We start from the raw sequence: 1,153,433 nt of genomic DNA, 5'->3' as shown, positions 1-1,153,433 counted from the left end.
ACAGACAGCCGCAGAGGACAGAAGCGTGCCCAATGCATATGAATGCACCCAAACCCCCCCATGACGAAGCCAAAGACTTAATGACCTGCTTAGCTTTTAGTGGCTCATACCTCCCAATGATTAGCCTCTCTCCGTGAAACTAAACATCCTCTGAACTGGGGTGGAAGCTAGGTCTAATGTGCCAAAGGAAGGCATCATGAAAATTATGATTCTTGATCTCAGAGGAAGGAGGGCCAATAGGCCAAAGGGTTAATGCACCTACTGCCCCATCCTATGTGTAGCCTGCAGGTGACACCTTCAGTTGCAGGTGAGATGCTGATACAGGTTTGCTTGCTATGCAGGGGCCTGTGGTCACCTGACAGCATCTCGAGAAGGTGTCCTGTTTGAGGCCCAGCGCAATTATCTTACTGACCATGAGCCGTAGGTTTCACTTTTCCCCCTCATTTTTTCCAGTCAGTTGGGAGCAGAGAGACAAGCTTATCTATGGGGGTTACCAAGGCAAGAGTGCACAAAACAAAGCCACAACGGTTAATGGGAATGCAGGTATTGGTGTGGGATTAGTTGTGGGCTGGTCACTCTGGGCCTTGAATACTCATTTTCACTGAAAAAAAAAGTAATAACAAGAATGACACACCTATTGTGGGATTAGAACTCAGGTCGCCTGCATTGCAAGACCATGCACTTATCACTTGCGCCACTGGCCTCTCAGCTTGTGAGGGCAGGTTTCTGGCATGTATATCTTTCTCCTGCATGCCCATGGGAGCATACCCGTTTGCATTGTCAAACATGATCAATGAAGCCAACGAAGATATGATATCTGGCCCCCTGCTCCACTGTATACCAACTAACTGCAGTGGCGTAGTGGTTAAGTGCTTGCAGGGCAGCCTTGAAGACCTGGGTTCAAATCCTGCCATCGGGCCCATATCTGTAAAGGAATCGTTGGTTAAATTCCTTGTACTGTTACAAGTACCCCCAGAACTTCTAAAGAGTTCTGTGGTAATGAGTAATGAAAAGAGTTCCCTGTAGAGGGAAAAAGGGGAAGGAGTAAAGTAGGGCAGGATTAAGGGGGCATGGGTAGAGAGGGAAAGGTGCTACAGGGTCCCCTTGGGAGAGGAGGTAGGGCAAGATAAAGGGTGGTCTGTGGTATGGTAGGTAGGGGTAGGGGAGTGGGTAGTGCAGGTAACGGGGAGGCAGATGAGGTAGAGCAGCGTAAGGGGAGGTAGTGCAAGATAAAAAGTCCCCCTGAGGGAGGGTGTCATAGAATTGTGGAGGGCCTTGGGTTGTGGAGGGTGGGATACAGAAAGGAGAGGAGGGAAAGGGGACTGTGAGGAGTGAAAAGGGGGGGAGGTATTGAGCAGGTGGAATGCAGCCCATAAGGGGAAACTTTTATTTTTAAGTCATGTTTAGAGAGAGTGCAGTGATCGACTGGACTACGGGCTACATACTGCCTTTGCAGCATTGTATGCTGTGTGGATGATATGATAAGTCATTTATAACGTACCTTTAAACAAGTGTTTCCAGGACGCAAAGTAGTGCATTGCACCTGGACTGAATGCTTTAGCAAACACAGAGCATGCAATGCTGTGAGATACAGGGCCTTTGCACTGGGTATCCATCAAATCAAAAAGCCCTCAACTTCTCTCTTGCCTGAAACTATCTGCCTCTCTATCCCATAATGTAAAAGGAGGCATGGAATGCCCAACATAGCCCTCTCCCTCAACTCTAGCTAGCGCAGCCAGGTACTGCTACCATCCCTGCATTTTGCAAGCACCACTGGCAAGTGACATTCACACCACTCAATCCACTCTAATGCTCCCACTCTTGCCCTATCTTCCTCTCCAAGTGCTTTCGGGATTATGAGGGTTCTCATTCACTGTTTGCAGTCCAGCTAACTTGACTACTTTCTGCTCCTCACTCCAGGTTCAACGATGAAAATAGTTTTCAAAGAAAGTCACAACACCTGTAATATAAGGGCAAGCAGCAGTTGCAGCAAGCAGGCAGGCAGGCAAATAACCGCACTGCCTAGGCCGGGTGATGGCACTTAACAGCCAAAAAATGTCTATTGACCTATGTGTTTCTAGTTTACACACAAGCTCAATTCTACAGGGTCCAGCTTGCAGGGTGACATGCAAACTGGCACTTAGCATCTTGTCCTTGCAATCTTTGCACACAGCTTCCAAGGCCTTTCCCACCTCAACAACCCAATCACCTCTGCACCCACTCTTACTCGTCTCACAGCAACTCCCATAAGTTAGGAATACATCTTTTGTTGTTAGATTTCCTTCATGGGGCTTAGCAAGGCCTTTGCACCTTTTCAAAGGGCCATAGAAGAAAGGAAAAAAGGAGAAGCATAATAGAGTAGGTAGTAGGTGGAAGACGAGGGGTGAGGTTGAAATAAAAATGGGAGGGTTGGCAGTAAAGGAAACACGGTCTGGCAGAGAGTACAAAGTTACAGAACAAGATGAGCGAGGGATGAGGAAAGATGTCTCAGGCATGCAGTTCTCTGAGCCCTCTCCACTGTGCCTGAAGAAAGAGCCTTCCTATTGCTATCTCTCTCCCGAATGGATACATTTGCCTGCAGATCCCAGAACTAATTTCACTTGGACAGAGGGCAAACAGAGGACACTGAGAGGTGCACACCCCTTCATTTCACTAGGCTCCTGGGGCTTCTGGGAGGAAAATAAGGCATCAGTATTCCAGCAAGATCATTGTCACCATGGTCACCATCACTAGGGGATTATGGCGCAGGCTGTGACACTCTACGGGACCTGGGTGGCAAGGCCTACACTGACAAGCACTGATCCTAACCCCAAGCTGCATGGGTGACTGCACCATAGAGGCTCATCGGACATAGGGCTGTGCCTGTAAGGGCTGTGGTCGCGTTTGGGAGCGTTAGGGACGCGTGGAGGACGCAGGGCGCAGACCTCTCCCCGTTGCACTCCAGGATTAGGCCCTGCTGGTCAGTGGCAGAGCCAGCCTCTCCAAAATGGATAAAGTTGAAGGCAGAAAGCAGCCCTGTGCCATGACTTTCACCCCCAGGGCAATGAGTGGGAAAGGCTCACTACATCAAGAGCCTGTCAAATCTTTCACCTTTCAGAGCAGAGTGTTTACATTTGAAAAATTATTACCAGGCAGCAATAAATAAACAGACAGCCGCAGAGGACAGAAGCGTGCCCAATGCATATGAATGCACCCAAACCCCCCCATGACGAAGCCAAAGACTTAATGACCTGCTTAGCTTTTAGTGGCTCATACCTCCCAATGATTAGCCTCTCTCCGTGAAACTAAACATCCTCTGAACTGGGGTGGAAGCTAGGTCTAATGTGCCAAAGGAAGGCATCATGAAAATTATGATTCTTGATCTCAGAGGAAGGAGGGCCAATAGGCCAAAGGGTTAATGCACCTACTGCCCCATCCTATGTGTAGCCTGCAGGTGACACCTTCAGTTGCAGGTGAGATGCTGATACAGGTTTGCTTGCTATGCAGGGGCCTGTGGTCACCTGACAGCATCTCGAGAAGGTGTCCTGTTTGAGGCCCAGCGCAATTATCTTACTGACCATGAGCCGTAGGTTTCACTTTTCCCCCTCATTTTTTCCAGTCAGTTGGGAGCAGAGAGACAAGCTTATCTATGGGGGTTACCAAGGCAAGAGTGCACAAAACAAAGCCACAACGGTTAATGGGAATGCAGGTATTGGTGTGGGATTAGTTGTGGGCTGGTCACTCTGGGCCTTGAATACTCATTTTCACTGAAAAAAAAAGTAATAACAAGAATGACACACCTATTGTGGGATTAGAACTCAGGTCCCTGCATTGCAAGACCATGCACTTATCACTTGCGCCACTGGCCTCTCAGCTTGTGAGGGCAGGTTTCTGGCATGTATATCTTTCTCCTGCATGCCCATGGGAGCATACCCGTTTGCATTGTCAAACATGATCAATGAAGCCAACGAAGATATGATATCTGGCCCCCTGCTCCACTGTATACCAACTAACTGCAGTGGCGTAGTGGTTAAGTGCTTGCAGGGCAGCCTTGAAGACCTGGGTTCAAATCCTGCCATCGGGCCCATATCTGTAAAGGAATCGTTGGTTAAATTCCTTGTACTGTTACAAGTACCCCCAGGACTTCTAAAAGGTTCTGTGGTAATGAGTAATGAAAAGAGTTCCCTGTAGAGGGAAAAAGGGGAAGGAGTAAAGTAGGGCAGGATTAAGGGGGCATGGGTAGAGAGGGAAAGGTGCTACAGGGTCCCCTTGGGCGAGGAGGTAGGGCAAGATAAAGGGTGGTCTGTGGTATGGTAGGTAGGGGTAGGGGAGTGGGTAGTGCAGGTAACGGGGAGGCAGATGAGGTAGAGCAGCGTAAGGGGAGGTAGTGCAAGATAAAAAGTCCCCCTGAGGGAGGGTGTCATAGAATTGTGGAGGGCCTTGGGTTGTGGAGGGTGGGATACAGAAAGGAGAGGAGGGAAAGGGGACTGTGAGGAGTGAAAAGGGGGGGAGGTATTGAGCAGGTGGAATGCAGCCCATAAGGGGAAACTTTTATTTTTAAGTCATGTTTAGAGAGAGTGCAGTGATCGACTGGACTACGGGCTACATACTGCCTTTGCAGCATTGTATGCTGTGTGGATGATATGATAAGTCATTTATAACGTACCTTTAAACAAGTGTTTCCAGGACGCAAAGTAGTGCATTGCACCTGGACTGAATGCTTTAGCAAACACAGAGCATGCAATGCTGTGAGATACAGGGCCTTTGCACTGGGTATCCATCAAATCAAAAAGCCCTCAACTTCTCTCTTGCCTGAAACTATCTGCCTCTCTATCCCATAATGTAAAAGGAGGCATGGAATGCCCAACATAGCCCTCTCCCTCAACTCTAGCTAGCGCAGCCAGGTACTGCTACCATCCCTGCATTTTGCAAGCACCACTGGCAAGTGACATTCACACCACTCAATCCACTCTAATGCTCCCACTCTTGCCCTATCTTCCTCTCCAAGTGCTTTCGGGATTATGAGGGTTCTCATTCACTGTTTGCAGTCCAGCTAACTTGACTACTTTCTGCTCCTCACTCCAGGTTCAACGATGAAAATAGTTTTCAAAGAAAGTCACAACACCTGTAATATAAGGGCAAGCAGCAGTTGCAGCAAGCAGGCAGGCAGGCAAATAACCGCACTGCCTAGGCCGGGTGATGGCACTTAACAGCCAAAAAATGTCTATTGACCTATGTGTTTCTAGTTTACACACAAGCTCAATTCTACAGGGTCCAGCTTGCAGGGTGACATGCAAACTGGCACTTAGCATCTTGTCCTTGCAATCTTTGCACACAGCTTCCAAGGCCTTTCCCACCTCAACAACCCAATCACCTCTGCACCCACTCTTACTCGTCTCACAGCAACTCCCATAAGTTAGGAATACATCTTTTGTTGTTAGATTTCCTTCATGGGGCTTAGCAAGGCCTTTGCACCTTTTCAAAGGGCCATAGAAGAAAGGAAAAAAGGAGAAGCATAATAGAGTAGGTAGTAGGTGGAAGACGAGGGGTGAGGTTGAAATAAAAATGGGAGGGTTGGCAGTAAAGGAAACACGGTCTGGCAGAGAGTACGAAGTTACGGAACAAGATGAGCGAGGGATGAGGAAAGATGTCTCAGGCATGCAGTTCTCTGAGCCCTCTCCACTGTGCCTGAAGAAAGAGCCTTCCTATTGCTATCTCTCTCCCGAATGGATACATTTGCCTGCAGATCCCAGAACTAATTTCACTTGGACAGAGGGCAAACAGAGGACACTGAGAGGTGCACACCCCTTCATTTCACTAGGCTCCTGGGGCTTCTGGGAGGAAAATAAGGCATCAGTATTCCAGCAAGATCATTGTCACCATGGTCACCATCACTAGGGGATTATGGCGCAGGCTGTGACACTCTACGGGACCTGGGTGGCAAGGCCTACACTGACAAGCACTGATCCTAACCCTAAGCTGCATGGGTGACTGCACCATAGAGGCTCATCGGACATAGGGCTGTGCCTGTAAGGGCTGTGGTCGCGTTTGGGAGCGTTAGGGACGCGTGGAGGACGCAGGGCGCAGACCTCTCCCCGTTGCACTCCAGGATTAGGCCCTGCTGGTCAGTGGCAGAGCCAGCCTCTCCAAAATGGATAAAGTTGAAGGCAGAAAGCAGCCCTGTGCCATGACTTTCACCCCCAGGGTAATGAGTGGGAAAGGCTCACTACATCAAGAGCCTGTCAAATCTTTCACCTTTCAGAGCAGAGTGTTTACATTTGAAAAATTATTACCAGGCAGCAATAAATAAACAGACAGCCGCAGAGGACAGAAGCGTGCCCAATGCATATGAATGCACCCAAACCCCCCCATGACGAAGCCAAAGACTTAATGCCCTGCTTAGCTTTTAGTGGCTCATACCTCCCAATGATTAGCCTCTCTCCGTGAAACTAAACATCCTCTGAACTGGGGTGGAAGCTAGGTCTAATGTGCCAAAGGAAGGCATCATGAAAATTATGATTCTTGATCTCAGAGGAAGGAGGGCCAATAGGCCAAAGGGTTAATGCACCTACTGCCCCATCCTATGTGTAGCCTGCAGGTGACACCTTCAGTTGCAGGTGAGATGCTGATACAGGTTTGCTTGCTATGCAGGGGCCTGTGGTCACCTGACAGCACCTCGAGAAGGTGTCCTGTTTGAGGCCCAGCGCAATTATCTTACTGACCATGAGCCGTAGGTTTCACTTTTCCCCCTCATTTTTTCCAGTCAGTTGGGAGCAGAGAGACAAGCTTATCTATGGGGGTTACCAAGGCAAGAGTGCACAAAACAAAGCCACAACGGTTAATGGGAATGCAGGTATTGGTGTGGGATTAGTTGTGGGCTGGTCACTCTGGGCCTTGAATACTCATTTTCACTGAAAAAAAAAGAAATAACAAGAATGACACACCTATTGCGGGATTAGAACTCAGGTCACCTGCATTGCAAGACCATGCACTTATCACTTGCGCCACTGGCCTCTCAGCTTGTGAGGGTAGGTTTCTGGCATGTATATCTTTCTCCTGCATGCCCATGGGAGCATACCCGTTTGCATTGTCAAACATGATCAATGAAGCCAACGAAGATATGACATCTGGCCCCCTGCTCCACTGTATACCAACTAACTGCAGTGGCGTAGTGGTTAAGTGCTTTCAGGGCAGCCTTGAAGACCTGGGTTCAAATCCTGCCATCGGGCCCATATCTGTAAAGGAATCGTTGGTTAAATTCCTTGTACTGTTACAAGTACCCCCAGGACTTCTAAAAGGTTCTGTGGTAATGAGTAATGAAAAGAGTTCCCTGTAGAGGGAAAAAGGGGAAGGAGTAAAGTAGGGCAGGATTAAGGGGGCATGGGTAGAGAGGGAAAGGTGCTACAGGGTCCCCTTGGGAGAGGAGGTAGGGCAAGATAAAGGGTGGTCTGTGGTATGGTAGGTAGGGGTAGGGGAGTGGGTAGTGCAGGTAACGGGGAGGCAGATGAGGTAGAGCAGCGTAAGGGGAGGTAGTGCAAGATAAAAAGTCCCCCTGAGGGAGGGTGTCATAGAATTGTGGAGGGCCTTGGGTTGTGGAGGGTGGGATACAGAAAGGAGAGGAGGGAAAGGGGACTGTGAGGAGTGAAAAGGGGGGGAGGTATTGAGCAGGTGGAATGCAGCCCATAAGGGGAAACTTTTATTTTTAAGTCATGTTTAGAGAGAGTGCAGTGATCGACTGGACTACGGGCTACGTACTGCCTTTGCAGCATTGTATGCTGTGTGGATGATATGATAAGTCATTTATAACGTACCTTTAAACAAGTGTTTCCAGGACGCAAAGTAGTGCATTGCACCTGGACTGAATGCTTTAGCAAACACAGAGCATGCAATGCTGTGAGATACAGGGCCTTTGCACTGGGTATCCATCAAATCAAAAAGCCCTCAACTTCTCTCTTGCCTGAAACTATCTGCCTCTCTATCCCATAATGTAAAAGGAGGCATGGAATGCCCAACATAGCCCTCTCCCTCAACTCTAGCTAGCGCAGCCAGGTACTGCTACCATCCCTGCATTTTGCAAGCACCACTGGCAAGTGACATTCACACCACTCAATCCACTCTAATGCTCCCACTCTTGCCCTATCTTCCTCTCCAAGTGCTTTCGGGATTATGAGGGTTCTCATTCACTGTTTGCAGTCCAGCTAACTTGACTACTTTCTGCTCCTCACTCCAGGTTCAACGATGAAAATAGTTTTCAAAGAAAGTCACAACACCTGTAATATAAGGGCAAGCAGCAGTTGCAGCAAGCAGGCAGGCAGGCAAATAACCGCACTGCCTAGGCCGGGTGATGGCACTTAACAGCCAAAAAATGTCTATTGACCTATGTGTTTCTAGTTTACACACAAGCTCAATTCTACAGGGTCCAGCTTGCAGGGTGACATGCAAACTGGCACTTAGCATCTTGTCCTTGCAATCTTTGCACACAGCTTCCAAGGCCTTTCCCACCTCAACAACCCAATCACCTCTGCACCCACTCTTACTCGTCTCACAGCAACTCCCATAAGTTAGGAATACATCTTTTGTTGTTAGATTTCCTTCATGGGGCTTAGCAAGGCCTTTGCACCTTTTCAAAGGGCCATAGAAGAAAGGAAAAAAGGAGAAGCATAATAGAGTAGGTAGTAGGTGGAAGACGAGGGGTGAGGTTGAAATAAAAATGGGAGGGTTGGCAGTAAAGGAAACACGGTCTGGCAGAGAGTACGAAGTTACGGAACAAGATGAGCGAGGGATGAGGAAAGATGTCTCAGGCATGCAGTTCTCTGAGCCCTCTCCACTGTGCCTGAAGAAAGAGCCTTCCTATTGCTATCTCTCTCCCGAATGGATACATTTGCCTGCAGATCCCAGAACTAATTTCACTTGGACAGAGGGCAAACAGAGGACACTGAGAGGTGCACACCCCTTCATTTCACTAGGCTCCTGGGGCTTCTGGGAGGAAAATAAGGCATCAGTATTCCAGCAAGATCATTGTCACCATGGTCACCATCACTAGGGGATTATGGCGCAGGCTGTGACACTCTACGGGACCTGGGTGGCAAGGCCTACACTGACAAGCACTGATCCTAACCCTAAGCTGCATGGGTGACTGCACCATAGAGGCTCATCGGACATAGGGCTGTGCCTGTAAGGGCTGTGGTCGCGTTTGGGAGCGTTAGGGACGCGTGGAGGACGCAGGGCGCAGACCTCTCCCCGTTGCACTCCAGGATTAGGCCCTGCTGGTCAGTGGCAGAGCCAGCCTCTCCAAAATGGATAAAGTTGAAGGCAGAAAGCAGCCCTGTGCCATGACTTTCACCCCCAGGGTAATGAGTGGGAAAGGCTCACTACATCAAGAGCCTGTCAAATCTTTCACCTTTCAGAGCAGAGTGTTTACATTTGAAAAATTATTACCAGGCAGCAATAAATAAACAGACAGCCGCAGAGGACAGAAGCGTGCCCAATGCATATGAATGCACCCAAACCCCCCCATGACGAAGCCAAAGACTTAATGCCCTGCTTAGCTTTTAGTGGCTCATACCTCCCAATGATTAGCCTCTCTCCGTGAAACTAAACATCCTCTGAACTGGGGTGGAAGCTAGGTCTAATGTGCCAAAGGAAGGCATCATGAAAATTATGATTCTTGATCTCAGAGGAAGGAGGGCCAATAGGCCAAAGGGTTAATGCACCTACTGCCCCATCCTATGTGTAGCCTGCAGGTGACACCTTCAGTTGCAGGTGAGATGCTGATACAGGTTTGCTTGCTATGCAGGGGCCTGTGGTCACCTGACAGCACCTCGAGAAGGTGTCCTGTTTGAGGCCCAGCGCAATTATCTTACTGACCATGAGCCGTAGGTTTCACTTTTCCCCCTCATTTTTTCCAGTCAGTTGGGAGCAGAGAGACAAGCTTATCTATGGGGGTTACCAAGGCAAGAGTGCACAAAACAAAGCCACAACGGTTAATGGGAATGCAGGTATTGGTGTGGGATTAGTTGTGGGCTGGTCACTCTGGGCCTTGAATACTCATTTTCACTGAAAAAAAAAGAAATAACAAGAATGACACACCTATTGCGGGATTAGAACTCAGGTCACCTGCATTGCAAGACCATGCACTTATCACTTGCGCCACTGGCCTCTCAGCTTGTGAGGGTAGGTTTCTGGCATGTATATCTTTCTCCTGCATGCCCATGGGAGCATACCCGTTTGCATTGTCAAACATGATCAATGAAGCCAACGAAGATATGACATCTGGCCCCCTGCTCCACTGTATACCAACTAACTGCAGTGGCGTAGTGGTTAAGTGCTTGCAGGGCAACCTTGAAGACCTGGGTTCAAATCCTGCCATCGGGCCCATATCTGTAAAGGAATCGTTGGTTAAATTCCTTGTACTGTTACAAGTACCCCCAGGACTTCTAAAAGGTTCTGTGGTAATGAGTAATGAAAAGAGTTCCCTGTAGAGGGAAAAAGGGGAAGGAGTAAAGTAGGGCAGGATTAAGGGGGCATGGGTAGAGAGGGAAAGGTGCTACAGGGTCCCCTTGGGAGAGGAGGTAGGGCAAGATAAAGGGTGGTCTGTGGTATGGTAGGTAGGGGTAGGGGAGTGGGTAGTGCAGGTAACGGGGAGGCAGATGAGGTAGAGCAGCGTAAGGGGAGGTAGTGCAAGATAAAAAGTCCCCCTGAGGGAGGGTGTCATAGAATTGTGGAGGGCCTTGGGTTGTGGAGGGTGGGATACAGAAAGGAGAGGAGGGAAAGGGGACTGTGAGGAGTGAAAAGGGGGGGAGGTATTGAGCAGGTGGAATGCAGCCCATAAGGGGAAACTTTTATTTTTAAGTCATGTTTAGAGAGAGTGCAGTGATCGACTGGACTACGGGCTACGTACTGCCTTTGCAGCATTGTATGCTGTGTGGATGATATGATAAGTCATTTATAACGTACCTTTAAACAAGTGTTTCCAGGACGCAAAGTAGTGCATTGCACCTGGACTGAATGCTTTAGCAAACACAGAGCATGCAATGCTGTGAGATACAGGGCCTTTGCACTGGGTATCCATCAAATCAAAAAGCCCTCAACTTCTCTCTTGCCTGAAACTATCTGCCTCTCTATCCCATAATGTAAAAGGAGGCATGGAATGCCCAACATAGCCCTCTCCCTCAACTCTAGCTAGCGCAGCCAGGTACTGCTACCATCCCTGCATTTTGCAAGCACCACTGGCAAGTGACATTCACACCACTCAATCCACTCTAATGCTCCCACTCTTGCCCTATCTTCCTCTCCAAGTGCTTTCGGGATTATGAGGGTTCTCATTCACTGTTTGCAGTCCAGCTAACTTGACTACTTTCTGCTCCTCACTCCAGGTTCAACGATGAAAATAGTTTTCAAAGAAAGTCACAACACCTGTAATATAAGGGCAAGCAGCAGTTGCAGCAAGCAGGCAGGCAGGCAAATAACCGCACTGCCTAGGCCGGGTGATGGCACTTAACAGCCAAAAAATGTCTATTGACCTATGTGTTTCTAGTTTACACACAAGCTCAATTCTACAGGGTCCAGCTTGCAGGGTGACATGCAAACTGGCACTTAGCATCTTGTCCTTGCAATCTTTGCACACAGCTTCCAAGGCCTTTCCCACCTCAACAACCCAATCACCTCTGCACCCACTCTTACTCGTCTCACAGCAACTCCCATAAGTTAGGAATACATCTTTTGTTGTTAGATTTCCTTCATGGGGCTTAGCAAGGCCTTTGCACCTTTTCAAAGGGCCATAGAAGAAAGGAAAAAAGGAGAAGCATAATAGAGTAGGTAGTAGGTGGAAGACGAGGGGTGAGGTTGAAATAAAAATGGGAGGGTTGGCAGTAAAGGAAACACGGTCTGGCAGAGAGTACGAAGTTACGGAACAAGATGAGCGAGGGATGAGGAAAGATGTCTCAGGCATGCAGTTCTCTGAGCCCTCTCCACTGTGCCTGAAGAAAGAGCCTTCCTATTGCTATCTCTCTCCCGAATGGATACATTTGCCTGCAGATCCCAGAACTAATTTCACTTGGACAGAGGGCAAACAGAGGACACTGAGAGGTGCACACCCCTTCATTTCACTAGGCTCCTGGGGCTTCTGGGAGGAAAATAAGGCATCAGTATTCCAGCAAGATCATTGTCACCATGGTCACCATCACTAGGGGATTATGGCGCAGGCTGTGACACTCTACGGGACCTGGGTGGCAAGGCCTACACTGACAAGCACTGATCCTAACCCCAAGCTGCATGGGTGACTGCACCATAGAGGCTCATCGGACATAGGGCTGTGCCTGTAAGGGCTGTGGTCGCGTTTGGGAGCGTTAGGGACGCGTGGAGGACGCAGGGCGCAGACCTCTCCCCGTTGCACTCCAGGATTAGGCCCTGCTGGTCAGTGGCAGAGCCAGCCTCTCCAAAATGGATAAAGTTGAAGGCAGAAAGCAGCCCTGTGCCATGACTTTCACCCCCAGGGCAATGAGTGGGAAAGGCTCACTACATCAAGAGCCTGTCAAATCTTTCACCTTTCAGAGCAGAGTGTTTACATTTGAAAAATTATTACCAGGCAGCAATAAATAAACAGACAGCCGCAGAGGACAGAAGCGTGCCCAATGCATATGAATGCACCCAAACCCCCCCATGACGAAGCCAAAGACTTAATGACCTGCTTAGCTTTTAGTGGCTCATACCTCCCAATGATTAGCCTCTCTCCGTGAAACTAAACATCCTCTGAACTGGGGTGGAAGCTAGGTCTAATGTGCCAAAGGAAGGCATCATGAAAATTATGATTCTTGATCTCAGAGGAAGGAGGGCCAATAGGCCAAAGGGTTAATGCACCTACTGCCCCATCCTATGTGTAGCCTGCAGGTGACACCTTCAGTTGCAGGTGAGATGCTGATACAGGTTTGCTTGCTATGCAGGGGCCTGTGGTCACCTGACAGCATCTCGAGAAGGTGTCCTGTTTGAGGCCCAGCGCAATTATCTTACTGACCATGAGCCGTAGGTTTCACTTTTCCCCCTCATTTTTTCCAGTCAGTTGGGAGCAGAGAGACAAGCTTATCTATGGGGGTTACCAAGGCAAGAGTGCACAAAACAAAGCCACAACGGTTAATGGGAATGCAGGTATTGGTGTGGGATTAGTTGTGGGCTGGTCACTCTGGGCCTTGAATACTCATTTTCACTGAAAAAAAAAGTAATAACAAGAATGACACACCTATTGTGGGATTAGAACTCAGGTCACCTGCATTGCAAGACCATGCACTTATCACTTGCGCCACTGGCCTCTCAGCTTGTGAGGGCAGGTTTCTGGCATGTATATCTTTCTCCTGCATGCCCATGGGAGCATACCCGTTTGCATTGTCAAACATGATCAATGAAGCCAACGAAGATATGATATCTGGCCCCCTGCTCCACTGTATACCAACTAACTGCAGTGGCGTAGTGGTTAAGTGCTTGCAGGGCAGCCTTGAAGACCTGGGTTCAAATCCTGCCATCGGGCCCATATCTGTAAAGGAATCGTTGGTTAAATTCCTTGTACTGTTACAAGTACCCCCAGGACTTCTAAAAGGTTCTGTGGTAATGAGTAATGAAAAGAGTTCCCTGTAGAGGGAAAAAGGGGAAGGAGTAAAGTAGGGCAGGATTAAGGGGGCATGGGTAGAGAGGGAAAGGTGCTACAGGGTCCCCTTGGGAGAGGAGGTAGGGCAAGATAAAGGGTGGTCTGTGGTATGGTAGGTAGGGGTAGGGGAGTGGGTAGTGCAGGTAACGGGGAGGCAGATGAGGTAGAGCAGCGTAAGGGGAGGTAGTGCAAGATAAAAAGTCCCCCTGAGGGAGGGTGTCATAGAATTGTGGAGGGCCTTGGGTTGTGGAGGGTGGGATACAGAAAGGAGAGGAGGGAAAGGGGACTGTGAGGAGTGAAAAGGGGGGGAGGTATTGAGCAGGTGGAATGCAGCCCATAAGGGGAAACTTTTATTTTTAAGTCATGTTTAGAGAGAGTGCAGTGATCGACTGGACTACGGGCTACGTACTGCCTTTGCAGCATTGTATGCTGTGTGGATGATATGATAAGTCATTTATAACGTACCTTTAAACAAGTGTTTCCAGGACGCAAAGTAGTGCATTGCACCTGGACTGAATGCTTTAGCAAACACAGAGCATGCAATGCTGTGAGATACAGGGCCTTTGCACTGGGTATCCATCAAATCAAAAAGCCCTCAACTTCTCTCTTGCCTGAAACTATCTGCCTCTCTATCCCATAATGTAAAAGGAGGCATGGAATGCCCAACATAGCCCTCTCCCTCAACTCTAGCTAGCGCAGCCAGGTACTGCTACCATCCCTGCATTTTGCAAGCACCACTGGCAAGTGACATTCACACCACTCAATCCACTCTAATGCTCCCACTCTTGCCCTATCTTCCTCTCCAAGTGCTTTCGGGATTATGAGGGTTCTCATTCACTGTTTGCAGTCCAGCTAACTTGACTACTTTCTGCTCCTCACTCCAGGTTCAACGATGAAAATAGTTTTCAAAGAAAGTCACAACACCTGTAATATAAGGGCAAGCAGCAGTTGCAGCAAGCAGGCAGGCAGGCAAATAACCGCACTGCCTAGGCCGGGTGATGGCACTTAACAGCCAAAAAATGTCTATTGACCTATGTGTTTCTAGTTTACACACAAGCTCAATTCTACAGGGTCCAGCTTGCAGGGTGACATGCAAACTGGCACTTAGCATCTTGTCCTTGCAATCTTTGCACACAGCTTCCAAGGCCTTTCCCACCTCAACAACCCAATCACCTCTGCACCCACTCTTACTCGTCTCACAGCAACTCCCATAAGTTAGGAATACATCTTTTGTTGTTAGATTTCCTTCATGGGGCTTAGCAAGGCCTTTGCACCTTTTCAAAGGGCCATAGAAGAAAGGAAAAAAGGAGAAGCATAATAGAGTAGGTAGTAGGTGGAAGACGAGGGGTGAGGTTGAAATAAAAATGGGAGGGTTGGCAGTAAAGGAAACACGGTCTGGCAGAGAGTACGAAGTTACGGAACAAGATGAGCGAGGGATGAGGAAAGATGTCTCAGGCATGCAGTTCTCTGAGCCCTCTCCACTGTGCCTGAAGAAAGAGCCTTCCTATTGCTATCTCTCTCCCGAATGGATACATTTGCCTGCAGATCCCAGAACTAATTTCACTTGGACAGAGGGCAAACAGAGGACACTGAGAGGTGCACACCCCTTCATTTCACTAGGCTCCTGGGGCTTCTGGGAGGAAAATAAGGCATCAGTATTCCAGCAAGATCATTGTCACCATGGTCACCATCACTAGGGGATTATGGCGCAGGCTGTGACACTCTACGGGACCTGGGTGGCAAGGCCTACACTGACAAGCACTGATCCTAACCCTAAGCTGCATGGGTGACTGCACCATAGAGGCTCATCGGACATAGGGCTGTGCCTGTAAGGGCTGTGGTCGCGTTTGGGAGCGTTAGGGACGCGTGGAGGACGCAGGGCGCAGACCTCTCCCCGTTGCACTCCAGGATTAGGCCCTGCTGGTCAGTGGCAGAGCCAGCCTCTCCAAAATGGATAAAGTTGAAGGCAGAAAGCAGCCCTGTGCCATGACTTTCACCCCCAGGGTAATGAGTGGGAAAGGCTCACTACATCAAGAGCCTGTCAAATCTTTCACCTTTCAGAGCAGAGTGTTTACATTTGAAAAATTATTACCAGGCAGCAATAAATAAACAGACAGCCGCAGAGGACAGAAGCGTGCCCAATGCATATGAATGCACCCAAACCCCCCCATGACGAAGCCAAAGACTTAATGCCCTGCTTAGCTTTTAGTGGCTCATACCTCCCAATGATTAGCCTCTCTCCGTGAAACTAAACATCCTCTGAACTGGGGTGGAAGCTAGGTCTAATGTGCCAAAGGAAGGCATCATGAAAATTATGATTCTTGATCTCAGAGGAAGGAGGGCCAATAGGCCAAAGGGTTAATGCACCTACTGCCCCATCCTATGTGTAGCCTGCAGGTGACACCTTCAGTTGCAGGTGAGATGCTGATACAGGTTTGCTTGCTATGCAGGGGCCTGTGGTCACCTGACAGCATCTCGAGAAGGTGTCCTTTTTGAGGCCCAGCGCAATTATCTTACTGACCATGAGCCGTAGGTTTCACTTTTCCCCCTCATTTTTTCCAGTCAGTTGGGAGCAGAGAGACAAGCTTATCTATGGGGGTTACCAAGGCAAGAGTGCACAAAACAAAGCCACAACGGTTAATGGGAATGCAGGTATTGGTGTGGGATTAGTTGTGGGCTGGTCACTCTGGGCCTTGAATACTCATTTTCACTGAAAAAAAAAGTAATAACAAGAATGACACACCTATTGTGGGATTAGAACTCAGGTCACCTGCATTGCAAGACCATGCACTTATCACTTGCGCCACTGGCCTCTCAGCTTGTGAGGGCAGGTTTCTGGCATGTATATCTTTCTCCTGCATGCCCATGGGAGCATACCCGTTTGCATTGTCAAACATGATCAATGAAGCCAACGAAGATATGATATCTGGCCCCCTGCTCCACTGTATACCAACTAACTGCAGTGGCGTAGTGGTTAAGTGCTTGCAGGGCAGCCTTGAAGACCTGGGTTCAAATCCTGCCATCGGGCCCATATCTGTAAAGGAATCGTTGGTTAAATTCCTTGTACTGTTACAAGTACCCCCAGGACTTCTAAAAGGTTCTGTGGTAATGAGTAATGAAAAGAGTTCCCTGTAGAGGGAAAAAGGGGAAGGAGTAAAGTAGGGCAGGATTAAGGGGGCATGGGTAGAGAGGGAAAGGTGCTACAGGGTCCCCTTGGGAGAGGAGGTAGGGCAAGATAAAGGGTGGTCTGTGGTATGGTAGGTAGGGGTAGGGGAGTGGGTAGTGCAGGTAACGGGGAGGCAGATGAGGTAGAGCAGCGTAAGGGGAGGTAGTGCAAGATAAAAAGTCCCCCTGAGGGAGGGTGTCATAGAATTGTGGAGGGCCTTGGGTTGTGGAGGGTGGGATACAGAAAGGAGAGGAGGGAAAGGGGACTGTGAGGAGTGAAAAGGGGGGGAGGTATTGAGCAGGTGGAATGCAGCCCATAAGGGGAAACTTTTATTTTTAAGTCATGTTTAGAGAGAGTGCAGTGATCGACTGGACTACGGGCTACGTACTGCCTTTGCAGCATTGTATGCTGTGTGGATGATATGATAAGTCATTTATAACGTACCTTTAAACAAGTGTTTCCAGGACGCAAAGTAGTGCATTGCACCTGGACTGAATGCTTTAGCAAACACAGAGCATGCAATGCTGTGAGATACAGGGCCTTTGCACTGGGTATCCATCAAATCAAAAAGCCCTCAACTTCTCTCTTGCCTGAAACTATCTGCCTCTCTATCCCATAATGTAAAAGGAGGCATGGAATGCCCAACATAGCCCTCTCCCTCAACTCTAGCTAGCGCAGCCAGGTACTGCTACCATCCCTGCATTTTGCAAGCACCACTGGCAAGTGACATTCACACCACTCATTCCACTCTAATGCTCCCACTCTTGCCCTATCTTCCTCTCCAAGTGCTTTCGGGATTATGAGGGTTCTCATTCACTGTTTGCAGTCCAGCTAACTTGACTACTTTCTGCTCCTCACTCCAGGTTCAACGATGAAAATAGTTTTCAAAGAAAGTCACAACACCTGTAATATAAGGGCAAGCAGCAGTTGCAGCAAGCAGGCAGGCAGGCAAATAACCGCACTGCCTAGGCCGGGTGATGGCACTTAACAGCCAAAAAATGTCTATTGACCTATGTGTTTCTAGTTTACACACAAGCTCAATTCTACAGGGTCCAGCTTGCAGGGTGACATGCAAACTGGCACTTAGCATCTTGTCCTTGCAATCTTTGCACACAGCTTCCAAGGCCTTTCCCACCTCAACAACCCAATCACCTCTGCACCCACTCTTACTCGTCTCACAGCAACTCCCATAAGTTAGGAATACATCTTTTGTTGTTAGATTTCCTTCATGGGGCTTAGCAAGGCCTTTGCACCTTTTCAAAGGGCCATAGAAGAAAGGAAAAAAGGAGAAGCATAATAGAGTAGGTAGTAGGTGGAAGACGAGGGGTGAGGTTGAAATAAAAATGGGAGGGTTGGCAGTAAAGGAAACACGGTCTGGCAGAGAGTACGAAGTTACGGAACAAGATGAGCGAGGGATGAGGAAAGATGTCTCAGGCATGCAGTTCTCTGAGCCCTCTCCACTGTGCCTGAAGAAAGAGCCTTCCTATTGCTATCTCTCTCCCGAATGGATACATTTGCCTGCAGATCCCAGAACTAATTTCACTTGGACAGAGGGCAAACAGAGGACACTGAGAGGTGCACACCCCTTCATTTCACTAGGCTCCTGGGGCTTCTGGGAGGAAAATAAGGCATCAGTATTCCAGCAAGATCATTGTCACCATGGTCACCATCACTAGGGGATTATGGCGCAGGCTGTGACACTCTACGGGACCTGGGTGGCAAGGCCTACACTGACAAGCACTGATCCTAACCCTAAGCTGCATGGGTGACTGCACCATAGAGGCTCATCGGACATAGGGCTGTGCCTGTAAGGGCTGTGGTCGCGTTTGGGAGCGTTAGGGACGCGTGGAGGACGCAGGGCGCAGACCTCTCCCCGTTGCACTCCAGGATTAGGCCCTGCTGGTCAGTGGCAGAGCCAGCCTCTCCAAAATGGATAAAGTTGAAGGCAGAAAGCAGCCCTGTGCCATGACTTTCACCCCCAGGGTAATGAGTGGGAAAGGCTCACTACATCAAGAGCCTGTCAAATCTTTCACCTTTCAGAGCAGAGTGTTTACATTTGAAAAATTATTACCAGGCAGCAATAAATAAACAGACAGCCGCAGAGGACAGAAGCGTGCCCAATGCATATGAATGCACCCAAACCCCCCCATGACGAAGCCAAAGACTTAATGCCCTGCTTAGCTTTTAGTGGCTCATACCTCCCAATGATTAGCCTCTCTCCGTGAAACTAAACATCCTCTGAACTGGGGTGGAAGCTAGGTCTAATGTGCCAAAGGAAGGCATCATGAAAATTATGATTCTTGATCTCAGAGGAAGGAGGGCCAATAGGCCAAAGGGTTAATGCACCTACTGCCCCATCCTATGTGTAGCCTGCAGGTGACACCTTCAGTTGCAGGTGAGATGCTGATACAGGTTTGCTTGCTATGCAGGGGCCTGTGGTCACCGGACAGCATCTCGAGAAGGTGTCCTGTTTGAGGCCCAGCGCAATTATCTTACTGACCATGAGCCGTAGGTTTCACTTTTCCCCCTCATTTTTTACAGTCAGTTGGGAGCAGAGAGACAAGCTTATCTATGGGGGTTACCAAGGCAAGAGTGCACAAAACAAAGCCACAACGGTTAATGGGAATGCAGGTATTGGTGTGGGATTAGTTGTGGGCTGGTCACTCTGGGCCTTGAATACTCATTTTCACTGAAATAAAAAGTAATAACAAGAATGACACACCTATTGTGGGATTAGAACTCAGGTCGCCTGCATTGCAAGACCATGCACTTATCACTTGCGCCACTGGCCTCTCGGCTTGTGAGGGCAGGTTTCTGGCATGTATATCTTTCTCCTGCATGCCCATGGGAGCATACCCGTTTGCATTGTCAAACATGATCAATGAAGCCAACGAAGATATGATATCTGGCCCCCTGCTCCACTGTATACCAACTAACTGCAGTGGCGTAGTGGTTAAGTGCTTGCAGTGCAGCCTTGAAGACCTGGGTTCAAATCCTGCCATCGGGCCCATATCTGTAAAGGAATCGTTGGTTAAATTCCTTGTACTGTTACAAGTACCCCCAGGACTTCTAAAAGGTTCTGTGGTAATGAGTAATGAAAAGAGTTCCCTGTAGAGGGGAAGGGGTAAAGTAGGGCAGGATTAAGGGGGCATGGGTAGAGAGGGAAAGGTGCTACAGGGTCCCCTTGGGAGAGGAGGTAGGGCAAGATAAAGGGTGGTCTGTGGTATGGTAGGTAGGGGTAGGGGAGTGGGTAGTGCAGGTAACGGGGAGGCAGATGAGGTAGAGCAGCGTAAGGGGAGGTAGTGCAAGATAAAAAGTCCCCCTGAGGGAGGGTGTCATAGAATTGTGGAGGGCCTTGGGTTGTGGAGGGTGGGATACAGAAAGGAGAGGAGGGAAAGGGGACTGTGAGGAGTGAAAAGGGGGGGAGGTATTGAGCAGGTGGAATGCAGCCCATAAGGGGAAACTTTTATTTTTAAGTCATGTTTAGAGAGAGTGCAGTGATCGACTGGACTACGGGCTACGTACTGCCTTTGCAGCATTGTATGCTGTGTGGATGATATGATAAGTCATTTATAACGTACCTTTAAACAAGTGTTTCCAGGACGCAAAGTAGTGCATTGCACCTGGACTGAATGCTTTAGCAAACACAGAGCATGCAATGCTGTGAGATACAGGGCCTTTGCACTGGGTATCCATCAAATCAAAAAGCCCTCAACTTCTCTCTTGCCTGAAACTATCTGCCTCTCTATCCCATAATGTAAAAGGAGGCATGGAATGCCCAACATAGCCCTCTCCCTCAACTCTAGCTAGCGCAGCCAGGTACTGCTACCATCCCTGCATTTTGCAAGCACCACTGGCAAGTGACATTCACACCACTCAATCCACTCTAATGCTCCCACTCTTGCCCTATCTTCCTCTCCAAGTGCTTTCGGGATTATGAGGGTTCTCATTCACTGTTTGCAGTCCAGCTAACTTGACTACTTTCTGCTCCTCACTCCAGGTTCAACGATGAAAATAGTTTTCAAAGAAAGTCACAACACCTGTAATATAAGGGCAAGCAGCAGTTGCAGCAAGCAGGCAGGCAGGCAAATAACCGCACTGCCTAGGCCGGGTGATGGCACTTAACAGCCAAAAAATGTCTATTGACCTATGTGTTTCTAGTTTACACACAAGCTCAATTCTACAGGGTCCAGCTTGCAGGGTGACATGCAAACTGGCACTTAGCATCTTGTCCTTGCAATCTTTGCACACAGCTTCCAAGGCCTTTCCCACCTCAACAACCCAATCACCTCTGCACCCACTCTTACTCGTCTCACAGCAACTCCCATAAGTTAGGAATACATCTTTTGTTGTTAGATTTCCTTCATGGGGCTTAGCAAGGCCTTTGCACCTTTTCAAAGGGCCATAGAAGAAAGGAAAAAAGGAGAAGCATAATAGAGTAGGTAGTAGGTGGAAGACGAGGGGTGAGGTTGAAATAAAAATGGGAGGGTTGGCAGTAAAGGAAACACGGTCTGGCAGAGAGTACGAAGTTACGGAACAAGATGAGCGAGGGATGAGGAAAGATGTCTCAGGCATGCAGTTCTCTGAGCCCTCTCCACTGTGCCTGAAGAAAGAGCCTTCCTATTGCTATCTCTCTCCCGAATGGATACATTTGCCTGCAGATCCCAGAACTAATTTCACTTGGACAGAGGGCAAACAGAGGACACTGAGAGGTGCACACCCCTTCATTTCACTAGGCTCCTGGGGCTTCTGGGAGGAAAATAAGGCATCAGTATTCCAGCAAGATCATTGTCACCATGGTCACCATCACTAGGGGATTATGGCGCAGGCTGTGACACTCTACGGGACCTGGGTGGCAAGGCCTACACTGACAAGCACTGATCCTAACCCTAAGCTGCATGGGTGACTGCACCATAGAGGCTCATCGGACATAGGGCTGTGCCTGTAAGGGCTGTGGTCGCGTTTGGGAGCGTTAGGGACGCGTGGAGGACGCAGGGCGCAGACCTCTCCCCGTTGCACTCCAGGATTAGGCCCTGCTGGTCAGTGGCAGAGCCAGCCTCTCCAAAATGGATAAAGTTGAAGGCAGAAAGCAGCCCTGTGCCATGACTTTCACCCCCAGGGTAATGAGTGGGAAAGGCTCACTACATCAAGAGCCTGTCAAATCTTTCACCTTTCAGAGCAGAGTGTTTACATTTGAAAAATTATTACCAGGCAGCAATAAATAAACAGACAGCCGCAGAGGACAGAAGCGTGCCCAATGCATATGAATGCACCCAAACCCCCCCATGACGAAGCCAAAGACTTAATGCCCTGCTTAGCTTTTAGTGGCTCATACCTCCCAATGATTAGCCTCTCTCCGTGAAACTAAACATCCTCTGAACTGGGGTGGAAGCTAGGTCTAATGTGCCAAAGGAAGGCATCATGAAAATTATGATTCTTGATCTCAGAGGAAGGAGGGCCAATAGGCCAAAGGGTTAATGCACCTACTGCCCCATCCTATGTGTAGCCTGCAGGTGACACCTTCAGTTGCAGGTGAGATGCTGATACAGGTTTGCTTGCTGTGCAGGGGCCTGTGGTCACCTGACAGCACCTCGAGAAGGTGTCCTGTTTGAGGCCCAGCGCAATTATCTTACTGACCATGAGCCGTAGGTTTCACTTTTCCCCCTCATTTTTTCCAGTCAGTTGGGAGCAGAGAGACAAGCTTATCTATGGGGGTTACCAAGGCAAGAGTGCACAAAACAAAGCCACAACGGTTAATGGGAATGCAGGTATTGGTGTGGGATTAGTTGTGGGCTGGTCACTCTGGGCCTTGAATACTCATTTTCACTGAAAAAAAAAGAAATAACAAGAATGACACACCTATTGCGGGATTAGAACTCAGGTCGCCTGCATTGCAAGACCATGCACTTATCACTTGCGCCACTGGCCTCTCAGCTTGTGAGAGCAGGTTTCTGGCATGTATATCTTTCTCCTGCATGCCCATGGGAGCATACCCGTTTGCATTGTGAAACATGATCAATGAAGCCAACGAAGATATGACATCTGGCCCCCTGCTCCACTGTATACCAACTAACTGCAGTGGCGTAGTGGTTAAGTGCTTGCAGTGCAGCCTTGAAGACCTGGGTTCAAATCCTGCCATCGGGCCCATATCTGTAAAGGAATCGTTGGTTAAATTCCTTGTACTGTTACAAGTACCCCCAGGACTTCAAAAAGGTTCTGTGGTAATGAGTAATGAAAAGAGTTCCCTGTAGAGGGAAAAAGGGGAAGGAGTAAAGTAGGGCAGGATTAAGGGGGCATGGGTAGAGAAGGAAAGGTGCTACAGGGTCCCCTTGGGAGAGGAGGTAGGGCAAGATAAAGGGTGGTCTGTGGTATGGTAGGTAGGGGTAGGGGAGTGGGTAGTGCAGGTAACGGGGAGGCAGATGAGGTAGAGCAGCGTAAGGGGAGGTAGTGCAAGATAAAAAGTCCCCCTGAGGGAGGGTGTCATAGAATTGTGGAGGGCCTTGGGTTGTGGAGGGTGGGATACAGAAAGGAGAGGAGGGAAAGGGGACTGTGAGGAGTGAAAAGGGGGGGAGGTATTGAGCAGGTGGAATGCAGCCCATAAGGGGAAACTTTTATTTTTAAGTCATGTTTAGAGAGAGTGCAGTGATCGACTGGACTACGGGCTACGTACTGCCTTTGCAGCATTGTATGCTGTGTGGATGATATGATAAGTCATTTATAACGTACCTTTAAACAAGTGTTTCCAGGACGCAAAGTAGTGCATTGCACCTGGACTGAATGCTTTAGCAAACACAGAGCATGCAATGCTGTGAGATACAGGGCCTTTGCACTGGGTATCCATCAAATCAAAAAGCCCTCAACTTCTCTCTTGCCTGAAACTATCTGCCTCTCTATCCCATAATGTAAAAGGAGGCATGGAATGCCCAACATAGCCCTCTCCCTCAACTCTAGCTAGCGCAGCCAGGTACTGCTACCATCCCTGCATTTTGCAAGCACCACTGGCAAGTGACATTCACACCACTCAATCCACTCTAATGCTCCCACTCTTGCCCTATCTTCCTCTCCAAGTGCTTTCGGGATTATGAGGGTTCTCATTCACTGTTTGCAGTCCAGCTAACTTGACTACTTTCTGCTCCTCACTCCAGGTTCAACGATGAAAATAGTTTTCAAAGAAAGTCACAACACCTGTAATATAAGGGCAAGCAGCAGTTGCAGCAAGCAGGCAGGCAGGCAAATAACCGCACTGCCTAGGCCGGGTGATGGCACTTAACAGCCAAAAAATGTCTATTGACCTATGTGTTTCTAGTTTACACACAAGCTCAATTCTACAGGGTCCAGCTTGCAGGGTGACATGCAAACTGGCACTTAGCATCTTGTCCTTGCAATCTTTGCACACAGCTTCCAAGGCCTTTCCCACCTCAACAACCCAATCACCTCTGCACCCACTCTTACTCGTCTCACAGCAACTCCCATAAGTTAGGAATACATCTTTTGTTGTTAGATTTCCTTCATGGGGCTTAGCAAGGCCTTTGCACCTTTTCAAAGGGCCATAGAAGAAAGGAAAAAAGGAGAAGCATAATAGAGTAGGTAGTAGGTGGAAGACGAGGGGTGAGGTTGAAATAAAAATGGGAGGGTTGGCAGTAAAGGAAACACGGTCTGGCAGAGAGTACGAAGTTACGGAACAAGATGAGCGAGGGATGAGGAAAGATGTCTCAGGCATGCAGTTCTCTGAGCCCTCTCCACTGTGCCTGAAGAAAGAGCCTTCCTATTGCTATCTCTCTCCCGAATGGATACATTTGCCTGCAGATCCCAGAACTAATTTCACTTGGACAGAGGGCAAACAGAGGACACTGAGAGGTGCACACCCCTTCATTTCACTAGGCTCCTGGGGCTTCTGGGAGGAAAATAAGGCATCAGTATTCCAGCAAGATCATTGTCACCATGGTCACCATCACTAGGGGATTATGGCGCAGGCTGTGACACTCTACGGGACCTGGGTGGCAAGGCCTACACTGACAAGCACTGATCCTAACCCTAAGCTGCATGGGTGACTGCACCATAGAGGCTCATCGGACATAGGGCTGTGCCTGTAAGGGCTGTGGTCGCGTTTGGGAGCGTTAGGGACGCGTGGAGGACGCAGGGCGCAGACCTCTCCCCGTTGCACTCCAGGATTAGGCCCTGCTGGTCAGTGGCAGAGCCAGCCTCTCCAAAATGGATAAAGTTGAAGGCAGAAAGCAGCCCTGTGCCATGACTTTCACCCCCAGGGTAATGAGTGGGAAAGGCTCACTACATCAAGAGCCTGTCAAATCTTTCACCTTTCAGAGCAGAGTGTTTACATTTGAAAAATTATTACCAGGCAGCAATAAATAAACAGACAGCCGCAGAGGACAGAAGCGTGCCCAATGCATATGAATGCACCCAAACCCCCCCATGACGAAGCCAAAGACTTAATGCCCTGCTTAGCTTTTAGTGGCTCATACCTCCCAATGATTAGCCTCTCTCCGTGAAACTAAACATCCTCTGAACTGGGGTGGAAGCTAGGTCTAATGTGCCAAAGGAAGGCATCATGAAAATTATGATTCTTGATCTCAGAGGAAGGAGGGCCAATAGGCCAAAGGGTTAATGCACCTACTGCCCCATCCTATGTGTAGCCTGCAGGTGACACCTTCAGTTGCAGGTGAGATGCTGATACAGGTTTGCTTGCTATGCAGGGGCCTGTGGTCACCTGACAGCACCTCGAGAAGGTGTCCTGTTTGAGGCCCAGCGCAATTATCTTACTGACCATGAGCCGTAGGTTTCACTTTTCCCCCTCATTTTTTCCAGTCAGTTGGGAGCAGAGAGACAAGCTTATCTATGGGGGTTACCAAGGCAAGAGTGCACAAAACAAAGCCACAACGGTTAATGGGAATGCAGGTATTGGTGTGGGATTAGTTGTGGGCTGGTCACTCTGGGCCTTGAATACTCATTTTCACTGAAAAAAAAAGAAATAACAAGAATGACACACCTATTGCGGGATTAGAACTCAGGTCACCTGCATTGCAAGACCATGCACTTATCACTTGCGCCACTGGCCTCTCAGCTTGTGAGGGTAGGTTTCTGGCATGTATATCTTTCTCCTGCATGCCCATGGGAGCATACCCGTTTGCATTGTCAAACATGATCAATGAAGCCAACGAAGATATGACATCTGGCCCCCTGCTCCACTGTATACCAACTAACTGCAGTGGCGTAGTGGTTAAGTGCTTGCAGTGCAGCCTTGAAGACCTGGGTTCAAATCCTGCCATCGGGCCCATATCTGTAAAGGAATCGTTGGTTAAATTCCTTGTACTGTTACAAGTACCCCCAGGACTTCTAAAAGGTTCTGTGGTAATGAGTAATGAAAAGAGTTCCCTGTAGAGGGAAAAAGGGGAAGGAGTAAAGTAGGGCAGGATTAAGGGGGCATGGGTAGAGAGGGAAAGGTGCTACAGGGTCCCCTTGGGAGAGGAGGTAGGGCAAGATAAAGGGTGGTCTGTGGTATGGTAGGTAGGGGTAGGGGAGTGGGTAGTGCAGGTAACGGGGAGGCAGATGAGGTAGAGCAGCGTAAGGGGAGGTAGTGCAAGATAAAAAGTCCCCCTGAGGGAGGGTGTCATAGAATTGTGGAGGGCCTTGGGTTGTGGAGGGTGGGATACAGAAAGGAGAGGAGGGAAAGGGGACTGTGAGGAGTGAAAAGGGGGGGAGGTATTGAGCAGGTGGAATGCAGCCCATAAGGGGAAACTTTTATTTTTAAGTCATGTTTAGAGAGAGTGCAGTGATCGACTGGACTACGGGCTACGTACTGCCTTTGCAGCATTGTATGCTGTGTGGATGATATGATAAGTCATTTATAACGTACCTTTAAACAAGTGTTTCCAGGACGCAAAGTAGTGCATTGCACCTGGACTGAATGCTTTAGCAAACACAGAGCATGCAATGCTGTGAGATACAGGGCCTTTGCACTGGGTATCCATCAAATCAAAAAGCCCTCAACTTCTCTCTTGCCTGAAACTATCTGCCTCTCTATCCCATAATGTAAAAGGAGGCATGGAATGCCCAACATAGCCCTCTCCCTCAACTCTAGCTAGCGCAGCCAGGTACTGCTACCATCCCTGCATTTTGCAAGCACCACTGGCAAGTGACATTCACACCACTCAATCCACTCTAATGCTCCCACTCTTGCCCTATCTTCCTCTCCAAGTGCTTTCGGGATTATGAGGGTTCTCATTCACTGTTTGCAGTCCAGCTAACTTGACTACTTTCTGCTCCTCACTCCAGGTTCAACGATGAAAATAGTTTTCAAAGAAAGTCACAACACCTGTAATATAAGGGCAAGCAGCAGTTGCAGCAAGCAGGCAGGCAGGCAAATAACCGCACTGCCTAGGCCGGGTGATGGCACTTAACAGCCAAAAAATGTCTATTGACCTATGTGTTTCTAGTTTACACACAAGCTCAATTCTACAGGGTCCAGCTTGCAGGGTGACATGCAAACTGGCACTTAGCATCTTGTCCTTGCAATCTTTGCACACAGCTTCCAAGGCCTTTCCCACCTCAACAACCCAATCACCTCTGCACCCACTCTTACTCGTCTCACAGCAACTCCCATAAGTTAGGAATACATCTTTTGTTGTTAGATTTCCTTCATGGGGCTTAGCAAGGCCTTTGCACCTTTTCAAAGGGCCATAGAAGAAAGGAAAAAAGGAGAAGCATAATAGAGTAGGTAGTAGGTGGAAGACGAGGGGTGAGGTTGAAATAAAAATGGGAGGGTTGGCAGTAAAGGAAACACGGTCTGGCAGAGAGTACGAAGTTACGGAACAAGATGAGCGAGGGATGAGGAAAGATGTCTCAGGCATGCAGTTCTCTGAGCCCTCTCCACTGTGCCTGAAGAAAGAGCCTTCCTATTGCTATCTCTCTCCCGAATGGATACATTTGCCTGCAGATCCCAGAACTAATTTCACTTGGACAGAGGGCAAACAGAGGACACTGAGAGGTGCACACCCCTTCATTTCACTAGGCTCCTGGGGCTTCTGGGAGGAAAATAAGGCATCAGTATTCCAGCAAGATCATTGTCACCATGGTCACCATCACTAGGGGATTATGGCGCAGGCTGTGACACTCTACGGGACCTGGGTGGCAAGGCCTACACTGACAAGCACTGATCCTAACCCCAAGCTGCATGGGTGACTGCACCATAGAGGCTCATCGGACATAGGGCTGTGCCTGTAAGGGCTGTGGTCGCGTTTGGGAGCGTTAGGGACGCGTGGAGGACGCAGGGCGCAGACCTCTCCCCGTTGCACTCCAGGATTAGGCCCTGCTGGTCAGTGGCAGAGCCAGCCTCTCCAAAATGGATAAAGTTGAAGGCAGAAAGCAGCCCTGTGCCATGACTTTCACCCCCAGGGCAATGAGTGGGAAAGGCTCACTACATCAAGAGCCTGTCAAATCTTTCACCTTTCAGAGCAGAGTGTTTACATTTGAAAAATTATTACCAGGCAGCAATAAATAAACAGACAGCCGCAGAGGACAGAAGCTTGCCCAATGCATATGAATGCACCCAAACCCCCCCATGACGAAGCCAAAGACTTAATGACCTGCTTAGCTTTTAGTGGCTCATACCTCCCAATGATTAGCCTCTCTCCGTGAAACTAAACATCCTCTGAACTGGGGTGGAAGCTAGGTCTAATGTGCCAAAGGAAGGCATCATGAAAATTATGATTCTTGATCTCAGAGGAAGGAGGGCCAATAGGCCAAAGGGTTAATGCACCTACTGCCCCATCCTATGTGTAGCCTGCAGGTGACACCTTCAGTTGCAGGTGAGATGCTGATACAGGTTTGCTTGCTATGCAGGGGCCTGTGGTCACCTGACAGCATCTCGAGAAGGTGTCCTGTTTGAGGCCCAGCGCAATTATCTTACTGACCATGAGCCGTAGGTTTCACTTTTCCCCCTCATTTTTTCCAGTCAGTTGGGAGCAGAGAGACAAGCTTATCTATGGGGGTTACCAAGGCAAGAGTGCACAAAACAAAGCCACAACGGTTAATGGGAATGCAGGTATTGGTGTGGGATTAGTTGTGGGCTGGTCACTCTGGGCCTTGAATACTCATTTTCACTGAAAAAAAAAGTAATAACAAGAATGACACACCTATTGTGGGATTAGAACTCAGGTCGCCTGCATTGCAAGACCATGCACTTATCACTTGCGCCACTGGCCTCTCAGCTTGTGAGGGCAGGTTTCTGGCATGTATATCTTTCTCCTGCATGCCCATGGGAGCATACCCGTTTGCATTGTCAAACATGATCAATGAAGCCAACGAAGATATGATATCTGGCCCCCTGCTCCACTGTATACCAACTAACTGCAGTGGCGTAGTGGTTAAGTGCTTGCAGGGCAGCCTTGAAGACCTGGGTTCAAATCCTGCCATCGGGCCCATATCTGTAAAGGAATCGTTGGTTAAATTCCTTGTACTGTTACAAGTACCCCCAGGACGTCTAAAAGGTTCTGTGGTAATGAGTAATGAAAAGAGTTCCCTGTAGAGGGAAAAAGGGGAAGGAGTAAAGTAGGGCAGGATTAAGGGGGCATGGGTAGAGAGGGAAAGGTGCTACAGGGTCCCCTTGGGAGAGGAGGTAGGGCAAGATAAAGGGTGGTCTGTGGTATGGTAGGTAGGGGTAGGGGAGTGGGTAGTGCAGGTAACGGGGAGGCAGATGAGGTAGAGCAGCGTAAGGGGAGGTAGTGCAAGATAAAAAGTCCCCCTGAGGGAGGGTGTCATAGAATTGTGGAGGGCCTTGGGTTGTGGAGGGTGGGATACAGAAAGGAGAGGAGGGAAAGGGGACTGTGAGGAGTGAAAAGGGGGGGAGGTATTGAGCAGGTGGAATGCAGCCCATAAGGGGAAACTTTTATTTTTAAGTCATGTTTAGAGAGAGTGCAGTGATCGACTGGACTACGGGCTACATACTGCCTTTGCAGCATTGTATGCTGTGTGGATGATATGATAAGTCATTTATAACGTACCTTTAAACAAGTGTTTCCAGGACGCAAAGTAGTGCATTGCACCTGGACTGAATGCTTTAGCAAACACAGAGCATGCAATGCTGTGAGATACAGGGCCTTTGCACTGGGTATCCATCAAATCAAAAAGCCCTCAACTTCTCTCTTGCCTGAAACTATCTGCCTCTCTATCCCATAATGTAAAAGGAGGCATGGAATGCCCAACATAGCCCTCTCCCTCAACTCTAGCTAGCGCAGCCAGGTACTGCTACCATCCCTGCATTTTGCAAGCACCACTGGCAAGTGACATTCACACCACTCAATCCACTCTAATGCTCCCACTCTTGCCCTATCTTCCTCTCCAAGTGCTTTCGGGATTATGAGGGTTCTCATTCACTGTTTGCAGTCCAGCTAACTTGACTACTTTCTGCTCCTCACTCCAGGTTCAACGATGAAAATAGTTTTCAAAGAAAGTCACAACACCTGTAATATAAGGGCAAGCAGCAGTTGCAGCAAGCAGGCAGGCAGGCAAATAACCGCACTGCCTAGGCCGGGTGATGGCACTTAACAGCCAAAAAATGTCTATTGACCTATGTGTTTCTAGTTTACACACAAGCTCAATTCTACAGGGTCCAGCTTGCAGGGTGACATGCAAACTGGCACTTAGCATCTTGTCCTTGCAATCTTTGCACACAGCTTCCAAGGCCTTTCCCACCTCAACAACCCAATCACCTCTGCACCCACTCTTACTCGTCTCACAGCAACTCCCATAAGTTAGGAATACATCTTTTGTTGTTAGATTTCCTTCATGGGGCTTAGCAAGGCCTTTGCACCTTTTCAAAGGGCCATAGAAGAAAGGAAAAAAGGAGAAGCATAATAGAGTAGGTAGTAGGTGGAAGACGAGGGGTGAGGTTGAAATAAAAATGGGAGGGTTGGCAGTAAAGGAAACACGGTCTGGCAGAGAGTACGAAGTTACGGAACAAGATGAGCGAGGGATGAGGAAAGATGTCTCAGGCATGCAGTTCTCTGAGCCCTCTCCACTGTGCCTGAAGAAAGAGCCTTCCTATTGCTATCTCTCTCCCGAATGGATACATTTGCCTGCAGATCCCAGAACTAATTTCACTTGGACAGAGGGCAAACAGAGGACACTGAGAGGTGCACACCCCTTCATTTCACTAGGCTCCTGGGGCTTCTGGGAGGAAAATAAGGCATCAGTATTCCAGCAAGATCATTGTCACCATGGTCACCATCACTAGGGGATTATGGCGCAGGCTGTGACACTCTACGGGACCTGGGTGGCAAGGCCTACACTGACAAGCACTGATCCTAACCCCAAGCTGCATGGGTGACTGCACCATAGAGGCTCATCGGACATAGGGCTGTGCCTGTAAGGGCTGTGGTCGCGTTTGGGAGCGTTAGGGACGCGTGGAGGACGCAGGGCGCAGACCTCTCCCCGTTGCACTCCAGGATTAGGCCCTGCTGGTCAGTGGCAGAGCCAGCCTCTCCAAAATGGATATAGTTGAAGGCAGAAAGCAGCCCTGTGCCATGACTTTCACCCCCAGGGTAATGAGTGGGAAAGGCTCACTACATCAAGAGCCTGTCAAATCTTTCACCTTTCAGAGCAGAGTGTTTACATTTGAAAAATTATTACCAGGCAGCAATAAATAAACAGACAGCCGCAGAGGACAGAAGCGTGCCCAATGCATATGAATGCACCCAAACCCCCCCATGACGAAGCCAAAGACTTAATGCCCTGCTTAGCTTTTAGTGGCTCATACCTCCCAATGATTAGCCTCTCTCCGTGAAACTAAACATCCTCTGAACTGGGGTGGAAGCTAGGTCTAATGTGCCAAAGGAAGGCATCATGAAAATTATGATTCTTGATCTCAGAGGAAGGAGGGCCAATAGGCCAAAGGGTTAATGCACCTACTGCCCCATCCTATGTGTAGCCTGCAGGTGACACCTTCAGTTGCAGGTGAGATGCTGATACAGGTTTGCTTGCTATGCAGGGGCCTGTGGTCACCTGACAGCACCTCGAGAAGGTGTCCTGTTTGAGGCCCAGCGCAATTATCTTACTGACCATGAGCCGTAGGTTTCACTTTTCCCCCTCATTTTTTCCAGTCAGTTGGGAGCAGAGAGACAAGCTTATCTATGGGGGTTACCAAGGCAAGAGTGCACAAAACAAAGCCACAACGGTTAATGGGAATGCAGGTATTGGTGTGGGATTAGTTGTGGGCTGGTCACTCTGGGCCTTGAATACTCATTTTCACTCAAAAAAAAAGAAATAACAAGAATGACACACCTATTGCGGGATTAGAACTCAGGTCGCCTGCATTGCAAGACCATGCACTTATCACTTGCGCCACTGGCCTCTCAGCTTGTGAGGGCAGGTTTCTGGCATGTATATCTTTCTCCTGCATGCCCATGGGAGCATACCCGTTTGCATTGTCAAACATGATCAATGAAGCCAACGAAGATATGACATCTGCCCCCCTGCTCCACTGTATACCAACTAACTGCAGTGGCGTAGTGGTTAAGTGCTTGCAGGGCAGCCTTGAAGACCTGGGTTCAAATCCTGCCATCGGGCCCATATCTGTAAAGGAATCGTTGGTTAAATTCCTTGTACTGTTACAAGTACCCCCAGGACTTCTAAAAGGTTCTGTGGTAATGAGTAATGAAAAGAGTTCCCTGTAGAGGGAAAAAGGGGAAGGGGTAAAGTAGGGCAGGATTAAGGGGGCATGGGTAGAGAGGGAAAGGTGCTACAGGGTCCCCTTGGGAGAGGAGGTAGGGCAAGATAAAGGGTGGTCTGTGGTATGGTAGGTAGGGGTAGGGGAGTGGGTAGTGCAGGTAACGGGGAGGCAGATGAGGTAGAGCAGCGTAAGGGGAGGTAGTGCAAGATAAAAAGTCCCCCTGAGGGAGGGTGTCATAGAATTGTGGAGGGCCTTGGGTTGTGGAGGGTGGGATACAGAAAGGAGAGGAGGGAAAGGGGACTGTGAGGAGTGAAAAGGGGGGGAGGTATTGAGCAGGTGGAATGCAGCCCATAAGGGGAAACTTTTATTTTTAAGTCATGTTTAGAGAGAGTGCAGTGATCGACTGGACTACGGGCTACATACTGCCTTTGCAGCATTGTATGCTGTGTGGATGATATGATAAGTCATTTATAACGTACCTTTAAACAAGTGTTTCCAGGACGCAAAGTAGTGCATTGCACCTGGACTGAATGCTTTAGCAAACACAGAGCATGCAATGCTGTGAGATACAGGGCCTTTGCACTGGGTATCCATCAAATCAAAAAGCCCTCAACTTCTCTCTTGCCTGAAACTATCTGCCTCTCTATCCCATAATGTAAAAGGAGGCATGGAATGCCCAACATAGCCCTCTCCCTCAACTCTAGCTAGCGCAGCCAGGTACTGCTACCATCCCTGCATTTTGCAAGCACCACTGGCAAGTGACATTCACACCACTCAATCCACTCGAATGCTCCCACTCTTGCCCTATCTTCCTCTCCAAGTGCTTTCGGGATTATGAGGGTTCTCATTCACTGTTTGCAGTCCAGCTAACTTGACTACTTTCTGCTCCTCACTCCAGGTTCAACGATGAAAATAGTTTTCAAAGAAAGTCACAACACCTGTAATATAAGGGCAAGCAGCAGTTGCAGCAAGCAGGCAGGCAGGCAAATAACCGCACTGCCTAGGCCGGGTGATGGCACTTAACAGCCAAAAAATGTCTATTGACCTATGTGTTTCTAGTTTACACACAAGCTCAATTCTACAGGGTCCAGCTTGCAGGGTGACATGCAAACTGGCACTTAGCATCTTGTCCTTGCAATCTTTGCACACAGCTTCCAAGGCCTTTCCCACCTCAACAACCCAATCACCTCTGCACCCACTCTTACTCGTCTCACAGCAACTCCCATAAGTTAGGAATACATCTTTTGTTGTTAGATTTCCTTCATGGGGCTTAGCAAGGCCTTTGCACCTTTTCAAAGGGCCATAGAAGAAAGGAAAAAAGGAGAAGCATAATAGAGTAGGTAGTAGGTGGAAGACGAGGGGTGAGGTTGAAATAAAAATGGGAGGGTTGGCAGTAAAGGAAACACGGTCTGGCAGAGAGTACGAAGTTACGGAACAAGATGAGCGAGGGATGAGGAAAGATGTCTCAGGCATGCAGTTCTCTGAGCCCTCTCCACTGTGCCTGAAGAAAGAGCCTTCCTATTGCTATCTCTCTCCCGAATGGATACATTTGCCTGCAGATCCCAGAACTAATTTCACTTGGACAGAGGGCAAACAGAGGACACTGAGAGGTGCACACCCCTTCATTTCACTAGGCTCCTGGGGCTTCTGGGAGGAAAATAAGGCATCAGTATTCCAGCAAGATCATTGTCACCATGGTCACCATCACTAGGGGATTATGGCGCAGGCTGTGACACTCTACGGGACCTGGGTGGCAAGGCCTACACTGACAAGCACTGATCCTAACCCCAAGCTGCATGGGTGACTGCACCATAGAGGCTCATCGGACATAGGGCTGTGCCTGTAAGGGCTGTGGTCGCGTTTGGGAGCGTTAGGGACGCGTGGAGGACGCAGGGCGCAGACCTCTCCCCGTTGCACTCCAGGATTAGGCCCTGCTGGTCAGTGGCAGAGCCAGCCTCTCCAAAATGGATAAAGTTGAAGGCAGAAAGCAGCCCTGTGCCATGACTTTCACCCCCAGGGTAATGAGTGGGAAAGGCTCACTACATCAAGAGCCTGTCAAATCTTTCACCTTTCAGAGCAGAGTGTTTACATTTGAAAAATTATTACCAGGCAGCAATAAATAAACAGACAGCCGCAGAGGACAGAAGCGTGCCCAATGCATATGAATGCACCCAAACCCCCCCATGACGAAGCCAAAGACTTAATGCCCTGCTTAGCTTTTAGTGGCTCATACCTCCCAATGATTAGCCTCTCTCCGTGAAACTAAACATCCTCTGAACTGGGGTGGAAGCTAGGTCTAATGTGCCAAAGGAAGGCATCATGAAAATTATGATTCTTGATCTCAGAGGAAGGAGGGCCAATAGGCCAAAGGGTTAATGCACCTACTGCCCCATCCTATGTGTAGCCTGCAGGTGACACCTTCAGTTGCAGGTGAGATGCTGATACAGGTTTGCTTGCTATGCAGGGGCCTGTGGTCACCTGACAGCACCTCGAGAAGGTGTCCTGTTTGAGGCCCAGCGCAATTATCTTACTGACCATGAGCCGTAGGTTTCACTTTTCCCCCTCATTTTTTCCAGTCAGTTGGGAGCAGAGAGACAAGCTTATCTATGGGGGTTACCAAGGCAAGAGTGCACAAAACAAAGCCACAACGGTTAATGGGAATGCAGGTATTGGTGTGGGATTAGTTGTGGGCTGGTCACTCTGGGCCTTGAATACTCATTTTCACTCAAAAAAAAAGAAATAACAAGAATGACACACCTATTGCGGGATTAGAACTCAGGTCGCCTGCATTGCAAGACCATGCACTTATCACTTGCGCCACTGGCCTCTCAGCTTGTGAGGGTAGGTTTCTGGCATGTATATCTTTCTCCTGCATGCCCATGGGAGCATACCCGTTTGCATTGTCAAACATGATCAATGAAGCCAACGAAGATATGACATCTGGCCCCCTGCTCCTCTGTATACCAACTAACTGCAGTGGCGTAGTGGTTAAGTGCTTGCAGGGCAGCCTTGAAGACCTGGGTTCAAATCCTGCCATCGGGCCCATATCTGTAAAGGAATCGTTGGTTAAATTCCTTGTACTGTTACAAGTACCACCAGGACTTCAAAAAGGTTCTGTGGTAATGAGTAATGAAAAGAGTTCCCTGTAGAGGGAAAAAGGGGAAGGAGTAAAGTAGGGCAGGATTAAGGGGGCATGGGTAGAGAAGGAAAGGTGCTACAGGGTCCCCTTGGGAGAGGAGGTAGGGCAAGATAAAGGGTGGTCTGTGGTATGGTAGGTAGGGGTAGGGGAGTGGGTAGTGCAGGTAACGGGGAGGCAGATGAGGTAGAGCAGCGTAAGGGGAGGTAGTGCAAGATAAAAAGTCCCCCTGAGGGAGGGTGTCATAGAATTGTGGAGGGCCTTGGGTTGTGGAGGGTGGGATACAGAAAGGAGAGGAGGGAAAGGGGACTGTGAGGAGTGAAAAGGGGGGGAGGTATTGAGCAGGTGGAATGCAGCCCATAAGGGGAAACTTTTATTTTTAAGTCATGTTTAGAGAGAGTGCAGTGATCGACTGGACTACGGGCTACGTACTGCCTTTGCAGCATTGTATGCTGTGTGGATGATATGATAAGTCATTTATAACGTACCTTTAAACAAGTGTTTCCAGGACGCAAAGTAGTGCATTGCACCTGGACTGAATGCTTTAGCAAACACAGAGCATGCAATGCTGTGAGATACAGGGCCTTTGCACTGGGTATCCATCAAATCAAAAAGCCCTCAACTTCTCTCTTGCCTGAAACTATCTGCCTCTCTATCCCATAATGTAAAAGGAGGCATGGAATGCCCAACATAGCCCTCTCCCTCAACTCTAGCTAGCGCAGCCAGGTACTGCTACCATCCCTGCATTTTGCAAGCACCACTGGCAAGTGACATTCACACCACTCAATCCACTCTAATGCTCCCACTCTTGCCCTATCTTCCTCTCCAAGTGCTTTCGGGATTATGAGGGTTCTCATTCACTGTTTGCAGTCCAGCTAACTTGACTACTTTCTGCTCCTCACTCCAGGTTCAACGATGAAAATAGTTTTCAAAGAAAGTCACAACACCTGTAATATAAGGGCAAGCAGCAGTTGCAGCAAGCAGGCAGGCAGGCAAATAACCGCACTGCCTAGGCCGGGTGATGGCACTTAACAGTCAAAAAATGTCTATTGACCTATGTGTTTCTAGTTTACACACAAGCTCAATTCTACAGGGTCCAGCTTGCAGGGTGACATGCAAACTGGCACTTAGCATCTTGTCCTTGCAATCTTTGCACACAGCTTCCAAGGCCTTTCCCACCTCAACAACCCAATCACCTCTGCACCCACTCTTACTCGTCTCACAGCAACTCCCATAAGTTAGGAATACATCTTTTGTTGTTAGATTTCCTTCATGGGGCTTAGCAAGGCCTTTGCACCTTTTCAAAGGGCCATAGAAGAAAGGAAAAAAGGAGAAGCATAATAGAGTAGGTAGTAGGTGGAAGACGAGGGGTGAGGTTGAAATAAAAATGGGAGGGTTGGCAGTAAAGGAAACACGGTCTGGCAGAGAGTACGAAGTTACGGAACAAGATGAGCGAGGGATGAGGAAAGATGTCTCAGGCATGCAGTTCTCTGAGCCCTCTCCACTGTGCCTGAAGAAAGAGCCTTCCTATTGCTATCTCTCTCCCGAATGGATACATTTGCCTGCAGATCCCAGAACTAATTTCACTTGGACAGAGGGCAAACAGAGGACACTGAGAGGTGCACACCCCTTCATTTCACTAGGCTCCTGGGGCTTCTGGGAGGAAAATAAGGCATCAGTATTCCAGCAAGATCATTGTCACCATGGTCACCATCACTAGGGGATTATGGCGCAGGCTGTGACACTCTACGGGACCTGGGTGGCAAGGCCTACACTGACAAGCACTGATCCTAACCCTAAGCTGCATGGGTGACTGCACCATAGAGGCTCATCGGACATAGGGCTGTGCCTGTAAGGGCTGTGGTCGCGTTTGGGAGCGTTAGGGACGCGTGGAGGACGCAGGGCGCAGACCTCTCCCCGTTGCACTCCAGGATTAGGCCCTGCTGGTCAGTGGCAGAGCCAGCCTCTCCAAAATGGATAAAGTTGAAGGCAGAAAGCAGCCCTGTGCCATGACTTTCACCCCCAGGGTAATGAGTGGGAAAGGCTCACTACATCAAGAGCCTGTCAAATCTTTCACCTTTCAGAGCAGAGTGTTTACATTTGAAAAATTATTACCAGGCAGCAATAAATAAACAGACAGCCGCAGAGGACAGAAGCGTGCCCAATGCATATGAATGCACCCAAACCCCCCCATGACGAAGCCAAAGACTTAATGCCCTGCTTAGCTTTTAGTGGCTCATACCTCCCAATGATTAGCCTCTCTCCGTGAAACTAAACATCCTCTGAACTGGGGTGGAAGCTAGGTCTAATGTGCCAAAGGAAGGCATCATGAAAATTATGATTCTTGATCTCAGAGGAAGGAGGGCCAATAGGCCAAAGGGTTAATGCACCTACTGCCCCATCCTATGTGTAGCCTGCAGGTGACACCTTCAGTTGCAGGTGAGATGCTGATACAGGTTTGCTTGCTATGCAGGGGCCTGTGGTCACCGGACAGCATCTCGAGAAGGTGTCCTGTTTGAGGCCCAGCGCAATTATCTTACTGACCATGAGCCGTAGGTTTCACTTTTCCCCCTCATTTTTTACAGTCAGTTGGGAGCAGAGAGACAAGCTTATCTATGGGGGTTACCAAGGCAAGAGTGCACAAAACAAAGCCACAACGGTTAATGGGAATGCAGGTATTGGTGTGGGATTAGTTGTGGGCTGGTCACTCTGGGCCTTGAATACTCATTTTCACTGAAATAAAAAGTAATAACAAGAATGACACACCTATTGTGGGATTAGAACTCAGGTCGCCTGCATTGCAAGACCATGCACTTATCACTTGCACCACTGGCCTCTCGGCTTGTGAGGGCAGGTTTCTGGCATGTATATCTTTCTCCTGCATGCCCATGGGAGCATACCCGTTTGCATTGTCAAACATGATCAATGAAGCCAACGAAGATATGATATCTGGCCCCCTGCTCCACTGTATACCAACTAACTGCAGTGGCGTAGTGGTTAAGTGCTTGCAGGGCAGCCTTGAAGACCTGGGTTCAAATCCTGCCATCGGGCCCATATCTGTAAAGGAATCGTTGGTTAAATTCCTTGTACAGTTACAAGTACCCCCAGGACTTCTAAAAGGTTCTGTGGTAATGAGTAATGAAAAGAGTTCCCTGTAGAGGGAAAAAGGGGAAGGAGTAAAGTAGGGCAGGATTAAGGGGGCATGGGTAGAGAGGGAAAGGTGCTACAGGGTCCCCTTGGGAGAGGAGGTAGGGCAAGATAAAGGGTGGTCTGTGGTATGGTAGGTAGGGGTAGGGGAGTGGGTAGTGCAGGTAACGGGGAGGCAGATGAGGTAGAGCAGCGTAAGGGGAGGTAGTGCAAGATAAAAGGTCCCCCTGAGGGAGGGTGTCATAGAATTGTGGAGGGCCTTGGGTTGTGGAGGGTGGGATACAGAAAGGAGAGGAGGGAAAGGGGACTGTGAGGAGTGAAAAGGGGGGGAGGTATTGAGCAGGTGGAATGCAGCCCATAAGGGGAAACTTTTATTTTTAAGTCATGTTTAGAGAGAGTGCAGTGATCGACTGGACTACGGGCTACGTACTGCCTTTGCAGCATTGTATGCTGTGTGGATGATATGATAAGTCATTTATAACGTACCTTTAAACAAGTGTTTCCAGGACGCAAAGTAGTGCATTGCACCTGGACTGAATGCTTTAGCAAACACAGAGCATGCAATGCTGTGAGATACAGGGCCTTTGCACTGGGTATCCATCAAATCAAAAAGCCCTCAACTTCTCTCTTGCCTGAAACTATCTGCCTCTCTATCCCATAATGTAAAAGGAGGCATGGAATGCCCAACATAGCCCTCTCCCTCAACTCTAGCTAGCGCAGCCAGGTACTGCTACCATCCCTGCATTTTGCAAGCACCACTGGCAAGTGACATTCACACCACTCAATCCACTCTAATGCTCCCACTCTTGCCCTATCTTCCTCTCCAAGTGCTTTCGGGATTATGAGGGTTCTCATTCACTGTTTGCAGTCCAGCTAACTTGACTACTTTCTGCTCCTCACTCCAGGTTCAACGATGAAAATAGTTTTCAAAGAAAGTCACAACACCTGTAATATAAGGGCAAGCAGCAGTTGCAGCAAGCAGGCAGGCAGGCAAATAACCGCACTGCCTAGGCCGGGTGATGGCACTTAACAGTCAAAAAATGTCTATTGACCTATGTGTTTCTAGTTTACACACAAGCTCAATTCTACAGGGTCCAGCTTGCAGGGTGACATGCAAACTGGCACTTAGCATCTTGTCCTTGCAATCTTTGCACACAGCTTCCAAGGCCTTTCCCACCTCAACAACCCAATCACCTCTGCACCCACTCTTACTCGTCTCACAGCAACTCCCATAAGTTAGGAATACATCTTTTGTTGTTAGATTTCCTTCATGGGGCTTAGCAAGGCCTTTGCACCTTTTCAAAGGGCCATAGAAGAAAGGAAAAAAGGAGAAGCATAATAGAGTAGGTAGTAGGTGGAAGACGAGGGGTGAGGTTGAAATAAAAATGGGAGGGTTGGCAGTAAAGGAAACACGGTCTGGCAGAGAGTACGAAGTTACGGAACAAGATGAGCGAGGGATGAGGAAAGATGTCTCAGGCATGCAGTTCTCTGAGCCCTCTCCACTGTGCCTGAAGAAAGAGCCTTCCTATTGCTATCTCTCTCCCGAATGGATACATTTGCCTGCAGATCCCAGAACTAATTTCACTTGGACAGAGGGCAAACAGAGGACACTGAGAGGTGCACACCCCTTCATTTCACTAGGCTCCTGGGGCTTCTGGGAGGAAAATAAGGCATCAGTATTCCAGCAAGATCATTGTCACCATGGTCACCATCACTAGGGGATTATGGCGCAGGCTGTGACACTCTACGGGACCTGGGTGGCAAGGCCTACACTGACAAGCACTGATCCTAACCCTAAGCTGCATGGGTGACTGCACCATAGAGGCTCATCGGACATAGGGCTGTGCCTGTAAGGGCTGTGGTCGCGTTTGGGAGCGTTAGGGACGCGTGGAGGACGCAGGGCGCAGACCTCTCCCCGTTGCACTCCAGGATTAGGCCCTGCTGGTCAGTGGCAGAGCCAGCCTCTCCAAAATGGATAAAGTTGAAGGCAGAAAGCAGCCCTGTGCCATGACTTTCACCCCCAGGGTAATGAGTGGGAAAGGCTCACTACATCAAGAGCCTGTCAAATCTTTCACCTTTCAGAGCAGAGTGTTTACATTTGAAAAATTATTACCAGGCAGCAATAAATAAACAGACAGCCGCAGAGGACAGAAGCGTGCCCAATGCATATGAATGCACCCAAACCCCCCCATGACGAAGCCAAAGACTTAATGCCCTGCTTAGCTTTTAGTGGCTCATACCTCCCAATGATTAGCCTCTCTCCGTGAAACTAAACATCCTCTGAACTGGGGTGGAAGCTAGGTCTAATGTGCCAAAGGAAGGCATCATGAAAATTATGATTCTTGATCTCAGAGGAAGGAGGGCCAATAGGCCAAAGGGTTAATGCACCTACTGCCCCATCCTATGTGTAGCCTGCAGGTGACACCTTCAGTTGCAGGTGAGATGCTGATACAGGTTTGCTTGCTATGCAGGGGCCTGTGGTCACCGGACAGCATCTCGAGAAGGTGTCCTGTTTGAGGCCCAGCGCAATTATCTTACTGACCATGAGCCGTAGGTTTCACTTTTCCCCCTCATTTTTTACAGTCAGTTGGGAGCAGAGAGACAAGCTTATCTATGGGGGTTACCAAGGCAAGAGTGCACAAAACAAAGCCACAACGGTTAATGGGAATGCAGGTATTGGTGTGGGATTAGTTGTGGGCTGGTCACTCTGGGCCTTGAATACTCATTTTCACTGAAATAAAAAGTAATAACAAGAATGACACACCTATTGTGGGATTAGAACTCAGGTCGCCTGCATTGCAAGACCATGCACTTATCACTTGCACCACTGGCCTCTCGGCTTGTGAGGGCAGGTTTCTGGCATGTATATCTTTCTCCTGCATGCCCATGGGAGCATACCCGTTTGCATTGTCAAACATGATCAATGAAGCCAACGAAGATATGATATCTGGCCCCCTGCTCCACTGTATACCAACTAACTGCAGTGGCGTAGTGGTTAAGTGCTTGCAGGGCAGCCTTGAAGACCTGGGTTCAAATCCTGCCATCGGGCCCATATCTGTAAAGGAATCGTTGGTTAAATTCCTTGTACAGTTACAAGTACCCCCAGGACTTCTAAAAGGTTCTGTGGTAATGAGTAATGAAAAGAGTTCCCTGTAGAGGGAAAAAGGGGAAGGAGTAAAGTAGGGCAGGATTAAGGGGGCATGGGTAGAGAGGGAAAGGTGCTACAGGGTCCCCTTGGGAGAGGAGGTAGGGCAAGATAAAGGGTGGTCTGTGGTATGGTAGGTAGGGGTAGGGGAGTGGGTAGTGCAGGTAACGGGGAGGCAGATGAGGTAGAGCAGCGTAAGGGGAGGTAGTGCAAGATAAAAAGTCCCCCTGAGGGAGGGTGTCATAGAATTGTGGAGGGCCTTGGGTTGTGGAGGGTGGGATACAGAAAGGAGAGGAGGGAAAGGGGACTGTGAGGAGTGAAAAGGGGGGGAGGTATTGAGCAGGTGGAATGCAGCCCATAAGGGGAAACTTTTATTTTTAAGTCATGTTTAGAGAGAGTGCAGTGATCGACTGGACTACGGGCTACATACTGCCTTTGCAGCATTGTATGCTGTGTGGATGATATGATAAGTCATTTATAACGTACCTTTAAACAAGTGTTTCCAGGACGCAAAGTAGTGCATTGCACCTGGACTGAATGCTTTAGCAAACACAGAGCATGCAATGCTGTGAGATACAGGGCCTTTGCACTGGGTATCCATCAAATCAAAAAGCCCTCAACTTCTCTCTTGCCTGAAACTATCTGCCTCTCTATCCCATAATGTAAAAGGAGGCATGGAATGCCCAACATAGCCCTCTCCCTCAACTCTAGCTAGCGCAGCCAGGTACTGCTACCATCCCTGCATTTTGCAAGCACCACTGGCAAGTGACATTCACACCACTCAATCCACTCTAATGCTCCCACTCTTGCCCTATCTTCCTCTCCAAGTGCTTTCGGGATTATGAGGGTTCTCATTCACTGTTTGCAGTCCAGCTAACTTGACTACTTTCTGCTCCTCACTCCAGGTTCAACGATGAAAATAGTTTTCAAAGAAAGTCACAACACCTGTAATATAAGGGCAAGCAGCAGTTGCAGCAAGCAGGCAGGCAGGCAAATAACCGCACTGCCTAGGCCGGGTGATGGCACTTAACAGCCAAAAAATGTCTATTGACCTATGTGTTTCTAGTTTACACACAAGCTCAATTCTACAGGGTCCAGCTTGCAGGGTGACATGCAAACTGGCACTTAGCATCTTGTCCTTGCAATCTTTGCACACAGCTTCCAAGGCCTTTCCCACCTCAACAACCCAATCACCTCTGCACCCACTCTTACTCGTCTCACAGCAACTCCCATAAGTTAGGAATACATCTTTTGTTGTTAGATTTCCTTCATGGGGCTTAGCAAGGCCTTTGCACCTTTTCAAAGGGCCATAGAAGAAAGGAAAAAAGGAGAAGCATAATAGAGTAGGTAGTAGGTGGAAGACGAGGGGTGAGGTTGAAATAAAAATGGGAGGGTTGGCAGTAAAGGAAACACGGTCTGGCAGAGAGTACGAAGTTACGGAACAAGATGAGCGAGGGATGAGGAAAGATGTCTCAGGCATGCAGTTCTCTGAGCCCTCTCCACTGTGCCTGAAGAAAGAGCCTTCCTATTGCTATCTCTCTCCCGAATGGATACATTTGCCTGCAGATCCCAGAACTAATTTCACTTGGACAGAGGGCAAACAGAGGACACTGAGAGGTGCACACCCCTTCATTTCACTAGGCTCCTGGGGCTTCTGGGAGGAAAATAAGGCATCAGTATTCCAGCAAGATCATTGTCACCATGGTCACCATCACTAGGGGATTATGGCGCAGGCTGTGACACTCTACGGGACCTGGGTGGCAAGGCCTACACTGACAAGCACTGATCCTAACCCTAAGCTGCATGGGTGACTGCACCATAGAGGCTCATCGGACATAGGGCTGTGCCTGTAAGGGCTGTGGTCGCGTTTGGGAGCGTTAGGGACGCGTGGAGGACGCAGGGCGCAGACCTCTCCCCGTTGCACTCCAGGATTAGGCCCTGCTGGTCAGTGGCAGAGCCAGCCTCTCCAAAATGGATAAAGTTGAAGGCAGAAAGCAGCCCTGTGCCATGACTTTCACCCCCAGGGTAATGAGTGGGAAAGGCTCACTACATCAAGAGCCTGTCAAATCTTTCACCTTTCAGAGCAGAGTGTTTACATTTGAAAAATTATTACCAGGCAGCAATAAATAAACAGACAGCCGCAGAGGACAGAAGCGTGCCCAATGCATATGAATGCACCCAAACCCCCCCATGACGAAGCCAAAGACTTAATGCCCTGCTTAGCTTTTAGTGGCTCATACCTCCCAATGATTAGCCTCTCTCCGTGAAACTAAACATCCTCTGAACTGGGGTGGAAGCTAGGTCTAATGTGCCAAAGGAAGGCATCATGAAAATTATGATTCTTGATCTCAGAGGAAGGAGGGCCAATAGGCCAAAGGGTTAATGCACCTACTGCCCCATCCTATGTGTAGCCTGCAGGTGACACCTTCAGTTGCAGGTGAGATGCTGATACAGGTTTGCTTGCTATGCAGGGGCCTGTGGTCACCTGACAGCACCTCGAGAAGGTGTCCTGTTTGAGGCCCAGCGCAATTATCTTACTGACCATGAGCCGTAGGTTTCACTTTTCCCCCTCATTTTTTCCAGTCAGTTGGGAGCAGAGAGACAAGCTTATCTATGGGGGTTACCAAGGCAAGAGTGCACAAAACAAAGCCACAACGGTTAATGGGAATGCAGGTATTGGTGTGGGATTAGTTGTGGGCTGGTCACTCTGGGCCTTGAATACTCATTTTCACTGAAAAAAAAAGAAATAACAAGAATGACACACCTATTGCGGGATTAGAACTCAGGTCGCCTGCATTGCAAGACCATGCACTTATCACTTGCGCCACTGGCCTCTCAGCTTGTGAGGGTAGGTTTCTGGCATGTATATCTTTCTCCTGCATGCCCATGGGAGCATACCCGTTTGCATTGTCAAACATGATCAATGAAGCCAACGAAGATATGACATCTGGCCCCCTGCTCCTCTGTATACCAACTAACTGCAGTGGCGTAGTGGTTAAGTGCTTGCAGGGCAGCCTTGAAGACCTGGGTTCAAATCCTGCCATCGGGCCCATATCTGTAAAGGAATCGTTGGTTAAATTCCTTGTACTGTTACAAGTACCCCCAGGACTTCAAAAAGGTTCTGTGGTAATGAGTAATGAAAAGAGTTCCCTGTAGAGGGAAAAAGGGGAAGGAGTAAAGTAGGGCAGGATTAAGGGGGCATGGGTAGAGAAGGAAAGGTGCTACAGGGTCCCCTTGGGAGAGGAGGTAGGGCAAGATAAAGGGTGGTCTGTGGTATGGTAGGTAGGGGTAGGGGAGTGGGTAGTGCAGGTAAGGGGGAGGCAGATGAGGTAGAGCAGCGTAAGGGGAGGTAGTGCAAGATAAAAAGTCCCCCTGAGGGAGGGTGTCATAGAATTGTGGAGGGCCTTGGGTTGTGGAGGGTGGGATACAGAAAGGAGAGGAGGGAAAGGGGACTGTGAGGAGTGAAAAGGGGGGGAGGTATTGAGCAGGTGGAATGCAGCCCATAAGGGGAAACTTTTATTTTTAAGTCATGTTTAGAGAGAGTGCAGTGATCGACTGGACTACGGGCTACGTACTGCCTTTGCAGCATTGTATGCTGTGTGGATGATATGATAAGTCATTTATAACGTACCTTTAAACAAGTGTTTCCAGGACGCAAAGTAGTGCATTGCACCTGGACTGAATGCTTTAGCAAACACAGAGCATGCAATGCTGTGAGATACAGGGCCTTTGCACTGGGTATCCATCAAATCAAAAAGCCCTCAACTTCTCTCTTGCCTGAAACTATCTGCCTCTCTATCCCATAATGTAAAAGGAGGCATGGAATGCCCAACATAGCCCTCTCCCTCAACTCTAGCTAGCGCAGCCAGGTACTGCTACCATCCCTGCATTTTGCAAGCACCACTGGCAAGTGACATTCACACCACTCAATCCACTCTAATGCTCCCACTCTTGCCCTATCTTCCTCTCCAAGTGCTTTCGGGATTATGAGGGTTCTCATTCACTGTTTGCAGTCCAGCTAACTTGACTACTTTCTGCTCCTCACTCCAGGTTCAACGATGAAAATAGTTTTCAAAGAAAGTCACAACACCTGTAATATAAGGGCAAGCAGCAGTTGCAGCAAGCAGGCAGGCAGGCAAATAACCGCACTGCCTAGGCCGGGTGATGGCACTTAACAGCCAAAAAATGTCTATTGACCTATGTGTTTCTAGTTTACACACAAGCTCAATTCTACAGGGTCCAGCTTGCAGGGTGACATGCAAACTGGCACTTAGCATCTTGTCCTTGCAATCTTTGCACACAGCTTCCAAGGCCTTTCCCACCTCAACAACCCAATCACCTCTGCACCCACTCTTACTCGTCTCACAGCAACTCCCATAAGTTAGGAATACATCTTTTGTTGTTAGATTTCCTTCATGGGGCTTAGCAAGGCCTTTGCACCTTTTCAAAGGGCCATAGAAGAAAGGAAAAAAGGAGAAGCATAATAGAGTAGGTAGTAGGTGGAAGACGAGGGGTGAGGTTGAAATAAAAATGGGAGGGTTGGCAGTAAAGGAAACACGGTCTGGCAGAGAGTACGAAGTTACGGAACAAGATGAGCGAGGGATGAGGAAAGATGTCTCAGGCATGCAGTTCTCTGAGCCCTCTCCACTGTGCCTGAAGAAAGAGCCTTCCTATTGCTATCTCTCTCCCGAATGGATACATTTGCCTGCAGATCCCAGAACTAATTTCACTTGGACAGAGGGCAAACAGAGGACACTGAGAGGTGCACACCCCTTCATTTCACTAGGCTCCTGGGGCTTCTGGGAGGAAAATAAGGCATCAGTATTCCAGCAAGATCATTGTCACCATGGTCACCATCACTAGGGGATTATGGCGCAGGCTGTGACACTCTACGGGACCTGGGTGGCAAGGCCTACACTGACAAGCACTGATCCTAACCCTAAGCTGCATGGGTGACTGCACCATAGAGGCTCATCGGACATAGGGCTGTGCCTGTAAGGGCTGTGGTCGCGTTTGGGAGCGTTAGGGACGCGTGGAGGACGCAGGGCGCAGACCTCTCCCCGTTGCACTCCAGGATTAGGCCCTGCTGGTCAGTGGCAGAGCCAGCCTCTCCAAAATGGATAAAGTTGAAGGCAGAAAGCAGCCCTGTGCCATGACTTTCACCCCCAGGGTAATGAGTGGGAAAGGCTCACTACATCAAGAGCCTGTCAAATCTTTCACCTTTCAGAGCAGAGTGTTTACATTTGAAAAATTATTACCAGGCAGCAATAAATAAACAGACAGCCGCAGAGGACAGAAGCGTGCCCAATGCATATGAATGCACCCAAACCCCCCCCATGACGAAGCCAAAGACTTAATGCCCTGCTTAGCTTTTAGTGGCTCATACCTCCCAATGATTAGCCTCTCTCCGTGAAACTAAACATCCTCTGAACTGGGGTGGAAGCTAGGTCTAATGTGCCAAAGGAAGGCATCATGAAAATTATGATTCTTGATCTCAGAGGAAGGAGGGCCAATAGGCCAAAGGGTTAATGCACCTACTGCCCCATCCTATGTGTAGCCTGCAGGTGACACCTTCAGTTGCAGGTGAGATGCTGATACAGGTTTGCTTGCTATGCAGGGGCCTGTGGTCACCTGACAGCACCTCGAGAAGGTGTCCTGTTTGAGGCCCAGCGCAATTATCTTACTGACCATGAGCCGTAGGTTTCACTTTTCCCCCTCATTTTTTCCAGTCAGTTGGGAGCAGAGAGACAAGCTTATCTATGGGGGTTACCAAGGCAAGAGTGCACAAAACAAAGCCACAACGGTTAATGGGAATGCAGGTATTGGTGTGGGATTAGTTGTGGGCTGGTCACTCTGGGCCTTGAATACTCATTTTCACTGAAAAAAAAAGAAATAACAAGAATGACACACCTATTGCGGGATTAGAACTCAGGTCACCTGCATTGCAAGACCATGCACTTATCACTTGCGCCACTGGCCTCTCAGCTTGTGAGGGTAGGTTTCTGGCATGTATATCTTTCTCCTGCATGCCCATGGGAGCATACCCGTTTGCATTGTCAAACATGATCAATGAAGCCAACGAAGATATGACATCTGGCCCCCTGCTCCACTGTATACCAACTAACTGCAGTGGCGTAGTGGTTAAGTGCTTGCAGGGCAGCCTTGAAGACCTGGGTTCAAATCCTGCCATCGGGCCCATATCTGTAAAGGAATCGTTGGTTAAATTCCTTGTACTGTTACAAGTACCCCCAGGACTTCTAAAAGGTTCTGTGGTAATGAGTAATGAAAAGAGTTCCCTGTAGAGGGAAAAAGGGGAAGGAGTAAAGTAGGGCAGGATTAAGGGGGCATGGGTAGAGAGGGAAAGGTGCTACAGGGTCCCCTTGGGAGAGGAGGTAGGGCAAGATAAAGGGTGGTCTGTGGTATGGTAGGTAGGGGTAGGGGAGTGGGTAGTGCAGGTAACGGGGAGGCAGATGAGGTAGAGCAGCGTAAGGGGAGGTAGTGCAAGATAAAAAGTCCCCCTGAGGGAGGGTGTCATAGAATTGTGGAGGGCCTTGGGTTGTGGAGGGTGGGATACAGAAAGGAGAGGAGGGAAAGGGGACTGTGAGGAGTGAAAAGGGGGGGAGGTATTGAGCAGGTGGAATGCAGCCCATAAGGGGAAACTTTTATTTTTAAGTCATGTTTAGAGAGAGTGCAGTGATCGACTGGACTACGGGCTACGTACTGCCTTTGCAGCATTGTATGCTGTGTGGATGATATGATAAGTCATTTATAACGTACCTTTAAACAAGTGTTTCCAGGACGCAAAGTAGTGCATTGCACCTGGACTGAATGCTTTAGCAAACACAGAGCATGCAATGCTGTGAGATACAGGGCCTTTGCACTGGGTATCCATCAAATCAAAAAGCCCTCAACTTCTCTCTTGCCTGAAACTATCTGCCTCTCTATCCCATAATGTAAAAGGAGGCATGGAATGCCCAACATAGCCCTCTCCCTCAACTCTAGCTAGCGCAGCCAGGTACTGCTACCATCCCTGCATTTTGCAAGCACCACTGGCAAGTGACATTCACACCACTCAATCCACTCTAATGCTCCCACTCTTGCCCTATCTTCCTCTCCAAGTGCTTTCGGGATTATGAGGGTTCTCATTCACTGTTTGCAGTCCAGCTAACTTGACTACTTTCTGCTCCTCACTCCAGGTTCAACGATGAAAATAGTTTTCAAAGAAAGTCACAACACCTGTAATATAAGGGCAAGCAGCAGTTGCAGCAAGCAGGCAGGCAGGCAAATAACCGCACTGCCTAGGCCGGGTGATGGCACTTAACAGCCAAAAAATGTCTATTGACCTATGTGTTTCTAGTTTACACACAAGCTCAATTCTACAGGGTCCAGCTTGCAGGGTGACATGCAAACTGGCACTTAGCATCTTGTCCTTGCAATCTTTGCACACAGCTTCCAAGGCCTTTCCCACCTCAACAACCCAATCACCTCTGCACCCACTCTTACTCGTCTCACAGCAACTCCCATAAGTTAGGAATACATCTTTTGTTGTTAGATTTCCTTCATGGGGCTTAGCAAGTCCTTTGCACCTTTTCAAAGGGCCATAGAAGAAAGGAAAAAAGGAGAAGCATAATAGAGTAGGTAGTAGGTGGAAGACGAGGGGTGAGGTTGAAATAAAAATGGGAGGGTTGGCAGTAAAGGAAACACGGTCTGGCAGAGAGTACGAAGTTACGGAACAAGATGAGCGAGGGATGAGGAAAGATGTCTCAGGCATGCAGTTCTCTGAGCCCTCTCCACTGTGCCTGAAGAAAGAGCCTTCCTATTGCTATCTCTCTCCCGAATGGATACATTTGCCTGCAGATCCCAGAACTAATTTCACTTGGACAGAGGGCAAACAGAGGACACTGAGAGGTGCACACCCCTTCATTTCACTAGGCTCCTGGGGCTTCTGGGAGGAAAATAAGGCATCAGTATTCCAGCAAGATCATTGTCACCATGGTCACCATCACTAGGGGATTATGGCGCAGGCTGTGACACTCTACGGGACCTGGGTGGCAAGGCCTACACTGACAAGCACTGATCCTAACCCCAAGCTGCATGGGTGACTGCACCATAGAGGCTCATCGGACATAGGGCTGTGCCTGTAAGGGCTGTGGTCGCGTTTGGGAGCGTTAGGGACGCGTGGAGGACGCAGGGCGCAGACCTCTCCCCGTTGCACTCCAGGATTAGGCCCTGCTGGTCAGTGGCAGAGCCAGCCTCTCCAAAATGGATAAAGTTGAAGGCAGAAAGCAGCCCTGTGCCATGACTTTCACCCCCAGGGCAATGAGTGGGAAAGGCTCACTACATCAAGAGCCTGTCAAATCTTTCACCTTTCAGAGCAGAGTGTTTACATTTGAAAAATTATTACCAGGCAGCAATAAATAAACAGACAGCCGCAGAGGACAGAAGCTTGCCCAATGCATATGAATGCACCCAAACCCCCCCATGACGAAGCCAAAGACTTAATGACCTGCTTAGCTTTTAGTGGCTCATACCTCCCAATGATTAGCCTCTCTCCGTGAAACTAAACATCCTCTGAACTGGGGTGGAAGCTAGGTCTAATGTGCCAAAGGAAGGCATCATGAAAATTATGATTCTTGATCTCAGAGGAAGGAGGGCCAATAGGCCAAAGGGTTAATGCACCTACTGCCCCATCCTATGTGTAGCCTGCAGGTGACACCTTCAGTTGCAGGTGAGATGCTGATACAGGTTTGCTTGCTATGCAGGGGCCTGTGGTCACCTGACAGCATCTCGAGAAGGTGTCCTGTTTGAGGCCCAGCGCAATTATCTTACTGACCATGAGCCGTAGGTTTCACTTTTCCCCCTCATTTTTTCCAGTCAGTTGGGAGCAGAGAGACAAGCTTATCTATGGGGGTTACCAAGACAAGAGTGCACAAAACAAAGCCACAACGGTTAATGGGAATGCAGGTATTGGTGTGGGATTAGTTGTGGGCTGGTCACTCTGGGCCTTGAATACTCATTTTCACTGAAAAAAAAAGTAATAACAAGAATGACGCACCTATTGTGGGATTAGAACTCAGGTCGCCTGCATTGCAAGACCATGCACTTATCACTTGCGCCACTGGCCTCTCAGCTTGTGAGGGCAGGTTTCTGGCATGTATATCTTTCTCCTGCATGCCCATGGGAGCATACCCGTTTGCATTGTCAAACATGATCAATGAAGCCAACGAAGATATGATATCTGGCCCCCTGCTCCACTGTATACCAACTAACTGCAGTGGCGTAGTGGTTAAGTGCTTGCAGGGCAGCCTTGAAGACCTGGGTTCAAATCCTGCCATCGGGCCCATATCTGTAAAGGAATCGTTGGTTAAATTCCTTGTACTGTTACAAGTACCCCCAGGACTTCCAAAAGGTTCTGTGGTAATGAGTAATGAAAAGAGTTCCCTGTAGAGGGAAAAAGGGGAAGGAGTAAAGTAGGGCAGGATTAAGGGGGCATGGGTAGAGAGGGAAAGGTGCTACAGGGTCCCCTTGGGAGAGGAGGTAGGGCAAGATAAAGGGTGGTCTGTGGTATGGTAGGTAGGGGTAGGGGAGTGGGTAGTGCAGGTAACGGGGAGGCAGATGAGGTAGAGCAGCGTAAGGGGAGGTAGTGCAAGATAAAAAGTCCCCCTGAGGGAGGGTGTCATAGAATTGTGGAGGGCCTTGGGTTGTGGAGGGTGGGATACAGAAAGGAGAGGAGGGAAAGGGGACTGTGAGGAGTGAAAAGGGGGGGAGGTATTGAGCAGGTGGAATGCAGCCCATAAGGGGAAACTTTTATTTTTAAGTCATGTTTAGAGAGAGTGCAGTGATCGACTGGACTACGGGCTACATACTGCCTTTGCAGCATTGTATGCTGTGTGGATGATATGATAAGTCATTTATAACGTACCTTTAAACAAGTGTTTCCAGGACGCAAAGTAGTGCATTGCACCTGGACTGAATGCTTTAGCAAACACAGAGCATGCAATGCTGTGAGATACAGGGCCTTTGCACTGGGTATCCATCAAATCAAAAAGCCCTCAACTTCTCTCTTGCCTGAAACTATCTGCCTCTCTATCCCATAATGTAAAAGGAGGCATGGAATGCCCAACATAGCCCTCTCCCTCAACTCTAGCTAGCGCAGCCAGGTACTGCTACCATCCCTGCATTTTGCAAGCACCACTGGCAAGTGACATTCACACCACTCAATCCACTCTAATGCTCCCACTCTTGCCCTATCTTCCTCTCCAAGTGCTTTCGGGATTATGAGGGTTCTCATTCACTGTTTGCAGTCCAGCTAACTTGACTACTTTCTGCTCCTCACTCCAGGTTCAACGATGAAAATAGTTTTCAAAGAAAGTCACAACACCTGTAATATAAGGGCAAGCAGCAGTTGCAGCAAGCAGGCAGGCAGGCAAATAACCGCACTGCCTAGGCCGGGTGATGGCACTTAACAGCCAAAAAATGTCTATTGACCTATGTGTTTCTAGTTTACACACAAGCTCAATTCTACAGGGTCCAGCTTGCAGGGTGACATGCAAACTGGCACTTAGCATCTTGTCCTTGCAATCTTTGCACACAGCTTCCAAGGCCTTTCCCACCTCAACAACCCAATCACCTCTGCACCCACTCTTACTCGTCTCACAGCAACTCCCATAAGTTAGGAATACATCTTTTGTTGTTAGATTTCCTTCATGGGGCTTAGCAAGGCCTTTGCACCTTTTCAAAGGGCCATAGAAGAAAGGAAAAAAGGAGAAGCATAATAGAGTAGGTAGTAGGTGGAAGACGAGGGGTGAGGTTGAAATAAAAATGGGAGGGTTGGCAGTAAAGGAAACACGGTCTGGCAGAGAGTACGAAGTTACGGAACAAGATGAGCGAGGGATGAGGAAAGATGTCTCAGGCATGCAGTTCTCTGAGCCCTCTCCACTGTGCCTGAAGAAAGAGCCTTCCTATTGCTATCTCTCTCCCGAATGGATACATTTGCCTGCAGATCCCAGAACTAATTTCACTTGGACAGAGGGCAAACAGAGGACACTGAGAGGTGCACACCCCTTCATTTCACTAGGCTCCTGGGGCTTCTGGGAGGAAAATAAGGCATCAGTATTCCAGCAAGATCATTGTCACCATGGTCACCATCACTAGGGGATTATGGCGCAGGCTGTGACACTCTACGGGACCTGGGTGGCAAGGCCTACACTGACAAGCACTGATCCTAACCCCAAGCTGCATGGGTGACTGCACCATAGAGGCTCATCGGACATAGGGCTGTGCCTGTAAGGGCTGTGGTCGCGTTTGGGAGCGTTAGGGACGCGTGGAGGACGCAGGGCGCAGACCTCTCCCCGTTGCACTCCAGGATTAGGCCCTGCTGGTCAGTGGCAGAGCCAGCCTCTCCAAAATGGATAAAGTTGAAGGCAGAAAGCAGCCCTGTGCCATGACTTTCACCCCCAGGGCAATGAGTGGGAAAGGCTCACTACATCAAGAGCCTGTCAAATCTTTCACCTTTCAGAGCAGAGTGTTTACATTTGAAAAATTATTACCAGGCAGCAATAAATAAACAGACAGCCGCAGAGGACAGAAGCGTGCCCAATGCATATGAATGCACCCAAACCCCCCCATGACGAAGCCAAAGACTTAATGACCTGCTTAGCTTTTAGTGGCTCATACCTCCCAATGATTAGCCTCTCTCCGTGAAACTAAACATCCTCTGAACTGGGGTGGAAGCTAGGTCTAATGTGCCAAAGGAAGGCATCATGAAAATTATGATTCTTGATCTCAGAGGAAGGAGGGCCAATAGGCCAAAGGGTTAATGCACCTACTGCCCCATCCTATGTGTAGCCTGCAGGTGACACCTTCAGTTGCAGGTGAGATGCTGATACAGGTTTGCTTGCTATGCAGGGGCCTGTGGTCACCTGACAGCATCTCGAGAAGGTGTCCTGTTTGAGGCCCAGCGCAATTATCTTACTGACCATGAGCCGTAGGTTTCACTTTTCCCCCTCATTTTTTCCAGTCAGTTGGGAGCAGAGAGACAAGCTTATCTATGGGGGTTACCAAGACAAGAGTGCACAAAACAAAGCCACAACGGTTAATGGGAATGCAGGTATTGGTGTGGGATTAGTTGTGGGCTGGTCACTCTGGGCCTTGAATACTCATTTTCACTGAAAAAAAAAGTAATAACAAGAATGACACACCTATTGTGGGATTAGAACTCAGGTCGCCTGCATTGCAAGACCATGCACTTATCACTTGCGCCACTGGCCTCTCAGCTTGTGAGGGCAGGTTTCTGGCATGTATATCTTTCTCCTGCATGCCCATGGGAGCATACCCGTTTGCATTGTCAAACATGATCAATGAAGCCAACGAAGATATGACATCTGGCCCCCTGCTCCACTGTATACCAACTAACTGCAGTGGCGTAGTGGTTAAGTGCTTGCAGGGCAGCCTTGAAGACCTGGGTTCAAATCCTGCCATCGGGCCCATATCTGTAAAGGAATCGTTGGTTAAATTCCTTGTACTGTTACAAGTACCCCCAGGACTTCTAAAAGGTTCTGTGGTAATGAGTAATGAAAAGAGTTCCCTGTAGAGGGAAAAAGGGGAAGGAGTAAAGTAGGGCAGGATTAAGGGGGCATGGGTAGAGAGGGAAAGGTGCTACAGGGTCCCCTTGGGAGAGGAGGTAGGGCAAGATAAAGGGTGGTCTGTGGTATGGTAGGTAGGGGTAGGGGAGTGGGTAGTGCAGGTAACGGGGAGGCAGATGAGGTAGAGAAGCGTAAGGGGAGGTAGTGCAAGATAAAAAGTCCCCCTGAGGGAGGGTGTCATAGAATTGTGGAGGGCCTTGGGTTGTGGAGGGTGGGATACAGAAAGGAGAGGAGGGAAAGGGGACTGTGAGGAGTGAAAAGGGGGGGAGGTATTGAGCAGGTGGAATGCAGCCCATAAGGGGAAACTTTTATTTTTAAGTCATGTTTAGAGAGAGTGCAGTGATCGACTGGACTACGGGCTACATACTGCCTTTGCAGCATTGTATGCTGTGTGGATGATATGATAAGTCATTTATAACGTACCTTTAAACAAGTGTTTCCAGGACGCAAAGTAGTGCATTGCACCTGGACTGAATGCTTTAGCAAACACAGAGCATGCAATGCTGTGAGATACAGGGCCTTTGCACTGGGTATCCATCAAATCAAAAAGCCCTCAACTTCTCTCTTGCCTGAAACTATCTGCCTCTCTATCCCATAATGTAAAAGGAGGCATGGAATGCCCAACATAGCCCTCTCCCTCAACTCTAGCTAGCGCAGCCAGGTACTGCTACCATCCCTGCATTTTGCAAGCACCACTGGCAAGTGACATTCACACCACTCAATCCACTCTAATGCTCCCACTCTTGCCCTATCTTCCTCTCCAAGTGCTTTCGGGATTATGAGGGTTCTCATTCACTGTTTGCAGTCCAGCTAACTTGACTACTTTCTGCTCCTCACTCCAGGTTCAACGATGAAAATAGTTTTCAAAGAAAGTCACAACACCTGTAATATAAGGGCAAGCAGCAGTTGCAGCAAGCAGGCAGGCAGGCAAATAACCGCACTGCCTAGGCCGGGTGATGGCACTTAACAGTCAAAAAATGTCTATTGACCTATGTGTTTCTAGTTTACACACAAGCTCAATTCTACAGGGTCCAGCTTGCAGGGTGACATGCAAACTGGCACTTAGCATCTTGTCCTTGCAATCTTTGCACACAGCTTCCAAGGCCTTTCCCACCTCAACAACCCAATCACCTCTGCACCCACTCTTACTCGTCTCACAGCAACTCCCATAAGTTAGGAATACATCTTTTGTTGTTAGATTTCCTTCATGGGGCTTAGCAAGGCCTTTGCACCTTTTCAAAGGGCCATAGAAGAAAGGAAAAAAGGAGAAGCATAATAGAGTAGGTAGTAGGTGGAAGACGAGGGGTGAGGTTGAAATAAAAATGGGAGGGTTGGCAGTAAAGGAAACACGGTCTGGCAGAGAGTACGAAGTTACGGAACAAGATGAGCGAGGGATGAGGAAAGATGTCTCAGGCATGCAGTTCTCTGAGCCCTCTCCACTGTGCCTGAAGAAAGAGCCTTCCTATTGCTATCTCTCTCCCGAATGGATACATTTGCCTGCAGATCCCAGAACTAATTTCACTTGGACAGAGGGCAAACAGAGGACACTGAGAGGTGCACACCCCTTCATTTCACTAGGCTCCTGGGGCTTCTGGGAGGAAAATAAGGCATCAGTATTCCAGCAAGATCATTGTCACCATGGTCACCATCACTAGGGGATTATGGCGCAGGCTGTGACACTCTACGGGACCTGGGTGGCAAGGCCTACACTGACAAGCACTGATCCTAACCCCAAGCTGCATGGGTGACTGCACCATAGAGGCTCATCGGACATAGGGCTGTGCCTGTAAGGGCTGTGGTCGCGTTTGGGAGCGTTAGGGACGCGTGGAGGACGCAGGGCGCAGACCTCTCCCCGTTGCACTCCAGGATTAGGCCCTGCTGGTCAGTGGCAGAGCCAGCCTCTCCAAAATGGATAAAGTTGAAGGCAGAAAGCAGCCCTGTGCCATGACTTTCACCCCCAGGGCAATGAGTGGGAAAGGCTCACTACATCAAGAGCCTGTCAAATCTTTCACCTTTCAGAGCAGAGTGTTTACATTTGAAAAATTATTACCAGGCAGCAATAAATAAACAGACAGCCGCAGAGGACAGAAGCGTGCCCAATGCATATGAATGCACCCAAACCCCCCCATGACGAAGCCAAAGACTTAATGCCCTGCTTAGCTTTTAGTGGCTCATACCTCCCAATGATTAGCCTCTCTCCGTGAAACTAAACATCCTCTGAACTGGGGTGGAAGCTAGGTCTAATGTGCCAAAGGAAGGCATCATGAAAATTATGATTCTTGATCTCAGAGGAAGGAGGGCCAATAGGCCAAAGGGTTAATGCACCTACTGCCCCATCCTATGTGTAGCCTGCAGGTGACACCTTCAGTTGCAGGTGAGATGCTGATACAGGTTTGCTTGCTATGCAGGGGCCTGTGGTCACCTGACAGCACCTCGAGAAGGTTTCCTGTTTGAGGCCCAGCGCAATTATCTTACTGACCATGAGCCGTAGGTTTCACTTTTCCCCCTCATTTTTTCCAGTCAGTTGGGAGCAGAGAGACAAGCTTATCTATGGGGGTTACCAAGGCAAGAGTGCACAAAACAAAGCCACAACGGTTAATGGGAATGCAGGTATTGGTGTGGGATTAGTTGTGGGCTGGTCACTCTGGGCCTTGAATACTCATTTTCACTGAAAAAAAAAGAAATAACAAGAATGACACACCTATTGCGGGATTAGAACTCAGGTCACCTGCATTGCAAGACCATGCACTTATCACTTGCGCCACTGGCCTCTCAGCTTGTGAGGGTAGGTTTCTGGCATGTATATCTTTCTCCTGCATGCCCATGGGAGCATACCCGTTTGCATTGTCAAACATGATCAATGAAGCCAACGAAGATATGACATCTGGCCCCCTGCTCCACTGTATACCAACTAACTGCAGTGGCGTAGTGGTTAAGTGCTTGCAGGGCAGCCTTGAAGACCTGGGTTCAAATCCTGCCATCGGGCCCATATCTGTAAAGGAATCGTTGGTTAAATTCCTTGTACTGTTACAAGTACCACCAGGACTTCAAAAAGGTTCTGTGGTAATGAGTAATGAAGAGTTCCCTGTAGAGGGAAAAAGGGGAAGGAGTAAAGTAGGGCAGGATTAAGGGGGCATGGGTAGAGAAGGAAAGGTGCTACAGGGTCCCCTTGGGAGAGGAGGTAGGGCAAGATAAAGGGTGGTCTGTGGTATTGTAGGTAGGGGTAGGGGAGTGGGTAGTGCAGGTAACGGGGAGGCAGATGAGGTAGAGCAGCGTAAGGGGAGGTAGTGCAAGATAAAAAGTCCCCCTGAGGGAGGGTGTCATAGAATTGTGGAGGGCCTTGGGTTGTGGAGGGTGGGATACAAAAAGGAGAGGAGGGAAAGGGGACTGTGAGGAGTGAAAAGGGGGGGAGCTATTGAGCAGGTGGAATGCAGCCCATAAGGGGAAACTTTTATTTTTAAGTCATGTTTAGAGAGAGTGCAGTGATCGACTGGACTACGGGCTACGTACTGCCTTTGCAGCATTGTATGCTGTGTGGATGATATGATAAGTCATTTATAACGTACCTTTAAACAAGTGTTTCCAGGACGCAAAGTAGTGCATTGCACCTGGACTGAATGCTTTAGCAAACACAGAGCATGCAATGCTGTGAGATACAGGGCCTTTGCACTGGGTATCCATCAAATCAAAAAGCCCTCAACTTCTCTCTTGCCTGAAACTATCTGCCTCTCTATCCCATAATGTAAAAGGAGGCATGGAATGCCCAACATAGCCCTCTCCCTCAACTCTAGCTAGCGCAGCCAGGTACTGCTACCATCCCTGCATTTTGCAAGCACCACTGGCAAGTGACATTCACACCACTCAATCCACTCTAATGCTCCCACTCTTGCCCTATCTTCCTCTCCAAGTGCTTTCGGGATTATGAGGGTTCTCATTCACTGTTTGCAGTCCAGCTAACTTGACTACTTTCTGCTCCTCACTCCAGGTTCAACGATGAAAATAGTTTTCAAAGAAAGTCACAACACCTGTAATATAAGGGCAAGCAGCAGTTGCAGCAAGCAGGCAGGCAGGCAAATAACCGCACTGCCTAGGCCGGGTGATGGCACTTAACAGCCAAAAAATGTCTATTGACCTATGTGTTTCTAGTTTACACACAAGCTCAATTCTACAGGGTCCAGCTTGCAGGGTGACATGCAAACTGGCACTTAGCATCTTGTCCTTGCAATCTTTGCACACAGCTTCCAAGGCCTTTCCCACCTCAACAACCCAATCACCTCTGCACCCACTCTTACTCGTCTCACAGCAACTCCCATAAGTTAGGAATACATCTTTTGTTGTTAGATTTCCTTCATGGGGCTTAGCAAGGCCTTTGCACCTTTTCAAAGGGCCATAGAAGAAAGGAAAAAAGGAGAAGCATAATAGAGTAGGTAGTAGGTGGAAGACGAGGGGTGAGGTTGAAATAAAAATGGGAGGGTTGGCAGTAAAGGAAACACGGTCTGGCAGAGAGTACGAAGTTACGGAACAAGATGAGCGAGGGATGAGGAAAGATGTCTCAGGCATGCAGTTCTCTGAGCCCTCTCCACTGTGCCTGAAGAAAGAGCCTTCCTATTGCTATCTCTCTCCCGAATGGATACATTTGCCTGCAGATCCCAGAACTAATTTCACTTGGACAGAGGGCAAACAGAGGACACTGAGAGGTGCACACCCCTTCATTTCACTAGGCTCCTGGGGCTTCTGGGAGGAAAATAAGGCATCAGTATTCCAGCAAGATCATTGTCACCATGGTCACCATCACTAGGGGATTATGGCGCAGGCTGTGACACTCTACGGGACCTGGGTGGCAAGGCCTACACTGACAAGCACTGATCCTAACCCCAAGCTGCATGGGTGACTGCACCATAGAGGCTCATCGGACATAGGGCTGTGCCTGTAAGGGCTGTGGTCGCGTTTGGGAGCGTTAGGGACGCGTGGAGGACGCAGGGCGCAGACCTCTCCCCGTTGCACTCCAGGATTAGGCCCTGCTGGTCAGTGGCAGAGCCAGCCTCTCCAAAATGGATAAAGTTGAAGGCAGAAAGCAGCCCTGTGCCATGACTTTCACCCCCAGGGCAATGAGTGGGAAAGGCTCACTACATCAAGAGCCTGTCAAATCTTTCACCTTTCAGAGCAGAGTGTTTACATTTGAAAAATTATTACCAGGCAGCAATAAATAAACAGACAGCCGCAGAGGACAGAAGCGTGCCCAATGCATATGAATGCACCCAAACCCCCCCATGACGAAGCCAAAGACTTAATGACCTGCTTAGCTTTTAGTGGCTCATACCTCCCAATGATTAGCCTCTCTCCGTGAAACTAAACATCCTCTGAACTGGGGTGGAAGCTAGGTCTAATGTGCCAAAGGAAGGCATCATGAAAATTATGATTCTTGATCTCAGAGGAAGGAGGGCCAATAGGCCAAAGGGTTAATGCACCTACTGCCCCATCCTATGTGTAGCCTGCAGGTGACACCTTCAGTTGCAGGTGAGATGCTGATACAGGTTTGCTTGCTATGCAGGGGCCTGTGGTCACCTGACAGCATCTCGAGAAGGTGTCCTGTTTGAGGCCCAGCGCAATTATCTTACTGACCATGAGCCGTAGGTTTCACTTTTCCCCCTCATTTTTTCCAGTCAGTTGGGAGCAGAGAGACAAGCTTATCTATGGGGGTTACCAAGGCAAGAGTGCACAAAACAAAGCCACAACGGTTAATGGGAATGCAGGTATTGGTGTGGGATTAGTTGTGGGCTGGTCACTCTGGGCCTTGAATACTCATTTTCACTGAAAAAAAAAGTAATAACAAGAATGACACACCTATTGTGGGATTAGAACTCAGGTCGCCTGCATTGCAAGACCATGCACTTATCACTTGCGCCACTGGCCTCTCAGCTTGTGAGGGCAGGTTTCTGGCATGTATATCTTTCTCCTGCATGCCCATGGGAGCATACCCGTTTGCATTGTCAAACATGATCAATGAAGCCAACGAAGATATGATATCTGGCCCCCTGCTCCACTGTATACCAACTAACTGCAGTGGCGTAGTGGTTAAGTGCTTGCAGGGCAGCCTTGAAGACCTGGGTTCAAATCCTGCCATCGGGCCCATATCTGTAAAGGAATCGTTGGTTAAATTCCTTGTACTGTTACAAGTACCCCCAGGACTTCTAAAAGGTTCTGTGGTAATGAGTAATGAAAAGAGTTCCCTGTAGAGGGAAAAAGGGGAAGGAGTAAAGTAGGGCAGGATTAAGGGGGCATGGGTAGAGAGGGAAAGGTGCTACAGGGTCCCCTTGGGAGAGGAGGTAGGGCAAGATAAAGGGTGGTCTGTGGTATGGTAGGTAGGGGTAGGGGAGTGGGTAGTGCAGGTAACGGGGAGGCAGATGAGGTAGAGCAGCGTAAGGGGAGGTAGTGCAAGATAAAAAGTCCCCCTGAGGGAGGGTGTCATAGAATTGTGGAGGGCCTTGGGTTGTGGAGGGTGGGATACAGAAAGGAGAGGAGGGAAAGGGGACTGTGAGGAGTGAAAAGGGGGGGAGGTATTGAGCAGGTGGAATGCAGCCCATAAGGGGAAACTTTTATTTTTAAGTCATGTTTAGAGAGAGTGCAGTGATCGACTGGACTACGGGCTACATACTGCCTTTGCAGCATTGTATGCTGTGTGGATGATATGATAAGTCATTTATAACGTACCTTTAAACAAGTGTTTCCAGGACGCAAAGTAGTGCATTGCACCTGGACTGAATGCTTTAGCAAACACAGAGCATGCAATGCTGTGAGATACAGGGCCTTTGCACTGGGTATCCATCAAATCAAAAAGCCCTCAACTTCTCTCTTGCCTGAAACTATCTGCCTCTCTATCCCATAATGTAAAAGGAGGCATGGAATGCCCAACATAGCCCTCTCCCTCAACTCTAGCTAGCGCAGCCAGGTACTGCTACCATCCCTGCATTTTGCAAGCACCACTGGCAAGTGACATTCACACCACTCAATCCACTCTAATGCTCCCACTCTTGCCCTATCTTCCTCTCCAAGTGCTTTCGGGATTATGAGGGTTCTCATTCACTGTTTGCAGTCCAGCTAACTTGACTACTTTCTGCTCCTCACTCCAGGTTCAACGATGAAAATAGTTTTCAAAGAAAGTCACAACACCTGTAATATAAGGGCAAGCAGCAGTTGCAGCAAGCAGGCAGGCAGGCAAATAACCGCACTGCCTAGGCCGGGTGATGGCACTTAACAGCCAAAAAATGTCTATTGACCTATGTGTTTCTAGTTTACACACAAGCTCAATTCTACAGGGTCCAGCTTGCAGGGTGACATGCAAACTGGCACTTAGCATCTTGTCCTTGCAATCTTTGCACACAGCTTCCAAGGCCTTTCCCACCTCAACAACCCAATCACCTCTGCACCCACTCTTACTCGTCTCACAGCAACTCCCATAAGTTAGGAATACATCTTTTGTTGTTAGATTTCCTTCATGGGGCTTAGCAAGGCCTTTGCACCTTTTCAAAGGGCCATAGAAGAAAGGAGAAAAGGAGAAGCATAATAGAGTAGGTAGTAGGTGGAAGACGAGGGGTGAGGTTGAAATAAAAATGGGAGGGTTGGCAGTAAAGGAAACACGGTCTGGCAGAGAGTACGAAGTTACGGAACAAGATGAGCGAGGGATGAGGAAAGATGTCTCAGGCATGCAGTTCTCTGAGCCCTCTCCACTGTGCCTGAAGAAAGAGCCTTCCTATTGCTATCTCTCTCCCGAATGGATACATTTGCCTGCAGATCCCAGAACTAATTTCACTTGGACAGAGGGCAAACAGAGGACACTGAGAGGTGCACACCCCTTCATTTCACTAGGCTCCTGGGGCTTCTGGGAGGAAAATAAGGCATCAGTATTCCAGCAAGATCATTGTCACCATGGTCACCATCACTAGGGGATTATGGCGCAGGCTGTGACACTCTACGGGACCTGGGTGGCAAGGCCTACACTGACAAGCACTGATCCTAACCCTAAGCTGCATGGGTGACTGCACCATAGAGGCTCATCGGACATAGGGCTGTGCCTGTAAGGGCTGTGGTCGCGTTTGGGAGCGTTAGGGACGCGTGGAGGACGCAGGGCGCAGACCTCTCCCCGTTGCACTCCAGGATTAGGCCCTGCTGGTCAGTGGCAGAGCCAGCCTCTCCAAAATGGATAAAGTTGAAGGCAGAAAGCAGCCCTGTGCCATGACTTTCACCCCCAGGGTAATGAGTGGGAAAGGCTCACTACATCAAGAGCCTGTCAAATCTTTCACCTTTCAGAGCAGAGTGTTTACATTTGAAAAATTATTACCAGGCAGCAATAAATAAACAGACAGCCGCAGAGGACAGAAGCGTGCCCAATGCATATGAATGCACCCAAACCCCCCCATGACGAAGCCAAAGACTTAATGCCCTGCTTAGCTTTTAGTGGCTCATACCTCCCAATGATTAGCCTCTCTCCGTGAAACTAAACATCCTCTGAACTGGGGTGGAAGCTAGGTCTAATGTGCCAAAGGAAGGCATCATGAAAATTATGATTCTTGATCTCAGAGGAAGGAGGGCCAATAGGCCAAAGGGTTAATGCACCTACTGCCCCATCCTATGTGTAGCCTGCAGGTGACACCTTCAGTTGCAGGTGAGATGCTGATACAGGTTTGCTTGCTATGCAGGGGCCTGTGGTCACCTGACAGCACCTCGAGAAGGTGTCCTGTTTGAGGCCCAGCGCAATTATCTTACTGACCATGAGCCGTAGGTTTCACTTTTCCCCCTCATTTTTTCCAGTCAGTTGGGAGCAGAGAGACAAGCTTATCTATGGGGGTTACCAAGGCAAGAGTGCACAAAACAAAGCCACAACGGTTAATGGGAATGCAGGTATTGGTGTGGGATTAGTTGTGGGCTGGTCACTCTGGGCCTTGAATACTCATTTTCACTGAAAAAAAAAGAAATAACAAGAATGACACACCTATTGCGGGATTAGAACTCAGGTCACCTGCATTGCAAGCCCATGCACTTATCACTTGCGCCACTGGCCTCTCAGCTTGTGAGGGTAGGTTTCTGGCATGTATATCTTTCTCCTGCATGCCAATGGGAGCATACCCGTTTGCATTGTGAAACATGATCAATGAAGCCAACGAAGATATGACATCTGCCCCCCTGCTCCACTGTATACCAACTAACTGCAGTGGCGTAGTGGTTAAGTGCTTGCAGGGCAGCCTTGAAGACCTGGGTTCAAATCCTGCCATCGGGCCCATATCTGTAAAGGAATCGTTGGTTAAATTCCTTGTACTGTTACAAGTACCCCCAGGACTTCTAAAAGGTTCTGTGGTAATGAGTAATGAAAAGAGTTCCCTGTAGAGGAAAAAAGGGGAAGGAGTAAAGTAGGGCAGGATTAAGGGGGCATGGGTAGAGAGGGAAAGGTGCTACAGGGTCCCCTTGGGAGAGGAGGTAGGGCAAGATAAAGGGTGGTCTGTGGTATGGTAGGTAGGGGTAGGGGAGTGGGTAGTGCAGGTAACGGGGAGGCAGATGAGGTAGAGCAGCGTAAGGGGAGGTAGTGCAAGATAAAAAGTCCCCCTGAGGGAGGGTGTCATAGAATTGTGGAGGGCCTTGGGTTGTGGAGGGTGGGATACAGAAAGGAGAGGAGGGAAAGGGGACTGTGAGGAGTGAAAAGGGGGGGAGGTATTGAGCAGGTGGAATGCAGCCCATAAGGGGAAACTTTTATTTTTAAGTCATGTTTAGAGAGAGTGCAGTGATCGACTGGACTACGGGCTACGTACTGCCTTTCCAGCATTGCATGCTGTGTGGATGATATGATAAGTCATTTATAACGTACCTTTAAACAAGTGTTTCCAGGACGCAAAGTAGTGCATTGCACCTGGACTGAATGCTTTAGCAAACACAGAGCATGCAATGCTGTGAGATACAGGGCCTTTGCACTGGGTATCCATCAAATCAAAAAGCCCTCAACTTCTCTCTTGCCTGAAACTATCTGCCTCTCTATCCCATAATGTAAAAGGAGGCATGGAATGCCCAACATAGCCCTCTCCCTCAACTCTAGCTAGCGCAGCCAGGTACTGCTACCATCCCTGCATTTTGCAAGCACCACTGGCAAGTGACATTCACACCACTCAATCCACTCTAATGCTCCCACTCTTGCCCTATCTTCCTCTCCAAGTGCTTTCGGGATTATGAGGGTTCTCATTCACTGTTTGCAGTCCAGCTAACTTGACTACTTTCTGCTCCTCACTCCAGGTTCAACGATGAAAATAGTTTTCAAAGAAAGTCACAACACCTGTAATATAAGGGCAAGCAGCAGTTGCAGCAAGCAGGCAGGCAGGCAAATAACCGCACTGCCTAGGCCGGGTGATGGCACTTAACAGCCAAAAAATGTCTATTGACCTATGTGTTTCTAGTTTACACACAAGCTCAATTCTACAGGGTCCAGCTTGCAGGGTGACATGCAAACTGGCACTTAGCATCTTGTCCTTGCAATCTTTGCACACAGCTTCCAAGGCCTTTCCCACCTCAACAACCCAATCACCTCTGCACCCACTCTTACTCGTCTCACAGCAACTCCCATAAGTTAGGAATACATCTTTTGTTGTTAGATTTCCTTCATGGGGCTTAGCAAGGCCTTTGCACCTTTTCAAAGGGCCATAGAAGAAAGGAAAAAAGGAGAAGCATAATAGAGTAGGTAGTAGGTGGAAGACGAGGGGTGAGGTTGAAATAAAAATGGGAGGGTTGGCAGTAAAGGAAACACGGTCTGGCAGAGAGTACGAAGTTACGGAACAAGATGAGCGAGGGATGAGGAAAGATGTCTCAGGCATGCAGTTCTCTGAGCCCTCTCCACTGTGCCTGAAGAAAGAGCCTTCCTATTGCTATCTCTCTCCCGAATGGATACATTTGCCTGCAGATCCCAGAACTAATTTCACTTGGACAGAGGGCAAACAGAGGACACTGAGAGGTGCACACCCCTTCATTTCACTAGGCTCCTGGGGCTTCTGGGAGGAAAATAAGGCATCAGTATTCCAGCAAGATCATTGTCACCATGGTCACCATCACTAGGGGATTATGGCGCAGGCTGTGACACTCTACGGGACCTGGGTGGCAAGGCCTACACTGACAAGCACTGATCCTAACCCCAAGCTGCATGGGTGACTGCACCATAGAGGCTCATCGGACATAGGGCTGTGCCTGTAAGGGCTGTGGTCGCGTTTGGGAGCGTTAGGGACGCGTGGAGGACGCAGGGCGCAGACCTCTCCCCGTTGCACTCCAGGATTAGGCCCTGCTGGTCAGTGGCAGAGCCAGCCTCTCCAAAATGGATAAAGTTGAAGGCAGAAAGCAGCCCTGTGCCATGACTTTCACCCCCAGGGCAATGAGTGGGAAAGGCTCACTACATCAAGAGCCTGTCAAATCTTTCACCTTTCAGAGCAGAGTGTTTACATTTGAAAAATTATTACCAGGCAGCAATAAATAAACAGACAGCCGCAGAGGACAGAAGCGTGCCCAATGCATATGAATGCACCCAAACCCCCCCATGACGAAGCCAAAGACTTAATGACCTGCTTAGCTTTTAGTGGCTCATACCTCCCAATGATTAGCCTCTCTCCGTGAAACTAAACATCCTCTGAACTGGGGTGGAAGCTAGGTCTAATGTGCCAAAGGAAGGCATCATGAAAATTATGATTCTTGATCTCAGAGGAAGGAGGGCCAATAGGCCAAAGGGTTAATGCACCTACTGCCCCATCCTATGTGTAGCCTGCAGGTGACACCTTCAGTTGCAGGTGAGATGCTGATACAGGTTTGCTTGCTATGCAGGGGCCTGTGGTCACCGGACAGCATCTCGAGAAGGTGTCCTGTTTGAGGCCCAGCGCAATTATCTTACTGACCATGAGCCGTAGGTTTCACTTTTCCCCCTCATTTTTTACAGTCAGTTGGGAGCAGAGAGACAAGCTTATCTATGGGGGTTACCAAGGCAAGAGTGCACAAAACAAAGCCACAACGGTTAATGGGAATGCAGGTATTGGTGTGGGATTAGTTGTGGGCTGGTCACTCTGGGCCTTGAATACTCATTTTCACTGAAATAAAAAGTAATAACAAGAATGACACACCTATTGTGGGATTAGAACTCAGGTCGCCTGCATTGCAAGACCATGCACTTATCACTTGCGCCACTGGCCTCTCGGCTTGTGAGGGCAGGTTTCTGGCATGTATATCTTTCTCCTGCATGCCCATGGGAGCATACCCGTTTGCATTGTCAAACATGATCAATGAAGCCAACGAATATATGATATCTGGCCCCCTGCTCCACTGTATACCAACTAACTGCAGTGGCGTAGTGGTTAAGTGCTTGCAGGGCAGCCTTGAAGACCTGGGTTCAAATCCTGCCATCGGGCCCATATCTGTAAAGGAATCGTTGGTTAAATTCCTTGTACAGTTACAAGTACCCCCAGGACTTCTAAAAGGTTCTGTGGTAATGAGTAATGAAAAGAGTTCCCTGTAGAGGGAAGGAGTAAAGTAGGGCAGGATTAAGGGGGCATGGGTAGAGAGGGAAAGGTGCTACAGGGTCCCCTTGGGAGAGGAGGTAGGGCAAGATAAAGGGTGGTCTGTGGTATGGTAGGTAGGGGTAGGGGAGTGGGTAGTGCAGGTAACGGGGAGGCAGATGAGGTAGAGCAGCGTAAGGGGAGGTAGTGCAAGATAAAAAGTCCCCCTGAGGGAGGGTGTCATAGAATTGTGGAGGGCCTTGGGTTGTGGAGGGTGGGATACAGAAAGGAGAGGAGGGAAAGGGGACTGTGAGGAGTGAAAAGGGGGGGAGGTATTGAGCAGGTGGAATGCAGCCCATAAGGGTAAACTTTTATTTTTAAGTCATGTTTAGAGAGAGTGCAGTGATCGACTGGACTACGGGCTACATACTGCCTTTGCAGCATTGTATGCTGTGTGGATGATATGATAAGTCATTTATAACGTACCTTTAAACAAGTGTTTCCAGGACGCAAAGTAGTGCATTGCACCTGGACTGAATGCTTTAGCAAACACAGAGCATGCAATGCTGTGAGATACAGGGCCTTTGCACTGGGTATCCATCAAATCAAAAAGCCCTCAACTTCTCTCTTGCCTGAAACTATCTGCCTCTCTATCCCATAATGTAAAAGGAGGCATGGAATGCCCAACATAGCCCTCTCCCTCAACTCTAGCTAGCGCAGCCAGGTACTGCTACCATCCCTGCATTTTGCAAGCACCACTGGCAAGTGACATTCACACCACTCAATCCACTCTAATGCTCCCACTCTTGCCCTATCTTCCTCTCCAAGTGCTTTCGGGATTATGAGGGTTCTCATTCACTGTTTGCAGTCCAGCTAACTTGACTACTTTCTGCTCCTCACTCCAGGTTCAACGATGAAAATAGTTTTCAAAGAAAGTCACAACACCTGTAATATAAGGGCAAGCAGCAGTTGCAGCAAGCAGGCAGGCAGGCAAATAACCGCACTGCCTAGGCCGGGTGATGGCACTTAACAGCCAAAAAATGTCTATTGACCTATGTGTTTCTAGTTTACACACAAGCTCAATTCTACAGGGTCCAGCTTGCAGGGTGACATGCAAACTGGCACTTAGCATCTTGTCCTTGCAATCTTTGCACACAGCTTCCAAGGCCTTTCCCACCTCAACAACCCAATCACCTCTGCACCCACTCTTACTCGTCTCACAGCAACTCCCATAAGTTAGGAATACATCTTTTGTTGTTAGATTTCCTTCATGGGGCTTAGCAAGGCCTTTGCACCTTTTCAAAGGGCCATAGAAGAAAGGAAAAAAGGAGAAGCATAATAGAGTAGGTAGTAGGTGGAAGACGAGGGGTGAGGTTGAAATAAAAATGGGAGGGTTGGCAGTAAAGGAAACACGGTCTGGCAGAGAGTACGAAGTTACGGAACAAGATGAGCGAGGGATGAGGAAAGATGTCTCAGGCATGCAGTTCTCTGAGCCCTCTCCACTGTGCCTGAAGAAAGAGCCTTCCTATTGCTATCTCTCTCCCGAATGGATACATTTGCCTGCAGATCCCAGAACTAATTTCACTTGGACAGAGGGCAAACAGAGGACACTGAGAGGTGCACACCCCTTCATTTCACTAGGCTCCTGGGGCTTCTGGGAGGAAAATAAGGCATCAGTATTCCAGCAAGATCATTGTCACCATGGTCACCATCACTAGGGGATTATGGCGCAGGCTGTGACACTCTACGGGACCTGGGTGGCAAGGCCTACACTGACAAGCACTGATCCTAACCCTAAGCTGCATGGGTGACTGCACCATAGAGGCTCATCGGACATAGGGCTGTGCCTGTAAGGGCTGTGGTCGCGTTTGGGAGCGTTAGGGACGCGTGGAGGACGCAGGGCGCAGACCTCTCCCCGTTGCACTCCAGGATTAGGCCCTGCTGGTCAGTGGCAGAGCCAGCCTCTCCAAAATGGATAAAGTTGAAGGCAGAAAGCAGCCCTGTGCCATGACTTTCACCCCCAGGGTAATGAGTGGGAAAGGCTCACTACATCAAGAGCCTGTCAAATCTTTCACCTTTCAGAGCAGAGTGTTTACATTTGAAAAATTATTACCAGGCAGCAATAAATAAACAGACAGCCGCAGAGGACAGAAGCGTGCCCAATGCATATGAATGCACCCAAACCCCCCCATGACGAAGCCAAAGACTTAATGCCCTGCTTAGCTTTTAGTGGCTCATACCTCCCAATGATTAGCCTCTCTCCGTGAAACTAAACATCCTCTGAACTGGGGTGGAAGCTAGGTCTAATGTGCCAAAGGAAGGCATCATGAAAATTATGATTCTTGATCTCAGAGGAAGGAGGGCCAATAGGCCAAAGGGTTAATGCACCTACTGCCCCATCCTATGTGTAGCCTGCAGGTGACACCTTCAGTTGCAGGTGAGATGCTGATACAGGTTTGCTTGCTATGCAGGGGCCTGTGGTCACCTGACAGCACCTCGAGAAGGTGTCCTGTTTGAGGCCCAGCGCAATTATCTTACTGACCATGAGCCGTAGGTTTCACTTTTCCCCCTCATTTTTTCCAGTCAGTTGGGAGCAGAGAGACAAGCTTATCTATGGGGGTTACCAAGGCAAGAGTGCACAAAACAAAGCCACAACGGTTAATGGGAATGCAGGTATTGGTGTGGGATTAGTTGTGGGCTGGTCACTCTGGGCCTTGAATACTCATTTTCACTCAAAAAAAAAGAAATAACAAGAATGACACACCTATTGCGGGATTAGAACTCAGGTCGCCTGCATTGCAAGACCATGCACTTATCACTTGCGCCACTGGCCTCTCAGCTTGTGAGGGTAGGTTTCTGGCATGTATATCTTTCTCCTGCATGCCCATGGGAGCATACCCGTTTGCATTGTCAAACATGATCAATGAAGCCAACGAAGATATGACATCTGGCCCCCTGCTCCTCTGTATACCAACTAACTGCAGTGGCGTAGTGGTTAAGTGCTTGCAGGGCAGCCTTGAAGACCTGGGTTCAAATCCTGCCATCGGGCCCATATCTGTAAAGGAATCGTTGGTTAAATTCCTTGTACTGTTACAAGTACCACCAGGACTTCAAAAAGGTTCTGTGGTAATGAGTAATGAAAAGAGTTCCCTGTAGAGGGAAAAAGGGGAAGGAGTAAAGTAGGGCAGGATTAAGGGGGCATGGGTAGAGAAGGAAAGGTGCTACAGGGTCCCCTTGGGAGAGGAGGTAGGGCAAGATAAAGGGTGGTCTGTGGTATGGTAGGTAGGGGTAGGGGAGTGGGTAGTGCAGGTAACGGGGAGGCAGATGAGGTAGAGCAGCGTAAGGGGAGGTAGTGCAAGATAAAAAGTCCCCCTGAGGGAGGGTGTCATAGAATTGTGGAGGGCCTTGGGTTGTGGAGGGTGGGATACAGAAAGGAGAGGAGGGAAAGGGGACTGTGAGGAGTGAAAAGGGGGGGAGGTATTGAGCAGGTGGAATGCAGCCCATAAGGGGAAACTTTTATTTTTAAGTCATGTTTAGAGAGAGTGCAGTGATCGACTGGACTACGGGCTACGTACTGCCTTTGCAGCATTGTATGCTGTGTGGATGATATGATAAGTCATTTATAACGTACCTTTAAACAAGTGTTTCCAGGACGCAAAGTAGTGCATTGCACCTGGACTGAATGCTTTAGCAAACACAGAGCATGCAATGCTGTGAGATACAGGGCCTTTGCACTGGGTATCCATCAAATCAAAAAGCCCTCAACTTCTCTCTTGCCTGAAACTATCTGCCTCTCTATCCCATAATGTAAAAGGAGGCATGGAATGCCCAACATAGCCCTCTCCCTCAACTCTAGCTAGCGCAGCCAGGTACTGCTACCATCCCTGCATTTTGCAAGCACCACTGGCAAGTGACATTCACACCACTCAATCCACTCTAATGCTCCCACTCTTGCCCTATCTTCCTCTCCAAGTGCTTTCGGGATTATGAGGGTTCTCATTCACTGTTTGCAGTCCAGCTAACTTGACTACTTTCTGCTCCTCACTCCAGGTTCAACGATGAAAATAGTTTTCAAAGAAAGTCACAACACCTGTAATATAAGGGCAAGCAGCAGTTGCAGCAAGCAGGCAGGCAGGCAAATAACCGCACTGCCTAGGCCGGGTGATGGCACTTAACAGCCAAAAAATGTCTATTGACCTATGTGTTTCTAGTTTACACACAAGCTCAATTCTACAGGGTCCAGCTTGCAGGGTGACATGCAAACTGGCACTTAGCATCTTGTCCTTGCAATCTTTGCACACAGCTTCCAAGGCCTTTCCCACCTCAACAACCCAATCACCTCTGCACCCACTCTTACTCGTCTCACAGCAACTCCCATAAGTTAGGAATACATCTTTTGTTGTTAGATTTCCTTCATGGGGCTTAGCAAGGCCTTTGCACCTTTTCAAAGGGCCATAGAAGAAAGGAAAAAAGGAGAAGCATAATAGAGTAGGTAGTAGGTGGAAGACGAGGGGTGAGGTTGAAATAAAAATGGGAGGGTTGGCAGTAAAGGAAACACGGTCTGGCAGAGAGTACGAAGTTACGGAACAAGATGAGCGAGGGATGAGGAAAGATGTCTCAGGCATGCAGTTCTCTGAGCCCTCTCCACTGTGCCTGAAGAAAGAGCCTTCCTATTGCTATCTCTCTCCCGAATGGATACATTTGCCTGCAGATCCCAGAACTAATTTCACTTGGACAGAGGGCAAACAGAGGACACTGAGAGGTGCACACCCCTTCATTTCACTAGGCTCCTGGGGCTTCTGGGAGGAAAATAAGGCATCAGTATTCCAGCAAGATCATTGTCACCATGGTCACCATCACTAGGGGATTATGGCGCAGGCTGTGACACTCTACGGGACCTGGGTGGCAAGGCCTACACTGACAAGCACTGATCCTAACCCCAAGCTGCATGGGTGACTGCACCATAGAGGCTCATCGGACATAGGGCTGTGCCTGTAAGGGCTGTGGTCGCGTTTGGGAGCGTTAGGGACGCGTGGAGGACGCAGGGCGCAGACCTCTCCCCGTTGCACTCCAGGATTAGGCCCTGCTGGTCAGTGGCAGAGCCAGCCTCTCCAAAATGGATAAAGTTGAAGGCAGAAAGCAGCCCTGTGCCATGACTTTCACCCCCAGGGCAATGAGTGGGAAAGGCTCACTACATCAAGAGCCTGTCAAATCTTTCACCTTTCAGAGCAGAGTGTTTACATTTGAAAAATTATTACCAGGCAGCAATAAATAAACAGACAGCCGCAGAGGACAGAAGCGTGCCCAATGCATATGAATGCACCCAAACCCCCCCATGACGAAGCCAAAGACTTAATGACCTGCTTAGCTTTTAGTGGCTCATACCTCCCAATGATTAGCCTCTCTCCGTGAAACTAAACATCCTCTGAACTGGGGTGGAAGCTAGGTCTAATGTGCCAAAGGAAGGCATCATGAAAATTATGATTCTTGATCTCAGAGGAAGGAGGGCCAATAGGCCAAAGGGTTAATGCACCTACTGCCCCATCCTATGTGTAGCCTGCAGGTGACACCTTCAGTTGCAGGTGAGATGCTGATACAGGTTTGATTGCTATGCAGGGGCCTGTGGTCACCTGACAGCATCTCGAGAAGGTGTCCTGTTTGAGGCCCAGCGCAATTATCTCACTGACCATGAGCCGTAGGTTTCACTTTTCCCCCTCATTTTTTCCAGTCAGTTGGGAGCAGAGAGACAAGCTTATCTATGGGGGTTACCAAGGCAAGAGTGCACAAAACAAAGCCACAACGGTTAATGGGAATGCAGGTATTGGTGTGGGATTAGTTGTGGGCTGGTCACTCTGGGCCTTGAATACTAATTTTCACTGAAAAAAAAAGTAATAACAAGAATGACACACCTATTGTGGGATTAGAACTCAGGTCGCCTGCATTGCAAGACCATGCACTTATCACTTGCGCCACTGGCCTCTCAGCTTGTGAGGGCAGGTTTCTGGCATGTATATCTTTCTCCTGCATGCCCATGGGAGCATACCCGTTTGCATTGTGAAACATGATCAATGAAGCCAACGAAGATATGACATCTGGCCCCCTGCTCCACTGTATACCAACTAACTGCAGTGGCGTAGTGGTTAAGTGCTTGCAGGGCAGCCTTGAAGACCTGGGTTCAAATCCTGCCATCGGGCCCATATCTGTAAAGGAATCGTTGGTTATATTCCTTGTACAGTTACAAGTACCCCCAGGACTTCTAAAAGGTTCTGTGGTAATGAGTAATGAAAAGAGTTCCCTGTAGAGGGAAGGAGTAAAGTAGGGCAGGATTAAGGGGGCATGGGTAGAGAGGGAAAGGTGCTACAGGGTCCCCTTGGGAGAGGAGGTAGGGCAAGATAAAGGGTGGTCTGTGGTATGGTAGGTAGGGGTAGGGGAGTGGGTAGTGCAGGTAACGGGGAGGCAGATGAGGTAGAGCAGCGTAAGGGGAGGTAGTGCAAGATAAAAAGTCCCCCTGAGGGAGGGTGTCATAGAATTGTGGAGGGCCTTGGGTTGTGGAGGGTGGGATACAGAAAGGAGAGGAGGGAAAGGGGACTGTGAGGAGTGAAAAGGGGGGGAGGTATTGAGCAGGTGGAATGCAGCCCATAAGGGTAAACTTTTATTTTTAAGTCATGTTTAGAGAGAGTGCAGTGATCGACTGGACTACGGGCTACATACTGCCTTTGCAGCATTGTATGCTGTGTGGATGATATGATAAGTCATTTATAACGTACCTTTAAACAAGTGTTTCCAGGACGCAAAGTAGTGCATTGCACCTGGACTGAATGCTTTAGCAAACACAGAGCATGCAATGCTGTGAGATACAGGGCCTTTGCACTGGGTATCCATCAAATCAAAAAGCCCTCAACTTCTCTCTTGCCTGAAACTATCTGCCTCTCTATCCCATAATGTAAAAGGAGGCATGGAATGCCCAACATAGCCCTCTCCCTCAACTCTAGCTAGCGCAGCCAGGTACTGCTACCATCCCTGCATTTTGCAAGCACCACTGGCAAGTGACATTCACACCACTCAATCCACTCTAATGCTCCCACTCTTGCCCTATCTTCCTCTCCAAGTGCTTTCGGGATTATGAGGGTTCTCATTCACTGTTTGCAGTCCAGCTAACTTGACTACTTTCTGCTCCTCACTCCAGGTTCAACGATGAAAATAGTTTTCAAAGAAAGTCACAACACCTGTAATATAAGGGCAAGCAGCAGTTGCAGCAAGCAGGCAGGCAGGCAAATAACCGCACTGCCTAGGCCGGGTGATGGCACTTAACAGCCAAAAAATGTCTATTGACCTATGTGTTTCTAGTTTACACACAAGCTCAATTCTACAGGGTCCAGCTTGCAGGGTGACATGCAAACTGGCACTTAGCATCTTGTCCTTGCAATCTTTGCACACAGCTTCCAAGGCCTTTCCCACCTCAACAACCCAATCACCTCTGCACCCACTCTTACTCGTCTCACAGCAACTCCCATAAGTTAGGAATACATCTTTTGTTGTTAGATTTCCTTCATGGGGCTTAGCAAGGCCTTTGCACCTTTTCAAAGGGCCATAGAAGAAAGGAAAAAAGGAGAAGCATAATAGAGTAGGTAGTAGGTGGAAGACGAGGGGTGAGGTTGAAATAAAAATGGGAGGGTTGGCAGTAAAGGAAACACGGTCTGGCAGAGAGTACGAAGTTACGGAACAAGATGAGCGAGGGATGAGGAAAGATGTCTCAGGCATGCAGTTCTCTGAGCCCTCTCCACTGTGCCTGAAGAAAGAGCCTTCCTATTGCTATCTCTCTCCCGAATGGATACATTTGCCTGCAGATCCCAGAACTAATTTCACTTGGACAGAGGGCAAACAGAGGACACTGAGAGGTGCACACCCCTTCATTTCACTAGGCTCCTGGGGCTTCTGGGAGGAAAATAAGGCATCAGTATTCCAGCAAGATCATTGTCACCATGGTCACCATCACTAGGGGATTATGGCGCAGGCTGTGACACTCTACGGGACCTGGGTGGCAAGGCCTACACTGACAAGCACTGATCCTAACCCTAAGCTGCATGGGTGACTGCACCATAGAGGCTCATCGGACATAGGGCTGTGCCTGTAAGGGCTGTGGTCGCGTTTGGGAGCGTTAGGGACGCGTGGAGGACGCAGGGCGCAGACCTCTCCCCGTTGCACTCCAGGATTAGGCCCTGCTGGTCAGTGGCAGAGCCAGCCTCTCCAAAATGGATAAAGTTGAAGGCAGAAAGCAGCCCTGTGCCATGACTTTCACCCCCAGGGTAATGAGTGGGAAAGGCTCACTACATCAAGAGCCTGTCAAATCTTTCACCTTTCAGAGCAGAGTGTTTACATTTGAAAAATTATTACCAGGCAGCAATAAATAAACAGACAGCCGCAGAGGACAGAAGCGTGCCCAATGCATATGAATGCACCCAAACCCCCCCATGACGAAGCCAAAGACTTAATGCCCTGCTTAGCTTTTAGTGGCTCATACCTCCCAATGATTAGCCTCTCTCCGTGAAACTAAACATCCTCTGAACTGGGGTGGAAGCTAGGTCTAATGTGCCAAAGGAAGGCATCATGAAAATTATGATTCTTGATCTCAGAGGAAGGAGGGCCAATAGGCCAAAGGGTTAATGCACCTACTGCCCCATCCTATGTGTAGCCTGCAGGTGACACCTTCAGTTGCAGGTGAGATGCTGATACAGGTTTGCTTGCTATGCAGGGGCCTGTGGTCACCTGACAGCACCTCGAGAAGGTGTCCTGTTTGAGGCCCAGCGCAATTATCTTACTGACCATGAGCCGTAGGTTTCACTTTTCCCCCTCATTTTTTCCAGTCAGTTGGGAGCAGAGAGACAAGCTTATCTATGGGGGTTACCAAGGCAAGAGTGCACAAAACAAAGCCACAACGGTTAATGGGAATGCAGGTATTGGTGTGGGATTAGTTGTGGGCTGGTCACTCTGGGCCTTGAATACTCATTTTCACTCAAAAAAAAAGAAATAACAAGAATGACACACCTATTGCGGGATTAGAACTCAGGTCGCCTGCATTGCAAGACCATGCACTTATCACTTGCGCCACTGGCCTCTCAGCTTGTGAGGGTAGGTTTCTGGCATGTATATCTTTCTCCTGCATGCCCATGGGAGCATACCCGTTTGCATTGTCAAACATGATCAATGAAGCCAACGAAGATATGACATCTGGCCCCCTGCTCCTCTGTATACCAACTAACTGCAGTGGCGTAGTGGTTAAGTGCTTGCAGGGCAGCCTTGAAGACCTGGGTTCAAATCCTGCCATCGGGCCCATATCTGTAAAGGAATCGTTGGTTAAATTCCTTGTACTGTTACAAGTACCACCAGGACTTCAAAAAGGTTCTGTGGTAATGAGTAATGAAAAGAGTTCCCTGTAGAGGGAAAAAGGGGAAGGAGTAAAGTAGGGCAGGATTAAGGGGGCATGGGTAGAGAAGGAAAGGTGCTACAGGGTCCCCTTGGGAGAGGAGGTAGGGCAAGATAAAGGGTGGTCTGTGGTATGGTAGGTAGGGGTAGGGGAGTGGGTAGTGCAGGTAACGGGGAGGCAGATGAGGTAGAGCAGCGTAAGGGGAGGTAGTGCAAGATAAAAAGTCCCCCTGAGGGAGGGTGTCATAGAATTGTGGAGGGCCTTGGGTTGTGGAGGGTGGGATACAGAAAGGAGAGGAGGGAAAGGGGACTGTGAGGAGTGAAAAGGGGGGGAGCTATTGAGCAGGTGGAATGCAGCCCATAAGGGGAAACTTTTATTTTTAAGTCATGTTTAGAGAGAGTGCAGTGATCGACTGGACTACGGGCTACGTACTGCCTTTGCAGCATTGCATGCTGTGTGGATGATATGATAAGTCATTTATAACGTACCTTTAAACAAGTGTTTCCAGGACGCAAAGTAGTGCATTGCACCTGGATTGAATGCTTTAGCAAACACAGAGCATGCAATGCTGTGAGATACAGGGCCTTTGCACTGGGTATCCATCAAATCAAAAAGCCCTCAACTTCTCTCTTGCCTGAAACTATCTGCCTCTCTATCCCATAATGTAAAAGGAGGCATGGAATGCCCAACATAGCCCTCTCCCTCAACTCTAGCTAGCGCAGCCAGGTACTGCTACCATCCCTGCATTTTGCAAGCACCACTGGCAAGTGACATTCACACCACTCAATCCACTCTAATGCTCCCACTCTTGCCCTATCTTCCTCTCCAAGTGCTTTCGGGATTATGAGGGTTCTCATTCACTGTTTGCAGTCCAGCTAACTTGACTACTTTCTGCTCCTCACTCCAGGTTCAACGATGAAAATAGTTTTCAAAGAAAGTCACAACACCTGTAATATAAGGGCAAGCAGCAGTTGCAGCAAGCAGGCAGGTAGGCAAATAACCGCACTGCCTAGGCCGGGTGATGGCACTTAACAGCCAAAAAATGTCTATTGACCTATGTGTTTCTAGTTTACACACAAGCTCAATTCTACAGGGTCCAGCTTGCAGGGTGACATGCAAACTGGCACTTAGCATCTTGTCCTTGCAATCTTTGCACACAGCTTCCAAGGCCTTTCCCACCTCAACAACCCAATCACCTCTGCACCCACTCTTACTCGTCTCACAGCAACTCCCATAAGTTAGGAATACATCTTTTGTTGTTAGATTTCCTTCATGGGGCTTAGCAAGGCCTTTGCACCTTTTCAAAGGGCCATAGAAGAAAGGAAAAAAGGAGAAGCATAATAGAGTAGGTAGTAGGTGGAAGACGAGGGGTGAGGTTGAAATAAAAATGGGAGGGTTGGCAGTAAAGGAAACACGGTCTGGCAGAGAGTACGAAGTTACGGAACAAGATGAGCGAGGGATGAGGAAAGATGTCTCAGGCATGCAGTTCTTTGAGCCCTCTCCACTGTGCCTGAAGAAAGAGCCTTCCTATTGCTATCTCTCTCCCGAATGGATACATTTGCCTGCAGATCCCAGAACTAATTTCACTTGGACAGAGGGCAAACAGAGGACACTGAGAGGTGCACACCCCTTCATTTCACTAGGCTCCTGGGGCTTCTGGGAGGAAAATAAGGCATCAGTATTCCAGCAAGATCATTGTCACCATGGTCACCATCACTAGGGGATTATGGCGCAGGCTGTGACACTCTACGGGACCTGGGTGGCAAGGCCTACACTGACAAGCACTGATCCTAACCCCAAGCTGCATGGGTGACTGCACCATAGAGGCTCATCGGACATAGGGCTGTGCCTGTAAGGGCTGTGGTCGCGTTTGGGAGCGTTAGGGACGCGTGGAGGACGCAGGGCGCAGACCTCTCCCCGTTGCACTCCAGGATTAGGCCCTGCTGGTAAGTGGCAGAGCCAGCCTCTCCAAAATGGATAAAGTTGAAGGCAGAAAGCAGCCCTGTGCCATGACTTTCACCCCCAGGGCAATGAGTGGGAAAGGCTCACTACATCAAGAGCCTGTCAAATCTTTCACCTTTCAGAGCAGAGTGTTTACATTTGAAAAATTATTACCAGGCAGCAATAAATAAACAGACAGCCGCAGAGGACAGAAGCGTGCCCAATGCATATGAATGCACCCAAACCCCCCCATGACGAAGCCAAAGACTTAATGACCTGCTTAGCTTTTAGTGGCTCATACCTCCCAATGATTAGCCTCTCTCCGTGAAACTAAACATCCTCTGAACTGGGGTGGAAGCTAGGTCTAATGTGCCAAAGGAAGGCATCATGAAAATTATGATTCTTGATCTCAGAGGAAGGAAGGCCAATAGGCCAAAGGGTTAATGCACCTACTGCCCCATCCTATGTGTAGCCTGCAGGTGACACCTTCAGTTGCAGGTGAGATGCTGATACAGGTTTGATTGCTATGCAGGGGCCTGTGGTCACCTGACAGCATCTCGAGAAGGTGTCCTGTTTGAGGCCCAGCGCAATTATCTCACTGACCATGAGCCGTAGGTTTCACTTTTCCCCCTCATTTTTTCCAGTCAGTTGGGAGCAGAGAGACAAGCTTATCTATGGGGGTTACCAAGGCAAGAGTGCACAAAACAAAGCCACAACGGTTAATGGGAATGCAGGTATTGGTGTGGGATTAGTTGTGGGCTGGTCACTCTGGGCCTTGAATACTAATTTTCACTGAAAAAAAAAGTAATAACAAGAATGACACACCTATCGTGGGATTAGAACTCAGGTCGCCTGCATTGCAAGACCATGCACTTATCACTTGCGCCACTGGCCTCTCAGATTGTGAGGGCAGGTTTCTGGCATGTATATCTTTCTCCTGCATGCCCATGGGAGCATACCCGTTTGCATTGTGAAACATGATCAATGAAGCCAACGAAGATATGACATCTGGCCCCCTGCTCCACTGTATACCAACTAACTGCAGTGGCGTAGTGGTTAAGTGCTTGCAGTGCAGCCTTGAAGACCTGGGTTCAAATCCTGCCATCGGGCCCATATCTGTAAAGGAATCGTTGGTTAAATTCCTTGTACTGTTACAAGTACCCCCAGGACTTCTAAAAGGTTCTGTGGTAATGAGTAATTTAAAGAGTTCCCTGTAGAGGGAAAAAGGGGAAGGAGTAAAGTAGGGCAGGATTAAGGGGGCATGGGTAGAGAGGGAAAGGTGCTACAGGGTCCCCTTGGGAGAGGAAGTAGGGCAAGATAATGGGTGGTCTGTGGTATGGTAGGTAGGGGTAGGGGAGTGGGTAGAGCAGCGTAAGGGGAGGTAGTGCAAGATAAAAAGTCCCCCTGAGGGAGGGTGTCATAGAATTGTGGAGGGCCTTGGGTTGTGGAGGGTGGGATACAGAAAGGAGAGGAGGGAAAGGGGACTGTGAGGAGTGAAAAGGGGGGGAGGTATTGAGCAGGTGGAATGCAGCCCATAAGGGGAAACTTTTATTTTTAAGTCATGTTTAGAGAGAGTGCAGTGATCGACTGGACTACGGGCTACGTACTGCCTTTGCAGCATTGTATGCTGTGTGGATGATATGATAAGTCATTTATAACGTACCTTTAAACAAGTGTTTCCAGGACGCAAAGTAGTGCATTGCACCTGGACTGAATGCTTTAGCAAACACAGAGCATGCAATGCTGTGAGATACAGGGCCTTTGCACTGGGTATCCATCAAATCAAAAAGCCCTCAACTTCTCTCTTGCCTGAAACTATCTGCCTCTCTATCCCATAATGTAAAAGGAGGCATGGAATGCCCAACATAGCCCTCTCCCTCAACTCTAGCTAGCGCAGCCAGGTACTGCTACCATCCCTGCATTTTGCAAGCACCACTGGCAAGTGACATTCACACCACTCAATCCACTCTAATGCTCCCACTCTTGCCCTATCTTCCTCTCCAAGTGCTTTCGGGATTATGAGGGTTCTCATTCACTGTTTGCAGTCCAGCTAACTTGACTACTTTCTGCTCCTCACTCCAGGTTCAACGATGAAAATAGTTTTCAAAGAAAGTCACAACACCTGTAATATAAGGGCAAGCAGCAGTTGCAGCAAGCAGGCAGGCAGGCAAATAACCGCACTGCCTAGGCCGGGTGATGGCACTTAACAGCCAAAAAATGTCTATTGACCTATGTGTTTCTAGTTTACACACAAGCTCAATTCTACAGGGTCCAGCTTGCAGGGTGACATGCAAACTGGCACTTAGCATCTTGTCCTTGCAATCTTTGCACACAGCTTCCAAGGCCTTTCCCACCTCAACAACCCAATCACCTCTGCACCCACTCTTACTCGTCTCACAGCAACTCCCATAAGTTAGGAATACATCTTTTGTTGTTAGATTTCCTTCATGGGGCTTAGCAAGGCCTTTGCACCTTTTCAAAGGGCCATAGAAGAAAGGAAAAAAGGAGAAGCATAATAGAGTAGGTAGTAGGTGGAAGACGAGGGGTGAGGTTGAAATAAAAATGGGAGGGTTGGCAGTAAAGGAAACACGGTCTGGCAGAGAGTACGAAGTTACGGAACAAGATGAGCGAGGGATGAGGAAAGATGTCTCAGGCATGCAGTTCTCTGAGCCCTCTCCACTGTGCCTGAAGAAAGAGCCTTCCTATTGCTATCTCTCTCCCGAATGGATACATTTGCCTGCAGATCCCAGAACTAATTTCACTTGGACAGAGGGCAAACAGAGGACACTGAGAGGTGCACACCCCTTCATTTCACTAGGCTCCTGGGGCTTCTGGGAGGAAAATAAGGCATCAGTATTCCAGCAAGATCATTGTCACCATGGTCACCATCACTAGGGGATTATGGCGCAGGCTGTGACACTCTACGGGACCTGGGTGGCAAGGCCTACACTGACAAGCACTGATCCTAACCCCAAGCTGCATGGGTGACTGCACCATAGAGGCTCATCGGACATAGGGCTGTGCCTGTAAGGGCTGTGGTCGCGTTTGGGAGCGTTAGGGACGCGTGGAGGACGCAGGGCGCAGACCTCTCCCCGTTGCACTCCAGGATTAGGCCCTGCTGGTCAGTGGCAGAGCCAGCCTCTCCAAAATGGATAAAGTTGAAGGCAGAAAGCAGCCCTGTGCCATGACTTTCACCCCCAGGGCAATGAGTGGGAAAGGCTCACTACATCAAGAGCCTGTCAAATCTTTCACCTTTCAGAGCAGAGTGTTTACATTTGAAAAATTATTACCAGGCAGCAATAAATAAACAGACAGCCGCAGAGGACAGAAGCGTGCCCAATGCATATGAATGCACCCAAACCCCCCCATGACGAAGCCAAAGACTTAATGACCTGCTTAGCTTTTAGTGGCTCATACCTCCCAATGATTAGCCTCTCTCCGTGAAACTAAACATCCTCTGAACTGGGGTGGAAGCTAGGTCTAATGTGCCAAAGGAAGGCATCATGAAAATTATGATTCTTGATCTCAGAGGAAGGAGGGCCAATAGGCCAAAGGGTTAATGCACCTACTGCCCCATCCTATGTGTAGCCTGCAGGTGACACCTTCAGTTGCAGGTGAGATGCTGATACAGGTTTGATTGCTATGCAGGGGCCTGTGGTCACCTGACAGCATCTCGAGAAGGTGTCCTGTTTGAGGCCCAGCGCAATTATCTCACTGACCATGAGCCGTAGGTTTCACTTTTCCCCCTCATTTTTTCCAGTCAGTTGGGAGCAGAGAGACAAGCTTATCTATGGGGGTTACCAAGGCAAGAGTGCACAAAACAAAGCCACAACGGTTAATGGGAATGCAGGTATTGGTGTGGGATTAGTTGTGGGCTGGTCACTCTGGGCCTTGAATACTAATTTTCACTGAAAAAAAAAGTAATAACAAGAATGACACACCTATTGTGGGATTAGAACTCAGGTCGCCTGCATTGCAAGACCATGCACTTATCACTTGCGCCACTGGCCTCTCAGCTTGTGAGGGCAGGTTTCTGGCATGTATATCTTTCTCCTGCATGCCCATGGGAGCATACCCGTTTGCATTGTGAAACATGATCAATGAAGCCAACGAAGATATGACATCTGGCCCCCTGCTCCACTGTATACCAACTAACTGCAGTGGCGTAGTGGTTAAGTGCTTGCAGGGCAGCCTTGAAGACCTGGGTTCAAATCCTGCCATCGGGCCCATATCTGTAAAGGAATCGTTGGTTATATTCCTTGTACTGTTACAAGTACCCCCAGGACTTCTAAAAGGTTCTGTGGTAATGAGTAATGAAAAGAGTTCCCTGTAGAGGGAAAAAGGGGAAGGAGTAAAGTAGGGCAGGATTAAGGGGGCATGGGTAGAGAGGGAAAGGTGCTACAGGGTCCCCTTGGGAGAGGAGGTAGGGCAAGATAAAGGGTGGTCTGTGGTATGGTAGGTAGGGGTAGGGGTAGGGGACTGGGTAGTGCAGGTAACGGGGAGGCAGATGAGGTAGAGCAGCGTAAGGGGAGGTAGTGCAAGATAAAAAGTCCCCCTGAGGGAGGGTGTCATAGAATTGTGGAGGGCCTTGGGTTGTGGAGGGTGGGATACAGAAAGGAGAGGAGGGAAAGGGGACTGTGAGGAGTGAAAAGGGGGGGAGGTATTGAGCAGGTGGAATGCAGCCCATAAGGGGAAACTTTTATTTTTAAGTCATGTTTAGAGAGAGTGCAGTGATCGACTGGACTACGGGCTACGTACTGCCTTTGCAGCATTGTATGCTGTGTGGATGATATGATAAGTCATTTATAACGTACCTTTAAACAAGTGTTTCCAGGACGCAAAGTAGTGCATTGCACCTGGACTGAATGCTTTAGCAAACACAGAGCATGCAATGCTGTGAGATACAGGGCCTTTGCACTGGGTATCCATCAAATCAAAAAGCCCTCAACTTCTCTCTTGCCTGAAACTATCTGCCTCTCTATCCCATAATGTAAAAGGAGGCATGGAATGCCCAACATAGCCCTCTCCCTCAACTCTAGCTAGCGCAGCCAGGAACTGCTACCATCCCTGCATTTTGCAAGCACCACTGGCAAGTGACATTCACACCACTCAATCCACTCTAATGCTCCCACTCTTGCCCTATCTTCCTCTCCAAGTGCTTTCGGGATTATGAGGGTTCTCATTCACTGTTTGCAGTCCAGCTAACTTGACTACTTTCTGCTCCTCACTCCAGGTTCAACGATGAAAATAGTTTTCAAAGAAAGTCACAACACCTGTAATATAAGGGCAAGCAGCAGTTGCAGCAAGCAGGCAGGCAGGCAAATAACCGCACTGCCTAGGCCGGGTGATGGCACTTAACAGCCAAAAAATGTCTATTGACCTATGTGTTTCTAGTTTACACACAAGCTCAATTCTACAGGGTCCAGCTTGCAGGGTGACATGCAAACTGGCACTTAGCATCTTGTCCTTGCAATCTTTGCACACAGCTTCCAAGGCCTTTCCCACCTCAACAACCCAATCACCTCTGCACCCACTCTTACTCGTCTCACAGCAACTCCCATAAGTTAGGAATACATCTTTTGTTGTTAGATTTCCTTCATGGGGCTTAGCAAGGCCTTTGCACCTTTTCAAAGGGCCATAGAAGAAAGGAAAAAAGGAGAAGCATAATAGAGTAGGTAGTAGGTGGAAGACGAGGGGTGAGGTTGAAATAAAAATGGGAGGGTTGGCAGTAAAGGAAACACGGTCTGGCAGAGAGTACGAAGTTACGGAACAAGATGAGCGAGGGATGAGGAAAGATGTCTCAGGCATGCAGCTCTCTGAGCCCTCTCCACTGTGCCTGAAGAAAGAGCCTTCCTATTGCTATCTCTCTCCCGAATGGATACATTTGCCTGCAGATCCCAGAACTAATTTCACTTGGACAGAGGGCAAACAGAGGACACTGAGAGGTGCACACCCCTTCATTTCACTAGGCTCCTGGGGCTTCTGGGAGGAAAATAAGGCATCAGTATTCCAGCAAGATCATTGTCACCATGGTCACCATCACTAGGGGATTATGGCGCAGGCTGTGACACTCTACGGGACCTGGGTGGCAAGGCCTACACTGACAAGCACTGATCCTAACCCTAAGCTGCATGGGTGACTGCACCATAGAGGCTCATCGGACATAGGGCTGTGCCTGTAAGGGCTGTGGTCGCGTTTGGGAGCGTTAGGGACGCGTGGAGGACGCAGGGCGCAGACCTCTCCCCGTTGCACTCCAGGATTAGGCCCTGCTGGTCAGTGGCAGAGCCAGCCTCTCCAAAATGGATAAAGTTGAAGGCAGAAAGCAGCCCTGTGCCATGACTTTCACCCCCAGGGCAATGAGTGGGAAAGGCTCACTACATCAAGAGCCTGTCAAATCTTTCACCTTTCAGAGCAGAGTGTTTACATTTGAAAAATTATTACCAGGCAGCAATAAATAAACAGACAGCCGCAGAGGACAGAAGCGTGCCCAATGCATATGAATGCACCCAAACCCCCCCATGACGAAGCCAAAGACTTAATGACCTGCTTAGCTTTTAGTGGCTCATACCTCCCAATGATTAGCCTCCCTCCGTGAAACTAAACATCCTCTGAACTGGGGTGGAAGCTAGGTCTAATGTGCCAAAGGAAGGCATCATGAAAATTATGATTCTTGATCTCAGAGGAAGGAGGGCGAATAGGCCAAAGGGTTAATGCACCTACTGCCCCATCCTATGTGTAGCCTGCAGGTGACACCTTCAGTTGCAGGTGAGATGCTGATACAGGTTTGCTTGCTATGCAGGGGCCTGTGGTCACCTGACAGCACCTCGAGAAGGTGTCCTGTTTGAGGCCCAGCGCAATTATCTTACTGACCATGAGCCGTAGGTTTCACTTTTCCCCCTCATTTTTTCCAGTCAGTTGGGAGCAGAGAGACAAGCTTATCTATGGGGGTTACCAAGGCAAGAGTGCACAAAACAAAGCCACAACGGTTAATGGGAATGCAGGTATTGGTGTGGGATTAGTTGTGGGCTGGTCACTCTGGGCCTTGAATACTCATTTTCACTGAAAAAAAAGTAATAACAAGAATGACACACCTATTGTGGGATTAGAACTCAGGTCGCCTGCATTGCAAGACCATGCACTTATCACTTGCGCCACTGGCCTCTCAGCTTGTGAGAGCAGGTTTCTGGCATGTATATCTTTCTCCTGCATGCCCATGGGAGCATACCCGTTTGCATTGTGAAACATGATCAATGAAGCCAACGAAGATATGACATCTGGCCCCCTGCTCCACTGTATACCAACTAACTGCAGTGGCGTAGTGGTTAAGTGCTTGCAGGGCAGCCTTGAAGACCTGGGTTCAAATCCTGCCATCGGGCCCATATCTGTAAAGGAATCGTTGGTTAAATTCCTTGTACTGTTACAAGTACCCCCAGGACTTCTAAAAGGTTCTGTGGTAATGAGTAATGAAAAGAGTTCCCTGTAGAGGGAAAAAGGGGAAGGAGTAAAGTAGGGCAGGATTAAGGGGGCATGGGTAGAGAGGGAAAGGTGCTACAGGGTCCCCTTGGGAGAGGAGGTAGGGCAAGATAAAGGGTGGTCTGTGGTATGGTAGGTAGGGGTAGGGGAGTGGGTAGTGCAGGTAACGGGGAGGCAGATGAGGTAGAGCAGCGTAAGGGGAGGTAGTGCAAGATAAAAAGTCCCCCTGAGGGAGGGTGTCATAGAATTGTGGAGGGTGGGATACAGAAAGGAGAGGAGAGGAGGGAAAGGGGACTGTGAGGAGTGAAAAGGGGGGGAGGTATTGAGCAGGTGGAATGCAGCCCATAAGGGGAAACTTTTATTTTTAAGTCATGTTTAGAGAGAGTGCAGTGATCGACTGGACTACGGGCTACGTACTGCCTTTGCAGCATTGCATGCTGTGTGGATGATATGATAAGTCATTTATAACGTACCTTTAAACAAGTGTTTCCAGGACGCAAAGTAGTGCATTGCACCTGGACTGAATGCTTTAGCAAACACAGAGCATGCAATGCTGTGAGATACAGGGCCTTTGCACTGGGTATCCATCAAATCAAAAAGCCCTCAACTTCTCTCTTGCCTGAAACTATCTGCCTCTCTATCCCATAATGTAAAAGGAGGCATGGAATGCCCAACATAGCCCTCTCCCTCAACTCTAGCTAGCGCAGCCAGGTACTGCTACCATCCCTGCATTTTGCAAGCACCACTGGCAAGTGACATTCACACCACTCAATCCACTCTAATGCTCCCACTCTTGCCCTATCTTCCTCTCCAAGTGCTTTCGGGATTATGAGGGTTCTCATTCACTGTTTGCAGTCCAGCTAACTTGACTACTTTCTGCTCCTCACTCCAGGTTCAACGATGAAAATAGTTTTCAAAGAAAGTCACAACACCTGTAATATAAGGGCAAGCAGCAGATGCAGCAAGCAGGCAGGCAGGCAAATAACCGCACTGCCTAGGCCGGGTGATGGCACTTAACAGCCAAAAAATGTCTATTGACCTATGTGTTTCTAGTTTACACACAAGCTCAATTCTACAGGGTCCAGCTTGCAGGGTGACATGCAAACTGGCACTTAGCATCTTGTCCTTGCAATCTTTGCACACAGCTTCCAAGGCCTTTCCCACCTCAACAACCCAATCACCTCTGCACCCACTCTTACTCGTCTCACAGCAACTCCCATAAGTTAGGAATACATCTTTTGTTGTTAGATTTCCTTCATGGGGCTTAGCAAGGCCTTTGCACCTTTTCAAAGGGCCATAGAAGAAAGGAAAAAAGGAGAAGCATAATAGAGTAGGTAGTAGGTGGAAGACGAGGGGTGAGGTTGAAATAAAAATGGGAGGGTTGGCAGTAAAGGAAACACGGTCTGGCAGAGAGTACGAAGTTACGGAACAAGATGAGCGAGGGATGAGGAAAGATGTCTCAGGCATGCAGTTCTCTGAGCCCTCTCCACTGTGCCTGAAGAAAGAGCCTTCCTATTGCTATCTCTCTCCCGAATGGATACATTTGCCTGCAGATCCCAGAACTAATTTCACTTGGACAGAGGGCAAACAGAGGACACTGAGAGGTGCACACCCCTTCATTTCACTAGGCTCCTGGGGCTTCTGGGAGGAAAATAAGGCATCAGTATTCCAGCAAGATCATTGTCACCATGGTCACCATCACTAGGGGATTATGGCGCAGGCTGTGACACTCTACGGGACCTGGGTGGCAAGGCCTACACTGACAAGCACTGATCCTAACCCTAAGCTGCATGGGTGACTGCACCATAGAGGCTCATCGGACATAGAGCTGTGCCTGTAAGGGCTGTGGTCGCGTTTGGGAGCGTTAGGGACGCGTGGAGGACGCAGGGCGCAGACCTCTCCCCGTTGCACTCCAGGATTAGGCCCTGCTGGTCAGTGGCAGAGCCAGCCTCTCCAAAATGGATAAAGTTGAAGGCAGAAAGCAGCCCTGTGCCATGACTTTCACCCCCAGGGCAATGAGTGGGAAAGGCTCACTACATCAAGAGCCTGTCAAATCTTTCACCTTTCAGAGCAGAGTGTTTACATTTGAAAAATTATTACCAGGCAGCAATAAATAAACAGACAGCCGCAGAGGACAGAAGCGTGCCCAATGCATATGAATGCACCCAAACCCCCCCATGACGAAGCCAAAGACTTAATGACCTGCTTAGCTTTTAGTGGCTCATACTTCCCAATGATTAGCCTCTCTCCGTGAAACTAAACATCCTCTGAACTGGGGTGGAAGCTAGGTCTAATGTGCCAAAGGAAGGCATCATGAAAATTATGATTCTTGATCTCAGAGGAAGGAGGGCCAATAGGCCAAAGGGTTAATGCACCTACTGCCCCATCCTATGTGTAGCCTGCAGGTGACACCTTCAGTTGCAGGTGAGATGCTGATACAGGTTTGCTTGCTATGCAGGGGCCTGTGGTCACCTGACAGCACCTCGAGAATGTGTCCTGTTTGAGGCCCAGCGCAATTATCTTACTGACCATGAGCCGTAGGTTTCACTTTTCCCCCTCATTTTTTCCAGTCAGTTGGGAGCAGAGAGACAAGCTTATCTATGGGGGTTACCAAGGCAAGAGTGCACAAAACAAAGCCACAACGGTTAATGGGAATGCAGGTATTGGTGTGGGATTAGTTGTGGGCTGGTCACTCTGGGCCTTGAATACTCATTTTCACTGAAAAAAAAAGAAATAACAAGAATGACACACCTATTGTGGGATTAGAACTCAGGTCCCTGCATTGCCAGACCATGCACTTATCACTTGCGCCACTGGCCTCTCAGCTTGTGAGGGCAGGTTTCTGGCATGTATATCTTTCTCCTGCATGCCCATGGGAGCATACCCGTTTGCATTGTGAAACATGATCAATGAAGCCAACGAAGATATGACATCTGGCCCCCTGCTCCACTGTATACCAACTAACTGCAGTGGCGTAGTGGTTAAGTGCTTGCAGGGCAGCCTTGAAGACCTGGGTTCAAATCCTGCCATCGGGCCCATATCTGTAAAGGAATCGTTGGTTAAATTCCTTGTACTGTTACAAGTACCCCCAGGACTTCTAAAAGGTTCTGTGGTAATGAGTAATGAGTAATGAGTAATGAAAAGAGTTCCCTGTAGAGGGAAAAAGGGGAAGGAGTAAAGTAGGGCAGGATTAAGGGGGCATGGGTAGAGAGGGAAAGGTGCTACAGGGTCCCCTTGGGAGAGGAGGTAGGGCAAGATAAAGGGTGGTCTGTGGTATGGTAGGTAGGGGTAGGGGAGTGGGTAGTGCAGGTAACGGGGAGGCAGATGAGGTAGAGCAGCGTAAGGGGAGGTAGTGCAAGATAAAAAGTCCCCCTGAGGGAGGGTGTCATAGAATTGTGGATGGCCTTGGGTTGTGGAGGGTGGGATACAGAAAGGAGAGGAGGGAAAGGGGACTGTGAGGAGTGAAAAGGGGGGCCCTGTGGAGGTATTGAGCAGGTGGAATGCAGCCCATAAGGGGAAACTTTTATTTTTAAGTCATGTTTAGAGAGAGTGCAGTGATCGACTGGACTACGGGCTACGTACTGCCTTTGCAGCATTGCATGCTGTGTGGATGATATGATAAGTCATTTATAACGTACCTTTAAACAAGTGTTTCCAGGACGCAAAGTAGTGCATTGCACCTGGACTGAATGCTTTAGCAAACACAGAGCATGCAATGCTGTGAGATACAGGGCCTTTGCACTGGGTATCCATCAAATCAAAAAGCCCTCAACTTCTCTATTGCCTGAAACTATCTGCCTCTCTATCCCATAATGTAAAAGGAGGCATGGAATGTCCAACATAGCCCTCTCCCTCAACTCTAGCTAGCGCAGCCAGGTACTGCTACCATCCCTGCATTTTGCAAGCACCACTGGCAAGTGACATTCACACCACTCAATCCACTCTAATGCTCCCACTCTTGCCCTATCTTCCTCTCCAAGTGCTTTCAGGATTATGAGGGTTCTCATTCACTGTTTGCAGTCCAGCTAACTTGACTACTTTCTGCTCCTCACTCCAGGTTCAACGATGAAAATAGTTTTCAAAGAAAGTCACAACACCTGTAATATAAGGGCAAGCAGCAGTTGCAGCAAGCAGGCAGGCAGGCAAATAACCGCACTGCCTAGGCCGGGTGATGGCCCTTAACAGCCAAAAAATGTCTATTGACCTATGTGTTTCTAGTTTACACACAAGCTCAATTCTACAGGGTCCAGCTTGCAGGGTGACATGCAAACTGGCACTTAGCATCTTGTCCTTGCAATCTTTGCACGCAGCTTCCAAGGCCTTTCCCACCTCAACAACCCAATCACCTCTGCACCCACTCTTACTCGTCTCACAGCACCTCCCATAAGTTAGGAATACATCTTTTGTTGTTAGATTTCCTTCATGGGGATTAGCAAGGCCTTTGCACCTTTTCAAAGGGCCATAGAAGAAAGGAAAAAAGGAGAAGCATAATAGAGTAGGTAGTAGGTGGAAGACGAGGGGTGAGGTTGAAATAAAAATGGGAGGGTTGGCAGTAAAGGAAACACGGTCTGGCAGAGAGTACGAAGTTAGGGAACAAGATGAGCGAGGGATGAGGAAAGATGTCTCAGGCATGCAGTTCTCTGAGCCCTCTCCACTGTGCCTGAAGAAAGAGCCTTCCTATTGCTATCTCTCTCCCGAATGGATACATTTGCCTGCAGATCCCAGAACTAATTTCACTTGGACAGAGGGCAAACAGAGGACACTGAGAGGTGCACACCCCTTCATTTCACTAGGCTCCTGGGGCTTCTGGGAGGGAAATAAGGCATCAGTATTCCAGCAAGATCATTGTCACCATGGTCACCATCACTAGGGGATTATGGCGCAGGCTGTGACACTCTACGGGACCTGGGTGGCAAGGCCTAAACTGACAAGCACTGATCCTAACCCTAAGCTGCATGGGTGACTGCACCATAGAGGCTCATCGGACATAGGGCTGTGCCTGTAAGGGCTGTGGTCGCGTTTGGGAGCGTTAGGGACGCGTGGAGGACGCAGGGCGCAGACCTCTCCCCGTTGCACTCCAGGATTAGGCCCTGCTGGTCAGTGGCAGATCCAGCCTCTCCAAAATGGATAAAGTTGAAGGCAGAAAGCAGCCCTGTGCCATGACTTTCACCCCCAGGGCAATGAGTGGGAAAGGCTCACTACATCAGGAGCCTGTCAAATCTTTCACCTTTCAGAGCAGAGTGTTTACATTTGAAAAATTATTACCAGGCAGCAATAAATAAACAGACAGCCGCAGAGGACAGAAGCGTGCCCAATGCATATGAATGCACCCAAACCCCCCCATGACGAAGCCAAAGACTTAATGACCTGCTTAGCTTTTAGTGGCTCATACCTCCCAATGATTAGCCTCTCTCCGTGAAACTAAACATCCTCTGAACTGGGGTGGAAGCTAGGTCTAATGTGCCAAAGGAAGGCATCATGAAAATTATGATTCTTGATCTCAGAGGAAGGAGGGCCAATAGGCCAAAGGGTTAATGCACCTACTGCCCCATCCTATGTGTAGCCTGCAGGTGACACCTTCAGTTGCAGGTGAGATGCTGATACAGGTTTGCTTGCTATGCAGGGGCCTGTGGTCACCTGACAGCACCTCGAGAAGGTGTCCTGTTTGAGGCCCAGCGCAATTATCTTACTGACCATGAGCCGTAGGTTTCACTTTTCCCCCTCATTTTTTCCAGTCAGTTGGGAGCAGAGAGACAAGCTTATCTATGGGGGTTACCAAGGCAAGAGTGCACAAAACAAAGCCACAACGGTTAATGGGAATGCAGGTATTGGTGTGGGATTAGTTGTGGGCTGGTCACTCTGGGCCTTGAATACTCATTTTCACTGAAAAAAAAAGAAATAACAAGAATGACACACCTATTGTGGGATTAGAACTCAGGTCGCCTGCATTGCAAGACCATGCACTTATCACTTGCGCCACTGGCCTCTCAGCTTGTGAGGGCAGGTTTCTGGCATGTATATCTTTCTCCTGCATGCCCGTGGGAGCATACCCGTTTGCATTGTGAAACATGATCAATGAAGCCAACGAAGATATGACATCTGGCCCCCTGCTCCACTGTATACCAACTAACTGCAGTGGCGTAGTGGTTAAGTGCCTGCAGGGCAGCCTTGAAGACCTGGGTTCAAATCCTGCCATAGGGCCCATATCTGTAAAGGAATCGTTGGTTAAATTCCTTGTACTGTTACAAGTACCCCCAGGACTTCCAAAAGGTTCTGTGGTAATGAGTAATGAAAAGAGTTCCCTGTAGAGGGAAAAAGGGGAAGGAGTAAAGTAGGGCAGGATTAAGGGGGCATGGGTAGAGAGGGAAAGGTGCTACAGGGTCCCCTTGGGAGAGGAGGTAGGGCAAGATAAAGGGTGGTCTGTGGTATGGTAGGTAGGGGTAGGGGAGTGGGTAGTGCAGGTAACGGGGAGGCAGATGAGGTAGAGCAGCGTAAGGGGAGGTAGTGCAAGATAAAAAAGTCCCCCTGAGGGAGGGTGTCATAGAATTGTGGAGGGCCTTGGGTTGTGGAGGGTGGGATACAGAAAGGAGAAGAGGGAAAGGGGACTGTGAGGAGTGAAAAGGGGGGCCCTGTGGAGGTATTGAGCAGGTGGAATGCAGCCCATAAGGGGAAACTTTTATTTTTAAGTCATGTTTAGAGAGAGTGCAGTGATCGACTGGACTACGGGCTACGTACTGCCTTTGCAGCATTGCATGCTGTGTGGATGATATGATAAGTCATTTATAACGTACCTTTAAACAAGTGTTTCCAGGACGCAAAGTAGTGCATTGCACCTGGACTGAATGCTTTAGCAAACACAGAGCATGCAATGCTGTGAGATACAGGGCCTTTGCACTGGGTATCCATCAAATCAAAAAGCCCTCAACTTCTCTCTTGCCTGAAACTATCTGCCTCTCTATCCCATAATGTAAAAGGAGGCATGGAATGCCCAACATAGCCCTCTCCCTCAACTCTAGCTAGCGCAGCCAGGTACTGCTACCATCCCTGCATTTTGCAAGCACCACTGGCAAGTGACATTCACACCACTCAATCCACTCTATTGCTCCCACTCTTGCCCTATCTTCCTCTCCAAGTGCTTTCGGGATTATGAGGGTTCTCATTCACTGTTTGCAGTCCAGCTAACTTGACTACTTTCTGCTCCTCACTCCAGGTTCAACGATGAAAATAGTTTTCAAAGAAAGTCACAACACCTGTAATATAAGGGCAAGCAGCAGTTGCAGCAAGCAGGCAGGCAGGCAAATAACCACACTGCCTAGGCCGGGTGATGGCACTTAACAGCCAAAAAATGTCTATTGACCTATGTGTTTCTAGTTTACACACAAGCTCAATTCTACAGGGTCCAGCTTGCAGGGTGACATGCAAACTGGCACTTAGCATCTTGTCCTTGCAATCTTTGCACACAGCTTCCAAGGCCTTTCCCACCTCAACAACCCAATCACCTCTGCACCCACTCTTACTCGTCTCACAGCAACTCCCATAAGTTAGGAATACATCTTTTGTTGTTAGATTTCCTTCATGGGGCTTAGCAAGGCCTTTGCACCTTTTCAAAGGGCCATAGAAGAAAGGAAAAAAGGAGAAGCATAATAGAGTAGGTAGTAGGTGGAAGACGAGGGGTGAGGTTGAAATAAAAATGGGAGGGTTGGCAGTAAAGGAAACACGGTCTGGCAGAGAGTACGAAGTTACGGAACAAGATGAGCGAGGGATGAGGAAAGATGTCTCAGGCATGCAGTTCTCTGAGCCCTCTCCACTGTGCCTGAAGAAAGAGCCTTCCTATTGCTATCTCTCTCCCGAATGGATACATTTGCCTGCAGATCCCAGAACTAATTTCACTTGGACAGAGGGCAAACAGAGGACACTGAGAGGTGCACACCCCTTCATTTCACTAGGCTCCTGGGGCTTCTGGGAGGGAAATAAGGCATCAGTATTCCAGCAAGATCATTGTCACCATGGTCACCATCACTAGGGGATTATGGCGCAGGCTGTGACACTCTACGGGACCTGGGTGGCAAGGCCTACACTGACAAGCACTGATCCTAACCCTAAGCTGCATGGGTGACTGCACCATAGAGGCTCATCGGACATAGGGCTGTGCCTGTAAGGGCTGTGGTCGCGTTTGGGAGCGTTAGGGACGCGTGGAGGACGCAGGGCGCAGACCTCTCCCCGTTGCACTCCAGGATTAGGCCCTGCTGGTCAGTGGCAGATCCAGCCTCTCCAAAATGGATAAAGTTGAAGGCAGAAAGCAGCCCTGTGCCATGACTTTCACCCCCAGGGCAATGAGTGGGAAAGGCTCACTACATCAGGAGCCTGTCAAATCTTTCACCTTTCAGAGCAGAGTGTTTACATTTGAAAAATTATTACCAGGCAGCAATAAATAAACAGACAGCCGCAGAGGACAGAAGCGTGCCCAATGCATATGAATGCACCCAAACCCCCCCATGACGAAGCCAAAGACTTAATGACCTGCTTAGCTTTTAGTGGCTCATACCTCCCAATGATTAGCCTCTCTCCGTGAAACTAAACATCCTCTGAACTGGGGTGGAAGCTAGGTCTAATGTGCCAAAGGAAGGCATCATGAAAATTATGATTCTTGATCTCAGAGGAAGGAGGGCGAATAGGCCAAAGGGTTAATGCACCTACTGCCCCATCCTATGTGTAGCCTGCAGGTGACACCTTCAGTTGCAGGTGAGATGCTGATACAGGTTTGCTTGCTATGCAGGGGCCTGTGGTCACCTGACAGCACCTCGAGAAGGTGTCCTGTTTGAGGCCCAGCGCAATTATCTTACTGACCATGAGCCGTAGGTTTCACTTTTCCCCCTCATTTTTTCCAGTCAGTTGGGAGCAGAGAGACAAGCTTATCTATGGGGGTTACCAAGGCAAGAGTGCACAAAACAAAGCCACAACGGTTAATGGGAATGCAGGTATTGGTGTGGGATTAGTTGTGGGCTGGTCACTCTGGGCCTTGAATACTCATTTTCACTGAAAAAAAAGTAATAACAAGAATGACACACCTATTGTGGGATTAGAACTCAGGTCGCCTGCATTGCAAGACCATGCACTTATCACTTGCGCCACTGGCCTCTCAGCTTGTGAGGGCAGGTTTCTGGCATGTATATCTTTCTCCTGCATGCCCATGGGAGCATACCCGTTTGCATTGTGAAACATGATCAATGAAGCCAACGAAGATATGACATCTGGCCCCCTGCTCCACTGTATACCAACTAACTGCAGTGGCGTAGTGGTTAAGTGCTTGCAGGGCAGCCTTGAAGACCTGGGTTCAAATCCTGCCATCGGGCCCATATCTGTAAAGGAATCGTTGGTTAAATTCCTTGTACTGTTACAAGTACCCCCAGGACTTCTAAAAGGTTCTGTGGTAATGAGTAATGAAAAGAGTTCCCTGTAGAGGGAAAAAGGGGAAGGAGTAAAGTAGGGCAGGATTAAGGGGGCATGGGTAGAGAGGGAAAGGTGCTACAGGGTCCCCTTGGGAGAGGAGGTAGGGCAAGATAAAGGGTGGTCTGTGGTATGGTAGGTAGGGGTAGGGGAGTGGGTAGTGCAGGTAACGGGGAGGCAGATGAGGTAGAGCAGCGTAAGGGGAGGTAGTGCAAGATAAAAAGTCCCCCTGAGGGAGGGTGTCATAGAATTGTGGAGGGTGGGATACAGAAAGGAGAGGAGAGGAGAGGAGGGAAAGGGGACTGTGAGGAGTGAAAAGGGGGGGAGGTATTGAGCAGGTGGAATGCAGCCCATAAGGGGAAACTTTTATTTTTAAGTCATGTTTAGAGAGAGTGCAGTGATCGACTGGACTACGGGCTACGTACTGCCTTTGCAGCATTGCATGCTGTGTGGATGATATGATAAGTCATTTATAACGTACCTTTAAACAAGTGTTTCCAGGACGCAAAGTAGTGCATTGCACCTGGACTGAATGCTTTAGCAAACACAGAGCATGCAATGCTGTGAGATACAGGGCCTTTGCACTGGGTATCCATCAAATCAAAAAGCCCTCAACTTCTCTCTTGCCTGAAACTATCTGCCTCTCTATCCCATAATGTAAAAGGAGGCATGGAATGCCCAACATAGCCCTCTCCCTCAACTCTAGCTAGCGCAGCCAGGTACTGCTACCATCCCTGCATTTTGCAAGCACCACTGGCAAGTGACATTCACACCACTCAATCCACTCTAATGCTCCCACTCTTGCCCTATCTTCCTCTCCAAGTGCTTTCGGGATTATGAGGGTTCTCATTCACTGTTTGCAGTCCAGCTAACTTGACTACTTTCTGCTCCTCACTCCAGGTTCAACGATGAAAATAGTTTTCAAAGAAAGTCACAACACCTGTAATATAAGGGCAAGCAGCAGATGCAGCAAGCAGGCAGGCAGGCAAATAACCGCACTGCCTAGGCCGGGTGATGGCACTTAACAGCCAAAAAATGTCTATTGACCTATGTGTTTCTAGTTTACACACAAGCTCAATTCTACAGGGTCCAGCTTGCAGGGTGACATGCAAACTGGCACTTAGCATCTTGTCCTTGCAATCTTTGCACACAGCTTCCAAGGCCTTTCCCACCTCAACAACCCAATCACCTCTGCACCCACTCTTACTCGTCTCACAGCAACTCCCATAAGTTAGGAATACATCTTTTGTTGTTAGATTTCCTTCATGGGGCTTAGCAAGGCCTTTGCACCTTTTCAAAGGGCCATAGAAGAAAGGAAAAAAGGAGAAGCATAATAGAGTAGGTAGTAGGTGGAAGACGAGGGGTGAGGTTGAAATAAAAATGGGAGGGTTGGCAGTAAAGGAAACACGGTCTGGCAGAGAGTACGAAGTTACGGAACAAGATGAGCGAGGGATGAGGAAAGATGTCTCAGGCATGCAGTTCTCTGAGCCCTCTCCACTGTGCCTGAAGAAAGAGCCTTCCTATTGCTATCTCTCTCCCGAATGGATACATTTGCCTGCAGATCCCAGAACTAATTTCACTTGGACAGAGGGCAAACAGAGGACACTGAGAGGTGCACACCCCTTCATTTCACTAGGCTCCTGGGGCTTCTGGGAGGAAAATAAGGCATCAGTATTCCAGCAAGATCATTGTCACCATGGTCACCATCACTAGGGGATTATGGCGCAGGCTGTGACACTCTACGGGACCTGGGTGGCAAGGCCTACACTGACAAGCACTGATCCTAACCCTAAGCTGCATGGGTGACTGCACCATAGAGGCTCATCGGACATGGAGCTGTGCCTGTAAGGGCTGTGGTCGCGTTTGGGAGCGTTAGGGACGCGTGGAGGACGCAGGGCGCAGACCTCTCCCCGTTGCACTCCAGGATTAGGCCCTGCTGGTCAGTGGCAGAGCCAGCCTCTCCAAAATGGATAAAGTTGAAGGCAGAAAGCAGCCCTGTGCCATGACTTTCACCCCCAGGGCAATGAGTGGGAAAGGCTCACTACATCAAGAGCCTGTCAAATCTTTCACCTTTCAGAGCAGAGTGTTTACATTTGAAAAATTATTACCAGGCAGCAATAAATAAACAGACAGCCGCAGAGGACAGAAGCGTGCCCAATGCATATGAATGCACCCAAACCCCCCCATGACGAAGCCAAAGACTTAATGACCTGCTTAGCTTTTAGTGGCTCATACCTCCCAATGATTAGCCTCTCTCCGTGAAACTAAACATCCTCTGAACTGGGGTGGAAGCTAGGTCTAATGTGCCAAAGGAAGGCATCATGAAAATTATGATTCTTGATCTCAGAGGAAGGAGGGCCAATAGGCCAAAGGGTTAATGCACCTACTGCCCCATCCTATGTGTAGCCTGCAGGTGACACCTTCAGTTGCAGGTGAGATGCTGATACAGGTTTGCTTGCTATGCAGGGGCCTGTGGTCACCTGACAGCACCTCGAGAAGGTGTCCTGTTTGAGGCCCAGCGCAATTATCTTACTGACCATGAGCCGTAGGTTTCACTTTTCCCCCTCATTTTTTCCAGTCAGTTGGGAGCAGAGAGACAAGCTTATCTATGGGGGTTACCAAGGCAAGAGTGCACAAAACAAAGCCACAACGGTTAATGGGAATGCAGGTATTGGTGTGGGATTAGTTGTGGGCTGGTCACTCTGGGCCTTGAATACTCATTTTCACTGAAAAAAAAAGAAATAACAAGAATGACACACCTATTGTGGGATTAGAACTCAGGTCGCCTGCATTGCAAGACCATGCACTTATCACTTGCGCCACTGGCCTCTCAGCTTGTGAGGGCAGGTTTCTGGCATGTATATCTTTCTCCTGCATGCCCGTGGGAGCATACCCGTTTGCATTGTGAAACATGATCAATGAAGCCAACGAAGATATGACATCTGGCCCCCTGCTCCACTGTATACCAACTAACTGCAGTGGCGTAGTGGTTAAGTGCCTGCAGGGCAGCCTTGAAGACCTGGGTTCAAATCCTGCCATCGGGCCCATATCTGTAAAGGAATCGTTGGTTAAATTCCTTGTACTGTTACAAGTACCCCCAGGACTTCCAAAAGGTTCTGTGGTAATGAGTAATGAAAAGAGTTCCCTGTAGAGGGAAAAAGGGGAAGGAGTAAAGTAGGGCAGGATTAAGGGGGCATGGGTAGAGAAGGAAAGGTGCTACAGGGTCCCCTTGGGAGAGGAGGTAGGGCAAGATAAAGGGTGGTCTGTGGTATGGTAGGTAGGGGTAGGGGAGTGGGTAGTGCAGGTAACGGGGAGGCAGATGAGGTAGAGCAGCGTAAGGGGAGGTAGTGCAAGATAAAAAAGTCCCCCTGAGGGAGGGTGTCATAGAATTGTGGAGGGCCTTGGGTTGTGGAGGGTGGGATACAGAAAGGAGAAGAGGGAAAGGGGACTGTGAGGAGTGAAAAGGGGGGCCCTGTGGAGGTATTGAGCAGGTGGAATGCAGCCCATAAGGGGAAACTTTTATTTTTAAGTCATGTTTAGAGAGAGTGCAGTGATCGACTGGACTACGGGCTACGTACTGCCTTTGCAGCATTGCATGCTGTGTGGATGATATGATAAGTCATTTATAACGTACCTTTAAACAAGTGTTTCCAGGACGCAAAGTAGTGCATTGCACCTGGACTGAATGCTTTAGCAAACACAGAGCATGCAATGCTGTGAGATACAGGGCCTTTGCACTGGGTATCCATCAAATCAAAAAGCCCTCAACTTCTCTCTTGCCTGAAACTATCTGCCTCTCTATCCCATAATGTAAAAGGAGGCATGGAATGCCCAACATAGCCCTCTCCCTCAACTCTAGCTAGCGCAGCCAGGTACTGCTACCATCCCTGCATTTTGCAAGCACCACTGGCAAGTGACATTCACACCACTCAATCCACTCTATTGCTCCCACTCTTGCCCTATCTTCCTCTCCAAGTGCTTTCGGGATTATGAGGGTTCTCATTCACTGTTTGCAGTCCAGCTAACTTGACTACTTTCTGCTCCTCACTCCAGGTTCAACGATGAAAATAGTTTTCAAAGAAAGTCACAACACCTGTAATATAAGGGCAAGCAGCAGTTGCAGCAAGCAGGCAGGCAGGCAAATAACCGCACTGCCTAGGCCGGGTGATGGCACTTAACAGCCAAAAAATGTCTATTGACCTATGTGTTTCTAGTTTACACACAAGCTCAATTCTACAGGGTCCAGCTTGCAGGGTGACATGCAAACTGGCACTTAGCATCTTGTCCTTGCAATCTTTGCACACAGCTTCCAAGGCCTTTCCCACCTCAACAACCCAATCACCTCTGCACCCACTCTTACTCGTCTCACAGCAACTCCCATAAGTTAGGAATACATCTTTTGTTGTTAGATTTCCTTCATGGGGCTTAGCAAGGCCTTTGCACCTTTTCAAAGGGCCATAGAAGAAAGGAAAAAAGGAGAAGCATAATAGAGTAGGTAGTAGGTGGAAGACGAGGGGTGAGGTTGAAATAAAAATGGGAGGGTTGGCAGTAAAGGAAACACGGTCTGGCAGAGAGTACGAAGTTACGGAACAAGATGAGCGAGGGATGAGGAAAGATGTCTCAGGCATGCAGTTCTCTGAGCCCTCTCCACTGTGCCTGAAGAAAGAGCCTTCCTATTGCTATCTCTCTCCCGAATGGATACATTTGCCTGCAGATCCCAGAACTAATTTCACTTGGACAGAGGGCAAACAGAGGACACTGAGAGGTGCACACCCCTTCATTTCACTAGGCTCCTGGGGCTTCTGGGAGGGAAATAAGGCATCAGTATTCCAGCAAGATCATTGTCACCATGGTCACCATCACTAGGGGATTATGGCGCAGGCTGTGACACTCTACGGGACCTGGGTGGCAAGGCCTACACTGACAAGCACTGATCCTAACCCTAAGCTGCATGGGTGACTGCACCATAGAGGCTCATCGGACATAGGGCTGTGCCTGTAAGGGCTGTGGTCGCGTTTGGGAGCGTTAGGGACGCGTGGAGGACGCAGGGCGCAGACCTCTCCCCGTTGCACTCCAGGATTAGGCCCTGCTGGTCAGTGGCAGATCCAGCCTCTCCAAAATGGATAAAGTTGAAGGCAGAAAGCAGCCCTGTGCCATGACTTTCACCCCCAGGGCAATGAGTGGGAAAGGCTCACTACATCAGGAGCCTGTCAAATCTTTCACCTTTCAGAGCAGAGTGTTTACATTTGAAAAATTATTACCAGGCAGCAATAAATAAACAGACAGCCGCAGAGGACAGAAGCGTGCCCAATGCATATGAATGCACCCAAACCCCCCCATGACGAAGCCAAAGACTTAATGACCTGCTTAGCTTTTAGTGGCTCATACCTCCCAATGATTAGCCTCTCTCCGTGAAACTAAACATCCTCTGAACTGGGGTGGAAGCTAGGTCTAATGTGCCAAAGGAAGGCATCATGAAAATTATGATTCTTGATCTCAGAGGAAGGAGGGCCAATAGGCCAAAGGGTTAATGCACCTACTGCCCCATCCTATGTGTAGCCTGCAGGTGACACCTTCAGTTGCAGGTGAGATGCTGATACAGGTTTGCTTGCTATGCAGGGGCCTGTGGTCACCTGACAGCACCTCGAGAAGGTGTCCTGTTTGAGGCCCAGCGCAATTATCTTACTGACCATGAGCCGTAGGTTTCACTTTTCCCCCTCATTTTTTCCAGTCAGTTGGGAGCAGAGAGACAAGCTTATCTATGGGGGTTACCAAGGCAAGAGTGCACAAAACAAAGCCACAACGGTTAATGGGAATGCAGGTATTGGTGTGGGATTAGTTGTGGGCTGGTCACTCTGGGCCTTGAATACTCATTTTCACTGAAAAAAAAAGAAATAACAAGAATGACACACCTATTGTGGGATTAGAACTCAGGTCGCCTGCATTGCAAGACCATGCACTTATCACTTGCGCCACTGGCCTCTCAGCTTGTGAGGGCAGGTTTCTGGCATGTATATCTTTCTCCTGCATGCCCATGGGAGCATACCCGTTTGCATTGTGAAACATGATCAATGAAGCCAACGAAGATATGACATCTGGCCCCCTGCTCCACTGTATACCAACTAACTGCAGTGGCGTAGTGGTTAAGTGCCTGCAGGGCAGCCTTGAAGACCTGGGTTCAAATCCTGCCATCGGGCCCATATCTGTAAAGGAATCGTTGGTTAAATTCCTTGTACTGTTACAAGTACCCCCAGGACTTCTAAAAGGTTCTGTGGTAATGAGTAATGAAAAGAGTTCCCTGTAGAGGGAAAAAGGGGAAGGAGTAAAGTAGGGCAGGATTAAGGGGGCATGGGTAGAGAGGGAAAGGTGCTACAGGGTCCCCTTGGGAGAGGAGGTAGGGCAAGATAAAGGGTGGTCTGTGGTATGGTAGGTAGGGGTAGGGGAGTGGGTAGTGCAGGTAACGGGGCGGCAGATGAGGTAGAGCAGCGTAAGGGGAGGTAGTGCAAGATAAAAAAGTCCCCCTGAGGGAGGGTGTCATAGAATTGTGGAGGGCCTTGGGTTGTGGAGGGTGGGATACAGAAAGGAGAGGAGGGAAAGGGGACTGTGAGGAATGAAAAGGGGGGCCCTGTGGAGGTATTGAGCAGGTGGAATGCAGCCCATAAGGGGAAACTTTTATTTTTAAGTCATGTTTAGAGAGAGTGCAGTGATCGACTGGACTACGGGCTACGTACTGCCTTTGCAGCATTGCATGCTGTGTGGATGATATGATAAGTCATTTATAACGTACCTTTAAACAAGTGTTTCCAGGACGCAAAGTAGTGCATTGCACCTGGACTGAATGCTTTAGCAAACACAGAGCATGCAATGCTGTGAGATACAGGGCCTTTGCACTGGGTATCCATCAAATCAAAAAGCCCTCAACTTCTCTCTTGCCTGAAACTATCTGCCTCTCTATCCCATAATGTAAAAGGAGGCATGGAATGCCCAACATAGCCCTCTCCCTCAACTCTAGCTAGCGCAGCCAGGTACTGCTACCATCCCTGCATTTTGCAAGCACCACTGGCAAGTGACATTCACACCACTCAATCCACTCTAATGCTCCCACTCTTGCCCTATCTTCCTCTCCAAGTGCTTTCGGGATTATGAGGGTTCTCATTCACTGTTTGCAGTCCAGCTAACTTGACTACTTTCTGCTCCTCACTCCAGGTTCAACGATGAAAATAGTTTTCAAAGAAAGTCACAACACCTGTAATATAAGGGCAAGCAGCAGTTGCAGCAAGCAGGCAGGCAGGCAGGCAAATAACCGCACTGCCTAGGCCGGGTGATGGCACTTAACAGCCAAAAAATGTCTATTGACCTATGTGTTTCTAGTTTACACACAAGCTCAATTCTACAGGGTCCAGCTTGCAGGGTGACATGCAAACTGGCACTTAGCATCTTGTCCTTGCAATCTTTGCACACAGCTTCCAAGGCCTTTCCCACCTCAACAACCCAATCACCTCTGCACCCACTCTTACTCGTCTCACAGCACCTCCCATAAGTTAGGAATACATCTTTTGTTGTTAGATTTCCTTCATGGGGCTTAGCAAGGCCTTTGCACCTTTTCAAAGGGCCATAGAAGAAAGGAAAAAAGGAGAAGCATAATAGAGTAGGTAGTAGGTGGAAGACGAGGGGTGAGGTTGAAATAAAAATGGGAGGGTTGGCAGTAAAGGAAACACGGTCTGGCAGAGAGTACGAAGTTAGGGAACAAGATGAGCGAGGGATGAGGAAAGATGTCTCAGGCATGCAGTTCTCTGAGCCCTCTCCACTGTGCCTGAAGAAAGAGCCTTCCTATTGCTATCTCTCTCCCGAATGGATACATTTGCCTGCAGATCCCAGAACTAATTTCACTTGGACAGAGGGCAAACAGAGGACACTGAGAGGTGCACACCCCTTCATTTCACTAGGCTCCTGGGGCTTCTGGGAGGGAAATAAGGCATCAGTATTCCAGCAAGATCATTGTCACCATGGTCACCATCACTAGGGGATTATGGCGCAGGCTGTGACACTCTACGGGACCTGGGTGGCAAGGCCTACACTGACAAGCACTGATCCTAACCCTAAGCTGCATGGGTGACTGCACCATAGAGGCTCATCGGACATAGGGCTGTGCCTGTAAGGGCTGTGGTCGCGTTTGGGAGCGTTAGGGACGCGTGGAGGACGCAGGGCGCAGACCTCTCCCCGTTGCACTCCAGGATTAGGCCCTGCTGGTCAGTGGCAGAGCCAGCCTCTCCAAAATGGATAAAGTTGAAGGCAGAAAGCAGCCCTGTGCCATGACTTTCACCCCCAGGGCAATGAGTGGGAAAGGCTCACTACATCAGGAGCCGGTCAAATCTTTCACCTTTCAGAGCAGAGTGTTTACATTTGAAAAATTATTACCAGGCAGCAATAAATAAACAGACAGCCGCAGAGGACAGAAGCGTGCCCAATGCATATGAATGCACCAAACCCCCCCATGACGAAGCCAAAGACTTAATGACCTGCTTAGCTTTTAGTGGCTCATACCTCCCAATGATTAGCCTCTCTCCGTGAAACTAAACATCCTCTGAACTGGGGTGGAAGCTAGGTCTATTGTGCCAAAGGAAGGCATCATGAAAATTATGATTCTTGATCTCAGAGGAAGGAGGGCCAATAGGCCAAAGGTTTAATGCACCTACTGCCCCATCCTATGTGTAGCCTGCAGGTGACACCTTCAGTTGCAGGTGAGATGCTGATACAGGTTTGCTTGCTATGCAGGGGCCTGTGGTCACCTGACAGCACCTCGAGAAGGTGTCCTGTTTGAGGCCCAGCGTAATTATCTTACTGACCATGAGCCGTAGGTTTCACTTTTCCCCCTCATTTTTTCCAGTCAGTTGGGAGCAGAGAGACAAGCTTATCTATGGGGGTTACCAAGGCAAGAGTGCACAAAACAAAGCCACAACGGTTAATGGGAATGCAGGTATTGGTGTGGGATTAGTTGTGGGCTGGTCACTCTGGGCCTTGAATACTCATTTTCACTGAAAAAAAAGAAATAACAAGAATGACACACCTATCGTGGGATTAGAACTCAGGTCCCTGCATTGCAAGACCATGCACTTATCACTTGCGCCACTGGCCTCTCAGCTTGTGAGGGCAGGTTTCTGGCATGTATATCTTTCTCCTGCATGCCCATGGGAGCATACCCGTTTGCATTGTCAAACATGATCAATGAAGCCAACGAAGATATGACATCTGGCCCCCTGCTCCACTGTATACCAACTAACTGCAGTGGCGTAGTGGTTAAGTGCTTGCAGTGCAGCTTTGAAGACCTGGGTTCAAATCCTGCCATCAGGCCCATATCTGTAAAGGAATCGTTGGTTAAATTCCTTGTACTGTTACAAGTACCCCCAGGACTTCTAAAAGGTTCTGTGGTAATGAGTAATGAAAAGAGTTCCCTGTAGAGGGAAAAAGGGGAAGGAGTAAAGTAGGGCAGGATTAAGGGGGCATGGGTAGAGAGGGAAAGGTGCTACAGGGTCCCCTTGGGAGAGGAGGTAGGGCAAGATAAAGGGTGGTCTGTGGTATGGTAGGTAGGGGTAGGGGAGTGGGTAGTGCAGGTAACGGGGAGGCAGATGAGGTAGAGCAGCGTAAGGGGAGGTAGTGCAAGATAAAAAGTCCCCCTGAGGGAGGGTGTCATAGAATTGTGGAGGGCCTTGGGTTGTGGAGGGTGGGATACAGAAAGGAGAGGAGGGAAAGGGGACTGTGAGGACTGAAAAGGGGGGCCCTGTGGAGGTATTGAGCAGGTGGAATGCAGCCCATAAGGGGAAACTTTTATTTTTAAGTCATGTTTAGAGAGAGTGCAGTGATCGACTGGACTACGGGCTACGCACTGCCTTTGCAGCATTGCATGCTGTGTGGATGATATGATAAGTCATTTATAACGTACCTTTAAACAAGTGTTTCCAGGACGCAAAGTAGTGCATTGCACCTGGACTGAATGCTTTAGCAAACACAGAGCATGCAATGCTGTGAGATACAGGGCCTTTGCACTGGGTATCCATCAAATCAAAAAGCCCTCAACTTCTCTCTTGCCTGAAACTATCTGCCTCTTTATCCCATAATGTAAAAGGAGGCATGGAATGCCCAACATAGCCCTCTCCCTCAACTCTAGCTAGCGTAGCCAGGTACTGCTACCATCCCTGCATTTTGCAAGCACCACTGGCAAGTGACATTCACACCACTCAATCCACTCTAATGCTCCCACTCTTGCCCTATCTTCCTCTCCAAGTGCTTTCGGGATTATGAGGGTTCTCATTCACTGTTTGCAGTCCAGCTAACTTGACTACTTTCCGCTCCTCACTCCAGGTTCAACGATGAAAATAGTTTTCAAAGAAAGTCACAACACCTGTAATATAAGGGCAAGCAGCAGTTGCAGCAAGCAGGCAGGCAGGCAAATAACCGCACTGCCTAGGCCGGGTGATGGCACTTAACAGCCAAAAAATGTCTATTGACCTATGTGTTTCTAGTTTACACACAAGCTCAATTCTACAGGGTCCAGCTTGCAGGGTGACATGCAAACTGGCCCTTAGCATCTTGTCCTTGCAATCTTTGCACACAGCTTCCAAGGCCTTTCCCACCTCAACAACCCAATCACCTCTGCACCCACTCTTACTCGTCTCACAGCAACTCCCATAAGTTAGGAATACATCTTTTGTTGTTAGATTTCCTTCATGGGGCTTAGCAAGGCCTTTGCACCTTTTCAAAGGGCCATAGAAGAAAGGAAAAAAGGAGAAGCATAATAGAGTAGGTAGTAGGTGGAAGACGAGGGGTGAGGTTGAAATAAAAATGGGAGGGTTGGCAGTAAAGGAAACACGGTCTGGCAGAGAGTACGAAGTTACGGAACAAGATGAGCGAGGGATGAGGAAAGATGTCTCAGGCATGCAGTTCTCTGAGCCCTCTCCACTGTGCCTGAAGAAAGAGCCTTCCTATTGCTATCTCTCTCCCGAATGGATACATTTGCCTGCAGATCCCAGAACTAATTTCACTTGGACAGAGGGCAAACAGAGGACACTGAGAGGTGCACACCCCTTCATTTCACTAGGCTCCTGGGGCTTCTGGGAGGAAAATAAGGCATCAGTATTCCAGCAAGATCATTGTCACCATGGTCACCATCACTAGGGGATTATGGCGCAGGCTGTGACACTCTACGGGACCTGGGTGGCAAGGCCTACACTGACAAGCACTGATCCTAACCCTAAGCTGCATGGGTGACTGCACCATAGAGGCTCATCGGACATAGGGCTGTGCCTGTAAGGGCTGTGGTCGCGTTTGGGAGCGTTAGGGACGCGTGGAGGACGCAGGGCGCAGACCTCTCCCCGTTGCACTCCAGGATTAGGCCCTGCTGGTCAGTGGCAGAGCCAGCCTCTCCAAAATGGATAAAGTTGAAGGCAGAAAGCAGCCCTGTGCCATGACTTTCACCCCCAGGGCAATGAGTGGGAAAGGCTCACTACATCAAGAGCCTGTCAAATCTTTCACCTTTCAGAGCAGAGTGTTTACATTTGAAAAATTATTACCAGGCAGCAATAAATAAACAGACAGCCGCAGAGGACAGAAGCGTGCCCAATGCATATGAATGCACCCAAACCCCCCCATGACGAAGCCAAAGACTTAATGACCTGCTTAGCTTTTAGTGGCTCATACCTCCCAATGATTAGCCTCTCTCCGTGAAACTAAACATCCTCTGAACTGGGGTGGAAGCTAGGTCTAATGTGCCAAAGGAAGGCATCATGAAAATTATGATTCTTGATCTCAGAGGAAGGAGGGCCAATAGGCCAAAGGGTTAATGCACCTACTGCCCCATCCTATGTGTAGCCTGCAGGTGACACCTTCAGTTGCAGGTGAGATGCTGATACAGGTTTGCTTGCTATGCAGGGGCCTGTGGTCACCTGACAGCACCTCGAGAAGGTGTCCTGTTTGAGGCCCAGCGCAATTATCTTACTGACCATGAGCCGTAGGTTTCACTTTTCCCCCTCATTTTTTCCAGTCAGTTGGGAGCAGAGAGACAAGCTTATCTATGGGGGTTACCAAGGCAAGAGTGCACAAAACAAAGCCACAACGGTTAATGGGAATGCAGGTATTGGTGTGGGATTAGTTGTGGGCTGGTCACTCTGGGCCTTGAATACTCATTTTCACTGAAAAAAAAAGAAATAACAAGAATGACACACCTATTGTGGGATTAGAACTCAGGTCACCTGCATTGCAAGACCATGCACTTATCACTTGCACCACTGGCCTCTCAGCTTGTGAGTGCAGGTTTCTGGCATGTATATCTTTCTCCTGCATGCCCATGGGAGCATACCCGTTTGCATTGTCAAACATGATCAATGAAGCCAACGAAGATATGACATCTGGCCCCCTGCTCCACTGTATACCAACTAACTGCAGTGGCGTAGTGGTTAAGTGCTTGCAGTGCAGCCTTGAAGACCTGGGTTCAAATCCTGCCATCGGGCCCATATCTGTAAAGGAATCGTTGGTTAAATTCCTTGTACTGTTACAAGTACCCCCAGGACTTCTAAAAGGTTCTGTGGTAATGAGTAATGAAAAGAGTTCCCTGTAGAGGGAAAAAGGAGAAGGAGTAAAGTAGGGCAGGATTAAGGGGGCATGGGTAGAGAGGGAAAGGTGCTACAGGGTCCCCTTGGGAGAGGAGGTAGGGCAAGATAAAGGGTGGTCTGTGGTATGGTAGGTAGCGGAGTGGGTAGTGCAGGTAACGGGGAGGCAGATGAGGTAGAGCAGCGTAAGGGGAGGTAGTGCAAGATAAAAAGTCCCCCTGAGGGAGGGTGTCATAGAATTGTGGAGGGCCTTGGGTTGTGGAGGGTGGGATACAGAAAGGAGAGGAGGGAAAGGGGACTGTGAGGAATGAAAAGGGGGGCCCTGTGGAGGTATTGAGCAGGTGGAATGCAGCCCATAAGGGGAAACTTTTATTTTTAAGTCATGTTTAGAGAGAGTGCAGTGATCGACTGGACTACGGGCTACGTACTGCCTTTGCAGCATTGCATGCTGTGTGGATGATATGATAAGTCATTTATAACGTACCTTTAAACAAGTGTTTCCAGGACGCAAAGTAGTGCATTGCACCTGGACTGAATGCTTTAGCAAACACAGAGCATGCAATGCTGTGAGATAAAGGGCCTTTGCACTGGGTATCCATCAAATCAAAAAGCCCTCAACTTCTCTCTTGCCTGAAACTATCTGCCTCTTTATCCCATAATGTAAAAGGAGGCATGGAATGCCCAACATAGCCCTCTCCCTCAACTCTAGCTAGCGTAGCCAGGTACTGCTACCATCCCTGCATTTTGCAAGCACCACTGGCAAGTGACATTCACACCACTCAATCCACTCTAATGCTCCCACTCTTGCCCTATCTTCCTCTCCAAGTGCTTTCGGGATTATGAGGGTTCTCATTCACTGTTTGCAGTCCAGCTAACTTGACTACTTTCTGCTCCTCACTCCAGGTTCAACGATGAAAATAGTTTTCAAAGAAAGTCACAACACCTGTAATATAAGGGCAAGCAGCAGTTGCAGCAAGCAGGCAGGCAGGCAAATAACCGCACTGCCTAGGCCGGGTGATGGCACTTAACAGCCAAAAAATGTCTATTGACCTATGTGTTTCTAGTTTACACACAAGCTCAATTCTACAGGGTCCAGCTTGCAGGGTGACATGCAAACTGGCCCTTAGCATCTTGTCCTTGCAATCTTTGCACACAGCTTCCAAGGCCTTTCCCACCTCAACAACCCAATCACCTCTGCACCCACTCTTACTCGTCTCACAGCAACTCCCATAAGTTAGGAATACATCTTTTGTTGTTAGATTTCCTTCATGGGGCTTAGCAAGGCCTTTGCACCTTTTCAAAGGGCCATAGAAGAAAGGAAAAAAGGAGAAGCATAATAGAGTAGGTAGTAGGTGGAAGACGAGGGGTGAGGTTGAAATAAAAATGGGAGGGTTGGCAGTAAAGGAAACACGGTCTGGCAGAGAGTACGAAGTTACGGAACAAGATGAGCGAGGGATGAGGAAAGATGTCTCAGGCATGCAGTTCTCTGAGCCCTCTCCACTGTGCCTGAAGAAAGAGCCTTCCTATTGCTATCTCTCTCCCGAATGGATACATTTGCCTGCAGATCCCAGAACTAATTTCACTTGGACAGAGGGCAAACAGAGGACACTGAGAGGTGCACACCCCTTCATTTCACTAGGCTCCTGGGGCTTCTGGGAGGAAAATAAGGCATCAGTATTCCAGCAAGATCATTGTCACCATGGTCACCATCACTAGGGGATTATGGCGCAGGCTGTGACACTCTACGGGACCTGGGTGGCAAGGCCTACACTGACAAGCACTGATCCTAACCCTAAGCTGCATGGGTGACTGCACCATAGAGGCTCATCGGACATAGGGCTGTGCCTGTAAGGGCTGTGGTCGCGTTTGGGAGTGTTAGGGACGCGTGGAGGACGCAGGGCGCAGACCTCTCCCCGTTGCACTCCAGGATTAGGCCCTGCTGGTCAGTGGCAGAGCCAGCCTCTCCAAAATGGATAAAGTTGAAGGCAGAAAGCAGCCCTGTGCCATGACTTTCACCCCCAGGGCAATGAGTGGGAAAGGCTCACTACATCAGGAGCCTGTCAAATCTTTCACCTTTCAGAGCAGAGTGTTTACATTTGAAAAATTATTACCAGGCAGCAATAAATAAACAGACAGCCGCAGAGGACAGAAGCGTGCCCAATGCATATGAATGCACCCAAACCCCCCCATGACGAAGCCAAAGACTTAATGACCTGCTTAGCTTTTAGTGGCTCATACCTCCCAATGATTAGCCTCTCTCCGTGAAACTAAACATCCTCTGAACTGGGGTGGAAGCTAGGTCTAATGTGCCAAAGGAAGGCATCATGAAAATTATGATTCTTGATCTCAGAGGAAGGAGGGCCAATAGGCCAAAGGGTTAATGCACCTACTGCCCCATCCTATGTGTAGCCTGCAGGTGACACCTTCAGTTGCAGGTGAGATGCTGATACAGGTTTGCTTGCTATGCAGGGGCCTGTGGTCACCTGACAGCACCTCGAGAAGGTGTCCTGTTTGAGGCCCAGCGCAATTATCTTACTGACCATGAGCCGTAGGTTTCACTTTTCCCCCTCATTTTTTCCAGTCAGTTGGGAGCAGAGAGACAAGCTTATCTATGGGGGTTACCAAGGCAAGAGTGCACAAAACAAAGCCACAACGGTTAATGGGAATGCAGGTATTGGTGTGGGATTAGTTGTGGGCTGGTCACTCTGGGCCTTGAATACTCATTTTCACTGAAAAAAAAAGAAATAACAAGAATGACACACCTATTGTGGGATTAGAACTCAGGTCACCTGCATTGCAAGACCATGCACTTATCACTTGCACCACTGGCCTCTCAGCTTGTGAGTGCAGGTTTCTGGCATGTATATCTTTCTCCTGCATGCCCATGGGAGCATACCCGTTTGCATTGTGAAACATGATCAATGAAGCCAACGAAGATATGACATCTGGCCCCCTGCTCCACTGTATACCAACTAACTGCAGTGGCGTAGTGGTTAAGTGCTTGCAGGGCAGCCTTGAAGACCTGGGTTCAAATCCTGCCATCGGGCCCATATCTGTAAAGGAATCATTGGTTAAATTCCTTGTACTGTTACAAGTACCCCCAGGACTTCTAAAAGGTTCTGTGGTAATGAGTAATGAAAAGAGTTCCTTGTAGAGGGAAAAAGGGGAAGGAGTAAAGTAGGGCAGGATTAAGGGGGCATGGGTAGAGAGGGAAAGGTGCTACAGGGTCCCCTTGGGAGAGGAGGTAGGGCAAGATAAAGGGTGGTCTGTGGTATGGTAGGTAGCGGAGTGGGTAGTGCAGGTAACGGGGAGGCAGATGAGGTAGAGCAGCGTAAGGGGAGGTAGTGCAAGATAAAAAGTCCCCCTGAGGGAGGGTGTCATAGAATTGTGGAGGGCCTTGGGTTGTGGAGGGTGGGATACAGAAAGGAGAGGAGGGAAAGGGGACTGTGAGGAGTGAAAAGGGGGGCCCTGTGGAGGTATTGAGCAGGTGGAATGCAGCCCATAAGGGGAAACTTTTATTTTTAAGTCATGTTTAGAGAGAGTGCAGTGATCGACTGGACTACGGGCTACGTACTGCCTTTGCAGCATTGCATGCTGTGTGGATGATATGATAAGTCATTTATAACGTACCTTTAAACAAGTGTTTCCAGGACGCAAAGTAGTGCATTGCACCTGGACTGAATGCTTTAGCAAACACAGAGCATGCAATGCTGTGAGATACAGGGCCTTTGCACTGGGTATCCATCAAATCAAAAAGCCCTCAACTTCTCTCTTGCCGGAAACTATCTGCCTCTCTATCCCATAATGTAAAAGGAGGCATGGAATGCCCAACATAGCCCTCTCCCTCAACTCTAGCTAGCGCAGCCAGGTACTGCTACCATCCCTGCATTTTGCAAGCACCACTGGCAAGTGACATTCACACCACTCAATCCACTCTAATGCTCCCACTCTTGCCCTATCTTCCTCTCCAAGTGCTTTCGGGATTATGAGGGTTCTCATTCACTGTTTGCAGTCCAGCTAACTTGACTACTTTCTGCTCCTCACTCCAGGTTCAACGATGAAAATAGTTTTCAAAGAAAGTCACAACACCTGTAATATAAGGGCAAGCAGCAGTTGCAGCAAGCAGGCAGGCAGGCAAATAACCGCCCTGCCTAGGCCGGGTGATGGCACTTAACAGCCAAAAAATGTCTATTGACCTATGTGTTTCTAGTTTACACACAAGCTCAATTCTACAGGGTCCAGCTTGCAGGGTGACATGCAAACTGGCACTTAGCATCTTGTCCTTGCAATCTTTGCACACAGCTTCCAAGGCCTTTCCCACCTCAACAACCCAATCACCTCTGCACCCACTCTTACTCGTCTCACAGCAACTCCCATAAGTTAGGAATACATCTTTTGTTGTTAGATTTCCTTCATGGGGCTTAGCAAGGCCTGTGCACCTTTTCAAAGGGCCATAGAAGAAAGGAAAAAAGGAGAAGCATAATAGAGTAGGTAGTAGGTGGAAGACGAGGGGTGAGGTTGAAATAAAAATGGGAGGGTTGGCAGTAAAGGAAACACGGTCTGGCAGAGAGTACGAAGTTACGGAACAAGATGAGCGAGGGATGAGGAAAGATGTCTCAGGCATGCAGTTCTCTGAGCCCTCTCCACTGTGCCTGAAGAAAGAGCTTTCCTATTGCTATCTCTCTCCCGAATGGATACATTTGCCTGCAGATCCCAGAACTAATTTCACTTGGACAGAGGGCAAACAGAGAACACTGAGAGGTGCACACCCCTTCATTTCACTAGGCTCCTGGGGCTTCTGGGAGGAAAATAAGGCATCAGTATTCCAGCAAGATCATTGTCACCATGGTCACCATCACTAGGGGATTATGGCGCAGGCTGTGACACTCTACGGGACCTGGGTGGCAAGGCCTACACTGACAAGCACTGATCCTAACCCTAAGCTGCATGGGTGACTGCACCATAGAGGCTCATCGGACATAGGGCTGTGCCTGTAAGGGCTGTGGTCGCGTTTGGGAGCGTTAGGGACGCGTGGAGGACGCAGGGCGCAGACCTCTCCCCGTTGCACTCCAGGATTAGGCCCTGCTGGTCAGTGGCAGAGCCAGCCTCTCCAAAATGGATAAAGTTGAAGGCAGAAAGCAGCCCTGTGCCATGACTTTCACCCCCAGGGCAATGAGTGGGAAAGGCTCACTACATCAAGAGCCTGTCAAATCTTTCACCTTTCAGAGCAGAGTGTTAACATTTGAAAAATTATTACCAGGCAGCAATAAATAAACAGACAGCCGCAGAGGACAGAAGCGTGCCCAATGCATATGAATGCACCCAAACCCCCCCATGACGAAGCCAAAGACTTAATGACCTGCTTAGCTTTTAGTGGCTCATACCTCCCAATGATTAGCCTCTCTCCGTGAAACTAAACATCCTCTGAACTGGGGTGGAAGCTAGGTCTAATGTGCCAAAGGAAGGCATCATGAAAATTATGATTCTTGATCTCAGAGGAAGGAGGGCCAATAGGCCAAAGGGTTAATGCACCTACTGCCCCATCCTATGTGTAGCCTGCAGGTGACACCTTCAGTTGCAGGTGAGATGCTGATACAGGTTTGCTTGCTATGCAGGGGCCTGTGGTCACCTGACAGCACCTCGAGAAGGTGTCCTGTGTGAGGCCCAGCGCAATTATCTTACTGACCATGAGCCGTAGGTTTCACTTTTCCCCCTCATTTTTTCCAGTCAGTTGGGAGCAGAGAGACAAGCTTATCTATGGGGGTTACCAAGGCAAGAGTGCACAAAACAAAGCCACAACGGTTAATGGGAATGCAGGTATTGGTGTGGGATTAGTTGTGGGCTGGTCACTCTGGGGCTTGAATACTCATTTTCACTGAAAAAAAAAAGAAATAACAAGAATGACACACCTATTGTGGGATTAGAACTCAGGTCCCTGCATTGCAAGACCATGCACTTATCACTTGCGCCACTGGCCTCTCAGCTTGTGAGGGCAGGTTTCTGGCATGTATATCTTTCTCCTGCATGCCCATGGGAGCATACCCGTTTGCATTGTGAAACATGATCAATGAAGCCAACGAAGATATGACATCTGGCCCCCTGCTCCACTGTATACCAACTAACTGCAGTGGCGTTGTGGTTAAGTGCTTGCAGGGCAGCCTTGAAGACCTGGGTTCAAATCCTGCCATCGGGCCCATATCTGTAAAGGAATCGTTGGTTAAATTCCTTGTACTGTTACAAGTACCCCCAGGACTTCTAAAAGGTTCAGTGGTAATGAGTAATGAAAAGAGTTCCCTGTAGAGGGAAAAAGGGGAAGGAGTAAAGTAGGGCAGGATTAAGGGGGCATGGGTAGAGAGGGAAAGGTGCTACAGGGTCCCCTTGGGAGAGGAGGTAGGGCAAGATAAAGGGTGGTCTGTGGTATGGTAGGTAGGGGTAGGGGAGTGGGTAGTGCAGGTAACGGGGAGGCAGATGAGGTAGAGCAGCATAAGGGGAGGTAGTGCAAGATAAAAAGTCCCCCTGAGGGAGGGTGTCATAGAATTGTGGAGGGCCTTGGGTTGTGGAGGGTAGGATACAGAAAGGAGAGGAGGGAAAGGGGACTGTGAGGAATGAAAAGGGGGGCCCTGTGGAAGTATTGAGCAGGTGGAATGCAGCCCATAAGGGGAAACTTTTATTTTTAAGTCATGTTTAGAGAGAGTGCAGTGATCGACTGGACTACGGGCTACGTACTGCCTTTGCAGCATTGCATGCTGTGTGGATGATATGATAAGTCATTTATAACGTACCTTTAAACAAGTGTTTCCAGGACGCAAAGTAGTGCATTGCACCTGGACTGAATGCTTTAGCAAACACAGAGCATGCAATGCTGTGAGATACAGGGCCTTTGCACTGGGTATCCATCAAATCAAAAAGCCCTCAACTTCTCTCTTGCCTGAAACTATCTGCCTCTCTATCCCATAATGTAAAAGGAGGCATGGAATGCCCAACATAGCCCTCTCCCTCAACTCTAGCTAGCGCAGCCAGGTACTGCTACCATCCCTGCATTTTGCAAGCACCACTGGCAAGTGACATTCACACCACTCAATCCACTCTAATGCTCCCACTCTTGCCCTATCTTCCTCTCCAAGTGCTTTCGGGATCATGAGGGTTCTCATTCACTGTTTGCAGTCCAGCTAACTTGACTACTTTCTGCTCCTCACTCCAGGTTCAACGATGAAAATAGTTTTCAAAGAAAGTCACAACACCTGTAATATAAGGGCAAGCAGCAGTTGCAGCAAGCAGGCAGGCAGGCAGGCAGGCAAATAACCGCACTGCCTAGGCCGGGTGATGGCACTTAACAGCCAAAAAATGTCTATTGACCTATGTGTTTCTAGTTTACACACAAGCTCAATTCTACAGGGTCCAGCTTGCAGGGGGACATGCAAACTGGCACTTAGCATCTTGTCCTTGCAATCTTTGCACACAGCTTCCAAGGCCTTTCCCACCTCAACAACCCAATCACCTCTGCACCCCCTCTTACTCGTCTCACAGCAACTCCCATAAGTTAGGAATACATCTTTTGTTGTTAGATTTCCTTCATGGGGCTTAGCAAGGCCTTTGCACCTTTTCAAAGGGCCATAGAAGAAAGGAAAAAAGGAGAAGCATAATAGAGTAGGTAGTAGGTGGAAGACGAGGGGTGAGGTTGAAATAAAAATGGGAGGGTTGGCAGTAAAGGAAACACGGTCTGGCAGAGAGTACGAAGTTACGGAACAAGATGAGCGAGGGATGAGGAAAGATGTCTCAGGCATGCAGTTCTCTGGGCCCTCTCCACTGTGCCTGAAGAAAGAGCCTTCCTATTGCTATCTCTCTCCCGAATGGATACATTTGCCTGCAGATCCCAGAACTAATTTCACTTGGACAGAGGGCAAACAGAGGACACTGAGAGGTGCACACCCCTTCATTTCACTAGGCTCCTGGGGCTTCTGGGAGGAAAATAAGGCATCAGTATTCCAGCAAGATCATTGTCACCATGGTCACCATCACTAGGGGATTATGGCGCAGGCTGTGACACTCTACGGGACCTGGGTGGCAAGGCCTACACTGACAAGCACTGATCCTAACCCTAAGCTGCATGGGTGACTGCACCATAGAGGCTCATCGGACATAGGGCTGTGCCTGTAAGGGCTGTGGTCGCGTTTGGGAGCGTTAGGGACGCGTGGAGGACGCAGGGCGCAGACCTCTCCCCGTTGCACTCCAGGATTAGGCCCTGCTGGTCAGTGGCAGAGCCAGCCTCTCCAAAATGGATAAAGTTGAAGGCAGAAAGCAGCCCTGTGCCATGACTTTCACCCCCAGGGCAATGAGTGGGAAAGGCTCACTACATCAAGAGCCTGTCAAATCTTTCACCTTTCAGAGCAGAGTGTTTACATTTGAAAAATTATTACCAGGCAGCAATAAATAAACAGACAGCCGCAGAGGACAGAAGCGTGCCCAATGCATATGAATGCACGCAAACCCCCCCATGACGAAGCCAAAGACTTAATGACCTGCTTAGCTTTTAGTGGCTCATACCTCCCAATGATTAGCCTCTCTCCGTGAAACTAAACATCCTCTGAACTGGGGTGGAAGCTAGGTCTAATGTGCCAAAGGAAGGCATCATGAAAATTATGATTCTTGATCTCAGAGGAAGGAGGGCCAATAGGCCAAAGGTTTAATGCACCTACTGCCCCATCCTATGTGTAGCCTGCAGGTGACACCTTCAGTTGCAGGTGAGATGCTGATACAGGTTTGCTTGCTATGCAGGGGCCTGTGGTCACCTGACAGCACCTCGAGAAGGTGTCCTGTTTGAGGCCCAGCGCAATTATCTTACTGACCATGAGCCGTAGGTTTCACTTTTCCCCCTCATTTTTTCCAGTCAGTTGGGAGCAGAGAGACAAGCTTATCTATGGGGGTTACCAAGGCAAGAGTGCACAAAACAAAGCCACAACGGTTAATGGGAATGCAGGTATTGGTGTGGGATTAGTTGTGGGCTGGTACTCTGGGCCTTGAATACTCATTTTCACTGAAAAAAAAAGAAATAACAAGAATGACACACCTATTGTGGGATTAGAACTCAGGTCCCTGCATTGCAAGACCATGCACTTATCACTTGCGCCACTGGCCTCTCAGCTTGTGAGGGCAGGTTTCTGGCATGTATATCTTTCTCCTGCATGCCCATGGGAGCATACCCGTTTGCATTGTGAAACATGATCAATGAAGCCAACGAAGATATGACATCTGGCCCCCTGCTCCACTGTATACCAACTAACTGCAGTGGCATAGTGGTTAAGTGCTTGCAGTGCAGCCTTGAAGACCTGGGTTCAAATCCTGCCATCGGGCCCATATCTGTAAAGGAATCGTTGGTTAAATTCCTTGTACTGTTACAAGTACCCCCAGGACTTCTAAAAGGTTCTGTGGTAATGAGTAATGAAAAGAGTTCCCTGTAGAGGGAAAAAGGGGAAGGAGTAAAGTAGGGCAGGATTAAGGGGGCATGGGTAGAGAGGGAAAGGTGCTACGGGGTCCCCTTGGGAGAGAAGGTGGGTGGTCTGTGGTATGGTAGGTAGGGGTAGGGGAGTGGGTAGTGCAGGTAACGGGGAGGCAGATGAGGTAGAGCAGCGTAAGGGGAGGTAGTGCAAGATAAAAAGTCCCCCTGAGGGAGGGTGTCATAGAATTGTGGAGGGTGGGATACAGAAAGGAGAGGAGAGGAGAGGAGGGAAAGGGGACTGTGAGGAGTGAAAAGGGGGGCCCTGTGGAGGTATTGAGCAGGTGGAATGCAGCCCATAAGGGGAAACTTTTATTTTTAAGTCATGTTTAGAGAGAGTGCAGTGATCGACTGGACTACGGGCTACGTACTGCCTTTGCAGCATTGCATGCTGTGTGGATGATATGATAAGTCATTTATAACGTACCTTTAAACAAGTGTTTCCAGGACGCAAAGTAGTGCATTGCACCTGGACTGAATGCTTTAGCAAACACAGAGCATGCAATGCTGTGAGATACAGGGCCTTTGCACTGGGTATCCATCAAATCAAAAAGCCCTCAACTTCTCTCTTGCCTGAAACTATCTGCCTCTCTATCCCATAATGTAAAAGGAGGCATGGAATGCCCAACATAGCCCTCTCCCTCAACTCTAGCTAGCGCAGCCAGGTACTGCTACCATCCCTGCATTTTGCAAGCACCACTGGCAAGTGACATTCACACCACTCAATCCACTCTAATGCTCCCACTCTTGCCCTATCTTCCTCTCCAAGTGCTTTCGGGATTATGAGGGTTCTCATTCACTGTTTGCAGTCCAGCTAACTTGACTACTTTCTGCTCCTCACTCCAGGTTCAACGATGAAAATAGTTTTCAAAGAAAGTCACAACACCTGTAATATAAGGGCAAGCAGCAGTTGCAGCAAGCAGGCAGGCAGGCAAATAACCGCACTGCCTAGGCCGGGTGATGGCACTTAACAGCCAAAAAATGTCTATTGACCTATGTGTTTCTAGTTTACACACAAGCTCAATTCTACAGGGTCCAGCTTGCAGGGTGACATGCAAACTGGCCCTTAGCATCTTGTCCTTGCAATCTTTGCACACAGCTTCCAAGGCCTTTCCCACCTCAACAACCCAATCACCTCTGCACCCACTCTTACTCGTCTCACAGCAACTCCCATAAGTTAGGAATACATCTTTTGTTGTTAGATTTCCTTCATGGGGCTTAGCAAGGCCTTTGCACCTTTTCAAAGGGCCATAGAAGAAAGGAAAAAAGGAGAAGCATAATAGAGTAGGTAGTAGGTGGAAGACGAGGGGTGAGGTTGAAATAAAAATGGGAGGGTTGGCAGTAAAGGAAACACGGTCTGGCAGAGAGTACGAAGTTACGGAACAAGATGAGCGAGGGATGAGGAAAGATGTCTCAGGCATGCAGTTCTCTGAGCCCTCTCCACTGTGCCTGAAGAAAGAGCCTTCCTATTGCTATCTCTCTCCCGAATGGATACATTTGCCTGCAGATCCCAGAACTAATTTCACTTGGACAGAGGGCAAACAGAGGACACTGAGAGGTGCACACCCCTTCATTTCACTAGGCTCCTGGGGCTTCTGGGAGGAAAATAAGGCATCAGTATTCCAGCAAGATCATTGTCACCATGGTCACCATCACTAGGGGATTATGGCGCAGGCTGTGACACTCTACGGGACCTGGGTGGCAAGGCCTACACTGACAAGCACTGATCCTAACCCTAAGCTGCATGGGTGACTGCACCATAGAGGCTCATCGGACATAGGGCTGTGCCTGTAAGGGCTGTGGTCGCGTTTGGGAGTGTTAGGGACGCGTGGAGGACGCAGGGCGCAGACCTCTCCCCGTTGCACTCCAGGATTAGGCCCTGCTGGTCAGTGGCAGAGCCAGCCTCTCCAAAATGGATAAAGTTGAAGGCAGAAAGCAGCCCTGTGCCATGACTTTCACCCCCAGGGCAATGAGTGGGAAAGGCTCACTACATCAAGAGCCTGTCAAATCTTTCACCTTTCAGAGCAGAGTGTTTACATTTGAAAAATTATTACCAGGCAGCAATAAATAAACAGACAGCCGCAGAGGACAGAAGCGTGCCCAATGCATATGAATGCACCCAAACCCCCCCATGACGAAGCCAAAGACTTAATGACCTGCTTAGCTTTTAGTGGCTCATACCTCCCAATGATTAGCCTCTCTCCGTGAAACTAAACATCCTCTGAACTGGGGTGGAAGCTAGGTCTAATGTGCCAAAGGAAGGCATCATGAAAATTATGATTCTTGATCTCAGAGGAAGGAGGGCCAATAGGCCAAAGGGTTAATGCACCTACTGCCCCATCCTATGTGTAGCCTGCAGGTGACACCTTCAGTTGCAGGTGAGATGCTGATACAGGTTTGCTTGCTATGCAGGGGCCTGTGGTCACCTGACAGCACCTCGAGAAGGTGTCCTGTTTGAGGCCCAGCGCAATTATCTTACTGACCATGAGCCGTAGGTTTCACTTTTCCCCCTCATTTTTTCCAGTCAGTTGGGAGCAGAGAGACAAGCTTATCTATGGGGGTTACCAAGGCAAGAGTGCACAAAACAAAGCCACAACGGTTAATGGGAATGCAGGTATTGGTGTGGGATTAGTTGTGGGCTGGTCACTCTGGGCCTTGAATACTCATTTTCACTGAAAAAAAAAAGAAATAACAAGAATGACACACCTATTGTGGGATTAGAACTCAGGTCCCTGCATTGCAAGACCATGCACTTATCACTTGCGCCACTGGCCTCTCAGCTTGTGAGGGCAGGTTTCTGGCATGTATATCTTTCTCCTGCATGCCCATGGGAGCATACCCGTTTGCATTGTGAAACATGATCAATGAAGCCAACGAAGATATGACATCTGGCCCCCTGCTCCACTGTATACCAACTAACTGCAGTGGCGTAGTGGTTAAGTGCTTGCAGGGCAGCCTTGAAGACCTGGGTTCAAATCCTGCCATCGGGCCCATATCTGTAAAGGAATCGTTGGTTAAATTCCTTGTACTGTTACAAGTACCCCCAGGACTTCTAAAAGGTTCAGTGGTAATGAGTAATGAAAAGAGTTCCCTGTAGAGGGAAAAAGGGGAAGGAGTAAAGTAGGGCAGGATTAAGGGGGCATGGGTAGAGAGGGAAAGGTGCTACAGGGTCCCCTTGGGAGAGGAGGTAGGGCAAGATAAAGGGTGGTCTGTGGTATGGTAGGTAGGGGTAGGGGAGTGGGTAGTGCAGGTAACGGGGAGGCAGATGAGGTAGAGCAGCATAAGGGGAGGTAGTGCAAGATAAAAAGTCCCCCTGAGGGAGGGTGTCATAGAATTGTGGAGGGCCTTGGGTTGTGGAGGGTAGGATACAGAAAGGAGAGGAGGGAAAGGGGACTGTGAGGAATGAAAAGGGGGGCCCTGTGGAAGTATTGAGCAGGTGGAATGCAGCCCATAAGGGGAAACTTTTATTTTTAAGTCATGTTTAGAGAGAGTGCAGTGATCGACTGGACTACGGGCTACGTACTGCCTTTGCAGCATTGCATGCTGTGTGGATGATATGATAAGTCATTTATAACGTACCTTTAAACAAGTGTTTCCAGGACGCAAAGTAGTGCATTGCACCTGGACTGAATGCTTTAGCAAACACAGAGCATGCAATGCTGTGAGATACAGGGCCTTTGCACTGGGTATCCATCAAATCAAAAAGCCCTCAACTTCTCTCTTGCCTGAAACTATCTGCCTCTCTATCCCATAATGTAAAAGGAGGCATGGAATGCCCAACATAGCCCTCTCCCTCAACTCTAGCTAGCGCAGCCAGGTACTGCTACCATCCCTGCATTTTGCAAGCACCACTGGCAAGTGACATTCACACCACTCAATCCACTCTAATGCTCCCACTCTTGCCCTATCTTCCTCTCCAAGTGCTTTCGGGATCATGAGGGTTCTCATTCACTGTTTGCAGTCCAGCTAACTTGACTACTTTCTGCTCCTCACTCCAGGTTCAACGATGAAAATAGTTTTCAAAGAAAGTCACAACACCTGTAATATAAGGGCAAGCAGCAGTTGCAGCAAGCAGGCAGGCAGGCAGGCAGGCAAATAACCGCACTGCCTAGGCCGGGTGATGGCACTTAACAGCCAAAAAATGTCTATTGACCTATGTGTTTCTAGTTTACACACAAGCTCAATTCTACAGGGTCCAGCTTGCAGGGGGACATGCAAACTGGCACTTAGCATCTTGTCCTTGCAATCTTTGCACACAGCTTCCAAGGCCTTTCCCACCTCAACAACCCAATCACCTCTGCACCCCCTCTTACTCGTCTCACAGCAACTCCCATAAGTTAGGAATACATCTTTTGTTGTTAGATTTCCTTCATGGGGCTTAGCAAGGCCTTTGCACCTTTTCAAAGGGCCATAGAAGAAAGGAAAAAAGGAGAAGCATAATAGAGTAGGTAGTAGGTGGAAGACGAGGGGTGAGGTTGAAATAAAAATGGGAGGGTTGGCAGTAAAGGAAACACGGTCTGGCAGAGAGTACGAAGTTACGGAACAAGATGAGCGAGGGATGAGGAAAGATGTCTCAGGCATGCAGTTCTCTGAGCCCTCTCCACTGTGCCTGAAGAAAGAGCCTTCCTATTGCTATCTCTCTCCCGAATGGATACATTTGCCTGCAGATCCCAGAACTAATTTCACTTGGACAGAGGGCAAACAGAGGACACTGAGAGGTGCACACCCCTTCATTTCACTAGGCTCCTGGGGCTTCTGGGAGGAAAATAAGGCATCAGTATTCCAGCAAGATCATTGTCACCATGGTCACCATCACTAGGGGATTATGGCGCAGGCTGTGACACTCTACGGGACCTGGGTGGCAAGGCCTACACTGACAAGCACTGATCCTAACCCTAAGCTGCATGGGTGACTGCACCATAGAGGCTCATCGGACATAGGGCTGTGCCTGTAAGGGCTGTGGTCGCGTTTGGGAGCGTTAGGGACGCGTGGAGGACGCAGGGCGCAGACCTCTCCCCGTTGCACTCCAGGATTAGGCCCTGCTGGTCAGTGGCAGAGCCAGCCTCTCCAAAATGGATAAAGTTGAAGGCAGAAAGCAGCCCTGTGCCATGACTTTCACCCCCAGGGCAATGAGTGGGAAAGGCTCACTACATCAAGAGCCTGTCAAATCTTTCACCTTTCAGAGCAGAGTGTTTACATTTGAAAAATTATTACCAGGCAGCAATAAATAAACAGACAGCCGCAGAGGACAGAAGCGTGCCCAATGCATATGAATGCACGCAAACCCCCCCATGACGAAGCCAAAGACTTAATGACCTGCTTAGCTTTTAGTGGCTCATACCTCCCAATGATTAGCCTCTCTCCGTGAAACTAAACATCCTCTGAACTGGGGTGGAAGCTAGGTCTAATGTGCCAAAGGAAGGCATCATGAAAATTATGATTCTTGATCTCAGAGGAAGGAGGGCCAATAGGCCAAAGGTTTAATGCACCTACTGCCCCATCCTATGTGTAGCCTGCAGGTGACACCTTCAGTTGCAGGTGAGATGCTGATACAGGTTTGCTTGCTATGCAGGGGCCTGTGGTCACCTGACAGCACCTCGAGAAGGTGTCCTGTTTGAGGCCCAGCGCAATTATCTTACTGACCATGAGCCGTAGGTTTCACTTTTCCCCCTCATTTTTTCCAGTCAGTTGGGAGCAGAGAGACAAGCTTATCTATGGGGGTTACCAAGGCAAGAGTGCACAAAACAAAGCCACAACGGTTAATGGGAATGCAGGTATTGGTGTGGGATTAGTTGTGGGCTGGTACTCTGGGCCTTGAATACTCATTTTCACTGAAAAAAAAAGAAATAACAAGAATGACACACCTATTGTGGGATTAGAACTCAGGTCCCTGCATTGCAAGACCATGCACTTATCACTTGCGCCACTGGCCTCTCAGCTTGTGAGGGCAGGTTTCTGGCATGTATATCTTTCTCCTGCATGCCCATGGGAGCATACCCGTTTGCATTGTGAAACATGATCAATGAAGCCAACGAAGATATGACATCTGGCCCCCTGCTCCACTGTATACCAACTAACTGCAGTGGCATAGTGGTTAAGTGCTTGCAGGGCAGCCTTGAAGACCTGGGTTCAAATCCTGCCATCGGGCCCATATCTGTAAAGGAATCGTTGGTTAAATTCCTTGTACTGTTACAAGTACCCCCAGGACGTCTAAAAGGTTCTGTGGTAATGAGTAATGAAAAGAGTTCCCTGTAGAGGGAAAAAGGGGAAGGAGTAAAGTAGGGCAGGATTAAGGGGGCATGGGTAGAGAAGGAAAGGTGCTACAGGGTCCCCTTGGGAGAGGAGGTAGGGCAAGAGAAAGGGTGGTCTGTGGTATGGTAGGTAGGGGTAGGGGAGTGGGTAGTGCAGGTAACGGGGAGGCAGATGAGGTAGAGCAGCGTAAGGGGAGGTAGTGCAAGATAAAAAGTCCCCCTGAGGGAGGGTGTCATAGAATTGTGGAGGGTGGGATACAGAAAGGAGAGGAGAGGAGGGAAAGGGGACTGTGAGGAGTGAAAAGGGGGGCCCTGTGGAGGTATTGAGCAGGTGGAATGCAGCCCATAAGGGGAAACTTTTATTTTTAAGTCATGTTTAGAGAGAGTGCAGTGATCGACTGGACTACGGGCTACGTACTGCCTTTGCAGCATTGCATGCTGTGTGGATGATATGATAAGTCATTTATAACGTACCTTTAAACAAGTGTTTCCAGGACGCAAAGTAGTGCATTGCACCTGGACTGAATGCTTTAGCAAACACAGAGCATGCAATGCTGTGAGATACAGGGCCTTTGCACTGGGTATCCATCAAATCAAAAAGCCCTCAACTTCTCTCTTGCCTGAAACTATCTGCCTCTCTATCCCATAATGTAAAAGGAGGCATGGAATGCCCAACATAGCCCTCTCCCTCAACTCTAGCTAGCGCAGCCAGGTACTGCTACCATCCCTGCATTTTGCAAGCACCACTGGCAAGTGACATTCACACCACTCAATCCACTCTATTGCTCCCACTCTTGCCCTATCTTCCTCTCCAAGTGCTTTCGGGATTATGAGGGTTCTCATTCACTGTTTGCAGTCCAGCTAACTTGACTACTTTCTGCTCCTCACTCCAGGTTCAACGATGAAAATAGTTTTCAAAGAAAGTCACAACACCTGTAATATAAGGGCAAGCAGCAGTTGCAGCAAGCAGGCAGGCAGGCAAATAACCGCACTGCCTAGGCCGGGTGATGGCACTTAACAGCCAAAAAATGTCTATTGACCTATGTGTTTCTAGTTTACACACAAGCTCAATTCTACAGGGTCCAGCTTGCAGGGTGACATGCAAACTGGCCCTTAGCATCTTGTCCTTGCAATCTTTGCACACAGCTTCCAAGGCCTTTCCCACCTCAACAACCCAATCACCTCTGCACCCACTCTTACTCGTCTCACAGCAACTCCCATAAGTTAGGAATACATCTTTTGTTGTTAGATTTCCTTCATGGGGCTTAGCAAGGCCTTTGCACCTTTTCAAAGGGCCATAGAAGAAAGGAAAAAAGGAGAAGCATAATAGAGTAGGTAGTAGGTGGAAGACGAGGGGTGAGGTTGAAATAAAAATGGGAGGGTTGGCAGTAAAGGAAACACGGTCTGGCAGAGAGTACGAAGTTACGGAACAAGATGAGCGAGGGATGAGGAAAGATGTCTCAGGCATGCAGTTCTCTGAGCCCTCTCCACTGTGCCTGAAGAAAGAGCCTTCCTATTGCTATCTCTCTCCCGAATGGATACATTTGCCTGCAGATCCCAGAACTAATTTCACTTGGACAGAGGGCAAACAGAGGACACTGAGAGGTGCACACCCCTTCATTTCACTAGGCTCCTGGGGCTTCTGGGAGGAAAATAAGGCATCAGTATTCCAGCAAGATCATTGTCACCATGGTCACCATCACTAGGGGATTATGGCGCAGGCTGTGACACTCTACGGGACCTGGGTGGCAAGGCCTACACTGACAAGCACTGATCCTAACCCTAAGCTGCATGGGTGACTGCACCATAGAGGCTCATCGGACATAGGGCTGTGCCTGTAAGGGCTGTGGTCGCGTTTGGGAGTGTTAGGGACGCGTGGAGGACGCAGGGCGCAGACCTCTCCCCGTTGCACTCCAGGATTAGGCCCTGCTGGTCAGTGGCAGAGCCAGCCTCTCCAAAATGGATAAAGTTGAAGGCAGAAAGCAGCCCTGTGCCATGACTTTCACCCCCAGGGCAATGAGTGGGAAAGGCTCACTACATCAAGAGCCTGTCAAATCTTTCACCTTTCAGAGCAGAGTGTTTACATTTGAAAAATTATTACCAGGCAGCAATAAATAAACAGACAGCCGCAGAGGACAGAAGCGTGCCCAATGCATATGAATGCACCCAAACCCCCCCATGACGAAGCCAAAGACTTAATGACCTGCTTAGCTTTTAGTGGCTCATACCTCCCAATGATTAGCCTCTCTCCGTGAAACTAAACATCCTCTGAACTGGGGTGGAAGCTAGGTCTAATGTGCCAAAGGAAGGCATCATGAAAATTATGATTCTTGATCTCAGAGGAAGGAGGGCCAATAGGCCAAAGGGTTAATGCACCTACTGCCCCATCCTATGTGTAGCCTGCAGGTGACACCTTCAGTTGCAGGTGAGATGCTGATACAGGTTTGCTTGCTATGCAGGGGCCTGTGGTCACCTGACAGCACCTCGAGAAGGTGTCCTGTTTGAGGCCCAGCGCAATTATCTTACTGACCATGAGCCGTAGGTTTCACTTTTCCCCCTCATTTTTTCCAGTCAGTTGGGAGCAGAGAGACAAGCTTATCTATGGGGGTTACCAAGGCAAGAGTGCACAAAACAAAGCCACAACGGTTAATGGGAATGCAGGTATTGGTGTGGGATTAGTTGTGGGCTGGTCACTCTGGGCCTTGAATACTCATTTTCACTGAAAAAAAAAGAAATAACAAGAATGACACACCTATTGTGGGATTAGAACTCAGGTCACCTGCATTGCAAGACCATGCACTTATCACTTGCACCACTGGCCTCTCAGCTTGTGAGTGCAGGTTTCTGGCATGTATATCTTTCTCCTGCATGCCCATGGGAGCATACCCGTTTGCATTGTGAAACATGATCAATGAAGCCAACGAAGATATGACATCTGGCCCCCTGCTCCACTGTATACCAACTAACTGCAGTGGCGTAGTGGTTAAGTGCTTGCAGGGCAGCCTTGAAGACCTGGGTTCAAATCCTGCCATCGGGCCCATATCTGTAAAGGAATCGTTGGTTAAATTCCTTGTACTGTTACAAGTACCCCCAGGACTTCTAAAAGGTTCAGTGGTAATGAGTAATGAAAAGAGTTCCCTGTAGAGGGAAAAAGGGGAAGGAGTAAAGTAGGGCAGGATTAAGGGGGCATGGGTAGAGAGGGAAAGGTGCTACAGGGTCCCCTTGGGAGAGGAGGTAGGGCAAGATAAAGGGTGGTCTGTGGTATGGTAGGTAGGGGAGTGGGTAGTGCAGGTAACGGGGAGGCAGATGAGGTAGAGCAGCGTAAGGGGAGGTAGTGCAAGATAAAAAGTCCCCCTGAGGGAGGGTGTCATAGAATTGTGGAGGGCCTTGGGTTGTGGAGGGTGGGATACAGAAAGGAGAGGAGGGAAAGGGGACTGTGAGGAGTGAAAAGGGGGGCCCTGTGGAGGTATTGAGCAGGTGGAATGCAGCCCATAAGGGGAAACTTTTATTTTTAAGTCATGTTTAGAGAGAGTGCAGTGATCGACTGGACTACGGGCTACGTACTGCCTTTGCAGCATTGCATGCTGTGTGGATGATATGATAAGTCATTTATAACGTACCTTTAAACAAGTGTTTCCAGGACGCAAAGTAGTGCATTGCACCTGGACTGAATGCTTTAGCAAACACAGAGCATGCAATGCTGTGAGATACAGGGCCTTTGCACTGGGTATCCATCAAATCAAAAAGCCCTCAACTTCTCTCTTGCCTGAAACTATCTGCCTCTCTATCCCATAATGTAAAAGGAGGCATGGAATGCCCAACATAGCCCTCTCCCTCAACTCTAGCTAGCGCAGCCAGGTACTGCTACCATCCCTGCATTTTGCAAGCACCACTGGCAAGTGACATTCACACCACTCAATCCACTCTATTGCTCCCACTCTTGCCCTATCTTCCTCTCCAAGTGCTTTCGGGATTATGAGGGTTCTCATTCACTGTTTGCAGTCCAGCTAACTTGACTACTTTCTGCTCCTCACTCCAGGTTCAACGATGAAAATAGTTTTCAAAGAAAGTCACAACACCTGTAATATAAGGGCAAGCAGCAGTTGCAGCAAGCAGGCAGGCAGGCAAATAACCGCACTGCCTAGGCCGGGTGATGGCACTTAACAGCCAAAAAATGTCTATTGACCTATGTGTTTCTAGTTTACACACAAGCTCAATTCTACAGGGTCCAGCTTGCAGGGTGACATGCAAACTGGCACTTAGCATCTTGTCCTTGCAATCTTTGCACACAGCTTCCAAGGCCTTTCCCACCTCAACAACCCAATCACCTCTGCACCCACTCTTACTCGTCTCACAGCAACTCCCATAAGTTAGGAATACATCTTTTGTTGTTAGATTTCCTTCATGGGGCTTAGCAAGGCCTGTGCACCTTTTCAAAGGGCCATAGAAGAAAGGAAAAAAGGAGAAGCATAATAGAGTAGGTAGTAGGTGGAAGACGAGGGGTGAGGTTGAAATAAAAATGGGAGGGTTGGCAGTAAAGGAAACACGGTCTGGCAGAGAGTACGAAGTTACGGAACAAGATGAGCGAGGGATGAGGAAAGATGTCTCAGGCATGCAGTTCTCTGAGCCCTCTCCACTGTGCCTGAAGAAAGAGCTTTCCTATTGCTATCTCTCTCCCGAATGGATACATTTGCCTGCAGATCCCAGAACTAATTTCACTTGGACAGAGGGCAAACAGAGGACACTGAGAGGTGCACACCCCTTCATTTCACTAGGCTCCTGGGGCTTCTGGGAGGAAAATAAGGCATCAGTATTCCAGCAAGATCATTGTCACCATGGTCACCATCACTAGGGGATTATGGCGCAGGCTGTGACACTCTACGGGACCTGGGTGGCAAGGCCTACACTGACAAGCACTGATCCTAACCCTAAGCTGCATGGGTGACTGCACCATAGAGGCTCATCGGACATAGGGCTGTGCCTGTAAGGGCTGTGGTCGCGTTTGGGAGCGTTAGGGACGCGTGGAGGACGCAGGGCGCAGACCTCTCCCCGTTGCACTCCAGGATTAGGCCCTGCTGGTCAGTGGCAGAGCCAGCCTCTCCAAAATGGATAAAGTTGAAGGCAGAAAGCAGCCCTGTGCCATGACTTTCACCCCCAGGGCAATGAGTGGGAAAGGCTCACTACATCAAGAGCCTGTCAAATCTTTCACCTTTCAGAGCAGAGTGTTAACATTTGAAAAATTATTACCAGGCAGCAATAAATAAACAGACAGCCGCAGAGGACAGAAGCGTGCCCAATGCATATGAATGCACCCAAACCCCCCCATGACGAAGCCAAAGACTTAATGACCTGCTTAGCTTTTAGTGGCTCATACCTCCCAATGATTAGCCTCTCTCCGTGAAACTAAACATCCTCTGAACTGGGGTGGAAGCTAGGTCTAATGTGCCAAAGGAAGGCATCATGAAAATTATGATTCTTGATCTCAGAGGAAGGAGGGCCAATAGGCCAAAGGGTTAATGCACCTACTGCCCCATCCTATGTGTAGCCTGCAGGTGACACCTTCAGTTGCAGGTGAGATGCTGATACAGGTTTGCTTGCTATGCAGGGGCCTGTGGTCACCTGACAGCACCTCGAGAAGGTGTCCTGTTTGAGGCCCAGCGCAATTATCTTACTGACCATGAGCCGTAGGTTTCACTTTTCCCCCTCATTTTTTCCAGTCAGTTGGGAGCAGAGAGACAAGCTTATCTATGGGGGTTACCAAGGCAAGAGTGCACAAAACAAAGCCACAACGGTTAATGGGAATGCAGGTATTGGTGTGGGATTAGTTGTGGGCTGGTCACTCTGGGCCTTGAATACTCATTTTCACTGAAAAAAAAAAGAAATAACAAGAATGACACACCTATTGTGGGATTAGAACTCAGGTCCCTGCATTGCAAGACCATGCACTTATCACTTGCGCCACTGGCCTCTCAGCTTGTGAGGGCAGGTTTCTGGCATGTATATCTTTCTCCTGCATGCCCATGGGAGCATACCCGTTTGCATTGTGAAACATGATCAATGAAGCCAACGAAGATATGACATCTGGCCCCCTGCTCCACTGTATACCAACTAACTGCAGTGGCGTAGTGGTTAAGTGCTTGCAGGGCAGCCTTGAAGACCTGGGTTCAAATCCTGCCATCGGGCCCATATCTGTAAAGGAATCGTTGGTTAAATTCCTTGTACTGTTACAAGTACCCCCAGGACTTCTAAAAGGTTCAGTGGTAATGAGTAATGAAAAGAGTTCCCTGTAGAGGGAAAAAGGGGAAGGAGTAAAGTAGGGCAGGATTAAGGGGGCATGGGTAGAGAGGGAAAGGTGCTACAGGGTCCCCTTGGGAGAGGAGGTAGGGCAAGATAAAGGGTGGTCTGTGGTATGGTAGGTAGGGGAGTGGGTAGTGCAGGTAAGGGGGAGGCAGATGAGGTAGAGCAGCGTAAGGGGAGGTAGTGCAAGATAAAAAGTCCCCCTGAGGGAGGGTGTCATAGAATTGTGGAGGGCCTTGGGTTGTGGAGGGTGGGATACAGAAAGGAGAGGAGGAGGGAAAGGGGACTGTGAGGAGTGAAAAGGGGGGCCCTGTGGAGGTATTGAGCAGGTGGAATGCAGCCCATAAGGGGAAACTTTTATTTTTAAGTCATGTTTAGAGAGAGTGCAGTGATCGACTGGACTACGGGCTACGTACTGCCTTTGCAGCATTGCATGCTGTGTGGATGATATGATAAGTCATTTATAACGTACCTTTAAACAAGTGTTTCCAGGACGCAAAGTAGTGCATTGCACCTGGACTGAATGCTTTAGCAAACACAGAGCATGCAATGCTGTGAGATACAGGGCCTTTGCACTGGGTATCCATCAAATCAAAAAGCCCTCAACTTCTCTCTTGCCTGAAACTATCTGCCTCTCTATCCCATAATGTAAAAGGAGGCATGGAATGCCCAACATAGCCCTCTCCCTCAACTCTAGCTAGCGCAGCCAGGTACTGCTACCATCCCTGCATTTTGCAAGCACCACTGGCAAGTGACATTCACACCACTCAATCCACTCTAATGCTCCCACTCTTGCCCTATCTTCCTCTCCAAGTGCTTTCGGGATTATGAGGGTTCTCATTCACTGTTTGCAGTCCAGCTAACTTGACTACTTTCTGCTCCTCACTCCAGGTTCAACGATGAAAATAGTTTTCAAAGAAAGTCACAACACCTGTAATATAAGGGCAAGCAGCAGTTGCAGCAAGCAGGCAGGCAGGCAAATAACCGCACTGCCTAGGCCGGGTGATGGCACTTAACAGCCAAAAAATGTCTATTGACCTATGTGTTTCTAGTTTACACACAAGCTCAATTCTACAGGGTCCAGCTTGCAGGGGGACATGCAAACTGGCACTTAGCATCTTGTCCTTGCAATCTTTGCACACAGCTTCCAAGGCCTTTCCCACCTCAACAACCCAATCACCTCTGCACCCCCTCTTACTCGTCTCACAGCAACTCCCATAAGTTAGGAATACATCTTTTGTTGTTAGATTTCCTTCATGGGGCTTAGCAAGGCCTTTGCACCTTTTCAAAGGGCCATAGAAGAAAGGAAAAAAGGAGAAGCATAATAGAGTAGGTAGTAGGTGGAAGACGAGGGGTGAGGTTGAAATAAAAATGGGAGGGTTGGCAGTAAAGGAAACACGGTCTGGCAGAGAGTACGAAGTTACAGAACAAGATGAGCGAGGGATGAGGAAAGATGTCTCAGGCATGCAGTTCTCTGAGCCCTCTCCACTGTGCCTGAAGAAAGAGCCTTCCTATTGCTATCTCTCTCCCGAATGGATACATTTGCCTGCAGATCCCAGAACTAATTTCACTTGGACAGAGGGCAAACAGAGGACACTGAGAGGTGCACACCCCTTCATTTCACTAGGCTCCTGGGGCTTCTGGGAGGAAAATAAGGCATCAGTATTCCAGCAAGATCATTGTCACCATGGTCACCATCATTAGGGGATTATGGCGCAGGCTGTGACACTCTACGGGACCTGGGTGGCAAGGCCTACACTGACAAGCACTGATCCTAACCCTAAGCTGCATGGGTGACTGCACCATAGAGGCTTATCGGACATAGGGCTGTGCCTGTAAGGGCTGTGGTCGCGTTTGGGAGCGTTAGGGACGCGTGGAGGACGCAGGGCGCAGACCTCTCCCCGTTGCACTCCAGGATTAGGCCCTGCTGGTCAGTGGCAGAGCCAGCCTCTCCAAAATGGATAAAGTTGAAGGCAGAAAGCAGCCCTGTGCCATGACTTTCACCCCCAGGGCAATGAGTGGGAAAGGCTCACTACATCAAGAGCCTGTCAAATCTTTCACCTTTCAGAGCAGAGTGTTTACATTTGAAAAATTATTACCAGGCAGCAATAAATAAACAGACAGCCGCAGAGGACAGAAGCGTGCCCAATGCATATGAATGCACCCAAACCCCCCCATGACGAAGCCAAAGACTTAATGACCTGCTTAGCTTTTAGTGGCTCATACCTCCCAATGATTAGCCTCTCTCCGTGAAACTAAACATCCTCTGAACTGGGGTGGAAGCTAGGTCTAATGTGCCAAAGGAAGGCATCATGAAAATTATGATTCTTGATCTCAGAGGAAGGAGGGCCAATAGGCCAAAGGGTTAATGCACCTACTGCCCCATCCTATGTGTAGCCTGCAGGTGACACCTTCAGTTGCAGGTGAGATGCTGATACAGGTTTGCTTGTTATGCAGGGGCCTGTGGTCACCTGACAGCACCTCGAGAAGGTGTCCTGTTTGAGGCCCAGCGCAATTATCTTACTGACCAAGAGCCGTAGGTTTCACTTTTCCCCCTCATTTTTTCCAGTCAGTTGGGAGCAGAGAGACAAGCTTATCTATGGGGGTTACCAAGGCAAGAGTGCACAAAACAAAGCCACAACGGTTAATGGGAATGCAGGTATTGGTGTGGGATTAGTTGTGGGCTGGTCACTCTGGGCCTTGAATACTCATTTTCACTGAAAAAAAAGAAATAACAAGAATGACACACCTATTGTGGGATTAGAACTCAGGTCCCTGCATTGCAAGACCATGCACTTATCACTTGCGCCACTGGCCTCTCAGCTTGTGAGGGCAGGTTTCTGGCATGTATATCTTTCTCCTGCATGCCCATGGGAGCATACCCGTTTGCATTGTGAAACATGATCAATGAAGCCAACGAAGATATGACATCTGGCCCCCTGCTCCACTGTATACCAACTAACTGCAGTGGCGTAGTGGTTAAGTGCTTGCAGGGCAGCCTTGAAGACCTGGGTTCAAATCCTGCCATCGGGCCCATATCTGTAAAGGAATCGTTGGTTAAATTCCTTGTACTGTTACAAGTACCCCCAGGACTTCTAAAAGGTTCTGTGGTAATGAGTAATGAAAAGAGTTCCCTGTAGAGGGAAAAAGGGGAAGGAGTAAAGTAGGGCAGGATTAAGGGGGCATGGGTAGAGAGGGAAAGGTGCTACAGGGTCCCCTTGGGAGAGGAGGTAGGGCAAGATAAAGGGTGGTCTGTGGTATGGTAGGTAGGGGTAGGGGAGTGGGTAGTGCAGGTAACGGGGAGGCAGATGAGGTAGAGCAGCGTAAGGGGAGGTAGTGCAAGATAAAAAGTCCCCCTGAGGGAGGGTGTCATAGAATTGTGGAGGGCCTTGGGTTGTGGAGGGTGGGATACAGAAAGGAGAGGAGGGAAAGGGGACTGTGAGGAGTGAAAAGGGGGGCCCTGTGGAGGTATTGAGCAGGTGGAATGCAGCCCATAAGGGGAAACTTTTATTTTTAAGTAATGTTTAGAGAGAGTGCAGTGATCGACTGGACTACGGGCTACGTACTGCCTTTGCAGCATTGCATGCTGTGTGGATGATATGATAAGTCATTTATAACGTACCTTTAAACAAGTGTTTCCAGGACGCAAAGTAGTGCATTGCACCTGGATTGAATGCTTTAGCAAACACAGAGCATGCAATGCTGTAAGATACAGGGCCTTTGCACTGGGTATCCATCAAATCAAAAAGCCCTCAACTTCTCTCTTGCCTGAAACTATCTGCCTCTCTATCCCATAATGTAAAAGGAGGCATGGAATGCCCAACATAGCCCTCTCCCTCAACTCTAGCTAGCGTAGCCAGGTACTGCTACCATCCCTGCATTTTGCAAGCACCACTGGCAAGTGACATTCACACCACTCAATCCACTCTAATGCTCCCACTCTTGCCCTATCTTCCTCTCCAAGTGCTTTCGGGATTATGAGGGTTCTCATTCACTGTTTGCAGTCCAGCTAACTTGACTACTTTCTGCTCCTCACTCCAGGTTCAACGATGAAAATAGTTTTCAAAGAAAGTCACAACACCTGTAATATAAGGGCAAGCAGCAGTTGCAGCAAGCAGGCAGGCAGGCAAATAACCGCACTGCCTAGGCCGGGTGATGGCACTTAACAGCCAAAAAATGTCTATTGACCTATGTGTTTCTAGTTTACACACAAGCTCAATTCTACAGGGTCCAGCTTGCAGGGTGACATGCAAACTGGCACTTAGCATCTTGTCCTTGCAATCTTTGCACACAGCTTCCAAGGCCTTTCCCACCTCAACAACCCAATCACCTCTGCACCCACTCTTACTCGTCTCACAGCAACTCCCATAAGTTAGGAATACATCTTTTGTTGTTAGATTTCCTTCATGGGGCTTAGCAAGGCCTTTGCACCTTTTCAAAGGGCCATAGAAGAAAGGAAAAAAGGAGAAGCATAATAGAGTAGGTAGTAGGTGGAAGACGAGGGGTGAGGTTGAAATAAAAATGGGAGGGTTGGCAGTAAAGGAAACACGGTCTGGCAGAGAGTACGAAGTTACGGAACAAGTTGAGCGAGGGATGAGGAAAGATGTCTCAGGCATGCAGTTCTCTGAGCCCTCTCCACTGTGCCTGAAGAAAGAGCCTTCCTATTGCTATCTCTCTCCCGAATGGATACATTTGCCTGCAGATCCCAGAACTAATTTCACTTGGACAGAGGGCAAACAGAGGACACTGAGAGGTGCACACCCCTTCATTTCACTAGGCTCCTGGGGCTTCTGGGAGGAAAATAAGGCATCAGTATTCCAGCAAGATCATTGTCACCATGGTCACCATCACTAGGGGATTATGGCGCAGGCTGTGACACTCTATGGGACCTGGGTGGCAAGGCCTACACTGACAAGCACTGATCCTAACCCTAAGCTGCATGGGTGACTGCACCATAGAGGCTCATCGGACATAGGGCTGTGCCTGTAAGGGCTGTGGTCGCGTTTGGGAGCGTTAGGGACGAGTGGAGGACGCAGGGCGCAGACCTCTCCCCGTTGCACTCCAGGATTAGGCCCTGCTGGTCAGTGGCAGAGCCAGCCTCTCCAAAATGGATAAAGTTGAAGGCAGAAAGCAGCCCTGTGCCATGACTTTCACCCCCAGGGCAATGAGTGGGAAAGGCTCACTACATCAAGAGCCTGTCAAATCTTTCACCTTTCAGAGCAGAGTGTTTACATTTGAAAAATTATTACCAGGCAGCAATAAATAAACAGACAGCCGCAGAGGACAGAAGCGTGCCCAATGCATATGAATGCACCCAAACCCCCCCATGACGAAGCCAAAGACTTAATGACCTGCTTAGCTTTTAGTGGCTCATACCTCCCAATGATTAGCCTCTCTCCGTGAAACTAAACATCCTCTGAACTGGGGTGGAAGCTAGGTCTAATGTGCCAAAGGAAGGCATCATGAAAATTATGATTCTTGATCTCAGAGGAAGGAGGGCCAATAGGCCAAAGGGTTAATGCACATACTGCCCCATCCTATGTGTAGCCTGCAGGTGACACCTTCAGTTGCAGGTGAGATGCTGATACAGGTTTGCTTGCTATGCAGGGGCCTGTGGTCACCTGACAGCACCTCGAGAAGGTGTCCTGTTTGAGGCCCAGCGCAATTATCTTACTGACCATGAGCCGTAGGTTTCACTTTTCCCCCTCATTTTTTCCAGTCAGTTGGGAGCAGAGAGACAAGCTTATCTATGGGGGTTACCAAGGCAAGAGTGCACAAAACAAAGCCACAACGGTTAATGGGAATGCAGGTATTGGTGTGGGATTAGTTGTGGGCTGGTCACTCTGGGCCTTGAATACTCATTTTCACTGAAAAAAAAAGAAATAACAAGAATGACACACCTATTGTGGGATTAGAACTCAGGTCCCTGCATTACAAGACCATGCACTTATCACTTGCGCCACTGGTCTCTCAGCTTGTGAGGGCAGGTTTCTGGCATGTATATCTTTCTCCTGCATGCCCATGGGAGCATACCTGTTTGCATTGTGAAACATGATCAATGAAGCCAACGAAGATATGACATCTGCCCCCCTGCTCCACTGTATACCAACTAACTGCAGTGGCGTAGTGGTTAAGTGCTTGCAGGGCAGCCTTGAAGACCTGGGTTCAAATCCTGCCATCGGGCCCATATCTGTAAAGGAATCGTTGGTTAAATTCCTTGTACTGTTACAAGTACCCCCAGGACTTCTAAAAGGTTCAGTGGTAATGAGTAATGAAAAGAGTTCCCTGTAGAGGGAAAAAGGGGAAGGAGTAAAGTAGGGCAGGATTAAGGGGGCATGGGTAGAGAGGGAAAGGTGCTACAGGGTCCCCTTGGGAGAGGAGGTAGGGCAAGATAAAGGGTGGTATGGTAGGTAGGGGTAGGGGAGTGGGTAGTGCAGGTAACGGGGAGGCAGATGAGGTAGAGCAGCGTAAGGGGAGGTAGTGCAAGATAAAAAGTCCCCCTGAGGGAGGGTGTCATAGAATTGTGGAGGGCCTTGGGTTGTGGAGGGTAGGATACAGAAAGGAGAGGAGGGAAAGGGGACTGTGAGGAATGAAAAGGGGGGCCCTGTGGAGGTATTGAGCAGGTGGAATGCAGCCCATAAGGGGAAACTTTTATTTTTAAGTCATGTTTAGAGAGAGTGCAGTGATCGACTGGACTACGGGCTACGTACTGCCTTTGCAGCATTGCATGCTGTGTGGATGATATGATAAGTCATTTATAACGTACCTTTAAACAAGTGTTTCCAGGACGCAAAGTAGTGCATTGCACCTGGACTGAATGCTTTAGCAAACACAGAGCATGCAATGCTGTGAGATACAGGGCCTTTGCACTGGGTATCCATCAAATCAAAAAGCCCTCAACTTCTCTCTTGCCTGAAACTATCTGCCTCTCTATCCCATAATGTAAAAGGAGGCATGGAATGCCCAACATAGCCCTCTCCCTCAACTCTAGCTAGCGCAGCCAGGTACTGCTACCATCCCTGCATTTTGCAAGCACCACTGGCAAGTGACATTCACACCACTCAATCCATTCTAATGCTCCCACTCTTGCCCTATATTCCTCTCCAAGTGCTTTCGGGATTATGAGGGTTCTCATTCACTGTTTGCAGTCCAGCTAACTTGACTACTTTCTGCTCCTCACTCCAGGTTCAACGATGAAAATAGTTTTCAAAGAAAGTCACAACACCTGTAATATAAGGGCAAGCAGCAGTTGCAGCAAGCAGGCAGGCAGGCAAATAACCGCACTGCCTAGGCCGGGTGATGGCACTTAACAGCCAAAAAATGTCTATTGACCTATGTGTTTCTAGTTTACACACAAGCTCAATTCTACAGGGTCCAGCTTGCAGGGGGACATGCAAACTGGCACTTAGCATCTTGTCCTTGCAATCTTTGCACACAGCTTCCAAGGCCTTTCCCACCTCAACAACCCAATCACCTCTGCACCCCCTCTTACTCGTCTCACAGCAACTCCCATAAGTTAGGAATACATCTTTTGTTGTTAGATTTCCTTCATGGGGCTTAGCAAGGCCTTTGCACCTTTTCAAAGGGCCATAGAAGAAAGGAAAAAAGGAGAAGCATAATAGAGTAGGTAGTAGGTGGAAGACGAGGGGTGAGGTTGAAATAAAAATGGGAGGGTTGGCAGTAAAGGAAACACGGTCTGGCAGAGAGTACGAAGTTACGGAACAAGATGAGCGAGGGATGAGGAAAGATGTCTCAGGCATGCAGTTCTCTGAGCCCTCTCCACTGTGCCTGAAGAAAGAGCCTTCCTATTGCTATCTCTCTCCCGAATGGATACATTTGCCTGCAGATCCCAGAACTAATTTCACTTGGACAGAGGGCAAACAGAGGACACTGAGAGGTGCACACCCCTTCATTTCACTAGGCTCCTGGGGCTTCTGGGAGGAAAATAAGGCATCAGTATTCCAGCAAGATCATTGTCACCATGGTCACCATCACTAGGGGATTATGGCGCAGGCTGTGACACTCTACGGGACCTGGGTGGCAAGGCCTACACTGACAAGCACTGATCCTAACCCTAAGCTGCATGGGTGACTGCACCATAGAGGCTCATCGGACATAGGGCTGTGCCTGTAAGGGCTGTGGTCGCGTTTGGGAGCGTTAGGGACGCGTGGAGGACGCAGGGCGCAGACCTCTCCCCGTTGCACTCCAGGATTAGGCCCTGCTGGTCAGTGGCAGAGCCAGCCTCTCCAAAATGGATAAAGTTGAAGGCAGAAAGCAGCCCTGTGCCATGACTTTCACCCCCAGGGCAATGAGTGGGAAAGGCTCACTACATCAAGAGCCTGTCAAATCTTTCACCTTTCAGAGCAGAGTGTTTACATTTGAAAAATTATTACCAGGCAGCAATAAATAAACAGACAGCCGCAGAGGACAGAAGCGTGCCCAATGCATATGAATGCACGCAAACCCCCCCATGACGAAGCCAAAGACTTAATGACCTGCTTAGCTTTTAGTGGCTCATACCTCCCAATGATTAGCCTCTCTCCGTGAAACTAAACATCCTCTGAACTGGGGTGGAAGCTAGGTCTAATGTGCCAAAGGAAGGCATCATGCAAATTATGATTCTTGATCTCAGAGGAAGGAGGGCCAATAGGCCAAAGGGTTAATGCACCTACTGCCCCATCCTATGTGTAGCCTGCAGGTGACACCTTCAGTTGCAGGTGAGATGCTGATACAGGTTTGCTTGCTATGCAGGGGCCTGTGGTCACCTGACAGCACCTCGAGAAGGTGTCCTGTTTGAGGCCCAGCGCAATTATCTTACTGACCATGAGCCGTAGGTTTCACTTTTCCCCCTCATTTTTTCCAGTCAGTTGGGAGCAGAGAGACAAGCTTATCTATGGGGGTTACCAAGGCAAGAGTGCACAAAACAAAGCCACAACGGTTAATGGGAATGCAGGTATTGGTGTGGGATTAGTTGTGGGCTGGTCACTCTGGGCCTTGAATACTCATTTTCACTGAAAAAAAAAGAAATAACAAGAATGACACACCTATTGTGGGATTAGAACTCAGGTCCCTGCATTGCAAGACCATGCACTTATCACTTGCGCCACTGGCCTCTCAGCTTGTGAGGGCAGGTTTCTGGCATGTATATCTTTCTCCTGCATGCCCATGGGAGCATACCCGTTTGCATTGTGAAACATGATCAATGAAGCCAACGAAGATATGACATCTGGCCCCCTGCTCCACTGTATACCAACTAACTGCAGTGGCGTAGTGGTTAAGTGCTTGCAGTGCAGCCTTGAAGACCTGGGTTCAAATCCTGCCATCGGGCCCATATCTGTAAAGGAATCGTTGGTTAAATTCCTTGTACTGTTACAAGTACCCCCAGGACTTCTAAAAGGTTCTGTGGTAATGAGTAATGAAAAGAGTTCCCTGTAGAGGGAAAAAGGGGAAGGAGTAAAGTAGGGCAGGATTAAGGGGGCATGGGTAGAGAAGGAAAGGTGCTACAGGGTCCCCTTGGGAGAGGAGGTAGGGCAAGATAAAGGGTGGTCTGTGGTATGGTAGGTAGGGGTAGGGGTAGGGGAGTGGGTAGTGCAGGTAACGGGGAGGGAGGTGAGGTAGAGCAGCGTAAGGGGAGGTAGTGCAAGATAAAAAGTCCCCCTGAGGGAGGGTGTCATAGAATTGTGGAGGGCCTTGGGTTGTGGAGGGTAGGATACAGAAAGGAGAGGAGGGAAAGGGGACTGTGAGGAATGAAAAGGGGGGCCCTGTGGAAGTATTGAGCAGGTGGAATGCAGCCCATAAGGGGAAACTTTTATTTTTAAGTCATGTTTAGAGAGAGTGCAGTGATCGACTGGACTACGGGCTACGTACTGCCTTTGCAGCATTGCATGCTGTGTGGATGATATGATAAGTCATTTATAACGTACCTTTAAACAAGTGTTTCCAGGACGCAAAGTAGTGCATTGCACCTGGACTGAATGCTTTAGCAAACACAGAGCATGCAATGCTGTGAGATACAGGGCCTTTTCACTGGGTATCCATCAAATCAAAAAGCCCTCAACTTCTCTCTTGCCTGAAACTATCTGCCTCTCTATCCCATAATGTAAAAGGAGGCATGGAATGCCCAACATAGCCCTCTCCCTCAACTCTAGCTAGCGCAGCCAGGTACTGCTACCATCCCTGCATTTTGCAAGCACCACTGGCAAGTGACATTCACACCACTCAATCCACTCTAATGCTCCCACTCTTGCCCTATCTTCCTCTCCAAGTGCTTTCGGGATTATGAGGGTTCTCATTCACTGTTTGCAGTCCAGCTAACTTGACTACTTTCTGCTCCTCACTCCAGGTTCAACGATGAAAATAGTTTTCAAAGAAAGTCACAACACCTGTAATATAAGGGCAAGCAGCAGTTGCAGCAAGCAGGCAGGCAGGCAGGCAGGCAGGCAAATAACCGCACTGCCTAGGCCGGGTGATGGCACTTAACAGCCAAAAAATGTCTATTGACCTATGTGTTTCTAGTTTACACACAAGCTCAATTCTACAGGGTCCAGCTTGCAGGGGGACATGCAAACTGGCACTTAGCATCTTGTCCTTGCAATCTTTGCACACAGCTTCCAAGGCCTTTCCCACCTCAACAACCCAATCACCTCTGCACCCCCTCTTACTCGTCTCACAGCAACTCCCATAAGTTAGGAATACATCTTTTGTTGTTAGATTTCCTTCATGGGGCTTAGCAAGGCCTTTGCACCTTTTCAAAGGGCCATAGAAGAAAGGAAAAAAGGAGAAGCATAATAGAGTAGGTAGTAGGTGGAAGACGAGGGGTGAGGTTGAAATAAAAATGGGAGGGTTGGCAGTAAAGGAAACACGGTCTGGCAGAGAGTACGAAGTTACGGAACAAGATGAGCGAGGGATGAGGAAAGATGTCTCAGGCATGCAGTTCTCTGAGCCCTCTCCACTGTACCTGAAGAAAGAGCCTTCCTATTGCTATCTCTCTCCCGAATGGATACATTTGCCTGCAGATCCCAGAACTAATTTCACTTGGACAGAGGGCAAACAGAGGACACTGAGAGGTGCACACCCCTTCATTTCACTAGGCTCCTGGGGCTTCTGGGAGGAAAATAAGGCATCAGTATTCCAGCAAGATCATTGTCACCATGGTCACCATCACTAGGGGATTATGGCGCAGGCTGTGACACTCTACGGGACCTGGGTGGCAAGGCCTACACTGACAAGCACTGATCCTAACCCTAAGCTGCATGGGTGACTGCACCATAGAGGCTCATCGGACATAGGGCTGTGCCTGTAAGGGCTGTGGTCGCGTTTGGGAGCGTTAGGGACGCGTGGAGGACGCAGGGCGCAGACCTCTCCCTGTTGCACTCCAGGATTAGGCCCTGCTGGTCAGTGGCAGAGCCAGCCTCTCCAAAATGGATAAAGTTGAAGGCAGAAAGCAGCCCTGTGCCATGACTTTCACCCCCAGGGCAATGAGTGGGAAAGGCTCACTACATCAAGAGCCTGTCAAATCTTTCACCTTTCAGAGCAGAGTGTTTACATTTGAAAAATTATTACCAGGCAGCAATAAATAAACAGACAGCCGCAGAGGACAGAAGCGTGCCCAATGCATATGAATGCACGCAAACCCCCCCATGACGAAGCCAAAGACTTAATGACCTGCTTAGCTTTTAGTGGCTCATACCTCCCAATGATTAGCCTCTCTCCGTGAAACTAAACATCCTCTGAACTGGGGTGGAAGCTAGGTCTAATGTGCCAAAGGAAGGCATCATGAAAATTATGATTCTTGATCTCAGAGGAAGGAGGGCCAATAGGCCAAAGGTTTAATGCACCTACAGCCCCATCCTATGTGTAGCCTGCAGGTGACACCTTCAGTTGCAGGTGAGATGCTGATACAGGTTTGCTTGCTATGCAGGGGCCTGTGGTCACCTGACAGCACCTCGAGAAGGTGTCCTGTTTGAGGCCCAGCGCAATTATCTTACTGACCATGAGCCGTAGGTTTCACTTTTCCCCCTCATTTTTTCCAGTCAGTTGGGAGCAGAGAGACAAGCTTATCTATGGGGGTTACCAAGGCAAGAGTGCACAAAACAAAGCCACAACGGTTAATGGGAATGCAGGTATTGGTGTGGGATTAGTTGTGGGCTGGTACTCTGGGCCTTGAATACTCATTTTCACTGAAAAAAAAAGAAATAACAAGAATGACACACCTATTGTGGGATTAGAACTCAGGTCCCTGCATTGCAAGACCATGCACTTATCACTTGCGCCACTGGCCTCTCAGCTTGTGAGGGCAGGTTTCTGGCATGTATATCTTTCTCCTGCATGCCCATGGGAGCATACCCGTTTGCATTGTGAAACATGATCAATGAAGCCAACGAAGATATGACATCTGCCCCCCTGCTCCACTGTATACCAACTAACTGCAGTGGCGTAGTGGTTAAGTGCTTGCAGGGCAGCCTTGAAGACCTGGGTTCAAATCCTGCCATCGGGCCCATATCTGTAAAGGAATCGTTGGTTAAATTCCTTGTACTGTTACAAGTACCCCCAGGACTTCTAAAAGGTTCTGTGGTAATGAGTAATGAAAAGAGTTCCCTGTAGAGGGAAAAAGGGGAAGGAGTAAAGTAGGGCAGGATTAAGGGGGCATGGGTAGAGAGGGAAAGGTGCTACAGGGTCCCCTTGGGAGAGGAGGTAGGGCAAGATAAAGGGTGGTCTGTGGTATGGTAGGTAGGGGTAGGGGAGTGGGTAGTGCAGGTAACGGGGAGGCAGATGAGGTAGAGCAGCGTAAGGGGAGGTAGTGCAAGATAAAAAGTCCCCCTGAGGGAGGGTGTCATAGAATTGTGGAGGGCCTTGGGTTGTGGAGGGTAGGATACAGAAAGGAGAGGAGGGAAAGGGGACTGTGAGGAATGAAAAGGGGGGCCCTGTGGAGGTATTGAGCAGGTGGAATGCAGCCCATAAGGGGAAACTTTTATTTTTAAGTCATGTTTAGAGAGAGTGCAGTGATCGACTGGACTACGGGCTACGTACTGCCTTTGCAGCATTGCATGCTGTGTGGATGATATGATAAGTCATTTATAACGTACCTTTAAACAAGTGTTTCCAGGACGTAGTGTATTGCACCTGGACTGAATGCTTTAGCAAACACAGAGCATGCAATGCTGTGAGATACAGGGCCTTTGCACTGGGTATCCATCAAATCAAAAAGCCCTCAACTTCTCTCTTGCCTGAAACTATCTGCCTCTCTATCCCATAATGTAAAAGGAGGCATGGAATGCCCAACATAGCCCTCTCCCTCAACTCTAGCTAGCGCAGCCAGGTACTGCTACCATCCCTGCATTTTGCAAGCACCACTGGCAAGTGACATTCACACCACTCAATCCACTCTAATGCTCCCACTCTTGCCCTATCTTCCTCTCCAAGTGCTTTCGGGATTATGAGGGTTCTCATTCACTGTTTGCAGTCCAGCTAACTTGACTACTTTCTGCTCCTCACTCCAGGTTCAACGATGAAAATAGTTTTCAAAGAAAGTCACAACACCTGTAATATAAGGGCAAGCAGCAGTTGCAGCAAGCAGGCAGGCAGGCAAATAACCGCACTGCCTAGGCCGGGTGATGGCACTTAACAGCCAAAAAATGTCTATTGACCTATGTGTTTCTAGTTTACACACAAGCTCAATTCTACAGGGTCCAGCTTGCAGGGTGACATGCAAACTGGCACTTAGCATCTTGTCCTTGCAATCTTTGCACACAGCTTCCAAGGCCTTTCCCACCTCAACAACCCAATCACCTCTGCACCCCCTCTTACTCGTCTCACAGCAACTCCCATAAGTTAGGAATACATCTTTTGTTGTTAGATTTCCTTCATGGGGCTTAGCAAGGCCTTTGCACCTTTTCAAAGGGCCATAGAAGAAAGGAAAAAAGGAGAAGCATAATAGAGTAGGTAGTAGGTGGAAGACGAGGGGTGAGGTTGAAATAAAAATGGGAGGGTTGGCAGTAAAGGAAACACGGTCTGGCAGAGAGTACGAAGTTACAGAACAAGATGAGCGAGGGATGAGGAAAGATGTCTCAGGCATGCAGTTCTCTGAGCCCTCTCCACTGTGCCTGAAGAAAGAGCCTTCCTATTGCTATCTCTCTCCCGAATGGATACATTTGCCTGCAGATCCCAGAACTAATTTCACTTGGACAGAGGGCAAACAGAGGACACTGAGAGGTGCACACCCCTTCATTTCACTAGGCTCCTGGGGCTTCTGGGAGGAAAATAAGGCATCAGTATTCCAGCAAGATCATTGTCACCATGGTCACCATCATTAGGGGATTATGGCGCAGGCTGTGACACTCTACGGGACCTGGGTGGCAAGGCCTACACTGACAAGCACTGATCCTAACCCTAAGCTGCATGGGTGACTGCACCATAGAGGCTCATCGGACATAGGGCTGTGCCTGTAAGGGCTGTGGTCGCGTTTGGGAGCGTTAGGGACGCGTGGAGGACGCAGGGCGCAGACCTCTCCCCGTTGCACTCCAGGATTAGGCCCTGCTGGTCAGTGGCAGAGCCAGCCTCTCCAAAATGGATAAAGTTGAAGGCAGAAAGCAGCCCTGTGCCATGACTTTCACCCCCAGGGCAATGAGTGGGAAAGGCTCACTACATCAAGAGCCTGTCAAATCTTTCACCTTTCAGAGCAGAGTGTTTACATTTGAAAAATTATTACCAGGCAGCAATAAATAAACAGACAGCCGCAGAGGACAGAAGCGTGCCCAATGCATATGAATGCACCCAAACCCCCCCATGACGAAGCCAAAGACTTAATGACCTGCTTAGCTTTTAGTGGCTCATACCTCCCAATGATTAGCCTCTCTCCGTGAAACTAAACATCCTCTGAACTGGGGTGGAAGCTAGGTCTAATGTGCCAAAGGAAGGCATCATGAAAATTATGATTCTTGATCTCAGAGGAAGGAGGGCCAATAGGCCAAAGGGTTAATGCACCTACTGCCCCATCCTATGTGTAGCCTGCAGGTGACACCTTCAGTTGCAGGTGAGATGCTGATACAGGTTTGCTTGTTATGCAGGGGCCTGTGGTCACCTGACAGCACCTCGAGAAGGTGTCCTGTTTGAGGCCCAGCGCAATTATCTTACTGACCAAGAGCCGTAGGTTTCACTTTTCCCCCTCATTTTTTCCAGTCAGTTGGGAGCAGAGAGACAAGCTTATCTATGGGGGTTACCAAGGCAAGAGTGCACAAAACAAAGCCACAACGGTTAATGGGAATGCAGGTATTGGTGTGGGATTAGTTGTGGGCTGGTCACTCTGGGCCTTGAATACTCATTTTCACTGAAAAAAAAAGAAATAACAAGAATGACACACCTATTGTGGGATTAGAACTCAGGTCCCTGCATTGCAAGACCATGCACTTATCACTTGCGCCACTGGCCTCTCAGCTTGTGAGGGCAGGTTTCTGGCATGTATATCTTTCTCCTGCATGCCCATGGGAGCATACCCGTTTGCATTGTGAAACATGATCAATGAAGCCAACGAAGATATGACATCTGGCCCCCTGCTCCACTGTATACCAACTAACTGCAGTGGCGTAGTGGTTAAGTGCTTGCAGGGCAGCCTTGAAGACCTGGGTTCAAATCCTGCCATCGGGCCCATATCTGTAAAGGAATCGTTGGTTAAATTCCTTGTACTGTTACAAGTACCCCCAGGACTTCTAAAAGGTTCTGTGGTAATGAGTAATGAAAAGAGTTCCCTGTAGAGGGAAAAAGGGGAAGGAGTAAAGTAGGGCAGGATTAAGGGGGCATGGGTAGAGAGGGAAAGGTGCTACAGGGTCCCCTTGGGAGAGGAGGTAGGGCAAGATAAAGGGTGGTCTGTGGTATGGTAGGTAGGGGTAGGGGTAGGGGAGTGGGTAGTGCAGGTAACGGGGAGGGAGGTGAGGTAGAGCAGTGCAAGGGGAGGTAGTGCAAGATAAAAAGTCCCCCTGGGGAGGGTGTCATAGAATTGTGGAGGGCCTTGGGTTGTGGAGGGTGGGATACAGAAAGGAGAGGAGGGAAAGGGGACTGTGAGGAGTGAAAAGGGGGGCCCTGTGGAGGTATTGAGCATGTGGAATGCAGCCCATAAGGGGAAACTTTTATTTTTAAGTAATGTTTAGAGAGAGTGCAGTGATCGACTGGACTACGGGCTACGTACTGCCTTTGCAGCATTGCATGCTGTGTGGATGATATGATAAGTCATTTATAACGTACCTTTAAACAAGTGTTTCCAGGACGCAAAGTAGTGCATTGCACCTGGATTGAATGCTTTAGCAAACACAGAGCATGCAATGCTGTGAGATACAGGGCCTTTGCACTGGGTATCCATCAAATCAAAAAGCCCTCAACTTCTCTCTTGCCTGAAACTATCTGCCTCTCTATCCCATAATGTAAAAGGAGGCATGGAATGCCCAACATAGCCCTCTCCCTCAACTCTAGCTAGCGTAGCCAGGTACTGCTACCATCCCTGCATTTTGCAAGCACCACTGGCAAGTGACATTCACACCACTCAATCCACTCTAATGCTCCCACTCTTGCCCTATCTTCCTCTCCAAGTGCTTTCGGGATTATGAGGGTTCTCATTCACTGTTTGCAGTCCAGCTAACTTGACTACTTTCTGCTCCTCACTCCAGGTTCAACGATGAAAATAGTTTTCAAAGAAAGTCACAACACCTGTAATATAAGGGCAAGCAGCAGTTGCAGCAAGCAGGCAGGCAGGCAAATAACCGCACTGCCTAGGCCGGGTGATGGCACTTAACAGCCAAAAAATGTCTATTGACCTATGTGTTTCTAGTTTACACACAAGCTCAATTCTACAGGGTCCAGCTTGCAGGGTGACATGCAAACTGGCACTTAGCATCTTGTCCTTGCAATCTTTGCACACAGCTTCCAAGGCCTTTCCCACCTCAACAACCCAATCACCTCTGCACCCACTCTTACTCGTCTCACAGCAACTCCCATAAGTTAGGAATACATCTTTTGTTGTTAGATTTCCTTCATGGGGCTTAGCAAGGCCTTTGCACCTTTTCAAAGGGCCATAGAAGAAAGGAAAAAAGGAGAAGCATAATAGAGTAGGTAGTAGGTGGAAGACGAGGGGTGAGGTTGAAATAAAAATGGGAGGGTTGGCAGTAAAGGAAACACGGTCTGGCAGAGAGTACGAAGTTACGGAACAAGTTGAGCGAGGGATGAGGAAAGATGTCTCAGGCATGCAGTTCTCTGAGCCCTCTCCACTGTGCCTGAAGAAAGAGCCTTCCTATTGCTATCTCTCTCCCGAATGGATACATTTGCCTGCAGATCCCAGAACTAATTTCACTTGGACAGAGGGCAAACAGAGGACACTGAGAGGTGCACACCCCTTCATTTCACTAGGCTCCTGGGGCTTCTGGGAGGAAAATAAGGCATCAGTATTCCAGCAAGATCATTGTCACCATGGTCACCATCACTAGGGGATTATGGCGCAGGCTGTGACACTCTATGGGACCTGGGTGGCAAGGCCTACACTGACAAGCACTGATCCTAACCCTAAGCTGCATGGGTGACTGCACCATAGAGGCTCATCGGACATAGGGCTGTGCCTGTAAGGGCTGTGGTCGCGTTTGGGAGCGTTAGGGACGAGTGGAGGACGCAGGGCGCAGACCTCTCCCCGTTGCACTCCAGGATTAGGCCCTGCTGGTCAGTGGCAGAGCCAGCCTCTCCAAAATGGATAAAGTTGAAGGCAGAAAGCAGCCCTGTGCCATGACTTTCACCCCCAGGGCAATGAGTGGGAAAGGCTCACTACATCAAGAGCCTGTCAAATCTTTCACCTTTCAGAGCAGAGTGTTTACATTTGAAAAATTATTACCAGGCAGCAATAAATAAACAGACAGCCGCAGAGGACAGAAGCGTGCCCAATGCATATGAATGCACCCAAACCCCCCCATGACGAAGCCAAAGACTTAATGACCTGCTTAGCTTTTAGTGGCTCATACCTCCCAATGATTAGCCTCTCTCCGTGAAACTAAACATCCTCTGAACTGGGGTGGAAGCTAGGTCTAATGTGCCAAAGGAAGGCATCATGAAAATTATGATTCTTGATCTCAGAGGAAGGAGGGCCAATAGGCCAAAGGGTTAATGCACATACTGCCCCATCCTATGTGTAGCCTGCAGGTGACACCTTCAGTTGCAGGTGAGATGCTGATACAGGTTTGCTTGCTATGCAGGGGCCTGTGGTCACCTGACAGCACCTCGAGAAGGTGTCCTGTTTGAGGCCCAGCGCAATTATCTTACTGACCATGAGCCGTAGGTTTCACTTTTCCCCCTCATTTTTTCCAGTCAGTTGGGAGCAGAGAGACAAGCTTATCTATGGGGGTTACCAAGGCAAGAGTGCACAAAACAAAGCCACAACGGTTAATGGGAATGCAGGTATTGGTGTGGGATTAGTTGTGGGCTGGTCACTCTGGGCATTGAATACTCATTTTCACTGAAAAAAAAAGAAATAACAAGAATGACACACCTATTGTGGGATTAGAACTCAGGTCCCTGCATTGCAAGACCATGCACTTATCACTTGCGCCACTGGCCTCTCAGCTTGTGAGGGCAGGTTTCTGGCATGTATATCTTTCTCCTGCATGCCCATGGGAGCATACCCGTTTGCATTGTGAAACATGATCAATGAAGCCAACGAAGATATGACATCTGCCCCCCTGCTCCACTGTATACCAACTAACTGCAGTGGCGTAGTGGTTAAGTGCTTGCAGGGCAGCCTTGAAGACCTGGGTTCAAATCCTGCCATCGGGCCCATATCTGTAAAGGAATCGTTGGTTAAATTCCTTGTACTGTTACAAGTACCCCCAGGACTTCTAAAAGGTTCAGTGGTAATGAGTAATGAAAAGAGTTCCCTGTAGAGGGAAAAAGGGGAAGGAGTAAAGTAGGGCAGGATTAAGGGGGCATGGGTAGAGAAGGAAAGGTGCTACAGGGTCCCCTTGGGAGAGGAGGTAGGGCAAGATAAAGGGTGGTCTGTGGTATGGTAGGTAGGGGTAGGGGAGTGGGTAGTGCAGGTAACGGAGAGGGAGGTGAGGTAGAGCAGAGTAAGGGGAGGTAGTGCAAGATAAAAAGTCCCCCTGAGGGAGGGTGTCATAGAATTGTGGAGGGCCTTGGGTTGTGGAGGGTAGGATACAGAAAGGAGAGGAGGGAAAGGGGACTGTGAGGAATGAAAAGGGGGGCCCTGTGGAGGTATTGAGCAGGTGGAATGCAGCCCATAAGGGGAAACTTTTATTTTTAAGTCATGTTTAGAGAGAGTGCAGTGATCGACTGGACTACGGGCTACGTACTGCCTTTGCAGCATTGCATGCTGTGTGGATGATATGATAAGTCATTTATAACGTACCTTTAAACAAGTGTTTCCAGGACGCAAAGTAGTGCATTGCACCTGGACTGAATGCTTTAGCAAACACAGAGCATGCAATGCTGTGAGATACATGGCCTTTGCACTGGGTATCCATCAAATCAAAAAGCCCTCAACTTCTCTCTTGCCTGAAACTATCTGCCTCTCTATCCCATAATGTAAAAGGAGGCATGGAATGCCCAACATAGCCCTCTCCCTCAACTCTAGCTAGCGCAGCCAGGTACTGCTACCATCCCTGCATTTTGCAAGCACCACTGGCAAGTGACATTCACACCACTCAATCCACTCTAATGCTCCCACTCTTGCCCTATCTTCCTCTCCAAGTGCTTTCGGGATTATGAGGGTTCTCATTCACTGTTTGCAGTCCAGCTAACTTGACTACTTTCTGCTCCTCACTCCAGGTTCAACGATGAAAATAGTTTTCAAAGAAAGTCACAACACCTGTAATATAAGGGCAAGCAGCAGTTGCAGCAAGCAGGCAGGCAGGCAAATAACTGCACTGCCTAGGCCGGTTGATGGCACTTAACAGCCAAAAAATGTCTATTGACCTATGTGTTTCTAGTTTACACACAAGCTCAATTCTACAGGGTCCAGCTTGCAGGGTGACATGCAAACTGGCACTTAGCATCTTGTCCTTGCAATCTTTGCACACAGCTTCCAAGGCCTTTCCCACCTCAACAACCCAATCACCTCTGCACCCACTCTTACTCGTCTCACAGCAACTCCCATAAGTTAGGAATACATCTTTTGTTGTTAGATTTCCTTCATGGGGCTTAGCAAGGCCTTTGCACCTTTTCAAAGGGCCATAGAAGAAAGGAAAAAAGGAGAAGCATAATAGAGTAGGTAGTAGGTGGAAGACGAGGGGTGAGGTTGAAATAAAAATGGGAGGGTTGGCAGTAAAGGAAACACGGTCTGGCAGAGAGTACGAAGTTACGGAACAAGATGAGCGAGGGATGAGGAAAGATGTCTCAGGCATGCAGTTCTCTGAGCCCTCTCCACTGTGCCTGAAGAAAGAGCCTTCCTATTGCTATCTCTCTCCCGAATGGATACATTTGCCTGCAGATCCCAGAACTAATTTCACTTGGACAGAGGGCAAACAGAGGACACTGAGAGGTGCACACCCCTTCATTTCACTAGGCTCCTGGGGCTTCTGGGAGGAAAATAAGGCATCAGTATTCCAGCAAGATCATTGTCACCATGGTCACCATCATTAGGGGATTATGGCGCAGGCTGTGACACTCTACGGGACCTGGGTGGCAAGGCCTACACTGACAAGCACTGATCCTAACCCTAAGCTGCATGGGTGACTGCACCATAGAGGCTCATCGGACATAGGGCTGTGCCTGTAAGGGCTGTGGTCGCGTTTGGGAGCGTTAGGGACGCGTGGAGGACGCAGGGCGCAGACCTCTCCCCGTTGCACTCCAGGATTAGGCCCTGCTGGTCAGTGGCAGAGCCAGCCTCTCCAAAATGGATAAAGTTGAAGGCAGAAAGCAGCCCTGTGCCATGACTTTCACCCCCAGGGCAATGAGTGGGAAAGGCTCACTACATCAAGAGCCTGTCAAATCTTTCACCTTTCAGAGCAGAGTGTTTACATTTGAAAAATTATTACCAGGCAGCAATAAATAAACAGACAGCCGCAGAGGACAGAAGCGTGCCCAATGCATATGAATGCACCCAAACCCCCCCATGACGAAGCCAAAGACTTAATGACCTGCTTAGCTTTTAGTGGCTCATACCTCCCAATGATTAGCCTCTCTCCGTGAAACTAAACATCCTCTGAACTGGGGTGGAAGCTAGGTCTAATGTGCCAAAGGAAGGCATCATGAAAATTATGATTCTTGATCTCAGAGGAAGGAGGGCCAATAGGCCAAAGGGTTAATGCACCTACTGCCCCATCCTATGTGTAGCCTGCAGGTGACACCTTCAGTTGCAGGTGAGATGCTGATACAGGTTTGCTTGTTATGCAGGGGCCTGTGGTCACCTGACAGCACCTCGAGAAGGTGTCCTGTTTGAGGCCCAGCGCAATTATCTTACTGACCAAGAGCCGTAGGTTTCACTTTTCCCCCTCATTTTTTCCAGTCAGTTGGGAGCAGAGAGACAAGCTTATCTATGGGGGTTACCAAGGCAAGAGTGCACAAAACAAAGCCACAACGGTTAATGGGAATGCAGGTATTGGTGTGGGATTAGTTGTGGGCTGGTCACTCTGGGCCTTGAATACTCATTTTCACTGAAAAAAAAAGAAATAACAAGAATGACACACCTATTGTGGGATTAGAACTCAGGTCCCTGCATTGCAAGACCATGCACTTATCACTTGCGCCACTGGCCTCTCAGCTTGTGAGGGCAGGTTTCTGGCATGTATATCTTTCTCCTGCATGCCCATGGGAGCATACCCGTTTGCATTGTGAAACATGATCAATGAAGCCAACGAAGATATGACATCTGGCCCCCTGCTCCACTGTATACCAACTAACTGCAGTGGCGTAGTGGTTAAGTGCTTGCAGGGCAGCCTTGAAGACCTGGGTTCAAATCCTGCCATCGGGCCCATATCTGTAAAGGAATCGTTGGTTAAATTCCTTGTACTGTTACAAGTACCCCCAGGACTTCTAAAAGGTTCTGTGGTAATGAGTAATGAAAAGAGTTCCCTGTAGAAGGAAAAAGGGGAAGGAGTAAAGTAGGGCAGGATTAAGGGGGCATGGGTAGAAAGGGAAAGGTGCTACAGGGTCCCCTTGGGAGAGGAGGTAGGGCAAGATAAAGGGTGGTCTGTGGTATGGTAGGTAGGGGTAGGCGAGTGGGTAGTGCAGGTAACGGGGAGGCAGATGAGGTAGAGCAGCGTAAGGGGAGGTAGTGCAAGATAAAAAGTCCCCCTGAGGGAGGGTGTCATAGAATTGTGGAGGGCCTTGGGTTGTGGAGGGTGGGATACAGAAAGGAGAGGAGGGAAAGGGGACTGTGAGGAGTGAAAAGGGGGGCCCTGTGGAGGTATTGAGCATGTGGAATGCAGCCCATAAGGGGAAACTTTTATTTTTAAGTAATGTTTAGAGAGAGTGCAGTGATCGACTGGACTACGGGCTACGTACTGCCTTTGCAGCATTGCATGCTGTGTGGATGATATGATAAGTCATTTATAACGTACCTTTAAACAAGTGTTTCCAGGACGCAAAGTAGTGCATTGCACCTGGATTGAATGCTTTAGCAAACACAGAGCATGCAATGCTGTGAGATACAGGGCCTTTGCACTGGGTATCCATCAAATCAAAAAGCCCTCAACTTCTCTCTTGCCTGAAACTATCTGCCTCTCTATCCCATAATGTAAAAGGAGGCATGGAATGCCCAACATAGCCCTCTCCCTCAACTCTAGCTAGCGTAGCCAGGTACTGCTACCATCCCTGCATTTTGCAAGCACCACTGGCAAGTGACATTCACACCACTCAATCCACTCTAATGCTCCCACTCTTGCCCTATCTTCCTCTCCAAGTGCTTTCGGGATTATGAGGGTTCTCATTCACTGTTTGCAGTCCAGCTAACTTGACTACTTTCTGCTCCTCACTCCAGGTTCAACGATGAAAATAGTTTTCAAAGAAAGTCACAACACCTGTAATATAAGGGCAAGCAGCAGTTGCAGCAAGCAGGCAGGCAGGCAAATAACCGCACTGCCTAGGCCGGGTGATGGCACTTAACAGCCAAAAAATGTCTATTGACCTATGTGTTTCTAGTTTACACACAAGCTCAATTCTACAGGGTCCAGCTTGCAGGGTGACATGCAAACTGGCACTTAGCATCTTGTCCTTGCAATCTTTGCACACAGCTTCCAAGGCCTTTCCCACCTCAACAACCCAATCACCTCTGCACCCACTCTTACTCGTCTCACAGCAACTCCCATAAGTTAGGAATACATCTTTTGTTGTTAGATTTCCTTCATGGGGCTTAGCAAGGCCTTTGCACCTTTTCAAAGGGCCATAGAAGAAAGGAAAAAAGGAGAAGCATAATAGAGTAGGTAGTAGGTGGAAGACGAGGGGTGAGGTTGAAATAAAAATGGGAGGGTTGGCAGTAAAGGAAACACGGTCTGGCAGAGAGTACGAAGTTACGGAACAAGTTGAGCGAGGGATGAGGAAAGATGTCTCAGGCATGCAGTTCTCTGAGCCCTCTCCACTGTGCCTGAAGAAAGAGCCTTCCTATTGCTATCTCTCTCCCGAATGGATACATTTGCCTGCAGATCCCAGAACTAATTTCACTTGGACAGAGGGCAAACAGAGGACACTGAGAGGTGCACACCCCTTCATTTCACTAGGCTCCTGGGGCTTCTGGGAGGAAAATAAGGCATCAGTATTCCAGCAAGATCATTGTCACCATGGTCACCATCACTAGGGGATTATGGCGCAGGCTGTGACACTCTATGGGACCTGGGTGGCAAGGCCTACACTGACAAGCACTGATCCTAACCCTAAGCTGCATGGGTGACTGCACCATAGAGGCTCATCGGACATAGGGCTGTGCCTGTAAGGGCTGTGGTCGCGTTTGGGAGCGTTAGGGACGAGTGGAGGACGCAGGGCGCAGACCTCTCCCCGTTGCACTCCAGGATTAGGCCCTGCTGGTCAGTGGCAGAGCCAGCCTCTCCAAAATGGATAAAGTTGAAGGCAGAAAGCAGCCCTGTGCCATGACTTTCACCCCCAGGGCAATGAGTGGGAAAGGCTCACTACATCAAGAGCCTGTCAAATCTTTCACCTTTCAGAGCAGAGTGTTTACATTTGAAAAATTATTACCAGGCAGCAATAAATAAACAGACAGCCGCAGAGGACAGAAGCGTGCCCAATGCATATGAATGCACCCAAACCCCCCCATGACGAAGCCAAAGACTTAATGACCTGCTTAGCTTTTAGTGGCTCATACCTCCCAATGATTAGCCTCTCTCCGTGAAACTAAACATCCTCTGAACTGGGGTGGAAGCTAGGTCTAATGTGCCAAAGGAAGGCATCATGAAAATTATGATTCTTGATCTCAGAGGAAGGAGGGCCAATAGGCCAAAGGGTTAATGCACATACTGCCCCATCCTATGTGTAGCCTGCAGGTGACACCTTCAGTTGCAGGTGAGATGCTGATACAGGTTTGCTTGCTATGCAGGGGCCTGTGGTCACCTGACAGCACCTCGAGAAGGTGTCCTGTTTGAGGCCCAGCGCAATTATCTTACTGACCATGAGCCGTAGGTTTCACTTTTCCCCCTCATTTTTTCCAGTCAGTTGGGAGCAGAGAGACAAGCTTATCTATGGGGGTTACCAAGGCAAGAGTGCACAAAACAAAGCCACAACGGTTAATGGGAATGCAGGTATTGGTGTGGGATTAGTTGTGGGCTGGTCACTCTGGGCATTGAATACTCATTTTCACTGAAAAAAAAAGAAATAACAAGAATGACACACCTATTGTGGGATTAGAACTCAGGTCCCTGCATTGCAAGACCATGCACTTATCACTTGCGCCACTGGCCTCTCAGCTTGTGAGGGCAGGTTTCTGGCATGTATATCTTTCTCCTGCATGCCCATGGGAGCATACCCGTTTGCATTGTGAAACATGATCAATGAAGCCAACGAAGATATGACATCTGCCCCCCTGCTCCACTGTATACCAACTAACTGCAGTGGCGTAGTGGTTAAGTGCTTGCAGGGCAGCCTTGAAGACCTGGGTTCAAATCCTGCCATCGGGCCCATATCTGTAAAGGAATCGTTGGTTAAATTCCTTGTACTGTTACAAGTACCCCCAGGACTTCTAAAAGGTTCAGTGGTAATGAGTAATGAAAAGAGTTCCCTGTAGAGGGAAAAAGGGGAAGGAGTAAAGTAGGGCAGGATTAAGGGGGCATGGGTAGAGAGGGAAAGGTGCTACAGGGTCCCCTTGGGAGAGGAGGTAGGGCAAGATAAAGGGTGGTCTGTGGTATGGTAGGTAGGGGTAGGGGAGTGGGTAGTGCAGGTAACGGGGAGGCAGATGAGGTAGAGCAGCGTAAGGGGAGGTAGTGCAAGATAAAAAGTCCCCCTGAGGGAGGGTGTCATAGAATTGTGGAGGGCCTTGGGTTGTGGAGGGTAGGATACAGAAAGGAGAGGAGGGAAAGGGGACTGTGAGGAATGAAAAGGGGGGCCCTGTGGAGGTATTGAGCAGGTGGAATGCAGCCCATAAGGGGAAACTTTTATTTTTAAGTCATGTTTAGAGAGAGTGCAGTGATCGACTGGACTACGGGCTACGTACTGCCTTTGCAGCATTGCATGCTGTGTGGATGATATGATAAGTCATTTATAACGTACCTTTAAACAAGTGTTTCCAGGACGCAAAGTAGTGCATTGCACCTGGACTGAATGCTTTAGCAAACACAGAGCATGCAATGCTGTGAGATACATGGCCTTTGCACTGGGTATCCATCAAATCAAAAAGCCCTCAACTTCTCTCTTGCCTGAAACTATCTGCCTCTCTATCCCATAATGTAAAAGGAGGCATGGAATGCCCAACATAGCCCTCTCCCTCAACTCTAGCTAGCGCAGCCAGGTACTGCTACCATCCCTGCATTTTGCAAGCACCACTGGCAAGTGACATTCACACCACTCAATCCACTCTAATGCTCCCACTCTTGCCCTATCTTCCTCTCCAAGTGCTTTCGGGATTATGAGGGTTCTCATTCACTGTTTGCAGTCCAGCTAACTTGACTACTTTCTGCTCCTCACTCCAGGTTCAACGATGAAAATAGTTTTCAAAGAAAGTCACAACACCTGTAATATAAGGGCAAGCAGCAGTTGCAGCAAGCAGGCAGGCAGGCAAATAACTGCACTGCCTAGGCCGGTTGATGGCACTTAACAGCCAAAAAATGTCTATTGACCTATGTGTTTCTAGTTTACACACAAGCTCAATTCTACAGGGTCCAGCTTGCAGGGTGACATGCAAACTGGCACTTAGCATCTTGTCCTTGCAATCTTTGCACACAGCTTCCAAGGCCTTTCCCACCTCAACAACCCAATCACCTCTGCACCCACTCTTACTCGTCTCACAGCAACTCCCATAAGTTAGGAATACATCTTTTGTTGTTAGATTTCCTTCATGGGGCTTAGCAAGGCCTTTGCACCTTTTCAAAGGGCCATAGAAGAAAGGAAAAAAGGAGAAGCATAATAGAGTAGGTAGTAGGTGGAAGACGAGGGGTGAGGTTGAAATAAAAATGGGAGGGTTGGCAGTAAAGGAAACACGGTCTGGCAGAGAGTACGAAGTTACGGAACAAGATGAGCGAGGGATGAGGAAAGATGTCTCAGGCATGCAGTTCTCTGAGCCCTCTCCACTGTGCCTGAAGAAAGAGCCTTCCTATTGCTATCTCTCTCCCGAATGGATACATTTGCCTGCAGATCCCAGAACTAATTTCACTTGGACAGAGGGCAAACAGAGGACACTGAGAGGTGCACACCCCTTCATTTCACTAGGCTCCTGGGGCTTCTGGGAGGAAAATAAGGCATCAGTATTCCAGCAAGATCATTGTCACCATGGTCACCATCACTAGGGGATTATGGCGCAGGCTGTGACACTCTACGGGACCTGGGTGGCAAGGCCTACACTGACAAGCACTGATCCTAACCCTAAGCTGCATGGGTGACTGCACCATAGAGGCTCATCGGACATAGGGCTGTGCCTGTAAGGGCTGTGGTCGCGTTTGGGAGCGTTAGGGACGCGTGGAGGACGCAGGGCGCAGACCTCTCCCCGTTGCACTCCGGGATTAGGCCCTGCTGGTCAGTGGCAGAGCCAGCCTCTCCAAAATGGATAAAGTTGAAGGCAGAAAGCAGCCCTGTGCCATGACTTTCACCCCCAGGGCAATGAGTGGGAAAGGCTCACTACATCAAGAGCCTGTCAAATCTTTCACCTTTCAGAGCAGAGTGTTAACATTTGAAAAATTATTACCAGGCAGCAATAAATAAACAGACAGCCGCAGAGGACAGAAGCGTGCCCAATGCATATGAATGCACCCAAACCCCCCCATGACGAAGCCAAAGACTTAATGACCTGCTTAGCTTTTAGTGGCTCATACCTCCCAATGATTAGCCTCTCTCCGTGAAACTAAACATCCTCTGAACTGGGGTGGAAGCTAGGTCTAATGTGCCAAAGGAAGGCATCATGAAAATTATGATTCTTGATCTCAGAGGAAGGAGGGCCAATAGGCCAAAGGGTTAATGCACCTACTGCCCCATCCTATGTGTAGCCTGCAGGTGACACCTTCAGTTGCAGGTGAGATGCTGATACAGGTTTGCTTGCTATGCAGGGGCCTGTGGTCACCTGACAGCACCTCGAGAAGGTGTCCTGTTTGAGGCCCAGCGCAATTATCTTACTGACCATGAGCCGTAGGTTTCACTTTTCCCCCTCATTTTTTCCAGTCAGTTGGGAGCAGAGAGACAAGCTTATCTATGGGGGTTACCAAGGCAAGAGTGCACAAAACAAAGCCACAACGGTTAATGGGAATGCAGGTATTGGTGTGGGATTAGTTGTGGGCTGGTCACTCTGGGCCTTGAATACTCATTTTCACTGAAAAAAAAGAAATAACAAGAATGACACACCTATTGTGGGATTAGAACTCAGGTCGCCCGCATTGCAAGACCATGCACTTATCACTTGCGCCACTGGCCTCTCAGCTTGTGAGGGCAGGTTTCTGGCATGTATATCTTTCTCCTGCATGCCCATGGGAGCATACCCGTTTGCATTGTGAAACATGATCAATGAAGCCAACGAAGATATGACATCTGGCCCCCTGCTCCACTGTATATCAACTAACTGCAGTGGCGTAGTGGTTAAGTGCTTGCAGGGCAGCCTTGAAGACCTGGGTTCAAATCCTGCCATCGGGCCCATATCTGTAAAGGAATCGTTGGTTAAATTCCTTGTACTGTTACAAGTACCCCCAGGACTTCTAAAAGGTTCTGTGGTAATGAGTAATGAAAAGAGTTCCCTGTAGAGGGAAAAAGGGGAAGGAGTAAAGTAGGGCAGGATTAAGGGGGCATGGGTAGAGAGGGAAAGGTGCTACAGGGTCCCCTTGGGAGAGGAGGTAGGGCAAGATAAAGGGTGGTCTGTGGTATGGTAGGTAGGGGTAGGGGAGTGGGTAGTGCAGGTAACGGGGAGGCAGATGAGGTAGAGCAGCGTAAGGGGAGGTAGTGCAAGATAAAAAGTCCCCCTGAGGGAGGGTGTCATAGAATTGTGGAGGGCCTTGGGTTGTGGAGGGTGGGATACAGAAAGGAGAGGAGGGAAAGGGGACTGTGAGGAGTGAAAAGGGGGGGAGGTATTGAGCAGGTGGAATGCAGCCCATAAGGGGAAACTTTTATTTTTAAGTCATGTTTAGAGAGAGTGCAGTGATCGACTGGACTACGGGCTACGTACTGCCTTTGCAGCATTGCATGCTGTGTGGATGATATGATAAGTCATTTATAACGTACCTTTAAACAAGTGTTTCCAGGACGCAAAGTAGTGCATTGCACCTGGACTGAATGCTTTAGCAAACACAGAGCATGCAATGCTGTGAGATACAGGGCCTTTGCACTGGGTATCCATCAAATCAAAAAGCCCTCAACTTCTCTCTTGCCTGAAACTATCTGCCTCTCTATCCCATAATGTAAAAGGAGGCATGGAATGCCCAACATAGCCCTCTCCCTCAACTCTAGCTAGCGCAGCCAGGTACTGCTACCATCCCTGCATTTTGCAAGCACCACTGGCAAGTGACATTCACACCACTCAATCCACTCTAATGCTCCCACTCTTGCCCTATCTTCCTCTCCAAGTGCTTTCGGGATTATGAGGGTTCTCATTCACTGTTTGCAGTCCAGCTAACTTGACTACTTTCTGCTCCTCACTCCAGGTTCAACGATGAAAATAGTTTTCAAAGAAAGTCACAACACCTGTAATATAAGGGCAAGCAGCAGTTGCAGCAAGCAGGCAGGCAGGCAAATAACCGCACTGCCTAGGCCGGGTGATGGCACTTAACAGCCAAAAAATGTCTATTGACCTATGTGTTTCTAGTTTACACACAAGCTCAATTCTACAGGGTCCAGCTTGCAGGGTGACATGCAAACTGGCACTTAGCATCTTGTCCTTGCAATCTTTGCACACAGCTTCCAAGGCCTTTCCCACCTCAACAACCCAATCACCTCTGCACCCCCTCTTACTCGTCTCACAGCAACTCCCATAAGTTAGGAATACATCTTTTGTTGTTAGATTTCCTTCATGGGGCTTAGCAAGGCCTTTGCACCTTTTCAAAGGGCCATAGAAGAAAGGAAAAAAGGAGAAGCATAATAGAGTAGGTAGTAGGTGGAAGACGAGGGGTGAGGTTGAAATAAAAATGGGAGGGTTGGCAGTAAAGGAAACACGGTCTGGCAGAGAGTACGAAGTTACGGAACAAGATGAGCGAGGGATGAGGAAAGATGTCTCAGGCATGCAGTTCCCTGAGCCCTCTCCACTGTGCCTGAAGAAAGAGCCTTCCTATTGCTATCTCTCTCCCGAATGGATACATTTGCCTGCAGATCCCAGAACTAATTTCACTTGGACAGAGGGCAAATAGAGGACACTGAGAGGTGCACACCCCTTCATTTCACTAGGCTCCTGGGGCTTCTGGGAGGAAAATAAGGCATCAGTATTCCAGCAAGATCATTGTCACCATGGTCACCATCACTAGGGGATTATGGCGCAGGCTGTGACACTCTACGGGACCTGGGTGGCAAGGCCTACACTGACAAGCACTGATCCTAACCCTAAGCTGCATGGGTGACTGCACCATAGAGGCTCATCGGACATAGGGCTGTGCCTGTAAGGGCTGTGGTCGCGTTTGGGAGCGTTAGGGACGCGTGGAGGACGCAGGGCGCAGACCTCTCCCCGTTGCACTCCAGGATTAGGCCCTGCTGGTCAGTGGCAGAGCCAGCCTCTCCAAAATGGATAAAGTTGAAGGCAGAAAGCAGCCCTGTGCCATGACTTTCACCCCCAGGGCAATGAGTGGGAAAGGCTCACTACATCAGGAGCCTGTCAAATCTTTCACCTTTCAGAGCAGAGTGTTTACATTTGAAAAATTATTACCAGGCAGCAATAAATAAACAGACAGCCGCAGAGGACAGAAGCGTGCCCAATGCATATGAATGCACCCAAACCCCCCCATGACGAAGCCAAAGACTTAATGACCTGCTTAGCTTTTAGTGGCTCATACCTCCCAATGATTAGCCTCTCTCCGTGAAACTAAACATCCTCTGAACTGGGGTGGAAGCTAGGTCTAATGTGCCAAAGGAAGGCATCATGAAAATTATGATTCTTGATCTCAGAGGAAGGAGGGCCAATAGGCCAAAGGGTTAATGCACCTACTGCCCCATCCTATGTGTAGCCTGCAGGTGACACCTTCAGTTGCAGGTGAGATGCTGATACAGGTTTGCTTGCTATGCAGGGGCCTGTGGTCACCTGACAGCACCTCGAGAAGGTGTCCTGTTTGAGGCCCAGCGTAATTATCTTACTGACCATGAGCCGTAGGTTTCACTTTTCCCCCTCATTTTTTCCAGTCAGTTGGGAGCAGAGAGACAAGCTTATCTATGGGGGTTACCAAGGCAAGAGTGCACAAAACAAAGCCACAACGGTTAATGGGAATGCAGGTATTGGTGTGGGATTAGTTGTGGGCTGGTCACTCTGGGCCTTGAATACTCATTTTCACTGAAAAAAAAAGAAATAACAAGAATGACACACCTATTGTGGGATTAGAACTCAGGTCGCCTGCATTGCAAGACCATGCACTTATCACTTGCGCCACTGGCCTCTCAGCTTGGCAGGTTTCTGGCATGTATATCTTTCTCCTGCATGCCCATGGGAGCATACCCGTTTGCATTGTGAAACATGATCAATGAAGCCAACGAAGATATGACATCTGCCCCCCTGCTCCACTGTATACCAACTAACTGCAGTGGCGTAGTGGTTAAGTGCTTGCAGGGCAGCCTTGAAGACCTGGGTTCAAATCCTGCCATGGGGCCCATATCTGTAAAGGAATCGTTGGTTAAATTCCTTGTACTGTTACAAGTACCCCCAGGACTTCTAAAAGGTTCTGTGGTAATGAGTAATGAAAAGAGTTCCCTGTAGAGGGAAAAAGGGGAAGGAGTAAAGTAGGGCAGGATTAAGGGGGCATGGGTAGAGAGGGAAAGGTGCTACAGGGTCCCCTTGGGAGAGGAGGTAGGGCAAGATAAAGGGTGGTCTGTGGTATGGTAGGTAGGGGTAGGGGAGTGGGTAGTGCAGGTAACGGGGAGGCAGATGAGGTAGAGCAGCGTAAGGGGAGGTAGTGCAAGATAAAAAGTCCCCCTGAGGGAGGGTGTCATAGAATTGTGGAGGGCCTTGGGTTGTGGAGGGTGGGATACAGAGAGGAGGGAAAGGGGACTGTGAGGAGTGAAAAGGGGGGGAGGTATTGAGCAGGTGGAATGCAGCCCATAAGGGGAAACTTTTATTTTTAAGTCATGTTTAGAGAGAGTGCAGTGATCAACTGGACTACGGGCTACGTACTGCCTTTGCAGCATTGCATGCTGTGTGGATGATATGATAAGTCATTTATAACGTACCTTTAAACAAGTGTTTCCAGGACGTAGTGTATTGCACCTGGACTGAATGCTTTAGCAAACACAGAGCATGCAATGCTGTGAGATACAGGGCCTTTGCACTGGGTATCCATCAAATCAAAAAGCCCTCAACTTCTCTCTTGCCTGAAACTATCTGCCTCTCTATCCCATAATGTAAAAGGAGGCATGGAATGCCCAACATAGCCCTCTCCCTCAACTCTAGCTAGCGCAGCCAGGTACTGCTACCATCCCTGCATTTTGCAAGCACCACTGGCAAGTGACATTCACACCACTCAATCCACTCTAATGCTCCCACTCTTGCCCTATCTTCCTCTCCAAGTGCTTTCGGGATTATGAGGGTTCTCATTCACTGTTTGCAGTCCAGCTAACTTGACTACTTTCTGCTCCTCACTCCAGGTTCAACGATGAAAATAGTTTTCAAAGAAAGTCACAACACCTGTAATATAAGGGCAAGCAGCAGTTGCAGCAAGCAGGCAGGCAGGCAGGCAAATAACCGCACTGCCTAGGCCGGGTGATGGCACTTAACAGCCAAAAAATGTCTATTGACCTATGTGTTTCTAGTTTACACACAAGCTCAATTCTACAGGGTCCAGCATGCAGGGTGACATGCAAACTGGCACTTAGCATCTTGTCCTTGCAATCTTTGCACACAGCTTCCAAGGCCTTTCCCACCTCAACAACCCAATCACCTCTGCACCCCCTCTTACTCGTCTCACAGCAACTCCCATAAGTTAGGAATACATCTTTTGTTGTTAGATTTCCTTCATGGGGCTTAGCAAGGCCTTTGCACCTTTTCAAAGGGCCATAGAAGAAAGGAAAAAAGGAGAAGCATAATAGAGTAGGTAGTAGGTGGAAGACGAGGGGTGAGGTTGAAATAAAAATGGGAGGGTTGGCAGTAAAGGAAACACGGTCTGGCAGAGAGTACGAAGTTAGGGAACAAGATGAGCGAGGGATGAGGAAAGATGTCTCAGGCATGCAGTTCCCTGAGCCCTCTCCACTGTGCCTGAAGAAAGAGCCTTCCTATTGCTATCTCTCTCCCGAATGGATACATTTGCCTGCAGATCCCAGAACTAATTTCACTTGGACAGAGGGCAAATAGAGGACACTGAGAGGTGCACACCCCTTCATTTCACTAGGCTCCTGGGGCTTCTGGGAGGAAAATAGGGCATCAGTATTCCAGCAAGATCATTGTCACCATGGTCACCATCACTAGGGGATTATGGCGCAGGCTGTGACACTCTACGGGACCTGGGTGGCAAGGCCTACACTGACAAGCACTGATCCTAACCCTAAGCTGCATGGGTGACTGCACCATAGAGGCTCATCGGACATAGGGCTGTGCCTGTAAGGGCTGTGGTCGCGTTTGGGAGCGTTAGGGACGCGTGGAGGACGCAGGGCGCAGACCTCTCCCCGTTGCACTCCAGGATTAGGCCCTGCTGGTCAGTGGCAGAGCCAGCCTCTCCAAAATGGATAAAGTTGAAGGCAGAAAGCAGCCCTGTGCCATGACTTTCACCCCCAGGGCAATGAGTGGGAAAGGCTCACTACATCAGGAGCCTGTCAAATCTTTCACCTTTCAGAGCAGAGTGTTTACATTTGAAAAATTATTACCAGGCAGCAATAAATAAACAGACAGCCGCAGAGGACAGAAGCGTGCCCAATGCATATGAATGCACCCAAACCCCCCCATGACGAAGCCAAAGACTTAATGACCTGCTTAGCTTTTAGTGGCTCATACCTCCCAATGATTAGCCTCTCTCCGTGAAACTAAACATCCTCTGAACTGGGGTGGAAGCTAGGTCTAATGTGCCAAAGGAAGGCATCATGAAAATTATGATTCTTGATCTCAGAGGAAGGAGGGCCAATAGGCCCAAGGGTTAATGCACCTACTGCCCCATCCTATGTGTAGCCTGCAGGTGACACCTTCAGTTGCAGGTGAGATGCTGATACAGGTTTGCTTGCTATGCAGGGGCCTGTGGTCACCTGACAGCACCTCGAGAAGGTGTCCTGTTTGAGGCCCAGCGTAATTATCTTACTGACCATGAGCCGTAGGTTTCACTTTTCCCCCTCATTTTTTCCAGTCAGTTGGGAGCAGAGAGACAAGCTTATCTATGGGGGTTACCAAGGCAAGAGTGCACAAAACAAAGCCACAACGGTTAATGGGAATGCAGGTATTGGTGTGGGATTAGTTGTGGGCTGGTCACTCTGGGCCTTGAATACTCATTTTCACTGAAAAAAAAGAAATAACAAGAATGACACACCTATTGTGGGATTAGAACTCAGGTCACCTGCATTGCAAGACCATGCACTTATCACTTGCGCCACTGGCCTCTCAGCTTGGCAGGTTTCTGGCATGTATATCTTTCTCCTGCATGCCCATGGGAGCATACCCGTTTGCATTGTGAAACATGATCAATGAAGCCAACGAAGATATGACATCTGGCCCCCTGCTCCACTGTATACCAACTAACTGCAGTGGCGTAGTGGTTAAGTGCTTGCAGGGCAGCCTTGAAGACCTGGGTTCAAATCCTGCCATCGGGCCCATATCTGTAAAGGAATCGTTGGTTAAATTCCTTGTACTGTTACAAGTACCCCCAGGACTTCTAAAAGGTTCTGTGGTAATGAGTAATGAAAAGAGTTCCCTGTAGAGGGTAAAAGGGGAAGGAGTAAAGTAGGGCAGGATTAAGGGGGCATGGGTAGAGAGGGAAAGGTGCTACAGGGTCCCCTTGGGAGAGGAGGTAGGGCAAGATAAAGGGTGGTCTGTGGTATGGTAGGTAGGGGTAGGGGAGTGGGTAGTGCAGGTAACGGGAAGGCAGATGAGGTAGAGCAGCGTAAGGGGAGGTAGTGCAAGATAAAAAGTCCCCCTGAGGGAGGGTGTCATAGAATTGTGGAGGGCCTTGGGTTGTGGAGGGTGGGATACAGAAAGGAGAGGAGGGAAAGGGGACTGTGAGGAGTGAAAAGGGGGGGAGGTATTGAGCAGGTGGAATGCAGCCCATAAGGGGAAACTTTTATTTTTAAGTCATGTTTAGAGAGACTGCAGTGATCGACTGGACTACGGGCTACGTACTGCCTTTGCAGCATTGCATGCTGTGTGGATGATATGATAAGTCATTTATAACGTACCTTTAAACAAGTGTTTCCAGGACGCAAAGTAGTGCATTGCACCTGGACTGAATGCTTTAGCAAACACAGAGCATGCAATGCTGTGAGATACAGGGCCTTTGCACTGGGTATCCATCAAATCAAAAAGCCCTCAACTTCTCTCTTGCCTGAAACTATCTGCCTCTCTATCCCATAATGTAAAAGGAGGCATGGAATGCCCAACATAGCCCTCTCCCTCAACTCTAGCTAGCGCAGCCAGGTACTGCTACCATCCCTGCATTTTGCAAGCACCACTGGCAAGTGACATTCACACCACTCAATCCACTCTAATGCTCCCACTCTTGCCCTATCTTCCTCTCCAAGTGCTTTCGGGATTATGAGGGTTCTCATTCACTGTTTGCAGTCCAGCTAACTTGACTACTTTCTGCTCCTCACTCCAGGTTCAACGATGAAAATAGTTTTCAAAGAAAGTCACAACACCTGTAATATAAGGGCAAGCAGCAGTTGCAGCAAGCAGGCAGGCAGGCAAATAACCGCACTGCCTAGGCCGGGTGATGGCACTTAACAGCCAAAAAATGTCTATTGACCTATGTGTTTCTAGTTTACACACAAGCTCAATTCTACAGGGTCCAGCTTGCAGGGTGACATGCAAACTGGCACTTAGCATCTTGTCCTTGCAATCTTTGCACACAGCTTCCAAGGCCTTTCCCACCTCAACAACCCAATCACCTCTGCACCCCCTCTTACTCGTCTCACAGCAACTCCCATAAGTTAGGAATACATCTTTTGTTGTTAGATTTCCTTCATGGGGCTTAGCAAGGCCTTTGCACCTTTTCAAAGGGCCATAGAAGAAAGGAAAAAAGGAGAAGCATAATAGAGTAGGTAGTAGGTGGAAGACGAGGGGTGAGGTTGAAATAAAAATGGGAGGGTTGGCAGTAAAGGAAACACGGTCTGGCAGAGAGTACGAAGTTACGGAACAAGATGAGCGAGGGATGAGGAAAGATGTCTCAGGCATGCAGTTCTCTGAGCCCTCTCCACTGTGCCTGAAGAAAGAGCCTTCCTATTGCTATCTCTCTCCCGAATGGATACATTTGCCTGCAGATCCCAGAACTAATTTCACTTGGACAGAGGGCAAACAGAGGACACTGAGAGGTGCACACCCCTTCATTTCACTAGGCTCCTGGGGCTTCAGGGAGGAAAATAAGGCATCAGTATTCCAGCAAGATCATTGTCACCATGGTCACCATCACTAGGGGATTATGGCGCAGGCTGTGACACTCTACGGGACCTGGGTGGCAAGGCCTACACTGACAAGCACTGATCCTAACCCTAAGCTGCATGGGTGACTGCACCATAGAGGCTCATCGGACATAGGGCTGTGCCTGTAAGGGCTGTGGTCGCGTTTGGGAGCGTTAGGGACGCGTGGAGGACGCAGGGCGCAGACCTCTCCCCGTTGCACTCCAGGATTAGGCCCTGCTGGTCAGTGGCAGAGCCAGCCTCTCCAAAATGGATAAAGTTGAAGGCAGAAAGCAGCCCTGTGCCATGACTTTCACCCCCAGGGCAATGAGTGGGAAAGGCTCACTACATCAAGAGCCTGTCAAATCTTTCACCTTTCAGAGCAGAGTGTTTACATTTGAAAAATTATTACCAGGCAGCAATAAATAAACAGACAGCCGCAGAGGACAGAAGCGTGCCCAATGCATATGAATGCACCCAAACCCCCCCATGACGAAGCCAAAGACTTAATGACCTGCTTAGCTTTTAGTGGCTCATACCTCCCAATGATTAGCCTCTCTCCGTGAAACTAAACATCCTCTGAACTGGGGTGGAAGCTAGGTCTAATGTGCCAAAGGAAGGCATCATGAAAATTATGATTCTTGATCTCATAGGAAGGAGGGCCAATAGGCCAAAGGTTTAATGCACCTACTGCCCCATCCTATGTGTAGCCTGCAGGTGACACCTTCAGTTGCAGGTGAGATGCTGATACAGGTTTGCTTGCTATGCAGGGGCCTGTGGTCACCTTACAGCACCTCGAGAAGGTGTCCTGTTTGAGGCCCAGCGCAATTATCTTACTGACCATGAGCCGTAGGTTTCACTTTTCCCCCTCATTTTTTCCAGTCAGTTGGGAGCAGAGAGACAAGCTTATCTATGGGGGTTACCAAGGCAAGAGTGCACAAAACAAAGCCACAACGGTTAATGGGAATGCAGGTATTGGTGTGGGATTAGTTGTGGGCTGGTCACTCTGGGCCTTGAATACTCATTTTCACTGGAAAAAAAAGAAATAACAAGAATGACACACCTATTGTGGGATTAGAACTCAGGTCCCTGCATTGCAAGACCATGCACTTATCACTTGCGCCACTGGCCTCTCAGCTTGTGAGGGCAGGTTTCTGGCATGTATATCTTTCTCCTGCATGCCCATGGGAGCATACCCGTTTGCATTGTGAAACATGATCAATGAAGCCAACGAAGATATGACATCTGCCCCCCTGCTCCACTGTATACCAACTAACTGCAGTGGCGTAGTGGTTAAGTGCTTGCAGGGCAGCCTTGAAGACCTGGGTTCAAATCCTGCCATGGGGCCCATATCTGTAAAGGAATCGTTGGTTAAATTCCTTGTACTGTTACAAGTACCCCCAGGACTTCTAAAAGGTTCTGTGGTAATGAGTAATGAAAAGAGTTCCCTGTAGAGGGAAAAAGGGGAAGGAGTAAAGTAGGGCAGGATTAAGGGGGCATGGGTAGAGAGGGAAAGGTGCTACAGGGTCCCCTTGGGAGAGGAGGTAGGGCAAGATAAAGGGTGGTCTGTGGTATGGTAGGTAGGGGTAGGGGAGTGGGTAGTGCAGGTAACGGGGAGGCAGATGAGGTAGAGCAGCGTAAGGGGAGGTAGTGCAAGATAAAAAGTCCCCCTGAGGGAGGGTGTCATAGAATTGTGGAGGGCCTTGGGTTGTGGAGGGTGGGATACAGAAAGGAGAGGAGGGAAAGGGGACTGTGAGGAGTGAAAAGGGGGGCCCTGTGGAGGTATTGAGCAGGTGGAATGCAGCCCATAAGGGGAAACTTTTATTTTTAAGTCATGTTTAGAGAGAGTGCAGTGATCGACTGGACTACGGGCTACGTACTGCCTTTGCAGCATTGCATGCTGTGTGGATGATATGATAAGTCATTTATAACGTACCTTTAAACAAGTGTTTCCAGGACGCAAAGTAGTGCATTGCACCTGGATTGAATGCTTTAGCAAACACAGAGCATGCAATGCTGTGAGATACAGGGCCTTTGCACTGGGTATCCATCAAATCAAAAAAAAGCCCTCAACTTCTCTCTTGCCTGAAACTATCTGCCTCTCTATCCCATAATGTAAAAGGAGGCATGGAATGCCCAACATAGCCCTCTCCCTCAACTCTAGCTAGCGCAGCCAGGTACTGCTACCATCCCTGCATTTTGCAAGCACCACTGGCAAGTGACATTCACACCACTCAATCCACTCTAATGCTCCCACTCTTGCCCTATCTTCCTCTCCAAGTGCTTTCGGGATTATGAGGGTTCTCATTCACTGTTTGCAGTCCAGCTAACTTGACTACTTTCTGCTCCTCACTCCAGGTTCAACGATGAAAATAGTTTTCAAAGAAAGTCACAACACCTGTAATATAAGGGCAAGCAGCAGTTGCAGCAAGCAGGCAGGCAGGCAAATAACCGCACTGCCTAGGCCGGGTGATGGCACTTAACAGCCAAAAAATGTCTATTGACCTATGTGTTTCTAGTTTACACACAAGCTCAATTCTACAGGGTCCAGCTTGCAGGGTGACATGCAAACTGGCACTTAGCATCTTGTCCTTGCAATCTTTGCACACAGCTTCCAAGGCCTTTCCCACCTCAACAACCCAATCACCTCTGCACCCCCTCTTACTCGTCTCACAGCAACTCCCATAAGTTAGGAATACATCTTTTGTTGTTAGATTTCCTTCATGGGGCTTAGCAAGGCCTTTGCACCTTTTCAAAGGGCCATAGAAGAAAGGAAAAAAGGAGAAGCATAATAGAGTAGGTAGTAGGTGGAAGACGAGGGGTGAGGTTGAAATAAAAATGGGAGGGTTGGCAGTAAAGGAAACACGGTCTGGCAGAGAGTACGAAGTTACGGAACAAGATGAGCGAGGGATGAGGAAAGATGTCTCAGGCATGCAGTTCTCTGAGCCCTCTCCACTGTGCCTGAAGAAAGAGCCTTCCTATTGCTATCTCTCTCCCGAATGGATACATTTGCCTGCAGATCCCAGAACTAATTTCACTTGGACAGAGGGCAAACAGAGGACACTGAGAGGTGCACACCCCTTCATTTCACTAGGCTCCTGGGGCTTCTGGGAGGAAAATAAGGCATCAGTATTCCAGCAAGATCATTGTCACCATGGTCACCATCACTAGGGGATTATGGCGCAGGCTGTGACACTCTACGGGACCTGGGTGGCAAGGCCTACACTGACAAGCACTGATCCTAACCCTAAGCTGCATGGGTGACTGCACCATAGAGGCTCATCGGACATAGGGCTGTGCCTGTAAGGGCTGTGGTCGCGTTTGGGAGCGTTAGGGACGCGTGGAGGACGCAGGGCGCAGACCTCTCCCCGTTGCACTCCAGGATTAGGCCCTGCTGGTCAGTGGCAGAGCCAGCCTCTCCAAAATGGATAAAAATGAAGGCAGAAAGCAGCCCTGTGCCATGACTTTCACCCCCAGGGCAATGAGTGGGAAAGGCTCACTACATCAAGAGCCTGTCAAATCTTTCACCTTTCAGAGCAGAGTGTTTACATTTGAAAAATTATTACCAGGCAGCAATAAATAAACAGACAGCCGCAGAGGACAGAAGCGTGCCCAATGCATATGAATGCACCCAAACCCCCCCATGACGAAGCCAAAGACTTAATGACCTGCTTAGCTTTTAGTGGCTCATACCTCCCAATGATTAGCCTCTCTCCGTGAAACTAAACATCCTCTGAACTGGGGTGGAAGCTAGGTCTAATGTGCCAAAGGAAGGCATCATGCAAATTATGATTCTTGATCTCAGAGGAAGGAGGGCCAATAGGCCAAAGGGTTAATGCACCTACTGCCCCATCCTATGTGTAGCCTGCAGGTGACACCTTCAGTTGCAGGTGAGATGCTGATACAGGTTTGCTTGCTATGCAGGGGCCTGTGGTCACCTGACAGCACCTCGAGAAGGTGTCCTGTTTGAGGCCCAGCGCAATTATCTTACTGACCATGAGCCGTAGGTTTCACTTTTCCCCCTCATTTTTTCCAGTCAGTTGGGAGCAGAGAGACAAGCTTATCTATGGGGGTTACCAAGGCAAGAGTGCACAAAACAAAGCCACAACGGTTAATGGGAATGCAGGTATTGGTGTGGGATTAGTTGTGGGCTGGTCACTCTGGGCCTTGAATACTCATTTTCACTGAAAAAAAAAGAAATAACAAGAATGACACACCTATTGTGGTATTAGAACTCAGGTCCCTGCATTGCAAGACCATGCACTTATCACTTGCGCCACTGGCCTCTCAGCTTGTGAGGGCAGGTTTCTGGCATGTATATCTTTCTCCTGCATGCCCATGGGAGCATACCCGTTTGCATTGTGAAACATGATCAATGAAGCCAACGAAGATATGACATCTGGCCCCCTGCTCCACTGTATACCAACTAACTGCAGTGGCGTAGTGGTTAAGTGCTTGCAGTGCAGCCTTGAAGACCTGGGTTCAAATCCTGCCATCGGGCCCATATCTGTAAAGGAATCGTTGGTTAAATTCCTTGTACTGTTACAAGTACCCCCAGGACTTCTAAAAGGTTCTGTGGTAATGAGTAATGAAAAGAGTTCCCTGTAGAGGGAAAAAGGGGAAGGAGTAAAGTAGGGCAGGATTAAGGGGGCATGGATAGAGAGGGAAAGGTGCTACAGGGTCCCCTTGGGAGAGGAGGTAGGGCAAGATAAAGGGTGGTCTGTGGAATGGTAGGTAGGTGTAGGGGTAGGGGAGTGGGTAGTGCAGGTAACGGGGAGGGAGGTGAGGTAGAGCAGTGTAAGGGGAGGTAGTGCAAGATAAAAAGTCCCCCTGAGGGAGGGTGTCATCGAATTTTGGATGGCCTTGGGTTGTGGAGGGTGGGATACAGAAAGGAGAGGAGGGAAAGGGGACTGTGAGGAGTGAAAAGGGGGCCCTGTGGAGGTATTGAGCAGGTGGAATGCAGCCCATAAGGGGAAACTTTTATTTTTAAGTCATGTTTAGAGAGTGTGCAGTGATCGACTGGACTACGGGCTACGTACTGCCTTTGCAGCATTGCATGCTGTGTGGATGATATGATAAGTCATTTATAACGTACCTTTAAACAAGTGTTTCCAGGACGCAAAGTAGTGCATTGCACCTGAACTGAATGCTTTAGCAAACACAGAGCATGCAATGCTGTGAGATACAGGGCCTTTGCACTGGGTATCCATCAAATCAAAAAGCCCTCAACTTCTCTCTTGCCTGAAACTATCTGCCTCTCTATCCCATAATGTAAAAGGAGGCATGGAATGCCCAACATAGCCCTCTCCCTCAACTCTAGCTAGCGCAGCCAGGTACTGCTACCATCCCTGCATTTTGCAAGCACCACTGGCAAGTGACATTCACACCACTCAATCCACTCTAATGCTCCCACTCTTGCCCTATCTTCCTCTCCAAGTGCTTTCGGGATTATGAGGGTTCTCATTCACTGTTTGCAGTCCAGCTAACTTGACTACTTTCTGCTCCTCACTCCAGGTTCAACGATGAAAATAGTTTTCAAAGAAAGTCACAACACCTGTAATATAAGGGCAAGCAGCAGTTGCAGCAAGCAGGCAGGCAGGCAAATAACCGCACTGCCTAGGCCGGGTGATGGCACTTAACAGCCAAAAAATGTCTATTGACCTATGTGTTTCTAGTTTACACACAAGCTCAATTCTACAGGGTCCAGCTTGCAGGGTGACATGCAAACTGGCACTTAGCATCTTGTCCTTGCAATCTTTGCACACAGCTTCCAAGGCCTTTCCCACCTCAACAACCCAATCACCTCTGCACCCACTCTTACTCGTCTCACAGCACCTCCCATAAGTTAGGAATACATCTTTTGTTGTTAGATTTCCTTCATGGGGCTTAGCAAGGCCTTTGCACCTTTTCAAAGGGCCATAGAAGAAAGGAAAAAAGGAGAAGCATAATAGAGTAGGTAGTAGGTGGAAGACGAGGGGTGAGGTTGAAATAAAAATGGGAGGGTTGGCAGTAAAGGAAACACGGTCTGGCAGAGAGTACGAAGTTAGGGAACAAGATGAGCGAGGGATGAGGAAAGATGTCTCAGGCATGCAGTTCTCTGAGCCCTCTCCACTGTGCCTGAAGAAAGAGCCTTCCTATTGCTATCTCTCTCCCGAATGGATACATTTGCCTGCAGATCCCAGAACTAATTTCACTTGGACAGAGGGCAAACAGAGGACACTGAGAGGTGCACACCCCTTCATTTCACTAGGCTCCTGGGGCTTCTGGGAGGGAAATAAGGCATCAGTATTCCAGCAAGATCATTGTCACCATGGTCACCATCACTAGGGGAGTATGGCGCAGGCTGTGACACTCTACGGGACCTGGGTGGCAAGGCCTACACTGACAAGCACTGATCCTAACCCTAAGCTGCATGGGTGACTGCACCATAGAGGCTCATCGGACATAGGGCTGTGCCTGTAAGGGCTGTGGTCGCGTTTGGGAGCGTTAGGGACGCGTGGAGAACGCAGGGCGCAGACCTCTCCCCGTTGCACTCCAGGATTAGGCCCTGCTGGTCAGTGGCAGAGCCAGCCTCTCCAAAATGGATAAAGTTGAAGGCAGAAAGCAGCCCTGTGCCATGACTTTCACCCCCAGGGCAATGAGTGGGAAAGGCTCACTACATCAAGAGCCTGTCAAATCTTTCACCTTTCAGAGCAGAGTGTTTACATTTGAAAAATTATTACCAGGCAGCAATAAATAAACAGACAGCCGCAGAGGACAGAAGCGTGCCCAATGCATATGAATGCACCCAAACCCCCCCATGACGAAGCCAAATACTTAATGACCTGCTTAGCTTTTAGTGGCTCATACCTCCCAATGATTAGCCTCTCTCCGTGAAACTAAACATCCTCTGAACTGGGGTGGAAGCTAGGTCTAATGTGCCAAAGGAAGGCATCATGAAAATTATGATTCTTGATCTCAGAGGAAGGAGGGCCAATAGGCCAAAGGGTTAATGCACCTACTGCCCCATCCTATGTGTAGCCTGCAGGTGACACCTTCAGTTGCAGGTGAGATGCTGATACAGGTTTGCTTGCTATGCAGGGGCCTGTGGTCACCTGACAGCACCTCGAGAAGGTGTCCTGTTTGAGGCCCAGCGCAATTATCTTACTGACCATGAGCCGTAGGTTTCACTTTTCCCCCTCATTTTTTCCAGTCAGTTGGGAGCAGAGAGACAAGCTTATCTATGGGGGTTACCAAGGCAAGAGTGCACAAAACAAAGCCACAACGGTTAATGGGAATACAGGTATTGGTGTGGGATTAGTTGTGGGCTGGTCACTCTGGGCCTTGAATACTCATTTTCACTGAAAAAAAAGAAAAAACAAGAATGACACACCTATTGTGGGATTAGAACTCAGGTCACCTGCATTGCAAGACCATGCACTTATCACTTGCGCCACTGGCCTCTCAGCTTGTGAGAGGAGGTTTCTGGCATGTATATCTTTCTCCTGCATGCCCATGGGAGCATACCCGTTTGCATTGTGAAACATGATCAATGAAGCCAACGAAGATATGACATCTGGCCCCCTGCTCCACTGTATACCAACTAACTGCAGTGGCGTAGTGGTTAAGTGCTTGCAGTGCAGCCTTGAAGACCTGGGTTCAAATCCTGCCATCGGGCCCATATCTGTAAAGGAATCGTTGGTTAAATTCCTTGTACTGTTACAAGTACCCCCAGGACTTCTAAAAGGTTCTGTGGTAATGAGTAATGAAGGGGAAGGAATAAAGTAGGGCAGGATTAAGGGGGCATGGGTAGAGAGGGAAAGGTGCTACAGGGTCCCCTTGGGAGAGGAGGTAGGGCAAGATAAAGGGTGGTCTGTGGTATGGTAGGGGTAGGGGAGTGGGTAGTGCAGGTAACGGGGAGGGAGGTGAGGTAGAGCAGCGTAAGGGGAGGTAGTGCAAGATAAAAAGTCCCCCTGAGGGTGGGTGTCATAGAATTGTGGAGGGCCTTGGGTTGTGGAGGGTGGGATACAGAAAGGAGAGGAGGGAAAGGGGACTGTGAGGAGTGAAAAGGGGGGGCCCTGTGGAGGTATTGAGCAGGTGGAATGCAGCCCATAAGGGGAAACTTTTATTTTTAAGTCATGTTTAGAGAGTGTGCAGTGATCGACTGGACTACGGGCTACGTACTGCCTTTGCAGCATTGCATGCTGTGTGGATGATATGATAAGTCATTTATAACGTACCTTTAAACAAGTGTTTCCAGGACGCAAAGTAGTGCATTGCACCTGGACTGAATGCTTTAGCAAACACAGAGCATGCAATGCTGTGAGATACAGGGCCTTTGCACTGGGTATCCATCAAATCAAAAAGCCCTCAACTTCTCTCTTGCCTGAAACTATCTGCCTCTCTATCCCATAATGTAAAAGGAGGCATGGAATGCCCAACATAGCCCTCTCCCTCAACTCTAGCTAGCGCAGCCAGGTACTGCTACCATCCCTGCATTTTGCAAGCACCACTGGCAAGTGACATTCACACCACTCAATCCACTCTAATGCTCCCACTCTTGCCCCATCTTCCTCTCCAAGTGCTTTCGGGATTATGAGGGTTCTCATTCACTGTTTGCAGTCCAGCTAACTTGACTACTTTCTGCTCCTCACTCCAGGTTCAACGATGAAAATAGTTTTCAAAGAAAGTCACAACACCTGTAATATAAGGGCAAGCAGCAGTTGCAGCAAGCAGGCAGGCAGGCAAATAACCGCACTGCCTAGGCCGGGTGATGGCACTTAACAGCCAAAAAATGTCTATTGACCTATTTGTTTCTAGTTTACACACAAGCTCAATTCTACAGGGTCCAGCTTGCAGGGTGACATGCAAACTGGCACTTAGCATCTTGTCCTTGCAATCTTTGCACACAGCTTCCAAGGCCTTTCCCACCTCAACAACCCAATCACCTCTGCACCCACTCTTACTCGTCTCACAGCACCTCCCATAAGTTAGGAATACATCTTTTGTTGTTAGATTTCCTTCATGGGGCTTAGCAAGGCCTTTGCACCTTTTCAAAGGGCCATAGAAGAAAGGAAAAAAGGAGAAGCATAATAGAGTAGGTAGTAGGTGGAAGACGAGGGGTGAGGTTGAAATAAAAATGGGAGGGTTGGCAGTAAAGGAAACACGGTCTGGCAGAGAGTACGAAGTTAGGGAACAAGATGAGCGAGGGATGAGGAAAGATGTCTCAGGCATGCAGTTCTCTGAGCCCTCTCCACTGTGCCTGAAGAAAGAGCCTTCCTATTGCTATCTCTCTCCCGAATGGATACATTTGCCTGCAGATCCCAGAACTAATTTCACTTGGACAGAGGGCAAGGTGCACACCCCTTCATTTCACTAGGCTCCTGGGGCTTCTGGGAGGAAAATAAGGCATCAGTATTCCAGCAAGATCATTGTCACCATGGTCACCATCACTAGGGGATTATGGCGCAGGCTGTGACACTCTACGGGACCTGGGTGGCAAGGCCTACACTGACAAGCACTGATCCTAACCCTAAGCTGCATGGGTGACTGCACCATAGAGGCTCATCGGACATAGGGCTGTGCCCGTAAGGGCTGTGGTCGCGTTTGGGAGCGTTAGGGACGCGTGGAGGACGCAGGGCGCAGACCTCTCCCCGTTGCACTCCAGGATTAGGCCCTGCTGGTCAGTGGCAGAGCCAGCCTCTCCAAAATGGATAAAGTTGAAGGCAGAAAGCAGCCCTGTGCCATGACTTTCACCCCCAGGGCAATAGGTGGGAAAGGCTCACTACATCAAGAGCCTGTCAAATCTTGAACCTTTCAGAGCAGAGTGTTTACATTTGAAAAATGATTACCAGGCAGCAATAAATAAACAGACAGCCGCAGAGGACAGAAGCGTGCCCAATGCATATGAATGCACCCAAACCCCCCCCATGACGAAGCCAAAGACTTAATGACCTGCTTAGCTTTTAGTGGCTCATACCTCCCAATGATTAGCCTCTCTCCGTGAAACTAAACATCCTCTGAACTTGGGTGGAAGCTAGGTCTAATGTGGCAAAGGAAGGCATCATGAAAATTATGATTCTTGATCTCAGAGGAAGGAGGGCCAATAGGCCAAAGGGTTAATGCACCTACTGCCCCATCCTATGTGTAGCCTGCAGGTGACACCTTCAGTTGCAGGTGAGATGCTGATACAGGTTTGCTTGCTATGCAGGGGCCTGTGGTCACCTCACAGCACCACGAGAAGGTGTTCTGTTTGAGGCCCAGCGCAATTAGCTTATTGACCATGAGCCGTAAGTTTCACTTTTCGCCCTCATTTTTTCCAGTCAGTTGGGAGCAGAGAGACAAGCTTATCTATGGGGGTTACCAAGGCAAGAGTGCACAAAACAAAGCCACAACGGTTAATGGGAATGCAGGTATTGGTGTGGGATTAGTTGTGGGCTGGTCACTCTGGGCCTTGAATACTCATTTTCACTGAAAAAAAAAGAAAAAACAAGAATGACACACCTATTGTGGGATTAGAACTCAGGTCGCCTGCATTACAAGACCATGCACTTATCACTTGCGCCACTGGGCTCTCAGCTTGTGAGGGCAGGTTTCTGGCATGTATATCTTTCTCCTGCATGCCCATGGGAGCATACCCATTTGCATTGTGAAACATGATCAATGAAGCAGTGCAGCCTTGTAGACCTGGGTTCAAATCCTGCCTTCGGGCCCATATCTGTAAAGGAATCGTTTTTTAAATTCCTTGTAAAGTTACAAGTACCCCCAGGACTTCTAAAAGGTTCTGTGGTAATGAGTAATGAAAAGAGTTCCATGTAGAGGGAAAAAGGGGAAGGGGTAAAGTAGGGCAGGATTAAGGGGGCATGGGTAGGTAGGGAAAGGTTGTAGGGGAAGGGGAGTGGGTAGTGCAGGTAACAGGGGGAGAGAGGTGAGGTAGAGCAGCGTAAGGTGAGGTAGTGCAAGATAAAAGGTCCCCCTGAGGGAGGGTGTCATAGAATTGTGGAAGGCCTTGGGTTGTGGAGGGTGGGATACAGAAAGGAGATGAGGGAAAGGGGACTGCGAGGAGTGAAAAGGGGGGCCCTGTGGAGGTATTGAGCAGGTGGAATGCAGCCCATAACGGTAAACTTTTATTTTTAAGTCATGTTTAGAGAGTGTGCAGTGATCGACTGGACTACGGGCTACGTACTGCCTTTGCAGCATTGCATGCTGTGTGGATGATATGATAAGTCATTTATAACGTACCTTTAAACAAGTGTTTCCAGGACGCAAAGTAGTGCATTGCACCTGGACTGAATGGTTTAGCAAACACAGAGCATGCAATGCTGTGAGATACAGGGCCTTTGCACTGGGTATCCATAAAATCAAAAAGCCCTCAACTTCTCTCTTGCCTGATACTATCTGCCTCTCTATCCCATAATGTAAAAGGAGGCATGGAATGCCCAACATAGCCCTCTCCCTCAACTCTAGCTAGCGCAGCCAGGTACTGCTACCATCCCTGCATTTTGCAAGCACCACTGGCAAGTGACATTCACACCACTCAATCCACTCTAATGCTCCCACTCTTGCCCTATCTTCCTCTCCAAGTGCTTTCGGGATTATGAGGGTTCTCATTCACTGTTTGCAGTCCAGCTAACTTGACTACTTTCTGCTCCTCACTCCAGGTTCAACGATGAAAATAGTTTTCAAAGAAAGTCACAACACCTGTAATATAAGGGCAAGCAGCAGTTGCAGCAAGCAGGCAGGCAGGCAAATAACCGCACTGCCTAGGCCGGGTGATGGCACTTAACAGCCAAAAAATGTCTATTGACCTATGTGTTTCTAGTTTACACACAAGCTCAATTCTACAGGGTCCAGCTTGCAGGGTGACATGCAAACTGGCACTTAGCATCTTGTCCTTGCAATCTTTGCACACAGCTTCCAAGGCCTTTCCCACCTCAACAACCCAATCACCTCTGCACCCCCTCTTACTCGTCTCACAGCAACTCCCATAAGTTAGGAATACATCTTTTGTTGTTAGATTTCCTTCATGGGGCTTAGCAAGGCCTTTGCACCTTTTCAAAGGGCCATAGAAGAAAGGAAAAAAGGAGAAGCATAATAGAGTAGGTAGTAGGTGGAAGACGAGGGGTGAGGTTGAAATAAAAATGGGAGGGTTGGCAGTAAAGGAAACACGGTCTGGCAGAGAGTACGAAGTTACGGAACAAGATGAGCGAGGGATGAGGAAAGATGTCTCAGGCATGCAGTTCTCTGAGCCCTCTCCACTGTGCCTGAAGAAAGAGCCTTCCTATTGCTATCTCTCTCCCGAATGGATACATTTGCCTGCAGATCCCAGAACTAATTTCACTTGGACAGAGGGCAAACAGAGGACACTGAGAGGTGCACACCCCTTCATTTCACTAGGCTCCTGGGGCTTCTGGGAGGAAAATAAGGCATCAGTATTCCAGCAAGATCATTGTCACCATGGTCACCATCACTAGGGGATTATGGCGCAGGCTGTGACACTCTACGGGACCTGGGTGGCAAGGCCTACACTGACAAGCACTGATCCTAACCCTAAGCTGCATGGGTGACTGCACCATAGAGGCTCATCGGACATAGGGCTGTGCCTGTAAGGGCTGTGGTCGCGTTTGGGAGCGTTAGGGACGCGTGGAGGACGCAGGGCGCAGACCTCTCCCCGTTGCACTCCAGGATTAGGCCCTGCTGGTCAGTGGCAGAGCCAGCCTCTCCAAAATGGATAAAGTTGAAGGCAGAAAGCAGCCCTGTGCCATGACTTTCACCCCCAGGGCAATGAGTGGGAAAGGCTCACTACATCAAGAGCCTGTCAAATCTTTCACCTTTCAGAGCAGAGTGTTTACATTTGAAAAATTATTACCAGGCAGCAATAAATAAACAGACAGCCGCAGAGGACAGAAGCGTGCCCAATGCATATGAATGCACCCAAACCCCCCCATGACGAAGCCAAAGACTTAATGACCTGCTTAGCTTTTAGTGGCTCATACCTCCCAATGATTAGCCTCTCTCCGTGAAACTAAACATCCTCTGAACTGGGGTGGAAGCTAGGTCTAATGTGCCAAAGGAAGGCATCATGAAAATTATGATTCTTGATCTCATAGGAAGGAGGGCCAATAGGCCAAAGGTTTAATGCACCTACTGCCCCATCCTATGTGTAGCCTGCAGGTGACACCTTCAGTTGCAGGTGAGATGCTGATACAGGTTTGCTTGCTATGCAGGGGCCTGTGGTCACCTGACAGCACCTCGAGAAGGTGTCCTGTTTGAGGCCCAGCGCAATTATCTTACTGACCATGAGCCGTAGGTTTCACTTTTCCCCCTCATTTTTTCCAGTCAGTTGGGAGCAGAGAGACAAGCTTATCTATGGGGGTTACCAAGGCAAGAGTGCACAAAACAAAGCCACAACGGTTAATGGGAATGCAGGTATTGGTGTGGGATTAGTTGTGGGCTGGTCACTCTGGGCCTTGAATACTCATTTTCACTGAAAAAAAAAGAAATAACAAGAATGACACACCTATTGTGGGATTAGAACTCAGGTCCCTGCATTGCAAGACCATGCACTTATCACTTGCGCCACTGGCCTCTCAGCTTGTGAGGGCAGGTTTCTGGCATGTATATCTTTCTCCTGCATGCCCATGGGAGCATACCCGTTTGCATTGTGAAACATGATCAATGAAGCCAACGAAGATATGACATCTGGCCCCCTGCTCCACTGTATACCAACTAACTGCAGTGGCGTAGTGGTTAAGTGCTTGCAGTGCAGCCTTGAAGACCTGGGTTCAAATCCTGCCATCGGGCCCATATCTGTAAAGGAATCGTTGGTTAAATTCCTTGTACTGTTACAAGTACCCCCAGGACTTCTAAAAGGTTCTGTGGTAATGAGTAATGAAGGGGAAGGAATAAAGTAGGGCAGGATTAAGGGGGCATGGGTAGAGAGGGAAAGGTGCTACAGGGTCCCCTTGGGAGAGGAGGTAGGGCAAGATAAAGGGTGGTCTGTGGTATGGTAGGGGTAGGGGAGTGGGTAGTGCAGGTAACGGGGAGGGAGGTGAGGTAGAGCAGCGTAAGGGGAGGTAGTGCAAGATAAAAAGTCCCCCTGAGGGTGGGTGTCATAGAATTGTGGAGGGCCTTGGGTTGTGGAGGGTGGGATACAGAAAGGAGAGGAGGGAAAGGGGACTGTGAGGAGTGAAAAGGGGGGCCCTGTGGAGGTATTGAGCAGGTGGAATGCAGCCCATAAGGGGAAACTTTTATTTTTAAGTCATGTTTAGAGAGTGTGCAGTGATCGACTGGACTACGGGCTACGTACTGCCTTTGCAGCATTGCATGCTGTGTGGATGATATGATAAGTCATTTATAACGTACCTTTAAACAAGTGTTTCCAGGACGCAAAGTAGTGCATTGCACCTGGACTGAATGCTTTAGCAAACACAGAGCATGCAATGCTGTGAGATACAGGGCCTTTGCACTGGGTATCCATCAAATCAAAAAGCCCTCAACTTCTCTCTTGCCTGAAACTATCTGCCTCTCTATCCCATAATGTAAAAGGAGGCATGGAATGCCCAACATAGCCCTCTCCCTCAACTCTAGCTAGCGCAGCCAGGTACTGCTACCATCCCTGCATTTTGCAAGCACCACTGGCAAGTGACATTCACACCACTCAATCCACTCTAATGCTCCCACTCTTGCCCCATCTTCCTCTCCAAGTGCTTTCGGGATTATGAGGGTTCTCATTCACTGTTTGCAGTCCAGCTAACTTGACTACTTTCTGCTCCTCACTCCAGGTTCAACGATGAAAATAGTTTTCAAAGAAAGTCACAACACCTGTAATATAAGGGCAAGCAGCAGTTGCAGCAAGCAGGCAGGCAGGCAAATAACCGCACTGCCTAGGCCGGGTGATGGCACTTAACAGCCAAAAAATGTCTATTGACCTATGTGTTTCTAGTTTACACACAAGCTCAATTCTACAGGGTCCAGCTTGCAGGGTGACATGCAAACTGGCACTTAGCATCTTGTCCTTGCAATCTTTGCACACAGCTTCCAAGGCCTTTCCCACCTCAACAACCCAATCACCTCTGCACCCACTCTTACTCGTCTCACAGCACCTCCCATAAGTTAGGAATACATCTTTTGTTGTTAGATTTCCTTCATGGGGCTTAGCAAGGCCTTTGCACCTTTTCAAAGGGCCATAGAAGAAAGGAAAAAAGGAGAAGCATAATAGAGTAGGTAGTAGGTGGAAGACGAGGGGTGAGGTTGAAATAAAAATGGGAGGGTTGGCAGTAAAGGAAACACGGTCTGGCAGAGAGTACGAAGTTAGGGAACAAGATGAGCGAGGGATGAGGAAAGATGTCTCAGGCATGCAGTTCTCTGAGCCCTCTCCACTGTGCCTGAAGAAAGAGCCTTCCTATTGCTATCTCTCTCCCGAATGGATACATTTGCCTGCAGATCCCAGAACTAATTTCACTTGGACAGAGGGCAAGGTGCACACCCCTTCATTTCACTAGGCTCCTGGGGCTTCTGGGAGGAAAATAAGGCATCAGTATTCCAGCAAGATCATTGTCACCATGGTCACCATCACTAGGGGATTATGGCGCAGGCTGTGACACTCTACGGGACCTGGGTGGCAAGGCCTACACTGACAAGCACTGATCCTAACCCTAAGCTGCATGGGTGACTGCACCATAGAGGCTCATCGGACATAGGGCTGTGCCCGTAAGGGCTGTGGTCGCGTTTGGGAGCGTTAGGGACGCGTGGAGGACGCAGGGCGCAGACCTCTCCCCGTTGCACTCCAGGATTAGGCCCTGCTGGTCAGTGGCAGAGCCAGCCTCTCCAAAATGGATAAAGTTGAAGGCAGAAAGCAGCCCTGTGCCATGACTTTCACCCCCAGGGCAATAGGTGGGAAAGGCTCACTACATCAAGAGCCTGTCAAATCTTGAACCTTTCAGAGCAGAGTGTTTACATTTGAAAAATGATTACCAGGCAGCAATAAATAAACAGACAGCCGCAGAGGACAGAAGCGTGCCCAATGCATATGAATGCACCCAAACCCCCCCCATGACGAAGCCAAAGACTTAATGACCTGCTTAGCTTTTAGTGGCTCATACCTCCCAATGATTAGCCTCTCTCCGTGAAACTAAACATCCTCTGAACTTGGGTGGAAGCTAGGTCTAATGTGGCAAAGGAAGGCATCATGAAAATTATGATTCTTGATCTCAGAGGAAGGAGGGCCAATAGGCCAAAGGGTTAATGCACCTACTGCCCCATCCTATGTGTAGCCTGCAGGTGACACCTTCAGTTGCAGGTGAGATGCTGATACAGGTTTGCTTGCTATGCAGGGGCCTGTGGTCACCTCACAGCACCACGAGAAGGTGTTCTGTTTGAGGCCCAGCGCAATTAGCTTATTGACCATGAGCCGTAAGTTTCACTTTTCGCCCTCATTTTTTCCAGTCAGTTGGGAGCAGAGAGACAAGCTTATCTATGGGGGTTACCAAGGCAAGAGTGCACAAAACAAAGCCACAACGGTTAATGGGAATGCAGGTATTGGTGTGGGATTAGTTGTGGGCTGGTCACTCTGGGCCTTGAATACTCATTTTCACTGAAAAAAAAAGAAAAAACAAGAATGACACACCTATTGTGGGATTAGAACTCAGGTCGCCTGCATTACAAGACCATGCACTTATCACTTGCGCCACTGGGCTCTCAGCTTGTGAGAGCAGGTTTCTGGCATGTATATCTTTCTCCTGCATGCCCATGGGAGCATACCCGTTTGCATTGTGAAACATGATCAATAAAGCCAACGAAGGAGGCCACCAGGGGGCGCACAGGCAATGGCAGCCTGATTTGCGAGCTCCTCCTGAGGCCGGGTCGGAACGGGGTCTGAGCCCTCCCCGAGACCCCCCCACGGAGCGCAAGCGGGTCGTTTGGACTGTCGGCCCCCCAGCGCCCCTGCGGAGCGAAAAAACGGAGCCTGAGAACCGTCGGACGACGGAGTTCCACGGACGCTGCGGCGGCAGTGGGACAGTCGCAGGAGGCCGAGAGCACAGGCCTGGGCGGAGCCTGGGGAGAAGCGAGCGGACCCGCCGGCGCTGGCCTTCACCTCCCCCTTCAGGAGGCGCGAGCCGCCGGGACGCCTCGAGGCGAGAAGTCATCCGCTCGGAGCGGACCCCGGAGCGGCCCCCCCACCTCAACTGGAGCGCCGAGGGAAGACGCGGGGCCGCGCGGGGAGCCGCGGCCTGACAGGTACGAGACACGGAGGGGGGCAGCCGGGCCTCTTTCTCCACCGCCGGCGGGGCCCTGCGCGGGCCGCGGGCGGGACACCAGGGGCCCACGCCGTCCCACAGAGGGCCGTGACCCGCCGCCTCGTGGTCGCGCGGTGCGCCCCGCCCCCCCCTCTCCAGTGGGCGCCTAAGGGACACTATAGGACCCGCTATCACCCCCCCCGGGTGTGTGGCCCCCGCTGTGTGCAGACGGGGCGTGTGCCCGCCCGGGGGCAACTCTTAAGAAGCAACTTGAACACCCAACGAAACAACGTCGACACACCAGAGGCAAAAGCACCCCTCGCCCACTCCAGAGGGGAAGTATCGTCCTGCGAAAATATAATCGAGGAGCACAGGAGGTACTGCGGTGGTACAGCGGAGGCCACCCTGGGTGTGAGGCCCCCGCCCGAGGTTGGTGGGGCGAGTGCCCGCCTGGGGTCACCAATCAAGGACCGTTAGGACCGCCCGGAAGGGGTGAGGAGGGTATACCTTGCCGGGAGAGACCCCCAACGGAAAGAAGACAGCATACCACCCCGGGGAAGCAATAGCACTCCTCCCCCACACTAGAGGGAAATAAACTTTCTAAGAAAGAAAATCGAGGTGCCGGGGGGTCAACCTAATGGACTGGCAGCAGAACCTGCAAAAATATCGGTACCGAGACCCGGACCTCCCCGCTACAGGACGACCCCGCGGTGAGGGAATGGCCCATCTGGAGCCTCCTGCACCCTCCACGGCCGCAATGGAGCGGGGCTTCGCCTCCATATTGCAAGAGATCCGAGATATGCGGGCGGACATTGCCCAAAAATTTGAAAAAATGGACCACCGGGTCGATAAAGTTGAGGACAGACTCCTTCAGGTCGAATCCAACCAATCTTCAGCGGCCATCCTGGAAGTGGAGGTAAACATGAGGCTAGCTGCCCTGGAGAAAAGGGAGGAGGAGAGGTCAAGACAGATGGACGACTTTGAGAACAGGGAGCGGAGGAACAACCTCAGGATCTTTGGGGTCCCAGAGACGGAGGGGGAGACGGAGAGGGAGCTGACCCGTGTGGTGCGTAATATAATTGCCCTCCTCTTTGAAGAAGAGATGACTACAGAACCCATATTCGATCGGATACATAGAGCGGGAGGCCGAGCAGGAGGCCCCCGGTCGATTCTGGTGCGGTTCCACTACTATCAGGAAAAGACGCGAGTGTTGGCGGCCGCCAGGAGGGCCCAGGAGATCACATACAACAACTCCCAGATCTCCATTTTCCAGGACCTCTCAGCGTACACCCTGGCCAAACGGAGGATGTGCCGCCCCCTCACGCAGTTGCTGAAGGAGAAGGGAGTGCGATACAGATGGGGCTTTCCCTTCTCCCTAACGTTCGAGTACCTGGGCCAGAGAACGACATTGATCTCAGAGGAAGATATTAAGGGGGCTATCCAGGACTATGTCTCTGATCCAGCGCCCCGTCGGGAGCCACGGGGGCCGACCGGGCACGGAGCTGGAGGCCCGGGCCCACCGAGGGAAAGACGGAAAAAGTCAGGAGCGAGAAAATTCAGGAGAATAAATACACCCTCCCCAGTGAAAGAAGGACAGCAGAACGACTCTGAGGGGCAGTAGCTGGGCAGTCCCGGTGTGAACGTGGCCTCTGGGGCTCCCCAGGGGGCACGGGTTTACTTGAGGGTGAGAAGCCCGGCAGAAGAAAGGAGTAGAGGAGGAAACTAGAAGCCCCACGCAAAGCAAGTTGGGTGGGTGAAACCGGGGGGGGGTGAGGGGGGGGCTCATGATAATGTGCTTGTTAATGATCGTCTGGCCGAGAGGGGCAGGCTGGTGGTCCGGCCAAACTGCCAGTGATGGCTGAACTATCTGGCTGGACGCCGGGGCAGGGGGACGGAACAAGTTGGGGGTTGTTTGTTAAGGGAGGGGTTTGGGGGTCAGTTGGGGAAATACGCCAGGAGTGTCCATAAGACAATTTATGGGGAGCTAGAGAGGAGAATTGTTGCGAGGCAACCATCCGTTAGAATAGAATTCATAGACAATGGCTGATGGTCTGCCGGCCCTGGGGGTGGGCACCCTGAATGTTCGGGGCTTGAATACCCCATCGAAGAGGTCCATGATCTGCAGGGAGTTTAGGAGGGGTAAACTAGACCTTTTGTTCGTGCAGGAAACCCACTGGGCAAGGGGAAAGGAGCCCAGGTTGCGGGGGGGGGGAAATCGAGGAGGTCTTCCATGCGTCCCATAGGGCCAAAAAGAGAGGGGTGGCCATCTTGGTAGCTAGAGATGCAGGGTTTGAGAAAGAAGACATCCTTAAAGACCCAGAGGGAAGATACCTGTTGGTCAGGGGCACCCTACGGGGTTCCCCCCTCACCCTGGCTGCAGTATATGGCCCCAATGAAGGACAGGCCCTATTTTGGGAAACTGTGAGAGATAGGCCCAGATTATTCGTGCAAGGCCCACTAGTGGTAGTCGGAGACTTCAACATGGTCCTTGACCCGACTATGGATAGGAGAAGGGTAGACCCCCTCACTTCCAGAACTGCAGATGAAGCCATGGCGAAATCTTTCCAGAGGGTAAATGAGGAACTGGGCCTAACAGACACAATGCCTTCTCCCAGGGGGGGAATCCCTTCCTTCACCTATTATTCAGCCATACACAACTCCTTCTCCCGAATAGACTACGTCCTGGTAGAGGAGACACTCAGTCCATATGTGTCAGGCTACAGAATAGACCCTGTACCCTGGTCAGACCATGATTTGGTTAAAGTTACAATTGCGTTGGGGTGGTGTAGGGAGCGCAGAGGGCGTTGGAAGTGCAACAACGCTCTGTTAAAGGATGGGGCCCTCTTTCAGGAGGTCTTGGACTCCATAACAGAGTTCTTTGACCTAAACGACAATGGGGAGGTCGCCACTCACACGCTCTGGGATGCCTTCAAGGCGACCCTGCGAGGGGTCCTCATAAAACTGGGGGCCCAGAAGAAAAGGGAGAGGGAGTTACAGGAGAAGGCCCTGAGAGTTAGGATATCCCGCCTCCAACCGGCAAGCTCTTCGGGGCGCCCATTAGAGGGTGACCGGGTGGCCGCCCTCGAAGACTGTAGGCTACAGCTTAAAGATCTGCTCCTAAATAAAACAGAAAGGTGCCTCCAACTAACGAAACAAAAATACTATGAGAAGGGGGACAGGGCGGACCGAATCCTAGCCTGGAAGTTGAGGGAGGTCCAGAGGAATAGAAGGGTGAGGGAGGTGAAGGACGCTCAGGGCCGCCTTGGCAACGACTCCCCCCATATCGGGGAGGCTTTCCGCCAATATTACACGGCCCTCTATTCCTCAGAATATGATGGAGATGATGGACAGATAGAAACCTTCCTTGATTCAATACAGATTCCATCCCTCTCAAGGGAAATGGCAGAAGGGATAGAGGGCCCGGTCACTAAGGAAGAGGTGGACAGGGTGATCTCTGGGATGAGGGTGGGATCCTCCCCCGGGGAGGATGGCTTCACAGTTTTCTTTTACAAGAAGTTCCGGTCCTCTTTGATCCCATACTTGGTGCGGGTCTTTAACGAAGTGCTGGTTGGGGGCATACTCCCCGAGTCTAAGATGGGTGCCGTAATAGCAGTCCTGCCCAAGGAGAGGAAGGACCCCTCGGAATGCTCCTCCTATCGGCCCATATCATTGTTAAATGTTGATGTGAAGATCCTGGCCAAGGTGGTCGGGAAAAGGCTGGAAGGCATTATGCCGAAGTTAATCCACGGGGACCAGGTGGGCTTCATAAGCGGGAGGCAGGGCTCAGATAACATCCGCAAGACCCTAGACCTGCTCCACTTTGCCCAAACATCGGGACTTGACGCTTGTGTCCTCTCACTAGACTCGGAGAAGGCCTTCGACCGGGTCGAGTGGCGTTATATGGAGCTTCTCCTTCAAAGAATGGGCTTTGGGACCCACATCATGACATGGGTAACTGCACTCTATAGAGCCCCCACAGCGAGGGTACAGGTAAACGGGACACTGTCTGGGTCATTCCCCCTTTCCCGAGGGACAAGGCAGGGGTGTCCACTCTCCCCCCTGATCTATGTCCTCACCATGGAGGCCCTGGCAATCGCGGTTAGAGCGCAACCGGACATTAACGGAATAAGAAGGGGAGAGATCGAGTTCAAACTTTCCCTGTTTGCGGATGACATTTTGGCCTACCTAGTGGACCCGGGCTCTTCCCTCCCCCCCTCCTGGCCCTGGTGTCAGCATTTGGTCGAATCTCGGGCCTAAAAATAAACACTGCAAAATCGGTCCTGCTCCCAATGCGAATAACGGACCCGGTACTCGACCCCCTGAACAGGTTCCACGGGATCAAGGTGGAGAAGGTCGCCATACGGTACTTGGGGGTTCTCCTCACCAGAGACATGTCGAATCTGGGCCCCGCCAACTATGGTCCCATGATGAAGGAGATCACTGCAGACCTGAGGAGATGGGGTAAAATGATCCTCTCGTGGTATGGCCGAATGACGGCCATCAAAATGAACGTCCTGCCACGACTCCTGTACCTATTCACAGCACTCCCGACCAGGGTCCCGGCACAGAACTTCAAAGACCTACAATCGGGGGTCCGTGACTTTGTGTGGCAAGGCAAGACCCAGAGAACTGGAAGGGCCGTCCTGACCCGACCTAGGGAGGAGGGGGGATTTGGGCTGCCAGACTTTCATCTCTACTTCTGCGCTGCCCAGTTGCGTGTCCTTCTGGAACACATGAAGGAGGGGCTGAGAACGTACTGGTCCTACCTAGAGGATATGGACGCCCATCCCCACAAAGTCCGCGACCTCCTGTGGACGCCCCGCAGGGAAATCCCGAGGCGCCTACGGGCTCACCCGACCCTGGGAGTCCTGTGGGACGTCTGGAAGGAAGGCCCTCAGACTGCTCACCTCACCACATGGCCATCTCCAATGACATCTCTCTGGGGACACCCCATCAACCTGGGAGGAAGAGGGTTCAGGCACTCCCAGACCTGGTCAGACAAGGGGATGGAATGGGTGGGGCAGATGTTCAGGGACAGTGAATTTTTACCCTACGAGGAGCTCAGGGAGGCACTGGGTAGTGACTCAATATCTATCTTCGAATACCTCCGCCTGAAGGGCATCCTCTGCGACCCATCATGGGGCACCAATCTCCGAAGACAGCTGACCCCCTTTGAGAAGCTCCTCGATTTGGCGGCCTCCAGGAAGGGGGCGGTCTCAAGTTTGTACAGGGTCCTAAACATGTACAACCTTCAGGGCAGGAGGAGTTTTCGCTTGTTCTGGGAAGGCCTGGCAGGGGCCGAAATCTCTGAAGATGATTGGGCCAGGATATTTAAAATTGCATTTCACGGAAATCTTTTCACTGCTGACATGGAGCATAACTTTAAGATACTGCAGGGATGGCACAGAGACCCCGCAAAATTGTCCAAAATGTTCCCGGGAGTGTCGTCAAGGTGCCCGAGAGGGTGTGGGGAGACGGGGACCAGAAGCCACATGTGGTGGCACTGTTCGAAGGTTCAAGCATTTTGGGAACAAGTGAGGGACTGGATGGAGGAAGTGACCGAGGTCCGTATACCTCTTAATCCCCTGACAATGCTGCTGGGCCTTCCCCCAGAGGACACAGAGGTGCACCGATACCCTAGGATGTGGGAAACAATGTTAAGGGCTGGAAGGGTGGCCTTCGCCCAAAAATGGAAAAGTCCGGAGGCCCCCTCGAAGGAGGACTGGCTGAAAAAGGTCAAAAATATGTTTTTGATGGACAAATTGACAGCCATGGTAAACAACAATATGAGCTCATTCCTCACGGACTGGTCGGGTGTCCAGCAATCCTGGGGATGGGACGTGCACTGAAACCACTGAAAGGCCTCCCATCCTGGAGAGGACGGGATAGACTCTTTCTTGCAGGTCAGCCAAATTTGGGATCCTAGGACCCGGGGAATGGCAGAAGCCAGCCAACTGATGTCGTGGTTTTGCATCGCAACAACTCTGGGACAAGGGAGACGGAGGCATCTCCGTGAGTCTCCCAAGAAGAGCACTCTGAACTGGACACGGGGAAGGGGGGGGGGGATCCAGGGGTGGGGCGGGAGGGCATTTGGGAGGGTGGGGGGGTACACTGTTCTTTTTCCTGGTTTGTTTGTTTGTAAAATTTAAAATGCCAATAAAAACGGAAGTTGAAAAAAAAAATAAAGCCAACGAAGATATGACATCTGGCCCCCTGCTCCACTGTATACCAACTAACTGCAGTGGCGTAGTGGTTAAGTGCTTGCGGTGCAGCCTTGAAGACCTGGGTTCAAATCCTGCCTTCGGGCCCATATCTGTAAAGGAATCGTTTTTTAAATTCCTTGTACTGTTACAAGTACCCCCAGGACTTCTAAAAGGTTCTGTGGTAATGAGTAATGAAAAGAGTTCCATGTAGAGGGAAAAAGGGGAAGGGGTAAATTAGGGCAGGATTAAGGGGGCATGGGTAGGGAGGGGAAGGTGGTAAAGGGTCCCCTTGGTAGAGGAGGTAGGGCAAGATAAATGGGTAGGTAGGGGAAGGGGAGTGGGTAGTGCAGGTAACAGGGGGAGAGAGGTGAGGTTGAGCAAGATAAAAGGTCCCCCTGAGGGAGGGTGCCTTAGAATTGTGGAGGGCCTTGGGTTGTGGAGGGTAGGATACAGAAAGGAGATGAGGGAAAGGGGACTGCGAGGAGTGAAAAGGGGGGCTCTGTGGAGGTATTGAGCAGGTGGAATGCAGCCCATAACGGGAAACTTTTATTTTTAAGTCATGTTTAGAGAGTGTGCAGTGATCGACTGGACTACGGGCTACGTACTGCCTTTGCAGCATTGCATGCTGTGTGGATGATATGATAAGTCATTTATAACGTACCTTTAAACAAGTGTTTCCAGGACGCAAAGTAGTGCATTGCACCTGGACTGAATGCTTTAGCAAACACAGAGCATGCAATGCTGTGAGATACAGGGCCTTTGCACTGGGTATCCATCAAATCAAAAAGCCCTCAACTTCTCTCTTGCCTGATACTATCTGCCTCTCTATCCCATAATGTAAAAGGAGGCATGGAATGCCCAACATAGCCCTCTCCCTCAACTCTAGCTAGCGCAGCCAGGTACTGCTACCATCCCTGCATTTTGCAAGCACCACTGGCAAGTGACATTCACACCTCTCAATCCACTCTAATGCTCCCACTCTTGCCCTATATTCCTCTCCAAGTGCTTTCGGGATTATGTGGGTTCTCATTCATTGTTTGCAGTCCAGCTAACAGGGTCCAACTTGCAGGATGACATGCAAACTGGCAGTTAGCATCTTGTCCTTGCACTCTTTGCACACAGCCTCCAAGCACCACCCACCTTCTTAGCTCTGTCTCTTCCTTCCTGCTCTTAACTGTTTGACTAAGGGCGTCTCTCGCCTGGGCGTCCGAAGTGAAGGGCATATGAAGAAAAGGGCAATTCCTGTTTGGACCTGTTCGGACCAGGAGGATCCAGGGCCCGAACCCCTGCTCAGACAGCAGGTAAGCATGAACAAACATGTGTCCTCACAGGCCATCCCCACCCCCTCTGGTCTCCATGTGATGTTCCCCTGTGCCCCCCACCCTTCTCGAACACAGGTGTTGCCTGTTTTGCTTGATTCTTCTACCCTGCTCCCCCTCACTCCCCCTCCAGCCTACTTCTGCATGAGTCTGTCCTGATACTTTCTAGTTTGTCTATCACCGTCTTGTGGCCAATGCTGGACTTGACTTTTATGGACTTCATTGTTTCACGGTGCGTCTCCCTTTGTCAACTCTGATGCTGGACTTCCTTTACATCTTGTACTCATGGTGGCCCTGAATCATGCTGTTCCCCTCTTCATCTTGTAGCCTGGCTTGCAACATTATGCATTACTACCGACTTCTGCAATTGTATTCGCACCCCCCTCTTGCTTCTCCCCTCCTTTTGACTGCTTACTTTCTGTTAAATCCTCCTCTCCCTTTTCCTATCTCCTCCCCTCCTCCGCTTACTTTCTTCTATGCACTTCTATCAGAATTGTCCTTGGACCTAGTATGATAGCAACCTCGTCTGTCTCCTCCCACCTCCCCTTAGCTGCCCCCCCTCTCCAGCACTATCTGAAATGTCGTCAGGACGAGTACGATAATTAATTTCACAACCTTACTGTTCATGGCCTGTAAGAATGTCATTGTATTTTCCCTTGATCCCTCCCTTGCCTTGAAGCGCTTTGAAACACATTGTGTATAGGCGCTATATAAATAAACTATCATATCATATGATATGTCCAGGAACTCAGCAAACTATGTAGTGTTGGCACGCTTCGACTCCTGTAAATCTTTTGACATCGTAGTCTAGCACTATATAGTTAGCACTGCAAAATTTGGGTTAGGGTCTGGATACCTGAGGCCCGGTGGCAAGGGTGAAAATAAATGTGCCCATAGTGGGTGTATGGCAGCAGGGTCGGATTGAGCAGTCGGCCGAAATCATGAGGCAGGCGAGGCCCTGGGGGCCGGTTATTGAAAGCCCACACCTGGGCCGGTTTGGTAAGAAAGGGTTTAATGTAACTTACGTTACTTTATGTAACGTAAATTACATTGATTTCCTTTTCCACCGTGCTCAGAGTGACTGCTGCAGCCTGAAAGCAAGCCAACTGCTGCGACACCATGGTTCCAGCAGTGTTACTACTTAGTAAAAACATGACATGAGTCCTGGGCCGGCCGAGGGCCGGCCCGTGCGCATTTGCACCAAGTTGCAAATTGCTTCTTCCTTCCCTCCAGGCAGGCGTGCACTAACATTCTGCACTGGGGTCTGGGGGTGGACTGGGCGGGCCAATGAGGCTGCAACACGGTGACACAAGCCACACACCCAATAGAACAGAGGAATCCAGCCCACCGCTGATGCCAACATGTTGGAACAATAAAGTAGGCGACTCTAGGGCAGACAGCGTGCAATCCTATTTGCCTGTTGACTTAGAGAGTCGTATATGCTCCAAAACCGACAAGCCTCTTCTGCCTGGGCAGTGCCCGCTACTCCGCTAAGCCCCACCCTCAAGGGGGTGGCTGCATGGCCCCCTGAGATTTCTGCGGACCCCCGCAGAAGGATGTGCAGAGGTAATTTACCTGAGCCCCAAACACTGAGATCCCCCCTCTAGGATAATAGTTGATCTTCAGGATCAACAGTGCCCCGCCCCTTCCAAGAGCCCCCACTTCACGGGCACGAACATGACTTTTGGCAATGGCAGCAGGGCATTCTGGCAACTTCCAGGTAACTTTCCACTGGGCTGAGGGGAGAGTGTGCAAGCGGGGTGGGGGCCGGAGGGCGCCTGCGATATGGGAAAAGGGCTGGGCCTGGGTGGAGAATACTCTGGGACCCTGAGCTATGTGCAGAGTTGTTCTGGATGCCTCGCCTTGACCTTTAATGACCGTTCTCGTATATGGTGTGTGAGATCAGATCATGCACCTCACGCTTTGAGAGTCAGTGTTGTACTCACTGCTGGGGACTAGAAAGGACGGAATGGGATGAATTGGAAATAGGTGCCATTCAGGAAAGCTGTATGTATTTAGGCATCTGGACAGACTGGCATACAAGAGAAAGTTCACAAGCGGAATGGGGCACAGGTTCGGTAATGAGTAATGTAAAAGTAATGTGCAAAAACAATGCATAAACATTGTATGCATTCATTTTATGTTACCCATCATTAAAATGTATGGCGTAGAGGTGACACGGATCGTAATTTACGATTTCACCTCCCCATTCCTCTCGACCAAATACTAATCCAGCTTTTACACTAGCATGACATTTTCATTCAGATGTTAATGCTGTATATTCCGCCTGCCTTTTACACTAGCAAAAAGCAGGTATATTCCATAGACATCGATTGTAAGCGCTAACAGCCATACGTAAATGGCAGGCAGCGTTTACTCAATTTGCGCAGCGCAAAAGGGAGGCATAAAGGCAGTTTTGCTTCCACTTCGCACCTCCCTTTTGCACTTCGAAGTCCAACTGATGAAAATGATGTGGACCCGACCGGCTATCTGCCAACTGCCATAGTAACAGGTACCCTCCGCATAATTTACAGGAAAGCAGAAATTAAGCTTCAATGTGTGCCGAATGCAACACGCCTTTGACAATTTAGTGGCATTTTGGTGCAAGTTGCCATTATTGCTAATGAGGACAGTGGCTATATCAGAGATGACCGTGGTACATGTGTCAATGGCAATGCTGATACCTGAAAGTTGGATGGACTATTTTTGCAGTTATTATACGACTGTGGCACCCCGGAGATAGCGAATGAAGGAAAATGATCCGTGACATCGGAGTTCCAGACTTAGGATACACTGCTGGCTACAACACAATCTGTGAAGCCATAGCTTTTGGGGTTCCCATTGGCTGTGGCAAATACTCGGGCAGTGTGGATCAGGGTGGTAACAACAGAAAGGCACTGAAGGACATGTCAACAGGAAGGCCTGATTTTAATTAGAAAAGGGGTTAGGATTAGCCACGAGTCATCAGCGGCAAAGGGTATGAAGGCAACCAAGACTGGGTATTATTGTCCAGTTGTGTAATCATGGTGTGTTGCAGCAGCATCAATTAGCAAATGCATATTGTAAAGTGCGCTTTCTGGACTATGCTGTAATGCACGCTGAGGTAAGAAAATCACTTTTTAACGAAAAATCACATTTTTTATTTTGGGGGGCGGCGGGTCCCCCACCCAAATCCCGAATCCCATTTAATTTTTCATATATTCCCGAACACCCACACCGCAAATATATATTTTTCTAACCCCCCTAAAAATGTTGATGAGTTTTTTTTCGTCAAAAAGTCAGTGGTAAAAAAAACGCCAAAGAAACATCCCGCAATGAAAGGACGTTGTACCGAAATAATCAGTGTGGATCCCCCCGAAAGCTGCCAGAACACAATAAAGAACTGGGTGGTGGAGGTATATAAAAAATAACTGGCCAAATAGTTGAAGCCAGTGCTTAGGGTTCTTAAAGGCTGGGTGTGGTAAGGGGCTGGAGAGCCCCGCTGCTGGACTCTGAATGGAGGGCTGCCTGTTTGCACACTAGAAGACCTCTTTAAATAGTCACTTTAAATTGATTCATTATTCATGCATTGAGAGCCTATCTTATGCTCAGAGTTATGCAGAAAACAGAAGAGAAGGCAAATTACACATCGACGTATGGTCTGAAATAGAGGGGCGTTATATAAAGAAAGCATTGTACGCATGAACTTGTGAACAGAAATGAACACACGACAGAGCTACATTAACCAGAATATATGGAAAAGATACTTCTCTTTTATTATCAATGTATAATCACTGTGATATCATTAAATATTTAAAATGGCAAAGGTGCAGGGCTTTGCTTTCCCGTAGCACCAAGAGACTCTTAAGGGGTGGACGGATCTGCCAACATGAGGACAATGGAAGTCCTGTGGGAGCAAAGGAGCAGGGCGGAGGAGACCAGCCAGTGGTGAAATCAAGGTCTACTCAAGCCCTTTTCACGTTGCTCTGGGTAGGCTGGTGTATTACATACTGTGCAATCTTAATGATCATTCTCTTTACTATTGCATTCATCATATACCAGCCACGTGTTCTCTCTTCTTTAATCTAGCAGTAAGTGATGTGAAGTGCTTTTATCCCGCTCAAATATATCCTTGAAGAGCTCATCCCAACCCAAGCTAAATGGTAAGAATAATCATACAAATTAACTTTGACATAATCTTAGAGTTAGTGTGCCCGTTCTGTGTTTTCCAATGGAAAGCCATTAAAGATATTAAAGATATTCTATGATCTCAATGCCAAGGATGGCTTGTTGGTCAGCTGTTTTTTGGTGCCTATTCTCATTTTGTGTACAGATGAAATCTACTTGTAATCACTGTCCTAATGTCACAGCCCAGCGACAAAATGGAAATGTGGGTGGCGTCTATTCCAACATGGTTTGGTCTTCTGAAATAAGCTCCTGCCAAATATGGCCATTAGGAAATTGGTACTGCCGAATAGAATCTTCCTTCATTTCCGAAGAGTAGCCAGACTCCTAGAGAGAAAAATAAAGAAATAATGTAAAAAGATAGAAATGTTGGTATTCATTGGCACTTTCACCTCTCTTTTGAAAACAGTTGTACGTGCGTCAGCCCTTAAGAACCGTTCACTGCTGATGAGGAGTGGGATTTTAAGTTTGCAGCTGTGATATCTATATCTATAAAAGTGATAATACCTTTGTGGCGGGATTTGTGGCAAAGCGTTGTTCCTTATACAATTCCACACCGTTTCACCAATCTGTGCCACATTTTGCATAGTTACCTGTTAGGACCCTCGGAACATTACTGGTTGCATGACATTTGGACACCCCAGCCCGTTCCCTGGATTTCAGCCCAAGTCAACATTTGTTTGTGTGTTTGTGGCTTGATGAAGCATTGTTCCTAATACAATGTCACACCATTTCACCAATCTGCACCACATTTTGCATACTTACCTGCTGGGACCATCCTGACATTACTAGCGACATGCTATTTGGACACCACATTCCTTTCCCGGATTTGAGCAACTTCACACATGAGACCGTTGCCTGAAATCAGCGAAACATCAATGTGGTCGCAGAAGGACCAGTCCCGACACGAGGAACACAACTCGAAGTCCAGGCCCTCGGATCAAATTCAGAATATGCTTCTGGGCACAGTTACTGAGTACAAATCAATCGATATGGTGGTATATGCCTATGAAGCCATAAACTGTCCAACAGAATTCCTCAACTCACTCGACCCCCGCGGGACTGCCACCACATCACCTCCGATTGAAAGTTGGGTCACCCATCATGCTGCTTGGAAATCTCGACCCAAAGGGCAGTGTAATGGCACAATGTTAAGCATTAAAAATTGCTGCCAAATGTGATTGAGGCCACAGTGTTCACTGGGAAGAGAAACACAATTCTTTGTTTATAAACAATCCTTACAATAAACATATACTTTAGTAATATTGAACTTTAGGTCCATAGTTGTTGGCACCGTCTGCATCCTGTCACCCATCATGCTGCTCAGAAACCTTCATGTTGTCCTCACGTACAGTTATACATTTCAGAATGCCTTTTTAAGAAGAACAATACATTGTGTCATGATGTACTCTTTATGAGAATTTGTTTTTAAATGAGAAATAATCAAAAAAATGTAGTGAATTTTTCTTTTCACCTTTCTTCTGTAGCCTGTTCGAAAAGCGTAAAGCTACCTTAAGTTATTTCTAAAAAATAGTACCTATAAGAAAATAAAATTCCGGGCAAAGCCAGGTATATCGGCAGTCTACTTTAAAAACAGACGAATTTTGGATTTGACTTTTAGAGGGAAGACTAATTTTGCATATATTTACACTGACAACATTTTGTAAACAAATTATTTTTAAAACAAAGGCCTGTAATAACTTGATTTTTATGATATAAATTATAAGTTACTCACCGTAGTGACTAACGTACTTTTAGTACATAGTCCCCTTTCCTCCATACAGTATGGGTGTTCCTTCCAAGGGACGGGAGACGGAACCTTTTTCACCAGAAAAAAACCTTCTTCCCTTTTAAATTTAGAGGCACGGCTCAGAGAGCATGCGCTGCCCTGACTCCACCCTCTGGCGCCACACCTCAGTCCCCATTAACGCATCGACAATAGATTTAACATGCCTAATGACACCAGTATTATTAAGGGGGAGGTTGGTGGGACGTATGGAGGAAAGGGGACTATGGACTAAGAGTACGTTAGTCACTACGGTGAGTAACTTATAATTGCTCTTATGTCCCATCCCCTTTCCTCCATACTGTATGGGCGATTACAACTGATTGGAGCCCAAGGGTGGAGAGGAGACCCTCCTTAAGCAAATAGGTTCCTGAGAACCTCCTGTTCGAAGGCCGCATCAGATCTAGAGCCGGCATCCAAACAGTAATGCTTGCAGAAAGCTGAGAGAGAGGCCCAAGTGGCCGCCCTGCTTATGACTTGCCAAGGGACATGGCGCTGGAATGCGATGGCCATTGCCTTGTCCCTGACTGCGTGGGCATGCATGTTGGCCGGGAGCGGCTTGTGCTGGCCCTGATACTCCTCATTGATGGCAGAGACCATCCAGCGGGATATGGAAGCCTTGCCTCGAGCCGCTGAAAGTGATGAACAGGGCGTCTGACATGCGGAAGCCCTTGGTCCTATCCAAGTAGAATTTTAGGGCATGCTGACATCCAGGCAGTGCAGCACTCTCTGTGCTTCGTCCTTGGGATCGAGAAAGAACGTAGGAAGTACTATTTCCTCCTTCAAGTGAAATGCAGATGGAACCTTGGGCAGAAATGCCGGGTGCGTCCGCATGACTACCTTGTCCCTGTGAAAGGTGGTATATGGTTCCGAAGCGACCAGCACCTGAATTCCGCTGACTCTGCGAGCCGAGGTAAGACCGACTAGTAAGGCTGTCTTGATGGTGACCAGCCTAATGTCCACCGAGGCCATTGATTCAAATGGTTTGCGCGCTAGAGCGCCAAAGACTATATTAAGGTCCTACACAGGGTGTGGTCTCTTCACGGGTGGTTAGAGCCTTGCGAGACCAGTCAGGTGTTTCTTGACAATAGGGTTGAAGGAGGAAAAAATGCCTTCCTCCGAGTTCCTTTAGGCCCCAATGGCTGCAAGGTATGTAGGCAGGTGTTGACCTGTACGTCCGAATGAGCGAGGTGCGCCGAAAAGGAGAGCACGTCGCCCAAATTGCAGGCCAAAGGGTCAATTCCCTTGAAGTCTGCTCAGTGGCAGAACCTGGTGCATTTGCTCTTGTACTGGGCCCTGGTGGCTTTGCTCCTGGCACCCTGTATGATCTCCAGATTGGCCTGTGAGAGGCTAAGGTGCTGAAGTGTTACCTGCTGAGGTACCACGCTGTGAGGGCTAGTTTCCCTGGCGCAGGGTGGATGATCCTGCCCCTTTGCTGTGCCAGAAGATGTGCTGGGCCTGTCGGGAGGTGTATCAGGGGCACCTCCGACAGGCTCAGGAGCTCCAAAAACCATGGTCTTGCCGGCCACCAAGGAGCGATCAGAATGATGAGGAGTCGGTGCGACTCCTTGATCTTGCAAATGACCCGTGGATCAGGGGAGTGGGCGGAAAGGCGTAGGCCTTCATGTCAGTCCACTGGAGGTATAATGCATCACCCAGAGGGCCGGCGCCCTGACCCTGCCAGGATGCAAACTGGGGGCACTTCTTGTTGTGCCAGGTGGCAAAGAGATCCACTTGGGGGTGACCCCATTTGTTGAAAATCTCCTGAATAATGAGGTTGTTTAGCTGCCACTCGTAATTGTCCGCTCCCAGCCTGCTGAGCCTGTCCGCCTCCAGGTTGGATTCCCCCAGGAGGTGGACTGTCGAGAGGAAAATTTCATTTTCCAAGGCCCATTCCCACATGCTGATCGCCAGTCTGCACAGAGGAGGGGATCTGGTGCCTCCCTGCAGGTTGACGTAGTACATGCTGAGGACAACCTTGCCCTTGAGAAGTGGTAGGAATGCTCTGAACGCTAGCCAGATGGCGTTCAGCTCCAACCAATTGATGTGGTATTCCTGCTCCTGTCGAGTCCAGGTGCCGTGGACCGAGAGATCGTGCATAGGGAGCAGCTGTGAATTCTTGAGGTTGAGCGAGAAGCCCAGGTCTTGCAGTGTGTTCATAAGGGCATGGGAAGAGTGGTAAACCGCTTCAGGAGATGTAGCCCTGACAAGCCAGTTGTCGAGGTATGGGTAGATGTGGAACCCCTGTGCTCTGAGGAGGTCCGCCACAACGTTCATAAGTCTGGTAAAGACCCTGAGAGCCAAGTTGAGGCCAAACAGGAGTACTTTGTATTGGAAATGGTAGCCCATGATCTCGAACCGTAGGAAAGAACGATGGGGCTGCCAAATCGGGTCATGTAGGTACGCGTCTTTCAGGTCCAAGGAGCACATCCAATCTCCTTCGTCCAATGTCTCTGCTATAAAAGCTGGCGTAACCATCTTGAATTTTTGCAGGGGTAAGGAGAGGTTGAGGGTGGAAAGGTTCAGCACAATCTCAGGCCCGCATGGTTCTTCTTATGAATGGTGAAAATCCTGGAGTAGAAGCCAAAGCCTTGCTGGGAGGCTGAAACTTCCTCCACTGCCTGGATCTCTACGAGTGACCGGATCTCCGCCAAAAGAGTTGCTGTCCCAACCTGTGGGAGTGGAGGGGAGGAGGGAGGAGAGGCTGGGATGGGAAGGCGGTACACCGTGGATACTTCGGAGAGGATCCAGGGGTCCGCAAAATTCCGGTGCCAGGATTGTGCATGGAGAGCAAGCCTGCCCCCCTGGAACGGTATATCTAGAATGCGCTCCTGGACATCCGGGTTGAATTTTGTTGCCCGGAGCCAGGCAGTTCTCCTCATATCTGTGGCAATAGAAATAGCAGGGCCTGAGGTATCGATATGAGCCATTGTGGATTCCATGAGGTCATGCGCCACGAGCTTGGCTTCTGGTAGCCCCGCCTTAAAGCGTGATTGGCATTGGGTGGGGAGTTCCGGGAGGAAGTCCGCAATTTCCCGCCATAACCGCTGGTTGGCGGCAGCCAGCATGGCATCTGCGTTGGTCTGACGCAGGTGCAAGGAGGCGTTGGAGTAGATCTTCTTACTGTATGCCTCCAAGATCTTCTCCTCCTTGCCTAGCAGTGCCGCAGAGGAGGAGGCTAAGGACGACTGAGGCTTGGAGTACAGTGATGCAGCAGCGATTACCGAGGAGTGTGGCGGAAGATGGGTCGAGCGCAAGAGTGTATTCCCCTCCATCTGCCTGTATTTGGTGTCCAGGCGTCGATTGACCGGCTGGACCGAGTGGGGCTTAAATCAACCCTTCTTGGCCAGGGAGACTACATCGGTTTGCAGTGGAATCCCTGTGTTGGCAGAGCCAGAAGCCCCTCTGCCGGCTGTTCGACCTCAGTTTGGGGGAAGCCCAGGTACTCCACCAGGCCAGCAAGACGTTCATGGAAGGCCATGGCTGAGGATGGCGTGTCCAGATCGTCCTCCTCATCCATATCCTGCGGATCTGGAGGATCTCGTGGAGGAGGAGGGGTAGATGGCGCCGGAGGCTTGGGTACAGGGACCGCAGCCAGCAGCTGAGGAGGAGGCGGATTTGGCTGTGGAGCCTGAGGAGGTGGCTGCAATGAGGCCTGGGGGCCCGATGAAGGCACCTGTTGTGCCTCTAGCATGGCGGGGAGGACATCCCTGACTGTGTCCTTGATGATAACCCCCATCTGAGGAGACCACATGAGGCTGAGAAATTTCTCGAAGAGCACTTCCTCGCTGGCCCAAGAGGTGGCAGGGGGTACCGACAGGGTAGCGGGGATCTGCTGGAGCAGCTGCGTACCCTGTCCATATGGACGCACAGGAAAGTTGCCCTGTGCAAATGAAAGGTAGACTGTAGGTCACGTACCTGGTTGAGACCAGTCCCACCATGACACTCGTTCTTCGCCGAAATGGCGTTGGACTGGTGCCACTTCTGGCACGGTGGCCATTTTGTTGAACTGCCTGCCACGTGGGCCCAGTCTCGTCCAAGACTCTTGCGTGTGGATCACGAGGCCTATCATGCTCTTCGGGTCTCGACCCGTTAGGTGTGACACCCTGGACCCGGGGGTTGGTAGAGCTGTGTTTAGGCACCCCTTCAGACGTATTGCCGGTATTAGGGCGTAATCCCTCTGATGTTTTGCCGGTGTTAGGGCATGGCCCCTCGGCCATTGTGCCGGTAAAAGGGCGTAGCCCCTCTGGTGTAGACCCGGTACAAGAACCTTCCAGTCCCTCGACACTGCCCCCGGGAGGATCCGAGGACCCCTCGACCCGAAGGCTGGTAGCTGTAGCAGCCTCGGTGCACGTGCCGCGTGGGAGAATCCCTGGGAAGGAGTCTCCCTTACGGGTTGCGCTGGAAAATATCGGCCCTACCTTTGGCCTGGTTCAATGCTACACGAAGTGCTTGAGATCCTCTGAAGGTGACCTCTGGAAGAGCTCCCTCAACCTGGCTAGTCTGCTCCTCAGCGCCTTCGAGGACAGCGAGTCACATGCTGAACATGATTGCCAACCGTGGTCTGGGCCAAGGCAACGTGCCAGACTGGGCTCACTCCCCCTGTACTAGCCTGGTGGGGCCTTCTGTAACGCTCACCTGGCTCCCACGGAGGCACGGGCGTGGCTGGGACTGCTGTGACCTCTTCTGCAGAGATGCGTAAGACCCGGAAGCTGGACTGGACTGGATTCCCCAACCTGGCTTTTCTGGCTCGGAGGAATATCCCACTGTGTGTGAAAAGGAAGGGTTAATAGTCTGCGGGTGATGTTCCGACCTCCCACTTCCCTTCTATCCCTCCGTGAAACCCTTTTGGGATTCCCTGCGAAGACTCACCTTATGGACCAAAATGACGAGCTCTCCATCCTGCTTCAGATGCAGGGGCGCGTTGTGATTACAGTTACTTCACTGGATTGATGAGTTTAAACTAGTTTGTCCATTCCCGTCGTACCGCAAATGTTTATGGCAAGTTTGGGTTTATATTCACTCATCTGTCCTTTTCTTTCGCAGGTGCTGGAGAAGATTCCGGGCTGCAGGCGATTTGGATGAAGCCAAATTCTGGTAAGAATTCCGATGAGAGATTCCTTTGCAGTTTTAAGTATCTCCTTTAATGTCCAATGTCTTTTTCCCCATAGGGGCTGGGGTACGGCAATGCCGCAGGTAAGGCGCCGACCCGAAAAGAGCTGCTGTGTCTCTCTTGCAAATGGGTAAGTCTTGAGTGAGCGTATTGCTAATGTTCTCACATGCTCTCACTAATACAATGTCTGTTTCTTTTCCCCTTAGGGGCCGGGGTGCTGAGATGCCGAAGGTATGGCACAAACCCGAAGGCGGAGAGGGAATTGAACCACAGGTAAGTTCTACTTAGATTCGTGTTTCCCTTCTCACCTCTCTTTCTCCTTCCTTCCAATAGGTGCTGGATGGCGGTGGAAGCTCCGGATGGACGTCGCAGGACTCGAAAACGCCACGTGCAGGTGAGGGAAATGCAGCGTGCTGCGCGCGACGCGATGCACGTTTAAAATGTTTGCCTTCTTTGCAGGATCGTCGGCGTGCAGAATCCGGAGTGCAGATGTATCAGGTAAGGTTCTTGTTTTCACCTGTTCTCTTCCCTTTTCTTCTTTAGGTGTTTCCAGGATGCTGGCAGGCGTGATGGAGGACCAAGGCAGGAGTAGGCACGGTGAGCGTCCAGCTGCTAAGTGCAGAACAACGCGAAGCGTGGTCTGCTGCTTGGGTGTGGCTTAAATAGCCTTTCAAGTAGTTCCAGGTATGTATTCTTCCCCCAGAAATATGTATTCCTCCACCGGTCACACCCTAGAGATCAAGTAGTCCCTAGAAAAATAGTTCCTTCCAGTCTTGGAAGTTGCAGCATGGTCTGCACAGGTAAGTTTACACCAAGCACTACTCCCAACCTACTTCTGTATGAGCCTGGCGCCGATGGCGCAAGGACTGATGTCCCCTATGAGCCTGACGCCAACGGCGCCAGGACTGAGTCCAAAGGGCCCCCATCTGGGGCTGCTGGGACTTCCCTTGAATGCATGGTGTCTGTCTCTGAGGGTGCCGGGCCTGGTTTGGCTCCTTGGAGGCAGGCATCATGACAGTACCTCCCCCCAAGGCCCCTCCCAAGGATGTCCAACCTGGAGGCCTCGGTTTATTTGGGAACTTCCGGTGAAAATTCCGTATTAGTCGAGGTGCATGAACATTCTCACTTGGTTCCCAAGATCTTTCCTGAGGTCCATATCCTTTCCAATCAATCAGATAAAAGAGTTTTGACTTGGACATCTTAGAATCCAATATGTCCTTAACTTCGAATTCCAATTCCCCATCTATTGGAATTGGTTCTGGTGGTTTGCATAACCTGGTTACGGGTGGTACTGGTTTCAACAGGGATATGTGAAAAACGGGATGGATTCGCATATTAGGTGGCAGATCGAGTTTGAAGGCTACCGGTTAATGATAGATTTGATAGGATAAGGCCCTGTATATCTTGGGTTAAAAGTTTGTAGACCTTTAAGCGGTAAATGTCTAGTTGCAAGCCACACTTGGTATCCTACTTTGTAAGGAAGTACTTTACTTCGATGTAAATCAGCATTTTCCTTGTACCTTTCTTTGGCTTGTTGTAAATGAGTCTTTGCTTCCTTGAAGGCTTGGGTTATTGTGGCATGTAAATGATCCACGGCGGGCATTTCAAGGCTTTGAGGGGATTCAAGGTCCGAAGTCCTGGGATGATGGCCGAATAGGGTATAGAAAGGAGTCTGACCCGTTCCAGAATGCACAGAATTGTTGTACGCGTACTCGGCAATCCATAGAATGTCCTTCCAATTACCCTCAGATTGAGGTAACATACACCGCAGATACTATTCCAGGGTCTGGTTTGTTCTTTCGGTTTGACCATCGGTTTGAGGATGGTGGCTGGTGGATAATCGCACATCAACTTGGGCCATTTGGCAACACCTTTTCCAGAAATGAGAAATAAATTGACTTCCCCGATCAGAAACCAATATGGATGGGAAGCCATGTAAACGAACAACATTTTCAAGACATTCCTTTGCTAAGGTGGGGGCTGAAGGCAACCCCTTCAATGGGATAAAATGAGCCATCTTGGAGAAGAGGTCTACAATCACCAGGATAGTATTATACCCATGACTATGAGGCAGGTCAGTTATAAAGTCCATCGATAAGGTGTGCCACGGTGCCGGAGGGATGTCCAGGGGCCGTAAAGGACCGGCTGGTTTTTGCTTCTGACTTTTGGGCGCACACTCCGCAGGTCATCACAAAAGATTTAATATCCTTTCGCCAGGATGGCCACCAGAAATGCAGTTTGATCTTTTCCTCCGTTTTAGCGATGCCCGGGTGTCCTTCCATTAGTGTATCATGATAATGTGCTATAACGAGTTCTTGCAATTCCTTGTGAGGCAGAAATAACCGCCCTTGGAAATAGGGTAAATCATTATTAATGGAATAGTTTGAGTCTTTCTGGCTCCATTCTTGTAAAGCTGTAGCGTCGAAAAGCAATTTAACTCTACCTTGAACATCCTCAATAGTTTGTGAAGAGATTACACACAAAATCCTCTGTTCGGGAATGATCGGAACTGGCTCTAGACTTGAGGCAATGTCACCCATTCCAATTCGAGATAGAGCGTCTGCCTTGCCATTCTTGCAAACCAGGCGATATGTGATTATAAAGTCAAATTCTGCAAAGAACAGAGCCCAACGGAGTTGAGGAGAAGATTGAGCTTTGGCCGTTTTCAAGTATTGCAAGTTCCTGTGATCTGTAATCACTGTAACGGTGTGTCTTGCGCTGAGCAGGTAGTGACGCCAAGCTTTGAAAGCTGACTTAATAGCCAACAGTTCCTTGTCTGTGATTCCGTAGTTCACTTCAGGAGCCGAGAATTTCCTGGACCAAAAGGCTACGGGATGTAGTTGATTTGAAACTAGATCCCTTTGAGAAAGGACAGCCCCCATGGCTAAACTAGAAGCGTCGGTTTCCACAACGTAAGGGAGGTCCGGACGAGGATGTTTTAACACAGGTGCAGAGGTGAATTTGGTTTTTAATTCCTGAAAGGCTTGTTCTGCCTCCTTAGACCACTCGAAGCGTCTGTTTTTTCGTAGGAGCGCCGTGATGGGTTGAACCACTCGAGAAAATTCCGGGATAAACCTTCTGTAAAAATTGGCAAAACCTACCATACTTTGAACTCCTTTCACAGAACTAGGAGACGGCCATTTGAGGATCGCATCCACTTTCCGTGAGTCCATTCGGACTCCCTTAGGTGTTAGGACGAATCCGAGAAACTCAACTTCCGTAACACGAAAAAGGCATTTTTCAAGTTTTGCAAACAGTTTGTGCTGGCGCAGTTTCTCCAAGACAGTTCTAACATGTTTTCGGTGATCGGATTCCGAGGAGGAGTACACCAGGATGTCGTCAATATATACAATGACACAAACATCGATGAGTTCTCGAAAAACATCATTCATAAAATATTGAAAGGCAGCAGGTGCGTTGCACAACCTGAAAGGCATTACCTGGTACTCAAAGAGTCCATATTTGGTGCGGAAGGCAGTTTTCCATTCGTCGCCTTCTCTGACGCGCACCAGGTGGTAAGCTCCCCTTAAATCTAACTTAGTATAGATACAAGCATCTTTTACCTGGTCAAGGAGCTCAGGGATCAAGGGCAGAGGATAACGATTCTTGACCGTTATCTGATTTAAGGCGCGGTAGTCAATGCAAGTTCTAAGGTCCCCTTCTTTTTTCGGTACGAAGAATAGAGCTGAGGAAGCAGGTGACTTTGACGGGCGAATAAAACCATTGGCAAGATACTGATCCAAATGCTGTCGCAAATGAAGGTTCTCCGGTTCAGTAAGGGCATAGATCCTACTACAAGGCGGTTGAGCATTGGGTACCAGGTCGATCTGACAATCATATGGCCAGTGAGGAGGTAAGGTGTTGGCCTGTTCCTTTTGGAAGACGTCTTGAAAGTCTTGATACTCAAAAGGTAATGGTACTGTTGTGGAGGTTACTGAAGCTAGACCCATCTGTGGATTTCCTGGATAACACTTTTGTGCACAATCAGGGAAGGTTATGCTCTTTGCTCACCAGTCAATTCGAGGATTATGTGTTTCTAACTAAGGGATCCCTAAGATTACCTGAAATTGTGGAGCCTTGATTACGTCAAACACTATGGTTTCCCGATGGTCATCTTGGCCAACCAGTGTCATTTCCGTGGTAGAGTGTGTCACCAGCCCGGAGGCAATTTCGGTTCCATCAACTGTGGTAATGACATCCTTGGTGGTTTTTGGACGGAGAGGGAGACCAATCCTGGAAGCCAATTCAAGGTCAACATAATTTCCAATAGCCCCACTGTCGAGGTAGGCTTTTATTCCGTGCAATCGTTGAGGCTGTTTTGGATCTATGAGGACCATAGGCATGATGAAATGCGAGGTCAAAGAGTCTGTCTTCAGGCTCGGCAAGCGGACCTCTACGCTTGTCGGGCTTGGTCGTTTCCCGAATCAGGTTCTGGAAGATTACTGTCTGTGGCTCCAACCACCTTCTTAGGTGGTTTTACTGGGCAATCCCGCAAGAAGTGTCCAGAAGCTCCACAGTAAAGACATAATTGTTTTTGTCTTCTTCTTTCTCGTTCTTTCTGAGTTAGTGGTCCTTTAACTCCCCCAATTTGCATTGGCTCTGAAGCGTCGGTACCCTTGGGGCTTGTGTGGGTTTTGATCAGAACTCGGGTTTCAAATCTGGACCGATCCGCTTTTCTATTCTGGAGTCTATGATCAAGTTGGACCACTAAGTCAATGTATTCTGCGCAGAGTTGAGGCGGGTTCACTATTTGAACAAGAACGTCTTTTAGTTCTCCACGCAGACCTCGGTGGAATAATGTAATTCTTTTATTCTCAGGCCACCCAGTCTCTACGACCAATCTGTTAAATGTGGCTATATAAGATAGGAGATCTTGGTTTCCTTGCCGCAAGGACAGAAGTTCGTTATCCAAGGCCTCACCCTGAGCGTGTCGAGCGAATAATCTTTCCATGCTTGCCTGGAAGCCTTGAAAGTCCTGAAGGATTGGGTCGTCTTGATTTACCAACGGAATCGACCAATCGGCAGCACTGCCGCTGAGATAAGATAGCACAAAAGCCACCTTGGTTTGGTCATTAGAGAAGGCCCCAGGTCTGCATATGAAATGTAAACGACATTGACTCATGAAAACGGCGTATTTCTTGGGATCCCCAGTAAAACGCTCAGGGGGGGCCAGAGGCATATTTCCTGGCAGGTTAATTTGCACCGGGTTGGTTGAAACCATCGGAGTGGAATTCATCCCGGAGCCGGGTAAAGGCGTTTGTCCTGCCTGACTCTGCAAAAGCTGTTTAGCCAAATCATCAGTTCGTTCTTTGGATAAGATTAGTTCCCTTCCAAGGGCGTTAGTTTCCTGGCGGGCAGCATGCACTTCTGCCCGTAATTCCCCCAACAATTGGGCCAGTTGGTCTGTCTCGGAAGTCTCCATGGCGCCAGGGTGGGAAATTATGGGTAGGCTTCGCGGTCTGTAACGCTCAGCTGGCTCCCACGGAGGCGCGAGCGTGGCTGGGACTGCTGTGACCTCTTCTGCAGAGATGCGTAAGACCCGGAAGCTGGACTGGACTGGATTCCCCAACCTGGCTTTTCTGGCTCGGAGGAATATCCCACTGTGTGTGAAAAGGAAGGGTTAATAGTCTGCGGGTGATGTTCCGACCTCCCACTTCCCTTCTATCCCTCCGTGAAACCCTTTTGGGATTCCCTGCGAAGACTCACCTTATGGACCAAAATGACGAGCTCTCCATCCTGCTTCAGATGCAGGGGCGCGTTGTGATTACAGTTACTTCACTGGATTGATGAGTTTAAACTAGTTTGTCCATTCCCGTCGTACCGCAAATGTTTATGGCAAGTTTGGGTTTATATTCACTCATCTGTCCTTTTCTTTCGCAGGTGCTGGAGAAGATTCCGGGCTGCAGGCGATTTGGATGAAGCCAAATTCTGGTAAGAATTCCGATGAGAGATTCCTTTGCAGTTTTAAGTATCTCCTTTAATGTCCAATGTCTTTTTCCCCATAGGGGCCGGGGTACGGCAATGCCGGAGGTAAGGCGCCGACCCGAAAAGAGCTGCTGTGTCTCTCTTGCAAATGGGTAAGTCTTGAGTGAGCGTATTGCTAATGTTCTCACATGCTCTCACTAATACAATGTCTGTTTCTTTTCCCCTTAGGGGCCGGGGTGCTGAGATGCCGAAGGTATGGCACAAACCCAAAGGCGGAGAGGGAATTGAACCACAGGTAAGTTCTACTTAGATTCGTGTTTCCCTTCTCACCTCTCTTTCTCCTTCCTTCCAATAGGTGCTGGATGGCGGTGGAAGCTCCGGATGGACGTCGCAGGACTCGAAAACGCCATGTGCAGGTGAGTGAAATGCAGCGTGCTGCGCGCGACGCGATGCGCGTTTAAAATGTTTGCCTTCTTTGCAGGATCGTCGGCGTGCAGAATCCGGAGTGCAGATGTATCAGGTAAGGTTCTTGTTTTCACCTGTTCTCTTCCCTTTTCTTCTTTAGGTGTTTCCAGGATGCTGGCAGGCGTGATGGAGGACCAAGGCAGGAGCAGGCACGGTGAACGTCCAGCTGCTAAGTGCAGAACAACGCGAAGCGTGGTCTGCTGCTTGGGTGTGGCTTAAATAGCCTTTCAAGTAGTTCCAGGTATGTATTCTTCCCTCAGAAATATGTATTCCTCCACCGGTCACACCCTAGAGATCAAGTAGTCCCTAGAAAAATAGTTCCTTCCAGTCTTGGAAGTTGCAGCATGGTCTGCACAGGTAAGTTTACACCAAGCACTACTCCCAACCTACTTCTGTATGAGCCTGGCGCCAATGGCGCCAGGACTGATGTCCCCTATGAGCCTGACGCCAACGGCGCCAGGACTGAGTCCAAAGGGCCCCCATCTGGGGCTGCTGGGACTTCCCTTGAATGCATGGTGTCTGTCTCTGAGGGTGCCGGGCCTGGTTTGGCTCCTTGGAGGCAGGCATCATGACACCTACACCCCCTCTGAGCCCATTGCAGCCCCGTCTTCGCACTTAGCATGTTGACCTTCATTCCCTGCACTCCCTGCTTTCCCCCGGCACATGCCTACCTGGCCCCCTGTAGCACTCGCCTACCCCAGGGACACCCCCCCCCGACCACTTGCATGCTCTCCACTCTTCCCTCCCACCTTGGCACTAACGCATTCAGCTGTGGCCAGCACCTACCCACTCCCCTGCACTTCTTGTTACTGCACTTGCACAATCCGACACAAGGCGTAGTAGGACCATTTTTTGTTATTCTTCATCCCTCTCCCCTCTCCCCTCTCCCCTCTTTTGTCTTGTGGCACCTTGAAACACCATTTGCTGCATAGGTGCATTATAAATACCCAATAAATAAATAAAGTATGGATAGATCCTGGAGGAGTTGCCAGGAGAAGCTGCGGGACCGCTACGGTCATATAGCTAAGATTATGGACCTGGCCGAGCGTGCCAGGGATAAGGTGGAAGAAGTGGATGCCAACAGTCTAGCAAGCTGGGCTCCGTAAGCAGTATGCTTCTTAGGGAATGCCAACTGCACCATCTCTTCAGACACGGACGTCTCTTCAAGATAGATCCCAAGTTGAGCGATCACGTCACCTACGAAGCAGGAGAGGTACTGCAAGGGCTCCTTTTTTTTGGTGAGGCATTTGGCAAGGAGATGGGGAGGTTCACTGGCACGTATACCTCCCTGGAGAAGGCGCAATCTTCTATCTAAAAGATCTTCCCGAATACGGCCCACTACTGGGAATTGAGGCAATAAGATTCCTTCTTTCCACCCAAAGGAAGGAACCTCAGGGGCTGCAGACGCATGGGGAGCAGGCAGAGCACAAGGAGCAATCTCAGGTGAGTGAGCTAAGCATACAGGCTCTTCAAAATGGAGGGTATTCACCAGCTAAGGGACATTCTCAGAAAAGAGGAGTGGCTGGCCAGAATAGATCTAAAAGACGCATATCCGACTACCCTGTTGGTGGAAATGTATAGTCCTTTCCTAGCGTGTAGATGGCAAGGTCAATTCTGGCAGTTGAAAACACTGCCGTTCGGTCTCGCTTCAGCCCCATGGGCTTTTACCAAGCTAATGAGACTGGTGGCAGCGTCCATCAAAGAAAAGGGCAAACGTATCATAATATGTCTCGATGAAATTCTGCTCCTGGCTGACAACACAGAGACCTTGATGTATCAGACAGGATTGGTGAGGTATCTCCTGTCGTCACTGGGATTCTTGATCAATCATGAGAAGCCGGACATGTCTCCAACCAGGAGGCTGGACTTCCTAAGCTTCGTGGTAGACACGAGGAAAGCAACCCTAGAACTACCAGTGAGAAAGATACGAGATATCAAGAAGGGGATAGTCGTGCCTCGACAAGGAGATTATCTCACTCCGATCACTAGAGAGAGCAGTAGGACTTTTAGCGTCTTCCATGCAACCCATATTACCGGTTCCGGCTACACTACATAGCCCTTCAGAGACTGAAGATCAGGCATCTGCAGCAGGGTCTGAGATATCACCAGATTTCCTTGGATCAGGAATCAAACACAGAATTACTATGGTGGCTTCAGAACATGGAAGCATGGAATGGACAGGCCATATTTGGAGACAGTCTGGACTTAGTCAGAGTTGGATGCCAGCGTAGCAGGCTGGGGTGCCAGGTGCGGTGACCTAGAGACAGGGGGCAAATGGGCTCCTGAAGAACTATATCTGCATATAAACTGTCTAGAGCTGTTAGATGGGTCATTTGCAATCAAGGTGTTTACAAAAGACAGAGCAAACTGCTGCATTCTCCTAACAATTGACAACATATTGGTGGCCAGGTACATAAATCTCCTGGGAGGGACAAAGTCCAGACTCCTGGCAGAGCTAGCGAAGGAATGTTGGCACTACTTCCTATAGTTTGGAATCTTGGTGACAGCGGAGTACCTACCTGGGTCGCTCAACATCATTGCGGACTTGAACTCTCGTTATTTTACCGATGGAAGTGACAGAGGTGTATTCCGCCGGCTGGATTAGTTTTGGGGACCAATTCACACAGACTTTTTTGCGTCCAGCCTGAACGCACAGACAACCAGCTTCTTCAGGTGGAGTTTAGACCCGTGCCGTGCACACTAGGGATGGACACGTTCCTCTATGAATGGGGAGGAGGAGTGACCTATGCGTTCCCACGGTTGATGATGCTGAGCAGGGTACTGGCAAAAGTTTGCAGGGAGAGGACGACGATAGTGATCATAGCGCCCATGTGAAAATCGCAAGTATGGTTTCCAGCTCTGATGGAACTTTCCTCGGATTTCATGCAGATGCTTCCACCAGAGGCACACCTGCTCAAGGACCCAGCTGGATCGTTTCATCCTCCGAGAGGGAGGGACGTGCTCCCGTTGATGGTTTGCAGAGTGGTGGGAGAATATGGGCAAAGTCAGACATTTTGAGCCATGCTGCCCAGCTCATCTCGGACTCCTGGGTCCCCTCCACATGTAGGAGCTATAATGTGGCATGGAGCAAGTGGGAACTCTGGTGCAACAGGAGAAGTATTCCACCCATTTCTGCCCCTGTAGTATCCATCCTTAACTTCCTAGCCTCTCTCCTGGAAGACGGCAAAGCCTTCAGGACGGTAGGGGAATATAGAGCTGCAATATCAGCTGTACACACAGCGGTGGATAAGTCTGTTTTTGCTAATCATGATCACAGTTAAGGGGGCTACTTTAGATTGTTCTAAGACTATTTTCATCTGAAATTCATATAGTGTTGTTGGTTCTATGTCTATTTGCAACTGATTGATGTACACCATCTTGTGGGATTAATGTAGCAGTACTTGTCGCAAACCACTAGAAGCACATACTCCCTCCAACCAGAGGGCACATTACCCAGCTTACACCTGTTCACTGTGTCTATAAAACCAATACGTTGAACTATTCTTAGACCAAATTACAGTTAATGAATTAAATGTGTAAAACTAATTCCAGAAAAAGTGCATTACAGCGTGAGACATGCGTTGACAGAGAATGTCTAGTCTTGCAACTTGAAAGTTCCAAAGTTAAATTGACAAACACAAACTAATTTTGCACAACTGTAAACACATTTATTTTGTACTGTGATTTAATAAGTAATGCTGCATTAATCGCACAAGATAATGCATGAGTTTTCATCTTATATAGCCTCCGAAAATTTACATATATAAATTGTGATCAATATTAAGACAAAAAAGGTGTAAAGAATGTAATCAAATACCTTTTTTTCTGGTTAATGCGAGCACCTGTTAAATTGCTGTTTACTCAATGTCTTAACAGAATTTCTATATAATAGGTATGAATTACCTGAGGAACCATGTAGGATGCATTCTTGATTACCACTGGGTATTTGAAATGTTCATGCAGGTGATCCACATATTCACACATTCTGAAAAAAAGAGTAGCCAATTCAAATCCAATATTGATCGTGCTAATCAGGAGGCAACACCATATTTATTTATTTTATTTATTTGCATTTGTATAGCGCACTTGCAGCCTGGGGGCATCGAGGCACATATGCATGGAGCATACATTTCTTTTATATTGCGTTGAAAAGCACAACTTCAAAAATAAGCTGCAGTCTTTTTGACTCAATGGGGCTTCAACAGTTAAACACAGCAAGAATCTAGCTCTTCATGTCCTATGATTGCAGTGGAAGACACTCCTGTCAATCTTGCATGCACAACCAGGAGCAACATACTCAAAGCACCACAAATAGAGTAGAACCCCGTCAATCATGCACAACACCCCTTATTGCCACCAAGGTGTGACAGAAACACATGGGTACAATTAAATTGGGATGCCCAGGATGCTTGGTGCAAGGAGAAGTTGTTTGCTATGCGAGGCAATGACTTGGGTGGTATAAAGGCATCCCCAATAATCCTCCATCAATCCCCAAGTGCCCAACCAAGGGTGAGAGAGACCTTCCTTAACCAAACCCAGAGCCCATTCAAATCCCCCTTTTCTTGCACGGCAACTCAGATTTTGAGTTTTGGGAAATGAGGGCTAGGGGACACCCTCACAGAAGGTCCAGAGGCAAAACATTCTAAGGGAAGATCCACAAGCACTTACAATCCTTAGTGTTGCATGATTAAATCAAAACAAAAGCGTTCTGGATTATAACTGCCATGATGCTGTGTCCCATCAAACTGAAAACCTTTAGTGGATCTGAAATTTCGCAAAATCTATCACAATAGGGAAACAGTACAAAGATAGCATAGACAATCTGGGAAAGCCCCATTTATCACAGAAGATGGGTAGGCAGGTGACCCCCACAACTCTCCTTTTACTGAGGATTACGCAGTATCTTGGGCAAAAGAAAAGGGATGCAATCAAACAAAAGTATCTCAGGATGTCTCCTGATAAACAAATGAAAAGCAGGTTTTTTCAATCTCCTGTGAAGCTCACAGGCCTTCATGCACCACTCATACTCGTAAGCCTCAACCTCCTGTAGTGCTCTGGGGTTCCACTGTGAATCTCTCGTCGGTTGTGTACAATGCAGCAGAACTGTTCCTCTCCCTCCTTCATGCTCCAATGATTAACTGCTGAACATGATCTCATGGGTCTTTCCAAAAAGGGCTAAGAGCTTCCAGCAGACAAGGGTCACTTTAGACCTTCCACTGGCTGTTTGCCCAGGGCATTGACCAACTCCCCGCCTTTATGGTCCTGGCACGGTGGTCCAGCAGCGCAAGCTCTCTCTACTCCTTTTCTCGCTCCAACATACTCATTTGCAAGGGGACCTACATGTCTTGCCCCATGCTCATTCCTCCCCCATCCCAGATTTACCTCTTCTTGACACAGGGAACACCGTTGACTCGCTGGGATCTTTTGCCTCTTATATTCCTTGAACTCTCCTAAGTACTTTTCCCAACCTCATCCCTCACTTCTTTCCTCCTCTTCCATGTCCTGCAACTACTCTGCCCCACTAATTATGTTCCTTCTCTCCACTATCGTCCACCTCCTCCTTGATGATGCTCGTCTAGATTCAACTTCCCAACCTACTCCTGCTCTCCTCTGATTTTCCCCCATGCCTCCTCTGCACGCCTCTTCCCAACCTACTCCTCTCTTCAGTCTGCTCTCTATGCATTACTCTCTGCTCTCCAATTCACCCCAAACACTCTCCTGCTCTGTGTCCAATGTGATGAATCAGTAATGATTCCTCCCAAAACCTCGACCTGGGACCTTCCTCGTGTGGCCAGAGGAAGGCAGACCCTTTCTGATTCTGACCCTGGGGTGGTGTTCTGTGGGAGGATAACATGGGGGAGGAAACAGGTCAGGAGGAAAGATAAACTCCCCTGTTTAACTTTACTCAAGACCCTAGTCTTTTAATGGCTTATTGCAAAGTAGAAAGAGTTAGAAATACAAATGTTGTTGCCAGGGACTTCAAGTCCCATAATTCCCTCAGTACTGGGACGAGGAGGAGGTATGCAGAGGAACACTACTGTGGGAGTAGTCACCTAATTAGTGTAGATGACCTACACCTGAAGGGGACTGAGAGACTTAAAAAGCTCCCTCAGCTGCAGGCATCAGCAGGAGTAGAGCAGCAGAGGAGGAAGGAGCAGTGCAGGCCATAGTTGCAGCCGAGAGGGAAGCCTGAGGTGAGAGAAGACGCCGGGACCACTGAAACGCCCACAGCGGTTGCGGGTCCTGAGAGAGTCTTTGCCTTGAGGCCCTCTCAGGAGCAAAAGAATCTCCATTTCTCAGTGGTCTGAGTGGGGGAGAAGAAGAGGCTGTTTGCCCGACAGCGAGGAGCCACAAACACCAAAGACCTGAGAATACAGAGCGGAGCATGATCGTGCAACTCACCCGGTGAGTTCACAGCTTGCAAGTTACTCCGGAGCGTTGCAAAGCTGCCCGCGTGTTCACAGCAAGCAGCGTCACTCGCATGTGAGTGAAAGTAGCAGTAACTGTATTTTGTAATACTGAACTGTACAAAAACAACAAAAGTTACACCTGTTGCATCAAAATGACTGTGCAAATCAGCGTATGAGATTGTGAAAGCCCAAAAACCCAGTGGGAAAGCCGCAGAAGGTCCCAAAGCTTACAAGTAATACCCATCCCAAGAGTGTATTAAAAACCAGCAATACCAATATAACAAACAGTGCTCAAGGCAAGAGAGGAATACTGAGAGGCTTAATGGTTGTAAAACTTAGTACTCATGGGCTATGAATCACTGATCATCAGGTGATAGAAACTTACATTGACAAAGCCAAGATAAAAGAAAAGTGAGACTATCGTTTGGTCACTATTTGGTTGTTGGTGCAGAGAGTAAAGAAAGGTGGCAAACGGGCTGCCCTTCTGGAGAAGGTTATCCAGAGGGAGAGAAGCATAGTTGCCAAGGAGTCTTAAAGAGCACTAATGTGGTTCCTTGTCTCCCTGCAACTTGTTTGATGCTAAAGAAGTCTTATGAAGTTGTTGTTATTTTAAGTTGGAAGTTACCACTGAAGCACTATACTGTTCTTTTTGGTAAAGCGAGTAGAGCAGGTGAACATATTCGTATGGCAAGAAGTGTTCCCTAAAAAGACCTGGCAAAGGAAAGAAACCAGGTAGTAGTTTATGCAAGTGCTGAACTGTGGTTCTAACCGAAACAACTCATGTTAACTTGTGACATTTGAAGAAGAATTGTGAAAGCCTGTTTAGGAAAAGTTACAATTCTTTTTTTTAAACCGAAGTTGCGACGAAATCATCCTGACCAGGACATTTGTTGTTATTCATCTAAAGGAATACCGAGGTGAAACCTGTTCTTACTCCAGGAGGAGTTGGAATAGACTATTTCTTTCTGAAACCAAAGTTATTTCTTTTGTTAAACAATTTTTATTATTATTTTTTCATAATAAACAACATCACAGCACGCCAGCAAAAATATTGCATATTCAAACATTATACACATTAGCTTATGTTTATCACTGTCATCCCTTTCCCTCCCCCCTCTAACTCAAGCTTACTTTATTGTACTTTTAACTTCATTTTTCCTGGGGCATCTCTTCATCATTGCTCCTAGAGGTGTCATGTTCGCTTAAGCTGATGCGCGTAGGCTCAGTTAGTGTAGCTATTAGCTGCCTCCAGGCCATCAGCGCTGCCACTTCTTCGTCTTCCCCCTTGTAGGCTGCTTCATGCCATGCTACTGTTTCCGCTTCTGCCCATTTTAGTAGGTCGTGCCACCACACCTCTAGCCGGGGTCTCTGGCTTGCTTTCCACCCCATAGCTATACTACGTTTGGCTAAGATGTAAGCCAAATCTTTGAGTTTGCATATATGCTTAATTTTATGTGGTCTAGTAAATCCTCCCACCATGCATGCCCACACCGATTCTACGTCTAATTTAATACCTTTCTCAGTGATTCGATGGGTAACCTCTTCCCAGAATTTCCGAATCTCTGGGCATGCCCAAAACATATGCGTCATCCCCGCATTCTCTTCTCCACATTTGGGGCACATTTGTGTATCTGTGTTTTGAAATTGTGCTACCTTTTGAGGGGTCATGTGCTCTATGGGTTACGTATAGTTGGATCTGTTGTAGTCTGGCATTTCTGGACACTTTCTTATGGTATTCCTGTGCTCTTTCCCATTGCCTGTCTAGCATGGGTTCTTCTGCATCCTCCTCCCACTCCCGTCTCAGCTGGGTCACCTCTTTCCCCACCCTGGACATTAATAGTTCATATATCCGGGATACCTCATGCCCTCCCTCCGAGATGTCCTTCATTGTCTCTATGACAGAGTCTGGTTGGTCTTCTAATTCTATTTCTGATCACAAGGCTTTTATTTGCCTTACCAATCTAGTATGGGTAATATATTGCCTTGGGTGCACTCCGGTTTCCTCCATTAAGTTTGTGAATTCCAGTGCCCTCCCTTCCCGCCATACATCCCCCAATGTTGCTATGCCCACCGGTTCCCAATGCCTATGTATCGTTTTTCTTAGTTGTTCGTCTACTCCTCTTAGTGCTACCAGTGGCGCTTGGGGGGAATACAGTGTCAGGTTCTCCACAACCTGGCATGCCGTGTGCTATGTTTTCCACCACAGTTCTAACAGTTTCGGTCGGCCTTTCATCTCTGACCTTGGCAGCCATATTAGTTCCTTCAAAAAGAAGGGTGCACATGAGGCCCTCAGCAGTCTAGACTTTGCTGTTGTCTCTTCAGTTAGCCACTTGGCCACATACTGTAGCTGCCCCGCTAAATGGTATAACTCAAAGTTCGGCAGTTTTATTTCCCCTCTCTCGTACGTGTTTTGTAGTTTCCATAAAGCAACTCTGTTCCTGGTGTTATGCCAGATAAAACCTCTACATATGCTGTGCAGTTTACCAAAAAATCGTTTGGGTGGCAAATATGGGATATTCACAAAAAAGTGCAATAGTTTGGGCAAGACAACCATTTTCAACAATGCCACCCTTCCCATCATAGCTAAGGGGAGTTTAGCCCAGAATGTCATGCTGTTTTCAATATTAGCTACTGCTGTCTCTGTGTTATATTTATGTTCTTTTTCCACCTCATGATAAACATCTATCCCCAGGAATCGGAATGTGCTAATCTCCCAAGGTATTTGTAATATCGGCAGTTTGTCTCACGCAATACCCTTGTATCTTCCCAGGGGGAATATACTCGACTGGGTTAACCGCAATGCCGGAGAATATAGCAAATCGTTCCATCACATCTAGGAGATATTGCAGATTTTCCTCTGGGTACTTCAGGTACAGCAGCATGTAGTCTGCATACAGTGATATGAGGTGTGGCCCCTCTCTAGTGCAAATTGCTATCTCTTCATATTGTTGCCTCAGGTATATCGCTAGGGGCTCCAAGGCGAGAATATACAGCATTGGGGACCATGGGCAGCCTTGTCTGGTGCCCCTGCTGAGTTGCCATTTATCCGAGATGATCGCTCCCGTCTTGACTCTGGCCATCGGTGAGCTGTACAATAGCATCACCCATCTCAAATACCCAGGCCCCATTCCATATTCCTTCAAGGCTGCCATCAGCCAAGGCCACCTCACTGAGTGGAAGGCTTTCACTGCATCAAGCGAGACTATTGCCACTTCGTTTGCATCTTTTTCTGTCTGTTCAATGACGCAGTGAAGCCGTCTGTGATTATCGGCTATACTTCTGCCTGGGACACAGCCTGTCTGATCATGATGTATCAATTTGTTTATAACCCGTCCAAGCCTGTTTGCTAGCACTGCCGTGAGCATTTTGCTATCTTGGTTTAGCATGGATAGCGGTCTGTATGACCCACAATCTGTACTGGGCTTATTTGGCTTGAGAAGCGGGATAATCGTTGCTTCCCTCAGTGATTCTGGTAATCTCCCAACTTCAAATGCTTCATTTAGCATTGCCAATAATGGGGGGAGCACCTCCGACTTATGTTTTATAAAACTCGCTAGGGAGCCCATCTGTTCCAGGGGCTTTGCCGGTGGGCAATTGTCTGATCACTAATTCCAACTTCTCTAATGTAATGGGGACCTCCGGCTTCTCTCTCTTCTACACTCAATTTCGGTAACCCGATGTCTTCCAATATCTCTTTCATCTCTTTCTCATCCCCTTCACCTGTATCTGCGTATAAGTGTTGGTAGAATTTCTGGAATCCCTTATTTACACTCTCCTGGGTATCTAGTATTTGACCACTCTCTTCCCTCATCTCTCTAATCGTAGGTCAGGGCCTCTCCTGCTTGTATCGCTATGCCAGCAGCCTTCCCGGATTATCTCCCCCAGCATGTTGCCTTTCTATTTACTTATTGTAATTTAGGTTACATAGCATCTCCCAGTGTCCTCCACATTCTTGTTGCAGTTGGCTCATGGCTTCGGCGTCTGCTTGGGTGACATCCCCTTTATTCATCATTGCTTCTAGTTTCCTTTCCGTGTTTTGCAGCTCTTTTACTATGTCCCCTTGGAGCCCTTTGGATTTTGATATCACTGCACCTCTTATCACTACCTTGAATGCATCCCACAGGGTGCTCTCCGAATCTACACTACCAGTATTTTTCTCGAAATATTCTTTTATCTCCTCCCTCAGATCCTCCCTGAGTTCTGTATCTTTTAGTGCTTCGGCTCTAAGCCGCCACGTTGGGATCTTGGGTCTGGGGGGCAGGTATTGCCACTTCAGGAGCAAGGGTGAGTGGTCTGATAAGACCCTTGCTTTATACTGCGAGCTCGCTATCTCCCCGGTTAGTTCAGAATTGACAAACATATAATCTAATCTGGTACACAGGTTTTGTGGAGCAGAGTAGTGCGAATAATGCCTATCGTGTGGGTGGTGCAGTCTCCATACGTCTTCTAGTTTAAGGTCCCTAGTAGGGTTTGCAGCACTTTGGCTGCAGGGGTGGGCCTATCCTGTTTGTCGTCTGACCTATCCACCCTGGGGTCCAGCGTAAGTCGAAGTCTCCTCCCCAGACAACTGCCCCTCCCATATACGGGCTAACCTTTCCATACAGGGCCTTAAAATAGGCCACTGTGTCTTGATTCGGGGCATATGTGTTTACAATACACAACTCTCTATTTTCCACCATCCCCCGTATCCCCACCATTCTCCCGTCTGCTTCTACTGTGTGCTGCAATAATTGAAAGGGTACATGTGGCGCTATCCAAGTAATTATCCCTCTGTATGCCAAATACGTTGCCCCGATTACGGTCCCTTTCCATTTTCTCCTTCTCAGTTCCTGTTTTTCTTTTGTAAGGTGGGTTTCCTGCATCAAGGCTATATCTATTTTTTGTCTCCTCAGGTACATCATGATCTTGTTCCTTTTCAGATAACTGTTGAGTCCCCTGACATTCCAGGATACCATCTTAAGGTCTCCCATTGCTTGTCCATATTTCATCGCACTTCTGACTAACTTTACCCTTCCATCATCTTGCTACTGCATGTAAATATAAGCTTGTTCCCCCTCCCACTTCCCCAACACTCTTCCCCACCACCCCCCCTCAGTCCCCAACTGCTGACCTCCCTCCACCCCCCTTCCAACTTCCCCAAACTGTTGCCCAGCTCCATCCGTGGATCTCAGGCTATCTCACATCTAGACCTCTTTTTGGTATTACCGATTCTTGGTACTCTGCAGGGGGATTCCTTTCTAAAGGTATCCCAGCTAAATTACCTCAAGGGGGGGGTCGATGGTGTGTCTCCTGGTATTACCTCCTGCTTTGCGCTGACTGCATGTTGTGGTATGAGCTTCGTGTTCCGAACCAATGAGCCCTGGCACAATCAACTATAATCTAGTCCCAATGTCTACGGTTTTGATGTAATCACTTCGTTTGGCCATCTGACATCTCCATACAATGTCTTCAAGGCTCCAGTTACATCGCTGTCTCGCTTCCCTTCTGGTCTGCCGCCCCCGTCGGGCAATTCCTCGATTCCAGCCTTGTCGTCACCTTTTCTGGTGTGTCAAAGAATAGGGCTTTGTTTTTTAGGAGCACCTTCCTTTTTGACGGGTATAGCAGCATGTATCTATATCCTGCTTCCATCATTCTCCTCTTCACTGCTACGTAGTTCAGGCGTAGCCTCTGTACCATAAGAGTATAGTCCGAATATATGGTGACGGTTGCTGATGCTTGGTTGATTATTACTCCCTTACGGAAGTGTTCCAGGACCTTCTCCCTGTCCATATAGTTCAATATTCTTGCAATTATCGGCCGCGGTGGGGCTCCTGGTGGCGGTTGTTTTGTCAGCGCCCTGTGTGCCCTTTCTACCCTGTGTGCCCTTTCTATTGCAAACCCTTGGCTTAGTACTCTGCCCGTTATTTCTTGCAGCAACATGCTTTCGATATAGTTCGTCGGGTCCGATCCCTCTTCTCCTTCCGGTAGCCCCACGATGCGCATATTATTCCTGCGGGCCCGCCCTTCCACTTCTTCAGCCCTGTTTGCAAGATTCCGCACTTGTTGCTGTAACACATGAACGTCTGTTGCGTTGGTCTTACATGAGCTTGTATTATCTTTCATTTCCTTTTCTAGGTACCCTGTGCGTTCGGCCATTGCTCGTACGTCTTGCCCCAATACATTTACATCTATGCTCACAGGGTCAATCTTAAATTCTAGAACAGTCCGTAGGTTCGAGATGGCCATGTCCATTCTGCTTCCCATCGATACTTTCAATTCCGCAATAGCGTCCAGTATTTGCTAGCTGTTGGGTACCATCTTATCGTGTTCTCTGGTGCTTTGTTCCTTCCAATTGGCACCTTCTGTGGCTTGCAGTGTTTTGGCATACTCCTCTATAGTAGATTGTTTACCCTTGCTTTTGGACATTTTGGACACCATGTCTCTTTTTTGCACAGGCTGCCAGCGAAAAACTGTCCTTGGCTTCGGCTTGCACTGCCTTGTAGTGCCCTTTGAATGTATTCCTTGTTTTTTTGTCTTTTTCCTCCCTTCTCTTCTTCAGGCTTGTGTTCTGCTTCTCCTATGGTGTGTGCCCCACTGCTCAAATGCCGCCCTTGCGCTGCGTTTCAAAGTGTCTCTTTGTGCGTTTTATGTGTCTGTGCTGCTATTCACTGTGCATTTTGTTATGCAGGCTTGTGCCTGTGTCTTAGAACCAGATTGCCGTGAGCCCTCTTATGTCACACTTTATTTCACGCGGCTGTATACCGCCTCCCCACGTCCCTTGGCAAATACCATTAATGCGCTCCATAAGCGCTCTGAACAGAAGGGCCGGACCACAGTGGGACCCTCATCCGTTTATTATTTCTCATCATGGGCTCTGCTCTTCCTGCTGGGTCTGATGACACTGCTGCTCATCCCCCAATATTTCTTTAGGCAGCCTGTATCTGTGCATGGCGGACCACAGAGGAAACCTCTCCTCCTTTCCTTTCCTCAGCAAGACTTCCCGTCTTCCAAGGGCCGGACCACCTTGGAGCCCTTCAGATACTTCTTACATTTCTGGCACCGCTGAGTGCAGAGGGCAGGATCACAATGGGGACTGCGAGCTCTTCACGGTGTTCGCAGTGCTGCACTCGCATAATGTTAATGAGGACCATCGTATGAGCCGGGTTTCCACCTTGGGTGCTGTGTTATGTTTTACTTTGAGCCTGATGTTCTTTGTAATCCGGCTGGTGGAAGTCTGTATGTTTACTTTTGTCCGTGCATGGGCAATACAGGGCACTCTCTCTCCGGCGAGCAATGCCTTCTCTGCTCTGCCTAATGTTCGGGAGCCGCTCTTCCCCTTTTCCTCTGGTACCGTCTGCTCTTTCTTTATCCCAGCTCCTCCTCTCCGAGTCCTGTGGCTCCAGCAATACACATCAATTTCGTACGTTCAAGTCACTGGGGCCGTTGCTATCTGTCCCGTGTCTGCAGATTTCTTGCAGTCGCCTTTCCTGTGTGTGAGGTGGTGTCAGGGTCAAGTTATCTCACGCGTCCCGCCGAACTCCGCCATCACACAGAGCTGTCCCGGTTCCAGAGTGTCACTCGCAATACAGTATGCATGCGGCTCTGTGTCCGCTTCATCAGACCAGTTTCTTCCTCCCAGCTGGTTGTACGCACTTTCTCAGCTGTGCTGTGCCGATCCTCCTCGCCATTCACCGTTCCCAATGCAGCCCTTTGCTAGGCAGCGCTGGCCATCTTGGTTCCATGTTTCGTTGTTGGACACACTTTCCAATAGTCCAAAACTGTGTCTCCTCAGTACTTCTCGCCTTCAGTTTGTTACTCGTTCGTGCCCCTTTCTTTCATGCATCAGACCTTCTGTTTATACGCCAGAATGTTCTCTTTTAACTCTGTTTCTTCACAGAATCTTTGCGGATTGGCAGGAGCTTCACTGGAGACATGTCCTGCTACATGGCCTCTTAGCCACACCCTCCTCTGAAACCAAAGTTGTGACAAATTATCCCGGCAAAGACAAGTGTTGTTTTTTATTTGGAAGAGACAAATGTGAGACAGTTCTTATTCCACGAAGAGTTGGAACTTACTATTACTTTCAATACCTTATTGAAGCAACAGAACTTTATGTGATCAAGTGCAAATCCTTAAGAACTGTATTGGAACTTTATGTCAAACCAGATTTATTTGTTTCTTTTGAACTGTGGAGAAAACCCTTTTTCAGATCTGGGGAAGGGAAATTCACCCAGGCTATGAGAAGTGACATTGATCATATTATGAATCCAATCATATGTTGTATATCTTTGTTTAATTGAATTGCCATATATTTCCTTATTGCTTTATTGGTTGTACGTGTGAGGGACAGATATCCTTTTGTTAGAGTGTTTCCTTTAGTTTATTTTAGGCAGGGAAATCCTCATCAGGGTAAGCATAGTGAGATGTTTATCCAATCTTTTTAGTTAATAAAATAAAATGGCTGAAGTTGAAAACTCTTTACAAAGTTGTCTGCCTCATATTTCTGACCCTTCACACCAAACACCCACACCACTAGCTTCCTTACATTGGGCCTCATTACACGGATGGTGGTAAGGGTTTACCGGTACCGGTAAGGGTACCAGTGCAGGTAAACCCTTACCGCTTTACTACGAGGTCCCTTTGTGGGAACCTACCTTAACGGCTGGTTTTACCGCAATTTGTGGTACCGTAATTACTGCCTTCCCCATTCCCATTGAGCTCTATGGGGGCAGAAATGGGAATGGGGGAGTGCCATGGTGAATGGGGAATTAGTGCCCCCACACACCTTGGAATAGGGCGGTAATTCCGCCATTCACCATGGCGGACTCTGTAAAACACCGGCGGTAACCATGCTGCTAATAGCGCCATGATTACCGCGGTCCGTATAATTAGGCCCTTTGCCTTTTATACACCCAGGTTCCCTTCCCATGTGCCAGGCTAGATCAAGAACCTTCAGGTGTCTGATTATGTTTGCTTGTCAGGGATTGGATGTCTCTTAAGAATATTTTTATCTCAACTTGGTGGGATTCAATGTCTTGGGTCTCCTTCATTCTATGGACTGGCTTGTTAATGGGCATGCTCGACTTCCAGTTTTGCTGATACTTTCTACACCACTCTGTACACTAGAGCACAGTGTGTGGGTGTACATGTGCAGGTCCCCTACACCCTCTATGTGGTGTGTCAAGGGTAGGCATTGTTTCCTCCCCATACTACCCCTTAGCCCAGCACCACAATTCTTCTTCTTATTATTTATTAATTTATACCGTGCAGCAGCTCACAGGCATCGGGGTGCACCAATAAGACAGACATTTTACAGCCAACACGGGACAAAAGTTTTCTCAGTTTATTTTTTCTAGACTAGGTGGCGGCACTCTGCCTCCTAGTCTAGGATCTAAGGGACAATCTCCTAGCATACACAAAACAAACTGGGCCTCACCCTTAACAACAAAACAATCAAAACAAAGTATAAACAACATAAATGAAAGATTACCAAATAACCAGTGTCTTGGATGACCTCTACTTGTCCTGGTTAGATCTCGTCCCCTAGAAATGTCCAAAGTCAATTTCTTCCAAGGAAAATAAAGTCTTACATCAGTTCTTGAAAAGTTCCAAAGAAACAAACATTCAATCAAACAAAAATCCACTGGTAACAGTTCCTTCTTCGTTTAAGCAATAAACCCTGAGCTGCAGGGGGCGAGTCAGGTAATGGCCTGGAGCCCATAGTTATAGGCCGAGCAAAGCAAGGCCCCTTAACGAAGGCCCCGGGGCATTACCTGACTCAGTAATGCCCCCGCGGCAAGGGTTTTATAGCTATTAGTAACCCGGCCTGCCAGACCGTGGTACTAATAGCATTTTTTCTGTTCCGAAACGCTGCAGCATTTCGGAACAGAAAAAAAAGTCAAAGGAAATGGCCACCGGGAAGGGAAAAGAGAGTCCGATTTCCCTTTCCATGGCGCCCATCGGGAGCGGACGCGATGGGGACAGAAGTGTTCCCAGTGCGTTCGCTCCCAAAACAGAGAAATACGAAGGTAAGTGGGGTTGGGAGGGACGGGAGGGGATTGTGTGCAGGGGAGGGGAAAAAAATAAAGACTTACCTGAATCCCCGGCGGGGGACAATGGAGGCCTCCAGCTGTGTGTGGAGGCTCGGAACGGGGATGGCCCCGCTTCGAGCTTCCTCATTGGCTGAGGGGCTGCCACTCTGCCTGCCGGGAACAAAGGAGTGGAATCCCGGCAGAGGGATTCCCGGCCGGGTAAAGCCCTGGAGAGGGCCAATCAGAATGGTTGTTACATTCTGGTTGACCCTCGCTGGGTACTAATTGTTGAAAAGTTCCCTTCCCAAGTTCCAAAAAGAAAACAGCACCAATGTTAATCCTGGATAACCTTCCAGGATAGAATGGATATAGTTCAAATAAAAAAAAAACACTTCTGCTTTAACAGTGTGCCTTTTGCAGTACCTTTAATAGAACCTGTCAGGATGCTTCTTTTAAGGGGGTTGCTTTTTCCTTGGCAACTCCCTTCTGCCAATTATACTGGAAAAGCAGGCTCCTTCTCCTCACAGCCTACTACTACTTCAACTATATTCAAATAGAAATGTTCTACAGAATTATAGACAAGCACAATTCTACTGCTTCTGCTGCAACCTGATACTTTAAAAAATATATTAGGCAACTTAGACAAGACTCTTCGTCCTCTACAGGTAGGCACAGCACTCTTATTTCCTGTATCATAAGGAAGGGCAGTCTCTTTCCCTCTTCTGTCTGTCTTACAGCTATATCAAAATCTGTCCCTGCTTCTAGGCTGTTTCTCTCTTCCTGCTTCAACAGTCTCAGCTTCACAGATTATTTTAGTACTTTTGACAAGCATCCAGATCCCTTCGCCAGCCTTATGCACACCTTCTGGCTTCCAGAAGTTACTCAAAAGCTGTAGTGCCACTCTTCCAGTATTCTTTGGATAACCTTGTCACTCATGTATCAGAGGACTCTGGGTTTACAACAGCTTCAATAACTTCAAAGTATCAGTGTTCAGGTTTTAATGGGGCTGGTTTCACTTTAGAAACAATCTGCCTGCTGGCTTGGGTAATGCTTGTTCTTTTTCGTAACTTCAACAGCTTCTAGAACTACTTGATAATTATTCTAATGTTAAAAGAGTCTGGTTTAACTTGAGAAACGAATTTAGGTACAGCCAATCTCTCTTTGATGTTAAACTTCCACTTAAAGACTTGCATTCCCCTTTGTTCGTACAGCGTTCTGCTTTAACATGGATCAGGAAACAGTTTCATATTTATTGGCATTTCTTAGTTATACATAGCATAATAATTGGTTATTCTCTGTTTCATATCCACAGTCTTGTAATCACAGTACATATTAAGTTAACATTATAGAACAAATAACAAACACGAACTGTCTTCATGCATTTAAGTTTGTGGCCTCTTCTGCAGTCTAGGAGTGGTTTGGTGGCATTTCAATGCCCGCGTTGTAGTGGTTGTGAGGGCGAGTCAATTTATTGTACTCTTTCTGCAGTGCAACAATTGCATTTTGACTGGTGCGCCTCTTCACGGAGGTTTGTCATCTGACGGGAGGAACATGTCTCTAACTATTGCCTTCCATGCCTCGAATTTGACGTTGGCGTCTTCCTCTCCCTTAGTAGCCCCCATGCTTCTGTTTCTGCGGCTGCCCATCGTTCCATTCCCCTTTTCCATCGTTCATACTGTGGGCCCCTTCTTGTTTTCCATGACATTGCTATCTCTTTTTTTGCCAATATGCATGCCATGTCCATTACCCTCTCTATGTGCTTGATCTTGCTAAGCATAGGGTACGTGCCTAGGAGGGATTCTTTTGGGGTCCAAGCATAGTGCTTAATTCCACCTTTCTTACATGCCTGTTCTATTTTTGTCCAGAGGTGACTCGCCTTCTCGCATCCCCAGAACATGTGTATCAAGTCAGCTTCTGCGGAGTTGCTACTTTTTTGGAGGTCATATATGTTCTGTATAGGATGTTTGTTTGTATTAACCTGAATCTAGCAATTCTGGACACTTCTTTACGGTGTTTCAGTGCCCTTTCCCACTCATTGTCAGTGATGTTATCTCCAATGTCCGTTTCCCATTTACTTTTTAGTGCTGTGCTGCAAGGGTTGGGCCTGTCAGTTAATTGAGCGTAGAGTCTTGACACTGGCTTCCATCCATCGCTCAGATTGTACATTTCTGTCACTAGAGGGTTTGTTGTTGGCTCTTCTGGACAGTCTCCCCACCTTTTTCTGGCCACTTGGCTTAAGCTTCTGATAGCACAGAAATTGTCCCATTGGTAACCCCTCCTTCACGTGCAGCGATTCCAATTCTCTGAATTCTCCCTCCTCATACATATCACCCCAGGTGTATATACCAATTCTTTCCCACTGCCTGATGATGCTTAGGTCGGTTTGTGTTGTTCCCATCTCTGCCACAATTGGTATCTCAGGAGAGTAAGGATTCACCAGGTGTGTAATGGCTTTGACTCTTCCCCATATATGCCAGATAGTACCTTTCAATGTCTGGGAGCTGTATGCCCCCCACTCTGTGTGGTAGGGTCAGTGTAGTCAGTGGTATTTTAATGGCGCGCCTTTCCCCATATAAAATCTCTGATCAGGGCATCTAGGTTTCGGGAAAAAAGGTGGTCTCATGTAATAGCAGACATTCTGGAAAAAATATAAATATCTTGGTAGGATGATCATTTTAACTATCGATGCCCTCCCCATCATTGATAGAGGGAGTTTGGACCAAAACTTCATTGAGTTGCGGAGTCCCCGTGCTACCGCCACTGTATTATGCTTGTGCACGAGTTCTGGTGTGTTCCTGATCCTAACTCCCAGGTACTTGAATGTGTCTAGTTGCTACTGTATCCCCACCTCAGGTAGGTTTTCTATCGTTTTCTCCCTTAAGCCCTCTAGTGGGAACATGCAAAATTTTTGTCTGCTGAAGTGTATCCCTGAATAGCGTGCAAAGTTATCCAGTACTTTTATGTTTGTTGGGGCACTGTTCTGAGGGTCCCCCAGAAGAGCAGGACGTCATCTGCATACATCGATTTACGTGATACCTCTGTCCCACCCATATCCCGGCATTCCAGAACTGCTTACTTATGTAAATCGCAATTGTTTCAAGCCCCAGAATGTAGAGAATAGGCGATAGGGGACAGTCCTGCCTAGTTCCCCTCTGTATTTCCCAAACACTCAATACCATTTTGCCCATTTTTACCCTTGCCGTGGGACCATTATATAATATTTTAATCCATCTAACAAATCCTTCCCCGAATCCAAATTCCCGAAGTGCCTCTATCAGCCACTCCCAGTAGATGGAGTCAAATTCCTTGATGGCATCCAGTGACATCACAGCCAGGTGTTCTTGGTCCCCCTTTGTTTGTGCCATGATGTGTTGTAGCCTGCGTAGATTAACAGCTGTGTTATGACCAGGCACAAAACCATTTTGGTCCTCATGTACCAGGCTTCCTATCACTTTGGACAGTCTCTTGGCCAGTATTGTGGTCAATATTTTGCTATCATAATTGTGCATTGCCAGGGGGCAATAAGAGTCACATTCGTCTGTTGGTTTGTGTGGTTTAGGTATTGGGACTATTAATGTTTCTCGCATGCTCTTAGGTAGGGTTCCTATCTCGTAGGATTCCTGGTACACCTCGTGGAGCACTGGGGCCAGCGTAGTTTCATATGCTTTATAAAACTCTGGGGGAAGCCCATCCGTTCCCGGGGTTTTCCATGTGGCCAGGGACCTGATGGCATCTGTAATGTCCTCTAGTGTGATTGCCTCTTCTAATGTCTCTCGCTGTTGTTCGCTCAGCTTGGGGAGTTCAATTTCTTCTAGGGTTTCATGTATGTCTGTCAGTGGCACTGGGGTGCTGTGGGAATATAGTTTGGAGTAGAAGGTTGCAAAAGTGTTGTTTATTGAGCTGTGTGTCCTTTTCATTCCTCCCTCCTCATCTTTTAGATTGGTCGTCGGGTGTTTTGGGTGCTCTCGTTTGCATAGCCATGCCAGCAATCTACCCGACTTATCTCAGTTTATGTGTGTACTAGTGGTGCGTGTTATGTAGTCAGATTTAGCCAACCGTCCCCACGCCAGTTGACAGCTCATCCTTGCTGCCAGCAGGCTTTCCTCTTCTGCCCTGGACCCCGAATTATCGGTTTCCATTTGTTTTTTTTCTTCTTCCTTCTTCTCTAGCTCCCTCTTCAGCATTTTCTGGTTTCCCCTGCCCCGGCTATGATGTCTCCACTCATCACCACCTTCAGGGCCTCCCATTTTGTCCCCAGTGGTCCACACTGCCACTATTGATCGCGATGTATTCTGTGAGCTTGTCAGCGAGCGCTTCCCTGAAAATCTGGTCCATTAGTGCTTCTGTAGGCATTCGCCATAGTGGTATGGGGGGTCTAGGGCCATTCATTGCCCAGTGCATTAGCAGGGGTGAGTGATCGGAAATTGTTCTGCCCATGTATTGTATGGACTTTACCTGTGCTAGGTGTGCCCTGTCGATGAACATGTAATCGATTCGCGTGTCAAGGCCATGTGGTGATGAGTAGTATGAGTAGACCCTATCTGAGGGGTGGTGCTCCCTCCATGTGTCAGCAAGGTCTAGGTGTTCCAGTGTGTTTTTTAATGCAGTTGGGGTCTGTTCAACCCCGTTCTCTGGGGGCTCGGATCTGTCTAGTCCCAGGACCCCCACACAGTTGAGATCACCGCCCCAGATGTAAAGGCCCTCTCTGTGCGCAGTTAATTTGGGTTTCAGCTTGCCAAGATATGCTGGTATACCTTGGTTGGGGGAAGTATGTGTTTACTATGCAGATCTCTACCTGCTCGATTGCACCCCATTTTATCAGGTACCTCCCTTCTGTGTTTGCCTCGACCCCCGTTAGTTGGAAGGACACCTCAAGGTTGATCCACGTGTGCACTCCCCTTGCATACTTAGAGTAGGGGGCTCTTGCCCTTGCCCACCCCAGTACTCTTGTAGATTGACCTGGGCTTCTGCTGTGAGATGGGTCTCTTGAAGCAGTGCAATATCAATCTTCTTTCTGCACAGATAAGACCTAATCCTGTTTCTGCGTAGATAGGACCCCATCCCACGCACATTCCATGTTAGTATTTTAAGCTGTGCCGCCATGGTTGGTTTGTGATGCTTCCAGGCCCCCCCCTCTCCACTCCTCCAATTCCATGCTTTTGTCGCTAGTGCTCCCTCTTTCTCCCACACCTCATTTTTTGTGTCTTTAACTCGTTGGCCACCTTTGTCCTTTCCTTTGCATGAAGACTCTTATACAAATAAAAAACAACAACAACAAGTGCAAACCCAACAATTGCTCTCAGCAACATCACAACCGGTGTTGTGCTCAGGTTCCTCCACGTTGTCTGGCCCCTTCCAGGACTTCCAGTTCCAATGTGGTTGTGCCGGCAACAGGCCAGCGCTGGTCATTCCGGGGGTTAGGGCGTCGCACTTAGGGTGAGTGGCCAAGGTCTCTCCCAGCCGTTTAGTAAGTGCTTTTATGGACCTTTTATGGTAGCGGATTGCCCCAAAGGTGGCAGTTCAAAGTATTCACTGTTCCCAGATAGTATGTCCTTCCCCCAGTAACAGTCCGTTTCAAGGATCTTTATCCTGACCGTCTGCCAGGTTGTTATGTTCCAGCCACGTATTGTCTGCCGCCGGGGCCTCTAAGAATATAGCGCACCCTTTGTGGATTACCTTCAGTATGGAGGGCTACAGAAGCATGTACTTTATATTTAGTTGTCTCAGCCGTGCTTTGATCGGGACGAAGGAGTTTCTTGCTCTCTGCACCGCTTTCATGTAGTCAAGTTATATGGTTATCTTTGAGTCTCCTCGCTCTATGATTCCCCTTCTCTTGAGTGTTTAAGTATAATCTCTCTGTCCTGGAAATTTATCTTTGCAATCATTGGACGGGGATACGAGTCTGGTGGTGGTTTCTTTTGGAGGGAGCGGTGAGCCCTTTCTACCGCAAATCCCTGTGAAAGTTTGTTTGCGCCAATTTCTTGCTGCAGTAGCGACTCCACGTATCTGGTCAGGTTCATTCCCTCCGTTCCTTCAGGGATTCCAAGTAGTCTGATATTGCTGAGCATAGCCCTTCCTTCCGCTTCTTCAGCTCTTGCTTCCAGCAACCCTACTTTCTTCTCTGATTCCGCCACCTTGGTCTTCAGTTCTTGTGTGGCTTACGCAGTTTCTGACACCCCAGCTTCAGTTATAGTCACCCTTTCTGCAAGATTTCTTGTGTCCTGCCTCATTAGCTGCATGTCTGTTTTTACTTCATCAATTTTTGTGTCGATGAAGGTCCTCAGTGCGTCTATGGCCTCCAGTACCTGACCATCTCTATTATCCGTTTTTGTCTCTTTCTGAGCCTCCAGATCAGTTGCACCACTGTGCATCACGGACGTTGCTTTTGGTGCCATGTATGATTCCATTGTCGCCATCTTCGTCTTGTTCTTGTCTTTAGTGTATGGTAAGTTCAAATGGGGTGTCGTGGGGTTTACTAGCCCGTGTCGGTAGTCTGCCCCCAGCCTCAGGGGCTGGTCTGTACTCTAATGGGGGGGGGAGGGGTTTTACTGAATCTTAGGACTTGTGGTTTCCCACCCTTTCGCGGTGCAGTTGCTCCGGTGGCTTGGTGTTTATGTCTTTTGTGCTCCTTGGGCTTGTCGTCGGGCTTGGTCTCCTTCTTACTCTCTTCTTTCCCTTCCGGTCTGAGTCTATATTGGGGCCTGTTTCTAGGGAGTTATCCTGCCTTGTGGCCGATTTCCTCCTGTTTCAGTCCAGAGGAGCTCTGCGGTTTGTTTACGCCGTGACTTGTGCGTTCCTCTGTGTTGCAGGGATCTGTGCCGTATGCTATGTTTGCCTCAGCCCTTCTTCGTCACTACTTAGTTGAGGTGCACCGATTGTGCTTTGGGCCTTTCTAGGCACTCCTGCCATCCTCAGTTGTTAGGTGCCACCCTATTATGCTGGGCTGCGCTGCGCGCTTCCCTGTCTCAGCTGTTGGCATGGTTGTTGTCTTCTGCCTGCCTTATTTTTTTAATTTGGAGCTCGGGTCAAGTCGTGGGGGTTGCCCACCTCTCCTCTCCCTCCCAGCGCTGCTTGGTCCGTTTCCACCTTGCCTCTCTTCCATGTTCCAGGGCTGTTGCGAGGGCTGCTCGGGGTTCCTCAAGTTGGCCTATCTTGTATTGTCACGCGGGGAGCCGGGCAGCGTGCCCCCTGCAGCGCATGTATAAAGCTTGGGGCTGAGTTTCTATGATTGTCTGAATTGTATCTTTTATTCAGATTTATGCCGCTGGTAGTTTCTCCCAATTTAATTTGCCCCCACTCTTTTGGCTCACCATGTGGCTGCTTCCGCTTCTTGCTTCCTCCGGTGTCTGTCTCCTGCCCGGGGGGGTCTTGCTCGGCATCCTGCTGCTGCAAAGGGGTTCTCCTGCATGCTCCGGGCTGCCTCCGCTGCTCGGGTGTCCTCGCCTCCTCAGCTCCGTCGGTTGCGTTGGTCTCCGCAGCCTCGTTGCCTGGTCCTGTCGGCGCTCTCTCTACAGATTCCGTGTCGCTGGGGGGGGGGGGTCCTCCTCAGTGTCCTGCTGCCAAAGTGGGGTTTTCCTGTGTGCTCCGGATTGCCTCCGCTGCTCTGGCGTCCTCACCTCCTCGGCGCCATCAGCTGTGTTGGACTGCGCAGCCCCGTTGCCCGATCCTGGCGGCTCTCGCTCCGGGCTCCATGTCGATGCAGGCGCACCTCTCAATCTCCAGTCCACTCTTCCACGCGCCTCTCCTGCCCTGGCTGATTTGTCCCCGGTCTGGGGCACCTTCAGGTCTCCAGGCGTGGTTGTTTCTCTCTGCAATGCCTTCACCCTTCCCCCTCAGCTCCTTCAGCGCGCTTTCTCCACCGCCATTTTGTGCCATCTGGGGAGTGGGGGGGGGGGGTTCAGTTCTTGCAGACTTGCTGCGCTGCCCGATTTCTCCCGTTCCCAGTGCGGGCTCTTAGCAAATCGCTTCTTCTCACCAGTGGTGCTTTTGCTGCTAAGTTTAATGCAATATATCCATTATTGCAGGATCAATACGGAGGATCACGGCCGGAGCTCAGCGCTTTGCTTCCTCACTCCATGAGTGCCAGACCACGCCCCTGGATCAGGAAATAGTTTCATACACACAACCTCTCTTGATGAAGAGTCTTGTAAAACTTCTGGAAAGTCTGCTTCTACTTCTTTAAAAGCTTAACGGCAATGACGCGGTGGGCGCCACCTTATATCACTTTATAGGAGGCCAAACTATAATCGGGGGAGACTTTAACGGAGTGCCGGACACCACGAGGGACAGATCACAACCCCCTACTCCCGGAGACTTCACTCAAGCACTCAGCCTCCTATGCTTGTTTAGAACACTCGAAGTGGTAGACTCATGGCAGATCCTCAATCCCTCTGAAAAAAATGACTCCTTCTACTCCTATGTCCATCGGACGTTCTCAAGGATAGACCTTCTGATGTCTGCTCAGGTGCTCACCTACACCGAAGAAGTATCCATCGACCCCTGGATTCTGTCAGACCACGCCCCAGTAACCATGGAAATCCGAGCACACATTCCAAAGCCTAATTCCCCCCCACCCCCAGATGGTCACTATATGACCCAATGCTTAATGAAATGCCGCTCAGGGACAGGATCGCAAAAGCGATCATAAACTTTCTTAAGAAGAACCCGGTGGAAGACACCTCCCCCGCAAACACCTCGGATGCTCTAAAGGCGGTGATCAGGGGTGAACTAATTGCACAAGGGGTGGCATTTCATCGCAACAGATGCCAGGACCGCCTAGCTTTGGAGGAGGAACTTAAAACAGTGGAAGAGACTCATAAGGAGAAAGGCTGGTCCCCCAGGACACAGCGTGCCATCCGCATCGCCAGGAAAAAACTAGAGGCTCATTATGCCGAGCATACAGCCCACCTTATGGCCAAAGCCAAGCAATTTTACTACGCCAAGAACAACAAGGCTAACAAGCTGCTGGTAGCCAAACTAACCAAGGCAAAATGTAACACCACCATCGTTGGCCTCCAAGACTCACAGGGGATAATACAATACGCGGAACCCAAAAAACTACACGTGGCGGCGGAACATCTGTCCCAGGTAATGGCGGCACCCTCCCGAAACCGGAGCGAACAAAGGAAGTACCTATGGAAGGCCGCCCTCCCCCAACTGCACGACTCGCCTAGAGAAAGCCTGAAGTCCCCGATTAGAGGTGAGGAGGTTGAAGAAGCTATTAAGTCCCTCAAACCCAGAGCCCCAGGCCCCGATGGCTTCTCCACGAGATTTTACAAAATCTTTAAACCCAAACTGATCTCCCCCTTGGTAGCACTCTTCAATTCCTTCAGGGAAACGGGGACGGTGACCCCTTCAATGCAATAATCCACCACAATCCTCCTTCCTAAGCCAGGGAAAGACCCGAGAGACCCGGCCTCTTATAGGCCGATAGCCCTCCTAAATATTGACGCCAATCTATATTCCAAGATCCGGGCTAACCGTCTGGCCTGCGTGCTGCCTGAACTAATCCACACAGACCAAACAGGCTTTATCTTGAATAGATCTGCAGGCGATAACGTGCGCAGAACCCTGAACCTGGTTGACCTAGCCACGCGCAACTCCAAAGGGCTGGTGCTGATGGCTCTTGACGCCACCAAAGCGTTTGACAAGATGGACTGGTCCTTCATGCATCTTACGTTGGAGGCCTTTGGATTTGGCCCGACATTCCAGACAATGGTCCTGGCTAACTACAAAGCACCAAAAACTCTCCTTAGAATTAATGGTTAATACTCTGCTCCGATCTCCCTGACCTGTGGGACCAGACAAGGCTGCCCCCTATCCCCATTGCTGTTCACGCTCATTATGGAGCAATTTGCCCAAATGATCTGACAGAACACCTATATCAGGAGCCCTCACTCCAATCGGTCACAGCACAAAATCACCCTATACGCAGATGATGTGCTGCTCATGATCTAGGAACCTCGCACCTCACTACAACATGCCCTAGCTGAAATAGCTAGCTATGGCGAGGTCACTGGCTTCACCATTAACTTTTCCAAATCGGTGGCCCTGAGCATAGGTCTATCCCCGGAGAAGCAGGAGGCCCTCATCCCTATGTGTCCGAATTCATGGAAGAGAAAGTCCATCCCCTACCTAGGAGTCCAGATCCCGGCAAACCCAAGGGATACATTTCAAGCCAACTTCCCCAGGCTCTTCAAAGAATTTGAGGATGACTTGAAATGCTGGGCATCCCAGGAAATCTCCCTAATGGGTCAAATAACAGCCTGCGAAATGAACCTCTTACCAAGATTCCTCTATGCCTGTTCATCCCTCCCGGTAGCAATCCCAACATCCAACCTAAATGAGCTGCAGAAGAAAATGCTCCGGTTCATCTGGAACGGCAAAAAAGCTAGAATCCCCCGGAAGACACTAACAGGGGACGCAAGACTCAGGTGTAACGCTCACCTGACTCCCACGGGGGCGCTGGCCTGGTTCGCGCTGCTGTGACCTCGTCTAAGGTGATGCGCAGGGTTCAGAAGACGGACTGGACCGGGCCCCAGATCTGGCTTGTCTGACTCGCAAAAGTATCCTTCTGTAGGTGAGAATAGGGGGTTAACTGTCTGCGGGGTAATACAATCGGCCTCCCACTTACCCCTCTCACCCTCTTCAAAACCCTTCTGTGCTTCCCTGTAGCGTCTCACGTTAGGGTCTGGAAGGACGAGCTCTCCATCCTGCTTCTGATGCAGGGGCGCGTTGGTATCCAGTTACGTCACTGGATTTTCGGATGGGTGAGAACCAAACTTGCTTGGCTTCCAGGTAAGTTTTTCTATAAGTGGTTCCCCTTGTGTCCATGCATTAATGTTCTAATGCTAGTGTCTTTTTCCCCATTGGGGCCGGGGTACGGAATGCCGGGGAACAAGCACCGACCCGAGGTGAGCGGTGAAATCCTTGTGGAAATCAGGTAAGTCTTTAATGAGTGTTTTGGTAATGTCTTTTCATTCACTCATTAACGCTGATGTCTTTTTCCCCTTAGGGGCCGGGGTCCGAAAATGCCTGGATGTGGCGCGGACCCGAAATGAAAAGGGAATGACCCAACAGGTAAGTCTTGACATGAAGTTTTAGCTTCCCTTTTCCCTTCTTTCTCTCACCTTTGTTCTTGTCTTTTTCTCCCTAGGCGCGGGGGCGCGACTGGGAATCCGGATGGTCGCTGCTGAACATGGAGGCGCCCTGTAAAGGTGAGTAGAATGCGGCGCTGCAGCGATCGATGCAATGTGCTTTTAAAAATAAATGTCTTCCTTTTCAGGATTGTCGGCGAAACGTCTCTGGCATGCAGATTTAGCAGGTGAGGCCTTTTCCTTCTTCTGTTCTCTTGTTCCCTTCCTTTGCAGGTGATTCAGGATGCTGGCAGGTGTGGCAGAAGTCAAGATGCAGGAGCAGGCACGGTGAGCGTCCAGCTGCTAGATGCAGAACAACGCGAAGCACGTGTGGCTGATCGGTTGTGGTTTAAATAGCCTTGGAAGAAGTTCCTAGAATGTGTCCTTCCTCCAATCAGGTATGTATCTTTCCCCGACCACGCCCGGGTGGTAAATGAGTCCCACAGGTAAAGTAGTTCCTTTCAGGCCTCAAGGAGGCCGGGGTTCTGCAGCATGGTCTGCATCAGGTAAGTGCACCCAAACATTTTCATAATGAGCCTGGCGCCTATGGCGCCAGGACTGACGTTTTCTATGAGACTGGCGCCATAGGCGCCAGGACGCTGTCCAAAGGGCCCCTATAAGGGGTTGCTGGGACCTTCCCCGGGGACTTGATGTCCGCTTTCGGGGACGCAGGGCCTGAGCCGGCTCCCCGGGAGCGGGCAGCGTGACAGCACTCCCCCCCAAGGCCCCTCCCAAGGTTGTTCCCTCTGGGGGTTTTGGTTTGTTTGGGAAGAGTCGGTGGAATTTCCTGACTAATCGAGGTGCATGCACATGGTCACTGGGTTCCCACGACCTCTCCTGAGGTCCGTACCCCTTCCAATCAATTAGGTAGAAAAGCTTTGACCTAAACATTTTTGAATCTAAAATGTCCTTCACTTCGAATTCGGGTTCCCCATCTATTTGCATAGGTTCTGGAGGTTTGAGTAGTCGGGTTCCGGGTACCACTAGTTTCAGAAGTGACACATGAAAAACAGGGTGAATTCGCATATTAGCTGGTAAATCAAGTTTAACCGCTACTGGGTTAATTATTGCCGTAATAGAATAAGGTCCCAGATATTTTGGGTTAAAAGTTCGAGGCCCTTTGAGCGGTAAATTTCTGGTAGCTAACCACACTTGATCCCCAATCTGATACGGAGGTGCTTCACTCCGATGTAGATCAGCATTCTCCTTGTATTTTCTCTTGGCTTGTTGTAAATGCGTGGTTGCCTCTTTGAAGGCTCGGGTAATGGTAGAATGCAGATGTTCTACTGCGGGCACTCCGAGGTGAGTCGAGGTTTGAGGGTGATGTCCAAACAAGGTATAAAAAGGACTATGGCCAGTTCCAGAGTGTACCGAATTTTTATATGCGTATTCGGCTATCCAAAGAATGTCTTTCCAGTTGCTTTCAGATTGCTGTAACATACACCGTAAGTACTGCTCAAGGGTCTGATTTGTCCTCTCGGTCTGACCATCGGTCTGAGGGTGGTGACTGGTCGATAATCTTACGTCGATTTGTGCCATTTGACAACATTTGCGCCAGAAGTGGGAAATGAATTGGCTTCCCCGGTCAGAGATTAGTATAGATGGGAATCCATGTAGCCGAACAATATTTTCGAGGAATTCTTTGGCTAGGACAGAATCTGAAGGTAAACCTTTCAAAGCAATGAAGTGGGCCATTTTGGAAAACAAATCCACAATTACCAGAATGGTATTGTATCCTGAACAAGGAGGCAAGTCCGTAATAAAATCCATTGATAGGGTGTGCCAGGGTACTGGCGGTATGTCTAGAGGTTGAAGGAGACCGGCTGGTCTTTTCTTTTGACCTTTATTTTGGGCGCAAACACCACAGGACATCACAAAAGATTTAACATCTTTTCGCCAAGAGGGCCACCAGAATTGTCGTTTCAACTTTTCCATTGTCTTGGCAATACCGGGGTGTCCCTCTATTAATGTATCATGATAACCTGAAATAACTAGTTCGTGTAAATCCTTGTGCGGCAGGAATAAGCGTCCTTGGTAATAAGGTAAACCATTATCTATGGTAAAGTCTGATCCCTTTTGTATCCAATCCTGTAGGACTGTAGGGTCCAGGAGTTGTTTCACTCTGACTTGAATGTCTTCAAGCGTCTGTAACAAAGTCATGCCTAGAATTCTCTGTTCGGGAATTATTGGTACTGGTTCTAAGTTTGTATCAGATTCTCCCATTCCAATTCGGGATAAGGCGTCTGCTTTGCCGTTCTTGCAGCCAGGTCGATAGGTAATCACGAAATCAAATTCAGCGAAAAGTAAAGCCCATCGGAGCTGCTGTGATGACTGAGCCTTGGCGGTTTTCAAATACTGTAAATTCCGGTGATCAGTGATCACCGTGATGGTATGTCGAGCGCCAAGCAGGTAATGCCGCCAGGCTTTAAAAGCGGACTTTATGGCTAACAGTTCTTTGTCAGTGATTGCGTAATTAATCTCTGGTGCCGAGAATTTTCTGGACCAAAATGCTACGGGATGCAGTTGGTTGGTTTCAGGATCTCTTTGAGACAGAACTGCTCCCATGGCTAGGCTGGATGTGTCAGTTTCGACGACATACGGGAGATCTGGACGTGGGTGTTTCAATATAGGTGCGGAGGTAAACTTAGCTTTTAAATCCTGGAAGGCCTGCTCGGCTTCTTCAGACCATTCAAAACGTTTATTTTTCCTCAAGAGTGCAGTAATGGGTTGTACTATGCGTGAAAATTCCGGGATAAACCTGCGATAGAAATTGGCAAAGCCGAGCATGCTTTGAACCCCTTTTACAGAGCTAGGTGATGGCCATTTGAGGATGGCATCCACTTTTCTTGAGTCCATTCGGTCTCCTTTGGGTGTCAGGATGAAACCGAGAAACTCAACTTCTGTGGTATGGAAAACACATTTCTCCAGTTTAGCAAATAGTTTGTGTTGGCGCAGTTTTTTCAGAACTGCCCTAACGTGTTTTCTGTGATCAGATTCCGAAGAGGAGTACACTAGAATGTCATCGATATAGACGACGACACAAACATCGATGAGTTCCCGAAGGACATCATTCATGAAGAATTGGAAGGCAGCAGGCGCATTGCACAACCCGAAAGGCATTACCTGGTATTCGAATAATCCATATTTTGTACGGAAGGCTGTTTTCCATTCGTCGCCTTCTTTTACTCGCACCAGATGATATGCCCCCCGGAGATCTAACTTGGTGTATATGCAAGCGTCCTTCACCTGGTCAAGGAGTTCAGGAATCAGAGGCAGAGGATAACGGTTTTTAACCGTTATCTGGTTCAATGCACGGTAATCGATACAAGTTCTAAGGTTGCCTTCTTTTTTAGGCACGAAGAACAAAGCCGAGGATGCCGGGGACTTTGACGGGCGAATAAAACCATTGGCGAGGTATTGATCCAAATATTGTCTCAAATGCAGGTTCTCAGGTTCGGTAAGGGCATAAATCCTGCTACAAGGGGGTTGTGCACCGGGCACCAGATCGATTTGGCAACCGTACGATCGGTGAGGAGGTAACGTGTTGGCCTGTTCCTTTTGGAAGACGTCCTGAAAGTCCTGGTATTCCGGAAGCAATTGCATGGAGGCAGAGGTTACAGATGCTAGATTAATCTTCAGGTTTTCTGGGTAGCATGTTTGTGCACAATCCGGGAAGGTTATTCTCTTAGCTCGCCAATCAATTTGAGGATTATGTGTCTCTAACCAAGGAATTCCAAGAATAACCTGAAACTGTGGAGCCTTGATTACATCAAACACAACTGCCTCCCGATGGCCGTCAGGACCAATAAAAGTCACCCCAGTAGTGGAATGTGTTACCGGTCCAGAGGCAATTTCAGTTCCATCGACTGTGGTGATGACATCTTTGCTGGTTTTAGGACGGAGAGGGAGGTTAATCCTAGAGGCCAATTCATGATCCACATAGTTTCCAATAGCCCCACTATCGATGTATGCCTTTATTGCATGCAACCGCTTAGGCTTTTCTGGATCTACGAGAACCATTGGCACAATGAAATGCGAGGTCTGAGAGTTAGTTTTCAAGCTCGGCAAGCGGACCCCTACGCTTGTCGGGCTGAGTCGTTTCCAGAAACAGAGTCTTCATGGTTTTTATCAGCGGCTCCTACCGCTTTTCGGGGCGGTTTTGCCGGGCAATCTCGTAGAAAGTGTCCAGAGTTCCCACAATAAAGACATAATTTTAACTGCCTCCTCCTTTCACGTTCCTTTTGAGTTAAGGGTTCTTTAACCCCTCCAATTTGCATAGGCTCAGAGACATCAACTCCCTTGGGGTTAGCGTGGGTCTTGACCAACACCCGGGTCTCAAACCTGGACCGATCTGTTTTTCTGTTTTGAAGTCTGTGATCCAATTGGACCACTAAGTCTATATATTCTGTGCATTCTTGGGGCGGATTTACAACTTGGGCCAAGACATCTTTAAGTTCTCCGCGTAGACCTCGATAAAATAACGTGACTCTTTTATCTTCTGGCCATCCTGTTTCCACAATTAGTCTATTAAAGGTTGCAGTATAGGATAGGAGGTCCTGATTGCCCTGTCGCAGGGATAGAAGTTCGTCATCCAGAGCCTGCCCCTGAGAGTGTCGAGCAAATAACCTTTCCATGCTTGCTTGAAATCCTTGAAAATCACGGAGAATCGGGTCATCTTGAGTAACCAGTGGAACTGACCAATCGGCAGCGCAGCCGCTGAGATATGGCAAAACAAAGGCTACTTTGGTCTGATCATTAGGGAAAGCCTCAGGTCTGCATAGGAAGTGCAAACGACACTGATTCATGAATACGGTGAATCGTTTCGGGTCCCCAGCAAAGCGTTCAGGTGGGGCCAGCGGCATGTTTCCAGGTAGATTAATCTGCACAGGGTTACTGGGAACCACAGGAGCGGGGTTCCCTCTGGAACAGGGTAGAGGAGTTTGTCCAGCTTGACCTTGCAAAAGCTGTCTGGCCAGGTCATCAGTTCTTTCCTTTGATATTATTAATTCCCTCTTGAGGGCATTAGTCTCTTGACGAGCGGCATGTACTTCGGCCCGTAATTCCCCCAGTAATTGGGCCAACTGATCAGTCTCAGAAGTTTCCATAGCGCCTGGGTGGGAATTTGTAGGAAGGCTTCGCGTTCTGTAACGCTCACCTGACTCCCACGGGGGCGCTGGCCTGGTTCGCGCTGCTGTGACCTCGTCTAAGGTGATGCGCAGGGTTCGGGAGACGGACTGGACCGGGCCCCAGATCTGGCTTGTCTGACTCGCAGAAGTATCCTTCTGTAGGTGAGAATAGGGGGTTAACTGTCTGCGGGGTAATGCAATCGGCCTCCCACTTACCCCTCTCACCCTCCTCAAAACCCTTCTGTGCTTCCTTGTAGCGTCTCACCTTAGGGTCTGGAAGGACGAGCTCTCCATCCTGCTTCTGATGCAGGGGCACGTTGGTATCCAGTTACATCACTGGATTTTCGGATGGGTGAGAACCAAACTTGCTTGGCTTCCAGGTAAGTTTTTCTATAAGTGGTTCCCCTTGTGTCCATGCATTAATGTTCTAATGCTAGTGTCTTTTTCCCCATAGGGGCCGGGGTACGGAATGCCGGGGAACAGGCACCGACCCAAGGTGAGCGGTGAAATCCTTGTGGAAATCAGGTAAGTCTTTAATGAGTGTTTTGGTAATGTCTTTTCATTCACTCATTAACGCTGATGTCTTTTTCCCCTTAGGGGCCGGGGTCCGAAAATGCCTGGATGCGGCGCGGACCCGAAATGAAAAGGGAATGACCCAACAAGTAAGTCTTGACATGGAGTTTTAGCTTCCCTTTTCCCTTCTTTCTCTCACCTTTGTTCTTGTCTTTTTCTCCCTAGGCGCGGGGGCGCGACTGCGAATCCGGATGGTCGCTGCTGAACATGGAGGCGCCCTGTAAAGGTGAGTAGAATGCGGCGCTGCAGCGATCGATGCGATGTGCTTTTAAAAATAAATGTCTTCCTTTTCAGGATTGTCGGCGAAATGTCTCTGGGATGCAGATTTAGCAGGTGGGGCCTTTTCCTTCTTCTGTTCTCTTGTTCCCTTCCTTTGCAGGTGATCTAGGATGCTGGCAGGTGTGGCAGAAGTCAAGATGCAGGAGCAGGCACGGTGAGCGTCCAGCTGCTAGATGCAGAACAACGCGAAGCACGTGTGGCTGATCGGGTGTGGTTTAAATAGCCTTGGAAGAAGTTCCTAGAATGTGTCCTTCCTCCAATCAGGTATGTATCCTTCCCCGACCACGCCCGGGTGGTAAATGAGTCCCACAGGTAAAGAAGTTCTTTTCAGGCCTCAAAGAGGCCGGGGTTCTGCAGCATGGTCTGCATCAGGTAAGTGCACCCAAACACTTTCATAATGAGCCTGGCGCCTATGGTGCCAGGACTGACGTTTTCTATGAACCTGGCGCCATAGGCGCCAGGACGCTGTCCAAAGGGCCCCTATAAGGGGTTGCTGGGACCTTCCCCGGGGACTTGATGTCCGCTTTCGGGGACGCAGGGCCTGAGCCGGCTCCCCGGGAGCGGGCATCGTGACATCAGGGGTCTGGGGGTCCCCGACCTGCAGGCCTATAAGGCAGCAGCACAACTAGCTCACGTCCGCACCTGGCAAATAGCCTCAGACCGCCCAAGATGGGTGGAGCTTGAGCAGGCATGGCTCCCGCTCCCCTTCAGATTCTTTCTGCACATTCCACCTGCCCTTAGAGAACACAGGGAGGGACTTCCGCTGGCAACCAAACACACGCTGGCCTCCTGGGACTGGGCATTAAAACGTAAGGGGATCCCGAGCTCCCTATCTCCAATTTTCCACAACCCAACCTTCTCAAACGGGACGCACCCGCGAAACTTCCAGAACTGGATAGAGGGAGGCCTCGAAACCTTGGACCAACTATATGAGGACGCCCTCCCCTGCACATTTGAGCGATCTAAGGAGCGGTTCCAACTTCAAGAGAGGGACAGGTTCACATATTTTCAGCTACGCCATTGGTGCTCACATCCGCAGACCCTCCAAGCAGCTACGCGCCCCCTCACAGCCCTTGAACTAACCCTCAAGGACTTCCCATCCCAGGGCAGAATATCTACGCTATACAGACGATTTTCGGAGGACTTCCTGACCACAAGTACCCGGGCTATGGCTCATTGGGAGGCGGACTTGGGATGCCCACTGGATGACCAGGCCAGAGTGGACGTCTGGTCATGAACTCACGCAGCATCTACCTGCATCACCAATAGAGAATGCGCGTATAAAATTCTACTGCGCTAGTACTACTCTCCGCTCAGGCTCCATCACATGAAGTATTCCCTTGACCCCCTTTGTTGGAGAGGATGTGGCCCATAGGGCTCTTTCTTCCACATGTGGTGGGCATGCCCGAAGGTCCAAAAGTTCTGGAAACTATGCCTAGCGGTCATCGAATAAATCACCCGAACCCCACTCCCTCTTGACCCCGGACCCGTTCTCCTAGGGACCTCGATACCAGGGACATACCCGCGCTCGGGGAAACAAAGCTAAACTACTAACCCAATGCCTCCTGGTGGGGAAAATAGTGACCGCCCGCTTCTGGAAGGCCCCAGAGGGCCCCTCGATGATCCAATGGTGGGGGAAACTATGGGACATCCTGATTGCCGAAAAGGTGACAGCGGCAAAAGACGGAATCCTCCACCGCTTCCAGAACATTTGGGCCCCCATGCTGGAATATGACCAGAGATTCCCCGCTCTGGCCTTTAAGCCCACTAACGCCCGGCGAGTCCTAGGGGACCACGCCGCCACCTGAAAGGAGAAACACAAAACAAGGTGGACAGACCGAAGCACAAGCAGTAGGGAAACACACCTGCACCATGGGCAGGGGAGGATGTCGGGAGGGGGACATTGAGGGGAAGAAATAAGAGTCATGCTATTTGTTGCATTTGCTGTAAACTTGTTACCTTGCCTTGGTTTAAAATAAACATTTAAAAAAATTAAAAAAAGCTTAACGGCAATGTTCTCCCTCTTAATAGGAGACATGCAACCACTCCGCTAATAGTTTAAATGCAACAAATGCACTTCCAATGACCACAAACAACTTTACTTGCTTCTCCTTACACGTGAGCCTTAATTCAGCTGTATACAGTTACCGGCAAGGAGTTTCGAGTGCTTTGGAGTACGGGGCTTCATTCACCGGCTCCAAAGTCACCGCAGTTGCAGGCTTCTTGGACTTCCCAACTTACTTTCTTCTACTACTACTTTTAATTTTTTTTTTTTACTAGTTTTAATTCAACGAACAACACAAACCAAACTTGCAGTGCATATAATGACATTTTGTGTTTACATCCTTCCACCTTCTCCACTGCTTCTCCCACTCCCTCCCCCCTTTTCGAGCCTAGTCTTTTTTATATTCTGTTTCTTTGTCTTGCATTAGGGGTTCTTCTCATGTAGATTCTGCTGCATCCCGGTCACTTATCCGGTCTTGCGTGGGCTCAAATAATGTAGCTATTAGTTGTTTCCAGGCTATCAGGGTCTCAGCCTCCTCTACTTCTACGGGCACTCTTGGGACCCACACCCCTCTGAAGCATGGGTGTCTAGGATCTGGCCCCAATAATGCGGCCGGATCCTAGTACATCCTCTGACATCCAGTACATCCTCTGACAAACTGCCCTGCCGCCTGCTCCATCAGCAATACCGGCTCTCTGTCCGTACCAAGAGGAGAGCCTGCATCCAAGTCCGCATCTCTGCGGCATCTAACAACTCGGCCGACCTCTTTAAAATTGGCAAGGAGCGAGCCAATCCTGCTGCAGTCTCTACCTCTCCTCCCTCGACTCCCTGCTCTTCCTCTGGCCCTTCTTCGGCCACCTGGCATCCCTCCTTCTCTGCCTTTCCCCTGTTCTCCCCAGACGAGGTTTCTAGACAAGTCCGATATATGAAAGTCTTGTCAAAAAAGGTTCACCCCTGGTCCTCCAAAACCATAAAGGACCAAATTGACACCCTGGCTCCTGCTCTGGCTGACTTCTGCAACCACTCCTTCGCCACTGGAGTCTTCGCCTCCCCCCTGAAGCATTCCCTTGTGCACCCCTTGCTTAAGAAACCCTCTGCCGACCCTACCTGCCTGGCTAACTATCGGCCAATCTCCATCACACCTTTCCTGGGCAAACTCCTGGAAAAGCTGGCCATCTCCCAGCTTAATCTTTACACTGAATCTGTTGGTTGTCTCCATGACCATCAGTCTGGCTTCAGAGCTGCCAGAGCATGGAAACTGCTCTTCTGAACATCCGTGAAGACCTGCTTTCCAACCTTGATTCCAATACCCCCTGTGTCCTCATCTTACTTGCTCTCTCTTCTGCCTTTGACACGGTCAAACATGCCATCCTGCTCAACCGTCTCTGGGTATCACCGATCAGGCCCTGGCTTGGTTGACTTCATTCCTCTCCGATTGACACTCGCAGGTCCAACTTGGGTCCTTCCTCTCCTCTATCTCTATCTCTATCTATGGTGTTCCCAGGCATCTAACCTCTCACCCTGGCTGTTCAACCAATACCTGGCACTTCTTACCCACTGCATTGCTGCTCTCTGCCCCAACTTTCAGTGCTACACGGGTGACACTCAACTCATTTTCAGGCTCCCTTCCGCCACCTCTTCTCCTTCTCTCATCTCCGACTGTCTGTCTGCTATCCAGGAGTGATGTGCCGCCAATGATCTCTGCCTTAATGCCAGTAAGACCAAGATTCACCTCATCGGCACACCTGCTCCCTCCTTTCCTGTTACTCTCTGGCCGGCCTCCCTTGGCCCTCTTCCTGCTCCCACCTGTGAGACTAAAAACCTGAGGGTCATCTTCAACTCCATGCTCTCCTTCTCTCCTCACATATCTAACGTCTCTAAGAAGTCACACTAGCAGCTGCACTTCCTCAGAGGTATTCTTCCTTTCCTCTCCTTCTCCCAGAAACTCACTGTATCCAGTGCTCTGGTTATCTCTAGGCTGGACTACTGCAACAGCCTCTTTCTAAATCTGCCTGCCTCTACTCTCCGCCCTCTGCAACTCATCCAAAACAGTACTGCAAGACTTGTCCTTGGCCTCAAACCCATGGATCGAATCTCTCCAGGACAGTAATCTCTGGACTGGCTCCCAGTGGCGGTGAGGATTACGTTCAAAACCCTCTGCATTGTCCACAGGGCCTTCTGGGGTCTGGGGCCTCAATACCTTCAACTCTCTCTTCCTAAGTATTTTCTTTCTGAAGCTCTTCGCTCTTCCGCCTCCAACTCCCTCAGGGTCAGTCGCTTCTCCAAGCAACGAGTTGGTGATAGATCTCCTTCTTCTGCTGGGCCTCCCTCTGAAACAGCTTCCTGGCCTTCCTGAAAATTGAGGATAACCATCTCCGGTTCTGGAAGCACCTCAAGACCTTCCTCTTTGCTTCTGCTTTCTCTCCTCCTCTCCCCTGCTGATCTCCTGGCTGAAACTGCTCTGGTTACCTGGCTACCCTCTGATCTCAGGCCCAGGTCCCCACCTCGCCAGTTGCCCACCTGCGCTGCCCCCTGGCAACCCTTGGACCTGGGGACTGTTTCTGTATCCCTACAGCCCCCTACCAGCACTTGACACCAGATGTCTGCACTTAGCCTTACCACCAGCTGGCCGCACTTTTTATTTATTGTCTTATTTATTGTCTCTATTTATTTTACTGTTTATCCTATGTACTGCACTGCCCCCCTGCCCATTTCCACCCCACTTTCCGCCTTACCCCCTCCCCTACACTTGCATGATCTCAATGTCACCTGGCCCAGTAAGATTGTTGTCTCTGTCTTCCCTCAATTCCCCCTCCCTTGCCTCGTTACACCTTGAAAAACTTGTGTATAGGCGTGTTATAAATGCCATATCATATCATACCCCTGTCTGAAATAACAAATGGGAGTTCATGCAATCAAAAGACATCCAAAGGGAATATCTTGGCTATTTGTACAGCAAGTGGAACAGATTTCAGAGAAGTGTGCCAACTTGAGGAAGGAGTGGATGGTAAGCATAATGATATATATATATATATATATATATATATTTTCCCACGCTGAGGGAAACAAGCAAGGGTACTGCCCCCACCCGACATTCTCAGACCTAACCGTGATAAAGACCCCTCGAGGTCGAAACACGTGTCGGCTGACCACCACAAAGACGGAGTCTACACTGTAATAAAATTTCATTGTACCAACCGCACTCAGCGTGGGAATCTTTTCTAACTAAACCATTGCAAGGTAGCCAGGACTTTTGCACAAAACCTAACAAGAGGTGTGGGCTTCACCTCCACTAACATGTGACCTTGCACGCATATTTTTGGACACCCAAGACTAAAAGTGGAGCTTAGCGCAGGAGTGTTCACAACTAGTGCCCGCCTTATCTCCTATAAGCATAATGGTAGTATGGCCTTTTGAGTCAGGAAGGTCTGTGATAAAGTCTGTCGAATAGGTGTGCCAAGAATATGGTGGTAAAGGAAGTGGCTAGTGCTTCCCTGATGGATGCAGGACTCATGCTTGGGTTGGGCACATATCTCACAGATGTATGTGTAATTGTTGATGTCCTGGGAAAGAGAAGACCACCAATAGAAATGTCGTACAGATCACTGGTGGTCTTGCTTCCACAATGTCTACCTACTTTACGGTCATGACATAAAGAATGCAGCAACCCTTGATGTTTGAGTCTCTTCCAGAGTATGACATACCTTACAACTTGCATGCTTTTGCCAGGTGTTACCCACCTTGCAATCAGCTAACTCACCCGCCAAGCTCTCTATACCCCCACTCACTTCAATACACCCTCACCCACCCAAAAAAGTATCTGGTGTTTTCACCTGCCTTGGTGAGACAAAAGGGTGAGAGCTATGGTATCAGGTCAGGTTCCACTCAAGTGTCCATCAAACTGACTTTTTCCAGGAACTGATATATGGCACAAATTATGTTTTTGCTGCTAGAATCTGTTCAGGTGGTTAAAGATGAATCTTAGGTTCAGGGTAACATTGAAAATGCACCCACAATAAGTGCACCAGTCCATTCAGCTATTTCAGCAGTTTGTCTGTTGTAGCACCTTTAGATAACATTGGTCTGTCCTTATTTCCGCTGGATATTGTGCTCCCAATAATAGTCTCTCCACTCAAGGCAAGCATTCTTCATATCTAACTGAATAGTTCTGTTCTCTTGAGTTTGCTTTTTATATTGGTTTCATATTTGCCATGGGGTGTTCTCTCTCCGTCTTCTTGCTTCTACTTTAGTTACATGGACCAATTTGTATTTTATTTGTATAGCGCTCCAGGCCGGAAGGCATCCAGGCCCGTATCTTAGAACAACAAGTAACAACAAGGTAGTTAAGGCAGTGGTTGAAGTTACAATTAAGGCAAAGGTTAGAGTTACATTAGAATAAAAGCAATAAACATGTACAGAGGGATGCAATAATAAAGTACATTAAAATGCAGTGGATCTGTGGTAGTTGTCAAGGAGTAAGAAGAAAAAAGTAGAGTATTGAGGTGAATGTCAGTCAGTCGAGTGTGGTAGATATCCAGAGCTTGGCATCTGTCTCAACAATGTACAATCTATAGTGGAAGTGTGCTGCTCATATGAGGTTGAATGATACGGCTTCAGTATGGTTGTCGATTTCCATCAATAGAGTGTCCTCCACCACTAGTCTGGAAACTAAAGGTTAGCCTTTGAGGCCTCCTATGGGGTTCAGCCTGCAGATTGGTTATTTGGTCAATGTGATGCTCCGCTGCCCACAAATCAAACATAAAAAGACCAGTTTCAGAATCGGCCAATGCTGGTGCCTACTATTCCCAGAGAGGATATTTTCCATTCAGTGTGGCAGAAAATTGCATGGAGGCCGAAAGGGGACTCACCATTTTCTCATGTTCCATTGTCCTCTGTAGGAGTGAGAGTTAGTGTTTTCCGCCTTATGACGGTGTTCGACTGGGCAGTCTCACACAAACAGACCCCTTATTCCACAATACATACATAGACGTTCTGCCCAACATCTCAGTCTCACTTTGTCAGATAAAGGTTCTCGAGCCGGCCCGATTGACTTAGGTTCACTTCTGTAAAAGGGTTCTGATGCGGGTGTCCCTTGGGGGTATAGGAGTCACTGTTGGATTATGTTTTGAGTTTTCTTGATGGTGCTCTTGCAGACAATCTAGCTGCAGCAGTACTGAAGAAGACTACTTAGCCTAGTTCGTCCTTCTGGTCTGTGAAGTGAAATAAGGTAGCAGTCTTTGGCCCAACTTGTCTCTTCTGCAATCTGTTTGAAGTGACATAGGTTAGAGTATCCATCATTCCCTGTGTGAAGTCGAAAAGGGACTCTTGGGTGGGATAGACAATTTCTGGGCAACTGAACATGCCCTTCAAGGCAGTGTGGTGAATTGTACTGTCCAATCCCCACAAGAGACTCATCCACGACTGCCTAGTGGCAGAAGTGGTGTTTCTGGCTGGAGCAGGACTGCAACAGCAGTGGCACAGCTCATGCCACGTGGAGGAACAATGGTACATCCACCCCTCAGCATGCCTGTGCTGGAACAACGGGAGCCAGGACAGTGGTGTGCTCTGCTCTGATGGGATTGAACTGGATGAGAGACGCTGGCAGAAAGACACTGCAGGACCTCAGAGGAAAGGCCCAAGCCTTTTCTTTCAACAGCGCCAGGACAAGCCTCGGATGTCTGGAATGCCATAGAGCCGGTGGGAGGACCCTGTCTTAAATCCCCATAGAGGGACCTCGGGAAATGTAATGGCTACTTAAACTGAAAAAATAAAAACCTAATATTTAAAAATAGTCCAAGGATAAAGTAGGAAGAAATAAAGGAAATAAAGAAAGTGAAAGCATGATTAAAACAACAGAAGTCCAACTGGTCCATCAAGTGAGAGAGCCTAACACAGGAGGACCATAATCGAAACACCTTGCCACCCAATCCTGTAAACAGGGCTTTCCTCCAATCAGCAGCCAACAGGATGAGGACTAGTCTGGCTATAAGAGCAGAGCCAGTGCATTCTGAACTTGTCCCAGTCAGGGACAGGTTCCCTGCATTTCTCTCCAGACGCTGGTGAAGGTAAGAGGAGCTGTAACCTGAAGGAGGAGATGCTGTCTGGGTGAAGGACCTTGGAGCACTGCCTGCATGGAAGCTGCCTGAAGAGCATGGAGGAAACCGATTAACACAGGGGGAAGAAGGAGAGTACCTCTGCAGCCTCACCTAAGCTTAAAAGGTGGGAGAGCTGACCTGCCTGAGAAGAGGCTCCCACCTAAGCTTATAAGGTGGGAGAGCTGAGAAGCCTGGGAAAAGGGTAAGGCAACACATCACTATGGCCTGGTAGAGAGACCAGGTCAGAAGCAAGTCCCCAGAAGAGAAGAGGGGCAAAGCAAAGAGAAGGCAAAAAGGGCCAGCAAGTAAGAGGTGAGAATACTCCACAGAGGTGTCAAGAGAGAGAAGCCAAGAGAGATAGACGCCAACCCCTGGAGGCAAGGAGGGAGGTCAAAAGACCCAGGTAAGGGCAAGTAGGAGAATGGACTACAACAGGAGTTTGGGCGCAAACCACCCCTGAAGTAGAAGAGGGGCAGAAGCTAAAGGCTGCAGAAGAAAGAGAGAGGGATAAACTTGGAAGCCCAATAGGAGGTTGGGGCAAAATACTAAGCAAGCAACAGAGAGCGAGACATTGTGAGCGAGATGAATCAACCAAAGGATTAAGATAAAGAACCAAAGCACAGCACACAGCTGATCCCTCACCTAAGAGGTCCAGCACCTGAAAGGCAACTATAGGTCCCAGTTTGAGTTTTTGCATAAGTGGCCCTGCTGCCTGTCCACCTGAGGAGGCCTGTGAGAAGGCCTCTCTAAATTGATGGACTTCGATATTTCAGAGAAGGACTTTAACTTAGAGATTTTACCCCAACCGTTTTCGACTTAAAGGAAGGACCTTAAGTTATTTTCCTCATTGCACCATTTGATTTCGTCATCTTGAAAACGTACTATTTTAAGAACATTTTATTCAGGAAACTATGATAAAGCAACAATGAGAAGGGTTATGTGGTTAGACTGGCATTTTAATGCAGCCAGTATTGCCACTTCTTACTGGCATAGTATTTTTTACTGGGCATCTACGATAAAGCAAGCTTGATGGGTGTTATTAAGTGGCTAGACTGGTATTTTGGTTGAGCCAGTCTAGCTTTTTTTTAATGTGGCATGGCATATTGTACTTGTCGTCAAAAGTAAAGAAAACATGATACGTGTTATTACATAGCTAAACTGGTCTACACTGTGCTGTCAGTTTGAACATGTTTTCTTATTGTGTACTGGCTTTTTAATGGCAAAGCCAACATGATTATCTGCTTAAGTGGGGATATTGCCTTATTTTGGCAGAGCCAGCATGGATGTGTATTTTTATATTATATTTAGTGGCATTATGCGCAAAGCAAATACAAGTATGTTCTTCTATCGGAATATAGGTATGTATTGGTGTAGCCAGCATTGAAATGCATGGGCACAGCTAGTGTGAAAATGTTTTAATATTAACCTATATTGTGGGCAAATACATCATGAGAATGTGTTGGGAAATGCTCCTGTGAACTGTTGGTGACTTGCATCCATTTTAATTATCGGACTGGGGTTGCCCTCCAAAATCAATTTCTAATTGTTTCACTTTTTACCCAATTTTTCACAGAAAGAGTGCAGTATTATGCATCATTTTATCCTATTATTAAAAAAATATTTTTTTGGGGGGGGCAGGACCATTCTTAGTTATTTTAGGCACCCTTGCTACACTCAGTCATTCTTGCAAATATTATGCCCCTTCAAATTTAAAAAATCCACCAGCTGCCCTTGCTGACTTCGCCTATGGTATCGCCAGTTGGGTCTTGTTTTTGTGATTCCGACTGGGCGACAAGAACATTTCTCACAAACAACCTGCCAGCTGCTTAGCCCACGCAGATCACCATACTACACTACTGCAAAAATGGTGGAGTCAGTGAAGCTTTGGTAGTTTATGCCATAGGCTGAAATAAACACTTTCTTGTGGGATAGACAAAGGGAAGCAACCAGTGTATAAAGACAGAGTTAAAGGCGGTATTTATTGTGTGGTGTTGCAGGAGGCAGGGAAAAGGGCAGACTGGATGGCGTGGTGGTCCTTCTCTGCCATTTATGAGGTTATGCATTTCTGCAACATGCAAGGAATCAGGTGATATTTAAGCACACAACCAAGTTCACATAACACATTTCCACTGACCTGTTTTCCAGGCTTCCAGACACAGAAATGTAATCAAACAGTATCAGATGCTGCACCAGTTCACACAGACCAACACCTCCAGCATGAGGACAAACAGGAACTGTGACGAGAAAAATAAAATCAAGATTTCAGCATTTCACAGCTGATATTGAAGGACTTCACTCTTTAGGAGCACAGATTTAGAGAGGCATATAACCAACCTGATTAGACCATGACACATGTTAATGGGCATGCTAACGTTTTATAAAAAAAAAAAAGAACAAGACATAGAAAGAACCCCAGTACGCATGTGAATAGCCCATAGGTAATATTCATATACATGATATGATATTTGTGGATCTGAAAGGACACCAATGGGAGAAATTATAGAAATTGCCCAGTTACACTGTCACTCTTTACTGCAAATCAGTATGATTCACAGTAAAGTGTGACAGTGTACCTGGGCAATTTCTGTAACACGGCAATGGGAGCTTCGAAAGGCCGCTATTGTGACCTACCTTGTAGTTATGAAGTGTCCGTGAGGCGAGCAGTACACTTTGCATGAAGGGCCATGCAATAAACCACAAACGTACCTTATGACCACTTGCCACAGAAGAGGGGGAAGAGCTAGCCTCCAAAGTTTCACTTAAGCCTGGGTTCAGAGTATTCACCAAATACCAAGCGCTACTTCTCTCAGACTCACAGAACAAGTACAGCACAGGCAGCAGCACTAAACGCTCTCCTTATTCACAGAACAAATCCGGCACAGATAGCAGTAGCGTAGCTTCACTTTCACAGAACAGGCACACTTCAGACAGTAGCGACATGTTTTACTCACACTCACTCAGTGGTGGACTGGTCCATAGGGAACTCTGTGATTTCCCGGTAGGCCTCTGCACCCTGGACCTCTTTTGTGTGGTATTTCCAAATGTTCTCGTAGGCAAAAGGTTTGGCTTACTGAAAATGTGTAATATGGGGCCATTTTGAAAAAAAACATTCTGGGTTCTCTTTTGGCTCCCAGTCCACCCCTGCACTCACTGAACAAGTAAAGCACATGCAGCAGTACTACTGTCACAGTGTTCGTGTCTCCTTAAGAGACTGACACCATGTCACATGGGTAGCGTCACGTGACGGGGAAGACATGGGGATGGAAAGTTCTAGTCAGTTAACGTTGTGCAGTGAAATAAAGAGGACATATGCACAACTCTCGGCCTGTCTGTCGTTCTTCCACTAGCCCTCCTGGGCTTAACAACTGGCGACGAGGGGACCTCCGAGACCGCCTCCTCCTCCTCCTCTTTCATCCTCCGATAGCGATCCCGCTCCAAACAACGCTGCAGGCAACTCCAGCCCGCTGGCGTGCGTGCCTGACTCCAGGCCCGCCCTCCTCCTCCCACGCTCAACGGCCCGATCCCGGCCCGCTCCACAGTGCCTACGTGCGTCCGATCCCGGACCCGCCCTTCTCCTTCACGTTACGGCCTGATCCCAGCCCCCAACAGAGGTCGCCTGAACACGGACCGGCCCTCCCTCCTCTGTGCACATTCGGCCACGCGACGCACAGCACGTGGCCCACCGGCAGGCAGCCAAGCCTGAAGTTGCCCTCCTCCTTTCCCCATTAAAAAAAACACGTGCATGCCACATACACACAGAGTGCCTGATCCCAGGCCCATCCACATCCTGAGTCAGCATAAACATGTGCATACCACTTGTACTGCAGAACGCCTAATCCTAGGCCCATCGGATCCTGAACCAGTGAGGACACATCACCACGTGGCCGCGACTCCACGCCAGCAAGATAGTTGGCCTCACCCCTGCAGGGTGCACAAGGAGTGCCCCCCCCACACATCGATTGCGCGGCAGCCCGCCAGCGGTCGCAACAGAGGTCTACAGTCCAGCAGACTTCAGGAAAGGTGGGTGATACCCCAACACTGTCAGCGACACGCTCACCTACCACCATGAGCTCTCCCTGAGATCAGCAAGCTCCAATCCCTCCGGCACCCGCAGGGAACACGGCAACCACTGCATGGCGCATGCCCCCCCCCTTCTCTATGATCCCAAAAGCGGACAACGGCCCGAGGTGGGTTGAGTGATTAGAAGAATTCAATACCTTCATGGATGCTGAGGGGGAGAAAAATCACGGAGATTACGCAGCATGTTTTTGAACCTAGCAGGAAATGACATCAAAATCCTGTTGAAAACCATACCAACAGCTGAACAAACTGACTTCCCAACACTAATTGCAGCAATAAATAAGAGATTGGTAATTGAGCCCAACAGGGACTATGAAAGGTACTTATTTAATCAGTGCACGCAAAGGATCGACGAGACCGTCGATGAATTCATCACCCGCCTACGTATAAAAGGAGCTAACTGCCAATTTCATGCTTTCTCGCTTGATGAGGCCATATGTCTGAGTAATCGAGGGATGTGTATCCCAGACCCTAAAGAAACAACTCATCAAAAAGCCGATCACCATAGAAGAAGCAAGCCAGATGGCTGGGATCTTAGAAAGAGTCGAGAAACAAGTAACGCAAATAGCAGGCCCCGCTTTGACAAAACAGGACAAGAATGAAACGATAGCGGCAATGCAGTCCAACGCCACTAGAACAACAGAAAGAGCCCCCAATCCCAACTACTCAATGACACTGAGAACCCAACAACAGTGCTACTGCTGTGGGATGGCCTTCCCTCATGCAGGGACCTGTCCCGCACTGTCCCAGAGGTGCGGCAACTGCGGCAGAGAAGGACATTTTCAGTCAGTTGCAGGGAAGGCAGACCATTTCCAACTCAACAACCACCTGTTGCCCCCCAATTCAAAATATCCAACAGAAATCCACAAGCTTAAGCCTACCAAACACGTTCCTACCACCAAAACCCAAGAAGATATGCCAGAGTAGTTGAAGACGTCTACTCCAGCGATGAGACCCAGGAATATGAAGGACACGAGCAAGTATCCCACATAAGAGATGAATATGATGGACCTCCAGCACACAGCACCTACTATGAGGCTGACCAACAAGGGCTCAACTATGAAGTGGAGCAGTATGACCAATACCTACAAGACGAATATGTCAATCTCATCATGGACGAAGGAGAAGCACGTGAAGCACCCAAGATATCGGTGGAAATAGGAGGGAAACAATTCTGCTTCCTAGTCAACTCACGAGCCACTGTCAACATAATGGGAGAGAAGGAATCCCACCAAATCCCTAACAAACCAGCCCTGATACCATCTGCTTCCAAGATATACCAATGGGGCGCTGGTATGCCATCCCGGGACTCCAGACAGAACTCTTGCTGCTTCTCATTCCAGTTATAAATCTGATAGTCTTTCTCCCTTTAGGGAGACATTTGTCTGGCTTGCTCCCCAATCAGGGTCCTTTCCCTCTCTTTGTTCACACTATGGGGCTTCTTGCTTTACTTCCCCCCTCCAGGCCTTTTTTATTTCCCTTTCCCTTCTCTGGGGCTTTTCGCTTCATCCACACTCAGGGGCTTCTTTCTTTATCTCCTATCTGGGGTTTCCTGGTTCGCTCCCCACTTTGAGGATCTTTCCCCACACTCTGGGGTTTCTGACTCTTTATCCCATGGCAGGGATCGTCACTGTCTCATTCCCCTTTCTGGGGCTTCTGGTGCTTTCTCCCACACCGGGGCTTAGCCCGCTCACGTTGCTGCCCACCCCTTGGGCCTCTGGAGACACTGCATAACTGTACCTGACGAGCAGTGCCCTCTGGGAAGGCTATGTAGACCGACTGACTCATCATGCCAAGGAGCAGCTTATGCAGCTCAACAGCACTTTGCAGCATTGGGCGTTTCCTCCTAACTTGGTGCGGGAGCTACTGGGTAGTCCCTCCTCCGGCTCTGCATTGGCCCTCTGAGGTACCCCGTTCTCGCTTGGGTAACCACATTCATGGCTCAGTTTCTCGCCTGCCGAGCCACATTGCACTCTCCTAATGTGGACCTCCAGGTTCAACGCCACGTCTGGTATTCTGTCTCTTTGAGCATCTCTCCGTTCAATGTGAGCTGCAGTGTAATTAAAGTCTATGGGCTGCATGGATACTGCTTCCTGATTGGTTCCTTGCCTGATGTGACTTAAGCAGGTTGGTTTTTCCGTCATTCTGCTGTTTTCCCTAAAATGGATGAAATGAGGTTTGGGTCAGATGCAGAGCCAACCACTGTTAAAGAGTTTTCACACATCTTAGTTCCTGCATACCCATAAAGGTGTTTCTGGGGGAAAGGGGATGGTGACTTCAGTCTTCTCTGCGCTGTTCCTGTCCCCTAAGGGATATCGCCCCAGATGGATATTGCTTACCCTGTCCCCTTGGGGGGTGCTAAGTGTATCAGGCTCACCTTCCTAGTCCCAAAGGGAATGGCTACCTCTTGGGCAGAGGTGACAAACTCCTCAGATTCGTCACCTATCGTTCCTCTGTTCCTTCGCTCTATATCTCTCCTCCTTTTTTTGACCTGCTTCCTCCATGCGGACATTTTATGTACTGGTTTTATCTTGAACAGTGCTTTGACCTAAAGCGTTATAAAAGTACAAATAAAATACAAATACAAAAAATACAAATACATACCGTAGAAGCTTTTGTGAAGCAGAGTTGCTGTCCTAAATGTAACACACATAGCAATTGGAAGCCAATGTAAATCTTTGAGATTGGGAGAGGCCAGAAAGTGGCGAGCAGCAATGATTATAGCAGAAGCCATATTTTTTTTAGAGGTCCTGTAGTCTTGATACTACAGACCTACATGCTCCAGCATGGTTGAAGTTCCAATATTCCATGTTTGAGCTGACAAATACCCTGGCAATGCAACTATAGCGATATGATTTTTTAAGAGGAGATGTCAAAGATAATAGCTTTAGGAGCTGATGACAGTTGGTATGGTCTGTCATATTCATCTTGGAGTCAAAGAGGACACCTACATTTCTCATTTTAGGAAGGCATGGAACTAGAATGTACTAAAGGTTGAGTACCCAACTTGGACAGTTTACTAACAGACCCCCCAATAATAGTCTTGATTATAGACCCATCCAGGCCCAACCAATACCACCCATACAACTCTTGATACATAGAAAGAGTAGATGGCAGTTAAAAGGTATCAATGTTATTATTCTCAAGATGAAAATAAGGGGAATTAGATGATTACTGAGCCGCCATCACTGCGCCATCAGAAAATGTTGACTTTTTTTATTTTGACCCCCATTACACCACACACACACACACATATATATATGGGGGGTAATGGTATATAATGCAAGTAGGGAGAGCTGTGGGGGGTCTACCCTGCATATATATGTGGTGTAAAGGGGGTCAAAATAAAAAAAAGTCAGCAATTTCGGGGTTGCAGTGATGGGGTTTGCAGTAATCGTATAGATTCAAATAAAGCTGAGAAGGATCAAAGTCATAAACCAGGTTTAGAGTATATTGTGAATAATAATGTTGACAGAGCAGAGCCCTTTGGCACTCCGCATTCCACGTTAGTAGGTCTAGTTTCATTTTCATTTAGATGAAGCCTGATGCAGCGGTTTGAAAGATATAATTGAGGGGCATATGTAAATCTGTGGGATTCTGAATGAAGGCGAAGTTAGGAATACTGGAGTTGCATTGCAAATGAAGCATATAATCATGTATTGCAAGGTGTTTTGTCTCAATTTGTCGCAGAGGGCCTGTGAGTGACATCATTAATCCAAGATGGCCACTGATGCAATTTATGAGGGGGCGTGGTTTGGCAGCCATTGAGTAGGCTGCATCTCCACGGAGCTCCAAGATCCGCCATATGATCCTTGAAAGCGTGAGCTGTTGGGCACAAGATAATCGTATCAAAATTGCAGCACATTCGTGTGAATCAGACTGGAAGAAGAATTACCGAACCAAGAATGATTTGTCACCTTTTGTCCTGGACCATGGGAGTCCGGGAGGCACAGAGCGTACAAGTGAGTGCCCCCCCGGACGAAAAAGCAGAACGGCAAAAGCGCGCACGTGCCAGGCGAACACGTTTAACAGTGAAACGCTTGCGGGACACCTACAAGTTTGACAAAGTGTGAGTAACTTGGCACGCGATCGTCAAACAAAGTGCCAGGGCAGGATCAGCTGCTGGGGACGTAATATAACTGCTGTAACAAGAATAGGAAATAAGAAGCACCTGGTCCTGGATTAGATGCACCCACAACGGTGTGGCCAAAACAAGAATAATGCCACACAAGTGAAAGCACACTCAGAAGGCACAGGCCTGCAGGCAAAAATGGAAGACGAGCCCGGAATACTGGGGAGGACAAAGGAGGCTGGAAGCGGCACGGTGAGTGGGGTGCTCAATAGCCAGCTGCAGTGTGCGTGGGGAGAGGACTGAGTCCCTGGCCTCTGCGGAGCCTGGGAGGCACGGAGCATACAAGTGTGTGCCCCCTCCCCCCTGAACGAAGAGCTGAACGGCAAAGCGCACACGCGCACGGCAGATAGGTTCAATAGAGGAACGCCCGCGGGACACCCGTGTGATTGATAAAGAGTCAATAACTTGGCACGTGAATTCCATAGACAGCGTCACGGCAGGATCAGCCGCGGGGGACGTGATATATAGGGCACAGTCTGTAACTGCAGCATAAAAGACAATGGGCCCCATTACACGGTAGGTGGAGGATCAAGGTGCTATTAGCACCTTGGTCCATGTCGGTAAAATACCGGCACCGCCTTTGTGGAAAGGGGAATTACCGCCCTATTCCAAGGTTGGCGGGCGGTAATTCCCCCTTCCCCCATTGCCCTTCCCCATTCCCATTTTTGCCCCATAGGGCTCTATGGGAATGGGGAAGGTGCTAATTATGGTGCCGCAAATTGCGGTACCGTAATTAGCACCCTGGTCCCTTTTCGGGTTGGTTTTTAACGCCTGCTAAACAGCAGGCGTTAAAGTACCTACCCGCAAAGGGACCTCGTAGTAAGGCGGTAAAGGTTAACGGTCACCGGTACCATTGCCGGTGACCATTAACCCTTCCGTGTAATGAGGCCCAATAAGAGGCACCCGGCCCGGGACTATATGCACCCAGAACTGTTTGACTAAAACGAAGAACAGTGTCACATAGGTGAAAGCGCACCCAGAGAGCACAGGCACAGGACTGAGCGCAAGGTGGAGAGGGTGCGCAGGGGGCTGAGGAGGTGGAGCAGACCCCCCTGACGTTGGGAAACCACTGGAATCCTGCACACTGCGCGACTGTTAGGCAGCGGCAGCCCATGGAGATGCTGCGAGACACATAACCTCTGGGGTATATGCAAAGTGGGGCGGATACGGAAGTAGTGGGTGAGTGACTGTGAGGCACTGTCATGATCACTGCTTCCAAGGAGTCAGGACCAGCCCAACGTCCTTGGAAGCAGGCCCCTAACCCTGATCCTAGGCACCAGCCGGTCCCCACAGGGACCTTTTGGACCTTGTCCTGGCGCCTGTGGCACCAGGCTCATCAGAAGCATCGGTCCCGGCACTGGAAGCGCCGGGCTCATCATTGGTGTGAAGGTGCTTGGGTGGACTTACCTGTGGCAGACCATGCTGCTTACTTACCAGACTCTTAGAAGTCCTCGGTGAACTGGGACTACTTTCTTACCTGGGTGGGGCAGCTCCACTCCCTGGATACAGCACTGGAACTCTTCTGGAAGCAGGAACTCTTTTCTTACCTAGGCGGGGCCGTGGAAGGAGACGCCTCATCACTCCTAGGCTATTTAAACCACACCCGATTGATGAAATGTGCTTCGCGTTATTCTGCATCTGCAGCAGAACGCTCACCGAGTCTGTTCCAGCCTTTGTTCTTTGGATCCTGAACCTGCAAGAATTATACTTACCATTACTGTACCCGATCAACATCAGCACCTGCAAAAGACCATAAACAACAGGTTAGCAGGACGAACTTTAACACGCAGTGTTTACTTACCTGATCCATCGGCAGCGGCCGTGTCTCACGCTGCACCTCCGCCTGCAAAGATAAACAGCATTATCATACTTACTGGCACGCTGTGCATTCCGGCTTCTTCACGCTGCATCTTCACCTGCAAAGATAAACAGCATTATCATACTTACTGGCACGCTGTGCATTCCGGCTTCTTCACGCTGCATCTTCACCTGCAAAGATAAACAGCATTATTCTACTTACCGGCACGCTGTGCAGTCCGGATTCTTCACGCTGCATCTTCACCTGCAAAGATAAACAGCAGTGTTACACTTACCGGCACGCGGCGAATTCCGGATTTCTTCATTCTGCATCGTCGCCTGCAAAGACAAAGAAAGAGACAGTAAGAGCGCTTGCCATACTTACGCAATTCCAGGCGCTTCTCCGCCACGCATAAAAAGACTATAAAGAGCAAAGGTGTCCAGAAACTTACCGGTCGTGCAGACAACGACGGTACCCATCCTCTGAAGTCAAGAGGCCAACGTTTCACCAGTGAAGGAACTGGCAATGGCACCCTGCACTAGACGCAGATGGAGAGCCCAGCATTCACCTATCTAAGGTGAGCACGCTGACCTGGGAGGGGGGCTCAACAGTCAGGCTGGGAGGAGAGAGATAGGGACATTCACAACCCAGACCTTTAACCCCCATATTATTTCACCTGCAGAAACCTCACCCTTCGAGTCCGACACACAGTACGGAGAGGTTCGACCCCAGAAGCCAACCGAATCCTGCACATCACGTTTCGTGTTACAGACACCTTCCTGCCAAGACCCGCGCCTCCGTGGGAATCAGGTGAGCGTTACAGAACGCGAAGCCCACCACAAAACTCCTACCCAGGCGCAATGGAAACCTCAGATATTGATCAACTAGCCCAGTTGCTTGGGGAATTAAGAGCAGAAGTACATGCAGCTTGCCAGGAAATGAGCTCTCTAAGAAGAGAACTGATAATTTCTAAGGAGCGAACAGAGGACCTTGCTAGGCAGTTGTTACAAACGCAGGCAGGACAGACACCTTTGCCCGTTCCAGGAGGGAGTTATCCATCTGCATCAGCTTCAAATCCAGTGCAAAGCAATCTGCCCGGTAATGTGCCCTTGGCTCCGCCCGAACGCTTTGCTGGTGATCCAAAGAAATTCGCAGTGTTCATCAACCAGTGCCGCCTGCACTTCTTATGTCGACCAGCTGCATTCCCAACAGACCAGGCCAAGGTGGCTTTCGTGCTTTCTTATCTCAGTGGCAGCGCTGCAGATTGGTCGATCCCTTTAGTCACCCAGGATGATCCGGTTTTACACGATTTTCAAGCCTTCCAGTCCAGCATGGAGAAACTGTTCGCAAGACATGCACAAGGGCAGGCCTTGGACAATGAACTTCTCTCATTACGACAGGGTAACCAAGACCTCTTGACTTATATAGCCTCTTTCAATAGACTCATAGTGGAAACACAATGGCCCGAGGACAAGAGAATAACGCTTTTCTACAGAGGCCTGTGTGGAGAGCTCAAGGATGTGCTAGCGCAAGTTGTGAATCCTCCACAAGAATGTTCGGACTATATTGACTTAGTTGTCCAACTGGACCATAGACTACAGAACAGGAAGGCAGATCGTTCCAGATGTGATACCCGAGTGTTTTCTAAACCACAAACCTCGAATAAGGGAGCTGACACTGTGGAACCCATGCAAATAGGGGAAATGAGAGGACCTTTAACCCAGAAAGAGCGGGAAAGAAGAAGGCATCTGCAATTATGCCTCTATTGCGGTAATTCAGGACACTTTCTTCGGGACTGTCCTGTGAAACCAGCTAAGAAGATTGTAGGAGCCGCGGATACCTGTACCACAAATTCTGAGCAGGGAAACGACCTCGCCCGACAAGAGTAGAGGTCCTCTTGCCGAGCGTTAAGATCTGTCCCATGACCTCGCATTTCGTGATACCCATGGTCCTCATTAGTCCTGAACGTCCGGATCGTTTGCATGCAATTGAAGCTTACATTGACAGCGGAGCAATCGGTAACTATGTGGACCGTGAAATGGTATCAAGGATGAATCTACCCCTTGTCCCTAAGGCAGTAAAAGACGTCATCACTACTGTGGATGGCACGGAGATAGCCTCCGGACCAGTAACGCATGCCACCCAAGAAGTGACGTTGTTGAGTCACAATGGACACCGGGAGAGAATAGTGTTCGATGTAATCAAGGCCCCTCAGTTCCAGATCATTCTGGGAATCCCTTGGTTAGAGAAGCACAATCCTCAGATTGATTGGCGAGCAAAGACGGTTCAGTTTCCAGAGTGTTCTACCACTTGTTATCCTCGACCTGATGTTTCATTAGCGGCAATCTCTTCTGAGGAGATTCTCAAATTACCTCCCGAATACCAGGAGTTCCAAGACGTCTTCCAGAAGGATCAAGCTAACACTCTACCTCCTCATAGGTCTTACGACTGTCAAATAGATCTGATACCTGGAACAACTCCTCCTTGCAGCAGGATCTATGCCCTCACCAAGCCAGAAAACCTTCACCTCAGACAGTACCTGGACCAATGCCTAGCTAACGGGTTTATCCGTCCTTCAAAATCTCCAGCTTCATCGGCTTTGTTCTTCGTTCCGAAAAAGAAAGGAGACCTTAGGACTTGCATAGATTACCGCGCCCTGAATCAGATCACTGTTAAAAACAGATACCCGTTACCTTTGATCCCTGAACTCCTGGACCAAGTCAAAGATGCATGTATATACACAAAGCTGGATCTCAGAGGAGCCTACCACTTGGTACGGATCAAAGAGGGCGATGAATGGAAAACGGCCTTCCGCACCAAGTACGGGCTATTCGAATATCAAGTGATGCCCTTTGGACTGTGTAATGCTCCTGCTGCTTTCCAATATTTTATGAACGATGTCCTTAGAGAGCTTATTGACGTGTGTGTAGTTGTCTACATTGACGACATCCTCGTATATTCATCATCTGAAGAAGAACATCAGAGACACGTTAAAAAGGTTCTCGAGAGATTGCTTCAACATAGTCTTTTTGCTAAGCTTGAGAAATGCGTTTTCAACGCAACGGAAGTCGAGTTCCTGGGATTCATTTTGTCACCTAACGGAGTCCATATGGATTCAAAGAAAGTTGATGCAATTATCAAGTGGCCATCACCAACCTCTGTAAAAGGAGTTCAAAGCATGTTAGGATTCGCTAACTTTTACCGCAGATTCATTCCTGAATTTTCCCGGATAGTCCAGCCCATCACCGCTCTGTTGAAAAAGAACAAACGTTTTGAGTGGTCTTCTGAAGCGGAACAAGCTTTTCAAGACTTAAAAGCTAAATTCATTTCTGCACCTGTTTTAAAACATCCTCGCCCAGAACTTCCTTACATCATAGAAACGGATGCTTCTAGTCTTGCTATGGGAGCAGTGTTATCACAAAGAGATTCGGTCACCAACCAACTACATCCGGTTGCCTTTTGGTCCCGCAAGTTTTCGCCTCCTGAGATCAACTATTCAATTACTGACAAGGAACTTTTGGCCATCAGATCGGCCTTTAAAGCCTGGCGGCATTATCTTCTTGGAGCCAGACACACAGTCACCGTAATGACTGACCACCGCAATTTACAATATCTAAAGACACCCAAAGCTCAGTCTTCCAGACAGCTTCGCTGGGCTCTGTTCCTAGCAGAATTTGACTTTATAATTACTTATCGACCAGGTAGTAAGAACGGAAAGGCGGATGCCCTCTCCCGGATGGGAGTAGATGAACATTTGATCAATCCAGATCCAATACCCATAATCCCAGAACAAAGGATTTTGGGTTTGGTCAGCACTCAATCTTTTGAAGACATCAAGACCACGGTGAAATCGCTCCTAACTCCGACCGATTTGCAGGACTGGCAATTAAAGGGAAAAGAATTCTCAGTAGATCAAGACCTGCCATATTTCCGAGGACGATTGCACTTGCCCTGTGAGCAACTACAAAAACAAGTAATCTCCGGTTATCATGATTCTCTAATGGAGGGGCACCCTGGCATTACCAAAACCATGGAAAAGATTAAAAGACATTTCTGGTGGCCATCGTGGAAAAGGGATATTAGAGACTTTGTAATCTCCTGCGGTGTGTGTGCCCAGAATAAAAGTCAAAAGCAAAAACCAGCCGGCCTATTACAGCCACTTGACATTCCTCCCTGTCCATGGCCTACCCTGTCCATGGATTTTATCACGGACTTACCTCCATGCTTGGGATATACTACCATCTTAGTAGTCGTGGATCTATTCTCGAAAATGGCTCACTTCATACCCTTGAAGGGTCTGCCTTCAGCCTCAGTATTGGCCCGGGAATTCTTGGTAAACATCGTTCGCTTACACGGTTTTCCTTCGGTTTTAGTCTCCGATAGGGGAAGTCAATTCATCTCCCACTTCTGGCGCAGTTGCTGTCGTCTAGCCCAAGTTGATGTAAGACTTTCGACCAGTCACCATCCCCAAACTGACAGACAAACCGAAAGGACAAACCAGACATTAGAACAATATCTACGCTGCATGCTCCAACAAACAGAAAAACCCTGGAAGGACATTCTTTGGATCGCTGAATACGCTTACAACAATTCGACTCATTCTGGAACCGGGAAGACTCCTTTTTTCCTATTATATGGACACCATCCTAGAACCTCCAACCTGGATCCTCCCCAAGAAATTGAAGCACCTGCTGTGCATCACTTGCATTCGAAGATCACCTGTGCCTTTAAGGAAGCCACTGCCCATCTGCAAAGAGCTAAAGCTCAATTCAAAAAGGCAGCCCATCGGCACCGTAAAGAGGCCCCTCACTACGCTGTAGGAGATCAAGTCTGGTTATCCACTAAGCACCTGCCTTTAAAAGGACCCCGCACTTTCATCCCGAGATACCTTGGGCCCTACCTCATATCTGCCATAATTAATCCAGTGGCTGCCAAATTGGAATTACCTACGCATATGAAAATACATCCAGTATTCCATGTCTCCTTATTAAAACCAGTACAACCAGAAACCTGATTGACTAAACTCCCAGAACCCGTTTTGGTAGACGGAGAACTCGAATTCGAAGTGAAGAACATCCTAGACTCCAAAATTTCCAGGTCTAAATATACTATCTGGTTGATTGGAAAGGATATGGTCCCCAGGAAAGGTCTTGGGAACCCTCAGAACATGTCCACGCACCTCGTCTGGTCAAGAGATTCCATCTGAATCACCCCGACAAGCCAAAGCCCCCGGGAAAGACACACTTAGGAGGGGCCTTGAGGGGGGATACTGTCATGATCACTGCTTCCAAGGAGTCAGGACCAACCCAACGTCCTTGGAAGCAGGCCCCTAACCCTGATCCTAGGCACCAGCCGGTCCCCACAGGGACCTTTTGGACCTTGTCCTGGCGCCGGTGGCACCAGGCTCATCAGAAGCATCGGTCCCGGCACTGGAAGCGCCGGGCTCATCATTGGTGTGAAGGTGCTTGGGTGGACTTACCTGTGGCAGACCATGCTGCTTACTTACCAGACTCTTAGAAGTCCTCTGTGAACTGGGACTACTTTCTTACCTGGGTGGGGCAGCTCCACTCCCTGGATACAGCACTGGAACTCTTCTGGAAGCAGGAACTCTTTTCTTACCTAGGCGGGGCCGTGGAAGGAGACGCCTCATCACTCCTAGGCTATTTAAACCACACCCGATTGATGAAATGTGCTTCGCGTTATTCTGCATCTGCAGCAGAACGCTCACCGAGTCTGTTCCAGCCTTTCTTCTTTGGATCCTGAACCTGCAAGAATTATACTTACCATTCCTGTACCCGATCAACATCAGCACCTGCAAAAGACCAGAAACAACAGGTTAGCAGAACGAACTTTAACACGCAGTGTTTACTTACCTGATCCATCGACAGCGGCCGTGTCTCACGCTGCACCTCCGCCTGCAAAGATAAACAGCATTATCATACTTACTGGCACGCTGTGCAGTCCGGATTCTTCACGCTGCATCTTCACCTGCAAAGATAAACAGCAGTGTTACACTTACCGGCACGCGGCGAATTCCGGATTTCTTCATTCTGCATCGTCGCCTGCAAAGACAAAGAAAGAGACAGTAAGAGCGCTTGCCATACTTACGCAATTCCAGGCGCTTCTCCGCCACGCATAAAAAGACTATAAAGAGTAAAGGTGTCCAGAAACTTACCGGTCGTGCAGACAACGACGGTACCCATCCTCTGAAGTCAAGAGGCCAACGTTTCACCAGTGAAGGACTGGCAACGGCACCCTGCACTAGACGCAGATGGAGAGCCCAGCATTCACCTATCTAAGGTGAGTGCGCTGACCTGGGCGGGGGGCTCAACAGTCAGGCTGGGAGGAGAGAGATAGGGACATTCACAACCCAGACCTTTAACCCCCATATTATTTCACCTGCAGAAACCTCACCCTTCGAGTCCGACACACAGTACGGAGAGGTTCGACCCCAGAAGCCAACCGAATCCTGCACATCACGTTTCGTGTTACAGACACCTTCCTGCCAAGACCCGCGCCTCCGTGGGAATCAGGTGAGCGTTACAGGCACCCACCAGGAAAATAGCGCTGCATGCTGGAATGCGCTATGAGAAGAAGAGTGCTGGCTTGAGCATACAATAGTGGGAATTCTGCCCATTGCATGGGTATTGCGGACTGTGACTGAGCCAAAGTGCAAGGCGGTGGGTCCCACCAAGGCTCATACAAAAGCCCACATTGAACTGATGAGCACAATGAGATGCGGGAGCCTGGCTAAGGAGCAGTGAAAGCAAAAGACGAACTGCCATTGACTACAGGGGTCAGAGGTGGGACGTGGAAGGACACAGCCCACTTGAAACGCAGATTCTTGGGCCACCACCAACGCAGCGCGCCGAAACACACGTTTCAACGCCTGGAGGAACGGGAGAAGTTGCGACAACACGGAAGTGCTGGAACCTAACAAGTTACAAAGGGGCTGCAAGATGTCAGTGAAAGGTGTGAAGGCCAAGAGCAAACAACCCACAATGGAGACCTTTACAAAGGCGCAGCGGACACCCTCGACACCGGCACAGGGTGCAATGGCGGCTTCCGCGGATGGCACCCCAGAAGGAGATAATCACCAGGTCCTTGCAGCCATAACAGAACTAAGTGTCAAATGGGGTACAGCTATGGCGGACCTGCGGACGGCCCTGGAGAACAAAATTGATGCAGTAGGGATTGAAGTCACCCTGCTGCGACAAGACGTTAGGGTGCTGGCGGAAAGAACAAGTGGCCTGGAGAGCGCTGTGAAGACTAACACAGACGTCTGAACAAATAATGCAAAGGAGGTCCATATACTAAAACAGCAGGTGGCCAACCTTGAAAATCGAGTGGAAGAGGTGGAAGGAAGGGCAAGACGGAACAACATCCGCGTGGTCGGCCTGCCGGAGGGAGAAGAGGGCCAGGACCCCACTGACTATGTGGAGAACATGATCCTGCAAGAGATCGCAGCAGATAAGCTCTCACAAGGGTTTGCGGTTGAACGTGCGCATCGAGCCCTAATGAGGAAACCACGAACAGGGGCCCCGCCGCGGCCGATAATAGCGAAAATCCTGAACTATAAAGACAGGGAGAAAATATTGGAATTTTTTCGTAGAGGCGAGACAATAGAAAGAGCATCCACCAACATTACAGCATATCCCCACTATACTATGCTGGTGCAAAGACAACGGTACAGCTATGTGGCGGTCAAGAGGAGACTGCGTAAGGCTGGCATCAAGTACATGCTCTTGCACCCTGCGAAGCTAAAAATCTTGCACAAAAGTAGAGCGCTCTTTTTGACACCCCGGAGGAAGCAGCGGCATGGCTGGACTTGCAAGGTTTTCCGGAGCAAGATGAGGCGCAGGATCGCCAGAATCACGATACGTGATGAGAAGGTGTTGTGAACACTGGGGATAAGCGGGAGGGATAGTTTTAGTATGAAGCTCTGGCATATTTGATTGGTATTGGGTGCACTTGGACTTTATGACCCTGCTGGACTGGAATATAGTGAGAAAACTGCACATGTGAACTAGTTAGCGCTAAGAACAGGAGCAACACGTTGGGAGCCACCTACCTCCGAGAGTTAGTAGTAAGGCGGCCACTAGGGCGACTTTACCCTGCTGAGCTACGAGTACAGGCTTTTTGCCAGAAAGGGCTAGATGGGGGGTGCCTGAGATCCAGGGATGGAGCTGGGTAACAGTTGGGAGGGTGTTGTTGGGGACAGGTAGGGGGGGGGAGAGGGGGCTTGTTGTGTTCATAGTTAAGGGGGGTTTTAGTTTTAGTTGGGGTGTGAGCCTACATAGACTAGTCAAGCAACTGATGGTGGACTACACAGGAGGGGGGAGGGAAAGGGACTTTGTAACGTCATGGGGGATCTTAAAATAGTCACCTGGAACGTCAGGGGGCTCAATAGTTACCTGAAGAGAAACAAGGTCATGTTATACCTACGGAGACAGAAGATAGATATTGCCTTATTGCAAGAGACGCATCTGACGCGAGATAAGATGGAGATGATTGGGAGGAAATGGAAGGGAACCATGGTGGGCTCACCATATTCGGCTTATGCCAGAGGGGTGTTAGTCTGGGTGGCGCCTCACGTCCCGTTTCAGCTGTTACAGACGCTGGTGGAGACGGACGGGAGGATGGTCGTGGTGAGGGGACTGGTTGAAAACAGGGAGATAAGTATCGTGAATACGTATGCCCCGAACCAAAATACTGCAGCATATTTCAGAACGCTGTGTGACAATCTTAGTATGTGTGTGGGGAGCGTGGTGATTTGGGTGGGGACTTCAACTGTGTATTAAACCCTAGGGTGGACAGATCAGATGGGAAAATAGAAAGACCTACCCTGTCGTCCAAGGCGTTACAGGGTTGCTGAATGATTTTCGGCTGGAAGATGTATGGAGGGCGCGGCATCCTCATGAAAGGCAATACTAGCATTATTCTGCCCCACAGCAACTACATACAAGGCTGGACTATGTCTTTGTCACTCCAGAGATACTGACGGAGGTCAGGCAGGTTCAATATAAAGCAAGAGTTCTGTCGGACCACTCGCCCTGATCCTTAGATGGCAATGTTGTCCTCTGAGAGCAAGAATTCCGACGCGGCGCCTCAGGGCAGAGGCGCTCAGCGAAGCCTTTTTTAGGGAGGATATGAGCGAAGAGATCGTTAGTTACTTTGAGACAAACACGGGCAGTGTGGACCCGGCGAGCACACTATGGGAGGCCTTCAAAGTTGTTATGAAAGGAGTGGCTATCGCAAAATCGAAGGTATTGCAGGGAGGGATACTGGCGAACCTGCGGGAAACTGAGGGAGAACTGGAAAGGGCACTTAAGGGAGAAAATGGTACTAGCCAAGACGCGGAACTGATATCAAGACTGCAGCAAAAGTGTGTGGGGCACTGGGAAAGATTGTGCAACCTTAATTATAAAAAGTATATTGAAAGGCAACATGCGGGAGGAGATAAGCCAGGAAGGATCTTGGCATGGTTATATAAGAGCGAAACCCCTAGGCCTACGATTAGATCCATAATAAGGGAAGATGGAAGGGTGGTGGATACCCAAGAGGGAGTTAATCAGAAGTTTGCAAACTATTATGGGCTGCTATATGGGGACGATGAGGAGGAGAACAGCGCAATGATAATGGAAACACTGGAGGACATAGGATTGCCACAGATAAGTGCAGAAGAGCGGGAAGAGCAGGAGGAGTTGGACGCACAGATAACCCTAGAGGAGGTGGTGAGACAATTACCAACTAGTAAGACCCCGGGGGCCGATGGACTCCAGAGTGAATTTTATATAATATTCAAGGATGAGGTGCTCCCCCCGATGCTAGATATGTTGAATGAGGTGTATGAGCTAGGTAGATTGCCGGAGTCGCTCAGAGAAGCGATTATAATACCACTCCCCAAACCTAATAAGCGAGGGCATAGCTGTAGCTCCTATAGACCTCTGTCGATGTTAAATCAAGACAGTAAAATTTTGACTGCCGTTTTGGCAAACAGGTTAAGGAAAGTTATAAGCAGGTTGATACACCCGGACCAGGCGGGTTATGTCCCTAATACGAACATATCTAATAATCTTAGAAGGCTCCACAGAATAATTGAATATGGAAATGAAAGTGAAGACGAACTGGCAATCGTGTCGTTGGATGCAATAAAGGCCTTTGACTCAGTGAAATGGCCGTGGTTGCTGGCTTCCCTGGCTGGCTATGGGATGGGCGCAGGATATTTGCAGTGGGCTAAATTGTTATACAGTGAACGGCTAGCTAGGGTTAAGACAGGGTCAGTGATATCGGAAAGGTGGAAGCTCCACAGGGGAACAATACATATTGGCCCTGGAACCCCTAGCGATTTACTTAAGGCGGTAATATGACACGATAGGCATCCATGTGGGTGGTGAACGGCACCTGATATCGTTATATGCAGATGACATACTATTGTACTTGCGTTATCCAGAAGAAAACCTCCAATATATTCTGGAGGTGATGGATAGATATGCGGGGATGTCTGGTAAAGCGGTGAATCCTCAGAAGTCTAGCATGTTCCCGTGGGGTGGTTACAAATGGATCCCCTCGAAGCATTTGCCGGTGTTACAGGTACCATGGACAGCTGATAAATTCCGCTATCTGGGCAAAGACATATGCCATACAGTGGAGGAAGAGCATGAGTGCAATACAGAAGTAACCATTAAGAAAATTGAGAACTGCATGCGGTTCTGGGAGAAACTGTCTTTAGCTACGATGGGGCGTAGCGCAATGTTGAAAATGGTGGTCTTGCCTAGGCTTCTGCGCTATTTTGGGAATATCCTGTATATGATACCAAAGAAGTTCTTTAAAAGATTAGCTAGTATGTGTAGAGATTTCTTGTGGCAGGGCACACGAAACAGAGTGGCACTCTGGAAGCTACAGAACTTTTACGAGAAAGGGGGCATAAAACTGCCTAATTATGAAGTTTATTATGTTGCAAGTCAGCTCCAATACGTAGCCAAATGGCTCTCAGACGATGTGACCTCTGAAGCCAGACTGTTCAGTCGGGACTGTGCCCCATTTTATTTGAAGGAGATTATTTGGTTGCCCCAGGAAGTGATTGATGGGTGCCCAAAGATGATGGTGCTAGGATGGAAGATGTGGCGAAGGGCCTGCTAATTAATGGGGAACACATGCCCGTGTACCCCACAGGTACCACTGGTCGCACTGGCGGGTGGAGAAGAGCAGTTAAGGATGATAATCAGAAACCACTCGGAGCCGGCTGGCATACCGACAATGGGAGATATTTGGCAGGGGGGAACCAGGATTGATTTTGGGGAGCTGGGGACAGAAACCGAGTTGCACAACGGCCAGTATATTACGTATCACAGATTGATGCAGAAGATTAAGAAAATGTGGCCCGAACCGGTCCTTGAAGGAGAACCGGATATTACAATAGACATAATATATGATATAACAGAGGGGGGACATGGGATGTCTAGATTATATGAGATGATGATGTCCAAGGTGGGGAATGAGGTGGTCCAATTGAGACTAGAATGGGCGGAAGAAATGGGGACCCCGATGGAGGATGGGATGTGGGAGCGAGTCGAAGGATATCATAAGAAGGTGTCGAGAAACGCGAGACTTAAACAGATGCAATTGTATATTACGCATAGGGCATATCTGACGCCAAGTTCAAAAATGCGGGACGGCAGGCATGCACCAAATGTGATGAGGAAAATGCAGGCATGGTGCATATGTTCTGGTCCTGCCCGGTTATTGAGTGCTTTGGGAGTGAGATTGCATGCAAACTGGCAGGAAAGGGTATACAAAATTGTGATGGACACTGTATGGGCCTGCCTGTTAGGGGGGGTTCCCTAGGTCACGGAAACTTAGGTATGTGAGCAAGCTGAAGTATCTGGCATATGCGCTTGCGAAAAGGAGAATTGCTATGGGATGGAAGACATGCCACAAGCCACGTGTGGAGGTATGGTCGAAAGATCTGCAGAAATGGGCGGAGGCAGAAACTATGGTATGGCAAGAAACTAGCAGCGCTGGGGGGGAGGAAGAGTCTGAGACCCTGATGGCCTGGAAATTACTGATAGCAGAACTATTTGGGTCACTAGAAGACCCAGCGGATCCCACAGAGGAGAATACCCTACCACTGGATGCAGGAACAGAACATTAGAAAAGTAGGCTTGTTATGGGGGGTGGGACAGGGGAAGCAGTGAACTCGATTGACGGAAATCCAATTGAAATGTTTTTGTATACATTGCAAGTTTGGTTTGTATTGTTTTTTTTTTTTTTAAATATTTTTATTTTTATTTTAAGTGAAAACAGTATAAACAAACTTGTGACATTATACACAATAAACCAATAAAACACTTAACAAAGCACAACACTACACTCCCCCCCAAGAGCTCATCCACAGGGTAGTTCCGTATCGACCTGGTGTGGCCGGGTGACTTCCTCCTCCGAGGCAGTAGGTTCTCCTCGTACCCCAAACAGACCAGTGATTAATGACCTCCAGGCTACTAGGTTGCCCACATCCTCCTCCCCGCATTTACTGCATGCCTCTTGCCAGACCATGGTTTCAGCCTCCGCCCATTTTTGGAGATCCCTCCACCACATCTCTATCCTAGGTTTGTAGCATTGCTTCCAGTTCATAGCTATCCTCCTCTTAGCGAGTATATACGCTAGGTCTCTCAGTTTCCCCAGATGTCTGGTGTTCTTTGGTCTGGAGAACCCCCCTAGAAGGCAAGCCCAGGTCGTGTCAATGCTTATCGAGACCCCTTTGTCAGCCAACTTCTGTGACACTTCTCCCCAGAAGACTTCAATTACTGTGCAGGACCAGAACATATGCGTCATATCCGCGTTCTCCTCGTTACACTTCGGGCATGCTTGCCTGCCCGAGTTAGCAAACTTAGCTATTCTCTTGGGGGTCAAATACGCTCTGTGTGTGATATATAGTTGGATTTGCTGTAATCTAGCATTCCTGGACACTTTTTTATGATATCCCAGAGCCCGTTCCCACATCCCATCCGTCATCTGAACCCCCACCTCCATTTCCCATTCTAGTCTCAAGTCTGTCAAGTCCTTTCCCACTCGGGACATCACCACCTCGTACAATCTGGAGATCTCGTGTCCGCCCTCTGATATGTCATATATTGTGTCAATCAGGGCATCCGGATCCTCCGCTAACACCGTCTCAGGCCAAGATTTTCGGATAATCTGTACCAACCTGAAGTATGTAACATATTGGCCCCCATGTAACCCAGCTTCTTCTTCTAAGTCTGCAAAATCCTTGATGGCCCCGTCTTGCCATATATCTCCTAACGTGGCCAACCCAACCGGTTCCCAGTACATTCTGATCAATTTTCTAAGTTGACCATCCCCCGCAGTCAAGGCGACCAGTGGCACCTGCGGCGAACACGGATCCGGGCTTTCCAGTAACCGGCATGCTCTACGCCACATTTTCCACCCAAGTAACAGCATACCAGGGCAAAGGTTTAAGTCTTGTCTAGGGACCCAGATGATCTCCTTCAAATAAAACGAGGTGCAATCTGTCCCAACCAATCTGGACTCGGGAGATTCCTCATCAGAGAGCCACTGTGTAACATATTGCAATTGGCTCGCTACATAATAGGCCTCAAAATGTGGTAATTTAATTCCTCCTTTATCGTAGAAGTTTTGTAGCTTCCACAGCGCCACTCGGTTGCGAGTGCCATGCCATAGGAAGTCCCTGCACATACTGTCGAGTTTGGTAAAGAACTTCCTAGCTATTAAGTATGGTATGTTGTTGAAGAAATGCAGCAGTCTAGGCAAGACAACCATTTTAAGCAACGCCCCTCGCCCTATCATCGCTAGCGGCAGTTTTTCCCAAAATCGCATAGACGCACTGATTTTATCCACAGCAACCTCGGTGTTGTGCAGATGTTCGTTTCTCACAGTGTGATATATGTCTATTCCGAGGTATCGGAAGGACTCGGCTGCCCAAGGCACGGGCAATACCGGCAAGCGTTCCGTGGGGACCCTCGAATAGTACCCTAGAGGGAACATGCTCGACTTGTCAGGATTAACCGCTATGCCGGACAATTCGGCATACTTCTGCATGACCTCCAAAACATACTGGAGGTTCTCTTCAGGATACTTTAGGTACAGCAGCAGGTCATCGGCATATAAGGATATCAAATGGCTCTTTCCTCCCACCTCGATGCCCACCAGGTCATATTGCTGTCTAAGATATACCGCTAAGGGTTCCAAGGCCAATATGTATAACATCGGGGACCAAGGACATCCCTGCCTAGTACCCCTACTTAGGTGCCACTTGTCGGATATCACTGATCCTGTACGCACCCTAGCCGTAGGCTGGCTATACAGTAGTCTCGCCCATCTGATATAGCCTGGCCCAAACCCATATTCCCTCAGGACCGCAAACAGCCATGGCCACCTCACCGAATCAAACGCCTTAACTGCGTCTAGGGAGATCACTGCCATTTCCTCATCTCTTCTGTTCCCTTCTTCTATCACTCGGTGGAGCCGCCTGTGATTATGAGTTATGTTCCTGCCAGGGACATAACCTGTCTGATCCGAGTGTATCAGCCTGCCGATGACCTTGCGCAGCCTATCCGCCAAGACCGCTGTCAGAATCTTACTGTCTTGGTTTAACATCGACAGCGGTCTGTACGATCCACAGTGTTGTCTCGGCTTGTTAGGCTTGGGCAGTGGTACGATCAGCGCTTCTCTGAGCGTGTCTGGCAATCGGCCTCCCTCGAATGATTCGTTGTACATCTCAAGCATAGGGGGGAGTATCTCTGCGCTATACGTTTTGTAGAACTCACTCGGGAGTCCATCAGTGCCCGGGGTCTTGCAAGTAGGCAGCCGTTTCACCACCTCTTCCAGTTCATCTAGCGTAATGGGGCCATCTAACTCCTCCCTTTCCTCTGCACTAATCCTGGGCAGTTCTATATCTTCCAGTGCGTCCCTGATTTTATCCAGATTGTCTTCCCCTTTGTCCTCATACAGCGCTTTATAATAATCTAAGAAAGCAGCGTTAACCTCTTCCTGAGTGTGAGCCTCCTCGCCGTCTTCCCTTTCTATCATCATGACCGGGGCCCTGGGGGTTTCCCTCTTGTAGAGCCATGCCAGTAGGCGACCCGTTTTGTCACCTCCTGCATGTTGCCTCTCCACGTATTTCCTGTAATTGAGGTCACAAAGCCGCTCCCAAAGCTCTGAGCATCGTTGTTGTAATTCGAGTACTAGGTCTGTGTCCCCTCCCCCTCTGGTACATTCACGCTCCAATTCTTTCTCCACTTTCCCCAGCTCAGCTAAAACCCCCCCCTGAAGGCCCTTTGATTTAGAAATAGCATCGCCCCTCACTACCACCTTGAAGGCCTCCCAAAGTGTACCAGCCGAATCCACACTGCCTGTGTTCTCCTCAAAATACCTTGTAATCGTCTCTCTAATATCTTCTCTGAAGGCCGGGTCTCTGAGCGCCTCCGCCCGGAGGCGCCATGTTGGAATCCGCCCTCTAGGGCGGCCATATTGCCAGGTCATCACCAAGGGCGAATGGTCCGACAGGACCCTTGCTCTGTATTCAACCTGTGTAGTTGTTATCATCACTTCTGGCGTAGCAAAGAAGTAATCTAGTCTCGTGTGCAACTGTTGAGGGGCCGAATAATGAGAGTACTGCAAGGCCGTGGGGTGTTTCAATCTCCAGACATCCTCTAGTCCATAGTCGTCTAATAGTACCCGTAGAGCCCTGGCCGCTGGGGTGGGCCTGTCTACTTTCCTGTCGGACCTATCTATCTTGGGGTCAAGAACACAGTTAAAATCCCCCCCCCAGATGATCGGTTCTCCTGCGCCCGAGCCCAGGCGTGTACATAGAGTCCTGAAATATACAGCAGTATTCTGATTGGGGGCGTATGTATTAATAATACTCAGTCCTCTGTTCTCAATCAGTACCCTCAGTATTACCAGCCTACCCTCCGTGTCTACCTCCTCTCGTACAATTTTGAGTGGGACATGCGGGGCCACCCAGATCAGCACACCTCTGGCATAGGCCGAGTACGGGGAGCCCACCACTGTACCCCCCCATTTTTTCTTTACAAGGTCTAGTTTATGTTGGGCCAGGTGCGTTTCTTGTAGCAGGGCAATGTCGATCTTCTGTCGTTTAAGATACAACATGACTTTATTTCTTTTCAAGTAATTATTGAGGCCTCGGACGTTCCAGGTGGCAATCTTGAGGTCACCCATGGCAGCTATGTGTCTTCCCACCCCCCTTACGGGAACCTCCAACAGTTCTCATGACACAGAAAGCGTCCCACTGCGGCCACTCCGCAAATAAGCTCATTCCCAAACTAACCGCACACACAACTAAACTCCAACCCCCTTTCCCCTCCCTCACCCACCCTTCCCCCAACACCACACACCCCAACTGTTGCCCAGCTTCAACAAAAGAGCTCAGGCACCCCCACATCTGGCTCCGCAAACACCAGTCCGTACACGGAGCCCAGTAGGGTGAGGTCGCCCTAATGGCCACCTAACCTAAGCTATTGTGGGGAGAGAGTATCGCTCCATGGGGCTCCCGTTCAATAATAATCTCAATGTTTGTGGCAAACAGTACAACCAACTGACCTTCCATACCGAAGGTTCCGAACCGACTATAATCAAGTCTTAAGGTCCATGTGTCGCGCCATCTTGCGACGCCATTTTACGTCTTCCGTAGCTCCTCCGAGTCCTTCTGGGGCCGGTCCGCCGATTCTTGAGGGCACCCTTGTGCGTCGAGCCACTCCATGGCGTCCTCTGGGGTCTCGAAAAATAAAGTCTTATGCGCCTGTATGACCTTCAGTTTTGCAGGGTAAAGCAACATATATTTGTAACCTGCCTCCCTCAGCCTCCGTTTCACAGTTCCAAAGTTCATACGGCTCCGCTGCACAGCTAGGGTGTAATCCGGATACGCCGTGATGTTTGCTTCTCCTCTCTTGATCGTGCCTCCTTTACGAAAATGTTCTAATATTCTTTCCCGATCACGGTAGTTAAGAATTTTGGCAATGATGGGTCTGGGCGGGTTTCCAGGAGGCGGCCTCCTCGTTAGGGCTCTATGTGCTCTCTCCACTGCGAAGCCTTGGGATAAGGCCCCTCCGGATATCTCCTGCAGCAACATGGTCTCAACGAAGTCAGTAGGGTCACGGCCCTCCGTCCCCTCCGGTAGGCCCACAATGCGGATATTGTTGCGACGGGCCCGTCCTTCCGCCTCCTCCGCTCTACTTTCCAGGTTGCCCACCCTTTGGATTAGGGCGTGCAGTTTTGTCTTGTGGGTGGCACAGTCCGCCGTATTCGGGCCGACTTCTTTTTCTAGGGACTCTGTGCGCTCTGCCAGAACCCTAACGTCCTGTCTCAGTAGATTGACGTCTTCCTGGACCTCCCCAACTTTGAGGTCCAATGCCGTTTTTAATTCAGAGACAGCCTGTTCTAATTTCGATTCCCAGGCCGCTCTCAGGTCCGCAATCGCTGCTAGGATTTCTTTGTTAGAGCTCGAAGTCGTCGCGCTACCTACGGCCGGTGCATCCTTATTCTTGGTGGCGTCCGAGCCCGGGGACGTTTTGGTGAAGTCATCCAGCGTGGGTTGTTTCGCCTTAGGTCGCACTGCCTTGCTGGACATGGTTCTGAGGATGTGCAGGTCTACCGAATGATGAGTGGGCGCATTACGCGCTGACCTGGTTAGGTCTTCCCGCGACTCTTTTCAATCCCGTCTCAAGTCTATGTCGGCCATTTTGAATCGCCCTTTGTTCTCAGCGTCTCTCGACTTTTCTTCTCCGATCTCGGTCGTCGTAGCTACTATGACCTCCAAAAGTTCACAATACTTCGGCAGCACCTTCACACGCTGGCATGCATGTCGTCGGTTTTCAATAAGCAGTCGTACTGCACTGATTTGCCCGGATCTGTTCAGGATCTCGGGAGCTCCGCTGGAACGCGTCCTCCTACATGGCTCTCGTAGCCACGCCCCCGCCCTAGTTTGGTTTGTATTGTTTGTTTGAATTATCAATAATACAAATATTTAAAAAATAAAATAATTATGAATCATAATTTGATCTATAACTCCTTTCAGAGTGAGCCTGTCAAATATTTTCTGAGGACCTTTTTTGTTCACCATAAACACTGAATAAAGAAGGACCCTAAAATAATTTGATATCTCTTATTATTTAGAAGTTTCTGTTCACAGTTCATTTTCCATGATTTCTAACAATATTTTCCTTCTATTTTGTTAGAGGTTCTAGTAATTGGCAACAAAAATGCGAACATTATTTAAAAGAAGTTAAAGTGTGAAATTTGATACTATCTTCCAGTCAAATAATTTTTCAAAATGTCGATACCTCCAGATATCGAAAGTCATAACTTCCACCATCAGCCAAAAAAAGAAAATGGATAATGGACTTTTCCTTGTGTATCTCATGTCAACAAAGAAATAAATCTTCCTTGCTTAATCCAAAATGTTGACCAGGTTTTAGCGTGTATTAAGAAGAGAGCACAGTGGAACAATAATACATACTTGAAAATAAGTCTATGATTAGCCAACCAATCTGAAGAACTGACACATGAAATAGCAACATGACATTCGGAATGCCACACGCAATGTACTCATAAGGCAAACATGCATCGAAGCAAAAGACTGTATGGAGAGCAGTTATTTCCAGCCATGAAGAAGAGGAAGATGTAGAACAAAGCTACATGGCACGATCAAAAATACCTATGTACGACAGTAATAAATGCTTCTTTTGCAATAAAGAAGGAAAAGAAGAAATCAATTATATTTGATAGCAACTGATTCAGCAGGCATCTGTTTGAAGAGAGCAGTAGAACTTTCTAACTATGACACATTGACAATTTGTCTTAGCAATTGTATAGATCAAGGAGACCCTCACTCAAGAGAAATTGCATATCACAATCTATGTTGGAATAGATATGTATTGAATGTCTTACGATGCAAGCCTACGCTAAGTGGAAGGATGCAGCAAAATTCACTGTCGCGAGAGTGATGTTGGAATGGTCCGCTGTGGTCTTTACTAAAGTTGCAGTGTTTTTACCAATTTCATTGTGGAGGTGGTCCCCTGCAGCTAGGATGGTGTTGGAGTGGTCTGCCGTGGTCTGTGGTGACCGTGGGTAAGCAGAATACTTTCTAACCTTCATCTCTTGCAGGGTGATCACTCTTTGAAACAAGGACAAGCATATGTGTATAGCACACAGCTAATTTGAACTAATCACCCCACCTGCCCTCCTCCTTTGGCTATCTACTATTTAAGCTACTGAGCCCCGGAGTTAAATGAGACAGGTCTCCTTGTCATTTCCTCTGTCTGCGTAGGTAGCCATTTGGACCGCTTAGTGATCTCTCTCATTATCCTGGGCCGGTCCTATTGCTGGGTCCAAAATAATTTGGATTTACTATGAAAAGCTCAGCAATTCGCAAATATGGCATGCGTAGCAGCTCTGCTCGCGCTGTGAAAAGACCCAGAAGTCCCGAAGATCTCATTAAAGCGCGAACAAAGGTCTGGATTGAAAAGATTGCAGGCACCTAATCTACCATCACAGCCTTTCTCAACATATTACCATCTGGGCCAGGCCCATCAAACTTGGTTAGTACCTCTTCTCCTCAACGTTTCATTGTAGTGTGTAATTCTCCCATAATGGACAACAATAATTCCCATCTGAATATCTGTATTGAGCTACAACGGGACTCATTGGGAAATTCGAAGAGGACGGCTTCGATAATGAATGGTCATGAAAATCTTATTGGAACCAGCCTTTTGGCCTTTCCAGATCTGGCTATATTGGTCTATTCGTCCGATTCAGAATCACTTGATAGTGAAACTGATACCGACAGCGAGCCGGATCGCCCCACTGCCTTTTTTGGCTCTGGTGGGAACGAGGACTCGCACTTAATTTCTATGCTAAATGCAATAGCTTCGAGTGTTGAGGTCTTGCTGGCCTTCTACTCTATAGCTAAAGAACAGAGAGAGTCCAAACAAGTACTTGCTGTGGTCTTCAACGTTATCCTGGAAAATTCATCCTCACTATTTAAATCCGACATTGTAGCAAACAAAATAGGCGCAAAAAACATTTCCACCTCTCGTGAAGGAAGCTTACTGCAGGTGATTAATTCAAACTTTACAGAAAGACCCCTTAGAGAAAAGGGCAGTGAAAAAGTGAAATCTCCTAGCACAAACAGGACCATCCTCTGCTGCATGTAGTTGCACTAGTGATCGCCCAGCCTCAAGCCTTAAGTCTTCAGTAACTCATAACTCTAATGACAGCACAGTTAGGCAAGTACAACTGTGCGGCCCTATAGACCACTGGTTAAAAGCTCCTTCTGCGCAAACGACGAGCACGTTGCGCCTGACATAGCTTTCTTAAGTAGAATGCTGGCCGGCTCTGGCTCCAGGATGGCCCCTCGGGCATACCCAACATTGCGGTGATCTACCACCTATGCATTTTTTGCCATCTTCGTCTAACATACCATTGCTGAAAGTAGGAAATTCATCATGAATTTTACCTAGTAAGAAAGTCATTGTTGACGAAGACTTAAAATCTCTGGGTAAATGGGCCAAATTGGAGGAACAGCATGCCACCAACTGCAGCCCCTTCTTAAATAGGAGGATGATTATGGAAAAGTTTTCACAAATTAATTATTTAACCACGATAAGCTCGGGAGACATCACTCACATCGAGTTACCCAAGTTCGATAGTTAGTTCAATTGGGTAATTCTTGAGTTTGTATCCCCTTTCATGGTTGCACTGCTAAAAACGTGTACTTATGAATTGGAATCTTGAGCTTCATAATGTGTAGGAAATACTTCACATCTGTACTTGATGCCGCATTAAAAGCATCACAACCCCTTGTTTCATTGATGAATTCTCCATCTAACTATATCCACACTCAACGTTCATTGCTGCTATCCTCCTCGTTTCATCTTGCTAAAAACCCTGCTGCAAAGAAACCTGTCGCACAATGGCTTTGTGAAGTTGAGCCTACAATTACCATCTGACAATGAGACGACCATACCTCATTGACTTGGCTCACATGGAACACTCGTAGTCATAATTCCTTCATTGGCCAACCTCTGGGCCTTTCTCGTCTCTTCTGATATTTTTCTATTACAGGAAACATGGCTCATTTCTAACTTTTGTATTGATGGCTATAGTATCCTTTGCAATCCTGCCAAGGGCTCATGCAAAGTCCGCCCAAGTGGCGGATTGGCTATTGGAGCCTGTGCCCGATTTGTTCTTGCTCCCTTCAATGCTGACTATTCTCTTGCACAAGTTCTTTCGACTTCTTTTTTTTTTTTTTAAACTTTTATTTTTGGCGGCAGAAGGTTACATGGTACAAACAGCAAGGCCTCCAGCATGGGCACACGTTACAAGGTGGAGCAATACATAAAGCATAGTACAATGGTAACAGTAGTGTCAGGCATTGGTCACATGAGATTTATACAAGTATATGTTCATATAGTAGGGGTGGTTACGGAAGGAGAGGGGGAGAAGCCGGAGCTGGAGGTGTTCGTGCTTCTACTGTTAAGGTATGAGTTGAATTCCATCCATATGTTCTTGGGGCAAGAGGTGGCAGGGAGCATGGATATGAATTCTTCCTCACAATTACGTGACCAAGTAAGCTTATGGAGCCACTTCCGGTGGGCCGGAGGGAAGGGACTTTTCCAATTCTGAAGAATGCATTTTTTGGCTATCATACAACCAATATTAAGGAATCTAGCTGAACATCTAGTGTCATCGGTCCTCCAGGCACCAAACAGGACGGCCAGCGGATCCGGGTCAATTACCGTTTCAGTGATAGCAGAGAGTGTTTCTAGGATACCCTCCCAAAATCCAAGCAGTTTGTTACAAGACCAGAACATGTGTAGGTGATCAGCCTCTGTCGCCCCGCAGCGGGGGCAGGGGTGCGCCGCAGTACGGGCGAACCTCGAGGTTCTATACGGAGTATAATAAAGTCTATTTAGAAGTTTGTACTGCATGGCGCGAAAACGGAAATTGAGGGAGACTCTTTGGGTGTGTAGGCACATACCCTCCCAGGCCCCATCCGATATTTCCAGGCCCAGGTCGCTGGCCCATTCATCTCGTGCCTTGAGAGTGGGAGTAGGGGAAGCAGCCTGAAATATCTTGTAAAGTGAGGAGACCACTCCACGGGCACCACCTGAGTTGGCAATGTATGCGATGGGCGAGTTGTCTGGGGGCTCGTCCGGGAATGTGGGCCATTTGGAGCGAAACGCGGCCCGCAATCTATAGTATTGGAGGGTTTCCAAGGCGGTCCCGGTGTGTCCCGGTTTCCAAGATCGGGGGTCAATGAACCTGCCTTCGGGATAGAAGTCCGTCAGTGCTTGGTATCCCAGCTTCCCCCAGTGTCGGGCCAGCGCTGCATCGTGAGTTGGTTCCAGGCCGGGAAAGGCCCACACAGGAAGCCACTTGTAGTACGGGGAGGCTCCAGGTGTCTGGAATAGCAGGCGAGCCCAGGCTAAAAGAGTCGTATTGAGAGGGTCAATGGGAGAGTCGGGTGTGTATTGACGATGCAGTATGATGGACATTAGATCGGTACCAGCAGTTGCCAGTTTTTCCAGTTTGACATGGGGACACACCGGTGTACCAGGATACCAGTGAGTAGCATGTTGGGCCTGAGCTGCGTGCCAGTAAAGTGATAGATCCGGAGCCGTGAGTCCCCCTAGTTTGTATGGAAGTGTCATGTCCATCCACTTTTTGCGTACTGCGCCCGAGTGCCAAAGGAACTGCGCAAATAATGTGTGTAGCCTGCCAAAATAGTCCTTCCCGGGCCACACGGGTACGTTGCTAAACGTGTAAAGAAGTTTGGGGAGCAGGATCATTTTAATGAGGGAGAGCCGTCCAGCAATGGATAGTGGGAGGGTACGCCACCGGAGGACTTTAGTCTCAACTATTCGTGCTACCGCAGGGTAATTGTCAGCAAGGAGGGTGGATTTAGCTAAGGATATGTGTACGCCCAGATATCTAACACCATTCGGTGACCAACGGAGGGGGTATTCAGAGGTAGGTTGCTGGGTGGATTTAGTGAGCGGGAAGATTTCTGATTTGGAATAATTAATAGTGAAGCCGGAGTGAGTGCCAATGCGGGTAATATCCCTCAGTATTGAGTCAAGGTATGTCGCAGGGTCTCTGATATATAACAAAACATCGTCCGCATATAGAGATATAATTTCGGGGCTGTCTTTCAATCTTATTCCCTTGCGGGCGTGATGAGCACGGACATAGTCTGCCATTGGTTCTATTGCTAAAGCGAACAGTATTGGAGAAAAGGAGCATCCCTGTCGGGTACCTCTGAAGAGTGTGAAAAGGTCAGATGTTAGTGTATTGGTTCTAACCCGCGCCACAGGAGAGGTGTATAGCAATTTGATGAACCTAATCATGTTTGGGCCAATGCCCATAGTCTCCAGCACCAGCCAAGTGTATCTCCAGGAGACCATATCAAAGGCCTTTTGGGCGTCCAGTGTGACCGCCACCGCTTGTATATCCTGATCGATGCGGGACATTACGTTAAATAGTCTTCTGATGTTGTGGGAGGTGGACCTTCCAGGTACAAAGCCGGCCTGGTCCTCATGGACCAAGTACGTCATAATGGGCAGAAATCGGTTCGCTATAATTTTGCAAAGATCTTTGTGTCAAGGTTCATAAGGGAGAGGGGTCTATAGGACCCACATTCATCATCCGGTTTGTCAGGCTTGAGCAGCACTGTAACGGCTGCCTCGCGCATGGAAAGGGGGAGGATAGAGACTCGGAGCGATTCATTCCAGACCTCAAGCAGCTTGGGGGCGATTATGGAAACGTGTTCTTGGTAGAAATCGGCAGTTAGGCCGTCAGGCCCCGGGGCTTTGCCTTTGGGTAGGTCGGAGTTGGCTGTTACTATCTCATCAAGTGTAATTGGGGAGTCTAGTCCGTCTCGAGTGGTGGAGGAGATCTCTGTGGTGGGGATCCGGTCGAGGAGTTCTCGCATATGTTGTTCAGTGTGCTCAGCAGGCTGAGAGTAGAGGGACATGTAGAACTCGGTGAATGTGTCTAGGATTTGTTGGTCAGCCCATTGAACATTGCCCTGTTCATCTTTAAGAGAGGTGATTTGCGTTCGACCAGATTCCCATTTGATTAGTGTCGCTAACGTTTTCCCGGGCCTATCTCCCTCACCATATTTCCTGGCCGCTTGAGGGCGGCCAAGGAATTGTATCTCGCTGACGGCGAGTTTGTTGAATGCCTGGAGTTCATCGGAGATCTGGGCAAGTGTGGCAGGGTCGGCACCAGAGGTACCTTGCAGTTCCAATTGCTTCAGTTTGCTTTCAGACCGACCCAATGCTGTTCTAATTGATTTCAACACCCCAGCTTCCCGGGAGATGGACATTCCCCTGATATATACCTTGAAGGCGTCCCATCTTACTGCAGCAGAAGTGTCCCGGAGAGTGTTTTGTTCGAAGAAAGACAGAATGTCAGCAAGTATTTCAGCCTTAAATACAACATCTCGCAGGGCATCGGATATGAAACGCCAGGTGCTAAACGTCGGAACAGGTATCCCCAGTTTGGCTGAGAGTGTAATCGGGGCATGATCAGACAGCGTGCGAGGCAGGATCTGGGAGTCCACCACCCCTCCCATGACTCCTTTTGAGACAAAAAATAGGTCTATCATAGAAGAGCTATCGTGCACTGATGAGTAATAAGTGTAATCCCTAAGATGGGGGTGTAGCATTCTCCAGGCATCGCAGATGTCAAGGGTCTTAATGTGAGAGTGCAGTCTGCGTGCAGCGCTGGACAAAGGCCGGGGAGTACTTCCAGTTCTATCTAGGGCCGTATCAAGGATAAGATTTAAATCTCCCCCCCAAAGGATCAGTGTGCCCACATATCCCAGCAGTATGGTGGTGATTTTATCAAAAAAATCGGGAGAGTCCACATTGGGGCAATAGGTATTGACAAGTAGATATTCTTTGTTGGCCAAAGTACAGTGTAGTATTACATAACGTCCCTCGGGGTCAGTGTAATTTTTGTGCAATGTAAACTTACTGGATTTATGAATCATGGTTAGAACCCCCCTGGATTGAGTGGAGTAGGAGGTAAAAAATCTAGCAGGTCCCCATGCCGGGGCCATGGTTCTAGGAATGTGGCCATTGGAGTGTGTCTCCTGTAGGAGCAGTATTTTGCAGCTATGTCTGTTGGCATAAGCCATGATTTTACGTGCCTTGGTGTGATTGCTTACCCCACGGACATTCCATGACATTATGACGGTAGCCATCGCAGTGACTGATACCCCATTATGCAACACGTATTCTCAATGAACGTCTAGGATCCAACAATAGTGTATGCTCCGAAGCTTGAAGATAAACTCGCGATCGCGGCCCATTAGTGCTCGCCCCATGCAACCTTGTGTGCCTTTGTAGATAACACCCGGTTTCCCCCCCCCACCCTCACCACCAACCCATGATTAGCAGTGTACACCCCACCCATCCCAAACAGCGCACAGTCGGATCGACCCCAACATGATCCAGCCTGTGCAAGAGCCCAACAGGGGCAAACCCAGAACAAAGGTATAAGAAGCAGTGCAATCGCAGTGGGGTGCGCTATTGCCGTGTGCTAGCACGCTTGGGACCCAAAGGTGTCCGTGAGAAATTAAACAGTGTTCGTGGTTTAGTAATGCATGTCACAGCATCTATATGCAGCCGTGTCGGGCCTAAGTGTGAAACACAGAAACGTTACATTCGACGAAGACAGGAAGTCAGCATGGTCACGATGAGTAGTTCAACAACATGAAAAATTAACAGTGCGTATCTGAGAGTTTAGGTACAGTGAGTACAGCCCTGAGGGCATGGGAAATATAACAGCAGGGTAGTTGTGGGGGAGGCCGATGGATGGTGGAGCCGTCAGACCGCTTGAGCAAACAACGATCAAAGAGAACAAGTTTCGGACCAAGTTCAGTCATTCTCCACCACATCTTCAGCAGGTGGATGAGGGGGAATGTGTGCCTCTATGAATTTCACCGCTTCCGAGGGCACCGTAAAGAAGTAAAGTTTGTTGTTAAATGTGAACTTTAGACGGGCAGGGAATAGGATGGTGTATGGAATGCTTCTCTCCCTGAGCAGTTTCTTGACTCCAAGAAATTGGCGACGCTCCTGCTGAACTGCGATCGAGAAGTCAGGGAAGATTCGGATCACCTGCGAGTCCAATCTGAGCTCACCCTTCTCACGTGCAAGGCGGAGGATTTGATCCCGATCTCTAAAACTCAGAATTTTTGCAATAATGGGCCTCGGAAAGTCTCCCGGTTTGGGACGTGGGGCCAGTGCCCTATGGGCCCTTTCGATGATGAAGAAGGGGGACATATCCGGGTTGCCTAACAGGTCTTTCAGGAGGTTCTCGACAGCCAGTTCGAGTCGACCCTTCAGCGCATTTTCCGGGACCCCAATAATGCGTATATTGTTCCTCCGTGATCTAGATTCGAGGTCATCACATTTGGCCCTCACTAATTTCATGTCCGTTACAAGGGTGGATACCGTGCTCTGCAGTGTGGTTATATTGTCCTCATTGGAACTGATCCTGTTTTCAGTTTCGGTGATTCGCGTCCCTTGTTGGTCTAGTTTGGTCCTGAGAGATGCCACATTTGCATTGATGTCATCTAGCTTCTCATGAAAAGCTGCAAAGTTTCTAGCCATTGACTCCATGACGACCGTCAGGTCCGTGGGGGGGCCTTCTGCAGAGAGTGGTACTTCGATCTGGTCGCATGATGTATGGGCCGAATCGGGCCTAGGGGTGGCCTTCGCAAATTTGTCCATGGCCCCTGTCTTACCAGTGTTCCTGGACCTATTGGACATCGTGTGTGGCGTGTGGTACAGAGTGTTCAAAGTGGTTAGTCTCGTGTGGGTATCGTGTACCCTGAAGCGGGGCGGTGCAGTGACAAGATGGAAAAGGCTGCTCTCTTGTTGGTGGCGTAGCAGCGGCCCGCAGAACCGGTAGGCAAGGATAATAAATGTCCCTGAGCCAGAAATCCAAGTGCCGGGGGTGGTGGCTAAAAAAGTTCACCCTAATGGAGCACAGCGCAGTTCTTAGGGCGGCAGTCAGATTGAACCAGGGGGGTTTGCAGAAAAATACTGCACACAATGGCCTCCCCAACTCCTCACCTCAGGCTCGGTTCACATCCGTGAGCAGGATCAGGATAGTGGCGTCTTCAGCGGAGTCTTCAGCGGCATCACACGCAACCGATGATCCAGCCCCCAGCGGTGACCAGAAAGGCCTCCGGGCCGTTAGGCGCGGAGGGAGCGTTGTCTCCGGGGCGTGCTGCGGTATCACAGAGGCAGCAGGGGGAGAGCCAGGCAAAGCCGGCGCACGAGCCGCGGCCGGCCGCCAGGAGTACCAGATGTCAGGCGCCGGACTTCCGCACTGGATCCGTCCACGCGCGTCAGCGTAGGCAGCACAGGCGGCCCCCGCGCAACGAACCCGGCTCCAGCCACAAGGCAGCCGGGCGCGGAGGGCCAGATAGAGAGCCAGATGGGGGGGTGAACCGCTGGGCCGCCAGCGGCCACGGGCGTCAATCAGCGCCGCCGCTCGCGTCGTTCACCGGCAGTGCGAGGGCACAGCTCGGCCCAACACAGGGGCAGCGCCAGCGGCCGAATACAGGGTCAGAAGGTCCGATTCGGGGCCAGATTTCACGGGCAGGTGGCCCCGAGTGTCAGCAATGTGGGAGCCAAATCTGGAGACGGGGCAGAGAAGCAATCCGCAAATGGAAGCGGATGCAAAGCGGCAGCACACGGAGCTGAAAAGCTAGGCAGCCATCTTGTCGGCTGTTCAACAGCGCCCCCAAGTTCTTTCGACTTCCCTATTCCATTCAGAAACCAAAGAAAGAGTATTAATTATCAATGTATGTGATCCCCCTGATGGCTTGGCCACATCAAAAATCATATGTTTGATTGAGAAGGTCCTCCTTGAATGATATAATAGGCATCCTGTGAGTAAGGTTTTGATTGCCAAAACTCTTATTGTGCACAACCTACATTTGCATATGTTCCATAACATTAATAGTGAAATGTATGAATCTCGTATAATGCGCACTGCACTGCTAGTGCTGTTGATCGAGGATTGTCACAATTTTTGGAGCACCATGATATAATATGTTTGACCCTGACCATCCCAACTCTAATTTCACTTGGGCAAATGGTTGCTCCAAATCTTTCATTGATTATGTGGTGGTAAATCCTAAAAAGCTAAGGAGCTGTGCATTGTTATATATTTCACACAGCAATCTGAGTGATCATGCCATACTTGGACAGTAAGCCTAGGACATTCTCACACCTCGTCCCATTGTACTACAGCTATTAGGATAATTCCTGCTGGCAATCGCATAGTGTGGTCTTACTACTAATTTTAGCAATGCAATTCTAGCGAACCAAAACCTTCTTGAATTTTGGTTAGCATCACATGCTTGGGATATCAAACATATGACTGCTAAATTGGCTGGCTTTATATGTACTCAGAATTCTAAGATTATTGGTAAAAAGAGTAGCTTGGGCATGGCTGCTTTTGGCCCATTGATCCTGTGCACAAGATGTTGTATCGCAGGGCTAAGGTGTTGGTCAGAAGACACCCCTTACTACATCCTAATGGCAAAAAAGCCCAGCTTACCCTTTTAGCTACACATCATACAAATTGGCTGACACAACATAAACATTCACTAAATAATGTCAATTGGCTATTGCTTTACCAAACCTTGAAGTTTAATGATAACCGTAAATTCTGGTCGCGTCTCTAGGAATTCCTGGCAGGACCTGCATCTATTGAAATCAACCCTGTATCTGCATCTCAGTGGATAGAATACATCCATAATTTGCACTTTGTCAAAAAGGACAATAAACTAGTGGCAAATAGCTATGCCCCTTTAAATAAACTCTTTGGTGAAGGCTGTGAAGTGGCAGACATTGCCTTTATTATAAGTAAGCTAAAATCTTCCCGTGCTCCAGTTACTGAAGGCATAGCCAAGATCACCATGAAAGCCAATCCGGCATTCTGGGCTAAAGTCTTACCTGAACTATTCAGGCACATTTAGAGAAGTGGTTGTGTTCATGAAAGCTGGCGTACGTCTATACTTATTCCTGTACACAAAAAAGAAGACATATACAATCCTTTTAACTATAGACTCCTAGCCATGTTTGACACCAGGCAAAATATATCCACACCTATTCTTCTAGCGAAACTTAACAGTTGGACTTTGGAAAGAGAACTATTAACACCTTTCCAGACTGGCTTTAGGAAGGGACATGGTACATAAGACAACATTTGTACCATACAATATTTTATGACGGAGGCCAGACACTGCTTCAATTCAAATCTTTATTGTTGTTTCATCGACTATAGCAAGGCCTTTGACCTAGTATCCTGTCAGCGCCTGTGGACTTAACTTGCTTCGTGGGGGATTGATCCTCATCTGTTATACTTTCTTAAATCGTTATATACTGACGCAACGGTTGCTGTATGTTTAAATCAGGAGGGAGAACTCGCAGGCTTCACTGAGACGAACGTCGGATTGAAGCAGCGGTGCATTCTCGCACCCCTACTATTCAACATTTATGTAGCAGATATGGGCAATTTACTAGAGGCAGTAAGACATTTCCTCCCTAAGATCAATGGTGTGGTCATTACCTGGTTCAGGGATATGAGGACGATACCGTCCTCTTCTATCAGACCCCCGTAGTGCTTCAGCGATTGTTAGATGCTCTTGCAGACTTTGAACAGGCCAATCACACATGAAGATCAACATAAAAAATCTTGGTTTTCCGCTTAAGCTTAACCCTACTAACCACTTCCATAGGGACTTTATGACTACTAAGACCTGTAAAAAATGGTTGGTCATCCATGGCCAGCAAAGGCGGCAATAACCTAGAAGCACTACTGACCATGTACCGAACAAGCATTATTCCAACTATAGTCTATGGTTTGCAAGCACTCTCTCTGAGTCACGTCAAATTACTTAACAAATTTTAAGCTAAAGTATTGCGCTCTGTAATGAATTTGCCGAGCTCGGTTCCTGTAGAAGCCTTGAGGATGGAATTTGGTGTCTATTCTCTTTCTTCCATTTGGCTTGTCCAACTTACTATTCTCTACCTGAAGCTGATATCTCCTGTGTGTAACACCAACAAACCTTTGAGCATCTTGGGGAACTGTGACCCCAGAAATATAACTAATCCTTTTACTCTTGAATTGCAACAATCAGCCTATTCCCTTCTGACTCTTCTGGAAATACCTATCGCCAAGGTTTGTGAATTGCCTAATATAGAGCAAATCCTTAAACAGAAGTCCAGAGTGTGGGATAGAGTGTGTAAATTGGACAAACTTGCTTTGAGGAGGAGATACAAGATTTTTTCGTCCCAAAGCCTCTTATTTAATGTACCATCTACTTACCTTACCAAGCCTTGCTCTCTGGACTTAAAAAGATGTATTGCATATTTGCGCTTTAACTTATTACCTACCTTGGAATCTCAGGGGGACTGGAAGAATATCCCACGCGACCTGAGACTGTGCTGCATTTGTTGCGTGGAAATTGAAACTGACTGCCATGTCTTGACAAGATGCCCTGGATTAAATCCAATGTATGTGAAGGGTTATGGGAAATGTGTTGAATATATTGAATTTATCAAAACCGACCAATTCTGAACTCACTCTATAGAGCCAAATCTACTGTTATTACTGCTGCGGCATATTACATATGGAATGAAATATCAAACTCTCTTAAATTCATTCCCCTTTATATAGACTGAACTGATTTTGGCATTTATTAGAATGAGTTTGGTGGAATTGTACTGATTATGTTTTATATTTAATTAATGTGTCTTTCTATATTTTGCTTTGCTTCTAATTGCATTGGAATTCATTTATTATTTTATGCGATTTTATGTGACTTGTATTTATCCTTCTAATATCGTGATCATTATGTAAACATGTAGCTGTGCTTAAGGTTTTACTTAACCAAATGCACAATAAAGTAAAGAAAAAAAAGAAAATCACTGCCTTACAAAGCAACAGATTCCAGCATTTCTGCCGGCAGCCGGAAGACGGACCACGTTGGCGAAGGGCCACAGAGGAAAAGGCCCTGTTTGCGTCTGAATATAGCATTCCTCACAAGGTAGCGGAGAGGGCAGGAGCCCTTTCGGCACCTTCCTTAGCAGACACCCACCGGAGTTGCTGTTGGAGCAGTGGTGCACGTCCACTCAAGCCGCTTCATATGGGCCCACCGTGTATGCAAAGAGGTGAGCATACCCGTGCCCTCTTCAGAAGCTACGCAGAGCCATCTGTATTCCTGAGACCTATTTGCAATCGTTCTCGCTCTTACCTACAACGAGGTTGCCTGTTCACTTAATAGCGGCCTGATGCAGCGCTCGATCCTGAATGAGGCTGTTTACCACGTTGCCTAGCAACGTATACCTTCTTGATTCCAGCATTTCCGCCGGCAGGCGGAAGCCGGCCCACGTCGGCGAAGGCCCATGGAGGAAAAGGCCCTGTTTGCGCCTGTTCGCGTTGCTGGGCGCGTGACAACATTTTTTGCCCCCACATCACATAAACTTCCTATAAGGAAGGCCCTTGAGTACCCATCCCATACCGACCTGATCCTAGCCATTTGCACGGCTTTGATTAACTTTATCATTCCAAGAACATAAACTTCCTAGTACCGACCGCCACTCAGCCTAACCTTCGTCATTTACCTGAACACACTTCTAGATAGAAATATGAATTTTAGCATGCGCCACACGTAGATGGAATTCTTAACTTTAGCCTGTGTCGCATCTAGTTAGGATTGTGAATGTTAGCATGCTCCAAACTTAAATGGAATCCTTAACTTTAGCCTGCGCCGCATCTAGTTAGGATTCTGAATGTTAACATGCACCAAATTTAGATGGAATTCTTAACTTTAGCCTGCGTCACATCGAGGTAGAAATGTGAATGTTAGCATGCACCAAACTTAGATGGAATGCTTAACTTTAGCCTGCATCACATATAGATAGAAATGTGAATGTTAGCATGCGCCACACTTAGATGGAATTCTTACATTTAGCCTGTGTCACATCTAGATAGAAATGTGAATGTTAGCATGCGCCACACTTGGATGGAATTCTTAACTTTAGCCTGTGTCACATCTAGATAGAAATGTGAATGTTAGCATGCGCCAAACTTAGATGGAATTCATAACTTTAGCCTGCGTCACAAATAGATAGAAATATGAATGTTAGCATGTGCCACACTTAGATGGAATTCTTAACTTTAGCCTGCATCACATCTAGGTAGAAATATGTATGTTAGCATGAGCCACACTTGGATGGAATTCTTAACTTTATCCTGCGTCACATCTACATAGAAATATGTATGTTAGCATGCACCACACTTAGATGGAATTCTTAACTCTAGCCTGCGTCACATCCAGTTAGGATTGTGAATGTTAGCATGCTCCAAACTTAGATGGAATTCTTAACTTTAGCCTACGTCGCATCTAGTTAGGATTCTGAATGTTAGCATGCACCAAACTTAGATGGAATTCTTAACTTTGGCATGCGTCGCATCTGGGTAGAAGTGTGAATGTTGGCATCTGCCAAACTTAGATGGAATTCTTGACTTTAGCCTGCGTCACATTGAGGTAGAAATGTAAATGTTAGCATGCACCAAACTTAGATGGAATTCTTAACTTTAGCCTGCGTCACATCTAGATAGAAATGTGAATTTTATCATGCACCACACTTAGATGGAATTCTTAACTTTAGCCTGCGTCACATCTAGATAGATATGTGAATGATAGCATGCGCCACACTTAATTGAAACTGTGAATGTTACCAAGTGCCACTCGTAGATAGGGTTGTGGTCACTACCCTGCGTCACATCTGGACGGGATTGTGAATGGTGGCGGGTGCGACACTTGGTTGGAACTCTTAACTTTAGCCTGCATCACGTCTGGATGGAAGTGTGAATGTTGGCATGTGGCACACTTGGATGGAGTCGTGGTCACTGGCCTGCGTTGCATCTGGATGGGATGTTGAGGGTAAGCGGGTGCCACATCCAGATGGAATAGTGAATGATAGCAGGCATCACACCTAGACATAATTGAAAGGACAGCAATGCCAATTAACTGATCCACTAACAATTTCACCTCTCTGCATACACCTCTCAAACTCCAACCAAACACAACCACAAGCCTACTACACAACAATCTGCACAAACTTCACCATGCCGCAACAACAAAACAAACCACACAGACTCCCACAACAGCACATGATGACTACTGATCGTAAAACACCCCAAGCCCAGCCAACGGACCCACCGGGCTGAGGCTGCCAACAGCACATCACTGCTCTCTTGCACTTTTCCAGCTTATTCCCACTAATTCCCCCCCCTTCCCTTTTTCAAAGCCGCCAGGGGACCACTCCGGTGCTGATAGTGCACGGTACAAATAACCTTTAACATTAACATTCACCCGATAAACTGCCAGTATGCTACCATGTAGACCGATCCTGCACAGATTGACTTTGGGCTAATATCTGTGGTGCTAGTACCCGCGGTATCGCTGCAGGTCATGCATTTATCCTATTGCAGTAGCATTTCACCCTAATATCATTTTGTATTGCCTGTATCTCTTGCACTGCTGCATGCCTCGCTCATCAGTATTGTCTTCAGTATTGTATGTGATTGTGTTGCTAGCACCTTGTACTGCCTTAGCTCTCGCACCTGCCTACTGGCCAGCACCTTGTGACAAATCCACTTATGCTGCCAGTACCCACTGTATTATCGTAGGCCATGCATTTGCCGAATAGCTGTACTATTTGGCACTAACACCACCTTGCATTGCCAGTATCTATTGCACAGCCGTATGCTACGCACCTTGGTTCTGCCTCTAGTATTGTATGCTGACATTATGGGTGCTGCCAATACCTATCGCATTGCCTAACCCATGTACATCAAAACCGCGCTTGTTGCTGCTCTAGCACCTCGCGTTAATATCACTTTGTAAGGCCAGTACCTACCGCTTTGCCATTTGCCATGCTCGTTAGTACTTTCCTTTAACATTGTATGCCAATGATGTCGCTAGCACCAATCGTACTACCTTAGTTCATATACCTGCCTATTGCCCTAGTACCTTGCGCTAATATTATTTATGCAGTCAGTACTTAGTGCATCACCTTGGCCAAGAATATCACTGATTTGCACATTTCTTCTTGTCCATTACAGTAGTCTACGTAGCCACCGTGACAATATGCATGTTACTACCTACCTGTTTTTAAAATTTACTGAGCTCTCTACTGTCGGTAGTCCTACAGGGCAAACTAAAGACTAATGACAGTACCCAGCAAATATGACCATGGCAAACCTTACCTGGATGTTTGGGGAATCATACCTACCATATTCCTCCCTCAGCTCCAGTTGGATAGCCAACCCTGGCCCATCAAACCCACTAGGTTCCTACCGAAGCTGAATTTGATTACCAATTCTCTCCAGTCAGAACCTTCAACAAACCTGGACGCCAACCTCAGGGCTCTTTCTCATCCGAAGATTACCTTGGACCTGATCAAAACTAACATACTCTGTCCTACCCTAGTTAGAAATAACAGACCTCGCTCTAGACAGACCTGACTTCATGAGCCACGTATTCTCACTGAACCCAATATGACAGACAATTGGAGCCATCCATTGGGTACCAATAACACTAATCCCAAGGATAACCAAAAAAAACAAAGAAAGAACAAGGCCTAACCTTAAAAAGGAATCCCCTACCATGTCGCATATCACCAGCCCTCATATCAAAGGTGCCTTAATAAACTCCAGATCCATGGTCGCCCATACCATAGATATAGCCAACCTAATCAGGACTGGAGACCTAGACTTCCTTGCTATATAAGAGACATGGCCACATGCGGCGGCTGGACCATCCCTGTTAGTTGCCATACCTGACACATATATTATCACAAGAGTAGACAGATCAACCTCGAAAGGAGGTGGTATCGCCTTGATTGCAAAGAGTCGCCACTTCCCCCATTGTGAAATCATGTGAATTACTCACAGTCAAATTAACCACTTTCAACTCCAGCACAATAACAAACCACCTAATGTACAGACCTTCGGGTCCCATTGATTGCTTTGAGGAAGATACCATGACCATACTGTCAGATACCAAACTTACCTCGCAAATACTTCTACTAGACGACTTCAACTTGGGCTTCTGTGAACTTAACAACCAACATGCCAAGACTCTCTTCGAGACCCTTACTGAATTTGGGCTTACACAAAGAGTCAATCAGCCTACCCATGAGAAAGTCAGAATATTAGACTGGGTTGCAGACCTAAACTGTGAGACAGTAGTCACATCTGTGGAATCCCAGTCATCGACTGACCACTACCTAGTCTCTTTCAACATCTCTCCCAAATGTCCAGTAACTAAAGCCACCTTGATCGCCCCATCTCTCCCAACTAGGAACAAAAGCAACATCACAGTGGATAAGCTTATGCCTCTCCCGAGTCCTACCTTGAACGCGGCATCATGGTCCCTAGACCCTACGGCACTAGTAGACCTCGATACTACTCTATCACACAAGCTTCAGACAAGATCGCCCCTATCAAATTGCGTAAAGGCAAACCCAGAGCACATCTCAATTCCTGGTTTACACCACAGCTAAAAGTCCTTCGAGCAGAGACAAGAAAAATTGAAGTTTTGTGGAAAAACTTGCCTCACAAAGAAAATAAACAAAACTTGACCGAAATAACCACTAAGTACAAAACAGAAATATTACTAACCAAACGTGTAACCTACAACGACAAGATCAACAAAGCTAGTTCCAGTACTAAGGAACTCTTTGTGATATTGAGGGAAATGGAATCCCCCATTCCTCCAGAGGATCTGTGTACAAAGGATAAAATATGGTGTACTAACATCCAAAATGCTTTATCAAACAAAATTACTACTCTCCAAAATAAAATCACAGCGAGGAGACACAATCTCACTAAACAAACTACTGATGACAACTCACAAAATATTCTCTTAATTCCCTAAAACAATTTGAATTCCTTCAAGTCACTACGCAAGAGGTGGAAAAGATCATCGCCTCACTTAAACCTTCGAGGTGCCAGGGAGATATCTGCCCAGCACAAACTGTCAAAGAGGCTGCCAGAGACCTGGCGCCTTTCAATCCCCAAACTAATAAATGCCTTATTCAGTGCCTCTAATGTCCCTAATAACTTTAAGGATGCTTGGGTACTACTTCTGCTAAAGAAAGCTTCACTGGACCCAACCATCCCCACTAATTACAGGCCCATAAGCATGGTCCCATTCTTGCTCAAAATAATTGATAAAGCCGCATATATCCAGATCGAGTCATATCTTGAGTATAATATCTCTAGGACTACGTCAATCAGGTTTCAGACCACTTCATGGCACATAAACCGCCTTAATTGACCTGAAAATGAAAATTGACCAACTAAAAGACAACAGATAATGCGCCTTACTGCTTCTACTGGACCTATCCGCTGCATTTGATCTGGTGGATCACAAAGTGCTCTGTAATCATCTGTCTATTGCTGCCAACTTCTTGAAAAAAGCCACTAATTGGATTCAATCCTTCCTTAACAATAGGACAATGACCATCTTCTCTCCGTCGGCTTCTGCTGACCCTTCTCCTATTACCTGTGGTGTACCACAATGCTCGTGTGTCTCACCGACCATGTATAATATATTCACAAAGCCCCTGTTTGACGATTTGGATCATCTGGGTGTCACCTACACTAACTACGCAGATGACACCCATATACTCCTACCCCTTTGGGGTGACGACACAGACCTGACTTTAGTCAACAAAATCTTTTCAATCATTCAGGCATGGATGGCAGCACACGGTCTCTGCCTGAATGATGACAAGACCGAGATCTTGATCCTAGGTGCCCCAACCCACCTAAGCAAACTTGGATGTCAATATACCTCATTTAATATTGACAGTATCGAGATCAAATTCGTCAAGGAGACCAAAACTTTAGGATTTTACTTGGACTCAACCTTGAACCTAGGGAAACAAGTTAATGCCACGGCGTCAGCTACAGTGTATACTTGTAAGATGATACGAGCTTGCAAACCATTTCCATATAATAACAGCTGCATCACATTAGCAAGGGCTTTACTCTTGTCCATACTCGATTATTGAAATGCCTTATATGTAGGTGCAAATAAACAGATCCTGAATAAATTGCAAATTCTGCAAAATAATGCATTAAGAACGGCACTAAGTATCCCGAGGAGTCATCACATCTCTGAAGTCAGAAGAAAGCACAAGTGGCTATCTATCAAGGACAGAATCCAGCTTTAAATAGCTTCCATCACACATAAATGCCTGAATAATGCTGCACCACAATACCTAAGAGATAAAATCATAAAAAATCTTCGGCACGACCCACAAGGACCGTAAACTCGAACTGCATTGTAGTCCCTAGATTTAACTTGAAAAAGGCAGGGGGCACCCGTTTTCCTGTTCAGGCTCCCCAATGTTGGAACTCTCTCCTTATAAACATTCGTATGGACCAGACCTTCCTAAACTTTAGGTCCAAAAGAAATAAATGGCTAGTGTCAAACGACTGCTGACCGCCTTACCTACTGCTATCTGCTGCCTGAATACTGCCTGATCCTGCCATGTACTGCCACCATGTTTTTAGATTGTTTTTGTATGTTAACTATTGTATCTTTATTGATTGTTTCTGTCACTATGTGGAACTTAAGACTTGTACTTGCTTGTAATGCGCCCAGGTACCTTTGGGTCAGTCGTGCAATATAAATAAACAAACAACAAATGTTGAATTTGTATCATCAATCAGTGATTTTCTCATTGAAGGTAACGTGACAACAATGAGGAAAATTGAAAAGCTTTACAGGAAAATTGCAGCTAACAATGGTTTAGAAGAAGGACAGATGGAAAAAAACAAAACAAATCAAATGTTTCTTAGAAGAAGAGCTTGAATGTATTGGCATTATTTTTAGTAATACCAAAATGGTAAATGAACCACAACAAGTCTCATTGAAAGTAACAGCAGATGTTTTATCTCATGCAGAAGAAGAATTGAGGTTATTCAGACAAAATTATGAGAACCCTTCTTGAAGCAGCTATGATTTTACAGAGAGCTGTACTAACTTTTGAACGATGGAAATTCAAGAAGTGAATTTGGCAGATGTTGTTCCAAAGCAATTTGTTCTTTTTTACAAGTGGTGCCGTCAAGGACAGGTGGATATGAAAAATATTCAGAAAAGTGGGATACCACTGTAATGGACGGGGATCATAAATTGTCACAGATATTTATATATGAAATGCTATCACTATAACGTGAGCACTTCTACCACATGACACCTGTGAAATACCCTTATAAGTGGCAGTTGGGCTCACAATGCACACAGCTACCCGCAGTCAATTCATCATTCAATTTCTGCATAACATGGGAGCTTCTATCGATTACGCCAGAGTCTTTCAGTTTGAGACACAGAAGCCACAGATGTATCCAAAAGCATGGAGGAGTATGGAGGATCTTACGTTCCCTCAGATTTGGTCAAGGGCAGATTTGTCTATTGTGCTGCTGACAACATTGACTTCCTGGAGGATACTCCATATGGTAAAATAACTTTGCATGGTATGGTTATGGTTGTCTATCAGGAGAAGGAGGAGTCAGATGTCCTAAGCCCAGTTGAAATATCAGCATCATCGTCATTTTCGATTACTGTAAAAGATTCCTCAGGCCCTGTCTAAGGTCATGTCTTGCAAAATTCCCAAAGGGTGAAGACCACAGAACCCTGCAACTAGTTAAAATCTCTGATTATATAGAGAGGAATATTTTAGATTCCAACAGGCTTGAGGACCTACATTGAAAGATGGCGGTAGTCTTGCCGGGGTGTGACTTTCAAGAATGTTTCGATGAAGAGTTGCTGGATGCACATTGTAATCTCACTGAAGAAACAGACTGATGAATGTGAGACACTCAGAACCCCTCACTACCGTTCTGACACAGTCAGTTTACAATTCCATTACAAGTGTTCCTCCAACTAAAGAAACTAGAGTCTGTGTACTCCCACTCATAGATGCCATCCCAAAAAGCCCACAAACACAGGAGAAAATAACATCTGTTGTCACCCCAGAATAAAAAACTGTTGTAACATTGGATCTTGGCCTTTACAAGCCTGGCTTAAAAAGACTTGTCAAAGAACTGGATGCTTAGACCAGGTGAGCTACATACAATAATGGCGGTGCTTTGAGCTATTGGTTCTTTCTAGGATGCTACAGGCATTGAAGCCACTTTAAAACGGTACTTTATGATGCAAATATTGTGTTGGAAATTCTTCCACGGAAGTGCGTAAGGAGAGCAGTGGAAGCACTCGTCACTACGTTTACAAGTGGATGATTCCCAAGAACAAAATCAGTCCATAATTACGTTGTGACAGTTCTGATACATTTGAATTTGATGGCCAAAATGGAAGCATTTGAGGCTAAAGAATCTCAAGAAAATCCAACACTCAGTTACTCTTCAGTACATTCATATGGTGGAAACAATGCTTTTATTTATCAGATCCGTCCGAAATGCAAACTGGTATTTACACATTGCATCACTTGAATAGTTTGTCAAGTACTTATTGCCCTTGATTTGGTAAATTACGCAAGCATGATAGCATGGTATTTAGCAGAAATGAAATCGCTTGAAAGCAAACACCCAGACATATGGAGCGAGTTTCAGAAAGGCAATTGGGTAGTAAGCAAGACAAAAAACATCAAAACAGGGCAATGAAAGTACTTGGTGGTGTGGTTAATATTATTCAAAAGAAACAGGCTCTAGCATAATTCTATTTAGCCTCTCCTGAGCTGTCAAGACTGTCTACAGAAGCAAAAAAAGTTGTGGGAATCACAGATTACGAACGGTCAAAACATCACCATCTAACAGCATTCAAACCAACAAGCCAAAAGGAAGATGTTCAACAGATCTACAACTCGATCATGAGATTGACTAATCCTGTGAATTATGATGGAAAAGAACTCCTTAACATCTTGACAAAGGCAGTTTTTGATTAAAGAATTCAGACGCATCAAGAATGACAGAAAAAGGTTGCCAAATGTACAGCAGCTTTAAAGAAGACTGGATTGAATCAGACAATTGTAGCCTGACGGCGCCAATGAAGAAATAGAACCTTTGGTTGTGAAAAAAGCACGCAAAGTGTAAAGCCAAAAGTATCAGACACTGTAGTGCAGTTGAAGGCAGATTGTTCTTTGTTCACAAATTCTCTGCAGTACCTCTTTCAATGTTCAATTTAGATGGTACAATGATTGTAGCTGCAAACAAAAGCAAGCGGATGAAGATACTGGAAGAGGAACATCATACAGATCTTTCTAACAACATGACAGAGGTCTCTTCATTTGTTACTGAGGACAGATTATCTGTACCAGAGCAAACGTACACAGCAGCTGCCCTTGATGGAATGGCAGCATTGCAAGCACTGCAGAAACCATCATATGTGAAGACATGCCGTGACCTTTCAATTGAAGTCAACAAGAAAATAGAACCTTATCTGCTCATGTATGATGAAACCCATTTAGTATTTGATACCTACCTAGAAAATTCACTAAAGAACTCCATGCAAAGGGAAAGCAACACCTGTTGAGTACAAAATCACTGATTCTACAAATATTGAAGATTTTCTATTAGAACCCTCATATTGCATTCTAAAACAAAAGATGAGTAAACAGTTTTCCTTTCAGATAAACCAATTCTGCATGCACAGAGGATAAAAAGAAGCCTGGTAGCCAGTTGGAAAAATGAAGCCAAGTCATCAGATGGAAAGGATGTTGGAGACATTGAAAACACACCTGAGGAGGCAGACACACAATTAATTCTTCACTCCCTTTTGTATCATGTCGTCATGCTACTACCCTTCACATTCTTTCACCTGATACCAATGTTTTTGTCCTTTCACTGTGGTGGTCACTGTTTTTCCAATCTGGCAGCCTGTTTGTCACAGGAGTTAGAACTAATAGAAAATGTATTGATCACAAACAAGTGTGCTCCTGCATAGGGCCTACAAAAGTGCAGGCATTACTTGGCCTTCATGATCTTCAAGGGTGTGATTTTACCAGGTGCTTTATGAAGAAAGAAAAACTATCTTTTTGGAAAGTTTTCAAGACTTCAGAAAAATAAATCCTTGAAACTTTGGTAAGACTTGGATGTTTAGAAGAATTTAAGAAGGAAGATGAACGCTTGATAGAGCGATTGAATTGTCAAGTCTACTTGCCAGGAACAAAGATTTCGGACATTGGTCAACTTTATTGGTGGATGTGCACAATAAAAGAGCTGAAAAGTGAAAACCTGCCGACAACAAGATCCTCTGTAATACCATACATCTTACGGACTCATTACCAGGTGATGGAGTGGTGACGCGCTGATCAACACCCGAATCTCCCCGAGCCAATTAGAGTGGGAGAAGGCAGATGGTCAATATTTTCCTACTATGTGTACGCTTCCTAGTGCACCATAATCAAACATACAGCTGGTATGTTGTGCATGCGTCAAAAGACGACGTGCTGCGCATTGCAAATGCCGAGCTCAGTCACTAAGGTGCACAGAACTGTTTAAGTATGTTGGCGACGAAGAGCTATCTCACATTTATCTCACCCATTTTAACTCAATAAACACCCTTGAAATGTGATTGCTTGTGTCTGTTGTCTTACTGTTGCCACCATGAGCTCCTTACAGGCCCTAGAAGTCTAGGCAGGGTGAGATAGGGTTCTGTTGCAGGCAAAAGTCAGAGTTCCTGACTGTTCAAACAAGTAAGTAGTTCACTTTAAAGTTAGTTAGAGTCCAGGGACTTCTGAGAAGACACCCTAGGAGGATTCCAGCAGTGGGCCTGGATGACCGGGCTCCCAATCACAGAAAACACCCCAAAAGCTTTACAGAAATCAGACAGTCTTAAGTTAAGTAAATAACGCAGCCAACACAGTACCTCAGCACAGAAGAAGAGTTTCAGCAGGAAGACTTCAGGATCTGCAGCCAAAAACCCGGTCGATGGATTCCTTTGTCAGGAAGACAGGACTTTGGAAGGGATTTTGAAGAAGGGATCAACGGAGTAGGCTCCAGGCAAGAGTTTCTTCACGGCTTGATGCTCTGTGGTTTCGGTGCCCTTTTCAGGAGCCAGAAGAAGACTGAATATCGCTGGTCGGATGCACGTCATTTTCAAGGTCCAGCACTCTGATGAGGATATTTTTAGGACTCAAGTCGTGTCTCGGGCAATCCAGAAGGATACCACCAAAGTTTCAGCTTGATTCGGAATTCGGAAGAACGTGTACCACACAATGGCGCAAACGTCCCAGGGTATTGGGGTATTGCAGTCCTGCAAGGTCACAGCATGACGTTGGATGGCTCAAAATGCAGGTCTTCTTGAGTCTAGTGGATCTCACCAGGCACTGGGTCGAGGTCATCGTTTACAGAGTCCCCAGGTTGCTTGGAAGAAAGGGTAACAGCTTGCTTTGGTTACACAGCAGGCTCTCCGGTCGCTGGAAATCGTCTCAGCCTCGCTTTCTTCATTTTCCTCTTAGGATTTGGTTCCAGTGGTCGACTTGTCAGCAGCTTCCAGGTTCTGAGTTTTTATCAAGAACTAGAGCACAACTCTGCATTCTCTCCTTGCATTTTATAGCAAGGAGCAGTCTGGCTGTCCAACAAGGACAGCCAGCCCCCACCCCCCAACTGGGTGTTGTTTCCTTTCAGTCAAGGTGGAAGACTGCAGACTGCAGTCCCCCTTTGCTGTGTACCCGACTTGCTCCCCGCTCCCATTCGCTAGCTTCATCTCCTTTAGCCAATTGAATCAACCGGGAGGCGGCCCGTCTGTTCTACGGCCCACATCAAAGGCCCTGTCTGCTGCCTGGGGTCTGCCGCTAACCCCCCCACTCAAACGACTTGTGGCTAAAGGGACCCTGACTCTCCTGGACCCACTGAAAACCTTGTGTCACTCACGGCCCTTGTGGGTTAGTCCCCAACACAATCCTCCACTTCCTACACCTCTGACGCTCCCTCCTCCACTCCTTCTCACCTGGACTTCCATCTGCCTTACTAAAGTCGAATCTGCCTGTGCCCTAGTGGCTGTACGTTTTCTTTCATTTGCCTTGCAAAATTTCGATTTAGCCTGGTTTTCATCTGCCTTGCTAAAGTGGATTTTCCCTGTGCCCTAGCAGCTGTACTGTGGTTCATCTGCCTTGCTAAAGTCGAATTTGCCTGTGCCTTAGTGGCTGTACTGTTTTTCATCTGCCTTGCTAAAGTCGAATTTGCCTGTGCCCTAGTGGCTGTACTGTTTTTCATCTACCTTGCTAAATTTGAATTTGCCTGTGCCCATGTTAGGGAGAATTCTCTTATAAGGCTAATTTCACTAACCTAGTGAGTCCCCCAGCAGCTTTGCTGGATTTTTGGGGTTTGTTTTTTTCTCCTGCTAAGAGTGAGACTCTTTTCCTCCCACTCTTAGGCATGATTTGAGGTATGTCTGACTTTTTGTGTGCTTATGGGCTATGTGGTCTTTTACTCCATAGGGTATCATCTGTTTTAGTGTATGTGTTACACAGCACCCTCAGTGCAGTAACACAGGGGGTTCATAGTGACACCCAAACATAGACCCCATACCCTGGGACTGACTACTGTCTCCCAGGGCATGTAAAGTCACCATTGACTTTACTAGTCCAAAATTGTGAACAGAACCAGTACAAACCATCATATTGTGGAAGTACTGGAAGGGGTTCATTTGATTGCACCTGGGTCTGTTTCCAAGGGGGAATTGTCCAGTCCCCCCTTGTCGAGTTTCTGGCTGGTGGCAGTGGTTACCGCACAAAATATTCCACCAGAATATTTCCTATGGGATTTTCCCATTGATTTTAAACGCACCACCTTTTGGTGCAATGTTAAAGATACCGCCGGTTTATTTATTTAATATAAAATCACTGGTTGGGTCTTTTCGCCAGAACTCTTTTCTAAAATGGCGTTCATGTCCGTCTCTGTAACTCCAACCAAGGTTGGGCCCTTTGTTCCACTTTTTGGCGGGCTTCTCCACAGAAGCCCTCCAACTGGTGTCACTCTGCCTGGTTTCCACAGGATGTGTGGGTGGGGGTATTGGCACCCTGGACTGCGTTGCCTTAGCAACTCAAGTCGCACTCGCTTCTGATTGGGCCAGTGGCGAGCCGCCTGGCTCACCACTTAGCATGTATCAGTGACAGCTATGCTGTTGAATGGGGGTTGTTCTGCATAAAAGCACGGTTTTTGGGACTGGAACTTCAGAAGTCGCCACAGGACCCAAGAAATCCAAAGAGGGGAGAAGCTGAGCCATCTGCAACGATGACACCACTGGTGGAGCCCTGCTGCAACAACCTCACCACTTTCCGGACGACAAGAGAAGATCTTCTGCTGAAAGAGTCTTCTTCCTCTGACCTGGTGGGGTCAACAGTTCGCCATTTCGCCTTCCAGGACATCTCTTGGTCGAATCGCCCGTACTAAGCACCCTGGCAGCCGGATAGCCAAGCTTCACCACTGTGACTGCGAATAACAGGAACGCACCTTTTAACCGACAAACTCCGCGGCTGGTCTCTTCCCTGGGCAGTGCAACGACTCCAAGTTTCCTCCTCGACGAGATCTTCTCTTCCCCTGGTCGAAACCACGAACTGCACCCGCTGCCAGGAACAACTGCCACCGCTGGAGCTTCCTCAACTTTAAAGGTACTGTGTTCCACCTGGCCTCCCTTTCTACGGTTTGCTAAAGGTGACCCTTAAATCCTTGGCTTTCCAACTGGGTTGGCCCCCGGACCTTCTAACTTTACCTTCTGAATCAACCCAACCTCTTTTGAACATTTTTACAAAGACTTGAATGCATTTCTCAACTGTGTGATCTTGGGCACATTTCACCTTGCTCCATTTAAAGTGGGTCTGGCCTATGAACTTTGGCTCTACAATAGACTCTGCCTTCACTAACTAGTTTTGGTCTTACAAAAGTGTTGGGAACTGTTTTATTTTCATGACCTGCCTTTTTCTCTCCCTTGTACTTAATTATTGGAGTGCCATCTAAGTTACGCGCTCTCATCTGTTTTTACAAATAGTGGTGTTTTGACTTAGACTTGTCTAATAATTCTTAAGGGAGGTGTGTATACTTTTCTAATTGTGTTTGAACTTGCTTTGATTGATAGTGCTAGTGTATTTCCTTAAGTGTGTGTTAAATAAATAATTATATACTTTTGATACCAAGCTCTGGTCAGTGTTTGCTTGCTCTACTGTGTTTTTAGCCCTATTATGTATCCTCTGTATACTGCCCTACTCTTCTTGAGAGAGGTCTGACTGCTCAGCCACAGCTACCAGGTAAATCTGGGTGGTACAGACTGCTACCAATTGGGTTTACTGCTTACTCCTGTAGTCTTAATCTTCTTGCAGTGGTCCCCAAGGGAACTGCACAGGATTCTGCCTAACAGCCCATTGGCTGCATTTGTTTTGATTTGTCCAGCTATTCCTGTCTTGTTCCATCCCCTCTTCTTGCACCCCCCCCTGTGTTCTCCCCCACTCTCCCCTCTCACAGCTCCTCTCTCCTCTTCCCTCCTCCTCGCCTATGGTGCTCACTGTCTCCCTATCTTCTCCAACTATTTTACTATCGACTACCCTACCCTTCTCACTAGGTCTGGTAGGAAGAACTTCAAAAAGGATTTCCTGGTCTCCAACTCAGGCCTCCCTATCGCTGATACATACACCAGCGCTTCCTCCAGACAGACCCTCACTGACATCCTCTTTGTCGTTCCTTCGCCAGAACTATGGACTCTTCATATGGTCGCAGTGCACTCTCCTTTCTCTTCCTCCCCCATTAATGGTGGCACCCGGTGGGAGGCCCTCCTGGCTTCCTTCCATTCCTCCAAGGTCATCATCAATGTTTACCTCAATGCTTCAATGGCACTGTCTTGGTCCAAGGCCCTCAGGCCAACCTCCTCCTCTTTGATAGATGCTTCCTGTGCCTTATCAATTTCCTCTCCTCTCCTGCTATCCCCTCTCTCCCGTCTTCATCTGTCTTGCCTCCACCCTCTGCTACTACTCTGGTGCCCGCTCCCTCCTCCTCTGCCATCCTGCCTCTCTTATCTCCTCTGCCCTCCCTCAGTCTCCCTCTACACCTCCGCAGGGAGTCCCTCTGATTTGTACCCCTCTCCAGACGGTTTTTAAGGTTGGAAACCTTCTCCACCTCGCAACTCTTAACTCGTGTTCTGCCGTCAAACACTCCTCTGACATCTGCCGTCTCCTGGAAGAATTTTACCGGTTGTCCTTGGTCTCACTGAAACATGGTTCACAGCCAGCTCTGTCACAAGCTTTGACACTGTCCTTCCTGATGGCTACAAGATCCTATCCGCGCCCAGATCCACAACCTTGATCCTCCCCGAGTGGATTCCTGCTTCTATCATTCCTATGCAGGCCTATTCCTCGTTTCAATGCCTGGTCTGTTGGCTCTCTCTCTCTCCTGGCCACTCTCACACAGTGGCTACTATCTACCGGCCACCTGGTCAGATCTCCTCCTTCTCCGAGTGGGCGGACTTCTCTTCCTCCCTCCTGTTCTCAACCACTCAACTCCTCCTCCTTGGAGACTTCAACATCCATCTTGATGCCTCATGTCCCGCCACTGAACTCTTTCGCAAACTCTGTGCCTCTCTCCCTCTATTCTTCCCTCTAGCCAGACTCACTCTGCAGGGCACACTCTCGATGTTCTTATTTCCTCTGACCGCCCCTCTCTATCCCCCTGACCACTCCTCTCGCCTGGAGTGCCCACTTTCTCCTCTCCTCTGTTCCTCTCTTCCCCTCAGGCCAAGCCTACCCCCACACTGTCACTCACCTTATCATTCGACCCATGAATTGTGTGTCAGTTGAGGCTTTCGCAGCCACCTTCTCTCCCTCTCCTGCCCTTCTGGCTGACTTACACCCTGACACAGCCCTTTCCATGCTCCATTCTGCTCTCTAATACTCTCGATGCACTTGCTCCCGTCATGAGGATCCGCATGAAGCCCAAAGACAAGTGCAACTTCTGGTACGACTCAGATCTCGTCACCCTTAAACGAAACGCAGGTATAGGGTGGCTGAGAGGAAATGGTTGGCATCTTGCACATACTCTGACAAACTTCCGCCTGCTCGAAAGGCAATACCGACTCTCAGTCCTCACTAAGAAGAGAGCACACAGCCAAGCCTGCGTTTCTGCGGCATCTAACAACTCTGCCAAACTCTTTAAAATCTGCAAGGAGCTGCCCAATCCTACCGCAGTCTCTAAAGCTCCTGTCCATTCCCAGGCTCTCTGTTCAGCCCTGGCTTCTCACTTCATCTCTAAAACCAAGGACATCCTGTCTACCCGCTCAGCGTCTCCTGCTTCTCCCTCCTGTCTCTCGTCCTCCGGCCCCCCCAGTGGCCACCCCCCCTCTCTTCTGTGCCTCCTCGCTCTTCTCCTCTGAAGCGGTCTCTAGACAAGTCTGAGCTATGAAAACGTCATGAGAACAGGTTCTTCCAAAACCATCAAGGACCACAGTGACACCCTCGCTCCAGCCCTGGCTGACCTCTGCAACCACTCTTTCGCTTCCGGAACCTTCTCCTCCCCCTGAAGCACCCTCTCGTGCACCCTCTTCTCAAGAAACCCTCAGCCGACCCCTCCTTTCAGGCTAACTATCGCCCAATCTCTATCACTCCTTTCCTGGGCAAACTCCTGGAAAACCTGGCCATCTCCTAGCTTAATCTTCATACTGAATCTGTTGGTTGTCTTCATGACCACCAGTCTGGCTTCAGAGCAGCCAGAAGCACAGAAACTGCTCTCCTGAACATCCATGAAGACCTGCTCTCTAACCTTGATTCTAATCTCCCCTCTGTCATCATCCTATATGATCTTTATTCTGCCTTTGATACAGTCAACCATGCCATCCTGCTCAACTGGCTCCGTGATAACCTGGGTATCACTGATCAGGCTCTGGCCTGGCTGACTCATTTCCTCTCGGACCGACCCTCCCAGGTCCAACTTGATTCCTTCTTCTCCTCATCTGTCTGTCCACCTGCGGTGTTCCCAAGGGGTCTAACCTCTCTCCATGGTTATTCAACCAATACTACCTGGCACCTCTCACCCACTGCATTGCTGCTCTTTGACCCAACTTCCAGTGCTATGTGGATGACACCCAGCTTGCCTTCAGAGTCCCCTCTGCCACCTCCTCTCTTCCTCTCATCCCGGATTGTCTGTCTGCAATCCAGGAGTGTTGTGCCGCCAATGATCTCTGTCTGAATGCCAGAAAGACGGAGATCCTCCTCATCGGCACACCTACACCCCTCTTTCCTGCCACCCTCTGGCCGGCCTCCCTTGGCCCTCCACCTGCTACTACTTGTGAGGCTAAGAACCTCGGGATTATCTTTGACTCCTCACTCTCCTTCTCGCCTCATATTTCCGATGCCTTTAAGAAGTCAAACTACCAATTGCACCTCCTCAGAGGTATTTTTCCTTTCGTCTCCTTCCCCCATAAGCTTACTGTATCCAGAGCTCTGGTTCTCTCTAGGCGTGACTACTGTAACAGCGTCTTTTTAAATCTGCCTGCCTCTACTCTCCGTCCTCTGCAACTCATACAGAACAGGACTGCCAGACTTATCCTCGGCCTCAAGCCCAGGGATAGTATCTCTCCAGCACTGAAATCTCTCCATTAGCTCCCAGTGGCTGCAAGAATCAAGTTCAGGACCCTTTGCATTGTCCACAATGCCTTCTGGGGTCTGCGACCAAAGTATGTCCAGCTTTCTCTTCTGAAATATCTTCCTACTCGAACTCTTTGGTCCTCCACCTCCAACTCCTTGAGGGTCAGTTACTTCTCCAAGCAACGATTTGGGAGCAGATCTCTATTTTCGGCTGGCGCCTCCCTCTGGAACAGCCTCCCTGCCTCTCTGAAACTTGAGCAGAACCATCCCCGGTTCTGGAAGCAGCTCAAGACTCTCCTCTTTGCCTCTGCCTTCTCTCTTCCGCTACCTCGCTGATCTCCTGTCTGATACTGCACTGGTTACCTGGCTACTCTCTGAACCACAGGCCCAGGTCCCTGCCATCGCAGTTGCACACCTGCACTGCCTCCTGGTAACCCTGCACTTGGGGATGTTTCTGCAACCCTACAACCCCCCACACCTGCACTTATGCAACACTTGTTTTTCTGCACTTGATCCCTGCACTTCCACCTGCTGGCCGCACTTCTTGTTTTTCGATGTTTGATCCTATGTCGTGCACTTGCTCCCCCCCTTCCCCTGGCACTTCTCCCCTTCCTTCTCCCCTGCACTTGCGTGATCGCAATGTCACTGGGCCTAGTAAGTTTGTTGCCTTGTCCCCCCTTGTTCCCCTCCCTTGCCTTGTAGCGCCTTGAAACACTTGTGTATAGGCGCAATATAAATAAAATATCATATCATAACTTATCATGACTGCAGAGCTTTCGACTCCTCCCTCGCTTCCTGCCTTGCCAGACACTCTGCAGCCTGGTCGGGGAAGCCACAGGATTCCCGCCGAAGACAAAACGGCCACTGAGGTCTTCCCGCCTAGAATGTCAAAGGGAAGACCTCAGAAACAGCAAGCACACAAGAAATGGCAAAAAAGAAGGAGCCCACCATTTAAAAAAGAATAGTGGCCCTTCTGTGCATTACCAAGGCTGAATTGACAGCCTCTGAGTAATAAAGACAAAGTCATAAAGGTAAAACCACTGCCACCAGCCATTCAAGGAAACTTGCAATTGTGACAAAATGTTACCAGGTAAGTAAGAAAAGGGATACACATAAGGTGGGGTGTGCTGGCTGACTATATAAACTGTAAAGGGGGATGAAAATCCCTCTTTACTACTTGGGAACTGTAGTTCACCCAAGTACATGAAAGAGAAATGAACAGGGGAGCCCACAGGGGGCAACCCTGCCTAAGCGCAAAGGTTGTAGGAAACTATAACTTCAACCATACACTATGGAGCAACATAAACAGGTCACCCATAAAAAGAGTAAAAGACTAGGTGAGAGGGGAAAAAGGTTCCCCTTCACCTAGGGACAAGACCTAGTCAAAGCAAAATGTTCTGGGGTTGACACAGGTCAGGAAGATTTATCATCGATATGAACATCTTACATAACAAGGTAAACTTGATGGTGTATAGGCCATCCTCGACACTTTGGGAAGAGGCCCAAGTTGTCACGGATGCTTCCCTGAAAGGATTAGGTGCTCACTGTGGGGATGTGCAGGTGAGCAGTCTTTTGTCCTGCATAGAGCACCAATGGTACATCAATCAGTTGGAGCTGCAAGCCAACAGATTTTGCGCCATCCCTTCAGTGGGGAGAATGTCCTGATCTTTATGGACAACACAGTGGCCATGCAATACCTCATCAAGAGAGGGGGTGTGCGGTCACTACACCTATGCAACAAGGATAGGCTGCTCGATATCTGAGCATTGGAGAACAACATCTATCTTTCAGCGTTTCACTTGACGGGGACAAAGATGGGTTGGCAGATGCCCTGAGCAGGCAGTGTGAAGTCTCCCATGAAGATTTGCCCGGATGTCCCTGCGGAGATCTTTGACCTTTGGGGAACACTTTCAGTGGATCTTTTTTTAAATGAGAGCAGGCTCAAAGTGCAGACTGTTCTGCTCAAGGGAATTTCCCCCGAGGGGGGCTCAGGGAGAGGCCGTCTCAGTAGAGTGGACCTTCTGCCTTCTCAATGGAGTGGACCTTCCGCCTTCACTATGCATTTCCTCCCATTCCAGTCATTTTGTTGGTTCTCAGGAGGATGATAATGTTTTGGGCTTGCATAATTTTGATCACCCCAGACTGCGCAGGAAGAATATGGTGCCCGGAGGTTCTGGCTAGCTCTGTACACCTCACCTTCTTCATCAGAGAGCAGATATATCGTCCCAATCGGAAGGTCAAGTGCTTCTCCAAATTCAGAGTCTCTCAGTCTTCCATGCATGGCTCTTGAGTGGCTAAGGTATGATGGCTGAGATCTCCCACATGAGATTTTGGAGTTGCTTATGGCTATGCACAGACCCTCAATGATGTCCCTTTATACGTTGTGATGGGGTGGGCCACCATAAATAACCACACTGAAGACTGGAAGAAGCTCAAAGGGTGTTTACATAAAATTATAAGGGGTTGGTCTAAGGGATTCATGGGTAGGTCTCAATGCTAAGTGGTTCTTGGGGAATTTGTCACTAGGGCCATCCCACTCTACTTATTTCCCGCTGGTTTACTCTCCCCCTAATGGCGGTGTTAAAAGCTCGCCAATGGGGACACCTGTCAGTCGGTTGTTCTGACTAATACTATTGGGGATTTCCCTAAAGAGTTGGCTGAATGTCTCCTAGGGATCTTCTAACTATCCCTAACCTAGCCCCATTTAACGTTCTAGGGATATTAGGGATGATGCCTTCTTCCACACTGCTTCACCGACTCGTCGTTCACTCGTCGTTCACACACTTTCTCACCTGACCCTTCTCTACCCTGGGTCCTAAAATATCCTCCCACAATACTCCTGTCCCTCCCCCATCACCTCCACACTTGGATATTATCACTCTCCTTACTGTTAGAATGGATTTCTAAACTCTGACCTGATGGACTGAAGTTTAGGAGGCCAGCCCAGTTTAGTGAAACAGGGGAAACTTCTGGACAAGCCAGACCAATCACGGTACCTTGGCAGGCGGTCAAGACTAAGTGCCAGGAGGTGTGAGAGTGATCATAAGCACACAATGAGCACACACAGTAAAGATACCACAGAATACTCTTAGACAGGTATATATAAAAAATGCATACACATTTATTTTAGGCCCAATAAAACAACATGAATAACCACACTAATAATGCATCAGTTACCACACAAGCATTTCCCTATTTGATATATATACAACTACAGTAGCATAATGCGATACAGAGAGTAAAACATCCACAACCTGTAACAGAAGGGGGGGTTAAAAAGAATTATGTATTAGGCAGTCTTCAGGATGGAAACCACAACTTATTCAGTCCAGCCTGTGAGAAACCTGAAGGTGTCTCACCAGCTAGTGCCCGGGGATCTGTTATCCAGGTGGCCAGGAGACGGCCATCGCTTTTGGATCCAGTTCCTGGGGGTGGACCAGTGCAAGAGGATCACCTGGATGAGGGGTCTATTCAGGGAGTGGAAGTGGGAAACCGGATGGCGAGACGCAATACCTCCTTCCATGTAACACTTGTACCTTATCCTACCAGGTAGGATACAGGGATTCAACCCTCCCTCTGCCCCCTTTCCAACACAAACACTTCCCCACAGACAACTCCCTGTGAGCGAAAAAGGATTAACACCCCCGAGCCGTGTACCTGACTTGTCCCAATATATTGGTCAGGCAGGGTCAGGCAATTACGGAACATTACACACACCTGACTTCCATCACACTTCCCCACACGGATAAAAGGCGGAGCACGAAAGCACACTCTGAGTGAGGCAAAGCAGCAGTTCCAGGATGACAGTTTAATTCAAGACGGAAGACGGCAAGACCGAAGAGGGTTGTAAGGAGGGAAGTGCCCTAGACATTTTCACTGAAAGACTGAATTTCTTTTTCCAGAATAGGAAACGTAAGACCTGGAATTAAAGCTGAAGAATCCTGCATTGTGTCGGAGGTACCAGGGACTCTCCCACGTCGATAGTCAAGACGGGAGAAGTGTTTGCCGCTGTGGTACTGTTCTTGGCTCCTACAACAAAGCAGCACCAGTGAAGTCAGCACAGCCGGTGAGTTGGGGAGACTGATACCAGACCGGTCTGCTTACAAGGTTGTAAGCAGCAACATTGTATAAAGAAGATTATTACAACAGAAGATGAGTGAATAAACTTTGAAGGTAAGATACAAAACAAAGACATAGTGGTCCGGCGCCAGGTGGGTGCTCATCCGAAAGTCTCTGTTAGGTATTCAACTGAAAGGTTGCGAACATAAGGGAATTGTGAAATCGAAGTGGTCCTGCGACGAGTCAAGCCAAACCCTGTGCACATTCAAATGTTTTCGATACTTGATGTAAAATTATCTATTGGTCGCAGCCTGGCTGAGGGAGACTAATTGTGTTAATGGGATCTGAGCCCAGCTGAGGGGAATCCGGGGTGAACCGTGAGTTACCCAAAAAAGAATAATCTATGAACATTGTATAAAAAGGATCTGAGCCCGTATGAGGGGGATCCAAGATGACAAAGTTTGTGCTAAAGGAATCTGAGTCCGGCTAAGGGGGATCCGGGTTGAATAGTGAATCACCTGATGTGAATACTTGTGAAAATCTAAAGAGGAAAATAACTTGTTGTTTATTTGGTTGCATCAGGCCCTTTGAGTGAAGAGACTTTGAGAAGCAAGGAGACTTACGCTCCGAATGCCCTGATGCTAATGATTGAACTGTAACCTTGTGCTGAAGAAGCCAGAAACTGTGCTACGCTCGAGTAAACCGCATTGTCCCGTGCTGAAAATGTGGGGAAGGGAGGCCAATGGCCTGAACATCCTGACATATCATTTTGAACACTTGTTTCTTTTTTCATAACATTATTCCCCCCACTATTTGTATTTAGAGGTAAGGAATGGTAAGTTTTTTTAGTATAGGCCCTTTTATTTTTGACACGACACCACTAGGACTGCATTATTATTATTTGATGGTCGTAGGTTGCTCCCATCTGTAGATTTAGAATTAGATAGGTGTTTATCATACCCTTTTTTTCATAACTCTGTTTATTAAGTTTTAAACAAAACAACATAAATACAAACATGAATCATAGGCATACAACAGATGCAGGCAGTATGACAGTGTCAAAAGCGGACCGTAAAATAGTTGTGAGACGAGGCAGGTAATTAATGTTAACAGTGGTACTAATCTACTTCCACCAGCGGATTTCAGTGAGCATCAAGCCATTTGCCCCATATTTTTTCGAATTTGCGGGGGCAGCCCCACGCGTTATAGATCCAGTGTTCTGAAGCTGCACATCTGTCTAGCTCGTTACTCCAGCGGTTCAGGCACAGTGGATCGGCAGAGCCCCATTTAGCCGCAATAAGTCTTTTGCCTGCCCCCAACGCAATTGCCAGAAACATTTTCCCATATTTTGACAGGTCTACTTCCCCCCAAATGCCTAAGAGTACCATTTTGGGATCCCCAGGGATTGGCGTCACCAGGGCAGCAGAGATCGTGTTAATACAGTTCTCCCAGAAGACTTGTAACACCCGGCAGTCCCATATCATATGGTAGAAGGTAGCAGGCTTAGTGTTGCATCTGATGCATGTCCTATCCTCTACTCCCCCCCCATCTGGCCATTGCGGTACGTGAGTGATATAAGCGGTGAAGGATTCTCAATTGTATTAACCTCAGCTTCGATTCTCTACCGATTTCTCTAGGGGACATTAATGCATCCACCCAGTCTTCTGGTTCCAGGTGGCCTACATCTCTTTCCCACTTTGCTTTGAGCCCATCAAGCTGAGTGGCCCCGAAGGAATTAAGGGCCTGATAAAGAGTGGAGGTAACCGTAGAGGAGATGCGTTGCAGGAGGATATTGGTCTCAATGGGAGAGCATGGGGGTATGTTTGTCGTGTCAGGGAATTGGGTGCAGATGGCGTGGGCCAGCTGCGCATGTCGGAACCGATCCATGGGTGCCAGGTCAAATTGCTCTTGCATGGTCTCAAAGTCCAGAAGGTGACCCCCTTGTATCACATCTACTAGTGTGTGTATTCCTTTTGCGAGCCAGTGACCAAAGGAGCCCATTTTCACTATTTCCGGGAGGAGCGGGTTGTGCCATATGTGTTGGGATAATGTTGGCTTTCCTTTCCAGCCAATTAATTTGTGTGCATCCCGCCAGGCACGACGGATATGGTGCGTCATTTTGGGCAGCGTCGGGAGTTGGTTGTGGGTGGCGTACAGGATCTGCAGCGGGGTTAACAGGGCCATGTTCTCTAGTTCAATACGGATGTGTGGTAATGTGGGGTCTGCGTGCATCCAGTCGTTTACTACCCCGATCTGCATCGCAAGGTAATAGGTGCGTATGCAGGGTAAACCAATGCCTCCCTCCCATACTGATCTCTACAGTGTATCAAGGGCAATTCTGGATTGTTTCCCACCCCATAACATGCAAAGGTTTCTGTCAATAAGTGCGAAGGTTTCTCTGGGGATGATAAATGGGGCATTTTGCAGAACGTACAGTAGTCTGGGGAGAGTCATCTTGAATAGAGCGCCTCTACCCATTAGCGAAAGGGGGAGTGATTGCCAGTGGGAGGTATCTCTGGTGAATCGCTCAATTACTGGTTGTAGGTTAAGTTGGAGGGACCCTTCAAGTGTCGGATCTAGCCGTATGCCCAGGTATTTAAATTCCCTAATAGAGACATGGTATGGGCAGGTCTCAGGGATCGCAGACTCGCCACCCTGGATCGGGAAGTAAATGGTTTTGGCTTCAGTCACCTTTAGGCCCACAAAGCGCTGATACTCCCTGAGGATAAGGGAGACAGCCGGGCATGAAGTGCTCGGGTTACTGAGGTATATGAGGAGGTCATCCACATAGAGTGACAGGCAGTCCTCTCCCCCTCCCGGCCAAACGTAACCGGTCCAGTTGGTGTTAGCTCTGAGTTCAATTGCGAGTAGTTCAACGGCCAGGAGGAAGAGAAGTGGGGACAACGGGGATCCCTGCCTTGTACCACGACCCAAGGGAAATGATTTAGAAGACCTGCCGTTCACCCTTACTGTGGCCTCCGGAGATGCATAGAGAAGTTTAACCCATGATATAAATGTTTGCCCCAGGTTCATCCGAGCCATGATCGCCCACAGTGCGTCCCACCCCACAGAGTCGAATGCCTTTTCAAAGTCCACCGCCAGGAGGGCTAGTGGGGCCGGTATTTCTTTGGCTCTGCTCAGCGCCAGTTGGACTCTGCGCAGGTTCATGCGGGTGGATTTATTGGGCATAAATCCACATTGGTTCCGGGTGGACGAGAGTCTCTATTACCTGCAATAATCTGTTGGCAAGTGTTCTGGCGAGGACCTTGGCTTCGCCATTGATCAAGAATATGGGGCGACAGGAGGCACATTCCTCCGGGGGTTTCCCAGGATTATGAATGACTACTATACATGCCTTCCTGAGGTCCGGGGGGAGAGCTCCCAGTTCTTTGCTGCGTAGGAACATACGGTGCATATGGGTAGATAGTGTACCACCGAGGCATTTCCATGTCTCTGTAGGGAACCCGTTGGGACCCAGAGTTTTCCCGGGTTGGAGCCGTGCAAGCGCCTCTTGCACTTCGGTGTCAGTGATTTCGGCGTTCAGGAGATCTGATTGGCGCTGTGAGAGTTTCGGGATCTCAATCCAGTCGAGGTAGCATGAAGTTTCGTATGGCGAGCTCTCGGTGGGTGGGGTATAAAGGTTCCTGTAGTAGGCCGCGAATGCTTCGACAATGTCAGAGTCATCTGTCAGCAATGTTCCATCTGGAGATTTAATGGCCCGTACATGTCCCCTGCTTTGTTCGCATCTCTCCAACCAGGCCAGGGTCTTATTTGCTTTGTCGCCTCGTTCATAAATTTGGCTCCGGACTAGTTGATGGGCTGTTCGTGCGTTATCTAGAGAAAGGTTGCTAAGGGTATCTTGTGCCATGAGCAGAGCCTCTTTTGCTTCTTGGTTGCTGTGTTCTAGGATTTGTCGTTCACACTCCGAGACTCGTGCTTCTGCTCCTCTGATCCCCTGGACTTGTCGTTGTTGGTGGGCGGAAACCGCCGAGATAGCTTCCCCCCGGAGGACGGTCTTGTACGCCTCCCAGATCGAGATACGGCAGTCCACGGAGCCTTCGTTGATTTCAAAATATTCCGTTGTCTTTTTTTCCAGCCCCTCCGCAATTTCAGGGAGACTGAGGTGGTATGTGTTTAGGCGCCAGTTACAATCCGGACATCGACTAGGGTTCTTCATAGTTAGAAGGAGCGGAGAGTGGTCCGAAATGGTGTCCGCTTATTTGGTCGAAAAAAAAAGATCAAATGACCATTTGGTCGAAACCAAATGGTCGAAAAACAAATGGTCTAATTTTTTAATTAATTTATTTATATATATTTTTTTTGTTTTGTTTGGTTGAAAAAAAAAATGTAAAAAAAATATAAAAAATTCCACCATTTGGATTTCGATCATTTGGTGTCGACCAAATGGTCATTCGACCATTTGGTTGTCGACCAAATGACTGGTAACCGTCCGAAATTCCCCTTGCGAGGAATTCAGCGTCAAGGAGTCTATGATTTATGCTGCAGGGGATGAAGGCATAATCAATCCTGGAGAGCGACTTGTGGACACGAGAGAAGAAAGAAAAGCCAGCCTCTTCATTATGAAGTGAGCGCCATGTGTCCATCAGTCCCAGGGCTTCGGCGAACACGGCAAGTGGTGTGGAGGCGGGCGGCTTCCAGATCTCCTATGAGATCTATTGATTGCATTATCCATCACTTCGATGAAGTCCCCACCAATCACCCATATATCGGCCTCTTCTTCCAGGAGTAAGCTCTGTAGCTCGGAGAGCAGTTCTTTCGTAAGCGTGGGGGGGGGGGGCATAGATTGCTGCGAGGCCCCATTTCTCGCCCCAGATGTCAGCTAGTATCATTACGTAACGGCCCCGGGGGTCAGTTTTGACCTTCCTAACCTGCAGGGGGACAGGCCTATGGACGAGTATCATTGTGCCCATGGTACCTTTCGTGAATTTGGCATGGTAGGTGTGCGAGTAGTTGGATCTTTTGAAAAAAATCGTGCTTGTGCCTATCAAATGTGTTTCATTTAAGAGAGCAACATCTGGCGAGTATCGGTTAAGGTACTGGAGCACCAATCTTCGCTTTATGCTGGAGCCCAGGCCATTACGTTCCAGGACAGTATGGTTACTTTGCTAGAGTTCATTCTATCTGCCTGGGTCTCTTGTCGGGCATCTGGAAGGGTCAGTGGAAGTTGCGTATTTTCCGGAGGTGTGTAGTGATGTTTTTTTTTTTTTTTGTCAGGGGAGTCGTCCGGGGGTCGTCTCATAGTGGTGTGCCTGGAATCTGGATGATACTTGTGTCAACGGTCTTGCTCGTAGACAGTGCTTGCTTTCCTTGCCAGCGTTTGACAGTATCGTGTCTTCTTGTCTTGTGATTCTGTGTCCTTACATTCCTAAAACTCCCCCCACCCTGTACTCCCCCTCCCCCCAACTGCGAGCACCTGTCGCCCAAACATTAAACTTGTAACTTGGAAAACTTCCTCGGGATAACCCGGACTGCGATAGCACCCGCGACGCATCAGGGGCGGTAGCCGCTAAGTAAGCGCTCCCATGTTGTTGTATTGCGAATTAGTCCCCATGTTGCGTAGGCCTTATCCCTTCTCCGTAGGGGTCCCCGTCGTGACGTCATCTGCATTGGTCGGAGATCGATGGAACGAGAGCCGCCCAGACCAGGGCTTCTGTGGGAGCGGGCCTGGTGGTGTGCGTCCCACTCTGGAATCCGTGAGAACTTGGGTTTCTAGCCAGTCCCATGCCTCTTTGGGATTGTGCCCTCATAGTGGACTTTAAGCAATGCCGGGAAGAATAGGGCATATTTGATATATAGCGACTGGAGCTTCGTCTTGACTGAGTGAAATGACTGGCAGGCTTTTTGGACTTCTTAAGTGTAATCAGGATACAAACCGACCCTGTAGACGTTGTATGTGATCGGGCCAGAGGCTCTTGCCATTCGTAAGATCGCATCCCGGTCCCGGTAGTTCAGCAGACGTGCAATTATTGTTCTAGGCGGGGCTCCTGGGGTAGGTTGGCCGGTGGGGACTCTGTGTGCCCTCTCAACGGAAAAGAATTTGGATAGCTTTTAAGGGGCGAAGACATGGGCGAGCCAATCTTCTAGGAAAAGCTCTGTGCTGGGGCCTTCCTCTTTCTCTGGTACTCCAAGGATCCTGACATTATTGCGCCGCGGCCTCCCCTCACTATCCTCAGCACGATATTCCAGTTGGGCCACTTTTTGGGCGATCGCGGTAAGTTGCTGCTCCAGGCGGTGGACCGCGTCTTCTGTGTCAGACACTCTCTGTTCTGCCTCTCCTACCCTGGTCGACAGGTTGCGGAGGTCCTGACGTATGAGGGACACCTCAGAGGATGGGCCGCCCATTTTGAGTTCCAATGATGTCCTCAAGTCTCCAATCGCTTTCATGAGATCTAACAGATAGATAGGGGGGTCATGGGGCTCTTCGGAGGCGGCTTCCTCTTCTGGGGGCTGAGTCCCGCGTTGGGGAGGAGCCCCCACGGTGTAGAGGTCCATCTTGCTTTGTAGCATTTGCAGTTTGGATTTCTCCTTCCCCATATCGCGATTGGGCAGTCCTGCCTGGATCCGGGTGCTTCACGTTGTCACGCCAGGGGTAAATGCGGGACGGGAGAGGTTCTGTGTGAATCAGGCGATCATGCAGAGGCTGCGCCGAGTGCTCACTGCTAATCCGTGCAGTAGCTGCGTCTGTGATAGCGAAGCGCAGCCACTGCGAGTGTCAGTCTCACTTCCAGAGATGTAGAGCACACGTGGGAGGCGCAGCCCGTGGGTAAGAAATCGCCTCACTGGCAGTAGTGCCCCATGGGGGGGGGGGTCGTTCTGACATGCTTCTGCCTGCTGTGGTCGCCACTTAGCAAAGGAGGGGGGAAAAGGAGATACCGGGGCTTCCACTTAGTCGAGGAATGTCACAATTAGTTGCGGGAGTACCCTCCGTCCCCCTATTCGTAGTTCGGGTCCACTACGCCAAGGCCTCGTGAGCAGAACTGTGTCCTTGTCCCATGCACTGGTATGGTGCTGGCCAGTGTCTATCTCCGGCACATACAGTGTCCCACGTGGTTTCTGTGGTCTGTGCGGGTGGGTTAGGCTGTGCAGGGGGACTTGAGGGGTAGACAGGGCCGTCCCCCAATTCAAACACACTTGTACCTTGCTGTGGATGTGTCCGCGTACAGCCTTTCTTGCATCAGGTGGGGAGCGCAGCACACGGCTCTCCTATCGTGCTGCAGCTCGACCCAGGGCGTTGTGGTCTCGCTGACGGAGGGAGGGGGTTCCCTGGGGGGGGCTGACAGTGAGCTTGTGCTGCAGGTAATTAGGCTTCGGATACCCACTCGTTCGTGGCACTGCCGCGGGTGGGAGGGCCGCCACTCATATGTTCTCGGGTGCGTGCCCCGCCCCTGCGGGTCTCTGGGGCAGGCCAGTGCGGGAGACCGCGGTCGGGTCCTCGGTGGCGTGGGCGGTGTGCCGCCGGGACTTGCAGGCAGCCCGGCGTTGTGGGTCGGGGCATCCTCTCACGCTGGATACCCCTCGTTCGTCGCTCCGCGAGGGGGGAGGAGTCGGAGCAGGCACGCCAGTGCCTCAACGGCCGTAGCCCACCAGCTGGAGGATACAGGCTGAAACACGCTCTCCCTGTTCCGTTTCTGCTCGGGGTTGCGGCCAGTGCTTCCCTGGATTGTCCAACGCTTCTCATGTGCCGCTGGGATGGGACAATTCAGTAAAACGGGGATTTTTTGCAGGATATTTGCAGCGGCCGCCAGGAGCCGTTACGCTTAGGTCTCTATCATACCTTTTTTGAAGTTCAATAAACACCCTTGAACTGTGGTTACTTGTTTTTATCTTACTGTTGATACCAGTGGGGAGCCTTGTGCTCAAAGTACAGTAGAGCGTAAAAACGTGCGGTTGTGCATAAAGCAAAGATATACCTTTTCAAGATGCTGTACATTTAGGTAAGGGTCCTGAAGGGTGTAGAAGAAGGTTTAATCTCGGTTTCCGACTTTCGGAACAGGCCAGGGAGCGCAGGCTATCCCAACCAAAGAGAGTATCCCAAGGAACCCTTGTACATAAAGACAAAATCAATGAGGTAAGGGCCATCGGTAAGTTATGCTCACCGCCCCTTGCTTCAATCCAGACCAAACTCACAGGCCTTCTAAGGTCGAGAGCAAGGCAGTGGTCCAAAGGGACAGCAGCAGTCTCAGGGTGCCAAACCTCCCAGCTCATCCCCGCTGGTCCACGGGGCTGTTTCATCTCACAGGATACTTGACGCCTTCGGTAGTTCAAGATGAACCACTGTAGATCGACCTGGAATGGATGCAAGGCTCCTCTTATTCAAAGTTTGATACATAATCAAATATGGACAAACAATAGAAGATCTGCTCCCTTGCATGCATACTGCAATCATGGTCCACGGTGGTCCTCATGTAGTCATGCATACCAAACATCCTGGCACCAGTAGTGTGGATTGGGACCAGACAGTCCCAACCCTCTTCCTGGGCACTAGCACATGTGACATGCAGAAGCCTGCGAATGATGCGGTTTTTGCCTGAGGCTGCATGCCCAAATAAGGAATTCCCGGGTCAGCTCAACCTGGGACAAAGCAAAGGGACAAGATGGCCAAAGGACAAAATAAAAAGACTTTGTGGCACAGCCATTTTCGGCACTGGCCACAGACATGAGCCACATGCGGTAAAAACGCGGTATGGTTCGATAAAGAGTAGTAACAATACCAGAAAAGTAAACTGCTGCCACAAGTTTGTCCTAGGCACACTTGTACATTCACCAGAAATTCCTTAGAGGGTGTCTAGGGCCATAAAACAAAAGGACCCCAGTGCACGGTACAGTAATGTACTTTGCGCACTGAGAAAAAGTTACCAAGAAATGGCAACAAAGAAAAGACTAAGGGAAACATAGTTTCCCAGTACTGACAGCCTGAAGGACTTGTCAGTTTCCCCAAAACAAAAGAGCAGAAGCCTAGTGGAGCACAGCTGAAGGCTGTGCTCCACTGGAAAAAGTCAGGTTAGGATAGCCAAACAAAAAAAAAAGGTTTGGGGGTCCATAATACGGAGGGGAAATTGCATTCAGAGAAATCATTCCTAACACTTACTCCCCTACATCCAGCTACTCCTGCCCCAACGACCCCTCTACTACTGCCTCTATTACTACTTTCCTCCCTCCTCCTTCCTACTACTCCACCTTCTTCTCCCACTCTACAGTTACCACTACTACACTTGCTGCCTCTTGCACAACTATCACTTACACTACCATTGCCATCACCCTCTGACACTAACTACCGTCCACTGCTACCAACTACTACTTCTTACTATCGGTCTACTTCTCCCATAGCTACCACTACCTCTGTCACTATTCCACACACTCCTTACTCTCACTCACAAACACTCCACAGGCCTCCTGTCTCCAACAGCCCCTACACTCCTTTTGCACTTGCCTCTCTGGTCTCTCAGAAGTCCTTCACCTCCGGTCTTCACCCAACTAACCCACACTGCACACTCACCAGGCTTTCCTTAAAAATAGCCCAACTCCCTCCCCTGATTGGCCAACTCACCCTGGCCAGTAATTTAGCTTCTTTGGGGGTGTGACAGGGGAAGGCTAATGGGAGGGATTAAAAGGGCTTGTAAGCCCCACCCCCATTACATGAGGTCTTGGCATATAGACTGACATTGTTAGCAGGGGACTGATTGCTCCTCGTGTTATGGCCCTTCTTTAATATTGTAATCCCTGATGGGATAGTGCCTGGTCTGTTGGAGCTGCGCCAGTGTTGTGAAGTATGCTGCCTCCAAGGCACTGGGTTGCTGCCTCCAAAGGCATCCGAGACCGGTGGGGTCATGCATATCACATCCGTGGTGTTGTGCAGACAGTTGCCCTGCAGTTCCAGTGCTCAGTGTCACCTTCAAGACCTCGTCCTGCTGCTCTCTGCTGCAGCTGTCATGTCACCACACCAGGAGTTAAGAATGGGTTGGGAGGGAGCCTGCACTCGCTCAATCACCTTCCCCTGACAAGATATGATCCCAGGCCTTGTCACAGCATGCAGATGGAAGACTGTCAAAGGATGTGTAGGGGAAGTTGTGCAGATCCAGTGTCATGCCCCACTTCTGTAGTGTTGGAGTTTTTGCTCTGTCTGGCTATGCAGGTACTGGAGATTGCCACAGAGATAGGGTACCTGGTCTCTCTTTCTTTGCAAAAGAGGTCCCCTGAGCAAGGATCTTTCTTTTTGGTCCCTCACGTTGCTCAATTTCTCAAGGGGCTTGTAAATATGTTTCCTCTGGTCCAATCTGTGGTTCCAGCATGGGACTTGAACCCAGCTCTCATTTTTGATGACGCCTCCTTTCGAGCCATTACATTCCACTTCGATTTGACTCCTCATGTTGAAGACTGCGTCCTTCAAGGATATTATGTTGGCCAGACATGGGAGTGAGATGAATAGATTGTCATGTAAGGCACCCTTGCTTCAGTTCTTTAAGAGGTAGATTACTATCAGTGTTAGACCATTGTATTCTGCCAAATGTTGGTTGACTTTCATGTGAACCAAAATACTGAACTACCTGTTTTCCTTCCGCCACCTCACCCTTCGAAATAGGAGGAAAGGCTCCATAGGTTTGACCCAAGAGGGAGCCAATTTACTATTTAGGCAGAACAGCATGTTTCTGTTGTGACAATCAATTGTTTGTCTTTCTCTCAGGCACGGTTCGGTCGTGCGGTTACCAAGCAGATGATGTCATGCTGAATTGTGCTGTGTAGTCCTATGAGAAATCTGGGGAGGAGGTTCCATCATGGCTCCAAGCTCACCTACCTAGAGGGGTAGCCACTTCTTCACCTCTACAGAGAAGGGTACCTTTGAGAGACATTTCTCAGGCTGCCACACAGGTGTCACTTCATACATATGTGAACACTACGGCAGGAATGTGATGCCAATTTGATAGAATGGGCAAGGATGCCAATTTTGGCATTGCAGTTTTACAATGTTTCTTGGTTTAGCACTTTGAGTCCACCTCCGTCTGTTATACTGCTTTGGAAGTCTATCCAGATGAGGAATCTAGGAGAGGATACAATTAATTGAAGAAATAATTATTTACAGTAATGTTCTTTCTATAGATTCTCTGCCCACAGATTCCTAATTGCCCTCCCCATCCCAAAAAAGAGAAAGAAAGAGAGCGCTCTACCGGTCTTATTTGGTGGTGTTTTTGATGTGGCAATTACTCTCCAAAAAAAAAAAAAGTACAAGAAAAGAGATGAAAAAGTATAAAAGTTGTGTTCAGTTTCTTACTGATGAGAACACTATCCCCTTGTCCCCTGAACATTGTGGGAGAGGTGGGTAACTAAGGGCCTACTTTATGTATGGTACCAGCCCGTCGGCCTATCTATCCAGATTAATTTCATTCTATCCAGATGCATTGCATACGAAACAGCAGCCAAGTCATGTATGGAGTCGAGGAGCACAGGAGTCAAGGAAGGTGTTTGTTGAGAAGCACTATAGCCCCATCTTGACATTTTCCAATAGCAACTGGTGTTGATGAATAATCTGTGGCAGTAGAATCCATTGAAACAAAATTTACACCAGTGTGCAGTTTTGGCCGGAATTGACCAATTACATGTATATGTGCTTGGATGCGAGTTAGAGAGGAATGGCAGTGGCGTATTTAGGCTTTCTGTTGCCCTAGCCCAACTTCACTCTGCCTCTGCCAGACTCTGCACCTTCACCAGATTCCACCACTTCAAAAACTCTGTCCACGTTGCCCAAACTACGCCCCGTCACCACCATTTTGTCTTCCATTTTGGCTCCATAACAGTTCCATGTGATAATGCCCCTGCAAAAATGTCGCAATGCAAAACATTTGCCTAGACATTTCACTCCCGCAACCCCCAAACCTTGATTTTTCTCAAGGGGAAGCGGGGGACACCCCTGCAAACCCTGCTCCCCCTGCACCTATATATATATATATGGTCACCTATATAATGTCACCACTAAATTTTCCCGGCTACATTATGTACGGCGACCATATATATAGGGATATTATTACCTGACACCTCCATAACATTTTAAGGAAGTTTTTAAGGTTGCAGGGATTAGAAAGTTATTGCTTCCTCTCTATTCATTCAAGCCTACCATATTCTATGTTATGTTAGTTGAGAGTGTTTTCAGATCTCTGCTGCCCAAGATTTGGAGAAGGCAATGTGTTCTACGGTTGAGTGCACTCGAGGTAATTTTAGTTAATTGTCTACTTTTGGTTAAGTCCGAAAACAATCTTTTAGAGGAAGTGATGAGAACATGAGCTGTCTGCCAATTGGACAACAAAGAGAGAAGGTTGGAATTAGGAATTTTGGTTTTAATGCTAATATCTGGTTTCTCTCACAAATTGCTGTCACTCTATGAGAAGCACCTAGACTGCTCTGTAATATGAATGCAACATAACTACATTTCTACATCTGGTCTTGTCAAATGGTAATAATGTACATATGAAATATATGCAAGTGGCACTATGAAGGGCTCCTGGTTGAGACCCTCTTCTGCCCAGGTGGGCTCAGTAATCAAACGACACAATTGAACAGGGTCAATCCTGCCAATCCACTGAACCCAAAGTTCTCCTTTATATAATACAAGAGACACACTTTCATTGATTTAAGAAAGGCCTGCACCAGAGTGGCTTATACTATAGCCCAACTGGGCCGAAACACCTTTGTGTAGATTACTAACCTCAAGTTACAGTGTCTAAGATTTTACACTGTTCATGATTGTGCAGTATAACACCTTGTATTGTCTTGATTGAAATGTTATGACCCCTGTCGCACGTTGGCGTGACAGTAGGAAATGTATTGTTTAGAGCTTATGTATTGATGTTCAAGCTAATTGCCTTGGATTGTTTGTTACAGTGTCACCTGTTGTCTGTACATTTGTAGCAAATGTGTTTTTTCTGTATTGTGCCTAAAGGTCAGACAATCATGTCTTGAGCTTTGACTAAAAATCATTTCTTAAATCAATGAATGTGTGTCTCTTATATAAAGGAGAACTTTGTGTTCAGTGGATTGGCAGGATTGACCCTGTTCACTTGTGTCGTTTGACATATGCAAGTGGTACAGGCACATTTTATAAAAATGTTGAATTAAAAAAACTCAATCCCCTCTCATGGTTGTGGTGTTAGCAGGGGGCAAAATGGAAATAAGGCAAATTACCCGCTGCAACTGATGTACCTCCAATCCTTGGGCTGGAACGCCATTAAAATACGGCAATAATCACAAGTGAAATGTGTAAACTCTGACTGGGCATAAACACCTCAGTAGAGTAAAGACAGCTGGAGAAGGTTCTTGGAATCTTAGGCTGAGCATTCGAAAGGTGGAGTAATGGATAAGGGCGACCCTGTACATTCATGTGTGGGAGGTTTGAGGGGCCAGAAATGTGAGGCGGACTACTTTGTGAAGATTTCTCAAAAGACGCCATTTTATTAACTTAAAAGGTTGCATAAACACCTCACTATCCCTACCATGATGAGGATTTTCCTGCTTAAAATAAACTAAAGGAGACACTCTAACAAAAGGTTTCCGTCCCTCACACTTATACATACAACAATTCAATAAGGTAATAAATGGCAAATCAAAATGACAAATTAACAGTTAGATTCACAATCTGATAAACGTTTCTCCTTTCAATATGGGTGAATTCCCCTTCCCCAGATTAAAGCGGGATTCTATTCAACAGTTCCAAAGAACAAGGGAATCCTGTCTTATAATACAGTTCTAACTCAGTTCTTTTGGTTCCAATTTGACAACAAAAGTTCCAATATAATGCCACATGTTCCAACTTGAACTCAGCCAACAGTTCAAAAGTATTCCACAAGGTTTTCCTCTTTTTTACTTTTGACAAAAGAACTTGAAGCAACTTCTTCTCTTAGAACAATAATGCTTTCTTGTTTCATTAGAATCAACTAAAATGTCTTTGTTAAGAGTTTTCTGCAACAGTTCACAAAACACTTGTTTCATTAATGTTGGATAATTCTGCAGCAGTTCAGACAATGCTTGCTTCAGTGATACATGTTTGTCAGGATGATTCTGTAACCATTCAACCATCTTAATGGTTCTGCCACTTCTTCTTTACAATATTTCACCACCACAGTACTTCTGCAACTTGCACCTGGTCTACTCCCATGCAAGGCCCACTACTGCTGAGTTCTCTGCTTCGGTATACTCTCCTGCCAGAACAGAATAAAAAGGCCACACAGTCCTCTGACCTGTTGTACTCTCCTGCCAGGCCAGACTGAACTACTAATTACAAGTACTTCTGTGGTAAAGGTAAGGTTCCAATAAAATATAGATTTCTCTTGCTTCATGACATCACATTTAGCAATATCTTCAAGGAAAACAAGAACCACACAAGTGCTGTTTGTCACACACTTGTGGTTGCCACATGCAATTCAGGTTATGCTCCACTCCTTCTGAATACTTTTTACCAAAAGGGCAGCCATCCTGCCACTCTTGTTTCCCCTTTCCTCCAACAAACCACTGTGAACAATCTTCATTTATCACCTTTGCCCTTCTTGGTGTTAGCAACATTGTTTATAACCATTCTGTTGTTGTATTGCTCTTTCTCTGAATTGTTGGTAGATAGGAGCTTGCTTAAGAACCACCTTGGCAATTATAGTTCTGTTTGACTTGCTCAAATCTGGTTCCCTTTTTATATTTGTACTTTACTTGGTCCTTGTAACAGTTCTTAAAACCTTTCTTTATGTTCACAATGTTTCTGCTCTGCCCAATTGGCTCTTTAATATCAGTTCGATATTCAAAATTATGATTAAAGGCGAGTGTTCACTTACAGGGCGTTCCGGGGTTTAGACTCCGCAATACCGTTACATCCCTAACTCTTAGGCAAACTCACTGGTCTCTTTGCTCACCTCCGTGCAAAACGCTGCCACTGCTTCTTCTCCTGCTTCAAGGGCTCTCCCCACTTAAGTTGCTTTCCAGCGGTCCGTGCCATCTGGAAAAAGAGCTTGCTCTGCCCCCTTGACACTCTGGTGCTCGCCAGCCACCCGGAGCGAACAAGCATTTCAGAAGGTCTCTCTGTCTCTGAGGAAACGGTCCGTCATGGCACCGCTTCCCACTGCGCAGTCTCTGCAGCTCAGAGCTCCTGCATTCACCAACGGCTGCTCACAACTCTTACTACTAACACGGCTCCAACTACTTCTACTCTAGTGGTGTTGCTAGATCTGTAAACGATCTGGGGCTACCCTAATGTCGGTACTATCAGGACTCAGGGCTAGCTAGCCTTTTTGGTTGTAGCCCCTAAGCTTCTATCCAGGGCTACAACCAAAAGACCTGGGGCTATAGCTCCCTCAGCCCCACCTAGCAACACCTCTGCTTCTATTGTTGCTCCTGGCCCACATCTGAAGAGTTTTTAAATGCCTAAATACCTAAATACCTCTCAGGTGTGGGACATTAACATCAATGAACAGCACATGCAGTTTTTGAGCCTCCGCTTCCCTCTTCTTCGTCACAGTCCTTTGAGCATTGTAGGACTTGAATTCCACAATGTTCAAATTACTTCTTTTCATGACAGTATCATTATTAACTTCATTACTATCATTATTTAAATTCCCTAAAGGAGTATTATATGGACATAATGAAGGTTTTTGTTTTACAGGGTAATTCGAGTTTTTCGAATCTCCATTTTTAATGTTTAGAGTTTCATTTTTAATTCCCTGCAAGTCAAAGAGGTTTTCATCTCTGGGACAGTTCGTGACCTCAAAAGGGATTTTCTTCTTCCCAAGACATTAGTGTTTAGGATGGTTTACATCCACATTGATATAATTAGCTTGGGAAGTTAACAGCTCTTTCTGACAGCAAGCCATTGCATATTTTGGGATTACTGATCTTTCACCCCTGGAGGAAGAAAAATACTGCGCTTTATCCTAGTAAGTCCTCCTGCTCCTCTGGAGCCCTTCCCCAGGTGATACTCCCGGCTAACACTGCATCCAGGGTCAGGATCGGGAAGCGCCTGCCTTTCCCCGGCCACCTGGGAGGAGACTTTAGGTAGGGATTTTGTGAGGACTCTGCAGAATTCATTACAGAAGCAACCGCATTACTGGTAGATGCACAATGCAGGCACCTTTTATAACAAATGATGCGGTACATACTGTTCACATTATTGCCGTTTGTGCATTTGTTCAAAATACCCAACTCTCCTAGAGAGAAATTGAGCAATGTATCAGGTGTTCCAGCACAATATTACCTTGGTGGATATGGTTTAGGATATGCGTCATGCCAGCTTGCGTTTAAGGTCACTTAAAATGTTTGTTAACTCTTTAGAGTTGGTTGGACTGTACATTACATAGGAACATTTTGAGATGTGTGGGTATATAGATGTCCTGCTCTCGTTTGAAGTATTGTTTTACAGTAAAAGTCTTACCTTGCATCGAAAATATAATAATGTAAAGATCACTTATAAGCATCAGCGTAATGCATTGTGCAGTTGGTTCTCCTGGTAGTACTGAGCGTGCAGCCGAATATCATTAAAGACACGCAATAAACCAAGCAGGGATGCCATTTGGCTGCTTAGCACTGAGCAGCTTCTGTAAACATGGCTGAATGGATATCTTTACGGGAGACCTTTACAGATGTGAAACAGTGTGTACCTTCGGCACACAGTTTATGTTCTCACCCTTCTATGGCTCACGTTATCCTTTCACAGGATTCTTGATGCACTTGGGCTTTCAGCTTAACTCTTCGCCATTTTAACTTCTCCATGATCTATTTCATGCTTGCACCTTTTGGGTGGCCACAGACCTGAAATTTGGAGCCGGGGAGGTCATTTAGTGCTAGCTTTTGAACCTCATTTTAGTGCCACCTGTCGGAAATCTGTGTTTGATTTAAGCATAGGCATGCGTTAAATATTGTAAAATTATGCATATTTTTTAACCTTTACTTTTCTGAAGGCAAACCCCTCATTTTTGCAATGGTTTAAAGGATGCATGTTGTGTATTTGAATATAAAGGTGAACACAGTGTATTTGTGTATTGATTTGAAAGAACACCAAAGATAATGTGAAGTGGCAGATATAAAACCAATTAGGTTTTGGCTGTTTTGCATATTAATGAGCATTTTGGGAAGATAAGAATAACCAAAGAGCTATATATCTGTCATATGCCTGTGAGAGTTGTATGACTGATCTCTAAATACCTAAAGCACGTTGGGTTTGGTATGCTTTTCCTTCCTTTAAAAAAAAAATCACCCTAACAACAGAGCTTTTGCAAATATCAAGCATATAAGCACATATACAAGTTTGCCATCAAAGACTTTAACTGCAGAGCGGAATGACTGCTAACAGCTTAACGGTATTTGGCAGCATTGTGGATTAGCCAGACTCTGAGAAACAAAATTGGCTTCATATTTAAAAATTGATGGTCTATGGGGCATTGATGTTTCCCCATTTTAAAAATATTGGTTGAATTAATTTCAGCAAAGTGCACAAACATAGTCTACATGTTTAAAAGCCCCAGCTCCTGTATTACTGTGCGGAGATTTAAATGTGAATTGCCTTGACCTGGAAGGGTAGGGTAATAATGTCCACGTTACTGATCAATGTAGCCTTCCTGAGGATAGGAGTAACCCGAAAGACAAAATGTGGCTGAATATCTGTAAGTAGTGGAACACGACATTGCTTAATGGTCGCACCCTGGGCGACTCCCCGGGTAATTCCACTTGGGCTGTTGGGGCAAAGCGCACAGTGCTAGACTAGATGGCAGTGTCAGAGTGCCTCCTGGGACATGTTTTGCAATTAAGTATCTCCCTGAATAATTACAGTGACCATGCAACCTTAAAACTAAGCATGGAGGGAAGAACGTAGATCACATACGTGGGGGCTTGCCAAGGGGTAACATCTTATCATGCTGGAACCAGGACCCGGTGGAAGCAGCGCAAAATTGAATAAATGAACAGCATCACTTTCCCGTTTCAAATAGAAATTATACAGTTGCTCTGGGGGAAAAACCCAGAGGAGATTGAACAGTGGAAAACGCAAACTACTCAGTCACTGTTTAAGGGTGCCACTGCCCCTGGGATAGGATGGAAGGCGGGAGGAAATGCTGCCTTTGATGTCAATATATGCAACAAAAACGTGAGATGCGCCGATCTATTCCAGCACTAAGAAGGCCAATGGCGACTGTGGACGATTATGGCCCATTAACGGACCAAATGAAGGTGATAAAACTAAGATTCCGCTCCTGGCTACGAGCTTATCACCTAACCTTACAGAGAGCGCAGTGGCAAAAATTCACCGAAATACTCTGTAGCAGAAACACCCGCAATATATGGCACTTCCTAGCTAAGGCAAGGGGCGAGCACAAGTTAAAAGTACTGAATCCTATTTCAGGGGATACTTGGACTAATTTCATTGCTAATAAATTTCACAAGGACAGAGTGACAACCACTAGGCGGCCTGTGAGTGATAAACTGTGGCCACTCCAACTTAGCCACAACATAATAAAACAAACAATTCTGAAATTAAAGTCTTCCAATGCTCCGGGACCCAATGGGCTGGCAAATGCAGTCCTGAAAAAAGATCCGAACAACTGGGCCCAGATACTGCTTACTTTATACTCTCGCACTTGCAGGTCGTGTCTTGTCCCATCCTCGTGGAAAAAATCTCTATTGATTCCTGTACATAAAAAGGGCGACAGGGGCTCACCTGCTCATTATAGACAATTGTCTATGCTAGATGTCACAAGCAAAATCTTTATGACACTGGTTTTGAAAGAAATAGAAGCCTGGGTCACTGAAAATCAGATCCTCCATTACGCTCAAACAGGATTTAGACCTGGAGCTAGCACTACTCACAACATTCGGGTGCTCGGTCAGTTGATCAACAACAACACCTCCAGCAGCCAGCAGTGCACCCTATATCGCCGTCATAGACTTCAGTAGTGCTTTTGACATGGTGGCTCGTGATACTCTTTGGTCACTTTGGCTTCTACATATTCTAATTGCACTCCACAGCGACACCTCTACTAAAGTACGTCTTAATGATAATGGTGAACTATCCACTTCGATTCCCATTAATGTGGGGGTGAAGCAGGGCTGCGTGACAGCGCCTATGCTATATAATCTCTACATTACAGATCTTCTAGAGGGCATGGCTTTAAAATCAAATTGCCCCCCAAAGCTAGGTGACACACCTATTACTGGCATGCTCTATGCCGATGATCTAATCCTATTCAATCAGACTTTATCCGGCATTAAGAGCATGCTAAATGAGCTGGCAGACTATGCCTCCCAGCTTGGGCTGACCATTAACCTGGATAAGACCAAAGTAATTGCGATAGCCCGCAGAGGTCCTAACCGCACTGGCATCGATACAAAACTGGGGAACGATGCAGTGGTAGACTCCTATCCCTATTTGGGGCTGGACTTTAAAGCACCCGCCAATTATGAAGAAATAATTATATCTAAAAAACGCAGAGCTAAGTTGATTACACTCCAGGTATGCAAATTTGGTAGGGGAACGGCAGGCTTTAGCATGGCAGGAGCATTAAAACTATACCAGCAGTGCTTTGCTCCTGCCATTCTTTATGGCCTGGAGGCTCTGGCCATGCAAGACCTGAAGTGGCTTAACATATTGGAGGGCCACTATTGGCGGGTGATGTTGGGGCTGGGCCCATCCTGCTCAATTCAGTACCTACGCCTGGAGTTGGGCCTTATATCCCTGAGAGGTATGGCACTACGCGCTAGAGGAGTCTTTTACCTCAAAGCGCGTTCTGAGCCTGCTTGCAGACTCCTGAGGCTGGCTGGGGAAAACTATGAGGCTGAGAGACATCCCGGGGGCCTAACTTTTAAAGAACTAAATGAGGCCCTCTACAAGTAGATCGATTGGACATATGAGAATAAGACACACCTACCTTATATCCATCAAAAAAGATTGCTTGGGGAGAAACTGAACAGGTGGGATTGGAGCATGAACACAACCCATCTGGCTAAGTTAAATGGGTATGAGGCAGTAGTTCAGGTAACACACAGATATCGAAAACCTCAGCCTTATTTGCTCCTGTGCCCGGCGCCTGATGTGAGATACTTCATACTGCGACTTAGGACTAATCAGCTGCCGGTACTAGCCATTACCAGGGGCCGCTTGAAGATTCCGATTGAAGCGAGAAATTTCCGGATCTGCCAGATTGCACGATTGCTGGAAACTACCAGACATGTTTTAACTCTCTGTCCTAAACTTGGCCCGCTGTACATGTGTGCTTTTGTAAAATGGGTCCACAACTAGGAGTCCATAATGGAGGAAGACTTATGGATCAGTTGCTTAAACTCTGAGGCCCTGGGACTCCAATTGGCCGTTTTTAGGATATGGTCCCAAGTAAAGTCCCTCTGGCTAGGAGAATCAGGACTGTAATATGTTGGCCTTCTCCTCTCTGATTTGTTTAGCGGCCAAATATGGTATTGCTCATGTATACTTTTAGAAACTATTTACATATGTAAATGTATTATCTTAAAATTTTGATATGGTTTATATGGTTTATATTGTGTGTATGTGTTAATTTGTGTATAATCCTAATAATTTGGATTATATCACAATAAAGTATTTATTTATTATTTAAAAATCAAACCTATACTGATGCACCACCTAGGTTCCTTTTGTTCCCGCATCACATCCTACCCTCATGGCCAGAACATCCCATGTTACATAATCCCCCTCTTTGCCTCATGTTAACCTCACTGAAATGCGCAGCACTCCATTGCTTCCTAGCTAAGTTCACAATTTATAAAACCCAAATAAGTATAGGCATGAGATAGGCATTTACCAAGAATTCAACAAAGGTAGCGGGCGCCCCTCTCTCGAAGGAACAAGGCATGATAACCTGTTCAGTGGTTGTTAACCACATTGAGAGTTCACAGCCACTGCTTTTTGCTCACTTTACCTTTCACAGATGGGAAATATCCATTTGCATATCAGTCTTTGTCCCGCCCACATGGGCAGTCCAGCACCGAAATGCTATGGCAATTCCTCTCTGAACAAGAGTACCACCAGCAACCCCATACACGTGTTTCAGCCTTGTTGGGCATCATCAGTGAGGTGAAGCTGAGCCTCTCTGAGTACCTTACCAAGTACTGCCAGAATATGCTCAAGCACTAGCAACATTTGCCAGCTTTTGCCATCTTATGGCCAGTTAGTACCATTATGACAAAACCTGGAAATGCAGGTCCCGTGCCTACACAAAAGCCAACATTGTTACCCTTGCCAATGCTGGTTTACTTAATGGTTCACCACACATTCCTACTGCTTGTGAATGCTGTTATTATACAATGTAATAGTACACATTCATCTGGGTCTGAGCAACCTCATTGGTTGCAAGGACCCTCAAAAGAGCCAATATGTTTTATCTCATAGAATGCGAATGCATTTGTTATTTCTTTCTGCATTACTCTGGACAATTAATTTGCATCTTTGTTTTTGATTTTCTGTTTGACTAAATATTCCCTACATAAAAGTATAATGAGCCTTAAAAACGTTCTGCATCCTTATCCAGTACAAACGAAGAACCATATTTTGCCATAGCATTTGACTGGGTGGATGGGATTAATCCTCGGTTGGTGAAAATGTGTTCTGCTTTCAGAAATATGCAAGTAAATTAGAAAGACATTTTTCAGCACAGCAATGTCGTTTTTGTCTACACTCCTGTAAACCCCCTTTTCTTGGAGGTTTCAGCATAGGAAGGGCTCAGTGCCATATTCAGAAGCATGCTGTGTATTTCTTAGTCCCTTTTCTGTGCCCGCCACTCCACACGGTGTGGTTTTGGGCACATGTTTTACGGCACCCTTATAATGTTGGTACTACCAGCAAGGGGAGCGGGGCCATGTATGAGGTGTTTCACCTCAGGTTTGCAGGGAGCTCACCTGCTGGTGAAGGAAAATGGAAGCGCCGATTGGGCATATCAGCCCGACGGAGGTTCATAAGGAGAGAGAAGAGGGAGAGAGGAATCCAGGCTGAAGCTGAGACGTCTCCAGAGGGCACCAAGGCCCTCTGTCGAGTCGGGGACTCCTGTCCCCTTCACCCCACGCAGTCCGCCTATCTGTGTGGTTGGCGGCTCTCCTCCTTCCCCACCCGGGACTGAGAGTGAGAGCAAGCCATAATAGGGACCGTCATTACTCGGCTCACGAGGCAGCCGGGGCAGAGCAGGTAGGAGACACCTGAAGAGCAACAGGAACGCCTGTTACCGCTAGGCAGTCAGCTGGGCTTTACCAACAGGCCGGGTGTTTTGCTTCATTTTAGCCAAACTTTACTTGTGTAATACTTGTTATGCCCCCCCACCTCGTCCTGGTGGTGGCGAGGTAAAAGGTTGTTTCATCAGCTTTCTGTGTTTTACATGCTCTCACCTCGACCCTGTCAGTCAGATGGCATTTTCAGTCGGTGGTTATCGGCATCCGTTTATACACCATTAGTCAAAATGACACAAGACTATGTGATACAGTGGATTTGGGCTGAGGGACTTAGCACAGAGGCCTATTTCTTCGTAGGAGAGGTTCCCTAACACATAAACACAGATGAAATTTTAGCCATGACTGGTCCTTTAGAATTGGTCACTGGAAAAGTGAAAACTGTGGGCCGCCTACCAGGAAGAAACCGGCGATGTTGAGGCTCAGAGTCATTTCGTCCAACACAAGATACCCACTCATGACTATGCCCTCTTTCAGCAGAAGCAGATTGAGGACTTGCAACAGTTAATGAAGAAATTGCAGACACAGGTACTGCCCAGAGAAAATCCGAGTGTAGCCCCCCCACGGGGTACAGACTTTTTCCCCTCAGCCCGTGACAGAGAACATCAAGTATTTAGATGCGCTCAAGAGCCATCTGCACCTGCTCCGTAAACCACCTTGGAGATTCTGCCATCGGTGTGGGGATGATCGCCACCCCACTCAGCTGTGCGTCCAAGAACAAGACTATGCTCGAATAGGTGCCCGATTTATTGTTCTCAAACCAACTCCCGCCCGAGCAGTGTGGGGAAAAGTAACAGGAGGTTGTAGCGGAGGAGCAGCTAGAACCTCAAGTACAGGAGTAAGCTCCAATGACACTAATCCCTGCATATCTGTTTGAACACAGGGCTCAAATGTGCCGACCACCAAACACCAAGTCAAGGCTCATGAGGGTCCCACAGCTGACCACTCAAGTTAGTCCTTGAGCTCTGCAATGGCCGACAACCGGTGCCTGTGCTATGTAACAGACTACGAACTCAGGCAAGTTCCTTCAGAGGAATCCCTGAGGGTTTGATTGGGCCACCACTAACCATCCCTGTTGAGCTTGAAGGATGACGGACTACAGCACTATTGGACAGTGGCTCCCAGGTCACTATTGTCTATGAGTCTTACTACCGGAAGCATATTTCACATCTGCCTTTGGAACCCCTGGAGGGGTTAAACTTGATGGGAGTCGGCGACACCACTTGCCGCTATCTGGGATATGTGTGTGTAAAGATCTGCCTTGACCAAGAAGTGGCTGGAGTAAACACCACGTTGACTGCCCTGGCATTAGTGTGTACCACAAAAAACCTGTATCCTGAAGTATCCCTGGTCATGGGCACCAACTCTGCCATGTTTGGTACCTTAGCATGGATGTGTAGTGAGATGGCCGGTCCACAGTTCGCACATTCTCTGTCAATGCACCTTGCCTGCAAACAAGCCAACCTTAAAAACAGCAGGGAGAAGGTGGAGCATTTCGAGGGCCCTGTGGGAGCAGTGAGCACTACTAACCACAGTCAACTTGATATACCACCGGGTCAAACCATTATAGTGCCTGGCCGTGTGCGACTTCACGGTCACAGCTGTTACCGTAGACTGGTGATGGAGGCGCCGATGGGTGAAGAATTGCCAGAAGGTTTGATGGTGCAACGCACATTGACACAAGAAACTGGAGCGGCAGTGACCCACATAAGAGTTCCCATCACGAATGTCACCGATAAAACCATGCATCTGCCAGGAGGTCGAACCATAGTGGAGTTGTATATTGCTGACTCAGTGGCACAGATGGCTGGAACCAGAAATTCCTATCCTACATTGGATGTGAAAAAAATGACTTTGGGATTCCCCATTGTCAGAACTTGAAAAGCTCACTTACGAGACCAGCTGGCCCTGAGGGTGATTGTATTTTCAACCAGTACCTGGGATTTAGGTGAAGCCAAGGGAGTGCAAAATCACATCTGCCTTAGTGATACCATTCCATTTCGAGAAGGGTCAAGAAGACTGGCCCACGCAGATGTAGAGGACGTGAGACGTCACCTCGAAGAACTGCTCCATGCAGTTATAATACAATAGTCACAGAGCCTTTATGCCTCCCCAATAGTGGTGGTGAGAAAAATAAGATGTGCGCCAATGCATCGACTATCGACGGCAGAACAGCCGAACCATACCAGACCAATATACCACCCCTCGAGTGGATGAAGCCCTCGACTGTCTAGTAGGGAGCAAGTGGTTCTCTGTACTGGATCTTCGCAGTGGGTATTACCAAATTCCTATGCTACCTGCAGATAAGGAGAAGACAGCTTTCATCTGCCCTCTAGGATTCTGCGAGTTTACCAGAATGCCCCGGGGATATCGGGGGCACCAGCCACAGTTCAACGTCTGATGGAGCAAACCGTGGGAGACATGAACTTGCTTGAAGTGTTGGTGTACCTAGATAATGTGATAGTGTTGGGAGGACATTAGTAGAACATCACAAAAGATTGCTAAAAGTGTTCGACCGCCATCAACAACAAGGTTTGAAAGTCTCCCTTGAAAAATGCCAGTTTTGCTGCACAAGTGTAAAATATATTGGTCATGTAGTGTCTGCTGATGGAGTGAGAGTCGACCCCACTAAAATAGAAGCCCTTAAGACTTGGCCGTGCCCGCAGTACTTGCGAGAGAGGAGAAGTTTCTTGGGGTTCTGTAATTTCTACAGAAGGTTTGTGCCTGGATTTCGCTAAAATAGCACATCCACTTATGGATTTGACCCAAGGGTACCCTGGCACACAGAAGAAGAAGAAGCTGCAGGGAGCTCAGTCCACCGCTCAGTATCATCGTAAGGAGGTTTTCGGCCTGCGCTGGAATGAAGAGTGTGAACAGGCTTTTGCCCAGTTAAAAAAACTCTGAGACACCAGTTCTGGCATACGCGGATCTGAAGTTACCCTACATATTACATGTGGATGTCAGTTTTGATGGACTGGGGGCTGTACTCAAGAGCAACAGGGAGGTGATAGACCGGTGGCATTTGCTAGTCGCTGCCTGAACCCAGTTGAAGCCAACTATTCTGCACATAAACTAGAATTTTTGGCTCTGAAGTGGACGGTGTCTGAGAAATTACATGATTACCTGTATGGAGCTACTTTCATCGTGAGAAAGGACAATCCTCTGACACACGTTCTCAAGTCAGCTAAGTTGGACGCCACCGGACACTGATGGTTAGCAGCCTTGTCCACATACAATTTTCAGCTTGAATATCGCCCTGGAGTCAACAATGTTGATGCGGATACATTGTTCCGAAGGCTCCATGATGATGACAGCCACGAGTCCCACTCTGGGGTAGAAGTAGACTCTGCGGCTGCAATGAAAGCTCTCCTGCAAGTCAAAAAATTGAGCCAGCGTGGTGGATCGACTGCCTGGGAGGGTCTGCGGAAGGTGTTCCTGGCAGCTAATGTGACGTCACCAGCATAATGGCGTCCGAACTGCCACACCAAAACATGACGGACCTAAGGCAGAAGCAGTTGCAATCTGAAGAACTGAGGGAAGTTCTGCTGAGCAAAGGTAACGATGCTAGGGGTCCTCCGGAAAGCCACCACCTGCCCAACTATCATATTTATCGCAAAGAATGAAAATCAATGGTGATGAAGGGAGGAGTGCTATACAAGGAGAGCCAAATTCAAGGGCGACTGATACATAGACTGGTGGTACCTTCCTTGTCACGGCCTCTGGTTTTGCAGGCTCTGCATGACCAACACGGGCACCTGGGGAGTGAACGGACCTTAGATTTGATACAGAATCGATTTTACTGGCCTCGTTTAGGGGCCGAGGGGGAGGAATATTGCCACACCTGTGCAAGGTGCATCGCCCGAAAAACCCTTAGTCATCCGGCTGCAGGTCTTCACCACTTACAGAGCTCCGGACCTATGGACCTAGTTTGTGTGGACTTTCTGAGCCTTGAGAATGATCATGGAGGGATACAAAACATTTTGGTAGTAACTAACCACTTCACCCGATATGCACAAGCATATCCCACTAGGGATCAGAAGGCAACAACCATAGCAAAAGTACTCTGGCACACATTTTTGTGCATTATGGTTGGCCGGCCCGATTACACTCAGATCAAGGGCGAGACTTTGAGTCCAAACTTATTGAAGAACATAAGCAGCTGATTGGCATAAGGAAACTAGGACTTCTCCTTACCATCCACAGGGAGACACACAAGCCGAGCACTTTAACCGAACACTGCTGAGCATGCTGGGGACTCCAAGTGCCACCGAAAAATTGAAATGGAGCCAACATGCATCTTCTCTTGTTCATGCCTACAATTGCACCAAGAACGACAGCACAGGATTCATGCCGTACATTCTGATGTTCGGCACGGATGCCCGACTCCCCATAGATCTGAGCTTTGGAGTCTCTTCTGATGGCACCAGATAGAAAGCTACAGAAAATATGTGAAGGATCTGCAAGAGCAATTGTCAAGAGCTTTCATATTAGCACAAGACACTGCCGAACGTAATGCCCAGCAGAACAAACAGCGGTATGATGAGAAAGTCCGGTTCCACCACTTGCAACCAGGGGTTCGGGTGCTCACCAGGAATTTAGGAAAGAGAGGGCAAAATGAGCTGGGCGATCGCTGGAACTCACAGCTGACAGGGTTGCACGTATTCAGACTGAGACGGCAGGCCCCCTGAGGGATGTGAAGACTCTCCACCGAAATCATCTCCTACCATTAGGAGATGGTGTTGTAATGGACCCTGCTGTTATGGAAATCCATTTTACCCCCAGTAAACGGGACACCTGAGGTCTTCACCAGGAGCCCCTCCAGGGAGAAATCCCACTGCCCCCTAGCAAGCCTACTGTACCATCTGTAGCATCCAAGACAGAAAAGAAAAACCATACTGAGGATATAGGGCCTGCCACAAGTGAAGTAGAGCAAAGGCCCTCGGACAAGATGAATAACACAGAGAAAAATGAAGAAGACGATGGTGATGACGGCCTAACTGTGGGCTACTGGCATGGAAACCAGGATCCATACCCAGCCGCCACTGAACAGTATGAAGTGAGAAGAGAACTTTCAGGATTGGGGGACTCCGATGCAGTTGTTCCCATCCAACAGGGAAGCCCACCAAGGTCAGACTCACCTAGTATGAATCAATCGCCTGCCTACACAGCCTCCGAAGAAGCACTGCCTGCACATCTTTCAGAAGTTATGCAAGAATTGCAACGTTCTCAACGAGAAGTTAGGCCAGTCAGAATTTCAAGCTATGATGCACCTGGAGCTCAAATTGAAGATGTCCAACAAAGAGTGCCTGTTCACACAAGTACCGGCACAGTAATGTAGGTTAATGAACCAATGAGGGGGTCCAGGCAATGGTGGATTATGACATTGTTTTGGAGTGAGGAATGTCATGTTGTAATGTATGTACTAAGAGACTAGTGAAACCCTTAGGGACAAGGGTTTTGGTGGAGCAGGGGGTGAGTGTAAACCCCTTTTTCTTGGAGGTTTCAGCATAGAAAGGGCTCAGTGTTGTATTCATAAGCAGGCTGTGTATTTCTTATTCTTTTTTTGTTTCCGCCACTCTCCACACGGTTGTGGTTTTGGGCGTGTAGTTTACGTGACCCTTATAATGTGGGTACTACCAGCAGGGGGAGCGGGCCATGTATGAGGTGACTTCACCTCAGGTTTGCAAGGAGCTCTCCTGCTGGTGAAGGTAAATGGAAGCGCCGGTTGGGCATATCAGCCTGACGGAGGTTCGTAAGGAGAGAGAAGAGGAAGAGAGGAACCAGGCTGAAGCCAATACTTCTCCAGAGGGCACCAAGGCCCTCTGTCAAGTCGTGGACTCCTGCCCCCTTTACCACAGGCCATCCGCCTATCGGTGTGGTTGGCGGCTCTCCTCCTTCCCCACCCAAGACGGAGAGTGAGAGCAAGCCATAATAGGGACCGTCATTACTAGGCTCACGAGACGGCCGGGCCGAGTGGTAGGAGACACCCGAAGAGGCAACAGTAACACCTGTTACCGCCAGGTAGTCAGCTGGGATTTACCAACGGGCCAGGTGTTTTGCTTCATTTTAGGCAAACATTACTTGGGTAATACTAGTTGTGTTCCCCTCTGGGTGGCGCTGAGGTAAAAGGTTGTTTCCTCAGCTTTCTGTGTTTTACACGGGTGTCAGTCGGGTGGCATTTTCAGTCGGTGGTTATCGGCCTATGTTTCATCAAGAGAAAGACCAGTGACGGACTAAGTTGGTAGCCTGGCACAAGGGGAAGCGTTTTTTCTCTCAGGGAATGTTTGTGACCCGAAGCGTCAATGATATACCAAGGGTGATAGTGTTCTGGCATGAAAGAAACTAGTGACCGGAGGAGCTATATATTTGTCACATGAGAAACGTTCACTCCCAGGGAGCACCTGTGGGCATTAATGTAACGTATTTATCAAAGGTAAGAGGGTTCTGTCACAAGAGAAACTAGTGACAGAAGGAGCTATTTATTTGTCACATGAGAAATGTTCGCTTCCAGGGAGCACCTGTGGGCATTAATGTTATGTAATTATCAAAGGGAAAAGTGTTCTGTCACAAGAAAGACTAGTAACAGGAGGAGCTATTTATTTGTCACATGAGAAACGTTCGCTTCCAAGGAGCAGCTGTTGCCATTAATGAAATGTATTTATCAAAAGTAAAAGGGTTCTGTCACAATAGAAACTAGTGACAGAAGGAGCTATTTATTTGTCACATGAGAAATGTTTGCTTCCAGGGAGCACCTATGGCCATTAACGTAATGTATTTATCAAAGGTAAAAGTTTTCTGTCACAAGAAAGACTAGTGGCAGGAGGAGATATTTATTTGTCACATGAGAAACGGTTGCTTCCAGGGAGCACCTATAGGCATTACTCCACTGTATTTACCAAAGGTAAATGTGTCCCGTCAACCCAGAGACTGTCGACAGAAAAGGTTGTTATGTAACACAGTAGTATTTGACATCACCCTGGTAATATCTATGACCAGCTATGTTAGGTATGTGAGGCAAACGCCAGGGTTCAGTTAAAGGAGAGAGGTTTGATATAAGATGGTATCTAGCGCATGTGCAAAAATGTTGTACACGAGTATGTTATGAGAACCGCACTGGTCAAAGATCTATGGTGTGATGTACGGCCAATGTATGTAATGTTTGATTATTACCAACTGTCTTCCTATAAAGATAAAGCGGACTCCCGCTCAAACAAAACAAAGAAGTCTGTGGTTGTTTATTGGTTGTTGACCCCCTATGAGTGTTGGTGTACAGGTCACACCCCTTTGTCTTTACCTGCAAGCACCCTCCTTGGGTAGCTCCTTCCTGGTGGCCACCACACCCCCTTGGGCTATATAGAACTTTGGCACATGTGTGCCGTAAGGTGTTACCCCTCCCCCATACTCAGGTCTCCTACAGGTAGCTATTCACTTGTTGTTTTACAGGATGAAACAAATGTAAACACCATCACAGGGAGAAACACCTTGCACTCCTCTGAAGTGACAGGTGGAAATGGGATTGTGGAGGGGCAGGAGTCATTTAGGCACAAACTGGAGAGGGTCTTTCTGGTTCCATCCACTGGTTGTGACCCCACTATCTGCCACACATCCTGGCAGGGTCCTGGGAGTCTCCGGCCCATCCCCAAGACTAACCACCCAAGTAAATATCTGCTTGTGGCAGGTCTGTGTTCCATTTTGTACACCAGTACCATAATAATCATGTTGATAGCACCTGCAGAGTGGAGGTGTGATGGAAATGTGCATGGGGTTCATAGAGTCTTCTGGTCGACTCTGCCAATTGGTATGCAATAGACATCAAAGTGTGCCAGCTGGTATCCCTGGTTACCACTGGACAGACACATAGACACATATGTATGCACTACCCATCCCAGTTCAAACAATTTACAATGGATTAGATGTTCCTGCTAAATTACACTACAGTGGTACTCACAAACATTTTCTAGGGGCCATAATGTTTGGTTTGGTCTGTCTTTTGGCAGCACTATCCACTGGACACTGCCAAAAACGTAAAGCCCCCCAAAAACACCAACACCTCCATTCCAATGACAGTGGGATATTTCAACCCCTGAAAAAAATGTATATTCTTAGAAGCCCATTCAGCAAGTAATATTGACAAAATATTAAATGATTTAAATACCACATTATGAGGAGTTTGGCAGTTTACTGAGGCATTTGAGGTTGGACTTGGTATACAACTGCAACATCTAGGCATGTCAGGTCCACATCTTACATTTGGCAATTATACCATGCTTAAGACATCAGCTGATAGGACTGTGGCCTTCGGGGCTCTGCATGACATAGGATGTCAGCAAATAGACATGTGAGTCTGAACATTACATTTGGTGACTCAATGATGCGTGTCAGACTAACTAGCACTGGATGGCATTTCCGGGGCATTTGAGGCCGTGCTTGAGAATGATGACAGTACCTGCACTTGTAATGCTGTACCTTTTAAATAAAAAGTGCAGCCATGTTCCAAAATACAAAAATAGGCAATTCAAAAGCTATAACATATGAGTTGTCAAGGCATATTTTTCTATTATTTATCATCATCACTCATGGGATATATATTGATATTTTTAATTCTCGTTAGCTGCTCCCACTTACCACCCATGACTGTGGCAGACTGACATGCCTTGATCCTGAAGTCAAAGTTGATGGTAAAATACATGACACTTCAAAGGTTTAGCAGAACAGCTCGAAACTCATCAAGCATGCCTCTTATTTTAATTGCTGAAGGGGCACCGCACCATCAAGGGTCCCGAAGGGCTGCAAGTGAGCTGTGAGCCGTATAAACGACTCTGCTACACTACAACAGCAATGCATCAGAGAGTGGACCTATACAATTAGAAAAAGAAAAAAAGGTTCCCGAAGCATAGCCTTTCTACAGCTCTTACTTTGAAACTTTTTGGCCATCATCATCACTGCCAGGTTTTCATTCACACTTCCCAGTCTGCAGCTGTCAATCTGGAGATACCGCAGAGCCTTGGCCTGTAGAAACTGTTTAAACATCACCCTGTTGTGACACTGCAAAAGGAAGAACACAAAAGCACAAAATGAGTTCACTTGTGCTGGCAAAAGGTTAACCAAGCCACAGATGTGTAGCAACCTCCCCACAATATATACAAATATCACAACACCACTGTTGGGGATTAACAGTAGGGTGGGCAAAACGGATGGGGGTTTCCCGAGCTAGTGGATACTGTACCCAATTGGGACCCTGTACTAAGGTGGGGTGGGAGATTTGGGGGGGGGGGGTGATGCCCGATTAGTATACATATACATCCCTCTATCTGTGGGAGACCCTCCCTTATTATATAATTAGCACAAACGCTTGCACTTTCAGAATTACAAAATCGTTGGCTATCACTCGTGCTTCTGGTTCAAGAGAAACGCTGAATCCTACAGAGCTAATATCGCTCACTCATTTTCTGTGAAAAGAACCAAATCTTTATTTGTAGTGTGTATTGAGAACCTTACACATGGCTTTACCAATCAACATAAAACATTAGTTAACGTAATCACGTAGATACTGAGGTAAGCAACTGCTTTAACACGCGCAGTCCATATTGGGACGTTCTCGCCGATTTACAACGTTTTCCTTGCAAAAGTTTCAAGGGAACGCTTCGACATCTGACCAGACGCAGGGACGTGAAATGATACTTTAATAATGTCTCTTACTCTGGCATTGCTGAATATATGAGAAACATGTTGAACTATACAGAAGTTTGCACACTCGGACCATGAATAATGAGGGTGCTGCTCCAACTATATTGAGATAAGCACCTAGCTAAGTGAGCACACACATATAAGTAAGAGGTATGAACCATTGATTAAGTGCAGAAAATATAACTGTCGAGGAATGATTAGTGAACTAATCCCGCGTTTCGGTGCAAGCATACAGCTTGTGCTCATATGACAAGGCGCTAACGCTAAATACAGCCTTCTGTCTATTTATTGACACAGAGCATATACAGATCCGGAATGGACTGGACTCAAACTAGCACCCAACGAGGCACATTCATCCCACAGGCAACGAGGACTACCTCCTAATCAAGATTGTGGGTAGGTGAAGAGTGTTGCACGAAAACCTCTTGTAATCAGTGGTCGAAGTGAGCGGGAGCGGTGCTCCTCTACTTTTTTAAATTACGTTTTGTTGTGGGGAGGCTCATTCACACACACACGCTTGCAAGCTATAGCAGGCAATGATACGCGGGAGCCGGGTTAACTGTAACCTGCTTTATTCACAAGCCGGCGGGAACTGCCTGACCCTTGCCCCCGTCCCGCCCCTTCCTCGTGACGTCCCATCCGGAACATCATGTCCTTTGGGCCTTAACAAAGGCCCGCCCACACAACGTTGTGGACAATCTGACATATCCCCCTTTTTTAACAAATGAGCCGCGCGGCTTTCCCTCTTACCCCATTTCTTCGATGAGTCGCATTGCTACCGCTAGCTCCTCCCATACTTTGTTCGGTAGCGGTGACGACTGTAAGGGGTTGGGATGAGGCGGTGGCGCCACTTGTGCACAGATGTGGCAGTTCCCTACGATGGTATCAACCAGGTGGTCAAGTTGCGGGAACCAGGCTTTCTGGCGAAGGAGGCGCTTTGTGGCGATTACTCCTCTATGTCCTTCATGGGCTAGGTGCACTATCCTTTCTCGGAGAGTTCTCGGGATGACTACCTTGCAGCCCTTCAGGATCACATTGTCTTCTACTACCGTTAGTTCCTCCTTTACCTGGTCCAATGACTTGACGTCCTCGCGTGTCGTCTCTGATTCTCCTCTGGCCTGTTGTCTCATGAGGGTTGTCTTGTCTGTCACCAGACAGTGTCTTGCAATTCGAAGTGCTTGGTCTATCTCCGACTGTGCCGACAGTTCAGCCCATCCCACGGGCAGTGGTTGCAGGTGATGAATTATGTAATTTATGTATGCGTCCGCTATGGATGGTCGGGATGCGGTGGAGGGCAGAGGGTGCCTAGAGAGATAATCTGCGGGGTTTTCCTCTTTCCCCGGGCAGTGAATTATTTGGAGTATGTAATCCTGCAGTCGCAGACACCACCTGGGGATCCTTGGTGGCATCCTAGCCTTTGGGCTCCCATAGATGGTGAGTAGCGCCTGATGGTCGGTGATGACAGTGAACTCCTTGCCAAACAGAAAGAGATGAAAGTACTCACACGCCCAGACTACCGCCAGGCTTTCTTTTTCTGCTTGTGAGTATGCCTGCTCTGTCCTGGTCAGGCTCCGGCTGGCGTATGCCACCACGTGGGTGACGTGCGGTTCTCCGGGGTCTCTTTGTGTCAGAATGGCGCCGAGTCCCACGGGGCTGGCGTCTACGATCAGTTCGGTGGTACGGTTGGCATCAAAGTATGCCATGTCCTCTGCTTGTGATATGGCTTTCCTTATGGCTTCAAATGCATCTTGGCACTCCTTCGACCAAATAAACGGCGTGTCCTTGCGAGTGAGCAAGCGTAATGGGTTACTGACAGTGGCATAGTCTTTCAGATATCTGGAGCAGTAGCTGGCTAGGCCAAGAAACAATCTCAGGTCCGTAGTGTTAATTGGGGGCGTGGCCGAGTTGAGAGCTTCCACTTTCTCTGGATCGGGTCTCATGCCTTTGTCCGAGAAGACGTGTCCGAAAAATCACAGCGATCCTTTCGAGAATTCGCACTTCGTTTTATTCAATGTTAATCCTGCATCAGTCAGTGCTTGGCAAACTCTGTGAAGCGCTATATCATGTTCTTCCTGCGATTTGCCGTAGACTAGAACGTCATCCGAATAATTTAGACAGTTGGGAACATGCCTGATTACTTTGTGAATTTCCTCTTGGAATATTTCAGCGGCGGAGAAAATGCCAAAACTGAGTCTTTTGTACTGGAACAGGCTGAGATGGGTAACAAATGTAGTAATGTACCGGGATTCAGGCGCAATTTCGATTTGGTGGTAGCCTTTTGTGAGGTCGAGTTTTGAGAAAACTCTTGCACCATGAAGTAAGTGAATCATGTCGGTGATTCGGGGCGCCTGATGCCTCTCTCTTTCAATGGCGGTGTTGGCCCTGCGCATGTCTACACACAGGCATATGGATCCCTCAGGTGATTTCTTGGGGACGGGGACGATGGGGGAGACCCAAGGTGTGGGCCCTGTTACTGGTTCTATGACATTTAGTTTAATGAGTTTGTCCAGTTCTTCTTCCACCTGTCTTTGAATGTTGAACGGTATCCCTCGGTAATGTTGGGCTATCGGCTTTACCTGAGGGTTTATGTGTAGGTGCACCTTCCTGTTTCGCAGTTTGCCGAGGCCGGTGAAAATTTTAGGGAATGATTGTTCAATAGTGTCCGGTTTGGCAAAGTACTTGTGCGCCATCAGCTGATATAAGATGTGCACGAGTCCCATGTCTACTGCGGTTCGGAAACTTAGTATGCATCCGCTGTTTGCTTCAGTTTTCAGTATGTATAGTGGAATCTTTGCAGTGTGTTCTTTGTGGGTGCACCAGGCCTTGATCATTCCTTTGCACGGCAGGGGGGTCGTGGACCCATAGGGATAGATGTCTACCGTGGCTTTCTTGATTTTTGGTTGAGGAACCAGGGATTGGTATGCTCTTTCGCTGATGATGTTAACCGTTGCTCCGGTGTCTATCAGGAATTTTTGTGGGGTATTGTTTACCTGGAGTGTCAGTATAGGGCTATGTTGGGTGGCGGCCGTGTTGTCTTTCAGCGCCCATACGTATCCTTTCCTTCTTTGATCATCCTCAGATGATGGAGTGTCACTGCTGGTGGGGGAACGTGTTTCAACGTATCTTACAAATCTTCTTCTGTGCGAGCGTCTTGTGTCTTCCGATGAGCGCTTGTCTTCACGAGTGTATCGGCTTTTGCGGTCACTGTCCTCTTTTTTGTAGTGTCTCCTTTCGCTGTCACCCACGGGTCTGGGTGGGCTCTGGCGAGCGTAGCGACGTCTGTCTTGGTTTCGATGTTTGTTTGGCGTGTGTGTTGGCGCGTTCTTGCACATGGCCCTGTAATGATCCATTCCTCTGCATGCAGCGCATTTTTGTCCTATGGCCGGGCATTCCCCTGTGTGCAGGTATTCGTGTCCGCATTTGTAACACGTGGCTTCTAGGGATTTGTGTCCTTGAGGTGGGTGCGAGTATAATTTGTTGACCGATTCGGTGGTTTCATAGGGTTGTTGTATGGATACTTTCCCCAGGCTGTCCAATTGTGAGTCGACTGCTGCCTCCATGCGAGCTAGCGCTAGGATTTCTTCAAGGGATCTTTGTTTCTGTAGAAGTTGCTTGCGGAATGGTTGTGAGAGGCACCCTGCGATTACTTGTGACCTGAATGCCTCTTCATTAGAGTATTTGTGAAATTCACAATGCTTCAGCTTGATGCGGAGGCGCATCACAAAGTTGTCTATTGACTCACCCTTTTCTTGCCTGGTTGTTTGGAACATATGGCGTTCATAGTCGACATTAGTATGAGGTGCGAAGTATTCTGAGAGTTTGGCATGTAGTTCTCCGAATGTGACTGTGTCCACATTCAATAGTTCCCCTGCAATGTCTCTTACTGCTGGACCCACTGCCATGAACAGTGTATTTTTCAGTCTTGTGTCATCTGTTAGTCCTATGGCACCTGTGTAGAACTTAAAGTCCCGGAGCCATATTGCCCATCTGGGTCCTAGATTTGAGGTGTCACGAATTTCAAATGGATTTGGCATGTGCATGACTTGGGATGCACCTCCCGCTGTTTGATTGCTGTCATGGGTTGCATCAATGTCTCCTGCTGCCGCTGGTGCCCCCCCTCCCGATGATGAGGCCGTGGTGCTCGTCGTCTCCAACATGTTTTGTCGATGTCGTGGACCTGTGCCGTGGCGTGTCCCTGTGATGTTCGCGCAGCGTGTGCGGAGGTACCTGTTGCTCTGGGTGGATATTCCTTTCTTGATCACCAGTGGTGCAGGATGGCCACGCTTTCCATTTTCTGGCTGGGGTGCAGTTTCTTCACCCACTCCAGCTCACCTGTGGCCCAGCCTTTGTCACTGGAGGCCCGCACGGTGCCGCTGCGTGTGGGGGCAAACGCTGGTTCCTTCAATGCAGCGCCGCCCACGCCGTGTGGGGGACGGGTGCTGTGTCTTCCGACTTGAAATGGCTCTGACCCTGAGCTTCTTGTGGCCGCTGATGTCCCTTCCGAAATAGGGGTGTGGGCCCTATTCACCCGGTCCCGTTGCCAAGTCCGTTGTCACGCGGGAGGCGGGGCCGCACTCGTGCAGCTTTCCGTGACCGAGGTGCGCCGATGCGCTTGACTGCCCGACAGCAGACCTCGTCACGGAGACAGCGGGGGCTCGTGCCCGCTCTTCGCCAGTGTTGTGGGGAGGCTCATTCACACACACACGCTTGCAAGCTATAGCAGGCAATGATACGCGGGAGCCGGGTTAACTGTAACCTGCTTTATTCACAAGCCGGCGGGAACTGCCTGACCCTTCCCCCCGTCCCGCCCCTTCCTCATGACGTCCCATCCGGAACGTCATGTTCTTTGGGCCTTAACGAAGGCCCGCCCACACAACGTTGTGGACAATCTGACACGTTTTGCAGCTCCTATACTTTTATTTTAAAAAGAAACCGTTCCGGAATGGTCTCATTTTAAAATAAAAGTCTAGGAAGACGTTGCAGCTTGCACTTTCAGTCCTCTGCACTGAACGTTCCCTTAAACAGCAGATGCACGTGTTTGGGGGTTTGTATTGTGTGTAAGAGGGGGTGTGGTGATGGGGTTTGTGGGGAGCGGGGTGCAGGCCAGCAGGGAACATAATTCCACTACTACTTTTTTTACACTTCGACCACTGCTTGTAATACAATGAAAGAGCATCGCCACCCCAGCCTACGTGGCCAAAGGAGAAACTAGACCATTTTTTGTCTGCTTTTGTCCCTGTAGACAAGCAAATTAATCTTTGCTCGACCTAGAACAAATTGGACGCGCCAAGTACCTGTGACTGGAAATTATCGCAGGTACAAGTTCCCTATTTTTCCTGCCTTATTCAAAGGTAGTACACTTTCTATGGATTACTTGAATATAAGTATATACCATCAATGAAACAAGAGAAGTCTAAAACCATTCCCTGTAATGTCTACTGTGCATTGTAGATCACGCGAAGAGTGGGGACGCGATCTGATTTGTTCTACAACACAAATGTTTTTTTTCTATACACCCTGAAGATGGCTCTATAAAATCATACATCGTGTTCACGTGGGTATGGTGTGACACGAGGTAAGAGCCGAAACACGTGTCGACAATCTGGACAAGAAAACAACACACTAGGGTTTTCTTGGACCTGTATTCCGGAAAATGGATATGACACTAGACAAATAAGTAGAAGAAAGCTAGCAAGGATATTCTATATACATGAAGAGTTTTCTCCAAAGTGTCGAAAATATGATAAAAAAATCACTTGTGTACTAACCCCCAGTCACAATTATGTGTGTAGAAGTGATGCATCAGTAGCAACGTGTTTTCATGATTTACGTCTCCCTGACACTATGTGATTACGTGAAGTCATGTTTTATGTTGATTGGTAAAAGCCATGTGTAAGGCTCTCAATACACACTACAAATAAAGATTTGTTTTTTAACAGAAAATGAGTGAGCGATATTAGCTCTGTAGGATTCAGCGTTTCTCTTGAACCAGAAGCACGAGTGATAGCTGACGGTTTTGTAATTCTGAAAATGCAAGCATTTGTGCTAATTATATAATAAGGGAGGGGTAACTAGTCTACCACAGATATATAGTTGCATATTCTCTTCCAGTGTGGTCCCCCGATAAAGAAATAAGTGGAAGTACCCAAGTTACGTACTATATATACATGACTCCCAATCCTACAGACACCTATGACCTCCTACGGGTTGGTCACAGGAGCATTTGCAACCTCGCCATCCCTACAGACACCTGTGATCACATGGGGGATAGTCACAAGAGCCTTCACACTCCCATTGCTCATAGTGATATGCAGGAACCCCAAAGGGATAGCCCCAAGAGCATCCACCCTTCCACCACCTTTGCTAATATGTAGGATCCCAAAGGGGATGGTGACAGGAAGGCTCACCTCTCTACTAAACCTACAGATGCCAGAGACCACCACATGGAAACGTAAAACCCCACCACCCTTTTTCGTCCCATGGAGGGCAAAATCCCTTATAGAAATTCATTTTCATAATGCTGACAAACAAGGAAAACCATTCAAGCCCTAGCTAGACCAACACAGGCAGCATGACATTTAGAGCCTTTCCCTTTATTAAGGAAATAATGCTGCAACAATCAAAAGGGCAGGGGAAATATTGTGCGTGAAGCCCCCGTTCCAGGGGCTCAAACGGGGGTTATTGGGCCAGCAGCCCAAGTTATTGGCCTGACGAAGCAAGGGCAGATAACGAGGGCTCTGGGTCGTTAACCCCTGTTCCAGCCCTTGGAACAGGGGCTTAACACCATTAGCACCCCGGGAAACCGCTTTGGTATCCCGGGGTGCTACAAAAAAAAGTATTTTCATTCATTGAACGGGACGCCTCGTGCGTTCCGTTCAATTAATGAAAATCCTTTACCAAGATGGCCGCCATGGAAAGGGAAGTGGGGCTACTTCCCTTTCCATAACAGCCTGCCGGAGGAAAAGGGAACGACCGGATGCAGCGGCCGCCGAAATAAGGTAAGTGGGGGAAGGGAAACAAAAAAAAACGGGGATGAAGGGTGGGGGGAAAATGGCAGTGGGGGAGCTGGCCATCAGGCGGCAGGGAACACAGGATTGTACCGGCAGTTCAAGCCCACGTTCCGAGCCATTGGATAGGCTGGCTCCCCCCACACCAGTGCTAATGTACATTCGGGCACGCACTGCCCAGACTGTGAAATTCCCACCGGTACAGAGTTTCACCCACACAAGGAAAAAGTGATGTGTGCATATTGCATCAGCAAGAAAGAACCAACCCCTATCTCACGACTTAACTAGCATCACAGGCAGTGGCGTATTTAGGCTTTCTGCTGCCCTAGGCCCAAATGAGTGCATGCACCACCCCCAACTTCACTCCACCTCTGCCAGACTCTGCACCTTCACCAGATTCCACCCCTTCAACAAACTCTGCTCATGTTGTCCAAACTACACCCTGTTACCACCATTTTGTCCCCCATTTTGGCTCCATAACATTACAAGGATTTTTTAAGGCTGCAGCGATTAGAAATGTATTGCTTCTCCTCTTTTAATTCAAGCCTGTCATCTTCTATGTTATGTTAGTTGAGAGTGTTTTCAGATCTCTGCTGCCCAAGATTTGGAGAAGGCAGTGTGTTCTACAGTCGAATGTACTAGAGGTAATTGTTACAGTTAATTGTCTATTTTCGGTTATGTCCGAAAACAATCTTTTAGAGGAAGTGATGAGAACATAAGTTGTCTGTCAACTGGAAAAAAGTGAGAGAAGGTTGGAATGAGGAATTTTGGTTTCAATGCTAATGTCTGGTTTCCCTCACAAATTGCCTGCTGTCAATCTATGAGAAGCACCTAGACTGCTCTGCAATATTAATGCAACATACCTACATTTCTACATCTGGTCTTGTCAAATGGTAAATTTTACATATGAAATATATGCAAGTGGTACAGGCAAATATTTTTAAAAATGTTGAATAAAAAAAACTCAACCCCCTTGTCGTGGTTATAACTCTAGTGTTAGCAGTGGGCAAAATGGAAATAAAGCAAATTACCTACTGCAAATGATGTACCTCCAATCCTTGAGCTGTAACGCTATTAAAATATGGCATAATCCACAAGTGAAAATCTGCCTGGACATAAAAACCTCAGTAGAGAAAAGACAGTTGGGGAAGGTTCTTGGAATCTTTGGCTGTGCATTCTCACAGTGGAGTAATGGATAAGGGCAGACTTGTACATTTATGAATGGGAAGTTTGAGAGGTCAGAAATGTAAGGTGGACCACTTTGTGAAGATTTCTCAAAAGACACAATTTTATTAACTCAAAAGGTTGGAAAAACGCCTCACTAACCTTACCCTGATGAGGATTTCCCAGCCTAAAATAAACTAAATGAAACACCAACAAAAGGTTTCTTCCCTCACACTTATACATATAACAATTCAAAAGGTAATATATGGCAAATCAAAATGACAAATCTAACAGGTAGATTCACAATCTGATACCGGTTTCTCCTTTCAATCTGGGTGAATTCCCCTTCCCCATATTCAAACGGGATTATATCCAACAGTTCCAAAGAACAGGGGAATCCTGTCTTATAATAAAGTTTTAACTCAGTTCTTTTGGTTCCAATTTGACAACAAAAGTTCCAATATAATGCCACTTGTTCCAACTTGAGCTCAGCCAACAGTTCAAAAGTATTCCACAAGGTTGTCCTCTTTTCACTTTTGACAAAAGAACTTGAAGCAACTTCTTCTCTTAGACCAATAATGCTTTCTTGATTCATTAGAATCAACACAAACCAAATGTGTTTGTTAAGTGTGTTCTGCAACAGATCACAAAACACTTGTTTAATCAATGTTGGATAATTCTGCAGCAGTTCAGACAATGCTTGCTTCAGTGATACATGTTTGTCAGGATGATTCTGTAACAATTCAGTCAAACATCTTAATGGTTTAGCCACTTCTTCTTTACAATATTTCATCACCACACCACAGTACTTCGGCAACTTGCACCTGGTCTACCCCCTTGCAAGGCCTTACTACTACAAAGTTCTCGGCTCCGGTATACTCTCCTGCCAGAACAGAATAAAAAGGCTACACAGTCCTCTGACCTGCTATACTCTCCAGCCAGGCCAGATTGAACTACTATCTACAAGTACCTCTGTGGTAAAGGTAAGGTTCCAACAAACTATAAATGTCTCTTGCTTCATGACATCACATTTAGGAATCCCTTCAAGGAAAACAAGAACCACTCTAGTGCTATTTGTCACACATTTGTGATTGCCACGTGCAATGCAGGTTCCACCTGTATACGTTCTACCAGAAGTGCAGCCTTCCTGCCACTCTTGTTTCCCCTTTCTTTCAACACACCACTGTGAACAATTTTCAGTTATCACCTTTGCCCTTCTTGGTCTTAGCAACATTGTTTATAACCATTTTGTTGTTGTATTGTCCTTTCCCTGAATTTTTAGTAGAAAGGAGCTTGCTTAAGAAACACTTTCTACTGGCTAGGGTAAGGTGGGGTATGGCTAGCTTTCTTTAATATCACTCCCTCTTGACTTTGGCAATGATAGTTCTGTTTGACTTGTTCATGTCTGGTTCCCTTTTTATATTTGTACTTTGACTTGGTCCTTGTAACAAGAACCATAACCTTTCTTTATATTCACAATGTTTCTGCTCTGCCTAATCGGCTCCTTAATATCAGCTCAATATTCAAAATTATGATAAAAAGCAAGCGTTTGCTTACGTGGCGTTCCGGGTTTTCCACGCTTAGGCAAACTCTTTGCTCGCCTCCGTGCAAAACGCTGCCAATGCTTCTTCTCCCGTTTCAAGGGCTCCGCCCACTTCGGTTGCTTTCCAGCCGTTCGTGCCACATAGAAAAAGAGCTTGCTTTGCCCCTTTGTCACTCTGGTGCTCGCCAGCCACTTGGAGCGAACAAGCATTTCAGAGAGTCTCTCCCCGAAGAAACGGTTTGTCATGGCACCACCTCCCACTGCGCAGTCTTTACAGTTCAGAGCTCCTGTTCTGATGACCTTTTCAGGATCCGTTCTGCTTACACACCGGCTATGGTCCCATTGTCTTGTGCATTCACGAGCGGCCGGGCTGCTCAGAGCTCCTACTACTACCACGCCTCCAACTACTTCTGCTGCTGCTCCTAGCCCACACCTGAAGGGGTTTTAAATACCTCTCAGTACCTCTTAGGTGTGGGTCATTAACATCAATTAACTGCACATGGCAGTTTTGAGCCTCCGCTTCCCTCTTCTTTGTCACAGTACTTTGAGCATTGTGGGACTTGAAGTCCACAATGTTCAAATTACTTCTTTTCATGACAATATCATTACTTCTTTTCATGACAATATCATTATTAACTTCATTTCTATCCTTATTTAAATTCCCTAAAGGAGTATTATAAGGATATAATGAAGATTTTTGTTTTATAGTTCGTGACCTCAAGAGGGATTTTCTTCTTCCCAAGGCATAAGTGTTTAGGATGGTTTTCATCCATATTGATGTAATTAGCTTGGGAAGTTAACAGCTCTTCTGACAGCAAGCCATTATATATTTTGGGATCACTGACCTTTCTCCCCTTGAGGAAGATAAATACTGTGTCTCATCCAACAAAGTCCTCCTGCTCCGCTGGGGCCCTTCTCCCAGGTGATCCTCCCGGCTAACACCGCCCCCAGGATCAGGATCGGGAAGCGCCTGCCTTTTCTTGGCCACCTGGGAGGAGGATTTAGGTAGAGATTTTATGATGACTCTGCAGGATTCATTACAGAAGTAACCACATTCCCGGTAGCTGCACAACGCAGGCACCTTTTATAACAAATGATGAGGTGCATACTGTTCACGTCATTGCTGTTTGTGCATTTGTTCAAAATACCCAACTCTCCAAGAGAAAAACTGAGCAATGGATTGGGTGTTCCAGCATAATATTACCTTTGTGGGTGTGGTTTAGGCTATGGGTCTTTAAGCGTTTAAGGTCATTTAAAATGTTTAACTCTGTAGAGTTTGTTGGACTGTACAATATATAGGAACATTTTGAGATGTGTGGGTATAGATATAGATGTTCTCCTGTCATTCGAAGAATTGTTTTACCTCATATCGAAAATATAATTTGCAGTTGGTTCTCCTAGTAGTACTGAGCGTGCAGCAGAATGTCATCAAAGACACATGATAAACTCGGCAGGGATACCATTTGCCTGCTTAGCACTCAGCAGTTTCTGTAAACATGACTGAATGGATATTTTTACGGGATACCTTTACAGATGTGAAACAGTGTGTACCTTTGGCACACAGTTTTTGTTCTCACCCTTCTATGACTTACGGTATTTCTTTCACAGGTTTTTGATGCACTTGCGCATTAAGATTTAATCTTCGTCATTTTAACTTCTCTATGATCTATTTCATGTTTGCACCTTTTGGGTGGCTACAGACCTCTGAAATGTGGGCCCGATAGGGAATTTAGTGCTTGCTTCTGAACTTCATTTTAGTGCCACCCGTGGGAGCTCTGTGCTTGACTTAAGCATAGGCATGTGTTTAATATTGTAAAATGATGCATCATTGTTAACCTTTACTTTTCTGAAGAGAAACCCCTAATTTTTGCAACGTTTGAAAAGTTGCATGTCATGTAAGTGATTGCTTAACACAGTGTATTTTCTTTTTTTTTTTTAAACTTCAGCCCGAAGGCCCAATGTAATATTGGAACTTCAAGCTTTTGTTACATCTTGTAAATCGTCAACTCATTAGGTCTATTGATTAGAAAGAACTCCAAAGATAATGTGAAGAGGCACCAATAAAACAAATTAGGTGCTGGCTGTTTTGCATATTAATGAGAATGTTGGGAAGATAAGAAAGATCAAGGGGCTATATATCTGTCATATGCCTGTGATAGTTGTATGGCTTAATCACTAAATATCTAAAGCACGCTGGGTTTGGTATGCTTTTCCTTCCTTTAAATAAAAAAAAATCACCCTAACAATGAAGCTTTTGCACATTTCAAACATATATACAAGTTTGGCCATCAAAGACTTTAACGGTCAGAGTAGAATGACTGCTAAAAGCTCAAATTTACTTGCAGTGTTGTGGATTAGCCAGACTCTGAGAAACAAAATTGGCCTTATTGCAAATACGTAAAAATATGTGCAGGCACCCCTCTCTAAAGAACATGGCATGATAACCTATTCTGGGGTTTTACCGCAGCCATCGCTTTTAGCTCACTGTACTTTTCACAAAGGAGAAATATCCATTTGCTTATCAGTCTCTATCCCGCCCACAAAGGCAGTCCACCACCGAAAAGCCAGGCAAACCTTCTTTGAACAAGAGTACCAACAGCAACCCCATACACGTGTTTCAGCCTTGTTGGGCCTCATTAGTTGTAAATACGTCTATATAACAGGCATCACCAAACCTCAAATTCCCTGTGACATAAATGTTGCAATGGCCACAGGCTGCTTCCCTGACTTACCAGAGAATTGCCTGACTCTGAAAATACACACTGATAGAACCAAGTGTCCCATATTGGCAGGGCTCCAATGGGTATATGGGGGGAGTAGCGCCCACACAAGCCCAGGCCTTCAAATGCCAAAATGGCAGAAGGGGCTAATGTAATTTCAGGTCAACCCACCTGACCTTCATCACATTGGGCAATCACAAGAGTGCACAACCCTCTTTGGACCAGTGTCCTCAATATCCTTAATCACCAACCAAGGGGAGAGAAGCCTCTTTGATAAAAAGAAGCCAGTTCAGTCTAGCAATGTTGGAGTTTGAGTAAGAGTTGCAGGAAGGAGATTGGCAGAGAGTGGCGAGAGAGAGTAGTACTGAGAGGGGAGCTTGAGGAGTGAGATGGAGGTTGGAGGGTGGGTCTGGAGGAGTTAGGAGGACAAGAGTTTTCTTCAGGCAGTGGAGAGTTGTTAGGTACTGGAGGAGATAGCCAATCAAAAAAGGGATTTGTGAGTAGGGTGGAGGAGAAAAACCCTCAGTGGAAGAACAGACAAAGAGGAGGAAGGATGTGAAAGCCCTTGACATCAGTGGCAGAGGGCGAACACCTAGAGGGGGAGATACAACTACTATACCTGAGGAGGTGGGAGGAAAACGGGTATACCTAGAAGAAAAGACGAGGAAAGTTCAGGAGGACCAGGTAGGTCTAGGGCAGACTCTAGAGCCAGTGGGAGGAGGCATGAGATGGTGCAGTCTCACCAAGGTTCAACAATAGTACTATACGCAGAGCCAGAGAGAGGATGTCCTGGCGACCAAAGTCCTAGAACAGCCAGCTACCTAGTAGATATGGAACACCTTAAGCCTGACCCTGAGGCTTGTGGAAAACAAACCTGAACTAAAGAAGTACAACCACTACCTCAACTTCTTGATAGAATCCTTTAGGATTTTCCCAAGCTGAGTACATGTGTGCCAAGGAGTCCCTGATCATTGTACCCAATCAACAAGAGTTCAGGAACCCCATGAAACCTGCACCCTGAAGGCAAAGTTAAGGGTCATCAATTGGACATTCAAGCAGGACGAGGCAGAGACAATCAATGGAATGTAGCAGGCTAACTGTATTTTGACCATCACTGAGAGATGGTATCCTGGGATTCAAAACTATAAGCTTCCTTTCTTTCATGCAACCTATTTCCAAACATGTCCCCCCTTTTCACAAACAAAGGACTTCCAGAATTAAGGGATTGAGGCTCAACATCCAAGAGGCCTCAGAAAGGGTTCCAGCTGAAGCAAGCTGTTTTATAGTTTCTTTATTGATACCCTTTTGCATTTTGGGTTATCCCCTACACAAGCCTTGACTGAATCACTTTAACCCCTGTAAAAGTCTAACAAAAGTCTTAGTTGACTCCAACGTTGGTCTTGTCTTATCTTCCCCACTCAGTGCACTCAAAATGGACAACGCTGCCTTTAGCTTCATATAGAATTACTTGGATGAGATCCCGAATGTGCTTCCAGGGTAAGCCTGTCTGCTGCCATCTGCTAGGACAGGCATAAGACATTCATGTCTGCCCTTCTGTCACCAATGTCTTACTACAACAGCACTCTAAACCGCACACATCATAGCTTAGTTGCTTTTTGTGGTCATAGCCCACCAGGGTGTAACCAGAAAGCAAGACACGAGAGCATATTGCATTACTCCTTTTGTCAAATGTGGATGTCTCAAGACATGAGAACCCACCTCTACTTCCCTCTGTTTAATCCAACATTGCATGCGCTAAAGTCAAGCTCGTCCTGAAATTTCTTACCTTCATTTAAGTAGTTGTTTGTGATTGTTAAAATGTTGATAAAAAAGTAATGACAGGAAGCGTGGCTGCCACAGGGCTACAGTTGACCTGGCATCGCCAGACCTTCTGGCAACATGGCATAGTGCAGTCACAGCCCCACCACAGCTGAATAGCAATAAGGGAAGTGATTCCCCATCTAAAGAGAGAGTCAGTGGACAACAAGGACATGCAAAAGCTGGAACAAAAAACACCACTGTTGCCCCCTCAGATCTGTCCAAATAGGAAGAGGCTGGTTGCACTGAAGCTGTAAGCCCTGCAAGTGTAGATATTTGCATGGCGTAGCATCAGTGCCCTTGTGTGGAAGCCACTACATAAGGAGAGAAGCAGGGAGTAGAGCTTGACCTCTGCAGGCATCTGCATATGAAGAAGGTATATAAGATGCAGAGCCCGTGGGGTGAGGATCCAAGGCCAGACATGATGGATGTTTCAGTGCGAGGGAGTGGAGCCCAGAGTCACAAAGCCGAGTAGGATCAATTACACACACTCCAGTTACTGCAATTTAATATAAGGTTTTATTTAATTTCACCATCGGCTATGTTCCAATACTGCATAAATAATGCCCAGAGCCTCTTGTTTTAGAACACAAACATTGGACGACTACTCCAGGACTCCCATTAACTACAGGACAGCTGTCTAGGCAGTAACTAAAGACTGTGTTCCTACATGAGTTACGGGCACCCTGCTCTTCTGTATTAATCAACAAAAACTAAGGCAGCATAATCACATGAAGTCTTCTCCATGGTTGTTCTTCAGTAACAGCCTCTGAAGCAATGCAAATTACTCTTGTTGAAACAAAGCCTCTCACTCTGGGGTCCCATCTCGGAGATATGTGAGTCACTCAAAGTCTGGGGGAGTAACCAACCGCTCACTTATTTCTTGTCTCTTGGTTTCTTCGGTAGCTGCAGTGGTCGAAGTGAGTAGGAGCGGTACTCCTCTACTTTTTTAAATAACGTTTTACAGCTCCTATACCTTTATTTTAAAAAGAAACCATTCTGGATAGGTTTCGTTTTAAAATTAAAGTATAGGAAGAAGTTGAAACATGCACTTTCAGTGCTCTGCACTGAACGTTCCCTTAAACAGAAGGTGCAAGTGTTTGGGGGTTTGTATTGGGTGTGGTGATAGTGTTTGTGAGGAGTGGGGGCAGGCCAGCAGGGAACATAGTTCCACTACTTCTTTTCGTACACTTCTACCACTGGGTGGCTGTCATTTTCTTCTCATCCTCGTTTTTGGGTTCTCAGGAAATCTTGACACTGGATCTCAGGGCTTTAGTGTGTCTGGTTGGTTTGCATAAGCAGCAGCAAGATGGATGGCTGTGGACTTCCTGGAAAGGCCCCGGATTGCCCACCAAGCTCTAAGCTGCCAACGCAGATGGGGAAGCTGGGTGTGTAAGCTTAGAGTTTCCCGTCTACCCATCACCCCGCTTTCCTTTGCCTCCTCGCTGTTCTGGGATGTACTCGTTCCTAAAGGGATCGATCGATCCTTGCCTCGACTTTGCTCCTCTCTTTTCCCATGATTTCTCTCTCCTGCAACCTTCTCCACGCTTCGCCGCGGGCTCGTTCCTCCTACCCTCCTCACTTCACTCTCTGAGGTTCTAGTCAGGGCACTCATTCATCGGACAAACCCAAGTCCATCTCTGTTATGTGCATTTTACTTGTGATAACGCGATAGGTCTTGACAATATGATAGGTCGTGAATCCCCAAAACAGAGGGTCCCTCTGCTGCAGCTGTTGCGACTCAAAAGTATATCAATCTTGCATTTAGGAAGTCCCCCAGCAGCAGTAGATCAACAAAAGTTACAATCCTGTCACTTCTGTATGCAGTTTGTTTTTACTTTAGCTAGAGATAAAACAAGCATTGGGAACGTCAACAGTTTTGACTTTCATGCAGGCAGAGGATAGGCACTTGCCAGGCCCTGCTGTATTAGTACTTACTGGCCATTAATGTTAGCAACAAAATGGTGTGAGAACCTGGGCATAAAATAGCAGTGCCTGGCAAATACCTATACGCAAGCCAACGCTGTTGGCTATGCCAATGCTTGTTAATAGGACTCCAATGAAGGACACACATTCTGCTTGTAAATCAAGTACCTCAAGGCACAAATGGTTAAGGCATGTTTATTCTCCAATAAAAGCAATGACTCCAAGAAAACCACTTTGAATTAACACGGGCAGGCACTTGGAACACAAAGTTTGAAGCTACTGCTTGATAAAGCTAGCTCAAAGAGATCCCATGAGGATGCATTTTGTGCTGGAAGTGGGTGGGAGTGGCTCTAGGGTTCAGCATGGTCATGGACACTCAATGGGTAGTTAAGTAAACAAACAACACCTACAAGTGGTGTGTTCCTCCTCATATACCATCCCCCACCTAGCTGTACTCCAATGCAAAAGTTACCACTTATAGGTGTCACTTAAGCGCCACCTAATGGCACAATTTAAAAAGAGGAGTTGTTATCCTGCTGTCATAGAATTGTCTCCTTCAGGTTCTGAACTAGCAGACTGGTATAGAAAGGAGGTTTAAGTTTCTAAAATGCCTGGTAAGCGATGCATCACTAACTATTTCCATGGTAAACGGCAAAACAGTGTCAGAAGGCTACTTTGAAGAGCTACATTTAGTGCTAGGAGTTGGGCTGAGGAGACTATATCCATTGGTGACTTAAAGTTAGAATTGAATGCAGACATGGGCATATCCAGAGGATACAGCTGATCAGTCAAGTCACTATATGAGTGCTCTAGGTGTTTGAGCTGCGGGCTTTTATGACGACTGACTTTCTATGCATTCTAATTGAACAGGCGTACACATGCTATTCCCACCCACTCGAGGCGTACTTCAGAAATTACTTCACCATGACTTATGATAATATATGTGCCATGCAGAGGAAACTGAGATTTGGCCCTTGGCCCTCCTGGATGACTTTCGAATTCATATTGAGATAAAGCTGAAACACAGGAAAAAGCTCACAAACATGGACACTGTGCCCTCTCATGCTAATTAATATGATTGCCTAACAGGATACCATGTGTGGTGCTGCCCCTTTAAGGGATCAGCATGCGGCGGAGTGCCATTGCACTCTGACGCGTGCCCTATAAATAAAAGGGGCGTTCCCGGCCACGTCTGTGCGACCGGGGAGCCCGAGCCTGAAGCACGTCTCCGCTGTGAGTCTCTGATGCTGTGGGGACCGGGGCTAACAGAATATCGCTGGGGGGGTCAGGGATTACACCACAACAGTGGCGACGAGGCAAAGGACGAGCCCGGACCCAGCGGTGACATCATTTTATAATTTTACACACGAACGAGGGAAGGAATCCTCTCATTCCACGCTTGGGGGAGGGTGCGGCCCACGCGGCAGCTGCTATTTTGTCCCTCACATCGCGGATGCTTCACGGCGCTCCGTAGGGGCCCGTGAGTGCCATTCAGGTACATTTTTTGGACACATGATTAGCGGACTGCTATTCCTACATGGACATACCTGGAAATTACAAATGTATGCAATTTTCGAGGTGTAAATCACCAAGTGAAGGTGAGGCACTGGGGGGAGACTGGATATTCTGAGACATCTACCCTAGGCTTCTCTGGCTCAATTTTTGGAACTGCTCAGTGTTGGACAATTTGGTGACTTGCCACTGGACAACTACTCTCACTGGAATCTCTGGTGGGTGCTGTGAGCACTGCTGCAGAACTGGTGGGGAGTTTTGAAGATCAAGGAGGCCTGTAAGGCTGTGGTCCTGGTGTGGAAGGTGGAAGATCAAGGTGGCTCTGAGGAGAAGAATCAAGCAGGGGGAGTTGCGGCCCCTATGCAATACAGAAGGGGTGCTTGTGCGCTTGACCCATGAGCGATCCAGCGAACCAGGACGGGGCGCAGGCAGCTGCACAACAGCAAGGAGTGCTCCCACCTCCACCTCCAGCAATGGCCCAGATGAGGGCCCATGCGACCCTTCCATCCATCCATACCAGAGTTTGATGTGTCTGGCCCCCCATCCAGCCTGGGGCCTAGGTGACATGTACTTTTGGGCACGATGGAAACCAGTGATGACAGCAAGCTGGCCACATTACTGTATGCAGCAGGACCGGCTGTACATGAGATTTTTTTTTTTTTTAATTTCTCTTTATTGGTTTTTACAAAGACAAAAACAAAAGAGAGGCAAACAGTAAGTAAAGAAAGTTATACATCTTCCAGAGGTACTAGTCAGGCAAGCAATGCGAAGTGAAAAAGAAAAAAAAAAAAAACCCTTGTTGGAATCACTTAGTCTTGTGACAGTTCCATTGGTCTGGGTATGTCTCTTACGCTGTTCGCCTCAACCCACTCCCACCCCCCTCACCCACTTGGAGTAGTGTACATCATTGGTGTAATCATTGAGCATAAGCACTGGAAGCGCATAGTTGACACAGTATAACATCTGCCAGCACCGTGGCAACTGGAAATGAGTCTCTCACCCCTTGCACCGTTCTTTCGGGTTTGGCATCACTAGATCAAGCTCCTGAGGGTTCCTCTGACTGGGAGTCCGTAATAGGTGTGATATATTTATTCTTAAAGTCCATCCATAGGGTTTCACATTTTGCTGATTTATTATGCCGGGAGGCCGTGATCGTTTCCATCACGTAAATGCTCGTGGCCAGTTTGATCCATTCGTTCTTTCCTGGGGATAGAGGAGATTTCCATTTGATCGCTATCAGGGCTCTCGCCGCCAACAATAGCTAGGGGGCCAGGCCCTTCACCCGGAGCCAATCCTCTTCATCCCTTTCGAGGCCAAACAGTACAATGAGCGGATCAAGCTCGCTTTGGATTCCATCTACCTCCTTGATCCATCCCAGGACCTCGGCCCAAAACACTTTGATATGTGGGCAGCTCCACCACATATGCCAGTAGTCGGCAGTTTCTCCACAATTTCTCCAGCATCTCGGGCTCATTGACTGGGACATTTTAGAGGGTTTGAGTGGATCATAATGCCACCTATGTAAAAGCTTTATGGCATGAAGTTTATATTGATTGGACAAGGAGGATTTGGGTGCAGCTCTACACAATAGATCCCAGTGGTCGGGGAGTATCTCTTCGCCAAGGTCTTTTTCCCATCTGGCTCTAAGGGAGTCTGTGGATCCACCTCCCGCTGTTATTAGCGTCTGGTACATAACGGATATAAGACCTTTCATTTCTGTTCTGGAATCTAGGAGTTTCCCAAAGGCGGTAAGGTCTCTTCTCAATTTTCCTCTCCACTCAGGTCTCGTCAGAACCCCTTTCAGTTGAATGAAGTGGAATGTTGATAAGTTGCCTATCCCTAATGCTGTGGTCAGGTCCGGTAGCGTAATGAACGAGTCATTTCTTTGAAGTTGTCCCACCCTCTCCAGGCCCGCCTCATACCATGACTGGAATCATTCAAGATTCGGAATGTGGTCATTTATACCAGGAGACCACAGGTGACTGAGCGGGGATGGCCAGGTTGCGACTTCTCGCATCTCTTTCCCTGTGCGCCATATGTTCCATATGGTAGTCAGCATGGGATGGTGTTTCATTTTCCTTTGGACCCGTTGGTATGGTGACCATAACCATTCCGATACTGTAGTGGGGGACATGTAATGGTTATCCATCTTTCCCCATTGTAGGTGTTTGTGGTCTCTAAGGTGTGGGATTAAGACACCAACTGGGCGGCTTTATAATATATCTTTAGATCGGGAAGGTCGACCCCTCCTCTGTCCTTGGGGAGTATGAGTGTGTTGTATGCGATCCTCGATCTCTTCCCCTGCCAAATGAATCGCATCATGATCTTTCGGGCGTCTGTGAAGAATTTTTGGGGCATCTCAATTGGTAGCATCTGAAAGGGATAGAGAAAGCGGGGGAGACACACCATCTTGACAGCGTTGATACGCCCCAGCCAGGAAATCGTCAATTTGCTCCACTTCTCGAGATCCGACTGAAATCGTCGGAGGAGAAGGGGGAAGTTAGCCTCATAAAGATCCCCTAGGGTTCTGGTGATCTGGATACCCAGGTATTGCAATTTTGTGTGCTCCACTTTGAGCCCAAGTGAGAGGAACTTGGTATCATTCTCGTCGGGGGTACCTTGGAGGGGGAAGAGTATGGACTTTGATTTGGTTACTTTAAAGCCGGAGTATTGGCCGTATTCCTGTATTAGAGTTAAGGCATGGGGGATAGAGTTATTAGGTTTGGTTACATGTAGAAGATTATCGTCTGCGTACAACGCTGCCTTATATTCCGTCTCTCCCAACCGTATACCCTCTATTTGGGGGTCTTCTTTTATTTTTTGGGCCAGGGGTTCGAGGGAGAGTGCAAACAGGATCGCGGAGAGGGGACATCCCTGTCTGGTCCCTCGCTGAAGTGCAAACCACCTGGAATATTCCCCATTCACAAATATCGATGCTTTGGGGGAGGTGTATATTGCACGTATCCCATCGCGGAATTTGGGACCTATCCCTACTTTCTGGAGGACTGCACCCAAGAAATCCCACTCCACACTATCAAAGGCTTTTTCTGCGTCAATGGACAGAAGAATCGGATCATCTGGTAGACTGTGGGCTGCATGGATGAGGTGTAAAGTTTTACGCATAGTGTCGGCACCTTGCCTCCCCAGAATAAACCCAACGTGGTCGGAGTGGATCAGTTTAGGCATTAAGGTTTCTAGTCTCGCGGCCAATACTCGAGGATTGAACTTGGCGTCGAGATTGAGGAGGGAGATGGGGCGGTATGACCCACATAGTTTGGGGTCTCTGCCCTCACATAGTGAGGGCTTTCTTGAAAGAGTCCGGAGCGACCCCAGAGTCGACTCTCTCATTAAAGAGTTCCGTAAGGAAGGGTGACAGTTGGTCGCTAAAGGTCTTGTAGAAGCCGGCCGTGAAACCGTCTTCACCTGGGGATTTCCCTAGTGTCAGCCCCGCTTGATTGCGTTGCGTATCTCGTGTTCGACTATTGGAGTTTCAAGGAGCTCGGCCTCTGTGTATGTTACTGTAGACATGATGATTGAGGACAAGTAGGAGGATATGTCAGATTGGGCAGAGGTCAGCTCAGAGGTATATAAGTTTTTGTAAAAGTTGGCAAAGCACTTGGGTATTGAGTGGGGAGGGAGTACAGTGGGATTAGTGGTCTCTGTTATCTCTCTCACCTTACGTTCCTCCCTCCGTTCCCTCAGCCTGGCAGCTAATAGCGCATCGGCCTTGTCCCCCTTCTCATAGTATGTCTGCCTGAGGAATTGCAATTTTCTCACCACCTGGTCATGTTCCAATAGTCGCAATTCTTCTCTTTTACGGTGAGCTATGTCTAATTTAATGGGGTCCACCTCCGCATTATCTCTTACTTCCGCCTCTAGTTGGTGTATTTCATTACGCAGTTTGTTTTCTACAATCTTACGTTCCCTTTTTTTAGAGGAGCCTTCACATATCAGTATCCCCCTCCAAGTAGCTTTCCCAGCTTCCCAAATCACTTGCTTGGAGACCTCCCCATTGTTGTTCACCTTGAAATATTCTTCGATCTCGGTCTCCATTTCGTTTTTAAACACCACATCAGTCCAGAGGGACTCGTTGCAGCGCCAAGATCCCCCAGCGACAGGTAGGTTAGTCAATTTCACATCTGCCAGGACCATATCATGGTCCGACCATGTTATCGGGACAATTCCAGAATAGTTTGTGGACTCTGCAAGGTCTGGAGTAAGGAATATATAATCGATACGTGTGGATGTGCCATGGGGGTTCGAATAAAAGGTGAAGCCGCTGTCCGCGGGATGCAGAGTCCTCCACACGTCCCGTAGGTCGTATAGTTCCATCATGACGGCGAATTCAGTGTGATCTCCTCTATGCTGGGTCCTCGTGTCCGGCTTGCCTGGTCTCCAGTCTACGGAAGGATCTATCCACTGGTTAAAGTCGCCTTCTAGAATGAGGTGACCCGTAGTTTCCAGTACCACTTTGGGGATCGTTTTCCTAAGGAATGCTGCCTGTCCGCTGTTGGGTGAGTATATTGCGGCAATTGTGACCTGAACCCTGGCAATTTTCCCCACTAATAGAAGGGCCCAACCACTCACATCCGACCAAGTCTTTTCCAATTCAAACCCAATTCCCTTCTTGATGAGGATTCTGACCCCTGCTTTCCTGAGTGGGCCAGAGCCCCAGAATTCCATGCCTCTCCGCCTCCCCAGCACTCTCCGCTCCTCCCCCCTTGCAAATTTCGTCTCCTGGATGAGAAGGATGTCCATGTCAGATCTGCGGAATTCTCTGTGCACTAGTGATCTCTTAGTTGGTGAGTTCAGTCCCTTCACATTAATAGTCCCAATTCTGAGGAGACCCTTGCTTTTGGACTTCTCAAGTGATGCCATCGGTGATTTGTATTCGAGGATCATTCATCTCTGGCGGCCAGAGAGACATACAAATTCCCAGTGCCACCTTGACTGTGATGTAATGAAATGAACTCAGTGATGTGTGTACTTTTTCCAAGTGACTATTACCCTTCTCCGCTTTCCTCCTGTTTCGCCATCGTTGGTGGTGCTTGTTTGAGCTTGGGAACTGGAGGTGCTGCAAGGGCAGCTGTTGACGGCATCCGGAACGGACTGGATGACACTGTGCAGTCCGTTGGCAGACCATCAGAGGGGAGCGTTGCCTCACGGTCCCGTTCAGTATACCATCACAACGTAAGGGTGAGCCCCCATCTCGATCTCCCCCCCTCCGAACATTATGCAGTTTCAACAGTAATAACAACAGACTAGTAAAAGTTTAACGTTACGTGTGTTCCCCGGGTCCTCGCTCAAGAGTTCTCGTAGCCTCACATTCCAGAGGGGTGCCCCGCCAGCGGTGGCACCCACTTGACGGATCGCGCAATCCGCAGCTCCTGCGGGGGCCGGTGTCTCGTTTTCCAGCCATGGCTGTAGTCAGGTCGAGTCGTACACATTTTCCTGTTACTTATTCATTGTCGGGCGTGTTGTTGGTACGTCTATATTTTCTTGACCCCTTCACTCTCTTACGCCTGGGGCCCTGGAGCTCCCACTGTGATCCCGGCTGTTCATTATCGCCGCCTTCGTTGCCTTTGGGGCCCGTGCCAAGGAAGTCCGCGATGCAGTCTTTGATTTCGTCTTCAGAGCGCAGGACTATTTTTCTGCTCCCGTGCTCAAAGGTGAGCGAGAAAGGATAACCCCATCTGTACCGTGTGCCCTGTTCTTTGAGCCATTTCGTGAGAGGGCTGCAGAGGCGTCTGAGTGCCAGTGTTTGTGAAGATAAGTCCTCAAAGATCGTGATTTGGGCGCCCCCCATTGTGAGTGGGCCCACGGACCTGGACTTCTCAAGAATCCTGGTTCTATCTTGGTATCTATGAAATTTGGCTAGGACGGAACGCGGGCCACCAGGCGGGCCGCCAGCTCTATGTATACGTTCGGTCTTAGGCTCATCAATTTCTTCATCAGCGGTGAGTATTTTTATGATGTCATGGATGGTGTCTTTGAGGTCCTTTTCAGTTTCACCTTCGCGCTCTGGAATGCCGAAAAAGCGGAGGTTGTTTCTCCTCTCCCTGTTTTCTAAGTCATCCATCTTGAGCCGCGCCTCAACCTCTCTTTTTTCAATGTTACGGATCCGTACGTCCATCTGAGTTTCAAGGGTGTCGATCGAGGCCTGATTATTCTCCACACATTCCAATCGTTCTTCAAATCTGTCCATTCTCTGGGTGATTTTGTCAATTTTACCTTCTAGATTGGCCCCCATGTTTTTTATCTCATTTAGTAGCGTGGTGATGTCTCCTTTGGTGGCGGCAGCACTCGCTTCAGACGTGTCCATGGACATAGTTGCTGTAGATCTGCTGAGCAGAGGGAACGGGTCGTAGGCAAATCTGGCTAGCTTATGCAGTGGGTCCATACAGTGCAACCCGGGTCAGAGGAGGCACACGCCCCTAAGTAGGGGGCCCTACCCTCTTCGAAGATGTACAGGACTGCGGGTTCAAAGCTGTCCCCTAACTATGATGTCTCATGCAGGTCGTCGTATACTCTTCAGGGTTTGCGGTGCACATTGAGTGGGGACATGCGGCGAGTCCTTCAAACAGTACTCCCAGAGTTGTGCTCTGTGGGAGGAAGGGTCGGCTGTGGCTGGATCTGGTGCCTCGAACCTGGAGTTGTCGACGTGCGTCAGGAGCACCAAGGACCGCAAAGTGCAGGTTACAAGGGGCGGGCACGTGTCGCCACCATAACAGTATGGAGTGTGTGGGGGGTGTTGGTGTGGAGAATCCTTGGGCTCCCTGATGAGCAGGGATCAATTTGTGGACGGGGTTGGAGGGGCGGATTCCACCTCGGGATGCTCGTTGCTTGCTAATAATTCTACGTGCAGTTTGAGGTTTCCAGGCTCTTTGAGGTGTTCTCAGTACACATCCGGTGGTCCCTCAGGATGGGGGCCCTCCAGTGCTTTCCCTAGGTCCTTTGGCGACCTATGCATACAATGCAACCTCGCTGCGCTTTCCATTCAAATCAGTGCTCTTAAGTGGACACGTCTTCGCCCCTGTGCTGTAGCTGCCCAGGGCAAAGTATGTGGTGTAGCGCTGGAAACAACTGGGCAACAGGTCCCCGTTTGTGTACACGGATGAAGTAGAGGGTGGCCAACAGGTCTTTTATGTAATGTTGTTCCTGTGAGGGGGTATCAATTATCAGATCTTTAGTCATGTGGTTCCATCAACTCCCTTAGCGTTGTGTGCTCGGGATCCGTGCAAGCAAGTGACCGTACTTCTCCTCAGGGAGCCGTTTCTATACGGCTGCGGCGTGCCAGATTGCAGAGGACTTCAAAATGATTCCAGGATCACGCCGATTTTATGGTCACAATACGGTGGGTTCAGCATCAGGGCTTCTCCTTCCATGTGTTGGCCACCTATGGATCGTGGGGCGGTGGAGGCAGTAGTCCCCCTGAGGGGATCGGGTGGTTTCCAGCAGGGCCCGCGCCACCCCTGCAGGGACTAGAGCGTGCGTCCGTTTGTAATATTCTTCAGTGCCGGAGCCACGTAGTACGCCGCACGCCCATGCCGAGCACTCGCGGGCGAGCGGGTCCGGGTCAGTTCACCGAGCACCGGGGCTCCAGTCACAGGCCACGGAGCTGCGGAGCACCACGGCCTCGGCTAACTGCGCAGGCTGTGTTTGGTCTGAGGTGCGGCCGATCCCTCCGGGGAGTCCCTCCTTCCGCACTGGCGTTCCACGGCTGGGAGTGGGGCCGCGCTGGGAGCCAACAGGGACACCGCAGATCTGGGGGTTGCGGGCCGGGGAATACGCACCGACGGGTACCTCAAGAGTCGGGTGTTCTCCTTCAGGCAGGCCCGCCTTCCGCCCTCCAGCACGGCCGCGCTGGGTCGTTTTGGTTTCTGGCTTCAGACGAGGCGAGGTTTCAAACAGACTTTTCTCGGGCTTCCCAGCCCCGATTTCACTCGGATTTTCTCCTGTGCTGTGGGGGAGTGTTCCGACGCCCAATCCATGGGTTTGTCTCCGTGGGGGGGGGTCGCGACGTGGGGGCTCAAATCACTTCGCGGACCATCAGAGACGGAGCTCACACGGGATGGGTAATCATCCGTGCGCCCCCTGGTGGCCAGTCTGTACATGAGATTTTTGACTCCCTCCAGCCCGCAAATGGTACCTATGCCGCAGCAAAGACAGCCCTGCAGAATTATTTCCTTCCCCTGGCCAATGCGGACTACGAGCGGTTCGTCATGCTATCCACTCGACAGAAAGAAGATGAAACTGTCAACACCTTCTACGGTCGTCTCAGGAGGCTGTCAGTGTCATGCGCATGGGACAACCCCGGCGACATGGTCAGGAACCAGCTCATCCAAGGGTGTTCCTCAAGAAAGCTGAGGAGACAGGTGCTGAGAGAACCAGGGATCACCCTTCCTCGCATCTTGGAGCTGGACCGCCGCCAGGAGATATCCGAGGTACGTGCATCAAGGATGGAAGCGGGTTCCCGCACTGCTGTGGGGCGTGGTGGCAGGGGTGCCCAGAGACCGGCTGGAAACTTCCACGACAGGGGCGGAAAGCCGGGAGAGGCATGCCAGAAGTGTGGGTACGACCTGCCCCACCAGGGTGAATGCACAGCAGCAGGGAAGCCGTGCGGGCGGTGCGGCGTGACAGACCACTTTGCAAGGGTGTGCAGAGCTTCCTTGTCGGTAATGGTGCCTAGGGGCCTAGTGTGGTCTGGTTTCTTCAGACAGTTTCACCCTCCCAATGTTGCCCAGGTAGACCAAGGGGAGGAAGGAACCCAACCTGACGAGGAGGAGGAGGAAGAGGAAAACATCTTTTTCGTGTCAAGTATTGACACCCTCCAGTCCAAGGTCCAAAGACAGCTGCGGTGCATCTTGGCAGTCAATGACTCTCCTGTGTCGGTGCTGGTGGACACGGGGGCATCGGTCAATGCCATGGCCCGTGAACATTATGACACCATGCCCTGCCCCCCAAAACTATCAACCCCGAAGGCTCGCATTTTCATATTTGGGGGCTCACATCCCATTCCCATGGATGGTGCATTTGTGGCTCAAGTAGGGCATGGAAGTTCAAAGATCAAAGCACGATTCTATGTGATGCCCGTCAGCACCAACACTTTGCTAAGCTGTGCGGCGGCTGAAGCCGTCGGACTTGTGAGCTTCGCATACTCCTTATATGTGGAGGACATCCAAACTCTACTGGAGAAATATGCAGGACTGTTCCAGGGGATTGGACGCAAGGCTGGTGACCCGGTGAGGCTGCACATCGATGATCTGTGCAGCCCATTGCCCTCAAGCACCGCAGGGTGCCCTTCCACCTGAGGGAGTTGGTGGACAAGGAGTTGGACAATTTGGTAAACCTCGACATCATCGAGAAGGTGGAAGGTCCGACGCCCTGGGTGTCCCCAATTGTGGTTGCCAAGAAACCCAAGCAACCCGATTCGGTACGAATCTGTGTGGACATAAGGCTCCCCAATAAGGTGATCAGGAGGGAGCGCCATGTCAAATCAACTATTGACGATATTATTGCAGAGCTGCAAGAGGCTCGCTTCTTTTCGAAGCTGGATCTCAGGGCTGCATATCACCAAGTCCTTTTGCATCCAGAGTCGAGATCCATTACTACATTCACGAATCACCGGGGTCTATACCGGTACAAGTGACTCAGTTTCGGAGTATCCTCTGCGGCTGAGGTCTTTCAAAACATTATCAGAGGTGCACTGGCGGACCTAGAGGGGGTGCTGAACATCAGTGACGACATCCTGGTGTTCGCCAGGTCAGAAGTGGACCACCTGCAGAGACTTTCCAAGACATTTGAGGCACTTCAATCCTTGGGCCTGTCGCTCCACCACGAAAAATGTGAGTGTCATGATGCCTACCTCCAAGGAGCCAGGTCCGACCCAGCAACCCCAGAGGCAGGCATCATTCCCCCCAGGGAAGTGCCAGCGGGCCCAAGCTGGGGCCCTTTGGACACAGTCCTGGCATCTTAGGCGCCAGGCTCATGTTGGACCCCTGTCCTGGCGCCTTAGGCGCCAGGCTCATAAAGCTAGACATGTGTTCTAGTGTTTTAATGTGCACGTACCTGATGCAGACCATGCTGCTACATCCAGGCCCTCTTGAGGCCTGAATGGAACTACTTTACCTGTGGGACTACTTTCCACCTGGGTGTGGTCGGGGAAGGATACATACCTGATCGGTGGAAGGATACATGCCTGGAACTTCTTCCAAAGCTATTTAAACCACGCCCGATCAGCAACTCACGCTTCGCGTTGTTCTGCTCCTCGCAGCTGGACGCTCACCGTGTCAGCTCCTGCATCTGGACTTCAGCCACGCCTGTCAGCATCCTGGGTCGCCTGCAAAGGGAGATAAGAGAGAATTGGTGAGAGAAAGAAGACCTTACCTGCTAAAGCTGCATCACGAGAACATCACACCGACGATCCTGAAAGGGAAGACATCATTTTAAAAGCATTTTGCTTCGATCGCTGCAGCGCTGCATTTCACTCACCTTTCCTGGGCGCCTCCATCTTCAGCAGCGATCATCCGGATCCGCACCCACTTCCCAGAGCCTAGAGAGAAAAGACAAGAAAACAAGGTGAGAGAAGGAAGGGAAATAGGAAAAGCTCAGTTTCCTTCTAAGACTTACCTTTTGGGTCATTTCCATTTCATTTCCGGTCCTGCCGCTTCCTGGCATTCCGGACCCCGGCCCCAATGGGGAAAAAAGACAAAGACATTGAATGAGCGAATGCAAAGACATTACCTGAACGCTCATCCAGAACTTACACTTCGGGTCGGCGCCATATCTCCGGCATTCCGAACCCCGGCCCCTAAGGGGAAAAAAACATAAGCATTAGCGCTTGCTGCAATAAGACAATGAACATTATTATTAAGCTTGAACTTTTGAACTTGCAACAGAACTCTTACAGCGCCTCACCTGAATAGTCAAGCTTATTTTGAACTCCCATCAAACCTCAATCCAGTGAAGTAACTGGGTTTCAACGCGCCCCTGCAGCAGAAGCAGGATGGAGAACTCATCCTTCCAGACCCTAAGGTGAGACTTCACGGAGAATCGTGGAAGGGTATCGAGGAGGGTTGGAAGGGAGTGGGAGGCTTGAGCATTATTCCGTCAGTAGGTAATACTCCCTTTTCACGCACAGGGGAATATTCCTGCGAGCCAGAAAAGCCAGAGTAGAGGGGCCCTTCCTGTCCATCATCAGAGTCCTCCGCTTCACCATTGAAGAAGCATCAGCACTCGAAGCCAGACCTGCGCCTCCCTGGGAATCAGGTGAGCGTGACAGTGAGTTCCTGAGGACGAAGATCGAGTTCTTCGGATTCATGTTCAAGGAGTGAGGGGTGTCTCCAGACCCCAGGAAAGTAAAAGAAACTAGGGACGCAAGACCTCCCAAGAATGTGTCCGAAGTTCGAAGCTTCCTAGGTATGGTCACCTATTGTGGCCGTTTTATCAAAAATCTGGCATCCAGGTCCGAGCCTTTACGAAGAAAGAGACAGTGTGGCAGTGGGGTCCGTTGGAGCCGGCTGCTTTCGCGGACATTAAAAGCGCCCTCACAGAGGAGGACACGATGGCCTTCTTCAACCCTGCTCTCCAGTCTGAGATCATTGTGGACGCCAGCCCGTTTGGCCTGGGAGCAGTATTAACCCAGGTGGGGCCGGACTCCTGCAATCGCCCCGTGGCCTATGCCAGCAAGGCTCTGTCTGAGACAGAGCCGCGGTACTCTCAGATAGAGCGAGAGGCGCTGGCCGTTCTCTGGGGGTACACGCATTTCCGGCTGTACATCCTGGGGAGGCCGGTGACCGTTGTGACGGACCACAAGCCTCTGGTGCCAATCCTGGCCGGCTCATCCTCAAAACCACCAGCGAGGATCGAAAGGTGGATGCTGGCTCTGCTTGAATATGGGGTCTCGCTGGTTTATCGGCCTGGCACCAACAATGCAGCCGACTACCTCTCTCGCCATCCAGGGGGTCACTATGACGGCGAGGCTAATGCCTGCATGGAAGAGGCCAATGATCACATACAGCTGGTGGTTGAGGCGGCCACCCCGAATGCCCTGCCACTCGTAGAACTGGAGGTGGCTGCTGCGAATGACGAGTGCTTGTGCATCCTCAGAGCGGCACTACAACAAGGATCATGGAAGAGTGTGCTGGAATCACTTGCAGGGCGCACGCAGGAGGAGAAGGTGGTGCTCGAGCAGCTGTGGAGGGTGCGGGAAGAACTGTCGTTCTCAGAGAAGGGACTGTTGTTGAGAGGAGATCGGATTGTGATCCCATAGGCCAAAGTCCAAGAGGTGATTGGCCTAGCCCATCAAGGTCATCAGGGCGCCGCAAAGACCAAAGCCCGGCTACGCCTCAAGGTGTGGTTCCCCGAAATAGATCGACGGGTGGATGAATATGTAGCATCATGTGTGTGGTGCCAGGCAGCCTCGCCTGCCCAGAGGGAACCTGCCATCGAGGCCCTGCCCGGCAGCACGCGTCCTTGGGAGGTTGTCCACACTGACTTTGGGTCCATGATGCAAGGAACGCACTTCCTGGTGGTGGTGGATGAGTACTCTAGATACCTGGAGGTGGAAATCATCCAGTCGCTGGCCTTCGAACACGTGGTGGTGGCGATGGAGTACTCTAGATACCTGGAGGTGGAAATCATCCAGTCGGTGGCCTTCGAACACGTGGTGGCGGCGATGGAGAAGGTGTTTGCTGCTCATGGCCTGCCCACAAGACTCTGCTCTGACAATGGGGCTCCCTTCCAAGGTGAGCGGTTCGCGGCCCTGATGGAAGGCTATGGGGTGCATCATAGGAAGGTCACCCCGCTGTGGCCAAGGGCCAATGGAGAGGCCGAAAGGTTGATGCGCACGTTGAACAAAGTCTTCCGTACTGCGCAAGGTCAAGGACGGTGCTTGGAGAGGGCCCTCTATCAGTTCTTGCAGGTCTACCGAACAACCCCGCACACCTCGACGGGGGTGGCCCCGGCGGAAGCCCTGTTTCAAGCGCTGCCGAAGAGGGTTGCTGCCGGAGGTGGGTGAAAAGGAGCCGGGAGTCAACGATTATCAACGGGTGGAGCTGGAGTGGCAGCTACGGACTGAGCAGGAGAATGTAAGGAGCGGTCTCCGACCTCAACAACTTGTGCCCGGGGACGAGGTACTAATAAGAAACAGGAACCCCCGCAGGAAGCTTTTGCTAACATATGAACTGAAGCCGCTGGACATGATAGCAGTCAAGGGGTCAATGGTGACGGCCTCTGACAGCCGGGCTTCGGTCACAAGGAACGTCAGTTTCTTCAAGAAACTGGGGGAGTCTAGGACTGAGGCACCTCTGGGTCAGGACATTGTGGACATACCCGATGAGGGTGGGGGTTCGGAACCCCTCCCACTCCCTCGGTCTCCTGTGAGAAGGCTGACAGCGGGACTCCCATCCCTGAGGCGAGCAGGAGGAACCCCCTGAGGACAGGGCGAGGGAAACCTGTTTGTCTCAGTGACTTGGAGCCATGAGGGAGTGCAACCTGGACGGTTCTGCCCAGCACGGGGGCGGTGGCTGTGAATAAAGGGGCGCATTGGGGACTTGTGTGTTTGGGTTAAGGGTGTTAGTGTGTTTTGGGGGTTAATCTGTAGTTATGCCAAGTTGATTCTGTTATTTGTTGTCCTCATGAAAAAGGAGGAGTGTGGTGCTGCCCCTTTAAGGGATCAGCACGCGGCAGCGTTGCACTCCGCCGTATGCCCTATAAATAAAAGGTGCGTTCCCGGCTGCGTCAGTTCGACCGGGGAGCCCGAGGCTGAAGCACGTCTCCGCTGTGAGTCTCTGATGCTGTGGGGGCCGGCGGCTCACAGAATATCGCTTGGGGCTGGGGGGGGGGGGGGGGGGGAGTCAGGGATTCCCCCACAACACCATGGATCAGATTGGAAACGCATCACTGGGTTTAGACACAAGCGTGGCACAGGTTGGGAGGCGTTAAAAGTGACGGTAAAAGGGGGGCAGGCGGGTTCATAGAACAAAAAACAGGTTGAAAGAAGAACACGATATACTGGCAGAAGCGGTTCAGGTACTAGAGCAGGAGGAGGCAGACACTTGAAAAGCATACCATGACCTAATGCTGGCCTGGGAACGGTTTTATACAATTCTGACAGATTGCTAAGAAACATTGAACGCCAGGGCAAACAGAAAAATGCTCTGACAAACTGACGAGACTACATAAATATAAAGAAGGTCAAAAACTAGAAGGAAGTGAACTGTTGACACAGCAGCAATAGTGGGTCATGAGAGTCTATGTAACTCCAATGCCCTGGTACAGTGACAATCCCTGCACTGCACTGCAGCAGGCGCTTGACATAATGGTCTGCTAAATAGAGGAGGCCCTGCACTTCACCGAACCTCTCCTTAACATAAGCTCCGGCGATGACCATTCAAGATTACCAGGTGAAAACAAGGAATGATAAAATATCCAATTTTAGATGGGCTCTGGGAGTTGCGGTAATAGAAGAGGGCCAGGTGATGATGCAGGTGAAGAAACAAGGTTAATGGGGGAGTCGCCTACTGCTAATGGTGCCGTTTCATACAGTATCTGTCACAAACAAAATCAGATGCTGCATCCATGTCACTGCAATACAGGAAGCAAAAACAAACAAAAGAAACAACGACTTACTTGCTCTCCTGTTGCCACGCCTATCCCCAACGGTGCCAAGGCCTGGAATAAAAAAAGAACAACATGATTCGATGACCCAAGTATCTACATTTGGACATTTCTCAATAGAGCTACTTCTGTAAAGGCAGCTAATCTTTACATATAAGCACACAAGAGCAAGTGTCTTTTCAAAGCACTTACGAAAAGAGAGCACGTGCATTTCATGTTTACGTTTCAAGCATCAGTTGCCAGGAAGCGAATACACAGTAGTCTGGTCCTTATGGACAGCAGCTGAAGGCAGGCATCGCACAATCATCTCGTGTGAAGAAGGGCTGCCCACTTCAGTGATGGTGTTGCAATGCTGGGCCAATCTGAATAGATCTGTTGAGGCTCAGAGGAAGGATGGGTGTACAGGACTCGGGGGAAGGTGAAGTAACATGGTCATAAGCAAGAGCATTGGTGGTCAAATAAAGATGTGGAGCTATTTCACCGAATAACGAGCGCAGTGGCGGTTAGGGCAACCTGCCGTTATGGTCACCACCGCAGCTGAAAGACGACTGGTTTGAGAAGGCGACTGTACGTGTGACGGGGATTTACTGAAGAACACTACGACGGTAAAAGCTCTCTAGTCCCCTAATTTGTATCGCCACGGGTTAATAATTCTCTGAACGAACAGAGATATGTAAGCCGTCGTTACACGCTCCCGCATTTTACGCTCCAATATAATTTTGTAAAGGGAAAACTTAAGGACGGAAACGTTTTTAACCACGTGTGTACCGTGATTTAGAGATTACTTTTCTTTAAAATGCACCCTGAAGAACGTGAATACTTGTTACGGTTAGACATGGGTTTTCTTTGTTGCTACGGAACACCAGTTTATGTGCTCTGAAGTCCCGGTTGGTCTCTCCCTAGAGTTGGAGGTGGGAAGACTTTGAATTCCCCCGACACTTCAGTGGGTATGCAACAGCCCCACAAGTAGTATACTCGAGCGTTTCGGAATAGACGGAATTGCTACACTACACGAAGACAAGTATGCAGTAACTTTCTACGATGAACGTGAGTAAGAGATCATATCATAGGAACTTTCAGTGATCGAACAATCACAACTTGTCGTGCCATAAACCGTATATCTGTCCAATAATCTTGTATCTCAACACCCAATATAGGTCTGGGAGGCCAATCTGAGTTTCTTAAACAGTTTATAAGAAGATGTGATGTAGAGGGCATTGGAACGTAACGATTAGAACTACTCAGATTCAGAATTTTCGAGTTCGCTGGACCACTCTTAAGATCCACTACCATAATGTAAGATACTCCTTTCATTTACATATTCATTTATGGTCTCTTTTCTTCCTTTCCCTTTCTGGATTCTCTGCGTTTAAACCATGTTTTCTGCTTTCCCTGCTTGCTTCCTCTCCCTGGTCACATTTGCCTTGCTCTTTATGTTAGAGGGCACCTGTATAGGTGCATCAAGTCATGACGGAGACATGAAATATGTTTTTCTTTCTTGAAAACATTCTGGTATTGAATGAATCATCGATAGGGTCTTAGGTATCAGAGCTAGTACTGCTGTCTTGTAACCCAATAGTGTAGCGAACTAATGTTGCTACACACTTCATACATGAGCTAATGATCAGCTTCATTTAGTGCTTAAATTTAACTGATAAATTGCACTTGTAAATTATAAAATCAGAAATTTACATTCTGTAACATTTACCGCTATCTTACAGGGAGAACCATCTGATGAAGCTCTTGGATTAGGTTTCTTGGAAGGATCACAAAGGAAATCCTGTGAAATTAACGCACAGATTCCAACCCGTACAACAATTGATTCATGTAAGATGTTATGAAATTTTGTCACGCTGCGTTGTATTGTTTATCCTTATTTTTGATTATGCCCCTGAAGAATTTCCACGGTTTAAAACCATAGTTAGGAAAGAAACATGTTGGGCTGATTTTAGATTAATGTTCAAAAAAACCTTTTTTTTTTAAAAACTTTTTTTGTGTGGATGAATGAATAAAGTTCTCATGAGTGGGTATGTTTGGTATGATTGTCAAAAATGGGTGAACAGTGAAATTAATACACTTTTTATGTGATCACTTATGTATAGGTTCGCAAGCTTTTAGATCTTTTTGCATGCACGAGATCCATTCTGCGGAAACACGCTCCCTCGGCGTTGCATAGTGTGGCTTTTCTACACGAGTGGTGTTTTTACAACTAAAATATATATTTTTTTGTATTGTAACTCTTGTATAATACGCCCTCTCTTCTGATTAAATTTAAGAGGGATTGTATGAATTGTTTGTGTATCAAGCTAATATAATCTACATGCGTTTGAAATAAATTTCGCTTCTTTCGTAAGAAATATTGATTCTGGGTCCCATTTTACTGAGCTACTTCTATTTGTTGATGTGGTATCGGTGATCCGAACATGAAAGTTGGTTCATAATCACCCTGGTAAGGTAGCGGTATCCGTTTGGAGTCACAAGTTTGTTTGATTTTTGACAAGGGTTCCGCCCTTTTGAGGGTCTATTTGTGACTTTTCCCTTTTCCCTCAACCTCCTTGTGTTTTTTGTTGGTTGAAAAGACACACAATTAGTTGGGAAATAAGATGCAATATCCTACTTCCTGCCTCTTCTTCCCTAACTGCAATTCTCCAGGAAACGTCGGAGGAGGTTCTTGTCCAAGCACACATTTGAGTCATAATCTCAAATGGAGGAAGGAGGAGGATATTGAAAGGGAAAGAGGAGGTGAAAGAATAGGGATGAAAATAATGTGTTAAAGTGCCATTTGTCTATAGAAACCTGTGGGTCTGAAATTATGATCCGCGACCTCCAGCTATATGTGGAAGCTTGCTTAATACTGGGACCACAAAGCACACTCTTATTTCCTTATCCTTGTCTGCCCATCCGTCCTATGCCGGTCCTGCGCTCTCGTGCAAACACTCTGTTCTCTATTAGCGCACGAGAGCACCGGAGGCTACACCACTACACCCTTTAAGACCTTCAACACAGCACACGTGAACGCGTGGAAAGTAGCCACCCACTAATAAGCTAAGTGACATTAAGGAAATATGTTAAACTTAAACATGCACTTAAATGTTGCAAACAGCTAACAATGAATACAATCAATTAAAGAGAATTCATAACCATGAACAAGACTAACTCAATCAAAAGGTTAAGACAATGTGCACATTTTACACAAGTTTAGTGATAGAGAAATCAATAACCCTTCAAACGATTCCTCACTCAACTCATCTGAATTTTACTGGAATTCGTGACTTGCGTCCTCTCTTTCACTCGCCATGCAGAGTCAAGTTCCGAGTGGAAACCCCTTCCACTCATTTCCACTTCTCCTCCTAGGAGTTCGTTAACTTAGACCGCAATATGGGGCGGGTGCATGGCCAGCAGCCATGCTCTAGAGACATTAGCTCAGTGAGCTCCATACAGATCCACAAAAAAGATTGACCCTACCGTCATTAAAGTGTGTAAAATGCCAGAAAAGCGAAGTGAAACTTGTCCTAACATGCAGCTAGTGCCAGCGAGCAAGCAGAAGCTGTGAGGTGCTCGGGAGCTGAGGAAACGGGACCGATCAGCAGCAGGACCTGCAACAGAAAATAGCGCTTGCAACATAGAAAAGGCGCTGGAGCGGTGACAACCGCCAAAAAGGGAGAGCGCCCAGCAGCATGGAAGGGGAGTCGGGGCTGCATTGACCATAGCAATACACACAATAAATCAATAAGGAAATGTATGACAGTTTAACAACAACAAATATAACAGTAAAAGTCACACCACAATAGCTGCTTCTTCTGATAACCTGGGCGAACTCCCCTTCCCCAGATTGAAGCAGGTCTTTCTTTAAATGTTCATAATGGGTAAGGAAATCCTGTATAATAACAAAAGGTTCCACTTCAGTTCTCTTTCTAATCCAGTTTGACAACACAAAGTTCCAACTTGGATTCCAATGATGGATCACAATTGTTTAACAAAGCTTTCCTCTTTCCACTTGTAGTCAAGGTCTCGAGACCGCCTCTTGTCATCAACAATGGAGAGTTCGGAACTTCATTAACTTCAAAATACATTTCTTTGTCAGGATCTTTTGGCAGCACTTTAACTTCAATACTACTTCATCAAAACAAACATCAGCTAGAAAAAAGTAATTCGCTTCAAAACAAACGTCTTAGCCAAGATATGTTGGCACCACTTCATCATAAGCTTTACCCCACCAAAGTACTTTATGAGTTTCCACCTGGTTTACTCTCATGCCAGGTTTACCACTTCTACAACACTCTGCTCCGGTGTATTCCTGCCAGAACAGAACCAATGGTTACAAATGCTCTTAGTCTGGTTTGCTCTCCTGCCAGCCAAGAAAAACTACTGCAGTTCTCTCTGCAGGTATACTCTCTTGCCCGCACAGAACCAATCAGCACAAAGTTCTAGGACTTGGTATACCCCTCGCTAGGCCCAAATACTACCTCCAACTACTTATGTGGCAAGGGTCAAGTTCAAAGGTTTTAACAATGTCTTCTGCTTCACACAATTAGGTTTAGGACTTTCTTCAAGTGATACAAGAATCACACTGGTGCTATTTATTACACCTGAGTGTTTGCCACACACAAGGCAGGCAATGCTTCCTTACTCCTGAACCTCTTTCATCAGAAGGGCAGCCTTCCTGCCAATCTTGTTCCACCTTTGTATTATTAACCAAATGCTGATAACTTTCTCTTCTTCACTCTTCTTTGGCTTTGGCAATGTGGGTTTGAAACGTTCTCTACACCTGGGAATCACCTCCTTCTGCTTGGACCGTTAAAGTCTTTGTATGCCATCTGCCTTGCTTTATATCAGTATGGTATGCGTTTTGATCAGTAATTTGTTTTACATCAGTTTGGTATTCAAAAGGGAGCCGGGAATCAAGCTTCGGGTAATCACGCAGCGCTTCGGAGGTCACAAAATAATAGTGAACTCACCGGGTTTGGTGTATGCATCCGTGTACCCCATTGCTTCCAGCTCGTCTGCTTCAGTTTTGATGTTCAGTCCGGCAACTTCTCCTGCACGTTTTCCTGCGACATCCAGGGCCCTCGCGGCTCCACCAGCAATCCGGTACTTGCCTCCGACAGCCGAACGTTTCACCACGGGGAAAGTCACAGAAAGCTTTCCTGCCGTCTTCCACCTTGGTCTCACGGCCTGCACCTGAGGGGGCAGTTAATGCCTCTGAGCCCTCCTCAGGTGTGGGTCATTAACCTTAATGGGCTGCACTCTGTACCCTTGTGACTCTGAAGCCCTCTTCTTCATCCAAGTACTCTGGGAATTCTGGGACTTGAAGTCCCTATTACAAAAGTCACTTCTTTCAACAGCTTCTATTTTACAATATGCCTTTAGGACATTAGGGTCTCAGGGAACGTTATTGTCACGACTCGCTCCCTTCGCTCCCGTTCCCGCCACTTGGGGGCATGTTTTGGGGCTTATTCCTTGCTGGACATTTCCTCCGAACCTAATGCCACAGTGCTGTAATGAATTGGGAGCGCTAAATCCCTATTTTCCAAACTACTTCCCTTCCGGATCCATTCCAGGTTTTTGGCAGCCAGCATGCTTCTTTAACCAAATGACTGTGCTTCCCAGAATGCCTGGCCCACTGCTCCACCTCCACCCTTGCAGGACAAGGTTGGGTGGAGGATAGGCAACACCTGTGGCTGCAGGTGCAGCAGTCAGCACACCTGAGGCGTGTGCTCGTTAAACAGCTTTAAAAGCCTCAGTCTCACTTCAGTCCAGCGCTGGTCATCGTTTGCAGTGTTCCTGTTTTTGACTAGTCCCTGGTTCCTGGTTCCTTGCCTTTGTACCTACTTCCTTGTTCCTGTTTTCTTGTTTCCTCCGCCCTGAATTTCGGATTCATGAGCTAATTGATTTCTGCTCCCTTGATTTCCCTTTTTGTCTTCCTCTGTTTGCAGGCAGCAATTCTCAGTGCTTTCCCCTTTTAGATGCAGCCCAGTTTGTCTGTGATCTATATTTCTTTGACTCTGTCCTTTGCTGCTGTTACCCATTTGCCTTAGCCTTCCTCTTAGTTTAGTTTCCTGTCTTTTCCTTGGAGGGGTAGGGAGAAGTTTGCATAGGTTATTTCGTTTTTCCCTGCTCCTGATCCTTACTTTCTAGAGGATCCATTCCGTGTTTTCCACTGCACTTCTGCATTTATTTTCCCTTTGATTATTAGGTGTGGTGTGCGGTAGTAGCTAGCTCCTGTGTGAATGCTTATGTTTTCCTCACTATTTTGTAGACACTATTCCCACTTAGGTATTTAGTTTTCCTTCCATTGCTGTTCTAGCCTTTCGGGGTCCCAGTTTCTTCAACAGGATTCGTGGGCTAGCTGACATTCAAGAGGTTTATCTCGTCCTCGTGAGTACAGTTCTTAAGTTCCCTTCTGTAATACCATCAAGAGTGTTAGTACACAGATCCTGTCATTGCTTGCCTTCCACGTGGGTTTAGCGCTGTCAGTACCTGTAACAGCAATTGGGGGTAAGGCGCTTGCCGACTTTCCTCGCGGTCAGGTGCTTACCCCACATCCCTTTTCATATATTGGTTTTGATGTCACACTCTATTTGCACTCCTGGGTTCTAGCATACCTGAGTCGTAGTTCCTGGGTGCACATTTCCCTTGCCATATTCGCTGCCTTTGTACTCGCCTGACTAATCCTGACAGTATGACCAGCCCAAAATTCCCATTGAATATGGCAAGTTTAAGAAAGAAAGGCAGCAAGGCCTCTAACAAGTTAGTACAGAAAGCTTCCCCTACATTTACCTGTGACAATCAAATCACTAGTCTTGGCTTAAATGAACTCCTTGTCACGAATGGGCATTTACGAGCAAAGTATTTTCCCCATAGGATGGCACATCCTACATTGCCTGATCCTAGTTCGATCTTTTGTTCTGATCCCGATTCTATGTCAGCGCAAGCCTTAGCCGCAGAAAACAACACACTGTTAGACTTATTATACAAGAGTACCTCTGTTGTTGAACCCCATGATTCCAGTTATGCTTCACCTCAGATAGAACAGTTTCATGGTACAAACATAACGAATGGAGGGGTTCCTTGCATAACTTCAGTTTTCTACCCTCAGTCCAAATACTTCTTTGCACAAGTACATACGGTAGTCCCTAATGTCAAGAGGTCTAAGGTCAATAGATTGCTTAAGGGTAATACAGACCAAGTTAGTATGAGAAAGTATAAATCTCAGAACCTGAAAGCAGTTGAGGACAATGCACAATCGGTGCACATCCAGATTGCTAGTGCAGGATCCAGCCCTGATGCCACTATGCCTCCCCCTGTGCCTACTGATAGTGATGTACAGTTAATGCAGGGCATGCTAAGAGCTAAACTTGAGGAGTTAACACAAGAATTCATTTCTTTACAAGAGGAGAATAAGATCTTGCACGCATTCCTGAATACACCTCAGACTTTATCCATTGATGTTGATGAAGTGAACACAGTTCAGCCCCTGAGAGCAGAGACTTTGGTAAACCATGATAATTGCCAATATGTTAGATCTATTGGAAGTGAAAGTCTTTCTTCTAGCACAGCGCTCAATCTGGGCACAGTTTCTAACAATTGTTCTGCTGATTGTCAGGGATTGCAGTTAGCTGAAGATTTACAAGCCACTCCTTTACCTAAAGTTTCCTGTGTAGCAGTCTGTCATAATTCTGAGCTAGCACACATACAAGCTTCTGATCTCCAAACACAATACACAAAGGTGGCATACACAGATTCAGTCACTACAGTAGGCTTAGGTCCTGCTCTTGATACAGCTGCTGAGACTGAAGTAGATGTTAAAGCTGATGTGGAAGACGATCTTACCTCTGGGTTCACTCTTCCTTCTGCCAATTCTGATCAATACGAACAGTCAGAGACAGTACAGATTTCATGTTCTGATGAACTCATTCCACAGTATACAGAACCAAAAGACCAGCAGGCGATTCCTGAACTGTTGATTGTTAATCTGCCTCTTTCAGAAGCTAAGACAGAGGAATGGACAATTGACGAAATCCTGATTAACAGAGACTTTACTATGGTGATTCCACTGGTTGATTTTGACTTCCACAAAGAAAGAGACTCTGTGTCACCCACTAAAGAAAAGGACTGCAAGGGTACAGTTCAGTCCTTGGTTACTGGAGCCAAGGAGTCTAATGCCCTAAAGGTGCCCTCCATTCCTGAGCCACTAATGTGTCTATCAACTTCTGAGACTTCTGTGTGTCCTCCTACAACCATTGACTCTTCTATGATCCAATCCACAGCCCTGCAGTCATCTTTGGTACACGTGTCTTCAATCAATGAACCGCTGCCATGTCTGCCATTTAATCAAGAGCCTCCACCATGCACGGGGTTAGTCCCAAAGACCCTGACATGTTTGGATTCAGCTACCGAGATGGCTCCAACTCGCATGCCTTCAGCTTCAAAGTTTCCTCTAGCCTGCCTGTCTTCAGCTACAGTGACTCATCCAGAAGATCATCCTTCAGCCAGAGAACCTCCGGTAGTCCATCATATGTGCATGTCTTCAGTTCCAGAGTTTATTGCTTGTTTGCCTTCAGTTCATGATACACCGGTATCCTGCTTAGCTTCGCTTCCAACATCAGAGGTATACCTGTCTACACCATCAGATCCTGCTATATTTTCTACTGCTCCAGACAGTCCTCCTGAATCCCAAACATTTACTGTCGATGAACGTTTAGATTGCCTTTCTTTTGCTTCAGGAGGAGCACCAGAATGCCTGCCTTTTCCACAAGACGATTCTCCCAACTGCTTCACTTTAGCATCAGAGCCTCCTAAAAATGCAGCATCAGAGTTTGAGACTTTTGCCAGCTCCCGCTTCAGAGTCATCAAGCTGGACCAAGTGGTGAGTCAGAACCACTCACCTGGGTGTGCACAGGGGGTGGTGCAGACCGGCGTATTACCTACAGAACTTGTGCAACAGAATTCCGCCAAGAAGCACCAGTTGGGTGCTAGTAGCCAAAGGAAGGGAATGACTGCTGCAGTTCAAGATGTGTCTGTTATTGCTCCTTCTGCGAGTGTGCCTGAAATACCAAGTACTGTGTCTATCACTCCTATCGGTATGCCAAACGTCCCTGCTGTTATATCCAACGTGCAACAAAGTGGCTACACGACTGTCACCAGGAGTACCAGCCTCGTACAACCCATGGGACTTCCAGGCATCCAAGGCGTAGAATATGTGCAGTCAAACCTTAATCATTTTCAACCACAAGCCTTTTCCCAGATGGATGACAGAAAAAGATCTGAACCTCTACCTCAGCCGCCACCTTCTCTAATGGCTGAACATGAACATTTCCTGAAGCCAGCAACTTCCTCACCTCCCGCAGGTCCGCTCTCGGCAGAAAGGCTAACAGAACTTCTACCATCGTCTAAGGCAAGTTGCACCAGCCTGCCTCCCTCCTCAAAGACTTACAAGGGTCCACTCCCAGTGACTGAGCTTCCTGGACCTTCCAACTCTGCTCCAGGTCCTGCAAGTTCTTCATGCCTTTCTTCGAACCATGAGTCTCTTCCTCACCAGAAGTCACCGTTTCCATCAGTATCACCTCCAAAGACAACACACTCCTATCATGGAAGCCCATCTGCCTTTGCCCACAAGCCACCATTTCCATTAGTGCCACCTCCAAAGAAAAAGCACTCCCATCATGGAAAGAAGAAGTCTCGTACGGGTGGCGGGCACCCGAAGAGGGCCGTAGGAGGGGGTATACTGTCACGACTCGCTCCCTTCGCTCCCGTTCCCGCCACTTGGGGGCATGTTTTGGGGCTTATTCCTTGCTGGACATTTCCTCCGAACCTAATGCCACAGTGCTGTAATGAATTGGGAGCGCTAAATCCCTATTTTCCAAACTACTTCCCTTCCGGATCCATTCCAGGTTTTTGGCAGCCAGCATGCTTCTTTAACCAAATGACTGTGCTTCCCAGAATGCCTGGCCCACTGCTCCACCTCCACCCTTGCAGGACAAGGTTGGGTGGAGGATAGGCAACACCTGTGGCTGCAGGTGCAGCAGTCAGCACACCTGAGGCGTGTGCTCGTTAAACAGCTTTAAAAGCCTCAGTCTCACTTCAGTCCAGCGCTGGTCATCGTTTGCAGTGTTCCTGTTTTTGACTAGTCCCTGGTTCCTGGTTCCTTGCCTTTGTACCTACTTCCTTGTTCCTGTTTTCTTGTTTCCTCCGCCCTGAATTTCGGATTCATGAGCTAATTGATTTCTGCTCCCTTGATTTCCCTTTTTGTCTTCCTCTGTTTGCAGGCAGCAATTCTCAGTGCTTTCCCCTTTTAGATGCAGCCCAGTTTGTCTGTGATCTATATTTCTTTGACTCTGTCCTTTGCTGCTGTTACCCATTTGCCTTAGCCTTCCTCTTAGTTTAGTTTCCTGTCTTTTCCTTGGAGGGGTAGGGAGAAGTTTGCATAGGTTATTTCGTTTTTCCCTGCTCCTGATCCTTACTTTCTAGAGGATCCATTCCGTGTTTTCCACTGCACTTCTGCATTTATTTTCCCTTTGATTATTAGGTGTGGTGTGCGGTAGTAGCTAGCTCCTGTGTGAATGCTTATGTTTTCCTCACTATTTTGTAGACACTATTCCCACTTAGGTATTTAGTTTTCCTTCCATTGCTGTTCTAGACTTTCGGGGTCCCAGTTTCTTCAACAGGATTCGTGGGCTAGCTGACATTCAAGAGGTTTATCTCATCCTCGTGAGTACAGTTCTTAAGTTCCCTTCTGTAATACCATCAAGAGTGTTAGTACACAGATCCTGTCATTGCTTGCCTTCCACGTGGGTTTAGCGCTGTCAGTACCTGTAACAGCAATTGGGGGTAAGGCGCTTGCCGACTTTCCTCGCGGTCAGGTGCTTACCCCACATCCCTTTTCATATATTGGTTTTGATGTCACACTCTATTTGCACTCCTGGGTTCTAGCATACCTGAGTCGTAGTTCCTGGGTGCACATTTCCCTTGCCATATTCGCTGCCTTTGTACTCGCCTGACTAATCCTGACAGTTATCTAAGGGGGATCTCCCATTTCTTCTAACCTGTTGACCCTCCCAGATGATCCTCCCGGGTAACACTGCCCCCAGGATCAGAAAGCGTCTGCCTTTCCCTGGCCCATGAGAGGGATTCCAGACCAGGTTTCCTGGGTGAATAACTTCTGATTCATCACGTTAATGGTGTTTTTTTTTTATTGACATTTGTTTTATTTCAAACCTGAATCATTGTACAGTTTGTACAAAGTACGAAACAAATATAATGGAAGAAGCAAAGAAAAAAGGAACAGAAAAGAAAAGGTTATTAAGGTTACAGTTGTCAAGATTCATTACCTATAAAATGTTAATTGAAAAAGAAGATTCAATATGCTTAAAAAAAATACATTAATTCAGTCGTCTAAAAATGTCGTCCGTATCAGCGTCATTTTCAAATTCATTACGCTTGTAGTACTGAATCTTAAAAGGGTGTCATGGCTGAGGACATATATTATCAGATCATTACATAGGCATTGGTGGTTGACAGAGCGACACTCGTGGAAATAGAACATCTAAGAACATTGTAAAGGCAAACGTAATTTTGTTGTTTTCTCCTTTGTACATAAACTCCCACCAATCAAATATTCTCAGAGAAGGTGTTTTGGATATTAAAAGCCCTAGATATTTCATTCTCTGGTATCTAAGCTCTGGGCAGGACAAAGTCAGATGTTGTAGTGTCTCTTCTGCAGCTTAACAAAGTCCACATACTCCAGTTCCGTCAAAGCTCTTTTTTCTCGAACTGAATATCTGATTAGTCGGTAGGAGATTCAACCTGAAACGCAAAAAGGGGTAGCGATGTTCGGCGCTACGGAATTTACACAGGTACTTAGGGAGGACATTTACTGCTATTGCATAACGATTTAGGCTTGCATATAATTAATATTTGTTTTTTTCTGATTCTGTCTGTCTCCAATCCCACAGCCATAGTTTTCTCTTTGCCACATCATGATTTATTATTAGAGTTTCCAACATATTAGCCTACTCAAGGATTGTTGAAACCACTGCTTTTGTACCCAATCCATGTGTGTTTTCTCACTACATACGAATATATAAAATTGGATGGGTCGGTTAGGTATGATAAGCTTTCAGAATAAGGACAAGGCCTTCCATGCACAATTGACTGGATTGAGACTAGCCCCAGCTCATGCCTTATTATGCTTGTAGGCATGCATCTCAGTAGATTTACAACTTTTATCCAGAACATTCCTTCTATTGTGGCCCATTCCTTCCATGGAAAAGATAGAGCAGTTTCAGCCCCGTACGTGAGGATCGGAACTCCTTTCTGTCTTCAAAATTGTATAACAGGTAGTAGAGAGCACTTTCCATATCTTATGTATTATAGCCCCCTGGGTGGCAAGATTCTTCGTCGTTGATCTTAATCTCGCAATGCGTTGTTTGTCACATATACTTTGTTTCATGTCAATCCCAAGGTATTGCACATTGCTGATTTGTGTCATGAGCTCCGTTCCCAGATAACATCTGAATTTGTGTTGCTTCTTTATGCCTTCAGCTCGTTGTAGTACCATTATTCTAGATTTCTGGATATTTATCTTTAGGTAATTTCTTTTGGTGTATAGATCAATGGCGCTCAATTTTATTTGGAGGCCAATCAGTGTCTGGTCCTTTATGATGAGATAATCGACGTATAGCACCCAGCCCACGACGTTGGCATTTAATTTTGGAGGGAAGGCGTCAACTGGTTTCAGCGTTTCTATTATGTCAGATATAAACAGTTTAAATAGCTCCGCTGCTAATGGGCATCCTTGCTTTAGGCCATAAAAGTTGGTATATTTTTGCTTAGCAATCCATCTTTGTTTAGTCCGATTTTAATAGATGCGTTTGTGTATAAGGCTCCACTTGGCGCCAAGATGTGATCAGGTCATATCCATTCTGTCATTCTTTTCCATAGAAGATCTCGGTTCACACTGTCGAAGGCCTGAGCGAGAGCTACGGATGCAATGTATATTTTTGTGCCTCCTTTGAGAGATCTTAATTTGAGGACATTCAATATGAGCAGGTTAAAACCACATCCCAATCCTTTGACGAAGCCTGTTTGGCTTATGTCGTAATGGCCAGAGGTCAAGACCCAATCTTTAGTCTGGATAAGATTATATATGCAAATATTTTTCCCACTACATCTAGAAGTGCTATTAGGCAGTAATTTTAGGGTCAGATCTCAGCCCTTCTTGAAGATGGGAATCACAATAGCTGTGTTCCAAGATTCTGGGATTTTCTTTTTGGAGAGGATTTCTTCAAGTAATACCAAGCAAACGTCTGCTCACTCTTCAGTGGCTTCTTTCAGCATAAGGTTCAAAAGTCCATCAGGGCACGGGGCGCAGGAATAGCTAGCTTTGTTAATTAGCGTGATGATATAATGTCCGTCATATTCTAGTTCCCATCTGCATGAGAAGTGTCAACTGAGGCCTTCCCAAAGAGTAGGCAAAAGAATTGTATCCAAACATCCTCTTCCACTGCGTTATGTTGCAGAGCTTTTTGGTTTCCACCTATTTTGTTCAAGGCTAGCCACAAGGATATAGAGTCGTTTGATGCTAGGAGTTTCAGCATGTGTTCTGCATCATTTTGCATAACAATCTACTTGTGGCTTCGTATCCAGTTTTTGTATTTCTGCTTGTGTTTTTTTAATCAGGGTTTCCATATGGATTCCTTGTCGCAGGCTTAGATGTCTTATGTATCACTGCAGCTCCCTTGCTTTTCTACGATTTCTTTATCATATATGTGTTTGGGGGTAAAATGCGTTTTTTGTCCAGGCATGCTGGTCATGCTAAAATCGCTGAACAAGGGAGGATAGTTGAGGCCCGTCTCAGTTTCTTGTAGAGCTTTTATGAGAGTCTCATTGACTAACTGGAGCTCATGTGCCTTCATTCGCAGCCTGTTTCTGCCTGATGTTACTTCAACGGGTTGCGTCCACACCTCTCTCTCTTTCAAGGTCGGAGCACGCAAGGACAGTTTCACTAAATCATGATCACTATGAGCTGTTTGAATTATTTCTATTGATCTCATCAGGGGATGCATGTTGCTGGATACAAAAAAGTAGTCTAGGGTTGAAGATTGATTCTTCTCCAGGATGGAGCCGCTGGGATATCTCCTGTAGTTTGGCAGTTCAGGAGGTGGAGGTTTCACTCTTTGATTTATCTCATTGAGTTGACTCTTGAGAGATTCTTAGAGGTTTTTCTTTTTTTCTCAGCTAACTGGTTGCCAGGGGAGAGTCCGAGACAGTTCATTTTTAGATCACCACATATTATTAGCATAGGATTGTGATGTTGGATTCTGCAGATGTCGATAATCGCCATTACTTCTTCGATAAAACATTTGTCTCATCACACCACAGGGTTCCAGTAAAGATTCAAGATTATCATACAGAGGGCTTAACTGGCTTTCGTTTTGTCCAGCTCCAGTACTACTAGTTGCATAAAGTGGTTTGGGTTCTTTTCGTCGGCGACCTTTATGCCTAGTCCAGCTTTTATCAATGCTATAAGGTATTTGAAAATGTATTTCTCTTTTGCTCTCATGGAAGCTATTGATGGTCATTTTCATAGGGATTAAGGGATTTTGTCTGTGGTCTTCACATTCAGTGAGGCCTTGAAATGTAGGTCTGTGTGTAATTGAGTTTACATTGGGGATGTCAATCCTCGCAGAGGCACTTACAGCAATGCTTGTTGTTTACATGGTTTGTCACATCATATGCTCGTTGGCTCTCTGAAACTTAGCTGATTCAGGACTTAATTATTTTATGCCAAAGCCTAGAGGCCACGGCGATTCCTATTCTTCTAGGAGCAGGGACCGTATGATTTATGGATCTGTACGCAGACATACTCAATCAAATTGATTTGAGATCAGGAACTCTATTGCTGCTACGTCGCGTGATTCCAAACTGCGAAGCCTGGGTTTATGTAGCACCTAGAAACACTTGTGTGCAGGCACGTTACAAATGCCACATCATCTCATCTCATATCATATGCTTGAACAACCGAAGAACATTAGAGCGATTGAGCATCAATCCATCGTTCAGTGGGAGTAGTCGTTCCAGGTAGACTCACGGTTTCTTGATGTCATGACACGCTGTGGAATCTCTTTTGTCTTTTTCTTTCTAAGTTTCTAAATTTAAATACGGGCCTGTGTTCCGAATTTTCATTTGCGATCATGCTCTTAGATACTTGCTTTATCGCTGTGTTTTTAAAGCTGCTAGAGGGCTTGCCTGGTTGTTGATTGATAGACAGTCAAGACGATAGTTAGCCAGCCACAGAACGACACTGGAGCTGCCTGACGGAGATCGAGTTTTGCTCATCACTTGGGCGGCAACAATTTTGCGCCTTTCTTCCAGGGTCAGGAACTGGGTATTTTCTGAGTGCTCGATGGACGTAATTTTGTTCAGAGCAATGGGTGCAGATGAAGCTCTGTGATGTGCGATTGTTTGTGGAATATTCCTGGCTGCTAGTGGTACCGTTATTCTGGTCATTTTGCCATTTTCAGATCCCTCTTCGTAAATTGATATTTCTTGAACCTCAGCGTCGCTATTGGCACAGTTTAAGTTTTGAGTATGATCCAATTGAGGATCAATTGCGTTGATGCTAGGCAACCCTGGGGAAATTATAGTTTTATTCCCAGGGGATCTTTGTCTCCCGGGTTGCATTCTCTAACAAGGCATCCTCTCGTTCTGATAGAACAGACTTCAAATTTCAAATAAAACCACATGCTCAGCCCACTTTAGGTATTTGCCTCGACGGTATGTTTTTAGATTTCTTTACTTCGTTGATTGTTCAGGGTAGTTGTTTCTTTTTCTTCCGTGAGTAGAAGATGTCATAGTTGTTCTTGTTTCTATCAACCGCCACCATTATCATTTCTGTGCTTGGTTCCAGGGTGGTGGTCAGTGGACAGAAGATGGATATTCCTTCGACTTCACTGGTAAAAATATTTGGGTTCGTTATAGGCATTGATATGGGCAGACTGATGCCTGGTCTGATTATAACCTCAGGATCAAGGGGTGCTCTTTTTGTTGACTCTTTGCCCCATTTCACAATCTCTTTTGCTACATTTAATTGGATCTTTTTGTTCACACCAATCTCTTTCATATGGTCACATAGCAACTTTTGCAGTAGGTTTTCTGAGTCTGATTCTCAGTCCATTCTCTGTTGAAATGAGGTTATAAATACTTTCATAGCTATCAATTTGGTGTGAGACATGGCTAACGGTGTCGCCTGATCCTTGAAACTCTCGTTGATAGACTCATATAATTTAAGGAATGGGAGTCATGGCAATTGTCAGGGCTGACATTAAATTGCAATGAGTTTGAAAGGGATCCACTATTTCCTGATAGGCTTGGCGATGGTTTCTCTGTCTGTTTTTTTTTTGGTCATAGTTTTAGACCGAGAGCTTTTCCGAGTGCTCATAGTGTTTAAAGAAGTGTCAGGATCTGTTGTAGTCTCCGTGATCTCCTCTGAGGGTGATCAGCAGCACTGGGGGTAATGGGGCCGCCCACTATCAGCCTCAGCGATAGGTCGTGCAGCAGTAACCTCATTCGGGTTGTTTGTCATCTTGCCGCTGATTGTTTCATCTTGCGAGTCTGGAGGGTCTTCCACAACAGAAAGGGGCGAGTTAACAGCTACCTGTATTTCGCACTCGTTTTGCAGAGCAGAAGCACCAAATACAAAAGGTATGCACCTCAGCCGGGCTGAGGACTTCCATGTCAACGAGTTAGTCTCTTTCTGTTTTGCACGTAAGGTACTTGATGTCGTAGATCCATGGTTGGCAAGGGCATTCATATAATTTCACTTGTTGCGCGCTACTATTAAAAAAGCACCATCTTCATAGTCTTGGTCTTGATCTGTTTCCAGGTTTTCGTTAGCTAGTTCAGAGCCACTTTGTTTGGAGCAAATCTTGGAGTTGGCGGCTATATTCAGAGGTTAAACTATAAAGTGTTCAGGGAGTTCGAACGTCCTCTCCGCCCACACTTTCGCTTGGTCTAGGCTTTTTTTACTTTCCTTTCTATTTTGTGAGTGGTTCAGAGGGTGTACCATTTCTTGGAAATCAGCCTCTAAAGCGTTGTTGGATGAGTCAGGTTTCTTGTGTGTACTTTCACAATGGTCTGCAGCGTTAACGGCTTGGCCTTGCCTCTCTCCTCTGTTGTTGCTATAGAGAGGGTATACGCTCGGATGCGCTCCAAGGGGCGAGATTCTGTTAACCTGAGCCCCGCACTCGGTGAGGAACTCGTCTCACCACGAGCCTTGGAGCGTGCGAGTGAGGCAGTCGATTCCGGGCTGCTGATAGAGCCAGCAGAAGGCATGCTTGCACAGCTGAGAGGGGGGAGAAGTGCTTTGGCTGTGATAGAAGTAAGGGTGGAGGGGCATAGTTGTTTGGTTGTAATGGTTGTAATGGATGTTTATCTATATTAGGTAGCTCCAACACTGTTTCGTTCTTGGAAAACCGACATCATTCGCATTTGTATGCGAGAGCCCTTAGGATCGCCATACCTGGAAAGTATCCGTGCTTGGCAACGTGTTCACTGGGATGTAACCAGGGCGCTCGGGTCAATCTGTGGTTCCTCTTGTCTTGGCATGACGTTGGACACGGGCACTGCGGACACCCTGAACAGCACAAACAGCCACTCTCAGCCACTCCGTGCCGCTCCACGCAGTGGATGATGGTTTTAAAGTAGTGCTCCTCTTCCAATTTGACCAACAAAGAGAACAGACTGTACAGCACAAACAGCCAGTCTCCGTGACTCTGCGCTGCTCCGCGGGGTGGATGATGGTTTTAAAGTAGTGCTACTCCTTCAATTCGACCAACAAAGAGAACAGACTGTATAGCACAAACAGCCACACTCCACCACTCTGCTGCACTCCGCAGGGTGGATGATGGTTTTAAAGTAGTGCTACTCCTTCAATTCGACCAACAAAGAGAACGGACTGCACAGCACAAACATTCACTCTCAACTTCTGGCCATTTTGAAAAATGATCAATGATCATTACTGCCAATTTATGCTCACTGGAGAGTGTGCCATACGGTCCCACCATATTTATTGCTGTTGTGCACCAAGATCATTCAGGTATGGGCAGAGAATTGATAGGGGGCTGACTTAGTGATTACAACTATATCAGATTGTCCACATTGTGTGCATTCTCTCACAAATCTTTCAACTTCAAGAGCAATTGAAGGCCACCAAATACTTTAATTAAACACTATTTCTGTAGTTGTTATTCCCAAGTGACCTTGGTGAGCTGCTTGTTATAGTTTGGTTCAAACATTCATTGGTGGCACTATTCTGTCACCCCTGCATAAAAATATCCCACTCACAGAGAGCTTGTCTTGAGCTTTACGATATGGGAGCAGTGCACAGTTTAAGTTTGTTAAAGGCCAACCTTTTTGCACATGTTTCTTGACCTTTTGCAAGATCTTGTCCTCTCCATCAGCTTGTTTCCAATATTCTTTGCTGACATGCTGACAAGTATCGTGTTTGTCAACCAGGCAAATTCCTGTGTGTCCATCGACTGAATCTTCTATTGGTATTCTCGAAAGAAAGTCTGCTGCAACATTGCTTTTTCCTGGCTTGTACTGTATGTCATTGCTGAAAGTCTGACCAATCTAGGAGACATCTTGGTTGTACATGCAGCAGTCAGAACTTGAATCAGAGATTTCTGATCTGTTTTGAGTACGAACAAAGCTCCCCATGTGTACTGTTTGAAATGTTCTATGGCCCATAAGCATGCAAGAGCTTCTCTCCCTACAACCGAATAATTAACTTCTGCTGGTTTGAGCAATCGCAAGATGAATGCCACTGTGTTTTCTTTGCCATTTTGGGAAACCTGAGTGTGTCCTCACATTTTATCCCCTCTGATTCTTTGCTCGGATGGCATGATAACGGCTATTGCTGTTGGATCCTTACCCTGGGGGCGGACAAGCGAGGGAGAATCACCTAAATAGGGGCTCCTTGGGGATTGGGAAGAGTATGCATGAAGGGAAGACCTGATATCCCCCTTTTCTACTGCCAACCGATCTACCCACATCCCTCCCACAACCTCTTTGGGCTACTGTAAAACCTGTCCCCTCATTGTCCCACATGTAACATCTACTAAGTTATAAGAAGGTACTATGAACTTTGTTTGGGATTTTGATAACTCTGCTGAACTGAGGTGAACCGGAGTGTCTTGAACTTGGGGAAGGGAGCTGTGGAAAATTTCGTGTGCCATCCTGTTTTACTTTGAACACTATTTGAGTTTATCCAGCTACGTGCACATTGTCACTCTAGAGAGGTGACGGCAAGCATAGGTTTGACTCAGACAGCCACTTTGTTTACAACTGATATACTTGGAAAGGTTTTCGAACTGTATCGCTTGTTTTTGTGTCTACTTTTGATACCATGCCTGCCTCACAAAGTTCATATAAGATCACTCCTCATCCTTTCTTACTAGCGTCCACAGTTAATGTGATTTTGTCCTTTGTATCGAAGGATTTTAATGTTGGGACTTCAATGGTAAGCCGTTTTACAGACTCAAAGGCGTGACGTCGTTCTTTGCCCCAATAAAAAATGGTTCCTTTCTTTCTTATGCACCTGAGTGGTTCCACTACGGATGCAAAGTGTTGTGCAAACCTGGGATAACATTCCCATAGGCTGAGGAATGATGTGAGCTCCTCTTTTGTGGTGGGGGCTGGTGCTTCATCAGTGGCTTTTGTTTGTTTTATTTTCGCTTAACTCCTTGTGCCGACAGGGTATGCCCCAGGTAATCCACTTCTGTTAAGAAAACTTGTACTTAGAGACCTTTAGAGTGAATCTATATTTTCTCCGAGTTTCTAGGACTTGATTCAACACCATGATATGTTTATCTTTAGCATCAGTATATAATAACAAATTATCTTGTAAGGTGACAACGCTCTATATGTGTCCAAAATGTTTATCAATTAGTAGCTGGAAAACAGTCACAGCTGAAGCAAGCCGAAGGGCATTCTTAGAAATGTGTAGGCACCAAAGGGTATGAATGCTGTAAGATGGTTTGAGTTCTCTGTGAGATCAACTTGATGGCAAGTTGAGCGTAGGTCTAAGGTGGAAAAGTATTTCACTCCCTTAATCCTGCTGACCATCACCAATATGTTAGGTAGAATATGTACAACAACCATGATGTTCCTGTTGAGGCTTTACAAGTGCATGCATACTCTTATTTCCCCACCAGGTTTGCGGGCAAGCAAGATTGGTGCCAACCATGCTGTACCTTCCACTTCAGTTATGGAAACTCCCTTTAACATGTCAGTAATTTGTTGCTTCAACTGATCTTGTAACTTGAAGGGTACTTTTCGTACTTGATGCTTAATTGGTTGTGCACCATCTTTGTGGACAATGCAGTGCTTGAAATAGTTAACTTTTCCAATTTTCAGTGAAAACTGTGGGCTATTCCTGCACTCGTTTTTTAAGTAGCTCTTGGATTCCTTCTTGTGAATTACTCATTGCTGTCATTTGCAAACTTTGTTTCTCAGGTCCATTGACTGAAAGTATTTGTTGCGCTTCACCCTATTTGAGTCTGTGATTCTAAGCAGCATGATACTTACAACAGAGGACCGTTGGCCCCTTTTCCATTACATATATGATTTCTACTGTAGAATGTTCTTTGTAGTACATTTCTATGTGAAAGTAGCCAACTCTTTGGATACGGTCTCCGGAATATGCTGTAGGTGCAAAGTTGAAAGGGGGCCACATTTTCCATGCTATACCGTAATGTTTCTGAGTATAGTTCTTTTCAGATTACCGTGTACAATGATCCAGAGTCAGCAAAGAGCCAGACGGTTACTCCAGAGAGGTGTACATTTTTTAACAACTCTAGGGGGACCCGTTTAATCTTGTGGCCCATCCATTGCAAGTACTGTGTTTGCTAAGTAGTTTGCTACTTTATCTTCATCCAGCGGTACTTCATCCATTTCTTCAAAGGTGGCGATGTTGGTACCATGTGTTCCTCGCTGGTCACCTAGGGACACTTGTGTTGCAAGCCAGCTTGAGCAAAGTGATTCATGCACCCACATTTTGCACACTTTTTCCCCATGCTGGGCATAGTCGATTCCCAGAGTTGAGATTTGCACTTCCGCAACCTAAGCAGCTATTAGGACCTATTTTCCTTCCTCCTCCTCTGTTGGTGGTGCCAGCAAAATCTTGTCTAGTCTGGTCGCTTTGTTGTGTTGAGCGCACCGATGGGGTTGAGCGTCTGGGATGAGTTTGTACCTTGCACCGTCTCCTTTCCTAAGGTGTCGCTCCGGATCACAGATTGCTCAACTCCCTTGGCTAAAACAATGTCTTAATCTAGTGTTGGTTCGACTGTGAGCCACAGACAATCTCGCGCATGTTGGTTGTTAGTGTGAACCATGAGTTGGTCTTTGATCACCTCGTTTTGAAAAGCTCAAAATGCACATGTTGCGGCTAGCGTTCTCAGGGCCGCTATCTATTGCTCTATGGTTTCACCAAGCTGCTGTTCACGGATGTAGAACCAATGACTTTCCATTGCTGTATTTACTTTGGGTAATCCAATCGATTTTATTTTTTACTTATGAAGTCATGTTTCCACCTAGCCCAGGAAATTAGTGGTAAAATGTTGTGGAGCTTCAACATGTTGAAGCGTTAGTGTTTGACTTGGTGTCGTGGTGCTGGTGTTGGCTGCTACACTTTCTTGGACTGTTTGATCCCCCTGCTCATCGTCGAGTGCCCATGGTGATGTTTGGTACATTGTACCGTCCAGCAGCGTGTGTGTACAATGTCTCTTTGAAGTTGAAACTGTTTGTTTCTCTCTTTTTGTTTCTCATTTGTACTGTACATGTTTATATAAGTTAGCAAGGCCAGGCTTGTCAGGTGGTGAATGCTGTACATTGGCCTGTGTTGCTAGGTGATACTGTGATCGGCCTTGGCATGCCACTGTGTGTGGTGGGGTACTTTTCTTTAATGTGCACTCGCCGGCACTCAGCTCAGTCCATGCGCTCATACAGTTATGTCAGGACCCCCTGTTTTCGTATTTATTTTTTATCTGATTCAGGAGAGCAAATCGACGTTACTCACATTTGTCGTAGGAGGGGCGGGGTATTGGGGAAGTTCCAACGATGACACATGCCCACATTGATGGCAGTGGACCAGCTTGATGGCCGTGGATTTGTTGGTGCGTTGGTCCCAGCGAGAAGGTGGAAAGGAGAATCTCATCACCATTGTGGGGTGTGAAATGATGAGCTGAGACCTTCAGGTATGTGTGCAAGCTTGTTTATCACCGGGAGAACAACACAGACTCGTATCTCCTTTTCCTTGTGCGTCCACCCTACAATGGTCCTGCGCTCTTGTGCTTACATTTGGTTCTCTATTAGAACACAAGCACGAGAGTGCAAAATGCTACAAAACCATACATTTCTTTGTGTCAATAATACAAAATATAAAAAGTTGTCTACAACCGCTAAATAAGGGGCTTGCTTTTATCTGTTAACGCTCCGACCAGTCGTCATGCCACTGTTTCCTCATCATCCAACATTTTTAAACTCATCTTTATATTTTTCAGAAAGCATTCCTTATTTATGTGTGTGTTTATGAATTTTACTGCAAGCAAAAAATGTCATTCATGGGGAAGATATTTGGCACGAGTAGCGAGAGACAATATGATATTCTGGTGTCCAGTTGTTGAATCTTTGAAAAACTGATGATATAATGACAAGAACACGCCCAGTGGCTAAAATATCCAGAGCGGGAAGATTGTGAGTGCAAAGATCCATGCTGAAGTACATGGTAGAATGATGACTATCAGGGGTAGGAAACCCTGTTACAACCAACATATGCTGTGTGTACAGTAAGTGTATCATACTGCAAGAAAACTCAAATGTTGAATCAGTTAGCCTATCGTGTACCCTGAACGCCTAAAAAAGAAAACACATGGAAAGTGAACAGGCAGCATGCTAGCACTGTATGGCGGAAAGGAGTACAGAAAAAAAATAGTTAAACATTTGGTTTAGGGGACTACATCAATAATGATGATGCTTTGAACGTAAATGGGGTGGGAATAAGGATCCTAGTGTACCTCAATCTCAGGCTCTGAAGTGCAAAGCAATGGGACATGCCGAATTTCGAAACAATAACCATTCATACTTAACTATTGCTCTCTAAGCCTACTGGTATCGCCAAAACACTGAAGAAGGATTTTCCCCACTAATCTGTGATTCCCAAACCGCCAGGATGCCATTGGAATAAAGCTGGGAAGTACGCTAGGCAGATAACCACAAAATTGAATGAAAAAAACCCCACCTGTAAATAATTCCCATGCATACTAATTATACCCGTATAGTCCAGTAATCAATGGCGTTTACATCCAATTTCCTGGTGCACTGCATACCATACCAAGTGCACAACCACCAGCAAATGCAATCAATTGATAGATTTGCCAAAACAATTCCAGTTCGGTAATTCCCTGTTCCCAAAATGTACTGCAAGATTGTATCCTTGTTCCAAAGGGATACAAGCTGCCTGCATGCTTTCCAAATGTTTTCCTAACACCATCCTGGTGGATATCTCCAAGACCATACAAGATGTAATGCCAAGTCCCTCACAAATGAAAACGTGTTTCAATGCTGTCAAGTATGAGTCCTTTTGGTAGCCATTGATTTTTTCTCCAAACAAAGCTGGGGTCAACATTCCTATCTGGAATACAAAAGACAAATCCTGATCGCATGCAACTGTCTTTTATTCTCTATTGGTTTGAGACTACATAGCTTGGACTCAACCAAATGTGTGCAATTCTACTATACACACTTGGTTGGTGTTCAGAAGTATAGGATACTGCAGGAGCTATCTTGGCTTCACATACTCAGTTACTGTCACGACCCTCGCCCAAAACCCCCTATGGCAAACCCATTGGCCAGGTGGAGTCAGGACTCGGGCCTCTAGAGCCTGGCATCCTCTTCAAAAGCCCTCATGGGGCCAGTCCTGGCGCCTATGGCGCAAGGCTCGTACACCATGATAAACAATGTGCTTGGGAACTACTTTATTGTATTGTCAGCCAACATGGAGGCCTCCACATAGCTTGGTTCTTATGAACCAAGCTATGCGCTCTAGTGTTTTGGGTGTGGTAGCCTGCGACTACTTTACCTGGACTATTTTGTTGGGGCTATTTAAACCACACCCGAGCAAGACAACACGCTTCGCGTTACTTTGCAGCTTGCAACGTGACGCTCACCGTGTCCAGCTATTCCCTCGAACCTCGGAGAAGCAGAACCTGCAAGGAAACAAAAGGAACATCATTAGCAGCAGCATCTTACCTGCAGTCTTCATCTTTAAACACTCGCAGCTACTGAACAGCATCCTCGAATCTGCACGCCTCCCGGACAGAACGACCTGAAAGAGGAAGATAGAGGCAACATTAAAGAAAGCAGTAGAGACATTTACAAATTACGAACTGCTCAAAAGGCTTACCTGGCTGGGCGCCTCTCGGCTGGCACCACTCCGGACATTCCACTTGCGCTGACGAACACTGCGACCTACAAGGAAGGAAAACACAGGTTAGCAAAGGCAAGACTTTGCAGCGCTGCGCATAGCGCTTACTTACCGCATCATAGTGCTCTTAATGCACCATCATTTACCAGCGGGGCTCAACCAAGCCAGTTCGCCGCGCTGAAGCTCTGCATAAAAGAGGAAAAAAGAGACATTTTAAACAAAGAAAGGCATGCAGGATAGCAACAAAACTAAAGAAGCGCAATAAGACCCACCTGAACAATATTAAACGGGCCGGCATCAGTGAAGTAACTGGACCGCACTCGCCCATGAAAGACAACGCGCCCCTGCAAAGGCGGCAGGACGGAGAGCACGCCTAATTCTACCACAAGGTGAGGAGAGGGCGCCAGAGGGACTGAAATCATACGGGGGTGGAGGGAGGATACTTACCCCAGTCGGTCAGTCTTGAACACATTCCTCCTGTATTTTCAGGCAGAACCTTCCCCGCAGACCACATCAGGGCAAAGCTGAGAAGCATACCAGCGAGTAACCCGGCTGGGTGGCGTCCCTGTGGATACCAGGTGAGCGTAACAGTTACCAAATCACTTGGTTCCCAAGTACATGAACCATACTAACAAAAGCAGAAATTATGTGGGATTTAAAGACACCATTCGTGAGAAAAAAACGAATTCGCAGCATGCACACCACCCTAATTTTGTTCTCCACAATGCACTACATTCAAACACGCATGCAAGCATTCACATCACACAATCATAAAAGAGACTCAGTTAACTTAGGTCTTCTTCTATTCTGTCTTCTCTTCAGGAGGGCGGGGGCATGGCCAGGCACACAACAACCCGCCATCCTGGAAGGACTTGAACAGCCGGAGCACACCGGTGCCACACTGTTTAGCAACGTGGTTTACAAACAATCTTGGAAGCTGCGTCACACATGTCAGCACGCGAGCGCTGACAGGAACGTTTAATTTTTTAAAATAATTATCAGTGCTGCCACTCAGTAAGTGCCATCCCTGACTGTGCACCAGCACTTCGGGAGGCATGAGGGAGCACCGGAAACTACGAAGGAGCCAGGGGGCATGGCGACCACCACTGATGAGCTTCTCAGTCCAGGGGTGGTCCCTGTACCCTTTTCCTCAGCTTTGAAGGGAGCTCCGTGCTACCACCTATGTAACGCATGCTTCCTACTCCAAGAAGGCTTGTTACAAGGTTGGTCCACTATAGCCAGGGTGCCCCTACTGTCCACGCTGCCCTTGACCTTGGAGGCTCAAAGGCTGTAGCCTTTTCTCTCTAACTCCTGCGGGGAGTTTGCAGGTGACCTAAACTGGTGAAGTCTGATGGTCTTGACATACCCCTTCTCTGGCCCTCCCTCTCCTCACTCTCTCCTGACACTCCTCTTTTCTGCCCCTCACTCTGCCTCTCTACCTTGCTTCCATCTCCTGGTCTTATTGCTCCTCTCACAACTCCTGTTTCTGCTCTCTATCTCCCTCCTATCGCCACTCCCTCCTTATTCTGCCCTTTACCCTTCCTGTCTCCTCCGTCCTAACATATCTTGCTCCTTTCTTTCTCTCTCCCTCTCTCTCTCCCCCTCTCTCTCTCTCCCTCCCTCTAACTCTCGCAGCCAAACATACAACAACATTGGTACAACTCCCTCTAGCCCAACCCCTTACCTAGACTATCTCCAAAGACGCTAAAACTCTTGCATAAATCCTCCTCCCCCTATTGCGCGCTCTGTGTTCTGTGGTTTATAGCCCTTCCATTCCTGCCTAGAAGGTTCATCCAGATCTCATTGAGAGCTCGAGACAGATGCTTCCATGGACCGATCTCTAGCTTCTCGATTACCAACTCCTCCTGCACACTTCTCTGTGGTCTCTTGGTCCTCTATATACTCTGACCTCACCCGAACACCTTTCGCTGCACTGCCAACTGACTCTGCTGTTTTTATAGCCCTCCCTTTCCTACCTAAAAGTTTCTTCCATATCTTATTGAGCGCTTGAGACAGATGTTTTCATGGAACAATCGCTACCTTCTCAATTCCCAACTCCTCCCATCTCCTCCACTTGTAGGCTGGAAGTTCCCCTAGAATTCTTCATAATGTCTTTTAGCACTGGCCTCTTTCTGTCTCGATTTTACACCAGCCTGCTATGCAGCCAGTGTGGTCATTTGTTCTCTGCTCCTCTTGTGCATCTAGTAAATTTGGTAGACTATAGGTTTGGGGAGTGTTCCTGCATTGACCCTATTCTTGTACAGACTCTTGCTAGATTCAGTTCTGATGCTGCTGCCCCACTGATCCCTTGGAGCTAGTCTGGGGTTACTGAGTCGGCCTCCCATTTAGCAACTGAATAGGGGAGCATAGTCCATTTCTATTAGGGCAACCAGTTAATTTTTCCTATTAAAGACTGGTTATTGTCTGTTGGGCCAAAGTGCATTGTAGTCTTTTAACTTTGGATGGTGATGCCTACTGAGAACCACCTCGAAGATCAGAAAGGGACCTGGCCAGTACAGGGGCTGATAGACATCGCATCACAGAAAGGGGCACCCATATGCATAGTTGGCTTCACGCATACCAGGAAGCCGGGGACAGGGATCCCACTCAAATCCCTGACACCACTTCTGGGATAGGTCTGTCTCTGCCATTGCCAGAACCTGAACCTGAACCTGCATGCGGGATCAGCGCAGCAGATCCCACAAGCCTATTATATTCTTCGCATTGCTAACCATTCACAATGATCCACAAACCAAAGGGTGAGTTTCTTCATATTTGTATTGAATTAGGGATGATGCGATAAACAGACACAGCCCTCCTCCTCTCTTGATCAGCTCTCCCTTTCTTTTCACTCACCTTCTAGAACCCGAGCTGGGAGCCAGTTCATCCCATTCATTCAATGCGCTCTCTTAACCATTGAGTGAACACACATCTCCCCCTTTCAAACAAAAGAAAACATTTAATAAGGGTCAAAATGATAAAGTAACAGATTGTTTATCAAGGTTACCAGTTATAAGAAAGGAAGAGGAAGAAGTGATGGTGGATGGAGCAGTACAGATTGCTCAAGAGTCTATTAGGGGGCAGGGGAAGTGCAATAACACGAGAACATTGGATATGTGCACAAAGAAATTATAGCATAATTCAGGAAGTTTGCAAATATGTGTCAGAGGGCTGGCCATTGACAAAAAATCAGAAGGGGGAGGTAAAATCATTCAGCATTGCAGTAGAAGAATTATACACAGAAGGCAGAATATTTAGGAGGGGGCAACGGAAGGTACCACCCATTTATATTTGTGGAGATCTCATACGAAATGCTCTTTTCTGGGCATTCAGGTATGACTGGCATGAATGTTTTGGTTAAGGACAATTTTTGGTGGCCGAGCATGGATAGAGAAATTGACAGATATTTAAGGGAGGGGTGGGAGTACTCAATTAAAAAACAGTGATACATTCTTAATCACTAGAACGCCCCCAGGGGGTGAGTTTCTACATATGTTGATTGGATAAAGTATGATGCAGTAAACAGCCAGAGCCGCCCTCCTCTCTTGATCAGCTCTCCCTTTCATTCCACTCACCTTCTAGAACCCGAGCTGGCAGCCAATTAATTCCATCCATTTCATGTGCGCACTTAACCATTGAGCGAACACAACAGAGCTAGACAATAAAAAGTCAAGGGCTTTGCTTCAGTGGAGACAATGTGCATTCATCACGCTACCCCATAGAGAGGTGTACAAGCCGGATTTGCGAGAACTCACATAATGCGGCTCAGTGAGAGAACGAGAATGCTTACCCAGGACAGAGAAACAAGAAGGTGACCTGCAACAGAGCGTTCCACTCTGCGGACACTGAACGACTGACACAAAGATTGTGGACTCCGTTTTTAAACCTTGGACCACAGGGTCACGTTATTGCGCACACACAGATTCACATTAACTGGGGGATTCCGTGGTCTGGCAGCGAGTCACCCAATCACCAGGTGGGCATTACACTAAATCACAGCGGAGTGTAAAAAAGCGATCACAATGGCTGAACTATAAAACAAGGCATGAGTTTTGGAAAGGTATGTTAGTCAGAGGTTAGAGGCATATAGAGCAGGAGGGTGCATGGCGGGGTAAAGTTAGGATAGTGGCAAAGAGGTGATGGAGAAGGATAAGGAGGTGGCGATGAATAAGAAAGTGAAGAATAAGGAGGAGTCCAGTAGAGGTGAAGGAAGGGGCAAAGAGCTAGGAAGAACAGTAGAGAACAACCAAAGAGAAGGAGGTGATAAAGCTAGCAGCTGGAGAACGGTGAAAGCAGTTATAAGGAGGGTCGAGAGATACCCTTTGATCAATATTTTAAGGGAGGGTTTAAAAAAGTGGAGTTTAGGTGTGAGACGTGAACCCTAAAGGATTAGCAAGTTATTTCTTGGGGATAATCGTTGTGGTGCTAGGGAGTTAATCTCTTAGTCTGGGGTTTGAATTGTAACAGTGAACCAAGAAATACTACAATGGGGGTTAATAGTTGAGGTGTAGGTGACAAGGTTTTAATGTTTTAGATGGAGATAACACTGGTTTCAATACTTCATTCTGTGAATCCTGGTTTTGTTATTAGTTATTTTAAATATGATTTTCAGTTTTTTTGGGAAGTTCAAGTTATTTAGGAGAGGAGTCCAGGGCGTTGGGCTACCTGGAATGTGTTTTAGAAGTTTATCTTTTACGCTGTTCTTTGTGTTTCACATCTGCTTCAGATGGGGTGGGTTGGGTTTTACATTGGGGGTCAAAAATATTAATTAAGGTCTAGTGGATGAGCATTTCTTGGGGTTGGTGGGGGGGGACAAATTGAAGTGGAAAATGGGTGATCATTTACGAGTAATCTCGTGGAATGTAAATGGTTTGAACAATATACAGAAAAAAAGGAAAGTGATGTCATATTTGAATGATCTAAATGGGGATATATGTTTTCTTCAGCAGACGCATCTCCTAAAGACAGATCTGGAAGGTCTGAAAAAAGGTTGGGTTGGGAGAGCATATGGGTCATCTTTTAAGTAAAGGTCTAGAGGTGTGGCCATATTAATTAGGAAGCTGTTACGCTCAAACTGGTCTCTGCGGCAGCATTGGGGCATGGTTGCAGCCCTCCCTGAACTTGAATCACCACCTTCAGGCCTCTCCCTCAGTAGAAAAGCTGTGAGCGGGGTACGTGGTGATACTGCTCCTGTGAATTATGGAAGATAAACTCTCTGTCCTGCTACTTCTGGCAGGGGCGCGTCATATGGGATCTAGTTCCTTCACTGATCCCTGATAAGGATTAGTCCAGTCCAGCTGCGACTATGCTTCTCCTTATGATTGGTAAGTCTTTCTTGAGCTCTTGTGATGCTGTTCGTTCTGTTTAATGTTTTTATATATTGCTCCTATTTATGCTTGCAATAATGTCTCTCTTCTGTTTTCTTCCCTTAGATGGAAATGCAGCCTCAATGCAGCTGTGAGAGGCAAGACGCGGCCGGGTGGAAGATGGATGCTACTGCAATGTTTGACAGCAGGTAAGTGATGGTTTAAGGAAAAGCGCGAAGTATGGCGAAGCGCAACCTTAAACTGACTGGTTTTTGATGTCCAACCATGTCTTCTGTTTTTCCTTGCAGGCGCTGCTGTCGACGAGGGAGCGTGTCGTGCTGCGGTGCCAAGATGAAGACTTCAGCATTTACGGAAAGTGTAAAGATGAATAAATACTTGGTTCGCCGAAGAGATGTACAGATAAGAACAGCTTCCCCCAGTTGGTAAGGATGCTGGCAGGAGGCGGGATGTCCAGAAAGCAGGATCTTCAAAGGTAAGTCTGACCTCAGACGACCGTGAGCGTAACACTGCTTGCAAGTGCAGAATAACACAAGGATCGGGGCAGTTTATATAGCTGAGATCGTGGGCACGCCCATTGGGGCCGTTTTACCAGCAACATCCTGCCACTCCATTAGCAGCCACACCCAAGAATACACTTGGGGCTGCCTAATGGATAGATGTTCAAGGTTAATGCATCCTTCTTAATGGATGGAATGTTCAACTTTAATGCATCTGAAGTGCTATGTCCATAATAAAAGCTTTCTGGTGTAAAATGGATGTTCTTGTTTACTTTTGTTCATGAGCCTGGAGCCAAAGGCAACAGGACAGTGTCCTCCCAGGTCTCCTGTGCACGCGACCCCTGCATGCCTGTGCCCCTGACTTCATGACCATGACAGAAGCATGCCCAGATCAAGGTTATTAGAGAAATATGTGATAGGGAAGGTAGAATGGTCGCTATTTTGGCAAATATTCAGGGCAAAGAGGTTGTTTTCTGAAATATTTACGCGCCATCATCTGTTGATGGCACTTTTTTCAGAAAGGTGGCACAAACAATTTAAGATCTAAAGTCAAGTAACGTAATTTTAGGTGGGGATTTTCAACACAGTCCTTTACTCAGCCTTGGATAGGAGTTGCAAAAGACATTGTAGAAGGATTGACATGCAGTCACGGGCACTGAAAGACCTGATGGAGGAACACAATTTGAAAGACGGATGGAGAATTGAAAATCCTTTGGTTAGACAATACAGCTTTTAATCCGGGGCACATGCAACGTACTCCAGAATAGACATGTTTTTGAAGGCTGGAGGAATAGCACAGAATTATAAAACAAGCCATATAGGTAATATTGTGTTAACTGATCACGCTCATGTTGTTATGGATTTGGAGGGGGACTTTGCTATGAACATACAATATACATGAAGACTGAATACAATGTTACTGGACAACAAAGATGAGATGGACACACTCTCAAATGAAATTGTTTACGTTGTAAAGGAGAACTGCAAGGGAGAAGTCAGATCTGACATAGTTTGCTAAGCATTCAAATGTACTGTACATGGTATGCTTATAAGCTTGGCGAGTGGATTAAAGAAAAGGTTCAACACAAAACAAAGAATTAGAATCGAATATTAAAGCTATGTCATGTGATTTGATGATTGACCCTACGAAAGTGAACTTGATTACCGAAATGAACAAATTGAAAAAAGAGTTGAAATCATTAATATCAAATCGAGTAGACAAAAGGTATTTTCAACTAAAGTGCGCTTATTTTGAGCAAGGTGAGAAGTGTGATCGCTGGCTGGCTTTTAGATTGAGGAAGAGAGATTCGGAACGCTCAATTACATCAATCAGAGACTCTGATGGTCAAATCACATTCAAGCCAAGAGAAATAAATGAGGTGCTCAGAAAGTTTTATGAAAAATTATATCAAAATGAACCATATGTTGATGCGGCTAAGGGAGACTTCATGAGAAAGTTACATTTCCAGAAATTTCAAAGGAAGAATCCAAGTTGCTAGAGGAAACTATAACGGTGGAAGAAGTTAAAATTGCGATTTCAAAATTGAATGTTGGTAAGACTTGAATGTTGGTAAGACTCCAGGGCCGGATGGCCTACCAGTTGAATTCTATAGATGGCTGCCTCATTCAGCATTGGTCATGTTAACGGATATGTTCAAGACTTCTAAGTCTAGGGGATTGCTCCCGGAGAGGACTAGACATGCAATGATTTCTGTATTTAAAAAAAAAAACAAAGATGAAACTCTGGCCTCTAATTACAGACCAATTAGCTTAATCAATGTGGACAATAAGATTCTGGCCAAGATATTGATACTAAGGTTGGAGAACCTCCTACCAAAGTTGATAGATCAAAATCAGTCTGGTTTTGTTAAAGGAAGAATGACATCCAGGAATATGAGGTATTTGCTGCGCACCATTACAATGGCATCAGAGCTGTCAGAAGATTCAGCAGCCCTCTCATTGGATGCCGAAAAGGCCTTTGATAGAGTAAATTGGCAATTTATGTTTAAAGTACTTGAAAAGATGGGTTTTGGAGTCCAGTTTAGATCTTGGATTAGCCTGCTATACACTAAACCTACAGCTGATGTTAAAACTAATGGACAGAGATCAAAATCATTTGAATTGGAACGCGGCATGAGACAAGGATGCCCGCTATCCCCTTTACTGTTTGTAATTGGAATTGAACCATTGGTTATAACACTGAGAACAGAAGAGGATTTACAAGGCATTCATTGTTGGGGCTTGGATACAATACTATTCTGGTTGTGGTGTTTTTTTTTCCAAGATGGCCCATTTTATTCCGTTGAAAGGATTACCTTCAGCTTCTGTCCTAGCCAAGGAATTCCTCGAAAATATCATCCGTTTGCATGGATTCCCGTCCATACTAGTCTCCGACCGGGGAAGCCAGTTTATTTCTCATTTTTGGAGAAAGTGTTGTCAACTGGCACAAATCGACGTAAGACTCTCAACCAGCCACCACCCACAGACCGATGGGTACGAACCAGACCCTTGAACAATACCTACGATGTATGTTGCACCAATCGGAGGGTAATTGGAAGGATATTTTATGGGTGGCCGAATATGCATACAATAACTCGGTACACTCTGGAACTGGACAAAGCCCCTTTTATACCCTATATGGACATCACCCTCGTACTTCAGACCTGGACTCACCTCTGAGCCTTGAAATGCCCGCAGTGGACCATTTGCATTCCACGATAACTCAAGCCTTCAAAGATGCAACTGCACATTTGCAACAAGCGAAAGGGAAATACAAAAAGAATGCGGATCTGCATTGGAGTGAGGCGCCTCCATACCAAATAGGGGATCAAGTATGGTTGGCTACCAAACACTTATTGCTCAAGGGACCTTGAACTTTTAATCCAAGGTATTTGGGCCCTTACTGAATCAAAGCTATAATTAACCCAGTGGCAGTCAAGCTCGATCTACCAGCTAACATGCGGATTCACCCCGTTTTTCATGTGTCACTTTTGAAACCAGTGTAACCAGGAACCAGATTAATAAAGCCACCAGAACCAATCCAGATAGATGGGGAGCCTGAATTCGAGGTGAAGAACATTTTGGATTCTAAGATCTCAAAATCAAAACTTTTCTATCTAATTGATTGGAAAGGGTACGGGCCTCAGGAAAGGTCTTGGGAACCCAGCGACCACGTACATGCACCTCGGCTGGTAAAAAGGTTCCATCAGAATTTCCCAAACAAACCGAAACCTCCAGAGGGAACGACCTTGGGAGGGGCCTTGGGGGGGGGGGGGGAGTGCTGTCATGATGCCTACCCCCGGAGCACCAGGCCAGGCCCAGCACCCCCGGGAGCAGGCATCATGCCCCCGGGTAAAAGCCCAGCGGCCCCTTATAGGGGCTCTTTGGACTCTGTCCTGGCGCCGCTGGCACCAGGCTCATGTTGGACATCAGTCCTGGTGCCATAGGCGCCAGGCTCATAAAGGAAGGTGTTTTGTGCACTTACCTGATGCAGACCATGCTGCAAGATTCAGGCCTCCCTGAGACCTGAAAGGGACTATTTTTTCATTTGGGACTATTTTGCCACTTGGGCGTGGCCAGGGAAGGATATTTACCTGGAACTACTTTGGGACTATTTAAGCCACGCCCAGACAGTAGCTCATGCTTCGCGTTGTTCTGCATCCAAGCAGCTGAACGCTCACCGTGTCTACTCCTGCATCTGGTCTCCAGCCACGCCCGCCTCAATCCTGGAACACCTGTAAGGAAAGAAGAGAAGAGAAAGGTGAAAACCAAGAATTTTATCAAACTTCTTACCTGCATCCGGAAGCTTCACGCCAGCGTTCCTGAGAAAAGACTCATTTAAAAGCACTGCGTTGCTCGCTGCAGCGCCGCACTTCACTCACCTGTCCTCGGGAGTTCTTCTGGCTCCACCGCGACTGTCTGCACCGGTCGCCACATTTCTGCGCCTTGGGGAAAGAAGAAGAGACAAAAGGTGAGCAGAAGGAACATATGAGGAAAGCCTAATTTTCCGCCATAACACTTACCGGTCTTCTGTTGGTGGACCATTCCTCATTTCAGGTCGGCGCCGCTTCGTTGGCAGGTACCGCACCCCGGCCCCTATGGGGAAAGGACAAAAGACATTACTGGAGGAATATAAAGACATTAAGAGGGATCGCCCCCATCGCTAACTCACCTGAGTTTACCATCGGCAATTCAATCCCTCAACGCATCGCCTTCATTCTGCACCTGAAATAAAGGACAGATCACAGGTTAGGAAGGCAACAGAAAAGGAGGCTCTACACTTGAACTTTTGTAATCTTCATACTTACGGTGTTCCGCTCGGAAAAGTCAAGTGGATTTTGCCAGCGCCATTCTGAAAACCAGTGAAGTAACTGGACAAACACGCGCCCCTGCACCAGAAGCAGGATGGAGAGTTCATCCTTTCAAACCATAAGGTGAGCTTCAACCGGGGATTTCGGAGGAAGTTAGAGAAGAACGAAGGGGGGAGCAAGCACACTATTCTGCAGACTGTTAATCCCCTTTCTCATCTGCAGAAGGATATTCCTACGGGCCAGACAAGCAAGATTTGAGGGTCCTGTTCAGTCGGTGTTCCGAGTTCTGCGCATCACGCTCGAAGAGGCCACAGCAACCCAGACTAGACCAGCGCCTCTGTGGGAGTCAGGTGAGCGTTACATGTGCAGAGTCTAGCCATGTGGGCGCATTGTCGCCTAGGGCTTTGTTAACAACTAAAAATAATTGATCTGGGGTGGAGGATCCATTGACTGGGAGTTTACAAACTTCTTGGTTTATTTTGAATGAATATTTGGGTTTTGATGCATTACGAGATCCAAGTGCTTTAGTCTGGATGAATCCAAGTGTTAAACATGATGGGAAGGTTTTGTTCTGGTATGAATGGTTTCTAGCTGGGGTGCAATGGATTGTGGATCTTTTCAATGGAGTGAAATGGATGACTGCTAAGGAGATACAGACAAAATTTGATATTTCTAATTTCTGTTTGGCAGAAGATCAAGAAGAAGATCAGATTCTGTTTCGGAAGATCAAGAAGGCAGTAGGTGAGGTGGATATGCATGTTAGAATTAACATGGATATGCTTGGATGGAAACCATGAGTGAGCGGGTGTGATCTAGTCAGCTATGTTTATAGACTAACGGTGTCAAATTATCAAGGAAATGACTCATTGAGACTGGATTGGAGTCGAAGGATTGGGGATGACATTACAGAAGATCATTGGTCACGTATTTGTGAGAATGTCAAGTTATGTTCTTTAGGGCTGGCTGAAAGATCCCATCAAATTAAGATTATAAACAGAGTATATTGGACGCCTGAGAGATTTGTAAAGAGGGGATCGTGTGACAGCTCTGAATGCTGGGCGTGTGTACATGTGGTTGGCACCGTAGAACACATGCTGTGGGATTGTTCGAGAGTAAGGGGTCTGTGGTTTGAATTTGACAAAATTTGTGAAAATATTCTTGATGAAAAGATTTGCATGGATTTCAGGACCATTGTGCTTGGAAGTGATGGCATGTTGGGAGATTTGACTACATCTCAGAAAAAATTGATCTTTCGGGGTGAAATGGTGGGGAAGAAACTGATTTTAAGACATTGGAAATAATCTAATCCTGTTACTATTGAGATGTGGATTGCGGAGATGCATATGTTGGCAGAAATGGAAAGAGTGTTGTATCGGAGGGAGAAGAAAAATGCTTTATTCAACAAGATCTGGAGTAAATTTCTCTTGTTATATTAGGTTTGGACAATGACAATGTAATGACTCCTTAGGGGGGGAAGGGTGGTAGAAATGTATACAGTTCAATGATTGTTAAAGTGGATATTGTATATTGTTTCTTCATGTTTATGTTTTCGAATATAATTGTAAGCAAAATAAAAATTACAAAAAAAAGCCAAAACAAAAACAGTGTGGATGAGGGTATAGAAAATACCAAGAAGGTTGTGGCAAGAAATCTAAATATGACAAGAGAGGAGAGCTAGTGTCTGCAACAAGGAGAGATGGCAATGGTGAGAAGGATTAAAGACAAGAAGGAAGGAGGAGAGGAACAAAATATGGCAAGGCATCAGGGAAGACAGGGGTGGGGGAGATACCTTAGAAGAGAAAGGAGGAGGCTAGAAACAAGGAAGAAGAGACATTTAAAGAGAAGGTGGTTGAGACCTAAGTGCTAGGAGAGACTTTGGCTGGGTCTGTAACGAGCATGGTTGAGAATGACAACGCAGGGCCCTCTGTGATCTCCGTTAAGATCCAAAGGAGTCTGACACCTGATCTACGTTCAGATGACCCAGAATACCAGGGGTGATGGCAGTGATTCCATGTCCAGAAAAGAACAATATCTTAACAATGTCTACAAAAGCCAACCATCTACGATCCACCAGACTTGATTCCTTAGCCTTTCCACATATGGTGTCAGAAGTGGTATTAGAGACCTTTATCAAATAAAAGCTGACTTATTCTTCTCCTGCCAGAGAAGGGAGTGGATAGGATTATGGGATGCCCCTGCATTTTCCCTGGAATGAGTAGACGGGCTTACTAATGTTCCCTTTTCCTCGAGACAGGCAAGTATTAGGTTCGAACAGTGATTCAGACATCGCTGAAACCTGCTCATCCAGCTGCAGGCATCCACGTTCCCAGAAGGTATCAGAACAAATCCAGGAAGACCATGAAGTATCAGAAATCTAGCACTTCTTCAATGGCCTCCAAGATACCTTAGTTGGATAAAGCCGGCTCTTTCAGCACAAAGACAAAAACAGAAATGGCTGGCCCATCCAAAATCCTTGAAAAGTCCCTACAACGAAGGAACTTGGCCGGGTCATAAAGTACTCTAAACTAGAAATTAGAGACCACCAGAGGACCCAAAGACTTCGAATCCAAGTTCACCATGGTCCCGACAGATCTCGGGAGCAAGAGGCACATTCACACTTTCCATCATTGGACCGACATCTGCAGAATCTATGTGATCACAGTGCCACCCATAATGTCAACAATTAAATTGCTTACTCCCATTATGGCACAGTGCAGTGATCACATAGATCAATGTGCCTTGCATTCCCATAACCGCCTCCCCCCTAACCACATACCTTTTTGGCAGCACACCGTGAAGTGTGTCGTTGTCTCTCCTCTGACCCTACGGTGACAGTTCTCGCCCACTAACGTAGGTCCGAACTGGAGTCGCAGGGTACTTTTTTCTTTCTTTATTGTCCCCCACTTCCATCTAATGGCAGCAGGGGACACCCACACGATCCCCAACCCCCACTACACCGACAAAGGGTAGTCTGTGTAGTGGGGGTCGGCATGTTATTACTGCGCAATGGTGCAGTAATTAAAATGTTGTAATTTTCGGGGTGACATTTATGTATTATTCCCATCTGCACACTCCATCCATTTTGTGGAGGGAACTTAGTTCACATAATATAATTTTGAAGACTAGACAGTTTATTAGATTGCCATGCAATACAAAAAAATGCAAGTACGCCCCCCCTCTAAACTTCCAACAGCAACCTAAAACCCATTCCTATATAGAAATGTACCTGCTTATGGCATATAAACTTTATCAAAGAAGATGACCTCACCCATTCTTGGACAGTCCTGTAAAGGTGCATTTCACCATTTTAGGAGTGAATCCATGCTAGGTCTTTCTTCTTTTTCTCCATTAGTCTGTCAACATCCTCTGATCCACCTGTGGTACTTGATCACGTGACAAAACCCTTCTCGAAGTGACCGGACTTGGCAGTGATTTTGGGCATACCTGCCATCTTCCTCCCATGCTAAACAGTCAACAGTCCACTATCTCACAATGTTAATACAGTTTCCTTATAGTTTGTGAGTTCCGTGCTGCTTCCCAGTGCCAGGGCCTCTACTGCAGTGTCAGCATTTTATCGCGCCAGCAGCCTAATGATGCTCTGCCTCATAGCGGAACGCCGTAGCATGTTGCTCACCTATAAGAGGACATGGGAGACTTTTGCTTCAGGCACATGGTTGACGGTAAAGAAATCACGCTAGGACAAGCTTGATCCTTAAACAGTTTACTAGTGGTGTACCGAAGGCCATACAAAGATATAGGTCAGAAATGAAGGCAGTGTATAAGCAGACTTATGGGCTATGATTAATTTACCTGACTAACTACAGCCAGTAACTGTGGCCCTGAGGAAGATGACTGCACTGCTTCTGTTCGTGGAAACGAGTGTCCTTACCATTTTAGCGGTAGAATTAAAGAATATAGCAAGCACCTTGGTTTAGCGAAGGTTATTTGAACTATAGTGGCATTGGCAGCACTTTGCTGTTTAATACTACTTACTAGTTGGCCTTTCATTGTGGCTGCAATCGTGACTAGGTGAGTGCACCATCCTCAGGATTGTGGCCCACGCTAGCCATACATTGTATCCACCACTTGCACTTTAGTGACATTGGGCCTCATCAGGAGTTGGGCGGTATCCCGGCGGTATTACCACCAGGATACCACCCAGGCTAATATCGTTACCGCCACCCGATCCAGCGCTATTAGCGCATGGATCAAGGGTTGGTCGGTAATGGGGCATTTTCGGCGCAATTAGCATGCGCTAATAGCGCTGCGCTAATTGCTCCCGAAAATGGGTGTTAAGTTGGCACATTTACACCCAGCTTAGAGCTGGGGTAAATTCTGCCAGACTTGTGATTGGGCGGACCCTTAAATGTGGTGGTAATAGCGTTATTGCCGCATTTAAGGATAACTGCCCAACTCGTGTTGAAGCCCATTGTATCCAGGACACACACTTTAGCACTTTAGTGACTTGTCACAGCACTTGGAGCACAGTTGCACTTTAAAAAAAAATAATTGTGTGTGAATTATGTTTTTATCGTCAATGCAGGCTGTATCACTTGAAGTAATGTGATGCTCATTATTGAATTCTGATTTTCAGCTTGTCTATTTGTTGTGTGGAATGCATGTATTAATAAAAAGAATAAATGTTTCCCTGTCATTATGTGCATGTTCACTAGTTGAATCAATATGGTGAGGGATTTTATCCCTGCAATATAGAAAGTGATGATATTTGTATTTTGTTTATTTGTATAGGGCAGCCAGGCGTGCCTATACAACCGGGCGCGTATCTTCAAACACTAATTACAGAAATGGCAAATTTTCAGCTAGTAATTACAAGAGTGGCAAGTTACAGTTAAGGTTGCAATCGGACATATGCATAAGCAAGAGCGTTAAAGTACAAGAACACTGAAGTACAATAGCAGTGCAGATATAATCAGACATACATAGGCTTGTTCTGTTCAAATGTTCAGGAAGACAATTGGTCATTTGTGGTGGCTAGCCAGAGTTTTGCTTTATGTTTGAATAGGTTCAGTGACGGTAGATTTCTAATGGTAAGAGGCATAGTGTTCCAGAGTTTGGCCGCCAGGACTGGGAAACTAACACCTCTGGATGTTTGAAGCTTGTATCTGGGGATCATGAGGCGATGAGTATGGGCAGATCTGATGGACCGAGATGGAATGTAATGAGTGAATGGCAAAGCTAGGTAAGTGGGGGCCTGATTGTTAATGCATTTGTAGGTAAGTTGTAGGTAAGGGCAAATGATTTCAATGAAATCCTTTGGGTGACAGAGCCAGTGAAGGTTCTTTCTAGTTTCAGAGATGTGTGCTGATCTAGGGATGTTGAGGGCCGCTCTAATGGCGTTGTTTTGGGTGATCTGGAGTTTGTTATGGTTGCACTGGTTGGTGCCTTGGTACAGTGCGTTATACTAGTCAAGTCTGGACATAACCAATGTCCTAGCAAGGGTGATGTAATTCTGAGTAGAGAGGAATGGGCGGCAGGCTGTGATCAGCTTGCATGGGTAGGCCGAGGCAGCGATTACTGCATTTGTTTGTTTATGGAGGGAGAGTGTGGAATCTAAGTAGATTCCTAGTGTTTTGTTATCTTTGGATACTTTGATGGAGTTACCATCGATGTTGAAAGAGCTGAACGAAGGGTTCAACTTATTGAGTCTCTGTTGTGTACCCAAGGTGAGGGGCTCTGTCTTATCGTCATTAAGACAGAGCTCATGTTGGGCCATCCAGGCTTGGATGACTTGGTAAATGTCATTCAGAGATTTGGAGTCTGCAATGTAGTCACTGGTGATGGGAATGAGTATCTGGGTGTCATCAGCATAATTAGTGTAGGTGACGCCCAGATAGTCAAGCACATCAAACAGAGGTTTAGTGAATACATTGTAGAGTGTGGGGGATACACAGGACACTCGAGGGACCCAACAGGGGACTGACGTAGGGTCTGCTGAGGAACTGGGTGAAAATACTCTCATGTGTCTATTGTCTAGGAATGACCCAATCCAATTAGTGGCATTGTCGGAGAAGTGGGCTGCAGATTTCAGATGTTGACAGAGGATTTAGTGATTGACCAAGTCGAAGGCTGCAGATAGGTCCAGTAGGAGTAGTAGTGACAGCTTGCCGTTGTCTTTTAGGTCCTCAATTTGGGTTTTGAGGTCTAGGAGGGCTGTTTCAGTCCCATGCTTAGGTCTAAAACCAGATTGTCTTGTGCCAAGAAGGTTATTTGTTTCCAGATAATTCTGTATCTGTAAGTATGCTGCTTAAGTGTGTATATTATTTGCTCATTGTACATATATATGATGTCAGTGTCTTGATTGAATAGCTCTGCCTCATAGCAACATACCATCAATTGTAGTAAATGACTGTGCCCTTATTTGAATGAACCAGCAATCCTAATCGAGTGGTCTCATAATAAATGCTGTTCATTAGTGGCAATGTCTTTCCATGTTAAATGTCCCTGCTGAAAGAGAAGAATTACTAACTTAAAAATATAATAGTGGAAATACAAAACAGTGGAATACCTAAACATACAAAGAACAGAATCATAAAATGACAGAATAGAATTATGTGTTTGCAAGCCAAACAGACACGTTTCCTCACGCCTCCTATCTGTGAGGAACCAGGAATGAGACACAGACACAGAGGACTTGTGGTGATTGGCGTAAACATGTATTTAAATAATAAAAGGGGGTTGGAAAATGCCTCATTGTCCCTAATCTAGGAGGTATTTCCCTTCCTCAACCAAAGCTAAGGGTGTGTCCTGTGTAAAGATGTCCAAAGCAAACATGTCCTGTGTCTGTAATCCTATCCTAGCCCTCTCATTCCAAAAGTAAGTCTACGGTGCGAAGGGCGTCTTTGGCTCTGAAAGTGCACAAATGTTCAAGATCAACAAAAAGGTATACATCTAACAAAGGTACCAACGGAATAATGTTCACAGTTCCAGGGAATGACTCCCTTCCCCAGGTTCCTCTTCACCAAAACAAAAAGTTCAAAAGAATAAGCAAGTTCTTTATAACCCAAGACGATGTCTACCTCCTCTTGATGGATGTGGCAATCCACCTTAAATGCAACTAAAAATCCAAAGACCATGAATCTTCCTTCGCATTCTCTTTTTCAGTTAATTCCATACACTTGATTTCACTTGGCTTTGTCTGGTATACTCTCCTGCCAGGACTTGGTCACAGTTCCAAAATGCACGTTCCTCCCTTTGATTTGCCTTAGGAAGAATGATTCTCTTCTCCTGGTTCACTTCCAATCTTACACAGCCTGGTTCACTATCCTGCCAGGCCCATGCGTTCTCTCTTTTTATTCACTCTTTCTCTCAACCATATCTTTACGTCTTTCCACGTTAGGGCCCGTGCCCTTTTTTTTTTTTTTTTTGAGAATTCTTTTTATTGGATTTTACTACAAGGTACAACAATTCCAAAACAATGAAAAGCCTCCCTCACTTCCCTCCCTCCCTCCCTCCCTCCCTCCCCCAAGGTGACGAGTATTCAAAACCCACTTATTCGTTCTTGGAACAGTTCCTTCGCCTTATTGTAGCTCCAATAGTCTCAAGCACTGCGGACACCACATCACCCTATAGTCTCCCTTGAGAAAAGTCATAATCTCCCCCCAGTCCGCCGCAAATCCTTGCACTTTATTGTCCATGGCATAAGTTGCCCACTCCAAGGCCACAATATCCCACACCTTCCTCAGCCAGTCCTGTTCCATAGGGACCTCGGGGCTCTTCCACCTCTGGGCTATTACCAACAGCGAAGCCAGCGTCAAGATCACTCTCGCTTTATCCCTACCTCCGATTATCCCCCCCTCTGGAGTCCCACGAATGCCCAACAGGACCTTTATTGGAGTATATGCCTCCCCCGGGCCGAAAGCCTGTTCCTGCGCCCTTTGTACTTCCTCCCAGAATGATGCAAACTTGGGGCACTCCCACCAGATATGTTCTGCCGTACCTGTTAACCCACAGCCCCTCCAACAACCACTCGGTCTTGAGGGAAACATCCTGTGAAGGCGGGATGGAGTGTAGTGCCACCCGAATAGAAGTTTATACCATGTTTCTTGGAGCTGAGATGCTCTCGCCAGTTTAGGTATCTTCCTCCATAATCTGTCCCACTCCGCCCCACTAATTTCTCTCCCCAGCATCTTTTCCCATTTCTGCATGTGGGACCATATTCTAGGTATGCAAAATCTTGTAAATATTGCAAACGAGACCCTTCGACGGTTAATAGGAATCTTTCAAACTGTGTTGGTTCCCTAGTTGCCGCCTTTCTTACTCCCGGGTGAAGGACCCAATGTCTTATCTGAGCGTACCTCATTCGTTCTCTTTCTTGTACTGCAAATACTCGTTTACTTTCCTCAAATGACAGAATTTCTCCCTCTCTGAACATGTCACATAACTTTCTACATCCTCCCTCCGGCCACTTCTCAAATGCCCTTTTCTTCAGGCCCGGGGTGAAGTCACCATTACCAAAAAGTGGAGTAAATGGAGATGGGAACGTAGTAATACCCTTAGTGCCCACTAACTTATCCCATATGTCTGCCATTAATTTAGTTATAGTGCTCTCATAGAGATGTCTCGGCCTATGTTCTTTAGGAAGCCAAAGCACTTCTGAGAGACTACGGTGGGCCACCGCCCTGTCCATCCTCACCCATAACTTTTCTTGCTGACTCTCCTCCTCCTTTAGCCATTCTCTAATGATACGTAACTGAGTTGCCTCGTAATACCGCCGAAAGTTTGGCAAGGCCAGACCACCTTCTTTCTTGGGGGCCATCAGTAGATTACCACTTACCCTTGGTCTCTTCCCTTCCCACACAAAGTCTTTGGTCAGAGTCCCCAATTCCCTAAAGAAGTGCGAGGGCACAGGCTGCGCGATCGTCTGGAATAGATACAGCAGTCGTGGGAGCGTGACCCTCTTTACCGTAGCGATCCGCCCCAGCCACGACACTCTGAGGCCTCTCCATCTTTGGTAGTCCCTCTTAATTGCCCTTAGGAGCGGGGAAAAATTCGCTGAGTACCACCCTCCTAACGTTGCCGTAATTCTCACCCCTAAGTATCTAATCCCTCCCGAGCTCCATAGCAGACAAGTACCGACCCGCAGCTCATCACATTCCATGCCCCTAAGCGTTAAGTTTAGGATTTCCGATTTGTTAGCATTAACCTTGAGCCCCGAGGCCTCACCAAATTTGTCCAGAAGGGACAGGCTGACTTGGATCGATTCTCTTGGTGTCGTCAGCATCAAGAGCATGTCATCAGCAAAAGCTGCGACTTTCTGTTGCTCCCCCCCAAACGGGATGCCCCTAATATCCGGCCTTTCCCTGATCACTTGCAGCAGTGGTTCGAGATAGAGCGCATAAAGGATGGGGATAGTGGGCAGCCTTGTTTGGTTCCCCTTTGTAGAGCAACCCTCCTGGTGGCCGTCCCATTCACCATTATTCTAATTGATGGAGTTCGGTAGTTGGCTCGGACCATTGTAAGGTACTCCCCTCTAATGCCCATTTTTTCCATTACCGGAACAGCAAGGTCCACGCCACGCGGTCGAACGCTTTTTCTGCATCAAGAGCCACCAAGACTGCGGGAATGGACGTTCTCTTTACCTTTTCAACTACCTTTTCAACTAGATGGGCCACCCGCCTGATATTGTCCGCCGTTTGCCGGCCTTTGATGAACCCCGCTTGATCAGGGTGGAATAAAAAGGGAAGGATAGCGTCCAACCTGTTAGCCAAAATCTTAGTATAGATCTTGGCATCCAGATTGATCAAAGCTATCGGGCGATAAGCTGATCTCTCTTCCGGATCTTTATGTGGTTTGAGAGCGAGGGTTACTTTTGCTTCCTAAATTGATGGGGAGATTTCACCCGACTGCCGAAATAAATTGAATAGAGAGGTCAATTGTGGGGCCAGCTGCGTTACGAACATCTTATAAAAATCCGCAGTATACCCGTCGGTGCCCGGGGCTTTATTTATAAGGAGGGCTCTAATCACCTCCCGTACCTCTTCTTCTGTGATTTCATGATTCAGGGCCCCCCTCGTTTCATTATTAATTTCTCGTAAGTGCACTGCTTGTAAGAACATATCTTGCGCCTCGCCCGAGGGGTGTTGGGATGCATAAAGGGACTCATAGAAACATGCTATGGCCTCCTGAACCTCATCCCGTTTTGTGATCCTTTCCACATTGCCTACCTTTAACGCCGTAATGGCGTTTCTCAGCCGAGCCAGGAGCGTATCTGCCTTATTTGCTGTCTCGTAATATTTTTGCCGCACAGCAAGGAGTGCTCCCTCCGCCTTCTTAGTGCGTACCAGTTCTAACTGCCCCAGCGCTTTCCTATATGCCCGCATGGCTACCGGGGATGGGGTCTCACCCGCCGCCGGCCTAGCGGCCTCTACCTCGGCCTCCAGTTGAGCCTCTAAGGCTGTCAATTGTTTGACGCGATACGCGGACACTGCAATGAGGTCCCATCTGATTGTGGCCTTGAAAGCGTCCCACCGTACCTCCTCTCCCGTGTCCTCTTTTCTATTTACTGCAAAAACAGTCCTGATCTTCTCTTCAATATCCCCCCGAACCTCTGGGTCCCTCAGGACCGCCCCTGGGAACTTCCAATTCCATATCCCCCTCCTCCTCTTACCCAATTCCAAGCTCACTGACACCGTCTTATGGTCCGCTATACCAATCGGACCCGTTTGTACTTCCTGGATATCACCCACTAAACCCACTGAGACCCATATATAATCTATTCGGAATTGGGAACCGTGAACCCCAGATAAGAAGGTGTACCACTCCTCTTCTTCCTTTACTTCCCTCCACGCATCCCTCAGCCCCAACCCCGCAAACTTTTCCTTTAAGGCAGTTGACATTACCGCCCCGCCACCTCTCAACCTTTTGCCATTCCTGTCCCTTTCCCTATCCCACGTGATATTCAGGTCACCTAATAAGACTATCTGCCCCCAGGTCTGCTCTTCTATTACATTCAGCACATGTAGCAAAAACTGTTCCTGACCTGAGTTTGGGCCATACACCACCGCAATCGTATAAGGTGCATCCTGATACTTCCCCCTGACTACCAGAAATCTGCCCTCTTTATCTCTCGTTACTACCTCTACTCTGAAATCAACCGTGTTTCTAATGGCCAGCGCTACCCGTTTCGTTTTATTGGGACCTGAGGCATGTAGAATTTGATCAAAGCCTCTCAGCCTTAATCTACCCTGGTCCTTCAATACCAGATGAGTTTCCTGGAGCCCCATAATATCCGGTTTTTCCTTCCTTGCAAAGAGCTCCAGCTTTTTCCTCTTTAGCGGAGAGGTCAGCCCTCTCACATTATGTGTTGACCACTTAAGGAGTTAAAACGTAGAACTTGAGCTTGTCTGTTCGCGCCCACCCACACACTCCTTACCCCTCTTTGAATGACTCGTCCCCTCCCCCCATCCCCTTCCCTCCATCTCCCCTCCCCCCCTCCCCACCCTTCCCTCCCTCCCCAGAAGTCCATCCCCTTCCCGCCTGCTCCCCACTCCCAACTCGGGCATCTCCGCCTTTTCCGTTCCACAAAATGGCTGCTTCTCCTACCCCCGCTGCCACATTTTTCCTTTTCGAGGCCCACCGCCCCTTTGATTACCATCTTAGATCAGGAGCTATCGTGTGTCTCACTGGTTGCATCACTTGGAGGTTCTTTTTGCGGCCTCGTGCCCTCCTTGCCTCCCTTCCTCCTCTTCTCTCCAATCGTCGTCCAGCTCCAGGGTTTCAGCCTAATGCACCCCTCGGCGCCTCAAACTTCTGGATTTGGCCGAGCTTCCCCCAGCTCCATACCAAGAATGTCAGCCCCTTCCTGCAAGGATGTGATAGGCTTCTGAGCCCCCTCCCACTCAAAGAGTAGGCCGAACGGGAATGTCCATTTGTACCGTATGTCCTTTTCATTTAACACTCTTAACAGTGGGCCCATCTGCCGCCTTTTAATTAGTGTGCTACTCGCCAAGTCCTGAAATAATGCGATCTGCTGATCCTTGAACATTATAGGTTCCCGCTTCCGGGCTGCCCTCAAAACTGCTTCTTTCTGGGCGTATCTAGCAAAAGCCGCCAGAACATCTCTGGGTCTCACCTTCTGGCCTTTAATCTTCCCCGTTTTCTATGCACCCGGTCCAGCTCAATCTGCTCAGGATTGTCTTTTCCCAAGATATCAGCGAAGATGCCTTGGAGCACTACCTTTCGATCCTTATCTAGGACCGACTCACTCTGATGTTGACCCTGCGGGACCTGTTCTCTAGGTCTTCCATTTGAATTTCAAGATTCCTTGTAGCCACGTCCAACCTTTCTATTGCTTCGCTATTAGCCGTGGTTTCTTCCTCGACCTCTTGAAGGCCTTTTTCCAGGGTGTCTGTACTTTCCCCCAATTGCCGCGTCTCTTGTCTTATCTCTCCTAAAGCATCATTCAGATCCGCTCTCATTAATTGAAATTGATCCTGGAAGGTCTTTGCAAAGTTTGTCTGCAGGGCATGCAGTTCCCCCCGAAATTCCTGTCTTGACATCACCGTCTGCTCCTCCTCCACTCTCTGAGAAGGTGGTTCCTCTCCCGACCTCTCACGAGCCACACCGGAGCCCTCCTTCGGGGTGTGCGTTGGCCAGATTGCCAGGAGTTTGCCAACTGAGTCCCCCGCGGCTGGAGCCCCCTTTCCTCCTTTGCTCTTCGACTTGGTGGTCATGCTGCTCATAGTCCTATTATTTATGCTTGTGACACTGCTGGCCAGATCCAGACCGCTGCTGCCCCCACTCCACCAGACGGGGCCAAAAAGTGACAGGCCCCCTTTCTGCCTGATAAGATTGTTGAGTGTAGCCACACACTCCTGCTCCCCCTAGCCGGGGCTTCCCGGGATACTCCAGATCTGACTTTGTCCCTATAGTTCTCAGCACAGATTTGCTGTGGCGGGGCCTACCTAGCGTCTTCGGATGGAATCCCGCTTCATTGAAAGTTCCTTGTCCAAGCCCGCCGGTGGGCCGTTGTGCACTGCACAGGTCTGTCCCCCAGTCACCCTCTATGCAGCACTGCACAATTTCCCGAGGCCTGCTGTCACCTCGGTTGGCTCACTCTCTCACCTTCAGTTGCTGCCAAAGACCTTGAAGCTCCTGCTTACCGGAGGGCTAAATAACTGATTGGGGGAAGCACCTCTCTCCCCACCCTAAGGCTCCGCTCTCAGCTCTCCAGTCCCTTTATCTGCCCTCTCGCCGGCAGTCTCTCACCCCTCACCAGCGTCTACAGCACTGCCCCCACTCACTTGTGATGCCATTGCAGTGAGGGTGATGTGGCCCTCCACGGATCCGAAGAGGCGAGCGCCACCAAGTAGCCCCTCCACCAGTTCCGCTTAATTCTCCGGCACTCCCGTGCTGTACCGGTGCTCCTTCACTCTCCTTCACTGCGGGAGGCCGTAATGCTGCTCCTCTCCGCCGCTGTGCTCTCCCGGCGCCTCTTCACTCTTTCATAGTAGCGGTCTGCCCCAGAGCCGTTCAGCACCTCCGTGGCTCGTTCCGGCGTCCCTCTCCTTGCGCTACAGGGGTGGAAGCGGGCCACGTAGCCAGCTCCGCCTCCCCGCCACCCAAGCTTCGCACGGCGCAGCCCAAGTCAGTTGTCGCCAGTTGCCGGCTCCCCACTGCTCCCTTCCTCACTGGGGCCGCTCCCCCGCACACTGGCTCGCTGTCCGCCTGTCAGCCGAATTCGCGGCCCCGGTGTTCTTCTCTGTTGCGCTGGGCTTACAGCACAGCCCCGGTCACCAGCCGGCACCACTCTGCTCCCCCTGCCTTCCGCGCTCGCTGGTGGGATGCTCACGATTGCTTCTTGCTCCCGTTTAGGGGCGGTGGGCACCTCTTTTCAAACGGGATCGGAGAGCGCCGTCGGCACGTCTACTCAGTGCCGGCAGCCATCTTGAAGTGGGTCCGTTCCCTTTTTGTAACTAAGTTCGTACTTGGCTTCCCTTTGCCTTCTAACAAGCTGGTCCTTGACCCTTGTTCATCACTGTTCGTTGCTTCAATCTCGACACAGCATTCACCTCTAGGTGCTGTGGTTCCCAACTTGCTGTGCATGGGCTCACTGTGCGACTCAGGTGCTGCCCACGTCTTTCCTCCTCCTTTGCTTTTCAATGGCTCGGCGGGCATGCAGTTATCCAGTTGGCCTTTGCACCGCCTTCCTCTGCTTTTGGCTGCTTTGTCTGCCTGTGGGCATTCAACATGGCGCTTCCATCAGCTTTGTCACCGTGCTCAGTCCTGGTTCGAGCCTTCGTGCTTTGTTCCCCTATTTGCCTGCTTCCGGGATTCTGACAGTGTCAGAATAAAGTTACGACGTTCTCTCCCTCATGACAGCCTCACCGCCTTATTTCTCTGAGTCTCCGCCTTTCGTGTTCCACTCGGCACCAGCATACATTACAGAGTGTCTCTCCCTTTCTCTCTCGGCTACATCCATTTCCCCAACACTGTTCAATAGCTTCCAAACACTAGACCGCTGCATCAGTTTGTCGTTTCTGGCTCTCTTCATTACTCCGTCCCTCTTACTCGTCTCAATACTTACAAAGGATGGCTATTGAAATATAATGTCAGCATACTTGGCAAACTGTTGAAGGGGATTACTACAATATGCCATCATGCCATGAGGAATGGAGGGTGTATCGCTAAAAGGCAAAGGGGGAAACCATGTCTCATCTGATAATGCCTGTCCTCCCCCGTGAGGGCTGTCTCCCCTCATGTGATCCTCCTTCACATAGCCACCCCCAGGGTCAGGATCAGGTAGCGGCTGCGGTCCCCTGGCCCCATGAGGAGAGGCTACCTCTGGGAACGTAGTGATGACATCATCAGATTCATCACATATCCATCCTAACTTCCTAGGCATAGCTTCATTCTCTGCATCTCCTTACAGGCACAAACCAATAATCCATCAACAGCCCCACATGAACATCTCTCTCTGTTACCCAACCACTCCAACAGACACATTATCACACTCCACTCACTATCCCACAGTAAGGGGCCCACTCACAATCTACTCCATACAGTGACAGCACCACTGTTTTGCCATATCCCCACAGGCAATACCCACCCAAGGTGAGAGGAGGAGGAGAAGAAGATGGGGGTGAGAGCAGAAGAACAGAAGACGTCTAGCCAATAAATTGCTAAAATGGCTGGCCAAGAGAGAAGGAATATAGTGAAGGGGCTAAACTGCAAACCTCGAACCGGAAGATGTGGATTCTAATGCCAGTTTCAACACTTTACCAACAATATGTTATCTTGGGCACATAACATCAGATTCATGTAATCCAGATTTCTCATCTGCCAAACATTGTAGGGGGGGTGGTTAAAACACCTGTACAATGTGCTACATACATTAAACAATTTGAGAAGAAAGGCAAGGTAGCCCAGTAGCTTAGTTGGCAACTTTTAAACCCAAATATCACTGTTCTAAACAAAGCTTCCCCATTCACCAAAACGGTTTGTAATATGCATATCAATGAACACTAGTATAGAACGCAGTACTAAACCAGAAATAATGGGCACAAGAGGTATAGCCTAGTTGCAGAATCTTACAATTTAAAACTTGAAGGTCTGGATAAAAAATATGGATATCATATACTGTTGCAATTGCTACACATACGCTGCTGCTTGAAACTGTTGGGCACTGCTTTGCAAAGCCCTGATTTAACCAATCTCCTTAATGATCTGCTATGACAGCATGTCTTTACCTTTTAGCAGTTTTAATAAGTGGATGTAGGGGCTCATTATGAATCACTCTCTATCATGCTACAGTCTCCGGTTTTCAATATTGTTGAAAAGGCATACGCAATCGCATCATGAGGACAGTTGGATATTTGATAGATGGATACGATACAATGTGCATGTAGGGATTGTTGGTATGTGCCTGTAAGGAGCCGCAGAGGATGGGGATGCGAGGTATGCCTGTCAGGTTATGTGATGGTATGAGGAGTACATGGAGTGTGGGAATGTGTCTCTTTGGCTGGATGGAGTGTGGGGATGTGGGGCCATTGATGGATAGGGAAGCTATACCTTTGAGCGTAAAGTGCAGCTATATCCGGGGGATCTTAGAATAAAGCTGAATTGCATACACAAGTGATATAATGCTCAAACTGTCTGATGTGTTATTAGATCATTGAGATTATTATGGATTATCCAGTCTTTATTGATAATATTGCATAAGAACAATATTGCTAATCCTCTGGCTGCTTTCATTAATAATCCTCTACCAGTTCATCAGCATTGAAAACCGTGCCTCATCATTATTGGTAACATCTCCTCAGATCTTGTTAATCTCTTCTCTGACAGTAATAATTGCAAATTGTACTTGAAGACTACTACTTCTAATCATATATTGCTAATACCATCTATTAACCCCTAAAGGGCAGTGAAGTGGGTCTAACTATTTAATGCACTTCAAAACATGTTGTTGACATCGAGCCTGGGTCCTGATCAAATAATCATCTGGTCCTCTGCCTGGAAGTCTCTTTTTGCTCTTCTTTTTCTTCGAGTTTTTGCTATTGCAATTATCACGTCAAATCAAGGAGCTACAGTAATTGAAGTGGGCTGGGGTACTCAGGGGCTAAAACCTGCCAGGGTCCAAAAATTGTTCTCAAGCCGAGGCCAGGCCAGGGTTTCTCAACCTGATTTTCATATGTGTGAAAAGTCAACAGAAAGATGAGTACCAATACTTGGCCCAGTGCACGTCACTGTTAACCCATCTTTAGATGCACATGATCAGTTTCCGACATGTAGAGTTTGATTACTTTTTTGGAAAACATAATATAGCGAATACATTGTTGGATTTCTACAACAGATTGTTATATTGAAGACTTGCCTTAGAAATTACTGAATAAAATGAATACATAAGGAACATGGATTTACTTCAAAAGAACCGAGGGCTTGGTACCTGCACATACCCATTTTGGTTTGATTTCAATTTTATCACTGAATATTTTTAGTTGATTTGTTGACTTCTGATTAATTCTGGCATATTTAACTACTTTTGAAATGGATTTTGCTTCCTTCATTCACTCCTTTAGTTTCATAGGCCACATTTATTTATTTATTTTATTTGCATTTATAAAGCGCACAGGGCTGCCCTGAGGCATCGTGGCGCTGTTACAGAAGGCTTGATCTTAACATATCATAACATTAAACATAACATACATAGGTTGTAGCATTCAATAGCAGTACGTGCAGTGACAAGTGTTGAGGGACGGTAGTGCTTTGCTTTGGTTACATTGCAGGCATAACTTGTGCATGTTGGTTTGAGAAAAAAACATTTATCGGAATAGAAATGTTTTTAGGTTTTTGCGAAAGGTGGTGTAAGATTTTTCGTTCCTTAGAGAGGTTGGCAGGGCATTCCAGTTTTTGGGAGCGAGGTGTTGGAAGCTAGACCCTCCAGCTCTGGTTCTTTTGAACGTGGGGACATAGATCTGGTTGGGACAGTGTGCTCTGATGGGTCTATTGGAGGTGTTGAGGGTGATTCTTTCGGAGAGATAGGGTGGAGCATCTAATATAAGGCACCTGTGTGTGATAGCCATGGCTTTGAAAAGTATGCGTCCTTTTACCAGGAGCCAATGGGCATCTTTTAAAGGTTACTTGGTTACATGCGATTCATAGGTCCTAACTCTATATATTGTTTTCTGACTAGTTAGGCCCCTAGTCCTCAATTTCATATCCTACTCAAAGAACCAAAGGCTATGGAAGTGCAATAGTATAATTGCTGGAGCAAGTGTTGGGAGTTTGTTCTTTCCTCCCCAAAGAACAGTTTTCCATGTAAGAGGCAAAGTAGTGCTGTAAATAGCCAAGATTATTGATATATAATAGTGGTCCAAATCAGATATATATATGAAGTCATTTCCAAGAGGATATGAGATGGGTCTCTAGAAAGCCTGCGTGCTGAGGACATCTGCCCCCACCGCAGTGATCCACCAGGGCCGCCTCTGCATCTATAGTCTTGTATGTTGCACCCCACACATAGCTACAAGCAACCTTCCCCGTGGTCACAGAGCATGGGCTGTAATATGCATTCGGAAGGCAACTAACTCTCAGCCTCAAGAAGTCCGGCTCACAAGCCCTTAATCAAGGGACTCTGCAAGCCAAATATAGATGAAAGAAAAAACAAAGCACAATCAACAGCCCAAGGTGACTCACATGAGTAATTGGTAGTTCAACCAGGGTCCCGCCAACCAAGAGGCCCGCTCCCAACTGCCACAGATTCCCCAATCAAAAGCCCAGTTACAGAATGGAAAAAAATACAAAAGGGTGCCTGTTCAGAACACTAGTGTGGAAGTTAGGAGATGAATGGTAAATGCGGAGAGAGGAAAGAGTGTCAGAGAGAGAGAGCGAGATCAAGGTAAGGATGTAGAGGGCCGAATGGTGCAAGGAAGAGAGAAAGAAGAGGAAACACATCAAGGGAAAGGGAGTGAAACAAGGAGGAATAGACATATCGGGGGGGGGGGGGAACAGAGGAACAAGCAGCAAATCAAGGGAGAGGAAAGGGTGTGGAAAGACATTGAAAGACAGAAGGAGGAATGTCAAAATCGGGAAATAGGAGAAGGGAAAAGACATTGAAAAAGCCAAAAGGGGAGTGGAGGAGGAGCATCAAGAGACAATGGAGCAGAGGGTAAGGTTGAAGCAGAGCGGGGGAAAGACAGAGGAGAGGAGGATGCAACACATCCAAAGGGGAAAGTGAAAACAAGAGCAAATAAGGGATTCAAGTGCTGTGGAAGAAGAGGGCCACAAGGATGCTCCCCAGCTATCAGAGCAGGTGTCTGTCGAAATGCCTCATATAAGTGGCACAAGGAGACTAGCAGAGACAAACTGGAGTACAGCCCTGAGATTAGAAAGGGCCACCTGAAGCCTTTGCAGTAGTGAAACATGTTATTAGTCTGCGGTGCAAGTGTTCCTGGAAAGGCTGACCCTTCAGCCATGTCAGACAACCTAAACGTGCAACATTGGTGTTATCCAGAAGCAGAGCGTTCAATAGGACCAACACAAAGCACGGGCAGAGACACCTAACACTGAAGTCCGAAGCAACAAGGCAAGAAAAGCCCATTAACCACCCCCGCTAAAAACCTCAATTCTCTGCATATAAACTTAAAACACTAAACAAACACAACCACATCTCTGCACAGCATTATGCACGCATTTCACTACAATGCAACAAAGCAAAGTCATGCAAAACAGCACATGGCAGTGTAACTATCCGAAACTCACACCCATGCTCAGCGAACCTTGTTAACTGAACTGAAGTTGTCAACAGGACATCACAACTGTCGCTCTACCGTTTTCCACTATACCCTACTAACCCATCCCACCCTCCTACCTTTCAGATCCGGCAGAGCACCAGGGGACCACTCCGTTGGTTATAGTGCACGGTATAAATGTCCTTTAACATTAACATCAACAAGATCCTGAATAATCCTATGCCAGTCAAGGAAGACCCCAGACCAAGAAAGAAGTGCTTGGGAGCACTATAACATCACATAGACTGTGTGACAGCTGGATCCAAGCAGGACCTCAGCCCTGACCTAGAAAGAGAGGAACAGACTCAGGACTATCATCCTAAAGTGAGTACCAGGTTCAGTAAAAGCACAATTATTTTTTACAGCCAAACCTGCCCACTGTTTCTAATTTTGACACTTTTTTTTAGCTTCTCCCACAAGGAACCCATTTCCCCCCAGGCCTTACTCCACATTCATAACCACTGTGCTTACAAGAGTAAAAGTAGAAGTATAAAGAGAATGCAGAATTGATTTTGGGTGCTCCGTTGAGCTCTCTACCGTGCTAATTTATATGGGATGCATAGTGGGAGCAAGTGGGTACAAAAGAGGAAAACACCTGTGTTTTGCAAAATAGCACTAATTTTGATAAAAATATTTGAAATAAGAATTATTTTAAAAACAGTTCTATCGCCTTCTCAGCATTTGGGTTTTGAATCACTAGCCTCATATTGTTTTTCTTTCTGTATATTTTGTATAACCATTCTCTCCGAGAAATGAACTGTATTATGATGTATAACTTGCTAACAGCTTACCCACTGAGCTCACTTGCTCAGCCTTACTGCATTGGCCTGATCATATCTGACTGCCATTGGCGCAAGTCAGAAGGGTTGGTGTGTGCTTATTTTGTTTGAATAATTGCGTTTCTGCTAAAATGAATTATATAAAGAGCATTATTGCTGCAAAATTACCATACAAAAACATAAATCACAAAAAAGCAATATGCAATCACAATAGCAACAGCACTATAAATATGCATTTCATCTTGAACACTTACATTCCCAAAATATTGTGTTAACATGACCACAAAATATACTACGAATTCTACCTTAGCACACTTATAACTCACACCCCAGTCGAATCAAGAAAAAAGCGTGCATCTGACGCAGTGGGCGTAGACAAACCAGCCCTGCCCACATTCGTTTACATAGGCATACTTGCCAACCCTACCAATTTAGGCGGTAGGATACCGCTTTTTAAGCAGTCCTACCGCCTACCGATTTATTGGCAACAAATACCGATTTTTAAAAATATATATATATTTTTTTGGTTAAAAAAAAAAAATGTGGCCACGCCAGCTCAAGTAGCGGGTGAAGGCATGCAGAATTTTGATGTAAAAGGTGCCCACGCGGGGGGCTAAATGCACCCCTCCGCAAGGGGTGCCTTTGACAAAAGGCACCATTAGCCTCCCACCACGCCAGCTGGAGGGAGTCTTTCAAGGGCTCCCCCAAGCTGGCCCAGCATGCAGGCTTTTGATGTAAAAGGTGCCCACGGCGGCGGGCGAAATGCACCCCTCCACCACGGGTGCCTTTGACAAAGGGCACCATTAGCACCCAACCACGCCAGCTCGGGGAGTCTTTCAAGGGCTCCCCGAGCTGGTGTGGTGACAAGGCGTGGCAGGCGCCTCTGTCATTGAAAGCACCCGTGGCGGCGGGCTCATTCAATGACAATGGGCTGCTGACGCGCCCTTTTCCTATCATTACCTCCTCGCCTGACTATTTTTGAAACTTTAAGATTCCTACACATTTTTGGTCATAGAATGTATGCATAGGGTGTCAGGTTCCTGGGACATAGGCTTTCAGCTTTATCTGGTGTGACATTTTACTAGTTTGCAGCGCATTTGGGTTCACGGATGAGGGGACATTAAATGTTCTTTCGAGTTGTGGCAGCTTGGCAGGAGCAGGGCAAACTTGTTTTCGCAAAGGTTAGAATGATATGGAGGTGATAAGAACTCAGTTTTAAAGGCATCGTTTAGGGTCAACTCATGCTTCTCTTCTAGGTAATCTTTGGCATTCCTAAAGCACTTTGGTCAAGTGAATTGAGGGCCCGCTCGCACTACTGTCAACTGGAGGGATCAGACATGTGTTATAGGAGCTCCTGCAGGCAAGCTACAGCTTTCCCTCCACCCGCCTGACATACTACAGGCCCTGCACACACAATCAGATAAGTGAAACATTGAGCATTAAGAATCAAGTGCGATTGTTGACTAATAGCTTCCTGTGCATGCTTTACGATGCAGTAGGCGGCGGGGACGCTGAAACTACAGTGCAAACTACAAGCGCATGTTGACAGAACCCTGGCTGGCAGGGTCACAGAGTTTACTGCAGAGTGACCGCATGATTGGCAAAACAAACCTAGTCACTGTAAATGCATTACAGATCGCTACCGGTGTGCATACTCATCATTTCCTTGGTATTTTCCAGCAGAACTTTCCAAGAACAATTCCTGCCAGCTCGAATCAGCCCCTGTGGTGCTGTGGGGAAGAAACCCACAGCCAAGTAGCTTTTCTTTTGTTATCCAGATGTTAAGTGCATGCAATCATTGATAAACCGTTCAGAGCTATGCACCAGTATAAGGCAGCCCAGTGTATGTGTGCCTGCATGAAATAGTGCAGGATTAGCAGAATCAAGATGTTCGGGAATACATACAGGGTACAAACCCTAATACAGTATTCTGGTTAAGAAGCTCCACGCAAAGGCTTCAGGGAAACACCTGGCAAAGTGAGTGTGGATGTTTGCATGCAGTGAATGCAAGGGCAGAGACCATCACCTTTAGAGGGTAGCAGCAGGAGCCGAGGAGCATGTTTACCCCAACACCCCTTACTCATGCATAACCTCCAAGACCTAATGGGGAGGCAGGTGTTCGTGCTGCCTCTGCGCAAGTCAAGACTGGATGAAGAACCGGACAACGTATGCCAAGTAATCTACTGAGTTCTCTTCAGAATGAGGACAAGAACGGAGATCCACCATCCGTAACAATGTTCTGAGGGAGGCCATGTAGTCTGTAGATATTGTGCAGTCTTGAGGAATCCTAGATTCTTGTGGTCCGTAAAAACTAATAGGGTATTGGGCTCCTCCTAATAAATGCCTCCCGGTAACAAATGCTTCCTTACTAACTAGGAGTTCCTTTTCAAAAATAATGTAGTTCTTCTTGGCTGAATTGAAAGTGCATGAAAAGTAGGCTACAGGATGTATTTTCCCTGAATTTGTATCCCTTTGTTCTAACAAGGCACCCAAGGCATAATTTGAGGCATCGTTTTCTACTATGAAAGGCAGGTTTGAATTTGGAAGCCTTAAAATTGGGGCTGAATCTTGTTTTTAGTTCGGTGAATTCTTCAGAAGTGTCAGGATTCCACACATACAGTGTACCCTTTTTTGAGAACCCTGGTTAAGGGTAACAAAATACGGGAATATTCGGGTATGAATCTCCTGTAAAAGTTCGAGAAACCTAGGAAGCATTGTAGTTCTTTGATTGAGGAAGGTGCTGGCCAATAAACGATAGCAGATATTTTATAGGGGTCCATTTCGATGCCATGAGGAGTAAGTATGTAGCCAAGATATGCAATGCGGGTCTGATGGAAGGCACATTTCGATAACTTGGCATATAACTGATGGAATCTTAGGCGTTTCAATGTTTCCTTTACATGAAGAATGTCTTCTGCCTTGGAGGATAAAAAGACGAGGATATCCTAGAGATAGATTAGATTATAACATACGTATTCAGGATGTCTCAAAAATATAATTGAGAAAGTACTGGAACACTGCAGGAGCATTACATAAACCAAAATGCATCACAAGGTATTCATAATGTCCAAGCTGTGTTCTAAATGCTGTTTTCCACTCATCTCCCAGTGCTATCCTGACTGAGTTATATGCACTGCGTAGGTCTAGTCTTAGTATAGCAGCTGCTATCTTGAGCTTGGTCCAATAGCACATGTATGAGAGGCAAGGGGTATCTGTTTTTTATGGTAATAGTGTTGAATTGGCGATAGTCTATGCAGGGACGGAGTTCAGTTTCATCTTTCTTGGGAATAAAAAAGATTGATGCTCCTGAGGGAGACGTTGAGTGTTATATGAAACCTTTCTTGAGATTATCATCTATATACAGCTTTTGAATCACATTTTTTTTATCCGATAAGAAGTATGTTCTGCCATAAGGGATCTTAGCTCCCAGTATCAGTTTTATCTGACAATCCTATTCTTGCTGGGGTGGTAAGTTGTCAGATTCTTTGGGATCGAAAACATCAGCATAGCCCTTATATTCATCAGGAAGTATATTTTGTAACAACAATAATCTTTGGTTTTGTACAATAGAAAGAATTGGTTGTTGAACTGAGGTTTCTGTCTTATAACCTGGCATGCAAGAAGGATGACATTGTTGCCCTTGGAAGGTCAGTTTATTTCCCCTTCAAATCGATGACAGGACTGAGATAGTGCAACCAAGGCAATCCCACAATAACTTGAAAGTGGGAGCGGCAATGTTATCGAAGGTGATAACTTCATGATGTCTCTAGGCACACAGCATTGAAAGATGCTTGGTTTGCAAGGTCAAGGGACCTGATATCAATTGGGAACCATCTACTGAGAATATTGGTTCTACAGTATGCTTGTCTATTAAAGAGAATCCATTGAGATGAGCAAAGGCAATATCTATGAAGTTGCCTGTTGCCCCACAATCTATTAGAGCAATGACTCCTTTCCAGCGTTGATCTTGTTCCAAGAGTTCTACACAAATATAAAAATGTGCCGAGGTGGCAGGCGTTAAAGGACTAATGACATAAGGGGAATAAGGGTTACTAGGACTCGTCCCGTTATTCCCCATTAACGGCGAGTTTATTTGTTTCCTGATTTCACTGTGGTTCTCTTAGGACAAGAGCGTACTGTATGATTTGGATCACCACAATAGTAACAAAGTTTAAGACGTTGTCTCCTTTCCCTTTATTCTGAGGTTACAGGACCTCAGAGACTACCCAACTGCATAGGTTTGGGACCATTAGAGGAAAGAAGGATTGTTTTTTCCCCACTGAGGTATGTATTTGTGTAAAACGGGCTTCCGCCTTTCTCCCTTTCTATCTTGGTGCATTTGGTCTACCTTGATGATGAGGGCTATGTAATCCGGCAAATGATTGGGAAGATCTACCACATTGCATAGTTCTTCTCTGAATCCTCTGTGGAATATCTATATCTGTGAGTCTTCCGGCCAAATGGTTTCGGTTACTAGACCTTTGAAATGGGCAACGTAATGAAGGAGATCTCTATTCCCTTGGCAGATGTCAATAAGTTAATTTCTGATAGATTGGTATGCTCCTTGGTGATGAAACAATGGAAGGCTGCTAAGAATCCCCCATAATCAGCCAACAAAGGACTATTACGATCAACATAAGGGGTATCCCAAGCAAGAACTGTTTTCTCAAGGTTGAACAACATAAAGGCTACCTTAGGTTGATCAGAGGCGTACACCTGGGGTCTATTCAGGAAGTGTATCTTACATTGAGTGAGAAAAGGTTTGATTTCTTTAGGATTACCCCCATACTTAGAAGGCATGGGAGGCGAAGGAACACTCTGGGAATGACTGGTCACTGGAAAGGTAATGGGGGATGTGAGGGGACGACTTTCGGTTTTTGCTAAGGCACTCGTGGTGCCCAAAGTGCTGCCTGATTCCACCATCAACACCCAAGAGGTACTAATAGAAGTTGATTTCTTAACTAGTTGGTCTACTGTCCCTTGCAACACAGACATGGATTGAAAAAGAACTGCATTTTCCTGCCTTGAGGTTGTGACTTCTACCTGAAGCTTTTGCATAGTAATTGACAGTTCTTTTAGTAATGATTCCATGCTCAGGAGAGAGAATTAGATTCTTGCAATCTGTTATTATCACGATGAGCTGAGGGTCTCTCAGGAGCACCAAGTGGTACACAGCTCACCAGTAAGAACACAATCCACTGGTACGGTTTGACTACACAGTGGAGTGTCTTCCTTTTGGCGGAAATGCTACCGGACACACCTATCTGTTGTAGGGTGAGGATTAAAGGGTACAGGAGCTGCAGAGGGGGACAAAGTAAAGGAGGTAAGTATAGTGCTGCTAGGAATGGCAACAGAAACAGTGAAAACAATAAGAAGCACCTGGAGGTAGTTATGGCTAACAACGAAGATGAAGTACTCTTAACTCCAGTTTGTTAATAAGTGCTCCATAGAAACAAAGTCTTGACAAATTAGGAAACCTAAATACCTAAGTAACTAAGAGGTAAGCTTAAAGATACTTTTCAATCCAGGGTCCAAAAGGTGGTCTGGAAACGGTTGCAAGAACGCTTAGTGAGCATCTCACTGCAACTTAAATACAGTTGCTAGATGCGGCTGCATTCACATGATATGAGATGCTTCGGTGTGGTGACAAGGGCGGAGAGCAGGACTGTTAGGAGACTGAGGAGCTGTGTCTCTTTTTCTGTCCGTCTGAAGTGTTGCCTGCACCCCTTCTAGAGGAAGGAAGGAGCGTGTGGAGGCATACGAACTGTACTCATAGGGCTCTGTCCCTTTAATCTGAAACCTCCCCCCTGTTACCCCGCATTCAGCGCTTCACGTGATGAATAATGTGACCAGGAAGTGCACTGCAAAAGAGCTGCCGCGTCCCCCTTGCGGCGAGGAGCCCGGCCTGGTGACAAGGGCGGAGAGCAGGACTGTTAGGAGACTGTTTGGAGCTGTAAGGAGCATAGGCTGGAAGACCGACCCGGCATCCTGCAAGGTCCAAAAGTGGAGCGATGTCCCTGACAGCTGAAGTGTATCGGGAGACTGTTGGCAACTGTTAAGGTATCCCATTCAATTTACTGCGCATATTGAATACTGATATAAAATCGGGGTGGCAAGTTACTAGCGATCTAGAAGCAAGCTGTACACGCGAGCACACTACACTGGCTGGCGCTCTACACTGATCACAAATAGATCTACTTTTTAAAAACACCATCAAACAAAAGAACAAGTTACTCTCTTACCCGGTAACGTTCTTTCGATGGGCGGGTCCGACGACATATTCCATATCTATGACAGTAATCACCACAGCTGTGCTGCTTCAGAAAATCTTTCGGCGTCTGCATCGATGACGTCGATACGCCGCCCTCGATAACCTCCTCCGACGGCCGACGTCACTGGATGTTATAAGTAAGACGCACGACGCCCGTAGCCTCAGTTGTAGTTTTTCCCCCAGAACGTGTGCCACCAGTCTTCTGCCAGTCTGACACACAAAGCCTTGCGGAAACGTAAGCTGCAATCTGTAGCGGGGAAGGTAGGGAGGGAGCGATATGGAATACGTTGTCGGACCATCCCATCGAAAGAACGTTACCAGGTAGGAGTAACTTGTTCTTCGAGGGGATTGGGTCCTCCGACGTATTCCATATCTATGACAGACTCCCAAAGCAGTACCAATGCAAGAAGGTGGGAAAAGAATTTAGAAAACTGAAATTTAGCATGCCCAATCAAATTGCGGAGTAAAGGACCGCCTTGCCAAAGGCCAGATCCTGCCCCCGGATGGAATCGAGGGCATAGTGACGTACAAAAGTATGTACCGAAGCCCAGGTGGCTGCATCACAGATGTTGCGAATAGGAACACCCCTCTGCAGGGCAGTAGAGGCAGCCATACCCCTGGTAGAATGGGCCCGTAAGCCGACCGGTGGGTCCTTACCCGCCAAGCGGTAACACTCAGAGATAGCCAAAATAATCCAGCGAGACAAAGTCTGTTTCGTCACAGCCTGTCCCAAACGCTTTCCAGCGTAACCAATAAAGAGCTGATCGTCCACTCTGACCCGGGACATGCGTGAAATATAAAAGCTTAACGCTCTCCTAGGATCAAGCCTATGGAGCCTCTCCTCTTCCTTACCAGGATGTGGAGAAGGATAAAATGCCGGAAGAACAACCTTCTGGCCTAAATGAAATTCCGACACCACCTTCGGAAGAAAAGAAGGACGAACTCTAAGGACAACCCTGTCCTTATGAAACACAGTGAAGGGTGGCTTAACTGAAAGTGCCTGTAACTTACTCACTCTGTGAGCGGAAGTGACCGCAACTAAAAATACAGTTTTCAGAGCTAACAGTCTCAAAGGGCATGAATGCAAAGGCTCAAACGGAGCACCCATCAGAAGCTTGAGAACAAGGTTCAAATCCCAACCAGGCACCTGGAAAGGTGACTGAGGGAACACATTAGGGAGCCCTTTCAGAAACTGAGAAATTAAAGGAATTTTAAAATAGGAACACTCTTCAGACAAGCGCTTAAATATGGACAGCGCCGCCAGGTAACCTTTAATGGTACCCACTTGAAGGCCCCTGTGGGCCAAAGAAAGCAAAAAAGACAGAACCAAGGGAATTTCACAAGCAAAAGGATCCACATTCTTAACCCTGCACAAGTCGCAGAACTTTCTCCAACGGCAACGTTACAGGGACTTTATTGCGGGCCTTCTGGCCGAAAGCAACACCTCCATCACGTCTTCAGGGAGGTCCCAATCCTTATACCTCAACCTTTCACAAACCAAGCGTGAAGGTTGAGGGACCTGACCTCGGGATGGAGAACCTGACCCCCCTCCCGTGAGAGCAGATCGTCTCGTTAGGGAAGACGACATGGAGGACAGATGGACAAGTCGAGAAGGTCCGGGTACCACGTCCTCCAGGCCCACACCGGAGCAATGAGGATCATCCATGAACCGAACCTCTGTAACCTCTGCAGTACTTGCGGGATGACGGGGACTTGAGGAAACGCTTACAGCAGTGGGAATGACCACTCCACCACAAACGCATCTCCTAAGGCTCCGTTTGGAGGAAATTACCGCAAGCAGAACCTCTCGCACTTCCGGTTGACACTGGAGGCGAAGAGATCCACTTGAGGGGTCCCCCAAAGGGCAAAGATCTCCAGGAGAATCTCCTGAGCCAACTCCCACTCGTGAGAGATCGCGCTCTGCCTGCTCAGAGCGTCCGCCGTCTCGTTTTCGTCTCCTGCCAGATGAACTGCCGAGATCGAAACTTCCTGCTGGATTGCCCAGAACCAGAGCTGCATCAGCTCCCTGCAGAGAGGCAGTGACCCTGCCCCCCCCCTTTTTGTTGAGGTAGTGCATGGCCACCGTGTTGTCCGTCAGGATTAGGACAGTCTTTCCTCACCCAGTCGGCAGAAAAGCCTTCAGGGCTAGCCTGACAGCCCTCAGCTCCAACAGATTGATATGGAGTCTGGTCTCCGACAGAGACCAACGACCGCTGACTGTCAACTCGTTGGCATGAGCTCCCAATCCCGTGAGGGATGCATCCGTCACGATCGTCACCTCCGGCCAGGGCAGCCAAAATGGAGCCCCCCTCATTAGATTGCCTTCGGCAGCCCACCACAGAAGATCCCGGGCGACCGAAGACGGCACCTGAACAGGGTCTGACATCCTGCCGGAGGACTGAGACCACTGGAGCTTGAGTGCCCATTGCAAAGATCTCATCCGCAACCTGGCCTCTGGCACCAGAAGAATGCAGGATGCCATGAGGCCGAGCAGTCTCAAGAACTCGAACACTGGGAGAGTCTGGGCAATTTGAAACTTGTGCACCATCTGCAGAATGTGATGAGCCCTCACCTGAGGAGGAAAACACTGCCCCAGGATCGCGTCAAGCACCGCTCCGATATACTGGAGTCTCTGAGTAGGTGTCAAATGGGACTTCTTTAAGTTGAGGGAGAAGCCCAGCTTGTGGAAGGAGTGGCAGGTGACTGACGGATGATCCAGGACTTGCTCAGGAGAGCGCGCCCTGATCAACCAATCGTCCAGGTAGGGGTAGACGTGAATACCCCCTTTCCTGAGGTGCGCTGCCACAACTACCATGAGCTTGGTGAAGACCCTCGGGCGGAGGTCAATCCGAACGGAAGGACCCGAAACTGAAAGTGCGAGTCCCCAACCGCAAACCTCAGGTACTTCTTGTGCTTTGGATGGATCGGCACATGAAAATAAGCGTCCTTGAGGTCGAGAGACACCAACCAGTCCTGAAGTTGAAGGGCCTGGAGGACTTGAGAAAGAGTAACCATCTTGAACTTGTCATTCCTGGGGAGTTGGTTCAAACTGCGCAAGTCCATGATGGGTTTCAATCCCCCGTCTTTCTTGGAAATCAAAAAATAAGGGGAATACCATCCCTTGTTCCTCTGCGCTACAGGCACCAGATCTATGGCGCCTTTCTCCAGCAGGGATTGAATTTCCTGCACAAGGAGCGGATCCGGACGCTTCAAAGAGAGATTCCCTGGTGGATTGTCTTGAGGCCTCTGCCGGAAAGGAAGACAGTAGCCGTGGGTTATGATCTCCAGAACCCACACATCTGAAGTAATGGCGCGCCACTCTGCAAGATGCTGCGCCAGCCTTCCCCCAACCAGCGAACCATGGGACATGGCCCCATGACTGAGCTGAAGCGGCTGCGGCGTTGCCTGAGGGCAAAGAGTCAACAGCCCGAGTGGCCTTGGCAACTCGAGTACCTTGTTTTCCACCTCTGGCCCTCCTACGGTGGCTCCTTTGACTGGCAGTTCCTCTCGCTTTACCAAAGGATGAGTAATAACGAAAGGAACCTCCCCTCCATTGCTGTCCCCTAGGACGAAAAGGTGGAGGTTGCCGAACTGCAGTGCCCAATGACTTTTCTGCAGCTTTTTAGGTCTGCAACCTCTCAAGGCTCTCGTCAGCCTTGCTGCCAAAAAGATGTTCCCCGTCAAAGGGCATGTTGAGGGGCCAGGCCTGCACATCAGGAGCAAACCGCGACTTCCGCAACCACGCAAACCTGCGTATCACGGTGCTCGCCACCATGGACCGGCTGACGCAATCTGCCATGTCCAAACCCAACTGAACGGCCTCACACATAGCATCCTTGCCATCCTGAACCATGGCAAGGAAACCACCCCGCTCATCCCCTTCGGGAATATATTCAGCCGCCAAGGAAACACAGTTCCACAGAGTGTGCGTGAAACGAGACAAGGCACAAATGGAGTTGGCCGCCTGAAGCGCCATACCCCCTGCAGAAAACACTTTCTTCGCCCAGCCGCCAAAACGCTTGTCGTCCCTATCAGGAGGGATGGTAGGGTACGACCCCTGCTTTGCCGGGGCCGTAGCCGCCTGCACCACCAAACTCTCCGGAGTAGGGTGCTTGGACAAGTAGCAGGGGTCACTACTGGCTGGGAGGTATTTTCACGGCAAAGACTTGCTCACTGCCGGGAGACTCTCCGGAGCAGTCCAAGCCGCCGCCACCCTTCTCTGTAGAGCCATATGAAACGGCAGTACCGGGTCAGTTGGTGGACCAATGTTGAGGCTATCCGTAAGGTCATCCTGAACAAACTCCTCTGGGGGAGCAGACCATCCTAAGTACCCAAGGGACCCAAGAGCGCTAAGACACCCGAGGAGAGCCCGGCCGCCTCGGGGCGTGAGGACGGCCGCGTGCGGAGGTAAGGAGAAGGAGGGAGGTCGCGCTGCTCCTTGAACGAAGCCGGCACGGAGGCGGGTCCCCCCTTCCCCGCACGCAAATAAACACATGCGCCACCGGTCTGGGTGGCGGGGCGGCCGTGGCGGGGCTTGGCGCACACGTCCTTCTTTGCCGCCGTTCTCTTGGCTACGGCCCCGCGCTGGTGGCGCACCGCCAGTCCCTGGGCAGCCCGATTGCTCCCGACACCCCGGAGGATAACAACGCCATAGAAAAGTGAAGCCAGCCATACCACAAGAGGATTAGATCCCACCCTTCTCAACACACTTGCAACAGCTGGAGGCCTTTAATCTTCCTCCTGTATAAAAAGCAACCAGAGGTCGTCATCACAAAGCAGTTTTTTACCAAACACCTGCCCCATAGCCCTCCGCTGCGTCGCTCCCCCCTCCCTGAAGGAAGAGGAAGCCGTTAAAGCTTTGATCGTACCGATCGTGCTCTGTCACTCATTCCAAATAAAGTAAGAACAGAACTTGACAAAGAGTCCACCCTACACAATAGCAGAAGACCTCCACCCTACAAGACTACACTTCCACCGATCACAACGAACAAGGAACAGACCTGCCCAGAGGAGGGTCCCCAGAGTGCTCTAAACGTAACGGTCCAACCACCGGACCCAACAGACATACCCAAATCCGCAGTCACGATGGGGAAAAATGACAAATCCCAGAGGAAACTGAACTTCGAAAGTGGCACAACCCCGAAAGCGCCCCTCCATCAGGAGGACCAGGCCTCATCGTCAGTCTGTCCACACCAGGAGGAAACATTCGATAACCCATTCGAGATCAAAGAAATCCTCCTAGACTTGAAAGTTGGCATTGGCAGCCTGAACAATAAAGCTGAACGCATGAACGATGTTGAGCAGAGAGTATCTACTCTTGATGATAACTCAACAACCCCAGACAATAAAGTCTCACAACTGGAATCCCAAATGAAATCAACTATTGCCAAGTGCGAGGATCTAGAAGGCCGATTAAGAAGGAATAACCTACGGATAGTTGCGGTGAGAGAGAGCACTAAACGCAGGAGAAAATGGAAGACTACATGGAATCCCTTTGCATAGCCCTCTTCGGCCGAGATGCACTATCTCAACTTTTCATAATAGAGAGGGCACATAGGATACCTTCGACCAGACCTGCTCCAGGCTCGCCGCCCAGGCCAATCATATCGAGGCTGCTTAACTATAGGGATCGGGACGCCATCCTCAGGCTGGCCAGAGAGAAAGTTGAACTACTCCATGAGGGGGACAAAATACATTTCTATCCCGACTTCTCCCCAGCGGTGCAGTCACAGCGGAAAATATTTGCCAGCATCAAGCAGAGACTCAGAAACAGTCAAATGGCTTACTGAATGCTCTTCCCTGCGCGACTTAAAGTACAGCACGACGGGAGAGTCCACATCTTTCAAACCCCGGACGAGGCAAATGTATTTTTAGACCAATTGGGCTGCCCAGAACAGAACCAAGCTCGCCCAAGACCACAAAGAGATAGAAACCACAGGAATCCACCATAAACAGAAGGGATGGGCGGCACGCTACCAGTTTATCCACATCACTGAGAACGCCGGAACATCCACAATGAGCGTAAGACGGGGCTGGGATACTTGGGAGGCCCCAGGTGCCCCTAGCACAGCAACTGTTTGGTTCACAAGTTGTTTTTTCGGGGTGGAATACACCCGTCGGCATGGTAACTCCATGGTCCGCCATTTGTTCTTGTTGGTTGACGAGGGACCTCTCTGTGGGCCAGTTGGGGGTTGCCCACCCTAAGGAGAGAAACGTTACGGGCCTGTTGGGGTTTGCCCGTGGACTGTGCTCTCAGAGTACACCAGGAAAGTTCAGCGCCGCCCGTTCCCCGCCGCCCTTCTGCCCCCCATCCCTCAGCCCACTATCAATACCGCCACACCATTCAGGCACCCTACCTCCAGGCATTGACCTCAACACTGGGCTAAATTTAGCCGATTCAATGCTGATCACTGAAAACGAAAAGTGGTCCAACATAAAGATTAACTCGTCCCATTCAATGTCTTGACATGGAACATAAGAGGAGGCAATATCCCATCCAAAACCAGGAAAATCCTCCAATACCTCAGACGACATGAGGTGGACGTGGCCATGTTTCAAGAGACTCACCTACTCCCAGGGAAAGATCACCAGTGGGCTAAGAGCTGGGGCTGCCACAGATACTTCTCCTCATACTCCTCCTACTCTAGAGGAGTCGCCATCCTCATACATAGGAGGATCAGTTTCCGACTGGTTCGCACAGTGAAGGACACCGAGGGGAGAGCGGTCCTAGTAAGCGGCATCATAGCAGGCCAGAAAATGACTCATCAACTCCTATGCACCGAACGTGGACGGCCCGACAATTTTGGGTGGGTGTTAACCCAGCTCTCCACTCAAGACCCGGCAACTACAATCTGGGGGGGTGATATGAACACGGTATCAGATCCAACAAGGGACAGATCGAAAGCTACTCCACAGCCTCTTTCCAAAGCTTGCCTCCAAATAAAGGAAATCTGCAAAGCATTCGATCTGCAAGACACCTGGAGAGTATCGAATGGGGAACTACGAGATTTCACTTTTCACTCTGCGGTACACAACACGAGCTCCCGAATCGACTACCTCTTCACCTCAGCGAATGGCCCCTTGACAAGCGGCCGGTGTTGCATCCATCCAAGAACGCTCTCCGACCACTCCCCACTATTCCTCAGTCTTAAGCCATCCAACCCTACATCGCCACTACAGCGGTGGCGTTTTAAGACGGGCTCGATGCGTGATGGAAGTATTTGCCTCCGAACTAAGGGAGGAGATCAATGTGTTTCTCGAAGCCAACATAGGATCGGTCCCCTCCGCTGGCACAATCTGGGAGTAACTAAAATGCGTTATTAGAGGAGTTTGCCACGCCAAAGAAAACGGCATCCTCAAACTCATCAGGCGCGAACTGGCAACCAGCGAAGAGAAATTAAAACACCTTGAGCCCCAGAACGCAAACACGGTTGACCCAAGAATAGCAGTCGCTCTGAAAAAGGAACTGCAAAAATTCAATTCCACAGCAGACTGAGATCAAATTTCTAAATCGCAGCAGTCAAGTCCGACAATATGGTGAGGGCCAAAATCCCGGCGCCCTTCTAGCGAACCTAATCAGAGCCGACAACAAACAGTCTCAAATCGAATGGATTCGAACCAAACGGGGCGAGGCGATCCACACCGACGAAAGGATAGCAGAGGAATTCAGACTCTTCCACCAAGATCTCTACAGCGCCAAACTTAAAGACTCAAACCCCCCGCTAGAGTATCTGGAAAACACAGAGCTATACTGGGTCGATCAACCCCTGCGTGAACCTCTGAATGAGCTGATCTCACAAGAAGAGATTATAGAGGCCATAAAGACCCTCCCTTGTTCCAAAGCGCCAGGCCCAGACGGCCTAACGGGAGAATTCTATAAAGCATTCGCAAGCACCCTAGCTCCCCTCCTGGCGGCGGTATACGAAGAAGCACTGGAAAAAGGGAACCTTCCCCATTCCTCCTGTGAAGCCAATGTCATCCTTTTACACAAACCTGGCAAACCACCATAAAACTGCGCATCCTATCGTTCTATTTCCCTGCTTAACCTCGACAATAAAATACTCGCTAAGGTCCTTACTAAAAGGTTGATGCCACTGATGCCCGCCCTTGTGCTAGCAGACCAAGCCGGTTTCGTACCAGGCCGCAATACGACCTTCGGAATCAGGAGAATGTTCAGTATCATCGAGGCACTGGACCCCTCAAAGCAGGCAATTGCAGTTCTTCTCGATGCCGAAAAAGCATTCGATTCGGTAGAATGGCCGTTTCTGTTCACTGTACTCACCAGGATGGGACTGGGTGCCCGCTTCATCAAACTTGTTTCTCTATTATACACCAAGCCACGAGCTAATATTATTGTAGGCACAGCCAAATCAGCCCCTATAGAACTTCAGCGAGGCACGAGACAGGGCTGTCCACTATCAGCATTAATCTTCGCCTTGGTAATGGAACCACTAGCCTCCAACCTTCGAGAACAACGTCAGCAAAGGGGACTCATCATAGGACCACACAAGCTCATCATATCCCTCTACGCCGACGATGTGGCACTGTTCATACGCGACCCCGAGGACAATCTGAACCCTGTCATGAGGGAAGTCATTAAATTTGTAGCGGCCTCCGGATTAAAAATCAACCAATCAAAATCCATCGTATTCCCACTGACCCCAGCCACCAAGCCGTTTACAGATGACTTCCAATTCACATGGAAAACCTCCAAGGTCCGATACCTGGGGATACAAATGTCATTGAATCAGCATGAGGTGTTTCGAGACAATTACGAAGAGGTGGTCAAGTCCATTCAAGAAAAAGTGTCACGTTGGAAGACTCTTCCACTAACTCTTTGGGGAAGGGCCTCCCTGGTCAAGATGGTGAACTTGCCAAAACTGCTATACCTATTCACCAATATCCCTTTGCTGCTATCGCAAACCTTTCTGAAAAAACTGAAAAGCTTGGTCCTTGAACTACTTTGGGCGGGCAAGCCGGCCAGAGTGGCACACGCAACACTGACACTCCCGGTATCAAGTGGGGGGCTGGCCCTACCAGATCTGGAGAAATACTTTTGGGCAGCGCAAGCACAATACCTCAGTCACTGGTATGCCACTCAAGTAATCCGACCTCATGTACAAGTGGAACGAGCCTTGGCAACGCCTAACCTACTGACTGCTGTCATCTTTAGCCAGATTCCCGTCCTCAATACCACAATGAATGTAATGCTCTCGACGTACTAAGTTTGGAAGACACTAGCCCAAAAGTTCAGGGTACAAACACAATACTCTCCTCTTTTGCCCGTCAAGTTTATACCAGGAGTTCCACTGACCTCAGAGAAAGTATTTCACCAATGGGTCGAAAAACTGCACATAAAAACCCTATGGGACCTCTTCACAGAGGATGGCTTTCTAACTCCTGATCAAGCAAATTTGAAAGGGGGCAACACTGCACTGGACGTATTCCTTTACTTCAGGACTCGTACACCCTGCAGACCCTCCTGCCCGACTTCCCGTGTCAACCACCAACCTGGCAACTGTTACATAACGTTATTCAGGCACAAGGCGAAGGTAGGCTGGTGTCGCAGATCTACAAATCCATTATCTCCAGCAAGACCCCCGTCATCACACGCGCAAAATCCAGGTGGGAAAAGTCACCTCATATATCCATTTCAGAAGAAGATTGGATCTACATCCTGAAACAGACTCAAATAATTGCCCTCAATTCACGCCTTAAACTTATCCGCTTCAACTTCCTTCACCAAACCTATTACACACCAGAAAAAGCCAACAAACACCATCCCGGCGCATTGGCAAAATGCAATAGATGCGGGACTCTTTCAGCAGACTTTGTTCACCTCACTTGGGAATGCCCCGAACTAATCCCTTTCTGGAACCAAGTCCTTGAGACGACAGCTGCAATTGTGGGAGAAGCGATACAACCGAATCAAACAGCAGCTCTATTGGGCATGATAAGGTTACTCTCCGCTCCAATAAGGAAACTGGCTGGGGTTCTGCTGACACTAGCTCGTAGGAGAGTTGCCATGGCCTGGGGCCGAGGTCCCCCCCCCCCCCAACAATCGCTGCCTGGCGCAAGGACATTCTCCATTGCCAGGATGTAGAAACAGACTTTATTAAAGAACTACCCTTACATGATCGTCCTCCAGACATCTGGGGCCCCCTGATATTGTTCTTGATGTGTGAAGCAGAGGACCCCTCAGCAGACACCTCTGAAACGGAGGATACTCCTCGGTGAAGGCATGGACCGTGCACCTCTACTACCTCAATCCGAGAGACTGGAATGGTACAACACTTACCAAAGGAAAACACTGAACTCAAGAGAAGAGGTGGGTGGGGGGGGGTTGGAGGGAGGGATTTGGGTTTGGCGCAAAGTTTAAGTCCACCCTAATGTGGGTGTGAAGTTGTACTATGTTTTAAATACCAAAAATAAAGTTTTTTTAAAAAAACATCCAGGGACGTCGGCCGTCAGAGGAGGTCCTCGAGGGCGGAGTATCGACGTCATCGATGCAGGATGCAGACGGCGAAAGATTTTCCGAAGCAGCACAGCTGTGGTGATTACTGTCATAGATATGGAATACGTCGGAGGACCCAATCCCCTCGAAAATGTTGCGCAGTAAAGCCCTCTTAGATGATCGTAATTGCCCGGAATGGGACGGGTCATACCTAGAGGAGATAACATCACAAGATGCACATTCTACACCATGCCGAGTGGTTGCAGCGCTTTCAACACCAAATATTACAGCAATTGCGCAGGTGCATTCAGCGCAAGCAGTGAACAGCAACGCAGCAACAGACATCGCCCAACTATGGAAGCGCGGTTTGGAATACACCACCACAACCGAAAAAATTAAAAAAATACAAAATAGAAGACCATTTTTGTGAGGGAAAACACATGAAAAGCATGAATGCTGCCCAAGATAAGAACTGGCGTATCTCGTATGATGGAGAACAGGAGACATCTCCTAATCATGGTCTTTACCTCAAATGGTACTGGAAAAATATGCCCTGGCTGTAATTAATATGGAAGGTATAAACCAAGAGGAAGAACTCGAAAAGGAGATTCCTTCTCAAGTACTTAATGGTGGGAGACAATTGAGGAAATTACGGACTCAATCCAAGGGCCCCAACAAATGCTGGAGGAAGAGGCCATAAAACAAGCAAGCACAGCAACCCTCTCAGCATTAAACTTCATCTTGAACTCCCTGGTTACAGTTTTTGAACACCTAAAAACTGAAGTTCAATCGCAAGGCGGAACCTTGTTAGAGCTGAATCGTGAAACATCCTGTATAGAACCTTCAATGGTGGGATTAACAACGACAATCAACACAGTCCTAATGCCCTCCCTCAACGATTTGAGGGTGGAGCTAACTAAACAGGGCTTGGATCTTTCAGCAGTACAAAGGTCCCTTAAACATAAGAAAGAAGAAGACAGACAAGTAGGTCTGTTATCAGAAATTCTTTCACTACTTAAAACTCAGAATACAGGAAGAGGTGGGGCTATAGAAACTCCCTTAGGAGAAGAGGCTGAAATCATCTGCTTTGACGACACACCACTTTCGGAATGCGTCTTGGCAGAATTTAGAAGAATGGCACATGTGTTCAAAGAAGGGGAGGCTGAAGAAGTGGAGGTCAGACCAAATGAACCTCAAATCAGTGCACAAAACGCAAAACGACTCTAAAAAAAACCAGCCAGAGACCTCTCCAGAATGGACAGAAGCTGGTAACCATCTGTCAAAGGGAAGGAGACAAGCAAGGAAAAAAGAAGCCAGAAGGAAATGTACAACTATATTTCCAATTGCGGGGCGTGGCTTGGCAGCCATGGAATAGGCTGGGTCTCTGCAGTGCTCCATGATCCGACGAATGATCCTGGGATGCTGGAGCTACTACACTTCAAGTTGCCATCTGAAAATTAAGTTATGGCTGTGGGAAGGTGGCAGGAAGAGAAAGAGCTCATTTGCGCCTGAATCGGCCCGTGAGGATGTGTGCAATGATACTTTGTTGCGCGGATTGTCAGCGGCAACAAAATAACAAAATGGCGGATCCGCGACAACAACAAAGGGACTGGTGAAAAAGCTCCGGCGCGTGCCAAGAAGCTGCGCGGCAGACAGGACGGGGCCACTGCGAATGCAGAGTCTGTATGGCGCTCCGCCCGACTCGGCGAGAAAAGATAATTAAGGGAGCAGAGCTGTGAGGTGAAGGGGGACCGAGGGGCCTGGCAGAGGACTGAGAGGGCGTGCGAGTACGGGCTGCAGCCCGTAAGGATGAAACGGTCCCGGCCCCCACCGAGCGGCGCACGGAGAGCAATGTGAATGCGGTCCACGGCAACGAAGCACGGTGAGCGGGGCCTGAGCACTAAAGAAGACGCGAGGGCATGCGTGGTTGATTTGCAGCCAGGAGAGGGTCCGGAGAAGACCCGGCTGGCACCGTTGGAGGAGGTAGCACCAGTGAATGGCAGACCGCGCTGGGACTGAAGCGAACCTGGACCTGTGGGCGATCGCGGAAGGCGCCGAGTGTTCCCAGATGAGGAATGCTATGGTGAAAGTACAGGGACCACTGAGGCAGCCGCGGCATAGCAAGCTTGTGGAGACGGACAGCTTGTGCCCGCGGGTCACACGCTGCGAGCCGGGAGAACGGCGATTAAAGCACACTGAATTTTCGTGTATATGCAAACACACGTGTGCTTGGGGCACGTTGAAATAACATATTGAACCCTTTTGTCCCAGCGACGACGCAGGAGCTCCCGAGAACAGCAAGTGCTCACGGAAGCAGGACAAACCAGGCCTGACTGGAGGAAGCAACATGCATGGTAGTGCCTGGGCAAGAGCCTGCAAGGTGGAAGAAGACTACACAGTGAGGGCACAGGGCATACTGGATGCTGCCCATTTAAAGTAAGTCTGGATGTCGTGGCGAGGAGGGGTGGCTGCAAACGAATGTCGCGACTAAGGCAGATGCCATAAGCCGGATATGTTACAGCTAGCAATAATAACTAACATCTGGCCACAAGTATGCCTACTGGACGGCCAGGCACACACTGAAGATTGTACCATATAAGTGGAAGCGCATTAAGGAACATAGAGCTGGGACTGCTTGCAGGGGTGCGGAGGTGTGCGAGAAGCTGTTGACGAGCTTGAGCATCTGGGCAGGCTTAGAAGCCTGTGAGGACACCGCAGGGTTTGACGCCTGGCTAGGCGCATGCAATTGGTGGTGTGCTTGTAGACAGTGGTCTAGGGACGGAGCGCCCACCGGAGAGGAACAGTGCAGCAAGTTGGTTTTGCAAAGTGGGTGTAGAAGAATTGGCATTATAAATGATCAACTGTGGCCAGTCCAAAGCCCCAACTACCTCTGGAGAAACGCGCTATAAAGGCTAACAAAGTAACGTGGGAGGACACAGCCCCACTCAAAACGCAGCATCCAGGCTCCCGCATAGCGCAGCTGGCTGGGACGGATACACCAGTACCTGATAGAACCGGTGACTTCAAAGTCACATTGCTGAATTGAGGCCGGATACGCAAGGAGGGTCGTAAGATGTCAGTGAAAGGGCTAAGGACCAAAAGTAAACAATCAACGATGGAGACTTTTGCGAAGACACAGCGACCCTCTTTGACCCCGACACAAACCACGGGGGCAAACTCTGGGGATGGAGTCCCGGAAGGAGCAAACCAACAGGTCCTTGCAGCCATAACAGAATTAAGCACCCAATGGGGCACAGCAATGGCGGACTTACGTACAGCCCTCGAGAATAAAATTGACTCGGTAGGAATTGAAGTCACCCTGCTAAGACAAGATGTTAGAGCGCTGGCGGAAAGAACAAGTGGCCTAGAAAGCGCAATGAAGACTAACACAGAGGTTAGCACGAATAACGCAAAAGAGGTCCATGTGCCCAAACAACAGGTGGCTAATCTTGAAAACCGAGTGGAGGAGGCGGAAGGACGGGCGAGGCCAAACAACATCAGAGTGGTCGGCCTGCCGGAGGGAGAAGAAGGCCAGGACCCCACAAATTATGTGGAGAACATGATCCTGCAAGAGATAGGGGCGGATAAGCTTTCACAGGGGTTTGTGGTGGAACGTGCACTTCGAGCTCCGATAAGGAAACCGCGGCCTGGGGCCCCACCACGGCCGATAATTGCGAAAATTCTGAACTATAGAGACAGGGAGAAGATCCTGGAGTATTTTCGCAAGGGTGGAACAATTGAAAGGGCTTCTGCTAACATCACTGCATACCCTGACTATACCATGCTGGTGCAGAAACAGAGGTACAGTTATGTGGCGATTAAAAGAAGATTGCGTGCAGCTGACATCAGGTACATGCTGTTGTACCCCTCGAGGCTGAAGGTCTTGCATAAAGGCAGAGCATTCTTTTTTGACACCCCGGAAGATGCGTCATCTTGGCTGGACTCGCAGGGCTGCCCGGAACAGAATGAGGAGCAAGACCGCCAAAGGCACGACGAGGGACGAGAAAACATCAGGTCCAGTGTGGGGATAAGTGGGAGAGGGGAGCCCTAGTACGAATCTTGGGAACATGTGTTTGACAATAGGTGGCTTTTGGACTTCGCTGCCACATTGGACTGGAATATAGTATACTAATTGCATAAGTGAGCTGGGTAGCGCCATGCGCAGTAAATTTAAGACAACTAGGAGCAGCAGAATTGAGGCCTATCTTTACCCCCCAAAGTTAGTAGTAAGGCGGCCATTAGGGTGCCTTTACCTTGCTGAGCCGCGTGCACGGGTTTGCTGGACCGGGCTAGATGCGGGGGTGCCGGAGATCCAGGGATGGAGCTGGGCAATTGTTGGGGTGGAAGTTGGGGAAGGGTAGGGAGGTGGGAGGGAGAGCGGTGTATATAGTTATGGGGAGTTCAAGTGTAAACATGAGCCTTTGCGGAAAAACTAGAGTCAGGAATCTGTTTTGTGTGGGTGGGAGGGCTGATTGGAAGGGAGGGGAGGAACTATTGACGAGTCATGGGGGATCTTAAGATAATAACGTGGAATGTTAGAGGACTTAACAGTTATTTGAAGCGGAATAAGGTCATGCTGTATTTGAGGAGGCAGAAGATAGATGTCGCACTACTACAGGAAACGCATCGGACGCGAGAGAAAGTGGAGTTGGTGGGGAGAAAATGGAGAGGGATTGTGGCGGGTTCGTCATACTCTGCCTACGCTAGGAGAGTGCTTGTCTGGGTGGCGCCGCATGTTCCATTTAAGCTAATTGAGAAAGTGGTGGAGGCGGACGGGAGGATGGTCATATTGAGGGGGCTGATAGAGAACAAAGAAGTATGCATTGTGAATACGTACGCCCCTAACCAAAACACGACGGCATACTTCAGAACGTTGTGTACCAAACTCAGTGCGTGTGTGGGTAGTGCAGTGATCTGGGGCGGGGATTTTAATTGTGTAACGAATCCTAAGGTAGACAGGTCGGATGATAGGATTGATAGGCCCACCCCAGCGGCTAAAGTATTGCAGACGCTACTAGTGGACTTTGGCTTGGTAGACGTGTGGAGAGAACACCCTGATGAGAGACAATACTCGTACTACTCGGCTCCGCAACAACTGCATACGAGGCTTGATTATGTCTTTGCCACTCCGGACGTAGTCACAGAGAGTACCCATATAGAATATAAAGCGAGAGTCCTCTCGGATCACTCGCCCCTGGTCCTCGGATGGCAATATTACCCCCCGAGGGCGCGGGTACCGACATGGCGCCTCCAGGCAGAAGCGCTCAAAGATCCAGTCTTTAGAGAGGACATAAGGGATGAGATTATTAATTATTTTGAGGTGAATACTGGTAGTGTGAAGTCTGCGGGTACTTTATGGGAAGCTTTTAAGGTGGTGATGCGTGGGGTTGTCATAGCTAAGTCGAAGGGATTGCAGGGTGGAGTTCTAACTGATCTGCGAAAAGCAGAGATCGAGCTGGAAAGAGTATTGGAAGGTGGCGGGCTGATATGGAGTTAGTACTCAAATTACAGCAGCAGTTTGCGGAATACTGGGATAGGCTTTGTAACCTCAACTATAAAAAGTACATAGAGAGGCAGCATGCAGGAGGAGATAAAATGGGCCGGCTTCTAGCGTGGTTGTACAAGAGCGAAACCCCTAGACCCCCGATTCGGATTGTAAACAAAGAAGACAGCGAGACAGTAGATACCCAAGAAGGTGTAAATAGGGAATTTGCGGAATATTACAAGGTGCTATATGAGGATGTAGAGGGAGGCAGCCAAGAGGAGATAAATGAAACACTAGAAGATATAGGTCTGCACAAGATAAGTGAAGAAGAGAGGGAAGAGCTGGATGCACCAATTACTTTGGAGGAACTGAAAGAGGTTGTGAGGCAGTTACCCACTAGCAAAACTCCAGGAGCAGACGGGTTCCCTAGTGAATTTTATAAAGTATATGGGTTGGAAGTGCTCCCCCCCATGCTAGAAATGCTTAATGAGGCGTTTGAAGTGGGACGGTTGCCGGAATCGCTCAGGGAAGCGATCATAATACCGCTCCCCAAACCCAATAAACCAGGACACAGTTGTGGCTCGTACAGGCCCTTGTCGATGCTTAACCAGGATAGTAAGATACTGACTGCTGTCCTGGCCAACAGAATGCAGAGAGTAATTGGCAAATTAATTCACCCAGATCAAACGGGCTATGTCCCGAGCAGGAACATAACTCACAACCATAGGCGACTCCATCGAGTGGTCGAATGGGGGTGCAGCAGTGAAGGCGAAATGGCGATTGTGTCATTAGACGCAGTTAAAGCGTTCGACTCGGTTAAGTGGCCATGGTTGTTGGTGGCCCTAGGAGGATATGGAGTAGGGCCATGTTATATTAAATGGGCTAAGATGCTATACAGTGAGGCGTTGGCCAGAGTTCGAACTGGTTCAGTGATATCTGAGAGATGGCAGTTTAGCAGAGGTACTAGGCAGGGGTGCCCCTGGTCCCCAATGCTTTGCATTTTAGCCCTGGAGCCCTTAGCAATATACCTCAGGCAACAATATGACCCGATAGGTATTGAGGTGGGAGGGGAACGACACTTAATATCCTTTTATGCAGATGATTTGTTACTATATCTGAAATACCCGGAAGAAAATCTCCAATACATTTTGGAAGTGTTGGAGAGGTATGCCAGGCTGTCCGGCATAGTGGTGAACCCCCAGAAATCTAGCATATTCCCGCTGGGTGGCTATGTGGGACTCCCTGCAGAAAGGCTGCCGGTGCTACAGATACCGTGGGCAGTGAGCTCCTTCCGCTACCTTGGGATAGACGTGTATCACACGACAGAGGAGGAACATAAGTGTAACACTGAAATAGCCATTGGGAAAATTGGGAAATGCATGAGGTTTTGGGAGAAGTTGCCCCTAGCGATGATGGGACGAAGTGCAATGCTTAAAATGGTGGTTCTACCTAGGCTTTTACATTATTTTGGCAATATTCCATATATGATACCGAAGAAGTTCTTTGTTAAGCTGAACAGTATGTGCAGGGACTTCTTGTGGCATGGTACCCGGAATAGAGTGGCATTATGGAAGTTACAGAACTTCTACGAAAAAGGCGGTATTAAATTGCCAAATTTTGAGGCTTACTATGTAGCGACTCAACTGCAATATGTGGCTAAGTGGCTCTCTGATGAAGAGATCCCTGAACATAGGTTGTTCGGACAAAACTGTACTCCTTTTTACTTGTGGGAAATTATCTGGTTGGTTGGCTCAGAAATGAGGAAGCGCCCTGGGATGATGATGTTGGGGTGGAATATGTGGCGTCGAGCTTGCCGGATGATGGGGGACCCTTTTCCATGTGCCCCGCAGATGCCGTTGGTTGCACTAGCAAAGGGAGATAAGCAGTTGAGGGTAATTATTAGGACCTACTGGGAATCAGTGGGATTGGTTACATTGGGGGACATTTGGCAAGATGGGACTATTACAGATTTTGAAGGACTTGGGGAAGTTGCGGGATTACATGTAGGCCAATATGTTACATATCATGGAATAGTGCAGAAGATTCGAAGTATGTGGCCTGAAGCTATTTTGACTGAGGAACCAGATGCTACTGTTGGGACAATATATGATATATCGGAGGGTGGGCATGAGATCTCTAGATTATATGAGATGTTGATGAATAAGGTCGGGAAGGAATTGGTACATTTGAGATTGGAATGGGAAACAGAGATGGGAGTCCCGATGGAAGATGGGATATGTGAACGTGCTTTGGGATATCACAAGAAGGTGTTTAAGAATGCCAGGTTTAAACAAATACAGCTATATATAACACACAGGGCATACATGACCCCTCTGAGAATATCAAAGTTCAGAAATGTTGGGCGCCAGGCGTGTCCTAAGTGTGATGAGGAGAACGCCGACATGATGCACATGTTTTGGTCGTGCCCGGTAATTGAATGCTTCTGGGGCGAAGTGGCACAAAAGCTAGCGGGAAAGGGGGTCACGCTTGTAATAGACACGGCCCGGGCTTGCTTGCTGGGAGGGTATCCCAGATCACGAAAACTTAAACATGTTGGGAAATTGAAAGATTTGGCATATGTGCTTGCGAAACGGAGTATTGCTATGGGATGGAAGAAGTGCCATAAGCCACGAGTGGAGGTATGGTGGAAAGACCTACAGAAATTTGGCGGAGGCTGAAACAATGGTGTGGCAAGATACTAGTATATGGGTGGGGAAGAAGAAATGGGCTCCCTCATGGCGTGGAAATTATTGATAGCTGAAATGTTTGGAGTAGTATTGGATCCAACAGAATCGGAGGGCAGCGAAACCCTGCCACACGGAGCAGATATTGGATGCGAAGAACAAACAGGCTCATAAAGGGGGGTGGGATCGGGAGAGCAGTGTCTAAATTTTAAACGTGCTTAATTGAATTGTCACAAATTGCACTGCATGTTTGGTTTGTATTGTTGTTTGGTTTGAATAAAATAATAAAAACTTTAATTTTTTTTAAAAAAATACTATATTTCCAATTGTTTTAAGAAAAAATCAAAAGAAAACCCCAAGAAACAAACAAAAGGATAAAACCTTGAACAGCAGGGAACAATTAAAAACCAAAGACGATGACACAAGAAAGCAGGAAGAGCCACAAAAGAGAGAACTAAGGACCTCTAAGGACAAGAAAGCTAAAGGAGCCATAAATAGGGCAGAGAAAAGCACTGCAGCACAAAGAGAAGGAAAAAAAGCTGGGAATACTACAGCGGATATAACACAAAACCAGGCAGCCCGATTCAAAAGAAAGAAAAAAGTGTGTCAGTGTGGGGTTGCAAACTGATCCACTACAGGATAAATTAGGAGATGCACATGAGGCAAGTTTGGAACTCAACAATCCGTCAAGCTCATCTGGGCTCGTAGAAGCAAAATCAGGTAAGACTATTACAAAGACGTGCCCCCCTGTAAAAGGTCCTCCGTGGGCCCCAATGTTTCTAAAGAAGGGGGTTAAGTGCACGTAAAAAAAAAACATCGCACCAGCAGTTGAACCAACCAGAATAATTGCGCCAATCTTTTTGCAACATCCTCGGCAAAGAGATACAACTCTGCCCATTCAGATGGTTAGTAAAAATGGCCAAGGCAAAACAAAGGATTTGGGAGACGAAGTCAAACAACAAGCACAGGAGATTCCAGAAGAGCCTTGTCCGGGGGAACCCCTTCAGCAACAGGCTCACCCAACGGTGGGCACTGCTAACGATCATGAATATGCAATCCCAAGATTATGGTTCAAGGCGACAAATAAAATCCTGCAACATACATCACTCTGCAGAAGAGCACTTTTGGGCAACATCAATAAGATCCCTAATTTCTTTCTCTTCGGGACAGGAGATATGAAATACATAAAGTTCTCAAAGAGAAGTAATCAAAAACTGGCAGAGGTGGGATTAACATCAATGAAAGCATGGAAGGCAATAAAAGCTAACAGAAAAGAGCAAGAAAAATTCACCTGGTGGTTTTGGAGAACATGTTGGAGGAAGAGGATAAAGAAAAAGATAATTGAAACAGCAACATCAATTAAGCAAATTTAAGAACAACGAGTGCATTGAAACAACACACCTCCTCTGGTCCTAATGTAAATAATGGAGACCCTAAAGGCTGCACACTGGCCGCACTTCCTGAAATCCTCACACAGGTACTCCAGAAGCTAGGACTGGGGCTTCCAAACCTTTAGACAAGATGAAATAAAATTTACACGCTGGAATACCCGCGGTCCAAATACTTTCACTACAGACAAAATGAAAAACATCCTTTTTCATAACATTGATATAGTATTACTCCAAGAGACCTGGCACACACATCCGTTGCAAATAGAAGGATATACGGTCATTACAGTGCCAGCAATACAGAAAGCACTGGGTTGGACATCAGGCGGGCTGTTGATTGGGATCAACAATTCACTAAGTAGAGATGTTACAGTACTACATAGTGATAAAGACGGTATCCTTGCATGCAAAGTCGGGTTCAATTTAACAGGGGGGCAGGTACAACTTATAATAGTCAATGTATATTGGAACCCGGCACGACTGAATCTCCAAAGCTTCTAGGTCTTGTTGTCCACAGTAATGGAAAAGATACTATTAACCCATAGTGATGCAAATGTGATCCTAGGAGGTGATTTAAATGCCCAATGTATAGCAACACAGAATAAGGAAAACAACTTAAAATGGGGTAAAAAAACAAAGGCAGGATCCCAATGGCTAGACTTTCTTAGCTCATGGGGCCTCTGCATGTTAAATGGCTTGGTTTCAGGTGACAGGCCCGCAAAACCAACCTGGTCGCACGGTAACTCCTTCTCAACATTAGATTACTTCTTTGATTCTGAAGCTATTCATGAGAAGGACATTTCTATGGAAACTATATGGGGAGAAGGGAGTGATCACGCCCGCATAAAAATTAATATACCTGTTATTAATAAAACTCAGCCAGCTATATACATACATAACCTATCTGTGAGAAAGGGGAGAGCAATGATGCTAAAGTATAAGAGAGAGGGGAAGAGACTAAATGACAAATCGGCATGCCTCACTGCCACGGACCCAAAGGAAAACTGTAAACCTGAAGGCTTTAAGAAATTTATTTGGGCCATACATCCACCAAGTATAAGCGGGTCGCAGAAAATAATTCACCACCAACACCTATTTAATGAAGAAACCTGGGTGCGCAAAAAAGGTCTAAGAAGAGAAAGTAGACAACTGAAAAAGCTTATAACAAATCGGACAACACTACACAGAGAGTTAAATAAAACTAGCGAGAGCCTATAAACAGTGGTCCTGTGCAAGAAACTTCCAGCGGCATCAACAGATGCTCAAAGTTCTCTGTGAAGATAATTCCTGCAATTTTTGGTCCATTATAAACAACTTGGGCAAGAAACCAAACGGCAGCACTACTCAATATAACTTAGTCTTGGAAAAAAACTGGGTGGATTATCTTACAAACAACTTTAAAAATACATCTAAGGGGACGCTGTTGCGCGCGATCGAAAATGGCCGCATAGAGCTGGAGCTCTGTGCTGGGGACATCCGTATTATTGAATTAACCCGCTGTGGCATCGCGATTTTTGCCCACATAGGACTGCCGTTACTGTGAAGTGCGCCTGCAGCTGCAGGCTGAATCCTGCCCCCGGGGGAGCCATTTCTGGAGAGTTGTTGTGGTTTGAAATCCACCGCCAAGAACCCCTGAGAGTGGCCGTTGAGCGTCTCCATCCGGTGCTCTCCATCTGGCACCTGAGCGCCGAGCTCGGCAGGCCTACTGGGGGAGGGACACTGCTGGCCTGGACACACTCACTGTTCACGCGCTCCTGCCTGCAGCAACATCCGGACCACCCTGCAGTGGGGCCCTGCCTGCCGTTGTCCTGCCATCTGGGACGTGGTCCTGCCATCCAGTCCCTGCTGGAGACCTTGCCTTGGACCATTCCACCGGGAGCAGGTGGCGCTCCCCCCTGACTTGCTGCGGTTCAGAGCGGCCAGATCTCCTGCCCGTTGCCGTCCACCATTGCACATGGTGGGACCACTACAGCCGCGCTTAGACTGCTGCAGCCCCGGAGGTGGGCAGAGCCTGTAAACATCTCCGCACACAGCGTGCTGCTGCCCAGAACGAGGAGGACCCTTACTGAGCCGCAACCGTTTCCTGCAGGGAAGGTCTCGTTTCCTTGCTACGCACCAGGGCTGTCTAACTGGCCCGTGGCCCTCTGGTACTGATCTCTTCCTGATGGCTCACCTGATTGCACACGCTACTACTATGCCCATGAGTGCATGGGTCTGAACCCCTGGACCTCCAGTTCAGTCCCCACCTCTTCGCTCAGGCCGTCGGTCCCTGGAGGGGGACAGCTAACGCACATCTCTGCTTAAACCTGACTGGCTGAGTCCCCCGCTTGTCCACTCTGCACATCTGGGGCCGGATCTTCATAGCTTGCCACCATATGCCAGGTGGGCCCCCAGCAGGTGCAGAGAGAGTGGCGCTGCAGCCCAGAATCGACCGGCGACCAGGGGCACCCTTCATCCCCCACGCTGCATGAGGGCGTAGTTCCGTGGCTGGGCACCCAGATACCCAAGGGCTGGAGCCTGCATCGCCCAAAAAAATTGAAACAAGGCGAACCGCGGGGAGATCTGCGGAGCAGACGAGCGAGAGGCGCAGCCACACACCCCCCCCACCTACAGTGCACTCCCGTGTGGGCGCTTCAGTGAGGCATCCTGGACCGATTCTGGGCCTTAACGCCGGGCCCCTGTGGACAACAAGGCACAATAACATGTGGAGATCTTTGAGGCGGAGACTCCATTAAGCAGCCGAAGTGGGCATCCTCTAGCCCGGCGACCCGCCGCGTGCGCTGTGTGCGAGCGGTGCGTGGCGCTTTGGCCGTGGGAGGCCTTGTAGAACATGGTGCAGCATTAAGAAGTCCAGAGGTACGTGGGGCGACAGAGAGCCCAGAGATATCCTTAATCCTTGGAAGGGCTGGCGGACGCTCCATATAAGCTAAGTGAAGTGAGCCTGAAGCACGTTGACAAAGGGGCAAAGAGACACGCGCAAAAGGTGGGGAGCTGGGCTTCGGAGAGGCCCGATCAGGGCATTGAGATTGGGCCTGTGCGGTGGGCACCACCAGGGAGGAAGGACCAGGGCACTCGCAGCCCAGCATCGGGAGAAGCAGACAACACCCGATCGGGGATGGTTAGAGCGCTGAGGCGAGGGTCTGATGGGAACAAAGCCTACAGTCTGACGCAGGGACGTACAACCCACAACGACCAAACAGCTGTGGAGCGGTACTGAAAAGGGTATTAACGTGCGTAGCAGAACAAACGCGTGTAACGGAGGAAACGCTCATATGAGCAGATGAACTTCTTATTACTGAGTGGAGACAACTGAAAATATGAAACACGAAGAGACGTGGGAGAACACAACCCACTCGTGCAGGGTCAAAGCACTTGCTAGATACCAGATTACAACTGAAGATACTTGGAAGGCAGCTGGGACGAAGCAAGCGCCGGCGAAGCAACGTGCTGCACTGGGGGAGGCGCGCATACCTCTTTGTTGAATTGTGTCGCTTCGGTGAGGACTGTACGGGGACCATAACATCCTGAGGACTACAGCAGCGTGGGGGGGCACCGTCCGCCCTCCTGCTGAGGTCTGCCGAGCTGCTGGCCTGCTCACTCTGATGCTGGAACCACTACCCCAGACCACAGCTGTGTAGGCTCTGCCATCCCAGGCACACACATCCTTCTGCACTCTGCACGCCAGCGCAGCTGCTACTAGAACCATAGAAAATCAACAGCTGCTCCGGGACCCAGAGGGTCTGCTCACCTCCTCCCCCTGAACAGAAGAAGCCACAGGGGGAGAGCAATCAACCCAAAACATTACCTCATCTCCACAACACGACCGGCGTAAATCCACGAAGGCATGAGGACAGACTGAAAGAAGGTGGTGGGTGGAGCCCAGCCAAAAGACTGAGGGGCACACCTGAGAGGAGAAGAGGCCCACAAAGATAGTAAGGATGCCGTCGGGCGGGCCCCCTACACTGAACACGGCAAAACCCCAGAAGAGCGTGTTACTGACGACAGGGTGAAGCAGCATACGGCCCACAAAACACAGGTAGGGACTGCTAGAAGCCCCGGAAATAGATACCAGCTCCGGTGGGGTACTTACGGGGAAGAGCGGAAGGAAGGTGGGGATTAAGGGTAGCCCAATAAGCTCAGTTCACAAAACAGGTCCCCCAGAGTGGCAGATCGGACCAGAGAAAAGAAACCACGACTGGCAACAATCAACAGTGGTCACTACGGCCTCACCGCAAGTACGTCCTACAGTCCTGAACGACGGTAGTCGACTCGTGCCAGAGCGACCCAGATGCCAGGAACCAAACCTAAGGCTGGCACAGCAAGAGCAAGAACCCCAGCTAGAGGTCAGGAAGGTCAAATAGAGAGGTGCTGGAGACAGAAACGCAGAACACACGCCGAATCACCGTCCCCCCCCACTGGCACTGACCACTCAAACAGAAGTCTTCCCCGCGAATACAATGGCGTCAGACAAAGAAGAACTGCTGAATTGCCTAAAGGGAATGGAAGCCAGATTGACAAACACATTTCACAGCCAACTGGAACAAATGAAGGAGGAACTGAAATCCTCCCTTTAGGAGGTCAGTAAAGAAATGGCAGAGATAGGAGAAAGAGTAGACGTGGTTGAAAGTGAACTTTCGAATGTGGCGGAGGAAACCAGCCAAAATAGTGTTCTACTTGATCAGCTGGCTAACGTGACAAATAACATGGAACTCCAGATGGAAGACCTGGAAAACAGATCAAGAAGGTCTAACATTAGGGTCAAGGGCCTAGGAGAATCGGTGCTTTACAAGGATGTAAAGGATACAATGCAACACTGCTTACTAAACGATACCCAGCCTGAGGCGATCAGATTTGACAGAATACATTGGGTAGGCCCAAAACGGAATGAACCGAGGATGAGACCCAGGGATGTCCTAATAGCGATGACATCATACTGTCTGAAAGAAGACATTTTGAGAGCAGCAAGAACACACGGGGATCTCACGATCAATGGCTCTCGCATACAGCTATATCAAGATCTAGCGCTGGTCACCCTTCACAAAAGACAGCGAATGCAGGCGTCACGAAAGCCCTTCGATCACAACAAATCCAATACAGATGGACGCACCCATTTGGCTTTTCATTTACATGGGAAGGAAAACAGAGGAGAATTGGCAACTGTGCGGAAGGCCTAGCACTACTGCACCTGGAAGATGAGCAACCGGATACAGCCGTTCACCCGCGGTGCAACATGACAGGCCCATCTAGCAAGCCGTGGGAGTGGTCGACGGAAAGAAAGCAAAGACGGGGAAAGACTGTAAAACCTGGGAGCCCACAACAGAGCCAAGACTGATGGAGGAGAGAGATAACACTCACCGAACAAGGCCCCTAATACTGACAATGGGTGAAGTGCCGACCGCACTGCCCCTGAACAGACTACACAGCATGAATGGACGCGTCTGCAAGGAGGTAGGTCGTCACATATCTTGGAAGCTGGGTCAGGTAAAAAGTCATACCTGGCGGTTTGAGAACTGGGAAAACGTTGAGGCCCAAAGCCTGTATTTGCTGGTCCGGAATACCTGCTTTTGTTCTTCCTCATGTTATTGTTCCTTTTCCGTTTTACTACGTTTGGAGAGATGGGGGGAAGTGGAACCAATGGGAGACCAGGGAGGGGAGGGGAGATACGCAGTAATGAACGCACCCCAAGGGAGGAGGATCCTCAGACCAAAACTACCCCAACAACGGAAGCTCCGCCCGTTGGGGAGGGGGGAGACCTAAAGATTTGCAATCCAACAGGGGCACGACAATTCCTCCAATCAACCTAAGCACTAATGGCCCAACCGGATAGCGAATTGTCAGTGACAACCTGGAATGTCCAGGGTCTAAATACCCCCCGTAAAAGGAAATCCGTGGAACACAGACTCTCCCAGCTGGCATCCGACATCGTCTACCTACAGGAAACGCACCTCCTCGAATCAGACGAAAAGCGCATCTCCTCTCAACGCTATCCAAGACGCTACTTTTCCTCCGCGGGTCAAAAGAAAAGAGGGGTAGCCATATTATTAAGCCGAGACCTGCCGCTAACGCAAATCACTGTCAAAAGGGACCCAGAAGGGCGTTACATACTACTCAAAGGCCTCCTGGTTGAGCTCCCCATCACCCTCGCTGCTATATACTGCCCGAATGTTCCACAAAGCTTATTCCTTCACAATCTCCTTCCCATCCTCATAACCTTCACTGAGGGCTGTTTAATAATGGGTGGCGACTTCAACCTAACACCAGACCCAAACCTGGACAAAACGCTCCCTCCAACGAAGGAGGACTTCGCCATGGTAGAATTTCTGAGGGAACCCGACACCATAGACGTATGGAGATTCTTCAATGCTGGGGTGAAGGATTACACGTTCTTCTCTCATGCCACCTGGGGCACTCAAGGATCGACCTGCTGCTCCTCTCTAGCGCTCTCATCCCCTGCGTCGACACCACACAAATAGGACACCGAGCCCTATCGGACCATGCACCGGTCACAATGAAGCTAAGGGTACAAGGTCTACCCGACCCGCCCCACCGACACTGGAGGCTACAAGACCACATTCTGACAGAGATAGCCATCAGAACCGAAATGGTGGAAGCCCTCAAGAACTACTTCAAGGAGAACACCATCAGGGACATGCCGGAACCTATCATCTGGGATGCAATGAAGCCAGTCATTAGGGGTGTCGCAGGCGACTGCAAAGCCCGGCTCCGACGGTTGAACAAGTTACAGCAAGACAAGCTAGAAGCGGAGGTAGCAGAGGCGGAACACATCCTCAAACAAGGCCATAACAAGAAAGCGAGCCGCACACTACCAAAAGCGAACAAAGAACTCTAGAAATGCACTTAGCGGACAAGGCAGCCAGAGCACTAATCTACACCAAGCAATTTTACTATGTGAACAATAATAAAGCAAACCGACTGCTGGTTCACCAACTTAAAAAGCTGCAGTTAAGAAAATATATCCAATCTCTCCTGGATGGCCAAGGATCCCTTTGCCACTCTAACGCAGAGAAGCTGAAAATTATGACAGCATATCACAAAGGAATCATGACAGGGCCCTCAACGACAAAATCTGCACAGTCTCAATATCTAGCAGGAGTGCAGCCGAACTCCCGGCACCCTCAACTGAAAGCTCTAGAAGAGCCTATCTCTGCGGAAGAGGTGAGCAAGGTCATCTCATCATTAAAAAACTCGACCCCAGGACCAGACGGGCTCACGGCCCATTTCTACAAGAAGTTCTCCTATATTCTCGCACCCCAGCTAGCGGCCCTGTTCAACTCGTTCTTATCGGGTACCACCACCCCCTCCATGGAGGAGTCTCCAACTGTGCTCATACTGAAGTCCGGCAGCGACCGAAGCCACTGTGCCTCTTACAGGCCCATTACCCTATTGTACAATGACGCTAAAATATTTGCAAAAATTCTAGCGAACAGACTAGCGCCCTTCTACCCATCATTATCCACCCAGACCAGACCGGATTCATCCCTGGCCGTAGCACCCACGACAATATTAGGAGAACCATAAATATCATTTAATCTGTCAACAGGAAGGGCTTGGAAATGATGGTCCTATCTCTCGATGCACATAAAGCCTTTGACATGCTAGACTGGGGCTATATCCAAGAAACTCTAAGGCACTATGGATTCGGGCCTAACTTCACAAAATGGACACTAGCCAATTATCAACACCCATCCACCAGACTCAGAATGAATGGGACCAGATCCAACATAATTAGAATAACAAGAGGTACAAGGAAAGGATGTCCCCTTTCCCCCCTCATCTTCTCCATCTCCATGGAGCCATTCGCGAATAGAACTCGCCACAACACAGCAAACCAGGGCCTGGAAATCAAAGGCCAAGTCTATAAATCAGCCCTATACACTGACGACATCCTCTTTACACTGGCCCTTACCCAAGGAGTCCATGAAAGCTCTGTGGACGGAACTCAAGGAATTCGGGTAGGCATCAGGATTCCAGGTCTCCAAATCCACAGCATTGAGTATCAACCTCCCTCGAACGCTGACAATAGCACTGGAAAAGGACTACCTAAGAATCACGGCTCTAAAGATGAACTTAATTCCCAGATTGCTATATCACTGCTCAGCCTTGCCCACCACCATTCCGAAACAAGCGGTGCAGAAGTTGCAGAGGAGCATCATGAAATATATATGGGAAGGAAAACGGCCACGAATTCCTAGAAAGATCATGCTCCGAGGACGGGCGGTGGGAGGCCTAGGAGTACCAGACGTGGAGATATATATCCTAGCAGTGCAGCTCTCGCAGGCCTTCGCCTGGTCTGCCGCTATCCCGAAACCCCGTTGGCTGGAGCTGGAGGAGGCCTGGAGCCCAGTCCCGATAGTCTCACTGCCACATATGAAAAGACCCAGCGACTAAGCTGGCACGCAGCCCGTGTCAGCAACCGAAAACACAGTAACAGCGCGACGTTGGAATAACGAAGCATAATAGGCCAATCACACCGATCTGGATGAACCCGGAATTCTCTCTGGGCACTAAACTCAATAATTTTCATAAATGGAAAGAAGGAGGACTAGAGAAGGTGCAAGACTTCTTTGAAGATGGAAAACCTCTGGACTTCGAAGCCTGCAAGGCAAAATTCAAAGTTCCTGAAGCAGAGAGGTTCGGATATTCACAGCTTAGACACTGGCTCTCAAGCAGTATCATGAAAAACCTCGGAAGCAGACACCTGACAGCCCTCGAGCGAACCCTCACAGTGATGCCCCTTAAGGGTAGAATATCAACCCTATACAAGATCCTCGACAGAACTGACCCAACCTGCAAAGAACCATACATGCTCAGATGGGAGAAAGACATAGGGAGGCCCATTGAACCGGAGGAATGGGACCACATCTGGACCAGAGCGCACAGAAGTTCCAAATGCGTATCAAACAAGGAGAGGGCATTCAAAGTATGCTATAGGTGGTATTGAACTCCAGAGACGCTCAATAAATGTAACCCCGCGATTCCCCCGCTGTGTTGGAGAGGGTGCCCTGACAAAGGCACACTTTACCACCTACTATGGACATGCTCCAAGGCTACCAAATTCTGGAAAGCAGTGTTAGACCAAGTCAACACAATCACGGGCCTCACAATCCCATGGGATCCTGGTATCGTCCTTCTGCGAGCAAGCGGCAAGAGCTAATTCCCTCTGACGGGCCACAGAGCAGAACTATGCGCCCACCTACTGACAGCAGCTAAAATCTCAATAGCCAGGCTCTGGAAGAACCCAGAGGGTCCGGCAGTACAGATGTGGTGGATAAAGTGTTGGAACATAATAGCAGCCGAGAAAATAACAGCCCTCCGGTTTGGGAACAGAGACAAATTTTACCAAAGCTGGGCCCCATTCCTAGACTACACACAGAAATATCCAGGCCTGGCCCGACAGCCTCCCTCCATCCGATGGATGGACAAATATGATTAAAGAGAAGGCCGGAAGTGCAGGACACAAGCCACAGACAAGGGAAGCCAGCGGTAAAGACATAACGGCCCGGAACTACCTACGCCCCCCCCGAATGTCACACTAGCTACAGCACATACAAACTAATGAAGACTCTGTACCATGCAGGTCCATCCCGCTCCCGATGTACTCCTGCAGCCCAAACAACATTCACTGGTTCTGACTCCTGATATACAATCCATTGTCTACCCTCCCTCTTCCCCCCCCTGTCGCCCCCACTGAGACTTTACAGTCTTGTTTTTGTTCATGCTTCTTGTCTTTTGTAATTACAAGCAACTGAGCGCTGTTTTCGGCGCATGTAACATAATGTCGTAATGCCTGTTTGCTTGTAGAAAACCAATAAAAAGAGGTTGGGAAAAAAAATACATCCAAGATCCCAAGAGGAAAAGAGGATAACACAAAATGGAAGCTTAAGTTTCACATACACCTAATAGAGGACCTAATCCTAAATGCCTCATCCTCAAAGGCAGCAGGCCCAAATGGGTTAACCTACCAAGTATTAAAAAAACAACGTTAAAACCTGGGCGAACCTCTTATTCAACCTATACAATGAAATATTAGAAAATCGCATGTTCCCCACGTCCTGGAAACAAGCAGTGATCATACCATTCTATAAAGGGGGAGATCGGTTGCTGCCAGAAAACTACAGGCCAATTGCCCTCCTCAATATTGAAAGCAAAATATTCATGAGATTGATCATGCTAGAGTTAGAGGATTGGGCAAACCATGCAAAAATAATCTCTAAATTTCAAACTGGGTTCAGAAAGGGAATGGCCACTACACTAAACGGGCTAACATTGTCCCTGCTGTCAGAATACTCAAAAGCTCTAGGAGAAGGCCCTATATATGGAGCATGGATAGATTTCTCCAGGGCATTCGACTTAGTTAATAGAGAACGCTTGTGGGAGAAGATGTGAAACTGGGGAGCACCGAGCGGTTTGCTGTCAATACTAACTGAATTACACAAGGACACCTTATTGATGGTACATCTGGATGAGGCTGGTCATCTAAGTAGCTCCAAAAATGTTGAGCAAGGAGTGAGACAAGGCTGCTTGGGAGCACCATTCTTTTTCAACCAGTATCTATCAGATCTAGGACCTTTCTTGCAATCATGGGCAATGGCGAGCCCGAAACTACACACAACCAAGGTTTGTGGCTCGCTTATGCGGACGACATAGTCCTGATCGATAGAACAGCGGTAGAACTACAACATCTCCTGAATGGCCTAAGCAAGTATATCAAAGCGAACGGTCTCCTAGTAAACCCTAAGAAATCAAAAATCTTGATAATGAAGCACCCAAACAAGTGTGTAAACTACACAAGCTGGTTTCTCGAAGGCGAGGTGATCCAGAGAACTGAAGAGCTAGTGTATCTGGGGTATATGATATATGCTTCTCCTTCAATTAACAAATTTTCAACCAGTATCTATCAGATCTAGGACCTTTCTTGCAATCATGGGCAATGGCGAGCCCGAAACTACACACAACCAAGGTTTGTGGCTCGCGTATGCGGACGACATAGTCCTGATCGATAGAACAGCGGTAGAACTACAACATCTCCTGAATGGCCTAAGCAAGTATATCAAAGCGAACGTTCTCCTAGTAAACCCTAAGAAATCAAAAATCTTGATAATGAAGCACCCAAACAAGTGTGTAAACTACACAAGCTGGTTTCTCGAAGGCGAGGTGATCCAGAGAACTGAAGAGCTAGTGTATCTGGGGTATATGATATATGCTTCTCCTTCAATTAACAAATTTGAAGTTGAAATAAGAACAAAAGTGGAGAGAGCAATAACACAGATGAAAAGGAATTTACGGGAACTCTGCAAATTCTCGATTATAACGCTGGTAAAGTTCTACATCGCAAAAATAACCTCTGTGTTAATATATGGCCCGGAGGCCAATCCAATCCTCTGGGAGATAGAGTGGCAAAAAGTTGAAGGCCAGTTATGGAAAAGATCACTGGGCCTGCCAAACTGCTTGCCTTTGTCGGCCCTAAGGTTTGAACTTGGGTTGAAATCCTTGGAGCAACAAGTAGACTGGAGATTGCTCTCACTTTATAGGTTGATAAACGATCCACAAGAAAACTCGCTATATGAGGACATAAAACTCCAGATGCAAGCGAAGAAGTCAAAATCACTTAAATATCTAGAAGCAAATGTTTCCGTACTTCTGTTGGCAGCGGACACAGACAGAAGTTTGATGGCCAATCCCCTGAAAGCAAAAAAAGAAACAGAAACACTTACCTGGATCAGAAAAGGGTCTAAAATTAGGCAAATAAAACCTAAAAATAGTTTTCTCATAGTGGATAAAAAGCTGGGACAATTGCCAAAATACCTACAAAAACACCCAAGTGGTGAATCACGAAACAGATTTCTAGGGCTCGCCTAAATTTAATCCATACAGGAGAATTCTTAAGCATTCGGGGACAACACTCTAGAGCCGCCACCCTGTGTGACAGCTGTGCTGAACCATCTAAGCAAAGCCTACGCCACTTGCTTCGAGAGTGCGAAGGGACATGGGACGTAAGAGTTAACCACTTTTGCAAATTTGTGGACAAAATAGAATGGTTGACATCAGAACATTTCTGGAACTTGATGATTTCAGGGTATAATACTGCTATAACTATAGCAGTCAGTCAGGTTCTAGCAAAAATTGGACTGTTTGAACAGGAGAAGGATTCAACGCAGGCGCAAATCGGAGGCTGAAGTAAAGGAATTTTGGGGGTTGGTGGTTTGATAACTAACTTTGGTTTCATCAATGCGACAGGACTGTTTTCTCAGATTGGGAATAGCAAAGATGCGACGACTGCAGATATTAAGGCACGGTTGGCCGTCTAGACACTATTTGGCTATTATCTTTTACTTTTCCTTTCCTCCACCCCCTTTTCCATGATTCCCGGGTTTTTTTCTTTTTCTCCTTTTTTGTAGTAATTGTCTCCTGAAGCCTTTTTATTTTTTTGGGAATGTTTTCTTTCTTTCCTTTTTATTAATCAACTCAGTTTTATTGTTTTTTTCTCCTGATGAAACAAAGTGAAATAGAATATTAATAACTTTTCTCTTTTTTATAATTTTTAAGTGGTAATAAGTTGTGAATATTGTTCGATGTTTTCGTAAAGGTCAGAGTTGACCCAAACAAATAAAAAAGAAAAAGATACGAGACGCTTCTGAGGAAAGGACCCAGAAGCATCACATTCACGTGTGGTTCCCATGGAGATCAGGAAACAAAATCAGCCAGACTCGTCTCTGTGCCGTTAGCCTGGTGCCACTGCAGCATGTCGACGTGAGAGGCCAGCCACGGAGCAGTTTCATTAGTCTCAGCGCCTACAGCTGTCCCCGAATGCTGCCATGAGATGCACCACAACAAAGGGGCCGTGCTCGCCTCTGTGCCCACAACTGCCAATGAACGTAGTGAACGTTGGCATATTAGGCCGGGTATCGGAAGGGGCAGTGGTTCCTAACAATTACCTCAATAATAAATAAGTGTCTAACTTCCATTTTCCATTTCTTATAGTTGTCAGGTTAAAGTGTCTAGCTTCATCAACATTGTCAAGCTACTTGGTCTGCTGGTGTTTATTAAAAGGTGTGCCAAGACAACTTGAAGGCCATCTTGGCATGGCTCCCGGTGATTTTCTCCTAAGTAACAAGCAAGTTCAAAATGATCATTCAAACTTTTTGGAAACGATTTTAAGTCTATCAGTTCAGTAGCCTTCTCTTCAAGGGTTCTTTCACAATATTCTCTGTTTATTTTCTGAACTTGTGCCAGAATTAAAAATCTCTATGTTGCAGGGTTATAACCATACTGTATAACGTGTCTGGTCTTGTTCAGCACTTACATTGCTTTGTGTTCTTTTATTCTACTTTTAATGATCCTGGTGGTTTCCCCGGGTAGTTTAATCCAAATAGACATTTAATCAAATATCCCAGATAATCAATTAAACCTACTGTATACTGTCTAAATTCGATGTTTCCTACCGTGGATTCTTTCATGATGGCATTGCATTGTGAACATGAACAAGATGGTAGTATATTCGTTCAATTGCAGCCTCTTTGGTATGGAAACATAGATGGTTCCTTAAAACATCTTCACTTTCTCCATCCAATCATAATTTAAAGGAAATATTTTTTAACATGCCTATACTTGTCGTGCTCACAATGTTTGCTTTGGACCTGTTAACTTTGGCAGCGGCCCATTATTGCCCCGGACAATCCGCCAAACAAAGCATTATAGTTTAAGAGAAACAACTGGTGACAATATTACAACCTATAATGCTTTACCTCTTCTCAGCAGCCGGCAGTTGCCCTCCCAGCCAATCAGCATGACCGATCCTGGTCTGTAGGACTTCTGTAACTTCAGTACAGTTCCCTTGAATCATGTCAATTTACCAAAGGCATTGCCATAGAGTAGCACAATCGATCATGGTAAATGCTGTTGACCAGAAATCCCTGAAACTATGGGCCTCATTACACGGTAGGCGGTGGACCAAGGTGCTATTAGCACCTTGGTCCATGCCGGTAAATTACTGGCACCGCCTTGGCGGAAAGGGGAATTACCGCCCTACTCCAAGGTTGGTGGGGCGGTAATTCCCCCTTCCACCATTGCCCTTCCCCATTCCCATTTTTGCCCCATAGGGCATAATGGGAATGGGGAAGGTGCTAATTACGGTACCGCAAAAAGCAGGCGTTAAATTCCCAAACCTGCAAAGGGACCTCGTAGTACAGCGGTAAGGGTTAACGGTCACTGTTATCATTAACGGTGACCGTTAACCCTTACCGCCGTCCGTGTAATGAGGCCCTATGGATATAGTGACAGACATTCCTCTACTTATGGCAGTACATAGAGAGTATTTTTAATCTCTGGTTTTACCAGGATTTCACTGGGCATGTTTCCTAAGCGTTTTTCAAATTCTATTGCTTTGTTGCTCCACACCTCTTCTGGAATCATTCATTGGTGAGGAAAATACAACTGATTACAAATGGCGATGTCACATTGGACATTTTCAAATCAATTGTGTGTTTTCTGTTCTGCCTTTCGACCAAAGACCTTCAAGCTAATTTCCAGCAGGAGTCACTACCCTTGGCTGTTTATTCCTGCCACAAACCTCCCAAGGGGAATCTTGCTCCTTCGGGAGTTCTGGACTTTTGTAAATGCTCCAAAGTGAAGAGCATTCTGTCCCCATGATGGTGAGGAAAAAGGCAGAAATCAAGCCCATCTTCTGCCAATCTCAAAACTTTATTTTACTCCTACAGTGAAAATGAAAATGGCTGCATTGGATGTGTTCATCCTGAGGAAGTGTCTATAAGTGGTTATACTGAGTGTCATGTAGTCGGCTTCAGATCCTTTTTAATGTACTCAGTGTTAGTGGTTGAGAACTAAAGGCAGGGAACTAGTAAGAAATCCTTCGGTAGCCGTTATAGAAAGGGGGGCGCTTACATGTTCAATTTATTCTGATGTTTTTAAACAAAGTTAAGTTAATATCATCCAGACAATTTTACAATGTAATGTAATATCCAGTAAGGATTTTCACTAGTGCAATCCATCTGTCTAGCATGTGCTATTGCTCATTTCATAAAATTATTTCCAAACTGCACTTTGCCATTGAGTCAAGGAGACAATCGTACCTGAGAGATGGCAGCATGGCCTAGGATGTCATCTGGCGACGTGGGCTCCTCTATCCATAGCGGCTCAAAGACTGCAAGTTTGGTGACCCACTCGATAGCCTCCTGCACGTCCCAGCGCTGGTTCGCATCAAGCATCTAGCAAAAAAGAAGGTTTTCATTCTATGATCCAACTATTGCCTGTCACCTCGCCCCACTGAAAGATAGAGAAGACTTCCAGAAAGACTGGAGACTTACATACATGCTCAAGATGGAGAAATGTTCAAGTGGACTATAATCTCTAAATGGGAACCGAAGCACAATGACTCTGGCTTTAAGCCCTCTCCTAAAGTGCCTATCCTTCACAAACCATAACATTCAGAGCCCAGCTCCCACCTTACCCAGTGTAAGCAGTATGCTGCAAAAGATGACTCCTCCCCCTATTTTAGCCCTACAGTACCGGACTAGGCCGCCACTAGTCCAGTAAAGTGAAGAAAGCCTTCTGGTCCAAGTAGACATGAGCAGCTATGAGACTGGCCTGTGGATATGTGAAGGAGCAAAGACCAAGAAATCAAATCAACTAGAGTGAGGTAGATGCACATTTATTTGAAAAAGAAAATGTAAACTTCCTTTGGAGGAATAAGGAAATCATTATTTCGAGGTACAGGTGGGAACCATTGGTAAACTTCCAGATGGAAACCTGGACCCACGTTGTAAAGAGAAACAATAAAGCCTGAAGAGACAGCGATATTGGTGTAACCAGAGATGGAGGAAATCAAAGTGTAGGATTAATAGACATGTAAGGCGAACATACAAATGATAAGACATGCAAACTAGAAAAAACTGTGACCACAGACTGACATAAATATCAAAGATTAAGCAATAGACATAGATAAGGCACAATGGGAGAAAGGCTTTCACTGTTTCATGCCCACATCCACAAATTCTCCAGAGTGCAAGGGTGTGAGTGTGTCATAATGGTTTTTGCCTCAGTGTTGGTGTCTTGGGGACAGGTGGGAAGTGCACAGCAGTAGAGAGAATACAAGGATTATCTGCATGAATCCAGAGATTCTTGTCGAAGAGTGGATCTCGGGGAGAATCGCCATAGAATAACTGAAGCAGCTGAGCTGGGGAATGAACTTCAAACAGAAGAACAGGGTGGGTGCCTTTTACCTGAAAACTAGCAAAGGATAAAAGGAGGAAAGGATACTGGCAGAATTTGGGTTGGCTTTACTATGGCAGACAAGCGCCTAATGATCAAATAAGTAATGTGCCTTAGATTTACAACCAAAGCACTTTTACATGTACTGCAATATCCCCCGCCAAGTATTCTTGGAAAACATTATAATCACCATAAGATTTTTGGGTCCAATCATTTCCCTTATGAGTTTACACCTGCGAATGTCATCGGAGAGATCTGCACCAACTTTAACTTTAAATCTAAAAAACACAAATGCATGCATGTCTAAAAATGATCGATATTACAGCAGTGATTCGATTTGCTTTCAAAACAATTGCAATTATTATAACGTGATATTCTCTAAACAATGACTGATAAAGAAGCTTGCAAGCTAACCTGGGCATGGACTATTATAAAACAAAGAGCTTACCCTAGATAGCTATGTGTAGTTTTTTACTTACACAGGTTTGTTGCACTAACCAGTGTTTTTTTTAAAAGTTCTGCAGAATTAAAGTTCGGCAGAGTTACTATTGGCCTCATTACGAGTTTGGTGGTAAGTGGTAAAGTTGGCGGTAACTGTGTTACCGCCAACTTTACTGCTACAGTAAAAATCCAAGTTTTGGCCTGGAGTGGAGGATTTGCCGCCAGGAAAATACTTGAGGTAAATTCTCCAACTCACCACCGAAAAATCGGCAGAATCAGCAGAATTACCACAGCGGTAATTCCGCCAAAAAAAGCCCCACTGAGTCCAACTGACTTAAATTAAATGGAAAATTACAACGCCACCACCACTTGTAATCTGGCGGAAATTCTGCAGGACCGAGTGGCGGTAACAATAATTCAGTTTGGTGGTATCTGGGCGGGTTTACTGCGCAGATACCACCAAACTCGTAATTAGGCCCTATGTCGTGATGCATTCTCATCATCATCATGTACGTTTATTTTGGAAACGCACAACAAATTCCATAAAAACAATTACATAAAATAGCAATAACAATTACAAAAACATTTACAAACAGGAAAGGAATAAAAATAATCAGATCACATTCCTATAGATTTCATTAAATGTTTCCTAATAAGTACTGCATTCCTTAAAAGAGACAGAAGTGCCCACCCAATACAGCGTGATTCTGCCCAGCAGGTCTATCCTGAGTAAACCCCATCTCCTGCAACAGCGGGTTTATGTTTGCCCTCTCGGTCTAGAGAAACCAAGGCAAAAAAAATAAAAGATGGGCCAGATCCTCCATGGATGCAATGTACAAAGGGCACAATTGATAGTCAGTATCTCTAGTCCATGCTGCCACGATGGCTCGCAGATAAACACAATCAAAACGTGCCCATGTTATAAGTATTTGCTGAGATGAATTCTCAACCCATAACAAATAACTTTGTAGGCCAGGTGCCATAATAATTGCAAGCCTCCTATTCAAGGGTTTCAGAATCTCCTGGAACTCTCTATTCTCTAAGATATGCAAATGGACCTTATTGTCACAGTTCTTATTTCGCAAACAGATAAAATGTGTGAAGGAAATAACAGATGGGCCACATTCATTTCAACAAGTTTAGCCTTAACATATCCCCACAAGGGGATTCTCCCATTAGAATCTTTACGGACTAGATATCTAATTAGCATCTGGGTCAGCATAGCCTTGGGGTTACCCCAGAGTCTGAGTGAAAGGAGAACAGGCTGAGCTGAGATTATATAACTGATATGTTTAGAGCTATGAGGCATCATGAAGTACAACACAGATAAACATTTCAAACAAACGCTTTTATTTTGCTTATATGTCAGGATGAATGAACGCCTAACTTGCCCTGTGGTAAGGTGGGATTTCCCCACCTAAATGAAACTAAGGATCATCAGAGTCAAAGTGTTCAAATAAAGAATCTGTCTGTGTCCAAAACCTATGTGTGTCCTCGCAGTTAATCTTTACAATATGAAGGGATGTCAGCAACCAAAAGAAACAGTGTCCAACATTAAGTTCCGAACCTCTTTCGGCTCGCTGCTTCCTTTCAGCTCCCTTCCCCACGTATAAAACAGTTCCAGAAAACGTCTCAATGTTACCTCTCTCGAATTCAGGATGATGCAGTTCTAATCAATACTCAGGGTTCCCTTTCCCAAGTTCCAAGTAATATAGTTCCAAACACCAAAGAACCTTGAGACTGCAGTCTCAAGTTAATAAATGTATCAAATCTCAGGGTTCCCTTCCTCAAGACTTAATTTCAGCAGCACAAAAGATATCCTTTGTATTTTCCAAGTCTTTTGCCACTTCTGGGGCTCCCTTTTTATGGTGGATTGTCCATGCATATATTATAACTGTGTAGAAATAGTCCTCAAAGCTTTACTTAGATTTAAAGTTCCATTCACTTTAGAAGAGATCACATATTGGTTTCACTTGAATGTAAAGTATCATTCATTTTAATATGCAGCATCACAATTATCGTCTCCGGAGGATAGCTCAGCAGCAGCGTGCTTGCCTTGGAAGCAAGACGACACGGAGCAACACAGGTTCGATCCTCGGGTCTGTGGCTTAGAAACTTCTGGGTATTAAGCGCGTTATAAATAACCTATCATATCATATCTTATTCAGATTTGAAGTTTAATTTCACTTCTGTATTTAAGTAACAGGTCTGCTCTTTTGTAAAATGTTCAATCCGTTTGGTTCTCAATAAAACATGGATTATGCTCAATTCGATATTTAATAGGCACGGGTTGCACTTGTGAATATTTCCACTCAGTTCAGTATTCAAGAAACCTGGTTTGTATTCAATTAGTACGAATTGCTTTTGTTTAAAAATGTCATTCAGTCTGCTAATCGAGAAACCTGGTTTGTATTCAATTAGGTGTTCAATTGGCACATGTTGCACTTGTTAGGGTTTCCCTTCAACCCGCGGTATATTATTTCCTTCAATTCACTTCAAATTAAATGTACTTCTGTCCGAGACTTTCAAAAACGTGTTCCCTCAAACATTGACCACTCTGATACAAAGTATTTCTTGAACAACCAATTTCTAACGCTTGCGCACCGGGTTTCTTCATGGATTGAAACTCACGTGTCGCTTTCAAGGACTACACAGCAGCCAGGATTGTACCGCCTTTTGTTCCTCACATCAGGGGTCCAACTTCTGCCCCTTAGACACCCCTGTGTTGACATCCCAACACAGGGAAACAAGCATCTTGAACACGCATAAAAGGGACAGCCTCTCCGTACGGCTTCCTTCTTAATATTCAGTTTGCTCAACGGAGCACTAGCTCCCACGCTGCGCTTACAACGGCCTTCCTAGTGCTGTTCCTGCCATTCCTCCATGTACAGGTTTTCCTGCGGTCTCTCTTGCTGCTGGGCTGGCCTCCTTTTATATACTTGCAGCCACTTGACAGGCTGCAGGTGTGGATGCCTAATTAGTCCTGCCTGACCACCATCAGCGTGACATGCCTGACCTTTACAACTCTCGGGCATCTTACTCGTCCCAGTACCAAAATGGTGAAAGAGTGTGGTCCTCCTTGTTCTAGGTTGCCTCTTCTTTGTCCCAGTACTGTCAAGTGTTAAATGGGGTGAAATGAGGGCAACTGGCTTATAACAACCTAGAAAAATGGGAGAAGGGTTGGGTCGGTCACTAATGGAAAAAGGGGGATACCATGTCTCGCCTGTGGGGCACCCCACTTCAGTCCCCGAGGACCCTCCACCCAGGTGATCCTGCCTCGCTTCTCCGCCCCCAGGATCAGGATCCAAGAGCAATGGCCTTTCCCTGGCCACCTGCGCAGAGGATCCAAGAGGTCTAGGAATGAGAATACCCTTAGGTTTCTCACACAGTCCAGTTCTAAATGTGCTCCAAAATTAATGGTCGAATGAGGAAGGCTCAGAGCTTTCATACAAAAATAATTCTCCACCACCTGGATGGAGTTACCATTGCAGTAACCCCACAGCTCCATACCAAACCTGGTGACCGAAACTGCGTTTCCATTATACATCTTTAACACCAGATCGACGGGTTTAGCCTTAAACATACCCATGGGTCTGGTTGCCCCATCCAAGGCCTGTTCAAATCTTGCAGTTTGTTTAGTTACATGGGGGTCAGGACTGAAGTTGGAAGAAAACCTAACCCCGAGATAATCCAAGCCATGGACTCTTTCTTGTAATTTCAGGGTGCGCTTCCCCCTGTAACAGGCCTCACGGCTGACTTTTGAGCATTGACTACAAGTCCAGAGCAAAAACAAAGAGGTGATAGTTGGAAGGTTTAGAATGAATCTTAACCACTGGCATTGCTCTGGGCAACCCTCCAGACCATCGTTTTTCACCTGCCAAGCCATTACAGAAGGGGAAAGACCATATGCAAATCAGACTTGTTCCTACCCCAAAAGCGGCAGTCCAGCCCAAACTGCGAGGTCACATCCCTTCTGCACGAGACCACAAACATCTCCAAACATCTTTTGGCCTTGTTGGGCCTCATCAGTTAGGAGTAGCTTGGGTCTCTAGGCCCAGCAGGCACGGGACCCACGTCTGGGCATACCCATCCCACTCGGGGTGACAAAACAAAAACAAAGAGGTGATGGCTGGAAGGTTTAGAATGAATATTAACCACATGCATTGATCTGGGCAACCCTGCAGACCATCGTTCTTCGCCTGCCAAGCCATAACAGAAGGGGAAAGACCATATGCACATCAGACTTGGTCCTACCCCAAAAGGGGCAGTCCAGCACAGTTCAGAGCATCCATTAATGAGGTGTAATCATGCATAAGCCTCTACGAGGGGTACGCGCCAACAAGACTATATGGCCCGCATACACCAAGATCAGCCAGGGCAGGCTACCCAACCTAGGGACATCCAAGGTAGAATTTAATAGAGTCATGCAAACCGCTGATATACAAACAGAAGAGCAGGGGGCCAGGACACAGCCCTGGCGTACTCCCAACTCCACTGGAAAAGAAGCAGTGCATCTCCCATGGGCACCACTCCTCACATGGGCCTGAGTTGAACAGTGCAGTCTATCCAGGAGATGAACTAGAGCCTGTGGGCAGTTCATGAATCTGAGCATGTGCCAAAGCTTGGCGCGATTAACTTTATCAAACGATGTGCTCAGATCCATGAAGGCTAGATAAATCAGCTCGTCCGTGACATACACTGAAAGGGTCAACAAATAAAGGATCAGAGACTGTTTGTATGTACCAATACCAGGTCTGAACCATAACTACCCAAGCCTCCAGCCTTCCTAGGATTGCACGCTGTGAGAAACCTGAAGGTGTCTCTCTGTCTAAACCTCGAGAACCTGTTATGCAGGTGGCCAGGACATGGCCATCGCTATTGGATCCAGCTCCTGGGCATGGTCCAGTGAGGGAGGATCACCTGTAGAGGGGGTCCTTCAGGGGTAAGAGTGGGACACCGACGGGTCAGACGCGGTATCCCCTTTCCTTTGACACCTTTTTTAACATCCTCTGGCGTAGGATATTCAAAGACACTGCCCCCCGCTTTTCTGGCATGAACACCTTTGCACCACACAATAGACAACAAACTTATTTTAAACCAGTGTACCTGACATGTCCCAACCCGAGGTTAGGCAAAGTCAGGCAATTGACTTAAATCACACCTGACGGCCCTTCCTTTTCCCCACAGGGATAAAAGGTGGAGCAAGATAGTGCAGTAAGAGGAAGGTGAGTACAGCAGACAGCACGATGAGATGGCTACCAAGCGGCAGTTCAAGAGAAGTAGAAAGGCAACAGGAATCAAGAGGGTGGCGAGGAAAGAAGTAACCTTGCCCTTTTCAACCCAGGCCCGCAGAACCTTTGCAGAAGAGAGCCTAAGACCGAAAACAATAGCTCAAGTGTCCTGCAAGCCGATGCCGATAAGCAGGAGCAAGGGCAGCTCCTGTGCCCATGACTCCCGAGAAGCTAAAAGCCAAGCGGTTCATCACACCCAGTGAGTCGAGAGGGAAACCGATAGGAAATGGGCTGTGTTGAGTGAGAAACGCAGAGTGGCAAGTTTTTTTTAACTAAAGCTGATGAACTGTGAATAGACTGTATAAGTTGTGAAGGGGAGACTAGCTGCAGTGGGAAACCTGCACTATGTGGATGCTAACTCAAAAGACTCTGGTCACAGAGTTGGGGCGTGGCTTGGAGCACCGACTATGCAGCAACTTTCCTAATGGCCTCCGTGGTGAGCCCGCTATATTATGAAGCCTCCAAGGGCTTCAGTTTTTTTTTCCTGAGCCTGTAATATACTCTGGGCTATGAGAAGGTTGGTGACACCATCGGTGGAAAATCGCAGAGTTTCTACCCCAAGAAACCCCGAAACGAACTCGCCTTGCATGGCTCCCTCGTAGACGTGCTGTATAAAATGGCGGACGGGAGCCTGCATCCAGAGGGTACCTCCACACGAGGCCACAGCGGCTGATCGGCTTTCCCCTGGAATCCCTACTGACGGTGCCTCACCTTCCGCCTGAACCTCGGATGGTGGTGCTCCCCCCCCGGGCTCCTTCCGACTCTAGGGGCGGACCCTCTGGGGACCCACGATGCAGACACTGCGTCGCCCGCTCTCTCCCGCTCCGGGGCGGATGCCGCGGCCCCCATGCTGAATACAGTACTCCAGGGCCTGACAGCGCATTGAGCGCAGACCCCGAGGCGCCAGGACAACGCCAACGGGGTGAGTGCTTCCTCATCCCCTTCTTCCGCCTCCTGCTGGGCTCCGGGAAGCCACCCCAAACCAACGCAACGGCTGCTTCCGCGTATCAGAAGGCTCGCACCTGCCCACATCGCGGGTCCCTGCTGAGATGTAACTGGCCCCCCAGCTGGTCTTTGCAGCACTAAAGAATAAAGGGGAAAGACTTGCTTCTGCCTATTGCTCTAAGACAACCACCCTGTGCAAATCCCCCCCCCACACCTGGCACTCTCCTCCATTTCCTAGGGCGTCACTGCCCACGCAACGCCCCCCCACCCCCCGTGCTAGATCTCAGCAATTCTATCCACTGTCACGGCTCGGGGTTTGAAGGTGGTTCCCCCGCTCAACTCTCTGAATATACGTAACAGCACTAAAAAGGGCCTTCTCAGCCTGGGTGTAGAACTGCACTACAGAAAAGACGCCCGTTGCCTGGGGCGCTCCGGCCCACTTGTCTTCTCTATCATCCTGAATCTTAATGCTCCAGCAGGCTGGTCTGCACCCACGAGCCTGAGTTGAGGGAAACTTCCTCCCTGCCTAACTGCTTCTCGACCATATAGCTCCTTGCAGCCCGCGCAGCATTTAACAGCATTGATTGGGGCCGCCTCGGGCCCTGTTGACACTGGACCTTGCAAAAGAAACTCAGAGAGCATCCTTTTACTTCACTGTGCACAACAGTAGCATTCAAACTGCCCCCTCCCGCCCCCCCCGTCGGCCTGGATTAGCAATGGCCAAACAATCAAAAGTCAACAAGAACTCTGATATTACCGCAATGTTCTCCACTGCTGATAGAAGCAAGAAACACGACCCTCCCAAACTGACCCCACAGAAATCTCCGGAAGACAAAGGGTCCCTGGCAACCAAAGACGACATTCAGGCCTTCATGGCGGATATCAAGTCAGAATTCAGGTCATGCATGACCGAACTCACCACGAAACTGGAACACACCAACCAAAGGGTTGCAGAAGTTGAACAACACCTGGGGGAGATCGAGGACCGATCCCAGGAACACACAGCTGCCTTGGTGGAGATCCAACTCTCTATTCAGATGCTACAGGATAAATGTGAGATCCTTGAATTTAAGCAAGAGGATCTTGAAAACAGGGCCTGGCGCAATAACCTCCGGATTCGGGGAATTCCATCTTCTATCCCAGATACGGACCTTGCAGAGTTCGTTGGGGACTTTTTTCAGGCCCTCCTACCACAATTAGACAAAGCTCAGCTTTTGCTAGACAGCACTCATAGGCTGCGCCCACGAGGTGGAGTAGAATCAGACCCCCCCCCCCGCCCCGATGTCATATCGAGAGTGCATTTCTATACGACGAAGGAAGCCATCTCAGCGATAAGCCATTCCTGAGACGACCTGTCCTTTCAGGGCTACCCCCTCCAAATCTATCAAAATCTCTCTCTTCTCAGTCTACAAAGGAGGACATCTGTCTGCCCTCTGACTCTCTTTCTCCAAAGCCATCAGATCCGCTATAGGTGGCTGTTTCCAACACCGCTCAAGTTCACTCACAATGGCTCCCTCCGGAGGATCAGCCACCTTGAGAATGCTGAGAAGATCTTGCATCCAGACACACCCGGGAGGTGCCCCAACCCTCACTGCAACAGGCGACGGGAGCGAAGCATCTACTTCCCTGCCGAAACCCAGGAGAGCTTCCAGGACAAGAGTACCGAGGAATGGGAAAAGAAAATGACCAACCAGACGCCGCTTTAAGGACCACAATTTCTCCCCTCTCTCCTAATTACCCAACCTCCTCTATGGAAAATGGCGATCCTGAAATCATTAGTTACTAACACAGCAGCGGGCTCTCCACGATTCATGCCCGTTTCCAAGGTACGGATCACCTATGTGGAAAGAATCTCTATTCCGGTTAGTTGCCTCCGCCTCGTTGGTGGTGTGCACGGTTTTGGCCCAGTTGGCCATGGGGGGCTCTGAACCTAAAGCTTCGCCCCCCTCTCACCCCATTTTCCAAAGTTCTCTTCTCCAGCTGGAGACTCAGAATAAAAGTTCAGAAGCAGAATGACTTCCAGCTATGGCCCCCCTTACAATGGCGGTTGATCCAGGCTTGTCCCGGCCCCCCCCGCCCTGACGCCTCTACAGACATGAACTCCTCCCCGGATTGTCAGACTCTGAAGTTTCTCTCCTTTAATGTTAGGGGCCTGAACTCCCCCTCCAAACGTAAATCAATTCTGCAACGACTGATGGACGAGGACGCCAGAGTGGCCCTGCTACAAGAAACTCATTTACTCCCGTCAGACTTTGGGTGTCTCAGATCCAAAAGCTTCCCACTTCAGCTCTTAGCCTCCAGTGGCACCAAGAAAGGGGGGACTGCAATTCTTTTCGGGAAAGGGCTGAACCTGCATATTTTGGACACAAAACGATGCACTGAGGGCCGCTGTATCGCCATCAAATGCCTTTTGCTAGGACAGCTATGCATGCTCATTTCGGTATATGCTCCACAACGTGGGACAGTCCACCTTGTATGACTCCCTGGTCGTGGCCCTCTCTTCCTTCTCGGAGGGTCAGATGGTGATCGGTGGGGACTTCAATGGGGTCCCAGACCCCACGAAAAACAAATCGCATCCCCCCTCTCCCAAAGACTTTAATGCAGCATTGGGCCTGCTACTCTTCTTCAGAACTCTAGAAGTTGTGGACTCGTGGCGGGTGCTCCACCCCACGGAAAAAGATTTCTCGTTCTATTCCTATGTCCATAGGACCTTTTCAAGAATCTACCTCCTCCTAACGTCCCAACAGCTGCTATCCTACACTGAGGAGGTATCCATCGGCACAAGGACCTTATCTGACCACGCCACAATGGCTCTGGAACTCTGAGTGCACCAACCTACTCCAAACTCACCACACTGATGGGCCTTATTCGACCCAATATTCAATGAGATGCCGCTGAGAGACTCAATTGCCACCATCATTCAAAATTTCTTTAGGGAAAACCTGAATGAAGGCACCTCCCCGGCGAACACCTGGGATGCGATGAAGGCAGTAGTCTGGGGGGAATTAATCGCACAAAGTGTAGCGTACCACAGAACCAGACGACAGACCCGTCTGACCCTGGAAGAGGAACTTCGGAAAGCTGAAAGAATGCATAAACTAAAAGGCTGGTCCCCAAAGACACAACGGGCCATCCAGACAGCCCGAAATAAAATTGAGGCTCACTATGCCAAACAAACAGCTCATCTCCTGGCCAAAATTAAATAGTTCTATTACACTAAAAATAACAAAGTGAATGAGCTGTTAGTGAACAAATTAGCCAAAGGAAAAAGGAACAACACGATTATCGGTCTAAAGGACGACCAAGGCATTGTTACCCCCTCTATGCTGGAATCAATCACGTTGCTACCCAAACCGGAGAGAGACCTTAAAGACCCGGCCTCTTATCGACCGATCGCCTTATTAAATATAGACGCCAACATCTATTCCAAAATTCAGGCCAACCGTCTAACACCCATCTTGCCTGATATAATCCATCCGAACCAAACCGCTTCATTAAGAACATATCCATGGGGGACAACATTCGCAGAGCCCAAGACCTGGTTGATCTTGCTGCCCGTAATTCTCAGCAACTGGTACTGATGGCCCTTGACGTCACAAAGGCGGTTGACAAAGTGGATTGGGCCTTCATGTGCCAAACCCTAGAAGCGTTCCGCTTTGGGCCACCCTTCCAAAAGATGGTTCTGGCCAACTATCAATCCCTGAAGACTCTTCTTAGGGTCAATGGCACCCTCTCTGACCCAATCTCCCTAACCTGCAGAACAGAACTAGGCAGGGGTGCCCACTATCCCCATTGCTCTTTGCTTTGGTTATGGAACCTTTTTCCCTAAGAATTAGATCAAATAAAAGCATCAAAGGCCCCCAGAGTGGCCTCGTCCGACATAAAATTTCCCTCTATGCAGACGACGTTCTGCTCACCATTTCGGAAGCTACCTTCTCACTACAGCACACCCTCGCAGAAATAGATACCTATGGGAAGGTTACAGGCTTCTACATTAACTTTAGCAAATCAGTAAACTTCGGCCTGACCGCAAATGACCATGACGCCCTAGCTCCGCTATGTCCCGTTCAAAGGGAGAGGAAAACGATTCCCTATCTAGTGATCCACATCCCCGCTGATCCAAAAGCAGTGTATCACGCACATTTTCCCCTGCTTTTCCGGGAACTGGAGAGAGACTTCAAGAGGTGGGCATCAAAGGAGATTTCCTTAATGGGGCGGATCACGGCCTGTATAATGAACCTTTTCCCCCTATTTTTGTACGCCTGCTCTTCCCTACCTGTTACGGTTCCGCCAGCTACCCTTCAAGGGCTACAGAAGAAACTGCTCCAGTTCATCTGGAGGGATAAGAAAGCGAGGATTCCCTTGAAGACAATGCTGGGTGATGCACGGTTAGGTGGGTTGGGAGTCCCCGACCTGCAAAGCTACCAAATTGCGGCACAGTTAGCCCACACCCACGCCTGGCTTATGTCCTCGGGCGCCCAAGAAGGGAAGAGTTAGAACAATCACACCTGCCTCTTCCCCTGCGCTTCCTCCCACATATCTCACTGCCACTGCGGCAGAACTGGACGACCTGCTATTGTCCACCAAACACACTAAGCGCTTGGGACTGGGCTTTACGACGCAAGGGGATCCTGCGAGGCCTGGGCCCCTACTCCCCATTTTTTAATAATGCAGCCTTCTCCCCCGGAACTAATCTCCAAACCTCAAGACAGTGGATTGCGGGAGGTCTTGAATCACTGGGCTAGCTCTTTGCAGAGGGCTGCCCCCGAACATTCGAACAATGCACGGAGACCTTTCAGCTGGAGGAATCGGACAGATTTTCTTATATACAGCTTTGCCACTGGTGCTCCCACCCCCAAACGCTTCAAGCAGCAACATGCACCCCCACCTCTCTCGAACTGACCCTGCAGGAACTCCCGGCTCGGGGAAAAATGTCTGCTTTGTATAAGCGTTTCTTGGGTGATTTCCTTGCCTCTAAAACGTGAGCTATGGCGCAATGGGAAGCAGATCTGGGGCACTCCATGACAGACCAAAATTGGGTGGACATCTGAACACATGCCCACTCTTCGTCTTCCTGCATTTCAAATGGGCAATGTGCATACAAACTTTTACTGCGCTGATATTACCCCCCCCCCCCCTACGACTCCACCATATGAACCAATCCTTGGATCCCACCTGCTGGAGACTTTGCGGCCAACCAGGCTCCTTCTTCCACATGTGGTGGTCATGCCCAAAGATACAACTCTTTTGGAAACACTGCTTTAACACTATCGAAGATATCACTCGAGCAGTAATCCAACTGGAACCTGAACCCATCCTCTTGGGATCCCCGGTCCCAGGGAGCTACCCCAGATCGGGGAGGAAAGCCAAACTGCTAACCTAATGTTTGCTGGCTGTGAAAATCGTAGTTGCCCGCACATGGAAATCCACTGATGGCCCTCTCATGACTTTGTGGTGGGGAAAGATGTGGGACATTCTGATTGCAGAGAAAGTAACCACAGCCAGAGCCGGACTCCTGCACCGCTCTCAGGACATCTGGGCTCCATTCCTGGAGTATGATGGAAAATTCCTGGCTTTAACCTATAGACCCCGCAACGCCAGGAGGTTCCTAGAGGAGGTGCAGACCCTACAGGGAGAGGGGGGCGCTGATGCAGAAACGGGAACCTCAGCCTTTTAGTATCTTGTATGGGGTGGACTCGTGTGGAGGGTGGAGTTGGGATGTGATTTAAGCTGGATTCTATGTTATGACAACAATCATTCTGCTGTCACTCTGCTCTGCTTTAAAAATAAACAGCTTAAAAAAAAAGACTCTGGTCAAGCCCCATATGAGAAACTACAAGTACCAGAAGGCCGTAGGAAGGACAGAGAAATAGGTCAAAGTGGTCATACAGCGGGTCAAGCGAAATCCCTGTACAATCAAAAGACTTTCTACAAGCATGGTGAAAGAAAGGGAAGTAAATCCCACTGCAAGAGAACATTGAAAGTAAAGAGGGGTGAGCCACTATGACCCTGCTCGAGCGCCATAGTGAACCCGGTGAAGGGAGGCTAAGAATCGAGAGGGGCCGGAGCCCGGCAGAGGGGGATCCAAGGGTGAAAAGTTGTCACTCCGACATTGAGAAAAGTGAGAGCAAAAGTTAAAGAGATGGCAAGAGTAAACCCAAAGGAGGGGTGCCAGAGACGAAGCTATCACCCAGGTACTAGCAGTCAAGAGAGGTCCGAGCCCGGCTGAGGGAGATCCAAGGGTGAACCCATCACCCGAGTACTGACAGTCAAGAGAGGTCCGAGCCCGGCAGAGGGAGATCCAGGGGTGAAGCTATCATCCAAGCTTTAAGAAAAGGAACTGACAAATAAAAGTAAGGCATACGAAATGTAAAGGGTCAGCCCAGAAGAGGGGGGCCCAAGGGTGAAACCATGACCCTCGCTGAACGTTTGGATTACATTTCAGAAGAGTCAGCCCAGAAGAGGGGGGCCCAAGGGTGAAACCATGACCCTTTCTGAACTTTTGGATTACAATTGAGAAGGTTCAGCACCCAGAAGAGGGAGACCCAGGGGTGACACTGTCACCCAGTGAATTTTGGAAACAAACTTCATTTGGTTAAAGGAATTTTTTTTTTTATTTGAACACATCAGGCCGCAAAGGCAGGAGACTTTCAAAGGAAATGAGACTTGGCCATTGACGGCCCTGAGAACTGCCATAGGGACTGTCGTCTCATGCTGGAGAAGCCAGAGACAGTACTGTGCTCCAAGCTCCCACCTTACCCCGTGCACTAAACATGGGGAAAGAAGGACCAGGCTACCATATACTGACATATCATTTAAGAACACCTTTTTCTTTTCTTGACAACTATCTCACACCCACCCCTTTTTGTATAAGTTGTGAGCGTTAGTATTAGGTTTCTTAGTATATTCCCTTTTATTTTGACACAACACCACTAGGACTCCTTTATTGTTTCATTTGATGGTCAACGCTTGCTACCATCTTAGATATAGGTTCAGAATAGGCGTTTTTCCAACCCGCATATAACTTTCATTGTTCAATAAACACCATTGAACTGTGAGCACTTGTGTCCGTCTTACTTGTTGACACCATGAGTTTCTTACAACACCCAAAGATTTAAAAAAGGGAGTCTAAAAGGGAAATAGGCCTATACGAAGTGGGTAATGCCTGCAGCCCTTTCTTGTATATTGGCTGGATAATGGTGCACGACCAGGATGCCAGGATCATGCCCCATGCACTCAAATAAAAAAATATGGGCATATAAGTAATTGTTTTGTTTTATTTTGCATAAAAAAGACCATCACAACAGTTAACTGCTAGATTGTTTTCGTTGATTTGATTGGTCAGAGCACCCAATCTACCGTGGAAGTCAACGAACCTGCCATGCAGCACAGCTCTTCCCCCATGCACTCGAAGTGTGAAGAATGAGGTTGATACTTTAGACCAATGGGATAACTTTCCTATCTCAACCGCTGAGTGATAACTCTCACTCAGATACTCGAGGCCTGGTTCTGCTTCGATTTTGAAAAACTGTAATCTGTCCTTAACAGGGAGTTTGATAGTATGGTTATTTCACACCTGTTCAGGCCACTATCGAAGCCTCTCTTAATTGTAACATACACCACTTTCAATTTTGTAATGACAAGAGGAAAATTCAGGAAAAGTGCTGGAACCACAGGTATTCTTGTACGATTTTGACACCTTAACCAATACAGCGAAGCATACTACCTTGGGCAGTGCTGGTGACAGGCAAGAGTTAGTGCATTTCCATTTGCTGTGCCTTGACAAGGGTAAGTTGTGACGAATCATGGGAATTCACCCCTTCTCCTCAAGGGAGAGCCCCCTGTGAGGCTTGGGAGGTGAGCCCTCTCCGCAACACCCTCCCTAGGGGTTGGAGGCAAGTGGGTCCTCAGCGGAAGAGATTCCCCCTTTGGGGACAAGGACTTCCATTCCTGTGAGTAACTCCCTAGAGGACCATCCAACAATACCTCTTCAAATCCATACAGTAAAGAATTATATGAGGAAAGTACCAATGTATGTTATTGTCAGCAGGAAGTTGTAACTATTTCTTTAACTAGAAATTCACCTTTGACTGGGAAGAGGAGGATGACTGGTAGAGGAGAAGAGAAGCCACTGAAGACCGACAGAAAGGAACATGGAACTGCGCCGGGGACATCCCACGGCTATGTAATATATGAGAGGGCAGGAGACTGGAGACAGAGAGAGGAAGCCAGTGAGTTATGAATCGGCTTGCTGGCTAATACGGAGGAGAGACTGGATGTGCCACGTCCTATTACTGCAAGGAGGCAAGAGGCAGAAGTAGGTGCACAGCGTCTTAAAGGCACATGAGAGAGGGAAACCAAGGCAGGCCCATGGCATCCCAATACCGAGAAAGAGAACAAAAGAGTTATGGCATGATCACAGCAAATTCATGGTGGACCCTGGGTTCAACAGAACATCGCTGGTACCATGCGCATAGGCAAACGCGGAACCAATCGGTACATTCAATACAGAGGAACCAGGTAATGAGACGGCACCAAGAAAACACAATTTTAGGAACACAAGAGGTCAACCGGATGACACAGAGAAAAGAACCCAAACGGATAACAATCCCGGTGACGTTAGCCCTCGTAACTACAGGCAACAAGGAAAATGGGAGATCCAGAAAGAAGGACTGAGAACCATTATTGGAATGCTCAAATTCGTCCCAGTCAAGAAGAAGAGATTTGCATATTGCAAAATAGAAGAGTGAAGGAGAATCACTCTTGGAATGTTCATGCTGGTATCAGTCAGGATGAAGAAAGTCTAATTAAAAAGAATATACATAACAGAAAAGAAAAGCCTAAAGATAAGGTTGAAACAGATAATAAGTTTAAAGACAACTCTCAGAAAGAGACCAAAGAATATAAACTGTACCACAATGAAAAAGTCAAAGGGAAGAATGATAAGTATTGGATAACTTTACCTTGTCAAAGTAGAAAAGAACAATTTGTAAAATTGCTCAAAAAGAGAACAAGAAAGGAACAGAAATGTGTTACCAATGAGAAAAGTAACAAAGGTCCAATGACACATTGAATGAACTATACAAGTTCATAAAAACAGTCACCAGAGACTACTTGGAGATAGTTTATCGAACTGAACTTCATCAGAAGACAAATCCTCAGAAGGGAGACATTCTCCAATCTTTAGTTGTTAAGATAGTGGTAGGGTCAGAAACGGTTTGTTCGGATGGTGGACCGATTCTGTTAAGACATTCACTAATGACTGACAAGCACCTTAGCTGGTTTGGTAGCTAGGCAAGCCCCATAGTATTGGGGAAGGTAGACCTTTATCCTTTTATATGAGTCTGCATCCTTATTCTGACCCGCCACAAAGCACAAATCCCTAAATAGCACGCATCAGCCCGGGCAGCCCTTTCACGCATCCCATTAGGTAGTCATGTTCGACCCCAGGCCATGCCAGCCTGCAAAAATATGATATGAACATTTACCAATTTCTGTCAGACCATTTTTGGAATTTACAAACTTGTTTGGTAAAATCTCAACATGCTGCCGATGCCCTCCATGCATAAGTGGCTTAATGAATAATGCAAAATATGAAGACATTAATAGAGGTGGTACCTGGATGCCTTCAAATGGCACAGTACAACGTGGTAACTATCACTCACCTTGCGCCATCACCACAGTCGGGCCTTGACTGTTCCCAAGTTACCTCATTTTATTTGCAGAGATTTTATACAACCTCACAAGGAGTTATTTTACAGTCTGCACATGATTCTTCTAACACTTAAGGGATATTGAGAAGGCGCAACACCTTTATTTCCAAATATGAAACATTTGTTTCTCAGGCTACAAATTCCATCATTCGCGAAAGACATTATGATAAAAATGAGACTTGAATAGCAATAAGCGTGCTTGTCATCCCTTTAATGCAGAAATTGCATCAGCAAAGCGAGCACTTAGAAAACATCTACCAATGATCATTGGTAGCAATTAGCCCATGCAAGATCAAATGATGACCACCCCCCGATCCCATCTCCCTCCTGGCTTTGTCCCATACTCTCACCACTTGTTGCGAGAAATAGGGGGCAGTCTGACCCTAGTCACGTGCCCATAGTGTCTGCAGTGTGTCTTTATGAACCATACCGTCGTATTTCAGGCCAATATGTGGACTAGTCCGGTCCCCATTTAACCACCCATTAGCCAATGCCAACTGCAAGGGCCAGTAATATTTTTTAGGTCTGGTAGACCAATTTCGGCATCCCGAACCAAGACCGCAGAGCTATTCTCGGTTAAGATTTCTGCCTTAACAGCTTCCTCAGCGTTTTTCAATGGTCTGAAATTCTCTGTCCGGAATACTGACCAGATTGTGTAAAATGTACAGAACTCTGGGCAGTGTCCTCATTTTAAACATTGCAGCCCACCCCAATATAGACTGGGGCCCACCTGAATCTGGCATCCGCTACAAATCTTGTCGTTATAGGTTTCAAGTTATGGTCAAGAAAGGCAGTGGAGCCCAGACCTACCTAGATACCCTGATTTGAGTCCCTCACCACCCTGAATGTGTTCAGTCTGGGATCGCTGCCAGCTGCCCCTCACAGGGAGCAAGTCCAATTTAGACCAATTAACCTTGAGGTCGCTGATATGTTGTACTGTTGATGCACATTTATTTGACTTTAAAAAGGAAAATGTTGTTCTCGAGCCTACCACTGGATGGTGGACTATGCAAAGCATGCTGCTCTCAGCATATACAAGCTTTAGAAAGATGATTACTACTAAGTAATATTTGTCATATTTCTGGGGCTTGTGAATCTGCTCCGATTCACATGCTATGTATGGTCCGCCTGGTGCTTGGCTGGCAGTATTACATATTGTTTTTCGAATCTGAAAAACTGTGCGTCAACCGGGGTGTTCCTGTCACACTATCCCTATCTTACGTGTATAGGGACCTACAATCATTCATGCAGATACGTCCTCAGATTGCTTTTTTTCCTGCCCTTGGTTGTCAGCAACTTGGAGACAGGGAGCTTTTTGATGCCATTTTCGACAAAGGATCAGATTTGCGATGGACTTAAATGGGAGTTGGTGAGTGAGAGCGGCTGCTACAGCATTGGTGTACAGTAGGAAGAGTGTGGGGAATATAGACATATACTTCTACATTGTTAGCACTTGTAAAGAATGCCTCCCTTGCCTCCTCTCTCTCCACCCCGCACTCTCTTCCCTCCTGCCCAAAACACCAGATGATGTCTCTAAAGTTGTCCGCTCTATAAAGGTCTCATCCAAACAGGGGCTCCTCTAGAACCATTAAGGACAATATCTCCTCTCTCGCCTTGGTTCTTGCCAACTTCTGTAACCACTCCTTCGCCACTGGCTCATTCCCTCTATCCCTCAAGTTCTCCCTTGTGCACCCTCTCCTAAAAGAATATGTCTGCTGACCCCGCCTGCCTGGCTAACTATCGCCTTCCTGGGTAAAGTCTTGGAGAAGTTGGCCCTCCCCCAATTGATCCTTCATACTGAACTTGTTGGTTGCCTCCATGACCATCAATCTGGATTCCGGGCATCCAGAGGCATGGAAACTGCTCTCTTGAACACCCGTGAAGACTTGCTTGCAAATCTTGACTCCAACTCTCCTGCTGTTCTCATTCTCTTCGTCCTCTCCTCTGCTTTTGAAACGGTCAACCATTCTATCCTCATAAAATGGCTCTGCAATACCCTTGGTATCACGGACCGGGCACTGGACTGGCTGACCTCTTTCCTCCTCACTAACTGCCCTTCCCAACTGCAATTAGGCCCTTTCTCCTCCACCACCTCACTCTCTACCGGCGGCATCCTCCAGGACTCTAAATTATTGCTGGGATTCTTCAATATCTAGCTCGTCCCTCTTGCTCACCTCATCTTGTCCTTCTCTCCTCATTTCCAGTGTTATGCTGATGACACACAGCTTTCCTTCAAACTTCCCTCTTGTACCTCCTCCTCCCTCATCCCTGACTCTGTGTCCACCATCCAGGCATGGTGTGGGGCTAACGGATTCTGTCTTAATGCCAGTAAGACGAGATCCTTCTCATTGGAACCCCTGTGCCCCGTTTCCCTCCTACCCTCCGGCCACCCTCCTTGGGCCCTCTACCCTCACCATCCTGTGAGGCCAAAAACCTTGGGGTCATCTTCGACTCTGCTCTCTCCTTCACCCCTCACATATTGGACCTTGCCAAGAAGAACCACTTCCAGCTTCACCTCCTTAAAGGCATCCGCACTTTCCTCTCCTTTCCCTAGAAGGTCAACGTCTCCAGAGCTCTGTTCCTTTCTAGGCTTGACTACATCAACAGCCTCTTCCTCAATCTCCCCCTTTACTCCCTATGCCCCCTTCAGCTAATCCAGAATAGTAGGGCAGCAAGACTTATCCTTGGCCTCAAGCCCAGGCACCATATCTCTCCAGCCTTAAGATCTCTCCACTGGCACCCGGTGGCAGCAAGGATCAAATTCAATACCCTCTCCATCACCCACAAGGCTTTCCCGGGCCTGGGACTACACGACCTCCAACCTTCCCTCTCTAAATACTTCCCTGCTAGTGCCCTCCCCTCCTCTAACTCCAACTCTCTGCTTGTCGAATGCTTCTCCAAGAAGAGAGTAAGCTGCAGGTCTCTCTCTTGGGCTGGTGCCTCTCTTTACAACAGCCTCCCTGCCCCCCTCAGACTTGAGGCAGACCTCCTTAAATTCCAGAAACTTCTCAACTCTGCTTTTCTCTACCTCTTTCCCTTCCCTGCTAATCCTCCCTCCTGAGACTGGCAGCCTGGTCCTTCATGAATCTCACAGGTTACCGGGCCCTTTCACAGTCAAATCCAGCACCTCCCCTTCACCTCAGCACTGCCCCTTCGGGCCCCCTGCCTGGCGGCTGTGCATCCCACCCGTGGGATTACTCCGCCCAAGCACTTGCAACTGGCCTCCACCCTGGCTTCCCTTGAACTTCCCTCCCGGGCTCCCATCAGCACTTATCCATACCTTCTCGTCCCCCCCTGCCTTCACTATATCCTGCACTTCTCTTCACTGCACTTGCACGTCTGAATGTCACAAGGCCTAATATTTTACTCCCCTTGCTCCCACCCTACTTTGTCTTGTGGCGCTTGGAAACACCATTCGGTTGTATAGGTGTCTAATAAATGCTCACTAAATAAAAAATAAATGGCATGTAAGAGTAGACAGGCCACATATAGAAAATGGTTAGTGAGCCATAGGAGATTAAGGAAAATTGAACACTGACAATTTTAGATGGACTATCAATATCAACAATACAGGCACATTTTGGAAGTTGATAAATGGTGATAAACTGTGCATAGCAAGAGTGTTGATGCCTCCAAGGAAAAACAGAAACAACATATTACTAGCACTATTGGTGCTAAACTCAACAGAAATGTGGAGATTGATGCAAAGGGTTGTAGATGGAAATATCATGATGTGGTGGATAAGGTCAGAAAAATTCTCAGCACAGTTAGATAATTCAACTGCTCCAGGCCCTTAAGGTGTCTAATTCATTTTTGAAAAAGAATGCTTTTTAAGGGAAGAATTCTACATGAACTCTTAAGTATTATCAGCTCGAATGTGAACTATTCCCACTAGCGAGACTAAAGGCATCATTGTACCTATTGTAAGAGTGTAGAAGTAGGACTCTGATACAGTGGGCTCATACTGGTTGTCAAACCTTTATTTAAAAGGAAATCAGGAAAAACACTACCTGTCCCTATATCAATGAGGGGTTTCCTGCCTCAACCAACACTAAGGAAACTGTCAGGATGTCTTTGTCTAAATTAAATAGTCTACTGCCACACGTCCAAAGCCTATTTCTATCCCTCACACTATTGACTAAACTATATAGAACAGAAGATCTTCTTGACTCAGAAGAATAGAGTGTTGATCCAATCAAAATAGGGGAAGACTTGTTCTGGAAAAATGTCGTCCTTCGGGTCGTGTTCCCCTTTTCAAGACAACTCCTAACAACAAATGTTCCAAACTGTTCTTAGATATTTCTCTATGATACAAGCTTCGCAACACATAACAATGAGACGATGAAGTGCACTACATACATCTTTGAAAACTTAAATCTCTAAGAGTTAGTAACATAACAAAATTCAATTGTACATCAGTTTCAGGTGCAATCGGGTAAAGTCCACTAATAGGACAATAGAAAGCCTGTTGTTACCAACAGGTAGCCCAATTGCACTTCTGTGGGGCAAGTCCCAAAAACAATATTCAACAATATTAAAATTTTAAATCAAACAAAATTGTGAAGTTCAAAATGAATAACACATGGTACAAAAAAATTCCCGAAATCAAGTAAAACAATTCAATCACAGATTATCAATCAATATTATTTTACTTCCGTAAATAAAGAACATGTCTTCGTAAAGACAACAAGCAGTTTAAACAAGAAACGTCCAATCCGTATGTTGTAAATAGATGGCACTTCATAAATGCTGACGTGTTTCAGATCAAATCCTTTATCAAGGCGGTTATGCTGCTCACACTGCAAGTTTGGTTTGTGTTGTTTGTTGAAACAAAATGAATACATTTTTTAAAAAAAAACCTAAAACAATTGGCAGAATACTGGCACCGTTCCCTAGACACAGTTCTGTGTGGAGATCCCCCCCACCTGGGCAACCTGTAAATAAAGTTATCATACAAGCCCAAAAAAACAAAAAAAAAGGCTGTTATGCTGCTCGTTCTCTAAACTCGTTCAAATTCTGATGCCTACAAAATATGTATGTTTAAATGGTCACTGAAATCCAATACGTAATAATAATTAAAAATTATCAACCACAAGAGTATAAACAAATCATTCACTAAACTCACTGGCAAATTCGAACCTGTAGATCAATAGTGAAAAATGTACAATCAGACTTTCCAAATAGGTGACTAAAGAGAACAACATAATCTCTTCTAACAAATGGATGCACTCACCCACATCTCGAAGACCTCCAACGTGGTATGCATCGATAGACACTATGCAGCAAACTTGCTCTATGTTAGCTGTAAAGAGCAATAGAATTGTAAAGGGACATTCCTCCCAAATGAACAAGTTTATAGGAAGAGCAGCATAACAGCCTTGATAAAGGATGTGATCCAAAACGTGTCAACAATTATGAAGTGCCATCTATTTACAACATACGGATTGGGCGTTTCTTGTTTAAACTGCTTGTTGTCCTGAATTCAGTCTATTTGGATTCAGCCACCAGAATTTTGGTAGTATATAATGGCCATTGCTTATTACAAGTCTTTCTTTGTTTCAATCCATAATGAAAGTGTGTTAGGAAATGTTGATGTCTATCTCTATGCAATCATTTCACTATACAACAATTACATTTATAAATGAATTGTCAAGGCTGTTGTGCTCCGACAAAGATGGCCGCCTGAGCTGTGAGCTCCGTAGCACAAGATATCCTGCATCAAAAATCCTGCGGAGTGGCGTTTGCACCGGCAGATACAAACATACCAGCTGGGAGAAGCTGGTTCATACTGTACGTCCAGAATAACGGTCTGCGCTCTGCGCGCCAAAACTGTCCCCGCTACACTCTCACGGTGCCGGGCCAAAGAGAAACTACAGCAGACCTGTCAACAGAGGCGAAGGCGACAACAGGCAGCGACCTGACCACCAAACCCTGCCTTGTGTGTGGTGAGATGGGGAGGTGTAGCGGAGGTGACGTGGAGCACCCAGAATCCATAGGCTACGTATCACACCGAACACCGCGTACCCTGAGTCAGTGGATCCGCTCTGAATGGGCACCTCTTCATGGGACACCGACACCGGATGACATCGGATAGCTGCAGGCCACCGATACAAGCAGCGGACCTGGGTCGCAGCGGGCAACGGAGAAGACTGGGGCACCAGCTGTGCCCGCACCCGCTCCCCAGCAACAGACACGCGGCTCTGCCGTAGAGAGGCGAGAAGGATCCGGGAACCCCGGTCGTGCTGAGCTGGTTCGCCGGCAGAATCACGGATTGGCGGGGCTCCTGCATATGGAAGGTACGTGCACCCACGCCCAGGGAAAAGAAACCTCGCCCATAAGGGAGCCAACCGCTGCAAGGCACCTACGCCCTAATCCCCAAACAAAGCACTCCACTCCCAACCCCTTGGCTGGGCCCACAGCGGTAGGGCTCCCACGGACCCTGGTAGGGCAACTGCAGCTCCACCAGCCCGGTAGAGGTCCCTCGCTGCAGGAACCATAACAGACCCCGGCTACAAGACCACACTCCGAGGCAGCAGGAACCCAGTAGACATACCAAGTGCTGCCTGGAAGCACAACAACCCATCAAAGAAACCATTGTAAGTGGTAACGGAGGCAACTGGGGGCCCACCTTCATTCAACAGTCATGTAAACTGGAGACACCCCTTGGGGAACCACGCTAATCCAACTTCCCAGGCTTAAATGAAGACAAACGCTGGGGTACCTCAAGAAAGCTCCAGGCAGCAAGCAGAGAAAGGTGGGAGGGATCCAACGTCGGAGTGACTGAGCAGATCTGCGGACCCCAAGGGGGAACACAGCCTGTCGGGGGAGGACCCTCAGACTGAGGGCAGAGGAACTGGCGGGTGCAGGAACTCTGGACTGCCATTCCTGCGAGAATCGGAGGAGTCCCGAGGGAGCCTCCCTTTTCCCAACTATCAGCAGGGCGGCCGGCATCCGCGGGGGGGGGGCAGGGCCACCTGAGGGAGGAGGAGCCCCCACTGAGGCAAAACTGGAGCGGGGGCCCACTCCATAATACGTGGATTGGGTGCACAGAGTGAGGACTACAGAGGGAGCCACAAGGCTCTGAGAGGAGTGCCAGACACGCCGTGCTCACGGAGCACCCCCCCTCGGGCACAATAGAGCCACAAGAGGCCTGCTAACTCGGGTGGTGGGTGAGAACACACTGGGAGACTTTGGAAGCCCCTGGAAATTTAATAAGGGGACCATCCCACCTCCCCTCTCTAAACATCTTAAAAACAGCCCTGGTAGGAGGCAAAGCCCCAAACAAACACAGCCAGCTCCCGCTGCAGCACTGGAGCAAACAGCAGGAGGGAAGGCGGAGAGAAGGTGACTCGTGTGCGACAGGACTCGCAACGCACTTCCCCTGGCAGCTGCGTACATGCAGATCCCCCTCCCCAGCACCAGCCGTGTGCGCTGAGAGCGAGCGGCCAGGGGGCCCGGGTCTAGGGGAGTCCTACGGATATTGACAGCTACAGGGTACATGCTACGTACATCATATATCTGCCAATCCTGGACTGCCACCAGTTTGCGCTGCGCTCCAGATCCTGCTTCAGAGCAAGCATATGTACTGTGCGAGGGGTGCGCAAAAGTACTCCGGAGCGAGAAAAACAGCAGGGCCTTGTTGAGGTGGTGTAGGCTCATGACGGGGGGCTCCTGCTCCCTCAACCTCAAAAATAAGATTAATACAGGCCCCCACCCAACGAAGCCTAAACATTCTCACTGACACTGAACTAATGAAGCCTTAGCCTACATGTACACCTGTCGACACGCACAGCAGCACACTCACCGCATAAACCTCCAAGCAAGGTGCAGAGTCTGCAGCGACATCACTCTGCACACCTGTTAACAGCGCAGCAGCGTGCTCCTTTGCATAAACTCCCAAGCAATATACAGTGTCAGCAGCACCATTACCCTGGAGCTACCACCAAGAAAATAAACAAGTGCTTCCTTAAGGTGGCCCTCGGGTCCAGAGAGCGCAACAAGGGAAATCAAGAACTGTAAAGAAGCACATCAATCGGCCTAGGAGCTCCAAGAGGCGAAGGAGGCATAAACATTGGTAAAGGAACAACAAGGGGGAGAGCACACTAGCATTGCATCGCCCTATCCTCTCCAGAAAACGAAAAGTCTACAGTCTTGGATGGCAAGATCATATAATAAACTAAAAGAGTTGACGCAGACAAAACCACCTTCCCCAGGCCCAGGTGGTCCCCTTACAAGACACTCTGCTACCGATTTGCAGGTAAAGGAATACGGGGGCAGTGGTCCAAATCAGAGACTGGGGGTACACAGGTGATTGTGTAACGGAGGAAGGGGGAAACAAAGTGCTTGCGAAAGAGGAACCAGGCACCAGAGATTACCCCAACAATGGTAAACATCACCAATATTGGTAAAAGGTTCCGAGTATTGGATGGTCTCACCCACCGATGCGCCTACCCTACGAGATGTGGACAGCTAAGAATAACATTCGAGCCCCAGCAGGAAGAGACAAGCAAATTACCAACATGCTTAGGTAGACTAAGCAGGCGGAATTGCTCTCCGAGTACTTCCTCTGAAGAAGGAGACAAAACAAAAGCTGTGAAGAAAGCTGAAGCACAAAGGAATGAGCCCCCTCTTGCTTTGACGCCCAAGAAGATAGCTCTGCTGTTTCCTACTGGCACTGACTGCTCCCAAAGGAGCAACTCAGATGCCATGGTGAGGCCCGAACAGTCAAAGACGAGAACACAAGCTAAAATCCAGGTGGGCCAACTTGAAAAGTGCTGGGGTGAGAGACGACGAATGGAGAGCCATTCACCTCCTCCTCCCCTGGAAGGATCCAACCACGCAGAAGCATCGCCACCAAACACTATGGCATCAGACAAGGAGGAACTCCTAAATTGTTTGAAGGGGATGGAAGCCAGACTCACGAATACGTTCTACAACCAGTTGGAACAGATGAAGGAGGAACTGAAATCTTCCCTCCAGGAGGTAAGCAGAGAAATAGCGGCCCTGGGAGGCAGAATAGATATTGTCGAAAATGGCTTATCAAATGTAGCAGAAGAATCTAACCAGAACAGCGTCCTTCTAGACCAGTTGGCTAACGCAACAACCAACTTGGAATTACAGGCAGAGGACTTTGAAAACGGTTCAAGAAGATCTAACATCAGGGTCAAAGGCCTGACTGAAACGATTCAGGATAGAGACCTCAAAGACACTATGCAACAATGTTTCAGTAGCATGTTCCCGGACACGCAGTCAGACCAAATTGGGTTTGATCGGATACACACAGTTGCCCCAAAACGGAACGACCCTGGAGCAAGTCCTAGAAAGGTCCTAATAGTAGTAACGTCCTACTGCCAGAAAGAAGATATCCTGAGAGCAGCAAGATCCGACAATGATCTCACAATCAACAGCTCTCACATTCAACTATACCAAGACCTAGCGTTGATTACTCTCCGCAAGAGGAGAATGATGCAGCCAATTACAAAAGTACTCCAAGCAAATCAGATACGATACAGGTGGACGCATCCATTCGGCCTCTCCTTTACATGGGAGGGCAAGCAGCAGAAAATCACTACCTGCGAGGAGGGCTGTTCAATCCTACAGCTAGAGGAAGACCAGGATCGTCCGAATGACCGACCACGGCCCAATCCACTAGACACTGCGAGTAAACCATGGGAATGGTCAATCGAGAAAAAGCAAAAGTCAAAGAAAACAGGGAAATCCAAGGTTCCGCAACAGAGCCAGGAATAACTAGCGATGAAAGAACACTAGGACAAGCAACTAACAAGAGAGTGTACAACCTTAGAACAATGGCCGAGGACTACAACACACCGAAACACACAAAACCCACACAGAGGAAGAAGAACAACACATCTGGGAAGAGGGGAGGAAGAGGGAGAGTTGGAGGGTTGGGGGAAGATCAAAGGAACCAAGAGGCACATCAACAGAACAAGCTAGAGACCCAGGGGACGGAAAAGGTAAATGTGAGAGTCACTGGAGCGCCACACTCCCAGCTCGAAACTGCGCAACTTCCCCAACACAAAAAGGGCTGAGTCAAAGGTAATGTCTCTGAATGTACAGGGCCTGAACTCGCCAATAAAACGTCGGGTGATACTAGACAGGCTGAAAACATTGCAGACAACGATTGGGCTCCTACAGGAGACAAACCTCCTCCCTAAAGACGAGAAGAGAATGGCCAATCGAGCCTTCCCACAACAATCTTTTGCCTCAAGTGGTGAGAAGAAAGGGGAGTAGCTATACTAATTGGGAGGGCGCTAGACTTCAAAAAACTACAAATCCGCAAAGACAAAGAGGGCAGATACTTGGGGCTCAAAGGGTTGATAAAGGGGAAATTGTACACAATCCTAGCCATTTACGCTACTAATAGTCACCAGGATGTGTTCATAACGGATCTGCTGGGCAAACTGGGCAGCTGGTGCGAGTGCCAACTGATTGTAGGTGGGGATTTCAACTCTGTCATGGACCTGATGCTGGACAAAACACCCCCCCCCCATAACAACTGATCAGAAAAACAGACAAGCCCTGGGCCGCTTCTTCAGAGAGAATACACCCACTACTCAGCCGTCCACCTGGGATACTCGAGGATGGACATGATCTTAGTATCCACAACATTAGTCCCGCAAATAACGGAAGTAGAAATAGGAGTGGAATATGACTCAGATCACGCGCCATTGTTGGTGGGTATAGATTGGGGGGTAGAAGGGAGCAGAGCAAAACCGCCCTGGAGGTTAAATGAAATCCTCCTGAAGGACATAGTGCTAAGGGCCCATATGGAGGCTACCATCAACAACTACTTCAAAGAAAACGACAAAAGGGAAAGAGACTGGGGGGTAAAATGGGATGCAGGAAAGGCAGTGATCAGGGGTGAATTCATGTCACAGGCAGCAGCATACTACAGAGAAAGAGCATTGGTGACAAACCAACTAGAAAAAGAGGTGAAAGCCGCCGAAGCCCAACACAAAGCCCACTATTCGAGGAAATCCTTAAGAGTGCTTCGGAAAATCAGAGCTCAACTGGAGAATCATACAGGGGGCCGGATCGCCCAGTCGCTGCTACAAAAAAACCAATCCTGTTATATCCATGGGGGCAAGGCGAATCGTTTCCTGCGGGGAAATTGAGAAAGCAAAAAATCCGGAACTATATAGCACAACTAAACGACGTCCATGGAAAACCCCACACGGCGGAGCTCGACAAAAAAGAGATAATGAAGCGATTTCATGAGGAACTCTTAAGCAGTGAGAATCTTGACCCAGAACATCAACTCACCTACATCAACATGCTCCTGCTGCACCAGATTGCTGAACAAAACAGAACTAGACTTGGGAACCCAATTACGGCACAAGAGATCAGCGATGCAATTTCAGCACTACCAGCCAATAAGACCCCAGGTCCAGACGGCCTCGGCAACAGCTATTACAAGACGTTCCGCAACCAATTGCTCAGCCCGTTGTCAAAGATATATAATACAATCAGAGAAGAGGGGAAGGTCATGCTTGATATGGGGAGGTCGATAACTATACTGCCCCTGAAGCCGGGTAAAGATTCCCACAACTGTGCGAGCTATCGTCCCATAGCATTGCTGAACACAGACGCAAAAATCTGTACGAAAATCCTAGCAACCCGCCTAATGACAATCCTGCTAAACATAATACACGATGACCAAGCGGGGTTCATTACTGACCGGCACACACAAGATAACGTCAGAAGGGCAGTAGACGTCATAGATGCAGGGCGACGAACACAACAGATGTTTGCAGTGGCAGCTCTAGATGCCACGCATGCTTTTGATAGCATGGACTGCTGCTATCTGAAACTGATCTTGAAGCACTTTGGCCGTTGTCCAGAATTCACCAAGATGGTGCTCGCCAATTACCAACACCCATCGACAATTTTCAGGATCAAGGGACAAAGTACGGAGTTCGTGAAGATCAGAAGGGGCATGCGACAGGGCTGTCCACTCTCCCCTTGGATTTTCGCAATGGTCGATGGAACCATGCGCAATGCAGTTCTGTCAAGATTTGAGCATCAGAGGAGTGACGATTGGTCAGGAGACCCACAAAATAGCGCTGTACGTGGACATTATGCTCTTCATGGGAGACCCAGAAAATACGATGCCCAGAGCAATGGCCCAACTGGAGGAATTCAGACATATCTCTGGGTTCTCCATAAACTTCTCCAAATCAAAAGCCATGAACATAACAGCAAGGAGAGAAGTGACTGAGACATTGGAGAGGACATTCCCGATGAGCTTGGTGGGCGAAAAACTGGAATACTTAGGGATACACCTTACTAGAGAACCACATAAGCTATATCAGACAATCAGACAAACATAATCCCACTGTGGAAACAGCTACAGGAAGACATGCTCCGATGGGAATCTCAGGAGCTGTCATGGTTTGCCTGCATCAAAGCTGTCAAAATGACTATCCTCCCTTGTCTCCTCTATGTAATAAGTTCACTACCGGTGCCCATACCGCTAGCCAAAATCCAAAAGTTGCAAAACGCAATATTTAAATTTATATGGCAAGGTAAGAAACCCAGGATCCAGAAACGAATCCTAATGCGCCCCCCCCCCCCTCCTGGGGGGCCTGGGAGTTCCAGAAATGGACAGATACATATTAGCAGCACAACTAGCACCGATGTTTCGGTGGAAAAACCAGAGAACCACAACGGATGGTGTAGAATCGAACAATCAGCCTCATTAGCCCCTCTAATAACCCTGTTGAGCCAGAGAAAAGAAAACGGAGAGAGCAGGGGTGCGTTATTGGAAATGACAAAATGATCACTACAAAGCTGGGACAAAGCCCGGAAAAAGAAATGCACCCCGAGCAGAATGGGACCATTATGCCGCTGATGCACAACCCAGATTTCACACCGGGGCCTCAACGAAAGTATTGGGCGGGATGGTCAGGGGCCGAGACCATGTACCTGAGAGACATGTACAAAGACGGCTCTCCACTACTCTTCACAGACTGTCAGCAGAAATTCAATATAGGAGAAAATGAGCGTAATAGATATGCACAAATAAGGCACTGGATAACCCACCCGACGGTGAAGAGAGCAGGCACAAGAACGCCATCAGGCCTAGAACTGTCTCTGCAGGAAGGCAACACGGCGAAGGGGGTCAGCAGACTCTACAGACTGCTCTCCAACGATCAATCGACTGACAATCTCACATACAAAATGAACTGGGAAAGAGACATACAAGGGCCGCTAAAGTCATACTCACCAAACTGCTGGAGAAACTGCAGTGAGAAGGGAGACCTATTTCATATGTGGTGAACATGCCCCAAAGCCGTGGCCTATTGGAAGGAAATACTAAGCCACATAAAGGACATTTCTGGGGTTGAACTGCTGAGATCTCCGAAAACAATTCTCTTAGGAGTCCCCATAGAAGGTAAATACGCAATGTCAGGAACGACAGCCATTCTCATTACTCACCTGTTATCAGCAGCAAGAATGAACCTTGCACAAACCTGGAAAAACGAAGAGGGCCCGACCTCTGCATGGTGGTGGATCAAGGTCTGGGGAGTAATGGCTATGGAGAAGATATGTGCTCTCGGTACCGGAAAATACCAAAAAATGTTAACTATCCATGAATTGGTGCGGGACAGGGAAGCCCAATTGTTCAAACCCCGCCTACTATGTCATCTGAGACCCACCAGACGTAAAGACGTCAGGACCCAAACGTCAGGAAAATATCTTAAATCTGCTGAACTGTATAGTGTAAAGTAGTGGTTAAAGTTGTGGGGGGGGAGGTGTAAGTGAGGGGAGGGGATGGAGGGAGGGAGGGGGAGAGCAGGGGGTTGGGAGAGGAATTGGAAAATGGAAAATCTTCAAAGGCTAAGGGAACTTCTACGAACTGTAGGGTACGAACAAAAGTAAGATACGGAACCTAATTAATAATTGATGGCAAATGTTGTGTTGTATTTACCTGTATGCGTTCGATTCAAAATAAACTTTGTTTAAAAAATGCATTGTTAAAAATAATTGTTTTTTGGCTTTTGTTTGTCTTTTCAAAGACATGTTCATTATTTACAGAAGTAAAATAATATTGATTGATAACCTGTGATTGAGTTGTTTTACAAGCTTTGCAACAACCAAGGGCAAGAATTCCATTGCCCTAGTTCCTTCTCTTGGCAATTCTCTGTCTCTGGCAACACAACAACCAGGGGCAATGACTCCCTTGCCCTGGACATATTGTTGGTAGTTCTATGTCTCTTGCAACACAACAACCAGGGGTTCCTTCTCTTTCTGCTTGGGCCAACTTGGTTCACTTCCCTGCCAATTAGGATGCTTAGAAAAAAGTATCTTGTAGGTCCCAGACCTCTGCTTCTCTCTTCGCTGCTTGGGCCAATTTGGTTCACTTCCCTCATCAGTAAATCCCTGCCAAGTATGGTCCTTAGTAAATTGCTCTGTGGTTTCCCTTCTTCGCATGGGATTGGGTTCCAGACCCCTCTTCTTTATGTCCGGGTACTTGGAGCCCTCTTATCCCATGTACAGCCACGAGAAAGATGACATGTGTTGTTCTCACATAGTGGTGAGTCCCAGACCTCTCTTCTTTGCCTTTGGATACTTTAGGCCCTTTCCTCCCAAGTACCGCCACAAGGAAGATGACTCGTGTTGCTTTCATTTGGTGGATCCCAGACCCTTAAACTTCTCTTGTTGAGGGACAGACCTGGTTCACTTGCCTGACAGATACTGCGACTATGAGGATGCTGACTGCACCTCCTTAGTTTCCCACTAGCCAGCCTGAGTGCTCCCTCTAGCTCTAAGGAGCCTTGCAGTGGGTTCTGGCCTGTCCGGGAACACCGCAATCTGAATCTTCCTTTGGCCAGTGCAGCCTTCCCTTCACACGCTTTCCAGGCTTCAGGAACAATGGGAGCTTCTCTCTACTAGCTTGCCTTCTGGTCCTTCCAGCTCCCCTCTTGGCTTCCTGGTCTGCTTCCTTCCACCTTCCTGCACCATGGTGGCTCCTGAAGCTCCTCCAGGGAGGAATAGACAACTGCTTCCCCGATTCTTCCCTCCTTTTCTACTCTGCTTGAATCAAAGAGTAGCCGGCAACCACCAGACCGCTAACTATGGTTCTTAAGAGTAAGCTTCATAGCTCTGAACTTCCTCCTAGTCTCAGCACTTCTAATCTACATGTTCTCCAGAGAGTCAATGGAGTTCTTCTCCATCTCAGTACTTCTATCCTTGATCTCCCTTAGGTTGGTTGTACTCTTCATAGTCCCAGTACTTTCTATGGAAATGGTAGGTGACAATAACTCATGACCTTATTAGGGAAGGGGTTGTTGTTAAGGTTATAGGAAATGGTTCTAGAGTCAGGTGATTGGTGGGAATAGCGCTTTCTCCTGATAATGTTGTCATTGGTCCCGCAGGGGGTTTCCTCTCCCATGAGATCCACCCGCTGAATACCACACCAGGGGAATTATCGAGTAGCAGCCTAACCTCCCTAGCCTCACGAGAAGGGGCTCCCCCTATAGAAGCAGTGATGATACTCTGGGATTCGTCACACTATGTTTAAGTGTGGGCCCCGAGATGACCCCAAGAGCTATACGATACTCGCTATCCTTGATGCGCTGGTTAAGATCTTTAGCCAAATACTGCTACAAGAACTGACTGACTGGATGGAGGGTAATATTATTCTACCATACAATCTGACCAGCTTTAGAAAGGGATCTTCCACCCTGACCAACATCACAGCATTGGTAACTGCCATAGAAGAGACCTGACTCACATATCAGCAGCTGGTGTAAGCTCCATTCAGAGATTTCAGTGATGTTTTTGACGTTCCATGTAATAATCTCCCCGCAAAAATGTCGCCTCACAAAAAAGTTCCTGTTTTTTGCAGAGACATTATTGCATTGAACATGCGGGGGACAACACCGCAAACCCCGTTTAAATTTTTTTTTAATTTTTAATGGGAGCAGGGGAGATCCCCGCAACCCATCCACATACATAATGTTGCCAATGGCTTTTCCCGGCGACATTATGTATGGCGACATTATTACCTGATACCCTTTTTGACACTGTCCATCGTAATGTATTATGCTCTAAGCTGCACAAGGAGGGCATTCCTCAAGGATTGTTGAATACGATTACGGATCTCTGCAACATCACTACGGGGAAAGTGAGAATCTGTCAATATGGTAGATTAAGTAACTTCATAACTACAAGCACTGGCCTTACGCAGGGCTGTGTATTGGCTTTCACTCTATATCCCTCTTTATATTTAGCTGATCGGGTTAAAGAACTTACCTCGGGGGAAGTACACCCACCAAAGCTGGGTGTCACCCAACTGCAATGGCTGGTATATGTGGATGACTTGATCATGTTGTATTATACTACTAAGGGCCCACAACAGCAACTAATACTGCTTGCCTCTTATGCCAAGAAGAATAGCCTTCTTAATACCAAGATCATGTTTTTCCTCCCCAGCTCTTGCACTAAATGTAGTAGTTGTAAATGGAAATTGAATGACCAACCAGTTGAGGTAGATTCCTTCCCCTAGCTTTCTTTCGGCATCCTTCTGTCGGGTTCACACTTGCCTTAGTTCCCAATGTCCACAATTTCATCAGAAAGCGGAGTTCCCTTCACATTTTCTCTCCTTCTTTTCAACGTGTCAGAGACTTTCGATTGTACAAGGGGTTTGACTCGACCCTTGTATGACCCCTGACTCCTCACGCCGGCCTCTCCTAGGGCCTCCTGGTACTTGTAGTTTACACAAAGGGGACCAGCCAGAGTCATTTGAATGAGCTCCCACGTGGCGGTATACCAGTCTGCAGCTGGTACTTCACTGGACTTTCCTTTAATTTTAAACACACACAAGTTCCTTGTTCACAAGTTCATACAATGTTGCTGTTCGCAACCTTGGGCTTAACACAGTGCGGTTTGCTATCAGCTCTCTCCGACTCACCGGCTGTGCTGAACCCGTTGGCTTGTCTTGTCTCTGGAGTCAAGGACAGTACCCCGGTAGCTAGCGTCCCTCCCCGCCTCGGTTATCAATGCGGAAGGCCCCCGTGCACCATTGACATCTGTTACATCACACGCCAGCTGTAAATCCTGGTGTTATGATTCTTTTCACTGAGGCATTGCGGGTCTGGGTTGAAAAGGGCAAGTGTACTTCCCTCCTTGTCATCCTCTCAGGTCTCGCCGCCTTTATTCTCTGCTTGAACTGCTTGCGAGGGATTACTGCTTCGTCATGCGTTTGGCCTTTCTTGCAGTGTGTTTTAGTTCTCTGCCTTTTATCCCTGTGGGGAACGGAAAGGGCCGTCAGGTGTGCGTAGTCATCATCAATTGCCTGACTCTTGTGTTGGAACATGTCAGATAAATGGCTTTATTGTTAGTCCGGTGTGAGAAAGTGTTTGTGTAAGAAAAGGGGGAGAGGTTGGTCAATTCGGAAAGGTGAGATTTGTAGGGGTTGTAAAATGAACAGGGGGATTGTGGGGAAGGTAGTGTTTTGTCAAAACAGACTGGGAGTTCGGGAAATAATAATCAGAGGGATGTGGAGAAGAATGACGGAGTATTTGGGTACGCAATGGGAAAACAGGGATTCTGGGAGATGTAGTTTCCTAGTGCAGCAGGGTTTGAGTTCTAATTGGATTTACCAGATGCGGAGGGGTTGTTGGATTCTGGTAAGGGAGATTCCTTGGGTGGAAAGGAGGTTGAGTTGGAACAGCCTATAAAAGCCTCAAGGACTTCGTCCTCCTTGGCTTCTTCCCCGATGGAATACCGCGTCTCACCTGGGGCATTCCCCCAAGCATAACCATGGCCTCCTCTACCCAGATGATCCTCCCTCACTCGTCCACCCCTATGGTTTGGATTTGAGCACGCAGCCCTTCCCTGGCCACCTGAATAAGGGATTCTCAAGGTTTACTCTGGAGAATACCATCCGGTTTCTCACATAATATTGGAAATATGTTAACGCCCCTTCCAACTCCTTGATATACCATACTGCCAGGGGTTTCTCAACTGAGAAGCATTGTTATAAGGCAATCTCAATTGATTGGCTGATGACTGACGGCTTGACCTGGTGTAAATGGACCAATTTCGATCAACAGCAAGATTTTAATATTCTCTTTAAAAGCTATATGAAAAAGCTGATTGCTGAGGTTGATCATGAGCGAAATCTAACAGATTTAGCGACCAGGGCCCATTGCTGGGAATATTTCCCATTTGCACCTAAATGAGTATGATGCCCAGATATTTGGAACAATTTCCCAATACTAAAATTAGACAGTATTATATGAAAATTAACTTTAATATTGTACACATGCGGGAGGTAACAGGAGAATGGGCAAACATCAGCAGAGTCAATAGGACATGTCTATGTCAGACTCAACAACTAGAATGTTTAAACATATACTTACCACCTGTCAGGCATTGAAAACAATGTGTAGTAAACCCCTAGTGCCACATGGCAAATTGGAGTCTTCAGTTGGTAATTGTCACTCATGGTGGAGTTGGAGGGAAATTATATTAACTTAATCTATCAGGTGGCCCATTTGTAGAATGATATTGAGACTTGATTGATTTGATTTGTATATGAAGTATGTTCTTTTATTTCTATGGGCCTCATTACGGGTCCGGCGGTAAACCTGCCGGTAAAACCAGCGGGTTGCCGCCAGACCCGAAAAAAAGTACTGGCGCCTGACTTCTCAGTGCCACCAGGCTATTTCCTAGTCTGGTGGCCAGAAAGTCAGGTGCCGGTAACTGTGTTAGTCCCTATTCGGAATGGGGATACGGGAGCACCGGCATCTTTAACAACTCCCTCGCGGAGTTTCTCACGGATGCACCGGCACCATTAACAACGGTGCCGGTGCATCCGTGAGAACTCTGCGAGCAGGTGCCATCCCACCCATCAGGTCTGACCCTGATGGGTGGGACGGCATCCGCTCACAGAGTTGTAATGTGCCAGTCCGGAAACAACGGTGCCGGTAGGGTTACCAGCACCGTTTTTTCAGGACCGGCACCATTGTAATAAGGCCCTATGTCTTTTTTCACTTTCATATGTACACTTATGATTATTGTCTTGGATGTATAAAAAGTAATGTATTCTTGACTGCATTATACCAATACATCTTTGTACTACTAATGCATTTCCCTCTGACACAGGTTTGTCAGCTCACCTGGAACCTATTAGTGCTATTCTGGGAATTCTCTGTCTCAGCACCCAGGCCAGACACTATTCTTTGTCACAGATGGCCTCAAGAATACATCAACTTTTGAAAAAGATTCAAGGTTTTTATTAAAAATTTCCACCTAAGGGCCGGCTCTCTCTCTCGCCCAATCTCGCTCTCTCTCATCTTTCTGTGGGCTTTTCCATCCCTAGCCCAGGCTTCACTAATCCCCAAGATGGGTACTAGATATCGGTAACCCCTATCATCTAGTGTCTGACAAGCTAACGTTGAGGCCCGCCAGGGTATTGTAGATGGATCCTAGCCTAGTGTCCCACAACAACTGCAATGTTCTTTGGACCAGGAATGAATGCCTTCTAGCTACTGAGGTCTCCTGTATTCCTCACTCTGATGATGGTCCTCTCTTCCATTCCCTTCCTTCTACTCCAGCCCTTCTCTTCCCCCCCCACTCTCTATTCTCTCTTCTCCTCTGTTCCTCGGATGTTCTTGTTTTGCTTGTACTCTCTACTACTCTCCCCTCCTACTCTCCCCTCCTACTACTCTTTACTCCACCCCTCCTTCTCTCACACTCGCCCTTCTTTCTCTCTCCCACCCTGCTCACTCAATCTCACTCGCCTACTCTCAACTAAGTCTTGCTCACTCACCTGAACCCACCAGACATGCACTCTCATGTCCAAGTAGCACTTTCGTTCACCAACCAGTAGCTCACCTTCAACACTCTCTCGACTAGTTGCCTCCACGCTCTGCTCCACCAGCCTTCCAACGCCTGGTCTCTTGGTCCACCTCCTCGGCCCACAACCTGACCCAAACAACCCACACTCTCCCATTATGTTAATTTCCTTTATCCTTCTCCTTCCAGTGCTCTACCCCAGTGGGTGGGTTACACAGGTGAGAATCTACAAAGCTGCCATTAAGGCCTGCCTCTTTTTGAACACGGGTCTGCCTATAATTGGCAATGGCGGCCTGGTGTAGTGAATGTCAAGATCAGAGTCCTTAATGCGCTGCATGCAGCAACCTAATTGCTTGTTCACATGGGTGGTTGGATCCCAGTGTCACAATCTTTGCTAAATTAAATATGTAGGCTGCAGCCATATTTGACTTTTGTCGCGTCACCCACAGGCATCATGTGACACCAGCTCGAGCTGTGAGAAGGGTCATGTGACCCGAATTGATTAAGCTGCGCGAGGCAGTTGACTAAAGCAGATTATGTTAAGTACCATGGCTTGTGGACCTGTCATCTTTAGATGCATGAGTGTGAGAGGCCCGAAGGCCAGATTGGACAAGTCAGTGTTACCCCAGTTTCACCCTTTGTGTGGTGTTAAAGAAGATTTGCCTAATACTTTCGTTGGTTAAAACCCAGTGACAGCCTCTCGCCATGTTTTTCTCTCTCTCTGGGTGTTATGACCTGTGATGGGGGGCTGGCCATGGACATCGCACCAGACCCCTGTGGTGCTATGGAACCCAGCACCATGGAGGCCCAGAGCCTCGAGGGATTGCCGGGGAGACACCCGGTCTTGGAGGGGCAGGGAAAGCCTTACCCGCACATGCAGACCCTGACCAATTCTCTGGCAGGAGGGCCCCATGGCAACATGGCCTGCACGCCCGTGCTTCCACAGTGTGGGCCTGCAGGCCTGAATGAGACACGGACTCAGGTGAATCCATCTTGCCGTTCTCCTGCATGTGCCTGCAGGGGCTCCTTTTATTAGTTTGGGCCATGGCACAGTCATGGCCCATCTTAAAAGGGCAATACACATGGGAGGGACACATTCCCTTAAAAGGGTAATACACAATGGGAGGGTCACACATCACATTCCTCCTTTTTCATAAGGAACAAAGCAAACAGTGCTGATACATACATGATCCCCCATCTCCACTGTTATAGAACGACAAATACTTATCACTTGGAAAATTGTGGGGTAGACAGATAATAGGATATGCCACTGACGACACGTAGCTACTCAGATAGTTAGAGACATAACCCATACTAACCCATTCTACACATGCTCAGCGGGTGACAATCGTGGTTGGCCAACTGCCAGTGGAATGGAGGCAGTTCTACCACTGTTTACAAAACCCTTTATTAACCTGGGGTTCGGAAGTGCAATCGCTGACAAGACCCAATGGTTGGCGGTTGGCACAACATGCCCACCTACTAACTGCGGGATCACAGCTTCACATCACTGTTCTTTACTGAGACCACTTTAAGCATGTAGCTAATATGCAGGTTCACAGCATCAAAACACACATGTTTACTGAGTCCTCTTTAAGCAAGTGCAGGACTGCAGGAGACCAGTTCACTTTACATCCGTGTCCGTTCAGGAGTCACTTGCCAGGGTGCAGGTCCCTTGATGGTGCAGTTTGAGGCCGGCAAAGCCGCACCTGGCAGGTACCAGGGGCCACATTGGCAGAGACCCCTGATATTCGGGGCAGGGCAGCGAGACACTGATGGCAGGGCGTCCAGGCTGCGCCATGTGCTGTTGACAGGGCATGGGGTGACAGGACATCACTCACCCCCCTTTTCGACCATGTTCTCCCAGTCAGGAATGCCACTCTGTCCAGGGACACAGGAGAGCACTCCTGCAGAGCTGCTACCCTTACCTTGCCAGATGCACCGCTCCCTCGTGGCGGGTGTCAGGGCTGCATGTGTTTGTTGGTCAGACACAAGTTGTTGGCTGAACTCATGGGACCGGCAGGTATCTCCCCCAAGCCCACGTTGGTCTGGTCCTTTGATGGCATGGCAGTCAGGGTGATATTAGTGGCATGGTGTCGAGGCCACTTGTGGGGCAGGCAGGGTGACTTCTGTGGAAAGATGTTGGGCCACTTGAAGCCTAGTTCTCTCCATGGCATCAGGAGGCTGTCCTCAGATTAATTTGGTCTCTCCCTCCTTCAGGCGGGATTGCACACGAGTGGTAGGGTGACACTGGTGACAGGGTGACATTCAATACTGGGTTGGCCAGGATGCCTGTGGTGTTACCAGTGTGCAGTGGGATTCAGCTTCTCGGGTTGCCTGGCAGTGCAGAGCGCCTCTTGTCCAGTGCACAAGGGTCTTCAATTTGACTAGTCCTCCCGGCATGGTGATGCTAGTGCGATTTGCAGTGCACAGGGTGCAGGAGACTCATGTGCTCATAGCTTGGAATTATGAGAAGCATATGGGTGGCAGCTTCACATTGGCGTGGCTGGAATACTCTGCTTTGGTGACACATGGCTGCCTTCGGTGCGCAGAGTCCTTCCTTTCACCTTCTCCGACATGGAGACATGGAGCACAAATGTCCCTGTTACTGCCGTTGGGTTCCGGGGTCTAACAGCATTGCCCTGATGATAGGAGCACATTATATGCTTGTGCTGATATGGAGTACTTTCCTATTCACTGCCGGACCCGGGAACACTGTTGGGGCCGCCTTCTTTATTCTCTTTGTTCTGACACAGAGCTGCTTCATTTATCCCCAGCGGGCGGCCTGGGATCTTTGTTGGGGCTTTTCCTTTGCAAGAGTTCCGACAACGGAGCATTTCATAAGATCACTGCCACGCGCCCCAGGCTTTTCGGAGGGCCAGCCAACTGCTTCATATGCATTAGCTCCGGCATGCAGCATGCATACTGTTTCACCGCCTCGTGGCCCGGGCACATACCACAAGTGCCGACATGGAGCACACTTCTTTTATTTTCTTTCTGCTCCAACCGGAGCACCGTAGCAATGCCCCCGACCGGAGCACTTCCTCAATTTCACCGCCAGAGGGCTCGAGACCATGCTGGGGCTTTCACTATTACCGCTCCAGACTTGAGCACTTAATTCTAATTATCAATGCCCAGCCCGGGATCTCAACGATGCTCCGGCGGCGGCGTGGCACCACTGGGGAAGGTGCTGCTGCTTATGTGGGCACTCTCAGCCTGATCTTGGCAGGGGTGCCGCTTTCCTTCTTCTTTGCCCCGGTGCCTTACCATCAGGGCACATCGGTCACTCTTCCCCAGCGGGAGGATGTTTCTTCGCGGCTGCACCATTTTCCTCCCCCCCACAGCGGCAGATGCCACCGGGATTGCAGGCTGGCTCCCTCCCTGGCCGCACAAGCACCCTCGTTGCAGTGGGCCGCGGCCAGGGAGGATCACAGGCAGGGCACATCCACGCATCGGCCGCCCCTTCTCTTCTCCAGGAGGGCAGCAACACTGCTTTTCTTTGCGGTTGCTGCATTTCTTCTCGGCACAACTCTTTTCCTTGCGGCGGAAAGCCGCGGGGGCAGCACAACTCTCCCCCTGGGGTAGGCGTCACTTCTTTTGCGGCAGCGGCTCCTCCAGTCCTTCTCCCCAGGTGGGAGGTGTTGCTTTTCCCACAGCTACGGCCGCTTCATTACTTCCCTTCCAGCGGTGGATGGTATTCTCCACGCTGCCGGTGGCCCTGGATCACGCAGGGCTTCCCATTTATTTTATTTGTGTGGTCACGCCTCTCTTCCTTTTCTTCACCACTGGACGGCCCAGGAGTAGCAACCACCCGGCAGGCCCTCAAGCTGAATGCGGGCACCCGGGTTTTACGCACCTCACCGTCGGGTGGCCCGGGCTTGTACTGCAAACTTGAGCAGTGCAGCGCAGGCCAATCCCATGGCTTGCGGTGGAGGCCGGCCACTCACCTTTTCTTTGTTCATTCGGCTATGGCGGCAGTGCTGCAGGGGCTCCGAGGCCCACAAGGACTGCAGGCCAACACTTCCCTGGCCGCACGAGCACCCTCTTCTCTAAGGGCCGCGGCCATGTAGGATCCGCCAGCACGGCCCTGTTCTTCTGTCAATAAGTGCCGCTCCTCCTTTCTCTCTCTCTCCTTTCCCCTCACCGATACAAATGAGGGACCGCAGGGATGGTACGTCACAGGGCTCTTCGACTTGCTTGTCGCCATTGTGATGGGGGGCTGGCCATGTACATCGCACCAGCCCCTTGGGGTGCTATGAGACGCCAGCACCACGGAGGCCCAGTGCCTCAAGGGATTGCCAGGGAGACACACAGTCTTGGAGGGGCACGGCAAGGCTTACCCGCAAATGCGGACCCTGGCCACTTCTCTGGCAACATGGCCAGCAGGCCCGTGCTTCCACTGTGTGGGCCTGCAGGCCTGAATGAGACCCGGACTCAGGTAATTCCATCTTGAAGTTTGAAGCCGCTCTCCTGCACGTCCCTGCAGGGGCTCCTTTTATTAGCTTGGGCCATGGCACAGTCATGGCCCATCTTAAAAGGGCAATACAAGTGGGATGGACACATTACCTTAAAAAGGTAATACACAATGGGAGGGTCACACATCACATGACCCAGGCGCCCTAGCGTGATGACAAAGAGAAGACGTAACAGGTCTCTTGGAAGAGACACGTGGGTGGATTAGGCTGGGACTGACCAGGTTGGTAGGAGCTTCCGCAACCCAGCCGCCTCCCAACTAACCTAATCAATGAAGCTAGGGTCCACTTTAAATGCTGTCCCATAGGCTGGAGATTAACGGAGGGGATTCACGGTTCTGTTTGTCATTTAAAATCATAATAATAAAGCACATTGAGAATGTGTTTTCAATTGTCACTTACATTTCAACTGTATTGGCATTCCACAAGGGTCCAAGGCACGTCTCAAACAAACTAAACGTGCAATGGCGCAAAGTCTGTAAACAGCAACAACCTTATATGATGTGTATTAACCCACCAGCAAGAAGGGGCAGTGGCGGCCTCTTAGAGATCACACGGGTCGATCTGATCCTACTTTCAGTTCTTGGAAAAGGGAACGTTCATTAGAGTGAAGCATGCAGACCTTGGCCTAGTTCGAATTTGAGGTAGATTACCAATTATGTCGAAAATATACATCGCCTGATTTCGATTTTAACGACCATCATTTTGAGCTGACTGTATGGTGTCCTTGGACAGTTGTGTTTTTTTAAAACAATGGTACACACTTAATTTGTGTTTCCATCGACACGATAGAGCATTTCCTGCTAAACTCCTTGGTACAAGTAATGTATCGCCAAGCGCCCTGGCTTTATAAACGTAGCGAGAGACATTTTTGTTTCTATGATAGCCTTACAAAAAAATCGGATCCTCTACATTTGCAAAAGCCAGGCCTATTGGCTTTGTCAATACTTAGTAAGTACTGCAGCTATTTCATCTGAGTAGCATTCCAGATTTCAAGCATTTCAATTGTCCTTCTTGCTCCGTGGCAGGCATCTCCTAATGGGAACGCCATTCCTTGAGGTGCCATGGGACTCAAGCTTCAACTCACTGAAGACTCCCTTCAAGGCAGAAATGTGGGACCTTGGCTTAACAATGTGCTCTGTGTGCTACATATAGGGCAGGGTTAGGCTGATCTGCACATTACCCACGTCTTGTGTAAGGGCTCAGAGGCCCTTAAAATGGCAGAATTAGGATGCATGTTGAAATCATTTATTGCAGCAGCAAATAAGAAGGGTAGACTAGAGGATTGACATCATGTTTGTGCCCCCAACCATCCTCTTCTTGGAAAGTTCATGCATTAGAGGAGACCTTCTTTTGGCATGACCCAATGAGACTGACAGTAGTTGGATGATGAGGGTTTAATGCCTGCACCCAAGTGTAATAAGGCGTGATTCTGTGTCAAGACTAGAGGCAAGCATTATGCTTAAACTCTTTAATCCTTTCTCGTCAGCAGCCTTTCAAAACACCAAATAGTTCTCTATTTTATTTTCCAAAAGAAACTTGAACAAAACTTTCAACAACAGGGACTACAAATCCCCATCCACTGTGATCCAGTAGTTTTGAACACTTCACAATCAACCAATCCGGACCCAGTAACTCAAGAAAACATGCTTTGCCTCCTAGAGTTTTAGGTGGGCATCACCTAGAGATCGCAAGTCAGGTCTGGGGCGGATCAATGAAGCAAGGCTACAGGTGACAGCGGTTTTCAGTCTTGAAGAGTCCAGCTAGAACCCGGGGACATTAAGTGCTCATGCCACCTTTTCAAAACTGCATGTACCCGAGGTGACCCCAACTTGTAATGGTCAAAACCATGATAATGCAGAAGCATAACAGTATACATGGGGTACTGACACTCTACACGAATAAATGAAGCTCCGCCTACCTGGTCCAGCCTTCATTCAGAGCCTGGGTGCACAGCTGTTGGGAAAGCATTCACATATTGATTAGTCTGAGATGAGCCAACAGAACCTTACTTGAAAACATTTCTTTTTTTTTTGTTAAGTACTTTTTATTAAGTATTTATAATGAATACATTCAGAATATAACATTCCGTATTTAACAACAATAAGACTTGTCAAACCAATAACCAAGGATAAATCTGTAAATTGAGTTAACAATTAAAAGGCATCAAAGTAGTGTATCAACATTATAATAATTGCCAAAATAGATAAACAAATAGATAAACTCACTAAAGAAATCATTTCTTTTCGACGTATTGTCCATTACAGCAGAACAGCATATTACAAAAATATATATATTAAAAAAATTGACTGTAATTTGTTTAAGGCTAATCCAGCAAAATCAGGATTACAGGAGTTCTCTGTGAAAAAGGGGCAGCATGCGGCCTGTTTCCTCATCACCCACAGAAAGGGCTTTACCACATTCATCTATTGCGATTACTCACCAAACCAGGAACCACCACCTTTTGCGTATCCTCCCAAGCCGTAGGGACAGTCCTACTTGTGTGTTGGGAAGTGATGCCAGGTAACCAGTCAAGTACCACTGAGGTTGTTTTAGTGTTCTCATTGCTAAATGTTCTCCCCTCCCTTTTTCCATGCAAACCTTGACAGAGCTGGTCCCCAACAGGGCGTTCTGATTTCAGGAAAACTAAGAACCTATTGGGTCCAATCACAATGCCATATCTGGGTGTTGGCTAAAGCACTGTTGGCGTCATCAATCCAGAAATTCAAATTCATATCACCTGGGTTCATTTATTTGTGGGGTTTTGTAAAGATGATTCGTATCTCCTCATCCGAACACTTTTGGTTGAGGATGAGAAGCAAGGGGAGTGAAGCGTTTAGGCTAGGGTGGTTAAATCCCCTGCTCAGACAGCAGGTAAGTATGCATCAACATGTTTTTATGCCCTCTGTCCCCACAGGCCATACCCACCCCTCTAGACCCCCTGTGATGTTCCCTTGTGCCCCTTCCTTCTCACACACATGTGCTGCCTGTTTTGCTCGATTCTTCCACCCTTCTCCCCCTCCACCCCTCCAACCTACTTCTGCAGGCGTCTGTCCAGATGCATTCTGGTTTCAGCATCACCGTCTTGTGGCCAATGCTGGATTTGACTTTTATGGACTTCATTGATTCACAGTGCGTCAGTCACCCTTTCTCATGGTGGCCCTGTATCATGCTGTTCCCATCTTCATCTTGCATCCTGGCTTGCAACATTATGTGTTACTACTGACTTCTGCAATTGTATTCGCTCTCCCCTCTTGCTTCTCCACTCTTTTTGACTGCTTACTCTCTGTTCTCTCCTCCTCCCCCTTTACCTATCTCCTCCCCTTACTTTCTTCTATGCACTTACTCAATCAGAATTGTCCCTGGACCTAGGGTTGTATACGAATTGTTCGAACTACAATTGTTCGAGTTAAAATTGACCTTTGCACAATTGACCGAATTGTGAAGGTCAATTGTTACATATATGCGGGGGGAAACCCCACGCAACCCCCCATTATATATATATATATATACATATATACATATATATATATATATATACGGTCAATTGTGCAAAGGTCAATTCGGACCCTCGACTTTCGGTCAATTAGGTAATTCGAACAATTGTGTTCGAACAATTTGGGTAATACCGGACCTAGTATGATAGCAACCTCGTCTGTCTCCCCCCCTCCCCTTACTTGTCCCCACCCTCCAGCACTATCTGAAATGTTGTCAGGCCTAGTAAGATAGTTGCTTGTTTTGTTCCTCACCTCCCTTTCTGCAGCCCTCTACCTCACCTTTTTTTTTCCTCCGGCTCTACCAGAAATGTCGTCAGGCCTGGTACGGTAGTCGCCTGTCTGTTTCCATTTCCTTCCCACTCTCCCCCTCCCTTCCTTATCTATGTCTGAGCTCTTGCACTATGTATGTCTGAGCACTTGCACTATCTGAAATGTCGTCATTCCGAATACGAAAGTTAATTTCACATCTTTACTGTTCATGGCCTGTAAGAATGTCATTGTATTTTCCCTTGTTCCCTCCCTTGCCTGGAAGCGTTTTGAAACACATTGTGTATAGGCGGTATATAAATAAACTGTCATATCATAAATGGGGTGCAACCATGTAACGCTGGATTGCGTCACAGTGTTTGAAATTCCTACGTGATCTTATCCTAAATGTTGTGTTGTAGATTGAAAATACATATTGTGTAAGGCCTACAGTATTCAGTGCTAAATACCTTACTTCGGAATCTGACCATTAAGGTGCATGACAGTCATAGTGCAAAGTGCATATTACTATAGCTTGATCGAAGTAGAAACTCTGACCCTCTTGGAATCACATTAAAGTGCATGTGTCAGTTACCAATAGTCGGGTGCTACTTCTGCTCCCAAATGAAACCCCAGTCACTGACCTGGTTGCACCCACAACTGGCTGCTCACTTTCAAAGATAACTCATTTATAGGTCCACACAGAGGTCTGCATTAGAAAGTTTGAGGCATCACACTCGGGGAAATATTAATTTTTCACACTACTGCAGTCTTTTGCTGCCGACAAAATGTACAACAGTGCAATGAAGTAACCTGTATATCAGGCATTTAGGGAAACTGGGGCATTCTGGGGACCAGAGGAAGCCACCGGCTAAGTGATATGACCCCTAGAGGCGGTATATTGTAGTTCTCCCAGTTCAGCTGTTAGAACTATTCCTTGCAGGTACAAACCCAGTGGAATGCAGCACAGGAAAGGTTTGATATTCACAGACCACAAGTGGGCACTGGGCAGTTTGCAGGGGTTTTCGGGCCCATTCGCAGGTCGATGTACAGAGCAGGACTTGAGAAACAGCGCGCTTAGGGCGAAGTCGCATGCAATGCGAGCTGGAGCATTGTACAAATCATACAGCAACACAGGAAAACATTCAGAACAACCGCCCCACTGAGCGGAAAGACACATGTAAGAGGAAAACAAACTTACAAAGGGGGAATCAGGTGCGCTGGGTTAACTGGTGGCCATGCCACATCTGCCTGATTCAAGGCTTTTGGGATCTCAGGCCACAGAGGCCAGTACAAGAGACGATTCCAATTATTAGAACACACACAAAACATGTGGGAAAAGTAAGACCAAACGCAAGGGAAGGAGGTGGAATCTAATACCGACCCGTCAACCAGAGCACTCTCTGAGACACTTACTCCTGAAGCATACCTATACAAAGAGTAACAATTGCCAGTAACATTTAAGGTGTTTGGACAACTTTCAAAAGTATTAGCTATGTTGTAGTTTATGGAGCCAGAACGTACATGTGCCGAGCTAAATGGATCACCCTGTATAACAGGGTCTGCATGAGACAGACTTTGAAGGGAGTTGAAGCACATACAGCTGGGGGCTGCAGCCCTGAAATTTGTGGTAACATCAAGGCCCACAGCCCAGCTAATGAAGCTTTTAATCTTTGGGATACCCAGATAGCAGGAAGAAAGTCCTACCCAGACACACCAATGTAAGAGGGGAGAATTCATACCCAGAGGTTCCGCGGTAGGGAGCAGAAATCCCACCTAAAAGAACTCTCAGGGCAGAGTTCTGAAACATGTAGCTATGCAGACACTTTGGACACACGCTCACGATTCCTGACCATTGACTATGCTGGTAAGTGTTTATGGGGGCTATAGTGCCAAACGTCTAGAGAGTCAAAGGTTGCAGGACTCTGCTATATGGAAAGCTACATGTCCTAACTTGCTAATGCATATAAAAAAAACCTAGGGTAAAAGATGTACAAAACAATCTTGCACCGGTAGACATTTCAAGGCTACAGTAGCCTCAAGATGCTACTCAAAGCCAGGAACATCTGGCACATGGGACATGGCTGAGGAAACACACAACTTCTGACACCAGAATAAGATTAAAGGGTTTTATGAAACAAAAGTAAAACATAAGACTATTGCATGGAAATTAGTTAGTTAATGTTGGCTGTAACAAAGGTTCTTGGGGAACGTAGTCCTTGAACTCAGGATGATGTATGAAGGACAGCAGAATACAAGGCATGACAAAAGTTCCAGACAGAGGAAGGTCTTCTGCTTAGTGAGTTCTAGAGCTCAGTCTTCCTCCCTTTTCCAAGTGTCCCAAAAGTCCTACCCTACCTGGGGCTCTACTTCTCTTTTTTACTTATTCCCCCCTCCCAGGGAAAGAGGATCTCCCCCCGCTGTTAGACATCCCCTGCCCTAGGGGAAGTCACTTTCTCTTTTTCACTCTCTTCACTTCACTATACCCTGCTTCTGGGCTCACAGGGTTCTACTCCCGCTCATTACAGCCCTCCCCTCTACTGGGCTCATAGGCTCACCTCTTCTTCACAACAGTCCACCTTCTTTTAGGTTCATGGTCTCGTCTCTTCCTCACTGTCGTACACCTCTTCAGGCATTCACAGGGCTCTTCTCTTCTCAGAAGAGCACACCCCTCTTTTGGAGTCCAGAAGCTCTTCTCCTCCTCACTGGAATACACCCCTCTTCTGGGATCGGGTCCCCCCCCTGCTCTGGTGCTCTGTTATTTCTTCAGCAAACTCCCCTCCACAGCTCCCAGCCCAAAAGACACTGGGCCTCATGCTGAGTTTGCCGGTCCGGAAATAAAGGTGCTGGTAAGCTCACAACCGCCTTGTTTTCAGACCGGCAAACTATGGCTATGCCTGCCAGAGCCACTGTGCCTGACAGGTTTGATCCTGCCAGGCACAGCGGTCAAGGTAGGCAAAGCAGTCATGGAAGCACCGGCACCGTTAACAATGGACTCTATGGGAATGGGGATTAACGAAATTACCGGTGCCTGACTTCTCAGCCGCTGGACTTGGAATAGCCCGGTGGCACCAGGAAGTCGGGCGCTGGTAATTTTTTACAGGTCCGGCGGCAACCCGCCGTTAGCACCGGCAGGGTTACCACCAGACCAGTAAAGAGCCCCACTGTCTTTGTTTCTTAGCCCTCACCGTCCTCCCATTGGCTGCGGCAAACCTTTGAATTGAATGGTTAATTGGCTTCCTATTCCAAGTCAGGGAAGGAAGTCGTAAAAAATCATAATGCTATTTTGGATTTCTTTCAGTAGTTTCCAGTTCAGTTCAGGAGTTTGTGTTTGTCTGCTGCTCTACTCCTGGCTATCCCTCTGCACAAAAGTTCACTGTGTGGGTTTCTAGAGTTTGAAAAGCCACTTTGAGGTATGAGAAAACCTCTGGTCAAGGTCCCACCTGTGAACAATTGTTTGTCTTTTGGGACAGGGAAGGAAGCATTTCTGTCCCTTAATGCTGCAGCTGCACGAGGGAGAGAAATAAATTATCTTGTATAAGCAATGCTGCTGAGAGGGTGGGAGGTGGAGTGGTTAGCTTTTCCTCCTCTAGGATCCGCATCTGTTATCGAAGAGATCTCTGTGGATGTGCTAGTATTTACCGATGGCATATCCCTCTTTGAACCCAGGTAGATATTCCGGAGCCCGTTCTGTGTTTTGGAACTCTAAACATGATGCATCCTGGGAAAGAAAGTACTACAGTGGGGCACTCAAAACATCTCGGCGACAGTACGTTATCTGATAAATACTTTCCTCGGTGCAGAGGCCTACGGAAGTAATTTAGCTTAGAGAATCGATTCAGGAGGACATTAGCTCTTCCTAGCGTATGCCCTCACTTAATTATTGAAACTTTCTCGAACAATTTTGGATATAGTAACCTCCCTATTTCATTGTTGTGCTTGTCCCCTAAACCCCATAGGACATTGTCTCACCTTGCCCTAATCCTAGGACTAGTGAAGGTACCCCATAATTACAATGCCAGTAATTACTTAGAAGTAATTTACTACAATGTAATTACTTTGAAAATTCTTCGAAAAAATATAAGGGGTTGTGGGTAAAGGGGTAAAAAGGCAGTGTTGAGGGGCTTGGGGTAGGGTTAGTAATGAAGGGGAATGAGGCATAAAAAAAATAGATGTAACATTTTGAAGTAATTACTTTGAAGTAAATTACTTCCATGTCATTACTGGCATCGGAATGACATGGAATCTTCATGAGGAGGAAATTCGAGGTCTGAGGTGCCTCAAAGCTTAGGGATACCAGACTATTCAAATATAGACATGAGCAAGATGGGAGAGCTATCCTACTGGGACTAGGGAAAGTCACACCCATTCACAGCCACTGTATATATATATGATAGGTTATTTATAACGTGCTTAATACCCAGAGGTTTCTAAGCGCAGACCAAGGGATCGAACCTGTATTGCTCCGTGTCGTCTTGCTTCCAAGGCGAGCACGTTGCCGCTGAGCTATCCTCCCAAGACTTCCAAAGGATAGACCACCTTGTGGCTCAGAGAAGATGTGTTCCCCTGATACAGCTACGACTGTGCCAAGTAGGCCATCTTAGATGTGGCCCTCTTTTTTTATTTCTATTACCTTCACTCCATACCAAATGCTGAATTAAACTGCTTACATCTATTTAGTGTTCTGGTCCTCCATCATGACAGCACCAAGTTCTTAAGTAAGACAGACATTTTTTAAACAACATTTAAATAGTAAGAATATATTGTAGGTAGCACTCAATGCCAAATTACCCTATTGTATTTAAGCAAAGTAAAAAGAAAGACATTCTAGACTTTGTGGACCTCAGAATAATGGGTGCACCTGCTGGGATTTGTACCTATGAACGCATGTTGCACACAGACCTCTGAATCAAGAACATAACTCTCTGGGCTCTTTTAACAGCATGCAAGGGTCCAATTGTTCCCAAATATTGACTTATCGTGTTTGCCTTGAGGTGAGGGGTACACTCTGGTTCCCATTTCACATCTCCTTCTCAGTGTTGTCCCCTTTCTAATGTTTTCATGCCTCTTGCACTCTTCAAGGCGGCAGTCCAGGTGTAGATGATTAGCACCTTGCTCCTTGGCATGCTGGTCACTGCAGTCTTTAACAGGGAATCAGGAACCACTACCCCACATTCATACAGTAGAGTTCCCTGAGTAAAGAATGGTGGTGCCAGCAGTCAAACTCCACAGTGGGACATGGACTATCCCGGTGCAGCTCCTCTGGGATTCAGAGCTCCAAAGTGATGTGTTGGCCATGGAGGTGGGGGCAGTTGATGGTGCATTATGGTTCCTGTTATGCTGAATTACATGCAGTACCCTTTGAGGACACTACACACAATTAAGACTACAGGTGTAAGCACAATCTTAACTTTGGTACAAGCCCGTACTACACAATTATGTGGTAGCAGTGGCTGAGCAGCCAGACTTATCTCAAGAGGGACGTGAGCAATACAAGAGGTTACACAAAGGACTTGCAATCACAGTAGTTCAAGCATACACTTACTCAAGGTTTCTTGGTAGAAGAATATACATTTATTTACACATTTAGTTAGAAAACATTCCACTAGTAAGAAGCAGCTCAATATCACTCTATAATACACTACAGCCACACAACCAATACGTTTCTGAACAAGTTAGGCTCCCGTGAAGTGGGAGCAAAATGGCACTGTAACTTTCAAAAGGGGTAGAAAGAGAAAGGTTATAAGAATCAAAACACAATTACATTCAGAGGCAGAGCAAATAGTTTCAGTTCACTACAAGAGGCAATTTAATTCAATAAGCCTGGGCCAAAGTCAATGGTTCAGTGTCTTGGATAGGATAGCACAGCTCAGGTAGTAAACGGTTAAGTCTTTGCCAATGTTCTTAGAAGTAGTTTGCCAGAAAAGGAGTTATATGTCGGTTTAGGAGTGAACAAACTTTCACTGCGGCAGAAAGGATTTCCACACAGTGTTTGCACAGTACCTTATGGATGAAGAAAAGTTGTAGCTGAGGCAGTTGTTCCTGGCAGTTCCTGCAGATCTCGCTGTTCCTGAGCTTCAGTCGTGGGGACAAGAAGGACGACGTCGGGAGGTTCTTGCACAGCCCAGGGAAGAAGCCGCAAGCTTGGCTAAACATCGGTTTTAAGGTGTGAGTGCCTTAAAGTCCACAAACTGGTATCCTTCTCACTGGCTATCCAGTTTTCAACAGCACTCTGAAGACAAAAAAATCAACCAGTATGGAGACGGTGTCCAGGTGGCTTGCGAGTTGGTTGTTCCCACCAGCTCAAGGGAAGAAGTCGTCCTTGCAGGGCTTCTCTGTTGAGGGAGTTTCAGGTAATTCAGACCTGCAGCAGGGCTTCACCGGGCAAACCAACGGTCCAAGAGTTGCAGCAGTCGTCTTCCTTCAGCTCGTCTTCAGTTCTTTAGTTCCAGTGGTTGACTCTGCCTTCCAAGTCCCAGAGACCTGCTTTTAAACAGTGTTCTCTCATTCATTCCAGCCTAGCTGCCACTCACCCAGCAGGGTGGCTGTCCTTGTCAGACAGTCAGCCAGCCAATCACACGAGAGTGCATTCAGGTCTCCTAGGAGACAAAGCACAGGCAGTTTCGGGCACCTTCCTCACATCCTGTCCACCCCAGACACTCAGGCGCCGGAGGAGGGCTTCAGCAGTGAAGCCTGCCAAAGGGCATTGAACAAAGGGACCAAACCTGGCTTGGCGCAGTGTTAAACTCAAGAAGGAACTTTCCTAAAAGAAACGGCAAAAAAAGATGACCAGAGTCTATTTTTACAGATGGGTCTTGGGCGCCATATTGAAAAACATGGCTGACACGATTTTTTGCTACCGGTGTTCGCGGCTGGGAAAAATCATGGTAGTTTGTTCTAAAACCACTGCCACCAGCCACTTCAATCTGGTCCAGGGTATTAAAAAAACTTCAGGTACGACACCCTTACTCCCCTAACGTTCCAGTTGCTTAGGATGTGTGTTCAAACACGGAGAGCTTAGGCACTGCTCAGCGCTGGGAAAAATTGGGCATATCCACATGGGGGTCTTGTACGCCAACAGGAGAGTCAGAGATCTGGAGAGCCTAGAGCGACAGGAGGTCCTCCCCAGGGGCCAATATCTGTGGTACATAAAAGTGGCAAAAAGTGGCACGATGCAAATGGGTTGTGTGACCATCAGAGCCAGAGGTGACCAAACTACTGGCACTGATGTACAACCTGGAGGATGGCTGGACACCTGTGCCCAAATTGTATGAATGCCTGCTGAGTGAGACTAGTGTTAGAAACTCTAAGCTGAAGGCACAGTGGGAGGCTGATGTAAACTCACAGATCACTGAACAACAGTGGTACATAGCGCTGTTTTGTGAAGAATGTGTCTTGCAATGCTAGGTTTAGACTGTTTCAAATTAATGTGCTGCATAGCACGTTCATGGCTCCTAGTAGAGTGGCCAAGTTTAACACTATTGCAAAGTCAACTTGCACCTGGTGTAACTGAGATAACGCTGACCTAATACATATGTTTTGGACATGTACAAAACTCAGGGTTTCTGGTGCCGAATTGAACAAGCTTGCTTGAGAGCTGGCATTACCAGAAGCCACTGGAACCCACTTGAATGCCTTCTGGGCATTTATTCTAGAGCAAGCAAACATAAACATGCCTTCAAATTCATGGACCTTGCCTGTATATTAGCGAAAAGACACTTGGGCATGTCATTGAAGCTTAGTAAGGGTCTGCATGGTATAACAAGTTTGAAATCTGGTGTGAGGCAGAAACGAAAGTGTGGCTTAGGGCAATGCGAGGTCATGATGATAGTGCAGCCACCACTTTTGAGGCCTGGAAGGTGCTCACTGTGTCTATGTTCCACCCATCAGATGATAAACCACCCTGAGAGGACCATGTGAATGGTGGGGGCTGCAGTTTCCCAATGCTAGACACCAGGCTGTGGAACTTACTACCTAACTCCCTTAGAACAGAACCGTCATTCAATTCATTCAGAGGTAAAGTCAAGACATGGTTTGCAGCGCATGACCAGCCTAACCAACACTAGACACACTGCTCACAACTAGCGTTCTCTCCCATCTGCGTCTTTGCTATGCCTGTTACATAGTGTACATATATTGAAATATGTAATTTCTATATGTAAAAATGTGTTATATGTGTAATTGAATATCTATTATGATGTACCTGCATGTGTCACAAAATTATATGTAAATTTATGTAACCGTAACCTTACAAAATGCGCCCAGATTACTTTGGGCCCGGCGCGCAATACAAATAAACAAAATACAAATACAAATGACTGCCTTTCATTAGACAAACTCATTTTTGCAGGCCCGGTTTTTCTTTTGCATTTGTTTGTAATGTTAAATAAGTTTTAGTTTTATGTTATGCAAACTTAATGTTAAGCTGCAGAGCAGCACAGCGATCGAAAAACTGTAACCTGGCTATATAACTGTGACTAGCTGCATGGCGCTGGAATGAAACTGCTAATAAACAAATTTGAAAATAAATTCGAGGCCTGTGATTATTACTTTCTGGGATCTGTCCATAGGAGCGAGGGATGGAGCACTGGTCCTGCAAGAGAGGTACAACTTTCTCTTCATAGTCTGTGGTCACATTTCAATCACTGCACAGCCATGATGATGGAGGGTCTCTGCAGTGCCAACCCTGTACCGCCTCCAGGGAGCTCACTGCTCTCGTTAGATTCACCCCATATGTAGCAATTATTTTTTGAAGGATAGGCCAAAACCTTATTTTAGCTTCTCCTTTTGGTTGGAGGTAATATAATGAGATTTATTTGTAGGCAATATTATTACTCCTAATCAGGTGGGTAGCATGTACCACATGTGGCATTTCTTTAAAATGCCAAACACAATAACCATTGTATTCAGTTCACCTATGTTCCAGATTGTGAAGTGGGAATATTTCACTCTGCTATTTTTAATTTGGGAGAGAAAATATTTTACGGAATACAAAAGTAATTCCCATTTCTATAAAGGAGAAGCGTAGCTGCCTGATTTACTCCTTAAATTTAGGAAAATACCCCCAGCAAAAAAAAAAACAAGGAGTAGCAGTAATGCAGGTGTCGGGCCTTGTTGAATAATGTTATAATCAGTGCTCAGACCACAGGCATCATGGCACACAGAGAAGTTTGCTATTACGTTATCTGATCCGAACATGGCTTATACAATAAGATTTAAAAAAAAAACATTTTCATTAATGGTAATTTCTGGCAACAAAGAGAATGTTTTAAAATAATACCTATGGTTTGAAAATGTAAATGGATTTCCGCCTGCATAAAAAGAACCCATTCGACAATGGAAGCTACTTTTTACTCGCTGAAAAATCCTTTTGCTCGCAACTTCCTTCGTAAGGTCAGGAGTAAATGATCCCCATGTCAGAATCTTATCTGGATCATTTTCAACTTCCAAACGGGGAAAGAATATATTTAAACTCCAAAACCGATATCATTTTGTAATCCGTATTTCAATGCACCTAGTAATTCCTGCTAATTAAAAGAAGCCTTTTTTACCTTAAACTTCCACATGAACTCAGTCAGCAGTAATAGTAGAACTCCTTTGTGTGGCAATGCTCTGCTGGTACCACTGCTCTGAATATATCCATTGAACAGTGGGGCAGATGCTCATGAGCCAGACATTCACTATTTATTGCCGGGAGTAATTGTATTCCTTATATTTTTTTGTTGGGAGCGTTAGCTTGTTTTAGGTAGTTGGCCTTGTTACTCCGCTTCATAAGGAGGCAGATGGTAGAAACAGGCAGTATTTTAAATGCCGCCTCTTTTTACCATTAGCACAGTACTCATGATTTCCATTCATATTTAGTTCTTTTTTTTGTTTTAAACAAAGTTTATTTTTGGGTGAAAGGCATACGAGTAAATGCAACATAACACTTGCCATCAGTTATTAATTACATTCTGTATCTTTCTTGCGTTCGTACCCTTCAGTTCGTAGAAGTTATTTTTGCCTTTGAAGGTTTTCGATTTACCCCCTCTCACCTTGCCCCTAATCCCCCACCCCTTTCCTACCCCTTCCCCTCACAGCTTTGACCACTACTTTACAATATAGAGTTGAGCAGATTTGAGATGTACTTTCTTAGCTTTTCAATTTTCATGAGAGCATCACTTTCAAAAGTAAGTGTAGCAAAACAGTTGTATAGATGGTGGAGGCGGTAGGGGAAGAGAAAGGGAGAGAAAACAGATATTTGTATGGGTAGCAGGAAGCATATCAAAGCTAGTGATGAAGGGGCATTCAGAGACATTCCCCAGGGAATATTACGCTTTAAATTCTCAGTTGTGACTAGTGGATAGGGTGGAGGACCTCGGATATTCCAGGCTTACCTCCCTCACATTGCCTGCGTTTCCCAGCGTACCTTCTCGTGCCAAAGGACTCCAAGTCTAAAGGAATATCGTCCAAAATCATGGCTGGTGATTTAGCAAAGTCCGTGAATGTGTCATAGACTGCCCATATCTCCATAAAAAAAGGGCTGTTTTGGCAAAGATTATGTGTGATGGATTCCCGCCATCTCCTCTCTCTCAACTTCTTTCTCCTTTCCAATCGTGGGGGAGTATGAGCTAAGCAGGTGGACAGTAATGCATTTGTACAAGGCCACAAAGCGCTAACGCAGCAGGTATACTGAACTTGTAATTTATGTTCACATAGGTTATTGTGATATGTTTACATTTCATGTTTAGGTCGCCTACGACTGAGTTTTAAATAAAGTTTTTGGGTCACCTACGACCCTGTAATTAATTAATTTGGATTTTTTGGTCACATAGGGAATGTCATGTTTGATATTTCATTTTATGGTTGCCTATGACCCTGTAATTTTTTCATCAATTTCATGATTTTTTGGTTGTGTTCACAGCTGTAATTGTGCCGTTTGGTCATCTGGGACCCTGTGACTTCCTCTCAATACCCACTACCTACCATGTGCCTGCCAATCTTCCTCCTTACAGGTCTTTTCCATGCTTCCCCATGGCCTGCTCTCACCCACTCCTTTTCCCACCACTCCCCGTGCTCCCCTCAGCCTATGTCCCCATCCCAATCCCCACCTTTCACTCTCCTCCCAAATGTCCTCAGGCTGCTCGTCTCTGCCTCATGCCACCCACTCCAACTTCCATATGCCCCATCGCATCCCTTCATCTACACCAGCAACTAACTAATTTACCTCGGCCCCCACTACTGACCTCATCTTGCGTCTCTCGAGTGCTCAAACCCTCTGCAAAAATACCTCCTTTCAAACTAATCATTTTGATACCCATCAACCTAACCTCTTCACAATGGCCATCATCAAAACCTGGAATCCCTCCCATATCATCACCCTGGTAGCTCTTCACACCAACTCTTTCTCTCAACTCTCATAAACAGGTGTTGATGTTGGTCCCATGATCAGGAATGTCACAACATGGGTATCTCTTACCATCTCCGATTTCAGTACCTCCCCTTTTGAGCTTATTTTAGTTCAACTTCTTTCACCCATTCCTCTTACTATCGACCAATGGGCACCCTCAAACCCTTCTCTGATGTTGACCTCTTTCTTGAAAAACTCTTTCCCTCAATGGCTTCAAAGACACATACTCGACTGGGTGTCCCACCCCTCAAGTTGATTCTACTACACTTCATGGGATTCTACACAATAGGGCCCCATGGGCATTCCTAAACGATCAATAGTAGGCCAAATCCTCTTCACCCACTAAACCTCCTCTCTGACAAAGCTCATTATCTCACTTGGCTATAACTATCACCTATAAACTGAGGACACTCATCTTCTGCTTCCCCTCCTTCACCCTTCCAAACACAATTCTCCCTGCCTTCAATGTCAACTCCTCTCTCCCATGTTCCATCTCTTTCCCCCCTGACCTCGTCAACCCACAATGTTGGGGTTCTCTTTAACAACAACCTGCAACCCTTCTAGTTCATCCCAACCACTGCCACCAGAGCCAGGCTCAACCTCTTACATATTAGAAAAACCTTCCCATAACTCACACACCACACAACTAACACCTGATCACTACACCATTGCTCAGCAAACTGGACTAATGAGTGAGCATACTTCTTGCTCCCCTCAACAAAGTACACAACTTTGCAACACATACCTTTTTCAACCTACCCAGAACCCCGCCAGCCCCCAACACCTCTGCCGACTCCTCACATTTGGATGGTTCGCCATAAACATCGCTCATTTAATTCCTGCTACTCATCTATAAATGCATACATAGTCTTGTCCCTCAATACCTCGCTGACTGCATCTCATTGTACCCTCAATCGCAAACTCTCTGGTCTTCGTCTCTCGTCTCTTCACAACCTATCACTTCCATACACTCCCCCCACCCTCCCATGTTCCCTCCTTGCCCCACTCCAATGGAATGTTCTCCCACAACCCTCAAATCCATCTTAAACTCTTGAAAAATGGGGCTCACCGCCTACCTTCTAGCGAGGTAAGGGGTCCCCAAAATCCTCCCTCCCACCTATCATAACTAACCACCAAACCCACTTTTCCTGCATTCTGCCTGCAGAAATGTTGTGAAAGATTGCCAGCTATGAGGGCGTGAAAGCCTGCACTTATTTTATTTTTATTAATATAAAATGATGCAAATAATTCGGTTTCTGAAAGGGAGCTCTATCAATCAGACTCCCTTCCATGACAAATGTGCACACATGTGCCTTTGCTTGGACAATCTGTTGACATTTATAGCATCAGCTCTGCAGTTTCACACAGCAGATTCAAAGATTCCATGTGCATTACTGGTAGCTGTTGGGGAAAAATGTTCCTGCAGGCAGAAGAACAAGTTACTTACCAACTCGTAAGGTTCTTTCGACTGGATGTTCCTCCAACGTATTCCACATCTTTGACATGTAATGTCCACAGCTGTGCACTTCGGAAATTTTTTTTCGACAGAGGGCATCCTGCGTCGATGGCGTCGGGTCGATGTCCCACTAAGGCCTCCGTCGAGGACGACGTCATTGGATGTTATAAATAGGAAACACGGCGCCAGTAGCCTCAGTTTATGTTTTTCCGCCCATAATGTGTGACATGCACATATCCAATGCTTGCTTGACTGCACATAGCCTTGCGAGAACGTAAGCAGCAATAGCATAGGAAATTCTCCAGGGGGGCAGGCTGGGAGGGCGATGTAGAATACGTTGGAGGAACATCCAGTCGAAAGAACGTTACCAGTTGGTAAGTAACTTGTTCTTTGAATGGATTGTGTCCTCCAATGTATTCCACATCTTTGACAGACTCCCGAAGCAGTACCAGATAATGGAGGAGGGAAAAGAATTTAGCATACCCAATCAGATGGCAGAGTAAAGAACCACCTTTTCAAAGGCCATATCTTGACCATGGAGCATATCCAGGGAGTAATGTTTTACAAAGGTGTGGATAGAAGCCCATGTGGCTGCATCACAAATATTCCTAATAGGAACTCCCCGCTGCAGGGCTGTGGTGGTAGCCACGCCCCTAGTGGAATGAGCACACAATCCTTCAGGAGGGTCCTTGCCCGCCAATCAGTAACATTCCATAAGGGTGAGGATAATCCAACTGGACAAGGTCTGTTTGGTAACAGGCTGGCACAATCAGTGTCCAGCATACCCCACAAAGAGTTGATTGTCCACTCTGACCCTGGACATCCTAGAAATATAAAAGCTCAGAGCTCTCCTAGGGTCCAACCTACGGAGCCGCTCCTCTTCCTTACCAGGATGAGGAGGAGGAGGATAGAAAGACAGAAGAACCACTTTCTGGCTTAAATGAAATTCAGATACTATCTTAGGTAGAAAGGAAGGACGTACCATCAGTACAACCCTATCCTTGTAAAACACAGTAAAGGGCAGTTTAGCTGAAAGTGCCTGCAATTCACTCACTCTGTGAGCGGAAGTAACCACAACCAAGAACACCGTCTTGAAAGACAACAGTCTCAAAGGACAAGAGTGCAAAGGTTCAAATGGAGCACCCATCAGGAATTTCAAGACCAAATTCAAATCCCAAACCGGCACCTGAAACGGGGACGGCAGGAACACATTAGTGAGGCCTTTAAGAAATTCTGAAATCAAAGGAATCTTAAAATAAGAACATTGTTCAGACGAGCACTTGAAGATGGACAGCACCGCCAGGTAACCTTAATGCTACCTACTTGAAGGTCCCTGTGGGCAAAAGAAAGCAAGAAAGAACGAACCATGGGAATGGAACACTGAACAGGATCAACATTTGTCCTCTGCCAACGGCAACGGTACAGGGATTTTGTTGCTGGCTGCCTGGCCGAAAGCAACATCTCCATCACGTCATCCGGGAGGTCCCAATCCTTATACCTCAATCTTTCAGATACCAAGCATGAAGGTTGAGAGTCCTGACCTCTGGATGGAGAACCTGACACCCCCTTGCGCACGAGCAGATCCTCTCGGTAGGGAATACAGCGTGGAGGGGAGATGGACATTTTCAGAAGGTCCGGGTACCACGCTCTCCTGGCCCATTCCGAAGCAATGAGGATCATGTGGGCTCCGAAACTCTGCAACCTCTGCAACACTCTGCAACACTTGGGGAATGACGGGGACAGGCGGAAACGCGTACAGAAGTGGGAATGACCAATCCACGACAAAGGCGCCTCTTAAGGCTCCTCCAGGAGGAAATTCCCTTGAGCAGAATCTCTCACACTTCCGGTTGACACTGGTGGTGAAGAGATCCACCTGTGGGGTTCCCCAAAGGGCGAAGATCTCCTGAAGGACTTCCTGAGCCAACTTCCACTCGTGAGAGATTGTGCTCTGCCTGCTCAGAGCATCAGCCGCCACATTCTCCTCTCCGGCCAGATGAACTGCCGAGAGTGATATTCCCTGCTGTATTACCCAGAACCAGAGCTGCATCGCCTATCTGCACAACAGGAGTGACCCTACCCCCTCTTTTTGGTTGAGGTAATGCATGGCCACCGTGTTGTCCATCATGATCAGGACACTCTTCCCTGTACGGACGGCAGAAAAGCTCTCAGGGCCAGCCTGATGGCCCACAGCTCCAACAGGTTGATGTGGAGTTTGGACTCTGACGGAGACCAACGACTTCTGGCGGTCAAATCTTTAGCATGAGCTCCCCATCCTTTGAGGGAAGCGTCCATTACAACTGTCACCTCTAGCCATGGTTGCCAAAACGGCTCCCCCTTCATCAAGTTTCGCTTGTTGGCCCACAACAGCAAATCCTGTGAGACCGAGAGTGGAATGTAAACGGGATCCGACATCTTGCCCGAGAACTGTGACCACTGCATCTTGAGAACCCTTTGCAGGGATCTCATCCTCAGTCTAGCCTCTGGCACCAGAAAAGTGCAGGATGCATGAGACCGAGCAACCTTAAGAATTCGAAAGCCGGGAGACTCTGGGCATGTTGAAACTTGTCCACCATCTGCACAATGTGATGAGCCCTCACCTTGGGAGGCGAGCACTTCCCCAAGGACGTGTCCAACACCGCCCGATGTACTGGAGCTGTTGCGAAGGTGTCAGATGCGACTTCTTGAAATTGAGGGAGAAGCCCAGCTTGTGGAGGGAGCGGCAGGTGAGACCGAGATGATCCATCGCTTGCTGGGGAGAAAGCACTGGATCAGCCAGTCGTCCAGGGAGGGGTAGACGTGAATCCCCCCTCGCCTGAGATACGCTGCCACCACCACCATTAGGTTGGTGAAGACCCAAGGGCAGAGGTCAATCTAAATGGCAGGACCCGAAACTGAAAGTGTAAGTCGCCACCCGCAAACCTCAGGTACATTCTGTGCTTTGGATGAATCAGCACATGAAAGTAAGCATCCTGTAGGTCCAGAGACACCAACCAGTCCTGAAGTTGAAGGGTCTGGAGGACTTGAGAAAGAGTGACCATCTTGAACTTGTCCTTCCGGAGAAGTTTGTTAAACCAACGCAAGTCCAAGATGGGTCTCAAACCCCCATCTTTCTTTGGAATCAAAAAATATGGGGAATACCATCCCTTGTTCCTCTCTGCCACAGGCACCAGTTCTATAGCGCCTTTCCCCAGCAGGGTCAGGATTTCCTGCACAAGGAGCAGATCCAGAAGCTTCAAAGAGAGATTGCCCGGTGGATTGTCGTGAGGTCGCTTTAGGAAGGGAAGGCAGTAGCCGTGGGCTATTGTATCCTGAACTCATGCATCCGAAGTAATAACTCGCCATTCTTCGAGATGCTGAGACAGTCTGCCCCCAACCGGCGAACAATGGGACATGGCTTCATGCTTGTTTTGGAGCAGCTGCGGCTACGCCTGAAGGCAAAGAGGCAGCTGCCTGAGCGGCTTTGGCACCTCTATTTCCCTGACCACCACGGTTACTTTTATGCTGACCCCTTTGACTGGCAGCTTCTCTTGTTCTACCATAGGAGGAGTAGTAACAAAAAGAACCTCCCCTCCGCTGCTGTCCCCTAGGACGAAAAGGCAGATGTTGACGCACTGCTGCACTCAAAGATTTCACCGCAGCTTTTGAGGTCTGCAACCTCTCCAGGCTCTCGTCAGCCTTGCTGCCAAACAAATGGGCGCCATCAAAGGGCATGTTCAAAAGACGGGCTTGCACATCCGGAGGAAAATCCGACTCCCACAACCACGCAAATCTGCGTATAATGGTGCTCGCAGCCATGGACCGGCTGACACTGTCGGCCGTGTCCAAACCCGACTGAAGGGATTCACACATGGCATCCTTGCCATCCTGCACGAGATCAAGGAACCCATCCCTTTCTTCCCCTTCGGGAACATGCTCAGCCGCAAGAGAAACACAATTCCATAGAGTGTGTGAAAATCTTGCCATGGCACAAGTAGAGTTGGCCGATTTCAGCGCCATACTCCCCGCAGAAAATACCTTGCGTGCCCAACCGTCAAAGCGTTTGTTGTCCCTATCAGGAGGGATGGTAGGGTACGCCGCCTGCCTCAAGGCAGCCTTATCCACCTGAACCACCAAACTCTCGGGAGTGGGGTGAGATGAAAGGTAGCTGGGGTCGCTCCCGGAAGGGCGGTATTTTTTAGTTAACGACTTGTTAACTGCTGGAAGAGATTCCGGTGACTGCCAAGCAGCCGCCACCCTTTTCTGCAAGGTCAGATGAAAAGGTAACACTGGGTCAGAGGACGGACCTTGATCCAAGATATCCGTTAAGTCACCCTGAACAAAAGCTTCAGGAGTACTGGACCAGCCAAGATACTCAATGACCCTAGCCATGAGCCTCCTGTAAGATGACTCAGCATGAGCCCCATGCTCGGGACTGCCAAATTCCACCTCCGGAGAAGTGTCCAAACCACTGGCATCATGAGGAGACTGCCTCAACTCCTCCAATTGACTGTCCCCAGAAAAGGCAGGAGCCATATCAGGCTCAACAGGGCCAAGATCAAAGTCTGACCTCTCCTCCTCCTCATAGATGTCATCCAGAGGGAGGTAAAAGTCCTGCCATGGGACAGAAGCGAGTCTGGAGTCCATAACAGGCCTCACCGACTTGGAAGTAGCCTTCCCTGGAGGATCCACGGTAGCAGGGATCTCCAGCAGTAAATTCTGTCCAAAAGGCCCCGAAGGCATAGTGGGCGCCGAAGGCTTCGGCTTCGACAATGGCACAACGGCGCCGAGGGCTGGTTCGAAGGCAAAGCTTCGATGTTGGTATCCAACGGACACAACACCGATAGAGTAGACGCCGACCTCAAGCCTTTACCAAGCTTCTGCGGTCTCGCTGGGGACGAGGACCGAGACCTGGAAGCACCTCTCTTGCGACCATCCTGAGCCTTGTCCGAACGGGACCTTGAAGGTCCCCAATGAGAGTTGCGTCAAGGATCCGAGCCCAAAGGCATGCAAGCCACGGATCGAGACCGTTCCTTGCTGGCTTCTTCCGAAGGCGCAGACAGAACTGTGCCCTGGGATTGGAAAATCACCAGCATCTGCTCCCTGAAGGCAGCCCATTCCTCCGAAGTCGAGGACTTAGTTGGACATGCCACTTTCCTCGTGGCACCATCCTCCGAGGAGGACGGGGAAGGAGACCGGTGACATTGCTTCCTGCAATGCCAAGACAAGGAGGACGAAAGGTGGGAACCACTCCGGGAGCGAGATCCTGGGACTCCTTCCGAAGCTGATAGTCACCCATGAATCATCGGTGGACATCACCTTCGAAATGTTACGGGACTTACTGGGTTTAGAACCCCTACCTACCTGAAGCTTCCCCTTACACTCCTGCAAGGCCTTAGCAGTCAGCGACTGACATTTGGAACAATCATCGGTGTCATGACTCTCGCCCAGGCACCACAAACAAATGCGATGCGGGTTGGTGATCGACATTTTAGACTTGCAGTCCCAGCAAGTCTTGAAGCCAGACAGCGGAGTCAGAGGGGTCGAAGACAAAGACATATTCACGAGGAATACAAGAGGCGTGCCGAGTCTCCAAAGCAAACCCGTTTGCAGGAAAAACGGAACTGAGGCTACGGGTGCCGTGCGTTCTATTTATAACATCCAGTGACTTTGTCCTCGGCGGAGGACTTCGAGAGACATCGACCCGACGCCATCGACGCAGGACGTCCTCTGCCGAAAAAGTTTCCGAAGTGCACAGCTGTGGACATTACATGTCAAAGATGTGGAATACGTTGGAGGACACAATCCATTCGAAGTAGCTTTTTAATCTTCTACATCCCTGTTTCCAAACCCATTAATTGCATGCTTTATTTCGTCTGATGGCCTGTACATCTTTAAATATAAGCCATGCCTGGTTGTGACATGGTTACTAAGAGTAATCATACAGACACCGCTATTTGATACCACACTAGTGTCAGCTATTTAAATAGGAACCAACTATCAAAGGACAGGTGCTTATCAGTGTTTGGTCTGACTGGCGCAACTACAGCCACGTGGAACAATGCCCAGTGTGCTGCCCTTTCCATTCTCCTGTTAGAAGGGTAACACCTTCCAATGGGCACAGAACACTCCACAGGAGACTTTCTGGGAACCAGTACCTCAAGGGCAGCACTGACATAACAAAGCCAGTCTCACACCATGGTGCTGACCACTGGAGTTCTTTTGACGTCAGCAGAGCTCAGAAATTGGTGGAGTTAGAGTAGACATTAGGTAGAGGTTGTATGAGAGTAGGGTCACTCCATCTTGTTTTCTGTTAGGGCCTTCTTCCTTTTCCTGTCATGCCCATTTACTGCAGGCAAAATACTCTGAGAGTGATGTCATAAGGCAAAGGACACTTGTTACAACAAAAGGGATTGGCCCCCTTACTACAGGCTTGCTTTGGACCAATCCCCTGTGACATTTTGCCTTTAAAAGGAAAGGGACACTCCTCGTTTTTTGGATTAATCTTTGGACTCTTACAAGGACAAGGAGGATTCACTGGTGGAGGTACTGGCTACTTCAACGTCCTCTGCAACAGAGGTGAAGACAGAAGGTATCCAGGGCAGAGGCAATCTCTGTCCCCTAACCATCCCATTGGAACAGTGAAATGACTGGTGTTGGACCAAGGGCCCACTGTTGTCTGCACTAAAACAAGGACAATTTTCACTGAAAGCAAAGGATTCCCTGTAGGTGCCAGCTAAGCTCCATGGAGTAGCAGTTTGTTTGTTTGTTTTTTTGTTTATTTGTTTTTGCAGTGCAGAACAAAAGGACACATCTTGTCCTTGAGCACGTGGATTGGGATTCTGAGCAACTGCAAACTGAAGGAAGTGACCTCTGGCTCTCCCTGAATATCTGAACCACCTCAGCGCCATTTGGGCACCTTTAATGTTGTCCAAACTGCTGCAAGGGAACCACCGGGGTTGCCCTTGACCTCAATACTTAACCGCCTTTCTATATCATAGTTTGCTTGGCACACAGAAGCTCCAATGTCTCTGCATCCGAGATCCACCGACTTCTAGAGTCCCCCAACTCGACATTGCCACGTGGTCACCAGTTCCTTCAAGCTCCAAGCTGATGCTGCTGCAAAGACCTGATGCTATATTGAGCCTACTCACCAAAGGCCAGTATCTCCTTCTCTGCACTCAAGGCCACCAAGTCTTCCAGTGCAGCCGACTTGACTTCACTTGCCTTCCCCATCCTCTTTAACCCCCAAGCCGTTGCCGAACAGCAATGCGTTGTTTGATTCAGCACTGGCACTCCCTGACTTGGCATTGGCTGTAGCCGAATACACCCAGGTTCTCGCTTCGACAACAAAAAGCCTTGCTCGATGCTGTCAAGCACCAAAGAAAAGAATGAAGGTACTGAGAAGAGGCCTGCCCCCGCCCCCTACACTGTTCCATTTCTTGGACCGTAGTAACTTTCAAGTGATTTTGTTGCCAACTGCCAATTGATTGCCTGAACAAACCTGCTCCCCTTCTCCAAAAGTCTGCATTCTCTGTGTTCTCTTTCACAGGGCTGAGCTTTTCTAGTTAGTTGTTTGCATTTGTATTGTTTAATTAAAGGTCTATATATTTTAGAACCTTGGTTGAACAGTCTTTTCCTTCGGAGTCTTTGTACTATTGCTGTTTGGGTTCCTAACATTATGAGCCCACACCCCTCCTGAGGATATAGCCTGGCTTCGAGAGGTGTTACCACACAATGCGAAGGAGCTATACGTTTCAGGCTGTGCCTGTTTCACTTTTATGATTGGGATCATTGATGGTTTAGTATTAGTGTGGGGTCGAGTATGTGGTTTAGCCACTAATCATCCCTCTACTCCTGCAGAGCAGTAGTCCTTTGGTCACAACTACTCTATGCAATTTATAACTACATAAAAACTGGCCTCAGGCACTCAACGTTAAAACTATTGTTATGTCCACCAGTCCTGTCCCTGGAATATGTTCTGTGCCCAACCAAAAGCAGGCGGCAGACAAAAAGAGGACATTTCAAGGATGTTTATGTTAAATGATAAAGAAAGGCCTTGCTATCCCTTTCGCTACAAGGGTATTTCTTACCTACAAAACCTAAAATAAAGGGTGCTCGTTTGTCCTATAAAGAAATACAAAATTGTCCTCCATCAAAACCTACTTTCTATCTAGCCCTACGACTATTGAAAACAACCTAAATAACCAGAGGCTTCTGCTACTGGTTGATGGGCCTCGCCCAGCGAAGATCACTGGCTTTGATCTCCAAAAGCCGTTCTTGGATCCATGAGAAAAAAAAGTGTCCATTAGAAAAATATCACAAAAGTTTCTTTATCAGTTCCAGGCGAAAATGTCTTCATCTGTTATCTGACAACAAAGTTCTATAATTCACCCGCTTCACACTCCTCATGAGCTGTATGAATTCTTTATAATGGTTGAAACTTCTGTTTATTCGAGGGATTCTTCTTGTTTACCCTTTCTGTCCAATTGTATGATTCTCTATATACTTGTGTTTCATATATTTGAACCCTCCTAGTTCGTTCCCACTTGTCATTTCAATGGGGCCCTCCAGACCCTGTTTGTTGCTGCTTGATATCTAATAATAATAAATAATAATATTAATAATTTCGCATTTATGTACCAACCTTACGGACAATTGAAACGACTGACATAAGGACTGTCGAATTTTACAAAGGGCCTCAAAATGATGGTGTGCGTTTGCATATTGATTCGGGAATGGTACGTAATATTCTTTTGGAATCTGTTTCTGTGTTGCTGTCGATGGGCTTCGATTTGCGTGAAGATGACATATAATGGAAAAATGACATCTGTTCCTGATGCAATATCGGTCCCTAAAGTAATCTTTTCACCAGCCTTGCAGCAGCTAAACCGTGCTTGTGTGGAGCTTGGTGTCCCAGAAATTTTAAAAGTAACAATAAACCCAATGAAAGAACAAACCATGGATTCAAACCTCCAGCTGTTTTCCTCAAAGGAACAAACAATGAGCGACCAAATTCAAATTACTGTTTCATGCGAAGAGCCTAGTAACCCCTCAAACGATAATATGATGAACATATCTGAATCTAATAAGTGGGATTGGGTTGCTAGATCGTTGGCGAAGTCACACAAAAGTTAATGCTCAACTTTCCAATCCAAAACTTTGCTGAGGATTGCGTCCTGGAACTCTCGTGTATTTAATCATCTGTTTCAATATTCTTGGCTTGATGGATTAGATATTTTGTGCCTACAAGAGACCTGGCTCGCAAAACCTCCGATCTGTGATGAATTTGATATTTTGATTAACCCTGCAACTTTGAAAAATACTGGCAGACCTGTAGCTGGTCTTCTTACTATGAATAGGAAAAGCTCAGGCTACAAAATTATTGAAGACAAAAGTTTAACTCCCTATATTCAACTGGTCATAGTCAAATCAGAATTGCCTGCAAACCAATTAATGGATACAATATATATCATGAACCTGTACTGGCAGAACAAAGCTTTTCGATCAGCTGAATTTATTGACCATGTGTCTTCTATCATCGATGCCATTAATGAAAATGAATCCTTACGAAACATATTGTTGTGTGGGGATTTATGTATTGATTGTATAAAATTGCAATCTGGGATGTCGACTAGCAAATCACCTAATCTATTAGACACGCAAGCCTGGCTCTCTGAAATGTCCGCCAGAGGAATGACTATGCTGAATGGATGCACAGATGGTGACATCCCTGCACAGATCACCTGGAAAAGACAAAACCAAAAATCTAATCTTGATTACTTTTTTGTGTCGGACAAATTACATGTTCGGGTCCAATTCCTCAGCATTATCGATAAGGTTGAAAGTGATCACAATCTTCTAAAACTAACAAATAGAGCAGACACTAAACCATGCACACATTGGAACCATAAGATTTCCATTCAATCAAACAGAATTCGCCTTTGACTTGAAGACTCTAAGATCAGGTCTCTTACTCACGCTGTTGCTGCAGAAACTGCTCAAATCGAATATCAACATCTACTTAAACAATACAAAGAAAGTAACAGTGGTTTTCGGCGACAACATTTTTTGCGAACTCACTCGTTTGATTTAAAAATTTTGAGACAAACGCCAAATGAGAATGGCGATCCGGCGTTGCTCTAGATCATCGATCCCTGTGTACCTTGAATTGAAGAAGAAAATCAAACAATCATATAAAAATTGGTCAAATGCCCATCGAGCATATCTTCTCCAACAAGATGCCGAGCTAATGTTGACCAAATTGGCCAAAAAAAACACCAGAGACTTTTGGAGTCTTATCAATAACTCGAGTGCCCCTGGGGACGCTTTGTTGGACAACATGGTCCCTGAAGCAAGTTGGATAGATCCTTTTACCCAGCTTTATGGCAAAAAAGGAGATGTAGAAATACTGGCTTTCGATCAACTGAAAAAGTGGGATATAAAATTCGACAAAACTGACATCCTAGAGATCCTCTCCAACTTAAGCTCATCCCGTGCACCAGGATTGACGAACCATGGATTGACGAACTTTAATTTGAAACAAAACCCAGCTGAATGGGCCGATTTTTGTTAACAACTTTTTTTGAAGTTTGCGTTCACTGCTACAACACCAACATCGTGGAAAAGCGCGATCATCGTGCCTATTTTTAAAAAAGGTAATCGTGCTGACCCAAGTCAGTACCGGCCAATTGCTTTATTGGATGTCTTGGGGAAAATGTACGCGACACACTTGCAACGTGACCTACAGAGGTGGATTATATCCAGTAATCATATAGACCCAAGACAGACCGGCTTTACCAAGGGAGTGGGTTGTAGTTTGAATCTTTTGTTAATCAACCTTTTGAAAATGGATGCTTTGCGGCGTGGCGAAAAAATCTATATCGCCTCAATTGATCTATCACATGCTTTTGATAGTATTGATAGACAAATTCTATGGTCCAAGATGTTGCGATGGAACTGTCCAACAAGTTTGTTTTTGGCAATTAAAGATCTGCATACCAACACCAACATCCGCATTAGACTTGATAAAAGAGGAAGACTCATCTGCCATTGAGACGTTCTGTGGGGTCAAACAGGCTGTCCTTTGGCTGCGACAGTCTTCAACCTTTGCTGATGTTGATTTAAGCCTAAAAAAAGCAAGGTCTTTTCCACCCAAAATTAACAGTGTGCATATTGGACATATGATTTACGCTGATGATTTAAATTTGATGGACTCGACTCCGATTGGCCTGCAGCATAGTTTAAATGAACTTGAAATCTATATGACGCAAAATGCATTGGTTGTGAATACCATCAAGTCGGAGATCATTGTAATCCAAAATCTGCGAGGACGAACTAGATTAAATAGACAAAAATGTAAGTGGTTTTTGGGAGAGAAAATGCAAGCATGTACATATGAAATTAAATATTTGGGGACTCTCTTCAACTCCAACATAAATGATGCTCTCTGGGTGAACAACCTTAAACTGAAATGCAAAATGCTTGCTATCCAAGTGGCTTGGCTACATAAAAAATATGGTAAATATTCAGTGTTGCCAGTACTTAACTTTTACAAACAAAAAGCAGTACCTGCACTTTTGTATGGCACGGAATGTGCATTGGGATGCTCATATGAAACTTGGGACAGTCTAGAAAACATGTTCTGGTCTCATGTCTTCTGTTTACCAAAGGGAACTCCAACAGCTTGTATCCGTTTCGAACTCAGTTTGACTTCACTTAACGCAAAAGTGTGTTGGCAAACTCTTACCATCTATGGTAAAGTCTCAATGGCCTCATTATCTTTGCAATACGAGATATTAGACCATGCTAAATAAAATTGAGTCCTGCTCTATTTTTTCATTGTGGGTCGAGCGATCTGGAAAAATTCTAACAGAACTTGATACAGACTTATTAACCTTGCAGTCTAACCCAAACTTTGTTAAAAGGAAACTTTGGAACCAGGACTGGATTCTGACTGGCGAACAAAGACGTAAGTGTTACGCTCACCTGATTCCCACGGGGGCGTCGATCTAGACTGGCCCGCTGTTGCTTCCACCAGAGTAACACGTAGAGCCGAGATGACAGACTGGACAGACCCACTTAGCTTCGTTTGTTGGACTCGTACGAATATCTTGCTGCAATGGAGAAGGGGAATTAACCTCCCGTAATCTGAGCGTTAACCCGCCTTCCCACTCCCCTTGTCTGCCCACAGAACACTCCTGAAGTCCCCTCTTAATCTCACCTGATGATTTGGAAAGATGAGCTCTCCATCCTGCGTCGAGCGCAGGGGCGCGTAGACGACCAGTTACTTCACTGGCGTGGAGGAATTGGCGAGTTCCAGTATTGACTCGAAAGTCCAATCGTTCGTAAGAGTTCAAAAGTCTGATCTTCACTCTGCCAGATTCCTTGCAGGTTGCAGATTTAAACCACTAGAAGAGTTCCAAGTGGCAATTGGTAAGATCCTGGTAAGTCTATTGTGGTTCTCCCCTTTGGGGCCGGGGTACAGCGATGATGCAGAATTAACTGCGCCGACCCGAAATGAGGTGAGTACCCCCCTGTGGTAAATCAAGTAAGTCTTTGGGGTTAGGTTGTATTGTCCTTGTTTTTCCCCTTAGGGGCCGGGGTGCGGCGGTGATGCAGAATTGACTGCGCCGACCCGAGATGAGGTGAGTACCCCCCTGTGGTAATCAGGTAAGTCTTTGGGGGTAGGTTGTATTGTCCTTGTTTTTCCCCTTAGGGGCTGGGGTGCGGCGGTGATGCAGGATTGACTGCGCCGACCCGAGATGAGGTGAGTACCCCCCTGTGGTAATCAGGTAAGTCTTTGGGGGTGGTTTGTATTGCCCTTGCTCACCTATTTGTTCTTGTCTCCCCCAGGTGTTGAAGAATGGCCTGGAGATGCTGGGTTCGCGATGGAGTAAAGGAATGCAGCCCCGGATGGTGAGTTCAGCGCGGCGCTGCGAGGTGCGTGGCAACGCACCTGTGAAGGCTTCTCTCTTCCAGATCGACGATGTGCTGGATCAAGGATTCAGTTAAGGGTTTTGTTCTGATCTCTTCTCCTTCTCCTTTTCTTGTTCCAGGTGTTCCAGGGCTGAAGCGGGCGTGGCTGAAGACTGGAGCTGCTGAAGACACGGTGAGCGTTACGCTGCAGCACGCAGAATAACGCGAAGTACGTGTGGCTGTCCGGGTGTGGCTTAAATAGCCTTGGAAGAAGTCCCAGGTAAGTATTCTTCCACAGCCCCACCCGAGAGGAAAGGAGTCCCTGAGGTAAAATAGTCCCTCTAAGCCTCATTTGGCTTGTGGCTTCGTGCAGCATGGTCTGCATCAGGTAGGTATGCAGCATGGTCTGCATCAGGTAAGTTTTCAGTAATGAACCTGGCGCCCATGGCGCCAGGACTGACTTTATTCTTATGAGCCTGGCGCCATAGGCGCCAGGACTGTAGCCAAATAGTCCCTAACTGGGGTTTTTGGGCATGCTTCAAGTGGCATGATGCTTGCTTCCGGGGTTGCTGGGCCTGGTCTGGCTTTCCGGGGGCAGGCATCGTGACAGCAAGCATCGTTTAATGAAAAACATCCTGATGCAGAAAAGAGCTCTCAATAAAACTCAAACTTATTTGGTAAAGTTCCAGGATCAAAACCGAAGGAAATTGTATATGAAATTTCATTTGAATCTCTTTCAGACTCGAGAACGCCTGAATGTATGGGCTAATACTGCTGCTCCCACGGCACTTTGTAGATTATGCAATGCCAGTGAAGAAACACTTAAACATCTGGTAATGCTGTGTCCAAGTTTGACTAATGAACGTATGGAACATTTTGGTCATTTTATTCAAGCAAGATCGACTCTTTCAATGGATGACTGGTGGCAAGTTTTGTTTGACGAGACATATCAGAAGCTAACAATAGCTCTAACTTTCTTTCTGGAACAAGTCATCACCTCTTTATGTGATGTGATAGAGTCGATCTAGTTACATTTTATTTTTTTAGGAATAATATTCTTTGATTAAATGTTTTTTGATTTAAATGTTCAAATTATGTATTTTAAAGGTTTGTAATAATGAATCTTAAGCCCTCAAAAGCAGCTGGCCCAGACGGAATTCCTCTGAGTGTATTGAAAGATGATCCAGAATTCTGGGCCTCCTATTTACATCGCTGCTTTGAGTTTATCTTCAAAACAAAAAACTTGGCCCCCTCGTGGACTTCTGCCTTAGTTATCCCCTTACATAAAAAAGGAGACACAGCGGATCCTGCCAATTTTAGACCTATTGCTCTGATAGACATCTCAGCAAAGGTGTTTGCTGCATTAATTCTTAAAGAACTAAACGCCTTTATATCTGTTTCTCAGACTTTTTCTCGTTATCAATCTGGTTTCAGAAAAGGGATGGGGACACAACTAAATGCAACAATTCTTGCACACTTATTGAATAGCGCAAGGCAAGATCAAAAAGGCCCTATATATATGGCATTTGTCGATCTATCATCAGCGTTCGACTGCGTCATTAGAGAAATTTTTTGGTTGAAGATGCAATTGTTTCAGATTCCGGATCATTTAATAGCAATGATTGTTATGCTTCCCTCAAACACTAGCTATAGGGTGAAAATAGATTGTTTTGGTCGCTTGACTGAACCTATCCCAACCTACATTGGGGTCAAACAAGGGTGTAATTTGGCGGCAACCCTTTTTAACTTATACGTAGCAGACATAGATGAGCTCTGGAGCCAGTTTGATTCCTTTCCAGCAAAATTGGGTGACTTGTGCATAAAGTGGATGGCATTTGCCGATGATATAATCCTTTTAGATCATACTCCTTTTGGTCTACAACATAAACTACAACGGTTTTTTAACTTCTGTGAAACCCAGAATTTGTTAGTAAATCCTAGTAAATCAAAGATACTTATTTTTAGTAACAAAAGAAAACCAGTATCATTTAAATGGTCCATAAATAGAAATGAGATTCCTCGGGCTCCAGGAGTCACTTATCTGGGATATAATCTGACAAACACTGACTCCGTAACAAAATGGCAAATGGCAATCTCAATTAAGGCGTTGCCATTGATCGGTCAGATGAAGATTATTCACAGTAAGTTATGCGAATTTTCGCTCATTCCACTTATTGAATTTTATTTACTCAAAGTGGAATCAATCATCTTATATGGGTTAGACCTATGCTTACTATCAATTGGACCTGTACTAAATGCGCTTCAGGGTATGATCTGGAAGAAGGTACTACACTTGCCTCTTTCCATGCCTAATCCGATAATCATTCATGAGTTAGGACTAACTTCTTTGGCATCAAAATTCTTGTGGCGCAGACTAGCTAACTTTGGAAAAATGCTAGATCCTATTAAAAACTCACTATATGAAGATCTAGAATCCCTGGTGAGGAAAGGTAATCCCGTTTCCTTTCAGAAGGCTAACGCGGAGCTACACAATGCCCTGTCTCTGATTGCGCAGAATACATCAGACTTGGTCCGATATCCTCAGATTGTAAAAAAAAAGACTTTACTTGTATGATTGGGCAAACACTGCTGACAAGATTGGCCAATACAGTAATCATAAGGAATATGCGAAATTCCGCCATAAACAGCAACCTTTGCTCTCATATCTTACGCAAGTACCCAGTAAATGGGTGAGAATCTCGTACATGCGATTTAGATTCAACTTAGTATTAACTAAAGATCGCATGAAATGCTGGAAGAATAACAATGAACAAATTGACATGAATTGCAGATTATGTATGACAGGTGCACAGGAAACCCTGAAACATCTTGTATTATACTGTACAGCCTTGGATCCAGACAGATTGAAACTTCTTGGCAAGTATGTATTTTCATCTAATGGCGTTGCCTATGAATCATTGTGGGTTCAATGTATGTGGGGACATAGGGTGCCAGTTGTACTTGCCTTGGTACGTTTGCTCCAAATTATAGAAAAAAGACTAGGTATGGTAAATGCTGACTGAAAAATAAGAAACGAAACTATAGTCGGAATGAAATAATGTGTAGCTTTTAGTCTGATAGGGAATAAAATGGCGCTGCTGCCATCCCTCTCAACATTTTGAATATCTAGTGCATGCATAACAACCTACTAGGAGGCCTGAATGATAAATTGTGAACTTTGAATTTTTAATATCAATATTGGATGAGTCTGTCTGATTTTGTATTGATTTTTTATTGATTTTGTATTGTTTAATTGTTGTTTTAGTGTTGTAACAACCCAAAAATAAATAAATAAATAAATGGAAAAAGTGCTGAAGTGACTGGCGAGTTCTGTAAAGTTTGAAATGTATTGTATATTTTATATGTTGTAAAGATGTTTCATCAAACACAACACAATAAAAAAAAAAGGTTTGTAATAAACCAATAAAATGAAAAAAAAAATGTGCATTTTTATAGCGCTACGAACCCTCAGGTATCTGAGCGCTGCTTATTATTACCCACTGGGTGGTGCTCATACTGTTCACTTCGGGGTTCTTGGATTCCCATAACCACACTTATATTTTACTTCTCTTCTTCCCCTCCCCCTACCAACCCTGCTAGCTGTATCGACGTCGGGTCTGCTCCCTGGGTTTGGCGTCTCCACGGGGCAACTCTCCCATGTATGCTTCTCTCTTCGGCTTGCAAGGGCCGCTCAGACGGCTCCTCCTTTAACCTCTGGTTCTCTTCTCCATGCTGGTACCAATCTGACAGTCCTCCTGCTTCTACTGGTTCCAGTAGGCTTTGTGTCTCGGCACAGACGTGAGGCTTTGTTCCTTGCTAGGATTCTAGTGTCAGTTAGCAGGCTACGAACCCACCACAGCCTCAGCGTGGTCACACCACCGGTGAAGATAGCTTTTCTGCCTCCGTCTCTGCAGCAGCTCGTCCACCGCACATACTGCCAGTATTCCAGCGTCCTTCATTCTCTGCTCCCTGTGCTCGCACTACAGCCTTCACTCTGGTTCTGTGTGATTCCACTCTTCCTGGACATCATGTCGTCAGAGGCTCCCATCTGCGCTGGATTCTCTCTCACTCTTCCTTGGTTGTTTGTACTTTTATGTTCGCTACTTTGTGCCAGGCAGAATGTGTATTGTTATTCAGAATACGCTCCAGCATTGTCCAAAATCAACAGGAAGAGTACCATTTCACAGCTTGTTATAGGCAATAAAGTGGTACTAGTATGTTTCTTTTTTTTATATATATAACATTTGATTGATTTCGGAAAACAGTCCATATTCACTTTACATTACATAACAGTCAAATCCACCTGTTAGGTTATCACAGTCAGTTGTTACCGCTGCACGTTACATCATTCAATAGACCGTGTCAAGGCATGTTTAGTTCGCATCGGCCCATTTCTGCCAGATCTTATTAGCCTTTCCAGGGCAACCTCTGGCAGTGTATATACGTTGCTCCATTGCCATGCATATATTAACATCTGCTATCCATTGCACAAAAAGAGGGGTACCCCGGATCCCCTACTGGTATGTTTCTTAATTACCACATAAGCAGAAACTGTCTTCATTGAAGGGAGTTCCTTATGGGAATGGGAGTCCTTGTGCCCTAGATGGAAGTCACTCCCAGTGAGGCCCCACTTGCCCAGACCCACAGCGAGGTTCTTGCTTCCCAGGCTCACCTCCCTAGCCTCAACGGCGGGTGGTTCCCCTTAGGTAGAAGTGACAAATACTTCAGATTCGCATGGATTTCTTTGCCCAATTATTTTTGCAGTCAGCAGAGCTCAGGGCATGATAAGATGTGTTAGTGAGTTTTTTAATTTGCCACAGCAACTCCAGCACTCTCTGCCACCTCAGTGGGGAGTCCAAAGAAAGCCCTGGAGGATGCTGTCCACTGAAACTTTCCCCACATAGACATGTATGCTGAGATCTAAGGGCCTTCCCACTCCTTAGAGGTCCATGTGCGACATCACATTTTTCCATTTGTCCTGACTCTGCTCATGTAATCCAGAAATGGATCTTCAAACGTCGATACATAATAATCAGAGACGAAATTCCTATTTACGTTGCTTTTCTGTACTTGGTTAATCAATGAATAGGCAGATTCTAATTCACTGCATCATTTTACACCCTTGTACACCACAGGTTGCTGTGATGAATCCAGGGAATTTGTCCCTTCTCCCCATGGGGGAGCTACCCCTTTTGGAACAAGGAAGGTGAGCCCGCTAGGTAATACCATTCATATGGGACAGGGCAAGCGGCATCCCATTAGGGGTGACCGCCTGCCCCCTTTGGGGACAAGGAATGCAGAGGCAGAGAAATGTCCTTTCACCATCCCTCAATGTAAAGTCCCAAGCATTCATTGGGTTTATGGATATTGAGCAGGCTAGCCATGTTTCGGAAGGGCCCCTTTAAGGTGGATGGCTTGGTCTCTGACCTGACAGATATCTATTGTAGTGTCACTGTAAAGCTGCAAACCAATGGGATATCGTCCTATCATCCAAAGAGGACCTAAAATACACCTGCAGAGAAAGCAAGAGAGAGAGATCCACAGAGACTTGCGAGAAGTTGGCTTGGGCAGCTGCGCAAAGGAGGAAGTCCTGCCCTCTCAGGAGGAGCCAAAGGGGAGAACCATGCACCTGGCATGGTCAGCAGTGACCAGAAGCAGTCCACAGTTCTCTCCATCTTCACTGGCGGTGAATTATGTAAGGGGTCAGAAATGTGAGGCGGACAACTTTGTAAAGGTTTTTCAAAAGATGCCATTTTATTACTCTCAAAAGGTTGGATAAACGCCTCACTATCCCTTCGCTGACAAGGATTTCCTTGCCTAAAAGAAACAAAAGGAAACACTTTATCAAAAGGTTTCTGTCCCTCACACTTATACACACACAAAATCAATAAGGAAATATGTCAATTCAACAACAAATATAATAGTATAATTCACACTGCAATAGCTACTTCTTCTGAAAACCTGGGCGAACTACCCTTCCCCAGATTCAAGCAGGCTTTGGTTTAACTGTTCTAGAAGGAAATCCTGGTTCATAACAAAGTTCCACTTCAGTTTTCTTTTAATCAAACTTGACAACACAAAGTCCCAACTTGTATTCCAAAGGTGATTCACAATTGTTTTTGAAAAAGTAAGGTTTTTATTGGCATTTTACAACCATCAATCTTTCCTTGCTTTTAAGCAACGTTTAACGCCTGAAACCCCCCACTCCCTTGCATGAAATGTCAACATTTCCCATTACTCCTCAGTCACAACTAGTAGTAGCTTCTAATCCCCCCTTATTATCACAGAACAGGTTATCGACCATATTTGCTGAAGAAGGGCAACCACATTGCTTCAATGTCTGTCCGTGTTTCATCCAAAAGGTGTGTCAAATACTCCATATCATAAATGCCTTTCGCTTTCTGCACCCACTCCCTCTTGTCGGGCACTCTCCTCCTTTTCCAGTGTTGTGCTACACAACTCTTTGCTGCGACTAACAGAGTTCAAATCATGTGCCCCTCCTCCACCCTGTCCTCCTCCCTCTCCCTCACACAAAACAACAGACACGGTTCTATAGGCATGTTTACCCCATCCAGGTCCTTCAGCCATCCCAACACATCTTCCCAGTACCCCTGGATAAGAGGGAAGACCCACCACATGTGGTAATAATGACTGTTTGCCCGTCTACATCGCCAACAGTAGGAGTGCACCCTGTGTACATTATCCCCAAGGCTGGCGCCGTGTAGTGCCACCTATGTATTAGTTTGAATGCCTGCATTCAATATTGTAGGGACTGTGTGGATGCCTAGCTGCCACACTATTATGTAAGTGTATGCAAAAAGGACGAGCATACTCATCCTTGGCACTTAGGGGGTTAACCTTCGACATATTGCGCCCCATAGTTGGTCAGTTAGGTCGATCCCCAAGTCCATTGCACATTTTACTCGCGCTGCTAGTATGCACACCGGAACTCCCCTTACCAATTCTCCATGTATCCGGGATATCCGTTCCTCGCCTGTAGAAGCACCTTCTCACATGGGGCGCGTTCCCTACGTAAGTTCACTCCCCAGCACGGCTTCAACAACACCCCCTTCCATTGCAAATACCCGAAAGGCGACTGGCCATTCATCCCCATGAATTCCTCCGAACGCATCAAGAACATGAACTCGCATTCCTCCCATAACTGCCTCGCCCTCGACAGTCCTACTTCATACCATGACTCGAACTGCTAGGGCTCTGCAATCAATTCACAATTATTTAACAAAGCTTTCCTCTTTCCACTTGTAATCAAGATCTTGGGACAACCTACTGTCGCCAACAATGAATATTCCAGTGAAGATTCTGAAACAGTTTCGCTTTATCAACAAAAAACATTTCAAAGCTTCATTAGTTTCAACACAAATGTCTTTTGTCAGGATATTTTGGCAACAAAGAATATTTCAGAGTTTCATTAGTGATTCTTCAATTGCTGCTTCATAAGCTTTACCCCACCACAGTATTTCATGAACTTCTAGCAGGTTTACTACTACTACAACTTTATGTACTGGTATACTCTCCTGCCAAAACAGAACAGAACCAATTGTCAAAAAGGTTCTTGGACCTGTTATACTCCCCTGCCAGCCAAGACTGCAGTTCTGTGTTCGGGTATACGCTCTGCCCGAACAGATTAAATTGTCACAAAGTCATATGACCTGGTATACTCCCTTGTCAGGCCAAACTACTAACTCTAAGTACTTCTGAGATAATGGTCTACTTCAAATGTTTTAACACTGTATTCTGCTTCACACAATTTATGTTTTAGAATTTCTTCTAAGGTAACAAGAATCAAACTGGGGCTATTCACTACACCTATGTGTTTGTCACACGCAAGACAGGCAATGCTTTCCTCCTCCTGAACCTCTTGTCAGAAAGGCAGCCCTGCAGCCAATCTTGTTACACCTCTGTAATATTAATCAAGTGCAAATAATAACTCTCTCCCTGCTTCACACATCTTTGTCTTTGGCAATGTTGGCAATGTAGGTTTAAGCCATCTCTTCATAGAACATCCTCTACACGTAGGCAATATTCTTCACAAACACTTAAATGCTCAACAATTTTCTTTTGCCTTGGGTAACATTGGTTGTTTATCAATTGCCTTAGTATGCGTCTTTGTTTGCTTTGGCAATAGTGGTTTGCACTCTCTTTTTGAGGTATTGCCTGTTTTTGTGTTTGGCTTCCACTATGACCCAATATATTACAGTCACAGCCTTCAGACTGGATGTTTAAGTTTTTATCAGGCCAATTGCCTAGGTTTTGATGAGCTTGGTATGCGTCACAATCATTAATTGGTTTTACATTAGTTTGGTATTTAAAATTAGATCTGAAATCTGCCAGCCGGCAGTCACAGAACGCTCCAGAATCACAATGCAACAGTGAAGTCGCCGGGTCTGGCATGCTGTCCTTTTGCCTTGCTGCCTCCAGCTCTTCTGCTTCTGTTTTCTTACGCAGCCCGGCAGTCTTCTCTGTGCGCTTCCCGCGGCTCACGTTCTTCACTTCCAGAGACATCAAGTCTCTCCCAGTGACCCAGTGCTAGCCTTACACTGGTGAACACTCGACAAAGAGGGACGTTACAAAAAGGTGCACTTTCTACTGCACAACCCCTGCAGATGAAATCTCTAATAGGCCTGGCATCAACTTCTCTTGCCACAATGGTCCTGTTGTCCTGACTCTTTCATGATTTCTTCCTCTGCTGCTTCATGGAGAGTCCAGAACTCCTACACCAACTACTACTACACTCCTGCTGCTGCTTCTCCTTCTTCTACCTTGGTCTCAAGGCCTGCACCTGCAGGAGGCCTTTTAAGCCTCTCAGCCACCCACGGGTGTGGGTCATTAGTCTTAATGGGCTGCATTTTGCAACCTTGTGCCTCTGCAGCCCTCTTCTACGTCCCACTACCTTGGGAATTCTGGGGCTTGAGGTATATAACATCAGAATCAGTTTTCCCAATGGAATTTTATCACCAAGTTATTTTCTTACTCGTTTGTCTGTTTGAGATGTCTGATTATTTAGAGAATGTGCACTGATACACATACAATTTCCTCTACACCATAGAGGTTGGCACCTCGAAGTGCCCCCCATTGTTAAAGATAAAAAATGTGTATGGGTATTGTTGTCTTGTTAATAAACAAAAATTTTGTGCTATTCTATCATTTTTTGAGATTAAATAAATTTATTCTCAATCTCGCTGCTTGGATCTCCGATCCTGATTTTTTCTTTATTAGTATTTACCCTCCTGGGCATATCAGGACTCCGCCAGGCACCCTCTATTATATTTTTTGAGAATAAATGATAATCCCTTCCTTGATGGAGACAAATATTGCATCTCATCCCACAAAGTCCTCCTGTTAACCAGGGGCCCTTCTCCCCCCATGCAATTCTCCCAGCTAACATAGCCCGCAGGGTCAGGAAGCGTCTGCCTTTGCCTGGCCACCTGAGAGGAGACTTTAGGTAGGGTTTTCATGAGGACTCCATAAGATACATCACATTACCATACATGCCAACCCTCCCGATTTAGACGGGAGACTCCCGATTTTTAAGTGAAAAATATTGCTATTTTTCACGGTCTCCCACCTAAAATAACTGTAGCCCCAATGCATTCCTATGGGGAAATATGCATCTCTCGATTTCCCTGTGGAAATCTCCCTCCCAGGTGCATCTGAATGTTGGCATGTATGGATTACCCTGCAGAGACCATGACCATGGGAGGGGAGAGGAAGCCCCTTCCCTGGTTGGAAGACATACTTGCGGCCTGATTCTCCAACACAAGAGGAAAGAACCGAGGCAAAGCAAACTACTGCGCAGTCCAAGGACAGGAAAGTGGGTCCATGCATGCCAGTTAGACCACCTCCACAACTGAGTAGCACCGCTCAAGGAAAGGAACGCGTAGAACCACAAAAGGCAGGTGGCAACCCCACACCCCACAGCCCACATGGACTTTATCCTAGATGGAAGCGGCGGTCAAGGGTGTGGGTGTTGGCGTCTGCCTGGGTGCCTGGTGTCCAGTCTGTCCTCCCTTGCTGCTGCTGCTGCTGCCCATGGCCCCACCCACTCCAGGATAAAGTCTGCAGAGACCCTTGCGAGGGTGAAGCTTGCAGGCGTCAAAGGTGCGGGTGTTTGCATTCTGCCAATGCGACACGTGGGTGCTCTGGAACTCACCCCGACAACTGCAAGCAGCTATTTTGGCAAGGACCTTTCAACAAGGTCCTCGTTGTTTGCTGGTACCATCACTGGAATTGTGGCGCTGGGGAAACAGAACAAGGGCAATCATAAACCAGAGCCCAGGTGAGAGTTAATGCAATGCTAACTTTGTTATTCTGCATCGATGCACCTGTGGTCCTACCAGTTTGCAGCTGATTGCAGCCACCTTGAATGAAATGAATGAATTAAAGAAAACGTAAGCGTTAACAGTCACAGGCAAGGGCATCCTGCCCCTACAAAAACGGGAAAGCAAGGAGAACAGAAAAAGACAGAATAGAAGAGTTTTCAGAGCACGACAAAAGGACAGATGGTGCTCCATGGAATGAAGAAACAATGGTAGTTTGTTCCAAAGATGTACACCAATCACCAAAACAAAACAACCACCTAGTCGGGCCCATTTAAAACGAGGGACCGTGATCAGAATGGCATCGGAAGACCGTAATAATAGCATAGGACTATAATGAGTAAACATATCCTGTAAGTATAAAAAGCTTGATGCACCAAGCAAAGAACTTTGAACTCATTATGCTTGGTGACAGGGAGTCAATGGAGTCTACGAAGAACAGGCGAAATATGTGCTTAATGCAGAGTTGCTGTTGCAGCGGAATTCTGCAGAATCTGTAAACGGTGTAACAGATAAGCAGGTTGAGCTGAATAGAGAGAATTACAATAGTCCAAAGTTGCAGATATAAAAGAGGAAACTACAGGAGGATGAAAATGAGACAGAAGAAAGGGGAGAATTTTACATAGTAACTTTAGTTTAAATTAGCCTCTCTGGCACACTGTAATAATTTGCACCTCAGCCGTCAGAGAAGCAGTAAATCGAAAGCCAAGGTTTTTCACCATGTCTGCTGTTTTAGGACGAGGACCCAGTGAGGGGGCCAATAAGTTGGTTTCCAGAGCGAGGTACAAGAGGGAGGCCCAACTAACAGAACCTTGTTTCTTTCTCCATTTAGACACAACCAATTGTTACACATCCAAACATTAACTTTGTGTAGACAGGAACGACAGACAACGTTCAGCGGTATCCCCCGGGAAAGATCGAGGCACATTAGAATCTGCGTATCGTCCACATAACTAAAACACTGAAAGCCAAAAGACTTTATAAGAAAAATCAAACGATGGTTATATATATTAAACAATGAAGTAGAGAGTGCTGTGCCCTGCAGCACCCCACAGGAAATAGAGGAAGCAACAGACCGGTAAGAACACAAAGAGAGTTTGGGAATGAACAACAAGAAGCAAAGAGAACCAATTTAGAACAGTACCACAGATCCCTGCAGAGACCAACCAGGAGAGAAGTATAGAATGATCCACTGTATCAAAAGCGGCTGATAGATTTAGAAGAATCGGCCCGCCTACTCCACCCTGATTTGCAATTAGAGTTAGCTCATCGAGTACTGCAGCTAGAACAGACTCAGTCCCTCTGCCCCGACGAAAACCTGATTTAAAGGAATTGAAAAAGTGAGAATTTTCAAGAAAAAAGGAAAAGAGAGGAGAAACTAAAGATTGCAAAAGTTTCATGAGAAAAGGTAGAAGTGAAATAGGCCGAATGTTTGCAGTAATAGAGGGATCCAGGGAAGGTTTCTTCAGAAGAGGGGTCACAAAGTGTGTTCGAGAGTAGAAGGAATGAAACCAGATGACCAAGAGTGATTCACTGTCTCTGTAACTAAGGGGGCAATGTCAGGCATTATAGCCTTTAGAACTGACAAAGGAATAGCGTCCATTGGAGATGTAGACTACAGTCCACCAGTCACATTTAAAATATCAACCAAAGTAAACGTCTGGAAAATAGACCAAGAATTTGCAGTAGATGTCATACCCTGAGAGTCGGGAATAATAGATGACTGTAAACCAGACAAAACAATCTGCGCACTAATATTTTCAATCTTTTCAGTAAGGAACAAAGAAAGAGAATGACATAGTGTCTGAGAAGACAGAATAGAACTCACCGGAGAAGAGTCCGATATCAAGGTTTTCACAATCTTAAAAAGCTCCTTAGGTTTGCTACTAGCTGATTCAATCCGTTTGGCATAGAAGAGGCACTTTGCCTCTATGATAACATATTGATAAGCAGCAGTAGCCCTGCGCAGGGAGAGTTTAGTAATAGAACAATAGGATGAACACATATGCTTTTGGCCTGTTTATGTGCCTGTCGGAGAATGGCCAGCTGCGGGATGAACCATGGCTCTGACTGTCTTTTCCGGGTCATTGACACTTGTGCAGCGTTTAACTTTAATTTGCAAACAACTGGAAACCTCATTATTTCAATGGTTATGTTGCTCCCAGAGGTCCTCATACTCCCTGAAGCCCACAGTGCTGGCAACCAAATTAAAAAGGAAAATTTGTCAGTAAAAAAGGAAAATTCCAGTGGCAGATTTATTGTTAAAAACATGTTCTATCATGCCTAATCCAGCTAGCCCAAGGAACCCACAGGAGCCATCAATAGTTTTTTCCCTTGGAATTAACAACTTCCTGTGCCCATCTGGTACCCCTATCAGTTTTGATCGGTGGGGGAGGGAGGGCGGGGGAAATCAAGACACTATTGGCCTCACCAATCATGAAAATAACAGACTTTAATGCACAAACATTGAAGTCCCGGGAACAGTGCTGCTGACGTGTACGGTTGATCCGCAAGGGGTGGGTTAAAGTCCCTGATCTTGGGGTCCCTATGACCAGCAGCTGCACCACGTCTGTGGCCTCTGCAGTTCCATATGTCCGGGTCCTGAGCTGCTCTGAGCTGGAGATGAACTGTAACAAGATTGCACCCTATAACACATTAAAACTGAGCGGGGGAACACCCTATACTTAAAGAAGCCTGCTCCCGACGAGTCCATCCATCCCACAAGCCCGGACAAGATAAATGTATGTCCCAATGGAGCACCTGCAGACAAAGCCCCCACGACTGAGGAAGGTGGAATGGCAGAAATGGGGGCATATGCCCTATTGGCGGGGGTATTTGGAGTCCATGCACCTGACAAAAGTCAACTGGGTTCTCCCCCTCGATGTAAGCAAGGGACTAATCTTACATCAAATCTTTCAGCAGGGGGTGGAGGGGGTCAAGAACCAGTGTCTGCCAATGCAGTTTGGTGCTGGCTGAATTTTTGTATCCATTAAACAACTCGCTTTCCATTAAATTGAACTGGTTGATAGTGGCATGGGCATGCCTAAAGAGAGGCAAGCGATCAGCCAGTAGCAAGTGGGAAGGGTCCAAAACACAATACAGGAATCTGGTCTGTCTGCACCTGAAACAGGTAAATATGACCTGACCAATGACTCTGGAATAAACAATCAACTAAAGACCAAATCGGCAGGGATTGATGGATTGCCAATGTTAGATCTAAAAGTCCCCACTCATGGTATGAATGTTTTCTGCTCAATCCTCCCATTGCTGCTGACGCATTCCTTGAGCCCTGTGGCAGCAAGGCCACTTGGGGCAAATGTTCCATCTGGAAGGGTCATATCCGGGGTGGGCCGTACCCCCTGCATCTCATCTGGCAATAGGAGAAGACCCATGGTGACATGGGTAGGGAGGTCACTGTATCTTCACAAGGTCTCCAAGCTGACCTCGAAGCACCATGAACCCAGTGACACCCTCCTAAACAAGTGCATACACTGGATTTGGGTGGTGAAGGGCTGCATTTTCATCACAAGGGAGCAAATTACACAATGAATTAGGATCCACAATCGGGGTACAGATGCACATGACTCGATCAGAATTGATTTTATAGACTACAGTCTGGCTGAGGATTTATTAAACTTCGCCAAGAGATTCCGACCCCTGTCAAACACCACAATTGAACCCAACCTTTGGGCTTGTGAAAGCAAGCCTAACCGGCCTATGCGTTCTGGAACAAATGCTGTTCCCTTAGGGAACAAGTCTTTGATCTAGGCCTTAAGGCCTAGAACTGTAAGGTTTTGCTGTGGCAATAAGCCCCGAGACAGCGGGCCAATACCGCCCCAGGTAATGACCCCAGGGCCCCTAGTTACTTAATGAGGCCCCGGGGACATTACCGTGGGTGGTATTGGCCCGCTGTCGAGGGGCTTATAGCCATTAGTACCCCGGTCTGCTAGACCGGGGTACTAATGCCATTTTTATCTGTTCTGAAAAAGAAAAAAAAGTTTTTAAAAAATTGCCACTGGGAAAGGGAAAACGTAGTCCATTTTCCCTTTCCATGGTGGCCATTGGGAGTGAATGCGCTGGAACAGAAGTGTTCCCAGTGCATTTGCTCCCGAGAAAAGAAGGTAAAAGAAGGTAAATGGGGTTGGGAGGGAGGGGAGTGTATAGTTTGCAGGGGAGGGTGGTGGCGAAAAAAAACAAAAAAAAACGTACCTGAGTTCCCAGCAGGGGATGAAGGCAGCCTCCAGCCATGGGGAGGCTCGGAGCAGGGATTGCCCCATTTCGAGCCTCCTCATTGGCTAAAGGGCTGCCAAGCCCCCGCCGGGAACAAACCCAGGCACGTACGTGCGTCCACAGGATTACACCGTGGTATGGCTCAGAAACGAGCCAATCACGTTAAGTGTATCCCGTGGACGCACGTCCGCCAAGTACTTATGTCGATTAGAATAGTAGAATCTTTATCTTGTCCTATTCTGAGTTGCATTAGGCCGAACACGGCCATCGAAGAGTGCTGATTGAGCCTGTCCAATCCAATGTTGGCCTTCCTTCTGAATCTGATTGAGCAATTGGGAAAATTATTGGGGTGTATATATTTGAATTTGTGTGATGTATGCTTTGTAAACTTTTATAGCTCTTTGCCGAAATAAAGTTCTGTGACTGATAACCAGAATACCTCATGAGGTGTAAGAGAAACCACAAAAAACAGCAAACAAAGTCGAGCCAAGCAGGCCCATAGCCCACACAGGGCTTATAACCAGAGGACGCCGGAGGGGCTACGAGAAATTTTCAGAGAAACCACTACCAGAGCAGGGACCAGCAGGCCCATAGCCCACCAGGGGCTAATAATCAGAAGAATCCAGGAGTGAGAGAAACTACCACCAAAGCCAGAACCCCAGTTGGCCTAAGCAAGCTCTCGGCCTACTCAAGGCTGAAAGCAGCAATATCCAAGGAGGAATACAATGAGAGCAGTCTTTTCCAAATACTGATGTCCACTAATCAGAGGAACCTATTAGGTTTAATATAGCCTTGAAGAGGGGGTAAACCAAGAACTCTCTGGACTAGCTGACACAGCCATCACTGTGACAAAAGAACATTAAGCAACATTTTTACTTTGTTTGTTGTTTGTTAATTAGAACCACAGGGTCAAGAATTAGAAGAGACTCTGCGTGAAGATGGGTTTTTTTGTCTGTTCGTTGGAACTACCAAACCAGGAACCAGGCAAGAATTTTTGAGAATTCTTTGCTCGGGTCAGAAAACCAGCCACCACTGGGTAAAGCCGGAGGGAGAATAACCATAATCTAAGTACAAGTTAGACTGTCTTTCCTTTCTTTTCATAGTGGTAAGTGACACAGATGTTAGGACAGTTTAGGTTTTTGGGCAGTGGACTGAGTTTATTTGTTCGATATCCTGACAAGCATCCATTTGTTGTTTCTTTTAGTGCAGGGAACCCATTTTAGCAGTAGTACTTAGAGAAGGTTTTCTTTCATTTCAAATATAAACATGTCCTTTTGTCCGTCTCCTGTACCTGACTTACCACAATGCACAAAGTGCCTATTCTGTAGTTATTTTTTAAAATGTTAATTCGTCCTGTAGGAATCTCTCTGAATGTCTTTGTAGGGCCAAACCACTTCATCGACTATGACCTGTGAGAAGTAGAGTAGGCCATAGGAGTTCCACAACTAGTGCATGTTTTTTGACAGGCATTTCTAAAAGTCTCTTTCACCTAATGGCTTCTATAAGCTTCCTTTGGGTGGTTAGTGCCAGCAGACATAAATCATTGCCATTAGGGATGTTTGGGTGCAGTAGGTATTGCTCCATTGTGACGATGTCCTGGTTCTGCCTCCTTGTTGCCAGTTGCAGGTAATTGGCTAAGCAGAAGAGTTGTGCTGCCTGAAAATACCTGATAGGTTTGGGAGAACTAGGCTTTCATTGTCTTAATGATTGTATAGAGACTCTTTGCATAAGTTAGAGTGACCACTTTTCCACATGAATCTGCTTAGGGCTTGTTTTAGTTTTTATACATCTATGTTCCTAACCTTCCTTCTAGGCACAGCAGAATAATGGTCCGTCTCTTAGTGTATGATTTTAGTTTTTCTAATAGTGGTGGATAGTTAACCATGTACATGTCCTCTATGGCCCTTTCATCCTATGTTCCTCCTTACTTCCTCTTCATTTGAAGTGTCTGCGGAGTCATTGTAGGCTGGCGCGGATTTGCAGCCTGCAAGTTTAGTGGGCTCCAGGTTCATGCAGGAGCATGGTTTGTTTCATGTCTTAATTTATTATGTAGCTGAGAGGGGCCCATAGTGCTTGATCTTCATTTCTAGTGCTTGGGTCAGGTTAGAGACTAAAAAGAACGTCATCTGGGCCCTCCTTGATTGGTCCACATTTTAGTGTTACTGGTTTGGATGAGACTTTGCTCGCTCTCATTTCAGGTGATGATTGCTGGTAAAGTTTTTCCAAAGTGCCCTGGAAAATTGAGGGAAATTAAAATCTTCCCATAGTTTCCATGATGAAGCAAAGGGTTATCGTGTCAAATGCATTCTTGTCTTCCAATTTCAAACCATTGTCACTGCCAAACCATTTTCGCAAGCCAGAAAAGACTGCATTGTGAATAGACATTCACTAGTCCCGGCCCGTTCTGTCACTCATGAAACATGTATGGTCTGTGGATACAAGTGGTGTTAAGACGTTTTTGTGATAATTGGACATCATTTCTGTTATGATGATATTATAATGGTAAAAAAGTAATCTAGGTGTGCATCAATACATTTGCACACCAACTAGGACTCTCTTCAGGCTGGGTGGCAGGCTGTAGGCATACATTACCAGCTTTGGGTTGGAATGACGGACAGCATCTGGACTGACAGGAAAGGGTGATGCCACGTTTTTGTTTTACATTAAGAATACATGCTTCCTGCGCCATTTATACAGAAAGTGTTTATATTACAGAATCAAAAATTACCTTTGCCTGGTCCCCTTTGATCGGTTATACAAAAACAAAGTTGCTCATATATAAACATGGTAATCTCTGTTCCATCTCTGAATTGTGTACATGGTGTTTTTGTCCATGGCATGTCTATGAATCATGGTCATTACATCCGTGGTCTCTGTCCATGTAAAACACAGGTATACAATGGCAGATAACCATATATGTCCATGGTTAAACTTGGTCAGCCTTGAATATGTTTAATGTAATGTGACCCGATTTATCCATGGATCTTTGATTTTTCTGATCCCTTTTTTCATGTAGAATTTGTAAGTAGAGAGGGTGTAAATACTAGGAAGGAACATTGTTTATTTATGCTGTAAACAATAACATCTTAGCTATTGATTTTCGGCACTTCTTCAAGGGAACCCCAATTCTAAAGCACCACCCTTCTAAAATTCAAATACATTTCAGCCCAACCGCATGAATCCCCTTTCCTACCACCTCCATAAAAATATAGTAAACAATCATTTTTTACAGAATCAGTGTAAAAAGTGATCAGGTTACATAACTCTTAATCAGTTCAGGGCAAAGTGGGGACCTCTACTACCAGGATAGAGAAGTGCACTTTATGTTCCCGTTGGCATACAATCCTTTGTACAATTATAGCAAGTTATACTTTAGTTCCCACATGAGTAAATACATTCTGCCTGCCACCCCTGTGAAAGGGAATCAATCGAGTGGACAAAATAAAATTATTAAGTTTAAGCTGGTTTATTATGATTACTACACAGTATCAGGGCACAATAATAAACAGGATAGGAATAGAACCAAACCAAGGAATGTGGATTACCTGAATGGTGGCACAGATGGCACAAAAGTCATTCAGAGTCGTAGAGACAGTTCAAGGGTTTTTATTTCCCTTTTAAGGCGGATAGGGCGCCCCTGTCTCATCTGGTTTTGACCCTTCTCCCTAACCCAGGAATCTGTAATCCCTGCTGCGTGCTACCGAATGTTGACCCCCTACTGTGTTATGCTGCAGATGCTAAACTAAGACACTGACTGTCTAATCTCCTCCAGGAACTTCCTAACTGTCCCTAATCTATCTAAGGGTTAGTGTTCTGTTGGGAACTGGAGTAGTGCCTTGCACTTATTCTGTATGGATCCAGGCTGGTGCAATCACGCCCACAATCACATCTTCACTTCTTTTTTTAAAAAAACTTTATTTACGTACAGGCTGGTAAGTTACAGCAAAACACAGGTTCATTCAATATTAATAATTTAACATTGTAATAATCGAGTTTCCACTTATTATATTCATATATTAACAACACATCTTACATACTGCCTCATCACGAGTTTGGCGGTAACCCTTAAATGTGGGTGATTACGCTATTACTGCCGCATTTAAGGGTCTGCCAAATCACGGGTTGGCAGGATTTACCCCCCAGCACTGAGCTGGGGGTAAATCTGCATCGAATTTTCGGATTTTCAGTGCTATTACCACGCTGTAATACCACCGACGGTAGTAGTGCTGAAAATTCCCCATTGGGGGGAATGGGGAAATCCCAAATGGGCCCAATGGGGAATGGGGAATTACCGTTCCGCCAAACCCGTGATCCGGCGCTAATATCGCCGGGGGGTTGGCGGTAACCCCAATAACCTCAGCGGTATCCGGTATCCTGACGGTATTACCACCGGAATACCGCCCAACTAGTGATGAGGCCCATAATATATCTCACGATTCTTCCATGTCTCTTCCGGCGAGATAGTTTGCAAATGGACCCCAGATGTCTTTTGTTCTACTCATTGTGTGGATTGATAGAATATATCCCTCCTCTAATTCATTTACATAGGTCATTTCCCATAGCCATTGCTGAAACATTGGTGCTCTCCTGGATTTCCGTTTGAACATTATACATTTTTGGCTATCATACATCCTATGTTAAGCAACCTTCATATCTTAATGGACACTTTACCTATGTCTCCCAGTAGGTACTTTAATGGTGTAAGCAAGGGGGGAGGGGGAACCTAATCATATCATGCAGTGCTTCTGATACATCTCCCCAGAACAGTGCAATATTTGGGCATTCCCAGTACATATGTATTGAATCTGCTTCTTCCTTGCCACATTTCATGCATCCACTCGGTGTGTCAGGAAAAAACTGGGACAACCTAGCCAGGGTGTAATGTAGTTGGTTCAGTATCTTAAACTGTATGAGCCTAAGACGTGCACTTGGAGAGACTTCCCTAGTCAGCGAACAGTATTTCTGCCATTTAGTATCGTCGATAATTGCCCATTTGGGTTTGGCTTTGTTGTGCAGCTTCTGGCCTATCTGAATCGCCTTATACATTCTGGAGACCAAACCCCTCGATGATCCCTCTGTCACCACTATGTGTATGCACACGCAGGACTCGGGTTCTTGTGGGAAGGATGACCATCTGTGACACACAGCTGCCCTCATTCTAAAATATTGTAGTAATCTCACAGTGTTGTTTCCTAATTTCTCTCTAAACTCCTCTTGGGTTACAAAAGTCCCTCCCAGGAACAGGTAGCCCAATCTCATGGTTCCTTCGGGGTCCCAGATTTTCTTTACATTCGGATCATACGTCTGGGGGAGCCCTGGGCAGTTCCACAGTCTTATTTTACTGTTGTATCGTGTATCCACGTTTAGTCCCTTATGTATCCGCTGCCATGCATCCACTGTTGCTTGAACCAGGTAGCACTCAGATGATTCTGTATATCCGGCATGAAGCATCACAGCCCCATAGGTCCGTAGGGGATGCACTATATTGCTCTAGTGCCAAGTGGGCTGGAGCTGGGGCACTGACATATCAAAGTCTCAAATGTTGCACTTGCAATACCAAATAATATAGCTCAAAATCTGTGGCAGATAGCTGGTTCATTAGAGCCTCCCAACTCATCCTCGGTACACCATTGCCCCATACATATCGTACGGTCATTGACCTCAACCTGGTGAAGTACTTGCGACCGGGCCATATTGGGATTGTGGTGAAATAATATAGTAACTTGGGCACCAGAAGCATTTTTTATAGATATTTTACCATATAGGGACAGCATGAATTTGGACCATGCTACCAGTATGGTCGCTAGCACAGCTAGATACGCTTTATAAATATACTCATGTAGTAACTGTTGTTTACAGGAAACCAACACCCTGAGTTATTGGAGTTTAGTCAGGGTCCACCTGAAACCCAACAGTTTGGTGGGTACAGTTGTGCTTTCGGTTAGTGGGAAGAGTTCAGATTTTGCATTATTAATCTTGTATCCCGAATGTGTGGTAAATTCTGCTACTTCTGCCATGACCGGTTGTAGATTATCCTCAGGGTTACGTAAATATAGCAATGTATCATCCACGGATAGGAAAATTATCTGGGGGGGGGTCCCTTTTAGAAGTATACCTCTATGTGCGTGACATTCACATATCCTTTGGGTTAGGGGTTCTATTGTGAGTGCAAAAGGTAAGGGGGAAAAGGGCAATCCTGTCTAGTCCCCCGGGCTAATTGAAATGATTGGGAAAACATGCCATTTATGCGTACTCTAGCATTTGTATTTGTGTACAGCAAACGTGTAAATCTGATGAAGTTATCTCCCAACCCGCAGTGTTTAAGTACCCCAAATAGGAAGTTTCAGAATACTGAACAAAATGCTTTCTCTGCCGCTCTGGCTCCTGGGTTTATCTCAGAGAGGATTACAGATAATCATTGCAGGTTCAGGGCTGTCAACCGCGGGGGAATAAAGCCAGATGGATCAGGATGTATCAATTGTTGCATATGAGGGATGAGCCTGTTCGCAAGTACTTTGGCAAAGATTTAAGCATCTGTATTTATTAGGGATAGGGGGCGGTAGAACGCCATGTCACTTGGTGGGTGTCCTGGTTTTGGCAGCATGGTAATAATTGCTTCCGATAATAACGGAGGGAGCTGTCCGTCCTCAAGCGCCTCTTCACAGACTCTCAAGAGTCGCAGGGCTAGGATGTCCTTATACATTTTATATAGTTCGATGCCCAAACTGTCTTGGGGCCTGGGGCCTTGCCAGAGGTCAGTGCCTGTATTGCCTCTGCAATTTCCTCCAGCTCGGCTGGCCTATTGATTTCCTCCCTCTCCTTCGCCAGAAGGGAAGTAGGGGGCAACCCGCCAGATACTGTTCTATTCCTTCACAAGTACTTGAGTCCGAATTGGCGTATAGCACCTTTTAGTAGTTCATAAATTCTACATGGATCGCATCAGCGGCAGTTATCAATTGCCCTGAGCGTCCTGTGATATCAGTAATGATTAGTATGCCTCGCTCATCCCTAACCACTCCCGGCAGCCATTTTCCGGGTCGGTCGCCTTCCCCATATTTCCGATCCTGGGCTGGTTTAGCCATATATTGCACCTCTCTGTCTGCCAGGTCGCGAAACTTTGTCAGGTTCTCTTTAATCATTCCCAGAAGAGCCCTGTCTTTGGTTGTACCGTATTGATTCTCTAGTTGCCGTATCACCCCTTCAACTACCCCTATATTCTTGCCTGGTGGTTTTCAATACCCCAGAGGTGATAAGAGATCATTGTGCCACGTAGCTACACTTTAAACGTTTCCTATACAGTGGAATATTTAGATACTGTGCCTTCATTTGTCGAAAAAAAGCCTCCATCCTCTCTTGTAGGGATGTGTCGTACAAACTATCTTGTATTACTGCCGGCAACATTCTACACACATGTCTATGTCTCGGTATTTCCCGCAATAATAGTTTCATCACTACTGATGAATGGTCTGAGAGAGTGCCTGGTAAGATCTTGCTACCCTGTATCCTAGATGCCCATTTGGCAGAGATTAACCACAAATCTATTCAAGACATTGCATCATGGACCGAGGAGTAATATGTGTATTCAGCGGTGTCTGGGTGTTCATTCCTCCACACATCAATCACCCCTAGTTGTTCCATTATTTGTTTGATCATCTGTGTAGAGTTGGAAAGTTTTAACTCTGTGGTGTTTGTCCTATCATTATCAATGTCTAAAACTGTGTTAAAGTCCCCACCCCATATGATCGAGATCTCGCCTTCCTTGGCTAGTTTCTCAGCTATCTCATTGTAAAAACATGGGTCGTTTATATTGGGCCTGTATGAGTTTACTAGTATAATTTTCCTCCCCGCCAATTCTCCAGTCACTATTAAGTACCTCCATTCAGGGTCTGTTTGTACCTTTTTGGAGATGAAGGGCAATGCGCGGTGTACTCGTATCATCACCCCTCTAGCCTGCGACGAGTAGGATGTGTAAAATCTCTGTCGTCCACATTTGGGGGCAAATTCCCTGTGTAGTATTCCGACAGCATGTGTCTCCTGTAGCATTAGTATTGTGGGCGAGTGGCGATCAATATATGCCAGTACTCTCCTAGCTTTAGTAGGGTTGTTGATGCCTCTCACGTTCCATGAGATCCGGCCTATTGATTCACCCATGCGTTGTGCTATGCATTGTTAATAACAGTAATTTGTTGAATACATCTGCAATTTTACCTGTGTAGTCCTGCGCTGTGCAGCCCATCCACCCACCAGCCTGCATTTTCAAATTTAGAACATTTCCCAACTCCTGTCCCATCTCCCAACCATATTCCCTTCTATTTGTCCCCCCTCCCTCACCATCCACCCCAACTTGATGGTGTGACCCTGTCATAACTGTGGAATACTCCTGGAGAGTTCTGTGAGCAGTACACAATTCCTTCAGCGTGCCCAACGCTCATGGTCCTCGGTTTCAAAATCCATTATTTGTGCTATGTGCCAATTTCCCCCCTGTATAACTCTTTAACGATGACCAGCATGCTCGGGGTCTTGGTTTACAAGCAGTAATATTTTGCCGTTGTGTAGGTTCCCAGCCCTGCGGCTGGGGCTTCGGTTGTTTCTGCCATCCCGTGGTGGAAGAGGGCTAGACGCCTCCATGTACGTCATGGCTTCGGGCCGATTGTCAAAAAATTGGGCACGACCGTGCTGTATTCTGAGTTTCCCCAGAAACATTAAAGCACATGGGATGTGTCTAACTCGTAGTGCCCTTTTCACCTGGTCATAAGATCTCTGTTGTGTCTGGACCCCAGCCAAGAAACGCAGGTATGTGTGAACGGTGTTGGATTCGTACTGTGGTGATCCTTTCTCTCTGGATAGTTTGAGGATAAGGTCTATGTAATTGAGCAGTCCTGCAAATATGGAGTGGAACGAAGGTGCGATGGCACGTTCCACCAGGAAGTGAGAAGAAAATTATATTGTTCCAAAAAGGGGTTTTATGAGGTTCTCTATAAATGGTTCCACTGGGCCCTGGCATGTTGCTTCCGAGATTGCCACCACACGGATAATGTTATGCTGCGACGGAGATTCCAGGTTTTCACATTTGCCGCGGGTCTTCTGTAATTCGGTTTTCAATTCCGCAATGTCATGGTCATGTTGGCTCATTCTATTCCGCAATGTCATGGTCATGTTGGCTCATTCTATCTTCTACTGCTCCTACCCTGTTCTCAACTTCTGTTATACGCCCACTTTCTTTTTCGAATACCAAAAGTGTGGGGGAGTAACTGTGAGTGGTGCACCCAACTTCCTCGAGTTCAGTAAAAAATGCAGCAGAAAGTACACTTGAGGTTCCCCTTAATACCTCAAAGGTAATGGACAATAACAGTTGGCGTGTGTACTTCTACCGCGCAAAAAGACCAAAATTCCAGTAATCAATACTCAAAAATAAGGCCTGGCTGTACCTTCAATAAATCACCTTTCACATATCCAATGGCTTTATCCATATATATTCTGTGATATTATGAGTTTTGAGATTTTATTTTCAGTATTGATTACTGGAATGTTGGTCTATTTGCGCAGTATAAGGAACAAGTTACTTACCTGTAACTGTTGTTCTCCAGCATGGGTCTGGCATGGATTCACATGCTCATGAATATTCCCCGTCGTCAGGCTGGGAATCCTCGGTAAAGAAAAAACCAGTATCAGTTTCGTTTCTGATCTGTCTTTCGTAGTAATAACCAATCACTGGTCTCTGCGTCATACTGACCACAGCCAATGACTGCCCTATACCTAAGCACCGCCTCTGGCAGCCATCTTCAGATTTGGAAGCACGTGAAGTGGCAGTATGACCAAGTGAAGAGCCGCAGAGGGGTAGGCGGGAGGGTTCGCATGTGAATCCATGCCAGACCCATGCTGGAGAACAACAGTTACAGGTAAGTAACTTGTTCCTTCTCCAGCATGGGGTCTGGCATGGATTCACATGCTCATGAATAAAGAATACATAGCAGTATACACATGCACAACCACGGGAGGTGGCAAAGGCTCAACATTAAGCATAGCATCAAACTCAACATTAAGCATCTTACCTCCTCACCAGGCTCACCTCAGGCGAACAGGTTGCGCAGCACTGCTTGGCCGACCCTGGACTCCTCCCTGGAATCCCGATCGACGCAGTAGAACTTCGTGAAGGTGTGCGTCGACCTCCACGTAGCAGCCCTGTATATGTCCAGCAGGGGCACACCAGAAAGGAACGCCGTGGTAGCTGCGATCGCTCTGGTGGAATGGGCTCTCGGACGGCCGGGCAGAGGTCGGTTTGCCAACCGATGACAGTACATGATACAGCCGGAGAGCCATCTGGAAATGGAAGCCTTCGAGAGAGCCTTCCCCTGATTGACAGGTCCAAAGTTCACAAAGAGTTGTGACGTCTTCCGAAAACACTTCGTGCGGTCCACGTAGAACTTCAGCGCTCTAGCTACATCCAGCGAGTGCAAAGTCCTCTCAGCCGGCGACGAAGGCGACGGAAAGAATACAGGCAACACCAAGGGTTCGTTGAGATGGAAGTCCGACGGTACCTTGGGCATGAAGGAGGGGTGCGTCCTGAGCACTACCCTCGTGTCGTGGAAAGTCAAGTACGGGGCCTTGCAGGAAAGGGCCTGGATCTCTCCCACTCGTCGTGCGGAGGTGATGGCCACAAGAAAAGCAGTTTTCCACGATAGAAACTTCAACGGAGCCGAGTGCAGAGGCTCGAACGGAGGTCCCATGAGCTTGGTCAGCACTACGTTGAGCTCCCACGCCGGGGCCGGAGCCTTCACCGGCGGGAACGATCTGAACAGTCCCTTCATGAACTCTTTCACCAGGCGATGAGACCACAAGGACGTCCGTCCCGTGGTTCTGGTGTATCGGGAGATCGCAGCAAGATGAATCTTGATGGACGCGTGTGCCAGGCCAGCTTTGGCCAGCGTCAGCAGGTACGGCAGTACTTGGGGAGCCGTAATCCGTAGAGGGTTAATCTTCTGTGCGTGGCACCAGACAGAGAACCTCTTCCATTTGTGTCCGTAGCATTTAAGAGTCGAGGACGCCCTGGCCTTTGCAAGAATCTCTCTGCAGTCGGCCGGTATGTCGTATCCTCCAAACTCTAGCGCTGCAGGAGCCAGGCCTGCAAGTTCAGCGACTTCGGGTCGTGGTGGAGGATGGCGCCTCCTTCCCTGGAGAGTAGATCCGCGTCCGCCGGCAGTTTGATCGGCGGGGACGCTGACAAGTCCAGAAGGTCCGGGAACCATATCTGCCTCGGCCACGAGGGTGCGACGAGGATCATCCTGCACCGTGACCTCTTGAGCAGGTTGACTAGCCGGATTAGCAGAGGCAAGGGAGGGAACGCGTAGAGGAACAGGCCCTCCCAGGGGAACGAGAAAGCATCGCCCATGCTCCTCGTCTGGGGAAACCTGCTGGCGAACCTCCGGCACTTGGTGTTCGTCGCCGTCGCGAACAAGTCGATCTGGGGTGTGCCCCACCGTCGGAAGAGACGATCCACCAGATCCTGCCGTAGTTCCCACTCGTGGCACGAGCGCAGCTCCCTGCTGAGTGAGTCGGCGATGGTGTTTTTTATCCCTGCCAGATGAAACGGCACCAGAAAAATCCTTTGGGCGACGGCCCAATGCCACAGGTCCTGCGCCTCCTTGGACAGCGCTGGGGACCTGGTTCCGCCCTGTTTCCTGATGTAAAACATGGTGGTGGTGTTGTCGGTGAAGATCCTCACCACCTTGCCCTTGAGGGACGGAAGGAAAGACCTGAGAGCCCAAAACACTGCACGGAGCTCCAGGACGTTGATATGCAGGGACTTCTCCGTCGGGAGCCAGAGTCCCTTTGCGTGCAGATTTTCGGTGTGCGCTCCCCACCCTTCCAGGGAGGCATCCGTAGTCACCGTCTCCTGGTGGGCTGGGGTCTGGAAGTCCATGCCCGCCGTCAGATGCGCGCGGGTGCCCCACCACCGTATCGCTCGTCGGAAGTTCTCGTCGAGCTTGATCCTTTCCTCGAAGCTGCCCGTCGTCTGGATCCAGCGCGCATCCAGGAATTCTTGCAACGGGCGCATCCGGAGCCTGCACATGGGAATGAGGTAAATGCAGGAAGACATCATCCCGAGGAGGGACTTGATGGACCTCACTTTGGCCGCGTCGGCCACCAACATCCGTTGCACCTTGCCCAAGATGGTCCTGGTCCTCTCCTCCGACGGGGAGGCCAGAAGGGACACTGTGTCGAGCCTCGCTCCGAGAAACAGTGCGACTTGCGCGGGCACCAGGTGGGATTTGGCGTAGTTCACGAAGAATCCCAGGTCCGTGAGGAGTTGGACGGTCCTTGCCGTGTGAACCACGGCGAGTTCCCTCGTCTTGGCGCGGATGAGCCAGTCGTCCAGGTAGGGGTAGACGTGGATCCCCTCGCGGCGCAGCTGCGCCGCCACCGGTGCGAGGCACTTGGTGAATACCCTGGGTGCCGACCGTAGTCCGAAGGGGAGGGCTCTGAACTGGTAATGACGCCCTTGGACCACAAACCTGAGGAATTTTCGGTGCCCCTTTAGGATGGGAATGTGGAAGTAGGCATCCTCCAAATCCAACGACGATAGGAAATCCCCTTCCTCCAGCTGGCCCAGGACGTGCTGGAGGGTGACCATCCGGAACTTCTGCGCCTTGATGAACTTGTTCAGACGTCGGAGGTCTAGGATGGGGCGCCATCCTCCCGTCTTCTTCTTCACGAGGAAGTATCTCGAGTAAACTCCGGAGCCCCGAAGCCTCTTTGGGACGATTTCGATGGCGCCCTTTCTGAGCATCGCCTTTACCTCCAGGAGAAGTTGAGGGACGTGAAGTTCTTTCCTGGCCACGGGGGGGACACGCGGGCACCTTCTTTGAAACTCAAGCGCGTGGCCCCGGGCCAGGGCGTCCAGAACCCAACGGTCGGTGGAGATGGACTCCCACACGCTGACGAAGCCCGCCAGCCGGCCTCCCACCGGGGTGCTCCGGTGGGGGCCCGACCCCACAGCCGGTTCAATCCTGCTTGGACGCGGCCTTGCCGCCTTGACCTCCTGGGCGACGACGGCGGGGTCCGCTAGACTTGCCTCGTCCTCTGTAGGCCTCTTGCGACGACGAGCGGGCCGCTTGACGGTAGGAAGCGAAACCGCCGCCGGAACCTCTGGAGGCGCCCTTGCCTCCGCTGCTCCGAAAGGGCGTCCGACGTTGCTGCAGAACTCCGAGGGCCCGGGCCGTCTCAGTATCCGCCTTGATGGCCTGAAGGGAATCGTCCACTGTCTTCCCAAACAGGTTGTTCCCGTCGAAGGGCATGTCCAGGACTCTGGTCTGGACGTCCTGCCGGAAATCCGTAGCTTTGAGCCATCCACGACGTCGAAGGCAAACGCCGTTGCCCAGCTGGCGGAACCCAGTGTCGGCGATGTCCGTCGCCACGGTGATGGCGTGGTCAGAGGCCACCTCACCTTCCTGCAGGATCTCCAGGGCCTCCGCCCTCTTGTCGTCCGGCAGAAAATCCAGCAGGGGAGCTATCTTGTACCAGAGCTCCCTGTCGTAGCGAGCCACGATAGCCAAGGCGTTGGCCGCTTTAATCGTCGTCGCTGCCGACGAGATGACTCTACGTCCCATAGCATCCAATTTCTTTCCCTCGCCGTCCGGCGGGGAAGTCGATGTGGAGGCCGCACCCCCCCCCCGCTTTCTTCCTGGCTGCCGCGGAGACGACGGAATCCGGGGTAGGCTGTGCCTGGAGGCACAGGGGGGCCGTGTCCGGGACCCGGTACTTCTTCTCGTACCGGTCTCTTCTAGCTGGCGTCGTGGAAGGGTTCTTGAGGAGGGAAAGGCCCTCATCCCAAATGTCGTCCAACAGAGGCACTGCGAGGACTGTCTTCCTCTTGGCCTCGCGCCGCTGATAAAGGAAGCCTTCCTTTTTCTTCTCCTCAGGGCAGAGTTGGAAAAGCTCGGAAGCCCTGGAGATCATGGAGTGGAAAGATCCGATCTCGTCGGGCGGAGAAGCCCTGGCGGGAGGCGACGACGGAATATCCTCGTCGTATGCCTCGTCGTCCGTACCCGTCGCTGCCGAGTCAGTCCCCGTATCATCCCCTCGGGTGGACGGGGGAGAGGGCTGGACGGGGCGCGACGGTTGAAAAGGAGGTGGTGGATGGATCCTTCTTTTCTTGGTAGGGGGAACACCAGAAGGTCCCGGTTCTGGGTCCCCCGACGGGAAAGGTTCTTCCGTCGGTAACGGTAGTCTCGTCCTTATCTCGGAGCATAAGGACTGTATGGCCAACAAAATGGCCGCCGAGTTGTCTTGCGGCGCTGGCAGAGGGGAATCCGACGGGCGAGCAGGGGCCCCGTCGGTATCCTCGACGATGTCGTCGTCGTCGTCACCTGCGTCGGGGTCCATTCCGACGGGCTGGCCTTCTTCCACGCCTAGGCTGTGGCTTAAGACCTCGATCAGCTCCTCTTCTGAGGTTGAGGCCGAATCTACGACGACGCCCTGCCCCCCCTTCTTCTTCCCCACGGGGGGTTTCACGGGGGTCCTATCGATGGGCACAAAAGAAGACTCCCTCCGAGGAGGCAGGGAGATTCTGGGCCCCGAGGTCGCCACCACTGGCGCAGCCTCCACAGGCTGAGCCAGGGCCGCCGCGACCGTTTCGATAGAGGGCTTGGTCGGATGGATCAAGGCCTTCACCACCTTAGGTGCGCTCACCGCCTTATCCTTGAGGGAGGGGGCACTGCCACGCTCCTCCTCTGCCTTAGAGCTCGACCGGGGCCTCTCCAGGAGTTTCGCCGGGTGCTCGGCCTTCCTCTTACCCGACCCAGAGCGTTGGCTCGTGGTTGATGGTGCCGGGGAGGGTGCGCCCTGCCTGGCGCCCGTAGAGCCCGACCGTTCGGCGCTCCCGGTGCCAGCGGACTCGCGGTGCTTAGCCTTATGTTGGGCCCCCGTCGCCGGGGCGCCCTCAAAGGTCTTAGAAGACCGCTCGGGTTTCTTCTTCTTCTCGCCAGACGGGCTCTTACCCTCCAGCCAGTTGGCGAGACGTTGATGGCGGTCCTTCATGGTCCGTTCCGACATGTTGCCGCAAAACGCACAGTCCTTCTCCACGTGCGTCTTGTCCTCATGAAGGCAGTAAAGGCAGAAAGAGTGTTCGTCCTCCTTAAAGACGTTCTGCAGCTGGCATCCAGGGCAGACCCTGAACAGCTTTCCGGGCGTCGAGCTTCCCTTCTCGTGGGCCATCTCCGAGACCGGGCCTGAGAAGCTTCTGGAGTCCTCCGAAGTGTAGCTCGACGAAATCTTCACCCTTGAGGGGCGCAGACGAATCCGACACGGGTCCCCGTTGATCGGATGTAGGATCGGTGGAGCTTGAGGCTCTTTTGACCGAAAGAAATCGAGTTTTTGTGAAAAAACGCGAAAAAATAGCACTAACGCTCGAGAGCAATAGCACGAGGATCCCAACACATGAACGTGCGGTAAAAATCTGAAGATGGCTGCCAGAGGCGGTGCTTAGGTAGAGGGCAGTCATTGGCTGTGGTCAGTATGACGCAGAGACCAGTGATTGGTTATTACTACGAAAGACAGATCAGAAACGAAACTGATACTGGTTTTTTCTTTACCGAGGATTCCCAGCCTGACGACGGGGAATATTCATGAGCATGTGAATCCATGCCAGACCCCATGCTGGAGAAGTACACACACGAACTGTAATTGTCCACTTTCTTTTTCAACCTTGACTTTCAGCGAGCTGATTGTTGCCACAATGTCATCTAGCTTGACATTCACCAACAGAAATCCGTTCTGCATAGCCAGCATCAACTGGTCATCTCGGGCTAAACTTGAAATTTTATCTGTACTTACCCCAGCTCCCTGGTCAGTCGGCATCGTAGTGATAGGTGCAGTATTTGGGTATGAGTCCATCGGGCCTCGTTTCGTATTGGTGCCCTTCGTCATAATTTGTCACTGGTCTTCTCTATTGATGTGGTGGGGACCTGTTCGATGTCTATTCACTTCAACTATATCAACCCCCTTCTCTTTTGTTGGTTTCGAGTAGGGTTCCAGCGGTCAGAGCTTCCTATTCCTGCCCCTAGTGTTGTTGCAGTGCGGGGCGCACACTAGGATGTTAATCTCACTGTCCAGCACTGTCAGAAGAGTTGCTCCACGCCCCACAATCCATGCAGTTTGCAGTTCTTAGAGTGCAATAAGGATCTTTTCAACAAGTAGCGAGTCTGCAGGGTATGAGTTTGCCAGGGCTTAAGTAGCTCTCACAGCATATATTCAGAGGGAACTTCATTGTCCCACCTCCCGTACAGTGCTGCTAGGACATATTCCCTGTGTGTTCTTCATGGGTGGTGTCGTTTTGTGAAGGGTCGGGGGATTATGGTGCCGAGCTGGCCTTCTGACCAAAGCTTTTATGCAAAAAGGGCTGCACTGTATACCAGACCACCCACTCATGGGCTGCCCGTTGCAACCTCTCCAGGTTATCCCACTGACTACGGGCTCAGTTACCAGCGTGCCGCCATGTTGCCTCAGGACGGATTGTTGGCTGATCTCTGCTATCTGCATGTGTTATGGGCAGTCTGCAGATTGTATTGTTAAATAGAAGAGTTCCAGGGGTCTCCTGGGGTCAGAGCGACTGCAGATCACTGCACACTTCGTATAAGGGTGTCCAAAGAGCTCCGGTGCAGCAAAGAGTGGAACGCGGTCTGTCCAGTGTATAGAGCCACTATAGCCCCCACCGCTTGCTCTGTTAACTTTAATGGGGGTAGTGGATCGTAGTTCCCCATGTGCATAGATGCCGCACTGAGTGGCCGTGTTTGCTTACCGGCTGCGACGTGGCTGTGCTTTTCTCAGCTCAGCAGGGGGGAGGCCAGTGGTGCTGGTGCTGCCTCCACTTGTCTGCCGCAGTGCCGAGCCCTAGCTTCCGTCAGCCTCCGGAGAGGATCACAGTTGATGGTCGGAGCAGGCTCGGGTTGGCTCAAGAAAACATGTCATGCCAGGTCCTCTCTCCTTTGGGCAATCTAAGGGCCTCATGCTGTCACCCTGTAGTCTTCCGCAGTGGCCCCAGCAAGCCAGCCCCACCGAGGCTGCGTGTCCCTCACTGCCAGGTCGTGTCTGGCTCCACCAGGCACCGAAGCCCCAGCCGTTCTGGAGACGCTCCACAGATCAGGGACACTGTGGCGTGTTGGGACTGTCCCCCGGAGGCTCAGGTGGTCAGAGGCCCAAAGTGTTTTTAAGGTGCAGTGCGCCTCGGGCTTCTGGCGTCAAGGATGTTACTTCTGTGGAGCTCTGGCCGGTGGTCTGCACTACGCAGCTAGCGCAGGATTCTTCAGCGTTGCTTTAGCTTCCCGCCACTTCATGAAATCCATCGGCACTTGGTCAAAATGTTCTCTGGACACTTAGTTTGCAGAGGAGATGTTCATAACTTAATTTAACGGCACATAGCAGGATATTTGATCTGTTTAGGATAACGCCGGGGCCGGAGCTACAAGACCGCCATTTCTTTCTGCTGCTCAACAGCGCCCCCCCCACATCTTCACTTCTATGCTTAATACTACACCCCTTATCCTTTCTCCACCCACCAATCTTCTGTCCCTCTGATGTTTCACTACTCCCAGCTCTCGTCTCCACTGGTTATATTATTTCTCCTCCCACTCCACTTCGCTTCACTTCTCCTCCACACATCTACTCGTTTCCTCCCACTCCTACTCTCCTCCTTCCACTCTCATCCAACCAACACCATCCTTTCACTTTGTGTCATTGAAGCCACATTCACTCCTTTCTGTAACCGCTCTAGTCACTTGTTACACAAACACACACGCTGCAGAACCACTTCCACTCCTAATCCAATACCTCACCTGCTCCATGAATCTCATCAGCAAGCCAACACTCCCTCTTTCCTCCTGCTCATCGCTTGGGTATGCTCCACCTCCATCTCTGACCTCACCCAAAAAAAAGAAGAAAACACTTTCGGTTTTCTGTTCCCATTTTATATTCCCCTCTCTTGCCCATGATTGAATGGTTTTCCCAGGCCAATCTGGCCCTGCTTTCGGCACCCTGGGCAAGTATTTAATGTGGAAAGTCAGGTGTAGCAGGCTAAGCCCCGCCCACTTCTTCCACGCTGGTCAGACATGGCCCAGAGCAGCCAGTGTGCATGTTCAGGTTCCGGGACCAGGGTTCTTGGGTTCTGGCGGTAAGTCTCTCATGGGAAAAGGGGTCCCCTTCTCTTCACTTTTGCTGGTGGTGTAAAGAACCAGCAGTAAGGGGTGGTGTGGATATTTTTTCTGGGATTGCTGGTTCTTTCTGGAAACTCTGCAAAGTTCTCTGTAGGGCTGTGTAGGACAGCAGTGTCTCCCTTTTGCTCTTGGAGTACCGACATAGCCACTGTATGCCAGCAACGGCACTTCTGTTCCTCTTCTCTGCAGCATTTGGCACTCTCTCTGCAGTTGATCTTTACAGCAGTCTGGTGATGTTACATTGGTTTTCTGGGCTACTGCGGCTAAGGGAGTTCTGCAACTGATAGAAAAAGACTGGCAAGTATTGGACTTCCGTAACAAGGATGGAGATAAGGATCTGCAAACAAGCATGTTGGCACAGGGGACGGGGGTGGCAAGAGTTGAGGCCCTCTAATTTGCCCTTGTCCACAAGCTTATGATGGGCTCTGGACATCTCCTTTGATCACCCTCCTGCTTAGAGGGCTACCACCCCCTCGGGACAAGGCCAGACTACTGACTGTGTCACAATGGTTAGGTCTAACTAAAAGTTCCAACTTAAGTAAAAGTCCAGAGCAAACCAACGGTTCTGAATGGCCTCTATTTAGGCCGACCCGGCTTGATTCAATTTCCCGGCTTGAGGCCTGGCAAAGCCTTTCCCAAAATTCTCTGGTGTTTGGGGAAACTATGCCCCCCCCATGTATTCTTCATTGGAGGTTTTAGGGGTTCTCTCGCCCTCACTAGATTCCCCTGAGTATTTTAGGATTCCGAAGACGTCTTCAGTTTTCAAGCTAGGCTGTCTTGATATGAAAGAAGAGAGGCTGGCAGGAGGAGAGGGGGCCATCTTGCCTGGCACTGTCCTTCGACTGGTGAGCTATACCCTATCCTTAGACCCGATTTCTTTGCTTCTTTTCTCTACTCTTCTACTTCATAGTCTTGATCTATTCTTCTTCCGTTACTACTTCAACTTCACAATTTCCCAGAAATATGCATGGAGAAGAATTGCTGAAGAAGTGTGCAAGGTGAGGTATTAGTTGGTGAGAGGAAATGGTTCTTGGATGTCAGTGTGTGTGCAAGGAGTAAGAGACTAGTAGAATAGGGAGTGAATCAGAGGGTGACCGAATGAAAGGAGGGTGACCTTCCCAGAAGGTGAGGGTGGAGAAATCAGTTTAGTTGTAGTCTGGAGAGGGGAGAGTAGTGGTAGAGTGAGGCATGGACTAAAAAGAGAAAGAGGGGGAGAGACAGCAGGAGAGAGAAAACATATCATTGGAATGGGAAGAGCGATAGAGGGGGAGATCCAAAGGAGAGTGGGAGGACATCTGTGACACATGGTGTCATTGTGGGATCACCCACACACCGATGCAGAGGTCCTCCACAACCAAGAAAGATGTTGGGAATAGTACGATTGACCGAGACTGCCCACGTCCCACCAGAGTAACAAGGGCTGCCCGGATGTGATCTGTATGCGGATGAGGACGCGACAGTTCCACCCCCTGATAAGGTTCTAGTCAAGACTGGTTTGACGGTCAAGTACCTAAAGGGACTTATGGGTGATGTGGTAGGTCAGAAGAAGGAAACAGACCCGTTTTGGCATATTTAGCAAGTGATTTACTTAATTTACAAGAAAAAAGTCTTTCTATCTCTTTTCTATGGGTTTCCCTACTTATCAAAACTAACTAGTGTGTGTTGTCAGTAGTGAAGTCCAAAAAGTAAACTATTTGTCCTCCGGCCGGCTCAAAGCTAATCTATACTGGCCCTACTACTAAGAGAAAACAACAAAAAATCCAGGAGAATGACTCTTCTCTTGGATATGCTTTTCCAACCCTAGTAAATGATTTTTAGAAAGTTCTTGCTTATTGCTTGGATCAACTTGTTCTGGGGGACTTTTCCACCTGTCTGGTGTCCCTTTTTCTTCTGTAGATAAACTTTTTCTCCTAGCTGGGTTTGGGTTTTGACTCCTCGTACTGTGATTTCTTGAAGTGTCTCTTCGAAAGGTCTTTTTTTCAATACTACTGGGGAACTGAAATCCTTCTTTACTAGATCTTGGTTATCTGTATTCCTCTAGTTCCTTAGTCCCTCATGAACAACATGTTTTATATCAAATGTATCTTTGTCTGAGAAACTAACTTTCTTTTTGGGAGAAATATAGTAGCGCAAACAACAATGTTTGCTCCTTGGGTCCGTTTCTGTCTTGTTCCAATGAGTAAAACAGGTTGCAATGTAGTTCTTCTTGTGGGTATTTGACGATTCACTGGGATGAGTAAACTGAGTCCCCGAGTTATTCTCACTCTCATGTATACTTGTCCAATCACTGGGAGGAGTAGGCTGAGTATGCGCTTGATCCCTGTACTACCACCCCGCTGCTCCTGTGACCTTCTTTCTAACAGGCTAGTGCCACTGTGTCTTTCTCCAGGATTGGGATGACATTCGGAGTCAGAGCGGCTCCAACGTTCACCCCGACTCTTGTTGATTCTTCTTCATGGGTCTGCAGATCCAACGCTGCAGCAGTCTTTGTGTTGTTTCTGGACCGGACAGGCCACCATCAAAGGAGAGGGTCGCACCACTGCTCACTCAGGTCTCCTTCGTCTGGAGTTCTCTTCCCTTGCACAGCTCGGGTTTCTGCTCTCTGCGTGCCTCCGATGTACACCAACTGGCCGGATACTCCAGACAGAAAATCTTCCTGTTCTCAGCAGCTTTGGACTTCTCGGTCCTCCACAGCGAAGTGTTAAAGTTCTTTCTTTCTTTCTTTCTTTCTTTCTTTCTTTCTTGTTCTTCGCTACCACAGTTTGGTTGGCTTCCCACCCTTGAGCGATCGGCATTACTCGCTCACCTCTATTCTTCTTCTCAGTAATTTTGTCAGACATTTCTTCAAGTTGAATGTTCGGTCCAATGTTACAATAACACACAATGGGGGTCATTCCGAGGTTGGAGGTAAGGGAAAAAACGATGCCGGTAAAGGATTACCGGCATCGCTTTCCGCTACGGGCTATTCTGACCTACCAGACCGCTATTAACGGCATTGTACTTTACGATGCCGAAAATAGCGGTCTATGCGCGTGCGACACACCATGCTGCCATTAGCAACATGCCGTAAACCGGAGCTGACCACAAGTAATGCGTACATGCAAATAATGGCCCCCTGAAGGCCGAAAAAGACCTTACCGCCATGGTGTAAATACCGGCATCTCCGAGAAGGTGTTAAGAACCATGAGCAGTGTTTTCAAGTGCCACGGGTGCACACAATCAGCACAGGTGGAGGCAATGGAGTGAGGGCCAGTACAAAAGGAGCACACTCACACACCACACCAAGATGATACCAATAGTAGTCGCATTACTGGAGCTGGAGGCCCTGCTTGCAATGCCTCAACAACAACAACAGCCGCCACCACAGAGGAGAGGGAGGAGGAGGAGGGTGAGACAGGCCCAGCATGCCCCACCAGTGCAGCCACCGTTACCACGCCGGCAGCCCCCAATCCCTAGCATCAGAGCCACCCCCTTCAACCTAACACCTGAGCAGATCCACACCCTGTACCGGCTCAATCGTGACACCATCACCACCATACCACTATATATAGTGATAAACAAAGACATAGTGAGCCTCATAGAAATACGCACCGCCATCCCCCCTCTACTGAAGGTAGTGTCTGTGCTCCACTTCCTTGCCACAGGCACCTACCAGCCACAGTGGGACACATGCAGGGCATATCACAACCCTTATATTCCCAGATACTGAACCAAGTGCTGGATGCCCTACACAAGCACACAAGGGACTACATTTCCCTACCACGGACTCCCCAGGAGAAATTTGCTACAAAAGTTGCCTTCCATGCACTGGCAGGCATGCCAAATTGTGTAGGTGCCCTCAACTGCACCCACGTGGAGTTGGTGGTCCCGCATGCCATGGAGGTGGCGTATCGCAACCCCAAGCAATACCACTCTATCAATGTGCAGATGGTATGCAATGCCAGCAAGATCATCACACATTGCTGTGCCCAATATCCAGGATCAACTCATGACTCTATGGTACTGCGGAACTCCACGCTACATGGAGCGACATGCTGGACGACGTGCCTGGCTGCTTGCTGAGTTGCCTGACTGGGCCATGGCAGTGCATTGGGGTTGTGAGGTGGGTGGCTGCATACTCCGCCTGGATGGGAAAGGGGGGGGATGCATACTCCACCTGGGTGGGAATGTTGACCTCAGTGCACACCATGACCCATCTTGAAGAAGCAACCCACACCATTAGTCAATTGCACAGGGCACATAGCGGGGCCAGATATGGGGTCAATGCATACAGGGACATGTGCGTATGCGCACAAATTACCTTCTCCCGTGTGAGACAAGTACAGTTGTCCTACATGATTGTGCAATCACTTATCTTTATTCCACTCTCATGCAGGTGATTGTGGCTATCCCTTGAAGCCATGGCTCATGACCTCTGTCTGAAACACACAGACCAGGCACGAGGAAGACTACAATCGTTCCCATACCCGTACACGTGTGGTGATAGAGCAGACCTGTGGCCTGTTAAAGGCCCGATTTTGCTGCCTCAGCCGGTCAGGTGGGGCTCTCCTCTACAGCCATGAGAAGGTGGCCAAGATCACCATGGCATCATGTGTAATGCTGCACAATATGTGTATCCGTTGGAACATGCCCCTGCCCCCTGACATGGAGCTGCTACCACCTGATGATGAAGGGGAGGAGGGAGATGTGAGAGGACATCATCATGGTGCTGATGCACAGGAGGGACGTGCCGTGCGGCAGTCTTTGATTGCACAATATTTCTGACCCACAAGTCAGCAGAGGGTGACATATTGTTAGGACATAGGGCACTGGGTGTGGGGGTACATGTACACTATGCACTGTGCAAGAATAAATGACACATGCGCAATGATGAATGTACACTCTGATAATTGTTTTTAATGAACCACCGGTGTATTGAATTTAGACTTATCAACGTGAAAAACAAATCCTCCACCACCCTCAGCCCCCTCCCCCTCCCCCTCCCCCAACCCCACACTAGTCCCATAGGGACCAAGTAGCCCACATGTGGCTGGCAGTAATGTCACTCTGCGCTCCTGGAGCCAGGGGGAGGCATGTCCCAGCGGTGCAGCGCACGGAGCAACCGACTGAGTGGGCTGGTCTGGGTGGAGTTGCTCGTTAAAGGAGTTTCCTCATGCTGAGGCTGTTGGCCAGGATGAGAAGCCTCCAGAGCATCGGCTATGCGGCGAGCACCTCGCAGAGCCGATTGGTGCTTTCTGTTATGCACTGCCCAGTGCCCTCAATTCTGAACGCCACTCCTCCCTGGCCTGCCAATTGTCCTGAACAAATTCCGTAATCAGGGCTGTGAGCCGGTCAGCCCGTTGTGCTTTGGCGGATGGAGCAGTGGCCCTGCTGGGGATTGGGCTGACATGTCCTGCCGGCGCTTCTTCAAGAGAACTGTACACAGGACATGTGTCGGTCTCACCCGAGTCACTAAAGAATGCCTGGGGGTTTGAGTATGCTTCAGTGGTGTGCACGACTTCCAATGTGTCGTCTTCAGTTGCTCCCCAGATGACATTGGGGCTGTCCACAACTTCGAGGGGGGCCTTGGCTGCCACCTAACCAGCCACACTCGACTCCTCGGACCTTGGTGTTGGGCATGTGTCTGCAGCCAGTGCAGGGTGGGGTGGGGGTGGGTTTGGGGGTGGTGCACCCTCCACGGGCATTGCTGGAGCCGGTGGTGTATGTCCAGGTGTTTTCTTTGTCGCTGGGAGACGGCAGCCCCTGCCTTAGCCCCTGGAAGTGCTGGGATGGTTGCTCTCCTGCTCCTCACTGTCATGCTCACTGCCTGTGGGGGTGGAAGAGAGGGACGGCATGAGTGATGTTTGGAGAGCCAGCATTCATACATGGCTACGATAGCACAATCAGACAATTGTGGGTGATGGGCATTTGTTTAGGGAACAGCACGTCATGCCATACTTGGGTGGTAAATGCATGCATATGTCAGTGTCACTCATTTTGGCCGGGTACTGTGCTGTCTGACATGCACACTGTTTACACGAAGAACCCTGTGTGCCTCATGGAATGGGCAACTTTGTGTGGTGTCATATACGTTACGGCCTTGCACCTGGCACTGCCTTGTGCCTCAGTTGCGTCGGCATGATTTACAGGGGGGGGGGGGTGTGTGTGGCCGACCATGCTGTGTCTCCTTGGCCAGACCTTAGCAGTGACTTTCATTACATTTGGGTTAGCAGTATTTACTTTGGCCACTCAACTCCATCAGCGGATGACGTCGCACCACACTCCATTTCTCCAGCCCCTTCAATGGATTCGGCCCCTATCATGGCCGCACATGTCTCCTCCGACGGCACGAGTTTGATTGGCGAACTTGGGCCTCTTCTGGTCTCCAACGCCTGGTGTCTGTTCGCAGAGAGGATGCTCCGCACCCTCAGCCGCAGGTCGTCCCACCTTTTGCGGCAATCCATTATGGTGCGGGGGGTGTTGCCCACAGCGCTCACCCTCTGGCATACTAGTGCCCATATTTCTTTTTTCTTCACCAACGCCTCCCTCCGCATGTTGGTGCTTAAAACAGTTCCAGCATGCTCGTGGAGTGTATCCACAAGCATTTGCAGCTCATCTTGGCTGAACCGCTCCTTTTGGAGGCGGGCTGCTCCCTTCTTTGGCCCTTTGGGCATTCTTCGGTAGTTGTAGTAACTTTCCGGGAGGTCAACAATGTGCCAGGGGTCCTGTCTGGTGAGGATGGCAATGGATTGCGCTTTTAAAGATGGCCGCCGTGCTCCTTCCCGTTCCTGTGCGATGACGCCATTTCCGGTTCTGCAATTTAACGGTGACCGTAAATAACGGTGACCGCTATTTACAGTCACCGCTAATGCCACGTTGATCTATGGCGGTAGTGTTGTCTACGGTGCGGTTAATGCCGGTAGGGGGGGGGGTTCGGGCCGTTTGCGGCATGCCGCTATGTCCATTACCGGCATGGCGCAAAGCTTGTGCCCGGGAACTCTTAATAGTGCGCTTTTAGCGGTCTATTGCCAGCTCGCATGCCGGTAATGGACGAAACTTACCTCAAAACTCGGAATGAGCGCCAATGACTTGTTCTGATGAATTTCTCTGAAGCCTGGATGTTACTGGTGGCCCACAAGAAAGGGTTTCAGGGAGTTCCTTGATGGAGTGGGAGTCCTTGTCCCCAAAAAGGGAGCATCTCCAAGTGAAGTTCTGCTAGCCGCCACCCCTAGGGGGAATATCGCATTGAAGGCTCACCCACCCTAGTCTCACAGGGCCCCCCTACCTGGAGAGAAGTGACTGACTCCCACGATTCATCACAGCAGATTACATCAAAATCTGGATTGGCGAATTAACATTCCTTGGATGCTGGAGTCATTGATGAGGACTACTGAGGGGAAGTGAAGGTGGTCCTCTTTAGCCTTGCCTACGTCACAAAACACGGCCAACCCATAGCTCATTTGGGGTGGACGAGACGGAGTGCCAAAGCCGGGTTTGACGAAATAGTGGCGGGAGGACTCTGGATACATGGGAGCTCCAGGCCCGGCATCACGTTTGCTGAAGCACAGACAATTAATGTTATTCTGGACCAAGCCCATAAGAATGCAGTCTCTGAAGCAGACAGCTTAACCCTGAATACCCCACATTTCATTAAAAGGAAGGGGCTCCTGTAGAGAGTAGATGTTACTCAAGAGGGTATGGTACCAACCATTACCAATTCTGAAGCAACCCTGGAAGGCAGTGTTGGAGGGTAGACCCTTCCAAACTGACGGCCAGGCATCAAGTACTAGAGAAGGGGCAAAATAAGCGCTTTATAAAAGAACAATTATAATACCATCCTCAGGTGATTCTACTGGCCCGGGGTGTATGCCCAGGTCAAACAATTGTGTGCAAACTGCCCCACCAGACCTCACCAGATTATGTACCAGGGTCCTCCTCCATCCACTGCCTATCATCAATGTCCTGTTGTACAGGAGAGACATGGACATTGTGGGGCCACTAGATCCCTACAGGACAGGGTGATACTGAACTACGCCATCTGATATCCAGAGGCATTTCCTTTATGGAGTAGCACTACCTGGGCAATCCACAAGTATGTTATACCATTCTTCACCCGAGTGGGCTTCTCGATAGAAATAATCACCAATTAAGGCAGCAGTTTCATGTCTAAGTTGATGGGTAAGATGAAAGACGTCTTGAAGATTAAGACCCTGAGAACATCAGTGAATACTTACATAATGATGGACTGGTGGAAAGGTTTAAAGAGACCCTCAATCACATCCTAAGGTCATTGGTAACCAAAGATAGGAAGAACTGGTATGATCTAGTCTTGTGGGCCCGCTTTGTGGAGAGAAAGGCACCCCATTCATCTAGCAGATTCTCACCTATGGAGCTGATCTATGCCAGGGCCATCTACAATATTTCCAATTACACCACTGGGCACTTTATTGGGACAATAATATAAGAGGGACACAATGGGCCTATCACGACTTTGGCGGTAACGCCGGCAGTATTACCGCCGGATCACGAGTTCGGTGGTAATGTAATTCCCCATTCCCCATTGAGCCCATTCGGGAATGCCCCATTCCCCATTGGGCTCAATGGGGAAAATTTGCACTCTTATCGACGGCGGATTTCCCGCCGGCGGTAATAGCACAAATTTTCCGCGGATTTCCCCCCAGCTAAGAGCTGGGGCGAAATCCGCCGAAGTCCTGATTTGGCAGACCCTTAAATTCGGCGGTAATAGCGCGACCGCCGGATTTAAGGGTTACCGCCAAAGTCGTGATGAGGCCCACTGTCTCTTAGCTCCCAGACCCCTGATTTCAAGCAGATGTAAAACTTGTTTAAGTCCTGGAATGGTATAAAAAATGTGGTTCATTTTAATGAACGAGAAACTAGCATATATCCTGAAACAAGACTTAAACACCTACTTCTTAGAGTACCTAAGGACACAACAGGGAATGCTCATGCCTAACGAGGGTAAGGGATTTAGGCAGACTAGGCTAGTTCAAGGCCCCCCAAGCGAGCTGAGGGTGTATAATGCAATGAAGGTTGGTGTGATCACTGGTACATCAAAATGATGTAATCATGTGACCATGCATGCTTCCGAGTACCCATCATCTTTTACTTGATGGGACGGTTCAATCATGGTATTGGACCTGGAGAAGGCAGAAATACCTGCCAATGTTCTCTTGATACCAGTGGAGTCTGCTCAAGAGAGTAGTACTAATAGGACCACTGCCTAGAGGAAGGCAGTGCAAGCCTAGAGAAGCTGGGAGGAGAGGTGGGGTGCTGCTAAACCCTGGCAGAGGAATGCTGGCCACAAGAGCACAACAGCCCCTCTCAAGTACTTGGAGGAACTGGAAATCCCAAACTAAAGATTTTCCATCAGAAATCCCTAGGCATGTACTGAGAACAGTGGCAGGAGGGCAATAGAATAGTGGCGGACTGAAAGGGAGCCTGAATGAAGGGGACCCAGAAAAAACAATTAAAACCAAAGTCAAGGAGGAACCTGGCATGAATCCTGCAACCCAAGGTCCAGAGAGGATCTGCGGTTAATCCTGGGAAACCTAAGGTCTAGGAGAGACCTAAAGTGAATGCTGAACAATGCGAGGCCTAAGAAGAGAAAGCTGTGCAGCTGAATACTTGAGAGGGGTGATAAAACAGGTGGTGAAACTGAGAGGATAAAGGAACCTCAAGACTAAGAAACTCCTGTAGGAGCCTTCACAGAACAGTTGGTTGTTTTGCTTTTGATTGATATGGAGATGTACATTTGCAGTTTAGGATTCTTGTGTTGGCTAAACCTTAGAGTATTTTGTGTTGAAGCATAGGGCAGCTTCGAGGCAGAGGAATCTTAAGACTAAGCTTGAAGTGTTTCTGTTGGCCACATCATCTGAACATTTCCATTTAAGCATAATGTGTCCAAGGAGGGGCAAGGACCTATAAAGTTTAGGCATTACTGCAAGTTGATAATTTGGGAGAATTTAATTGGAGAACCGCTCACTTTGTTAGCCCACCCGGACATACATAAAAGTCCATCTTTAGTTTTAGAGTTTCTCCTAGATCCTTAGGCATTTTTCCAACCCAAATCCTAAATAATTTGGCACTGAATAAAAGTGTATTGAACCATAATTTCAGTGTGATGGTTATCATTGTCTTGTATTCCACTCACAAGAGTTTACCCAGATACACTATACATCTGGTGGGCCAGTGTGGACAGTAGGAAGTATGAGCACATTGCAATGCAACAAGGCCATGACAGAAGTTCAGGGTAAGAAAGAACTTAGTAGAGGAGACAAGGGAACAGAAGAGGAAGATCCTCAGGGAATGAGTATCGCCTGAGGCAGGAGGAGGCTAGCCAGAAGGTTAAGTTGGATGCCAATTAGAAACCTCCTATGCCAGAGCTAAGTTCCTCACTTCAACAGCAGAGCCACTTAGCTTAAACTAGTGGGAAACCATTGGGTGTAGGCTTGGTGAGCTCTAGTCTCATTCCTATGGTCACCAGGATTTGGACATTGGCAGCAGCAGACCCCTGGCCATGACCCACAGAGAAACTAAAGCAGGAAAAATCAGATACTGGACATTTTTATAAATAAGTGTAGGAGACACTTTAAAACCCCAGACTGTAAGCAACTGAAATCCCCGCCCCCTACACCCCAAGGATTGTTGTAAGGGTCACAGGGAATGTTTTATTAGCCCACCCTGACAAAGTTTCATACAAAAGTTTATCAAAAGTTAGTTTTAGAGTTTCTCCTAGTTCATTAGGCAATTTACAACCTAAATCCGAATTAGGAGAAATAAGCACACCTGTGCCTGCACTTCTTTGCGCCAAAATAAGTGAATAAAAGATACCAAACAGCCGTTATTTCTGATGTTGATAATTTTTGGTTTATTTGTTTTATTTGTTAATGGTTTAGCCCCTCTTGGATGACACGTGTTTCGGCGTCTATGCTGCGCCTTTCTCAAATCCGGGCTATTCATATTCATACAAAAGAAAAGAAAAAGAAACAAACAAAATGCAAAAATAAGGTTCATATGTAACATACCTCAGTTATTTAGCACATAATAAAAAATGTGATTTTCTTGTGTTTTGAACCCACACCACGAGTCTCCAAAAACCATGTTACAAAAATACATTACACCTCGTGCATCTTGTGTAATCCATATAAGCATGTGTCAGTGTTGCAGAGCTGAGGAAGGGGGAGGGGGAAATTAGGTTCTCTTGCCATTTGTATATTGACGACCTATATGTCACTTAAAGAGATTATATATGCGTCACCCTCATTAGATAGCAGAAAGAATGTCACCTTGTTATTTTATACCCATAGTACTGTGTAATAGCATCTCTTACCCTATTTATAAGATTGCGGTTCACCCACTGTTAAGTAAATTTCTTGTCCTATAATCGCCTTTTAAAGGTCCTGGATTCAATCCCACCTACACAGAAAAGCATGAATGTTTAAATACAAACATATGTTAAATTAGGGTTTAGTCTATTAACATCCAAAACCGTTTTAATTAGCTTGGCTCCATGTCTATGAGCTCTTTGAAGTGAGCTGTTTATGTTTACATTGCAAAGCTGGCTGTTGCCAACTCGCGAATGTCACGTCCCCCTGATGTTATGCATATACAGATTGCGCGTGCATTTCCCATTTGCCCTTATTAACCCCCCCTTAATTTTCAAAACAGGGTCATTTTTGTGGCAATGTTTATATTGTAAAACTGATTGCTGCCGACTCGCGAATGCCGCGTCCCCCGAATGTCACGCTTGTATGAAATCCGCGTGCATTTCTCTTTTGTCCTTGTTAAACCTCCCTTATCGTTTTTGTGGCACGATCCGCAAACGTGCCTGCAGCCGAGGTGGGCTTCACACCTAATCCCAGAGCTTACCTGCAAATTCTGTTTCTCCTGCTCCAAGCGTCGGGTTCCTTCTCTCCCGAGGATCACTGATTGTTATCAGAACTAATTTTCCCTAAGTCCCTCGTCACTTTCCTCATCTCTAGGGTGGCGGCCATATTTTGGGATACCTTCCCATGTTCTACTTTGTAACGGGTTATCTTAACCGCTTTCCTCCTGTATTTACTTGTTGTGAGTACATTTCTGTACAGTGAACAGTTTTTCTTTTTTAAAACATATATCTTTGCCAGAAAATGTTATTATGATATTAATCACATTTGGCATTAATTTTATTTCTAAGAATCCCTCGCAAAGTTTGTATTGTTTATTTTTCGTAAGAGTGTCTATTCTAATGTGAACGTATATCAAATGTGAAGGGTTATGGGTAATGTAGTTCCCGCCTAAAAATGAAGCTTACTGACTTTAATTTCAGTCGTGATGTAAGCGGTTCAGCACATTATTCAAAAATCCAACCTCTACATGAACCAGGCCCTGTCCTTGGAATTATTATCTTCCTTGTTAGATGGCCATTTTACAAATTCAGAAAATTGGTTTAGTTTTTTTTTGTTTTTAAGAGTTTGGACTTTATAGAGTGTGTGAAAAAATGAAAAATCTGTATCACTAATAGAAAACTTTCAATTTGGAAATACAAAACATAGCTCAATACAATAGTACACATTGTCCATTTATCCATTTGTTATCAATGTACATGTACATGTTTGGAAACATTGACGCTTATTGTTATGTTTTCAAAGAAAATGAATAATGTCATTGTCCGAGTTCAAACCTTGTTCCACAATTTTAAAGCAGCAAATGAGTCTGGCTTCTTCCTGCCGCAAACATAATTCTTGATCCCCTCCACGTTTGCCCATTTTTATTCTCTTCAGGCCCACAAATCTGATGTCGTTTTTGTTCTGTAATTGATGATGGTTTTGCCAATGATGGGACAATGGAAGGTTTTTATCTTGGCTTCCAATTGCAGATAAGTGTTCCCTAATTCTTGTTCTTAGCTCCCGAATGGTGCTCCCAATATATATTAGGTGGCAGACACATATTATCACATAAATGACGTATTTGGATCTGCAGTTTATTTGTTCATTGATCCGAGTTTTCACCCCATCTTGATTTGAGAACACATCTGTGTCTGGTACCGAATAATTTTCTCAAAATTTACAGACGGAGTAAAGGAACTCAGTGTCTCCGCAGTGGCCTACACTCATGCGACAAATATTAAAATAATAGAAAAAGAAATACAACACACTAGGGAAGAATCAAAATTACAAGGAGCAAACAAAAACAGGTCGCGAAGGTACGAGCATATGATACTTGTACAAAAAAGTTCCTCAAAATCAAAGAATAAATCCTAATTAATTTGACACTGAATAAAGAATCTATTGAACCATAATTTCAGTGCGACGATTACTGTTGACATGCAAAAACAGTTTGGTTTTGTAAACTTGTTTAAATACATGGAGGAGCCATCCTGCTATTTTTGCCCTACGTCAATGCCTTTTCTTGGGCTTAAACCTTAGCCTTTGGTCCATGACTCTCAAGTGATCTTCACTTCATGGCAGTCGGCAGGAAAAAATATCAGAAGCAAGGAACAAGTTCACAGAGGTTCTTAAGATCCTAAACACATTCTCCAATCCACAGGAGAACATAAAACACTCCCCAGCTGCTCCAGAGGCTTTTAAAAGACATTAACACATTTTCCCAAGCAGGATAGATGACATTAGAGCCAAGATCAGCACCATCAGATCCAGCTCCCTAACAGCAAGGACTACAATCGTGTTGAACTCATTCACACCAACTTGAGAACAATTTCTATCACCCTTTTAGGCCTAAATATATCTAGCATATTTCATCAAAACACAACTGCGATCATTGACAATGCCCCCACAACCATCTGCAACACACCTCACTAAGCACAGGAGGGGCACAAGCTCCTCTTAGAAAGCCCTAGTCTTCCACCTCCACAGGAAAATCAAAGGTTTATCCTAAAATATTAGAAATTACAACCCAATCTCCAACATACTGTTTGAGATCAAAATCCCAGAAAAAGAGGCAGCTGACGAACTGCAGGCTTTCAATGAGAGCATTTCTAAATGGCAATCAATCTGGTTTTAACAAATCAAGATGCACAGAAACCATCCTGCTCTAAATCATGGAATTATTGCTCAAAAACTGGATAGAAAGCAACAAACTGTGCTTATAATACTGAACCCCTCAGCTGCCTATGACACCAAATCCCACAACGTACTCATCTAAACACTTGAGCAAGGCATGAAGATCTCTGGCACGGCCTTGGGATGGCCATCATCCTACCTAAACTACAGAGCCTGGTACCGCTTAACCAACAAACATGGAGCCCCCACCACCAAACTTACAGTGTCTCACTTGGCTCAGTCATCCCTGTGGATCTTCTATGCCTACATGAAGGCCATTACGTCCCTCCACAAAACCTCTGAGATCCCATTTCAACTATATGGCAATGACTTCATCTACATGGAGAGTGAGAACTTCATGAGCCCACCCTGACCAACTCCCTGCCTCAATTGGAAAACTGTCTGTTCTCCATTGTCCGTTGCCTAAATAGAGACTAAACAGATAGCCTGCAATGCAGCTATGTCAAAATAACACACCTGCCATTTGACTCTCCCTCGACTCCTAATGGGCACCACCGCTATCCCGACACCCCATGTCAAAGACTATGTGGTGATCTTTGATGCAGAACTTGCATTTAGACCACAGATAAACAAGAAAGCAAAGGGTGCACCATCTCTAAAAACTATAGAGTATCCTTCCATTTTCCAAATTCTGTCACATAATGGAGCCATTTCAGGCACTGGTCTTAACCAGACTGGACTACTGCAAAAGCATTTATGTGGGGTTGTCCAAATCCACCCTGGGACACCTCAAATGGTATGGAAGAGAGCAGCAAGAATAATCCTCGTCCTAAAAAGGGGAGATGGCATCTCCCTGTGGCTGAAACGCATCCACTGGCTCCCCATCGAGCAGTTAATCAAATTAAAGCTCCTCTGCAAAGTCCACTGAGCCATAGGACCAAAGGGGCCTAGGTACATAGTGAAAGAACTCGATTGAGCTACCGCAATGAGAAGCCAAAATTCAACAAACACAAGCCGCCTCCAGATAAACGCAAGACCAGGGGAGGCATCAGGTTTGGGATAGTAGGAACCAAGGCTTCGAACATTCTCCGACTGCGACTCAGGCTTCGGGAGAACCACATCCAATTCAGAAAAGTCTGAAAAATGCGCCCTTCCTGAAAGCCTATCCGACATGATCCTTCATCCGGATGCCTGCTCCACCAGGAATTCCTCTCACACGCAGGGGCTACCCGTCATTCTACCAGTACACCTCCAGAACATGCCTCCACAGTAACTGGCTTGCTGTTGCCTATACTCCTGTATCAAAAGCCCACAGAACTTCAGACCCTTCATGAGAGCTGAGCAGCTTGGTCTGCTTCTCCCCTAGCGAGGATGAAGGCTCAACTCTGCAACTCTGCACTCTCTCTCCAACTTCACCAGAATCCCAGACAGTTTAACCACTCAAGACTTTCCCTCTTGGAATTCAGCTCTTTATCAGCTTGTAGCTACAGCCAAGCCCCCAAAAGGAACATAATTATCTCCCATCTTCCCTCCCTCTCTTTAGAGGTACATTGGTTTTTAATTAAAGCAATCAAAAATAATGGGGCACTGCCTTCATCAGCTGCTGATACTGATGCCCAGCTACCACCAGGTGTGTCTGCTTGGTCCCCCCCCTGCACACTCCCAGAGTGCTGCAAATCCAGTTTACTTCTGCACAGATGGCTCTAAACAAAACAAGAACATAAGTAAATGACACTTTAAACGCCTAAAATCATGGCATCATTTTATACTAAGTGGGCATTTGTGCAGTTGATAAAACGTGCGTTATTTGCTGATTAGGGAGTTACTGAGGATTTATTTATTATTTATTTGTTTGTAGTGGGCCATAGCCCGGAGGCATCAGGGCGTAGTTGCACAGAAGACACTTACAATACAATGACGGCGAGGAGACAGACACTTAGTTAAACAGCAATGTTTTAAGATTCCTTCTAAATTGGACAAAATGTTCTTCCTTTCAGAAGGCTTTGGGGAGTGCGTTCTACGCCATGGGTGCTTTAACAGAGAAAGATATGCATTTACCTCTTGCTCTTTTCACCCGCGGGACTGCGAGCAGGTTTGCGGCACTAGTGCGCAGTGCTCTAGTCGTCACATGTCTGGTTAGCATTTGTGTAAGGTACGTAAGCGCCTTGCCATACAGGCATTTATGAGCTAAAGCGAGGATCTTGAACCGGATCCTCTGCAACCGGCAGCCAGTGGAGATATCTCCTATAGCTAGAGATATGCTCCTTCCTGGGAACATTGCACACTATTCGCACTGCATTATTTTGAATGATAAGGAGTCTGAGTGTACTCTCCGTGCGTGCACCCCCAAGCAGGGCATTGCAGTAATCCAGCCATGGCATGATGATTGCGTGGACTAGAGTTTCACAATTTCTGTGGGAAAGTAGCAGGTTTATTTGGCGTAGGATTCTTAAGTTGTACTGGGCAGTTTGAACAATGTTATTTACATGTGCATCAGCACCCATAGAAGCTTCTACCACGTTACCCAGTGTTTTCACTTTTTTTTTTACTACTGGGATCTCGGAGCTATCAATCAGAAACTCATATGCTGCGTCTAGCTCGTTTCTTGCTAGGTTTGTACCAAAAACCATAGGTTCTGTTTTTGACCTGTTTAGGCACATACAGTTGTTTTACCATCCACTCTTGGATGGATGAGTAGATGGCGGCTAGATTCACTGAGTCAGCCTCGTAGTCCCCACTAAGGGCCATAAGAAGATGGAAATTGTCTGCATATTTAGTGAATTGTAGGCCCCAAGATTCAAGCTGGTCACCCAAGGGCTTAATGTAGAGAGTGAAAAGGGCTGAGGAGATACATGCCCCCTGTGGAATTCCATATTTGATCGGGACTGTGTTGGAGCATGCAGTACCCCAACAGATTTTGGATGGTATCTCACTAAAGAATGAGCTTACCCATGTGATGGCGTCACTGGAGCAGATCGCCACAGTAGCCAGCGTTTTGAGTGAGGAGTGATCCAGAAGATCGAACGCGGCTGATACATCCAAATGGACCAGCAAGATATTTTTTCTCCCCTCTAATCTTTCCAGCATTTGTGCTTGTAGATTTAGCAGGGCACTTTCAGTCCTGTAATGACTTCTAAAGCTTGATTGACTGGGATGCAGAATGGTGGAAACTTCCAGATGGGTCTGAAATGGATTGGAAACAACCTTATCCAAGATTATTTGTAGGAATGGCATATTGGTGATGGCTCTCAGATTGACTGGGTCGTTAGGATTTAAGCCAGGTTTCTTGACTAGGGGGTGACAACTACCTCCTTGATGGAGTTTGGTACATTCTTGTGTTTAATGGAGGTGTTAAAAAATCTTGTAAGGAAAGGGCGAACAGCATATTATTCGCTGGTATTACTTTTGACGGTAATAATTCTCCTGGATATGACTTGGGTCTCATTTTGGTGAGGGTGTTTTCCATTTCCAGGATGGATATATTTGTGAAGGAGAAACCTAGGTCTAAGCTTCCTTTCCTGGGTCCTAATTCAGATGCCTGATATGACGATATGTTGAGTAAATCACGGCAGGCTTGGAATTATAATACAAGCAGAAGGGGTCCAAGGAGAGGTGGTGGCACAAGACGAAATAGTAATAGAGGACACCCCGTTGGACAACATTTTTTAGAACAGGACCAACAAGAATGGGACCCAGATCAACAAGTAATGACCCGCAGCATGAAGACACTGTGGTAAACCTATCAAATTACAAATTGACCCCTGGAGAGACCAAGGCCTTGAATAAAGGCCTAGGGTTTGTCACCACTAATATACATAATCGTTTTCAATTCCGAGAAGAATTCTCTGAGTTTATGAGAAAAGTCCATTTGAAACAATTTTTTTCTGATAAAAGTGACAACAGCGAACCAGACAGTGGCTTACACAGGAAATCTGACTTCTGTCCTCCATCACAAACACAGACAGCGAAGCACGAGTTTTTGAAAGTAGGGTGATTCAAGAAGTCGCTGCGTTGGAAGAAAAAACCAAGACAGAAAAAACGTTTCAAAACCTCTCCCAGGCAGAGAAAACCACCTTTAACAAACTACTTTTCAACGATCAGATAGTAATCAGAAAAGCAGATAAGGGTGGAGCCACGGTTATTCTGAACAGAAAGGACTACATAGACGAGTGTATGAATCAATTGGGTGACAGTAACAACTACCAAAAATTGGACGAAAACCCTGCGCTAAAATTGGAAAAATTGATCCATCAGAAGGTAACAAAAGCAGAAGAAAGAAGATGGATTACGAAAAAAGAAGCGGCTTTTCTAGTGGTTGACAAACCAAGGACTCCACAATTTTACATACTCCCCAAGATACATAAGTCCCTGACTAGACCACCAGGGAGACCTATTGTTTCGGGGTGTGACTCAATCTTGGAGCCACTTTCGAAGTTTGCGGATCATTTCATGCAACCCATGGTTAGGAAGATGGCTTCATTTGTAAAAGATACAACACAGATAATAAATGAGATTTAAGGCAGACCTTTTGACAACAATATTGAGATTCTGATCAGCCTAGATGTAATAGCCTTATATACGAATATACCACAGAAAGCATCGCTTGAGGTACTGGAAGAAGGATTACTGACAGAAACGATGAACACCAATACTCCAGTGTCTTTTATTATGTGGTGTGCTGAGATGGCACTCATGGAAAGTTATTTCCATTTCAATGGTTCATTCTTTAAAAAAATACAGGGTACGGCCATGGGAGCCACTCTAGCCCCGAGTATTGCAAACCTGTATATGGAGGCCTTTGAAAAACACTGAATCTACAGTGAGACTAACCCGTATAAGAAGAACATCCTATTATGGAAGAGGTATATAGACGACGTGTTGATCATCTGGGGAGGAGAAGAAGACGAGGCAACTAGTTTCTTCGATTGGATTAACCATCAAAAGAACAAGTTACTTTCTTACCTGGTAACGTTCTTTCGATGGGATGGTCCGACGACGTATTCCATATCTATGACAGGTAATCACCACAGCTGTGCTGCTTCGGAAACTTTTCCGGCGTCTGCGTCCTGCGTCGATGACGTCGATACGCCGACGTCTAGGACCTCCTCCGACGTCCGACGTCATCCGATGTGATAAGTAGGACGCACGACGCCTGTAGCCTCAGTTGTAGTTTTTTCCCCCAGAACGTGTGACGGAAGTCAACTGCCAGTCAGACACAAAGCCTTGCGGAACGTAAGCTGCAATCGCAAAAGAAATTCTGCAGCGGGGAAGGCAGGGCGGGAGCGATATGGAATACGTCGTCGGACCATCCCATCGAAAGAACGTTACCAGGTAAGAAAGTAACTTGTTCTTTGAGGGGATTGGGTCCTCCGACGTATTCCATATCTATGACAGACTCCCAAAGCAGTACCAGAGCAAGGAGGAGGGAAAGAATTTATAAACAAAATTAGAATAGCCAATCAAATAGCAGAGCAAAGGACCGCCTTGCCAAAGGCCAGATCCTGCCCTCTGATGGAATCGAGGGAATAATGCCGTACAAATGTATGTACTGAAGCCCAGGTGGCTGCATCACAGATGTTGCGAATAGGAACACCCCTCTGCAGGGCAGTAGATGCAGCCATGCCCCTGGTAGAATGGGCCCGCAAGCCAGCCGGTGGGTCCTTACCCGCCAAGCGGTAACATTCCGAGATGGCCAAAACAATCCAGCGGGACAAAGTCTGTTTCGTCACAGCTTGCCCCAAACGCTTACCAGCGTAACCAATAAAGAGTTGATCGTCTACTCTGACCCGGGACATGCGTGAAACATAAAAGCTTAAAGCTCTCCTAGGATCAAGCCTATGGAGCCTCTCCTCTTCCTTACCAGGATGCGGAGGAGGATAGAATGCCGGAAGAACAACCTTCTGGGCTAAATGAAATTCCGTCACTACCTTCGGAAGAAAAGAAGGACGAACTCGAAGGACAACCCTGTCCTTGTGAAATACAGTGAAGGGTGGCTTAACTGAAAGTGCCTGCAACTCACTCACTCTGCGAGCGGAAGTAACCGCAACTAAAAACACAGTTTTCAGAGTTAACAGCCTCAAAGGGCAAGAATGTAAAGGCTCAAACGGAGCACCCATAAGAAACCTAAGAACAAGGTTTAAATCCCAACCGGGCACGAGGAAAGGTGACGGAGGGAACACATTAGTGAGCCCTTTCAGAAACTGTGAAATTAAAGGGATCTTAAAGTAAGAACACTCATCAGACGAGCGCTTAAAGATGGACAGCGCTGCCAGGTAACCTTTAATGGTACCCACTTGCAAGCCCCTGTGGGCCAAAGAAAGCAAAAAGGACAGAACCATGGGGATGTCACATGCAAAAGGATCCACATTCCGAACTCTGCACCAGTCGCAGAACTTACGCCAACGGCAACGGTACAGAGACTTAGTTGCTGGCCTTCGGGCCGAAAGCAACACCTCCATCACGTCTTCAGGGAGGTCCCAATCCCTATACCTCAACCTTTCAGAAGCCAAGCGTGAAGGTTGAGGGATCTGACCTCTGGATGGAGAACCAGACCCCCCTCCCGTGAGAGCAGATCGTCTCGGTAGGGAAGACGACGTGGAGGGCAGATGGACAAGTCGAGAAGGTCCGGGTACCACGTCCTCCGAGCCCACGCCGGAGCAATGAGGATCATCCGGGAACCGAACTTCCGCAACCTCCGCAGCACTTGCGGGATGACGGGGACTGGAGGAAACGCGTACAGCAGCGGAATTCCCGCGAGCAGAACCTCCCGCACTTCCGGTTGACACTGGAGGCGAAGAGATCCACTTGAGGGGTCCCCCAAAGGGCGAAGATCTCCAGGAGAATCTCCTGAGCCAACTCCCACTCGTGAGAGATCGCGCTCTGCCTGCTCAGAGCGTCCGCCGTCACGTTTTCGACTCCGGCCAGATGAACTGCCGAGACCGAAACTTCCTGCTGGATGGCCCAGAACTCGAGCTGCATCGCCTCCCTGCACAGAGGAAGTGACCCTGCCCCCCCCTTTTTGTTGAGGTAGTGCATGGCCACCGTGTTGTCCGTCAGGATCAGGACATTCCTTCCTCGCACAGTCGGCAGAAAAGCCTTCAGGGCTAGCCTGACAGCCCTCAGCTCCAACAGATTGATATGGAGTCTGGACTCCGACGGAGACCAACGACCGCTGACTGTCAGCTCGTTGGCATGAGCTCCCCATCCCGTGAGGGATGCATCCGTCACGATCGTCACCTCCGGCCAGGGAAGCCAAAATGGAGCCCCCTTCATCAAGTTGCCTTCGACGGCCCACCACAGAAGGTCCTGGGCGACCGAGGGCGGCACCTGAATCGGGTCCGACATCCTGCCGGAGGACTGCGACCATTGCATCTTGAGTGCCCACTGCAAAGATCACATGCGCAGGCGAGCCTCTGGCACCAGAAGAATGCAGGATGCCATGAGGCCGAGCAACCTCAAGAACTCGAACGCAGGGAGCGTCTGGGCATGCTGAAACTTGTGCCCCATCTGCTGAATGTGAAGAGCCCTCACCTGGGGAGGAAAACACTGCCCCAGGGAAGTGTCGAGCACTGCTCCGATGTACTGGAGCCTCTGCGTTGGCGTCAAATGGGACTTCTTTAAATTGAGGGAGAAGCCCAGCCTGTGGAGGGAGTGGCAGGTGACGGACAGATGATCCAGGACTTGCTCGGGAGAGCTCCCCCTGATCAACCAATCGTCCAGGTAGGGGTAGACGTGAATCCCCCCTTGCCTGAGATGCGCTGCCACCACCACCATGAGCTTGGTGAAAACCCTCGGGGCGGAGGTCAATCCGAACGGCAGGACCCGAAACTGAAAGTGCGAGTCGCCAACCGCGAACCTCAGGTACTTCTTGTGCTTGGGATGGATCGGCACATGGAAGTAAGCATCCTTGAGGTCGAGTGACACCAACCAGTCCTGAAGCTGAAGGGCCTGGAGGACTTGAGAGAGAGTAACCATCTTGAACTTGTCCTTCCTGAGGAGTTTGTTCAAACCGCGCAAGTCCATGATGGGTCTCAATCCCCCGTCTTTCTTGGAAATCAAAAAATAAGGGGAATACCATCCCTTGTTCCTCTCCGCTACAGGCACCAGTTCTATAGCGCCTTTCTCCAGCAGGGCTTGAATTTCCTGCGCAAGGAGCGGATCCGGACACTTCAAAGAGAGGTTCCCCGGTGGATTGTCGCGAGGCCTGTGCCGAAAAGGAAGACAGTAGCCGTGGGCTATGATCTCCAGAACCCACACATCTGAAGTAATGGCTTGCCACTCTACAAGATGCTGCGCCAGCCTTCCCCCAACCGGCGAACCATGGGACATGGCCTCATGACTGAGTAGGAGCGGCTGCGGCGTTACCCGAGGGCAAAGAGGTAACTGCCCGAGCGGCCTTGGCACCACGGGTACCCTGTCGTCCACCTCTGGTACCCCTGCGTTGGCCTCTTTGACTGCCAGCTCCTCTCGCTCTACTGAAGGATGAGTAATAGCGAAAGGAGCCACCCCTCCACTGCTGTCCCCTAGGACGAAAAGGCGGAGGTTGGCGAACTGCAGCGCCCAACGACTTCGCTGCAGCTTTTGATGTCTGCAACCTCTCAAGGCTCTCGTCAGCCTTGCTGCCAAAAAGGCGTTCACCATCAAAGGGCATGTTGAGGAGCCGGGACTGCACATCAGGAGCAAACCCCGACTTCCGCAACCACGCAAACCTGCGTATCACGGTGCTCGCCGCCATGGACCCACTGACGCAATCAGCCAAGTCCAGACCCGACTGAACGGACTCACACATGGCATCCTTACCATCCTGGACCATAGCAAGGAAACCCTCCCGTTCAACCCCTTCGGGAATATGTTCAGCCGCTAACGCAACACAGTTCCACAGAGTGTGCGTGAAACGTGACAAGGCACAAATGGAGTTGGCCGCCTGAAGCGCCATACCACCAGAAGAAAACACTTTCTTCGCCCAGCCATCAAAACGTTTGTCGTCCCTATCAGGAGGGATGGTAGGGTACGACGCCTGCTTTGCCGGGGCCGTGGCCGCCTGCACCACCAAACTCTCCGGAGTGGGGTGCCTGGTCAAGTAGCAGGGGTCGCTACTGGCTGGACGGTATTTACGCGACAAGGATCTGCCCACCGCCGGGAGACTCTCCGGAGCAGTCCAAGCCGCCGCCACCCTTCTCTGTAAAGCCATATGGAACGGCAGAACCGGGTCAGTTGGGGGACCAACATCAAGGATGTCCGTCAGATCATCCTGCACAAACTCCCCTGGGGGAGCAGACCATCCCAAATACTCAGACACCCTAGCCATAAGGCGCCGGCACGAGGAATCGGCATGGGAGCCAGGCTCAGGCCTACAAAAGTCCACCTCCGGGGAGGTGTCCAGTCCACTGGCATCATGCAGTGACTGCCTCAAATCGTCAAACTGACTATGGCCCGAGACAATTTCATCAGGCACCAGACTAGGAACCAGGCCATCAGAATCCTCATCCGCCTCCGAAATAAATTCCAGGTGGCGAAAAGGCACCCGAGAGTGCTTGCTCTTAACCAGAGCCTTCCTAGGGGGTACACCCGTGACACGGGGCACCTCCGACACGAAAGGCGTCGATGGCGTCGAGCGAACCGGCGCCGACGCCGAGAAAACCGGCAACGGCGCCGAGAGGATCGGCGTCGACGTCGAGGAAATCGGCGTCGACGTCAGATGCAGCGCCTCCAGTATCGGCGGCGTCGACACAGCCCTCGAGGCCGGAGCCCCGAGCGTGTCCCTCGACGACCTGAACGTCGACGGCCTCGACGACGTCCTCGAAGCCGGAGCCTCGAGAAAGCCTGTCGACGCCCTCGACGCCTCAGACGTCGACGTCTTCCTCGAAGACTTCACAGGAGCACACGGTCTCGAACGCGTCGAGGACCGGGACCTGGAACGGGTACGGCGAGAACGAGCCTCCTTGTCCGAACGGGACCGCTCCCGTGACTCGTGCCGACCACTCTTGCGAGCGGTGTCTCTCGACCTCACACGGCCGACCCCACTCGGGGGCGCGGACGGCTGAGTACCCTGCGACTCAAGAATCGCCAACATTTTCTTCCCGAAGGAAGCCCATTCCTCCGGCGTCGCACGGCTGGTGGGGTAACCGACGTGCCGGGCAGAATCCTCGGAAGAGGACCTGGAAGGCGACCGGTGACGGCGCTTCCGAGAATGCCTCGAAGAGGCTGAGGAGTGGCGAGACCCACTCCTAGAAGAAGACCGACGAGACTTCCGACGATGACGCGGAGAGTCACCCCTCGAATCATCCGTCGAAAGCCCCGCCGACTTCGACTTCCGGGGCTTGGACACCCGACCTACCGACAACTTCTTCTTACGTTCGCGTAAGGCTTTGGACGTGAGCGACAGGCAGTCAACACAGTCATCCGTGTCGTGGGCCTCCCCGAGGCACCAGAGGCAGGCGTCGTGCGAGTCAGTCACCGACATCTTGGACCCACACTCCCCGCACTTCTTAAAGCCCGGACGCGGGGTTGAAGACGAAGTAGAAGACATCGCCGAAATTCACAAACGAACAGGTTCGAAGAACCAGAAAGAACAGAACACCAAAGAGACGAGGCTTAGAACCGAGAAACACGAAGCAACACGTTCGCGGAAAAAACGGAACTGAGGCTACAGGCGTCGTGCGTCCTACTTATCACATCGGATGACGTCGGACGTCGGAGGAGGTCCTAGACGTCGGCGTATCGACGTCATCGACGCAGGACGCAGACGCCGGAAAAGTTTCCGAAGCAGCACAGCTGTGGTGATTACCTGTCATAGATATGGAATACGTCGGAGGACCCAATCCCCTCGAACCAACATTTGAAGTTTACGGAAAATACAAGCAAAGTAGAGATTAATTATCTGGACATTACCATCAAAGCGGATCCAGTAAGGGGAGAACTTTTTGTGAAACCATATAAGAAATCCACTGATCGAAATACTTTGTTGCATTACACTAGTTTTCATCCGAAGCACACCCGCGTTAACCTACCTTTTGGTCAGTTTATTCGGCTAAAAAAGAACAGCACCAATAGTGCACATTATAGAGCAGGAGCACAAAAATTGAGAACTAATCTGCACGAAAGAGGCTATCCTACTAAACTGACTAAAAAAGCAATGAAGAGAGCAGATAACAATAATAGAGAGGCGATTCTTGAGCAAAACCCCAGAGACAAAAACAAAGATAACCTAGTGTTCGTTAACACGTTTAGTAATCTATCCAATAGAATTCAAAAAATCATCCACCGTAATTGGGGGATCCTTGAGAAAGGCAAAGTGCCATTGCAGAGACCATTGATGGCATTTCGACGAAGTAGATCTATAAAAGACCAGGTAATGTGTAATGACATTATTAAACAGATTAAACCACAAATGACACTAACAGAATCTTGGGGGATGAGAGCCCCAGAAGGACATTTTCCATGTGGATCCTGCACTTGCTGCCAAAAGACAAAAAAAACCTACGTAAATCGATCTAAGTCTAAAGAACCTTTGGAAGCAGAAAGTACTGACCAATTGCAACTCTGTGTTTGTGATATATGTTATCTGGTGCCCCTGTAATAAGATATATATAGGGAAGACGGAAAGAAAAATTAAAATCCGTATCACAGAGCACAAGAGTTGCATAAGAAATAGAGTCCATTCGGCTCCCCTTGTGGGACATTTCATTGAAATGATACACAAAGTAGAGGAGCTACGATGGTCTGTGGTCTATGTGGTTAGACCGACGAACGATGTGAATCTTGACAGGAGAAAGTTAGCTCAGAAAGAAAAAGAATTAATCTTTCTTACAAAAAGTACAGAATTGGGACTTAATGAGAAGACTGAATAATAAACTGACTCTGGTTTCTGCTGTGACAGGTAGCTTGTCTAGGAAGATTTAGGATGAAAAATGACCTAGGGTGATAATAAGCCGGAAATAGGAAATAGAGAATTTTGGCTCAATTGGCCGGGTAAGGTAACTCTGGAGATCCCTTTTCACATGGGCTTTGTTCCATACTGAGATCACCTAATTAGGAATATCAGTATGGTTTGTTCTTGGGCATGCATCCCTACAAAGACTATTGAATTACAAATGCATTTTCTAATAATGCCGTCATCCCCATCCTTTCGAGCAATGAAATGCACAACATTATTGCTCGCTCAGTGAGAGCTAAGTGCATGTGTCCCAACTGGGGACGCACGAATCATGGAAAACGGCATGTACAACATTATTGCTCACCTAGTGAGAGCTAAGTGCATGTATCCCAATTGGGGACGCACGGATCACGGAAAAGCTATTCCCAGGCATAGTAAGGCTGCGACCCCATCGTTGACTTAAGCCACACAGATCAACATGACGTGCTTAGTAGGAGCATATCCAAGCGAGCTAGAGCCGTAGAACGGTAACCATTGACTGTGAAAGGTGGAAGGCTGAGCCGCCTTGGAAGCTCGTAATTCGAAACATTACCAACATTAACTACAAAGCTTGAAGCAAGTGAAGGGAACGTCAGGGAAAAGTGAATCGCGTAGGCAGGTTGGGTACCAGAATAAAATCAACAATACTCACGCAGCGGGAAATGTGTGCGTTCCATGCCGTTGGGGAGTGCGCTGCAGAGTGTGATGGGGATCGCGAGGGGTTCCGCCGCTTGGTGGGGTTTTGCGGCGACCATGCCAGACTAGATCAGATGGGGGCCGGAGGCAAGATAGGCGACGACAGGCCTTTAAAGAGATAGAGATTCTTATAGCACCGCCTCCCGATCACGTGATTGGTTGGCCACGTGGGGGGCCTAATCCAATAAAAAGCAAGATAAACCCAATGGAAATAGAGGAAAACGGGTAACGGATAGAGAAAGGAGCATGACCCGGCAGAGAGAGTGGTGGACAGTATTATGATAGAAGCTGTACGAATCCTAGACAAGGCGGCAAGGGCAGCTTATGCAAAGGTAAGAGTTGAAACTCACAGGGGATATTTGAATCCCATTCAAAATGCACAACGGTACAAAGACGTACGCCAGAGTACCTGATGTGTTTTCCTTTTTGCTTTAGAATACACTAACAGAGTTGTTTCGACGCCCAGGACTCAATAAGAAGACTTATTGGAAAGAGGTGCTACACGTGACAAGCTAATTATCAGAGGGAACAGGAATCCGCTAAACTACTATATTAGGTTAGTGTAAAGGATTGAATGTTGGTGTAAAGCACGATGTTTTGGCAATAGAATAATGATCGAACTAGGTTATGCATGTTGGCTTACCCGTGACCTACTTGTTAATAGGAACGCCTTTCAGTGATCCCAGATTTCTCCACCCAGTTGAGAGTCATGCAACTCTAAGACCAGAGGGGCTTGGAAGTGGAACATAAATGTAGGAGGGCCCTCTAAAGACGACACACAAAAAGAAGTCAGCCTGTTGAAGGTAAAAAGACCAAGATATACCTCGTCATCCCGTGATGTTACCTTGTAACTTGAATAACTGATTATGGACCGGTGAGATACTCAGTTAGGTGCCAAAGATTAGATCATAAGTGACAACAGCAGGGCATATGTAATGTTGTTCGCCAATGTGGGGAGATACAAAGGTGTATCCCTGTTGTACTGTTTTTTGTAAAACCTAGTTGCTGATAGGGGCAGAGATGTGATGCCATAATAGATGTTAAGAAGGTGACAATCTAAGTAAATGATACCCTTCTGTTGATGATTGATACATAGCAGGTTGTGCATAATAGAAATGTCAACCGGGATGTTATCTCGAATACTAAATTTCGACTATCCCACACTTGCTTCCCACAGTGTATCCGTTTTGAAGGTTGGACCTTAAAGAAAAGTGTGATGGGACTCCATTGAAAGTTGATCCCTTCAAGAGACTAAGTCTAAAAGAAGACTATTATAATCGTACATTTAGTTGAATGTTGTGTACATTTTTACCCCTGAAGAATTTCCTTGTGAATAGTGTGTAAGTGTGGAAGGAATGAAACATGTCGGGTATGGTTTGAATGTGGTATGAAAGTAAGCATGGGTTTTATGAAGAAAAAGTGAACAGTTTTTACGGACTAAGTTGCTTGTCTTTATGATAGAGGTAAGCATCTTGTAGATCCAGATTAAGAAATGAATTTTGTAAAATGTTAAATGGTCAAATGACACATGAGATTAAATGTACACAGATATTGTGATTTGGTATACTATTTGAACAAAACTCTAAAAAAATTGGAGCTGTGAAAAAATGAAAAAAAGATAAAAAGTTTTTTTTACTGTTGAAATATGGAAAATAAATAACCATTTTTGATACAATGTGGTGTCGTCTATGAGAATTTAATGGTTATTAATCTCATACAGTAAGGTACAACCAGCTATGGATTTGGGGAAGCAAGGGACCGAGTGAACATTGTGTATTGTTTAAAAGTTTTGTTTATAGAGGGCTGTTCACTATTGGTCGTAGAAAACATTACCTCTAGTCTCTCTAAGTTGATTGTGAGTCTTTAGGATTTAAGCCAGGTTTCTTGACTAGGGGGTGACAACTACCTCCTTGATGGAGTTTGGTACATTCTTGTGTTTAATGGAGGTGTTAAAAAATCTTGTAAGGAAAGGGCGAACAGCATATTATTCGCTGGTATTACTTTTGACGGTAATAATTCTCCTGGATATGACTTGGGTCTCATTTTGGTGAGGGTGTTTTCCATTTCCAGGAGGGATATACTTGTGAAGGAGAAACCTACGTCTAAGCTTCCTTTCCTGGGTCCTAATTCAGATGCCTGATATGACGATATGTTGAGTAGATCACGGCAGGCTTGGATTTTATTTTGTGCCAGTAGCACTTTGTCTTCCAATTCTTTCTGGACCTTTTTACAGTCAGTAGAATTGGGGGGATAGGGCTGCTGGTTTTTCCCAGTTCCTATAGATGTCAAACAGTTTGCGTGTGCGGTTTCCCGCATTCTTAATTTGCTTGGCACAGGAAAGTCTTTTTATTTCCAGAATTTAAATTTTATATCCTCTTTCTAGGTATTTCCATTTCTCTCTATTTTCCAGTGATCTGTCTTTGGACCACGTTCGCTCCGCCTGCCTTTTTTCCTTCCTTAGGAGATTGAGTTCAGGGGAGAACCAGCTCTGCTTATTAGGGTAGTCACGCACTGGCAGTGATCTAAGTGGAACCTGTCTTCTAATAGAGCGAACAGATGTTGTTTGTAAACTTCCACTTAGTGTTCAGACGGATCCAACTCTGAGGAGCCTGTCATAATAGCTGACAGGCAGGAGCTTAGATCAGAGGTAGTCAATTTGTTAAAATTCCTATTGAGGATTATTTTTGGGGGGGGGGGGGCTCTACTTGGCCCTATCTTCTTCGGGAGGTTTATCCTGCAGCTTATGATCCCAGATACACAGTTCGGTGTTTACCAAGCCAGTGAGGATATTGCGCGTAGCAACCCAGTCCAAGAAGTACCCTTTAACATGGGAGAGTTCATGATTGATAATGAGAATGTTAGGAGGAGCTCCAGTTCAGTAGATTCCTTGTCTTGTGGGTCTCCTTTCCAGTGGTTGAGGTCTCAATCATACACCTGCCTAAAGGAATTTTTCGATTAAGGCCACATTCTTGGTGTGAGTTGCCAGTGTCCATCACTGTTTACACCATTACAATGAAGGCTATACCTCCATGTAGGAGGTAGAAGTAGAGGGCTCTGCTGACGGAGCACCCCCAAGACCAAGAATTGGCACTGTGTGTTGAATTGAGGATTTTTGGTTTGTGAGCTAATGGCACACTGCTGGATGAATTCATGGACAGGACACACTAACAGTGAACGAGGCTATGCCTACATACCCAAGTCAGAATTATAAAACTCAGTAAGTAAAGGTAGGAAATCTGCTACACAGAAATCATTTGTTTTGCATGAGTACTGCTCTCCCAAGAATGGCACTTAATGGGGCTAGCATGTGAACCCCGGCACTGATTAACATTGACTTTGGCCTTTTCGGCATGTACAGATGTTCTATGTTCTTTTACTGGCAGTTTTCTTTTCGATGTAATTTTTTATGAAAAATGTAAATCAAAAAAAGGGTTGAATTCTTTTTTTAGATTTGAGGCCCCCCCCCCTCCACCAAAACATCCCTTCCCTATTATTCCAACCCTATCCCAAACCCCCTACCTCTTGTATCCCCTTACCCACCCACCCATATTTTTCAAAGAGTTTTTTCGATGTACATTTTTCGTAAACAATTACATCAGGGGGAAAAACCTGGTGGCAAAACAGCTGTATACCTTTACAGGCATGGCTCTTGGAGGCAAAAACACAGCCACTGGACAACTAGCAATGATTGACACTGTATTGCGTCTGCTTGGACACTAACCTTTTTAAACTATGAATTTTATTTTGTTTTTTATTTTATGTGAAGGGTTCCCAGTAATTTTATTTGTACATGTGTACATGTGAAACCAAATCAAAATAAACATAAATAAATCAAAAGGATTTACACTGTTAAGGGGATGCATTTCTATAGCAGGGTTCTAGCCACATGAGCAACCAAGAGCTTTACAAACAACCAAAGATAGACTATAAATAGGATACCAAATTGGCAGAATATATCAAAGCTAGTGATGAAAAGTGCTGTACAGGAGGACAAAATGAATGGACACGTTTCACTCATGCCACTGGCCAAGACACTAATCCTGAATGGCTTTGCAATCCTTGCCCCTGTGGACACTGATAGACACTGGCAGTGAGAACACTGGCCTTGATCGTACAGATCCCCATAGGCACTTACACTAATGGGAACTGTGAATCCTGGCACTGATTTTTATTTGTATTTTGGGTTTTATAGGGCACAACCCTAGCTAGGAAGCAATGGAGTGCAATGCATGTTGTTGAGGGTAATATATGAGATAAGGAGGGGGTGGGTTACAATATGTGGCATATGGTCTCCCAGGCACGGTGATGATATCTGAAGTAGAAACACAAAGGGCCTAAGTGTCCCCTAGGTATTGGCTGAAGAGTAAGGTCTCGAGTCTGTTAATGAACTGCAAGAGCATTGGTGCCCATATTTAACAAAGGTGGTTCAATCTCTTGCCTAGGTGAGAATATATAGGTTGTTGGACACATTCACCTGCAGAGGCGAGGCGCTGCAATCTTTGTGACACGACATCTGAGACTGCAAGGCATATTTTAACAAACTGCTGGGTGTTAAAGGTAGTTCATGGAAAGGCGTATGCCAAATTTGTGTCCTGGTTAGACTCCATTGGTTCGAATCAATTTTTGAGAGCAATACTCTAGGCTGAGTCCCTGGTCTTCACAGGTGCTGCTTTTTATGTGTGGCGTAAATTCATGGTTGCCATAGCTGAATTGGTGGCATAATGTAATAATGTTTTAGTTGTTGAGAATGTGGTAATTTAATATGCATTTATTGTAAGCTAGGAAATAGTTAATTGCTGATAATTACTGTGATAATGTAATAATGAATGTACTGTATTTTGGTTTTATATGTGCCTTAGGTTATGATTATATGATTAGCCAAGAGCACAAAATACTTTTTCTTTTAAAAAGAGCATTGGTGTGGTCTGGATTTCTTTCCGGAATGGTGCATGTTCCAGCAGGCAGGGGCATAGCAAGAGAAGGCTGGTTTCCTAGTTTCTTCTAGAGCCTAGTGATGGCCTTGCTCCTGGAGGAGCGCTACCCACCTGAGCTACAGACTTTTGCAGCAAGGTAAACAGGTCTGTGAGTGGTGGCTGCTTTATATCCCAGGGAGTAATGCAGGCAGTCTTAAAGAGCACTCTGGCTGGGTTGGGAAGTCAGTGCAGCTCCTTTAAGATGCGAGAAATGTAAATAAAATATTTATTTCCTGTGAAGAGTCAAGTCGCGGCATGTTGGGCGGTCCCAAGTGGCGCAAGCAAGGTAGGTGTGTCATCAAAATGCTGGTGAGGAGGGTGTTTCCCAGATTGAGGTGGGAGATTACTAGGACCTGGACTGTGGTTCCGATGTCCTTGGGTGGAAGGAAGTGTTCTATCTTCCAGAGTAGGGGGTTAGCTGGTACCAGGCAGTTTGGGCCTTTTTGTTGAAATGTCAAAAGTAGAGCTATCTATAGTGAACCTGAGCGATTTGGTATCTGGGGACCAGGTGAAGTGTGAAGCCATCAAGGTGCATCCCTTTTAGCCACCCATGAATGGTATCCATCTTAGATGGCAGATCCAGTAGGCCAAATTCTGTCTTTGTGAGAATGAGCTTCAGATATGTGATTTTCATTGATCAGCAATGTGTGCACTTCTGGTTAGTTCAAGAGACCATGTCACTGGGGGTTCTTGAGATCGTGGAATAGAGGCACCGGGCACACTTTCACTAACAGGGATTGCCATACTGGCTCTTATGTCCAATGAGGCCCTTGTCTTTCATGCGAGTGGTACTTTTAAGGACTGGCATTCTGTCACACTGTCACAGATTACCACAAAACATTATCCTGTTAAAAGCTTATCCCTTTGCTTTTGGCGTTTGATGGCAGACTAATGATCAAATAAATTAACAAAATGGCAGATTACGAACGTAAATTAATAACACATCATAAATGACAAACACACATCTACAAACACACTATTGCAATGCCAAGTGAGACTAACCTCTGTTAACTGTTTGTCTGTATATCCCAGCCATGCACAAGATGTGGTGTAAGCAGGATAGCCTTGTTTTAACATTTGTTGCTCTGTTAAAATAAAAAATGTAAAGTGAGGTTTGGTATTTTCCACACTATTAACACTGTTCTCCTATTATTCTGACTTGCATATTAATGAATGTTCACTTTGCACAACAGATGCTGATGGTCATCAAAACCTTTTTGAAATTACACATACACATACATACGTGTATATGTAATGCCTTAACTATATAAGCAGATTCACTGCAGACAAAGGCTTGGAATAAATAATTATCTGCAGAGTGCTGCCTAGATGTACCGGTGATTAAAAGCTATAGTATTTAAAGGACTCAAAATGTATGATGTATTCGGGAACCTATCTAGGGACACTGCATTCTCTCTGGATCATTAAATTAAAAACCGTCTTGGGATATAGTGCCCAGCATGATTCTTAACACGTGTCTAACTCAGCATGCTTACTGGACCTCGATATGGTTGATTACCCTATTCTTTCTTCTATGCTTTCATCTTTAGGTATCTCTGAACGTTTTGGACCATATTCTGTTTCTTGGGTTGGTCAATATTCTGCATCCTATCCATTACAGTATGAAGTCCCTGAGGGCTCAGTCCTTGGACCCTTCCTTTTCACGCTATACACTATTCCCCTTTCAGCTATTGTTTCCGCTTTTCACTTTTCTTACCATTTGTATGCAAACAATTCCCATATTTTCTTGTCATTTTCATCTTTCTCAAGTCGCTGCATTCTAACCTCCAGCTTGTCTCTCACCTATTTAATCTCGGATGACTTCTGGCTCCATCTAAATTCTCCTACAACAGAAACCTTGTTCCTTCCATTTCCCCAAATTCCCCATCCTATTCCCTGACCCTCCAGATTGTTTACTCCATTCCATCGTTCCACCTCGGCTCTCAACCTTTGTGTCATATTTGATTCTTCTCGTATATTTGCCCCTCGTTTCTCGCTGATTGCCCGATCCTCTAGTTTCCATTAATTCAATATTCGTAAAGCCCAGTCAGTTCTTACTTTTAGCGCCACCAAACTTTTAGTTTCCATCTTATTCTTTCACGCCTTGATTATTGTTTCTCCTTCGTGATCTGCCTGCCTGTCCCCTTGCCCCTTTCCAATCCATTTGTCTCCAATGTTCTCTTTCTAATTCTACATCTAATGCTCTACAATGGTTAACTTTCAATTCTCACTTCAAATTCTATTTTCTTTGTACAGTTTTCAAATGCCTTCATGGGATGGCTCCTCCATAACTCTCGGCCTTCCTTATCTCTTGGTACCAGCCCTCTCATTCTTTACATTCACAATCAACATATTTACTATCTGTCCAGCGTCCTCCCTGGGCCGGGTCACGCTTTTGTTCTTTCTCTCGTTTAGAACCTAAACTATGGAATTCTCTTCCACTTAATGTTCAGTCCCATACTTCTTTCTATTCTTTCCATATCCGCTTGAAAACTCACCTTCTTTCCTCTTCATAAAGCAGATTAATCTGTAGGACTCTTTCATTTATTATACCGTAACATTTTATTGTCCAGCGCTTAGGTGAGAAGCTCTTTATCAATACAAATAAAATACAAATACATGTAGAGACCACTTGACCACCTGACAAAGGTTACAAACCAGAATGAAGTTCAACGTCAATGGTATATTGGGGTTACTTTTCAGATGGGCCAACTTGTAACTGAAGCAATCAGTCAGAATTTCAGGTTCTGGAGTTGCTCAAACCTCTCCGATTCAAACAAAAGTCTTTCCGGGCCCCTCCACGGTGTCACTCACAGTCTCTTGTACAACCAGAACGTTTTTTGGCTCTCCTTCAGCTTGCAGAAAAGAAAGGTTGTACTTTGGCACACTGGTTTAGGTCAATCGGTACATGATTGCTCTCTGTCCAGTTGGGCCAGGAATTCATAAGGGTCAACTATCTCTGGGGTTTAAGCTCCTGAGCACCTCGAGCCAGCTGTGGTGGAGGTCGTACAGAGAAACTGGGGAACTCTGGAGGCCAGAAGAAGCCATTTGCTACATTATGGTTGCATATATAAATGATGGTGGGAAGAGATAGGTCATCATAGGAGGGAGGGAGTAAGGAGGAGGTGGAGGTAGTAGGCCAGGAGGTAAAAGATGACAAAGAGAGCAACAGAGAGGTGGAGGCACGGAAAAAAAAGAGGAAGGTAGGAGAACTAATTGTGGCAATTAGAAAAGGGGAAATGAGAAGAGCTAAGAGCAGAGGAAGAGTGGAGCACAGCCTTTCTAATCATCGAGAAGTAAAGGAAGGAGGGTACGTCAGGGGAGGGGAGGAGGAAGATGAGACAGTCAAGATGTTGGAACAAGGCAGGCCTAAAATAATTCTGTTCTCTGTCCGCTACATATTCATGAAATGGAAGCCATACAGCAAGGAATCTCTGTTATCTGCCATCAGCCAAGGCACACACTTTCTCCATCACCATGATTCCTCACACTCTTACTCACCATGTAGCCACAATTGGGCCCTGTTCCGTTTTCCAACCATGGGCTAGCATGATCCTTGCTGCTGTGAGCATGTGGGTAATAAGAGCAGCACAAACCCCACTAGGATCATAAAGGCCCTCAGCCACTGCCCCAACACCCTCAGGCTATGATGTATTTGTATCCCCAGAATGTCCTTGATACGGCTCAGAATTTCTTTCCAGAAAATCTGTGCCTTTGGGCAGGACCCCCACATGTGACCCAAGTCCCCCACTTGGCCACAGTTTTTCAGGATTGGTAGAGTGCAGTCGATGCGGGGTCATATACCAACAGAAGCATATTTTATATGCAGATTCTCTGATGGCCCTACATTTGGAGCTTTTGCTTGCTTGGCTCCAAATCTAGCTCCAATCTTCCTCCGCTATGGTAAGCCCCAGGTCTTTCTTCCATTTGGTCATTTAAGGCAGGGTATCCCCAGGCACAGCCCCATCTAGCAGGCAATATAGTCTCGCAACTCCTTTTTTTGTTAACCCCCTCTCTCATCGTAAGCCAACCCTAAAGGCGTTCTGTTGGCTGCCTTTCTGACCACCCTATTCGAGATCCAATGCTTGATATGGAAATAATGGAACTGTTACTGTTCCGTCATGGCACATTTTGTTTTACACTCCTCGAATTGTAATGGGGCTCACGCTTGAAAGAAATCCATTAAAGTCAATGTTGTTTGCCCTGTCCGGTTCACCAAGAAACAAGGGGATCTGCCTGGCGCAAAATGTATATTATATCCAATCGGGGTATACAGACCCATCCCCAGTTTCAGTTTCTTATCCCGTAATGCCATATCACAATATTTGAGTGTGCACTTCGAGGTTTCAAGTAGTGGGCCTTCAGCCTCCCGCGCCGATTGCCCAAATAACCCATGGTACGCAGTGGAATGTCGGTGGCACTCTGCTCTAGTTTACACAAGCCCATTTGGTACTCCTCTGAAGACCACTGCAACATTGGGGCTAGCTGCGTCACTAAGAGATAGCGGGCCATATTAGGAACCCCATACCCTTCACGATCAGGATTGCTACCCCCTCGTCTTAGTGCCACTGAACACAAAAAACTGAGTGGGGGACCTCTTTATGTCTCATCCAGGGCTCATCGTTAGGGAGCAAATGCGTCTCCTGAAGCAAACCAGAGAAGCCTGCAGTTCCGTCACTGGCTTCAAGACTGAGCATCTATTGACTGGCGAGTGTAGGCCCTGAACGTTCAGGGAAACCATTTGTACTTCAGCCATCTTCCAGTTCCAACCCTTCGCATCCTGTGAGACCCATCACAGACCCCCTCCCCAGATTGTAACAAGGACTCCTGTGTGCCACCACCACATCGTCAAATGCAAGGAAACAGTGAAACCCTCCCCCCAACACCCACAAAACATTTAAGACCCAACATAAAAGATGTCATATCCACTCACCAGGCTCTACTGAACCGCCTGGGGTAACTGGGAGTTATTTCCTGCAAACCCACCCGCCCCCTCTTCTTTTTTTTAGTTTTCTTTTTAACTTTGTTTATTTTAAATCAAGGCAGGATGACAATTACATAACAACCTGCGCAATCATTTAGGCATGTTAACCCCCAGACATTTTCATGCTCTCTTCCCCTCCTCCCCTCCAGCCCCCAGGTCTGGATTCCCGCTTCTAAAGCCAACAGCCTCACGTCCCAGCGTCTATGTGAAACCTTCGGGGTTTTCTTGGTCCCTCAGGGTCCAGCGTGCGTTAATGGGTTTATAGGTCAGGGCCGGGAATCGCTGGTCGTATTCCAGTACTGGGGCCCAGATGTTTTGGAATCTGTGGAGGGCACCTGCGTTTGCCGCCGTTACTTTTTCCGCAATCACAATGTCCCAGAGCTTCGTCCACCACTGGGCCATGAGGGGGCCTTCTAGGGACTTCCAGGCGCAGGCCAGCGTAGTTTTCCCGGCTAATAGGCATTGGGTTAGCAGTTTTGCTCTGTTCCCGGCACGTGGGTAGATCGTGGGGATCGGCACTCCCAACAGGACGGGCTCCGGTTCTAGCGGGATTGCAGACCCGGTGATTTGTGTGATGGTCCCCAGGCATGCCTTCCAGAACTGCTGGACCTTTGGACAAGTCCACCACATGTGGAAAAAGGAGCCTGGGTGGCCGCACCCTCTCCAGCAGGGGTGGTCCACTTGGGGGTTCATGTGATGAAGCCTGAGAGGCGGGTAATACCACCGTAGCATGATTTTGTAGGCACTTTCCCTGTTGGTGATGCAGGTGGATGAGGCGTGCATCTGGGTCCAGATGTCTACCCAGGTCTGGTCTTCTATCGGGTGACCCAAGTCCTCTTCCCATTGGGCCATGCAGCGCGTTCTCGTGCTCAGGAAGTCCTCCAAAAACCGCTGTATAGGGTGGACACCCTCCCACGGGCCGGAAGGTCCCTGAGTGTTAGTTCCAGGGCGGTGGGAGGCCGCATTGCCGCCTGCCGATTTTGGGGGTGTGCACACCAGTGACGCAGTTGGATATAAGTGTATCTGTCCCTTTCCTGGAGTTGGAACTTTTCTTTACATTGCTCAAATGTGAGGGGTGCCTCACCCATGTACAGCTGGTCTATGGTTTCAAGGCCGCGGTTTATCCAGTTTTGGAAATTGCGGGGGTTCGCTCCGGGTGAAAAAGACGGGTTATGGAAGATCGGGGATTGTGGGCTCAGTCCTCTTGGAACCCCCTTCCGTTTCAGTGCCCAATCCCAAGAATTTAGAGTGTGTCTGGTTGCCAGGAGGAGGTCTCCCCAGTGCGTTCTGAGGAGGGGTGGGATGTGTGGCAAGAATCGTAGGGGTAGAGGCATTCGTGACTGCTCCAGCTCCACCCATCTGGGGCGGTTCCCGCCCCCTCTTCTTATATTAACCTCCACATAACAGCAACCCCCCAGAAAACCTTCAATTGTGGAATGATGTCTGCCGGTATCTCAGCCATACCTGCGTCCTGCAAGCATGTCTGACCCAATTTTGTAGCCGCCTCGGGCCTCAGTTATTAGTGCTCAGGTAGGAGCCAAGCTTCGGCCTCCTTTGCTTCTCCCTTTAAGAAGCGGGTGTCCCACCTTCCATCTCAACCTCTTGGAGATCGGCGTAGCCCTCAGATTGTCATCCAAGTTCACCTCTGGGTCCTTAGGGCGCGGTACTCTGTCTCCCATCGTCAATTCCGTGGCAATCTCTTACTTAGAAATAGTGTATAGCTGGCCCTGTCATTCAAAGTGCAGACCACATGGGAATCATATGTCCTTGGACTTGAGCCAGCCAGTGACCATCCGCCGTCGCTTCCGTTTAAGCATAGTCTCTTGGGCTAGATTCTGATAAAGTGTCAACGGAGTATCCTGGAACTTCACTGGCTCCTGTTTTCGCGCCGCTGTCCTGATTTCTTCCTTCACCTAGAACAGGTGGACTCTAGTCAGGACATCGACATCTGAGGCCAGATTCCTACTCAGCTGATACGAGGAATACACACGATGAGTCAGGTCCAGAACTATCTCTCTCTCCGCAGGGGATTCCAGAAGGTGTTGGACCAGCACCGTCACATATTCCTGCAGATCAGCATCCGGCACCGATTTAGGAATCCCATCGATGCATATATTAATTCGGTGGGATCTATTTATGGCACCTTCCTCTTTGTTAAGGACCGACTCCATTTGCTACTCCAGGATACCCACACACCGAGCCAGTTCTTCGTGATCATGCCCCTGCTCACATACCGTTGTTTCCACTTCATCCACCCTCCTCTCCACTGCTAAGATGTTCTTATTGAGATCTGCGATGGCTTTAGTGAGGTCGGCTGCACTATCTTTAAAATCTTTACTGAGCTCCATCAGCATTGCCATCACATCAGATCTCCTTGTTGGTGGATCATCAACCTCTGGATGGAGAAGGGGGGAGGGAGTGAACCCTGGGCTGCCGTCAGCTGCTGTGGGTGCTACTGCCCCTCGTACCCCTGCATAAGCACCTTTATGTCCCCGATATGGGGCCCTTCTTTGCCGCATGCTTCACCATATTGGGACCCCATGATCAAATTGTGCTCGACTCAAGAGTGATCCTGGGACCACGGAGTTAGGCTGTCACAAGTCTAGGCGGAGAGTACAGGGCAGAGGCTATCTCCCACTGTATGCAAGTAGATTAAGGGAGATTCCGGAGACAATGCTAGAATATAACAGATTAAAGGTACATACCAAGCTGTTAGTTGAAACAGGTATTCACAAGAACTGCAGGAGCAGGCTGTAAACAAAGGCAGAGAAAAGGCAAAGACAAGCAAGTACGCTGGGCAACTCAGATTGATCAGAAATAAGGGTGTACTGGAATATGATAAGGGGTCTCCAGAGATTAAGGAAAGCCCTTGGGATAGGTACTAGCAGATTACTCTTAACAACAGTCATACAGCAGCGTCATGACTTGGGCGTGCTGAGGAAACTGTTGTACTCAGTGCAAGGGTAAAACTGAAAGACCATATACTGTGGCAGGTACGACTTCAACGGACTAGGTGAAGGCAACAGAAGTCTTCCCTTATCTGATCTGAACGGAGACCAACCCAGGGTCACACTGTAAAACAGATTCAAGTGGAGACACCACAGTGGACCAAGATGTATACAAGTAGAAAGCAGTGTTTAAAGAAATAACCAGGTACAGGACAGGATAGGATATCAGAAGTTGGAACGGGCAGGAAGCAAGGCAAGGAATCCAGAGGAACAGGGCAGAAGGCAGAGGAGTGTGTCAAGGCTGCCAGGCAGGGAAGCCCAGAGGAGAAGGGCAGAAGGCAGCGGAGTGCAGCAAAGCTGTCAGACGGGAGTGCAGAGGAACACAGCAGAAGGCAACAGAGTGCAGCAGCACCGTCAGGTGAGAGCCCACAGGAGCTGGGCAGAAGGTACAGTCGGGAACCCAGAGGAACACGGTGGAAGGCAACGGAGTGCAGCAGCGCCGTCAGGTGAGAGCCCAGAGGAGCAGGGCAGAAGGCAGAAGAGTGTGGCAGAGCCGCCAGGTGGGAGCCCAGAGGAGCAGGACAGAAGGCTGCAGCAGACTGGAGAGGGAGCTGCAAGCATCAACTGCAACTGGAATCAAAAGGCCAAAAGAGGATTTCCAGGAAAGGTCAAAGACTGGTAACAGGAGCACCAGCACAAACTCCCAGTGGAAGCAGTTGACTGACAACTGCTTCTGTTCAAAGTGAGCTTATAAAGGCCCTCCCAGCCAGCAGGCCAGCAGGGTGGAGCTGATTGCAGACTCTGGCAGCTGTGTTCAATTAAGCCCAGACCCGGCTTCAGTAGCCTGCAGTAGTAGCAGCAGTGGTTTGTAATCAAGTGCTCTCCAGCTCTCTGCAGCCTAGCCTGCAGTAGCTTGGAACAGGTGAATGCAATTAGGCCCTCTGCAGTTCTTAGTAGCTTGCTGCAAACAAATGTATTTAGTTGGCCTCCTCCAGCCCGCTGTCTTTTAGACAGCATACATGTCCCAGAATGCATCTGCTGGTTTAACCCAAAAGCCGGAATGGAACATGCAATTAGATTAGTCCAAAACTGCAGTGGTAAAACAAGGAAATAAAGGAAGAGGCGCATGTAGCGGTGCTGGGTGGCAGGCGAGCAGGATTGTGACATAGGCATCTGCCGTTCACCACTGTTGGAATCGGTGTCAAGCCAGCTGCTTCTCCAGGTCTGGGACAATCCTGCCACCAACCTCCTTGTCTCCCCCGGTGTTTACTTGCCCCAAGAAGGTGCTAGAGTACCGACCACGATGGCAGCTCTTCTGTGAGCTCCGACAGAGCTCCCGATAAATCCTGCTAAAAAGATCGTTCCGAGGTGCCAGGCGGCCACAAGTGGGATCGTGGCAGCCACCGTGTCCCCTGCTTTCTGGATGCTGCGGCAGAGCTGGGGGTCCCCTTCATCAGCGAGAGTGGATTCGGTGGTATCCTGAAGAGACGCGAGGCCCGGCCCTGGACCCCTCCCCCTCCGGGGCTCGGCTATCAAGGCGAGTGGCAGCGGAGAGGAGGCACCTCCTGGTGTCCTAGATGGGGAAAGCGGCGCCTGCTTTCTGTGACGGAGACCCAGTGAAAAATTTCAGAGAGCCAGCAAGCTCTGGGCCCCACCGGTGCTCGCCAACAGTCACCGCAGAACGTGCTTGAACGGTGCTGCAGCAGGGAGGTCTCATTTCCTTGTGGCCCCAGCAGGGCTTCTGTCCTGAGCGCCGCCTGCTACTGGAGGGCGTGCGGCCTCACGCTGGGTGCCAGGAAGGGGCTGGCACAAGTGGCTCCTTGGCCCCCCCATATCTTGGAGTGCCAGGCAGTGGGACGCCAACACACAGCTGAGAGGCGGGCCGACCCACCAGGCAACAACTACCAGAGGACCCGGGCCAAGCAGCACTAAAACATGGCAAAAGGCCGCCTGAGCAGTAGAGAAGGGCCCTCGGCCCTAACCACCGAACAACTGGGCACCCTGCACACCAGCCATTACACCAGCTCTGCGTCGGCCAACAGAGCTCCCAGAGCCTGACGGCAGAGACAGATCCTACTAATGATAATAATAATTTGGCATTTATATCACGCTACCAACCCTCAGGTATCTGGGTGCTGCTTATTATTACCCACGGTGTGTGGTGCTCATTTATCGACCTTGGAAGGATGAAAGGCTGAGTTTTGCCCCGCCGGGATTCGAACCTGCGTTAGCAGGCTCTGCACGGATGTCAAAGCGAGCGTTTTACTCGCTGTGCCACTTGACTGGCATTACAGTGTCAGGTGAGCGAATTGTGTGCTCCCAACCGCCTCCTTACACCCCCCCTCACCACCTGCCTCTGCGGGCACCCCCGGAATTTACCGGGGCACCGCACTGTCACAACAGTTTGAAAGATTGGTGCACACAACCCCACAACGCCATCTAGACAGCTCTGAAAGACAGACACTGTAGACAAAAATAAAAAGATTTGGTGAGAGTCCCTCATGCCCCCAGGCCTGTATTACAGACTGCACCCCAAGGCAACTAAGCACCCTGTTCACAGAAGTGGGCTCTGAACATGCGGCGAGAGCAAGGCACTCCTTCCCCAGAGGCAGAGCTTCGGGGGCCCCTACAATCCACCGAAAGCCCCCGCCGCTTTCTCCTGACGAGCCACCCCACAACTGAGGCACATCCATTGGCCTCGCATGACCACCCCGGTAAACCCACATTAGCAACTATAAGAAGTTCCTGCAGTCCAAGCAGCCACATGGCACTCCACCTCGTGGACTCAGAGACATAGGAGATCTAGGGTGAGAGAGAGAGCCTACGGCTTTGCCCTGTCCCGGCCAACATAACAACAGGAAGTGGGGCAGGGGGAAGCTCAGCATATCAACCCCAGGATAAACGAGGTATGACACCCTAGGCACTGCAGATCGGCATGACCCCCTTACCATCCTAAGGCGCCACACGGGTCCACAAAAGTCGTCCCAAAAACAATCTCCAACTTACAGTAACAGTCTGCTTTGATGGTCCAGGAGTCCAGACCCTGGCAGAAGCTCCGCAGTGGGGCTTCCTTCCTTCTCACAGACACCTACCGGCGTCCAGCCGGACACCTAGGTGGCGGGATCCTTACGCCAAACCAAGGCGCCAACAGCTAATTAGTACAACAGACCAGCTATCCACTTGACCAAGACCTAATAGGTCGTTTCCGTCCGCCCGGACCGCATCTGAAGCGCTTCCGGTAGGTGTACGCATACTCAAGATGGGGAAAACTGACAAATCTCAGAGAAAATTAAACTTCGAACTCGGAGCAGTGTGTAAAACCCCCAAAGCAAACAACCAAACGGAACCCCCCTCCTCGGAAATGGAACACGAGGACAATTCGGCCCAGATTGTAGACATCCGTGAAATCCTACTCGACTTGAAGGCAGGAAATGGCAATTAAGACAGCAAGCTAGACACACTTATCAAAGGTCGACTTGTTACATCGTCTTGATAAACACGGTGACAGGCTAGACACCGTGGAGCAAAGGGTCTCCAACCTTGAAGATGGCTCCACCTCGCTTTCCACCAGAGTGTCTTCATTAGAAACCCAAATGAAAGCAGTAATCGCCAAAAATTAAGACCTTGAAAGCCGCTCAAGGCGCAATAACATCAGGCTGGTCGGGGTGAGGGAAAGGCATATCCCAGGGAAAATGGAAGACTTTGTTGAGAAGATTTGTACAGACCTCTTCTGAGGCACGGCTCTGTCTCAATTATTCGTGGTCGAAAGAGCGCACAGAGTCCCATCCAATCGGGCCATCCCGGCTGCTGCCCCTCGGCCGATCATCGCCAGAAACCTCAATTATAAACATTGGGACACAATCCTCAAACTCGCAAGGGAGAAGGAAGACCTGAAATACGACGGCAACAATATTCCACTTCATCCGACTTCTCCCCAGCCATCCAAGCCTTGGGGTGATCCTTCTCCGGAGTCAAAAGACGCCAACTAGATAACCAACTGTCATACTCTATGCTATTCCAGCAAAACTACAGGTCCAACATGATGGAAAAGCCCAATTCTTCAAATCTATGGAGGAGGCAAACTCCTTCCTGGACAAGATCGGCTGTAGACCCCCTGAAAATCTACCACGTCCACCGAGAAGAGACCGCTCCAGAAGAAAACCGCCCTGACACGAAAACTACTCACCCACTACAAAAGAATCACGCCATGCACTGCACCTCGGAGCTTAGCAACATAATGTTTTAACACGCAAGGTACTGTCCTTGGGCGGGCTCTGGCGTCCCAGGCACGGCACCCAGTTTGGCTCTATGCAAAAGGGAGGGAACAAAAACGGGAAAGTTGGGGGTTGCCGGGAGAGGGAGGGAAGAAGTACACAGTTTGGGGAATGCACCGGTGGTGGATCCACCACCCGCCGCCCGCCCAGGCCTTTCGTACTACAAACATTTGTTCAATTGCCAACACCCTGCAGACAACAAAAAGTCACTATAAACCGGCCATATTCGCAGAAAACAACAGAAAGCATCAACTCAAAGATAAGAACTAGACATCACGTTCAATTTGGCCACATGGAACATTAGAGGAGGCAATCAACCAACTAAAACATGGAAAATGTCCCACTATCTCTAGAGACACAAGATAGACGTGGCCCTGATCCAAGAGACACACATTCTCCCTAGCACTGAAAATGGCTGGGCCCGAGAATGGGGTTGCCATAGATACTTTTCGTCCTACTCCTCCTTCGCCAGAGGAGTCGCCATCCTGATTGCAAAAAAACCAAAGTTTAGGTTAATATCGACCGAAAAAGACCCAGAAGGCAAAACCCTCCTGGTGAGGAGGATCCTGGAAGGAAAGGAAATCATCCTAGTGAACTCCTAATGCCCTAACACCCATGGCTCAAATAATTTTGATTGGGTAAAGACACATCTCGAGAGCGCATGATCGGCCACGATCGCCTGGGGAGGGGATTTAAATACAGTACTCAATACCCAAAAAGACAAATCTCGAGGCCAAATAGTCCCCCCTCCAAAGCGAGTATGCAAGTCATTGAGATCTGCAACGCCTACAACCTCATCGACAACTGGAGACACGAACACTGGGAGACCTGTGAATATTCCTTTCACTCGTGGGTCCACAATACGAGGTTGTGGCTGGATTACCTGCTGGTGTCCTCTCAAAGTCATTTCCACTGGGGACATAATCATTTCCTGACGAGGACCCTCTCCGACCACTAAGTAGTCATCCTCGAATGCACAGCAATAGACAACAAGAAAGGCAGCTCACACTGGAGATTCAAACCAGGTTCTCTCCGAGACCAGGTCTCCGCAGGTAAATGGTGTATGCCCCAGGTTTGTCTTTCCTAATTTCCCTCTTTTTCCATCGCTGGTAACAGGCAATGGCATACAAAGCACCTTATAAGTGTGGTTCAAAGAATAACCTTTACTCCATATTCTCGAAGGAAAAGGATTGGACCAAGAACCCATAAGAACTAGATAAATGCCTCCAAATAATATGGACATTCCTAAAGCAAACATTGAATGGGATGGGAAAGCACAAAGTGGGGTTTTCTCTAGGTGTACCACACCTTAAAATGATTCTCCAAATAAGTTATTAAGCTACTCTTAAGAGTTCTTATCCCTCCCGGAACCCCCAAAATACAAAGGCATGTCCATCGAAGTCGCCAAAATAAAGTTGCAAACCATAATCTTATCACGTTCCTAGCCTGTGGGCTTCTCTAAGCATATATGGGATACACTACTCACCGTAATCGTTTTTCTGATGGCGGACAACTAGTGGAAGCTGCAGAGTATTACAGTTGTTGTTTTCGAAGCTCAAAAAGGGACGTCAACAGGGCGTGCCAGTAATACTATCCCTAGTGTGACGTCCACTGTACCCATGGTCCTTCACGTGTCGAGGTGCCTCAGATTGTTTAGTTTGTGACAGGTAGCATGAAGTGTAGCGTGTGTACAGGTGTATCCAAGCAGATATGTAGCAGAGAAGCTCATATAAAACATCCATGAACCTTCTCTCCAAGGGGAGGAAGGGTGGGAGCATGTGAATTTAACCATATACAAGCATCAGAAATACAATTACGGTGAGTAATGTATCCCTTCTGAGGCTTGTGGAATCTGCTTAGATCACATGCTATGCATAGATTAGCGAGCAGTGTTTAGAGAAGGTGGTGGGTTGTGAAAGGGTCCAGAGGCAAATAGATGTTTTAGAACCGCTTGTCCCACCTATGTATCTGCTTTGGAATGAGTGTCAATGCAGTAGTGCGGAGTGAAAGTATGTACTGAGCACCATGTAGCTGCTTTGCAAATGGTGTCTAGTGGGACATTTGTGATAAAGGCCAAAGTAGCTCATGTACCCCTTGTGGAGTGAGCTCTTGGTGTGAAAGGCAGAGTTTTGCTTGATAATGAGCAACAAAACTCTATGCACCTGACTAGCCACCTGGGGATGGCATTCTTGGAAATACGGTCTTCTTTTCTGCCTAGTGCTACGGAGACAAACAATTGGTCTGTTTTCCTAAGCGGTCTGGTCTTGTTTACATAGTATAGGACCACTCTCCTTACATTTAGTGTATGGAGTTTTTTCTCAGCTGAGCTTGTTGGATTCTGGAAGGTCGGTAACTCAATGGATTGGTTCACATGAAATTTTGAAATGAATTTAGGTGAAAACCTAGGATGTGTACGTAAAACCAATTTGCCCTTGTGTATGACAAAGAAAGGGTCCTGCACTGACAATGCCAGGTTTTTAAGACTTGACATGTACATAGGCTCAAATGGCGATCTCATGAGCTTTGAGAGTACTACATTGAGATCCCAGCCTGGCGGTGGGTTTGAAATTCGAGGGTGGAGTTTCTTTACTCCCTCCATGAATACCTTAATGACTGGAACTTCCACCACAATACTTTACTCTGAGAGGTGGTGTAAGCTGATAAAGCCACAAGGTGGACCTTTATTGAGTTGAATACTAACCCGAGTCTAATAAGTGGAGCATATAGTTAAGAATGTGGGATGGAGTACATTCTATCAGGCATATTTGTTTAGACTGGCACCAAATTACAAATCTCCTCCACTTGTCAAAATAACAGTGTCTGGTGTTTGGTTTACGTGCCTACTTGAGGATATCAATACACCGTTGTGGTAGATTTAGATGTCCAAGCTCTATGACCTCAGGAGCCAAGCTGCCAAGTTCATTGAGTGAGGTTGAGGGTGTACTGTTATTCCTCTTTGTTGGGTCAGTAGATTGGTCTGGAATGGGAGTTTGATGTGATCGCACATCACCAGTTTGCACAGATGTGGATACCATGGTTGTCTTGCCCACATGGGAGCAACTAGAATGAGCATAATCTGTTCTCTGTGAATCTTGTTCACCACCCTGATCATTAGAGGAGTTGGGGGAAAAGCATAAGCAAATGTCCCTGGCCAGCTCATCGATAGTGTGTTCCCCTTGGAGTCTGGCTGGGGAAACCTGAACGCGAAGTCTGGGCATTGCTTGCTTTCTGCTTTAGCGAACAAGTCTAGCGTGGGGTAACCCCACTGTGAAAAGATGTGGTCTACGACATTTGAGTCTAGTCGTCACTCGTGTTCTTCTGGTAGGGGATCTCTGCTCAGAGAGTCTGCTAGAGTGTTGAGTACCCCTGGAATATGTTGGGAGGATAGGAACATCCCCAGTTTGAGTGCCCGTTGCCAAACTTTCTGTGCTAGCTTGGACAGGTTTGAAGAGTGTGTGTGCCCCCCTGCTTGTTGATGTAGAACATTGCAGTGGTGCTGTCGGTTAGGATTTGTACAGACTGATTTGTCAGCTGAACTTCAAATGCTTGAAGCACTTTGAATACTGCCAGAAGTTCCAGCAGGTTGATGTGGTTCTGTGCTGTGATGTGAGTCCACAGACCATGTGCTGTGTGGTGAAGGTGATGTGCCCCCCACCCAGAGAGTGATGCGTCTGTCATAATGATCGCTTGCCTGCAGGCTCGTGGAAGGGTTTTCCCTTTAACAGGTTTTCCTTTGTCCACCAGCCTAGGTCTTCTACTAGTGTTGACGAAACGACCACTAAATCATCCCACTGACCACTTGCCTGAGACCATCGTTTCGCCAACCGCCCCTGCATGGGGCGCATGCGCAAACATGCATGTGGTACCAGGTAAATGCACAATGCCATCATGCCTAGTAAACGTACGATTAGCTGGCAACCGCTGGATACAGAGGTATTTGCAGTAGCATGTTCTGAACTCTTTCCATTGATGGAAAGACTAGCCCTGTTTCCGTGTTTAAGACAGCTCCTAGGAACTGTTTGGTTGTGCTCGGCACAAGGCTTGATTTTTTCGAGTTTATTGAGAAGCCCAATTGGAAGAAAAGATTTATGGTTCTTTGAGTGTTCTGCCTACAAAGTTGGGGTGACACCCCTGTAATCATCCAGTCGTCCAGGTAGGGGTACACTGGGATTGTCTCCCTGTGCAGGTGCGCTGCTACCACTGCCAGTACTTTGGTGAATACCCTTGGAGCAGACGCTATTCTGAAAAGCAGCACCTTGAATTGGTAGTTCTGGATTTCTATTTTGCGCCGGGAACATTGAAATATGAAAATAGGCATCTTTCATATCCAGTGTTGCCATGTAGTCCCCCCGCTTTAGTAGAGGGATTACTTCTTGTAGCGTTGTCATGCAGAATTTTTGTGGCTTTACATAAGTGTTTGCAGGGAGTAAGTCTAATACTGGGGACATAGTTAGATCTTTGGCATAAGGGAGTAAGTTGAATAAATACCCTTGTTTACCTCGTTGGCTGGTACGATCTCTATGGCGTCCTTGAGTAACAGCGCTGCAACCTCCTCGAGAAGGATGAGTTGTTCTTCCTTCGTGGTTGATCTTTGTCGCGGGGGATGGTTGGAAGATCATTGGATTAGCTCCACGCAATAACCTCCTGCTACGGTCGATAGCACCCACTTGTCTGTGGTGATTCCCTCCCATGGGTGAAGTGTGAAATACGCCCTCCTACTGGAGAGGCATGGAGGGGACCTTAAGCAGTTTGTCATGGTTTAGGAGGTGATGCTCCACCTCTGGATGTGGAGGACCTCCCCCGGCCACGAGATCGGCACTGGCCTCTCCGGAAACCTTGCAAGGCTTGTCCTTGGTTTGTGAGCTTTGGCCACCAAAATTGACGGAAATTGCTTCCGCCTCTTTGGCCTGGTGGCTTATTCGTTAGCTGGCCTAGAGATTTTAAATATCATATTCCTTGTTGGCGGATTTTAATGCATCATCCACAGCCTTCCCAAACAGGACGTTGGGTTCCACTGGAATGTTAAGGAGTGTTGCCCGCATTTCATATTTGAAACGAGACTGGCGCAGCCATGCATGACCTTTAAGGATGGTACTGTCACGACCCACACTCCAAAGACCCCCTGGCCAGCCTATGGACCAGGAAGAGTCTTGACCCCAGTCATCACTAAACCCAAGAATTCGCAGCCTAGGCCTTCTTGGGGCCAGTCCTGGCGTCTTAGGCGCCAGGCTCATGTTTGAATATGGACTTGTGCTTGGGAACTACTTTTTGTTAATGCCAGTCAATGTGGAAGCATCCACATAACCTGGCTCCTTGAAACCTGGCTTGCAGTATAGTGTTTTGGGTGTGGTACCATGGGGACTATTTTACCTGGACTTCTTTCTTGAAGCTATTTAAACCACACCTGAATGGACTGACACGCTTCGCGTTAGGTTGCATTTCTGCAACGTAACGCTCACCATGTTCATCTCCAGCCACGAACCTCGAATAACAGCGCCTGCAGAAAAAGGAAAAGACAACGTGAGAAAAGATAACAGCTTACCTGAACTTCATCGCCAGCGATCCGCAGCTCCTCCGATCATCATCCTGGAACCAGCGTTCCTCGGATCGACGGACCTGTAAGAGAAAAAAAGGCATTAGACATTACAAACCTTGCTGAAAGGCTTACCTCACCAGCCGCTCCTCGATCAGCATCACTTCGTAAATTCCAGACTCCGGCCGAGTACCGCGACCTGTGAAGAAGAAAAGATAACAGGTTAACAAAGGCAAGGCATCATAGGCGCAGCGCATAGCGCCTACTCACCGCATCAAGGCGCTCCAAAACGCCCATACTTCCCGTCGAAACACAGATTCCACCTTGCCACATACTGGACTTCCGTGTACCTAAGGAAGCAAAAGACATAGTTCAAAAGGCATGCAAGGACAGCAATTTTCACAGCAATAAGACCTACCTAAAAGTCTTAAGACGGGCTGGCATCAGTGAAGCAACTCGATCGCCGTTGCCCACCAAGCATAATGCGCCCCTGCCAAGACAGCAGGACGGAGAACTCGCCAACATCTAAACAAGGTGAGGAGAAGTCCAGAAGGGCCGCAGATCTATTGGGAGGTGGGAGGCTATTTACTCCTGCTGCCCAGCCCTGAACATCGCTTACCTGTATTTCAGGCAGAACTTATCCGCTGGTCGCATCTGGGGATCGCAAGGAGGGACCCCTGAACCCAAACTGCTGGGTGGCGCCCCCGTGGAACCAGGTGAGCGTAACAGGTACCTTCAGCAATGATCCTGCCCGCATTGTCTGCAACATCTAAGTTGTTCTTTAAGATACAGCTGGATACTGCCTTCCCGTCTGCTGCTACTAGGGCCAGTTGCGATTTGAGGGGTTCTGGAGCTGAAGCTATTAGTGTTGTCACCTCGTCCCACTTGTGGCAGTTGTAGCTTGCCAGTAGAGTTCTGTTGTTCGCAATCCTTGTGTGAAAGGCTGCTGAAGTGGCCACCTTTCTCCCCAGAGTGTAGAGTTTTTTACTTTACTTAGCGGGAGCGCTCCCGATGAGGCTAAAGGTGTTCTGTCCCTCTTTCGAGTTGTGGTTACCACAAAAGAGTCCGGTTTCAGCTGGCTCCTGATATAAAGTCGGTCCTATGGTGCAGGACGGAAGAGTTTTTCAACATGTGGGTTGACTGCCCGCGTTTGGTTCGGGGTCTCCAGAGAAGGTTGTATCCTCCTTTGGATGGACTGAAGGATTGGAATAAATTGGGTGGCGGCTCTCCTGTCCCTCAATATATCATCTACAAAATCTTTATCCAGCTGAGTCTCTTGGGTCTGAATCTGAAAGTGCTCATCCGCCTTCATGAGCATATGGTTATATAGTGGTTGATTGTCAACTGGTGAATCTGCCACTGGTTAACTGGAGAGGGTAAGTTGAACACATCCTCTTCCTCATCATCATAATAATGGTCTGTTTCTTGTATAGTATCATTGTCCTCATTACATCATATAGATCGCTATGGCTTGGGTCCCCTTCCGGTGAAATGGGAAGGGTGCCAGGAAGTGGTCTCTTAGCTGTAGGCTGGGAGGACGAAACCTCAAGTGATGTTGTAATTTTGATTTTTTTAAATAATATTTTCAATCAAACAAGTTTATTCCCTCCCCCACCTACCCTTTCCCCCCCACCCAACCCACTCGTCCCCCAACCCCTGGACATAATTTCTCGAGCTGTACACATTTCTTTTTAAAATCATCAACTTCTTTTACTCAATATTCAAAACCCTAAAATTATGTGGACACCATTGTTGTACAAAGTCTCCATTTAAATATTCCAACACTACCACCCAGCCTTGTCAACATGTTGCCTGTTCCCCTTGTAAAGTGGAAGTCATCCATTCCATGGCAACAAAGCCCCATAGCTTAATCAACCATTTGCAAGCCCCCGGCGGCTTCTTTTGCTTCCAAGCGGCTGCTATAACTAACCACGCCGCTATCACCATCAGCATTAAAGCATTGCTATGCGCCTTAGTAAGTACATTAATCTCCGGGTCAAACAATCCACAAAGCCACACTGTAGGAGGTCACTTATCTATCTGGGGAAACAATTTAGTCACCTGTTCAATAATCTTGCCCCAAAAATTCCCCAACTTTGGGCATTCTCACCAGATATGTGGCCAGTCCCCCCCACATTCCACACCCTCGCCAACATTCCTCCGAAGAGGTCGGGAACGTTATATGGAGTTTCTCGGGCATATAGTGCCATTGGTACATAACCCTATACCAGGTTTCTCTAATCTGTATAGCTCTCGTTAGTTTGGGAATATTTTTCCACAATAGATCCCAATATTAATTCGGTAGGTCCATCTCCAATGTTTTCTCCCACCTATGTATGTATCCCCAGATCTGTACCTTTCTCTCCTCTAGAAGAATCAAATACAGTTTCGGCACCATGTGTTTATTTCCCAAGTGGGTCGTAATACATTTCTCAAACAGCATAAACCCTCTCCCCGCCGCTTCCCCTACCCCTGGGCTAGTTAGCCAATCTCATATTTGATAATATTACAACCTCTTTCCTCCAGTCCCATTCATTGTTTACATTCTTCAAATGAACTTAAAGACCCTCCCTGTACCATATCCCCCATCTTCGTACAGCCTGCTTTTCGCCACTGCTTAAATGGTCCACTGCCCATTCCTGGGCAAAATTGTGGATTTTCAAATAAAGGAGTAAATAGTGACAGATGTGTAGACAGGGCACCCTTGTCTATCAAGTGAACCCACACCTCCACAACTACCTACACTACTCAACTAGCCTTGATAGTTGGAGGTCTGTCCTGTCGTTTGAACCATAGCATACCTTCCAGTGGGCATCCTGCCACCGCTCGATCCATTTGCGCCCATAATTTCCTGGAATCACCCGTGAACCATTCACGAAGCACCCGTAATTGTGCAGCCTCAAAATATTTTTCAAAATGCGTTAAACCCAAACCACCTTTTTCTCTAGCAGCCGTTAAAACATAAAAGGCCACACACTGAGTTTTACTACGCCAAATATATCTCCTAATCTCCTTATTAAGCTCTCTAAAATATGACCTATGGATCTTAACTGGTAGTGTTTGAAACTTATATAGCAATCTAGGAAGAGTCACCATCTTAATCGTAGCTATCCTCCCCAGCCACGATATTTGCAACAGATTCCATCTCCCAAGATCTTTTTTCACTTGCTGTAATGCCTGTGGGTAATTACACTCATACAACTGGGGAACATTCTTTTTATGTTAACCCCCAAGTATTTTATAGAAGTATCCAACTTTATAAATGGCGAATAAGAAGACAACTCCTCCTTCTGACTTGGAGATAAGCCGAGTCCCAAAGTTCCGACTTCCCCATGTTAACTTTTAATCCTAGCAAACCGCTCTATTTCCACTAGCTCCTCCAGTAAAGATGGGATTGATTATCTAGGCTCCTGGAGCATCATCAGCATATCATCTGCGAAAGCAGCAATCTTATGTACCACATTCCCAAATCTTATCCCCTGAATGTCTTCCCTCGCTCCGATTTTACTAAGAAATGGTTCCAGATATATGGCATACAAAAGAGGCGCTTATTCTAATGCTCCGCAAAGTTTGTTTATTGATCACCAATCGCAATGAGGGAGGCTGATAATTAGCTCTAACCATTTGAACAAATTTAGTTCCCATACCCATTCCTCCCATTGCTGCAAATAAGAAAGGCCATTCTAAGCGATCAAACACATTTTTAGCATCTAATGATACTATAACTGCGGGAATTTGTTTAATTTGGACCTTTTCCAATATATGAGCAACTCTTCTAATATTGTCCGAAGTTTGCCTCCTCATTAGAAATCCTGATTGATCCATATGTATTAATGAGGGTAAACAAGGTGCCAACCTCGCCGCCAGGTTGCTTGTATACAGCTTTGCATTGATTGATGTTTAATAAAGCGATGGGTCTATAGGACCCACACATCGTCGGATCCTTCCCTGGTTTACCAAATACCACAACTGTAGCTTCTGACATCGTTGGTGTCACTGCTCCTTTGAGCCCTATTAAATTAAACAATTATTTCAGTCTCTGAGCCAGTTGTTTAGCATATTGCTTATAAAATATAGCCGGTTATCCATCCTGTCCTGCAGCCTTATTTCTGCGTAAAGCCTTTATAGCAGTCATCACTTCTTCCTCCGTTATTTCCTTATACAGATCCTCCTGCGTTCTAGAAGTTATCTGAGGTAAATGTATCCCATTCTAATAGTTCTGAATCTCTCGAGCCCCCGGGTCATCTGACGTATATAATCTCTCATGATATTGAGCAAATTCCTCAATTATCCCTGTTGTTTCCATAACCACCGACCCATCTAACTGTGTTATTTGTTGCACCAATTTTGCAGCTTCAGCTCCCCTCAACTGTCGAGCCAACATTCTGTCTGCCTTATTGGCCCCGATATAATATCTTTGTTTCATCATCAGCAAGGACCTCTCAGCCTTTCTAGTTCTCATTAAGTTCAGCTGGCTATTTAACATTCTCAACTGGGGGTGTGGCTATCTGGCCATGGAATAGGACGTGCTTCGTGAGGAGCTCCTGATGATCCGACTTCTTTGAGGAGAATACTGGGAGTGTTGACTCCGCGGGCACATTATGGGAAGCTTTTAAGGTGGTGATGCGGGGGGCGGCCATTGCTAAGTCAAGAGGGTTATAGGGTGGGGTGTTGGCTGACATAAAGGAGACGGAAACTGAGCTAGAACGGTGTCGTAGACACGGAGCCGGTACTCCAACTACAGCAACAATGTGCAGGGCATTGGGAAAGACTCTGCAATCTTAATTATAGGAAATATGTTGAGAGGCAGCACGCGGGGGGGAGATAAAACAGGCCGCCTTTTGGCCTGGCTATACAAAAGCGAGACCCCTAGGCCTCCGATTAGGACCATTATTAGGGAGGACGGGGATGAAGTGGCCACGCAAGAAGGGGTTAACAAAGAATTTGCGGATTATTACAGAGCGCTGTACAGGGATGATGAGATGAGTGACCAACGCAAGATAATTGAAACGTTAGAAGACATAGGGCTGCCCAAGATCAATGAAGAGGAGAGAGAGGAGCTAGATGAGCCAATCACGTTAGAGGAGTTAGAGGCGGTTGTTAAGCAGTTGCCTACCTGTAAGACCAAGGGAGCAGATGGGTTCCCCAGCAAATTCTATAAAGTATACAGAGAGGAAATCCTCCCCCCAATGCTGGACATGCTTAATGAGGCGTTTGAGATAGGACGGTTGCCTGAGTCGCTCAGAGAGGTGATCATAATACCGCTGCCCAAGCCCAACAAAACGGAGCATAGATGTGGTTCCTACAGACCTTTGTCAATGCTAAATCAGGACAGCAAGATTCTAACAGCTGTCCTGGCAAATCGATTGCAGAAAGTGATTGGTAGACTGATACACCCTGATCAAACGGGTTATGTCCCGAACAGGAATATAACACACAATCATAGGCGTCTTCACCGGGTGGTCGAATGGGTAGCAGGAATGAAGGTGAGATGGCGATAGTGTCTCTAGATGCAGTTAAAGCTTTTGATTCGGTCAAGTGGTCATAGCTATTGGCTGCCTTGGAAGGGTATGGAATGGGGCCGGGCTATATAAGGTGGGCTAAGATGTTGTATAGTGAACCGCTTGCCAGGGTCCGAACTGGAGCGGTGATATCCGAGAGATGGCAACTTGGTAGAGGCACCAGACAGGGGTGCCCCTGGTCCCCGATGCTTTACATTTTAGCCCTGGAGCCTCTGGCAATATGCCTTGGGGCACAGTATGATGCGATAGGCATTGAGGTAGGAGTATCCTTGTACGCAGATGATTATTGTACCTGCAATACCCAGAAGAAAATCTCCTATACATACTTGAAGTGATGGAAAGATATGCAGAGTTGTCGGGCATATCGGTGAACCCCCAAAAGTATGTCATATTCCCGCTGGGTAACTATAAGGAGACCCCTGTGGATAGACTACCGGTGCTACAAGTACCATGGGCAACTAGCTCTTTTCGTTACCTGGGCGTAGATGTATACCACATGGTGGAAGAAGAACATAGACATAATACAGAAGTAGCCGTCGAGAAAATTAGGAACAGCATGCAGTTCTGGGCAAAACTGCCCCTGGCGATGATGGGGCGTGGGGCAATGCTCAAGATGGTAGTTCTGCCCAGGCTCCTGCATTACTTTAGTAATATCCCATACATGATACCCAAGAGGTTTTTCAGTAAATTGAACAGCATGTGCAGGAAGTTCCTGTGGCATGGTACCCGAAATAGAGTGGCATTTTGGAAATTGCAGAACTTTTATGAAAACGGAGGTATCAGACTGCCTCATTTTGAGGTTTACTATTTGGCGGGACAGCTACAGTCCGTGGCTAAGTGGCTCTCCGATGAAGTGACCCCTGAGCACAGGGTGCTTGGACAGGACTGCGCCCCGTTTTACTTGAAAGAAATGATCTGGCTGCCTGAAACCGAATTGAGGGGGCGTCTGCGATATTGAGGTTTGGGTGGAAAATTTGGCGTTGGGCTTGTCGCTTGATGGAAGTCCCATGCCCGTGCCTTCCGCAGATACCGCTGGTTGCTTTGACAGGAGGGGATAATCAGTTGAGGGTGATTATTAGGACCTACTGGGAATCGGTGGGGCTGGTAACGCTAGGCGATGTTTGGCAAGAGGGGTCCATTAAGGAATTTGTAGAACTCAGCAAAGAGGTGGGGCTACATACGGGCCAATATGTCACGTACATTAGATTGGTGCGGATGCTTAGGAACACCTGGCCAGAGACAGTTTTGATAGAAGAACCAGATGCAATTTTGGGAGCAATATATGATATATCTGAAGGAGGGCATGAGATCTCGAGATTGTATGAGATGGTGATGGCTAAGGTTGGGAAAGAATTAACACATCTGAGACTGGACTGGGAGGCGGAAGTGGGGGCCCCAATGGAGGATGGGGTGTGCGAGCGTGCCCTGGGCTATCACAAAAAAGTGTCTAGAAATGCCAGATTAAAAACAAATACAGCTGTATGTTACGCATAGGGCATACATGACCCCCTTGAGGATATCAAAGTTCCGAAACACTGGAAGACAAGCGTGTCCCAAATGTAACTTAGAAAACGCTTACATGACACATATGTTTTGGTCGTGCCCGATCATTGGGTGTTTTTGGGCAGAAGTGGTACAGAAACTGGCTGATAAGGGGGTTACTCTTGTTATAGACATGGCCTGGGCCTGCTTACTGGGCGGGTTCCGCAGGCCACGGAAACTCAAGCATATTGAGAAACTGAGAAATCTGGCGTATGTGCTTGAAAAACGTAGGATTGCCATGGGGTGGAAGAAATGCCACAAGCCTAAGGTGGATGGATGGTGGAAGGACTTGCAGAAATGGGCGGAGGCTGTAACGGTGGCATGGCAAGAAGCGAGTAGCCTGGCTGGAGAAGGGGAGGCAGGCACCCTGTTGGCTTGGAAATCGCTAATAGCAGAATTGTTTGGAGTAATATCGGATCCAACAGACTCCGAAGAGAACGAAACCCGGCCGAATGTGCCAGACATTGAATGAGATTGACAAATAGGCTCATGGGGGGAGGGAGGGGTTATGGGAGCAGTGATTAAGATAAATTGATGTGTAATGGAACTATTATGATTATGCTGCTTGTTTGGTTTGTGTTATTTTGTTTGCATAAAATCAATAAAAGAAAGAAAAAAAAAAAAACATTCTCAACTTAGCAGATACCTCCTGAGTTCTCCGATGTGCAATTTCCATTTGAGACGCACGTACTTGAGATTCCAAATCTACTTCCATCTTAGCCCTCACCTTCTTCCTCTGCACTTTGACTGCTATCAGCTCACTCCTGATAACGGCTTTGAAAGCATCCCATGTAGCTTCTGATGACACCTCTAGAGAGGAATTCAAAACAAAATATTCCTCGATTTTAGCCTGAACCTCCTCAGCTATCACCTCATCGTATAGAAGGTGTCTAGGGAACATCCGCACCCATATTTCCCACTCGTGGACCTATATCTTTAAGTCAAACAATTAAGGGGGAATGATCCGACAATGCAATTGATCCCACTTCAATTCCTTTCACCTCACCCAGCAGTTCTGCCATCACCCACACATAATCAGTTCTTGATAATGAATGGTAAATAAGTGAAAATCACGTGCATCCTTTGTCTTCCCACTTCCTCATCCTCCATACATCCTGAAATGTCAGGTTTTCAAAGCTTCTCTTCAACACTTGCAAGGGCTCGATCATTCTTTTACCCCCCACCCCCCAGACCTATCTACCTTGGGGTCCCAAGCCATGTTGAAATCCCCCATGAATATGTCACCCCTGGAAAATTCTTCCAATTTGCTTAATACATTCCCTATGTACTTTACCTGCCCCATATTTGACGCATACACTGTTGCAAGAGTAAACCATTTGTGTTCTATCTGCAATTGTACAAACAGATCTCTGCCCTCCAAGTCGACTTTTAGCCGCTTGTGTTGCCTTAAGCATCTTTTTCAGACGTATCAAAACACCCAACGTCTTCCCCGCCGCATTGGACTGATATAACCTATCAAACATTCAAATCTCCCCAGCACTTTGTCACACTTTCTAATGTGTCTCTCCTGCAACATTAGAACGTCCACATTTTCTCTTTTAAATAACATCTCTACTTTCCTCTGTTTAATCGGGGAGTTCAATCCCCTAACATTGTATGATAATACTTTGAATGTTATTTATACAAATAATTCCACTTCCAACTGCAAGCTCTTCCACATTAAGCAACACCACCCCCTTCTTCTGTCTAGGAGTCCCACCCCCCACAATCCACCCACTCACCTCCCCCTTCCGCAGACCCCTTCCCCCCCTCCCAAGCCCACGATCCAATGATAACCTCGGTATAGTACCCCACGCGAAGACCCAATAGAAATCCTGGGGAATTCCCCAGCGGAAAGCCCACTAACACCTCCCTAGAGTCCCAAGACTTACCCCACCCTCCCCCCTCCCTGACCGGCCATATGGCAACTAACTAATAGACCACTAACGGCTAGTGAATAACCCCCCCCTCGAATTGAACTGGTCCACCGTCAAGAGGCGCCTGTTCCACTCCCTTCCTCCACCTCCAGAGCCTGCTCCCCCGGGGCCTCTCAAATAGACTCCACAACTCCCCTTCTTTCCTCTAGCCATTGCCCAGTCCCACCGCTGTGTCCCATGTGGAGCAGAAGACCCTGCTCGATTCTCCTCAAGCCCCCCTCCTCCTCTATATTAAGCAGCGCCATGCCTTCAGAGCACGTAGTTATGCAATGATGCACCCCTTCCAGTTTAAACAGCAGCCCAAATGGAAAGGCCCATTTATACAACATCTGCTTCGCTTTCAAAGCCATGTTACTTGGCCCATATCTCTCTGCTTCTGGAGTGTCACCAAAGCCAAGTCCTGATACAGCTGAATCTGCATTGCATTGATCACCACTTCTCCTGCTATCCTTGCTGCCCGTAGAATGTTCACCTTCACAGCATAGACCAACATGGCAACCACCCCATCCTGGGGTCTAGTCCCAGTTTCTCTCCTTCTCGGGCCCACCGTATGGATCCGATTGATCTCTATGTCCTCTGGTTGAGACTGTTTCACTTAGCCGTTTGATACGTATGTTAGTTCTTCTCGATCAATTCTCTAAATCTTCAGCTTGCAGCTCTAGATTATGGAAGACTCTCACCAGGTGTTCATGCAATTCACTGTTTTGTCGAACTTCTTCCGAAGTCCCACCACGCTTTGTTCTGTAATATCAACTCTACCTCCCAGCTCCTTCACTTCCCCCTTAACTCCCGCCAGTTAGGATCTCAGTTCTTCTCGCAGAGATGTAAATTGCTGTTGGAAGCTATCAGTAAGCCTCCCTTCCATCTCTTTCAAACATTCATTTAGATCCGCTTTGTTAAGCACCATTTCACCAGGTTCTATTGAATCTCTCTTTTCTTCTTCCACCATTCGTTTTTTGTTTGAGCCCAGCTGTGTGTCGCCACCCTGTTTCCAACACCTCTCTAGCAGCCCTTCTTGTTCCACCAGTGGTTGCCTCTTTTTAACATGGGTGGCCTTGTATCTTGATTTTGACATTAGGGCCCAGCTGTCTTTACACATTCACTTACAATAATATTCATATGAATCAATCTCTCTCACTCCCACGTCATCTGGGCTGTCTCCCCCGAACATGTACTTTCCACTTGTACTTTTTACGTAGTTCTGCTGCTCTCATCTGTCACACAATGAAATGTGTCTCCCCTCTTTATCCTTCCAATACCAGTCGCCATTTACTGCTTTGACAGTTTGCCCCTTTTGCTATATTTGAGGCCACTGCACTTTCACTTATTTCTGTGCCAATCAGATGTTATCCCCTTTCCACCTCTCCTCTGAGTCCAAAGTACAAAGTACGGGTCCCTTTATGTTGTTGCAGCAGCAATGTCCCCGTTAACAATGTTCTGTAAAAGAAGGAAGAAGTCAATCCCTGTACAAGATCCTCTTATGCTAATAATGTTCCTTACAACATCCTTCAATGAGGTCCCAAAGTTCTGAAGCTCCCACCTATTACTAGCTCTTCAGTATTCTGGGCATCTAATCCTTCTAACAGTCACAATCCCCTACTACTCGCAGCTTTGTTCCCGGTCTGTCCATATGCAGCCTTCCCCAGTGCGCTTCTACCCCCACTTCCCGGAATCACAGTCACTTTAGAGGACCTCTGTTTTTGCTGAGCCGCTAAGCAAAGGGACCACAGCAGCCCAAAGCGTCAGCATCTTCTCCAGCTGACCAGCAATCCTCCCTTATGTTGTCCATACCATGCACACTGGGTGCGCTCACAACGCCACACTTCGATGGAACAAAAGTCTTTGCAGCGTTACCCCTCAGTAAGCCTGAACTGTCACAATCTGACCACTTCCACCGCGACATACCAAGCCTACCTCCTCATCTGGGTGGCAGTGCTTCCTGATATTGTGGCTGCACTCCGTCCCATATTCCGGGCGTTCCTCCCTCTGATTCTCTTGCGGTCGAAGCTCCTCCCTCCATATGTCAGAGGGACGTTGTGCCCCTCACGACCACAAAGCACCCGATCAAACCCAAGGGGAAAAGATTCCTACCCCCTGGCACTGCCTCAGGTGTGCACAATCCTCGGCCACCATCCTGTGTATCCCACTGACTTGGGGAATGTTGAGCTCCGCCTGCCGAATCCTGCTGCGTCCGATAGTCTCTCTCAATCCTCCCCACTGGTTTCCATTGCGTGCGGGAGGCTGCCGGATCTCCTCCTGACTTACGGCCATCGTAATGAAAGCAACTCGCAGAAGCTGAGCAGTGATAGAGTCCACGGCCCTTTGCGACCACGTCACACTTGCCCCCTTCTGTGCCTCTATCTAGAATACACCTCTTCCCCTCTGGCCGGGCCACTATCATCCGCTGTACTCCAGGTCGTCACTTCTAATGCAGCCTCCGTCCAACTTCGGCGCTCCGCAGCTGTGCAGTCCCTCCGACTCACAGCAGCCTCACCTCTCAGGCTCCCACTGCCTCCCTTCGTCCTCTGCTGTTTCCGCCCAAAGCCTTGCACACCATTCCGGTCCTCGTAGCACTACAATATCCACGGCTCACTGTTTCCCCTCTGGTCAGGCCTCCTCCGTCTCCCTTCCGGGACAACGCCCAAGCTGGGGCAACCGCAGCGATGTTCCGTGCTGCTTAAGGCTGGGGGGGGGCTGATCCACTCTACCTCCAGAGTCTCCTGTGCTGCTCACAGTCTCCTGCCACCTTCTGTATTGTCCAGTCCTCCTACATCCTATAGAAGGGCCTGCTTAGTTTACAGCCAAGGACGGAGCAAGGGGTCACACATAACTACTCCCCGGCAGCCATCTTGGAACCGTTATGTTGCAGTTTGGACAGCTTGGAGGTTCTTCTCAAAGAAGTTTGCCATAAATGTCATCCTTGTCATAACCCTGTAAATATCTTCAGCAGTCCATGTTGCTGAACTTGGTATGATCCCAGGGTATTGAGGTGTAACCTGTCTCTGAGGTGTAGGCTGGGCCTGAGGTGTAGGCTGGCCCTTGTTTCTTAAGGCCTCCGATAGGGTCCCTTCCTCCAGGGAAACAGTGTTTTTTCCTGCGTGGTGTGCGAGTTTTCTCTGTGTGAGAGTGACTCTTAGAAGAGTGTTTATTTGAACTTTTTACCTTAAGGAAGCTTTCAGGGACATGTTTTTGCACCAAGTGGGCTAATCCTGACCTCTTCGTGCCTTTGGCTGTTTTCGACATGGAGTGTCGACTTTCTTCGGCGGTATAGCGGGCTGAAGCCTCGTCTTCCGGTGTCCGGCAGGGGGTTTGGACACGGTATCTGATTTGTCTTTCGACTTACGGGGCCTATCGTGCAGCGATCGGGAACTTGAGTGCCCAGAGGACAGGGATTTGGTGGAACTACCCCTTGACGCTGTGTGTGGGCATTTGGTTGATGTTAGTGTCGATTCTTGGCCCTTGGCTATGTGCTGGGAGTAGTGTGAGTGCTACCTCCACCAGGTGTCAACCCCGTAACAGAGCCGCCGGCCTGTCTATTGGGGTCAGGGACCTGAACTTGGGAATCTAAAGGTTCCCCGTCGCCTTCGCCTTCCGAAGAGACCGCGATGCTGCCATCGCTGTAGGTCCCCTCCACGTCCATGGCAGCCTCGGCCTGCATGGCGTGATGGGCCCAGTGCTTTGTCTTTCGGTCCCGGAGAGTCTTTAGCTTGAAGAGCTTGCAGACTCGACAATGGCCCTCGTCATGGTCCCGTGCTAGATCGAGATTGCACACCCGGTGCATGTCTACCCAGGGGAACTTCTTATTACAACTAGGTCAAAATGTGTACGAAGTGTTTTGCACAGTCAAAAGAAATGGCAGCCAGACGAGAAAAGAGAGTAAAAAGTGGAAAATACATTCTCTAATGTCCACCCCCCCACTCTCCCTACTGTTAGGGCCAAGGCCCGGGGTGGCCTTCCAAGGCCGAAGGGGTCCGTCAAGTCAAGGAGTTTGTTTGACGTTCGTCCTTTCCACCGCCGTTGAAGATGTAGTCGAAGTTGGTGTAGAGAAAGGACAGAAAGAGTAACTAACTTTAATTTGACAATAATAAATGGCGTCAGCCGAAAGGAACTCTGTGATTAAGCGTTTGTCACAATGGTGGAAAAAAAAACAATCTGAGGGTCCTCGTTGCGTGAAGGACCATGGGTATAGTGGAGGTCACACTAGGGATAGTATTACTGGTACGCACTGTCGACATCCCTTTTGAATTTCGAAAACAACAACTGTAATACTCTGCAGCTTCCATTAGATGTCGGCCTATGCATAGCATGTGATCTAAGCAGATTCCACAAACCTCAAAAATATATATATATATATATATATATATATATATATATATATATATACATATATATGGGATACATTACTCACCGTAATCGTATTTCTGATGCTTGTATCTGATTAGATTCACATGCTGTGCATAGGCCGACATCTAGTGGAAGCTGCGGAGTATTACAGTTTGTTTTTCGAAACTCGAAAAATTGGCGTCGACATAGGGCGTGCCAGTAATACTATCCCTAGTGTGACGTCCACTGTACCCAGGATCCCTCACGAGTGTAGGACCCTCGGATTGTATTTTTTCTGACATGAGGTAGCATGAGGAGTAGCGTGAGTACAGATTATCCAAGCAGATAGATAGAAAGATAAGCCTACAAGCATCCATGCGCCTTCTCTCAGAGGGGAGGAAGGGCAGGCGTATGTGAATCTAAGCAGATACAAGCATCAGAAATACGATTACGGTGAGTAATGTATCCCTTCTGAGGCTTGTGGAATCTGCTTAGATAACATTCTGTGCATAGATTAGCGAGCAGTGTTAGAAGAAGGAGGTGGGATGTGAGAAAGGTCATGAGCAAATAAATGTCTTAGAACCGCTTGTCCCACTTGAGTATCTGTCTTGGAATGAGTGTCAATGCAGTAGTGCTGAGTAAAAGTGTGAATAGAGCTCCATGTAGCTGCTTTGCAAATGGTGTCCAGGGGTACATTTGCAATGAAAGCCAGAGTGGCCCCAATGCCTCTTGTAGAGTGGGCTCTTGGCGTAAAAGGCAGAGTCTTTTCAGAAAGGGAGTAACATAGCTGGATACAATTGACTATCCACTTGGAGATGGCACCTTTAGAGACGCAATCTCCTTCTCTGCCTGTAGCTACGGAGACAAACAGTTGGCCTGTTTTCCTTAGCGGCCTGGTCTTGTCTACATAGTAGAGGAACGCTCTTCACACATCTAGAGTGTGTAGTTTCACCTCAGCAGAGCTTTTGGGTTCTTGGAAGAAGGCCGGAAGCTCAATGGACTGGTTAACGTGGAATTTAGAAATTAACTTAGGTGAGAACCTAGGGTGTGTTCGTAGAACCAGTTTATCCTTATGAACAGTAAAGAAAGGATCCTGCACTGACAGAGCCTGAATTTCAATGACCCTTCTTATGGATGTAATGGCTACTAAGAAGGCAGTTTTATAGGTCAGGTGTTTGAGACTGGCTTTATGCATGGGTTGAAAGGGTGGGCCCATAAGCTTAGCAAGCACCACATTAAGGTCCCATCCAGGTGTTGTGTTTGAAATTGGAGGGTGGAGTCTCTTTACCCCTTCCATGAAGGCTTGAACCCTGGTACCTTCCACCACGAAACCTTGTTGTGGCAGGTGGTGTAGGCTGACAGCGCTGCCAGGTGTACCTTGAGTGAGTTAAATACCAACCCTGCATCCAGCAGGTGGAGCATGTATGTGTCAATATTGGAAGGAGTGCAATCAACAGGGTTGATTTGCTTATTCTGGCACCAGATAACAAATCTTTTCCATTTATCAAAGTAACAGTGCCTCGTGTTAGGTTTCCTAGATTCTTTTAGGATGTCCATACATCTCTGTGGTAAGTTGAGATGTCCAAACTCTATGACTTCAGGAGCCATGCTGCCAGGTTCATTTAGCTGGGATGAGGATGCACTGTTTGACCTTGGTGCTGGGACAGTAGGTTGTACCAGCACAGGAGTCTGATGGGTTCGCACACCGCTAGTCTGCGTAGGTGTGGGTACCACGGTTGCCTCGCCCACATGGGAGCAACTAGGATGAGCGTCATCGATTCCCTGTGCATCTTGTTGACCACTTTCCTCATGAGAGGGGTTGGTGGAAAAGCATAGGCAAAAATTCCTGACCAGTTCATCCACAGGGAGTTCCCCTTGGTGTCTGGCTGAGGGAACCTGGATGCGAATCCTGGGCATTGCCTGTTTTCGCTTGTGGCGAATACGTCTGTAGTGGGGAAACCCCACTGTGAGAAGATGTCTTCTGCGACTTCTCTGAGTAGACATCTTTCGTGTTCGTCCGGGAGGTGATCTCTGCTCAAAGCATCCGCTAGCGAATTGAGATCCCCTGGAACATGTTGAGATGACAGGTAAATTTTCCATCTGAGTGCCCATATCCAAATTTTCTGGGCAAGCTTGGACAGATTTGGCGAACGAGTCCCTCCCTGTTTGTTTAGGTAAAACATTGCTGTTGTGCTGTCCGTTAGTATCTGCACTGACAGGTTCAACAGGTGGGGCTCGAACGCTTGAAGCGCTCTGAATACTGCCAGAAGCTCTAGCAGATTGATATGATTCTTGGCTACTGTGTGAGACCAGAGACCCTGAGCTGTATGGCTGAGCTGTGTGGTGAAGGAGGTGTGCTCCCCATCCTGACAGGTATGTGTCTGTTGTGACTCCAGCCTGTACTTCTGGATCGTAAAAGGGTTTCCCCGTTGACAGGTTCTCTCTTGTCCACCAGTGAAGACTTTGTACAAGTGTTGGCGAAACGACCACTTGATCGTCCCACTGACCACTTGCCTGAGACCACTGTTTTGCCAACCATTCTTGCATGGGTCACATGCGCAGGCGCTCGTGGGGAACCAGGTGAATACATGACGCCATCATGCCTAGCAAACGCATCGCTTTGCGCACCCTGGCGACCGGGCTGGTATAGAGGAATTTGCAGTAGTAGATTCCGAATTCTTTCCTTTGATGGAAAGGCCAACCCCTCTTGAGTGTTTAAGACAGCTCTTAGGAACTGTTTGGAGGTGCTTGGCACCAGACTTGATTTTTTCTCGTTTATAGAGAAATCCAATTCGAAGAGGAGGTTGATCGTTCTTTGAATGTTTGACGTCCAAATTACTGGGGTCTCCCCCGTGATGAGCCAGTCGTCCAGGTAAGGGTACACCGGGATTGCCTCCCTGCGCAGGTGTGCCGCCGCCACAGCCAGTACCTTGGTGAATATCCTTGGAGCCGAGGCTATACCGAAGGGCAGCACCTTGAACTGGTAGTGCTGACTGTCCACCTTGAAGCGCAATAATCTTCTGTGCGCTGGGAACATGGAAAGATGAAAATAGGCATCTTTCATATCCAATGTTGCCATGTAATCCCCCTTTTTTAGGAGGGGGATTACCTCTTAGAGAGTAGTCCTGTGAAACTTTTGGGGCTTGACATACTTGTTTGCAGGGCATAAGTCTAATACTGGGCGCATTGTCAAATCTTTCTTTGGCACAAGGAAGTAAGTTGAATAAATGCCCTTGTTTACCTGGTTGCCTGGGACGAGTTCTATCGCGTCCTTTGCTAGAAGATTGACGATCTCCTCGAGGAGGATCTTTTGGTGGTCTAAGGAATGTATCTTGACGTGGAGGGTGGTTTTGGGGACGCTCGAGCAGTTCTATGCAGTATCCTACGAACAATGTGGACAGCACCCATCTGTCTGATGTGATCCCTTCCCAAGCTTGGGTGAAGTTGGAAATGCGTTCCCCTACTGGGGATGCGTGAGAAGGGACACTGAGCGCAGCGTCACTGTTTTGTGGGAGGCGTGCCGCCTCTGCTGGGGCTGCCTCTACCTCTACCACGGCCCCTTTTGTTTCCTCTGCCGCAACTTTGGGTAGTCTGCTGATTGTTACCCCATGATGTACCCTGCCCCTGTGTATAATTTGGAGCCCCTTTGTGAATTTTGGCCGCGTGGGCGACGAAAATGACCATTGCCTCTTTGATTAGGGGGCTTGTTGGTCAACTGTCCCAGGGTTTTCAGAGTATCATACTCGTCTTTGGCAGTTTTTAATGCGTCCTCAACCGCCTTGCCAAATAGGAGATTCGGTTCCACCGGCATGTCAATTAGGGATGCTTGTGTCTCGGGTTTAAACCCTGACTGTCTTAACCAAGCATGCCTCTTAATGACCGTGCTCTCTGCTATGAGCCTGCTCGCGTTATCTGCGGCATCAAAGGTTGCTTTAAGGATGCAGCCGGACACGGCTCTCCCCTCCGACGTGACCTGGGCCAACTGACCCTTTAGTGGTTCCGGTGCAGAGTCAATGAGGGCAGCTACCTGCTCCCACTGGTGGCAATTGTAACTTGCCAGCAGAGTGGTGGTGTTGGCAATCCTTGTCTGGTAAGCGGAAGTGGAGGCTACCTTCCTTCCCAATCCATAAATTCTCTTGCTCTCCTTGTCTCGGGGGGCCTCAGATGATGATAGAGGTATCCCCGCCCTCCTTCTGGTGTTAGTAACTACCAAGGAGTCGGGCTTCAGCTGACCCCTTATGTAAAGTGGGTCTGACTGGGCGGCCCTGAAGAGTTTCTCGATTCTGGGGTTTATGGCCCTGGTGAGGTTAGGAGTAAGAAGGGAAAAATCAATTCGCCGTTGGATGGACTTGAGAATTGGAATGACTTGGGCAATGGGTCTCATCTCTCCCACTAGTTCTTCTGCAAAGTCCCTCTCCTCCTGTGCCCCCTGAGTGTCTATGCGGAAGTGCTCTGCCGCTCTAGCCAAGACCTAATTAAGGAGGGGCTGGTTGTCTACTGGAGAGTCGGTAACCTGAGGTTCTTTGTGAACAGGACAGTCTATCCTGTAGACTTCTGCGACATCATCTTCCTCCCCCTCTTGGCCCTCGTCATCCCCATAATAGTCCACCTCAGTTTTGTCATCCAACATTACCAAGTCTGGACCTTCATCGTACTGTTGTGGATCATCACCATACTGAGTGTAAGGCTGTATGTAAAAAGGGTCTGAAAACAGTCCCTGAGTTGGAGTCTCAACCCGAGGTTTCTTAGTAGGGGGCTGAGGGTCCCTGGATCTTGAAGGAGTAGCACTGTCCGGGGTATAGGTGAGGAAGCGCTCTGGGTTCTTGGAGTGGAAGTCAGCTAGGGAGGACATTCTAGTCATTACCCTGTCTATATCTTCACTTGTCCATTTTTTGGAGCAGGGAATGACCATTTCCTGAGAGGGTTCCCCTTCTATTCCTTGTTTGGACAGAGGAGCCTGGACAGGGGTCTTGGATTTATGCTTATCTGAAGACTTTGAACTGTCCTCATGTGTCTGTGGTGCAGAAGAAGGGTGAGATGGTTTATTCTGCTGTTTACTCCCTTCCCCATGAGTAGAAGAGTGTTTCCCTGATGTTTTCACCTTCTCTGAGCTTTTCGACACCTGGCGTCGAGATTCGGGGGTAGGGTCTCTTTCCTTCGAGTGAGCAGGTCAGGACTCGGAAGCAGCTGCCTAACGGTCTGCCGGAGCCGACTTCTGGTGTGCGGCCTGGGGCTGGAGGTCGGATTCGTCTTCTGACGAGCGTACCTCCGTGATTTTGGCGAGTGAGGCACCTTTGGCAACTGTGGACTGTTGCCTCGTGTCGTGCGGCGATCTTGACCGGGAATGCCCGGAGGACACCGATTCGGTGGACCGCTCTATTCGTGCCTCTTTCCGAGAACTTGACACGCGTGTCGAGTCTTGGTTGGACTTCGAGTGTTTAGTTGTAGAAGTGGTGTGGGTAGCGCTCGTGTCGACGGCTGTGTTCCCCATAACTGCCCTGCCGGACAATCTTCCGAGGTCGGGGACTTGCGCTTGGGGATCTTTCGACACCTCTTTGCCCTCGCCGTCCGAAAGTATGGCGTTGCTGCCATCAGTGAAGGCGCCCTCCACTTCCATGGCCTTGTGTTGCCTGGCGTGGTGGGCCCAACGTTTGGTCGAGCGGTCCTTTAGTGTTTTAGCCTTGAACCGGCTACACGCTCTACAGTTCGGCTCGGGGTTATCCTTCAACAAGCAGAGGTTACAGGTGGCGTGTTTGTCAACCCAAGGGTACTTGCGGTTGCACTTGGGGCAAAATTTAAATGGGGTACCCTCCATACGCACCCTGTGGCAGCGGGCTAGTGTGTGTAGGAAAAATAAGAGTGTAGAGTATGTTTCCACCCCCCACTCTCCCTACTTGCAGTGCCGAGGCCAGAGGCCTTCCAAGGCCCGGGCCAAGGCCAGAGGCCTTCCAAGGCCAAAGTCTGTCGTGCAGCTCTCAACGGTTGTTTGTTCTCCGGACCGGCGTCGATCTTCGAACTTTGATGTCTCGACGTGAGAGTGGAAGAACGGGGAAATTATATGATATTTAGCAAAATGTGGCTGAAAGCCAGGGAACTCCGCGCAATGCTTCTGACAAGTATGGTGGAAAAAAACAATCTGAGGATCCTAAACGCGTGAGGGATCATGGGTACAGTGGACGTCAAACTAGGGATAGTATTACTGGCACGCCCTGTGTCGAGGCCCATTTTCGAGTTTCGAAAAACAAACTGTAATACTCCGCAGCTTCCACTAAATGTCGGCCTATGCACTGCATGTGATCTAAGCAGATTCCACAAGCCTCAGAGATATATATATATGGGATACATTACTCACCGTAATCGTATTTCTGATGCTTGTATCTGCTTAGATTCACATGCTTTGCATAAGTGTCTTAGAACCGCTTGTCCCACTTGTGTATCTGCCTTGGAATGGGTGTCAATGCAGTAATGCTGAGTAAAAGTGTGAATAGAGCTCCAAGTAGCTGCTTTGCAAATGGTGTCAAGGGGTACATTTGCAATGAAAGCCAGAGTGGCCCTGATGCCTCTAGTAGAGTGGGCCCTTGGCGTAAAAGGCAGAGACTTTTCAGAGAGTGAGTAACACAGCTGGATACAGTTAATAATCCACTTCGAGATGGCACCTTTAGAGATGCGATCCCCCTCTCTGCCTGTAGCTGCGGAGACAAACAGTTGATCTGTTTTCCTTAGCTATCTGGTTTTATTTACATAGTAGAGGACCGCCCTACGCACATCTAGGGTGTGTAGTTACACCTCAGCCGAGCTCTGCGGGTTCTGGAAGAAAGCCGGGAGCTCGATGGACTGGTTTACATGGAATTTAGATATAAATTTAGGTGAGAACCTAGGGTGTGTGCGTAAAACCAGTTTGTCTTTATGGATAGTAAAGAAGGGATCCTGCACTGACAGAGCCTGCATTTCACTGACCCTTCTAATAGAAGTAATAGCTACTAAGAAGGCCGTTTTATAAGTCAGGTGTTTGAAACTGCTTTTATGCATGGGTTCGAAAGGGGGGCCCATAAGCTTGGCTAGCACCACATTAAGGTCCCACCCTGGTGGTGGGTTTGAAATAGGAGGGTGAAGTCTCTTTACTCCTTCCATGAAGGCTTTAACTACTGGTACTTTCCACCACGAAACCTTGCTATGGGAAGTGTAGTGGAAGGAGTGCAATCAACTGGGTTGATTTGTCTACTCTGGCACCAGATAACGAACCTCTTCCACTTGTCAAAGTAACAGTGCCTTGTGTTTGGTTTCCTAGATTCCTTTAGGATGTCCATACACCTCTGTGGCAAATTGAGGTGTCCAAACTCTATGACCTCAGGAGCCATGCTGCCAGTTTCATTGAGTTGGGTTGCTGGTGCACTGTTTGACCTTGGTGCTGGGACAGTAGGTTGTACCAGGCTGGAAGTTTGATGGGCTCGCACACCGCCATCCTGCGTAAGTGTGGGAACCACGGTTGTCTTGCCCACATGGGAGCAACTAGGACGAGCGTCATCGATTCCCTGTTCATCTTGTTCACCACTTTCCTGATGAGGAGTTGGTGGAAAAGCGTACGCAAACATCCCTGACCAGTTCATCCACAGGGCGTTCTCCTGGGAGTCTGGTTGGGGGAACCTGGATGCAAAACCTGGGCATTGTCTGTTTTTGCTTGTGGCGAACAAGTCTATAGTGGGGAAACCCCACTGAGAGAAGATATCTTCTACGACCTCTCTGTGAAGAACCCATTCGTGTTCCTCTGGGAGGGAGTCTCTGCTCAGAGCATCCTCTAGGGAATTGAGCTCCCCTGGAACATGTTGTGATGACAGGAAGATGTTCCATCCGAGTGCCCATCTCCAGATTTTCTGGGCAAGCTTGGACAGATTTGGCGAGCTAGTTCCTCCTTGCTTGTTCAGGTAGAACATGGCTGTAGTGCTGTCCGTCCGGACTTGCACTGACAGGTTTAGTAGATGGGGCTCGAACGCCTGAAGGGCTCTGAATACTGCCAGAAGCTCTAGCAGGTTGATGTGGTTCTTGGCCACTGAGTGAGACCAGAGACCCTGAGCTGTGTGGTGGAGATGGTGAGCTCCCCACTCCGTCAGACATGCATCTGTAGTGACTACTGCCTGTACTTCGGGATTGTAAAAGGGTTTCCCCTGTGCGAGATTCTCTCTTGTCCACCAGTGAAGGCTTTGTACCAGTGTTGGCGAAACGACCACTAGATCGTCCCACTGACCACTTGCCTGAGACCACTGTTTCGCCAACCATTCCTGCATGGGACGCATGCGCAGGCGCGCGTGTGGGACCAGGTAAATGCATGACGCCATCATGCCCAGTAAACGCATTGCTTTGCGTACCGTTATTTATTGACCGGACTGATAATGCGGAATTTGCAGTAGTATATTCCGAATTCTTTCTTCTGAAGGAAAGGTCAACCCCTCCTGGGTATCCAGGATTGCTCCTAGGAATTGTTTTGAGGTGCTTGGCACCAGGCTTGACTTTTTCTCGTTGATTGAGAAGCCTAACTCGTGGAGGAGGTCGATAGTCCTTTGAATGTTTGTCCTGCAAATTACTGGGGTTCCCCCCGTTATAAGCCAGTCGTCCAGATAAGGGTACACTGGGATTGCCTCCCTGCATAGGTGTGCGGCCGCCACCGCCAGTACCTTGGTGAATACCCTTGGTGCTGAAGCTATCCCGAAGGGCAGTACCTTGAATTGGTAGTGGCGACTGTCCACCTTGAAGCGCAAGTACTTTCTGTGCGCTGGGAACATGGAAATATGAAAATAAGCATCTTTCATATCCAAGGTTGCCATGTAATCCCCCTTTTTTAGGAGGGGGATTACCTCTTGTAGCGTGGTCATACGAAATTTTTGGGGCTTGACATACTTGTTGGCAGGCCGTAGGTCCAATACTGGGCGCATTGTCAAGTCTTTCTTTGGCACAAGGAAGTAAGTTGAATAAATACCCTTGTTTACCTGGTGTCCCGGGACGAGTTCTATCGCGTCCTTTTGTAGAAGAATGGCGATCTCCTCGAGGAGAATCTTCTGATGTTCTAAGGAGTTCCGGGGACGCTGCAGTAGCTCTATACAATATCCTGTGGATACTTTTGACAGCACCCATCTGTCTGATGTGATTCCTTCCCAAACCTGGGTGAAGTTTGAAATGCGTCCCCCTACTGGGGTTGCGTGAGAAGGGACCCTGAACTGAGCGTCACTGCTTTGGTGGAGGCGTGCCGCCTCCCTTGCTGGGGCTGCCTCTGCCTTTACCACGACCTCTCCTATTACCTCTGCCGTAACCCTGGGTAGACTGTTGGTTGTTGTTCCACTGTGTACCCTATCCCTGGGAATAGTTAGATCCTCTCTGGGAATTTTGGCCGCGTGGGCGACGAAAATTACTATTCCCTCTCTGGTTAGGGGGGTTTATTGGTTAACTGGCCAAGGGATTTGAGTGTCTTGTATTCGTCCTTGGCATTTTTCAGTGCGTCTTCGACCGCCTTACCAAACAACAGATCGGCTTCCACCGGTTTATCCAACAATGATGCCTGTGTTTCTGCCTTAAAACCAGACTGCCGTAACCACGCATGTCTCTTGATAACAGTACCTTCTGCTATCAATCTGCCTGCGTTGTCCGCGGCGTCGAAGGTTGCTTTCAAAATGCAACCAGACACGGCTCTACCCTCTGCGGAAATCCGAGCTAATTGGCCCTTTAACGGTTCAGGAGCAGAGGCTATGAGAGCCGCGACTTTTTCCCACTGATGGCAGTTGTAGCTGGCCAACAGGGTGGTGGAGTTAGCAATCCTTGCTTGATAGGCGGACGTTGAGGCTACCTTCCTGCCGAAACCGTATAGTTTTTTGCTCTCCTTGTCGGGAGGAGCTTCTGACGAAGACAAGGGTGTCCCAGCCCTCTTACGAGTGTTGGTGACAACTAGGGAGTCTGGCTTCAGATGTCCTCTTATATAGAGAGGGTCAGACTGTGCCGCCCTGAAAAGTTTTTCAACCCTGGGATTGACTGCCCTGGTGAGGTTTGGGTTCACCAGGGACAGATCTATTCTCCGTTGAATGGATTTAAGGATAGGGATGGTCTGGGCAACAGGCCTCCTTTCTCCCACTAACTCTTCTGCGAAGTCCCTTTCCTCCTGTACACCGTGGGTGTCAATGTGGAAATGTTCTGCTGCGCGAGCGAGAACCTCATTTAGGAGGGGTTGGTTATCGACCGGGGAGTCGGTAACCGGGGCTTCATTCTCTACCGGGGAATCTACTCTGTATGTTTCCGGGTCATCCTCTTCTTCTTCCTGGTCCTCATCATCCCCATAGTAGCCCGTCCCGGTTTGCTCTTGTATAATACCAAATTCTTGGTCTTCACAAAAGGAAGCCTCACCTTGATATTCCCTGTCCCTTAGTGGCTCCGGAGTTTTTCGACGCCTGGCGTCGAGGATCGGGAGAGGTGTCCCTGTCCTTCGAGCGTGGGGCCTCGCTGGCTTTAATTGCGGGCTCCGACTCCTGGAGCGCGGCCTGGGGGTGGAAGTCGTCTTCGTCTTCCGACGATCGAACTTCTGTTAGCATAGGGAGCGAGGCACTCTTGGCAAGAGTGGATGATTGCCTGGAGTCATGCGGCGATCTTGATCGAGAGCGCCCAGAGGACACCGAATCGGACCGTTCTGTCTGTGCCTCTTTCCGAGAACTCGACGTCGTCGAGTCTCGGTTGGACTTAGTGTGTTTAGTGTGTGTAGTATGTGAAGCGCTTGTGTCGCCGGGGGTCTTCCCCATAGCCGCCTTGCCGGACGACCTTCCGAGGTCGGGGACCTGCGCTCGGCTGTCTTTCGACGCCATAATGCCCTCGCCGTCCGAAAGTACGGCGTCGCTGCCATCGCTGAAGGCGCCCTCCGCTGCCATGGCCGCCTGCCTGGCGTGGTGGGCCCAACGCTTCGTCGAACGGTCCTTAAGTGTCTTAGTTTTAAACCTACTACACGCTCTGCAGTTCACTTCGGGGTGGTCCCTCGGCAAGCAGAGATTGCACGTGGCGTGCCTGTCGACCCAAGGGTATTTGCGATTGCACTTGGGGCAGAATTGAAAAGGGGTACCCTCCATACGCACCTTGAGGCAGCGGGCTGGTAAGTGTAGGAAATGTATAAGGTGTACCTATATACCAAGAGTGTAGAGTATGTACCACCCCCCACTCTCCCTACTTGCAGGGCCGAGGCCAGCGGCCTACCAGGCCCGGGCCGAGGCCAGCGGCCTTCCGAGGCCCAAATCCGTCGTGCAGCAGCCGACGGTCGATTTCTTCTCCAGCCGGCGTCGAGTCCCTCGGCAAGCAGAGATTGCACGTGGCGTGCCTGTCGACCCAAGGGTATTTGCGATTGCACTTGGGGCAGAATTGAAAAGGGGTACCCTCCATACGCACCTTGAGGCAGCGGGCTGGTAAGTGTAGGAAATGTATAAGGTGTACCTATATACCAAGAGTGTAGAGTATGTACCACCCCCCACTCTCCCTACTTGCAGGGCCGAGGCCAGTGGCCTACCAGGCCCGGGCCGATGCCAGCGGCCTTCCGAGGCCCAAATCCGTCGTGCAGCAGCCGACGGTCGATTTCTTCTCCAGCCGGCGTCGAGTGTCGAAGTTCGATGTTGGGGTGGGGAAGGATGTCAATAGATTATTATTTTAAATTTTAGCAAAAGTATGGCTAAGGCCAGGGGACTCCGCAAAATGCTTCCGACCAGTATGGCGGAAAAAAACAATCTAAGGATCCTAGACGCGTGAGGGATCTTGGGTACAGTGGACGTCACACTAGGGATAGTATTACTGGCACGCCCTGTGTCGACGCCCATTTTCGAGTTTCGAAAAACAAACTGTAATACTCCGCAGCTTCCACTAGATGTCGGCCTATGCACAGCATGTGATCTAAGCAGATTCCACAAGCCTCAGAAATATATATATATACACACACATACATAACATAAAAATATATGGGATACATTACTCACCGTAATCGTATTGTGGATGCTTCTATCTGCTTAGATTCACATGATCTGTATAGTCCGACATCTAGTGGTAGTCACAGAGTATTACAAGATTTGTTTTGGAAACTCGAAAACAGGCGTCGACAGGGCGTGTTGGTAATACTAGACCTAGTGTGATGTGTACTGTACCCATGGCCCTACACGTGCCGAGGTCCCTCAGATTGTTTCTTTCCACCATTGTAGTCGGTCGCAAGTTGCAGAGTTCCTTTCAGGCTGATGCCTTTTATTGTCTAAAGTTTATTAGTAGACTTCTCTTTCTATTCTTTACCATCCGCCTGTTTCTGCTGCATCATCTACTGCTCGACGGCCCTTGGAGGACAGCTTCATAGTTGATGACCCCTGACAAACTCAACGACCAGATACTGCCTTCACAGGCTTCTTCAGGCCTTGACCCTTTCAGTAGGGAGAGTCGCAGAGGTTTCATATAGCTGAATCCATTTAGAGAATGCCTATTCTGCCACCCCTTTTTCCCCTTTGTCGCAAAAACACCCCTTTTATATTTTGCCCTTCCTGCCATAGGAGGTTCCCGTGGAAGGGTACACTGAGTGTGCAACTATTGTCTTCCTAGGGACCACCCAGAAAAGTATTGCAAGTCCTGCAAACGTTTTTTCCCTAAAACCCTCAAAGACCGCCAAACCAAGCGCGGGGCCGTCCACGCCATGCATGCCGGATTCTCCATTGACGTGACGGGGAATCCAGCTAGGGCAGTATCTGTGTCCCTAATGACGCCGAAGGCGACCGAGGTTCGTCGGAACCCCTTGTGCGGGCCTCCGACTCCACTAGGCAGGCCTGCGGCTCTGTGACAGGGACTACACCCGGCGGCCCTACCACACACACACCTCCAAACACGACAAGCACAAAACCCATGGACGACCCTCAATGAAATCGTCGCCCGGAGAAGCCCACGCAGTGTCTACTGATAAAGCATCTAAATCTTCCCTGTCCTCTGGGCCATCGCTTACACTTTCGCTGCATGGCAGGCCTCCAAAATTAACCTCGAAAGCCGGTTCGGACACCGCGCATAAAAAGGCCCTCCTTTTGCATGCCGAAAAACAGGTGGCGAAAGGTGCATCAGCGTCGTCCCCTAAATCTGCGCCGAAGATGCAGGAGCTTATTAAGAAACATGTCTCTGCTACCCTTTTAAAAACAAAGCTGCCAAAAATAGCAAAATCCTCGACGCGTCTGCCTCTTCACACCACTGGCTCTCAGGATGCTGGTTCCTCCTTCTCCGCAAATACCCTCACAGGGGCTATGCAACACAAAGACCAGGCACCCTCCCACATCATTTCTATCCCCTCAGGTTTCCCAGCCTTCACTTAGAGGACCCCTGAAGAATTTAATAGAATTATGAAAAGGATGTCATGATTTGTTTACTTCATGGACAGACACCCTGAAGAACCAAAGTCACTTAGAGACGCCTCTCAGACAGGGGCTTCTAAACATCAAACCACTGCCAAAAAACCACATCTTGACACCCCACAGCCCAGCACTTCTGCCCAGGGCCCACCAGCCTCCTTCCATCAAGACCCCTCTCAGGATATATATGCTATCGATCCCTCACGGTCTCAGGACCCCGGCTATCATGGAGACCAGGGAGATCAATACAGCCAAGATCAGTACTATGACGACAACGTTATGCAGAGCATGTCATCTGAGCAGATCCACAAGCCTCAGAAAAATAAATATATATATATATCTACACACATATACATATATATTACACACATACATATAAGGGTGCAGAGGTACGAGTCTGACACAGTGGTGGCATGTTTGTTGGCAAAGACTTATTTATATAAAAGTAAAAGAAAAGGAAAAACTTATCTTGCCCTATTTCTATGCGGGGTTGCCCTATGTCAGGGGTCAGAAATGTGAGCCAGACAACTTGGTAAAGGTGTTTCATTAGATGCCATTTTATTAACTCAAAAGGTTTAGATAAACGCCTCACTATTCCTAACCTAACAAGGATTCCCTGCCTAACAAAATAAACTAAAGGAAACACTCTAGCAAAATGTATCTGTCCCTCACACTCATACATACAATCAAAACATTAAACAACTATATGGCAATTCAAATATAATAGAAATAACAGTTAAGTTCAACACAGACCTAATAACTGTTTCTTCTTGTAACCCGGGTAAAATCCCCTTCCCCAGATTCAAAATACAAAAATTCTGTTTTGCAACCAAGTTCCTATTATGAAGTTCTTCTTGCTAAAAAAGACTTCCACTTGGCTTTAACCAGCAGTTCAACTAGGCGCCAAGTCTTTATCTCTCCACTTGAAGTAAAATGTTAAAGACTACTACTTCTCCTTGTGAATAAAAAACACTCCCACAATGCATTTGTAAACACAGCAATGTTTTTATCAAAATAGTTCCACACTATGTCAACAACACTGGTCATGTCAGGATGATTTCACAACAGTTCACACAAAATGCTTTTAGCGTACTTGCCACTTCTTCACAACCTTTAACCACACCACAGTACGTAAATGACTTCTCCCTGGTCCACTAACCTGCCAGGACTACCACTACAAAGGCCCTGCCCTCCCTGGTATACTAGCCTGCCAGGACTACAAAGCTCCTAACACTAAAGTGCTTCTGTGGTAATGTTTACTTTAAACAGCTTAGTAAAGTCTTTTGACTTTCATCAACATCAATAGTGACTTTCAACAACATCAGTATTCACTACTTCTTCTGGGAAGACAAGATACACATTGGTGCTATTTGTGCCACCCTTCTGACTGCCACGTGAAATGAAAGTTATACTTCTCTCCTCCTCAATGCTTATCAGGAGGGCTCCTCTCTTGCCACTCTTCTTTTCCCACTTTTACATCAAACACTTGCTGACAATGGCTCTGAAGCACACTTGCTCTTCTTTGGTTTAGACAATACTTGTGGGGAGGTCTTTTGCAACTATTGCCTCTTCCTCTCTCTGGCAATACAGGTTATAATTAGCTTGCTTCAATCTTGCCTACTCTTGGCTTTGGCGATGCGGGTTATTCTTATCCTGTTTTAATATTGCCTTCTCTTGGCTTTGGCAATGGTAGTTATACACAGTTTGCCTTAGTATTCCCCTTTCTTGGCTTTGGCAATGATAGTAATTGTTAATTGGCTATAATATTGCCCTTTCTTCATGGACATGTGTGTGGCATTGGAACACTGCATCTATGCGCGCGTGGATGCCCCATCAAAGCCATGAAAATTTGGGGCAAATGGGAGGATGGAAACTGATTAAAGATGAACAACCGACTGAAACTGCCAAATGGGGATATGCGTGATCTTGTACTGTAACGTTGAATGTATACAGGACTGTCTTATTGCTGTCCCAAGATGGCACAGACAAATGTAAGGTAATGAATGATGATGATGAGGTATCTTTCATTCTTGAGTTTGTAATGGTTTTTGTGTTGGCAAACTAATAAAAAGATTTATATTAAAAAAAAATATTGCCCTTCCTTGGTTTTGGCAATAACGTTTGCTCTCAGGATAACAATCTTAAGCATTCCTTTCTTGTTTGCTCAAAAAGTTCTTATAACGCCACTTCAACTTCTTTACATCAGTTCCGTATTCAAAATAAGCACTAGTGGCCTGCAGGCGATAACGGAGCGTACCAGGGTTACCTAGTATTGGTAAACTCACTGGTTGCTGTATATGCATCTGCTCGCTCCGCTGCCACAGTGACTTATGCTTCCACCGTCGCCTCCTGCACGGCAAACTCCTCCGGTTCACTTCCCACGGCCCGCGCCATCTGGAAAAGGAGCGTTCCTTGCTCTAGGAGCACTCCGGTGCTCGCCTGCCACTGGAGCACACTTCTTTGGGGGGAAAGCTTGTCACTACAATGCTTCCCGCTGTGCAAATTCTGCATACAAGTCCATCTGGAGGGAAGCTTTCCTCAACAACACTTCCCGCCGTGCAACCTCTGAATACAAGGCCATCAAAGGTACAGACCCTCTCGTTAGCGACATCCGCTCTGCAACTAGCGGCAGTTCCAGCGTCTCTTCTCTCCTTTCTCCTGCTGCCACTGCAACGCAGAGTCACAACAATCACTCCACCTTCTGCTTCTCCTTCTGTTACTAATGGCCTGTACCTGAGGGGCTCATAGATACTCAAAAGTCCCGCTCAGGTGTGGGTCAGTAGAACCACTAGACTGCACTTTGCAGTCTAGTGCCTTTGAATCCCTCTTACTCGTCCCAGTACTTTGGGCATTGTGGGACTTGAAGTCCCGATTGTGCAAATCAATTATTTTGTTCTGAATTTTATCTTCAACTTTACTCATTTCACTCTTATTATTAAACGATTTCAATGATTGGTTCAGATTTAAAGTAAACTTAGTTTTATCAGACATTATGATGTTAATGTTCTGATGTCCACATTTATCATTCCTCTGTTGACTGCAAGCGTTTTCACTATCACAAAAGTGGGCAACTTTGTACAGGGGATTCTTCCTTTTGATAAATTATTGATTATGTCAGTTTTCACAACCACCAAGAAGGATAGCTTTGGGAAAGGAACCTTCACTCTGACAACAAGCCATTACATACTCTGACATTAAAGAAATCTCTCCCTCCGAGGAAGATAAGTACTGCGTCTCCCCCAAACACAGTCCTCCTGTTCCCTTAGGGCCCTTCTCCCAGGTGATCCTCCTGGCTAATACCACCCCCAGCGTTAGGATCAGGTAGTAGCTGCCTTCCCCTGCCTGGCCACCTGACAGGAGACTTTAGGTTGGGTCTTTGTGAGGACTCTGCAGGATTCATGACACCTACCTCAACAAAAATACAAAGACTATGTCAAGATGTCCAGTAAAGTAAAATATCCACCACCCATGTCCAAACCTATTTCCATCCATTACACTCTAGACTAACGAAGGACAAACTGGCTGTCCTCTTGATTCACAGAAGGAGGCTTCTCTTGTTCTGGATACAGATGTCAAATGTTCAGTTCTTGACTTAGAAATTCTTGATCTGAAATGCTCTTCCAAACATATATAAAATACAGTTCCCAAGTATCGAGCGGGGGGGAGTTCTTTCCCTGGTATCAGGTAATAATGTCGCCATGAAAAGAAGTCGACAGGTTGGTGAGTTTTAGTGAAAATGCATTACTGATGCACCCTCCAGGCTATCAAATCACAAATATTCTAGGACTGGATGTAATAATATATAATGATACCCCTCCTTAAATATAAGGGGAAAGAATTTTGGTAGCCAGGAAAACATCACCAGAACCTGACGACTATTTAATGGCGACATTATTACATGAAACCCTTTCCCTCCCTTTTCTTTTCTCCAGTTCTTGAACGTAGTATCAAGTCTGGTGCACTATCCTGCCAGACTTGACTGTAGATTTCCTTTTCACAAGAACACAGTTCTCAAGTATCAGAGGTAGTCTCTTCCTCTGTTCTTTCTCCAGCTCACAAATGTAGCGTCAAGTCTGGTTCACTATACTGCCAGACTTGACTATAGAACTTAGAATTCCAGAAAATGTCTCTTCTTTTGGCAATGTGTCCTCGACCCCTTGTTTCAGCTTCTTGCACCTCTCTTTCTCTCTTACCTGTTTCCCAGACCCTTTTGGGCTGTCTCGTGATCTCCCTGACTTGTGCTGTAGCTTGTTTCTCTTTTGTGTGGGTCCCAATCCCCTTTATATTATCTCGGGATCTCCCTGACTTTCTCTGTGCCCTGTAAGGAACTCAGGGTGGCAACAGTAAAGACAAGACATAAGTGATCACAGTTCAAGGGTGTTTATTAAACTGTATAAAAGGGTTGGAAAAACACATAATCTAAACCCAAATCTAAGATGGGAGCAAGCTATGGCCATCAAATAATAATAAGGCGGTCCTAGTGGCGTCTTGTCAAATAAAAGGGCCTTTACTAAAAAAAAACTATTGCCAATTCTTACAGCTTATTTCAAAAAGAGTGTGGGATAATGTTCAAAAGAAAAGAAAGAAGTGTTCACAAATGATAAGTCAGGCTGTTCTTGAGAGAGGTCTCCCTTCCCCATATTTTTAGCACGGTACAAGGCAGGAACTTTGAGCAGAGCACACTCCTGGGCCTTGCTAGCACAAGGTTAAAGTTCCTTTCAACGATGCCAGGACCTTGTGGGGCCAAGTCTCTTTCCGGCAAAGTCTCTTGCCTTAGAAGGCCTGCTGAACCATAAACACGAAACAAAACAAAAGTTCCTTTGGTAATCTTTCACGTTGGGCGATTACTCTTCGCCCCTTGGATCCTCCCATTCAATACTTTTTGCAACGTTAGCCTCCCTCAATTGCGTTCACTACGGCCTTTCACGAAAAAACATATTCAACAGTCTCAATGTCTTTTTAACTAACTATCCTTTGTGGACATCTCTCAGCTGGGTTCACATGTGTCGTCACAATGTTCACGGGTATATCACTGTTTTACCCTCAAGTCGCAGGCATTGCTCTGTCTGGTTCACATTTCCCAGTTTTCCAGTTCAATCAGTTTTCTCCAATGTGTCAAAGACTTAATAGTGAACGAGGGGTTTTGCTTGACCCTCTTAGGACCATTTTGACACTTCACGCTAGCCTCTCCTAAGGCCTCTTGGTTTTCATAGTTTCAACAAAACAACACAAAAAAGGCTTCAGTCAGAGTCCTTCGAATGAGCATCCCCGCGACACCTGACCACTCTGCTTCTGAATCTTTTACTAGGGTTCCTTTAAAGTTCAATTACACAAGTTCTTTGTTCAACAAGGTTGCCCCCTGCAACCTTGGGCACAGCATAGTTCGGTTTTACTATCTGTCTTCTCCGACTAACCGAATGTGCTGAACCGTTGGAGTTTCTTGTCTCAGGAGTCCAAGACAGCACCACAGCGGCAAGCACTTCTCCCCGCTTTGCCTATTAGCGAGGGAGGGCCCTGTGTGCCGCTGACATCTGTCACACCACACTCCAGCTGGACTTCCTGGTCTTATGCTTTCCCTTTCAGAGGCTTTTCAGATCTGAGTTGTAAAGGGCAAGGGTAATTCCCTCTTCGTTGTCCCTCCAGGTCTCTCTGCCTTTCTCCTCCACTTGAACTGCTGGTCCTCGAGCGTTTGGCCTTGCACAAAGTGTGCTTTCGTGCTCTGCCTTTTATCCCTGTGGGGAAGGGAAAGGGCAGTCAGGTGTGCATCGTTATAGTTAATTGCCTGACTCTGCCTGACCCTTGTGTTGGGACATGTCAGGTAAATGGCCCTAGTGTTTGTCCGTTGTCTGTCTCGGTGTAGGAAAGTGTTTGTGTGGGAAAGGGGGGGGGGGGCGACCTTCTGAATATCCTACGAGGTAGGATGGAGAAAAGGTGTTATAAGAAAGGGGGTACCGCATCTCACCCTTCAGTGTCCCACTTCCACTCCCCGAGGACCGCTCATCCAGGTGATCCTCCTGCACTGGTCTACCCCGGGAACTGGATCCAATAGCGATTGCCGTTTCCTGGCCACCTGGATGACAGATCCTCAGTGACTAGTCAGGGAGACACCATCAGATTTCTCACAGCCCCAGCCTCTTGACTGTGTGCTTCTTTGGACTTGTATGGGTCCTTGACCCATGTGTATTGCTTTTGTGGGCCTCGCCCGACTTTGTACGGGTCCCAGACCCTGATGTGCTGTTCTAGCAGTGTTTCCCAGACTTCATATTGGTCTCAGACCCTGGTGTGCTGCTTCTGCGGGTCCTCTGCCCCTGCTTCACTCAATGTCCAACTGAGCAGACCTTGTGTACTCTCCTGCCAGGTGCTGTTCCACATATGATATTTTGTAAAGTTTGTTCTGGTTTTTACAGTTCTTTCACTATCCCTTTCAAACTCTCAGGGTATTGGTACGTGTCTCTTTTTTCTATTTGGTGCCGTCCATGTCCGACCAGTCGTCCTGACTCTTCACCTACCTTCGGGGAAATGATGTTGCGGTCTCGGATCCGTCCTGGGCGTAGAGTGGGGCTTGTGCAGTGCTTCCACATTCGGCCTCATGCCCATGCTGCCTCCGCAGCAGTAGGTTCTCGCTTGTATCCTTGGCTGCGTGCATTCTCCTTGCTTTGGCTTTGTCGGTCGGGTTTCCTATTTCCTCATCACCAGACTTATTCTTGCTCCAAGGAGCTACTGTAGACACTCAACCCTTCTCTACATCGTGTTGTTCGCTTCTCTTCGGGTCTCTTGCCATGGAACCGGTGTGTGGTCCCTCGCTCCTCCAGCGCTGGTTTGACAAGGTACACAGTCATTCCTTGCTTTTTATTCTCGGAGCTGCCTCTAGTAGACTGCACTGTGTATCTTGGAACTGCGGTAGGCTTTTGCCTCCTTGCCTGATCGTCTTTGCGTCAGTGATTGCATGTACTCTACCTCGGTAAGCCTCACTCTTCCTCGTCCCAGTATGATTTCTATGACTGAAGTCCTCTACTCTACAGAGATACATAAACATATGGGGGAACACAGGGGACTGAGTGAGGTGAGAGGAAAGAGGGTACAGAAATGGAGGGGGTGTATACCACGTTCTCCCAAGGCGATCGTCACTGGTCCCATGGAGAGCTTCCCTCGCTATGAGATCCACCCGCTGAGTACCACCCCCTCAGGGACTATCGGTTAGCAGCCTCGCCTCCCTGGCCTCATGAGAAGGGACTCCCCCCATGGGAGCAGTCACAATACTCTGGGATTCGTCACAACGTATACAAATGTTCCAAAGATTGACCAACAAAAGAGTTCACAAATCCTACTCTTAAATGTTTAACCCTAATCCAATACAGCAAAACAGAAAGGTTCTCCTGGGATGGCTCTTCCTGTGGTTACTCAAATTTTTGACCCTTCTTCGGTCTCCCCATTTTCTGAATGCCTCCCAAGATCCCTTGCACATTTTAGCTTCACTCTTCCCAAGCTTTACCTTAGCCTTGTAGAGTTTACTACTGGTTTCTCCAGATCTTGTACAAGAGCTAACTTTCAAAATCAAAATAGTTATGATGTGGATCCTATTTCCATAGGACCTGGCATTTCTGGACCGAGATCATTAGTAGTAAGTGTTTCAGAGCGCGACAAAGCAAAGGGAGGGGAACAGTGGAGAACAAAATAAGATTTTACTAGGCCCAGTGACATTAAGAACGTGCAAGTGCATGGAAAAAGGAAGAGGGGGGAAAGTGCGTGGAGGGGGAGAAGTGGAAAGTGCGGACAGAGGAGAGAACAGAATAAATAATAAGTGAGATAAATAAATTAATAAGTGCAGACAAAATGGTAGTGCAGCCAGACACGTTGCAAGTGCATGATTAGTCAGATAGGGTATATCTGATAAGTGCAGAGGAACAGTGGGGGACTGTGACTGTATGGGTACAGATACAGATCCCTGTGCCAAGGATGGCCAGAGGCAGTGCAGGATGGAGGCAGGCTGTGCAGGTACATGGGCCCGAAGGACAGAGGGTGGCCAGGTGCACAGTGCCAAGAGAGATAAACTGATCAGCAAGGGAGAGGAGGGGCAAAGGCAGAAGCAAAGAGGAAGGTCTTCAGGTGCTTCTGGAACCAAAGATGGTTCTCCTCAAGTTTCAGGGTGGCCGGGAGGCTGTTCCAAAGGGAGGCCCCAGCCGAGGACAGAGATCTGCCCCCAGCTCGTTTCTTTGAAAAACGCCCGACCCTGATGGAATTAGACGTAGGGGAGCGAAGGGCTTGAGAAGTAAGGTATTTACGGAGGGATACTTGAAGGTATTTCGGTCCCAGGCCCCAAAAAGCCTTGTGGACAATGCAGAGGGGTTTAAATGTAATCCTAGCATCCACTGGGAGCCAATGAAGGGATTTCAGAGCTGGAGAGATACAATCCCAGGGCTTGAGGCCAAGGATAAGTCTCGCAGTCCTGTTCTGGATTAGTTGTAAAGGGCAGAGAGTGGAGGCAGGTAGATTTAGAAAGAGGCTGTTACAATAGTCCTGCCTGGAGAGAACCAGAGCTTGGGAGACTGTGAGCTTCTGGGGGAAGGAGAGGAAAGGCAGAGTACCTCTAAGGAGGTGCAGTACAGAGTTTGACTTTTTAGAGACGTCAGAGATGTGTGCAGAGAAGGAAAGTGTGGAGTCAAATATGACCCTGAGGTTCTTAGCCTCGCAAGTAGGGGTGGGAGATGGGCCAAGGGAGGCCGGCCAGATAGTGTGGGGAAAGGATGGCAAAGGTGTACCAATGAAGTGGATCTCAGTTTTGTTGGCATTTGGATAAAGATTGTTGGCAGCACACCAATTTTGAATGGCGGAAAGGTAATCAGAGATGAGGGAAGGTGAGGAGGTGGCTGAAGGAAGCCTGAAAATGAGTTGGGTGTCGTCAGCATAGCACTGGAGGTTTGAGCAGAAAATGGAAATGCAGTAGGCAAGAGTTGCCAGATATTGGTTGAAAAGCGAGGGTGACAGGTTAGACCCCTGGGGGACACCACAGGTAGAGAGGGAGATAGCTGATAGGAAGGACCCAAGCTAGTCAGCTGAAGCCAATTTCATAATCATTCATCACACGGGTGAATCCATTTCAGTTGGTGCTTAAAGGTCACCAGTTCAAACAATGAGTCATGGAAGTCAGAAATTGAAAGCATAGGGAGTTGGAGATTGTGTTGCAGTGCTGTGAGTTGGTGGAACGTGTTAAGGAGGTGGCAGAGCAGAAGAAGGTAGTGAAGGAGGAGAGTAGTAATCTGGAGGAGGAGAGAAGACATCAAACAGGGGTGGAGGAGAGTGAAGAGAATGATCCAAATAATGCATTTCTTAACATCCTTTTAAGAGTTTTTGAACCTCCAGGTAAGCCTTCGTCTACAAAGTAATGCACAACAGAGTTGCCAACATAAAGTTTGCAATCCCTAAATTTTACAAAGTTCTTAGCCTCCGGGCTAAGCTATAATGCAAATGTTTGAAAGAGTATGCCAACAAAATAGTTCAGAAGGCCTGTTAGCAAATATGCACCGGATTCCACTGCTTAAAGAGAATGAACATTCAGCACTGGTTCTTAGATGGCTGACAGCCTTTTGAAGGTATGGCCTGCTTCTGGTTCTTGCGGATTCAAGAAGGATCAAGAACCCTTCTCTGCTCCTTCGGTTGGCTTTCCTCTCCACTAATCACTGCCAATCCAATGCTGGTAAGTGTGGCCAGGTTTCTTTCACTAACTGCTGGTACAAATGGAATTTCTTAACAAGGCTCATAGTTTGCGACAGAAGGGAAAGCTCCCTCAGTGAGTGTAGCAGGCCCCTCTTGACTGCTTATCCTATTTTAAAGGTTCCTAACAACTATTTCCTTCTCTGTGCCTATTCTAAACCAATCAATTCTTGAAGCCATGCCACAAGCTTGTTCCTCCTCACTTCCTGGGCCCAATCCCCTTTATATCGGGGTCTTCCCCGTACCCTTTACTGCAGACCAGAGATAACTCCAGAATATTCGGATCTGCGTGATCCGAACGCGGCTGGTTTTCCCGCGACGGAAAAGTTTGCATGGGAAATGTACGCACCACAAAAGGTTTGTACATTTCCCATGCAAAATACATGTCCCCCGCAACCACCGCTCACTATACTGTAAAGTGTAGTGAGCGGGGTGTTGCGGGGGACACTCCCCCTCCCCCCGTTTTTTATTTCTAAAGGTTCGAACTTTTGGTGTTCAAACCTTTGGTGGTATGCATTTTCAGACTTTTGATGTTTGCAGATGTTTTTACTCGGTAAAAACATACAATACCCAATATTCCTACCATTGTTATCTGCTACCTATTCCATCCAGGTGTTGTCCAAATTCCTCAATGGCTCTTGCCACGTCCTCCTGATGTTCCACCACCTCCTCCTCAGTATCTCTTGTCATATCCTCCTGATGCTCCTCAATCTTTCCTACTGCCTCCTTCATCCTCTCCAAAAACATCCTGATGTGTTTCTCCCAATTGGCCCAACTCTCTCCAAATGCCTGACACAACCACCTCAAAACACCACCATGCCTGTCTGAGACCATGGACAAATCTAGCCCTATTGTCTCTTCCCCTTGGTTGATCTCCTGATGAGATTTTGCACTAGTTTTGGTAAATTGATGGGGATATCTATTGCCTCTGCTTAATGAGCTCACCTGGGATCTCTGAGGAGCTTGGAGGGTGAAATAACCCTTCAAACAGATGGTCCATCATTTCAGAATTCTTTTTTTTTTAAATTTGTTTAATCAACAAGAGATTTTTACAAAAGGAAGAGCGAAGTGTGTGACATAAGTTGCAAGTAAAGTTTGTTTGTTTTCAAAGTTTTCAACATTTGTTACTTAGTCGTTAGTGTGTCAAAGTCTGATTCTCTCTGGGCAGTTTCCGGTTTAGCAAATTATTAAGAATATACTAGAGAATGTTTGCCGTTGCAATCTGCCAACTGGGTCTGTCTCCAGCAATTAGCCTGTGCCACCAGGTCTCCTTATCTGGTTGAATGTCTTTTTCAAATAAAGTTTCACAAATCCCTCCGGGCATTAGGAAGCACACGATAGAACGCAGGACCACTGACTCTAAGGATCTAACCCGATATTTGAAGAGCGGATACTTTCTGCTAAACCTAATAAGGGGCACTAGAGAAATACAAGCCCTGATTTGAAGGTGATGAAATCGGGGTTGGCTCTAGATATGGAAACAGCCTGTGCTGAGCTCCTCTATTGTCCGAGACTGGTAGGTTATTTTGGTGTTTGCAAGATCACAGGAGGTTTTGGGGTTAAGCCAGTACCCCAATTTGTTGAGTAGAAAGAAGGAGGTTTTTCTCCTATCTTGCTTCAGTAGTTACAATAATTTTTCTAACACTTTAGTTAGTGCGATACAGGATTCGCTTTTATTAGTGATAGTGTTGAATTGTTTCATCATATTACATCAGATAAGCGTCAAGTACACTTAAGGGCAATAGTGCGCCTTGTTTGTCAGCCGACACGTGTTTCGACCCGTGGGTCTTTATCAAGGCTGATAAATATTCAAAAATCATGTGGTTCGTGACATTTGTGAAAATAAGTTAAATAGGTGCATGAATAGTGATGTTTAAGTGAAGTGCATGATTTGTGGTACGTTATTCGAAATTACATAACACATACATTTGATGAGATGAATTATAATTCAAGGTCGGAGAAAGAGGAGAAAGAACAGAACAAAGTTAGCCAGGATTTGGTAAAGGGTTGTAGTCAAGGTTGGGAATGGCGAGGAAAGAGCCTCTTACCTATTGTCAATAGGTCTTGAGCCCCCTGTGGGGTCCTGTTCCTGAAATGGGTGCTGTCCTGTTGGCAGTCATGGCTCCTTTTGGGCCCTGAAAGGCAATGGGAATGCTGTTAGGGTGCTGGGTGGCAAGGGCTTTGGAGTTGGCTGTTCCTAGGTGGCGTAGTGTTAGCATGCCATGGCCTCTCTGTGGTGTTAGGGCTAAGATATGAGAGCCAAGTGGTGGGAATGCTGTCCCCCTAGGAGAATTAATTAAGGTGGGAGTTCCCAGGTGTGACCCCCCCTGCTGATGGCGGGGCCTATGGGAGATGGGGTCCGGCCGAACGGATGAACCATAGCGGCCCGGTAGGCAATTGTACCCAAATTGTGAAGCGTGCGGTGCCTGGGGTGCCTGGAGCTGTAACACGGCAGTGTTGCAGCGCGATATCGAGTGCCAGTGAGGGTGATCTTGTAAGATGCGGTCAATACTTCCCTGTTGAGGGGGCTTGACAATTAAATCCAGCGCAGTGGCCTGGGGGGCCGACCTGCGCTCTATCCATGAAAGGGATGAGGGCGCTGCTGCCAACTTGCGGGTTGTTGAGGCAGTGAGTAATTGCGGTGGCCGGAGGGGTCGACCTGCACTCGTGTACACAAGTGATGGGTCGTGAAAAGGGTGCCAATCCGTCCGTGGCGGAACGGTGGCTGTGTCCATAGAGGACATGTCCAGGTGGTTGGGCGCGACGGCGAGTGAGGGTTGCCTCCGTGGGCTTACCTGTGTGCAGCTGTTCCTTGGTCCGTACGGCTCCTGTGTGAGGTCCGTCTGACGGCCATCTTGATTTATGTGTGTTTGACCAGTCACGTAGTGTGCGGACCGTGCAGCCGTGGGGGAGCAGTGTCCCTGCATGGGCGAGTGCGCATGACGGGGGAGAGAGGCAGTGAGCATGACACATGCGCAGTGTGCTCATGTACTTTCCCGAGGGATGCAGCCTGGGATTGGTATCCCTAAAGCACGGTATGGCCGTGTTTGGAGAATTGGGCATATTGTTCATTTGTTCACACATGCGCAGTGTGCTCATGTTTGTTCCTGCACATGCGCGAAGGGATCAGTATCCCTAAGGCACGGTTTGGCCTTGTTTGGAGATTGGGCGTGTTGGCTCAAGGGAAGGGGTCGGACGCTGGGAGTGGGCGATGTCCTAGTGCCTGATGTTGAAGAAAATGTAGCAATGAGTGTGCACATAAATAAAGATTGGTGTGTGAATGGTGGATATGTTGGAGGGTCAGATGCCAGGTGGCAAAATTGTACTTGTCTGTGTTTGGTCAGTCCTGGTTTGTCCAGTGGACATGGGTCCAGCGAGGGGCTGTGCCCTGGCTGTCAGTGGGGAGAAGGTCGAGTTAAAAGAGGGTGATCCCTGGTTAATGCAGGTATTATGAAAGGTAAAAGCTTTCTAGGGCCGTAGTTGTCCTGTGTTCACCGTGGGTATTGGTCTGTGAGGGAAATTGCAGTCGGTCGGTTGGAAAAGGAAGGGAGAATTTTTTTTTTACAGAAAGACATTGAAATCATTATCCTTGTTAAGGCCAGTCTTAACACATCTGAAATGGCAGATCAATCGTGCTTCCTCCCGTCTGAGTCTTTTAATTCTGTCTCCTCCTCTCGTTCCCAGCCGTACAGTTTTCAGTCCGATGAATCTTATCTGGCTCTTGTCATCCATCTGGTGATTCCTTTGCCAGTGGTTGGCCAGTGGGAGTTTTGGATCCTGCGATTGTATGCTGTTCATGTGTTCTCTTATCCGAGTACGGACTTCCTGGATGGTGCTTCCTATGTAGATTTTGTTACACACACAGATTAAAGCGTAGACTACAAATTTGCTTCTACAGTTAAGGTGCTCCATGATTTTGAATGTTGGGCAGCCTATAAATTCAGCACATTTCGTTTGGGTGGCATATCTACACATTGAGCAGGTTCCACATTTGGTAAAGCCAATTTGTATTTGTTTACTTAGCCAGTCCTGTGCGAAGATGTTTTTCTCAGATAGAAAGGATGGGCTAAGTAAATTTCTTAGTGTCGGTGCTCTGCTGAATGACATACTGGGGTATGTTTCCAATTGGGATTTAATATGTTCATCCATGAGCAGCAAGTCCCAATGTTTAGTTAGAATTTTTTGGATGGCATGGCGTCTTTATTGTATCTGGTTACAAACCGGATCGTGGGGTTAGCATCTTTTCTTTGGTTTAGGCGAGAGCAAAGTTTCTCTTTCAATGTTTATGGCTTGATTCCTGGCTAATGTTAGGTTTTCGGTGGAGTAGCCTCGACATTTGAATCTGTGGTCCAGCAAGTCACATTCATCTGTGAAAAGTTTTTCAGTGTTGCAGTTTCTTCTAGCACGAATGTATTCCCCTTTTTTTAGAGATGACAAAGATTACAGGGAAGACAGAGTCTTTACCTATCAAGCCAAATATGACCAAGACAAATCGCTATTGAGGACAACAGAATAATAACCAAAACCTTTCACAAACCGACAGAGGTAAACTCAACCCTCCATGCGACAAGCTGTCACAGAAAAAGTGTCATACAGAATATCCCTAAAGAGGAATACATTTGTGCTAGAAGAAACTGCAACACTGAAAAACTTTTCACAGATGAATGTGACTTGCTGGACCACAGATTCAAATGTCGAGGCTACTCCACCGAAAACCTAACATTAGCCAGGTATCAAGCCATAAACATTGAAAGAGAAACGTTGCTCTCGCCTAAGCCAAAGAAAAAAAGATGCTAACCCCACGATCCGGTTTGTAACCAGATACAATAAAGACAGCCATGCCATCCAAAATATTCTAACTAAACATTGTGACTTGCTGCTCATGGATGAACATATTAAGTTGTTTGAAAAAGAGAGTGAAAAAGAAAACCCTGGCTGCGACTGCACCCAGTTTTTCAAAACGTGATTTAATACGTAAATTCTCCACAAAGTGCCCTTTCAGATGACACGTGTTTCGGTCCCCTTTAAGACCACCTTCAAATCAGAAAGGAGGAGGTTTTTCTCCTCGCTATCTTGCTTCAGTAGTTGCAATAATTTTTCTAACACTTTAGTTAGTGCGATACAGGATATTAAGGTATCGAAGTCTGATTGAGTAGGTTCCTGTACATGAAAGTAACAAATGCTGTATAGTTTCTTTTTGCTGGGACATCGTGTCTAGGCAGTGTCTGCAGTTGGCTGTCAGTGAAATACCTCTGATGTAAAGGATTTAATTTGTTTCTAGTAGGTTTAACCTGGTTCTTAGGATTAGGTCTGCGCCGTCCTGTTTGGAAATTTCTTTGTGAAGTTTTGTAGCTCATTTATTTTTTTGTGTTATGCGGTATGTGTAGGGTCAATTTATTCCTTGCCGCCATTTCTGTGGTCTTTGCCCAGTCTAATTCTTTGATTTTTCGTAGCACCCTCACAGGGTTCTGAATGAGCTCTTCTTCTTAGCTAGCAATTGCATCCAATAACAGTTCATTTTCCTTTCTCCAGTTTGTTAATAGCTCACATCGGTTAACTTGCATTTCTTTGTTAATCATTTTATAGATAGGATTGCTATCTGTCATTCTACATTTCCTGTATAACGTTATGGAGTTGCAGCTTACAGTGCAATGGAGTGACAGAAGACTCAATTCCCGTCTAATAGCTGCTCCCGATGTAGAATTGGGGAGACCTAAAACAGATCTCCAGAAGGTAGCTTCTAATTTAGGCCAGAAGTCACTCGGAATTGTGGGCATTGCCTCAGCCCAATACATCATAGACGGGACGACCTTCATCTTGTAAAAGTTGAGTGTGAGTATTAATGAATATCAACTGAATGTATTATCGATCACTTTAGCCTGCGCAGCCAGCTTTTTGATTTTGCCTTGTAGATACACTTGCATTGCCGTTAAACGTTTAGAGCTGTCCAGAGTGAGCCCTAGATATTTGAAACTCAGGACTGTCTCTATTTCGGTTTTTGCCAGGAACCATTTGTTTATGTTTTTCTTTTTTTCGTTTATTAATTTTGAGATGGTTTTCTACAGTGTAAGAAAGTAGGGAATTCAGTTGCCACTGTAAGCTGATTGGCGTTTGATCAAATAGTGTGAGATTTTCGGCGTACAGGACCGCAAGATCGTTTCACCTCCGATTTTCGGAGGGAATGCTCGTACTGTTGCTTCTGTTTTCTGGAAATCAGCTATGTAAGCTAGGAAGAGAAATGCGGCTAGCGGGCATCCTTGCTTGACCCCGCGTGTTATTGGGATCTTGGCTGATAAATCCCCTTGTCGATTCAGACGAACTCTCATTGTTGTTCTTGAGTGGAGTACTTGTATGGGTGCCAGGATTTCCTTTGGACAATTCCAGTCTAGAGGTTTCTGCCAGAGGCGATGCCTTTGCACTCGATCAAACGCCCGAGTGAAATCAATGAATACAATGAAGAGGCACTGACCGTATTGTAGAGCCTTGCTCTTCAGGATGCTAAGCAAGAGGATGTTGTCTGCAGTACAAGCGTTTTTTTTAAATCCGTCTTGAAGATGGTCATTGCACTTTGCCATTGCTGCCCATATTTGGAATTTTTTCATTAGTAAGGTTCCAAACACTTTTCCGATGGCGTTGAGCAATGCAATGGGACGAAAGTTATAGGGGTCGCACTTATTCCCTTTTTTGCAGATCGAGATCACGATCGCCGACGTCCAAGATGGTGGAAGTGCCTTCGTGTCTGCAAATCTTTGAAAAATTATTCTCAGTAAAGCTGCCCATTCTGCAAGATGTTTTCTTAGCACAAAGTTTGTGATTCCATCAGGGCCCGGGGCCCTGGAGTTTTTGAGCTTCTTGATTACATCTACAATGTCTTCCGTGTTTCCAAGCTTGAGCCAGACAGGACTGTCGTATGAAACAACCTCTTTAGGCGCCACGCAGCCAGATTGAAATACGGAATTGTAGTGAGCTTCCCAGGTATGTTGCCCGATGTTATTGGGTATTAAGTCTTCCATTGGCGCGTCAATAGATCTCAGCAGGGTCCAGAAGTCTCTTGCATTGTGTGTACTTAAGGTGTTAGCAATTGATTCTGCATTTTGTTGATAGAGTTTATCTCGATGGAATCTGACCCATGCCTTGTAAGCTCTTACTTCCTTGATTTTAATGCCGGCTTTTATCGTTGGCAGGGACTGAGCCATTCTCTTGTCTTTTCTGAATTCCTGTCTCTTTTCTACCAACTCTTTATTGTAGGCATGATTTTTAGATGCCTGAGAGAACTTCCTGCTGGTCGGCTGATGTTTGTGCGACGTCAGCAGGGGTTGATACCCAACTGACTTTTCTTCGTCATGCTGCCCATTTGCCTTGTATTTTGATGTCAGCTCTTTGATGGCGTTTGCACTGAGTTTGTTTAGTGAGCCTTGTGTATTGGACTCAAATGCGGCTCGGGTGCTCCTTAATTGTGCAACTGGTGACAGTTTAGTAGTGTTTTGAATTCCGTTACTATGTCTTGATTCCTGTTTTCCGAATTCCTTGGCCTGTTATCACGGACTACTCTCTTGGATTACCCTTTGGTTTTTGGCGCCCGGCTCCTTCGGATTGTTTCCCCGGTTACCTGGCGCTGCATTGCTTACCTGGATTGCCCTCTTGCTTCGTGTTTGGTTGCGTTGATACCCAGACTTCAGTACCCTAGTGTTTAAACTACTGAGTCTTGTCAAGCAGTTTCTGATTCCCGTCTCAGCTAAGATCTGTGCTTTTTTTTTGATTACCTGTATTTCTCTTTCTTCGGTTTGCTTTTACTTCCCTTCACTTTGCTTTCTCTTTCTACCTCCTGTGAAATCCCACTTCCCCTAAATTCTCACCATATATTTGGGACGCTTTGCTGAACTTTCAAGGACCTTTTCCCTGGACAAAAGGGTGACAACTCTGGACGCTCTCCTATAGCGCCCTCGTGCCGTCCGGGTTGGGTGCTTCAACCTCAACAAATTGGGAGTCTGGAACTTATTCTGAGGATTTTCTACTTCTTCTCACTTTGCTGAATTCTATGATGCCAAGTAGGTTTCGGGTCTTTTCCTTCACGGAGCAGCTCTGTAGCTACTGGCTCCTGCCTTTTCACTCAAGCCCCTGGTCTGTCAGGTGTACCATATTCCTGCAGACTGCACTCTTGTGGGGAAAGTCTGGTTGCAAATTAGCTCCAGACTAAGAGGGGATTGTGTGATATATAACTGTCTAGTTTTTGACAGCAAGACTCTTCTTCGGATGTAGGTTTGTTAGAACCTGAATAAAACAACCTTTTCTTTTCTAATACAAGCCTCCTGCCTCCTGATTATAACACAGTTGTATCTAACATAAACCTGATAACTGTATATCCTTGCAAGCTGGGTTAGCTTCCCTTACCCAGATTCAAAGGAGGATTTTCAACCACAAGTTCAAAATAGGAACGTTCTGTTTTGTAACCAAGTTCTGATTATGAAGTTCTTCTTGTTCCAAAAGTCTTTCACTTGGACATTGATCAACAGTTCAACTAGTATGTATCCCTCCAGTTGTAGCAAAGAGTTCAAAACAACTTATTTCTAGAAAACAAAACACTTCCACAATTCATCTGTATCAACAACAATGTTTTGTCAGGATGCTTCCACAACAGTTCACAAAATACTTTAGTGGGATTGCCACTTCTTCACAGCAATTAATCGTAACACAGTACTTCAATGATTGCTTACTGATCCACTAACCTGCCAGGACTACCACTACAAAGTCTCTGCCATGGTACACTCGCCTGCCAGGACTAAAAAGCTTCCAACACTTCTACAAGTACTTCTGTGGTATAGTTTACTTCAAATAGTTTGGTAAAGTCTTTTGACTCTCAACAACATTAGAATGTATTACTTCTTCTGGGAAGGCATGATACACATTGGTGTTGTTTGTTCCACTCTTGTGATTGCCACATGCAATGCAGGTTATACTCCTCGCCTCCTAAATGCCTTAGATCGGGAGGGCTTCTTCCTGCCACTTTTGTTTTCCCACTCTTACATCAACCAAATGCTGATAATGGTTTTCTATCACACTTGTTCTTCTTTGGCTTAGAGAATGCTTGTTGTGGTCTTTTCCAACTATTGCCTCTTTCTCACTCTGGCAATAGGGTTTATGATTAACTTGTTTCAGAACTTCCCTCTCTTGGCTTTGGCAATGATGTTCTTGTTAACTTCTTTTAGTATTGCCCTCTCTTGTCTTTGGCAATAATGTTTCGTGTTAATTTATTTTAATATTACCCTCTGTTGGCTTTGGCAATGCGTTTGACCTTTACAAGTACAATTATAACCTTCCTGTCTGTTCGCAAAGTTCTTAATCTGCCACTTTAAATTCTTTGTAACAGTTCGGTATTCAGAATTACTCTTATTCTGCCACTTTGACTCGGCATTCAAGACTACTGTTAATGGTCAGTGGGCAATTACGGAGCGTACCAGGATTACCCAACAATGGTGAAATCACTGGTGGCTGCATACGCGTCCACTCGCTCCGCTGCCAGTGCAGTCTGCTTCCTCCGCCTCCTCCTGCATGGTAAACTACTTCTTTTCACTTCCCGCAGCCCATGCCGGTCAGGAAAGGAGCGGTCCTTGCTCCAAGAACACTCCAGTGCTCGCCTGTCACTGGAGCACAACTTACAATGAGAAGAGCCTCTCTCTCCTGGGGGACAGCCTTTCACATAAACGCTTCCCGCCACGTAACCTCTGCATTCAAGGCCTTCAAAAGTGGAGATCCTCTCGGGACCGTCATCTATTCTGTCAATAGCAGCAGCTCTGTTTTCTTTCTTCCTCTGTGCCACTGCAACGTGGAGTCTCTGCAATCACTCCACATTCTACTTCTAATGGCCTGCACCTCAGGGGGTCTTATATATTTAAATGTCCCGCTCAATCGTGGTTCATCAGAACCACTAGACTGCTCTTTGCAGTTTAGTGCCTCTGAGTCCCTCTTCCTCGTCCTAGTACTTTTGCCTTTGTGGGACTTGGAATCCCCAATGTTCAGATAAGTTCTTTTGTTCTGAATATTTTGTTCAACCCAACTCACTCCAGTCTTATCATTACTTACATCTTCAAAAGGAGTTCCAAAAGGGCTCAACTGTTGGTTCAATTTTAAAGGAGAGTTAGTTTCATCCGAAATTATATTATTAATGTTCAATGTCCACATCTTTAATTCTCCTGTTGATTACTAGAGTTTTCTCGATCATAAATGTGGGCAACTTTGTGAAGGGAAGTTTTACTCTTGATAAATGATTGGTTCAGTTTCCTTTGTTGATTATGACAGTTTTCACAACCAACAAGATGCATAGCTTTGGGGAAACACTTGTGTATAGGCGCATTATAAATGTAATTTCATATCAAATGAAACCTCACTCTGACAACAATTACATATGCTAGTATCAGTGAAATCTTTCCCTTTGAGGAAGACAAATACTGCATCTCTTCCAACTGAGTCCTTGTATTCCCTTGGTGCACTTCTCCTCCCAGGTGATCCTCGCAGCTAATACCATCCCAAGGGTCAGGATCAGGTAGCGGCTGCCTTCCCCTGGCAACCTGGGAGGAGACTTTAGGTAGGGTCTTTGTTAGGACTCCGCAGGATTCATCACTCCTGTAACAAAAAAACAGAACATTGTCCTGTGAAGGCTCTTCCAGAGTTACTCATAGTCAGGAACCTTTTTCAGTCTTCCTGCTTTCATAATGTTTCAAAAGACCGTTCTCCCAGGATTGAGGCTTCAGAGGTTTCTCTTCTTAGGCTGCACCTCAATCTCTGGTTCTTCCAGCTTGTCACTTAATTTTTCTAAAGTGCTTCTGATTGCACTTGCTGAATTCCTTCCCCAATCTCTAATACGCCAGGTGATCAGATAGGTCCCTCTCTGACCTCAGCTTTAGTGTCAAATCTTGCTGGTTCAGGCCTCCTCCAGACCTTGGGTTTTGTAGCACTCACTTAGGACTCTGCCAGATTGTTTTGTTTTCTTCTGCGTTTTCCCTTGGGTCTTTGGTCTTCTAACCATTCCCTTATGTGCATCCTTTAGAACTCGATTTCCCCAGTGTTCGCCTGTGAGTTTCTTCTAAACCTTGGGTCTCTCAGCCCTCACTTGTGGGTCTCTCCCAGACCTTCCGTTTTGTAGCATTCACTGTGGGTCTCTCAGTCTTCGGATTTCTTAGCATTGGATAATTGGGTGATTCACATCTTGGAATTCTTCCAGAATGTTCATCCATTCAAGGCATTTCACGGTTGAAGGAGAGTGGCCCTCTATGTCTCGCTGCATCGTCTTCCATTTGCAGAGATCACAGTTGCGCCATTCCTTTGGACGATGAATTTGGGAACTTCTATCATTGTGTTCCTCGAGTCTTGCTGTGTTAGTCAGACAAGTGCTTGCGCATTTTCTGCCCTGCGCTGCCTTTCTCAGAGGGACTCGTCGTGAGGTTCTATCCAGATAAATTCAGCGTTCGGGGCACCATTATCCTCACAAAGATGCATGAGAGGTTTGTGAAGTGTGGGGTGGGTGGTCATAAATACATAAGGAATTGTTAGCGGTTTAACCCATACCTGGTGATATGTTTGTGGATGTCTTTACTTGTGAGGTCTTCAACACCCATGGGAATGTAATATCGCTCCTGGGTAGGGGTGGAAAGCCTGAGGGATCCCACTCCTTCCACCATGTGGGATGCAGATGGGGTAGCAAGCAGACCAACCCAGTACTTAGCAGCTCACCCCTTCACGTATTAAGATGGAAAGTTCATCCAACTCATCACAAGGGGTCTATTCCAAACCGCTGAGATCCTCATTCAGCAATCTATCAGCAACTGGATTGGGAAATGTTTACCCTCCTGTTTTATGTTGCGGACGTCAGAGCAGTCGGTGGAAAAGGACCATCTTCACAACCTCAGCAGCAGCTAATTCGTCCTCCACTTCCAATCCAATTGGAAATATGCCTTGTCATGTACAAAGTTCGGGACATTCTCAGGGAGGTGTGGAAAAAGTCATTTCTAAAGTACAATTCTGTGTCCTAAATACATGATTGCAGCCTTTTGTCTATATTTATGAACACAGTTCTGACTGACTGCATGCATAGGGACCATTAAAGGAAATAGTTGATTCTTGGGGTGATCAACCGTATAATAGAGTTAACCTTGCTCTACAAAAGAGAGAACAAGAGTCCACCATGTGTTTAGGTTTAGTGGCAAGATGTTGTTGCATTTGCAGGGATTCAGATCGTGAGATACCTAATCCTTCGAGGGCACCATCTAAAGTTACAGTTATCATACAGATTTTTTGATATAGGTTAAAGACTACTATAACCACAAACTTGCCCAATTTGACCTTCCATCCAGAGATTAAGACAAATGTTTTCATTTTTCCAATCAAAGAAGTTTGAGAGCGGCGCACATTTCTCAGCAGCAAAAATATGTGTCAAACCATCATTTTTTATCGATGCCCCCTATCTCTCACTGTTTATTTCTTCATTCTCTAGAATTAGAATTGAAGAGGATTTGATGGCTGGTATGAACAATAGGGGAGAGGGAGTGGGCATTCCAGTACCATGTCTCTTATTAAATCTAATGTTTAAAGGCCAATCCATTAATAAAGGACATTGATGGTGAGTTGAAAATATGCTGAACCATGTATCGGAATCTTTATTATTACTTTTTTAATTCTGTTTCTTAGTTTTCTCAACAATGAGTAAAAGAAAAGGGGAAAAACGAGAAGCATTACAGCAAATCAAGCATCAAGCGTGAAGTTAAACAGAAAATTGCATCATTTCCTGGATCAAACCCAATGTTCCAACACAGATATGCTCTGTCGCCGTCAATTTTCATATCTGATGTATCCATCTGATTGATGCCTCCCGGGCCCTTCCTCTTTCGTGTAAACCCACATATACATAACAGAAACTGGACCTAGGATCGCAACTTATTGACAAACTTCAACCAGAAAACCCCTGCATGCGCCTTCCCAGCCTGCTCCACTTCCCTGCATCCGCCCCCCCACCACCATATCATAACTAGATGCTCACAATACTGAGTCGCCATGAGGTCCTCACAGAGGCATGTCATCTGAGGGGGCAAACATTGCCTGGGTTAAAGCATTCCAGGCCGCAACATCAGTGCTAACTTTCCTCTGTCCCCTATACACCACCGGTGCCAAACCGCTGTCTCGGCCTCTGCCTACTTCCTCAAGTCCCCCCACCAGGCCTCTATTCGGGGTCCCCCAGCAAACTTCCACGCTAGCGCAATCCTGCGATTAGCCAATTGTTACGCTCACCTGGACCCCACAGGGGTGTCGATCGGACCGGACAGCTGCGGTCTCCTTCAACGTGATGCGTAGTGCAGGGATGACTGTCTGGACTGGCCCGCCTAGTCTTGTCTGCTGGACCCCAAGAAGTATTCTCCTTATGTTCGTAAAAATGAGCTCTCCATCCTGCGTGTCTTGCAGGGGCGCGTAGATACCAGTTACTTCACTGGTTTGAAGACGTTAGGAGAGTTTCGGTAAGTATTGACTCTGAAGTCCCTGGCGGGATTGGTAAGTATCAAGTTCAAAGAATTCAATGTGCCCGATGTTCACTCTTGTCCCCTTCCTTACTTAAATTGCAACTGAGTTTGTGAGAAGAAGGTCTCATAGCTGCTGCTGGCGTTCAGGTAAGAGTCTGTGTTACCCAACGCTGTCCGGTAACTATTGCATGCGTTAACGTGTTGTTTTTCTCCCTCTTTACAGATGCGGCATATGAAAATGTGGAGAGTTATGGAATAATACCGCCGGTGGTAAATCAGGTAAGCCTATGGTGGTGAGAGGTTGTATTTGTTGATTCCCTTGGCTCACCTTGTTTTTTTCTTGTGTCCCCTAGGCGCCGGATTACGGCGAAGAAATGATGGAGACAGTGCCGGATCGAAAGATGCAGTGAGAACTAGTGAGTATGGCGCCCTGCTGGAGCTGGCGAAGCGACGCTTGCAGGACTGATGTACTTTCCAGGTCCGGAGATGAAATGGTTCCGGAATTAGGTGAGGAATTTGAAATAAGTTCATTTTCTAACCTTGTCCTTTTCCTCTTCTTTATTCTAGGAGCTCCGGATTCGAGGTGGGCGTGGCAGAAGACTGGATGCTGGCTGCAGGCACAGTGAGCGTCATGCTGCTGGATGCAGAATAACGCGAAGCATGTGCTGCTGTTCGGGTGTGGTTTAAATAGCCTCCAAAGTAGTTCCAGGTAAGAAGTTCCCTATAGCCACGCCCGAGTAAAAAATAGTCCTTGTAACAAAATAGTCCCATCCAGGCCTCATGTAGGCTTGGACTCTTTTGCAGCATGGTCTGCATCAGGTAAGTAAAGTCTATGAGCCTGGCGCCAGGACTGATTTCTATGATGAGCCTGGCGCCTAAGGCGCCAGGACTGAACCCAGACAGCCCCTAGCCGGGGCTGCTGAGGTTTAAACAAATGTCTGGATGCCTGCCCCCGGAGCTGAGGGCCTTGGTCCTGATGCCCGGGGGTAGGCATCATGACACCAATACACATATAAGGTCTTTCATTCTAGTGAGGTGTGCCTCTTCCCTTCTACGGGGGAACATTCCAATCATGCATGGCAATCCCACCCTTCACCACCCTACATGCAATGTCCTGCCAAAACACCCTGATCACCAGAAACCAGAAAATGTGCAACATGCCCGCTGCATCTCTTGCGCATCATCTGGGGCACCTCTGGTCTCCTGCCCCTGGGAATTGTGAAATTGTGTGCACGGTCAGTTATGCACTGTGTGTGACATATAGCTGCGTCAATTTAAATCTGGTAATCCTGGACACCTTACGTGTATACCGCAGTACTGTAGCCCACTCCCCTTCAGTGATTTCCCCTCCCAATGTCCTCCTCCCACTTGGCCCGTATCCTTAATCCCTTGGTCTTGAATATGGCAAGTAGCATTTCGTAGAGCCTAGAGACAACATGACCCCCCGCTGATAGGTTGCAAAGAGAATTCAATACTATGCCCTCCTCCCTCCCCTCTGAGCTCTGGCCATCTTGCCTCTACTGCCCCGATTACCCTGAGGTATGTTAGAAACTGGCCGCTATGGATGTCATACCTTTCAGTCAAGTCAGGGAAACCCATCAGTTCCCAGTCACTGAACAAGTCCCCCAAGGTGATTATCCCGTAGGGCTCCCAGTGGAGTCTAAAGCTAAAGACCTTGGGGCCTCATTACAAGGGTGGCGCTCCCGTAATGAAGGGTGCCGGTACGGGACCGGCACCCTTCATTAAGGGAGGGCCGATTATGAGGTTCCCTTCGTGGGACTCTGTAAGGACGCCTGGTAAAACCAGGCGTCCTTTCCGGATCCAGCAAGGGGAAGAGGGAGGTAATAACGGGCCAGTTGTAATGTGCCCATTATTACCTCCCTCCCCATTCCCATTGAGCCTTATGGGGGCTCAAATGGGAATGGGGATGGGTTCCTGCAAGGAGGAATTACCGGGTCCTCCTATGTCGTAATGACCCGGTAAGTTCTCATTGCAGGAACCCGGTAATGGAGCCCGGGTTTGGAGGAAGCCATGGCTACCTCCAAACTCGTAATGAGGCCCCTTGCTTCGGTTTCTCCTACATATCACCGCCAGCGATATGTTGGTGGAGTACGGGTCCAGCCTGCACAAAAGCTTCCAGAGTCTACGCTATGTCTTCCACCCCAGGGCTATTGGTATGGGGGTTCCGCTCAGGCTAGTGTCCTTCACCCACAGTAGTTTCCTCAAATAATACAGCCTAACCTCTTCCTGCAACAGGCCTGTGTCCAGCGAGACCCCATCTGCCATACAATTCATAACAAACTGTAACTGCCCTGCAATGTAGGATTCAAAATGTGGCAGCTTTATTCCACCGTCCTCATAATCTCTGCATAATGTATCCAGGGATACTCTGCACCTCTTGTCCCCCAAGGGAAACTCCCCGATTTTGGAGTCAAGTTTACAGAAAAACAGCTTCTGAACATCAGAGTATATTCATAAAGTGGTACAGTAGACTCAGCAACACCACCATCTTGGGTAGCAACACTCTGCTCATCACTGACAGGGGCAGCTTTGCCATAGCTCCATGGATTTCTCCATCCCAATGTATGCCCTTAGCATGTTGATTTCGTGCCACTTCTTAGAGTCATGCTATACATTTACCCCTAAATACCAGAAAGTATTGTGAGGGCTCAATAATCCAAGGCAGATAAATGTTTGAAGATCTTTCAAAATGTGCCATCATATTTTTGTTTATTCTTAAAAAAGTTGTTTATTTAGTTTGATTAACAAACTTTAACATCTACAACAACATATTACATAAATAAACTTCCTCATATAAGAATTTAAATTATACATCATCATTTCTTGATTAAGTTACATTTCACAACTAAAATTATATAAGATACTCACTTTTAAACTAATTCATATTTTTGTTTTTGTAATTCCACAAGGATTTTTTTAAAAAAAGCTTTGCAAATCAACATAATTCTCTTACAGGAATAGCAGCAGATAAACATCTCCTATCACCTAGTCACCATTTAAGAAATGATGGACAGCACATTAGAATTCATAAGCACATCTAGGCAAACTTTTATCACATATAAAATAACCTATATTGGCATAGAAATACCTAATGGATATATATATAGAAAGAAGAAATTCATAATAAGTAGGTGATGCATTTATCTCGTGTCCTTTCCTAGTAACAATTATGTTTTCCAACTAAGTAACCATTTACTACTGCAGACATTTTTCCTTTATCTCAGTTACTATATTTTTCTTGTCCAGCGCTATGATCAATTTTATGAGAAATTCACACAATAGTACAATTATTTTAATTGAGTATCCCCACATGAATGTTTTCCAGCACCATTCCCTAGCTTGCAGAGTCATGCCTAAGACATTTGGACCCATAAGGGAATATCGTAGTGCTTCAAATTTCGAACAATACATGCAGAGGTGTTTTAGGGTTTCTCTCTGTACCCCATCTAGACAAAATCTACAAAACAATTGTGTACCATTGGAGTTGATGTTTTGCCATCCCGCTATTCTTTCGTATGTATGTAACTTGTTAAGCTTGAACCTTAAATATAGATCACGTTGAACTTGGACAGGAAATTTTAACAGGTAAGCTCTACGTGGAGATCTCAAGTCTACGAATTTTGCAGCTTCAGCAAACAAGTTTTTTGTATTCATTTCATTTATGGTCACCATCCAATCATGCTCAAATACTCGTTTTTTTTACATAGGCCACGCGAAGTTGTAAATCTATGGGTTTCAACCCACAAGTATCTAATTTAGCAATCATCAAATTTGAAAATGCGACCACCAAAGGAGGATTGGAATCTTTAATCATCCTCAAAAAATCATTCTAAAGAGAACCTGGTGGAAGAGAAAGCATCTTCCCATAATTCGTTAGCTGTCGCCAGAGGAACCTAGTGGACAGTGCAGTTATTCCTAGCTCCTATCTTATTACACAATTGGGTACCACATTTGACAGTCTGAGCGTGGATTTCCATAATTGCCCCTGGATTTGATCAAGCAATGAATCAATATTGCTTAAGCATAAATCTAGCCCATAAAGCAGGATAGCTTCCACTTTTGATAAATAAAACTCAAACAGTGGAACCAATGAGAACTTGCAATATTTCGCAAGCACTATTTTCATTTGCTTGCCCAAGACCGCTGTTTTCTCAGTTAAATTCTACCTCCACATTTTTTTTTAGAAGGAATCAGTAACATCATACCCCAGCTATCTTATCTTTAAGTTGACAGGTATAAATGTTGTATTTAGAGACCATTACATCATGGAACATGTTCTTTTTAGATTTTTGAGGATAAAGATACCAGATTTGCTCGGATTACAGGTAAGATTGTGCCTATATAAGTATTCAGAGAAAATTACAAGTTTATTCTGTAAGCCATATGGAGTGCGATCAAAAATTAGAACGTCATCCGCAAATGCCATCTACTGAATTCTCAAGTGGCCCAACCTTGCTGGATAAGATAATTCAGCCTGGATAAGATAATTCAGCATTCCAAATTTGCTCAATATCCGAGAGGTAGAGGTTAAACTGGGTCACTGCTAAATTGCATCCCTGTTTAACCCGCACCTCCGTTGGAATCGGGCTTGTTGTTGCACCGGCCCTATTAAGTCGCACAAGATATGATGTGTCCCTGTGAAGCTTAGCTATAAGAGCTATTAGGTGATGAGGCACACCTTTTAGGTCAAGTTTTCCCCATAACATTCCACGAATCACACAGTCAAATGCTGCGGATAAGTCCACCGATGCCATGTACAATGCGCCTGCGTCAACTGTCCCATTTTTTGCAATGAAATGAGCCAACGCTGTTGCGTTTAACGCAGTTCCCATTCCCGCACGAAAACCAATTTGGAATGGTGTCAAAAGAGCCAATCGGGAAATATAAGTATTCAACTGTTGTAAAATAAGAATTGAAAAAACTTTGGCACTTGCATCAATAAGTGCTATCGGCCGAAAATTGGCTGGGTTAGTTTTATCACCTTGCTTGTAAATTGGGACTATAGCAGATTGCACCCACGAGGCCGGGATCGCGGAAGCATGGATGATCTCATTGAATTGTGTCTTTAGCAAAGGTGCCCATAACGCTACGTTTTCTTTTAGAACACACGGAGGAATGCAATCTGGGCCAGGCGCTTTTGAGTTGTTAATTTTTCCAAGTGCCCATGTTATATCATCTAACATGTAGCCCTTGGATACATCAACTAGATAGTTTATATCATTAGTATGATGATTAACAAATCTTTCCGGCAGTGCAAATTTAGTTTTATAAAATTGCTTCCAAGTTTGTTCAGAAATATTAGATGTTTGGTCACCATCCAATTCACCTTTTTTATCCCTTAATATTGCCCAAATAGAACGTCTGTCATTACGACACAGAGAAGCATATATATGCAAGTAAATTCTATAATTTTTGATGTTGTTATGATATTTATTTAGAATTTTCTTTTTGTTATAACAAATCTCATACTTGGTTAACCCCACTTTACTTAGTTGGGCAATGTCCCAATTTTTCTTTTTCTTTAAAATTGCAATCCTTGTGGATAGCATATCTGGCGCTTTGGTCAGCTGTCTATTATTCTTAGTTGTTACTTCTTTCAACAATAATCCAAGTGCTGTGTTGATGATAGTTTTCATTTCCATTAAGGATAATTCAGTCTTACACTTTGTGTTAGTAAATGTTGATAGAATTACAACAATAAGACCATTCAATTTTCTACATAGATATGGATTCCACCTTAGAGAGGCTCCTGCTCTATCCTGTTCCAGAAACCTTGTTAGTGGATCACATCTCAACATTGGTACCCTCAATCGCACATTGAGGTATAATATGCAATGATCGCTCAAATCCGGCCTAAAGATCTGAGCCCCATCACCCATCCGAAATAGCTCTTCGGAAACAGCAAAATAGTCAATGCTAGATTCTTTGTTATTGCGGCTCCAAGTGGAGCAATACCCTCTACATTCAAAATTGATTAATACAATATTCCAACGTAATAGGAACGTTTGCCACTGCATACCCCTTCGATTAGAAGCTAATCTCGCATTCCGGATCAGGATTTCTATGCCAGTGCCCACACCGTTAACACAAACGGAATTGAAATAGCCCCCCAACAGTACCTTAGCTTCAGGCCATTTACAAAATACCTCATCAAATAATTCCTCAAGTTGTTCGAATAATTTGTTCAAGTCAATAGCAAGAGGATTAAAGTACATAGATATTATTAGCAAATATTAATGCATGCCCACACCTAACTCAATTACAATTGCAACAAAGGAATATCTTGTTCGAAGTAGCAAAATTGTGTATTCAAGGGCAGTATTCAAAAAAATCGCTATTCTACCAGATGGTCTCCCCTTAGAAGAATGTATAGCTAGGCTATACCAAGACACTAAGCCCTCAATTTCAATTCCCTTGATAGACATTGTCTCCTGACATAGAACAATGTCAAGGAGTTTGTGAAGCGCATATCTAGAGGCCCAAGTCGTTAAATTTCTTGCTCCACACGAATTCCATGACATTGTTCTAAGCACCTCTTGGCTACTATGTGGATATACTCATTGCTTCATTTTTTCAAGATCCCAGAAGAGCAGGTAACCATGACCAGTCTTTAGAAGCAGTAGATATTTCAACCAACTGGGCTATTACAGCTGCTTCAGGTGGATGAATAGTAGCTAAACCTAGCGCTTGTGTGCTAATACTAGGTTGAGTTGGATTGGGCATCTCATTGAAGGTCTTTGCATCTTCAATGTTTTTTAGTTGATAGATGGATAGACCTAACGTCCTTAGTTCTCTTCTGCGATCCCAAATCAATTCCGCAATAATTGCCGATTGTACCTCAAAAACCATCCTATGGTTTTTTACAGATGGCAGTAATCCAAGCAATATCATTAGACCCGAGTGTTCTCAGGGCAGGGATTTTCTTAAACATCTGTTACATAAAAGATCGATTAAGATCTTGATCCCTGTTTATTTCGGGACAATTAATCCAACCCAAAATAAACGAGATTGCCATGGGTTGTGGCATATCTGTTTCATTGTCCACTACACTTAATTGTAGATCTTGTTGAGTTTTTACAAACTTGAGGTTTGGAGCAAATTTCTCATTTTGTTTAATATTGTTGGCTGGTCCAACCCTTGTCGAGTTCCCTTCAGCAGCACTCACCTTTTCTAATGTTTTATTGTTAATCGATAAATGATTCTGCAACATGTCAGGTTCACATGAGTGGAGCTGTGATGTAAGTGTATCTATCAACTTCTCCATTGGATAATTGGTCTCTTGCACTTCCACGTGTCGATTGTTCAACTCCATTGTGTTCGTTTGGATATTATTAGATCTCTCTGCGGTTTTCTTATTAGAGATTGGTTTATAAAATGTCGATAATAGTAATTGTTGCAAGGAAGTCAATGAGGCAGAAAATTCCCTGTGTTTATCAATAACAGCTTTTTCTATTTGTGGAAGGGCTTTTCTTTCATTTGTTAATCCGCATTTGGCTGGTTCCTGAAGTGCTAGCCTGCTTTCAAATGTAAGCTCCTCCACATTGATTCCAAGTTTGGATATAGCCTGTGGGGAAGAGGTACTTTGACCTTTCTCAGTCATTCCCTCTTTCATGGAATCCATGTGGCTGATCGTTTCTTTTTTTTTATTTGAGATGTTTTCCCCAATTTTATTAATTTGAGGTTCATTTTTATTAGCATTCGAATGTGTTAATCTCTTCATAGCTCGAATATGCAATCTTGCGCGACATAAAGTGTTTTTGCTCCCCTGACTTGGCCATCTGCTCCAAATCGGGGGGCTTCACCTTTTGGGATGTTTGTCTCGCTTCCTCATTCACTACAGCTACCCGCTGTGATGGACTGTCAGGAGCATCAATAGAGGAATTAGTCAATTGATTTTCCTTATGGCCTTCATTCTCTAGTGAGCCTTGTTCATTTAGTTGGTTAAAGAAGAGAAGTTGCTCTATTTTCTCTTCATGTGTCCCAATCATTTGACATAGTTGCGCATAAGTGTAAATCTGGATACCCTCCGTGATCTTAGGAGCTTTTACAGTTTGCGCAAAAGTCATGGGAAATTCAAACGGTGGGCAAGTTGTTTTAACATTTTCAGCTTGTTGGCTCACTGTATTTATAACATCCGTTTGTGAAGCGATAGAATGCGTTTTCATAACAGTAATATGTGGCGAATGACAGCCAGCTTGTCTTTTGTAGTTATCAGCAAATATACAGCCCTCAAGTTTGTTTAATTTCGTAGAAATTTCTGTAAGGACTGCTTTTATATCTCGCAATTCATAATGCGTATACTCATGTCCCTTGTCAAGAAGGTTCAGAATTCTAGACATTACTGGGAACGAGGCTTCAAATATATTTAAATCCTCTATCCCAATAGGCGGACGGGTGTACCGATCTGGATTCTCATCATCATTCATGATTTTGGGAAATAATGAAGTACGCGGTTCGGGCGATGAATAAAACATGCCCTCTGCATTTTGAATGTGTTAATCATGTTGTTCCTGTTTTTTGGGATATGTATTTGGTTGCATTTCGGCATCGATCATTACATTAGCTTGCGGCAAGGCAGCACTTAACACATCCGAATGCATATGAACCTTATGCCTTCCAATCGGGCGCACAGTTACTGGTGTAGACGGTCCATCAGAAAGGATTACCCGTTTTTCCAATTCCATTAAGACTGCTGGCGCCAGGATGGAAATATCAGATGGCGGTCCCACAATGGCATCCTCCATAGTACTTAGGGGGTGATTCTCATTACTTACATGCATACTTAGGAAGCTTTTCGTTACGCTCGCAATAGTCATTTTGTTGAGCGTGTGCACTTCCTTTTTAATCAAATAACTTTTGGGGAACATCACCATTCTCATTACAATCTGCCATTTGCATGTCAGTAGTACGGAGATTTAATTTGCCCCTGGTTTCATTCATGCTACTTTTTTAATAATCGGTTTTCAATGCGCCCACTTCGTAGCTGTGTGGACATAATCAGCTGTTCAATCAAAAAGATTACAATCGTACCACAAACACTTTAAATCCCCAAAAGATAGATCAGTAATTCGATCAGTTCTAGTAATTCTTAGCCACTTCTTTACACTGAACGAAACCAAGTCTACCCTTCAGCATTAGACACTTAGAGATGTATAATACTCCCTCAACCCTTTACCCGCCACCCTAACAGCCCAACAGCCGGTACTTCGGCAGTACTTCTGGCACGTGCGCACACTACTAATAAGGTGTTCTGGAAGAGGAGGGCGGTGTCTCAAAGTGGTCCACACAATGATGTGATCTGTATCGGGGGGAGAATGATAGGAGAATATGCGTTACAATTGTGTTAACGCCGTGTAAGGTCAGTTCAGTTAAGTATAGAGTTAGAAGTTAGAAGAGTACTTCAATTAAGCAGCCAAGAAAGTTCAAGGGAATTACTTGGTTAAAGATGAAAGTCCAGCATGTTTCGGAACGTTGCTTCCTTCTCCTCGCACATGGATGCTTGGTCAAATCAGAATAATTGAAGCGGATCACAGCGGCAGCAAAGTCTAGGACAGCCCAACAGCCGGTACTTCGGCGGTACTTTTGGTGCTATCATATTTTAAAAGAAAATGTTTTAAAATTCCTCACTTTCCCTACTCTGTAGAGGACTTCCATGCCTATTCTAAAAGCTAAGGGAACACAGTTTAACATAAGGTAACTGGCCAGCACTCTAAACAACAAACACATAAATACAAGGGATGGCAACTCAACATAATATGAACAATATGTACATTTCCTAAAAAACCTTCTGATGTCCTGGGTAATTTTTCTTCCCCAGGATTTAAAGTTAAAGCAAAAGTTCATCAACAAAAAGTTGGTAATAACTCTCCTGCTTTTAACAAAAGTTCCACTCGCAACAAATATCCTCCTTTTTGGTGATGTTTTCCAATTCCACTTTTCACTTCAACCAAAGTACCCCCAATGGTAATCCTGGCCATGATGCTTTGTCAATCCCACAGAAAGATTTGCCACGGTTCAAAAGAAAATGCAACATACATACTGTCCATGGTACAAAGTTCTTGGTGTAAGGTACTCTGTGTACTGAAAACACAATTAAAAAAAGAAAATGCTGCTGGGTTCCAACAATCACCAAGCATTAAAAAAGCTAACTGCCATTTGCTTTGAAATTGCTTCATCCATCATCTCGACATCTTCAGAAGTGAGGTGCAGCACTCATATTTGATAAAATAATTCTTCTAGAGCAATCACCGGGAAAGTAGAGTCTGTGGTGTATACCTCCCATAGAAATCTACAAATTACTTGTTTATTGTTTCCGTAATGCTGGTCATTCTGCAAGACTTTGGGCTTCATTAAGGGTCTGTCGGTAACCCTGTCGGTGCTAACGGCAGGTTGTCGCGGGACCCGTGATAATTTACCGGCGCCTGACTTTCCGGTGCCACCGGGCTATTACAAGTCCGGCGGCCAAGAAGTCAGGCGCCGGTACATTTGTTAATACCCATTCCCATAGAGTCCTATGTGGCCCTACATGAGTGGGGACACAGGAGCATTGGCACCGTTAACATGGTGAGACCTGCCGGGCACAGTGTCTCTGACAGGCAGACTTGTAGTTACCGGCACCCTTGTTTCTGGACCGGCAAACATGGCATGAGGCCCTTTGTCTTGATAGCAGGAAACTCCTCAGTCAGCAATTGTTTCAATCGATGAGCCTGTAGATTGACACATTTATTCCGCCTTGTTCACAAGTGAATACTCTGGTAAGAGGGTAACTTGTTGATATCCTATTTCTTCTACAGTAGCTTGTGTCAGATTTCTATGGAGATACACACAGCATAATCCTCTATTCTTTTATTGCCTCCAATCCTCTGATCTTACACTCCGCGTGATTGAACATTGGGTGCCATCCATTGCTGAATTCCTCTCGCGATGCTGGTGTACCCCCTGCTTGATGTGTGGTGATATAGTGCGAAAGAATAAAGGATCACCTGTAGTCAGTGGTGTATACATATACAAGCAGGATCGCAACAATTGCCAAAATGATGCACTCTTAATAAGAGAGTTATTAGGTATCAGATTTCGAGTTACGAACAGAGAAAAAAGTCTAACCCAAGCACAACAAAGCTTTCCTGCTTCTATTTTTAAATGTGTTTCTTGTAATAGGGCGGGCGTCAGCAGAGTCCACTTAATTGAGATAAAACAGAACTTTCCTAATGCTTAATTAGATTATTCAGGCTATTTACATTGCAAAAGCAACTCAAGATCAGACAGTTCCAGTAAACATTAGTGTTGCTCTATGCAGCCAGCTCCCTCTGAACGTGCACATCATTTTTGCACATATGTGTAATGCGCACTGTGTGGAGTCTGATGTTATGTAAAACAGAATTCTCTCAAGCCAGGCGGTAGGCATTAGGGTTTGTGAATCAGCGAAGTGTGAATTTTCGCTAAATGCACAGTAGTAATGTGCACATGGCTGATAAAAGTATCGGGACTCAGTGCTTGAAATAAGCAACCCAGATATGTACAATACAGTGGCGAACAGGCTCGCAATAGTGTCACCTCCACAACATACGACACTTTGTATGTTCTTCCAACTAGCAGAGACGCTGGCGCTTATCGGCATTTTGCAAGCAAGTGGGAAAATATGCATTCTTTAAACATACCTCTTTCCTTTTGGCCATGTTTGCCTTTTTTAAGAATGTCTATAAAAAATAAATATGTCTTAGTAGCGGAAAACAATGTTTTTATTTTCTAAAAGTACACAATAAGTAATTTTCATTATTGGGCTATCAGTCGACTATTTTTTTTTAATTTTTCCTCTGGTTTCAATTACATTTCTAGGATGGTTCTTGTTTTAATATTTAACATGTCTAGAATGTACCCTATATGCTCACACAACATTACAAGTAACATTTTCTCTTATGAACTGTACATTTGAAAACCCCTACACACTGAAAGAATGTGTGTTAGTGTAGGCCTTAACTCACCATATGCCTCCTCCTCTGTCAAAGCATCTGTAATGTAGCGGAAATCTATGCAGGACAACAGCTGTTTAGGATCCTAAAAATACATAAAGAAATATTTTGTTCATTTATCATGAATGAACCACATCCTCCTGCACTAAAAAGTCTTCACTGGCTCCCGGTTGCTTCACAGATTAAATGCCAATCCCTCTGTATCATCCACAAGGCTTTCTGGGGCCTGGGACCACACTATCTGCAACTCTCTCTTACTAAATATCCCCCTTCTAGACCTCTGTTCTCCTCTGGCACCAACTCTCTGCTTGTAAAGCATTTCGCTAAACAGAGGGCAGGGGTGTATCACTTTCCTCAGCTGGCTCCCTTCTATGGAACAGCCTCCACCTCCCTCTGCGTCTTGAGCAGGACTTTTTTAAATTCCGGAAGCTCCCCAAGACTTTCCTCTTTACCTCCTCCTTCCCTGTCTCTCCTCTGCTAATCTCACAGTTGCTTTGATTGGGTACCAGGGCCCTTATGCATCCTTGGGGCCCTGACCTCCCACACTCAATCGCCCCCAACTTCTATCTATCCTCAGCACTTGCCTCGGCACACCCTCCGTCCTGGAGGCTAGCACTTATCTTACCATGTACTTCATCTGATCGTCACCCACAAGCACGGGCACCCCAGCACCTACTCCCACTGCCCCATCCCTTCTGAACTTGCACATTCTGAATATTCACAAGGCATAGTAGGTTCGTCATTTCTTTTTCCCCTCAACTGTAATTAATATCTTTATTAATGTCTCTCATTTCCATGTCACCTCCCTGTTGCACCGTGGGCACTTCGAAACAGAATTGACTTGCTGTATAAGCGTCTAACAAGCGAACAATAAATAAACAATAAATAGAAGTTATTTCAAGAAGGGAGTGCTGTCGGCTGATGCAAGCACTGCTCGGGGGAAGGCGCCGGGCACGCTGGAGCGGAAGCAGTGATTTCTTCAGTCAAAAAAAAGTGTGCTTGCCCTTGGAATTATTACTATACATGACAACGTGTATGAGGAGGTCTAATATTAGCTCAGTTGAGGTAGAGCACGAGAGCTCTTGTCTTGTAACATCTAGGGGTACGCGGTTTCCAAGACATGACTACAGGGAGGCCCACATGAAAACACCACCTTCTAGCCCAGGTGGGTTCTCTCCCCACGCCCTCTTTCAGCACTGTTAAATGTTCCCCAATTAATGTAAATATTATATTATTCCCTTCTGCCCCAAATGATATGTTATGAGGAACCCCCAGTGGGGACTGTTTCACCCCAGTAACATTTTTATGTATTTATGAAATCCCCACTAATGTACAGCTCTCAGCTGCTTGCCAGTGCTAGTAGTGCACTCCATAAATACACCTCCTGCAGGACTCATTTTCCTAGCTCATGAGATAGCCACTAAAAATGCCAACTTCTACATCAGAAGCTTCCGCCCACAAGAAGACAATGTTAAGTTCTCCACAGGCACGTGACTCTATTATTATAGAGTTGTGATGAAGTCAGCACCCTGACTACTTCCCAGGGGATGGAAGAGACTCTGAAACCCAGAAGGGTGAACTACCAGGACTTCAGGCCAGAGCTTTGTGCTACCGGGAGGCGGTACCGGTTACAAGTCACAGAGTCTCCCTCGTATTCCTTGCCTGGGGTCCCATATATATCAGCAGGGACCCTCGCCGACATAACAGCAGGAGAACACAAGACTTGGAAAATTACACCAACAAGAAACTAGTAAGCCCAAGAAAGAGGTCCAAGAATGGAGCAGTACTCTCTGAGGTTAATGTTCCCAGGCGTAGCTCAAGGTGTTGTCATGCCTAGGGAACCAATCTACACCTCAGTGATGATGCACAATGAGGTTGGAGCCTATCTAGGGTTGCTGGTTTTGCAGAAGGGATGTTATCTAGCAGTTATGGCTAGACTTTCCACTTGGAGTGGTACCAAGCCAGGTTTCCATGTGGTATTTCCCCTTCTGGACTGGCATGGAGGCTGATAAACAATAATAATAATAATAATAATAATAATAATAATAATAATTTAGCTTTTATATAGCGCTACAAACTCTCAGGTATCTGAGCACTGCTTATTATTACCCACGGTGTGTGGTGCTCATTTATCGACCTCTGAAGGATGAAAGGCTGAGTTTGGCCCTGCCAGGATTCAAACCTGCGTCAGCAGGCTCTGCACAGATGTCAAAGCAAGCGCTCTAATTACTGTGCTATTGAACTGGCTAACAATGATCTAACCATTAACTTTTGATTACTTCAAAACCTTCCAGCCAACCCTCTTAAGTGTTGCCTTATACTTGATGCGCTATGTCCTCTGTCAATCCACCAGAGAGTCTGTAAGAAGTCTTCCATGATTGAAATAGGACAAATCAGGAATACATGTATTTATTGGTTATTTGTAAGGCGCCTATACAACAAATGGTGTGTTTCAAGGCTCCAGAAGACAAAAAGGGGGGGCGGGTACAAGGGAGAAAGATACAATAACTGTCCTACTAGGCCTTGTGTCATTCAGATTGTGCAAGTGCAAAACAAGAAGGGTAAGGGAGTGGTGAGGGTGGGGGAGTGTTGGACTGTGTAAAAAGTGAAGTGCTAAGGTAGGAAGGAAAAAGGTGAGAAACAAGTGCAAAGGGGAGGCCAGAGGGCAAGTGCCAGGGATTGCAGAGGTGAGAGTCAACATGATCAGGGAAGGGTGGGGGTGGACTGGGAGGGGGGAGCCTGGAGCCCTGTAGTACTCAGAGGGAGCCACGCAGCCAGTCACTGAGGCAGAAAGAAGGTGTTAGCAGGGGAGAGGGAGAGTGGAGGTGGAGGAGAAAAGGAGAGTCTTGAAGAGCTTCTGGAACTTAAGGAGATCCAGCTCAAGCCTGAGAGGGGCAGGGAGACAATACCAGAGAGAGGGTCTTGTGGTGGAGAGAGATCTACCCCCCACTCTGCTTAGAGAAGCATCTGATTTGCAGAGAGTTGGAGCTAGCAGACCGAAGGGCTCTGGCACGGAGGTAGTTAGGGAGAGAGAGTCGGATGTAGCAGGGCCTCAGAAAGCCTTGGGGATGATGCAGAGGGTCTTGAATTTGATCCTAGCAGCAACCTGGAGCGAGTGGAGAGAAATTAGGGCTGGAGAGATGCGGCCCCTGGGCTTGAGGCCAAGGATAAGCCTTGCAGTCCTATTCTGGATTAGTTGAAAGGGACGAAGGGAGGATAAAGTAAGATTGAGGGAGAGGCTGTTGCAGTAGTCAAGCCTACAGAGGACCAGAGCTCTGGAGACATTGAGTTTCTTGGAAAAGGTGAGGATAGGGAGAATGCCTCTGAGGAGGTGCAGCTAATCGTGGGCCTTCTTGGAAATGTCTGCGATGTGGGGAGAGAATGAGAGAGAAGAGTCAACGATGACACCAAGGTTTTTTGCCTCACAGGACAGTGAGGGGAAGTGACCCAAAGAGAGCGGCCATAGGGAGGGAAGGTGGGAGCTGGGGTCCCAATGAGAAGGATGTCAGTCTTACTGGCATTAAGGCAGAGATCATTGGCAGTGCACCATGACTGAATAGCAGTCAGACAGGGATTAGAAAGGAGGCATAGGAGCAGGAGGAGGAGGGAAGCTTGAAGGAGAGCTGCATGTCATCTGCATAACACTGGAAGTGAGGAGAGAAGGAAGAGATCAAGTGGGCCAGAGGAGCAAGGTAGATGTTGAAAAGTCACAGCGAGAGGATAGAGCCTTGAGGGACGCAGCAGGTGGCGAGCATGATAGGGGAGAGAAAAGGGCCCTGTTGAACCTGGGAAGGTTGGTCGGAGAGGAAGGAGGTCAACCAGTCCAGTGCCCGGCCTGTGATGCCAAGTGTGTCACGGAGCTGATTTGTCAGGGTGGTATGAATGAATGTGTCGAAGGCAGAGAAAAGATCCAGGAGGATAAGAACGGATGGCGAGTTGGAGTCAAGATTCGAGGGCCAGTCTTCATGGGTGTTCAAAACAGTTTTCGTGCCTCTGGCAGCTCTGAAGCCAGCCTGGTGGTCCTGGAGACAACCAACAGATTTGGTGTGTTGGGCCAGTTGGGAGATGGCCAGTTTCTCCAGGAGCTTGCCCAGAAGGGGATAATGGAGATAGGGCAGTAGTTGCCTGGGTAGGAGGGATCAGAAGAGAGCTTTTTTAGGTGGGAAGCACAAGGGAGTGTTTGAGGGGGAGAGGGAAGGAGCCAGTGGCAAAGGAACGGTTACAGAAATCAGTCTGGGAAGGTGCAAGGGAGGCACTGTTGTCCTTGATAGTTCTGGAGGAGCATGGGAGCACCTGTTTGCAGGACACTTTCATGGAGAGGACTGGTCTAGAGACCTCAACCGGTGCTATGGGCGAGAAAGAGGAAAGAAGTAGGGAAGGGGAGAGGGGAGCCAATGAAGGTATGAGTGCTGGGAAGGGAGGCAGGAGGGGGGTAGAGGAGAGTGAGGACATAATGTCCTCAGTTTTGGAAAGGAAGTGGGAGCCAGGGAGATACAGAGGCTCAAGGATGAAAGGGGAGATGTGGCGACTACAAAAGGATTGGCAAGTTCCTTGCAGATTTTAAACAGTTGCCATTGTTGTTAGTGGCCCCAGAATTACAAGCTTGGATATGAGCCCTCTTCTTAGAACGGATGGGGAGTCTCTATGGCCTTTGGACAGGGCAGTTTGTCAGAGGATGTTTCTGATGCCAGCCATTTCCTCTCAGGCACTCTGCACTTGCGTTTCAGAGAGGCTAGGTCGGAATCATACCAGGTGTTGTGTATGGCGGCAGGCTTCATCCGGATCCTCATAACAAAGGCAAGGATATCCAGGGTGTTGGTGATAGAGATGTGGAGATCAGCATGGGCAGAGTCAGTGTGGGAGTCCGTGGCAGGAGTGGGCGGGGGAACGAAAGTGGCGGCAAAATCAGAAACGGACACTTGCTTCATCGGTCGAATGACAGAGAAGGAGACAGGCAGTGCAGGCAGAGGTTTAGCAGGGGGACATAAGCGATCCAGATGAGAAGACAGGAGGGAATGGTCAGACCAGGAGAGAGGTGTAGTGAGGGGGTTGGAGATAGGAATTTCATAAGAGATGAGAGCATCCAAAGTATGTCCGGCAGAGTGCGTTGGACCGGAGGGATGAATGGTGACGGAAAGTACATCACAGAGGTTGCGGAAGAGTACAGTGGCTGCCTCGTGAGAGTCAAGTTGGATATTGAAGTCACTGAGGAGGAGACATTTTGAGGAAGAAGCAAGGAGAGAAGTGGTAAAGTCAGACCACTCAGAGAGGAAGAGGGAGACCGGGCCAGGTGACCTGTAGACCTGCTGCACGGCTTTCAGGAGCATCAACTTTAATGCTGTTCCTAAAAAGTGGTGGCTAAACATAGCCACTGAGATTGTTGGGCTTTTGCTTAACTGGCAGTTCTCGACTACTGGAGTCTACAACAGCCATTCTGAACAATTTGCTGTATTATCATATTAACGGCAGAATATGTTTGATTTTGTATAGTTCTTTGTTCAAAGCTTAACCTATTACATAAAACCAACACATGGAAAGAAAGGTGAAAAAACACTCTTCTTCGAAAGGAGGTATGGCTCCTGAAGAAGGCAACGGCCCCTGCCTCTGGCCAGACCAAGCAGATCAGAGTATTACAATGGCCATTTTCAGGCATGTTATATCAGAATCATAGAGACCTTAATGATGTTGTTGATTTTCTGAAGCAATGGAGGAAAAACATCTAAGGTGTAGCAGGTTTTATCAACTGTGCCTCCACTTCCCATCTATGACAAAATGTGATATTGTGCTTCTTGGCAAAAAACCTCATCCAATTCCTAATCCTCTGAACATCAGCTGAAAGACCTAGCTGAAGGTGCGGGACTAGGCTTGAATTCACATGGGACATGAAAGCATGTGACACATGCATGCATTCACATTCTTCCTTCCAGTCCACAGAAGATGGCAGCAGGTTCCACTTGTTAAGTTATATGAAACATGTGGTGATGTGATAGTGCTGGTGATTGCAGAGGTTCAGACACTATTCCCACATTCCCTTCAGCATTATACACATAGCACAGTTCCCTCTAAACTATAAAGAAGGAGTATGGTGGTGCAGCATTAAGTGAGCCTTGAGAATTAGCTGATGGGGCTGGTGCAGCTGATACCCACAACGGGTGACACTTTCTTGGCCCATCCAGTCCAGACCTCGGTTTGTAGGTCTAACCGAGTTTTCCTCCCAATACCCTAAGAAAAAACGTTTCATAGAGACGACCAAGAACTAAAATGCTGCCATGGTGCTTAGCGAGTCAAATGTATCCCGTGAAAGGGTGCAGAAGTACGAGTCTGACACAGCCGTGGCATGTTTTTTGGCAACGTCTTTTATTTATATATACAAAAAAAAAAGACAAGGAAAACCGATTTGACCCTATTTCTAAGAAGGGTTGTCTTACCTCCACAAAAAGACAAAGGACTCTCTCAGGATGTCCAATAAAGTAAAATGTCCACTGTCCTGTGTCCAAACCTATTTCCGTCCCTTACACTCTAAGTTAATTAATGAGAAACTGGGTGTCTCATTGATCCAGAAGGAGGCTTCTCTCGTTCTGGATACTAAGGCAAATGTTCTTGATGAAAAATACAACAAATGGCTCTTTAATTTATCTTAATGTTGGATGTGCCTCTAAATGTATATAAAACACAAGATTAATGGGGAATCATCTCTCCCACTTCCCTTTCACAGTTCGTCGTATTTCCCAAAACACCATTTCCAAGTATCAAAGGAAGGGGTGAAGGTTGGTTTCCTTTCCCTTTTCTTTCTCCAATTCACAATGGTAAATTCATGTTCGGTTCACTATCCTGCCAGACTTGATTGTAGAGCTTCTTATTTCACAAACACAGTTCGCAGGTATAAAGGGGGTCTCTTCCCCGCTCTTTCTCTTTCCAGTTCACAAGTGTGATGTAAAGTCTGGTTCACTATCCTGCCAGAATTGACTGTAGATCCTATTCCAGGAAATGTTCCTTCTTTTGACATACCTCTCTCTCCCTCTCTCTTGCAGGTCTCAGACCCCTCTAGGTCATCTTGGCATCTCCCTGAGTGTTGTATAAGTTCTCTCTCTTTTGTGTGGGTCCCAGACCCTTCTGTACTAGCTCAGGTCTTGCCAGACTGGTTGTGGTCCCCAGCCCCTTGGTTGCGTGCCTTATTTGACTCTTGTGTGTCCCAGACCCCTGTGCGTTCCTTTTGTGGGGCTTCCACAACTCTGTATGGGTCGCAGACCCTGCTTTTGCGTGGCAGCCCCGACTTCGTATGGCTCCCAGATCCTTCTCTCAGGTTTATAGAATACCGTATCCCGGCCTGGTTCACTAACCTGCCAGGTACTGATTTGCATATGTGCTCTTGCTACTTTTCCCAAAGTACTGGTATGAAGAGGTTGGGGTGCTTCAGCCTTCCCCAACCACCACCTTCAGTCTTCTTGATCTCCACCACCTGCTTCAGTAACCCAGTACCTTTTGTGGCATTACCATCTTTCTTGGGCGGCTTCGCTGAACTGCTTCTTCCCACTGCAGTCTCCTGCATGTCTGCCAGTGGTCTTTGTGTGTCCTTGCAGTGGTCCCAGGTCTGGTCCTTCCCAGCTGGTGCTTCTCGGTCCGACCGCATGGTCCGACGCCCGGTTTCCTCCGGGCCTCCGATTCTTCAGCCTGGCCAACAATTGACACAGTGTGTGTTCGATGAGGCCCCAACAGCCCTTCCTGCTCTCCGCGGCGAGTCTCCAGCCGGCTCTCAGTTCCTCCAGGGAGGATCTGTCAAAAGGAATAGTCCTCCTTCCCTTTTATCTTTGGCTTTAGCCCTTGATGACTATACAGTGTATATTGGTTCTGCGGTGGGCTTTTGCCTCCTCGACTGTGGTTCTTCTGTCAGTGGCTCTGTCACGGCCATGTGGGTATTTCTCACTCTTCCTTGTCCCAGTATGGTTAGTATAGACGGGGTCCTCTACACTGCAGAAATACACAGGTGATTGGTGGACCATAGAGGGCTAAGGAGTGAGAGGAAAGAGGGGACAGAGATGGGGGGTTTGTATATCACGTTCTCCCAAGAGAGTCGCCACTGGTCCCATGGAAGGTTCCCCTCCCCATGAGATCCACCTGCTGAGTGCCACCCCCAGGGGGACAATCTGTGAATGGACTCACCACCCTGGCTTCATGGGAAGGGGCTGCCTCCATGGGAGCAGTGACAATACCCTGGGATTTGTCACACTGGCCACAAACCTACATGTGGTTATCAAATCTTTCACACTAGAGGAATGAAATGAGAAATTGATAAATTAGATTATGGACAGGGCTCTTTCACATTCACCAAATTGGATATGTTTTAGAACTCTACATAGTATTCTGAAAATGGGTTTTGATAATCAGAAAGGAGGGGGGCTGCAAAACTACCCAATGAACTTTAAGCAGAATTTACAGAATCACGTGACATAAGGTGGTATCCGGTAAAAGACGTGGTGAGACAGTTCACCAGGGCCAACTTCTGCACCAAATTGATGAAATGGAGGCCTTTGATTATTAATAAAAGAACATCCTGGGTAGAGATTCTGAGTCATATTTAGGGCACATAATTCTATACAAAAGGAAAACCAGTTAAAGACATACCTGATGTGACCCCAGAGCAGTCTGCTAATAGGTAAGCAAAATTGCACTACAACACTGACAAGGGTGGGAAGAGACCAGTGGCTGACAACATGCTAGTTGTGGAATAGGATGGTGGCTGACCCCATACCTTGCAATTTAGTCTTTTTGTGTAGAACCTATTATCCCTAGGCTGTAATGGCATGCATGGGATTTGATATGCGTGCACACCTGGGATGCAACAATAGGGGGGCATTGGATGCACCAATGTTGCAGAGTAGTAACATGGTGTCTGCTTTCAATCCCTTGACTAGAGAATACTGGGTAAACTCTAAACACAACCTATATTATCTTTACCTGCCAACACAGGAAATTAACAGATACCCAAACATTGATTAGTACCTGGCGAGGGTCAATCACAATGTTACAAACAAACTGATTGGCCCTCACCCGGTCCATACCCCACGCAGAATCCCGCGAAGCTTTAGCTTCTTTCACATCCCCGGCGGGGGGGGGGAAGCAGCCCCTCAGCCAATGACGAGGCTCAGAACAGGGTAATCCCTGCGCCGAGTCTCTGCCATCCTCCCTCGCCAGGGATCCAGGTAAGTGTTTTCCACACCCCGGCCCCCAAAACCCCAAACAATCCCCTCCCCGCCCTCCCAACCCCATTTACCTTCTTTCTCTTCTGTTTTCGAGAGCAAAAGCGCTGGGAACACTTTTGTTTGCAGCGCGTTCGCTCCCGATGGCCGCCATGGAAAGGGAAAACGGACTGTTTTCCCTTCCCCGGTGGCTATTTTTTAAAACATTTTCTTTTCTTTTTCTGTTCCGATACGCAGTAGCGTTTCGGAACAGAACAAGAATGCTATTAGTAACCCATTCTTGCCGACCGGGGTACAAATAGCAATAAGCGCTTCACCGCAGGGCCATTAACGAGCCAGTTAATGCCCGGGTCCTTCTTTAAGGCCCTCGCTTCACTCAGGCCTGTAAGCTATGGGCCCTGAGGCATTACCTGACGCGGTAATGGCCTCAAGGCTCAGGGCTTATTGCTTAAATAACAGTCAGACCAGGAACCAAAACAAATAGTTTTTGTAGTGTATGAGAGACAATTACGTACTGCCTAAAGCCATGCATGTGAAACAAATCTGTGTTTGCTCGGGTCTCATGCAGAAGGGATGGAATTTAGCAGTTCAGGTTAGACAGACCCTTTTGGGTGTGTGCTTGACAAACAGTATCATCAGAGAGTCAGGTGCCACAAAAACTGTCTCAACAGACAATATTTCAACAAGAATACCATCAGCCGGAAGGAAATGTTTACAGTCTAAGAGAAGAGAAAATAGCAACTGTTTGAGCAATGACATTCTGAAGTGCAAAGAAGGAGATGCGATAGATTGGAATTACCCAAATGAGTGATCCCTTCAAGTTCAAGAATGTTGGCATGTTAACTTGACTTGCCTACAGCTAGCAAGCGCATACTTCTTCCCCTGCAGTCACTATTTGCTGAAGTTAAGAGATTGCCTCTGAGGTTGAGTGGGGCACATTTGCAATGGGTACTTGGCCAATGGTGGTTCCTATGTCAAAGAAATCAACATGTCAAGTAGAAGGTAGGACGTTTAGAATAAAATAGTGGTTTGCTTACCATGTCAACTAATAACTTCCAAAGGGGCTAAAGAAGGTAAAAGAGAAACAAATCATGTTTTTTAAAAAAAGGAAAAACACAAACAAAATGCACTTCTTGAAACTATATTAAATCCACAAAACATTGTTATGGATGACATAGAAGGTATGACACTCCTGATCCCACAAGCATCCACAAAAAGAAAGTGTTTTGGTTGTGAAATGAAAAGTAAAAGCTAGACGAGAGATACAATTCAGTTAATCTAGCACGCTTTCTAAGTATTCACACTGACTCACCAGGCTTAGTGCAAAATGTCTGATAACAAAAACCCACCTCATAATGCTATTTAAAAAACATATTTCCCCCTTTGTAAGGCCCTCAGTCTTACTGAAAAAAATACACCTGTGACGAAGATCTCAGTTTGTGAAACAGATATTCATGATTGCTCCATTTTTTACTAGAAGGACAGGGGCCATGAGCTATGGGAGCAACTATAGTGTCACTCAGTCTCGTAGCCAGATATCTCAAGTCACTCTGCTCTGGGCAGTGCCGGCCTTAGAGGGCGTGTTCATAGAAATGTGGTGCCCCCCTCCCTGTACACCCCTGCCAATTATTTTTTTTTACTCCCCGCTCCGGCACCTGAGCAGGGAGTTAATCACTGTAATAGTCACTAGCATAGTCACTCTGCTCTGGGTATTGCCGGCCTTAGAATCGGCAGGGCCCCGGGCAGTTTCTTAAAAATGTGGCCCACCCTCCCATGCACCCATATTCCAATGAAAACCACCTCGCTACTGCTTCAGAGCGGAGAGATAATCATCTCAATAGAGTGCTGATGCAAAGCATCAGCATCCTATGTTATTAAATGCGCTCCACCGCCGCAGGCGCATTTAATAACAAAAGCGTGCCTGTCCCGCCTTCTCCCACTACGCCAGCTCGGGGAGCGCTTGAAAGTCTCCCCCAAGCTGGCGTGGCGGGGGGCTAATGGTACCCTAGGGGGCTATGGTGCCCCAGGCGGTCGCCCAGCCCCTAAGGCTGGCCCTGGGCACCAATAAATGCTCAGACTACTTACTGACACACACTGTTACATTGAGGCCTACTGTTCCCTGCCACAGTTCAATGGCGAGTTTTGTCTGGGAAGCAGGCAAATGTTAGCTCTTTAAATTAAAGTAAAATGTTGACTTCCTCCCTCTCCTGTGGGCATTAAGCACCTGAGCAGTTACCCATAATCCTTTTAGTAATAACCAAACGATAGCAGATGAAGACTCAGCAATACAGAAGTGCTGGAAGGGAGAGAATGCGTGACTGTGACGAGGAAGAGTATGATACTACCAGTAAGAAATCATAGAATTACCACTTCAACCTTCTTCCTTGACACAGAGCTTACCTATGTGGGTATTCCCATCGCTGGCAAGTCTTCAACTAACACCCATTGGTATGAATGTGTGTAAGAACCATGATCCATGAGGAAACACTGGTTCCAATACAGGAACCAAGAAGGGGAAGGACGGATAGAACAACCAGAATTTGTTGGTTACAGGAGAGCTACTACAGAAGAACCAGGAAGTCAACTCATGAGACTGCAGCCTCAAAAGGAACCCTTTCAGCAAAAAGGTGCAACAAATTTAGGTGCTAGAAAAGATGAGCTAACAACTTAATTAACACAAATAACTTAGTCACCTGACCTAAGCCCACCCACCTGATGCCTTCTTGGTTGCTGTTCTTTTTCCCCACTTAGCAAGCCCCGCCCACCTGGTGCCTTCCTGGTTGCCACTCTTTTTCCCTACTTAAGGAGCCCTCCAGCCTCTTTTCCTTTGCATATGGGGAGCAGGTGCAAGTGGATCTTGGTCACCTGGCCTAAGCTCCGCCCACCTGGTGCCTTCTTGGTTATGATATGATAGTTTATTTATATAGCGCCTATACATAATGTGTTTCAAAGCGCTTCAAGGCAAGGGAGGGAACAAGGGAAAATACAATGACATTCTTACAGGCCATGAACAGTACGGATGTGAAATTAACTATTGTTAATTTAAAAACTCGCCCTGACGACATTTCAGATAGTGCAAGAGCTCAGACATAGATAAGGAAGGGAGGGGGAGAGTGGGAAGGAAATTGAAACAGACAGGTGACTACCGTACTAGGCCTGACGACATTTCTGGTAGAGCCGGAGAAAAACAAGAGGTGAGGGAGAGGGGTGCAGCAAGGTAGGGGAGGAACAAAACAAGCGACTATCATACTAAGCCTGACGATATTTCAGATCAAGAGGGAGCTCATGAAGATGATCGATACACGCTACTGTTTCCTGATGCACTCAAAGTGATCCTAGAGAACTGGGTATGTTTTTCTTGTTCTGTGCGCAAGGTCTGGAGATGGATGGAACAGAGAGAAATGAAGCAGGACATATTAACCTCTTAGAGGACTGATAAAACTGTTGCCCGCACCGTCAAAACAGTTGCCAGTCCTGATTAGAGTATTGATGTTACAGAACTTAACACTTTGAATACTGATGACATGGTAGAGGGGGCATGAAGGTCTTTCAACACTCACTGTGGAGTGTAGGAGGCAGAACTCCCATTGATACAAATGACGGAGACGCATTGATGCTTGTGATGATGCAAAGGCCCAAAAGGCCAATCTGGCTAGTATACATCCACCAGGGAGCACAGTGTACAGTTGGGTGCATCGGCCTGCTTCTGTGGTTGTTTTACCTTCATGTTCGTTATCACTGATTTAATGTTCAATTTGGGTTACAAAGGGTGATAGAAGCTTCAAGTCTTTGGGAAGCATGGGGTGGGGCGTTCACTGGTACACAAATGGTTTGTTTATTGTTTCTGGGGTTTCTCGATACTGATGTTAATGCAGTAATAAGAACCAACTAGGTTTCCACCTTGTTTATTATTTCAGGGCTGACCAACCCTGGACAGATATTTTATGGAGGCAGTGGCTGAAACAGTAGTCAAATGTGCCTTATGGAATGTGAATGTTTGTGCAATAAAATCAAGAAAGACAATATTTAAATTCCTTAAACGACAAACAGGACATGGTGATGATTCAAAAAACACACCTCTGTGGGTCTGAGTGCACCTTCCTTGGGCATTCCAACATAAGGTATGCCATGCTGGTTTCGGAAAGGAGTTTCCAAGGGGAGCTTTTACTTATGGGTATATCTCTCCCCTTGGTTACTTCAAGTTAACATTTAGATGCTGGGGAGGTATCAGATGGTTTCTGGGAAATTATGGACCAATAGGATGTTGTTAGGGAATATCTACGCCCAACCCTCAGTCTCCAAAGAGTTCATGAGTGAAATTGTTGAATGATCCTTAGTAGAGGCAATGTTTTGATGACCCTGTGGCTAAGGGGGCATTTTATTAATGTTACTGGATCTTGTGCCTACCAGACTTAAAAGATGGGTGGACATCGTTATGTTAGTAGATGCATTTAGGGTTGCTTAATCCAATGAGGCATGCAATTTCTTTTACTCTGGAGCTCATCGTTCACTATCCTATTTATATTATTACATATTGCCAAGCCCCAAGGCCCACAGGGTGAGGGAGGTTCACTATCGCCCAAGAGGAATTTCAGACCATTCTCATTTAGTACTTACTTTGGACTGAAAAGTTGCACCCAACAGGAATGCGGAGACTCAACGCTTACCACCTCAGGGGCCTCTTGATCGTAAAGGGGATTAAAAGTGTAACCACAAATGACATTAACATGAATAAGCGATTTGTAAAGAATGCAAACACTTTCTGGTAGGCTTTAAGACCGTCCTAAGGGGTTCATCGAATTCACAGATTACTAAGCGAAAGAAGGATAGGAGTATCCAACTGGCTGTATTGGAAGAGAGTATTCAGAGACTTAAACAGTTTCTTTGCATAAGGGCTAGCCTGGTCCATGCAAGGCTATTCGGTCTCAGGCAAGGTACAAAATAGTGGTGCTGGACGACGCTAAGTAACTGAATTTGTTTATCAAGGGCAAAGTACACAAACAGGGAGACAAAGTATGACACTTGCTAGAATGGTTATCTAGGAACTAAGAGGTGGGTAGACATGTATTGGAAATTAGGGACGAGGCAGGATTACAGAAAAATTGCTAAGAAAAAGATATTGATGTTTTCGCCTCGTATTACGCTAAATTATATACCAAATCTTGGGCAAGTGATTTAGAAAGATTTGCGGCTTTCATTAAAGATTTTCTGTTCCAAATCTTAGCAGAGCAATAGAGAGCTATGGTTGAATAAGATCTTACGGCAGCTATTTAGAGTTATTCAGCAGCCACAAATAGGTAAAACTCCTTGTAATAATGGGCTTTGATGGAGCTCTGGAGGATCCATATGGAAGCTAGTGCCCGCCCTCCTCCCCCCAGAATGATGGTCATCCCATTTGAACTGCCAGATGCCCACGAACAGAACACCTACATTCTTCACAAATTGGCTGATTAGTGTGGTCTTCGAGAGGCCCATGTGAAGCTCCAGGGAGGGGCATCTGCCAAGGGGAGAGCACAAAATTAGTTGTCCCATGATTTGTACTATGAGGTGCAACAGGGTGATGTCAACAAATTCAGTTCAGCGCTGGGGAGGCATCGCAGGGCTCCTGCGTGTCTGGGATCATGAGTAGTGCTTCTTTATTTCGGAGGGCCAACTTGGCTTCGAAAGTATCCACTGAGCTCATGTCAATGACCAGGTGAACATCATGCGATTCAGCCCATGGGGAGGGTACTATTCTCAGATGCCTGCCAATCATGCAATCAGAACCCAAGGTGGCGGGGCAGAAGATCACGTGTCAGTGAGCTGGAGTAAATTAGATGCAGCCAATCAGTCGAGGTACCATAGGGGACTGGTAGTATATACATGGGGGAACTTAATGCGGGTGGGCAATAAATACCTTATACTGTGTGCGTCATGAGTAACGACAATGTGCCTTAAAATGTCCTGTTTGCTTTGAACTAACATAGTGAGCTCTGTGGCAGTTGAGTTCCACGGCACCCTCGGTCACCTTTTTCCTTTTTGTATACAAATTAAATCTGATTTTCCTTGCAAGAGGTGCACCATGCTTTTTTCCTCAGAGAATTGTTTTCTTGTATTTCGTTGTCTGGAGGTCTGCATTACAAATTGGGTGACCCCCGATGTGATCCCAGACCCTCCACAGGGATGTAGGATTCCTTGCCGGACATCCGGAGGGGCCCTGCCCACCTGTAGCGCTGAGTCCCCTAAGCACAAATTGGAGAGGTCTACAGGAGCCGTGTTGCAAGAATTCCTGTCTGTTATGTGGGGCAGGGTGCCACTCCCGGTTTGTGCAGGCCGTTGATGTGACCCTATGAAGGACGAATTTGAGAGAGGACGTAGATGTAAGCGCAACTTTTGCAGGAGAAAACAATACGGGTGAGGGGAGAAGCGCGACTGTTGACGGGTGTGAATGAGAGTGGTGACGCAGCGACTGGGGTGTGGTTGGTGAGTAGGAAGACAAAGTAGCATCTGGTATTTTTGACTTATTTTATTATTATATTGATTACAGAGAATAAAGGAGTAACATGCTCCTTCCCAATTGGGGTAAGAAGACAGCGCTGCATAACTAAGAGGAAAAGAAGAATAAGGGCAGGGGCTCTGTGTATTAAGTAGGCCTGAGATCTCTCCACCCGATATAAAGGGGGCATGAGAACAAAAAGTATTATTTTGGTGTTTTCTTTGATGCTTTTACGGTGGGGCACAGTTCTCACTGTTGCATAAAGGACCAGGGGGGCACAGTATGTACCATGACCGCACATGGACAAGAATAATTTTATAAAGGCGCTGCCGTCCCTTACTGCCGGGGCGGGAAAATGGACCTAAGCATTTGAAAAACAGATGGCAGGGATAGGTTTGGTTATGGGTGACTTGAAAAGTTTATTTGTTGCAATACTAGGAGATCAGGTGGATGACATTTGGGCTAACACAGGGTACTCTGGGGTGCAACTGGGGGATGACAGCCACGATGGGGCCCATTTGGATGACATTAGGTCCAGAGCATGGTCTGTTCTGCAATAAGCCTGCCCGGACACACCGGCTCTCCACTCAATAATGCAACACACAATGCGGGACAATCAGGATCCCGCTTAGTATACAAGAGATGTGGAGGGCAGAAACGGGCAAGTCATGGGATCATTTGATCCCTTTTTTCTATTTTGTGGTAAAGAAATGGTTCCCCAAGGAAGTACAGAAAGTACTTGATGAAATAGTAGGAATTGAAGCAAAGTAGTGGGCAGTGTGAGGGGGTCAGAAAGGAGAGGCGGGTACAAAGTGGTAGTATTTTCAACATCAGAAAGCTTTATTAAAAGGAAAGGGTTGGATAAAAGCCTATCTGTCCCTTTCCTAAAGAGTTTCCCTACCTAGGAAACTAAAACTAAAGATCAGTCTGTGTCTTGTCGTCAAAAGTATATACACTGTCCTTGTGTCCAAAACATTAATCTGCCCCTCAGACTAAAATTGAACTAAGAATGTGAGGAAGCTGTCTATGATATAAATTTGGTGAAAAACGGTCAAAAAAACAAATAGATAAATTCAACAAAATAATTGGTGGATTCCCTTCCCATGGATGTCTCGGGTAGGATGGCCTTTCAAATAATGGCTGCTTAAAATTGGCAAAAGTGTCTCTTTCAAACAAACACGTCTCAAGGATGACAAAAGTGTCTCTTTCAAACATCCACTTCCTAAGGATAGCAAAAATGTCTCTTTCAAACCAACAGATTCTTATGGAGAAACACCTGATATACTACCCTGCCAGGAGGCCTCTGTGTATTTTGAATGGATTACCTCGTATACTCCCCTGCCAGGAATCCATGTCTGGGGGTCTGCGGTTCCCCTGGTATACTCTCCTGCCAGGTATTTTCTCCCCAAATGCTTATGGCCTGATGTGCTTCTTTCACCAGGGCTTTTCTTAATGTTCTCACTGTCCTTCAGTATAACACAGTTATGTTCCTTGACTGTATATCATTTCTTGGTTTAAGGTATTACCTGTCCCAACTTTCTCTACTCTGACATTTCACAAATGGAGACTTGTTCAAGTTCGACCTTTTCACTTCAATAGTATTCATCTGCTTTTGGTAACACTTGTCCAACTATCCCCACATTGACATCTCAAACATGAGAATGTGAGCACATTTTTGTCTTCATTTTATGCTTGCTCTTATTTAAAATGAGTTCTTAAAGTTTCACATGCTGGTCGGAATTCCCCGGGGTCCCCAACACCTATGGGTAGACTCACTGGTGTCCGGCAATGCTGCCAATCCATGGCACATTGATGCAGTGAAGCTTTCACCTCGGTTGGCATTTTCTACTGTGCAGACCTTCTCTCAGCTCTTCCGCCGACTCCCCGTTCGTCTGCCGGTAAGCCTGCTGCTTCAATAATCAACCCGCTGCCGGTAGCTTGTTCATTGCTGCTGGTTCCTCAGCGGTCCTCTTACATTGTTTGCAGTGTCCTCCGTGGCCCAAAGCCACTCTGGGAGGCACTGCCCTCAAGAGGCAGCTTGGGAACACCTGCTCCCACCAGCACGGTCAAGGGGTAACTGAAGTGGAACAAAGGCTGGGGGAGATCGATGGTCGCTCCCAAGGCCAGGCAGGCACTCTGAAGGAAATCCAACGTTCAATCAGAACCCTACAGGACAAATGTGAAATTCTCGAGTTTAAGCAAGAAGATCTTGAAAATAGGGCGCAGTGAAAAAACCTCTGAATTCGTGGGATTCCATCTTCCATTCTGGACAAGGACCTAGCGGAATATGTGGGGGACTTTTTTCAATCCCTACTCCCACCCATGGACAAACCCCAACTCCTTCTGGACCGCACTCACAGGTTGCACCCACGTCTGGGGTGGACTCAGACCTCCCCCCAGATGTCATAACTAGAGTACATTTCTTTACTACAAAAGAAACAATCTCAACAATCAGCCGCACCCGAGACGAGCTTTCCTTCCAGGGTTCACACCTCCAGATCTATCTCTGCTTACCCTTCAGAAGAGGAAATCCCTCCGGCCCCTGATGCTTTTTCTGCAGGAGCAATAGATTTGTTACAGATGGCTATTCCCGACAGCCCTACAGTTCTCATATAATGGCACCCTACGCAGAATTGGCCACCTTGAAGACGCTGACAAAATCATGCACCCCGCCTCGCCCAAAGAGGCCACACCACCAAGATCGCAGGATGCGGTGGGCCAAGGATCTGCCTTCCTCCCGAAGCCAAGGCGGTCCTCTTGGTCAAAGTTCCCACAGAACAGCAGAATGAGGAAATAGGGTGCAGAACCGTGCCCGGTGGTGTCGCTCCCCATGCTCTTGTCGACTTCCTGGCGCTGCAGAAGTGGATCCTCACCAACCTTGATCCAGTCCACGAATAATCACAACCAATGCAGTGGGCCCTACCCACGGCCCATGCCCATTTCCAAGGCACATTCCATCTACGAGTCCTTGGAATCCCACATTACTCGTACATACGCGATTGGCCCTGTTGGCCAGGGGAATGGCCACACCTACAATGTCGGCCCCCACAGCAGTTAAAGTTTCCCCCCCCTCCCCGTAGTGGGCGCGTGTTAAAACCCCAAGAGCAGGGTGACACATTTGACACATTTCCAGCATTTCCCCGAGACAATGGTTAATCCACACCCTTTTGACCCCGCCCCCCCCAAACACAGCAGCGGGGATGGACCAGGCTCAGGAGCATCAAACCCTGAAATTTCTTACTCTTAATGTCAACTGACTGAATTCCCCCGCCAAACGCAAGTTGATCTTGAAAAAGCTCCAGGACAAGGATGCAGCGGTGGCTTTGATTCAGGAGACTCATCTACTACGGGCGGACTGGGGGCGGCTCCGCTCCAGACTTTTTCCGCTCCAGCTATTTGCCTCAGGGAGATTGAAGAAAGTCGGGAATGCAATCCTCTTCAGGAAGGGCCTAAAACCCCTGGTCCTGGAAACAAAAACTTGCCCGGAAGGCCGATTTGTGGCAGTCAAATGCCTATTGTTGGGAGACCTGTACACATTCGCCTCAGTATATGGCCCCAATTCTGGGCAAGCAGCCTTCTACGACTCACTGGGCTCCTCCCTCTCTCACTTCATAGAAGGCCAAGTCATAATTGGGGGAGACTTTAAAGCGGTGCCAGACTGTACATCAGATAAATCACACCGCTCCACCCCCGGAGACTTCACTCAGGCGCTTAGCCTCCTATGCCTGTTCAGATCGCTGGAAGTGGTGGACTCATGGCGGGTGCTCCACCCCTCCGAGAGGGACTACTCTTTCTATTCCTATGTCCACCGAACCTTCTGAAGGATTGACCTCCTCCTGACATCCACCCAGCTGCTTACCTACACCGAGGACGTAGCCATCGGTCCGCGAATCCTGTCTGACAACGCCTCAGTAACCATGGAGATCCGAGCACATATGCCCAAGCCCAATTCTCCTCCCAGATGGACGCTATACAATCCAATTCTTAATGAAATGCCGCTAAGGGATAAGACAGCAACAGCGAACAAAAACTTTCTCAGAGAAAATCCAGTCGAGGACACCTCCCCCGCAAACACCTGGGATGCCCTGAAAGCGGTGATCAGGAGAGAACTAATCGCACAAGAGTGGCATTCCACCGCAACAGGCGCCAGGCCCGCCTAGATCTTGCGGAAGAACTTAAAGCAGCGGAAGAAATTCACAAGAAAAAAAGGCTGGTCCCCCAAGACTCAGCGAGCAAACCGTATCGCCAGGAAAAAACTAGAGGCCTACTACGCTGAACACACCGCCCAACTCATGGTCAAAGCCAAACAATTCTATTATGTCAAAAACAACAAAGCGAACAAGCTGCTGGTGGCTAAATTAGCTAAAACTAAACGCAGTAGCACCATCATTGGCCTTCGAGACCAACATGGAGTGATTCAATATGCAGAACTGAAAAAGCAACAGCTAGGGGCAGACCACCTGGCCCAAGTAATGACGGCACCCCTGCGAGACCAGAACAAAACAAAACAAAAATAATACCAGCGGGAAGCGGCCCTCCCCCGACTGCACAACTCAACCAGGGAGAGCTTGGAGGCACCGATCACAGGTGACGAGGTCGAGGAAGCCATTAAGTCCCTTAAATCCTGTGCCCCAATGGTTTTTCCACTAGGTTCTATAAAATTTTCAAACCCCTGCTGGTTCCCCCCTTGGTGGTGATCTTTAACTCTTTCAGGGAGATGGGCACAGTGACCCCCTTAATGAAGGAATCTACCACTATCATCCTACCCAAACTGGGGAAAGACCCGAGAGACCCGGCCTCCTATAGGCCAATAGCCCTCCTGAACATTGATGCCAACCTATACTCCAGAATTCTTGCCAACCGCCTAGCACGCATTCTACCTGACATAATTTGCCCGGACCAGGCAGGCTTTAGTCTAAACAGATCTGCAGATGACAACGTCCGCAGAGCCCTGAACCCGGTTGACCTAGCAGCCCAGAACTCCCAGGGGCTGATGTTGATGGCTCTGGACACCACCAAGGCGCTTGACAGGATGGACTGGTCCTTTATGAACCTGACCCTGGAGGCTTTTGGTTTTGGCCCAGTGTTCCAGGCTATGGTCCTGGCTAACTATAAAGCTCCAAAAACGCTCCTTAGGATTAATGGATCACTCCCAGCCCCGATCCCCCTGACCTGCGGAACCAGACAGGGCTGCCCGCTATCCCCACTGCTATTCGTCCTTATCATGGAACCCTTTGCCCACAAGATCAGACGGAATAGCCATATCAAGGTCGGTCCATCCCAGCATAAAATTGCTCTAAACGCAGAGGACGTATTGCTCACGATCTCGGAGGCCTGCTCCTCTCTACAGCACACCCTATTTGAAATAACCAGTTATGGAGAGGTCACCGGCTTCTCCATTAACTTTAGCAAATCAGTGGCACTAGGCATAGGCTCTCCCCGGAGGAACGGGAAGCACTGGTCCCAATCACATGGAAGAGGAAGGCCATTCCCTATCTAGGGGTCCAGGTGCCCGCAAACCCGAGGGACACTTTTCAGGTCAACTTCCCCTGGCTCTTCAAAGAATTGGAGGGCGACTTGAAACACTGGGCAACCCAGGAAATTTCACTGATGGGACGAATAATGGCATGCAAAATGAACTTACTCCCAATATTTCTCTATGCCTGCACGTCCCTCCCGGTGGCAATCCCGGCACTCGTCCTTTTCGATCTGCAGAGCAAGATGCTTCGGTTTATCTGGAGGGGTAAAAAAGCCAGGATCCCCCAAAAGTCACTGCTGGGGGATGCAAGACTGGGGGGCTGGGAGGCCCGACTTTCAAGCCTACAGGGTGGCAGCGCAACTAGCACACGTTCGCGCATGGCAAATAACCTCCGACCGCCCTAGATGGGTGGAACTAGAACAATCAAGGCTCCCTCTCCCCCTGTGATTTCTTCCGCGCATCCCCCCCCCTCTCAGAGAATGTTGGGAAGGTCTTCTGCTAGCGACTAAACACACTCTGATTACCTGGGATTGGGCGCTGAAGTAGGGGGGGAATCCCGAGGGGACTGAGCCCCCTATCACCAATCTTCCATAACCCAACTTTCGCACCCGGGGCGAACTCCCATATTTTCAGAACTGGATAGCGGAAGGCCTTGAAACTTTGGACCAGCTATATGAGGCAGGCCTACCCCGCACTTTTGAACAAAGTAAGGAAAGGTTTCAACTTCAAGAAAGAGACAGATTCACATATATTCAGCTACGCCACTGGAGCTCCCATCCCCAAACTCTCCAGGCAGCCACATGCCCGCTCACCGCCCTTGAACTAACCCTCAAGGACCTCACAGCTCGGGGCAGGATCTCCACTCTATATAGACGATTTCAGGGGGATTTTCTGGCTTCAAAGACCCATGCTATGGCCCAGTGGGAGGCGGACATGGAACACCCGGTTGAGGACCAAGCCTGGGTGGACATCTGGACTCGAACACACGCATCATCCGCTTGTGTCACCAGCAGAGAATGCGCATACAAAATCCTGCTGCGCTGATACTACTCCCCCCTTAGGCTCCATCATATGAATCACTCCTTTGACCCTAGTTGCTGGAGAGGGTGCGGCCGACCAGGCTCCTTTTTCCACATGTGGTGGGCATGCCCAAGGATCCAGCAGTTCTGAAAACAATGTTTAATGGCCATTGAACAGATCACCCTGACGGCCCTCCCCCTTGAGCCTGAGGTCATCCTCTTGGGGGCCCCGATTCCCGTGATCTATCCACAATCTGGAAATAAAGCTAAACTACTAACTCAATGCCTTTTGGTGGGGAAAATAGTGACTGCCCATTCCTGGAAAGCCCCGGACAGCCCCACGATAACCCAATGGTGGGGAACAATCTGGGACATTTGATCGCAGAAAAGGTAACAGCAGCAAAGGCCGGAACCCTCCACCGCTTCCAGAACATTTGGGCCCCCGTGCTGGAATATGATCAGCAATTCCCTGCATTGACCTACAAACCTACCAGTGCCCGGAGAGCGTGGAGAGACCAAGACGCTCCCGGACAGGGGTAACATAATCGAAGCAGGCATAGTAAACACAATCTAGTGGGAAGCATCCACTGACTATGGGCCACGGGGGTGTCGGGGGGGATTGGAGGGGACTTATGGGGCTACCTTACATGTCTCGACTACTCTGTACTGTTGTCACTCTGCCTTGGTTTAAAATAAACATATTTTTAAAAAAATACATTAAGACTCTGGAATGTTGCAGTGTGAATGAAAGGCCGTAGTGAACTCGACGGAGGGAGGCCCAAGTTGTAGGAGGGATCAGAGTCCGGCAGAGGGGGATCCTAAGGCAAAGAGAAATCACCCCATGAACATTTATTGAATGAATTTTTGTTTTGGTTGATTGCAAAACATGAGGTCCTCTGAGGCAAGAGACTTTGGGTGAAAGAGACGGTCACAGAAGACCCTGATATTTTCTAAACAAACCTCGTGCTGGCGAGGCCCAGAAGTGTGCTGTGCTCAAAGGTCCTGCCTTGTCCCATGCTGAAAACATGGGGAAGAGAGAGCTCCGGCTATAATGTCCTGACTTATCATTTATGAACACTTCTTTCTTTTCTTGTGAACATTATCCCACACTCTTTTGAAATGAACTCTAAGGATTGGCAATCGTTAATTTTTTAGTATGGGCCCTTTTATTTGACAGGATGCCTTTAGGACTGCCCTATTATTTGATGGTCGTAGCTTGCTCCCATCTTAGATTTAGGTTTAGATTAGACCTTTATCTCACACATTATACAGTTTAATAAACACCCTTGAACTATGATCACTTGTGTGTCTATTCTTGATGCCATGTCTTCCTTACAGTTAGTATCAAAAGAAAAGGTTGTCGTGATAGGGACGGATACAGAGAGAGGAGAGTGGCCTACAGTGCTCTGCATAGAGCCAACCCAGCCCTTAAAGGAAGTGACAGACAGTGATTTGTTCAAAGACAAGGACAATGAGTGGGACATCATTTTGGCAGTGTTTGGCGCATTCAATCTCATGATACAATATCGACATGTCCCACGTCCAATGTTCATGGCAAAAAGCATCCCACCCTTCGCCCAAAGTGATTTAGCACAGGTACCTAACAACTTGTGACCGAACGATCCCCTTGACATACGACTCTTGCAGAGTGTTGCACCAGTAAAGATTATGCTTAAAAAACTGCAGCAGTATTACCTTGTCCAGGGAAGCAGAGGAGGGAATAAGTGACACTATGACGGCAGTCTTAATCCAAAGCATCATCACAGCCATCTAATTCTCCCTGCAACACAGCCATATACCCTGTCAAAAAAAAACAAAGGGTTCTAGTTAGGCAGCTAATGGATTTGTAATACGCTTGCACTGCCCTTCCCAAAGAGCACTTTACTCCGATGGAACTTTAAGCATCATTATTTTCCTATACTGACTGCAGGCATAGACTTGCTATTACCAGCTGCCGGTCCTGGTGAAATTTGACCTCAACTCTTTCTGGATAAAGCCTGTATGAGAAGGCGGCCCTGCAGACCCAGAGGCACCACTCCACATGGATCCTCATGCCCTTCTGATAAGAGGAACTGTCCAACTCAATCCTGTGGCCTTCCTTCACTGACCTCAGGCAGCTGGCTGTAACCCTCCCGAGCATCCCGCAACTGACTGCGGCAGCGTGTGGAGCACCTGCCAGCTACCCCCCCTTGCAAGGTGCTGGTTTCTCATGGTGGAACGTTGCAGCACTTTAGAGAGCGGTCCCAGCCGGGGACCTCCATAGGGGTTGCACTACAGTGCCCATTGTCCAGCATCGAAGCAGAGACCAGCCGGAGCGATACCTCGCTGCTGCACTGGAGCCTGCAGCCAGGCTGCCAGGTAAGTGAAGCGCCTTCCCCCTGCAGCAGGTGGTGGACTTCTTCCATGTCCGACTCATAGTTCTGAGTCTGCCTCTTTTTTCCTGAATCACTTGGAGCCACCCCTGGGGACTAGGTGTGGTTCCCTTACAGCCTCCTTCAGATTCTTGCAGCAAGACGGGTACCTCTTGGACATATCTGAGGGTTAAGGGATGCTCCCTTTCTTTACTGTTTGTGTCACTAACTTACACCTATTGGGGTGCTGCAGGCATCCAGGGTCCCTCTTTCACTGTGCCTGGAGGAGGATGCCCACCCCTGCAGCGAGTCTGGTGAATACCATGAAGACAAGCCAGCAGAAGAACAGGAATAAAGGCAGCACCTCAATTAGAGACTTACTACAAACACCTAAATCAGTTGCAGCCTGTCTGTCTGACCCCCCACCTCCAGTCCAATCCGACATGGACTCCCAGCCAGCAATAAAGGCAGATATTGTGCACATGTGCACCTGCTTCAAGTGATCCAGAAGGAGATTGCTCCCACCCTGCAGGAATTGAAAGGAACCACTTTCTGCAAACACGCCACTAGTTTTGATTTATTAGAGCAACGAGTGTCTGCACTCTTCATGGAGGAAAGGTTGGAGGAAAGCAAGAATCGTTCTCGCCGGAATAATGTTAGAATACGAAGGATTCCTTGGGTTGTGCAAGACTGCGATGTGGCAGCCTATGCCCAAGATTTTTTCACTGAAAGTCTAGGAGACGCAACAGAATCTGATCTTAAATTGGACTGTGTGGTCTATTCAAACTTTCAACAGCACCAGAACTTTCTCCCTGATGTGTTCATGCATGTGCATTTTTTCAAAGTTGAAGAACTGCTTTTCCAGAGGACAAGATCGCAGCGTGGAATCCTCTTTAGAGGCAGCCCTCTAACTATCTTCCTCACACAAAGCTTGGCCACTTCAAGGAAGCACTTGTTTGTTGCATCCCAACTTAAGAAAGAGGGGGAATTGAGGGCCCTGGACACGCAATATAAGTGGGACAGCCAACGTATAGACGATTGCAGGTCCGATGGCTGAACTGAAAGCGCACTGGGCAGCAGACATTTCCCATAAGCTTCTAAAGACCAAACAGTTTTACTTAAATACCTCTAATAAGGCCACTAGGTTGTTAGCATATACATTATGAGCCCAAGCTACCCATAAGACTATTGTGCAATTAAAAGACGCTAGTGGCTGTATGCAGATGGATGACCAAACCAAATTAGATATTCTATCCCTTTTTTTATTCTGACCAGTTTGGGGCTGATGACCTTAACAGAGCCGAACAGAGGGACTTTTGTTAGCTCAGCTCATCTCCCTAGTGTCCCTGAAGAGGATAAACTAAGCCTAGAAGACCTGATTACGGCAGAAGAACTCTCCTGGGTCATCTGCTCTCTTCCTACTAGCAAGGCTCCAGGGCCTGATGGCTTCTCTCCCTTCTTTTATAAGAGATTTGCTGGGGTTCTGATCCTGCACATGGTTGAAGTGTTTAATAGCTTTGCCGCAACTGAATCAGTTACGCCCATGATGGGGGAGTCCCTATTGACCCATATAGCCAAACCAGGTAAAGATGCCACTGATTGCCCCTTATATAGGCCTATAGCGGTCCTTGACTATGATGCCTGCATCTATTCCAAGAATTTTCCCCAGAATTATCCGCAAGGACCAACAAGGACATCCCGGGGTGGCACGCTGAGGATAATATCCGGAGGGCCATAGACATGATTGAGTGGGCAAGACTGGCAGACAGGAAAGAGGTGTTTTATCGATTGATGCTGAAAAAGCATTTGATAGGATGGACTGGACCTATCTCTTGGAAGTGTTGAGGAGATTTTGTTTTGACCCCATTTTTATTAAGAGAATCCTGGCCAATTTTGCTCAACCGACCACCAGAATCAGGATGAATGGCACATTTTCTGAACCTTTTGTGCTTGGGAGGGGAACTTGCCGTGGATGCTCCATGTCTCCCCTCTTGTTTGCCCCATCCATGGAGCCGTTGGCTTGCAAGATTGGGTACTATATTCATTCATCCCCAGATTTTCTTTCACCAAGTTTTTTGCCTAAATTCTTTCACCAGAACAATTCATCAAAAAAATGTTTTTTTATTTGTGGGGGTTACCCTACCAAACTCCCCGTGGGGGTTACCCCACCAAACTCCACCTTCCCTTTAATTTATTCTCTACCCTGCCACAATCCCTAGCCCTTATATGCAAAAAACGCTATGAAATAAAAACAGGCTATGAATGAATGTTGTACCCAAGATTCAGGCCTCTGAGACTTTTCGAGCCATTGACAGAGGCCACCTCACACAGGGTGGCATTATAAGCTTATTACCGCCTTTTCTTCATGTGGGACTCAGAAACCATGCTCCCACATGTCGCCGTTGTTGGCCATTTTCCATCATTTCTCTGGGTTTAAGATGAATTTTACCAAATCAAATCATAATGAATGTCTCAGACAGCCCTGCCACTGTTCCTATGTTGAAGAGGACATATGCCTTCCAGTGGACCTCTGTTAATCTCAGAAATATCTGGGCATTAATCTCACACCAGAGATGATCACTTATAGGCCACCAATATCCCGGGTCTACTCTCCTCTTTTAAATTAGATCTGGACAGATGCGGGAAGGCAGACATTTCTTGGCTCGGGAGAATAGCACCATTCAAAATGACCACACTACTGAAACTCAATTTTATTTATAAGAATTCCTCTTCCAATCCCCAACTTGGTGATTCAGGACTTCCAATCCCAGTTCTTCCAGTTTATTTGGGCTAAGTGGTTCCCCAGGGTTTCCAGGCACACATTAATGGCGGCTAGAGAACGGGGGGTTTGGGAGTACCCGACGTGGAGAGCTATCTGTATATGGTGCAGAGTGCCCCTCATTTGGACAGTCGGGTTTCAGTTCTCTCCCCAAAGCAATGGGTAGATATTGAGTAGGCTACGATAGGGGTTCCACTACACAAGTGATTCTGGCACTCCCCTGCTGCCTGGTAAGGAAGATGTCACCTGCTGGCACCGGTATTGTACGATCGGACCGAAAAAAGGTCCTACCTTACAATACGACCGAAAATGCTACCACCAAAGGTTGGAACACCAAAAGTTTGAACCTTTGGTGGTAGCATTGCAGCATCCCGCTCACTATACTGTGTGGTATAGTGAGTGGGGTGTTGTGGGGGACACCCACGCAGCACACCCGTGAACAAAAAAAGGGAAAAAACCGGGGGCTGCAGGGGTGTCCCTTGCAACACCCTGCTCACTATACTTTACAGTGTAGTGAGCGAGGGGTTGCGGGGGAAACCCCTGCAGCCCCCATTGTATGTAAGTGTGTTTGCATGAGAAAGGTGCAAACTTTTGGTAGTTCGCACCTTGCTCATGCGAACTTTCTGGCCGTGGCAAAATCAGCCGCGGTCGGATCACTTAGAATCCTGGCACCCACCAGAACGACACTGGAGTATTGGGATAGAGCAGCGCGTAAATATGCAGTTAGCATGCTCCCTTCCCCACTTACATGCATTTTGCACTCTTTGGACTTTCCTCAGGGGAGGCAGGTGAGGGGCTTCACCTACTGGAAAGAGGGTGGTCTTCTGAGAATAGGACAGCTATTCAAAAATGAGCAACCGTTAACCTTTGCCAGCCATAAAGATTTTTGCAAGTTGGGCAAAGTGGATACGTTTGGTGTCATACAGTTGCGGCATTGGGTTGCAAATACCAAAAATAGCTAAACAGACTAAAAAGTCCACCACCCAGTTTGAGAACCTGTTTCTTGGGGACCCCCAGCCCAGAAGGTCTTCTCGCTATATAAAATCCTCAATGCTAACCGCTTTAAGCCCCCGCATTCCTATATGGCCCGGTGGGAAGCTGACCTGGGGTTGTCGGTAGATGAACTGTCATGGTATAACACGTGGCCTAGGGCTGCAAAATCTTCTAAGTGTGTTTAAGTAAAGGAAAATAGTTACAAAGTATTATATAGGTTATACTTTACCCCTCCCTGAACAGCTCCATAAGATAAACCCTGCCCTATTGCCCTTTTACTGGAGATGCCCCCAACCCCCCGGCACGCTTTATCATATGTGGTGGTCCTGTGGTTCTATTCAAACTTATTGAAAGAAGGTACTTTCCCAGATTAAAGGCATCACAGGACTACAGCTGTCTGTAGATTCGCAAATAGCCCTACTAAGGAATGAAGACCCAGCAGGTTTATACAAGCTGGGAGGGTCGTCCTCTAAATTGATCACTCATCTTCTGGTCTCAGCTAAGGTAGTATTAGCCCAGAATTGGAAAGTCTCCCGCACCCTTAATAGAAGTCAATGGTGGGCTAAAGTTTGGTTTGCGGCATCTATGAGCAAAGTTGAGGACACTATTAAGGGTGCGATGTCCTAATTCCTGGTTGAATGGAATCCCTTTATATCTTTTGTTAGTCGGAACGATTTCCGAGCTGCACACACAAGCCGAAGATATGTCCTTTTTTATTCTGTTATGAAAGCTGAAGTGTGTCCACTGCTGTAACTATTTAACAGATTTTTCTTTGCCCTGGTGTTTCCTCACTTATATTTCGATAGCACTTTGTAACCAACTCTTGTTTAGCTGTTGATATGCAAATATTCACTGGATTGGGGAGATGTCTACAGGCGAGACACGGTATCCCCCTTTTCCCTGCAATAATCAACCTCCCCCTCCTCTGCCTTCATAGGCTGGTGTCAATCACTTTCCCTCACTTCTCCATATTCATACCACTACATACTACTGGGACGAGAAAGAGGCGACTAGAAGTGGTACACACTAACATGTAATTTCACCACTCTGGTACTGAGACATGGAAGAGGCCTGCAGACTGTTGCAAGGGTCAGGCATGTCTGGAGAATTGGTCAGGCAATTGGGCTTAAGGATACACACCTGCAACTTGTTTAAATGGAGGGACCAGCAAGGGAGGAGCCGGGCCGAGTGTTGCGGGTCTCAAGTGAATGGAGCCCTGTGGAGAGGGAGGCTGCTGAGGAGGGTCCTGTTAAGGACCCAGGATGCTGGCAGGTTCTCTGTAAAGACTGTGGCTCCAAAGTCCAAGAGGCTAGTGAGTGGGGCACAGTGGTGGGAGCCTCGCTGGTCTGGTGCTCGCAGCAGGGGCTGCGAGACATAGAAGAAATATGGTTCCTGTAAACTACCGACAGCATCTGCGGGAAGCAAGCAGAGCTGGCAGCAACCCACAGAAAGTTGACCAGAGTAAGAGCGGGGCTCGCGGGACAACAGAAATGTGTACGGGGAGCAGCAGACACCCGGAGGAACCGCCAAGGACCGGTGAGTGGATGCACGGAAACACTCATACCGGGGCACTCCTGGGGACTGTTAATGGGCAAAAGTGATTGCTGAATGACCAAATTGATATGTGCACCATATTGTGAACCCGAAGTGAGGGATTGTGGCAAACCATACGAATAAGATGAACTGTGAGCAAAAGACTAAGAATTGAAGTACTATTGAATATTGAACTACAAGAAAGCTTTTGACAAGCCTATGAAAGCTTTTGAGAAGCCTGTGAACAGAAGAGAAATGTGTGTGAAGTATACATACAATATATTGAAAGCAAAGAACGAATCTTATGCAAAGCAGTGAAAAGCAAATATTGAATTTTGCTAGAGTGTGAAAGTAATGTGGTGAAAGCAGGAGAGCACCACGGAATGAACTGTATGAAAGTACACATTGTGGAAAAGTCAAGAGACTGGCAAAGAGTAAAACACATTGTGACAAAGCCAAAAGGATGGCAAGGAAAAAGCCAAGTGAATGTGAATCAGAACAAAGGTGGAGGTACAAAAGAACCTGTGTGGGCAAGGAAGCCTAGGGTTACCGGTTACGTGACCTGAAATGGGAGGACTGTGTGGTCCAACAACTGAGCCTATAATGGGGATACCCGGTATCTGGTCAATCCGTCGGATGCTATTGCATCTAACACCAATCCATAGAATTATAAGCATCGAAATGCCATTCCATCGAATGACCATTTAGTTGCGGATAATTCGAGGGATCCATCGAAATGTTTTATATTGGATTAGGGTTAGGGGTTTGGGCTAGGGTTAGATTAAGGGTTAGATTAGGGTTGGGGTTGGGGCTAGGGTTAGATTTCGGGTTAGGGTTGGGACTAGGGTTAGATTAAGGGTTGGGTTAGGGGTTAGGGTTGGGTCTAGGGTTAGATTAGGGTTAGGGTTTGGGTTAGGGGTTAGGGTTGGGGCTAGGGTTAGATTAAGTATTACATTAGGGTTAGGGTTAGGGGGAGGTGGGCGAGGGGGAACCCCCCCCCCCCATATACATAAAAACTTAAAAACGTTGCAAGGAGCTGGCCAGTGCCAAAGTTTCAGCACTGGACAGCTCCATGTAATGTTTTAAAGTTACAAAAAAAGCATTGAAATGCTATTTTTTACATGTAAAAGTGCATTTCCATTGAAACCAGTCCATTTATATTTTTGATGGAAATGCACACATGTTAAAGATAGCCTGACGATGCTTTGGCAGACAATGCTTTGCATTAGATGGCTTGGTATGTAGATGATTTTTTTCGAGGGAATCACTATAAACCAGGATACCCTATCTGCGAAGCCAAGAAAACATACAGAGAGCACAGCTAAGTATATGAAAGAGATTGCTGAAGTGAAACCAAAGAAAGCAATCTGTATGAACTGTCAAGAAACCAGACGAAGTGTAAAGTTGACCTAGAACTAGTTTTTGGATATTAAGAGACTGAAACCAAGTGTAAGTCAGAAAGCTGGAAAAGCTGATGTCCTGGGGAAGGGAACCCTAAGACCTTATGAACTTTGTTGCTACCTTGAGGAAGGGAACCTCAAGGCCTTCTTTGTGGAACTGTGTTGTCTTCCTGGGGAAAGGAACCCCAGAGCATTGCAGAACTGTTTTGAACTTGGGAAATGGGAGCTGGAAAGTAAGCCCAGTGCTGGAAGAAGTTCAGAACTTTATTTGGAACACTTTCTTTTGATGCTAACATACCTAGACATTGTTTAGCTTTAGTTGTGAGGTCAAGCATAGGTTTTGGACACAGACAGACTTTTCAGTTGAACACACTGACTCAGACCTCCATAGTTTTCTTTAGGTAGGGAAATCCCACCTTAGCATAGAGCAAGTTAGGTCTTCAACTATCCTGACATGTAAGTTCATAAAGCTAATTTGTTTGAACTTTGAATTTGTTGTATGTTTATTGCTTCATGATGCCTTCACAGTAGCGCCGATGAACAACAGTGTTGGATACGTCCCCATCACCTTGTTAGAATTACTAGCTGACAAAGGATATAAGGCAGACAGAGCTGAAGTTGCAATACTGTCAACAGGAAGTATTATACCTCGCCCAGCTGATTTCGGTTCACAATAAGAAAGTGACACCAGAGCGCGCAGCAGCAGTGCACAGCACATCCCAACCAGTGACGGTTAAGGACATGCAGAAGTTTGTTGGGTTGTGCAATTATTGCAGAGCATGGATTTCCAATTACTGGACATTCACTCGACCAATACTGCAGGCACTAAATGGCCCAAAAGACAAAGGGCACCATCACAATGGCTGAAGAAATGCTTACTAGTTTTCAAGAGCTCAAGGACGTTATTGCTACTGCCCCAGTTCTATGAACATCCGACTATGCGCAACTATACCCAAGATTTCTATCTTTTTTCATACTCAGATGGCCAAATGATGACAGTGGTTTTAATACAAAAGTGCACTATGGGCCGCAAACCTCTAGCGTATTACAGCGGCATGCCAGACTCTGTTCAGCAGGGGCAATTCCTGTGTGAACAAGCTCTGGCTGCAGCAGCCTTTGCTATAGAGAAGTCAGCCACTGTCACAATGGGATGCTCAGTAATATTATACGTGGAGCATGCAGTATTTGCCATCCTAGAAAGGTCCAAATCCACCCTCACCACACAAAGGGCTTCTGCATATGAGGTCATACTGTCCAGCCTGCCCATTCACATTGCCCGATGTAAGACAGTGAACCCGGCCACCTTCCTGACTGAACCAATCACTGATGCTGAAAAAGTGCATGACTGTGCCACTTACAAAGGCCCTGACGAAGACATCACAAAGGCGTGAGATTGTGCTCTTGGCAACAGAGAAGTATTCTTTGTTGACAGGTCAGTAACTATTGACCAGGAGACGGGCAAAAGGCAAACAGATGTGGCAGTAGTCCTGTTAGTGGATGGGAAATATGAGGTATTAGTGCAAAAGAGACTACCCATGCATTACTCGGCCCAAGCTGCAGAGCTCATTGCCTTGATAGAAGAACTAGAGGCATCTTTGATAAATCCTGTGGAGTCATCACTGACCGCCAGCCAGAGATCTCCTACCCTGTGGCCAAGGGATGGTAGCCGCTACCTGATCCTGACCCTGGGGGTGGTATTATGTGGGAAGATTACATGGGAGGAGACCGCTGTCGGGGACAGGTAGTTTACCCCATCAGGAGGGACACAGTATTTTTCACTTCCCAGAGAAGAAGACCTCATAATTCCAAAATACTTGATGGCTTATTGTAAAACCCAAAACCCCTTTCTTGCAAAACACTCTAAGCAGAATGCCATTCATACCTCATATCCACATAACACACCTAACATCTCCTGTCTCTGATGTTTTTGCTTTGAACAAAAATCCTACACAATATCACTTTAAAAGTCCCATAAATACTATGGCCTCTAACTCCCATAAAGCCTCAAGTACTGAGACGAGGAAGGAGTTAAAGTGGATTGAAGGATACACCAAACTGAACATGCAGACTATTTCTTACAATGAAGTCCAAGTGCGCGGGGCATTTCCAAATGACCCACACATTCAAACAGGAGTGGAATTCGGAGTCGAAGTTGGAGAAGAGAGAAGCAGAACGGGACAAGCGGGAAGCGGAACCAAGGGAGAAGGCAGTAGCACAGTAACGGACCATGAGGGAGAAAGCATGCGCTGCGCTTCCCATCTGCTGCGTGAAAGCATTACCTACCGTCATGGCCAAAAGAGACACAGCAGGCACTGTGGGAGAACCGCAGGGGAGTAAGCAGCAGAGCTACCAGGGACGCGGCCGCGCCAAGCAACAGTGGTCTTACCGACAGGTGAACGAGGAGTTAGCAAGAGAGCTGGGAGAAGGTCTGAAGAGCCGGAAACGCTGTCCTGGAGTGAAAGCTTCACTGCAGCAACGTGCCAGGGGTCGGTGATGATACTAGACACCGGTCATTCTGCCCAAAGATGTTGGGGACCCCTGATCGACAGGCATGTAAGCAATTAAGAAACTGTTTTGAATACCGACCAGCAAAATACGAAGACAGAATTTGCACAAGTCTCCATACATGAGATATCAATGTGGGGAAAGTTGGAACAAGTAGTACCTCAAGCCAATGCAGTATAGACAGTGAAGGAATAGAACTGTGTTATACTGAAATACAGTGAAAACACTGAAAGAAGTTGGTGAAAGAAGCACATTAGGCAGTGAGCCTTTGGGGGCAAGGATACCTTGCAAAGAAACATACCAGGGGATCTGCAAGACCCCAGAAGGGGATTCCTGGCAGGGGAGTACACCAGGCAAACCATTTGCAATATACAGAAGAATAAGACATTGCGAAAAGATACCTGGCAGGAGAGTATCCAGGGGATCTAAAAAAACTTACTGAAGGATTCGTGGCAATGGAGTATACCAGAAGGTCATCCTTAAGAAGTTGTTGTATGAAAGAGACACTTTTGACATCATTAGGAAGTTGTTTTATAAAAGAGACCGTCTTGCCTTCCATAAGAAGTTTCGTGAAAGAGATACATTTGCCATCCCTGAGGAAATATTATTTGGAAAAGACACTTTTGCCATCCCACCTGAGGTAATCCAGAGGAAGGGAACCACCCTCTGGATCCAAGGACTTTTCACTGAAAGAGGCTATTTTTATTGGAGTTATCTACTTGCTTTTGAACACTTTTTGCCAAACCTAAATCAGAGACACTTTCCTTAGACCCTTAGTAGAGTGAGGGTCAGATTAATATGTCTTGGATACAAGGATAGTGTATATAATTTTGCCAATGAGACACAGACTGATCTTTAGTTTTAGGTTCCTAGGAAAGGAAACTCTCTTTAGGATAGGGACAGAGAGGTGTTTATCCAATCCCTTTATTCTAATAAAGATGTCAGATGTTGAAAACAGTACCACTTTGTGTCTGCCTCTCATTTCTGACCCCTCACATGTGTCAGGGGTGTCGAGTTACCATCTACTCTGATTCAGCATACGCCACTAACACAGTCCACTAAGGGCTGTTGCGATAGAAACGGTGGTTTAAAAGAGCAGATGGGTCCCCAGTTAAACATGCTGCCCTGCTAGACAGGTTCATTAATGCTCTTTCGCGGCCCACTTTGGTCGCAGAGGTCAAGTGTGCTGCGTACACTAACAACCCAGGCCGAATATCTCTTGGGAACCATGCAGACGACCAGGCAGCCAAAATAGCAGGTTACCTCCCAGGACCAGACATTACAGAATACCCAAAAATAGCGAGTATGCAATTACAATTAGAAGTCCCATACACATCACTACAAGTCACTCAGATAAGAGAGCTACAGGGTCAAGCACTGCATGCCGAAAAGCTTCTATGGCAGAAAGGGGGTAGAGGGGTTGAACAATCTCCCACTGATCTAATATGGAGAAAGGGCAACACAGGTATGGCGGTAATGCCCCAGGAATTGGTGATGGTAGCATTTGAGCAGCTGCACCACCCCTCACATGTGTCAAAACATCACATGGCTGCGGACCTACTGGAGGATTGGTACATGCCAAATATACAGGAACTACAAAATGTGTTCATTTCATATTGCATGATCCGTCCAACATACAAAACTGGGCAAACGTGGATGCTGCGAGGCACATTACCGCGCCCCAGGGGGCCATTCAGAAAGCTACACATTGACTGTGACATAGGAGAACGGTGCAACACCTTTAGTTACTTGATTGTTATTGTTTGCCCCTTCTTCCGTTGCGGAGTGATTTCCCGCTTTGGAGTACAAGAATCCGATAATGGGATCCACTTCTTTAATGAGCTATTTAAAGAAATAACATCTCTTTTAGGGAGCAAACACAAATTGTGCTCCATATATCATCCACAAGCCAACAGCTTTGTCAAGTGGATCAATGGCCTTTTAAAAGCAAACTGTCCAAACTATGTTTTACCCTTACAAATAAGTGGATCCATTGTTTTCCCTTGGCCCCATTTAGTATGCAGACACAGCCCTGTAAAGACCATCACCTCTCCCCACACGAAATAGTGACGGGTGGCGCATGCACTTTCACCCACGCAACGTGCCTCTGATGCTCACAGGGCTGCGTCCATTTTGGGTGATAAATTTAAAATGCATTTGTCTCACCTGACGAAGTTCATAAAGATTATCTCTCGACAGATAGCACCCAAGAGAACAGCAGAAGAAAAAAGCCATGCACCAGAATCTGCGAGAGCGACACCTCTTGAGTTGAATCCAAGAGATGCTGTTTATGTTCACAATTTTGTCCACAGGTTGAGTGAACAAGGTACTACGGCCAATTTACGGTCATCAATGCCACTCCATTTGCGTTCAAATTGCAGCGCTCCCCACCCATACAGCACCTCTTTCACCCAAATCTGCATTACCAAATGAATTGGTGTCAATATCCTTTGTTTACTGTGCACCAGCAGATTGTGCTTTCTTATTGATTGGCTTTTGTGTTGCGTGTCCACTTTCTCCCACTCAAGTTTTGTTTTCACTCATTGCATCAACCGTACTACCTCAATACAGCACTGCTACCTCATCTCTTCCAACACGGATAACGATATCATCAGAAGATGTGGATTTCTCCTGCTATAATGTTCACTAAATGCTATCAAACTAGTATCGCTACATTTGTAAATATGAAGCATACTCTGGGAAATGCAGAATTGGCCAATACTTCTTGCCCTCTCCAGAGTTCTCATCACTCGCATCGATTGATCAACTTGTTATACAGATGTTTCGGATTTATGTTAGGTTTCTGCATCTTTACATTCAACCAAGTTATATGGTTGAGGCATATAAAGAGAGGGTGTTAAATAGGGGGGGATGTATAAAAAATGTAAAGTATCTGTTTGGGTATGTACTGTCTGCACTGATGGTTTTACGGACAATATAATGAAAGTAGAAAGGATACAGGCAATTGGCACAGTCACATGGCAATGGAAAGGGGGCTCCCAAAATGGTCCCAGGAAATGCCATCTTTGGATACCGAGTGTTTGGTTCATCTGGTACTGTGCCAGGCCATGCAGTACGAGTTGTGCTTATGGGCCGAGATGAAGAGAAGTGTGCGAACAATGGCAAAGACCCACTGCTAAAGATGGACGGTGTGTTCTTTTCATCTAACACGTGGCAAGAAGCGGTAGTGAGATGCACGGCAAGGGGGTCAGCAGGGTTCAACAAAGAATTCTTATGGAATGTCAACAGGAACTGTCTCACTATATAAGCCACATGTGCTTCGACACTGAAATGGAATTAAACAAAAGAAATGCTGGTGAAGGCGCAGGCGGCAGAAGAGTACGAGTTTTGTTTTCGAGGACACAGAACTGCTCCAGTGGGAACCAACAAAACACTATACATTCCTGATAAGAGCATGGGCACTGCAGCCCTCATGGTCGTCTTTTGGGTGTGTGGCCAGCAGGCGTACATGCATCTCCCACTATCATGGAGAAGGACATGTTGCTAGCAACATCATATTCAGCGATCCTCATAGTTCCTGAAGCACATGTAACTATAGCACCAAGATATGTCAGAGCACAGTCGAAGCAACCCCCATCCCAGCCCCTGCAAGCAAGAAGAAAGAAGTGCTCACTAAGAAGAGAGAAGAGGAGATCAAACTATCTATCCGAAGATTCCTCCAAACTGCTGAAAAATTGTCCAAACGAGTATCACCAGTATACCAAGACAGAGGTCCTTGTTGCTTACCGTATGGTACCAGGGGCCCAGGCTGTGGCCAACACAAAGTGGCTCCAAATAGTGATGTGTGAAATGATCCAGTTGGTGAATGACACAGAGTAAGGATTGAATGTGATTAAGAGCGAAATGTGTGCGATCCGGTTGATGAACCTTCAGAACCGGTATGTTCTAGACCCGTTGACGGTCATGGAAGGGGGCATGTGCAAAAAGATCAAACTATCATCTTGCACATACACCCCCCAAACAAAGCAGAAAATGGGTCCTCGTCGCACATCGTAGGGACCCTCCACAAGCTAAAGACAAGCATGGTAAGTGAAGCAGAAGTGGAAGATGAAGATTAGTTTGAAACAATGTTTCTGTGCGTGCGGACATGGCTCAGACCAGTGGTTAAGATAACAGTCCCTATTGTGGTTCTCCTTCTGGTGAGTGTCTTTTCTGCATGTGTCCAATGACACTCTGATGCTGCATAAAGACACTCCCGAACAGTACTATGATGATGGTCTTAATAGGGGCGAGTATGGCACCTCCTAATACAAAAGATGGGCATGTTCAAATAGCTGATCCAAAGAAACCTTGCATGGTGAGAAATTACCAGCCCATAGATTCCCCGTGGACTCGGACTACACCCCCACCAGACCCAGAAAGTTATTTAGAGCATTGGGTTGACCTAGCGGGTGATGGGGGCAGTATTTACCTCACGTGTATCCTGGATAAATAAGCCCAAGCAGGGGAAATCCTATGCTATGTGTGCAGGGTGTGTGTGCCCAAAGAAGATGAGTATATGGCTCAGGTGGCAGCTTTGTTAGTTGATGGAGGATTAACTAAGGTGGGAATGTTGGAATGCATGTCCAGTTCCCATGTCCATCCAAGCGATTTAAGTTGAGAAAAATATATTAAGTGCACGCAGAAATTAATGCGTGCAATTGCAGGGGCATGAAACATGCAAAGCAGGGTTAACGTGTGGGACAATTGTGTAGCCCAGGTATAGGGCATGTGTGTGTGAGTTAGTAGAATACAATTATGAAAAGACAATGGAGAATAACGTAACAGCCAGCCCTTGTCCCCGCTGCAGTAAATACTGAAGCCCGCCATATTAGAGTGAGGCCTAGTCTGCCACAGGCCGTGGTGGAAGCAGCAGCACACTATTGTAATGATTCCCAAATCACTTTCCCATCTCATTCCCCAGCAAGGGAGCTGGACCAGAAGGCCTTCAGGCCTGATAGATAAAACATAATTGTATCGTGTTGCAGGCCTGCAAAACTAGAAAGGATTGTGGATGGCCGAGCACGGGTAGGGTTGCGCCCGTCCTGATGGACAAACCCATGGGAGCCGGGGCAGAGGTCCTCAGGTGAAGATCATATCCTCTTCCTTTAAGAAACTTTTTTGTGCACATGGTAGTAGTGTGTATAAAATTCAGCAACAAGCACATTTCTTCATTTGACTAATCAACATTTAATTGAGGTTTGACCCCCATTACTTTGCATGATATAATTTACAACAGAGTGTTCTGTGGCCAGTTGAAAAAAATCATCACCAATAATCAAACAGATGAAAATGTAGACACAATGGGCCTCATCATGAGTTGGGCGGTAGCCCTTAAATGCGGCAGTAATGCTATTACCGCCACATTCAAGGGTCCGCCCAAACATGAGTCTGGCAGCATTTATCCACAGCTGCAAGCTGGGGTAAATGCGCCGAAAAAATTCCAATTTTCGGGTGCTATTAGTGCGCGCTAATTGCGCTGAAAATGCCCCATTGGGTCCAATGGGGAATGCCCATTACCGTCCAACCCTTATAGCGCCTGCGTTATGCCCAACTCACGATGAGGCCCAATGTGTTTTAGCCTAACAAGAGCCTAATCCAATAAAGCTCTCTTTATTGTGACAGCCTTCATCAGGAGAGACTTATTTTTTCAAATCGATTACTGGGGACACCCACGTGTTGATGAATTGAAAATCTGTTCAATAAATCTAAACGCGAGAAGAGACACTATTAGATCTTCTACACTATGCCCTTAACAAATATAGGAACATAAATGTTATACGGCAATTTGATTAACCCACTAATTAATTTAAAATGATAAGGTGGTTCCTACCTGATCTATATTCCTATAATTCTTTTTAGGCCTTGATAAACTAGTGATCTGGGGTTCATGTATTATTCCCATGGACAATGAATTTAATAAACTCAACACCAAATTCTAAATATTAAATATTAACATTATGATAGTTGTGTAAAACATATTTTTCTATTTTAATTGAGAAAGGCCCCAAATACATTCTAGAAGTTGAATCTGGATTGTTTGTATCGTTATTTAGCACCTGACCCCCCCGCCCCCCGTCCCCCAACCTCGAAAACATGTATGTGCTGGCGTCACACCCAAAAGTAATAATGCCCCTAGTTATGCACAAAAAAAAGATGTTTCTTTTAAAATTAGGAATACAAGTCCATGCCTGCCACCTCCCCACCCCAATGTCTCCAATAGGTATACACATCTTGCCTAAATAAGGGACACTAACTTATCTTACTACACGGTATTAGTCCATGAATAAAGCAGCACTTCACTGCTCGGCGTCGTGTTGTCAAATGCTCAAAACTCGAGCGCTATTGTAGACCCACCTATAAGTGTTGACCAACTAGAGAGCCTTCATGAACTGTTAAAGCGTCATCTTAGTAGTGAAAAATGTCTGCTCCGTAATGGGCAGAGTAATCCCACTCATAAATGTCAGGTTACTAGTATAAAATGTAGCTGGTAAGAATCTAAATGTGCGACGTAGATAACCCTTATTCTATAGGGGGAAATCAGGATAAACATCCAAGTGCCACTAATCTGGGCCTCACTGTTTGGGTTTGGTAATCGTTTTTAAAGGAAGATGATATAATAAAAATTGACTTTGGGAATGGAAACAGTCATGCTCTGACGGATTTGTTCCATATGTAGTTGTCAGAACTTGCTTGGTTTAAAATAATGAAGGTTCTCTTGACCTCTTTATGAGTATTCTAGCCCTTGGCTTTTGGTGTTTGAGTTGATTGTGGCCCCTGGGCAGTCAGGACTGAGCACCAGATTCCTCATTGATATACTTCTTGTTTGTGGTTCATTTTCCTCCCCAATTGTGTGCTTGGTGATTTGACTAGCCTGCATCTGTTGTACGTGTCTTCCAAACAGGAATTGGCCCATGCTTTGGCTCCCCATGAACCAAGGCCATAAAAGTCAGGGTTCTCCTGGTGCCATTGTGGCTGCCTGCTGACCTGAAGCTCCAGCTTTCCTGTGCCATTTTTCTCTGCATCCAGAGTCTCCACATTGGACCAGAGCACTTGCTGAATGTGTTTCTTCTGCCTGCCATATGTTTTTGGTTTGGCTAGGGTTCTGGGACTGGTTTTCTCTGGGTTTTCACCGTGTAGATGTGGCGCTGTGCCCTGAGGTGATGGAGGTAGGCTTACTGGACCAATGAATCATATTTCACTCCAACTGATGTGGTGTTCAACCAACTTTGAGAGGGGTTGCACTCCAGAAACACCAAAAGTAGAACCGGGGAACCTTTGAGGGATCCGTCTTATATAGCCTCTAAGGTGTGTATCATGGAACAAGTGCCCCCACCCACTCCCGATGCCGAGAGATCCCTAGCCATCCTCTATAAGTAAAAAATACTGGTGCCCTCATCACACAGTGCTTCACTTTTCATATGCAGTGCTGTGCTGAGACAGGGCCTGACCTTTGCATGCACATGGGACACCCCATACACATCAATGAGGTAGGTTTTGTCGTGGGAAGCTGCAACTATTCAATTCTTTTCAGCATCAGGAATGGTACCAAACCACTGAATTCTCTTGTGAGGGGCAATGGAGCGGGGGACCATTCGTGCCAGGTTGTGCTCGTCTGTTTTTTTCAATTCGCAAGAGGGCACAATGCAGACAATGATTTGCTGTCATGCTTCAGACTCACCCAATCACGACCGGGTGATATGCAGGAGGCGGAGAGAAACATGGACCCCTCCCGCGATCACCTCTGCTCGATCGTTAGTGGGACGCTGCACTCTGAGGCATCCCTGGCGTCGATTTCCACGCCTGCAGTGGGGATTGCCTTGGAGACTGCAGGCGCGGAGGAGATCACCACTCCATACTGCGGTCCTCCGCTCGACGCGGATCGTCAAGAAGAAGGGGTCATGTGACATGGCTTCCAGGAAACAGGCACCAAATGAACCAGTGGATCACGTGACCAAGTGAAAGATCACGTGACCAGGAAATCGTCCCCGATTGGCCAACGAATCAGGAAGACTGCAATAAAAGGGGCTTGGCCTTTGCACACATTGCTTCTCAGCTGATCTCTCGGCGTTTAGCGATTTCCTGCGTTTTTGAACTTCATGCTTATCGAATTTCTTGGATTTTGGACTTCGTTTTTCTTCGGGATTGCCCTCAAATTTTGACGCTTGGATTTCTTCTGACCTGTATAACTGGATTATCTGAACTTGGAACTGTTTTCTTGGATTGTTTATGGATTGACCTTTGGATTTGGCGCTTGATAAACCTTCAGCTACCTTTTGTTTAAACTCTTGGAACTCTGTCAAGAACTGTGCACCTACAATCAAACCCTCTCCTCTCCCTTCAGATCCCGTGGTCCTGTTATCCCCTCTGCACTACTCATCTGACCCTTGGGGGAAAATTCACTTAGGTTCAAGTCACTCATCATTCACCTCCAGGGTAGGTCTTTCTTATTATTTGTTTATGCTTGTTGTGAATACCGTGTAGCCATTAGCTAACCTGGTATTTTCTTTGCAGCCACCCGGGACCTGGAGTTTCCTGTTTACCCCCCACCTGTGGCTCCAATAACCGGTCAGCGAGTACTTTGCCCCTCTCTGACTGGTGCTTGGGGACAGAGGTATACTAATCCACGTGGCCCTCAGGATTTGACATTTGCAATGGTCGTCGGGTGTCACAGTGTCGCCTTATTTATTCCGTAAATATGGAGTTTGCATTTGCAAACCAGCAAAATGCAGACACCACTGACTGTCTGGAAGACAATGCACTTTTGGCCCCATAAAACGTAACTTACTAGCTAAAGGCATCAGGGATAAAACAAGTATTGGCAAAGGCGACGTTTTGGTCACCAGGCCCACAAAAGTGCACTTCCTCCTGCACACTACACTCCCATATCATTTTCAAAACCAGGCCAGGCTGCAGCAGCAGCTTTAGAAATAGTCAGACAAAGCTATATTTTTGAAGTTGGGCATTTTTTGTTTTTTTCCACAGCCCTTGACACCATCCCTCCTCTCCTCACCCCAGATTGGTGGTTTTGTCTGGTCACATTACTAGTCACAAACAACCCACAGGCTCTCTACCCACAAAGGCCACTTCAACATCGCTAAGAGAAACTGGAAAACATGCAACCTGAAGAACTCCGAAATGTAATGGAGGATACCAAACCAAACCCACTTGAAGCAGACCTCACCATCCCGGACCCGGAAGAAAATACAGAGATGCTCCCGAACTGGAGTCACCCCTTTGGACAGGTGGTTTATCTCCTCCCTTATTCCCACAACCACCCATGAAGTATGAAGAAAACAAACTGGAAACCAGGATAGGCTTGGAGAAAGCATTACAAGCAGCAAGACAAGCCAGCATATCAGCAGCGGATTTGACATTACAAGGAGACAAAATTGAAGGCCCAAAAAGTAATTACACAGAATCTATCAGAACTCACCCAGAGAAAGAAATGTTCAAAATTGTCAACGAAATGGGAACCTCATCATGCATTACATCACCCACACCCTCCCAGAAATTGTGGGGGTTCACCACAGTCTTCGAAAATAAAGTGAAAAACATCCAGCGAACCATATACACAGCACAGACAGAGGGGATAGATGAAATCCTTACCAGGGACAACCACATCACAACCCAAACACTCAACCTATTCAACCGAATAATGCTAGTGGATTTTTAAAAAACCAAGCAAAACAAAGTAACAAAGCAGGCTCCCTAGTGGACCCCTGTCCCCTGGGGATCTTTAAGGAGAGATCCTTGCACAGAATGCCTAGCATTTTATTTTTGCAAATTTATTAACCGTTCCCTGGAAATGGAAATTGTACCAAAACTCTTCAAGATGACGTGCTAAATCACTCCTCAAAACTACCATTGGAGACCTGACGATCCCACAACCTACCTCAAAAATACTGTACCTAGTTAAAATCCTAGAAAGCCAAGTATACAGCCAAATCTGGAAATACATAGAGGACAGTAACATCTAAACTCATGCACAAGTAGGATTTAGGCCACTGAGAGGAATAGAGTCAGCACTATTTATCTATCCGGGAACACCTCAAAATCAACAGACACTAACACCACCTTGGCCCTCATACTCTTGGACATCTCAGCAGCTTTTGACACTGTCAATTACAGATCCTTAATAAGGGGGATGGAAGAAGTTGGACTACACAGTACAACAATGGATGAAGTCCTTCCTCACAGATCGAAAAAAAATCAGCTGGGCTCCCCTTTCCGGTTCCAAATTCGTGGAAAATTACCTGCAGAGTCCCACAAGGTTCGAGCCCGTTACCCCTCTTCTTCAACATCTACATGGCCCCATTCATGAGGCTAACTAAATCTCATAGGATGACCTGCTTCAACTATGCAGACTCAGAAGTCATCTTCAAAATGACCAGCAACAAGGAGACCAACATCGCCTTCACCAAACTCAACACAGAGAAAACAGGAATCATGATGCACCAGAGGCACCACTACTTTGGCCTACAGTACTGGGTATTTACCCAAAACCATGAAACATACATCAGAAAACTATGGACTTTTATGGACAACAAACAGACCCTGCAACCACAAATTAACATACTGGTAATGGAATGCTTCTACCCCCTTCACTCGATCTGACCATTCCTTACCTTTTGGCATAGGACCCTTGCCACTAGAGCACTGGTTCTATCCAAAATCAACTATGCCAAAAGCGTTTACTTCACAAAGACACTTAAACGCGTAAAGAATACAACAGTTAGACCATTGCTCAGACGCGAAAGGAGGGAACACATAACTCCACCACTAAAGTCTTCACTAGCGACTGGTGAAAAAGGAAACCAATTGAAAGCACTCTGCTTCACCCACACATCGCTGAGGCAGAGTTCATCTGAGAAAAGATCATCCATAAACAACCCCGGAAGGACGCTAAAATCCAGTGACAACACACTACTAGATAGAATGCTCTTCACCAGAGAAAGACAAGTGGATTGTCGTTCTCCAACATCATGGCCAAGATCAGGTACACCCTGTGACGAATCTGATGATCTAAATCACTCCTCCTGGGGATACCTCTCCCATGTGGCCAGGGTATGGCAGCCACTACCTGATCTTGACCCTAGGGGCGGCTATATGAGGGAGGATCACATGGGGGGAGGTAACCCTCCGAGGGGTGCGACATCATGGGATGAGGCATGGTATCCCCTTTTCCTTTCTAGGGATATGTAATGAAGGATCAAGCAGTAAGACAGACAAGGTTCTGGGTGTTCAAGGGTGTTTATTGAACTTCAATTGTGTATGAAAAACGCCTATCTAATCCTAAATCTAAAGATGGCAGCAAGCTACAGCCATCAAATAATAATAATGCAGTCCTAGTCGAGTCTGTCAAAAAAGAAAGTGGCCTATACTAATACCAGAAAAAACTATCGAGCAGAAAGACCACTAGTGACCCTAGTGCTTGTACAAAAAAGATATGATGTCCAAATTAGATGTGCAGACAAATTATTTCCCAAATATTGCAGCAGGTGAATGACACATTTTGTGGGGCATCGAGCCTTTCGGCAATGCTGCGCATCGCCGAAAGGCTCGAAGCCCAGTTATTCGTCTGACCGCAATTGCGAAGAAATATAGAAAAGAATCACAACTATTTTTTAGATACGTGATGTAATATAACTACGTTCAAGCCTCAGAAGAAGAGCAGTGGCTCGAAACACGTCAGGCTGCCCTAGCACAGGACTACACATATGCAATGCAGCATTAAAACTCTCCCTTGATATACACACAGTGTGAATGCATTATTGTTTGTAGCCTATACTAATACACCTATTGCCAATCCTTACTTCTAAATACAAATAGTGTGGGAAACAATATTATGTAAAAGAAAAGTGTTCAAGAAATGGTATGTCAGGATATTGAAGCCTTTGGCTTCCCTTGGCCATGTTTTCAGCATGGGCCAAGGCAGCACACTCGAGCTTAGCACAGTCTCTGGATACTATAGCTGGAGGATGCAGTTCAAAAGTTCAACATCATGGCCTTCTGTGCCAAAGTCTCTTTGCCATTCAAAATCTCTTTTTCAGAGGGCCTGATGCAACACAACAAACATCGAACTTCCTTTCTTCTTAGGATTTCACATGTACAAATTCTCGGGTGATTTTCTATACACCCCGGACCCCCTCTGCCGGGCTCAGACCCACTTTAACATAAAGCTTTCAATTGATCTCCCTCTGCCGGGCTCGGACCAACTTTCTCTACTTTGCCAAACTTTCTTTACTCCAAAAATCAAAGACTTTCGACTGTGTGTGGGATTTTGCTCACCCCACCACAGGACCACTTCGATTCACAATTACTCGCTCTCTTCTCGATATCACTTCTTTCTCACTTTCACTTTTGCCACTTCTCAAGTGAATACCTTACAGAGACCTTCGATTGAACAGCCACGCTGTGCCAGAACAGTCTGTCAAAGGTATTGCATCTTGCTTTGGAAGTTCAATCACTCATCAACAGTTCAATTTTACTTCGTCTTTTATCACACAAGTTTTAACAATGTTCGTCCCAGCGCTCGCCATACAATGTTGCTGCTTGCAACCTCGGCTTCAACACAGACCAGTCGTGTATCAGTCTCCCCAACTCACCGGCTGTGTTGATTTCACTGGAGCTGCTTTGTTCTTGGAGCCAAAGACGATATCACAGCGGCTGGTATTCTCCCCACCTTCATTACTGACGCGGGAGGGCTTGTGTATCTCCGACACACAATGCAGGATTCTTCAGCCTGGTTTCCTGGTTTATGCTTTCTAATCTCGAGTGTTCATGAAACTAATTGTTCCTTGTCGAAAAGGTCAATGGAACGTCCCTCCTTGCAATCCGCTTCTGTTTTTCTGTCTTTCTTCTCTCATTAAAGTGCCACCTCGGAACTGCCGTTTCCTCGTGTGCTTTGCCTTGCTCAGAGTGTGCTCTCATGCTCCGCCTTTTATCCATGTGAGGAAGCTTAATGGAAGTCAGGTGTCTGTGATGGTCAGTAATTGCCTGGCCTCGCTTGACCATTGTATTGGGACATGTTAGGTATACGGCTCCTGTGTTAGTCTGTTTTCTCTCATAGTGGGCTGTCCGTGAGAAAGTGTTTGTGTTGTAATGGGGGTGACGAGGCGGTAGAGTTACTAAATATCCTACTTGGTAGGATGGGGTAAAGGTGATATAGGGAAGGGGATACCAAGTCTCACCATCTGGTGTCCCACTGCCACTTTCCGAAGACCCCTCACCCAGGTGATCCTCCCGCACTGGTCCACCTCCAGGAACTGGATCCAAAAGCAATGGCTGTGTCCTGGCCATCTGGATGACAGATCCCCGGGGACTAGCGGGTGAGACACCTTCTAGTTTTGCACATATACCCCTTCCATTTCCCATGCCTTGATGGCATATTATGCAGATTCCCTTCAACCATCCATAAGAACTACTGGCAACACCTTCCAATACTCTATACACAAGACACCAAGAACTTCCTACAACACCCATACATCTAAAAATACTGTGACGAGGAGGGTGAATGGAGTAATGCAGATCACCAGGGATGAGAAGCACCAGAGACACACTAGTGTTTGTGAGCGTGTGATAGGTCCCGTGACATTTAAAGGTTTTACCCAGCATGAGAGAACGCTGCCTGGGAAAGACGAGCCCTCTCGGTGTTGATCGACTGTGAGGACGTCAAGAAAACTGTGAGCCGGCAGGCTCGAGAGGAAGGCAAAAGAGAGGACTGCAGAGGCCGGTTCACTGTGAAGTGAACATGAGAGGGAAGGAACAAGACACTTTCTAGCAGCCACAGGAACCTGGACGCAGCCTCACCACCACCCGAACACAGTGCAAGAGCCCAGAGGAAAACGGCAGATGTGAAGGACGTGGAAGCTGTACAGTGCAGGTGGGGAGCCAGTGAGGTGGAGGCAGGACACCGGAGTGCTGCCTCCTGTCTACCACAAAGGAACCGAAGGACGCCACAAGACACCAGTGAGTTCTAGAGAGAAAATGGGACACCAGAGCGCTTCAGTAACGCTGCCAGAGAAAGACAAACATGTATGAACTGAAAGAAGGAATATGAAACCCAATATGACCCGAAAAGGGCTTACCAAATAAATGTGACAGAAAAGCAGGTTTGCAATTGTATAAAGTAAATCAGACGAATGCGACAGAAAAGCAAGTTCGCAATTGTATAAAATAAATCAGATGCAAAGTCCTGGCAAGAGAGTAAATCAGGCAAAAGCAAGTCTGAGATAGTACGAAGCAAATCCATTGAAAAGCCCTGGCAGGAGAGTGAACGAGGCAAAGCCAAGTTTGCAATTGTATGAAGTAAAACATATGCAAAGTCCTGGTAGGAGAATACACCGGCAAAATCAAAACTGAAAGTAAAGTTAAACAAAGCGGAAAGGAACCTGGCAGAGGAGTACACCAGGTTTCCTACAAAGATGGGACTTACATTCCAGTTTATTTTTTATATACAATTCTTTTGTTGAACAAGGAGCCCTAATGAAGATACATGCCCTATGGAATTTGAAGTGTCTTGAAGGGAAACCTGGGGAAAGAAGTTGTTCCCTTGTACCATGAACTTTATCCTTAAGAGAAACATGGGGAAGGTAGCTGTCCCCTGGAACTGTGACCTTTATCCATTGGGAACCTTTGTGTTGAAGTTATACATTTCATTTGAACTTTAATGTTTGGGCACCTACCAGGCCAAAGATGTTATCCGTCACATATTAGAGTTGGTTTATAGAATGTAAGGACAAGGATAGTATTTCGGACACAGGACATTTTGTTTTGGACACTTTGACAATGGATAGACCTTTATTTTGGTTGAAGTAGGGAAATACCTCCTACAGTAGGAATAGTGAGGCCTTTTCCTAACCCCTTTTATTTAGAATAAAAGTTTATAGCCAAAACTATGATCTCACTGTGTCCGCGTCTCATTCTTGGCTTCGTACAGCCCTAAAAGTAAATCTGCACAATCTGGGACCACCTTAGCTTTCCAATGCCTTATTTAACCAAGGAACCGCCCACTACGGGCAAGCCCACTGTCATCTTGCGACAACCAACAACTGAGACAAAGAACAAGAAAGCTACCCACCTTTGACCCTCAAATATGTATCCATGGGAAGGTCATACACCCCTCCTCCAAATATTTCACCACCTCATGGAATATCATACCGGTGCAAACCACCATTAAACTACTCCCGGAACAACAAAGCCCTCCCTTCTGACTTCCGGCAGTGCATAACAGGCTTTCGCCACTCCACATCGGGTATTAATCTATTTCTGCCATAGCTCACGTGAGACCCGTCAAGTGCCACACCATATACCCTCCAACCCCAGACCCATGACTGAGATCCACCAAAATACTGGCCAACTACAGGCACCCTCATATATCAAACCTCAGCCTCTACTAGCCTTACCGCCTAATCACTCCATTTTCTATGCTCACACTTAACACACACAACCCAACTAAGCCACTCACAAAAGGCTTTAATAACCCAGTCACCAAACAAACAGCAGAACACTACACATGCTCAAGCAACTTAAAGCCACAGCCCTCGTCCAATGCATCCTAGTTCTATGGGCACACAAGGTCTCCTTTTCAAACACAAACTATTGGTTGCTGTTAACACAAAGCACTTAATGCACATTTTACACAAAATATCCCCGATAGCTGCACATATTTCCAATGCGTATTGCAAATATTTCAGTACATGAATACTGGACGAGGTGGACGGAAAAGACAAGCCCACTGATCACCAACATCAGAATTTTAAAACAAGCAATCCTGGGTGAAAGGAGCCATACTCCTCGATTAAGAAAGCAGTGTGACACAGGATGCTGGACATTTTGAAAATACTCACTACTGAGAACACAGGAAAGAAAGACAAAGAAAAAGTGTTGGCTCCAAATGTTCACCTTGCCCTCCTGTTTGGCCCATAAATCCCACACTGCATTGAGAACGGCAGCTGTTGCTAGTTGAATAACTCCTTTCTCTGGACCAATCTGTATGGAGAAAAATATAGGAAATTACAGAATGATTATGCAAACAGGCATATATCATAAGAGAATGCAAGTATAATCTGAACTTCTACACAAATGATTTGCATTTGCAAAAGCGGATTTGTGAATGCACTAACAGCAACTTCCATTGTGATACGTGTTGTAAGGAACTCATGGTGGCAACAGTAAAGACAGACACAAGTGATCACAGTTCAAGGGTGCTTATTAAACTGTATGAATGGGTGAGAAAACGCCTAATCTAAACCTGAAGCTAAGATGGGAGCAAGCTACAACCATCAAAAATAATAAGGCAGTCCTAGTGGCGTCTTGTCAAATAAAAAGGGCCTATACTAATATAAACCTATTGCCAATCCTTACCTCTAAGTTACAAAAAGAGTGTGGTATAATGTTCACCAGAAAAGAAAGAAGTGTTCTCAAATGATAAGTCAGGATGGTATGGCTTGGGTCTCCCTTCCCCACGTTTTCAGCACGGGACAAGGCAGGACTTCTGAGCATAGCACCCTCCTGGGCCTCGCCAGCATGAGGTTCACTATTCCATTCAATGATACCACGACCTTCCCCTTGCTTTCTCTTGGCAATGGGTAAGAGACTTGATTGTAAAAGGGATTTGACGTGACCCTTGTAGGACCACTCTGACACCTCACACCGCCCTCTCCTAGCGCCTTCTGGTACTTGTAGATTCTACACAAAACAAAGGGGCCAGTTAGAGTCCTTCAAATGAGCCCTCCTGTGGTGCCTGACCACTCTGCAGCTGGCCCATCTCTGGGTTTTTCCCAAAAGTTCAAACACACACAAGTTTTTTGTTCCCAAGTTCCTTGCGTTCATATAATGTTGCCACTAGCAACCTTGGGCTCAACACAGTTCGGTTTGCTATCAGCTTTCTCTGACTCACTGGCTGTGCTGGACCCTTTGGCTTGTCTTGCTTCTGGAGTCAAGGATGGTACCACGGTAGCCAGCGTGCCCCCCCACCTGGGTTATCAATGCGGGAGGCCCCCGTGCACCGTTGACACCGGTCACACCATACGCCATGTACTCCCCGGTCTTGTGATTCTATTTTCGGAGGCTTCGCTGGTCTGAGTTTAAAAGGCCAAGAGGAAGTCCCTCTCGTGCTGGTCCTAAATAGCAGCTTCCTTTTTTTGTTCCGCCTTGCTCGTCATGCGCTCCGTCTTTAATCCCTGTGGGGAAGGTAAAGGGCTATCAGGTGTGCGTGGTTACTGTCAATTGACGGATTCTGCCTGACCCTTGTATTGAGACATGTCAGGTAAACGGCTCTGGTGTTAGTCCATTGTCTTTGTGTAAGAAAGTGTTTGTGTCGGAAAAGGGGACAAGGGTAGAGCTTCTAAATATCCTACGTGGTAGGATGGGGAAAAGGTGTTACAAAGAAGTGGATACCACGTCTCAAACTTTGGCATCCCACTTCCACTCCCCGAAGACCCATCATCCAGGTGATCATCTCCCACTGGTCCACCTCCAGGAACTGGATCCAATAGCGATGGCCGTGTCCTGGCCACCTGGATGACAGATCTCCGGGGACAATCGGGTGAGAAACCTACAGGTTTCTCACAGTGTTCTCTATAACAAATCTTTGCAAACATATAAGCTCTGTGTATTTGTTTCACAAAGAAATAAAAATGTTTTGAAACCACACAAATACATTCACAAGACATTTAAAAGACAGGAAGTGATCCATGGTCAAAACATCCTAATTGATGGGGCCGCACAGGACCTAGTGACCAGTCAAGTGGCACAGCCTCACTGGCTACCCAAAGAATCTTGATGCAGGGTCCCTAATATATACCGACATCTACTTGAAAATCTGGTGGAAGACAACTGTTTGTCAGTGAAGCCTGCAGACCACCGCTAAGGTATTATTAGCTTGGAAATTCCTACACTATTTAAATGAGCTGTTTGCCATTGTTCCAGTCAAAACCTTCCAGAGGGCTGTTAAATTGTCAGCAATACCTTACCATGTGATAAGACCTGTAAGGCTTGTGCAGAGGCGACGACCAGTACCCTTCCCAAAAGGTGGCACGGTCTGAGAGACTTTGATGTAGCCAGAGTTCCTAGAGTGTACACAAGGATAGTGGCACACATGGGTGGTTGGAGATGTGAAGGTTGTTGAACGGAGACAGATAAAGTAGTGAGCTTGAGCCTTATACAACCAGGTAGGAGGGTGCACTCAACAGTCAACTTGGAGGAAAGGGGGAGGCTTCATCTTGAGAAGCCTCCTTGGGTCCCCTCTCCTGTAGCTGGGAGAAGGCACATCGTCTCCGACAGAGAAAGCCAAGGGGGAGCGAGGTGCTGACCCTCTCCCCACAGTAAAGGCCTCAGATGCGCCTAAGGTTGTGAAGGCCCAGGTTCACCAGGGCGAAGCGTCTATTGAGGGAGTTTCCTTGCCCACCCGGATGGAATCATCATTCATGCCCATTGAGACAACTCCCGTGAAGATGACGCTCATCTCCCCGAGACCATCGCCCCTGACCGAGAAGAAGGGGGGGGCACAGTGGTCCAGCGAGACTTGGAGATCTCTTCTGAGGAGGAGCTTTCAGGCCCGACAATGCCTGAGAAGAAGGGCGTTGAGGCTGGGCCCTACGGGAAGGACCCTGACGAGGCAGATGGGGAGAGCGACGAGGAACGGCAGGGTGGGGAGGAACCGTACCCCACACCACTCCCGTCGCAACTGCCTCCACCACCGACGGACAGGTCAGAGGACATCCTACAAGCTCTGCACATCCTGTGCACGGAGATACGGACAAGGCTGCCCACGCCGACGGGCAATCGGCGCCTGGACCATCAGAGGATCCACCAGATAAGAGGAGACGAGTCCATCCTCCTCCACCATACCACCCCTTCCCTCCATCCCCTCTGCCGAGTGACGAGACGGAGCCAGATACGGCGACGAAGGGTACGGACGCCGGCAACCGAGCTGATCTCCCGTCGCCGGTACCCAGGGCTTCTCCCCCCGATGAGATCGGATCCTTCCACGTCATGATGTCTAGGGCCTCTGAGCTGTTTCAGCTCAACCCTGAGGAAAAGAAGGAGGGTTTCCTTTATCAGCGACGAGAGGCCAAGAGGAAGACCGTGCTCTCGGTCCCGCTGTTGGACAACATCTGGGACGAAGGGCTGTTCCTCCTGAAGAACCCATCCTCGACCCCGGCAAAGAGAGACCGGTACGAGAAGAAATACCGGGTTCCAGACTCTGCACCAATGTGCCTCAGAGCACAGCCGTCCCCGGACTCAGTGGTCTATGCGGCGGCCAGGAAGAAATCTAAAGGGTCGACAGCATCGGCTTCCACTTCCCCACCGGACGGCGAGGGGAAGAAGCTGGATGCCATGGGACGACGGGTCATCTCGTCGGCGGCAACGACCATTAAGGCGGCCAACGCTCTCGCTATCGTGGCCCACTACCATAGGGAGCTGTGGTTTAAAATCGCCCCTCTCCTGAATTCCTCCCAGACGACAAGAGGGCAGAGGCCGTTGAAATCCTACAAGAAGGTGAGGTGGCTTCGGACCATGCCATCAGTGGCCACAGACATCGCCGACATTGGGTTCCGCCAGATGGGCAACGGCATTAGCCTTCGCCGGCATGGTTGGCTCAGGGCCACCAACTTCCGCCAGGAAGTCAAGGTGAGGGTACTGGGCATGCCCTTTGACGGGGACAACTTGTTCGGCAAGGCGGTGGACGAGTCATTGCAGGCCATCAAGGCAGACACAGAGATGGCCCGTGCCTTGGGCACACTCCAGCAATGACGGCCGTCCTTTCGGTCCTCCGGAGGCAAGTCGCAGGAGGCCTCCAAAGGATTCAGTGGCAGCTCTTCTGCCTACAGAGGCCGCAGCAAGGCCAAAGGAAATCGTCGTCATCGCCAAGGGGCCCAAGGTGGTAAGACCAGCTGGCGAATTTCATCAGCGTGTGGAAGTCCATCTCCACCGACCGTTGGTTGCTGGATGCCCTGGCCCACGGACACACCCTGGAGTTCCAAAGGAAGTGTCCCCATTTTCCACCTGTGGACAGTAAAGAAAACCACATTCCTCAACTGCTTCTAGAGGTATGAGTAATGCTGAAAAAGGACGCAATAGAACTCGTCCCGAAGAGGCTCCGGGGCTCCGGAGTATACCCGCGGTACTTCCTCATCCGAAAGAAGACCAGCGGTTGGCGACCTATTCTAGACCTCTGTCGCCTCAACATTTACATCAAATCCCAGAAGTTCCGGATGGTCACCCTTCAGCACGTGATGGGACAGCTGGAGGAGGGAGACTTCCTGTCGTCGCTGGACTTGGAGCATGCTTATTTCCACATCCCCATACACAAGGGGCATCGAAAGTTTCTGCGCTTCGTGGTCCAAGGGCAGCACTATCAATTCAACGCCCTTCCCTTCGGTTTGAAGTCGGCCCCAAGAGTCTTCACCAAGTGCCTGGCACCGGTGGCGGCGCGGCTATGCCTGCAGGGGATCCACGTCTACCCCTATCTAGACGATTGTCTCATCCGAGTGAAGTCAAGGGAACTCGCCATCGAGCACACAGCGAGGACCGTCTGCCTGCTCACGGAACTGGGGTTCTCGATAAACTATGCAAAGTCCTACTTGGAGCCATCGCAAGATGCTTGGTTCCTGGGAGCCAGACTCAAAACAGTGGGGTGCCTAGCTTCATCGTCGGAGGACAGGATAAAAGCCATCCTGGGCAAGGTACGACGGCTGTTGACCATGGAAGTTGGCCGGGTGAGGTCCATCAAGTCCTTGCTCTACATGATGTCATGCATCTACCTCGTTCGGTTGTGCAGGCTGCGGATGCGGCCGCTGCAGGAGTCCGACGCCCGTTGGATGCAAGTGGTGGGAAGCTTCGAGGACAAGATCGCCCTCAACGAGACATTCCGTCGAGCGATTCGGTGGTGGGGTGTCCGCGCATCTCGCGGCGGGCACAGACTTTCAAACCCCAGCGCATCAGGAGAAGGTGACGACAGACGCCTCCCTGGAGGGATGGGGCGCACATCCCGGAAATCTCCACACAAGAGGCCTGTGGCTCCCAGAGGAGAAGTCGTTGCACATCAACGTCCTAGAGCTCCAAGCTGTGTTATGGGCCCTCAAGTCATTCCTTCCATCCCTCAAGGACAAGGTGGTGCGGGTCTTCACCGACAGCACCACCACAATGTTCTACATTTGGAAGCAGGCGGGGCACCAGAACCCCAGCTCTCTCCAAGGAAGCGCAGGACCTATGACACTGGGCTGTCAACCAGAGGATGCTCCTGGTACCCTTTCATCTGGCAGGAGTGAAGAACACTGTTGCTGACTCACTCAGCCGGGAGCTGCGCTCTTGCCACGAGTGGGAGCTTCGGGAGGATCAGGTGGACCTACTGTTTCGACGATGGGGCAATCCCCAGCTCGATCTGTTTGCGACAGAGATGAACAGCAAGTGCCAGAGGTTTGCCAGCAGGTTTCCCCAGCCGGGGAGCATGGGGGATGCGTTCTCATTCCCCTGGGATGGCCTGTTTCTCTATGCGTTCCTACCGTTGCCGTTGCTTCTGCGACTCATCAGTCAAAGCATACGGTCCCGAGGCAGATAGCGTCCCCTCCAGTCATGCTTCCGGCGGACACAGATCTTCTCGCCAGGGAAGGAGGCATGATTCTGCACCACAACCCGGGGTCGCTGAACCTGCAGGCCTGGCTCCTGCAGCACTAGAGTTTGGAGGATACAAGATCCCGGCAGACTGTAAGGAGGTACTTGCCAAGGCCAGGGCTTCTTCGACTCTTAAGTGCTAAGGACATTAATGGAAGAGGTTCACCGTCTGGTGCCGTGCACAGAAGATAAACCCTCTACAGATTACAGCCCCTCAAGTGCTGCCATACATGCTGTCGCTGGCCAAGGTGGGGCTGGCGCACGCTTCTATAAAGATCCATCTGGCGGCTATCTCCCCCTACACCAGAACTTCGGGGCGGTCGTCGCTGTGGTCGCATTGCCTGGTTAAGGAGTTCATGTAAGGACTTATCCGCTTGTTCCCGCCGGTGAAGGCTCCGGCCCCGGCATGGGAGCTCAATGTGGTGCTGATTATGCTCATGGGTCCTCCGTTCAAGCCTCTGCATTCAGCGCCTCTGAAATTCCTATCGTGGAAGACAGCGTTTCTGGTGGCCATCTTCTCCGCATGACGAGTGGGAGAGACCCAGGCCCTCGCCTGTAAGCCTCCATACTTGACATTCCAGAGAACAAGGGTCGTGCTGAGGACGCACCCCTCCTTCATGCCCAAGGTGCCGTCAGAATTCCATCACAAGGAACCTTGGTGTTACCTGTTTTCTTCCCGTCGCCTTCGTCACCAGCAGAGAGGACTTTGCACTCGCTGGATGGGACTAGAGCGCTGAAGTTCTACGTGGACTGCACAAAGAGTTTACGGAAGACATCACAGCTGTTTGTAAACTTTGGCCCTGTGAACCAAGGCAAGTCCCTATCCAAGGCTTCCATTTCCAGGTTGCTCTCCGGCTGCATCACAAACTGTCATCGATTGGCAAACCGTCTGTTGCCTGGCCGTCCGAGAGCCCATTCGACCAGAGCGATCGCTGCAACAACGGCGTTCCTGTCTGGTGTGCCCCTGCAAGACATATGCAGGGCTGCTACGTGGAGGTCGACGCACACCTTCACGAAATTCTACTGCGTTGACCGGGGATTCCAGGGAGGAATAGTGTCGGCCAAGCAGTGCTGCGCAACCTGTTCGCTTGAAGGTGAGCCTGGTGAGGAGGTAAAAGATGCTTCATAATGAGTTGTTGAAATGCTTAATGTTGAGCCTTACCACCTCCCGTGGTTGCGCATGTGTGTACTGCTATGCATTCTTTTATTCATGAGCATGTGAATCCATGCCAGACCCAATGCTGGAGAAGGAACTGTTGCTCTCCAGCATGGGTCTGGCATGGATTCACATGCAAACCCTCCTGCCTACCCCTCTGCAGCTCTTCTCTTGGTCCTATACTGCTACTTTACGTGCTACCAAATCTGAAGATGGCTCTCAGAGGAGGGGCTTAGGTAGAGGGCAGTCATTGGCTGGGGGCAGTATGGCCCAGAGACCAGTGATTGGTTTTTAGTAGAAAGACAGTTCAGAAACGAAAATGAAACTGATTTTTTCTTTACCGAGCGTTCCCAGCCTGACGACGGGGAATATTCATGAGCATCTGAATCCATGCCAGACCCATGCTGGAGAACAACAGTTACAGGTAAGTAACTTGTTCCTTCTGTGCAGTGCTGTCTTTGGTGAAGCAGGTAGGACCCAATGCTGTGAAATGGGGCCGACACACCTCGGTCATTTGTCTTTCATTGGTGGTGGCACCTCCATCACATGGGGTCCCATCACATCCACTGTGGCCCACGCCCAAGTCAATGCGCTTTAGGCAGCCCTGTCTGCCACATGGGGCCACCTCAATCACTGCCATGACCCGCGCTGCCCTTATTTCCCTTCATGGCTTCTACATGCCCAGAGGAGGCTGCCACACTCACTGCAGCACCTTGTTTCTTCCAGCAGGATCACTGTTGTCATGGAGACGTTGCAGTCATTCACCACTGTGTTTCCAGCATGTAGATGACCCGTTAACCCACCCCCTATTTTCTCTGTGCCAGCGCACTGCAAGGAGCAGGCCGTGCACTCTTTAGGGCTCCGGCCAGCATGCAGAGCTACACTAATCTTCACCTGGGCCAAAAGTGTGCAGCGGCCCGAGGGTTTCTTTGCCACCCCATCCACAGACGGTGGGCTTTCACCGGCTGCATCTTGTGAGAAACCTGAAGTTGACTCCCTGGCTAGACCCCAGGGATCCGTCATCCAGGTGGCTAGGACAAGGCCATTGCTATTGGATCCAGTTCTTGGGGGTGGACCAGTGAGGGAGGATTATCTGGATGGGGGTCCTGTTGGAGTAAGACACCAATGGGAGAGATGCGGTATCCCCCTTCTTTCCACACCTTTTCCCCATCCTACCAGGTAGGATGTTCAAAACCACTGCCCTCCTCCCTTTTCGACATGTCCCAATACAAGGGTCAGGCAAAGTCAGGCAATTGATCAGAATTCCACACACCTGACGGACCCTTCCCTTCCCTACAGGGATAAAAGGTGGAGCAAAAGAGCACAGTATGAGCACGGCAGACAGCACAAAGATACGGCTAATCAGGTGCCGCAGTTCAAGAGAAGGAGGAAGGCAGCAGGAAGTGAGAGGGTGTGAGAAGAGAAGAGACATCGCCCCTTTTGTTCCAGGTCCGCAGAACCTTTGTGGAAGAGAGCCTAAGAGCGCAAACATTTTTTTATTTTTTTATATATAATGTTTTGGCTTACAGATCAAACCTTTTATCTTATTGTCTTATCATACATATCTTTTTCTACTTGATTTCAATTTCATACTAGTCTTTCATCTTTGCCTTTCTCCGATGTTATTTTCTGTTATTTGTCCTTTATCTCCTTGTCCATTATCTTCCTCATCCAGATTGGCTGTTTTCCATTATGTTGTTCCAAAAAGATATCTGGGCGAATATTGTTTTTTTTCTCATTTCCTGCTATCAGTAGGTTCCATCTATCTTCAGGCGAGAGTGGCGCTTGATTGTTGAGAAACCATCCTCTAGATAGGTTTCTTTTTTCTGTTAGTGCAGGGCATATCATAATGATATGGTGTAGACTTTCAATTACCGCTTCCTCTTTACAAAATCGGCAATATTTTTGAGTACCGGGAATCTGTTTCCTTGCTGCCATTATTTCCCGTGTCGGTAAAATGTTTAACCGCAGCCTCAAATAAGTGTCTCTGATCTTGGGTGATGGGAAGATCTTCAAATACCTTGGTAGTTTATTGATAGCTCTTGCATCTAATTTGCATGGTATGTCGTGATGGTAATTGGCTTTGATCTTATTCGTTTGTATCCAATCATTCTCTGTAACTCTCGTTTTCGCTTTTTGTGGTCTTTTCAGCAGCATGTCTAGGGAGATGCCTTGTGCTTCTCTTTTTGCATCTACCGCTTTTTTCCAGATGTCTAGAGCTTTTTCGTTGCTTTCGGATTTCTTCTCTCTCAAGATTTCCAGTGGAGGCGCATATGTTTCGCTCATGATTTTTGGATATAAATGGAATTGTTTCTACTCAACAATGGATGTCAGGGACTGGAGAGAAAATTCTGCTCGGATTTGAGGCATGGGAAACGATGTGGGTAGGTTTAGTACTTTCCTCCAAAAACTTCCCTCTATTTGTGTCCATGTGTTATTGGGAATGTGTATCATAGCCTCTGCTCCCTATGCCAGAATTGCTGTGACTTTCTGTTTGTAGAATATTACTACAGGGGTCAAAGAGAATTTTCCATATTTCCGATGGAGTATTTTGCCCTGGCGCGCTAGTGATAATGCTTTGGCTTTAAGATGTTGAGACCATTCTTTCTCAGTTGGTGATTGGGATATCCATACCCCTAGATATTTGATCCTCTTTACTTGCTCTACTTTTTCCTTTCCAATGTGGTATGAGTCAGATGTTCCTTTCTTTTAGGGGCATGATTTTTGTTTCTTGAACATTTCTAGTTGATTTTACTTCATATATTCTTCTAATTTCTGAAGTGCAATCTGCAATCCTCTGGGATTTTTTCCCAATATTACAATATCATCTGCATACATGATGCATGGTATTGCAGTGTTTTTTATTTTTGGTGGATTCATTAGCAGCGTGTAAATATTTGCTTCTAGATCGGCCGTACATAGATGGAAAAGGGTGGCTGCTAAAGGGCAGCCTTCTTTCAAGCCATTCCATGTCTCGATCTGTTCCGTGAGTATTCCATCCTTGGACATTCTGATTCTTATGGTAGTGTTTTCGTATAATAGTATGATAGGTTCAATGATGTTACTCGGGCAGGCCCATGTGTTCAATTTTTTCCAAAGGTTATTTCTGTTTACCGAGTCAAATGCTAGTTTTAAGTCCACGAATGCTGCATAGATCTGTGTCCTTGTTCTTATAGCTTTGTGCTTGAGTAGATTCAGTAGAAATAGGTTGATATTTGTCCCTATTGTTTTCACGAAATCTGCAAATATCTTCCCCAGAGGATCTAGTAGTGCCAGGGGACGGTAGTTTCTCGGTTCCTTACATGACTCATGCTTGAATATTGGGATTATAGTGGCTTGGTGCCATGTTGTTGGGATCGTCTTGGTCTTCTGGATTAGCTTAAATATGGTGTTGCATATTGCTCCCCAGGGCCCTGGGTTTTGTTTAATTATCATATTTGATAAGCCATCAGGACCTGGCGCTCTGGAGGCATTTAGGCTCTGTATTGCTTTCTGTATATCCTCAGGCTCCCTTTCCCATTACCATGTTGTGTTCTTCGCTATCTGTGCTTTTCCATTCGGGTCTTGTATTTGTCCATAGAGCTCTGTAAAGTATGTCATCCAGCTCGCCTCAGGGACATCAGCAGTCATCGCATCTTGGGTATTAGTTTGGCCATGTAGTAGAGACCATAATTGCCTCGTGTTTCTATTCTTCAGTGCTTGCAACATCTTCTTTGCATCTTGTTGCATGATTAGATTTCTGTTATTCCTCATCCAATTTTTGTGTTGTTTTACCAATTTGATTTGTTTGTGTTTGTCGCTCGAATTTTGCTTTATCAATTTTATCTTCTGTCTCAATTCCTTTTTTTTTTACTACTTTAGGATTATAAGCATGTGGATGATTTTTTGATGTATGTTCCTGGTTTGTTCTATTCTGTTGCTTGAATGGATAAAGCAACCATTCGTAATTGATTTTTTGAACATCTTCTAGAGTCGATTTTATCATTCTGTTTGGAAGTTTTTTTATCATGTTTTGTCTGATCACTAGTCTGTTCCTTCCGTTGTTTATCTCCATTTCTGGTAACAGACTTTTTTCATTTGTTTGATGTTCAATATTCCATGCTCTTAGCAATATATAATGGTCACTGTTGTCAGATTTGATGTTTTGGTTATAACAGATTTCGTCATATATTCTTTTCATCATGAAGATGAAATCAATTGTTGCATATGATTTCCCTCTTGCCCAGGTTTCCATCACTCATCCTGAGATTGTATCATAGCAGTCTGACCTTTGCATGTTTCTGTTGGCTACTTCTTTAATCCAGTTTTTGGCTCGGGGCTGTAAATTACTCTCGTCTATTTCCTTGCCTTTGTCGTCGAAAAGATGAATATTTAAGTCTCTGCAAATTATGAACTCCATTTCTTTGTATTTTTCTTTGGCTTGGTCAATTGCAGAGAATACGGTATCTATAAAGGATTCCTCTGTTGCACCAGTTGGATTCCACATTCATTATTCCCCATATTTCATCTTTCGGAGGGTAGATCGTCAGTCTCGCTATATCTGTACATTCGTTTTTGTGTTTAATTATCGTTACTTGTGCCCAAGGGTTGAGGTTTTCAGATTCTATCATGTCAATATTTCTTCCGTTTTTGATCACGGTCAAGAGTCCAGCCGACGAGCGACCTTTTCTCCCTTGAATGGCAGGATTCATTAACACTGTGTAGTCGTCACATATTGGTTGCATTGTTAGCCACAATTCTTGTATACATATTAAGTCAGATGTATGTAGATTCTGGTCTATTATGCCAAATAAGTGTCTATGCCCCTGCGTGTTCCATGAGCATAACAAAATATTTGATTTGTTCTCTGTTTTTGATCGTTATCTTCATTGTTTGTACATTTCTTGGTGTTCTAATGGTGTGTCATCCATTTGTCTCCAGATTCCATATTTCATGCATATTTCATAACTATTTTGGAAATGTTTTTCTACACTTTCCTCATTCTCTTGCGTTCTTCTCATTCTATCATGCTCAGGTCTAATATTATGATGGTCATCAGAATTGTTGTTCACATTCTTTGGAATTATTTTGCCCTTGCTTTGGCATCATCTCTTCTTTTTTCATTTCTGTGCTTTTTGTTTCATCAATCAGTTATTTCAAATCCCAGTTGTCGGAAAATATGGACTTATTTTCCATCATTTTGTCAAGCATTTTTTCTGTGGTAAATTTTATCCATACTTGATCCATTATTGTCTCCTCCAAAAATTGTATAGTGTCTATGTCTTTTGTTGTTATTTCTTTCATATTAGGTATTGCCTGTATTAGCCACAGCACATTCGAACGGTTCATTATCAAATTGTCACTTTTCATTGCTACTCTTTGTAATTTTATGCATTGTTCCTTTTTTTTATTTTTGTTTTGCGGGTTGACAAAAATTGGTAATTTTATTGCGTTTTCCAGATCTCCTTTGTCTATGTTGTTCCGGCTCTTATTATTTAAATGGCTCTCTGCAAGCAGTTGCATCTCTTTCGGGTAGTATTCTTCCTTTGTTGTTTCATTTTCATCTGTCATTTGGGATGAGTGGTCTTCTAAATCCAAATTCGATATTTCTTCCAATGTCAGATCTAGCCTTGTACTCTCTTGGGTAATATCTTCGTCGTATTGATCCAGGATGATCATGGATTCTTCACTCATTTGGATTTGCGCTTCCTCAGACTGGTCGATCGTTTCTTCCATATATACTGAAAGCTCCATCAATTCATCTATTGTTCTCTCTTCAGTACGACAGTCGGGAGTTCGCGCTTTCACTTGTGGTGTTGCTGCATTGGTTTTTTCCTGTTGTGATTTTTTTTTTGCCTCACTTGCTTTTTCTTTTGCTCTATTTGTAGTTTCTCTTTTGTTTGAATTGTCAAATTTCTCAAAAAGGCGCGAGATCCTCTTTGTCTTTTGTTTTTGGGTATTACTCCCCTTTTTTGTGGGTTCTTTGATTACTATTGTCTTGTTTACCTTTGTAAAGATCCCCTATGCTTCAGGCCCTTTCTGGTTCGTTTTAGTTTTGTTGTTATTCTTTATAGAGCTGTGGTCATCTTTTGGTTTCATCCCTACTATGTCAGCTTTTGCTGTGGGAATCTCTTCTTCTCTCAAATCAATGAAGTTCTCTTCTACACAAAGATATGTATTTCTCTTTTCACTGGGGGCTCTTTCCTCCCTTTTATTATTCTTATTTGGTCCTTGGTTGTTTATGTTTCTCTGAGGTTGTATTGGCTCATTTCGTAGTATTTGATTTGGCAGTTCTTACGTAGTAGTTTCCTGTTTGTTATTTGAGGTCATCATTTTGATCAGAGCATGTGTCAGCACAGTTTTTTTGGCTCTGTCGCTCCGTGCAATATCAAATAATCTCGTTTGCCACATATGGCTAGCTTGGGTTTCCAACTCCAGTCGCTCTTGTATTTTATTCGTACATGATTCTAAAAAGATTTGTTTGGAATGTATTAGTACGAGTAGGGTTGTTTGATCCTTAATTGTCTCCATTAGTGCTTCTTGTAATTTCATATATGAATCAATGACTGTGATATGGTTGCTAATAACATATTTTGTAAGTCTAGCATTGACGTTGGGATTGAAGCCATTTCCAGATTGTGGATAGATTTGCATCTACATTTGTTGTCTGAGGACTCGTCTTCTTGGTTGGGCTTTTCATTGTGTTCAGCATGCATATCATGCATGTGATGCTGTTTTCTGTCATTGCTTTTGATGTTTTGTTCATTCTGAGATTGTTCTTTTTTTGTTCAGTCGCTTGTGAGTGAGTACTTCTCTATCTTCACTCTGTGCCGGGGGATATATATTTCCAAAAACTTCTCTTCTTTTTTCATGATTTCTCATGAGATTTTCAATTTCTGTTATGTCTAGTGACAGTCTCGCTGCTTTGGGATTCATCTGCTCAGTGTTTGTTTTTATAGGTTGTAGCAAGTGCCTTCGGCTCTCGTACAAGGCTTGCCATCTTCTTTGGTCTTTTATTGCCTTTTCCTGTTGGGTTAGTTCTTTTCTCTCTTTTGTTGGCATATCTTGCTGTTTGAAATGTGCTTTTTCATTAGTAAATCTCATAAATGACTCATTCCTTTCCAGTTTACTACTTGGGGGATCCCGCGGTTCTCTTGCTTCTGGCTTTGTTAAAGTCTCTCTTCGCCTCTTTTCTACTTCAGCGAGTTTGTCCACATGTTCGATTGACATTGATTTTATGTCATTCCTTAGGTTATTGTGTTCTTCATTTCTCCCTTTTTGATCATATTCGGCCATTTCGTTTTCCTTCACTCTGTTTTCTTCATATTTGCTCATTATCACGATTTCCTCTTGGTCGGTGTTCTCTTGTGTTTCAGCACTTTGGTGTTGTGATGTTTTGTGCATTGTGCTTGTGTCGTCTGTAGATTTATTTTCTGGATCCCTTGCCAACCCGTTTTTCCTCCCTTGCACCGGCGTGCTCTGCATTTGTGACTTCAGTTTGCCTTCTTTTGGTAAGTTGTTATGGTCTGCAGTAGCTATATCTGATGTTTCTATTAGGCTTATTCCCCTTTCTTTTATTGTGTGTCTCTGGCAGGGTGTTAATGCATCTATGATTGAAGTTTCGGTGCGCTCGCTTTCTTTTGGCGCATTTCCATGACATGGAGAGGTCACATCTGTGTGCTCTTTTTCCATCTTTTTATATGCGTTTGAAGTTTCACCATTCTGGCCAGGAGTCTCTTTTTTTTGTAGCCTTGTCTGAGGCGGGGTCAATTCATTCTTTCTTTCGCGCTTTACTGTGCGCGTCTTTTCCTCTTGTTCAATTGTAGCTGCAGGAGCTTTGCTAATGGGCGGGGCCATTCGCCACCGACCTTTGCCCTACTTTCTCTCCTCGTAGTTGCACCCACGTATCGCGTGTCACTCTCTACTCTAGTCTCCACCGCTTCCGAGAAAAAAACCCACAACAGCCCGAGGAGCAACCGCCCCGCCCAGCACCGTCCATGTCGGGCTTCGCGTTGGCTTCCCAGGGATGTTCATATTCACGGCAGCCCTGGTCACTAGTTCAAATGTAGTGTTTTGCTTTTCTTTGCATATCCACGCGTGCTTACAGAATCTACTTATAACATGTATGGGTGTGTAAGGCTTCTGTGTATTTGTCCAGGTCTTCCCAGACGCAGTTCTGGATGCTGGTGGGTGAAAGGCAACAATGCCCGCTGTCTCCACCTGCGTTCTACAGATTTGTGTGTGACTGTTAGTAATCGCACAGTTTCTTGTGCTTCCAGCAGAGTTTCTTTAGGTACTCTGTTTCTATTGGGTGTTTCGATTTGGTATTTGTCCAAATCTTCTCAGGCGCGCATTGCTGGATGCTGGTGGATCAAAGGCAAAGATGCCCGCAGTCTCCACCTGCGTTCTACAGCTTCATGTGCAGCAAATTATTGTATTCACATAATTTCTTATGCTCCTTACAGAATTTCTTTGAGGACTGTGTTTCTGCCAAATCAAATAGTGATTTTGTTTAGCTCTTACCTTGTCAGGAATTTCTTCTCATACCTCCGTGCACAATTCGATAGTCCTCTGGTTCCGTCTAGTGATAGCAGGATAGCAGGGTGAGCAAGGTCTATAAAAAGACACTTCCGGGGGCCAGCGCCCGTCCATGCCCGGACTGCCCAGACTGTGTCACACTCACGACCACACTCCGCGGCCCGCTCCGCGGTATGAAGGTGCTTTAGTACTGTTATGCTCCTCCTCCAGCAGTAACCAACAGCGTAGAAAGACTTGGTTCAGGAAACGTGTAGAATAGAGTGGACTGCCCAGACTGTGTCACACTCACGACCACATTGATGCTGCTTTCACTTCTCCCTCTGCAGCATATTTCTCTCTGTTCCCTCCAGCATTGAACGTAGTCTGCCTTCTGTTAATTGGCGGTCACTGAATCCGATTATGGAAATAGAAAGACCGCAAACAATAGCACAGTGTCTTGCAGAAGATGTCAATGGTACACAGAGCGTGTCGACGCTGATAAGCGGGAGCAAGGGAAACTCCTGCTACCGTGGTTCCAGCCTTGACTCCAGTTACGTAGAAAGCCAAGCGGTTCATCACAGCCGGTGAGTCGAGGGAAGAGCTGATAAGAGCCGGGCTGTGGTGAAGGAAAGTCGCAAAGTGGAAAATTTAACTAAGTTCAAAGAACTGCATAAAGTGTTAAAGAGGAGACCAGCTGCAGAAGGAACCGGCACCATGTGGGTGTTGACTCGAGACACTCTGGTCAATCCCCATCTGATTAAAACTACAGGAACCAGAAGGCCGTAGGAGAGCCACCAAAAGAGGTCAAAGTGGTCATACAGGAGGTCTAGCAAAATCCCTGTACAATCAAAAGACTTTGATCTACAAACATGGTGAAAGTAAAAGGGAAGTGAATCCTGTGAACATTAAAAGTAAATACAAAGGTGAATTTGGCAAGAGTAACCCCAGAAGAGGGGTGCTAACGAGAAGGGGGCAAAGTCTAAAGTCCCGGGAAACAGTGTGTTGGCAAAGGTAAACCCGGGCGAGGGATGTCCACTGGAACTGTTTAAAAAGACATTAAAAATTGTGAGTGGGGGAGGCCACCAGGGGGCGCACAGGTAATGGCGGCCTGAACGCCGTGCTCCCGCTGAGGCTGGGCCTTTTAAGGGGATTGTGCCCCCCCCCGGAATCCCCAGGCGGACCCACTTGGCGGATTCGAGCCGGTGACCCCCCCCCGTGACGCCCCCGCCCGAAAGAGCGAAGCTCGAGGACCACGGAGAGCCGGAGTTCGAGCAGTGACGGTGGTGCGGCAAGGTGAACGTCGGCCTCAGTGCCAAAGGAGGAGGAGCGGCCCGCCGAAGCGGGGGGAGTTTTGGCGGCAAAACCAGCCTTTTTCGCCCACCCGCTCCCCCGCCTTCGCAGGGGGTGCACACGATCTCGACTTCGGGGCAGAGACCCCGGAACGGGAGTTGGGCCCCCGCAACACACCACGCCGCAGACCAAGTGGGACCGCGCCCGCTGCCCCCTTGCAACCATCAACAGCCGCATCGACCCGCGGAGGGCCCTCACAGTGGAATTGGACCATAGCACATCAGTCGCTGAGGCGGGAGCGCGACCCCCCCCGCCCGAGGGGCCCCAGAGTCGCTGCGGCCTGCACCCGCCCCAAAGGCCAGTGGAAGGACAGTGATCTCCCGTGTCAGACTCCAACAGGTGGTGGCCCCTGGGTCCAGCCCCAGGGCGTGTGCCCGCCTGACATTTGAAGGCATCAGACGGAGGCAGTGGGACGGAGAGGGCGGCCCCTCCGCCCTGAAGAACATCGACAACATTGCGGAGACCCAGGTGAGAGGCCCCCATCCGGAGCTGGTGGGGCGTGTGCCCGCCTGGAAGCTGCCCCCCCTACAGGAGGGTGCCAATCCCCCCAAGGGCTCCCCCGAGCCTCCCCAGTCAGGTTGCCACAGGCTGGGGCCGGCAGGAGACCCCTTAATTGGCACCCGGTCCGCGGCAGACCCTGCGGCGGACACATCGGAAGACCGTATGAGCTGGCAAGAGGCCCTGCAGGCTTTCCGCTACAAGGAAACAGAGAGCAATATAAGCGGCCCTACCCGCACCGGGGACATGGCCCAGTTAGAGGCCTCAACACAGTCCACGTCAGCGATGAAAAGAGGCTTCGCCTCTCTCGTACAGGAAATAAGGGAAATGCGATCAGATATCGCTCAAATTCGAAAAGATGGACCAAAGGGTGGACAAGGTCGAGGACAGGCTTCTACGAGTGGAAACCAACCAGTCGTCTTCAGCATCCCACGAGGTTCAAACTGATATGCGACTTGCGGCTCTGGAGAAGAGGGACGAGGAAAGAGCCAGGCAGATGGATGACTATGAAAATAGGGAAAGGAGGAATAACCTTAGATTTTTTGGGATTCCTGAAACGGAGGGAGAAACGGAGAGAGACTTAATTTAATCTGAGTGGTGAGAGACATTATTACCCTCATGTTTGCAGAGGGGATGACAACAGAACTCACGTTTGACCGGGTGCACAGGGCAGGGGGAAAGGCGGGGAGCCCCAGGTCAGTCCTGGCCCGGTTCCACTATTACACAGAAAAAACTAAGGTTCTGGAGGAAGCAAGGAAGGCGGGGGTGATCACCTACAACAACGCCCAGATCACCATTTTTCAGTACCTCTCCGCTTACACCCTGGCCAAATGCAGAATGTGCCGCCCCCTAACGCAACTACTAAAGGAGAAGGGGGTGCGCTAAAGATGGGGGTATCCCTTCTCCCTGGCCTTCGAATATATGGGCCAGCGAACATTTCTGGTTACGGAAGAGGACATAAAGGGAGAAATCCAGGATTATCTGTCGGAACCTACCCCCCAGAGGGGCCCAGTTGGCCCAGAGGCACTCGATAGGGGCGATCCCGGCCAGTCGGGTTCCAGGAGAAGGAAAACCAGTTAGAGGAAATTAAAAAAATTGAACACTCCGCCGGCCGCAATGGAAGGAGAACGTTTCGACTCGGAGGGCTGACAAAGGGGGGCGCCCCCGATCAGCAGCGTACTGGAAATGGAAGTCATCGAGGCTTCACTGGAAGCAAAGTCCCGTTGAACAGCAAGTATAATGAGGGTGACTGATGCGACAAGGCAGAAGGGGGAGGGGGGCTCAAAGACATGAGCGTTGTACTAAAGACCTAGCCGAGGAGGGCAGGTTGGGGGTCCGGCCAAATGCCAGCAATGGCGGAACTAACTGGCTGGATGCCGGGTAGGGGGCAGGGGGCTCACAAGTTGGTTGGGGTTGTTCTTTTAGGGATAGAGTTCGGGGGGCAGTTGGGGGTTAGTTTTAGGACCCCCCGGGAGGGAGGAAAGGGGAACCAGAGAAATCAGGAAGCGAGACAAAGGGAACGAGAAGGGAGCGACGATGTGATGACGATGACCAGGAGGGAGGGACACCTAGATTATGGCTGATGATCTGCCGGCCCTGAGAGTGGGTACCCTGAATGTGCGGGGTCTGAACACCCCCACCAAGAGATCTCTGGTTTGTAGAGAATTCAGGAGGGCAAAACTGGACCTGCTCTTCCTGCAGGAGACACATTGGGCACGGGGGAAGGAACCCAAAATGAGGGGGGGAGGAATTGGAGAGGTGTTCTGTGCATCTCACAGGACCAAGAAAAGGGGAGTGGCCATCTTAGTAGCGAGGGTCGTAGGCTTCGAAAAGGAGGCCACACTGAAGGACCCCGAGGGCCGCTACTTGTTTGTAAAGGGTTCTCTACAGGGCATCCCCCCTAACTCTGGCAGTGGTGTACGGCCCGAACGAGGGTCAAGCTCAATTCTCGAAAGAAGTGAGGGACAGGCTTAAACTTTCCGTACATGGCACGGTGGAAGTGGGGGGGGGAGACTTCAACATGGTCCTGGACCCATCCATGGATAGAAAGCGTGTTGGTCCCCAAAGCATTAGGCCCACAGGTAAAGCCATGGCGTGAATCTTCCGGAGGGTTAACCTCGAGCTGGGCCTGGTAGATACAATCCCGACCCCCAGGACGGATGTCCCCACATTTACATATTATTCTGCTATTCACACCTCGTTCTCCAGAATTGACTACATCCTGGTGGACGAGACCCTCTGCCCATATATCTCTGGCCACAGGGTCGACCCGGTCCTTTGGTCGGACCATGACATGGTCCGTGTCACCTTAGCGGAGGGATGGCGAAAAGACCGCAGAGGGCGCTGGAAGTGTAACGATGCCCTATTAAAAGATGAGGTCCATGCTCAGGAAGTGCTAGATGCCATAACGCAATTTTTTGAGCTAAATGACAACGGGGAGGTTGGCACACACACATTGTGGGACGCCTTTAAGGCAACCCTGAGGGGAGTTCTCAATAAAATAGGCGCCCAGAAGAAAAGGGAGAGGGAGGCCTGGGAGAAGACCTTGAGAGAAAAAATAGCCCAGTTTCAGCCGGGGGGCCCTCCGGATCAGCTCCTTGAACGCGATCTGGTGTCCGCCCTGGAGGACTACAGGCTCCAGCTGAAGGACCTCCTCCTACACAAAACAGAAAGGAGCCAGCTGGTTAAGCAAAAACACTAGACAAAGGGGATAAAGATGACAAGATCTTGGCCTGGAAACTGAGGGAGGTCCAGAGAAGTAGAATGGTGAAGGCGGTAAGGAACGCCCAGGGGTCAATGGGTTATGATACTCCCCACATAGGAGAGGCCTTCCGCCAATACTATGAAAAATTGTATGCGTCCGAATTTGAAGGGGCGACGCCCAGATTGAGGCCTTCTTGAGCTCCATCCAAGTTCCAGCCCTAACGAGAGAGATGTCGAAGGGGTTGGAGGGCCCGGTCACCGAGGAGGAAATAGACAGGGTGATTAGCGGTATGAAGGTGGGGACTTCCCCAGGGGAAGATGGTTTTTCAGTGTATTTCTACAAAAGGTTCTGCTCCACCCTAGCCCCGTACCTAGCGAGGGTTTTCAACTCAGTGTTGGAGGGGGGCATTCTCCCCGAATCCATGATGGGGGCCCTAATAGCAGTGCTGCCTAAGGAGGGCAAGGACCCCGCAGAGTGTTCTTCCTACCGCCCTATATCATTGTTAAACATAGACGTAAAGATCCTGGCCAAGGTGGTGGAGAGGCGGATGGAAGGGATAATGCCGAAGTTGGTCCATGAGGATCAGGTGGGTTTCATAAGAGGAAGGCAGGGGTCGGATAACATTCGCAAAACGTTAGATCTGTATCACTACGCCCAAGAATCTGATCTGGAGGCATGTGTCCTCTCCTTAGATTCAGAGAAAGCCTTCGACAGGGTTGAATGGAGATACATGGAACTCCTCCTCCAAAAAATGGGCTTCGGGTCTCACATTAGGAGCTGGATATCTGCACTCTATAGAGCCCCACAGCAAGGGTCCAAGTGAACGGGAAGTTGTCAGAGTCCCTCCCCCTCTCACGTGGAACAAGACAGGGCTGCCCTCTCTCCCCCTTGATATACGTCCTTACGATGGAACCACTAGCCATAGCGATCAGAGCACATCCGGACATCAGGGGGATTAGGAGAGGTGAGGTAGAATTTAAGCTATCCCCGTTTGCGGACGACATTTTAGCCTACATAGTAGATCCCGGCTCCTCGCTCCCCCCCCCTTGTTGTCCCTGTTGGCCACGTTCGGGCGTTTCTCTGGGCTGAAAATCAACACAACGAAATCGGTCCTACTCCCAATGAGAGCCCAAGACCCTGAGTCTGACCTCCTGGATAGGTACAACGGGATTGCGTTGGAGAAGGATTCCATACGATACCTGGGCGTCCTGCTTACTAGGGACCTCTCAAAACTCGCCGCCACCAACTACGACCCCATAATGGCAGGGATCACATCTGACCTGAGGAGATGGGACAAGATGATCCTGTCGTGGTATGGCCGGATGACGGCGGTAAAGATGAATGTCCTGCCAAGGCTTCTGTACCTCTTTACGGCACTCCCAACCAGAGTCCCCGATCAGAACTTTAGAGAACTGCAAAACGCAGTACGAGATTTCATATGGCAAGGGAAGACCCCGAGGACCGGGAGGGCGATCCTGACCCTGCCGAGGAAGGAGGGAGGGTTTGGGTTACCGGATTTTCATCTTTATTTCCGCGCCCGCACAGCTGCGCGTCCTCCTGGAACACATGAAAGAAGGGATGGGGACATACTGGTCATACTTAGAGGACATGGACACCCATCCCCTGAAGGTTCGGGACCTCTTGTGGGTCCCGCGCAAGTCAATTCCGAGAAACCTGAGAACCCATCCGACCCTGGGAGTCCTTTGGGAATTCTGGAAAGAGGGCCCACAGACTGCTTATCTTACTTCATGGCCGTCCCCGATGACCTCTCTCTGTCTCTGGGGCCATCCTCTCAACCTGGGTAATAGGGGTTCCGGGACTCCCAGACCTGGTCAGACATGGGAATGGAATGGGCGGGGCAGATGTTCAGAGAGGGCGAGTTTCTAACATATGAGGAATTGAGGGCCGCACTCAGACAGGGGTCTCTTTCCATCTTTGAATACCTCCGCATCAAGGGCATACTCTGAGACCAGTCATGGGGCCAAAACCTGAGGAGGCAGTTGACCCCCTTCGAGAAGCTCCTGGACACGGCGACCTCAAGGAAGGGGGCTGTATCCCGAATGTACAAAATTTTAAACACCATTAACCTTCCGGGGAGAAGGAGCTTTCGCTCATTCTGGAACGACCTGGCAGGGGAAGCTATTTCAGAGGACGCTTGGTCGAGGATATTCAAAATTGCCTTCCACGGGAACTTATTTACCTTGGACATGGAGCATAACTAAGATTTTGCAGGGGTGGCACAAGGACCCAGTGAAACTGTCAAAAATGTTCCCCGGAGTGACACCAAGAAGCCCGAGGGGATGCGGCGAGGTGGGCACAGGAGCCACATGTGGTGGCTATGCCCTAAGGTCCAAGTCTTCTGGGGGAAGGTGCGGTCCTGGATTGCAGAGGTATCAGATGGCCCTCTCCCACTAAACCCTCTGACTATGCTGTTGGGCCTCCCCCCGGAGGATATGGAAATATACAGATATCCAAGGATGCTGGAAACAATGTTGAGGGCGGGTAGGGTGGCCCTGATATGATATGATAGGTTATTTATATAACGCGCTTAATACCCAGAGGTTTCTAAGCGCGGACCCGGGGATCGAACCTGTGGTGGTTCGTGTCGTCTTGCTTCTAAGGCGAGCACGTTGCCCCTGGGCTATCCTCCCTGGGGCAGAAGTGGAAGAGCCCGGAGACTCCCTCCAAGGAGGACTGGCTGAAGAAAGTAAAGAATATGTTCTTGATGAACAAACTGACAGCAATGGTGAATAACGATTCTGGTTCATTCCTAGCAAATTGGTATGGGGTCCAGCAGACCTGGGGTTGGGACGTTTACTAACACCAACTGATGCCCCTGATCGAGAGAGGCGGGGCAGGGCCAGAGACGTCCGGTTAACAAACCACGTGCCCACGGCCCGGGGGATGGCGACCTCAATTCAGCCGGCAAAAATGGTCACCAATCACATCATCTCCTATGTACAGGACACAAAGAGAACATTCAGAGTCTCCCAAGATCAAAGTTCTCGTTCGAGCGCGGGTTTGGGGGGGAGGGTTGGTGTTGCGGTGGGGGGATGGGAGAGAGGGGTAAGGGTTTTTTGGGACAGTAGACTGTTTGCTTTTTTATATCCGCATAGACCCTGTTTGTAACCATAAGAAAATGCTAATAAAACTAAAGTTTAAAAAAAAATAACATTGTGAGTGAAGGGTCAACGCCCAGAAGAGGGGGACCTACGGGTGAAGCCATCACCGACGTGAACTACAGAAAGGAACCCTGTTGTGTGTTTGTTTTGTTAGTAAATACATCAGGCTCTCGAAGGCAAAAGACTTTTCAAGAGGAATAACACTTGGCTATTGACGGTCCTGATTGCTGGCATTGAAAATGTTAACTCCTGCTGGGGGAAAGCTTGAGTGTGTACTGTGCGCCAAGCTCCCATCTTACCCTGTGCACAAAACATGGGGAAGGGAGTCCCAAGCTATTGCATCCCGACATATTATTTGAGAACACTTCTTTCTTTCCTTGAAAACCATCCCACACCCATTTTTTGTATCAGTTGTAAGGTTTGGTAATAGGTTTGACACAACGCATAGGTTTCTTAGTATAGGCCCTTATTATTTGACACAACGCAACTAAGACTACCTTATTTTTCATTTGATGGTCGACGCTTGCTCCCATCTTACATTTAGGTTTAGATTAGGTGTTTTCCCAACCTGCATACATTTTAAATAAACACCTTTGAACCGGGATCACTTGTGTCTGTCTTTAATGTTGTCACCATGAGTTCCTCGCAATCTTCACTGCCCTGTCTGATGAGGGCGAGGTGGACTTCATGGCTACACTCTGTTTCACCCGCACACGTGGCCCAGGATCTTTAATGTTGGCCCTGACCGGTCTGGCCTGGGCGGGCCGGGCCCTCCGCTCACTCCCTACGGCCCAGTGAGTGCCTTGGCTTCTTTCGGCACACAGCCCATAGTAGAGGCCCATAAGCATCCCAGATTTTGAAAGGACCTAGTCCTTACCCCAAGAGGCTGCTCGAGAGGAACCCCCTGCACCCCCAAGGCTGCTCGAGAGGAACCCCCCCTCCCAGGGGAGCCTTTTGTTAGTGCCTCCTTCCTCCCTGGTGCTCTTCAACCGTCTCCCACCAACAGTCTTTTTTTTACAATGTTCACTTCTTTGTGCGTCCCACTGCTTCTACATTCCATCCAGCACCATGGTGGACTGGATGGTACAGTCCAGTTAAGTGCACAGAAACACTACACATCAAATAACACATTTTTCTCTACATCCTGTTGTCTGTGTCATTATTTCCCTCAGGGGACAAGCATATAGCCCTACCTAGCTGGGCCCAATGTGGGCCCCGGGCTACATTACACCCCTCCACTCCTTTGGGAAATTCCCATCTCAAGAGATACCAATCCGAGCGATGCTAGAAGACGTTGCTAGGATGACACCCTGGAGCCCTCAAGGGCCTAGTCCTTCTCAGCAGAGCCTCTAATGTAGCGCCTGCTGTTCTGACCCTGTTTCGGGGAAACAGTGTACAATGCCCTCACCACAGACTAGGGACAGACCTAATGGGAACCAGCCACCTCAACCCCCAGACCAGGTGATAGGAAGGGGCACTTTGCAACCTTTGACCAAAATTGATATGAAGACAGGAGATGAGCTGCACCCCAAGTCCTTCCCTTCTTCATTTAAATATGACACAGACACCAAGTTCATTTTATTTAGGGATCCCAACAGGGACCCCTTTTTTTTATTTATAAAAACTCAACAAATGATAACTCCATATACATTTCCCACTATAAAAAAACCTTTTCTCGATGACTGATAGGGGGCGCGCAGTAAGACAGCATGAGACTGGAGCTCTGCACCCCACCAGCATTAAAAACACTGCCTGACAACCCCCCCCCACTGCTTATATTGAGCCCGCCCTAGCAGGCGGAGGAGAGGCAACGTTAAGCGGACTGGCCCCACAGCAGCAGGTGAAAAGGAGCAAGAAGTGGCGGCTCATGATTGAGAGACAGCCAGCAGGCAGCCAACGGCGCCACGGGCCGCGCGACAGAGGAAAGGGCGGACCAGAGGGAAGACCCGGCATCTCCCTCTATATCGGAGGCATGAAGCCACCAACGCCATCCCGGACCGCGCTATCGTAGACTGGCCGGACAAGAGGGAGGAACCGGCAACTTATCATACTGGAGGCACCATATACAATTAGTCCCCCGCAGACCAGAAGAGGAAGAGCTGGGGGACGCTGTGACGGAGGCTGGCAGCTGGAGATAAAGAAGCAGGGAACCCGGGCCGGTGAGTGTTGACAGTGCTACACACTCCAGCAGACAGGGACGACCCTGGGCCCAGAGGTGGCGATTGCAGGAGCACAATATAAGAATGTTGGTGGCGGCTGGGCACAGAGATAAACCGGGCCTATAGGGGAGAAAGAACAGCACACCATTGTGCTCTACAGTGAATCTGGGTAACAGAGAGGCAGAGAAGCAACTGCTGCGAAGTGAGGTGACATCTGGTGAAACAACACAAGGCAGAGGAAGGTGAGGAGGAGACTCATAGCCCTCACTGCTGGGATAACCCAGAGGAAAGGAGGTGGGGCCCCTGCCAAGATATCTGGCTTCCAGCCCGCGTGCAGAAGGGAGCCAGATAGGGAGGGCCCAGGGGGGAGAGACCACCCCATTGGTGCTGGAGCGGTTCCTGGAAGGCGGTTGGAGGACACCACAGTGAAGGGACTGAGCTGCGGGGAGTCAAGGCACCACAGACAGAGGGGACCCGGATGGAGCATGTGGAGGAAGGAGCATCATGGGGACAGGGGTACTGGGAACCCTGCAGCACGATGTGCAGATGATCCTGACAGAACGGAAGGCCTTCAGAGCTGAGGTGCAGACCTCGATGAGTGCTATCACGGATAGGGTCACTAAGGTGGAGGAAAGAGTGGAGGCCCTGGAACATACCCAGAGGGCTGCAGACATAGCTGATGTTAGTTTGGCGGTCTGGGTCAAACTAGAAAGCAGGCAAAGTGAGACCCGAAGCAAGCTGGATGATCTGGAAACCCGCGAGAGGTGGAACAATTTGAGGATATGGGGGCTCCCGGGAGGGTACGGTGAGTCTCCCAGGGACCTAGACTAGAGGAAAAACTGTTGTGGGTGTTGAGGAAGCTCATGGACAAGGCCTACGACAAGGAGATAAGCTTTGACCGGGTCTACCGTGGCGCTGGAGGAGCAAAAGGGCCTGGCTCTGTCATGGCAAAGTGCCACAACTACAGGGACAAAGAGGATATCCTAAAGAGCCCGAGAGGTGGGCGATCTCGAGTAGGAAGGGACCACAGTGAGGATCTATCAGGACCTGTCCAACTACATGCTGGAACAGAGGAGGAAGTGCTGCAGACCCCTGACGCAATGGCTACAGGAGGAGGGGTTGTACTACCGCTGGAGTTTCCCCTTTGCTCTCTCTTTTTTTTTTTTTTTTTTTAAATTTGGTTTTATTGGTTTTAAGGCAACATAAAGAGAAAGAAAGAAAAAAAAGAAAAAAGAAAAAAAAAACAGATGAAACATTTCACTTGTTACAGCACTATTAGCGTATGGTTACATTAAAGAAACAGCATTGGAATTTTTTTTTTTCTTCAGTAGATCGCTGCTATATTCAAGTCCGTTCTTTGATTGTAACAGAAAAAATAACATAACCCGTACCCTTCCACCCCCCTCCCCCCATTGGGACGTGCATTTTTGCGACATCACTTTTTCCATCAATATAACCATAGTGGATAGAGTTTTACCCACTTATCCTGTGGTTCTCTCTGGTTTTGGGGTCAACACCGTTTCTCAATGAAGGCCATTGGGTTTTGTTTTAACTCATGGTCCGGTATCATTATCTGATTGGGAGTCCGTCGTCTCAGAAAGATGTTTACTTCGGAATTCCGACCATAGGGTCTCGCATTGTGGCGCTTTGTTATGTAGTGAAGCAGTGATCGTCTCCATCGTGTAGATGTTGGTGGACAGGCAGATCCATTCTTTCTTACTTGGGACTGTTCTGGATTTCCATTTTGTTACAAGCAACGCTCGGGCTGCGAGGAGTAACTGTGGGGCAAGACCTCTGAGTCTAGTCCATCCGTCCTCGTCCCTCTCTAGTCCAAAGAGAATCAGGCGTGGGTCCGCATCTCTTTGTATGCCATCTACATCTTTGATCCATGTCAGGACTTCTTCCCAAAATACCTTTATGTGTGGGCAGCTCCACCACATGTGCCAGTAGTCGGCTGTCTCTCCACATTCCCTCCAGCATTTTGGGCTCAGTGTCTGGAACATCCGGGACAACTTGAGTGGGTCGTATTGCCAGCGGTGTAAGAGTTTAATGGCATGTGCTTTGTATTGGCTAGAAAGGGATGTTTTGGATGCTGCTCTACACATCAATTCCCATTGTTCAGGGTCTATCTCCTCTCCCAGGTCTCTTCCCCATCGGCTTCTGAGATGTTCCGTGGATCCGTTGCCTGCTTCGATGAGTTCCCTGTACATCAAGGATATCAGACCCTTTAGTTCAGACTTGGAGTCCAGGATTCGTTCGAACGGGGTGAGTTCTCTCTGGAGCTTTTCCTTCCACGCAGGTTTCGTAAGGACTCCTTTTATCTGGATGTATTGGAAAGTGGATAGTGGGCCTATTCCTAGGACTTCTGTTAGGTCCGGAAGAGATATGAAAGTGTCTTTTTTCAGAAGTTGCCCTACTTTTCAAGGCCCGCCTCAAACCAGGATTGGTATCTACCTACGTCGGGTATTCGGTCATTCATACCAGGGGACCATAAATGGCTCAGTGGAGACGGCCAGGTGGTAATCTTGTTCATTGCTTTGCTTGGTTGCCAGATTGTCCATATGGTACTCAGTATTGGATGGCCCTTGATTTTCCGCTGGATTCTCTTACGGGGGGTCCATAACCATTCTGACACTGTGGCTGGGAAGAAATAGTGGTTGTCCATGTGGATCCACTGGAGGTGGTTGTGGTCACGCAAGTGTGGGATAAGGACACGTAATTGTGAGGCTTTGTAGTATTCTCGCAGGTCGGGAAGACCTACTCCTCCTCTGTCCTTTGGAAGCGTCAAGGTGTGATACCCGATTCTCGCCTTCTTCCCTTGCCAGAGGAATCTCAACATGAGCCTTTTGGCCTCCACGAAGAACTCATCTGGTAATTCGATAGGTAGCATCTGGAAAGGGTACAGGAATCGGGGAAGACATACCATTTTAATGGCATTAATCCGCCCTAACCACGAGATTGTGAGCTTGTCCCATCTTTGCAGATCAGCCGAAAAACTACGGAGGAGGGGGGGGAAGTTTGCTTTATATAAATCCGCCAAGTTTTTAGTGATCTGGATGCCTAAGTATTTAAGTACTGAATGTTCAAGTCTGAGGTCAAGGGGAGAATACCTAGTTTCGTTTTCTTCTTGTGTACCTTGCAAAGGGAACAATATTGATTTAGACTTATTTACTTTAAACCCAGAGAGTTGGCCATATTCTTCTAATAGTTGAAGAGCATGCGGGACGGATGTAGAGGGGTTAGTAATGTGTAAGAGTATGTCATCAGCATAGAGTGCTATCTTATATTCCCTGGTCCCCAATCGCATGCCTTCTATTCTGGAGCTGGCTCGTATATTTTGGGCTAGAGGTTCCAGGGAGAGCGCGAAGAGAATCGCAGAGAGGGGACATCCCTGTCTAGTGCCTCGTCCTAGTCCAAACCACCTGGAGTATTCCCCGTTGACCGAAATAGACGCTTTGGGGGATGCATATACAGCTTGTATACCCTTCCTAAATCTCGGCCCTATTCCCACTTTGCTAAGGACCGCCCACAGAAACCCCCACTCCACTCTGTCAAAGGCCTTTTCTGCATCTATCGACAATAGGGCAGGGTTACCTGGTAACTCTGGTGATGAGTGGATGAGATGGAGAGTTTTGCGCATGGTATCCGCTCCTTGCCTACCCATTATAAACCCGACTTGATCATTGTGTATAAGGTGGGGGATTAGTACCTCTAGCCGAGCAGCTAGTACCCTAGTATAGATTTTGGCATCTAAATTAAGTAAAGAAATTGGGCGGTATGAGCTACAGTGTTTGGGGTTCCTTCCTTCTTTCGGGATAACCGTTATGAGGGCCTTCGTGAAGGAATCGGGGGCTGTCCCTGTTTCTAGTATCTCATTGAAGAGCTCGGTCAGGAATGGTATAAGTTGAGCGCTGAAGGTTTTATAAAACCCTGCAGTATACCCGTCCTCACCAGGAGATTTGCCTACGGTGAGCCTCTTGATTGCTTCCTGGACCTCGGGTTCAGATATCGGGGATTCCAACAGATCAGCTTCAGAGTGTGAAATTTTAGGCATATCTACCAGGGAGAGATAGTGATCTGTGTCTAATTGGCCTGGGGTCACTTCTGAGGTGTACAATTGCTCATAGAAGCTAGCGAAGCTCTCCGGTATGGTGAAGGGAGTAGGGGGGGTCTCGGGGTTTTCTTCAATTATCTCTTTCACTTTTCGTTCCGCTCTTTGCTTTCTTAATCTGGCTGCAAGTAGTGCGTCAGCTTTATCCCCTTTCTCATAGAATTTTTGTTTGAGAAATCGAAGTTTGCGTACGATTTGTTCGTGTTCCAATAATCTTAGTTCTTCCCTTTTACGTTGCACTATTTTAATGTTGTCACAATCTGCTCCTAGGTGTCCCCTATCCTCGCTTTCCAGTTTGCATATTTCAGACCGAAGCCTATGCTCGATGATCTTCCTTTCCCTTTTCTTAGTAGATCCTTCACGTATTAGGATACCTCTCCAAGTGGCCTTACCAGCCTCCCATACTGTTTGCTTGGAAACTTCCCCATTGTTATTTAGTTTAAGGTATTCCTCGATTTCAGTCGCCATTTCAGTTTTAAATACTGCATCTTTCCACAGGCTTTCGTTACAGCGCCACTTTCCTCCTGGAACGGGCAAGTCTGCCCATCTTATGTCTGACAGGACCATATCATGGTCTGACCACACTATCGGGATGATTTCCGACGATATCGTGGATTCCAGAAGGACCCTGGTGAGGTACAAATAGTCGATCCGGGTAAAAGTTTTGTGCGGATTGGAATAAAATGTGTAACCTCTATCATGCGGGTGTTTAGTTCTCCATACGTCTTGCAAATCATATATCTCCATTATGTCAGGGAGTCCCGTGTAATCACTTCTCGGTTGGTTTCTTGTCTCAGGGTTACCTGGTTCCCAGTCCTTGGTCGGGTCTGCCCACAGATTAAAGTCTCCTCCGAGAACAACTTGGCCCGATGCTTCCAACATTATTTTGGGTATTGTCTTCTCTAGAAACTTGGATTGTCCCGTGTTGGGAGAGGATATTACTGCCACTGTTACTCTGACCTTTGCGATCGTCCCGGAAATCAGGAGGGCACGCCCACTCACATCAGACCAAGTCTTTTCCACTTCAAAGTTAATTCCATTTTTGACCAAAATTCCAACTCCTCCCTTCCTGAGTGGGCCAGAGCCCCAGAATTCCTTTCCCCCTTTTTTCCCTAATATCCCCCTCTCTTCTCCCTTAGCGAACTTCGTCTCTTGTAGAAGGAGGATGTCAATTTGAGATCTACGGAATTCCCTTGCCACCAGTGATCTCTTGGTTGGTGAATTGAGGCCTTTCACATTAAGTGTTCCTATCCTAAGGGACTCCCTGTCCTTCCGCTCTTCAACCGGTGCCATTTTCATAGTATGTCGATCGTGAATTTGTGACCCGCATTGAGTGGATGTATCTTAGATGAGGACTCTTGGATTCTTGAGCCATCTTTTGTGTTGCCGCTGACGCATCATATTCTGTTCGTTTGTTGTCCGCCCAACCCCCCCTCCCCCAAACCCTCCCAACTTGACGGCGTTCGTGCAGGCCCACGTAGAAATATGGATCCGGCATCGAACCACCCCTGGGGACCGTTACTTCACGTCCCCAAGATCACATTAACATCACAGTCTTGACTGAGCCCCCGATCACCCCCCTCTTCCGTTTACATGACCCAAATCTCTTCAGAGCTCATAGATCCTTAGGCAGTTCGGGTCATGAACATGTGTATTAAAATGTGTGCCATCTTACCAGTATTGTGGTTCATCAGTTCTCACCCCCTGGAGGGGTGTTACCTCTCCGGTATTTTCTTGAACCCTTGACTCGTTTCCTTCTGGGCCCCTGTATGCGCCATCTTCTTTCCTCTCGACGCTGGTCCTCTCGACCATCCTCTTCCATGTTTGGACCAAGAAGATCTGAAATACACGCCTTGATCTCCCCTTCCGAACTCAACTTGATTTTGTTCCCATTATAGTCAAAGGATAGGGAGAAGGGGTATCCCCATCTGTATCTTATATTCTTTTCCTTCAGATGTTTGGTGAGGGGGCCACACATGCGACGGAGTGCCAAGGTCATAGTGGATAGATCTTGATATATCGTAACTTGGGATCCTTGGAATGTGATTGAGTCACTGCTTCTTGCTTTCTCTAGGATCCTCATCTTGTCCTGGAAGCGGTGAAATCGAGCTAGGACTGATCTAGGTCCGCCTGGAGGGCCGCCAGATCTGTGTATTCTTTCTGTCTTGGGTTCATCAACCTCTTCGTCGGCAAGTAAAAGCTTGATGATATCATGGAGGGCATTCCTCAGGTCACTCTCTGTTTCCCCCTGTCGTTCCGGAATACCGAAGATTCTCAGGTTGTTCCGTCTCTCCCGGTTTTCCAAGTCGTCGAGCTTAAGTTTGAAGCTCTCTTCACGTTGCTCCAATGCAGTCATCCGCTGGTCCAATTGCGCCTCCAGGGTATCTATTGATGCTTGATTATTCTCAACTCCGTCCAACCTTTCCTCCATGGTGTCCAGTCGTTGGGTGATTTTATCAATTTTGGAGCCAATGCTGGCCCCCATATTTTTAATTTCTCCCAGGAGAGCAGCGATGTCTCCCTTGGTAGCCGCGGACTCACTCACTGAGGAGCTCTGATTCGCCATCGTGGAGTCCAGATTCTCGGTAGAGGTCGGGGTGTAGGAGAATGTGGCCAGTTTGTCCTTTATGTCCATTGGTTCTCCCGAGGTACTGTGGTGTTGCTTGGGGTATTTGGGTTATCAGATTGCAGAGGAGGCACACGCCCCTGAATCGGGGGCCCAACCCTCTGTACTTCAGTAGCAGTGGTCTTGGTTGGCTCGTTGGGGGTTGTGAGATCCTGGTGCGGCCGTGGTTATGTTCAGAGTGTGGTAGATTCACTGGTGCACGTGGGTCACCTGAGGTGCTCTTTAGACAGCAGGGGAGTTTATTATGCGATGTGGGGGGGTGTGCCTGCAGGATGAATGCAAGTGGGGTCGTTGTGACGGCACAGTGGACTATCCCCCAGTACCTTTATGCGTTCTTCACTCCGTTTTGCAGGCGATGGAGGATAAGTGTGCCTCGGGCGAAGCTTGTCGGAGATTTTTTTCGGCTTAGGATCACAATATCTGCTGGCGATTGCTTGAAGTTGTGTATTGCTGCGAGTAGCCTGGGTCCCAGCGATGAGTTAATGGAATGTTCTTTCCTTTCAGGGATTGTCAGTCCAGAGTGATTATCTCCTCAGTTGAGGCCTCTCCCCTTGATCATAGGCTTTGTCCCCCTGGTGGCGCCTCACCGTCGGTGCTTGGTCTCCTGTGATTCAATACAGTCCGATGGACGTGTGCAGGACCGGGTATAATGTGGAAGGGCTCGGGGACGCTTTGCTCATTAATCTTATGTTGGGTGTTCCTGGTTGCGTTCTCGTCCACTGCGCACCTCCAGGACAGTAGCCGCTGTGGAGCACAGTTTATCACCCCGGGTCTCTTCTTTCCGTAACATACAGTGTCCGCCCCCGTCCTTTCCTCCAAGCTGCGGTAGGGCGAGCCGTCTGTCGGGGGTTTTCCCTGTGAGACTGTCTCTCAGGTTTATTGTAGCCGGTTTCGCCCTACGTGTCCCGTTTCGTTGGGGTTTCGGCTATTCCAGCTCTCCGCGGGGTTAAGGGGCCAGGTTCACAGCGGCGCCACCTCGCACCGCGTATCACCCACCTTCAGGTCCTGTCTCCGGCTCCCCGCTCACAGCGCTGCTCGTTCGTGGTGGAGGGCCGCCCGTTGACTGCGGGCAGTGTCCTCTTCTTCGGGGCCCTCAGCTGCGGGGCCTGCTCCAGCTTCTCTGCTGTTCGCCGCTCGTTGTTGCCTGAGGGCACCCACCTTCAGGTCCTGTCTCCGGCTCCCCGCTCACAGCGCTGCTCGTTCGTGGTGGAGGGCCGCCCGTTGACTGCGGGCAGTGTCCTCTTCTTCGGGGCCCTCAGCTGCGGGGCCTGCTCCAGCTTCTCTGCTGTTCGCCGCTCGTTGTTGCCTGAGGGCACCCACCTTCAGGTCCTGGCTCCGGCTCCCCGCTCACAGCGCTGCTCGTTCGTGGTGGAGGGCCGCCCGTTGACTGCGGGCAGTGTCCTCTTCTTCGGGGCCCTCAGCTGCGGGGCCTGCTCCAGCTTCTCTGCTGTTCGCCGCTCGTTGTTGCCTGAAGGCCTGCCAGTCGTCCCAGCGCTCGTATGGTGGCTCGGCTTCACGGAGCGATTTCTGGGCGAGTCCTCCACCGTTTTTGCTCCGGATTCTCACCACATGGGGGGGGGACCTTCCGACAGCAGCACGTTCATTTTTACCACGGGGGGGGGGCCTTAAGTGGGGGCTCAGTCCACTTTGGGGGCCGTGGTAGCGGAGCTCACGCGCAGAGCATGCCTGTCCGTGCGCCCCCTGGTGGCCTTCTGCTCTCTCTTTTAAGCATGGCAGGAGCAGTACGAGCTAAAGCAAGGGGAGGAAGCGACCCGGTTGTTGGCGGAGCTACGGAAGGAGGGGACATTCCAAGAGTACAGCCAGCGTAGGCTGCGAGAGTGGTTCAACAGCGCCTTTGCACAACCAAAGAGCCGTAGGAAGGAATCGGCTTCTAGGGAAGAAAGCTCAGGCAAATCAGTCAAAGGGAACCAGCTGAAGAAGCGGGCTCGTGATAAAGTGACTAAATGAAGGAAGGGGGGAAGGTTTTGTTGAATGGTTTACAAGATACATGTTGAGTGGGGTGACAGGTTCATTGTCACCCTAGTGACTTGGGGACATCCAGGTGTCTCAGAGATAGGGGGCTGGAAACCCCGGTTTGGAATGTTTGCCCACACATGTTTGAGGGGGTTTATACGTTGAAGGGAGGGTTCAAGGGGGTGGGGAGATACATGCATCTCACAATCGCAATGGCCCAAGGAGAGAGGTGTCACCCGAGGTGCTAAGGAGGACTTCACTGCAGCCTGACAATGGCAAATTGGAAGGTGGCCACACTCAACGTAAAGGGACTGAACTCCCCAAACAAACGGTCATTAATGGCTGTTCTTTTCCGCAAGGCACAGCTACAGGTACTTTTCCTGCAGGACATTCACTACAAACAGAGGCAGAGAGGGCACTGAAAGGGGCAGATATTGGTCAGCTGCATTGGGCCTCTCACAGGGCAAGAAAGAAGGAGGGAGTGGGCATTGTCTTAGCGCACACAGCCCAGCTGACGGAGGTGCAGGTGCAGAGGGGTTTTGGAGGGTGGTTTGTGGCAGTAAAGGTGCGCCTCAACGGGACAATGATCACCCTGGCGTCTTTGTAGGCCCCCAATGTACACCAATTGTCCTCTCTCATGAACATTTATTTAGTGTTAGAAGAGTGGGTGGAGGGACCGACAATGGTGGGAGGTGAAATTAATGCCATTGTGGATCCTGTTGTGGATTGGTGGTCCGCACAGGGGAACAGGATTAAACCACAGGGAAGGGAACACAAGGCGCTGGTGCAGCTCTTCAAGACCACTTCTGGGAAGATGTGTGGAGAGTTAGAAACCCGCAGGCGGGTGGTTACACCTTTTACTCACCCCCACACCAAACCTACATGAGAATTGATTTTTTTTTGCTGGTCCCCAGGCAGCAGGGAGTATTGGTTGAGTCCCGAAAGTAAAATCAGTGACCTGGTCGGGCTATGAGATGGTAGTAGTGGGGTGGGTGGTGGAGATGGGAGGACGGGGATCCCCGAGGTGGAGATGTAATGACGGCCTTCTCAGAGACACAGTTTTCAGGGAATATCTCCAGAAAGAGATTGAGCACTTTGAGACGAAAGCCTGGGGGGAGGTGCAGTAGAAAGCGGCATGGGAGGCGGCCAAGACCACGTTTAGGGGCTTCATTATACAGGAGGGTGCCCGAAAGAAAAGAGAATGAGGGCTGCTAGAGGGGAAGTTGAGGAGAGACCTTGGAGGGGTGAGGGTGCAGCTTACACAGCCGGTGGTGGACCGATCGGGGTTGCTAGCAGAGATGCGTGACAAACAACAGGAGCTGCATACACTCCTGATTGGGGAAGTGTTAAAAAAAACTGTGATACTCCAAACAGCGATATTATGAAAAAGGTGACCGAGTAGGGACCCTACTAGCCAACAGAATAAAAGAACTAAGAGTGGAGAGAAGAGTGGCTCGCATACGGGTGCCAGAGGGGGATCTTTTGGTGGGCCAGAGCGACATCCCCGAATGCTTTGCCCAGTTTTACGAGGGCCTATATGAGCAGCCCCTGGGAGAAAAAGGGCAGGCTATACAGGAATACTTGGGAAGGCTCCCAATGCGGAGAAAGACTGATGGGGAAAGGGCTACCTTAGAGGCAGAAACTACAGGGAAGGAAGTATCGGAGGCCATAACCCACCTAAAGTCCCAGAAGGCGCCATGGGAAGATGGCTACATCTCAGCCTTTTATAAACAGTTCCAGGAATAGCTAGTGGGTCCCATGGCCAACCTCTTTAATTCAATCCAAGCGGCGGCGGATATCCCCCCCTCCTTTCTTGAAGCACTCATTGCGGTCATACCCAAACAAGGTAAGGACCCTATGTCCTAGTGGTTCATACCGCCCCTTCTCCCGGTTGAATACTGATGCCAAGATATTCGCTAGGATATTATCATCACGGCTGGGGGTACTCATGCCACGAGTGGTTCCCGCTGACCACTCAGGGTTCATTAGGAACAGGTAGAGCTTGGACAACATGTGCAAGACTCTACACATGCTCCAGGCCCCAGAGGTGATGAGGGAGTGAAGTACTGGGGAAGGTTGGTATGGAGGCCAGGTGGATGGGATGGATTGAGGCCCTGTACTCAGTTCCACCGTCAAGAATGGTGGTCAACAGAGGGGTTTCAAGGGCAATACACCTGAGCCAGGGAACCAGACAGGGATGCCCCACTACCCCCTGTTATACGCGTTAGTGATGGAACCCTGGGCAATAGAGGTGCGGAACAATTCTGAGGTGAGGGGAGTCCGTCTAGGGGGACTAGAATATAAAGTAAGTCTCTGAGGATGATGCGCTCCTCTTTGTTACAGAACCAAGGACATTGATTGCTGCACTCCTCCAGGGTCTTTAAACATATGGAGAGCTATCAGGGTACAAGCTCAACCTTGATAAGTCGGTGGTATTCCAGGTCGGGAACGGGACGGGGGAAGATGGGGACCTCCTGAGAGATATGGGGTTCAAGCCAAACTACAAAAAGAGGGATTCAGATACTTTGGAGTGAAAGTCACTAGGGAAATGGCGGATCTCTTTGACAAGAGCTACATCCCACTCTGGGATAAGATACAGCTAGACCTACATCGTTGGAGGCGGCTCACACTATCTTGAGCGGCCCATCTTAACTGTATTAAGATGACCGTCCTTCCCAAGGTTCTTTTTTTATTCCAAATGCTTCCGATAGTGGTCCCGTCCTACTTCTTGGCTAAGATCCAGAGGGCCCTTCTACGATTTCTGTGGACAGGTGCGAGACCAAGGGTGGCATACAGAACACTGGTTCAGTCGGGGGATATAGGGGGAGTGGGTCCTCCAGATCTGTCAGCGTACTATAGAGCGGCGCAACTGCGGATCATGGTGGACCATATGGACATGATCGGAGAAGCAATGGGTCCACATGGACAACCAGGTCCCGACACTGGTCACGCTGGGAGAAGGGTTCTGGATCCCTGCGAAAAACATGAAGGTGTGTCGCCCGCTGGACTCGGGAGATCTGTCGTCCAGGTGGCCAGGACACAGTCATTGCTATTGGATCCAATTCCTGGGGGTGGACCAGTGAGGCAGGATCACCTGCTTGAGGAGTTGGAAGTGGGACACCGACGGTTGAGATGTGGTACCCCATTCCTTGTAACACCTTTTCCCCATCCTACCCTGTAGGATATTTAGAAGCTCTAACCCCCCCCCATTTTCAGACACAAACACTTTCTTACACAGTAACAGACAATGGACTAACACCACAGCCGTTTACCTGACATGTCCCAATACATGGGTCAGGTAGAGTCAGGCAATTAACAATAACCATGCACACCCGACAGCCCTTTACCTTCCCCACAGGAATAAAAGGCGTGTTACGCTCAACTGGTCTCGGTTGGAGCCCTCCCTCGACTTGGCTCCTATGGATCGACTCTCTCCCCCAGCTGTTGCGGAACCAACTGTTCTGGATACTGGAATTGCCCCTGAGAGAAGATGAGGGGCAATGAGAATGGCGTGGTGGTGTCGTGAATCTCCTCAATCCTTTCATGCTAAAACGAAGTGCGCAAGCGTTTTCCCATGCAAACTGACCTGTTTTGTAATGCTGGGCTCTCCGTCCTGCTTCTTGTAGAAGGGGCATGTAGAGTGGATATAGTTGCTTCACTGGTCTGTGAAAGTGGCGATCCAGACCGGCTGCGACCAATCACGTAGGAGGTAAGTCTTTCGGCAATGAGTATTGTTGGTTTGTTTTAACGTCTTTTGCCGTGGTTGTAAATAGTGACGATGACAGATCAGAGTCGCAGAGCGAGTCCGGGAATTCCCTTAATGATGAAGGAGCCCTCAAATTAGCTGGTAAGTTGGCCTTTAAGATAGATCTCTAGACTCAGGTATGGAGTGCCCAAGCGTTAGGTATTTATGTGACTCCTAACCTGTTGTGTTCTTTTTCCCTTGCAAGAGAAGTCTGGCGGTGTCGAACGAGTCTGGATGCTCGAAGGTCGATCCGCGGCTGCAGGATGGAGGTACTGTGAAGAGGAAGAAGAGAAGCAGAGCTCCCGCGTAGCTGGACGTCCGGATCAGGTGAGGAAAGGCTCCGACTCCAATAGCAATGGGAGACAGGTAAGATGTGTGCACAGTGATGGAGTGACTGGAATCAGGTAAGATGCGCCTTCAGCGATGGAGATGCTGGAATCAGGTAAGATGCGTCTTCAGCAATGGAGATGCTGGAATCAGGTAAGCTGCGTCTTCAGTGATGGAGTCGCTGGAATCAAGCAGATACACGACGAGATGAGGAACAGGTAAGGACAGCGGTAAGCGTTACGCTGCTGAAAGCAGAATAACGCGAAGCGGAGGCATGTGGGCGGGTTGTCCTTAAATAGGCTGGCCCCGGTCCCTCCCTTTGGCCCCGCCTTGTGGCTCCACCTTGCCACTCCCAGAGATCCTTGCACGTGCCTTCCAATGATTGTCTATGGCCACGCCCGGCCCTGAGGCACGTGCCTCAGGCACAAAGTGTGCAAAGCACTCTTTTCCATGAGCCTAGCGCCAGAGGCGCCAGGACTGGGTCCATTTGGACCCTGGGGGTGAATAAGGCCTGGGACCTTGTCCAGTGGCCATGACAGCACTCCCCCGCAATGCCCCTATCACGGGTGTTCTTCTCCCTGGTCCAGGCTTGGCGGGGTTGTTTCGGTGGAATCGTTTGATTAGTCAAGGTGCATGGACAAATACAACAGGTTCCCAAGTGCGATCTTGAGGTCCGTAACCCTCCCAGTCGATCAAGTAGTACAGTTTTGATCATACTATCTTAGAATCCAGGATGTCTTTAACCTCGTACTCAGATTCCCCTTCGATAATTTCAGGCTCCGGTGGTTTTCTGACTCCAGTCTCTGGCTTCACAGGCTTCAGGAGGGAAATGTGAAACACTGGATGAATTTGCATATTGGCGGGTAGATCTAGCTTCACAGCGGCCGGATTGATGATGGCCTTGATGGGATAAGGTCCGAGATATCTGGGACGGAAGACCCAGGGTCCTTTTAAAGGTATATTTCTGGCAGCCAACCATACTTTATCCCCAACTTGGTAATGTGGAGCTTCCCTTCTATGCCTGTCAGCAAACTTCTTCTGTTGTTCCTTGGTTTTGTTTAGGTTCTTGGTTGCTTTCTTAAGAGTTTGAGTGATAGTCTTATGTAGAAAGGTGATTGCCGGCATTTCCAGTTCATCAACCGGGTCAAAGGAGGACGCCCGGGGATGTCGGCCATTCATGATATAGAATGGAGTGTGTCCAGTGTGGATAGAGTTATTGTAGGCAAATTCAGTTAACCAAAGAATGTCCTTCCAGAATCCTTCCGTCTGCTGCAGCATGCATCTCAGGTACTGCTCGAGCGTCTGATTAGTCCTCTCAGTTTGACCATCAGTTTGAGGTGGTGACTGGTAGATAGGCGAAGATCGATTTGCAACTCCAGAAGGCTGAGACAAATTGCGTTCCTCGATCAGAAATCAGTACCGAAGGGAAACCATGTAGTTTGATTATTTGTTCTAGAAATACAGTTGCCAGAGTTCCAGCAGTGGGAAGTCCTTTTAGTGGAATAAAATGTGCCATCTTGGAGAACAAATCTACCACCACTAAAATGGTGTTGAAGCCGTCGCAGGGAGGTAAATCTGTAATGAAGTCCATGGATAACGTATGCCAGGGGGCTGGTGGTATAGCCAGTGGACGCAATAATCCTGTGGGACTTGACTTTTGGGATTTTTGTTGTGTGCAAACTCCTCAGTTTGTAATAAAGTGGACCACGTCCTTTCGCCAGGTTGGCCACCAATCGTTCTTCCTGATTTTGGCCCGTGTCTTAGTAATTCCGGGATGTCCCTCCACTAAAGACTTGTGGTAACTTGCTATAATCTTGTTTTGGGTTCCTTTGTCTTTAATGTATAACCTCCCCTGGAAATAGGGTAAATTATCCTTGATGGAGTACTGGCCCCCCTTGTTCAACGATTCTTGTTGGGTGGTTTGGTCCATCTGAGACTGGAGGTCAACCTTCAAATCTTCCCAGCAGGCGGTTACTGCGACCTGGTTTTGAATTTGCTCTTCAGTAATGATGGGTACTGGTTCTGATGGTATAAATGCGTCTTTGTCCTCTCCCATTCGTGACAGAGCGTCTGCTTTTCCGTTACACACTCTCGGTCTGTATGTGAGCACAAAATTGTACTCTGCAAAGAAAAGAGCCCAGCGAAGCTGACGTGAAGATTGGGTCTTGGCAGTTTTTAAATATTGCAGATTACGGTGATCCGTGATAACGGTGACAGTGTGTCTGGCTCCCAAGAGGTAGTGTCTCCAGGTTTTTAGGGCACCTTTGATTGCTAATAATTGTTTGTCAGTTGTGGCATAGTTCTTTTCCGGTGCTGTAAACTTACGGGACCAAAATGCTATGGGATGTAACTGCCCAGTGTCCGGGTCCTTTTGCGATAATACCGCCTCCATGGCCACGCTGGAGGCATTGGTCTCAACTACATAGGGCAAATCGGGTCGAGGATGCCGAAGAACGGGTGCTGAAGTTAAAGCCAGTTGTAATTCTTGGAAGGCTTTTTTGGCGTCGGGGGACCAGGAAAACTTTTTATTCTTTCTTAGTAGAGAAGTGATAGGATGCACGATTTGAGAAAATCTCAGGATGAATCGCCGGTAGAAATTGGCAAACCCGAGTACGCTCTGCACTCCCTTGATCGATGTCGGAGATGGCCACTGAAGTATAGCTTCCACTTTGCGAGTGTCCATGTGCACCCCTCGTGAGGTAATCATGAAGCCCAAGAACTCGACTTCCGTGACATGGAAAAAACATTTTTCCAATTTGGAAAACAGCCGATGCTTACGGAGCTTTTCCAGAACGGCCCCTACATGGCCCACATGCTCTTCTTTGGATGCTGAATAGATGAGGATGTCGTCTATGTAAACAAGGACACAAACGTCCAACAGTTTGTGGAGTACATTGTTCATAAAGAACTGGAATGATGCTGGTGCGTTGCATAACCCAAAGGGCATGATCTGATACTCGAAAAGTCTGTATTTGGTTCGGAATGCTGTCTTCCATTCGTCGCCCTTTTTCACTCTTACCAAATGGTAAGCTCCCCGTAGGTCCAATTTTGTATAGATTTGAGCATTCTTTACTTGGTCAAGTAGTTCAGGAATAAGTGGCAGAGGGTATCTATTCTTCACAGTAATCTGGTTTAACGCCCTATAATCTATACAAGTTCTGAGGTCCCCTTCCTTTTTTGGCATGAAAAAGACAGCTGAGGAGGCTGGGGACTTGGACGGGCATATGAACCCATTAGCTAGGTACTGATATAGGTATGTTCTCAGGTGCTGGTTTTCTTGCTCAGTCAGAGCGTAGATTCTGCTGTAGGGAATTTGTGCCCCTGGGACCAGATTGATTTGGCAGTCGTAAGTTCTGCGTGGAGGCAGGGTGTTGGCTTGTTCCTTTTGGAACACGTCCAGAAAATCTTGGTATTCGGAAGGTAATGAACCAGAAATTCCTAGAATGGGTTTCCCCTTGAGTTGTAGATTCCTCACGTCTCCATGGTAGCAGCTCTTTGCACATTCTTGAGAGAAGGTCAGCTTCCTTGTGCGCCAGTCAATCCCTGGGTTATGGGTTACAAGCCACGGCATTCCTAGGATCATTTGGAACTGGGGGGCCCATATAAGATCAAAGGAAATGCTTTCCCAATAACCATCTTGACATATCAGCATTACCTTCTCGGTGAGTTGAGTTACTGGCCCAGAAGACAGCTGAGAACCATCCACGGCAGTAACATTTTCCGAGCGTGGTTTTTGTTGAAGTGGAAAGCCTATCCGGGCAGCCAAATCCTGATCGATGTAATTTCCCACCGCACAACTGTCAATGTAGGCTTCTAGCGCATGTACTCTTTTTTTTTTTTAAAGTATTTTTATTGGCATTTCTTTAAACATAAACATGGGTACTCAACAGTGTCCCATATCAACCCCCGTCCCTCCCCCCACCCCCGCACCGGCCGCATCGTTCTTCGGTGACCCACTGAGTCTCTTTTCCCGCTTCAGAATTATCCTGTGAACAAGTCCAGCATTCAGAGTTTATGTGGACACCATTGGAGCATGTAGTCGCTTTGTAAATACTCTATCGCATTCCCCCAGTCTGTTGCAAATCTCTGTCTGTCTCCTTGTATATTGTATGTGATTCTTTCCATTGCCACATATGTCCATATCCTGTGTAGCCATTCTTGACTGGTTGGAGGTGATTTTCATTTCCAGTTTTGAGCTATCGCTAGCCATGCTGCTATGAGGAATCCCATAAAGTTCCTTTTTTGTGTCTTTCTGAGAGACCTGTCATGAGGGTCCCACATGGCGCAGATCCAGACGTCCTCTCCTAGGTTTGCTGTCTCTTTGAAGAGATTCTGCATTTGTGATTTCACCTCTGACCAGAATGGTTGCAGTTCAGTGCAGTCCCACCATATATGTCTCCATGACCCTACTGTGTCGCATCCCCTCCAGCATTTTGGTTGCGTGGTGGGATACATTCTGTGGAGTTTTTCCGGGGTATGGTGCCATTGTGTCATTATATTTGTCCAGGCTTCTCTCGTCTGGATCGACCTAGTCCATTTGGGGATTATTTGCCAAATGTAAATCCATTGTTCCCTCGTTAGTTGTTTCCCTAGGGTCTTTTCCCATTTCTTCATGTATTGCCACGTCATGGCTTCCGTCTGGGCGTTCAGGAACTTATATAGGGTGGAGTCAAATTTCCTTACGCCGGTTTGGGACATTATATACGTTTCGAACGGTGTCAGTGTTCTTTGTCCATGCCTGTGTTATTCTTGGAGTTGTGAGCCAGTGGTTCAGTTGTTCGTATTGATATCTGTCCTTCTCCGTGAGGCCCAGTAAGTCTTGACATTCTTTGAATGTTCTGATTCGTTGTCCGTTCAGCATGTCTCCTACTTTTGTGCAGTCGAGGTCTCGCCATTTCTGGAATGCTCCCTTTCCCATCCCTGGGGGGAAGTCTGGATTGTCTAGGATTGGAATGAAAGGGACTGGATCTATTGTGAGTATTCCTTTCTTGGTCGATCTGTCCCAGACGTTCATTACGGAGCTCATGATCTCAGTTACCTTGATGTTCTGGTGTCTGTGCTCGGGTTTGCTCCATAGTAGGTGACGTAGATTAGATCTCGCTACAGCTCTATCCTGCGCTTCCCACCACTTGTCCGACGTGTTGGTGATCCATTCGTTCAGCACCCATAGTTGGGCGGCCTCGTAATATTTCTTGAAGTGAGGGAGTGCCATGCCCCCGTCCAGTTTCTGTGCCGTGAGCACCTGTTGTGACAGTCTAGGTGTTTTGTTTTGCCAGATATATTTCGTGACTATTTTGGCAGGGTCTTGAAGAATGTCGGCGGTATCCGAATAGGGAGTGCTTGAAAGTAGTAGAGAAGTCTTGGGAGTATTGTCATTTTGATGACTGTTATTCTGCCCCACCAAGAGACTGCTAAGGGGTTCCATCTGTTTAGGTCTCTTTTCACTTTTTCTATGAGCTCTGTGTAATTTCCTGCGTAGAGGTTCTTTACTGTGTCCGTTAGGGTGATTCCCAAGTATTTCACCCTGTCTTCCGCTGTCTGCAAGTGGAGATCCTTCGTCTTTTTGTAGATTGCTCGTTTGTCTCCTGCCAGAGCCATCACTGATGATTTCTGCCTGTTTATTTTTATGCCTCAGATTGCGCCGTATTCCTCGAGTTGTTGGATGAGGAGAGGGAGTGTCTTAATTGGGTCTGTTAGGGTCATCATCATATCATCCGTGTATGCTGTTGTCTTGTGGGCCTGTCCGCCCATTTCCATGCCCTTTATCGTGGGTGTCTCTCTGATCTTTGCCAGTAGTGGTTCGAGGAAGACTGCGTAGAGCAGGGGGGATAGAGAGCAACCCTGTTTGGTAGCTCTTCCAATTCGGATCGGGTCCGAAAGTTCTCCATTCACTACTATCCTGGCCATTGGTGAATTGTAATTGGCCCGAACCATATTTATGTATGAGTTGCCCATGCCATTTTCTTCAGTGTCGCTAAGAGCATTGTCCATTCTACCCGGTCAAAGGCCTTTTCCGCATCAACTGATAGTATTGCTGAGGGGATATTTGTGATTCCGGCTTTCTCTATAAGATGAAATATTCGTCTAATGTTATCATGGGTTTCCCTATTCGAGATGAATCCTGCTTGTTATTGATGAATTAGCTTCGGGAGTAGTGGTGAAAGTCTATTGGCAAGCACTTTAGTTTAGAGTTTCGCATCAATATTGATCAGGGCTATTGGGCGATAGGAGCTCGGGTTTTCTGGGTCTTTCCCTTTCTTGTGGAAGACTAGGATCTTTGCTTTGTTCATGGAGGGAGCGATGTTGGCCGTGTCTTTGAAGGTGTTGAAGAGAGCCGTCAAGATAGGTGTCAGTGTTCCCGCATATGTTTTGTAAAAGGCTGCTGTAAAACCATCCGGTGCTGGAGATTTATTCCTGGGAAGGTCTCTGATTGCCTTTGCGACCTCTTCTGGTGTTATTGTTTTTTTCGTCTGCTGTTATGGTTGGGAGCGTAACTTCCTTTAGAAAGGCTGCCTGTTCCTGTTCGTTCGGGTTCTGTGATGTGTAGAGTTCCTGGTAATAGTCTCTAAATATTTCTTTGATATCTTTTGATTGCGTTCTTATTGACCCCTGCCAGTCTTTTAGTGTTTGCACCGTTTGGTTTTGCTGTTTGCCTTTTAGTTGTCTCGCCAGTAGTTTGTCTGCTTTATTTGATTTCATCGCATACCAGTGCTTTGTGTTGAGAAGTTGTGCTTCCGCTCTTTTAGTTCTGAGCATGTCAATCTGGCTCTGGACGTGTCGGTATGCTCTCTTTATTTTCAGGGATGTGTTCTTGGTCATCTCTTCTCTTATCTCTTCCAGTTTTTTTTCTAATTCGCTTTCCCATTTGTAGAGTTGTTTGTCTTTTTGTGCTTTTAGTGCTATGATTTGACCTCTTATCACCGCTTTAAAAGCTTCCCAAATTGTACTTAGTGATAGATCTGGAGTGTCGTTGTGTTCGAAGTAGTCCACTATCTTTTCCCTTATTGTTTCCTTCAAGGTCGAGTCTTGTAGTGTATCTCTGGGGAGTGTCCAGCGCCAGAGACCTGACCGTTTACATATTTTGGGGAGTGTGATCCATAATGGGGCATGGTCTGACAGAGATATATGTCTTTTCTCTATATCTTGGATCTCGCCCATTAAGCTTCCCGAGGCCCATATGTAGTCTATTCTGGAGCTTGTGTTGTGTACATGCGAGTGGTACGTGTATCCACTGGTCTTTCCTCTGAGTCTCCGCCAAATGTCTTATAGTGCCATCCTGTTCATGATCTGTTTTAGTGCTGATGAAGGGGTCCCTTGATGGGTGTGTTTGGGGTCTGATCAGTCTACCAGGTGGTTCCATGCGATGTTAAAGTCCCCTGTTAGTATCACTTCACCTTTTACGAAGTTTTCTAATTTGTTAATCGTTTCTTTGATGAATCCATCCTGGCCCGTGTTTGGGGCGTATATGGTTGCTATGGTTAGTAGTGTATTTTCCAACTGGGCCACTGTGAACAGGTATCTACCATTTTTGTCCACCATTGTCTCGTTGATTTGTGCATTGAGGTGGTTGGCAAATGCTATCAAGACTCCTTTTTTTCTCTGTATCGTTGGATTGGAGTATTTGATTGAAGCCTCTTATGTGGGTTAGGGTCTTCCTGTTTTTTGGCATGTGTGTTTCTTGGAACGTTATTACATCAAACTTTTCTCTGTGCAGGAAGTTTTTGATTTTTTTCCTTTTTACTGGCGTGTTCAAGCCTCTGATGTTATACGTCAGGATTTTTAGCCCCATCTTTTCTTTTGGGGTCGGTTCTGCAGGTGGGGCTCTTCTCGCTGGTCGCAGTGTTGCACTTTAGGTCCGGTGATTGTGTCTATCTCCCTCTGAACTTCCCCAACAAATCCTCCCCTCCCTCCCTCCCCTCGGCCCAACCTTTTCCCTGAGGAGGGCTCTGGGCCCTATGGTTGCTCGGGCATTCCGCCTTTGCCCCATGCCCTCTAACATCTCAGGTGTACAGTTCCGCAGGGGGTCCTAAACCCTGCTTGAGTTGTGGATTCCAAGGGTGTCCCGCTGCTCTGCCGCGTCCCTAAGTGGGCACCTGCCCAAACGGAGGATTATTTCCTTTTCATCGCTCTTTTCCTTGAGGACCCCTCTGTTTTTACTTAAGTCTGACATCCGTGTCCGAGCCCGTGTCCATTTCCCTCTTATCTGCGGGATTGGAGTCTTGTCTTTCTTTTCTCCGTCTGCCATCCCTTCAGTTCTCTCCTTCTATTTGTTTCTCCATCGTTTGGAGGTTCTGGCTCATGTTCTTGACATCCTATGATCTTGAGGCCTTCCTCGCAAGTTATGATACAGTGTTGACGCTCCTCCCATGTAAATAGTAGGCCGAACGGGAAGGTCCACTTGTATCGTATCTGTTTTTCGGTTAAGAGTTTTGTTATTGGGAGCATTTCTCTTCTCTTTCTGAGTGTGGATTGTGCCAGGTCTTGATATAGCTGGACTTCTTTGCCGTTCATTCTTATGTGTTCTATTGACCTAGCCTTCTTGAGGACCTGTTCCTTTTGCATATATTGTGTCATTGCCACTAGAACGTCTCTCGAGCGGGTTCCGGGTTCGCCCGTTCTTTTTGGGCCCACTCTGTGTATCCTGTATATCTGGATTTCTTCCCCGGTGTCATCTGCGAGTATATCTTTGAAAACCTGTTGTGTTGCAGTGCGAAGGTCCTTGTCCTCCACCGTTTCCGGCATATTCTTAATCCTTATATTCGACCTCCGGGATCTATTTTCCAGGTCTTCACATTGTGCTTCTAGTTCCTGTGCCAGTCGCGCTAGTCTGTCTTGCGCTTCTGCGTGTTGGCGAGTTTCCTCGTCTATGTTTTGTACTGCCCTTTCCAAAGTGTCCGTTCTCTCCTCCAGGTTTTCTATGTCCCTCTTTAATTCTTGGACCGCTTGCTTCATTTCCCCCTTCATGTTCTCGAATTGTGCCTGGGTTGTGGATATGAATTGATCCTGAAATTCCTTGAACCAGGTTTTCATATCGTCCTTCGAGGCCATGCCTGCTTTCCCTTCTTGGTCTGGCCTGCTTTCCCCCTTGTTTCTTAGTTTGTCGGTTTGTGTTGGCGCTATTTTTCCTGCACCCCAAATTTGGATCAGGTCCTGAGCCTGTTTGGTTCTGTTATTGCTCGTTAATGCTGCCTGAGCTCTGTGTCTGGTCCTGACTTTTGACATGTATGTGTTTTAGGGGACCTTGGCTGCTTGTTTCGTGAATGTTTCGTGTTGATTTGAATTGTAGCTAGGCTGCGCCGGTCCGCGTGTATTTCCTTTGCGGTTGTGGGGGTGTCCGCTTCTGTGACCCTTTATCCTGTATTACGCGCAATCTGTGTGGGGTTTTCGGTGGTCTCGGTGCAGGTTTGTTATTTGTGTGGGGGGGTTCTTTATTGTTTTCGAGAGCTCCTGTGTCGAGCTCTCGGGGGCGTCGGTGTGGGCCCTCGCCAATCTGCTTCTCGGTGCTGCCCCTTCTATTTGGAGATTTTGCACGTATGTTCTGTCCTTCTCGTTGTCCCTTAATTTATTCAACAGTTTTTCCCCCTCGTTTGGCGAAGTGGAGGGCCAGCACCCCCCAATGCTTTTTGGGGGGGTATGAGTCTCGAGGGGGGGTGGGTTGGTGCTCCGCCGCCTAGCGGTGTTACGTTACCGGCACGGGGGTAGGCCCCGGCCTGCCGCTGCGCGTAGTTTGATTGGTTATATTTAGGGCCTTGCACTCCCCTCTTCGTGGCGCCGGGGTCGTTTGCTACTTGGGTCTCCCTGCCCGCTGTGGTGCCCTGGGGCATTTCGGAATTTTCTGGGGGGGGGTGGTGGTCAGCCGATGTTAGGCTCTCCCCCCCCCCCACCTCGTACCTGAGTGTCCGTGGGTCCGGCGCTTCTGCGGAGCCCCGTCGTCCTCCGGTGGATTGTTGCCGCGACCGGATCTCCCTCGCTCCTTCGATCGGGATCGTCTGAGAGCAGGTCTTCTCCCGCTTCGACTGCGACGGCCTCTTCTTTCCGGGTCCCTGCTTCGCTTGGATTGCTGCGTCGTCCGAGGCTGGACTCTCTGTGTCGGGCTGGCGCCCTCCCCGTTTGTGGCTGGGAGTTCTCCGGAGCCGCTCCTGGGTCCTCTAAGACAGACCTCTTCGTCTAGTCTCCGCTCCTTCCTTTCGTCGATCGGCCCTTCTCTCCTTGCTGCAGACGGGGGGTGGAGGGGCTCCGCCGGCGGTTGGCTCTGCCGGCGGTTGGCTCCCCCGTCTGTTGCGCGTCTCTGGGCTGCTCTGGGGCCGGGCTTCCAGATCTCGCCCGTCCTCAGCGCCAGCGTCTCTGGAAGCGCTCGCGATTCGTGCGAGGTCGTCGCTACTCAGGACTTCTCTTCTCGCCTGAATTTGGAGGGAGACTGCACTCCGCTGGGCAGGGTGAGCGCTTATGTGTGGTGCTTTATTGTTGCGGCCCGAGCTGAGGGACGGAGCTCCGCTCACGCACGTCCACTCGGGTCAGCCGCCATCTTGGAATCTCTAGCGCATGTACTCTTGACGGTTGTTGGTGATAGGTTATTATTACTGGAATGACCAGGTGTGAGGTCTGTACAACTTTCTTTGTTCCGCTCGACAAGTAGACCCCTACAGTTGCCAGGCGTTTGAGTTTTCCGACTTCTGTTCCCTTCCTTCACTGCCGTTGTCTGTAGCACCTACCATCTTCTTGGGGGGTTTGATAGGGCAATCTCGCAGAAAATGTCCAGCCTTACCGCAATATAAACAAAGTTGTTGTTGTCTCCTTTTTTTCCCTCTCAGCCTTGGAAATAGGAGCTCGTAATCCCCCAATTTGCATAGGTTAAGTGGTTTCATGAGTTCTGGTTTGATTGTCCCGAGGTCGCATGTAAACCGCCCTCCCTTCAACCCTTGTGCGGTCCATTTTTCGGTCTTCTAACCGATGGTCCAATTGCACCATCAAGTTGATATATTCCGCACAACACTCGGGCGGGTTGACCACTTGAGCAAGTACATCTTTTAATTCACCACATAGCCCTCGGTAAAAGAGTGTGGTCCGTTTCTCCTGAGGCCAATTAGTCTGTGCTATGAGACTGTTGAAGGTGGCAATGTAAGTCAACAAGTCGTGACTTCCTTGTCGAAGAGACAGTAGTTCGTTATCTAATGCTTGTCCTTGGGTGTGCTGGGCGAACAATTTTTCTAATTCCCGTTGGAATTCCCCAAAGTACCGAAGTATTGGATCATGCTGGGTTACTAATGGTATGGACCAGTCAGCTGCATAGCCTCCCAAATAGGAAAGTACAAAGGCCACCCGTGCTCTGTCATTAGGGAAGGCTCCTGGTCGGCACAGAAAGTGGAGGCGGCACTGGTTCATGAATACCGCGTATTTGTTCGAGTCGCCGAAGAAGCGTTCTGGTGGAGCCAGTGGGACTGCCCCTGGAAGTACCATTGCACTGGTGAGGATGGTTGTGGCAAAGGAGTTGGTGCAATCCCGGGTAACGGAACTAGACCTGCTTATGCCTGGAGCATTTGCCTTGCCAAATCATCCGTCCGTTCTCGGGCTACAATGAGGTCTCTCAAGGAATTAGTCTCTTGTCCTGATGCATGCACTTCAGCCCGCAGCTCCCCCAGTAATTGTGCCAACTGGTCGGTTTCAGAGGTTTCCATCACGCCCAGGCAGAGATTCGGAGAGGCTTCGCGTTCTGTTACGTTCACCTGGTCTCTGCAGGGGCGTTAGGGCACGGTTGGAGCCCTCCCTCGACTTGGCTCCCTTGGATCGACTCTCTCCCCCAGCTGCTGCGGAACCAACTGTTCTGGATCCTGGTATTGCCCCTGAGAGAAGATGAGAGGCGATGAGAATGGTGTGGTGGTGTCGTGAATTCCCTCGACCCTTTCGTGCCAAAACGAAGTGCGCAAGCTTTTTCCTATGCAAGCTCACCTGTTTTGTAATGCTGGGCTCTCCGTCCTGCTTCTTGTAGCAGGGGCGCGTAGAGTGGACCTAGTTGCTTCACTGGTCCGTGAAAGTGACAATCCAGACCGGCTGCGACCAACCACGTAGGAGGTAAGTCTTTCGGCAATGAGTATTGTTGGTTTGTTTTAACGTCTTTTGCTGTGGTTGTAAATAGTAATTCTTGCAATGTCTTTTCTCTCTCCAATAGGTGAGAAGATGACTGATCAGAGTCGCGGAGCGAGTCCGGGAATTCCCTTGAAGATGATGGAGCCCTCAAATTAGCTGGTAAATTGGCCTTTAAGATAGATGTCTAGACTCAGGTATGGAGCACCCAAACGTTAGGTATTTATGTGACTCCTAACCTGTTGTTTTCTTTTTCCCTTCAAGGAGAAGTCTGGCGGTGTCGAGCGGAGTCTGGTCGATCTGCGGCTGAAGGATTGAGATACTGCGAAGAGGAAGAAGAGAAGCAGAGCGCCCGCGTAGCTGGAAGTCTGAATCAGGTGAGGAAAGGCTCCGACTCTGATAGCGATGGGAGACCGGTAAAATGCGCGCACAGCGATGGAGTAGCTGGAATCAGGTAAGGTGCGCTTTCAGCGATGGAGGTTGGAATCGGGTAAGATGCGCCTTCCGCGATGGGGTTGCCGAATTCGGGTAAGGTGCGCCTTCAGCGATGGAGATGGTGGAATCAGGTAAGATGCGCCTTCAGCAATGGAGATGCTGGAATCAGGTAAGGTGTGTCTTCAGCGATGGAGTCACTGGAATCAAGCAGATACACAATGAGATGAGGAACAGGTAAGGACAGCGGTAAGCATTATGCTGCTGAAAGCAGAATAACGCAAAGCGTAGGCATGTGGGCGGGTTGGCCTTAAATAGGCTGGTCCCGGCCCCTCCCTTTGGCCCCCCCTTGTGACTTCACCTTGCCACTTCCAGAGATCCTTGCACGTGCCTTCCAATGATTGTCTATGGCCACGCCCGGTCCTGATGCACATGCCACAGGCACAAAGTGTGCAAAGCACACTTTTCCAGGAGCCTGGCGTCAGAGGGGCCAGGACTGGGTCCATTTGGACCCTGGCGGTGAAGAAGGCCTGGGCCTTGTCCAGTGGCCAAGACAAGGCGTCGCATGAGAGCACACTATGAGCAATGCCAACTGTACGAGGAAGCAGATAATCAAGGACGGTAGTTTAAACCAAGACAGAAAACAGCAAGACCTGAAAGGACGACAAGGAGGGAGATGCCCTTGCCCTTTTCAACTCAGAGCTGCGAGGCCTCCAAAAGAGAAAACATAAGACCGGGATTTGCAGCTGATGTGTGGAGCAGCAGATGTCATCAGTTCACAGGGGCCTCCCGAATTGATAAAAAAACCAAATCTAGGTAGTCCTAGTGCACTCCCAATACATTCAGTGACTTTCAATCTTTGGATTTTCTATATGTACTGTAATGGGGTGCGGGGGAGACAAAACAACCCTGGCACTGGGTTGTGATACTAAGATCCAATTCAACAGATGTCCACAACCTTGTGGATCTCTCTCGTCCCCTGCACACCCAATGATTATTGTAAATACAACCAAAAAATAATATGTTTTTTGTAGGTTCAAACCTTATTATAAACGTAAATTTAAAAAAATAGTATCAAACAATCTTATGATGTATTTCATCAATCAATTTATAATAAAAAGAATATTCTTTTCCAATCCTCATTACCATTCAAACAAGGTGCATTTCAAAATTGGTATTAGCTTTTGACTTATGTTTTGTTTCAACATAGTATGGATAAACAAATACAAATCATTAGTATCGGATAGTTTTTCATTCCTTTCAATAATACTTCTTATTGAACATCCAATATTAGATTGTGTGTCTCTACGCGTTTCGGGGTATTCTATCCCCTTCTTCAGGAGTTGTCTATCCTTTTTCATGTGCAGTTATCCCATCTACAACAAATAAGTAAGTAAATAGAGTATTGTCACTCATCTATTACATTTACATTTTCTTGTTTATATCTGTCATTCATTTTCATCTCATAATTACCTGTGTTCTTTCATATAGCAACCGTTTCTGGTATGCTAGTGAAATCGGCCTGTAAAGTTAAAAGAATAAATATAAGGATGAACCTACTATTATTTACACTTCCAGAAAGGTTCTTGTGATAAAAACCCATATGTGGATAATGAGAGTCATGGTGTAGTACCAATGGTTCAGGTGTTACCTGTTCGCTGTCCTCAGCTGATGCACCAATGGGTGCTCAGATGCCTCTCTCCTACGTCAGTATTCTTCAATAAATGTTCTAAAAAGAAGATTTTTGTTCAGGAGATCAACCGGTACCATAATCCGATGATATATGTCCTTGTTCCCAGTAAGGGGTATTCAAATTGTCCTCCCAGTTAAGTGGGTTAACTTTTCACCCGATGGTGGATCTGTAGAGAATTAATATGGAATTACTTCTTCACTAAGTTTAGAGCTCATGCTCCAGTCTATTAAGTCCTCAATGGTTCAGTGCATATGGCTCTGAATTCCCCATAGTTTTAGGGCGTTTTAATGCTTACCTCAGTTCGTTCTCCTAATCTTGCTAAACTGCCGCGGTAGAAGAGATTGGCAAAATGGCCGCTTTGTTTATGTAAGCGTCATGGTGATGACGCGTATGCGTGGTGACATCACGCAGCGGCGTGATGACGTCACGCTCGTATAATATCAACAAGTATCAACAAGTAGATATTCATATGTGTCACCAGCTTAGAGGTAAAAGTGACTATGGATGTCTAGATCATGATAATTCACTGTCAATATGATCTGAATTGAAAGTGTATTTCGTGTCAAAAAGTAGAAATAATCTCGCCGTTTGCCAAAAGGAAAAATAGAAGATTCCACTAAGCGTTAGGTGGTATATGTTAATGTACATTAGTCTTAAATTCTCTAATGTCCAACTATGTACTCATCTCCTGATTCCAAAAATCTTTTTATACTATGCAGTACCCTGATCTCGTACCTTCATAGTTCATATATTTGATATGTAGGTAATTATAGGATGAAAAGGTGCGCACACATTCTGATTTCTCTTAACGTTTTTTATACATTGCATGTTGCATCCCTCTTACAGCTCCATTCACTACTATGCTTAGTTGTTCCGTGTGATTGTCCTAATCGTTCAGTTTCTGATGTATGACTGAAAAAGATTCATCAACAACATTCACAACAATATTCACAAAAATACTCCCAGGTTGTAGTCTTCGTTCATGCCCCTAGGGGCCAAGCTACTCAGTCTGTCTACCCAATAGATTTCTCTCTGGTTCAACCTTTTGGTATGGTTCCCTCCCCTTGTTGCTTTTTTGACTACTTCTAGGACTGTTACCTTCAATTGACCTACACTGTGTTTCTTCTCGTCGAAATGACGTGCCACTGGTGACCTTATGTTTTTGGTTCTGATATTACTTTTATGTTCATGCCATCTTTCTTTGACTTTTCTGTTTGTCTGTCCTACATAAAAGATGCCACAAGGGCAACTCAATCCATAGATCACCGACTTAGTGTCACATGTGGCATAGTCTCTTAGCTTGATTTTAGTTCCATTATATGGATGTCTCACATGTGTACCTCTCATTATGTTATTACAATGACCACAGTTCAAACATGCAAACGTCCCTGACTTTCTTGGTTTCAAAGTGGATTGTTTCTCCGTGGGTGGTCTTTCAGCTTTAACTAGTGCGTCCTTGAAATTGCGTCCCCTTTTATAGGCTATAATTGGGGGTTTGGGGAATAGTCTCTTCAACTGTGGATCCATTCCAATTATTCTCCAATTTTTCTTGATCATTCTTGTGATATGACTTTGTCCTGAGTATCGTAACGCATAAATAAAGGGAAATCCTTCTGGTTTCTCTTTTGGAATTAGTAGATCAGTTTGTGATATTCTTTCCGTTTTCTCTCTAGCTACCTCAATAATGTTTGCTGGGTAGCCTCTTTTCTTATATTTGTTGGTCATAGCCAGGTTGGCTTCTTCCAATGTGGTTGGAGAAGATATGATCCGTTTCAAACGTAGGAATTGGCTGTATGGTAGGTTGTTACGTAAATGTTCAGGATGGTGAGTCAAGAAATGTAGAGAATTGTTGACATCCGTTTTCTTGTGGTATATATTTGTTATTATACCTGTTGGTCCAATTTCCAATTCCACATCTAGGAAATGTAGTCTGGGTGTGCCCACCTCCATAGTGAATTTAATTCTGTCGTGTATGGAGTTTAGATATTCCAAAAACTCTTCCACCTCACTTTTTGTTCCCCTCCAGATCACAAAGATGTCGTCTATGAATCATTTCCATATAATCAGGTGTGTTTTCCATCTTGGTGTCACGCCTCCTCCCTGCCACACCATTGCCAGACAACCTTCCAGATTTACGTCCACCACCCCTAACCATGCACGACTCATCCGGCGTGTTCCCCATAACATTCATCGCACTCAGCAACTGAATTACCAAGGACGGCTACGACCTTTCCTACATTGGAATCTGCCATGGCGCTTCTCTCCGGGACGGCACCCGTCCACGGGCGCCCAGAGACTACGATCCAGCGCACGAAGTGCTTCCGATCAGGTGACCAAACGCCGGCAACAGGCGGCAAATCGCCGGCAGACTCCCCGTGCAGCGTCGAGGGTCACGTGACGTGGACCCGCGTTTCCCTCGTGACTGTATCACGTGATTAATTCAACACAGTCAAAAGGACAGGGGAAACGCGGAACAAACGCTCCACAGCTGCTTTTCGGAGTGCTGCACGGCGTTTTTGGATCTCGCTTAGAATTCTGATTTTTTTGACCACGGAACATTTCACGGATTGCTTTTGGTCTCTTCCTCAGGCGAACTTTAATCTTCAGGCTTCAAGACCTTTGGCTCTGCACAAACTTTTGAACTTTGGATATTGGACCTTGGTTATTGTTTTCTTGGCTTTCGACCCTGGACTGCTAACGGATTGTTTACGGATCATCCACTGGCTATCTGACCTACAGGTGTTTTCCATCAAGAGTGCCCACAAGGACCCTTCTGTTCCCCTAACCCTTTGAGGCATCCTGACCAGCACATTTGGGTAAGCCCTTTAGCTTCTTCCACCATATTGCATTGTGATAATTGTGACTGTCTGCCCTAATCATTTATTGCCTTACAGTGGTCAGGGGGTCCTTCTGGTGTTCCTGGTTCCAGCTTGACGGCACTCCACACCTGTGGCCTCAAGAATTGCATTGGTAGTGTTATTATTTCTACCAGTGTGGTACTTGGGGACGGAGGTATCTTCATCTACACGACCATCAAGATCGCAACACTTGGCTCAGGTAATATGAGGGTCATTTCTAGGTAGTACATGAATAGGTTGGCATACGCTGGGGCCATAGATGACCCCATAGAGGTTCCTGCCGCTTGTAAGTAAAATTGGTTTCCATATCTGAAATAGTTATTAACTAGAATAATTTTACTCAACTCCAATATGAGTACTTTATTCGCTTTACAGTCATCAGTATTCATTAATGTGCATTCCAAAGCTTCCAGTCCATCGTGGTGAGGTATTGACGTGTAGAGACTCAGGACGTCAAAAGATACTAGTATGTCGTCCTCTGTGATTTCCGGTAGATTATTCAAGTTGTTTAAAAAATCAGTTGTATCCTTTAAGTACATTGTGGTGGCTTGTACCAGTGGTTGTAAGGCTTTATCCATGTAGATTGCAAGTGGGTTGAATATGCTATCCGTGCCTGCGACAATTGGTCTTAATGGAGGAATTTGTAAATTCTTGTGGATCTTAGGAAGTCCATAGAACACCGGAGTAATTGGAAATTCCTGGGTCATATATTTTCTTGTTTTGTCAGAAATCCAACCTGTTTCGAATGCTTTGTCTAGTGTTGTTTGAATGATCTTGGCAATCTGTGGAATAGGGTCCTGTCCAATCTTTACGTAAGTATCTTCATCATTTAATAATTCCTTAATTTTGGTGTCGTAGTATGTGGAATCCATTATTACGATGGCTCCTCCTTTGTCCGCTGGTTTCAAGGTGAGGCTTGGATCGTCTGCTATTTCTTTAATTAGCTGACTTTGGTGTCTTCTAATGTTGTAGTGCTTGATTTTAGTGAAATTGAACATACTGAGGTCTTTCTGCATTTGCTCCTCGAAAATTTTAATGCCGATATTGTTCACTTGGGGGTCAAACTTGCTCCATGGTTTTATCTCTAAGTATTCATGTTCTTCCGGTGGTTCGCTCGTTTGTATCTGTGTGTCAAAAAATACTTTAAGTCGCATCTTCCTGGTTAGTCTGTGCAAGTTAACTTTCTCTTCCAATAAATTCGAGTTTTGTGTTGGTATAAATGACAAGCCTAAATTTAGGGTGTCCATTTGTTCTTTGGTCAATGGTTTACTCGAAATATTAACTACTAGTTGTTCGGTTTCTTTTTTGGCCTGAGGTTTCTTTTTGCCTCTTCTTGTTGTCTTTTTTCTAAAAAAGAAATCGGTTCAGCATCTGAAGTTGTTGGTATTTGTGATGTGTGGAGATTTGTAGCATGTGAGCGGATATTCTCTGCGTTGGTGTCGTCTTCTCCGCTAAACGGTGCTTCGCTACTTGGATTGCTTACATCTTCTTCCCGTGCTTTTGGGTTAGTAGGTTGTCTCTTAGAGGGTGGTGGTTTCCTCTGTGCGTAGTGTGCTTGCCACGTGTACACTATATCTTGTAGATAATCTAGGGTGTCTCTCCTGAATTTTCGCACTTTACGTTGTTCTATTTCCTTCTTATACTGTTCTAATGACTCGTTAACTTCCTCCAAGATTTTATTTAGATCTTCTTTGTTTTTGAATGTACTCAATTGTTCCGTTAAGTCCTTGATTTCCGTGTCCAGAGTCTTGACGGATTTTGCTAATTCTTCTATAGTTAATAAAATCAAATCAAGTGAACATTTATTCAAGATCTGTTCCCATTTTCTTACAAATTCAGCATTCTCTCTACAAAGGGTAGGTACACACGGAGGCCTCTTGGTATGCGCTGTGCTCGGTAATATTGGGCCAACGTGGTGGCATGTAATTTTTTAGATATTTCTCGCCTAATGACTCTTTCCAACTGGGTTATTAATTTTTCTGGATTAGTGGTTGTTGGTATGCTTGTTTCTATGTCTTTCAAAAGGCCTAATATTCGATCTGCTTCCTTCGCATCGATGTTAGTGAATTGTTTTTCGAAAATGACATTGCAAAATAAATGTTCACTTGATTTGATTTTATTAACTATAGAAGAATTCTATAGTTATCTATAGAAAACGGAAAGAATATCACAAACTGAACTACTAATTCCGAAAGAGAAACCAGAAGGATTTCCCTTTATTTACGTGTTACGATACTCAGGACAAAGTCATCATATCACAAGAATGATCAAGAAAAATTGGGGAATAGTTGGAATGGATCCACAGTTGAAGAGACTATTCCCCAAACCCCCAATTATAGCCTATAAAAGGGGACGCAATTTCAAGGACGCACTAGTTAAAGCTGAAAGACCACCCACGGAGAAACAATCCACTTTGAAACCAAGAAAGTCAGGGACGTTTGCATGTTTGAACTGTGTTCATTGTAATAACATAATGAGAGGTACACATGTGAGACATCCATATAATGGAACTAAAATCAAGCTAAGAGACTATGCCACATGTGACACTAAGTCGGTGATCTATGGATTGAGTTGCCCTTGTGGCATCTTTTATGTAGGACAGACAAACAGAAAAGTCAAAGAAAGATGGCATGTACATAAAAGTAATATCAGAACCAAAAACATAAGGTCACCAGTGGCACGTCATTTCGACGAGAAGAAACACAGTGTAGCTCAATTGAAGGTAATAGTCCTAGAAGTAGTCAAAAAAGCAACAAGGGGAGGGAACCATACCAAAAGGTTGAACCAGAGAGAAATCTATTGGGTAGACAGACCGAGTAGCTTGGCCCCTAGGGGCATGAACGAAGACTACAACCTGGGAGTATTTTTGTGAATATTGTTGTGAATGTTGTTGATGAATCTTTTTCAGACATACATCAGAAACTGAACGATTAGGACAATCACACGGAACAACTAAGCATAGTAGTGAATGGAGCTGTAAGAGGGATGCAACATGCAATGTATAAAAAACGTTGAGAAATCAGAATGTGAGCGCACCTTTTCATCCTATAATTACCTACATATCAACATATATGAACTATGAAGGTACGAGATCAGGGTACTGCATAGTATAAAAAGATTTTTGGAATCAGGAGATGAGTACATAGTTGGACATTAGAGAATTTAAGACTAATGTACATTAACATATACCACCTAACGCTTAGTGGAATCTTCTATTTTTCCTTTTGGTAAACAGCGAGATTATTTCTACTTTTTGACACGAAATACACTTTCAATTCAGATCATATTGACAGTGAATTATCATGATCTAGACATCCATAGTCACTATTACCTCTATAAGCTGGTGACACATATGAATATCTACTTGTTGATACTTGTTGATATTATACGAGCGTGACGTCATCACGCCGCCGCGTGATGTCACCACGCATACGCGTCATCACCATGACGCTTACATAAACAAAGCGGCCATTTTGCGGATCTCTTCTACCGCGGCAGTTTAGCAAGATTAGGAGAACGAACTGAGGTAAGCATTAAAACGCCCTAAAACTATGGGGAATTCAGAGCCATATGCACTGAACTATTGAGGACTTAATAGACTGGAGCATGAGTTCTAAACTAAGTGAAGAAGTAATTCCATATTAATTCTCTACAGATCCACCATCGGGTGAAAAGTTAACCCACTTAACTGGGAGGACAATTTGAATACCCCTTACTGGGAACAAGGACATATATCATCGGATTATGGTACCGGTTGATCTCCTGAACAAAAATCTTCTCTTTAGAACATTGATTGAAGAATACTGACGTAGGAGAGAGGCATCTGAGCACCCATTGGTGCATCAGCTGAGGACAGCGAACAGGTAACACCTGAACCATTGGTACTACACCACGACTCTCATTATCCACATATGGGTTTTTATCACAAGAACCTTTCTGGAAGTGTAAATAATAGTAGGTTCATCCTTATATTTATTCTTTTAACTTTACAGGCCGATTTCACTAGCATACCAGAAACGGTTGCTATAAGAAAGAACACAGGTAATTATGAGATGAAAATGAATGACAGATATAAACAAGAAAATGTAAATGTAATAGATGAGTGACAATATTCTATTTACTTATTTGTTGTAGATGGGATAACTGCACATGAAAAAGGATAGACAACTCCTGAAGAAGGGGATAGAATACCCCGAAACGCGTAGAGACACACAATCTAATATTGGATGTTCAATAAGAAGTATTATTGAAAGGAATGAAAAACTATCCGATACTAATGATTTGTATTTGTTTATCCATACGATGTTGAAACAAAACATAAGTCAAAAGCTAATACCAATTTCGAAATGCACCTTGTTTGAATGGTAATGAGGATTGGAAAAGAATATTCTTTTTATTATAAATTGATTGATGAAATACATCATAAGATTGTTTGATACTATTTTTTGAAATTTACGTTTATAATAAGGTTTGAACCTACAAAAAACATATTACTTTTTGGTTGTATTTACAATAATCATTGGGTGTGCAGGGGACGGGAGAGATCCACAAGGTTGTGGACATCTGTTGAATTGTGCCTCCCGAATTGATAACCCATGCAGGGAGGCACACTGGCTACCATGATACTGTCTTTGATTCCAGAGGCAATGTGTTCCGCACAGATGTTGAGTCAGAAAGAGCTGATAACGAACCGAACTGTGTTGAGCCCAAGGTTGCCATCGGCAACATAGTAATAACGCAAGAAATTGACTTGTGTGTTTGGGAACTTTAAAGAAAGCCCAGTTAAGTTCCGGGTGTAAAGGCGTCCGGCGCCACATGGGCGCTCATTCGAAAGACTCAGACCTCTTTTGAAACTGCAAGTACCAGAAGGCCCTAGGAGAGGGTGACGTGAGGCATCAGGGTGGTCCTATAAGGGTCACATCAAATCCCTTGTACAATCGAAAGTCTGACCCGTTGCCAGGAGAAAGGTTGGGGAAGGGAACCACACTTTCCGATTAGATTATGAACTGTGTTGAAAGAATACACGAACTGTGTTAAAGAAGGGTATGTGAACCCGACGGAGGGATGCCAAGGGGAAAGCTACCAAGAATAAGTCGTGCATTAAGATAAAGCAGAGTGAACATTGTGTTGACAAGAGTGAATCCAGCAGCGGGTTGTCCACAGTGAGAAATTGTTCAAAAGGACATTAAGACTCTAGAAAATTGAAAGCTACATCTGAAAGGCTGTACTGAACCCGACGAAGGGAGGCCAAAGTTGCAAGGAGGATCCGAGCCCAGCGGAGCGAGATCCAAGGGGCGAAGAGCAATCACCCAAGGTACAAGATTACCTAAGAAACTTTTGTTTGTTGTTTTTGGTGCAACAGGCCTTTTAAAGCAAGAGACTTTGTAGATAAGAGACTTGGCCTCTGAAGATCCTGGTATTGTTGAATGGAACTGTACCCTGGTGCTAGCGAGGGCCAGGAGTGTGCTATGCTCAGAAGTCCTGCCTTATCCCGTGCTTGAAACATGGGGAAGAGAGACCCAGCCACATCATCCTGACCTATCATTTTGTGAACACTTCTTTCTTTTCTGGTGAACATTATCCCACACTCTTTTTGTAACTTAGCGGTAAGGACTGGCAATAGTTTCTATTTTGTTTAGGCCCTTTTTATTTGGCGAGACAGCACTAGGACTGCCTTATTTTTATTTGATGGTCTTAGCTTGCTCCCATCTTATATTTAGCTTTAGATTAGGCGTTTATCTCACCCATTATAACGTTCAATAAACACCTTTGAATGTGATCACTTGTGTCTGTCTCTACTGTTGCCACCTTGAGTTCCTTAAAATCTCTCAAAAAGTTATATCCCCCGAAGGGTGCTGACACACGATTCTGGTGGTATTTTGGTCAGTGTGGAGAGAGGGGAAAGGTACTCGCCTGGTACGAGGCGGGACTATCAAGGGCAGGCCAGTTATGGGAGGGCAGTGATTTTCTTCGCCTGGCCAGGTTAGAGAAGTGTCTGTATCTAGGGAAGCTTTCAGTATTCCGCCATCTACAATTTAAAGGGGCAATGACCAGTTCTAGATGGGGAGAGAATGTCCACAGGGAACTAACCCCTTCAAAGGGATCTTGTTGCAGGGTCGTGGGACTAAAGGGCATATATCAAGGATATACATGGAATGAACTGGGGCGATCTCGCAGAATTTCTGCCAGCAAGGAATAAGTGGGCCAGGGACTTGGCAATAGACATCTGCGACCAGACATCTGTACGGGGGGTCAGGAAGTCCACGCGGGCCCTGCAATATAGAATGCAGGCCTACAAGATAATATATCGCTGGCAGTACCCGCCGGCACGGTTAGCAAAAATGTACTCGGGTGCGGACTCGAGATGCTGGCAGATGCAAGCAGGCGCAGGCCGACTACTTTCACATGTGGTGGGGATGTTCGTATATGCAGAGGTATTGGAAAGTAGTGTTGTCATGGCTAAAGACCTGGATGGAATACAAAGGGGGGTATCGCAGAGTCTGCTTGTGTTTGGGCTGGAGATGGTACACGAAGATGCAGGAGAAAAGGATCATTTGGTGCGCACCTTGCTGGTGGCTGCACGCAGTTGTGTGTCCCAGCACTGGAAAAGGGGAGGGACCCCCGCGGAGAGAGAGTTGGGGCAGAAGGCGCGAACAATCTATCACATGGAGTACTTAGCGCACTTTCTGGATAAAAACCGCATGGACATAGAGGGCGAGTGGCTCCCCTTTTTCACTAGGTATGGATGTTGAGTGGCAAGGAAACCAGTGGAGGTTTACGGAGGTGCAAAGCAGATGCGACTGTGAGAGAGGTTGCGTTTCATTTTATTTGTTCTATTTCGGTTATGGACTATGCAAGGGGGAGGGGAGACGGAGAGGGGTGAAGACATCTTGAACACTGGGATGAACCAAATGTTATCTTATTAAAAGTGTGACAACAATGGTGATTTGATGCGTTACAAAAATGACAATAAAAATGTGATTTAAAAAAAGAAAAAACCCTCTCTCTGTTCCTCTGGTGTATTTTTTCTCCGGGGATCTGCCCCATTAGCCCACCTGCCATTAGATTGGAACTGACAGAACAAACCCCTCTTTCCTGCCTGACGCAGGGGCCCCAGTAGATGTTTTCACCCGCTAGATGGCCTTTGGCAGACTGTCACTTTAACTTTTCTTCTCATGCCAGGTTGCCCCAAAACACCTCCTTATCCATCCCAAAGCCTACTCTAAACTCCTAACCATTCCTACTTCCCATACTTAATTACACAGAAAAGCCCAGCCATGATTATAACTAAAACTAAAAAAATAAACCCCAATATACCCAGATAAATAATTATACATTTAAACACATTACAAAACAAATATATAGAATATTATACAGGTTGGCTGCTGCAGTCTGCCACTCCTTTTTACAGAACCTCTTTTCTATGTGTTCCTGTCCTTGGTGAAAGGGTTCTGCCCACTTACTGTGAAATGGAGCTGAACCACCCCAGCCCTTTGTCTTTCGCTGGTGGTGACCCATTGGGGTACCACCTCACTCCACATGACCCATGCTCAAATGAATGTCTATCAGGTCACCCGCTCTGCCATGTGGGGCTTCCACCTCACTGCTGCTCCCTGCAGCCTTTTGTATCTTCAAGTAACCCTGTCCACCAGATAGAGATGCACCAGTCATCGCTATGGGTCCCATGCCGCACTTGATTCTCGTTGCAGAGGCTCCATGACCTGGGGCGCCACCACACTCACCGTCAAACCCACGGCACACTTGATCTTCTTTATGGCAGCCACATTCACTGCCGCGCCCCCAGCATGTGGTTTCTTCAGGCGGTATTCCCGTTTTCAATGAGGACAGCGCCATCATTCACCACCTTGCTCTGGAGAAAGCTGACCAGTGACCCCGACCCCAGTAATTTCTGCGCTAGCATGGTGCATGGGGGTGGGCCACGCACTCTACAGGGCTCTGGCCGGCCTGCCAGAGCTCTACTAATCTTTAGCAAGGCCAGAAGTATGCAGCGGCCCAGGGCTCGCCCCACCCATCGAGGAAGGAGTGGGCTTTCACTGGTTGCATTTTTACTGCCCGCCTGAGGAGGGCAGGGTGTACTTCCAAGGCCACAATCTGCTTCTCCAGGGCCGTACCTGCCATACGTTGCCCAGGAGGACTTCTTTTCTGGGCTCGCCCCGTATGACGCATGCTGTGCTCCTGGTCCATGCCACTGCACGCAGGCGGTTCAGTGCAGAGAGCCCTTCTCTTCTCCCTGGGCCACCTGCATACATGAGACCCAGGATCATTAATGTTAGGCCCACCCGGTTTGGCCCGCGGTTGGGCAGCTTACTGTGGCCCCATGAGTGCCTGAGCAGCTTTGGGCATGCAGCCCGGGCCCATGATAGATGCCAGGCTGCCCTTGATATACGCAGACCAGCTTGGTAAAGGTTCCTGGCTCTAGCCTCAGGGGGACGCTCTCGACCACAACCCGCCCACGGGGAGCCTCCGCCTACTGTCTCCTTCCTCTGCACTGCTCCATAACCATCTCCCAACAGCAGTCCTTTTTTAGAACGTTCTCTTCCCTGCCCAGCCCGGAACACGGGCTACATAAGGATTGGGACAAATGCTGGATTAGAGTTCAACTGCTAATGACAACTACTGTTAGAGAAGTCAAGGCAGATAATAAAGCATTAGTGAGCTACCTCACCTCTGTCTGTGCTTTGTGAGATCTTCAGGTGTAATTTACAGTAATTACTGCGAATGGAGGGTTGGGTGCAGCCTCTCTCGGTCACTTACCTAACCCTTAGAAACAGAGGTAAGTTGAAACACCAAGCATGATAAATGCCAATGAGACATTCAGGCTGTTAGATGTTGCAGGGATTAGCTAAATCACCTCAGTTGTCAAAAGCTGTGAAAACACTCTAGTTTACTGAGCAGGTGAAGCACCAGACATCATAACAGTTAAATATACATCACCCATCTGAGTTGGCCATCACTGGTGAGTTGGCGGTAGAATCCTCTGAAATTGCCAACAATGTCCTTGAGTTCTCTGCCAATCAAATGCACTGAGAGAGCCTCCACAGCACATACAACTAAAAGAAAACAAAGCAAGTCTTCATTATCAGAACACAGATTAGACTTTTTAGCACCCAACAAGCACAAGAACAAACAGCCCATGGCCTTGCAGTAGGATACAAGAAGGAAAACCCAGACTGATCAATTTCTGACTCAGGCCCCGATACTCATTAGGCCAGTCCAATGCTGTTGTTGTGCAGCCTTCTCAGGCTTCGCTACTATGGCATTCAAATATTTTGTTTAACTGCAAGTGGAGCAAATCATCAGTCTATTCCAGAATGGTATTTCTTGGTGTACACTACAAAGTTTCATTGCATCAGGCTTTGATTTCCCCTGCTACCAAAAGGGGTGTAGTAATAGAGAAGAGATTGTTAATTCAGATGAAGTTAATTCACCTTCTTGAAGATCTGGGTGAATGGATTGTGTTGGGGACAGCTCTGATAATTGGTTGGAACAAATATGGAAAGGAATGCACAATACATTTGGCATCGGCTAGCCTGAAACATGCACTGTTTATTTTCACTAGTGGAAGCTTTTTAACCGTGGTATCAATGAAGAAATTGAAATTGACCAAGTCAGATAGAGGTTAGTCTTCTGAACATTTTCCAGGATCTTTTAAGCACATGCATTTTGAGTGTTCCTTTGTTGAATCCGTTTGGAGGATTTGTGAGGTTGAATCATCTTGTTCCTAGTATTTTATTTTTTCTGAGAGCTCTAGAGGTGGTCTACATTGTAGTCAGGAATTCAATGATAAGCTAATATTTGTATTATTTTAGTACATAACCTCTGTCAAGATGGTCACTGGGTGATCAATGACCAGGCACACACAAACTAAAAGTAAAGTGATTTAATAAGGAACATGAGCAAAGTGTGCGCAAAATAATAAAGATTAGCGAAATAAGGTGAAAATTCTTCTTGGATTCTCAGGGTCCAAATAAATATCAAAAGTTTGCATTAGAGCTCTCCCAAGTACCTCTTGGATTTTAGGGAGCCTGAAGACAGCACTCGCTTCTTGCTGGCTAACAGTAAGCCAGATGGAGAATGGAGGAATGATCTAGCAAGCATAGTCTGCTCAGTTTTCCTCAGCCCTTCTTCACCCCTTTGAGCCTATTCTTCACACCTCTGTGTCCCTACCAACTTCTTCCCTCTTTCTCTTTACTCCGCTGGGACCCTCTCCTCCTTCTGCACCGCTTTTGGACCCCAACTCTCTACTTTTGTCACTTCTCCTTCTGCTATGCAAGCAACCCCCCCCCATGTTTCCAGCTTAAATTTCAGCCAGGGATATGGTGCCCTGGTCACCCAAAGAACATGGTGCCCTGCTCACCACCAGGAAAATGTCACCTTGCTTTCCTCCAGTGATATGATATCTTGCTCACCCAATCAGTATTCCCTGTACTAAATCTTGTGTGTGATCCCAACACCACAACTTCCCTGTCACTACTTCCTTCGGGCCTCCTCTAGCAACCACCTCTCAATCCTAATACTCAACCTCCTCCTCAGCAGTTTCCCTGATTTCAACCTCCTTTGATGTCACTACCTCATTTTCTCCAATCCCTTCCGTTATTAATACATCTGAAACTCTGCCTCCACCAACCTCCTTCAATAAAGCCATCTTTAAAAATGTTACCTCCACCAACCTCCTCTGATGTTACTACTACCTGCTTTGCCGCCTTCTCCCTTCCTGGCCTTACCTTTACTCTACACCACTTCTTCAGCTCCTTTGCTCTGCTCCACTCTCCAGCCCCCTCCATGAACCTACTGCTGGCTGGGGATAAGGCTAGTAAAACAGATGCTATAAGAGGTGGTGTGAGAAACCTGAAGGTATCTCACTTACTAATCCGCAGGGATCTGTCATCCAGGTGGCCGGGACACGGCCATCGCTATTGGATCCAGTTCCTGGGGGTGGACCAGTGGTTGAGGATCACCTGGATAGGGGGGGGGGGATCTTAGGGGAGTGGAAGAGGGACCCCGAAGGTTGAGACGCAGTACCCACTTCCTTGTAAAACCTTTTCCCCATCCTACCCTGTAGGAGACTTAAAAGCTCTACCCCCGACCCCTTTTCCGACACAAACACTTTTACACTGTTAACATACAGCGGACTAACACCAGAGCCGTTTACCTGACATGTCCCAACACACGGGTCAGGCAGAGTCAGGAAATTGACAATAACCACACACACCTGACAGCCCCTTACCTCCCCCACAGGGATAAAAGGCAGAGCACGAGAGCACACTTTGAGCAAGGCCGAACGCACGAGAAAGCAGCTATTCCGGGATGGCAATTCAAACGGAGGATAAAAGGCAGCGAGACCTGAAAGGACGACAAGGAGGGAATTGTCCTTGCCCTTTTCAACCCAGACCCGCAAAGCCTCAGAGAAAAGAAACTTAAGACCGGGAATCGCAGCTGGAGAATGGTGTGACGGATGTCAGCGGTACATGGGACCCTCCCTCACTGATAGCCATGGCGGGGAGAAGCGGTTGCCATTGTGGTACCGTCCTTGACTCCAGCTGCAAGAGAAACGCCAACGAGTTCAGCACAGCCGGTGAGTCGGAAGAAACTGATAGTAGACGGGACTGTGTTGGGCTCAAGGTTGCAGTGGCAACATTGTATATGAAGAAAGAAGATAATAGACAAAAGGTATTTTGTGAAGGAAATTGGTACCAGAAACAGAATGGTCCAGCACCACGTGGGTGCTCATTCGAAGGACTCTGACTGGTACCCCTCTCCTGAATTAGGGGAATGAAGCCAGGCTAATATTGTGGAAACCACAAGTACCAAGAGGCCTTAGGGGAGGCCGGCGTGAGGTGTCAAAGTGGTCATACGAGGGTCAAGACAAACCCCTTGTACAGTCAAATGTTATTGACACGTTGTGGAAGTAAAGTAAAACCTGACTGGAGGCTTAAGGGAAAAGCTGACTGGGGGCTCAACAGAAAGCCTGACTGGGGCTGAGACCTGGATTTAGGTAAAGAAAAGAACCTAAGGGGTCTAGAATGACTTTTTGTTGAACTGTTAACTGTGGCAAGTATGAACCCGACAGAGGGATGCCGAGAGAAAGCTAGGGGAAGGGAACCCCCGCTTTCTGATGAGCTTAGGAAATTGTGAACTGTGGCAAGTGTGAACCCGACGGAGCAAAAACAAAGAGGTGATGGCTGGAAGGTTTAGACTGAATCTTAACCACTGGCATTGCTCGGGGCAACCCTCCAGACCATCGTTCTTCGCCTGCCAAGCCATTACAGAAGGGGAAAGACCATATGCAAATCAGGCCTGGCCCCACCCCAAAAGGGGAAGTCCAGCCCGAACTGCTAGGTCACATCCCTTCTGCACGAGACCACAAGCATCCCCAAACATGTTTCACCCTTGTTGGGGCTCATCAGTGAGGAGTAGCTTGGGTCTCTAGGCCCAGCAGGCACGGGACCCACGTCTGGGCATACCCGTCCCACTCGGGGTGACAAAGCAAAAACAAAGAGGTGATGGCTGGAAGGTTTAGACTGAATCTTAACCACTGGCATTGCTCGGGGCAACCCTCCAGACCATCGTTCTTCGCCTGCCAAGCCATTACAGAAGGGGAAAGACCATATGCAAATCAGGCCTGGCCCCACCCCAAAAGGGGAAGTCCAGCCCGAACTGCTAGGTCACATCCCTTCTGCTCGAGACCACAAGCATCCCCAAACATGTTTCACCCTTGTTGGGGCTCATCAGTGAGGAGTAGCTTGGGTCTCTAGGCCCAGCAGGCACGGGACCCACGTCTGGGCATACCCGTCCCACTCGGGGTGACAAAGCAAAAACAAAGAGGTGATGGCTGGAAGGTTTAGACTGAATCTTAACCACTGGCATTGCTCGGGGCAACCCTCCAGACCATCGTTCTTCGCCTGCCAAGCCATTACAGAAGGGGAAAGACCATATGCAAATCAGGCCTGGCCCCACCCCAAAAGGGGAAGTCCAGCCCGAACTGCTAGGTCACATCCCTTCTGCACGAGACCACAAGCATCCCCAAACATGTTTCACCCTTGTTGGGGCTCATCAGTGAGGAGTAGCTTGGGTCTCTAGGCCCAGCAGGCACGGGACCCACGTCTGGGCATACCCGTCCCACTCGGGGTGACAAAGCAAAAACAAAGAGGTGATGGCTGGAAGGTTTAGACTGAATCTTAACCACTGGCATTGCTCGGGGCAACCCTCCAGACCATCGTTCTTCGCCTGCCAAGCCATTACAGAAGGGGAAAGACCATATGCAAATCAGGCCTGGCCCCACCCCAAAAGGGGAAGTCCAGCCCGAACTGCTAGGTCACATCCCTTCTGCACGAGACCACAAGCATCCCCAAACATGTTTCACCCTTGTTGGGGCTCATCAGTGAGGAGTAGCTTGGGTCTCTAGGCCCAGCAGGCACGGGACCCACGTCTGGGCATACCCGTCCCACTCGGGGTGACAAGGCAAAAACAAAGAGGTGATGGCTGGAAGGTTTAGACTGAATCTTAACCACTGGCATTGCTCGGGGCAACCCTCCAGACCATCGTTCTTCGCCTGCCAAGCCATTACAGAAGGGGAAAGACCATATGCAAATCAGGCCTGGCCCCACCCCAAAAGGGGAAGTCCAGCCCGAACTGCTAGGTCACATCCCTTCTGCACGAGACCACAAGCATCCCCAAACATGTTTCACCCTTGTTGGGGCTCATCAGTGAGGAGTAGCTTGGGTCTCTAGGCCCAGCAGGCACGGGACCCACGTCTGGGCATACCCGTCCCACTCGGGGTGACAAAGCAAAAACAAAGAGGTGATGGCTGGAAGGTTTAGACTGAATCTTAACCACTGGCATTGCTCGGGGCAACCCTCCAGACCATCGTTCTTCGCCTGCCAAGCCATTACAGAAGGGGAAAGACCATATGCAAATCAGGCCTGGCCCCACCCCAAAAGGGGAAGTCCAGCCCGAACTGCTAGGTCACATCCCTTCTGCACGAGACCACAAGCATCCCCAAACATGTTTCACCCTTGTTGGGGCTCATCAGTGAGGAGTAGCTTGGGTCTCTAGGCCCAGCAGGCACGGGACCCACGTCTGGGCATACCCGTCCCACTCGGGGTGACAAGGCAAAAACAAAGAGGTGATGGCTGGAAGGTTTAGACTGAATCTTAACCACTGGCATTGCTCGGGGCAACCCTCCAGACCATCGTTCTTCGCCTGCCAAGCCATTACAGAAGGGGAAAGACCATATGCAAATCAGGCCTGGCCCCACCCCAAAAGGGGAAGTCCAGCCCGAACTGCTAGGTCACATCCCTTCTGCACGAGACCACAAGCATCCCCAAACATGTTTCACCCTTGTTGGGGCTCATCAGTGAGGAGTAGCTTGGGTCTCTAGGCCCAGCAGGCACGGGACCCACGTCTGGGCATACCCGTCCCACTCGGGGTGACAAAGCAAAAACAAAGAGGTGATGGCTGGAAGGTTTAGACTGAATCTTAACCACTGGCATTGCTCGGGGCAACCCTCCAGACCATCGTTCTTCGCCTGCCAAGCCATTACAGAAGGGGAAAGACCATATGCAAATCAGGCCTGGCCCCACCCCAAAAGGGGAAGTCCAGCCCGAACTGCTAGGTCACATCCCTTCTGCACGAGACCACAAGCATCCCCAAACATGTTTCACCCTTGTTGGGGCTCATCAGTGAGGAGTAGCTTGGGTCTCTAGGCCCAGCAGGCACGGGACCCACGTCTGGGCATACCCGTCCCACTCGGGGTTACAAAGCAAAAACAAAGAGGTGATGGCTGGAAGGTTTAGACTGAATCTTAACCACTGGCATTGCTCGGGGCAACCCTCCAGACCATCGTTCTTCGCCTGCCAAGCCATTACAGAAGGGGAAAGACCATATGCAAATCAGGCCTGGCCCCACCCCAAAAGGGGAAGTCCAGCCCGAACTGCTAGGTCACATCCCTTCTGCACGAGACCACAAGCATCCCCAAACATGTTTCACCCTTGTTGGGGCTCATCAGTGAGGAGTAGCTTGGGTCTCTAGGCCCAGCAGGCACGGGACCCACGTCTGGGCATACCCGTCCCACTCGGGGTGACAAAGCAAAAACAAAGAGGTGATGGCTGGAAGGTTTAGACTGAATCTTAACCACTGGCATTGCTCGGGGCAACCCTCCAGACCATCGTTCTTCGCCTGCCAAGCCATTACAGAAGGGGAAAGACCATATGCAAATCAGGCCTGGCCCCACCCCAAAAGGGGAAGTCCAGCCCGAACTGCTAGGTCACATCCCTTCTGCACGAGACCACAAGCATCCCCAAACATGTTTCACCCTTGTTGGGGCTCATCAGTGAGGAGTAGCTTGGGTCTCTAGGCCCAGCAGGCACGGGACCCACGTCTGGGCATACCCGTCCCACTCGGGGTGACAAAGCAAAAACAAAGAGGTGATGGCTGGAAGGTTTAGACTGAATCTTAACCACTGGCATTGCTCGGGGCAACCCTCCAGACCATCGTTCTTCGCCTGCCAAGCCATTACAGAAGGGAAAAGACCATATGCAAATCAGGCCTGGCCCCACCCCAAAAGGGGAAGTCCAGCCCGAACTGCTAGGTCACATCCCTTCTGCACGAGACCACAAGCATCCCCAAACATGTTTCACCCTTGTTGGGGCTCATCAGTGAGGAGTAGCTTGGGTCTCTAGGCCCAGCAGGCACCTTTCTGTTTTGCTGAACCCGACGGAGGGCTGCCAGGAGAAATCTAAGGGAAGTGAATCTTCCCTTTGTAAGAAAACAAAGTGAACTGTGTGATAAGGGCAAACGTGAACCCGCCTGAGGGATGCCTGCGAATTGGGGTGAATAGTGACACATACATGAACATTGTGACGACAAGCGTGAACCCGATTGAGGGATCTCCAGGCCTCCAGATAAGGTGCGTAACAGCCCTTTTTACGCATGAAAATCTCATAAATAAGACAGCTTTATTATTTTCTTGTGTACATTTACACACAAGTTTAGAGCAGAGGGCAGTGCAAAGGTCAGGTTACTTGGCACAAACCAGAACACTGCTTTTGATTTTTATCTACATGGATGCAAGCCATGGATAAAAGTCTTTGAAACAGAATGTATTTCTCTGAAGTGTTCAAAAAAAAAGAAACTGCACCCTGCGATTAAAGGAATGGTTTATTTCCATTCAGCTTCTGCTGTGTTGATGCTCATGGAGCAAACAGAAGCACTGTGCTTATTTATTTTCCTAGCATTTGAGAATTGTATAATTAATAAGATGGAAAACTAAGTTGCAATTGAGAATTAACATTTTGTAACAAATTATGCTTTTTTTCCAGTGAAAGCAAACCAGTATTTCACAATTGTATTTTTCACAGTCCCTGTGCTGTGTGCATAATCATGTGGAGCCAGATCATTTAAACACTTCTAATTTAATTTACACTCTAATTATAAAAACAGTGTGTAAAATGATGACTATGCACGGTCTAGTTTACATCCATTCAACCTTGCAGTCAATGGGGTGCATTACTATAAATGGTCAGTTGCAGCAGAGTCTTTGCTCAAGGGTGAGTGATTGCCATTACACAAATCACAGGTGTTGCAGCCTCTCAAATATTCAGGACTGCAATTAAAACATCCAAAACCTGACTCTCCAGGAAGCGCAAGCGCTGTTCAAAAACAAACAAATGAAAGTTACATTTGTAATTGAAATAGAATCTCAGCAAAACCTGTCCCTGTGTAAATCCAGATAGGTATTTAACTTTATGTAGCGCTTCATACATGGTTTGTTTAACATCTAGGCACTGTGATTATTATACCTCAGTCGATACTCAGTTAACCAACCTCTGAAGGATGTTAGCCAATAAGATGGCTCAACCGGTTGAGCAGTCATTGCAGTGATCTGTGCGTGATCTGTAGGTTGCAGGTTCGACTCCCGGCAAGGCCAACTCAGCCTTTCATCTTTTCTGGTCGATAAAGGAGTACCAACTTCAGTTTGGTGATAAAAGCGCTATATAAATAACCATTTGACCATGAGATTAGATATAGAATTTAGCATGGAGTCCTTGCCTGCCGGCAGTGTTGTATCATAAAATTGGCATACCATTAGGTAGTAATAGCTACAGGAAATGAGGACTTTCATTAAATATCAAAAGAGAATTCTGCTATCGAACCTCAAAACACACAATACCGTTCATGTTTGATTTACTATGTAATTGGCTAGGTTTGTGCGTTTTCAACATTTAAATATATACAGGCAAGATCAAATGGCCAGATCTTAGAGAAATAATGAAAGGTCTATTCTGTCACAATGCAGAAAGCTGCCGCATAGTAATGATTTCCATACAGTTTTTGTACACGTCTGCTGGATGTCACATACATTTTACTCTCTTGCAAAGGAGAAAAGTCATTTTTACTTTCTGAAAATCACATTTACTCTCAAAATTAAAAAAATAGGGAGTCAAATACTCCCACCTCAAAATCTTATCTGGAGCACTGGGAATGTCCACAGTGAGTTGTTGGTCTGAGCCTGATTGAAGGGGGCTAACATTGAGTGAAGGATCAGAGCTCTGCTGAGGGGGATCCAAGGGTGAAGAGTAATCACCCAACGTTAAGATTAACAGAAGGAACTTTTGTTTTATTGTATTTGGCATATCAGACCCTATGAGGCAAGAGACTTTGCATGAAAGAGACCTGGGCACAGAAGGCACTGATATGCAGGAAAGGAACAGTAAGTTCATGCCAGAGAAGCCCAGGAGTGTTGTAAGGAACTCATGGTGGCAACAGTAAAGACAGACACACTTGTGTGAGTGCTTTCGCCTGACTGCCTGCTCCTGCTACTTCTCGCTAAACTTGCATAGCGGTTGTCTGTCCCTTTCAGGACTGTATTGTGTGAAACCCGCACAAAGCCTCTCTAAAGAAGGACTTGGTATGTGAACTCTCATTGAGTGGATTTATCATCTAGGAAATGCTTTGAGCATTTAAACATTGTTTTTTACTATATTCTTTACAGCCCAATCCAGGCCACGCCTCCCCTGCAGTGTGCCTATTAGAACGTGCAATCTCGTGAGTGCTTTCGTGGAGTGCTGTTCGGCTGTTCTGCGACTCACAGGAGCTTTTGACTACTGCGGAAAGTTTCAAATTGTTGCAACTTATAAATATGGAGTCTGACTAGTTATTGGACTCTTTGGGCTGAATGATGTTGTATACATTGAAATCAAACATGCCGCCTGTTATTACACCCATCTTGCCACCCTAAACCCGCCCATTACAGTTCTACTTAATCATTGTAGAAATACTACTCGGACGGTGCAGAATCCCAAACTTGCTTGCTCCAAATCTGCAGGAGCTGATATTCGGAATTTCTATGCCCCAGTAACTCTGCTGGGCTCATCTGATGTATCGTTGGCGCAGCCAAGCAAACACTGTGGCTTGTTAACGAGTATGTCGTCACACCTTCCACCTCTATACCCGATTCTGATCGAATTGCCTCAAACTATGGCCTTAGATGGCGGGGTGCCTGCTAGAATAGTTGCTCAAGTGCATGAGGGAGCCGGTTTGAAGTTGCCTCTTCTATATTCACATGTTGTGAAAACGCAAGCAACTATTCCAAACACTAATCGGACTAACATTTTGGGACAAAAAAGAGAGATGTTGGCCCTCTGGTAGCAGTAATCTTGGTCAAGTTCACAAAACTGCTGGAAATATAACTAATACCACTGTGCCTTTAATTATTAGAGACATTGCAATGGCAACTAATGTGAATGGTGAACAATTGCCTCAGCCAAGGGTGTTTACCATCCCAGAAACTCAAATGGGCGATCCTACAACATCAAGGGAGTTTAATCTTTCTCAATCACCCGTATTATACCCTGTCTCGCCAAGATCCTCTGTAGACTTGTCTGTGGCAGCAAGCTTATCTTTTGTAAAGCCCACTCCACGCCCATCCTTCGGGTTCATTCAGCCTCAAATAATAACCCAGGAGCCTATATGTTCGGCTCTGAACAACAGCATATATACTCTTATTATGCCGTATGAAGCCCTTTTGAAAAAGGTTGATACACAACAAACAGTAATAGTTAATATGGATAAAAAATTGAATATGTTAGCTGAACTAATCGATTCTTGTCAGATTGACAATAAACGAAATGCTATAATTGCATCTACAAATAATATCAAGCAGTGTCTACATATCCCGCCTTTGTGCAGCTCAGCAGACAAGCCTCATACCCCACGGCATGTCCCGCAGGATGATAGTGGAGTGGGCTCTTTAGTTAATGCGATGGAACCTGTTATTATTGATGAGAAATCTGTTGTTGAGTGTATAGGATTAGATCGTTCCCCAGTGGTAAACTCATCTAGCTTAATTAATCAGGTATTCGAGTCTGTGGATTCCCCGCAACAGCGTGTCTTTGAAGTTTTTCAAGGCACCCGCAGGAAAACACACATTAAAACATGTATAAATCGTCGACTACACCTAATAAATCAAAGGTGAATACATTTTTTTTTAAAAACAATAGAAATGGAAAAATTTGAAACAGCACAGGACGTTGGTGAAGTTCCAGAGACAGATAAAACTGATGACCCTACTGAACCAGTGCTTGAATTAATCAACATCTTCTATATCCACGCTACCTGACTGTGGAGATGAATTTTTAGGTAATGTTGAATGCAATCTGCCTGCGGTGAGTGAAGAGATTGTTCAATGGGGAACAAATTATGAAGAACAGTTCATGACTATGGAGCAAAAAAGGATAGCACTTGGTAATTGCGGAACATGAGTACTGGTGCTCCTATTGCAATGAAGTGTGATATTGCTAAAGATCTCAATAGGGTGTTAGCTATTCGTCTGAAAGCACGAGTAGATGACAACACAAAACTAATTATAAGCTCTGACAAGACATCTAGAGAACCACACAAGGGTGAAATACAGTATAGTCCATATCTGACACAATCTCCCCTAACTAATAGACAGCTAACTAGAGACCAAGACTATTTCACATTCCAGATGAAAGACAGAAAGAGAGGAGATCCCTATCCAAATAGGACTACAAGCCTTGAAATAGTTAAAGAAAGTTGAATCGAGTTATATTAAATCTTTACAATACACTGGTACTCGAAAAATGGATACGGTTCTTGTGAGAATACCCTCATTAATAGTTGGAGAGTGTATCTGGAATGAAAGAAGTGAGCTGTTAAAAGGTGTTATATTGATTGCACCATAACCATCTCCGATTCATAATTCTTCGAATAAGGCTAACACCAGCTACGATGTGGAAAGAAATATACATAGAACTGTTAGCTTTAGAGATGATTCCTGTTACCATCTACTCACAAAAAAAATAACAGCGTCAGATAGTGCTCATGAAGCCCCAAAATCATTGAGTGCGAATTTTGAGGCAAACAAAGTTACCCATCAAACGTTGTGGGCATGGCTCAGAAACACCCTAAAAGAGAAAAGAAATGTCATCTCTCGTTAGAGCTAGGCAAAGGGTGACCCCACGACCTTGATTGCAGTATGGAATACAAGAGGTTATGCTCATCTTACAGACATTGATTCACATCATTTAGCAAAATATGATATAATATGCTACAGGAAACTTGGATCACCGTGTACCCTATATGGCTTAATTATGATACAATATGGGTACCTGCTATTAAACAGGCGAGAGGACGCCTGATGGCAGGGCTCCTCATCGCAGTAAAAAGAGAACTAAAAGCAAAGTTAATACCGTGGGTTTCACCTCAGCCTTGTTCACAACTTGCCAAATTAATGTTAAGTGACAAGGGCTCTGAGTCGACCTCTCACATAGCATTGTTGAACATATATTGGAACCCTGTAGTATTGAATTATGACACCTTCTTTAACCATCTAATAACCCTGCTTAATCTTATCGTATGCGAGCAAGAGAGCTATACCATGATAATTGCTGATGGTTTTAACATGATGTATTTTGAACAAAAAAGATTCAGAACCAAGCCCAAAATCAAGTGTTGTTAAACTTAATGAAAACTCGAGATATAACAATGTTGAATGGTAGTCTTAAGGGCAATGTCCCACCTAAACCGACATGGTACAGGGACTCGTATTCAGCTATATTAGATTATGTATTTGTTTCTGATAAGTTGTTAACTTTGGTCCATAACTTTAGAGTCATACACACTAGACTAAGTGACCATAATATACTTGAAATCGTAATAGTGACAGCCCCAGTTGTAAAATCCCAGTACTACAACCAACAACTCTATCTCCCAGGATCAAAACAGGATTTGAAGGACAATTTATAAGCTTGCATGCCTGACAAAAAATCTATACATGGAAAAACATTGTGATATGAGCGCAGTATCCCCAGATTATGATCACACATTGAATTTATTTTGTAGTGACGGGGAGAAAAGGTATGTGTAAGATTTATAAAAATAAAAAGGTGTTCGATCAAACCATATGTAAGGCAAAAAGAAGCTGAAAAAAGATATAAGAAACAAAAACAATTCCACATTACGATAGGAAGAACATAGTTAAAAATCTACGTACAAAATATAGAAATGTTGTTACCCAACATATGTTCCAGAAAAAGCAAGTTAGCAAGTTGAAAATGAAGTCATGTAAGCAGCCTTGGCATCCAAATCTAGTAAATTAATTTGGAAATTGTTGAACGCTGAATCCTTTAAGAGCAATGATACACTAATGTTAAATTCCATATCTGAAGACACATGGATAAGATACTATGTAGAAATTTTACGAAGATCGAGACTACATTCCTAAATCCACCAGTTTAAGAGACGAAAAGATATTCTTGAAGTTTGACCAATTAGATATAAAGATACTCATTAAGAACTTTAGCACGTCGAGAGCCCTGGGGCCTGATGGTTTATCGAATGTGACAAAGACCAATATTTTTTTTTTTATAACTCTGTTTATTGAGTTTAAACAACAAAACATAAAGAAACGAACATGAATGAGACATGAATCATCGTTATACACATGTTTGAAGGCAATTGGCCACAATAACAGCTCGCGTGGGCCCGCTGGGTCGAGGACCGCAAGACATCAATAGGACAAGGCAGGCAAACAATGCTGGCAGTGTTGGTGATGAACCCCCACTCGCTGGTCTCATTGAGCATCTAGCCATTTACCCCATATTTTTTCAAATTTGCGGGGGCAGCCCCTTGCATTATAGATCCGGCGCTCTAAGGTTGCGCACCTGTCCAACTCGTTACTCCAGCGGTTCAGGTTCAGTGGGTCGGCAGATCCCCAGTTGGCCGCAATAAGTCTTTTGCCTGCCCCCAGCGCAATTGTCAAAAACATTTTCTCATATTTAGACAGGTCCACTTCACCCCCGATGCCCAAGAGTACCATCTTGGGATCCCTAGGGATTGGTGTCGCCAGAGCGGCTGAGATTGTGTCAACACAGTCCCCCCAGAAGGCCTGTATCGCCTGACATTCCCATATCATATGGTAGAAGGTGGCGGGTTCAGTTTTGCATCGAACACATGTCCCGTCTACCATACCCCCCCATCTGGCCATTGCAGTGCGTGAGTGGTATGAGCGATGGAGGATCCTCAGCTGTATTAGCCTAAGCTTGGATTCCATACCAATTTCTCTGGGGGACATTAACGCCTCCACCCAATCTTCAGGTTCCAGGGGACCCACATCTCTTTCCCACTTTGCCTTTAGCCCGTCGAGCTGTGCAGCCCCAAATGAGTTAAGGGCCTGATAGAGAGTAGAAGTTACCTTAGAAGAGATGTGCTGCGGGAGAATGTTGGTCTCAAGGGGAGAGCAGGGGGGTATGATCGTCGTATCGGGGAATTGGGTTCGGATGGCGTGGGATGGTTGCGCGTGCCGGAACCGGTCCATGGGTGCCAGGTCGAATTGTTCTTGCATGGTGTCAAAACTTAGGAGGCGACCCCCTTGAATCACGTGTGCTAGTGTGTGTATTCCTTTTGTCTGCCAGTGACCAAAGGGGCCCATTTTCACTAGTTCCGGGAGGAGCGCATTGTGCCATATGGGTTGTGTCAGTGTTGGCTGTCCTTCCCAGCCGATTAGATTGTGTGCGGCCCGCCAGGCGCGATGGATGTGGTGGGTCATTTTGGGCAGCGCCGGGAGTTGATCGTGGGTGGCGTGGAGGATTTGCAGCGGTGTTAGCGGGGCCATGGTCTCCAGCTCAATACGGGTGTGTGGCAATGTGGGGTCCGCGTGCATCCAGTCATTCACTACTCCTATCTGTGTGGCCAGGTAATAGGTGTGTATGCAGGGTAAACCGATGCCTCCCTCCCACACCGATCTCTGGAGTGTGTCAAGGGCGACCCTGGATTGTTTCCCACCCCATAGCAGTGTGCGCAGGTTCTTGTCTATGAGTGCGAAGGTTTCTCGGGGGATGGGGAATAGGGCGTTCTGGAGGACATATAACAATCTGGGAAGGGTCATCATTTTGGAATAGCGCGGCTCGGCCCATTAGCGATAGGGGAAGAGATTGCCAATGGGGGGTGTCTCTGTTGAACCGCTCAATTACTGGTTGTAGATTAAGTCGGGGGAACCCATCAAGCGTCGGGTCAAGCCGTATACCCAGGTATTTAAATTCCCTGATAGAGACATGATATGGGCAGGTCTCCGGGATCACAGACTCACCGCCCTGAATCGGGAAGAAGATGGTTTTGGCGTCATTAACCTTCAGGCCTGCAAAGTACTGGTATTCCCTGAGTATGACGGAGACCGCCGGGCACGAGATGCTCGGGTTACTGAGGTATATGAGCAGGTCATCCGCATAGAGCGAAAGGCGGTCTTCTGCCCCTCCCGGCCAAGCGAAACCGGTCCAGTTGGTGTTAGCTCTAAGCTCAATCGCTAGTGGCTCGATGGCCAGGAGGAAGAGGAGTGGGGATAGCGGGCATCCCTGTCTCGTGCCCCGACCCAAGGGAAATGATTTGGAGGACCTGCCGTTCACCCTCACCGTGGCCTCTGGGGATGCATATAGAAGTTTTACCCAAGATATAAATGTCTGCCCCAGGTTCATCCTAGCCATGATCTCCCACAGAGCATCCCACCCCACAGAGTCAAACGCCTTTTCGAAGTCCACCGCCAGGAGGGCGAGTGGGGCTGGTATTTCCTTTGCCCTGGACAGCGCCAATTGGACTCTGCGTAAGTTCATTCGAGTCGATTTATTGGGCATGAAACCACATTGGTCCGGGTGGACGAGGGTCTCGATCACCTGCAGTAGTCTGTTAGCGAGTGTTTTGGCGAGAACCTTTGCTTCGCCGTTGATCAGGGAAATCGGACGATAGGAGGCGCATTCCTCTGGGAGTTTCCCAGGCTTGTGTATGACAACTATGCATGCCTTCCTGAGGTCTGGAGGGAGTGCTCCTAGTTCTCTGCTGCGTAGAAACATACGATGCATGTGGGTAGGTAGCCTGCCACCAAGGCATTTCCACGTTTCTGTCGGGAACCCATTGGAGCCCGGGGTTTTCCCGGGTTGGAGTTGTGCCAGCGCCTCTTGCACCTCAGTATCGGTGATGTCAGCATTCAGGAGATCTGACTGGTGTTGTGGGAGTGTCTGAATCTTGATTTGGTCGAGGTAGCGAGAGGGGTCAACTGGAGGTTTTTGTAATAGGTGGCGAATGCCTCGACAATATCAGAGTCTTCCGTCAACAGTGTTCCATCCGGAGATCTGATCGCCCTTACGTGTCCCCTGCTTTGTGTGCGTCTCTCCAACCAGGCCAAAGTCTTGTTAGCTTTGTCGCTCCGTTCATATATTTGGCTCCGGACTAATTGGTGGGCAGTTCGTGCATTGTCTAGGGACAAGTTACTGAGGGCGTCTTGCGCCGAGAGCATCGCTTCCTTTGCTTCTTGGGTGTTTTGTATGAGGATTTGTGGTTCACACTCCAAAACGCGTGCTTCTGCTTCCCTGACCTTCTGGACTTGACGTTGTTGGTAGGCGGAAACCACGGAAATAGTCTCCCCTCGTAGGACTGTTTTGTACGCCTCCCAGATCGAAATCGGGCAGTCCACTGAGCCCTCATTGAGTTCGAAATATTCCGTTGTCTTCCTTTCTAGCTCCTCCGCTATTTCAGGAAGACGGAGATGGTATGCATTTAGGCGCCAGTTACGATCCGGGCGGCAGAAGGAGTTCTTAACAGTTAGAAGGAGTGGGGAGTGGTCCGAAATTCCTCTCGCGAGGAATGCAGCGTCGAGAAGCCTGTGGATTATGTTGCGGGGGGTGAAGACTTAAATCAATCCTGGAGAACGATTTGTGGACACCCGAATAGAAGGAGAACCCTGCCTCGTCTCCATGAAGTGAGCGCCATGTGTCCACCAATCCCGAGGCCTCGGCGAACGTGGCGAGCGGTGTGGGGGTGGGGCGTGTTCCAGTTCTCCTATAGGTTCTATCGACTGCGATGTCCATTACTTCATTAAAGTCCCCTCCAAGCACCCACGTATCAGCCTCTTCCTCCAGGAGCAAGCTCTGTAGTTCGGAGAGCAGTTCTTTCGTCAGCGTGGGGGGGGCATAGATTGCTGCCAGGCCCCACTTCTCGCCCCAGATGTCGGCCAGCAACAATACATAGCGGCCCCAGGGGTCTGCCCTGATCTTCCTGACCTGGAGGGGGACTCTATTGTGAACTAGTAACATCGTGCCCCTAGCACCTTTCGTGAATCCGGCATGGTAGACATTCGAATAGTTGGATCTTTTGAAAAAGTTGGTGTTTGTGCCTATCAAGTGTGTTTCATTTAAGAGGGCAATGTCCGGTGAGTGCTGGTTTAGGTACTGGAGCACCAGTCTCCGCTTAATGCTGGAGCCAAGGCCATTGACGTTCCAGGACAGTATTGTCACCTTGTTGGAGTTCATCCTGTCTGCGTGAGTCTACTTGTTGGGGTGGCTGGGAGGATTAGTGGCAGTTGCACTTTTTCCGGGGGCGCGTGTAGATTCCCTCTCAGGGGAGACGTCCGGGGGTTGCCTCGCATTGGAGTGCCTGAAGTCTGGCAGACAATTGCGTCCACGGTCCTGGCCCAGAACAGTGTTTGTTTACCTTGCCTGCACTCGTCGGATTCTAGCTTTCTTTTCTCGTGATTCCGTTTCCTTGAGTCTCCAAAACTCCCCCCACCCTGTACTTCCCCCCCAACTGGGAGCACCTGTCGCCCAAACATTGAACTTATAACTTGGTAAACTTAAACTTCGTCGGAATGACCCGAACTAGGGTGGTAACTCCTGTGGAGCTACCTGGACTGTGCTTGAGACTGCGGTGCCTAGGCGGCCGCAATGGTGTCATTTCCGTGGTATCCCGTAGCGGATTCAGTTCTGTGATGCCCAGGCATCATCCGTTCTCTGTGGTATTTCTGGTGGGGCACCATGGTGAGTCGGTTTCCGGGTCTATCGGAGTGAGAGGTGGCGAGTTCTGCCCGGGCCCGGGCTTGCGGGCGGACGGTCTAGGGGGCGAGCGTCGGTCCGCAGGCCCATTGAGGATCTGTGTTTCGAGCCAATCCCATGCTTCTTTGGGGTTGTGGAATAGGTGGGTCGTGCCCTTGTAGTGGACCTTGAGCATCGCCGGAAAGAAGAGGGCGAACTTGATTGACAGAGAGTGAAGTTTCTTCTTGACAGAGTCTAACGACTGGCGGGCCTTCTGGACCTCTTTGGTATAGTCCGGGTAAAACCCCACTTTGTAGCCGTTGTATGTGATTGGGCCAGAGGCCCGTGCCATCTGCAGAATTGCGTCCCGGTCCCGGTAGTTGAGGAGGCCTGCAATTATAGTTCTGGGCGGGGCTCCTGGGGCAGGTCGCCCGGTGGGTACCCTATGTGCTCTTTCAATAGAGAAGAATTTCGACAGTTTCTTGGGGGCGAAGATGTGAGTCAGCCAGTCTTCTAGGAAAAGTTCGACACTGGGGCTTTCCTCTTTCTCCGGGATCCCAAGAATCCTGAGGTTATTGCGGCGTGCCCTGCCCTCACTGTCTTCGGCTCGGTATTCAAGTTGGTTGACTTTTTGGGCAATTATGGCGAGTTGTTGTTCCAGCTGGCGTACGTTGTCTTCTGTGTCCGATACTCTTTGTTCCGCTTCTCCGACCCTAGACGATAGGTTGCGGAGATCTTGGCGTAGGAGAGACACTTCCGTGGAGACTCCGCCTATTTTGAGTTCCAGCGATGTTCTCGAGTCCCCAATTGCCTTCATTAAGTCATTCAGGGAGAATTGGGGGTCCTGAGTTTCCACTCTGTCGCTTGCTTCCGCCAAGTTTTGTGTCCCCTGGTGAGGGGGGGCCTCCACTGTGTAAAGGTCCATTTTACTCTGCAGGGTCTGTCTCTTGGCCTTGTCCTTGCCCATGGCCGAGTCGGTAATTTGTGCGAGGATTTGTGCCCGGGTGGATCTTGTGGGTGCCGAGCGGGGATTGACATGGAAACCAAGGTGGGGTGGGCTTGCTGGGTGTCTATCTTTCGCCACTCTGTCTTCGCTCCCGGGCCTCGGCGGGGCAATGTGGATTGGTGAGAGCTGATCCCCTGTTCTGGCTGGTCTGGTGCGCTAGTTGGAGGGTCAGGAGTCCGCTGGGGGGGTGTGTGTCCGTAGTTGCTTCCTTGTGAGGAGGAGCGTAGTCTCTATGAGTATGGGCCTCTCCTCGGGAGCTGCCGGACGTGTGGGGAGGAGGGGTGCAGCGTGGGCGGAACTCAGCCCCATGGTGGTGGTGCCCCGTGAGGGTCGTTCTGCTGCGTGTCTTCCCTGGTTGCGGTCGTTGCCCCGCGGGGGAGAAGAGCGTCTGGGGGGCCCACCGTGGGCAGGGGGTGGCTCAGTTGTTTGTGGGGAGAGGTGCCTCCCGCCGCCGCTCTTCGAATTCGGCTCCGCTGCGCGTAAGCCACGTGGGGAGAGCCGTATTACCATTGTCCCCAGTGTATAAGGGGCTGTGGGGGGGAGATATGTCGATTTCCCCGTCCCACTCACACGCATACCTGATTGTTGCTGGGCCCGTGTGCAGCGTATCGTCCATCAGCAGGGGAGCCCAGCACACGGTCCTTCTTGTTGTGCTACGGCTCGACCCCGCGCATTGCAGTCTCGCTGATGGGGGGAGGGCCTCCATCTCCAGGGGGGAGGTAGATGATGTGGGCCTGGGCCCCGAGCAAATATGCGGGTTGGCGTCCGAGTTCGTGGAGGGGGTATGGTGCGTTATATCACCCGCCCCTCACCAATGCCTCCCGGGTCCGCTCACTTGCAGCGCTGCCTGGGCCGGGAAGGGTATCGTCGCGGATGGCCTCGGTTGCTTCGAGTCTCGCACTCTGCCGATTTCACCAGAGTCGGGCAGGTGCAGGGAACCACCGTTGGTTCTCCGGCTGTATCGGCGGGTCCCTGCCGGGTCTTGCAGTCAGCCCAGCCAAGCGTATGCCATCCGTCTCCGCTTTCAGAGTCTCCAGCGTTCGCCGTGTCGTGGAGGGGGGGAGGGGTGGGCGCTCGCTTCACCCGCGCCACAATGGATGCGGATCGCCCGCCTGTCGAGTTCAGGCCGATCCTCGCGCCCCCTGCTCCGATTCGTCACGGGGATGCGGCGACTGCTTCCCTGCCGTGTCCGCCACCTCCTATGTGCCGCTGGGGTGTTTCTATTCAGCAGAAGAGGAATAAATTGCAGGATATATGCAGCGGCCGCCAGGAGCTGGTGCGATTAGGTCCGCATGCGTCGCGCGCGCATCACAAAGACCAATATTAATAAATAGACTAACATCTTATATATCCTGTTCAATAGAATTAAAAGAACTAGGTGGTACCAAATACTTGGAAAAGATCCATACTAGTACCCATTTTTAAAAAAGGGGACAGGAATTACAGACCCCTTGCTCTCATGGATATACCTGGTAAACTGTATGCAAGATTAAAACTTTGTGACTTAAATAAGTGGCTAATCACAAACAAGCTAATCGACACTCACCAATCAGTGTTTGTTCAAGTACTTGGTACATCAATCAAACTCATAATACTATCTGCACTAAAAAAAAGAAGCCCAAATGCACAACTATCCCATCTATTTAGCATTCATAGAATTTAGAGTCGCCTTCGACTCAGTATCCCAGAAAATATTATGGGAAAAATTGCTGGATGCCCGCACTATATATTGTATACTATTCAGCCGTTTTATGCAGATACCTCGATCCAGATTAAATTAAATCAACAAGGACTTCTTACTCAATCGATTTCAACTAATAGAGGCGTGAAACAAGGGTGTATATTCTCAGCAACACTCTAATTTTTATATTGAAGATATGAATCCCTTGTACCACAACTCCTGTTCTTTTCCACCTAAACTAGGAAATGATTCTATACCCCATTTATTCTATGCCGATGATTTAGTAATGATAGACCGTACTCCCATTACCCTTCAAAGGCAATTACTAACTAAATATGTGGAAAAAGAATACGTTGGCCATTAACCTAAATAAATCAAACATTATGAAATGGCAATGCAGTAGGAACAATCCAAGCAAACATATAAATGGGTGGTCAGTGGAACAGCAGTTGAGATTATACACAAATATAAATATCTAGGGATTGTGGTGTGCGACTCCAAGAATTAAGTACCTTATGTAAATGATCTGCAATATAAATTACAGGGATTGACATCACAAGCAAAACTGATACACTTGAGATATGGGACATTTTCTTATATCCCGGGTCTAAAGTTCTACAAAGGTAAAGTGGTGCCGGTTGTGACATACGGTGGGCATACTAAATTAGTGGAGAATCAACCAGACTGGAATAGGATATAGGGCCTCTTCTGGAAGGCCTTACCACTTATTGCCAGGTCTTTTCAGATCCAGATTGTGAGATTTGAATTGGGTTTGCTCTCCTTGAAGGCAATAGTAGAGTGGAACGCTATGATGCTGTACGCTAAATGTAAATCCAAAGAGTGTTATCCAAGTTCTCTATTAACAGCCATAGATTCTGGGATGAGCTCCTCTAAACCCCAGGCTACTTGGAGTAACTTGTGTTGTGAGACTATGAGAAAAGCTGATATAGTTTTGTTATTGCTAATATCAAATCCAAATAAAGCAAAAATGAAGTGCTGGTATGCAGACTGGAATAATACATGGGTTGAAATATCAAAGGTAGAAGTCCTTTATTGCTGGGCCATTCATAACCAAGAAGTTGAACACTGTTCCTGTATATTTAGTGAGATTCCCAGATCAAATGTATAGAGCAGGCTTGATGAGACGTAGGTTAAATTTGTGACCTACTAAATCCCTGCTAGCTTCAAGACTGAAATTAAAATTGGACTATACGTGTAGATTCTATAATAACGCTGAGCATGGGGAAACATTGAAACATTTATTGGTGGAATGTACTAGTTTGAAAGATCTGAGACGCAAATGTTTTTATAAACTTCTTTGTGATTATAAATTACTTTTGCAGCAGGATATGTGATCTTTAATGCTGAAAGAATATCACTTAACCTAGCTACTATAGGGTATTTAAAAAGAAATTGGATCTATAGACTCCCCTGTTATGTTAAATTTTACTGAGCAAATGAATACATTGACTTACTTTTATGGTTTTCATGTTTTTATGTTGTATGTTATGAACATTTGTATGACCTGTATTATGTAAAAATGGCATATATTTTATGTGTAGTAGTTTTGTACATATATGGACTCTGAAACAAAGGTTTTTGTTGACAAATGTATATTACAACTAAACTAACTTTGAAAAGAAAAAAAAACAGACACAAGTGATCACAGTTCAAGGGTGTGTATTGAACTTTATAATGGGTGAGATAAACGCCTAATCTAAATCTAAGATGGGAGCAAGCTACAACCATCAAATAATAATAAGGCAGTCCTAGTGGCGTCTTGTCAAATAAAAAGGGCCTATGCTAAAAAACCTATTGCCAATCCTTACCACTAAGTTACAAAAAGAGTGTGGGATATGGTTCACCAGAAAAGAAAAAGTGTTCACAAAATGATAAGTCAGGATGTTATGACCGAGTCTCCCTTCCACATGTTTTAGCACGGGACAAGGCGGCTCTTCTGAGCACACCACACTCCTGGGCCGCTCTAATAGGAGATCTGCAATTCCTGTTCAACGATACCAGTACCTTCAGGGTCCAAGTCTCTTTTCTACAAAGTCTCTTGCCTTAGAAGGCCTGATGGATCAAAGCAATAAATGAACAAAAGGTCCTTCAGTAATCTTGCACCTTGGGCAATTGCTCTTTGCCCCTTGGATCTCCCTCCAGCGAGCTTGGATCCTTCTTTCAAATTGGGCCTCTCTCCGTCAGGTTCACTACGGCCCTTCAAATGCAGCTTGCAATATTCAAGAGCCTTAATGTCTTTTTAAACAACTTCTCACTGTGGACAACCCTCTGCCGGGTTCACTCTGGTCGACCCAGTGTTCACAGGTCTATCACTCTTCACCCCAACTCGCGGGCATCCCTCGGCAGGTTCACATTTCCCAAATATACAGTTCACTCTGCTTCATCACATGCAGGATTTATTCTCTTAGCTTTTCCCTTGGCATCCCTACATGGGGTTCATATTGCCACTTTACCAGAGTTCATGAGTTTCTACCAGAGTTCATGAGTTTCTGACACAGTTCATGATTTATTCATCTCATCTGAAAGCTGGGTTCCCTTCTCCTAGCTTTCTTTCGGCATCCCTCTGTCGAGATCACACTTGCCTTATTTCACAATATGTTCTCTTCAGAAAGAAGGGGTTCCCTTCCCCTAGCTTTCTATTGGCAATAGGGCAAACACTTCCAAGTGTACAAGGGATTTGACGTAACCCTTGTAGGACCACTCCAATACCTCACGCCGCCCTTTTCTAAGGCCTTCTGGTACTTGTGAATTCAACGCAAACGGGGCCAGCAAGAGTCCTTCTTGTGAGCACTCCTACGGCGCCTGACCACTCTGCAGCTGGCCCTTTCTGGGCTTTCTCAAAGGTTCAAACACAAACAGGTTCTTTGTTCCCAAGTTCTCGCGTTCATCAAATGTTGCCACTTGCAACCTTAGACTCAACACAGTTCAGCTTCTTCCGACTCACCGACTGTGCTGAACCCATTTGGCTTGTCTTGCTGCTGGAGTCAAGGACAGGTACCACGGTACCCCACCAATGTTACCAACGTGGGAGGCCCCTGTGTAGCGCCGACACCCGTCACACCACACGCCAGCTGTACTCCCCGCTCTTGCAATTCCCTTTTCGGAGGCTTTGCTGAACTGACTTGAAACGGGCAAGGGCAATTCCCTCCTTATCATCCTTTCAGGTCTCGCCGCCTTTCTCCTCCGCTTGAACTGCCAGTTTGGAATAGATGTCCTCTCGTGCGTTCGGCCTTGCTCCTCGTGTGTTCTCATGATCTGCCTTTTTTTAAATTACTGTTGGGAAGGTAAAGGGCTGTCAGGTGTGCGTGGTTATTTTCAATTGCCTGACTTGTGTGTTGGGACATGTCAGGTTAACGGCTCTGGTGTTAGTCCGTTGTATGTTAACAGTGTAAGAAAGTGTGTGTCGGGAAAGTGGGGGTAGAGATTTTAAGTCTCCTACACGGTAGGATGGGGAAAAGGTGTTACAAGGAAGGGGGTACCGCGTCTCAATCTACAGTGTCCCACTTCCACTCCTTGAAGACCCATAGCGGTAAGGATTGGCAATCTTTTTTTTTTTAGTATAGGCCCTTTTATTTGACTAGACTCTACTAGGACTGTATTATTATTATTTGATGGTCGTAGCTTGCTCCCTTGAACTGTGATCACTTGTGTCTGTCTTGCTTTGATAGCATGCCTTCCTTACAGGTGGGGTGGCCATTTTGAATCTCACTGACCTGCCTAGCCTTTCTGTGCCTTTTTGCTGTTACTCCCCATGTGATCCTTACGGGTAGGTACCCAACTATATGGTCTCTTTTGGCGGTTTCCTCATTCTCTAATGCTCCTCTAGAGGAAGGTTCTAATATTGCTTTTTCTCCTTCGATTTTGAGAAGGTGAGGGTGTGTACTTTATCCCCTCTTATGGGCAAGGGAAGTGAGTTCCTATAAGTTGTCCTTCCAGACAGCTGAATCGCATCTATGTGTTTTGGCCATCACTCCCTCCAGTTCTCCTTTCACTGTGACTAGGATAGTGGTTTGTTAGACTGGTTCCAGTTTTCTTGCAGTAAACTAGAGAGACTGTGGGAGTTGCTGTCCTCCCCATCCTGTTCCTTGGACAAAATTGGTGGGGTGGTGTATTCCATGGTGCTTTCTTGAGCCAAGAAACAGGGTGGTGCAGGCGTTTGAGGTTAGGATGGGAGCACATACAGTTAGGATGCAAAGAACTGTGGGGCAGTGACTTGCTGCTGCATGAAGGTAGTAGAAGCAGGGATTGCCGTCAGGATGTGCAGAGTTAGGACAGTCCAGGAGTCTCACCCACTACCAAAGTAGGAGCTGACAGGAGAAATTGCATCAGAAAGTTACCTGCCAGACTTAATGGCTTTGTTCCGTATTCGTTTGTATGCACAGCCCTATATCAGAATTGTTTTGGCAGTACTATGATGTCCCTAGTGTGATGCGGGGGGCCTAGCAGGCACCTGCTAGGTCCTGGTGTGCACAAATAAAAGGACCCACATGTGTTGGTTGCTGGGTGGCAACTGACCCCTGTTTCGGGTCTTCTTTACACCTACGCCCCTTCACAACTGTGTCATAGCCTATGCATCATGACACACTCCTCGGACTTCGGCAACATCACATCCCTCCCCAGCTTGGATGAAAACAAAACCAAAGTCATGGTGTCCTACCTGCTTCAGTTCACACTTTGTTGATACAGACTGTGCAGGACAAACTCTCTTAACTTTGTGGAAGGCAAAGGACACTCTTGCAGGGAGTAGTGAGACTGACTCCTCATTCTGGATGGCAGGATTCCCCCATGGCCTCAGTGCTTCTATCACACCTGGTTGTCCTCTGGGTGGTTCAGGCTGCTAATCTTGAGGAATGGGGGGGGTGTCACAGATATTAGTTAGGACGGACTCATCTTTGCATGTCTAACATCGGTCCTGAGTGAGTTCATCATATTCTCTCCACAGCACGGGTGGTACTTTTCTGATGCAGGAGGCGTTTCGGGTCAGTGTCTCATTTTCCCGTTCTGCAGTAACCATTTTTGACTATCGCTCATGGACACGATTCGTATGAAAGTTTAATTTTCTAAGGGGGTGATCTGTTCTTCACAAGTACAGTATCACATGTGTTAAGGTCACAATCGTGGGCCCGTTTGACGGTGCTTTCTTTCTCATTGTGGGTTTGATGGGCTTTTTCTACCTACTCCTTGTCAACCTCTGGTACAGTCCAGTTCCAATGTAGCAGAAGTCCCACCTGCATCGGCACCCGAAACACCAAGGCAGCTGGGCAGACCTATGTCAAGGAGTGTGGGGTTTGTCGGTAGGACCTGAGAAACCAGTACACTTATGGTTAGCCATGGGATTTGTTGGTCCTTCGCTATCCTCACCACTTCGTTTAGAAATGCCATAAACCGTTCCATGTCACCATTTGTCTGTGGCCAACAAGGTGTGATCCGATGGTGGAGCACATTTAGATTGTTGAAAAACCTTTGTAGTTTTTGCCCCTTGAAATGTGGCCCATTGTCATTCTTGATCTTGTTCAGTATCCCATGAACTGTAAACGTTTTCTCAAGTGCAGTTATGACTGACAGTGCATATGTGGACTTAACGGGCTCCAGCTCTGGTTATCGACTAAATTCATTGACTGCCATTAGCAGATAAGCCTTGTAAGCGATGGTGCAAAAGTCAATGCTGATCGCGTCCGATCTCATCTGGCTGCCAGGTGAGCTTACAATTGGTTCAGGTGGTCCTTGGCGTTGGGACCACTGGCACGCTGAACACGGTGTAACTTTTCTGGAGCGCTTGTGTTTTTACTGTCCCTTAGTGTCCTTCGTAAGCTAAACTAAGTGCTCTTTCTTCCAAGTTTGCGGTTGAGACAATCCGGTGGCCTTTCAGAACCACTCCTTCAGGGGAAATTGACAGATTGCGTCTGATGCTGAACAAACCTTGTAGCATCAATTGCGCTGCTGCTGTGCGATGCATGCAGGCCTGTTTCTTGGGCAGGGTGAAGCAGGCGGCTGCCTGAGGTGCAATTGCCCTGGGAGAAGAAATTTCCCTCTGGAGTGCGAATGCCTCAGGGAGGAGGGGTGGGGCGATTGACCTGGGGCGAGTTGCAGCAGCAGGTGCTGCCTCTTCTGACCGGCATAGTTACGTAGCACTATGTAATGTTATGTGAGTCAAACAGGCTCCTTGAGTCCGGGCGACCATTTTTTGAAGTTTCACTCCACATTGCTTTTTTCTTTAATTGAGACAGAATTCACAAACAATGTAGCAGAAATCTTTTGTGATGGTTTCCGGAATCTGCCAAGCTGGATGTTTATTTCCCTGTGACTTTCAAGCCAAGGTGAAACACTGTTTGTGTTTACAGGAACTAAGTCCTGCTATATTATCCACCGTGTATGGTTTTGTAGAGCTCAGTAAAGCAATGCACCAAGCGTTTTTACCTGATGCAAATTGAAACAGCATGCTCTTTATCAGGAACATTCACACTATTTCTGAGGTCAGCTGGAGGTTGGGCACATTTCCCAGTGGAACATGTTTTTGATATTAAAAGAACAGTCCAGAAATGTTTTAATAGTGGAAGTCTTCCTGCCTCTACGAGTCCACTTATTCTGTTCTACAACCAGGGTTAGGCTGAGGCAGTGAACAGACCTAGTAACTGACAAAAAGGCAAATCACAGTGGAAAGAATTTTGCAATTTAGGTGGCTCCTCACCTGGGAGAATTGTTTTTGGGGAAAATGTGTCAAATACTCAAAAAGGGTTGGTGGTCGATATGGCATCACTGTAAACATGGGCAATAATTTTGCCATCACGTAAAAGCTCTGTTCTAAAGCTTACATCGTGTTTTTCGAAGATGGTAACTCGCCATTCTCTGCAGCCATTCATCAATGGATCAGCTGCAAGGAAAGCTGCGCTGCAATCCTCATTCTGTGCTCCGCTTACCAAAGTAAGACGCTAGTTTTCTGAGTTTCCTTCATGTACTTTGCCTTCCTGTCTTGGCATGGTTTTTCCCTGGCTTTCCCACTATTTCCTTTACAAGTTCCCACTCCTCTATCATCCCACCATACCCTCCTTCCACATCTGAGGTGCTAGTTCCTGTTCTCCGCTCCAGAGAGGTTCACCTCACATTTTGGACTCTGCTGTTATCATCTGGAATACCATATCAATTGTAACATCACGTTTTCAACTGGATCAAGGGTTTTTGGTGCCGTTTGGCTTTTCCCTCACATTTGGGGCTGTAGCCCCTCCTTTCGCCACTCTGCCTCTCCTGGAAAGGAAAGGAATTGTGGCGGCAGGTCGGGAGGATTCCCATCACTACGAAGGTAAACTACGGGAGAAGTCCTGACTAAAGAAAGAAGGTGAAAAGGACGCACAGAGAGACAATGACAACGGATCTTCAGGTTAGAGCCTTGAGACCAAGGATGCATTTTAAAGCACATTGCAAATGTGAGATTGACCAGAACTACCAACTGCTTAGCTCACCTAAGTCATTAAAATGGGCAACATAGTCTATAAAATGCCCACTATATCGAAAGAGCCATTTCATAAGATAGGCAACCGACAAATGGAAGCACTGTGTGCCTTTCTGGATTTGACTTTTATGGACTTCATTCATTCACGGTGCGTCACACTTTCTCAACTCTCATGCTGGACTTCCTTTGCATCTTGTACTCATGGTGGCCCTGAATCACGCTGTTACCATCTTCATCTTGTATCCTGGCTTGCAACATTATGTGTTACTACTGACTTCTGCAATTGTATTCGCTCTCCACTCTTGCTTCTCCACTCTTTTTGACTGCTTACTCTTTTCTCTCCTCCTTTCCCTTCTCCCTTTTCCTTTCTCCTCCCCTTACTTTCTTATATGCACTTACTCTATCAGAATTGTCCCTGGACCTAATATGATAGCAACCTCATCTGTTTCCCCCACCCTCCCATTACTGTTTTTTTCCTCCCCACAACACCTCCCGCATATCGAAATATCGTCAGGCCTAGTATGATAGTCGCTTGTTTTGTTCCTCCCCTCCCTTTCTGCACCTCTCTCCCTCACCTTTTGTTTTTCTCCTGCTCTACCAGAAATGTCGTCAGGCCTAGTACGGTAGTCGCCTGTCTGTTCCCATTTACTTCCCACTCTCCCCCTCCCTTCCTTATCTATGTCATAGCTCTTGCACTATCTGAAATGTCGTCAGGCCGAGTACGATAGTTAATTTCACATCCTTACTGTTCATGGCCTGTAAGAATGTGGTTGTATTTTCCCTTGTTCCCTCCCTTGCCTTGAAGCGCTTTGAAACACTTTGTGTATAGCCGCTATATAAATAAATGATCATAATAGGGAGGAGCAGAAATTCCACCCGCCAAGCAAAAATTGATGCATTCGCACCAGAATTCACTTCTGCCTGTTTCCGCAAACTCAGCATTACGGTTCGGCAGCCACTGAAATTTCACCCATTTTTTGGCGGTTTCATGTAGTGTGTTGTGTTTCGTTCTCATGCTGGTTTTGTGTAGCCCAACAAGAATCTTTGCACAGTTCTTTTTTCGATCCGTGCTAGTTTCGTGCAGCGACACATGAAACTTTGCGTGGTTTTACGATTCGTGATCATTTAACGCAGCTTGTTTGTTTATTAATTTATATAGCGCACCAAACCCAAAGGTATCTTGGCGCTTTTACAAAAAATGTTACAAATATGCATTCGCATAAGTTGCAGTGGTTACAGTAAATGTATACATGAGGATACAAATAGATGATACATTAATGTACAACAGTTACAATGGTTACAGTAAATATATACATGATAATACAAAAATATGATAGATTAATGAACAGAAAAACACATTTGGCAGTCAGTGGCCTTTGTTAGTTGATGAGTCTGGGGTCATGTAGCAAGAAAGGAAAGTTTGGTCGATCCCAGGTATGTCACTGGACCCTCGCTGCGAGCCAGTTTATGGTATTACACCTAAATGCAGCGAAAGGTTGGTCTACTCTCAGAGCAAGAGGGAGGGCGTTCCAGTATTGCGCTGCCATAACGGGAAAACTACTCACACCAGCTTTCTTTAGCTTCTATCTAGATACTGCCAGACAAAAAGAGTTAGTCGTTCTGGTAGGACGTACAGAGGATGTTCTGATAATTCTCTCAGAAAGATACAGTGGTGCAGCATGATTGAGACATTTAAGGGCTAATGAGACAGTTTTAAGGAGAATGTTGTCCTTAATGGATAGCCATTTATTCTGTCACCTCGTCTCCAAGATATGCTCTCTCCTAGGTATACCTAATGCTGTTCTCAAAGCATTGTTTTGGAGAATTTGGATTTTATTGATGATGTAATTACTCGCACCCAAGTATAGGGCCTTACAATAGTCCAGCTTTGATAGGATAAAGGCTATAGCTAAGATGGTACAGCTTTCTTTGGAAAGAAAGGGTTTGCATGCCCTAATCATCTTACAAGTATATGCTGTTGAGGAGGCCATGGCATTGGCTTGTTTACTTAAATTGAGAGCTGAATCTAAATGGAAGCCTAGCGTTTTAACCTCTTAACACTTTGATTTTGTTCCCGTCAATGTTGAATGAGGCGTATTTGGTACTGAGTTTGTTAAGGTTCGTACTCGCTCCTAGTATCAGAAGCTCAGTTTTACCATCATTCAGGCAGAGGCCATGGGAGGACATCCATGACTGGATGATTATATGCATTCTGTTCAATAGGGCCCCGTCCGTATCATAGTCTCCAGTATGAGGATCTGGGTGTCATCTGCATAGTTAGTGTAGGTGTCACCCAGATGGTCTAAGTCGTCAAACAGTGGCTTTGTGAATATATTATACATTGTTGAGGAAGCACAGGAGCCCTGGGGGCATGTTATTGGTATAGGGTCTGCACCAGCTGAAGGAGAGAAGACTCATGGTCCTATTTTTCAAAAAGGATTGGATCCATGATTTGGCATCCCGGGAAAAGTAGGCTGCTGAGGCCAAATGTTGACACAGAACTTTGTGGTCACCCAGATCGAAAGCGGCAGCCGGATATAGGAGTAGTAGTAGGGCCAATATCCCTTTATCTTTGAGTTCATCAATCCGGGTCTTCAGGTCAATCAATGCCATTTCTGTGCCATGTTGTGGCCTGAAGCCAGACTGGCAGACTCCAAGAGGGTGATTTGTTTCTAGATACTCCTGAATCTATTGGTAGGCTACTTTGTCTAATATCTTTAGTAGGAACGGGACCGTTGTAATGGGCCTGTAATTGGGGTGAATGGTAGGGTCCAGCGATAGTTTTTTTAGGAGGGGTAAGACCCATGACTCCTTTAAATTGTAAGGTCAGTGCCGGCTGAGAAAGATGGAATTAATTTGTTTGTAGATATAGGGCGCCAAGTCTCTGACAGCATCTTAAATTATCTGCGCTGGGCAACTATCTCCCTGGTACCTTGAGGGTTTGAGAAATTAAATTATATTTTCTAACTCACGGGTAGAGACTTGAGAGAATTTGAATGGTTGATTTGGTTTAGTGGTATGAACTGGTAAGGTGTCATGTGTGTTTATGTTAGGTACGTTTACTCTTTTGATTGAAATTTTATTTTGGACCAGGGCAGTTTTATTGGTTAAGGCAGTCTGGATATTGGCGCAGCAGAGTTTATCCTTCAAGCATGTGTCTGTCGGCGGTAAGTGGTCTTCCATTTCCCTTAAAATAACAGAGTTCCTTGGTGCTGTAACTAGCTTTGTTGATCCTATCGGTGTATGTTTCCTGTTAAGTGCACATTATTTCTTTTTTATATTTGGATGAAGAATTCAGCAGATGAGTTTTATTCTCCTTAGTAGGTAGATTTCTCCAAAGGACTTCCAATTTCAGCTCTCAGGATTTTTAGTTCAGGAGTAAACCATGAGTTCAAATGGGCTCTTGGTTGACTTTTCCTCATTTTAAGTGGGGCAAGTATGTCTAGGGCTTTAGTCATCGTAGTAGTGTATATATCTACTAAAGTGTCTGGATCAGTAGTGTCCGACAGTGAGTTGAGGGTGGGGAGTATGTGTGGTGAAATCTTGTCCACAGTGATATTCCTTTTGTTCCTAGTGAGGAGGGGAGGGGCTATCGAGTTAACCTTAGACGTGGGGATGTTGGCAGAAAGGGTGAAGGACAGAAGGAAGTGATCTGTGCGTCGACTGAGTTGTGATGGAGGTGATTGACACTTCACAGTTCAGATCGGCAACCCAATCTAAGGTTCTGCCTTTAACATGAGTAGTTTGGAACACTCTTTGGATGAATCCAAGTCCGGTAAGCACATTGGACACTGCTAGCGATTGTTGGTCATTAGGATAATTAAATCCGAGGTTGAGATCCCCAAGCAGTAGTTTTTGGGAGGTAACTTTAGTATTCTCGGATAATATAGTGGAAATATCCTCCTTGAATAAACCAATAGGTCCTGGTGGCCTACAGATTAGGTGGGCTGTTAAGGTGCGAGAGTTAGAGATCGATAGTTTGACTGCGAGTAGTTCGCAGGACGTGACAGTCGGCGAAGGGACTATTCTCATGTCTAGGTTGGACTTGGCAATGAAGGCAATGCCTCCGCCTCTAGAGTCTGCTCTGTCTACTCTTATAATATTGTAGTTGTCAGGTACTGCAAGTAAAAGGGCAGGGCCTGCCACTGCATGTAGCAATGACTGAGTTATTGCCAGGAAGTCAATGTTTTCCTTCGTGATTAGGCCAGCTATTTCGGTAGCCCGCTCAACCAGCGATCTGGCATTGATTACAGCGCACTTGATGAGTGGGGATTGGTATTAGTCAGAGTGGCAGGTGATTTGCACTGCCTCATTCTTATATTGGTAGTGTCGCTGTCTTTGGATCTGTTGTTATTGCCTGGAGCTAGATGTTTATTTGTGACCTTATTTTTGTCCCTCTGGTTGTTCCCCCTAGAAGGACGAGGTGCTTTATCTTGGTTTTTAATCAGTGGATTGTGAAGTCTAGTTAGTCTAGCGCGAAGTCTATTCTTTATATCTATGATAGATAGAACATGGTAGATTAGATTTGATTGCAGAGTAGTTTATCTCAGGGTTTTTAGTTGGCAGGTGGTCGCGGCCCACACTACTGATGTATTCAACATCACAGGATTTGGTATCTACTTCCAGTGTTGGTAGGCATTTAGTAGGATTGATAGGCACAGGCTGATGTTCATACTTAAGCAGAGGCAAGAAAGTTGTAGGCTTGATCCAAGGTAATGGTGAGGTGGTGTTAGCCTTGATTTGATGCTGGTAGACTAGGTAGGTAGAGGGGACAAGTTTGGCCTGTGGGCATACAGCTAGTAGTGCGTGAAGCAGTTTTAGAAGCAAGTAGGTAGCGGCATACATAGTACAGGTAGTATACCACAGTAGCTAGCTTGTCAAGCTAGCTAGGTCGCTGCAATTTGAGTAAGGTGTGCACAAAGTAGATGCAATCCCACTAAGCAGAAAGATAAATGGGCAGAAAATGCTGCAATTAGAGTCGGATGTGCACAAAACAGATGCAATCCCACTTGGCAGAGAGATAAGTGGGCAGGAAGCACTCGAAGGTGGTGTGCACAGTACCGTGTTTGAATGGCTACACAATCTCACAAGGAATAATAAGTAACAATATGGAACAACAAGTTGACAAGCGGAGAAATTCAACGACAATTGACAAGGTCTGGTAAGCGGCCCGTGCCGAGTATCAATTGACAAGGTCTGGTAAACGGCCAGCGACACAAGTAACTTCATGTGGGTCTTTTTTTGATCATTGCTAGTTTGGCTCAGTGAGACCGGAACTTTCTGCAGTTCTTTTTTGATCTGTGGTAGATTTGTGCAGTGGCACGAGAAACTTAACACGTTTTTTCCACGATTCATCTAATTTCGTGCATTGACACAAGAAACTTCACATTGGCTCCTTTTTGATGTGTACTAGTTTCTCGTTGCGGCACGAGAAACTTTGAACTTATTTATTCCAACTGTGTTAGGATCGCGCAGCAGCTTGAGAAACTTCACGCAGCTCATTTTGATTTGCACTGGGTGCGCGCAATGGCACGAGGAACTTTCTGCCACTCTTTTCGATACGTGGGGGTGGCAAAGCAGTGCAATGTGGCAAACGGATCGAAATCAGAGAGATTTAGCTTCCGTGGCTGGCAGAAGGGAATTAAACAATTTCACCCAGCCCTAGTGCTTAAGGGCGGTCTAGTCAGGGGTGGACTGGCATACAGGGAACTGAGATTTCCTGGTGGGTCTCTGTACCATGGGCCTCTTTTGTGGAGGTGCCCTGGTTTTCTGCTCCTCTTACCCATTCACCTTACCCCCTTCCTTTCATTTCTCCTTATCCCCCAAATCTCTGTGAATTTGCTATAAAGCTTCCATTATGTTATTCCTCACTCGTAACACATATTAAATGCAAGGACTTCCAATATAGGGGTAAATGTGCATTAATATTCACTATTTGCGACAAATGTTTCCAAACATTCTTGTGCAAGACCCCCCTCACCCACTCACCCCCAGATCCTCCTCAACCCAAACCCTATCTAGAAGGATTTGGGCTTTCTTGCATGGTCTAAGGTGGGGCCACTTGAAAAACTTTTTCAGGACCACTATTGGTTCGCAGTTCACCCATAGGTCTGGTATGACATTGCACACACTAATAAATACATTAAAGGAAACGTAAGGCAATATTGTACAAATTGAGAGAGTGGATGAAAAATGATTCACAATACACATATTAGGTTTACGTATTGGTTATTTATATAGAGCTTATACGCTTAAGCGTTTCAAAGCACTCCAACGCAGGGAGTGTGGACTGCCAGGTTAAATACAGACGCGAGATGGAAATCTATATGTGCGCACAATGGCGGTGCAGTTTAGTGGTGTAACATTTATTTTGGATGCAAGAATCGTTGCCATAACCGGTCTGACCCGCCCGTGTCTGGCTGGTGACCTTGATGCAGGCTCCAAATATATCAAGTATCCTGCACGCTGCTGTAAAATGACCATTTCCAGAAGGAGCGGGTATGGCACGCGTGCAACAGCTGCACGCTCATTCCGTGTGATTGACTGCCAATGCATCACTCAGCTTGACATAATCCAAACTTTCACCATTTCCAAAGGCATTCCGAGTTGGGAAATTTAGTGATGGACGGTTCTTGTGCGCTAATCGCAAGATCAGCTCGTAATGCGGCACACACATGTCCATTATTCACCATTAGGAGCCAGCATTCTATTCCTAATCTATTGCAATTCACTTACATTAACCATTAATGTGGTTATGTGTGCAGCAATTCAACTAAAAATAAAAAAGCCCCGCTTGATGTCTAGGGAATAAAAAACGACGCATACATGAAACGATGCATAAATCGCAGGTATTCTTTTTCTAAATGCCCATATTTTCCAAACATCAATTTGGAAAATTATATTTATTTTGCAAATGCTTGCCCTGTGCATAAACTAACATTTTACAGCAGATCCTCGTGTCTACACAGAGAAATAAACATTCAGCAACTGACTATGCGAGACGGAAATCATCTTCTCCACCTGCGATCTGCATCCTCCTGTTCTCTCCATTTCCTGTTGCAGAACAGCCTAAACCCTCATCTTCTACATGCAGACAGTGCAGTCAAAGAGGGGGACCTACAAATGCACATGCAGTACTGTGCGGGCAAGAGCAAGGAGACGTCTGCATTTTTGGAAGAAGAACTCCACAGCAGTTGCCCCTGCCTCATGCCAGGTAGCTGTAGCAATCAATGGCATAGGAAGGAACTTGGCATTGCCATGAAATGATCGAATGGAGAAATGACCAAATTTTCTTTGTTTTATAATGCGGGGAGAGGCCCCCGCCGCTGTCTTCCTTATCTATTACGCCTACCCCAACCCGCACCAATATTTTAGTAAAACGTCCCAAAATTTCTAAAATAAATCGGTAAAACAATTCGGTCATTTCCCGATTCGTTATTTTAAATTCGATCATTTCTACGGATTCCACTAGGCATATATAAGAAATATCTAAGTGCTGCATGTATTTAGAGAACACCTGACACTGAAGAAAATGCAAAGGGGGTAGTTGGTAGTCAAGTATGTCCTTAGAAATATATCCAAAAGATCAAAGCATCACATTGCATCCCTTTAGATTACAACAGTTGCTAAGGCTGCTCCTGCCACTCAAGTAAAGAAAGGGAGGGCTTGGCACCTTGTTTTTCCTCCAGCAATCCTGGGCTGGGTGTGGGCCAAAACGCACCCCAGACTATGGAGTCCAGATAGGGTCCAAAACAGATGCATGGTGGCTACTTGGCATGAGGAGGTCCAGGGTAGAAAGGAGATCCGGCCCACACCCAACCCATGGTCAAAGACATGGGCTCGATAAACAAGGCCAGAGGATAGGCCAAATAATGGTAATTTACCTTTTCACAGCCCCGGGTTTAATAGAGCTTTTAAGGGAGGTCAAATCTTGGGGGGGGGGGTTGCATGCTGACACCCCTTCTGCGATAGAGCTCAGCGCCAAAGTGCTGGCCTTCACCTCTGCAGGACTTAAGGAGGAGCGGCATGCTCACTAAGTCACTGGGCCTCATTATGAGTCAGCCGGTACGGAAACAACGGTGGTGGTAAATCCGCCGCCACTGTCGTTTCCGGACCGGCTGATTCCGAGTTCTGCAGGCGGGAGGTGTTACTCCCGCCAGGTCTGACATGGCGGGAGTAACGCCACCCGCCTGCAGGCAAAAATGGAAACACCGGCTCTGTCAGACGGAACCAGTGTTTCCATTGTCCCCAACACCATGGAGTCCTACGGGACTCCATGGGAATGGGGATTTACGCAATTCTGCCTCCGGAATTACCGGGTCATCAGGGTTGTAATGCCCTGGTGATTCCGGCAATCACAGAGGCGGAATGGTATTTGCGGGTCCGGTGGCAGCCTGCCGGATTTTCCGGCACGGCTACTGCCGGACTCGTAATGAGGCCCACAGTGTGTTTAGAGACTTCATTTACACAAAGGGTCTAAAAAAGATGCAGTTATCACTTAGGTCTGGCAGGTGACGCTGAAGAGATGACAATCATCCTTATTCTTCCTGGTAGCACAAAGCCCTCAAAGAAAAGGAGGCTTTGTTGCTTCCACATGTATGCTAAAAAAGTCATCCCAACAACAGAGCTTCATTTGAAGAAACACGTATCGAGTACACAAAACGGCTCCCAAGCAATACTTTTGATTTTAGATGTACAACGTAAACAACGTAAACCTATGCAAAGTGCTCCGGATAAGATTTGGCGGTGGGAGTATTTGATTACCTATTTTAATAAAGTTAGGAGTAAAGTGAATTTTTAGGGAGTAAAATGTAAGTCCAATTCCCAATAGGAGCATTTTATAAGTGAGTAAAAATATGTTTTAACTGGAAAACGGAAATGTTTTCTAATAATTATTTCTTTGCACCTAGTTATTTATGCACATTAAAAAGGTACATGTTTACTATTATTACTGCGTGATCGGAAGAAGTAGTTTCTTTATGTGGTACTATGTGCACTACTGGTCCAAACATATCAATACAGCGGTGTTGGTGAATGCAGGGGCACAGGGTTCTAGGTGTCCCGTTTCCTATTTTTGGTTTGGAGTATTTTAACTCCCTATTTTTATTTCTTAGGAGTCTTTGCCTATTTTTAGGGCGTAAAAGTGTCAGATACACCCCTTATCTGTAGGGCTGTCTGTCCATACAAAAGTCTTGGCCCTTCTGAGGCTTATTCCACCCAAAACAAGCACCATGGTCAAGAAAAAAACCTCAGAGAGGGGTGTCGGAGTAGCACTATTTTTTTCCAATACCATCTTGTGCAATGAGATCACAGAGCCAATTAGGAGCACATATTAGTCAAGTGATCCTCCAACTCGATCAGGTTCCTCGTTGTTGCTGTCATCTATGGCTCTGTCCCACTCCCACAGTGCCGCAGCTTCTGGCTGAACTAACATTACAACTAAATGACGTGGATTGACACCTGCTCTTACTATCAAATCGCTTCCCTTATGCTAGGCATCCTCAACATTTGGGTGGACAACACCTCCTAATTGTATGCATAACAGGCACTGATTGAGAACATGCTCTGGCTATCCCTCATGCTGCTCGCTCAACAAACCAACCATGTTACCAGCCATAGTTTATGCTGTCTGTCTGGAATATGACATTAATGACCTGATTCACAGTGTTTTCCAATGGGATTGCGTCATTATATAATGCGTCTGTGAATCAGACCCTAAATATCAAAGATTACATAATGCGTTAATGGTCAAACCATAGTTAATGAACTTCCCCACCAGATGAAAGTAAAAGCCTAATAGGTGTCATCTTATTGGGATTTGTACAAAGTGCTGCTGCTATTCCATGGCGCTCACACAGAACGGAAAGAGTGGGTGGCTTTGGTTAGCAAGGAGGAGAGGGAAATGGCAAAGTTTGATGTGCTTTGTGTTGATGGTGCAGATTGAAAGTACCCTGATCACCGAATGAATGACAGCTTTCTAGGTGTGATCTGTTAGAAGCAGCGAGGGCTTTGTGCCCAGAGGGGAGTCAGTTGGCGTTAGAGGTGGCTAGCTGTTTTGTTTGGAGTCTGGAGGAAGGGCGATTTTTAGAGTTGTGTGCAGGTTGCCTAATTTCAGTTTGCATGTGGTGATTAAGTTGAGGAAATTGAGAGTTAGTTGCTAGGGTAGTGGTTGTTTGGGCAAGATTTTCCTTATCGTGTGCAAACTCATGCCATGGCTGTTGGTTGCATTTCAGTGAAAGGGATCTATGTGATTTTAACGAATTAAAAAACAGAGAATAAAATAATAACGATACTTTTATAACTAAAAACATTACTTTTTTTATTTGGGGGGGGGGGGTCCACACCCCAAGTCCTCCATTTTCCCATGCTTTTAAACACACCACAAACCCCTCCCCACCTAATTTAACCCCTTATCCAATCCCAATATATATATATATTTTTTTCAATCAATCTTTTTTCGTTATTATTGTTTAGTTATTAATGTTATTCTCCGTTTTCTATTTGGTAAAATTACTGGATACTCAGTGAAAAGTGTGGGGCTTCTTTGTAGTTGTAGCAGGCCAATGTCCTATCTTGCCTTTCGAAATAGAAGAAAAGAAATGCTGGCACTGGCCATGGACGCAGGGTCCCCCTCGAAAGTGATATACCCAAACACAATGAAGCTGAAGAAAATACATGGTTCAATGGCTCCCTCTGATCTTTAACGTATTACTGTAGGCTCAAGATAAAACAAACTATGGAGGATATCAAAAGGTGCATCATATCCAACAGCCTGCCACATACGCAACAGAAGCAACAACCACACAGTACACTGGACCAAAGCAGGACTCACTATTGCTTTATATTAAATGTTAAAAGGTATTTATATTGCGCACCGTCACCAACGGAATTGGTCCCAGGCGCTCTATGATGATTTAATGCAGTAGGATTTAAGCCTAAAATGGAGTCCCCCACATCAGGCACTGTTTTGCATGCTTGCCATCCTCATATCGTCAACTGTAATGCCTCAAGCATTGTGCCCATCTTCTCTTCTCCCAATATTCGCTGATGCTGAGCTGTAGCCTGGAGGATCTTCAAACGACCTTTGACTTAAGCATGACATGTAATGATGCGAGGGTTGCAAATCTGGCCCTCCTAGTCATGGTCACATTCATCTGTAACAGTTCTTTCTGAGTCATAGCAAAGCTCCCTGGAAGTTCAAGGACACAGTTAGGAAACAATGAATGAAAACGCCAGTACATATCCCAGTAGCTCTCGGAACCTCAGACCCAATAAACAGTTTCCCTTGCATTGTCAACAGTGGCGGTTCTCAACCACTGAAACCGGTGCAACACCAACGCTGGGGTCATGTATCATGCGAGTAGTCCACAAGCACCTCATCCGGTGGGGGGATGGATACACATTTTAAGGTAATAGTAAAGTGCCCATGCGTTTCACTGGGTAGTTAGTCGGGAGTAGGCTTGGTTGTTTCAAATGAAATGCATCAATTTCTACTCTGTGTTTGCAACAAGCTTGCATAACTATTTTAACACACCTGTGAACTGTAGCTGACCTCACATGGATCTCTCCGGCAGGTGCAGTGACCTACTGAGAGATCTCGCAATGCACAATTTGTATTTTACGTTTTGAGAACAGTGACACTAAAGGTCAGAGGATCTGAAGTGTGCTAGTACTCTCCTCCAACACTACACCTACTGCACTCTCCTCTCTTGTCCCATGGTCCAACTGCTCCTCCTCCAACCAACCTTTCATTGAGGACTGACTCTCCTGGCCATTTATAGTACTTCCCCTCTCTGTCTAGAAAGTTCTCTACTTGCCCATTGGGTACTCAGGTCAGTTGTCTCCCTGGACCAATCTCTGCCTTGTCTATCCCAAACTCCTATCTACTCCCCTTTTGGGCTGGGATTCTTCCTGGAAGTCTTCATAAAGGCCCTTAAGCCTGCCCACTTTTTAGCTTCCATTTCTTCCAGCCTGGCATGCAGTCTCTGTTGTTATTTGCTCTCCTTTACTGTCCTGTATCAGTTAAGTAATTGACCATAGACCATATGGCTTTTGGGGAGTGTTCCCTGTTCTCCCCATTACTGTGCCGCTACCCGCTGGCCCCAACTCCGTTGCCACTGGGCCATAGCTCCTCTGCATCAATTCTGGAGATCCACTGGGCAGCGCTGGGTCCCCTATCCAGCTCCTGGAAGGGTGAGGAAAATCCATTTCCACAAGGCAACCATTAATTTCCTTCTTTTCCAGGTTGGGTTTTGGCTTTTTGACCTAGGTGCATTGGGTACTTGCAGTCCTTGTTGGTCTCTTGAAGGTATTGTTCCTTGGGGGCCACTAGCCATTCAAGTGATATGAGAAGGGTAGAAACTGTAGTATCTGGGACCCCACGTGAAAAATAAAAGCGATCTGGCCAGGACACAATCTGATTGGCACCTATTTCCCTATCCCAATGCCTATATAAATACATGGCTGTGCATTCCAGCGAGCCAGGTGAGTCCCTCTCCATTTCCTTACACCACCTCTGGTGCAGGTCTTACTCTGGCACTGCCCTGATAGGCCACCTATCCCAGCTTGGGAGGGATCTCTGAGCCTCCCTGACAGGCTCATATCCTTCACCCGGTCACATTATGTAAAATGAAGCCATGTTTTTCTATATGCCTCGACCTGTGCCTATGGCGTCACCTTCCTACTATACAACATTGTGCTCTAGCACCTTGAAGCATCTCATGTACTCGTTGGAATTACCAATAATGATCTCAGACCCAAATAACCAGACAGATTAAAAGAATATGGCAAAGTACTATTTTATTATCAGCTCAGAATAAAGTAGGGCAATCTGGCTAGCAAACTGTAGTCCACGCACTCACGCTTAGGTTTTGATTATATAGAGGCTTTATACCTCGATATGCATCATCTATGATGTCATCCTACGTGGCAAGCTGTAAAAACTACTGAAGGGAGGGATTGGTTAAGGAAACATGTATACCTCTATATCATAAGTATTAGTAATATCACTGGATGCCCCTTATCTAGTAGGTACACCTTGAACCACTTCTAAATACGTATAATACAGATTATAGCAGAATAATAGCAGTGATTTGGCCTGTGGAACATTATACAGCATGGTGTTACATAGACCCTGTGATTGGTTGGCATTCTCTCCCAGGCTCATTAGCAGTACGTAAGCAAAACAAAACTCTGGTGCAGAGAGCAACGTCAGACTACTACCCACTTGCCCAATTAGTCCATCCTCTCTCATCGGTCAGGCCCCAAGCCAAGTCTGTCTTTATATAGTTGGCTTTGCAGCTTGTTCTCTGTTCTGGCACGTCAAGGGAGTGTAGGTACACCATTATCTTCATGTAGAGCTTAATGAATCGCCCTTGTTTTTGACTTCTGAATTACATGCGAGGACGCCACGATTTTGCTCATTTCAGACTTTTATTTAATGCTATTTGTTTCCAATAAGCTGGTTGTCATTACTACTCTTGGCCTCTGGAGACTTGGTTGCTCAACTCACAGAAGCTTTTTGCATCGTTAATTGTCCAATACTTGTCACTTGCAGATGTTTTTTTCTTTGCTTAATCTGAGAGAAATATGTCTCAGATACATGGCTTATTCTCTTGAATACCTTTGGGCCTTGCAATTATTCCTTGATGTGTTATCCTTGATCCCATGCCAATAAACTCCCCTTTATTCCTCACTCGAAGCTGTTTTTCCAGCATCTCCCGACTCTGCAGCCCTGGTCTATCTCTGAGGTAGCTTGATTGGTATCAGCACAAGTCCTGTGTACATCTTTTTTTCATGGCTGCTTCTTCTGTTTTCTTCTGCAGAAAGCTTCTATATGTCACAACTACCTTGCATTTCTGTGTATATATATTCACTTAATCTCTACTCACTAATTTCTTAAGCGCATATCATTTCTTCGTATTCGATGACATGTTTCTCTTGTTACTCCAGTTACATCTTCATTCTTTGACTATTTGCATATCATTTCAGTGCATCTTCCCTTCATGGCGTCAATCTGCCCTCGTCTGATTTCAATTATAGCTCGTTGTCTGAGTGCATATCGTCTCTCATACACACTATGTGGTAGTGGGACAATACCTGGTGTTCCACATAGGGCTCTTCTCCTGTTGTTCCAATATGATGGAGGTGAGGGGGTAAGAGCTAGGGATGACATGCCCATCTGCTCCTCTGCAACATGAACAATGGTATTACCCGGGGTTAACTAGTAAATTATCACACTAATCACAAACCCTTTTTTTTTTAAACAATTTTTATTATTTTAAACAAACAACACTCCAAACATTACAACCAATTAGGATGTTCATGCTCAATGTTAAGACATTACATTATTTAATGCTCTTCTCCGTCCTCCCCCCTCACCAAAAACCCCAGCCGTCGTATCCGTGCCATCTACCTGAGCATCAACAGGTGTCTCAATTATCGTCAACTCATCCCAGTCTTCCGTTTCATGATTGGCCTGGTGGGGGTTTGCCATCGAGGTCACCAGATGTCTCCTTGTGACTGCTTCATACCAGACCGCAGTTTCTGCTTCCGCCCATTTCAGGAGGTCTGCCCACCACATCTCCTCTCTAGGCCGGTGGGCCGCTTTCCAGCACATTGCAGTCTTTCACGTCAAGCACCACCCCCCCACTGGCCATTCTCGTCTTTAGTTCTACCCAGAATCTCTTCACCTCTGGGCAAGCCCAGAACATATGCAACATCCCGGCCTCCTCCTCCCCACACCTGGGGCATTTCTGTATAGCCTAGCCACCAAACCTGGCTATTCTACCAGGGGTCAAGTAAGCTCTGTGGGTGACATATAGCTGGATCTGCTGGAGTCTCGCATTCTGGGACACCTTCTTATGGTACCTTTTAACCCTATCCCATTGTCCCTCTGTCATGGGTTCATCCACCTCCTCCTCCCAGTCAAGCCTCAGTTGGAGCTGCTCCTTCCCGGCCTTCGCACTCAAGAGCTCATATATCCGAGATATTTTGTGCCCGCCCTCTGAGACATCGTACATCATTTCTAAAGTGTCATCGGGTTCTTCTGCAAGTACTGTTTCAGGCCACCTTTCCCTCACCCGCTTCATGATCCTGGTGTAAGTGATATATTGGCCCTTATGCACCCTTGTCTCCTCCTGCAACCTCTGAAACTCCAATGCCTCCCCCCTCCTGCCACATGTCTCCAAGGGTGGCCAGGCCCATCGGTTCCCAGTATCGGCGGCCCCCTTTGATCAGTTGGGAGTCTTCCCCACATAACACCACCAACGGGACCTGCTGAGAGAGCGGGTCTGGGTCACCCACAGTTCTCCATGCCCTGCGCCAGACCTCCCAGCCCAGCACCAACAGTCTCCCTATCTCCGCCACTTTTGTTTTTTGCAGCCACACTGTCTCTTTTAGGAAGTATGGGGCAGAGTCACCCTGCAAATGCCTGGCTTCCGCAGAGTCCTCTGCGGACAACCACCTAGCTACATATAATAGCTCTCCCGCCAAGTAATACAATTCAAAATTCGGCAGGTTTATGCCCCCCTTATCACACGAGTTCTGTAGTTTCCACAGGGCCACCCTATTCCTAGAGTTGTGCCATATGAAGCCCATGCACAGGCTATGAAGTTTGAGAAAAAAATGTCTGGGGATATTTACAAAAAAGTGCAAAATTCTGGGCAAGACCACCATTTTGAGCAGCGCTGCTCTTCCCATCATGGCAAGGGGCAATCTGGACCAAAACACCATGCTATTTTTAATACCTTCAACTGCTTTCTCTGTGTTGTGTTTGTGCTCTACCTCTATCTTGTGGTATATGTTTAAGCCTAGATATCTGAACGTCTCGGTCTGCCAGGGTATCTGCAGAATGGGCAGTATTTCCAGTGGGATACTTTTATACCTTCCCAAGGGGAACACACTGGACTTCCCGGGGTTTACCGATATGCCCGAGAGGGCGGCACAGCGATCCATCACCTCCAGCACATATTGCAGATTCTCCTCCGGGAAGCGCAGATAGAGGAGCATGTCATCTGCGTACAGTGATATCAGGTGTGTGTTTCCCGTCGTACGAATCCCCACCTCTCCGTATTGTTGCCTAAGGCAAATTGCCAACAGCTCCAACGCAAGAATATATAACATGGGCGACCAGGGGCATCCCTGTCTAGTGCCCCTACTGAGTTGCCACTTGTCTGAAATTATTGTGCCTGTTTTGACCCTTACAATCGGGGAGCTATATAACATCTTGACCCATCTAATGTATCCCGGTCCTATCCCATACCCTTTCAGGGTCGCCATCAACCATGGCCACCTCACTGAGTCAAAGGCTTTGACCGCGTCCAGCGACAAAATGGCCAGCTCGCCCGGGTCTTTCTCAGTTTGATCAATAATATGGTGTAGCCTCCTATGTTTGTCCGTGATGCTTCTGCCGGGGACATAGCCTGTTTGGTCTGGGTGTATTAATTTGCCAATTACTCGCTTAAGTCTGTTGGCAAGCACTGCCGTGAGTATTTTGCTATCTTGATTAAGCATCGATAAGGGCCTATAGGACCCACAGTCTACATTCGGCTTGCCCGGTTTCAGGAGCGGGATGATCACCGCCTCTCGGAGGGATTCCAGCAGCTCCCCCTGTTCGTAGGCCTCATTGAACATGGCCAGCAGCGGCTGGAGTAGCTCCTGCTTATATGCTTTATAGAATTCACTGGGTAACCCATCCGACCCGGGCGCTTTACACGTGGGCAGGTGTTGGATCACCACCTCCAGTTCGTCTGAGGTGATTGGGGCCTCCAGATCTGCTCGTTCTAAGTCATCTAAGGTGAGCAGCCCTATATCTTCTATTGTTTCCAGAACTTCTCGACCCATATCTCCACCTGCGTCTTCATACAAACGTTTATAATATATGAGGAACTCCTCGTTTACTCCCTCCTGGGTGTACGGATCTGGCCTTCCGCATCCCTGACTTCTCTAATCACCGGCCGGGGTGTCTCATTTTTGTATAACCAGGCCAGTAGTCTACCCGGCTTCTCTCCCCCGCATGTTGCCTCTCTGTGTATTTTTATAATTTAGCTTACATAATCTATCCCAGAATTCGTTGCTAGCCCTTTGTAAATCTCTTATCTAAGCGCTGTCTTCTCGGGTGGTTCCCCCCTCCCCTTCGCATCAGGTCCTCTAACTCTCTTTCAGTTTCCTGCAATTCTCGTTCTATACCCCCTAGGAGCCCTTTGGGTGCAACCGTCTCCACACGTCCTCCATCCTGATGTCTGTCAACCGTGTTCCCAATGCCTTAGCTGCTGGTGCAGGTTTTGCTAGCTTGCTATCTGACCTGTCTATCCCGGGGTTCAGGATGCAATTGAAATCATCTCCCCACAATATCGCGCCACACAACAGGGGGCTAATTTTGTTATATAAAGACCTAAAATAGGCTGCATTATCATGGTTGGGGGGATATAAGTTTATGATGTTCACTTCCCTGTTTTCCAGGAGTCCCGCCACCACCACCATTCTACCTTCCGGGTCTGTCGTCGATCGGAGCAGCTGAAACGGCACATGTGGTGCCACCCATGTAACCACCCCTCTTGCATATGTCGAATATGTGGCTCGCGTGAGGCTACCCTTCCATTTTCTCCTAACCACCTCCAATTTCTCCTTGGTGAGGTGGGTCTCCTATAGCAGAGCTATTATATCAATCCTCATCCTCTTTAGATACATCATTACTTTATTGCGTTTTAGGTAACTATTGAGGCCCCGCACATTCCATGTCACGACTCTGAGGTTACCAGATTCCATTGACTTGATGTCCCTGTTCTCCCCTCCGCTTCCCATGTCGTTCCCGATGGCTCGTTTTCTGGCTCATTTCCCTCCCAACCTCAACAACTCCCCCCGCCCCCAACCCCACTCCCACCCCACCGCACACAACTATGTCCCTCCCCCCTCCCTACCCAACCCCAACAAATGCCCAGCTCCATCCCTGGATCTCAGGCCCACCCACGTCTGGTCCTTTCTCGTGATACCGAGGACAAGGATCCCGCGGGGCGTCACCAAACTAGTAGTGACCCAACTAAGCGTAATGCTATGGGGGTTCAAGAGTTGTCTCCCAGGAGCTCCCACTTGTATAATTAGGATTATTCAGTTCAAACGGATCTTGCAAGCATGTATTTTCCCAGCAGCACATTCTCCGTGAGCCTTATTTAATGCTATATTCTAGTCCCAGTGTCTCGCGCTATGTCACCAAGGGTGCCACAGCAGTATGTTACTTATCTTTTCCGGCTCCTGCCTGGATACCGATTCTTGGGGGCGACTCTGCATATCCAGCCACTCCATGGCGTCCTCTGGCGTTTCAAAAAACGAAGTTTTGTTCTTGTGGAACACCTTCAGTTTGGCTGGGTAAAGCAACATATATCTGTAACCTGTTTCCCTCAATCTTCTTTTCACCGCACCAAAGTTCATTCTGCTGCGTTGTACCTGCAAGGTATAGTCTGGATATGCAGTGATTTTCGCAGGTCCCCTTTCAATCGTTCCCCTCTTCCGGAAGAATTCAAGGATCCTTTCCCGATCCCGGTAGTTTAGAATCTTTGCGATCAATGGCCTGGGGTGGGTTCCCAGGGGCGGCTTCCTCGTCAAGGCCCTGTGCGCCCTTTCAACAGCAAACCCCTGGGTCAGTACCCCTCCGGTTATTTCCTGTAGTAACATGGTTTCCACAAATTCCGTTGGGTTAGGCCCTTCCATTCCTTCTGGCAATCCAATGATGCGGAAGTTATTGCGTCTGGCACGTCCTTCTGCTTCTTCCGCTCAGTTTTCCAGTTGCCTACTTGCTGCACAAGGGCATGGAGTTCCGATCTGTGGGCGGCGCACTCCACTGTGTTCGGGGCCATCTCTTTTTCCAGGTTTCCGGTGTGCTCCGCAAGTGTTCTCACATCTTGTCTTAGTAAGTTCACATCTTCCTGGACCGCTCCGACTTTAAGGTCCAGTGCCACTTTCAGTCTGTTCATAGCCAGGCCCAGTTTAGTCTCCCAGGCAACTTTCAGGTTCGCAATCGCAGCCAGCACCTCCTGAATAGTGCCCGGAGCCTCCTCCATCACAGTGGTAGTTTTGTCCTTATTCCTGGCCTCCTCTGCCCCAGCGATGTCTTAGCGTATGCATCCAGCGTGGGCTGCCCGCTCTTCAGTCGTACGACTTTGTTAGATATTGTCCTGTGCCAACTATGTTCGGGCCAGCCCAGCCACCTCTCGCATGAGGGTCTGCGCAGTGTCGGGCTATTCCTGATGTTTGGGGCACGCTTCTTCCGTATCGGGGGTGCACACCTACTGCCTGCTGCGCTCCTGGAGTGGGCCGTGTCCTCCCACGTGCCTGTGCCCTCTCAATCTTATTCTGCCGGCCCCCGCCGTGTTTCCCTGCTTGCGGGGCCCACCACGGTCGTGCCAGGGGTGTGTGCCGACTGCCCTTTGCTCTCCTGGAATGGACTGGGTCCTCCCACGTACCAGGTCTAGCTCAGTGTTGTCTACGAGCATCGCTGTAATTCTCCCAGACACCAGAGGTCGGGTGAGTTCGCCAGTTCTACACACTTCTGCACCGGGGCCCAACAGGGCCTCCCGCCAATTTGACCCACAATGGTGACTTTAGCACCTTCTCCAGACCCAGTACCGGCACAAGCTACTCTGTGTACCCTTTGGAGTACTGCATATGTCCCAGAGTGAGCTGCTTTTTTCAGCCTCATTGTATAGGTAACATCGTCCTCCAGTGCCGGGACCCTGTCCAAGCAGCTCATTGGTCTTTCTCATTCACCTGGATAATTGCATGGGGGCCCCATCTCCATGCAAACAGTCCCGGCCCTGGTGTCATCTCCTTCCGTCTCCAGGCCCAGGTGCTCAGATTACCCTCCCCCCCCCCCATGTTGCCGTCTGCAGCTGCTCAGCTGCCGTGGATGTGCTGCATGAGGGGCTCGTGCTCACTCACTCACTCCAGAGCTGAAAATGCTTTCACTAGTCCATCCGACAAGGCCCCCAGCGTTCGGAGGGGCCCCCACCGCAGGCTGCCCTATGTTCCTCCCTGGTGCGCCAGATCGCTGCACCACCAGTTAGAGCACTTCTTGGGACCCTCCGCATTCAGTCCTCACTGCGGCTGTCCCGCGCCGGCTCTGACACTGTCCGCCCCACGATCTGGGTCTCCATGGGGGCCGGCTCTTCTCGTTTCTTCTCGTCTCCCCCAGCTCCGGTACCGCGGGGGTCTCCTGCCCGTCAGGCACCGCAGGCTCCAACTCCGAGGCATGGAGCGCTTAGTGCCAACTATCTTGCTGCACTGTATTCAGCGGCGGTGACTCCGCCGGGTGGGATTCGCTTCCGCCCCACGCAGTGTTCCGCAGTTACCAAGGCAGGGGCCCCCCGCCACTCTGTTCGTCGCTGCGGGTCACAGTGTCTCCCTCCAGCACGAAAGGCCACCTCCAGCCAGATCCTTGTGTGCGCACGGGCCGGGCTCCCCACGTCACATGCGGCTCCAATGGGTGCTCCGCCAGCCTCCGTGGACGGCCACGGTCTTACGTTCAGTTAATGGCCCTTTGTCTTCAGCCGCCATCTTGCCAATCTTCTGAACTCGGGCACCCAGCTTCTTCGGGTAGCCGTTGCATCTCTTGCTTTCCTCTGATCAGCCCCATACGGCGCTCAATGTGTGCACCAGACCTTCTTGTATTCCTGGGTGCACTTAGTTTGCTTTTTCTTGCGAAATCTATCTTTTTCCCCAAGGATCGGTGGTGGATCAGTGGGAGCTCCTTGGGGGCACGTCCGCTCATGTAGCCATGTAGCCACGCCCCACACTAATCACAAACCTTATTGGCTCATCTAGGTGGGCTATCACAGTTTAAATGGAGGTTGTTAGGCGATTTAATGCATACATTAATAATAATAATAATAAGAAGAAAAACCTCTGCACGACCAACCAGAACAGCCAACTCTTTCTGCCTCCAAACCCCAAGATTCCGACTAAAAAAAACAGGAGGCAATAGCTTCCCCGTGCAAGCAGCTCCGTACTGGAACGCCCTACCAGTTCAACTAAGAAGGGACCAGTACTACAACAGCTTCAGGCACCATACCTGCACCTGGCTCCGCCGCAATGACCTTTGAAACCTGAGACCATGTGCATTGTGTACTGATACCATACGCACCCATTCACTCTCTCATGTAAAATGTACATAATTTATCCACTGTTTATAATATGTTACCCTCTATTTCTATATGTAAAAGTAAAGATTTTATATAATGTAATTACTGTATCTAACATATGATACCAACATGTGATAACACTGTAACCTGTAACCAAGTTCTAAGTATTCTTGTTACTCTGCGTGCCCAGCTACCCAAGGGTTTTCTGTCGCCCTATAAATAAACAAACATTAGTAGCGTTTGTGCTGATAGTATTGCAACCCAACCTTATTATCAGCATTGTCACTTCAAAGCCCCCACAAAGTGCTTCATGAGCTCCATAGACCTACACTTGATACCCTGTTGCAAGTTTGCAGTATTCTGGCCACAGGGATACAAAGTTACTAATTCATTGTTAGCAGATTTTCCTCACCAAAGCTACAACATTTGTTGAAAATTCACCAAAAACCAGCATTTCCTTACATTCTGTGGGTTTACACAGTTTACCAAAAGTTTTTCCAGCAAACAATTCACACACTGAGTAAACAGGGGGTTTGGGTCCTGCACAGGCAGCACTAGAGACTAGGAAGTGAAGAGTGGAATCTAATATAGCATAAAGGCCAGAGGAAAGATTGGTCTCATTCCCTAAGGCCAAATGGTGAGACCACACGCACCCAAGAGCAACAACCACTCTGCCCCAATTGCAGGGCACAAGTGGATTCACTCCCCAAAAGCCGAACCCAAGGGGAGGAAGGAAAACACTATAAAACCCAGAGACTGGAATCAGGAGGTTGAGACAGGCAATTGGAGAGCGATATAAGGAGCGTTAAGGAGGTGCTAGGGACTAGAGAGGGAGAAGGAACAGGAGGAAGATGTAACATCAGGAGGTGAAGGTGTTATGGAGGAGAAGGTGGTAATATGAGGAAGTGGAACAGGTATAATGATAGGATATGGCATTTGTAACGCGACCTATACACAAGTGTTTCAAGGTGTGACGAGGCAAGGAAGGGGGAACAGAGGGAGGACACAGACAACAATCTTACTAGGCCAAGTGACATTGAGATCGCGCAAGTGTAGGGGGGGGAGTGGAGGGAGCAGTACTGTACATGGGATCAAAACAAAAACAAGAGGTGCGGCCAGCAGGTGGCAGGTACTGGGGTAAGTGCAGACATCAGGTGTCCAAAAGTACAGGTAGGGGGACTGTAGGGTTACAGATACCGACCCAAGTGCAAGGGTTGCCGGGAGGCAGTGCAGGTGTGCAATTGGGCAGGTAGGGACCTGGGCCCGAAATCAGAGGGTAGCCAGGTGACCAGTGCAGTATCCGACAGGAAATCAGCAGGGGCTAGGAAGAGACAAGGCAGAAGCCAAGAGGAAGGTCTTGAGGTGCTTCCTGAACTGGAGATGGTTCTCCTCGAGTTTCAGAGAGGCAGGGAGGCTGTTCCAGTGGGAGGCCCCAGCCGAAGAAAGAGATCTACCACCAACTCGTTGGCTGGAGAAGTGACCAACCCTGAGGGAGTTGGAGGTGGAGGAGCAAAGAGCTCGAGTAGGAAGGTATTTACGAAGAGAGAGTTGGAGGCATTGAGGACCCAGGCCACAGAAGGCTTTGTGGACAATGCAGAGGGTCCTGAACTTAATCCTTGCAGCCACCGGGAACCAATGCAGAGATTTCAGTGCTGGAGAAATACGATGCCTGGTCTTGAGGCCAAGGACAAGTCTCCCAGTCCTGTTCCGGGTGATTTGCAGAGGGCAGAGAGTAGAAGCAGGCAGATTAAGAAAGAGGCTGTTGCAGTAGTCCAGTCTATGTAGAACCAGAGCTCTAGAGACTGCGAGCTTCTGGGGGAAGGAAAGGAATGGAATAATACCTCTGAGGAGGTGCAGTTGGTAGTTTAACCTCTTAGAGACGTCAGAGATGTGAGGAGAAAAGGAGAGTGTGGAGTCGAAGATGACCCTGAGGTTCTTAGCCTCACAGTTGGGAGCAGGAAGAGGGCAAAGTGAGGCCAGCCAGAGAGTGACAGGAAAGGAGGGTGCAGGTGTGCCAATGAGGAGAATCTCCATCTTACTGGCATTAAGGCTGAGATCATTGGCAGCACACCACTCCTAGATAGCAGATAGACTGTCAGAGATGAGAGAAGGAGAAGAGGTGGGGAGCCTGAAAATTAGCTGAGTGTAATTCGCATTGCACTGAAAGTTGGAGCAGAGAGTCGCAATGCAGTAGGCTAGAGGTTCCAAATATTGCTTGAACATCCAGGCAGAGATGTCGGACCCCTGGCGAACACCACAGGTACAGAGTGAGATAGAGGAAAGGAAGAACCCAAGTTGGACCTGGGTGTCAATGTGGTCCTTGATGGTTTTGGAAGAACAAAGAAGAACCTGTTTTGACAAGACTTTCATAGATAAGACTTTTCTAGAAACCTCGTCAGGGGGAGAACAGAGGAAAGGAAGAGGAAGCGGGAGCGGGAGGAGAGGTGGCCACAGGGGGCCGGAGGTAGAGGGGGGAGGAGGAAAGGAGAAGATGTCCTGGGTTTTAGAGATGAAATGAGAAGCCAGGGCCTTGCAGAGGGCCTGGGAGGGGACAGGAGACGTAGATACTGCAGCAGAATTGGCCAGCTCCTTGCAGATTTTAAAGAGTTCAGCCGAGTTGTTAGATGCTGCAATGACTCAGGTTTGGATGTGGGCTCTCTTCTTAGTGCGGACAGAGAGCTGAAATTGCCTTTGGAGCAGGCGGCAGGCCTGTTTGTCAGAGGATAAGCAAGAAGCTAGCCATTTCCTCTCAGCCACCCTGCACTTGCGTTTAAGGGTGACGAGCCCAGAGTCATACCAGGAGTTGCACTTGGCTTTAGGCTTCAAGCAGATCCCCATGACAGGGGCAAGAACATCAAGAGTATCAGAGATAGAAGAGTGGAGCATGGAAAGGGCTGTGTCAGGATGTGAGTCAGCCAGAGGAGGAGGAGGGGGAGAGAAAGTGGCGGCGAAAGCCTCAACTGACGCACGCTTCATGGATCGGATGACCGAGAAGGTAGGTGGCAGTGCTGGAGTTGGCTTAGCCTGGGGGGTAGAGAGGGAGAGATGGGAGGAAAGGAGAAAGTGATTACTCCAGGAGAGAGGGGTGGTGAGGGGGATAGAGAGGAGGAGGTCAGAACATCCAGAGTGTGCCCTGCAGAGTGAGTCGGGCCAGAGAGAAGAACAGAAAGAGAGAGTCGCAGAGGTCGCAAAAGAGTCCAGAGGAGGGACAGGAAGCATCCAGGTGGATGTTAAAGTCTCCAAGAAGGAGGAGTTGAATGGTCGAGGAGGGAGGAGGAGGAGATGTCCGCCCAATCAGAGAGGAAGCAGGCGATCTGACCAGGTGGCCGATAGATAGTAGCTATGGTAAGAGTGGCCAGGAGAGAGAACCTGCAGACAAGGCATTCAAAAGTGGAGTAGGCCTGCTTAGGAATGACAGAGGCAGGAATACACTCCGCGAAGATCAAGGCTACACCCCACTAGAAGAGGAGGTAAAAAAACATTCAGAGGGAAGGAAGGCTCTAAATAGGGGGTAACAACAGGTGGTCGAGCAAGATTAATGCGATGGAGCAGGGCAAACCATTAACTATACAGAAAAGTAAGGAACAAGGAGGGCCAGTTGACCCACTGCAAACCAAGGAGGCAGGAAGAACAAGCCCCAAGTAAGGAGGCCAAAGGAGGAGAAGTCAGGATGACCTGGGGCAGGAGGCCCTGAGCTTTTGTGGAAGGAGAAGAACAGGCCCAGAGGACAAGCAGGATGTTTTGAACCATAGGTGGTTCCCCAACTGAGAAGTTGCACCGTTGTTATCAGTTAGTCTAGGAGATTACAAGACTTGCCCTGCGAGTTAAATGGAAATGGGAGACTTAAGGGTTTGGGAACCCCTGGAAGGTTCCATGTTCTTTACTCAACTGTTTTTTTCGCTGCACTTTTTGCTGAACCTTTTTTGCTGAAAATAATCAGATTTATTTTTATTTGGGGGGTCCCCCAATCTACCCTCCCTATTATTTATCCCTAAACACCATCCCACCTTACCCCTTACATGCCCTCTCCACCAAAATGTTCAAACGTCGGAAAGACTGTGAAGTTAGCAGTGGCTACGGAAGGAGGAGTTGGTGAGAGAAGTCACAGAAGTGAGTGGAGAAGCCAGTCACCAATAAAGATGTTCCTGAGGAGGAGGTGGCTAAAGAGAAGGTTGTGAATGGGGAGAAGATTAAAGAGCAGGGTGATCAGAGTAGAGCGGTAAAGCAGAGACTGACCAGGAGTAGAAGCAAATAGAAAGAAGATCAAGGAGAGTGTAGACTAGGGAGAGAGTAGAAGAGCAGGAGGAGGAAAAGACAGACATGGGCTAGAGAAAGCCTAGGCTAGGTGGAGGAATGAGCCCATGGTGAATCGTTGAAGTGGTAGAGGAGAAACATGGGGATAAAAAGAAAGAGATGGAAGGAACAAGAGAAGGACCCCCAGTAAGGAGCTCCTGGGAGGATATTGAAGAGAGAAGGGTTAGGTTGAAAGACTGTAAAACTAGGGCCCTGCGAAAAGGAGGCTATAAGGAGCCTAGGGAGGGTTGTGTAAAGACCTAAAGGTAGACTCCTCTCTGCATTGGATGCACATTTTAGTTTAGGACCAGATTCCACATGACACCAGAACCAGAATGATGACTACAGAATCAATCATCAGGCTTGAGTAAGGACTTATGTCCCTGGAGGAATGGTTGTTGTAATAAAAACATTGTCGAGGAGATTATCAGTCACTGCGACTTTGTACAGTCTGAAAGAACAAGATTGTGAGAAGATCTTTTTCTTTGTCTTTTTATGAGACACTGAGGACATATCCCCACATTTGGGTTTGTTATGTTAAGCTGCTGGGGAGGACCAGGATGAGACTGGAACAAGAACTGAGACAATGTTTGCATTGAATCATTTTGTACCTTCCCAAGAGACAGTGATGTGCATATTTTGGGCAGGACCATCCCGACACCATTTTTAGTTACACACACAAAAAAAAAGCACAAATTAGTCCCAGAGGAACTGTTTTAGTATGTCCTTACAACCCTATTAAAGACCTTTTATGTCTACTTGTGGCTGCTCCTTTGATGCTTTATGAGGCAATATGGCTACAAAGTCGTGTCAATGGTTACATCTGAACTGGCTTGAGGAGGATATAATCACCGGAATTCATATAGTGGATACATTTATACTTTTGCTGTGCAAAGTCCAAAGAGACACCTGCAACTAGATATGAATTGGGCCAATTTCAAGTACATAATTGTCATGAAACGTGCACATGCAGAAACTGTAGCAACCTAATGTAATCTATTTAAAAGCCCATTTGACACCTGGGAAAATCATTATTTTCCTACAGATGTATATTGCCATCTCTAATCCTATCGTTACAAAAAGATAAGGTTGGGGGAAGAAGGATATTATTACTTAAGAAAGGCCCAAATTCACCTGACGGCAATTGGCTTTTATTTCAATACATAAAACCTTATATCAAATTCAAATGGCTTTCCCAGTGTCCTTTTACATCTGATAGCAGTGTCCTGGTACCCCATAAATTGGAAAGACTTCAGAATAAGCAATATTGTTCAAAAGTAGAATGTGTTGCTATGAAGAGAAACTAAGTTAAATCCAATACCGATGTTACTAATCTATTAGTTACCAAGCTTGCCTCACTCTCATTGGTTCATTAGATCAAAACATTAGTTTCCTCTTCTGAAAAGCTGGCATATACATTAATTCCCATCCAGTAAACCCCTTGTCCTGCCGCAAGGGAGAGTTCCACAATCCGATAGTTGAGGTAGGCTGGTTTCTAAAGGTTTGGCTGAAACCATAAACAATCCACTGGAGGATGATCATGACATGCAAAGTCACCTTGCTCTTCACAAGGTTGAAAACCTGTGGCGATAAGGCAGCCAGAAAGCAGTGACTCTGGAAATATTAGTATCCACCCTGTTTGATTCCGATGCATGCTTTGTTCTTAAAAGTGACTCCACTGTGAGCAACAGAGGGTAGTGTGACAACATCACTCGGTTCTTCCTTGGGGTGTATGTGGGGCTATTCAGGAGCCAGGACCACCCCCTGCTATGTGATGTGGGACTTGGAGCTGGGTGGGCATGGAATCTTGTGTACTCCACTACAACATCATGGTAAAAAAGGCATGGCCTTAACACATTGATACCTTACAGGGCGCTACCCTTTAAAAGAACAATATGCTTAAGATAACTAAAGCTGCAGGTCCGGAAGATGGATTGTGTAGATACAGGAGTGGTGTCATGATCACAAACAGAAGGCGTAGCATATTAATACTCCATCACACTGGAGCCTTTGAAGTGAAGGGAGTCCAGCAGTGAAGAAGAAAAGGCAAGAACCAGAGAGCAGGGCTTTGTGCTTGTAGCACCAGCCACTCTCATGTGTCAGCAGGTGTGCGTCACTACACACATACCTGCTAAAGGCCATTCCAAGAGGCCAAATAGTGAAGAATGAGCTTTACAAATACCAGGTAACCGATCATACCTTCTGATAAGCTCCTCTGTAGTATTGGGCTCAGGGGTCTCATCTATAAATTGTATAGAGACCCAGTGCCCTCTCGCAGCCCACCAAAATATGTCACACAAGTGCACAGTCCCTCTGTACCAAAGATATATCATACTCCTAGCACAACCGCAAGTCAGCAACTATCACAGTCCTTTCTAGTGTGTCACCAAATAAAGAAATAAGACTTGCAGCAAGTGCACACCATTCTACACTAAACAGATGTCATACCTGCAGTAAGTGTGTGACCCCTCTACACCATCACCAAACAAATGAGGGCACTGACCCTCTTTCTACACACAATGCTACAACACCATACAAAAAACAAATATTAATCACACAAAACATAAAAAGGTGTATATCATCGAAAGCCAGAACTGTTGGTCTTGTCAAGGCTTATTATGTTATCTTATGTTACATTATTCTTAATTATATCACACTTTGATTCCATTTGCATGGTCTCCAGGAGCTCTGGCCGATCTGAAAGCGGGAAGGGGCAGGTGAGGTTAGTGCGGAGAGAGGGAACAATGCATAATGCTGTGCTTCAGTTTCTAGGAGTTCTGTCTTGAGAGCATAGAGACATGAGTGTCTGAAGGGGAGTCTTGTGTGCACATGGTGCTAGTGTGCATTAACCAGGGTGTGGTATGTATTTTGCTTGTAGAGGTGTATTGGTTTAATGTTTTGTGTCTGTTGGGAGGGGTGTTCAATCGCCATGTGTGGGTGGCTTAGGTGGTATGCGTTTTGTGTGTTGGAACACAGAATCTTAACGTGTTAAAGCTGAGAGCAGTGTACAGTAACCCCTGAACACTCACACCAGAAAAATACAACTCACTAGGGAGAAGGACCCAGCTCACCTCTTGCAAGGAGAACAAGGTTCAATCTCACAAAAAAACACAAGTACGCGCCAGCAAAGAACTCTGCTGCCACAGAGCGCTGCGACAAAAACAGCATGAGCAGTGGGTTTTAAAAAGTACGCAGCGTCACAGGTCACATACATTACATAGGTTACAAATCCAGGTAGCTGGTTGGTGCACCCCTACACACATATAACCTGCTCCCTAAAGGATGCCAGGCGATTGGTCCAGCAGCCTCTGTCCATCTTCTTCCACGTGGGGATCTTCGTCTTCCGTCATCGGGTAAGAAGGCTCTAATTGGCAATTTGTGATACAATTAATTATTTCACAGCCCTACAGTGCACCTGGCAGCAAGGACATGAGTGAGGCGGCTAACTTTCAGGTTGTGATAACTTCTCAGAACTACATGAACCCACGCTCCTTTCCCAGACACGCCGGCGCCTCCACAACCGTCTCACCCGCGGCATAAATGTGTTACTTTCTGCCCTGGCAAATCGCAGCACAAATCACACGAACTAATGGTGGGGGTAGCCAGACCCTGTTCACTGATCTTCCTGATCAATTGGTTATTTTACAGTTTTATGACCAGGGGTCTTTGGCTTGTCAGTGTACTCAGATGTTTGTATCCGGGCCTTGGGGGTCTCGGGCCGCTATAAATTATGGATCTAGACCATGAAGGCCTGAAGGCCCCCACCCCCTTTCTCATGGGATAGCTCTTTCAAGAGCCATTCTGGCCCTTTCTTGGCCTCGCAGCGCACGAACTGTGTGTGTGTTCAAGAAATTAACCCTCTGCGAAGCTACCAGGTCTGCGAGCAAAGAACGCATGCAAACTCTTGCAACCCTCAGACTGAATGTAAATGTACTAGCATAGCCATGGCACTTGACTTCGATTCCAAGATTGTGTCTAACTTCTAAAATGGAGTTTCATTTCACATGTGATGCTGATGTCGAAATCCAATATAATTCCACTACAATCCAGCTTCTATAGGTGATCTCCATCCCCCCTCCATTCTCCAAGGTTCCCCGCAACATCTCCTCCTACAATCTTCTCATCCTGATTCGGAGAGGGGCCTGGGACATTTGCCCCTGCTTCCCAACAGCAGTCAGAGACCTCAATGAGGAGGTTGGTGAGGAGTGCAAACAACCTGAAACCACCTATAGCAGTCAGCAGATCATAATAAAGCATGCATGCATGCAAGTCATGCCTTGACACTGTCAGACTCTCTCACTACCTTCATCTCCTGCTGAAATGGAGACAGTATACCTTATGTTTATCCATAATGATCTGGGAATTAGCAATCAGGGAAGAGGGCAGTCTGGACACACCAAGCTTTACCACAGGTTAGGTGTTATGGGTTATGGTAGGCAAGAACCTTTGGTTCAGAGAAACATTTGTTTGACATATGGCTGCCCAAGACAATTATTTCTTTTTTTTTCAATTTGAATTTTATTGGTTTTAACACATACAAATAACGGGGAACGTATGAAACCATGTTAACATTTCAATATCATCTCATTTCATTTCAATGTTTCGACACAGACTGAACATTTTTCAATATAAACATTCCCTTCCCCAAGTTTGTTACTGTGTCTTTTACCCTCCCCCCTCCCACTCTTGAAAGTTAGTGATATCCGTGCAGATCGTTGGCAGAGTTATCTAGTTCGTTTTGGTAGAGGCTCTATTTTTTCTTTGAGGTTGTTCAGTTAGGGTATCCAGATGGCTATTGCGATAGTTGGGTGGTGTACAGGCATTTCTCCAATATGTGTTTTACAATGAGTCTCGGGTTCTTTCGTTCACTATTATCTCGAGTTTGGGACATGCAGGGCAGCAAAGTCACTCCATAATTCTTCGTTGCGTGCGCCTTTTCCATGGAGTGTTGCAGTAATTTTTCTCCATCGTGTATATATTTATTGCGATGTTTATCCATTCCTTTTTCGTTGGGAGGCGTGGGGACTTCCATTTACAGCGGTGATGCTATTCCTTTTGTCCTGACCAGTTTGTCTTCCTCTTCCTCTAGTCCAAATAGGGTTAGGAGGGGTGTTGCATACCTCTCAACCCCATCGATCTGTTTAACCCATCCCAACACCTCGTTCCAATATATGCGTACTTTTGGGCACGCCCACCACATATGCTAGTAGTCAGCATCCTTTTTGCATACTCTCCAGCAATTTTGGCTGTTGGTCTGGTACATTTTGGAGAGTCTGTGCGGGTCATATTGCCATCTATGGAGTAGTTTTATTGCGTGGAGCTTGTATTGTGCGGCGATTAATATTTGGGGTGGTGTTTTACATATCATGTCCCAGGCTTCTTGTTCGAAAACATTTTTTTAAGTCTTTCTCCCACTTGTTTCTGAGGTTGGAGACGGAATATTGATTTTTGTTGATCAAGGCCTTGTACATGCGTAATATTAGTCCTTTGCTCGTAGTGGACGTGTCCAGAAATTTTCTCAAACGTAGTTAGTTCTCTGCGTATTTTGGGGTGCCATTCCCGTTTGGATAAGACTCCTTTTAGGCGCAGGTAAAGGAAGACTGGTATTGGGTGCAGTTGGAGGGCTTCCTCTAATTCGGATATTGCTATACATTTGTCTTCCCTCCATAGTTGTCCAACTCTTTCAAGCCCTGCATCAAACCAGGTTTGGTAGCTGGCGTGTTCGGGGATTTCCTCCCTGATTCCTGGAGCCCACAGGTGACTCAGGGGTGACGGCCAGGTTGTTATGCCTGCCATTGCTTTGCCTTCCTTCCATATTTCCCATATCGTCCCTAGGATGGGGTTTTCGCGGAGTTTCCGCGTGAGCTTTGGTCGTGGGACCCACAGCCATTCTGAAAACGTCGCGGTGGTCAGGTTGTCATTGTCCAGTTGTACCCATTGTAGGTCCTTTATGTTTCGTACGTGTGGGACGAGGACTCGTAGCTGGGTTACCTGGTAGTATCTTTCTATGTCTGGGAGGCCGACACCACCTAGTTCTTTAGGTAGAATAAGGGTTTCGTATGGTATTCTAGGCTTTTCCCTTCCCACAGGAATCTGAGTATTGCGTTTTTTGCTTGTTTGAAGAAGCCCTCTGGGATCTTTATTGGGAGGACTTGAAATGGGTACAGGAAGCGTGGAAGACTAACCATCTTGATGGAGTTGAGACGGCCCATCCACGAAATTGTGAGGGGTTGCCATCTCATTAGGTCGGCTTGGAGAGCGGCTAGGAGCTGCAGAAAGTTGGCTTCATATAGGTCGGCTATGTTTCTCGTGAGATTGATTCCTAAGTAGCGGAGCGTCGGCCCTCCAATAGTGAGGTCTAATCGAGTCTAGTCCGATAACTGCTGTGGAGTGGGTAGTTGTATCGGGAAAAGAATTGATTTTGTTCTGTTGATTTTAAAGCCTGATATCGCGCCATATTCTTCAATGAGTTGTATGGCACGCGGAATAGATGTCAGGGGGTTCTGGACGTAGAGCAGGATACCATCTGCGTATAAGGCTAGTTTGTATTCCCTTCCGTGTACACGTAGGCCTTCTACCGACTCGTCGGCTCTGAGCTTCTGTGCTAAGGGTTCTAGAGACAGTGCGAATAGTATCGCCGAAAGCGGACATCCCTGCCTTGTACCTCTCATCAGTAGAAACCATCGGGAGTACTGCGAGTTCACCGTTACTCGAGGTGAGGTATATACAGCTTTTATCCCTCTCCGGAGAGTCGGGCCAAGTCCTATTTTCTTCAGTGTTGCTTCAAGGACTCTGTCGAACGCTTTTTCTGTGTCGATTGAGAGAAGTGCGGGTGTGTTGGGCATCTTCTTGGCCTCGTGTATCAGGTGGAGGGTCTTGCGTGTGGAGTCGGCCCCTTGTCTAACGAGGATGAACCCAACTTGGTCTGTGTGAATTATAGAGGGCATGTGCACTTCAAGTCTTGCTGTGAGGACTCGTGTGTATATCTTTGCATCAAATTTGAGGAGGGAAATGGGACGGAAGAATGCGCACTGCTTGGGATCTTTACCTTCCTTTGGAATGACTGGGATGAGTTCTTCAGAGAAGGAGTTGAGTGTCTTGCTAGTTCGGAGGATGTGGTTGAAGAATTCGACCATAAACGGGAGGAGGCGGCCCATGAAGGTTTTGTAGAATCCTGCTGTGTAGCCATCGTTCCCAGGGGCTTTCCCAGTCGGGAGTCTTTTGATGGCATCTTCTATTTCTGTTTCGGTAATAGGGGATTCGAGTGCCTCTGCTGTTTCTAGGGTTATTTTAGGCATAGTTACATTGCTCAAATATTTGTTGATGACTTCTTCATCTGTTGTGGCTTGGGCTGTGTATAGAGTTTCGTAGAATTTTGCGAAGGTTTCAGGGATGTTGTTGGGGAGGTTTGCATGTAGGTCTGTTTCATTTTCTATGGCTGATACGCATCTTTCTGTTTGCTGAGCTCTTAATCTGGCCGCCAGTAATGCGTCTGCTTTGTCTCCCTTCTCATAATGTTTTTGTTTTAGGAATTGAAGTTTGCGGACAACTTGGCTTATCTCCAACTGGCGCAGTTCCTCTCTCCTCTCGTTCGCCTCAGCTGTTTTTCTTTCTCTCTCACTATCCGAAGACTGTGCGTCTAGCTCTAATTGTGTTATTTCGTTTCAGAGTCTATTTTCTATAAGGGTTCGTTCTCTTGTCTCATTAATATACCTCTCCGGGTCTCCTTCCCCGCCTCCCATACCACTTGTTTTGAGACTCCACCTGTGTTGTTCCATTCAAAGTATTCAGCAATGTCTTTCTCCATTTGGTCATGGAACACCAGGTCCTTCCAGAGTGTTTCATTGTTGCGCCATTTTGTACTTCTGTGGGGTAAAGCGATCTGTGTGAGGGTGACTGTGACCATGTCGTGGTCCGACCAAGTTATGGGAGTTATCTCAGAGGTAGACATCGCTCGGAGTAGGCAGATGAGAGGTACATATAATAAATTCTGGTGTATGTGGCATATGGTGCAGAGTAGAAAGTGAATCCTGGCCGCTGGGGGTTCACATGGCACCACGCATCCATAAATTCATATATGTTCATCATCTTACCCACGTCTGTGCGCCCAGCCTCCGGTGGGTTGCCTGCGTTGGGTCTACGGGATTGTCTATCAAGTGATGGGTCTGCCCACATGTTGAAGTCACCGCCTATTATCACTTCTTCTTCTGGTTCGGTCCCGATTTTAGGGATAGTTTGCTGGAGGAACCTTGACTGGCCCGTATTGGGGGCGTATATCATGGCCAACGTAATGATGGTGCTTTGTATTCTGCCCATTAGCACCAATGCTCTACCGCCCATGTTTTCAGCACTTCCATATTGAGTCTCTTACTTATTAATATGCCTACTCCAGCTTTTCTGAGTGGGCCCGAGCCCCAGTATTCATTTCCCAATTTGGCGTACAGAACCTTTTGCTCTTCTCCCCTCATATTTCGTTTCTTGTAAGAATAGTATGTCTAACTTGGTTCTTTTGAACTCTCTGGCGAATAGTGTTCTCTTGGTGGGAGAGTAACTCCCTTTGACGTTCAGTGTTCCGATTCTAATGGAGGTTGGCCTGTCTATTGTGGTGTTTGTGCAGTTAGCCATTGGTATTTGTCCGTTGGTTATTCTCAACGTCCTCTTTTTATCTTTTGTTACCCGTGGTCTGCGCCCCTGTCGTTTGATATCACTGTCTGTCTTACGATTTAACCCCCCCACCTTCCCCCAATTTCTTCCACTTCCTTTGTCCCTTCTTGTCCATGTTTCCTGACCTTGGTTGGTGGCGTCTGGTTTGAATTGAATATAAACTGTCAATCCAATGTCAGACCACCGGGGTGAACTGCTATTGCATGGTCCGATTTTTCCCAACAATCACTATCAACAGTGTGAGCCCCCTCTCAATCCCCTTTCCCCCATTTCTATATGAAACACAACTTTAACTTTCATGAAAGGATACGATTTGGCTCTGGCACTTCTTGGGCCAAGTTTTGTTTGTCGTTTCGCTCTTCCTTTCGGAAGGAATCCTTTTGGGTGCTTCTGGCCTCATGTCCGCGGATTTTGGCGCTTTATCTCGTGTCATCGTTATTGGCCTATTGGGTCCGTTGTCTCAGAATTTCTTCTACTTGAGTTCTGACTAACCAGGCGATTCATCATTTGTTGTTGTCCAGAGTGTTGTTGCCACGTCTATTTCCTGGAGCCCTTCACTCTCTTTCTCCTTGGCCCCTGCAGTTCCCAATGTGCTCTCCCTTGCCCAGGTTCTTCAAGCTCTACATCCTTTGGGGCTATTCCTAGGAGTTCGGTTATGCATTCGCGGATCTCTTCTTTGGTTTTCAGTTGTATTTTTCTGCTCCCATGCTCAAATGTGAGGGAGAAGGGATATCCCATCTGTATCGAGTACCTTGGTCTTTGAGCCATTTCGTAAGCGGGCTACAGAGGCGTCTCAGGGCTAGAGTTAGTGAGGATAGGTCTTGGTAGATGGTGATCAGGGCACCCCCCAGCGTGAGTGGACCTCCGGACCTGGCTTTCTCTAGGATTCTGGTTCTGTCTTGGTACTTATGAAATCTGGCGAGGACTGACCTCGGACCACCTGGCGCCCCTCCAGCCCTATGTATCCATTCCGTCCTGGGTTCATCAATATCTTCATCGGCCGTCAGAATTTTGATAATGTCATTAATTGTTTTCTTGAGATCGGAATACCGAAGAACCGGAGGTTGTTTGTTCTTTCACGATTTTGCAAATCGTCCATTTTTAGTCAGAAATCTTCTTCTCTTTTCTCCATTTCTCTTATTCTTAGGTCCATTTGTGTTTCAAGCGTATCTATTGAGGCTTGGTTTTTCTCGACCCCTTCGAGTCTTTCTTCAATGTTGTCCATTCTCTGGGTTATCTTATCTATTTTGCCACCCAGGTTGGCTCCCATGTTCTTGATTTCACTTAATAGTGCGGCGATGTCCCCTTTTGTGGCAGCAGCCCCTGTTTCATTTGTATCCATTGTTGATGTGGTCTCTGTGCCTATAGGGTGTGGGGGTGAAGCGTAAGCTTATCTGGCGAGTTTCTCTTTAGTGTTCATATGGGGTTGATGTCGCTGAGGAGGCACACACCCCTGTTCAGGGGGCCCAACCCTCAGTGCGGTTGAATGTGTCTTCGGTTTTGATGTAATTTAGGTTGATATTGGTGGCATTCAGCACCCTAAGGGCGAGTAGTTGGGTGGTGTCCCCTGGGTCTCTTTGTGCATATTTCACCTCCTCTGGGGTGCATTAGACAAAGGGGGGTGGTTTGTTCACTCTACTCTATGTGGGGGTGGCTGTTGTATGTTCTCCTTGTTTGACTTCGGCTGAGGAGGCACACGCCCCTCTTTCGGGGGCCCAACCCTCAGTGCAATGGAAACCTCTGTTTGGGTCAAGGTGAATACTCTCGTCTCTTTGCTGATTCGTGGTACTTTGTGGGGATCATTTGGTTAGGAGTTACATGGGGCTGATGATGTGGGGTTGCCTTATTAGTGGCAGTCACATTATATCCTGAGCCATGGGGGGGCTCTTGTGTGGCCACACTGTATTTGCGCTGTTATTTTGGTACTGTTGCACCTCAGTCACGTCACAGCAGAGCAGTGCCTATGTTGTGGCGTGCTTTTAAAAAAAAATTATTTATTCATTTTATTTTTTTTTATTTTATTTATCCCCATCCAGTAATTTCTTATTGGGGTGTACCGGACTCAGGGGTCCATACACTAATTTTTGTCCTAGCCACTGCTGTCTCATACGCCTGGGGCTCCTTCAGCTTGGCGTGTTTTTTCGCGGCTCTCCCCGGGGCCTATACCTTCCCACTGGGCACCGCACGGGAAGGCTGAGCAAATGCTCCGCCTGTTGCAGCTGCCTGCAGGCAGCCCGTGGCGAGCGTCGCTGCTGAGTTACCCGTGCCCACTAGCAGCGGTGGAGACTTGGGCACGGGGCCCGGCGCTCATTACTTTGGTGGACCCCAGGGGCTCACTGCGTGTGTGTCGCAGGGGGCCGGCATGTATCTTACCGGCAGTCTTTTCGGGTCCTGGGATGGTCTGGATGCCGCTGCAAGGGCGTGCACCTGGCTCTTTCGGGGGTTGGGGGAAGTTGGAGGCCGCTCTGGAGATTTCGCCCGAGTTGTGTGGGGCCTGCCGGCTGCTCCTCTGGTCTTTGGGCTGTGGTTCGCCTGTTCTTCCGGTTTGGTCTGCTGGGGAGTGCGCAGTGTCTCCAGGGTTTCCTCTGTGCACGGGCGTCTTCATCTGGGCTGAAACTTCCGTAGGAGATCTCTAGTCGTTCCCTTTACTGTTTTTGATCAGGATTTCTCCCGTGGGTGGGGAGGGGACTTCACATTACTTTTGGGTCGTTCTTGATTCGGGGGGGGTCATGAAGCGGGGGCTCAAGTCGCCTCACGGACCTGCAGACGCGGAGCTTACACAGTGATGGTGTTCATCCGTGCGCCCCCTGGTGGCCAACCCGAGACATCTATTTCAACTCCCTTAGTATGTAGGTCGGCCAACTGAGCTCCATCTAAAACCTTACTCACTCAGGTGCTGAGCTCAGTGGCCGAGGCAATGAACAGCATTTACATGGCAATCCGTGCAGGGGCCAGAATCCCTGGTTGTTTATTCCAGAAGTCTACCTAGTGTCCCCCCTGCAGCCTTTTTTTTTTTTTAAATATTTTTATTTTATTTTAAGTGAAAACAGTATAAACAAACTTGTGACATTATACACAATAAACCAATGAAACACTTAACAAAGCACAACACTACACTCCCCCCCTCCCCCCCAAGAGCTCATCCACAGGGTAGTTCCGTATCGACCTGGTGTGGCCGGGTGACTTCCTCCTCCGAGGCAGTAGATTCTCCTCGTACCCCAAACAGACCAGTAATTAATGACCTCCAGGCTACTAGGTTGCCCACATCCTCCTCCCCGCATTTACTGCATGCCTCCTGCCAGACCCTGGTTTCAGCCTCCGCCCATTTTTGGAGATCCCTCCACCACATCTCTATCCTTGGTTTGCGGCATTGCTTCCAGTTCATAGCTATCCTCCTCTTAGCGAGTATGTACGCTAGGTCTCTCAGTTTCCCCAGATGTCTGGTGTTCTTTGGTCTGGAGAACCCCCCCAGAAGGCAAGCCCAGGTCGTGTCAATGCTTATCGAGACCCCTTTGTCAGCCAACTTCTGTGACACTTCTCCCCAGAAGACTTCAATTACTGGGCAGGACCAGAACATATGCGTCATGTCCGCGTTCTCCTCGTTACACTTCGGGCATGCTTGCCTGCTCGAGTTAGCAAACCTAGCTATTCTCTTGGGGGTCAAATACGCTCTGTGTGTGATATATAGTTGGATTTGCTGTAATCTAGCATTCCTGGACACTTTTTTATGATATCCCAGAGCCCGTTCCCACATCCCATCCGTCATCTGAACCCCCACCTCCATTTCCCATTCCAGTCTCAAGTCTGTCAAGTCCTTTCCCACTCGGGACATCACCACCTCGTACAATCTGGAGATCTCGTGTCCGCCCTCTGATATGTCATATATTGTGTCAATCAGGGCATCCGGATCCTCCGCTAACACCGTCTCAGGCCAAGATTTTCGGATAATCTGTACCAACCTGAAGTATGTAACATATTGGCCCCCATGTAACCCAGCTTCTTCTTCTAAGTCTGCAAAATCCTTGATGGCCCCATCTTGCCATATATCTCCTAACGTGGCCAACCCAACTGGTTCCCAGTACATTCTGATCAATTTTCTAAGTTGACCATCCCCCGCAGTCAAGGCAACCAGTGGCACCTGCGGCGAACACGGATCCGGGCTTTCCAATAACCGGCATGCTCTACGCCACATTTTCCACCCAAGTAACAGCATACCAGGGCAAAGGTTTAAGTCTTGTCTAGTGACCCAGATAATCTCCTTCAAATAAAACGGGGTGCAATCTGTCCCAACCAATCTGGACTCGGGAGATTCCTCATCAGAGAGCCACTGTGTAACATATTGCAATTGGCTCGCTACATAATAGGCCTCAAAATGTGGTAATTTAATTCCTCCTTTGTCGTAGAAGTTTTGTAGCTTCCACAGCGCCACTCGGTTGCGAGTGCCGTGCCATAGGAAGTCCCTGCACATACTGTCGAGTTTGGTAAAGAACTTCCTAGCTATTAAGTATGGTATGTTATTGAAGAAATGCAGCAGTCTAGGCAAGACAACCATTTTAAGCAACGCCCCTCGCCCTATCCTCGCTAGCGGCAGTTTTTCCCAAAATCGCATAGACGCACGGATTTTATCCACAGCAACCTCGGTGTTGTGCAGATGTTCGTTTCTCACAGTGTGATATATGTCTATTCCGAGGTATCGGAAGGACTCGGCTGCCCAAGGCACGGGCAATACCGGTAAGCGTTCCGTGGGGACCCTCGAATAGTACCCTAGAGGGAACATGCTCGACTTGTCAGGATTAACCGCTATGCCGGACAATTCGGCATACTTCTGCATGACCTCCAAAACATACTGGAGGTTCTCTTCAGGATACTTTAGGTACAGCAGCAGGTCATCGGCATATAAGGATATCAAATGGCTCTTTCCTCCCACCTCGATGCCCACCAGGTCATATTGCTGTCTAAGATATACCGCTAAGGGTTCCAAGGCCAATATGTATAACATCGGGGACCAAGGACATCCCTGCCTAGTACCCCTACTTAGGTGCCACTTGTCGGATATCACTGATCCTGTACGCACCCTAGCCGTAGGCTGGCTATACAGTAGTCTCGCCCATCTGATATAGCCTGGCCCAAACCCATATTCCCTCAGGACCGCAAACAGCCATGGCCACCTCACCGAATCAAACGCCTTAACTGCGTCTAGGGAGATCACTGCCATTTCCTCATCTCTTCTGTTCCCTTCTTCTATCACTCGGTGGAGCCGCCTGTGATTATGAGTTATGTTCCTGCCAGGGACATAACCTGTCTGATCCGAGTGTATCAGCCTGCCGATGACCTTGCGCAGCCTATCCGCCAAGACCGCTGTCAGAATCTTACTGTCTTGGTTTAACATCGACAGCGGTCTGTACGATCCACAGTGTTGTCTCGGCTTGTTAGGCTTGGGCAGTGGTACGATCAGCGCTTCTCTGAGCGTGTCTGGCAATCGGCCTCCCTCGAATGATTCGTTGTACATCTCAAGCATAGGGGGGAGTATCTCTGCGCTATACGTTTTGTAGAACTCACTCGGGAGTCCATCAGTGCCCGGGGTCTTGCAAGTAGGCAGCCGTTTCACCACCTCTTCCAGTTCATCTAGCGTAATGGGGCCATCTAACTCCTCCCTTTCCTCTGCACTAATCCTGGGCAGTTCTATATCTTCCAGTGCGTCCCTGATTCTATCCAGATTGTCTTCCCCTTTGTCCTCATACAGCGCTTTATAATAATCTAAGAAAGCAGCGTTAACCTCTTCCTGAGTGTGAGCCTCCTCTCCGTCTTCCCTTTCTATCATCATGACCGGGGCCCTGGGGGTTTCCCTCTTGTAGAGCCATGCCAGTAGGCGACCCGTTTTGTCACCTCCTGCATGTTGCCTCTCTACGTATTTCCTGTAATTGAGGTCACAAAGCCGCTCCCAAAGCTCTGAGCATCGTTGTTGTAATTCGAGTACTAGGTCTGTGTCCCCTCCCCCTCTGGTACATTCACGCTCCAATTCTTTCTCCACTTTTCCCAGCTCAGCTAAAACCCCCCCCTGAAGGCCCTTTGATTTAGAAATAGCATCGCCCCTCACTACCACCTTGAAGGCCTCCCAAAGTGTACCAGCCGACTCCACACTGCCTGTGTTCTCCTCAAAATACCTTGTAATCGTCTCTCTAATATCTTCTCTGAAGGCCGGGTCTCTGAGCGCCTCCGCCCGGAGGCGCCATGTTGGAATCCGCCCTCTAGGGCGGCCATATTGCCAGGCCATCACCAAGGGCGAATGGTCCGACAGGACCCTTGCTCTGTATTCAACCTGTATAGTTGTTATCGTCACTTCTGGCGTAGCAAAGAAGTAGTCTAGTCTCGTGTGCAACTGTTGAGGGGCCGAATAATGAGAGTACTGCAAGGCCGTGGGGTGTTTCAATCTCCAGACATCCTCTAGTCCATAGTCGTCTAATAGTACCCGTAGAGCCCTGGCCGCTGGGGTGGGCCTATCTACTTTCCTGTCGGACCTATCTATCCTGGGGTCAAGAACACAGTTAAAATCCCCCCCCCAGATGATCGGTTCTCCTGCGCACGAGCCCAGGCGTGTGCATAGAGTCCTGAAATATACAGCAGTATTCTGATTGGGGGCATATGTATTAATAATACTCAGTCCTCTGTTCTCAATCAGTACCCTCAGTATTACCAGCCTACCTTCCGTGTCTATCTCCTCTCGTATAATTCTGAGTGGGACACGCGGGGCCACCCAGATCAGCACACCTCTGGCATAGGCCGAGTACGGGGAGCCCACCACTGTACCCCCCCATTTTTTCTTTACAAGGTCTAGTTTATGTTGGGCCAGGTGCGTTTCTTGTAGCAGGGCAATGTCGATCTTCTGTCGTTTAAGATACAACATGACTTTATTTCTTTTCAAGTAATTATTGAGGCCTCGGACGTTCCAGGTGGCAATCTTGAGGTCACCCATGGCAGCTATGTGTCTTCCCACCCCCCTTAAGGGAACCTCCAACAGTTCTCATGACACAGAAAGCGTCCCACTGCGGCCACTCCGCAGATAAGCTCATTCCCAAACTAACCGCACACACAACTAAACTCCAACCCCCTTTCCCCTCCCTCACCCACCCTCCCCCCAACACCACACACCCCAACTGTTGCCCAGCTTCAACAAAAGAGCTCAGGCACCCCCACATCTGGCTCCGCAAACACCAGTCCGTACACGGAGCCCAGTAGGGTGAGGTCGCCCTAATGGCCACCTAACCTAAACTATTGTGGGGAGAGAGTATCGCTCCGTGGGGCTCCCGTTCAATAATAATCTCAATGTTTGTGGCAAACAGTACAACCAACTGACCTTCCATACCAAAGGTTCCGAACCGACTATAATCAAGTCTTAGGGTCCATGTGTCGCGCCATCTTGCGACGCCATTTTACGTCTTCCGTAGCTCCTCCGAGTCCTTCTGGGGCCGGTCCGCCGATTCTTGAGGGCACCCTTGTGCGTCGAGCCACTCCATGGCGTCCTCTGGGGTCTCGAAAAATAAAGTCTTATGCGCCTGTATGACCTTCAGTTTTGCAGGGTAAAGCAACATATATTTGTAACCTGCCTCCCTCAGCCTCCGTTTCACAGTTCCAAAGTTCATGCGGCTCCGCTGCACAGCTAGGGTGTAATCCGGATACGCCGTGATGTTTGCTTCTCCTCTCTTGATCGTGCCTCCTTTACGAAAATGTTCCAATATTCTTTCCCGATCACGGTAGTTAAGAATTTTGGCAATGATGGGTCTGGGCGGGTTTCCAGGAGGCGGCCTCCTCGTTAGGGCTCTATGTGCTCTCTCCACTGCGAAGCCTTGGGATAAGGCCCCTCCGGATATCTCCTGCAGCAACATGGTCTCAACGAAGTCAGTAGGGTCACGGCCCTCCGTCCCCTCCGGTAGGCCCACAATGCGGATATTGTTGCGACGGGCCCGTCCTTCCGCCTCCTCCGCTCTACTTTCCAGGTTGCCCACCCTTTGGATTAGGGCGTGCAGTTTTGTCTTGTGGGTGGCACAGTCTGCCGTATTCGGGCCGACTTCTTTTTCTAGGGACTCTGTGCGCTCTGCCAGAACCCTAACGTCTTGTCTCAGTAGATTGACGTCTTCCTGGACCTCCCCAACTTTGAGGTCGAATGCCGTTTTTAATTCAGAGACAGCCTGTTCTAATTTCGATTCCCAGGCTGCTCTCAGGTCCGCAATCGCTGCTAGGATTTCTTTGTTAGAGCTCGAAGTCGTCGCGCTACCTACGGCCGGTGCATCCTTATTCTTGGTGGCGTCCGAGCCCGGGGACGTTTTGGTGAAGTCATCCAGCGTGGGTTGTTTCGCCTTAGGTCGCACTGCCTTACTGGACATGGTTCTGAGGATGTGCAGGTCTACCGAATGATGAGTGGGCGCATTACGCGCTGACCTGGTTAGGTCTTTCCCGCGACTCTTTTCAATCCCGTCTCAAGTCTATGTCGGCCATTTTGAATCGCCCTTTGTTCCCAGCGTCTCTCGACTTTTCTTCTCCGATCTCGGTCGTCGTAGCTACTATGACCTCCAAAAGTTCACAATACTTCGGCAGCACCTTCACACGCTGGCATGCATGTCGTCGGTTTTCAATAAGCAGTCGAATTGCACTGATTTGCCCGGATCTGTTCAGGATCTCGGGAGCTCCACTGGAACGCGTCCTCCTACATGGCTCTCGTAGCCACCTCCCCCCTGCAGCCTTAAACTTAATTCACACAGTGCAAATGACCACAGGACAAAATACATTTCCGCAAACTCCCATTCGCCTGGTGTTATGGCAGCACGATAACTTTACTTTTAAGGGGCGGGACGATAGCGCAGGGGCAACACGTTTGTCTTATAAGCAAGACAACGCATAGCAACACAGGTTGGAATACTGGTCTCGCGCTTAGTAACTGGTTTCCGGTACTAAGCACGTTATAAAAGAACAATAATTATAAAATGATGCCGAAAACCCTGTACGGGATTCTTCATAACAAAGGGAAGAGCAGGAAAGATAAAAGGTGAAATATGGATTCACCCAAGGCCCTACAAAGCTGGCTGTACCATCCTTTGGCCTGAAGGAGGTTCCATGGATGCAGGAAGGTAAAAAGAAGCTGTGTTACTCCAAAAGAGGGCGGGTTGGGGGAGGATGGGTTGTCCAATAACACTGCAAGGTACCTGCCATCTCAACACACCCACCCGAAATGGTCTCCGGCTTTACTCTTCAGTACCATACTCCCTTTTCTATGTACATGAACAGCTTTCCAGTAACATGAAGGCCCATTATTGTCTCCATCTTTGACCTTGCCTGCCTATTCTGCATTCCCATCCGCATATTTCCTGCCTTCTCTTGCCACACCAGACCAACATGGTCTCCAGTATGTGCGATTTAGGTGGGGTACCTGTGCTACCTGAAGCCTCACCCTGTGTGAGGGAAGCTGGCCATGCTGTACATGTCCATTTACTGCTTGAAAAATATTTTAAAATGTACAAGTTTCCAAAGCACACACCTTGTTCAGAGAGAACTTAATTGCCCAAATCACCGAATATGGTTTGCAATTTCTGCCTCGCTGAACAGTTATCCTCAGGTTTTTCCTACGAAATGTGTGAGAAATACACCTATGCCTGGCATGCTTCTTATGGATCTCAAACACAAAATTTGATTGTGGTCTTCAGGGAAAAACCAAAACACTGAAATGTACATATCACTGGCTTAAAACATACGTTTGAGTATTGTCACAGATGGCCTACAAAATACACTCTTGAATGTCCTAGGTTTTTTTTGTCACTTTAAAGGGGGTGCTCCCCACTCTCTCGCCCTCATCTTCCCTGGGCTTCCTCCACTGTAGCCCAGATTTCCTAATCCCTAAAATGGTCACTAGGGATCGGTATCCCCTACTATATAGCGTTTGACAGCGAGGACCCAAAGGCAATATCTTATCTATCTGATCCAACTATTTCTTGTAGGTGGAGCTTCACCTGGGGTCCCACAAGAATCGTAATGGTTTTAGATACAGGATTTAGTGACTTACAAACACCCAGGGAACACTTACTCTTTGCTCTTGCACGCTCTGGTATGCCTCACCCTGATGTTCTTTCCTTTTATCGTACTCTCCCCCTTCTTTTCCTCCCACTCCATTGACTTTCACTCTCTTCTGTCCCTCCAATGATACTCTGTCTCACGTCTACTCCTTACTCTTTCCCTCTGATCTACTCTCCACCTACACTCTTCTCTAGTACTCTCCTCTCCCACTACTCTGTCTCCTCTACTCCCCAATCCCAATACTCTCCATTCCCATTACTCTCCACTAGTCTCCCTTCTTTCACCATCTCAATCTCCTTTCCCACTTAATCTTGCCTACCCCTACACTCCCACATAGTCTTACTCACCCTCACTCTCCCTACATACACTCTCACACCCAAGTATCACTTCTGTCACCAACCAATACCTCACCTTCAATACTGTCTCCACTAGTCTCTACCATGCTCCACTCCACCATCCTTCCAACACCTGGTCTACTGGTTAGCCTCCTCGCCCCTTGAGTTCACATGAATAATTCACCCCTCCCTAGTTCTTCCCTTCCCTTTTATCCTCCACCTTACATTGGATCTCATTCTCAGCTAGTTCACCGGGCCAATCTGTGCCCTGCTCTCCCCAGGGCCTGGGTTATGAAGATGGGATACCATAAAGTGCCCTTTAAGCCAAACATGGGTCTGCCGCATTCTCGTAATGGTAGCCTGCTACAACACAAGTCAATTTGAAAGTTTGTATTCCGCTACAGATGAGCGTCCAGATTGCTGGCCCGCAGTGAGCAACATTCCACCGGCTTGATATTCGCTGCTACATCTTTCTCCAGTGGGCTGGATGTTCCAACCTCCACCACAAGGATTTTCTGAATTTGGCAGTTCTGAAAGAGAAGAGAAAACACTGGCCAGTAAGTTGTATGGCAGGTATGGGATAATCAAATGTCTTACTGCCTGTCAAAGTCACAGGAAGTGTCTGTGAGGAATGCCCTACCTGGCTGCTCCTGACACACCTGTGAATTCCTACTAGGCACATAGGTTTCCTTAGGTAAGCCAAAAAGGCAACACCAACGACAAGAGCTCCCAGGCTGTGGAAAGAAAGGGGAACACTATTAGAAACTATTCTCTATAGAGTTCAACTCAATACTTAAGACTTACACCCACCTATAGTGAAGAGAACAGCTGTGAAAAGCCTAGCTGGAGTCAGAAATCATCCCTGAGTAATGAGTCCATAGTTCAGAGTCTTTCACGACGACACGCAAGGCAACAGAAATCAGGCTGAAGGCAAAGGGACCCGATACTCCAGCACGTGGATGAAAAACATAGACCATACTTGAGCACCAAGTTCAAACAATTCAACAATCCAAGGAACACTGGGAATTATCCAAGGGTCCAAGAATCAACAAAAAACAAAAAAAACAAAAAAAAGGAACTTCATACAGAATGCATTACAAAATCCAAGAGAACAATGGGAGAACAGTTTGTTACACCGCATACAACAGAAGTAGTAGAAGAGTATCAAGATCAAGTTGTTAGCAGGCTAGTTGTTGGTACACAGCATACACAGCACACAACAGACGTAGTAGAGGAGTATCCAAGATTAGGTCGTTAGGCACACTAATGGTCAGTGCACAGCAGATAATAGAGGTTAAGGAATGGAGCAAGAGGCAGGATGGGAAAACAGGACAGGAGAAGAGACAACCAACAACACAGAGCAGGAAGGGAGAGCACAAAGGGCTAAGGAAAAGTCAGGACCAGAACAAGCAGATGGTCAGAAAACAGAACATGGAATACAAAGGCTCCCAAAAAACTCACATTTGTAGAGCGCCCTCCTGAGTTTGCTGGCACTTTATGTAGGCTCTGTATCTCACCGTCCTGTGTGGTGTACGCCGGCGTACTTCCTCGTCATGCGACGTCTACACCTGATGCGCCCGGGCTTTGTCATGATGGGATTTGAAGCCCCACCATGCTCCGAGCAGCCATGGTGTTTGCCAACGCTGGTAACTGGGGCGCCAGTGGGGAATCATGACACTTCCCACTTCCAACCAGGTACATATTGGGAACCGAAACTAGGCCCTCCCCAACTCCCTCGCCCTGTATCTGGGGCAGGAATGGCTCTCGCAAACACTCTTTTAGGCCTTCTGCCCCAGGTTGAGAGGGGTCTCCATCCCCCTTTGCAGAGTCCCTGACCCTGTTTTTTTTTGCGATAATGTACATAAAACGACAAGGAATCTTGAATGGAAGAGAGCCGAGTCTCTGATGGGGAGACGTCCTGGAGGGGTGGGTAGCGTGGAGAGTGAGCGACTTGCTAGCAAGATACTGGAAGGATGGCCTCCTGACTGACCAAGAAGCAAACGTCGGGAGAGAGAGTGAGATGGGAAAGCGACCATCTCACCTGGTGGCGTGACCGCGAGGAAGCTGTGTTGGCCTAGGACCCTTCATCATACGCCGAGATCAGACCGCAGTGGAGAAGTTGTATCCTTGATCTCTGCATAAGAAGTGCAACAACTGCCGGGCAGAGTAAAAGAAGAGACCGCTCCAGAAGAGGTAACGCCATTGAGAGGGGCGAACTGTAGTATCAGAAGCTGGGAAAGCTGTAAGGGTTACGGGAGCCCAGAAAACCCAAACAAGCAGATGCAGGTGCCAAAAAAGTGCAACAATTGTCGGGCCAGGCAGAGTAAGGGAAGCAATTGCCCTGATAAGAGGGGCAAACCTTAACAATAGAAGCCGGAGAAGCCACAAGTGTTATGGGAGCCCGGAAAACCTAAACGAGCAGATGCGCTGACGAGGTCCTGATAAAGAAAGACTATCAGAGGGCTTTGGGATTGGCAGTGCAGAGGCTAGAGCTGGGTCCCACAGTGATGCAGGTGAGTCCATATGAACCCATGTACATATGAATGCCGTGACCATGAGCATGGGTCCCCCAGTACAATGTGGGCAAGGGAATGAGTCGCCACATGGCAATCACAGCAAATGTACAGTGAGTGCACACATGTGCCAGGGGAGGCCACGAAATGTAGCCATGTACATGCATTGTAGGTGAGATGTGTATCCCAAATTATGGACACATGAGAAGCACCCATCTGTGCCATGTAAATCCATATCATTAAGTGATGCCCCACTGCACACACAACCACATGCCACCTTGGCAGGCCAACATACAGTGAGCACATGCATGCACCGTGTACACCCTCAACAGGCACTACCATGACGTAGAAGTTGCAGCACTCATTGCACTGATACCACCTATACCAATCATGCAAATTGTGAGTCCGTGGAACACACACAATGTCAAATGGGTGTCCTGCAAGCCTTCAAACAAATCCGCAAGATAACTGACAGCATGTAATTCTATTTTGAACAGGAACACATTCCATGACAGTGACAAGGCAGGACCCTCCACTGCAGGCACATCAGTTGCCACCACCCCTGCACAGGCCGGACCCCTTGCAAGTGGGAGCAAGCATCAGAGCAGGACTACAAGGCCGCCACCACCACCACTGATACCTCCTCCACCTCCACCCAACACCGCAGTGGAAACACCAGCTACCATTGAGGAGGATACCATCCCTACAGTGATGCAGTGGCCCCTGCACCAGCCAAGCAGGTGACACAGCTGTTACTGCAGGCGCCACTGCCATGCCACAGCCACCACCTGTCGTGGTACACACTGATGCCATCCCAGCAGTGGTGCACAGGTTTCAGGGTCCAGCACACCGTCATCTCCAGCACGTGCAGTACAGCCACTGGTACATCGTGGCAGGACCTGTGGTCCTGCCACCGATGAGAAAGAGGGGGGGGGCACGACGAGGCCGTTGCATCTCCGTGCTTCAGCTCAAAGCCACCACCAAGCACACACAGCCCAGCACCTCTGCCCATGACCAACATGTCGGCAGTACGGGTAAGACTGGATGCCATTGAGCACCAACAGGCATCCATAGAGGCACTTGGGGGCCAGCAGCTGCATGGAATGCAGGCCATGCGTGACTGCCTGCAGGGGTGTACCAGCAGGATTGGCCAGTCACTCAGCCATGCCACCGCCGCCATGGTCTCACTGGGACAGAGAGGACGGGAGCATACAGGGTCATCCTCAGCCTCTGCCGAGTCACTCAACCAAGCAATCCAGATCACCCTGCAGTTCATCCGGGCCCAGGGGTCAGAGCCTTCCACCTCTGTGACCCCCACAAAGGGCGTCCAAACCAGCACCCCAGGGGGCTTCTCACAGTGCCATCTCACTGCCTAAGAGCAGGAGAAGGCCTCCATGCCCAAGAGTGGCAGGAAATAACTGTTGGACACTGTGAGGGTGTATTCAGGAGGAACCTGTAGAGGGTTGTTGGGGAGTGTGGATGCTGCCTTGGGAAAGGCCAATTCAACTCTACACATTAACATATGTTCCACTTGATTGAATGCTAGGACATTTCTTATTGTGTGCAAGTGTTTAATGTGAGAAGTGACAATTAACACAGGTGCAAGGGAAGTGCTATGAGAGGGTGCTCAGAATAAATTGCCTATCAGTACCTGGTGAGCCAGGCGCCCCTCCCTGCCCTCTATCGGCTCAGTGCGTGTATGCAGGGCACTCACAGGCATTGTGTCGTCCTCCTCAGGGGATGGCATGTACACATCCGGGGGCAGGGGAATGTTTCGCCATATGCAGATATTGTGCAACATTACACAGACAAGGACAATCTGTCCCACCCTATCGGGTCCATATACATAAGAGCTCCTCCAGAGCAGTGTAAACAGCAGAAGCAAGCTTTCAACAGGCCAAAGGTGCACTCGATACACACCCTAGTCCGTACATGTGTCTGGTTCCTCAGTGGAGTCATTAGACACGGAAGCTGGGGTATCCAGAGTCACCTACAAGTCCAAAGGACATTGGCGTCAATCATGATCTGTGAATGCGTGGCCTATAACAACAGCATCTCAATTGACAGTCTGTGCATGCACGTCAGATGTTTCGTCGCACAACACAATTTCACATTCCAGACCTCAAATGTGCAGCCAACTACTTGGGGTGGGGCCGGGGGGGGGGGTTTAGTCTGTCGTGGTACATCTTGCACACAGCTAATTGCCAACACTTGTTGCTTTCATGGTCTGTGCTTGACAGGACAGCATGCCATGGTGGGTGGTTCGGGCATGTGCATTGCTCCCATGCATGCTTCCTGATGGGAGTCTAGGTTACATGTGCAGGTTGTCTATGTGGATTCTATAATGGTTTCCTATACATGGTGACCCGAATGCATGCCATGTCAATAGCCAGTGTCATGTCCCTTGGTTGCAGTTTAGCTGAATGTCATTCCATGTATCGCAGTGGTCTTCACAATTTCACATACGGACACCCCAGGAGCTTGATTGGTGTGTGAGCCATTCACCTAGTCGTCCATAACCCTCCTCAGGTCGCACAAAGGGTGTCTTGGTGGGGGACAGGCTATACAGTATTGCAGACAGTCGTTGGGGCAACTACTGTCCTTGTGTAACATTCTACTGTGTGGTTTTACTTTGAATGGACGGTAACCTTGGTTATTGCTGAATTTGCCAACTGACCTCTTTGGCCTTTTTTCCTGACTCTTGGGGGGCCCCCAGGACATATTTTGGACATACTTTGGACACCCCAAGGTGGGCCATCCCCCCCCATTGGCAGCCCATAGATGCTGTGTTATGTTACATTGTGGTACCTGTATTACAGTGTGTGAAACTGGCCTTTTGGGGTGACATGACTTGGCCAATTACTGCTGCATCACAAGTCATGTCCTACTCCTGTGGGTTGTCAGGGCATGCAATCTCCATGTGTGTTAACCCCTTCACATTGCATGTTGCTTGTACTGCAAAGTTAGCATGATGGAGCATGTACTCACCCAATATCCAGGTCTGTAGGCCTCTGTGCCCCTCCATGTATGCCGGCAACATGATGTTCCGAAGGACCATGGCATCATTGGTGGATCCTGGGACACGGACACAGCAGTGCGTGATGGTAATGTCTGCATCACCGGTGACCTGGACATTGAGCGAGTGGAACTGCTTGCCATTCCAGTAGACCCCCCTCCGATGCCTGGGGTACCACCAACCCTATATGGGTACAATCCAGGGCTGCTAGCACATTGGGCATATGTGCCAAGACATACAACTGTGCCTTTGTGGCATTCACCTGTGCCGGGGTGGTGGGTAGGGCGATATGCCGTGACACATGGCGCAGGGGTTATTCCAGCACCTAACTGAGCACATGCGAGAAGGAGGACTGGGAGATGCCATGCAGTGTGGCCACAGTTTGCTGGAATGTACCCGTCGCAAGGAAGTGCAGGACTGACGCTAGTTTCACCAGCGGTGGTATGGCTGTCCTCATGTTGATCCTGCTTCCAATTTCCTCCGGGATCAGGGTCAGCAGCTTAGCGATCGTCTCCCTGTTCAGCCAGTATAGGGCGAGTATCTGGCCATTTGTGGGGGGTCTATGGTTAGGCCCGGACCCTCGGTATGGGCACTCGCCTTGCATGTTGTCTCCTCCTCACCATCCTCCTCCTACACATCTCCTTTGCTACATGTTCCCTGTGTTGGTCCTCCAGCTCCTGCAGCTCAATGTTCAGCTGGAGCAGCTGCATGTTTATGTGCACACACACCAGTGGCAGCATGGTGGTGTTGCGATGTGTGTTTGGGGAAGGTGTGGCCCTTTTATACTTGTCATGTGTGCATTGGGTGCACCTGGGTGCATTGGGAGCACCTGTGGCTTCATTTGCATCACCAGTATGCATTGACCTCCTGCTTTCGGGTGGAGGTATCTCTGCCTTGCTTTTGTCGGTCTATGCGCACACACACCAGTGGCAGCATGGTGGTGTTGGGATGTATGTTTGGGGCCCTTGCGTACCCTTCATGTGTGCATCGGGTTCACCTGTTGCTTCCTTTGTATCACCAAGTATCTCTGCCCTGCTTTTTTTTTTCTTCCAGCAAACAATTGTGGAAAATAATGCCTTTTAGAGCACAAAATATGCATTGTGAGTACACTGTGTGGAACGCATTTACTACAGTATGACCTGGCTATTTAAACAATAGACAGGGGATCTGGGAAAATGGCTCTTCCATGTTTGTTCTCATTGGTTACAGAGACAATGGCAGTAACTAAAAATAGGGGACCACTGGTAGCCATTGATAAAGACCTTAATTTTAACATGCAGGGTCTTCCTTGACAAAATGTATAGGCCAGGCTACAGTAGACCTAAAACCATACAGCAATTGTCAGTGGCATGTTGAGCAAGTAACCACCCATTTAAGAGGAATTGCCACAATACTGAATATACTGATAAAGAAGTGAAATGTATACTGCTGATGGATGGGGTCCGAAAAGCTGCATACTTTGTCTGATGTACTTTGGCATGTGGGAATTGTTTCAGCTCAAAACAGCTGCAATTTGTTTATCTTTTGATTGAATAGTTGGAATTGCAGAGTTGAAAGAAATCAATGTGCGACACAGTTGACTGCAATCCACCATAGAATGTTAGTTTATTCTGCTTTCACATCCTCTTCCTTGAAAAAGGCTGTTGCAGATCCATGAGAGCTATTTGATATTCTGTATTTCTCCACCTCCATTACTGGGTTTTTGGGAAAAAATCTCAATCTGGTATTGGATATCCTCGTCTTCCTCGGCCATCCTTTTCATATCCGCTAGAAGAATGGTCAGTTTGGCAACTCCAGCATATCTCTGAAGCTCTTCAAAGCTTTGCTCAACAAGGGGAGCTACTGTAACATCAATGAAATGTGTATTGTCCCTTAGGGTATGTTTTCAATGTTTTGTAACCTGTAGTGCAACTCCAGGGTTCAGAAATGTAATGGTGGAAGTTTATGCGCGTCTGTCAAGTTGCACTCTAAATTTCTCCCCCTCCATTTCTTGACTTGTAGAAATAAAGTCCCAGTTTGTCTCTCAAACATTCCTCAGGTAAATTATCAGGTAAATGAGAAACGCACATGTCTTTCAGAGAAACATTCACATGAATCTCAAATTTCAGTGCTGTTTTCAGTGGAACCGGCACAGAATTCACATATACATGTTCTGTATCCTCCATGTTAACAGTGTATTTTACCAGTGTGTCTTTTTCTTTTCTGCCTTGCTTGTGTCGGTATTACCAGCAAGAAAAGGGCCGGTAATACCATTGTGCCGGTAATACCGCTGCTGGTTATGCCGTCGGCGGATATATCTGCTGCCTGACTTTCCGGTGCCAGCAATGGTATGGTCACTGACTCGTGATTCGCTGGCACAGTAAAAGTAGCGGTAACTGGAATTACTTAGGTAATGAGCCCCAAAGTGTCTACATAAATGTATTTATTAAAAAGGCAACTAATCAGCTCCGTATTGGGCTCCGGACGAATATCTGTCCAACTATTTGGTATTCAGACGAATACTTAAATCTACTATTCAGTACACCCTTACTACAGGTGTAGAGCAAGGCTTTGTAAGCGAATTGGAAGCAGCTTATTTGACAATGGTCAATAGTAAATGCCTTGTGCTATATACAGTTGAGCTGGTTGAGAAAGAAGTGGACACGCCCTGAAGGAGTGAGTGTGGAAGCCAGATTGATTAGGTTTATTCTAAGGCACTCATGGGGAAGCTTTTGAATGAACTTTGAGCTGCCTTTGTTGGTTTAAGTTGCCCTTAACGGGAGGTCTTTGAGTGCTGGAACTTGATGGCTATGGCTATATGGTAAGTCTAGTCGAGTTGTATGCGAGTCTAGTGAGGAGAGGAATAATAGAACTAGTGTGTGCCTTTGGTGTGGGTTGCGTCATTGAGGAGTTGTATGATGACAAGGCTGTCCAGGAGATGGAGGAGGCCGTTATTGGTTTTATGGGTTGTTTGAATTCCTGGCAGACTGAGGTCTCTTATTAGAGAAAATTGATTCATTCAAGGGTGAAAGGTTGATACATACAGGAAGGCTTTGTTACCCGGTGGTGTGCGGTAGATCGTGGAAAGTAGTGTTGCAGTGTGGGAGACTGAAAAGAGTCATCTCAGGAGTGCTATGGTTGTGGGGTCAAGGACCCAGGAGTGTGCATGAAGTCTTTTGGATGACTACGAGGCCCCTGCATATTTGTACGGTTGACATGCTGCATGCTGTTGTCCACAGGGACAAGGACTTCAGGATGTGGGAGGAGGTGGGGATAAGCCATGTTTCTGTTATGAAGAGTGTGTCCAGGTGTGCATGGTGATGAAATCAGCAATGTCTGTCACATGGAGTATAGCTGACGGATCGATGATGAGCATAACGTTGCGTGTGTATGAGAGAAGTGGGTTGAGTGGCTGTGAGTGGAATGTTAATGAGGTTGTATAGGTTACAGCTGTGATAGTGCTTGGTGTGTGCTGAGTGTTTGCATGAGAGAGTTAGGGTGGGGATAGGCCGACGTTTATAAGGGATGATGCACATGGTGTAGGGTTCTCTGGGGTGTGTTGTGCAGGGGTTCTGGCCACTGGCCCTTATCAGGCTCCAAAAAGACCAAACAGGTGTTATACTGGTTGAAGCCCTTTGCTCAAGACGCCCGGTGAAGGGACAACCTAGTCAGGAGGATTTGAAGGCAGGCAGGGGTGACGCAGAAGGAGGCGGGGGAGGCAGGAAGCAGTCGCAGGAGCAGGGCGCTAAAAAAGAAACAAAAGGCAGCCAAAAATGAAGATGGGGACAAAATGGAGATAAAACAGTGCAACACAGAAGACAGGGTTTTGAAGGCAGGAAGGTGAAAAAACCGAACTGCTGGAGGCAGGAATCTGTCACAGGAGCAAGGAAATAAAGAAAAAAGCAGACCCAAAAAATAAGACAAAATGGAGACAAACTAGATATCCCTTTTCCAGAACTTTCTGTTAGGATGAAAATGGTTGGTGTGGATCAACTTGGGAGAGTGGGGGTGGGAGGGTGCATACCTTGCTATCCCAAAGATTCACAGGAAATGGATATCTCCAGCTTGGGAGTTTGAGATTCTTTTTGTTTCTTTTCCATAAACTGTGTTAGTCTCTATTATTCCATGCACTGGTGTTTCACCAAGAGGCGAAAGCCAGTAGCATCATCACTTTGAGACTAGTGATTACCAATGATTAAATATCTAAACAATATGATCTCGATGTCTCAGAACAAATGTACAGGTCAAGTTAGGCATGGATCTTTTACAGAGTCTTTGATTTCTCGCCAACTGGGAAAAATGCAAGCCCACGACTGTTAATCGTCTGGAATGCCTGTGGTTCTCAATGTATACAGTCTCTAGCAAACTACTTCTTCCAGTTCCAAAGAAGAAAGCAATCAAGAAAGAGATTATGTGGATCCTCTCAAGAGGATGGCCTCCATATGTTGCCCAGGAAAGTAGATCTTGTATTCTCTTCAATCCAGGAAACCTTCACAATGCACCTGTTTGCAGGTCGCTCCAGAGATTAGATTCAAAATCCAACATCTTCAACAAGGTCTCCCCTATACTCACAAGGTCACAAGCCATTACAGAGCTGCATTGATCAAACAAACAAAAGGAAGCATTGAATGGTAATGAGGTTTTTGGCTAATCTACGATTTGGTAGTAGAGTTGGAAGCCAGGAGGTTTGGTTGGGAAGCCAGAGTATCCCTGTCTCTACTGGAGGAAAACAGTCCCAGGAGGAGCTCTAGCTGCATATCAACTGCTTAAAATGTCTCGCTGGTTTCTTCTCTATATTGAATACTACTCGCGGAAAGTGGTGTGCAAGTGGTCTACTGTGGTCTTCAATATACTTGTTGGAGCCTGACTTTGGTGCCTATTGTTGGAGGAGAAGTAGTTGGACCAGACCCGGCTTGCACTTGCTTCAAAAACCCACTCGCTGCGCGGAGCAGAAAGTGGTGTGCAAGTGGTCTACTGTGGCCCACTGCGTTGTACGGGTGAAAAGGACATGCCTGTTTTGACCACGGCGAGCAGTGGACACACTTCTCTACTTTTTGGAAGGTGAAGGTACCCGATTCATGTTTTATATTTTTTCTTGTCATTCAATTGTGAAGAAAGACTGTTCCTCCAGCTAAAAGTTGGTTTAACCTGCACTGCGATTTGTGTGATTAGCCCCTGCAGAAAGCCTTTGACTGCCCACGAGTCATTTGTGAATTAGAATTGCGCTTCTCTTTCCTGGTAGCTGTAAAGCCTGTGAGCAGCAACTAAAAGTCTGTTTACAATTTATCACCGGGACAATGAAATATGGCAAGCAAGCCAAGCTATTTGTCGCGTAGGCATTCAGTACAGCTCGGTGCTAATAAGCACGTAAAATATGAGCTGAACATTTGGAATCTCCTAAGGCTCTGGTGAGTGCAGAGTTGTGCACAGTCGTCAGGTTTCTGAAAAGCCTAATCAGAGTATACTGCAAGTCTCAGTTTCAGAGGACAGAGGCATCATTGAGGACAATTTGATTCCAAGTCGGAGGCATGGGAATGGCCGCTCAGAAGAGGATCTGGTGTGAGAATTGAGGGCCAATTTAGGAGAAGCCCAAAATCTTACTATAGAGGGGGGAAAAAGTGAACGAAAAAAGGAAGTATAATGACCTTGATCGTTGGTCAGAAGAGAACAGATTTTTTTCCCACGACAGGCACGAGTAGTGAAGTGCGTCTGCTGATGCCAATTCGGGCCTTAGTCACGGCAGACGGCTGTAACATCAATGACCAAAGTTTACTAGAAGCAACTGGTGAAATGGGGTGTCTGATGCCGGGATCTGAACTGGAAGAAGAAAGGAGTTGGCGCCGCAAAATGGCCTGCTTGAAAATTCAATCTCTCCAATTCGTGGTAACACTCACTACAGGACCCCAACCCTGCTGACAGAGCCATTATCAGCCTGTCATGAGACTTCGGGCCAGAATAATAATAGTAAACGCCCGAGTGTTTCAATGCATCACACTTTACAAGAAGCAGGTGACAGAATTGCCGTCTATTTCAGCGCTGAATTCAGTTCTCAGTGCGTTTGTTGAACTATATGAGAATATTAGTGATGAGGTCAGAGTACATACTCTAATACTAAGCGATATCAATCTGAAAATAGAACTATTGAATAAGTCACCATGTTTAGAGAAGATGTTGCTCCAACAGCCTCTCTCCTCGACGGATCCTTTGTTGCCAACTATGTGAGTGGAAACATAAACCCAACGTTAAAACCATTAGAGCCTCTGGAGTCGGGGGTCTCACAGGACATTTGTGGGAAGCATTTGCAAACAGTGGACGATAATGTTGAGTTGTCACCTGTGACACCGGGGCCCAGTGGGGTGCCAACAGCTAACATAGGGAAAAAGATGCAAGCAAAAAATAAAGGAAACGCAAATGTAAAAATGAGAATTCACGTAAACGTTTGCGGTCGTTACTTTCTCTCCAAGCCAAACGGAAAGACACTGCGCAGGACAGCTGCTAGGCATATGCTCCGATATTTAGTCTGCTTAACACAACTGTAAGTGAAGCAAATAACAATCTACCTAGTGTACAACTATTAGCTGAAGGAGATGCGACACCCTTGCAGGAGGAGTATATGGTAATAAAGTGTGACTTTGGTACTCAAAAAGATCCTGTGAAAGAGGGTAGTAAAACTATTACTCTGTTTGCACCCGAATCTGGGCTTGATATTGTTGATCAAAATAGAGTCACCACACGCGTGGGCCTCATTACAAGTCCAGCAGTAACCACGCCGGACTTGCAATATTTACCAGCGCCTGGCTTGCCGGAATTATGACCCTGGCACTCCGGGAAGTCAGGCACCGGTAAATGTTAATCCCCATTCCCATAGGACTCAATGGGAATGGGGACCACAGAAGCACCGGAACCGTTAATAATGGTGCCAGTGCTTCCGTGAAACTCTGCGGGTGGGTGCCGTTCCACCCAGCAGGTATGACCCTGGCGGGCGGGACGGCTCCCGCCTGCTGAGTTGTACTATGCCGGTCCGGTAACAATGGTTCTGGTAGGCTTACTGCCACCATTGTTACCGGACCGGCATGGTCGTAATGATGCATAGATCAAATGGCAAACGATGGGGAACCAACCAGCCTTGATGTTGCAACCCAATGTATGATAACACACCAATTGATTCAGAAAGACACTAGTGTAGTGGAAAATTCAGCACTAAATTCAGCAGTGAAGCAAGCATTTGCAATCCAATGTGGGGCGTTGTCTTTGCTCGACTCTGCAAATGTTGGTTGCCAACGGGAGAGGCAGTGTGATGTCGGTAGGGGGGAAAGTACAAACGCCTCCCATTAAATCTCTAAGATCGTAACACAAGGAAACGCAATATGATGTTAATGACCCACACAATCTAGATTGTTATCGTCATAAAACGCACAAGGGTTCTGAAACTTCAAAGGACTACCGAGTAGATGGAAAGGTGGTGAAAGTGTATTAGGGAAGGCTTACCCTGCCTCTGCTGCTCCTCACGTGTCCTCTGTGATTGAAAAGTGTGGACAAGTTGAAAGATGCTGTGATGTGATCTGTTCTAGGATGTTAATTAACCCTGCTTCCCTTCGGCAGTGAATGTGTCAAATAAGAACGCATAAACAGAGTAAATTATGCACACAATCCGTTATTGCAATGTGGATGAAATTGCGGATAAACTGTCTGTGAAATCAACAAATCATGCTGGAATATGGGGACCTAATACGAAGGCATCAGAAGAAAGGAAGGATGGTGGTCAAAGAAACCCGAGAATAAAAATGGATGCTCCTCTGAGAAGTATGGTCTGGGGATTACAAAGGGAATTGGTAGTAGTGATTTTGAAAATCTGAATACGAAAGAGCCAGGGCGGCTCTCTCCTTACTTGATATTGGAATATGTATTAGACCCCAAACACAATATGAGGTTGATTTTTAAATCACAGACATTCTAAAACTTTTTAATGAAATCCCAAAATCCCAAAAGTGCGGCTGATATGCACAAAAAATAGTGATCAGGTGACATTCTTTGTATTTGTAATTCTTTCTCTGTATAGCCCGTTGATGATGGAAGACTTGCAATCCTTCCGAGTTTTAGGTTTTGATCTCAGGCACTGCTCTGTTCACTTTCTGGACGCTTTGGGGAGCAATACATCAACCCCTTTAGGCTTGCTCGGGTAAAAGGGAAATGTAACGTTTATAGACAATCTTAAAATGGTGCCCATATGGAAAGGGAGTTTAGAAACGTATGTTTTCTGGATCCACAAGTGGCAGTCCCGAAAATGCAAGAGGATTGGAACTGGCACCCAGAGGTGTGGTCTAATAAAAGGGATGCCAAGCAGACAAACCTGTGTGTGTTGGGGACCCACATATAGGATTGGACTCGAAGAAGTATAAACGTTTGTTCTGCTCCGGGAATATTAGGGGATTTAGCAAACTAACACACGCCAGTAAATAGTGGAGATTTTATCCCAATTCACAATTGTCCGGCTGCAACAAAACATGTGCAGTGGTTAATTTGGTATGGGATGAATATTACATTTTCCAACAGCATGCAAGTAGGTTGTCCAGAGGCAAGCCTTAGGGGTGGAGGGGTCTTTGTGTTGCCATCATAGTCCTGAATTTACTGGGAAGTATGTCTCAGAGGTAAAGAGCATATTGGCAGTAGAATTACAATTTTAAAATTCAGTTCTGGTGAAACGGATATTGATTGTAAATGTTTACAGGAATTCGGCACTGTCGGAGTTAGCAGGGTTTACTGCCATGATTTGGAAAGTACTGGAGACCTACGAGGTTGGATTTGCAGAAGGTAAAATATAACCAGCTGGGGATTTCAATTCGAACTGCATGCCTCCAGAAAGTTGCCAGGGTGCTGTGGGTATCCCAGAATTTGAATATATGGTAAAGCAGCAGGAATATGGTAGATTCTGGAAGGACTTTTGGGGCAGTTGGGGTTTGTACATTATAAATCGTATAGTAAGAGGTGACATGAGGCGACATATCCTGAGTATGCCTATGTGGCACCGGGAAAACCTAGTTTCCTGGATTGATTACGTAGCATTAACTGAAATACTTTTCCATACTTTTTTCCATATATGCTCTCATTTTAGGATTGTAAAGAGTGAGGCAAGTGATCACTGTAGATTAACTACACGGTTTAGTATGGAATTAAGAGCATTGGAACTTTCCACCTGTAGAGACATAATGGTAAACCAACAAAAGAATCGATTATCCTGGAGCCCACGGCACATGTAACAGTTTAATATGAAAATGGCAGATTCTTGGTGTAATACAACTAGGTCATAAGTCTGCGACCTCATCAGTAGATTTGTTCTCCACCTTGGTACAAAACTAAACTGAGGATAGTGATAAAGTGAGTGGACGAACGCTGTCCAAACGCAATGCATTCAAATGCGCAAAAAAAAAACTAGGCAAGCTATCAGGAACATTTGTGGGGGGAAACATAATAAAATAGTAACAATTACTCTAATTAAAAAAGAGAAGCAAAGTTACAAAAACTGACTGAAGGTGCATAGATATCTAATGGCACAAAGAGATGGAAGGGGAGTGCATGCTCAAGGCCATTAACGCAAGAAATGTTGGTCCTTAGTGAATGGTAGGAATTTAAGGAGTATGCAGGCTCTTACAAACCCAATATCTTAACAGCAATGGGAAAGGCACTTTACAGATTTGTATAGAAACGTCACTCGGGAATCCTTAAACCATCTGTATGATAGCCCATGGAAAGTGGAAATTTCCTTGGAGAAGATCTATTTATTTATTACAATGACCTCAAATTCTCGTGCCTGTGGGCCAAAGGGACTATGTACAGAATTTTGAAATTGCCCCCAAAAGTATGCTGACTGTTACTATATGTTTTGTTCAAAAACATTCTGACGGCTAAAATGCTGCCAAAGTCCTAGAACACATCTCTGATTGTCCCGATTTTATAAAAAAGCAATCGTATAGATGCAATTCGCTACCACCCGATCACCCTCCTAGATGCAACAGTAAAAAGGTCTCTGTATGCATTCTCTGGGAAATAGAGGGCTAGATTGTTGAAACCAATAGAATACTGAAATTTCAGATGGGATTTAGGAGGGGGATCGGGATGGATGCCACCGGTCTAGTTATAAACGCACTGACTGTGCATGCAGCAAGGGGGCAGATCCGCTGTAGGTGGCCTTTGTAGATCTGAGTCTCACCTTTGATATGGTGACACAATGAGACATTTAAACAAATTGAAAACATTGAATTTTGCAAGTCACCTGCTGGACATCCTGGTGTATATTCATAATGATACTCAGATCAAAGTGCGATTGAACATCAGGGGAGAGGTAACTGATCCAATACAAACTGGAAGAGGATTAAAGCACGGGTGCGTGTTGGCCTCCTGCCTCTAACATACGCATGTCGGAGTAATTTTTTGAAACCAGTGTCGTTAGTAGCACCTACTCTGTCAAATGAATGCCGTTTTTGGTTGGGATAGTCGGATGACATGTTGTTGATGGACAGATGGCGACAGGGCTGCAAGGACTCTTACAGAGGTTTCAGGAGTATAAGGTATAGGCTATGATGAAGACAAATCCTCAAAAAACGCAGTTCTATGTTTTAATGGCAAAAGAAAGAAGACTGTACATTTTAAATGGTCTCTGGGCATGAATACATTGTTGGTAGTCCAGACAATTAAATATTTGGGCCATATTTTAGTTAAACCTACTCAGACAGTTGTATTGGAAAGAAGTCTCAAAGAAAAAGGACTGTAGCTGGGAGCCAAATACACTTTTTTTGCAAGAAATACTGTCGGTTAACTTAGCGCCCCCTAATATTATACTACAATACGAAGTCAGTTCTGACCATTACCTACGGACTAGAAACAAACTCCTCTTCAGTGAAATTTGAGTTTGCACGATTAGAAGGTATGGTATAGCATAAAGCGTTATCTTTACCTAACTGCGTACCAAGTGCATTTATTCGATATGAGTTAGGCTTAACGTCAATGTTATGCATAATTATGTGGCAAGCGTTATTGTTATATGCAAAACGCATAATAGCTACCTCGAATACATTATACCATAAAATGTGTAAACAAATTGAGGGTTCAAATTGAGGTTGTATGGTGAGTTTCATAAGTTGGTGTCCAGATATACTGAAGGATAAAGATATGACGTCGGAGGACTTGGCTGACAACCCTGTCTTAATGAAAAGGAAAATACTTGATCCAGACTGGATAGCCATGCGTGACCAGAGAAGTTAATACAAATTGTACTCTGACCTAAACTTGTAGACAAAGAGAACACTCTGAAATGATACCTGTAATGCCCAGATGGTAGAAGACACATAGGGCCTCATTACGACCCAGGCGGTAAGTTACCGCCTGGGCCGTGACTTTACCACCGTGGCGTAAACTACGTTTACGCCATGGTGGTTGGCGGATTTACCGCCCCATTCCAACCTTGGCGGGCGGTAAATCCCCATTTTCCCATTTACCCTTCCCCATTCCCATTTTGCCCCATAGGGCATAATGGGAGTGGGGGAGGCGTTAATTACGCCACCGTAAATTACGGTGGCGTAATTAACTCCATGGTCCCTTAGCGCCATGGATTTTAACACCTGCTAAAAGCAGGTGTTAAGTCCGCCATGGCGCTAACGGACCTCGTACTCAGGCGGTAAGGGTCAGCGCTGTTTACGCCGCCGTAAAACCCTTACCACCTGAGTTGTAATGAGGCCCATACACTTGACATACTCTGCATCATGGGGCTGTACACTGGCGATTTATGTAGATTTTGCCCACAAACAGGAGAAACCTTTAAACATGTAATGGTCGGCTGTCCCCATTTTCAAAAGGGCGGAATTTGTCAGTATTTATGTTCACGATATGTCTTTTTTAACTAACGATTCTTTTCTGCATCGTATATTAGGAGGAAAATGTCGTTATTAAAGTGTTCTTTTTTTAAAGAATATGAAGTTCGAGTAAGAATTTCTATTATAATTGGGGACTGTGAAAGGAAATGATTTGTGTGATTTAAATGAATATTATTGTGATATTATACATATTTGTGGTGTATTTGTTATTATCTTTTTGATTGTATTTGTGTAAGGTTTGTAATAAACCCAGTACAATACAAAAAGTAAAATAAAATACTACTGAGGATGGACAATGTGTCTGCATTCCAGTATTTCAATTGTTTCAGGGAGGATGAGGTTCAGACTTCTAGCTGACCTGACAAAGGACTTCGGGGAGCTGTTGAAATAAGCCTGCAGAATAACATTTGGGGCTTTCCAACACAGTGGGCTCCATGTGTTAAGCAGCGATATTAAGCCATGGAACCTGCAGGGGACAACCCGGCAAACCCCGGTCCCAATAACCCCGTAAATTACCCCCACTAATATTATCGCCTATGGCCTTACCGCATGACCATATATTTGGCGATATTATTGGTGGGGATAATATTACCCGATACCACGTAGTGGCAGTTTGGAATTTTCTGCATCTCTAAACCTGAGCAACTGGTACCTGGCTCTGGAATCCTTCTACATACTAATGTACATTTGTGACCCTTCTTCGAGGGATCTTTTCACATCATGACTGGGCTCTCTTGCAGTTTGTTTATTTTATTTATATATGCTCACCTGACCCAGAGATATCTGGGTGCTTTAGAGTACAGTTACATGAACATGGCAATCAGTTTGTCAGAGGGTAGAGGACATACATTCAAATGGGTATAACACGTTGGCTAAGGGTAAATTACATACATCAATACTAGTCACAGACAGATAGTTATTGCACACATGTGATACGCAGTAGTTATTTAGTTCTTGCTAGGTATCCAAGATATAACGCTTCTCATGAAGTTGTTGAATACTTGTATGGCCCTGATTTCAGATGGGAGGGAGTTCCATAGTTGAGAGGCCAGAACCGGAAAATTAGATCTGCCGGATCTTTTTAGGATAAACCTACGGACTGTCAGGCAGGAAGTGTCTGTGGATCTAGTGATACATGTAGAGAGATCTCCAGGTGAATTTGTTGGTGAGATGGGGGGGGCACGCTTTGTGGTTCAGTGCTTTGAAGGAGAGACATAAGGATTTGAGTTTGATGTTTTCGTTTATGGATAGCCATTTGGGTTGTATCCTGGTTGCTGAGATGTGTTCATTACTGGGTATATTTAGGGCAACTCAGAGTATTGTTCTGTGGAGTCTGAAGTTTTTTAATTACTGTTCTGTAGGCACCTAAATATAGCCTGTTACAATAGTCCAATTTGGAACCTATAAGAGCTCTGGCAAGAGTGATGCAACTTTCACAAGATAGCATAGGTCTGCAAGCTCTCATCAGTTTGCCTGTGTAGGCAGTTCAGGCAGGACTGCCTCTTTGGGGTGAGACTAAGCCAGATTTACATATGGTCTGCCTCCTTCTATAATGGCACAGAAAGCTGAATATTCATGGTTTGGAAGGCTGCCCAGTTGGAAATTGCCCAGTTGGAAATTGCCCAGTTGGAAATTGCCAGTGGGTATGATTAAATCAAAACATTTCCAACTATCCCTGTTCAGTGTTATTCCCAGATGTAGGTCCTCTAACCTTGCTGCATGAATCAGAGAGCGGAACACATTTTGACCCAGTCATTATACGAGTCGCCAACCAATAACAAACTTCTATTTCCATGGACCTCATCAACCCCCATTTCACATGTCACATGATCTGGTGCAAAACGTAATGTTGGCTTACTGTGAAATGTTATGTAATGTTATGTAACTAGGTCTTCACATAGCCTGGTCATTGCCATTTGCAAGGTCTCCAGTCAATTGGTGTGCTTGAAGAAAGTAATGTCAGGTTTCTGGGCGGGAGCCAGGAGAAGATTGGTTGCAACTGAAAGGTGCATGGGCAGGTTTGGTGAACATATGACCGTCTGTGTTTGGTTTTGGCAGGTGCCTCCCTCTGGAACAGCCTCCCTGCCTCTCCCCGTCTTGAACAGGAGCACCTTAAGTTCCGGAAACTCCTCAAGACCTTCCTCTTCTCTCTCCCTCTACCCTGCTAACCTCTGCTCTTTTTTCCCCACCCTCCTTTCATCTTCCTCCTTCTCCTCCCTAGCTCCACTCAGTTTTTGCTGACTGGTTGCCTGGTTCACCTCCAGAGCCTTACAGGTCCCAGCCCCTTCCCCCGCCAGTCTTTGCACTTGCCTCCGGGCCACTGCGCTATGTTCAGCACTACTGCACTTTCTGCTTACACTCTATGAGTGAGGTAACCTCTCTGCACTTAATCCAGGGCCCTGTTGGACTGGATGCAGTTGTTCCCCACCCCGCCCCCTCTTCCTCGCACCTCAGTCTGTACGCATGAATTAACTAAATATATTAGGATTGCAATTTCGCCGGTACTGCCTTCCTACCCCTCACCTTTTTCTGTACCCCCTCCCTATATTGGTCGAAACTGTAACACTTCATGCACTTGCACTAAGAGAAATGCCGTCAGGCCTAGAGTACTAGTCTTTCTGTTTCGATCATTCGGAAACTTCAAGGCCGAAGAATGATTGCTGTACTCCCTTGTTCCCATTCCCGCCTTGAAGTGCTTTGAAGAACTCCACCTGTGTACATACAAGTGCTGTATAAATATACAATTACAAACGGCCAAAACGTATTCTACACCTTGCATTATTCACAATGCAGTTGATCTTTTACACCATGCTCGCAGTGCAATTTACAACATCGCAGCAGCGCCAAAATAAAACGTCATTGCTATTGCGCCTCATGTGCTTTCTGTGGACCACAAGCCTTCAAGTTTTAGAAACCTATTCATTGTGTGAACCTTTGGATTTAAGTATGAGAATGCAAGCGGTTCCATTAAGATTCATTTATCCTAAGCATAAAATTGCACTTTAAGTATTTAATTTCACTTCAGTATAAATCAGCAGTGTCAAACAAAACGTCTGCTCACTTCACCTGGCTTTGCTTACCTCCGCTCCACTCACTCACTTCAATTTCCAGAACCTTCTCCCTTTCTATACGTCTCACCACGCCCTTCCCTTCCAAATGAACAGGCATCTAAGTTTCTTGTTAACGACCTCACACCAATCCAGATAGCCACTCATTTGTTAGCTAGGGCTTATCACAAGTACCTCCAAGTGACTCTTCAGAGCGCGAAGCTGTCTGTCAACAGAGGTCCCAAATACCGCCACTGTGTTTACTTCAGTTTCAAGCAGGATGGAGGGCGAGTGGGGAGAACGCTTGCCGCTTACAGTAAGATGCGTTTACTCTATGCATAGAATCGCGGTTAAATTGATTTTTGTTTCACTTCAATATAAATCAGCCTGCCTCAAAGGCGCCAGAGGTCTGCAAAGCAATTACGCTTGCCTGCCACTAGACAGCAAGACTGATTGCAAGGGAAGACCTTGACAGGGGAAGGCCATGATGGCTGACCTATCACTAACCCCGAATGCTGCCCAAACGAGGCACTGTGACTTTTTTTTGATGGACTATATTGTTTGGTGTCACATTTCTCTGTGTTGAGGGCCTTGTTGAGAAAGGCTGCAGCCTTTATTTCTCTGTTGCCCTTCCCCTAGATGGTATGGGGGGAAAGCCCCAGTTGTGGTTCTCATCTAGTGATTAATAGCCATAGTATTTGTTGAAATGCACATCCAGCTAGCTAAAAAGGTTCAGGCTGAGGAAAACCTATTAGAATGTATCATCGCAGGAGCAGACTGAAGTTTATGCTGCCGAAGGCGCATGTGTCGTAGTTAGGTTTGACACACATTAGATATTCACATATAGCAACACAGAAAGAGCAACAAATGTATTATTGTTGCGGTTGCACAAGTCCTAGATAGGGCAGTACTATAGGCCCTGTATTAAGATGTCGTATTCTTAGTAATATTGTGTAGTGAGATTTGTGGAAAGAGTTGAAACAGAAGATGGAGTCTGCAAGATACTGTGGTAAAAGCGAGGTCAGTGTGTTTAACATTGCAGAAGCTTCACCATTTTGGCTATTAAGGCCTAAGACATGATGAAAAGAATAGAACGCAGGCCTGAAGTGAAGCTGCAGCTCTGTTCAGCTCAGCTCCAAAAACAAATCCCCTTTCCCGTTATCCAAGAGAAAAACCGAGGACAGAAGCATCTGTGGCATACAGATAAGCGTTCATTATATCCAGCTGCTGGGTCTGAACGTGGTGGGAATGGAATGGTATGTGAAGGAAGACCTTTGAAGGACAAATTCCTGAGCATAGGGCATAGGATTATGTGATGCCAATGGCCAAGCGGGAGATTTAGGGCACTGCTGCACACACTCACGTAGAACCAGAAATAAATAAATTGCTGAAATTCAGTCGGAAGAGCGGTGCCCTGGTCACGTCATTACTGGGAAACTAGGGTTAGAAGAAGATAAAGAGGGAGCCATGTCTGGAACGTTCATTGATTTGGGATAGAAGGAGCAGAGGTCCATTTAGTACAAGGTCAGGGGTCCAGCTTGTGTGCGCTGTGGCATCTGGTACAATAAGAAAGCATATTGGCTTATAAAAGTAGCATTTGCCTCGCTAGTTTACTTTGATCGCGTCCGGAATAGAGGGGTGCACATCACGTGACAGTCTCAATGTATAACATATCAATAAGGGTAAACCGCCAATCATGTAACTGGATTTGCAAGTGACAATGTAGGGGACCAAATGTCTAGGGGAATGGGTTTAGATTAGATTTGGCCAATCGGTCCAGGGAGTATAGGAGGGGATTGGCATGTTCTATAGGTGGTAGCAAATGAAGGTGGTGGGATTATGTTGTACTTATTATTATGCATGCCAGTTTGGTTCTACGGGACTGTGAGACCTTTTTGGCTGTAATATACCTTGTTTTCCTTTGCAAAGAGGTGCAGTGATTATTTTGCCTTCTTGATTATGTTTGTGTTTTTGGGTTGCCTTGTCCTCTTACATATTCCACGAGGGGACTACCACTTGGGAGCCTGGCACGTGAGGATGCAATGTGCCTTCACCTACACCAGGGCACAAGTTTAGGCACCACGCAGATGGATGGTGTGATAAGGCAAGCTTCCATCCCTTTAAGTGGGTAGGATCACAGGGGACGGAACGTCATGGGAGGGGGCGAGCAACAAGGGGAAAAGGAAATAGAAGAGACAAAGTAAATGGGGGAAGAAAGAAAAGGAATAAACAGATGTATGTCCCTCCACCCTGGTGTTGCGTCTTCTTTTCCATGCACGGTAAGAACTGGCAATGAAGGGAAACAAACAGCGACCAGCTGATGCTTGATCTGACATCCCGCTGCACAGGGTTTCAGTCCTCCTTCGACCGAAGGTGCCACAGTTAACATAATGGATGAACAAGAATTCCTTCAGACGGCAGACAGAAGGATCCTATTCAGGTATATGGCAATGATATTTCAATCGGTGCCAGCCAGTGCCGTATTTAGGCTTTCTGCTGCCCTAGGCCAAAATAAGTGCATGTGACGGCACAACTTTACTCCACCTCTTTCAGACTCTGCACCTTCACAAGATTCCTCCCCTTCAACAAACTCTGTCCGTGTTGTCGAAACTACACCCCTTCACCCCGATTTTGGCTCCATAACATAAGGACGTTTTTAAGCTTGCATGGATTAGAATGTTATTCCTTCCTCTCTAATAATTCAAGCCTTTCATCGCCTATTTAAGTTAGTTGAAAGAGAGTTTTCAGATCTCTGCTGCCGAAGATTCCAGAGGGCTGTGTGTTCTCCAGTTGAGTGCACTATAGGTGATTGTTAAGTTTAATTGTCTACTTTCGGTTAGGTCCAAATAAATCTTTTAGAGGGAGCAATAAGAACATAAGCGGTCTACCAACCGGACACAATTGAGAGAAGGTTGGAATGAGGAATTTGGTTTCAATGCTAATATCTGGTTTCTCTCACAAATTGCCTGCTGTCACTCTATGAGAAACACCTAGACTGATGTGTAATATTAATGCAACATAACTAAATGTCTACATCCGGTCTTGTCAAATGGTAAAGTTTACATATGAAGTACATGCAACTGGTACAGGCACATCTTATAACATTGTTGAATAAAAATAGCTCAATCCCCCTACCCATGGTTACAGCTCTGGTGTGAGCAGGGGGAAAATGGAAATAAGGCAAGCTACCTGCTGCAGCCAATGTACCTCCAATCACAAGTGAAGTTTGTAAACTTTTCCTGTGCATAAACACCTCTTTAGAGTAAAGACAGCCGGAGAAGGTTCTTGGAATCTTTGGCTGTGCATTCGCATGGTGGAGTAATGGATAAGGCAACCCTGAACATTCATGTGTGGGAAGCAACAGTATTTCCTGTAGCTGCACTATGCAGGCACCTTTTATAACAAATGAAGTGGTACATATTGTTTACATCATTGCTGTTTGTGCAATTGCTCAAAATACCCAACACTCCAAGAGTAAAACTGAGCAATGGATCTGACGTTATGGCACAATATTACCTTTGTGGGTATGGTTTAGGCTATGGGTCTTGCCAGCTTGCATTCAAGGTAATTTAAAATGTTTAACTCCGTAGAGTTGATTGAACTGTGCAATACATAGGAACATTTTGACATTTGTGGGTATAGATATAGATGTTCTGCTGTCGTTTGAAGTACTGTTTCACAGTAAATGTCCTATCTTGTATTTAAAATATAATTAATTTAAAGATTACTTATAAACATTACAGTTATGCATTGTGTGACATTCTTTGCAGTTGGTTCTCCAGGTAGTAGTGAGCGTGCAGCAGAATATCATCAAAGACACATGATAAACCCAGCATGTATGCCATTTGCCTGCTTAGCACTGAGCTGCTTCTTTAAAGATGGCTGAACGAATATCTTTAAGGGACACCATTACAGCTGTGAAACTGTGTGTACCTTTGGCACACAGTTTTTGTTCTCACCCTTCTATGGCTTTGGGTATCCTTTCACAGGTTTCTTGATGCACTTGCGCATTCAGATTTACTCTTCCACTATTTTTAAAGTTCTGTATGATCTATTTCACGCTTGCACCGTTTGGGCGGCCACAGACCTCTAAAATGTGGAGCTAGGGAGGGAAATGAGTGCTTCCTTCTGAACTTCATTTTAGTGCCATTGGTGGGAACTCTGTGCTTGACTTAAACATAGGCAGGCGTTCCATATTGAAAAATGATGCATCATTTTTAACCATTACCTTTCTGAAGGGAAACCACAAATTTTTGCAACAGTTTAAAAAATGCATGTCATGTATTTGAATATAAAAGTGATTGCTTAACACTGTGTATATTTATATTGATTAGAAAGAACTCCAAGGATAATGTGAAGTGGCACCAACAAAACCAATGAGGTGTTGGCTGTTTTGCATATTAAAGAGCATTTTGGGTAGATATGAATGACCAAAGAGCTTTATATCTGTAATACATGTCTGTGAGAGTTCAATGGCAATCACTAAATACCTAAAGCACGCTGGGTGTGGTACACGTTTCCATATACATACATAAACACACACTATATATATATATATATATATATATATATATATATATATATATATATATATATATATATATATATATATATGACACATTACTCACTGTAATTGTATTTTTGATGCTTGTATCTGCTTAGATTCACATGCTGTGCATAGGCGGAAATCTAGTGGAAGCTGCAGAGTATTACAGTTCTTTTCGAAATTCGAAAAGGGACGTCAATAGGGCGTGCCAGATACTATCCCTAGTGTGACATCTACTGTACCCATGGTCCTTCACGCATCAAGGTCCCTCAGATTGTTTTTTTCCGCCATCATAGACTGACGCTATTTCGCGGGGTTCTCATTTTGGCATAACGCCATTGATTTATCAGATTAGAGTTGGTTACTCTTCCTATCCTTTATATCTTCGCTCACCGACTATCAATAACATCTCCACAGCGGGGAACAAAACAGTTGAAGACTCCCATCGACGGATCCTTCCGGCCTTGGAGGGCCGCTTCGGGCTTCGGCCCACACAGCAGGGAGAGAGGGGGGAGGACATTTGAGAATGTATTTACCCCATTTCATACATTATTCTCACCTAGCTGCAGTTTCATTTAATTATGGATAGAACCCCTTTCAAGTTCTGCCCCAAGTGCAACAAAAAATTCCCTAGGGTTGACAAGCACCTGGTGTGCAACCTTTGTCTCCCTCGGGTATCACGTTGAAGGGAACTCTCGAGCCTGTAAGCTCTTTACACCCAAGACGTCAAAGGACCGTTTAACTAAGCACTGGGCCCACCACACCATGCAGGCCGAGGCCACCATGGACATGGAGGGGACCTACAGCGACGGCAGTAATGCCGCGTTTTCAGACGGTGAAGGCGATGGGGATACTTAAATTTACCAAGCGCAAGCCCCTGACCCCACAGCCGAAGTTCCACATGCCTAGTCGAAGACGGCTAGAGGCTCCATACAGTCGGGATTAGCCCACCGGGTAGAGAAACACATCCCGAAAAGCCTACTGAAGGGGAAGGAGTCCAAGAAGCACTCTTCTAAGACACCTCATAAGGAAAAGTCCCAGTCTACCCCCAGCGAGAGGGATCCCCATCATCACAAGGAAAGAGATTCACTTCCTCAATAAGAGCATTCCTTGGCACGGACCCTAAACAATAAGGGTCAGCACTCACCTCTACCCCCAGTTGATCCTCAGACTTTTACACTAGGCCCTATGTCCATCCCAAGCTCGGCCCAATGGACGTGTGAAGACATTGATAGAGTCATGAGAAGGATGACCTTTATGGCAAATCTTTTAGAAAATAACCCAGATTCTTTCCAAAACTTCCAAAACACACCTGCCACTACAGCTGCCTCTGGTTCTCAAGCCACTGCAGATGCCCCTACTCCTCAGCCACCCCCTAAGAGGGCCTGTCCTGAAACCCTGGCTATCCCATCCCAAGTAGACCCTCCCGTCATTGATCTCTATGACCCAGATGCAGACACTGTAGATACCTACACAGCTCAGAACAAGACTATGGCAATGAGGATGAGGAGGAAGATGTGTATAATATGGCATCTCCCATCACTATAGACCCCCCCAGTAGTGGATTCGCCTATAGACAACCAGCCACTACAAAATGATATGCTCATCAAGGCAGCTGAACATTTTCAGATTAAAAGGCAGGAAATTCAACAAGATAAGGACTTTGTTGAGGACATTTTAGGGGATACGAAGGTGGTCACGCAGTTCATTCCCAACCTGCAGTCTATCCAGCGGAGGATCCAGCCATTGCAGGAGACACGTAACCAGACGCAGGCAGTTAATCCGCGCAGAGAGAAGCTCTTCCGACCTGCTCCCACAGATCCTCTCTTTATAAGGGGACAGCTGAAGCCAGACTATCTTGTAGTTACATCAAGGAAGAGAGCGGGGGCGTGGCTTGGAGCGCCATCGATGTGGTTGCTCCTCTGAAGCCGCCCGTGGGATGCCTGCCGCCTCCGTCAAATTCTGGCAGTTCCGCTGAGGCTACCGGGTCGCCAACACCATCTAAGGCGACCGGAACCTACACAGCGCAACCTGGCCCAACATGATCTTCGAACGCAGGACCGTTCTACTCGAATCCAGCCGCCGAATCCTGCCCCCGTCACCAGCCGAAGGAAACAAGATGGCGGCCACACCGGAGCCTAGCAGCATACTACGTGCCTCACGGTGACGAAGCTGTGGAGTGCCAAGGAGGAAGAGCGGACGGACGCCTGACTTTCCTCAGGGGCCCGCAAACCCGCCAACACAGAACCGCCCGGATCGTGCCGGTGGTGACTGGTGTCCACGGCAGGGGCTTCTTTCGTATGCTCGGCTGCGAGCGGGGTGCTGGAACCCTCTCTCCCCCCTTTTTCCTGAGCGGACTCGGGGCCCTGACACACACATCGAGGCGTCCTGAACCGGACCTAGCCTGCTGAAGAGGCAGAGGCCCCCAGCAATCACCCAAGGTAGCCCCCAGCCTATCACTTCCTGGGGCGCCCCGCCCCATCCACCCACCCAGTGACCTGGCACACTGCGGGACAATGGCTGCTCCCCACCAGCTTCTCTGCTTCGTTCGAATATTCCTTGACAGCTAGCGGCGTAAGCACACGACCCTCTGCCCCAACAACTCTCTGGACTTTTCGTGACCAGATCAAGCAGGGAGCTTGGAGCGATATTCACCCCTGGGGTCGTCGCCTACAATCCTAGTCCCCTCCGCGACTCTTCCGGCCGAGACCGCCCAGCACAACCAGCATGTCCAGGCAATCAAAAGTTAGCAAGGGCACGGATATATGTACCATGTTCGCCGCACCGCATAAAAATAAGAAGCAATATCCTCCTAAACTGACCCCACAGAAACCACAAGAGGACAGGGGAGCCCTCGCTACTAAAGGGGACCTAATAGCCTTCATGGAGGACATTAAGTCAGAGTTCCGCTCGTGCCTTTCAGAACTTACCACCAAAGTGGAGCAGACAGACCAGAGGGTTACGGAGGTCGAACAGAGACTCGGAGAAGTCGAAGACCAGACTCGGGATCACACTAACACTCTAGGGGAAATGCAGAGATCCATTAATACCCTGCAACACAAATGCGAGATCCTGGAGTTTAAACACGAGGACCTTGAAAACAGGGCACGTCGCAACAACCTCCGCATTCGGGGGGTCCCAACCTCCGTCCCCGACAACAAGCTGACAGACTACGTGGGGAGTTTCTTCGAGGCCTTACTCCCGGACCTGGATAAATCTGAGCTCTTGCTAGACCAGACCCACAGGCTACGCCCACGCCGGGGGGTGGACTCAGATCCCCCCCAGATGTTATTACCAGGGTCCACTTCTTCACGACCAAAGGGGCAATTTCAGCGATCAGCCGCCAAGGGGAGGATATCACCTTCCAGGGCACTCCACTTCAGATTTACCTGGACCTCTCACTACTCACCCTACAGTAAAGAAGAGCACTCCGACCCCTGGCACTTTTCCTCCAGGACCAGCAGGTCCGCTACAGATGGTTGTTCCCGACGGCTCTGCAGTTCATATACGAAGGCACCCTATGCCGGATTAGCCACCTGGAGGACGCAGAGAAAATCATGCACCCGACCTCGCTCAGAGAGCCCTCCATGCCGAACCCGGAGGGGGCTGGGGACCCTGAACCACTCCCCTCCCCAAAGCCTAGACGATTATCATGGTCGACAACACAGCGGAACAATAGAAGGAGATGATCAGAGGCGCTCCTGCATCCCCAGATACTAACATCATCCTAGCCCAAACTCACTTGGCCTCATCTAAATTTGGAACCACCACCTCACTCCTAAACTGATAAGCCTCGAAGACGGAGGCGGCGGGCCATACCCATGGCTCATACCCATTCCAAGGATACTTTCCACCTCTGGTTCCTTGGAAACCCACAGTACACAATACTCGATGGGACAGTTGGCCCTGTTGGCCAAGGGTGCGTCCGTACTCACAATTTTGGCCCACCCGTCAGTTAAAGTTGTGGCCCCCTGTTGGGGTCCCGCGTTAAAACCTCAAGTGCAGGATGATACTCTAAAGACTCACAGTGGAAATGGCAGTTGAATCACCAGCTCCCGGCTCCCCCCCAAACCAAGTAATAGAGAAAGAAAGGACATCAGACCACCAAATCCTGAGGCTTCTCTCCCTAAATGTTAATGGACTGAACTCTCCTAATAAGCGAAAAGCAATTCTACTAAAACTCCAGGACGAAGATGCTCCAAGAAACTCATCTGCTGCCGACGGATGTTACTCGGCTTCGCTCTTGGCTATTTCTGCTTCAATTTTTCGCCTCTGGAGCAAGCAAAAAGGGAGGCACTGCGATCCTTTTTAGAAAAGACTTGAACCCGCAGGTTCTGGAAATGAAAAAATGCCTGGAAGGCCGATATATAGCTGTCAAATGCCTCCTACTAGGAAACCTATGTACCTTTATCTCGGTGTACGCCCCTAACTCTGGTCAATCGCACTTTTATGACACCCTGGGCTCGTCTCTCGCCCGTTTCGTAGATGGCCAAACAATAATCGAGGGGATTTCAACGGGGTTCCTGACCCCATCAAGGACAGATCGCACCCCCTGACTCCAAGTGATTTTGCCCAAGCACTAAGCCTCCTCCAGCTGTTCAGGTCCTTAGAGATAGTAGACATATGGCGGGTGCTTCACCCCACCGAAATAGACTACTCCTTTTACTCATTCGTTCACCAAACCTTTTGGAAGATCGACCTTTTTTTGACCTCCCCGCAAACCCTGGCCTTCACCAAGGAGGTGTCCATCGGCACAAGAGTCATATCTGATCACGCCCCAGTGATCCTGGAACTCCGGGCCCAGAACCCCAAACTCGATAATCTACGTAAATGGTCCTTATACGACCTGATCCTGAATGATATGGCTACAAGAGACAAGATCGCACAGGGGATAAGAAATTTCTTTGACGAGAATCCAGCCTCAGACACCTCGCTGGCGAATAATTGGGACACCATGAAGGCAGTGATTAGAGGCACCCTGATCGTCCAGGGAGCGGCCTATCACCGGGATAGGCGACAGACTCAGATAGCTCTGGAAGATGAGCTGAAGGAAGCTGTGGCAGTCCTCAGGGAAAAGGGTTGGTCCCCTAAAACGCAGCGAATCATACTCATGGCGAGGAAGAAACTAGAAGCCCACTATGCGGAACAAACCGCACTGCTGATGGCGAAAGCCAAACAGTCGTACTACGCAAAGAACAACAAGGCGAACAGATTCCTGGTGGTCAAATTGGCCAAGCAGAGATGCATTAATACGATCACCGGCCTGCGAGATCCCAATGGGGTCATACTATATTCAGAACCCGAAAAGCAACGATTGGCAACAGACCATCTGACCCAAATCATGACGGCAACCCCACGGAACCTACCGCAACAGATGGAATACCTGCAGAAGGCAGCATTGCCCCGTCTCCCTGACACGATAAAGAGCTAATTGGAGAAGCCCATTACAGAGGAAGAGGTTGAGGAGGCCATTAAATCACTTAAAACACGGGCCCCATGCCCGGACGGCTTTTCAACCAGATTCTATAAACTATTCAGATCCCAGCTGATTCCCCCCCTAGTAACTTTGTTCAACTCCTTCAGGGAAACGGGATCAGTAACCCCATCAATGCAGGAATCAACCACCATCCTCTTACCCAAACCAGGAAAAGATCTGAGAAACCTGACCTCCTATAGGCCGATCGCACTCTTGAACATTGACGCAAACATATACTCCAAAATTTTGGCGAATCGCCTGAGTCGCGTCCTACCGGAGATTATCCACCCTGATCAGGCCGGCTTCATCTTACACCGCATGACAGGAGACAACATTCGGAGAACCTTGAACCTGGTAGACCTTGCCTCCCGGAACTCCCAGAAACTAGTCTTAATGGCACTGGACGCGGTCAAGGCATTTGATAGGGTGGATAGGGCGTTCATGAAACACACCCTGGGGGCCTTCGGCTTCGGGACAGCATTTCAAATGATGATTCTAGCTAATTATAGCAGACCAAGAACCTTCCTGAGAATCAACGGGCACAGCTCGGCTCCGATCCCCCTGTCTTGCGGAACCAGACAAGGCTGCCCACTATCACCTCTGCTCTTTGCACTCACCATGGAGCCCTTTGCTCAGAGAATCAGGCGAAACAACCAGATCAAAGGCCAACAGAGTGGCCCCACGCAACACAAAATCGCCCTATATAAGGACGACGTACTGCTCACGATCTCGGAGGCCCAGTCAACCCTGAAACATGCGCTACAAGAAATAGCCAGCTATGGTGAGGTCTCAGGCTTTACAGTAAACTTCGATAAATCATCGGCCCTAAGCATCGGCCTCACCCCGGCAGAGCGTGAACCACTGGCCAAGATGTGCCCGATAACATGGGAAAAAAGAGCCATCCCCTACTTAGGGGTCTACATCCCAGCTGACCCAAAAGACACATATAAAACTAACTTCCCCCGGTTGTTCAAAGAACTGGAAGGAGACCTGAAACGTTGGGCGACCCAGGAGATTTCACTGCTGGGGCGCATTACAGCCTGCAAGATGAACCTCCTTCCAAGGTTCCTGTACGCCTGCGCCTCCCTCCCAGTAGCGATTCCCGCACCAACTCTTCGCGACATCCAGAGAAAGATGTTGAAATTTATCTGGAAAGGTAAGAGAGCGAGAATCCCCCTCATAACCTTACTAGGGGGCTCCAGACTGGGAGGGTTGGGGGTCCCAGACTTACGGGCATACAGAGTGGCAGCTCAACTAGCACAGGTCCAGGCGTGGCAAATTACTACAAATCGCCCTAGATGGGTAGAACTGGAACAATCGCAAGTGCCCCAACCCCTGCGATTTTTGCCACACATCCCACCCCCCCTCAGAGCACACTGGGGAGACCCCCTCCTATCAACCAAACATACCCTAAGGTCCTGGGACTGGGTGCTGAAGAGTAAGGGAGTGCCAAGAGGCCTGAGCCCACGATCGCCGGTCTTCCATAATCCGGCATTTTCACCTGGAGCACACCCCCTCAACTTTCAGAGCTGGATAAATGGCGGTTTAGAGACTATAGGCCAGCTATATACGGGAGAGAGGCCCCTCACATTTGAGCAATGTAAGGAAAAGTTCCAACTCCAGGAAAGGGACAGATTCACCTATATCCAACTGCGCCACTGGTGCTCGCACCCTCAAACTCTGCAAGCAGCGACACGCCCTCACACCTCCCTGGAACTCACACTTGGAGATCTTCCAGCTCGTGGGAAAGTATCCACTCTGTATAGGCGCTTCTTAGGTGAATTCCTGATCGCAAGAACTCGCTGCATGGCCCAGTGGGGGGCAGATCTGGGTCACCCAATAGACGACCAAACCTGGGTAGACATTTGGACCAGAACTCACGCCTCATCCACCTGCATCACCAATAGGGAATGTGCATATAAGATCATGTTACGTGGTATTACCCGCCCCTTAGACTCCACCACATAAATCCACAATTAGACCATTTCTGCTGGAGAGGATGTGGCCGCCCAGGCTCCTTCTTTCATATGTGGTGGGCTTGCCCAAAGATTCAGCAATTCTGGAAGACGTGTTTGGGAACCATTGCGCAAATCACCGGAACGGCGATCCCGCTGGAACCAGAGCCAGTCTTGCTAGGAGCCCAGATTCCCGCGATCTACCCACGCTCCGGGACCAGATCGAAACTACTCACACACTGTCTGCTAGCAGGGAAAACGGTGCTGCCCCGCTCCTGGAAATCCCCGGAAGGCCCTCACATGCCCCAATGGTGGACTTAGCTTTGGGATATTCTGATTGCGGAGAAGGTGACGGCAGCGCAGGCGGGAACTCTCCACCGGTTCCAGAATATTTGGGCCCCAGTACTTGAATACGACCAGCGCTTCCCCGCTCTGACCTACAAACCCACCAGGGCTCGATGGATCCTGAAAGACCAAGTGATCCCTGAGGGAGACACAGACTTTGAGGTGCAAAATAGGTGATCTAGGAGGGAGGAATCCACCTCCGAGGACCGAGGGGAAGGTGGGACGGAGGGTGGGGAGATCGGGGGGAAAAAAAGGACTGGGGATCAACATGCCTGAATGATTGTTGCAGACAATGTTTTGTAATTATCAACCTGCCTTGATTTAAAATAAACAAGTTAAAAAAAAAAAATTTAAAAAAAACAAGGAAGAGAGCATGGCCACCCTTAGCCTCTTTTGAGGCACCACCTGACAAGGAAAGTAAGAAGCTTTATACTATGGGCCGGAAAGTAGCCTCTTTGGTGGCCTTTCAGGCTCAGATCGCTAACAATACCACCCTTCTGGCGAGTTATGACTGCCATAAATGGGATGAGGTGTCCGCATTGTCTTCAGCTCATGAACCCCTTAAGACTCAATTGGCCCTGGTAGCTGCAGAAGGCAGAGCAGTTTCTAGCTGCATTCTGAAAAGTAATCTAGATGTAGTTGACAATGCAGGCAGACTTATTGCAGAAGCAACCATTATTAAGAGACATTCGTGGCTACGCCAGTCCGGCTTCAAGCAAGAGACTCAAGCTACGCTGCTTAATATGCCTATTGAGCCCAACGTCCTCGTCAGGATGGTCGTTGAAGACGCTCTAAAATTTGCTAAAGAGGAATATGACACCTTAAAGTCCTTGGGCCAGCTTACCAATAAACCCACTGGGCAAAGGGGTAACGATAGTAATTTCTGTCGCTTTGGCAGACAAAATTCACAGAGGGGTTCCAACTACAATCAAAATCAAGGATCGTCCTGGGGTAACAATCAAGGCCAGGCCTCACAGGTTTACAAGAGGGGACAGTGCAGATCGCCCTGCCGGGGGTGTCCTCCACTTCTAGAGGTGGAGCCACACCTCCAAAACAGCGACTACCCGCTTCAGGTGCCTTCCCATGCCTCTCCAGTAGGAGGGCATCATTCAAAGTTCACCCAAGCATTGGAGGGAATCACCGGGTGCTTTCCACCCTGGCGGGCGGTTATTGTTTGGAACGGATCCAGCAACCCAAGAACCATCCCCCGTGTCGAAAGACTCACTCGAAGTAAGAACAACGCATCCTTCTTGAGGAAATCGCAACGCTCCTCCTAAAGGACACCATAGAAGTCGTCCCCGCGAACCAGGTAAACAAGGGTATTTATTCATCCTACTTCCTTGTGCCAAAATAAATCTAACAATGCACCCAGTATTAGACCTACGCCCTGCAAACACCTATGTCAAGCCACAAAGGTTCTGCATGACTACGTTACAAGAGGTATTCCCCCTGCTAAAACGGGGAGACTACATGGTAACATTGGATATGAAAGATGCCTATTTTCATATTTCAATGTTCCCAGCGCACAGAAGATTCTTGCGGTTCAAGATAGCAAGCCAGCACTACCAATTCAAGGTGCTACCCTTCGGAATAGCTTCCACACCAAGGGTATTCACAAAGGTACTGGTGGTGGTGGCAGCGCATAGGCGCAGGGAGGCAATCCCAGTGTACCCTTACCTGGACGACTGGCTGATTACAGGGGAGACTCCCCAAATTTGCAGGCAAAACATTCAAAGAGCTATCAACCTTCTCTTTCAATTGGGCTTCTCAATAAATGAGAAAATATCAAGACTAGTGGCAAGTACAACGAAACAGTTCCTAGGAGCTGTGATAGACTCAAGAGAGGGGTTGGTCTTCCCATCAGAGTAAAGAGTCCAAAATATGTTACTGCAAATACCTCATTATCAGGCCGACCGGCAGATAAGCGTACGCAAAGCTATGCATTTGCTAGGCATGATGGCATCTTGCATTTACTTGGTCCCACATGCACACCTGCGACCCATGCAGGAGTGGTTGGCGAAATAATGGTCTCAGGCAAGCAGTCAAGTGGACGGTCTAGTGGTTGTTTCACCAACACTGATACAAAGCCTTCGCTGGTGGACAAGAGAAATTCTGTTGAAGGGGAAACCCCTCCACTATCCAGAGGTGCAGGCAACAGTTACGAGAGTCACGTCTCTCTCCGGGTGGGGGGCTCATCACCTATATCACACAGCACAGGGTCTGTGGACCCATGTTTCATGATGCCTACTCCCGGGAAACCAGACCAGGTCCAGCAACCCCGGAAGCAGGCATCAAGTTATTCTGAGCAAGCCCAAAAGCCCCTGCTAGGGGCTGTTTGGGTGCGATCCTGGCGCCTATGGCGCCAGGCTCATATGAAGAGTCAGTCCTGGCGCCATAGGCGCCAGGCTCATAGAGTAGAACCTGATGCAGACCATGCTGCAAGCTTACCTGGTGCAGAGCTCCAAGCCAAATGAGGCTTGGAAGGGACTATTTTACCTAGGGACTATTTTTTACTCGGGTGGGGCTGGGGAAGAATACTTACCTGGGACTACTTTGGAGGCTATTTAAACCACGCCCGATGAGCAGCACATGCTTTGCGTTACTCTGCATCCAGCAGCGTAACGCTCACCGTGTCTGCAAGCCTGCATCCAGTCTTCTGCCACGCCTGCCTCGAGTCTGCAGATCCTAGAAAAAGGGAGGAACAAAGGAGAAAGGTTAGAATAAGAGCAAACCTTCGATCCTTACCTGAATTCCGGATCCACCGCACCTTCGAGCTGGAAGAAAGAAGCATTTATGCGTGCCGCCTCGCCTGCTGCAGCGCCGCGCTGATCTCACCGGCCTTCGCAGCATCCTCACGATACACTGCATCCTTCAGCATGTTCCCGCCGCATTCTGGCGCCTAAGGGGAACACAAGAACAGCAAAGGTGAGCCAAGGAAATAAACAGAGGCAATAGTAACTACCCCCATAGACTTACCTGATTACCGCCGGGGGTACTATTCCTCTTCACGGGTCAGCGCAGTCTCCATTGCATCCTCGCCGCACCCCAGCCCCTAAGGGGAACAAAAGGACGACAAGGTGAGACAACGGGACAAATAAGGGGAACTCTTCTTACCGCAATAGACTTAACTAATTTTACCGCCGGAGGCATAATTCCCCGAACTTAATATTTTCTCGCCACACCTGAATAAGGGAACAAGCAGCTTACATTCTGGCCTTATTTTATTGAACTGTGTAGGATAGGCCAAATCCTTACCTGAACTTCGTCAGCTACCACGAGGAACTCTTCACTGGGATCAAGCTGCAAACTGCAAGTAATCGAACAAGAGTGAAAGTCAGACATGTGAACTCTTACAAACTACATATTTTTTGGAGTCAATATTGTTCTGGAACTCACCAATTCCTTCGAGCCAGTGAAGCAACTGGTTATCAACGCGCCCCTGCGCTCAATGCAGGATGGAGAGCTCATCTTTTCAAAACAGCAGGTGAGACTATAGAGGGGACATCAAAGGTGATCTGTGGGGAGAACAGTGGGGGTGGGGGAAGTTGTGCTCAACTCCACGAGTGGTTAATTTCCTTTCTTCATTTGCAGAAGAATATTCCTACGGGCGAAGCAAACGAAGCTAGGTGGGCCAGTCCAGTCCGTCATCTCGGCACTACGCGTCACATTGGTGGAGACCGCAGCTGTCCAGTTCAGATCGACGCCTCTGTGGGAGCCAGGTGAGCGTAACACCATGCCACGACGTAGAACCACATCAATCTGCTCGAGCTACTGGCGGTGTTCAAGGCCCTTCAGGCGCTCGAAATACACCTAGCAAACCAGTCTTTGCAAGTTCCCTCTGACAGCACTACAGCAATGTTTTACATCAACAAACAGGGGAGCACACGCTCTCCAAATCTGTCCAAACTAGCACAACAAATTTGGAAATGGGCACTCAAATGGAAGATATTCCTGTCCTCACAACATGTTTCAGGGGAACTCAACTCTCTAGCTGACGCTCTGAGCAGAGATCCCTTGCCAGAGGAACATGAGTGGCAACTAGACACAAGGGTCGTAAACGACCTCTTCTCTCAGTGGGGTTTCCCCACGCTGGACTTGTTCGCAACAGGCGAAAACAAACAATGCCCAGACTTTGCGTCCAGGTTCCACCAGCCAGGCTCTAAGGGGAACATCCTATGGATAAACTGGTCAGGGAGATTTGCTTAGTTTTTTCCCATGAACCCCTTCATGAACAAGGTGGTGAACAAGATCCACAAGGAACCAGTGACGCTTATCGTAGTTGCTCCTAAGTAGGCAAGGCAGCCATGGTATCCACATCTGCGCAAACTGGTGATGTGCGATCCATCAAGCTATCGTGCCAGACCAACTTACTCATTCAGCACGGGGGACTAACCGACCACAGAGGTGTATGGATATCTTCAAGGTGGCATGAAAGCCAAACACTAGACACTGTTATTTTGACAAGTGGAGGAGATTTGTAATTTGGTGCCAGTCTAAACAAATGAACCCCATAGAATGTACCCCATCCCACATTGTAAACTATATGCTCCACTTGCTAGACTCGGGTTAGTATTCAACTCTATAAAGGTCCACCTGGCGGCCTTGTGGGCTTACACAATAAAGTGTTGTGGTGGAAGATGCCGGTCATGAAAGTATTCATGGAGGGAGTAAAGAGACTCCACCCTCCAATTTCAAACCAACCACCAGGATGGGATCTCAATGTAGTACTCGCTAAGCTCATGGGACCCCCTTTCCAGCCGATGCACAAGTCAAGTCTTAAACACCTGACTTACAAAACGGCCTTCTTAGTGGCAATTACTTCCATAAGAAGAGTCCGTGAATTGCAAGCATTGTCAGTGCAGGAACAAGGTTCTCTAAACTGGACTTAAACCAAGGGTACCCTCAGTGGGAGCTAAATCCAGCTTTGAGGTCCATAACATTCACCACAAGCTCCTACATTTTGGAATGTCTTCTGCAAAAGAGATTTTACCAGGAAACTACTTCTCCCGTTCAAGACAGCATTTAACTATAGTGATGATGTCCTGGTCTATGGCAAATCCCAAAAAGAATATGACCAAACTTTGATAGCTGTCTGCACAGCATTTCAAGAAGCGGGACTAACGGTAGGATTTTGAGGTGGGAGTATTTTACTCCCCAACTTTGAGAGGAAATGTGATTTTAAGAGAGTAAAAATTATTTTTCTCCTTCGCAAGAGAATAAAACGTATGGGACATTGAGCAGACGTGTGCAAAAACTGTATGGAAATCATTACTATGCGGCAGCTTTCTGCATTGTGACAGAATACACCTTTCATTATTTCTCTAAGGTCTGGCCATTTGATCTCGTCTGTATATATTTAAATGTTAGAAACACAAAAACCTAGCCAATTACATAGTAAAGCAAACATAAATTGTATTGTGTGTTTTGAGATTCGATAGCAGAATTGTCTTTTGATGTTTACTGAAAGTCCTAATTTCCTGGAGCTTATTACTACCTAATGGTATGCCAATGTTATGATACAACACTGCAGGGAGGCAAGGACACCATGCTAAACTCTATATCTAATCTCATTGTCAAATGGTTATTTATAGAGCGCTTTTGTTATCACAATTATCACCAAACCGAAGTCGGTACTCTTTTATCGACCTCGAAAGGATGAAAGGCTAAGTTGGCCATGACGGGAGTCGAACCTGCAACCTAGAGATCACAGCAATGCCTGCTCAACCGTCTGAGCTATCTTATTGGCTAACATCCTTCAGAGGTCAGTTAACAGAGTATCGACTGAGGTGTAATAATCACAGTGCCTAGATGTTGGACGAACCATGTATGAAGCGCTACATAAAGTTAAATAGCTATCTGGATTAACACAGGGACATGTTTTGCTGAGTTTCTATTTCAATTACAAATGTAACTTGCATTGGTTTGTTTTTGAACAGCGCTTGCACTTCCTGGAGAGTCAGCTTTTGGATGTTTTAATTGTAGTCTTAAAGATTTGAGAGGCTGGAACACCTGTGATTGGTGTAATGACAATCATTCACCCTTGAGCAAAGACTCTGCTGCCACTGACCATTTATAGTAATGCATCCCATTGACTGCAAAGTTGAATGGATGTAAACTAGACTCTGCATAGTCATCATGTTACACACTTTTTATAAATTAGAGTGTAAATTAAATTATAAGTGTAAAAATGATCGACCTTCGCATGATTATGCACACAACACAGGAACTCTGAAAAATACAATTGTGAAATATTGGTTTGCTTTCACTGGAAAAAAAGCGCAATTTGTTACAAAATGTGAATTCTCAATTGCAACTTAGTTTTCCATCTTATTAATTATACAATCCTAAAATGCTAGGAAAATAAATATGCACAGTGCTTCTGTTTGCTCCATGAGCATCAACACAGCAGAAGCTGAAAGGAAATAAACCATTCCTTTAAGCACAATGTGCAGTTTCTTTTTTTTCAGAGGCTTTTATCCATGGCTTGCAATTACATCAATTTAGATAAAAGTCCAAAGAAGTGTTCGGGTTTGTGTCAGGTAACCTGACTTTTGCACTGCCCTCTGCTCTAAAGTTGTGTGTAAATGTACACAAGAAAACAAAGCTGTCGTATTTACAAGATATTCATGCGTAAAAGTGCCTGTTATGCAATTTATCTGGAGGCCTGGGGCCTAACACTGAACTTTGACAAATGTGATATCAATAAAAGAGACCTCTGCTTCTATGGTCACATTTTTCAGATGAAGGGATGACCCTGAGAAAGTGTGCACCATTAATGGCCTTGCTGCGCTGTTCCAGATTGCTGATGTGTGGTACTTCCTCAGCATGGCAGGGTATTGTGCAAGCTATCTGCCGAACTATACAACAACTACATATCCCCTCCAGCGGTTACTGAAGAAAGACGCATCTTTACAATGGTCGGAGGAATGTCAGAGAGCGTTTCATCAGATCAAGATGGCTCTGGCTGTAGCCAAGCAGTTAGCCTACTTTAATCCAACATGGCACACAGAGATTATAGTGGATGCCAGTCCAGTAGGTCTACGACCCATCCTAGCACAAGGTGCCATCAGTAACGTCAAATCCTCCATGCTGTGGCACCTATCTGCCTATGCCAACAGAGCTTTGTCGCCCATGGAATGTAGGTACTCACAAGCTCAGCAGGAGGGTCTACATCGCCTTTGTGGGCGTGTGAATATTTTCACCACTTGTCACTGGCAGATCATCAGGCCCTGCTGTCGCTATTTGGAACCCCCCTCAACAAAGACGCCCCACGCATTGAAAGATGGGGTATCCACCTGCAGCAATACGACTACGACATTGTGCATCAACGTAGGGGTTATTAAAATTCACCTGATTACATTTCACATCATCCAGGAGAGAATGCCTGGGGTTTGAGCGAAGGAGATGCAGAATACATTTACTATGTCACCGCGAATGCACTCCCGCTGGCACTCACAATGGACATATTTGTACAGGCGTCAGCAGAGGATCCATCAATTGCGTTGGCTGTTGAACTCACCAACAACAAGTGGAGAGATTACCAACCACATCCAGAACACCATCCCAGAGCAAGCAGAACAGAGATAGGGAGAATGGTCCAGTTACAAGTGTAACTAGCGGTATCAGATCAGTGGATACTACTGAGAGGGTGCCTATTGGTCGTCCTGGTGTCATTGCCATGGAGAATAGTGCAAACAGCCCATGAATGATAGAGGGATTGAGAATACGAAGAAACGGCTCAGGCTACGTGTATGGTTCTCGTTCACAGACGCATTAGTTGAGGAAACCATGCTGCTGCCTTCCATGCCAATGCACACCCAAGAGAGACCCCCCCCATACACCAGCAAGAAACGGCAATACCCGAAAGTCCATGGAGAGGGCTGACATGGATTTCCACGGGCCCATGGAGACGGGTGACTATTTGTTAGTGGTGATCAATTAGTTTTTGTGATTTCCTATTGTGAAGAAGATACATGCAACAACGTTTGCTCGCATGGCTAATGTCATTGGCGAGCTGTTCAGTGAATGAGGCATTCCACACACGCTAAAGACAGACAATGTTCCACCATTCAATGGAAACAAATTCAGCAGATTTGCTTGACACCTGGGGTTTGTGCACAAGAAGATTACGCCTCTCTGGCCAAAAGCTAATGGAATGGCTGAGAGGTTCAGTCATCAATTAAGAAAACAATCTAAGGAATTATAATCGAAGGCATGTCCATTCAACAAGCAATATGCAGGATGCTAAGACTTTATAAAAACACCCAAACGCCACTTGGAAAACACTGGCCTACCGGCCGGGGACTCGATTGCTCAGACTGCGGGCAAAAAGGGTCAATGAAGTCTGAAGAAGGGATGCCCAGGTCAAGCAGCAGGCCAGAGAGTAGACGGACCAAAGGAAGTGGGCCAAACCAAAGGATTTCTGTGTAGGAGAAGTAGTACTAGTGAGAGAACAGATACAGAAAAAGACAAAATATGCAGCAACCCCATTTCAAGTTATAGGGGTGAAAGGTATGATGGTGACAGCCCAGAACGAGTGTTACGAGATAACAAGAAACGCCTCATACTTCAAACACTTACTGAGTGGAGCAGATGAGGAAACTAGTGAGGAAGAATAAGTGTTCTGGAGAAGATGGCCAATCGACAAAGGGGGGAGAAAGCATCATGTGTCCAGAGAGGACCATGTTGTAAGAACTTGCACTCTGACAGGAGATGGGCAGACCTCATACATACAGAAATATGAGAGGGTCCAAAGGAGATATGTTAGGGGGTGGAGTTATAAGGTAATCTAGTGGCCCTTTAAACGGGTAGGATCAAGAGGGACAGGATGCCATGGGATGGGGTGGAGAAAGAAGGGGAAAAGAAAAGGGAGGAGACAAAAAGTAAATGGTGGAAGAAAGAAAAAGAATAAAATAACTATGTCCCTCCTCCCTGGTGTTGCGTTTCTTTTCAGTGCATGGTAAGAAGTGTCCGCCCACTTTTTTGAGATGGCGGACGCTGCCCCCCTGTGTGTTTAAAGAAATAAAACATAACGGGGGTGTGGCTGAGCGGCAAGCAGTGCAGATGGCTGCTCCGTGCATAGACCTAATACGCACCATTAAAATGATTGTACAACCCACGATGAGAGGGTAGTGCAGAGGAGACACCCCAGGATTCCCCTGTTCCTTTTAGCACTGAGTGGAAAAGCCAATGTCGCCCTGTTTTTGATCCCAAAGCCCTGACTGGCTCCTGCATGTAGCATGTAGCGGACAAGATGGGTTAGGCCAAAATGACCAAGGAAAAAAGGACCGAGCACCAAAAGTCCGACCCCCATTTGTTTGCATAGATATATGTGGGGGAATTAAAGGTAATATAAAATGTATAGGCGTGAGGTGGGGGCTGTGGGGGCTCTACAAATGGGGTGGGGGAGGAATCAGACTTTTGGTGGTCGGACTTTTAAACTCTGTCATTTCACGCAGATCGAACAAGATGGCTGTCGTCATCCACTGGGAATAGTGAAGAACAGCGAAACCGAAGTGGATCGGCCCACAATGGCCGCACAGAGTGGCGACTACGTCAGCGTGTGAGGACACATGCTGGGACCCTGCAAGCAGGGGCACTTAGGAACAACTGTTGCCTCGGACGCCCTCCTCCCTTGATGGTATCGGCATCGCCGCTCGGGAGAGCGCGCCTGCCGTTTCGTCCCTGCTGGTTTATTCAATGCTGCAGGATTAAAAGATCAGAGAGAGTTGGGCTTTCAGAGGGGGCCGCTAGGGCACCCGAAGGCAACTCCCTGCATGTGCAGTGCAGTGCGAGTCCTGGCAGTATCTGCAACCAGTGGATGTGACAAAAGACTGCGTTCCGAGCCCCCACAGGCGAAGGGGGTCGACCTAGTTAAGAATCCTTCTGTGTATTATTCACCAGGTGCCGCATCTCCCAATGGAACCTGCCCTGAACTGTGGTATGTGTGGACTCCCCTGCCCCTTAAAAGTGGTGAGGCAACCCTCTCCCTCTCACTCTCCATTACCACTGAAAAGCTGGGGGGTTACGCAGGGGGCTCAACTCCACCAGACCTCTGGCCTCTACTTCCCACAAAGCTAAGTGCTGTGCCGGCTAACGCTGCATGCATATCGCAAACAAAACGCATCGAACGCACTAACCCCCGTACCCAACCACACGTATACTTACCGCGTGCAGTACATTGGACGGCTTATAAGTTGTGGTGTTCGCGGAGCACATCTATACCTGCTCACTGACAGACCCTCATGTTGCACGTTAAATAGCCACGTGCGGCCGCAACCTTAATGCTGCATGCAAATTAGTCACATGCGGCCCCCACAGAAATGCTGCATGTTACAAGGCCACATGCAGCTCCCACAGATCCCCACATGTGATTAGCACCTCATGTCACATGCAATGCTAAAACCCCCCCACTGTGGCGTTGCCCCTTTAAGGGTACGCACGCGACGGAGTGACGTTCACTCCGTCGCGTGCGCTGTTAAATAAACGGGGCGGTTCCTGGTGACGGCAGATCACCGGGGAGCCCACACCGACAACATCACTGTCTCCGTGTCTTACTATCACGGGGGTGGGGGGCTCACGGAGGCGGATCACCGGAGTTAGCCAACAGTGGCGACGAGGCCCGGATCGCTTCCTGGGACAGGCGGGGAGTTTCGTCGGGAGCGCAGATGATCGCATGTGAACGCTCCGACGAACTCCGACCGCAGAGAAGGAAGCGACGCACGCGGCCGGCGGCCATTTTGATCAATAGGCCTCGGAGACTCACGGCTTCATAACAAAGCGTCGGTGAGCCATCCGGACACAATTTTTGGGAATTTCAGCGGCGGATGATCGCTGAATACAGCACATGTCAGTTCCAAAAGGAAATTTTGACATCTTCACTGTTATTACCGAGCAGAGGCACGGAGACTCCATGGAAAGCCTGCTGTTGCACTAGGGGTCTCTTCCTCTACTCAATTTTTGGACACCTCATTGTCTGCATGCCGGCTGGAGTGACACCTCCACGAAGATCACGGCTGGTGGTGAGTTGCGGCCCCTTTATTCTCAATCCTTTGGGGTGCCTGTGCGCTTTCCACCATGGATCAGGCTGCTGCTGCTTCTGCTGCTGTGGCTCCTGTACCTCCGCCTGCTCCTCCGCCGAAACCACCGGGGTCCCTACAGCCAATGCCTGAGTTTGATATCTCGGGTTCTCCATCAGGCCTGGGACAGAGGTGGAAGATGTGGATGGATAGGCTGGAGATGTATTTCAGGGCCACAATGGAGACAACGGACGACGGCAAGCTGGCCACTCTCCTATACTCTGCTGGTCCTGCGGTGCATGAAGTATTTATGTCCCTGCAGCCGGTGGACGGATCGTTTGCGGCGGCGAAGGAGGCACTCCACAATCATTTTCTGCCGATGGCCAATGCGGACTATGAACGTTTTCTTATGGGAACGGCTCGACAAAAAGATGATGAGACTCTGGATGTGTTCTTTGGGCGGCTGCGGCGATTGGCAGCACCTTGTGCCTGGAACGACCCTGAGGTTATGATTCGGAACCAACTCATTCAGGGGTGTAGCTCTGGGAAACTGAGACGCCAGATACTGCGAGAGCCGGGCATCACCCTCCCTCGCATCCTAGAACTGGGTAGGTGCCACGAGGTCTCGGAACTGCGGGCAACCAGGATGGAAGCGGGTGCTCGCCAGCCAAGATGGAAGAGGTCTGCGCGGTCGGAAGAGGCCGCGGGTTAAGGCGCCCCATGAACACTCAGAGCCAGCGCGCGCAGGGGTCGAATGCCTCGTGCCCGAAGTGTGGGTACGATCTCCCGCACCCCGCGGAATGCCCTGCAACGGGAGTCAAATGTGGCAGATGCGGAGGCCCTGACCATTTCGCCAGAATGTGCAGGTCTGCCACCCCCAAGATTGTGCCGAGGGGACCAGTTCGAGCCGGCTTCTTCCGGCCCCAGAGGACCTCCAACGTTGCCCAGGTGGACCAGGGTGACGAAGGGGCCCCTCAGGATGAGGAGGAGGAGGAAGAGGACGAGGAGAACGTGTTTTTCGTGTCCAGTGTGAGCGTGCTCAAGTCCCGCTCCAAAAGACAGCCCAGGTGCAATGTGCTGGTTAATGGAGGCTCTGTGCCGATGCTAGTGGACACTGGCGCATCCGTAAATGTAATGGCCCGCCAGCATTATAAGACCATGCAGGCCCCGCCCGCGCTGGCTGCGCCGAAAGCATGCATATTCGCCTTCGGCGGGGACCGGCCTTTGCCTCTAGACGGTGTGTTCGTGGCTGATGTGCAGTATGGTGACTCACACATACGGGCTAGGTTCTATGTCACACCGGTGAGCGACAACACCCTGCTCTGCTGTGCCGCGGCGCAGGCACTGGGTATCGTCACGTTCGCCTACTCCGTGTACTTAGATGACATCCAGCTCCTCCTGGCCAAACATGGATCCCTGTTTGAGGGCATTGGACAGCTGGTGGGTGAGCCGGTCCGGCTCCATATCGACGAGTCTATACAACCAGTGGCGCTGAAGCACCGACGGGTTCCTTTCCATCTCAGGGATCTGGTAGATCGCGAACTTGACAACCTCGTGGGGCTGGACATAATTGAAAAGGTTGAAGGCCCCACCCCCTGGGTGTCCCCCATCGTCATCGCACGCAAACCCAAGCAGCCAGATGCCGTGAGAATCTGTGTGGACATGCTGCTCCCCAATAAGGCCATAAAGAGGGAGCGACACCTCACCCCCACCATCGATGACATTATTGCGGAGCTGCAAGGTGCGAGGTTCTTCTCCAAGCTCGACCTGAGATCGGGTTATCATCAGGTGGTCTTGCACCCAGAATCCCGCTACATTACTACTTTTACCACACATCGGGGTCTCTATCAATACAAGAGACTGAGCTTTGGGGTGTCCTCCGCAGCGGAGGTCTTTCAAAACATCATAAGGGGTGCACTGGCGGATCTTGATGGCGTCCTTAATATTAGCGATGATATCTTGGTGTACGCCAAATCGGAGACGGAGCATCTGTCACGCCTGTCCAAGACCTTTGAACGGCTACGCTTGCTGGGCCTCACCCTGCACAAGGACAAGTGCGAATTCCTGAAGACGACGATCGAATTCTTTGGGTTCGTATTTAAGGCGGATGGGGTGTCCCCGGATCCCCACAAAGTGAGGGACATTAAGGAGGCGCGCCCGCCTGAGAATGTTGCGGAGGTGAGGAGCTTCTTGGGGATGGTCACGTACTGCGGCCGTTTCATCAGGAATCTCGCATCCCGCTCTGAGCCACTGAGGTCGCTCACCAAGAAGGACACCACCTGGCAGTGGGGCCCTCTGGAACAGGCGGCATTTGACGATATCCGAGGGGCTTTAGCGGCGCATGACACCATGGCGTTTTTCGACCCGAGCCTGCAGACGGAAATCGTGGTGGACGCCAGCCCATATGGGCTTGGGGCGGTGCTTACGCAAGTAGGGAAAGACCAGGAGGTCCGACCAATAGCCTACGCCAGTAAGGCCCTTTCCGACACTGAGCAACGATACTCCCAAATCGAGAGGGAAGCCCTGGCGGTGCTGTGGGGCTGTCGGCACTTCCGCCTCTATATTCTGGGGCGTTCCGTGACCGTGGTCACGGACCACAAGCCGCTGTTGCCGATCATGGCGGGCTCGTCATCTCGCCCGCCAGTGAGAATTGAGCGCTGGATGCTCGCCCTGCTGGAGTACGGAGTGTCGTTGATCTATCGTCCTGGTGCCAACAATGCGGCGGACTACCTATCTCGACACCCCAGAAACGACTCGCAGGAATCGGCATCGGCGGAGGAAGCCGACGAGCATGTCTGCCTGGTCGTGGAGACTGCAACACCCAACTCCATGCAGGTGGAGGAACTCGAGGCTGCGTCGAGAGGCGACGAATGCTTCGCCATCCTGACGGAGGCCATGCAGAAAGGAGCCTGGAAGACAGTGCTGGAGGCTGTGGAACGAAGGACATGTGAGGCCCGGATCGCCCTCGAGCAATTGTGGAGAGTGAGAGAGGAACTAACATTCGGGGCTACTGCTGAGAGGGGAACGAATCGTGGTGCCCCAGACCAAAGTGGCACAGGTCATCGCACTGGCGCACCAGGGTCATCAAGGGGCCCCCAAGACCAAAGCTCGCCTCCGTCAGAAGGTGTGGTTCCCTGAGCTGGAGCGAAAGGTGGAGGCGTTTGTGGCCTCTTGCGTGTGGTGCCAGGCGGCGGCCCCGGCCCAGAAGGAACCATCCATTGAAGCAATGCCCCGAGGGACTCGACCATGGGAAGTGGTGCACGCTGACTCTGGATCCACGTCCAGAGGTACGCATTTTCTGGTGGTGGTCGACGAGTGGTCGAGGTACCCGGAAGTTGAGTTCATAGACTCAGTGGCGTTTGAGGACGTGGTGGTGGCGCTGGAGAAGATCTTTGCCACTCATGGCCTCCCCTCTGTGCTGTGCTCTGACAACGGAGCCCCATTCCAGGGCGAGAGTTTTGCCGAGCTCATGAAGGAGTATGGCATTCAACACCGGCGGGTCACCCCACTGTGGCCCCACGCCAACGGGGAGGCCGAGCGCATGATGCGCACTCTCAACAAGGTGTTCAGAATTGCCCATGGAAAAGGGGAGTGTTTACAGAGGGCTTTGTATGTCTTCCTACGAGGTTACCGAACCACCCCTCACTCGTCAACGGGGGTGGCTCCGGCAGAAGCACTCTTCCAGCGGTGCCCGAGAGATGTCATACCGGAGGTGGGGGACAGAGACCCTGCCGTCATCGACAATGAGCAGGTGGAAGAGGACAGACAGGTCAGGACACAGATGGAGAACATCAGGAGGGGCCTCAGACCCCCACACATCGCGCTGGGAGATGAGGTGCTGGTGAGAAATCGTCACCCCCATGGAAAACTGTCTCTCACGTATGAACCCGCTCCCTTAGATGTGGTGGCCGTCAAGGGGTCGATGGTGACAGCCTCGGATGGAACTTCATCGGTAACCAGGAATGCGTCATTCTTCAGGAAGATCGGCGACCCCAGAGTGGACAGCCCGGACAGCCAAGAAGGTGAAGGCGCTCTGGATGAAGGTGGGGGAGAAAATCCCGCAGTGGAGTCTCCGGCTCGAGGCGGACCCGGTCCAGGGACACCAGCCAGGGACGGTGGCAGGAGGTACCCCCTGAGATCAGGGCGTGGGAAACCTGCCCGTCTCAATGACTATGTTACGGACTGAGCTGGGGAGGCTGACCGGGGATTAATGGTCAGGCCAGGACAGGTACCCACGGGGGATCCGGGGTGGCTGTCGATAAATGGGGGTTTTGTTGAAACTTACAGAGTTATATGTGTTATAGATGTGTGCTAGTTAGGTACTCCTGTTTCCAATTTGTTGTTATGGAAAAGGAGGAGTGTGGCGTTGCCCCTTTAAGGGTACGCACGCGACGGAGTGACGTTCACTCCGTCGCGTGCGCTGTTAAATAAACGGGGCGGTTCCTGGTGACGGCAGATCACCGGGGAGCCCACACCGACAACATCACTGTCTCCGTGTCTTACTATCACGGGGGTGGGGGGCTCACGGAGGCGGATCACCGGAGACCGCCAACACCCACTAACCCAGAAGTTGCAGACACTCACAGGTAAAGCCACTGGTAATGGAGAGTGCAGCGGGACTTACCTGAGTCTTGGGAGGGGCCGGGATCTCAATCCTGTGGGGCATGGCCCCTCACGTGCGTTTCTGAGGCCGAAGCTGCTCGACACTGGTCTTGCCAGCTTGAAGTCTCGAGCACAAGCCCCGTGTTCTTCCTTGCGCGCATGTGCCACTCCCAACATGGCTTGCATATAGTAGTTCTGGGCCGAGTTACTCGGACATGCAGTCTTGTAGGCGTTTGCCCTGCAGAAAGGGCAGGGAAGCTTCTGAAATGGCTTGATTCTTTTCCTTCTACAGTGCTTTTGTGTTATCTTTTTGGCTGTTTCTGGCCCCCTGGTCTCCCCACAACATGTACCAAATGCAGCCCTCGACCCCCAGCTCTGACAGGGTCCTTCCCAGGCTTCAGGAGTATGGACTTCTTGGACTCCACCATAGAAGCAGAGACTTTCCCTCCGAGCCGAAAATAGTGAAAGATTTTCACCAGGTTAGGGACCATCTGTGGCCAGAAAGTTTTGTAAAGGCTATTGTGAAATCGGTTAGGGCCCAGGGATTTGTTGTTTGGGAAGTGATGAATGACTGTGCCTACCTCCGAATCTAATATCGGGGCCTCGAAATAGTCCCTATCTGCCTCTGAAATGTGGGAAAGTCCATCAAGGCTGAGTCATCTTGGGAGGATCAAGAGAGCAGTCCACCCACCCCCCACCCCCTTCAACTTTTTTTATTTGACGCGGTATTGATGTGTACACTAATTCTATATCTTTCTGCAGCATTTGAACTGCTACTGCAGGACAGCCTGGCTCTCTGAACACACAGGAGAAAACATGGAACACTCCCGCAACCACACCCTGAGCTAAGTGTTATGTTGTGCATTATTACAGTGCTCTTGTTTCATGCCTTACTGTATGCATTGTTCTGTTCACTATTGGGGCAAGTATGTATGTGTGTACTGTGAGAAAACTGAAGGTGTCTCCCTAACTAGTCCCCGGGGATCTGTCATCCAGGTGGCCAGGACACGGCCATCGCTATTGGATCCAGTTCCTGGGGGTGGACCAGTGAGGGAGGATCACCTGGATGGGGGGTCCTCAGGGAGTGGGACACTGATGGGCGAGACATAGTATCCCCTTTTGACACCTTTTCCCCATCCTACCACGAAGGACATTCAAAACCACTGCCCCCCCTCATTGGATCTCATTGTTTTATCAGGGCCTCCGGGATGACCTTAAGGGCTTTACTGCACAGGTACATTCTCAACCCATAGAATATGATATGATACAATAGATCTGGCACTGCGCCTGGATCATAGGCAAGCAAAAAGACTTGGTGACAGGAGACGTGGTGACTGGCGCCCGATTGCACGGTTTAATCAGTCCCGGCAAACACGAGCACCAGAGAAGCAGGATGGAGATGAACCCATGCAAATAGGATCAACGCGGAGTCCGCTCACTAAGGAGGCGATTGAGCAGCGGTGCAAGGACCCCTGTGTATGTATTGTGGTACCACAGGTCATTTAGTGTGGGAATGCCCATCCAAGCCCAAGTCCCAGGGAAATGCCTCGTCTTGGCAGTCGTAGGGGGTCACACAGTCAAGTCTGAGTCGCAGGAGCCCCGTCCATTGGCAACACTAATTATGCGCCACACGTTGCCCTCTCTGGTCTGTTGTGCTTTCTTGGTCGGAAGCTTCCAGTCACTATGCTGATAGATTCAGAGGCTGCAGGGAATTTCATTGACACCACATATGCAGCAAAGATAGGGGTTACCCTAAGTCGCCAAGAAACCAGAAGCTGTCAGAGCAGTGGGAATGGCACCCCGTAGTGCTCCGGCCCTATTACTCAGTGCATGCAGACCATGAAGTTATTGTGTGGGTTTAACCATTGTGAAGAGATCCATTTCGATCTCATCACCGCACCACAGTTCGGTTTAATAGTGGGGCTTCCATAGCTCAGAAATCACGATCCACAGGTTCAATGGTTGAGTGGAGTAGTCCATCTGACCTCCCAGTACTGCCTAAAACATTGCATACAGAATGTGTCAGAGCGTGTTGAGACAGGACACTCAGCCCAGAGTGTAGAGGCCAGGGTGACCCAGTCAGGTGCGGTAGACCTTAGCAACCTGCCATAGGAATACCAGGATTTCTGTGACATTTCCAGTAAACAAGTAGCAGAAACGATACCGCCTAATCGGCCGTTTGATTGCTGTATAGATTTGGAGCTGGGTGCGGTATTGCCGTGCAGTTGTGTTTATGCTCTGAGTGAGGTTGAAACTGAACATCTACGTGTTCAAATTGAGTCAAACCTACATAAGGGCTTCATAAGACACTCCAATTCACCAATGTCTTCACCTCTCTTCTTCATGCCGAAGAAAACGGGGGGACTAACGCACGTGCATAAAAAAACGTTATCCACTCCCTTTGACTCCAGTCTTGTTGGACCAGGTAAGGAATGCCTCAGTATACACAAAGTTGGATCTCATAGGTGCCTATTACCTGGTGCGGATGCGTGCAGGGGACGAGTGGAAAACCGCCTTCTGAACAAAATTCAGCCTCCATAAATATAAGGTTATGCCATTAGACCTCTGCAATGCACCCGCCGCATTCCAGCACTTCTTGGACGAGGTCCTCCAGAAATGCCTCAAAGTTTTTGCTGTTGTATATATTGACGACATATTGATATGTTCCCAGAGTATGCAAGAACATGTCAAGCATGTTGGAGCGGTGCTACAATGGTTGATGGAACAGAGCTTATTTGCCAAGCTAGAGAAATGTGAATTTCATCGCACCACGGTTGAGTCCCTGGGTTACTTTTTATCCCGTCAGGAGTACAGTAGACTGTCAGAAGGTGCAAGCCATATTAGACTGGTCAGCCCCTACCTTGGTAAAGGATGTTCAATCCTTTTTAGGGTTCACCAATTTTTACAGGCGGTTCATGAGGAATTTCTCAGAACTTCTTACACACGTCCCGAAACTGCTCAGGAAAGGACAAAAGTTCAGTTGGGACAGCACAACTGAACATGGGTTTCAACAGTTGAAAGCAGCATTCCCTACTGCCCCGGTCCTGAAACATCCAGATCTAGCACAACCATTTGTTGTTGAAACTGACGCATCTAGTTACCCATTACGGGATGTTCTCTCTCAGAGGGATCCGCAAACTGGGTCGCTTCATCCAGTGGCAAATCATTACCGCAAACTGTTACCGGATGAAACTAATTACACCACAGCCGACCGCAAATTATAAGCAGTCAAATCTGCGTTTGAGGAATGGCGGCATTACCTCTTGGGGGCACGTCATACGGTTACGGTAATAATAGATCATCAAAATCTACAATTCAGCAAGGCTGCCAAATCCCTCAGTCCACGACAGCTGTTTATCACCAATTTCTATTTTCTTATCACTTATAGACCAGGGACGGATAACCGAAAGGTGGATATACTCTCCCGATACCCAAAAATAACCCATAAACCTACAAACCATAATTCCCACAACTCAGATCGTGTGGGCAATAACTACTACAGCAAATATATTCGAGGCAGTACAAAAGACCTAATTCTTTATCCTAAATGCATACCAGAACATTTTCTAAATCATCTAAGACTGGATGAAGACCATGAAATTGAATGCTTTCCTCACATTTTCATCAAATTGATCAGGGCGATGAAACTTGATTGATGTTCAACTACAAGCCTCCAAGTCTGAGGTTGGGTTATATGGGAGCAGTAAACTATGTTTTCATTGAAATATAATTATTCGATGTAGGAGAGGATTTGGAATCCCAATTTTCTGCCTCACAGGTAGATGTAGAATCAATTTTTGCATGCCCAGTTGATGAAAGGTACGTCCTTAACTCAACTCTGAACTCCAAGGCAATCCAAAAGAACAATATTTCCTATACTTTGGATTCATGTTTAATAGTAATTATTCAAAAGCCCAACACTCATGGTGCTACATGGTTTCCTGCACAGAAACCTCAGGAAAAAGGCAAAGCCAGGATTGTTGCCTTGGACTTCAGGGCTGGGTTGCTGACCAACCTTACATCAAGTGTACTTGAATTTATGTCATGGAGGACATTTCAGTGCATTTTACTGCAGTATATTTATATACCCATCAAACTCCCAAACGATGATGATCACCTGCGCAAGACTGTTGAGGACTGAACAAAGGGTGTAACAAACAACATTGGCGAACCTCAAAATCTAAAGGTCTGGTTTTCCCCACAGACACCTAAGACAAGCACCATGAAATGAGGAGGATTTTTTTTATTTCCTTTGAGGGTTTCCCTTGAAGTGATAAAGCTCAATAGGAGCCAGAGGTGTGTAGGGATATTGCCCGGCAGATGCATTTTTTCCTGGGTGCAAGCTGGTGTGAGCCTCAATGGCTCAAAAGCTAGGCTTCCTGTGCCAGTATTCTCAAAAGTCTCATTTCACTCTGCATCACATGTTTAGTGCACCCTAGTGCACAAAATGCCTTTTTTCCCCACCCCCAACTACACAACTGCCAGCTAATACCAGAATTGGTGCTCAGGATTAGCTGCAAATCCTTCACCCAGGACCAATAACCTGAACAGAAGCCTTCAATCACCACATTTCACTTAACATGCAAGTGATTGCTTTAATGAAATCACCACATGACAATGCATTAATTGGACAAACTTATACTTTTCCCATTTGCATTTAGTAATTTATGAAGAATTTAACACAAATATGCTGTATCAAGGTTATCTCAAACAGTACAGATGATCAGTCTTGTGCGTGGTAACAGAAACTAATTTGGCTGGGGAGGGTTGTGAGTGAGACATTACAAGACAAGTGGGTGGGTTCAAGGTCATGCTGTCTGTGAGGTGGGCAGATTGCTTGAGAATTCAACCAAAGAACAAGTTACGGATGAGTATTGCGATGATCCTGAAGTTAACATCACTTACTTCTCTGGGATAGTCTGTTCCCAGGTGGCCATGGAAGGGCAGAAGCTACCTGACGGGGGGGTTGCCTATCTGTGGGAGGACCACCTGGGAAGAAACCAACCCCGGGAAGAAGAGACTTGTCTATTGGAAAAATAAACATACAATTCCCCTCTGGCTCAGAATAACAACTGTAACTTTACACCAACCCCTGTATGTATGTCATATTGTGTGATAGAAGATGTAGGGGAAACCTTTGATTGTGATTATATGTGCCAGGAAAACTGTACTGAGACGAAGATGAACAATCAAGTAATGAAGATTACTCATTCAAAGGAACTGCTGACGCATACTAGTTCTTCTCATCATGTGATCGATACCAGGAACATTAAAAGTGAGAAAGATTTGAGAAGATGGAGTCTCTTGGATCCCAAAGCGGTTTGGGAAGCAGCAACAGCACGGTGTGGAGATGCTGACGGGAGAGAACCAGAGAAACACTTTGTAGAAAGGTTAGAGTTAGAGAGACTGCGGTCGCAAGGCTGGGAGCAGCGGAAGCTCTAGAGTAAAGACAGAAGTCGTCAGCGGACCGAAAGGAGCTGGTGCAGGTGGCGCGAGAAGGAGGTGGTTCAAGCTGCAGCTCTCACACAGCGGAGGATACAGAAGTCACCAAGAAGGTCCGATGAGCCTGGGGGAAGAAATAAGGGCACTGGGGTGCTTCAGTGCGTATACCACGAAGCAGCTGTAGAGGTGAGCCTCCGCACGACGGAGTAAACAAATGAATGAGCAAGCATCGTCACAAGCCAATAGTAATGACATTGAAAGTATATCTATCTAAATAGTTTTTCTATTGCGCCACTCGCCCGTAGTTCTCAGGGCGCTCACAAGACATACAACAGAAAACACACAAAGTCATCAGGAGGAAGGGCACACTAGGCTGGCAGATTATTTAATCTATTGCTTTATCAAACATAAATGTTTTTAAGTGCTTTTTGAAGATGACAGTTGATGCACATTCTTGGAGGACAAGTGGAATCATGTTGCATAAGGCTGGTGCCCAGACATCAAAATTTGCACCACCAATTTTTTTTGGTTGGCTCATGGTTGATGGATTCTGAGAGTGTTATTAGAACAAAGGGTATATCTGAAGGGGATCTTATTAATTCTGTAGGAAAGATAGGAAGGCACTTCGCCCTGAAGAAACTTAAATACCATGATCAGGCCCTTAAACTGAATAGTTTGCTCTACCGGGAGCCAATGCAGCTTCCTCCGCGATACAGACCCTAGGGCGTGAAGTTTCAGGCCACATACCACGCCATTTTGTGTGACCTGCAGCTTTCTTATGTTGGTCTGGGAGGTCCCTACTAGCAGGCTGTTGCAATAATCTAATTTTGTGTTAATAATGGCAGCAGCAATCAGTGCTCGGTTTGCCTCTGAAAGATATGGATGAATCTGCTACAGCAAGTGGATATAGTAGGCACAAGAAGATTTAAGGTAAGTAACATGCTTTTAAAACGATAGGTGGGAGTAAAATAAACTCCCAATGTTTTGACCTAGTCATAGACTTCAATATTGTTACCAGCAATCTTAACATTGTTATATTGGAGGTCTAATTATGATTTTTTTGTTGGGTCCCTAGGATAAGCAGCTCTGTGTGAGAATTATTAAGAGCTAACAAATTCATGGCCATCCAAGATTGTATTGCTAAAAAGACTTCATTAATTCTTTCAGAGTTCTCTGTATAGGATCCAGAGAGCTTCAGTACAATCTGGATGTTTCCGGCGCAATTTGCAAACAGTATCCCTAGGGAGTAGAGAAGATAACATAATGGTCGGGAGTAAATGTTAAAAAGCAGTGGTGATAAGCAGGAACCTTGTGGAACTCCACATAGAAGAGAAGTTCTGCATGATTGAGCGTTTTCCATAACCACGTTTGCGGTTCTTGGTCCAAGAAAAGATTTCAACCAAGAAGCGGCAGAGGGGTACAGTTGCCAAATTGAATTAGTCTGTCTGCTAAAAGAATGATCGATTAAATCGAATGCGGCATAGAGATCTAACAACAGAAGTAGTGCCATATGGAAACGAGGCCATGTAAATGAACCAACACTTTATAAAGCCAATGGTTATAACACTAGTTGAACAAGCATTGGCCAAAGATCATAACCAAAAGGTTAAGAACTCAAAGTTATCCAAGTGGGAAGGCAATGCTTAATGAAAGGCATTCGGAATCCATTGAAAGATTGAAAACCCTGAGTACGGGTGAGAAGGAAATTCGAATAATCTTGTCAAGAGAGAAGGGTCAAGGACACAATACTGGATAAAAGGAAAACTATTAGAGGTCTGGCGAAGTCCTGGCAGGAGAGTATACCAGGCACATTGAGAACTGTTAAAAACCTGGCAAACGAATATACTGTTAACTGTTTTGTAAAGACAACAAAATTGTTCCGAAATACACTGGTAAGAAACAAAAATCCACCTAACTGGGGATTGCAAAAGCTTGTCCTTCGTGAAACTCTGAGGGAAACCCTCGTGGGGGATAAAACCCTGGAAGAGCTGCTGGTGGGCGTTGTCTTCCTGTGGAGACCCGGTGAGAGCTGGTCTGGGTATTCTTTCTGGCTGTTTTAGACGAGAGGCCTTTGAAACTGAGCTAAATATAGTGGGTAAAAATGAACACAGTTATTCCTGAAAGTAAGGAAAGGAGAAGTTCCTATAGAGGGTTCTAAGAGCTTACCATGTGCTAAACATGAAGAGAGCGGAGAGGTAAGGAATCTCCGTCGTGTTGCAAAAGTAAGAGGGCACTATGATGAGCGAAAGAAAAGACCCGTAAGATTTAGGGTGGATGTATCTAGTTCTATAAGAGTAGGATGAACTAGGAGAAAGCATACCCTTTTACTTCCAAGTCCTTTTGAGCCAGCCTGAGTGGATGAGGAAAATCTGGAGGTTCCCAACAAGGTATTGCTATAAAGGAAGGGTGGGGGGTTAGAAACAGAAGTCCGATAGCCGGGAATGATTGAAGAAGTAAGATGAAAAGTAGATTAGTACCTAGAGACTCCCTGGAGGGAGGTATGGAGGAGATTCCGGGTCTAAGCGTGCTTAGAAGTAGAATCGATCTCGGAAATGCCAGAAATGAAAATGAAAGGTTCCGTAAAGCCTTCTGAAATAAAAGGGAGGAATGGAGAACAAGAAGGTGAGTAAAGTAGACAAAAAATGGTTGAGAGGAAATGTCTTCGTAATCCTAGTGAGGCGAACTTACGAAGCGTGTGCCGGCTCCTGAGAGAGTAGCAACGCATCTTCCTTCTGTTGTTGCTGGATTATAAGGGAGTGAACAGGAAGTGATGGTGGAAGGTTGCAAGGCTTCCTGGGAATTAACAACTAGCCTGCATTGTACGCTAGCCATGGTAACCGCTGTGGCGGCCATCTTGGAATCAGTCTCAACTAGACTGTGGAGTAGACGATTTCCTAGTGCAGAAGTGGCGGCCATGTTGGATATAGGTCGGAAGGCGAAATGCACATTAGAAACCATCACATATACCAAGTTTTGGGAAAATGACATTTCTTAATGAAAAACTGGGAATCCTGGCAAGAGAGTATACCAGGTATTTCAAAGAAAACTGAAGATTGTTTAATAAAGAACTAGGAATTCTGGCAGGAGAGTATACCAGGCATTCTAGAGAAACCTGAAACTGTTTGAGGGGAATTGGGATTCCTGGTTGAGGGCACACCAGGTTTTCTCAAAGGAAGCTGAACCCATCAAGCAACTTGATTGTTAGAAAGTTTGAGCACTGGAACCTTGTGTAATATTCTGGGGGAATGGAAAAGATCTTCCTTCCCTTCCTGATTTTCTGGGAACCTTTGAACATTTATACTTTGTTTTGTCAAGTTGAAAATATGTGTTTGATCTACTAGGCTAAAGCCTGAAGAGTGGGGCTAACAAAAGGTTATCCCTATCACATCTTGTTATGTTTAAAGTGTGAGGGTCAGATTAGAGTTCTGGACACGCAACAGAAGGCATTTTACTTTGACACACTAACTGTTCCCTTCGTTAGTTTTATTGAGGCAGGGAAGCCCCTCACAGATGTAGGGAAAGATCGGCATTTATCCAACCCTTCTTTTGTTAATAAAAGTTTACAGCCACAAAATCATGCCGTAATGTCCGACTCTGACTCTTGACTCACAGTATCCACAACTAATTTGGGAGAACCCATCATGAGTAGAAGGCATTTTCAGGAGATTGCTTCCAAGGAAAAAAATCACAATGTAGAAAGAATATGGAGGAGGTCAAGTTTGGCAAGACTGCCGCAGGAAGATGTATGGGCTGAGTGACGGGGAGTCAACCACAAATAACCAGTCTGGCACGGACAGTTCAAGGATGCTTATTTGTGTCTTTCCAACAATAGTGGACTTGGTAGGTATTGCCATATTATAGGACAAACCGGGATATTGGGGAATTGTGCGCTAGGGCCGTCCCTCTCTCTCTACTGCCCATTGGTTTCCCCCCTCGATACCCCTGCCATCATTGGCAGGGGTTAGCACTTCCACCAGGTAACCCCTATCTGTCTTTTTCTCTGCCTCAGTCTATTGATAGATTCCATAAAATGCTGGCTGCTTAATTCTATAGGGGTCGTCTAACTGTCCCTCTTCTAGCCCCGCTTAGTGTTCTATGGGAGTCTGGGATGGTGCCTTCTTTTGCACGATGTCACTCTCTCTACATGGACATCTAGTCTCACCTGTCCTTCCACTACCCTTGGTCCCAAGGTTTTCTCCTCCCCATGACTCTCCTATACCTTTGATGATCCACTCCGCCTTCCTACCTCTGCCCTTTGATATTACTTCTCTTCTCACTTATTGCCTCACTACCGATATATATTACCTCCAACCACCACTCTACCACTCCCCCATTATCTTCTCTGCTCTCCTTCCTACACTACTTCCTTGCCACTACTACCCCCCTGCTATGACTGCCACCTCTCTGCTCTTACCACTACTTAACTACTATTAATTATTTTCCTCTCTCACTACTCTATCAACCTCTACTAGCGCCACTACTACCACCGACTATCACCTCTCACTCCCACTACTACTTATTACTACCATGACTACCTCTCCCTCCCACTACTACTCTGCTACTCCCACTACCTCCACTCCCAACTACAACTACCTCCTCTCTACTCCTTTCTACCGCTACTTCATGCACTGCTTACTCTCCAGCACAAAAACTCCACAGACCGCTCTCTCCCATAACCTCCACACTCCTTCCGCACTCTCCTCCTCCTGTCCCACCCAACTAACCCACAGTGACTGCTACCAACTTACCTCTTAAATAGCCCACCCCCTCCCAGGGTTGCCCACTCTCCCTAACCAATCACTTGCCTTGCTTGAAGGGGTCTGAGAGGGGAGGGCTATGGGAAGAGCTGATAAGGGCTTGTAAGCCAAGCTCCCTTCTCACGTGGCCCTGCCGCATTTCTGGTATGGAAACCTAAGCAGTGCATAGGGGACTGGTGTCTCGGTTTACTAAGGCCTTCTAGGAGGCCACCTTTAAATATTATGATCACTAGTGGGCTAGTAGAGCCCTCCTTAGAAAGGTCCTGGGGGCCTTTATATAATATATAATGGCCTAGTGTATTCTGTTTAATGTAGAGAATCCCCGGTGGGGTTGTAGGGTTTCTGCCTCATAAGTGGGCTCTAGCTGGAGTTCCAAGCTGAGCCATGTCTTCCCGGGTGTTCTGCAGGTTTTAGGCCACATAGCAGTGATTTACCTGGGCCAGCTCCACCTCCTCCTGGCTTCACTCCAATAAGGAGCTGCACACATTGCTGGCATGTATGTCGTCCGGCCGGCTTCCCCGCCAGCCTGGCTGGGTCGGCTCCTCTCCTTGGTGCCTCGTGGTGGTGCTGCAGCCTACTCGGCGGTCTTCCTCCACCTCCTGCTGCCAGGAACTCTGCAATCCTGTTGGCCTGGCACAGCAGCAAAGTCTCCCGCCCATCCTTGCTGGAGCCACATATGGGAGGTGCCGCCATCTTCAGCAGAGGTATGGAGCAGTAGGTAGGGGGTCCCCCACACATTCCGGCACCATGGGTGGCGTTGGGGTTCGGGCTCTCTCCCTACCCCGACCGGGCCTTCAACCCTGTCACACCCGTTAAATATACACATGGTGAAGAAGAATTTGCATAACAAATACTAAATGGATTCATTCATTTCATTTGAGGTAAGTATTTTTCAAAAAGGAAATGTATGTTTTTAGGCTCGAATATAATGGACAAGGAGAAAAGTATGAACTGCATGGAATTGTGAAACACAAAGTAGTGATTTTAATACTAAAACCGTTAAAGGCTCATGGTGCGGCCTTTCAATACAGGTTGTACAGATAAAACATAATAGAATTTAGAATAGTCAAATGGTTACCAGAAGAAAGAATATTATTTTGTGCTGTCAATCTTTTATTAGCTTGTCTCTTTCTCCATCACCAATTCTCCCATCCATGGGACACTGTTGGACAGCCAAGAATAGTATGTATTGGGGATCCGAGGTGCCAACCACTTTAATATCACATTTACTTTCATCAAAGTACCCCTACATGTTTGCTCGCTGCCCCCCCACACCAAATCAGTGTTGTCAGGTCTTTTGATATAACGGACTTGTGAATACAAAAAATGACTTACCAACTTCAGTTCCTTTACCCAAAGTGAATGTCAATCCATGACCGGCCAGCCCATCGGTTGCGTCAGTTTCTATTACTACATAGGCAGCAGAATAGTCTGGATCTGTGTGCTGGCGTAAACATAAAAAGGACAAAGGCACAGTTAGGACAGCTTTAAAAATGATAGGAAGAATATAAGCAAGTACCCCTCATGCTCTATACTTTTAAGAACACAAATACAGGTGAATTGAATGCTGCCAACATCATAGCATAACTAAAAGGGCATTAACACATAAAACCACCACTTGCCAGTTTTTCATAAATGAACGAGAAGCACCGATAAGGGCAATTTACACATCTAACTTCACCTTTGGCTTTCAGTAACTTGAAAGCAGTTACCAAATGCATCATCAGCAAGACTACAAATGAGACTTCAACTAATGGAGGCTAGGAGTGCTCATCTTATGTTCCCACATGTAGCTGCACTGAAGATAGGCCAGCTCGCGCCTCCTGCTGTATGTGCTTGTGCTCTCACCCCCACTGGTCTGAACCTCCTTTTTTGCTTCTCCCATTTCTTACCTTAGCAGTTCAGACAGCACAATGGTTTTGCAGGTGGTCAGGTCGTTCCCGCCATTCCAGTGGCCCGTTCTTCTCGGTTTACTGTTGCTTCCAGGCAGCTTGGACTTGGGAAACATATTGAAACCAGGCCAACCCATCGCCCAGGTGATATTTATGTATTTATTTCATTTGTAGCAGCGCAACAAAGTTCAAAGGCATCTAGACGCTAGTTGCGAGTAAAAGGTATCAGGTAACAGCAGGGGGAAGGAAAACGTTAGAAGGAGGCAAATATAAAGAGTCCAACAGAAATTACTGGAACAGGTGAGTCTAAAGATTTTTTCAGAACAATGTATAGGATGGTTCAGAGTGGAGCTGCGGCCACAGGAAAGCTCGAGCCACCCGCTCTTTTGCGGTTGAATCTAGGCATGACAAGGTAGTGGTTGTATTGGGACTACAGAGGCCTCGTTGGCATGTGTCTGGAAAGTCTCTGGGCGAGGTAGGGTGGCGCATTGTTCGAGAGGCAGCAGTGTGTGATGGAAAGAAATTAAAATTGTATCCCTTCACCGACTAGCACCAGTGAACAGCCCTTCTGGCTTACGAGATATGGTCACACTTTTGTAAGTCCAGTGTTGCACGTAAAGCGTTATTTCTGTATTACTTTTAGTCTTTTCAGGTTTTTTTGGAAGTGCCATAGAGCAGTGCATTACCAATTTCGATCCAACAATGGTGCCTGCAATGATGCGACGTGACTGATATGCCTAGACAAGTTAAGGGATGCCTCAAGGTAGAAGCTTAGGGTTTTCACAGATGGGAACACAGAAATCGTGTGTGCATCGATGTCGAAGAATTGGAAGGCTGGATGGGGATCCAATGAGAAGAACCTTGGTTTTCTCCTCATTGAAACAGAGCTTGCGGGTAGCCATCCATGTCTGAATGGTATCATAAATGGCACCCACTTTCAGTGAGTCTTGGGCATATACACCCGTGAGAGAGAAGAGAATCTGCGTGTCGTCCGCATAGTTTGTGTACAAGATTCTGATGATGTCAAGGTGGTCGAAGAGAGGTCTAGTGAAGATACTGCACAGTGTTGGAGAAACGCAGGTGATTGGTGTAGAGGCAACATAGGGATCACCAGAGAAGATGTTGCAGTTTCTATTAGTGAGGAAGGAGGCGATCCATTTGATAGCTTCGAGGAGAAGTGCACAGCTGTGGGGATGTGGTGGAATAGGGTCTAATGATCAACGAGGTTTGAAAGCAGCCAAAAGGTCCAAGAGCATGAGAGGCAAGGGATTGCCAGTGTTGTTGGCCATGTCAAGCTGATTTTTTAGATCAAGGAGAGCTGTTTCTGTCCCATGTCTAGGTCGGAAGCCTGACTGGCATGTGCGGAGGATGTGGTGAGATTCCAGGAATTCTTGTATTTGTAGGTAGGTAGCTTTGTTGAGGATGTTGAGAAGGAAGGGGGAATGTGGATTTAGGCGGTAGTTGGTCGGGATGGCAGGCTTAAGTAAAGTTTTCTTTAGCAATGGTGTAACCCAGGCTTCTTTGAGTGAGGTAGGGATGGAACAGGTGGCAATGGAGGCATTAATGATAGCAGTAATAAGTGGGAGCAGAGGTTCAGCACATTATTTTACCAGAGAGGCTGGGCAAATGTCGCCTTTGCACCGTGAGGGCTTCAACCCTTTGATAAGGGAGGCCAGGTCATGGTCAGAGATAGTGTGGAAGGAGAAGGAGGGGGTGCGATCAGGCATCACCACACTATGAAGGTGGGGAGGAGTCTGGGCAGTAGGAGGGGGGTGGCTACTTTAGTGGTGGTTTTAGCTTGTAGTGCTGAGATTTTGCCCGTGAGGATCATGATATACTAGGTTTCAATCAGTGAATAAACAAGCCCACCCGCAGATATGGTCATGAACTTGATATCATTTACTCATTTTATCTATTCATTAATTAATTTATTTTTGCATTTGTTGCGGCACGCCAAACCCTTGGGTATCTAGGCACTAGTTACATTGTGAGACAAAACATAAAATACAGTGTACAGCGAATGCATGAAACAAGCTAGAAACACGACAGGGAGGGAGGTGTGTCATGATGTCTTAAGAGTCTTTGTTCGAGAGGGAAGAAGGGGAGACAGGAATCTGAATGTCTTAGTTAGTTAACTCAGGGGATCTTTAGGCGAAAAGCTGCGTTTTTAGTTTTATTTCTTAAGGTCCAGTAGGAGGGTTCCTTTCTCAGGGTGATGGGGAGACTGTTCCAGAGCTTGGCAGCCATGACAGGAAAGCTCTGTCCTCCAGAGATCTTTCTGGTGAAGGTGGGCACTCTGCGGAGATGGCTGTTTGCGGATCTTAGAGGGCAAGGGCGGCTGGGGGGGGGGGCTGGAGTATTTCTCCACCTGTTGGGATAGGTAGGCTGGGACAGTGTTCGTGGTGCACCTGTGTCTGATGGAGAGGATTTAGAATGTAATCCTTTCATGGATCGAGAGCCAGTGGGCATCTTTCCTGGCTTTTGAGACATGGTCGTGTTTGGACAAGCCTGGGCTGCATGGAGGGCATTGTTTTGGATGGTTTGCAGCTTGCACAAGTTGCGTTTGGAGGTTCCTACAAAAAGAGCGTTACAGTAATCCAATTTGGCTCCGGTGATGGATCTGGCTATGGTGAGTTATGGCTTGCAATGGTGTTGACCTCATGAGAGAGGTCAAGTGTGACGTCTATGTAGGTGACTAGGGTTTTGGCTGTAGAAGATTTTTGGATCCGGTTGCCGCCAATGTCAAAAGCTTTTAAGCTGGGTCAATGCTGCGGAACTCGAATAGAATTCTGGTCTGCTCGCCACGTCCCACTATGGTACATGCTTAAATATCCTTGTTATACAAATAAAGTAATCGTACAAAATGTAGAAGAGAACTCACCCTGTCAAAAATGTTGGGAACAACCATTTTAAAAGACAATCTGAATGTAGAAATCACTGGGATACTGGCCATTATTGCACCAAAGAAACAGAACAGAATAAAATCTATAACTCAGACACAAATGGGAGGGCGTGGCCAGCAGCCATGAGGACGACTCATCCGTTGCAAGCTCCTGCAGATCTGTTTAATGATCTGTGTGATTGCCGCACAATTGAAATAATACCAACAAATAAGAACATGGGAACCCTGCCACAGTCGAGCAGAAGAACCCCAAGCAGATGAGGGCAGAAAACACGGTCGGAGTGCGGATCGAAGAGACCAGGAACCGGCAGTACAGACGGGACGGCAAGAAGAGGACACGCTGCCGGAGCATACATACACTGGCCACGGTAAGGAGATGGGCGGCTACAGTCCACCGGGTCCTTCCAAGTGGGAGAGGCAGGCACTGACAGAGCTCCGTTCCAGTAGCCACTGTGAGACCAGAGACAGGCTCTGAGCGCCATAGAATGGGGGAGGAGCAGTATACAAGGAAACTGTGCAGAATCTCGATCTGCATGAACTATATGAACATGAGGCCAGAAACGAACTGTGACACACCCCGTGCGGCGCCATAGTGCGGGGGAAGAACGAATAAACAAACATTGAGAGGAGTTCTGACCTGTACAAAATATTAGAACTTGTGTGCCTGACTGTGGCGCTGCAGAAAGGCTGCTACTAACAACAAGCCCCCAGTAACAAAGAACAGCAATTGAATGGCATCTGTATAAGATTGAGAAGTGCCACAGCAAGTAAACGTTGGAGAGTAGGAGACTCCAAGAGGGTGTTACTATGGTTGTGGCCTATGAGTGCAAACAGTGTCGAGGTCCAGCACTCGGCAAGTGGTAATTGATCTGAGCCCACGGTAGCTGCAACTGCACTGGCAGAATCCCCCTGCGGGGATATACTGAGGGAAGACATGGACACTTCCCCCTTCCTATCCAGGGCATCAATGCCACCAGCACAAGAACTGCACTCTGCACAGAGAGCTGAAGCACTAAGGGAGGCAAGGAACGATTCACTGGTGTTAGAAAGGGCCCAGTGAGCTACCCCATCGGCTCTGAATGTAAAAGACAGCCAGCAGAGACTGTTAAACCGAACACCCGATAAATTAGTAAGACTAGCCAAGCGGAGTACCACGGATGTGAGATCGGAGGCTCAATGCTTGACCGCAAACTGTACAGCCAGCAACAAGCCTGAAGACAGGAGGACGACACATAACTTGGGGGCCTGACTGTGACCCTGTGAAAAGGCTGCTACTAACAACAAGCCCCCAGCAACAAACTACAGCAATTGAACGGGCTCTGTATAACATTGAGAAGTTCCACAGCAAGTAAACGGTGGAGGGTAGGAGATTCCAAGAGGGTGTTACTACGGTTACAGCCCAGGAGTGTTAATAGTGTCGAGGTCCAGCACTCGGCAAGTGGTAATTGATCTGAACCCACGGAAGCTGCACACTGCACTAGCACAATCCCCCCTGAGGGTATAGTAAGGGCAGACGTGGACACTTCCCCCTACCTTCCCAGGGCAGCAAAACCACCGGCACAAGGAGGCAAGACAAGATCCACTGGCGATAGAAAGGGCCTTGAGGGCTACCACGTTAGCTCCAAACGCAAAAGGTGGCCAGCAGAGACTGATAAACCGAACCTCCGCATAGACAAATTAGTAAAACCAAGCTAAGTGCCACAGATGGGAGACTGGAGGCTCAACGCTTGACCGCAACCTATACAACAAGCCTGAAGAGAGGAGGATGACTCAGAAACACAGGAAACAGCTGGGGAAGGTGGGCACAAAGGAAACTATGAGCAAATAGGCAACCAAACAAGAGAGGAGTACACAGCATAGCAGGAAACCAGAGGGTATAAAGCACAAGCCGGTCGGGCGAAGAAGCCTACAGTATTAATGGCAGCTACAGGGATGGCGGCCAGACACAACAAAAATGAAGGCAAGCAAACTACCATGGAGTTCTACGCCAGGTGCCAAGACAGACTGGGCGAAGTTAAGGAGGGTAACGGAGCCACTGGAGAGGCGGCTGGCCAACTAGAAACAGTTACCCAAGGAAATCAACAGATATTAAGTGCAATTGCAACGCTACAAGCGTATTAGAAGCTAAAATAGAGGAAGTTAGGGTGGATGTTGGACTACTGCGGCAAGATGTGCGAGGCCTGGCTGAACGTACAAGTAAGCTGGAAACACAGGTTAAATAAAACACAGTGGAGAGGGTGCAAATGGCAGCTGAGGTGAACGTGCTACAGCAGAAAGTCAAACTATTAGAGGACAGGGCAGAAGATGCCAAGTGAAGAGCGAGACGCAACAACATCAGGATTGTCGGCTTGCCTGAAGAGACGGAGGGATCAGACCCCACCAATTATATAGAGAAGCTACTTCTACAGGAATTGGGAGCAAATAATTTAACCCAGGCTTCACCATCGAGAAAGCACATTGCTCCCTAGTGAGGAGACCGCCACCAGGTGCTGCTCCACCAAGGCCAATCATAGCAAAAGTCCTCAATTACAAGTTCAGGGAGAAAATACTTGCATTTTACAGAAATGGTGGTACAACGGGCCACATCCAAGTTGGCATTCTTTCCAGACTACACGTTCCAAATGCAGAAGAAACGGGCGCAATTCATCACGGCAAAAGAAAGACTGCGTAAATCTGGGTTCAAATACATGCTGATCTATCCAGCCAGACTCAAGATACTGTACAACGCAAAGGCCCTATTCTTTGGATCACTGATGGAAGCTCAGGACTGGATGGACAGTGCTCATAACAATATGACCAGGAAGATACCATCCCATGGATGGGACAACACGACAGAAACACGAAAACTATGGCTCACTACAGGAGCACCATGGCTCAGTTTTGTAAGTCTTGTAGCATGACTCACCTGGGACGGACCGGCTGCTTCCCCACATCTCTATATGAGGGTATGTGCTAGTACCCAACCGTTGGGCACCAGGAGCCCTGCCAGCTGGCGGGGGTTCGAGGAGCTGAAGCAGTGTTAAGTCTAAGAATGCTAAGCATAGCTGGACAGTTTAAGTTATGGAGAATTATGTTATGTGGGGTGGAAGGAGTTCTGGGTATTAAGAGGGGGGGGGGGCGAAGCCTGATGGAAACAATTGTGAAATGTATATATTGAAAGACCGGTCCGGGACACGGCTCTTATTGAACTCGAACGGTTATGTATGCAATGGCTGTGGACCTAAAGGTAATGACCTGGAACGTGAGGGGCCTAAATAATTACGCTAAAAGACATGGGGTAATCACATACCTAAGAAGGTATAAAGTGGGTATAGCTATGTTACAAGAGACACAATTAACTGAATAGAAATGGTTGAAACTGGCTGGAAAATGGGGGTGTAGTGGGCTCTAATTACTCTACATATGCTAGAGGTGTCCTGACATGGATACCTCCCTCTATTCCTTTCAAAGTATTGCACGCTAAAACAGACAATGGCTGAATGGTGAGAACACAGGGTCTGCTGGAAAACAGGACTGTGAATATAGTAAATACCTATGCGCCTAACCATGATGCCACAATCTTTTTCAAGTCACTGTACACGAGGCTAGGCCCGTATAGGGAAGGAGTTGTGATATGGGGAGGTGACTTTAATTGCACCCTAAATCCCACGATTAATAGATCTGACAAGAAATTTAAAAGGCCGGCACCTCCAGCCAAAATCCTGAATATACTCCTATCACAATTCCAACCAGCTGATCTATGGAAGACCCTGCACGAAGATGGTAGGGACTATTCTCACTACTCTGCCCCACACAGACTCTACACCAGGCTAGTTTACCGGTTCATCTCCATTGAACACATAACCAAATTTGTTGAGGCCACATACTTACCTCGAGTACTCTCGGATCACGCACCACTCTTGCTCAAATAGGTGATAGTGGCTCCAAGATCTCAGATACTCAACTGGAGACTCAGGAGTGAAGCACTGTTAGACACTGCGTTTCAAGAACACGTGCGTAGAAGCACGGCTGAGTTTATGGAGGTTAATGAAGGAAGTGTTCAACAAATGGGTACAGTCTGGAAAGCATATAAAGTGGTCATGTCGGGCGAAATGATAGCCGCTGCAGGGGGATTCTGGCAATCCATCATCTCTGATCTGGAAAAGACTGAAGTGAAAATAGCTGAATTGAAGAGGAGCGATAGCGGAGGAGGGGCGCAATCGGAAGAGGAGATAGGCCTTCGGCAGTCTTGCCTCACACACTGGGACAGGCTAAGCAAGTTCAGTTATACTAAGTATGTAGAAAGAGCCTATGAGCTAGCGGATAAACGTGGCAGAATGCTGGCATGGCTAAATAAGAGCAATGCCAAATGGGTCCCAATATACTCTATACAAACAGCAGAAGACAGGGTAGAGCACATGCAAGCAGGAATTAAATTTTGCATTTCAAGAATACTATAAAAAAATGTGTATACAGACACACATGGGCAATGAAGAGGCTCTCTTAGATATGACAATAACCTAATACCCAGAGGTTTCTAAGCGCAGACCCAGGGATCGAACCTGTGTTGCTCCGTGTCGTCTTGCTTCCAAGGCAAGCACGTTGCCCCTGAGCTATTCTCCCGAGACTTTCAGGTGGATTGGATTTAATAAGCCTTCCAAATTTAGATGAAGAACAGAGAGGGATTGAGGAACCCATCACTGCAGAGGAAGTTCTAGCCACAATAAGATCCCTCCCGACAAGCAAATCCCCAGGTACAGATGGCTTGCTGGGCGAATATTACAAACAATATGCAAGCATGCTGGTACCGGTTCTAGCCAAAGCATTTAATGAATCTTATGAAGCTGGGATCCTTCCAGAGAGCATGGGAGAGGTCCTAATAATCCCACTGTTAAAGACACATAAAAGTGCTACGGATTGTGGATCCTACAGACCCCTGTCATTATTAAACCAGGACAGCAAGATCCTCACTGCAGTGCCTGCGGGCAGACTGCGGAAGGTGTTACATAAGATAATACACCCGGACCAGACAGGGTTTGTCCCCGCCAGGAACATATCCTGTAACTTAAGACGGCTACATCACGTAATATATAGTACCAGGGAGGGACAGAAGAGATGACTGTGCAGTAGCATCATTAGATGTGACTAAGGCATTCGACTCTGTCCACTGGGACTGGTTGTATGCCATAATAACAAAAATGGGATTTGGCCCTAACTACATGAAGTGGATGAGACTGATATATACAGAAGCAATGGCAAGAGTAAGGACAGGAACAACCTACTCAGAAAGATGGGTGCTCCATAAGGGCATAAGGCAGGGATGCCCATTGTCCCCAATGTTGTACATCATAGCGGTCGAACCAATAGCAGCATTCCCGAGACAGGAATACAGTAATATTGGAATAAACATAAATGGGGTGGTACACATTGTATTCATGTATGCAGACGATATGCTGATATACTTGCGAGACCCAGAGGTAAACCTACAATATGTGCTGGAGGTCTTGGATAACATTAGTACATTACCAGGGATCAGGATAAACAAGACCAAATACACTTTATTTCCCCTAGCCCAGATGGCAAAGGAGAGAAATACAGGAAATACAGACCTGCCCGTACTTCCCCTGTCATGGAGTGTGCCCCATTTCAAATACCTTGGTCTTGACATATATCATGATCCCAAGTAGGAGCATGAACAGAACACCATTCAGGCTAAAGAGGTGCCGATCAAGTCTATGCACTTCTGGAGAAAGCTACCCCTCTCAATGATGGCCAGAGCTGCCCTTCTTAAAATGCCTACTAAATCCCTCTGAATCCCTCTTAAATCATGCTCTATAGATCTTGAGGCAATTGCCCCTACCGGAGTAGTCACCTATATAATCCTGCCTGATAAATCTTGACAGCAAAGAGATCTCTGGGTCTTACCCCTTCTTCATGGTGTGGAAGATCTGAAACACATTATTTTTAACTATAACGCCAACCCCATTAAAATGCAAAGATGGAACTTGGTAGGATATCTAATCTATGATGTCCTCACAGAAAATCTTCTACTGCCCAACATAGTGAAGGATCTACATGATCCAGAGATGCCCCAAGTTGTGAAAAAGCCCCTGTAAGTTTGTTTTATTCATGCTGAATTAGAGACTGAGGTAATTCCTAATGATGCCCCCAGAGAAATGGCTAATCTTACAAATTCAGAAACCACAACCTCAATGTCATTCCAACAGCATGATAGAATACAGAGGAGATCAGGAACACCATTACGGCTGAGTACACCATCTCCTGCCAGGAGATGTTTGAAACACTTGAACCACTGGAAGAAGAATCCCAGCCAGCTCGCCAAAATAGTGAATCCTGTAATAAAGCTCCCACTAGAGAAAACAAAAGCAACCCTGTCCCCACAACATAGTCGCTATCCTTCATTGAGGGACCCGTACACAGTTCAGAACTGTCCCTTAGGGGTACCTTGCCTGGGACCCGAAAGCAGAAACTGAGAGAATAAGAGGAAATCTTCCTTGTCACAGTGTGAAAGAGAAACCCACTGACCACCAGAAGAACCCTAACAAGAGTACCAGAATGATCAGGGAACCTAACAAAGAGAAGGGTTGGGGTCTCTAGGAAAAGCAACCAAGTATCGGTGGCCGCAGAAAGCCAACTGACCAGCAGAAACGGGCCAGGGAGCCTAATAGCAGCAAGCCAAATATCTGTGGCAGAGTCCACAAACCAATATAGAAGGGCCTGGGACCCTAGTCACAGTGAACTACAGATCAGAGGAAAATGTCCTACTGAAAGTATGAAAGAGAAACATATTGACCCACAGAGAGTGATACGAGACATTTTGAAACTGGGAGAAAGTGGAGAAGCCCAGTCCAGGGTTTTGAATTAATAGACTGAAAAATCATGATAATGATTCCAGGGGAAGGGAGTGATTCCACCTGGCATTGTTGTGAACTGTACCAACCAATAGTAGGAGAAGGAAGGCATTCTCTTGGTCCCCAGTGGAGAGTTGTTCAGGAGACACCAGGGGAAGGAAGTCATTCCCCCTGGTTTTACTGGAAATTGTATACATCTACACCAGGAGAAGGGAGCCATTCTCCTGAAGAAGGAACTTTCTGTTATTTGTAAGTAATTTTGGCTTTGCCGGTCCGGTCTATCAAGGCGACATATGAATTCTAGTCACACTGATACTTTGTCCAAGTATGTTATGTGTCGCGTCTTACTGAGTTGTGGTTAAAAATGCCAATTAGACCACTACAAAAATTAGTTGCTTATAAATTACAAAGGGTTATTTTTTATTTTGTTGAAGTTGCTCTTGCTGATTGCTGAAGGTGTTTCGGCTATTACTAATTACCCTTTTTCAAATCAGGGCTTTGTCACTCCTTACTTGTACAGGCCTTTGACAAAGGAAAGGGGATATAATGATAATAAGATCAACCACAGTAACAGCAATGTGTGGTGCATTGGTCAAGATATAACATGCATTATGTCGGTAGGCCCACCGCACAGCACAATAAATGAAAATTAAAGGCATAAGAATAGGGAGGGTGAGGGGGGGGGGCTCAGAACGGGATGTGAAAAGAGGGTGCGGAGGGAGAAGGGTTTTTTTGTAATATATTAAAGGGTTAATCCCAATCATTGCAAATACGGTAAGTACGTATATATACATCCACAATCACAGAGAAACATGAGTTGGTATTGGGGAGGATTCATAGGGCATAGAGAACAAAACACGTCAAAGAAGCAGCACAAATTAAGCAAAGAAAAATAATAAAGGAGGGGGAAACAAAGGGAAAAACAGAAAACATTGAATTAGTCCATGCCCTTGAATGTAGGTGTATTACATAAACTGTCACTTATATTTTATGAAGTATGTAAAAGTTCTTTAACCTTATAAATGCATGTTCCCATATTTTCATTAATCTGATGTTCATGAGTAAATGGGTTCAATCCCTTTAAAGTAAATAAATGTAATCATTTAGAACCTTGGCCATTGTTGATTAACAGTGTAATGGCATCCTCTGATGCTGAAAAGGAGAGCTTCATTTTAATTGTGGGCTGCATATTCTAATCGCCATATTATCTTGGTTTGTATTACTTTCTGTTAGTTTATCTTTTAGTCGTATTGTGAGGCATAGAAGTAGGTTGTGTGAGAAACCAGAGGGTGTCTCACCCTTTAGTGCCCGCGGATCTCTCTCAGGTGGCCAGAGCACGCCCATTGCCTTTGGATCCAGACCCTGGGGGTGGACCAGTGTGGGAGGATCACCTGGGTTAGGGGTCTTCGGGGAGTGGGGATGAGGCAGCCGACAGTGAGATGCGGTATTCCCCCCTTTTTTGTACATCCGACCCCTCCTATTTTGTAGGGTCCGATATCCCAACTCCCCCCCCCCTTTCCGCACAAACACTAGGCCGAGGAAGAGGGCGACTGTGACTAACAAGACTAACTCTTATACATCGTACTGGACATGTCCCACTAATCGGTTCAGGCAAAGTCAGGCACTTGATTTCAAGTGCATACACCTGATTCCAATGAGCTCTCCTCACACGGATAAAAGGCGGAAACTAGAGACACACAGTGAGCAAGGTGGAACACGAGTACTAGAAGAACTGCCGGGGCAAAGGTGAACCTACTGGAGCAGAGCGACAGACCAAGGAATAAGGGCAGCGGGCCGAAAACTCCAAGAGTTCCCTACAGGAGGATGTTGCCTGCGCAAGGCCAAGAAAGACACGTGGAGAGGGCCAGATCCCAATATCGAAGACAGCATTGTGTTTCAAGGACGCCAGTGACCCTCCCGGGTGAACGACAGAGTTTGGAAGGCGAGGCCAAGCCTGTGGCACTAACCTGGACTCGTGAATCGGAAATCGAAAAAGCAAGAGAGAACCACGCACAACCGGTGAGTTGGCAAACAACCTGAGAGACCGGTGTGTGCTAAGAAAGATTGAAGCTTGCAACAACATATCGCAAGTGAAGGCTGCAAGCGTGTGGGTGAGACGTGAGGAAAGGCAGACCTGCAAATTAACTTTAAAGGCCAGAACAGCTGTGGAACCAGCGATATGAGGAACAGAGTGATCCAGCGAAAGGGAGTAGCCCACTCCAAATTGTCTGTGAAAGGTGCATTGTTTGAGGCGATAAAAGTAAATGAACTGTAAAAGCTAAAGTGAACGAAGTTAACCCCAAAAGAAGGGGAGAGGAAAAGCTGATCATTGAATTTTGAATCAAAGTGGTCCTGCAGTGGTCTGTAAAGGAAGCCCTGCACATTCGAATGTCTTCGACATCCGAAAAGTAGTCTTAGCTCAACTGAGGGAGACCCGAAGTATAGAAAGCTTGGGGAAGGGAGCAAGTTTTGTTGAACTGTGAAAGGTCTGAGCCCGGCAGAGGGGGCCAAAGTTGAACTGTGCAAGGTCTGAGGCCGGCATAGGGGGACCAAGTTGAACTGTGCAAGGTCTGAGTCCAACAGAGGGGGACCAGTGTGAACTTTTTGTTTCGTTACTTGGTGAAAACTGGAACAAGTGCCTTTAACGTGGAAGGCCAGGTGGGCCTCGATCCACGTTTCAAACTGTTTCAGTATTAAAGCCTGAGCCACAGTGTGTCATCCTGTCTATAGAGACTGCCTTATTCCATTCTGTCTAAACGCAAGGAGGAGAGCTAATTCAGCCACATTTATGCTTTGTCGAACACTGATTTTCCCTCCTTTACACATTTTTTTGTACAAGAGATAGGACAGGCATTAGGTTTTGTAGGCATAGGCCTTTTTGATTTGACAGACACGAATAAGACTGTTTTCTTTATTATTTGATGGTCGAGACGACTCCCATTCTAGTTATGGGGCAAAGTAGGAGTTTTTCCAAACCCCACACAGTTAATACATGTTTTACAAATTGTATCTTTTGTGTCAGTGTCCTACTTGTGATACCATGCGTCCCCTACAGTTGTGACACAAGACGGTGGTGATTATGTTGACGGGCATTCTGACAGACCCTTTTAGTATTAGTTCTGAGGTAGGGAAACCCCTCTTAGCACATAGGGATATTGAGGACCTTTTTCTTATTTACCCAAATAAAAAATGTTATAAACAAGACCATGCTACCTTTGTGTCAGCTTACATCTTCAACACCCTTAAAAGAACCACTGAACAATTTCTCCAACATGTAATTAGAATCAGGTAACATCCTGATGCCCCTTAAGGCTATCAATATAACACCCATCGCCGACATAGGGATACCTGAAAAGTATAGACCAATATCCAACATCCCTTTCAAAGTAAAAATACTGGAGAAGATTATTACTATCGGGAGACGGCCTTAACTGAGAGTAGAGGAATCTTGCAGTTCTCAGGATGCAAGGATGAGTCCGCTCAGGCTCCACAGTGACTCAAGGTGGCAAGAACACCAGAAGGTAACTTTTTGGGAAAAGGTTTATTTTATTTATTGTTTATTTGTATAGCGCCTATGCACCGAGAAGTGTTTCAAATCGCTCAAGTGTGTGGGGGGGTGGACGGGTGGGGGGACAGTGGGAAAAAACAACAGTCATTCAGAGCCCTTGACTTTCTGAATGATACAAGCCTGCACAGAGCAGGAATGGGTGGTGTTGAAAACAGAAGTACAATACACCAACAATACAAGGTTTAGCAGCAGCAAAAACTCCACTCCAGGTAGTAACAGTGGCAGGATCCAGGAAGCTAACAGCAGCCACAACGGAGGCAGGGCGAAAGGGAGAGAGTCCAACAAGAAGATTTTAGGTAATGTGATGAATCCCGTGGAGTCACCACTGATTGTCCGCCAAGCATCTCCGTCCACGAGGGGGCTTGGCTAACTAGCCAAGTGAGCGGTCGTGTCGCTCTAGGGCTCCTGCAGATCCGGAAATTATCCTTGACCGCCTGCCGGTAAATATTACAGCATACTGGCCCCAAATGAAGGTGTATGCTTAGGAAAGTAGGCTGCAAACATTGAGCCAAGCTGGGACCGAAACTGTGCCTATAATGCGAAGATAGTTGCAAAAAACCAGATGCGGGCTCAGAGAAAATGCCTAGACAAGATGGCCGCCTGAACAACAAAGGACCCGGACAGAACGAACTCCGCGCAGACTGAGGAGAGAAGCTCCAAGCGGACGATAAGAAGAAACTTGACGGGAAGCGCCCAGCAGAGGAACGAGACGGGCAGCGGAAGAGGTGCATGCTGCAAGTTAGGGCGCGCCGGCCCCAGCCACTCGCAGCGAGAGGTCCAGAACACACACACACAGAGCCACAAACACGGGCTCCGGCGGCAGGGAGGTATACTACGGACCATCCGGGATCGCAAGGGACAAAGCACACGTAAGCAGGCCCCTCTGAGGAGGGAAGACTGCTTTGCCCCTGCTGTGCCACCCATGACACACGGACCACCAAGGAGGCATGAATATCAGCTGGACCTAATTAGGCAGCTGCAACACTGGTAATACTGTGCTGGGGACCTGGCCACAAACACTGATGAGGAAGTATACAGAGCCTACGAGCAAATGCCACTTGAGGTGAACATAATGCAATAGGACCTGGGACATAAATCAAGTGCTACAGATCGCACGCTGCGAAGTGAGAGCAGGAAGAAAAATTTAGCAAAACTGCACGGCAGCTCCTCCTGGCGCAATGCTAAGACAGACGCTCGAGAAGGCACAAGACAGCGGCACAGGCACCCGGAAGACCAACAGAAGAGGCCCCAAGTAAGGCACTTGCGATATAAGAGCCAGACTGGGACATAAAGCAAAAAATCAAGAAGCTAACAAAGGCCATCCTGAACACTAAAGTATATAGGAATAAATAGACAAGACATAGCCAGTGCCTCACACAATAAGTGCACAGAGGGCAGGACACCACGGAATAACAGAAGGGACTGCAGCTGGCACAAGCACAGGAGGAGGCCGCACAGAACACTGCATGTGCACACGCACAGGACACTTCGGTCGGCCCCCTCGGACTGCGACGCCTGGACATATAGTGATTTATTTTAAAATGTGTTTATTGGCATTTGTAATCATAAAGAGTTTATATTATTACTGGCCAGGTCCTTTGCTTAGGATATCTGACTTATTTACTGCAATTATGCCTTGTCTTTAAACTAAAATAACAGTGCTTATACAACAAATTAACATTAACTGTCTCCTTACAAGTGGCAGGTGATGATTAGCAGATTTCCGGGTAGGGCGGGTGTTCTGTCCTCAGGGGAGTGGGAGGAATCATTCCTGTTTTAGTTCGGGGTTGCGGGGGTCTCTTACCTAATGTTCTATACTCTTGTGTGGATCGATAGGATAATCGGGTGTGCTGTTCAAGGGGGTCTGTCGTCGGAGGATCGGAACAATTTGGACATGGTGTCTTTCCATGCCTCTAGTGTCATGCTCGAGTCTTCTGTGGATCTAGTTACGCTGTCCTCCCAGGCTCTGGTTTCTGTGTTTGCCCACCTTTCCAATTCTTTACGCCATACTTTATAGTTCGGGCCTGCAGGCTTTTTCCAAGCCATGGCTATAGTCCTCTTGGCCGTTATGCACAGCAAGTCCATTAGTTTTACAGCATATTTGTGTTTGGCCAGCCTGGGGTAACTGCCTAGGAGGCATTCAGCTGGGGTCCATTTGTACCTCATAACTTCCGCTTCTTCGCAGGTTTGTTTTACTTTCAACCAGAGGGTCTGCGCTTTAGTGCAGTACCATAGCATGTGGATCAAGTCTGCCCCATCCACCCCACACCAAGTGCATTGTGCCTGAGTAGTTTTGTTGAACTTTGCTATTTTACTTGGGGTTAGGTAGGTGCGGTATAATACATTAATCTGTATTAAACAGAATCTCTGGTTTCTAGAGACTTCTTTTGGGAACGACAGTACTCTGAGCCATTCATTATCAGACATTTCTTGTCCCATGTCCGTTTCCCAGCAGGTCCTTAGTACAGCACTACGGGGATTGGGGGTGTCCCTTAGGAGAGTATATATTTGAGATATCACCTTCCCCCCTTCGTTCAGGTTATACATCAGTGTCAAGAAGGGGTCAGTCTCAGGCTCTTCTGGCCAGGTAGTCCATCTCGTGCGGGCTATGCTGCGGATCTTTTGGTACCATAGAAATTGTCTGGCGTGAATGTCTTCTTCCGCCTGCAGCTCAGCGAATTCTCTGAATATACCATCAAAGTATAAGTCACCCCAAGTGTACATCCCTTTCTTTTCCCATATCCTGATGTTGTGTAGGTTGGTGTCTGATTTACCGAGCCCCGAAATAATTGGCACTTCCTGGAAGTATGGCTGTTTCAGGCGCAGGAGCATTGTGGTTCTGTGCCATATTTTCTTGCCCAGGGTTGCCAAAAATGGTGGTCTGTTCATCAGTTTCTGAGGGGCCCAGATTAATTCTTTCAGTCGAATTGGGGTAACCATGGCCTGTAGCAGGGGGGTCTCAGAGGTGGCCTCATCTGCTAGCCACTTGGACACATGGCTTAGTAGTTGGGCTGCCAGATAGTACTTTTCTAGGCTTGGTAGTTGGATCCCGCCTTGATTGTATGGTAAGACTAGGGTGGACAGGGCCACACGGTGTCTGCCGTTTCCCCATATGAATTCTTTGATTATTGTATCGAGGAGTTGGAAAAAGGGTTTTGTGATGTAGAAGTGCACATTTTGGAATCCATACAGAAATCGGGGAAGAATAATCATCTTGCTATTGAAGCCCTTCCTAGCATGGACAGTGGAAGCTTTGCCCAGAATCGTATGGATTTGCGTAGTGTGGGTACTGCGGCCTTCGGATTATGTTCATGCATCAACTCTGGGGTGTGCATTACTTGGATCCCGAGGTAACGGAAGGAGGACGTCTGCCACTTGACGTCCATCAGGGGGAGGGCTTTAGTGCCTCTGTTTTTTAGTCCTGCCAGAGGGAACAAGCAGGATTTAGTTTTGTTAAATTTAATGCCAGAGACCTTGGAGTAGTTGTCGAGGACTTCCAGTATTGTCGGCACATTGAGATGGGGGTTGTTAACATATATTAGAACGTCATCTGCATATAGTGAAATGATATGATCAATTCCTGCTAATCTGATCCCTGCATCAAAAAACTGCTACCTAAATTAAATTGCTATGGGTTCCAATCCTAAAACATAGAGCATAGGAGAGAGTGGACAGCCCTGCCTAGTACCTCTCTGAATGTCCCATGCCTCTGACACATACTTCCCAGATTTCAGTCTGGCCCTCGGTTTATTGTAGAGGGTCTTGACCCATCTGATGAAGCCCTGGCCGACTCCAAATCCCTCCAATACTGCTATCAGCCATACCCAGTATATGGAGTCAAAACTTTAATGGCGTCTAAGGATAGTAGTGCAAGCCGTTCGTCGCATGTGTCGGTTTGGGCTATAATATGTTGAAGCCTGCGCAAATTTAGGGACGTGTTGCGACCGGGTATAAACCCATTCTGGTCCGCATGTACTACATCTCCTATCACTCTGGATAGGCGTTTTGCTAGAATTGTCGTCAGTATTTTAACGTCGTAGTTAAGCATGGCTAGTGGGCGATAGGAGTCGCATTTGTCGGGAGGTTTATTGGGCTTTAGCATTGGGATCACTAGGGTTTCTCTCATGCGGTCTGGTAGGATACCTCTTTCATATGTCTCTGAGAAAACTCGGTGCAGTAAGGGCGTCAGGGAGGATTCGAATACTTTGTAGAACTCGGGGTGGGAGGGGGGAGCCCGTCACTACCCGGAGTTTTACACGTGGCCAGGGATCGGATAGCTTCCGTTACATCTTCCGGTGCGATGTCTGAGTCCAACATGTCAGACTGTGCTGGCGATAGTTTGGGTAGACCTATTTCCTCTAGGGTGTCTGTGATTTGTTCAAGTGGGATTTTGTTTGTATGAGAGTAAAGTTGTGCATAGTAGTGTTTAAACGTGTCGTTGATGCTCTGTTGGGTTCTGTGCTCTGTACCTTGTTCATCCCGTAATATTGTGGTTATGTGTTTAGGGTGCTCTCTTTTACATAGCCAGGCCAGTAACCGGCCGGGTTTATCGGCTTCTGCGTGTGTTCTATCTGTTCTGGCACTAAAATCGAATTTGGCTAGTCTATTCCATGCACCGGAGCAGTCCTCTCTGAGAGCTCTAAGGTCGTCCTCCCTCTTTGGGGTGTCCACCGGGGTGGCCTCTAGCTTTAGGATCTCACATTCTTTCTGGTCGAGCTCTGCTCATAGTATTTTCCTGATGCCCCCTGCTTTCGCAATGACTTCTCCTCGCTAACTACTTTAAGAGCCTCCCATATCGTGCTAACATGTTCAACGCTACCAGAATTTTCTGTTATATAGTTCTCTATGGATTCTTGCATTTCCTCCTTAAAGGCTGGGTATTTCAGGGCCTCAGCAGGCATCCTCCACATGGGGATGGGTGGTCTGGGGCTGTTGTGGTGCCAGTCTAACAGAAGTGGGGAGTGGTCGGAGATGGTCCTCTCTAGATATTGCATGCCTCCTATTTGGGGCAAGTGTTCCCTACTAATGAAGAAATAATCTAGCCTCGTGTGGACTTTATGGGGGGATGAGTAATACGAATAGGCTCTCACGTCCGGGTGTAGTTCCCGCCATGCATCTGTTAGGTCTAGTTCCTTGACCAGGGTGGCTAGGGACGTGGTGGCAGCTGAGGGACCTCTCGTCGAAGGCCAGGATCTGTCCAACTCTGGGTTGTGTACGCAGTTAAAATCGCTACCCCACAAGAAAAAGCTATCTCTGAATTGCACCATTTTGGCGCCCAGTGCTTTCAGGTGGGCGGGAATATTGTTGTTGGGGAAATATGAATTCACTATGCAAATCTCTTTGTTCGAAAGTGCCCCATATTATTAGGTATCTGCCCTCTGGGTCCTTTTCCATTTTATTGAAGTGGAAGGGTACTTGGGGGTTGAACCAGGTGTAAACCCCTCTTGCGTATTTGGAATAGAGTGCTCCGAAGCCCTGCCCCCCCCCCCCCAGTATTCATTCAGTTTTGCGTTTGGTTCTATGGTGCAGTGTCTCTCCTGTAATAAGCAAAGTCCACTTTTTTCCTGCGTAAGTAGGATTTAATCCTGTTCCTGCGTAGATAGGTGCTCAGGCCTCTCACATTCCAAGTTATTACCTTAATGTGCATAGCCATCTTGGTTTCGGGATAGTTTCGGGAGACATTTGCTTCTCCGAGAAGCGTTTGTGATCACGTGTAGGGCCCCAAGGTTATCTCTAACTTGTGGATTCCAACTCATCTCAACCCTCGTTCTAGCCCACCAGCCCTCCGGTTGCATTTTACAGTTTGGAGACTTACTAACTTTTTTAACTACCATTCCGTGGAATGGATTAACCAGAAAAAACAACAACAGGAAATTGCCCCCAGCAGTCGTTTCAAACCCACAACGCTCGGGGCTCCCGAGCCTTCCAGTCCTCTCCAGGTCTTCCGGTTCGGGCGATGTGTAGGTGTGTTGCCTACACCATTTCGGTTGGGGGGGGGGGGTCATCGGCAGTCTGTGATTGGGCTTCCAATTCCCTGCCTAGTCGTGTTGTTTCTTTGATGCGCCATTGGATTCGGTCGCGATATTTAATTGCACATGCGGTACCTGTTCACATAATTATCACCTGCTGCTTTTCGCCAATTCCTCAGCGTCTTCCGCAAGGTTATAGTGTTCGAGCCATAGGTTTGCTGCAACCGGGGTCTCTAGGAAAATGGCCTTTCCCTTATAGATTATTTTGAGTCTTGCTGGATACAGCAGCATATATTTAAGGTTAAGTTTCCGCAGCCTGGCCTTTACAGGAATAAAAGAGTTTCTAGCTCGCTGCACCACGGGAGTATAGTCGGGGTACATGACTATTGATGCATCGTTTCTTTTAATCTCACCATCCTCTCTCGAGAACCTCAGTATTGTCTCTCGGTCTCTGAAGTTCAGTATTTTCGCAATCATTGGTCTTGGGTAAGACCCGGGGGGTGGTCGCTTCTGGAGGGATCTATGGGCTCGCTCAACGGAGAACCCCTGGGTGAGATTGCCTGCTCCGATTTCTTGTAACAGCAGTGTTTCTATGAACTCCGTGGGGTCAGCGCCCTCCATGTCTTCCGGAATTCCCAGGATTCGGACATTATTTCGTCGGGCTCGGCCTTCCGCGTCTTCAGAACGTGCTTCTAATTGAGCCACTGTTGTTTCCAGCTCTTTAACTTTTGCCTTTAGCTCTTGTGTGGTCTCTGTAGTTTCCTGTAGGGTAGCTTCCGTGTTAGTGACTCTTTCGGCCAGGTTACGGGCATCCTGCCTTATTAGTTGCATGTCCGATTTTATTTCTCCTCTCATATCCTCAACAGATGTTCTCAGTGCTGCAATCGCCTGAAGGATCTGGGAGTCACGAGGGTCAACCGCCGGGGTTGGTGGCTCGACCATGCTGTTCTCTTCCTGTGGTGTCTGTGGCTTTGGCCGGGTTGTGGTGAATGAGTCCATCGTTACTGTTCTGGACCTATTTTTGGGGGGAGACATTGCACTACACAGGGGTTCCAGTTTCCGTGCAGCGTGATGCTAGCTCTAGTTTTTTCGGTCTGTAGCTTTAGTTAGTTTTGGGGAGCCCGCTTCTGGGGGTCACTGCGGCCTTGGGACCGGATCCTGCTTTGATCCGTTTTCTCTACAGCTGACCGTATATGGTGGTCAGGCGTAGCTGTGGTGTAGTTAATGGCGCAGTGCCCAGTTCCCTGTCCGTGGGTTGCGCAAGGCGGTTGGCCTCCCCTGTCCCGTGGATGTTAAAGTGGAGCAGTGTGCTCCTATGTGGGGGGTAGCCACTTACTTCACTTTAGATCAGGTGGGCCCGCGGGTATTGTCTGGTTCGAGTTCCCAGGTGCGTATGCTTCGTGGGTGCTGTCCCCATATCTGCGTGGGTCCCCGGCCGCTCGGAACGGCCCACGTGTGTGAATCCTCCTCTTCGGTCCTCAGGCCGGTCCCCTGCGTATCATGTGCCAGGAGAAATCTTCCTCGAGCGGACTACAGCGGGGCTCGCGAGTCACCAGCGTGGTCCCTCAGCCGTGCCAGAGAGAGCTGCCTCTGGGACCCGGCGCCAGCTCCGGAAGGGCTGGCGGGGATAGCGATCAGCGGTTTGGCCTGTGTTGCGCTGCTTCTTCGTCCAGGGCCCTCTGGGTCCCGCTGCCGCCTGCTGCTCTCAGGTTGTCGCGAGTATTCCCCTTCTTTCTCGCCTCAGGATGGATCAGCGGGAGCCCGATGGGGGTGTCTTTCTTGTCCGCGGCGGAGACGAGTCGCTGTGACAATATGCGGAGGTCTGTCGTCCTCGCTCTGGCCCCGCAGCTCTCAGTGGGTTTCCCCGCTATGGGCCGCTTGGTGTGGCCGCCATATTGGATGCCGCAGGGGGGAGTTTTAGGGCGCCTCGTTTCTGGCGTTGCCGGCGCCGATTTTTCTCCTGGTTTTGGTCGAGTGTGCCTAAAAGGTTCTTCTGTGGCTCTGTTTAGTTTCAGCTCCGGAGCCTTAGTATTTAGCCGCAATTACTTATGTTTCAGGATCATGGGCAGGAGCTCTTCGAAAAGCCGACTTCACCTCATGCGCGCTGGCCACGCCCCCCTGGACATATAGTGATGGCATCCAAGCTACCCAAGACAAAGGGGAAGCAATCTACAATAGGAGGAATTCACAAAAACACCACAAATAACAGAGGGAGCCAGGAGCAAAGAGGAGCTTGCAGATGGATACATCACTAGCACGTGACGACCAGCAGATTCTAGCGGTGATTGCAGACTTGAAGGTGGCATGGGAAACGAAACTGGAAGCAGCAATGACCACACTCAAAGAGTCGCTAGAGAGCAAAATTGATGCAGTACAAGTGGACATTAACTTATTAAGGCAAGATGTAAGGTCAATAGCGGAGCGCACTGTCGAACTAGAGAAAGAAGTGAAATCGAACACAGCCACCTGCGCGTCGCATGCCTCAGAGATCCACGCACTGCGACAACAAGTGAGCAACCTGGAAAATAGGGCTGAGGAGGGCGAAGGATGCGCACGAAGGAACAATATACGTATTGTGGTACTCTAGGAGGGGGAGGAAGGATCAAACCCCACAGACTATATTGAGACCATGCTGCTGCAAGAAATAGGAGGGGCACTCACCCAAGGATTCGCGGCTGAAAGAGCACATACAGCCCTGATGCGGAGGGACCCCGGCGGGAGCACCACCCCTGACCCCCCCTCGAGGCCGATCATCGCCAAGATACTTAATTGCTGGTAAGGGAAAGGATCCTGGAATATTTCCGCAAAGGAGGAACGATACAGAGGGCATCAGCGTCCATCACGGCGTACCCGGATTACACACTCCAGGTACAAAGGTGGCGACTACATTTTGGAACTGTGAAGAGGAGATTGCGAGATGCGTGCTACAAATACATGCTGATGTACCCGGCGAAGCTGAAAGCGTTCCACAAGAATTGAGTAATATTTTTTGACACCCCGGAAGATGCGATGAAGTGGTTGGACACACAGAACTGTCCGGCGGGTACAGATGATCGGAAGGGGAGCCGCACGGACACGTGAGGTATGGGTTCCTGAAGCAGAGGTGCTGTATAAACTTTGACTTTGGGACTTGATTATAGACTTGTGGGGCAGGAGAAGGGCGGGCAAAATATAATGTGGCATAAAAGCAGGAAGTACAGAGGACTCACACTCATACCCCATTAGATTAGATTAGTCGAGTTACCAGTAGTCCGGTAACGCCCTGCTGGGTTGCTAGTACCGGCATAGCCAGGATAGGACCAAATGCGGGATCACCAGAGATCCAGGGATGGAGCTGGGCAACAGTTAGGGTGGGAAGGGGCGGAGGGCGGGAGGGGATTTGGGGAGTTTGCAGTGGGGGTTGGGGAGTTTGCAGTGGTTATTGTTAGTGAACGAGCTTACACCTACGCGCCGCCGTGTATTAGGCGGAGGACAAGGGAGGACAGAGGCGGGAAGGGATATGGATGAAGATGGGAGACCTTAGGATAGCAACCTGGAACGTCAGGGGACTTAATAGCTACTTGAAGAAGAACAAAATCATGATGTACCTGAAGAGACAAAAAAATAGACCTAGCCTTATTACAGGAAACTCACCTCACAAAAGAAAAACAAGAGGTGTTAAAGAAAAAATGGAAGGGAACCACTATTGGAGCAACGTATTCGGCATATGCCAGGGGGGTAATCACTTGGGTCGCGCCACACGTACCCTTCAAGCTATTGCAGTCCACAGCGGAGCCAGATGGGAGGATGGTGGTGATACGGGGAATGCTAGAAAACAGAAAGTTGTGCATTATTAATACATATGCCCCAAATCAGGACACAGTGGCCTACTTCAAGGCCCTGTATGGCAAAGTTAGCCTGTACCTGGGAGGTGCGATCATATGGAGAGGGGATTTTAACTGCACCCTAGACCCCAGTGTGGATAGATCAGATACGAAATTAGACAAGCCCACCCCCGCAGCCAAAACGCTAAAGTCCCTGTTAGACGACTTCCAGCTGGAGGATATATGGAGGCAGCACCATCCACATGACAGACACTACTCTCAATATTCAGCCCCACAAAACTTATACACACAACTAGATTACTTGTTTGTCAATCCGGAACTCACCAGGGAGATGGAGAGCTTGGAATACAAAGCAAGGGTACTATCGGATCATTCACCCTTAGTCCTGACATGACAACACCAGCCTCCCCAGAGCTAAAATTCCAACGTGGAGGCTTAGAGCCGAGGCACTGAAAGATGCAGTGTTCAAAGAGGACCGGAGGGAGGGAATAATAGAATATTTTGAGAATAACACTGACAGCGTGGCATTGAAAGGTACTCTGTGGGAGGCATTTAAGGTGGTGGTGAGAGGGACAGCTATATCCAAATTCAAGGGGCTCCAAGGGGGCATAGTACGTGCATTACAAGAGGCAGAAGGGAAACTAGAAGCAATCATGAGTAATGGAGACACCTCACAGTAGGACGCCGAAACCATGAGCCAATTACAACAAGAATGTGGTGAGCACTGGGAGAGATTATGCAACTTAAATTACAAGAAATATATAGAAAGACAACATGCAGCGAGGGATAAACCGGGAGGCTGCTGGCATGGTTATATAAAAACGAGATGCCCAGGTCAGCGATAAGAGGGATACAGGGGGAAAATAGCCAAATATGGGATACCCAAGAGAGCGTAAATGGGGGATTTCTTCAATTGTATCAGCCCCTGTACGGAGACGCTGGAGGGGCGGAAGCAGAGGAGATAAGGGAGACAGAGGATATCGGTTTGCCTAAACTGAGTGCAAAAGAGAGATTAAACCTAGATGCCTCAGTTACAATAGAGGAGCTAGAAACGGTGGTTAAACAATTGCCCACTAGCAAAGTCCCAGGGGCGGACGGGCTCGCTAGCGAGTTTTACAAAACATATAGGTCAGAGGTGCTCCCCCCACTATTGGCAATGCTAAATGAGGCTTTTGAGATAGGGGAAACTACCAGAATCTTTAAGGGAGGCAATAATTATCCCGGTCTCAAACCTAATAAGCTTAGCACAGACTGTGGGTCCTACAGACCGCTATCCATGCTAAACCAAGATAGCAAAATACTCACGGTGGTGCTGGCAAACAGACTTAACTGGTCATAAGTAAACTTATACACCCTGATCAGACCGGATATGTCCCGAGTAGAGGTATATCCGACAACCATAGAAGGCTCCACCGCGTCATAGAACAGGCAGAAGGTGACGCAAGTGAAATAGCAATTGTCTCGCTGGACGCGGTTAAAGCCTTTGACTCTGTAAAATGGCCCTGGTTAATGGCGGCCTTAAAGGAATATGGAATGGGGCCTGGATACTTGAGGTGGGTGAAACTGTTGTATAGCTCGTCCCTGCCAGAGTTAAAATGGGAGCGATTTTTTTGGACAAATGGCAACTCAGCAGAGGAAATAGACAAGGCTGCCCATGGTCTCCAATGCTGTACATCCTCGCACTAGAAGCTCTAGCGATTTACCTAAGACAACAATATGAAGAGGTAGGAGTCTACACTAAGGGAGGGCCGCATCTAATATCATTGTATGCAGAAGACATGCTGCTGTACCGGAGGTATCCGGAGGAAAACCTGCAATACATCTTAGAAGTAATGGAGCGATTCGCGTCACTCTCCAGTATAGCGGTCAACCCCAAGAAGTCGTGCCTATTCCCCGTAGGGAGATACAAAGGCATCTCACTAGAAAACCTACCAGTTTTACAGATACCCTGGGAGACTAGAACGTTTAGATATTTGGGGATCGACATCTATCACGCGGTAGAGGATGAATACAAACACAACACAGAGAAAGGATTCCAGGGGACGTTATGTGGTGGCCATCGGAACGCTAGGGGAAGAAACACTAGCCATTGCATCAGTATATTCTCCGCCGGGGCTCGGGGAGGAGCTACTAAAAGATCTGGTTATCCTCATGGCTAAACACCAACCTGACATATGGGTCTTAGGGGGTGACCTCAATGATGTCATGTGCAACAGTAAGGATTGCACCCACAGTAGGGACCGCAACCCGAACACCTCCACTAATTTAGCCAAATTCGCGTCGGCCTTGGGCCTCCAAGATGTGTGGCGACATCTTCACACTGAGGCTTACTCGGTTCATTCAGGGGCACACGTCTCTATGTCCAGACTGGGCTACTTCCTCCTCCCAAACACAGACATACACAGGGCGACGGCTGCGGACCTGCTCCCCTGTGGCATTTCAGACCACTCACCCTTGATAATGGTATTGTGCATGCGGGGCGTGGCTCCCCCCAAATCATGGAGACTGAACAGTTATTATCTGGGCTTCCCCGAGTTTGTCGACCGGCTCACGGAAACAACTAACAAATATTTTGAAAATAATACTACCACAGTGGACGACCCTGTTATTATTTGGGAAGCGTAGAAAACAGTGCTGAGAGGGGAGATAATCTTCTGGACGGCAAATAAAAAGAAGCAACGGCTTCGGGAACTAGCAAAGGCAGAGGCCCAAATGAGTCACTGGGAAGCCAAATACGTTCTTGACCCAGGCCCTGAGACCCTCAGATCCTTTAAGGGCACTGGAGAAAGGCTTCGGAACATCGAATTAGGCAATGCTAAAGACGCCCATCGACAGTCCAGAGCCAGGATCTATGAACAAGAGGACAAAGCTGGGAGAATGCTGGCCTGGCTTGAGAGGAGAGACGAGGGCCAACGCCACGTCAGAGAAATAGTAACCCCGCAAGACGAAAGATGCCACTCAAGCGCGAAATAGCAAAGGCTTTTGCTGACTTCTATGCAACTCTGTACGGCACCCCGATATCTCCACTGAACCCCTCCCTCTTGAATGACATTACTCTGCCCCAGCTGCCGGAACAACAAAAAGCATATCTAGACTCAGCTCTTACCGAAGCAGAAATTGCTGAGGCTATTGCCCAATTACAGTCCGGGAAAACACTGGGCCCAAACGGATTCCCGGTAGAGACCTGGAAGAAGCTGGGCGGGGAGAAGCTGGCAACGTACCTTCACAGAATGTTCCTTGGGGCTAGAGACAAAGGTGTCCTCCCGCCGGATTTGCGCAAAGCCACGATTGTTGTCATTCCCAAGCCGGGGAAACCACCAGAGCAATGCGCCTCCTATAGGCCCATTTCATTGCTTAATACTGAAACTAAAGTCCTCGACAAACTCCTAGCGAACCGCCTACAGGTGGTCATTGCCTCCTTGGTCCACCCGGACCAATGCGGTTTTATACCACATAAATCAACACGTATGAATATACAACGCCTCCACCTACTATTAGAAAGAGCCCCAGTTATAGACAAACCACTTGCACTACTAGCCATAGATTTTGAGAAGGCGTTTGACTCGGTTCGCTGGGACAGCCTTTGGGAAACAATGCAGAGAATGGGCTTTGGGGACACTTTCCTGGAATGGGTACAACTCCTACATACCGATCCACATGCGGAGGTGAAGGTAAATGGATGGCTCTCTGAGCCTTTCCCCCTTGGTAAAGGCACACGACAGGGATGCCCCCCGTCCCCCTCCTCTTTGCTCTTGCAATAGAGGTACTCGCCTTATGGCTCTGCCAGAGCGAGGATTGGACAGGATTGATATGGCCGGTGGACAGGATTGATATGGTCGGAGCGAAACGAGGACAGTGCATCCTTGTATGCTGATGACCTCTTGATCTATCTGGGCGACCCGATACGAACCTGCCCCATAGTGACACAGATGCTTGTCCACTTTGGTGAATTTAGCATGCTGAAAATCAACTGGAGCAAATCTAGTCTTTTCCCGGTGAAGGGTGGCACACAAGCCATTCTCCAGAATTGCCCATACAAAGTGGAACCCAGCGGATTTCGATATCTGGGGATTTGGGTATCAGGGGATCTGACACGCTATACAATTCACAACCTTCAACCAATCATGGATCATTTTGGAGACGACATCCACCACTGGAAACTTCTTCCCCCGACACTCATGGGCAGAGCCGCCCTTTTCAAGATGATTACCCTGCCCAGATTTCTCTATATATTGCAAAACGCCCCACTTGAGATTCAGGACCCCGAATTTGACCGCGTCGACAATCTCCTGAGAGAACTCATATGTTGGGGGGGTCAACCCCGTATTGAACTGACCACGCTTCAGAGATCGATCTGGGAGGGAGGAATTAGCGTGCCCCACCTTCGAGCATATTACTGGGCTTCCCAGCTAGCGGTGGTCAACAACCTACTACATGGGGACTGGGAGCTACCGCACATAAAGGCGGAAATAGCAGACCTGCACGACACGGAGCCATTACACCTGCTCTTTCAACCCCTTCATAGGCCCCCTCCACAAACAATGACAGCACATGTGACTATGGTCTGGAAACGAGCACATGCCTTCGTGGATTGAAAAGATAAGATTACTACCGCATGACCCTTATGGCACAATGGCAACCTGTCAGAGCTTGGGAAACTTAAACCATGGTCCAAATGGGAGAAGGCTGGTATCACTAAGATCGGGGATGTACTGGAGGGCGTGGAACTCGCCTCATTCGAAACACTGCGACTAAAATACCAGCTCCCAACAACTAAACAATATCACTTTACACAGCTGGCTCACACCCTACGAACGCATATACAGACAGACTTGACCATTCCCGAGACCACACCCATAGAGCGCAACATATTCCCAGCATACATCCCTGTCAAATGCACCTCGATATTATAGAACGCCATGTCCTCCTTCGCTACTCCGGAACTTACTCACCTAAATTACAAATGGGAGGAAGATGTGGGGATCATAGATCCGGAGGACTGGATCCAGATCCTAATGCACCCTAGGGAAATCGCTATTACCTCCAGGCTCCGCCTGGTACAACTGAAAATCCTGCATAGAATAGATTACCCTAGAACGATGATACATAAATGGAGGCGTGCCCCAAACTCATATTGCCTCCGATGTGGGAGAGAAACCGGAACATTTATACATATACTGTGGGAATGCCCCCGAATCCAGACCTTCTGGGGTGAATGCTGCAGGGAACTGTCTGGAGTACTAGGTTGTGACATAGCACTAGACCCTAAAATACTTCTTTCTACTGGGTGAACCCGATGAAAACATAGCGAACAAATTGGAGGAACTGCTCCTGGCAACGGCCGCAGGACTGATGAAGCGAAATATCGCACAGAAATGGGGTGCCCCGGAATCTCCAACACTGGATCAGTGGGCAGATGATATTGACGCATGTGCAATGTTGGGACACACAGTCTACAAAGCAAGGGGCTGCCCCACTAAAGCTTCCAAAATATGGGGGAAATGGGAGGAACGTGACTCCCGTAGTCTCCGATACCTCAAAGAACACGCTTTATGAATACATGGAGATGGCTATAGAAGGGAAACATCGGACTCAAATCATACTTTATTATTGATGCACTCTTTGAATGCATATGTTTATCGAATTTGTTTCTTTGTTTTTGATTGCTCGGTGATTGTTGTTAAAATAAATAAAATATATTATATTTAAAAAAGTGCGGTGCTGGCCATTTTCAAATAGTTGCCCCAGGGATTCCAGTCCCCCCGAAACCCAGTTCTTAAAGTTGGATGCAGTTTCTGATTTTTAAAATGTTCCAATCCCTCCAGGATGCTTTGACATTACACGTATTCCTTTCCCCCTTTTGTAGCACTGGGACTTCCTAAAGTCTGATAGCTCTGTGATTAAGTGTCTTCTCTGTACAAACTTTAGCTTAGGGCATCTGCCCAGACTGAAACACAGCTTCCTGTGATTTCATGCACCTTGTGGTCAGGGTTACAGAGTATTCACCTCCTCTTTGCTCTGTTTCAACATAGGCCCTGTGCCTTGATACTCTGAAGCTGCAACAACCGTTCAGAGTATCGTTCAGTGTCTATCTTTTCCATTCTCATTTATTGGGGTTGTATGCCCTTCTTGTTTTCTTCACTTCTCATACTTTTGGAGACTATTCTACCCTAGTGTTACAGTGTTCATATCCATTTTCTCAGGATTAGTGGGGCCGGGTGCTGTGAGGGGTCAGAAATGAGAAGCAGACACAAAGTTGTAATGTTTTCATTGACAAACATCTTTATCAAAATAAAAGGGTTGGATAAAGGCCCCTCTGTCCCTATCCTAAAGAGAGTTTCCCTACCTAGGAAGCTAAAAATAAAGATCAGTCTGTGTCTCGTCATCAAAATTATATAAACTGTCCTTGTGTCCAAAACACACTAGCTGACCCTCACACTAGAAATGAACAACTAAGGGTGCAAGGAAATGTCTCTGGCTTAGGTTTGGCAAAATGTGTTCACAATTAAAGCAAGTAAATAAATCCAACAAAAATAGTATTTTCTAAGGAGAGATCCTTGGATCCCTCAGGTAGGATGGCAAAAGTGTCTCTTTCAAACAACAGTTTCTTAAAGACGACTTCCAGGTATACTCCCATGCCAGGAATCCTCTATTAAGTTTTTTAGATCCCCTGGTATACTCTCCTGCCAGGTATCTTTCGTTATGTCTTATTTGTCTGTGTATTTTGAATGTATTGCCTGGTATACTCCCCTGCCCGGAATCCCTTTCTGGGGTCTTGCAGATCCCCTGGTATGCTTCTCTGCCAGGTATCCGCCCCACCCAAATGTTCACTGCCTGGTGTGCTTCCCTCACCAGGACATCCTCTTTGAGTTCACTGTCTGTTAGTACATCACGGTTGTATTCCTCCACTGGCTGTACCTCATTGGCTTCAAGTACTATTTTTTCGAATTTTCCCTACATTGATATCTCATATATGGAGACTTGTTCAAGTTCTGTCTTAACTTCTTCATTTGCTTGTGGTAACACTTGCTCCAACTTTTCCCATATTGACAATGCATACATGAGGAGTTGTGCAAATGTTGTTCCTGTATTCTATTTGGTCGGTATTCAATACAAGTTCTTAACTGCTCACACGCCTGTCGGTACGCCCCAGATTCCCAAAACCTCTAGCCAGACTCACCAGTGTCTGGTAGCGTTCCCGACCCATGGCAAGTTGCTGCATTGAAGCTTTCACTCTGGGAAGACGTTTCCCGCTCTGTAGACCTTCTCCCAGCACTCTTGCCAGCTCCGCATTTACCTGCCGATGAGACTGACGCTTCTCGGCAAAACTGGGTCCCAAGTAGCTCTGCTGCTGGCTCCGCAGCGGTTCTCCTATGGTGCCTGCTGTGTCTCCTCTGGTCTCGCGCCATGCAATGCTTCCGAGCGGCATTTTGGAAGCACCTGCCTTCTCCAGCATGGCCCGTTTCTTTTTTTTTTTTTTTTTACTTTTGTTTACAAGTTAACAAAATAGAGAATACATTATAGTTATGCTACCAAATAGTCAGAATAATATCATATGAATCAAATAAACAATACAGCTATTTACAGTGAAGGATGCAATTTCAACATCATCTTATAATTGAATCAACCCCACCTCCCTAATCACCCCACCCAAACACCCACCCCTTCAAATACACTTTCTTATAATACATAGTTTAGTACAGTAAAAGACATTTTCCCCAGATCTTTTCAAATAATCCTATTGTCCACTCCCTCTTGTACAGTACTTTCTCCATTTCTGCTAGTGCACGCATATCTGTTGTCCAAGCCTCAATTTTCAAGTTCAAAGCAGACTTCCAATTGCTCAAAATTACTTTCTTTCCAATCATGGCTCCTCTAAACAACCACTTTTTCTGACATTGAGTAAGATCCTCCAATGTTTCATCGCTCCCCAACACCATTGTTTTGAAGTCCAGAACAAGTTTTCCCTCAATCACCTTTTCGCAAACTGCCACTATCTCTCTCCAAAACACACTCACCTTCCTGCAGTCCCACAACATGTGTTCCAGGGTACCAGATTCATGAGTACATGCCCAACAGTCTGAATTCTCCAACATACCTCGCTTCCACAGTCTTTCGGGCGGTCCGTTCCTGTGCTGTTGCCTTCTCCCTCAGTTCTGCTTTCTTCTTCTCCCGGTCTGCCTCTCTCAAGGCGGACACCATTTTCAAATGCCCTGCACACTCTGACTTCTTTCCAACAACTAGCCTACATGTTGAACTTAATGTTTTCATCAATCAACATGAACTCCTTCTTCCTCTTCCTAGTCTCAGTACTTGAGGCTTTATGTTTGTTGTAGTCCATAGGATTTCTGGGACTTCTGGAATGATTTTGCTTAGGATTTTTGTTTAGAACAAAAACATCACAGACAGGAGATGTTAAATGTGTGTTATATGCATATGAGGTATTAATTATATTCTGCTGAGAATGACAGTATGCCATCAGGAGTGTAGGTGTCGTAGGGTTTTCTTCAAAGGTGGGGATACTGTGTCTCTCTTAATGGAGTCATCACATCCTCCCAGTAGTCATCCCCTCCCACATGATCCTCCCTCATAATACCACCCACAGGGTCAGCATCAGGTAGCGGCTGCCGGCCCCTGGCCGTGTAGGAGGAGATCATCACAGGGATTCAGTGAGGATTCTGCAGGATTCATCAAAGTGCCCATTACATTTTCATGACCTTTCATACAGTTGGCAGCTATTTCAGTCTGGCATTACACTGTTCGTAGCCCTTTCTCTCTGGTTTAGTGGGGCCGGGTGCCCATTACGTTCACTTTGTCTTACCTACCTGCGTCGGTTTCGCTCCTCCTGAAAACCAACAGTCATATGCCTCATTCGCCTCCACACTGCTGCAGCGCCTCTTTCACAGTCTGTACCTCTCTCCAAGTAAAATATAGAAATACTTTGTTTTGCTGCATCATTGTTCACAGGAACACTGGACTTCAGTGATGATTCCACCTTTTTCTTGAAAAGTTGACACTTTGCAAAATCTTAAAGGGTCATTTTTGCCCCACTTTCCCTCAGATCCTCCAATTTATCTATAGTGGTGCCAGGGACTCCTCAACAGGACAGGAGCTTGGGAAATCAACTTTAAAACAGAGGGAAGAGCATATGTTAATATATATAACACACTTACTTTAAATGTATGACCACACCAGTGGTAGATCGTTCCTACTACTCACATTTGTTTTGATTTGCTTTTGTACGATTCCCAATATTACCACCAACACACTATATGGCCCTGAAGATGGTCCTGAACTAGCATGGAGACCAAAACATGTCAGGCTGTTCTTTAAAAGACTGCAACTTTCACAGTGAAAGCCAGCGTATCCTGGAAGTGTCTTCAGGGATGCACACTGCTCACTGCGATAGAACACACCATTCAGGGCATAAGGGCTATTAAGTGGTGTCCTTTAGGGTAACTTGCATTTACATTGTTGTCTGAAAGTTCACCCCCATTCCTCAGGGCTATGAATGGGCTTTAGTGTGGCATACAGTGCTAAACAAGCGTGCCACAGCCTTATGTAGTACAGCCATGTTACCGACGCAGCCCCCAGCACAGGACCCATGAGCTGCGCAGTGACTGCACTGTATCACTCTATTCCCCACCTTGCTAAGTGCCAGGCTAGCAACATTACCAAGAATGCATCCACATAGTATAGCAGCCCATTGAGATGAATCCGATGCGATTATCCCAAAGACCATGGCCTGGGACCCTTCTCATGGGTCCTGGGGAAGGCAGACGCTTCCTGATCCTGACCCTGAGGATGCTGTTCTGCGGGAGGATCACCTGGGAGGGGACTTGGGACAGGAGAATTGGGAGAACACACTAACCAATTTCCCTGATGACCCCCACAGTTTTTATGGCCTGTTGTAAAACTGAGGAATTTAAAATAAAAAGAAGCCCAAACATTAGGAACGGCACAATGCTTTAGGTACTGGGACGAGGAAGAGTGGCTTGGAGGCACAGAACTGCAATGTGCAGTCTATTGTTTCTAATGGCCCACACCTGAGCAGAACTTTTGATTATTTAAAGCCCCTTCTGGTGCAGGCCTTCAGTAATCATGGTGGATCCCATGGGAGAAATAGTTGTAGAAGCAGCAAGCAGCTGTGCATGCAGCAAGAGCAGAGAAATTAAGAGGCCTGGACAGCTGTGTGGATAGTGGGTTATGGTGCCAAGAGAGCTGTGGAATTGAGAAGCTAAAACTGCAGAGGTTGCGCAGCGGGAAGCGTTGAGGTGACAGGCTGCCCTGTAGAAGAAAGAAGCTTTCCGTTCCCTGTTCTCACCTCTGGTGACTGGGGAGCATCGGAGAATGCCAGGAGCAAAGCAGGCTCCTTCCGTGAGAGATGCAGGACTCAGGAACTTAACTGGAGCTGTCAAAAGTTCAGACTGCGCGGACCAAAGATGCCACAGCAGCAGCAGATAAAACAGACACGCAAGGAGAGACCAGTGAGCTGGCCTAAGATAGGTGACCCCGGAGCGCTCCGTGAGACACTGCATGCTCCATATAATTATTTTGAATGCCGAACTAATGAATGAAAGAAAGCATATTTGCTACCATCCATGTGTAAAGAGGAACCAAGAGGAAGAGGTGTATAACCATCATTGCCAAAGTCAAGAGGGGGCAAGATTAAAACTAAACTGTATCCCACATTGCCAAAGCCAAGAAAAGGTAACATTGAAACCAAACTGTAACCCATATTATCACAGGCTAGAGAGGGTAATATTCAACTGTCATTGCCAGAGCCAAGAGGGTGTAATATTGAAACCTATCTACACCCAAAAATGCCAAAGTCAAGAGGGGGCACTATTGAAGATCAATAACAACAAACATTGGCCAAGTCAAAGAAACATTGTTACAGAAAAAAAGGGGTGTTGTATCCTTCTGGAAGAAGTTGTTAATCTAAAATCTGCTGAAAGTCAAAGACTTTCCTAATGCTTGAAGTTAACTTCATCACAGAGTACTTGTAGTAGTGGTAGGAGTTTATTTTATCCTGACAGGTGAATATACCACGAAAGGGCCTATTATGGTAGTCCTGGCAGGTTAGTGAACCAGGAAGAAGACATTGAAGTACTACATTATGGTGGAAAGAAAGTGACACCACCACTAAAGCTGTTTGGTGAACTGTGGTAAAAACCATCCTGACAAAAACATTGTTGTGTTTCCAAAGAAATGCTATGAAGTGGTTGAAGGACTTTTTGTATTATAGGCTGGAGCTTGTGGAAACTTATTTTGCAGGATGATGAACTTCCCGATACAGTGCTATGTCTGGCCCCCCAGCTTGAAAGCCCTGGATTACTATTCTAGAGTTGGCCCTGTGGAAAAACGTAAACTGGACACCTCTATAGACTTCAGAGAACACCTCTCTATGGACAAGCCTCACCTCGTTTAGGCGACCACTGTGGCAACAGGCGCAGTATAAAATAAATAAAAGATGTATTCATTCATTCAATATGTTTATTCAGATGAACATATCCGTCAAACAGATACCAAATACAAATTCATGACATTAGAAATCTACACAGGCACATAGCAAAAGTACCATCATTGAAATGCATTACTTAAAAGACCATTCCAATTGAAATAAACACGGTACTAAATCAGAGAAAATCAATTCATAGGACAGCTAAAAACTCCCTTTCTCTTTCTAAAAATACATGGCTCTTTTTAAAAAGGGACAGCAGAGCCCAAGCAACATATGGGGAGTCAGCAGATAAACATTAGAGCAGAGCGATATCTCAGATTAAAATGTCTAAAAACAGGAAGGATTGTGACATTTCTGAGATCCTTGTAGGCAGGATTAAATAAAATAAAATGCTTTAGATTTTCCACAGAATCTCTGCACACTGGACAACTCGCTAAATCAGAAAAGACCTTCCAGCTGGCCATATTGTCCCTCAAAAATAGACTGTTAAACCGGGCACAGGTGATCAGCCAACGGTCTACCAATTTCAAACTCAAAATGAGATATGGCTGAATAAGACCGACCCAACTAATAACAGCATGGGCTCCATTCATTTGAATGAACATCGCCTTGCTCTCTTGCTTCTCAGCGACTACTGAGGCAAACAGACGCTTTTAATGCTGCAAGTGCGAAGATGGTAACAGCGTGTTCGGGGGGACGAGGGGGGGGGTGCAGGAGCCTTGGATGCATTCAAATATTCACTTATTAAAGAAAGCCAAGGAATTTTGTGTCCGTTGTCCCTGGCCAGTAGAGACAATGATAAAACGTGTTAAACTTGCATTCTCATTTAACCAAAGATGTAGCCAAAAAAGGATTGGTGCTAGCGTCCCTTGGTCCTCCAGAAAGCCCACTCCCAATGCCTTGTGAACAGCAAAATTACGACCAGACCCCGGAAGTCATTTTGGAACAACCCCAAAGGGGGGCTCCATACAGGACTGCTGCCTTTGTCTGGTTCCAATAAATATTTAATATCAGGTCCAGTGGATGACCATGGCACTGAGCCATATCTAGATAGGATTGTGAATGTTAGCATGTGCCGCACTTAGATGGAATTAAATGGAATTCTTAACTTTAGCCTGCACGCATCTAGATAGAAATGTGAATGTTAGCATACGCCACACTTAAATGAAACTATGAATGTTACCAAGTGCCACACTTGGAGGGATTCGTGATCACTAGCCTGCCTCACATCTAGATAGGATATTGAAGATTAGCAAGTGCCACACTCAGATGGAATAGTGAACGATAGCGAGCATCACACCTAGACATACTGCAAGGACAGCAATGCCAATTAACCGATCCACTAACAATTTCACCCCTCTGCATACACCTCTCAAACTCTAACCAAAAACAACCACAAGCCTACAACACAGCAATCTGCACAAACTTCACTACACTGCAACAACAAAACAAACCACACAGACTCGCAGAACGACTACCGACCGTAAAACACCCCAAGCCCAGTCAACGGACCCACCGGGCTGAGGCTGCCAACAGCACATCACTGCTCTCTTGCACTTTTCCAGCTTATTCCAACTCACCCCCCTTCCCTTTTTCAGAGCCGCCAGAGCGCAAGGGGACCACTCCGGTGGTGATAGCGCGTGGTACTAAGATGGGCTTGACCCATTACGACTGCTGAAAAGCGAACGCATAACTAATCAAAATTCTTGACCCTCGGAAGGACTGCTCCATTTCAAACCCTGGGGTTCATTTTCACAAACCTCTTCCCCCTAGCACAGACCATTACAGCGGACTTCACGGTATTGATTTTCAAATCCAAATTGTTCATAAAAATGGAATAGGCTTCATCAGTTTCTGAAGAGTGATTGGTGTTCTCGCAATCAAAAATGTGTCGTCAGCATAGGCCAAGGTAGGAAAAGCCCTTTCACCCACCCTTGGGAAATCAGTTCCAGAGTCCACCAGGGCATCATGTAACCCATAAATGTACAAAGTAAAAAGGACAGGAGCCAAGACATAGCCCTGGCAGACCCCCCCAAAAGATTTATAAAAAATACCTGAACATAAAAAAACATACATGAACGTTTTCGGTTCCCTTATTTACCCTCTACTTTAGTGCTTTAGAGAGAGAGAGAGAGAGAGAGAGAGAGAGAGAGAGAGAGAGAGAAAGAAAGAAAGAAAGAAAGAGAGAGAGAGACTAGCCGTGGCTGCCTCTGGGAACCGTTTGATGGAAACAGTTATTTAGAAATATATTGATGATACCAGCTATGGCGTCAATCTTCAGAAGACGGTTCAAGGGTTTTTATTTACAGATTGCACAAAAGGTGATTTCTTATGATCTTGCCAGGTTGCTGATGGTTAAAGCTAATGTATTTCCCTACCTGGTCCCACAACCACCTGTGGGCTCCATCCACCCTAGCCCAGACCTCCCTATTCCCCCCAATGTAATAGCAGAGACTAGAAATTGTTAACTCCTACTAGCAAATCTTTTTTTAACTCTTTTTATTCAGTTTTGCAACATAATTAACAATACAATCCTTATACCCTACCCCAACCCGCCACCCCTTGCCCAAACCAACATCTGGTGCAGACACTGTGAGTGTTAATTAAACATCAAACATTTTGAAGTCTAGGACACTGTGAAATACACAAGGAATTCACATCGTCAGATCCCTGGAGGGCTATACCTCGAACTTGGTGGTTCACATGTTGTAAAAGAAAACTGCGTCTGTATGCTCCTCTGAAACACATGTCAAGTCTCCAGGCAACTGTGGACTAAGAAATTAGACCACAGATAATGGTAGAGTACCTTACAGGTCACACAGCCAGAGGAGAGAGGGAAGAACACCATGCCTAATCTATACCACATGAGTTAGATGGTTCCGCAGTCTTTGAAATAAAGGATCGGAAAGGTGCCCAGTAGTCCAGCGGTCTGCCACCCGGAGGGAGGGAGCAGCAGTAGGCAGTTCCACGTATTTTGCATGTTCTCATTTGATTCAACCACTCCTTCACCAAGGGGGCCCACTGTCTGATCCATGATTTGGCGATTACCGCCTTAGCAACCACCAATGACATGGCAAGTAATTTTTATTCAGATCTTGTCGGGGTGATAAAAAACGCCAGCAGCCAGGCTGCTGGAGAGTCCCGTGGGCATCCAGAACGGTTGTATTCATTGCCCCAGACACTCCCTCCCAGTAGGATTGCATGTGGGAACAATTCCAAACCATGTGTATGAAATCAGCCTCAGCGACTGCACACCTTGAGCAGGCAGAGCTCCTCTCTGAATAGAATGTGTGTAGTCCTGCAGGGGAAAGTTAGGATTGATGAACGAACTTAAATTGTATCAAGCGAAACCTGGCCTTGAAGGAGATTTCTTTGGTCATTCTACAGATCGAGTGTCATTGGTCATCCCGTATAGGAGAGCCTAGAACACCATCCCACTTGGCCTAAAACAACAGCCAGGGGGCTGGGCGCAGAGTTTTAATCAATTTGTATAGAGCCGAAACCGTGTGAGTGAGAGTGGGAGTGGGAGGACTAGTCAGAAAGTGTGTCAAAGAACAAGGGTCTGGTGTTGATGGAAAATCTCTCCACAATCCCTGCAGTGTTTCCTTTAGTCTGTAGTAAAGGAACAGGGAAACTGCGTTCTAAGGGGCCCGGTTCTTTAGTAGATCCCCCGCGTATAAACTGCCCGTTATATATAACATCTTCCACGGCCAGGGTATGGACCCCCAGTTTCTGGAGTTGTATTTTAAAGGACTCTTCAAATGTAAGGCGGTAGCCGTGGACCCAAAAAAACACAGCAAAATCTGCATGATAATTGCCAGGGAAGCCAGCATCATCACAGACACGGTCCCTTGCCCAGCGGATCACTGCCATTGGCCGTATCTCGCGTTTAGGGATACGTTTGGGTGCAGACCTTTCAAATCGTATGGAAGGGTGATCACTTTCTACAGTCTGATGTGGGGGAGTTCTAATGTAAGGGTGCCACCACCACACTGCGCATTGAAGCTGGGCGGCGAGATAATAAACATACATATCAGAGTAATCCAGTCGCCTGGATGTATAAGGAAGAGCTAGTGTATCAAGCGCTATGCGCGGACGTTTACCTGAACATACCAACTTGGTAATCATAGAATACAGGTGCCTCCTAAACCGAGCTGGGGGGACCAGAGGCACATTGTTGAATATATATAGCAGTTTGGGCACCATTACCATTTTGGCCAGGGCTAGTCTGGCAGCTTGGGACAGAGGGGGATGGATCCAGACTTCCACTTTGCGCTCCAGCTGCTGAAGGGCTGCATCGTAGTTATCCTCCTAAAGGCAATAGGGGGAAGTAGAAATTATTATTCCCAGGTACCTCATACCCTGAGGGCACCAGAGAAGGTTGGTGCCGATATCCGCTTGGAGCACAGAGAGGGTAAGTGGTAGTATCTAAGAATTGGTCCAGTTAATGCACAGTCCGGGGAATTCCCCCAATAGTGAGATTTCTTGTTCCAGACCCTGTAGATTCTGCCTGGGACGTTTGACATACAGCAAGAGATCGTTGGCATAAAGGGAAATGATGGAGACATATGAATGTATCTGCATCCCCCTATGTGTGTGGAATTATCTGATGGCGCAAGCCAGAGGCTCCACCACCAGGACAAAAAGGATAGGGGAAAGGGGGCAACCCTGCCGCGTACCCCTAGTAGGGAAAATTATGTCAGTATTCTGCTGATTTGTAAGGATTAATGCTTGTGGGGACGTATATAGTAGTCGATCCAACATATGTAGTTGAGACCCAATCCAGATCTACGCAGGACCTTGAAGAGAAATGGCTACTCAGCAGAGTCGAGGGCCTTCTTTGCATCCAGAGCTGATACTACTATAGGGACCTGTCAACGTTATGCATCATGGAGAAAAGGCGAAGATTGTTCTGCATGGACCTGCCCGGAATAAAGCCAGCTTGGTCCCGGAGTACCAGGGCTCCCATGTGGTGTAGTAATCTATCTGCAAGCAGTTTGGCAAGTATCTTATTGTCGGGGGCGTGGCTTGCCAACGTGCGATGCGCATTTAGTCTTGCAGAGCTCCCCTCCCACCAGCCTAAATCCTCCGGAAATGAGTCTGAACTAACGCGATTGTTAGGGGAGAAGCGGGGGTCATGGAGGTTATGCTGGTGTGATGTGAACGAGGTCTGCTCGTCCCAAGAAGCGGAGCAGAGAGGAGGCTGTGAGTTAAAGTGACGTGGACCCAAAATGGCCACTGGAGCAATGTAACAGGATGGAGCGAGGAAGTGCAGAGACCCAACCTGAGTGAGATTGCATCCGATAGAGGGCTGGAGATGAAATTGGAGCGCTCTTGGCATAGACAGAGAAACAGTGGACGACCCCCGGATATCAGAGGAGCGCCCAGTATTGAGACTCGCACCCGCTCGCCATGCAAGGAGCCAAGACTGTCCCCCAACTACGTGAATGAGGGCACTGTACTGAAAAAGAACCACGGCAGTGCCCCGCATCAACAGGTGCTGAGGAGGGAGACTCGGCAAGACGAGACCCGGTGGCCAGGGGAACGGACTAGACAAGGCTACGCTCCACGTCTACAGTACCGGTAACCTTGAGGACAGGAGTCAGACGGCAGCGGTGAGGACCGCACATGACTCGGGAGCCGAGGGGAAGGCCCAAGGTAGCTCAACTGTGGGAGTGAGGAGGATAGAGCCAGCGGAACGATCAGACAACGGAGAAGGTGAGGGACATAGCCAGTGCTCCAGATAGGACTTTGAGGTGGGAGTATTTTACTCCCCATTTTTAAACTTTTGAGAGTAAATGTGATTTTAAGAGTAAAAATTACTCTTCTCCTTTGCAAGAGAGTAAAATGTATATGACTTCAGACGTGTGCAAAAACTGTTGTGAAATCATTACTAAGCAGCAGCTTTCTGCATTGTGACAGAATACACCTTTCATCATTTCTCTATGGTCTGGCCATTTAATCTCGTCTGTAAATTTTTAAATGTTAAAAACACAAAAACCTAGCCAATTACATAATAAAGCAAACATGAATTGTATTGTGTATTTTGAGATTAGATAGCAGAATTGTCTTTTGATGTTTAATGAAAGTCCTACTTTCCTGGAGCTATTAGTACCTAATGGTATGCCAATTTTATGAAACAACACTGCAGGGAGGCAAGGACACCATGCTAAATTCTATATCTAATCTCATTGTCAAATGGTTATTTATAGAGCGCTTTTGTTATCACAATTACCACCAAACCGAAGTCGGTACTCTTTTATCGACCTCGAAAGGATGAAAGGCTAAGTTGGCCTTGCCGGGAGACGAACCTGCAACCTACAGATCACAGCAATGACTGCTCAACCGGCTGAGCTATCTTATTGGCCAACATCCTTCAGAGGTCAGTTAACTGAGTATCAATTGAGGTGTAATAATCACAGTGCCTAGATGTTGGAAGAACCATGTATGAAGCGCTACATAAAGTTAAATAGCTATCTGGATTAACACAGGGACAGGTTTTGCTGAGTTTCTATTTCAATTACAAATGTAACTTTCATTTGTTTGTTTTTGAACAGCGCTTGCACTTCCTGGAAAGTCAGCTTTTGGATGTTTTAATTGCAGTCTTAAAGATTTGAGAGGCTGGAACACCTGTGATTGGTGTAATGACTATCATTCACCCTTGAGCAAAGACTCTGCTGCCACTGACCATTTATAGTAATGCATCCCATTGACTGCAAGGTTGAATGGATGTAAACTAGACTGGGCATAGTCGTCACTTTACACACTGTTTTTATAAATTAGAGTGTAAATTAAAATATAAGTGTAAAAATGATCTGCCTTCGCATGATTATGCACACAACACAGGAACTCTGAAAAATACAATTGTGAAATATTGGTTTGCTTCCACTCGAAAAAAAAGCATAATTTGTTACAAAATGTTAATTCTCAATTGCAACTTAGTTTTCCATCTTATTAATTATACAATCCTAAAATGCTAGGAAAATAAATATGCACAGTGCTTCGGTTTGCTCCATGAGCATCAACACAGCATAAGCTGAATGGAAATAAACGATTCCTTTAATCACAATGTGCAGTTTCTTTTTTTGAAAGGCTTCAGAGAAATACATTCTGTTTCAGAGGCTTTTATCCATGGCTTGCAATTACATCCATGTAGATAGAAATCAGAAGAAGTGTTCTGGTTTGTGTCAGGTAACCTAACCTTTGCACTGCCCTCTGCTCTAAACTTGTGTGTAAATGTACACAAGAAAATAATAAAGCTGTCGTATTTACAAGATTTCCATGCATAAAAGGGCCTGGTACGCACCTTATCTGGAGGCCTGGACATAGCGTCTGCCACTTACCCTGAGGTCCCGTGAACCTCCCCCACCCCCTTTTCTGAAGGACCAACCGCCAGTTGTACCCCCAGCAGTGTGGAGCAACTACACAGGCGGCCAAACCAGGCGAACACCAACTGGGGGGTGTTGGGATGATATCGATGGAAACAATGTCGGCGAGTTGGGCATGAAACACAGTTGGAGAGGGAAGAGAGGAGGTGGGGGGGGAACAGGGAGTTGGGGTTGATGACACCAAGTTGGGGATAGGTGTTACCTGGGGTAGAGCTAGGGGACAGGGAGGGAGTGAGTTGCCTGGGGCGAAAACAACACTGGAGGGTACGGTACCAGGAATAGGATTATGAAAGGGGAATGGCAACACATGTGATAGCTGGACTGATTGAGGAGGGGCCCGAGGGGGTTAGGAGGATTGCGGGGATAGGTCTCTAGTTGCTAGGATGGGCGAGTTGGGAGGACTGAAAATCGGAACATTGAATGTTCGGGGGCTAGTTTCAAGACAAAAGAAACGGAGGGTGGGAGAATTTCTGAAACGGCATAGGATACAAGTGGCCGTGATACAGGAGGTGCACATGGGCAAGGGAGACCTGGGAAAACTGGGGAGAATGTGGGGTGGACAGGTCTTTAGTACGTCCTATTCAACTCAAGCAAGGCGGGTGTTTATATGGTTGGCTAGAGGGATAACGCTACAGGTGGAAACAGTGTTAAAAGATGAGATGGGGAGGTCGGTGGTGTTGGTGGGTACATGGGAAGGTTGCTCATTGTGCTTGGTGAATACATATGCACTGAATATTGATGACAAGGATTACTTCCCCATCGGTCCTCCACATGATGGGGGCATACAGAAGGGGAATGATTATATGGGGGGGGATTTTAATTGTCACCTAAACAAACACCTGGATGGGACATGGGGAAGGGGACCCAGTAAATAGCACATGAAAGCGTCCCTCCACAAGCTGATAGAGGAACATGATATGATGGAAATATGGACGGAAAGACACAGCGAGGAGAAAGGGGTTTCATATTACATGGATCGCATTCGCGCCTGGATTATCTCCTAACAGGGAGTGAATACTATCAGTATTTTGAGGGGCCAGAATATTTGGGACGCACCCTTTTGGACCACTCCCCCCTGGTGATTAGACTGCTGGGGAAAAGTGGGAGGCCCCTCAGATGACTGTGGCGTATACAGGGAGAGGCATTAGAGGATTGGGCGTTTAGCAATGAGATACGCATGAGGAAAGAAACTTATTTTGAGCTAAACGAAGGGTCGGTGACATCTATGGAGATGCTCTGGGAGGCCTTCAAGGCAAATATAAGGGGGATGTGTCTCTCCACGAAAGTGGGAAGTAGAAAAAGATTGCAAGAAACGCTACGATGGACAGAGGATCAAGTGGCGGAACTGGACAGGGAATCGGTGAGGGGGATTCGGGTAGGGGGATAGACTGGTGCAGAATGTTGAGCTCCACCACAAGACCATGGCAGACTTAACACACTTTCAGAATAGTAAGCAGGATGTTTGGTTGCATGGGGAGGGAGACAAGGTGGGGAAGCTATTGGCCTGGTTGATAAGCAGGGAAAGCCCGAGACGAGTTATAACTCAGATCAGAACCAAATCAGGTGAAACAGTGGGCACTCAGCAGCAAATTAATGCAGCCTTTGTGTATTGAAAAAGGGTATGTGGATATAGATGTGGAAGATCTGATGGATCTGATACGGCTACCGAAGCTAGGAGGAGATATGAGAGAGGAACTGGAGGCCCTGATAGAGGGAGAGAGATATTAGGTGGGCAATATGCACTATGAAGAAAGGCACAGCCCGAAGTCGTGACGGGTTCCCCGTAGAATTTTATTTAGCATTTATAGACCTCCTAGCCCCAGTACTCAGGAAAGTATATGAGGATGCATTTGAGAAGGGGAGCCTCCCAGAATCCATGAGGGAAGCCGTAATAACGGTGATTCTGAAAGAGGGGAAGGACCCGCTGGACTTCATGTCATATCGGCCCATATCCCTATTAAATATTGACAGAAAGATTCAGGAGAAAATTCTACCAGCCAGGATGGTGAAGGTAGCTCCAAAACTGGTCCATCCAGACCATTGTGGGTTTATTGGGGGCAGGAATCACTTCCGGTAATATTACTCACCTCCATCATGTCATGGATCATGTAAAGACACAGAAACAAGACATGGCGATCGATTCCTTTGACGCCATGAAAGCGTTTGATTCGCTGGAGTGGAAATGGTTATTTCGAGTGTTGAAAGAATTTCGGTTTTGGGGAAAATATTTGCAGATGGCTGGGCCTATTATATAACGAGCCAATGGCAAGGACCAATGACTGGGTATCTGGGAAGTGGGAATTGAGTAGAGGGACACGACAGGGGTGTGCAGTGTCCCCAATACTGTTTGCTCTAGCCTTGGAACCCCTAGCAGAGTTTCTCTGTCAGGAAATTATAGAAGCAGGGATAGAGGTGGGAGGTGTAAGGCACTATATGCGGATAATCTGCTTCTGTAAGTGTCTGACCCACGGGAGAATCTCCAAATGTTATTAGAAGTGCTAATGAATTTTCGGCATATGTCCGGCTTCCGTATCAATGAGGGAAAATCAGTTCTGTTTCCACTGGGAGGGTTACGAGAATGCCACGTAGGAGACCTACCACTGTTGGGGATAAAATGGGAGAGGAGTCATTTAAATATCTGGGTATACAGATATTCCATGGGATGGAAGAAACGTTTGCACACAACACGGGGAGGGCATTGTCGAAGATAGGGGACTCAGTTCAATTTTGAAAGGACCTGCCACTTTCCCTGATGGGCAGAGTGGCACTATGCAAAATGGTGATCCTGCCGCGGTTGCTCTGTTTCTTTATCAATATACCATACGTGGTTAAAAAAAAATCTTTTAAAACATTTTGGACAGTAAAGTGGGAGAAGCTCTCTGGAATACAGGGAAGAGGAGGGTATCTTTAGCTATACAACGAAGTCCTAGGGTGGAGGGTGAACTGGGCCTACCTGACTACGAGAAATACTTTATAGCAGAGCAATTACAATCAGTGTTAGAATGGGGGCGACCAGAGGGGGAGAGCTTGAGGGGGCTGGTGGGGAACCTGCCACCACATCGAAGGGGAGTGGAATTGCTATGGAACCCAATGGGGAATAAGGGAACTTCAAGTGTTTTTCAGGCAGATAGGGGAACATGGAATAAGTATATTCGGAAGAAAGGACCCAGAGAGCTCTATGGTGGGAACCTACCCTGGGGTATGGACCAGAAACTAAGACAAGCGATAGGGAGAGCAGGAGTACAGAGGCTCCAAGAAAAAGGGTGTAAGGTGGTGGGGGATCTATTTGAAGGAGGGAAATTACTGACTTTTGCGGAATGATGAGTTGCGGGGATGGCATGTTTTTGGCATACAGAGCAGTGGTCCATAGACTAGCGGAAATATGGGATGGAATCCCGGAGGAACTGGAAAGGAGCCCGCTGATACGGGTGCTACTGGATCAAATGGGGGGGATAAAGCAAGGTTTTCACGCATCTATAAAGCCCTACAGGAAGAGGAACCCAAGGGGTAACTAAAGGTAAAGAAGAAATGGGAGGTGGATGTGGGATATCATATACCGGAAAAGAAGTGGGTACGGATATGGGAACTAGTCCAGTAGGTGTCACAAAATGCTTGTTTTCAATTGGTCCAATTCAATATCATGCACAAAACATGTGACCCCAATCAGATTGTGGGCGATGAACGATAGGTTGACGGATATGTGCCCTAGATGTGGCAGGGGCCCGGCGGGATTCTGGCACACAGGACTGGGGTTATAGCAGCATACTGGGGAAAATGATCAAGGGGGTAAACGAATTGTTGGGGACCAAAACTGGAATGCTACCTGAGAACCTGCATTTGGGGGATTCTCCCAGAGGGGAAGAAACAGACTGCGGAATAAGATGATACAATTTCTATTGCTATTAGCCAAGCGCCGGGTAGCTATCGCGTGGAAACACCCACAGGGACTGGCAATTACAATGTGGCAGGTGGATGCCCCACAGATGGGGAATGCCTGAACTGGCGATACTGCAGAGAGCGGGAACTGAGCTGGGAGGGGAGGTAGTAACAGTACAGTGGGGTCAACTGCTGAATGACTTATCAAAATCCAATGACCTGAACCCGCCATGAGCTGTTAGATGGTAGTTGTTAGCTGTGGGAGTAGCATGGAGCGGAGGGTGAGGTAGGGGGAAGGGACAGTATGACAAGGTTGAGATTGTCCCTGAAGGGTCGGAAGACGAGAAGTGCCGTTTATCATAAGGTTACGGTGAAGCGAGAGGCGGCCTCGGATCCAGTTGAGGACATGAACAAAGAAGGGTGGGGGAGGGTAAACTTACACTTATCTGTCTTTTTTGGTTGTTATGAAAAACGCAAATAAAAAGTGTTTTTTTAGGATCTTATTGTCAGTGTTAATAAATGAAAGGGGTCTATATGAGGCACAGTTGTGGGGATCTTTATTGGGTTTGAGCAACACAGTAACTACAGCTGTTCCGGTTGGAGTCTGGGAGGAGGTAGGCGGATAGGGAAGACTCAAACATACTACACAGGTGAAGTATTTTAGCGTATGCCTTATAAAACTCGGCCGGAATACCACCCTGACCCGGGGTCTTTCCATTGGGTAGGCCCTGTATAACCTTACATATTTCCTCTATGGTGAATGGAGCATTTAGTAGGTCTGTTTGGGAGGGATCCAGCCAGCACAGGTCAACACGGTCCAGGTACAACCTAGTATCTTCAGAAGATACAGTTAGTAAAGATGAATAAAGTAGACTGTAGTAGTCTCGAAAAACCTTATTAATTCCAGTTGTGTCGCGAACCAGAACCCCGTTGGGGTCCGCTACTTCCAGTATGCCACCTGCACCCTTTTCTCTTCGAAACGCCCAGGCGAGTGGGCGACTGGGTCTGCCACCCTCTGCGTAGTTGGTCGCAAAGGCGGGGTCGCCTTGGAATTTATCCTCTCGGTGCGCCAGCTCGGAGAACTTACGGCGCCTATCGCACAGCTTCTTGGAGACCCGTGGGTTCGTACCCATAGGCTGTTCTCCCCTACCAGGCGGCGACGTAAAGACCTCTGGGACTTGAGGATTCCACCCTCCCTGGAGATACAGATGCCCTTCACAACCACCTTAAATGCCTCCCATATGAACCGGTCGTCTGGGACAGAGCCAACATTAATGCGAAAATAGTCAATAATGTCATTACGTAGCCTCTCCTGGAAGACAACGTCATCGAGAGCTCGGGTCGGAAGCACCGAGAAGGGTGGCACACCACTGTCGTTACTGATATGACAGCTAATACGGGGGAATGGTCGGATAGTGTTCTTGTAACATTTTAGTAATTTGTGTGGAGTGGGCGAAGTGGAGGGAGTAATTATGTAGTAAATCCTGGAGGACGTGTCATGCACACCAGAGAAGAACAAAAACTCTCTTGCACCAGGGTTTGTTTGCCTTCATATATCCACCAGACCCATTGACTCAGCTTTGTATCTCTAAGGGAGAACTGCTCTGGGGGTGGAGGGGGAGCAGTTTGAGTAGTGGAAGAAAGATCCATATCCAACGTCAATGCCATGTTAAAGTCTCTGACCCAGATTATTTCATATGCAGGGAAATTTTGTATTACTGCGGTGCAGTTCTGGAAAAATGTGGGTGAGTCAGTGTTGGGTGTTTAGATATTAACAAAGAGTACCTTCATACCCAAACATTCCCCCGCGACATACAAGTAGCGCCCTTCAAGGTCCACCACCTTATTGTGAAAGCTGAACTGTAGGGACTGATGTAAGTAAATTGCGACCCCCCCCCTAGATTGGGATGAAAAGGAGGCTGCATATCGATGTATCCCCCCAGCCCTTAGCCACGGGGAGGGGGTCATCCACCAGGAGATGTGTCTTGTAGACATAATACATTAGCCCTGTGAAGTTTTGCGTGATTAAGCACCATTCTAAATTTCTTATTGCTAGTAATCCCTCTAATATTCCAGGACATTACTGTTAGAGAACTGCAAGACAATTTTGATACAAACCAGAGAGCGCAGCCATGATGACCATTTCAAGCTGGAGTTATTATTCTGTATTCGTGCATTTCCAGATTAACAATGTGTACTTTAAGCAGAGTGGTTACTGACCCCGAGATATGGACTTCTGTGCACCTTGTGGAAACTCCAACATCCCCTAACCCCCCCCCCCTGCCACTCATGCCAGAAACACAAACTTACGGTCATCGAGCCCTCCCCCCCTCAAACAAAACAACTTTATTGTACGCTGTGGCTGCATATACCGGGTGCTGAGCATGGCTGTAGCACTCTAGTGACCAGTGCCAATCACATTTTCTGCTCTAAAAGTGTATTTATCAGAAGTGATCATAACTTAGGAACCTTGCCCAATGGGCACCAGACTTCATAGGAAAGCTGCAGGAGTGTCATCACTCAGGGGGCCTAGGCCCAGCACTGGTTTCAGGGAGTTCCAACAGATATCTGTCCACTGAAGCCGGGGTGGTGAAGAACCATGTTTTGCCTTTGTAGACTACTCAGAGCTTGGCAGGAAATAACATTGCATCTTCCTAAGCTTATTTTTCACTGCTTTAAAGGTCTTCTGTTGCTCCTGGACTTGTGGGCTGAAATCGGGAAAGAGCCCAATCACAGAAGAGCCATATCGTAGGTCGCCTTTATCCCTTGTGGCTCTGAGGAGGATGTCCCTGTCCCCATAATTCAGGATCCTTTTGGCCAGGGTGCAGTGTGCCCGCTCAACAAGGAACATCGAGGACAAAGGAGGATGATCAAGGATATCAACAAGAAGCTGCTCAACAAATAGTTCCATATTGTCAGTTGTGTGGACTCCGGGACCCCCACTATGCGGACGTTGTTGCAGTGGGACCTCCCTTCTAGATCATCATTTTTGGCTTCTACTCGACAGACCAACTGCTGCAGAGTAACCACCTCCCTCTGCAGTGTTGCGACTCTGTCCTCATTTTCTCCTATCCGTTGTTCTGCTTCGGTCATGCGGCCGCATAATTTTTCGATTTGTATCGCCAATGCCTCGACCTTGCAGGTCAACATGTCTATTTTTGACCCAAGGGAGTCTGTGCTACTCTTCAAGTCAAGGAGATTCTGATTCAGGGTGGCCACGTCCACAATGGCAGAGTTAGAGGCTGAAGCCGGAGGGGCAGTGGATTGATCCTGGCGAGCAAACTGTTCCATCTTGGCTTGTTTTTTTATTGTTCCCTGTCGGTTTGAGCGGATCAAAGAACGGGGGACCGCAGCTATCGCCTGTGTTACTGAAGCCTCAGAGAGATGATCAGCGGATCTCCAGAGCGGCATTGCCTCCCTCACGCTTTCCAGCTGTAGCCACTAGAATGCGTGGACGCAGACTATCACCCACACAGGTGCACTTGCTTCAGTTCAGGGGTGCCAGACGCCAGAAGAGCCATCCATCTATTTGCAGCAGGCTTGCACAAGGGAGCACCCCTGGCGGTCCGGCCTGCATCACAGCCGTGAGGCAAAAAAGCAGATAGACAGGGGCGGTGGAATCTCACTCCATCAGTAAGGTGTCCAACTTGGTACAGTGGTGGGGGCTCGGGACGCAGCCAAGCTATCAAGAGGATCAGGTGTCAGAGGATCTTTCTGTGCTCCCAGTTCCCTGGATTACAGAGCTAGGAATTGCAAAGGGAGGTCCCATCCCCAGCCGTGCCTCGGCTGCAGAGAAGGAGATTTGTGCTAAGCGGCTCCCCCCATGGTCCGGCCCACGTCAGGGGCCTAGGAGCCGGAGGGAAAGGAGTTGTCGGCGCTGTGTCATCCCAGCAGGGCATCTCAATTAAGCAGCAGTGGTAGAGGCCCGGGGCACAGACAGGCCGAACAGCAGGCAAGGTGCTGATAGCCAGGTGTAGAGAAGTCGCGAGAGCCCCGCTCTCGCGAGATCTCGCGCAACCGGAAGTCCCGCCCCCGCGCGCTCCGCGCGCATTACGAGCCGGGCCGAGGACGCGGATAGAAGCGCCTTGCCGGCTCCTCTGAGAACGGGGCCCGCAGCTCCGTTGGGGACGTGAGCTGCACACAGCAAACCCCAGCCACTTCAGGCCCGTTGGCCTTAATCCTTAGAGACCCGCAGTTTGTGTGTATTTGGGACTGGCAGGCAATTCATAAATAAAGCCCTTCCAGATAACCAGCAAGTCTCCTGTTTTCTATTACTGCATTTTACTACATAAATTGGCGACGAGGATCACCACAACCCACGAAGAAGCATGCAAGGAGCAACGCCACCGCCACCCTTCCTCCAAACTCCAGGTAGGCCTGCCATTCCGTGGCCACAATGGCAGCCCCTATTCATGACCTACGTGGAAGCACTGGGTGGAGCAGGGTTCTCGGCGGCAAGGCGCAGGGCCATGTTACTCAATGCCCTGGGGGTAGAGGGACAAAGAATTTTCGAAAGTCTGACCCCGATCCCGGTTGATGGCGACAACGACGACGTGTTCAAGGAGGCGGTGAGGAGAATCGTTAAAAGGTTTGCCAGCAAAGAAAACACAGTGCTGCACAGAATACGGTTCTACGGTCGGAAGCAGGAAATGTCGGAACCAGTGGATGATTACGTCACTAAGCTGAGGGAACTGGCGGCATTATGTAACTTTGGCAACAATGCGGAAAACCTCATTTGTGACATGTTGACCGTTCACACGAACAGCAGGAAAGTCCAAGATAAATTTATCATCGAAAAGGAACTGCAGCTGGAGAAAGCAATCGAAATTGCCAGAGCAGTCGAAGAAACGGCGGGAAGACGGAAGGAGCTCACAGGAGCCCAGAGCTCCGCTGAAATACAGGCAGTGGGCTTCCATTCAAAAAAAGAAAAGCCGTCATCGGACATGAGGGATGTGAAAGGAAACAGGAAAGAACCCCTCAAGTGCCACAGGTGCACCAGTACGAAGCACTTAGCGTTTGACAGAGAGTGCCCAGCCAGAGATAAGGAGTGCTCCGTATGTAAACGCATTGGCCACTTCTCAATCGTGTGTCGATGGAGAAACAGGAAAGTCACCAGTCTCAACGCAGAGCGCATCATGGAGAGAGAATCATCCTCAGAAGATGAAGGTAGGCCCACAGTTATAATGGTGAACAGCACAAGAGCCAGGAGAGAGAAGCCCCATTGCACGATTAAAATAGACGGCAATGAAACTAGGGTCATGGCAGACTCAGGTTCGGATCTAACCATCATTCCCCTGAAGACTTACAAAGAAATGGTGGGAAAAGAAAAAGTACAAGTGCTGACTACGCGGCACAAGCCCACAGTTTTCGGGGGAGCGTCGGTTGAACTCTTGGGGTACATAAAGGGCAAAGTCGAATTCAAAGGGAGAGTGGCAATCACTAGAGTTTACTTCAGCCATGAAGGTCCAGCAGTGTTAGGTTGGGACGACCAAGACAAACTGAAAATTAGACTGGATCCCAGCACAGAGGATCAGGTACTGTCAGTCAGTGCAAAGGACGGACCTGTGCTCAAAAACGATTATCCTACACTATTCTCAGAGGAGCCGGGGCACATTAAGGGTTTTCTCCACAAAATTGTGCTCAAAAGAAATGCTGTCCCAGTCAAGCATCGGGTGAGGCCGGTACCTGCCACAGCCAGAGATACCCTCAGAGGACAGTTAGACAAGATGAAGAGGGAGGGGGTCATAGAAGAAATCGAAGCATCCGAGTGGTTGAGCCCGGTGGTTCTCATAAAGAAGCCCCAATCCCAGGAATTGAGGGTCTGCATAGACCTGCGCAGCTTAAACTTGGAAGTCATCACGGACAATTACCCTCTTCCAAGCATCAACGAACTCATTCTACTAATGAAAGAGGCCAAGATATTTTCAAAACTCGACATGAGAAATGCATACCACCAAATACAGCTCCATGAAGAGTCAAAACCCCTCACGGCATTCATCACTCCGTTTGGGACATACCAATTCACCAAAATGCCGTTTGGGTTGTCATCAGCAGCATCGGCTTTCCAAAGGATGATGGATGTCCTGCTACGCAATGTTAAAAACGTAGTATATTTCCAGGACGACATCCTGGTGTATGCAGGGGATGAGCAGACCCACGACTCCACGTTGAGAAAAGTCCTCAACAAGCTACAAGAAGCAGGCATCCGCTTACGCCATGAAAAATGCATGTTCAAGGTGAAAGAGGTCGAATACTTAGGGTACCTGATCTCGGAAAAAGGCATCAGTCCAAAACGGAACCTCATGCAGGCCATCAGTAGAGCTCCAGAACCCACCTGCAAAGAAGAAGTGAGGTCATTTCTTGAACTCGCTGAGTACTATGCCAAATTCATACCAAAGTTCTCAGAAACCACAGCACCCCTCCGCGACTTACTCAAAAAAGGGTCGGAGTTTACGTGGCAAGAACCGCAAAAGATTGCGATGGGAAGCATAAAACAGCACATCATGGATGCCCCATGTCTGCAACCATTTAATCCAACATGGGAGACAGTCATCACCACAGACGCCAGTGCGTATGGACTGGGAGCAGTATTAACTCAAAAGAAAGGTGACACGGAACATGTGGTAGCCTTTGCGTCGAAGGCGTTATCGGAAGCAGAACAGAATTACTCCACCATTGAAAAGGAAATGCTGGCGTGTGCATGGGCAGTGGAACATTTCAGAACATACGTGTGGGGCACAAAGTTCAAGCTGCTGACGGACCATAAACCGCTCATCCACATGCTCAGCCCTGGAGGGACCAAAACATCCACACCCAGATTAGCACGCATTGCAGCCAAACTGCAAGAGTACACTTTTGAAGTCCAGCACATTTCAGGTTGGAAAAATACGCAGGCCGACTGCATGTCGCGGCTGCCGGAAGATAAGGATAAAGCAACCACATTCCTACATGGGGAATGCATCGTGGCATCCGTCATGGACCTAAGAGCACCCGACTACCTGGAACTCAGTGAAAGGCACTGGGAGGAAGAGGATGGGAAAGGCCCCACCATGACCAGGATTCGAGAATGCATCAAAGAAGGTTGGCCCAGTGAAAAAGTGCTGCCCGAAGGCATGAGGCCATATTGGAAAGTGTCGGATGAGCTGTCCGAAATCGAAGGGATCGTCATGAAAAATGATCAAATCATTCCCCCAATAGGCATGAGGAAAACCATTCTCTGCCGGGCTCACGCGGGACACCTCGGAAACACGATGACTCGCCGCAGAGTGAGAGAGGCCTACTGGTGGCCGTCCATGGACCAAGAAATTCGCACCATGATAGAACGGTGTCATGAATGCTTAAACAGCGACAAAAGACTTAAGGTCCGCCAGGCACCCCTGATACCCACAGAAATACCCGAAGCAGTATGGTCCAAAATAGGCATCGACTTCATAGGACCCCTGGAGGCTATGTCGCCGGAACACAGGTATGGCATAGTGCTGGTGGACTACTTATCGAAATGGGTGGAGGCAGAGTTTGTCCCTAATATAACCACCAAGACGGTCATAGAAGTACTCACAGAAATTTTCCAAAGGGAAGGCCTCCCCAAGGAGGTAGTTACGGACAATGGGGTGCAATTGGTCTCTAAAGACATGGAAGATTTTCTAAAAAGAAATCATATCATTCAAAAGAAAGCTGCCCTGTATCACCCTCAGGCCAATGGGCTTGTAGAAAGGGCAAACAGGTTCATAAAGGGTGCCATCCAATTGGCAACAGCTTCAGGAATGGACCCGCTCAAAACCACCAAAGAGGCCATAGCGGCCCACAGACTCACTCCAAATGGCATCACGCAGGTTTCCCCGTTCAAAATGTTGAGAGGGAGGAGTGCGGCGTCCACGCTGAGTCCACCATGGCTATCGAAAGTACGAGAAGATGAGGCTGTGGACATGTCAGAAGTAGTGTGGCGAATCCAAAACAGTAAGGCACGTATGAAGTCATGGAGTGATGAGAGAAGGAGGGCCAAACAAGCGCCAGACATAAGAAAGGGAGACCTGGTCAAGATCAGACTACCAAAGAAAGATCAAATCACAGGGTCCCGATACAGTCGACCCTGCCAAGTAATTCACAAAGGAACAAACTACATTCGCACGGAAGACGGGCGCACATGGAACGTTGAAAGAGTAGCACTGTACCAGAGGAGGCAAGAAAGAGAGAGGTCTCCGGAGAGATCACTAGTAGAGACTGAGAAGAACTATGGGAGAAGCGAGGAACGTGAACACGAAGGAGACGACGAAGAAAGGTTAGAACCTGAGGTCGAACCGGAAGAACTCGATGCAGACCTGGAACCAGAGCAGCAAGAAGAGTGCGCTGGAACCAGGGAGCGGCCCAGAAGAGAGCACAGAAGACCGGTGAGATACAATGACTATGTTGTACAGTGACTCTATTATCAGTCGGAAAAAGGGAGGTGTGTAGAGAAGTCGCGAGAGCCCCGCTCTCGCGAGATCTCGCGCAACCGGAAGTCCCGCCCCCGCGCGCTCCGCGCGCATTACGAGCCGGGCCGAGGACGCGGATAGAAGCGCCTTGCCGGCTCCTCTGAGAACGGGGCCCGCAGCTCCGTTGGGGACGTGAGCTGCACACAGCAAACCCCAGCCACTTCAGGCCCGTTGGCCTTAATCCTTAGAGACCCGCAGTTTGTGTGTATTTGGGACTGGCAGGCAATTCATAAATAAAGCCCTTCCAGATAACCAGCAAGTCTCCTGTTTTCTATTACTGCATTTTACTACACCAGGTCGGAGTCCAGTAGATGGAGGAGAGGGGAGGGGACCCCTTATGGGGGTATAAGAAGCGACTCACTGCCGCGTTGTTGGGAAGTCAGCCCCCGGCAACCCCACTGTCAGGAGGCAAGTCCCAGAGTCACGCCTCTGCAATGTCCACAGCCGGCAATCGTTGGATCGTTGGAGAAGGATGTCGCAAAACGGTGTACGTGTCACGTTGCTTCAGGAATCCAGGCCACAGCCCCCGTTCACTCCCAGACCGCATTGGTTAGAGTACGGAGACAGTCGTCCGGGCGTCGGAAAAAAGATCAATGGGAAGCTTTCAATCCCGTGCATGCAGTGCCGTCGTCCCCGTCTTCTGCGGAAAGTCTTAGAGCAGGATGTGGAAAGATTATAGTAGGCACTGAGAGCGAGCTCTCAGGCCGCAGCCATCTTCCTGCAACGGCACCCTCCTACTAGCAGATCTAACCAAAGTGAGGGCTTAAAGGGTTCCCAAATATACCACTTTCCAAGATAACTCTCTCTCACTCCCTCTCATCTTACAACTCCTTATTCTACCTCCTGTTCTGCTACGCCTGCTATATCTCCCTCTGCCTCTGGAATTCCTCTATCCTCCTTTCCTGTCTCTCCTCCTGCTTCTTAATCCCACCTGTCTCCTATTTCCTCTCTATCGCCCCTTTCTCTCCTCTTCGGTCCCTCCGATTTTCTCGGACTCCTCCTGTATTCCCTCCTCTACCATCTAGTCCCTCCTGTCTTCAACCACCCCTACTGCGTCTTCTCCATCTCTCTCCCTCTTCCCCCTCCTCCACCAACTAATCCCTCCTGTTTTCAACCTGTAATCTTCTCTAACTAATCTCAGCTTCCCTTCTCTACCTTCTATCTCTCACTCATTCTCCTATCTTCCACACACTCACAATCACAGCTTCACTCTTCCAGCTTGGTACCACTCTCGCATTCAACACCTTACCTGCACTTGCATCCAACACAGCCACAGACTCCTCAGCACTACACTTCACCTTCCATCCTCTGCTTGCTCTCTCAGTCCACCTCCACACCACACAATCTCCTCTGAGCACCTGTCACTCTGTCTCACTACTATGGGTCTTTTATACCTTTGATTTCCTGTTTAAGTCCTTTCCATCCTCTTCTTTTGGTTCCATGTCTCACCTGACTCCTTAGGCCAATCCAAGTGTGTTGTTTCCCCCAGGGTTAGGTCATCACATGACAAATCTTTATAAACCCCTCGTAGCCCTGCACCCTTTTCGTGTACAGTGTTTTGTGGAGTCTCTGATGTTTATTTAATGTGGTGTTCGTTCAGCATTCCATTTTTGCTGAGCTGTGGTAAGTTGCATTCCCTTTGCATTTCATTCTTGCTAAGCTTTGGTAAGTTGCAACTCCCTCACCCCACCCGTGGGATAGGTTTGGCTCTGGCATATGCCCTGGTTGGCCACCTACCCCAGGTCGCGAGGGGTCCCTTCCCCCCCTGGCCAGATCAAACCCCTGACCCTGTCACAATGAATGAACTAAAATGCACTTCTCTATGCTGTTTGAAAATTGTATATTCTGGGGGTTCCTTTTGGTGTAAATGAAATTGGGCTTCTACATGTTTTATTGTAACCCCCCTGAGTTTTATTTTATTTTTAATTTAATTGTCATCAACTTTTCAGTATAACATAGTCAAACAAGGCCGGAACATCAATACACTCCCACAGTGAACCATACAATAAAAGGCTGATGTGCACAAAGACTTCAATTATCTCTGTACCCCCATATCCCGTGTCATCACCACCATAGCCGAGTAAATCTCCCGACACCTCGAACTGTGCATGTTTGGCCTGTACATCGACCAACCATCCACTGATTTTCCTCCATCCAGATTCCTCAGACCCCTATGTGATCAGGAATTAATGTGCTTCAATCCCCTCCCCTTCCTTCCAATCCGTATCCTAGCGCGCCCCCTCCCCAGTTAGCAACCCCTTGGGTGACATGTACATTTGTATTTGTATTTTATTGAATTTATATAGCCCTTTACTCCAAAGTGCTTTACATGAGAACAAGTGACATACAGCAAGCATAAAATGACAATTGAATCACAACTTGAAAACAGTATAAAGAACAATTTACAATATTGCAGAGGTGAGGAGGGAGGGGCAGAGGTGTGCAAGGGAGTAGTAGATGTTAGAGGAGGTAAGAGCGGGGGAAGAGGGAATGCAAGAATGTGAGAGGAAGAAGAGAGGAAAAAGTAAGACTAGAAGAGAGCAGGGGAAGGGAGGAAGGAGGTCACTGGGATGGAGAGGGTAAGGAAGAGCAGGAGTAAGAGGTGAGAGGAGAGGGGTATGGAGGAGGAGAGGAAAACGTGGGGTGTTAGTGAGGTGAGTGAAAGAAAGAGATAAGATTTTAGAGAAGAGCGAAAGGAAGGGTAGGAGGGAGAAGAGCGGATGTGAAGGGGGAGGCGGTTCCAGTGGAAGGGAGCAAGGAGTTGGAAGGAGTGGAAGCGGGAGGGGGCGCAGGGTGGTGGAGGAGGAGAGAGTAGGAAAAGATTAGCAGAGTGGAGAGAACGAGAAGGGGTGTAGAAAGCAAGAAGGGAGGAGAGGTAGGGGGGCAAGACCATGGAGGGATTTGAAAACAAGACAGAGGAACTTGAATTTGAGCTGGGAGTGAAAAAAGAGAGCCAACCTAGAGAGGTGAGAGAGGAGGAGATGGAATCAAGAGGTGATAGAAGGCATAGGGAGCGGATGGCAGAGTGGTAGATGGATTTAAGAGGGGAGAGATGAGAGGAGGGGAGTCCAAAGAGAAGGGAGGAACAGTAGAAGAGTCTGAAGAAGAGGAGGGAGGTAATTAAAAGTTTCATAGCATGAAACTACAACAAAGCTCTACAACAAAGTTTATACCATACCGGTCCATCAGGTTCCACACCCAAATCCCCCTGCCATTGCCCCTGAAGCCTGCCTGTGCTCCCTTTCCCTGCATCTACCAATGCACCATATAGAGCCAAGATCAGCCCCTTCCTCTCCGTCGAGAATCTAGGATTTTATCCACCGGAGTGAGATCTCTCTCTATGTTTTTCTTTCAGACTTCGGCCGTAATCACCCCCTTCAGTTGCAGATATGAGAATACCGACACACTTTGCATCCCGAGCGCCTCTTCCAATTCCACCCAAAGATACACTGCCACTTCACATTGCCACTGCCTCCATAGATGTCCAATTCTCACTAAGCTTGCCTCAAACCAACTCTGGAAACTGTCTAAGTTAGGAATATCATACCTCACCCCTGGTGCCCATAGATGACTTAACGGGGAATGCCAAGTTGTTACACCCCTTTATCCCCGGACTCTTCTGCCATATGTCCCAAGTACCACCCAGGATAGGATGTTCTCCAATTCTTCTCAGGATCTTGTCCTCCTGTACCAACAGCCATTCTCCAACCATCGCTGGTCTGAGGTGAAAATTATCTATGTTTACCCACTGACGCTCCCCCTGCTCCCTCAAATGCAGGATCAATATTTGAATCAGTGTGGCCGTATAATACAGATACAGGTCATGGAACCCTACACCACCTCTTTCTTTCAGGAGCAGCAAAACGTCATACACCACCCTAGCCTGCTACAAAAACTTTAGAAGATGCCCCTTCAACTCCCGGAACATAAAATCAGGAATTCTAATAGGGAGCATCTGAAATAAATATAAGATCCTGGGAAGGAAATTCATTTTTAAAGCATTAAGCCCCCCGAGCCACTATATAGTTAGCCTACCCCATTTTTCCATTTCCTCAAATAAACTCTGTAATGAGGGGGTAAAGATTTGCCTCATCGCGCCCCTGTATGTCTTTCGTGAGAATTATCCCCAGATATTGCCAGTGATCCTCACTGATCTTCATCCCCAGGGGATCAGCCTCTGCAAGTCGTTCTCTCCCATCTGGTCTATCGGGAACAGTAAAGACTTCCCCTTATTCATTTTCAATCCTGAAAATCTTCCATATTGCTCTATCAGTTCCACTGCTGCTCGGACTGACGTTACAGGGTTCCGCAGATGTAATAATATGTCAGCTGCATATATCCCTAATTTATATTCCAATCCTCCCACTACAAAGCCTTCCACTCGCGGGTCATCTCACAACTTCTGAGCTAGGGGTTCCAACAAAAGGGCAAACAGAAGTGGCGAGAGAGGACATCCCTTTCTCGTACCCGCCCCAAACCAAACCAACGGGAGAACCACCCATTTGCTGCTACGCACGTCTGTGGTTGTAAATACAATGCCACAATCCCATGCCAAAATCTATCCCCCAAACCAAACTTGCACAGCACTGCCTTCAGAAAATCCCAGTGCACTCTGTCTAAAGCCTTCTAGGCGTTGACCGCTAGGAGTGTAGGATTGCTTCCCTTTCCTCGGGCCCATTCAATCAAATGTAAGGTTTTTCGCATAGTATCCGCTCCTTGCCAAGCCCTTATAAAACCCACCTGGTTTGAATGGACCAATCCTGGCATATGCCCCTCCAGTCTTGAAGCCAGAACTTGAGTGAACAACTTAGTGTCCGCTTTGAGGAGTGATATTGGGCGGTAAGAACCGCAGACCTGGGGGTCCCGGCCCTCCTTCGGTATTACTGAGATAAGAGCCCATACAAATGAGTCCGATGCTCAGCCAGCGTCCATAATGTTACTAAAGAGCTTAACCAAGTACAGGACCAATACACATGCAAAGGATTTGTAAAAACCCAGGGTATATCCATCTTCACCCGGAAGATTCCCCAACTGCAGCCTAGGGATCGCACAAAAACTCTCCTCCCCTGTAATAGGGGCATCCATCCCCTTCTCATGTCAGTGTCGGTAAAGGAACCTCTCCGGATAAACATCCATTGCCTCTATATTCGGCTGTGCCTCTCCCTCATAACTCCACGCTGAAGGCAGCAAGGTTTTCCACAATCCCCCAGATGTCGTTTCCAACACACATCTGGGTCTTTTTGCTTCTAATACCCACCTTTCAGCGCGCTGTCCCTGCAGTTGGGCTGCCAACAATGTGTCCGCCTTATCCCCCTTTTCATAGTATTTCTGCTTCAGAAACAGAAGCTTTTAGACTATGCTCCCTTCCTCTACCTTTACTTTACTTTTATTTATTTATACCATGCTTTCCATAGACCCGAATACTTGAGGGCGCCAATATAAAGACAAAACCAAACAGACGAAAATGCACAAAAATAAAAGTATGGCATGAACACATCTGAAGAAGCTAGAGAGAGTTAATTAAAAAGCCAAGTCTTCAGTTTCTTTTTTAAAACTTCGGTTGAATTGATACCGCTTAAATCAGGGGGATTACCATTCCGGACTCTAGGCGCTGCATGCAAGAACGCACATTTGCTGGCCGGTTTTACATTTAGGAACATTGCGCTGATCAGTGTTATTGGACCTCAGACACCTACAGTGGCTGTTTTCTTTAATCAAGACCTGAAGATACGCCGGCATCTTGCCCAACCGACATTTATGCACTATGAGAACAAGACAGTAAAGCAGCCTGGATTCAACCGGCAGCCAGTGAAGGCTACAGTGGGCCTCTGAGATATGGTCTCTACGAGCGGTACCAGTTACCAATAGTCTCTGCATTCTGTTGGGTGATGAAGGGACGCAGATGAGTCAAGAGTTTTATATAATATGCAGATGATGACTCTAAAGGGTGACATGAGCCTTCATGTTGAGATGTTGGTCCAGCACCACACCCAGTGTTTAACCTTTTTTTTGTGTGACAATCTGAATATCCTCTAGACTGAAGTTCTCATAAACTGGACACCATTTTTATCATATTCTCCGACCCCACAACCATAAACTCAGTCTTTTCCTTCTTTGAGGCAAGGTTATTCTTAACCATCCAATTTTCTATGTTATTATTTACCTAATTGAGATAGAGTTCATCCTTAGCATGCTTGCCAGACAGTGGGATGAGGCACTGTGTATAGTCAGCATAGTTGGTAAATTCTATATCATTTAGCTCGAGGTGTTTGAAAAAAGTAACATTAAAAATATTATAAACACAAGGCAAAAGGCAAGCTCCTTGAGGCACGCACAATTCTAATGTTGTGGGAGGGGACTCCGCCTCTCCACTATAGACTCTGCACTCGCTATTGCTTAAAAAAGAGGAGAGGATTCCAAGATGGCGGCGATGCGGAGAGGACGTGCGTGAGAGGGCTCTGTCCTCTCCCCCATCGGCCGCAACAATAAAGTCAGTCAAGAAGGCGGGATAAGGTCCTGGCAGACACCCAGCAGGTTGGAGCGAACCAGCACCGGCAGAGACCCTACGGCGAAGTGGAAATTGGGACCATCTTAGTCCCAAAGACGAGACCAGGTGGTGGAGCAGCGGCCCCCGGCAACAGACGGTGGGCAGCAGTGGACGCGGATGAGGCTCAGAGGAACGAGAGCCAAAAGCCACACAACGAAGGCTGTGCACCCCCGGGGCCCATAACATACGACCGGAGCCATAGGAGCTGCCCCAGACCCTGCGGGCGTGTAGCGGGAGCCACAGCGCTAAAGGCTCCACGCTCAGGACAGAGAGGAGGAGAAGCCACCATCACACCGCAGGCACACAGAGGGAACGCGACCCCGAGGTACGGCGGGGAAAAAAGGAAGGGACAAACGCGGTCGGGCACCCACGGAACAGGAGGCGAACAGGGAGAGGCCCAACAACCCAATCCAGAAGGTCAAGCAGCAGAGAAGCCCCCCCAGACAGAGAGGACTCAAGGTGGTACACACCCGTGGACCACCACGAAATAAGGTATGCCATTCTTGGGCCGGAAGCGGGGGCGGCAGCAGAGAAGAAAGAGGAAGAAGGGAAACTCCAAATATTGCTTGTAATCTGGCACAGAAGTAGTATAGGAGATCGCAGAGGGGGCAGAGACCCTCAGGGAGAAGAGAAATAGATGAGTGCAATACCTTAGAGGTAGGGGCGACCTGAATCACAATCCAGAGGACGAGACCCCATACAATCCGCAGCGCCCCGGTGCAGGGCCGCCAGCATCAGGTGAATCAAGCTCAAAACATACCCCACTGAGAGCATGAGAAAAGTGAACTACAGAAAACCAGGAAACCGATCAAATAAGACCCTGGAATCCCCCTAAAAACTTGCCAAAACAAACTGCCCCCTGCGAACATAGAAGGGACCAGGTACATACGAGATAATACAGCGGAGGAACACAAACTGAAAAACACACCAGGGGGAAGCAGCAGGGACACAGAGTCAGGGGATCCCTAATTGACACCAGCACCTATGTCCCAATCTAGGGGAAGGCCTGTGCAACATACTGAACAGACACCCCAGAAAAAGCAGGACCTGTGCCTACCACAATTGTGGGTCGCAGAAGCAGCTACACCAGCAATTTCAACGAGAAAGAAAAATGAAGAGGAACAAACAGCCAAGGCGGGATCAGACGTGGAGACTGGCGAAAAAAGCAACGAGAAAAGACTTGAAAGAGTGGTTTGGGGAATTCCAAGCCCAGTTCATGGCCACAATGCAGTCCCAATTTGAGACTATAAAAACCGACATGAGGACTGCAATACACAAGAACTTAAAACTGAGCAGACATCTATAGGGGAAAGAACGCACACTTTGGAGAAAGTTAGGCAAAACCTAGATGAAGGGGCGCAATAGCAGGCAGAGATCCAGGAACAACTGCTGAGATGGACCCTTAACCTCGAAATACAATGCGAGGATTTAGAAAACCGTTCAAGGAGATCTAACATAAGAATAAAGAATATGGCAGAAACGGTGGAAGAAAGAGACCTGAAAGAAACAGTCCAGCAAGTCTTCAAGGATATTCTGGATGCAAGTGAGGAAGTGAAGTGGCAATAGACAGGATACACAGAGTGGGCCCCAGGAGTACAGGAGAATCTGGCGCAAGACCCCGAGATGTCCTGGTGGCACTCACCTCATACCCACAAAAAGACCAGATTCTCAGGCGGGCCCGGACAATGGACCACAATTGAATGAACGGGGAAGACATCCAACTCTACCAGGACTTGGCGCAGTCCACATTGCAAAAACGTAGGGAAATGGGCCCAGTGGTAAAAGAACTAGCGTCGAAACAAATCAGATACCAGTGGACATTCCCATTCGGATTGCTGTTAATGGGGGAAGGCATACAAAGAAGGGTCACGACCTGTGAAGAAGGGAAGCAAATACTGGGCATACAAGACCAGGAAGGGGTAAGCCAGGGAAGACCGAGAGAAAAGCCTGCCCACAAAAGAACAGAATGGGAATGGAAGAGAAACAACAGGAAAGTAAAGGGGCCGCAGACAAAGGAGTGAGAAGCCCGACGAAGAAACAAGAATTGTAAGGAACTCAGAACTTTCAACATCCTGAGATATTCCTACCAGCTCAACCAACCTATAGCAACAGAGGACTAAGACCACCACATTCACAGGTGTGACCACGGGGGGGAGGGGGGAGGTAGGATACCACTTGGAATCCGGAGGGTCTGAGTACTGAGTATACCCTACAAGTTATCCCTGAGTCAGAGTGGGCATGGTGCGGACGGCGCAACGCCTGAGCGGTCATAGGAACCGGAGCCCACCTCAGGGCAGTTTAGGGGGTGTGGGGGAGAGAGGGGAAAGACGGAAAAGCAAGTTGGGGGTTGCTCAAGGATCCGGGAATGGCCAAAGTTACATGAGACTACATCGAGGCATGATCATAGTGATGCAGACTCCCAATATGACACAATGGGGATAAAAATTCTAACATATAATATCCGTGGGTTAAATTCCCCAGCAAAGAGGAAGAAAGTGGACCATTTCCTAAAACAAGGGAGGTACGACATACTCATGCTCCAAGAAACGCATATAAGAGGGCAGGACAAGAACAAGGTCAGGCTGAAAGCATAAAATCAGATACTACAGGTGAACGCACAAGACAAAAAAGCAGAGGTCTTGATAGCTATCCGAGACTCCCTAAATGTACAGATACTCCACTCAGAGGCAGACAAACAGGGGAGGTATCTATTCGTCAATATGAAAATAAACGGATTCCCCATAACCTTAGCTGCCATATATGCCCCAACACGGGACAGGACGGCTTCCTTAAAGACACCCTAGACAAATTAAAAAAAGTCGCCACAGGGCAAATTATAATGGGAGGAGATCTGAGCTTAGCATGGGCTCCAAAACACGATAGATCTGGGCCCAGACAACAGGGACAGGGAACTCTGTTGAACGCTCTAAAGCAGAAAATGTCCAACCTAGCGCTAGAAGACATCTGGAGGCACACTAACACTACTCAGCAAGGATTCACATATTTCTCACATGTACACAGAACAATGTCCAGGATAGATTATCTCTGGGTCACGAGGGGTATACTGGGTAAAATCTTAAGTCAGAAATAGGCTCCATCTCGTTGTCAGATCACGCCTTGTTGTGGGCTGAGATAGATCTGCTTCCAAAAGCCCCAGGACTGTGGAACTGGCGGAACCCAGAGAACATAACCAGGGATCCCATGGCAGGCAACACATTGCGGGAACACATCACAGAATATCTATTATTTAACAACTTGCCAGAAATCTCCAAAGAAACACAATGGGAAGCCCTAAAAGCGGTTACCCAGGGACAGCTAATTGCACTAAAGAACCAAAGGGAGAAACAGAATGCCCAATTGGAAGTAGAATTAGAGACTAACATAGCTAAAATCCAGGCAGAAATAATGCAGAGGCCCACTAGAAAGTTGCAAAAAACACTTTGACACGTCCATGGTCAACTATATTCCTTGCAAACAAAAAAAAGCGGAAAGACACCTGTTAAGAATAAAACACATGTACTATATAAAGGCAAACAAAGCAGACACACTACTGGCCAGGCAACTCAAAGGGAAGAAACAGGATCGGACAGAAAAGGCGCTGCTGGATGACAACGGGCACAGGAAAACGCAAACAGCAGAGATTGGGAACATATTTGAGCAATTCTACCAGTGCCTATACTCATCAGATCTACCAGACGAGAGGCTACAAAAAACCTATTCAGATGGAATAGATATCCCGATTCTGTCGGCCCTAGATAGACAAACAATGGGCGAAGAGATCACACAGGAAGAAGTCCTGGTGGCAATTAGGAACCTCCCTAGGAATAAGGCCCCGGGCCCGGATGGCTTCACAGCACAATTCTATAAGACATTAAGAGACAGACTAGCCCCAGCCCTAACAGAACTATTCAACACCTTCAAGGATAAGGGAAACATTAATCCATGAATGAGGCAAAGATGCTGGTACTCCATAAGCCAGGGAAAGACCCACAACTCTCCAGCTCATATCGCCCGATAGCCCTGGTAAATCAGGATATAAAGCTATACACCAAAATATTAGCTTCCAGGCTCAAACAAGTACTCCCGAATCTGATCCATCAGGATCAATCCGGGTTCGTCCAGGCAGACAAACACACAACAACATTAGGAGGGTCATACATCTGGTAGAAAAAACAGGAATAACACAAATCTTGGCGGTAATACTGGCCCTGTACACAGAAAAAGCGTTCGACCGGAGGGGCGCTGTTGCGCACATCAAGAATGGCTGCCTGAGAGGGGAGCTCCGGCTCGTGAAAAATCCTGAGCCAAATTGATCCTGCCAGAGCCGATCCGGATGCACCAGAAATCGAAAATCCGGTGGTGGAAGGCTCTTAGAACAAGTCCTGAAAAAACTGGGCACCTACGTTGAGGCGACTCACACGAGTAGCAGAGGCCGCCGGGAGCTGCCACAGCAAAAGCCGCGCAACAACGATCCGGAATAACAGTGCCGCAAAGGGGAGCCCCGTGGAGTGGACAGGTGGCTGCGCACCGCTACTGACGGGTGCACGATTGGAGGCGCTGCGGGCGCCTCGCGGGCCTGGCCTCCCCAACCCCACACGGCAGCACCCGACACTGTTCCGTGAGGCCCGGAGCGCCCTAACACAACGCGGCCATCGTGCCGCCGGAGCGGGGCAGAGGCAGAGGCACGCGAGTGGAGCAGACATCACCCCCCAGCCAAGTAAGTGGAACGCAACGGGAGGGGGCTCCTGCTAGCACACGCATACGAGGAAAAAATACTCGGCATACGATCCTTGGAGGTGGTCGCTTGGGGGGCCCACGTGGTTGAAGTTAAAAACTAAGACTGGGGACTCACAGAGGCACAGTGATCTGAGCCCCCATTGACGCTGGCAAGATAAGAAACCAGAACTTTGTGACTGCCTCAGCATAAACCTTCAAGATTGGGGCAACTATCTGCAACTACAGTTTATCCAAATACAGTGAATATAACCAAAATCCCCCCCCCACAGGCAACACTCCACCGAAATTGTCGCAGGCCCAACTACACAACTTAGAAGCACGTAGAAGTGCACTCTATTAAAGCCTCAACAAGGTAACAACCCACAGGTACCAAGAAGAAGCGAGGCTAACCTCAAATAAACGTGCAATACATCCTGAGCCAGGTGAGGGTACAGGGAAAACACCACCCTCCACCCCCTTTTTTGTTATTTTTTCAGGACAATATCACGTTTCACACGGATACGTGGGAGAACACAGTCCACCCTCAAACCGAAAGCTGCGACACATGGGCCGCAACGAGAAGAAGGGCACAGGAGGGAAAACAAACGGCCCAAAGGACTCCTTTGCCAGCTCCCAGCAGCATGGAGGGGCCGGGGTGGCGCCACAAACACCCGACAGACCAGAGGAAGATCCTTTATACCGCCTGGCAACACTAGTGCAAAACGGATTCTTGGCGGTTAATGTCAAGTTGGACGACATAGTAGCGACAATCAGATCTCTGAAAGCACGGGTGGAGAAGGAGAGCACGCGCATCACAGGGGCAGAGAACAGGATAAGTACGAACAAGGACACGATATCACAACATGGCCACGACATAGCCCAACTCAAAACAGAACTACATAAAACTCAGAACAAGTGCGAAGATCTCGAATCGAGATCACAGAGGAATAACATCCAGATTGTCTGGGTCTCAGAAACCTTCGGCAGGGGCCCCATGGAGATACAAGTGGAAAACCTTTTGAAAACTATCCTGGGAGCGGAATCCTTTTCGGACCACTTCCTTGTCGAGAGGGCCCACCGCACCCTCACACCCCCCTCCGAGGTCAGGGGCTTCGCCCCGTACCATCCATAATAGCACGTCTCCTTAACTATAGGGACAGAGATACAATACTCCGATTGTCCAGAGAAAAAGGAACTCTGCATTATGAGGAAAATAGAATACACATATACCCGGATTTTTCAGCCAATATACAAACACAGAGAAGGTCCTATGAGTTGGTCAAGAAACAGCTACGGATGCGCAATGTGCCTTATGCCCTCATCTTCCTGGCAAAAATGAGAATCCAACATGGGGGAAGAGCCCACTCCTTCGAGAATCCTGCATAAGCCATGGTGTATATGGAAGCCTCCATCCCACTGCCTCCCAGGGGTCGGGTGATTGATCAAAATGCTAGACCAAAGCCAGGAGAGGAGAGACGAGACTCCGCAGACTGACAAAGGCATGCCATGCGCCCTCCATAACAATGGTAAAGAAATGCTAACAAAGATGGCCTGGACAAACGTTCATTGTTAATAGAGCCGTGAGCCTCTGACAAGGTCAGCCAGATGGCTACAACTGTCGACCCTCAGGAAAGTTCCACTAGTTCAAGGGCATGCCCAAGGGGAAGGTTTCGAGAGTCATTGGGCAGCATTGTCAAGTTGGGGGAGATGATGCGGGTGGGGGGTCAGAATACCAAAGAATGTTTAGCTATGTTGAGCTACATGGGAAAGGGGGATGGGGGTCAGGGTTCCGGGACCCAGTTGGAAGGGTCCTGCAGGTTAAAACCTGTGGTCGCACTACTGCACATGACACATTCCTAAGAAATATGGAGATGAAAGACACAATAATGGTATGCACACATGGCACACGCCAGGGCGATGGCTAAGAGACTGAGGCTAAAACTCCTTACATGGAAGTCCGAGGCCTCAACTATCAAACTAAGTCAAGTAAGGTGGTAGCCTATGTCACCAGACACCACCCCCAGGTGATTATGTTACAAGAAACGCATGCACTCCAGAAGGTGAACACTGAGTTCTTGAGGGGCTGGGGGAAACAAAGGTACTATACTGAGTACTCCTCACAGGCAAGGGGAGTCCTCACCCTGATTCATCCATCCATTGGTTTCCGATTTGGAAAAAGCAAAATAGACTCTCAGGGTAGATATTTCATAGTGTGGGGTAGTATTGCAGGAAATGAGATGGTTTTAGTGAACACGTATGGACCAAATGTTGATGACCCCGACTTCTATATGAATGTGGTACACGAAATAGATCCCATGGAGAACGAGCAGATAATGTGGGGGGGGTGACTTTAACATCATTTTGGATATCACCTTAGACCGCTCCACCACCAAACATCGAACCCCCACAAAAACATCCACCATGATACAGCATATCCTATCGCAACTGACAATGGTGGACGCCTGGGGAACACTGTACCCACAAAAAATGCAATACTCGTTTTACTTCTCAGTGCATGATACCGAGTCTCGCATAGATTACTGGCTGGTATCCGCGTCCCTCATGAACCAGATTAATAACTGTGAGATACTCCCCAGCACCCTCTCAGATCACTCCCCTATCATTATGGACATAACACTAGAGAACGTAAAATCCCCGCCAGGAGATGGAGGATGCCACCTGAGATCCTTAAAGACCCAGCAGTAGCAGACGCATTACATATAGAGGTGGAGCACTTCCTTGAAACCAATAGGGGGTTGGTTGATAAGAATGCAACCCTACGGGAAACCTTTAAGGTCTGGGTGGGGGGGATCCTAATCTCCAAATCCACGGGTCTGTTGAAGTCAGTCAGGGCAGAACTGGCGGAGATGGACATGGGAGAACTAGAAACACGGTACACAGCTACACATGAGGGTAAAACCCTGGCGGACATCAATAGTAATTTACAAGAGCTCAATAAACTAGGAACCATGGAACTACTATACATGGCAACCCCACTCAAGAGCACGCCGCTATGGCGAAGGGAACAGAGAAGACCGCTCCTTGGCAAACCTGTTAAAGGTCGAGAGACAACATACGCCAATTTCCAGCATATTAGCAGGAGACGGCACAGTGACCACTAGCGAGGAGGGCATCAACAGAGAATGTACACATTTTTACTCTGAACTATATACTAACCATGACCTGAAATCAGCCACTAAAATAAGAGACTACCTAAACAATATTACACTCCCGAAACTGTTCACAGAACACCAACTAGTGCTCAACCAACCCCTAACGATAGAAGAGGTTACTGAAGCAATTAAGTCACTAGCTAATGGAAAAGCACCGGGTACAGACGGACTGGGAGCAGAGCTGTATAAAGAGCTAAGCGAGGAGCTGGCCCCAGTACTGCTGTCGGTGTGGGAAGAACCAATAAAACTGGGAACCCTGCCAATATCCATGAGAGAGGCCATAATAACAGTGTTTTTGAAGCCCAGGCGACCGTCCAATGAGATGTCCTCGTACCGGCCCCTGTCTTTAATAAATTGCGATGCAAAAATATTCGCTAAAATCTTGGCCACAAGACTCCTACCCAATATGCCCATGCTGGTACACCCAGACCAGTGCAGCTTTATTCCCACCAGGTCAACGGCACTGAACCTCCGGAGTCATGGCCCAGATAAAACCCGAAGCCCAGGCAGTGGCCGTATCCCTGAACTCTGAAAAAGCGTTTGATTCGGTGTCATGGGTGTACCCGTTTACAGTACCCGTGAAATTTGGAATAGGCCCATACTTTCTAAAATGCGTCAGACTACTATACTCCAACCCAGGAGCTAGGGTACTAACTAACAGCACCATGTCTGACTGGGTTGGGCAGGGGCCCGAGACAGGGATGCCCGTTCTCCCCCAGACTGTTTGCCCTTACAATAGAACCAGTCGCAGCAGCCATAAGGGAACATCAAGGACAGAGGGGTATAAGGATGGCTGGCCTAACCCAGTCAATATCATTATACGCGGATGACACATTGCTGTATATCTGAGAACCCGATGTACTCCTGGGGCCAGCAATGGGAACCATACATGAGTTTGCAGAATACTCAGGCTACAAAACCAACAGCTCTAAATCCACAATTTCTCCCCTAACCCAACCCATATGGCCTGCAGTGGTCACCCAGTAAAATAAGATACCTGGGAATTATTGTGTCTGGTGGCAAAACCTCCCTATACTCAGACAACCATGAAGTATTACTAAACACAATTTTGACCAAACTCTGTTTATGGGCTAAACTCCCTATCTCACTTATGGGTCGGGTTGCAATACTAAAAATGGCTATCCTACCAAAGCTACTATATATATTCACTAACATCCTGATATGGCCAGGTAGGCAGTTCTTCGATACCCTCAGATCCATGGTCGTAGAGTTTGTCTGGTGTGGGGGTGGGGCCCAGAATGAAATGGGAAAAGATGGTAGAGCCCTCTGACAAAGGGGGCATAGCAGCTCCTGACTTCGAACTATATTACCTGGTAGCGCAGGCTCAGTTTGTCAGATACTGGTACGATACTCTAGACACTTCACCACACATCTGTATAGAGAAACATGCAGCACATCCAACCGACATACGGTCCATCATCTTTAAAACAAAACAAAGATGAGTGTCCGTTCGACCCAGTCAGTACAACGGTACATGCGTGGTTCAAGATCTACCATAGAAAGATTGTTTTTACAAACACACTGCGCACACACACAGATTAGATTAAAGTTGGTATATATTTAATCCGCAAAAACAGTAGCCTGACACGTGTTTCGAGCAACATGTTCTTCTACTGAGGCTACAGGTTTGTGTACATGGGAGATAAGCCAGTACAAGAAATTTAATATACATGTAAATGACCCAAACAAGGAAGCAAAAAACCAAGAGGATGGTTAATACACCAAAACAATATAAACATTGAAGGCAGGGGTTATCAGCCACATTATACAACAAACATACATGGTGTCAAGTAATACATTTGCAAAACAAAATATCACAATTCGTAGGATGAGGAACAATTTCATACAAACACCCAATGTCATGATGGAGCGTGAAAATAAAAGGAGGAAAGAGAAGGGTAGGGGTAAAGAAGGGTGAGAAAGAACAGAGAAGTACGTTAGCAATGTTGATCAAGGTTGGTCACACAGTTAGTTAGTCAATGAACGAAAACTGAGTTAGGTACCTGTTAATGGGGTACCCTTTGAATTGGAAGCTAGGCAGGAGAAAATAAAAATAAATGATTGTGAAAATAGGGGGGTATTTCCCCAGAGCGGGACATATTGTCGCGTGTAATAGCCTTAAACTGAATTTACCAGGGGTATGTATAGAAGCAAAAATATATAGAACTGCGGGCTCCACTGTAAAAATAACATACAGTGAATCAATGATAACTTTTAGAATAAGCGGTAAATTAAGTTGATGACATTTAAGTAACTAACAATATGGCGGTAGCAAAATTCTACATACCTTAAAATGCTGTTGCAAGAACAAATTAAAAGCGAGTTCGCACTGAGACTGGATACACCCACCAAAATTGAAAACAAGCACAAGAGTCCGAGTCCAGCATGAGGAAGAACGAAAAAAGGGGATAAAAGGCAATTAGAGAGTGGTCAAAGGTGTGCGTCTAGCCGCTCATTAACAAGGCGCGTAGACCCTCTGAAGAGCTAGGGGTCTACGCGCAAGTACTATTCTTACCAGCGTCTCCGCGGTGTATGAGGACAGGAGCCAGGCGTGCGCGGCTCCTACTTGCATTAATAGATGTGAGTCCGATCGTTGCAAAAAGGTCTGAGTGTCAGAAATAGGACACCATCTTGGGTGAGTAAAACTTCAAAGCCTGAGAAGCGCTCACAGGCTGAAAGGGCAATTCACAGAGGTCTGAGTTTGCAAAAAAAAAGGAAAAACGGCGAAGGTGTTTTAATTAAGCAAGGCGACCTTACATAAAAGACCATGAAGCGTTGAGCAATATAATGGTCTTCAATTAAAAAGGGAGGGGGAATGAAAGTCCCCCATCAAAGAATGTATGCGCATGTGAATAAGAGGGACGGCGGAATAAGGGCCATGATGCCCTTGAAAAGATATAGGGAAATAAACAATTGTGAAAAACGGCGCCTGAGCCAATTGGTGAATTGAATGCGAGAGTGATAGTCTGCCACCCAAGTGGGCTGCGGGGACTAGTATGCCCCCGATGCATCTGCCATTTAATCCCCACCTCATGTGGGCATGCTGAATTTCTAAAGTCTGAATAGACTGAAAACTAGTTGTGTGACCAACATTAAATCAAAAATGACAACCTAACTTGTTGTCCATGAAGCAATTTGCACATAAGGAACCACAATGAAGGCACAGTGCTCATAAGAATACAGATAATTCATGGTCTGTATTGAGACCTTGTGTTACAGTACAGTATTGGCAGATGAGGCGAGCCTCTAATTGTCTCAGTTTAAGGACTAAATTGCCCCCACGTTGTGGCAAGGTCACTTTCACCATCCCAGTAAATTTGATTTGCGCCTTGTCATCCATTTGATGAGTTTGTCGCCAATGTACCGACAGTGGGTACTTAGAATCTACCTGGGAAATGGATGCCAAGTGTTTCCTTATCCTGATCTTAAGCGGTCGAATTGTACTGCCATTATAGAACTGTCCACAAACACATATAATGCAGTATACACAAAATGTATTATTGCAATTAATAAAGGATTGAATTCTGTGAGTGCCCAAATGGCCAAAATCAATTGTGCAGGGTTCGTGTGCCTAGGCACACATAGAACATCCCCCACATTTCCGAAAACCTTTGTTGTCTGGTTGGTATAACCAAGTAGTTTTTTGTTGTGGGTTGGACATGAAGGAAGGTGAGAGGATGCTCTTGAGGTTATTAGACCTGGTGTAGATGAAGTTGGGCGAGTCATCTACCCAGGAACCAATATCTCTGTCGAGCTGTAAAATATGCCAGTGCTTGTTTACAATCTTGTACAGACTAGAACTATCTGCATTGTACCCGGTAATAAATTTCAATTTGTTACTGTGAGTACTATGGGGACGTACTTTCAGAGTAAGCAGATCCTCCCTCTTCATAGACTTAACCTCCCTTTGAGCCTTATCAAGTAGGCTGCTGTCATAGCCTCTTGACAAGAAACGGTTGTGGATAAGTGCACATTCCGTAATGAAGTCCTTGTTTGAGGAGCAGTTACGTCTGGCACGTACAAATTCCCCTTTCGGGATATTTTTTGCAACAGATTTCTTGTGGCAACTGCTTGCATGTAAAACTGCATTAGCTGAGGTGGATTTGTGATAAGTCTTTGTTACAAATTTGTTGTCAGAAATACCAATGGATAAGTCCAAGAAATTGATACTGCTGAGGCTGAACGTGTGGGTGAATTGAATCCCCCATGTGTTGGAATTAAGGTATGTCACAAAATCATTGAGGAAGTCACAAGAGCCTTTCCAAATTAGAACCACATCATCTATGCATCTTTTCCATGTGTAAATATACGGTAAGAACATAGCATTAGCAAAGGCATACAGTTGCTCGTAATGGTGCATGAATATATTAGCAAGGGCTGGAGCATAGCTAGCTCCCATTGCTATGCCAATCAGCTGTCTATAATAAGAATTGTTGAACAAGAACACATTATTGGAGAGTGCACATAACAGTAGTTCTTTGACCAGTTCTATATGCTCAAAAAAGGAGGCTGAATGTTCTCGGAAAATATAATCAATGCTGGCAATTGCCCTCTGGTGGTTAATAGAGGTATATAAAGCTTTCACATCAAGCGTCGTTAATAATAACATATTTGAAAGTACTGGTAGTTGATCTAAAATCTGTAAAATATGCATAGTGTCTCGAATGTAAGTAGGAATGGAAGGTACCAAAGGTGCAAGGCATTCATTGATGTAGATGGAGATAGGCTCAAAGATGCCACCACCCCCGCTCAAAATGGGTCTCCCTTCTGGTATGTTTGTGAAAGTTTTGTGCATATTAGGTAGAAAGTAGACTGTGGGCATGATCGGGCCATCTACTGTAAGGAATTGGTTTTCGACATCTGTTAACAAGCCTTTGTTGCGCCATCTGCACACAAGTGAGTTCACTTCTGCTTTTATACGATTTGTTGGGTTGGATGCCAAAACCTCATAGCTTCCAGGTGAGTTAAGGTGATCTAAGGCCATGGCTATGTAGTCGCACTTATTCATGATCACCACATTGCCACCTTTATTTGCCTCTTTTATAATTAGGTTCTCGTTGGATGTTAGCTTGCGTAAGGCTATTTGTTCTCTAAGTGATAAATTATGGTTGGTCACAATCCTCTTACTGGCTTTGTCTTGCAGTTTGTGAATGTCATTAATGACTGCTTGGTGAAAGGTATCGATAAGATTGTCTTTTGGAAAAGTAGGCACAAATTTGGATTTAGTTGACAACTCCGTTATTTTCAAATTTTGCTGCTGTATACTGAGATCATGTAATAAGTCCATCACATTGACCGTAGGGTCATGGTCACAATCATCAAGAGACATTAGAACATGTGTACTCAACATAGTTTGTAGTGTTACATCTGAGAGAGGAGGCGGGCGTGATTTGGATTTAAAGTATTTAACTTGTGTTGCAAAGTATTTTTTTAATTTGATTTTGCGAATGAATTTTAACAGATTTATCTGTATCTGAACATATTCATTGGAATCTGTTTGTGCGAATAACAGTCCCTTGTTAAGGAGTGAGTGTTTGTCTTGTGAGAGAGGATAGGTGCTCAGATTATGAATCAGATCTATCTTGTCTGATTCCTCAAGGTCTGTTGATAGGACGCCCGGGTCAGTCTGCGTTGTAATGGGGATGCGTTTGAGCCGGTGGGATTGGCCACCCCTTGTACCCCGAGGCTTGGGTCTTGGGTTCTAATATTTGTGACTGGTGGTAGCTGAAACCTGACTTTTTCATGGCCGCGAGGGCGGCTTGGCGGTTGCGTTTCTTGAATCTGCGAATCTGCTCTAAAAAAGGATTAGGTTGAATGGCAAGGGCACGATTGCCAACCGGGGTCTCAGAGCCGTATTATTGTTAATTACTTAAATGTCATCAACTTAATTTACCGCTTATTCTAAAAGTTATCATTGATTCACTGTATGTTATTTTTACAGTGGAGCCCGCAGTTCTATATATTTTTGCTTCTATACATACCCCTGGTAAGTTCAGTTTAAGGCTATTACACGTGACAATATGCCCCGCTCTAGGGAAATACCCCCCCTTTTTTCACAATCATTTATTTTTCTTTTCTCCTGCCTACCTTCCAATTCAAAGGGTACCCCATTAACAGGTACCTAACTCAGTTTTCGTTCATTGACTAACTAACTGTGTGACCAACCTTGATCAACATTGCTAACGTACTTCTCTGTTCTTTCTCACCCTTCTTTACCCCTACCCTTCTCTTTCCTCCTTTTATTTTCACGCTCCATCATGACATTGGGTGTTTGTATGAAATTGTTCCTCTCCCTACGAATTGTGATATTTTGTTTTGCAAATGTATTACTTGACACCACGTAGGTTTGTTGTATAATGTGGCTGATAACCCCTGCCTTCAATGTTTATATTGTTTTGGTGTATTAACCATCCTCTTGGTTTTTTGCTTCCTTGTTTGGGTCATTTACATGTATATTAAATTTCTTGTACTGGTTTATCTCCCATGTACACAAACCTGTAGCCTCAGTAGAAGAGCATGTTGCTCGAAACACGTGTCAGGCTACCGTTTTTGCGGATTAAATATATACCAACTTTAATCTAATCTGTGTGTGTGCGCAGTGTGTTTGTAAAAACAATCTTTCTCTGTTCCATTTGTGGTAGGACGTGGCAAGTCCCCACCCCTACATTCACCTGCAGCGCTTCTCACACCACCCCACACTACGTAGGTCATTGCGCTGAATCTCGCTGTCCTTCTTTTGCCAACCTTGCTTCTGTCCAAGATCTACCATAGGCTTAAATTGGAGACACCATACTATTCGGACGCCCCTCTCTGGAACTTTCCCGGCATAGCACCCTCATATGATCCCAATCTCCAGAAGACATGGGACCCAGATGGGGAATTTAAAATAAGGTACATTTTCCCCAACGGCAAATGTATTACCCTGGAAGAATTTAAGACTGGGATGGGGAGGGACCAGTTGAAGATACTGCAGTATCATAGGATGGGAATGGCCTTCAAGGCAAGGTGGCCACTGGTTCCGGATGAACCCCCCACCACACGCATGCCTCATAGCTCTGTCCACCCGATCAGGTACCAGTGTCTGTTCTCTACACGACTGTACAGACGAACACGTCGACAATAAACATGATTAAAGCCTCCTGGGAGGCCGACCTGGGAACAACTATAACAGATAAGTCCTGGGCGAGGTACTGTGAACTGACCAAGAAGGTATCCATCAACGCAGGCCTCCGGCTGATTCAATTTAAAGTATTGAACAAACTCCACTATACACCAGAAAAAGTTGCTAAATTTACACAAAACTGCCCCAGCAGTTGTCAGAAATGCGGGAGGGAGCATGCTGACTCATTCTATATGTACTGGAGCTGCCCACACATCTATGGGTTCTTGGGGGGGAAGTGGCAGGAATTCTGTTAGAAATGACACAAGTCCCAATAGCAAAAACAAAGAGGTGATGGCTGGAAGGTTTAGACTGAATCTTAACCACTGGCATTGCTCGGGGCAACCCTCCAGACCATCGTGCTTCGCCTGCCAGGCCATTACAGAAGGGGAAAGACCATATGCAAATCAGGCTTGGCCCCACCCCAAAAGGGGCAGTCCAGCCAGAACTGCTAGGTCACATCCCTTCTGCACGAGACCACAAGCATCCCCAAACATGTTTCACCCTTGTTGGGGCTCATCAGTGAGGAGTAGCTTGGGTCTCTAGGCCCAGCAGGCACGGGACCCACGTCTGGGCATACCCGTCCCACTCGGGGTGACAAAGCAAAAACAAAGAGGTGATGGCTGGAAGGTTTAGACTGAATCTTAACCACTGGCATTGCTCGGGGCAACCCTCCAGACCATGGTTCTTCGCCTGCCAGGCCATTACAGAAGGGGAAAGACCATATGCTAATCAGGCTTGGCCCCACCCCATTGCCCGAGCAATGCCAGTGGTTAAGATTCAGTCTAAACCTTCCAGCCATCACCTCTTTGTTTTTGCTTCTGCAATGGCACTACGCACCAGAAAGACTCAACCAAATGTATCAGAACACCTCAAATAAATGCTGGCGGGAATGTGGAGGAGAAGGCAACTGGCGACACGGTTGGTGGGACTGCCCGAGACTACAGCAATACTGGACGAGGTCAACGCGCATATGAAATTACTGTTCCCATCATTGGGGACATTAGGAGAAGAATTATGGCTGTGCAGGATATGGGACCCCAAAGATAAACAATTTACCAAGACACAAAACTTTTATGGGACTACTGATAGGCACGTGGCTTGAAATAGCCCAAAAATAGAAACAGAAACACCCACCCATAGCCATCGACTGGATAAGGAGAATATGGGCACATATAGCAATGAAACATATAACCTATAACATACAAGGGGCCTACCAAAAATGTAGAGACGATTGGGGGGAGGTCCTTGAATACCTCCAGAGTGACTATATGGAGCAGTGGTGCCCGCACAAGATAAAGATTCTGGACATGTTCAACTAACAAGGTACAAGACATGCCTCGGTCAAGAAGAAAAGAAGACATGGAACATCCCATAGGGGGAGGAGGGCGTTTGGTAATGTTATACGTTACACCACTAAAAACATTAAAAAAATAAAATAACATTTAAAATAAAAATAAAAGAGGAGAGCCACTTTGCCGCCTCATCAGAGAAATTGGCCACCTCCCTCAACCTGAGGATCAGGATGGAATGATCCACCAGGTCAAAGGCAGCTGATACGTCTAAAGGCATAAGGAGGGATGGCAAGCCCTTGTTGAAGCGATCAACTAGTTTAAACTTAAGTTCCAGGAGGGCGGACTCAGTTCCAAACCCCTGCCTGAACCCAGATTGAAATGAATGAAGAATTGGGTGAGCATTAAAGTGAACAGAAATCTGAGCTTCGTCCACCCGATCAAGGATCTTTAATAAAAACAGGGTGTTGGTGATTGGCCTGTAATTCAACTGATTATTGTCGGACAAACCAGATTTTTTAAGAATAGGTGTAATCCACGCCTTTTTAATATCCACTGGCACCAAGTTCTAAACAAAAGAAGCATTAATAAACTTGCAGATGTCATCTAGTAAGGTGGCAGATCAAGATTTGATAATTAACGCAGAACAAGGGTCTCCTTTGCAATTAGTAGTCTTGATCTGCTTAATAATAGTGGCCAATTCGTCAGCAGATATCGGGGAAAAGTTAAACATGGGAACCTGGGCATTAGAGAGCAGAGAGGCCTTGTCGGTGACTCCAGAAACTTTAGATAGAGAGACTCTTCTGACAATATCCAGTCTAAATTTGCCCAATTTACCCTGCATTGCTTCATGAATCGATGTACACCAAGCAGAGTCCTTAGTAACTGAGGTAATGTCCTGACTATAAGGTGTTGCCTGTTCTTTAAGGATTTTAAAAAGTTCCTTAACTTCTGATTTCACGTTATTAATTCTGATGTTAAGACTATTTTTTTTGCATTTATAATAGCAAGTTTATAGTTTTTAACAGACAGCTAAAAAGGATAAAGACGAATTCTTTTTCCAAGCATAAAAGCACTTGAGCATATGTGTTAAGTTTCCTAAACTCTTCCGAGAACCAAGAATTTCTGGGAGCAGCTTTTTTCAATTTCTTCTTAAGAGGGGCTATAGAATTAGTGATGTTATCAAAAGAAAAAATTAAAGCTTTAGACAGCTCTTCAACTGACACTACGCTATTAATCTTCCCAATAGAAGAACTAACATGTGGTTCCATTTGATCCCTGGTTAAATTCCCCAAGTTTCTACATGTCGTCACTTGCTGGAGCAAACCCTTCACTTTGATGGGATGTTCTGATTGTAATGTAAAATGTACAAATAAGTGGTCCGGCCATGGACATGGAAATACAGATACATCTTTAGTAACAACATTAAGGGTGGTGACCCAATCAAGCATGTAACCTTTGATATGGGTAAGCACAGTGACCTTTTGTGTAAAAACCAGATTAGACAGCATACCATTGAGTTCCAAGGCTCTGCTATCAGAGTCCAAGCCCAGCCATACATTAAAATCACCCAATAATAAAAACCTTGAGTTAAGTTTAAGAAGTGGAAGAATAAAATCAAAAAGAACTGAAGTAAAATCATCCATGACCATAGGAGGTCTATATAATAACAGGAAATTGACAGTTGTCTCAGCATTCAGGCCTACTTTGACAAATTTAATTTCTATGCCTTCAGTATAATGGTGTTTCACCCGCAGCTCTTCTCTTACCCCTCGCTTCCTCCATCTGTTCTCCCACATTCCCCTCTGATGTATGCATCCGTCTTTCCAGAACCTCAATCTCAGTACTTAATCTATTCTCCAACAAGGTCTTCTCCCTCTTTTTCCGGGATCCCTCTGTAATCAGTAAACCCCTCCAAGTTGCCTTTGCTGCATCCCATACAGTGCCCTAGTCCATTTCCCCTGTATCATTCAAAAGAAAATATTCCTTAATTGCCCCTTCCAATTCTCCCCTGAACACAAAGTCCTTCCATAAGGATGGATTACATCTCCACAATGGGTTACGCGCACTCAATCCCAGCCAAGATAGATCCAGAGAGACCATGTCATGATCTGATCAACTAATCAGGTAAATCTCTGAACACAGTGCCACCTCCCAGAGGGTGTCTGGTCAAATGGTCGAAAATAAATGGTCGAATGACCATTTGATCGAATCAAAATGGTCGAAAAAAAAAAGGTCGAATTTTTTTATTTATTTATATATTTTTTTAAATTTTGGTTGCTTTAAAAAATATTTTTAATAAAGAAAAAGGGGGGTTGAGGTAGGAACCCCCCATAAAATAAAAACAAAATTCGACCTTTTTTTTTTGACCATTTTACTTCGATCAAATGGTCATTCGACCGTTTGGTTTTCGACCAAATGACTGGTAACCCTCCCAGAGCCCTCTCGAAATACAAAGGTAGTCGATATGGGTGTAAAACCTGTGTGGCGGTGAGTAAAAGGTGAAGCCCCTCTGCTTGGGGTAGAAGAAGCGCCACACGTCCCTTAGATCATGCACATCTAAACATGCTTGTAAATCTTCCCCTCCTCCCATGTCCGCCTCTGCACTCGATAGTCCTAAGATAATTTTGATCAGCCTACATATTGAGACCCCTTCCTACTATCAAGTGCTCTATAACTTTATTCAGGACCCTCCCAAACATAGTCCTCAACAATATCAAGTGTCCCTGATTGGGGCATCCATCGTCACAAACGTGCATCGTCTAGAGATCAACAATGCCCTCCCATCCACACTCTTCCATACTCTTGCTTCTTCCATCTGCAACCGTTTGTGTAACAAGATACTCACTCTCCTCTTTCTGGAGTCTCCCGATCCCCAATACACCTGCCCAAGAAGACCACAGGTAACCGCCCTTTACTCCCCTCTGGCACATTTTATATCTTGGAGGAAGAGAACATCCAACCCCATCCTCTGAAACTCTCCAATCAAGTCAAAACCCTCCCCTGCCTCACCAAACTTCCCGCACCATACTGTTACTTGGTGCAAGGCCAGGTTCGCTGTCCTTCACCCAAACCTTCACCACTAGGTGATCTCCCCATTGCTGGGCACTCAAATTTAACTCCTGTGTGCCGAGACTCGGTTGGCCTCACTCCTCTAATTAGGCAACACGCGCGAGGAGCAGGCACCCTCTGCACCCCGGCTTTCACTCTCTGGACCTTCTTCTGTAGATCAAAAAGCAAGGCGGATGCACGCCCCCTAACCAAGGCCAGGGGACCCTCACCTCAAGTCCAAACCCCTAGTCCAGGGTTTTACTCCACTAACTGGCCCCGGGGGGTGCGCACAACTGCACCGTTCCAGTGGGGGCCTCTCACAACCACCATCACCCAGGGCAGTGTAGCATCACCTGGAACCCCTATACTATATAACTGCTTTTTCCAGCTGAGGGAGTGCTCCTGGGCTGGCTGAACTGTCAAAGGGAAATACTGTTTGCCTTTGACAGTTCATTTCCCCAGCCGCACATGATCACTGAGCCATGCAACACTGGGGGTGTTTTGCTTCGCCAGCCTTGCATAGCTCATTGGAAATGCTGGCTGGGGCACTGCATGTATGTATGCGCGAGGGGGTGCTCCTGTGCCTCCTTGCACATATGGGCAGAGCAACCTGGAGCGGGGCATTTTAGCAACCACGCACAGGCCCCTGCAGAAGGAATGTTTATGTCGATTTATTTTTTATTTAAATATGTATGGATGTGTGTATGCTTGTTTTATGGGACTGTGGTGGGAGCAGGATGGGCGGCAGCACTGGGATAGTGGTGGGAGTATGGTGGGGAGAGCCCAGGGTCTGTACTGGGAGTAGGGTGCGGTGCGGCACGCAAAAGTTCATAGCGATTTCAACATGTCCATCTGGCACTTTTGGGGGGGCCCGGCCTGCCCAAACTTTGCTCAAGGGGGGGGCCAGGCCAAAAAAGTTTGAAGACCACTGCCCTATAGTCTCGGAAGCCCTGGGGACCAGCGGCACCTTGTCTTAACTGCACCCTCTACTCAGTGGAGGAGCTGCTCCTTCAACATGCCGTGCCCAGGCATTGACAGCTGCTCATCCAGTCCACCGGTCCCAAAGCTCTGAGGATGTGTCTTCCGTTTGGGCATAGGAGTATAGGCCCGAGTCCGTCCTTAGTTCACACGGTCTCCACACAGCCACAGAGCACCGAGCCGGGGAACTTACTTACATTTCCCCCCTGCGACCTTATTCTCAGATATCTCGCCACTGCGTAGGCCGATTCACCTGCACTTTCACCCCTGCATGCACAAGATAAGATGTTCAGGTAAGGTCCAATCCAGGGGGGGGGGCAGCTACCGGTGGGGGTCTAAAGTGTTTTTTTTTCTCCACTTAACGACCCGATGTTCCGGGAGCCGTACACCTAGGCTGCCAGCATAAGCGTGCACCCTGATGGCCGCCCTCCCTGAGTTTTTAAATGATTTGTGAAAGACTTGCTTGTCTAAATACTTCCCAATTTACACTGCTGCTGGCAAAGAATTCAGGTCCGGGGTCGGTTTTGAAGGAAATTCTTTCTGTTTTGACAGGTTTTAATGCAATCCCATCGGCTTGAAGTCATACATTTGAAAAAAAAGTGTGAGAGCCCTCATTTTGCTAGCTTATTGTTTTATAATATAAACCTTCTATCTGCCATGATGGGTGTGTGATCTCCCCCTGCATGCATACATAGTCTCTCTCTTTCTCTCTCCTCCTACTTCTTCACAGCCCTGTGTTGTATTTTAATTCTTCCTTCACCATTTCAATTTTGTTACCGAAAGCTGTTTTTCGTTTTGAGTCACAAATTTTTAATTTTATCTATGTGAATATTTACTTATCCCTCAACCCTTCTATTTTTGTACATGGCGACACTTTGCTATGCAAACTATTATATATAGTTTAATGTCATGCAATATTATGCCATGTTTTGTTATGTCATATTTGCAAGGTCATGTTGCTTTATATAAGTCTAACAAGGGCTGCGAAGCAGTAGGATAGCGACATATAGGAGCACCCCAGAGACACCCAAACAAATAATACACGTTATGAGCACTCAGGAAAGGTTGACAATGCAGACCTGGATTACCCTGCTGCCCTCTATTTACCGAACAAGGTAACTGCAGGCAGGCCTCAGAAGGGTAGTCAAAGCTGGATGATGCAGATGAACTCCCAGAAGCGGAATCGATTACCATCCCCATAAAGCTGCTAGCAGGCCCTGAGAACTTCCAGGCATCCCAATCCAGGGCTTTGCTTCCAGTGGAGCCACAGACCAAAAGCTGCCCTCATTTATAAGGGCTTGTAGTTCTTCCCAGCTTTCCAGTCTATAGGACACGATCGTTCATGGCAGCTCTGGGCCCAGTGAGTAAGTGGAAAAGTGTGTGCTCTATTGCTCTTTTGGAGATGCTTGAATACCCTTAGGTGGTGCAGGAAGACTTAACGCATGTGCTTAAGGTACCGGACAGCCTCTGCATTTAGGCCTTATAATGCACAGTTACCCTCTTAGTTGACCATCATTGTGCATGTCTCCTTTGACCTAGCTAGACTGTCATGTATAATTTGTAACCCTAATTCTAGTTCAATTCTCTCATGCTGCATTCCAGTGACTTGATTATCAATTAAATACATACAAGGGCAACACTTTTTCTCTCTTCTCCAATAAGAGGCCAATCTGGTATGGCTCAGGTGGGGCGAGATCCTTTTTTTTGTATCCCCCACCACTCATTCTCCACACAGCCAATTTCGTGTCTGTGACACCTCTGTTAGAAGGCTCAGATTTACCAGAACCCCCTCCAACTATCAACAGGAAGGAACATGATATATCATTACTTGGTTAGTAGCCCTGAGCTCTTGAGCACACCTCAAGGTCATCACGCATCCACAGCATGACTTAATGTAATGCCACCACCACGCTAATAATGGCCTCCGTGAAAGTTCAGCTGGCCAATAAGGGGAGCTGGTGTCCCTTATTTTAATTGCATTTTCCTCTGGTCAAACAATGAAAAATAAGCAGTCATCCTAAATCACAATCACTCACCCGTATGTTTTAATTTCCCTACATTTCACAAGTTAAGTATGTACATTTGTATCTCCCTTACTTTTCCTGCTATCCTTGGCCAGATTTTTCCTTTCCACCTCACAGGCCACGACCTGGATGCCACCATGGGCAGGGTCACACTTTGCCTCTACACAGACATGGCTCTACTATCATGGTTATGTGCCTAGTATAAAAGACAACGCAACAAACTGATGCCAAGGAAATGGTGCATACCATTGATGAACGAGGGTTATAATGGTTATTGGATTCTATGTCGGATTATTGGATTCCTATTATGCATTAAACCTCTCTACTCCACAATCACCAGCAAAGATGTAAACAGGTTTAATCTACATCAAAAACATTCTATAACCGGAAAACGTTTGCAACCTAAGGAAGAACCCCAGTCCAAGATGGCGACCATGGGCATCCCTTAGCCAATCAGTTTCTTTTCCAGTTAGACCCTCACCCTCTTCTTTGCTGCTCGATCAGCAGATAAGTGATTTTCTACTGTTTGAGCGCTCTTCGATAAATTGTGTCTGCTGTGATCAGATTTGTTTTTGAGACATTAGACCAAGTATCATTTTAACAAAGGAGACGTGGGCAAGCATTTCAACTGCACCCTCAGGTTGTTTATTTTGTACGCATGGATCCTTGTATTAGGTTTGCAGAGTTCTTCAGACAGCAGAACATAATGATTTAAGTGAGATGAATTAGATTTGTTTTACAGTAGGTAGTATAACTGAAGTATAGCCACTCCTTGAGAAACGGTGTAACATCCCCAGGTGAAGGTAGATTTTAGTTTAGATAAATTAAGGATTATATTTAGGACACAAACAGCAGTGAAAATGCCATGATTGCTTTAAAACGCTTTTGGGAAGAGGAGTCAGATTTGCTTTTTCAGTAGTCATTAAACATGCCATGGTAATTTAAGCACATTAAGATGCATTGGTGCTTTGACTATGGTATTTTCCCAGAATGCAAAGTCAACCCCAAATCATGTACTCTACTTCCATGGTCTCTCCTCCACTGTCTTTTGTTCTGTCTCTGCATCATATTTTGCCCTCCCCCTCTGCGCCACCGCCTTGCCTGCCTCTTGAGGCCCACTGCCGCTCACTATGCAGGCTATCCACATCTCCCCAGTGCTCACAGAAGAGATCACAGACTTGCTTGTGGCTTTTCCGGCGACCCTTGCTCATCGGTGATGCTGCCTCATGGGCCATGTGCAATCCTCCCACTAGCTGTTCTCGATTTCTCACCTCTCATGGCTTTCCTACTGCCTTCACACCACTGCCTCCAGGATTAAGAGCCTCTCCAACAACCAGGATTCTTGGACATACTGTCCACTTGCGCGATCTGAATGACACCTGGCCTAGTAGGTTCGTTGTCTGTCTTCCCTCTGTTCCCCCTCCCTTGCCTCGTCACGCCTTGAAACACTTGTGTATAGGCGCGTTATAAAGGCCATATCATATCACATCATACCTCATTACAGACCAACCAGGTCAGAGTGTCTCCTACTCATTGAACTCTCTGGGCCATTGCTTCTCAGCCTTCAGTGGCTATCACCTCTGTATGTGTACTCTTCCAGGTCTCCATTGCTTCTCCTCCTCTGCGGTGTCTCCATCGTTCTCATCCCTATCAAGTCGCGCTTTAGTTTCTTCTCATTCCCCAGCATTCTGTTTCCGACTTCAGTCACATGGTCTAGGAAAGGGAGGTTTTAAAACCTCATGCTGCTACCTTAAAATAATTCACATGCCATTACAGGCATTTACAACTTCTTGCATGCATGCAATGTTATGAAATGCCTATACTGTCACAGCATACAATTGCTGAAATGTGTTGCATTCTGAAATGTATATATGTGGCTGTGCATTCATTTGTTATGTAATGTCAGAACACGTCACTCGAAAAATGTAGAATGTGAAACTCAGCCCACTCCAACTAAGCACAGTCCTAGGAGGACAAAGCAACTACAAATGGCACGTGGCATAAAATACAAACCGTGCCAGGCGGTTTGTCTTGCTTCCAGCAGAGAAGAAAGTGCTGAAAGATAAATATTAAATAAGGGAGGGGTGGCAACCTATCCGAAAAGCACGACCATTGTTATGGGGCCTGGTAAGGCCTGAGCACCTCCTGCATACTTGCTGTACACAGACGCAGGGGCCATGAGTTTTGGTTGCCAACTGAGTGTTGTGTGGCCCAGCGGTGTATGGGGAGCCACTCATACATACACACACACACACGCAGTCATACACAGAGATGCAGGACGCAATGTTGCCGGTTGCATCACCCGGCGGCAACTGCACACGGACTTCCTTTATTCCTTTACGCATGCGCGGGCCCAAACGAGGCTCGCGCATGCCCATTGCACACCCGGGACGTCACATCCCTTTTTATCTTTAATAACAAACAACAACATGAGGTTAACTTAATAAAACATTAACTGGAGGGACCTGACCAAAGGTCTCTTCCCATCACTTTCTGACGGCCACCGGTATCCTGAGCTCAGTCCCCTGAGTCCAAAACATAGTCCTTGAGAAGGGTAGGCGGTCTCCTTGACACTCTTGAGGGAAACCTAGACGTGACTGGTGCGGCCTCCGTGCTCGCTTCTGCCGCTGGGGCTCCGATGTTCATGGGTTCCTCACCCAGCTCTTCAGGGCCCCCTTCCTGGGTGGGCATGGCTTCTGGACCGGACATTCCTGTTGATGTGTCCACCTTCTTGAAGGACACATTACGCGTGACCGTACCACGCTCACAAGCGACCGTCACCATGGTCCCCTTTACATGGGTGACCTTCCAAGGGTGTGGTTCAAACGGTAGAGCTAGCTTTCCTTCGGGGTGACGGTTCTTGACTAGCACTGAATCTCCGACACGGATCTTCTTGCCCTGCAGGCCTCGTCTGTCACTTTCCTTCTGGTTGTGCATGGCCCGCTCTTGTCGTACTTTTTCATTGTCTATGATGCCCGGACTCCTTACCTCAATTTCAGGTATCATTCCTCTGGGGCAGCGCCCAAACAGTGCCTCCGCCGGGGCGACACCCGTGAACTGATGGGGTGTGGTCCGATATTCCCACAAGAACTCCACTAGCTTCTTCTGCAGGTCATCACCTCCGTTGGCCGAGATCCTCAGCACTTTATTTAGTGTGCGCATCATTCTTTCCGCTTCTCCGTTAGCGCGAGGCCACAGTGGCGAGACTCTGCGGTGCTGTATTCCCCCATCACGGAGATATTGCGCAAATTGGTTGCCGGTAAACGGCGGCCCGTTGTCGGAGCAGAGTATCTCCGGAAAACCATGTGTTGCAAACATTCTGTCGAATGCCCTCGTGGTGAATTCTGTTGCCGTCAATTCTACCACCTCCACCTCCGGGTATCTTGACCATTGGTCAACGGCTACCAGGAAATACATGCCCCGACCCGTCGAACCAAAGTCTACATGGATTGTCCCCCAAGGCTTCTCGCTCCGCTCCATCGAGCTTATAGGGGGAGCCCTTTCTCCTGGGGTCGCCGCCTGGCAAGCCAAACACCTTTTCACAAAGCCCTCAACCTTTTCTTCCAGATCTGGAAACCACACCTTTGGTTGTAGTCTCGCTTTTGTTTTGACCACTCCTTGATGTCCGATGTGTGCCAGTTCGAGCACCCGCCTCCTTAGTGTCTGCGGGATTACAATTTTCCTCCCTCTCAGTAGCAGACCATCATCTGAGATCGAGAGCTCCTCCTTTACCTGTCAGAGTGCCTGAAGATCTCTCTGGGCCTCCTGCTGGCGCCGGGAGTTGTTGCGCAGCATCTCCCTCCATTCTCCACTTCTAATGGCCTCCTTAATGATGTCAAAAACTTCATCCTTGGATGACTCTGAGGCAATGGTTAATCTAGACTCTGAGGCAATGGTTAATCTAGACAATGCTACGGGGAGCGCCCCATCCACCACATGACAGAGCAGTCCCTGGCAGTCTGACACCTCTCCGCCTTTGTTGGTACCTCCAGCGTTGGGGTGACGTGATAGGTAATCCGCCGGATTGTTGGTGCCTAGCCTATATATTAGTTGCACCCCATACTCCATCAGTGCCAGCATCCACCTCTCTATTCTTGGTGGCGGCTTCGAAGATAGACCCGCCAGTATTGGTAGAAGGGGCTTGTGGTCGGTTACCACTATAACAGGCTTTCCCAAAATATATAGGCGGAAATGGTGACAGCCCCACAAAATGGCGAGCGCCTCCCTCTCAATTTGCGAGTATCGCATTTCAGTATCAGAGAGGGCCTTGCTGGCGTACGCAATGGGTCTCATGTCTCCTCTTCCATCTGGCTGCAAAAGCACTGCCCCCACTCCTACCGGACTGGCATCAACGACAATCTCTGACTCTACGGCGGTGTTAAAGTAGGCCATAGTGTCCCCATCCGACAGGGCATTTTTGAGGGCTTGAAACGCCTCCTGCTCCTTGCCTTCCCACTTCCACACTGCATCGCTTCTGGTCAATGCTCTGAGGGGCTCTGATAAGGAGGCGAGGCCCTTGATAAAGCGTCCGCAATAGTTCACCATCCCGAGGAAGCTTCTTACCTCCGTGGGGGATGTTGGCGCCGCTGCCTCTCGAATGTCCCTGATCTTCTCCGGGTCCGGTGACACTCCAGCTGCGTGAAATATGAAACCAAAGAAGCCAATCCGATCTTTGAGGAACTCACATTTCTGGCGGTGCAAGGTGAGGCCTAGGTCGTGCAACCTCTTGAGTGTGCTCTCGAGCCTTCTCATGTGCTCGGCTTCTGTGTCCGCAAACACCAAGATGTCGTCACTTATGTTCAATACCCTTTTAGGCCTGCGAGTGCCCCTCTTATAGTGTTCTGAAAAACCTCCGCCGCTGAGGAGATGCCAAAACTCAGACGTTTAAATTGGTAAAGCCCCTCGTGCGTCGTGAAGACGGTGATAAACCTAGAGTCTTGGTGGAGCTCAAGCTGGTGATAGCCCGCTCGTAGGTCTAATTTCGAAAATATTTTCGCTCCCTGTAGTTCGCCTATAATATCGTCCAGTGTTGGCGTAAGGTGCCTCTCCCTCTTAATTGCGGCGTTGGGGAGACGCATGTCCACACAAATTCTCACAGCCCCTGGCTGCTTCGGCTTTGTCGCCACCACTATGGGGGATACACAGGGTGTCGGCCCTTCCACCCTTTCAATTATGTCATTGTTAACCAGCGAGCGAAGCTCCTCTTCCACCTTTTCTCTCAGGTGGAACGGAATCCGCCTGTGCTTAAGGGCGGTTGGCCTGATCGTATTATCAATGTGCAGCCGCACCGGTGGTGCTTTTAACTTTCCGACCCCTTCAAAAATACCTGTAAATTTGTTTAACAGCATCTCGATGTCCACTTGATAAACTTCCATCGTAAAATGGACCAAATTCAGGGCCTCGGACGCTGCACAGCTGAGTAACGAGTGGCGGCTCACGTCCGTAACGAAGAAACGTGCCTTTATGGTCTTACTTTCCTTGGACACGGGCGCTACAAACACGCCATCAATTGGAAGGGGGGCATCCCCTCCAAACGCAAAGATTTTGGCAGTTGATGTGCTTAGCGCCGGAGGTCCCGGAATCCGCCGATAGTGGTCTGCGGCCAGCACACAGACCGATGCACCTGTGTCGATGAGCACTTGCGTCGGCACCCCATGGATGTCCACTACGCACTTAGGTTGTCTCTTGTTCCTGGCACCTGAAGCAATGTTCGAGATGAAGAATACTTCTTCTTCCTCCTCCTCCTCCTCCTCTTCTGCCATTTGCAGCCTCTGTATCTCCTGCTCCAACGCTGTGATGCTTCGCATTTTCCTCGAGCCACCGCCACGTGCTCTGACTGGGCCTCTCTGCACTGACACCGGGGCGGGGGTGCGACACATTCTGGCATAATGGCCAGGTCCATTGCATCTGCCACATGACCTAGATTTGGCTGGACATTCCTCTGAGTGGGGCAGATCATAGCCGCACTGCTGGCAAATGCAATCAGACCCCGCAGTAGAGCGAATTTCCTGCTTTCTCTGCCCCCACTTGTCTCTTGACATCGACCGTTTCCCCATGGCGAATGCTTCCTCCGATGCTCCTGGACGCACCGCCGCGTCCATTTTCGCACCTCTGGACTCGGCCAGCTCAAATGTTCTGCCACTGTCCAATATCTGCTGCAGGGTCCAGCCTGGTTCTCTTAACACTTGTCTCTGCAGTTTGCTGGAGCTGCAACCCTGTAGAACCTGATTAGGTATCATGCACGCATCATTGTCCCATCGACAAGTGGTGGCCATCATTCGAAGCCGGGCACAAAACTGGTCGAGCGACTCCTCCTCTCTCTGCTTTTCCCCGCAGAAGAGGAACCTCTCGTAGTCGACATTCGAGAGCGGTATGAAATAGTTCTCCAGCGCCTTCTTCACCTCGGCGTATTTGACTACCTGCAAGTTGAGGGACTCGTAAATGTGTAAAACCTCAAGGCCTGCCGAATACAACAGGGTGGCCCTCTTTGCATCGTCATCATTAATTCCCGTTGCTGTAAAGTACATATCCAGTTTTTTGATCCAGAGCCGCCATCTTGGGCCCAATTTCGAAGGGGGACCTGACACATCAAATTCTTGCATAGGTAACAAGGATCCCTGTTGTGCTCTCGCCACCACTGCTGCAGTTTCTGCCTCTCCTTCACTGTCTGTCATGTTCACAGGTCGCACAGGCACCTCCTGATGGGCTGGAGGCCGCAAACCTGACTCTGGAGGGTAGTGCACGTACCTTCACTTCTCTTACTGCGTGGGGTGGCCTCCTTGTTTCATTTGCAGCTTTCAGGTCCCCTTCATGTGGTGCCTGTCTTCAATGGGCCATCCTCTGTGTGTGGAGGATAGCCAGAAATTCCAAAAATTTGGTAGAAATGGAGCCAGTGGCGCACGAGCACCTTCTCAGGCCGCTACCACTGTGCTCCTGCTTCTAGAACGTTGCGGAGTGCACCCGCCGGGTCCGTGACTCATCTGCCGTGACGTCGCTGCTAATACATGCCATATGTGTTTTGCGAGCGCTTGTGCAGCATCCCGCCTCGTCGCCAGTTGTTGTGTGGCCCAGCGGTGCATGGGGAGCCACTCATACATATACACACACGCAGTCATACACAGAGATGCAGGACGCGATGTTGCCGATTGCATCACCCGGCGGCAACTGCCGCACGGACTTCCTTTATTCCTTTACGCATGCACGGGCCCAAACGAGGCTCGCGCATGCCCATTGCACACCCGGGACGTCACACTGAGCACGGGGATTCGTGCAGCTCTTTTATTTTACTGATGACATCATGTGTCACTGCACGAGCCCTGGGCGGGGGTCCAGACACAACAGCCATGTCATAACACAACGGACAACACACACTTCCTTCACATTTAAGTAACATTTGTTGCATTATTAACCTATTGGAAAAGAGTTTTGTTACAGACGTATGGTTTTGTTACAGACGTATGGTATTTTGAGGATAATGAAGTTTAGAAATTCAGGGTAGGATGGGGCACTTCAGAGGATGGGGAAGGGTGTTTTGTATTGTTGACAAATAGAGGTTCAAAGTTTCTGCAATGTAATTTGTTTTTAAGCCCCCCTAACTCGGTATTGAAGACCAGTTCAACACATTTTCATGTTACCCTTTTAAGAGCAGTTACACGGCACACCCTAAAAAATGTGGTGTCTCATTAACATAGGCAATTAGAAGTGACCTCAATGGGAATGAACGGCTCTTGTGATGAAATATTTAAAGTCAGAATTGACTTTTATTAATGGAAGAAAGTACACAGGATACTTAAAATACGTACAAAATAAAGGAATAATATGTAGCGACATGGCACCATCACAGCTACTATGAGAGATTACATGAAAACGTACTTGCAAAACCCGGTGTAATTTGTACAGGTAAGCAAGCACCTTTTCGTGAGGTTTGGGGTGCGTTTCCTGCTTGGGAATTTGAAGATAAAGGTTAGTAACTGCTCTCTTTTTGTTTCCCTCGAGTCGTGGTCTAAAACACCAAAGGGGGTCGGCGTTCAAAAAGGGTTAACGATGTCCACCACCTTCGTGTAGCCACGATTTGTGCTTTGCAGTCCAGGCTGCCAAACCAGACGCCAGCGGCGCTTGCGGTAGAGTCAGCTGCCTGAGAGACTCGTGACTGGGCTCGCCGCCCGCCAAACGCGGCGCTGCACTCGCTCTCAAATGGCCGAGTATGACTGACAGCTATAAAGAGAGCCTGGGGGGCCCTGCTGGAGCTTACCATGGCATCCGAACCGTGCTGCCCCCTAGAGGTGGGGAAGCGGACATCTCTCACGGAGAGGCTGCAGATCTTTCCTCGTGCCATGGCTGAGCTGCTGCTGTACTCCGCACAGGTACGGCGGTACGCAGAGAGGAAGCCGGGCGGAGTGCAGGAGGCGGACCTCGCAGGAGGCGTTGGCGGCGGCTGCTGCTGCAGGAGGAGGAGCGCAGTGGTCATGGGGCTAGCCGTTCAGCTTCCCGCCTGGTTTGGAAATCTCGACTACTGAGTGCGTGCTGTCGATGGACGGGCGGAATTATGGCATCTTCTAATCTTGGACAGATTTTTTAGAATAATCGCTCCCACGCAAAGGATTCAGTAGATTATTGCCAAACATGTCTGTTAGTGCTCCCGGAAATATGGTGCCGGTGCTCACTAATGTCACCTGGCAGCCACGGCCGCTATAGAACAAGGCTTTTTCCCTAAAGCCTGCAGCTCTAGCTCATAGCTTCAGGAAAAAAATGCCTTTTCTACCTGCAAGGCATCCCTTTAATCAAAGATGCCCATGGGCCAGTGCCACCATTATAGAAGAAAAGGTGAGGCCCCTGGAAGCTAAGGCCTTTTTTTCTAAAGCCTTAAGCTCCCACTCATTTGCGAAAGCTTCAAGCTTTAAGAAAACAGGCCTCAGCTTCCAGCTGCCTTACCTTGTCAGCCTTAATGGTGCTGCTTCCCCACCCCTTGCCAGGGATCCCTTTCGCTAAGAGATGCAGCGATCACTCAAGGGTGGTCAGTGCATCTCTTAGCTAAAGGAATGCCTGGTGAGGGGCAACACCACAATTAACACTGAAAACGTGTGCACTGTCCTCCACCAGGCATCTCTTTAGGTAATAAATGCAGCTATGAGCACCCTCTCCCCACGGGGGCGAGAGGGTGCTGATCTCTCCAAAGGGCTGCCTGGCGGGGTGCCTGAAAGCTCATAAAGCCAGGGCTTCACAGGGGCATGGCCTAACAAGCTGGCATGTGACCCCATTAGGCCACGCCCACTTGATGAGCCCCAGCTAATTTTCCAGTGCCACTGATTGTGACACGGCCATGGTGTGCAATACCGTAGTCTGTTGATACTGCGGAAGACGGTTGGGAGGGATATGCAGTAGACCAGTCACTCTAGTACAGTAAGAAATGCGGGATGGGGGAAGGTGACATGGTTGTGGTAGTATGAATGCATGTTTTTGAAATGAGATTAGTTCTCTGTAACCAGATTTGTTTGAAAGAAACATCACTGTATAGTGGGCGAGATCTGGTATTTGCAATCCAACAGCCTGAAGTGTCAGCACCAAGTGTTGGGCATGTAAAGATGAATCCTCGGTAAAATATGAGGTATGAATCAAGGGAAGGAAACAGTATTACGTTCACTTGGAGAAAAGAGGGACCAAAGGTAACTTTGCCCTTGCAGTTGTCAAGGAGTTCTCTCCTGTGTTGTATTAGTCGGCAATGTAACAGTACATTTAGTATACATAAGTAGCAATGCGTCTGTGTCAGACCTGTACTTGTGACAGGTTAAAATTATAATCGCAGAAACAGTGGTGCATTTGTGAAGGAACAGAACAAAGGCGTGTGTTTCAACCTAAGGGTTTTTATCAAGGCAAGGTGGTTTCTATATGTGGTCCACTACTTAGAGTTGGTCACATGGTTCTGGGGTCCATGATTTGCACATAGAGTAGAAGCGCAAACTTCAGAACTGGTTTTTGAATGGTTTAGATAGTTGCAGGAATCTGCGCTTTATGTTCAGTGGCCAGCTGCAGATGCAGTCAAACCAAAGGTTGGGTTCCTCAATGGTTCTATTGCTGCTGTTTGTTTACACAGCTAGTAATCTCTGCTACCCAAGTGTGGGCTCCTCATACTACGAGGGAGCTGGTTCTTTGTGCATCCCAGCAGATAAGGTAGTCTTCCAGAAGACTACCTTATCCACAGGGATACACACAGAGAACCGCCAGCAGCAGGAGTAGAACCATTGCGCTTCATGAATAGGCCTTGTTTTCTGGTTCTGCACCACGTGTGAGGCGACCATGATTTTGTCCATTCTGGCCTGCTATTTGATTCAATTATATTGGGTTCTGTTACTCTTCTTGGTCTTTGGAGACTTGGTTGCTCAATTCTCTTTCTGCATCTTTAATTGTACAATATGTTGTCATATATGCACAGCTCCCCTGCCCTCCCAAATGGTTTAAACTAAACAATACATTGAATAGTATGCTAAAGTTGAGATGCTTGATAGCAGGGGTAGGTAGACAGCAGGGCCCAATAGCTCATAATGGAGCGTAGATCAAATATAACCACATGAAAAAGCACACTGAAGTACAGCCATTCTCTCATTGCATGAGAAGAGGTGCAGAGCAGGCCCCAGCTAGCGCAAACAATTTTCGCTCCACTGTTTTATCCTGTGCAACAGCTTCCAAGGCTGGGCTAACGATGAAATTAAATCTACATGCCTATCTCACGCTGCAGGCTCATGTAACTAGAAAGGAATGTTTATTGCGAGGTCCGGGCAACGTTGTGCTTGGATCAAAAGGGTGATCACACAAGCGGCGTGGCAGAGGTCCCAGGTTGCTAAAACATGTATTGTAGATTTATAACCCACAGGCCTGCAGTATCCCAAAGTACCTTGTTAGATCTATCAGAAGCCCACCATCCCAACTCCTAAATCCCTCACTATCGATTGATTGGTGTGTTATCCTAAGCCTGTCCCAGAGACTGGTGGGCTGTGAAGGGGGGGGTCTTCAGTCAAAAGACCCAGTGATTTGTACTAGGCAATCAGGCTTCCGGAAAGGACATGGCACAGAAATAGCCCTGGTGGATCTGAAGAGTCAGATCACCCAAATCATGGACAAAGGCAAGCCTGCTCTTCTGCTCCTTCTAGATCTCTCAGCCGCTTTCGATCTGGTTGATCACAAGACTCTCACTTCACACCTCACACACTCAGCCAACTTCTCTAAAGAATCAGCTCTCTGGATCACCTCCTTCCTAGAGGGAAGAGCCATGAAAGTCTTCTCGGACATCGCCAACGCCACTTCCACGACAATCCACTGCGGGGTCCCTCAAGGATCATGCACTGCACCCACACTCTACAACTTGTTCACCAACCCCTCTTTGACAAACTCGACTCATACAGCATCACATACACGAACTACGCGGACAACACACAAGTACTTCTACCCCTTTCAAGATCATACAACGAAGACGCCAGGGCACTCCACACAATCTACTCCATCATCAAGGCATGGATGGCAGTTAATAGCCTCTACCTCAATGGAGACGAGACTGAAATCATGATATTAGGTCAACAGAACACCCTAGACAAACTTGACAAACTGTACGCTAACTTCTCCATTGACAACTCCATCATCCCCGTATCCACAGCCGTAAAGACACTGGGAGTATACCTTGACTCTTCACTATCTATGACTAGACAAGTCAGCGCAATCACTTCCGCGTCGCACACACCACCAAACTCAAACGCCATCAAGCCTTACCTCTCTAAACCCAACTGCCTCTCTATAGCGAGAGCAACCATTGGAGCCAAACTGGACTACTGCAATGCACTCTTAGCAGGCACATCAGCCAAAAACCTAAACCGACTACAAGTCACGCAGAACAATGCTCTCCGGGCCGCTCTTAGTATCCCAAGAAGAGAGCATATCACCCATGCCAGGCACTCGGCCCAATGGCTCCCGGTCAAAGAGCGGATCACTCTCAAAATCCTCACACTCACTCACAAATGCCTCTCTCTCTCCGCCCCGTCCTATCTATCAGAAACCATCTTCAAACCATCCTCCTTCCGTCCCACCAGAACGCAATACTCCAACCTACTCTGCATCCCACGCATCAAAAAAGCCAACGCCGGAGGTCTAAGTTTCCCCTACATTGCAGCCAAGACCTGGAACGCTCTTCCTGCAGACATTAGAGCGGAAAACTCACTCCCTATTTTTCGCAGGAAACTGAAAACCTCATTCCTTGCAAAATAATAGGAAACTCTCAGGAATCCGTGTAAATATACTGCATTGCTAATGTGTGCATGTCTACTGTAAATATTGTATCCTATGTAACGAAGATATTGTCTGTAACAAGCGCCACGATGCCCCCGGGCTGACGTGCACTCTACAAATCTGAATAAAATAAAAAATACCATGAGGCGCGTGGGGTGAGGGAAACACATTTAGGCCAGTGACTGGGAGTCATCAAGAGAGCGACAGGATGTCTGGGGTCAAACAAAGCTCCTTGCGTTTGCAAAGGTTATCTTGACCTTCAAAGTCACAGCAGAACTCATGCCCACTAATCAGGCGCACACCACGTGACATAGTAACTGTGAGAACAGGCCTGTTAGCGGTTGCTGATGTCTGGTCATTGCATGTGATTTAAGTTATGAAGGGATGCTTTTCAGTCGTGGAGCACATTTTCTCTAGAGTAATCAATATGGAATGCAAAATTCTATTAGTTTAAGAACCACCATTGGTGGCAACAAGCCTACTGTCTCTACAATCGTGCTGCTCATGTATGCAGCCTCAATTACCCACTCTGTTGCTACCTTGAGGTCACCATTGCTTGCAAGATAGATCCCTTTACATGCAAGGTTAACAGTTGCAGAAACTACATTGCAGCCACAGCTCTTTTGGAATATGTAGCTAGTGGTTGGATGATTAGTATACAATTGGACTCCCTGATGAAGACGTGGTCTAAATAAACCAACACGTCGAAACCGTTTAGAAGCAGAAATTAGTTGATGATGTTATAACAGAAACCATCATTAAGATCCACTCCAAATTATGATGACATATTTAAAAATCGTTGAATATTATGTATTTACTAATGTTGTCATTGAATTATTCAGAATGTTGTGTAGAAATGAATGCCATCTACACTATTTTAGATGTGATTTTACCTGCAACCTAACTGTTGCTCTTAGTGATGATGTCATTTATAATTAGTGTATCAATTTAAATAAATATTTTTGATACATTTCTACTAAATTTAGTCCTCTGGATATCTTTTCAGTTTACACTGTTAGAAAATGAGGCAATTATGTGTTAGGGTGTGAACTTGTCATAGATTACAACCACGTGAATGTAGATGACACCGCTACGTGCATCCAATCGGCCGAGGATCCTTAGGGGGCCAACAGTATGTGTATAGGTGTCCCACCAATGTGAGCGAGGAAATCACTGTAATATATGCTTGTGTGAAGAGTGACTTTTTTTGTGACTTAAAAAGATGTCTTGCTTTCTGTAACTAGTGCGCTCTGTGGAAGCAGAGATTGAATGCTTTTGCGCCCATGTATTTTTGACGAGTAAAGCTTTGTTGTTCTTCTAAAAGGTGTACGGAGCATTTTTACCTAGAGGATTGTTTTTACTTTGCGTCTAGCGTTCTGCCACTAAAATTTGGTGACCCTGATTTGATCCCAGATTCTCTGCACGGACAGAGGATTCCTGGCCGCACATCGGGAGGGGCCGCACCCACCAGCGGCGACCAGTTCAAAGGGCACAATCTACAGAGGTTCACAGGAGCTGTGCTACCAGAATTTTTGTCTGTTCTTTGGAGGGGGGCGCAGCGCCCGGATGATGCTGGCCGTTGATGGGACCCTGTGACGGAGGAGCTCGGGAGAACGAAGAGGTGTAAGTGAGTCTTTCATTGAGGAAAACAATGGAGATGGGAATATTTGGGGTGGAGCTGTGTGTGTATAGGGGTATTGTGAGTGCAGGAGAAAGAGGGAGGAGTATGTGGTGGCAGTGAATAGTGGTAAGGGTTGCGTGTCGAGTGGTGTTTTAGATTTACTTTTTATTATTTGTTATGGAACAAGGTCATAAAGGAGCTTTGGGATCCTTTCCTAGTGTAGGGGAAGAAGACAGAGCTGTACACCCTCATGGCAGAATACTGGAAGAGAAAAGGGTAGAGGCTTTGTATCTGTAGTGAACAAAGGGGGGGTCTGGGAATCTCTCTACCAGCACAAACACAGCCAAATGACCTCCCTTTGTTTGTATCTGTAGTGGGCCTGACATCTTCTCACCCAATGTAAGGGGGGTGTGGGGTGTTGGAACAAAAAGTAGTAGTAGTTGTTGCATGAGATCTTTTTCATTGCAGCGATTTGTGTGTAGTGGACGAGTGTGTGATTGAGAGTGTGGAAAGAGGGCATGGAGTGAAATGGTGGAGGGGGAAGCACGACGAACCGATAACCTTTGGGGGACAGAAGACTGTTGGGGAGGGGGGTGACCGAGGGTGTGCCACGTTACCACTGTACAAGGCCAAGATTTTGAAATATCACAGGAATAGGGTGGCAGAGACAAAGGGGGGCTATTTCAGCCATGGCCTGAGCACGGCTCCAACAATAAGGAGAAATTGGGTCGTATGTATATGCAACCAAATACAAGGGTACAAAGCTACAAAAGAGGAAAGAGGTTTTAGAGCTATGGAAAATGGTGGAAGATCTAGAAGAGGCGCCACCCCAAACAAGCAGCAACAGCCACAGGAGCCCCCCTGTATACAGCAGGACGACCCCACTACACCCCCTATTGAACCCACTCCAGGAGGGCCACATGCAGACGTAACCTCCCCAGTGCAGTCCCCATTAGGATGTTACCCCACCTGCGCTGCTTTGGGATATACTAACCCCACATACATTTCGCCACCCATTGTAGCACTGACCCAACTTACGTCACTCAACACACACCAAGCCATCTTCGGTACTATGCCCACAGGGAAATCACGAACAAGCAAAAGGAGGCTACTTGACATAAAGCCACAGAAGGAGTTAGAAGACACTTTAAAGATGGCACTGGAAGAATTGACTCGGTTGAGGATAGAGAGAAGGGATGGGCAGAAGAGGCCATGCAGCCTGGACGAACGGAGAGTGGGAGATATTTTATTCAGACTAGAGAGCACGTGGAAAGATGGGATCAAGGGAATGGGAGATGAAGGTTGGGAAGTATGGATTATGGGATTATGGGACAGTAATGTCAGATGATGAGATGGGGGAAAACCCTGGAGAAGAGAGTGGGACACAGTTGATGTGGGAGAAGTGGAGGATCCACCCATGATTTCACCACAGGTTGAAAGTTTATGGGGACCGCGGGTGAGGAGCAAATATGGGCGAATAGTGGTGGCTAAGGAGAAGTTGGGGGGGGGGGGGAGAAAGGGAGGAAGGTGACGTAAACATAGTTCCCTTTGTTACTTAAAGGACCAGGGAGGGCACGCATTCCGTGGCCTCAGATGGACAAAAGTAACTTGATAAAAAGTGTACTGCTCGTTACTGTTGGGGCGAGGAAAGTGGATTAGAGCATTTGAGAAGCAAACAGCTGGTGTAATGCTGGCAGTAGGGTATGTGAAGAGCGTGTTCGTTGCCATTCTGGGAGATCAGGTTGAGGACATCTAGGTAAAGGTGGGGTATCCAGATGTACGGCTGGGGGATGATGTTCATGACGGCTCCCACTTTAATGACATACGAGCGCAGGTGTGGGCAGCCTTGCGGAGCACGTACCCAGACACGCCAGACTATCAGTTGATTATGCAACGCACAATGGGGGACGATGCGCAATACATTCTACAGACACAAGAAATGTGGGGGGCAGAGACAGAATCTAGGGACAGGTCAATATCATTATTTTATTTCGTAATTAAAAAAAAGACTCCTAAAAGGAGGTACAGAAAGCACTAAACAAGATTGTGGGGAAAGAAGCAAAAGGGTGGCCAGAAATTCAATCGATTATTATTCATCATTGCAAGAGAGGGAAATGGAAAGCAGGTGCAGGCAGAGGAAGCAATACTACTACAGACACACAGACAGAGACGTGAGCGATACAGGCCGATATGAGGACAGCCCAGTAGACCCCATGTGGCCAGGAGGGTATAATTGGAACAGTGGCTTTCAACCACAGTATTCAGGGTGGGCCCAAGGGGGATATCGGCAGGGAAGAGCAGGGTTTGGGGACCTCAAGGATGACGGGGCAGGTTTGGTGGCATGGGACCTAGGGTTGGAAACATGGGTCAATATTGGATGTGTGGGAATATGGGAGATTTTTCAAGAGAATGCACAAGTAGTATGGGAGGATACCACCCAGGGGCCCCAGACATGTTGGACCACTCGCCCCATACCAGATGCCATACGGCCTCATATGGATTGAAACCGTTGCAGACCCAGGTTGCCCTGCCCGCATTTTTTCCACAGCCGCAAACTGCTGAACACAACCCTGCCCCCTCCCGACTGCAGGTGCCCCAAATACCAAACAATTCAGTGCTCAACGGGACCGTCCCACACTATCCACAAGCGGCAGTGGTTGTAGGTAATCCATTTATTTTTCCAGGGATGAACACCTACCCCGACTAGGACAGCCCACAGAGAGTTCTTGCGTGCCTAGTCCTGTCAGTCACAGCCAACACAGAAGAGGAACCCTTGGCGGGCGGTGAGATAGGTGACAATCCATTATCTTTATGGTGGACACAGGTGTCACCAAATCATGCATTAAGGAGGGGGGCTTCTCTCTCCCCAGTAAGATCATGGACATGCAGGCTTCTCTGGGGCAGTGACATCGGTTCTGTTGGGAAGCGTGACGATCATCCCAGGCCTCCAAGAGGTTTCGGATGAGACAGAGACCTGTGAGTATGTTGTATGTAGTTGGAAAGGTTATAGGGGGCAGGTGGGTGTTGATAGAAGCTGCCTTATGGGTAGATATTATCTGTTTAGGTATAGAGCACGCTGTGAGTGAAACGCCATCTTAGAAAACAACTGCCATTTTGAAATCAAGGCATAGTGCCACGCTGCAGAGAGCCAAGTAGGTCCAGGCCAAAACCTAGAGATCGGCATGAGCATGTAGGTTCGGATTGCAGCATAGGCAGTAGTGAGAAAGACCAAACCTGCGGATAGTCATAAACTTCATATTGTATAAAACAAAAAGCATTTCGTATCCAAGAAAGAATGTGCCCTGCAAGGCCATGAGGGGGCTGAGAGCTCCCTGCAAGAAGTTATCCCACGAGACGGACACGAGCCTCGGAACCTCACCAGTCCAAACCCTAAGTTATACCCAGATGCCCCCACCCCAAGACCCCAGCATTCCAGTGTGCCAGCCAGTCCCAGACCACTGACCACAAAACTGTTAGATCGCCAATTCATCAGGAAGATCACAGCAGAATATCCTGGGTCCCTGTGATGTGTGCTGCATGGTGCCAGGGAGGGAAAGTAACACATTTAAGCCTGGGGTGGGAAGAACTGGAACGGCACTGACGCATCTGGTATCAAGCTGGGGTTTAGAGTTATCGTGACCTCGAAAGTAGCCTGTGCGCCCATGTCTGCAGTACCAGGTGCACACTAGGCCACATATAGGAGATGTACTGAATTGTCTTAGTAATTAGGAGCTTTGTGCTGGATGACTTACAAGAAAGAACCCCACGTGGAAGAAGATGGACAGGAGAAGCTGGGACCAATGACCTGGCATCCCATATGGAGCAGGCTGTCTATGTATAGCGTCACACCAACCAGCTACTTAGATTTGTAACCTATGTGATGTGCGTCAGTTATGATGCTTTTTACCTTTAAATACTACTGCTTATGCTGATTTCATCAGAGCGCTCTGTGGCAGCAGAGTTCTTTGCTGGGGCGAATTTGTCTTTTTTATGAGAATAAACCTTGTTCTCTCTGGAAGAGGTGTGCTGGGCCTTTTCCCCTAGTGGGTTGTATTTTTTTCTGGTGTGAGTGTTAATGATTCCCTGATTTACTGCAAAGACTGAGGCTTCCAGGCCATCTGGAGGGGCCACACCCACCTGCAGTGACCAGTCGCAGGCGTGAAACCCATAGTGGTGTACAGGAGATGTTTTTACAGAATTCCTGTCTGCTCTTTGGAGCGGGGCATGGTTCCTAGGAAGGTGCAGGCAGTTATTAGGATTCTGTGACGGAGGAGCTTGGGTGAACACGCAGATGTAAGTACACCTCTTGTAGGTGATAACAATGGGGGTTGACACTAAGTGAGGAGTGGGGGAACAGAGCAATGGTGTAGATTTCTGTGTGCAAAGAAGGGGGAGCAAGGGTGTATGGTAGATTGGTGTATATTTGAATTAGTGTGTGAAGACCACGTGGCATTTTTTAAATATTATTGTTGTTATAAGTATACGAGAAGAGTAACAGAGGAGTGGGATCCTTTCTGAGCTAGGGAAGAATGTGGCGCCATATTTTGAATTGTGATAAGAGAGTATAAACGTAGGGGCTCTGTATAATTAGAGAGCTCGGATTCCTGTGCCCAATATATACTGGGTGAGGGAATTAGATGATAGTGGTTATTTTAGTTTATTGTTTTGGTTTGTTGTGTTAGTGTATTGCATGTTTATTGTGTAGCAAGCCTAGGCAAAGGGAGGGCCTGTGGAGGAAATAGTGTGGGACTGAGGTGTGAGGAGTGAGTGTGCGTGGAGGGAATGTGGGCAGGAGGCGAATGGGGGACGGGAACGATGGACTGGTAGGACCTATACGACAAAGTTTATTTGTCATATGACCTAATATTTTGGGAATATGATTGTCAACATGGGGGTAGTTACTCTGTTGGAGTATATGTGCAGTCAATTGTCATTGTATAGAGACAAGATTGAGAAATATCACAAGCCGTGGGTGGCAGAGACGCAAGGGGGAATGCCCAGCCCATGGCCAGAGCAGGGTACTAACAACTGAAAGATATTTGAACACATGCATACATTTCTAGCTGCTAAATACAAAGGTAAAAACTTCAAAGGAGGAAAGATTTTAGAGTTCTGGAAAATGGTTGAGGACATAGGGGATAACTAGGAGGGTAAGTCCCAGTGTGACAGTAGCCCAGCCCGAGTGTTGTTAAAGCAACAACACCTGAAGGAACACAGTTTTCCCCTCGCCCCAAGTGAGGCTATATCTGCACGCCACCCTCCCTGCTACAGGGTATACTAACCTGATATGTGCCCTCGTCCTCCACAGCACCGCCCTCATACCAAACATACCCCAACACTGCAGTGCCCTTAGATGGGAAACCTCAGAAGGAACTGGAAGAAGCTTTGCAGGCAGCGCAAGCAGAGTTGGTGCGATTGAGGGCCCTCTGAGAAGAAAGGGGTAAATCGAGGTGTGTTCTAGACGAATGGAGAGCTGTAGACATTTTTAGATTGCACAGCACCGCGATGAAGGATGTGCATATTGAGAAGGGGCAGAGTAACGAGCGAGGATCGGGAAGTGTAGGTTATGGGACAGTGAATTCAGACATAGATACAAACAGATCTGCGGGAAGGAGAATGGGACACCATGGATGAAGAGGAGGCATAGGAGGCACCAGAGCTAACCCCAAGGGTAGAGAGCTTGCGGAGGTCCCAAGTTGAGGAAAAGATTTGGGCAGATAGCATTGGTGATGAAAATGGGAACCGATAGAAAGACAAGGCATTGAATGGGCACTCAGTTGCCATTATTGCATAAAAAGCGTGAGAGGGTGCAGTACGATCCCTGGGCTCAAATGGATAAGAACAATCTGATTAAAGCGCTCCCGCCCCTCATTGCTCCCTCTAGCTGTAGGAGACATGAAAAGCTTGCTTGTATCAACAGTGGGAGATCAAGCTGGGGATGTTTGGGTTAAAGCTGCATACCCAGGAATGAAACATGATGAAGATGCACATGATGGGGCAGCTCTCAACAATATCACAGTGCAGGTGTGGGAAACATTATGGCGGGCATACCCTGATACACTGGACTTGCAGCCCATAATGCAATATACAATGGGGAAACAGAATGGGAGCGGGATACAATCCAATACAGCCACAGCAACACTTTCTCTGTGCCCCGATGCCCACGTCTATACTATACGAAATACACCAGGCATACATGCAGTTGCCACCACGACCCCCACAGCAACCGCCGGCCCCATCCAGTGCCCCAAACCAGGCTCCACTGCTGAACCAATCATAAGGCGCTCCTTTGCCCGGAAGCCGTGTGGTCCCTAATCGGACACTGGCACCTTATTAGGGTGTGAGTGAGCTAGGAGGTAACCCTTTTACATTCCTGGGAACCAACAGCTATCCTGACTAGGACAGCCTACAGAGAGCTCTTACGTGCCCGGTCCTGTCCATGATTACCCACCCTGATGAGGAACCCTTGGTGGGTGCTAAGAAAGGAAATAAACAATTCATCTTTATGGTCGACAGTGACCCCCCAGTAAGACACAGGGCATTCTCTCATACAGCAGTGGGAAAAGGCAGAACAATGTGGGTAAACTTTTGGACATTTCAAGTTGCCGGCTGGCATAAGCATTCATTGGTGAAACTGCAGCCCCCACCAACATGGCCGCCAGGTCAGGACATGGCATAAAACTTAAGATGGCCCCCAAGTAGCCTGTGTTATCAATATCCCTGGTGGTCTAGCGTTGCAGGGTGCAGCCAGAGGCTATAAAAACACACCTTGTGCCACACCCTCTGCTTAGCTTTTCGGCTGCTTCCAGGAATCTTCACTCACCTGGTATCCCGCTTCTGAAGACTCTTGCAATCCGCTCATGCCCTGGACGCCTTGCCGACCAGTAAACCTACCCGATTGCATCTGGGAAATGGAACTCTGCATCGGTCTGCACCACAGCCACTCTTCCTTCCTATAGTGGAGAAAACAAACCGTAAGCGTTCCTTTCTGCATACCAATGCTCCCCTGAGCTTCCCTTGTGAATCGGCTTACCTTTGATTGCTGCCATCGTTCTTTGCCTGCTACTGCTCCAGTGTTCTCCAATACCACAGCTCCAATCGGATGCAGAAATTCCAACCTGCAAAAGACAAACAAAGACAATCTAGCACAATTCGCGCACATCGCTGAGACAGGACAATAAACAAGATAAAAGAACTTCACCAGAACTACGTGTGCGCCATAGCGCTGCAAGCTGCTAGCAAAGTAAGAAAGGACATTCATAGCGCTACACGAACACTTATCCTTCAGGCCTCACGTGCGCAGCAGCTGGTCTGGGCCATCACCTCCAGTGAAGCAACTGGATTGGATGCTAACCTGGGGGCTTCAGTGTTCAGCCTTCATTTCAACGGTGAGCAAGTTCGCTTAGCACCAGCCAGCACACCTTTGGGAATCACGGAAGGGAGGCGGGGGGGGGGAAGGCATACACACACTAATACCTCCACTTGTTTGCCCGTAGGTCTTCTCCAAGCCATTCCATAACAACTCCTAGTTGTCCCAGAAAACCTTACCGGGCCACTCCCAACTGCACCGCTCACTGGCCCATAGCCATTCAGTGGAGCAGTGGGAAGGAGTGGTTTGGGCTACACAAACATCCCATTGCTGAGCACTTCAGACAGTCCGAACCAGGCGCTCCTGCAGGGCCCCAAAGGTAAGCGTTACATTATAGGAGTTCGGGTCCGCCTGTGAACAGATGGGGGGGATCATAAACCTGGAAGCAACCACAGTCCTCGCATCAGTCCCACCTTGCCAGAATCTAAAAAAGGGAACAAGGCACAGGGGGTCCATCCCACAGAACAGCATACCTACAAGGTAATTCCAGAAGGCATTGATAATGACGAGGTTGGGGGTAGTTTAATAGATCCTGGGCAAGCAGCAGCAGACTTGGCACACCTGGGGGTGCGATGGCCTAAACACAAAAGGGTGGAGATGTGGGATGAAATTCCCTGCTAGGAATTTCATCTGGTTACCACATGCCAGGTGACAAGTTACAGAAAAATACATTTCCCATAATGCCTCTCAGTGTTAGGCAGAATCCTGTGCAGTGCCCTTAGGGACCACTACACACAATTAAGACTACAGTTGGCAATACAAGTTTTACCTTTGGTACAAGCCTGTACTACTATGTCAGAGTGGTCGCAGTGGCGGAGCAGCCATGCTTATCTCAAGAGTATATGAGCAGTCGCAGAGATTACACAAAGGGACCACAATTACTGTGACTCAAGCCATCACTGACTCAAGGTTTCAGGTAAAAAAATATAAGTACATTTATTTTTAAACCATTCGTTATAAACACAACACTTCTATTAAACTCAAATAAAAACCACACGTTAAATATACTACAACTAACCAATTCACTTTGTACAGGAAGTCTCAAGGTAAGTACCCTGTGTTTGAATGAACCGGTGTTACGAACAAAACACATTACCGCGAATACGATTGCGATCACTTTTTGACAGTTCGTTCGACTAAATAAACGCATATCCGTGACATGAAATGCTACCGGGGCAAAAACACACTTAGCACCTGAGATACCCAGAGGGAGTTGGAGGCAAAAATCACAGGCAATATTTTGGTTAGGCAGGCAGAATCAAGAAACACTCAGAGACAGGAGTTCAAAAGTCAAAGGGCCGGAGCCAGGGTCGAAAGACACCGGGGCCTGTTGCCAAAGAACACACAGTCAGACAGTTCACGATTCGACATAGCCAAAAGTACTTCGATATTGTCAATGTTCGGAAGCAACAGTTATAAGAAAGAGGGAAGACAAGGGCAAGCCTTGGAAAATGAAGAAAAGGGATTCACCCAGTTTCCTCAAGCAGAACGCAGTACCCTGTTCCAATGGTGCAGCTGGTGCCCTGGCAGTTGTTCCTGTTGGTTTCCCACAGACCCACGATTCCTGGAGCTTCGTTGAGAAGGAGGACGTCTGAAGGGGGTCTGCACCACACAGGGATGAAGCCGGCAGCAGCAACGAGGAATAAAAGGTGCGCGCCTTAAAAAAAGGAGAGGCTCTTCAGGTGGCTATCCGGACCACTACAGCAGCGTGCAGCGATTTCGACCAAGGAAGAGGATCCTCTGGCTGTAGAAGATGAGCTGGTTATCCCCACCAAGCTCAAGGGAAGAAGACTCCGGACTGGATCTTCTCTAAGTCGTTGAAGGGAAGATAGCTCAGGACTGCAGCAGGGCTTCACCAGGACGGGGTAGTTGCAGCAGCTGCTGTTCTCTCCGCTTCTCTTCGGTTCCTTGTAGTTCCAGTGGCGACTCTCTGACTTCTAGCCCAAGGACCTGCCTTTTATGCGAAAAACCCCCATTCACACAGCCTGGCTGTCAATCATCCAGCAGGGGGGTTGTCCAGCCTGGACAACCACCTCAGCCAATCATGGCAAAGTGCGACTTGGGTTTCCTAGGATACCCTGTGCAGGGGGTGACTACACCCCTCCCTCACATTCAGCCCACCTAAACACCCAGGCGCCTGGTGGAGGGCTTGTGAGCAGAAGCCCGCCAAAAGACGGTGAACAAAGAAGGCGAACCTAGTTCGCTGCGCAAAGTAAAACGCAGGAAGGACTTTAACAAAAAAAAAATGGCGAATAAACCTAACCGGAGCCAAAAGAAAGATGATTTGGTCAAACGGGTTTATGTTCGAGGCTAATATAATAGCCAAGAACAGTACCACGTTTATCTAATATAATCGCAGTAGAAAAGTTAGGGTAGATACCACTGCCACCAGCCAAGTCTAAATGTTAAGAGCGAAACAATGTTCTAGGAGGTACAGATAAAAAGGGATACGAATTAACCCTTTCCAGTACTCCATGGAAGATGGGGTGTACTGGATCTGTGGTAGATTGACTAAGTAAAGTTAATGGTAACTTTACCCTTTTCTGGAGGGACGGTCATCGCCTCAGAAATGGAGTCGAGGGAAGTCTCAAAGACAACCCTGTGCCACGGCACTGAAGGTGCTGTGATACACAAAAAGAAGGGGGCTACTGAAGTGGTGTACTTCAGAGTCCACAATCACAAAAATAGATAGAAAAACATAGCAAAACACAGGTAAGAGTGGGGGAAAATCTCTCAATCTTACCAAGTGGAAAAACATAACCTCCAGAAGTCCAGCAAAGCTGCTGGGGGACTCACTAGGTGAGGGAAATTAGCCATAGATGAGAATTCTCCCTAACACTCAGGAACTGCAACAAAACCCAGACCAGATTCGGGAAACGGACTTGGGGGCTGGTGAGAGGGTAACCCTGGCAAAATACCCAGTCCTGTCGCTAGCCAGGGAAAACTAGTCAAAGGGCCCAAACATCGAAATAGTACAAGAAAACCACCCTCAGAGGCACTACATCTTTCACAATGTCCTTCTTGCCCAACCAGAAAACCTCGAACGGATTATGGAAATTAAATTATCCCTTCAAGGACAGGGAGGCCATAGTAAAACTCTTCAAGGACAGGACACACCTGGGGGAAACCTAAACACACCTAGAGACCCACTAACAACACATCCTCAACACAAGCAGCCTGTTGAGCGTCTCCATGCAAAAAGAGTTTCAAAATAGCCACCAGGCCTCTTATAGATTTAGCCCAGCCTCTTCAGCCACATTCTATCAGGAAGTGACAGAGCCCAGCTAATCCCAAACCCTTTAGGCTCAGAGCTGCAGACCATCAGCCCTAGTTCCAATCAAGGAGAGTGGGCATGCTACTGTATAAGCCAGGCAGCCCCATTCAGTGTGGTGGCTGACAGAAGCAGGTGGCTTCTGTCTGGAGAGGGAGAGAGGAGGGGCTGCAGAGACATTGGAGATTGTGGTATAGGTAGTGCTACAAAGGGGAGCTGCGGAAGCAGCAGCAGGAGAGATCTCTTCAGAAGACAAGAAAGTGGTGAGCGTTAAAGGGAAGAGAAAGGAGGGAAAGCAGGAGCAAGCAAAGTCAGGGGTGGTGTGGAAAGCTGTATTAGGAACAGGGGAAAGGGACAAGGCAGTAAAACCTGGAGTGGCATTGATGGCAGTAGTAGGAATAGAGGAAAGGAAGATGGATGTAAAGCCAGGAGTGGAGTGGAAGGCACTAGTAAGAACAGTGGGAAAGGAGGACAGAAAACCAGGAGTAAAATATCAGGAAAAGACAGGAACAGATGGAAGGAGGTAAGATAAAAAATCCAGAGTGGGATTGAAAGGAGTAACATTGGAATGCTGGAGGGAGGAAGTAAGACACAGAGTGTAGTGGAAGCTTGCGACAATGGGCCACGATTGTAGTAAGAAGCAAGGCATAAAATAAAGATATGCAATTCTGTAGGTTTGCTAATTAAATTTACGCTTGTGTATCAAAAATAGCTATTTAAGTTACCCTGTTCAATGAAAGCATAGCTGACCCTGCATTCTTCTTGTCCTCAAGCCTCTCGCCATCCTTTTTTTCTCTGTTCACTGTAGTAATCTTTTCCATTCTTACGTGCCAAAGGCCTGCGTGGAAGTGCTAGTCGAGGATTCTTTTTCTTCAACTAATTGCAAGCCAGATGTAATCGGGATGGCACTTTTATTAAGCACACTATACCTGTCTGGCAAAGACCAGTATGTGTAAAGATTATATTTTTGAAAAGACAGTTCTGCAATTCCATTCCTTACATAATGCATAATGGGAGTATTGCTGCTGTAACACACTGCAATGTCTTCATACTTTACAGTCAAGTTAAGGTTAGTATATCTAAATCCCTGTCAACTAGATTTTATTTTATTTGGGAAGATGCATCATATAGACAAGTGAACACTTTTGAAAATGTACATGATTACACAGTCAAATACTTTTGATGGCAAACCTAGTGCTGTGCCCTACTGGATGCATAAATCTGTAATTGGGGCTGGACCCATACTCCTGGACATTCTAATCACCCTGTTGCTTTATACCAGCTACCCTGAAAGCGAGATGGCCACAAAGTATAATTTTCCACCTAGTTAGTCCAGTTCTCTGTGTGCTACGCCATCCGCTCTGCTTACTCTCTTACTTTCCTTCATCTTACATAATCCATACACATAACGAACTAGATATGTACGCAAAGTAGTGATCAATAGTTCCATCCAGTCTGTACATCTACAGATTTGATGCAATGCCTTCTACTGTATTTAGTCTCAAGAGCTCACTCTGCTCTATTATAATGATTGCCTTGTATAACAGCCCAAACATGAGAGGTGACCAAACTGTTTTCAGAGTCCTTTTATCATATCTATGTGTGTCCATTCATGGAGTTAACCTTTCACAGACACTTGTCCAGGGCACGCATTGTCGAGTAGATTTTATGAAGGGCGAGTACCTTTCGCAGGGGATGTTTGAAACTTTTATTTAATATTTCCTTTGTGTGCCGTAAATGTCAAATAAAAGTTTCCTTGTGCATGGCTGACCTCTGGGTGGCAGCAGCGTGACAAACACAAAGTGGGTTTTTGGTGACTTACACCCTTTTACAGAAAGCGCATTTACATTTTTTGTCATCTGTTGCCAAGCTTCCAGCGCATTTGTCTTAGGTCGAGTAGGTAAACTAAGTTTCTAGGCCTGTAGGTCTAGCGGAATTTTAAAAAATTTGCAAAGCCTGATCCTTCTTCACTAATGTCTTACTACACAAATGCTGCATTTTTGCTTGTTTTATGTCTTGGATACACACAACTTCTGGAGACATGAAAAATATTAGTATACATTGCTAATCAAATGGGTTTGTTTGCTAATCAAGAACATTTTAATTAGCACATTCTGCTAATCAATTTTTTTAAACTAATTTATATCTTAAGAAGTGTGACAAATGTACCCTCTTTGGGAACGGGGAGGTGAGCCTACTCCTCTTAACTCCCGCTAGGGGACAGGCAATAGGGATCACGATTGCTGGGGTTGGACCACCACCCTTAAGTGACCAGGGGCAGGATCACGAGTTGGGCGTTAGCCCTTAAATGTGGCGGTAACGGATGCAGTGTTTCAGGGCAGGTCCCCATCACGAGCAAACACGCCAAGAAAATGCCAAATTTTGGCACAATTACCGCCAGCGGTATTACCACATGGTAAGTGCACCATAAACTCCCCATTGGGTCCAGCGGACCCAATGGGGAATGGGGACTGACAGTGAGCGCCTAACCCGTGATCCAGCGGTAATACCCCCAGACGGGTGGGCTCTAATGCTAATAAAGTTGGGCGGTATCCCAACCGGGATACCGCCCAACTGGTGATCAGGCCCAAGGAATTGCCAAGTAAAGTTATTACCACATTTCCCTTCAACTCAGAGTTCCAAGTATTTGTTGGATATATGGGAAGTGAGCAGGGCCCTTTAAAAGGTGACCCGCTTGGTTTCTGACCCGGTTCTGTTAACGCCCATTCTGGAGAATAGCACCAATCGTGTCTCCCCCCTCATTCTAGGTAGGAATTTAAAAGACCCAGGCAGACCTAGAGAAAGCCAGCCTAAGGGTGAAACATAGAAGCCTGCACTGGAGCGTAGAGGAGGGGACATCTCCATTCCAGGAGTAGCCTGTGGGAGAGTCCACACAGAGAACGTGGTGGTCATAGAAAAGTTGGAGCTCAAGGAACACTGCTGAGTCTAGGAAGTAGGAGAGCCTGAGGAGCACTGTGCGGCCGAACTGAGGGAGAAGTGAGTTGACGCCGGAGTGGTACACTGTCGTCCAGCCTTGCCGACACCAAAGTGCTGTCGGTCGCAGGCAGCAGGAACTGAAATAGGAGAGTGGAACGCTCACCTTTCTGGGTCTTGTGGGGGCATCGTAGTGCACCTCGATGACACAACCCACAAAACCTTGCGCCCTGACCATGGGTAGCTCTCAAGGGTGCACCAGTGTAGTCCGGGCAAAAGGTATGGGGAGAATATGTGCAGGCTGGTGATGTGAAGACTGCACTCCCTTGGCACTGTTCTTCTGGTGATAATTTGGTCCTAAGAGAGCACAAGGAATGTCAGATATATCATCTTGTGGCGTTCCCCACCACCCACCGTAGTCCCATCACCAGTGATGGTGGACTTACCATAGTGCTGTAAGGGTGCAGAAGCACAACACTGAAACAATGGTGGCCTTTAGGTTGGTAAATACCTTTATTAAATAGACAAAAAAGGACAACCCCTAACTTGTCCCTCTGACTAAGAGGAGTTGCCCTGCCTCAACAAAAAGAATAAGGACTCGTCAGGATGTTTAATTGAAATCAAAATAGTCCACTGTCCTGTGTCACAATGCCTATTTCCAACCCTCACACTTATAACTAATAACAAAGGGATAAAGGGATTTCCTGCTCCGGAGGAACGACTTCGCTTCCTTTGGACAATGTCCAATGGTATGTGGGAATATCGCCTGCGAGAATGCCTCCATTCTCCAGGTTTCAGTTCTCCTTAAAAAGGGCAACATAAAGTCCTAGGTTTACTCAAAGTTCAAAATTCCAACAAAAAGATCTCTAGACAATACCAGGGGGAATGACTCCCCTTAGCCTGATCACAGTATTTGCAATGCCAAGAGGTTTCTTCTCTCCTGGCTCTCCACAAAGGTCACAGAACCAAGAGGACACCTCTTCTTCCTTGGCTCCTCCAGTTTCTCACACACAGCACCAGGTTGAATGACTTCACCTGGTTACAATGTTCACAGTATACAGTTCACCAGTTTATCACCCACAGCCTGCCTGGTATGCTCTCCTGCCAGGTGCTAGGTCATTGTTTCTTCCACCAACTTGGTCATGGGTAATATTTTCTGCTCCCCTTATTTGCTCTTCCTGGCACAGCCAACCTGGTTTGCCCTTCATCCATGTACTGTATCTTGGAAAATTGCAGCACAATTAAACTGGCAGCCCTGGTATACTCTCTGGCCAGGGACATCCTTGGGGCCCAGACGCATTTACTTTGACTATTCACATATGGGTCCCAGACCCCTTCGGAGGTTTATAGCGTGCTTCTGTTAGGCCCAGTTCACTAGCCTGCCAGGCATTTGCTCGTGTGCATACTTCTCTTGGTTTCTTAATATTAGGGGTCCCTGACCCCTCTTACAACCTTGTAACGTCTCTTGACCAGGCCCGGTTCACTATCCTGCCAGGCCTCTCTCTGTTTGGGGGTGCTCTTTCACCCCCTCCCAACCACAGACTTTAGGGTCTCCCTGTGCCTTCCCAGTCCCCATCTGCGTACCTTTGCACTTGGTCCACGAGGGTTCTGGTCCTCAGAAACACTGGTAAGCTTCTGCTACTTCCCCCTGGGTTCTTGTGGTCTTCTCTTGGCGGCTCCCCATCTGATCTCTTCCAGTGAAGCAGCCTCCTGTATCTCTTAATCCCTTGCACGCTGCTGGCGCTCAAGGGTTCCCCCATTTTTTGGGAGGCATGTTTGTCTTCTTGGTTTCCCCAGTGAGGGAGACTCCAGCTTCCCTCAGTTCCCCACAGGATGCAGGGGTTCAAGTCCCCATATTCTGCTTGGGATTGGGGGCTCCCCCTCGCTCTGGGCAGTGCAGTGTTCCATCGCACCTGTTTCGGCACATGATTCCTGCTCCCCTCTCCCCCAGGGAAGGCTTGACAACATTTCCTGGTTTCCCTCCTCGATTTCTACGCTAGATGGACCATTCGGAAACCAGCAACCACTAGACTGTTCCCTGTGGTTCTCAAAGGTGATCCTCATGCCTCCATGCTTCTCCCTCATCACAGTACTGATCTTCTGACTTCCTTGTGGGTTAATGGAGTGCCTCCTCGTCACAGTACTAGGAAAGGGATCTTCACTGGGATAACACCTATTCTTCTTGGTCCAGTACTTTTTAGGGGAATGCTAGGGTGCAAATATCTCATGAACCGATGAGAGAAGGGGCTGTTGTAAAGGTCATATAAAGGGGTTCCAGGGTCAGGTGATTGGTGGGGATACTGTGTTCTCTCATGGGCTATCGTCACCGATCCCAAGAAGGGATTCCCTCCCCATGAGATCCACCCACTGAGTACCAACCCCAGGGGGACTATCGGTTAGCGGCCTCACCACCCTGGCCTCAAGGAAAGTGGCTCCCCTCATGGAAGCAGTGACGATACCCTGGAATTCGCACAGTGGTGATGGTGGGTTCAGAAGCAGCTTGCTCCAGTTGCGTCACTCCAACGACGACCCAGTCCAGCTGTGGACAGCTTCCTTCTGCCTTCCTGTTAGTATTCCAAAGTGTGCCCAACAAGCGGCTTCCTTCCGCCAGTTCAGTTTTAAAGTTGCAGGATGATATCCAAAATATCTTGATAATGTGAATGAACTCCAAATGCCTTACTTTTTGGTTTTCTGTTGTGTTCTGATATGTTGCCTGTAAAAACGACATCTTTAATATGTTGTTCTTTCTATTGCAGGTCCCTAATTAAGGCAATGGTGTGGGCACAAGACCATGATGTCAGAGTTCCCAGAAGGGGTTCAACACAAGGAGATGCAGGTGAGATGACCTTGCTGTTGGCGCGTTGCTCTTCGTGTGAGCCTCAAACTGATGACAGCTTTTTTCTTTACAGGTGTTGGAGGACATATTTATGGAAGTCTTGATTCCCTTTAAAATGGAGCACGACTTGCTGTCTTCCTCGGGGTGGTGGGTCTGTGTGTGTGTGTGTGTGTGTGTGTGTGTGTGTGTACGTGTTTGTGTGTACGTGTGTGTGTGTACGCACGCACGCACACCCGGCTCAGGTTTCTCAGGCAAGCGAGCCACTAGACGATTTGCATGTACCTCTGAGGCTGGTTCACAATGCCATACCCCTTCCAAACCACCATGTAATATACTACCCCTCTTGTTCTTCTGGAGTAAAGTATCCAACATACCTCGTATTCTGATTCAGCATCAAGGAGAACTGGTGGTGACTTGCACAGTGTGTATCATGTCTCAGGATACACTGGTTTTATCATGGATGCATAAAACACTGAATTTGTATTAGAGGTTGGCTGTTCTAGTCAGATCTATAGGAGCCGTTACGGGATAGGGCCCAATGAACCTTGGATGAAACTTTCAGGGGCCTTTCAATACTATATTCTTGGTTGCTAACCATACTTGGTCCCCCACCTGGTATGTTGGGGCAGGTCATCTGTTTTGGTCCGCATATCATTTATAGGTCTCTTTTGGCTGTCAGAGGTTTTATTGGCCCGTTACGGTATGTTGAATGGTAGCATGCAGCGTTTTAACTGCCAGCATCTCATTAGTTTCTGGGGGGATCATACTGTCACACGCCATGGGGGCTGGCGCGTGTGGTCTCGATGGCATTTGGGTCGCCATTAGCCTGGCCCGCCACGCTCCCACGTAGTGTGCATTGACGGTCTAAGCTTCCGAGGCCAACGCCGTCGGAAGCCTTTTCCGTGGTCTCAACATGGAAGCCTACGCGTTGCAACCTTCGCACATTAGGCTTTCGGGTTGATACGCTGTTTTCCTCCACCCTGCAATACTACCTCTGTATTCCTTCTGTCTCCCGCGTCCTTTAGCTTTGCTGTGCCCATTTCCTACACCAGCCCTGCTTCCCCTCCTATTAGCATTTCCTTTTGTCCCTTGCTGCACCCTAGTCACTCCTTTTCCTGCACCCTTTCCTGGCCCCACTTAACTGTCCTCTACCTGTTCCTTGGATTCTCTACAGTTGGCCCATTCGGACCTCGCACTCTCCAGATCCATCCTCTGCTTCGCTGGTTCTCCTCATCAACCAGCCATCCTTGGAAAGACCAGTGAGCCACAGCCGGATAGTTTTTTTTTATGCCTTACGACTTTTCCCCCCTGGACCAGTTTACTACGGAAGAGGGGCCCCCTAGACCTCTTGCTCAAGGGTCAGGGTGGCTTCCTTCCGAGGTAGACCTTACCTGCACTCCAAAAAAAAGGCACTGTGGAAGAAGAGGCTTGGAGTAAAATCGGATCCAGACACTACAGGTGAGGAGGAGGAAGGGGAGTGGGGTAACCGGAGTACGGGTAAGAGGGGATCGAGTGTGAAAGATTGCAGTGCTAAAGAGAAACGATGGCTACCCCTGAGCAAATTCAAGCGCTGGTAACAGCTGTTCAGGCCATGAATGTGGAGCTACAAAATGTCAAGGCCGATTTTTTTTAAACGGTTTTTATTAATTTTTAAAACAAACAAACAATACAAACCAAACTGGCAGCGCTTTTTGCAACAATCACATGAACATCAATTAGTCAAAACCACTGCTCCCCCAATCCCTCCCCCCTCAAGAGCTTGTTTGTCCTTCACTTTCCGTATCTGCTACATGTGGCAGGATATCACCTCCTTCTGAGTCTGCAGAATCCGTTATTGTTCCAAACAGTCCTGCTATTAGTACTCTCCATGCCATCGGGGTACCCACTTCTTCTTCCCCACTCATGCTACATGCCTCCTGCCATACCACCGTTTCAGCCTCCGCCCATTTCTGCAATTCCCGCCACCATACCTCCACCCGTGGCTTATGACACTGCTTCCATCCCATGGCAATCCTCCGTTTTGCGAGCACATGTGCCAAGTCCTTCAATTTCCCAACATGTTTAAGTTTCCGTGGTCTGGGAAACCCTCCCAACAGGCAGGCCCAGGCCGTGTCTATAATGAGCGTGACCCCTTTGTCCGCTAGTTTTTGCGCCACTTCTCCCCAGAAGCTCTCAATCAATCATTGGGCAAGACCAAAACATGTGTGTCATATCAGCATTTTCCTTGTCGCATTTTGGGCACGCTTGTCGTCCCGCATTTCCGAACTTAGATATTCTCATCGGGGTCATATAAGCTCTGTGCGTTATATACAACTGTATTTGTTGTAATCTAGCATTTCTTGACACCTTCTTGTGGTATCCCATAGCACGCTGCCACGTCCCATCCTCCATCTGTGCTCTCACCTCAGTTTCCCTATCCAACCTCAAATGCGTCAACTCCTTCCCGACCCGGGTCATCACCATCTCATACAATCTAGAGATCTCATGCCCCCTCTTCTTATATGTCATATATTGTCCCCATAGTGGCGTCTGTTTCTTCCGCCAATACAGTCTCAGGCCAGATTTTACTAATATTCTGCACCAGTCTTAGGTACGTGACATACTGGCCCCTATGCAAGCCCGCCTCTTCCCCTAGTCCTTCAAAATCCCTAATGGTCCCCTCTTGCCAAACATCCCCCAATGTAACCAGCCCGACCGACTCCCAGTAGGTCCTGATTATCATCCTTAGTTGCTTGTCTTCCCCTGCCAAAGCAACCAACGGCACCTGCGGGGAACACGGGTACGGGTCCTCCATCATTCGACACACTCTACGCCACATCTTCCACCCCAGCAACATCATTCCCGGGCGCTCCTTCATTTCTGAACTAGGCAACCAAATAATTTCCTTCAGGTAAAACGGAGTACAGTCCTGTCCAAACCGCCTAAACTCGGGAGTTGCCTCATCAGAGAGCCATTTGACCACATACTGCAACTGACCAGCTACATAATAGGCCTCAAAATTAGGCAGCTTAATACCCCCCCCCTCCTGGAAATTCTGCAACTTCCATAGCGCCACTCTATTCTGGGTGCCATGCCATAGGAAGTCTCTGCACATACTATTCAGTTTAGCAAAAAACTTCTTAGGTATCATATACGGAATATTGCTGAAAAAATGCAAGAGCCTAGGCAGGACCACCATTTTAAGCATCGCCCCCCCGTCCCATCATTGCCAACGGCAACTTCTCCCAAACCTTCATGCTTTTACGGATTTTTCCCACAGCCACCTCGGTATTATGCAAGTGTTCCTCCTTTACCGTGTGATACACATCTATTCCGAGGTAGCGGAAGGAACCAACCGCCCATGGTATCGGCAGCACTGGCAACCGCTCCGGAAGGGTTCCTCTGTAGCTACCCAATGGAAATATGCTCGATTTTTGGGGGTTCACCGCTATGCCAGACAGTTCCGCATACCTTTCCATTACCTCCAGAATATATTGAAGATTTTCCTCCGGATATTTCAAATATAATAGCAAGTCGTCAGCATACAGGGATATTAGGTGTTTCTCTCCCCCACCTCGATGCCTATCATGTCATTTTTGCTGAAGGTATACTGCCAGGGGCTCCAGGGCCAGAATATATAATATCGGGGACCAGGGGCACCCTTGTCTGGTGCCTCTGCTGAGTTGCCACCTCTCAGATATCACCGCTCCTGTACGAACCCTAGCCAGTGGCTCACTGTACAGCAACTTCGCCCACCTAATGTAGCCTGGCCCCATCCCGTACTCCCTCAGGGCCTCCAGCAACCATGACCATCTGACTGAATCGAAAGCTTTGACTGCATCTAAGGACACAACCGCCATTTCACACTCGCTCTTGTTCCCCCATTCAACCACCCGGTGGAGTCGCCCATGCTTGTGGGTTATATTCCTGTTGGGGACATAACCTGTTTGGTCCGAATGTATCAATTTACTAATAACTCTCCGCAATCTATTAGCCAGGACCGCCGTCAATATCTTGCCGTCCTGATTCAGCATTGACAAGGGTCTGTAGGAGCCACAGCTATGCCCTGGTTTGTTGGGCTTAGGGAGCGGTATTATGATCGCTTCTCTAAGCGATTCCGGCAACCGGCCCACCTCAAGCGATTTATTAAGCATTTCTAGCATGGGGGCGGGGGGAGGGGAGTACCTCCTCTCTATATGCTTCATAAATTTCACTAGGAAGTCTGTCCGCTCCCGGGGTCTTACTGGTGGGCAGCTGCCTCACCACCTCATCCAATTCCTCCAAAGTAATCGGTGCATCTAGCTCTTTTCTTTCTTCGGCACTAATCTTAGGTAATCCAATATCTCTTAAAGTTTCCCTTATCTCCTCTCGGCTGCCCCCCCCTTTGTCCTCAAACAGTGCCCTGTAATAATCCAAGAATGCCTCATTGACTCCTTCTTGGGTGTCAGCTACCTCTCCATCCTCTCTGGTTATCGTCCTAATCGGGGACCTAGGTGTTTCACTCTTGTATAGCCACGTCCCACGTCAAGAGGCGGCCCGTTTTATCCCCACCTGCATGCTGCCTCTCAACATACTTCTTATAATTAAGGTTGCAGAGCCTTTCCCAAAGTTCCGCACACCGCTGCTGTAGTTTAAGTACTAGCTCTGCATCCCCCCCTCCACTATTGAGCTCCCTTTCTAGTTCATCCTCAGCTCCCCCTAACTCCGTCAGGACCCCACCCTGCAGGCGCTTTGACTTAGCAATGGCAGCACCCCGCAACACCACCTTAAAGGCTTCCCAGAGCGTGCCCGCCGAGTCCACACTGCCAGTGTTCTCTTCGAAATAATGTATAATCTCATCTCTGATGTCCTCTTTGAAGACCGGATCCTTGAGCGCCTCAGCACGGAGGCGCCACGTCGGTATCCGCGCTCTGGGGCGGCAGTACTGCCACCCCAGGACCAGAGGTGAGTGGTCCGACAGGACCCTCGCTTTGTATTCCATTTGGGTGGTCTCTACCACCACATCTGGCATGGCAAAAAAATAATCAAGTCTCGTATGCAGTTGTTGCGGGGCTGAGTAATGCGAATACTGCTCCCCATTAGGATGTTTCAGTCTCCAAACATCTGCCAGCCCGAAGTCGTTGAGCAGCGTCTGCAATGCCCTGGCTGCTGGGGTGGGCCTATCAATCTTATCAGATCGGTCTACCCTGGGGTTCAGTAGACAATTAAAATCCCCCCCCCCCCAAATAACCGCCCCACCCACACACGTACCCAGGTTGGTACACAGAGTCCTAAAATATGCCGCCGTGTTTTGATTGGGGGCATATGTATTTACAATGCACACCTCTTTATTCTCCACCAGTGCCTTCAGTATAACCATCCTCCACTCTGTATCCACCACCTCCTGTGTAAGTTGGAGCGGAACGTGCAGTGCCACCCAGACCAACACTCCCCTAGCATAGGCAGAATACAGAGAACCCACTACAATACCTCTCCACTTCTTCCCCACCAGCTCCAGCTTTTCCCGCGTCAGATGCGTCTCCTGCAACAGTGCAATATCAATCTTCTGTCTTTTCAAATACATCATGACCTTGTTCCTCTTGAGGTAACTATTGAGTCCACTGACATTCCACGTTACGATCTTAAGAACCCCCATAGCTCATAAATATCCTCCCCCCTTCCGTGCAGCCAATCCCACCTGCCCACGTGATACAGATACCCTCGAGCTCTTTCTTGTAGCCTCATATACAAACTCGAACTCCCCATAACTATGTACACCCCAAACTCCCCACTACCCTCCCCACCCTCCACCCATCCCTTCCCCAACACCAGACTCCCCAACCGCTGCCCAGCTCCTTCCATGGAACTCAGGCACCCCCACATCTAGCCCTGCAAGCACCAACCAATGCCCAGAGCTCAGTAGGGTGAAGTCGCCCTAATGGCCACTTAACTAAGATTACCAAATGGGGTAAAGAGATCCACTCTGCAAGGCTCCCCTAAAAAAACAGCAATAGTCACAGTGCTCATAACATGTTGTTTAACGGTCTGGCCTTCTCTGCCTAAGGCCGCTCAAATGACTATAATCAAGTCCCAGAGTCCTATTCCGCGCCATCTTGTGGCACCCTCCTCGTGCACTACTTATCTCCTCCATCTCCTCTTCCCGTCCGAACGTCAGGCTCCTGGGAGCATCCCTGCGCGTCGAGCCATCCCATGGCGTCCTCCGGAGTCTCAAAAAACAAAGTCCCGTGTTTATGAAAAACTTTCAAATTCGCCGGATACAGCAACATGTATTTATGGCCCGCCTCGCTCAATCTCCGCTTTACTGTCCCAAAGTTCATACGACTACGCTGCACCATCAGGGTATAGTCCGGGTAGGCCGTTACGTTTGCCGCCCCTCGTTTAATCGTTCCACCCTTGCGGAAGTGTTCCAATATCCTCTCCCGATCCTGATAATTAAGGATTTTGGCAATTACTGGTCTAGGTGGGTTTCCCAGCGGCGGCTTCCTTGTAAGAGCTCTATGCGCACGTTCCACCGCGAATCCCTGAGATAAAGCTCCTCCGGGTATCTCCTGCAACAGCATAGATTCGATGAACTCCGTGGGATCGTGGCCCTCTGATCCTTCTGGCAGGTCCACGATGCGAATGTTATTCCGTCGGGCGCGTCCTTCTGCCTCCTCCGCCCTGTTCTCCAAGTTGCCCACTCTCTGCACCAGGGCGTGCAATTCGGCCTTATGGGAGGCACAATCCGCGGTGTTCGGGCTCACCTCTTTCTCGAGGGTCTCAGTGCGCTCCGCCAGAGACCGGACGTCCTGTCGAAGTAAATTCACCTCTTCCTGCACCTCACCGACCTTAAGGTCCAATGCCGTTTTCAGCTCAGTAACGGCCAGTTCAAGTTTAGTCTCCCAGGCCGCCTTCAGGTCCGCAATCGCAGCCAGGACCTCCTGGTTAGTGCCCCGTCACAGGCATGCCGCCTGCAGGCGATTTATCCTTGCTCTTGGAACTTTCCGGACCAGGGGACGTCTTGGCAAAGTCGTCCAACGTGGGCTGCTTCGCCTTTGGTCCCACGGTTCTATTAGACATGATTCTGCATCCGCTGGGCACGTTCCAGGGGGCCACTCTCGAGACACCCCCAGGTGAGACCTGTCCGCTACCATGGGCCGTGCTTTCCCATGTAGCCGCATAAGCCCCACTCCGGCAGCTCCACGGGGTAAGGAGGGGCACGCACAGTCCACAAACTCTGTGAGCTTCTCACACTGAGCTTTCCATGCACGGTGTCTCGCTATTTCGATGCGTCGTAGTGCGGCCTCAGCCCTCTATCACATGCCCAAAGGCCTACGCCAGTAGTAGAACACTCTAGAAATACAGGCCGATTCGCGCTAGTATCCCAACATAGGGGACCTGCGTTCCGCGCCAGTTACAAATACGCACACAGTCCGCTCCTATCGCCAGTCCCCATGTGGCCTGCTCCTTCCTTTGTTCCAGTCGTTGATCGGCCATTTTGTTTCGTCTTCCGTCTCCGGCGCTCCTTATCCTTTTCACACAAAACTCCTCCGCCATTCCTCCCACGCATTCCAAAAGTTCACCAAGCGCAGTCAGACCGTTCACACACCAACATGCGTGTTTTCAGCAGTCATAGGCACGTTGTTATGCACTATTTCGCCAGGATCATTTCAGGATCTCGGGAGCTCCTCCAGATCGCGTCCTCCTACATGGCCCTCGTAGCCACGCCCCCCGCATTGAGACAGATGATTGCCAATCGTGAACCCCGTGAGACAGATTTGCCTCCCATGGCGTTGTCCTCAGGAAAATTTGATGGAACCCCTAAGAGACTGAAAGAATTCCTAGAAGCCTGTTCCATTTAATTTGCATTTCGCCCTCAGACCTTTTCTACTGACCACACTAAGGTTGGATTCATGGTTTCAAATATGATTGGTAACGCTCTAGCATGGGCTACGCCTCTGGTTACAAACAACAACCCGGTCATCTGGGACCACGGGGCGTTTCTGGCTCTTCTCAGACAGACTTTTGAGCAACCTGAAATCACCCATGTTGCGGCTGAAGAACTCCTCGACGTACAACAAGGGTCCTGTGACTTGCTTACCTATATTTCCACTTTCAAACATTTGGCTACAGAAGCGGGGTGGCCAGAACAGACAGTACACCATATTTCACCGCGGATTGAAGGAGGAGATTAAGGACGAACTAGCACGTATAGCCCGTCCAACCACCCTATCGGATTTGATGTCTCTTGTACTACAAATAGACTACTGCCTAAACAACGAAGGGCAGAAAGAAGGAAACATAAAACCCCAATTTCCCACACTTCTGGTACCTCCTCCCTGCCTCCCTTGTCACCCCCGAGCAACAAGGAAGAACCTATGCAGATTGGTTCTGCACGGGCTCCTTTAACTCCGGAAGAAAGAAGACGACGTAGAGAGACAGGCCTCTGCATGCATTGCGGATCCAGTACCCATTTACTTCGAAGCTGTCCGGATGTCCCACCAAGGCGAGCGGGAAACGATCGACCTCAGAGCTAATGGGGACGAGTATCCGAGGTCTAACCCCCAGTCCCTACTTTACTGTGACTGTAGCCTCGTCTACCGAGACCACGAGACCATGGATTTGTGCCTCATGGTGATGGCCATCCAGTTAGAAACACAAACCACGGTACTCGCTACCATGGCCCTCCTAGATTGTGGAGCTGCAGGAATATTCATGGATACCCATTGGGCACACCAACAAGGTCTCTCCCTTCAGAGACGAGAAGACGTCCAAAAGGTGGAAGGTGTCGATGGTTCCCCCCTTTCTTCTAGGCCCATAACCCACTCTACCGAACTCCTAAAGGTGCGGATACTTCAACATTCGGAACAGCTGCAGTTCGACCTGATCCGAGCTGCTCATTTCCCAATCATCCTTGGTATCCCTTGGTTCAGGAAACACAATCCGATCATCGATTGGACCCATAACACTATGGCTTTCGAGTCTGTGTTTTGTAAGCAGAATTGCCTATCACAACTGCAAGGAGAGACTGTGCAAATCCTGACTCCAGAACGCAAGGAGCTCTGTGATATATGCAGTGTTCCTCCCGAATTGGTAGACTTCCAGGAAGTCTTTAACGACAATCCAGTTCTGGATCTACCTCCACATCGTCCAGAAGATTGCGTCATAGAACTGGTACCTGATGCACTGGTGCCATTTGGGCGCATGTTTCCTTTGTCTATGACAGAATAGAAGGTCCTACGTAGTTATTTGGACTCCCATCTAACTAATGGTCTGATTCAACCTTCAAGATCCCCAGCTGGAACCTCCCTATTCTTCATACCCAAGCGAGATTTGTCAGAGCAAAGACCTTGCATCGATTACAGGGGCCTGAATAAGGTCACTGTTCGGGATCGCTACCCGATGCCCCTCATCTCCGACATTCTGGTGGCTGTCCAAGACGCAACTATCTTTTCGAAACTAGACCTGGGGAGTGCCTACCATCTCCTCCGGTTTCGAAAAGGAGACGAATGGAAGACTGCGTTCAGCACTCCCTTTGGACTATATGAATATAGGGTAATTCCGTTTGGCTTAGTCAACACCCCGGCCATTTTCCAGCACTTCATGGACCGTCCATTTTCAGACTTAATATACATCAACACCATTGTCTACCTCGACGACATCTTGGTTTTCTCACCCTCCCCACAGGAACATACTCAGTATCTCAGGAACGTCCTCCTCCACCTCCAATCTCAACACCTTCTGGTAAAACCTGAGAAATGTATATTCAGTACTTCCTCGGTCCCCTATTTGGGATACATCCTCTCCCACGATCGCATCACGATGGACCCAAGAAAGGTGTCCACCATCTTAGAGTGGCCGACACCCACCCCGCTAAAGAAAGTTCAAAGGTTTTGGGTCTGGCCAACTTTTACAGAAAATTCATCAGACAGTTTTCCCAAATAGTGCTACCTATTGCGGCCTTACTGAAGAAAGAGGCAAGAACTTTTTTCTGGACTGACCAAGCCAATCAAGCCTTCCAGTGCTTAAAGAGGAATTTCTGTACCGCTCCAATCTTGTGCCAACCGGATCAGGCCCAACCTTTCATCGTCGAAGCGGATGCCTCTGCAGGTGCTTTGGGAGCTGTTCTCCTACAGGTCAAGAACGGGAAAGGACACCCGGTGGCCTACCTCTCCAAAACTCTCTCTGCAAGCCAAAGAAATTATTCTGTAATTGAAAGGGAACTGTTGGCACTGAAGACCACGTGCGAAGAGTGGAGACACCTTTCACAAGGGAGTTCTCATCAGTTCATACTTCGCACGGATCACAAGAACGTACAGATCCTCAGAAACATGGAATGTGTAAATTCGAGACAGGCTCGTTTGGCTCATTTCTTTAGCCAATATGATTTTACCATCACATACATACCAGGCACCCAAAACCGCCTAGCAGATGCTCTGTCCAGGCGAGACACCCCAGATACACAGTCTGTTCCATCCCCAGAGTACATGTTTGCCCGGAATAGAATCGTTGGAGTAATAACCTCCTTTCTCCAGGAGGTCAGATCCGTCACCACACCTGATCTGGAAATGAAGTTGCCCTGTAACCAAAGACGTCTAGTCAAATGGTCAGACGGTCTGCTATTGGTTGACCAGAGGCTATATGTTCCTTCTAAGACCTTACAGCTAAAGATCCTGAGATGGGGCCATGATCATGTTACTTCAGGTCATAGAGGTTCACGGGGCACACTTGAACTGATATCTCGTTCTTTCTTCTGGCCTTCTCTCTCTCGAGATGTAAAGAAATACTGCTGAACCTGCCAAACCTGCGCTTAGAGCAAGAACTCCACACTTAAGCCTTATGGCTTACTAGAACAACCAGAGTTACCGGTTCAGCCATGGTCCCAGATTGCAACTGATTTTATCGTTCATTTACCTCTGTCTCAAGGTTTCTCTTGTTTGATGGTCACTGTGGATTCCTTTTCCAAACTTGCTCACTTTTCTCCGCTCCCAGGCGTGCCATCCGGAAAATGGCAGAGGTATTTCTCAAGGATAACTTCAGGTTACATGGACTACCTGATAAGATTATATTTGATCAGGGCAGTCAATATACTTCTCAATTCTGGGGAGCCCTGTGCCAACGGTTGGGCATTGGGCGGGCACTCTCCTCTGGTTTCCATCCCCAAACCAAGGGCCAGACCGAACGACTCAACGCTTCCCTGGAACAATACCTCAGGTGTTACATCAACAGTTTACAAGACAATTGGGTAGCCCTACTGCTCACTGCAGAATTTGCATACAATAATGCTATACACACTGCCACGGGCCTTAGCCCTTTTTTCTGTACATACGGTATGCATCCACGTGGCATACTTCCGGTGTATAAGCCTCCCACCAATGTCCCCACCATTGAATCTACTCTGATGGACATAGCCTCAGCTCAAAAAACCGCTCAACAGAGCCCGAAGGAGGTATAAAGAGCAAGCAGACCGGTTCAGTTTACCCTGCCCCAATTGGAAGGAGGGAGATCGGGTCTGGTTGTCGACTAAGTTTTTACCTCGGAGGCTCCATCCAACCAAGTTGACTTCTAGGTACTTGGGGCCTTTTAAGATCATAAAGAAGGTGAACCCAGTCGCCTTTAGATTGCTTCTCCCAAAAAGCCTGCACCGCATCCATCCCGTGTTTCACTCTTCTCTCCTTCACCCGGTAGATCCTGACACCCCCCTCATAAAGAGCAGAGGGCTACCCTGCCGTATCCAGTCCATCCCTGAGGAATATGAGGTAGCCGGCATTTCGGATTCCAGATATAGAAGGGGTCGACTGGAGTATCTAGTGGCTTGGAAGTGGTATCCCCGATCCGAGGACTCTTGGGAACCTGAGACACATGTCCATGCACCTGTTTTGACCCGACGGTTCCATCGGCTCCATCTGGGAAAACCAGGTGGCGTGGGAAGGGGAGGGGACATATTGTCACACGCCGTGGGGGCTGGCGAGTGTGGTCTCGATGGCGTTTGGGTTGCCATTAGCCTGTTCTGCCACGATCCCACGCAGTGTGTATTGACGGTCTAGGCTTCCGAGGCGAACGCCGTCAGAAGCCTTTTCCGTGGTCTCAACCCGGAAGCCTACGCGTTGCAACCTACGCGCGTTAGGCTTTCGGGTTGATACACTGTTTTCCTCCGCCCTGCAATACTACCTCTGTGTTCCTTCTGTCTCCCGCGTCCTTTAGCTTTGCCCGTTTCCCACGCCAGCCCTGCTTCCCCTCCTATTAGTATTTCCTTTCCTCCCTCACTGCACCCTAGTCGCACCTTTTCCTGCTCACTTTCCTGGCCCCACTTACCTGTCCTCTACCTGTTCCTTGGATTCTCTACAGTTGGCCCATTCGGACCTCACACTCTCCGGATATGTCCTCTCCTTTGCTAGTTCTCCTCATCAACCAGCCATCCTTGAAAAGACCAGTGAGCCACAGCCGGATAGGGTTTTTTTATGCCTTACTGCTTTTTCCCCTGGACCAGTTTACTACAGAAGAGGGGCCCCTCTAGACCTCTTGCTCAAGGGTCAGGGTGGCTTCCTTCCGAGGTAGACCCTACCTGCACTCCAAAAAAAAGGCGCTGTGGAAGAAGAGGCTTGGGGTAAGATCGGATCCAGACACTACAGGTGAGGAGGAGGAAGGGGAGTGGGGTGACCCGGAGTACGGGTTAGAGGGGATCGAGTGTGAAACATACATTGCGTGGGTGTCGCCCAGAAAGCAAATAAAACTGGATGTACCCTGTTGAGCTGTGCATGGTGGTGTTATATGTGCATTCCGCCATCCAGAGTAGATCCACCCTGTCATAATCAGTTTGTACCAACATGCATTGCAAATATTGTGCCAAGCTCTGATTGGTTCTCTCTGTTTGCTCATCTGTCTGTGGGTGGTAACTGGTGGACAGAGGTATGTCGATCTGGGCTAGCGTACAACACTTAGACCAAAAGCAGGACAGGAATTGGCTCCCTCTACTGATGGACATCCATGCAGTCGGACAATGTATTGTAGAAAGACATGAGCCAGTGTATTGGAATTTGGTAGCCCTTTCATGGCAATGAAATACACCATCTTGCTCAGAAGGTTCAGTAGCATTGTGTCATATCCTCAATTGAAGGGGTAACTAATAAAATCCATTGACACGGTATGTCATGGGGAAGGGGCCACTGGTAGGGGCTGGAGAAGGGCCTGTGGTTTTCGTTTTTGGGATTTTTGCTTTGAGCACAAATGTATTAGATATAACTGGCATGTCCCTAGCTAGCTTGGGCCACCAGTTGTGTTTATTTATTTAGAACTTGTAAAGCGCGAACTAATGCCCAAAAGGCATCTAGGTGCTAAGGGAGGCAGTACAACAAGAAGACCAGTACAGTAAGAAGTAGAGGCAGATGGCAGATCAGAACAGATGGGTTTTCAAAGAGTTACAAAAAGAAGAATCGCCCTTGATGGCGTAACAATGGGGGAAGCGAGTTCCACAGTCTAGGAGCCAAAACTGAGAAAGACCAGCCTCCCAGCCGGGCCCGCTGGTACCTTTAGAAGCAACTGAGATGCAGAGCACAAATTTCTGACTAGACAGTAGCGTTCAATCTTTTTCTTGAGGTATTCTGGTGAAGTATTATACACAGCCCGGTGAGTGACAAAAGCGTCTTAAACTCTATCCTTGTCGCCACTGGGCGCCAGTGGGGATGCTGCAAGAGCTCAGACAGAGTCATCCAGGGTGCCATTAGCACCAATTTGGCAGCTGAGTTTTGTAGAGCCTGCATCTGCTGAATTTGGCATTTAGATTGACCTAGATAAATACCATTTACAGTAGTCCAGTGACCCCATTATGGTGAAAGTAACCACCGTAGTACGGCAAGCAGGCAGGAGCAAGGGGAGAATTTTCCTCAAGATTTTGAACTTCCCAAACTCTGCACTGCAAATTGCTGAGATCTGCGCTTCTCGCAAGCCATTTGGGAGTAGCTTCACCTCCAGTCTTTTCACTGATGCACAGGCAACAGGACATGGGTCCAGAAAATCAGGCCAATATTGGGCATTCCAAAGGTTATCAGCCCTTTGTGGGTCGAACACCAACACCTCTGTTTTGTTGCCATTTAGTTTCAACCAGTTCGCTGCCATCCATTTACTGATCCTGTCAAGACAATACCAGAGTTTTCTGGGAGGGTCAGTCTGAGGGGAGTCCAGCCGAAACACAGTGTCATCAGCATATTTATCGAAGAGGAGTCCACACTCAGCAATAAGATTGGCAAGGAGGTGAACATACAGATTGAAAAGAAGGGGGAGAGGGCCATGCCCTGTGGAACCCCACACGTCAGACCTGAGTGGGCGCAAGGCAGCCCTGAAAAGAGATGGTCTGAGACTGCCCCTCAAGGAATGACCCAAACCAGGCCAACAGGGAACCTGTCACCCCCACTTGCTCCAGTCGGGCTAGCAAAGTGTGATGATCCACTGAGAGATCAAGGAGAATAAGAACTCCTGACTCTCAGCAGTCCTGGCAATGAGCTAAGTCATTCAGTAACGCTATCATAACAGATTTGGTACCCATAGTGGGATGGAAACCAGATTTAAAAGGATGTGCAGTGGTTGTCTTCCAAAAATCTCGAAAACTGAGAAGTAATCACTACCTCCATCAGTTTGATGTTAGCAGGGAGAAGGCTGATGGGGCAGTAGTTTGCAGCCTCCTGGGGGTTTAAATTCGTTTTTTTTCAAAAGGGGGGCAACAGCATGCTTCAAAGAAGCAGGGATAATCTCTGTGGCAAAGGAGTATTGACAAGCATTTGTAAATATGAAGATCGCCTTTCGCGGGAGAGCTTTTAGAATACGAAGCAGAACAGCATCATATGGCGAGGCTGATTTAAGGCTGCACAAAGCTCTCAGTACAGCTTCATCATCCACAGGGTCAAGGGAGAATTTGCTTACCTGGAAAGGGGCCGACTAGCCCCATGAACCGATTGATCATTCATAATTGCTTGACGAATATCGTGGATTTTCTCGGAGAAAAGAAATGCAGATTGCATTGCAGTGTAGGTGAGCATCTGGCAATGTAGCTTGCTTCCTAGAGGAGGAAACAGACAATTCCGTAGACACTAGAAACAGTTCCCTAGAGGAACAAGATGCATCAGTAATCCAATTAGCGTAATATTTAGATTTTTCCACTACAATCATCTTATGATAGCAGGACACTGCTTGCTTTTAAGAAGCTTGGTCTTCCTCAGCATAGTTAAGGCGCCACTTTCTTTTCAGGCGACGGCAAGCCAGGTTTCTGCTCTCGAAGATCAAAAGTAAACCATGTGGCCGTAGGTTTGGATCTCCCAAAGGGAGTTTTCAGGGGGGCCAGATCGTAGGCCACCTTTGAAAGCACTTTCAGGAGAGAGGCACAGGGGTCATCACCCTCTCCTCTATATTCCTCATTGGCTAGTAATAACCGGTCAGTAAAGACAGACATGTCAACCTTATGCCAGGACCTACGAGACTGTAGGCCACGAGAAACCACCAGACAACAAGATGGGGGGGATCGGGTAGTAAATGGGATCAAGAAATGGTCAGACCAAATGATTGGAACCGGAGTAAAGATAACCACCAGCGCTTCATCAGAAAAAATCATATCAAGAAGATTGCCACTCTTATGAGTTGGGAGATAATTTCGAAGCCCCAAAGAGAGATTTGATAAACTGGTAATCAAGTTACTGGCAACCCGATCAGAGGGGTCATTAGGATGGATGTTAAAGGCTCCTAACATTATTAGGTTGGAGTAAATCAAGCCAAAATTGGCCACCAAATGTGAAAAATGAACTGCAAACTCTGCTCAAGCATGTGCAGGAGGCCTATACACTAGTAAGAAGTGAATGGCCATGTTGTCACTGATCTTCACTCTGACTAAAAACAGTTCACATGGCAGTGAACGCTCAAATACTATCTGCTGGCACTGAAATAAAGGAGAGATAGATTAGGGCTAGGCCACCACCCTTACCGGAGTGGGGGCGGGGGGCTATCAAGGTGTAAAACAGTGTAGGCATCAGGGAGCAGCTGACAAAGGTAAGGATCAGAGGTGTCACAGAACCAGGTCTCTGTGATAGGTAATCAGGTGCAAAATCCACCAAAAGATTGTGGAGGTGAAACCAATGGGCACCAGCAGATCTTCCATTGATCAAGACACATCTAAGGGGACTAAGAGGCAACTGGCTCGTCCTCTTAGTCTCTCCTAGACATGCCCAGTCCTTATGCAAGCCCACATCCACCCCTCTCATAGAGCAAATTTGCCTCTAGAACCAACTCAACTAGCTCCTCTCGTGTGCATCCGAGAATGCGGGTCGCCTCAGAATTGTGTACCTCACCGGAATCTGCAGTGGATTGGCAGAATGAAGGGGCCCACAGCCCCTCCAGCGTCTGGATGCGCTTGCCTTTGGCGCGCCTACAGGGCACGTCCACAGCAGGCTGTTGTATTTGTACAGCCCTAGAGGCGGGAGAACGCGAGCGAAACCTACAAAGAAAGAGGACTCCCGGTCCCTGACTCCAGCCAGACGTGGAGGAGTAAGGCAGAGCAGCATGCCAAGTTAACATACTAGAGAATACAACCTACAGTTAATATCAACAAATATAGCTAAAATTCACCTAACATAAAATCATAAAAATTCAATCTTACAATTATTTTAAAATTGCAAAAATTAATTGTCTAAGCAGCAACATGTCAGAGCTTCACAAAAGTATAGGTCAAGAGCTTGTAACCTCATGGTTTTCATGATACCAGGATGGCTTTCTAGTAAAGTGTCATGATATTCCTTGATAACTTGTTTTCACAATTCCGGAGTAGGAATGTACCTCTGTTGATAAGGTAGGCCATATTGAACAGTGCGGTCGGGTCTCAAGGTCACCCATTTCTTCAAATCATCTGGGCTCATGGTACTATGGATGGCGTTGTACAGGAGGGAGAGGTCAGCCAATGTTTGTCGGTTGCTCCTACAATTATTTCCATAGGGATTATTGGGGGTGGTTCTGGAGGTGCATGGGCTTGTTCCTCTTCATCTTTGTTATAACCACTCACGAGACAGCGTCTGCCTTCCCGTTTCGAACTCCAGGGCAAATGGTTATAACAAAGTCGAACTCTGCAAAGAACAATGCCCAACGCAACTGGTGGGCGTACTGAGCTTGTACTGATTTCAAATATTGAAGATAATGATATGTAAATACAGTAACCAGGTGTTTTGCCCCTAGCAGGTGATGTCGCTGCTCTTTAAAAGCTGCTTGTATGGCCAAAAGCTCATTCCTTACCCTATGAACAGCAGATACACGGCTAACACAGTGGGACACAGAGAAAGAACAACAAGCTGTCTTACCTTAAGAGCACCAGGTGATGAAGCAACCAGAAATTGATGAATAGAGAGCCAAATGCTCTGCTGTCAATCAAGGGTATGGAGCCACCAGAGGGAGTCTAATGGTTGGCAAAAAGTCCAATGAGACCCAAATAGAAGCCGAGCAAAGGTACAAAATAATACACATCAAAGCTCTCTCATTTCATTCTTTCTGCAGGCGCAGACTGGGAACCAGATGAACACATCAGGGCCTATTGAGCAGAGAAGAGACCACAAAGAGCAAGGAAGAGAGAAAGGGTAAAGAAGCCACCAAAACTAAGGGAGGCCTGTGACGTGCACCAGACCCGTGCTGGAGTTCTGTGTTCATAACTCATTGGAATAAAATACATGTATACATCAGCAATGCAGAGTCCGGCCTCTTCTGTATGCCACACAGCATCAAAGACTACATCTCGCACATGTGCAGCATAGACCAGTTAGGGAAAAATAACACTATTTAGGTTGGTTAAAAATAATGATAGAGAGGGAATAATTAGGATTAAAGTGACTCGGACGACAAGGTCTGGAAATTAAAGCATTAGGGAACTTTCATTAGACCACCCAGAAATTGTTATGACCAAGCCTAATGGAAGAGGCTACATGCCTGAGTCCTGTTTGCTTAAACGTTTGGCAGGTGAAGAACGATGGTTTGGAGGGCTGCGGAGCAATGCCAAAGGTAATGATTAATTCTAAACCTTCCAGCCAACCATCAGCCCTTTTTTTCTTTTGCTTAAATGGCGATACATCACAAATAATATGGAAATGCTCTGACATTCAGGATTCATGGAGCCAAATATAGGAAAAGCTGGAAGGGAACTTAAACTTAATCCCCAAAACACTGAAGGTGAATGAAATCAGTGCGCAATCAGAAAATTACAAATACGGCACAAGACCCATGGCAGACCTACATTAGGACCTGTAACTGAAGTAATTGTTTATTTGCGTTTGTAGAGCAGACACTATCAACATTACCGGTGCTAATGTCAAATAGTGAACTTTCATTTATTAATTAGTTAATGGAAGAATAGCCAGGCCTTCAAAGCGATCTGGAAAAAAGAACAGATCGGAGATGCTGAGCAAGGAGTTAGGTAGATTATTCTACAGGGTTGTGGACACAACCGAAAAAGACAATAGTGGGTCTATTGCTCGACAAAAACATCTTTATTTTGGTAGTTTTGATCTCAAAATGTGTCACCAAAATGCAGCCAATATTGGGGGGGTGAGATGGATGGGGATCTGCAAGGGTCTCCTTCTTACATTCTGTGATCTAAAATTTGAGAAAAAAAGCTAAACAAATTCAACCCGTTTTTTTTCTTCGAGCAATTGGGATACATCCAAGAAAGAATAGCGACCTGGCCAATAAAGGAAAAAATTGACTGAAGTTTGTTTGTTTATTTATTTGTTTGGTAATGCACACCAAACCCTTGGGGAGACGGGCGCAACAGAAACAAGAAATCTTAAAGCTTAGTTACAGTGCAGGTAGCAATCCATAGAGCAGGTAATTGCCATAGGAACACGATACAAGATAACAAGTACATCAAATACATAACAATGGTCTTGGTAAATCCATAGAGCAGGTGATTGCAATAGGAACGAAATACAAGATACAAAGTGGTCTATTCTGGGATTTGGTGAATTCCCCATGCTAACCTATTGGAGTAGCAGGCCACTATGGACAGGGTAGGTATGGCCACTACCCGATAGGCCTATCAGAAGCCGGTCGAGGACGGTAGGCTCACTACTCGCCAGGAGATGTGGTAACAGCCCAACAAACGATATGGGGAAAGAGTTGGATCTGGTAAACTACACGTTCCTGAATAGCCACAGGGCCCTTTACCCTAGCCTGGACACAAACCATGCGATTGATATGTGACTAGCAATTCTAGGGCATTTATGGATCCCACACTCCACCTGGTAGATCCCTATCAGCAAAGCCATAAACTATATAGAATATGCCTCAGGGCATATCAGAACTGTGAACCTGGGCGTTTGCTAAATATTGGTTAATCCCAAGCAAGAACTAGGTCAGGAGAAGAGGGAGGCATGAGGGTCATGTACACAGAGCTGTGGAATTACTCTGGCAGTACCAGTGAGACAGGGAAGGAGTATGTTTCTTACCTGCAACTCCTGTTCTCCAGCATTGGTATCTTTCATGGATTCACGTGCTTTGCAAATTCCCCACTGACAGGCTGGGAATCCTCAGTAACTTTAATATTATAGCTTATAATAAAGCTGTTGGGCTCATTTTAGTAGCCCATCTACATCCCTTTGGGTTTATTCTGCACCAACCAATGGGACGTCGAGTATCTAGCCCCACCCAGGAGGCCATCTTCAGATTCTAACCCTTAGCGAGATGAGCGCTAACATATTGTAGACTTACTTCCTACAGGGTGGTTGTTGGGCACATGTGAATCCATGAAAGATACCAATGCTGGATAACAGGAGTTACTGGGGTAAGGAACACACTCCTTCTCCAGCATTGGATCTTTCATGGATTCACATGCTTTGAATAGCAGCCTACAGCAGTTCACGTTTCTTCAATGGAGGCGGTAAGGGAGAAAGGCAAACCTTATTGAAACAGGCATCGTAGGACAGCTCTTCTGACCCTGGCCTTCCATGCAGTAGTGTTTCACAAAGGTGTGCAGTACTTCCGCCTAGGTTGCTGCTCTGCAAATGTCAGAGGGGGAACCCCCGCCCAGAACGCCACTGATGAACCCACTGCTCTGGTACAGTGAGCACAAATGGTAAAGGTCTATTGATTTGTGTATGCGCCGTTGCGATTGTAGCGGAAACCCATTTTACAATTCCTTGCTTAGAAATAGGTTGACCCCTGTTACAGGCCACAAAAGCCACAAACAGTTGTGATGTTCGCCGAAAGTCCTTAGTCCTGTCTATATACATTTTTGAACTCTCCGAAGATCTAGTGAATGCAGAGACTGTTCTGCTGCAGTACTCGGACTTGCAAGAGAAACATCAAATGTCTAATAAAGCAGATATCAGATTCATAGGCTTACAGAAAATTACAATGGGCAGAAGAGGAGGAAACAGAGAAAAAGTTGCGTCAAGCTGAGGCTAGGTTAATTTGCAAATTCAATTCGACTGTTCAAGGCCTCAACAAGTACAATGAAACGGTGTAATTTCTATAGACAATTTATACTTATGTATTTATACTTGAAATAGATGCGCATGGTATAATGACCTTATGTATATACACTTCATATACTAGTAACAAACGCTTTCAGCGAATATTCTAATATTAATGTAACCAATTGCTCTCTTCTCAGCACTAAGCCCCTACCTAGAACGCATTAATTTCTAGTGATTAATAATGAGAGTGACAATTGATGTAGTCTTGGAACATCGTATATAATGGATCACCGATGAGTACGTTATTGTTATCAAATATGCAATGTCATAACTAAATCACATAATTGATGACAAGGCTCTCACTAAATTGGAATTCACCTTCCCTACGAATATTAACATTATACTCGCCATAACATTACAGTAATTTTGCCCGTAGAAGCGACCCATTAAATGTTTAAAGACAGATTGGGCATACATAACCAATGAATGTGGCTTTAAGGCCATTTGCTTCCCAAAACATGGCGCCCGACACAGCACCGAGAAGGGAAACAATAGAAGGACTGCCGTCGTCGTCATTGATGACGATGGCAACAACAAGCTCCAGTATATGAAATCGAAAACAATTAGCAGCACGATCAGCATTACACAAAACTCGCGGAGCTTCATATGAATTATTTATGCTTGTAACTAGTATGATGAATGGTAACACTTCAAGCATAATTCGGCCTCACGTGTTAACCGCAAAACTAACTCTGCAATGATACTTCGTGGAACTCATATTACTAAGAATCCGAAGCCTCGAACTCGGGCTTACCTTCTCTAAAACAGACATGGAAAGGCAGATTCTAGTATTCCTAATACCTAACCTTAATTATTAGCATACCTCGGAACCTATGAGGACGTATACTTATCAGATTGGATTTATTTATAAAAATACTCAGAACCGCTTATATACATACCTTTTATATTTTTTCCTTTAAGGGATTGAACCCATCTATTTGAGAACCTGATTTGACACCAATATTTGGATTATACATTAATAAGGTAACAATAATCACAATACTTTTAGATTTGATCGAGAAACTCAAATTGAATTCTTATCAACATGTTACTAACGAAAAACCCTTTCTTTTTCTTTGTTTCTTTATTTGTTCTTTGAACATGTTTTATCAAATTGACTTTTCATCCCATGAATCATTCCCTTTACCAACCCTTGTTTTTCAGTGATTACTTTTTCCCTTACCATTGTGTTGTTTTGGATGGTTCTTATTAATTTATGTAACTTTTACAATTTCTGTATTTGGATGATAAATTGTTGTGCAAATTAATCTCACCCCCCCCCGCTCACCCTTGCTTTCCACCTCCCTCTTATCACTGTTCCACTGCTTAATATTTTGTGTTTTTTTGTTATTGATATATTAAGGCCCCAATTTGAAAAAGGCTAGTGGAAATAGCTGAAACACGTGTCATAAGTGCATGATCAATTAAAACCTTTTTTTCTTTGCAAAACTGGATTTTGGCGCTGTCTTTCATCTGAGTCCTTTGAATCATATAACTTTTACCTGTGGTTTAAGTGGCTTTTTTAACCACCACTCAGATTAGACGCGACATATACTAAAATCTCTTATTTTCAGACCAAATTGTATCTACAACTTACATCTGTCGCCTTGACAGACTGGGTCTACAAAGCTACAATTTGAATGGGACTTGCGAAGAATACTGGTAATGTTACTTCCGCTAGGTGGAATTCTGACGGATGAAGGTAGAATTTAGTTTCAGGACGACCTTGTTTTCTCAAAACGCAAGTACTGCGGCTTAATGAATAACACCTTCTTTTGTAGAGGGTAAGTGCTGAATAGGTCTCATGAAATGTTTCACTATGTGAGCCTGGAACAGGGGCTCTTCTTTCTGTTGTATCTAGAGATCACTGCTAGGTGTACCTTAATGGATGAGTGCAACAAGCAGTCTTTAGCCGATTTCAGTAAATATGGCAGGAGCTCTTTAGGAGCTATTTTGAGGCGTTCTGATCTTTGCTGAGCGCACCACCTGCAGAAGCGGTCCCTCTTGTATGCATAGGACTTGTTCGTGGATTCGTCCTGGCTGCTTTGAGAAGGTTTCTGCATTCTTCCGTGAGCGGGATTTGTCTAAATTCACTGAAGTCAGGAGCCAGGACTTTAAGTTGAGGGACACCAGGCCATGGTGCAGCACCTGCTGGTGGCACATTGAGAGCAAGTCGGGATCCTGGCCTAGAGGTATCAGATGGTCCGGAGATAGATAAATTAGGTCGGAGAACTAGGGTTGCCTTGCCCACACTGGCACTATCAGAATGACTGTGCATTTGTACATTGTGATCATTTGCAGGACTTTGCAGATCACCGGAGTTGGGGGGAACGCATAAGCGAAGATCCCTTCCCATGATATCACAAACGCATCTCCCTGCAACTGGCAGTGTGGGTATCTGCTTGCGCATTGGGAAAATGTTTGTTCTCCCACGTGGCAAATAGATCGATGGTAGGTGTTCCTCATTTTAGGAAACTCAAAGATCTTCGCGTCTGCCAGTTGCCACTTGTGTGATTGATTGCCTGCCGTCCTGAGTTGGTCTGCATCCTCGTTCTCCTTCCCTGGTAGGTGCAATGCTTGTAGTTGCATGGCGTTTTTGATTGTCCAGTGCTGTAATTGTTGAGCTTCTGTGGACAGTGTTCTTGACCTTGTACCCCCTTGTTTTCTTACGTAATACATGGTGGTCATGTTGTCGATTAACAATCTTGACTACCTTGTTTTTGAGTATTGGTTGGAATGAGCAAAGCGCACCCGACACTGCCTTTAGTTCCAGGATATTGATATGGAGTTTGGTCTCTGGAACGCTGCAGTGCCCCTTTACTCATCGGTGAGTGGTGTGCATGCTCCATCCTGTCAGTTATGCATCTGTGATTAAAGTTTCTTGAAAGGGGGGGCTCTGTAAATGGCATCCCCCTTGTGATGTGAAGAGGTGTTGACCATCACCACCACCACAATTATTTTTCTGTACGTAGTGGCATTACTAGGAACTTGTAGTTCCAGGATCATCTTGTCTGAGACCATTGGTTCACCAGAAATTCTTGCAGTGGCCTCATCTGTAATCTGCAACGTTGGATTATTGGTATACAGGAGGACATGGTTCTGAGAAGTAGCATGCATGTCCTGACCGATATCTTGGTGCCTGGGTAGACTTTGGTTACAAGACGGGGTATTGATTGTGTCCTTTCTAGGGATGGTCAAAACTGCGCTTCAGTGGTGTTGAATTGGGCTCCTAGAAACACTAAAGTGTTTCATGGCTCGAAGCAGGACTTGTCTGAGTTTATTGCAAAACCGAGGTGCGAGAGGGTGTTCGACACGTGTTGGACTGCATTTTTTATTTCTGTATATGCCGGTGCTTGTATTAATCAATTGTCGAGATAGGGGTATGCATAGTATTCTCTCTTTCTCTGACGTGGCCACTGGAGCTAGGCATTTTGTGAATGTCCTGGGGGCTGAGTACAATCCGAGCGGTAGGACATGGAATTAATAATGGTTGGTTCCTACGACAAACTTTAGGAACTTCCTGTGTACATTCTGAATGGGAATATGAAAATACGCATCCTTGAGGTCCGGTGATGCCAGGAAGTCGTTTTCCCTTACTGCCTTTATTACATCGGTTAAAGTGAGTATTTTTAATGTTTGCTTTTTGACTTATTTGTTTAGACCTCTTAGGTCTAAAATTTGTCTCCAGGATTTGTCTGGATTCCGGACTACAAAGAAACTAGAATAGGTTCCTTTGCCCTTTTGATGCTTTGGGACTTTTTCGATTGCATGTTTTATCAGTAGTTTTTTCACCTTGTTTTTCAGGATTTTTAAGTGTGGTTGGTGTTGTAACTGCACAGGAGTCAGAGGCGGTCTTCCATTGAACTCTTATATTGTTACGCTCACCTGACTCCCACGGAGGCGCTGGCCTGGTTCGCACTGCTGTGACCTCTTCTAAGGTGATGCGCAGGGTTCGGAAGACGGACTGGACCGGGCCCCCAAAATCTGGCTTGTCTGGCTCGCAGAAGTATCCTTCTGTAAGCGAAAATAGGGGATTAACTGTCTGCGGGGTAATGCAATCGCCCTCCCACTTTCCCCTCTCACCCTCCTTGAAACCCTTCTGTGATTTCTCGTAGCGTCTCACCTTAGGGTCTGGAAGGACGAGCTCTCCATCCTGCTTCTGATGCAGGGGCGCGTTGGTATCCAGTTACTTCAATGGATTTTCGGATTGGTGAGAACCAAACTTGCTTGGCTTCCAGGTAAGTTTTTTGATAAGAGGTTCCCCTTGTGTCCATGCATTAATGTACTAATGCTAGTGTCTTTTTCCCCATAGGGGCCGGGGTATGGAATGCCGGGGAACAGGCGCCGACCCGAGATGAGAGGTGAAATCCTTGTATAAATCAGGTAAGTCTCTAATGAGTGTTTTTTGGTAATGTCTTTTCATTCGCTCATTAATGCTGATGTCTCTTTTTTCCCCTTAGGGGCCGGGGTCCGGAAATGCCAGGATGCGGCGCGGACCCGAAATGAAGAGGGAATGAATCAACAGGTAAGTCTTAACATGGAGATTTAGCTTTCCTTATTCCCTTCTCTCTCTCACTTTTTGTTCTGGTGTTTTTCTCCCTAGGCGCTGGGGCGTGACTGCGAATCCGGATGATCGCTGCTGAACATGGAGGCGCCCTGTGAAGGTGAGTGGAATGCGGCGCTGCAGCGATCGACGCGATGAGCTTTTAAATTAAAGCCTTCTTTTTCAGGATTGTCGGCGAGATGTCTCCGGGATGCGGATTTAGCAGGTAAAGACTTTTCCTTCTTCTGTTCTCTTCTTCTCTTCCTTTGCAGGTGATCCAGGATGCTGGCAGGTGTGGCAGAAGTCAGGATGCAGGAGCAGACACGGTGAGCATCCAGCTGCTAGGTGCAGAACAACGCGAAGCACGTGTGGCTGTTCGGGTGGGGTTTAAATAGCCTTGGAAGAAGTTCCAGGTATGTATCCTTCCCCGACCACGCCCGGATGGTAAATTAGTCCCACAGGTAAAGTAGTTCCTTTCAGGCCTCAAGGAGGCCGGGATCCTGCAGCATGGTCTGCATCAGGTAAGTGCACCCAAGCATTCCCATAATGAGCCTGGCGCCTATGGCGCCAGGACTGATGTCTTATGAGCCTGGCGCCATAGGCGCCAAGACACTGTCCAAAGGGCCTCTATATGGGGTTGCTGGGTCCTTCCTTGGGGACTGGATGTCCGCTTTCGGGGACGCCGGGCTTGAACCGGCTCCCCGGGAGCGGGCATCATGACATATATGTCCTCCCTGTATAATATCTATAACCCACCTCTTTGTGGTTATTTGTTCCTAATGTTGCAGATGGTACAGCAGGTTGCCTCCCAACTGCTTTAGATGTTTGAATGTTGGGGCTCGGAAGTAGTGGGAGTTAGGTTGGTTTCTGTTGGCTACCTCTTGAGGTAGTTGTTATCCGTCGTCTCCTTGGAGCTGCTTTGTAGTCCTTTTACTTATAAGGACAAGATCTTCAATATCCTTGGCAGTAGGTCTGGGAATAAGAAGATCTTAGTTGGTAGGACTTGCAACCCCTGAGCGAAAAAGTGTACCGCACGTTCAGGGCAGTTAATGATCTTGTGGTACCTATCGGTTTTAATTGCTTTTAGTACCTTGTCAATTTTGGGGCAAAAGGTTGGTATCCCTCAAAGGGCATATCTAATACCTTTTGATTGTACGACTGGTCTGTAATCGGTGCATTTTAGCCATGTTTGTCTTCGTAAAACAACCTTGTTGCCGATTTGTTTGAATCCAGTTTCTGCTATATCAATTGCAATGTTGATAGCATAATTCGATGCGTCGTCTCCTTCTCGCAGGACTTCCAAGGCTTGTTTGCGTTTGTCCTCTGGCAAGTGTTCCAATAGTGGAGCCATTCTGTTCCACATCTCGCAGTCATCTCTGGAGATTATTGCCAATAAATTTGCCGCCTTAGCTGTAGTGCCACCTATTGCCAAAATCTTTTTGCCCAAAGCATCTTGTCTCCTGCTGTCATTATCTGGAGGTACTGCACACTTCTGGCATTGCGTGTTAGAATGTCTGCCTGCTCCTGCCGATACCACCGAGTCGGGGTTGGTTGCAACGTCAGGCCTTCCAGGGACACATCCTGCGCTCTGAATTTCTTTGCATCTTTTTAGTGCCAGCTCTGAGAAAGGTCTTTTCATTAGCAGCTTTCCTTCCCATACAGGATCAAGAATGGGGGTAGACATCACGCATTTTCGGAATTTCTGCATCAAATCAGAAAGGGAAACAATCCTTTTGTTCAGAGGGAATCAGACCAAATTGCTTGCATGGTTTTTACACTGTAGTGTGGAAAGCGCCCATTTCATCTGATGGCGACTGCCGAACAGATTCTTCGGATACTTTGTCTAGGCCCATATCTGTCTTGCCAGTCGTCTATTTGTGGAGAGTGGGTGGTAGTATTGTCTGTTTCTCTATTATCACCATTGCCGTCAGCGTTTCCATTGCCTTAGACTGATCAGTCGGTGGGTTCTTCACCAACAGGGTCGCGGTCGAGGAGACGGTCATGACAGTAAATGAGGATTTTGTCGATGATGAAGATTCAGGCCCTTTTGCCTCACCTGTCGTTGACATGGTTTTCATCCGCCTTGGTTCCGTTGTTAGCAATGTCATTGATGGACGGTTTTTATGAATTTTTACCCCTTTTTCCTTTTTGAAAGAGATGGCAATCTTTCTTCCGACCTGGACCTTTTGGGGGTTGCGGTCTGTCTGCCCCGTCATCCACCACACTTTTGGAGGATTCAGCCTTTGAAAGGGGGGGGTACATTCCCCTCATTTAAACATAGGGCCAACCTCCTTTTCCTGTCCTTAACAGTTTTGGTGCTAAAAGTAGCACACATTTCACTGCCTTCCTGGATATTGTTAGGGTAGAGACAATATATGCATTCGGCACGTCTATCCCCTTCTTACACATTTTTAATGGCACATGTTTGGCATGCCTCAAAACAGGCTGTTTTTCTTCCATTGCCCTAGTAAATTGCCACCATCTGTTGAAAGATGATGCTGGTTTTTCTGGAAAACGACAGGTTTCTTGTAGTATTTTCAAAGATTTGAACTTTCTCTCCGGAGAATATGTTTAGAGGAGTACTCAGCATGACGTGCAGTTAGAATCTGAAGATGGCCTACTGGGTAGGGCTAGATATTCTACGTCCCATTGGTTGGGGCAGAGTGCACCGAAAAGGATATAGATAGTCTACTAAAGTGAGCCTAAAAGGTGTATTATAATCTATAATAAAGTTACAGAGGATTCCTAGCCTGTCGGCGGGGAATATTCAAAGCATATGAATCCATGAAAGCTCCAATGCTGGAGAAGTAGCAGAACCACATAGCCTCACATTCTGCATCCAAGAGACTGTTTAGATGGCACTGATTGTCATGCTCCCTTTTAACTCATCGCAGACCCTCATTGGAGCATGTCAAACCTATCAAGTATTTGCTCAATTGACACAGAGAAAATTATTATCAAATGGGGGGGGGGGAGTAACACAATCACAGAGAATAACAATCATGACCCCTGCTTCGAGTGGGAATAGGGGATAACCTGCGGGAAGGGAAAATCCAGCTCCTTTTGTGGAAGGATAAGAATAAGAAGAACTTGGAAAACAGACAGTGAAATGATCCTGTAGAAAGACGTGTGCCACTGCTCCCTTGTATGAAGTGGAGAATCTATAAAAAGAGATATCCCAGATGATTGCAGGATGGTGGAACCCTGCTAACCCCAGTGGAAGGCCACAGAAGACCGGACTTGAAGCTGCTTACTGGTGGAAACCTTGGAAGAGAAGGCTGACCAGGAAGTGGAGGTCCACATCTCCACACATTGAGGGAACTAGAGGACAAAGTCCACAGCCGTCACAAGCTCGCCCATGGCATTAGTATTTCTGGGTCAAGACCTGCAAATCCTGGCACCCAGGTCTGAGGCAAGGACTACTGAGAATTTTGTAAACCAAAGGTCTTGGGAAATATCCACTGAGACACCTGGACGTTGAGGTCTGACGAAAAACGTACTGAGAAACCTGAAAAACAAGGTCTTGCAAAAGACCTGTGAATGCTTCAAGTCATGGTCTGGTGGAATATCTGATGAGACCACTAACAACCAAGGTCTGGCGAAACACCCCTGTTGAAACCACAAGGCCAGGCTATACAGGATGGGCCTACTGATTATATGAAACCCGAGGTCCAAACTGTATGGACCTATTCTAAATCCTGAACGGAGACAAAGTCCATAAGGAGTGACAGTTAAAAAGACTTATTCACCACAGTCCTGGGAGAAGGATCTGTTGGGAATCTGAAAAAAGGTCAGGACAAGGATGAGGCCAGACGTCGAAGGCCAGTGCCACTGAAGGATCTGAGGAAAGCTGTAGAAAACATTGGCATGGTAAAAAGGTCTTAACGCAAAGGAATTGTTTTAACTCTCCACCAAGAGGGTGAAGGGTTTTTGGGAACAACATTGCACAAGAACCAGAATGGCATCATTTAGCAATGTTTGTTTGGAACACCGATACATAGTGGTTTTATAACTAACCAGAGCAGACTCCTATTTGCATGATATTTTATGGTGTGTGAATGCATAGCAAAGAAAAAGAATACAAGTGGAATTTTCATTTGTAAAGCAAAGAACACATATGTGAAAAATGTGTCTTTTAGAATTTATGGTGACTATAGATAGGGCCAGCTTTCTTGACCTATCCCCTCACCCTAGATAAGCGGCCCATCAGCACAACCTAGGGGTAGTTATTCTATGTGGGTTTAGTTGTATCTGTTGGAGGGCAAGTCAGATGAATGTTACACTTTTGGTAAAAATTTTAAATAATTGTGAATTATAAAATTGAGATCCTATTTTGCGATATACATTTTGGGGGAAATCGGCAGATGTGAACTCCCCGGTTAGTCCAAAACGTCTGTGTTTGCTACTTCTAAGAATGACAACACATGTTCCAAGGATTGGCCTAAACAAATAGTTCAAAACCTACTCTTCTATGCCCATCCCTATACTAGTTCTTCTGGGAAGTTCTTGTAGTAGTTATGTACATCTTGGTATCCCTTCAGGTCCCTCTGCTTTCTTCTCCAGACCTATCTCAGGAGTCAGGTTTCAGACTTCCAGTACTCTTAATATTGTCTATTAAAGACCCCTTCTGGTCCTTGGCTCTTCAGGTTTTCTATAGCTTTCTTCAGATCCTTCAGTGGCTCTGGCCACCAAGCGGTTGAAGGGTTTTTGGGAAAAACATTGCACAAGAACAAGAATGGCATAATTTAGCAATGTTTGTTTGGAACACGATACAGGGTGGTTTTGTAACTAACCAGAGCAGACTCTTGTTTGCATGATATGTTATGGTGTGTGAATGCATAGCAAAGAAAAAGAATAAAAGTGGAAATTTTCATTTGCGAAGCAAAGAACACATATGTGAAAAATGTGTCTTTTAGAATTTATGGTGACTATAACTAGATGGGGCCAGTTTTCTTGACCTATCCCCTCACCTTAGATAAGCGGCCCATCAGCGCAACCTAGGGGTAGTTATTCTATGAGGGTTTAGTTAGATCTGTTGGAGGGCAAGTCAGATGAATGTTACATGTTTGGTAACATTTTTAAATAATTGTGAATTATAAACCTGAGATCCTATTGTGTGATATATTCTTAGAAGTAGGACATCTCTGAAAGGCAGAGGACTTATTAATATGGATTCAGACCTTTTCGAGAGGGGAATCTTAGCAGCGCAAAGGGATCACCCGATACATTAGCCCCTCCTGGCACTGTCTTGTCCAAGAAGTCACTCTTTGGTTGTAGAGTTTCCCTAGAACCTTTCTGTGTTTATCAAACCCGAACGTTGACAATCCTGCAATTGAAAGAGTTATTAAACCACATTCCCTTGAGTGACCTCTGTCATTGTCCCACGTTCCCCACAGTAGATCACAGTAGCGTTTGGAAGTTAGAAACCAGAGGTGTTGAAAATGAAGGCCATTAAAAAAAAAGGTCAAAAAGCCTTAAAAATATGATGCGCTTCTCAACAGGGAGCCAATGAAGAGAGCAAATTACAGAGGAAACCTGGTCCAATATTTTTACATTCAGCAGCGTTCTGAATCCTTCGAAGCCCAAAAATGGTAGACATGGCAAGGCCAAAGAAGAGTGCATTACAATAGTCAAGCCTGCTGGAAATAAAGCGGTTGACTATCATAATCCTGGCTACAGAGGAACACAAAATAACTAACTGAAGCATTGGGATAGGAAAGAAGCAAGTCTGTACTATGCTAGCAATATGAGGGAGCAAAGTTAAGTCAGCATTGATTATTATGAGGTTTTTCACAACAAGAATTGTGGGTAAGTAGGAAAGGAAGGTGCCAAAACACTGGAGACCATGTTTGATGGGGGGAGTCTGGCTCATGGCGTTGATCTAATTAGTTGTAACCTTCTGTGAGACATTCGCATCTACAGCAGTGTGGCACAATTTAAATTTCTCAAAAGGCCTTCCAGCTCTCGATCCAACCAGAGAAGGATTTGGGTACTATTGGTTGGCATAAATGAAGTATGTTCTGAACGATTAAACTAGCTAGGGTATGGGTGCCAAATATAGGTTTAAGCGAACTGGGGACAAGACCTACTACTGGGAGGCTCCACACCTCCACAGAACCGAGTTGGATCGGTAGAAGGTAAAGGACGATGCCTGAGAGCAATCCAGAAGGTATGAGGCGATCCAGTCTTAAGATAAGCCTGAAATACTCATAGAAAAGGGGCGGACACGAGTACCCGATGGTCAACAGTGTCAGAAGTAGCTGATGAGTATTATGTAAACCCGATCAGTGTTAGATTATCTCACTCTAAGCATGATCGACTGAGTCCATACCTGGGTGAAAGCCAGCCTGATTCTCATGAATAAAGTTAATGATTCAGCAAACTCCTGAAGCTACCTAGTGTGAGAAATCTGAGGGCGTTCTCACGTATACTCCCCTCAAGCCCTCTTCTCAGGTGGCCAGGGAAAGGCCATCACTCTTGGATCCTGACCCTAGGAGTGGAGAAGCGAGGCAGGATCCCCTGGGTGGAGGGTCCTGGGGGATTGGGAATGAGATGCTCTTAGGCGAGATGCAGTTTTGCACATTTTTCTTCCAGGAGGAACATCTACCCCAGAGGCAGTTTTAGGATATTGTTATCCATATCCCATGGGCCAAAAAATGACAGGAGATATCACCATTCCAGACACACTAGAAAGAGGATGAAAAGGATTATGGGTAAGATAGGCAAGACCTGGCATCCCCCTTTGGCTATTGATGACCAACCTAACCATCCCCTGACTTTTATGGGCTGTTATAAGCCAGCCCCCCTCATTTACCCACATGTGATACTGGACAGTACTGAGACGAAGAAGAAACAACACCCTTTCACCACTTTAGTACTGGGACAGGAAAAATGCCTGCAAGGATCTGAGTGGGTCAGGCATGTCCCTTTAACTATGGTCAGGCAAGTCTCATTAGAGATCCACACCTGCATTCTGTCAAGGGGCTGTAGGTGTATAAAGGAGAGCAACAGGTGAAGCAACAAGTGGAGCAACAGGGAGGCCTCTGTGAGGGAAGACCAGCAGGAGACACTTGTGAGGTGGCAGCCGTGGTGGGACCAGAGAGACGACGGCAGTTATCCCAGAAGACGTGTGGGATCTAAAACGAGTGGGCTGTGTATTCACCACAGGTCTGGGAGCTTCCATAAAGCAAAGCGAGCAGCAGCAGCTGCTAATGAGCCCGGGGCAGAGAGGACAATGCCTGCCTCCAGTAAGAAGTGTTGGACGTGCCGGTGTGCAGTGAGGAACACACGGCAGTCGAGTAGGGTTCGCGCCTGTGGATTTCCTGGCTTTAGGTGCAGACAGGAAGTAGCAGAAACCACCAGGAGGAGACACAGAAGGCCAGTGAGTCTCGGGAGGGTGCTCGAGCACCGGAGCACTCCAATGGGACCGCAAGTGAACAATGGTCTGTGAAAGTAAGCAAACACATGCATATTGAATACCAAAATAAAGGGAAACTTAATACTAAGCAGAAAGTGCACATTGAATACTGAACCAAATGGAAACTTAAAAATAAGCAACATAAGTGTACATTGAACTGAAAGTAAACAATACTGAATGCATGTTGCACAACGATTTAACTCAAACCTTGAACGGAAGTACATTGAAGGCTGAAGGTAGCCACACAGTGAATGTTTAACTCAAACCTTGAACGGAAGTACATTGAAGGCTGAAGGTAGCCACACAGTGAATGTTTGAGTGAATACAGTGTGCAAGGCCACAGATGGACAAGACGTGTGTGACACATGGTGGCAGAGCCACGAGTCTGGCAAGAAGAAGCCAGGAGTGCAAAAAATATGCATTAAGCCAAGAGGTCAATAGAAGGAACTAAGTGAAGGTGACATGGTGCACAGGAGCAAGTGCCAAGGAACCTGTGTGTACTGAGGAACCCAGGGATCCTGGTTGTGCGACATGTAATGGGTGGACCGATATGTCCAACAACTGTGCCTAGACCAGTGAGTCCTGAATGGTAAAAAACACAGAAACCATGCAACAGCCCATGAAACCACTGTATATGAACTGACGAGGTAAGCCAGGTTGATCTGGAGTTTAAGACTTTTTTGAAATGACAGAAACAAGCATAAATGGCAGAGTTGAAGTCTTGGGGAAGGGAACAATGAGACCTAAGGGACCACACTTGTTGTCTTGAGAACAGAGTCTCAAGGCCCTCTTTGGTTCTGGATTGTGTTATTTGAAACTTGGGGACGGGAATCCCCAAGGATTGATTGTGAACTATATCAACTTGAACTGGAGAAAGATAATCTTGAGACTTTTTCATGGAACTTTCTTATGCTTGGGGAAGGGGAGCTAAAAGAAAGCTACAAGCTGGAAGAAGCTCGGAATTTTGAGGTGAACACAATTTTTTTGAAACTCTGACATCCCTACACATTGGTTAGCTTTAGTTGGGAGGGCAAGGATAGGTTTTGGACACATGCAGACTTTTAAGTTGAATTCTTTGGGGGCGTGGCCGGTGAACAACAAATGAAGCTGTGAGGCTACCTAACTCCGGCTCTAAGACACACTGAATCCGGCAAAGATCCTGTTTGAGACGCACCTCGGAAGTGCAGGCTAACACCACCGGGTGTCGGAAGGTCCCGGGCATTGAACTTGCACAACGGCAGGCAGTGAAAGTCCCGGGAACCCCTACAAATCGACAAAATCGGAAAGGAGGCGCAACACTGAGGGGTCCACAAGATGGCCGCGAGCGGCGGATTCGTCCAGTGAAGCTGGAGCCCCAGGGAAGGTGCCCTCCTTGACAGCTAATGGCCCAACTCCAGGCAGGAACCGCGACTGCAGTAGAGCGGCACTGAGGGACGGAGAGAGGCACATCAGGGACAGAAGAGCAGTGAGGGACGGCTGGAGGTCTAGGCAGAGGGATGCTGCTGGCTCTTCAACCCCCAAATAATTGAATTCTAAATGGATAGAAAGACACAGCCGGTAATCAGGAATAAAAGGCAATAATCAGAATCCAAATCTGACCTTCCCTCCCCAAATAAGAGAAAAAAAAAACAGATTTCAAACCCCTTGCAATGTGATGAAATGACACTCAGAAATGGACATATAAAAAATGAATGTGCGTTAAAAACCTTGACGCAAATACAATTCCTCACTAGAGCAACAGCGCAAAGACACTAACAATCACAAAGAATGGATTACCAAGAGCATACAATTCGAAAACGAGAGGAAAGTTTAAAACAGATTGCAGCCAAAAGACATGTGTGAAATTTGCTTTTTTTTCATTCCCGCCTAAAATTAACCAAACTGTTTTTAATAAAAACGGGTGAAATACACTGATTTGGAGTTCAGTTTCTTTGGTTGGGGGATAGCTATATATCACAGGTACAATATGGAAGTGAAAGTAAGTCTCTAGCTGGTAAATCGAAGGAGTTATGCAAAATATATAAATGTGCGCTTTGAGTAAAATGAAGCTGTGAAATTGGAAAGGAAATCAGTTGTGACCAGAACAGTTTTACTTTAAACTAGAGCATTCAGGCTAGACCACCAAAGATGGGCACAGTAAGCTCCAAGGTTGATTCACGACTTCAACCCCGTCACCCCAGCACCCAATCCCGGCGGAAACCAGTCCGATCACTCGAAACGGGACTAAGGGTTTAGGATTAAACAAGATAGAATTGAAAAGAGAGATGGCGCTGGCACTAGAAATCAAGTGCAGGGTTACACAGATAATTCTGACAGTTTTAACCAGTTATCAGGATAAGGATAGGATGACAGAGTGTGGGAGAAGGACCAAGGCAAGACAAGGTAGACTATGGGTTTCTATGGGGTGGTGATTTATACTTACAGTCCACTTTTAGTTTGGGATTTTAGACCGTCAATGGTTCTGGTCACTACATGGCAGCGCGCCTGGCAAACAGCTGGCCAGTTCTGGTCACCGGACGGCACTGGACGGGATTGGCAATTCTGATCACTGGATACTAAAAGTCAGCTGGGTGGCAAGATGACAGGATGGCGGCGGTTAATGGGCAGCAAGCCCGGCTGGTTCAGGATGCTTACCAAAAGAATACCACAGCTTTCCCCTTTGGTTATTTGGGAATTTTAGTGGGATTTCAGATTTGAGGCCTTGCTGGAATGGGATCAGCACTGCTTGGGTTTTGCAGTGGGCCCTGGAGTAGGGTCAGCAATGCTTTGGCCTTGTAGTTGTGATCTGGATGAATGGAACAGGAACGCAGCCCAGGAACGTCGGGGAGAGTGTGTGTAGAGTCTTGTCAGGGACTCTTTAAATAGAGAAAGGTGACATCATAGACTATATTGCTAGGCCGGCTTAACTAAGCATGCCTCTGAACACCTGGATTGGACAATCAATGTTTTTTTTTATAACACTGTTTAGTTTTATACAACAAAAAACAAACATAGGCATTCAACTGAAAGTTGCGGCAGTAAGTGGGAGCCAAGGGGGTACATTGGATATATCAGAAAAAGAAAAAAAACGGATGGCAGTTCCAAGTGCATCGGGTGTCCAAAAGGGGCAGGGGGAGAGGAGGGGATGGGGTGAGGGGAAAGACATTTCACAGTACACATCTATCCATTTCCCCCATATCTTTTTGAATTCCCAGGGGCAGCCTCCCGCATTGTAGATGCGTCTGTTTCATAGATGCACACCTGGGTTTATAGTGAGTATTTCGAATGACATTGTCGAAAAAATGTTACCGAAAAAAAAAATGCAAATGTCTTTTTTTTTTAAATGTGGATGGAGGGGTTCCCCCCCAAACCCCTTTTATTTTTTTTTTACCCTTTTTTTACTTGCGAAACCAAAAAAAAAACATGTAAATGAAAAAATAATACATTATTCGAGAAAAAAAATTCCGACATATTAACTGGATACCACGCACCTGTTACTTTGTTGATCCATCGGTTCAGGCATATTGACTCTGCTGAACCCCAAGTTGCAGCGATCAGCCGTTTCCCTGCTCCCTGGAAAAATCAATGTTGGTTGCCTCCCCTGGGATGTGACTCAGTTCAGGAGGTTGCATTTTATGATGTAAAAAGACTTCCCACAGATCTTTCTGCCAAAAATCTATCATACCAGAAATTGCACATTTGTACAATTGTGGCACCGTAATAAATGACAATCAGGTTACATATTTTATGTAGAGCACATCCGTCCAATCCTGCAATCTGTGAGGCCTTGTTTCACCCTTTTAATCATTTTAGATTATTTTCAGTATGAAATATTTGGCCTAAAATTCTATAGCTGTCACGACCCTCGCCCAAAACCCCCTCTGGCAAACCCATTGGCCAGGTGTAGTCAGGACTCGGGCCTCTAGAGCCTGGCATCCTCTTCAAAAGCCCTCATGGGGCCAGTCTTGGCGCCTATTGCCCCAGGCTCATACACCATGAAAAACCACCATGTGCTTGGGAACTACTTTATTGTATTGTCAGCCAACATGGAGGCATCCACATAGCTTGGTTCCTAAGAACCAAGCTATGCGGTCTAGTGTTTTGGTTGTGGTAGCCTAGGGACTACTTTACCTGGACTATTTTGTTTTGGCTATTTAAACCACACCCAAGCAAGACAACATGCTGCGTGTTACTTTGCAGCTTGCAACGTGACGCTCACCATGTCCAGCTATTCCCTCGAACCTCAGAGAAGCAGATCCTGCAAGGAGCCACAAGGAACATCATTAGCAGCAGCATCTGGACTGCAGTCTTCATCTTTAAACACTCGCAGCTACTGAGAACAGCTTCCTCGAATCTGCACGCCTCCCGGACAGAACAACCTGAAAGAGGAAGATAGAGGCAACATTAAAGAAAGCAGTAGAGACATTTACAAATTAGGAACTGCTCAAAAGGCTTACCTGGCTGGTCTCCTCTCGACTGGCACCACTCCGGACATTCCACACGCGCGGAAGAACACCGCGACCTACAAGGAAGGAAAACACAGGTTAGCAAAGGCAAGACTTCGCAGCGCTGCGCATAGCGCTTACTTACCGCATCATAGCGCTCTTAATGGCCATCATTTACCAGCAGGGCTCAACCAAGCCAGTTCACCGCGCTGAAGCTCGGCATACCTAAAGGAGAAAAGAGAGACATTTTAAACAAAGAAAGGCATGTAGGATAGCAACAAAACTAAAGAACAGCAATAAGAGCTACCTGAACAATATCAAACGGGCCGGCGTCAGTGAAGTAACTGGACCGCACTCGCCCATGAAAGACAACATGCCCCTGCAAAGAAGGCAGGACAGAGAGCATGCCTAATTCTACCACAAGGTGAGGAGAGGGCATCAGAGGGACTGAAATCATACGGGGGTGGAGGGAGGATACTTACCCCAGTCGGTCAGTCTTGAACACAGTCCTCCTGTATTTTCAGGCAGAACCTTCCCCGCAGACCAGGTCAGGGCAAAGCTGAGAAGCATACCAGCGAGTAACCCGGCTGGGTTGCGTCCCTGTGGATACCAGGTGAGAGTAACAGAACGCGAAGACTATCATAACAAATCCACCTGGGCGCCATGGAGCATCAGAAATGGACCAATTGGCCCAATTACTAGGAGAGCTTCGTGCTGAGGTTCATTCTGCCCGACAAGAGACTAATGCCCTTCGGAGAGACCTAATAGTGACCATAGAACGCACTGAAGAGATTAGCAGGCAATACTTGCAATGACAGGCAGGACAGACGCCTCTACCTTTAAGCAATCCAACGATGCAAACCCCGGCATACCACCCACTCCGGTACAGATCACGTTACCTGGAACAGTGCCCCTGGCACCACCAGAAAGGTTCTCAGGCGACCCACGGAAGTATGCGGCAATCATCAATCAGTGCCGCCTTCATTTTCTTTGTAGGCCTGGAGCATTTCCAAATGACCAAGCTCGGGTAGCTTTTGTCTTATCATACCTGAGTGGTAGTGCAGCAGATTGGTTGGTGCCGTTGGTAACCCATGAGGATCCTCTATTACATGACTTTGGGGGGTTCCAGAGAGAAATGGAAAAACTTTTTTCTAGCCATACCCAGGAACCAGCAGTAGACAATTAACTCTTGTCCCTCCGACAGGGGTATCAGGACTTGTTAACGTACATTGCTACCTTCAACAGAGTGGTTGCCGAAGCTAGGTGGCCAGAAAACAAAAGAACCACGTTATTCCATTGAGGCTTACGAGGCGAATTAAAGGACCTCTTAGCTCAGGTGGTTGATCCACCCAGAGACTGTGCAGAATTCATAAATCTGGTCGTGCAGCTAGACCACCGGTTGCAGGACCGAAAGGCAGACCGGTCTAAGATGGACCCTCGGACCGTGTATGTTCGGCCAAGGGAAAACGCACCCTGTGTACGTGAAAATGCTGTAGAACCCATGCAGATTGGAGGGATACGGCCTCCATTAACAAAACAAGAGTGGGACAAAAGAAGACAACAACAGCTTTGTTTTGTATTGTGGGAAACCAGGACATTTCCTGAAGGACTGTCCAGTAAAACCCCCAAGAAGAACAGTCGGGCCACAGAGAAGGATGAAGCTAAGGAATCGGAAAACTACCAAGCTAGACAAACGTAGAAGTCAGTTTGTCGAGTGGGAAGAAAGAGTTGATGACCTCGCACTTTGCAATACCAGTGATCTTAATTAACCACCAACAGTCGTAAAGAATGCATGCCGTTGAAGCATACATCGATAGCAGAGCAGTTGGAAATTATATTGATCAAGAACTGGCAGCAGAGATGGGGCTTCCTTTGTGTTCTAAGGCAACTATGGACAAGGTAACCGTGGATGGGACAGAAATCGCTTCCGGACCAGTAACCCAGTGCACAGCCAGGGTAACCTTGCTGTGCCAGGACGGACATCGGGAGTCTATTTCATTCAATCTCATCAAGGCACCTCAGTTCAGGCTAATACTAGGGAAGCCATGGTTGGTTGCTCACAACCCTTTGATAGACTGGCGGGCACGAAAATTAACCTTCCCGGTGACTGCTCCCCTGCCTGCTATTACCAAGAGGAGAAACCTGACGTCTGTATCCTCATGACTCCCGGAGCGACAGTATCAACCGCGGGAGCAACTAATACCTTGCCAAGTGAATACCATGATTTCCAGGAAGTTTTCCGAAAGGACCAAGCCAATACATTGCCACCGCACAGGCCCTGTGACTGTCAGATCGACCTTGTTCCTGGTGCACAAATCCCTTGTGGCAGGATCTACGCTCTCGCAGAACCAGAAAACCTTCATTTGAAATCCTATTTAGACCAGTACCTTGCAAACGGATTTATCCGTCCTTCGAAGTCCCCCGCAGCCAGTCCTTTGTTCTTCGTACCGAAAAAGGAAGGAGACTTGAGAACATGTATTGACTACCGCGCATTGAACCAGATCACTGAAGAACCGCTACCCCTTGCCACTTATCCCTAAGATGCTAGACCAAGTTAAAGATGCTCAGATTTATACCAAATTGGACCTTCGAGGAGCGTACCACCTGGCCCGAGTCAGAAAAGGAGATGAATGGAAAACCGCCTTCCATACGAAGTGTCATGATCTCTGCTTCCAAAAGGTCAGGGTTTTCCCAACTCCCTTGGAAGCAGATCCATAACCCAGGTTCCGAGTGCCGATTGGGACCTTTTGGACCCAGTCCTGGCACCAGTGGCACCAGGCTCATAAATATGCCCAGTCCCAGCGCTGGAAGCGCCGGGCTCATAATGCTTGGGTGGACTTACCTGCAGCAGACCATGCTGCTTACTTGCCTGCCAGTTGAGCCTCTGATCCTCTTATGTTTGGAACTACTTTTCCTGTTGGGTGGGGCAGGAGCCACTCCCTAGATTCAGAACACTGGAACTCTTCTGGAAAGCAGGAACTCTTTTCTTACTTAAGCACTACAAGAGGCTATTTAAACCACACCCGATGGATGAATCTTGCTTTGCATTATTCTGCATCCTCTGCAGCAGAACGCTCATCGTGTCTTCTGCATCTGATCCTGGGTCTAAGGAAAAAGGCTTACCATCCTGAATCCAGTCTTCAGCAACACCTATAAAGACAAGAAAGAACAGGTTAGCATTACGGTCTTCAGTGACAGCTCTTCACTTACCTGGTCCATCGGCTGTCACCAACGCCTCGCGCTGCATTCCGGCATCTGAAAGGCAAAGGCTTACCTACTCTTCGTGCGCTTCGGAGGTCTTCACACTGCATTCCGGCATCTGAAAGACAAAAGCTTACCAACTCTTCGCACGCTCCGGAGGCCTTCGGCGCTGCATCCTGCATCTGAAAGACAAAACAAGGTGCGTTTAAAGACATTGGGGACATTTAATACTCACGTGCCATTACTCCTTTCCACATCTAACCCAGTGGGTATTCCGGCACCCTGCAGCCGCTCCGAACTTGTACCTGCAAAATAAAAACACAGTTAGAGCGCATCGTGAAGCAGGCAACAAGCGCTTACTTACGTGCCTCCAGGCGCTTCTATTCATCACACGGGCTCCATCTTCAACTCACTTCAGCCCGTCATCCGCCATCGCCGGAACCCTGCAAAACAAGAAACATCATTACTAAAGACTTTAAAGACATTAGGATTACTCGAAACTTACCGTTCGTGCAGTAAACGACGGACAGCAGTCCTCTGAAGTCAAGAGGCCTGCTCCCCTTATCCAGTGAAGAAACTGGTTACAGCACCCTGCCCCGAGGCAGATGGAGAGCACGGCGTTCACTTACCTAAGACATCTTACCCTTCAAGTCAGACATACAGTGCACAGAGGTCCAGCCCAAAGAGCCAGCCGTGTGTTACACATCACCTTTGAAGATACGGTATACGCCCAGTCAAGACCGGCGCCTCTACGGGAATCAGGTGAGCGTTACACGAAGTATGGCTTGTTTGAATATAAAGTCATGCCCTTCGGGTTATGCAACGCTCCTGCAGCATTCCAATATTTCATGAATGACGTCTTGAGGGAGTTAATTGATGTGTGCGCCTTAGTGTACATAGACAACATCTTAGTATACTCAGCCTCGGAACAAGATCATGTCAGGCACGTTAGTTCAGTCCTCACCAAGCTCCGTCAACATCGCTTGTTTGCAAAGCTTGAAAAATGCTTTTTTCACGTCACCGAAGTAGAATTTCTTGGTTTTATCCTTACTCCAGGAGGCATCAGAATGGACGTGCACAAGGTAGATGCCATTCTGAAATGGCCTTCACCAACGTCTCTGAAAGGGGTACAAAGCATGCTGGGATTTGCGAACTTCTACCGCCGGTTCATCCCATACTTCTCTCAGGTTGTGCACCCAATCACAGTACTATTACGAAAAAACAAAAAGTTTGCTTGGACCGAAGAAGCAGAAGAAGCCTTTCACGAACTTAAACAAAGGTTTACCTCTGCTCCAATCCTGCGACATACTCGTCCAGACCTCCCTTATGTCGTTGAAACTGATGCGTCCAGTCTCGCAATGGGGGCTGTCCTTTCACAGAGAGGCCCGGAAACCGGCCAGCTACATCCTGTGGCCTTCTCGTCAAAAAAGTTCTCACCTCCAGAGCTTAATTATGCCATCACGGACAAGGAACTCCTGGCTATCAAATCCGCCTTTAAAGCCTGGAGGCACTACCTTCTGGGGGCCAGATACACCATTACAGTCATCACAGACCACCGAAACCTGCAATATCTCAAAACAGCCAAGGCCCAGTCCTTGCGCCAATTACGGTGGGCCCTTTTCTTCGCCAAATATGATTATGTAATCACATTTCGACCAGGAGTCAGAAACGGAAAGGCTTATCTCGCATGGGCATAGATGAAATAGTATATACAACTCCAGACCCAGTACCTATTATACCTGAAGACAAAGTCTTGGGTATCACGACAGCCTTAACACAAGCAGAACTACGAAAAGAAATCCAACGGACAATGAATCCTGATGCCTACCTCGCATGGCAAACTCAAGGAGAATATACCATCAAGGACCATCTACCCTTTTTTAGTGATTGCCTATATGTACCCAAGAAGGAATTATAACAGTATATTATTTCAAACTATCACGATTCACTGATCGAAGGGCATCCTGGGATCGCCAAAACCCTAGCTAAGGTGAAAGAGAACTTTTGGTGGCCTACCTGGCGTAAGGACATCATTCAGTATATTCAGTCCTGCGATGTCTGCGCACAAAATAAATCACAGAAACAAAAACCATCTGGTCTCCTACAACCATTGGCCATTCCTCCAGTTCCATGGCACACTCTTTCCCTTGACCTCATCACTGATCTACCTCCAAGCCAAGGGTTCAACACCATCCTTGTAGTTGTGGACTTCTTCTCAAAGATGGCCCATTTCATTCCTCTCAAAGGCCTCCCAGACGCAGCCACTTTAGCAAAAGTGCAAAGTGTTCCTGGAGGGCGTGGTTAAGCTACATGGCTTCCCTTCGGTTCTGGTCTCTGATCGAGGCAGCCAGTTTGTTTCAAACTTCTGGAAAAATGTTGTGCAATGGCGCAGATCGACGTTCGGCTATCTACCAGTCACCATCCCCAAACGGATGGCCAAACCGAGAGAACCAATCAGACACTCGAGCAATATTTACGGTGCATGCTGCACCACGAACAAAGGAATTGGAAAGACCTACTATGGATAGCCGAATATGTATATAACAATTCTTTGCATTCAAGCACGGGACAAACGCCCTTCTATACCCTTTATGGCAGACATCTAAGTACCTCTGAACTAGACCTTCCAGCCAGCTTGGAAATGCCAGCGGTAAAGACTCTACACACAACCATTACTCAGGCTTTCAAAGGGGAAAAGGAACACCTTATTCATGCCAAAGAAAAACAAAAGAGATTCGCCGACCAACACTGGAAAAAGGCCCCCGATTATCAACTAGGAGACAAAGTTTGGTTAGCCGCTAAATTCGTACCCATCAAGGGATCCCGGACCTTTCATCCCATATTCTTAGGACCCTATACCATTAAGGCAATCAACCCAGCAGCCGTGAAACTGGATTTACCACCTAATCTACACATCCACCCGGTATTCCATGTGTCCCTCCTGAAACCAATGCAACCCGGCACACGGATTGGGACACCACCTAAGCCTATACTTGTTGACGGAGAACCATAATTCGAAGTCAAAGATATCTTGGACTCTAAATACTCTAGGACCAAGCTATATCATCTCATCAATTGGAAAGGATTTGGACCACAAGATAGTTCCTGGGAGCCCAGTGAGAATATCCACGCACCATGTCTAATCAGGAAATTCCATCAGAACTTCTCAATCAAACCTGGGCCAGACAGAAGGAACACCATGGGAGGGGCCTTAGGGATGAGTGCTGTCACGACCCTCGCCCAAAACCCCCTCTGGCAAACCCATTGGCCAGGTGGAGTCGGGACTCGGGCCTCTAGAGCCTGGCATCCTCTTCAAAAGCCGTCATGGAGCCTGTCCTGGCGCCTATGTCGCCATGCTCATACACCATGAAAAACAATGTGCTTGGGAACTACTTTATTGTATTGTCAGCCAACATGGAGGCATCCACATAGCTTGGTTCCTAAGAACCAAGCTATGCGGTTTACTGTTTTGGGTGTGGTAGCCTAGGGACTACTTTACCTGGACTATTTTGTTGGGGCTATTTAAACCACACCCGAGCAAGACAACACGCTTCGTGTTACTTTGCAGCTTGCAACGTGATGCTCACTGTGTCCAGCTATTCCCTCGAACCTCGGAGAAGCAGAACCAGCAAGGAGACAAAAGGAACATCATTAGCAGCAGCATCTTACCTACAGTCTTCCTCTTTAAACACTTGCAGCTACTGAGAACAGCTTCCTCGAATCTGCACGCCTCCCGGACAGAACGAACTGAAAGAGGAAGATAAGAAAGCAGTAGAGACATTTACAAATTATGAACTGCTGAAAAGGCTTACCTGGCTTGTCGCCTCTCGGCTGGCACCACTCCGGACATTCCACTCGCGCTGAAGAACACAGCGACCTACAAGGAAGGAAAACACAGGTTAGCAAAGGCAAGACTTCACAGCGCTGTGCATGGCGCTTACTTACCGCATCATAGTGCTCTTAATGCGCCATCATTTACCAGCAGGGCTCAACCAAGCCAGTTCGCCGCGCTGAAGCTCTGCATACCTAAGGGAGAAAAAAGAGACATTTTAAACAAAGAAAGGCATGCAGGATAGCAACAAAACTAAAGAACAGCAATAAGACCTACCTGAACAATATCAAACGGGCCGGCGTCAGTGAAGTAACTGGACCGCACTCGTCCATGAAAGACAACGCACCACTGCAAAGAAGGCAGGACGGAGAGCATGCCTAATTCTACCACAAGGTGAGGAGAGGGCGCCAGAGGGACTGAAATCATACAGGGGTAGAGGGAGGATACTTACCCAAGTCGGTCAGTCTTGAACACAGTCCTCCTGTATTTTCAGGCAGAACCTTCCCCGCAGACCACGCAAGGGCAAAGCTGAGAAGCATACCAGCGAGTAACCCGGCTGGGTGGTGTCTCTGTGGATACCAGGTGAGCGTAACAATAACGTTATACACATGTGTGGATTATCATGAGGGATGTATGTACAAAAATTCACATTTGCAACATGGATGCTTTTCTTATAATACGCAATACTTTGCCATTTCTTTCCCCGAGGTGTCAGTGAATTCTACTATGTCTTAAAAGAAAGCCCAAAAAAAAAATCACTTTTAAACTGCGAAAATTCTACATTTTTACAAAGTCTTGCTGCAGAGATAAAAGTCTTTAAAGTTTATTTATAAAATAGTCTTTGGAAACAAATGGCAGTCCTTTGTCACTGGGCCAATTTTTTTCTTCCTTCAACTGCTACCAACTGTCATTTCCTTCAGAGCAATTTGGGGGTTTCTAAGCTTGATTGAAGGTTTATTGCCCCTTCACACTCCCTTGCCCAGGGAGTTCCATTGTCAGTGGGTTAGCCTAGATTAGATTATTTCCAACCTAGTAATTATTGAGGTGTTAATATCTGCTGAGAGTTTATGGTGTGGCTCCGTTCCTTGGGGGGGGGGGGGGAGCTTTTAGCGCTGCCATCTGGAATATCCTGTTTTTGAGAGCTTGCAAATCCAGCCCATGTGGCTTAAAATCTTTATTTTCCTTATTTTGGGTCCTGAATTAAAACAAACCTGTGGAATAAAATAGCCCATGTGTGTTTTATCACCAACAACACAACCCCGTCACATTGCTAGGTAATGCAAGCTTTCAATCAACAATTTACTTTTTAAACGGGCCATTTTTTTCCTTTGGTTTGCAAAGGCCCATTTTTACATGTGCAGTGAAAAGCTGGCATTTCCTTCTTTGACAGCTACATCAGATTCCCACACTGTCTTTGCAGCTATAGTCATTTTATTGAATGCAGGAGTTTTGTCTGAAGCACAGATACATTGAAACTGACATGGCTCAGAGAGTTCGAGTCTCTTTGAACTGCTGAGCTTTGGATACTTTTGTAAAGAAATAAACGTGTGTTCCCGTGCGAGTAAAAGTGAAGTTCCTTGTTAATTTCTCTCAGAGTTGGTTTGACAGGGCCTTTCATTCAGAAATCATGCCTGGTTTGACTGAGGCACAATGAAGTATATTGGGCATGGCAGGGCCTTATTGATCACAGTGTTTTAAGAGAGAACAGATGGAATTAGCGTCAAAGCAGCATTTTTTTAAAGGGTGAAAAAGTTTCATTTTTAAGGGGAATTTGGATTTTTTTCAGCAAAGCAGTGCTGCCTTTTCACTTTCTTCCTTTTGTATATGTCAGAACACACTGGCATGCTATTTCAGTGTGTCCCCTTGTTCCATCCTGCCCAATGTATGCTTGGCAAGACGGTGCAGCCATATTTTTGTTGCTGCAAAATGCAGTTTTGAGTCCATGGCACTCACAGGAGCCAGCGCAGCATTTTGCTGTTTCTGCGCAAATGCAGCTTGGTGATGTAGGGAAATCCTGTTCAGTGGGTCAATAAGACCCACGGCCCCTAAGCACAAGACAACTAAAGGGTCGGAGGGAGAGAACTACACGGAGGGAGCAGGCATGGCGAGAGGTGCAGGTATCACGCTGGAAGGGCTGATGGCAGCAATACAGGGGTCCAGGACATCTATGGAAGGGAAAATACAGGAAGTGGACGTGTCCCTGCTGCAAGCTGATTTACAGAAAGTCAATGAGTGACGGGAGGTCGAACAGCGGGTGAGCACCGTGGAAGATTACTTGGCCACACTTAAGAACCAGGTGCGCAGCCTTATCAGGGCGACATAAGGGCTAGAGGTGAGAGCAGAGGACTCCAAAGGCCGTTCCTGCCGCAATAATATTCACCTGGTGGGGGTCCTGGAGGGGCAGTGCATGTAGTTGTATGTGGAGAAGCAGATTCTATAGCGTCTAAGCCAGAAAGGCTTATCGAAATTGTTCACAGTGGAGCGGGCACAGAGTACCTGGTAGACCCCCACCTGCAGGCCAGCGATCGTGGCCAAGCTCTTAAACTTCAGGGACACAATACTGCAAGTGGCACACAAAGCTGGGTACATAGAGGTGGAAAGCATCAGCATTTTTATCTTCCCAGACTCCATGCAAAAAGTCCAGAAACGGGGGAGATCTTTCGACTCGTTGCAGGCTCCGCGAGCTGAATCTGCGATACATGACAATCTTTCCTGCAAAACTGAGAGTGATAGATGGAGGACAGTCAAGAAACCGGGAATCCTCTACTGTGCTGGAAGGCAGGCGCAGGATGGAGGATGGTCTTGGTTGGAGCAGGTTAAGGGAGGGGGAGGAGAGGGCAGGGGCTCGGACCGCATTTGTGGAGGGTCTGGGGGAGGGAGGGAGGGGCTAGTCAGGAGTTTGGGATCTTGAGGGAAGAAGGGGGTGGGAAACTAGTCTGGGGTTAGGCAGGGGGAAGGAAGGAGAGGTGATGGGGGAGGAAAGTTGGGGATATATACGAGTTGAGCACGGTTGCCCGGTTGGTTGAAGTTGAAAGCGAGGCATATGGAATGGAAGAGGGCAATTCAAATAACTGAGTGGAGGAGGGGGACTCAGAGAAGGACTGCAGGGATGGGAAAGAGGTGGAAGGCAAAGGATGATGGCAACGTGAGCAAGGGGTGATTGCCTGAGAACTGGCACTTGCAAAGTTCAGGATATAGGTAAGAAATCGAAATGCCAGAGAGTAGGGGGGATCCTGAAGCAGCATGGGATACAACTGGCAATGATACAGGAAATCCACATGGTGCGCAAGGATCTGGATCTACTTAGGAGGTGGGGGGAAACGGTGGTGGAGACAACCTATTCTAAATTCACAAGAGGGGTGTTGAGTTGGGTGGCGGCAGGGGTGTCTCTGCAGGTGGGCAGAGTAGTCACGGATGAGCCGGGAAGGACGGTGATGCTGCAGAGAGTGCTGGAAGCAGATAATAATGCATACTTTCCCTCAGTAATGCAACTGGTGGTAGGATATCGTGAAGGAGTGTTTATATGGGGTGGGGATTTCAATTGCTTGCTAGATCCGGATTTGGATTATACGTGAGTAACCCGGTGGATAATCTGCCAAAAGTAATTTCCGGCAATTGTCGGGATATCGTATTAATGTCGAGAAGTCAGTGTTATTCCCATTGGAGGGCCTCATAGATCAAAACTCTATGACCCTGCATGACTGGGGACTCAGATGGGAAAGCCAATCGTTCTGATATCTGGGCATCAAGATCTTTCACAATATTGAGGAAATGTTTACGTACAATACGGGCCGGGCTCTCTCAGGGATAGGGAATTCCATTCAATTTTGGAAGGGGTTGCCGTTGTCACTGATGGGTAGAGTAGCCAGTTGTGAAATGATCGGATCCCAAGGCTTCTCTACTACTTTGCTAATATACCATCCGCGATTAAGGTGGTCTTCTTTAAAATGCTGGATGAAAACGTGAGGTAACGACTGTGGAATACGGGTAGGAGGAGGAGGATTTCTCTGGTGATGCTACGGTGCCCACGCCAGGAGGGGGCTTAAATTTGCCCAATTACTCAGCTGCAGGCAGTGTTGCTGTGGATCGACCCCGAGGGGGAATTATTGAAGTGACTACTGGGAGAATTACTGACCCAATGAAGGGCAGTGGAGCTATTGTGGAGAGTGGTAGGGGGGAAGGGGACCACCAATGTTATCCGGGTGATCCAGGAGATCTGGAAGAAACTCCTGAGGACTTGGCAGGTATTGGGGCTCTATAACGCAGACCTACCATGGAGTACTGCCCAGGGGATTTGGGGGCGGTGCGAGGGTGGGGTTCTCAGGATGGATGGAAAGGGGATGTGCATCGGTGGGGGGGTCTATTTGAAGGAGGTAAAGTACAACTGTTGGAGGAATGGAGGCAGCGAGATGGAATCCATAGGGGGCAATTTCTGGCCTATGGGACAATGATGGCGTGCTTGGCAAAATTGTGGGCAGATATCCCGGAAGAGCCAGCCACGGTCCCGCTAATGCAAGTACTGCTATCTCAGGAGGGGGGAGGGCCAGAGTGTCACGCACCTATCAGTCAATAGGGAAGTTGTTCCCGGCAGAGGAACTGAAAGTTAAGGCCAAGTGGGAAGGGGATGCGGGGTAACAGATCTCGGAAGCTGAGTGGGCGAAGATGTAGGAGCAGATCCGCAAAAGCTCAAGGAATGCTAGATTCCAGTTGATACATATACTCTATGTAGAACATTATACTCTATCACCCGTGAAACTGCATCCAATGAATAACACCATAAGCGCAGACTGCCCACGGTGTGGGGTGGGCGGGATCTGGGACATGCTGTGGGATGATCAGGGACTACTGGCAAGCAGTGGTAGTAAAGATGAACGGATTACTGGGCTCTAGTTTTGAGTGTAATCCTAGAGTGTCTATGGGGATTAGTGCCAGGTGGGAAACGCTACAAAGCACAGAGGCGATTGGCCCACTTTATGCTAATGCTGGCCAAAAGAAGGGTAGCCATAGCATGGAAAAGGTCCCAAGGGCCATCCTTGAGACAATGGATAGAAAATATTCATAGATGGGGGCTGGCAGAATCGGAGGTCCTGAAGAGGACCCGGGACCCCGAGCTGGAGCAAGGGGTGGAGGTGGATTGGAGCCAGCTGTTAAATGAGCTGTGTTCTTCAGCAGATCTGAAGCCCCCATGAGGGTGTAAATGGGAGGATTGGGGGTAAGGGGAGGTATCAGAAGGGAGGACAGAGGTGGGCACAACAGCAATTTGAGGGAATGTAGGCATGAGTGGGGGCAAGGGGACTCCGACCCACATGATCGTGTTTCTGGTAACTTGCAGGCCCTGGAACCTACAGCAAGACTAGATAATGGTTTATATCTGTTTAGGACTGTCGCAGGCCTGCACCATGGGACTGGGGGCGGGTGGGCAATCTGGAGGAAGAGAGGTCGGGCAGAAAAAAAAAGTATAGAGTGGTCAATGATAAACAAGGTGATTGCCAATGATACATTCGATGCCTGTTTGCTTCTCGTTATAAAATTGTGTTCATAAAAAGTTTTAAAAAAAGTTGAACTCTTTGACTCAGACTTTCCTTAGTTTCGTTCAGGTAGGGAAATCCCACCTTAGCATAGGGCAAGTTAGGCCTTCAACCATCCTGACATTTAAGTTAATAAATATCTTGTTGAATTCGGTTGTCTGTGTCTTACTTTGTGATGCCTTCACACTAGTCACAACCAATGTTCACTTAGTAGCGGTGCTGAGAGAGGATGAAAAATGACTATTTCAAAGGGTCCAAGTTGGATATTGTGAGAAGTGGAATTGTGACTGCCCTTTTATTTCTTACACCACTGTAATGTATGATACAGAAGCTCTGCCTCAGATGAAAAGAACATATATAACAGTTGCAATCTGCTTTAATAGTTTGGTAATACAAGGATCAAGGGTAGAACCAAGTTGCATGCACTTGCACAGAATGGTCTCAACAGTTATATCGTGGAACTGGAGTAATATGGTGGAGGAATGAGAAGTGATGCCCAAGTCAGATGGCAAAAGGAGGCAAGTTGGCTTGATGTCTTGCCCTAACACAGTTTACAATGCTTTTCCCAAAAAGAAACAATAGCGTGTCACATAGAATTTGGTAGGGTAGAATCGTAGTGGACAAAGCTTTGGTAGGGAAAATGTCATGCATGATACAGTAAACTGCTTTAGTAGAATTGGAGCTGTGATGAAATGAGCGTCCGGATCCCATCGCAAGAGCTGGGTGGAGGAGGAATGGAGGACCAAGAAGGGACCCACAGGCAAATGCTGTAAGCAACCAGAAAAAGGCAGCATAGGGATCCCCAAAGCACTCTCTTCCCAGTTCCAACCACCCTCCTCTTAACTGACTACAGAGACTTTCCATGATGACCCTAGTAAGGGTTCATTCCCGCTCTCTCCTAGATAGGCTCCCCACCATTCTATGATGCAATTAACAGCAACCTGTTGCAGTTATGCAGGGAAACAAACATTCTGTTACACTTGTGATATGCAGAACTAGTAGTTTTCACATCTGTGGATCCTAGACTAAATCTCTGGTGGAGCAGACACCCAAAATCCGAAATGAGCACTTCCATTTTCGTGTCTAATCGCTATTTTGCATCGGGAAAGGTACAAAGAGGCAGAGTTCCTGGAGAAGCAGGACTGCAGGAGGTCACAGCCTTGCAAGGAATGGACAGAGAGCCACACCAAGGAGACTGCCCTTAGACCTGACCTCAAGATGGACAGGAGGCTCTTAGAAGTCTCAGAGGAGCCTGCCAGCCCACCAAGTGAGCCACTTTGCCTACCTATACTTGGCTAACCAATCAGAACCTCTGCAAGGAAGGTCTAGGAAGCTAAAAATAGCTACCTGAATATTATAAATTGAAGCACATTGAGTGCTATATATGTGTCACGAAGAAGAAGAAACAGAACACTCATACATAAACAATGAAGTATGACAGCTTTTATTCAAGATTAGAAGGGGCAAGATTGATCGGAAAGAGGTATTAAGACCGAACAGAAGAACAAGTTATTTACCAACTGGTAACGTTCTTTCGACTGGATGTTCCTCCAACGTAATCCTCAGCTTTGACATGTAATGTCCAGCTTCGGAAAACCTTTCGGCAGAGGGTGCCCTGCGTTGATGGCATCGAGTCAATGTCCCTCGAAGGCCTTAGTTGAGGACGACGTCATCAGAGGTTATATATAGCACGCACAGTGTCAGTTTACCTCAGTTCTGTTTTTCCCCTCCTTGTGCAGCACTAGTGCCCATAAATACGGGCACGGCAGTACTCAACCTTTTTGGAACGAAAGCTTTAATAGCATGGGAATTTCTATGGAGGGGTAGGGTGGGAGGGCGATGAGGAATACGTTGGAGGAACATCCAGTCGAAAGAACATTACCAGTTGGTAAGTAACTTGTTCCTCGATGGATTGTGTCCTCCAACGTATTCCTCATCTTTGACAGACTCCCAAAGCAGTATCCGTGATATGGAGGAGGGTGTAGAATTCATATATGCAACATTGTAAAGGGTGGCTTGGAAGAAAGTGCCTGCTACTCGCTCCCTCTACGTGCTGATGTTGGAGCAACCAACAGTATTGTCTTGAAGGTCAAAAAACTTAACGGACATGTATGCAAAGGTTCAAATGGGGCAAACATCAGACATTTTAAAAACAGGTTGAGGTCCCAAACCAGAACCTGAAAAGGAGATGGAGGGAAGACATTAGCGAGTCCTTTTAGAAAGCATTCTTCTGATGAGCGCCGCACAATAGCCCTTAATGGTGCCAATCTGCAGACCTTTATGTGCTAATGAAAGCAAAAAGGATAAAACATCCAGAGTGTTACACTGGAAAGGATCAACATTCTTTTCTCTGCACCAGTCGCAAAACTTATTCCAATGCAACGGTACAGAGATGTTGTTGCTGACCTCCTGGCCGAAAGCAGCACCTCCATCACATCATCCGTGAGGTCCCAATCCTTATATCTCAATCTTTCAGAAACCAAGTGTGAAGGTTGAGATTCTTGACCTCGGGATGGAGAACCCGACCTTCCTCTTGCAAGAGAAGGTCCTCTCTTTGTGGAAGACGCATCAGAGGACAGATGGACATGTCCAGGAGGTCCGGATACCACATTCTCTTGGCTCAATCCAGGGTGCGTTTCCCAGACCTTCACAACCTCCTGATTACATGAGGAATGACGGGGGCTGGAGGAAATGTGTACAGCAGGGAACTCCCAGTCCACCACGAACGCGTCCCCTAGAGCGCCTCTCAGAGGAAAATCCATTGAGCAGTACTGCTCGCACTTCCGGTTGGCACTGGTCACGAAAAGATCCACTTGAGGGGTTCCCCAAAGGGCGAAGATCTCTTGAAGGATTTCCTGAGCTAGTTCCCACTTGTGGGAGACTGTGCTCTGCCTGCTCAGAGCATCCGCCACCATGTTCTCCTCTCCGACCAGGTGAATCACTGAGAGGGAGATTCCTTCGTGAATAGTCCAGTACCAGAGCTAAATTGCCTCTCTGCACAGAGGTAGTGACCCTACGCCTCCTCTCTTGTTGAGGTAGTGCATGGCCACTGTTGTCCATCATTATCGGGGCATTCTTCCCTCGTACAGAGGGCAGGAAAGCCTTCAGCGCTAGTCTGATTGCTCTCCGCTCCAACAGGTTGATGTGTAGTTTGGACTCCGATGGAGACCAACGACCGCTGATGGCAAGATCATTGGCGTGAGCACCCCCACCCCGTGAGTGAGTCGTCCATAACTACCGTTATCTCCAGCCATGGTTGCCAAAAGGGTTCTCCCTTCAGAATATTCTCCTCGCAGGCCCACCACAGAAGGAAATCTGAAGACGGTCCGACATCCTTCACGAGAATTGTGACCATTGTGTCCTTAGCCCATTGCAGGGATCTCATTCTCAGGCAGGCCTCCGGCAGCAGAAAAATGCAGGATGCCATGAGGCTGGGCAACCGCAAGAAACCTAAGGCCAGAGGACTCTGGGCACTCAAATTTGGTTACCATCTGTCTCGAGCCCTCACCTCAGGTGGCGCGCTTCCCCCCCCCAATCCCCCCCAAGGATGTATCTAGCACAGCTTCGATGTACTGGAGCCTTTGGGAAGGGCGTCAACTGTGACTTCTTGAAATTGAGGGAGAAGCCCAGCATGTGAAGAAAGCGCCAGGTCACGTTGAGATGATCCAGGACTTGTTTGAGAGAACACGCCCTGATCAGCCAATTGTCTATGTAGACATGAATCCCCCCCCGCCCGCAACCCCCACTGGAGACTCGCTACCACCATCAGTTTGGTTAAAACCCTAGGGTGGAGGTAAACCCGGATGGCAGGACTCAAAACGGAAAGTGCGAGCCTCCAACTGCAAACCTCAGGTATTTTCTGTGCTTGAGCTGGATTGGCACATGAAAATAAGCATCCTGAAGGTACAATGACACCAACCAATCCTAGAGTTGGAGGGCCTGAAGGATCTGAGAAAGAGTGACCATCTTGAATTTGTCCTTCCTGAGGAACTTGTTCAAGTATCTCAAGTCCAAGATGGGTCTAAGTCCTCTGTCCTTTTTGGGAATCAAAAATAGGGGGAATTCCAACCCTTGTTCCTCTACGCTACCGGCACCGGTTATATAGCGCCTTTCTCCAGCAGGGATAACATTTCCTGCACAAGGAGCGGATCCGGGATCTTCAAAGAGTGTTCCCAGGTTGGATTGTTCTGGCATTTTTAGAAAAGGAAGCCATGGACTATTGTTTCCAGAGCTCAAGCATCGGAAGTAATGTCTCGGCATTCTTCCAGATGCTGAGACAGTCTGCCCCCTACTGGCGAGTTGTGATTCAAGCTCTCAAGTGGTTTTGAAGCGTCTGTTGCAGCAGCCAATGGGAAGGAGGCTGCTGCTTCAACTGGGTTGGCACCATTCCTCTCGCCCTTCCAAATGAGTAGTAGCGAAAAGATCCACCCCTACATGGTTGTCTGCTAGAACGAAAATGCTGTGTTGCCTAAAAGCGGCACCTAAAGACTTGGCAGCCCCCTTCGAGGCCTGCAACTGCTAAAGTATCTCATCAGCCTTCCTGCCAAAAAGATGAGACCCATCAAAAAGCATGTTGAGAAGTCTAGCCTGCACGACCGGAGCAAAACTGGACTTTCGCAACCATGCAAATCTGCGCATGACAGTGCTGGTAGCCATGGACCTGCTGATGCTATCTGCAGAATCCAACCCAGATTGAAGGGACTCGCACATTGCTTCCTTGCCGTCCTTAACTATAGCCAGGAAGCCGTCCCATTCTTCCCCTTCGGGAATATGCTCTGCCACCATAGAAATGCACTCTAACAGTGTACGAAGATTTTGCCAGGGCAGAAGTGGAATTGGCAGATTTCAATGCCATGCTCCACGCAGAAAAAGCCCTTCTCGCCCACCCATCTATGCACTTATTGTTCCTATCCGGAGGGATGGTAGGGTACGCTGCCTGTTTGAGGTAGCCATAGCTGCCTGACCACCACACTCTCAGGAGTGGGGAGTTTGGACAGGTAGCTGGGGTCGCTACTGGAGGGGCTGTATTTCTTAGTGAGATTTTTATCAACTTCCGGATTAGTCTCTGGAGTTTCCCAATTCCTGGCCACCCTTTTTTGAAGTGCCACATGGAATGGCAAGACCAGATCATTAGGCGGACCCTTGTCCAGAATATCAGTCAGATAATCCTGATCATAAGGCACTGGAGGCCTAGACCAACCTAAGTATTCCACACATTTAGACATGAGTTGGCAATATGAGGAGTCTGGATGCTGCCCTGGTTCCGGTCCTCCGAAATCCAACTCAGGAGAGGCGTCAGTGCCACTAGGATTGTGCAAATTGTCACAAAGATCCTGCATTTTACTCTCCTATGAAATAAGGCACTCAGGCACGTCCGGTGTGCCGTACTGCAGCCCAAAAGCGGCATCCTCCTCATATGAATGCTCTTTCTCCTCTAAAATGGAAGTCAGAGACTTGAAAAAAATCCTTTTTCGGTAGAGGAGCATACAATTTCTTTGTTTGGGAACCCAAAAGCTTTGACGTTGTCGAAGTTGTCGACCTTGTCTTAGCCAGTGCCTTTTTCAGAGGAACAATAGTCTCCACTGGCTGAGTAGGCAAAAGGGGCACAGCTGGCATTGACAGAATCGGCTTCGGCAGCGACACCAGCATCGATGACATCAAAGGCCTAATAGGGGTCGAGTACCCAATGGGTGTCATAGGCACCTATGGCATCGAGGGCTTCGGAGGTGTCAACGACCTCGATCTCTCCTCACGTCTCAAGGGATCCCTCGATTTCTTATCTGATCGAGGCCTCGAGACCTCATGATGGGGATCACACTGTTTACCCGGGCTCGAAGGGGCGTGCAAGTTTTCGGCCGAGACCTCTCCTTGCTGGCTCCCATGGAAGGCTTGGTCGAAGGACGACCCTGTTTCTCAAAGATTTTCAGCATTTCCACATGGAAAGCTTCCCATTCTTCAGGTGTAGATTGTTTGGACGGGCATGCTATCCACACAGGTAACCGTGCGACGAAGACGTCGGTGAAGGCGACCGGCCGTGCTTTCTCCTCTAACGCCTCGAAGACGAGCGGCGGGAACCACTCCTAGAGCTAGACCGCTTCACCTTCTTCCTCCGTGGTGAGTTGTCTCGTGACTCATCGGTCGAAGGCCTAGCAGGTCGGGACTTAGGGGGTTTGGAAACCTTGCCTACCTGGAACTTCCGCTTTCGTTCCCTCAAGGCCTTAACCTTCATGGAAAGACACTTGGAACACACTGCCGTATCATGGCCCTCGCCGAGGCACCACACGCAGATCCGTTGCGGGTCGGTTATGGACATCTTTGATCCGCAGTCCTTCCATTTTTTGAATCCGGATAGTGGGGTCGACGGAGAAGACGACCAAGACATATCGGGTGATTCAAAAAACCACACAGAAATATACTTGTTTGTTTTATTTGTTTATAGTGCGCATCAGACCCTAGGGCATCAGGGCGCAAAACATAAGAATACGTTCAGCTTAGTTACAAGGGTACATGATATACAACGAGGATCATATAAGACAACACAATTTACATGAAGGACTAGTTACAAAGTGATAAGAATCAATATATAAATTAAATGTCCAGTGAGGACTAGTTACAAAGTAATAGGAGTCAATATACAGAAAAGTGTATAGAGAGAAAGAGCATCACACAAAGGAGCATCAAATCATGAAAAAGGTACACAGTATAGCAAAAGTAATTGGGCTGGCATCTGGATAGTGGGGGCCACTATGGCATGGCAAGTTACTTGTCTTTTTTTTCAGCCAATCAGTCATGTTCTGTCTTAATTTGGCATTCTGTTAGGGAGGGAGGCAAGGAGTTCCACAGTTGGGCTGCCTTAACTGGGAAGCTAGATCCCCCAATGGTGGATAATTTAAAGCATGGTACAAGGAGGCAGTTGGAATTGGCTGATCTAGTCGGTCTGTGGGATGTTTTTCTGATAATCCTATCAGTTAAGTACGGTGGTGCTTTATTGTTTAGACATTTATGGGTAAGTGTAGCAATTTTGAGTCGAATTTTGTCAAAGGTGGAAAGCCATTTGTATTTTCTCCTGGTGGAGATGTGTTCCTTTCTTTGTATGTTTAGTGCTGCTCTCAGTGCGTTATTCTGGAGTACCTGTATTTTTTGGATGATGTGTTTACTCGCACCAGTGTACAGGGCATTACAATAATCCAGTTTGGAAATTATGAGCGCTCTGGAGAGAATTAGACAGCTGTTTGTGGATAGGAATTGTTTGCCGCTCTGATTAGTTTACAAGTATACGCAGTAGAAGATGCCAGGGAGTTAACTTGTTTTGTAAAGTTAAGGGTGGCATCCAGGCAAAAACCTAGGGTCTTCACCTCCTTGGCTACTTTGATATCATTACCATCAATGGTAAAGTATACATAGTCCGGACTTAATTTGGATAAGTGAGCCATGGTGCCAAGGATGAGCAGCTCTGTTTTATCATCGTTCAGGCATAGTCCATGTGTGGCCATCCATGCCTGAATGATGCCATAAATTCTATTCACCAAAGCCAGGACCAATGCGTAATCTCCGGTAATTTAGGTATCGTCTGCATAATTTGTGTAGTCAATACCCAAATGGTCCATTTCTTCAAAGAGGGGCTTGGTGAATACATTATAGAGTTGGCAACACGCAGGATCCCTGAGGTACACCACAGGTAATAGGGATAGGTTCTGCTGATGCTGAGGATGAAAAGACTCAGTCCTATTGCTCAGGAATGACTTTTCCAAGGAGGACATAATATGGCCTCCTTGGAAAAGTGGGCTGCAGAGTCTAGGTGGCTGCAAAGGACTTTATGGTTAACCAAGTCAAATGCAGCCGAGAGGTCTAGGAGGACGACTAGGGCTAATTGACCCTGGTCTCTGAATCCATCTGTTTGGGTCTTGAGATCAATTATAGCTGTTTCCGTGCCATGTTGAGGACGGAAACCAGATTGGCGAGATCCTAGTAAGAGGTTAGATTCCAGGAAGTTACGAATTTGAATGTATGCCATTTTATCTAGACTTTTTAAGAGAAATGGCAGTCGTTATAGGTCTGTAATTTGTGGGTATGGTTGGGTCAAGGGTTTGCTTTTTAAGGAGGGGTTGTACCCAAGATTCTTTCAGATTATTAGGGACAGTACCTGATGTGAATGATGCATTAATAAGTTTAGAGATGACGGGTGCAAGTTCTCTAGCAGCATCCTTAATAAGTTGTGGTGGGCATTGGTCGCCCTTACAGTTGGATGTTTTGAGTCTAAGTATAATCTTTTCCACCTCAATAACAGAGACTTTTGAGAAGCTGAAAAGTGTTTGTTTGCAGCGTGGCAGCGACACTTTGTTAGTAGTGGATAGAGGTGCTAGTGAAGCTTTCTTTTGGGCAATTTTAGTTTGTAGATTAGAGACTTTGTTAGTACATGCTGAATACTAGTGCACCAGATTTTATCTTTGGTGCAGTCTTCTTGCGGTACGATTGGTGTTTCTAGTTCTTTTAAAATTGTGAACAATTCTTTAGTGCTAGATTTGGACTGTGATATTCTATTGTTATACATTTCCTGTTTAGCTAAGAGGATGTCTGTCTTGTATTGGTTTGAGATATTAATGAGGTTTGTTTTTTTTTCTGCTGAAGGTGAAAGTCTCCAGACAGTTTCACATTTTCTTTTGACTAATCGTAGATTCTTTAAATGTGGAGTGAACCATGTATTGAGATGTTTTTTGGGTTTACTCTTCCTTAGTTTGAGAGGGGCAATATCGTCAAGGGCAATAGTCATGGCTTTGTTGACTAAAGAGTTAGGGTCCATATTATCAGGTAGGGAGTTAAGGTTAGGTAGTATATAGGGGAGTAATTTGTCTACTGTAATATTTTTCTTGTTCCTCGTTAGAGTAGATGGGGCGGATGGGGCGATCTGAGCTATAGCCGATTTAGTTGCCATTGTGAATGACAAGAGATAATAGTAAGACCAAATTTGAGGAGCTATGGTAGTAATAGTGACATTGCAGTTGTAATCTGCGATCCAATCAAGAGTTCGACCTTTGTCATGTGTGGGTAGGTTAAGTTTCTGGGTAAAGCCTAGTTCTTTCAAAATTTTAGCAACGGCAGTGGATTGGGGATCCTTAGTGTTTTTTGGCCGGGATCGGGCCGGGAGGGTAGTGGTATAATCCTCCTCACAGTTTCGGGACCAGGTCAATAGGTTCAACCACTTCCGGAAGGTAGGAGGAGCAGCACACTTCCAATTTTGAAGGATACATTTTTTGGCAATTATACAGCATACATTCAAGAGCCTGGCCTCCCCTCTGGCCCCCTCACCACCCCACACCCCGAACAACACACCCAACAGGTCGGGCTCAATCATCGTATCGCAGATCTCAGACAGTGTTTTTAGGATCTCATCCCAGAATGGGGCTAGTCGAGGGCAGTCCCAAAACATGTGGAGATGGCCTGCATCCTCCGCACCGCAGCGGGGGCAGAGCCGCGTATCAGAGCGGGCGAACCTGGAGAGTCTACGGGGGGTATAGTATAACCTATTCAGTAGTTTATACTGTATAGTGCGGTATCGAAAATTCAGGGATACCCTGCTGGTGTGGGAGCACAATTTACCCCATAATTGGTCCGTAAGGTCAACCCCAAGTTCAGAGGCCCAGTCATCTCGCGTCCTAGAGAGCGGTGGTGTGGCAGTTGTGAGTAGGAGTTTGTATAATGATGAAACTACCCCACGGGCCCCACCAGATATAAGACATAAGAAATAGCGGGATGGTCAGGGGGTTCGTTGGGGTACACAGGCCAAGCGGCCCGGAACGCTGCTCGGAGTCTATAGTATTGCAGCAGTTCCATCGGTGAACCAGAGTGGGCCAGGTTCCAAGTCTGTGGTGTTATAAACACCCCATCTGGGTAGAAGTCAGTCAGGGCCAGATATCCCAGGGTCCGCCAGTGACGCGCCAGGGCTATATCGTTCGTGGGTTCCAACCCGGGGAGCTGCCAGGCGGGGAGCCACTTGTAGTATGGGAGTTCCTCAGTGCTTGTAGCAAATATCCGCTTCCAGGCCGATAAAGTGGCCTGGACTGGATCTATGGGTGAGTCAGGTTCATACCGACGATGCAAAATTATAGTCATAATATTGGCGCCAGAGGCAGCAAGGGTTTCAAGCTTAACGTGCGGGCGGGGGGGGTCCAGGGTACCAATAAGTGGCAAATTGTGCCTGCGCCGCGGTCCAGTATCGCATCAGGTCAGGAGCCGTGAACCCGCCTCTTTCATAGGGCAGAGTCATAGCACCCCACTTCTTCCGCACAGCACCGGAGTGCCACAGGAACTGTGCACACAGCCTGTGCAGGCCTGCGAAATACTTCCCGCCAGGCCATATGGGAACATTTGTGAATGTATACAATAATTTGGGAAGCAGAATCATCTTAACCAGTCATAGCCGCCCAGCTAGTGATAACGGGAGAGAGCGCCAGCGCGCAATCTTGGTTTCAGCCAGTTCAGCCACTGCCAAGTAATTGTTGGTTAAGAGAGCCTCCCTGGTCAAAGACACCTGAACTCCCAAATATTTAATCCCGTTGGGTTTGAGAAGTATTTTTTAAATTATTAGACAAAGATATGGAAATATCTTCAGGGAAGGTTCCAATTGGGCCTGGTGGTCTGTAGATAAGATGCAAGATTTCAAAATAGGTGAGGTGACTAATCTCATGAAGAGGTTAGTTTTGGCAATAATTGCTATTCCTCCTCCTCGAGAGACATGTCTGTCCGCTCTCAGGATAGTGTAATTATCAGGGACTGCCAGAGAAAGGGCAGGGCCTGCAGCATCATGTAGCCAGGATTCTGTGATGGCCAGGCAGTCAAGGTTATCTGTTAGGATGATGTCGGATATCTCAGTTGCGTGTGCAACTAAAGATCTTGCATTTATTAGGTCTCCTTTAAGATTAGGTAGATGGGTTTCTGATGCATATGGTACATTTGATCTAGGATTGTTTATACTAGTATGTCTGGGAGAGTTAGGTTTGGGTCTTTTAGAGTTGGTCAGGCCTGTATTGGGCTCAATAGATACTTTGCGGGGTGAGCTCCTTTTTAGGTAGTTTAGTAACTACTTTTTTTGCTGGTAATTCATACAGTTTAGCTAGGTGTGCATGCAGTCTGATATTTCTCTCAACAGTACTACATGTTGCCTGTGTGATGGAAGGTTCTTGCTGTAGGCTAAGCTTATGTAATGAAATGGCTGTCATGGTGGGGCGAGTAGGAATACTGTTTAAAGTCACCGTAGAGGGGGACATAGTAGTCTGGATACTAGCCTGTGTTACTATGATGATAGGAAAGGAAATGTGTAGCATTAGCCACACTATCATGCATTGAGCACCTAGTAGGAGTCTATTGGGACATCGAGGGTGCATAATGGCAGTGGGTTGTAGGCAGTCCAGGTTAGGCACAATGGGCTAATAGTAGGCTAGTTTAAGAGTAGGCACAGTGGACTGCAATAGCACAGATGCAGGTGTGCACAGTAGGCTATGCTATTTTCAGTCACAATTAGGCACAGTGGACTAGGCTAGCATAGTTAGAAAATAGACACAGTGGCCTTCAAAATGCTCCAATCACAATTGTGCACAGTGGGCTGATCTAGCATAGTTAGAAAATAGACACAGTGGGCTTCAAGATGCTCCAATCACAATTATGCACAATGGGCTGAACTAGCATTGTATCAAGGGCAGTTCATACAGCACATACCAATGACAAAATATGTAGAAACTAATTTGGCACTAGCCGTGTGTGCAGGTCTAACCCATGCAGCACATAGAAATGGCATTGTAAATCCGGAACAAATAGGGCGTATGCAAAAGCGGCATTTAGCCCAGTTTACAAATCATGTAGAAAAAGGAAGGACGTTTGTATAAGCCTAGCGTTTCATAACTTCTTGGCAACATAATAGAGGTAATACTAGTGGCTAGCATGGTAGAACGGGTGTTTGAACAATGGTGTAATATGCACGTAGTCTGCAATAGCATGCAGATGCAAGGAGCGGTGTGGGTAGTTAGTTCCTGGGGATCAGAGTGATACACAGTGATGAGAACAGCAAGTGACCAGTCAAATAGGGTGACTCGTATTTGGATCGGCAAGATGTTTACCAGTGGAACGGAATATCGAAGGTGGCGCTGGGGCAGGCATTAGGATGAGTGGTCAAGCAGCAAACATTATGGATGGTGCGGCTTTGGATAAGATATACAGCTTACCTGGGAAACACAGGTTCAGTGGCAGGTGAATGTCGAAAATGAGGTGTAGGAGTCATGGCCCTCTGTTCCACGGCTCCCGACAGGCTCGCGACAGGAAAAGGTGCCTTGGATCGTGTGCCTTCGAACGTGGGCTGGCTTGAGCCTGCCGGCCCGCGATTGGCTCTCAAGTGTGAGCGGGCAGCCAATCAGATTTAGATGCAGGACCTTTTGTGGTTCAGCCCATGGAAATAGAAAAACACATGGCGGGCGGCCATTTTAGAGTGGCTATAAACCTTGTGCAGCTCAATGGTGGGAGCTGCACTTCAGTGTAAAGGAGCGCAAATCTGTTAAAAAGAAATCCCATTCAGGAGTCGGATGTCAATGACAAATTGTAGCGGGGCTCCAACGGAATAAATGCTAAATGAGCGGTTTTAAGCTGCAGGCTTCATCAATGCAGCAGGGTATGGCAGAAAGCCTACCTTGAATTAGAGTGCCTCCAGGCATGCGACTGCTCCTGCAGTGGGGGGGGAGCTCCACTCCTCCTAGGGCACAGGCAGCGATTGAACCTCCAGGCTCACGACAGGAAAGGGTGCCTTGGATCGTGTGCCTTCGAACGTGGGCTGGCTGGAGCCTGCCGGCTCGCGATTGGCTCTCAAGTATGAGCGGGCAGCTAATCAGATTTAGATAGAAGTACAGATCTTGTACAAGTATGAGGCGTGTCGAGTTTCACACGAAGCAAACGTGTTTGGAGAAAAACTGAACTGAGGCTAACAGGCACCGTGCGTGCTATATATAACCTCCGATGACATCCTCGAAGGAGGCCTTTGAGGGACAGTGACTCAACGCCATCGACCCAGGGCGCCCTCTACCGAAAAGTTTTCTGAAGCTGGACATTACATGTCAAAGATGAGGAATACGTTGGAGGACACAATCCATTTGAAATTAACGTTACTCACTGTAGTGACTAAAAACTGAGCTTACTCTAGTGCGCTGGGGCTCGGCCTCAAGCAAGGGAAGGCCCGCACTTCAGGGCCTCACCTCAGTCCCCTTTGAACACAAACGTTAAGATACCTGGCGAAGAACATTACATATTAGCCATTGGCATACTAGCGGGGTAGACACGTGGGACATATGGAGGAAAGGGGACTACGAATATAGTCACTATGGTGAGTAACTTTAATTACTTATATGTCCCGTCTCCTTCCCTCCATCCTTGTGGGTGATTCCACAGAACATAGGGTGGAGCTGTGATAACCTGCCTCATAGCTAGGATGAAGCAAAAAGGTTCTTTAGAACCGCCTGACAAAAATCTGCATTGCGCCTGGAGCGGGTGTGTCCAGCAAGTAGTGCTTACAGAAGGGCGATTAAGTGGCTCAAGTAGTGGAGTAGCTTTGCTGATGACATCCTAAGAAGCATGTCTCTGAAACGCGATGGCCTTAATTATGAGCACATGGGCATGAATCCCCTCAGAAACAGGCCTGCCCATAGAGTGTATGCCTCTGAAATGGCTTGAACCATCGAACGGGCCTTGGAAGCCTGAGAGTCAGGGGAAGGTGCCCTTAAATGTCTCAAACAACACCTCAGACTTCCTGAAGGATTTCGTCTGAGAAAGAAAACTTGAGGACCCTCTTGAGGTCGAAGGAATGCAGGGCCCTCTCTGCTTCAGACTACTGGAATGGGAAGAACACCGGCAGCCAGTTCTCTTGATTTAGATGAAATGGAGAGACCACCTTGGGCAAGAAGTTTGGGTGAGCCTCAAGATGACCTTGTCGTTGCGAAATGTGATGAAGGGCTCGCACGAGGAAAACGCCTGCAGCTCACCGACCCTGCGTGCAGAGGTGAGAGCCACCAGTAAAACTGTTTTTAGGTGTCACGAAGCGGATGTCCACAGACCCCATCGGCACAAAAGGCTTGCGGTGCAAAGCTGCAAGAACCACATTGCGGTCCCAAACCGAGGCGGCCTATGCCCTGGCGGAAAAAGTCTAGACAACCCCTTAAGGTGGGCCTTAACAACTGAGTTGGCCGCAGAAAACACATGCTCAGGGGAATTCTTGTAAGCCCCAATGATCGCCAAATAAGTGCGGCAAGTATCCACCTGAACTCCAGAACGAGCCATGTACGCTGACCCTTGTCACAAGCCCAATGGCAGATTCTAATCCATTTACTCATACTGGGACCGAGTTGAGGGTCTCCTGGTCTGCTGAATGATGTCCCAGTCATCTGAAAATGTGAGCATGTTGAAGGCTCAGCTGGTCAAGAACCAGGCCGTCAGCACCAGCTTGTCCGGGTCTGGCTGTTCCACCACCCCGCACTGCTGCATTAGGAATCCCTTGCTGAAGATCTGAAGGTGGACAGGACCCTAGGAGCACAACTGCAGCAGATCCAAACACCAGGGTCTCGAAGGCCAGTGGGGGGCAATCAGGATGAGGCAGCAACCCACCGAAGCCCGAAACTTGTGGATGGTCCATTGGGGCAGAGGGGTGGGCTGGAACGCATAACATCTGTGGCCATGCCGACAGATCTGGAAGGCATCTCCCAGAGACCCGACACTAGGTCCTGCCCATGAAGCAAACTGGGGGCACTTGGAATTCAGAGGAGATGTGAACAAATCAACGTCTGCGAACCCCCAACGCTGGAACAGGGGCAACAAGGAGTCGGTGTGCCACTACCATTCATAGGTGTTGAACCCCAAGCGGCTCAGCTGGTTCGCTTCTGCATTGATGGTCCCTGGGAGGTTGACAGCTGAAATCCAAATACTCTCCGTCAGGGCCCATTCTCAGATTGATACCGCCTCCATGCAGAGAAGGGGGGCAACGCGTACTGCCCTGCTTGTTTAGGTAAAACATTGTGGTATAATTATCCATCCTGACCAGCACCGATATGTCCCTGATGAGGGCAAAAATGCCCAGGGGGTAGTCCCGCTGCACTGAGCTTGAGCAGATTTATATGCACGAGGGATTCCGACCTGGACCATGCTCCATGAATCACATAGCCATCCAAAGTAGCCCCCAGGCCCGAAAGGGAGGAGTCCATTGTCACCACCAGGGTAGGCTCCGGTCAGGTGAAGGGGGCTCCCACTGAAACATTGCCATCCATCAGCCACCAACGAAGATCAGGCAGTAGGAATGGTGGTATTGGATCATGTCTGACCGAGACCCAGTCTCCTGATCCCAATTGGCTGCCAGGTGAAGCTGGAGGCGCCTCATGTTGAGACGAGCGTGCTGTACAGTGAGCACGCAGGAGGCCATTAGGCCCAGAATGTGCTGGAACCACCATGCCGAGGTGGCCGTGTTGGCCAGATAGTACCCCACTGCCTTGCAGAGGGACAGAAGCCTCTCGGGCATATGGAAAACCCGTAGAATGGTAGTTCCTGAGATGGGCACAACTGTGACTTCCTCTGGTTGAGGGAGAACCCCAGCTGATAAAGGGTATCTGCCAATCTTTGGTAGGAGTGCACCACCCCTTTGGGTAACCCCACACTCACCAGCAAGTCGTCCAAGTAAAGGAACAGATGATGGCCCTCCGAACGGAGAAGGCACGCCACTGCGTTCATCAACTTCGTGAAGACACGAGGGGCTGAGCGTAGGCCAAAGGGCAGCACCCTGTACTGAAAGAGGTACCACATAATCGTGAACCGCAGAAACATCTGATGCTGCAGGTAGATTGGAACATGCAGGTACGCATCTTTGAGGTCCAGGGAATATAACCATTCCCCTGCACACAGAGACTCGGCTATGTGCGCAGGAGTAATCAACTTTAAGACAGATTTAGAAATGACAGGTCCAGGACAACCCTCAGGCCAAACTGGTTGTTCTTTGGTACCTGCAATAGTAACCAGAGCCCCTGTCTACAAGAGGAACCGGTTCTATCGCCTGCATCTCCAAGAGCGAAAGGACCTCCTGTAAAAGACCCAGGGACCCGATCTGATGAAGAGGAGAGGAGGGTAGAAGCAAAGGAAGAGGAAGACTAAAGCCCATGGAGACTACTGATAGGATCCATGGGTTTCTGAAAAGATGCTTCCACGTATCCAGGAACAAGGCCAAACACTCCCCACCCCCACACAGGCAAGCAGTGTTCCCTGACCTTGACGTCACTGCTTCTTGGCGTCAGAGGCAGGGGCAGCGGAAAAACCTCTGCGACGACCTCTGCTGCATCTTCATGTTGTCGTTGGGCAACCTGTCAAGCCTGTGTACCACTGTGTGGGAACCCCTTGAAGCCGGAGAAAGCACAGGGTTTGAACTCGAGCCTTCCCTAGGACTGAGGGAAGGACTTCTGACCTGGTTTTGTCAGGATGGCCATTGACTTAGCAGTTTGAGTGGAGGTTTTCTTCTGTGTCAACTAGTCTTCGGTTGACAAATTAAAAAGGTCCACACCCTCGAAGGGTAGATCCAGGATCCGTTCCTGCACGTCAGATGAAAACTTAATGGCAAGCATCCACGCCGTCCTTCTCATCTCGACCCCAAGGCACAGCCCTCTGCTGGCTGTGTCGATGTGGGAGACCGAAGTCTCCATGAGGTCCGGATTAGCTCCCCATCCGTCAGCCACAACCTGCTGTCCAGCTTCTTGTTCATCGGGGCGTTGGCCCTAGGCTTCTCCCAGACCTTTTGAGCCACCTGCAGCACATCCTTCTGGAGAGGGATGCCAGACCGGATCATGGTGAGCTTCCCCAAGTCCTCTGTTAGCACTCCAGACACCTGGGGGCTTTTTCTGGGGCAGAGGGACCCCCAAAAACTCCTCCAGGTCCTCAAGGCAGTCATGAAAGGCCTTAAAAGACGCTGAGGGTTCATTGTCCTGGGAGTCATCTGCCCCGCCCCCACTTTTCACAGATCGAGAGGAATCCGGGCCCTGGGACACAGGTGCCAACGGAGTCCCCCCCTAGATCTTGCGCTGCAGACCGGTCCAACGACTGTTGATGGGGAGGAGTTGGTGGTACAGGAGGAGGTCAGAACAACCGGCAGGGCCTGGACTGGGGGAGGGACCAGCACTGGAACCAGCAGCGCTCGAGGAATTGGAGGCGCACCCAGAGGAGGAGGCCGGGGCTGCACCTCTTGCAGGATGACCTCCACTATGTCCTTCAGGAGCCCCTTCATCTGAGGGGAATGCATGAGGAAGCGGTCCTCCAAAGCCACTGTGTCCCTAGGGGATCGGGCCTCCGAGGCACTGGGCCTCTGCTCCTGGTGAAAGCGCTGAGGTGCCTGGTGCGTGTAGCCATAAGGCTGTGATGGGTAGATGTATCCCTGAGGAGACCAGATGCCTGTACCGTATGATCCGCTGCCGCTTCCAGAGGGAAGGGAACTAGGATCAACTTGCAAAGTCCATACGATGGGGGAAAGCACTGGAGAACCCCGAGTTGGATGAAGATGGCTGCCGGAATGGCAGGCTCTGCCACATGCCTCGCCGCCATTTTGAAGCCTTGCGCCACGCCCTGGGCAGGAGGGCGTAGAGGCACTTAGCCAAGAGAGACCTTAGACACGGGAGGATACAGCTTGGGCCATGCACCTGAAGCAGAGGTGTCAACCTCAGAGAACACCCTGATGGGCGCTGAATCCTCGGCCGGATGGCTGGTAATAACGCCCTGAGGCACGACCTTGGAGTGAGCACTGGTAGGCTGGACGCCCTCTGCACCTGTGCTGGTAGCCATGCTGGATCATGCAGAGGACAGACTCTCGCAGGTGGCACTTGATCCCTTACTCCCTGACATCGAAGAAGAGGACAAACTTCATCGCCCTTCTGAGGACAGCCTGGTAGGTCCTCTGAGCCCCTCAGCTTTGGAGTCAGTAGCCAGAACGGCCTCGGTCTGTCCCCGGAGTGCCCAGAAGAGCCACTGGGCCCCTTGGCTTGGGAGCCGGTAGCCTTAGACACCTCGGGCCAGCGAGAACCTGAATTCGAGGAACATCGATCCTTGGGAACCCTGAGGGAAGGAGCCGCTGCGCTGTGGAGCCGTGCTCAACAGAGGGACTACTTGTTCTTGACGAGAGGTCCTGGAGACAAAGTCCTTAAGGTGGGGATGAGGAGAAGTGTGGAAGAACTCCCTCCACCGCGACAATCGATTCTTCAATGCCCTGTAACCAAGAGTGCTGCAAGCCTAACATTCATGCCAGCAGTGGTCAGGCCCCAAACACTCAAGACAAAGTGCATGGGGGTCTGAGGCTGAAAAACAAGCGCTCGCATTAGGCATAACTCATGAATCCTCTTGCAGCTGCAATGCGCTGGTGGAGGAAAGGCACCGGAGGGAAGTTAAATAAGAATGAAAAAAGAAAAAAGGGAACAAGCAGAAAGCTAATAAAGGTTCCGTGCTGGCTGCCAGGTCCGACACCGTCCGTGCGGAAAAAGTGACTGAGGTGGGGCGTGGGTACTCCCCCCACACGCTATACTAAATTTAAAGCTCAATGTTGCACTGCCAAGGTTTCTGGTACCGTCCCGATGTTGGGGGACGTCCACAAGGATGGAGGAAAGAGGACGGGACGTATGAGTACAAGTCTTTTTGAGGGAGAGGAGGATTTGAACCAACAAAGTACTTCTCCTGAACAAAAGTTGCCCTAAATGGCAGAACTTTATGTCCAGGGTTTGCATGGACCGCGTTCAATGTCGTTGGGTAGTTTTTCCACTCTTCCTAGTTCCTGTTTTTTGCCTTTCTTGGATCCCCCAACCTTGTGTTTCTTACATACAAGTTAAAGGGCCAGGACAGGGCAAGATGTTTCTGCAGGATCTAGGGAAAATGAATCAATAAAATAAGGGAGATTTCTCAAGTAACTGTATGGTTGGAAGGTTAAATCCAATCAGGCTAGGGATCTATGATAAGATAACCCGATGTCCTGAATCCTACATTCAGTCCCTGTGATGGTCCACAGTTCCTGTGTATCCGCATCCACGAAAGCATACTTCAAAATACTCAATCTCAGGTGAAGGAGGGTTTTAAGTGCCCCAACAAACTTCTTGACTTGGCCATAACAGATTATTACAAACTGTCCTTCTGGGACTCTGCAGCCATACTCCTACCATGGCTAATCCTATTCAATTACCCTGCCAGCCCTGTGGGTCTCCTTGTGCCTTTTATCAGTGCAAAACCTTGTAGCTTTCCCCCTCTTGCGTAAGGGGTCTACTGGGTAGGTCTTTTCTTCCCTCCTCCCCCACCCGAGTCCTTGCGTGGCTTCTGTATTCTGTAGTTAGTTATCATATTGAAGTATTGTAAACACTGGAGGGGGGACATCTGTACTTCTGCCCTCTATATGTTAGGGTAAAGGCACAGAACACTCCAGCAAGGCTCTCAATTTGGTTGCAATTGACAAGCATCCAGGCTTAAAAGCTTTCAGGAGTTGATGCCGGCAGGTTCTTAAGTACAGTGTTTCCCCAAAGACCCAAAAAAGAAATGTCCACACACTGGGCCTAATCACGAGTTGGGCTGTAGCCCTTAAATGCGGTGGGAACGGTATTACAGCCGCATTTAAGGGCTGGCCTTATCGCGAGTTGGGCGTTAAATGGGCGGTTTTACCTCCAGCCTTTCTCTGGAGGTGAAAATCCCCTGTTTTCGGCTGTATTACCGCCGGCTGTATTAGCCCGCATAATTAGCGCTGAAAATGCCCCATTGAATCCAATGGACCCAATGGGGAATGGGGATTTACCGTTAACACCCAACTCGTGATCCGGCGGTAATACAGCCGGACCGGTCGGTGCTAGGGCTATTACAGTCGGCAGTATTACAGCCGGGAATACAGCCCAACTCGTGATGAGGCCCACTATGTTAAGTGAGAACACAGCTTCTTTATATAAAATAAGAGTTCAGGAATATGTACACATAAATAATAACACTTTGTACATGGAATACTTATTCAAAGAATAGCAAATATATACACTATGTGGTACCACACATTACTTCAATCCATTAATAGATGCACTAACTGCAGACAGTTTTAAATGGGCAGGCTGATTCTTAAGTGAAGTGTTACAGCATAGAATAGGGAAGAAAGGCACGTTAGTGTTGAACAGTGGCAGAATACTTCTTTTTGGCTAGAGAGATAATTCTGAGTGAGGATCACCCCCGCCCCCCAACCTGGGCAACCTCTAATGGAAAGGTTTGGGAGTAATTTATTCTGTCTTTTACAGCCCTGTCCAATAATGTACCACTCCAAAGTACCCGAGAGGCCACAGGTGTTCAGGATTCAGCGCCTCAATGACTCTGGGCTGCTAGTGCGCTTTATAAATGTAAATAAAAAAAAATAGAAAAAAATATAAGACTACTCTGGGACCCTTGAACGACTCCTGAGGCTAAAGGATGCTCTTTCTGGTCACAGTACCTTTGGTGCCTTGGCAGGCGAAGTGGCAGATTTGCTTGGTTTCACTCGACTATTCCCTCCGAGGATGGACCCGCTTTGGAAGAAGGAGCCACTGGGAAGCTGAGTCCGAGAATAAAAAGGAACCAAAGTTTTTCTGAAGTGCAGCAGTTTTACTCTTCGCTGTGCTCTACTTTGGTCGATGATTGACGAAACTTGCTGTGGGCTCCTTAAAGGCGTGGCAGATTAGAGTAAGACCCCTGGGACCCTTCGATGAGTTCTGGCGGCAAGGGGTGCATAAGTCACTTTTGGTGTTGGGTTTCGGAATATGGTGGTTTTCCGACTTTCGGTTCTGCAGCTGCAGCACAGACCTCTGGATGGCTTCTGGCGACCTGGACTCGACCACTGGAGTGGACCTCAGACCCTCACCAAGTCTGGACCCTCGGGATGTCTTAGCTTCTGATGGTGGGAAACCCACAGGCTGCCCTTCCTCTGCACTCAGCGACTATGGACTCTCTCTGGCAGAAAAAAGTTGTCAGTGATGATGAGGAGGATGCCCCTTGAAATGTTCTTGGGCAGTTTGGAACTTTCGGAGCTCCGGGTGTCCAGCAGCACTATGCCAGTGTACCCCCTCTTGTGGGCAATAGGTAGAAACGGCTTCCAGCGGTCATGAAACACACCTCTGGACCCTGGGTGACACCAATGGACTTCGACTCGAGATGTCCGGGCATTCCTCTTCAGGGCTCACAAAGACCCCTTCTCCGGATGGCAGGCACACAGGACTGGCTTCCAGGGCACTTCGGATGAAGAACAGCAGGTTGCACAGGGAGCGGTCTCCTTTGCAGGTCCTCTCTGGATCAGTCCGTGGAAGACATGACAACTTTCGGATTACAGTGAAGAAGTCTTAGTTACTTTCCTGTAACTGTATTTCTCCAGCATTGGATTTTTCATAGATTCACATGCTTGAATAGAATACCAAGCAGTGAAGCATGCCATAATTGGCAACACATTGAAGGTTAAACTTCATCATAAATAATGTATAGCAACTTACTTTAAGGTACATATAGAGTAGGGAAGGAGGGAGAAAATAGGCTGCTCCTACCTTAAACGAACAAGTGGTGGAAGACAGCCTGTCCGACTGCTGATTCCCTGTTGGTGTCTTCTGCTAAGCAGTAATGATTGGCGTATGTGTGCAGCATGCTACAGGTAGCCACTCCTGCCTGGAAAGCGACAGATGCTGCTCTACCTCTGGTGGAGTGATCAGTCGGTGGGCCAGGGAGCGGATCACCCTAGGACTGATAGCAGTGGCTGATGCAATTGGCTACCCAATGTGAGAGGCCTTGTTTGGAAATGCACTGTCCCCTAGTGCGACCTGCAAATGCCACAAAAGGTCTTTGAGAGATACATAAGTCTTTGGTTTGCTTTGGAACTTCAGGAATTGCGCGAGGTCTAGGGAGTGAAGCGTGCGTTCTGCCGCTGAAGAGTGGTTACTGAAGAATGTAGGTAGTACAATGCGCTCTGAGAGGGTAATTTCAGACAGTACCTTAGGCAAGAATTGAGGATGCGTTTTGAGAATGACGTGGTCCTTTTGGAATATGGTGAAGGGAGGTTCCGTTGAGGGGGCCTGGAGTTTGCTGATTCTTCTAGCTGACGTAATGGCCACTAAAAAAGCAACCTTCCAGGACAGAAACCGTAGTTCACATCTATGGATGGGTTCATAACATGCCTCCATGAGCGCAGACAAGACTGTGTTTAAGCTCCAAGCGGGCACCAGTTTGGGTGTTGGTGGGAACGTGCAGAGTAACCCCTTGAGGAAGACTTTGGCCGCTGGATCAGCAAATAATGAAACGTGAAGCAGGTTTGTGGTATATGCAGATATGGCTGAAAGGTGTACCTTAATGGAGGATAGGGAAAGTCCGGTCTTAGCCAGATGTAATAAGTAGGGTAACACTTGCTCTACAGATGTTGTAAGTGTGTCTATTTAGGAAGCCTCACACTATGTAGTGAAGCGGGTCCACTTCTTGGCATATGTTAACCAGGTGGATTGGGCCCTAGATGCTCTAATGATGTCCCAATAATTCAGAAGGTAATGTAAGATTTGTTAACTTTCGCTGCTCAGGAACCATGCTTTGAGCGACAAACTCGCCGGATCATGGTGGAGAACCTTGTTGTTCTGCTGTGTCAACAGGCGTTGACCTGTTATAAGACGAACGGGCGTCTCTTGGGACAGGAGTAGGAGGATCGGATACCAAATCTGGCCAGCCCACTCCGGAGCAATGAGGATCATTTGACATAGTTGCTCTTTCATCCTGCGCAGGACCCGTGCTATCAGCGGGGTTAGAGGGAATCCGTATAGGAACCACCCCGTCCATGTTAGTGAGAACACGTCCCCAGGGACTGGGTGAAGCAAAGAGAGGGCATTTTGCATCGTTGCCGGTGGCAAAGAGATCTATCTCCAGGTGTCCCATCTGTGGAAAATCTGCTGCATTTCTCTGTCGTCTAATTCCCATTCATGGGACGAGTAATCCCTGCTCAATTTGTCCGCTAGGGCATTGTCTTTTCCTGGCAGGGTTTCTGCTCTCATCTGGATCTTGTGTTGGAAAGCCCATGTCCACAGCTTCTGTGCCTCCTTGGACATAATCTGTGACCTTGTACCTCCCTGTTTGTTGGTATAGTGCATGGAGGTTGTACTGTCCGTTTGGATTGTGACCACCTGTCCTGCTAGTACCGGTAGGAAAGCCTTCAATGCCCAGAGGATTGCTCTGAGCTCCAGAATGTTGATGTGGAGCAGAGATTCTTGGGATGGCCATGTGCCCTTTGTTTGGCATTCTGCTAGATGCGCTCCCCAGCTCGATAGGGATAAGTCTGTCCCGAGTAGTAGTGTTGAAGTGGGTCCTTGAAACGGCATCCCTTGTGTTAGATTTTGTTCTGCCCCCCACCACTATGCTTTGTGAAACGCTGGTGGCAGCCGTACTTCATCTTTCGAAGAACTATAGACTTGCGTCCATTGGTGGTCCAGGGCTTCCTGTATCTGTCTCATTCTGAGTCTGCACTTGAGTATTAGGCACATACACAAGGACGAGGACATCATGCCCAGAAGCGACTTGAATTGACGTACCGTGGCGGTTGCATGGTTGAGAACCACAAGATCAGCTTTAGCATAGTCAATATTCTGAGGATGGTTGCACCCTGGGAATGCATGTATTGAGCTCTGTTCTGAGGAAAAGAGCAGTTTGAGCCGGTACCGGACTGGACTTGGCCTCGTTGATGGAGAAACCTTGGGTTTTGAGCAAGTTTGTTATTTTTTCGACCACTGTAGTTGCGAGGCTGTGTGAACCTGCCTTTATTAGCCCGCGTCTAGGTATGGAAAAACCCCTGTACGCCCGAGGTTCACTGCCACTGGTGCTATGCATTTGGGGAAGACTCTTGAAGCAGACTTTAGGCCACAAGGAAGGATGCGGAATTGAAAGTGTGCATTTCCTACTGAGAACCTGAGGTACCTCTGATGTGCTGAGTGGATGGGGATATGGAAGTACGCGTCTTCCAAATCCAGCGTCGCTACAAAACCGTCCTTGTTTATCCATGGAAGCACATTTTGAAGGGCCGTCAGCCTGAATTTGATGCGCTTGACAAACTTGTTTAGGGCCCTTAGGTCTAATATTACCCGCCACTGACCGTTCTTTTTCTTGTTTAGGAAGAAACGAAAATGGAACCCGCTTCTCTTTTCGTTTGTCAGTACTGGTTCTATGGCTGCTTTTTGCAACTGCTTGTGTATTTCCAACTTTAGATGTTTCAGCAAATGGACTCTGCGCACTAGTGGTGGTAGACAGGGAGGTCGGCCTAAGAACTCGATCATGTGTTCAATGCGAATGACTTTCAACACCTGATGTGATGTCCTGCCGACAGTTTAAGTGTTGGCTTATTCGGTGTGATGGGGCGTGCACTTGGATTGTCTGTTTTGTTATGATTGGGCCTTCGAGTGGCCTGACCCAGGCCTGCCTCTGAGTGCTGTATCTGGCGGTAGGATTGTTGGTACTTCTTGCCTCGATACATGCTGATTGACGATCTTTGGTTGTAAGATGACCTGTTGTATCCCCTATATCTCACGGATGAGCCACGAAAAGACAGAAAAGGGCGACAATCCTTAGCCTTGTCCTTTAGCAAGCTAATAGTTCTAGTCGTGCCTGTGTAAGATTTAATTCCTTTTAAATGGTCATCAATCTTTTTGCCGAACAGGTCTTGTCCATCAAAAGGCATGTCTAAGATTTGCGCCTGCACCTCTGGTCTAAAATTGGTCGCCTTCATCCCGGCCTGCCTTCTAAGGACTATTCCATGAGCCAATTGCTTAAAACCTGATTCGGCCACATCCACAGCTGTGATCATGTTATCCAAGGTGGCTTTCCCAACAGCCATTATATATTTTGCCTCGTCATGGAATTCCGTTGGTAGATGCTTGGCTAGCCTGGACATATGTAGCCAGAGCTCTCTGTCAAGCCGAGCGGTCATAGCTAATGTGTTAGCTGCCCTGACAGTTAGAGATGCAGACAATGAGACATTTCTGCCCATGGCCTCCAGTTTGCAGCCTTCTTTTTCTGGTGGTGAAGAGGGGTTTGCTAACTTTTTTCACACAGCTATTGTGATAACTGAGTCGGGTTTGCTATGTCCCCTTAGGCTGTATCCAGTGCCTTGTAGTTTTTCTCCGGATGCGAGACTAAGGCAGGCTTCGATAAAGGGGTAGAAAGAATCTTTTCCCCTGCTTCCCAAATAGTGTCCAACAGTGGGATAGTTGTGACTTATTCTCCGGCGTTTATCTCTGTGCTCAGAGCACCGATTTCTTTTCTTCTGAAGTCAGTTGGAGAAGGAAGAGATCTGCTGCCTTCGAAATTAGAGTGTGGAATGACACTAAATCATCAAATGGTGATGCTTCCCTGGAGGAGTCTTGGACAATTGTTTTCATATCACATAGTTATTCCATTCTCTATGTTGTGTGTCCGGTGTGATCTCTCCTTCCTCCCGTACGTCTGTGTCTGTAAACTCCCTATATGGGTCACGGTAGGATATATCTTGTGTGTCTGTGTTGTCCTGCCAATCTGATCTCTTGAGGGTGAACGCTTTCTTTTCGAAGCATTGCGTGACAGTGACCTCTCCCTGGACCTGTAATGCAGCTCTGGGGATAGTCTACGTTTCCGGGGTCTACTAGTGGTGGGAGAGCCCCGTGGTGAAACCTCCAAAGGGTGTAGGTCACCTGCCCCTTTGCAGGGACTTGGTACCTATTGTTGTGGATGCATTTCTGCGTCTGGAATTAGAGGGTTCCAAAAGTTGAGCCCTTTGGCGTCTGTTGAACTTCTCTATAATTCATTGCATGGACTGCATTAATGTAGGATCAAAGGAGTCGGCAATGTCTTCCGTGGTAGCCTGCAATGGTGGGCTATTTTCTTTCGGAGTATGAGTGGGTTCCTCACCTACATCTTCAACCTCAGAAAACTCCTCTTGTAGGATGTCTGGTAATTCCAACATGTCCTTAATTGGTGACAAGTGAATTGTAGGTATTGTCAGAGGTTCTTCCATCCTCCCGTGGTGGAATTCTTGGGCAGATCTTTAGCCTTATATGGAGTTTTACTAGGTGGACAGCAGGCCTCCCGTCTACGGGATGCTCGGGGATGGCTTTTCTGGCCTAACATTTTCCTTTGACGGGTTCATCAACGAGAGCTTTGTGGACAAGTGATGTTTTTCTTTATCCTTCGATGAGGATACTTTCGTCGCCGTGAAAAATGTGGATGACCATTTGCTCATCGACGAGGATAGTTTATAGCAGTCGTGGAAGGATTGTCCTTTGTGGACAGTTTAGATGTCGACGATCTACTGTTTCTTTTGGCAGCACTGTAGCTCGTGGACGGCATACCTGTGGATGGCCATTCTGTAAATTACGTTTTAGGGGCCGGTTCCTTACCTTTAGAGGTCATCTTTCCTTCATGGTGATGGCTTTTAGAACCCCCAGAACTTGAGGAATGGGTAAGGGAGCTTTAACCTTTTTCCTGCTCTTATGAGGCGGGGAGCCTCCCCTCTCTACTGAAGAGGCCCTTCCCTTGGAAGATTGTCTCTCAGTTCCTTTGTGAGATGACAAAGGGGTTGTTTTAGCAGACTCATCAGGTGATTGGCACTTGGTCTCCAAGCGTAAACGCAGCCTTCTGTGCCTATCCTGTAGGGTCTTGTTGGAGAAGGTCTTGCAAATTCCACACTGATGTATATAATGAGAACATAGCCAGTAAATGCACTGTTCATGGGGATCCTTCATGTATACCAACTTATTTTGAACCCGTTACAGTCTCTGAACAGGGAGGGCCTCTTGGCAGGTTCTGCTTCCTCGGCCATGGTCTGGAGGTGGTGTTCACTTGACAAAATATGGCAGATAAAGTGGCTTTTCTGAGCCCAGAAAGTCACAGATGATAGTTCTCGATTAGCTGACCTTGAAAAGGTGAATTATCTGTTGTAGCTTGCAAGCTAGAGATAGAAAAAACTATGAAAGCTTGGCGAGCCGAGAGGATTCCTCCCCCCCCCGTCTGGTAGACTGCAGTGAGAAATCTGAAGATGGCTGCCTGGGATGGAGCCTATACCCTGCCACCTCATTGGTTAGGGCATAAGAACCAAAAGGAGTTGGGACTACACAATGAGAGCCTTTTCAGGCTCAATAGGCAATCTGTATGGCTGGGTTTTTTATTTGAAATTCGAAAGGGACGTCGACAAGGCGTGCCAGTAATACTATCCCTAGTGTGATGTCCACTGTACCTATGGTCCTTCACGCGTCGAGGTCCCTCAGATGGTTTTGTTTCCGACATGAGGTGCATTAAATGTTGCGTGAGTACATGTGTATCCAAGCAGATAAATATCAGTGAAGCTCATAACATCTATGCACCTTCTCTCAGGGCAGGAAGGGTGGGCGCATGTGAATCTAAGCAGATACAAGCATCAGAAATACAATTACGGTGAGTAATGGATTCCTTCTGAGGCTTGTGGAATCTGCTTAGATCACATGTTATGCATAGATTAACAAGCAGTATTAGGAGAAGGTGGCAGGTTGTGAGAAGGTTCAGCAGCAAATAGATGTTTCAAAACCGTTTGTCCCACCTGTGTATCTGCTTTGGAATAAGTGTCAATGCAGTAGTGCGGAGTGAAAGTGTGTACTGAGCTCCATGTAGCTGCTTTGCAAATACTGTCTAAGGGGACATTTGCGATAAAAGCCAGAGTAGCTCCTGTGCTCCGTGTAAAGGAGTTCTTGGTGTGAAAGGCAGTGTCTTGTTTGATAATGAATAGCACAGTTATATGCATCTGACTATCCATCTGGAGATGGCATTTTTGGAAATGCAGTCTCCTTCTCTGCCTGGTGCTACCGAGACAAACAGTTGGCCTGTTTTCCTTAGTGGTATGGTCTTGTTTATGTAGTAAAGGACTGCCCTCCTTACATCTGGTGTGTGGAGTTGTACCTCAGCTGAGCTAGTTGGATTCAGGAAGAAAGCCGGTAGCTCCATGGACTGGTTCACATGAAATTTGGAAATTAATTTAGGAGAGAACCTAGGGTGTTTACGTAAAACCAGTTTGTCTTTGTGTTATGACAAAGAAAGGATCCTGCATTGACAGTGCTTGCAATTCACTTACTCTTTTTATGGAAGTAATAGCCACTAAGACGGCAGTCTTGTATGTCGGGTGTTTAAGACTTGACTTATGCATAGGCTCCAATGGGGGACCCATGAGCTTTACGCAAGTACTAAATTGAGATCCCAGCATGGCAGTGGGTTGGAAATTGGAGGGTGGAGTCTTTTTACTCCCTCCATGAATGCCTTGATGACTGGGACTTTCCCCCACGATACTTTATTCTGGGAAGGGGTGTAAGCCGAAAAAGCCGCAAGGTGGACCTTTATAGAGTTGAATACTAACCCAGAGTCTAGAAAGTGAAGCATATAATTTAGAATGTGGGAAGGGGTACATTCTATAGGGTTTGTTTAGTCTGGCACCAGATTACAAATCTCTTCCACTTGTCGAAATAACAGTGTCTGGTTCTTGTGCCTCCATGAGAATCTCCAAACACTGCTGTGGTAGATTAAGATGTCCGACCTCAGGAATACACAAAAACTAGTACTGCTACTTGGAAGGCTTCATCTCGATTATGTGTCATTGAATAAAGCATGACTTAATTTAAGAAATCAAGGAGCCTTCACTGGTTTTTTTTACTAATGGAATGGATCATAAATGAAGTATTTGGCCCAGAAAAAGAGTAAGTCCAGAAGGAAAAACACCATATACTCACTAGGGGTTTGTGTAAATATATAGGTTGTATTAAACACACGTATTCACAGTTTTGTGTGAAACATAAAACATTAATTGTGAAGAAAACTAAACCATAATGTTTTCAAATAAAGAAGAAATATACACCTTGAACATAGTGTGCTAAAGAGAAAAAAGTAAATTGTAAGACATAGAACAGAAAAATTGTTGTTGCTTAATCCACAATTTGAACTCTTCATGAGTTTTCACATTGTAACAAATTTATAGGTTGATCCAGTGGTCTAAACGTTGTCCATCTGGGTAGATTGCGTCTAACTCATAATGGTTGAAAGTTAATATTGGGACAAGATTGTCCCGGCTGGTTGAGTCCCAGACAATTCCAACTGGATGTATGCCAACGTTGCAGGGCGTAGTGTAAGTGGGAATCCCACTTTTAGTAGTGTTGCAATCTGAGTACAGTATTGTATCACTTGACCAAATGGAGTTGGTGCAAAGGTCCCCCTTGCTTGCAAAATGACGTTTCGGCGGCCTTGGCGTCCATCTTGTATCAAAAATTAGAGGGACGTGGAAGCTGCCTTCTTCAGGGCGGTTGGGTGACCCCTGTGGAGGAGAGACCAAGAGAGAAAAAACATTGCTCAATTCTTCTCATGGTACAGTGGTGTTTCCCTGCTGGACTTACAAGGGCGGATTAGTAAAAAGTTGGCTAAATCAGAACTGGGAGGGAAATAAATCCCTAAAATGGCGCATGTTAAAAATTTGGAGGGAAGAAGGAACCTTTAATGGGAAGTAGAGTGAACTTGGTATGGACTCTTGTCTCTATAGGTTTGTGGTGGGCTTAATAAATGGAAATCTCACCACAGGCTCCTTGTGGACACTCTTAGTGTTGCAGACTCTCCGGACTGGGCGTAGCTGGATGGAGGGTTGGTTGTATTAGTCGTGCGTGGGGAGGCAGGTGGAAAGAAAATTTGTCGTAGCTGCCTTACTGGGCTGCTCAATGTAGCTCGCGCTCACGGGAAAATGCTCTATAAAAGTGGTTGCAGAGAGAGAAATTGAATCATGAATTGCAGGAGAAGCAAGAATATCCTAGCGTGTAGGCCTGTGCGTTTCTTGTGAAGAGGAAAAAGAATAAGTGTGGCACAGTACCTGGATATGAAAATTCATTAAGTATTCCAGGTCTTCCTGTGTGTACAGAAATTCTCCCAAAGTTGGGGAGGATCAAACGGTATGTGGCCGTCTGTTTTCTTTATTTCTGTAACTAGAGGGGAGAAAAGAAAAGGCTATTTGTAAAAATTGAAAAGGGCCGAAATGCATTTCAATGTGAAATGCAAAGCACTGGAAAGTGGTCCCCAGACGCTGCTAGTCTGCCATGGGGAGCACGGAGTTCGGGGAAGGCTTACCTGAGCTAGGGTGGTGCTAAACGCCGGGTCAGGACTCGAAGGACAGCCTGCTGCCGAAAGACGTGCGTTCGGCAAGTGCAGGGCTGCTGTAATGAAGGCAGGAACAAGCTGGGGGTGGGCCGAGGGTGTGTGGGTCTCTGGACCAATCAGGATACGGGAAAATTCAGAGTCCTGATTGGCCAGAGCCGGTGCAATGCGGAACTGGACATGAACGGGATGCTGGTCGTCTCTGCGCTTGACTTCCATGGCACAAGTGATACAGAGACGCCCGCTGGGGTTGAGAGCGTCAGGGTCAATGCAGGCGGGCCCTGCAGCTACAGACCGCGATGTGCGCCCTGAAGGTAAGTACAGCTGGAAAAAAAGAAGTGTGTCGTGCAAGCTGTACTAGCTCAAAGGTCTGGGTAGGAGGCTCGACTCTAGAATACTGGGATGTGCCTGACTGAAAGTTGAAAGTGAAAGTAAGGGTCACTCAATCTAATGTGACGGTGACACAGAGGAGATCCGGAAACCAGTGTAGCCCCTTAGTGGCGGAGGCAGTGAACGAGCCGATACGTGTACGGGGCTGTTTGTAGGCAGTACAAGGCCGTGGGGTGTTGATAGCTTGGACCCATACGGAGACAGATGTAATGAATAGAGTCTCTGTGTGTAGGGGGGACAGAATGCTATGTGTTAACAGGAGCGCTGGAAGGTCGTGGCGGTAATCTTGTGGTGCATGATGGCCTATGTGGTAGAGAACCAAAATTACACTCCCAACAGTAATGAATTATCTTTGTGGGAAGAGTTGTTCATTGAGGCCGTGTGTGACAGAATCCATTCTATGTATCCAACGACATTCAAGATATAACAGGTGGCCCTGGATGTTGGGTCCGTTGCGAACCGTTCAATGACCCACCATTTTATATCCTGATTATTGTGTTTCTTCTCCATGTAGTGCTGTACTAGTGGAGATGTCATATTTTTGCAGCGGATTCTTGAACTGTGTTCAGATATCCGTATGCCGACATTTCGCATGGTCTGTCCAATATATCGTAGATTGCATGGGCATTCTATGCAGTATATCACTTGATTTGTTTTACAATTCGAAACGTCATTAAGGATCCATGTTTTTGTTCCGATCTGAAATTGTTGAAGTTTCACAGTAAATTGACATACTGAGCAGGTACCACATGGGTAGTGCCCTTTGAGTGGTCGGAGATTCCAGATATGAGTTTGGGGAGATTTTGTGTTGTACATGGAATGTACCAGGTGTTCTTTCAAATTGCGTCCCCTCTTAAATGCAAATCTGGGTTTGTCTTGGTCCGGGAGGCAAACTATGGGCCAATATTTGTAAATGATTTTTTTAATTTGAAAAGCATGTTGTCTGTGGGTAATGGCACACGTGATAGTATCATTTTCTGCATCTCGGATCTTGGGTGTGAGAAGTGAGTCGCGATATGTGAAGCGGGCTCTTTTAAGAGATCTTGACACCAGTTTTTTGGGGTAGCCGCGTTGTTTGAGTCTGTCACTTAGAAAGTTGGCATCTTGGTAGAAGTTGTCTAGTGAGGTGCAATTCCTGCGAAGTCTTAGGAATTGCCCATACGGTAAATTTTCCTTGATATGTTGAGGATGATCGCTTTGGAAATGTAAAAGAGTATTGCGATCAGTAGGTTTGCGAAAAGTGGTTCATGTTAATTTGCCTTGGTCGTGTTGGATTCTTAAATCTAGGAAATGGATAGAGGAATCACTGTATTCAAATGTAAATTGGATGTCTTGGCTACATGTGTTGAGCCAGGAGCAAAATTCTAGTAAGGCCTCTTCTGTGCCTTCCCATAGGCATAGGATGTCGTCTATGTAACGGCGCCATTGTTTGATGTTCTGTCTCCATCTATTGAGATGGCTGAGGATAAATTTTGCCTCGAAGTTTGGCATGAATAAAATGGCCAAACTTGGGGCAAATGCTGCCCCCATGGCGGTACCTTTTGTTTGTAGGTAGAATTTTTGATTAAATTCAAAAAAGTTTTTGCAAAGGGCCAATGTCATGATTTCAATGATAAAATCTGGGGGAGTTTTCATGTCGATGTTGGTAGCAGTCAGATATTCATACACACAGTCAATGGCTGCTTGTTGGGGTATGCTGGTGTATAGTGCTTTAATATCTAGAGTGACTAATAACTGTTTGTGTTGGTCGAAGTCTAAGTTTTCAAATAGCTGGATAGTGTGCATGGTGTCTCTAATGTATGTGTCCCTTTTGATACTTATGGGTTTTAAGAAATGGTCAACAAATTTACACAAGGGTTCAAGTATGGACCCGCAGCCCGATACAATAGGTCTCCCTGGAGGGTTGGTTGGATTTTTATGTATTTTAGGAAGGGCATATAGGCAGGGTGTTCTGCCTTGGGATGTCTGGAGAAATTCAGATTCTTTTTAGGATATCCAATCTCTTTCTAGTGCAAATGCTACCATAGCTGAAATTTCTGTTTTCAAGTCTTTGGTGGGGTCTTTCTTTAGTAATTTGTAACTGAGTCATTCAGGAGTTCCATCATCATGTGATGGTATTGATCTGATTTCATGATTACGATCCCGTCCCCTTTATCTGCGTGTTTGATGATCAGCTCCGATTGTTTGGATAATGCAGAGAGGGCTTCTCTTTCTTGTCTGGTAATATTTTGTTGTTTGAAGGCGCTATTTCTCTTACTTAATACTCTAAGGTCACGCAGAACGCATCTTTCGGACGTAAGGAGATCATCTGGGACCCGATTGTCAGAGGGTGTGAATGTGGATTTAGGATGTAAGCCTGTGTCTGAGACTGTTTCGGTGTTTTCATGCTCATGAAAAAATGAGCGTAATCTCACAGTTCGGAGGAATCTTCGAATCTCCATCTCACTGTTGTACCAATCTGTATTGCTGGTAGGTACAAATGATAGGCCTTTAGAGAGTACTGAAATCTGTGAGGCTGTGAGTGGAGCCTTTGCTAGGTTGAAGATGGGTAGTTCTAGATCTGGTTCTAAGTTTGTCTTCTCCTGCGTCTCGGTCGTCTGCGTTGGCCTTGGAAGACTGGGTTCCATGGTGGTGGGCCCCAACCTCCACCAGTCCCTCCCCGGCCTAAAAAAGGATGCGGGGGAGGTGGTGCGTAGTTCTGTGGTTGTGGGTAGCCAAATTGGTTGGGTTGAAATGGGTTGTAGCCCCAAGTGGAATTACCACTTGATGAGCTGCTGCTAGACCCTGAGAAGTTAACCCCTCTCCTTCTCGGTCTTTGCTGACCAGACTAGGGGTTACCCGTTTGTTTTATATTTTTGGAATATTCCTCAGTTCTGTAAGGGTATACTAATTCTGTGTTGAACTCTTTAATATCCTTCTGTAATTTATTAGTTTTCCGAGTTAGAGTATTGGTTTTAAAGATGGCGAATTGTTCATCGCCTCTATTTGATTTTTGGCATCAGAGATGAGTGTATTGTTCATGAATTTCCTCTCTTCTTCTTCCAAAGATTTTTGAAGTTCCGAACTAATTCTCTGTGCAGTTGTTACTGTCAGGACCATGAGGTCCCTACTGCATTTTGTAGCAATGTAACTAAAATTGGTTGTATATTCTTTGTCCTCTAAAAAGAGGCAAGGTTCATTTCTGACTATCAGACCGGTGGGAATGATACTCGCTCTTAGGTATTCTTTCAAGAAATGTCCATGGAATTCTGTTCTGAAAACTTTTTTCTTAAGTTTTAGGATATCTTCTCCCGTGTTGGCAGAGGATACTGGAGTGTTGGGACCGAGGGGGTCAAAGAATGAGGGTCCTGAAAGTAAATGGGATGTCTGTTCTTCCGTATAACTTAAGGTGGCATTTTCAGCCATAATTTGTGTGCAACCTGGTCTCAATCCCGCAGGCCGTGTGGGGGAGTCTGCCGTCTTAAGAGAACAATGTGTCGATTTATGTACTAAGGTTTATAAAGGTTCCTTTATTGAAACACTAGACAGGGTTACTACTTCTCTAGTGTATTGGAGGGTGGGCAAATTTGACAACGCATAAAAGAAGGATGCCCTAATCGCTCCGCTCACCTTGCCGAAGGGACAACCAAGGGTTGTCTGAAATTCGAAAGCTATACCAAAATGTTCGGTGTACCCGTGGTGAGGAGTAGCAGACTCGGGTAGGCAGTACAGTAATACACAAAAACTAGTACTGCTACTTGGAAGGCTTCATCTCGATTATGTGTCATTGAATAAAGCATGACTTAATTTAAGAAATCAAGGAGCCTTCACTGGTTTTTTTTACTAATGGAATGGATCCTAAATGAAGTATTTGGCCCAGAAAAAGAGTAAGTCCAGAAGAAAAAACACCATATACTCACTAGGGGTTTGTGTAAATATATAGGTTGTATTAAACACACGTATTTACAGTTTGGTGTGAAACATAAAACATTAATTGTGAAGAAAACTAAACCATAATGTTTTCAAATAAAGAAGAAATATACACCTTGAACATAGTGTGCTAAAGAGAAAAAAGTAAATTGTAAGACATAGAACAAAAAAATTGTTGTTGCTTAATCCACAATTTGAACTCTTTATGAGTTTTCACATTGTAACAAATTCATAGGTTGATTCAGTGGTCTAAACGTTGTCCATCTGGGTAGATTGCGTCTAACTCGCAATGGTTGAAAGTTAATATTGGGACAAGAATGTCCCGGCTGGTTGAGTCCCAGACAATTCCAACTGGATGTATGCCAACGTTGCAGGGGGTAGTGTAAGTGGGAATCCCACTTTTAGTAGTGTTGCAATCTGAGTACAGTATTGTATCACTTGACCAAATTGAGTTGGTGCAAAGGTCCCCCTTGCTTCCAATATGACGTTTCGGCATCCATCTTGTATCAAAAATTAGAGGGACTTGGAAGCTGCCTTCTTCAGGGCGGTTGGGTGACCCCTGTGGAGGAGAGACCAAGAGAGAAAAAACATTGCTCAATTCTTCTCATGGTACAGTGGTGTTTCCCTGCTGGACTTACAAGGGCGATTAGTAAAAAGTTGGCTAAATCAGAACTGGGAGGGAAATAAATCCCCAAAATGGCGCATGTTAAAAATTTGGAGGGAAGAAGGAACCTTTAATGGGAAGTAGAGTGAACTTGGTATGGACTCTTGTCTCTATAGGTTTGTGGTGGGCTTAATAAATGGAAATCTCACCACAGGCTCCTTGTGGACACTCTTAGTGTTGCAGACTCTCCGGCTGGGCGTAGCTGGATGGAGGGTTGGTTGTAGTAGTCGTGCGTGGGGAGGCAGGTGGAAAGAAAATGTATTGTCGTAGCTGCCTTACTGGGCTGCTCAATGTAGCTCGCGCTCACGGGAAAAAGCTCTATAAAAGTGGTTGCAGAGAGAGAAATTGAATCATGAATTGCAGGAGAAGCAAGAATATCCTAGCGTGTAGGCCTGTGCGTATCTTGTGAAAAGGAAAAAGAATAAGTGTGGCACAGTACCTGGATATGAAAATTCATTAAGTATTCCAGGTCTTCCTGTGTATTCCAGGTCTTCCTGTGTGTACAGAAATTCTCCTAAAGTTGGGGAGGATCAAACGGTATGTGGCCGTCTGTTTTCTTTATTTCTGTAACTAGAGGGGAGAAAAGAAAAGGCTATTTGTAAAAATTGAAAAGGGCTGAAATGCATTTCAATGTGAAATGCAAAGCACTGGAAAGTGGTCCCCAGACGCTGCTAGTCATGCCATGGGGAGCACGGAGTTCGGGGAAGGCTTATCTGAGCTATGACCTCAGGAGCCATGCTGCCAAGATCATGGAGTGTGGTTAGGGGTGCACCGTTGTTCCCCTGTGTTGGGTCAATAGATTGGTTTGCCACAGGAGTTTGATGGATGGCACATCGCCAGTTTGATACGATGGTTGCCTTGCCCACACCTACTACAATGAGTGGCATCTGTTCTCTGTGAATTTTGTTCACTACTCTGGTCATTAGAGGTGTTGGGGGGGGGAAAAGCGTAAGCAAATCTCGCTGACCAGCTAATCCATAGGACGTTTTCCCTTGGAGTCTGGCTGGGGGAACCTGGACGCAAAGTCTGGGCATTGCTTGTTTTCCTCAGTAGCAAACAAGTCTAGCGTGGGGTAACCCCACTCTGAGAAGATGTGGTCTACGACACTTGGGTTTAGTTGCCACTCGTGTTCCTCTGGTAGGGGATCTCTGCCCAGAGTCTGCTAGTGTCTCGAGTACCCCTGGAATGTGTTGGGAGGATAGGAACATCCCCCGTCTGGTTTGCCCGTCGCCATATTTTCTGTGCTAGTTTGGACAGACTTGGAGAGTGTGTACCTCCCTGCTTGTTGACATAGAACATTGCAGTGGTGCCGTCTGTTAGGTTTTGAACCGACTGGTTTGTCAGCTGTACTTCGAATGCTTTAAGCGCTTTGAATACTGCTAGAAGTTCCAGCAGGTTGATGTGGTTCTGTGCAGTGACGTGAGTCCGCAGACTGTGTGCTGAAGTGTGCACCCCCACCTGCCCCACCAGGAGAGTGACAAGTCTGTTGTAACGATCGCTTGCGCTTCCGGGTTGTGGAAGGGGTTTACATTCAACAGGTTCTCCTTTGTCCACCAGCGTTTATTTCGTTCTAGTGTTGGCGAAACAACCACTATATCGTCCCACTGACCGCTTGCCTGAGACCATTGTTTCACCAACCACTCCTGCATGAAGCGCATGCGCAGACGTGCCTGTGGGACCAGGTAAATGCACAACGTCATCATGCCTAGTAATCGCATTGCTTTGCGCATGCTTATCTGGTGACCGGCTTCTTACAGAGGTATTTGCCGTAGCAGGTTTTGAACCCTTTCCATAGATGGAAAGACTAACCCGGCTTCTGTGTCTATGACAGCTCCTAAAAACTGTTTTGTTGCGTTTGGCACAAGGCTTGACATTTTCTCATTTATTGAGAAGCCCAATTGGAAGAGAAGGTTTATGGTGCTTTGTGTGTTTTGCTTGCAAAGACGGGGTGATTGCCCTGTGTTCAGCCAGTCGTCCAGGTAGGGGTACACTGGGATTGCATCCCTGCGCAGGTGCGCTCCCACCACCGCCAGTACCTTAGTGAATACTCTTGGAGCAGACGCTATTCCAAAGGGTAGCACCTTGAATTGGTAGTTCTGGTTTGCTATTTTGAAACGCAAGAGACTTGTGTGTGCTGTGAACATTGAAATATGAAAATAGGCATCTTTCATATCCAGTGTTGCCATGTAGTCTCCCCGCTTTAGCAGGGGAATTACCTCTTGTAGCGTTGTCATGTGGAATTTCTGTGGCTTTACATAAGTGTTTACAGGGCGTAAATCCAACACTGGGCGCATAGATAGATCTTTCTTTGGCACAAGGAAGCAGGTTGAATATATACCCTTGTTTACCTCGTTCGCTGGTACGATTTCTATAGCGTCTTTGCCAGCAGCACGCTGACTTCGAGAAGTATGAGCTTTTCTCCTCTCGTTGATTTTCTTTGACGCAGGGGATGGTTTGATGGTTTTTGTATGAGCTCCACACAATAGCCTCCCGCTACTGTCGATAACACCCACTTGTCCGTGGTGACTCCCTCCCATGCATGGGTGAAGTGTGAGATATGCCCCCCTACTGGAGAGGCATGGGGTGGGACTTGGGGCTGTCATTGCTTAGGAGGTGTACCTCCACCTCTAGATGTGGAGGACCTCCCCAAGCTGCGAGATTGGCGCTGGCCTCTTTGGTATCCCTGTGAGGCTTGGCCCTGGTTTTTATTCCAGGAAGAGCCCTGATTTTGTCCGTAACCGGATCCTCTCAGAGTTTTGGGCATGAAACTGACAAAAATTACTTCTGCCTCTCTGGCCTGGTGGTTTGTTCATCAGCTAGCTCAGAGATTTTAGGGTACCATATTCTTCAATGGTGGACTTTAAAGCGTCTTGTATGGCCTTGCCGAATAAGACTGTAGGTTCCACCAGCATTTTTAGTAGTGTAGCCTGGGTCTCACGTTTAAAGCCAGATTGGCATAGCCAGGCGTGGCGCTTGATTATTGTCCCTTCGGCAATAATCCTGCCCGCATTGTCTGCGGCATCTAGATTGTTCTTAAGAATGCAGCTGGATGTTGCCTTGCTGTCTGCTGCTACCAGGGCTGGTTGTGACTTTAGAGGCTCGGGGCAGATACTATCAGGGTAGTAATTTCATCCCATTTGTGGCAATAATAACTTGCCAACAGCGTCTAATTATTGGTGATCCTTGTTTGGAAAACTGCTGATGTCGCTACCTTCCCCCCCCCCCCCCATTGTGTACTTTTTTTCTTTCCTTAGCTGGGGGTGCCTCTGAAGGCGCTAATGGTGTCCCTGCCCTTTTATGGGTTGTGGTAATCACGAGCAAATCTGGCTTCAGCTCGCCCCTGATGTAGAGTGGGTCAGACGGCGCTGGGCGGAAATGTTTTCAACCCACGGGTTGAATGCCTGTGTCTGATTTGTTGTCTCCAGGGAAGGTTGAATCCTTCTTTGGACAGACTGTAAAATCGGGATGAATTTGGTGGCAGCCTTCTTGTACCCCATTATATCATCTACAAAGTCCTTGTCTAGCTGCGTTTCTTGGGTTTGTATTCCAAAGTGTTCAGCTGCCTTGCTTAAATTGTTATTATGGAGAGGCCGATTGTCCACTGGCGAATCGGCCACTGGCGAATCCTGCTGAATTGGTGAGGCCAGGTTATACACCACCTCATCATCATCATCATAATAATGATGAGACTGTTGGTAGTTCTCATTATCATCAGTGTCTGTGTGAACATCATACAGTTCACCTTGTACTGGTTGGACTGGACTTAACACAGGTAGAGTATCAGGACAAGATTTTTTAGCTGGGAGATGAAGCCTCAGCTGTAGGAGGTGTAACACAAGTTTTGGTAAGCCTGTGGATTTTTTCAAAAGAAATTGGCCATAAATGTCATCCTAGTCATGGCCCCGTCTATGTCTTCCGCAGTCCTTGTAGCAGAACTGGGAATGACACCAGGGTACTGAGGGGTAGAGTCCTGTCCTAGGGGTACAGGTTGGCCATGGGGTATAGACTGGCCTTTGTTCTTTAAGGCTTCTGCTAATGAACCTCCCTCCTGAGGGACGGAACAAGTTACTTACCTGTAACTGTTGTTCTCCAGCATGGGTCTGGCATGGATTCACATGCTCATGAATATTCCCCGTCAGGCTGGGAATCCTCGGTAAAGAAAAAACCAGTATCAGTTTCGTTTCTGATCTGTCTTTCGTAGTAGTAACCAATCACTGATCTCTGCGTCATACTAACCACAGCCAATGACTGCCCTCTACCTAAGCCCCGCCTCTGGCAGCCATCTTCAGATTTGGAAGCACGTGAAGTGGCAGTATGACCAAGTGAAGAGCCGCAGAGGGGTAGGCGGGAGGGTTCGCATGTGAATCCATGCCAGACCCATGCTGGAGAACAACAGTTACAGGTAAGTAACTTGTTCCTTCTCCAGCATGGGGTCTGGCATGGATTCACATGCTCATGAATAAAGAATACATAGCAGTACACACATGCACAACCACGGGAGGTGGCAAAGGCTCAACATTAAGCATTACATCAAACTCAACATTAAGCAAATCTTACCTCCTCACCAGGCTCACCTTAGGCGAACAGGTTGCGCAGCACTGCTTGGCCGACCCTGGACTCCTCCCTGGAATCCCGATCGACGAAATAGAATTTCGTGAAGGTGTGCGTCGACCTCCACGTAGCAGCCCTGCAGATGTCCAGCAGGGGCACACCAGATAGGAACGCCGTGGTAGCTGCGATCGCTCTGGTGGAATGGGCTCTCGGACGGCCAGGCAGCGGTCGGTTTGCCAACCGATGACAGTACATGATACAGCCGGAGAGCCATCTGGAAATGGAAGCCTTCGAGAGAGCCTTCCCCTGATTGACAGGTCCAAAGTTCACAGAGTTGTGACGTCTTCCGAAAACACTTTGTGCGGTCCACATAGAACTTCAGCGCTCTAGCCACATCCAGCGAGTGCAAAGTCCTCTCAGCCGGCGACGAAGGCGACGGGAAGAAAACAGGCAACACCAAGGGTTCGTTGAGGTGGAAGTCCGACGGCACCTTGGGCATGAAGGAGGGATGCGTCCTGAGCACTACCCTCGTGCCGTGAAAAGTCAAGTACGGGGCCTTGCAGGAAAGGGCCTGGATCTCTCCCACCCGTCGTGCGGAGGTGATGGCCACAAGAAACACTGTTTTCCACGACAGGAACTTCAACGGGGCAGAGTGTAGAGGCTCGAAAGGAGATCCCATGAGCTTGGTCAGCACCACGTTGAGCTCCCACGCCGGGGCCGGAGCCTTCACCGGCGGGAACGATCTGAACAGTCCCTTCATGAACTCTTACCAGACGATGAGACCACAAGGACGTCCGCCCCGTGGTTCTGGTGTATCGGGAGATCGCAGCAAGATGAATCTTGATGGACGCGTGCGCCAGTCCAGCTTTGGCCAGCGTCAATAGGTACGGCAGTACTTGGGGAGCTGTAATCCGTAGAGGGTTAATCTTCTGTGCGTGGCACCAGACAGAGAACCTCTTCCATTTGTGTCCGTAGCATTTAAGAGTCGAGGACACCCTAGCCTTTGCAAGAACCTCTCTGCAGTCGGCCGGTATGTCGTATCCTCCAAACTCTAACGCTGCAGGAGCCAGGCCTGCAAGTTCAGCGACTTCGGGTCATGGTGGAGGATGGCGCCTCCTTCCCTGGAGAGCAGATCCGCGTCCACTGGCAGCTTGATTGACGGGGACGCTGACAAGTCCAGAAGGTCCGGGAACCATATCTGCCTCGGCCACGCGGGTGCGACGAGGATCATCCTGCACCGTGACCTCTTGAGCTGGTTGATGAGCCGGATCAGCAGTGGCAATGGAGGGAACGCATATAGGAACAGGCCCTCCCAGGGGAACGAGAAAGCATCGCCCATGCTCCTCGGTTGGGGAAACCTGCTGGCGAACCTCCGGCACTTGGAGTTCGTCGCCGTCGCGAACAGATTGATCTGGGGTGTGCCCCACCGTCGGAAGAGGCGGTCCACTAGATCCTGCCGTAGTTCCCACTCGTGGCACGAGCGCAGCTCCCTGCTGAGTGAGTCGGCGATGGTGTTTTTTTATCCCTGACAGATGAAACGGCACCAGAAACATCCTTTGGGCGACGGCCCAATGCCACAGGTCCTGCGCCTCCTTGGACAGTGCTGGGGACCTGGTTCCACCTGTTTCCTGATGTAAAACATGGTGGTGGTGTTGTCGGTGAAGATCCTCACCACCTTGCCCTTGAGGGACAGAAGGAAGGACCTGAGGGCCCAAAACACTGCACGGAGCTCCAGGACGTTGATATGGAGGGACTTCTCCGTCGGGAGCCAAAGGCCTCTCGCGTGCAGATTTTCGGTGTGCGCTCCCCACCCTTCCAGGGAGGCATCCATGGTCACGCCCGCCGTCAGATGCGCGCGGGTGCCCCATCACCGGATCGCTCGTCGGAAACTCTCGTCGAGTGTGATCCTCTCCTCGAAGCTGCCCGTCGTCTGGATCCAGCGCGCGTCCAGGAACTCCTGCAACGGGCGCATCCGGTGCCTGCACAGGGGGATGAGGTAGATGCAAGAAGACATCATTCCGAGGAGGGACTTGATGGACCTCACCTTGGCCGCATCCGCAACCAACATCCGCTGTACCTTGCCCAGAATGGCCCTGGTCCTTTCCTCCGACGGGGAGGCCAGAAGGGACACTGTGTCGAGCTTCGCTCCCAGAAACAGTGCGTCTTGCGCGGGCAACAGGTGGGACTTGGCGTAGTTCACGGAGAATCCCAGGTCCGTGAGAAGTTGGATGGTCCTTGCCGTGTGCTCCACGGCGAGCTCCCTCGTCTTGGCTCGGATGAGCCAGTCGTCCAGGTAGGGGTAGACGTGGATCCCCTCTCGGAGCAGCTGCGCCGCCACTGGTGCAAGGCACTTGGAGAATACCCTGGGTGCCGACCGTAGTCCGAAGGGAAGGGCTCTGAACTGATAGTGACGCCCTTGGACCAAGAACCTGAGAAACTTTCCGTGCCCCTTTAGGATGGGAATATGGAAGTAGGCATCCTCCAAATCCAACGACGACAGGAAGTCGCCCTCCTCCAGCTGACCCAGGACGTGCTGGAGGGTGACCATCCGGAACTTCTGTGCCTTGATGAACTTGTTCAGTCGTCGTAGGTCTAGGATGGGGCGCCATCCTCCCGTCTTCTTCTTCACGAGGAAGTATCTTGAGTAAACTCTGGAGCCCCGAAGCCTCTTTGGGACGAGTTCGATGGCGCCCTTCCTGAGCATCGCCTTTACCTCCAAGAGAAGCTGAGGGACGTGAAGCTCTTTCCTGGTCACAGGGGGGACGCGCAGGCACCTTCTTTGAAACTTGAGCGCGTGGCCCTGGGCTAGGGCGTCCAGCACCCAACGGTCGGTGGAGATGGACTCCCACACGCTGACGAAACTTGTCAGCCGGCCTCCCACCGGGGTGCTTCGGTGGGGGCCCGACCCCATGGCCGGTTCAGTCCTGTTTCGATGAGGCTTTGCCGCCTTGACCTCCTTGGCGACGACGGCAGGGTCCGCCTGACTTGCCTCGTCCCCTGTAAGCTTCCTGTGCCGAACGGGCCGCTTGACGGTAGGTGGAAAATCCGCCGCCGGAACCTTTGGAGGCGCCCTTGACCCCGCCGCTCCGAAAGGGCGGCTGCCGTTGCTGGAGAACCCCGAGAGCCCGGGCCGTCTCCGTGTCCGCTTTGATGGCTTGAAGGGAATCGTCCACTGTTTTCCCAAAATGGTTGTTTCCATCGAACAGCATGTCCAAGACTCTGGTCTGTACGTCTTGACGGAAATAAGTAGCCTTGAGCCATCCACGCCGCCCAAGGCACACGCCGTTGCCCAACTGGCGAAATCCAGTGCCGGCGATGTCCGTCGCAATCGTGATGGCGTGGTCCGACGCCACCTCACCTTCCTGCAAGATCTCTAGGGCATCCGCCCTCTTGTCGTCCGGTAGGAAGTCCAGCAGGGGGGCCAGTTTGTACCACAGCTCCCTGTCGTAGCGGGCTACGATAGCCAAGGCGTTGGCCGCCTTAATCGTCGTCGCTGCAGACGAGATGACCCTGCGCCCCATCGTATCCAATTTCTTTCCCTCGCCGTCCGGCGGGGAAGTCGACGTGGAGGCCGCACCCCCCCGCTTTCTTCCTGGCCGCCGCGGAGACGACGGAGTCCGGGGTAGGCTGTGCCCGGAGGCACAAGGGGTCCGCGTCCGGGACCCGGTACTTCTTCTCGTACCGGTCTCTTCTAGCCGGCGTCGTGGATGGGTTCTTGAGGAGGGCGAGGCCCTCATCCCAAATATCGTCCAGTAGAGGTACCGCGAGGACCGTCTTCCTCTTGGCCTCGCGCCGTTGATAAAGGAAACCTTCCTTCTTCTCCTCCTCAGGGCAGAGCTGGAAGAGCTCGGATGCCCTGGCGATCATGGAGTGAAACGATCCAATCTCGTCGGGCGGGGAAGCCCGGGTGGGAGGTGACGACGGCAGATCCTTGTCGTACACCTCGTCGTCCGTACCCGTCGCGGCCGTGTCAGTCCCCGTATCAACCCCTCGAGTCGTGGACGGGGAGGAGGGCTGAACGGGGCGCGACGGCTGAAAAGGAGGTGCAGGGTGAATCCTTCTTTTCTTAGGGGGAGGGCTGCCAGAAGGGCCTGGTTCCGGGTCCCCCGACGGGAGTGGATCCTCCGCTGGTGGTAACGGCAGTCTCGTCCTTATCTCTGAGCATAAGGACTGTATAACCAACAAAATGGCCGCCGAGTTGTCTTGCGGCGCTGGCAGAGGGGAGTCCGACGGGCGGTCAGGGGCCCCGTCGGCACCCTCGACGATATCGTCGTCTCCTGCGTCGGGATCCCTCCCGACGGGCTGGTCTTCTTCCACGCCAACGCCGTGGCTTAAGACCTCGATCAGCTCTTCCTCAGAGGTTGAGGCCGAATCCACGACGACCTCCTGCCCCCCCCCTTTTTCTTCTCCGCCGGAGGTTTCACGGGGGTCCTGTCGATGGGCATAAAAGAGGACTCCCTCCGCGGTGGCAGGGATACTCTGAGCCCCGAGGTCGCCACCACTGGTGTAGCCTCCACAGGCTGAGCCAGGGCCGCCGCGACTGTCTCGATAGAGGCCTTGGCCGGATGGATTAAGGCTTTCACCACCTTAGGTGCGCTCACCGCCTTCTCCTTGAGTGGGGGGGGGGGACACTGCCTCGCTCCCCCTCCAATGGGGCCTTCAAGCTCGACCGGGCCTCTCCAGGAGCTTCGCCGGGTGCTCGGCCTTCCTCTTACCCGAACCAGAGCGTTGGCTCGTGGTTGATGGTGCCGGGGAGGATGCGCCCTGCCTGGCGCCCGTAGAGCCCGACCGTTCGGCGCTCCCAGTGCCAGCGGACTCGCGGTGCTTGGCCTTGTGTTGGACCCCCGTCGCCGGGGCGTACTCAAAGGTCTTAGAAGACCGCTTGGATTTCTTCATCTCGCCGGACGGGCTCTTCCCTTCCAGCAAGTTGGCGAGACGTTGATGGCGGTCCTTCATGGTCCGCTCCGACATGTTTCCGCAAAACGCACAGTCCTTCTCCACGTGCGTCTTGTCCTCATGTAGGCAGTAAAGACAAAAGGAGTGTTCGCCTTCCTTAAAGACATTCTGCAGCTGGCATCCAGGGCAGACCCTGAACAGCTTTCCGGGGGTCGAGCTTCCCTTCTCCTGGGCCATGTCCGAGTTGGGCCTGAGAAACTTCTGGAGTCCTCCAAAAGCGTAGCTCGACGAAATCTTCACCCTTGAGGGGCGTAGACGAATCTGACACGGGTCCCCGTTGATCGGATGGAGAGTCGGTGGAGCTTGAGGCTCTTTTGACGTGAAAAAATAGCACTAACGCTCGAGAGCAATAGCACGAGGATCCCAACACATGAACGTGCGGTAAAAATCTGAAGATGGCTGCCAGAGGCGGGGCTTAGGTAGAGGGCAGTCATTGGCTGTGGTCAGTATGACGCAGAGATCAGTGATTGGTTACTACTACGAAAGACAGATCAGAAACGAAACTGATACTGTTTTTTTCTTTACCGAGGATTCCCAGCCTGACGACGGGGAATATTCATGAGCATGTGAATCCATGCCAGACCCCATGCTGGAGAAAGAGTGTTTCTCCCTAATAGTAGGAGTAGACTTGTCCTTATTAGACCTATCCTTATGATAGGGGCTTTTGGAGGAGTGTATTTTTGAGTGCTTGGACTTTAGCAGGCTCTCAGGGACGTGCCTTTTCACTAGGTGTGATAAACTAGTGCTTTTTGTACTTGCAGCTGTTTTCAACATAGGATGTCGTCTTTCAGCAATGGGGCGGACCGCAGCCTCGTTACTCAACGTTCAGTTGAAGTTTTAGGGACCACGGCGTCTTTGTCTTTAGACTTGGGGCCTGTCATGGGGTGATCGGGACCTCAAGTGCCCAGAGGACAGGGATTCAGTAGACCTCCCCCTTGATGCCGTGCTAGGGCGTTTGGTTGACTGTGTCGATTCCTTGCCCCAGTGTGTATGTTTAGTGGTGGGGGTAGTGGTAGTGCTTTCGCCGCCGGGTGTTGTCCCCGTAACAGATCAGCCGGCTTGTCTCTTGGGGTCGGGGCCTGCACTTGGGAACCTAACGTTTCCCTGTCGTCTTCGCTGTCTGCAAAGACCGCGACACTGGTGTCACTGGAGGCTCCCTCCATGTCAATGGCGACCTCGACCTGCATGGCGTCATGGGCCCAGCGTTTAGTTCTCCGGTCTCGAGGAGTTTTTGGTTTGAAGAGCTTGCAGTCTTGACAATGCTCCTCGTCGTGGTCGCGCACTAGAGACAAGTTGCACACTCAGTGCTTGTCTATCCACGGGAATTTTTTATTGCACGCGAGGCAAAATTTAAATGGGGTATTCTCCATGTTTCAAGGGGAATGGCAGCAAGGCGAGAATGGGAAATGAGGGGAAAATGCATTCTACAATGACCACCCCCCACTCTCCCTGCTGTTAGGGCTTAGGCCTGGTGGAAGGCCAAAAGGGTCAGTCGAATCTGGAATTCGTCCGACGGTCGTCTTTTCCACCGCGTCAAGGAATTTAGTTGAAGTTGGTTAGGAAAAGGACAGAAAGAGTATACTAATCTTAATTTCTCATAAGAAAATGGCATTAGCCGAAATAAGCTTTGCGATAAGCGTCCACTCACAATGGCAGAAAAAAACAATCTGAGGGACCTCGATGCGTGAATGACCATGGATACAGTGGACGTCACACTAGGGATAGTATTACTGGCACGCCCTGTTGACGTCCCTTTTTGAGGTTCAAAAACAGCAACTGTACTACTCCCCAGCTTCCACTAGATGTTGGCCTTTGCATAGCATGTGATCTAAGCAGATTCCACAAGCCTTATAAATCTACATAAATATATATTTTTTAAATTTAAAACAAAATTACTGAAGATTCCCAGTCTGATGACGGGGAATATTCAAGTATGTGAATCTATGAAAGATCCAATGCTGGAGAAATGCAGCAGCAGACTTCTCCAGCTGGGCTTCCTCTTGCTTCAGCTTCAACATCAGCTGAACAATTTTAGTTTCAAGATCAGCTTCTGAACAAATTGGTAATTAAGAGGTCCCAGATATACTTATCTGTTCCCCATTCACTCTGGCTGAGCCAGGCTCAGTCAGCCCATCACACAGAAGGGCATTCTTCTGCCTCGCCCCTGATCGCCAGATCCAACAACAAGGAATCGTTGAGTTTCCAGAATCTAGGAGGGGGTCTGGGCCTCCCGAGATAGAGAGGTCTGCTGAAACTGGTGCATGGTCAGACCCCATCCTTGTATGGATATCGATGTTGCTAAAGCAAGGGAACAGGGTACTGGAGGCCAGCAACACATCGATTCGGGAATGATCTCCGTGTGCGTTTGAGAAGAATCATGGGTGTCAGGATTGGCTACCCTCCATAAGTCGACCGTGCCCGATTCCCTGAGAAATCTAGCAAATGCAAGGGCTCGGGAAAAGTCAGGGTTGGATGGGGTAGGGACTTGTCCTTTATGGGTTCAGGAACTAAGTTAAAGTCCCCTCTGACTAGGAGATGTCCTGAGGTAATGGTTAGGAGCGGGGGGTGGGGGGGGGGGGAGTAGCTTGGCTATGAATTTGTCCTGATTTGCATTCGGGGCATAGATCCCAGCGATTGTGATTGGTTGGTCTGCAATATGCAGGCAAGCTATGCAAGGGCTGCAGGGCTGTGGAACCTTCCCGAGTGAGCGTGGTATTGTGCTGCAATTACCGATGTCTACTAATAAAACTATAACCGTTAACTGGGGTTTTTGGGGAGTTGAACAGTTCCTTGAACCCAAAACTGCCCCCTCCCCAAAACTGTGGGAATGAGACCATAAAGCTCATTCGTGGGGTTACTGGCGGACCCCGTCATCGGGAGTTGCATCCGACTAGATGAACAGAGAAGCCACCCTGGTCGTGGAATAACAGACCTAGGGGCTGTGTGGAGCATATGGGCCTGGGGCTGTGTGCTAGAATGCGTGCCTATTGCCATCCCCCTGGGTATTGAGTGTTATCTCAGTATCTCCCGTGTAAGGTGTAGGGAGGCTGGAGAGCTGATGAAAATCGGAAGTCACAGGGATCACCAAGAGAAGAAAGACCTTAGTCTGGAGAGTCGGCAACCGAGGGACGAGCGGGGACCTCCAATCAATCTGGGTTATGCTGCTGCCGGGGGCCCCGGGGCCCGCGCCGCCCACCAGCAAGGGACCAGCGATTGGATATAGGCGAGCCGGGCTGGGATTGAGAGCAGGTGGCATGATCAGAGTCCTCGTCTGCGGGTTTTGTTCCTAGGAATTGGCCTGCCTCCTTGAGGTTCCGGATTTGCCTGCGCACACCCTCCCATTCGAAGCACAGAGATGTGGGGTGGCCCCATCGATATTGAATTTTCTTTTCCTGAAGCCATTCTGTAAGGTTACAAAGGGCTCTCCTTTTTTGAAGGGTTATGCTCGCAAGGTCTTGGAATAATGCGATATTTGCACCTCTGAAAGTGATTTGTTTCGATGATCTGGCCTCTCTCATTATTTCCTCTTTAACCCTGAAAAAGTGGATCCGGGCGAGAACATCAGGAGGGGAGGATGAAGCTTGCCTAGGTGCCGTGCGATGGACTCTGTCGATCTCCAGCGGGGCACTGTCAGGGAGGGTTATAATGAACCTGAGCAGGTCTTTAACGAAGCTCTCAAGATCTGCGTTAGTGATTCAGGTGGGGATTCCGCGGATGCGGATGTTGCGCCGGGAGCGGTTCTCGCTGTCCTCCTGTTTGAGTGCGTCGCATCTGGCTTCCAGGGTTGCAATTCTGTTTAAGCCACACTCTAGTTTGAAAGCGTTGTCACAAAGGGCATTCTCCACCTCCTCTGTGCGCTTTTCCACTTCCTCCACTCTTCTATCTAGGGATGCGATCTTCTTGGCGATTTCCTCCGTGCCCTTATGGATCTCCTTGGTAAGGGCTGCTAGAAGGTCTTTTAAGTCTGTTTTGGTGGCGAAATGCTCGGCCTGTGGTTGCTCCGGTGAAGCGAGAGCGCTGGATGTCGCAGTAGTGGTGTGGTCGGCTTTGCCTGCCATGTTCTGGCCAGAGTTGGACATCATTGTTGCAATATCTGCTTGTTTCGCTGATTTACCACTATTTGGCATGGTCCTGCCGAGTGGTGGGAGTAGGGGAGGAGCAGCTGTTGCAGAACCGCCAAATCCACACAAAGATCCCGGGTCTAGCCCTGCCAACAGGTCCAGTATCAAGGGGAGAATGGCAAGCCCCCCTCCGCTGATGGTCAGTTCAGACCGGCACGGGCGATAGGGATGAGCGCGGAATGATTTTGTGAGCTGCCCGGCGATTTGTTTTTTGCGGGACCGGTGGGCTAGACTCTGCAGGCGGGGAAGAGAAGCGTTGGGCGGATTCATTGGGGCTGAGACCCCCTGGGGCCAGGTTGGAGGCGCAGGCGAGGGGAATTAGCGAGTCCAGAGCAGAGCTGCGGAGCCGTAAGTAGAGATGGTTTAGGTGTGAGAGGAACAGAGGCGAAGATAGCCTGATCGAGGGCTGCTGTTGTCGGACTATGAGTTTATAGGCGAGGGTGCTGCTTTAGATGAAGGTATGCCCAACGTAGATCTAGATTTCGGGGGCTCTCCACGCGGGTCCCGGCTCCAGCAGTGTATACAGGGTCCACTGGGGCGACGTGCAGAGGGCTCTAGGTGGGTGCGCTGGGGTCCGGATGGGAGGGAGGAGTGCCAAGGCCACCTCGGGCGTCGGGAAGAGCTTTCACCTGTGTCAATCCGAGCCCCTGGATCCCAGGCGTCGCTGACTTGAAGCGGGCATTCCCCAACCAGACCCGGCTCGCCCACGGCCGCGAGCAGAGACGGAAGGCGCTTGTACCCAGAGAAAAAGTTTACGAGGGGGCCCCCGCTCTGTGGTCCGCTGGATTGCCTCCTGGCTGGGGGGGGGGGCGCCCTCTGAGAGCTCGCAGCCTCGGGCTGGGTTCCGCCGTGCAGCTATACTCTGGGTCCCGCTCTCAGTCGCCGGAGTCCTCCGCGGGACGGTGATGTGTCCGGGCTGGAGTGGAGGCTCCGTCTGATGGGACTTCTCCCGGTGCCCCGCCGGAGGAGCGGGTGTCGGCGTTGCCTGTTGGGGGCTGAGGGCGGAGATTCCCCCAGGGCCAGGGCCCCCCGGGGCGCAGAAGATGAAGCAAAGGGGTGCCCCTCCCCCACCGAGGCCTCGAGCGCTACGGGCACCCGGTCGCCATTTTAGACTTTCCAACACATGTCCGACGGGAGCGAACACGGCTCACCAGGCTTTCAGATGGCATACAACCGCTGCCAACCCCACACGATCGATGCAGCAGGACTTCATAATGCTGTAGATTCTAGGGTCGGCTCGGTGGGAGCCCCAGACCGCAGGGAATTTACTCCGACGACGGGGCCGTCCAGGAGCACCTAAGGAGCTATGCCACACGGTTGGCTCCCGGCCACACCCCCCCTTAATTGACTATTTTTCAAATTTCTGCATCATAGTTTTGCTCCCTGGACATTTTTTCCGGATTTCTGTGGTACAATAATATTCTGGTCCAGGGTATAGAGTTTCCCAGCTTCTTTCTATTTTCGTAGTCACAGGCATTCACACCATTCATTCTAACCAGACACCCATACCAAAGAATGTAGATTTGGTTAAGTACCCAGCCTTTCAGCACACTACACTGCCTTCATGTCAGTTTTAGTCAGGGCTGTCCATTCATTGTATCACACACACAGAAACCAGATCCCCACAACAGAGAATGCGAGTTGACTCCCAACTCCATTCACACAGGTCCCACCCCTAGGGTGTACCCACAACACACAACACTTGGGAAGGCCCCATTCAGTCTGACAGGAGGCAGTCCCACAGCCATATATTGTATTTCCACCAAACAGCCAGTCAGGAGGAAAGGAAACAATTTATATGGTGTTCCCTCCCAGCAGCCATTCAGGAGGAAGGGACAGAGTCAGGGCTTCCTAGGACTTTGGTAAACAAGGTAAAAGGCAATAGAAACCAGGATGCTACAGTGGCCATCTCGCCTTTGTGTAGGAATCCATTGATTCCTATAGCAGGGCCTGGGTATCCTAAAAATGGAGGACATTTAGAGTCAATGCCAAGTCAGCACGTAGCTGCCACAAGCCCATACCCTGCTTTGAGGGCAACACACAGGTGCCCAAAAATACACATAAGGGGTACAAGGGCGTACCATGAGTGCCATAATCCCATGGGTGTTATTCATCAAAAGATAAAATGAAGAGCTGCACTGCCAGAGGTCCAGGCTGGACCTTAGTCACAGAAAACATAAGGAGAAAAAAAGAGAATTGTCAGGACAAGAACTAGGAGTCCCTGTCCCTCCATAAGGCATTTCTAGCATCACAAGTATAAACATACCTAATCAGGTAACCCGCATACAATTTGCAGATACTTAAGGTGGGCAAGAGAGGTCTATATTGTTTTGGGATTAAACCTAGATTAACTGTGGTCACATCCTATGGAAACGTCACTGTGCTTTGAATTTCCACAGTAAGTCTTTCCAGCACATCACATGCCATAGTTTATTAGTCCAAAGATCCAACGAAGCTGCCTCTTCCACCCCACCGCACACATTTATAACAGACTTAGCCATAGCAATCTTAGAAGCGACTAATATGTTGCGCCTAGAAACACTTGTGTATAGGTGCGTCATAAATGTCATAAGAAAGAACAGAGCAAAAACATTAACTGGCAACTGCAAGAGAAACACATCTGGGTTCCATTAGAACTTTGTGCTTATTGCTTTGCTGATTATATCAAGGACTCCTAGCCAAAACATTTTCAAGACTGGGCAAAGCTGCTACATATGGGGCAAGACAAACTGTCCACAACACTCACCAGCACAACTCAGAAGTGCTACCTCCTATTGTGTGTAACCTGGTTGGACTCAAGTACCACTGATGTAGTATCTTGTTTGGTTCTTTATACCCAGGGCAGTTTCTAAACAATATTGCACCCAGGGCAAAGCAGCAGAATACGCCCCCCACATTCTCCCTTTACTGCTATCCCGCACTACAGTAACACTCCTAAATCATTGCAATGTAGATACTATTTTATTGACTTTGACTAGTAAGTATACAACAATGTTTTAAACAGAAGAACAAGTTACTTACCAACTGTAACGTTCTTCCGAATGGATGTTCCGCACACTTATTCCTCATCTTGTGATAACTCGTTATCGCCAGCTTAGCTGCTTAGGAATTATTATTTTTATTTTTTTCGGTAGATGGCGCTGTGCGCGAGGTCGTGGCATCGATTGTCCCTCGACGGGCTCCGTTCCGTGTTGACGTCACTGTTGGTATAAGTAGCTAGAGCCGCGCCCGTTGGCTTCAGTTCTGTTTTTTCAAGGAAATACTCGTGGAACATCCAGGCGTATGCTGTGACCGATAGGCCCATCGTGAGAGGAATGAGTAAGGAAACATAAAACTGTACTGCGGGGTAGGCTGGGAGGGTCTATGAGGAATACGTGGGAGGAACATCCAGTCAAAAGAACGTTACAGTTGGTAAGTAACTTGTTCTTCGAATGGATTGTGTCCTCCCACATATTCCTCATCTTGTGATAGACTCCCATAGCAGTGATCAATTTGGAGGTGGGAGTGCTAGCTTTTGTTTTCATGGACTGAATGAAGTACCACCCTGGCAAATAACCTCTTATTGGAGGAGAAGGCATCTAAACAGTAATGCTTGATAAAGGTATGCATTGATGCCCATGTTGCAGCCGAGCAAATGTCTTTTGCAGGAACTCCCCTCTTCAATGCTGCAGAAGTAGCCATTCCCCTAGTGGAGTGAGCACGTAGCCCATCCGGTGGGTCTTTTCCTGCTAATCTGTAGTATTCCAATATAGCCAGAATGATCCAGCGGGATATAGTTTGTTTTGTACTTGCTAACCCTAATTTACGACCTGTGTAACCCACACAAAGTTGGTCATCTTGACGTAATTTTGTCATTCTTGAAATGTAAAAACTGAGGGCCCTGTTGGGGTCCAGTCTATGCAATCGCTCCTCTTCCCAAATGAGGAGGAGGATAGAATGTTGGTAAGATAATTTTCTGTGATAATTCGGAAACTACTTTCGGTAAGAAAGATGGTTTAACCTTAAGAACTACCTTGTCCTTGTAAAAGATGGTTATGGAGGTTGACATGAGAGCCTGTAGTTCACCAACCCTCCCTGCGGGCTGATGTTAATGCCACAAGAAGGACAGGTTTTAGTGTTAAAAGCCTCAATGCACAGGAGTGCAGATGCTCAAATGGTATACAAGTTAGGAATTTAAGAACTAAGTTTAAATCCCAAGTTGGAACATTAAACGGTATTGGTGGATATACATTGCTAAGTCCTTTCAGGAACTGTATGATTAATGGAAATTTAAAGAAAGAAACCTCTTTCGAGGAGCGCTTAAAAATTGACAGCGCAGCAAGATATCCTTGGATTGTTCCGATCTGGAGCCCCAGATTGGCTAGATGTAACAGTAAAGAAAGCACCACTGGGGTGCCACATTGAAAAGGGTCCACTTGCCTATCTTTGCACCAGTTACTGAACTTGTTCCAACGACACCAGTACAAGGATTTTGTTGCTGGCCTTCTGGCCGAAAGCAAAATCTCCATTACGTCATCTGGAAGATCCCAATCCTTGTATCTCAACCTCTCAGAAACCATGCATGTAGGTGGAGTGTCTTGACCTCTGGATGGAGAACCCGACCTTCCTCTTGCGAGAGAGGATCCTCTCTTTGTGGAAGACGTATTGGAGGGCAGATGGATATGTCCAGAAGGTCCAGGTACTACGTCTTCCGGGCCCAGTCCGGGGCAATTAGGATCATGGTTTTTCCTGAACTTTCGCAACCTCCTGATTACTTGAGGAATCACGGGGACTGGAGGAAACGCGTACAGCAGGGGGGAATCCCAGTCCACCACAAACGCGTCTCCTAGAGCTCCCCTCGGGGAAAATTCCCTTGAGCAATACTGATCGCACTTCCGGTTTACCGTGGTTGCGAACAGATCCACTCAAGGGGTTCCCCAAAGGGCGAAGATCTCCAGAAGGACTTCCTGAGCTAACTCCCACTCGTGGGAGACTGTGCTCTGCCTGCTCAGAGCGTCTGCCGCCATGTTCTGTTCTCCGGCTAGGTGAACTGCCGATAGAGAGATTCCTTCTCGTATTGCCCAGAACCAGAGCTGCATTGCCTCTCTGCACAGAGGTAGTGATCCTACGCCTCCTCTTTTGTGGGGGTAGTACATGGCCACTGTGTTGTCCGTCATTATCAGGACATTCTTTCCCTGTACAGAGGGCAGGAAGGCCTTCAGCGCCAGTCTGATTACCCTCAGCTGCAATAGGTTGATGTGTAGTTTGGACTCCAATGGAGACCAACGTCCGCTGATTGTCAGACCGCTGGTGTGAGCTCCCCACCCCGGGAGTGAGGCGTCCGTTACTGCCGTTACCTCCGGCCATGGTTGCCAAAAAGATTCTCCCTTGAGGATGTTGTTGTTGCAAGCCCACCATAATAGATCCTGAGCAACTGCGCTCGGGACTTGCAGAAGATCCGACATACTCCCTGAAAATTGGGACCACCGAGTTCTGAGGGCCCATTGGAGGGATCTCATTCTCAGGCTGGCTTCTGGCACCAGAAAATTGCAGGATGCCATGAGGCTGAGCAACCTCAGAAAATCGAAGGCTGGCAGATGCTGGGCTTTCTGGAATTTTGTTACCATCTGCTGGATGTGCAGAGCTATTACCTGGGCGGCGAGGCTTTCCCCGAGAAAGTGTCCAAGACTGCTCCGATAAACTGGAGTTGTTGGGATGGTATCATGTGGGACTTCTTAAAATTGAGGGAGAAACCCAGTTGTGGAGAAAGTGGCAGGTGATTGACAGATGTTCCTGAGCTTGTTCTGGAGAACGTGCTCTGATCAACCAGTCGTCCAGGTAGGGGTAGAAGTGAATCCCCCCTCTCCTGAGACTCGCTGCCACTACCGCCATCAGCTTGGTGAAAACCCTTGGAGCGGAGGCCAGCCCGAAAGGCAGAACTCCAAACAGATAGTCAGAACCGCCAATTGCGAACCTCAGGTATTTTCTGTGCTTGGGATGGATTGGCACATGAAAATAAGCATCCTGAAGGTCCAATGATACCAACCAGTCTTGGAATTGGAGAGCCTGAAGGATCTGAGAAAGGGTTATCTTGAGCTTGTCCTTCCTGAGGAACTTGTTAAATTTTCTTAAGTCCAAGATGGGTCTCAGTCCTCCGTCCTTCTTTGGGATGAGAAAATAAGGAGTACCAACCTTTGTTCCTCTCCACTACAGGTACATGTTCTATTGCACCTTTCTCTGGGAGGGTTAAAGGGAGCCGGTCTGGAATTTTGGTAGAGCTGGCTCCCGGTGGATGATCGTGAGGTCTTTTTAGGTCTTTTTAGGAAGGGAAGGCAGCAACCTTGAGTTACTGTTCCCAGTGCCCAAGCATCTGAAGTAATGCCTTTCTTTCAGATGTTGAGACATTCTGCCTCCCACTGGTGTTTTGTATAAGACCTCAGAGTTTGGAGGCGGCTGCAGGAGCAACTGAGGGCATAGATGCCATTCCTGAAGATGGCTTTGTAGTCTTTCCTTGTCCACCACGAGTGACATTCCTTCTGCCCCTTTGAAAAGCCCGTCCTCTTCCTCTACCAACAGAAGAGTAGTATCGAAAAGGACGACTCCTCCAGAAAAATTTGCCTGAATAGGGTTTCTGAGGCTGTCGCATGGAGGCACTAACGGATTTAGCTGCCGCTTTTGAGGTCCGTAGTTTTTCTAGGCTCTCATCAACCTTACTACCAAACAGCCTCGAGCCATCAAAGGGCATGTTGAGAAGTCTGGTCTGCACATCTGGTGTAACCCCCGACTTTAACCACGCAAATCTGCATAGCACTGTGCTTGATGCCATGGATCTGCTAATACTATCAGCAGTATCCAGTCCAGACTGGAGGCATTCCCCATTGCCTCCTTCCCGTCGGACTATATTCAGGAAGCCTTCCCTTTCCTCGCCCTCCGGAATATGTTCAGCTGCTGCCGAAATGCATTCCCACAGGGTATGTGTGAACCTGGCCAGGGTACAGGTGACATTGGTTGATTTCAAGGCCATGCTACCTGAAGTTAAAACTTTACGAGCCCAAGCATCAACCTTCTTATCCTCCCTATCTGGAGGTATGGTTGGGTATGCTGTCTGTCTCGAAGTAGTAGCAGCCTGAATAACCAGACTTTCTGGAGTAGGGTGTCTATTCAGAT

The 1,153,433-nt window shown here is 47.7% G+C and overlaps 1 protein-coding gene across 5 annotated transcripts; it reads right to left on the bottom strand.

The window, feature by feature from the left end:
- Nucleotides 1-194,748: 194,748 nt before the first annotated feature.
- On the bottom strand, nucleotides 194,749-1,026,343 carry ENOSF1 (enolase superfamily member 1). 5 transcript variants are annotated; one of them, XM_069620869.1, is made up of 16 exons: nucleotides 1,026,084-1,026,343; nucleotides 934,002-934,110; nucleotides 802,083-802,198; nucleotides 738,081-738,167; nucleotides 698,678-698,704; nucleotides 688,456-688,528; nucleotides 688,132-688,170; nucleotides 609,801-609,883; nucleotides 516,882-516,916; nucleotides 474,462-474,549; nucleotides 473,134-473,268; nucleotides 377,108-377,149; nucleotides 344,015-344,144; nucleotides 252,249-252,348; nucleotides 212,385-212,466; nucleotides 194,749-195,519 (listed from the first exon to the last, which is right to left on the bottom strand). In XM_069620869.1, exons 1-16 carry the CDS (start codon nucleotides 1,026,297-1,026,299, stop codon nucleotides 195,409-195,411), a joined length of 1,473 nt encoding a protein of 490 aa, XP_069476970.1. In that variant the 5' UTR covers nucleotides 1,026,300-1,026,343; the 3' UTR covers nucleotides 194,749-195,408. The 5 variants fall into 5 exon arrangements, with proteins under 5 accessions (XP_069476970.1, XP_069476973.1, XP_069476972.1 ...); XM_069620872.1 differs by lacking the exon at nucleotides 377,108-377,149 and having other exon boundaries at nucleotides 195,270-195,519; nucleotides 1,026,084-1,026,278; XM_069620871.1 differs by lacking the exon at nucleotides 688,132-688,170 and having other exon boundaries at nucleotides 195,270-195,519; nucleotides 1,026,084-1,026,278.
- Between the last annotated feature and the right edge of the window lie 127,090 nt (nucleotides 1,026,344-1,153,433).

This window comes from Ambystoma mexicanum, chromosome 5q (assembly GCF_040938575.1).
Source record: "Ambystoma mexicanum isolate Mex_15411 chromosome 5q, UKY_AmexF1_1, whole genome shotgun sequence".
In the NCBI taxonomy this organism is placed as follows: domain Eukaryota; kingdom Metazoa; phylum Chordata; class Amphibia; order Caudata; family Ambystomatidae; genus Ambystoma; species Ambystoma mexicanum.
The sequence above is the reverse complement of the archived record's forward strand: the minus strand, read 5'-3'. Positions and strand labels throughout refer to the sequence as shown.

What these genes read in the sequence shown, in the direction of transcription:
- ENOSF1 (XM_069620869.1), bottom strand. Translation starts at nt 1,026,299, where the DNA reads ATGACCACTGCGCTCCTCCTCCTGCAGCAGCAGCCGCCGCCAACGCCT. An exon ending in ACATGGCCAAAAGGAAAGAG is followed by an intron (nt 609,884 to 688,131) that starts GTATGTTTAAAG and finishes TTATTTTAACAG; the next exon opens with AGCAACAAATGTTAAAACAA. An exon ending in TCTGGAAGCCTGGAAAACAG is followed by an intron (nt 212,467 to 252,248) that starts GTCAGTGGAAAT and finishes TCTTTTTTTCAG; the next exon opens with AATGTGTGAATATGTGGATC.